Here is a 1153433-nt window from a genome sequence, read left to right on the forward strand (position 1 = left end):
GTTCATTCCTGCCAGAGCTTAGCCTCTAGGGCGTAATGGTCCATAGCTGCTTCTGTGACCTTGTGCCATTTTGAGACATCAGTGATGTAAAAATGTGTGGAGCCCTTGAGCCTCAGTCCCCAGAGTTTCTTCTGCTGATTTTAGTAAGTTCCTATGTATGGAATGATAAACTGTGCCCTACAACAGAGGAACTCGCTTGAGAAAAGGAGATTTGGGCCCAGTGGAAAATTCTGGATATGTTCATTATCCATAAACAATGGATTTTATTGGTTTTTTGGAGTGTTCATTGGTTGTATGCATAAGAACTAATCAGTTGTTAATGTATTCTTTTTTTTTTAATTTAACGGTTTATTATGATTTATAAGTCTCATTTTAAAAACATCAGTCCATCAAACCATGCAGAAGTAAGTATGCAAAAAGTCTGCAAAACAAAAACATACTTTAAACATGTTTAAGTAGAGAGGTTATCTGAAATTCCAGATTTTCAGTCACTTCATTGTTATGCAGTGGCAGCCAAGTAATCCTTAACTTCAGTTGGAGTCAGCCTCCTAAATCCGGCTTCATTGCAGATTCCAACTTCTATGTTATCTTGTCATCTGCCCTTCAAAGCTTTCCTTTAGGGTTAATATGGCTGTATGAATGGCATCTTCAAGTTCCAGATCTTTATTATATTTTTTCTCAAGGAAAGTTTTCCCATTCACATAGTTCTTTCCCATTGCTGTGGCTTTCCAGGCAAAGTAAGCTCCAGATGGATCTGACTGAAATAAATATGGTTGTCCCTCATTCCAACCACAAATAAGTAAAGAACTCCAAATGGACGAACACCACCTGACTGGGCATATTCTTGCATCACGGAAGCTACTCTCTGTACCAGCTGAGCTGTGGGAATGGGTTCTTGGTAAACGAGATAGTATTGTTGAGCTAGTTTTCGAGCTCTGTGCACAAGCACTCTGAAATCTGGGCCCATGCCACTATAAACCAAACCTATACGCTTGGTGATTGGTTCCACTTTGTGGACACTTCACTCTTCATACAAAATGGATTTCTGTGTCTTCTCAGTTGTCAAGACCACACCATTTGCAGCTTTAATTCCCACTGAAGGGGCTCCTCCAGCTACAGCAGTCAAAGCATATTCAATCTGGACAAGTTTACCAGATGGGCTGAATGTAGTCAGCGAAAAGCTGTAACCACGCTCCGCCATCTTTACCCAAAGACACCGTTAATGTATTCTTTATTGACGTTTAACTGAATTATGACATGTTCACATTACTAAGACATCATTTCTGAGTATAAGAAGAAAACAGCACGTTTTGGTTGCTGGTATTGGTGAAGATTTATGTATTATTCCATAGACTAGTCATCACCTGATACTACTATTCCATTTCAGAGTTGACATTGCTCCAACATAAGCAGTTGGGATGTCACCATAGGCCAAGGGCCCTACTCAGTTGCCAGAGGACTCCTTACATTCCTGTTTTTCCTGCTGGCAAACCAGAGTATGCTGGCTAACTAATCAGAAAGAAGGTAGATGCCTGCATTACAAAGGCCTTACATTCGATTTTCTAGTCCTAGGAAAGGAATACAAATAGGGCTTGGAAACAGGTCTTCTCCCTTTTTTGTTCCCATCTTGTTTATTATTTAACGTGAAGGCTGTTTCATTCACAGTTATCTGATATTCAGAAGGTAAGGATTTCTGAGGTTAGAGAAGATTTCATGAAGGGGTTGAGTTTGCTTATGAGAGAAAAGTGGGATTCCAAGTGACGAGAAGAGTGGCCTAGGCAGATTAGGCCCTATTACGACCAAAGCAACTTCACTAGGATAAATGCAGTACACTGGAAGGGCAGTGAAGGGAGCAGCCTTGCCACATGGGCAGAGAAAAGTCTTGTGAAGTAGAAAATGAGATTTGATTATTTGACCAGTATTTGGATTTAGTAGTGAATTGTCATAGATTCTTAGATCACAGGAAGTGATGAAATGGGGTTTTGGGAAAAATGGTCTAGCAGAGACATACAGGATATATTGGAGCTGGAAAAGGCTGGCATCTGAGAAACCAGTTAGAAGATTATTACATCAGTCCCATCACACAGTAAGTGCCAGGATGTCACTGGTTGTACTGAGAACACAAAAGAAGAAATGGGGAATTCCCTGGCAGTCCAGTGGTTAAGACTTGACGCTCCCACTGCAGCGGGCGTGGGTTCAATCCCTGGTCGGGGAACTAAGATCCCACATGCCAGGCAGCATGGCCAAAAAAAGAAAAAAATAAAAAGAAGAAGAAATGGACTGGAGGGGTGCTGCAGAGGAGGAATGGTAGACTTTTATACCTGCTTACTGTTGTTATTCCGAAAAGAATCTGTGGCTCTTAAAATTTAGACACGCTATACACAAATAATTCTGGGGAGAGATCCAAAGGGAAGGTTTGGAAAGAACAAATGACATCAGGGTTGAGTCATGAATGAATGACTCATGAATGATGTCAGGCCTGTCACCTTTGCAAGAAGGGACTGGCCCTTCTTCTTCACCAACACCCCTAAGCTATTGTAAATTTCAGAGGCCCTCTTCAGGTTTCTCTTGATCCCGAACGTAGAAAACAGGTTCTTAGGAACCCCCTGCAGTTTTATCTGACTTTGCTTTTCTGCTTGAGAATAAATGTTCTTTATTCTGTTGTCTGACTCAGGTTGCAGCATCTTCCAAAAATGACACAGTGGAGGTGAGGGAACCTGAAGGGCTGATGCTAGGAGGCTCCAGTACCCTGCTTTCCTGCTTTCCTGCTTTCCTAATCCTGAGTCTGGAACAGGGCTTTCCCGGAAGAGCTTCAAACACCTAGTGGGAAGTTAGAGGGCAAGTGGGGATCTGCTTGGAGGATATTTGTCACACTCCTACATTCTGTCCTCTCTTTCTCCAGCCCCTGTTGTTGGATGCTCCTGCTTTGGCTTAGAAACTGTTCTGGCATTAGTATTCAGCAGAGCAAGGGGCTTCTCCTTAGTAGTCCTAATTGTAAAGTGGGGAATAGGAGTAGGTGGAGAAAAAACATTAGATGAAGCCTGAGAATGGTCGCTGTCCGGGATGTCAGCTGCTCAGATGAGACACTTAGAGTCTCTGCTTTATCCATATCTCATAGGCAGAGGTGCTTGGGTGGCAGATCTTTCTTTTATGCAGGACTACAGCTAGCTACTCCCAGAGGAAGCGGGGTCGGGGAGGGGGGCTGTTTAAATGGAACTCTCCTGGAAGTACTAGTACACATTTTGTGAGTCTTTACAACTGTTATATTCTCATCCATAGGCTTCCAGCATCCTTGGAATTCTGCAATTGGAGAAATGCCAAATAGTCTTAAGTTAGCTTAGACCCTGGTCTAGATCACCACTGTCATCTGTTCTACACTGGCTTCCGAACAGGTGCTCCTGCCTCTTAATTGGGTTTTCCTCTAGTTCATCTGTCACACAGCAGCCAGTGTGATCTTTGTAACATTTGAGTCTGATTTTCCCACTCTCCTGCTTAAGCCCCCCATTACTTTCCATTTTCCTTAAGTGCAAACCATATAACATGTTGTGTATATACACCTGACACATGTATGTAGTAGGCATTCCAGATCAGGCACCTCAAGTCTCTAGCCTCACTTGCTTTACTTCCCCCTTGTACTCTGCTCCAATTCCACCCTCACCAAAATTTGCTTTTGTGCTAGGCCACGCCGCGGAGAGGTTGGTGATCCTGTGCATTTCCCTCTCCAGTTTCTCATTTTGAGACCGTTATTTCCTCCCCCAGCCAGCCCACTTTGAAGCAGGAACAAAAATTCAAAGAAACTGCCAGGACTTATGGATGAGGTTAAGAATGTTTCACCTCCAGGATTCTAGCTAAGATGGGCAGGAGGAAAGAGAGAAGGTAACTCAAAACGGGAGTCCTCAGAGGCTGCAGGTGGTCAGGGAGCAGAGCAGGAGTTCAGAGGATACTTTCTTCACGCCACCCCAGGGCATCACCTGTGGCCAACCTCCTGTTCAACAGTCCTTGTCTCTTAAAGTCCCCCCTCTCAGCAGAGCACCAGAGATTTCGGTACTCCGTGTGGGGAGAGGAGCCTGGAGGGGGACCCTCTCCCCTCTGCCAAGTGGGCCCCAAACAACCAGTGACCAGGTGCATCAACTGCCGTGGTTACACCTCTACTTGGAACTATTCTCCCAGTTCTTCCCTTCCTTCTGTCTCACTCCTCCTAATCCTTCCTCTTTCAATGGTAAAAACCACTTCTTCAGGAAGGTGTGCCTCAGTCCCCTGTCATAATCTCTAGGGTGCCCTGTACAGGTGCCTGTACTTCCCTTATTATTTTTTTAATTTATTTTTTTGGCCACACTGCACAGCACGTGGGATCTTAGTTCCCCGACCAGGGATCAAACCCGCGCCCCCTGCAGTGGAAGCACGGGAGTCTTAACCACTGGACCACAAGGGGAGTCCCCACTTCCCTTATTGACATTACTGTGTCAGGTGACCTTCAAAAGGTCTACATAGATAGCTTATTTACTCCTGACAACAAATGTGTTATGATTCCTATTCTACAGATGAGGACACAGGCACAGAGAGGTTAAGTCATGTGTCCTACTACATACAGGTCAGAAGTAGCAAGGCAGGCTACACGCCTGGGCAGTCTGGCTCCAGGACCCACCTTCTTAACCGCTAGGCTGTATTTGCCTCTTATACAAATATGTATATGTTTGGGACTGCTTGTTTAGCGTCCGTCTTCCCTTGAGGTGAAGTCCAGTAAGGGTAGGAGGTGTGTAATCAGTCATCACTGAATTCCTAGCTGTCAGCAGGCGTGTTGCTGCTTTGTTAATGTGTGTTAACAGTGGAGTATGTTTTACAAATTTTCTGTAAAAATTATACCCAATCACTTTTTCATACAATTTTTACAAATTGATCTTTATAAATTAGTCATTAGAATTTTGCGGGCCAAATACAAACTTGGTCTGGCTCCTGCCACTATTGCTAAATTCTTTTCTGAATCTTACGGCATTCCTCTTCCCCTTCCCGTCACTTCCGGTACACAGAGGCATCACGAGGGAGAAGGAGCAGTCATTCCGAGAGCAGAGCCGCCATCCTATCGTGCCCACCCCCACCGCACACGTAAGCAATGCGAGTGCCCGCACGCCTCGGCTCAGAACACATGATGGCGCCCCAGCATCAGGCACGATCGTGAGATGTTCTTTGCCGACCCTTAATTGACTCACTGATACGTTCACTCCCTAACTCAACAGTTGTTTATTGTGTCTCTGCTATGGGCGAAATGCTCGGGATCAAAAGAGGTAAGGTCCCTGCCAACGGGAAATACAGTTCACTGAAGACGAAATCATCATGTGATCCGGCAGTTCCAAACTAGGCGCAGTGCAAGCTCACCCAGTCAGCATCTAAGCCGGGATTCGGGCCCAAAGGGCCAGTTAGAAAGTGCCCGGCGCAGGGCTATTGCCCACCTCTGATTGGCTGGAGCGCCCGGCCTCGGCCAATTGGATACCGGCACGGCTCGAAACTTGAAAGTAAAGGGGTCCCAGGAAAGCCGGCCCCTCATTCCGCCCTTGGTTTTGGGTTTTGTCGCCCAGAGTTTTCTGGAATTCGGTTGCCCAGATTTGCCACTTATTAAGCCATATGGTCTTGGGAAGTCAACTTCCCTGAACGTCAATTTCCTTATTTGTAAAATGGAGAAAACAGGATTGTTGTGAGAATTCAAGTAAATCATGTAGGATGCATTTTTAAAATGTGAGCTCTTGTTGTCATCTGCCCAGTTTAATTGAATCCGACTCAGGGCAGGCTGTCTAGTTCGCAGCTTCATGAGAACGTGCCCTTCTTGTTGGTCTCGGATCTGAAGAAGAATGGGATTCTCAGTGGCTACCAGCAGGATGCTGTCCTTTAGGGATATAAACCTCAGTTGACCAGGGTATTGGCAGCCTTGGCAGAGGGTTCCCTGTTGCCCAGAGCTGCTCCAAACAGGCTGGCTGGTTTCACTGTCCCAGTTGGAGCCTCAGCCTGCACCTACCTGAGAACACTCACCTGGATTAAACAAATGCCAATCACCCTTCCAGTAGGTGCAGGCAGTGAAATAAATTTTAAAAATTTTTAGTAAGCACCCTTAAATCAAATGCAAGGAAAAATCTTACCCTCAATTCCCCCAGAGACCACGTTTATCTCTAGGAATTGTGTTTCAGTGGAAGCAATGTAGGAATCACCCTCTCAGTGCTAGAGCAGCTGCACTTCGTAATGAAACAGCAGTGGAAAGAGGGTAGTAGGCACCCAGACTTCAATTTTTGCTCTAAGCAAGATCCTCTGCCTCCAAAATAACTTTAAATTGAGTCTTGATATTGCTGCTTTTGACTGTCATGAAAAGCTTTGCTGTGTTTGAGATAAAAAAAGAGTAAGAGGGATAGTTGCCTCAAGATCTAGATTTTTTTTTTTAAAGCGATTGTTACAATAGTAAGACAGAAGGAGCATTTTTCCCTTAGACAACCAACTAGCAGTCTCCCTCAGTGTTGCTGCCTTGTGTGGAGTTAGACCATGGCGCTGCCTCCTAATAAACAATGTAGTCTCTAAGCAGTAACTCCATTGGTGGTGCGCTGGCAATTAGACTAGTCACTTGGGAAGACAATATGGCGTTTGACATTCTTACTTCTGTAAGCATAATGTGTGCATGCCCTCTGTTTTGATCAGTGGTTAAGAACTGAGAAAACATTCTTACCCTTCCCCCACTTTTTTAAAGTAAAAATAAATTTATTACTACCTCTATTTTTTACACTTTGATTTTCTCATTACATTACTTTGTTTTATTTTTAATTGACATATACATAGACTTGCAATGCACAAATATTAGATGTATAATTCTAAGTTTTGCCAATTGTATACACATGTGTAACCACCACTCCAATTAAGATACAGAACATTATAAAAAAAAAAGAGAACATTTTCATTGTTATCAAATGGGGGTCCCGCTGCTTGCTGCTTACAAAATCAATACTCACAAATGGTAAAAAGGAAAAGGGCCTTTAATCAGAATGCCAGCAATCTGGGGAGATGGTGGACTCAACGTACCCCAAAAACCACCTCCGAAGATTCTGCTCGTGAAACTTTTAAAGGGAAGGAGGGAAGTAATCTCAGTTAATCACTGAGATGGGTGTCTGAGTCATCGCCATCCCCCACTGTGTGCGGGCTCCTCAACTTCTTGTGATCTTCCTCTAGATGTGATCGTGTTCACACAGTTTGATCACAGAGTTTGTTTGGGAGATTACTGAAGGGGAAGCTAGGGAAGAGATCTAGTCATCTGTTAATCACTTATTCTTCTCTTATACTTCTTTGATCTGTGGAAAGGACCAACAAATTAGGCAAGGTTTTGTGTGACTAAAAGATTTGAAAGGTGTGCTTGGGCCATTGATGAGTAGAGCATGGGGGTGCCGGGCTTAAAAGTTAGTTACTATACAGCTTTACTAAAGTGACAAGAAAACGGGCTTCCTGCTGAGGGTGGTCTCCTGCAAAGAGCTGCTTACATTGAATCTCATACAAATGGATTAAACAGTATGCATCTCTTGTGTCTGGCATCTTTCCTTCAACATAATGTCTGTAAGATTCATCTATTTTATCATGTGTATCAGTAGTTTGTTCCTTTTTATTGCTGAGAAGTATTCCATTTAATAAATATACCAAAATTTATTTATCCATTCTCCTGTTATTTATTTATTTATTTATTTTTGGCTGTGTTGGGTCTTCGTTGCTGCGCACGGGCTTTCTCTAGCTGTGGCGAGCGGGGGCTACTCTTCGTTGCGGTGCACGGGCTTCTCATTGCAATGGCTTCTCTTGTTGTGGAGCATGGGCTCTAGGCGCGCGGGCTTCAGTAGTTGTAGCTCACGGGCTCTAGAGTGCAGGCTCGGTAGTTGCGGTGCACGGGCTTAATTGCTCCACGGCATGTGGGATCTTCCCGGACCAGGGCTCGAACCCGTGTCCCCTGCGTTGGCAGGCGGATTCTTAACCACTGCGCCACCAGGGAAGGGAAGCCCCTATCCATTCTCCTGTTGATGAACATGTGGGTTGTTTCCAGTTTGGGACTATTATGAGTAAATCTGCTGTGAACATTTGTGTACAAGTCTTTATGTTTCATTTCTCTTGGATAGTAACTAGGAGTAGAACTGCTGGATCACAGAGTAAGTATAGGTTTAACTTCTTGAGAAACTGCAGAACAGTTATACAAAACCATTGTACCATTTTACCTTCTCTCCAGAGGTTTAAGAGAGTTCCGGTTGCTCCTGACAGTTTCCTTGTTTCACCAACATTTAGTCAGGCTTCTGAACCTTCTCCTAGGACCATCTGTGCACTTGTAAAATCTAGTTTTAACAAGAACCGCCCACCCTTGATATCTGATCGCCCTCAATATCTGGTCAGGTTCTTCAACCTCCACCATCTCCCAGGTGTTGTCTGATCATCCTGGCCTGCCTTCAGCAAGAATACTGTTACATCGGTTTAACAAAAACTCTCCTTACCCCTGATGTTTCCTCTTAGTAATTTTCCATCCACTCCCCTGCTCCTTGGCTATAAATTCCCACTTGCCCATGCTGTATTTGGAATTGAGCCCAATTTTTCTCCTCTGGTGCAAAATCCCATTGCACTCATCCCTATACTTATGGCAATGGTCCTAAGTAAAGTTTGCGTTATCATCTTTAGCAAGTGTCTTTGATTTTTTTTTTAACATTCCACAACCTTACCAACACATGGTGGGTCAATCTTTAATTTTAGCCATTCTAACCAGTGTGCAGTGGTATCTCATTGTGACTTTGATCTGCATTTCCTTAATAACTAATAATTTTTTTTTAATTTTTTTTTTTTTAATATTTATTTATTTATTTATTTATGGCTGTGTTGGGTCTGTTTCTGTGCGAGGGCTTTCTCCAGTTGCGGCAAGTGGGGACCACTCTTCATCACGGTGCGCGGGCCTCTCATTATCGCGGCCTCTCTTGTTGCGGAGCACAGGCTCCAGACGCGCAGGCTCAGTAATTGTGGCTCACGGGCCTAGTTGCTCCGCGGCATGTGGGATCTTCCCAGACCAGGGCTCGAACCCGTGTCCCCTGCATCGGCAGGCGTTTTCTCAACCACTGCGCCACCAGGGAAGCCCCTAACTAATAATTTTTAATGAGCTCTTTTTCTTGTGCTTACTGACCATTTATCCTTTTTTTTTTTTTTAATATTTACTTATTTATTTTAGCTGCGCCATGTTTTAGTTGTGGCACGTGGGATCTTTATTGCAGCATGCAGGATCTTTTTTTTTTTTTTTTTTTTAGTTGCGGCATGCGTGCGGGATCTAGTTCCCCGACCACCCAACCAGGGATCAAACCCTGGCCCCCTGCATTGGGAGCTCGGAGTCTTAGCCACTGGACCAGCAGGGAAGTCATATATTCATACATTTTGACATAAATGTTGCAATGATTAGAAATGTGTCCTAGAGTAACATATTTTGAACTAAAATCTTCATTAGTCTATTCAGCCATACATTAAAAAATATTTATTGGGTGTCTACCATGTGCCATGCACTTTTCTAGGTTCTTTAATCAACTGTGATTAAGACAGATAAGATCTTTGCTCTTGTCTGAAGAGTTAATATTTTAGTGGGGAGAGACAAAATGTAAACTGGAAGCAAACAAATAAGATGATTTTTGATAGTGTGGAAATGCTCACTGAAGTGTTATCAATTAATAATAAAACATGGAAACAACCTATATCCCTAAGGGGGGGGGGGAAGAAAGGGGACTTAGGTAATTTACATGATATGAGACTGACGGACTATAATGACATTAAATCGATAATTGACTTTAAAAAATACTTAGCCGCATAAAAAGTCAAATTTAAAATTGTATGTGTACTTTGTTTAGGACTATGTAAAACACCTGTGCTACGATGCATATGTACAGAAATTAGAAGGACCCAGAAGGTAAAGAAAACGCTGGGGGTTTTTTTGTTTTTGTTTTTTGTGGTGGAATTATGGGGGTTTAGGGCGTTTGGTTTTGCTTTCTTTTTTGCTGTCTTACACGTTATCTCGTTCGCTAACAGTAGAAACTGTCATCATAGAGTTTTCTCCTAGGACTTGCCTTTGCGCAAGGCTTTACAGCTCAGAGACTTATACATTTATTATGAGACGTGGCAGACCTAAAAATAAAATTTAGGTTACTTCAGAGTGACGTAAGGCAAAGAAGTGAGGTGTACGAGTTTCACCCCATAGAACTTACGGATTTCCAGGCACGATGAGGTTGCTCCCGGGAAAGTCCGCGGAAAAAGCAGGTTTGTGCACGGGGAGAGGAATCGAAGCCCGATGTTAGGCCCTGCGTGGCGCCGCGCGGATGGTGACGTCTCGCGCCGGGCGGGAACTGACGTCACCTTCGCGCATCGCCGCTTCCGGTCCGCGTGAGTGTGGTTCTTGCGCCGGCAGAGAGCTGAGGGCTGGTGTTGCCGTGCGTGCGGTTGTGTTTTTCGGCAGTCGGCCTTCTTCCTCCGGGACCATGGCCACCGATTCGTGGGCCCTGGCAGTGGACGAGCAGGAAGCGGCTGTCAAGTCGGTCAGTGGCTTCAGCTCCAGGCGGGGCGAGCGTAGTAGGAGGGCCCAAGCCGACCCTGCTTGGAGTCCAGGGAGCTCTCTGGGTTGGGCAGGCCCGTGGCCCACACACCCCTAAAGGTTTGCTGGGAGGAATCTCTTAGCTTTGTTTTGCGGCTAAGGCAGAAGAGACCAGTATGGTGCCTTTTCCTTTGATCTGGGCCAGTTAAAGACTTTTATCCTGTGGCAAATCTGGCCCTGCTATGTATGCTGTCTTTTCTGCACTGCACCTCCTTCTCAGTGGGGATTGTAAGAAAAGGCGCAATGCTGATTCTCTTTTTTCATCTGGTTTCTGAGTGATTCTCTGCTACTCTTATTTTACCATTTTTTAGATGCGTGCTTAACATGGTTGGCAGTTTGTAGCACTTTGCAGAATAACAGATTCAGGTTTATATTTAGTGTTTCAATCTACTGCAAACGGGGGGAGGCACTACAATTTGTTTCATCTGTGTTTAAAGAGACATTTAATTTCATATACTGGTTCTTTGATTAATGAAGATCCATTCAGTGGGAAGTTAACTATAGTGTAAACTGTGACTCTCCGTTCTTATCTCTAAGTTACCTTTGTTTGGTGGTAATAGACCATTGATTTTAAGAATATAGGGGTTTTTTGTAGTCAGAAGTCTTTCCCCCCCGCCCCCCACCTCGGTGCGGCATGAGGGATCTTAGTTCCCAGGGATCGAACCTGCGCCCTCTACAGTGGAAGCGTGGAGTCTTAACCACTGGACCTCTAGGGAAGTCCCATGTAGTCTGAAGTCTTATGTAACCTTTTAATGCCTAAATTACATTTCTTTTCCAGTCACCCTTTATTGCTTTGCGAGGATTGTCAGTTTCTCAGCAGATAGTTGAAATGGGCTAAATCCAGGAAAGTTTAGGAAGAAGCTTTACAAACTAGTTAGGAAGCCTAGAATGTGGGAGGTGCTGTGAAAAGGGTAAGAATAATGTGAGAAATGAACTTTGAATAGGGAGAGGATGTTTATGAGTAGGAAAGTCAGGGAAATTCCTCATGAAGAAGTTTATATTTGTGCTGGATATTAGAAAATAATCATTTAAGATAGAGATGAAGGTGAACGGCATTTTAGAATAGAATGCACAGAAGTGCTGGACTTGCCTAGAGAACAGGAATCAGAACTCATTTTTGCTGCAGCTTAAGCTTATCGGGTTGTAGTAGGAGCAGTACTGAAAATATCGTAGGAGTGTACTTTGGACCTTAACAAATAACTTAAAAATGAAAGGATTTATTTGGCTGGTTTGGGGGTTTTTAAGAAGGATATTGACAAGATTAGATCTGAGAGCTAGCAAGATTTATTGGACTGCAGAGAACAGTATATATTAGGAGTGATGTCTAAAGGAAAGGAGATCAATGTGGAAGTTACTCTTATAGCCCAGAGATAGAGGGCCTATGTTGAATGATGAAAGTGAAGATGAGGGGATGGATTCAAGAGATAATTGTGGAGGTGTGAAGATTTAAAAAAAAGAAGAGAAGGGAGATAAAGGCAAAGATTACTGTTTTCAACCTGGATCCCACAAGGTGGTATTAATATAGTGCTAATAACAGGATTAGGGGAGTGGGAGGAACAGCAGATTTGATATGTAGGATGATGAGTTCATGTTTGGCTGTTCTGAATTTGAGGTAAGGAGGACAACTTGGTAAGTACCTGTGTTGGGAATCACCAAAAGGTGTACAGGTTCAATGATTTCCCGGGAGAACTCATAGGACTCAGCATATGATTGTACTCACAGCTGTGATTTATTACAATGAAAAGCAAAATTAGCAAAAGGAAAAGGCCCGTGTTGCAAAGTCCAGAGGAAACCAGGCACAAGCTTCCAAGAATCTTCTCCCAGAGGAGTCACAAGCTCCACTTAATTCCTGCTTAATTCCTCTAGCCACAGATTGTAATAACACATATGAAGTGTTGTCAGAGAAGCTCATTGGAGACTCAGTGCTCAGTGTTTTTATTAGGGGTCTATCACATCGTCATTCTTTGCCTAGCAGTACCAAAATTCCAGACCCCTAGAAGGAAACCAGGTGTTATCATAAACCACATGTTTTTAGAAAGATAGTTAGTGAACCCCTCAGCGGTTCTGGGAATGGTGGGAACCCTCTCCAAATCCAAGTTTCCAGATGCCAGCCAGGGGCCAACTTTGCAAGCTGGATTTCCTAAGGATAGCAGTCAGTCCTGCTGTGTTAACTCTTTTCTATACAGTGCCCATCAAGCATTTGGAAATGTGGCACTGGAGTTCAGGAGGAATCAGTTCAGAAGTATAAAACTGACAGCCACAAATGAATCAAAAAGTATTATAAAGGATATGATTCTGTACTCTAGAATTTAAATCTAGTATTTAGCATCAGATATTCCCTAAAAGACAGTTACTGAGAATTGGTTTCAAATCTTTTTTAACCTACAACCCTAATCTAGCTGTGTTATTATGAATAACACAAATATAGACCTAAACATACTTGGTATCTGGTTTCAACCACTCTGCTTATTGGGTGGCTGGTATAAGTAAATGTTTTAAAATGTTGCTTCCTGGGAATTCCCTGGCGGTCCAGTGGTTGGGACTCTGCACTTCAACCGCAGGGGGCACAGGTTTCATCTCTGGTCGGGGAACTAAGATCCCACATGCCATGCGGCGCGGCCAAAAAAATAAAATAAAAATTAAAAATAAGTAAATAAACATAGCTTCCTAACAGTTGGGTAAGACCCTCCCCCCTTTTTTGTTTTACCATTTAGACTTGTGTACATTAGCTTAATAAATGTAGTTAACCATTGAACAACTTGGGGGTTATGAGCCCCCAACCCTCCCTGCAGTTGAAAATCGCCAAATAACTAACATTGTCCTTCCGTATATGTGGTTCCACATCTTTGGATTCAACCAACCATGGGTTGAGTAATACTGTAGCATTTATCCTTGAATAAGTGAACCCTTGAAGTTCAAACCTTGTGTTTAACAGTCAATTGTGTAATTCATGGCATTTCGTTATCAGGTGTCTCTACTCTTGTTTCCTTTTATTCCCATTCAGATGAGTAATTTGCAGATCAAGGAAGAGAAAGTCAAACCAGATACCAATGGTGAGTCACTAGTAACTAGAAGCTACATGTGCACTTCTGCTTTGCACTCATAGCTGCAATGTGGAAAGGAGCTTTCATTTACCATGTTTGGCAAATGTCAGCACTGGATTTGAGAACCAGTAAATTCAGTTTCATTAATGATGGAGATAGAGATTAGTTTTCCAGATTTTATCTAGCTTCTGACTCCTTAAAATCAAGAATCACTATTGGATTGTACAGTCACTGTTCACTTCATAATGTTTCCGTAAGTTTTTTTTAATTTAATTTTTTAAAAGGTTAATCTGGGTTCAAAATTCAGAAAGTATAAGTAAGTGAAAGGCCTCCTTCCCATCCTGAACCACCATTTACCCAGATCCCACGCCCCACCTATATTACTTTGCTAGGGCTCCCACAACAAAGTATTACAAACTAGGTGGTTTAACAACAGAAATTTATTGTCTCAGATCTGGAGGCCAGAAGTGTGAGATCAAGGTGTCATCTGGTTTAGTTCCTCCTAAAGTCTGTGAGGAAGAATCTATTCCATGTCTCTTCCTAGCTTCTGATGGTTTGCTGGCTATCTTTGGCATTCCTTGGCTTATAGGCATTTTTGCCATCATCACCCCAGTCTCTGCCTTCATGGTGTTGTGCATGTCTACATCCAGAATTTCCCTTTTTAATAAGAACATTGGTCATACTGGATTAGGGCCCATCCTAACAACCTCATCTTAACTAATTACATCTGCAGTGAACCTATCTCAAAAGGAGATCACATTCTGAGATACTGGGGGGTTAGGACTTGATCATATGAATTTTGCGGGGGACACAGTTCAACCCATATACCACCCTATGCCATAAGTAACCACTGTTATTGGATTTTTAATATTCTTCCAAAGTTTCTTTTTTTTTTAATTGAAGTATAGTTGATTTACAATGTTGTGTTCATTTCTGCTGTACAGCAGAGTGATTCAGTTATACATACATACACATTCTTTTTTCATATATTCTTTTCCATTGTGGTTTATCATAGGATATTGAATATAGTTCTCTGTGCTATACAATAGGACCTTGTTGTTTATCCATTCTATGTATAATAGCTTACATCTGCTAACCTCAACCTCCCACTCCATCCTTCCCCCAACCCCCTCCCCATCCTTCCCCCAACCCCCTCCCCATCCTTCCCCCAACCCCCTCCCCATCCTTCCCCCAACCCCCTCCCCCTTGGCAACCACCAGTCTGTTCTCTATGTCTGTGACTGTTTCTGTTTCATAGATAGGTTCATTTGTGTCATATTTTAGATTCCACATATAAGTGATCTCATATGGTATTTGTCTTTCTCTTTCTGACTTACTTCACTTAGTATGATAATCTCAGTTGCACATCCAATGTTTCTTTATGCAAATCAAATACAGATTTTTCTCCCTCTCTCCCTCTCTCTCACCAAAAGATGGCAGAGTATACACAGTGTACTTACTTTTTTTCATTCAACACATACCTTGGCAAGCTTTCCTTACCAGTAAATGGAGTTTCCTCACTCAGTTTTATAACTGCATAGTATTACATTGTGTTGATAGACCATAATTTATTTAACCAGTCATCTTTTGATAGATACTTGGGTTGGTCACATTCTTTCACTGTTATAAAGTGTTTCATGTAATAACCATGAACTTAATTCTTTTTACATGTATGCAAATACATTTGTAGGATAAATTCCCCCAAAATGGATATCCATGGTCAAAGGCATATGCACTTGCACTTTTTATCAGTATTTTTCAAGGTACCCTCCATAAATATTATACCAATTTATATTTCTATCAGTAAAGCATGAAAGTGTTTTCCTATAGCCCCACCACAGAATTTTTAGTCAAAAACTTGAAATTTTGCTAATCTGACAGGTAAAACATGGTGGATCAGTGTAATACATTTTGTATTTCATTAATAAGGTTGAATATTTTCATAAGTATAAAGGAATTTGTGTTTCCTTTTCTACTGAGCTTTTTGTCTTTTTTCTGAATATGAACTTCATATTTTAAGATTGTGATAGAAGTTGCTAATACTTCAGTCAGTTTTGTCTTTTGACTTTTTTCTTGTGTATTTTTGCTCTGCAAACTTTTTTTAAAAAAATTATTTATTTATTTATTTGGCTGCACCGGGTCTTAGTTTCGGCATGCAGGATCTTCGTTGCAGCATGTGGGATCTTTAGTTGCTGCATTCAGGATCTAGTTTCCTGACCAGGGATGGAACCTGGGCCCCCTGCATTGGGAGCATGGAGTCTTAACCACTGGACCACCAGGGAAGTCCCTCTGCAAACATTTTTATATAGTCAAACGTATCAGTCTTTTACATTATTATTTCTGGAATTTGAGTCAGTTTTCATACTTCAGTCTTTGATCCTTTTGGAATTTTTCCTGGTGTGAATTGTGAGGTATGGATCCAAAGTGTTTTCTCTAGTGTGTTTCACCTTTTTAATTTCAAGATGGCTACAGATTTGTTTCAGTGCCACTTTTGTAATAGTCCATTCTTCCTCTCTAGTTTGAGATCCACCTGTGTTATATACCAAATTCTGCATTTTCTCATCTATCCTATCAAGTTTATTTTGCATATTCATGTACCAGGTTCATATTCCTGATTGCTGGAGCATTATGACATGCTTTAATATCTGTGAGTGCTGGTCCCCATTCATTGATCTTTTTTTTTTTTGGCTGCGCCGCACAGCATGCGGGATCTTAGGTCCCCGACCAGGGATCGAACCCACACCCCCTGCAGTGGAAGCACAGAGTCTTAACCACTGGACCGCCAGGGAAGTCCCCATTGATCTTTTTTTAGAGTGTTCCTGGCTATTCTTATTTTCCATATGTATTCTGTTATAGTCAACTTGACTAGTTCTAAGAAGACAAAGAATCTTTTAGTATTTCTCCTAGGACCATGTTACATTTATAACTTAACATCTATATGCTATTGAGTCTTTTTATAAAACCTATGATTAAGTCTTTCCTTTTTTTTCAAATCCCTTTTTGTGTCCTTTAGGAATGTTTTAATGACTGTAGCATATGTGATGTCCCCTCTTTCATTTCTATTACTGGCGGTATGTGTTTGTTCTCTTTTTTTTGGTGAGTCTACCTAGAGACTTATCAGTTTTTTTTATCTTTTCAAAGAGCTAGGCTTCGGCAATGTTAATTTTCTTGAATATTTGTCTTTTATTTCATCGATTTCTACTCTGTATTTTTTTCCTTCTACTTACTTGGGGTTTACTTTCCTCTTCTTTTTTATCATATACTTAAAATAGTTTCAGTTTCCCTTTTGATTTCTTCATTGGCCCATGAATAATTTAGAACTGTGTTGTTTGAAACATTTCCAGATATTTGGGGGGTTTCTAGATATCTTATTAATTTCTAATTTAACTCCATTTTGATCAGAAGCCATTAAATATGATTCTGCAGTTATTGGGTATAGTGTCCTCTAAATGTCAATTAGGCCACTGTTGTTGATAGTGTTACTCAGATCTTCTATGTCTTGACTGTTTTTTGTTTGTTTGCTTTTTGGTCTAGTTCTTCCAGTTGTTGAAAGAGAAGTGTTAAAATTTCCAACGACAATTGTGGAATAGTCTTATTTCTCCCTTTAATTTTGTCAGTTTTGGCCTCCTGTGTTTTGTAGATCTGTTGCCAGGTGCCACATTTATGTCTTCCTGATGAATGGACCTCTTATTAGAAATATCCTCCTTTATCTCTGGTGGTGATTTTGGTCTTAAAATCTGCATTACCTGAGCCACTCCAGCCTTCATATGCTTACTGGTTGCGCGATGTATCTCTTTCCATCCACTGACTTTCAACTTGTTTGTGTCTTTGTATTTAAAGTGTGTCTCTTGTAGGAGTATAATCTATAAAAATTTTGAATCACTATGTTGGACACCTGAAACTAATACAATATTGTAAATTAACTATACCTCAATTTAAAAAAATTAAAAAATAAAGTGTGCCTCTTGTAGACAGCTGACAGTTGGATCTTGCTTTTTTATCCATTCTACTAATCTCTGTCTTTTAATTGGAGTATTTTATCCGTTTGCATTTAATGTAATTATTGATGTGGTTGGGTTTAGGTTAGCAATTTTACTGTTTGTTTGTCCCCTTATATTTTGTTTCTCTGCCTCTTTTCCTGCTTTCTTTTGGGTTAATTGAATATCTTAGAGGTCCATTTTATTTTATTTATGAGCTTTTTAGCTTTATCTCTTTGCGTTAGTTTATGAGTGTTTTAAAGTTTTCTTCATATAAGTCTCACATATTTTTTGTTAATTTTATTTCTAGGTGCAATATTTTATCTTTTTAGTTGCTATTATAAAGAGGATCTTTTCAATAATATCTCTATTTATAAAAGCTACTGATTTCTATTTATTTATTTTGTACCTAGCTCTTTTATCTTTTCCTGAGATATCTTATTTTGTAGTCATTTTTAAGTTGATACTCTTAGTCCTGCAAGTTTACAATCATGTAATCTAAAAAAGTGATCATTGGGCTTCCCTGGTGGTGCAGTGGTTGAGAATCTGCTTGCCAATGCAGGGGACACGGGTTCGAGCCCTGGTCTGGGAAGATCCCACATGCCGCAGAGCAACTGGGCCCGTGAGCCACAACTACTGAGCCTGCGCTCCGCAACAAGAGAGGCCGCAATAGTGAGAGGCCCGCGCACTGCGATGAAGAGTGGCCCCCACTTGCCGCAACTAGAGAAAGCCCTTGCACAGAAACGAAGACCCAACACAGCCAAAAATAAATAAATTAATTTTTAAAAAAGTGATCATTTTACCGCTTCCTTTTAATTTTTAATACATTTATTTTCTTTCTCATGTCTCATTGTGTCTGCTAACATAATGCTATATTTTAAATATAGTTATAATAATGCTATATTTTATTTTTTTTAATTTTATTTATTTATTTATTTATTTTTGGCTGCATTTGGGTCTTCGTTGTTGCGCACGGGCTTTCTCTACTTGCCGCGAGCGGGGGCTATTCTTCGTTGCAGCACGCAGGCTTCTCATTGTGCTGGCTTCTCTTGTTGCGGAGCACGGGCTCTAGGTGCGCGGGCTTCAGTAGTTGTGGCACGTGGGCTCAGTAGTTGTGGCTCGCAGGCCCTAGAGCGCAGGCTCAGTACTTGTGGCACACGGGCTTAGTCGCTCCACGGCATGTGGGATCTTCCCGGACCAGGGCTCGAACCTGTGTCCTCTGCACTGGCAGGCGGATTCGTAACCACTGTGCCACCAGGGAAGCCCTAATGCTATATTTTAAATAAGTCAGAGGTGACATATCTGATCACTCTGAAGTCAGCCAGCATTTCTAGAAATTTGAAATTTTCTTATGCACTAAACTTCCTAGGAATAAAAATCCATTAAATGTATAGAAACGCCAACTATTTAAATTTTGATCACTTAAATAAGGTTTGATATTTATATTGTCCCACCTTTTGAGTGGATTTTATTTTAAAATAAATGTATTTATTTATATTTATTTTTGGCTGTGTTGGGTCTTCGTTGCTGTGCACGGCCTTTCTCTAGTTGCGGCGAGTGGGGGCTACTCTTCGTTGCATTGTGCATGCTTCTCATTGTGGTGGCTTCTCTTGTTGTGCAGCACAGGCTCTAGGCGCGTGGGCTTCAATAGTTGTGGCTCGCAGGCTCTAGAGCGTAGGCTCAGTAGTTGTGGCGCACCGGTTTAATTGCTTCGCCACATGTGGGATCTTCCTGGACCAGGGCTTGAACCCGTGTCCCCTGCATTGGCAGGCAGATTCTTAACCATTGCACCACCAGGGAGGTCCCCTTTTGAGTGGATTTGATACTTGCCTTTCTGATTATGATAACTGTTTTCTTGTGCAGGTGTTATCAAAACCGATGTCACTCCAGAGAAAACAGAAGAAGAAGAGAAAGGTAACTAATCTTTGAAACCCTGTAGCAAGAGACATAGTATCACCTAGGACGTGCCTGTCTGGAGCCAGAGGCATTCTGAGTTATAAGATCAAGGAGATGAGGGGAATCAGCCAAGAAAATTGAAAACAGCGAGATAGAAGGAGAACCAAAAGAGAGTGGTATCCCAGAAACCAAAAGAAGGAAGTGTTTCAAAAGTAGGGAGTATAGGTAATAAGTTGGTTAAGAGAACTAAAAATTGTTCAGTTGATTTAGAGTGTAGAGTCATTGGTGAGCTTGACAAGGGCTGTTGAGGTCAGGTGGGGAGGTTAAATTAAAAAAACCTCTTCAGTGTACATTCTGCAGAGAAGGGGAGAAGAGAAAGTGAAGACATGAGTACAGACAGCCCTGTCAGGGAATGTCCCGTGAAGGGGAGCAGAGAACTGGGACAGTAACTGGATGGGGATGTGGGATAAAGGCGGAAGCACATTTATGATGAGACGTGTTACAACGTGTATACGTGTTACGACGTGTATACGTGTTACGACGTGTATACGTGTTACAACGTGTATACGTGTTACAACGTGTATACGTGTTACAACGTGTATACGTGCTGGGGGGAATGATCCATTAGAGGGAGAAACTGATCATGCAAGAGAGAAGGTCACTGCTGGGAGAAATATCCTTGTCTGCAAGACGGAATGGGACCCATTGTATGAGTAGAGGGGCTAGCCTCAGGAGCATGGCGGTCCATCCATAGTCACAGCAGGGAAGGTGGAAAGGACGCACACAAACGCAAGTGGGTGTGTGGGTTGTCACGGCAGCGCGTGGAGGTGCTTCTGATTACGTTCACTTCTCAGGGAAGTGAGTAGCAGGGTCATTAGATGAGTGAGAATGTGGAGAGGTAAGAAGTTGAAGAGAGAAGAAATAAGTGGCGAATAGAAACATAAAGTCTTGCTGGGCAGCTCAGCCCACTTGAGTCTAGCAGTCAGGAGTTTAAAGTGAGACCTTTTGGTGTGATTATGTTTTTCTCCCACCTTGCTGGGCCATTCAGGTGTGGGTGCAGACATGGGGAGAGAGGTTTCACAAGGGTGGGGTTTGCCCAGTGAGTATGAGGAAGATCTACTGGTTTTTTCCTACAGAGGACAGAGCCGCCCAGTCCTTACTCAACAAGCTGATCAGAAGCAACCTTGTCGATAACACCAACCAAGTGGAAGTCCTGCAGCGGGATCCAAACTCCCCACTCTACTCAGTGAAGTCCTTCGAGGAGCTTCGGCTGTGAGTATCTGTTCCTTTGAACAACTGTTCCTTGCTAGTCCCTCCTTTATAAGACTTAGCATATCAGAGATCTTGTGGGAATTTTACTTTCTCCTTTTATTTTTAAAAAATCTTAGTATATTTACTTTCTTTGACTAGTTAATAATTCACATGTTTCAAAAGTTTAAAAGTGCGAAAAAGTGATGGTCTCCTTCCACCCTTGTCTCTTGGCTACCCAGTTCTTCTCCTTAGGGATTTTTTAATGCCACAAATTTATTCATCATAGCTGAAAGTCTTTTTTCTTTTATGCTCTTAGAACTTTCAATAAAATATTGGCTGACAGGTGATTTCTGGATGTCAGGAACATTTCTTATTAGGTAAGCCCTTTTGTTAGACTATAGGGTTTACAGTGTTAAGAACAGTTTATCTGCTTTTATAAAATCTGTCCAAGAAGCCTGTGCAGGATTCCCAGTAACTGCAGTGGAAATCAGCCTTCAGTGTTCCAGAATTTTTTGAAAAATCCAGAACCCAGAATTAAGCCCTAAGTGTGCACATTTATGCACTGTGGTGAGAATGACTTCTAACATGTCCTTGTTTTAAAGGCAGAGAATTATGTAATGTTATGCCAAGTTTTTTGTTTCCTTCAGTAAGTTAGTAAAGAGGTATTTAGGGTTGTTGGTTTATGTACATGACACTGTGCTGGGTGTTATGAGTAACACAAGACATAGCTACCATTCTTGCTGCCTGCCAGGACTCAAATCATAGAAAATAGCTAGTGAATAAGAAAGTGGTGGAATGAATGGATTCTTTGCCTTTGTTCAGCAAAATCTATCATATGCCCCGTAGGCAAATAGGGGCCACGTTTCTGCCAACTATTGCCACCACTTTAGAGTAAGAGACACTTAAAATAAGAGAGCTAACTAGAACCAAATCAAGTTGTTAATGCAGCAATAGCTAAGAGCAAGGTTTTTAAAGTGAGGCCTCTTTTTTTGAATATTTTCAGGACATTATACTTTTCTATGTGTATTTTCTTTGTCAAAGGCTTTTTTCAGCAAACCTGTCATCTCTGCTTCCATTCATAAATTCTGTCCGAGCAGCTAGATGTGCTCTGACAGCTTGCTTTTCCAAGTATCATGGGCTTTTTAAGTTCCTTTCATTTAAAGTACTGGAGTTCTCAGGTCAACCAGTGATGAACTGTCCTCTTTGAAAAGGCAAGTTCTTTCTGATTTAATTGTTAGTAGCCAAAGGAAACAAAGAATAAAACCTAGGTTACCGAATATACTTTGTCTATTTTGTACTGAAAAGATCTGCAAAATAAAAGAAAAATAATGAGCCACTGAAAGTTCTTGGATCACTTGAGTCCTCTTTCAGTAGTGACTTTGTTTCCTTGGCAACCAAATCAGAATCTGCTAAGCTTCACAACCTTTTCTTCCAAATGGATGTTACTTTTCAAAGTTCTTTGTATCTGAGAACCACCATATGCCAGAAGAATTGCCTTTTAGAGAGCCTGTTAAACTTTAAGGAAGGCTTAGAGAACACTCCTGACTTGGTTTGACTTTTCTTTAAAAACAGTGTGGTGGGATTTTTGTTAAACACCCTGTCAATTTAGAGGTAGCAGAGAGCTTATTATAAATGTACTACAAAAGCAGCTTTATTTGATATTTGTTGTGTGGCTACTTATGGAAGAAGTTGGTGCTGTTCTAGTTTTGATTTTGCCTAGACATAATAAGTAAATCTCATCACTCGTAAAGTTCCATATGATAACTGAACTCCCTTTACCTATTTACTAGAAACTGGCTGAATCAATTTTCTTACCTCCCAATTGTCCCGAGTTCTTGCACAGCTGGCTTTGGAAGGCCCATGGAACACAAAATGACTGTGGTTCAGTGGAACATCTGCACTAAGAAATGAAAACTGAAATCTCATTCCCTAAAGGGACTTCTGTATCTTAGTGGCATAGTAAGCAGTGTTTATTTTTAGATATGTCTTTTATAATTTATTTTATACTATGAATTAATAAGTACCATTCTTCCAGTATCCTGAGAATGTTTGTCATCCAAGGCCAACCAAATTTGTGGGTCTCCTGAAAGATGAATTTCTCCAAGAAAGGAAACTAGCCCGGATTGTATAAATTGCATAATAGTTTCAGACTAAGATTTAGTAGGGAAAGATTTTGGTTTTGTTTTGCTTTAGTTAGTATTTTTTAAGGCACAGGAAAATATGTCTGACAGGAAGTATCATTCTTTGCTAGATATAGGGAAAAATAAAATTCTAGGCCTTTAAAACAATTTCAACAACTAGGAATCCATCTTTCTCTCCCTGGCCTCCTAGGAAACCACAGCTTCTGCAGGGAGTCTATGCCATGGGGTTCAATCGACCATCCAAGATACAAGAGAATGCGTTACCCATGATGCTTGCTGAGCCGTAAGTATATGGACCCTGGCACACCTCTTCAGAACTGGGTTCAACATCTTCCACCAAGAGCTGTAGTGTTCCTGAGCACAAGATGGGCCGTTGGGAGCAACATGCTTCTTCAGGGGAACAGCTTAGACAGGTGCAGAGAGAGTCTGATGCAATTCAATACAGTTTCTGCCTTTTCCACTTAATAAAAACTGATAGAAAAAGTTAGTGCTGTTATTCTATGCAGCTTTAAAAACTGTTTTTTTGTTGTTGTTGTTGCTATTGTTTTTTAGTAATTTTGAAAATTTTGGGACCTGCAAAAAATATCGGGAGCAATACCAGGAACATTTCCATATCCCCATCCTGCCAAGAAATAAAGCTGCCATTAATCTAGTTGGCAGTTGTAGCCCCCATGTAACTCCCTCCATTCACAGCCCCCTCCCCCTCCCCCTCCCAAGTGAGCATCACTGATGTGGGTCATTATTCTCTCATGTTTCTTTATCCTTTTACTACGTAGTTTGCTTTCATTGTTTGTTTTTTTTTGGCCACGCTGTGTGGCTTGTGGCATCTTAGTTCCCTGACCAGGGATTGAACCCGGGCCCTGGCCCTCGGCAGTGAAAGCGCTGAGTCCTAACCACTGGACTGCCAGGGAATTCCAAGTTTGCATATTTTTAAACCTTACATAAATGGTATCATACTTAGGTAGCAACTTTTTTCATTCAACTATATTATTTATTTGTTTGTTTGTTTATATTTTGGCTGCACCACACAGCATGTGGGATTTTAGTTCCCCGACCAGGGATCGAACCTGTGCCCCTTGCAGTGGAAGCTTGGAGTCTTAACTACTGGACCACCAGAGAAGTCCCTCTTTTTTAATGATAAAAATGCCACCTAGGACTTCCCTGGTGGCTTAGTGGTTAAGAATCCGCCTGCCAATGCAGGGGACACAGGTTCGAGCCCTGGTCTGGGAAGATCCCACATGCCGTGGAGCAACTAAGTCCGTGCGCCACAACTACTGAGCCTGCGCTCTAGAGCCTGTGAGCCACAACTACTGAGTCCACGTGCCACAACTACTGAAGCCCACACGCCTAGAGCCCATGCTCTGCAACAAGAGAAGCCACCGCAATGAGAAGCCCGCGCACCACAACAAAGAGTAGCCCCTGCTCACCGCAACTAGAGAAAGCCCACAGGCAGCAACAAAGACCCAACGCAACCAAAAAAAAAAAAAAAAAAAGCCACCTATTCCCATGACATTGGGTTACCTGAAGTGAAATGTGAAAGTTCCCTCTAAAGCATGTGACTTGTTCTCTTAAATTTTCCATAAAGATGAGAAAAGGGAGCACATAGTAGGAGCCGAGTCCTGAAGACACATTATGGCTCAGGGATTTGTCTGGGCACAGATGTTACTCTGCAGTCTTAATTTCCATAGGCCCCTTGGGGTATAAAACTAGGGCACTCTAGCTGTGCTAGAGTCTAGAATGAGGATTTCTTAGTGTGAGCCATCTAAAATGATCATCATTTCACTTAATATTTAAGCAGTTTTTTTTTTAATTTATTTATTGGCTGTGTTGGGTCTTCGGTTCGTGCGAGGGCTTTCTCTAGTTACGGCAAGTGGGGGCCACTCTTCATCGCGGTGCGGGGACCGCTCTTCATCGCGGTGCGCAGGCCTTTCACTATCGCGGCCCCTCCCGTTGCGGGGCACAGGCTCCAGACGCGCAGGCTCAGTAGTTGTGGTTCACGGGCCCAGCTGCTCCGTGGCATGTGGGATCTTCCCAGACTAGGGCTCGAACCCGTGTCCCCTGCATTAGCAGGCAGATTCTCAACCACTGGGCCACCAGGGAAGCCCTAAGCAGTTTTTTTTTAACAACATATAAAATTTTATCATTGGGGCTTCCCTGGTGGCGCAGTGGTTGAGAACCTGCCTGCCAATGCAGGGGACACGGGTTCGAGCCCTGGTCTGGGAAGATCCCACATGCCGTGGAGCAACTAAGTCCGTGCGCCACAACTACTGAGCCTGCGCTCTAGAGCCTGTGAGCCACAACTACTGAGTCCGCGTGCCACAACTACTGAAGCCCACACGCCTAGAGCCCATGCTCTGCAACAAGAGAAGCCACCGCAATGAGAAGCCCGCGCACCACAACAAAGAGTAGCCCCTGCTCACCGCAACTAGAGAAAGCCCACAGGCAGCAACAAAGACCCAACGCAACCAAAAAAAAAAAAAAAAAAAAAAAAAAAGCCACCTATTCCCATGACATTGGGTTACCTGAAGTGAAATGTGAAAGTTCCCTCTAAAGCATGTGACTTGTTCTCTTAAATTTTCCATAAAGATGAGAAAAGGGAGCACATAGTAGGAGCCGAGTCCTGAAGACACATTATGGCTCAGGGATTTGTCTGGGCACAGATGTTACTCTGCAGTCTTAATTTCCATAGGCCCCTTGGGGTATAAAACTAGGGCACTCTAGCTGTGCTAGAGTCTAGAATGAGGATTTCTTAGTGTGAGCCATCTAAAATGATCATCATTTCACTTAATATTTAAGCAGTTTTTTTTTTAATTTATTTATTGGCTGTGTTGGGTCTTCGGTTCGTGCGAGGGCTTTCTCTAGTTACGGCAAGTGGGGGCCACTCTTCATCGCGGTGCGGGGACCGCTCTTCATCGCGGTGCGCAGGCCTTTCACTATCGCGGCCCCTCCCGTTGCGGGGCACAGGCTCCAGACGCGCAGGCTCAGTAGTTGTGGTTCACGGGCCCAGCTGCTCCGTGGCATGTGGGATCTTCCCAGACCAGGGCTCGAACCCGTGTCCCCTGCATTAGCAGGCAGATTCTCAACCACTGGGCCACCAGGGAAGCCCTAAGCAGTTTTTTTTTAACAACATATAAAATTTTATCATTGGGGCTTCCCTGGTGGCGCAGTGGTTGAGAACCTGCCTGCCAATGCAGGGGACACGGGTTCGAGCCCTGGTCTGGGAAGATCCCACATGCCGTGGAGCAACTAGGCCCATGAGCCACAATTACTGAGCCTGCGCGTCTGGAGCCTGTGCTCCGCAACAAGAGAGGCCGCGTTAGTGAGAGGCCCGCGCACCGCGATGAAGAGTGGCCCCCACTTGCCGCAACTAGAGAAAGCCCTTGCACAGAAACGAAGACCCAACACAGCCAAAAATAAATAAATAAATAAATAAATACATAAATTAAAAAAAAAAATTTTATCATTGTACTCAGTGCAGAAAACCTGGATAATAGAAGCATGAAGGGGGAAAATCCCTATTCCTACCACCCAGAAAGAACGTTTGGACACTTGATTGTTTTTTGTTTTGTTTTTAATAAATTTGTTTATTTATTTTTGGCTGTATTGGGTCTTCGTTGCTGTGTACAGGCTTTCTCTAGTTGTGGCGAGCGGGGGCTACTCTTTATCGTGGTGCACAGGCTTCTCATTGCCGTGGCTTCTCTTGTTGCGGAGCATGGGCTCTAGAACGCAGGCTTCAGTAGTTGTGGCTCGCGGGCTCTAGAGCGCAGGCTCAGTAGTTGTGGCACACTGGCTTAGTTGCTCCACAGCACGTGGGATCTTCCCAGACCAGGGCTCGAACCTGTGTCCCCTGCATTGGCAGGCGGATTCTTAACTACTACGCTACCAGGGAAGTCCCGACACTTGATTGTTATTAACCAATATTATTTTCATCTCTGTTCTTCCTTCATCCAGCCCACAGAACCTGATTGCCCAGTCTCAGTCTGGTACTGGTAAAACAGCTGCCTTCGTCCTGGCCATGCTCAGCCGAGTGGAACCAGCAGAGAGATACCCGCAGGTGAGGGGGTGGAATCCTGGGGGCCCTGGCTTGCTCATCCTGGGAATGGCTGTGCCATCTGGGGGGGTTGTCTAACGAGGGTGCCCCTGGTACAGTCTGAATGTATCTGATGCCTCAGACTGTTGCTCAGGCAAAGCCCAATGGTGCACCAGGCCCTTACCTGGGTAGAATTGATTCGGAAGCAGCAGCCTTAAACAGTGGCTTCTGAAGGCATCTGCCAAGCCAGGGCTCCCTATTGAAGGCTTCTGTCTACAGCTGAAATGTGGGCCTGGTTGACGAGGATGTGGTTTCCTACACTGTTCAAGTGGTAATGACATCAGTGTACTGGTTGCTTTAGAGCCTGTTGTCTGTTACTACAAGGCTCTCCTAAACTCATCTTCTGTGATCTGCCTGTTAGTGTCTGTGCCTCTCCCCAACATATGAGCTGGCGCTTCAGACGGGAAAAGTGATTGAGCAGATGGGCAGATTTCATCCAGAACTAAAGCTTGCTTATGCTGTTCGAGGCAATAAATGTGAGTATAAAGGGGCAAGACCTAGGCCGTGAGTTGGGGCGGGTGGTTGGGTGTTTGAATTTTGAAGATGAGGTGATGATATTCAACTTTCTAGTTCAGTCTGACCTTGGAGCCCAGTGTTGCCTTTAGCAAATCTATTTAAATACTTGATTTGTTAATAATTCTCTCCACTCCTAAAATAAGATTTTAAGTTGTTAAAAAAAAAAATCCCTGCATGAGTCATGGGGTTCTTAAAGTGTGGAGTATTTCACTGAGGAGCCAGGGTTTGAATTCAGCATCCAGAGTTCTGGAAGCTGCTTAAGAGGGAGGGATGAGCACTGAAGATGGTAGGTTGGGTCAGTTCCCTTTCTTTAAAAGTAAAGCACAGCTTTAGTAAGAGTAATCTAAGAGCACGTACAGTTCACTTGCTCTTACCAAATCAGAAATCCTTCCACCAATTCCTTTTTCATGTGTTCTGCAGAATGTAGAAAATATGGGTTAAAATGGGAGGAGGGGCAGGTAGAAAATGGGTAATGGAGAAGTTATCAGAATATATGAAACTACAAAACAATTAGAAAAAAGTAAGCATTCCAACAGGAAAATGGACGAGAGAGGCCCAGTTCAACAGACGCTTCACAAAAGAAGGAATTCAGATGGCCAGTAAACATGAAAAGATGATGAGCTTCATTAGTCATCAGGGAAACGTCAGGTGAAACCACTGTATGCCTCTCAGATGGTAGAAATGAGGAAGTCTGACAGACCAAGTGTTGACCAAGATGTAGAAGAACTGGAAGCCTCATGTGCTCCAGTGGGGAGTAAACATCGGCACACTGACTTCCAGAAGCAGTTGGCATTACCTAGAAAAATGGAAGAGAGACATTCCTTCAACCCAGCAGTTTATAATCGCCTAGAGCAGCGGTTCTTAAACTTTTTGCTCTCTTACACTCTTAAACATTATTGAGGACCCCAAGTACTTACTTGGGAAGAATATGAAGAAAATCTAGCCTTTCTTATAATTTTAGATATTGTTTTTTTGGATGCCATACCAAAACTTAACAAATGGTAATTACTTAAAAGTTAGTTGCCATGTGATATCTGAAATCATATTAATGAACTCTTCGTACTGTCACATTAAAATTCCTTGGTCTCCCTTGCACTTTGAATGCATCTTTTGCCCAACTGTGATTTTCTAACATCATACCTTGGTCATTTGGAAAATACTGTCTTACTGAGTTATGCTGATCTTCCAAATGTTGACATATTTCATAATACAAAATTTTAAATAGCATTTAAAATGCATTAGTATCACCACCAACCAACTCAGAGGAGTTTATACACGGAGAAACTCTCAAACCTACAGCAGCACATAGAAGTGTTCCAAAATTCTAATTTTCCCTTAAGCTGAAACGTTATCATGACAACAAATAACAGTCAGTTGTTTTCATTTAAGAGATAGGCTCTCTTTGTTCATTTTCAAGAAAGTGTATATCAAATTCCCTACTTGATTTTCTTCTTTTTTTTTTTTTTGGCCTCACTGTGCGGCTTGTGGGACTTTAGTTCCCCGACCAGGGGTCGAATTTGGGCCCTCGGCAGTGAGAGCGCGGAGTCCTAACCGGTGGACCACCAGGGAATTCCCCCTGTTTGATTTTCTGTAGTTTGTCAGTCAACAAACAAAAACGGCTAGTACAGTTACCACACAAATAATCACACAAGGGCTTTTCCTGGAGGAAACCATCATGTTTCAGCATGCAGAAAGAGTACTTTAACCAGAAATTATTAGTATTTTTGTGTGTGTTTGATGTCTTACACTGATAGGTGCAGCTAAGTGTAGTGTACCAGAATCTTGTGACAACATGGATCTTCTCTAGATTGTTTTATAACAACAGGGGACTTCACTGTGTCTGAATGATTAGTATATTAACTATTTAAGGTATCATTTTTTTAAAAGTTCAGTTTAGACTGATGGGCAGTGGACAGTGAGAACCACAATGTATTGAAGAGTTCATTTAAAACTTTTCCAGTGGAGTTAATGAATTCCTGACCAAAGTCCCTTTCTCCTCGAACTTTAAATTTTGTTTTGAAAATAATTGACATTTACATGTTTCAAAATTGAAAAGGATATATGGTGGAAACTTTTCTTTTCCCATACCCTTCAACCACCTGGTTCTGCCTGCCTAAAGGTACCCAGTACTAACCTGTTCCTCACATGTCCTACCAGAGATAGTCTGTGTGGCTACAGGCAAGTGATAATGTGATAACATGTAGGGACTTCCCTGACAGTCCAGTGGTTAAGACTCTGTGCTTCCATTGCAGGGGGCACGGGTTTGATCCCTGGTCGGAGAACTAAGATCCTGCATCCCTCATGGCACGGCAATAGAGATAGATGTGATAGATAGAACACTCACACACGCATGTACATATATTACATGTATTCTTTTTTGCCCCTATTGGTATACAAATTGCTCTGCAACCTCTTTTTCACATTTAATAATGTATTTTGGAGATTGTTCCACATCAGTTCCTAAACAGTTCTATACTTTTATTGGTGTCATCCATTTGGTGTGTCATATTTTGCTTAGTTATGTTTTAATGCATGCATATCCTTGCATATATGTTATTTCACACATATTCATGTGCATACAGGATTGATTCGTAATAATGGAAGCACTGGTCAAAGGCTACATGCATTAGTAATTTTGATAGATGGTTATATCAGTTTCAACTCCCACCAGCTATAGTTTGAGAGTAATGTGTTTTTTTCAATCAAAGAGAATTTGTACTTAGGAAAACTGTCTGCACAATTAGAATGTCTAACAAAGCAAAAAATCATTGGGCCAGGATCCTAGGACTCAAAACTACCAATTTATAAGGAAATCAATGAACCCTGAGTGAAGGGATGGTATAAAAAGAATAAGTGTTATGCTAAAGAAAAAAAGTTGGGTGATGGGGAATTACAGGAGAAAGTAGAAAAAGAGAAACTAACACTCATGGAGGGTTGACTGTAGGATTTAATCCTGACCACAGTGCAGTGAGATAGGTGTCATTATGCCCATTTTATAGTAGAAGAACACAAAACTTTTGGGTAACACCCTGTGTTTTGAAATCTGGAATTAACCTGTTCTAGCTCTGGAAGGATGGGCAAGGCTTTCATTTTGAAAGCGGGTTTAGCCATGGAAATACCCATGGAACACATCTTGTCTCCACAGTGGAAAGAGGTCAGAAGATCAGTGAGCACATTGTCATTGGCACCCCTGGGACCGTTCTGGACTGGTGCTCCAAGCTCAAGTTCATTGACCCCAAGAAGATCAAGGTGTTTGTTCTGGATGAGGCTGACGTGATGATAGCTACTCAGGGCCACCAAGATCAGAGCGTCCGCATCCAGAGGTAGGAACTCTTGAGCGAGGAGGAACTTCTCGGCCTCCTGATCTGCAGCATCATCTCCTTTTACTTCACCCTCCTCTTCTTGCCCCTGCCAGGTTCTTTACTCTGCAGCTTTCAGAGGCATTTGTTTGGTGGGCCATTTCCATGTCAGCACTGACCATACCCCCAGCCTGGGTTGAGGAAGGAGACTTAGGGACTCTACCACCACCCGTCCCTGCCCCACGTCTGCTCCTCCCTCCTCGCTGCGGTGCACCTCCCTACTTTGCCACCTTCCTGGGGATGCAGGTCATCCAAGCCTGGGGAGGCTGTGCTTCTGTTCCTTCCAGTGAAACACTCGGTCGGGGTCATGTCGAACACCTGGGCCTTCCCTTGCAGGATGCTTCCCAGGAACTGCCAGATGCTGCTTTTCTCTGCCACCTTCGAAGACTCTGTCTGGAAATTTGCCCAGAAGGTGGTCCCAGACCCAAACATCATCAAACTGAAGCGCGAGGAGGAGACATTGGACACCATCAAGCAGTATTACGTCCTGTGCAGTAGCAGAGATGAGAAGTTCCAGGCCTTGTGTAACATCTACGGGGCCATCACCATTGCTCAAGCCATGATCTTCTGCCACGTGAGTAGCAGCAGCAGCAGCAGGAGGAGGCGTGCGGGGGCGGAGCTCCACGGGAGGGTGTGGCCCTGCGCCCTCCCTCTCAGCCAGCTCCACCTAGTGCTGGGGGACCAGGTTCCCTCCCTGTGGCTGGAAAGGAAGTGGTTTGTGAAGATGTAAGAAACAATTTCTTCTTAGTATCCTGAGGCATATACATAGTCTAAGCATAGAGTCTCCTGAACTTTATATCATTTGTAGGTGATACATTAGAAAACCCAAGTAAATCAACTGATATTTGTAGGAAAAATAAGAAACTAAACAGGACGGTTGGTTAGAAAGTTACTAGAAAATAAGTAGTTTTCCAGTGTCAAACACAAACACTTAGAAAATGGAAGGACAGACCCCATTTATAATAGCCAAAATAATTTTTCAGGAATAGTTAGGATCGCTGAAGAAAACATCAAAATTCTGTTAAGCGATGTAAGAATAAGAGAGCTCTTACTCTATTATTGGAATACTTGTAGATTTAAAAAAAATTTTTTTTTGAGTGGCATTGTTTTCCCAAACTCAAATTGAAACTTTCAAACCTACAGAAAAGATGAAAAAAATACAAAATGAGCACTTTTATGCCCTTCACCTATTGTCAACATTTGCTTTATCCATAAGCTTTTGTGTAGGGGATATCTGTACTTTTTCCTGAATCTTTTTTTTTTTTTTTTGGCTGCGTTGGGTCTTCGTTGCTATGCACAGGCTTTCTCTAGTTGTGGCGAGCAGGGGCTACTCTTCGTTGCGGTGCGCGGGCTTCTCATTGCAGTGGCTTCTCTTGTTGCGGAGCACAGGCTCTTGGTGCTTGGGCTCAGTAGTTGCGGCACGTGGCCTCAGTAGTTGTGGCACGTAGGCTTTAGAGTGCAGGCTCAGTAGTTGTGGCACACGGGCTTAGTTGCCCTGCAGCATGTGGGATCTTCCCGGACCAGGGCTCGAACCCATGTCCCCTGCGTTGGCAGGCGGATTCTTTTTTTTTTTATTTAATAAAATACTTTCAGTTATTTTGCTTTGGGATATATATCTAATGACATATATGGTTGAAAACTGCAGTATAGATCCTTTTGATTCACTGTTTTATTCCAGACATAATGTAACTCAGTATATTTAGAAAGTATGTGTGTATATAAATACTTATTATAAAAAAAAACTTTTGTAAGCATGTTATTCCTCTACTGAAATGTAACTTGATAGGAGCCATGCCTTACATTATTAAATTATCAGGTGATTTGCACCATATAGCACTAATGATTTTCCATCAAAGAAATTACTCATTTCTCATTTTGTGAAAGTATCAATTAATAAAGCACCTGACAGTTTTAAACAGTAAGAATTAGAAATTCAATATAAACAAATCGTGCCTAATGTAATTATTTTAAATTTGTTGTGTCCCTTTCTAGAGTAAGGGTTTTATGCACATTTTATTATTATTATTTTTTTAACATCTTTATTGGAGTATAATTGCTTTACAATGGTGTGTTCGTTTCTGGCAGGTGGATTCTTAACCACTGAGCCACCAGGGAAGTCCCTTGCTGAATCATTTTAAAGTCAGTTGTAGATATCAGGACACTTCCCACCTAAATGCTTCCTAAGAATGAGACGTGCTCCTGCATGAGCACAGTACCATTGCCACACCTTTCACAATGATGTAGCGATAGTGTCCTCTCTGTCGTCCATCATATGCCACTTTCCCCATGTGTACCAAAATGGCCTTTATTGCTTTTGGCTGCTGCTGTTAAACCTAAGAGCCAATCAGAGATTGTCTGTTGCATTTAGTCTCTCTTGAGACTCCCTTAATCTATAACAGTTTCTCCACCTTTCATGACATGGACATCTTGAAGAGTCCAGGCTAGGGACTTCCCTGGCAGTCCAGTGGTTGAGATTTTGCCTTCCAGTGTAGGGGGTGCTGGTTCGATCCCTGGTCAGGGAGCTGGGATCCGACATGCCTCGGGGCCAAGGGGCCAGGGCATGGAACAGAAGCAATGTTGTAACGGGTTCAATAGAGACTTTGGAAATGGTCCACATCAGAAAACCTTAAAAAAAAAAAAAAAGAGTTCAGACTAGTAAGTAGTCTTTAGAATGTCCCTGATTTCCCCCCCCCCCTTGTGATTATATTAAGGTTAAATATTTTTCTAAGATTAGCACCCAAGTGACATGGTTACTTCTTTATACCACATCATGTTAACAATTTTAAGACATTTAATGCTTAACTGCTAAGTTTTAGTAGTCTTCCAGATCAAAAATATTCTCTTAAGGTACTTTCATTTCTGAAATGTTTTCTTCCTTCCAGACGCGCAAAACAGCTAGTTGGCTGGCAGCAGAGCTGTCGAAAGAAGGCCACCAGGTGGCTCTGCTGAGTGGTGAAATGGTGGTGGAGCAGAGGGCTGCAGTGATTGAGCGCTTCCGAGAGGGCAAAGAGAAGGTTCTGGTCACCACCAACGTGTGTGCCCGCGGTGAGCAGAGATTGTGTCCTGGTCTGCAGGCTCGGGGTAGCGAGAGAGACCCTTGTCTGCGGGACACTCCGGTGGTTTGCGGGAGATCCTGTTTTCTAGGAGAGGCTGTTTGGATTCCCTCGGCAGAGGAGAACTTTCACAGAAGCCAGGAGTCCTGACTTGGTGGCTCAGAACGGCGCCTGCTCTTCTTGGGGCCCCCAGTGAGGCTTTAGCTGCTTCTCCAGATACTGGTATCCAGCAGAGGCTCTCTGGAGCCTGAAGGCTGGTTTCATAATTTGGTCAGCACCTGCCACAGTTCTGTTTTCTCCCTCTGGGTTCTGCTACCTGCCCCTTTGTCTGAATCCCAGAGCTGGCCCATCCCAGACTGTTCCTTCCACCTGAGGTTGGTGTGTGTAGGCCTGACTGTGGACGACAGGGATTTCTGTCTCCCATCCTTACTCCTGTCCAACTCTCCTTCATGCAGGTATCGATGTGGAACAGGTGTCTGTCGTCATCAACTTTGACCTTCCTGTGGACAAGGACGGGAACCCGGACAACGAGACCTACCTGCACCGGATCGGGCGCACCGGCCGCTTTGGCAAGAGGGGCCTGGCCGTGAACATGGTGGACAGCAAGCACAGCATGAACATCCTGAACAGGATCCAGGAGCATTTCAGTGAGTCCCTGGGAGTGTCCCCTGCCGGGCCCTTACCTTACAGGGGCAAGTCCGGCGGGGTGGGGAGGGTGAAGGGTAGGTTTTCCTGTGGCCCCGAGAGAGGCCTGTGTCCCTGTCCCATTACCCTCCTTCCCTACAACGTGGAAGTTCTCAAAGAGCACACCTGGAGAGGGCGGGGCTCAGGGACTTGAATGACAGTCCCCCCTGGCCAGGCTGAGGGGCCTGGGGCTCTGGCTGTTGCTGTCCATGTCCCTTGCTCAGTCACTGGAAGCCTTTGGGGTTCAGTGAAGGATCTCTGTGGCCAGAGGCACAGCACGTTCCTAGGCGGCAGAGACCTGTGTTTCCTCCCTCCCTGCTGTGCTGTCCCTTCCCTGAGTGTGTGTCTCTGTAACCCCATGTTGGTCTCTCTTTGAATTCTCTTTTCTTTCCCCCAGATAAGAAAATAGAAAGACTGGACACAGATGACTTGGACGAGATTGAGAAAATAGCCAACTGAGAAGCTCCTGCAGTCACTGGTGCCGCCCTTGGTGCTCCCCCTGCACGGGACACTAGTGCTTTCACGGCACAGGCCTCAACAGTCAACACAAAGATGAAGGCACGAGTAGAGAGAAACTACCTACCTCATTTTAAATTACATTTGGACTTGACAAAAATTGCGCAAATGATGGGGGAAGGTAGAAGAAAAAATTTGCGTTTTGGAAAATTTAGTCCTTTTCCTCCCATCCCTTTTCAAAGCCACGGTTTCCTCCGTCTTTATAATAACGTGCTCACTATTGGTAATCGCTGGCCCCAGGATCCCCTGCTTGTTTTCTGGCTAGGGGTATTGAGACCAGCCTCTAGCCCCTGAAGAAACGATAGAGGTGTAGGCAGAGGGCAGGAAAGGCCCGGGCAACTCAGCCGTGTGAGCTCCTGTGCGTGGGTGGAGCATGGGGGGCGGCGGCAGAGAGGCCTGTGAGCAGCAGCCCCCATCCCTGACTGAGACTTGTCACGAATGTCTCTTGCCCTTGGCCGCCTTCTTTCTCCTCAAATCCAGAGATGTTCCAGCTGATCCCTTTTACCTCTGTTCTCTGTGCACAGTATATCCTTCTCTCTCCCTGTGTGAGCATCTTGGCTACTTTGTAAACCTCAGATTTGGGGAGAACCACAGAAGTCAGTGAATCTTCAGAGGGACTGCTCTGGCAAGAGTGGATGATCTAGGGCTGGCTTCTCCTCCCGCAGTTGTTCTGTCTGCTCAGGTACCTGGTGTCACAGCAGCCAAGGGACACCTGGTGGTTTTCTGACACACGCCTGGCCGAGTGAGTTGATTCTCACCCATGGATGTCACACTGTGCCTGGAGTCAAGCAGCAGAGTTTGGAAAGGAAGTTATGACCAAGTGAAAACTCTGATTATGCTGTTCATCCGTAACAGTAGATGAACTTTAATTCATACATTGTCTGTATGAATAAGGATGGATAAATTAGAGCTATACCCATCATTCATTATGTTAAGAAATTTAAAAGTAATTATGAAATGCTTTACTAATCATTTGTTTTTACTTGTATTTTTCTGCTTATTAGACTAATATATGCTCATTAAAAAATGTGTGTGTGTCTATATATATAAAGTGTAAGTGCTCATCCCCACCTCTTTGGGATCACCATTGCTAGCAGCTTGGTGAACATTCAGTATATTGCCATCTGTTTGCATATATCAACCCACTTTTCTTTTACAAAAATGTGAACATTCTACTCACGCTCTTGTGCGACCTGCCTTTTCACTTACCCGTGTGTCTTGGACATGTGACGTGGGTGTGCCTCACTCTCAACAAGCATCATTCCAGCGTGTAGCCGCCCCAGCGTGACATCATGGCTCCTAGCGACAGGCACATGGGGGCTTCCACTGTGTCGTTGCCCACGGTGAAAATACCAGTCCCGCTCCTCTCTGAGCCCAGCTGAGACTCACTCAGGATGTATACCTGGAAGTAGAGTTGTTGGGTCAGAGTGGGGACCCTTAACATTTGAACACATTGTTAATATAGCCTGCCGAAAAGTTTTTACCAATTTATGTTATTACAGTGATAACAAAGATACTTATTACGTGCTTACCAACCCCCTCTATTATCAATTTTTAAAACTGCCAGTCTGGGTAGCAAAAATAGATTATATAACTGTCTTTTTTTTTTTTTTTTAATTTAGTGATGTTTGGCAAATTTTCAGTTTATTGGTATTTGTATTTTCTGTTTTGGTGTGCTGCCCATTTGTATCTCACCATTTTGCTACTGGCTTGTTAGTCCTCACTGAATTTTAGCCACCTTTCTATTTTAGGGAAATTAGACTGTCTTGAGTGGTGGACGTTTTCCTAGTTTGTCTTTACAAAATCATTTTTTCTTAATACTGCACAAAAGTTTAATATTGGTCAGAATGGCCATCATTAAAAAGTCTACAAACAATAAATGCTCGAGAGGGTGTGGAGAAAAGGGAACCCTCTTGCACTGTTGGTGGTAATGTAAACTGATACAGCCACTATGGAGAACAGTATTGAGGTTCCTTAAAAAAACTAAAAAAAAGAACTACCATACGACCCAGCAATCGCATTACTGGGCATATGCCCGGAGAAAACCATAATTCAAAGAGTCATGTACCACAATGTTCACTGCAGCACTATTTACAATAGGCAGGACACGGAAGCAACCTAAGTGTCCATCGACAGATGAATGAATAAAGAAGATGTGGCACATATATACAATGGAATATTACTCAGCCATAAAAAGAAACAAAATTGAGTTATTTGTAGTGAGGTGGATGGACCTAGAGTCTGTCATACTGAGTGAAGTAAGTCAGAAAGAAAAATACTGTATGCTAACATATATATGGAATCTAAACAAAAAAAAAAATTGATTCTGAAGAACCTAGGGGCAGGACAGGAATAAAGACACAGACGTAGAGAATGGACTTGAGGACACGGGGAGGGAGAAGGGTAAGCTGGGATGAAATGAGAGAGTGGCATGGACATATATACACTACCAAATGTAAAACAGCTAGTGGGAAGCAGCAGCATAGCACAGGGAGATCAGCTCGGTGCTATGTGACCACCTAGAGGAGTGGGATAGGGAGGGTGGGAGGGAGGCAAGAGGGAGGAGATATGGGGATATATGCGTATGTATCTGATTCACTTTGTTATACAGCAGAAACTAGCACACCATTGTAAAGCAATTATACTCCAATAAAGATGTTAAACAAAAAAAAAAAAAAAAAGTTTAATATTGCTCAGACTTCATTATTAAGAAATCTGGATTTCATGTCATGGCTAGAAAACCTTTCCTCATCTCAGTATTATAAATTATTTACTCATGTTTTTGTATGTTTTGAAGTGTCGTTTTGCCCGCCTGATTTGCTGTGAGCAATTACGGTTACCTCCGGGTGAGTGGGTGTGTGGGCTGGAGCCGAGACTGAGCGACAGGGTCCAGCTGGGATCGGATGTGAGAGAAAGTGAGACTGAGTGTCCTGGGGGTGCAGCAGGTACGGTGACTGCAGGTGTGTCAGGGGCGCATGCAAGCCACTGGTGCGGGAAGGGGTTCTGAGAAGAAAAGTGGGAGCGAGAAGTGGAGCAAGTTTCCAGAAAGGCCGGGGACAAGGCGAGGGCGGGTAGAGAGGAAGCAGTGCGAGGGGTGCTCAGAAGGGAGACAGGCAAAGAGGGAGAGGAGGTCGTGTGCAGTGTCAGCATTCCAGATAAGTGACACCCACTTTGACCCCAAAACACAACAGTGATATAGAAAACGTAAAACTAGAAAACAAAACATACCGCCCGACCTGAAAAACGAGATGAATACTTCTGTGGACCAGTAACGGGGGAAAATGCAAAGCTGTGAGCAGGGCTGAAGCCAAAGCTTGCTGGACTCCCGTCCGGGGACCGAGCAGCTGCAGGCTGTTGGGTCCCGCTCAGCAGAGGGGCCGGGAAGCGAAGCGCTGCACACAAGACCAGAACTCCAGGCAGCCTCGCCGCTTGGAGGGCACTGGATTGGCGCTTCGCCTGCACGCCAGCTGGACAGAGACTTTCATCGAGATGCAGGCCCAGAAAGGAGACAGGAGGATGCGGATCCCCACTGCAACCGGTAACCCACACCATCCTGTCTGCCTGCCTGGTCTGATATCCTCTGATCTCACTGAATCAGCACACCTGGCTCTAGAATAAGGGCGAGAGGGGCGGGGAGCTGGATGGAGCCTATTCCTAAATCCACTGGTGGGGTTTCCCTGGTGGCGCAGTGGTTAAGAATCCGCCTGCCAATGCAGGGTACATGGGTTCGAGCCCTGGTCCAGGAAGATCCCACATACCACGGAGCAGCTAAGCCCCTGAGCCACAACTACCGAGCCTGTGGTCTAGAGCCCGCGAGCTACAACTACTGAGCCTGTGCGCCTAGAGCCCATGCTCTGCAACAAGAGAAGCCACCGCAATGAGAAGCCTGCGCACCGCAACGAAGAGTAGCCCCCGCTCGCTGCAACTAGAGAAAGCCCGCACGCAGCAACAAAGACCCAATGCAGCCAAAAATAAATAAATAAATAAATTTTAAAAAGCAAACCCATCTGTGGATTGTGGGGAGAGAAGAAACTGAATGCAAAGCAAGACGCAAACAATAGAAGGAAGGTGGGGAGGGGCAAGATAGGGGTATGGGATTAAGAGATACAAACTACTAGGTATAACATAAATAAGCAGCCAGGATATACTGTACAGCACAGGGAAATACAGCCCTTATTTTTTAATAACTTTAAATGGAGTACGATTTATAAAAACATTGAATCACTGTGTTGTACACCTGAAACTAATATTGTAAATCAACTATACTTCAAAAAAAAAAGGTATCAAATTCACCCCAAATAAAATTTATTTTATGGAATGGCCTCATAAAACGCTTAAAGTATGTTTGGATGCTCAAAGAGAAAGCGAAATGATTACATTTCACTGAAAAGAGCAAGAAACTATGAAGTAAATTTGGACAAGAGCAGTGGTGTGCTGAAACTCACACAAGCTGGCTGGTAAATCACTGGCAGATTGAAACTGGCTGTGCTGGGAATATTTATACCACAGAAATCAGCAACACTATAAATCAGGGGTTTTAGTTTGTTTTGAGAGACAGTTTACCAGCATACCACTGGGCAGAAATAAAACAAGATTAGAAATTTTAGAAATGAGAAAGTTAGTCATTGAAATAAACTCAATAAATGGGAATCTCAGATTTTAAATCCTAATTATACTCTCATTTTAAGGACAAAAATAAGAGCACAACCAAATTTCAGCAGATTCACACAATAAAACTATTTCTTGCTCCCATAAACTCTAAACTGGATGTTCCTGATTGGATGGCTCTTCTGGACACTTTCCCCTCTTTCCATTGAAAAGAGTGGGTTTTTTTTTTTAATAGAATTGACTTTTTTAGAACAGTTTTAAGTTTATAGAAAGAAAAGGCAAAGTTACCTCATAGCAAAAGAAGGATTGAACTCAGATCCTTCTGAATGCAGACACCATATGTTCTTTCTACTTCACCAAGGCTTCTCCCTGCAGAGAAGCCATGTTGCCAGAAAGAGCCTGTATTATTCTCAGGAGCAGAAACAGTTGTTAGATGAAAGGTGTTGTTTCTATATTCTCGGGGAGCAGGCTGGTCCTGATACCCACAGTTCAGCAAGTGTAAGGGGAGGGACCATCTTGCATTTTTGTGCATTAGTTGTCACACAGACAAACTTACCGCAGAAGCTGTGATTTTTCTGGAAGGGTAGTGAGAAGGAGCTTTGGTTCCTAATTCACTCAGAAAGGAATAATTTGATTTTTTGAAGTGTTTTAGGATTTCACCCTTCCCCTCACCAAGCCAGGAATGATGTTTTCCTACTTTGTCAAATATGTATGTCCTTGCCTGCTGAATGGCAGCCCTCAGCCGTTCATTCCTCTGATGGGTAAAATATTTAATCGCTTCCTGCCCTTCCTCTAGCATCCAGCCAGAGTGCCAGCCAAGTGTGTATCCACCACCCCTGGTCAGGCCATAAATCTAAGTGTTTCTCTCCAAAGAGCCCTCTGTGTTCAGACTGTATTACTGCTCACTCAAACATGGTGCCTCTCCCAGAGGAACACACATTCCTGCTAGACGGAGGCATGGACATGGGACTTCTCTGACATCAAGGAAATGTGAACTTCTTGACAGAAGCATTCAGAGCCAGCCTGTGGCTCACCAGATACTCTTTTCCTGGCCCTGAAACAACAGATCCACCACAGATGGCACTCCTTTCTGTCTGGGTCCCTGAGTGACCATGAAGAGCACAGCCCATGATGGGAAAGTGGCTTGAGTGAGAAACAAACTTTGTTGTTTTAAGCCACTGCGAGTTTGAAGGGTGTTTGTTACTGTAGCACAACCTAGCTTATCCTGACCACCCTCCCTGCCTTGGAACAGCTGGTTCCCTGTCCAGTCACCCTAAAGTCAACCCATATCATAGATATGCTCCATCTCGGTACACAAAATTCCCAAGCAGCTTCTGGATCCACTATTTCAGAGAACAGAACAATTTCCAATTCCCAATTATTTTAAAAGCCTCCATCATGACAGAGAGGGGTTAAATAAACAACCACAAAAAATCAGCTCTGTGGAGACAGAGGAAAACAGAGGAAGAAAAAGGTGTCTGCTAGTATGCGATTAAACACCACACTTACCTAACTTTCCTTTCCAAGAGCTCACTGAATTTATAGGGAAGGAAGGAAAAAGGTATAAACTCACATGGACAAATAAAATGGAAGCAGTTACATTGGAAGAGGGAATTTAACAAAATGTTTGGAATACACAGAAAAATGAATGAAAAAGCTCCAATTTTTAGTAATACAGGGAACTATATAGAGCATGAAAAAAATTCCAATCCAAAAACCAGCTACAAAGCTGATAATATTCTGTTTGAATATATCAAAGAACTCCTACTTTTAGGGTTTTATTTTTAACATTTAGCTCTGATTCACTTGGCATTTTCGTGAATGGTTTAGGCTATGGATCTAATTTTATCTTTTTCCAGATGGTTATCTAGTTATCCCAATAAAATTTATTTAAATATCCATCTTTTCCTAAGTGATTTGAGAGGCCATCTCTATTATAAACCAAATTTCCATGCGGACTTGGGTCTAGGTAATCAGACTAATGAAAGAGAATTGAGTATCCAGAAATACTCAAGTGAATATGGAATGTCAGGGCGGTGGTCACCTTCAGGGGAAGGAAGGGGGCTGTGCTTGGCAAGGAAGATGGAACAGGGAGGCCTCTGGGGTGCTTGCACAACCTGAGTGGTGGCTACATGAGTGTTCATCTTAAAATAACTCATTAAGGAACCGCCATACTGTTTTTCATAGTGGCTGCATCAATTTCAGTTTCCCCCATCAGGGCACAAGGGTTCCCTCTGTTCCACATCCTCACCAGCGCTTGTTATCTCTTGTCTTTCTGATAACAGCTGTTCTAACAGAAGTGTGGTGATATCTCATTATGGCTTTGATTTGCATTTCCCTGATAATTAAAGATGTTGCATATCTTTTCATGTACCTGGTAACCATCTGTATGTCTTCACTGGAGAAATGTCTATTCATATCTGCCCATTTTTTAATCAGATTGGTTTTTTTTTTGCTATTGAGTTATATGAGTTCTTTATATATTTTGGTTTCAGGTTTTACATTTAAGTCTAATCCATTTGGAGTTAATTTTTTTGAGTGGTGTGAGATAGGGGTCCAGTTTCATTCTTTTGCATGTGCACATAGAACTACCATATGATCCAACAATTCCACTTCTGGGTACACATCCAAAAGAATAAAATCACTGTCTTGAAGAGACATCTGCACCCCCATGTTCACTGCAGCATTATTTACAATAGCCAAGACGTGGAAATAACCTAAATGTCCATCAACAGATGAATGAATAAAGAAAATGTCGTGCATATATACACAATGGAATATTATTTATAAAAAAGGAGATCCTGCCTTTTGCAACAACATGGATGGACATTGAGGGCATTATGCTAACTGAAATAAGTCAGATGGAGAAAGACAAATACTGTATGATCTCACTTTTATATGGAACCTAAAAAAACTAAATTCACAGAAACAGAGAGCAGATTGGTGCTTGCCAGGGTGGGGGAATGGGTGAAGGTGGTCAAAAGGTATAAACTTCTAGTTACAAGATAAATAAGCTCTGGGGATGTAATGTACAGCGTGGTGATTACAGTTAACAATATTGTACTGTATGTTTGAAAGTTGCTAAGAGAGTAGATTTTGAAAGTTCTCATCACACACACAAATATTTTAACCATACGATGTGATGTGTTAACTAATCTTATTGTGGTAATCATTTTGCAATATACATGCACATAACATCACTATGTGTATACCTTACATACATATATAACTTTCTATGTCAATTGTATCTCAATAAGGCTGGAAAAATAAAATTCTAGCTTTTCCAATTCTTCCATATAACATGTTCAATCACCTCTTTTTTCTTCAGTCCATTTTGATATCCAAATGGCAGTGGAAATTGCTTTTCCTTTACCACAGGAATTATATAATTCTATCTATTTATAATCTATAATCTATATGTATTATATAATATGCCATCTTTGCTTTACGAAATAAATGTCCATTATGGAGCTTTTAAAAAATAATAATTCATGAAGCTATACATTTTTGTACATTTATTCTTATGCTCTTTTCTGTTTATGCATTATATCCCACAACAAAAATAGTTTTAAAAAATTAATTTAAAAATGTATTAGTCGGGGGGCTTCCCTGGTGGCGCAGTGGTTGAGAATCCACCTGCCAATGCAGGGGACACGGGTTCGATACCTGGTCCGGGAAGATCACACATGCCGCTGAGCAACTAAGCCCATGTGCCGCAACTACTGAGCCTGTACTCTAGAGCCCGTGAGCCACAACTACTGAGCCCGCATGCCGCAACTACTGAAGCCCGCATGCCTAGAGCCCATGCTCCGCAATGAGAAGCCACCGCAACGAGAAGCCCGCACACTGCAACGAAGAGTTGCCCCCGCTCGCAGCAACTAGAGAAAGCCCGCGCGCAGCAGTGAAGACCCAACACAGCCACAAATAAATAAATAAAATAAATTAATTTATATTAAAAAAAATGTATTAGTCGGGACTTCCCTGGTTGCTCAGTGGTTAAGAATCCAACTGCCAATGCAGGGTACACGGGTTCGAGCCCTGGTCCGGGAAGATCCCACATGTGGTGGAGCAACTAAGCCCGTGCACCACAACTACTAAGCCTGTGCTCTAGAGCCCGTGAGCCACAACTACTGAGCCTGCGCTCTAGAGCCCGCATGCTGCAACTACTGAGCCCACATGCCGCATCTACTGAAGCCCATGCGCTCTAGAGCCCATGCTCTGCAACAAGAGAAGCCACTGCAATGAGAAGGCTGTGCATTGCAACGAAGAGTAGTGCCCACTTGCTGCAACTAGAGAAAGCGTGCACGCAGCAACGAAGACCCAATGCGGCCAAAAAACAAAAATTAAAAAAAAACCATCATTTCAAAACAATGTCTTTAAAAAAAAAATGTATTAGTCATGCACCCCTATGCTTCAGAGCAGCACTATTTACAATAGCCAAGACCTGGAAACAACCTAAATGTCCATCGACAGATGAATGGATAAAGAAAACGTGGCACATATATACAGTGGAATATTACTCAGCCACGAAAAAGAATGAAATAATGCCATTTGCAGCAACATGGATGCAACCAGAGATTATCATACTAAGTAAATCAGAAAGAGCAAGACAAATACCGTATGATATCACTTATATGTGGAATCTACAATGCGACACAAATGAACATATCTACGAAACAGAAACAGACTCACAGACGTAGAGAACAGACTTGTGGTTGCCAAGGGGGAGGTGGGGTGGGAAGAAGGAAGGATTGGGAGTTTGGGATTAGCAGATACAAACTATTATATATATAGAATGGATAAACACCAAGGTCCTACTGTATAGTACAGGGAACTATATTCAATATCCTGTGATAAATCATAATGGAAAAGAATATGAACAGGAATATATATGTAGGGCTTCCCTGGTGGTGCAGTGGTTGAGAATCCGCCTGCCAATGCAGGGGACACAGGTTCGAGCCCTGGTCTGGGAAGATCCCACATGCTGCGGAGCAACTAAGCCCGTGTGCCACAACTACTGAGCCCACGTGCTTAGAGCCTGTGCTCCGCAACGAGAAGCCCGCGCACTGCAATGAAGAGTAGCCCCCGCTCACTGCAACTAGAGAAAGCCCACGCACAGCAACAAAGACCCAAAAGCAGCCAAAAATAAAAATAAAAATAAAAAAAAAGAATATATATGTACAACTGAATCACTTTGCTGTATAGCAGAAATTAACACAATATTGTAAATCAACTATACTTCAATAAAATTTTTTTAAAACGTAGTAGCGATTGAGGCACCATCTTTAAAGAATTCTGGTGGCTGTTATGTGAGGGTCAGAAAAGAATGGATCTCAGCCTGACAAAGACGAGAAAGCCGTGCCTCCCTACCTGACCCAGGGAGGCACATTTACCACAACAATCCAGTTTGGCAATTAGAGTTCTGACCTATAAGCATTTGGGGCAAGTTAATCGACCATTAAGGTCCCCAGAAGTAAAACAGATGCTGGGCAGCCTACTAAGGTACTGCTTGAGGTGTATGGGAGGGAACATTCTAGGAGTGCCGAGAAGAAACCTGAGTCACAGTGATGGGAATTTTTGGCTTCTTACCCAGTTCCCAGACCTAATCAGGTCACACACCTGGAGCCTTTTTCAAGGCAATCTCAGGGTCCTTTGAGGAACTATTCTCTGATGTAGCAGGTATGTAGTGTGGCTCTTCCCCTAAGCTTTTCCAGAGGAACCTATTTCCTGGAGTGACAGGGCACTGGGGAAAGGGAAATACCCAGACCATCAGGAGTTATCAGACACTGGCTCTGAGACCCAAATGCCAATGCAGTCCACCTTATTATGAGAGTTGGAGCTTACTATGGCTAATGATAGATGGAGCTCTGGTCCAAGTCCATTTAATGGTGGGTCCAATGAGACCACAGACCTATTTTAAGGTAATTTCCTTAGTTCCAAAAGGAAAGAGAGATATTTACTACCTGGCAAAATCACCATATTGGCAACCAGACCTGTGGAGGGAAGGTGATTATGATGGGATGGGCCTAATAGAAGTCCCTGGAACTATCTCCAACATGGTAAGTCAAACTCAATACCACATTCCAGCAGGATTTGCAGAGATTGGTGCTGCCATCCAAATTGAGTTATGGAAGGGTGGGTGACTTCTTCCTCGTTTCATTCACTCACCATCTGAATCATGGAGAATGACAGTAGTTTACTGCAAAGGTAAACAAGTGGCAATGTTAACGTAACCTGTGGTTCCAGATGTGGTATCTTTGCTGAATCAAAGCAACACAGTCCTTGGCCAACATTAAAAAAAACAGACACATGATTTGGTGAGACTCTTGATTCTGGAGGTAACAGGTACAACATCTGGAGTGCTGCTCCCACAAAGTGTGGTGACCCACAACCCATAAGACTGGGGCCCAGATAAGAAACAGTTCTCGGAAGCCCAGGCTATGTGCACGTCATCCGGACGCTGGACCTTATCACTCAGCCAACCAAATGCTATTGGAGAGTGTCTGTGGCAAAGGGAGATGTCATATGGAGCCTATGTCAACTCCAAATAAGAGAATTACAGCCCAGAGTCCTAGTGTTTTAGAAAAAGACCTATGCCCTCCTCCACCAAAAAGTACTCTCCATTTGAAAAGTAACTCTGGGCTCGCTCTTGAGCACTGACAGAAACTGGATTGCAGGACACCATGTGACTACAGACTCTAAGAGAGATCCATCGTGAGGCCCACATTATCTCATCCACCAGACTATAAAACTGTACATTCAGTGCCATTCTGTTGCATGATGGAAGTAGGCTCGAGTGGGTCCAGACAGCCCAGTTAACAGCACAGGCAGTTACCGCAGACCACTGTGGCACCAGCTCCTACCATTCTGCCAAATCCCTGCCAACCCACACCTATGGCATCATGGGAAGTTCCACAGAACCTGGAAAAGGAAGGGGGAAAAGCCCCATCCTGGTGCCTGCTAGATCTGCATGCTGTGCTGGCGCCTTGCAGTGGACAGTGTCTGCCCTGCTGATCGACTCCGGGGCCCTGAAGGACAGTGGTGAAGGCCACCCTCCCAGAAGGCATAGCTGGCAGTTGGGGGTTGGGAAGCCTCACGTATAAGGAAAGGGTGGGAGTCGTGCCCTCCCCTCTTCACATCCACCCACAACAGTCTTAGTCATCACGTGGTCACAACTTCCCACTGACAGATACACCTTCTTTTCACCAGCAAACACATTTCAGAACAAACAAACAACTATATAGTTTCTTTGCTCTTTTTAATTCAGAAAGAGAAAGGGAAGAAAATAAAACAACATTTGTTTAAATAACTGTTGTAGAAAAGAAGATCTGGGCCAGATGCTGGGACCTACCTCTTCCAGAATGGGGATTTATTAATATTTTAAACAAAACAAAATCCAAACAAAAGAAGAAAAAGGAACAGAAAAGAAATAAATTATTCTGCTCAATACTGTTTGGCATATTGCATTGTTTTGTCATCTTTTAAACACTCAAAAGAGCCTCTTCAGGAAGCACTGAGATGAGACTGGCAAGAATAACTGGTACCTCGACTCTCTAAAATGACAGTGGGAGGTGGTGAGAGAGGCATTCCACTAAAGGCCCCCCTAACCCACCCACATTCTTTACTCCTACTTCTGGAATTGGGAAGGGACAGACTCAAGCTAAGTTCTCAATATATTAACTTTTAGGGGTGCCCACTGCCCTGCCCTAACCCTCTAATACACTCCCCTGCTGGCTACTGTTCCCCCAGCCAGCTGCAGGAACTACACCAATGGCCAGGAGGCTGCCGGGTGGTATCAACTCACCAAGAAAAAAAGGTGGTTTTTGTGTCCGTCACTGTTGGGAAGGGGGATCCTTTTAGTGGTTTGGAAGCTTCACAGAAGCCCTTTCACCCCTCCTACACTTCCCCAACCTTGAAAGGTGAGAACACCTTCAGCAGCTTCCTCTAGGGACTTAAGCTGGGTTCAGTCATGCAAGTAGCTTCCAGCTGTAACCTCTGGTTGTTAGCTTCGCAGCCCTTCTAGAGCTGGAAATGGAAAGTGGGTTAGAGGGAAAAGGCAGGAGGTGAGCAAGGGGGAAGGGATGTGTGGGCAGGGGAGGAGGCATGCAGGGGGCAAGTCTACTCCTCCCCAGCTATTTGCATGGCCAGCTTACTATTTGCAAAGAATCTGTTGGTCAGCCACCCCTAGTAACTTCAGGTTAGCTAAATCATGAGCCCAAAGCATCTCCAGCCTTCTTTCCTACGTGTTGCTCCCTCTCCCTAGAGCCAGACAAAGGGGGAAGGGCGGGGAGCAGCAGTGCCCCAATCAGGGCAAGTTTTGATTTTTTTTTTTTTCCCAGAGCAACAAGTAGGCTGGTGAGGAGGCCCAGGGCCTAGGGAGAGACACTTAAAAAAGGTTGTGGGCGAACAGGGGCCGAGGGTACACGTGGGTGTACCTTACATTTGACGTGACGGGGCTTCCTTGTCTCCTGCCCTATTCTTACACCTGTGTTCCAGAGTTAAGCCCTAGGCGAATTCCGCCCCCAGCAAGACGTGAAAACAATTCTAGTTTTCTGGTGAGACACTAAATGCCATGGTCAGAAAGGCCATTCCATAGGGTGGCCAAAGGCGGGAGGGGAGGAGGCAGGAGGAGGGGACCCACGTGCCCTCTGGATTCTCACTGCATTTCTTTGGTGGGTTTGCACTCACCCATCTGCGCCTGACCGATAAAGGAAATGTGGGGTCTAGTTCTCTCGGAGGTCCAGAGCGGTTTGGGAGGGCTCTAACTTTTCCCCTGGGGAAAAACGGGCTCCTTGGAAACCACCTGACCACCCGCAAGCCTCCGCGAACGCCCCTCCGCCCGCCCCGAGGCCATGAGGGACCCCCGGGAAGGGGAGACCGGGCCGCTACTGTCCCGCACCTTCCCCACCGTTTCCTCCTCCGCGCCCCCTGCGGGGTCAGGCCGGCCGGCGACTGAGACGCCTCCTGCCGAGCCTGAAGAAAGTACTTCTCGAGGCCGGAACTTCTGCTCCTTTGAAAGCGTGAAATCTCGATAAATTCCTACCCAAAAGCATACGGGAGTGGGGATTGATCGGCCGCCGGCCCGCCTCCGAAGGCCATTGATTGGAGGAGACGGGCCCCAGCGCCGGAAGTTCTCCTTGAGTCGCATGATTGGCTGGGAGAAACAGAGGCTCCGGCCGGCGGCAGCGCTGATTAATGCCAGGCCCAGCCAGCGCCCAGAGTCTCGTGATTGGCGGAGGATAGCCGGCGCTCGTTAGACTGCAGCATGATTGGTCCACACTGCGGCGGCGTCGCTCCCGATTGCCTGCTGACGCCCAATAGGGCGCCGCGCCCGCGCTTAGGCCACCACCCCCGGGCTGACCCTGAGTCCCGGCTGGAGCGCTTGCCGGCGCCTCGCGGTAGGGCCGGAAGAGTCACGGCTGGGTCGGGCTCAGTTCCCTCGGTAGACCTCGATCTTGCTGGCCTTGGCCAGCATGTCGATGATGTGGGCCTCGAAGTCGGCGTCATGCACGCCCGTCTTCCGGAACTCGCCCGCGTACCGGTTATTCTCCCAGTAGTGGTGCCAGTTGCCCCGGCTGTCGGCCCCGAACCCGTACACGTTCACCTGCGGGGGAGGGCGGCGCGGGTCACCCCAAGTCGGGGACCAGGGAGCAGAGGGCGCGGGAGAGCCTCGGGTCGTGGTGCGGTGCGGGAGGAGAGGGGAGCCGCGACGAGCCGACCACAGCCAGAGGCCGGCAGCTCATCAATTTACAGCGCGCGGTTAGACCGGGGACACCCAGCCCTGACGCTAAGGACACTGTCCCAGAGGGAGACTGCTGCTCCCTTCCGGTTCTCCTTCCAACCACCCTCTGATTACATCAAGAACACCTCAGTTTGGGGCTAGTCTGTGACAGCTCTCCAACCCTTGCTAACTTTTTTTTTTTTTTTAATGGAGTACTTTTATTGAAAGCTGGTCAAGTACCCAGTACCATACACTGAAGAGTTTACTGGCAAAAGTGGGTGTGCTGGGCATGAGCACTACCGTGTATGGCACAGTAGCTACCCCTGCCAGAGAGATGGGCTCCTTGAATGACTAACCTCCATTTTTAACACAGAGTAGGCCTGGGGCCCACAGCTGTGGGAGACACCATCCCGCTGAAACTTAACTACGTCGTTTCCATTCCATTTACGTTTATGCTTATTGTTTATGGCAAGTAGTATCAATTACAGTAGTATTCAATTTCCTTTTTAAATAAATTTAGCGTTTCAATGAAGTGATTTCAGATTTGGTAAAATCATGAAAGTAGTTAAGTTTGGGAAATGCAGATCTATACCTTACAACCTAGAAATTGGGGGAATGAAAGCCACTTTGTTTCTTCCTGCAAAATCACATTCCTCTTGAAGCACTGCTAAGCCCCGACAAGGGCTGACTCCCTCTTGTCTATGGGTCCCGCTATTTTATCAACTACCCACCTCATCACACACATGCAGAGCAAAGAAGAGTACCAGCATCCCAGTGGAAGGGTACCGCCCATGATGCTCTGTCCACCTGTCGTGGATGTACTTGAAGAAGGCTGGGTTGTAGATCTGGACCTGGGAGGAGAAGATGTAATGAGCACATGAGGGCTTCTGGGGCCTGGAGGCTCAGGCCAGGCTCTGAACAGCTTCTGCCAGTTCCTCCATGCTTGCCAGTGGACCTGTTCATCAGGGTTCTCTGGTTCCTGCAGCCTCTGTGTGGGGTCAGGCATACCAGCAGATGAGGACTCTGAAGGTTCTAGAAGGGTTTTGGGGGGTATCTGAACCACAAGACCAGGCACAGCACAAGTCAGGTCTGCACTGTTTCCTCTGGGGTGGGGATGAAGAAGGGGGAGGAGGAAACTTACCTTTTCTTTGTCCACTCGCAGGAAGGACTTCACTGGGGCATAGGTGCTGAAAGCAGAAAGAAAAATAACACTGAGATGGCTCCGTGGAGCCAGGGATGCCTTTTCTCCCACTGAGGCCCGAGTGATGACAGCCTCACGACAGGCTCCCCTGCTTCCAGACTGCTGTCCCATAGCACATCACTGCAGTTCCTTGCTCAGAAACCTTCAGTGGCTCTCTATGTCCTTCAAGATGAAATAAGGATGTTTTAGACAAGCACTGGGGCCTTCCATAACCCAGCCCCAACTTTTCTTCCCACAACACTCTGCTGTGATCATCTCACACCCACCATGTTTGTGCTCTTACCTCTGTCCACAATAGCCCTCTTGCTACTCTCCTCCCATTTGGCACAAATCCCTCCTTCCCTATTAGTCAGCCATGGTGCCTGTAACCTACACTCCCATTTCTGAGTATCCATGGGACTTAAACTCTACAGCACTTATTTTAGCCCTTATGACTCCCAAACATAAGATAAAGTCAGAAAACTGTTAACTTATACTTCTGTGTTTAAAAAATATGTGGTGGGGCTTCCCTGGTGGCACAGTGGTTGAGAATCTGCCTGCCAATGCAGGGGACACGGGTTCGAGCCCTGGTCTGGGAAGATCCCACATGCCGCGGAGCAACTAGGTCCGTGAGCCACAACTACTGAGCCTGCGCGTCTGGAGCCTGTGCTCCGCAGCAAGAGAGGCTGCGATAGTAAGAGGCCCGCGCACCGCGATGAAGAGTGGCCCCCGCTTGCCGCAACTAGAGAAAGCCCTCGCACAGAAACAAAGACCCAACACAGCCAAAAATAAATTAATAAAAAAAAAAAAAATGTGGTGACAACAGGCAAAAGGTGGCAACAATCCAATTGTCCATTGACAGATGAATGGATAAACAAATCTGGTATATCCATACACTAGAATACTATGCAGCCTTTAAAAGGGATGAAATCCTGACACAGGCTATAACATGCATGAACCCTGAAAACATTATGCTACTGAAATAAGCCAGACTCAAAAGGACAAACACTACATGATTCCACTTGTATGAAGTACCTAGAATAGTCAAATCACAGAAACAGAAAGAATAGTGGTTATCAGGGGCTGGAGGGAGGGGGGGAATGGGGAGTTACTGTTTAGTGGGTACAGAGTTTTCATTTGAGATGATGAAAAAGTTCTGGAGATGGGCTGTGGTGAGGTTTGCACAGCCATGTGAATGTACTTAATGCTAAAGAACTGTGTGGTTAAAATGGTATATTTTGTTACACGCATACATTTTTACACACACACACACACACACAAACCATGGTGAGACAGAGCAGATTAGTGGTTGCCTAGGGCTGCGGGGGAGGAGAGGGTGGAGGGAGTGGAGGAGATGGCTAAGGGGTACAGGAGTATCTTTAGATTATCTTCATCTTGAGAACATGCATGTATTCTAAAATTAATTGTGGTGATGGTTACACAACTCTGTAGACATACGAAAAGTCCCTGAACTGTACATTTTCAATGTGTGAATTGTATGGTATGTGAATTATATCTCAATAAAGCTGTTAAAAAAAAACTACTTGGTGAATTGAATTTCCTGAGGTTCCCAGCTGTGACTGGGCAACTGCCTCCAAAGAAAGTTCTCAGAAGGCAGAGCTCCCACAGTAGGAGCTACCTCCTGGAAAGGAGACCTGGAAAAGTGTCCTTCTCCACCTTTCTACCGCCAGTATGCTGGCTGCCACCATGCAGGGAGTGACCCAAAACAAGCTGTGGCCTCAGCTAGCCACCGTTTGGGGCCCTCCCTACCACTGCTTCTCTCCTCACCGGCCCCTCTTGGCCAAAATAGTCAATTAAAGGAATTCTAAGATCCATTCCCTGGACAACTCCTCCCAAGGTGGGCCTGTCACCCATATCCCACTTCCAGCCAGCAGAGGAGCTCACAATCGGATCTGCCCCGTGGACAGGGCGCTGGCGATCCACAGTAGATCCAGGGCTTTGAAGGGCACCAGCACGAAGCTGACGTTGGCGGGCAGGTTCTTGGCACTCTCGGGGTACATGAAATGGTGGGTGGTTCGGCTGCCGACATCCTGCTCAAAGCCCACAGTTGGCGCCTGATTCATCCTGCAGGGACAAGAGGGTGGCGTGAGAAGACACCACCGTGGAAACTGGTACAAGAGTTTTAGAGGACAGTTTGTTGCTGGCCATCAAACACGTAAATAGGTGTGCACTTACCCAGCAATTCCATTCTTAAAATTTATCCTATAAAAATGGTTGCATAAGTGTGCAAAGGATATTCACTGCAGTATTATTTACAATAGTGAAAAGGAAAACCAATCAAACAATAGAGAACTGGTTAATACATTTTGGTACATTCATGTAACAGAATAGCATGTAGTCATCAGAATGAACAAAGTAGATTTACATGTGCTGGTAAGAAATACGTCCAAGAGCTACTGAGTGAAAAAAACCAAGTGGCGTGAGGAATCTCACTTCTTTCTTTTTAACGCATATCTTTTGAATACCTGTGCAGTCAGAGGAAATTATAACACAGAAAAGGAAAACTGAAAATTAGATAGTGTGATTCCATTTTTTGTGAAAGAAAACAAAAAAAAGAAAGGATAGAAGGAGAGGGAGAGAGAGAGAGAGAGAGAGAGAAAGGAAGGAAGAAAGGAAGGAATGAAGGAAGGAGGGAAGGGAGGAAGAATAAAAACTAACTTTTGTATATGAATAGAAAAAAAATCTGGAAGAGTATTAAAATTTTAACAATGGCTACTCTTAGGGAATGGGATAATTCATTTTTTAAAAAAATATATGTTTTAGGGCTTCCTTGGTGGTACAGTGGTTGAGAATCTGCCTGTCAATGCAGAGGACACGGGTTCGGGCCCTGGTCTGGGAAGATCCCACATGCCGCGGAGCAACTAGGCCCATGAGCCACAACTACTGAGCCTGCATGTCTGGAGCCTGTGCTCTGCGCTCTGCAACAAGAGGGGCCGCGATAGTGAGAGGCCCGCGCACCGTGATGAAGAGTGGCTCCCGCTTGCCGCAGCTAGAGGAAGCCCTCGCACAGAAACGAAGACCCAACACAGCCAAAATAAATAATTAATTAAAAACTTTAAATATATATATATATATATATATATGTTTTATTTTTAGCTGCGTTGGGTCTTTGTTGATGCGTGCAGGCTTTCTCTAGTTGCGGTGAGCGGGGGCTACTCTTTGCTGCAGTGCGCTGGCTTCTCACTGCGGTGGCTTCTCGTTCTGGAGCACGGGCTCTAGGTGCGCGGGCTTCAGTAGTTGTGGCATGTGGGCTCAGTAGTTGTGGCTCGTGGGCTCTAGAGCACAGGCTCAGTAGTTGTGGCGCATGGGCTTAGTTGCTCCGTGGCATGAGGGATCTTCCCGGACCAGGGCTCAAACCCGTGTCCCCTGCATGGGCAGGCAGATTCTTAACCACTGCGCCACCAGGGAAGTCCTGGATATTCACTTTTTAGTGCGTACATTTCTGGGGTGTTTTTCCCCAAAAACAAGCACATATTACTTTTATAATTTTTTTTTTTTTTAAAAAGACAAGACAGCCTTTCACAGCTTACAGCTCACCTGGCTGTTCTGTCCTCTTTCATAGAACACATGGAAGCAAGACAAGAAGCTGAAGCACCCCCTCGGCCCCTGGGCGGATGGCTCAATTCTGCCCGTCCCAGCCACCCTGTCCCTGCACTTTAAGTTCTTGTCTCCCTTTTCCACTCCAAGGCCAAGAGGGATGCCCTCGTTCTGACAGAGCCCACCCTCAGCTGTCCCGGGCAGATGTGCAGTGTGGGGCTGTCTCTCCTCTGCTGTCTTAGAAGAACCTGGAACCCCAGAGCAATCTCCCCCCTGCCCATTCCCCCAGGCTGTGACACACCAAGAAGGCTTCTAACTCAAGTGGTGCAAAACACAGGATCAAAACTCCCTTTTTTTGGTGAGCATCTTAAAAACAAGTGATCCAGCTTTAAACACAAACCTGTTCGCCTTTTCTGTTGTGACGTATTGTGAAAACATTCCTATCTTGTGTGGATCACAATTCAGAATCATACACCTAGGAGGGTGACTGTAACCTGGGCCTTCACTGGGGACACAGGGATCTGGGAGAGAGGGAGCAAAGTCTCCTCCACGTGGTCTCCCAGCTTTTTACGCCCGTTCGAACGTTCCCTGTCCATAAAGTGGCCAGCACCCCCTAGCTGGGCCCTGCGTCACAGGGGTTCCCCTACTGCCTCCCTCCTGCCCGTCTCCCATTGATGGCATGATGTGGTGACAGTGTGTCCAGGATGCCTGCCCCTGCCCCCTCCCCCCCCACTGGTCGCTGTGCTGTACCTCATGCCTCTCTGGTTCCCTTCCCTTGAGGGACTGGAGGGTACTTTGGGCTGGGAAACCAGGAGTGGCCTGATTTGGAACTAGAGAGTGAGTCCTTGTTCTTAGCCACTTCAGTTCCAGTCTGCTTCAAGCAGAAGCCTAGAATCTTTCCTGCAGCTCCAACTGTGCTCTGGCCCCTGAACAGGGATTAAGATCCTGCCTCTCTTCTCCCAAATCCATTTCTTTAGAACTGCCAGTCTGCCTCCCGTCTGGGTACCCCTCTGATGTCTTGGTATTTAGGGTTCAGAGATACTGTCTCCTAGAGGGGATGAGAAGTATCTTTCCCATTCATTAACAACAGTTTGCTGGGACTGCTACAGCTCCACACACAGCATTGGTCCTATTGTCACCAAAGCCACAGTCTGGATCTGCCTCTGCCATGACAGCCCTGGGGTCTGTGAGGAACAGAGCAGGAACAGAGCAGTTGGAGAGGAAGCCTTAATGGGGATGGTGTTTCTCAGCTGGTGGCTGTGGATGCCTGGATTTGGCCTAGCATCCCCCTCTCCCCCCCGCCCCCCGCCGCCAACCATTCTCAACATGAGAAAGGTTCTGCAAGGAATGTTGAAAGCCTCAGACATATTGCTGCCTTGGTGTTGCTATGGAGACAGCAACAGTTTCTAAGACAAAGCCCTTCGCTCTGCCTCCTGGGAAACCTGGTCTTTCTGCAGTGCTCATCCTAAGAGATGCTTAGTGAAAACTGGGCATTTTCAGTATCTTTACTCTTAGGGCTCTTCCTCCACCAAGGAGTGGGATGGAAGGATCCCCACTGTGGCATTTCCTGCCCCAAGTCTAGGGAGACAAGTCAGAAAACATGGCAGTTCAGGAGCAGAATGAGCAGCCCATGTCCGGGTCACAAATCCACCTCTAGTCCCTGCTCACACTCGGGCTCCCTGCTCCTGTCTTCGTCTGGAATGAGTGGCCCCCCAGCCCTTCTCTTTTCCTCAAGGCTGGGCACAGACGTCTGTAGAATGAATGAGCCCCTGCACAATCGAAATGCTGAGGTAAAGGTAAGGGATGGGAGCCCAAAGCAGGCACCGACAGCTCCTTTTTCTGCCCAGGACGCCGCTCCTCTGCGAGTCTGCCAGAGGCATCATCTGTGGCTATTAAGCAAGACACTAGTTTGGGGCCCACACTCCTGGCCCAACTGCTAAAGGGGACCAGGAAGGTGAAAGGGCCTCTGGGGGGGAGTTTTCACAAGACATCAGCCAGAAGTCTAGTTTCAGCTCTTTGCAGAGCCATTCAGAGTTGGAAGCTGAGCGCGGGCCTCAAGCAAAGTTCAGAATGACAGTTCTGCCTCCTCATCCACCCCGACAAACACAAGCGAGAGACTTGAGCCTCTGTCACAGCACCCCCGGCAGCTGGCCGCTCCTACGCGGCCGGACAAGGCCAAGGAGGCCAGGGCCCCCTCCTGGAGGCTGGTCCTGGGTCCAGCCTTGAGCTCCCTGGGACTAACCTCATGATGAAGTTGTGCCCGTCCACATCCGGCCCGTAGCCAGAGCCCCGCAGGTTGCCCGAGTTCCCCACCACAGCACAGCGCCGGCACTGGCGAGGGTCCCGGAAACGGTAGGGGTTCTCGCCTGGTACTATCTGGAACAGCTTCTCCAGCACCTCGTTGGTGTTGTGTGACTTGAACTGGGGCTGCAACATCTGGGGGGGGAGGGGAGAAGAAAGAAGGAGGGGTGTGATCGGGAGGGGACTCCCGCCTGCTCCCCCTCCCTGCCCTCACCCTCCAGTGTCCAAGCGGCGCGGGCCTCCTACCCAGGCTGTCAGGGGGTGGAAATCCTCCCTGAGCAGTAAGGACCCTCCCCTTGTTCAACAACAGCGCAGTCTCCCTACCGAGACCAGACCAGGGAGGGCCCTGCTTTCGGGAGTAGCCCTGCGGTACTGGTTGGGCTTGGGGGTCAAGGCGCTATTCAACACCTTCTCCAGGGGTCTGCAGGCCTGTGCCGCGAAGCACAGAGGCCCCTGCTCTGCTGTCCTCTCAGGGCAGCTCTGAGTCTCATGGTCATTTTGAGGTGCAGTTAATGTGGAAAGCCCCGGGGAGCTTCAGGGGCTTATTCCCAAGTAGCCTGCAAGGGGCGCCCCTGGGACTCAGCCTGAAACTCCAGGCAAGATCCACAGGATATCCAGAGCCCTGAGCCCTGGGGAAAAGGCAAAGAGGCACAGATATTCTTTCAAAGTCAGAACAGCTGGAATGAAACCAGTCCCCTGCACCTCCCACCACCAGTGATGCAAGAGACCATGAAATGAGGCCAGGGCAGCACTTAAACGCCTATAATGCCAGGCAGGTAACATGCAGGAGTGAAGAGGCAGGTGGGGCCTACAGCCAACAGGAGCTCCCATCAAAAAGAGGTGACTGGGGCTTCCCTGGTGGCGCGGTGGTTGGGAGTCCGCCTGCCAGGGCAGGGGTCGCAGGTTCGAGCCCTGGTCTGGGAGGATCCCACATGCTGTGGAGCGGCTGGGCCCGTGCGACAGAATTCCTGAGCCCATGTACCACAACTACTGAAGCCCACGCACCGCAAAGAAGAGTGGCCCCCGCTCACACAACTAGGCAAAGGCCTGCGCACAGCAATGAAGACCCAAGGCAGCCCAAAATAAATAAATAAATTAAAAAATAAAAAAGGGGTGACTTCAACCAATTGTTGCCTTGTGGGATTGTCAGCCCAGAAGGACCAGATTTTCTGGTTTTTCAAGAGAAACTGAAAAAACAGATGTCATGTGAAATATCCTGATTCCTAAATGATGGTAACTCATGCAAATAGTTTAAAAACATTGAGTGAGCTGGATTCAGCCCCTGGGCCACCATCTGTAAGGGCTTTAAAATGCTCTGTGGTCCAAGCGGTAACGCTGCAGGTTTGCGGCTAAGCAGGAGCTGCTCAGGGGACCGAATGCACGGAGGGGATGGGTGGGCCTGCTTCTCTGCCTCTTTTCTGAGCACAGGAAGGGCCCCTGAGCACAAGAACATGAACTCAGTGTGGAGAAGCAACTTAGCCCTGAGACAAGAATTTCTAAGTTCATAGCAAAAGAGGGTGACTGTGGGGAGCAGCAGAGAGGTGGCTTCTGGGGCTTCAACAGCCCTGAGCTCCACCCGTGAGCAGGGGGCCTGGCCTGCCTCTCGGTCCATCCCTGCCCAGAGGCCTGTGCTGGCCCTTCGTGGCCACCACTGAGACCTATGACCAGGGCAAGCCCAGGGCACTCTCTGAACCTTGATCTTCCCCGTAAAATGAAGGGTGTGACTGTGAGCGCTGTCATGGGAAGGGCGTGTGTGGCTCCTGGCGACTCCTGCTCTGTAGACGCCCCATCCTTAGGGACTCTGACAGTCCGGGCTGGGAAGCAGGATCTCTGAGATGCTCTGATAAGCCTGACTGCAAGAGCGCATCCTCACAGTTGTCCTAACTGTGAGAAAAAGGGAGAGTCATCACCCTCCCCATTTGCCAGCTGGGGAAGCCAGGGACCACGAGCTGCCTCCCAAGTCCCCCAGCAGGAAATGCCTGCAGCCTGCAGGCCCCCCTGGGTCAAGTACTGACACTGCTCCACCTCTGACATGTGTGGCAACCAGATGGCCCTGGCAAAGCCTAGGGAGTGACACTCCAGAGATGACAGGGACAAGGTGAAGGGAGCTAAAGCAGCAGCAAGGTGACAGGATCCGGAAGAGCGGGGAGGCTTGGGCACACCTGTCCCCCCAACCCCTCCCCTTCACCTCCCTTAGCCCCCAGAGGAGTTGCTGATGCTTTCCTATCCCAACCCAGAAGAAAGGCTTTTCCAGCAATTGGAAGGAACCAAGTGAGTGGCACGGTGTTTCAAATTATTTTGAGCAAACATTTACAAATTAGGATACTGCCTGCATAGCAACAATCACTGGAGCTGAGCCGCTGCCTCCTTTATAATGGGCAGGCCTTCTTCCTGTTGCCATGCTCACTTCTCACCATCTTCTCCCTGGGGAACCTGTCTCTCCTGTCTATTTCACCTCCCTGGCCCAGCAAGGCATTTCTGGTCTCTGTTTGGCCTCTACAGGCACTAGAAAATATTAGTTCTCTTTCCTTCCAGGCCAAAGCTCGCTCTCCCCTTCACAATCTGTGATCCTAGTAGCTGGCTCTGGTCCAGTGAACCTCACACTTTGTCAAGGCTCTGGGGGCCAGAAGACAGACAGCCCCAATCCAAGAGGGGGCTCTAAGGGTGACTCCCAAACGGGGGGACAGACCCCCGGAGAGGAGGCAGGAAAGGCCACGGCTTTCTCACCATCCACCACCTCTGGACCTCTGGGGGCAGGTCCATGTTCTCTCGGGTCCAGACCGGGGAAATGTTGCTGTTGAAGTGGCTATCAAACCACTCAGAGGCGCCAGCGTCGCCCATGCAGCGGCGACAGGCACAGCTCTTGCCGGCGGGCCCCTCCTTGCTGAGGCGCTGAAGGCCAGTGTAGCCGGGCACCAGCTTCACCCGGTGGGTCCCGTCCAGGGCGCCCGAGTCCAGGTAGGGCAGGGTGGCCATGCTGTGGTGGGAGTAGGTGAACAGCAGTGACATGATGAACACCAGCAGGAAGGCCACGGAGAGGAACCACACCCGCAGGGAGCACTTCATGGTTCGGCGCCCCGGGGATCCGGGGCCTCAGCCCGGCAGTCAGGCGGGTGTCACCGTGGCCACTCCTTTCCCAGCCCGCTGATGGGCCAGCCACAGTGTAGCCTGCTTGTTCTGGCACCACGCGCAAAGGGCATATGGGCACGTGCCAAGGACGGGACAGGGGCAGGAGTCCCACACCACGCCCTCCCTCAGCGTCGGGAGAAAGCACGTCGGCAGCAGCGGCTCCCCTGTCCCTGAGCCGCCTGGCCCTGCTTATGGCTTCATTGGGTCTCTCCGTCACTAGCTGGGCCACAGAGGCTCTGCTTCTCCCGGAGCCCTGGCAAGGGGGAGGTCAGTCCATCCCAGCCCTCTAGTCCCTTGGGGTTGCTGGCTGCCAGCTCTGGGGGTCCCCCTCTTTGGCGGCTTGAAACGATCCAGTCTGGAGCATTCGGGGTCCTTGTGGCTCATGAGCAGATGCCGAGGCGGCCCCTCGTCCCCTGCAGCAGGGAAGCCCTTGAACCCCAATCACAGCAGAGAGCACGTGGGCTTCAAGCAGCCTGAATCTCATGTAAGAGTCTTCCCTCTCTCAGTTGGCCCTCAGGGCCCAACCCCTCTGCCAGGGGAGGAAAGGGAACCAAGCCCCAATCCAGAGAGAAGAAACCCAGGAAGCTCTGTGGGTTCCAGAAAACTCTTCAGAGACCAAGATCCTCCTGGCGTTAGGTTCTGCCCTTCTACTTCCCATCCGAGGCGCCAGCCCCTTCCCCCGACGGTCGCGGCCCCAGCTGCAGTTGTGCAGGGGTGGTCAAACTCCGGCTGCTGCTCTGAGGTCCTCTGGGGCCTGGGAACAGCCGCTTCTCAGCAGGGTGTTGCTTCGAATGCCATCAGGGTCAGCCGAGCGAGTGTGTGCCAAGCTCCAGGCCAGGGCCCAGGCCTCCGTCTTGGTGCTGCTGGCCCAGGCTTGGAGGCTGCTCTGCCCATCTCCGCTCCCCTGAGGCCTCTGTCCTGCCTTGAGCTAGCAGTAATCCCCTGGCAGGTTCCCCTCACTCGTCAGGCGCCAGGCTGCCGCAGCATGACTCTGAAATTGCAGAAAGGAAAAATAATGTGCAGACAGATCGCACATGCACACGTGCTCTCCCCCAGCCCTGCCCCCAAGTCCCAGAGGGGACAGAGCTGGCAGTAGAGGAGATGCCCACTTAACTGAAGGGTGGACAAGAGAAAGGGCTCTTCCCTCTAACTGCAGATAGCATCACTCTGCTCTCCTTAACTCGGGCCTCTAAAGACCAGATTAGCCTGCCACCCTCACTCATTAGCCAGAAGGTAAACAAGGACGGAAAGTGATTTCCCTAGAGCCACAGGGCAAGTCACCGGAAAAGCCAGGTTTAGGAAGTTCCTAATTCCAGCTATATGAGGTTAATTTCAGGAAACTTAAGAGAAAATGGCCCAGAGAAAAGATTGTAGGGGACTGCAGATAGGACCCCCTGCCCGGGCCTTCTCTACCCCTGAGAAGAGGTAGAGAAGCCCCCACAAAGTGAGTGGGGGCGGTTGACCTGAGCCCTGGGATTTGCCCTCTCCCCTCTGCAGTGTGGGCTACAGATGAGGCATTCCTGGGTTAGCTGGGTGATTCATTAACAATCCTTCCAGCTCTGGTGTCAGGGAGAGAACCTGACCGTGTCAGGACCCTCAGCACCACCACCACTCAGCCCTCTGGACAGTTGCCTTCCTCTGCAGGTTACCAAATAAATGCCAGGGGCTACTGACAGCCTGAGGCCCTGTGCTGCCCTGGGCAAGAGCAGGGAGAAGCGGCAGCAGGGTGCTTTGGGGATCCACCCTAAGGAAAGGAGCCTGAATCCATGCCACGTGCTAGGGAGCCAGCGTAAGAGTCAGGGACAAGGCTGAGAGTGGAGCCTCCGGGCCCTGGCTCCATGCCATGGGGAGCACTTAATCCTAGAGGCCTGCCTGTCCCCACCAGCTCCTCTCCAAGTCCAGCCAGCCCTGGTTCCGACCCGGCCCCTGGGCCCCACAGCTGCTCTCGGAAAGCTCCAGCTCCAGCCAGCTCCTCCAGGTCCTCTGGCTGTGCCACCAGCTGCACAGAAGGCACCTCAGGCTCTATGTTCAAGAACCTCTGCCGCCCCCTCCATTCATGGCAGCTCAAATTTCTGGGGCCAAGCCAAACCACAAAGCCATCAGGGAACAGAACTAACACGTTCCAATAAGGAAACATCATTCTGGGTGGAGAAACAATGCTCACAGACGTGAAGGAACTTGCCTAGTCACAACCTCCGGAGTGTAGCTGAGATTTGAGTCCAGGTCTATCCAGTTCCAAAGCCTGCAACTGGCCAGGGCGTAGAAAGGAGCCCATGGGTTCCTTCAACTACCCAGAGGCTCCAGGGTAAGAGACAAAGAGACACAGAAGCCGGCTTCCCAGGGTCAAGAGTGAAGCTTCGCCCACAGGCCTCACCGGGGCTCCCAGCTCTAACCCACAGACCCAGTGGCACTGGTCCAGTGTGCTCCTTCCAAAGGTTCTACTGCACCCTTTGGCATGCCGGACTCCATGCACAGCCTTTGGAGGCGCTGTCTGTAAATAGAAGCCAGGTCACTGTCTCTTCTAGGCCTCCCTTTGCTCATATCCATGCCCAACATCTAAGGAAAAGAACTCCATTTTGCAGGGTCTTGCTCCCAGCATCTTGTGACCTGAGGAGAGCCAGCCATGAGGCATGCGGCCCAGGAGGTGGTGACTTTCCAGGCTGAGCAAGGGATGGAGCGAGGGGCCTGGCTGGGGAGACCTGGTTTCTGGTGCGTGGCCCACTGTGGCCCCCGAAGGCGGACTTGGGCAGAAGTTTCCTTCAGGAAACATCTCTCATGTTGGGGAAGACTGTAACTCCTTGCAGTCTTAACTCAACAAAGGGGGCATCTGACGTAACCGGCTGCCTGGTCAGGGGGAGGAAAAGCCCCAGTTTCGTCACTGTGTTTGGGAAGAGCAGAGAGGGTCTTCCCAAACAAGGGTCACCGGCAAAAGCCCTTGCTCTGGGAATCCCAAGGCTGGGCTGTTTCTGGGAACGTGTGCTGAGGGCAACTGAGGGCACAGGGCAGAACGGAGCAAGAACGGTCAGAGGTCCCAGACATGCACCCCGAATGCCAGAAGTCACCTGGTTAAGAGCTTTTATGCATGTCATTTGCTCTGGGGTACTCCCCGTGCCCTCCAGTTGCCAATGCCTAATTCTCATTTCTCCCTTTCACAGCTGCTCTGATCTTTCACTTTAAGCCCATGCAAACCCCAATGTAAAAAAGTCGGGGGAAGGGCACACACTTGGGCATCAGCTCCCACCTCTGATGCCCACAGAGGGAAGCAGGCCAGTCTTCCAGGGCCACCTGGCTGGTGCTGGCTTATTTATTCATTCGACAGATACTTAATGGGCTGGCGCAGGGCTTGGGGGGCTAGTGTGGGACAGTACACACGCATCCTGTCCTAATGGAGCTTCTGGTCTAGCGGCAAATACAAAGGCAAGGCACAGGGGATTACAAAGTGCTATGACAGGGAAGTTACAGGGTGCTGTGAGAGGGAACAGAGTACACAAGGAGGAAACAGCCTGACCTGTGAAAAACATGGCAAGAGGGGCTTCCCTGGTAGCGCAGTGGTTAAGAATCTGCCTGCCAATGCAGGGGACACGGGTTCGAGCCCTGGTCCGGGAAGATCCCACATGCCGTGGAGCAACTAAGCCCGTGCGCCGCAACTACTGAGCCTGTGCTCTAGAGCCCGCGAGCCACAACTACTGAAGCCTGCGCACTTAGAGCCCGTGCTCCGCAACAAGAGAAGCCACTGCAGTGAGAAGCCCGCGCACCACAACGAAGAGTAGCTCCCGCTCGCTGCGACTAGAGAAAGCCCGCATGCAGCAACGAAGACCCAACGCAGCCAAAAAATAAATTAATTAAAAAAAAAAAAAAAACCAAAGCATGGCAAGAAGGCCAGCAAAACTGGGGAGGGTGTCGGAGAGGTAGGCACGAGGGGCCCAGCCACAGAGGCCTTTGAAGGGATTAGGATTTATTATTAATCTGATGGGGGGGTTTTGGGGAGGGATGTGTCATGACCTGATATATATTTTAAAATGGACCCTTGGAGCAAATTTTTTAAAACTAACAATACTAAGAGTTTAGAGAGGATGCAGAGTATCAAGCACACTCACTCACCATTGGTGGGAAAATAAATTGGTACAATGCTTGGGAGGCTAATTTGGCATTACTTAAAAAACACGGACATAAGTATATCCCAGCAGTATTTCTTTTTAAAAAAAAATTAAAAAACATCTTTCTCACAGAAAAAGATGGAACACTGGGGACACAATGAGAGATTAGAAAGTTCCCCCATTTGTCCTGAGCTAATTTATTTTGTGATGCCCCACGTGAGAAGACATCCTCAGAAAATGTAGTCCTCCTCCAGTTTGGGTGGGAATGAATGGTTTCTCACCCAAAGGTTGAATATTTAGAATCAATGAATTATAAAGCTGGTGAGCTCAGCCTGCTTGTCCTAGTAAGCAGATTTAAAGCTTAAGTTGAACCCTGACAACTGGTTGAATAGACTGTTTCATTTTCCCCCAAAATCGTGCCCCTACTTGGGACAATCTATTTTTCTCATTGAGGTTTAATTCACATATAATAGGATGCAGACGTCTTTCAATGTAGAGCTTGATGCATGTTTATCCATGTGTGCATGTGTGTAAGCACCCAGTATAAAATACAGAGCATTTCCACCACCACCCCCCAACCCCGGAAGTTCCCTTGTGCTCCTTCCTGATCATTGTTCACTGCTATACTACTTTGCTGAGTCTGGTCACCATAGATTAGGTTTACTTGTTCTTGAACTTCATATAAACACTCCTGCCTGGCTGGCTTCTTTTGCTCAGCACAATGTTTTGGAGATTCGTCCATGTTGTGTGTATCAGTAGTTTATTCTTTTCCATGTTTGGACAGTTGAGTTGTTTTCAGTTTTTGGTCGTTATGAGTAACACTGCCCTGACCTTTCTGTACAAGTCATCTTGTGGACACATACTCTCATTTCTCTGGGGTAAATACCTGGGAGTGGAATTACAGGGTCATAGGGTACATACACCAGTATGTTTAACGTTACCAGAAATTATGAAATAGTTGTCCAAAGTGGCTGTAGCATTTTATGTTTCCACCAGTAACACAGGAGAGTGCCATTTGTTCCATGTCCTGGATATCTGCTATCTTTTTAATTTTAGGCATCCTGGTGGGTATGTAGTAAACTCTAGTATTTCTACAACCAGATACACGTGAACACGTGTACCAAGAGACATACGAGAATGCTCAAGGCAGCACTGGGTAATAGCTGAAAACTGCAAACAACTCAAATGTCCATCAGAATAGGATGGATAAGTTGTGGTCCATTCATGTAATACAGTAAAAATGAATGAACTCCAGTTTCAGACATAAACAGGAATGAATATGACCAAAAAACTATTATGTTGAGCAGAAAGAATAAGTCAGGGATGAATACTTACAGTATGAGTTCATGAAAAGTTCAAAAGTATGCAAAGCTAACAAGCAAGAAATTGTTTTAAGGCCTCTATACACATAGATGATAAAACAACAGATAAAATCAGGGAAACACTGTAAAATCCAGGAAATTCCCCTGGACGGGAAGAAGGCAGATGAGACAAGAAGAAGGGTCTATAGGGGTTTCAGAAGTACTGGGGAATGTATTACTCCTTAATCCAGACAGTAGAAATAGAGTATTTAAAATTTTTAATCTTTAAGGAATTTATATGATATATACTATTCTGAATGTGTGATGCATTTCATTATAAAATCTAATTTTTTTTTTTTAGGTTAAAACATTTTTTGCTAAGGGACTACTCTGGCTGCTGTGTAACACTAGCAGGGGACCAGAGAGAAGCTACTTCAATATCCCAGGCAGTGGAGGTGGTGAGAAGCAGCTGCATGTATTCTGAAGGGTTTAACTGATGGGTGAGATGGAGGGTGGTGGGTGGGAGAGGAAGACTGAACCAGGGACACAGGACCTTGTGGCCCAAGCAACCTGGTGGCGGGGGGGGGGGGTGCCATTCTTTCATACAGAAAAGTCAGGAAAGAAATGGGTTTGGGTAAGAAAAAAAAAAAAAAAGAGTTCTGTTTACAACAGGTTAAATTTGAGATGCCCTTTAAATGTCCAGGTGGAAATGGCAATAGGCAGCAGGACACAGATGTCTGAAGCTCATGGATGAGGTCACAGCTGGAGGGATACATCTGAGAGTCATCAGAGCACAGTTCATTTTTAAAACTACAGGACCAGAAGAAATTATTGACAGAAGGCCTGGCATAGATAAGAGAAGGCTGTCAGCAGTAACCTTCACAATGGCTGATCCAGAGGTTTGGAGGGGGTGAACACCTGACTGGATGAGAAGTGGCCAAGAGGCAGGTGAAAAGGTGCTCAGCATCATTAGTCATCAGGGAAATACATATCAAAACCACAATCAGATACCACATCCCACTCACTAGGATGGCTATAATAAAAAAGACAGATAATAACAAGTATTAGTGAAGATATGGAAAAATTGTAACTCTCATACATTGCTGGTGAGAATGTGAAATGGTGCAGCTACTTTGGAAAACAGTCTGGCAGTTAAAAGGTTAAACAAAGAGTTACCGTATGACTCAGCAAATCTAATCCTGGGTCTATACCCAAGAGAAATGAAAATATATATCCACACAAAAACACATACACAAATGATTATAGGAGCATTATTCATATCAGCTCCAAAGTGGAAAGAACTCAAAGTCCCATCAACTGATGAATAAACAAAATGTCAAATATCCATACAATGGAATCTTACTCAGCCATAAAAAGGAAGCACTGGTACATGCCTCATGGATGAACCTTGAAAACATGGTGCTAAGTGAAAGAAGCCTGACACAAAAGACTACATATGATGTGATTCCATTTATATGAAATATCCAGAATAGGCAAATCCATAGAGTAGATTAGTGACTGCCTAGGGCTGGGGGTTGGAGGAGATGGGGAGCTACTGAGAATGGGTATGGCGTTTCCTTCTGGGATGATGAAATGTTCTAAAATTGTTTGTGGTCTAATTGCATAACCATGTGACTAGACTAAAACCAACTCACTTGTACACTTGAAATGGCTGAACTGTATGGTATGTGAGTTATATCTCAATAAAAGTGTTACTAAATAAAGGGAATGAGATAAAATAGAATGGGAGATATTACAGAATGTTTGTAAACTGGTGGGGATGGTTCAGTAGAGGGAGAAGTTAAAGCTGCAGGAAAAAGAGGATAATTAAGAAGCAGAGTCCTTGGAACTTCCCTGGTGGCGCAGTGGTTAAGAATCCGCCTGCCAATGCAGGGGACACGGGTTTGAGCCATGGTCCGGGAGGATCCCACATGCTGTGGAGCAGCTAAGCCCGTGTGCCACAACTGCTGAGCCTGAGCTCTAGAGCCCACGAGCCACAACTACTGAGCCCGTGTGCCGCAACTACCGAAGCCCACGAGCCTAGAGCCCGTGCTCTGCAACGAGAAGCCACCGCAACGAGAAGTCTGCACATCGCAAGGAAGAGTAGCCCCCGCTCGCCGCAACTAGAGAAAGCCCGTGCACAGCAACAAAGACCCAACGCAGCCAAAATAAATAAATAGATAAATAAAAAAGAAGCAGCAGCAGAGTTCTTGAGCAGCAAGAATGGGGCAGAGGGTGGGGGGAGCCAGTGCCCGCATGGAGAGGGTTGACCTGCCTAGCAGGAGGTGAAGCAGAGCATGGGCACGGGCACAGGCACAGGGAGGGATGCATCTTTATTGCTGGGGTTGGAGATTTACAGAGATCAGATGTGAAACAGTCCTCTAAGAGAGAAGGAGAGTAACGAGGGAAATTTAGTGGGAGGCAAGGCAATACTAGGGTCTTCTGAGAGGTTTGTGGTCACAAATTTAGCAAATTTGGTGAGACCACTTAACGATAAATACCCCCTGAATGGCTGGCTGAGCTCAAAATGCTGAGGCTGAACAGAGGAACTGGAGACCAGAATCCAGAAGGTCAGGGGCAGCCTTGAAGAACGGATGGTCTTCCCTAGAGCCTTCTACCAATCAGGGGATGAATGCTTGAACAACTACGCTAATACAAGGAAACAAGGGAAACCAAAGGAGGCCCTGGCCAGCTTGCAGGTGGAAGAAAGGAAAAGCAGGCATATGGGATTGAGCAGCAAAGCTTGCCCCAAAGGAGAACGGACGGAACTGGGTTTTGGAGGCTAGTGTGTTTTTAGAACCAGTCTCTGGTCAGTTCCCAGGAGACAACCCATCAAATTAACCTAATGAAGCACAGGATATAGCACAGCCTCAGACCAGCGCAGCTGAACACAATCTTCTTGGCAGGCAGAGAAAAGAAATGTCAAAATAAGGAGCCAGAGGATGGGGGGAGGGAGACTGCTTGAATCTGGAGGGGGTGGAGAGAAAGAAAAAAATCCCAGCCCAAGAGGCTGATAAAGCACCCTCTTTCCACCCACTGACACACAGCCTAAGGATGTGTCCCAGAGACTCAATGTAAAGGCATCAAACCACGGATTAGTACTCACATCGCATGGTGTTTTATGAGTTTCTGAGCATGTGCAGGCATAGCCTCTCATTCGGTATTCACAAAAGTCCCAAGACGAGCTGAACCAGGTCAGCCAGGCGCTAAGTGACAGAGCTTTAATATCATTCCAGGTCTGATGGCTCCAAGGCCAGTGCTCCTTCCAAAAGCTCCCATTGCCTTGCAGAGAGGCTTTTCCCACTAACTGGGGTACAACCATCAAAGGGTTCCCTGTGTCCCAGAACCTTGCCAACCTAGCAACCCAGCAAACTCCCTGCTTGCTGGGTGTGGCAACAGCCGGCCCCAGCAGAAGGTGCCCTGGGGTGTCGGTCATTATCCGGAAGAAGAGACCTGACAGCCCCTCCCTCCCACTCAGCTGAAGCCCAGAGGCACATCCTCGACGTGTCTGACAACTGGCTGCTTCACCTCTGCAGGCTTGGCTGACTGAAGTCATCACGTTGCAACATGCTGGCACCACCCTCCGGCACACACCCCTCAGTTATCCTAGTGACGCAGGCCTCCTCGCTCCCCAGTTACAACCCCTCTGGCAGTGTCTGCCTCAGGAGCCCCTGTCTTCCGGCCGGACACCTCACTTTGTCTTGATGTCTCGAGTCTGAGATCTCAGCTCCAGGACTTCTGATGCTGTCCTGAGTTGGCAGCCAGGAAACCAGAAAGCAAGAGCTAACATTTCTTCCGGCCTATGATCATCACTCTGGCTAACTTTCAAATGAGTCCCAGCGAAATAAACCATCAGTCTTCATCGCGAGCAGATCGCTGTTGCACCCTAAGAAACAGGCTCTACGGGGAGGAATGCTGGGCTCTAAGGCACGGGGAGAGGGTGGGGCAGGGGGACAGCTGGGATGTGGGGTCCCGGCTCTGCACCACACCTGCCCCTTAAAGGAGCATCCCAGTGTGATGTGTTGGTGTTGGGCGTGGGGTAGGAGTCCAGGAATTTGTTATACATATCTACAGTAGGCAGGGAGAGATCTAGAAAAACAATACCATCTCAGTAGCAAGGCAAAGCCAGACAGAAACTGTTGAGGAGAGGCAGGAAGATGGGGTGAGGAATAAATAGCAAGTTATTTAAAGAACAGAACCACCTGTATGATGAAGGCCAGGGCGGTTCCTGTTAAGCCCCTGTGTCCACTGACCAGTCTCTCCAGGCTCCAGACCACTTCTTATTTGCATTTTATCCAGTCTGATAGCTTTTTTCTTTTTAACACATGAGTATAACCCTTTACGCTTATGTATTTGGACTCATGTTACTATCTTTGTTTTCTCTTCACTAGTTTTCCTTTAGTTCTTTTTCCTTTTCCTGACTTGTTGGACTGACACACTATCCCGACTCCCACCACTTTTTTTCCTCCTGGCTTGGAAATTATATTCCTCTTCTTTTAGTGGTTATCTTAAATTGTTAGCATATATACATTGTCCTAATGAGGTCTACAGTTTTCAGCAGTACTATTCTGTTTAACAAGGCAGAAACTTGATGTGATTTAACAAGGAAATTCCCTTCCTTACTTTACCTTATTCTTCCTTGATAATGTGGTCAACAATTTTAGTTTTCCTTTTGTAAAATTAAAAAACAAACTAGACACTGGATTTCTGTTTGTGTGTTTTGCTACCTGTGGCAGACACTGTTGGTTGCCTACCAGCAGCCACTCCCCCTTCTTTCCTGCCAACAGAATCCTGATTTTGCTCAGGCAGCAAAGAACCCAGTCCCAGGAGATGAGGCAAGCCTGGTCAAAGCCAACCACAGTAAGCCTGTTCCCTTTTACCAGGAATTGGTGTAAGAATGAACCAGCTCGGGCCAATGAGACATAAGGAGATGTCTGCTGGGGCCTTCTTGGACAGATTCTCCTTCCCAAAAAAGGGGCACATTAGAAAGCTTCCTTTCGGGGCTTCCCTGGTGGTGCAGTCGTTGAGAATCTGCCTGCCAATGCAGGGGACACGGGTTCGAGCCCTGGTCTGGGAAGATCCCACATGCCGTGGAGCAACTGGGCCCGTGAGCCACAACTACTGAGCCTGCGCGTCTGGAGCCTGTGCTCTGCAATGGGAGAGGCCGCGATAGTGAGAGGCCCGTGCACCGTGATGAAGAGTGGCCCCCACTTGCCGCAACTAGAGAAAGCCCTCACACAGAAACGAAGACCCAACACAGCCATAAATAAATAAATAAATAATATTAATTAATATTAATTAATTAATTAATTAAAAAATTAAAAACAAAAAACAAAAATAAACAAATAAATTAATTTTTTTAAAAAAAAGATCATGGTCCTTAAAATGATGTATTTTTAAAAAAAAAGAAAGAAAGCTTCCTTTCTCTTAGCATCTCCCTGCCTTCCTGCTTGGGAAGCTACAGGGTGATGATATGTTACCTAGAGCAGCAGCAGCCATCTCACAACCATGAGGAGAAAGAGCTTATACCCTTAAGACGGCACAGCAGAACAATGGAATGATCCAGGGTTCTTCATGTCAGTATTAGACCACTGCCCCAACCCTGGAACTCCCTACCTCCACACTTCTCATTATAAGCTAATTAAATATTTTCTAGAGTTTAAGTCACTCTGAGTGACTTAAGCATCCAGATATACTGTCTATAGTTAAATGTACCAACGTACTATTTCAATTTCTGCGCTCAATGCTGGTGCTAGCAACCCCCTCCTTCCCCCGAGTTTTCTTCTTACTGAAGTATACCTTTAGTAGTTCTTTTAGCCAGGATCTATAGATAAAACTGTCTTAGCATGTCCAAAAATATCTTTATTTCACCTCATTCTTGAATGATAACTGGATATAGAATTCTAGTTTCCCTAAGATAGTCCTCTGTCATCTCTGGCATCTAATGCTGATGAAATGTTGTCTGTCGGTCTCATTGTTGTTTCTTTGAATTCTTTTATTTCTCTGGTAGTTTTAAATATTTTCCCTTTAATTATTTTATTTTATTTTATTTTGGCTGTGCCACGCGGCTTGTGGGATCTTAGTTCCCTGAGCAGGGATCAAACCCGTGCCCCCTGCAGTGCAAGCACGGAGTCCTAACCACTGGACCACCAGGGAATTCCCATATTTTCCCTTTATTCTTATCTGCAGTTTCACTATATCTAGGTATTTATTTTGTTTGGTATTCGTGCTGTTTCTTCAATTCTGGAATTCTCAGCCATTATCACTTCAAATATTTTTTTGCCATTTCCTTGACTCATATCTGGAATTCCTACTAGACTTGTGCTAAAGCCTGTAACATGTCCTCCATGTCTGTGCTGCATTCTAGATTAATTCCTCAGCATTAGCTTCCAATTCATGAGTTCTATGTGTCCAGGCTACAGCTATCCATTGTTTCAAATTCTAATTACACTATTTTTCGCTGCTAGAATTGTTAATTTAAAATTTTCATAATCACATATTCTCGTTTCTTTCACAACTTCCCTTTCTTTTCTTTAATGAATATCCTGTTTCCCTAATCTCTTTGAGGATCCTTAACCTATTTCTATTAAAGACATTTTCTGATTACTCTGTTATTTTCATTTCTTCTGGGGTAACTTTTTCTTTTTTCATATTAGTTTTCCTCACATGTTTCTGAATATATAAGCTCATCCCTCCCCAATCTGGGGGTTTTCACCTTTGCCTCCCCAGGTCCTTTGGGTCTCCTGGTCTAGAATCATATCTTATAGTACCAGCTCAGCTTAGGTCCAGGCTCTGATGGTCTGTCCCCCTAGGTAAGCATCTTCATGGTAAGCCATAGCCCCAGGGAATGGGTGACAGCAACTGTTTTCCCAGCCCCTGGGTTCCAGCAGTGTACCAGCTCTAATTCCATGCTTTGTGTTGAGCACTTCATAGCTCTGTTACCCCAGATTTCTAGCCACTTCTGCCTGCATCCAGTCTCAGAGACCAGCAGGCCTGCAGCTTCTGCCTTGCTCTCCCGTGTGCGTTCTTGCTCCATTTCTCATCACAGGGATGTTTATCATTTTGTGTGGGGAGGGAGGGGGAGTACATGACTATGTTTTCAGCATTTTTTCTCTTTATGTATTACTGCTATGTGTTTAGAGTATACATTTATAGTGCCATCTTCACTGGATGAGTTGGATTAAACTATTTATACCAAGGAACTGGGAATCCCTGCCAATACCAGTCTCCTGAGAAGGTATATCAAACCAGCTCTAACGAGATTCACAGAACTCCAGCCAATACACTGAGGGAAGCCGACTGAGACAGCCTGGGGTAAGCTGATCAAAAGTTCCAATTAAAACTGCTTTCCCATCCCCACCCCATCTTCCAGTCCACCATGGGATGGGGACAGGGGCGGGCAGACATGCAAATAGCATCTTTCAGATGTGGTCTGACCAGGTCTTCACTGAGGAAGGCCAGCCCTGCCTTCAGCCCCTCTTCCACACCACTTGAGCATTTCCCAGTGTTTTACCTGGCCGGGGAAACATGCATACTGGCTACATGGACACTCTTGATGAAAGGTCCATCTGACTCTCTTCAAGTCCCCAGCCCACCTGCAGCAGGCCCAGCCTTTAGTTTCAATTACATCAGAACAGCAGTGAACTCAGGAGCCATATTCGAGTCCAGGCTATCACCAGGCAGCTAGCCACTTTTTCTTTCCAGGCCAAGGTTCTTGAACCATCAGAGGAAGGCTATCCCACCTCCAGCCTCTTCCTCTCTGATTATCTCCTGCTTGTTCCTGCTGACCACCACTTTGACTTCCAAGCCATCACAATCAGCTTTCTTGACTCAGACCCCTCCTTGCTTGTTTCTTTCAGCTGCTAATGGATTCTGAAGGTTCGGCCCTCAGCCCTTTTTTCTCCTTTGCCTCTCTACGGTGCCCCATCCCCCTCCAAATCAAGAGCCTGCCCTTCTACCCTAGATTCTAGATTGTATTCTCAACTGCCTCTTTAGCCATGTGGCATTTCAGACTTAACAAACTCATCACCTTCCTGCGTTCAAAAGCACATGAGATGGAGATGCAGCTCTCTCAATCATGGGGCCAAGGTCAGGCTCTTTCACATAGCATCCAGAGATCCCCAAACCAGGCCACCCTCCTAAGCCTCATCTCTCACCGTGTCCTACCCTCCAGGGGTTATGAGTTAATTTGGACCACAGGCCAAATCTGGCCCATATTTATTAAGATCATACACGAAACCTAAAAAGACACAGACATGTTTATCTCCTTCACTTAAGCTCTAAGTGTACAGACACCATGTTATTTAATTCACTATCTAGCATTGGCCTTCATATAGTAGGCATCAAAAAATATTTGTCCATGGGGGGGAGGAATAATTTAGGAGGTTGGGATTAACATATACACACTACTATATATAAAATAGATAATCGGGGCTTCCCTGGTGGTGCAGTGGTTGGGAGTCCGCCTGCCAACACAGGGGACACGTGTTCGAGCCCTGGTCCAGGAAGATCCCACATGCCGCGGAGCAACAAAGCCCGTGCGCCACAACTGCTGAGCCTGTGCTCTAGAGCCCGTGAGCCACAGCAGCTGAGCCCGTGTGCCACAAGAAGAGAAGCCACTGCAATGAGGAGCCCGTGCACCGCAACAAAGGGTAGCCCCCGCTCGCTGCAACTAGAGAAAGCCCTCGTGCAACAACGAAAACCCAACACAGCCAAAAATAAAAATAAATAAATTTATTAAAAAAAAAAAAAAAAGATAATCAACAAGGACCTACTGTACAGCACAGGGAACGCTACTCAATACTAAATACTATGTAATAATATGGGAAAAGAATCTGAAGAAGAATAGATACATGTATATGTATAACTGAATCACTTTGCTCTATACCTGAAACTAACACAGCACTGTAAATCAACTACACTCCAATATAAAATAAAAATTAAAAAAAATTTTGTCCAACTGAATATCACCTCTCTACATAACCCCAGGGTTATAAGAAGCAGAAGAGGGGAGTTCCCTGGTGGTCCACTGGTTAGGATTCGGAGCTTTCACTGCCGTGGCCCGGGTTCAATCCCTTGTTGGGGAACTGAGATCCCTCAAGCCACATGGCATGGCCAAAATAAAAAATACATATAGATTTTAAAAAGTAAAAAATAATAAAAAATAAGAAGCAGAAGAAATAAATGGTAATGAAAAAATGTTTTGAAGCCACTTCTATAAATCACTGTATAAATATGCCGATGGAAGTGATCATTATAATCAGCCCCCACTCTTTCAGCTTTGACATTCTAGAAGTGAAAGCTTTCTCTAACTTCTCGTGGACCACCAAGAAACACGAGGCCTCAGGTACAAACCAGATTTCACAAATCGGAGGCAATGAGAAGGGTGAGTGTGTAAAAGCTAGAGAAGCTGCCGGGACGGTGGGAACAGTTGAAGTGGACTGCTCTTGAGCTTCTGTCAGCAGAGACACACCAGGGCTGCTAGGGACAGTACTCTCTCTGGTGGCTCCCCTAAGCACCGCAGGCTGCTGGCTAAGTCCTCCCTAGCTAGGACTCGTCAGATCTCACAACCATCCACCGCAGCTGGAAGTCCCTTTCCAGTCAAGCCTCCCAAAATGAAGAAGGCACCTTGAAAAACCTGGCTTCACTTTCTGGTTTTGCCGCTTGTCAGCTATTAACCATTTAGCCCCTCGGATCCATGCCCTGATCTGTAAAATGGGAGTACCATCTATTTTGGAGGGTTTCTGGAAGGACAAGAGCCAGAAAGCTCCCAGCCTCAGTGCCTGTGCTCCTGGGGTGGGCGGGTGGAGGGCCACGGTTTGGTTAGTCCCAGACCCAGCCTGGCCAGCTCTCTGGGCTGCAGGCCCGTGACCCTGGATAGGCACCACAGGTTCCTCAGCACCCTCAGCCCCACTCCAGCCCCGGCTTCCCCAGGCCAGCACCGCCAGGGTCTCCAGAGATTCCTTTCCTGCCTAACCACAGGTACTGCCCACCCACCCCATCGACCCCCCACAGTGGCAGCTTCCAGGGAGGTGGAGTGGGCAGCGTAGACCTGAGGTCTCCGAGCCAGCTCTGCCCCAATGACCCCCACCCCCAGGCTGCACAGCGAACAATGCTGTGTCCATCCTGTGGCAGAGCTTGTGGGTCACGGAGCCTGTCACCTGCTCCCTGGCTTCATCACACTACACAGAACAGAGGCCTGCCCTGAGCTGCTTCTAAACAGCTCACTGAGGTCCATCCCATACTTGGCCACCTCTGTGGCTCTCTAGACACAAGCTGGCAGCAAGATTCTAGAAGAGACACACAGCACTTCACACGCGTTTCATTCTACAGACGACGCACCCGGGAGAACTTTTCAAGCGAGATTTTTAAAAGCCTTAGCCTTTGGTGTCTTTTTTTAAGTTTTCAAACTGTAAGTATTGGGCTTTGTATTTTTTTTTTTTTTAAAGGATTTTCTTATTTATTTATTTATTTATTTATTTATTTATTTTTGGCTGTGTTGGGTCTTCGGTTCGTGCGAGGGCTTTCTCCAGTTGCGGCAAGCGGGGGCCACTCTTCATCGCGGTGCGGGGACCGCTCTTCATCGCGGTGCGCGGGCCTTTCTCTATCGCGGCCCCTCCCGTCGCGGGGCACAGGCTCCAGACGCGCAGGCTCAGCAATTGTGGCTCACGGGCCCAGCTGCTCCGTGGCATGTGGGATCTTCCCAGACCAGGGCTCGAACCCGTGTCCCCTGCATTAGCAGGCAGATTCTCAACCACTGCGCCACCAGGGAAGCCCTGGGCTTTGTATTTTGATGAAAACTCAGAATAGTGGCATTTGGGGCTGTGACTAGTAATCAGACCAAACTTGTAACCGACCATGGATCTGAATAAACCTATTCTTGGTCCGGAAAAAAAAAAAAGATTCTAGAAGAGACAAAGTTTATTAGGGGGTTCCTCTACAGGGCTGAAAGCCAAAAAAAAAAAAAAAAAAGAAAGAGAGGCAGGAGACAGGCAGAAGACCCTGAAGGTAGGAGATTGGGAAAGTAATCTAAGTTTCTTTGAGGACTTTTGGAGGAAGCAGGGAGCAGGATGAATTAAATGGTGGCCTAGGGCAAGTCAGAGAGGAGTCTGGAGAAGCTGAGGTCTAGACCTTATTGCCCAACTCTCCCTTCCAAAGGCAGTTAAGCTTGACTACCCCACCCACACCCAGGGTCAGGGGACCATGGTGCTTACAGTCTGCTCTGATTTCCTCTAAAGATAAGGTTCAAAGTGTGGGAGGCTTGGCTATTCTTCACTGTTTAAGATTCAGATCTCAGTCACACCAGAGATGTAATGAAGAGCCACAGAAAAGCTGCCGGGCCCTCCTTTTCCTTCTGCACCTTGTCAGGATGCCTAGGGGATGTTTTGAATCTCAAGAGAAAAGCAAATATTTTTATTCAGCAAATATTTATCACAGTGGGGAGTGGCAGACAGCATGGGAAGAGCCCCAGGCCTCTCCCTCCTTGTACAGTCGCATCACTGACCCCTTAGCAAAGCTCTTCTCTCTCCAGCCTCGCAGCTCCTGCTCTGTCTAGCAGAGCAATGGGACTCCTTTGTTTTGAGGACACCCCACCAGCCCCTCTAGTCTGCCCGCCACCCAGGGCTCCTTGGTTTTGCCGTCCAGGCTCCCCCTAGGAGAGCTGCCCTTCCAAGGGTATGCCAAGGGCAGCTGACCCCAGAGACCAGCAACCCAGGTCCCAGCTGTCAGCTTCTCCCTCTAAAGAGGAGGGAGCTGGTAACAGCATATCCCAGAGGCCTTCAGAGGGGCATAACCAGAGCAATACCCACTAGCTAGAACACGGGTGGAGGGCAGAGCCGAGGGCTTCAAGAAGGAAGAGGTGAGTCAATCCTCAACTTACAGACCCCTTGGGGAGAAGGATCATGCTTCCCGTCCAACTCATGCTTATCAATGGGAGTCCTCCTTGCTCAGAAACATGGGTTACTCCAATCCTCCTCAACGCTGGCTCCCCCAAACGCACACACCCTCTACCCTGGGATGGGAGGACTAGTGTAAGTTTGATAGATAGAAGGTTTAAAAGAGAGTCTCATTGCATTCCATTGCCCCCACCAGAACTGGGTGAAAAGAAAGGAGTAAATGGTTTCTCCAGGTAACCTTCAACCCCCTTCTCCCCAACCCATACACCCACGTGGCAGGGGACGAGCCTGTGAAAACCTGGTCCATACACCCAGACAGCTTCCTGGAATGCTCCCAGGCAAGGGCATGCAGACTGAGAAGGAAGCTCCAGGGGCTGGGGGCAAAGGGCAAATGTTCTCCTGAAACAGCAGATTCATACACATGGCAGAGAGAGGCAGGGCGTTGCCTTTCTAACTCCCAACCAGCCCCCCCAAGAAATCCTGCATCTGATCACTCTCGCCCTCACCACTGGGGAAGGGACAGGACTGGTGCTTCTGTGTGCCACCACTGCCCTGGCTCGCCCCCTCCCCAGCCTGCACTGTGGCACGGGGCTCTGGACAGGGTCCTCCTCCCTGTACTGTAAGCACCGGAAGGTTGGCCACCTGAAGAAAGCTGATGGGGAAGGGCTGAGCTAGGGTCTGTACAAGTCCTGCCAGTACACACCTAGGGAAGGGAGAAGCTGTGCTTCTAGAATCTTCCAGGCCACAGTCTCTGTGGCTCACAACTCCAGCCAGGCCTTGGCCCAGGCCCAGAGTTGAAGGATTCAACTTAAAACTCCAGCATCTATCCCCACATCCTCTGTGGGATGGGGGCATGGGGGAGAGAATGCCGGGGAAGAGGTCTTAACCTAACTGGCCAGCACTGTGGCCCTGCGGGAGAGGGGCCCGGGAAGCAGGGTGACTGATGCTTCGCTGGAAAGGAGGGCTGCGGGACCGCTGTCTGTGTAGTCATTGTACGCGCACGACCCAGCAGGACTCCAGGCCCTCAGCAACCAGGGGGCAGACACCAGCCCTTCCTGGGGGGCATACTGGGATGGACCTGGCCCAAAGCTCTGATACACAGGGCAAGCTCCGGCCCCTGACAAGGCTGGCAGAGCTCCTGGGATGCGAAGGTCCAGAAACAGTGCTTCTGGGAGCATAGCAGCCCCCATTCTGGGGGTCTTCCGTCCCCCAACCCGGGGCGGAAGTCAGGGGCGCACACTCACTCCACTAGGGCCAGCGTCACACTTGAAGGTGCAAGTGAGAACAGGGCTCTGTGTCCTCAGTGCCAGGACGGTGCAAACCTCTTCCCCTGGGCTGGTATAACCTATGGCTGGAACTCTTCAATCCGCATGGCCCAGCCAAGCCACCCAGGTGGGAAGTCTGCCAGAGCCTCTGGGACCAGGCAATATCATGAAGGTGACAGTCCAGGCTGCAGGCACAGAGGCCTACTTTGTCTGGGGCGAGTTTCTCTAAAGGGCTCCAAGCTCAGCAGGGCAGCAACAGTGGGCTGTAACCGTCGGCAGACAACCTCCCTTACTCTATCCGCCCTACCCCCACATGTCCTTTCCAGGAGGTGGTTCTTTTGCTTTTTTTTGCGGCTTCACCTGAACACTGGTTATGAAACGGGAGCACCTTGCGTGCTGGCAGGCAGCCGTTTGGGGCGTGGACACCGTCTGGCTCCTGGGCACCACCTACACGCCAGGCAGGGTGCAGAAGTGGGGCTGCAGGCTGGAAACTCCGCTTTGTGGTCAGGCGCTTATCTCCTTCCTTCATCAAGACTAGATGACTTCAAAGTGTTCTTTTTGCTTTTTTTTTTAAACCAGAACACTCTTTCCCCCCCAACCCCACCCGAAAACTTCCATCAACCAGGCCAACTTATCAGTTTCTATTCTTGTGGCCCAGTGGGAAGAGGGAGGCTGGTGGTGAGACTTGTATAATTCCTGCCAAGATCAGATGCTGGAGAACCACCAACCCTTTACGGCAGCTTGTGGGCTAAGCTGGGGCCTGAGTGCTGTGTCAAGAGATGGGGCCCTGTTACAAGGCTTACTTAGAATAAATAAGGTGACACTGTTATAGGTACAATCATATAGGTGCCAATTCCCTGGGGGACCTCGGGAAGGAGCTATATTCCCTCACAGCCAATCAGCCCTGAGTAGAGAGGAGGTGGCCCACCTGCCCTGAAGAGGACTCGTGGCAGGATGGGTCCCAGGGGTCCTTAGACAGGGAGACAGGTCAGCGCTAGGAGACCAGAGACTCTGGCAAAAAGGCATACAGAGGTGCGCTGGCCCTCAGGGTGGGTATCTCCACTGGGGAGAGTACCCCGAAAACCCTGGAAACAAACCAGTAACCTGTCCTTTGTGAGCCAGACTGTTTTTACTCTTCATACACCCTATCTTTAGCTTTCCTTTGTTCTCCTTTTATACTTAGTAACGTCTTTCGGAAAGGTCAGCCTGTGGCAGCTATGCTAATGAAAACCCAAAGGAGGTGTTTGCATCCATGCCTGGACCAGGAGATTAAAGGGAGCAATGTCCCCTCTCTCCCTCAGGAGTGGAGGTGGAGAAGAAGCCCAGAGGTGGGCCCTTTGCTCAGCCTGTGCCCTCTGGAGTCATCTTTCCCACAGAAACCTTGGGAATTGCAGTTAGACGCCCCGGGCTAGTGCCCAGCCTGGCGCCACAGGGCAACTGCCAGCACCAATCCCGCAGGAAGCACCCCTGCCCTGCGCCCCCGCTAATCCCCGTGTCACTAATATTCAGCTCCTGGAGGCAGAGAGCAGGTGGCTGGGAAACTGTAGAGGCCAGTGCACACCTGCTTTCATTCCCCCCTTGCTCTGGCTAAGCCGTCTTCCTCGTCACTGAGGAGCTGATAATATGCTGTGACTGACTCAGGCAGGACCCCTGGGAGGAAAGAACATCCCCAAGGTTGCTAGGCAGGTAATCCGCTTTCCCTTCAGGGAAGTGGCAGTTATCAGCTGCTATGAGTAGAGCAAAGGCAGGCTTCCCCTTGCCCTGCCTCTGCCCCTCGCCCCTGGGTGAGGGGAGCCAGGGTGGGGGAGCAAGGAGCCCTCCCCAGTCCCATCCTCAAAGAGCGATTCATCCTCCTGGACCTGGCCTACATTATATGTTCCCTGCTAAGATAGTATCTGTCGTCACATCTATTACTGTTGTCAACCTCGGGGGAACATGGAGGGGAGGAATACACAGACTGGGGTCCATCACGATGGTCCCCAGGGAGCGGTATCTTTTGGCTAACTTTATTATGTATCCTGGGGTTACAAGGGGATGACCAACATGACGGTGCTTATTTGGGGCTTGGGCTGTACAGGGTGACCTGGGGGCCACCAGGAGGTGGGGCCCAGGGCCTCCTTTCAAGCCCCTTGGGTGGTGAGACTGGGGCAGCCCCACCTCAACATGTGTCTATGAGTTAACATTTTACAGTGAACTCTGGACTAAACCCAGATGACCTCAATTCCAGGACTGGCTTTGCTATTCGACAGTTGCATGTCTGGGCAAATCTTACCTCTCTGGGCCTCAGGTCCTCCAACTGTAAAATGGGCATCATGATGCCTGCTGCCCTGCTTACCTCACAGTCCCCGTCAAGATGAAATAAGCGATGACTATAAGCTGCAAGGCACTATGTACCCGAGGTACCGGCGAATTTCAGCCTCACCGAGAAGAGGGAGTCAGGGACAAGAGTAGGCACTGTGGCTAAGCCCGAGGGAACAGGAGGCTGGACCCAGGCTGGCCAATCTCTGAGAACATGAACCCAGACAGAAACAGGTGGACCAGGGAGCCTGCGGGAGCCAAGCATGCAGGGCAGACACAGCGCTCTGGTCAGTCTGGGTTGGCAGACAGTTCAGGAGAGAAGACTGGCTGTCAGCAAGTATGTGAAGGGCAGGAGGAAAGATGCATGAGGAGATGGTCAGAATGAAAAAGGAATTCAGTCCCAAACTCAGAAGAGCCCCGCCTTGCTCACTGAGCACCCTGGAGCTGGGGAGAAGCACCCCCAAGCTCCCAGGACCTCCAGCATCTTATTAACATACATGTCACACTCAGGGGACAGCCTTCCCTTTCTGACCAGGGGCCCCAGGGGAGTGACCCACTCTGGGCAAGACACCTGTGTCAGACTGAACTTGAGGTCTCCTCCTGCTAAGGTGAGGCTCGAAGCCCCAAGCACTTTTTTTTTTTTTTTTTTTTTGCTGTACCGCCCAGCTTGCAGGATCTTAGTTCCCCAGCCAGGGACTGAACCCAGGCCCTCGGCAGTGAAAGCGCAGAGTCCTAACCACTGGACCGCCAAGAAATTCCCTCAGAGCTCTTTCTACAACACCCCATTCTTGGCTCTGCCAAGCTGGGTCAAACATCCGTACCCTTTACAAATTGGGGGTGACGGGCGAACTGAGGCCAAAATTGTGCTATTCATCTCTCTGTACCTGAAACTGGCAACACCATCCTGGGCATTCTCTTCCAAGGGAGAAGACACAGGGGCACAACCCTCCCCAGCAGGAAATACAACATAATCCAGAAAGCACAGCAGCCCTAGAGCTACATCCTTATCTAGGCCCCAGCAGGAAACAGCACAGAGGAGGGTGAGCATCTAGGAAGCTGAGATGACAGGGGAGACGGGGAGGGGATGGAGGCAGCACCAGGGCAGAAGCGGGCAGACTTGGGCCAAGGCCTCCTCTGTTTACTGGGACCTGGTTGAACGCACACTGAGTGAATGTCTCCCTCATCTCAGACAGATGGCCCCAGGCCACCACGAGGAAGGGACCATTTGCCATAACCTGCCTGTGTCTACTCTTTGTCTTGCAGTCCAGGGGATGAATGACTTTGTGGATGGGCAACCGGGGCACGGGGGCTCCTCCCTAAAAGACACCACTTACTACTGGAAAGAGCCTCAGCCTGCAAGTCAGATGACCTGGGTTCTGGACTCAGTTCTTCTACCTACTGGTTTGAGGAGATCCGGCATATTTCTCAACCTCCACTTCCTGATCTGTAAATGGAATGACTCAATGATTCTAAGTCCCATTCTACATGCTAGCATTCAGTTTTTAACAAGGTGAATGAATACATGGCAATAAATCCTTATAAGTTTGTCTACAGTGGTGATTCTGACATGCACACCTAGCTCTGCCTATTGCCTCAATACACGAAGTCTTTAGAATGGATGACAACCCCATTTTCCTTTGGGGAGTCATCTCTCCCCAAATTTCCATCCCTGTGCCTGGCCAATCAGAGCACCAAATGCAGCCAGCCACAGTACTTGATCCAAGGTTGGGCAAGGACCCTGATTCCAAGTGAACCCAGGACTCCTGTGGCCGTCCTGGGATGGGATGCTGAGAAGACGGAGGCCTGCACTGCTGACAGCACCTTCCACCACATGGGAACTGAGAATGGTGTCACCATGGAGAAGGGCGGGGTGAGATGGAGTCGTTTGAGTCCCTCATCTTCCCTGTACGTGGCCAGCCATTCTCTCAGGTATGAGTCAATGGATTCCCTTTTATCAAAGCATTTTGAGTTGGATTCTTGGCTGTTGTAATTGAAGAAGTCCAACTGATACAATCTTGCACACATGTACAACCATTTTGCATTTCATTTAAAGGAATTTTAAAAAGCCACTACAGTATCGCTTGCCATCTGGTGCAGAAGGGTTGCCCTGAACCTGGCCCTAAAACCCTGTCCTTGATACGTCAACCCAGCTCAGAGGCCCATGGGCCCACAGGAACAGAAGTGATTCTGGGATTCCCATCAGTGACTCATTCCTGGCCAGGACCCACACCCTTCTCCAGCCGGGGACACTGCCCAGATGTACAGATGGTGAGAGAGCCACTGACGTGCATGGACTTTCTGGGTGGCCTGGGGTCAGGACTGCCCACAGCCAGAGTCCCCCCATCACAAGCAAGACTCTGGAGGGGAGGGTGCTGCCCGGCTGGGCCCTGAACCGGCTGAAGTGGTCAGGGAAAGAAAAGATGACCCTGGACATAGAACGCAACAGGAAGTCATGACCCTAGGTTCCATTCCTTGTCTGGCAATGGATTTTGGGAGGAATCCTTTCCAAACCTGTTTCTCAACCTGTTAAGAGTCATGTCTGGCTTTTCAAATGATGCCAGACACTCCCCTGAACTCCAGACACATCTATCCCACTCATTTCTGGAAGCCGCCCCTTTGATGACATACCTTAGAGGCACCCAAAAGTACCTCAAACTCACCCTGCTCCAAATCAAACTCACGCATGCTCTAAGCCCCTCAAACTGGACTCCCTTCTGTATTCCCAGTGTCTGGAAAGGGACATCATCCAGCCAACCCTGAAACCTGGGAGTCATCTATGTCCCTTCCTTCCTTCAACCTCCTGCAGCCAACCTCTTATAAAGTCCACCTGTTTACCACCCAAATCTCTCAGCTTTCTACCTTCCTCCACGTCTGCCACCATCACTCTATCCAAGGAACTGTCACCCTCCACCAATAGTAGCCCCTTAACTGCTAAAGTCCCAGATCTACTCAAGGGACACCCCCTCCAATTCATTCTCCAGAGAAAGGCCAAAGTTATCTTTCCAAATGCAAGTTCCATCAGATCCCCATTTCCACTCCTCCCAGCAAAACACCCAGCCCTCCCAAAGCTCTGGGGCAAAGGTGGGACTCCCTTAAGACCCCATGGTCCCACGTCTGGCTGGCTGAGTGGCAGGTTAACCCTGAGACCAAAATGCACCAGGCAGGTCTGGGAGTCACTGCTCAGCCCAGAGCCCTGGCTGCACCCTGGAGTACGTCCCCACTCCCAGGTCAGGCTCAGAACAGCTCAGTCTTGCCAGGACCCTCCCCCAGTACAGACTTCATCTAACCACAGATGGGAACGGGAGCTGGAGGCCAGGCAGGGGAAGCCCAGCTGGGCTGAAGCCAGGGGCTGTGTATATCAGAAAGGAGAGAAGATAGAGCAGGGCCACAATAGCCTGTCAGTATCTGTGGCGCAGGCTGAGAGAAGGCAGCTGTCAGGAGGATAAAACTCAAGAAGCCTATCTCTTCCCTCTTATCAGACTGACCCTTGGCAGCCTCACAGCCTGTGGAGAACAAACAGTCATTAACAACCCTTCCCATACTTCCAGCACAATCATGTGCAACCAGCCCAGCCCTGGGAAAGCCCAGGCCTTCCCCCCGTGCCAGGGTGGTTCTTGGGGCCCATCTCTTGGCCAGACCTCTCCATCCTGCTTCTCCTTCTTGAGCAATGAAATGTTATGCTCTGCTCAAACTGGTCTCCTCGGGGCCAGTGGTCCCTGCCCATTCAGTTCAGGCCTTTGCATCATGTTATGTGTGGCCTTTGCCTCACCATCTTCCTTCTCTCCTCTACTAAGAGACTCTACCCAGCCCCCTTCCAGGCGTGTTCTCACTCCTTGCAGACCCGCCAGGAGTCTGTGCTGCCGATCTGGCGTCTCCCATGATCAGCCTGTCATCCAACCTCCCATGCTGGCTTTGGGGAAAAAATCTTGCTAGAGCAGAGTGAGGGCATAAGGAGGTGAGGGGACTGGGAGCAGAAAGAAACAGGAAGCCTATAAACAGTCACCCCAAGGCCTAATCAGTTTAGGCCAGTATAGGAAGGGAAGAATGCAATGAGAGACCAGTTGGGTTTTTCTGCCTGAACCCAGGACAGAGGCAGAGCGAGGGTTGGGAGGTGGGGATGAGGACAACGGGAGGCACGGGGACAGCTCCCTTGGCTGCAGGAGCCCAGGTTCTCCAGAGAGATGCCAGAGCAGGCTGGCTGCTGTTCAGTACATCCAAGCGGGTTAGCAGAAAGGTCAAACCGATTCCCATGGACGTCTGGACTGCATGGTGGCATCCTGGGCCCCAGCACTACCTCCTCACTCAGGATACGGCATTCCTCTGTCAGGTCTACCAGACGATTTGAGAGCAAATTCCTGAACAGGTCTTTAAATTCTTTATTTACAGATGAGGACTCTGGGGCCCAGAGAGGGGCAGCGACTTGCCCTGGGTCACACAGCACCAAACCCCCTGCGGGTAAGTAAGACAGTGAGAATCCTGTATACACCCAGCCAGACTGGGCCCTGGACTATGAAAATCATCGGGGCCCCCTGACCAAACTGCTTCCTCTTTGGAAGAGCCAAATAGCCCTGCCCTGAGGCTCTCATTCAGGCCAGGCCCCCACCCTGGCCACAGTGGCAGACAACAGAGGGTCTGCTGGCTCCTCTTCCTGTTTTGCACAGGATGAATGGCAGGGTAGGCCCACAGATCCAGGATGGGCAGGAATTGCTGGGATGGCGGGTGGGCAGCATGGGTGGAAGAAGACACCTTGTGAAATATCTCAACCAGGTGTAAAGAGGGGTGAGGTATCTTCTGTGTTAATCACAGGAAATGCCACTTGAGAGATCTGAACTCACATTTATCCACTGCTGCTTTAGGGTCAAGCGTGAATTGCTTTTCAGGCACTGAGGAAACCCCTTCATCCATCAGCTGCCACTGTGGCCTTGGGCTGGACCTCCCTGACATAAACTGCTTGCCCTGCTCCCATTTCACAGCATCTTCCTCTCTAAGGAAGTGCCAAAGTTTGCTCCCCGATACTGGAAGAGCCTGAACAGGGTTCCCATGCCTCTCCAAACCCCCTTCGGGCTTTCCCATCTCCCTCTACCTGTGGTATCTGGGGTTTCCTCCTGAGCTATGCTGGAGACCCCAGGAATCAGCCAGAAGCTACACAGGTGTGGGTTCAGGGAAATACAAAGCCCTCTGGGACAGGACGGAACAGAGAGAAGGCCAACCCCTGGAAACTCCCTTGTGGCTGCCTCGGACTCAGATGGTTCCCTAGAAAACCCAAGAGACAGGAACTGGGAGCTCAGGGGCTCTCGCCCCTCCCCTGCCTTCCCGCACAGCCTCAGTCCCTCCGGCTGCTGTCTTTTCCAGTTGCTCGGCCAGGGGACTCAGCACCGGGCCACAGAGACTTTTGTTTCCTCCTGACTCTGGTTCCAGTTTACCATCAGTATCAAAAGAGGCATTTTGTTTTCAACTGAACTTGGGTGAGAATGAGGGTTGGAGGGAACTCCACTGACAGGTCAGGGGAGAGTCCCTTGCAAACCCAAAGGGACCCTGCCCACCAGGAAGGAAGGAGGTGGTAACTATGCATGGTGACAGATGTTAACTCATTTGCAGACATTTCACAGTGTATACAAATATGGAATCATTATGTTGTACACCGGAAACTGACCTAAGGTTATATGTCAATTACATGTCAATAAAAAAAAAAAAAGGAAGGAAGGAGTGGGAGTGAAGGAGCAGGGTGGAGCTGTGGGAGGTGACATGAGTGGGGAGGGGGAATCCCCACTCCTGCCCTCAGTTCCCGCACTTGTGCCTCCTCCTACAATCCACCTCAACTTCCCCTCTCACTACCCATTCCAGCCTCTCTGAATTCCCTTCAGCCACACTAACAACTTGTTGATTCTTCCTCACCAGAACGGTTCCCTCTAGACCAATTAGCCATTCGCATTTGTTGCTGATTTTCTTCCTCAGAAGGCTGCAGACCTGCTCAAGCTGGGAGGCTGTTGCCTGCCTGCTGTGCTAGGACTTTACAGCAGAAGGATTCAGAGAGAAAGGGTGAGGGCTGCTCTCTGGGGTCCCTGGGTCATGCCCCAACACCTCAGGGTCTCCTGCCCTCCCTCAAGCCCCCTTTCAGGAGCAGGACGGGCCTCATGCCTCAACTGCACAGAAGCAGGGCTGCTTTCTGTGTCCCTCTGGTATGTTTCCCTCCCTGATCCTAGAGAGGAAGAGAAGGAGAAAAAAGGAAAAAGGATGCTAATGGGCAAAGGTGATAAACTAGCAAGAGATGAGAAACAGAGGACTGCAGGATGCGTGTGCTGCCGGCTCCCCTCCCACGTCAGCAGCCAGTGGGGTGATGTCAGTCAACCTCTTTCCCTCTCTGGACTTCCTCATTTGCAGAGTCACATCCCCTTGAAGGAAGAAGCCATTTGAGGATATTTTTCAACAACTGAGAGCAGAACTGTCTGTTTTGTTTTAATGTTATTATTTCACAAATACAAATTTAGCACTGACATCAAAATAAAGAAAAGTTACATTTTTCTCTAGATTTCTCTTGTCCCTGGTTCACCTTACTGTACATGGTGGAATGCACTGCATTCATAGGTGACAAAATATCACTTATATTTGAATGCTAACAGCTCTAACTGAGGGGAACAGTCCTCTTCACCCCAGGAAGATGAGCCTTCTCTCTGAGAATCTGTGGAGATAAGTACTCTTCAGCACTGCCCCTCCTGCCCCACCCCAGAGAGGACCCTGTCCCCTCCCTCCCGTTCCTGTAGGAGGAAACTTCCCCAGTTCTCAGCTAGAAAGTTGGGGTGGCCCAAAGCCCAGCCTACGCCCTGGGGCCTTAGGAGAGATCTGCAATGGCAACATGAAAGCGTGATTGACAACATGCTGTATAATGATTTATGAATAAGCACCAAGAAGTGCTCTAGAATGGCTGCTTAGGGAAACACACAGGCGTCCCTGGTGAGCCCCACCTAACTGGAGGAAAAGCCTGCTGTCCCCAGATAGCAGGCAAAGTTCAGACCCTCTCCTTGCAAAATGTCATTGGGAGATGTTTGCCCTAATAGTTAGTGAGGACTTATTAACAACCATTCCGAGCAGAAAGGGAGGAAAATCTAAAACCTAAGTCCCCAGAGAGCTGGGCCAGGTCCTTTAGTTGGTAAAGGCTCAGGTATTGGGAACACGTGGTGGGGGAATTTGGGGCATGGGAACTGAGTGGGGAAGGGGAAGGAGGAGGAAGAAGGCCACCCAGGTGGAAGTGTGGAGACAGAAGAGATGTAGCATGTTGAGCGTGGACAAGAAAGCCCCAGCTGCTTTCAGGATGTACTGGGCCCCTGAAGCTTTGGGGCCCCACCTCCTCAGGGCTGAGGCCCCAAACCTCAGGCAGCATGGAGTCAGGAGTAACGAGCTCACCAGGGTTCCATGTGTGCTGTGAGCACCCTGCATGCAGCCCTCCAAAGCAAAGACACATCATCTCCTGCAAACTCTTTCTCCTCCTGACTGCCCCATTTCAGCTAAAGAAACCAACCTCATCACCCAAGCAATGAAGTGTCAAACCCTAGCCAATCAAGTGTCTGTTCCAGAAAATATCTACTTTCACAATTCTCTAGAATCAGTCCCTTCTTTTCCATTCCTACTGCCAAGTTCCAGCCTTCATTACGTCTCACCTGGACCCTACCTAGTTTTCCGTTTCCTCCCTCCCTTCTTTTCTTGTCCCCTTATGACCCAGCCATACCTTGCTGCCAGCCTGCCCTCTGCCTGCTCAGAAACCTTTCAGAACCAAGCCCTCCCTTTGCTGTCTGCCGATTCGAGTCCTCGTTGAGCACCTTGCTGGACTGATCTCTTGCAGTGTCCACTGCCACTTCTTCTGGGGACTTCAGCTTTTGGATACAGTCTGGGGGGACTGCCTACCATGCCACCAGCCCTTCCCTGGCCAGGGAAGGAGCATGGCCCAGCCTGGGCCAAAGAGACATATCCTCCCTGGGATATGACTCCCAAGCTGTGGTGACAAAATTACAGAGCACAGCTGGAACAGATTTATCCTGGCGACAGAAGTACCCTGAAGAGGCTGGCCTTTGGCTCCTGCCTTACCCACTCCAAGACCCTGGAGGGGACTTGGGTCCTGAGTCATCCCTCAGATTCTAGGAGTTCCCATAGCCCTCCAATGAAGTCCTTTCCTGCCAAAATCAGCCAAGCTGTTGCTTGTAACCAAACAGGATCTTCTCACTGCTTTTTGAAATACCTCTCCTATGCTCCAACCAAAAGGGAAAACTCCCTAAAAGTGCCATGATGGCCTCTCTCTGCACCTGTTGGCCTGCACACTCTCCAGCCTGTAGGCACTGCTGGAACTCTACCTGCCCCTTCAGGGCCCAACCCAAAGGCCTCTTCTGAACCCTCTGCGCGGATGACTTCCGCCTCCTTTAAACCCACAAGCCGCTGGCTGCCCCTTCTGCCTTCCACTGTGGACACTAGTGTACCTGTCTTATCCCCCTCCCAGCAGACAGTGACTTGGTCATTCTCTCCTCCACAACACCCGGCATAGTTCCAGGCTCAGTAAAATTCACCAGGCTCTGGGGGCAGACAACCCAGAGGACAATTACAGGTTTTCTGGGCAAGACAGACAGTGAGTGACACAGAGCACAGGGTGTGCTGTGGGTAAGGCCTGAGTCTGACTTCCGTATCCTCCACTTACCAGCTGTCTGAGCTTGGGCAAGTCTCATTAGTTCTGTAAGGCTCAGTGCTTCTTCTATGAAAGAGTGACAACAACACCAACTCCACAACACTGCTGTGAGGATCTGACGAGCTGACGTGTGAAAGCATCTAGCCCGGCGACTGGTGAGGAATAAGCGCTCAGGGAACAGCAGCCATTATTCCAGCTGTTCATAGCGACTGGTTTAGTAGATGCTCCATCAGAGGGTTGGAATCAGGAGCCCTGGGCCTGCTGTGTGACCCACAGTGCATCTCTCTGTTTCTCAGTAACCCCGCCTATGTCTACATCTGCCTCATCAACCTCCTAAAGAACAATAGGTGGAAAATGCTTGGCGAAGTAAAAGCACAATGTAAGGGGTTCCTCCTGTTTTTCTAAATTTCAGAGGTTCCCAGGCATCCCGTCCAGTGTGCAGCATGGCCAGCACCCCAGCCTGCTCGTTCTGAGGGACAGGGCAGATGAGTGCCTAGTTTGGCGTCTGCTTCTCCATGGCCACGCAACCACCTCTTTTCCAAAGCCCTGGGGCCTAAATGTCCTGCTTTTGTGGGGCCTTCTTTCAAATAGCCATAGGGCAGTGTCTGCTATGTGGTTACAGGGGGACTGGGAGCTCAGGCCCCACAAGTCACCCCTACCATCAACCTAGCCAACACTGGGCAGCATGAGAATGGAAGGAAAAGGCTAATCCAGGGCAGCTGCCAGAACAAGCCTGGGTGGGGAAGCACGGTAGGAGGAAATCTCTCTTAAGACTTTACATCTGGGGACTTCCCTGGTGGCACAGTGGTTAAGAACCCGCCTGTCAGTGCAGGGGACACGGGTGCGAGCCCTGGTCTGGGAAGATCCCACATGCCACAGAACTAAGCCCGTGCGCCACAACTACTGAGCCTGCTCTCTAGAGCCTGCGAGCCACAACTACTGAAGCCCGCGCGCCTAGAGCCCGTGCTCTGCAACGAGAAGCCACCACAATGAGAAGCCCGCGCACCACAACGAAGAGTTGCCCCGCTCGCCGCAACTAGAGAAAGCCCACGTGCAGCAACGAAGACCCCACGCAGCCAAATAAATAAATAAATGTATTTAAAAAAAAAAAAAAGACTTTACAATCTGCCTGGATTAATCACCCAAGCAACTGTCATGGCCCCAAACCAGTGGTTCTCAAGTGTTATGGCCAAGAAACTGGGCAGAAATCAAATCAAATCCTAGGCCCCACCCAGACTGCCTGAACCAGGAAACTCTGGGAGTGGGACCCAGCCAGCTGTGCTTTAAACAGCTCTCCAGGGGGATTCTGATGTCTGATCAAGTATGAGAAATCCTGCCCTTTCACTGCAAGACTCTCCACTTTAACTCAAATTACTGAACACCTACTATGCGCCAAGGACCAAGCCGGGTGGTGATATTTCATAAATGAGGACACGTCTGAAGAACTTCCATAGTTTAATGGTGGTCAAAATCAAGTACACAAATACACAAGGCAGGATGGGGTATAGAACAAAGCAATGGAATCAGCTTCCCATCCCCCTCGCCAGACTCCACCCCTCAGATCTTCTCTTGCCATGACCGCGGAAAAAGAGAACTCCAGTTCTGGGAAACTGGTCCCCCCATGCTTCTATTCTGGACTCCTCATAATTGCAGGTAGTTTTTTGGAGAAGAGTGATCCTCACCCTGAGGCATGTTTCAGGTCCGGAGATTTGGCTCATGGGGAAATAGCCCATGAGGCCATACCTAGTGGTTCTTATCAACTTGGAAATTGGCACTATCTAGGGTTTGGGCTCAGAAAGTTCCTAGAGAGCTGTGAGCATGCCACAGCACATCACAACACCGCATTCCCGTGCAGGGTCACTCCCTCAGGTCCCTGGCAAGCTCGCACGTGAGTGCAGATGCAGACATAAACACGCACACAGACAGTTGGCCCCCTGGCCTCCCTTCCTCCATTCTCAAGTTACAAGGTTAAAGGCGTCCTATTCACAGCCAAGGGGGAGGGATGAGAGAGGGGTACTGAAGCAGAGAACCATCTGGTTCAGATCAAGATTGCTCATTCAGGACCCCAGTGGAACTCTCAGAGCCTGCCTTCCTGATGGCTCATAGATTTCCCTCCCTCCCCCAACTTCCCACTGGGAAACTGAAGACTGGGCTAAGAAGGGGTGACCCATAGGCAAATCTACCGAAGGAAGACAAAAAACTGAATTATACACGCACGTCTGTGCCACCTCTCTGAGCCCTGGCTCCCTCTTTCCTTCAAATCCTGAACACCACGACTAAACTTGAGATCACCACCTACAGTCACTGCATCTTCCTCCACAAAGAGCTCAGGGCACCTAGCAGGCATCCTTCCCTGAACCGGCAAGCCCCTCCAAAGTTAGCAGCAGAAGCAAGATGAGGCTTAGGGGTGTGGTCTCCCAGACTCCTCTAACACCGCCATCTCCACCAATGTAGGAGGTTCCCTCCATCTCAGGGGGACGCTGGAGTCCATCAGGCATAATAAGAGGAAGGGATGACCAACCAGCTTCCAGACAACTGTCCCAAAGACAAGATGGGAGTGTGCGTTACTGGCTAGGATTGACTCACCCAGGGACCCCAGAGTACCCTGATCCCCCCTCAGCAGCTTTGGTTGAAAGAGGCTGCCACTCCCTTTCCACCACCAGCCCCTCTCTCTTCCCTTTCCCCCCAACACCACCTTAGACTCTGTTCTACAGCGCTTTATAAAGCACTGTAGAGTAAGATGCAGGATGGGAGATGGATGCAGTTGGCAAGAAATAAAAATCAAAAGGCTAACTTGACTAAACGAGCAATAGGTGGGTGACCCTACAGGCAGAGTAGGCCAGAAGTGAAATACAGGAAGGAGGAGGGGGAAACAGAAGTGGGAGAAAGCCAAAGGGGAGACTAAAGTGAGCTCAGCCCAGAGCTGCAGCAGGGAGCTGGAAAGTTTGGTCCCGTCACCTAGGAATGACTGGAGGGAAGAAATGACTCTTCCATGCCAAGACATGGGCTCAGACCAGCCCCACAGGACTGGGGCATGGACTTGGCCAAGTTCCTGGTTTGTGCCAAGCCTCAGTTTCTCCAAAGTGGGAAGGAGGTCAAGCTGTTAGGTCTCATCAGAGAGAACTGGGCCATTGTGGGTGGCTAGGGGGCAGTGCCAGGTAGGGGAAAGAGAAGAGAGGTGCTGATGGTGCAGAGACATCCTTCGGCCAACAGGAGCGGGGCAGGGGTCTCTCAGTAGTGCACAGGCCAGGAGCGCGCGCGGGGGTTGGCGGCGCGAACTAGGCAGTGGACTGAAGTCGGGACTGGGGCACGGAGCGCTTCCCAGGGCTGGGGCTGGCGCTGCGGGCTGCCGCCAAGGAGAGGAACAGCCACGCGTGGGAGCGGCTGGAGGTGCAGAAGCAGAAGGCGGGGAAAGGGGATTGAGGCCAATGTAAGCGGACCCCCGCCCCCACGGGGGAGCCCAGCGCCCCGACCCAGGGGAAGTTGCCGGGGTGGACCGGGCGGGTGTGGGCCGCTGGCCGAGCCAGCTGCCCGCGCAGAGGGGGTTCGGGGCAGAGAGGGGCCCGGGGCGCCCCACATCCCGCCCGCCCTCATCCCGCCCGCGCACCTCAGTCAGCGCCGAGCGCCGCGCGGGCCATACTCGCCGCTCCTGCTGCCGCCTCCGCCCGTGCAGAGAAAGCCGCCGCCGCCGCCGCCGCCAGCGTCTGGACCCGTTATCTCCGCGGCTCCCCAGTCCGCCCGCAGCGGGCCAGTCCCGCCCTTGCCGGCCGTGCCCTCCCCAAGCGAGCAGCCGAGCCGCCGCCGCCGCCTCAACCCGGCCCCTCCCCCCACCCCAGCCCGGCTGGAAGGGAAGGGTGGGGGCAGGGGGGCAACTGCCCCCTCCCCATTCACATCCTCCTGGTCTGTCCCCTCCCACCTCCTCCTTCACACCCCTGGGCATGCTGGGATATGGAGTCCAGCCTGCGCCGGGCCGCTAGGAGTGTCCGGCATCCAGAACTACTACTTCCAGAAGATAGCGCGTGAGCCTTAGGGCTTGTGGGCTTTGTAGTTTCGCCAAGGCTCAGGGATTCTAACGCGCAAGAGAGGAGAGGGGGATGGGAGATCTCGATTCCCAGAAGGCCGGGCTCGCGATGGTGGAAATAGGATTTGGGGTCTGCGATGCCCCGGACCCGGGTTGAATACCTGGATCTCAGGGGAGATGAAAAGTAGCCGAGGATGCCTCTCAGACACGGCTGTGGTCAGTTGCAGCCGAGCGGGACTAGAGGGGAAGCCTGCGGCCCGAGAACCGCGCCCCGGATACCATTCCCATTTGCGCTTGCAAAGAGCCTTGACCTGAGGCTAGCTTGGCTTCGTGCCCGGGCTCTGCAAGCTGGAGCTGCGGTGGGGCCGCTGCGCACAGGCGGGAGAAGAGAGAACACCAGGAGCCACGTGGGCGTGTGGTTTTCCCGACTTGGGAAAAAGGGGCCGAGTGTCTGGGTTTCCTGGAGCGCTCACCCCCTGGGGCACCTTCTCATTCCAGTCTCCCTCTCTGGTTGGTGCCCTTATCTCCCAACTGTTTAGGGCAAAGTGCACACATTTTAAATATTTTTCCATGTCTTCTCTTAGCACATGCTTCCCCCAATTTCCAAACCTACCTCAATCTTAATGAAGCTCCAGGTTGCCCTCCAAGTTTCATCCCCTCTGGCAGAGGGGAGGCCTGTAAGCCAGTGGTTCTCTAACTGGCGTCCATCAGATTCTCCTGGAGAGTTTGTTCAAACACAGCTGACCCATACCCCCAGTTGCTGTTTCTTTAACTCCAGGGTGGACCTGAGAGTTTGCGTTTCTAACAAGTTCCCAGGTGATGCTGGTTTGGGGAACCACTTTGAGAAGTGCTGCTATTGGCGTTTGTTGGCTAGAGTTCTGGCATTGTCCTTCAAGGATGGGCCGGCTGTGGAATAATATTAGCCTCTGAAGAACCAGGCTATAGAAAGCGGGGTCTCAGGCTAGTTTACCACAGAAATGCTCTTTTTAATTTAAATAAATAAATCAGTTCATGCAGTAAAAGGAAAATACTACATGGGCCTGAAAGGTGTTCCAGCCTTAGCCCTTAGCATTCTCTCCAAAGCTGGGGAAGTTTTCTGTTTCAAAGAGGGGCAGGTGGGGTATACCTTGGGTATACCTCCCCAAGCTCTGGGTGCAAGCCAGGGGTTGAAATCTCAAATCTATAGGATAGGGTCAGCTCAGTGGTATCCTCTGCTTCTGGGTGTATGATGACCTATAACAGGCCGGAGGATTGAGAGGTGGGGAGGTGGATTCCTGACTTGTCTGTTAGCAGAGAGTGACTCTCACACCTACCCAGGTAGACCCTACTTACCACATGATGTTCTGGGAGCTACAAACCTCAGAAGGGGAAACTTGGTGACCTTCACCCTCAGGCACGATCTCAGACTCTTTCAGCTGTGAGATGACAAATGTTCTCTGCTCTAGCCAGGCTCCTCTGGGCCCTCTTCTCCAATAGGCCTCAACCTTGGCCTATAAAAACTACACTCTTGGGACTTCCCTGGTGGTCCAGTGGTTAAGACTCCGAGCTTCTACTGCAGGGGGCATGGGTTAAATCCCTGTTGGGGAATTAAGATCCTGCATGCCATGAGGGGTGCCAAAAAAAAAAAAAACCCACAAACAAACAAAACCTACACTCTCAACACAAATAATTTTATCCACCCTCCTCCGCCCACATTAAAAGACTTAAACCGAATAACATAATTTCTAACACCTCAAGGCCACATCCCTAGGATGACCCTAACCCCCTTTAAACTGCCTGCCCAAGAAAGCTCCAGAATTTACTGTTTGTTCTAGACAACACCTGTAATAAGGTCTCCACCACCACCCCTTTCTCAGAGCATATACTAAAAAGGGCTTACAACTGTGACTTCTTCCTGCCCCTTTGAGGTGTATATCAGATGTATATGTATTATGTGTCTTTCTCAAGGACCTGAAAGCCATTCCCTTGAAATGTAATCATTGGAATGGATAGGGCCTCTGTCTCCCAGTCTCTGTGGGTGGGTGGAGGCCTAACTTCAATAATTGCCAGCTCACAAATACAGCTGGCCTAATCAGCATTTACACTGACCAACCCTTTGTAATTTTTCACTTTGATTCTACGGAGCCCCTGCTCACCTCCCTCCATACTCCCTCATTCTCCCTTAAAAAGGCCCAGTCACCTCTGTGCAAATTGAAGTTGCAATATACTATTGCGATAGTATATTGGTTAAAATCTGTCCTTACTACTTTAACTAGTGCCCGGCTTTGTTTATCTTTGCTATGAGTTCTCGGGCCCCAGGCTCTAGCCTTCCTCCCATCCACCAAGGGCCAAAGGGAAAGTTATTGCTAGGTCCTTGGGCAAGTAGCCAAGAGGCCACCAGAGGCATTGGGTCCTAACTAATGTTGACCCTTGAATGCTTTTGTTTTTTTTTTTTTGGTGTGTGTGTGTGTGTGTGTGTGTGTATCCCCGTCACAGACCATAGAGGGGCTAAGTAATCCACATGCAACCCCATGCTCTGCCCCTAAAACCAGCTGCCAGGCCCTTCCTGCTAAGGGCTTTGCCTCTGTACCCGAGTCACATGCAATGGCAACATTCCCTCACAGGCAGAAGGTAATTAGCCTTTTTGAATGTACATCCATCTCCCAAAGCTCTGTTAGCAGATTACCCAGGCAGAATTAAGATGTCCTTTCATGGGCAAGACAGACAGACCCTCTCTATCCCTCAACTCCAACAGGAAGCCCCATAATCACCCTGACTACCTCCCAATTAGATGTCAAATCGGTTTTTACCCATTTCCCCTTGCCGGTTGTGTTTTCCTATCCTCTCCACCCATCCAAATTCTGCCTGACTCTCCAAAGTCTACCTTGAGTTTTCCTTCTTCCACAAGGTTCTCCCCAACTGCCTCAGCCGCACAGCCACTGGTGAACATTACCCCTCGGGGAGCACTTGAATTTGCCTCATTCTCTTGAAAGCCTACCTTTGTTGGTGAGCATCCAGAGCAAGGAAAGCAGTGGAACAGGAAGTGAACATGGTGGATGTGAGCAGGGGCTTTGGAGGCAGACAGCTACTAAGTAGCAAGGTGCAAAGTGGAGCTGGCTCCCTCCCTCCCTGGCTTTCTGTTTGACCCATTTGGCAGCTCCCACCCTAATGGCTTGTGTGACCCAGAGCAAGGTACACAGTTCTGTGTTGTGTTAGTTTCAAGTGTACAGCAAAGTGATTCCGTTATGGATATATATGTATTCTTTTTCAGATTCTTTTCCATTATAGGTTATTACAAGATATTGAGTATAGTTCCCTGTGTTACATAGTAGGTCCTTGTTGTTTACCTATTTTATATACAGTAGTGTGTATATGTTAATCCCAAACTCCTAATTTATAATTTATAAAACGGTTTTTAAAAGTTCAGTCAGATCTCTACCTCATACCTAGCTAAAAACCAAAACCACAACAAGGGCTTCCCTGGTGGCGCAGTGGTTAAGAATCTGCTTGCCAATTCAGGGGACATGGGTTCGAGCCCTTGTCCAGGAAGATCCCACATGCCGCGGAGCAACTAAGCCCATGCGCCACAACTACAGCCCGTGAGCCACAACTACTGAGGCCCGTGCGCCTAGAGCCCATGCTCCGCAACAAGAGAAGCCTTGCAATGAGAAGCCCACACACGGCAACGAAGAGTAGCCCCTGCTCACCGCAACTAGAGGAAGCCTGCGTGCAGCAACGAAGACCCAACACAGCCAAAAATAAATAAATAAATAAGTTTATTAAAAAAAAAAAAAACACACAACAAAAACCAAGTCAATAGGAAAATGGAAGAAAATTTTGCAATTTATATCAGGGTAAAAGGCTAGTACAAAGTGCTCTGTAAATCAGTAAGAAGATGACCAAGGAACAACAGGAAATGTGAAAAGAATATAAACGGACAGGTCACAGAGAAGCAAACACAAATGGCTGTGACATGAAAAGATGCAAAGCTTCTCTCTTTATGTTTTGTTGTTGTTGTTGTTGTTGTTTTTGGCCACACCTCGTGGCATGCGAGACCTTAGTTTCCCTGGTACCTGTGCCCCCTACAGTGGAAGTGCATAGTCTTGACCACTGGACCACCAGGGAAGTCTGCTTCACTCTTTTTTAAAAAATTGTGCTAAAATACACATAAAACTTACCATCTTAACCATTTTTAAGTGTACAGTTCCGTGACATTAAGTACATTCACATTGTTGTACAACAAACACTACCATTTATCTTCAGAACTTTTTGGTTTTCCCAGACTGAAACTATGTACCCATTAAAGGATAACTACCCACATTTTCCTCTCCTCCCAGCCTCTGACAACCAGCAGCCTAGTTTCTGTCTCTACGAATTTGACTATCAAGGCATGTAAGTATGAAGACAATATTTGTCCTTTTGTATCTGGCTTATTTCACTTAGCATAATGTTCTCAGTGTTCATCCATGTTGTGGCATGCGTCAGGATTTCCTTCTTTTTTTTAGGCTGAATAATATTCTATTGTATGTATATACCACATTTTATCCATTCGTCCATTGACGGACACTTGGGTTGCTTCCATCTTTTGGCTATTGTGAACAATGATGCTATGAACATGGGTTTACAAATATCTCTTTGAGTTCCTGTTTTCAATTCTTTTGGATATATTCCAAAAGTGAAATTCCTGGATCATATGATAATTCTGTCTTTAATTTTTTGAGGAACCACCATAATGTTTTCCACAGCGGCTGTACCATTTTACATTCCCACCAACAGTACACAAGTGTTCCAATTTCTCCACATTCTAACCAACATTTATTTGCTCAGAGCTTCACTCTTAATAAAAGAAATGCAAATTAAAACCACACTGAGATATCATTTTTCACCTATCAGATTGGCAAAGATCAAAAAGCTTGATAGCTATCTTGGCAAGAGTGTGGAGAACAAGGATTCTCCAGCCACTGCCAACGGGGCTGGAAATCCATACAGCCTCTATGAGAAGAGACTTGGTAACATCTTCAAATTGCACATGCACACACAATTTGACCTAGTAAGTTCTAGGAAGATATCCTATCTGCACATGTTCTTAGTTACATATAGAGATGGATATCTGTTATAGCATTGTAAGAGCAAAGATTTAAAATGATCTAAATGTTGATGATCCAGATTAAAGATTAAATGAATGCAACGGAGGAAGCTTCAACTGACGGTGTCTTTTGTTATCATTACTTCACTAGATAACAGACTATTGGAGAGCAGAAGACCAGCTTTTGTAGGTCCACACAGACCTTCCAGAAATGTTGATTAAATTAATTATTTCTTAGCCTCTGGCAGAACTAAATTGGCAGATAGCTCAGGGAGGTAAAGTGGTTGGTCCAAGGTCTTCCATAGAATGTGTACTACCTATTCCTTATGTGGAAAGCACACTGGCCGGCACTGTGAAAATGACTGATATAGAAGACTTAGACCCTATCTTCTTGGAGCTTGAAACCTAGTAAAGCACTCTGACAGACATTAAAAGTGTTAAACTTTTTTTACTGTCCTTTCAATTGTATCAATGGAGACCATTGGTCTGGTGTATAAAGTAAGTCCCAGCTCAGAGAAACAGTTTCTCAAAAGTTTTACAAAAAGGCAGAAGAAGAGTGCTGATTAAAACAGGAGTCATAGGACTTCCCTGGTGGTCCAGTGGTTAAGATTCCACGCTTCCACTGCAGGGGGCTCGGGTTCGTTCCCTGGTTGGGGAGCTAAGATCCCGCATGCCCCGCGGCGTGGCCAAAACCAAAAGTCATCCCCCCAAAACAAACAAACAAAAACCCCAAACAAACAAAAACAGGAGTTTGTCCTTCCATTTGTGCCCCATCCTTAGTGTCCCCAGGGACTCATTTTAAGGGACCCACTTTCCACCAATGTTCCATGCGCTGGGTCAGCCTTCTACATTATAGGTGCTGTGAGATGCTCTCAAAAAAGGATTCCCTGGGGCTTCCCTGGTGGCGCAGTGGTTGAGAGTCTGCCTGCCAATGCAGGGGACACGGGTTCGAGCCCTGGTCTGGGAAGATCCCACATGCCGCGGAGCAACAGGGCCCGTGAGCCACAACTACTGAGCCTGCGCGTCTGGAGCCTGTGCTCCGCAACAAGAGAGGCCGCGATAGTGAGAGGCCCGCGCACCGCGATGAAGAGTGGCCCCCGCTCGCCGCAACTAGAGAAAGCCCTCGCACGAAGACCCAACACAGCCATAAATAAATAAATTAAAAAGAAAGAAAGAAAAAAAAGGATTCCCTAACCTGTTTGTGAAATGCTTTATAGGTTAGCCTAGAGGTTCCCCATACATATAGGTATTTTTTTCCTTAGCTCTGTCCACTGAGAAGGCCTGGGAACAGTGACACCCCATTAGCAACAAGCACACTGAGCTTGTCGTGGTTGTTTTTTTAAATTGAGGTGAAATTCACATAACATAAAATTAACCATTTTAAAGCATACAAATCAGTGTATTTAGTACATTCACAATGTTTTGTAACCAGTACCTCTATCTAGTTCCAAAACATTTTCGTCATCCCAAGAGAAAACTCTGTACCCATTAAGCAATCACCCCCCATTCTTCCCACCAGTCCCTGGCAACCATTAATCTGTTTTCTGTCTCTATGGATTTAACTATTCCAGACATTTCATATAAATGGAATCATACAGTATGTAGTTATTTGTGTTTGAGTTCTTTCATTTTGCATAGTGTTTTCAAAAGTCATCCATGTTGCAGTATGTATTAGTATTTCATTCTTTTTATGGATGAATAATATTCCATTGTCTTTGTTTATCCAGTATATTGGTTTAAAAGTTGTGGGAAGAAAATAAACCTGTCTACCTTTGTTTAATGGATCTGTACCTCCTCTGCAGCAACACTTGTTAACATCCTATAGCAGCACTTTTTGAAAAATACTGCATAAGATATTTGGCAAAGGCAAATCAGGCATTGGGGAAGATGGGCCACTTAATGATAAAGTACACTTATTAGCTCTCCAGAAAGGGTTAACTATTTGGTTATCCTATCAGGTCTGGGTTTTGATTATTTAAAACCATACCAGGGACTTCCCTGGCAGTCCAATGGTTAGGACTCTGCACTTCCACTGCAGGGGGCATGGGTTCGATCCCTGGTTGGGGAACTAAGATCCTGCAAGCTGTGTGGTACGGCAAAAAATAAAAGCAAACAAACAAAAACATATCAGCTGCTTCAATTTCTCCTTGGAAGACCCAGTAGGAAAAATTAATATCCTCTCCCCATTTTCTTCATCCAGTTCCCATCTCTTTGCCAGTCCCCTGGCAGTAAATACTCTTGGTTATATACCTTTACAGGGATGGTGCACCCATTCCCCTGCTGTTGTGAGTGCTGGCTGCTAATGTCTCATAGATTCACCCTCCTCTGAAGAATTGGTATCAGTCCCTGTGAGCTGCTTTGCCTGGAGATGCCCTCCTTTCCCTACCTCCCTTTGGCCCGCCCACAGCCCATGAATGACTGATGTGGGGTAAAAAGTCCAGCTCCCTTGCTTCTAAGAGGGGTAAACCTTGTGATGCATTTTATGCTCCAGAGCTCCCCAGAGGATCAGACTGAGGCTAGACTTAGCTGAACTGACATCTTTGCTTGGCTTCTTCCCCTGCCCTATCCTGCCTCCCTCACTGCCCTAAGAGATCATTTGCACAAGAATCCCTTTCTCAGGCTCTGAGAACTCAACCTAAGGCATCTAGGGAACTCAACCTAAGATATCCCTGTGGGTAGTCCTGGCTCCCAGAGGGATTTCCTGCTACCAGCAGCCTCATATCTCATGCAGGGTCCTGCAGATTGTACCTCCTCCAAGAAGCCTTCCAGACTTGCACCCTTACATTTTGGCAGAATGAGCACCCTTACATTTTGGCAGAATGAGCACCCTTACATTTTGGCAGAATGATTGTTTAATAAGGAAGTTGGATGCCTACTCTGTGCCAGACCCTTTATATGCATTGGCTCATTGAATCCTCCCAACCTGGTTAGGCAAATACTATTGTATTCTTACTGAGGAAGAAAGCTGAGCTCAAAGAATTTGAGTGGCTTGCTCACACTGTCAGAAAGTGATGAGAACTGGGGAGGTTTTGTCTGATTCCAAACCCTGTATTTAACCACTAGAATCTACCCTACGTTATAGCATCAGAATGTTTTTTCATGGCTCTGTCTACCCCAGACCGTGGGGTGGAGAGCTACATGTTTTTGTGTCTGCTGCTGAGGGCTTTATCTTATTAAAAAGCCTTCTGTGAGTATCTTTGCTAGTGGCCTTGGAGCCACTCCCTACCGGGCCAGCATGCCCGCCCTAGGAGGTGGGGTGAAGCCCTTGGCCTCTGAGCTCCTCGGAGCTGTTTTCCTTGAGCCCCCGCCACGCTGCAGCTGCAGGCATCCCTGCCTTCCACTCCACTGCAGAGCTGGGATCTGCGTTGCTGAGAACAGCAGCAGTGGGAGGCAGCTCATCTCTTCCCTGGAGGCCTGCTGGGTTCACAGTAGAAGAGAGCAGGTGCTGAAGTGGGGGAAGGAGGATGAGACCTGGGCCAAGTGAAGAGGGGGGATGACTCTAGTGGGAGAAGACTGAGAGAAGGAGAGAGATTTGGGGGAGGAGGCAGGGTAGCAGGAGCTGAGCAGGGGACTGCTCTTTATTCATTCCTTCATTCAACAAATTGTTGGGAATTCCCTGGCGGGCGAGTGGTTAGGACTCCACGCTTTCACTGCCGAGGACCCGAGGACCGGGGTTGATCCCTGTCTGGGGAACTAAGATCCGGCAAGCCATGTGGTGCGGCCAAAAAAACCCAAAAAACAAAAAAAACAAACAATACAAACCCAAATTGCTTTAACCACCTACAATGTCCTAGGCACGTTCTAGTGACTGAGGATACAATAGTGAACAAACCATTGATCCAGCTTTAAGGAGTCCGCATGGGAATAACAACAATCAGCATAATAATGGTTAATATTTTTGAAGCATTTACTATGGAGTCAAGAATTTATTTATCTCATCCTCATAAGAATCTTAGGCATTTGACACTATTATTACCCCATTTTACAGATAAAGACAAGGAGGCAGAATAGCCAAGTGACTGGCCAAGGTTACACAGAGTTAGAGCAGAATCCCTCATCTTCTCTGAGACTGACCGCTTGGGCCTCGCAGGCTCCCTATTAAGGACACTAGATTTGGAAAGTATATTCTCATAAGAAAAATTCAAACAATACAAATAAAGCTCACGTTCTCCCTGCCTGTCCCCATCCCTGGCAGTCTCCACCTCAGAGTGTGCTCCCTCCGGTCCGGTTCCTATCCACATGTACTATATGTCCGCATACATTATTTTTGACACGAGTAGATTCCCATACATAATGTTCTTTAACAAAGTGTCTTGAACACTTTTCCCTATTGTACATGTAGATCTAGCTCATTATTTCTAACTGCTGCAGAGTATTCCATTGCATGGATGTGCCTAGTTTATTTTCCCAGTACCCTGGAGAGAGAGTTTTCAGTTTTCCGCTATTACGAACAAGGCAGCCATTCATCACTTTTCCAAAAAAGCCACAGATCTTTTTCCCACTACAGAGTTGAAAAGTTTCTACCGGAAGGACCCACGTAATGAACCCGCGAAAGCATGGCCAATTGCCAATCCAACGATAGTCGCTTACGCTCGAACGACACCTGTGGGGTTTTTCCTCCCGGTTTGATTTCTGTCTCTTCGGGGAAACGCGGCGGCACCACGCCCCCGGCCAGGGGGTTAAACAAATGAACAAAACACAAACCTGGAACCCCGAGTCTCAGAAAACGAGTTTTGTCTTTACAACGCACTGGTTCCTCTGGGAGTTGTAGTTTTGCTGCCCAGCGGAGCCGCCTTCTCCCCTCACCTCCCTTCTCGAAGGGAAGAATCACTGCCCTTTAGGAAAGCGCTGCCCTGACCATCTCCGCTGGCCCAGGCGATAGCTCCGAGCTGGGCTTTTGGGGAGGACAAGCCAGGGCGGGCGGAGGGCTGAAACTACATTTCCCAGGGTGCGCCGCGAAGGCACGCACAGCCCTGCGTTAAAGATCCCCTCTGTGCCGAGAGCCGGCGGAGGCACGTATGTCAGACCGCGCGGACACCGGCACCGCACACCCAGTGTCCCGCGCCGTTTTTCCGCCTCCCGCCCACACTCTTGGACCCGCAAGACTGAGCCGGGCCACTGGCTGTCTGGTTCCTGATAGGGAAGAGCGTCGGGGAACTCTGCAGCCGCCCCCGGGCGCCCACTTGCTCCAAGGGGCGTTTGCGGGTCCTTCTACCCGTTGGCCTGGGTCTTTCTACAGGAGCTCCGGGACCTGGGGACGCCCGGGACAGGGACCACAGGCAGGTGGGCCTCTGGATGCTGGCGCTGGTGATTTTTCCTTTGAGGTCGCTTTTCCTGCCTCCGTTTACCCCATCGGGGCTCGTCATTATCCACAAATCTCAATTATATGACGTTTGTGTAATTTGCAATGTAATTTTACTCCCAATCACCTTCCTTCTGCCTTTTTTCGCTTCCCAGAAGACAAATCACATTCCTCCGTGGGGCTGCTTTTTCCCTTTAAAATGCAAAATCCCTGCCCCACTTCTCTTCAAAAAGCAAATATGAAGAGGCCTTACTATTTTATTCTGTCCCTAGCTCCCCTTCCCTATCCTAATTTTAGGCAGCGTGTGGCTGAGGACATTAAGAACTATTTCAACTTGGCCTCAGTAGATAAAGTTCTGTTGGAAGTGTGCAGAATATTGGATAGAGGCCTGTATTATCTAAGATTTCTGTACAAATGTCAGGTATGACAGAGGGCAAAGACTCCAGGAGAGATGTCTTGTTTCTACAGGGTGGGTAAGAACAGGAATCTTGGAGTTGGATACACCTGACCTGCCTGTAAAAGCTGTATATGTCCTTGGGCAGGCTATTTCATCTCTTTACGCTACAATTTCCTTACAAATTACGTGGGTGTGGTAAAATTCAATTCATAGGGCTGTTGAGTGGGTCACATGAGCTGATACTTCAACGTGTCTTTGGCGTGGTGCCTGAAAAAGACTCTCCCTATGCTACCAGTACTGTTCCACCTTTTCTGTTCTCATAATACCCTTTAGTCTGATCGGGCAAGGCATGCCACTTAGCCTTGGTTGATTTTCCCAGGCCTTCCCTGATTTTTTTCTTCTACAGGAGCATCTTTGACCCAGAGAATATATCAGAGCCTTCACTCCAACTTGCTTCAGGGTCAAGTCGAATTCTTCTGTTGCTTTTCCTCACTGGAGAGAACTACCATTCATTGAGCTCCTGCTGTGTGCCACATATTTTTATGTTTTATTTAATGCAACCATCCTAGGAGGTTGGTATCTTTGGCCCCAGTTTTCAATTGGGGAACTGAGGCTCAGAGAGGTTAAGTAACCTGCTCAAGATCACACAGGAAGAGGGAGAGATGGGGACAGCCTCTGGGGGGTTGATTCCCAGCCCAGGACTATTCCTCTGCTCCAGTTTCTAGTAGAGTACAGTCCAGATCATGCCGTCCTCCCTCCTCTGCCTGTGACCTGTCATCTGCTCATGACTCTCAGTCACTATGCCAAGACCAAGACTGGCCTCAGACCTTTGGACTCTCCTTGGGGCATTTCTTCCTTGCTCTCTTTTAACACCTTTGCTTGGGATCAAACATCATTGTCACCATCACCTGAGAGACCCAGGTCCCAGTCATGGATGCAGCATCAACTAGCATTTGTAAAGTGGACAGAATACTTACCTGGCAGTGGTGTTGTGAAGATGAAAAATCATAGTGTCTTAACTATGGGTCTTAACTTCTAGTGGCTGTTATCATTAATGCCATCCCCATTTCATTGTCACCTCGTATTGGGCACTTCACATATATTTAGTACGTTGGTTCTTTTTTCCATCCTACAAAGTAGGTTCAGTGTAGGGGTTAAGAGAATGGACTCTGGAAAAAAGGTGTCTGGGTTCAAATTTGGCTCTACCACTTGCTAGCTGTGTGACCTTGGTCAAGTCACTTAAATCTCTCTGTGCCTCAGTTTCTTCATCTTTAAGTATAAAGAAAGTACTTCCCAGACATTAATTTAGAGGTTCTTACAGTAATTTTTCCTTTGGCAGTCCCAAGAGGAAGAGGATATACTCCCATGTTGGTTTAGGTCCTCAGAGAAGTAGAGAACAAGATGGGATTAGACTTGCAAGAGATTTATTGGGGGAGTGAAGAAGGGGAGGGAGCTGGAGGAAGCAGGGAGAGCTGTCAGTTTTCAGTTCTGCTTCCTGTAACAGCACCGGAAGGAAGAAGGGAGGTATGGGTAGAAGGCTCTCAGACTGCAGTGCAGTTCTAAGACAGTTTCTGTTGGGTTGATGGGGAGTTCTGGAGCCAAGGGTGCCTGTCAGAGGATCCCCATCTTGTAGGAGTGGGTCTGTCTTCTTCATGTCATTGGTTGGTGGGAAGCATGGCCTCCGTGTGAACAAGATGGGGGCATCTATCCGTTACACTCCCTACCACAGGAGGCCAGAGAGGGTTAGGGGTGCCGAAGATCACACAGGGAGTTGGTGGCCCATCTGGAATCCCCAGCCACCCCCTTTACTGGGAAGGCCAGATGGGTAACCTGGGGAATGCCTTTGACTTCAGATGCCTGGCCAAGATCTCTAGCTCAGGTTTCCCCTCTGGATTTCCCTCCTGAGCTGAACAGGGAACAGAGCAATTTTTGTTAGTGGTGGAAGCTTTCCCTGAAAGCTCGTGGGAGTGTGGGTGTTGCTAAGTGGCAGTGTCTGTCAGCCTTAACCATAGGCTTGGTGGCAGCAGAGTCTGGCATAAGAAGAAACCATTACTGAGGTTCAGGTTTCCTGTTGGCTCTGGCTGGGGTGAGGGTTGACTGCAGATGGACGTGTGGTCAGGGCACCTCTGGGGTGGCATGCAGCTCACTCCACCGGCCCTCCCCACACTGAGCTTTGGGGGCTGGAGGGAAGAGGTGGGGGTGGGCTGCTGCATGGGACAGCAACTGGGACCCTGCCAGAGGTAAACGCCAGCGCACTCCTAGAGACTCGTCCAGAGAGGTCTTGGGGAGGCCAGGGCCTCTGCAGTCAGATTGGCTTCTTATCTGGTAGGAAAGGAGTGTTGGGGGGATAGGAGTGGGTGAAGCCATAGCTTTGGCTTCACCTTCCCCTCACTTGCTCAGAGTGCCCTGGAGGAAGATGGCTGACAGGTGGGGTTGCAGCCCCCTTCTGGCTTGGAGCCTCTGGGAGGGGAGTTCCCCTCTGAGGTCCCTGTAGTGGGTGCTGTTGGCATGCTGCTCTTGAACAAACTGGTGTCCCTCTCCCAGAGCTTCCCTCTTTTCCGGGGAATTGCCCTCAGCCTCAGGAGCCTAGAAGTTAGAGCCTCCCTCCCTGCAGCTCAGTGCCAATGATTGGATGATGAGGGGCCTGCGGTACAGAAAGGGCAGCCCCTTGTTTTAAGGTGGGACCCCCTGTCAACCCCACCCCACTCCCCTTACTTCCTCTCCTGAGGAAATGTCATGCACCCAGATTGATGAAGTCAAAGATAGACTCATCACATGACCCAGCAATCCCACACCTAGGTGTCCGCCTGGAGAGACGAAGTCTTATGTTCACGCTAAATCTGCATGAATGTTTATAGCAGCTCTATTCATGATTACCAAAACCTGGAAGCAGCCCAGATGTCCTTTAGTGGGTGGGTGGAGAAACAGACTGTGCGATGTCTATGCGACGGGATACTGCTTGGCAAAAAAAGAGAAAGAACTATGGATATGCATAGCCAACTTGGATGAATCTCAGAGGCATTATGTTGAGTGAAAGAAGCCAATCTCAAAAGATTACATTCCAACTATAGCTTTGGAGAACAGATGGCTGGTTGTCAGGGGTGAGGGATGGAGGAGGGTGTGACTGTAAAGGGTTAGCATGTGGGAGCTTTTTTAGATGCAGATGGTGGTAGTAACCACAAGAATCTATACATGTATTAAAATTCATAAAACTACTTACAACCAAAAAAAATCAATTTTAGGGTATGATAATTTTAAAAAATTCACATATACCCGTATCTCTGCCCTGGAAGCCCCTCAACTTTGGCCAGAATGGAGCAGCCGAAGGGGGTTGATTGGACGGTCATCATCCTGACATGCCAGTACAAGGACAGCGTCGAGGTCTTCCAGAGAGGTAGTTGACCCTCCCTCTCCACTCTGCCCCTAATGTGGAACCCTCTCCCCTTTCTTTGCCACATACCCCTACAGCCCCAGGAGCCGGGCAGACCCGGGTTCAAACCCAGATTCTGCTTCTTCCTAGCCACGTGACCTCAGACATAGGTCACTTCACTGAGACTCGATTTTCTCATCTGTGCAATGGGAGTAGTTGTACTTACCTCACTGAGTTGGGAAAAGATCTAATGAGCTACTAGATGAAAAGCTGCTAAGTCAAAGAAGATTAAATAATGGCTGTCAGGAGGTTTGCTTGAGGTGCTTGGGACCAGGGTGGAGAGGCTGGGGCGCAGGTCCCCGTCATGTTCTGACCACAGAGCTGGAGATACGGCAGAAGCGAGAGCAGATCCCCACCAGGACGATGCTATTGGCCGTGGAAGACCCTGAGGTTCATGTGGGCAGTGGAGGAGCCACCCTCAACGCCCTGCTGGTGGCTGCTGAGCACCTGAGTGCCCGTGCAGGCTTCACTGTGAGTGCTCCTCAAGCGCCCCCCTGGGCACAGCAGGGATGGGGGCTTCAAACAGAGCCTTTCCAAGGTCCCCAGCTCTTCGGGCTCCATTTTCCTGCCCAGTTCAGGTTTGGCATCAGTTTTTGCATCTGTAGATTGAGCAGACTCATCCAGCTGAGGGCAGAAGGCAGGGGCAGCCTTTGTAGTGGATTTAGAAAGTCAGAGCCAGTATCTCGGAGTTAGGCTTTCTGGCTTCCCTTGAGAAATCTCATCTTGCTACCCTGGACTCTCCTTCCCACACAGCAATGGTTTGCTGGAACTGAGGTGCAGTGGCCCCCAGTGCGTAGAGCGTGGGCCCACGTCCCACACACACCCAGCCACTTCACGAGGTCACCTTGCCTGCATGGCACCCTGGCACAGGCAGTGAGGGTGGTCACAGGCATGGACACGCTCTGGCAGTGGGGGTGGCACCCGCAAGGGAGGGGACCACTGTGTGGTTGCCATGAAGCTGACTTACTGTGAGTCACCCGCCAGCCAGCCCCACGTTCTTGCCTGCAGCCTTCCCTAAAAACAGGGAACAGGGGAGTGGCCCAACTGGAAGGCTGCTGTGCTTCCTTATCCAGGAGTGGCCAGGGCTGCCTCGTGCCTGCCTGTGGCCATTGGTCTTGACCTTGCTGGTTGTTCCTTTGGTTCTTTTTTTTTTTTTTTTTTTTTAAATTTATTTTTGGCTGCGTTGGGTCTTCGTAGCTGCGCGCGGCCTTTCTCTAGTTGCAGCAGGCGGGGGCTACTCTTCGTTGGGCTGCGCGTGCTTCTCATTGCGGTGGCTTCTCTTGTTGCGGAGCACGGGCTCTAGGTGCATGGGCTTGTTGTGACGCACGGGCTCAGTAGTTGTGGCTCGCGGGCTCTAGAGCGCGGGCCCAGTAGTTGTGGCGCACGGGCTTAGTTGCTCTGCGGCATGTGGGATCTTCCCAGACCAGGGATCGAACCCGTGTCCCCCTTCATTGGCAGGAGATTCTTAACCACTGTGCCACCAGGGAAGTCCCTCCTTTGGTTCTTGTGTGGACTTGTGCTGGGGGTCTCTCCCTGCACAAGAGGGCGCCATCCTTGGGTGTCATCTGCCCAGACCTCTGTGAACAGTGCTCTTCCACTTTTGATAGGTGGTCACATCGGATGTTCTGCACTCGGCCTGGATCCTCATCCTGCACATGGTCAGTAGAATGCTGGGCAGGGGCCATGCAGAAGGATGGTCAATCCTCGGGGTTGGATGGGACTTTAGGGGTCTTCTACCTTTGTGTGCAGGTGTGCATTGTGCAAATCCTGAAGAATCAGAAACAGAATTAATCCAGGTGTCCAGAATAGGGAACCGGTTAAATATAAACAGCATATCCTCCTGGTGGAATATTAGACAATGATTAAAAGGTCCATTTAACTCTCTGCACTGACCTGTGCATTGACCAGCTCTGTGACCTGGGGCAGGTCACTTGACTGTTTCGAGGCCTCAGTTTCCTCATCAGTAACATGAGGATGGCAGCAGTTCCTACTTCATGTGGATGTGCTGAGATGACCCATCAAATGCTTAAATTGGGGCCTGGCCTGGCTCACTGTGAGCATCGGTGAATATATTTTCATTGTTCAGTGAAAAAGGCCAGCTGCACAAGTTTGTACAGAATGATCTCAGCCTTTTTAATTGGAAGTTTGATTGAGATCATTGTAGATCCACATTTAAGAAATATTCCAGAGGGAAGCCTCTGAAAACTTTGCCCAGATCTTGCCAATGGTCATATTTTCCAAAACTGTAGTATAATTACAGCCAGGATATTGACATTGATATGGTTCCCAGTCTTTCTCCAGTTTGACTTGTACTCTTGTGTGTGTGTGAAGTTCTGTTGTCTCCGTCTTTTTCATTTTTGTAAAAAAAAAAAAATAGTCTGCATGTGAGGTATACAAAAGGGCGTAACCTCAAAATGAGGGCAATGGTTATTATCCCTGAGGGATTGTTTTTCTTTTTGCGTATCTGCATTTGCTCATTTTTTACCATAATCATGTAATTTAAAAAATCACATGAGAACACACTTTGTAAAAGTCCTCTGGCTTGATGGCTTTCTGCCCAGGCTCTCTGCCTCAAGCTCTTCTGCCTGTCCCTGCTCCCGCCCCAGGGCCGAGACTTCCCCTTCGATGACTGTGGCCGGGCCTTCACCTGCCTCCCTGTGGAGAACCCACAGGCCCCTGTGGAGGCCGTGGTCTGCAACTTGGACTGCTTGCTGGACATCATGAGCCATCGGGTGAGACAGGCAGCTGCCATGGGGCCTTGTCCTGCCGCTTTCCTGCTGAGCCACCAGCCATAGTCTGTGCTGGCTCAGACAGGGGATGCCAGGAACAATGGCTTTGGGTGCCTGGAGTTAGTTAGAGCTTCAGGATGTTAGTGTTGGCCACACTGGGGGGAGGTGCGGCCTCAGGAAGCAGGTGGGAGGGCTGGCATCGGCACCATGGATATAGGGAGGCCCCTGTTACCTCAGCAGCCCGAGTCCCCCTGTAACAGGCTGAGGCTGTGCTGTGTGGGAGCAGAGGAAGGGCTGGGCCCGGCCATCAGCTTCGTCCTCTCTCCCCACAGCTGGGCCCAGGCTCCCCGCCAGGCGTGTGGGTTTGCAGCACCGACATGCTGCTGTCTGTTCCTCCAAACCCAGGTGAGCCTGAGAAGGCTTGGGACTGCCCTCCCTAGCCACAGCCAGCGTGGCTCTGCCTCTCCTCACCCACCCCGTCTCTGGGCCTGGCCTGCTGCCCTGTTCACAAGGGAAGCTCTAAGGTTTGAAGGATGGAGCTTAGACCAGGAGGCAGGGCTTCCCCTGCTGGGCCTGTCTGCCTGTCCGTAGAGTGGAGATACCCAGCCCTGCCCCCTTTGTCCCAAAGGGCTCTGTGGCCAAACTTTGGGGGTGAGGTGTTGTCATTCTCCCAGGGGAATGTCCATTTGGCTTTGGAAACCGTATTTTCTTTAGAGGTGCCTGGAAGCCCCTGCCCTCTTCCTGGAAGGGATTCCCCCATTCCTTGGGCTGGGGTCCCTGGAGAGCCTCCTGACTCCCCCACCTGCAGGGATCAGCTGGGACGGCTTCCGGGGAGCCAGAGCGATCGCCCTTCCGGGGAGCACGGCCTATGCCCGGAACCATGGTGTTTACCTCACTGACTCCCAGGTAGTGCCCCTGGGGCAGCAGCGTGGGCAGCTGAGCCATCCTGGGATGGCCTCCTGGTCCTGTGCTCTGGGCAGCCTCGCCCTGGACTTTCTGGCATGGTCTGGATCTGGAGGAGTTTCCCCCCATGGCAGCAGCTCTTGTGCTTAGTCTTTTGCCAAACATGAATTGCCCCTGATCCTGTGCCAGGCTCTGTGCCCAGGCTTGGGGCTGTGGAGACATTTGAAGCCTGCCCTCTGCTGTCAGGGTGGGGGAGGTCTCAGGCACCTGTATCCCCAGGAGTATGCTGGGGCCTGTCAGACTTGCGTCTTAGGTTTACATCTGGAGAACACCCTTGCGTGCCCTCTTTCGTAATCCTCTCTTGCTCCCTTCCCTAACTCTGTTTTCTGCTCCCATGTAGGGCTTCGTTTTGGACATTTATTACCAAGGCACCGAGGCAGAGATACGACGATGTGGCAGGCCTGACGGGCGGGTGCCACTGGTATGGCTGCCAGGGCAGAGCCCCGCTCCTTCTGGGGAAGGCTAGAACCAGAATCTGAGGAAGATCTGGAACTGGTATTCAGGGGAGCGGGTGAAGCCAAAATCTGAGGAGGGGGTAGCCTTGGAATTCAGGGTCTTGTCCCAAATGAGAAAGGCTGGAACCAGACTCAGGGGATCCTTCTAGAATGAAGGACAAAGGTACGAGTGGTGGATAAGAGCCTGGGACTAGACTATAGGGAAGATGGAGAACTGGGATTGGGAGGAGACCTGAAAATTGAGGGGGTCCTAGAAGTTGCCTGCTGAGGGGCCCTCGGTGGAGCTGCCTCCATTAAGCCTGGAGTCTGGGTGCTGGAGTGGCCCAGAAGATGAATGATCCTGTCCGGTGTGGCAGTCAGCCTTGCTTGGCCCATCTGCACATGCCCTCCCCAACTCAGGCACAAGGCTGGCCCCAGGGTCTCCCACCTGACCCTTGTGGGGGCCCCTCCAGGTTTCTGGGCTTGTCTTCTTCTCTGTGGAAACTGCTGAGCACCTCCTGGCCACCCATGTGAGCCCGCCTCTGGACGCCTGCACCTACATGGGCTTGGACTCCGGAGCCCGGCCTGTCCAGGTGAATGGGAGTGGGGACTGGCAGGTTCTGGCCTGGGCAAGAGGCACTGACACTGGCACCTGGCTGTGTGACCTCAGGCCAGTCCTTTCCCCTCTCTATGTCAGCATCTCTAGAGATGGAACTGCCCCAGCTCAGCCTAGGTACCCACTAATAGCAGTGCTTCCCACCCTTGTCCCAGCTGTCTCTATTTTTTGACATCCTGCTCTGCATGGCCCGGAACGTGAGAAGGGAGGACTTCCTGGTGGGGCGGCCCCCAGAGATGGGGCAAGGTGATGTGGACATCGCGGGTTATCTGTATGGAGCCCGGGCTGAGCTGTGGAGGGAGCTTCGCGATCAGCCCCTCACAGTGGGTGGGTACTGCCTCTTGGCTCTCCGGGGTAGGGAGGCCATGGGAGTGAAGGCCCCCAGAATGAGGCTCCCACCCCACCTGCCTGGCCCCCAGGCTCCTGGACCAGGCAGGCCTAGTGAGTGCATGGACTGGACGATTACCCTCTCCCAGTTCAAAGTCCCCTGCTGAGGTAACTCTCCTCTTCTTCCTTTGTCTCTTTCCTGGGCTCCAGTCCTGGTCTTTCTACTTTCTAGCTGTATGACTTTGGGCAGGTTGCTGAGCCTCTCTGGATCTCAGCTTCCCCATTGGCACAGCGGGCTCATTTCCATGCTTGCCCTCCCAGGCCCTGATGAAGATGCGTCTTCTGGTGGGAGGCCCAGCCTGGTGTCAGAGCTGCAACATGCAGGGTGTTGGGGTCAGTACTTGTATCTTTACAGCATATGTCCCTGACGGCAGCTACAACTACATGACCAACTCAGCCAGTGAGTTCCTGCACAGTCTCACATTCCCGGGGGCTCCTGGGGCCCAGGTCGTGCACTCCCAGGTGGAGGTAAGACCTGCCTGGAGGTAAGGCCAGCAGAGGGGCCTACGGGGTACCTGGAGACAGGTAGGAATGGGGGCTGCAGGGAGGGGAGCGAATAGCTCACGCTTGGGACAGATTATCTACGCGTGTAGGTGTTATTATCCCCATTTTGCACGTGAGTCACTGGAGGCTCAGAGAGGTTAAGTTACTTGCTTAAGACCACAGAGCCAGTAAGTGGCCAAGTCAGGATTCTACATCCAAGTCTGAGCGAGCAGCTAGAGAAGATTCCCCCCCCCCACCCTTTCTGAAGGGTCTGCTTGGGGATTCAGGCAAATTCATGGTGATGGGGCAGGTAGAGTTCAGAGGTGGCCCTCAGGGTGGCGGGGGTAGGGATAGCTGGACAGGTGGGAGAGGTTTTCTGGGGGAGCTGTCATCTGGTGGGACTTCCACTACTGGGTGCAGATTTGCTTTGGAGGAGAAGGCAGGGAGAGCGTGCCCCTGGGGAGCAGCAGAAATCAAGATGGGATGGGAGTCAGCCTGAGGCTGGGGCCAGGGAGGTATTGAGAGGGATCTGGCTGGCCGACAGGCGCGGGGAGCAGCAGGAATTCTGGCCCTGGCTGTGGAGGAGAATTGGGGCAGCACCCGCCCTGGGCCCTCACAGCTTTCTCCCTGGCTTCACAGGAGCGGCAACTACTGGGGGCCGGGAGCTCTGTGGTCAGCTGCCTGCTGGAGGGCCCCGTCCAGCTGGGTCCTGGGAGTGTCCTGCAGCACTGCCACCTGCGGGTGAGGCCTGAGAGGGCAGGCAGAGGGAGGGCAAGGGTACGGGAGCCAGGGTCCTGTGTGTTTTGTGGGCGTGCTTGGGGTTCCCCTGCCCACGCAGGACGCCTGCCCGCTCCCCTGCCAGGGCCCCATTCACATCGGCACCGGCTGCTTCGTGAGTGGCCTGGACGTGGCCCAGTCCGAGGCACTGCACGGCTTGGAGCTGCACGACCTCGTCCTGCAGGGACACCATGTGCAGCTGCACGGCGCCCGCAGCCGGGCCTTCACCCTCGTTGGCCGTCTGGACAGCTGGGAAGTAGGTGCTCACCTACCTCCCCTCGCCCCCATTCTTTAGGCTTTGGGGAGCACCGGGGGTCCTAGCCCAGCTTCATTGCAGGGCTCTCTGAGCGCTCACCTGAGAGATAGGCAGTGAGGAGAGTGTAGCCATTAGAGTCTCAACAGGCCTTTACCTCCCTCCTCAGCTGCTCTGACGCAGGCTGCGTGGGGATTCTTATCCCCATTTTTCAGGCCGGAGACTGAGGTTCAGAGAGGGAGGTGACCCGCCTTGGGCTGCAGAGCCAGTTATGGAGGGTCAGGCCTACAGACAGGATTCTGCTCCAGGTTCCAGGCACCCGGGCTGGAATGTGGAAGCTCCAGGACTTGACGCTGTTTCAGAACTTGCTTGCTTAAGTGCCCCTGTCTCTTTTCCTGTCCCCTCTTGAGCAGATCCTGGCCTTATTGCCCTTAACCCCTTCCTGTGGCCCCTGCAGCCCTGACTGCTTCCTTCTCTTCCCCCAGAGAGAGGGGACAGGAACGTATCTCAACATGTCTTGGAGTCAGTTCTTCCAGAAGACAGGCATTCGGTAGGGTTGGTGGCCCCACGGGCCTCTGTGGGCCTCGGCAGCCAGGGTGGTAGCTGCTTGGAGGCTCATCCTGCTCCTGCCCCACCCCCCACCATCCCTGCGGTCTGGGGTAGTTTTTTTTTTTTTTTTTAATTTATTTCATTTATATTTGGCTGCGTTGGGTCTTCATTGCTGCGGGTGGGCTTTCTCTAGTTGCGGCAAGCAGGTGCTACTCTCCGTTGCGTTGCACGGGCTTCTCATTGCAGTGGCTTCTCTTGTTGCAGAGCACGGGCTCTAGGTGTGCGGGCTTCAGTAGTTGCAGTACGCAGGCTCAGTAGTTGTGGCTCGCGGGCTTAGTTGCTGCACGGCATGTGGGATCTTCCTGGACCAGGGCTCGAACCCGTGTCCCCTGTACTGGCAGGCAGATTCCTAACCACTGCGCCACCAGGGAAGTCCCCTGGGGTAGTTTTGAGCAGCCTGATTTGCCCTAGCATCTTCTCCCTGGGCAACTCCAAATTCCTGGCCGTGCTCAGGCTTTGGGATTTTGTTCAATGGCCTGGGAAAGGAGGCAGGGCAGCTGGGCCTCCCTCCCTGAATTGCCTGCTTGTGCTGCCTCTGGAGTTCGTCCTGTCCCCATGAATGAGCCAACCCCCAGCTGACAGGTGGTCAGGGCTTGGTGACCAGGCAGGAGCACTTGCTTCCCTCCTGCTCATGTGTCTTCTCCCCACATCAGGGACTGGGACCTGTGGGACCCAGACATGCCCCCCATTGAGCGCTGCCTTCTCAGTGCCCGTCTCTTTCCCGTGCTCCACCCCTCGAGGGCCCTGGGGCCCCAGGACATGCTGTGGATGCTGGACCCCCAGGAGGATGGGGGCAAGGCCCTGCGGGCTTGGCGAGCCTCCTGGCGTCTGTCCTGGGAGCAGCTGCAGCCGCGCCTGGACCGGGCTGCCACACTGGCCTCCCGCCGGCACCTGTTCTTCCGCCAGGCCCTGCATAAGGCGCGGCACGTGCTGGAGGCCCGGCAGGACCTCAGCCTGCGCCCGCTGATCCGGGCTGCTGTGTACGAGGGCTGTCCTGGGCCCCTGATGGCCACCCTGGACCAGGGTGAGTGTGCTGGGCACCTATGCTGGGAAGCCAGACCCAGCATCACCTGCCCTGTCTGCCCTCTAGGTCGTCAACCTGAGGGTACTAGGGAGTCTTGAGACTTTAAAGCAGGGGAAAGACACAAATGGACTTAACTTTTAGGTTTCTGGGAAGCTCCATCCTGTTAGTGGGGAGTTTGGTGAGCGGCGGAGGCCTGGGGGTGAGGCTCTGGGTCCTGTAAGCATCGGCAAAGCCTGCACGTTCTGTGCGGGGGGCTGGATGTGGGTGAAGAGCTCCAGCACAGCCCCAGGGGGATGTGGCCCGCCCTGCGTGGGACCCAGGCATTCTGGCTGGGGACTCAGCCTTAGCCTCACAGGGACTGCCTCATTCTCCATTTCAGTTATTCGCTCATGGCCACACAGCTGGTTGGTGGGGGGCTGAGACTGAACCCAGGTGGTTTGCCCCCCAAGCCTGAGCTCTTACTCATTAAGGGCATCCTGGGTGGGGACTGCAGAGGCATATCTGGGCTGGGGCTGGTGGGATGAGAACTTTGCCAGGCAGAAGAGGGGAGCATTCCCAGGCAAGGATACATCTTGGGCAAAAGTGAAGAGGTGTGAGGAGTCTGGGGTGCCTGAGGGCAGGGGGCATTGAGGGCGGGCCTCCTCCCCAGCTGCTCCTGACTCCTGGTCCCTCAGTGGCAGCTGGTGGGGGAGACCCTGGCGTGGCAGCACGGGCACTGGCCTGTGTGGCGGATGTCCTGGGCTGCATGGCAGAGGGCCAAGGAGGTTTACGGAGTGGGCCAGCTGCCAACCCTGAGTGGGTGCGGCCCTTCTCGTACCTGGAGTGTGGAGACCTGGCGCGGGGCGTGGAGGCGCTCGCCGAGGAGCGGGACAAGTGGCTGAGCAGGTGGGTGCTAATGATGTCAAAACCCTTGGAGAAGCCTCCTGCCGTCCTTGGAGGTGGAAACCCAGAGAGAGGCGGAGTGTCCTCAGGTCACCTAGGGCAGTCGGTCCCCAAACCTAAGCAGCCCGCCCCCAGCTTGGGGCTCCATGCCACCATCTCTCCCTTCCCTCCTGGCAGACCAGCCTTACTAGTACGAGCTGCCCGCCACTACGAGGGGGCTGGGCAGATCCTGATCCGCCAGGCTGTGATGTCAGCCCAGCACTTTGTCTCCTCGGTGCCGGTAGAGCTGCCAGCACCCGGGCAGTGGGTGGTGGCTGAGTGCCCGGCTCGAGTGGACTTCTCTGGTGAGCCCCTGGGGGGGGGGGGTAGGGGTGAGGGTAGCCACCCCGGAACTGAGCTGGCAGCCCCTGTGACCAGCTTGGTCTCGTTCAATTGCCACAGGGGGCTGGAGTGACACGCCACCCCTTGCCTATGAGCTTGGTGGGGCAGTGCTGGGCCTGGCTGTGCGATTGAATGGCCGCCGGCCCATTGGGGCCAGGGCTCGCCGCATCCCAGAGCCCGAGCTGTGGCTGGCAGTGGGACCTCGGCAGGACAAGATGGCCACGAAGATAGTATGCGGGAGCCTGGATGACCTGCAGGATTACTGCCAGCCCCACGCCCCAGGTCAGGGCACCTGTGATTTGTGCAGGTGGGGATGGCACAGCTAGCCAGCTGGGGGATGGGGGCAGAACCCGAGAGACCCTGCAGGCCATGGGTGCCTGGCCTGAGGGTGAGCCAGTCTGGCGGAGGAGCCTTCATGTTACCCTGCCCAGGCACAGGAGGTAGAGCTGGCACATTTGCTGGTGTTATGGAACCCAGAGGAACTTTTGTGGCTTGGGGATGGGGTCTGCGCCGAGCCCCAGGCCAGGCTGAGATGGGTGGGGTTTCTGTTTCCACCCCTGAAGACCAAACTCCTTGCCGGATGCTGCTCACTCCACAGGGGCGCTGTTGAAGGCGGCCTTCATCTGTGCGGGGATCGTGAGCGTCCACTCCAAGCTCTCGCTGAGTGAGCAGCTGCTGTGTGCCTTTGGGGGCGGCTTTGAGCTGCATACCTGGTCTGAGCTGCCCCATGGCTCTGGCCTTGGTGAGCAGGCCCTGTCTCCCTGCTGCTCACCGACTCCATTCCCCCTTTCAGCTTTGCCTCCAATCCTCTCCCCAGCCTCTGCCCAGTGGAGAGGGAGGGGGCGGGGCAGGATTGGGCTGGGCAGAGCCGTGTCATGGCTGGTGCTCTCCTCCGTGCCCTGCAGGCACCAGCAGCATCCTGGCGGGGGCTGCCCTGGCCGCCTTGCAGCGGGCCGCAGGCCGGGCGGTGGGCACGGAGGCCCTGATCCACGCGGTGCTGCATCTGGAGCAGCTGCTTACCACAGGTACGGACTGCCCCAGGGCAGAAGGGAGGTCGCGGGAATTTTTCAGGGCCCCCAGGGGCTTCCCTGGACGTGCAGACAGCCACGGAACTGTGCTGCTCCTTACAAGGGTTAGAGCTTCCCTCTCACCACTCTGACACTCTCTCTCTGGTGCTTTTCAAAATGAAATATTTCTACCTCAAAGGGCTTGATGTAGGAGCACCTACTAAGTGTTAGAGTCTGTGCTGCACCTTTCATGTGTGTTAGGTATTCCTCATGTCTCTGTTCCTACCCAGGGCTGTCCCTCAGGGCAGGGCTGGGTTTGGATTAGGGGACAGGACCTTCAGCCTGTTCTTCAGCACTGTGCCTCTCCCTTGCGGGAGGGCCACTTGTGCCTCGCTTCCCCCACCACATGATGGGGTACCCAGTGCCTGGCTGTGATCATACGGAATGTCACTAGCACCACGCTTCTCCTACTCATCACTGTGGCCCCTTAGCATCCATGCACAATGGAGAGCAGCCAGAGGCTTGTCTGGCTCTAGGGTGCTCTGGTCACCTCAGGATGCCAGGCCTCATCTTCAGCATGACTGTGGGAGGGAAACTGCCACAAAGATGTATAGATGCCTGATTATGGTATCTTCTCTGGCCACTTTGTAGCCTAGCTCCCTCCTTTCATTGTAATGACTCACATCCCATAATAGGTAGTCATTAGCAAAAGGGGCAGATGGGGAAGCTTTTTTAGTTTTCTTTTGAGGTACACTGTTCATATCTCTCATTTGGTCAAATGACAACTATTTATCGAACACCCGCTCTGTATTGGGCCCTGGGGATAAAATGAGCAAAAACAGCATCCCTGCCATCAGAAGTCTTACGGTCTATTGGAGACAAACATGGATCAATAACCACTCCAGTAAATGTATAATTACAAGCTACGCTACGTGCTCTGAAGGAGAGGGGTGCGATTAAGGAGTTCTTGACATTCCAGGCCTGACACTAACCACATTTTGGCTGTAAAGTTCCAGATACCTCCTGCCATTTGCGTTTTATACTCGAAATCCTTGCAGGCCCTTCTCCAAATATCAAAGGCCTATCCCAGAATCATCTCAAGTTTTGACATTTTTATATAGCTGCAAGAAGAAAAGAGATCCATACCTTTCATTAGTAAAGCAAAATGTGAACAAGCTATTTTAAGTTTGATAAGAGATGCTGAGGAGCTTATTTCCACCATCAACACCCTTTATCAGTCAAGCCAGGGTGCAGGGACTGTTAGGCTGTAGGGAAAGTCCTATGTCATCCCTCCTCAGGGGGAAAGGTTAGCGTAAGGCCTTAATCCTTTGATGTGGTTTACCCCAATTCCAAGTACACATTAGGTCTGCAACAAAACTCAGGCCTTGTGCATTCTAAGCTTGGCTCCAGAATGAAGCCCCTTCCATTGCTGGGCTCAACTTGCTCCCAGGGCGGGGGCAGAAGCTGCACAGCTCACCTGGCCCAGCTGAAATTGCGGGGGGGAAGCTGTCTTCCCACGCTGGTCCCTGCCAGGGATGCAAGGCCAGGAGCCTGTACTGGGAGAGGGAAGCTGGGCCAGATAGGCGCCAACAGTGACGGGGCCCGGGCTCTCGCAGGAGGTGGCTGGCAGGACCAAGTGGGTGGCCTAATGCCTGGCATCAAGGTGGGGCGCTCCCGGGCTCAGCTGCCACTGAAGGTGGAAGTGGAAGAGATCACTGTGCCTGCGGGCTTTGTCCAGAAGCTCAATGACCACCTGCTCCTGGTGTACACTGGCAAGACCCGCCTGGCCCGGAATCTGCTGCAGGTGAGCCCTGGCCCCAGAAGAAGGGAGGGACGCGAGACGGCTCAGCTAGGCTGAGCCTCACTGCACCCCTCCTGCCCCGTCTGTAGGACGTGCTGAGGAGCTGGTATGCCCGGCTGCCTGCTGTTGTGCAGAATGCCCACAACCTGGTGCGGCACACCGAGGAGTGCGCTGAAGCCTTCCGCCAAGGTAAGGCGCTTCTTCCCCGGAGCTCAGGCACCAGGAGTGAGTGCCTGTTGCCTGTGGGTCTGAGGCCGGGGGCCTTTGCAGACTTGGCACCGTCCCTAGGTATGAGAAGCCTCTGTCCTCTGCAGGGTCCCACACTTAGGTGGGAGTCACATCTCAGGACAATACCTGCATCCTGGGGAAGGCCTCCAGCCCCCCCTACCAGGAAGCGGATGGGGGAAGAGGCTTGGCTCCATAGCCGAGTTCCAGGGAGTCAGAGCTGATTAGGGCTACACAGTTCGGTGAACGCTGTGCCGGGTACCACGCCAACTGCTCTGTGCTCGTTAGTCCTCAGACAACCCCGTGAGGTGGGCTTTGTCACTCCTGTTTCCAGCCAGTACCGAACCCAGGTTCTTAACTATGACACTGGTTAAGCAGTGCCTCTTGGCACCCCATCCAGTCTACAGATGGGCACTGAGTGAATATCCTGGCTCAGGCACACAACTCCCCTCTCTGCCCCCACCCCAGGGAGCCTGCCTCTGCTGGGCCAGTGCCTGACATCATACTGGGAGCAGAAGAAGCTCATGGCCCCAGGCTGTGAGCCCTTGGCTGTGCGGCGTATGATGGCTGTCCTGGCCCCCCACGTGCATGGCCAGAGCCTGGCAGGGGCAGGTGGCGGGGGCTTTCTCTATCTATTGACCAAGGAGCCGCGGCAAAAGGAAGCTCTGGAGGCTGTGCTGGCCAAGACTGAGGTATGGTGTGGTTGGGGTATGGTATCTGGCGTGGGATAGGAGCCCTCCCTGTGGCCCACCAGCTAACCAGCGGCTACAGCTGTAAGTCCCCTTGGCCCTGCAGCCACAGTCCAGCCTCCCGAAAGCCTAAAACCCACCCAGAACCCTCTAAGCACCTCTGTCCTTTGCTCCTAGGGCCTCGGTAACTACAGCATTCACCTGGTAGAAGTGGACACTCAGGGCCTGAGCCTGCAGCTGCTGGGGACTGAGACCTCAGCCTGAGGCCCCTTCTCATGAGGCTTGTCCCTCTGCAAGAGGAGAAAGCCTGGAGCTATAGCAGGCCCTCCCTTCCTTACCCCTTGGGAGCACTCAGTCTTCTACTCTCCACCCACTTCGTGAATCTGCTTCCAAAGGAAGCCAACCTGAGCTCAGGCCCAGCCCTTTCTAAAAGTTGGTGAAGCACAGACGGTGCTTGGGAACAGGACTGTGACCTCCTGGTTGACAGTGGCCTAGGCTTGGTGTCTGGACACAGGAAGGTCCTAAGTTCAGTGTCCCCTGTGACCTTTACAAATCTGATGGCCCAGCTTGGGCCTTGGCCTTCTCACTCTCCATGAGGGCCTGGAAGAAGGGGATGACAACTAGACTTGGCAGATGGCTGGGGTCCCTTGGTAAGGCCGACCCTGAAGAGGCCCTTTGAGGCATTTCCTGTGGCCTTCCTTAGAGGTCAGGCTTTTGCCTGAGTAGAGACTTCCTGTTCCACACTCACTCCCAAGCTGACTTAATGGGGGAGTGGGAACAGGGGTGAGGGTCCACACTCGTGTCTGTGGCAGAGAGCCAGTGCAGTCCTGCAGCAAGTCACTGCTAATCGTGGCCTTAACCAGCAACTCTGCCATGTGCCTGTGGGCCGTGAGTTCTCAGGACTGCCGTCTTCTTGGAATAAACTCACTCTGCTCTTCAAGGTTGTCCTCATAAAGATCTTTTTTGTTCCTGCTGGGGGAATTCCCACTTCCCCCGGCGCTGTGGGAAACTGCCCCTGGGATGATCCAACGTCTGGTGCTGAGGGCCCAAGAGATGGGATGAGGGTCTGGGATTGGATGAGGCACCTGTTATCATGTGGGTCCTGGTGGTGGCCGTGTGCCTCTCTGGGTGTGGGAGGAGGCTGAGGATTTAGGCTTTTGCCTTCACATTTCAGTGCAACTGATGGACCTGTCGCTCTGTAGCATCCAGCCCCTCCTGGAAACAGCCACTGGCACCTCTTCAAGGAGTATCTTTATTTAGGGTGATCATAAACATCATAGCCTCTCCTCGGAATAAACCTAATTCCTTAGGTCCCTAGATAAACCCAAGTCCTTTAAGACTGGCAGGGAGGCAGCCCCTTTGCTGCAGTGTCCAAGGACGAGAGAATGACCACCCATGCAGGAGACTGGCCTGCCCTGGCCTCCCCACCTAATTAGGAGCCAAGGGGGACCCACCTCACTTGGTGGGGAGAGACTGTCCCCCAAAGCACCCCGACAGGTCTGAGAACAGACAGTGGACTGCGTCGGGGCCTTGTTTCCCTGCTGCCAGCAGTGGAACGGTCTGGGCTGTGGCCACTTAAGGAATGGGCCCCAAAGCGTGATGGGCCAGGTGGGGTCACCCTGGCAGCTACAGGCGCAGCCTCTTGATGTCCTCGCTGCGGAAGTCTATGCGCAGAGCCAGCACCTGGCGTACTTCAGCAGGAGTGAGGCGCCACGTCAATGGGCCAGAGTTGGCGCCCCAGTAATCTAGGATCTCGGTCACCTACGGGGAAGAACAGAGACGAGTCAGCAAGGAGGGGCTATCTTGAGAGAAGGCCTTGGGCTCCACCAGAGGCAGAGCAGGGGTGCCCAGGAAGACGGTGGCCTGCAGGGCTGGGTTGCTGGTGGAGACTTGGTTTTGAGGGAGTGGCAGGGATTCAAATTTTGTCTCTGCCTCTCTTCCCAGTCACCTTTACCTGGCTAGGCCAAGGGAGCCCTACATACCCGCTCCAGATTGAGGATTGTGGCCATCTGGGAGAGCCGGGCAAACTTGTCTCGGATGGTCCAGGTGGTCACTGTGGTGAGGTACGCAATGAGTGACCTCAGTTCCTTGTCAAACTGCAGACCGCCCAGCTGCAAGGGAACACGAGCCCAGTCACTGTTTAAGGCCTGGCCCTCTGGCCAAGCAGAACTGGCCCCCAATTTCACTCAGTGCTGGGCTGCAAGGCCAGCTGGGCCTCAGATGGTGCCTCAGCTGGCCCCACTGCCTCAGGGCAGGACCGAGCCTAGAATATGCAGGGCCTGGGGGTAGCAGACAGAGGGGACGGACTTGTCTTCCTTAGAGGGAAAGCAACAGAGCTGGAGGCCTGTGCTCCCTTGACATTACCCGGTTGAAGGTGGACTTCAGCACCACTTTCTCCAACTCGACTGCGACAAGGCTGGTCATGAGGCTGGTCAGGCTGTCGTAGATGACTGGAGACAGGCTGGCCTGCAAACAGGTTAGGCATCAGCGGGAGTCCCATCTCACCCCTCTGCCTCCCAGGAGTCTTTCTCCTGTGGGAGTATCTCTATGGCTTGGGGCTCGGAAGAGCTTCCTGGGTTCCCAGCAGGAGTGTGATGAGAAGCCTCAGGCTGCTGACTGGGGCAGAGGTGGGTAATTCTATAGGCTGGTCCCGAGAGCCCCTGCTCACCTTGAACTCTCCCATTTGCTGCTCCAGATTAAGGATGAACTGTTGTACCCAAGGGTCGTTGGCCTCATAGTCATTGAATTCTTCCTATTATCAGGAAGCAAGGTGGGTCACCAGGGGCGTCTCCAAGAAGGACCATTCACCCCCACCCTTGTAGCTTATGACTCATCCAGCCTAAAATCAGCTTAAAATCAAGCTGGCAGAAACTGCTGCTGTTTCTGCATCACACTTCTGACCAGCAAACGGCCCTGGGCTGCAGCAGTGGCCCACGCAATATGGTAAAGCTCCTGGCAGTTTATCCCCTCTTGTATCTCATGTTATACAGGAATGAAAAGATTAGGCTAGAGGGGCTTCCCTGGTGGTGCAGTGGTTAAAAATCCACCTGCCAATGCAGGAGACACGGGTTGGAGCCCTGGTCTGGGAAGATCCCACATGCTGCAGAGCAACTAAGCCCGTGCGCCACAACTACTGAGCCCGCGTGCCACAGCTACTGAAGCCTGTGCGCCTAGAGCCCATGCACCGCAACGAAGAGTAGCCCCTGCTCACTGCAACTAGAGAAAGCGTGCGCGCAGCAATGAAGACCCAACGCAGAGAGGGAGAGAGGGAGGGAGGGAGGGGGAGGGGAAGGGAGAGGGAGGGGGGAGAGAGAGAGGGAGAGGGGAGAGAGAGAGGGAGGGGGGGAGAGGGAGGGGGGAAGAGAGGGAGGGAGGGAGAGAGGGAGGGAGGGAGGGAGAGAGGGAGGGAGGGAGGGAGAGAGGGAGGGAGGGAGGGAGAGAGGGAGGGAGGGAGGGAGGAAGGTCCCAAGTCTATAAGATGTGGGGCAAAAAGAGCCTCAATAAATGAGAATGCGTCAGGTCAAGGCAAACTCCCTTTAGATGTCTTTCGGAGCCCTCTGACTGCAGGAACAACGTGTTTCTGGGACGAACCACCTGTTTCTGGGAGGAACCTAGCCTTTGAGCATGAGGGAAGTGGGCCTGAGAAATACGTAAGGTCTAGTCTGTTCAGACAGCTCCACTGCGCTCCAGCTGTGGGCTGGGGAATGAGGGGTAATCCTGGGCTTGGTGGCCGTCCGTGGTCAGGCTGACCTCCTCGATGTTGTGGGAAACAGAGAGAAAGGTGTTGATCCAAGGCTGCACCTGTGGCTTGATGGCTGTGCTGTTTAGCTCCATCAGCCCTTCCTGTAGGACAAAGCAGAGACGCATCAGACACAGAAGGCACGTGCCTCCATCCCTTCCCTTTCTCCTGCTCCACCCATCCTTTGACTATCAGGGCATCCTTCCAGCCATGAGGCTTTTCTGCAGGCCCTGTCTGAAGTCTCACAGAAATAATGCTAATCAAAGACGCCAGGAACAACCTGTTCCTTTCCAGATATATTCTGATTCAGGTCCAGGCCAGAGATGAGACCATGGGGTTGGTCTGTTAAACTCTAGAAAGAAGAGATTTCTGAGTGCCTGGTACTAAGCAGCACCTTCGGCTAAGGCCAAGCAGACCTCATGGTACCCACATGGTTCAATTTCCTCTGAGGACCCTTCTGAGGGCTCCTGGCACTGTGGAGATTCTAGAGGACCAGAATGCCAGCTTGTCAACGTGACAGCTGCACTGCTGAAAAACCTTTCGTCTTCAAGGGACTCGCACAAGTTCAGTGGCTTGCACTCTGCCCCCTCGTGCCTCCTCTTCCCCCCTCCCGTTTCCTTATATGCACGAAGCCCATGATAAGCCAGTGACAATATTCTCAGAGCGAGACACAGGCCCAGGATTCAGGCAGCGGTTGAACCTGGGGCTTACCTGCAAGAGGTCTCGGAATTTGTTGGACACGGCAACCAAGTCAGAAAGGCAGCTGTCAAACTTGGCCTGGGCCTGCTCCCCTCCAATGCCTTGGTTGAACAGCTTGGTGCAGTCACTCTAGGGGAGAACACCCAGCCATCAGGCTTCTGAGCATGCCTGGGCCATGGGCGTGTGAGGAGGGCGAAGAGGCCAACATGAAACCAGCCATTTTTCCTATTCCAGCCTTCTCTGGGAGCAGCTCTGGTCAATCTGAGGCAAGAACCCTGGCTGGGTCTCAGGAAAGCTGGATTTGATCCTGTGGCTAGTCATTTGGCTCCCACTTCCCTCTTTGTAATATGAGGGTATTGGGGTCAAGGGGTGTGAGTAAGAAACACAAATATCAAGTTTTTCACACCTTTAGAGTCAGGCATTCCTGGCTTCAAATCCTGGCTCAGCCATGTATTAGTTGAGCGACCTTGGTCAAGTGATTTAAAGCTTCTGAGCTTTAATTTCCTTGGCCATAAAATGGGAACACATTCCTGCTCCCATGGTGGTTGTGAGAGTTGGATGAGATGATGCACAAAGTGCTTAGCCCAGTGCTTGGAATGTAGTAGGCACTAAGGAGACACTAGCTACTGTAATAGGATCTGCTTTGTAAATAATTTGGTCTGGCTGCCCAGGGGATATTGTTATGACCATAGGTAAGATTTAAGTGCTTACTGTGTGCCAGGCCCAGTTTTAAGCATTTTACTTTTATTAATTAAAGTACCTTTCTTAAGGAGTAGGCACTATTATTATCCCTACTGTACAGATGAGGAAACTAAGGCGCAGAGAAATTAATAACGTGCCTAAAGCCACACAGCAGTAAGTCGTAAAGCTGGGATTCAAGCTGGGAATTATGGCTCCAGAGCACCTGTTCCTAATCCCACACTAAGGTCTAGCTGTAGAGAACGCCGCAGGGGGAGCTGCCTGCATTTCCTATAGCCCCCTAACAGTTGGTGCCATTTTGGCTACAGTAGGAGCAGCTGTGAGGAAGAGCTGCAAAGGGACTGATCCAGCAGGGAGAGGTCCTTGGTCCCCGTGGCAGCTCCAATACTTACTATCTTTAACTAGCCTTTTAACCTCATCTGTTAAATGGACGTCACACCACCTGACCTGCCTATCTCAAAGGACTGCTGACGGGGCTGAGAAAGAATTCATGTGAAATGCAAATCTAAGGGGGGGGGGCGCGATTTATGGGAATTGTTTTTTCAGCTCTTCGTTATCCTTCTTTTCATTCACTTGGCTAATTCTGCTGGCTCAGTTCTGAATTCCTAACATTTCCCAAAAATTTACTTCAAAATCCAACAGACTAATTAACATTAAGGAAAAAGTCTGGAATACAATCTAACGTGCCATGACTTAAAAACAATGACAACTACCTTGTTGAACACTTGTAACGTGAGAGACACTACGCTGCTGGTAGTCTGTGAATATTGCTCTTATTTTATTCCATTTTAAGGCCTTTTTGGGGGTGAATTCCTAATCTGGTCCAGTTTACACTGTAAACTCCCACCTGACTGCTCTCTCCGAGCCTCCCTCAGGAACCCCGTCAGCAACGAGGCCCTCTTCTCATGTGCCGGCTCCCGGCCTCCTCAGTCCGCCCAACCCTAAAGCCAACACTCAGCACCAGCCTCGGCACTGAGCCCCACGCTTCTGTAGCCAAGCTCTAGGGGAGCTGTTATGAGTGCCCTGGTATGAGCGCCCACTGGGGAGGCAGGACTCTGGCTTCCCTCTTCTCCCAGAGGCAGAGCTGGGGAGTGGTGGAGAGCTGGGCTCTTCATTTTCTAATACTTAACAAAGTGATTGCTCCATGATGTTATGTATAACTACTAATACAATCATTAACTACCACTGCATGCCGCTCATGTACCAGGTGCTTTATATTCTCGTTCAGTTCTCACAACAAACCTGTGGGGCAGAGAACATTACCCCTGTATACAAAAGAGGAAACTGAGGCTCAGGGAGGTTAGAGAACTTGCTTCAGGCCACACAACTGGTCAGTGGTCAAGTGGGGACTTGAACTCAGGGGTATGTGACTTCCAAGCCCAAGCAATTTCCACTGTTATATGGCCTTCCTTTAAAAAATGACAACAGCAACTGGCTCTGTACGGGGTTAAGTGAACCCTGTATCATCATTTTTTTTTTTTTTTCAGTCAAGCCACGCAGCTCGCGGGATCTTAGTTCCTCGACCAGGGATTGAACCTGCGCCCTCGGCAGTGACAGCACGGAGCCCTAACCACTGGACCGCCAGGGAATTTCCCCCCCATATCATCTTGATCTCAAAATTTATAGAGAGCTTTATCACTTTTATAAAGTGCTTTCAATCCTGTTTTTTTATCGGGCCACCCAACAAACCCAAAGCAGGGCACCATGGAGATCTGTATTTTGTTTCATAGATGAGAGAACTGAAGCTCAGGGAGTTAAGGGGTTTGTCCAAGGTCACATGCCAAGTATGTGCTGGAAGAGCTAATTTGAATTCTGATCTCCTAACTCATGGGTCAGAGCTCTTCCCATAGTTCAGAGATGTCCTGCTACCACGTCATTCACTAATGAATCCCCTCAAATGCTCTGAAGAAGAGCTGGCTCAATGCCAGGGAATGCCATAGCCCCCACTAAGAGGAGTGCACAGGGCTCACTCTCAAAAGGAGGCCTGGGGAGGCTACAGCCACTGAAAGCTGATAGGCAATTTCCCCTGTACCTCCAGTGTCTTCTTCAAAGTGGAGATGTTTTCACTGCAGACTTCCACGTTGTTCAGGGTCACCTGGGAGACAAGGACAGAAGAATGTGACTTCCTGCTCACTATTATTTGTACCCACTCCAAGGCCAGACTGGCTGACAGCTGCATTCCTGAGGCTCGCGGGGGGGTGCTAAGGACCACCCACACCAGTGTCATCAGGCAGGGGGCTCAGGTCTCAGTGGGCAGAATGGTGAACCAAGCTCGCCCTTTCTCCTGGGCTTGACACAAAGGCAGCAAAGCCATCTGACCTCAGAGGTAGTGACCCAAGGTTTCAAGTCTTTTTGTTCCATGTTTAGGCATGCAAGTCTCGGAGAAGTCCTTGGGCTCCAAACCTCCAAGCCCAGGTCAGTGATGCAACGGCTGACATTGATTAAAGAAATGCTTCCTGAGAGCCTGCCACCTATGAGGCATTTTCTCATCATTAGTTCTTTGGCTCTGTTGAATACCTTCTGCAAAACAAGTATAGTTGACCCTTGAACAACGCAGGGGTTAGGAATGCAGGCGAAAATCAGCATATAACTTAGAGTTGGCCCTCCGTATCTGCATCTGTAGATTCAACCAACTGTGAATTGTGTTGTACTGTGGTATTTACCATTGAAAAAAATCCACGTGTAAGTGGACCTGTGCAGTTCAAACCTTTGTTGTTCAAGAGTCAACTGTATTATCAAGCCAGCTCACAGGTGGAAACATGACTCCTAAGAAGGTGAAATAATTCACCAAAGTCAGTCAACTTTTGATTCAGCAAATATTTAAGGTGCCCACTATGTGCCAGGCACTGTTCTAGGTACTGGGAAGAAAGCAGTTAACAGACAAAATCCATCCCCTCGCAGAGTTTACATTCCAGAAGGGAAGTCAGTAGTGATAAATGCCATGAGGAAAAATAAAGCAGGGTAGGAGGACAGCAATTCAAAGAGTGACAGGATTAGAGCCAGGATTAGAATTTAGGTCTCCCCACTCTAGGCCAAGGGCTCCTTCCTTCATAACTCAACGGCCTTATGAGCTTGGTGCAGAAACACCAATCATAAAAAGCAGCATATGACAAAAGTGACAATTAAGGTAAAAACTGCTATGGTCATTTAGAGGAAAGACAATGTTTTGGTCTGAAGCATTCTAGGAAACTCCATGGTAGAGTAGGTAACTGAGTGGAACTTAAAAGGCTGGAACATAATTCTGAGAGGAGAGGAGGGTGAGTACATTTCTCCACCCCCATCGGCCTCCTCTAGTCCAGTGTCCTGTTTGATATTACCTTAATGGTACTTAGGATTATCTGATATTGTCTTGTTTGTTTCTTGTTTCCCTTTCCCACTAGAATGAGAGCTCCAGGAGGCAGGGATCTAGTCTGTCTTCTCTACAGCTGTATCTCTAGCATAGCACCGTCCAAGAGAACTTTCTTGATGATGGCAGTGTTCTAAATCTGAACTGTCCAGTACGGTAGCAATAGCCATGTGTTGCTACCGAGCACTTGAAATGTGGCTGGTGCAACTCAGGAGCTGGATTTTTAGTTTAAAGTTAAATTTAAATAGCCACACCATACTGGGCAGTGCAGCTCAAAAACCTAGAACAGTGCCTGATATATAGAAGTTTCTCAATAAATATTTGTTGAATGAATGAATGAGTGAATGACTGTCTTCTGGAGAAAGGATAACATAAGCAAATGCAGAGTGGCATAAAATCCAAAAAGGTATTTGGGGACCAGGAGAGTCAGTGCACAGACATGTGCAGGGAAATGGCACGAGGTGGAGCTGCAGAGATGGGTGAAGTCCGACTGGGAATTGGGTGCTACGGTGTCCTGTGGACAATGGAGTGGCACTGACGATTATTTAAAGCGGGGTGAATGCCACACGAGCACAGCTCTGGTTTGGGAATGCTAATTTAGAGGCCTTGTGTGGGAGAAATTAGAGTTTGAGAAGATCACATAGCCTTGAACTGGTGTGCTGGTGCCATGACCAGGAAGGCCAAGGTGAGGTAGAGAGGGGCTAGTATTTCAAGAGGCGAGTCAGAAACTTCAGGATTTCGGGGTGAAAGAAGAATCCCAGAAGCCCAGGGATTGAGATTAGGATGTCCCTCCTGTCTTCCACAAAAACACTGCCCTTGTCAGTGTCCTGCAGCTAATACTGCAAGATCACGCTGCTGACAATGGTGCTAAGACCACTTGCATGGTGGATGGATGAGACCTGAGGTCTTTCATTAGCATGCCACAGCACAAGGCTGCTAACATCACAAGCTTCCAGAGAAATAACTGCACTGTCCTGACAGCTCAAGGATGAAGGCCACAACATAAATGTTTCCAAGGCATTTGAGGGCATAAGTAAAACCTGTCATGAGGGAAAAATGGATTTGAGTTCAAATGGTATTGATTTCAAACACCAAAAACTCTGATGTCAAAGTTTCCTTGTACTGACAGTCCTTGTAAGCATGGATTCACTGGGCTTATCCCTAGCTCATGGTGAATGATACATCAGCACTGTTGGGGAATTCATCTTGACAGCCAAATGAATCAAGGTGACATAAGAAATAGGTCCTCCAGTGGGAGTGATGACATTTTAAGTACTTGGCATCAGGAAAACCAGAAAACTGTCACCAAGCATTTAGCATCACCTTTTCTTGTTGGCCTTATTTTCTGGGCCCTCAAACAATGAAGCTGTCTGAATGGGAGCAGCGAATGTGTGAACACACAGCAGCCAGCCTACTGGGGACTCGTGGAGCCAAGGGATGGAACATAGGACTAGAGTGACAGGATGGATCAGATTCTGGAGGCCTTCAGCAAACCGTCAGGCAAAGATGTCTAGTTTTGATGTGGTAGGTAGCAAGGAGTCATTTCTGAGCAGAGAAATCAAAGAATGAAAATAAGTTCTATAAAAAATGAAACACAATGCAAACAAAACGAAAAATTTAAGTCAGTTCATGATCATATGAAGCTGGTTGCCGGTAATTTTGGCAAAGTTTTCCAAAGGAACCATATTTCAGAGACAATGGTTTCTTGGAGTTCATCCTCTTTTTTGGCAACAACTATGACATCCTAAAAAGACAGAACCCATGCTCAGGGAAGATATTTTCAATGACAAGGAGAAAGTAAGGTTTCCTAAATAGACTTCATTGGATCTGTCTGAGGACTAGTTACTGTGGGCTCCCCTGCATAGGGGCAAGGTAGATATTAGCATGTTTAGGCTTCTGTCTCTGAAAGCAACATCTTAACTCTTTTGGTGTTATAGGCCCCTTTAAGAATGATAAAAGCTAAGGACCTTGCTTCCAGAAAAAAAACGTGTATACATTTTTGCATCCTACCCCCAGGTGTTCAGAGACCCCATCTGTGGACTGTTGAATGAGAGCTCTGCTATTGGATGCTTCCTGGGGTCTCTGAACCCCAGGAGCCAAGCAGACTCAGAGCCTGGCCAGTGTGGGGGTGGAGCAGAATGACCTCTGACGGCGCTGTACCCACACGTGAAAAGACACCATGTGCCAGAGACGCCTGATCACAGGCCCAGGGCTCATCTGCATTCTTTCTGGCTCATCACAAATTGGTTGTTACCCTGTATAAATCCCTTCATCCTTCCACGCTTCTCCTTCCCCAGCTGTCACACAATGGTAAGACTGCCGTTCTGTGTAGCAGGACTTTAAGAAGGTCACCTTTCTGAGGAAGCTGAGAGCCTAAGAAGTGCGCTAGAAAAGCAGTTTGGTAGGCCTAATGGGTCAGCCCCAACCCATGTTGTGGGATGTCCTCAGGGAAGTAGTCTGGGGGCCTGGCACAGATGTAATCCAAGCTTGAAATTCAGTGGAGCCCCTCAACAGCTGGGTAGTGCTCTTGGGAATAAGCACTGGGGAGAGCTGAGGCGCCTAGCCTCCCAGGCAGGGAACCGTGCATGTCCTGGTTCGGGCTGCTCTGAAATAGGTCCCTGGGTAAGAAATGGTTTCACAACCTTCTAGGACGAGCTTTCCTTAAAGGAGGAGTTTTCCTTGTATATAGACACTGGAGGAAAAGCCTCCAGTTGACGGCTTGTTATACTGTGGCTTAGAGGTCACAGTTCAACCCCTTGAGATAAATTGAGCAGCTCCCAACCTGTGGGGCTACCTACCAGGAAGGACAGCTTGGCCTCGTCAGTGCTCTCGATGCCTTTAGTGTCAAATTTGCCCTGCTGGAGGCTGCTGTGCATGATATTCACGGCACTTGTCACCCCACGCTGGATGTCCTGAAAGGTGGTGGCTGGGAAGCCCATCCGCAGCTTGTTACACAGAACGTCCCTGGGGGGCAGATTGGCATATGAGGATTGACAGCACTCAACCTGGCCTCCAGTTCAGCAGCACCAAAGGGCTCACTATCCTGACCCAGAAGCATAAGTTGCTCTTTCCAGGGAATAACCAATCCTTGAGATCACCATAGGAGACGCTGAGCAGCCAGGGTATGAGAGGCCAACACCCTCTCAAAGGCACTGATGTGAAAGAATACAGAGGAGACTGGCCAACTCTTTACTCCCTATGAGGCTTTCACTTAACACCACTGAGCTCCAGAAAACTCAAGAGAAGGCAGTACAGCTTAGTGAAAGGCAGTACCGTGTCAGAGTTGAGAGAATAGGTTTTGAATGTCACACTCTACTCCATATTCTACCATTTATGAGATGTGTGATCTCCCTGAGCCTTTTCCTCATTTACAAAAGAGAGCTAATGGTTCCTACCTCATAGGGTCGCTATTAGGACCGAACAGGAGCAGGAAGTTAGCACAGTGCCTGGTCTGTAGCAGTGGTAACTATCATTGTTAATATTACAACTACTGCCCTCATCTGAGCTGCCTGGTCTCTTTCCTAGGTCTGAGGGCCAATAACTCCTCCAATCCAGTCCAGGGAACACAGATTTGGCCTATAACATATCTGGTTGCTGTACAACTGCCTGGAGTCAAGGATGTTGTGCTACGGATGGGAGCTTATATCCTGTATAGAACTGAACTACAATCATAAGGAAAAAAAGGAAGAAACAAAATGGGCCTCAGGAAGCAACCACGACTAGGACCTTTTTGCCTCCTAGAAAGCAGAAAGAGTGTTAACTGTACCTGAAGTCAGACTCCAGCTCTGTGGTGGCGAGGTTGATCATGGCACAGAGACAGTCGATGCTGGAGCTAGACAGAGCCCGCCCAATGCACTTCTTAACAATGTAGAAGACATCATCCACCATGCTGGATGTCAGCTGGCCCTTCTCATAGGTGTCCAGAGCCACAGCCTACACAAAAGGCAAAGCACCCAATGAGGGCCCCAGTTCTGTATGTCACGGTTCTAGATGCTTCTGGAACAGGCCCTGGCTCTGCTCCCTTTTCTGTACCTTGTCCATGTTTTTCCCAACATAGCTTATTCTGGTCACAGCTTGGTGTGGTTCTTCCTTGCCAAAATAGCTCACTTCCCTACTGATCACCACGTTAGGAAATTAAGTATTTCGGGCGTTTGCCTTGGGAACATCTGTTACGTAGGTTGTAAGACACCAGGCAAGGCCCTTCTTTCCCAAGGCTCCTCCCCCACATACCTCCAGGGAGGCAGGGAACAGGTAGGTAGGTTCCCTGAGGAGCTGAGGTGTTCTTTTGTGATCCTTGGGAAAGAAGTCCCAGTTGGGTCCACAAAGAGCCTGATCACTCCAAAGATGCCCTCTAACTATTCAAAGCAGTACACTCAGTCTGCATGCAAGGGTATTCTCAAAGCAGGACCAAGAACTATGACATGCCTCGGCCATTCCCTTCAGCCTGGCTTCTTGGACAGGAAGCCCCAGTTCCCAGGGATGTGTCCTCTCTCCTACCTTGTTGACAGTCTCCCTCATGAAGTATTCCTCCATGGTAATATATAGACCAATTAGCTCCTGCATGGTGCAGCTCAGCAGGCAGTTATTGAGGAGTTTGTCCAGGGACTTCTGGTGCTCTAGGAGACAGCCAAGAAAGGAATACTCACTCTTCTTCCCCAAGGGAAATAGATCATTTTTTTCAGGTCCCTTTCTAGTCTCTGTTCCAAATCTGTACATGATTTACATGGTTATAATCACAGTACCAATAAAATTTTGTATTCTGCTTAAAAATTATATCACAAATATTTCAATGTTTCTACATAGCTTAGTTTTTCTTCTTTTTAGCTTACTTATTTTTTAATGGCTGTGTGATATCTTATCATGTAGATGGTCTGTTTTTAGACACCTGGGTTATTTCCAAACATTTTGCCATTATTAGAGATAATTGGAAATCATAGTAATTGGAGATTTTAGTTAATGTTATTGTACAAAGAAGTTTTTACTTCTTTTCCATTATTTCCTTAGAATTAACTGGTAAGACTCAAAAGATGTAAGCTTCCAAAGCCAAAGACCAAAATATATTGGGTACAGACCATTTCATTCTCTAACCAGTGCTATCCAACAGAGTTTTCTGTGATGACGGAAATGTTCTGTATCTGTTGTCTAATATAGTACCACTATTAAGTACTTGAAATGTGCTTAATATGATTGAGGAACTGAATTTTTAATTTTATTTAATTTTAATTAAATGGCTTGTGGCTTCTGTAACAAACAGTGCAACTCTGAACACACATGGTTATTATTATAACAGCAATAAGCACCAAACTCTAAATGAGCATGTGTCCTCCTTTAAACACCAATTCAGGGAATTCCCCGGTGATCCAGTGGTTAGGACTCCGTGCCTCCACTTCAGGGGGCATGGGTTCGATCCCTGGTCGAGGAACTAAGATCCCTCAAGCCACGCAGCGTGGCAAAAAAAAAAAAGAAAAAACCACCTGGGTCATATAAATAATTCCCTTGCCGTGTATTATTGATACAAGCCATGCAGAATGCCACAGATGTTGGGTCAGTTTCAGGTCTCCAGTTCAGGGAATCCTGCCTATACTCAACCAGCAGGAACTAAACGGTCTTCTTCAAGACGTGGAGAGTCAATTCGTCCGTGAAACAGGACTATGGCACGCCCTTTCATTCAACGTATTTATCCCTTCAAAAACTGCGACTGGAGGAACTGGGAGACTGAGGGAGGGAGTGAAAGGCTTTCTTTATACCATGTACTCTTTTTGTATACTCTTTATACTACATATTCTTTTCTCAATATTATACCTCAATACTACATTGAGGTATAATTTATATACCATAAAATTCACCCACTGTACATGTACAATTCAATGATTTTTTTTTAGTAATTCTATAGAGTTTTGTAACAATAGCCACAATCCAGTTTTATTTTATTTTATTTTTTATTTTTTTAAATTAATTAATTAATTTATTTATTTTTGGCTGTGGTGGGTCTTCGTCTCTGTGCGAGGGCCTTCCCCAGCTGCGGAGACCGGGTGCCACTCCTCATCGCGGTGCGCGGGCCTCTCACTATCGCGGCCTCTCTTGTTGCGGAGCACAGGCTCCAGACGCGCGGGCCCAGTAATTGTGGCTCACGGGCCCAGCCGCTCCGCGGCATGTGGGATCCTCCCAGACCAGGGCTCGAACCCGTGTCCCCCGCACCGGCAGGCAGACTCCCAACCACTGCGCCACCAGGGAAGCCCCACAATCCAGTTTTAGAATATTTCTATCACTCCTTTAAGTTCCCTCATGAAATTATGTATATTTTTTTGTTCTATCTATCTACCTATCTATCTTGTGCACATATTACCTACTTAAACACCAATCCCTAAATCTGAGCTGTTGAGGAAGCATAGTGTGGGGAAAAGAGCAGAGGAAAATCATTGAACCACTCTTGCCTTTAGCTTTCCTCATCTGTAAAATGATTAGATGGCCTCAAAGAGCCAGTCCAATTCTAAAATCTGGTAAGTCTAGATTTCCTCCTGGGAGTCAATTTGTCCACAGACCTCCCACAGACTAATAAGCCCCAATTATTTCCTTATTAAAAGATCTGTGACTTAAGTATTACAAAACAGAGCCAACTATACCCCAACCCATCCCAGAGAACATGGGAAATGCCTTTACCTTGTTTTACTTCTTCTGAGGCCATGGAGTCCCCCACCTCAAAATCTGAGCTGATTCTTTTCCTGAGGAAGCGTAAGTACAGCTCACTGCGGGCATTCATCAGGGTGACCTCAGTCAGGATAGGATCCAGTTCCCTGAGACACATGGAGCAGAAAAAATAAGCAGGACACTGGATTCCTTCAGATATAAGAGCTACAGGGCAAACATAGTCCCAAACTCCCCTTCCCCCTGGGCCCAGAAGGGTCAGCTCTGCCCGATGGACCTCCTGGCTCTGCTGGTCCAATTATAGTCAGAGACAGCTGTCAACCACATAGCCCATTTACATGTTTCACCTGAACTCTTCACCCACTAAAATCCTGCCAGGGCTAAATAAGAGATTGGGAGATTTATTTTTGTTAGTGGTTTAAAATTATCTATTAGTAAAAATTATCTATGGTTCATGTGAAAGAAATCACACCTCCCTAAGCCCTCATGTAGCTGTGCTGGGATTTTTTAGGGTACACCCTTAAACTGTGTCTCACACCCATTCATCTATCCAGATGAATAGCCAAAACAATCTTGGAAAAGTAAGGACTTGGAGGACTCACACTTTCCAATTTTAAAACTTACTACAAAGCTACAGCAAACAAGACAGTGTGGTTTTACTGGCATAAGAACAGACATACAGATTAACTAACAGTCCAGAAATCTTGACGTTTTTGGTCAACAGATTTCCAACCAGAATGCTAAGACAATTCAATGAAGAAAGAGTAGTCTTTTCAACAATTGTGCTGGGATAACAAATATCCACATTACCAAGAATGAAGTTGATCCCCTACCTCACATTATAGAAAAAATTTACTCATTTTCCACACTGAAGTCCAAGAGATCTTTTCAAAACATAAATCTGGTCATACCGTAATCACATGATTTCCATAGCTCTTAGGATACAAGACACTGAATGGCCTGACTCTAACAACCTCACCAGGTTCATCTCATAGCAGGCTCTTGCCAACTCTCTGCACTTCAGCTATACTGGCCTTCTTTGGGTTTTTCAAATACACAGGGTCTCTGCACATGCTTTCCCTGCTCTACGTGTTACACATTTCACCTCTTATTTCTATTTACTCTTTCCATGCCGCGCGGCATGTGTTACACATTTCACCTCTTATTCCTATTTACTCTTTCCGTGCCACGCGGCATGGGGGATCTTAGTTCCCCAACCAGGGATGGAACCCCTGCCCTCTGCATTGGGAGCACGGAGTCTTAACCACTGCGCCATCAGGGGGTCCCCCTATTTACTCTTAAAGTCTCAGATCTAAGGTCATTTCCTCAGGATTTTTTTTCTTGAACTTCATCAGCTTAGGTTACATCCCTTTATTACATGCTTCCCTGTACTCTATGCTCAGTATGTTGTAATGGTTAACAGCACCAACTCTAGACTCAGACTGCTTGGATTCTATTCCTGGCTCTGCCACTTTCTAGTTGAACGACCTTGGGCAAGTCACTTAACCTCTCCAGGCTTCAGTTTCCTCATCTGTAAAAAGTGTTTATGGATTAAATCAGTGATCTTAACTGGGGGTGACTTTACCTCCCGGGGTACATTCGGCACTGTCTGGTGATATCACGCTACCAGCGTCTAGTGGGTTGAGGCCAGGGATGCTGCTAAACATTTTATAATGCACAGCTAGTTCTCCACAACAAAGAAATTACCCAGCCAAAATGCCAATAGTATAGAAGCTGAGAAACCCTAGATTAAATGATTTAATATTGGTTAAGTGTTTAGAACAATGTCTGGCAGATAGTACACACTATATACATGTTAGCTATTATTGTCTACTTTATAGACCATAAATGCCACAAAGAAAGAATTATGTCTGTTTTGCTCACTTTGCTTTCTGACATATCCCCAGTACCAAGGACCAGTGCCTGGCACGTAATATGTATAGAGTAAAAATTTACTGATTGAATGAATACACTTTTATGTTTAGCATTTCTTTTAATAAGCATATGTTACTTTTATTAGAAAAAAGTAAAAGTTAAAAATTTTAGGATAGTAGTTACCTTTGGGGGAGGAGAGTCACTTTGGGGAGTTCAAAAGTATTGGTAATGATCTAGTATTCTTTACAAAACACAAATATGTTATACATATGCTTTTGTTTGTATGCTATATTCCATTTAAAAAAAGAGTCATAGATAAAGTATTTTTAAAACATAAACCACATTGTAAGAGAGCAGTCTCTGAACGATACTTGATTACCAATTCAAACTCCTATGGGCTGAAGAAAAGAGCATTATTACCTTGGTTCTATTTTTTCTGATGTAGAGTTTCTCATCAAGTTGTTCTGGACATGCCGGAACTGCAATATACCACAGAAATGAGAATGCTCTTCCCCTCCCTCCTTCTATCTGCCCCTCGCTGCTCACTCCTAACTTCTGGCATAAGTATGTTTAGGTTTAGTTTGTTTAACAGACAAGCCAAAAGTAGGCTCTCAGGATGAGGAGCCAAAGATTTACTTTTGATTTATAATGCTAACATTCACCTCTGTTATCGCACTTAAAAGTGATGCTACAGGGAGATCAGCTCGGTGCTCTGTGACCACCTAGAGGGGTGGGATGGGGAGGGTGGGAGGGAAGGAGATGCAAGAGGGAAGAGATATGGGAACATATGTACATGTATAACTGATTCACTTTGTTATAAAGCAGAAACTAACACACCATTGTAAAGCAATTATACTTCAATAAAGATGTTAAAAAAAAAAAAAAAGTGATGCTAGTGGTGTTCCAATGGACTAGTGTCTAGAGTCTCCCAGAGTTCCAGAAATAAAATTGTATGGGGCTACTCCTATTTCTAAGTCCTACTCTTACTTTATCTGCTCAAAGGAATGGAGAAACAAAGTTCTAAAAAAGCAAATGCTACCTTTAGCACTTAAGGAATGAAGGAGAAATTTGAGACAAATTACTTAACACTGAATAGGACCTTAAGAAGTAAAATTCCATTAAATCACTAGAAGGCACTGTTGTACATTCTGTGATAGAGAAGTGGTCTAACGTTTCTGTTGTGTTCCTTTTAGGAAGCCCTTTCTATTTCCTTCTTAGTCGTGTACTGAGGCCATCATTAACTTGACAACACCTCAAGTCCAAAGTAAGCTGGTGAGGGGCACGATGCAGGCCAGTCTGCATTTGCCATTTTTCTCCTAGCTGCACCTTTTTTCACTCCCCTCCCTAATTGACTCTATTCAGTGTTGCACGCTAATGCTGCTACTAAACCACCTATAAGCCTCCCCTGCTCACCTGCTGGTGGTAGTCCCTCTGCTTGATGAACTTGTCTACCACCTTCTCCACCTGTCCGTCACATTCCACCTGCAGATATTTTATCAGGGTAAAAAGTCTCCCTGGGCCATAATAGGTTTCCACTATTGGTTGATGGGTCTCTACAATTCGGGCAATCCCTAGAAGGGAAAAAGTGAGAGAGTTGTATTCCAAATATTCTTCCCACAAGATAAACTCCTTTCTTCCATCCAGGACTGACCTGGGGTCTAACTCAACCCTTTTTGGCTGTTTAACTTCCCGAAATAAACACAAATTGTACTCATCAGTGCCAGGAGTTGCTAAGCAAATCTGTCTGTTAAATATGCACAGTGCTTAGTAAACCAGCAGGCATTTGATAAATTATACTAATAGTTTCTACAGGAGCATCTTTGGAAATAAGCATCACTCTTCCCAGTCATTTATTTTGGGGTTAAATTCACTCTTAGAGTTTGGGTCTCGAGGACTAGGGAGAATCAAAACATCTGAGAGATGCTAACTAATCTTTGCTAATCAGGTACTGAATTGGGAAGTTAATTCTCCAATAAGTCAACACATAGCAAACCATAGGATTAAATTAAAGGCATCAGGCTAGCAAGAAGAAAAGCTAGTGATGCAGGTGTTGTAAGTGTCTCCAGTCTCCCGAGAGTGGAAAAAGGGGCTTGCCTTCAAACAGAAGAGTGAGTGTATCTGCAAAGATGACAGCAGCTCTTCGATCACTCATGTCTGTCCCTAGAACCAACAGTAGATTCTCCTCAGCTTTACTGGCCACCTGAAAAAGTAGAAAATCCACACATTTCTTTTTTTTTTAAAAGGTTAACTGCTCATATTTCTGTTTTGAACATATATACGTACATATACGCACAAGAAGAGAATGTTAAAGTTATTTTTTCAACTTTTTTTTTTTTTTTTTTTTTTTAAAGGATTTTCTTATTTATTTATTTATTTATTTTTGGCTGTGTTGGGTCTTCGGTTCGTGCGAGGGCTTTCTCCAGTTGCGGCAAGCGGGGGCCACTCTTCATCGCGGTGCGGGGACCGCTCTTCATCGCGGTGCGCGGGCCTTTCTCTATCGTGGCCCCTCCCGTCGCGGGGCACAGGCTCCAGACGCGCAGGCTCAGCAATTGTGGCTCACGGGCCCAGCTGCTCCGTGGCATGTGGGATCTTCCCAGACCAGGGCTCGAACCCGTGTCCCCTGCATTAGCAGGCAGATTCTCAACCACTGCGCCACCAGGGAAGCCCCAACTTTTTTTTTTTTAATTTTATTTTTGGCTGCGTTGGGTCTTTGCTGCTATGTGCAGGCTTTTTCTAGTTGCGGCGAGTGGGGGCTACTCTTTGTTGCGTTGTGTGGGCTTCTCATTGCGGTGGCTTCTCTTGTGGAGCATGGGCTCTAGGTGCATGGGCTTCAGTAGTTGCAGCACGCAGGCTCAGTAGTTGTGGCGCACAGGTTTTAGAGCACGTGGGCTTCAGTAGTTGTGGCTCGTGGGCTCTAGAGCGCAGGCTCAGTAGTTGTGGCACACGGGCTTAGTTGCTCCGCGGCATGTGGGATCTTCCCAGACCAGGGATGGAACCCGTGTTCCCTGCATTGGCAGGCGGATACTTAACCACTGCGCCACCCGGGGAAGTCCCCACATATATTTCTTAGACCAAAGGCTAGTTTCAGTTTTCCAAAAAGACCTCCCATTGGCTTTCTTTTTCCCTTGATGCTTGAAAGCCTAGACAGCACACAGGAACATCTCTTGGGGGCTCTGGGTTGTCCAGGCCTCAGGGGAGACAAAGAACTTAACACAGTTGTTAACTCTTCTTCCATTCAGAGGTATAAATAAAGCTTTCCTTTTCTTTGATAACATCTACAGTCATTAAACTGGGGAGAGAGTCCCAAGTTTCAATAATTGTTTCAAAGTATAACTCAAAGTTATCATTATTATTAATGGTGCTTCGTTGAGCAGGGGAAGGAATCTGGGTACTTGGAAGGGATTTTTAAGGGATTAACAGTAGAAACCATTTCCAGGTTTCAGATGGCAAAGTACTGATTTAAAAAAAAAAAAAACTGATAAGAGAGTACCATAGGGACTTCCCTGGTGGTGCAGTGGTTAAGAATCCGCCTGCCAGTGCAGGGGACACAGGTTCGATCCCTGGTCCGGGAAGATCCCACATGCCACGGAGCAACTAGGCCCTTGCGCCACAACTACTGAGCCTGCGCTCTAGAGCCCATGAGCCACAACTACTGAGCCCACGTGTCACAACTACTGAAGCCTGTGCGCCTAGAGCCCATGCTCTGCAGCAAAAGAAGCCACCACAATGAGAAGCCCGCGCAGCGCAATGAAGAGTAGCTCCCACTCGCCACAACTAGATAAAGCCCGTGTGCAGCAATGAAGACCCAATGTAGCCAAAAATAAATAAATTTAAAAAGAAAAAGTCCCATAAAGCAGTTATATTTTATTTTTAGTTAATTAATTTTTAGAATGGGTAAAACATACTTAAACATTCAAAAGAAACAAAGGAGTGTCTGGTGAAAAGTAGTTCTTCATCTTACCTATGTCTCTTGGTCTCCTAAGTCTCCTCTTGAGAGGTGACCACTGTTAACCATTCCAAAAATATCCTATGTTTATATAAGCATACATTTTTACTGCCACTCCCTTCATTTTAAACATGAATGATAGCATACTGTTATTTAACTTAACCAACCACATGTTAGAGAGTAAAATGTGTCAGCACATATGGAACTGTCTCATTTTTCTTAATGGCAAAATAATGTTCCATTATACAGAATTGAGGGGGTGGGGACAGGATGCACTGTGACATATAGTTAAAAAATAACAACAACCCTGTGCACATATGCCTACTGATGTTTGCTTCTCTCCATCTAAGGTTGGGCTGGGCGGAGGCGAGCTGAGACTAACTGAAGCCTGTTTCTTTTTCAGTTTTAATCTTAAGTGACCTCACCTGCTTCATCTCAATTTTTGAGACGTAAGCCTGGGTTCCCCCCTCACCACCAAGTCTTATTTTGAGACTCAAGCCTGGTTATGAAGACTTAAAACCACTAACCAACTTCTCTGAATGCTCTTAAAAGAAGCCAGTCCCTGGTTGACAGCTTGGAAAGGGTGATTCAACTTGTCAGAGAATCTGCATTTTAATTTTCCTATACTTTCACTTGGTCTGTTGGAAATAAATGTACAGCAGCAGATGTCCAGGCCATGCCTGGTACACAGTAGACTGGTAATAGGTAAGTGTTGAATGAATGTATGCATCCAGTCCTGCCAGCATACAGCAGAAAAGGGGAGTCAAATCCAGAGGTAAAAAAGTATCCACAGAAAATGTATCCATCCAGTGCCCCAATCTGCAGGTGGAGAACTGTACATTATCCTGCCAAGCAATCAGGAGCCATACCTGCTTGCAAAGGTATTCTGAGAACTTGCTTAGTCCCTCCTCATGCAAACCCAGCAGTGGGAAGATCTTGAAGAAGCGCTCCACCTGGGGCAGATCCCCTTCCTTAGTGGCAATGGCAAACTTCTCTGTGACAATGGCTTTGAGACGCTGCTCAGCTTCCTGCAGCAATTTCAGGTTGGCATCAATCATGCTGCCTGCACAATGGGGAGAAAATGAGAATTAAGGTAAAGAATGGTACTATGTCAGGTATATGCCACCTGGTCTGCACATTCCAAAAATATGTATTGAGCACTTAGCGTAAGATGCTGTACTAACAATATGGATGATTAAGAGATGAATCAGCCATGATCCTATCGTCAGAGAAGTTACAATCAACTGAAAGAAATAAGATTTGTGTGCAAATAACTGTAATAAAATTCAGTGTATGATAAGTGTCATAAGAAAGGTGCCCAGTCACATTTCTGGTTGAAGTAATCAGAAAAGGCTTCCTAGAGATGATATTCCATCTCTCAAAGATGGGCAGGATTTTGATACCTGAGCAGGGGAACATACATTCCAGGCAAGGGGAATGAAATGAGCAAAGGATTAGAAACAGAAAGATGCAGAGTATTTGCTGAGTATTGCAGATAGTACATATCCTGGTATACAGAGGAGCTCAATAAGTGTGTGCACAATGGATGGATGCATGAGTGAATGGCATGAAATAAGGCTAGAAAGACAGAGTGGGTTGAGATCATGGAAGGCCCAGAATACCAAGCTAAAAATTTAATTTTAAATTAAAAAATATATATATTTATTTATTTGGCTGCACTGGGTCTTAGTTGCGGCATGTGGGATCTTTGTTGTGGCACGCAGGATCTTTTAGTTGTGGCATGCGGGATCTAGTTCCCTGATCAGGGATCAACCCCGGGCCCCCTGTATTGGGAGCATGCAGTCTTATCCACTGGACCACCAGGGAAGTCCCTAATTTTAATTTTATAAGCAAGCAACATGGTCAAATGTAAAGAACCCACGGGTCAGAGGAACAGTAGATCTGGATTCAGTTTTCTTTTCCGTAAAGTAGGAATAACAGCCTCTGCCTCGTGATGGTCTAAGACCTACATAGGGTCTAGTACCAGACAAGGAAATTTCCTAACAGATGTCCTTTTGCTGGTTGAGACTGCCTAGCTCAGATTACAGATGCTTGTACCTAAACTAGAAATTACAGATGTTTAAACTAGATTACAGATGCTTGTAACTAAACTACAAATCAACAGTTTGGGATGCCAACCTTCTTTGCCCTGTCGGCTGAGCTCGATGACTGACTTGTCCAAGCACAAGTAACGATGAATGTGGGCTGCAGCCTGCTCATAATCTTCATTTCTCAAAGCAGTCTGAACTCCATCCATGCAGAACTTCAGGTCCAAGATGTCATCAGCTCTCTGAATGGCCTGATAGAGGCGATTCTGCAAAAAGACCTGGTGGTTAGAAACAATGTCCTATTCTTTCAAAAATCTCTCTCCAGAAGGTAGAGTTTCAGGAGCTGAATGTGATTAACCAGAGGTCCTTTTCAGTTTTCACTGGTAAACTAAAAAGCACCACCACTACCACTCACAAAATTTGTTGACGATGGTCAATACTACTGATGGGTATCACACAATTTTATTTATTTGATTGACCAGATCATTTATTTTAATGGAAGCAGGAACGGGGATAATCCATATTTATATTTGGCTTATACTGTTAAATTTATAACATAATCAAAATGTATTTGACATTTTGGGGACATGATATTGTAAACCAAGTAGTAAAATATGCAAAATACATGGAAAGTATTTTTGCTTTATTTATTTACTTTTTATATATTGTCTTTATCAGTATCTCATTCTTTTTTTAAAATTTTTATTGGAGTATAGTTGATTTACAATGTTGTTAGTGTTTCTTTTTTTTTTTGGCTGCGTTGGGTCTTTGTTGCTGCATGCAGGCTTTCTCTAGTTGCACCGAGCGGGGGGTGGGGGGTGGCTCTAGGGCTCACAGGGTCTAGAGCGTGGGCTCAGTAGTTGTGGCACATGGGCTCAGTAGCTGTGGCTCACGGGCTCTAGAGCGTAGGCTCAGTAGTTGTGGCACATGGGCTTAGTTGCTCTGCGGCATGTGGGATCTTCCCAGACCAGCGGTTGAACCCGTGTCCCCTGCATTGGCAGGTGGATTCCTTTTTTTTAAAATTTAATTTAATTTAATTTAATTTAATTTATTTTTGGCTTCGTTGGGTCTTTGTTGCTGTGTGTGGGCTTTCTCTGGTTGCGGCAAGCAGGGGCTACTCTTCGTTGCGGTGCGCAGGCTTCTCATTGTGGTGGCTTCTCTTGTTGCAGAGCATGGGCTCTAGGCGCACAGGCTTCAGTAGTTGTGGCTCGTGGGCTCTAGAGCGCAGGTTCAGTAGTTGTGGTGCACAGGCTTAAGTTGCTCTGCAACATGTGGGATCTTCCCGGACCAGGGCTTGAACCCGTGTCCCCTGCATTGCCAGGCGGATTCTTAACCACTGCACCACCAGGGAAGTCCAGTATTTTTGTTTTAAAGAAGCAAGAACATTTAAGAAAACTTTAACATGTGAGTTGGTAGCTGTGTGGCTATAATGTTTCATGGTAAATTATTTGGGCAGAATCTGAACAAATAGATAGGGAAGAGTTATGCTATTTCACAGGGGCAACCTGAGGCTGGGACTGACTTGTTCAAGAACCCAGATCCTGTGCTTGTGTTCAATACAGCAGCTACGAACCACCTGCGGCTAATGAGTGCTTGAAATGTGACTAGTCCATGGGGAATTTCCTGGTGGTCTAGTGGTTAGGATTTGGCGCTTTCACTGCCGTGGCCCAGGTTTAGTTCCTGGTTGGGAACTAAGATCCCACAAGCCGTGCGGCACGGCCAAAAAAAATAAAATAAAAATAAAAACTTTAAAAAAAAAGAGGTATAAACGTGGCAGTAAACTGTATCTTAAAAAAAAAAAAAGACAAGAAATGTGACCAGTCCAAATGAAGACGTATATGAGTAAAATACACATTGGATTTCAAAGACTTAGCACAAAATAAGGTAAACTATCTCACTGATACCTTTTCATAGTAATTTCTGATACAATGGGTTAAACAAATGTTATTTTTAAATTGTTAAAATTATATTCACCCATTTCTGTTTTGCTTTTTAAAAACGGTCACTGGGAAATTTTAAATCACGTGTGGGGTTCATATTAGATTTCTTTTCCAATCTGAATGACTTTTATTTCATTTTCTTACCTAACTGCCCTGGCTAGAACCTCCAGTACAATATTGAAGAGAAGCAGCAAGAGCTAACATCCTTGCTTTGTTCCTGAACTTGGGGGAAAGCACCTAGTCTTTCACCAATAAGTATATTAGCTGTGGGATTTTCATAGATGCCCTTTGTCAGGTTGAGGAAGTCTCCTCTATTCCAAGTCTGTTGAGTATTTTTACCAAAAGGGGTGCTGGATTTTGTCAAATACTTTTTTTGAGTCTATGAGATGATCATGTGGTTTTTTTTTTTTTAATTTTACCTATTTTTATTTTTGGCTGCACGGGGGGTTTGTTGCTGCGCACGGGCTTTTCTCTTCTTGAGGTGAGCAGGGGTTACTCTTCCTTGTGGTGCACGGGCTTCTCATTGCAGTGGCTTCTCTTGTTACGGGGCATGGGCTCTAGGCACGCGGGCTCAGTAGTTGTGGCGCGTGGGCTTAGTTGCTTCGCGGCATGTGGGATCTTCCTGGACTAGGGCTCAAACCTGTGTCCCCTGCATTGGCAGGCGGATTCTTAACCTCTGCGCCACCAGGGAAGCCCGACCATATGGTTTTTGTCCTTTATTCTATTGATATAGTATGTTACATTCATTCATTTTCAGAGGCTAAACCAACCTTGCACGCCTGGGATAAATCCCACTTGGTCACAGTATAGTCTTTTTTTTTATATACGTTGCTGGATTTGATTTGCTAGTGTTTTTGAGAATTTGTGTGCCTATATTCATAACAGCTATTGGTCTGGAGTTTTTTTGTGAGACCTTTGTCTGGTTTTGGTATCTTGCGTTAGGTTTCTATTGGATGGTGCTACTCTAATTTCTAACGTGGTAGCTTCTCTACTGCCCTCTACTAACTCAAATATCAAAAGCTCAACAGGATTACCTTGGCCAGGTCAAGCTGACGGACTTTGCTGGACACATTCTCAGCTAGGTTGCAGGTAAAGGTGATCATTCCAGCTAGCTGTTTTGCATCTCCTTCAATCAACTGCAGGTTGGGACTGAAGACACACATTGTCAGCACACATATCCATAGGGGTAGACAGTAGAAGAGATGGAAAAATTTTTTTGCAGATGGAGACTACATCTTCTACCTCTTTTGTACCTCCCTACAACTATTAGCTCTGTTCATTCTATTCACAGCTTTTTCTCAAGAGTGTTTTAGTGAAAACTCAGACCTATACTTAATAATAAATTAATTTCAATAACTACTAAAGACACCCCTAAATAGGTACTGCCAAAGAACCTATTTAGATTCTCCCAATTGTTAAGTGAGCATAAAATGCACTAACCAACAATCTAAGAGGATGATGAAATCAAAAAGCAATTTTTATGACTAGAAAATATACAAAATCTGTAAAAACAGGGGTTCTCAAACTTGAGCCATATGTCAGAACCACTTGGTATGCACATTAAGCTAGAGATTCTAGGACCCCACCCCCAGAGTTTCTGGTATAATAGGTTCGGGGTGAGGTCCCAAAATTTGCATTTCTAACAAGTTTCCAAATGTTGATACTTGCTGGTCCAAGGACACTTTGAGAACAGCTTAACTATACCCTTAGGTAAACACTTTACCTGGAGGTAATGCTCCTTTTCAATTCAAACTCAACTTGCATTGTATAACAGAAAGTTAGGAAAAATAATTTGTCCAGTGGACCCTAATGGAATTAATAATAGGTCTTGCTGAGATGAAGACTCACCCCATCCGGTGGAGAGTGACCATTTTACTTTCAATGGTGTTTTGCTGCTCTAAAAGAGCATCCAGCTCTCTCTCCACCACTTTCTGAAACACAGAGAAACAACCTGTCATTAGGATGATCAGAAGGAACCTTAAGAGTTATCTAATCCAACCACTTAGCTGAAGGGTAAATCCCATTTTGAACGTCTTCTTTCCTCTCACTAAGCTCCCCTAGGACTTTAACAAACAATACTTCATTTTTGCACTTACCATATTACATAATAATTGTTACCTTATGTGTATCTTATTCCATCTAGGAGATGAACACAACGAAGGGAGAACATAAACTTTTATTCAATTTCATTCGCATAGTGCCTAACACAGGAAGGCATTTAAAATATAAAGGCTCAAATAAACAAATGAAACTTCTAAAGTGGCAGTTATAAAGTCTCTTCTAGTGTATAGTCAGTAGCCAGAAGCGATAAATATAATTCTCTCTCAACCAAGTCATTTACTGCACTACCTTAACTAATGTAACCTTATGCTTGAGTTTCTTCATCTGTAAAATAGGGACAGTAATATATACCCCATACGACTGTTGTGTGAGCCAAACAAGATAACACATATAAAGTGCTTAACATAGCATGTCGTGTATGGCTCAACAAAAGCCATTAGTATTAGCTATATGTTTCTATTAAAATAGTCCAGTAGGATCCAGAGGAAAACATACCCTTGACAGTCATCAAATACAAATACAAAACTAATATTGTGGGCTTCCCTGGTGGCACAGTGGTTAAGAATCTGCCTGCCAATGCAGGGGACACAGGTTCGATCCCTGGTCCGGGAAGATCCCATATGCCGCGGAGTAACTAAGCCCGTGTGCCACAACTACTGAGCCTGTGCTCTAGAGCCCGCGAGCCACAACTACTGAACCCGTGTGCCACAGCTACTGAAGCCCATGTGCCTAGAGCCCGTGCTCTGCAACAAGAGAAGCCACCACAATGAGAAGCCCACATGCAGCAACGAAGACCCAATGTAGCCAAAAATAAATTAAAAAAAAAAAAAAAAACTAATATTGTTTGTTCTGTTTGTAAGACTGACTTAATTTTTCCCCCCATTCATTGAATGCAAGCTTAGTACTGAACTTTATAAAGCACATCTTGCTGAAAAACGTATTAGAAACTGCTAGAGTTGGTATAAGTTAATATTATATTTGAAAAGTCTCAAGATATCAATGACCACCTCTGCTCCAGTCTGAAATTGCTTTTTGTACTCAACCTTAATAAAAGTTTGGTTTAGGGAACAGCTACTAAACTTTTAGAGTTTAGATCTTTCTTCTGACTGGCAAGGAGCGCAACTGGCATTCAAAATTGTATTGACATCATCAAGTCGCACGGAAAAGTGAAGCAGGCTGCAAGGAATGAATCTTAGACAGAATATAGCCCACACCCCTCATTTGACACCATGCAGGGGTACAAGAGATGAAGTGACTTGTCCAAGATTAGACAGTTGTGCCTGAGTCTTAAAATCTCAAGCTTCTATAAAGCCCTGTATTTAACTGAAACACTAAAATTACACCCCCAAATTCATTCCCCACAGGAGGAAATCTTAAAACGCTTCAAGGTTATTTGCAATGATTTCTCGCTTAAATGAGATAATGGGGTAAAAGCATTTCATAATTTTTAAAATTGCTAAGCCGTTGCAAGAGAGCCTTTCCTCTTATTTTGAAAAGCAAGCGAGCCGCCGTATACCCTCAAACCTAACTTCACTCTGGCGGAGAAACCTAGAGATTAAGGGCCAGGGAAATCAACGGGGGAGTGGGGGCAGATCGCCTAGATGACGGGAAAACATGCTTGGGGGCATCAGACCGAGTAAACAGAGAAGTCAGGTCGCCCCAACTACACTCAACCACACGCTTGCTTCTCGAGTAGGTGCTTTTTTGTTTCCTTGGCAAGAAGAGACCTTCCCACAGCCTGAATTTCCCAAGACTGACGGCTCCTAAGGCCACTGCCCCTGCATCCTCCTGGAAAAAGAAGCGCAGCCCCCAACCTCCTCGCCGCAGAGCCGTTGATACACAGCTTCCAGCTCCTGCAGCTCGGTCAGGGAGCGAATGAGCTCAGTGGAGATACCCGAACAGCTGCCTCCTCCCACGCCGTCAGGCGGCGGAGGCACCCCTAACAGCTTCTGACCGGAATCGAGGTCTGCCATCTTGGTCTCCATTCCTCGCTTCCGGCCCCGCGAGGCCCCCCTCGTTGGCGCGCCACGTCTTTGGGGCTGCCCACGGCAGTGCCCAATGAATTTGTAGTTTTTTGTTTTTTTAAAAAAGTCTACTTTAAAAGGTCAATTCATTTCCTATTCTCCTGGAAAAAGTGACGGTCATAAAGTATATTTAAATAATTTTCAATGCTGTGTGGAAGCAAGACAGAAGCAGTAAAAAAAAATTATATATACATTCTTCAGGCGCCGGTTGGGGACCTTTTTCCGTCGCGCGCCAACCGGAAGGTCCCTGTCTTAGGAGCTAATGGAGGACGCCGGCGGCTTGGCGTTGGCGGTTGTTTAGGGCTTGAAGGAAACTGAGGATCTGTCGGATATCTACGCCATCCTCCTGGCTGCAGGGTAAAGAGACAGCTCCCCGACCTCCCCGAGACCGGGGAGGCGGATAGCGGCCATGTAGGAGGGTGGGCCGAGCCTGTGGCAGGGGTTTCTGAGGCATCTTAGGCCCGAGAGGTACGGGAAAGGGAATGCTTGGGGCGGCTCTAGGGAATCGTCTCCCGTTTGCGTTCACAGTGTAGGAACCAGGCCTGGCTCAAAATAAGCTTTCTAGAAACTGCCTACCTTTTAGGCGCTGGGGGAGGTGTGAGAAGGAGCAGGAGGGACGTCTTCTTCTGGAGAAAGTAAACGACACACGGGAGGGTGGAAAGATCGAGGGTGTTAAAAGTGTAAATAATGGAAACAGCCTTTGAAATCAAGACTTTTGTATTTGTATTTTGGCATTTGGGCGATTTGTTTCCTTCTCTGATCCTCATGCGGTGATGTTCTTTTGGCACATGGAGAAGGGGTGGAGGGGGCAATCACAGGCTCATTTCCTAGTATTCACAGGCAGGAGATAGAAGTGGGGGAAATCAAAATTTACTAAGTTTGGGCCGTTACTGGTTCCTGGTATATTGTTCTTGGCTGGTCTGCTTCCAGAATGCAACTTCCTCCATTTCCCAAGATAACAATACTTGGGGAACCTGGATCCAACTAGGTTTGGGGAAAATGAATTCCAAAGATAGTAATGGATAGCATAGGCTGTAAAGCTTTTCCAGGTTTCAGAAGTGGCCTGTGGTTTCCTCTGTTGTTTTCTAAAAAATTGTTTATTTTTAACGTAATCAGTCCTGCAATACGGATCACATTAACAACATGGTAGGGCTTTCATTGTAAATTGTGTTGTTGATAACTGGAGATTTGAAATTATGTTTGAAATTTTATAGTAAGAGCAAGCTGCAACAATAAATTATGTCTGAGAATCACATTCACTACTTTTCAGTTAAGAGCAACTGCAACACATTCTCTGCCTATTTTTTACCCAGACTTCAAGCTGGGCACAACTTTCCCTGGAAATTTCCCAATGTCTAAGCCCTACTGGGTGTGTGTGTATTTGTGTCTCTGTGTCTGTATGTTTTTTCTATTTTTCTTCTTGTAGGTCATTTCTCACTCCCTTCTTGTTCCATCTCAAGGCTTTTTCCTTCTTTCCCTGTGATCCTAGAAGAACATTCCTTGGTTTCCTTGATGTTCCTTGGTTTCAAGTAGGAGAATGTATATCTCTCAGGACCTGTTTCCAGACTGAAGGATCTTTTCCTCTCTTAGGCACCCTGCTCTTGCCCAGCCCCAAAATGATTATTATTTATAAGGACATTTGCTCATAATTTTCTTTTCTCATTTAACAAAACCAAACTCATACATTAATTACACAGTGAATTGTGTAATTTCTCAAGATCCCTTCCTTTTGGAATTGAGGAAAAATAGCTCAGTTTATTTTCCAGCAGTAACTGTGTATAGGTGTAGTTTTGGTAATTCTTTTATGGTAGAAGTGCATCAGTTTGCAGTCTTCAGTTCTGTCTGATGAGAAGAATCCTTTTCTGTGACTGTATACTCCTTTGGGGAGGCTTGCTCCTGAAGTGACAGTTCAGTTTAGAGATACAGTCATGCACATATGAATGGCCTATATATGAAAGATTTTCTTTGCAGCAGTGTTCATAATAGCAAGAGATTGGGAAGAAACTGAATGTTCATCAATAGGGTGTTGGCTAAATGAATTGTGATATACCCGTTCAATGGAATGCTATGTAGTTGTAAAATAAAAATGAGAAAGCCTTTTGTTTGTTGCTATCTCAAAAGATAGGTAAAGTGATAAAAAATCAGTTGCACTATGATGTGAGTGTATGATATACAGTACCCAGCTTTTAGTTAAAAAGAGATAATAGACAGTATTAATATATATTTTTCTTTGTACATACAGAAAATATCTGGAAGGACACAATATAACTTGGTGAAATTGATTCCTCCAGAGAGGAAAACTGGGTGGCTAGGGAATGGATGGAGTCAGCTTTTTGCTGTGCTTCTGAATTCTGAACCATGTGAAAGTAGAGCCTATTCAAATACAAGTAAATGTAGACCTACTTAGTTTCTAACACAATAAAGTCAAATAGACAGTGTTGGTTTAATGGTACAGATCCCAGCTCCCAGCGATTTTACTACTTGTTATGTGACCTCAGGCAGACAATTTAATTTCTTAGCTCAATTTTCTTATCTGTAAAATTAGTGTAATATTGAGTACTTCATAGGATTCTTGTGAGATTGAAACGGTGTATAGTAGCATAGTGCCTGGTATGTAGAAGGCACTCTTAATTATAAGTATGTTGTTCCTCAATAGGCCTTACTTTCCTGGTTCTGCTGTCTTCAGCCAGAAGTTCCCATACAGAAATGTCTGTTAAAATAACAATTGCACAGCTGATATTCTTCTACTTTTATGTGCCCTTAGCTTGCTTTGACTTGGTATAACCAAGGCCTGGATTGTGGAGTTGTGGGTGGCTCAGTGTTACTGCTACCATGTTCCTGTACAACTTGACCTTGCAGCGAGCCACTGGCATCAGCTTTGCCATTCATGGTAACTTCTCTGGTAAGTTTTTCTATTATTACCTTTCTGAGCTTAACATTTAAAAAAAATTTTTTTTGGCCGCATGACGCGGCTTGTGGGATCTTAGTTCCCTGACCAGGGATTGAACCTGTGCCACCAGTAGTGGAAGTGCGGAGTCCTAACCAATGGACTGCCAGGGAATTCCTAACATTTTTAATATTACTAGTTTTATGCTTCAAATTGCTTTTTCAATATCAAACCTTTTTTCTAAAACAAATTATGAAAAAAAATCTTTTAATCATTAGAGAATATTGTAATTTATGTGATGCTTTACAGTTTCTAAAGCACTTTGGAGTACTTGATCTTCCAAAGGACCTTTGGAAAATAAGGTGGCCTGATAAATGATGGATGGCATTGAGCAAATGAGAATGGATTGAGGTGGGTAGGAGTGGCATATCAGATAGGATAGGAAGCCATTTAGGCATTAGATAGTGAGGATCTGTATTAGGGCAGTGAGGATAGAAAGAAAGAGAAAATATGAGTTTGCAACCTGGGTGGCAGAGAAAATGACAGTAACATTGATAGCAGGTTACTTGAGACCAGAGAGTGTGTTTGGGGAAGGAGGAACTTGGATATTTTAAACATTTAGTTTAAAGGTGATGACAACTCATCTGGGTGGAATTAACATAGCAGGGAGAGATGGGGGCAAGTTGACTGTTACGTATTTGGAGGTGTTGATTGCAGTTATGAAAGCAAGTGAGCTTTTTAGGAGTCAGTTTAGAAATAAACAGCATATATTAGATGGTAGCTTTGAAAGGTCTTTGAGATATTATAGCTAACAGCCCCAAAAGTTAATATGATTTCTTAGAACAATAGACTTAAAGATGGGCTAGAAAGAGCCTTTGGTAATTTTTAATTTTATGAAGCAAAACATTATATATTTTTTTGTTTTGTTTTTAAATTATTTATATTTGGCTGCGTTGGGTCTTCATTGCTGTGCGTGGGCTTTCTCTAGTTGCGGCGAGCGGGGGCTACTTTTCGTTGAGGTGCGCGGGCTTCTCATTGCGGTGGCTTCTTTTATTGTGGAGCACGGGCTCTAGGTGTGCGGGCTTCAGTAGTTGTGGCACGCGGGCTTAGTTGCTCCGCGGCATGTGGGATCTTCTGGGACCAGGACTTGAACCTGTGTCCCCTGCATTGGCAGGCAGATGCTTGACCACTGCGCCACCAGGGAAGTCCCCAAAACATTATATGTTAATGTCGTTTGTAGACGACTCCGAATTACGCAGATTGATGGCAAATCTCAGAAAAATAAAAAGGAAGTTTAAAAATAACTTGTGTGACCATTTTTGAAAAGTTCTTCTTTGATACTACTTTTGTTAGATGCTTTAAATTCTGGGAAAAGTACCCTTTTTTTTGCCTTTAAATTTATTTAATTTATTTATTTATTTTTGGCTGCATTAGGTCTTTGTTGCTGCGCGCAGGCTTTCTCTAGTTGCGGTGAGCGGGGGCTACTCTTAGTTGTGGAGCGCGGGCTTCTCATTGTGGTGGCTTTTCTTGTTGCGAAGCATGGGCTCTAGGCGTGTAGGCTTCAGTAGTTGTGGCTCACGGGCTCAGTACTTGTGGCTTGTGGGCTCTAGAGCGCAGGGTCAGTAGTTGTGGCGCACGGGCTTAGTTGCTCTGCGGCCTGTGGGATCTTCCCAGACAAGGGCTCGAACCTGTGTCCCCTGCACTGCATTGGCGGGCAGATTCTTAGCCACTGTGTTACCAGGGAGGCCCAGGAAAAGTACCTTTTAAAGTAGAATAAATTAACTTAAAATACTAAGCCCCCAGCTCAGTTATATTTATCTTTTGTGGCTTTTTTTTTTTTTTTAATTTATTTATTTTTTTGGCTGTGGCAGGTCTTAGTTGCGGCAGGCGGGATCTTTCGTTGCGGCCCGTGGGCTTCTCTCTGGTTGTGGTGTGTGGGCTTCAGAGCGTGTGGGCTCTGTAGCTTGCGGCATACAGGCTCTCTAGTTGAGGCACGCAAGCCCACTAGTTGTGGCGTGCGGGCTTAGTTGCCCCACAGCATGTGGGATCTTAGTTCCCTGACTGGGGATTGAACTCGTGTCCCCTGCATTGTAAGGGGGATTGTAAAGATTCTTTACCACTGGACCACCAGGGAAGTCCCTTTAGTGGAATTTTGATCCATTCAGGTTACTAGTTCTGATTGTTCATGATCTTTATTTTTCGTGTTTTTCAGGAACCAAACAACAGGAAATTGTTGTTTCCCGGGGAAAGATCTTGGAGCTGCTTCGCCCTGACCCCAACACCGGCAAAGTACACACCCTACTAACTGTGGAAGTATTTGGTGTCATCCGGTCACTCATGGCCTTTAGGTTGACAGGTGGCACAAAAGACTACATTGTGGTTGGCAGTGACTCAGGTCGGATTGTTATCCTGGAATACCAGCCATCTAAGAATATGTTTGAGAAAATTCACCAAGAAACCTTTGGCAAGAGTGGATGCCGCCGCATTGTTCCTGGCCAATTCTTAGCTGTGGATCCCAAAGGGCGAGCTGTTATGATTAGTGAGTGACTTACTCTGTTGACTTTTTGACTCTTAAAGAAGCTCAGTTCAGGATAACAATGCTGTGATCTTGGTAGTGTGCCAGGAAATCACTCAGCTGGGTAAAGTTTGGATCATTTTGGATGTTTAAAGTTGCTTTTCCTTTTAAAACAATGGGAGAAGTTTTAACACACCTTTTCTACTTCTTATCTAGTTGGAAATGGGTGTTTTTCCATTTCTTTAAGTGTAGCAAAAAGGCTACACTGTAAGATTTTACATTATTAGACAATGAATATGGTTGCTTTCATCAGCCTGAAATGATGATTCACATTCATGTCTCTTCTCTGATAAATATCTTGAAGGAAATTCTGTGTATCTGATCAGGCTTCCAGAGGGCAACCTTCTTTGACCAGTCACAAAATCATTAGATCTAATTCAGAGAATAAAGCTAGCAATTCTATGAATTATTGTTTAGTTTGTCATAAAAATTTTTGAAGAGTTAGTGGGATATTAAGATCCCTATTAGGAAGGAGGGGGTAAAATTATGCTCTTGTCTATTTTAATGATAGAGAGCAAAATCCTAAAGCATGCATACACTTGTAGAGTTAGTGCTGGCTATTAACGATCTTTCAGAAAATAATTGTGATGTGAATCTAGCTGTTCTATAGCCTCTCGTTTCATTATCTGGAGTTTTCTATGTTTTGTCTCCTTCAACAGGTGCCATTGAGAAACAGAAATTGGTGTATATCTTGAACAGAGATGCTGCAGCCCGGCTTACCATTTCATCTCCACTGGAGGCCCACAAAGCGAACACTTTAGTATATCATGTGGTCGGAGTAGATGTGGGATTTGAAAATCCAATGTTTGCTTGTCTGGAAATGGATTATGAGGTAATGGCAGGGGGGTCTCAATCTCTCTACCCACCTTTTCCTTCCCCTCCCTTCTCCCCCTCTCCCTCCTTTGGGTTTCTTCCACTCACCTTGGTGCTTTCCTGAGATTGTTTTCTTCATTGTGCATTTCTTATATCTTACTTGCTCACAATTTTTTTTTTCTATTCCAAATACCTTTCTGAAATACTTTGGAGTGTTTCAGAATTTACCTGATTTGAATAGTCTCCCTGTGGAAACAGGGTATTTATTGGGAAAAGCTCCCTGAAAAAGGAGGTGAAAGTGTGTTTGGGATATTTTTTCACTGGGAGATAGTGAAAGATGGGGCATGCCATTCTTTTGCTTGAGAGGAAGGCAGTATTTTCTAGTAGAGCTAACCCTGGTCTCAGAAATAGAAAACCTGAACTGGAGAAAGCCCTCGCACGAACCGAAGACCCAATACAGCCAAAAATAATAAATAAATAAATAAATAAATAAATAAATAAGAAAATCCTTTAAAAAAAAAAAAAAAAAAAAGAAATAGAAAACCTGGGTTCTTGCTTCCACTCTGCCATTACTTAGTGTGAACTTTGGCAAACCATTTGGCGTCTGTGGACCTTTGCTTCCTTGTTTGTGAAATGGAGGAATCCTGATGCCCTTTCCAGCTATGTTTGTTTGTTTGTCTGAATAATTTTTATTGGAGTATAGTTGATTTACAATGTTGTGTTAGTTTCAGGTGTACAGCAAAGTGAGTCAGTTATACATATACATATATCCACTCTTTTTTTTTTTTTTTTTTTAATTTATTTTTGGCTGTGTTGGGTCTTCGTTTCTGTGCGAGGGCTTTCTCCAGTTGTGGCGAGCGGGGGCCACTCTTCATCGCGGTGTGCGGGCCTCTCACTGCTGCGGCCTCTCCCGTTGCGGAGCACAGGCTCCAGACGCGCAGGCTCAGTAGTTGTGGCTCACGGGCCCAGTTGCTCCGTGGCATGTGGGATCCCCCCAGACCAGGGCCCAAACCCGCGTCCCCTGCATTGGCAGGCAGACTCCCAACCACTGCGCCACCAGGGAAGCCCTATCCACTCTTTTTTACTTTCCAGTTTTAAAAGTTTGATTTTATGGTACTGATTAGTCTCTGTGCCACTGTTATTCTATAGGAAGCAGACAATGATCCAACTGGGGAAGCAGCGGCTAATACCCAGCAGACACTTACTTTCTATGAGTTAGACCTTGGTTTAAATCATGTGGTCCGAAAATACAGTGAACCTTTGGAGGAACATGGAAACTTCCTTATTACAGGTACTTTTCTCTTAGAGCTGCTCTGTACCATTTTGCTTGGTCCATTTTATGTTCAAACTTAGCAGTGTTTGCTTAATATGATTTGGAAACTATAATCCATTTGTAGTAAACCTGAGTGCCTTGTCTATGTTTTGGCAAGGTTAGAAATTCATGTGGTGGTTAACTCTTATACTCTAATGGGGGCAGGGAAGAAAAGAGAGCAGTCAGCTTGGAATATTGATTACTATTGGTTGCTCTGGTGTCTTGACTGTAGTCAATCTTTCACTCATTACAAAAATCAAAACATGGCTCTGTGAAAAGACAAATGTAACTGTTACCAAAATTGATCCAAGAAGAAATTAAGAACCTGAATAGACCAGCATTTGTTAAAGAAATTGGAGCAATAATCCAAAGTTTCTTTCTCTCAGAAGATTTAAGGTCGAGAATTTTCAGGGACCTTAAATTTCTCCAGAGATTAGAAAAAAGAATAAAAACTGTTGTACCACTTTATGAGCCTAATATAACATCAGTACCAAAACTAGAGAAGGATAGTAATAAGAAAAATTTGTAGGCTGGTTATACTTGTGACTATAGGTGCAAAAATCTTAAATTTTAGCAAATCATATCAACAGTGTTTTAGATGCACCAGAGCAAAGTATGATTTTTGTAGGAGCTCAAAGATGTTCACCATGAAGAATCAGTATTAGTTTAATTCATATTAAAAGACTAAAGGAGGGCAACTGTATTTGTGGTAATCTAAATTTCATCAGGCTTGAGTAAGACAATGATCCAGTCCTTTCTGTTTCAAGTCATTTGCACTTGAATTGATGTCTAAAGTGAAGTATGTCAGTTGTTGGGGGAGGATTTTAGAGAAGAAAAGTACAAAACAGCACTTGTCTTTGAGCATTAAATCTTAGGAAGAGACTTCTTATATATTAAGCAGAAGAATTTTTTTTTTTTTTTTTGAAACAACAAAAATTTATTCTCTCACAGTTCTGGAGGCCAGAAGTCCAAAATCAAGTTGTCGACAGGGCTGCACTCCCTCCAAAGACTCTGGGGAATAATCCTTCCTTGTCTCTTCCAGCTTCTGGTGGCTCCTGGCATTCTTTCGCTTGTGACTGCACAACTACAATCTCTGCCTCTGTATTCACATGATCTTCTCTGTCCTATATGTGTCTCTTTACACACACTTGTCATTGGATTTAGGACCCATCCTGATAATCCAGGCTGATGTCATCTCAAGAGCCTTAATTTAATTATATCTGCAAAGAAACTTTTTCCAAATAAGACCATATTCACAGGTTCCAGAGATTATGATAAACAGAGAGTCCTCCAGAGATCTTGTCTGAATAACCCCGTCTCTACTTCTGGCTCTGCTGAGATGATTGAGTGGATCCATGAGTCACATAGTTAATCTCTTTACAAAAAGTTTGTCCAGCTGCATCCTTGGCCCTCTCTCCAGAGCATACTTTCCCAACAGTGACTTTCCCAACAGTGACTCTACTAATTTTTTCATCCTTTGCAATATAGATAACCCAAGAACCTCCCAAGTCATCAAGTGCTGTGTTCTTTTTTGCCTGACAGTTCCTTCCTCAATTTACCTCTTTCCTCTCATATTTTTGAAGAAACGGCATGAAGGAACCAGACCACACTTTCAACACTTTGCTTAGAAATTTCCTCAGCTAATTATCCAAGTTCATTACTTAAAAGTTCTGCTTTCCACCGTAGCTACAGGACACAATTCAGTTAGGTTCTTTGCCACTGTATCACCACGATTGCCTTTCCTCTAGTTTCTAATAACATGTTCCACATTTCCTTCTGAGCCCTCAACAGAAAGGACTTTAACATCCATATTTACTAACATTCTGGTCATGATGGGATCCCCATTCTCTAAGATGACAGACATTTTCTCTACCATGCTCTTCACTTTCTTCTGAGATCTCACCAGGATTATCCTTAAAGCCCATATTTCTACTTGCAGACTCTTCAAATCTTTTTCTCTCATGCACCTCAAAATTCTTCCAACCTCTATCCATTACCTAATTCCAAAGCCACTTCCATAGTTTTAGGTATTTGTTACAGCAGCACTTCACTTCCTAGTACCAAAATCTGTATTAGTTTCCTAGGGTTTGAAGGCTTTAGGGGAGAATGTGTCCTTTCTTCTTCCAGGTTCTGGTGGCTCTATTCATTCCCTGGCTTGTGGCTGCATCACTCTTATTTCTATCTCCATCTTCACATGGTCTTCTCCTCTTTCTCTGTGTATGTCTCCTCCTTGTAAAGCTTTATGAATTCGTTTGCACTTTTCCTTCAACACTGCAAAAATACCTGGATTTTCTTCCATGATGTTGAGGGCCTCAATTGCAGCAGCAGCTAAGAGGGGAGGTAATGAAGCTGAAAAGCAGTATCCCTGGCCGGAAAGTCGCTGATGGTCAATTACGAAAGACCTGCCACAGCAGAAACCCCCAATAGAAGCAAGTGAATTCTCCATGTTGGCACTGATAAGATCAATATCATCAATATCGATTCCAAAATGTTCAGTGACTCCTCGGCCATGCTCCCCCAGGACTCCAAACGAAAGGCTTTCCTCCAGAAAGATCCTTGCTTTATATCTGTATTTTAACTTAACCAATTCTGGAAGAGGGCAAATAGTTCCAGTATTCATATATAACCCCTCGACTACAATGAAACGTCGAGTTACACGAGCCTTGCGAGGATTCTTTTGATCTTCAATCTCTTGTTCTTTCAATAGTCGCTGCAGGTCATCCATATCATTATGGTTAAATAGCTTAATGTCACTACGTGATGCCTGTAATCCCTTCTGAATAGCAAAGCAGGCAGCTTTATCTACAAACACAATGTCCCCTCTCTTAGAGTAAGCAGGAATAGCACTGGCTATGGTGGCAAATCCATATGAGTATATAATGGCTTCTTCTGTCTTCATAAATTTTGCCAGGCGGTCTTCCAAATCCAAGTGCACATCTTTTCCAAGGAGTTCTGAAATCAAACTGAATCTTAATTCTTGAAAGCAGGAGTCTTGAGCCTAGGGTTATCCAACAGTCCAAGAAAATTGAATGAGGCAAAGTTTATACATTCTTTTCCATTCACCACAATGTTATGGCTTGGAGGGCCTGAAACGATGTTGTAGTTGAGAGCAGGATGGTCTTTTGAGACAGGAGGAACAAGAGGTTCTGGTTGCCACTCTTCAATCAATTCTTCCTTTTCCTTGACTGTAAGATCAGATCGTTCTTGTAACTTGTAAGTTTTAGAGAAAAGAAGTCTGATTATCCAGAGTATTAAAATTCCTTCCAAAATAAGATGATAAGCAGGAGCCTCGTAGAGCGCCTGGACCATCTCCACCAGCACCCACTGCTCTGCCACCGTCGCCATAGTTAGCCGCTAAGCAGAAGAATTTTAGAAAATAGATTGTATTTAATTACTTGCTGTAATATATTATTGTACTTCTCATTTATGAGGGTTTCATTCATTAAAACAAATTTTTACTGAGCCTCTACAAACAATATGTGCAAAATCAGTCTACTGGGCCCTGGGACTGCAGTGATGAAAAATTAGATGTGGTGTTTCCTTTTATGCAAGATTGAGCATAGTGGTGAATATGTGATAGTAACAAAAAAATTGCCAGTGTGCCAGATGGTATGACAGCATGGAGGAAGGGTCCCTAACCTAGGGAAGGAAGGCAATGCGTCAGAGAAAGGTTTCAGAAGAAGTGCTCTCAGCTGAGAACTGAGGACTAGTTAGGAGTTAGCTAAGTGTAACGGGGGTGGAGGAGGAGTTTCTGTTATGGCCAAATGGAACAGAATGCACAAAAGCCCAAATGCAGAAAAAACATGGTTCATTGAAAGAACTGAAAGCTCATTGTGATTGGATCATTGGAGGTAAAGGGATGGGGTAGAGGTGGGAGGTAGCTACTGAGGGATTTTTAAGCAGGAAAATAATGACATGTTACAGGTGAACGTTTTTAAAAGATCACATGCTTACATTTTGGTAATGGAATGGAAGGTAATAAGCCAGGAGATTGGTCAGGAAGCTGTTTCACTAAACCAAGAGAGATTCGCAGCATGAGGACTGCTTAGGAGGTAGAATCAATAGGGCTGTGGGAGAGGGGAGAATTGAAGGATGACGTCCTTGTTTCTGGTTTGGTCTGTTGGTCGATGGCAGTGTTCTCTAAGGTGGAGAACCCAGGAGGTGGTTTGGGAAGGAACTCTGCACTTGTTTATGAATACGTTCATTTTTAAGCTGCTATGGAATATCCATGTGAGAGTGTCCAGTAGGCAGTTGGATTATAGGTCTGAACCTAAGAACTGAGTTCTGGTCTTGGAGCTAAACATTTAGATGCATTATCAGAGATCTGGAGATTCCCCAAATGGTGCCCTGTCCTTGTCTAGCATAACTATCAGGGAAGAGAAACATTGCATGTTTATCACCTTTAGGCACACTGTACCTTCAAGTTGTGCTGAAGGAGGGAAGGAATTGAAGGCTAAATTGTAATTCATGGTTATGTCAAATCATTGCTGAGTTTCATTTTCTCTTGACAGTTCCAGGGGGGTCAGATGGTCCAAGTGGAGTGCTGATTTGCTCTGAAAACTACATCACCTATAAGAACTTTGGTGACCAACCAGATATCCGCTGTCCAATTCCCAGGAGACGGGTAAGGTCTTTGTTTTCCATAAGAGAAAATATATTTGTGTTTGTGAAATGAACTTAATTTTTGTAATTACAGTGTGGTCTCTTAATTTATATGTTAATCAAGTTTTAGTTTCTTTGTAAATGTTGTTTTTAATAAAGACAGTAAAATACCTTAGCAAAAGCAAAACAAAATCTTTGAGAAAGGGAGTTAAAAGTCAACACAATTCTATGTTGTACACCTGAAACTAGCGTAATACTGTAAGTCAATTGTACTTCAATTAAAAAAAAAAAAACCAACACAGTTTTCATTCTCGAAGAACCTATGAAGATTATCAATTTGAAATTTCTGAAAGTTTCTAGTTTGAAGAATCCAGGTGTATTCATTGGAGATAAATCGTGTTTCATTCTCTCCCACCCCACCCCATTCCAACATACAGAAAAATCTAAAAGGAGAGAATGGTAAATTCCTGTATACCTTTCACTTAGATTCAACAATTAATACTGCTTTGCTGCATTTGCCTTTTCTTTCTTATGTATCTACAAATTTTTTTAGGCAAAACCATTTGAAGATAGCTTGTATGACACTGCAAGAATTTCCTAAGATGTAGCTCCTAAGAAGGAGGAAATTTTCCTACATTATCAATACTGTGCCCAAGAAATTTACCATTTTGAGTAATACAATTATCTTATGTACAGTTCTCTCATTGTCTCCCAAAGTTCACTTATATCTACCTTTAGTCTCCCTTAATTTACAATATTTCCTCTCACCTTTGCTTTTGTTTTTTTATGATACTGACATTTTTTTTTAAGAGTCTGGGTTAATTTTCTTGTAGTTTGTCCCATAATCTTTTTCCTCATGATAGCATCCATGTTATATTTTTGATAGAATTATTACTTAGGTGCTGATATATATTTCTCATTACATTACATTAGGGGCACATAATGCTGATTTGGTTCATTATTGGTAATGCTAAATTGATCACCTACTACTTCTCTTTGTTGTAAAGGTACCTTTTCCTTTTTGTGGAAACTAGTGAACTCTGAGACTGTGTAAATACTCTTTTCCCCCAAATCTTTTCACACAGTGGTTTTCCTCTCAGTCAGTTACTACACTGGTGGTTGCAAATGTTGCTTTATTGCTTTTAATTTTAAGTTTACTGTGGAAATCATTAAGCATACAATTGGGCCTCCATATCTGCAGGGTTCTCATGCATGGATATGGAGGGCTGACTATTCCTTGTACTACCCCATTTTATATAAGGGATTTGAGCATCTGTGGATTTTGGTATCTGTGGCGGCTCCTTGAACCAATCCCCTGCAGATATCAAGGGATGATTGTGTATATAATGAACTTCTGTGTACCCAGCTTCAGCAGTTATCAATAGCACATGGGTAATCTGATTTGATCTCTGCTTCCTCAATCTCTCCTCTCACCGCCTATTGTTTATCTTTTTACTATTAATTTATAGGTGCTGAGGTTAAATTTTTTAAGACTTAGTTTATCTAGTACATGGTATCTGAGTAAGATTCCATCAATTTTAGAATATCTGGTAAGATTAGCAAGTTAAATTCTTGGGAAGGAGTGATAAGTGATTCAGTTTAGTTGATCAGAAATTTATTAAGCACCTGACTGCCAGGTGCTGTACTTGGCTTTGGGGCTGCAAAGAAGTATAAAACATGTTTTGTGCTTGAACTTACTCTGAGAGAAATACAAAATGTTGGAAACATTAAAAAAGAAAACCAAAGTCCAGCCAAGGGGGAATGCCCTTTGGAAATCAGGGCTGATGATGATGCTTTGGATGGTATTGTCGTGAACATGTAACAGTCTTTTATTCACAGCCTGAAATGATGATTCTTTAAATTTCATGTCTCTTCTCTGACATTTTTCTCTGGAGGTAGTTCTTGCCTTATTGATCTGATTAGGCTGTAGAGTGGAATTGTGGCTTTTTTTTTTTTTTTAAACGTAAGCTTTATTATGTATTTATAGTAGACTAGAATTTTTGGTTATTGCGTTTTAGTCCTGTGACTGGCAGGCTGCTCTGAGTCAGAGCTTGCATGGAGAGGCTCCAGATGCCTCTAGGCCTTGGATGGCCTGTATGATCCTTGTCGGTAAAGTGTTGAATTCCAGAAAAGGAGTACTCATTTCCAAGATGTTGGTTGTGTATTTGACTTTGCTAGAATGACCTGGATGACCCTGAAAGAGGAATGATTTTTGTCTGCTCTGCCACCCATAAGACCAAGTCAATGTTCTTCTTTTTGGCCCAAACTGAGCAGGGAGATATCTTTAAGATCACTTTGGAGACAGATGAAGATATGGTAAGTAGACCATGGAGGGAGGGAAAAAAATGAAAAAACCTATTTGTTGTGGTTAGTCTAGTTAATGAAACTTTCTACAGTTTCATCCTAATTTTAATATAATTAAGTAACCTTATTTTAAAAACTGATATGTGTGTGCATTTAAGGTTTACAGAGTGGTTTTATAAACCATTTGTTCATTACAACTACTCTCTGAGATAGAAAGGATAATTTACAAGTTAAAAAAATGGAAACAGAATGCCTTAAAAAGTGGTTGCCTAAGGTGTTAAAGCTTTTAAAGTTTGGAACTGGTACATGAATGTAGGTTTTCTCCCTCTGGTTAACAGATTTTTGGTCTGATCCCATATAATGTGAGAATGGGTAATGCCGTTTCTAGTGAATAACAAGAGAAAGCTCTCCATGTCTACTGAAAACTGGTAATATACATGATCTGTTACTTTTTTCATCCCATGAAAGAGTGCTGAACACCGGGTGATTTCGTAGATACCTGTTTAGCTCAGGAGGTGGCAAGTTTTTTTTTTGTAAAGGCCAGGTAGTGAACATTTTCGGCTTTTGTGGGCCATGTGGTCCCTGTCTCAACTACTTAGCTCTGCCATTGTGGCACAAAAGCAGCCGTAAGCACCGTGTAAACTGCGTGGCTAGCCTGAGGGTTGTAGTTTGCTGACCGCTGGTTTGGATATGAAGGACAGTATTTTATTTGCTACTTTGCTTACTACACTATCTTACAATACTGGGCTATTTTCCATGGCGTGGCTTCACTTGCCTATACACTAGAATCTTTTTCTCTTTCCACTCCAGGTTACTGAGATCCGGCTCAAGTATTTTGATACTGTGCCTGTTGCTGCTGCCATGTGTGTGCTTAAAACAGGCTTCCTTTTCGTAGCATCAGAATTTGGAAACCAGTGAGTAATCCTTTTATTACCCCATTTCACCCTGGTTACTATAAAAGTTGGCAGGAGGGAGATGTAGTTTCAAGGCTGTGGAGCTTTTCCCAAGAATGTTTTAGTTTCTTCAGAACAAGTTTTGCTCTCTTTCCCCTTTTATATCTTTCTCTTGGTGACTTCCTCTACTTTAGTGGCTTCAATCAATACCTGTGGGTAGCTGCAAAAAAACAGCTTTAAAAGTGATCTCTCCTAAGCTTTTTGCTGGACATTTCATTGAATAAATATCTATTGAACTACTTAGTATTAAGTATATGTTCCACAGACACTTCACTTGTATAAATCTGAAGTTGAACCTCATCAGAACCCATAGCTTCCCAGCCACATCACCAACCCTTCCAACCTCACTTTTTTTTTTACATTCTTTTTTTTAATATTCTTTTCCATTATGGTTTATCATAGGATGTTGAATATAGTTCTGTGTGCTATGCAGTAAGACCTTGTTTATCCATTCTATATATAAAAGCCTACATCTGCTAACCCCAACCTCCTAATCCATCCCTCCCCCAACTCCTCCCCCTTGGCAACCACCAGTCTGTTCTCTATGTCTGTGATTCTGCTTCTGTTTCATAGATAGGTTCATTTGTGTAATATTTTAGCTTCCACATATAAGTGATGTCGTATGGTATTTGTCTTTCTCCTTCTCACTGACTTCACTTAGTATGATAATCTCTAGTTGCATCCATGTTGCTGCAAATGGCATTATTTTGTTCTTTTTTTTTTTAAGTTTTTATTGGAGTATAGTTGCTTTACAATGTTGTGTTAGTTTCTGCTATACAGCAAACTGAATTAGCTATACATATACATATATCCCCTCTTTTTTGGATTTCCTTCCCATTTAGGTCACCACAGAGCACTGAGTAGAGTTCCCTGTGCTCTACAGGTTCTCATTAATTATCTATTTTATACATAGTAGTGTATATATGTCAATCCCCATCTCCCAGTTCATCCTACCTCCCTTCCCCCCCAGTATCCATATGTCCGTTCTCTACATTTGTGTCTGTTTCTGCTGTACAAATAAGTTCATCTGTTTCATTTTTCTAGATTCCACATGTAAGTGATATTATGTGATATTTTTCTCTTTCTGACTTCACTCTGTATGACAGTTTCTAGGTCTATCCACATCTCTGCAAATTGCACAGTTTCATTCCTTTTAATGGCTGAGTAATATTCCATTGTATGTATGTACCATATCTTCTTTAACCATTTTTTTTGTCAATGGACATTTAGTTGGTTTCCATGTCTTGGCTATTGCCATTCTCAGTATTTCTGTTAATGTCTGATGGGGCAGTTCCAGCATCTTGAGTGTAAAGTCTCGATTTTGCTGTCCTCTACAACTTTCAGTTGAATGCCAGGTTGTTTTTACTTCTGTATCCCTTTTTTTTGGTGTTAGTCTGAACTAGTTCCCTAGTTTGCTTATTGCAGTTCATTGTCTTTCCTGTAAAACTTGGCCTTTATAGAGTCATCTCATTAAGCAGACAAGACACAACCCCGATGAAATCATTTCCCCATCCTGTGTTATAGTCTCTGATGGCTTTTCATTGACAAATGGCTTAAGTCTGAACTCTAGCCTTGAATTTAAGACCAGTATTGAAGACTCCAAATTGCTTATGAGATAAGCCGCCATGGTCTTGCTTTCTAGTTCAAGTTTTGCCAGTATCTGCTAAAGTGTGTGCAGATCACTTACCTAATGCTATTTCTTCATAATGAAAATGAAGGTGTTGTCTAGAATTCTGCAATTCTATTCCAATTTTGCCTTGTCTCCAGTTGTTCTCCCTTTCTTTAACATGCCTTTTACTCTTCCTCATTGACTATTCCAACGTCATTACTCCTTTTCCCAGTTTATATACCTCTTTTGATGCATTTTTCACATTTAGCCTGTTATTATGACTATTTTCATCCATTTCTAATTTTTTAGTTTTTTAACAAGGAATTTTCATTGTAGAAAAGTTAGGAAAGTTCATGTAAGCAAGTATGTCTCCTGTAATCCTTCCACCCAAAGATAACATTTTTTTTTGTGTAGCCTTCCTGTGTGTGTATATATTTAAATGTTTCTACGGAATTGCAACTATGCACTATATATTGTTTTGTAACCTGCTTTTTTTATACAGTAGTAAATAATAAATATTTTTCTTTACCAATATGTACAGATCTTTAACATTCATTTTTTGTTAGCACCTTTTCTCTCCCCCACTTTTTTGTGGTAAAATACATATAACAAAATTTCCCATTTTAACCATTTTTAAATGTTCAATTTGGTGGCATTAATTACATTTACAGTGTTGTATAACCATTACTGCCATTTTTCCAAACTTTTTTATCACTCCAGACAGAAACTCTGTACCCATTACAGAATAACTCCCCATTCCCCTTTCCTCCAGCATCTGGTAACCTAAGTGGAATCATAACATTTGTGCTTTTCTGTCTGGCTCATTTTACTTAGCATAATATTTTCAGAGTTCATATGTAGTAGCATGTATCAGCACTTTATTCTTTTTATCTCTGAATAATAATGCATTGTATGTATGTATGTACCACATTTTGTTTATTTACCTGTTAATGGACACTTGGGTTCTTTCCACCTTTTTGATATTGTGAATAATGCAGCATTGGACATTGGTGTGCAAATACCTGTTTTAGTCTTTGTTTTAAATTATTTTGGGTATGTACCCAAGAGTGGAATTTCTGGGTCATACTGTAATTCTCTTTAACTTCTTGTGGAACTGCTAAACTTTTTTATAGCTGCTGCACCATTTTCCATTTCTAATGTATGAGGGTTTTTGTGGGTGTTTCATACAAATGCCAAACACTAATAAGTACTTTTTGTTGTAAGCATTTAGTAAATGTTGACTACTCCCATTCTTGTTATTTTACTCTGATAATGTAGAAAGTTTTGGAAAATGAATAAAAGAGCAAATAAATAATGAAAATCACCCATAATCCTAGTATTCCAGAATAGTTACTTTTTAACATTGTATCTGCTTACAGTGTTTTTACTTTCTTGTATTTATATGTAGTTTTATTTTAGAGAACTGCATCAGTCTATAAAAAACTATTAGTCTACTGTTTCAAATACGCAGTATATCCTAAAAATCTTTCCATGTCAATAAGTCTGTATTTTTCACTTAAAATTATTTTGTTTTTTTATTATGGAAATTTTCTATCGGGCACATAACAAGAGAGAATAGTATAATTAATGAACTTACGTGTGCCCATCACTCAGCTTCAACAAAGGCCAACCCATGGCCAGTCTTGTTTTATTTATACCTCCCCCAAATAATAATAATTTCTTTTTTAAAATTAATTAACTAATTTTTGGCTGCATTGGGTCTTCGTTGCTGCGCACGGGCTTTCTCTAGTTGCGGCGAGCGGGGGCTACTCTTCGTTGTGGTGCACAGGCTTCTCATCTCAGTGGCTTCTCTTGTTGCGGAGCACAGGCTCTAGGCGTGCAGGCTTCAGTGGTCGTGGCACGCTGCCTCAGTAGTTGTGGCTCACGGGCTCCAGAGTGCAGGCTTAGTAGTTGTGGCACACGGGATTAGTTGGTCCGCAGCATGTGGGATCTTCCTGGACCAGGTCTCGAACCCGTGTCCCCTGCATTGGCAGGCAGATTCTTAACCACTGCGCCACCAGGGAAGCTCAGTAATTTCTTAATATAATAAAATAACCAGTCAGTATTCAAATGTCTATATTGTCTCAATATTTCATAAGTTGATTTGTTTGCATCAGGATCCCAGTAAGACTCATACATTGCATTTGGTGTAGAGAAGACATTTTTAATGGCTACATAATATTTTATGGCTCTACCCCCTCTTGATGGATATTTAGGTTATTTGTACTTCTGCTATTATAACAGTGCTATAGGTTCTCTCGCCTTCTGAGATGGCCCACACTCTGTCTGTGGAGTGCGTTTCTGTCTAAATAAATCCACTTCTTACCTATCAAAAAAAAAAAAACCAACAGTGTTATAGTGAACGTTGTAGGTGTATCTTTGCATGTTAGCTGAATAAAGCCATAGTTTAAATTTCTGTATGCGGGATGAAATTTTGATAGGGAATGCCAAATTGTACTTCAAAAGATGACATCAGTTTACATTCCCACCAATGGTGTGTGAAATCTTTTTTCTTTTCACTACATGAAAAAGGGAGAGTTAATAAGCTCTTAAAGATCATTGAGTAAAAATGGGCAGTTCAGTCAATAGAAAAATGGGTGCAGGATTTGAGCATGCCTTTCATAGTAAAAGAAATACTAGTGGTTTAGAAGTGTAATATGTAAAAAGATTTTCAAGCTAATTCATAATTGAAGGAATGCCAATCAAAACGAGGTGTTGGGCTTCCCTGCTGGTCCACTGGTTAAGACTCTGTCTTCCACTGCAGGGGGCTCGGGTTTGATCCCTGGTCCGGTAAGTTCTGCGTGCCTCAAGGTGTGGCCAAAAAAAAAAGAAAAAAAAAAAAACCACGAGGTGTTGTTTTTTCACCTAGCCGATTGGCAGACATTAAAACTTAGATAATAACCTGTCTTGATAAGGCTGTGGGTGGAATCAGTAGCTGCAGACATATAAGGTATTCTGTTCTTGCTTACCTTGTGCAGATAGTGTATTTGCTGGGATTTACACATTCTAATTGTCTGTTAAGTCTTCTAAAAGTCTTTTTAGAAATAATACAGACAATGATTCCTTTTGTTCTAAAGAATCATAGTGTACATTTGTTGAGCACTTGTCTGTATGTGACAGGCACTGTTCTAAACGTTTTTCTTATATTGTTTTAGTTTGGGCTCCCCTGTAAGCAGAGCCCGAGACAAGGCTAGATTATTGGGAGGTAATTGCAGGAAGCAAGAGTGAGGGATCAGTGGGGAGAGATAGGGAAAAGAGGAAAAGCCAATATTAAGGGCATGTTACTGAGGTTCCTGCTGTGGACATTGGAAACCGGCTTCTGTCAAGACCTGCTGAGAAGCATGCAGAATGCCTCTGAAAATTGCCCACCTGAGGGTTAACAACACCAGTTCCTCCCCCTCTTGGGTTGAAGGTTACCCCTGGGGGCATGAAGTCCCCTGTACATCCTGTTGCTCAGGCAGCCCCCAACGGGATAGATGTTCTGAGGGCAGAGAATAGAAAGACTGCAGTGCACAGGTGGGATGCTTGTTAGAGTGAGACGGGTTTGAACTTGTGAGAAATTATCCATTACTGTTGCACCTGAAATCTGGAAGACTTAAGAGTGGAGATTTGGGGCATCAGAAACATGTGCTATGGGTGTTAACTCATAAAGCAAACTTATTTATCAATCAGATACTTAATATAGCATTTACTGTGTTCTAAGTACTTTATAAATATTGATGCATAACATTCCCTGTAAGACAGTGCTGTTAACCCATTTATAGTAAGGGCACTGGGGTCAAAGAGAATTTAAGAAATTTGATCACACAACTAAATTTAACTCAAAGCCAGACCACCTGGTTCCAAAGTTCCTGCTCTGAAGCACATTATAATCACAGAAACTGTTTTATCGAGATTCAGCCGTAGCAACCTTTCCTGTGATGGAGATAGTGAACCCAGCATCCTCTTGGTTATCTGTGAAAGTGTCTTTGATGGGTGATCTTTTTCATCTGTATATGGACATCTTGCCTGAATAAGTTTGTATTATTTAACTTTTTATTTTCTTTCTTTTGAATGTGTTTGTAAATCATTCAAGGATAATAACCCTATTTACTTTTTCGTAATTTAGCATAGAATCTGATGAGTTTACCAGAAGGGTTATATGCTGGGGTTTATTTGGCTAACATTTATTGAGTGTCTTATGTATTTCAGACCCCAATTTAATCATTTTATCTTGCTCCTAAAAAGCTACACTGGATTGTTCAAAGTGCTTTGTATTGAAGGTTTGGTATATGACTTAAAGAATAAATATGACCAGCAGTGTGATTTTATTTTAATTGAGCTGCTTCCCAAAAGTGTGCTCATTGCACACTCAGTTTATGATGGTATATTGTTACAGATTATCTACTCCCAAATTGGTTTCCCTTTTTAATTTTTTTTTGTGGTTTGCCTTTGAATCAGTTTACAGACCCCCAGAGGACAGACAGGAGAAGGGCAAGATGATTTTGTTGCTTATTATCTCTGGATATGTTTATGTTTTGTTTCAGGAATAATACTACAGTATCTGCATACTTTTGTGAAATCACCAATTCTTGTTTTTTGTTAGATTTGGCCTGGTGACTGGTTAAAATAAGAAGTGGTTATAGATTTTCTTTGGGTTTCATTTATCCATATTTCATTTTATTTGACAAAAACTATGCTTACTAGGTACGATGCAATGTTCTAAGTACTCAATGAATTCTTGAGGAAGGTACTATTCAATTTTATAAATGAGGCAACTGAGGCAAAGAGAGATTAAGTAATATGCAGCTAGTTAAGCGGCAGAGCTAGGATTCAGACCCAGGCACTCTAGTGGAATTCCAGTACTCTTAACCACTGTGATGCTAAGGTCCTGCCACTGTACCAGTTTGAATTCAGTAGTCTTAATTTCTTTATCCCTCTTCTTCTTTTTTTTTTTTTTTTAAAGGATTTTTCTTATTTATTTATTTATTTATTTATTTATTTATTTTTGGCTGTGTTGGGTCTTCGGTTCGTGCGAGGGCTTTCTCCAGTTGCGGCAAGCGGGGGCCACTCTTCATCGCGGTGCGGGGACCGCTCTTCATCGCGGTGCGCGGGCCTTTCTCTATCGCGGCCCCTCCCGTCGCGGGGCACAGGCTCCAGACGCGCAGGCTCAGCAATTGTGGCTCACGGGCCCAGCTGCTCCGTGGCATGTGGGATCTTCCCAGACCAGGGCTCGAACCCGTGTCCCCTGCATTAGCAGGCAGATTCTCAACCACTGCGCCACCAGGGAAGCCCCTATCCCTCTTCTTAAAGAAATAGAAAACCCCAGTCAGATAAGCAGAGATCTCAAACTATAGATGCTGACTCAATATTAAAGTGATTTATGAGCATTATGTTGATGGCAAACATCTTCAGACAAAATATTTTTTAAATGCTATTTGCTTTTTTCCTTCCAGTTTTATTGAGATATAATTGACACATAGCACTGTATAAGTTTAAGTTGTTGCAGCATAATGATTTGGCTTACATACATTATGAAATGATTATCACAGTTCATCTCATTTGGTACAACATTAAAGAAATAGGAAAAAAATTTTTTCCCTTGTGTTGAGTACTCTTAGGATTTACTCTGGACAACTTTTCATGTATAACATATAGCATGTTAATTATATTTATCATGTTGTACATCAGACAGAAAATATTTTAACTAAAGTCTTTGCTTCTCCCTAGTTACTTATATCAAATTGCACATCTTGGAGATGATGATGAAGAACCTGAGTTTTCATCTGCCATGCCTCTGGAAGAAGGAGATACATTCTTTTTTCAGCCAAGACCACTCAAAAACCTTGTGCTGGTTGATGAGTTGGACAGCCTCTCTCCCATTTTGTTTTGCCAGGTGAGGGTCTTTCCAGTCACTCCGTAATGAACGGTGCTAGCCAACTGTTTCTGAATCTGAATGAGTTTAAAGTTTTAACTCCAGTTAAATTAAGGTCTAGTTTAAGAGGTTCATCAGCGTATCTGTGGTATTGCCAGAGTATAAGGGTGAAGCAACTAAAGGTATTTGGGTAATTAAAAACCATTACATAAATCCTTGGGCTTAAAAAAATTTTTTTTTAATGATAAAAATCATGTTTTATAAAAATTCAGACTGTACAAAAGATAAAAAGTAGAAGTCCAACTCCCAATCTTTTCAACCCGCTATTCCACCGAGGCTGTGCCATTAATACCTTCCTGTGATTGCTTCCAGGCATTTTCTCTGCATCTATAAGCATTTGTGTGTTACACTTTTCTTTTTAATGTAAATATGCTCATATCCTTTACAGTATTCTGAAGTAGACCTTTTTTTTTTATAAATTTATTTATTTTATTTTTAGCTGTGTTGGGTCTTCGTTTCTGTGCGAGGGCTTTCCCTAGTTGTAGCAAGCGGGGGCCACTCACTATCGCGGCTTCTCTTGTTGTGGAGCACAGGCTCCAGACGCGCAGGCTCAGTAATTGTGGCTCACGGGCCCAGTTGCTCTGCGGCATGTGGGATCTTCCCAGACCAGGGCTCGAACCTGTGTCCCCTGCATCGGCAGGCAGATTCTCAACCACTGCGCCACCAGGGAAGCCCTGAAGTAGACCTTTTATCACTTAACAGTCTGTGAATATCTACATCTCATTTTAACACTCATTTCCTCCATAAAGTACTCCACAGACACTGGGATCAGTCAGTAACAGAACCTTTTTGGGAACCCAGGGTGGCCCAAGATGGGAATTGTGTCACTCAACTACTGGCACTCAAGTGTAGCAGAAATTTTACCATGCTGTTGCATCCTGGATTCCTGGGGTTCCAGTGATCATTAGGCACCACCCTACCCTGTCTAGATGATTACACTTTTAGTGCAAGAGTTTTGCTCACTGTGTGCCAAGGACACACAGTCAGTATTCAGGCACTCTTCCTGGTAAAATTAGCAGTTCTGAAGTTAACTGCTTTTGTTCTTTTTGAGAAAGGGTTAGTCCTGAGGGCAATAGAAAATAAGTATGAATAATTCCTAATTGGATTTTTACTGATTTTTTTTTTTTTCTGCTTTCATTGGAATTTGAGGAGATAATTGTGTAAGTAGTTTGTAGGTCAAGAATAACAGGGAGTTCAGGTATCTGTAGCAGGGCTATAGCATTTTTTGCCATGTATCTCTTTACTAGCCTAGTGAGGTTTCTGGATCCCCTCTGTGAATAATATTTTTAAATGCATATAGTAATAAACATGATAGCCAAGAGAGCAAATTATTTTTTAAATTGTGAGAAATTAGTATATGTGCTTCTGTAATGGGCTTAAAATAACAGGATAGTGCATTTAAAATAGGTGAGTTAATTTTTTAAAGAACTCAGTGTGAAGGTTGTATATGCTCACAACCCACATGCTCATCTATGTTACAGTAGGCTGCACTGCCTTACAGTCAAGAATTTCCATTTGAATTGTACAGTTTGACAAAACTACAATACAAAGAACTTGTTTCCACATGTTGATCAACAAATATTTGCACTGGAAAGCAGCTAGATGTCTGGGGTGACTAGTACAAGAACACATGGCTTCCCCATTTGGTGGCAAACAGCCAGGTGCAGAGTTACCCTGTAATTGGTCAGATACATCATAGGAACATCTGTAGTAGATAGGGCAGCTGTGATCATGTGCGTTCTAACAGCAGATCTAGTAAATGTAATTTTGAAATCGTGATGAGGGAAATGATATTTGGAGGTATCTATAAACTTTAATATTGGTGACAAAGTCACGGATAATGATAATATAATTTATTGTCTATATTTTTAGTTGGAAGGAAATGCTGAGATTTCAGTTTGAGGTTATATAATAATTTCACTAATTGTAAGAAATACTTTGTTAACTCAAGAACTGATACAGGTGGGACTTCCCTGGTGGTCCAGTGGTTAAGACTCCGTGCTTCCACTACAAGGGGCACAGGTTGGATCCCTGGTTAAGGAACTAAGATTCCACATGCCACGCAGCATGGCCAAAAAAAAAAAAAAAGAACAAGCTTTTTTTGTTGGTAAAACTTGCTGCTTCAAACTGTTTGCTTTTTGGAACATTGGGTCTATCCACTCCATGCCCCCAGGGCCAGTAGCAATATTTAAGCCTAATAAACTAAAAAGTGGTTTGTCGCCCTGAGAACAATCAGGGTTGGGTATGGAAAAGTAGCAGAAGTAGACATTTTTTCCCGTTTCTCTGTGCAGATAGCTGACCTGGCCAATGAAGACACTCCACAGCTATATGTGGCCTGTGGTAGGGGACCAAGGTCATCTCTGAGAGTCTTAAGGCATGGACTTGAGGTAAGATTGGAATTTCTAGATCATATGCAGGGTTTGGAGGAAAGCATTGACAAAGCAGCCTAAGGCTTTATTCTGATGAGATCAAAGATGTATTTAATGTTTCTGTGAAAGAAAAATGTTTTCTTCCTCCCCATTTCCATAAAGTTTAGAGTTTAAATTTCCTATCCTTTAACATGTTAGCACAGTAGGCACATTTTAAAAATCTGGCAAATAGGGATCAAAGGGGAGAAACACGTCTGTTAGTTCCAGGTTCAGTTGCCATTACGTGGAGGTTAGGAAATCTGCATGACACATTTTACTCAGTTTCCTTTTAGTGTTGGTCTTTTTTCGTAGCTTTTAGATACTTATATTTTTAACTATGTTAATATTGTGTATATATTTTTGTATCTTATTACGTTCCTGATTACTGTGTGCTCTTATGTTATTTTTAATGTTTTTGCAATACATCTCCACAGTGGGTGGATTAGAATTTATTTAATGAATCCTTTATTTTTTTTAATTTAATTTTTTTTTATATGGCAGGTTCTTATTATGTATCTGTTTCATACATATTAGTGTATATAGGTCAATCCCAATCTCCCAATTCATCCCTTCACCCTCCCACCCCCCGCAATGAATCCTTTATTGTTGGACTTTTTAGGTGATATGGATACTCAAAATTACCTTCTCAAATCCCACACCCTCTTCTCATCATGGTTCTAGTGTTGATGGCTTTTAGCAAGTGCCCTGGACTTGATTTTGTTAGGAGTAAAATAAAGCTTTCTCTGACAATTTGCTCTTAGAGGTTGGGGTTGAGCAGACTCCAGGCTCTTAGAGGCCCACTGCCTGTTTTTGGAAATTTTTATTGGAACACAGGGAAGATGACCTTGGTTTTGAATTCTGACTCTACTACTTAATAGCTATTACTAAGCTTTATAGGACCTGCCTTAAAGGATTGTTGTGTGAATTAAATGAGAATGCGTATGAAGCACTTAGCTCAAGTTCTGGCATATAGTAACTGTTCAATAAATATTAGCTATTAATAGTATAGTTTCAGAGAATTCAAAAAATTTTGACTGCCAAAATATTCATCAGGTCACCAAATTTTCGATGACTTGAACCCAGTTTAGACCAGTAGTTCTTGATTAGTTACTTACTGCTAATTGGATCCTGTCGAGCATCTGATTAAAGCAAGCACTCAACACAAAAAATACATATATGCATTAACAGAAAATTTTGTATACCGTGTAAGAGATAAAGGACCCAATTAAGAATCATTGTTTGTGAGTCCTCTGCTCCCTCCTAATTTTTTCCAATTCTATTAAAAAAAATCTGTGTTATATAAAACTGTTTTAAAATTGTTGGACGTTGTTGTCTAGCTAGATTATGGTCTCAGTTGAACAAGGTCACTGTCAGATATTACATTTGGTGTATAGAGTGTGGTATACCTGACATTTACGTTTTATTGATGGTGAAGTTTTCGAAGATTCTCCTGTACCACGATCAGGTATTTCTGCTATTATTACGTCAGTAAACCAACAAAAGGGTAATGTCTTTCATGTATATACTTGCGTTCTTCCTATAAGATGTAGTTCCACTGTACAGTATAATAGGCTGCCTAATTTTTTATTTCTAGGTCATTTAAAAAATACTTAATAAAATTTTTATTTTAGAATGGTTTTAGATTTACAGAAAAATTGCAAGGCTATTACAGACAGTTAATGTATAACCCACACCTAGTTTTCTCCTCTAGATCATTTTGAGTTTATCTTACATATTGCATTTACTCTCATTTGAGAGCCTATAGGACATTCAGAGGATTCTTGACTCTGACCTTAAGGAGCATAAAAATCTAGTAGGAAGAACAAAACAATTCCTCAGATCACTTTTCAGGTAAGTGTCCTAAGAGGTGATGATTGTGATTCCTCTGAGAACTTACAAGGAAGAGATGACTGCCAGCCAAGAGAATAAGGGAAGATTTTTCCTAAAGAATGTGGCATTTGAATTGTTCTGTGAAGGGAGATGGAATTTGGCCTTGAGGGAACAAAGAACAGAAATGGGAGGCTTCCCTGGTGGTGCAGTGGTTAAAAATCCACCTGCCAATGCAGGGGACACGGGTTTGAGCCCTGGTCCGGGAAGATCCCACATGCCGCAGAACAACTAAGCCCGTGCTCCACAACTACTGAGCCTGAGCTCCAGAGCCCGCGAGCCACAACTACTGAAGCCCAGGTGCCTAGAGCCCGTGCTCCGCAACAAGAGAAGCCATAGCAATGAGAAGACCAAGCATGCAATGAAGAGTAGCCCCCGCTCGCCACAACTAGAAAAAGCCCGCGTGCAGCAACGAAGACCCAATGCAGCCAAAAATAAAACGAATACAATAAAATAAATAAATAAATTTTTTAAAAAAGAAAGAAATGGGATGCTAACTTAGATGGACTGTTTCATTCCCACGTGCTCACTTTGAGGAGGATGCAGGCATGTTATACCCAAAGGAAGCGTTTGGCCTTGGCTGCAACAACTGTCCTAGATGTTCCATCACTTCTTGCTAAAGTCTGTTATGGGAATTGCCAATACCTCTAGCGTTTTGGTTCTTATGTTCTTTTTGATTAGATGGTTCCAATGTTTTAATCAAGTACACAGTGTGAGCCCTGCTATGTTGGGACTGTATTATCTAGTGTAGTTGTAAGTAAGGATCTGAGTTTCATGCTGACTGGATCTGTGGTTTGTCTCCTCTCCCTGTCAGGTATCAGAAATGGCTGTCTCAGAGCTACCCGGTAACCCCAATGCTGTCTGGACAGTGCGTCGGCACATTGAAGGTAAGCAGCCCTTTCCCAACAGTCAAAATGAGGGTCTGGGTGCCATTGACAATAGAAGGCTTAAGAAACTGCATTCATAATGCTTCTATATCACATCATCTGGCACCATATACTAGAAACTTCTTCTGCCTCAACACCATGTTTTTGAGGCTGTCCCAATCAGGGTGCCTTCACTTACTACTTTTTGTACACATGGGTAAGGGGAGCATAGGGTGGCTGTTCAGCACATATACACTTGAGTATCATAGATAGAGCTGTTGTATGTTGTGTTCTTTGACTGTATTCATCTTTAAGATACTCTTTCCATTTGTGTGAGGAGTATGGTGTAAGGGAAAGTTTTTGCTGCTTTTTTTCTTCAACGATGTTTTCTCTCATTGTGCTGAAATCACAGTGAAGTTAAAGGTATTATTCTGGGTATTAAGAGATTGGTAAAGCTTGTTAATGTCCTGCTCAATAGGTATAGTAGTTGTGTTTAAGGAAAGCGGAGGTTGATTGAATGGAATCAGAATTTTAGAGTGAGTGGAAAAGAAGGGATGGAGGAAAGAGGAAATCTGAGCTCCTGAATAAAAATGGTCACCTCATCCTAAAAAATTGAAAGTTATGCGAAAATTCTTTTTAGTGCAATAGCAGGAAAGTCTTGTGACAACTGAATTTCGGTCCCTTAGAGATGAAACTCAATTCTCATTTTCCCTTTGATTCTTTGGGATCGTAGGTCATTTCTATTCCTAGACCTCATTTTCCTCTTGTTCCCTCAGGAATGTGGGACTGGCCAATATACAAAGCTTTTTCAAGAAAACAGCTGGAAATCTTCCTGCTATTTAGATGTTTTGGTTGTATGGAACAAATTTAAGGGAGCTGGGAAATGTGGAGGAGGGAAATCTCATTTCTATTAATAGAGTACACATTTTAGTGGATTTTGTCTTCGTGTAAGCATTGGAATCCAATCTGAGTTGAGTAGAAAGAAAAAGTGAATAGGAAATTAGTAGGTTCATTTTAGCTGAGAAGGTAATTATTGGATGATTGGTTTTGAAAGATTTCCCCATTTTGTGTAATGTCTTCATAAAGAAGCTGGTCACTGTTGATGTTCACCTTTAGCTTGGTGGCAGATTGGCTGGTTGATATTTAGGCTCTTAAAAACATTTCCCAGACTGTTTGAATTAGAAAGAGCCTTTGAGATAAAACCTAGTTTGCTCCTCTTTTTTTGTTTGTTTTTGTTTTCACTTATTAAACTTTACTGTAAAATCAATTTAGATTTGCAGGAAAGTTAACCCCTCATTTTTATGAAGAAGACCGAAAATCACAGGCATTGACTGTCCCAAGATAGGGCACCTAGGTAATAGAGACTGAAAGCGGTGTCTCCCGAATCTCAATCCAGTGTTCATTTGACTAACCCTATAGTGAGTCTGAGTCATGCTGGTCTTCTAGGATAAGTTCAGTATTCTCATTCTGCTACCTTGTAATTAAGATAGGAGTCTACTCTCAGGGCATGTGCCATCTAAAAAAGAAGATAAGGGCTTCCCTGGTGGCGCAGTGGTTGAGAATCCGCCTGCCAATGCAGGGGACACGGGTTCGAGCCCTGGTCTGGGAAGATCCCACATGCCGCGGAGCAACTAGGCCCGTGAGCCACAATTACTGAGCCTGCGCGTCTGGAGCCTGTGCTCCGCAACAAGAGAGGCCGCGATAGTGAGAGGCCCGCGTACCGCGATGAAGAGTGGCCCCCGCTCGCCGCAACTAGAGAAAGCCCTCGCACAGAAACGAAGACCCAACACAGCCATAAATAAATAAATAAATAAATAAATTTAAAAAAAAGAAGAAGATAAGTATAAAAAACTGTTGTGTGTTCTGATGTGATGAAAGGCACAAACAAGCATGTTGCCAGGAGGGGTTAGAGGAGAGGGAACAGGCATGTGTTTGAGAATCAGGAAAGGCTTTGGGGGTAAGTTAGATAAGTTCGTGATAAGTGGTATGTTGCATGATGGAACTTGTAGCTGAAAAGTTTTGTCCTCTAGATACCAAAATCTAGGAAATGAATACATCTTGATAAATTTTACTCTTTAGAAACTATAATTTGGGTGATCACCCACAAAACAGGTCAAGTTCTCTCTGTTCATTCTCTTTCCAGATACCCTAAGTTACTATTCCACATGTCCACACATGCTGCAGTCTTCCAGGCAACTACTAACCTTGGCTGGTACTTGGTGATGCACACTACCAATACCAAGCCTTTTTTTCTCTTCCACAGGTGGCTGGTGAAGGTGCTGATCACCACAGGTGTGTACCTTGTACCTATTGCTAGGGTCTACTATGGGGTCTTAGAGATTACCCAGGGAGAGGGACCTGCACAAAATATTGAGGCTGCCCTGGTAGCATCTTTCAGAGGGTGACTTTGCAGTTGGCTCTCCATGTGCAGTGTTAGTGGTGCACACCCATCTGCCTGTATGTTAAATAGTCTGAGGCAGGAATCACTTTCTCCCACAGAATATGGAACATGTGGTTAATTTGCCTCTCAAGCTGAAAGAGGCTGTAGCTAGAAAATCTTAACTTCATACTCTCCCTTGATGTTTTAGTATGTTCCACGTGTACTGACTGAAAGATTAGGTCCTGGAGAAAGCCCCCCTTTTTTCTCTTTCTTTTGAGTATAATCAAGACTGTGCTGAGGCAAGACAAGCACTGGGTAGTCTGAGTATAGAGTGAGAATGAGACATTGGAGGCCTAAATCATCTGGATGGTCACTCACTTTTCCCTTTGGAGTAGTGAGCTGTTTTTTGAGCCTGAGATACTAAGGCGGGGGAAAGAAGAAAGCATTCCCTCTTCTGTGGGCTGCTTCCGTATTGCTCAGACAGATAGAAGTCCTGTTTAACTGAGACAAAGATGCGTCCTCATATCCTAATAGATTCTTCACTGAGGTATGAACTAATGGTCTTTCATATGAAATTTGAAACCTCTGGAAGAAGGCAACATAGATTTCATAGATTTCATAGTTCATAGTCATTTATCTTGACTGAAGCTTGATTTTGTTCTAAAGTCCACCATTTAACCTATAACCTGCCTAGGACACAAGAGCAGCTTATCTGTTTCTGGTCCTCCTGGCCGTAGAGTGGAAAGGGTAGAAGTTACAGTGTGCTTAGTATTTACAGGGTAGTGGATATTTTGAGGAAATCCGTGATGTAAAGCAGCTTTCAGACATCAGTCATTGCTTTACTCCTTGTTGAACTGCCCAGCAAATGTAAGACCCTATTTAAGTCCACCGAGCATCTCTTTATTTTTATACCTGAGCAGTCTGGGGCCTTGGGTCAGAGGAAGGATAAGGGCCCAGGCAGCCCTTTTTCCTCACTCCCCTCATTCTCTGCATGTAAGTTATAAATGTGTGGTTTCTTTTCTGGAAGCCCACCTTTTCCCTTGACTGAAGGAAGAGGCTGAAATCCTGACCAGTTTGAGCCCATTTTTGTTTGGCTTTAATTTGCTCTGGCACAGCATTTAAGATACAAGGTTTCAGTGTTGAGAACATGGGAAAGGACACAATATTTATATAATGTTAAAATTAAGCAATTCCTATTACTTTTACACACCAGAGATTTCCAGTTCAAAACTGAGAGCTGGAGCAAAGCTTCCAAGCTTGGTGTTGTGTGGAGAGTGATGATGGTTTTGTTGTGCGCTATTAAGGCGTCCATTTCAGAGACAACCACATCCGCACTCCATGTTTTATGATGTGAACAGTGCGGTCTTACAAAGCCATTTTATAAGGTGTCCCCAGGCATGCGATACATGTTGACAGTTATAATAAAGTAATCTAAAACCAATTATCTGCTTGTTCAGTGTTATTCCTTATGATGGAACCCTTACTCTAAATTCCTGGTGTAGCCATTAGATTATACCCATTGGGAAAGATCTTTGATCCTTGCCTTTCAGCCACTCATTCAGTGCACACGTATTGTTAACTGAAGCAACAGTTTTGCAGAATAGTACTTACCCTTACTATGAGGCATCCTCATAAATTATATTTATTTCTATATATTTGTATTTTAAAATGCTGATTGCAATCCACCAAATTGATTTTATATCCTGCTAATAGGTCAGAACGCTACTATAGGTTATACCAATAATACATTTTCATCTGGCCCCTTTTTCTGTAAAGAGCACTGATTCTGCTGAACTCATTGAGTAATCTTAGTTCAGCTGAATGACCCTTGGAGCAATCAAAATCCAAACTGTGTCCTTGATGTGAGTGGGGTGGATCAGGCCTATGGTGTTGAGCTCTGACAAGGACTCAGGCAAGCAGGATCCTTCAGCTGCTTCTGCTAAGAGTGAGGTAGCCACTCCAGTTTAGTACCTTGTCTACTTGTCATTCCATCCCTTGTTTGCCTGATATCTGTGTGAAGGGGACAGGAAGAGGGGAATTGATATAGAAAATTCAAATGTAAAGCAGGAAAATCTCAATTCATCTCAAAAAAAATGAACATACATTTATTCAGCATTTATCAAGCTTTATGCCAAACATTGTGCTGGATGTGGGAGATACATACAGAAGTTGTTTTATGTTGTAGGGTGGAATGTGTAGGAAGTAGACAGCTTTTAACTGTGGGATCTGTGTGAGAAACTTTTGGGGTTGCCTGTATACCTCTGACCTCCTTGAAAAACTTGTTGGTGTTTGTTTATCCAAGTACATTTTATTAAATGAAAAGCAAGTTCTAATAGGATTGCTCATGACCATCGAATGGTTATATTTTTAAATGTGAAAAACTAGAGAGTTCAAGGGCTGACAATATAAACTACCACCCCACCACCACCACCCGCCCCGTCCCTGGTTATCCAGTGTTCTTACGTCATTCCTTTTGGAACATCCTAGGATTCTCAGTTTCCAACCCTAGAATGACTTAGTCTCACGGAGGCTTAAGTAATCACTATTTTATTCATTAGGTCTTGTGTTCCCGCATAAGATACTTTTGGAAGAAGATGGGGACCTTTCTTGGTTATAGGGAGTATCTCTTAAGAATGGATTGTGATTGGCATCTGAAACTCTAGCTTCAGTGCATATAAATATTGTATACAAAATTTCCTCTTGCTTTGTTCTCTTGCATTTTTCTAGCAAATGTCTCAAGAAAATATTAATTTTCAAAGGTATTAGATGTGGGCTTGTCTACTTTACATACTGTTTAACCATTTAAGGAAGCAAAGTATATGTGTAGGCTGTTATGACCTTTAATTATCTTTTGGATCATCCTGTGCTGTTTGCCACATCACACTGTGTGTGATGACTACACATAGGAGAAGTGCCTTGGAAGGTTTCTGAAGAGAATGCTTAGTGTGTCTCATTTGGCTTTGTAACTAATGAGTTCTTAGCTAACCCACTTCTTTCTTCTCTTTCCTTTTCAGATGAGTTTGATGCTTACATCATTGTGTCTTTCGTGAATGCCACACTTGTGTTGTCCATTGGAGAAACTGTAGAAGAAGTGACTGACTCTGGGTTTCTGGGCACTACCCCAACCTTGTCCTGCTCCTTGTTAGGAGATGATGCCTTAGTGCAGGTGAGGATTCTCAGAGAGCTACTTAACCTGCTCACCTTACTTTGTCCTTTCTTTGACCTCATTATGGTGTAGATTGCTGGGTTCACATTTAAGGAGCTTTGAACTTCTTTGAAATGGATGCTGCAAAACATGAACTTTTTTGAAGTTAACCTTGCCTGGGACCTCTTAACTCTTTTTTGTCATTGACCCAACTGGTGCCTCAAATACAGTGCCTCTAGATCTGACAGATCTGATAGGTGTGAGGGTCATGCTTGAGTGATGAGTCAAATTGCTAAAGTTGGGTTTCTTTCTGTTACTGCTTCTAGGTGTATCCTGATGGCATTCGGCACATACGAGCAGACAAGAGAGTCAATGAGTGGAAGACTCCTGGAAAGAAAACAATTGTGAAGTGTGCAGTGAACCAACGACAAGTGGTGATCGCCCTGACAGGAGGAGAACTGGTCTATTTTGAAATGGATCCCGTATGTTATTTTACCATTCACTGTGGGACTTAATGATGTAGGGTTTAGAGGTGAAGATGGGAGTTGCAGTCCAGGTATCTAGATTATATATTCATAAGAAAGGGAAATGAACACTACCAAACGTAAAACAGTTGGCTGGTGGGAAGCATCAGCATAGCACAGGGAGATCGGCTTGGTGCTTTGCAATGACCTAGGGGGTGGGAAAAGGAGGGTGGGAGGGAGGGGATATGGGGACATGTGTATGCATATGGCTAATTCGATTTGTTGTGCACACAAAAAACTAACACAGTATTGTGAAGCAGTTATACTCCAATAAAGACCTATTAAAAACATAAAAAATAAAATAAAATTTTAAAAATGAAAGGGAAATGAGAAGGGAAAGTGTCCAAAAGCCCTTTACAAGGGGGTTGAAGGTGGATATGTTTTCATGTCTTTAATTCTAATTGGAGTTATGAAATGCCATCTTAGCAATGAAACACTTTTTCTGCCCTTCACACTCTAGTTTTCCACCAGATACTTGCCATATGTTTAGTTTCTGCAATCTGAATCAATTTCAGAAATTTTATTTTACTTTTATATATGGAAGGATGTTAGGTGTGTTTAATTATGTTCTTAAGAAGTCTCTGGATGTGGCCAACTTGTATAGTCCAACTGTACCTATGATTGAGGGTTTTTGTCTTTAACTGCCATATTTGAATTCTCTTTCACCCAGAGTATTTTCATGAACAAATAAACAGTTTTATGTATTTTCATTTCCTGAGAGCTAGGTTGGCTTAGAAAATTTGTGGTGCATTATACTGGTCAAGGGTCTCTTGATTCTCTTGTCAGTAATTTTGCTTTCCATTAGCCTGTAGAGTTTAGTCTTGGAACCTCAGGTAGAGATATTCTTGGTCATTGATTATAGTAAGAAGAGTGCGAGGAAGCAAAAAGGAACTTAACAAGCCCTCTTTGTTCTCCAGGCCCAGGGTTTGGGGGCAAGTTGGAGTGGTTTGTGACCTCTCTCTGTCTTCATTCCTGTAGTCAGGACAGCTGAATGAATACACAGAGCGGAAGGAGATGTCAGCAGATGTGGTGTGCATGAGTCTGGCCAATGTGCCCCCTGGAGAGCAGCGGTCTCGCTTCCTGGCTGTGGGGCTGGTGGACAATACTGTCAGAATCATCTCCCTGGATCCCTCAGTGAGTGTCACTCTCAACTTTAAGGATCTTCCACTTGGAACCTGAGCACCTGACCCACTTTTGATGTCCCTCTCTGAGATCAGCTGGGCTGGACCCTGAACTCTGCACCTGCTGCTTCTCCTGATTATTGTAGCAGCACACCTCAGGAGTCTTCTGCAGTGCTTGCTTCTTTGGCTTATGTCTTGATTCCCTTTTTCAGTTTAAACAGAAACAAAAAAAAAATCCAAGATTGTGTTTGCAGAAAAGGGCCTTGGATGACTTTAAAGAGGCGCCCTTTGCATATTTACTTTTACTGTTATCCACTTTTGCAAAAAAAAGGGAAAGCACAATCCTCTCCAGAGATTGTTCTAAGGTTCAGTCTGAATAGAACTTCTTCAGGCTTTCCCTGTCCATGAGAAAGAGTTGTTCTTCACTTCTAGAATTAGATTTCTCTGGGTAAGTTTTTTCCAAAATTGGTCACTTCCCATGTTTTATTCTTTTCTCTTTCCCCCTTAGGACTGTTTGCAACCTCTGAGCATGCAGGCTCTCCCAGCCCAGCCTGAGTCCTTGTGTATTGTGGAAATGGGTGGGACTGAGAAGCAGGATGAGCTGGGTGAGAGGGGCTCTATTGGCTTCTTATACCTGAATATTGGGCTACAGGTAAGAGATCTAGAAGCTCACATTGTTGGTGTCAGGGCTTCTTTTACTTTCATGACTCCTTTGTTCAATACTGTGCCTGTGGTTTCAGTTACCCACCTTATGAGAAGTGAGCAATGCTGCTGTGTTCCACTTATTTCAGCTCTAATTAGAACACATCAGGCCTAGAAAAAAGTATTTTTATGAAGAGTTTTTGATAAAAATGCTTAGCAATCAGTGTTCTGTGGCAGAACTAGATGGGGTCCTTAAGAGTTGCCTATAGTTCTCACAGTATGCAGCTTTTGAAACTAATACGGTTGTCCTTTGGTATCGTTGGGGGATTGGTTCCAGGATCTCCCTTGGATACCAAAGTCTGAGGGTACTCAAGTCTCTTATATAAAATGGCATAGTAATTGCATATTCTCATATACTTTAAATCATCTCTAGATTACTTAATTACCTAATACAAGGTGAATGCTATATAAATAGTTGCTGCAAATTCAAGTTTCGGTTTTTGGAATTTTCTGGAATTTTTTTTTTTCCCTCAAATATTTTTGATCTATGGTTGGTTGAATCCGTGGATTCAGAACCCCTGGAAACGGAGGGTCTCACAGTTCATAATGGGCTCCATTAGCAATAAAGGGCCCCTAGATGTTCCCTGTTGTCAAAGCACCTGAGCTCTTCATGGCCCGAAAGGCAGGAACCTAAGGATCAGAGATTGTCGGGGGTTTTGACCATGTATTGATACTTTTCGTTTTCATCTAGGCCAGGTACTTTTTGCTTTTTAATTTTACTTCCTAATTTAGAAATTCTCAAACATGCCCAGGAGTTAGACTAATGTAATGCACCTCCCTGTACCTGTTACCAGTTATCAGCACTTTGTCTTTTCCCCTTCTTTTCTTTTTCCTGGAGTATTTTAATGCAGATCCAATATGGTATATAGTTTCATCTTTAAGTACTTGAGAATGTAGCTGTACTTGAGGGGGGGGTGTGAGTGTGTGTGTGTGTGTGTGTGTGTGTGTGTGTTGAGGCCTTAATATGATCATGCTCAACAAAATTTAACAATTCCTTTGTTTGTTTGTTTATGGCTGGCTGCGTTGGGTCTTTGTTGCTGCGTGCGGGCTTTTTCTCTAGTTGTGGCGAGCGGGGGCTACTCTTCGTTGCAGTGCGCGGGCTTCTCATTGCAGTGGCTTCTCTTATTGCGGAGCACAGCCTCTAGGCGCATGGGCTTCCGTAGTTGTGGCTTGAGGGCTCTAGAGTGCAGGCTCAGTAGTTGTGGTGCATGGGCTTAGTTGCTCCGCGGCATGTGGGATCTTCCCGGACCTGGGCTCAAACCCGTGTCCCCTGCATTGGCAGGCGGATTCTCAAACCACTGCACCACCAGGGAAGCCCTAACAATTCCTTAATATCATCTGATACCCCCATATTCTAGTTTTCTCCTTTTTTTTTCTTTTCCCAAAAATGTTTTTACATTTGGTTCTACTCAGGATCTACATAAAGCTGTCCACAGTTTTCATCTGCTTGATTTATCTTTTTATGTTTCTTTTAATAACTGTCCCAACCTGTTAAAAAATTTTTTTTTAAAGAAACCAGATCATTTTTCTTGTGGAATTTCCCACCTTCTGGATTTGACAGAGTCATTCCTTGTGTGTTTGTTGTTCCTTTATCCTTTGTATTTCCTGCAAACTGGTGGGTAGATTAGACCATGCTATCCATTAAAAATATAATGCAAGCCACAGGTGTAACTTAAGTTTTTCAGTAGCCACAAAAAAGGAACAGATGGAGTTAAATTTTAATGTTTTATTTAACCTAGTATATCCAAAATATTTCAATTTGTAGTCAGTAGAAAATTAAGATATTTTATGTTTTCTCCCTTTTATTTTTTTGGGAATGGGGAGAACTAGGTCTCTGAAATCTGCTATTTGGTACTTTGCACGTAACAGCACTTTTTTAAAAAAAATTATTTTTGGCTGCATTGGGCCTTCGTTGCTGCGTGCAGGCTTTCTCTAGTTTCTCTACTCTTAATTGCGGTGCGCAGGCTGCTCATTGCAGTGGCTTCTCTTGTTGCGGAGCATGGCCTCTAGGCGCGCAGGCTTCAGTAGTTTTGGCTCGAGGGCTCTAGAGTGCAGGCTCAGTAGTTGTGGCGCATGGACTTAGTTGCTCCACGGCATGTGGGATCCTGGACCAGGGCTCGAACCCGTGTCCCCTGCATTGGCAGGCAGATTCTTAACCACTGCGCCACCAGGGAAGTCCTAACAGCACACTTCTAATTCTGACTAACCACACGTGGCTTGATTGATGGGGCTATAGTATTAGCACAGACCAAGAGGTTGATCAGATTCAGATGCAGGTTTTTTTTGTTTTTTTTTGTTTTTTTGTTTTTGGTGAGGGACAAGAATATTTTTATAGGTGCCATTTGTTTTCCTATTACATCAGGTGGCATATGAAGTCTGGTTGTCCCACTTTAGTGATGTTAGAATGTTAGTATCTATTTTAAATGACCTGTTTTAAAGCTCTCTGTCCATCTTTTACTTAATAACAGCCAGTGATACACATTGCCTAGATTCATTAGGGGTTGGGAAGTGATGGTTTTCTATTTCATTCTTTAATTAGCTGGAACTTTTCTCTAGAGACAAAATTTGCTTTATATCTTTGCTTACCCTGAAGTACAGTTCATATAGGGAAAGGATAAAATGTTTCATTTTTTCCCCTTTGTTCACTTATTTTCAGAGTAAGGAGTTGGTGCCCTAGCATACTCCAATGAAGACTGATGAAGTGTTTGTTTCTGTTTTTTTTTAAATAACGTGATGCACTTGCAGATTTTATAATATTTGTGCATCAAACTGTTGTAGTCTTTGTTTTGGATGCTAAATTGCCACATTTTAGATGAGTGGGAGTTCCCCTTTCAAGTTGGCTCCTTTGTCCTTTTAACATGACCCCACTATATTTGGGGGCTTCCTTCTGGCACAACAAAGTGCCCCACACACATTTGGAATATTCTTGCTTCAGACCTGAAGAAGCCATTTCTCTTAGGATTCTTATTCTTTTTAAGGGAAATGGTATTTATAGACCACAGTAGGCGTGGATATTAAACTGTGCATATATCTTAAAACTTAAAATTATGAAGAAGAGTTTAACATACTTGGTAAAAATATTTTTAAGGATATACAGTGAAAAGTAACTGTGCTTTTCACTTAGTAAATACTCAATAGCTATCTGAGTGAGTGAGTGATTTAGGAGAGAGTGAATGAATGGCTGGCTGATTACTATATATTTAAACCACCTAGTCATTTCCTTCCATCTGCTCTGAAATTAAATAAAGTAGCTAAAGAAGCTTCCATTATGTATAGGCTTTAACCACTCCTCTCCTTTTTATTAGAATGGTGTGTTGCTGAGAACTGTCCTGGACCCTGTCACTGGGGATCTGTCTGACACCCGCACTAGGTACCTGGGGTCCCGTCCTGTGAAACTCTTTCGTGTCCGGATGCAAGGCCAGGAGGCAGTAAGTAATGAAAGGGGGCAGATAGTGTTTTTGGATGTTAGTGACATCAGCTGAGAAAAATCCCCTTGGTATAAATTTTGCTGTCATTAATTCACCAGTGTTGTAGTTAGTTGACATTAGCTTTATCTTGATTAGTTTCCTTCATGTGGGAAGTCTTGGGTCTCTTAATCTAGAGCTTCTTAACTAGATTTGCATGGCACTATGCCATGATTTGGTTATAGGTGAGTTAGAGTATTGATCCCTTCAGTCCTGAGGCTGAGCAAATGGAGTACACTGACAGCTGGAAACCTCCCATGTAGGATACCAGTACCCAGGAGCAACCTGGTATCAGTGTCATGGCTTACTGTGTAATGTGAAAGAGGCTGGTAAACATTGTGTCCTTTGTAGCTAAGAATATCAGTGTTGCTGGGTGCTCTGCTAATTCTTTACTTGTTACTGCATTTAATACTTGCAACTATCCAGCCTTGTGATAGTATTCCCATTTTACACATGTGGAAACTGGGGCTCAGAGATTGATTAGTAGGTCATCTGGCTAATAGCCAATGCTTTTAGCAAATAGTAAGCCATACTGCCTCTTCTCTAGGCCTGTTTTTCTTAAGGTAGCCCTATAGGTTTCTAAAATTCCTTGGGATATTCTGCACACTGAAATTTGGGGATAGGATAATTTGGTTAGCATACCATGTTTGGGCTTTTCCCAAGCTTATTGGAGATGTTTTTCTTTCCACAGGTGTTGGCCATGTCAAGCCGCTCATGGTTGAGCTATTCTTACCAATCTCGTTTCCATCTCACCCCCCTGTCTTACGAGACCCTGGAATTTGCATCTGGCTTCGCCTCTGAACAGTGCCCTGAGGGCATTGTGGCCATCTCCACCAATACCCTGAGGTGAGAGAGTCCCACAGTTGAAGCCCCACAAGAGGCTGCAGAGAGCTGACTCTGCCATGGCACTAGTGTGTTGTAATTGAAACCTTCATTTGGCTCAGGATTTAAGTACCTGGTAGCCAAGTCTTGGTGTTTGGGAGTTTTAGCTTCTGTTTAGACCTTCAGGGCCAAGTTTTTATACTCAGCAGTGTAGTTCAGTCTCTGAGATGTAAGATTCTTGTTTTCAAGGGCCATGCCATTGGATTGGTTTTAGAGCAGGCGTTGTTGGCTCACTGATAATCTTTTCTCACTCTGTCTTGCATTTGCAGTGTTATATCTTAAATATTAACCAATATAAATTATTTAGGCCTTTTGCAGGTTGACAGATTATTTACACTGATCACATTGGAGTGAACACTGTCTGTATTGCAAGATGGAAAATAACCTATTCAGTTTGACTGTCTCAAGTTTTGGCGGTTGGTTGTGTTTGTTTTCTTTTTTAACCCTTTAATGCCACCAGTGTCATACATGTCCTGGTTATAACTGTTGGCTGTTTACAATGGAACTCTGACCTCTTGATATATGAATCACTTGCTGCTTAATCAAGTGAACTGCCAGATTTGTTTGCAAAAACTTTTGAAAGTTTTCAGTCATTGTCGCGCTCTTTCTAAGCGTCAGCACCTTTGTATACCTTATGCTCCAGCAGAATTACTCTCCCTGCATACCTCCATATATTCCTTCCTGGTTTTTTATCTCTGCACCTGTCCTTGGAATGCTTCCCACACACATCTCTGCCTTTCAAGGCCTAGCCTCATCCATGTATCCTCTAATTGTTTTATCGACGTGTGCTCTCTATCTACTTGATTCCTTATTAATTTTGACAATTCCACAGGTTTTCAAACTTTTTTTTTAGCAGCAGAACATTTTTCCCGCAGAACAATATCAGGGAAGGCTGCTGTGTGAAACTTAGAAGAATTCTTGGGAACATAGTTTAAACACCACTGTCCATAGTACTTACTGTCAGAACCATTCACTTTTACTTTTGGTTATTATGAATAACGCTGCTGTGAACACTCATGTACAAGTTTTTATGTGGGTGTATATTTTCATTTTTCTTGGGTATGTACCTGTAAGAGTGGAATTGCTGGTAACTGTTTAACTTTTTGAGGAGCTGCCAGGCTGCTTTCCAAAGTGGCTAGACCATTTTACATTTTCACCAATGGGGTTTGAGGATTCCAATTTCTGCACATTTTTACCAACACTTGTTATTATCTGACTTCTTGATTCTAGCCATCCTAGAGAGTGTGAAGTGATGTCTCATTGTGGTTTAGATGTGCATTTCTTTGATGGTTAATGATGTTAAGCATCTTTTCATGTGCTTATTGGCTCTTTGTTCTTCTTTGGAGTAATGTCTATTCAGATCCTTTGCCCATTTTTAAATTGGGTTATTGTCTTTTTATCATTGAATTGTAAGAGTTCTTTTTATGTTTTAGATACAACTGCCTTATCAGATAATATGATTTGCAGATATTTTCTCCTGTGGATTGTCTTTTCACTTTCTTTTTTTCTTTTTTCGGTATTTATTTATTTATTTATTTATTTATGGCTGCATTGGGTCTTTGTTACTGCGCATGGGCTTTCCCTAGTTGTGGCGAGTGGGGGCTACTCTTAGTTGTGGTGCGCAGACTTCTCATTGCGGTGGCTTCTCTTTGTTGCGGAACACAGACTCTAGGCGTGTGTGCTTCAGTAGTTGGGGCTCGCGGGTTCTTGAGCGCAGGCTTAGTAGTTGTGGCGCATGGGCTTAGTTGCTCCACGGCATGTGGGATCTTCCTGGACCAGGGCTTGAACCCGTGTCCCCTGCATTGGTAGGCGGACTCTTAACCACTGTGCCACCAGGGAAGTCTTCTCTTTTCACTTTCTTGGTGGTATCCTTTGGCACACAAAAGGTTAATTATTTTTTAAAGAATTATATTTTAAAAACTCCATCTGAGAACTGCCTGAAGTCACCTTGGGTATCAGCAGTGGTATATGCCCCACTTTGACAAACGCTGGCTAGCCTCATGTTTTTCAAGGAAGAATACAACATGGGAGCATCTGTGTCCCTTCCCATGTTATGTTTCTCCCTTAGGACAGGTGCTCCCTCTGTCTGGAGTCTGCCTTTTGGCATGGTAGAGTGCCTTTATGAAAGCAGGCCAGTGTGTGGGTTGGACTAGAAGAGTCAAAACTCAGGGGTTGTGGTTTTTGTTTATGCCGTACTTTTTTTTTTCCTTGCAGAATGACAGTTTTTGATGTTTAGCAGTTGATTTTTTTTTTTACTCACATGTTGGTAAAGTATTTGATTTAATGTCTGCTAGTAAAGGGACCTTGCTAATTATCCCCTCAGAATATTTGGATATTTATGGGAGTGGAATGTTGTTAATCATAGTCTATTAGAAGATGTTCTGGTTTTTATATTGTACTCTTTTTTAATGATTCTTAATTAGCTGTTTTTTTCTTTCAGCACTTTGAAATGGTTTTTCCTATCTTCCATTGTTTTTTAGGTCTGCTGTCAGATTGTATATGATCTGTAGAGAATATTTAAATTAAAAATAAAACTCCATTGTTAGAGACCAAGTGTCTATATTTTTAAGAGCATCTGGGTTCTGCTCATTTTGCTCATAATTTGACTTAATGCACATCTCTGTCCCTTTTGACAAAGGTTGTAGAACTCATACTTGCCATCTCTTTGTGCATCGTTGTGGATTTCCTAAAGCTTAGGTGATTTTCGTTCAGGATGGCATCCACTTTATTTTATGAAACACTATCACACAAGTACCACATATGTTCAGATAATTGCAGTGCTTCTCAACAAATTTGGAATTGGTACTCTTTTTTTAAAAAATTAATTAATTAATTATTTTGGCTGTATTGGGTCTTCGTTGCTGTGTGCGGGCTTTCTCTAGTTGCTGTGAGCGGGGGCTTCTCTTCGTTGCGGTGCGCAGGCTTCTCATCACGGTGGCTTCTCTTGTTGCGGAGCACAGGCTCTAGGTGCACGGGCTTCAGTAGTTGTGGCACGTGGGCTCAGTAGTTGTGGCTTGCAGGCTCTAGAGCGCACGCTCAGTAGTTGTGGCGCACGGGCTTAGTTGCTCCGCGGCATGTGGGATCTTCCTGTACCAGGGCTCGAACCAGTGTCCCCTGCATTGGCAGGCGATTCTTAACCACTGCGCCACCAGGGAAGCCCTGGAATTCATACTCCTTATATCAGGGTTTGTCAGTAATAATCAAGAGGAAATTTTAACTTGTCACTATCACGTTATCATTGGAGGGATAAAAAATCCTCTGAGGGTTCTAATGTAGGTTTCACTGGTGGAAACTGGAATCACCATGAACAGTGCTGGGCTGTTGCTAAAGTAAAGGCCCTGCCCTGATCTCCTTGTCTCTTGTGTGTAATCTTCTAGATAAGAAGACTATTGTTTCTTGTAGTCTAATGCCAACATTAGAGCTTTAGGGATTGATGTGTTTGCTGTGACTGCTTATTGACCATTTCAACACCAGTTTCTTGGTCCTGAGTGGGTGACCTGTTAACTCCTTGCCTTTTGCCATAGGATTTTGGCATTGGAGAAGCTGGGTGCTGTCTTCAATCAAGTAGCCTTTCCACTGCAGTACACACCCAGGAAATTTGTCATCCACCCTGAAAGTAACAACCTTATCATCATTGAGACTGACCACAATGCCTACACTGAGGCCACAAAAGCTCAGCGGAAGCAGCAGATGGCAGAGGTAATGCATTTAACCTTCAGGGTTCAATAAAAAGGCATTCCTGTGAAATTGTGTTGAAAAGTTTAAACCTCGGTGTAATTGATGGCTGTAGTCTTTGTTATATTTGAAGATCCAGGCTCTTTTCAGGTCTTTCAAGCAGAGCCCTTTGCCACAGTCCTTGGTTTTAGAGGCTTTCTTGTGACTTAGGACTAAAACGCTGAGCTGGGTTTATTCAGTATTCAGCTACTTCTCTGGAACGGTTCTTCAGTCCTGGAACTTCCAAAACAGTCTGTTTCCTGAATTTGGGCCCAGAGGAGACTGCTTTTGTATTCCCCACAACACCAGCTCCTTCCAGAAATCATTTCCCAGCAAAAAACAAATGGTCCCAACTATGTAAAACTGTATCTGGCCTAGAAAAGAGGAAACAAGTAGTCTTAGCAAGAGAAATCAGATGGGTTAGATAGAAAAAAGGTGTTTTCATCTCATGTTTCTCAGACCACCAGGCAAGTGTTCGCCACAGCTGATGTTAGTTCTTTAGTTTCCCCTTAATGATCTTTCCTCTTCCCCTTGTCTGTGTACCTCTCCCTTTGATCCTGATTTTGGTGGACAGACTTGGCTACTTTGTGTACTATGAACACTCCCTGGAGGTGTTCTTGCTACTTGTCCACTTCTCACCGAGCACCCACCTCTGAACACACCAACTCTCCCTTGGTTCTTTGGATTTAGGAAATGGTAGAAGCAGCAGGGGAGGATGAGCGAGAGCTGGCTGCGGAGATGGCAGCAGCATTCCTCAATGAAAACCTCCCTGAGTCCATTTTTGGAGCTCCTAAGGCTGGCAATGGACAGTGGGCCTCTGTGATCCGAGTGATGAATCCTATTCAGGGGAACACACTGGACCTTGTCCAGCTGGAACAGAATGAAGCTGCTTTCAGGTAAGGAGCCCAGTACATACAGAGTTTTGAAGACTGGAATGGGAATTCTCTGGGCTGTGACTAATACCTGACTCCTGATTCTTTCTCTGTAAATGCAGTGTGGCTGTGTGCAGGTTCTCCAACACTGGCGATGATTGGTATGTGCTGGTGGGCGTGGCCAAAGACCTGATACTGAACCCCCGATCTGTAGCAGGGGGCTTTGTCTATACGTACAAGCTCGTGAACAATGGGGAAAAACTGGAGTTTTTGCACAAGGTAGGAACCAGCCAGTGGTTTTCCTGGTTCTTAGGTCCTACTAAACTTTCCTACTTTTGTGTAAGTTGTGGATCAGGTCTTTCTGATCCATCTCTTGGCGGCACATGGAAAATGCTCCAGTGAAGCTCCGCTGCTTGTTGGTCCCACATCTATTTCTATGGGGAATAGATCCATACTGAAGTAGCCCCTTGTTTTCTAGTCTTACTAAGTAGGTAGCAGTTTGTGACCAAAATTCAGTAGTTCTAACGAATTAACATTCTCGGGGCAGGGGTGACGGTGTGGATTTCTGTTTAATGGTTACATAGTTTCCCTTTGGAAAGATAATAAAGTTCTGGGGATAGTGGTGATGGTTGTACAACACTGTGAATATGCTTAATGTTACTGAACTATATACTTGAAAATGGTTTAAATATTAAGTCATGTGTATTTTACCATAATTTTTCCTTTTTTTTTTTTTAATTTATTTATTTATGGTTGTGTTCGGTCTTCGTTTCTGTGCGAGGGCTCTCTCTAGTTGCGGCAAGCAGGGGCCACTCTTCATTGCAGGGCACGGGCCTCTCACTATCGCGGCCTCTTTTGTTGCGGAGCACAGGCTCCAGACGCGCAGGCTCAGTAATTGTGGCTCACGGGCCCAGTTGCTCCGCGGCATGTGGGATCTTCCCAGACCAGGGCTCGAACCTGTGTCCCTTGCATTGGCAGGCAGACTCTCAACCACTGCGCCACCAGGGAAGCCCTACCATAATTTTTAAAATAGAAGAAATTCCTGTTCTCTTTTCCACACTGACAGCACATGAATGTGATTTCTCCAGGCGTCCCACAAGGGGAGTGTTCTCTAGGAAATAGTTACTTCACAGAGGCTTCTTCGTGCTAAACTCATTGTGTCTCCCTCACAACTATGATGTCCCTTAAACTAGCACTTCTTTCCCCTCCCACCATGTCCCACAGTCACTTTTCTGATATTGAGGCTTCACTTTTAGTTAATGGTGCCAGTTGAATTCACATGGGTTCTGAAGTGTTCATCAGGCACCAGGACTTCTTTTCACCTGTGGCATTGATCCACTTGCGGAAGTGGAGTGTTTACCCAAACACCCTGTTTATATTATAGAGACTGTTGTATGTATGGTTTATTTTCTCTGAGCAAAAGGTGATCACTTGCTGTCTGTCTTCCTGACAGATGCCTGTAGAAGGCATTTTGGGTTGAGGGGGTATGGCTGTATGTTTTAATAGCTGCATAACCTGTTTTTCCTCTCACAGACTCCAGTGGAAGAGGTCCCTGCTGCCATTGCCCCATTCCAGGGGAGGGTGTTGATTGGTGTGGGGAAGCTTCTGCGAGTCTATGACCTGGGAAAGAAGAAGTTACTCCGAAAGTGTGAGAACAAGGTAAACACGCTGGTAGAGGGCCCAAATGTAGCTAGTGAGGAAGGAGGAGACCCTGGTGGGGTGGTGGACAGCAACTGTTAGAATCATCTGTCTTTATCAGGACCTTCTTTGTCTTCCAGTGCCAGGTGAAGAACTAGGCCCTTGAGACTTGAGAAGGGGAGGAGTAGGTGGGTTTCTTGACTTCTTTACACTAAGAGCCAGATTTCTCTCCTTGCTTCTGCAAGGAATTTAACTGTGACAGGCATATATTTCCACTGTATTAAAACCAGTTAGCTCTTTTTCCCACCTTCTAGGAATTTATTGCTGACTCCTCTTCTTTGGTGTGTGCCATTCTTCAGACCATATATATGCTGCAGTCATGGTAACCTGGACTTTCTGTTGATTCTGCACCCCAAGGTTACACCCATTGCTGTCCTTGTTTTTCCCAGCATATCGCCAATTACATCTCTGGGATCCAGACAATTGGACATAGGGTAATTGTATCTGATGTCCAGGAAAGTTTCATCTGGGTCCGCTACAAGCGTAACGAGAACCAGCTTATCATCTTTGCTGATGATACCTACCCCCGATGGGTCACAACAGCTAGCCTCCTGGACTACGATACTGTGGCTGGGGCAGACAAGTTTGGCAACATTTGTGTCGTAAGTTGATGTTTACTTGGGTTACAGTGATGTATAGGAAAGCTGACCCAGTTTGTTTGTGGTAAAGCCAAGGACCCAAGACTGATCTCTGACATGCAAAGTAAAAATGGGTATAAAATTATTTAAGATTCCCCTACCCACACCCCATTCACCTCCCTCCTCCCCATGCAACATGATTTAATAATGATAGATTTAGTTTGAGCTAAGGACTAATATTTATTTTTACTTTTTGCCAAAATTTTGGCTTATCTTTTAAAGCCCAGTCTGGCTTTTCTTGTTCATGTTCTGTGGTCTCCGTTTTTGCTCCTTAGTTTTTTGTTTTTTGGGTTTTTTTGCTTTTGAGTTTGTCACTCCTCAGACATCAGAACAGGTGCAGGAAACTTGGGCTCAGGCCTCTGCCAAATTCGGGGCCCCAAGGTTTGCGTGCAAGGACCTGGGGCAAACGTTGCTTGGTGACTGAGGTAAGTAGGTTCAGGACCCAGCCCTGTGATTTGTGTCACTTCATTGTAGGTGAGGCTCCCACCTAACACCAATGATGAAGTGGATGAGGATCCCACTGGAAACAAAGCCCTGTGGGACCGGGGTTTGCTCAACGGGGCCTCTCAGAAGGTAAGATTGCAGAAGGGACCGCAAAGGAGGGGCACAAGCCTGTGTAGTACATTCTTTATGACCCTCACTGAGGAAACATTTCTTTAGTGAATTATCCACAGTGCATGTGACTATGTTGAGTGTTCTCCCATGCATGGTGGGTTTGACACAAGGTGACCAAGTTACTATCCCATTTTTATGACAATAGAATAGAAATTTTTCTGAGACATTTTAGCAGTGTAAATCTCTGCATAGTGGGTTCCTCAGAAAGGATGGTTGCACAGGTTCATTCCAGATACTAACCAGCTCTTCTCTGAAGTATACCCTGGCTTTACTGTTCTCCTGTAGACATATACTTCTGTATCTCTGGACTTTTAAAAATAGATGCATTTTAGAGGGCAAGCCTAGAGATTGCTGTTTTTTATACTTTTCTGTGGTTACCTTCTTTTTGCAAACTTGATAATTTAACAAAAAGGTTTTTTAGTTATAAATCAAAAATTATCTAACTTCAGCATGTTTGTGAGGGCATTAAGCTCTAAGTAAATGCTAAGGACATTTCAAAGTATTTTTAAATTTTAGTAATTTTTGAATTTCCAAAGGTGGTGAAATCTGGCCTTTGGAGGCACTGTTTGCTCTTGGGAATCTAGAACAGGCTCCTGAGGGCACATATAGTCACTATTCTGGTTTCAACTTGCAGGCAGAAGTGATCATGAACTATCACGTGGGCGAGACAGTACTTTCGTTACAGAAGACCACGCTGATCCCTGGAGGCTCAGAATCGCTTGTCTATACCACCTTGTCAGGAGGAATTGGCATCCTTGTCCCGTTCACATCCCATGAGGTGACATCTTCCACACTGGTCTGGCTTTTGCCTTCCCAAGGTTGTTTCTTGGTGCTAAATCTGCCTAAGAGGGCAATCCATTTTGTCTCCATCTGCAACTAGGAGTGTTGTGCAGTTTTTATAAGGTGACAGGAGTGCCTGCGGAGATAGGAATCTTGATTTTTTTTTTTTTTCCCCCTGTGGAAAGCCATCTGGTTTTATACTGTACCAGGGTTTGGTTAGTCAGAGGCTGAAGCCCCAGAACCAAACCCCACAGACCAGGAATGATGGGATGGTGTGGACTGGGCATGTAATGCCTCCTAGAGTCAGCTCTTGGATTGACGAGATTTGGTTTATGTAATTGCAACCAAGGAAGCTGTGGTTAGGAATCTGACTTTACAAACCATTCTTTGCATATGGTGTTTTCTCTCATGTTTTGCAAATACAAAGGGGTTTTCCTTCAGGTTTTAGCTACCTTGTAGCAGGAGAACCTGTGGTCATGAGGAACAATTAGATACTTAACATCTCCTTGCGTGGTAAAAATCAATAGCTTCTCTGTTCATTGTGCTTTGGAAACTGTAGACTAGTAGTTGCAATCACTTTTTTCTTTTAGTGACAGATTCTTTGTTTCTTTGCCAGGACCATGACTTCTTCCAGCATGTGGAAATGCACCTCCGGTCCGAGCATCCCCCTCTCTGTGGGCGAGACCACCTCAGTTTTCGTTCCTATTACTTCCCTGTTAAGGTAGGTCTTTCTTGGAAACTCGAGTTGAAAAGGGGGATCCTCAGCACATTTAACCAGTCTTTTTCTCTGGGCCTCCCTCCTTAAAAATCGGAACAGTCTTGAATGAAGGAGCATTGAGGATGTGGATTGATGGGAGGCAGTAATGTGGGAGAGGAGTAGTTAGTGATATTCAGAGACCTCTTCCCTCAGGGCAGACCATAGCCAGAGGAAAGTTTTCACCCAGTTTTGCTAATCTGAACTCTGGCTACTAAGGGTCAACTTAGAGTAGTATTCCTGGCTCTGTAAATGTAGTTCAGGTATCTGAGGGAGAATAAAATGCTTTCCTTGCAGTTGCTGCTTTAGCATGTGTCATTTTCTTTGGGCATCTAACCTTTTTCTTCCTCTCATTTTTCCATGCTTTAGAATGTGATTGATGGAGATCTCTGTGAGCAGTTCAACTCCATGGAGCCCAACAAACAAAAGAATGTCTCTGAAGAACTGGACCGAACCCCACCTGAGGTGTCCAAGAAGCTTGAGGACATCCGGACTCGCTATGCCTTCTGATCCCTTCCTTTTCCTGTGGGGCTTGTCAGAGACTTTATTTCCCTCACCACCTGGCTCTGAATCCATGTGACAGAAGGGTGGCTGTATAATTAAGACTTTGTAATATTAAAGCTAGTAGCTCTTCCCCTGGAGTGACTGGTTTCCCCTAAAATTGGCACTGAGATTTGCTACACTTCTCCTTGCCTGGTACATAATACATTGCCCCCAGGTTCCGGTGTGGAATACAGTGTCCCTTTTCCCAAAGCTTTCTTGCATTGATATTTTTGGCTATCCTCTCTACTTTTGTACACACCCTTAATTTTTAACTGGTTTATCTGTAAATATAGTTTTGTATGATGTTATCTTTGTGGGAGGCGGGAGACAAGCTGAGGTGGAGACCAGGTTGGATATAGTACAACTCCGGAGTTCTGCCACCCTGGAACCTAACCAGAAATACAAACCTAGCTTTTAAGGTGGCTGGTGTCCATGTGTCTTTTCTGAGAATCTAGGTGGGAGATGGGAGCCCAAGTTGGAGCAGGAAGAACTGAGTATCCTTCTTCCAGTTACCAACCTGGACTTCTGGCACCCTGTGGCCTCATGCTCCCAGCTCTGTGATGGTTTTTGGCTTTCTCTAGTCTTTTCTACTATGCAGATGAAACTTGGGCTCGATGATAATTATATAGTCATCCATACCTCTTCCCACTGGATAGTGAGGAAGGGTGGCTGGTTTCTTCTTCCCTGTTTTAGCTCCCTTCTACTTTGAAGCCTTAGAGTGAAGGATTTGTCATGAATTCCAGCTGCCTAGTCTCTTAATAGATGCTCCTTTTACTTCCACAGCTCCTGAAATGATCATTTGCCATCTGTCTACTAGGAAGGATCAGTAAGTACAGAAGAACCTGCCCTTGGGAATAAAGTCAGTACATGTGGTCCCTTTTTAAAGGCATATGGGTAATGGGGTCGGGGGTGGGGGGGCCTGTCTTCAACAGACATCTTAGGCGGGCTCTGGAGGGCCTTTGGAGTACGTGGAGGCAGCAGCTGGAAGTGACCCAGTCTCAAATGTTGCAATTCACACTTGAGAATTCAGCCTTCCCCTGTCAAACTGTGTGGGAAGCCTTAATGTTCCAGGCAATCCGTCAGCTTCATTGAACATGGAGAGGCCTGAGTCATTTCTTTTCTGAGTACTTCACAGAGTAAAACGCTTTTTTGTTTGTGTGCTCAGCACTTCCATTGAACAGATTCTCTGGCAGGCGCTGGGTTAGAGTGAGGAATGGAGGTGGTTAGATACAATCTTTGACCTCTAACAGCCCACATTCCAAGTGCAGAGAGGGTTCCTGATGCTATCCCTGGAACTGTGTATCTCTTTAATCACAGCTTGGTTTTGGATCAGTCAGTAGAGACCTAAGTTTTGCCAGGAATTGAATCCCTAAATTACACTTCATTTTCTCAGTTCGTGGGTATACATAGTAGACAGTACTTTTGAATTACATTTGCATAGTCTAATTCCAGGGCTCATTTTTGCTGTGGCCCACCCCCAACTTAACTTGTTCCATTTAGCCTGTCAGATTGTATGATGTTGATGTGCGGTGGTATGAGAAACTCAGCATAGATATTTGAGCAGTGGCTCCTTGTTCCTAGCCTCTCTCCTGAAATACTTCTTCCTACAGTAGTAGGGGGGTTATGTAAGAACGGAAAACTTGATCTCTGTATAGAATCAGGAGTTGCCACCCTTTTTTTGTTTTTAATTATGTAGACAGCAGTTTATTGTCCAACCCAGGGGAGGAAGACACCACATGTCACTCAGGGATACTGCATGCCATCCATGCTAGACAACATGGGGGTTGCATTCAGAAACCCAGTAAACAACTAGGGGCTTTGGGAGGCAGGCTTTGTAATATCAAGAGGGTGGAACTCCTCCTGTTCTTGTGGGAAGTTGTGATTGGCTTGTTTGAATAAACCCACAGACTGGCAAGGAGCTGAAACCTCCCCAGAGGTGGGCAGGAACTGTGCCTGGTCCTTTGATACAGAGGATTGTTTAGCTAGGGAACCTCATTCATGAGAACAGGGTGGGGAGGGAAGCTTGGCGATTAGGCCACTTGAAGCCCTTCTGATTTTATAGCATGAGATACTGGACCTTAATTTTAGACCTTATACTGTAACTGGGAATGTGTGGTCATCCGATTATTGCTCCACTGGAGAGCTACCAGTAGGCCAGGCAAGGGTGAATTTCACATTGGATCATCTTCTTGTGCTTCCAGTGTATTACAAGATTCTCTTCCATTCCCGGGGAAAATGATACAAACTCAGTGGAATTGTCAGAGAAATATGGGTGTGTATTGGAAAATGTTATCTGATAGATGACAGCAAATCATGAGCTAATATTCTGAGCATCGTGCTAAGCACAGTGAGAAATTCTCAAGGCTCGCTCAGCTGAACTTGACATTCTAGTAGGGGAGAGGAGGCTTATACATGTGAAATAATCAGCCGAATGTGTTTATAGTAGAAAGAGAATTAGAATCAGGCAACACGTCTGATCTGGTTGGGCCAAATAACAGCTGAGTGAATTTGGGCAAGCCATTAAAACTTCTGAGCCTTGGCTCCCACAGCTGTAGAAAGTGAAAGGAGAGATGTAATATATGCTGCACAGAAGTCCCTAAGTATGTATCCCAGCCTGACTTAAAACAACATCTTAGTTCCTCAGAATCCCAGCATTCATCAACAAGTCAGTGACCCTGTATCTCTTGGGAGTACAAACTGCATTTGTATGTTTGTTTTATTTTTTTCCCCAAATTTTCCTAATCATGAAAATCATCCCTTAGGCCACTCAATAAAAAATATAGATTCCTAGGAGTCTCCCCCTTAAGTCTGGAATGGAATTTGTAAATAAGTCTAGACATGAACTCACAGGCCTGAGTTCAGTCAAGTCTCTGCCTCTGATTAGATCCACGATTTTGGTCAGGCCAGTTGGCTTCTTGTGCATAATATGGAGATAAACAGGGTTGATGTCACAATAAAATGAGAGCATATACCTAAAACACCCAGCAGTCAGCCCAGCATGTTGTAGGTTCTTATTGATCCAAACCCCAGCCCTTAATACGTGGGGCTTGGATCAGCACAGTGAAGTCTTCCATTTTCCTTTAGGAGTCACCATGGATGCGGATCTCCTTCCCTTCCCACCCCTCACACATCACAGTGATGTTCTCTTTTCCCCTTACATTGCTTTACTTTTGATGTATCTGTTGACTTTGTCATGTTCTCCGTTGTGGCCAAATGGGTGCTGGATGAGATACGAGTTTTGAAGGATATACAGACAGCATTTCAGCTCCATTACTGAGGGGCCTTCTCTGGACTTGATTTCTCTGAATTCTCACAGCTGGAAAGGTTTTCTTTTCTCCAGTTTTATTGAGATATAATTGACATACATCATTGTATCTATTTAAGGTATACGTCATAATGGTTTGACATATATAGTTTAATTAAATCCATCATCTCTTAAATACAATAAAAAGAAAAAGCAAAAAAAGAAAGAAAAACTTTTCTTGTGAAGAGAACTCTTAGGATATACTCTTACCAACTTTCATATGTATCATGCAGCAGTGTTAGCTCTAGTCATCACGTACATTACGTTCCTAGTACTTATTTATCTTACGACTAGTTTATATCTTGACCACTGCTCTGATGTCCTGTCCTCCCATTCTGCCCCCCACCCCTTCCCTCACAAATCTGATCTCTTTTTCTGTGAGTTTCTTTTTTTTGGTTTTGTTTTTTTAGATTCTGTATATAAGTGACGTTATACAATAATTTGTCTTCTTCTGTCTGGCTTCTTTCACTTAGCATAATGCTCTCAAGATTTATCCAGTCCTGCAAATGGCAGGATTTCCTTCTTTATGGGTGAATAATATGACACACACACACACACACACACACACACACACACACCCACCACATTTTCTTTATCCATTCATCTGTTGATGAACACTTAGGTTGTTTCCATAACTTAGCTATTGTAAATAAGGCTGCTATGAACATGGGGTACAGACGTTTCTTTGAGTTAGTGTTTTCGTTTCCTTTGGCTACATTCTCAGAAGTGGAATTGCTCTGTCATAAGGTAGTTCTGTTTTTAAGTTTTTGAGGGTTGTCTGTATTCTTTTCTGTAGTGGCTGTACCAGTTTACAATCCCACCAACACTGCACAAGGGTTCCCTTTTCCCCACATCCTCACCAGCATTTATCTCTCGTTTTCTTGATGATGCCCATTCTAACAGGAGTGAGGTGATTTAGCTCACTGTGGTTTGATTTGCATTTCCCTAATGACTAGTTTTGTTGAGCATCTTTTCATGTACCTGTTGGCCATTTGTATATCTTCTTTGGAAAAGTGCCTGTTCAGGTCCTTTGCCCCATTTTTTAATTGGATTTTTTGTGTTTTGCTGTTGAGTTGTCTGAGTTCTTTATATTTTTGGATATTAACCCTTTATCAGATATATGGTTTGCAAATAATTTTTTCCATTCCATAGGTTGTCTTTTTTACTTTGTTTCTTTTGCTGTGTGACTTTAGTCTAATGTAGTCCCACTTGTTTATTTTTTATTTTATTGCTTGTGTTTTGTGTTTTAGGTGTATCCAGGAATTGTCACCATTGAGCTTTCTCTGCATATCAGTGGGTTTGCTTGTTCTCTGCAAAACAGGGCTCTGACAAGTGGAATTTTAGGAGCACAGGCACAAGGAATTAGGCTTGAATATGTTGAGACCAGTTTTGTCTAGTTCGTAGTTGTTGCTGTAGGACCTACAGAAAGCGTTTAGTAAAATTTAGTGATTGAATACGCTAAATTACAAATCCCATCTGTGTAAGTGTTAAGGGGACCACATCAACTCCTTTGGTTTAGTTGTGCAACCAGGTAAATGGAGAACTCTGTCCTGTTTTGCAAAACACATTAGAGGATGCCATAGAACTGAGAAGGAAGGCCACCCCACCAAGGCATTTGCTCTTGGTTATTAGGATTGCTCCCATTCTGCTGCTGTTAAATCTCTGCAATTTGGGTCTAAAAAAGGACTGAAAAGTTTTTAGCTGCCTCAACTTTTCCCTGACCTCAGGAGTGGAGGTTCCACAGATGTTGTTTCATTTGGAAGATCTTTTGCTATGAATAGCATTCCTTTGGGGGAGGGGGGTTCAAGTTGGACTGTGGATGGAATGTTGGCTTTTGTTTTTTTTAATGCTAGCAAGACAGCTGCTGGGGCTGGGAAAGACTCTTGGGGTTCACTTACCTCATGGGGAGAGCTCTGGTCTCCAGAATCCGTGCTGCTCCCATGACTGCAGCCTCTCTTGAGGTTATTAGTGGGAAGCCAGAAATGTTGGGAGAATTCTTCAAATGCATCAATGTGGCTTTGTTTTTTTTTTTTTAATTCCTAAATTCTGTTTCTATTCAAAATAGAAATGACATGTGTTTGTGTGAATCATCCACTTGCTCATTTGCATATGGAATATTGTATGTGAATATTTTTAAGTTTATTGCACCCTTAAAATATATTCAAGGGCTGTATCCAGAGCTCTGGTGCTGAAGTCAACCCTTGTCCAAAAAAATAACAATGTAGGGATACAGATGACTGGGGTACATGGGTGACGCTGTCTGGGGTATATGGGTAGGGAAGAAACACCTCTGTGGTCAGTGGCTGATTTATATTTGGGGATCTGATAACCCACTGTGTGGGCCTTGTATGAAGTTTGAGTGAACTGAAATCAGTAGATACGGACTACACGGCACTCAAGAGAATCCCCTTCACCACTCTGCATTAGCGTCACCAAGAGCTTTTCTGTAGAAGCTTTGAAAGTCAACATCAAGAGATACGCCTAATACACTAGAAGATGGTGCTACATTCATTTATTCCACCAATATTTACTGAGCACCTACTGTGTGTTACCTCCCTGAATATCTGCTCTACCCCCAGGAGTTTTTATAACTTAGCATGCTGTTTCTGTCCCTCTGAGTCTGGTGGTGAGGTTGAGTCTGCCAAAGAGCCTGGTGACAAATTTCACAGGAGCCTAAGGCCAATGTCTCTAGTTTTCTCAGATAAAACAGGCACAGCCTTGGGATTTCTGGGGAAAATCAGAAGGTCCCAAGTATGAAAAATGAGGAGGTGGAGAGTAGACAGCCAAAGATTTTAGGTCAGGAAGCTAGGAAATCTGTTGCAGTGGCTTTTCTGTTCTGCCCCATATTACTCTGCTGGGGGTGTCTGGGCATCTGTATATTTCACAATCTGGTAATAATAATCAGACCTGGAAATCACTAGGTGGTTTCCATGAGAATGAGGGAACATTGCTTCTTGTTTAAAATGAAGCAAAAGAAAACACCAAGTTTGGAGGGGACACAAGGATGGGAGACTCAACTGGACGTAGCTAAAGGCCCCTGTCAGCACCAGCTCACCCTCTAAATCCAGCAGCTCTGTCAGCACCCAGTCAGGCTTGGCTGTAATCCCAGAGGCAAACCCACCCCAGTTCCCCGCCTCTGTCTTTTAGAGTCTGGTCCTCAGATTTTTATCCCACAGGCCCACCCAGCAGAATTTACCCTTTTCTAACTGCAAGCAAAATCTCAGGGAATGAGAGTTGCTTTTGATTAGGCCATTTCTGGAGAGTTTTTACAAGTTAATAATTTGGGGTCATGAGTAAATGTGTATAAGCTAGTGTGACATGTGATGGTGAAAAGTATGAGCATTTACTGTGAGTCATTAGGGGGTCTACTGCTGTTAACAGGGCACACTGAGGAATCTCTTGCCTTTAAGGAGCTGATGCTGCAACTGGAGAAAGGTGACTTCACATAAAGCAATCAGAAACAAGATCCCATCTGCCAAATGCCAAGTAGGAGTGAAGTCCATAGAACACCGGATATGAAGTCACATGACCTGTGTTCACCAGTCTCTAAGCTTGGTCTCAGCTTCCTTTCTGTAAAATGGGAGAATAAGACCAACCTCTTGTTACTAGGGGTCATAGTAACAGCAAAGTGCTTTCCACTGAGCTTCCAGGGTGTCTGAGGAGGTATGGCCACAGAACTTGGATCCAAAAGCGCTGGGAGAACTGCAGCCACTTCCATCTTGAATTGCAGCCCTATATGCGATGCTTTGAAAGAAAGGGGCATCATTCTAAGCCAAGAGGTCCTGGAGAGGGCACAGTGGAGTTTGTTCAGACTTCTGTGAGACCCCAGTGATATGCTGTGGCTGTACCCCCATCACCTCCACCCCACTTGCCCTCCCATGGGCTGCTTGACTACTATGAATCAGCTTGGTAGGAATACAGCAAGGCCTTGCTGACGGTGTGGCCAGTGTAGTCACAGCCTCGGGCACAGGGGTGGGAAATTAGCCATAGTACATTCCAGTGTGGGCGTTATTGTCCTGCTGGAAGTTCCAGTGTGGGCATTATTGTCCTGCTGGCCAAACCAGGAATCTGGTTTTGTCAGTCCAACTGAGAAACCATTTCTTGGGAAACTTTTCTTGAACAACTACTTTTGCCAGGCATTGACATTCAGAATAATATATGCTAACATCTAGGCCAGCATTTCCCAAACCAGGTGCTGTGGAATCCTAGATGTTAATAAGGGACTCCTTAGTAAAGGATTCTGTGCTTGCTTTCAGGGAAACATGCAAACTATCTTGGGTAGTTTGATGCCTTGAGCATAGCCCTTCCCCTGTCCCTTGCTCTCTACTTGTCCGCTGGTGGGGGAACTAAAGGATTCCTTGAGGGAATTGCCTGGCTGTCCAGTGGTTAGGACTCGGCGCTTTCACTGTCGTGGCCCGGGTTCAGTCCCTGGTCAGGGAACTAAGATCCTGCAAGCCGCACAGTGCGGCTGAAAAAAAAAAAAAAAAAGGATTCCTTGGGGAATTGGCCCACCCCTAAATATTCCAAATATAGTCTAAGTACATTAGGGCGCTTGTTAGAGATGGAGCTCCCCCTTAAGTTCCCACAGAACTGTGCTAGCAGAACCATTCTCGGCTCTCTGACGCAGGCAAAGTGAGAGTGACCCTTGTCCTTGGAGATCGGGTTGAGCAAAGGACCTCTCTTTCATGTCACCAGGAACTCCCACAAGTGCTGTGCCAGATCACGTATTACACCAGGACAGGCCAAGTCACGTAAGGAAGGAAGCCCTCTGGCTGTGTGATCTTGGGTTAGATACTTCATCTCTCTGGGCTTATGTCTCCATCTGTAGACTGGGTAATTGACTGGTCCTCGACACTGATGATATTTATCAAAGGCCTTTTCTCCATCTAATGTTTGTCCCCCTATGTACACATGCACTCCAGTCACTACCACATCACCCAGTTTTAGTAAGTTTTGTAGAAGGGTTTTTGTCAGAATAAACGTGTTCTGGAGAGGCGCTGGGGTAGCCCCTTAAAATGACCTAGCCTGCCTGGGAGCCAAGACTTGGTTCTGCAGACTCCCACCATTAACTTGCCACCGTTAACTTGCCAGGCGCACTTGGTCAGAAGAGTTCCGGTCTGATCGTCTGGGTTTGTGGCCCCCTCCTACTCCACTCTCCAAGGCTGGCTGGGGCCACGTGGCCCTGCCCCGCCCTTGCTGGCTCCAGTTTCTGAGTCAGTTGCAGTGGCCTGCTTTCCCCGCCCTTCCCATCAGTCGGGAAGCCTGGATTGTGGGCTGGGGGAAGCCACAGCTTTTCCCACCTGGCACCCACTGCCCCCAGCTCCTAGGTACCTGTTCCAAGCCCTAGAAAACTTCATCCTGGTATGTGAACAGGTAAGGAAGCGGTCGATTTTCTCTCACATGGTTTTCTTTGCCTGACTTGACCACTTCAACTTAGCTGCTTCCTTCCTTCACAGATCACAGCAAGAGGGATTTGAGCTAGACTTGAAAAACACAGTCCCAGAAAGAAGCTCTAAATTATGTCTCAGAAAAAGGGTGTGAATTCTCTGCTCTGGGTGTCTTTTTTAAACCTTTGCTTTCATCAGCCTTGTAGGAAAAAAAACATTCAAATAACCATAAAGCAAGTTGCTTCTCTCTGCGTTCCCTTCTGAGTTTTGTAAATCAACAAACCCACATTCTTAAATGGTTGTCATGGGTTACTGGGAGCTGTTCCACTGGATATTGCTTTAGTTCTTTAGACCTTAATGTACTATGTGCATGAATTATGTACATGAATTACCTATCAAAAATTTATTTAAAATTCTTTAATGGAAAGGAAAAAAATGGCATACGTGAGCCTATTCAGTTGGTATTCTGAAATTAAAATGAAGTGTTCCGCTTTTACACTTTGCATTTATTCTAATAAATGCACATAAACCAACTAACTGTGATTTTTAAAGTCCATGTGGTATCTGCCACGTTAACAAGCCCATTCCAGGATATGCAGCCTTTGTCCCTCAATTGTGAAATTAGATTGCTTCCAGGTGTTTTGCAATTAATAATTTGATTTTTATGGACAACTCTGGAAATAACTTTCTTTGTCTTTTAGATTTTTTTTTTTTTAAGGATTTTCTTATTTATTTATTTATTTATTTATTTATTTATTTATTTTTGGCTGTGTTGGGTCTTCGGTTCGTGCGAGGGCTTTCTCCAGTTGCGGCAAGCGGGGGCCACTCTTCATCGCGGTGCGGGGACCGCTCTTCATCGCGGTGCGCGGGCCTTTCTCTATCGCGGACCCTCCCGTCGCGGGGCACAGGCTCCAGACGCGCAGGCTCAGCAATTGTGGCTCACGGGCCCAGCTGCTCCGTGGCATGTGGGATCTTCCCAGACCAGGGCTCGAACCCGTGTCCCCTGCATTAGCAGGCAGATTCTCAACCACTGCGCCACCAGGGAAGCCCCTAGATTTTTTTTTTTTAATCTCTCCTTGGATTTTATTCTCCATCCAGAATAAATACTTGAGGTAAACCCAAGAACATTTTTGTAGCTCAGCTCATGTTACACGTGGGGTCAGCTCACTCATAATACTTTTCAGGACCATGATGGCATGAGGGAGTGGGTGGGTAACTTGTTTTCTCTGGATTTTTCAGGAAGTGGGATGGAGGCAGTCTAGAGCAGTGGTTAAGACTTGGCCTTTGAAGGCAGGCTAGCCTGGGTTTGTATGCGTAGCTGCCTGACCTTGAACTCTCACCTAATGTCTTAAATTAGTTCACATGTAAAATACAGATTATAAAACTCCTTAGGGGTGTAGGAAAGGCAGAGATAGTATTTGTAAAACAACATTGGTGCCTAAAAAGCACCCCTGGAAGGCTCTTTCAAACCTGGGGCTTTCTCTGGGCCATTTTGGAAGCTGGGTAGAGTTGGGAGTCATCTCAAGTGCATCTTTTTGACCCCTTCCCCTCTTCTAATTCAGCCACCTGTTAGAGGCTACTTGTTTGTTCTTTTTTTTTTTTTTTTTTTTTTAACTTGGGCCCCTGTCTGTGCTAAGGCTGGAGAAATGGGCATCGGGGAACCTGCGGTTCAGATCAGCCTCTTTCCAAAGGTCCCCCAGACTCGGCCACCTGCCATCAGATCCGGATGCCACCAGTCCCATCTCTTAGCCACCTTCCTCAAAGGGCAGGTTTAAGGGATCACTGGACAGTGGAGAATTCCTTGGAAGTCTGTGGACACACCTTTTGTTCCCCACTCTGGTAGTTTGCTGGGAGGCCACATGGAGGCACAATGGAATACGCATAGGCTGGCTTCTAACCTGGCTGCACAAATTCCCAGCGGTAAAATGGGAATGTTAATACCTGTGCCATAGAATTACATGAGATAGTATAGGTAAAGCAGCTGGCACTTAGGGGCCCATTACTGTGGAAGGTCAAGGCCATGTTCCAGAGCCTTTGAGAAAGTACTAGAATTAGCCATAAAAGACAGGCAGAAAACTCATGTTGCCTCAGTCAATAAACATTTATCGGGCTGGCTGGTCATGGTGCTGGAAACTAGGGAGAGATATTGGGTTGGCCAAAAAGTTTGTTCGGGTTTTTCCATAAGAACTTTTTAGCCAACCCGATATATAACACAGGCTCCCTGCTCTTGGTACAGGTGTACAGCCCATCCCAAGGGACAGAGGAGACTGACTGCAGCTGCCTGGGCACTTCAGGACAGCCCCCTGCTTAAGAAGGAAGCACAATCTGTTAGGCAGAGATGGGGAGGAAGCGAGAGTAGCAAGTGTTAAAGCCCAATGGCGTTTGGGAAAGGGTGGGAAGTTCAGGAGGGCTGCAAAAGGGAGCTGAGAGGAAGTGGTGGGGACCAAATTCTGAAGAACCCTGAAAGTCAGGTGAGAATTTGGACTTCCTCTCAAGTATATGGGGATTTAAGTGGCTTTGGGGATGCCTGTTCTGGCAGCTTTGGGGGTAGAGGATGATGTTGGAGGCCTGGAATACCCCCAGCCTTCCACCCCATTTCAGGGGCTTCGATGGTACCCAAGATAAATCATTGCAGAGAGTGGGATTCTCAAGACAGACTCGGCCTGGGGCAGCCTGGCCTGCAAGTTGGGGCCCAGGGTTCTGGGGTTCTGGTCCCAGATTTTCTATGACCAGACCCAGGGTCTCCTCTCCTGCCTCAGCTGAGAGTTCAGGGCAGTCAGGTTTCTTACAGCTCTTGCCATTTGGAGGGCTGCAAAATGTCTCTGGAGACTGCATTCACCCTATCCCCCCATCCCTGCAACACTGTCCATGGTGGCTGTCCATGACCCAGCCTTGGCCTTGGGAGGAAGAGGCATCTTGTCTGAAGTGGACAGTCTGACCCCTTGACCCTGAGAGGCTCCATGGAAGTCTGAGAACTGTGGCCTCTAGCCCTGTGACAATCCCAGGGGGCTTCTGGGCTCTGACTCTCCTGCACGCTTGCCTGAGGGCACTGTTCCACAACTGGGGGATGGTGTGCCCTGGAACAGGGCTGTGGACATCCTGGGAACGTACCTCCCAAGCTTCCCAGGGGCTGCTGGGAGAGTTCTGTCTGTGCATCTCAGCCAGGAAGGGCTCAATAGCCAATGCCTGGAGAACCAGCCAGAACTTCCCCCTTGGGTCGATCTCAGGTGATGAAGAGGTGGATGAGTGGGGATGTGGCTACAGTTAGCAACGTTGAGGTCAAGGTGAAGAATTTGAAAGGCCAGCCAAAGAGATGTGGACTTGCCATTGTGGACAGCTATTCAGAAAGGTCAGGCCCTGCTCTTCAAGCTTTCTGGGTGCCTGTTATCTGTCGTAGCCTGAGAATGTCCACATTCTGGCCCAGGACTCTTAACCACATTTCTGACTTTATCTAGCACCCACAGGTCTCCTCAATCTTCCCTTGCCTACTGCCACATCTGCCTTTCCCTCTTTCCGAAGAGCTAGAACTTCCCTGCTTCTTTGTCTTCCTTTCTCAAATCATTAACATCTCTTCATAAGCACTTTTTAACCATCTTAATCATTTTTTAGTGTATAGTTCAAAGGTATTAAAGTACATTTACATGGTTACAAAACAGATCTCTACGACTTTTTCATATTGTAAAACTGAAACTGTACCCATTAAACAATAACTCCCCCTTTCTCCCTCCAGACAGTCCCTGGCAACCACCGTTCTACTTTGTTTCTACGAATTTGACTACTCTTAGGTACCTCACATAAACGAATCATACAGTATTTGTCTTTCTGTATCTGACTTATTTCACTTAGCATAATGTCCTCAAGGCTTATCTGTGTTGTAGCATGCATCAGAATTCCCTTTTTAAGGCTGAATAATATTCCCTTGTATATATACCACATTTTGTTTATCCATTTATCTGCCAATGGACACTAGGGTTGTTCATGTTTTAGCTGTTGTGACTAGTGCTGCTATGAACATGGGTATACAAATATCTCTTTAAGACCCTGCTTTCAATTCTTTGAGGTATATACCTGGAAATGGAATTGCTGTATCGTATGGTAATTCTGTTTTTAACTTTTAGGAACCTCCATACTATTTTTCATGGCAGTTGCAGCATTTTACAATCCTACCACAAGTGCACAAGTGTTCCAGTGTCTCCATATCATCGCCAACACTTGTTATTATCTGGGTTTTTGGTAGTGGTCATCTTAATGGGTGTGAGGTGATATCTCAGTGTGGTTTTGATTTGTGTTTTTCTGGAGATTAGTGATGGTGAGCATCTTTTCATTTAGCTGTTGACCATTTGTATGTCTTCTTTGAAAAAATATCTACTCAAGTCCTTTGCCATTTTTTAATCAGCTTATTTGATTTTTTTGTTGTTGAGTTGTAGGAGTTCTTTATATATTCTGGATATTAACTCCATATCATATTTGCAAACACTTTCTTCCATTCCATAGGTTGCCTTTTCACTGTGTTGCTGTGTCCTTTGATGCACAAAAGTTTTCGGTTTTGATGTAGTTCCATTTGTCTATTTATGCTTTTGTTGCCTGTGCTTTTGATATCATATCTATGCAGTCATTGCAAATACAATGTCATGAAGCTTTTTACCTTTGTTTTCTTCTAGGAGTTTTATAGTTTTGGATCTTAAGCCTGTGTAAGCATTTAATAGGTTTATTGCTTTTATGATATGTGCTTATTATAAAAAATACCAACAATTCAGAAAAGCACAAGAAGAAGAGAAAATCTCAATCCCACTCCCCAAAGGTAACCACCCCCAATAATATTTTACTGGGCAACTCTTCAGACAGTGCCTTACTTCATCACTCCTCAAACTGTAACCTGCACATGAATCACCTGGGGATTTTGTTAAATTCTCATTACAAAGGCCTGGGGTGGGCCCAAGACTCCACAAGCTCTTAAGTGATTCTACTGCTATTGATCAGGAAACCATACTTGGAGGAGCAAGGGTCTGTAAGTATGCACGCACACAGCTCTATGTCCTATGGGGTCATCTATACTTGATTTTCTTTTCTTTTTTTTTTTTTTTTTTTTACTATTAATTTATTTTATTTTTTGGCTGTGTTGGGTCTTCGTTGCTGCACGTGGGCTTTCTCTAGTTGTGGTGAGCAGGGGCTACTCTTCACTGCGGTGCGCGGGCTTCTCATTGCGGTGGCTTCTCTTTGTTGTGGAGCATGGGCTCTAGGCGCATGGGCTTCAGTAGTTGTGGCACGTGGGCTCAGTAGTTGTGGCTTGCAGGCTCTAGAGTGCAGGCTCAGTAGTTGTGGTGCACGGGCTTAGTTGCTCCGCGGCATGTGGGATCTTCCCAGACCAGGGCTTGAACCCGTGTCCCCTGCATTGGCAGGCGGATTCTTAACCATTGCACCACCAGGGAAGCCCTCCATCATTCTTTAGAGTGGCCACGTACTATCCCATTGCGTGGTCGGATGGTATTCAGCTAGTTCCTATGGAAGATGTACAGGTGCTACCAAGTTATCACTGTTATAAATAATGCATTCGCAAACATCGTTGTCACCATGTCTTTGTTTACCTGAAGGAATTACTGTTATGGTGTTTATTTGTCTTTCTAGGAATCAGACCAGAACTAACACATTCAAATGTATTAGTCCTCAGAGTCACCTGGGGGACTGGACACTTAATCTCAAGTCTCTGCCAGCCCACCAATGGTGAGGGGCGGAGCAGTGTGGGATAGAGGTGGGACAAGTGTGGGGTAAGTGGAGGATCACATGGGCCTGGGAGGAGGCAGGGGTGGCCAGCACTGTCGGTGCCCACTCTTCAGCCAGGCAGTGTGTGTCTGGTGCTCATTTAATGTCCACAGCTCCCTGCTAGGTTTGACTTAGTCTCCCCCGTTTTACAGATGAAGAAACTGAGGTGCAGGGAGGACTCCTAGCTTCCCACGGTCACTCAGGCGTGATGAGGCAGTGCAGAGGACACACCCGACCCTGCGTAGGTTGCTGTCACCTCGTGTGCCCCGCCTCGTCTCCCAAGAGGCCCTACCCTGCGCTCCAGCCTCTGCCGAGCCCCGGTCCCACTGGATTCAAGAGTCTGAGGGCTGCCCTGCGCTGCCAGGGCTGTCCCTGCTCTCGTGCAAGATAATCCAAGCAGCCACCAGCCCATCAGGCAGCTGTGGAGCGAGCCCTGCTCCTGCCCTGAGAGCAGGGACCAACTAGAGGACACCTCCAGGCTGTCATCTCTGTGGGCCATGCAGGGTAAGGCCTTTGCTGAAACGATCCAGGGGCTGGGGTTAGTTTAGCACTCTGGGGCAGGGTGAGGGTATGTCCAAGGTCACCACCTCCTCCCTGGCCAGTGCTCCCTGGATGGAGCTCAGAGGATGTTGGAGGCTCCAGGGTGGTCACTGATCAGTTGGACTGCAGGGATTTGCCGGGATGGGAGCTGTTGAGAGCACTGGACAGGCTTAGACAGCTTGAGCTTGAATCCAAGCTCTGCCACATGCTGCCTGTGAGACCTTGGGCAAGTCAGGGCACCTCTCCAGTCTCACTTTCCTCAGCTGTAAAATAGGAGTAAGCATAGGATCTCCCTGTACCCTCTCACACCTATTAGGATGGCTACTACGTAGAAACAAAACAAAATAACAAGCATTGGCTGGGATATTGAGAAATTGGAACTCTTGTGCACTGTTGGTGGGATTGTAAAATGGTACAATCCATTTCCATGATACTGTGGAAAACAGTTTGGCAATTCCTAAAATAATTAAAACTAGAACTACCATATGACCCAGCGGTCCCACTTCTGGGTGTACACCCAAAAGAATTAAAAGTGGGGTCTCAAAGAGATATTAGTACACCCATGTTTGTAGCAGCATTACTTGCAATAGACAGAAGGGTAGAAGCAACTAAAGTGTCCAGTGACAGATGAATGGATAAACAATATGTATATGTGTATGTATACACACACACACACACACACACTCTGGAATATTATCCAGACTTAAACAGGAAGGAAATTCGATGCATGCTACGACATGGATGAATCTTGAGGACTTTATGCTAGGCGAAATAAGCCAAACACAGAAAGACAAATTCTGTATGATCCCACTTATGTACGGTACCTAAGAGTAGTCAGATCGTAGAAATGGGAAGTAGAATGGTGGTTGCCGGGAGCCAGGGGGAGGAGGGAATGGGGGAGTTATTGTTCAATGGATTTAGAGTTTCAGTTTCACAAGATGAAAATATTTCTGGAGATAGATGGTGGTGATGGTTGCACAACAATGTAAATGTACTTAATACCACTGACATGTACACTTAGAAATGGTTAAGATTTTACGTTATATGTATATCACTACAATTTTAAAACTTGGAGGAAAAAGTAGTATATGCCTCACAGGGGTTTTGTAAGAGTTGAGTGAGGCAAGTGAATGTGAACTATTATTAATGTCAGATCTGGGAACATCCAAGACTTTTTTAGCCTCATGGACCCAGGCATTGGAGGAGATTTGTGTATCCCTGTGGGGAACAGTTGCGCCATTCTGCATGAGATGCTCGGGATGGGGTTCAGGGGAGACTTCTGGAGGAATGACAGGCCCTGCTCAGAGGGTTCCTAGCATTTGTGGGATGGGTAGATTCCAGACATCGGAAAGTCCCTGGCAAAAAATCACTTCCACTAAGGGGCAGTTTGCAGGGAGGAGATTTTAGCTCCGCCTAGAGGACTTGTGACCAGAGCTGTCCGAATGTGGAACAGGCTGCCTCATGGAGTGGTGAGCTCCCCGTTAGAGGAGGCATGTGAGGAGAGGCTGGGCAAGCTGTAGAGGAGACTCCTGCATGGAGTAGGGGTGGAGTCAGAGGGTTTTCTAGGCTCTGCGCCTCTCTAATGTGATCCAGTCCAGGCAAAGTTATATGTAACAGGCCTGTGTAAAGGTGGGACCCAAGTAAGAGGGAGGGGGCAGGCAGGTGAGAAGGCTTGCTGCCAGCCTTCCCCTAAACAACGGTAATAATAGTTGCTGCCATTTATTCTCGGTACACACTGTTAAATGCTAAACCGGCTTGATCTCAGATCCTCACCACAACCCTGTATGGTGGTTGCTACAGTCATCCCCATTTTACTCCTGGGAACTGAGGCCCAGGGGTTAAATCTCCTGCCCAAGGTCAGCCAGTAGGCAGTGAGCTGGAATTTGAAACCAGGAGGTCTGGTGCTAGCCCTCGCTGTTGGGTGGAAGTCTCCAAATCTGCCTCCGCAAGCTGACTGCTCCCTGCCACCCTGCCCCTGGCCGATAGTTCCTGGGTCCTGACACTCTCACAGGTAGGGATTTAGCAGCTGCCACCTCCCCCTGTGAGTCCTTGCTGGCCGCCTCACTCTGGCTGGTTTCTCTGCGGAGCCAGACCCCACCTGCTTGGGTCTCCAGGGTTCAAGGATAACACTGTGCAGACAACACTGGCCTTATTGGGAGCCAGGCTCCTTGTCACTCAATGTCCCCCTTCTCCTTCTGTTAAACAGGACCCTCCTTGACAACTCTCTTCAGGGCTCCAAGTCTTTCCCATAGCTGTTGAGTTCATTCTGCCTTTTTTGCAACTGTGTTTTTTCCAGCCCAGCTCTCTGGGTGCCAAGACCTTGTCCACATGATTCAATTTGTCCAAGTTCCCAGGCTAGCACCCGCAAGTCAATAAATGCTATCCCTAATGGTGGCAATACGGTGGCCTCCTCTGTCTTTGGAATTACAGAGGAAGCCCTGGCAGGGACGGTGATTGAGCCAGAATGATCCAGTTAGTGGGGATGCCATTCACACCTTATGAAGATGCAGGGAGCTACCGTTTAAAGACATCTCCATGCCAGGTAGGGTGCTAAGCTCTGTGCGGGCACTATCTCACCAAATTCACACAGAGCCCAGGAGGTGAAGAACTGCAATTTTCCCATATTACAGATGAGGCAACTGAGGCTTGGAGAGGTTAAGTCACGTGTTCAGAAGCTCAGATCTTTCTCCCCATTGCTGCCTTGGAGGCTTTGCATTGGTAGCTGATCCGATAGCAGTAATATTAGTGCCACTTGCTGCTTGGTGGAGAAGTCGTACATTTAAGATTGCTCTCCTCCTCCCTCCTGGTACCCTCACTGCCACCCTGGGAGTGGGCCTGGGTAGTGCTATTTTGTGGATGAAGAAGGTGATTAGGGGCTTCCCACGGTCCCATAGTGGAAGGGGTACACCAGAGCAGAGTGGTGATCCTTCTGGCCCCCCTTGCTCTGCAGGCCCCTTCCCACCTCCACTGCACTGGGTCTCAGGCTGTGTAGCCCTCCTGCTTGTCTCTTTGGAGGGTCTGTCCCAGGCCCCAGTGAAGCGGTTCTGCACAGAGCCAGCAGACCAGCTGGCCCAGCAGAGGCTGGGCTGGGGCCAGGTGCTTTCCAGCATCTTCCTGCAGCTGGGAAACCTTTCTTGGATGACATCTCTGCAGAGGGTGCCTCCTGGTCCTACTTGCCCTGGTTCCCCTCCCAGTCAAGAGAAGACCACTCTTCTCCCTGTCCGTGGAAATCACATAGGCAACATAATTTTTGACTGTTAGGCTGCAGCAACGGAGTTCTGGAACCTGTAAGCCTATACAGTGTGACTGTTAACCCCAGAGGAGGAAGCTGAGGCTGGTTCAGAATCTGGGACTTAAACCCTGGGCTGTCTGCTGGCAAAGCCCATAACATTGACTGAATAATTTTTATTTTATAATTTTTAAGCTTTTAAAAAGTAATTAGTGGGTTTTTTTTTAGGACAGTTTATCAATAGATTTACAGAAAGATTGAGGAGAAAGTATAAAGAGCTCCATATGGCCACCCTACCCCAGTCACACAGTGCCCCTTGTTATTAACATGTGTTATTAGTGTGGTAAGTTTGTTACAATTGATGAATCAATATTAATACATTATTATTAGTATATTAAAACATTAAAGTTCATAGTCTACATTAGGGTTCACTCTTGGTGTTGTACATTTATGGATTTTTGACAAATGTATAATGAAATTGTGACAATGTCAGAATAGTTTCACTGCCCTACAAATCCTCTGTGCTACACCTATTCATCCCTCTCTCCCTGCATCCTCTGACAACCACCAATCTTTCTGCCATCTCTGTAGTTTAGCCTTTTCCAAAATGTCATACAGTTGGAATCACACAGTATGTAGCCTTTCCAGATTGGTTTCTTATACTTAATAATATGCATTTCCAGTTCCTTCATATCTTTTTGTGGCTCGATAGCTCATTTCTTTTCAGTGCCTAATAATGTCCCATTGTATGGATGTACTATAGTTTATTCACTTATTAAGGGATATTTTGGTTGCTTCCAGCTTTTGGTGCTTATTAGTAAAGCTGCTATAAACATATGTGTGCAGGTTTTTATGTGGACATAACTCTTCAACTCAGTTGGGTAAAAAGAGCATTACCACTGGATCATATGGTAAGGCTATGTTTAACTTGTAAGAAACCACCAAACTGTCTTCCAAAGTGGCTGTACCATTTTGCATTTCCACCAACAATCAATGAGTGTTCCTGTTGCTCTACTTCTTGTCAGCATTTAGTAGTGTAAGTTTCTTGGATTTTAGCCACAAAGTAATAGGTGTATAGTGCTATCTCATTGTTGTTTTAAATGTAATTCTCTAGTGACATATGTTGTTGAGCATCTTTTCATATGCTTATTTGCCATCCATATATCTTTTTGGTTAGGTGTCTGTTCAGATTTGTTGTCCGCTTTTTAATTGGGTTCTTTTGTTTTTTCTTGTTGAGTTTGAAGAGTTTTTTGTGTATTTTGGATACAAGTCCTTTATCAGGTCTTTCGTAAATATTTTCTCTTCATTTTCTTAGCTGTGTCTTTTGCAGAGCAGAAGTTTTAAATTTTAATAAAGTCTAACTTATTAATGTTTCCTTTTATGGATCGTGCTTTTAATGTATATAATAACTCATTACCAAACCCAAGGTCACCTGGATTTTCTCCTATGTTATATTCTAGAAGTTTTATTCTTTTGCATTTTACATTTAGGTCTAATATCCATTTTGAATTAATTTTTGTAAAAGGTATAAGGTCTGTGCCTAGGTTCTTTTTTTTTTTTTTGGTATGTGGATGTCCACTCGTTCCAGTACCATTTGTTGAAAGGACTATCCTTTCTCCATTGAATTGTCTTTGCTCCTTTGTCAAAGATTAGTTACTTATATTTATGTTGGTCTACTTCTGGGCTCTCTATTCTGTTCCATGGATCTATTTGTCTATTCTTTTGCCAGTACCACACTGTCTTGTTTACTGTAGCTTTATATAAGTCTTGAAGTCAGGTCGTGTGTGTCCTCCAAATTTGTTCTTCAATATTGTGTTGGCCATTCTGGGTCTTTTACCTCTCCATATAAACTTTAGAATCAGTTTGTAGATATCCACAAAATAACTTGCTGGGATTTTGATTGAGATGACATTGAATCTATAGCTCAAGTTGGGGAGGACAAACATCTTAACAATATTGAGTCTTCCTATCCATGAACATGGACTATCTCTTGATTTATTTAGGTCTTCTTTGATTTTTTTCATCACAGCTTTATAGTTTTTTTTTTTTTTTTTAAGAAATTCACGTTCTTTTATTTATTTATTTATGACTGTGTTGAGTCTTCGTTTCTGTGCGAGGGCTTTCTCTGGTTGCGGCAAGTGGGGACCACTCTTCATCGCGGTGCGCGGGCCTCTCACCATCGCGGCCTCTCTTGTTGCGGAGCACAGGCTCCAGACGCGCAGGCTCAGTAATTGTGGCTCACAGGCCTAGCTGCTCCGTGGCATGTGGGATCTTCCCAGACCAGGGCTCGAACCCGTGTCCCCTGCATTGGCAGGCAGATTCTCAACCACTGCGCCACCAGGGAAGCTCAGCTTTATAGTTTTGATCATGTAGATCTTCAGCATATTTTGTTAGGTTTATATCAAAGTATTTCATTTTGGGGGTGCTAATGTAAATGGTGTTGTGTTTTTATTTATTTATTTTATTTTATTTTTTGGCTGTGTTGGGTCTTCATTGCTGCACACGGGCTTTCTCTAGTTGTGGCGAGCGGGGGCTACTCTTCATTGCGGTGCATGGGATTCTCATTGCAGCAGCTTCTATTGTTGTGGAGCATGGGCTCTAGGCGCGTGGACTTCAGTAGTTGCAGCACGTGGGCTCAGTAGTTGTGACTTGCGGGCTCTAGAGCACAGGCTCAGTAGTTGTGGCGCACGGGCTTAGTTGCTCTGCGGCATGTGGGATCCTCCCTGACCAGGGCACGAACCCGTGTCCCCTGCATTGGCAGGCAGATTCCCAACCACTGCGCCACCGGGGAAGCCCAGTGGTGTGTTTTTAATTTCAAGTAGATAATATATGTGCACAGTAAAAAAAAAAAAATCAGGGACTTCTCTGGAGGTCCAGTGGTTAAGATTCCATGCTTCCACTGCAGGGGGCATGGATTTGATCCCTGGTCAGGGAACTAAGATCCCACGTGATGCACGATGCAGCTGGAAAAAAAAGAAAAAATCAAAAGATACAATTGGTTTACAGTGAAAAGTAGCTTCCTCTCCGTATCCCATTCCTTAGGACTCTGTTTTCATCTGTCCAAATACAATCACTGATACTAGGTTCTGTGGGTCCTTCTAGAGATTGACATATATACTCAAGCTCGTATTTATATTTATTATTCATTTGACAAACATCCATGAGCATTTACGATGGGCCAGGCACAGGAGATGGGGCAGAGAACAAAAGGAAGTCCTGCTCTCATGGAGCTTACATTTGTTGCAGTTGGCATCACCAACTAGATCTCCAGTCCTCACAAGAACTCTGCCCGGCAGGTATTATCCCTGTGGGAAGGGCTCAGGATTGAAGGAGGACTCTCTGGGGCCAACCAAATTCTCCAAGAGCTCAAGCAGAGAGGCTGGTCCTGCCAAGAGCTAGGGGCAAGGCTGCTCAAGGCCAGAAGAAGCAGGTTCTTGAAGGGAGGGCTTCTTGCTAAGGCAAATGGGTGGAGATGAGAAAGAGGTGAGGAGGCAGCTAAAGGAGGCTGCCAGCCCGGTCTGGAGCCAGATTCATATCAGAGTAATGACTTGGAAGCCCTCCTATTCCCAGATGGCTGCATTTTAATTCCTTAGTTTTGTTTCCTCTCGGTTTCTTCTTAGACACATTCTTCTGGGGTCGAGTCTAACCTTGTCTGGCTGACCTCAGGAGGAAAGGGATTTATCTATACTGTGAGTAACCCTGCCGGGGGAGTGATCAGGGTGTCCCCAGAGGTGCAGAGGGAACTGTGGTCATGAGAGGTTATGATGAAGAGCCGGGGAGAGGCAGTCAGCTGCTGGGATCAAGATGTCTGAGTGGCAGATGTGGGCCAAGTTGGCGTTCCCGCCTGGGTCTCCCTCCCAGGCTGGAGGTGACACTCTTAGACATGGCACTGGGCTCTCTGGCATCCCATTTCGCACGTCTGCCTCAGACACTGGGGCCAAGCCCTGCAGCCACATATATGGCACCCTCTACCCATCCCCCAGCCCAGCTAAAATTATCTGTGTCCATTTGCAGTGAGGGCGGAGCTGTTCTTATCTGTATGTGTCATGCATGTAGTAATAATAGTTCACCACTGACCAGGCTGAGGGCCAGTAACTGCAAATTTCGTTCCCATTTTATAGATGAGGAAGCCGGAGCTCTGAAGCCAAATAACACTGCATTGCCTCCAGAGGGTCCCAGCACCCAGGGTGGCAGCACACAGTTGGGGTACTTCTCCCCAGCTTGACACGTTTGTAAGTGCCTCACTCCGGCAGCTCAGGTGGTACCTGATGTTGACCCTCCTGGCTGAGCTGAGCCTTTTCCTCTCTCTTAGGTTCTTGGGTGGTTCTCTGGCTCCCACCTTCCCAAGTGGCACTGCTTTGGGCCATTTCTGATTATTTCCTAGGCGTCTACCTCTTAAAGTGGAGTTACCCCCTCACAGGGTTTAACTAGTTTTATGGTTCTTGTTACAAATCGCCGGGTAGGACCAATCCAGAAAGATTGGAGTATTTTATCAATGAGCATGTCTCAGACATATGTGTCTCTTACCGAATACATCTCTTTAATTCCTAGAGGCAGAATGGATTTACTTATATGGTGATTTACACTCTGTACAAATGTAAGCAATGTGCTCTTGAGCCCCTGCATCTGTTAGGTGTTACCAATTTTACTGAGTAGAGAATGATTCTTCATATAGCTGTACCTCCTGGGAATATACCAGGCAAATGCCTGGGTGGCTCCGGCCCTGAAGGGACAATTCTGTAAAGGGTCTAGGACTCCTTTCCATCTAGGCATGGCTCAAACCGCCCGGAAGGACTGTCCCCCAGGCCCTGCCAGGCACATGAACATCCAGTAGAGACTCTTTAGAGGTCACCTTCCTTCACTGCAGGGCTTGGAGGAATGGTTGTTGTCCTGGCCTCCAGCTCCGGCCTCCAGCTCATCTTGCCCATCAGTGTTCCCTGAGTGAGTGTGTTCACCAGGTCATTCCCCTGCTCACAACCTGTACTGGCTCCCTGCTGCCTGACACTCAAGAGCTGCTTGGCTTTCAAGGCCTTCTGTAGTCCTGTGTTGGCCTGCCTGACCAAAGTAGACTCCCATGACACCCTGATGCTGCTTCTCGGCTCCAAGACAAAGGACCTTCTCTGCTGTCCCGAGCATTTGCCATGTGGGCCTCATCTCCACGCTTTGTTCACTTTCTCCCGACTTCTCCCTCCTCAGTGTCTTCTCTTGTCCCCATTTTCCATCCTTCATCCTCTAGTTTAAGTCTCCTTCTCCTTGCCGTGAAGCCTACTTTGATCACTTTGGCCAACTTTGATCCATCCCTGCTTCAAACACTTATTAAATTTATCGTCCGTAAAGACTAGCCTTGAACCATTCTGTATATGTTCTCTCAGCCTGCCTCCAAGACCGCCAACTAGCCTGTGATTTCCATAAGGGCAGAAAACTGAATGCCTGAGAGTCTAAGATGGTTCTGGGCATACTGCCTGCTTACTAGCCATTAATAGCGAGACACTGTATATGGAAACATTCTGTAACTCTCAGACAAGGCACCAAGTGCACAATAGGGCTCTTAGTGTTACCATATTCCACTGATTCACACCTTTCCCTCACTCCCCACATTTTAACATCTCTGAAATCAGGATCAATGGCAAATCACAATTTAACTGATAGGTTTTTCCTCCTCTTTCTCAGTGTCATGTAAAATATTGGTGCATTTTACAATCCATTGTGCATTAGACTTGATGAAATAAGGCGTTGATGAGAGAATCTGCTGATAGCTGTTTCTGGATTGGACCTGGGAAAAAGCATTTGGGAGAAATGAGGGAATTCTGGGAAAGATGAAGGGACACGGGGTGAGGAGAGGATGCTGGGAAAAGTGGAGGATGCTGGGGGAGATGAGGGATGCTGGGAGAAGTGGGGAATGCTAGAAAAGGACGGGAGGGTACCCTATTGGGCCCAGAAGCTTCCTGAATCATCCTGAATTGATTCAGCTATTCCTTCCATATTCCTGTCCTCTGTGCATATGCTACTTCAGAGGCTGATTCACAGAGGCAACCTCTGGGTCCTGTCTCTGAAGTTGCAGGGTGCTCAGGTTACCCCTCCAGCTCCATATTCTTCTGGGCTTCATCCCATATGCTGGGCCTTCCTGGGCCTCACAGTCAGGCTCTTCCAGCTGCATAAAGCTGCTGGGTGGGGGAATGTGGTCTCCTTTTGCCTTCAGACTGCCTTCTAACGTAGAGCTATCAGCAAGGGCTTTGGGGTCAGACATATTTAGACTTAATGCTTGCTGTCCCATTTGCTAGCTGTGTGATTTTTGGCAACTTGTAGACCTTTCTGAGCTTTGCTTTCCTCATCTTTAAAATGAGGGTGAGGGAATTCCCTGGTGGTCCAGTGGTTAGGACTCCGTGCTTTCACTGCCGAGGGGGCAGGTCAGGGAACTAAGATCCTGCAAGCCACGTGGCATGGCCAAAAAAATAAAAATTAAAATTAAAAATGAATAAATAAAATGAGGGCTAGAATTTCTAATTCTGGTACTGATGTGTGTGTTGTGGGGGGGGATTAAATGACGTAAAGTGATTAACATTAGCTATTATTATGATGATGATGACGATCGTCATTGTTCCTTTAGTCCTTTTATTCAAGCTCAGGTAGCCCCAGCTTCTCATGGACACTGCCTACATTTTCAACCCAGATTTTATGGGCCCCAAACATCCCTGAAGCAGAGGCAGCACCACCTCCGTGGCCATCCCCAGCCGTGACTGGGAGCTCTGGCTCTTTTTCCGTCACTCTACTAGTTTTCACTGAGCACCTCCTGTGTGTCCACTGGGGGCTGTGCCAGCTGAACACCAGAGCTCTAGTTTCATTGGAAAAATAAGGCAAAATTCCGGTTATGGCTAAAAACCAGTACGAAGAAAAAGAAATGTAAGTGAGGTTCCTTTTCAACAGAATGGAAGGTTTGATAGTTTTTCGGGGAAACTCTACAAAAACATCCAGAAACTTAGGATATAAAACAATCAGCATTTTTTTATGCATAGCTGAGCTGCATGGGAATAAGGATAGCCCTGGGCAAGACAGTAAAGGAAGTTGGGAGGGAGTGAGGCTGCTTTGCCTTCCCTGAGGGCCCTTCACTGGTCTGGATATCCAGGGAAGTAGATTTGAATAGCCATAGGGACTAGAGCCAAAGTTTTGAGCCCACATGAAGCAGGGAGGTAGAAATGAGACCCCCACATACAGCTGAGACCCTTAAGGGTTTAAGCTTCTTTTAAGTGAAGTTAGGCCAGAAAAAATTCAACCTCTGGAAGAGGCAGAGAAGGAAGATTTTCTAACCTGGCCTGGGTCTGGTTTGAGAAGGGGAAGACCTCCTCTGAGAAATGTATAATCACACATCTGCCCTCTTTTGGATTTGGGATCAAATTTACACTGCTCATGTGATTCTAGAGTCTCCAGGCCAGGAAGTGATCATAAAAGCTACTCCTGGCTGGAAAAGTCATAGAGAAAGAAAGTAGGATGGTTGCCAGGACCTGAGGGGAGGGGTATGTAGGGAGTTGTTTAATGAATATAGAGTTTCCATTTTGTAACATGAAGAGTCCTGGAGACTGACTGTACAACAACATGAAAATATTTAGCACTCCTGAACTGTATACTTAAAAATGGCTGAGACAGTAAATTTTATGTTATGTATATTTTACCACAATTTAAAAAACACACACACAAAAAACAAAAACAAAAAAACCCAAAAAACTACTCCTACCTGGTACTCCTTGGAACACCTGGAAGAAGCAAAAGCAAAACCTTCAACCCAGCCTGGTCAGGCTGCCCACAGGATGCCTGTCAAACTTGAACAAACAGTCCAAATTAGAAATGCACGAGGAAGCCAGCCACCATGAGGGAGTCAGCAGCAAGATCAGGAAAGAAAGCAAGAGAATCAAACTTATGGTTACCAAAGGGGAAATGTGGGGGGAAGTGATAAATTAGGAGATTGGGATTAACATATACACACTACTATATATAAAATAGATAACTAATAAGAACCTACTGCATAGCACAGGGAACTCTACTCAATACTCTGTAATAGCCTATATGGGAAAAGAATCTGAAAAAGAATGGATATATATACGTATAACTGATTCACTTTTCTGTACATCTGAAACTAACACAACATTGTAAGTCAACTACACTCCAATAAAAATTAAAAAACAGCAAAAACAAACAAAATCAAGGTGTTGGCAGGGTTGGCACCTTGTAAGGGCTGGGTCTGTTCCAGGCCTCTCTCCTTGGCTTGTAGTTGTTCTTCTTTTTCCCATTTCTCTTCATAAAGTCTTTCCTCTGCATCTGCCTCTGTGTCCAATTTCTCCTTTTCAGAAAGATATTAGTCATACTGGGTTAGGGCTCACCCTTACCACCTCATTTTAACTTACCTCTGTAAAGACCCTGAAACCATGGTTAAATCCACTTCACCTGCCTTCACTAATCAAGGTTATTTTAAGATTTGCAGGTCCTCCAAGAGGCATGTAGCCTAAACAATAAGATGTTTGCCCGAGTTGTTTTCTACGAACTTGGAGTCAGCTGCGTCTAGATCAAGCTGAGTTGGTTAAGGACTGGCTAGGACCACCCACCCTCCAGCTGGGCATGTGCAGTGTCCCCTCAGTGACCTCTTGAACATGCAGAGCTTAGGCCTGCACAGAACCATGCACCTTTCTCCAATCACCTTTCCCCACGCTCTCCTGTGCCTCAAACTGCCCTGCTTTGTTATTTGTTATCCCATCAATACCCCAAGCCCCTTGCCTTTGTGGACTTGAGGTTTGTTCTCCTGATTCCTCGCTGGGCTGCCTTGCAAATAAACCCTCTCTTTGCTGCAAAGAAAAATAAATAAATAAATAAATGTCCCTGGATGTTTACTGTCAAACAAACAAACACCACACCACCACCACCACCAGAACTGGAAACAAAGTAAAAGTACCTCAGTCAGGGAATATTATGCAGCCATTAAAAGGTTGGAGGGGGAATTCCCTGGCGATCCAGTGGTTAGGACTCAGTGTTTTCACTGCCAGGGGCCCAGGTCGGGGAACTAAGATCCTGAAAGAGACACGTGGCACAGCCAAAAAAACAAAAAAAGCAAAAAAAAAAAAAAGATTTGGAAGGATTTTGCTGAAGAATTTTACTATTGAGTGAGAAAAGTAAGAAATAGAGACAGGTACTATTATGATCCCCTTTTTGCAAAGAAACTCCAAATAAAGCCAAACTTGACCCCAAACCCCACACTTGTATTCGGTGTATTTCTGTATAGATACATGAGCATGAAGAAGGTGGTGAAGGCTTCCCATCAGGGCTGCAGGTGAAGGAAGAGAAGAAGGAAAAAAAGAGAGATTTTGGTGCAACTGAAAATATCTACAATACTCAACCTTCAGCCTCTCTGCTCTGATCCTGTTTATGGAGTAGGATAACTGATTGTGTGTTTGTATCCACAGGATAAAAAAATTAGAATGCTGACTTGCAGATATGCCCACTGTGAAGTGGGGGAGAAAACAAGTTATATGGATCTGGTGATTCCATTTTATTCATACAAACAAGCATACCTCCTCCCTATGTATATATGCGCTCATGTGTTGGTGTGAGCAAGGAGAAAGGTGTGGAAGGACAGGTGTTGGCAACTGATGTAAAGCCGGACACGTGAGGTAAAGTTGGGGCATGTTACGTGCACCTGACATTTTATCTCCTACAGTTTTGGACGCTAGCAGTTTGAAATCAAGGGCCATGCTCGCTCTGAAGGCTGGATTCCTCCTTGTCTCTTCCTAGGTTCACTCCTGTGTTTGGGTTTGAGGCCCACTGTGGGAAAGGTGGGGGGAGGGTAGGAGGAGAATGGAGGGCTGCTGGTAGAACCCGAGGCTGCCCACCGCGTGCTCCCTGTTGAGGAGAGATGGACCCGACTCCCAGTCTATGGGCCACCGACTCTGGTAACAGACATTTCCAGAAGTTCTTGAGGAACCCTCCTTACTCAGGCTGGGTCCCCTTGTGAGGGACCTTGAGTGGCTTCTCATCATGTGTTAGAAAGGTTTTGAAGGCCCGCCCCTTCCCAGCCTCCCGTCCTCTCTGTGCCTCCCTCTCTCTCACCCACCTGCTCTGTGACCAGGCCTCCCCATCAGTGTCAGCTGCTCCAGGCTAGGCTTGTAGCTTTTTGTCTTTGTGTGCCAACCCCTGGCACACGGGAGAGGCTCGGGTCACAAGCGCATGTAGAACAGACTTTAACTCTGACTCATTTAACAAGTTTCACGTTCTCATACAGGTGGCATGGGCAAGAGTAGGGGTCGAGGTGGAACCAGGGAGGGTCCTGGGTCAGACTGGGTGTGTGATGAGAGGGGAGGCTGGCGACTCTCCCCTGGCCCCAGACCTCCCCATTCCAAGTGGCTTGGGGACAGGGGGCTGCGTCTGATTCCCCTTTAGCTGCAATATATGCATGTTAGAAAAGACAGACCAGGCCCCCACTGCGGGCCTCCCTGCATTAATTAGTTAACACGGTGATTGAATTCGCCTCATGATAGGCACTAAGCTAGGAATTCAGTGGGGCTTATGTTCTGGTGGGGATGGGGGGGGATGGATGCGAAACTACTAATGCATGTTTAATTACAATTGCAGTAGCTGTTATAAAACACAGGCCCCATTGCTCTTGGAAGGTGTAATAGAGCAAGTTTGATGATGAGCCAGAACAGAGCCCGTGTGCCAGGGCCTGTGTCCCTGCCAGCAGCCTTGTTAGAGCAGGGCTTGAACCCAACCTCAACAAGTGTGAGGCCAAACATTTGCGGGAAGTTGGGCCTTGTGTGACCAAGACGCTCCCCACGGTGGGGACCTCTGCAAACATCCCCATTTCCCCTCCACCACTCCTCCCTCTCAACTCAGCTCGAAAAGGAGTTTCTCAAGCTCCATTTTTCAGGTGGGTAAAGTGAGGCCTAGAGAAACGAGCCGATTTGCTCTACTAGGTCCCAAATCAGTAAGGAGAAGCCAAAGCCAGGCTTCTCGGCACCGTGCTGAGCCTGCCCAAGTCCCCACAGTCCATCCTCTGTGAGCCAAAAAATGAGAAACAAAGCTGCTCTGTTCACCGAGATTTCTATTTTCTCCATTGTTCTCCACTAGGGACATTCCTGAATTGGTAAAGAAGGGACTGGCGCAGCCCGAGTCCTGGCAGTTGATCGGCTATGCTGTCCCTAAACCAGAATTGAAAAGTCAGGAGGCAGAATTAGGAGAAGTCCGAGACTCTGAGGACCTCCCAGCCAGAGCTGGGACAGTGAATAGACGCTCAGGACACTGTGATCAGGTCAAAGGAAGAGGGTGGGGAGGGGGCATGGGGGGAAGAGGGACAGTCCCCTTGGAGAGGGCGCAGCTGGAGCAATCAGGGGACTGGCCACCTTATGTGGGTCAGGGGCAGCATGTGAGAGAGTCTGGGAGGGTGTGGGTGTGGGGGAGGGGAGGTGGGGAGGAGGGAGAATTAGGCTGGCTGGGGAAGGGGGGGAGGGCATTCTGCTCAGGGAACAGCAGGAGCAAAGGGATTGAGGCCGGTCAGTCATTGGGTGGCGGAAGGGGTGGGCTGCAGGGGTGAGAGCCTGACCCCCTGGTGATCCTGGCTCCATGGAGCAAAGGATCATGAGAGTCTTGTCCTGTGAGAGGGGAAGGCTGTTGGTCCTATGGGAGGAGGGCTGTTCCAGACAACCCTTAGGCTGAGAAAAGCAGAGAACCCTCCTCTTTTTTTTTACTGTGGTAAAATATACATAACATACCATTTTAAACATTTTTAAGTGTACAATTAAGTGATGTTAAGCACATTTACAATGTTGTGTAACCATTATCCCTATTTCCAGAACTTTTTTTTCTTAAAGAACATTTATTTATTTATTTATGGCTACGTTGGGTCTTCGTTGCTGCACGTGGGCTTTCTCTAGTTGCGGGGAGCTGGGGTTACTGATCCTTGCAGTGCGCCGGCTTCCATTGCGGTGGCTTCTCCTGTTGCGGAACATGGGCTCTAGGTGCGCGGGCTTCCGGGCTTCCGTAGCTGTGGCTCGTGGGCTCTAGAGCGCAGACTCAGTAGTTGTGACGTGCGGGCTCTAGAGCGCAGACTCAGTCGTTGTGGTGCACCGGGTTATTTGCTCCGCGGCATGTGGGATCTTCCCGGACCAGGCCTCGAACCCGCGTCCCCTGCATTGGTAGGCGGATTCTTAACCACGGTGCCACCAGGGAAGCCCGAGAAATTCAGTAGATTTTTATATGTTGATCTTGTGTCCTGCAACCTTGCTGAGCTCGTTTATTAGCTCATCTTGTTCCTAATTTTAGGGGGAGAACATTCAGTCGTTCACCATGTAAGTTTCTCATAGATGCGCTTTTTCAGGTTGAGGAAATTCCCTTCTATTCATAATTTGCTGAGAGTTTCCTTGACAGTGGATGTTGGATTTTGTCAAAGGGACAAAATCTACTACATCTGCTGAGGTGATCATAGGTTTTTCTTTTTTAGTTTGCTAACATGGGGAATTCACAATGCTCGATTTTCAAATGTGAAACTAACCCTTCATTCTTGGTACTGCATGTGAAATTAGAATAGGACGTGGGCATCCAGGTCCCTCCAGAGCATCCCGGGCACTGTCCTCCAAGGAAACTGGGTTTGTTGCCTAGTCATCCAGGAAGAAGGAGGGAGGGGACAGAGGGCAAGGGCGGGGACAGCACGTACCGCCAGACACAGCTGCCTGCGTCTGCCGCCTCAGATGAGCCGCTCCAGCTGAGCCAGGGGCCAACCTGGGACCCAGCGGCAGCTCGCCGCAGCCTGTGTGCTTGCGGGGTGAGGCGGTCCCTGCTCTCAGGCTCTCTTGCAGGGTCTCAACGCTCAGCCCTTGCATCTCCTGGAGCCTCGTTCTCTGCATCTGCGAAACGGAGCTGGTGGTGGCTGGGCAGCCAGAGCACACGCACTGACCCAGGAGGCCGCAAGCTGCGGCCAGTCTGCGCGCCTCACGAAGGGTTCCTGAGTGCAGCGGAGACTGCCCACCAGGCCACACGCGCGCCGGCAGTTCCCTTCTCTGTGCAATGAAGGTAATGATCCTTCCTTCCAGGACTGCTCTCTTCAGTGAACCCATGGTGCCAAACCACTTAAATAAACCAGATAAAAGTGGCCGATGGACTATGTTCGAAGCCGATGCCCCCCACTTGCTAGCCGTGTCTTTCCGCCGGTGGCTGAATCTCTCAGCCTTAGTCTCCTCACTTGTAAAATGGAGATAATGGTACCAAGAGGTGTGGGTACCGATGATAATTCGGTGTCACCGGACAGATGAGCGAGCGCCTGGCACAGTGCCTGGCATGTGGGAGATGCTGGGTAACATGTGGGGCATCTCAGGTGCCCAGAGCCGGTGCGGCTGCGGTGGAGACTCTTCTAGAGCTGGAGGAGCCACAGAAGCAGCCAGGGGCAGGAATGCACCCTGCCCTGGTTTAAGTGTGCAGTGATGTGCGTTTGCGGCGCCGCTGTGCCACGGGCCGGTGCTCTCAGCAACCCTGCCAGGCTGGCATGATCCTTGCGCCCCACCCAGGTACCAGCGGGGAAGGGGAGGCTCAAAGCTAGAGCTAGAACTGGAATCCAGATGCCCTTGGTCGTTTTGAGGGGTTTGTGCCTTTCTAAAAGGTGAAGGATCTCCCCAGGGTTGATGCTAACTCTGGTCCTACGTTGAAGGGTAGTTGAGAGAGGGAGCTGAGAGAGGAGAAGGGAGTCAAGTAGCCAAGGAAGCTCTTGGTGTATTCTGTCCTTCCCCATCCTGGCCTTGGGCGGGGTTTTTCCTCCAGCTTCTTGGGCTGAGTGTTTAGCTGACCTAGTTCTCCTTCTCTATTGGCATTTCAGCATCCGGCCCAAATGTCCTACTCATTCACTCAGATATTGTTCATCAGATGTTATTGTCTTCTGTGTGCATAGGCTCTGGGGACACAGTGATGAGGTCAGAACAAGGCTCTGGAGGCCATTCTTACAAGATAACATACAAGTAAACACAGCCAAGATAAATGCAGAAGTGCCCCAGGGAGTGTGACAGGGAATGACCTGGGCAGGTCAGAGAAGCCGCTCTATGCAGGTGATGTTTGAGTTGACAAGGAAGCAGCTGGGCAGAAATCTTGGGTGGGACGTTCTGGGCAGAGAGAACAGACATAGTCCTTAAGGAGGAGTCGGTTTGATGTGTAGCTGGAGGTCAGTGTCTGCTTGGACAGTGGGTGGAGGTGGGGGAGGGGTCACCTTGCAGTGTGTGGGGAAGTCAGGGGGAACAGTGAGGACTTATTCTAAGTGCAGATTCCAGGATGCTTCTGAAAATGCAAAATATGCTTGTATTCTTTTTTTTTTTTTTTAAAGGTAGAATAAGAGACTCTTTTTTTAAAAAATTAATTTATTTATTTATGGCTGTGTTGGGTCTTCGTTTCTGTGCGAGGGCTTTCTCTAGTTGTGGCAAGTGGGGGCCACTCTTCATCGCAGTGCACAGGCCTCTCACCATCGCGGCCTCTCTTGTTGCGGAGCACAGGCTCCAGACGCGCAGGCTCAGTAATTGTGGCTCACGGGCCCAGTTGCTCCGTGGCATGTGGGATCTTCCCAGACCAGGGCTCGAACCCGTGTGCCCTGCATTGGCGGGCAGATTCTCAACCACTGCGCCATCAGGGAAGCCCCTATGCTTGTATTCTTTTCTCACCTTCTGTCTTTTGTGATTTGGGGGGCCTCTTGTTTGGAAACATATTTGAGGGACTCTCAGAACTGGAAGGAAGTATTGGTGCCCACCAGATCCCCTTTAGCCACTGTTGTACCTATTTCCGGGCTGTCACGAACAGCAGACCCCATGTCATTCTCTAAGCCACCTTGCCAGAGTTACTTGGTGGGGTCACACCCCCTGGGGCAGGGGAGGCCACTGACTAGTCAGGGGTATGAAAACCCAGCCGCCTTGCCCTAGGGTGGGAGGACTCTGGTGTTATTTATTTAGTTATTTATTTGTAATAAATTTATTTATTTATTTTTGGTTGCGTTGGGGCTTCGTTGCTGTGCGCAGGCCTTCTCTAGCTGCGGTGAGCGGGGGCTACTCTTCGTTGTGGTGCACAGGCTTCTCATTGTGGTGGCTTCTCTTGTTGCGGAACATGGGCTCTAGGCATGCGGGCTTCAATAGTTGTGGCGCGTGGGCTTTCAGTAGTTGTGGCTTGCGGGCTCTAGAGCGCAGGCTCACTAGTTGTGGCACACAGGCTTAGTTGTTCCGCGGCATGTGAGATCTTCCACGACCAGGGCTCGAACCTGTGTCCCCTGCATTGGCAGGCGGATTCTTAACCACTGCGCCACCAGGGAAGTCCTCTGGTGTTATTTAAAAATGCTTTAGCACCCCCAAGACCTGCCCTTCCCTATCCTCTCCCCTCACTCCTTCACCTGAAAGTTTTCTCCGGCGAGCTCTCCCTCAATAACTCATATAAAAGCGAACCCCGTCTCAGGCTCTGCTTGTGGGGAAACCAAGCTTAGACAGGCCATTAGAGACCATGTGTTTTTTGGATTAGAAACTGAGGTTCTAGGTTTAGAAACTTCCAGCTCTGAAAGTCCCTAAAACTGTGTGATTTACTCAATCATGCAACAGGTTAGTGGCAGGGCCAGGCCCAGGAACTACTCAACAGCCAGAAGGCATCAGGGGTATGGGGTGAGGCCTGCTGGTGAATGTGGTGCAGAGCCAATGTCGCAGCTGTGGTTTACTAGCAGCTGTGCTCCCAGATGAAGCTTCATCTCAGGTAAGACCCCCTCTGCATGAATTGCTCCAGAGACTTTATGTTCAGAATTCCACCCCCTTCCTCCTGTATTAGAGTAGTTCACACTAAAGTGTGAAAGATTGGCAGCTCAGAGACAATGCATCCTGAAAAGAAGATGCTTGTTAACCCCAATAAATCTGTAATTCGATGGACTTTTTGTCAGGGTGGTAAAGTGAGTTGGAAGAATGCATACAGTGCAATTCTGTAGGGTTTTGAGGGCGTGAGGGAGCCATATATCAGGAAATTCCTCAGCTTTCCCAAGGATCAGCTTCCCCACTTCCATTTCTGCTTCTCCTCACCCTCTTCTCCCCACAATCAGATACGTTGAGAAGTGCTGGTGTCTTCCTCACGTTTTAACAGCTGTGCCTGTCAAAGGTGCGAGTCACTGGAGGGGAAAGTGACTCAGCTAAAGAAATAATTTGGCCAAAAGTGCATTTTTGTAAAGAACAGACTGGTGATTTGAGCTAAGCTCCCCGGTAAGTGACTGATCTCTCAGAAGCACAGAGGACTGTGTATGATTTAGTAAATTTCCACACCATTTTCTAAAGGGCTGGCATCACTTGCTGGCTCAGGCAGGTTTGTGATATAGGTCTGGGCACGGCAGGGAAGGCACTCCTGAGGAGTGGCCGCCTCCCTGGACGGGGTTTCACCTGGACAGTGTTTCACCTTACTGTCCAAGTGGCCTTGGGCAAGTAATTTAATTTTTCCCTGGCACAGCTTCCTCATCTAAACAAATGGAGCTGGATATTCCAGAACCTTGGTCCTCAAAGTGTAGTCTGCAGACCAGGAGCATCTACAACACCTGGGAGCTTGTTAGAAATTCAGAGTCCTGTGTCCCACCCCAGACCTTATGAACCTGTATTTTAACAAGATTCCCAAGCCATTTGTATACATATCACAGTTTGAGGAGCCCTGCTCTGGACAAGACCACTCAAATGTAGTCCTTAAACCAGCTGCATCAGTATCACCCAAGCTTGTTAGAAATGTAAGTTCCTGAGCTCCAGACCTACTGAATCACATCTCTGAGGGTCGGCCCTAAAAGCCTGTGTTTTAACAGCCTCTCCAGGTGATTCTTAAGCACGCTGACCTTTGAGAAGCACCCTCAGTCAAGTAACATTTATTCTAGCAGAAGGTTGGCTGTAGAGCAGCTGTTGTATACAGAACTTGTTCAGTGCTGCTTTGCGGTTCTGGAAACGCTCACATTGCACTCCACAGCAATTCTGGGATGTTCTTTTGTCTTTATCTTGCTTTGCCAAAGAGAAAACTGAAGTTTAAGGGAGGTTAAGTGAGTTGCCCAAGATCTTTCTATCTCACAATGTCTTGTATAGCATTATTGACATAAGATGTTTCTGGCAAAGTCAGCTGTTAGAGGGTAATAAAACTCCTCGTAAATATTTAAGATTACCTGTTGATAAATGACAGAGGCTCTTGGAACATGAGCTGGGATAGATTTTGTGGGTCTTGATCAAGGCTTAGGAGCTCATGAACTGCAGCTCTTCTTTTACAGTCTCTTGTTGTGATTAGATAATATGTTCACATGGTTTAAACATCATATAATAAAGGACTATAGTCAAAGTTTTTCTTTCACTCTTGTTCCATAACCACCCCGTACCTTCCTCCCTCAGGTAACTGTTTTTGTTTTTTTTAATTAATTAATTTAATTTATTTATTTTGGCTGCGCCGGGTCTTAGTTGCGGCACACAGGATCTTCATCGCGCCACATGGGATCTTCATTGCACCACGAGGGATCTTTTGTTGTAGCATGCAGCCTTCTTAGTTGCGGCACACATACAGGATCTAGGTCCCCGACCAGGGATCGAACCCAGGCCCCCTGCATAGGGAGCGCACAGTCTTACCCACTGGACCACCAGGGAAGTCCCCCCCAGGTAACTGTTTTTAGTTTATTGGATTTAACCTAATTAAAGCTGATCCTTGGCAAAGCTGTGGAATCTCCTGATATATGGCTACCCTCATGACCCCCAAAATCTCTGAACTTGCAATATATGCATTTTTCCAATTCACTTTATCATCCTGACAAAAAGTCCATCAAATTACACATTTATTTTGGTTAACAAGCATCTTCTTTTACGGATGCACCATCTCTAAGAGGTTCTGAGCTGCCACTCCCTCACACTTTAGTGTGAATTATTCTAATACAGCATCTCTTTATACAAATACAAGCATATACAAATATGTATATATATATGTGTTCTATATAACATATATTAACTATATATAATAGCATATATCACATATATTTAATGCTTTGTCACCTCTGCCGACACAAGTTACAAACTAGAATACACGGTGCTGTTCTGTGCCTTGCTTGTTTCACTGAATATATTACGCAGTTCTATTGTGTGATAGCAGTTGTTTCCATTCTGTTATCACAGACATTGCTTGTATAGGTGGCATTTTGCCAGTGCTTATTATATGTGCAGGATAAATTCCCAGAAATGAGATTGCTAGGTATCTGCATTTGTAATTTCAAGAGATATTGCCAACTTGCCCTCCTTAAGTTAGTACCAATTTGCACCTCCACCAGCTTTGGTTGAGAAGTTACTGTTTTCTCACCTCTTTGTCAGCTCATTAAATTGTCACATCATTGGATTTTTACCAATCTGATAGGTGAAAAACAGTGACTCAATTGAGTCTTTTTTTTTTAATATTTATCTATTTATTTTATTTTTGGCTGTGTTGGGTCTTCGTTGCTGCACGCGGGCTTTCTCTTGTTGTGAAGAGCGGGGGCTACTCTTTGATGCAGTGCGCGGGCTTCTCATTGCGGTGGCTTCTCTCGTTGTGGAGCATGGGCTCTAGGCGCGTGGGCTTCAGTAGTTGTGGTGCGTGAGCTTAGTTGCTCCGCGGCATGTGGGATCTTCCCGGACCAGGGATTGAACCCGTGTCCCCTGCATTGGCAGGTGGATTCTTAACCACTGCGCCACAAGGGAAGTCCTCCTCAATTGAGTCTTCATTTAAATTTGTAATGAAAGTTTTAAACTTAGAATATGTGTTTACGGGCCATTTCTATCTCTTTTTCTATGACTCTCTTACTATTAGTATTCTGCTTATTTTAAAAATTGGATTGTAGGGACTTCCCTGGCAGTCCAGTGGTTAAGACTTCGCCTTCCAATGCAGGGGGTGCGGGTTCTATCCCTGGTCCGGGAGCTAAGATCCCACATGCCTGGAGGCCAAAGAACCAAAACATAAAACAGAGGCAATATTGTAACAAATTCAATAAAGACTTTGGAAATGGTCCACATCAAAAAAAAATCTTAAAAAAAAAATTGTATGGTTGCCTTTTTCTTTATTTCTAGGAACTGATTCTCTACTAGGGAAGGTTGCCATTTTGCCTTTGATAAAAGTCATGTCTAACTTAGTTGTTTCTCTTTTGTTTTGTTGATGGTTGGTTGGTTTTGTTTGCATGTGTTTTTATTTTTTGCAGTCAAATTTATCAGTCATTTCCTTTATGGCTTCTGAATGTTGAATCATAGGTACAAAGGTCTGCCCCACTTCAAGATAACATGTTATTTATTTTCTTCTGTTATTTTACATCCAAATTTTGATCCATTTGGAATTTATCCTGAGGTATGCTGTAAGGTATAGATCCAACTTTTTTTTTTTCCAGATGGCTATCTTTTCTCTGCTGAATTGAAAAGCTACTTTTATCGTAAGCTGTTTGTCATAAGCTTTTTTTCTCATACATATGTGGGTCTGTTTCAGAACTTGCTACTCTTTTCCATTGGTTTCTCTGTCTATTCATATTCATTCATGTTCACGGTTTTGCTTGCTACGGTTTACAATATTTAAAAATATCTTTTGGTGTATTGAAGGGCTGCCCCTTATTTTTAGATCTCTTTCAGGCTACTCTTGCTTATTTTTCTGTTTGAACTTTGAAATCTGGTATATAATTACACACACACGTGTTGGTGTTTTTACTGGAATTGCTTTAATAAAAACTGAAGTATAACACACATACAGGAAAGGGAACAAATTGTAAGTATACGGCTTGATGAATCATCATATAGTAAAGTGAACTATTACCCAGATCTGGAACTGGAGCAGTACCAGCATGGAGAAGCCCCACTCCGGTCCCCAAGCAGTTATTACTACATCGCCCTCTTCCAAAAGGTAATTATCATCCTCATTTCTTATGTCATAGATTAGTTTTGATTTTTTTAAAAACTTTATATAAATGGATTCTTTTGTATTTGGCTTCTTTTGCTCAACATTATATTTGTGAGGTTTTTTAAGTCTGTCCTCCTGCTGATGGACAATTAAGTTGTTCCCAGTTTTTGGCTATCATGAATAATGCTGCCAAGAACATTGTAACACATGGCTTTTGGTGCCCCTATATATACATTTCTGTTGGATATTTACTTACGAGAGAACTTGTACATGGGATATGCATATGTTCAACTTCAGAAAATACTGCCAAACTGTGTTCCAAATAGATATGTAACCATTTACCCTCCTTCCAGTGGTATCTGAGAATTCCAGTTATTCCTAGTTCCTGCAACAATTGGTTTTGTTGGTCATTTGGATTTTACTTACTCTGGTGTGTGTGTAGTGGTAATTAATTGTGGTTTTAATTTTCACTTCTGTAATGACTAATGAGGTTAAGCACTTTAAAATATGTATTTGTTGGCTATTTAAATATTCTTTCATGAAATGTATTGGGATTGCTTCAAATTTATACATTAACTTCAGAGAATGGACATATTGATGATGTTGGATGTTCCTGTCCAGGAACATGGTATGTCTTTCCATTTGTTTAAATCTTCTGTGTCCTTTAGTACTGTTTGCAGTGTTTTGGTATGGATCTTGCACATTTTTTGATAGGTTTATTCCTAGATATTTTATGTTTTTTATGGAGTCTTTTCTAACTGGCTATTGTTTGTAGTAGTTTCTTTTTTTTTTTTAATTTTTATTTTATTTTTATTTTTGGCTGTGTTGGGTCTTCGTTTCTGTGCGAGGGCTTTCTCCAGTTGTGGCAAGCGGGGGCCACTCTTCATCACGGTGCGCAGGCCTCTCACTGTCGCGGCCTCTCTTGTTGCGGAGCACAGGCTCCAGACGCGCAGGCTCAGTAGTTGTGGCTCACGGGCCCAGTTGCTCCACGGCATGTGGGATCCTCCCAGACCAGGGTTCGAACCCGCATCTCCCGCACCGGCAGGCAGACTCTCAACCACTGCGCCATCAGGGAAGCCCCTGTAGTAGTTTCTTAATTGATTCTTTTAGCTGTTCTAAGCTTATAATCATTTCATCTATAAATAGAAATATGTTTCCAATTCCAATTCCTCCTATGCAATTCTTTACTTTTTGTTTTTTTAATTGAGATATAATTGACATATAACATTGTATTAGTTTTGGTGTACAAAATAATGATTCCATGTATGTATATGTGTGAAATGATTACCACAATAAGTTTGGTTAACATTTGTCACCACAAGTAGTTATAATTTTTTTCTTATAATGAGAACTTTTAAGATTTGCTCCTTTAGTAACTTTCAAATATACAATGCAGTATTGTTAACTATAGTCACCGTGCTGTACATTATATTCCTTCATCCGATTATTTTATCTCTCATTACTTTAACTTATCTAATTGAACTGGCTAGTACCTCCTGTACAGTGATAGTGTGCACATGTGTGTTATATCTGACTTTAGTGGGAATGCGTCTGGTGTTTGGTGTTTTCTAGTTAAGCAAAATGCTGGCTTTTGACTGAGATTTATTTATTTTATCTTATTAAGGAATTATACATTGATTCCTACTTCGGGATTTCTTATCAGGAAAGTGTGTTTTTTGTCAAATTTTGTCAAATGCTTATTCAACATTTATGGATTTCCTGGGATCTATCATTATGTTATACTATATTAAGAAGTTTCTGGGAGTTCCCTGGTGGACTAGTGGTTAAGATTCTAGGCTTTCATGGCCGTGGCCTGGGTTCAGTCCCTGGTCAGGGAACTAAGATCCTGTGAGCCGTGCAGTACAGCCAAATAAAAAAAAAGAAGTTTCTTAATATTGAACCATCCCTGTACTCCTGGAGTAAATTCCCCTTGGTCTTTTCTTTATTTCTTTTTTGGCCACTCCACGTGGCTTGCAGGTTATTACTTCCCTGACTAGGGATTGAACCCGGGCCACCGAAGTGAAAATACCAAGTCCTAACCACTGGACCGCCAGGGAATTCCCTCCCTTTGGTTTTTTAATGCGCTGTGCCACCCTACTGGAGACGGTTCTTTGACTGAGCCAACAGCTACTGTGGACTCCTCTGGAGAGGGTCTAGGGACATGTACAGAGTCAGTACATATGGACTGAAGTGTCCTTTCCTAAAGTAAGGAACCATTGGTTTGATTCTTTTTTAGCAAACCCAGCTCCACACTCCTTCCTGGTGTAATGGACAACAGAAACTGGGGTTTTGGGAATCCCCTGGTGGTCCAGTGGTTAGGACTCTGTGCTTTCACTGCTGTGGGTCCGGGTTCAATCCCTGGCCAGGAAACTAGGATCCCACAAGCCATGTGGTGCAGCAAAAAAAACAACAAAAAAACCCCGACAACTGGGGTTTTCCATCCAGTTGGGAAAAAATGCATGTTTCTGATCTTAGCCTTTTTTTCAGTTTAGCTCTGTTGTTGTTTGGTTAACTTTCATCTCAAAACAAAACAAAACATTCCAAAACCCAAAAAACAAAATTAAACAACCTTAATACTGTTACACTCAGTTTTTGTTTATATAATGCTTTGGAGGATGTCCCAGTAGACTTTGGGACTCACTGCTCTATTGTTTCTCAAGAAGGGAAAAAAGTTGAAGGAGTCTGGATATTTAACAAACCTTCGGGTTCTCAGTCACTGGGGAATCCAGTGCCCAATCCAAAGAAGAGGCATCCACTTGGCAGTGCAGCCAGTGGTTAAGACTTCCAGGCCAATTTGTCTGGGCTCAAATCCCTCCTCTGTGTACTGCTGTGTGACCTCAGACAAGTTATATCACCTCTCTGGTCCTCAGTGCCCTCATCGAAAATTAAAGATAATAATGGTCCTACCTCTAGCCTTGTTGTGAGGATTCGGTGAGTTCATGCCTGGCAAGTTCCTTGGCCATAAATGTGGGGGATCCGGAATGGAGATCAGAGCATCCAGTGCGGATTGGGCCAGGTGGTCTTTGCATTCAGTGACCTTCCTGACCTTTGCTGATGCCAATCCTCATGCAGATATCTGCCGGTGTGTTTAGACAAGTGACTGGCAAGTTCTCAGGGTCATGGGCTTCTAAGATGAAGCCAAATAATGAAATAAAAATTCCCCTTTTGTAAGTGCCTGGGCTGCAGAAAGCAAAGGAATGGAAGATTCCTTAAGGTTGATATTTCAGATAATAAATTTGTGAGTTACTGAAGAGCTGGGTTAAGGCTCTTGGCCCCTAATCAGGCTTTTCTGCAGCCTTTAATTCTAAGGCTTGGACCTCCCTTGGAAGTGGGTTGGCTCATTTTTGAATGGGGCATCTGCAGGGTGGCTTTCTTGGGTAGTGCTGCCTGTAGTCCCCATAGTATTTGTGTCTGAGAGGGTAAAAGAGGCATTTTGCTGTGGGCAGAGGGAACAGATGCGGAGGGTGGTTGAGTGTGAAGGGAGAGCCATTGGGAGGGAGGGGCTCCCTGGGCAGTGCCCCGGTTCTCCCGCTAAATGTGGATTCTGAACAGCATTGCCTGGCTCTCCTTCAGGTATTCTGTCTAATTTGGTGAAGCAGAAGCCAAAGGAAGCCTCATCACCAGCTTGCTGTTTCCAATGAGCTATTTGCAACTTAAAAAATTGTAGTATAATTACTTAAAATAAAAGGCACAGACCTTAAACATTCTGTTTGATGGTTTGTTCGTTTCCTAGGGCTACCGTAACAAAGTACCACAAATTTGGTGGCTTAAAAGAACAGAAGTGTGTTCTCTCACAGGCCTGGAGGCTAGAAATCCAAAATAAAGGTGTCAACAAGGCCATGATTTCTTTGACCTTTCATTGCCTCTTCCTGGCTTCTGGTGGTTGCTCACAATTCCTTGGCTTGTGGACATGTCATTCTGATCTCTGTCTTGATCGTCACGTTGTATTCTCCCTGTGTGTCTCTATTTTCTCTTCTTATAAGGACGCCAATCATTGGATTAGGGCCTTCTGTAATCTGGTATGACCTCACTCTAATTTAACGAATTAAATCTGCAAAGCCCCTATTTCCAAATAAGGTCACATTCTAAGATTCCAGTGGACATGAATTTTGGGGGGACACTATTCATCCCAGTACAGATGGCTTTTGACAATTGTGTATACCCAGGTGACCACCACCCCAGTCAAGAACCAGGATATTTCCATAACTATGGATTTGCTCATGCCTCTTTCTAGTCAGTTCCTACCACTACCACCCACCCTAGACAATCACTGTTTGATTTCTGTTACTGTAGATTAGTTTTTTTCCTGTCCTTGCATTCGAGTAAATGGAATTATGTAGCATGTGCTCTTTCATGTCTGGCCTCTTTTGCTCAAAATGTTTTTGAGATTCATCCATGTTGTTGCATGGATCACCAGTTTGTTCCTTTTTCTTGCTGAGTAGTCTTCCACTGTGTGATTATACCACAGTTTGAATATCCATTCTTCTATTGATGAACATTTGGATTGTTTTCAGCTTTTGGAACTGCATATTATTCATAGCATGAATATAGTAGCAATGCACATTCTTGTTTGTTCTTTTTGTGGACATAGATCTTGAGTTTTCTAGGTTAATACTAGGAGTAGGATTGCTTATTCATAGGGCAGGTATATATTTCACTTTATTAGAATTGCCAAACAGTCTTCCAAAATGATTGTATGCTCCCAAGGGCGATGTGTAAGAGTTCCAGTTGCTTCGTATCCTCATGAACTTGGTTACTTTCTTGGTAGTAGTTATTTTCTTTGATGCATAGAGAGGGTAACTCTCTGCAGAGGTTTCCATCCACAGAGCTGTCGAGCTAAAGGCCCTCCAGCTACTGACTTCTGCTTCTCTCCTTTTTGTTTTGTTTCGTTTTCTTTTTTATCGTGTTGCTCCAAGGAAGCTTTCAGGCAAAAAGGTCTGCTGGAGTCCCTTTGTCCACTGTCCCTTTTTTCTGAGAAGAGCAGAAGTATGGACTCTCCACACTCTGTTCTTCTACTCTTGAGTCTCCTTGCTTGTTGGAGGTCAGAAGTTGAAGGTCAGAGGTTGGAGATCAGAGGTTGGAGTCCTTCAGAAGGACATCAGCAACTTTCTTGAAGCAGGAGCTGTTCAGAGTGTTCAGGGGTCCCACGTGACTAGTTCCACACTGTGTTTGTTTCTTTCTTTCACAGTCAAGTATTTTGTTCACAGATCTCTATTGATGGTACAAAAGCAACAGCAATAAAGGAAATCATTCAAAAATAAAAGAGAGAAGTTCACTGGTCTTGGAATATATTTGGGGAGTGGGGGTGGATAAGTTGCCTTTAAAGTTAAAACTGAAAAATTACCACATAATAAAAGCCTGTGCTTTGAAAAAATAAAAAAGAGAAAGCTTAAGTTTTCCAAAACCCGTCTTTACTGCTATTTATAATAGTGAATAATAATAATAGTAAATACTGAGCTACCGCATACCATCCCATGTTCTAAGTTTTCCATATATAGAAACTCGGTAAATAGTCCCAGAACGCTTTGAGGTCAGAATTTTGTATCAAGGCCATTTTACAGATGAGGAACCTGAGGCGAGAAGAGAATGCTGATCTCTCCCAAGGCAAGGTGGAGCCAGAATTTGAACTCAAGGGTTCTAGCTTCAGAGTCTGTACATATCTTACCTGCACATTTTTTCCTTAGGGTCATTCACATTTTGGAAACCTAGTCACATTTATTTAAAAAGGAAACATTATATCACTACCATAAATGGGAGATCCATATCACTTGCCAAAGATAGATGATAACTATAAAAACAAATACTCTGATAACAACATTATTCTAACTTATTCCTATTGTTTCTCCCCCCAACACCATTTTTTTTTTTTTTTATGGTTTGTGCTCTTGGTGTCAAATATAAGAAAATTTTGCCCAACTCAAAGCCACAAATATTTTCTCCTAGAATTTTTATAGTTTTAGGTTTTGCAGTTATGTCTATGATCCATTTCAAGTTATTTTTATGCATGGTGTGAGGTAAGGGTTATGCTTAATTCTTTTTTTTTAAGTAAGGATTTCCAGTAGTTTCTGCAGCATTGGTTGAAAAGACTCCCTTTCCATGTCTTCTCTGAGTCTGACTTTTCCCCGGGAATGGGAGGATTAATTCTCGCAGTCGCTACAAGGAGAAAAAGGTATAATCATTGTGCTACACTGGATATATACCCATTGGCACACGGTCAGGACTCAATAAACAGCAATTAGTTCTCAGATTATGGTAACTGCTTTCCTGTGGTTTGGCATTTAAGTTGTTTCCAGTTTTCTTTCTTCAAGTGTAAACAGCAATGCAATGGATATTCCAAGCGTACTGCTTCTTTTTTCTTTAAAATTATTTTAGAGTATATTTACACATCTTAATCCATACTACAATTAGTGTTAGAAGTGTTTGGATTCATGCGCTCTGCCAGAAGCCAGAAGCCAGAAGCCATGCATTGCTTTTGAATTAGCTCTGCTTCTAACTAGAGGGAGCTCCTTGGGAGTGCTAAGAACTGGAATCATCACCTTCCCTGGCAACCCCCTGCCACCATCCCCAGTGGGTATTTTCTCATCTTCCCTTTAGCTGCACACACTTTCCCATGGTACTGTTTTCTACTCATTTATTTACCTCCTTGCCTCCCCCACTGGCCTGTATACCTCTTACTGGAATCACACCTTACCAGTTCCCAGCACAGTGGCTGCACATAGTAGGTGCTTAATAAATGTTGACTGTAAGAACAGCATGCAGCACAGCATGAACTAGTACTGCCGCTGGGTCTGTGGACTTCTCTGAGATGAGCTTTCTGATAACATTGTTCTTTTAGCACTGGTGCTTTCATTCCAAGACATCTCATCATTTAAACAGCGTTTTCTAAGTGTGGATTATGTGCCATTAGGTAATGTTGGATGGTGTAACATGGTACTTGGATCCTGCATTAAATAACATTGAATCCCAGAGTGAGGAAATTTCTTTTCAGATCTTTTTCAATCCTTCTTACTTCTCTAGGACATCGTTTCTCAGCCTCAGCTGAGAAACAAACAATTCTTTGCTGTGGGGCGGCTGCCCTGTGCAGGGTAGAATGTTTACAGCATCCTGACCTCCACCCACTAGATGCCAGTAGCGCCGCCACCCCCAGTTCTGACAACCAAAGATATTTCTAGGCATTGCCAAATGTCACCTGGGGGACAAAATCCACCTCCCAGCTGAGAATGACTGCTCTAGGAGAAAGACTCAGTCTGGTGCTAATATATTTCAAACACCTCTCTAACCCTTGCTAGTCTCCCTTTTCCAAAAAGAGAACAGATCCCTAGTTCAGCAGGCAATGCTTTCTCACTCAAATTTACATTATTTTGCTCTCCTTGATGTTACCTTCTCATTTTGGCAAGTTAGAATTGTTTTCCTCTCAAAGTAAGTGTTATGAAGTTTTCTTTACAAATAAATTTCAGTAAAAAGGTGAGTGACTATGGAGAAATATACCTCAAACATGTAGATATGGCCCAAATAGCTCTGTGTTAGACACCTGGTTCTAAGGAAACGTTGAGTAATGCATCTTCCTGTTTCAGTACTTCTGTCGTCTGCAGCACTGGGCAGGCTTTTATGTTTTCTTTTTTAAAATTAATTAATTAATTAATTTTTTGGCTGTGTTGGGTCTTCATTGCTGCGTGCAGGCTTTCTCTAGTTGCGGTAAACGGGGGCTACTCTTCGTTTTGGTGTGCGAGCTTCTCATTGCGGTGGTTCCTCTTGTTGTGAAGCATGGGTTCTAGGCACACGGGCTCTAGTTGTGGCTCGTGGGCTTTAGAGCGCAGGCTCAATAGTTGCAGCGCACGGGCTTAGTTGCTCCATGTGGGATCTTCCCCGACCAAGGATCGAACCCGTGTCCCCTGCATTGGCAGGAGGATTCTTTTTTTTTTTTAGACATCTTTATTGGAGTATAATTGCTTTACAATGGTGTGGCAGGTGGATTCTTAACCACTGCGCCACCAGGGAAGTCCAGGTTTTTATGTTTTGCTTCATCTAAGTCAATACTCCAGCTTGGTAGATGCCCTAGGGATCTGGTGTAGGTGCCAAGCCTCCCAGACGTGCTAACACTGATCACATACATGCAGCACCTGTCAGACGTGTACTCCCTGCTACAGGCATTTGGTCTGTGGATCCAGGAGTGAGTCTTAGTTGATAAAATCATTCAGGTAGCTTTGGATTACAAGGGTAAAGGCAGTGCATGTCTGGATGCCAGCCAATCTTCTTCTGAGAAGCAGGCATTTGAAAACAAATCACACAGGCCTGGAGACTTTCTGATTTCATAGAGAGGTCAGACGTGGGAGGAAAGTACACTATGTCATTCATATCAGATATCTTGGCAAAGCTGCTGACCTGCTACTGACTCTGCTTGCCTCATGGGAAAAGGCTTGATCAGATAGCCATGTGAGTGAGAATATCACACTTGGCACCCTTGATGAATTAATGGGTCTAGGCATTAAGCATTGGTAGCTATCAACATCAGAAAAGAGTGAAAACCAGACATTACCTCCTGTTGGGAGAACCCAGCACCACGTGTAGTCGTGACAAAGGATTTAAGCTTGAGTCTGATCCAACCCCCAATGTGCAAAAGCAGAGAACAGAGGAACGTGTTGAATTGCACAACACGTTATGCAGATGAGTGTGCAGACTGGGAGCACTCTCTGGTACACATATCCTGGGTTCTTTAACAGATGAATTGTAAAAGAATGGGATGGAGGAGAAATCCTGTAGATTGTAGATTAAAAGAGGCTTATGGGCTTCCCTGGTGGTGCAGTGGTTGAGAATCTGCCTGCCAATGCAGGGGACACGGGTTCGAGCCCTGGTCTGGGAAGATCCCACATGCCGCGGAGCAACAGGGCCCGTGTGCCACAACTACTGAGCCTGCGCCTCTGGAGCCTGTGCTCCGCAGCGGGAGAGGCCGCGATGGTGAGAGGCCCGCGCACCGCGATGAAGAGTGGCCCCCACTTGCCGCAACTGGAGAAAGCCCTCGCACAGAAACGAAGACCCAACACAGCCAAAATAAATAAATAAATAAAATAATAATAATAATTAAAAAAAAAAAGAGGCTTAAAAGATATGAAATTTTAAAAATGGGCAAGGCTGAAAACTAAACTATACTGTCTAGGGAGGCACACTTGGTTGATAAAACCAGAAAGAAAGCCAGCAAGGTGATTGCTGTAATAATTAGGATGCTGGTTACTTTTTTGGCGAGCTGTAGTTGAGATGGGGCTCATGGAGGACCTTTTAGGGTGGCTGACTGGGTCCCATTCCTTGATTTCACGGTAGATATAAAGTTTGTTTATCTTATAATAATTCATTAAACTATACATTTGTTTTCTGTTACCTCTATGTTTTATTTTAAAATAGTTTTTAAAAAGCAAGGTGCAAAAGAATATGTGTAAAATGCCACCTTTTGTAGGCAAAAAGAGGAAATATGAAAAATATACTTGTATTTTAAAATGTAAACAATGTAAGAATAAACCAAAAACTAGTAAAAATATTTATCAGGGAGGGGGAAATAAGGGGGGGAGAAAGACCTTTCTGAACATGGCTTTTATAGTTTTTACTTTGGAATGTTGTGTTTTATATAATTAAAACACAGAATTTAAAACAAATCTCTAAAAATAAGAAACAAATGGAAATATATGATCTTTTGGGTTTTTTTAATATTTATTTTATTTATTTGGCTTTGTGGGATCTTCATTGCGGCATGCAGGCTCTTTAGTTGCAGCATGCAGGAGCTTTAGTTGTGGCATGTGGGCTCTTTAGTTGCGGCATGTGGGATCTAGTTCCCTGACGAGGGATAGAACCTGGGTCCCCTGCATTGGGAGCACAGAGTCTTAACCACTGGGCCACTAGGGAAGTCCCGGAAATACATGATCTTTTGACTATACATTCCCATTGGGAATATGACCTAAGATGAAAGAACCACAAAGAAATCTTAAACTGCACAGACTTGTTTTATTGTTATCAGTGTTACTATTGAAATATTTTGAAACTTCTATATATATGAAAGGATAAAGAAAATAATTATCTTAAGTGTCATTAAGAAACAAGATTTTCAGCACAAAAGAGATGCAAATAACAATCTAAAGAAGTTTAAAAACCTTATAATTCTGGGACTTCCCTGCTGGTGAGGTGGTTAAGAATCCACCTGCCGATGCAGGGGACACGGGTTCGAGCCCTGGTCCGGGAAGATTCCACATGCCGTGGAGCAACTAAGCCCATGTGCCACAACTACTGAGCCTGCGCTCTAGAGCCCGCGCGCCACAACTACTGAAGCCTGTGCGCCTAGGGCCCATGCTCCACAACAAGAGAAGCCACCGCAATGAGAAGACCCCGCACCGCACCGAAGAGTAGTTCCTGCTCACCGCGAGTACAGAAAGCCCGCGCACAGCCACAAAGACCCAATGCAGCCGAAAATTAATTAATGAATTAATTAATTTAAAAAACCCCGAATTTCCTAGGTCTATTCACATAAACACTGAAAACCCAATAGTAATGAGCGTCTGTAGTATTCAGGCTGTGGTTTCTAAGTACCAGTTCCCACTAAAAGAATTCCTTGGAAAAGTAGCTGATTTCTATCTAGTCTGAGGCAGAAAATGTACAAGATGAGCTTGGAACCCCCAGTCATGGCTGAAATCAAGGAAGCTATTGAAGACTACTGGAGTCTGTCAATAGGACAGGAACACACTGGAAGGAGCTCCCACTAGCCAAATGATGAAATAATTCAAATGTTAAAAAGAATAACAAACAACCACTTTGGAAAATAGGCTGGCAATTTCTTACTGTTTAAATCTCCAACTATCACCCAGCCACTCATTCTTAGGTATTTACCTAAGAAAAATAACGTATGTCCACAAAAAGACCTGTATGCAAATGTATGTGACAGCTTTATTCATATTTGCAAAAACCTGGTACAATGGAAAACTACTCAGTAATAAAAGGAAGAGCGGATTTCCCTGGTGGTCCAGCGGTTAAGACTCCCTGCTCCCAATGCAGGGAGCCCAGGTTCGATCCCTGGTCAGGAAACTAGATAGATCCCACATGCCGCAACTAAAGATCCCAGACGCTGCAACTAAGACCCGGTGCAGCCAAATAAATAAATAAATATTTTTTTTAAAGTAAAAGGAAGAGACCACTGACAGACTTTAGCAACATGGAAGGATCCCCAACACATTTGCTAAGTGAAAGAAGACAGGACAGAAATAGCAACATATTATATGATACCATTTATATAATATTCTGGAAAAAATAAAACCCCAGGAACAGAAATGAAGTGATTGCCAGAGGTGTGGGGTGGGGAAGAGGATTGACCGCTAAAGGATACAGGGGACCTTTCTGGGGTGATAGTAATGTTCTACATCTTGAATAATGTGTTGGTGTATATAGTTGTGGAAACTCATCAAAGAGGCTGAACTTTAGTGTACATCGATTATACCTCAGTGAACCTGACTTTAAAGTAACTTCAATGGATTGAAATCTAAAAATTAAAAAATTAATGAATTCAAAGTGATACTGAAAAATCATCATTAATTACCTTTGGAAGATGTTAGGGAACAACTCATTCTGAAAGCTGGTAAATAAGGGGAAAGAATCAAGCTTTTATCCTGCTTTTTCTACCCAGACCAAATTTTAAGATTAGAAAATAGATGAGGAAGGAAAGTTCTACTTTATAAAAGAATCACAGTAATAAATATAGAAGAGAAGATAGAATAAGAAAGTCACCACCTAAGGAAATTACTGGATCAAGGCTATAATCATGAATACCTGATGAATGGTAAAATGTTGATGGAGAACTTTATAATGGATGGATCATGGAGCAAGAACATGACATTAGCTCATTAAAGTGGGACAAACAGAACTTCTGTGCCTCCTGATGTAATGCAGCACCTCCTATGGAAATTATACCTGAGCCCAGTGAAGCTTCCTGATCTAAATATTATAAATACAGAGATAAATATGTTAAATGACATTCCAGGGGTACAATTATCCAAATCCAGAATGTGGGATGTCTACAGGACAAGTGACCCAGTTTCTTCAACAAAAACAAAAAGGGAAAAATAAATTATTATAGATTAAAATGTCTTAAGAGTTCAAAACTTACAGAAAGCTACAGAAGTCAAGACAGTGTGGTATTGGCATAAAGATATACATATAGGGACTTCCCTGGCGGTCCAGTGGTTAGGACTTAGCGCTTTCACTGCCAGGGCCCAGGTTCAATCCCTGGTTGGGGAACTAAGATCCGGCAAGCTGTGTGGCGAGGCCAAAGTAAATAAATAAATAAATACATACATACATACATACATATAGATCAATGGAATAGAATTGAGAGTCTAGAAATAAATCCATATCTATTTATGCATTTGTGGTCAACTGATTTTCAGTAAAGATGCCAAGGCCATTCATTGGGGGAAAGAATAATCTTTTTAAAAACTAGTGCTGAGGACTTACCTGGTGGCTCAGTGCTTAAGAATCTGCCTGCCAACGCAGGGGACACGGGTTCGAGCCCTGGTCCGGGAAGATTCCCATGTGCCACAGAGCAACTAAGCCCATGTGCCACAACCGCTGAGCCTGCACTCTAGAGCCCTCGAGCCACAACTGCTAAAGCCTGCACGCCTAGAGCCTGTGCTCCGCAACAAGAGAAGCCACCACAATGAGAAGCCTGTGCACCGCAACAAAGAGTAACCCCTGCTCGCCACAACTAGAGAAAGCCTGCGTGCAGCAACGAAGACCCAATGCAGCCAAAAATAAATAAATAAGTAAATTTATTTTAATAAAACCAAAAAAACAAAACTAGTGCTGGGACAACTGGATAGCCACATGCAAAAGAATGAAGTTGGGCTCTTGACTCACACCATATATAAAAATTAACTCCAAATGGATCAAAGACCTAAATACAAGAGCTAAAACTATAAAATTCTTAGAATAAAACACATGTATATCTTTGTGCCCTTGGATTAGACACTAGTTTCTTAGATATGACACCAAAAAGCATAAGTAACCAAAAAATAGGAAAAGAAATAAAAAATAAATTGGACTTCATCAAACTTAAAAAGTTTTGTGCATCGGGAACACTATCAGGAAAGTGAAAAGACAACTCACAGACCAGGAGAAAATATTTACAAATCATACATCTGATAAGAGTCTAGTACCCAGAATACATAAAGAACTCTTGTAACTCAAAAATAAAAAGATAAACCAGTTTAAAAAAATAGGCAAAGGATTTGAATAAACATTTCTCCAAAGAAGATATACAAATGGCCTATAAGCAGGTGAAAAGATGCTCAACATCATTAGTCATCAGGAAAATGCAAATCAATACCACAATGAGATACCACTTCATACCCACTAGGATGGCTGTAATGAAAAAGATAGATAATAACAAGTGTTGGTGAGTATGTAGAGAAATCAAAACCCTCGTACATTGCTGATGGGAATATAAAATGGTGTAGCTGCCTTGGAAAGCAGACTGGCAGTTCCTCAAAAAGTTAAACGTAGAGTAGCCATATGACCCAGCAACCACATTCCTAGGAATATACCCAAAGAGAACTGAAAACTTACACCAACACAAAAACTTGTACACAAATCTTCATAGCAATATAACTCATAATAGCCAAAAAATGAAAACAACCCAAATGTCCATCAATTGATGAATGGATAAAGAAAATGTGGTATATCCATACATTAGAATATTATATTACAATAAAAGGAATGAAGTACTGGTCCCGGTGGTAAGATGGTGGCCGCTGCAGAGTGTGATGTGGTAATGGCAGCAACTGAGCCAGAGCTGCTCAACCACAAAGAAATGAAGAAGGAAACAGTCTTTCAAGGAGCAAGAAGGTGCATACTATGTCAAGAAAGATTACAATGACGCTTATTATATATAGATATCTATATACAGCTATTATATGTAGATATACTCTTTCTATATATAAATATACAGTAGCCATGTGACGTGTGTGTGTAATGGAATACTACTCAGCCATAAAAAAGAATGAAATAATGCCATTTGCAGCATCATGGAAGGACCTAGAGATTATCATACTAAGTGAAGTAAGTCAGGAAGAGAAAGACAAATACCATATATCACTTATATGTGGAATCTAAAATATGATACAAATGAACTTATTTACAAAACAGAAACAGACAGACATAGGAAACAAACTTACAGTTACCAAAGGGGAAAGGGGGTGGGGGAGGGATAAATTAGGAGTTTGAGAGTTCAAGGCATTCTTTGGCAGTCCTGGGAGTTTTGAAGCATCTGGTCCAGGGATTTTTTTTTTTTTTTCAATTTGACAAATGAAAGGAAACTATTTAGAACCCAGAAAATGCAGACTTGTGCAGTTTAACCTGGAATGTGGACGCAGGTCACCTCCTCCCTTCATCATGTCTCCATGTACTTAGAGCGGTTTTGTTTTCTTAGTTGGATACCCTGTGCCAGTGTGAGTGGGGTGAAGGAAAGGGAGCCAGACTAAAGACTACAGGTAGGGGAGGGAGGCAGAGAGTGAACAGGGAGACAGCTTGTGAATTTTTGTTTTACTGTTTAAATTTATTTAAAAAAAGAAAGAAAATTGAGAATAAAATGTTTCACCCTTATTTTTTAAAAAAAGGAATGAAGTGCTGATAGATGCTATGTCTTAGCCTGCTCAGGTTGCCATAATAATATACCATAGCTTTCCGGGCGGCGGGGACGGAGGTGGGCCTGGCGGGTCCGCGCGGCCTCCGGGCTGGAGCCCGGGTCCCCGCCCACCCCAGCGCCCGCCGCCGGCCGAGCCCCGCGCCGCCGTCCTGGGTCCCGGTGGCCGGAGGTGCGCCTGGGTCCGCGGGACAGGCGGGCGCAGAGGTCGCCTGTGTTGGGGGGTGGGGTGCGGCGAGGTTCTGGCGCCTCCGTGGAGCCTGGTCCGGGGCTGGGGCGTCGTGGCTTGCTGTGCTCTCCGCACTCTCCCGGCTCTGAAGCCTCGAGAACACGGCTAGGCAGCAATAATTTAATGGGGCGTTTGCCTGCTGGGAACTAGGGGCCTGCGGGGGTCTCAGTTCTTGGCTGGCCCGGGAACACGAGGTTGCCAGACGTGTGACGGCAGCAAGTAGGAGTGAGCTGCTGGTGCAGTGATGAGCAGGAAAGGAAGGACAGCGGCTGTTGGCCTGTGAACCTAGGCAAGAATGACCACCCAACACAATCCAGACCAAGGTCCGTGGGCCCAGCTCAGTCCTGTGCGGCTAGTCAGTGGCATAGACCTGCAGGTGTGGCTCTTGTCACTCTAGGACTGGATTCAGGACAGATCCTGCTGATGAGCCCAGGGCACCGTCCTCAGTGCTCCAGGAGAGTGTGCAGTAGTGGAGCAAGGGTGGTGTGCCCGACTCAGCACTGTGGCCACACATGTCCAGTCTGCTGGCAAGGGCAGTGGGCAGCCGGAGGAAGTCATGGCCTTGGGAATGTCCTCTGATGAAAAAGAACCTGCAGGCTTATAAAGTAACTTTTGTGTGGAACGTTGGTGTGCTGAAAAGCAGTTCTGTGTGCTGTTCCCCCTTGGTGTGGATCAGTAGTGCTGAGGCAGCAGGCATGATGCAGAAGTGTGAGCAGAGACCGTTTGGAGTCCCCAAACTCCAGGGAAACTAGAGGTGACAGCCAGCCTAGTGAAGAGGACAGGAGTTGGGGGCGGTGGTGGCAGAAAGGCGCCCGAAGGCAGCGTGTCCCGTCTGCGGTGGCGGTAACCCACCAGGCACCCCTCGTCTCAGCGCCCTAATCCTGGCTCCAGCCGGGTGATCAGGGGAGCTATGAGCTCTTCTGGGCGAGCAGAGCCCACAGTCCTGAGCTGTTCTTTGCTGTGTTTGGGTCATCTCCCCCCATCCAAGGGGAGAAATCTAGATGAGATTTAAGAATTAGTGCTTTAAGAATGTGGATCTCATAGTTGAAACCTTGAAACATGTGTTTTCAGCCCAAGGTGTTAAAGTGAATGGAAGGATTCAATGCCTTTTCAAGGAGGGTGTCTCCATGTGGGCAGAACTAGAGAATAAATGGGTCTTGAATATATACCATAGACTGGGTGGCTTAAACAACAGAAATTTATTTTCTCACAGTTCTGGGGGCTGAAGTCCAAGATGAGGGTACCAGCATGGTTGGTTTCTGGTGAGTGCTCTCCCCTTGGGTTGCAGACAGCCACCTTCTGGATGTATGCTCACGTGACCTCCTTTTTGTGGGATCATGGAGAGAGAGAGAGAGAGAGAGAGAGAACAAGCTCTCTGGTGTCTCTTCTTATAAGGGCACTAATCCTGTCATGAGGGCCCCACCTTCAGGACCTCATCCAGCCCTAATTACCTCACAAAGACCCCATTTCCAAATACCATCATATTGGGGGTTAGAGCTTCAACATAGGAATTTGGCAGAGGCACAAACATTCAGTTTACATGATGAATGAACCCTGAAAATATTATGCCAAGTGACAGAAGCTGGTCATAAAGGATCACATATTAAAGATTCTATTTACATGAAAGGTCCAGAATATGCAAATCCATAGAGATAGAAAGCAGATTAGTGGTTGCCAGGGGCTAGGGGGAAGAGGAAATAAACAGTGATTGCTGATGACTACAGAGTTTATTTTTAGGTTGGTGAGAATGTTCTGGAATTAGATTATGGTAATTGTTGCACAACTTTGTGAATATACTAAAAATCTCCACTGAATTGTGCCCTTCAGAATGGCAAACTTTATGACATGTGAGTTATATCTTAATTAATTAATTAATTGATTTTTTTAGGTTTTTTTTTTTTTTTTGATGTGGACCATTTTTAAAGTCTTTATTGAATTTATTACAATATTGCTTCTGTTTTACGCTTTGGTTCTTTGGCCACAAGGCATGTGGGTTCTTAGCTCCCCGACCAAGGATCGAACCCCCATCCCCTGCGTTGGAAGGCGAAGTCTTAACCACTGGACCGCCAGGGAAGTCCCTTAAAATTTTTTTTAAAAAGAGAGGAAAAAAGGCATAGAGACCCATCAATCAGTGGACCAACTTACTGGGCTCTTAATTCAAACAAAGCAACTTAAAAAAAGACATTTTTTAAACAACCAGGGAAAATTGAACGTGGATTCTTTTTTTTAATTTATTTTTTATTGATGTAACATTGATGTATAATATTACGTTTCATGTATGCAGCATTATATTTCTACTTCTGTATACACTACAGCCTGCTGACCACCAAAAATTTAGTTTCCATCCATCACCATACAGTTGCCAACCATATAGTTACAACATATGTTATCCATTTTGCCCTTCTCACCCTTCCGCTCTGGTAGCCACTACTCTGTTCTCTGTATCTACATGTTTGTTTTTGTTTGGTTTGGTTTGTTCGTTTGTTTTTTATATTCCATGTGAGCAAAATCATATGGTATTGTATTTCTCTGACTTATTTCACTTAGCATGATACCCTCAAGGTGCATCAGTGTTGTCACAGATGGCAAGATTTCATCTTTTTAATGACTGAGTAGTATTCCATTGTATATATAATATATGCCACATCTTCTTTATTCATCCATTTTTTGGCACTTAGGTTGTTTCCATATCTTGGCTATTTAAAATAATGCTATGATGAGCATAGGGGTGCATATTTCTTTTCAAATTAGTATTTTCATATTCTTTGGATAAATACCTAGAAATGTTGGGGGGAGTTCCCTGGTGGCACAGGGGTTAAGAATCTGCCTGCCAATGCAGGGGACACAGGTTCAAGCCCTGGTCCGGGAAGATCCCACATGCCATGGAGCAACTAAGACCGTGCACCACAACTACTGAGCCTGTGCTGTAGAGACCACGGGCCACAACTACTGAGCCTGCGTGCCACAGCTACTGAAGCCCGCACGCCTAGAGCCCGTGCTCTGCAACAAGAGAAGCCACTGCAATGAGAAGCCCGTGCACCGCAACGAAGAGTAGCCCCCGCTGGCTGCAACTAGAGAAAGCCCGCAAGCCAGCAATTAAGACCCAACGCAGCCAAAAAAGAAACAAAGGAAGGAAGGAAGAAAGAAAAAAAAAATTATATTAAAAAAAAAATACCCAGAAGTGTTGGGAATTCCCCGGCGGTCCAGTGGTTAGGACTCTGTGCTTTCACTGCCGTGGGCCCAGGTTCAATCCCTGGTCGGGGAACTAAGATCCCACAGCCACATGGCGTGGCCAAAACAAACAAACAAACAAACAAAAAACCCCAGAAGTGAAATACTTAGGTCATATGGTAGTCCTATTCTTAATATTTTGAGAAAACTCTGTACTGGTAAAACTCTGGCTTTACCAGTTTATAGTTCCACTAACATTGAATGAGGGCTCCCTTTTCTCCACATACTCACCAACACTTGTTATTTCTTGCCTATTTGATGATACCAGTTCTATCAGATGTGAGGTAGGATCTTACTGTGGTTTTGATTTGTATTTCCCTAATTATTAGTGATGTTGAACATCTTTCCATGTGCCTGTTGGCTATCCGTATGTCTTCTTTGGAAAAATGTCTATTCAGCCCCTCTGCCCATTTTTTAGTCAGGTTGTTTGTTTTTTGCTGTTGTTGAATTGTATGAGTTCTTTATCTGTTATGAATATTAACCCCTTATTGGACATATGATTTACAAATATCTTTTCCCATTTGGTAGGTTGTCTTTGTTTTGTTGGTGGTTTCCCTTGCTGTGCAGAAGCTTTTTAGTTTGATAGAGTCCCATTTGTTTATTTTTGCTTTTGTTTCCTTTGCCTGAGGAGACATATCTAGAAAGATATTGTTAATACTGACGCCCAAGAGTATACTGCCTATGTTTTCTTCTAGCAGTTTTATGGTTTCAGGTTTTACATTAAAGTCTCTGATCCATTTTGAGTTGATTTTTGTGTATGGTGTGGGGTAGTGGTGTAGTTTAATTTTTTGGCATGTGGATGTCCAGTTTTCCCAACTCTATTTATTGAAGAGACTATCCTTTCGCCATTGTATGTTCTTTGTACCTTTGTAGTGAATTAGTTGTGTGGGTTTATATGTGTGGGTTTATTTGAACATGGATTCTGTATTAGATGATATAAGGGATTATTGATTTGGAAATGTACAATAGTAGTAATGCGATTATATTTTTTAAAGAATCCTTACATACTGGTAAAATGGCCTGTCTGGGATTTGCTTTAAAATACTTTAGGGAGGGCTTCCCTGGTGGCGCCGTGGTTGGGGGTCTGCCTGCCAATGCAGGGGACACAGGTTTGGGCCCTGGTCTGGGAAGGTCCCACATGCCGCGGAGCGGCTGGGCCCGTGAGCCACAACTACTGAGCCTGCATGTCTGGAGCCTGTGCTCCGCAACAAGAGGGGCCGCGGCGGTGGGAGGCCCACGCACCGCGATGAGGAGTGGCCCCTGCTTGCCACAACTGGAGAAAGCCCTCGCACAGAAACGAAGACCCAACACACCCAAAAATAAATAAATAAATAAATTTAAAGGGGAAAAAAAGGGGGAAAAAATACTTTAGGGAAAAAAACGGAGGATGGGTGAAACAGGAGTGACAGAATATTGATAATTTTTGAAGCTGAATAATGGCTATATGAGGATCCATTTTACTATTCTACCTTATTTGGGTTTGTTTAACAATGCTATAATAAAGTTTCAAAACATAAATCAAATGTGTCAGAGGGGAAAAAAAGTCTTGATTAGTATTGAATTCCAGAAAGTTCATCTTCCAATAGAAGATGCTGAGCTGGGCCCTAGGGCAATGAAAGCACACCTTTGCCCCCAAGTCTTCCTGAGCTTCATTCAGAGGAGAGAAGCCACCAGAACCACTCCCAGAAGGTGCTTTGGGTTAGAACTGACCTGGCTTTTTACAGAGCATTTGCAGAGATGATGCACTTTCAGGCTATATCAGTTAGTTTTTGTTGTGTAACAAACTACCCCCAAAGCTTAGTGGTTTAAAATAAACAAACACTGATTATTTCTCATGATTCTGTGGGGTGGCTGGGATTCTGGGCTGACTTGACAGAAGCCAGATGGATTAGTTTAGGATGTTCTCACTCAAATGCCTGAGGCCTCCTATAGGAAGCTAGCCTGGAATTGTGTACATGACATGAAGCCCTCCCAGCAGCAAGAGAGGACAAGCCAAAGGCACAGGCACATCCCACTGGTCAGAGCAAGTCACAGGGCCAAGCCCAGATTAAAGGGAGGTAGAAATAGAGCCTCCTTTGCAGATTGGACTTGCATTGAATGGGATATGGGAGCCGAGGGAGCCAGTCAGGGTCTGACTCAGCCCACCTCTCTGAATGAGACTTACTACTCAGATGTGGCCAAGAGTGGGTCCTGTGTTATTCATGTGCCCCAGGTCTAGAATCCTCTTTCCACTGAGCAGAGGTGGTGGATGAAATGTTATTCAGAAATATAGACCCTGGGTTAATGGAATTAACCAGAAAAAAATCATTCCTATTTATGCTTTTGTTTATCCTCTTATTTCTGTGGCCTCAACTCAGCCCTATTTTTCATCCACCTCCTCCTTAAATTGAGCGTCTGTGACTCACTCTACAGGGCTGCTAGTTGCTAGAATGTCCCTCCCCACATTCTCAAAGGGCAGAGGGGCTTGATTCACAGGAGGACGATGGGGTTGGGCATGAGGCCTTGGGACAGCTCCCTCCCCCCAGGCCTGTTTCCTCATCTCTGGATGTGGAGGTGGCATGGAATGTCTCTGAGACCCTCGTGGCCCTGCCCTGCTTACAGGGAAGCTGTCAAGCTGGAGCAGGTGGTCTAGTGCTCTGTCCCCTGGGCCTCAGGTCAGGCCTGGCCACTTTGGGGAGAAGAATGCTCTGTGTAGGTGTAATAGATTGGTTGCAAAAGTGGCCCTAATTCTTCACACGCACCCACTTCCATAACTTTTTTTAAATTTTTTTAATTGAAGTATAGTTGATTTACAATGTTGTGTTACTTCCAGGTGTACAGCAAATTGATTCAGTTATATATACGCTCATGTTGCTCATTCATTTGAGGCACTATCTGTTGACTTCCTACCAAGGAACGTGTAGCTCCTCGTCACCCGCTTCCCTCACCACTCATGTGCACCCTCCCCAGGCCCTTGTCCTTCCAGGATCCTTAAGTCATGCTTCTGTTAAATTAACTTTCACTTTTTACTTGCTACTGTGACTTTGAAAATGCTATTTGCAATTGAATTATGTAGAATAATATTCCAACTTTTACTTGTCTAACTTTTCTCTGCATGAGCTTCCAAAGGGCTGTTCCAAACCCCTGGGTAAAGTGGGGGTGGGGTGGGAGAGGCAATTCTCAAACTCCTCCCCCTCCCTCTTCCCCACCAGAGAGAGACAGACAGACAGACACCCCCATTCTTTTAGGTGATTTCCTCTGTGCCCCTCCCCCTGAGAGAAGGCTTTGGCTTCTGTGCCATTAGGTAGCTCCCACTTTGTGCCTTCCTGGCTTCCGCACATCTCCCCCATTTCAGTGCATGGGTGGGACCACAGATGGCACCCAGGATTAGGGCTCTGTGGTGTGGCATGAAGGTGACCATGACCCCAGTTCTCACTTTCTCAGCTTCTCCGTCCCGGTCTGGTGGTCTAGGGTGCATGGTGGGAGCCTTTCCGGGAGATTTCTGAGTGAGGAGGTGGCTAGGAGAGTGTTCTCTGGGGCATGGAGGGGTGCTGAGCCCGATTCTGGGCTTTTTTTAACCTCCCCACAGTCCAAGCCGTTCTTGTACTTTACCTGTGACCTGCCGCCTTCAGGAAGCTCCCTCGATTTAACCCACACAGCTCATTCATTCCGTGGTCCTGCTTTTGTTTTGGCCCCAGGCTGTCAGCTGGTGTCATTTTAACTTACTCCTGGGCTGGGGCTGCCCTTCGTCGGTTCTGTCATTGCTGTGTCCCCGAGTAGCCAGCAGCCAGGGCAGGGCTGTGCGCCTCTGGCCTTCCCTGGTGGTCCCGGCCAGCGGAGGGTGCAGCCTGCACAGTAGGCTCTGCGCGCCTGTGGCTGATGGCTGAGTGGCAGCACCACTCTTACATAATCAGTTTCTCTCCTCCTTTCTCTTTCCAGAGCCAGATTTCACACTGAGCAGCTGCAGACAGAGAAATCAGAGAAAGCACAACCCAGCCTCAGATTCCGAGGGGCCTGCTGGGGACTCTCTCCTCCTGCTTGGAAGGAAGACCCCGAGGCAGCCGTTTCAGGCCAGGTCTTGGCTGCCATGGGACTCACAGCCACCGCCCCCCGGCTGCCCTCTGCACTGCCAGGCAGATAAGGGTGAGCCCTGCCCAGGAGCACCTGCCGCCTCCTGCTGGGCCACTCCTCCGTGGCTAGTCCTTCCTCGACTTTGGGCCACCTTTGCTGACCCGAGGCCATGTAGGCCCCACTCAGGCCTCTGTGGATAGACACATTGCTGGGGACACCACCTCTGCTCTCTGGGAGACCCAGCGCACCACCATGCCCCGGGGATTCGCCTGGCTGCGCTGTGAGTACTGGGGGGGTTCTGTGGGGACTGCCCAGGGAGAGCTTGGCCCAGAGCCAGGCTTCGTAACCATGGCAACCAGGGCATTCTTCCTGGTGAGAAGTTGAGATGCTTCCCAGCTTAATGGCAGGCACCCTTGGGGACTCCCACGCCGTCTGCCCTGTCTCCAGCTGACTGCAGCTCAGACGGGCATGGTGGGTATGAGCCTTAGGCTGGGTGGGCACAGTCAGTGGGTCACAGGGACAGGACAGGCACTGGGGGTAGGAGGCAGCGTCTCACCTGCTCAGACTCATTGGTGCCGGGGAGTACGGTGGGGATGGAGGTGGCAGAGAGATGATTTCTGGCCTCCCTGGGCATGACCAGCCAGGGGTGGGGGCTTGTGAAATTGCCTGGGCCCCGAGACACATGGGAGTAGTGCAGCTTGTTCCCTCTGCCTTTCCCTCCATAAAGAGCTAAATCAAAAGGCAGAAAGAGAACAGTGTCGTTGGGGAAAAGAAAAATAGTTGAAATGAGGACAGAAAAGAAAAAGAATTGACAAGTCTCTCAGGCCTGCCTGCTGGTGGGAGGCCAGACCAAGTTCCCTTCAGACTCCAAGATTCAGTTTAATTGACTTAAATTCAACAAATTTTTTTCTGGTGCCCCCCACATGCCCACTGGAGAGACACTGCCATGGCAACAAGGACCTGGGCTGTCTCGTGCGTCTCTCTCTAACACCTGGCATGGAGTTAGGTGCTAGGAACTGTGTGCCACTTGCATGAGGTCTGGGGTCTGATCCTGTGAGGGATTCACAGAGGAGATGGGTCCACCCTTGCCCTTGTGGAGGGTACTGCAAAGGGTCCGGATGTTCAGAACAGGTGGAAGGACCCAGAGCCAGTGTTCTGGAATCTTCCAAGTCATGAGGAGCAGGGGGAGCAGGAGAAACAGCACGGCAAGGTGCCGCTTGAAATGGTCTCAGAGGTGGGTGGGGTTCACACATGTAGACGTGGGGAGGTGAGGACGGTGTTCCTTCCAGGGAGAGGGGGCAGCGTGAGCAAAGGCTCAGCAGTGAGCGCGTGAGAGGCCAGGCTGGAAAGCTGGTTTGGGCTCAGGTGGCTGAGGCCTTGAAAGCCAGGGTGAAGAGTGGCTAATTCATGAGATAACAGGGAGCCCTGGAAGGTCTGTGACCTGGGCGTGGGAGCTGAAATTGAGAGTTACTCTGCTTTCGGGAGGTCAATCTGGCCGTGCTTTTGGGGGTTGCTGTCACAGCCTCCTGGGCAGGATGTGATGAGGTGATGAGGGTTCCTTCTGGAGATGGAAGTGAGAATGAAGGGGCCTGGCAGAGGGGACAGAGCTCATGAAGGCAGAGCGCAGGATTGGCAAGGACTGGCTATGGGGTGAGGGGGAGGGAGGGATGAGGATCAGGGGCTCAGAGAGGGGCTGGGGTGCTGGAAAAGGAGTGGCTGCCGTAACAAATTGCCACAATCTTGGCTTAAAACAGCAGTAATGTATTCTGTCACAGCTTTGGAGGTCAGAAGTCTGAAAACAGGTTGTCAAGGTTATGCTCCCTCTGAAGGCTCTAGGGGAGGATCCTTCTTGCCTCTTCCAGCTTCTGGTGGCTTCTGGCATTCCTTGGCTTGTGGCTGCATCACTCCAATCTGCCTTCACCTGTGAAGCCCATGTGAATGGTCTTTCCTTACATGTGTCTCTGTGTCCTTTCCTCTTATAAGGGCACCAGTCATTGAATTTAGGGCCCACCCTACATTCAAGAGGATTTCATCTGGAGATTCTTAATAACATTTGCAAAGACCCTATCTCCAAATAAGGTTGCATCTGAGGTTCTTGGTGAACGTAAATTTGGGGGTATTTACACACACAGGCACAGATGTGGGGGTGGTGGACAAGCCCCATTTGTCACTGCACACAGGACATTACTCTTTCTTCAGTCTCCTCTTCTGTCTTGCAGGCCTCTTAACTGTGGAGATAGGGGGGCACGGCGGACCTCCTGACCAGGGTTGCACTAGCTGTGGGGCTTTCAGAATGCAGAGGGTACGTGAGGCTACAGCTGTGCTGGCTCTGCCTAGTTACCTGTTTGCTGGCCTGTTTTTCAGAGTGGAGGCAACAGGAAGGGAGCTTAAAACTGGGAATGGTAGTTGGGCTGCACACTTGGAGGAGGTCTAAGTTTGGGAGAAGGCAGATCATCTGTGGACAGAGTTTCTGGGGCAACCCGTGTGTGCTAGGCTGGGAAGCATGGAGGCTCTGTGAGTCTCTGCTACGAGGCTAGTGGCCAGGCCCCCAAAGGCTCCAGACTGGGACTCAGATGAGGGCAGGTGGGTTAGGACTTGGGGGTGGAGTGGGCAGCCACAGGGTGACTGCCACACTGGAAAGAAGGCTCAGTGTGGACAGGGATACTGATTTTTAAAGAAAAGATGGAAATTTGGATTTTTATGTGAAATCTCTGTGAACCAGAATGTGGCCCTAAGGACACCAATTTGTAAACTGTCACTTTCTGTCAAGTGCGGTCCCCAGACCAGCAGCATCAGTTTTACTTCAGGACTTGTTAGAAATGCAGATTCTCTGCCTCCCCGCTCCACTACCTCATACCTGCTCAATCAGATACCCTGGGTGGGCCTTTACCAGCTTCTACAGGAGACCCAGATGCCTGCTCCCGGTTCCCTGCTTGACGTGAACCCCAAAGTGCTGAGTAACACGTCCTCACTGTGGTTCACAGCGCTGTGCATTCACACACTGGGAGCTGCGTTGTCTGGTCAAGACAGTGAGTGAGGGGCTTCCCTAGTGGCGCAGTGGTTAAGAATCCACCTGCCAATTCAGGGGACACAGGTTCGAGCCCTGGTCCCGGAAGATCCCACATGCCGCGGAGCAACTAAGCCCGTGCGCCACAACTGCTGAGCCTGAGCTCTAGAGTCCGCGAGCCACAACTACTGAGCCCACGTGCCACAACTACTGAAACCTGCACGCTCTAGGGCCTGCGTGCCGCAACTACTGAGCCTGTGTGCTGCAGCTACTGAAGCCCACACGCCTAGAGCCCATGCTCCGCAACAAGAGAAGCCACTGCAATGAGAAGCCCGCGCACCACAATGAAGAGTAGCCCCCACTTGCTGCAACTAGAGAAAGCCCGCACACAGCAATGAAGACCCAAAGCAGCCAAAAAAAAAAAAAGACAATGAGTGAATTGGACAGATGGTGCTAGAGACAAGGGTTGGTGCTAGAGACGGGTTGGTGGCTGGCGTAGGCAGGGGAGCCTCTGGGGAGGGAAGGAGTCTTGGTGAGACCTTGGAAGGGGTCTGCCATGTGAGAGGATACCCAGGGCAGGGGCAATGTGTGAGCCTAAACCCTGAGGCAGGAATGATCCTGACCAGCAGGGGTGCCAAGCTGAGAGTGTTAATGACGTAGAGACAAGGGAGAAAGCAAGCAGAAACACTGGTTTATCTGTTCCCTTGTCCAAATATTGGGTTGAGAACATGGGAAGAGAGAGACAGAGGAAGTACAAAATGGATTGCAAATTTGCAAGTTTGCAAAAAATGTGGTATCAGACTTCTATGAGGGGAAGGGCTGGTGGGCTGCAGGCCATAAGGGGCATAGGCTTGAGTAAGCCTGAGCTTCTGGCCCAGCAGGGGCACAGGCATGGCAGCAGCACTGAGAAGGGGGTGGGAAAGTGAGTGTCGGCAGGCCCAGGCCGGTGAGGGTTTAAGAACAAAAGTCTCCCTAAGTGCCGGGGAAGTGAGTGCAGAAAGTCCGGTCAGTAGTTGCTGCTCACAACCAGGGGCGAATCAAAGAGGTGACTCAGCCTGCCTGGCTATTTTGGGGGAAAAAAGGAAGAAAGAGAGAAAGAGAGAGAAGAACGAGGACGGAAGGGAGGAAGGAAGGAAGAGGGAGAAAAGGAAAAAAAATTACTGCTTTTGACTATTAACAATAATACATACTAATTATAGAATGTAAAATATATCCTAAAAAATATAAAGAAGAACATAAAAATCTCCCATAGAGATTTGGTGCATTTCTTTCCACTGCATTTTCTATACACACACATATACATAATTAACAAAATTCAAGTCATGCTTTATACCCAGATACGGTGTATTGAATCATGCTTTTTAAAACTTTGCTAAGCATATCAAAAGTATTTTTCTTATCATATAAGCATATCATAAGTATTCTTTGGCAATGTGATTTTTATTGGCTACATTCGTTATTATTGAACATCTAGGCCACTTACAGATGTTCACTATTACAAAATAATACTGCAAAGGAAAGTCTTTGTCACAAATCTTTCGGTTATGTCTCTCTTTTGTTTTCCTTCACGTTTATTCCTAGAAATGAGTTTAATGGGTCAAAGGGTGTGGACAATTTTAAAGCTTAGTGGGTTGAAGTGTGTGGGCATTATTAAGTCCACTAATAACAAAAATTGCCAAATTGCCTTCCAGGATGAGAGCATCTGCCTCACTATTTTGCCAGCAGCAAGTGTCATTAAAATAAAATAAAACAACAGTAACAACAACAAAAAAGTCTTTCCATTTGGTAGGTGAAACATGTATCGATTGTTTTGACGTGAATTTATTAGCGAGGTTGAGTTTCAGATACGTCTCTTGCCCATCTATATTTTGTTCTTTCTGCTCCCATCAACTTAACCCTTGTTCATGTTTGTTGCAAATTCTCTCAGATAATTTTTGTAAGTCTGTTCAGTTACACAGAAATCACACTGTTTTTAAAGTCACAGTGACCTGCAGTGGTGAAGGCTGGTAATGTTTGGATCGTTTGTTAGCGGGGAAGAGAAACAACCTGAGTGAGGTTCGCTCAGCATCCCGGAAAGACCAAACTGGAAGGGCCGCTACAAACCTGCTGGTACCTCTAATTAAGAGGCATGTCAAGGTCAGATAGAGCAGGGAGGACAATGGAGTGGGTCACCCAAGAGTCATTTGTAGAGCTGGACCTAGAATCCACAGCTCCAGAGTCTCTGGATGGAAAATGCAGCGAAAGGCTTTGAGAACTCAGAGGCTCTAGATAGGGGCAGGGGTTACCATGGAAGGGAGGCTGTGCCTGCCCCCTGGGGCAGGAGTGGGAAGGAGGCTGGAGACCAATCCCAGGGCGTGGCTCCTGGGGGGCTTTGCCAGCCTTGGGTGGGAGGTGGCTGGGCTGGACGGTTCCTGCTTGTCTGCATTGCTGTCCTGGAGCCCGGACCGCAGGGAGAGTATTCCTGGCGCTGGGAAGGCCTCCTTGGGACGCTGCGCCCCCCACCCCGGCCCTTCCGAGAGGACTTGTGACTGGGAAAAGGGAGGTCGTGAGCACAGCTCTGCATACCCGGGCGGTGTGGGAGCCGCGCAGGTGGCTCACGTGTTCTTGTTGTGTGCGGTCCACAGATCTCGGGATCCTCCTGGGCATGGCCTTGGGGAACGAGGGTTTGGAGGTGTGGCCCTTAACCCGGAGCGAGGAGTGTGCCATCACTGGCTTTCTGCGGGACAAGCTGCAGTACCGGAACCGCCTTCAGTACATGGTAACCACGTCGGCACTCGTTGTGTCCCTCTTCCAAAGCCCTGTGGCTCATGCGACGTAAGGACCTGGAAATTCAGTCCCTCTCCTTGGACTTGTGTCAGGCCTGTGCCTGCCATGGCTCCCTTCTCCCTCACACACACCCATGTGCCTGGTCTGCACGTCCTGTCCCCGCTCCTGCCATCCTTCCCCGGGGCCTCCAACCCTCCTATCTGATCTGACCTTTGATCCCACCTCCACGTGGCACTCACCCAGTGACTCAGGAATGGATTCCAGGAAACCATGGGGGAACCCCAGACACTATTTAGCAGGGGAGATAAGGACCTAGAAATTAGAATGTTTGATTCTTTTTATAGGGTGGACCACGTGGCATGTGGCTCTGTAGGTCTTTTTTTTTTTTTTAACAGCTTTTTTGAGATATAATTCACATACCACACACCTCACCTGTTCAAGTGTACATTTCTGTGGCTTTTAGTGTATTCGCAAAGTCATGAAACCATCACCATGATAAGTTTTAGAGCAATCTTTTAAAGTCATTTTCCTCACCCCTCCTAAAGGATATGATTCTCTAGGAGTAGTAAGCCTCTCATCCTACATTTTGGCTCGAGACTTATGCCTTAACACGTTTTGTTTTGTTTCACCTTCCCTGTGTCCCAGAGGAAAGAGCTGTCTTTATCCCAACTGGGAGCCAAGCACATGTTTTCTGTAGAGGACCACCGCTGCCATCAAGGGCCGGTCCTGGGTCCTCTTCTCCTGCATCAAATTCTTCTCGGAGGTTGGGGGAGTCTGAGCCATTTCTGACTCTGATCTCATCCTTTGTTCTTGTATCTCCCCAGAAACACTACTTCCCCATCAACTACAGGGTCAGTGTCCCTTATGAGGGGGTACTCCGAATGGCCAACGTCACCAGGCTGGTGAGAATCCCTCCTCTGGAATGGGGAGGCCCCTGCCTCCTGGGACATCCTGTGGGCCCCGCCTGGAGGCACATTGGTCTGGGCAGATCCTGTTGCCAGGGGTCTTTCCTGGCCCCTCAAGCAAGCCTGCCCTTGGCTCAGGCCCCAGGTGCCCCTCCCACCCCATCCACAGTGGATGCCCGTGGTCTGCCCCCTGTGCAGGGCAAATCTGGGGGGCGGTCAGAGCTGTGGGGGGCAGGCCCAGAGGCTCCTGTCTGGGGTTTCAATAATTTCTCCTGTCCCTGCAGCAGAGGGCCCGGGTGAGCCAACAGGAGCTGCGGTATCTGTGGGTCTTGGTGAGTCTCAGTGCTACTGAGTGGGTGCAGGAGGTGCTGCTCGAGGGCCATCCATCCTGGAAGTACCTGGAGGAGGTACATACGCTGCTGCTGGATGTCAAACAAGGCCTCCCGGTGAGCTGTGCAAAGGTGCAGGTGGCCAGGGCGGATGCGTGTGTGTGTGTGTGTGTGTGTGTGTGTGTGTGTGTGTGGCCAAAAACTATCAAGGGAGAAGATAAAGGCATGGAAAGTTCTGGCATGTCCTGGAGAGTGTGGGAGAAATGGGGGGTGGGGGCAGGGTGGTGGCCTGGGCTTGGGGGGCAAGAGATGCACCTGAGACCCTGTTCTTATGCTCTGCAACCCTGGGCGAGTCATTGATCCCTCTCACTTTATTTCCACATCTAAGAAAAGAGGGAAAGGGGGAGGGATAAATGGGTGGAGCACAGGAGGGTTGAGGGCAATGAAACTCTTCTGTATGATGCTGTAACGGTGGGTATAATTGCATCTGTCAAAGCCCATTGAAAGTACCACAGAAAGAGTGAACCCTAACATAAACGTACCTTAATTAATAATAATAATAGAGGTTCCCGATCGCTGCCTGTTGAGCAGTGTTGATTGGAGGCCTGGGGGATACGTCTTCCAAAAAGCCTAGAGAGTAAGGTGACAGGGTCGGTGTGTGTCCTTGCAGGCCATGTGCCATGGGACCCCTCCCCACACCCCCGCCTTGCCCTACTGCCCCCACCCCCAGCCCTCCTTAGGACCCTGGTACACAACTGCCCCGGGGCCCCACCTGCTGCCCAGCAAGAACAGCCAACAGGAAGCCAACTGTGAGCTTCTGCTGACACCAGGGCTCGGGGCCAGCACCTGCTTTTGCAGCTGCCGAGAACTTTGTGGAGGCTCTCCATTCTGGCGGGGACCGGGAGACCCAGCAATTTCCTTGGTGGCTTTCTTGTGCCTGTGGGCAGGGGGGGTTGGAGCTGACCTGGGGAACGGACTGTGTTCCATCCTCAATTTTCCTTGGGAGTGTCTCTGGCTCTGTGAGCTCTGGGGATCTGGTTTGGGGGCTGGGAAGGAGATTGTGGGTAGGCTGAGGCCCTGCCCATCTGGGCTCTTCAGATTGAACCAGCTTTTTTTTTTAGAGATTTTTTTTTTTTGACGTGGACCATTTTCAAAGTCTTTATTGAATTTGTTACAATATTGCTTCTGTTTTATGTTTTTGTTTTTGACCATGAGGCATGTGGGATCTTAGCTCCCCAACCAGGGATCGAACCCGCACCCACTGCATTGGAAGGCGAAGTCTTAACCACTGGACCACCAGGGAAGTCCCTGAACCAACTTTTAACCTCTTCTTTCTCACAGTGTTAATGGTTGATGGCCCGTTCCATATGTGTCCAACATCTATGGGCAGTGGGTCCTCCCTCTAGGGAGAGGGCCATGGGCATGGGCCCCTTTGCCCTCCTACCACCCTCACTTCTCTCTCTAAGCCTTTGTATATTAGTTTTTTTGGGGACTGCCGTCACAAATTACTACCAACTGGTGGCTTAAAACAACAGAAATTATTCTGTCGCAGTTCTGGAGACCAGAAGTCTGAAATCAAGGTGTCAGCAGGGCCATGCTCCCTCCAAAGGCTCCAGAGGAGGATCTTTCCCACCTCTTCCAGCTTCTGGTGGCTGATGGTGTTCTTGGCTTGTGCAGTGTCACTCCACCTTCCGCCTCTGTCTTCACATGGCCTTTCCCTCTGTGTCCCAGAGAAGGACCTGTGTCCTTTCTCTTACAAGGGCAACAGTCATTGGATTTAGGGCCCACCATAAATCCAGACTGATCTCATCTGGAGATCCCTGACTTAATTACATCTGCATAGACCCCATTTCCAAACAGGTCACATTCGCAGGTACTAGGGATTAGGCCTTGGACAGAGCTTTTTTAGGGGGTTGTGGGGCAGGGGGACACACAGTTCAACCTAGAACACTTTACTTTTAGGAAGGTCCTTCCCCAGCTCAGGTCCCATATTTCCTCCTGCTCCATGTCTTTTTTTTTTTTTAATATTATTATTTGTTTATTTATACATACATCTATTTATTTATTTATTTTTATGTTTGGCTGCCTTGGGTCTTCGTTGCTGCACGCGGGCTTTCTCTAGTTGCGGCGAGCAGGGGCCACTCTTCGTTGCGGTGTGCGGGCTTCTCAGCGGTGGCTTCTCTTTGTTGCGGAGCACGGGCTCTAGGCGCGTAGGCTTCAGTAGTTGTGGCGTGCAGGGGCTCAGTAATTGTGGCTCGTGGGCTCTAGAGCGCAGGCTCAGTAGTTGTGGTGCACGGGCTTAATTGCTCCGCGGCATGTGGGATCTTCCCGGACCAGGGCTTGAACCTGCATCCCCTGCACTAGCAGGCGGATTCTTAACCACTGCGCCACCAGGGAAGTCCCGTGCTCCGTGTCTTCTACGACAGTTCTGGCCCCTGCTCTGTCCCTCCCATGGTGCCTGGTGCTCCCCACACCAGGTTCCTTTTGTTAAGTGTTGTGGAGAGGAGCCCCCGAGCTTGGAGCTGGAGACCCAGCCCTGTCAGTGCGCCTCACGATATGACTGACCCTCCTGAGGGTCCTGTCTCTTCTTCACTGGAGTCGGTGTGGGTCTTTGCATCCTGAAGGACAGTGTCCTTGGGATAGGGACTCCTCATGTGGTGGTGGCCGGGCCTGGGCTAGAACAGCAAGGATGCCCCCAGCTCCTCCCTGTCTGGCCTGCCCCTAGGAGAGGAAAAGAGAAGCTTCTGTGTGTTGTGCTTGAGTGAGGGACATCGAGGGAGCCCCTCCCAGGAAAAATGGCACCTGCAGGAAGGAGAGAAATTGCTCTCAGGCGTCCTGGTCACAGGGATCTCTTGTCCTCCTTCCAGGCAGGACAGCCACCACCCCACCCCCCGCCCCCCCCAGAGCTCTCCTGGGATCTCTTCACAGGCTAGGGGTGGCACCTGTGGTCCTAAAGGTTTCCTCCCTTCCAGGGTGTGGAGGTCAGCCCCCAGGTGGAAGCAGTGTTGTCCCTCCTGAGTGCCCCAGGAAGCCTGAAGCCGGTGCGGCCCAAAGCTCTGCTGGACAACTGCTTGCGGGTCATGGAGCTGTTGTACTGCTCTTGCTGTAAGGAGCTCTGAGGGGCTGGGGGCGGGACACTGGGTGTCTGAGCCCAGGTCACTGAGCAGAGCTGGGACCCTCCTCGGCATGCCCTCTGCTTCCCAGGGCTACAGGCCATTTCTGGAAGCTGAGACGGGCCCTGGGTACAGGGAGGACAATGTGGCTTGGTCTGGGGATGAGGCGGGTGTTGACCACTCCTGCAATCTTATTTGTGTCTGCGTGTGGTGTGTCGCCTGCAGGTAAACAAAGCTCTGTCCTGAACTGGCAGGACTGTGAGGTGCCAAGGCCTCAGCCTCACAGCCCGGAGCCCTCGTCACAGTGTGTGGCCGCCCAGCTGTACCCCCTGCGCCAGCAGCCCCCCGCCTCCCTGCCCCACTCCCCGGCATCCACGGCTGGAGCCCCGGCTCAGTGAAGCTGCTGAGGGCACAGGGCGAAGGCCTCCTGCCCTGAGTGGCCTGCATGGTAACTGGGTGGGGCAGCTGGAGGAGCTCCTGCAGGAGATGGACTGGGCCTGAGGCTTCTCTGGGTGGTGGTGGGGAGCTCCTCTTGAGAGAAGAGACCCTAGAGGGGTATTTCTCCTTTGAGGGGGACTCAGTGCCTGAGAAGGGTTCAGCTTCCCGCCTTCCATACCTCCCATGGTCTCACCTGGCGCGGTAGGCGCTGGGGGGCACCTGAAGGTCAATGAAGACAGAGCCTACGGCCCCTCCTGGCACTGCCCGGGCTGCCCCCTTCCCTGAGGGCAGGGCTGACCGTCTCCTAAGCCCAAAGAGGTGAGAGCTGTACCAGGTGGGCATGGTGGGGGAGGACACGACTCAGCAAGGCCAGGGAGAGGTCAGCAAAGCTGGGGAGAGGGCGTAGCCAAATGCCACATCTTGCCACAGTTCCCTTTATTTTTTCTATTAAACACCTGCTTTGTTTTGGTTTGTTTTGGTTTGCTTTGCATCTGCAAGGGTGAACCTGGAGAAGGCCCACCTGGAGAAGGCCGCTTTCCCCTCCTGCCAGGTGCAGGAGGCAGGAGGAGGGGGTGGGCCGGTCTGGCCCTGGGGCCTCGGTCTGAGGATTCAGATTTGGAATGGTCAGGGCCTTAGCCAGGGCCCTGGAATGGTAGATATTTGCGGGACGGAGTTCCTTCCAGCCCTGCCCCAGCCCCTGAAGCCTTAGTCAGCCTGACTGCCGGGGGGGGGGGGGGGGGTTGGGGGGAGCGGGGGGGGGCTTATGTCACACAGTGTGTCCTGGCCACTGCCCTCCCCCCCTCCATCTGGCAGCCCCAAGACCGCCCCCAGCAGGGACAGAGCTGAGGCATTCAAAGGCACGGGTTCTGGCATGAGACCTGGTGACTCCTGCACGCCCCCCAACCCCCCATCACGGAGCCCCGCCCCCAGCGGGGATCTGGGATGGGCAAGGGCTGGGGTGCTGCCCGGTGAGCAGCGGTGGAGGAAGCCAGGCGGAGGCAGGGGTGTTAATTACAGTACAACTTTATTAATACTGGAATCTTCACAGTGCATTTGTTACTTGTAGCAGTGACTATTTAAATCAAGGAGAGGGTGGGTTGCAGGGGGGTGGGGGGGGGGAAGGAGAGGATCATTTATCCAAAAACGGACAGAAAGAAAAGAAACAAAATGGTTCAGATGGGATGGGGGCGGTGAGGGGGTGGTGGAGGGAAGAAAAAGTGAGTAGGAACCAGGAGGGGGGGCCTGGGGTGGGGAAATAAATTAAAAAAAGGAACAAGTTAACAACAGCACCAGAAAAGTTACTTAAGTCAAAAGACACTTTTTGAAAAGAATATTTCTCTGTACAAAAAGAAAAATGAAACAAACGTAAAGAAGTCCCCCAAACCAAAGTTTGTGATGCGGGATGGCTGGCTCGGATCCCAAAGGGGTGGGCCTACAAGGTGGTCACTAAATGGACGAGAGGCGATCAAGGGGATGGAGGAGTTATGTACAGCCCTGGGGGTGGCTTGGAGGGGAAGGGCGCCACTGGAGTATGGGTTGGGGTGGGGGGTGGGGCAGCTGTGCCACACCCACCCCCTCCCTGGGTCTCCGAAGCCATCCCCCTCCCCAGGGGCAAGCTCTTCCTCATGGGGACTCAGCTGCCCCGCACCCCACTGCCCCTTACCCTGCTCACATCACATAACCTGCATCTTAAATCAGCCCACCTGGGCAAACCCTGTGGTGAGGGGCGGTGTAAGCCCCGCCCCAAGCCTTCAAATACAGGCCACCTGCTCTGCCGGCTCCTTCCTCGCCCGGCCCTCCTCCAGGTGTGGTGCGCTCAGCAAGTCTCCTTTCTCCGACCTAGCGACTTACAGGTACCGTTCTCCACCCGCTTTCGGGGACCCCGCGTGGCTCCATCCACTCAGGGGCGTCCTCGGTTCCCCCCACCCGCCTGGCTGCCGTGCCTAGACCCCCGTTTCCGGCACAAGAACTGGCAGGAGCCCGGGCTCCATCCAGACCAGGAAAAGCCAGCTCTCCTGACCCCGGGAGGGGCCCCTGCCCCGTGACCGTGACCCTGCCGCCCTGGCCGCCCTCGGCTGCCTTGCGGGGCCGCAGGAAGTCCTCCGCTCGCCCTTGGCACACGTGCTTTTACCTGCTTGGAGCTGGCACGCAACATGGTGCGGGGGCACTCGCCACCTCACTCCCCGCCGCCTGGACCATCCTGGGAGGGCGTCTCCTCTGACAACAGAGTCAAAGCTAATCTCCCCCGACTGCCCCCCCACCCCCACCCCCACCCCTTGGTCCGCAGCAGACCGGCAGGAGGCCCAGCCCCCAGCCCTTTCCAACCTCACTGCGGCTTTGCTCCGGACCGGACGCTGGAAGAGGAGTTGCTCTCTGGCCTCTAGAGCCCTTAGGCCATCCTCCTGCCACAGGCCCAACGGCCAGTGTGGGCACCCCGGTCCCTCAGGCACTCTTGGACACACCCTGTACCGTCTACCCTGTCCCCACAAGCAGTCCTTGTCTGGTCAGCTCATTTTATTATGTGTTCATAAAAGAACCCCCTCCCGTCCCGCCTGCCCCAGCCCCCAGCTCCAGCCCCCATCCCCAGAGGTGGCTGAAACCGTCACCAGGGTCCACAGGGTCGGTTGCCATGTGCCCGGATGGCGACGGCATCTGAAAGCAGCTCCTGGGGGACTGGCCAGGTGACCCCTAGCCTCTGGACTCCTTCCCCACTGCCCAGCCCCGCCCTGCCTCCAACCCCAGCCGCCCCTGGGGGGAGGGGATGCTGCTTCAGGGTCCCCAGCCTCCTCCAAGCAGGTCCCCTGCATGTCTTCCCCAAGAGGCTTGACTTGGGCCTGGACCCCCTTCCCCGACGGCGGCGGCGACGGCGGCTGGGCTCCCAGCTGCAACCTCCCTACCAACCCCCCAACAGCCAGCCATCCCGTAGAGCTTTCTCAGCAAACCAGATACCTTAGCCGGTTGGGCCCCTGGCCCTTCCACAGCTGCTCTCTGTTGGCCCTGCTCCCCTACGGAGAGGAGCCTGGAGAGGCAGAGAGATGAGACTACGGAGGAGGGAGGAGGAGGGAGCTCAGTCAGGGCGGGATGGGCTAGCATTCCGGAAGAGCCCAAGGCCACCGTCCCTGGGGAGATGGCGAGAAGCCGGGCTAGGCTAGCTAAGCGGTGGCACTGCGGGCCCAGCCAGGCTGGTGGGACCGGGAGAGGCTGGCCCGGCCCCGCTGCTGCGGGCGGGGAGCGTGGCTCTGGGGCTCACCCACACCAGGAAAAGGCAGGGCCCGAAAGGAGGAAGAGGAGGGACAGAGTGGGCAAGCAAAGGTTGAAACAGGCTCCAAATCCAAGTTCCAGGCCCGCAGGCTCCATCCTGGCGAGGTTTGTTAAGTCATTTCCTGTTTAAACCTTGAAATCCAAGATGAGTGTCTCTTTCCAATAAAGTGGCTTTGCCTCGTATGACTTTAAAAAAAAAAAAAAAAAAAAAAGGCTTGCCTGGCTCCGCTCGCTCCTGACTGTGCCTTTGCTCTGAGTGGCCGCTGCCCACCGACCAGGCCACCTGCCTCACCCGGGCCAGAGGGTGGGATCACAAGATGCGGGGCGCCGACCTGTCATTGGTGACGGTCCTGCGGAGCCGCACCCCGCGCCGGATGGCCACCAGCATGTCTTCAGCCGGGGGGTCGCTGGTGGCAGCGGGGGGCGGGGTGGGAGTCTCCTCCACGGGGGTGGCCGACAGGGCAGTGGGGAAGGGGAACTGGCCCTCACCCAGGGCATGGGCGCCGGCCACCAGCTCCCCGAGCTTCTCCACCAGGCTGTGCCGGTTGGCGGCCAGCTGCTGCTGCTGCGCCTCGTCGTCCTCGGCCGCCAGCCCGGCCCCCGGCCCCGGGTAGCTGGCGGCCTCGGGGGACGGGCTGCCCCAGGCTGTGTTGGGCAGGCTGAGCCTCTTCGGGGAGGCCCTGGCCAGGTCCGGGGCCAGGGGCGAGGCGGCCTCGTCGGTGTAGAAGACGCACTCCTCGCTGCCTGCCCGCGTGGGCCCCACGTAGCCGGGGGAGTCGGGCACCGTGGGCGTCTTCACGGGGACGATGGGCGGCCGGATGGGGATGGGGCCGGCGCTGGAGAGGGTGCGGCGCACGGCGGGCTTGGTGGAGGGCGTGCGGCGGATGGTGGCCACGCCAGGGGGTGCGCCCGAGGTGGTGGGCAGCCCGGCGGTGGGCAGCCCCGCAGTGGAGGCCGGGCGCTTGGTCTGGATCAGGCGGCGGTAGTTCTGGGCGATGTTGCTGTTGCGAGGGATGGTGGACGACTTGTCGAACTCGGGTGGGCCCTCCCCGTCTGCGTCCCCGTTCACTGAGTAGCAGTCGTAGTCGGAGCCTGGGGGGCACGGGATGCGGTGGGCCTGGGGCTCTGGGGGCCTGGGAAGGCCCAGCCGCCCGCCCCCGGCCCCCGGGGCCTACCTTGGGAGGGGATGGTGTCCTCGGAGCAGGAGGGAGTGGTGGTCTGCGTGCTGTAGCCGCTCGAGTACTGCAGGGAGTCCCGGCTGCTCTTCTGGTGCTCCAGGCTCAGGCCGCGGGTCAGCACCATGGCCAGGTCACTGGCCGCGGGCGACACCTCCTCACCGTGCTGGGGGTGGTAAGACTGCAGGCTGAAGCCTTGCTCCCCGCTTCCCCCATCAGCCCGGACCTCAGGCAGCCCCCAACAGGCTGAGCGGTCTCAGCTGGCCCTGCGACCACTTGCCTGGCCTCCTGGAGCTGACCTAGGAGTGAAGGTGGGGCCCTGGTTGGGCTGCCCAGGGAGTTGCCGCTTACCTTGGCTGCGATGGTGGCAGGGGACATGCGGGGTCGCGGGGCCTCCTCTCCACTGGGGCCCAGGGTGCCCCCGCTAGCCGGGCCTGGCTCTGTGTCTCGGAGGAGCTCCACTCGGTCCTTCCTCCGCTGCAGGGTGGTGCCTGAGGGCTGCTCGTGGGGGCCGGCCTTGGCCCAGTCCTGCAGGGCATGGCAGGTGGGTCAGGAGGGCCCTTGGTCCTGCTGCTCATGGCCAAGGGGGCCCTCACTGTTGTTGAGGTTCAGGGTTTCCAGACCCACATGGGGCCTCAGGCTCACAACCATGGCCAAGGACAGAGCACGGAGGGTGCTGTGACACCCCAGTCCTGCCAGGCCCAGGGGCAGGGTGGGGAGCCTCAGGAGGGAAAGATGTGGGCGTGTGGGGAGTGGCTGCAGGTGGTGCCCAGGAGGCCTGTCTCGCGGGGAGCAAGTGCTTCGTGCACGCCCCTCTGGTTGAACCTGGGCCCTCCCTGTGTCCCGCTGCGGGTGGGAAGCACTGACCGTGGTAGGGGAGCTGCACTCGCTGACGGACTGGCAGGTTTCCGAGGCCTCGGAGGACGCTGAGCTGGAGGACTTCTGCCACGCAGAGGCGAGCAGGCAGGCGGATAGGCGGGGAGGCAGGAGGAGAGGAGAGAACAGATCTGGTCACAGCACTGGCATGCAGCGGGGCCTGCTGACTCAGCAATCCCCACCCCACGCCCTCCAGGGCCACGGCCACGGCCGTGAGCGTATGCAGTGGAAGCCAACACCCAGAGTGCACGCCATGGGCAATGACCTGCCCCCCAGCCCAGCCCGATAACCACACACTTTGAGGATTAACAAGAGGACTGGCTGCTGATGGCCTGGATGTGGTGGGCAGGGAAAGAGCGATACTAAGGATGGCAGCGGGGTGCTGGCTTGAACTGCCGGGTTGATGTGCCAGTGTTTTCTCAGAAGGGCAAGCCTGGGGGAGGGATGGAGTCCAGAGTTCCATCCTATACATGGTAAGCTGAGCTGCCTGTTAGGTATTTATGCCCAGGTGCAATGCAGGCAATTGTATTTACAGTCTGGAGTTCAGGGAGAAGTCAGGTTTGGAACCACAAATCCAGCAGCCGTCGGACAGAATAAGGTCACCAGGCAGTCAGGATGAGGGTGGTTAGAGAAAAGGTTCAAGGATGTCAGGCCGACATTCAGTGCTTTGGAAGAAGAGGATGGCCCAGCGAAGAAGAGTGACAGGAGCTGCTGGTGGTGTGGAGGAAGACCACGAGCTGGTGATGTCACAGAATCAGGGGAAGAACCTGACGTGCAAAGGAGGGAGGGTCAGTTGTGCTCGGCTGCTGGGGGTCCGTGCAGATGAGGCGGAGGGGTGTCTGTGCAGACCTCCAGAACTGTTTCACAGAATGGTGGGGCAGAAGCCCACTGAGGACAGGACCGAGGGTGCCCAGGAGGTTCCTGCTGTGGACAGTGGCAGGAACTAGGTGCCCCGGGAGGCCCCCCAACTCAAAACAACAAAGAGGGACTTCCCCGGTGATCCAGTGGTTAAGTCTCCGTGCTCCCAATGCAGGGGGCCTGGGTTCAATCCCTGGTCAGGGAACTAGATCCCACATGCATGCCGCAACTAAGACCCGACGCAGCCAAATAAATAAATACATAAATAACAAAAGAACAACAACAACAAGGAATGAAGAAAAAAGAAGCAAGGGCAGAAACAGGACCATGAGGGTCCCCAGGGCAGAGGCTGGCTTCAGCACTGTCGTTGAGAGACTGGGCAAGTGGCAAGGTGGAGAGCTCACCCTGTGGATGACCCAAATTAAACCTGGAAGGGAACTAATCAGTAGCACCTCTCCAGATCCTGTACCAGCCAAGTAAGATTCTCTAAATCATCCTGGTTTAGACTCCCAGATCTTTTTAATAGTTTATGATGAGCCAAGATGACTAAAATAAAAGGAACTAAACTCTATAGGTAAGGATTCGGAGGAAATAATAAACACATTTAGAATTTTACCAATATAATTGTTAAGACAAAAATAAAAAATAAAAGGAAAAAAGTATTTGGAAAACTCAACAGAAAAATTCAACACCCATTCATGGAAAACAAAACACTTAGACTAGCAATAGAAAGGAACTTCCTTAATCTGATAAAGAGTCATCTACAAAAATATCAATACTTTTCTTTCTGAGGTTGGAAAAAGATAAGGATGCCCACTATCACCATTTCTATTTAGCACTGGAAGTTCTAGCAGTGCAATAAAGCATGAAAAAGAAGTAAAAAGCAAAAGGATTGGAAAAGAAGAAAATGGTTGTTTGTAAAAGACATGACTGTGTATGTATTATAGAATATTCAAAAGAACTAATATGTGTTTTTAGCGAGGTTACTGGATACAAGATCAACATAGAAAAAAAATCAAATTTCTAAATATCAGCAGCTAAAAAACAAGTAAAAGACTCTGAAAAAGCCAAAATAATTTAAAATAGCATCAATAAACATCAAATGCCCAGGGCAAAAAATCCAGTAGATGTGCAAGATCCTCACATGAAAACTGCAAAATATTATTGAGAGAAGGTAAAGCCATAATAAATGGAGAAACATATGTAATCCCAGTCAGAATCCCAGGGGTTGCTTTTGGGTTTTTTTTTTGGAGTTTTTTAGTGGAAACTGACAAGCTGATATTAAAATTTATAAGGAAATGCAAAGGGCCAAAAATAGACAAGGTAATATTGAAGAATATCAAAGCTGGAGGACTTTTATTACCAGATATCAAGATTTTTTATAAAGCTATTAATAATTAAGATGGTGTGGTACTGGTGCAAGAACAGACAAATCAACCAGTGGAATAGAATACAAACTCCAGAAACAGCTATGCATTCACAGACACCCGTTTTATGACAAAGGTAACACACTACAGTGCAGTGGAGGAAAAGATGGTATTTTCAAAAAATTGTCAATTAGATATTCATATGGAAAAAATGACCTCTACCTCATCACACACACACACACACAATCAATTCCAGATGAGCTGCAGACCTAAATGAAGAAAAGGTAAAACAAAAAGGCTTTTTTTGGAGGAAAACATCTTTGTGACCTTGGAGTACACAAAAATACCTCAAACAGGACAGAAAAAGCAATAACAATTGAAAAAAAATGGATAAATTGGACACACATTAAAATTAAGAACTTTAGGTCATTAAAAGACCCCATTAAGGGAGTAAAACAGCAACCCACAGAATCAGAGAAGATTATCAGATGAAAAGACTTGTATCCACAATATATAAGAAGTTCTACAAATCAACAAGAAAAAGACAGACAACCTAGGAGAGAAAAACAAGCAAAAGATCTGAATAGGTCCTTCACAAAAAGAGGATATCCAAATGGCCTTTAAAAGTATGAAAAGGTGTTCAACCTCATTAGTCATCAGGGAAATACAAATTAAAAACACAGGGCACTATGATATAACACCTACCAGAATGGCTCAAATGAAAAGGATACCAAGGTCTGGTGAGGAGGTGGAATGGCAGTAAACCACTGCTGTGCTCTTCCTGCCCATTTAATTACAGGAAGACATCAGAGACACTCAAGATGAGGGATATTCTACAAAATACATGACCAGTATTCAAAAGTCATTTAAGAGGGACTGAGGAGCCATTATAGACTGGAGAAGCCTAAAGAGACACAATAATAAAATGCAAGGTAGGGTCCTGTGTTGGATCCTGGACTCCTGGACCAGGAAAAGGACGTTAGTGAGAAAGCTGGCAAAATGTGAAAAGAGTCTGTTGATTATTTAACAGTATTGTGCCTGTGTTAATTTCCTGGTTTTGAAAATTGTTTGGTAGTTACATGAGATGTTAACACCCGGGGAGACTGTGGGGACGGTGGGTGGGAACTCTGCACTCTTTTTACAGATTTTCTACAAGGCTAAAATTATTTCAAAATTTAAAAAAACCAAACCCTTAATGGATAAGTTAAATAGCTATAAAATAGAGAAAAAGTACATTGGAAGATGGACCTGAAGAAATTATCCAGAGAAACAAAGAGATGGGAAATATGAGAGTGAAGAAACACACAAATGAAAGTAAGAATAAAGAGATAATGGTTGACAGGCTTCCCTGGTGGCGCAGTAGTTAAGAACCTGCCTGCCAATGCAGGGGACATGGGTTTGAGCCCTGGTCCAGGAAGATCCCACATGCCGCAGAGCAACTAAGCCCGTGTGCCAGAACTGCTGAGCCTACGCTCTAGAGCCTGCAAGCCACAACTACAGAAGCCTGCACGTCTAGAGCCCGTGCTCCGCCACAAGAGAAGCCATTGCAATGAGAAGCCCACACACCGCAATGAAGAGTAGCCCCCACTCGCCACAACTAGAGAAAGCCCGCACGCAGCAACAAAGACCCAACTCAGACAAAAATAAAAAAATAAATTTATTAAAAAAAAAAGAGAGAATGGTTGAAAATTCCTAGAGCAAATGAAGAACATGAATACAGAGATAGATAGATAGAGAAACACAAACACACCAAGTGAGGTTAAACAAAAACAAATCCACAATTAGATACATTGTAGAAAAACTAAAGTGGCTAGAGAGAGAAGTCAGATCATTCACAAAGGCACAACAGTGACTGACAGCAGACATTACAACCAGCCACAGAAGCCAGAACACAGGGGGAATATATCTTCAAAATGTGGAAACAGAGTAACTGTCACCCCAGAACTGCATCCCTGGCAAAACTAACTTTCAAGAAAGGGGAAAAATATAAAGCATGTTTACAGATAAACAAAAACAGAGTTTACTACTACAAACACATTCTAAAAGAACTTCTAAAGGATGTATTTTACTTCAGAAAAAAGGAAAGTGACCTTAGAAGGAAGATGGGATACAAGGAAAAAATGAACAAAAAAAGTGTAAACACATATGGGTAAATCTAAACAGGTACTGTATGTATAAAATAATGATAAAATTAAGAAAAAAATGTCAATCATGGGGACGATTAAAGAGATATATATAGCTTATAAGGGGAGGGAGTGGGTGACTGAAGTTAAAATATACGTTAAGGTCCTTGAATTATTCAGGAGGTGGGGCTGTGACTTTGCTACGGATGCATGGTAAAATTTCAAGGTAACCTGTAAAAGAAATGAAATAAGAAGTATAACTTAAAATCCAGTAGAAGGAAAATAATGGGGAAAGGAAAAAACAAAAAGCAAGAGAAGAGACAAAAGCAGCACAGAAAAAGCAGAATGAATAGAAAGAAAAAAGTAAGACAGAAGTCTAAATATGCCAGTAATCATAATAAATATGAATGGACTAAAAATGTCAATTAAGAGATTGTCAGATTGGATAAGAAAAGAAAATCTAGGCATATGCTGTTTATAAGAGACTCATCTAAAACATAAGGACATAGTGAGCTTAAAAGCAAAGAGACAGAAAATGATACCATAAATATTGAGCAAAATAAAGCTGAAGGAGCTGTAGTTAATATCAAAACAGACTTTAAGCTAGAAAACGTATAAGTAACAGAAGATCAACTACATCACGTTAGGAGATTCAATTCACTAAGAAAAGTTAACATTTTAAAGTTGTATGCACCTAATAGTCTCAAAATATATAAAGCAAATGGATAGAACTATATGGGAGAAATGAACAATTCCAGCTTTTCAATTACTGATAGGAAAAGCAGACAGGAGTGAATGGGGAATGAGGTAGGGGTGGTCAGTGTGGACAAGTCTTTTGAGAAGTTTTGCTGTGAAGGAGAGACTAGGTGGCTGGAGGAGAACATGGAGGAAGGGAGGGCTTTTAAGATGGATGATACTAGAGCATGTGTTTGTGCACTGACAGAAATGAGCCAGCAGAGGAGGGGTGACTGGCAATGCAGTGGGGACATCCTTGGGCAAGAGAGCAGGAAAAGAGAGAATGCTGAGCTCAAATGGAGGCACTTGCCATGATGGGGAAGGACAGCACCCTGGCCATGTGGCCTGACCTCCCTCTGTCTTCTGCTGTAGTTCCTCTGTTTCCATCTCACTGAGGCTGCAGGACCTGAGCCTACATCTGAAGAGATTCTTGGGCCAGTCTCTGTGTTCAGAATGAGCTGGCCAAAGTGTGGAGAAGGGGGAGGATGTCTGCAGATCCTGGGGCTCCTGGGGGTGCCTGCTAGGGCCAGCCACTCCATCACAGCTAGGCTATGCAGGGGGAGGGTCACAAGGCGCCAGAGCTGGTAAGCTGCTCCAAGACCTTCCAACTCTCCGTAGCCTTGAGGCAGTGAGTTCAGGTTGGTCCTCAATGTGGTGGCCCTGGGGATCTCCAGGGCTAGTCTCAACAGCTACAGGTGGCCCCTGACGTGGATAGCCTGAGGCTGGCATGAGGCCACTGCACCCCACCCCGGGTGGTTCGGCAGATGCCCCCTCACCTGGCTGGTGATGTCTGAAGGCATGGGCGAGGGGGGCTTGGAGTAGGTGGCATCCTGGGAGATGAAGCCAGAGTCGTGGGAGGAGACGCTGGAGAGGCGGGCGCTGGCGGTGGCCGGCTGTGCCAGGCTGCGGTAGCGACAGGTGGAACCGGGTGAGTATGTTTGGGCACCCCCAGGCCACGGGGCTCCGCCACCCTTGGCACTGCTACTGCTGCTGGGGGCGCTGGGGGAGTGAAGGGGGTCGCATAGCAGCCAGACAGGGAGACACAGGGGTGTGTGTGGAAGGGCGACAGACGAGGGCGGGGGAGAGAGGTGAGGGGCAAAGGAAGGAAAAGACAATGTCAGACTACAAGGTCCTGAGACCAAAGTGCCACAGAGGAGCTGGGTTCCAGGACTGTGGGACAGGGTGGGGCCTGGGCAGGGGACCACACTGAAGAGCTGGCCCAGCGCCTGCCCCGGAGCACCCCAGCGCTACCTCCTACTCTGCCAGCAAGAACAGTAGACCTTAGGTTAAAACAAGGAGGAAACGGAGTCACCCAGCATCAAAGAGTTTCCCAGTTAGGCTACAACCAGACATAAGTCTGATCGTGACTGTCTTCTCAAAGCCTGATATTCGCCATCAAATCCTAATTGAACGTCTAGTGCGTGGTGACGGTCTGTGTGGGTCTTGGACTCACCATTGCCCTCATCCTTTCCACCCACTGAAGGGTGTCCAGCCCTCTGTAGTTCATATCCTCTATGCAACCATTTCATCCCTGGGCAACGTTCCTGGCAATGAATGTTGCCTTCCTCCTGAGCATGACCGGGAAGGTCCCCAGCCTCCACCCTTGGTCATGGGTGTCCCCTGCAATCAACCCTCCCCTCCTGTGCCAGTCACCCACCCGGGGTCTGAAGAGCTGCCAGTTGACGTGGACCCTCCTCTCCCTGCAGGAGCAGCTGACTGCTGTGCCTGGCTTACCGCCCATGCCCCGGTTGCCCAGCCAAGGTGGATCTGGGGAAAGGGTGCCTGGCACAGAGGGGTCTCCCCACCAGTAACTCGCGCTATGCTCACTGCCCTCCCGCCGAGGAGCCTTGAATCTTAAATAGCTCTCCAAATCCCACCCAGGAAGTGCTCCTGATCCTGAGCCTGACCGGTGATTGAGCAAGACCTTTGGCCTCTCCCTGGCTCTGCAAGACCTCGGGGCCCAGCTTAGGCTGAGGTTCGGGCCTGTGGCAGCTGCCCAGGCACCAGCTCTCAGGAACCAGCCAGGCTGCAGTGTCCATAAGGTAATAAGCCTGTAGCCTCAGCACATGTTCCCCAAAGCCTCCACAGCCCTCCCCATCTTAGATTCTTACTATTGCCCCAGCACTGTGTTGAGCCTGGCAGAGTCTAGTGGTTAAATGCCGGGATTCTGTACCTCAGCTTCCCCTTCTGTGAAATGGAGACAACACCATACCTGATACGGTGGTGTTAGGATTCAATGAAGAAAATGCATAAAGCATTTAGCACAGCACCTGGTGCATACTTATTGCTCCGTAAACGAAGCTGCGGCCCCTCCGCCCGCCAACACACGCCTGCACTAGCGGCAGTCTTGCGACGAGAGTAGTTTCCCCTATGCTTGCAGATTCCTTGACGACCTAGGAGTTGTGTGAATTCTGGGGCCCTGAAGCTATTATTGATGCAGTTTTGGTGGGACCTTCCCGATTCCTTGCTGCAGTACCCCTGCCCCTCCCTGCAGCCCCCCACTGACCTGCACATACTGGACTTCCGGGAGCTGGAGCTGCTGGGCGATGAGGGTGGGGTCTGGTAGGACCAGCTGTAGTCTGAGCCCTTCAAGTCTTTGATCACCTGGATGGGGACATGGATGGGGTCACTGGAAGCAGCCCTGCCCTGCAGAAAGCCTCATCATTTTCCTGGGCCTCCCTTCCAAGGGCTAGTAGGGCCAGAGGCCCCCTGCTGTCTTCCCAATTGAGAACCGGGCCCCAAAGGCGATCCCTGGGAGTCTGAAGCCCCCTGCCCCCCAGCCTTTTCCTAACACAAGCTCCTCACTCAGGGGCAGGAAGCAGGGCTGCCAGAGGGCTGCGGGGGATGCCTGGGGAGATTCTGCCCACTCTGCTTCTCAGGGAAGCTGCGCAGGCCAGGACATGGGAGGACCTGGTGCTCCTGAGGACTCACTGTCGCTGGCAGAGGAGCCAGGCCAGAGTGACCATGAAGGACCCCACGGGGTTCAAATCCTGGCTCTGCTCTCTGCTCTGCTCTCGGGCAACTTCCTGGGTCTCTCCTGGGTTTCTCCTGTGAAATGCAGCCAATCATTCCTATTTTAAAGGGCCACTGGGGTGAATGAATGAGGTGACCCATGGGAAGTGCTCCGCGTGGGCTGGGCACACAGTAAGCGCCTAGTGAGAGCAACGCCACGGCGCTGTCAAGTAGGGCTGACCCTAGTGCAATGGGAGCACGGTGGTGAGGTGAAGTGGGCAGGGCGGCACGTGGGGGCAGGAGCGTCTGGGTCTAGGGGAGCTGACGCGTCTGGGTGTGGATGGCAGGTAGGCATCATCAAGTCTTGCTTGCTCGGGGGGATCCTGCGGATCTGGGACTTCCACCCGTCTGCTCTCGATGTAAGGCCCCCATTGGGTCCTGGGCACACCACCCCTCACCTGGGCAGATGCTCCTAGATCCCCACAGAAGGTGGTCCTCTGTGTCCAGCTGCTTCCCCCAAATGCTGTCCCCTTTTCTCCTCTATCATCCCCAACCAAGGGCAAGCCCTCCCCTCCCCTGTCCTGTCCCCAGGGCTGGCCGCACCTGCTCGCTGGCGGGGGGCAGCTTGTGTGGCTCCGCGGTCAGCACCACCAGGTCATCAATGATGCCCTGCAGGTGGGTGATCTCTCCCAGCATGGTCAGCTCGCCGTTCTGATGGAGCAGTGAGTCAGCCTCTTGGCCCCGCCCCTGCCCACACACCCTGGAGGAGCAGGCCACACCGGGTCTCCCCTCCCTCACCCCTTCCCACCAACCAACGCTGCTCGGGCTGACGGAGGCTCCCAAATCATGGTTCTTGGGAACCCCTCAACCAGCCCAATGGTGGAGACACTCAGAACGCCTCTCTGTGCCCGAGGAACCCACCACCACAGGCTGCAGGAAGGTGATGAAGGTGCAGAAGCGGCCACGCTCCTCAATCAGGGCCCGGCGCACCGCCTGCTTCTCCGTCTCCTCCAGCAGCAGGTACATGTCGTTCACGTCCTGCAGGGCACTGTCCAGCTGGGGCTGCAGGTCTCCTTTCCCTGGAGGGGTTGGGAGGAGAGCCCACGCTGGGGATGCCGGCCCGGCGCACTGCATCCACAGCTCAGACCCCGTGGTGGTGTCCCTGGCCGTGGGGCTGGGCACTGCCGTGGGGGCCAGGGGACTGGGGAGGGCAGTCGGGACGCTGGGGCTTGTGGAAGGGCTGGTCCCCAGAGCAGACAGAGAGGACAGACAAACAAACACACAGGAAAGACGCCAAAGCTGCGAAGCCACCCAGGTCCTGGGGTGAGCAGAGCCCTGGGCAGCCGCAGGGCCGCCCTTGGAGCAGCTGTGCTCAGGAGAGCTCAGTGGCAACCTCCACAAGAGATGAGACTTCCACCCCCCAGGATACCCTCACTGCCCGTGGGATGGTGGCCTTTCACGTCCCAGGGCACAGGGAGGAGGAAGGGAAGTAGGACCAAGTAGAGCATGGGGGCGCAGCTGTAGGCCAGGCCACGAGGGGGTGTAGGGGCCAAGAGGGCTAGGGGCTGGGCCCAGGGGACAGGGAACGGGGTGCCTCCGTGTGGGTCCCCACTCAGCTCAGGGACTGATGCACAAGGACACCAACAGCGACACCAAGAAGCGGCGAGAGAGACAGGGAGAGGCGAGAAGATGATGTAAAGGAGACAGCGAGACAGGAAGTGGGGAGGCAAGAGGTAAGGACTCTGGGAGGGCCTGGCGGGGGCGGGGCAGCCAGGGCCTGTGTCCCCACCCTGCCCGGTCCAACCCCTCTTGGCCTGGCAGACTGACCCAGCAGTGGCCCCGGACTCATCCCTGGCCAGGGGCCCCAGGGGCCCCAAGGGGACTGTGCCCCAGGCCCCTCCCTCGCTGGACCGACCGCCTTCCTCGCTCTTCCTTGGCCTGGAGAGGCTCCTTCCAATGGCCCTGAGCTGGGGGAGACAGACAAATGCGACAAGGACGACAAGGACGGGAGGAGCAGCTGGAGGAATGGACATCTGACTTACCAAGTAGCTCTACAGGAAGGATTGGGACGAGGAGAGGAGAGGAGAGACAGAGAAAGAAAGAATGTGTGAAAGACAGCCGGATGGACAGAGCCACTCCTGGGGCTGGGGGGGTGGGGTTTGGGGGTGCCTGGGCCTGTTGGGCCTCCTGCTGCCTCCCTAGGAGGGGAGGTCCTGGGTCGGGTCTGGGGTGCAAGGTGCTCCCTCTGCCCCACCCAACAGGTTGGAGGGTCCTGTGTGCGGGACAGGGCCCCTCAGGCCAGGATGATGCCCTGGGGCGCCCCACAGGGCGGCAGGGGATACAGAGCGGGGGGCCCCCTGGGGCTGTGCCTCTGTGGGCCAGCTCTGGGCTCTACCTTTGCGTGCTTTCTTCTGCAGCTTCAGCGTGTCTGAAGATTTCTTCTTGATCTCATGCCTGGCTCGTTTGTACTCTGTGCAAGGGATGAGAAAGGAGCCCTGTGACGTGGGTTTCCGCCCAGTGGGGGGCGGGAAGCACGGCCCAGCCCCAGACCCACCTTTTGCGTGGTCCTTGTCCAGCTGGTTGGCCGACTTCTTCCAGTCCTCGATGCGCTCCTGCAGTGGGTTGATGAGGCTCTCCAGGAGCGCACTGTGGGTGGGGGCAAGAGGGTCAGGGCCACCATGGAGGTCCCACCGTGACACCCCCCGCTCCCCGACCGCAGCGCCCACTCACTTGGTGAACTGCCGCAGCTTGGTCTCGATGCTGCGGTGGCGCATGCACATGCGCGTGAGTGCCGAGCCGATATCCCGCGTGGCCCCTGGCAAGGCAAGCGCGCAGCGCGTGAACGGGCCCGCCGGGGCTTCTGCAGTCCCGGCCTCGGGCCACGAGGGGGCGCACCGGCCCACGAAGGCGGAGCCGGCACCCCGCGCCCCGCCCCCCAGCTTTCCGCAATCCTGCCGGCCCCAGCAGGCGACTTGATCTCTTTTCAGTATTTACCAAGACCGTCCTCCGTACGGGACCAAGGTCCTGCCCATCCTGGCTATGCCAGCCTCCTGCAGCTGCGGTTGCTCTGCTGGTCGGGCCAGGAGCTGCCCTTCACCCCAGCTAGGAGAGGCTGGCACCAAAGACCATCCAAAGATCCAACCAAAATCCCCTCCTGCCCTACCGGGAACCCCCTCCAGGTGTGCCCAGATGCAGGTGTGAGAGTGCCAGCACGCGCCCACTGCCTTGGTTCTCACCACCCGAAGGAGCAGGGGACCCAGGTCCCTGCTACTCGGACCAGAATGCAGAGGAGATGCCAAGGCCAACAGGGAATGTTCACCTGCCCTCTGTGCTCTCAAGAAGAGCAGAAGGGGGTGGAAAAGAAGAAGCCACAGTCAAACTCACCATAGGGAAGCATGAACAACTGTGGCTGAGGGGCCAAACCAGCCACCCAGAAGCGAGAAGGGAACCCCCCTTTGTAACATCCTGTCATCTTTCGCCCACTCCTGCTTGCATGCCTCTAATGACGAGAGGCTCACTCTCTCCACAAAAAGCCCATTCCACTAGGGAGCAGAACTCAAGGTCCCGACTCTGGGCCTGGTGTCCTCGTCCCGGTTCATATTCCACTCAGCCCTTCCAGCTTCCAAGCCCAACCTGGGGCATCCCCAACCTCCAGCCATGCCCCCTCCCTACCTCGGGTGTTGGTGGCCATGTCAGCCACTTTCTGGAAGGCATCCAGGAAGGCCACAGCAGCCAGCACAGTGGTCCTGGGGAGATGGACAGCGGGATGGTCTGTGGGTGAGGTGTCTTTTCTACCCATTCCCTCCCCAGCTGGGGCACCCTCAGCAGCCTCACCTCAGCTGGGAATGCAGCTTTGTGGCCTTGGAGTTGAAGTCCTCCCAGATGGGGTAGGAGCTCTGCAGAGGAGATGGGAGAGGAAGGGAGACTCCATGAGGACTGCAGGGCTCTACCTGGGCTGGGCTCCCCACATGCCTGGGTCCAGACTCTGGGCAGTTTCTGAGACAGCAGCCCTGCCCCTGCGGAGAGGAAGGCTCTTGGGCTCTCTAGGGGGCCAGGCGACCAAGGACAGAGACCTGGGGCATGAAGAAGGCCTGGCCCTGGGAACAGGCACCTTTGCCCATTCCTCCCTTCCTGACAGTCAGGAACTCTGGCCCACTGTCTGCAATGGTGGCCCACATCCTCAACGGAGATGGAAACAGTGAATGGCAGGTCCTGTCTCCTTGGGGATGGGAGGGGCCTGGCAGGGGATCTGGGCTGAGCCACATGAGGGGCACTATGTTCCCCGGACACAGCCCAGGATGGTCCACATGGCATGGGGGCAGAGGCACAGTGCACAGGGCTCAAGGCATGCCAGGTCTAAACTGGGGCCTCTGGGGCCCCCACCCTGTGCCCTGGAAGCAACTGCCAGCCCAGCCATCCATCCATCCCGGGCCAGCAGAAGTGGCTCCCAGGCCCGGGGAGGCTATGGCTGCTTCAGAGCCTGGCCAGCCTGCCTGGGACAGTCAGGCCCCAGGCTGAATGGGGCCTTGTGCGGCCAACAGAGCCACCTTTCTCCACCCCCGGCTCCCCTCCCCTCCTGGGGACACAGTGTGGCCTTTATCCCAGCCTGGCCCAAAGTTCTGAGTTGGGAGGGGGTTTCCCAGTAGGGAAGCCAGGCTCTTGGTGATCAAGTTGTCCAGTGAGATCAAGGGGTTTTTCTGGCTAATGGGCCCTCTCATGGCTGTTGGGTCCTGGCCCAATGGCCCTGTGGAAGACTTGATCCTTGAAGGGGAGCCTCAGGCCGGCAAAGCCCCTAGCCCCAAAGTGCTGCCGACCTTCCCTTCCATGTGGGATGGGACGCTGGGAGCTGGGGCTTTTCCAGTGGAAAGGGGGAAGGCAGAGACCCCAGTCCCCAGGGCCTCAGAGGGAGGCTTTGCCGGGCTGGAACCCCAGGGACAGGGCCAGCCTGCAGGGGTGGGGAGGACAGGGAAGCTTCTGGGAGCCTCAGAAACTCCCTCCCCTCCCAGCCCAGCCCAACCAGTGGCCAGGGAAAGCAAATATTTGAGAAGTTCACACAGGCTGGAGCGGGAAGGGGGAGGCTGTCCGTGGGCTGTCTCCGTGCGTGCGGCACGGCTCAGGGTAAAGGAGCCCGGGAGGCCGCCCCTGACAGTCCTGAGGGCCTGGCGCCCTCCCTCACCTCAACACCCTCAGCCCCAAGCCTTGCCAAGACCTCCAGGGAGGAGGGATGATGCTGTGGGTCCAGGGGGTCCAGAGGCACTGTCCTGGCCCCCAGAAAACCTAAGCACCCCCAGCAGCCTCTGGGAAGTCTCAGAGGGCAGCAGGCTGGGAGAAGCTGGGAAGACACAGGTCCCTACCCCATTAAAGTCCCTGGCTGGGGCCCACCCCGACGCTTCTGCCCAGCCAGAATCGCTCCATCCTGGACCCTCACAGCCTTGGCTTTCCCGGTGGAGAGGGGACAGGATGGGGCATGGGGGAGGCCAGGCCCGGTCCCTCCTCAGCAGATGGACAGGAGCACCTGGGTCTCTAAGGACCTGAGACTCCACCCCCCACTGGTAACTCATGAGGACCCCAGAGGTGAGGTTGAGGGGCCGAAGCAGCCAGGGCCCCAGGGTTGTCCTCGGTCTTCACCTGGACCTGTGCCCTCACAAAGGCTGCACCCTGGCTGTCAGGTTCTAGGACTCTGGGTTGTTACCACTAGTGACAGGGACTGCTACTGTTGATCAAGAGCGTGTGGTGGGCCAGGCACTGTGTGATCCCATGGAATCCTTACAATGACCCTGTGAAATGAATACTGTTGTCACCCCCATTCTACAGATGAGGAAACTGAGGCTCAGAGAGATTAACCGGCTTGCCCAAGGCCATCGAGTGCCAGGGTCAGGATCTGATCCCTTGTCTGACTGGTCACTACACGTCAGGGATTCCGCCCCCCCCCCCACTTCTGGGATGCGGGGAGATGAATATCTGGGCATCAAGGGTGGGTAGGGGGCAGGAACTACATGGATGGGAGAGACGCCCAGCTCTGCCCCCAGAGCAGTGGGCTGCTCTGGAGGGGAGAGGTTACATGTTCACTAGAGGTGCTCAAGTGGATGGGATGAGACTGATATGGAGGCTGCTGGGCCCCAGGTCCCTGGCCCCCGGACACTGTCTCTGACCAGGCCCTGGGCTGTGCAGGGGAGCGACTCAGGCTGCAATCCCAGAGAGGGGGCTTTCTGGGTGGCCTTGGGCCGGGGTGTCCTCTCTGAGCCTGTCTGCTCACCTGTAAGGTCAGGATGGGAAGTGCACCGATGTCAGCGGGTCAGTATGGAGACTGCATGGAAAGCACTAGCACAGTGCCCGGCACACAGTAAATGCTAGGTTAATGCTGGCGGACAGAGCAGACACTTGACCCCTGCTTCTCTGCCAGGAGCCTCTCCCACCTGGCCAGGGCCTATGTGTCCAGGTGACACTCCCCACTCTCGAGGGCAGGCAAAGATTATGACCCTGTTTTCTGGATGGGCCAGTGCTGCTGAAGGTGAGGCCTGGGGCTGAGGCAGAGCCCTGGGTGCCACACCCAGCCCTGTCATCTTGGGCAAGTCCCTGCCCTTCTCTGGGATTCGATGGGCATCTGAGCTAAATGAGGCACAGCAGGCAGGGAAAGCTCCCGAGGGCCCCCTCCCGATCCCTGAGCTACTGTCCTCCTCCAGGCCCCCCAGGCTCCAGGTGTAGGTCCTCCTCCCCCTACTCTGCCTCTCCCACGCCAGGGTCTGGGCCTCCAGGAGGGCCAGGGTGTGCTGTTGTGGGGCCTGTGGCCGTGCGGTGGCCGTGCGGTGGCCGTGCTTGCCCTGTGTAGAGGGGCCTCACAGGTAGGCTCAGTCTCCTCAACCTGGCCACGTTCCTCTACGGAAACCCTGCTGCTTCTGTGGCTCAGGCCACCGAAGGAAACAGCCAGAAGCTGTCCCTCAAATCCAGATGATCGACCTCCAGGTGGCCCGGTCCCCTGCTCTGTCCCTGGCCCAAACACATGCATGTGTTGTAGGTATATCGGGACTTGGCATCACCGCAGGTGAAGAAACCTCTCCCAGTTTGCTTCCACATGTCAGAAAAATCCTGCCTCAATCACTTGTTACAATCTAGGCCCATTTCTTTCTATCTCGTCCCAAAGTTCCTTGCAAATTGCCTGGAGAGGGAGGGAGACAGTCCTGCCCCTCTGCTCTGTGCAAAAGCTGCTGCTCTCTGCAGTGTTTGTGGAGAGGATGCCAGAAGGAGGAGGGTGTGGGAAGGTCCCCCCCTCTGCCAGCCCTGGGAATGGTTGGGGGAGGGTTGTCTGGGCTGCTTGGTCCCAGGAAGGAAACCCAGTGCCAGGGCTGTGATGTCCACAGGGCAGGAGGGGCTGCTGAGGGCAGAGAGAGGCCAGGACTTTTGGGGGCCGGTAGAAGCAGCTCGGAGTGGGGTTGCAGGGGACGGAGCTCTCAGGGGCGCACCCTATACGGGGGCAGGGAGTGGCACCTATGCATGCTGCCAACCCTGTAGTTCCCAGTGAGGGTGGCTCCAGTTCTCTTGGGGGTGGGGGTGGGGGCGCAGAGATCTGGCAGCTGCCCCTGGGGCTGTTCCCCTGGCAGCACCGGGAGCCCCCTGAAGGGCCTGCCCTGTGGTGTGCACTGCGGTGTGTCCTCCCGGGGCCTGCGACGTCACGGTAGGATTCTATGTTGTGTACTTGGGAGTGTGAGATAGGTTGTGAGGGCGGGGGTCTGACGAGTTCCCAGTTCTCTCCCCTGCTCTTCCCCTGCCCACAGGCCTGCCCCAGAGGGGAAGGGTAGAAACGCTGCTTCCTGGCCCCCGTCCTGTCATCGGAGCTGCCCTTCCTCTCTGCCTAGTCAGCCTGGGCCGGCCCTGCCAAACCCTAGCCTCTTTGGGGGAGAGGATCCCCCTCACTCCCTAGACCACCAGTGAGGGGTGAGGTCAGGGAGTGTCCAGCAGTCTCCTTAATGACCTTGAGCCATCCCCAGGCCTCAGTTTCCCCACCTGGTGAGCCAGCAGTGGGCCAGGAATTGGTGGCCCGCTGCAGCCTGACCTTGGGCAATCATGGGGAGGGGGTTGGAGCTGACAGCCTGGAGCAAGAGTAGCTCTTCCCTGGGGTTGCTCCATCAACCCAACCTTCTCCCTCCTCCTCCCAAGGTGGGAACAGAAGCCTTGGGATGCAGGAACGCTCATCGTGGAGACCTTGGAGTCCTGGAGCTTGTTTTGGGGGACCCGGGCAGCGGGTGCGGAGGCCGAGGCCGGCAGGGAAGGAGTTAACGGTTCCCTGCTTTATTATTTTTCCCTGCTTTGGCGGTGACAGCATTGTCTGGGCTCCCGGGCCGTCGTGGGCGGGGGAGTGGGGGGGATGGTGGTGGTAGGGGGCGGAGGCCGGAGAGACCCCGGGCCCGTTAAAGGGCCGTGGAGTCGCTCCCGGAGCCAAACCCCATTCATGGTTTGGGGGTCTGGGGCGCGGGGAGCCCGCGTGTGCGCAGGCTCGGGTCGGGTCCCCAAGGGGGCGCTGCGACCCGGGCGACCCGGGGCTTGGACCCCGGGCACCACACGGACACCCCGACACACGAGCACCCACACCCCCCAAGACGGGCACCCAGAGACACGGGCGCACGGCAGTCGCAGGCCAGACGCGCTCAGACAAGGACAAACAGACACGGCGGCGCACGGACACAGCGGGGCACGGCTTCCCGTCGCCACGCGTCCCCAGAGGGGGCACGCACCCGCACAAGAACCCGCGCGCCCGCAGGGCGGCCAGCCCCGCCGCGCCCCGTTACCTTCATGTCGTTGACGATGGCCTGGAAGAGCCCTCCCAGGGCGCCGCACTCCTTCTCCGCCGTCTCCATGCTCGGGCCGGGCGGCAGCGGCGGCGGCGGGGCGCAGGCTGGGCGCGGGGACCCGGGCCGCGGCGGCTTTCGCTCCGAGGCCGGGTCGGGCCTGCAGCCTCCGGGCTGCGCTCAGCGGCCGGCCGCGCCGCGCTCGGGGATCGCGGGCCGCCGCGGGGCGGCGCGGGCCATGTCGCGGCGGGGCTGGCGGGCGGCGCTGGGGGCGCGGCGCGGGCAGTTGGCGGCGCAGCCTCGGCGCGGGGACTGGAGCGGCGTCCGTAATCCGAGCCGCCGAGGCTTGGACGTCACGTGGACGCGCGGGGGGAGGGCCGCGGGGAGGGGCAGGGCCGTGGCGGGAGGGGTCTGTGGGAAAGACCGGGCGAGCTCCGGCCCATTCACCAGGAATGGAGCCCGGGCTTTGAAATCCGAGCCCCGGCGCGGCCAAACTGGTCGGGCTAGAGGGCCCGGCAGGCGCAGGCGCCACCGCGGTTCGGGGGCGGCGCTGAGGCGGGGCTGCCCGACTTGCCCGCGGGAGTGGGACCAGTGGTTGGGTGCTCGCTCCGGGAAGGTGCCCAACACCACCACCACCCTCCAGCCTTTGGTCTCTGGTGCGCGCGCGCGCGCGCGTGTGTCGGGGGTGGGTGTTCCCGCGCTTTAAGAAGAGGGGGGCAGGCTGGGGTCCTCGGGGCGCATCCCGTGGGATGGATACACCACACTCAGCAGGGGCGCACGGTGCCCTGGAGGCCGCCCGCCTTGGAACGTTTTATCCCAGGCACAAAAGGGTTTGGACCCTCCTCCAGAAGTTCTCTGGCTCCTTTTCCAAGCAGTGCCAGTGCTGATGCCACCCGCATGGGGTGCCCCAGACTGGGCCTTTGGGGGTGGTGGTGTACTGGTCCTCAAGCAACCTCTTTCCTCGGGTTGGGGCCGTGTGGGACCAGCAGAACAGAGGTGGGCCACTGTCCCCAGTCGCTGATGCCAGGGTACCCATGTATGACGGTGCATGTGTGTGTACGTTGGCCATGGTGAGTTCAGTCTGTCAAACTGTTCTGGAGACTCCAGGCAGGGAAACCCACCCTCCCGGCCCTATGCTGGGGCTCTGGGGAAAAGCTCGCGCAAGATCCTTCTCTTCTATTCCAGGGACCCACAAGAGCCACTTGGGAGATCATTAGGCCAATCTGAGGCTTCCCAAAGCCTGGGGTCAGGTGGACTCTGGCTTACAGGTTTGGTGAGCTAAGGCTCATTTAGCCAAATCAAGGGGTGGGGATGTGGGAAGCCCACCCCTTGCCCCGCCCAACTCCCTGCGCTGGTCTGGGCCTTCCCCTCCATCCCCAGTGACCTGGAATGTTCTGCAGTGTGCCCCTTCATTCAGAAACTCCTGAGGCTCACTCAGTTCATCTGTCTAGTGGGGACATGTCCCATGCCCCCTGGGCGGGGGTTGTCAGGATGGAAAAGTCAGATTAGGTGCCTGAGAAGGCAGGGTTCGGGGGCCAGGCCAGTGCTTGGCGCTCTCCAGGAAGAAGGGGCTGGTTCTACAGAGGTGAGGGCTGGGCCCAAGGCCCACACCCCAGTCAGGTGAGCGTGCAGAGAGCGGCCAGCCTCTCCTGGCAGAGCCAGCACTCCTGGGACCACCATGAGAACAAATTTCTAGGACAGGCAGCAAGGTCCTGGGGCAACTGCAGCACCAGGCAGGGGCAGGCATCAGTGGGAAGGAGCAGGCCAGGCACGGGTTGCGTTTCTTTATTGGGGCAGAGGGTGCACCATTCATATGGACCTCTGTGCTGGTCCCTGTGTGCACAGATGTGTATACACATCTGTACACACACATCCGCACGAGGCCAGAGCTCTGGTGCGCTGGGGAGGTCAAGCTCTTTTACAAGAGGGCATTAGAAAGAACCCGATTCCAGAAAATGGGGGCGTCTGAGGCTGTGGCCTCACCCTGGCGGGAAGCCAGCTCCGTCTGAATGCCAGAGTGCAGCTGACCGCGCTGGAGGGCCTGTGAGAGGAGCTTGGGTGGACAGAGCTTCCAGCCCCCAACCCTGCCCTGCGCTGGTGGCCAGGCCCAGCCCTGCCCCTGAGGCAGGTCCTCGGGTCTGTGGGGAGGGGGCCTGAAGACCCCAGGTGCTCCACGGGACCACTGCTTGGGCCCTTCTCCAGGCCAGGCCTATCAGAGGACAACCCTCCGGTCCAAGTGATCCCCACGCCCACTCCGCTGGTGCCTCACTTCCAGGTGCTTCTTCTGGACCCTTTCAAAGTGCTGCAGCAGCTCGGCGTAGTCGATGCTCGGGGAGTCTGCTTTCTGTGACTTGGGGGCTGCCTTCAGACCGTCTCTGGGGAAAGGGAGCAGAAGGGCTCAGCGTCAGTGTCTCAGCACATGATGGGGCTGCTGGAGCGGGTAAGCATCAGCCACAGGAGGGCAGTGGGGTCGGGGCAGGGCCACAGGCTGGGGGAGCTCGACCTCGGGGAGTCTGTCCACCTCAGGCCCAACAACCCTTCCCCAGCAGTCAGCCCCAAAGAGCAGGGAGCCCTATGAGCATCCCCTCCCCCACAGGTGGTGGGACCAGTCAACACTGCTGCTTGGATAGGGCCTTCAGCCTGTGGGCTGGCAACGGTGCCCAGAGCAGGCATCACATCAGGAAGCATTTCCTGTTTATGAGTGGCTCCCTTTGGGGTGAAAGCCAGGGCTAGGAGCCAGCCAGGAAGCCAGCTGGGGCCTGGAACAGGGTCCAGGGAGAAGGGGGAGGAGGCAGCCTGGCCCTTTCTTTGGGGAAGGGCTAGGGCCGGGGACCACAGGGAGGGCTGAAGTCTACTGGCCCTCAACTTGGCAGGACATCTGTTTTTGAGTGTTGGGGCCCAGAGGCCTGCAGTCACTCTCTGTCCCTGGGGAAGGAGAGCTGGTCTCACCACTGGGCAGCTGATGCCTCCGGGAACTCCGCTTGCTAGCACTCTCCCCAGGTGCTCTGTACCGCCTCACGGCTTGTGCACTGCACAACTGCTACGGGCCTGATGCTCTCTATAGTTGGGCAATGCATTAGCCCTGCTGTCCCCTTCAAGCCCAGTGTTTAGCTTGCCCCGGGGGACTAGATCCACTTGGGCCCCTGTCCCATTCCTAATCATCACCCCAGCAGAGAGTCCCAAGAAAAGACTCTGCTTCTCCCTCATTCTGGCCTCACTGGAAGCCGATCTCTGTGGGCTGGGAAGGATCTGCTTCCAGGTCCTGAGGCCTGGTGGCCCTGGTAAGGGATCTCATGAAGGCTGTGGGCTGATCAGCTAAGCAGAGAATCCTTGGGCCCTTTGAGTTCATGAAAAGACCCCAATATGGCGGGAGAGGTCCAGGCAGCAGCTGAGCACAGGAGCTCGACAGACCTGGACCCAACTGTAACACGACCACCCCCTAGCCACTTGACCTTGGGCAGGTAACTCAGTATCCTCCTCTGTAAGGGGGCGCTGCCACAGGAACCACCCCATGGGGTGGGTGAGGATTCCTCCATACTTGACATGAAGAACTTGGCCTGATGCCCAGCCCCAGCCTAGGTACCCAATGGGTGCCCACTGTGGCTACAACTCTGTCCCTTTGAGGTAAGGCCAGCCGGGGCCCAGCAGCTCATTCCATTTGGGTGAATCACAACGGTGCTGTGACCATCCCACCAATGGTCAGAGCCTGAAAGCCATCTCTGACAAGCCACCAGGCCCAGGGGCATTGGGAACTCTTCCCATGGTTGGGATGCCATCTGGAGCCTGGAAGTGGGCCCCTGTACCCCTACTCAGCCTGTTCCCTTCCTGTTAAAGACACACCACCTGACAACACCTTGGACTGTGGCCGTGGCTGCTTCTTTCTTGGGCCTCAGGCCCTGCCTCCGGAGCTGGGACTCAGGCAAACTCAACAAAGATCAAAACGAGCTGGGTGGGGCTTGCTCTAGGGGGCCAGACTGCGGGCAGCATTCTGGGCTCTGGCTGCTGCTTTCAACTCCCCTGGGAATGGGGAAGAGACATCCCTGTCCTAGTAATCTGTGGCCCGGGCGCTACTGCCCCAAGAGAGCAACTCCTGCTCCTAAGGATGCTGAGGGACACCCTGAAACTTGGAGGCCTAACTCCAGGGGGTGGCCAGATGCTACCCCAGCCCATGTAGGCCAGAACAGGGGGAGAGATGTGCAGGCCAGAGATGATCCTGAAGTGTGTTGTCTGAGGCTGGGCACCCACGGATCTGGATGCTCCTCTCCGCAACACTCTTTGCATTAGATCCAGAGGAGGGAATCTGAGATTAGGGGTTGCCAGGGAGATGCCAGCAACGGATGGCAAATCCAGGGTGATGTGCACAGATGTGGCCAGGTGAGGGTAGGGGTGGGGAGGAGTGGGCCGCACCTTGCTCTCTGGGCCCTCACGGAGGCAAGAAGTCCTTCCCCCCCCATGACTCAGCGTCCCTTTGGGCAGACCCTTCCTGGCCTGAAGTCTTGGTAGCAGGGAGGGGTATGTCCATGGGTACGGGGACTCCGCTGAGCATTGAGGCTGGGCCTCTCCCTGCTAGTCACAGTGGGCACGGCCGCTGCTCAGGCCTTCACATTCTCTGGATGTTTACAGCAACCCTCAGGCAGTGAGTGGCTAGGGGACACCCAGCCAGCAGCACAGAGCTGGGGTACCCAAAGCCAGCCCTCTCTCCTGCCACCGCACCCACGCACCTGTCACCAGCTTCTCCTTCAGAGGCTCCCTCTTGCCTCACTGAGGAGACGGCCCTGGGGGGTGGCCCAGAAGCCCGAGCGGAGGGCCAGGGTTCCCTAGCCCTGCCGGCACCCTGAGTGCACACAAGGGGGGGCAGGAATGGGCAAGGAGCAGAGACTCCCCCAGCTGTTCCTGGCACACGGGCCTGTCGGGCAACCTGATGCTGTCTTCCAGCTGCCCGCCTCTCCCGGGGCTGAGACTGTCCTCAGCCCCCTCTCCAGGGCGGGAGCTGTCCCTCTGTGCCCAACCCTGCAACCTGACCCTGCCCCCAGCTGTTCCTGAGGCCCCTTCCTTGCCCAAGGATCCGCTGCCTTTTTCTATGACAGCTCTTCCTAGGTCCTTGCAAAGAAAGGCTGGGAACCCAAAGCCTTGAGGACTGAGCGGAACCGCAAGGATCCATTCAGTCCAAATGCTCACTTACTGATGAAGAAACCAAGGGCCCAGAGAGGGCATGGGGCTTGCCTGAGGTCACAGAGCAAATCCGCAGCAGAGCTCGGACCACATCCTAGTCCAGGCCTGCGAACCATCTGCTGACCCAGAGGCCTCAGCTCTGTGGCTCAAGACTTCCTGACCCTGACCATGGGAGATCTGGGGGAAAGCCTCATTCTCCCCAGCTTTCCTCTGTGGACTCGCTCTACTCCGGCTTAGGGAGCGCAGGGAGGAGTCCGACCGCTCTGAGCCTGCCTTCCTTTTCCACAGGATGTTCCTACATGAGGAGGTGTAGCAGGCAGAGCTCTGAGAAGGGACGGGCCCTCAGCAGCACAGGGGCTGTGGCCTGGCCCAGAGGTCACAGGGAAGCAGCCGTTCCTGCCTCCTTCTCACTTTCAGATGTACCTTCCCTCCTAAGTGGCTGCCAGGGCGACCCTAACACCCGTTGGGCACTGGAAAGGCCAGCAGAGGCCAAGCCAGCAAAGCAAGGTGTGGCGTCAGGGCCCTTCCGACTCCCAGGAGATAGAGGTGCTCCGGCCAAGGGAATAAAATGCACACCTGACTCTGCGGCTGCTCCCGCTCCCCTGGGACACTCAGTGCGCTGAATGCCTTCCCCTGAGGATTACCCGGTGGCACCACGAACGGCTGGGACAGGGACTAGCCCTCCACCCCTGAGCGCTGCTGTCTGGGGAAAGGGGCAGGGTGGGCAGGAGCTGGGCCTTGGCCTGGGGGCCACACCTGCTGGGGGCTCCCAGCCCCTCCAGCGGCCTGAGGCCGACAACCCATTAGGGGCCCCACGCCCAGCCCCTGGAGAGACCAGGTCAGGTGGGAGGGGTGGTGGTGGCCTAGACCCTGGGGGACGGAGGGCACAGGGGCTCGGGTCAGGGGCCCAGAGTGCCGGGCAGGCCCATCTCAAGGCTGCCTGCATCCATCGCAAAGGCAAAGGCCGAGACCTTTGGCGGGGGGCGAGGCGCCAGGCCTGCCGAGGGGGTCTAACAGCTTGGGAGGGAATTCTAGACACACAGGGCATCTGATGCAAGCTGGGTGCGCTCCATTCAGCGTAAATCTTCTCAGTGGCTCTGCTTGTTTCCATGGCGACCCGACAAGTGAAATTTTCCATCTCTGATGCCAAATGCCTGTGGATGAGGCAAAGCCTCCAAGGGTTACCAAATATAGACATGACCCAACAGGCTCTGGGGACTGGGCCAGCAGTGGGTTCAGGGTGGGAGCCTGGATGTCCCCGAGGGGCTGCAGCCCTCCTCCCCAGAGGCTGCCGTGCTGGGCCTCTCCACGGTAGAGCGCCTGGGACCCGTGCTTCCCGCGGACAGGTTGCAAGCCGGGTAGCCACGGGCACACCCTTGCCTCCCACTCCACTCAGGAGGAGATTGGGAGGGTCCTAGCAGTGCCAGGGTCACTCAGTGGCCAAGGGTTGAGCCTCTGCTACAGATGGGAAGGGAGGGCTTTCTGAGGCCCGGGAGGGACCCTATGTAGCTCTCTTGCCCATGTACCACCTGGGACGCAGTGTCTGAGCTGGGGCACGAATTCCTCCCCTCTGGACTTTCTCTCCAGGGGCCTCTGTTTGGGTCACGCCAGCACGCTCTCGGGTTTTTTGATTTAACTCCACTCTGACTGCTGGGAGAAGGTATTCCGACTACCTACCACCTCATAAACGCTCCTAGAATCTCCCAGCCCGGTGCTCTGATATGGAAACCCAAGGGCAAGTGGCTGCGGGGCGGACAGTGTCCGCAGTGACAGGAGGTGTGATGCCGAGCTAAGGGAGGGCCCAGGTAGCCCCTTTAAAACTCCAAGCTCGCCAGGCCCTGCCAGCCCCGCCGGCCCTGGCCCTGCTCGCTGGCAGAGCCCCGCCCCCATGAGCTGGGCACTTACCCTGTCTGCAGCAGCTCGGGGTTGGGCACGCACTGGAGCCGGTGGGAGAGCAGCTGGAAGGCGCTGCTCTGGGGCAGCAGCATGAGCAGGCCGTACAGGGCCTTGATCAGGTACGGGTTGTTCTTCACATCCAGCAGCTGCAGGCGCAGATCTGCGGGAGGGCAGAGGGCAGGGGTCGGGCACTGCTCTGGGTGGCGCCTCAGCCTGGCCAGGAAAGGGCCAGCCTGGTGGCCAGGGCTCCTCCCAGCCAGACATGCCTGCCTCTCCTCCTGCAGCGTCTTAGCCGTCCCCACGATCCCATTGTTCTTTCTTCTGACCTGCCCGCCTGCCTTCCATCTGATCTTCCCAACAGTCACCTCAGCCTGGTGACCCCCAGCCTGCTGCCAGGCCTGGTCCCCTCCCCCAACACTCACTGCCTCCCTGGCGATGAGGGGGCTTGGGGCCTGTAGCGTAACAGATTCCCCGGTCTGCTCTGCACGTGCCAGCACGAGAGAGCTATAAATAGGGTGAGCTGGAGAGAAAGACTGGATTAGGGCAGCTTTAAGGGAGGGCAGGATGGAAAAACGCTTTGGTGTGTGACTAAACACACATCAAGCCCATGAGTGTCTGGTGGATGCTTTTGGAAATCCATCTCAGCTACCAGCCCTGCCTCCACCCGACCAGACGGCGGGGAGACGCACCCGGGTCTTGCCCAGCATCCGTCCCAGATAAACAGGCCCACGTGGCTCTCCTCCGAGCCCTTCCAGGACCATCACTGGTTTCTACCTTCTCTGAGGCCCAGTCTCAGGCATCCTTGGTGGAGGACAAACCACAAACTTCTGGAGAGATCATGTCACCCCAGCAGCTGTACGGGGGCCTTGGGGCCAGGGTGAGCCAGGAAGCAGGGGCCTCTCACAGCAGCCCCTCCCCTCGCCCCAGGTGGCAGTCGTGCCCAGGCCCAGTGACTCCAGAAGAGGCGGGAACCTGTTTTGAATCTAGTCCTGGGCCTTGGGTAAGCTGGGCTATGGGGCCAAGCCAGCTACCAGGGGGGTCTAGGGTTGGAATGGGTGCTGGGCAGGACCAGGGGATGTCTGCTGTGGTCACCCCACCAAAGCCCTGGGCCTGGAGAGAAGGTGTTCGTGGCTTCTCTAGGGTCAGGTGGACTTGCCCCCAGGCGAGCGTGTGCCAGGCTGCCCTGGGAGGCCTTTGGGGAAGTGAAATGTCAGGCCAGGGGGCCATTTGGGACAGGCTTCGAAGCACTGCCCTGGGAACAGGGTCTCCCTCCTGCTCTTGGGTCCCCCGGGCATCTGTTACTGTGATGGCTGGCTGTTTGGAGAAGCTGTCTTCTGTTTGGATGGGAGGGGGCCTCTCGGCCCCTGGGTTTGCCTTTGGGCTCCAGGGTGAAGGCCAATGGGCTTGGCCTGGGCAGATCGGGGCACCACCACAGCAGGAGGCCTGGGTGACCAGCCCGGCAGGAGAGTGGCCACCGGCAGGGCTGCCTCCCGGCTTCGCTACCACGCCGTAAGCATACGAGCATCATTCAGAGACTTGCCTGCTTTGGGGAGCGGGCACTGTATGTGTTGAGGCGCCAGGAGCTGCACTCGCCCCAGCCAGCTGCCACTTTGCACATTCAGCCCGGGTGTTACAATCAGGCAGCTCCTGCCCATCAGCTCCCAGCAAACGCCAGCTCTGCTTTGCAGAGGGACGAGGGGGTGGCTCCTGGGCACAAGGGAGCAACCTGCGGGTGGGCCCAGGGTGCCCCCAGCTTCCAAGAGCCACGGCAGAGGGCAGCATGCTTGGAGGGGTGGCCGGGGACAGCCCTGGGATGGCTGCTCCACCTGCCCCCCGGCGGCACTGCTCCAGGTCTCCCCGGCAGAGGTGACACTATTCTTCAGGTGGGTTTTGCCATCAGCGCTGGCCTGGGTCGAGCCCCGCCTTAAGGCACACGGGCAGGACCCACGCTCTGATGCCGCGTGTCCCAGCCCTGTGTACCTCCTCAGCCCTGTCATCCCCATCCTTACGTTCTTGACATTCTAGAAGCATCCCTGGGGTGACTGTTCTCGCTCCCTCCCCAGTGGCAGCCAAGAGCTGCTCTCTGAGCTTGGCTCCCTCCCACCTCCCTCCAGGCCTCGGAGGCCAGAGGCAGAGCGCTCACATGTGAAGATGGGGCACTCGATCAGCTGCACCAGCTTGTCTACCTCCGTGAGGAAATCCACAGTGACCTCCAGGTCCCCGCTGGGTGGGTGGTCAAGGGAAGTGGGACCACTGGCCAGGGCAGCCTGCCTCTCTGGGGGCGGGGGCAGCAGGGGAGCTGGGCCCTAGGGGCTCGACCCAGCGGCAAGAGCACACCTCCCACTGGGCCCTGGCTTCCAGGCACAGAGCGTGTTTCCACCTGAGCAGGATCAGGACACAAAGGACAGCAGCCTATTGTCCCTCTGCCTTTCTGTCCCTCTAAATGAAGAGCGGCACAGCTGTCCCCCTGCGCGGGCACTCTGGCTCTGCTCCGGCAGCTCTCTCCTCTGTGCCCTCCAGGCCCTGAAAGGCTCTCACCGCCCTGCAGCCTATGGGGGAGGGCTGGGCAGGAAAGGCCCCTGTTCCTGCCTGAGTGGATGCCTGTCAGCAGGGCCAAGGTCAGGGCTGCTGCAAGCCTGGGGCCTGCAGTCCTCGGGTCACACCGGTGGCTGAGAGGAGCAAATCGTAGTTTGAAGGCGAGCGGGCACCCTGAGGGAGCCAGGCGAGGCCACAGCTGACCCTCAGTGGGGGCACCTCAGGGCCCCTCTTTCCTTACCCCCCAACTCCTGGCCCATCAGGGAAGGAGACCAATTTTGCATCCTAAATGTCTGTCCAATCCGGGTCACAAGCCAGGCATTCACAGAGGAAGCTGGTTTGCTTCACGGTGTTTCAAACAAAAGCCGACCATGGATGCCCTTCTCGGAGGCAGGCCCTGAGGGGCGCTCCCTCTCCCTGAGGCCTCCCCTGCAGCCTGCTTCTCCCTGTCGGGTCCTCTGCTGGGCCCTGGCTCTGTGGCCCCCAAAGGTCCTGAGCTCCTCACCTACCGGCCTGCTGCAGCCCGGCAGCCCCCCTGCTCCCGGGCCTTCTCTCCCCACCCTGCCCCAGCACCGGGCGGAGGGCACCCTGCCTCTTTCTCGGGGCACCCTTACCTAGGTAAGCCCCCGTCCCTGATCCCCAGTTCACAAAGCTTCTCCAGGGCCAGCTCCCCTCTACGAGGCCCTAGATGACCCTGTTTCCTCAAATCCACCCCTCACGGTGCCCTCACGGGTCCTGATGTCCCAAGGCCCGGAGGCGGAGCGCAGGGTCAGGGCAGAAGGATGGCAGTCGGGCCACCACATGGGTGGGAAGGGAGCACCCGGCCCCCACCTGTCCCTCAGAGGCTGGGCTGGAAGAACAGTGAGTGAAGGATACAACTTCTGGATGAGGTCGTAGGCATGCCGGTAGTTCTGGGTGAGGAAGCAGAGGGACACCGTGGTGACTGGGTTGTGGCACCAGGAGCGGTATAGGCAGCAGAACAGGTTCTGGCTCTCCTGAGGGGGGAGAGGCGTGAGCAGTTAATCGAGCCCCCGCTCCCTCCCCACGGGTCCGCGGCCCAGACTCAGGGAGCCAGCTCAGCACCCGGGCAGTGTTTGGCAGCCCAGCTGGGAACGAGCTGTCACAAAGGAAACGCTCAGACCCTGTCATTACTCTCCGTCCCACAGAGCCACGTGGTGATGGCTGTGAGGGCCTGCTCGGGAGTGAGCCTGTCCTTTGTGCTGGTGTTTCTGTCCTCGGCAAACAACAGTAATTGTCCTCTCCACAGCCCTGTGGTCCCGGAGCCTGTGGGGCTGGCAGGGGGTGTGACCGGAGGGGGGCGGGGAGGAAGCTTCCTCAGGGCCCAGGCTCTCCCTGGCAGTGCCCTCCTGCCGTCCTCAAATGCCATCTCTTCCCTCCTCTGCAGCCCACCTTGCACTCGGGAACCAGCCCAGGAGCTGAGCCCACACTCGAGAGCCCCTGCCCTGAGGAACATTCTTTAGGCCTCTGCGAACGTCTGGAAGGAACCACAGAAAGAAGGCAGGGGTGTGGCCTGGGTCATTCCCAGTGGCTCGGCCCCAGATGCCCTCAGGCGCAGGCTTGGAGGTCTTGGATACTCCCTGAGAGAGGGCCAAGGCAGGGTCTGAGCTGGGAAGGTGGTGACCACAGCCCAGATGAAACGCCTGGAGCTGCCAGCATGTCTGGGATGGCGGCTACCCCCGGGGGCCCCCTCCTTTGGGCCGAGCAAGGCCTTTGACCCGTGTCCCCCAGAGCAGTTCGGTAGAATGGTGAGCGCCTCCCTGCTCTCTCTGACCAGCCCTGGTGGGTCCTCACCGAAAGCCCGGGCCAGGCAGCACTGTGACACACCCTGGCTTACACAGGGCATCCTGTAAGACAGATGTGTCCCTCTGTGGGAGAGAGGGGTCCTGGCCAAGCAGGAGGGTGAGGAGAGCAACGACCCCGGATCCCCAGCGGGGTTGCAATCCAGAGGCCTGACCCTGACTGGGTGACACGGCCCAGCAGGTCTGACCCTGCTGGGTCCTGCAAGGCGGGCTCGGAACCCAACCTACTCTGTGTGCGAGGAGGCAGTGCTGGTGGGGGGCGGGGTGTCAGGGAGGGCACGTGGACCTGGAGCAGGGTCTGGAGTCTTCTGTGGGCAGAGACCTCCAGAGCGGGTAGTTCCAAGGAAACCCGCTGCGATTCCCTCCCATGGCTGGCACTTACACGCAGCCAACCCAGGGGGACCCCTATTTGACAGCGGACCAGGGAGACCTCAGGTCACATTCTCGTCTCCTCCCCGCCAACCTCCGGGTAACGAGGGCTGGGCTGGCATGGCCGCGCCCGGGGGCACATAGATGACACCAGGCTGGAGCCCGTGGGCGCAGAGTACCGGGGTCTTCAGGTCCTTGAGCTGGTTTCGCAGCTGGAAGAGCTCAGTGGAGGTAAGCAGGATGGTGTTGAGGGTGTGGACCATGGTCGAGGCGAACTTGAGGTCCTCCTCCCGGAGCAGGATGTCCGCCATCGAGTGGAAGATGTTCTCCGCGTTCAGCAGGAGGCAGAGCTGCCTGGAAAACGGGCCGAGTGGAGGCTCTGCAGACCTCTGGGCCTCAGCCTCGGAGCCCTCTCCTTGGTCTTCCTCAGCAGCTCCTGAGGAAACCTGCTCTTTCCTGGGCCTGGTGCGGGACCCTGGCTCTGGGGCCTGCGGGGGGCCAAGGGGGCTGCTCACAGCGGACCTGGCTCCACGCCTCTCGGCAACTCCAGAGCCCCACGGGCTCCATCTATCCCCCCACCCACCCCAGGCCAGGAAGTGGAATCCCGAGAGAAGCAGCGGGGCCTCTGGCTACCAGTGTGGCCCCAGGAGCCCTGAGGTACCTTTCTGATCTCCCACATAGCATAGCAACGCCTCCCCATGTGCCAAGGCGCTCTGTGTCCCTTCCTGGCTTTACTTTTCTGGCTAGAGATTATCTTCACGTGACAAATACGCATTCTGGTCATCCGTGGATGGTGTCCCCCCACCCTCCCCCGTGAGAGCCCCTGGGTCAGGAGCTTGTTTGGGCTGGTCACGGTGCCACCCACGCCTGGAGTGGTGCCTGCACGTAGCAGGGGCTCGGTAGGTGCTCGTGGGATGAACAAACCCTAAGGCAACCCTGAGTTTTACCTTCGCTGTTCCGATAATGAAACTCTGGTGGGGAGGCCAAGTGACTCGGCCAAGGTCACGGGATTACTTAGGGCCACTTCTTCCCACTATCTCTCCTCTAATAAGAGTCTTGTGGGGGATAAGGCGCGGGCTTTGTGAAAAGGAGTCTCCATTTTATAAAAGGGAAAACAGGGAACCCAGAGAATGGAGGAGGAAAGCAGTTTTCCCAGGGTCCCTGGGCCAAGGTGACGTCCACAGTGACAGGCAGGTATCAAGGACAAGGCTCAGGGAAGCCTGTTGACCTCCCTAGTTTGCCGCTTGCCCACAGAGGCCTGGCCTTGAGGGGATGAGCAGGCCTTCCTGCTGGGAGTTTAAGGATCCCAAGGCTCCTGAAACTAAGAAGAGCAAACCAAGGAGCTGGCAAGTGGCTGGTAAGGAGGGTGGGGTGTGGCCCCCGCGCCCTGCCTGTTGGGCGCCGGTGGCGGCACCCCTTCCCCATCTCCTGGTCTCTGCTCCAGGGAAGCATCCACAGGCCAGGCCTCAGGCTTGTGGGGACAATGGGTCTGAGGCCTCAAGGTCTCAGGTGCTGGACAAAAGGAGCCCCATTTGGAGCCAACAAGCCTGAAATATGTCCACCCCAGGTCACCGAACTCACACTAAACTCGGCGTTATCAGGGTCCGGCTTCCTGTTTCCTTCCAAACGCCAGCCACGCCTTGGGGCCAGACTGGAGAAGATTCTTCCCCACACCCGGCTCCAAAAAATCCCAGAGCATTTGGTAACAGAGAGGCCAAACCACGAGGCGCAAGCAGCAGGCAGGCCGTCTCCAGCCTAGGCCCAGCTGGAACCGGCAGGCTTGGGCAAGAAACCACCAGAGAAATGGAAACAAAGCTGTTGGGGGGATGGGGCCGGCGGGTGGCGTGGGGAAAGCCGTGCCATCGTTGCGGGAGGGTAGGGGGAGTCCCCCTGCTCACCTGGTGTGGGTGGAGGAGGGGCCCGGGCCCTGGAGCCTGGTGCCCCTGACCAGCTGTGTCACCCAGTGTGTCTGTGTGACAATTTCTCCACCTCCGAATTGGGGGTGACATCTACCTGCAGCATGGGGGCTACTCAGAGGGCAGTCATCGAGACTAGTGGCAACTCGCGTGGGTGCATAGTATGTGGCAAATGGGACCCCTGGTTGGGTACCTTGTTGGTACCACGGGTGGGGGGCGAGGGCCAGCTCCCAGGAGGACGCCTGGCCCTTCAGCAGAGCCTAGGCAGCACTTCCTGTCCCCTCGTGGTCCTCCCACCCCGAGACGACCCCATCTCCAGGGCTGTGGGATAGAAATGTTTCAGGAGGGCAGGCCGGGGAGGAAGGGGAGCATTCTGACAAATGGTCACAAATGCCCGTCGCCTGCAGCTGCTGCCGTCTCCATGACAGGGGCCAACAGCTGAGGCTGCTGCCAGGCAGCCCTCTCCAGGGACCACAGGCCTGATGGGACCCGCAGCAGCTGAAGGGCGGGGGTGGTGCTCTCACGTGAGGATGGCTGAGGAGGGTGCGGAGGGACAGGCAAGGGGGTGGCGATGAGCGGAGGCGGGCGCCAAGGCCTCCTGCTGTCCCTAAGAACCCGGAAACACTGGGGAGCCACAGAAGGTCAGGGATGGCAGAGTATTCCGGATATAGTCTTGCCACCACGGCGCTCTCCTCCTCTGCTCTCTCCCTCGTCTGCACCTCTTGGCGGTCATGTCTGGTCCCATGGAAATCTTCAAAGCCATCTCTAGATCAGCGGCTCCCACATGTGCCTCTTGAGCCCCCACTGAGCTCTGGATGGACACCGCCTGCCTGGTGGACGCCCTGCTTGGCTGCCCAACAGGCATTTCAGACTCGGCGGGGCCAAAGCACATCTCTTGGTTTCCCCCTAGACTCTGGTCGCCCAGCCTTCAGTGGGGCATCGGTGCCCTGTGGCCTCAGGAAGTGGCATCACTGCCCACCCAGCTGCTCCAGCCCAAAACCAAGGAGTCCTCCTTGATCCTCTGGGCCCCTCTGTCCAGTGTACCAGCAAGCCCAGGGGCTCTGCCTTCAGGGCACACCTGGCTCCTGGCCCGTCTCAGCTGCCCTGCCCTGGGCCAAGGGTCAGCCCTCTCTTGCCTGGTCAATTCCAAGCCAGCTTCTAATTGGTCTCCCTGTGTCTTCTCTCACCCCACCATTCACCCTCCATGCACCAACTGGGGCGCTTCTTAAAAAGTCCTAATCAGGGCTTCCCTGGTGGCGCAGTGGTTGAGAATCTGCCTGCCAATGCAGGGGACACGGGTTCGAGCCCTGGTCTGGGGGGATCCCACATGCCGCGGAGCAGCTGGGTCCGTGAGCCACAATCACTGAGCCTGTGCGTCTGGAGCCTGTGCTCCGCAACAAGAGAGGCCGCAATAGTGAGAGGCCCGCGCACCGCGATAGTGAGAGGCCCGCGCACCGCGAGGAAGAGTGGCCCCCGCTTGCCACAACTAGAGAAAGCCCTCGCACAGAAACGAAGACCCAACACAGCCATAAATAAATAAATAAACAAATACTTAAAAAAAAAAAAAGTCCTCATCAGAGCATGGGCCTCCTCAGCGGCTTCCTGCCGGATCTAAATAAACCCAGCTCCTGACCACGGCCTCCAGGCCCCACACTTTCTGGTCGGCTCCTCACCAACCTCAGCTCTTATGAGTCCTCCTTTACCCACGATGTGCAGGCCTCTCCTGCGTTTCTTCTGTTCCTGACCTCTGCCCTGGCCTGGGCAGCTCTTGCCAGGGACCAGCGCACATCTGGCTCCCTCCAGCCAGGGAGATCTCAGCTCCAACCCCAGCCTCAGGGGAAGCCTCTGTCCCATGCACAGCCCTCTGCCACCAGCCCTTTCTAAGGGAAGTCCTGTTTCTTTCCAAGCGTTTCTCATCACCTGAGTCATCTGGTTGATGGACTCGTTTACTGGGTCCCCTGCTGTCTCTCCCACCACAACATGAGCTGCAAAGGGCAGGGCCTTGCCTGTGACCCTCAGGTCCCTCATACCAAGAATCACTTTTGCACATTACCGCATGGAGGAGCTGCGCTGATCTCCACCCAAGGTTTCATGAACAGACCCAGAGACGTTCCTCTGCCCCATTCCAGCACATCCCTTAGCTGCTCCTGGGCGTGCCCCGGCACGCTGTGCCAGCCTGGTCTGCAGAGAGCAGCTGCCCTGACGGTACATTTTCAGCCTATCACCCAGGGCCTGGCTGCCCGGTCCAGGGAGACCTCAGGAGACGCCCAAGCCGCCAGGACAGCCTGAAGGGTCAGCCGCAGCACATCACACCAAGGTGTCTCCCCCTGAGCACCGCTGATTAAACCACCACGGGAGGGGAGGGACGGGGAGGAGCCGGGAAGGGGGACCACGGAGGAGCGGCAGCGGGGGCACACGCGGCATCTAGCCTCCATGCCCTGCCCGCTGTGCTCTGGATGTTTGCAGCTACACCTGCTTCAGGGGGGTTGTCTCTCCCGCCCCAGGAGGCCGCTGGACAGAGCCTGGAGGGCTGCGGCAGCGGCTCACAGGGCTCCATCGAAGGGGGCTCCAGCCCTGCAGACCGGCAGGGGCAGCAAGTTGGGGGGAGTGGCGGTGGGGGTCACCTGTCACCTCACCCGGCCTTTGCTGTCTCATCCCAAGGTCACTGTAGTCTGGAGAAAAGAAAGACGCCTCCAGACTGCCGGGTCATGAAGCTTCCAGGAGGCAGGAATAATAAAGTGTTAGCTCCCGGGGAGCCCTGAGCACACGCCGGGCACCGTGCAGAGGGTGTTACATGAGTCCGCTTGGGGCAGTTCAGGGGAGATGGAAAGGACAGTGGCTCACGTCTGCACGTGCTCACCGGGCTCAGGGCACCGTCTGGGACTTTTAGGGGAAGGCGAGTCTGGGTCGGTGGGCTGGGCTGTACCTTGCGAGCTCTGGACACCTGAGCAGGATTCTTCCTCCTGCATCAGGAAGGTAGGGGAGGAAGGAAAGGGGCCCACTTTTCACTCAGCCCTGAGTCTGTGGCACGACCCACACAGGCGGCCTCAGTCTCCCTGCGCCCGGCCCCAGGCTCCTCCCGCGGCATCCTGAGTCCTCACACGAGCCTGCACCCCCAGGCAGAGGGGCCCAGTCACACAGCTGCCCAGGGGACGAGGAAGGGTGGATCCAGACCCAGAAGCCAAGTTCCTTTCCCCACTTTGCCTCCTAGGTGCCTGTGGTGAGTGGGCACGGGGGCTGTCCCCGCCCGGGGGCGCCTGGCAGATGGCTGCCTCGCAGGGCTGCTGCGTCATCACTTCTCTGTTGAGCCCCCGCCCGGCCTGAGCTGCCTGCTGGGCTCTCAAGCAGAGCATCGATAATGGAACACAGCTTGCGAGCATTAAACATTTGCCCATATTTTTTAATACCCATATTAAAGTGCTATTCATCATGAGACAATGGCTTGGAAAATACTTGGGGACAAGGCAGAGGTGGGGTGGGAGCGAACTTGGATGGGGTCTGGGGGGACACAACCTGGAGGCCCACCTTAGGGCCGGGGTCCACATGCGTGGGCCCCAAGGTGGCCCGTGGTGTGTGGCCATGAGGCCCCGCGGATGGGGCTCTGCCTCCCTCTCCTCCAGCCGCCCACTGCTGCCTGGACAGCTGTTCCCGTGCTCTGGGTCTGGGTTCATGCTGGGGAGGGAACAGCTCTCTTTGGTCCCTCTGTCACATACCAGGAGCTCTCAGAGGAGCAATCTGCCTTCGGTCAGCTCTGAAGCCCCCGGGACGCAAGAGAGGGACCGCCGCTTTCTCTAATGCACAGAGAGGCCTTCTTTGGGGCGGCCTCAAAAGGCCAAGACACTTGCTGGGGCCGAGGAAGGCACTCTGGGGCAGTGCCTGCCTGGAAGTGGCCACACCACACTTGCTGGGCTGGTGCGAGCTTCATGTCACTGTCCCTTCAACCACAAACACTGGCCAAGCATCCACCAGACTCTGTCCCTGAAAGGCCACTGGCCTCGGTGGTGGCCACGGTGGGAGGTGCTCTCCTGTCCCCAGCCTGGTACCCACCCACGGCCCCTGCTTCAGATGACATGTGGGCCAGAGCGGGTGGGAGGAAGACATCAGCTGCCTTGCAGGAGGCTTGGAGAGGGCCGGTCGTGCCCCGAGGCCGTGTGGCCCAGGCTGGGTGGGAGGAGGCTGCCTCACGGGGGAAGGCACGGGCAGAGGCCCCACCAGGCCACCAGGGAGCCTGGTGCTGTCCTCTGCTCTGTCCTGGCGTGGGAAAGGGGCCACACGCCGCTTCTTTTCTAGGGACCTGGACCAGGTTGGGCAAGGTCAAGTCTCAGTGTGGAAGCCAAGACCTGCCCAGTGGCTCTGAGCCCTGCCCTCCCCCTGCCTGGGCTGCGTGCACGGCAGGTGAGAAAAGGTGCATGCCACACTTCAGGCGCCTCTCGTCTAGGCATCCTGGACAGCAGGGCCGGATCATTTCCCCAGAGGGCCCACCTTCTCCCTCTAGCCTGAGTCTCCTTCCTTGGTCTCCATCCCCAGCCGCGCGTGTCCTGACCAGGCCAACACTGTGCATGGAGGGCCAGGCCCTCACTTCCTCTCTCCTTTGGCCGCTAGCTGGTGTCCACGTCCCCTCAGTGGTCCAAGGCCAATGGGACACGGGCTTTCCTGGGAGACACCTGGAGCCTCACAGCCATAACTCTGAAGTGCAGCCTAATGTCAAGTACAGAGAACACAGGGGCCCAGAGCCATTCCCACCGGAAAGGGCCCTCCCTGCCTCTTCCCTGCCCAACAGCTGGGATCCTTTAGAAATTTAAAGAGAGAGCAGCTTGCACGTCCTATAACATGAGAATAGGGGAGGAGGGAGTGGCCTCCCCTCCGAAGTTCAGAAAGCTCCAGAGTTTCACTGTCTCCTCCCCCCACAGCTCCCTTGCCTCTCTTCCTTTCCAGCTCTCTGCTTCCCAAGTATGAACATTGTAAATCTGTTTTATTTATTTCCATCGGTCCTCGGCAGTGTGCCCCTCAGGGCAGACGCAGCCATGGTAACCCTGCTAACTCACGCCTAAAAAATTCATCGTGTTTAATGCAGTCGATGTGTCTCATACACTTATAAGTTTTTTTTTTTTTGGCGGGGGGTGGTAGGGGTGGGAGGAGGGGGCATGAGGACTTGTTTTTCTGGGTCTTGCTGGGAACTGGTGCAAAGGGGATGGAGGGAGGGCCGCAGCATGATGGGGAAGAGGCAGAAGAGGAAGCAAAGGGTCTTCTGTCCACTTGGCTCTCCGTCTGATTGTTCAAGAGCGGCACGGCCACACTCTGGGGGGCCACAGACACCTGAGCTGGGCTCCTCCGGAGACCTTCAGGGGAGGCCTCCTTTGGGCAGGAGCGGCCTGGAAAACCAAATGGTCTCGTGGAGGCAGCTGGGGCCTTAGACCCCCCGTGCGAGACAGCCCCTCTCTCCAGGCTTGGGGTTTGCTCTAGGGACCAAGGCTTCCTCCACTGCCCAGGGTGGTCTGGTGGTCCTTCCTGCCCACTCCCCAGGACAGGAGCCAGCTTCTGCGCATGCCCGGCTGACCCACTGGGCCTCATTTCCCATGTGTTCTTAGCAACCTGGTCAAGCCTGGCCCCACTGTGCACTCACAGGTGCCTCTCCGGCCCCCTCCGGGCCTGTCCCACATGGAGCTTGCCCCAAGCATGGCTGGAGGCAGGTCAGATGGCAGGGGTGGGACCCCCTGCTGGAGGCTCCGGGAAGACCCCTGGGGGTCATCTCTCCAGGCCTCCGAGCCTCAAACCCTGGGTAGCGAAGCCCATGGCTTCAGAGCATTTCATCTCTCGAGCCCTCAGGGCAAATGAAAACAAAGGGGTGGGCCACCAAAGGAAATCCTGTTGTCTCCATGACATCAACTCCAACAAGCCCTTGAGAGAGACTGGGCTCTTGCCTCTCCCGTCACAGGGATTCCCTTCAAGCTGAATCACCATTTCCTCAGCCTTGGCCCACATAACTGACATCTGTGAGCGTTTTCTCCATATTAGGCACGTCCCGTACCTTAAATCCCTTTAACACGGGACAGGCGTCATTTTAGCCGTCCTCTTTTCCAGAGGATGAGAGCAAAGCCCAGAGCCTTGCCAAGGTCCCCATCTGGTCCGCCCACCTGGGCACCCGAGCTCTTAGCTGCTGCCTCGCTATACACCCAGCTCTCGGGATCCAAGGCCCAGCTTGCACAGGGGTTTGGAAGTGCTTTTTCTGGAAGACGGATGGTTTTTTGGGGAGAAGGAGGGCATCTTGGCTACAGATATCACTAGGCCTTCTGATGGACCAGAGCCCAAGTTTCTCCAGGACCTTCCTGTGGCTCTGGGGCAGTTTATCTGCAATCCAGCTCCTTCTACCCCACCCTCACCCTGGGGCTACCTCTGGGGGTGGAAGGCACTGACCACACTTGGCCACACCTGGTCGGGACAGTGATGATCTGCGCCTATACTTGGGCTGCTCTGCTGCGGTGGTGGCCTGTCTCCAAGGGGTGAGACAGGAGGCACAGCCTGGGAGCCTGCGGGGAGCGAGGCACCCACGGGGATGACTCCATCAGCCGGTTCCCAGGCCTGCTGCTGCCTGAGCTCCAGGGCGAGGTGGGGGTTTTAGTACAATGACTCCCGGCGCTCTGAATCCAGGCTGAGACGGCCAGGGAAAGAGCATCCTGAGCCCCGCACGCCTGGGAGTGCCCTGGTTTGACCGTTAGAGAACCGGATGGAACTTCTCTCCCCTTTGAAGTCTTCTGAGCTCCTTGCCTTCCAGGAGGGATTTCCTCCCCAGGACACACTCAGCCTCCCACTGAGGTGGCCCGGCCTGGGAACAGGCTTCGAGCTGCCTCAACGCCAACGCACAGCCAGCCTGGTAAACTGTTTCCTGGCCCCAGACCTGCCTGCCACCTACGCCCCTGCCAGCTTCCAGCCAGGCGCACGGAGGCCCTCAGAGATCAAGCGCTCGTGGGACAGAGGAAGAAACTGAAGCCAAGGGCTGGTCCAAGCCACACAGCCGGGGCCGTGGTGGAGTCAAGTCCCTGACCCAGAGTTCAAGTTTCATACTGCCAGACAGTCCCACATGGTATGTCACCTGCAGAAGGACAGACCTCTCCTCCCAGGTCAGCCCCCCTTTCCACTTGAGGGCTCCAACTCCCTGTGACGAATGCCCAGGGCACAGATACCTCTTCGCCCCATGACATGTGGCCTTAATCAGGGTCCCTTGAGGTAGAGGGTCTGTCTTGGGACAGGTAAGGGAAAGGCACCCCTGAATCTCTGCCATTTCCCCCTTCAAACTAAGCGGGTGACCTTCTGAGAAATGAGGCAGGCAAGTAACAGAAGTGCCAGGAGCCTGGGGAGCCCGGCTGGGGCCGCCCCATCATCCCTGGGAAGGGCTCTGGGGATTGCCCCAACAGTCTTCCTGTTACCAAGCTGCTTTGTTCACATTCTCCTTTACGTCATCCCATTATTCCCAAACTGGTCCTTCGTTCCAGGCCAAGGGATCACTCCCTGCTGCTGCTTATACGACCACAAACGCTTACAGACGGTGAGCACTTCCTCCCTTCCACCTTAGTCAGCGTGGAGCCCAGACGCCGAGGCCTGGGCTCCCGTAACTCTGCCCCTCTACCCTTAAAGCCAGGCACGCGACTTGGGCCCAGCAGCCCAGTGGTCACGTGGTCACTGCACCAAAGCCAGAATGTCCCCCTCCTCAAATTCTTCACCCAAATGGGCTGTCCTCATGGTGTGGGTCCCACCGGGTGATCACAGAGATCTACTTCTATCTTACATTTCTGTGGTGACTCCTCCAAGGGATTTACTGTGCCTTGAAGAGTTCCCACTAGGGGCTGCCATTTTGCTCTGGTGGCCGTCTCAGTGCCCATCTCTTGCTCCACCAGTGTACCTGCCCACCCAGAAGGTCTCACAATGACCCTCCAGAACCAGGAGAGCCCTCCACGCCAGAAAGAGCCCCTTACTGAGAGACCTCTGAACCTGGCTTACACTGGAGTTACCCGAAGACCGTTTGGGATACTCCAGGAAGTGGGCGATTTGTATTCCTAACAGGCTTCACAGTCAGGACCGAGAACCACTGTCCCCAAACTGCCACTGCTGCAAGCCCGGCGATGCCACTCTCCGTGTGGAAATGGGGAGGCTTCACCAGCAGCCGCAAAGGGCTGCAGAGCCTGGGCTCTGCCTCGGAGCTCTGGTGAAGGGCCCGTTGCTTTCCTTCTCCCAACCACACCCTCACCTCCCCAGAGCCAGGGTCCTGGTTTTCCCTGCATTTCTGCCTCATCTCCACCTTAGGGTCCTAAGCCCTCTGTGCACAGCCCTGACTTGCGCTGTTCAAAGGGTGGAACAGATGAATTCTCCGGCCAGACTTCTGCCTGCCCAGGACTGCACGGCCATCTCCTCGGGCGGTGTCTCCTCTCCCAGCCTCAGAGGCCCTGGGGGAGAGAGCTCAGCTCTAGCCCCCTCTGGCATGTGCCTCTCCCGCCTTCCTGGCTACATTTGGCTTCCACAGGAGATAACAGTCTCCGATTAAGGAGCTAGACTGATTAGTGCCTTTGTGGCCTTCACATCTTCAGTCTGGGAGTTTTATGGAATTTTATGAACTGAGATTGTTTTCTGTAGCTCTTTACAAGTGCCCACTTAAAGGGCACTGAGATAAACGTCAGAAAACAGAACGGCAAGTGAAACACTAATACCTACCGCTGGTAACAAAGAGCAAATATCACAGCAGCCTCATTGCTGAGTCTCTTGGACAATGTGAAGAGATCAGAGTGAAAGGGCTGGGAGGACGGAAGGGTCAACAGCAGAAAGGATGGACAAAGAGAGCGTGGAGGGGACTCCTTTAGTTCTTCGTGGCCATATGGAAGGGGGGTTTCTCTTATTGGTACCCTCCTCCATCCTGTCAGGAGGCTGAAAAAACTCCTTTTGTGATCAGTCATTTTCAGGGAAATTTAAGATGCATGAAATAGGCTTTTCATCCGAACGTCCCTTTCCAGCCCAGGAAATCTTTATCGGTTTAAACGCACGAGAATGAAAAAGGGCTCCAGACGTGACAGTGTCCTGCAGGTGCCTGAGGAATCCCAGGTCTTGGTTACAGAAGAGGCCGCCCTCTGACCCCCAGCAGAGCTGTGCCAGGCAAGGGGCCTGCTGGGGATACACCAGCACCCCATCACCACACCACTCACTGCCCGTCGAGCAGAGTCTGGATGCTGCACACAGAAAACGGGCGATGGAGCTTATCGCTGATGTGGAGGCCTCGATAAGGGAGAGTGACCCTGAGCTGGTCTGCTTTGGCCTAGAGATTAGAGGGCAGTGTCCCAATGAGCTTGGGATCCTGACGGAGATTCGCTTGCCGAATGACGGGTGACGTGTGAGTGAGTGAAAACAGAGCAAGCTGCAGAACAATTCTGAGTCTGGAATCCTCTGCCGGAAAACCTCAACCTTAACCACAACCAAACAGAATTATACATCTATAAATGCAAAGACAAGGTTTGGAAGGAGATACATGAAACTGAAAGTAGAGGCTACGTCTTGGGGAGGAAGGGGTGGGGAGGGTCTTCTACATTTTGCAGTACATTCTTATGCATTATTTCAATTTTTATATTACATGGATTAAAATTTCTTTTTAAATAATACAGAAATCATTTAGAAACCTACACATCTGGGGATCATCTTGGACTCCCTCATGGAGATCTCAGAGACGGAGCAGGGGAGATCTGACAATGGAAACAAGCGACTTACAAATGAGAGGATCAACAGCCGGGAAATGGTATTTTTAGCTACGGTGGCTCTTTGCTTCAAAGGCGTAGGTTTCATCTAAAACCAGGCAAACCTCCTACAAAGTCTGCCTGTTTGCAAGGAGTGATTAGCATAATACTCCTTTTGGGAGAAAAGGCCTGGCTCCACTCTGCGACAGGAGTGCCTACTATAGGGGAGGCTTCTCCTGAAATAGAATCCCGGCAGAACGGCGAAGTCTCATCAATGGAGGTGAAGCCCCCGTCTTCCATCAGAGCCAGAAGGCCGCCTTGCGCAGACGGCCTGGGGATGACGCGTGCGACGCAGCCAGGCAGGGTGAGATCTGAGCGATCACAGCTTCGCACGGGGAGGCCTCCCTTCTGGGCTGCTACTTAAATCGCTTTTGTCTCGTGCAACCACCTTCTTCCGCTTTTAAGTACAGAGGGTCTGGGGGCTGCCTTTAGAGATGCCCTTTCCGAGGGGAAGGTCAGAGCCAAGTCAAGGCTGAGGAACAGGGACGAACTGGGCAGACGGCAGGCGGGCACCATCGCTGCAGGACTCAGATGATGACATCTCAGGGAGGTGGCCGCCTCCGAGGCTGCTCGCGGCCCTCGAGAGGCGGCTCAGCTGGGGGTGAGCCAGCGCTACGGCTCCGGCTCCGTGCCACCCTCCGCCCTCCCCAGCCCCGCGGGCGCTCACGCCTGTCCAGGTCTATCCGCCTCTCCTCTCCCAGCCCAGGCCCCCCACTCTCCGCTGCCATTATGCTTGGCCTGTGGGCACATCTCTGAGGGCTGTCTTTTCTCTCCTAGAAAACCCCTAGCTGGCTCGGGAAGACTAAACATGTAAAGGGACGTTTGAACTTTTTTCCAAACACCACAAAAATGAAACGAAAGCTGTGACCTTCCAAGAGCTGTAATTACAGATACTCATCTCGGGAGCTGAGCTGGGGACAGATATCACCGGGCAGCTGCTGCTCCGTCACACCAGGCCCAGCACCCCATCCTGAGGGGAGTGTGACCTTGGGCTGTGCGGTGGGGCTGGGGGCAGAAAGTGGCGGTGCTGGTGCTATTTCAGGCCTCACTGGCAGGAGTGGGGCAGAGGAACGGGAGGGGTGCAGAAAGGGAGGCGCAGTCCCTTCTCCACGGCCCCCTCCCCGTGGGGTCTCCACAGCAGTAAGATCACAGGTCTTCCTGCGGAGGGTCAGGGGACCGGGAAATACTCACAGACGGGGTGCACAGCTGAAGATCTGAGAAACCAATTACCACGCTACTGGGGGTGCTGGGAGAAGCAGAAGGAATTGGACTGGGGCGGCTGCTCAGGCTTCAAGGGCAGGAAGGAAGTGAGGTAACTCCAGGAACCTGCCAACTGTTAGGGCCAGGGGCTACCGGCAGAGGTGGGCAGGGGTCCCGTTCAGGAGAGGGCTCAAAGGAGGCAGGCCTCGTCTGTCAGGAAGGGGACCAGCTCACGTGGGAGGAAGGAAAAAGCTGATTGCTCTCCGGGAACAGCTGAGGCCAGTTGGCTGAATTCACAGGCACCTGGAATTAACTGGCTGAAGAGCCAAACGTGTCAGGGCAGGGATGTCTGGAGCCTCCAGAAGGTTTTAAACTTAGTCCAGATTATCTGCTCACACTGTGGGTCCCAGCACCACTGAACCTTCTAAAATGAGGTAGCAGCCAGAGCCCTTGTCAGGCAAGCTTCCTGAGCCTCTCCTTAACCAGCCTTTGTTGTGTGAGGAGGCTAAGGGCACCGCTGTAGACAGCGAGCAAGTGTCCCCGCCACCGTGAGCCCTGGGCCCCACTTCCTCGCCATTCGCTGGAGCTCAGGGCATGGGGCTCTGGGACCAGCCGCCTCAGGTGTGGCCTCATGAGGCCCTGCAGTCCCCCTGGCTCAGTGCCATCCCAAGGACGCCAGGGTGGCCACGTGTCGGGGTGCCTCTCAGGACTTGTGCACGCCCACAGCAGGTGGAGGGAGTTTTCTGAACCTGCCCAGGCCCTTCAGTGGCTCGCTGCGAATACCTCAGGGCTGCTTGGGCCTGGTCCCAGCCACACTCCCAGCTCCCTGGGGTTGCCCGGGCCCTGGCGCCTGGGCTTCTGAGCAGACTCTTCCTACATCAGAAGCACCTTCTCCTCCCACCCTCACCCCCAGCACTTCCTTATCTTTCATGGCTCAGGTAGACAGCATCTCTTTCCAGAAGCTTCCCCGGACCCCTCCATCAGGGCTAGGCACTCCCCGACCCCATCTGCTCCCACAGAGCATCATCGCTACTCAAGCTTGTGACCATCCCTGGGAGGGCAGGGGTGCGCTCTGCCCGCTGCGGTGGCCCAGCGGGCGGGCACTGGGACAGGTCTGCTCAACGACAAACAGCATTCCCTGGCCCTCCAAGGCCGGCAGGGCAGCAGCCCCTTCCCGGGGGAGGGCAGAGCTGGGGATTTTTATCCATCCTCACGGGGGAGGGGCCGAGCGCTTCCTACCGGCGGTTCCAATTCAGAGACAGGACTCTCGCCTGGCCTGACAGCTGTGGCCTAATTTCCAGGGCTATACCCAGGCTCCTTAATTTTACCCACTTGGTATTTTTCATTCCTGAAGCACAGGGGATGGAGAGGGATTGGGGATGGGGGAGGTGTGGACAAACGGGAGGGATGAGTGCCGTGGGGCTGGAGGAGTCAGGCATCCCAGGAGGGGCTGTGCAGAGAGGGAAAGGGATGCGGGTGAGGACGGCCAAACTGATTCTTTTTTTTTTTTTTAAAAAGGAAAAAAAACCCAGCCACCTAACTCCCAAATCCTATCCCCACGCCCCGATTTTCCTCAGTAAGCATTTTCAACAAGGTCACAAATGCACTGGCTCTATAGATTTTTGGCTCCAAACCACAGCTCAGGCAGCCTTTAATGGCCAATTCTTGGCGTAGCTTCAGCTGAGCCTGAGGAGAGGGAAAACTAGGGCACCTTTATGCTCTGAGAAAACATCGGATCCAGGTCACAGCTTCTTGGTTCTGCTGAAGCTACGGGCACCCCCCGGCCCACAGGCCAGAACCTGAGGACACCCCCGCCCCTGCAGTTCCTCCAGAGCAGGAATCACAACACTGGGGCACACATTTCTTAGTCACTCGTCGTCTGTCTGCCTATGCCACCGGACTGCCACCTCGGTGAAGGCAGGAACCGGCCCTCGGTTCTGGGTGTGCCCAGGGCTGGCGCGGGGCCTGGCACACTGCGGGCGCACCAGGAACAGCCACGGAATGAACCAGGGGGAGTGAACCTTTGACCCCTGTCCCCCGTCTGGGTTAGCCTGAGCTCTTCCTTGCCCCCCCCCCCCCCCCCAGTGCTCCTGCTACACCTGAGTGTCCCGCCTGTGGACTGTGGTGGCTGGTCCCGCGTCAGCCTAGCCCAGGCGGGGCACGGGGCAGCGCGAGGTAAATATGTACTGGGGAAAATCAGAGTCTCGGTTCCCTCCCGTGTGAAAGACCTCAGCTGACCCTCAAGGTCCCTTCTGGCCACTCTGAACTGAGCCTAAACTCCAGACCGAGACTCTCCTGGTCTCTATTCTGGGAGCACACGCGTGGGGAGACGGCACGAGTGGCCGTGCTGGGAGGGGCTGGGTCTGAGTCTAACCCCCAGCTCCACACACAATGACACAGCAGACAACTTCTAGTCTCTGGCAAGGTGCAGTGTTGCGAAAGGAAGGAAGCCCTAGAGGAGGGATCAGCTGGAGGCCTAATTCCTCAGAGGCCGCCCTGCTCCCCACCTGCCTGCGCGGTGGTCTCTGGGAAGGTCACTGGGGCGCACACACAGCTCCACCCTCCCCCTGCCCCGCTTCCTGGAGAATCTGGCTGCTGGGAGAGTGGAGAGAGAGCGTCTCTCCTTCCACTGCCGCTGTGGTGGGCCCTCAGTGGGGCCTGCTTCGCACCCCCTTTCGGGCAGCACTGAACCTGACCACAGGGTGGGCGCTGGTTGCGTCTGCCTCCCCGGTGTCCACAGCCTGGGATTCTGGTTCCAGACCCAGTTTCCCATGAACCACGGCTGCTCCTCCTGCACGGGAGGGTGGGCACACAATCCCGTCCTGAACAATCAGGGCACAGGGACGGGTCCAGTGAGACTCAAGCCCAGCCCCGCGGCTGAAGGCTGGCTGCTGAGGGAGAGGAGTGAGCTGAGGGCTGGGGGTGGCTGTCCTGTCACGGGACAGATGGCCTGCTGGGCACGGGGCTGACAGAGGAGGGAGAAGAGCCTGCTGTGGGGGCGAGCAGGTGAGACGGAGGCCTGAGGACACCAGGAGGGTGCTAGCTGCGGACGTGCCAATCCTGGTCCCTGACTACACAGCACCTTCATTTTTTTCAACATAAGCATGAGAATTGGTTTTCTGTCACATGCGCTCAAGAGTCCTGACTGGGCAGCTCTAAACAGGGTGGGGTCTTGGCGGGGGGTGGGTGGGTGGGGGGCGAAGGGCAGAGGAAGGGGGACGCCTGGGGGCAAGTCTTAGTTTGCTCAATGGCTTTCTCTCTTACTCTTCCCTAGAAAACAAGAGAAAGTGACAGTCAACCCCAGAGCATCTGCTTTCCAGGAGCTGAGGCTGAGGGAGCGGCAAGGGCCTGGGAAGGGGGTGAACGGGGGCCAGGCCAGCTCCAGGACCGCCAACCCACCCCCCTGCGGGCTTCCTGACTCTGACACGCACAGAGAGAGGGTGGATGCTTCTCTTCACAATGACTGTCACAGTTGCTACCGGGACACCTCCTGCACAGCTACCAGGTGCAAGACACTCTTCTGAGTACTTTTGTGTAACATCATTTAACCTCCCGAGGATCAGCAGATCACGATGGTGACCGTCCCCATTTTTCATACGAGAAAACTGTGCTCAGGAAAGCTGCCACGTGGGAGCCCCTTTCCTCTGAAGAGCTGCTGCTCCCCACTCCACTTGGGGTTCTGTCAGGGCTGCTGCTTGCAGCGCCCTGCCACCGCCTCCCCTATCACAGGGGACACATGACCCCGTGGGAACCAGCCAGAGCTCCCTCGGAGCACAAACAGCAGGGGCATGATGGCCACGTGATGTGGTGACCTCATCTCCGCCCCCGGAAGAGACCAAAGCAGTGAGGCTGACCTCAAACAGAGGCCAAGAAGACAGGCGGCACCACAGGAAGATGCTGGGTTCCTGGGCCTCGCAGCCCTCCACCTTGGTCTGGCTACACAGGCCAGTCAAGCCCCCTTGCTCGTACTGGTGCCTTTGACCTGGGTTCCCACCTCCTGCTGACCACCATAGTTAGATAAGCGGTTCCCAACTCCAGGCTGCAGACCTCCACTGGCCTGGCTGCACCAGAGGCCCCTGGGATTTAGCTGGGTGGGGGGATGGAGAGGGAGTGGGAATCTTTGCGTAAGCAGGCTGGGCTAGGTGGTCTCCAAGACCCCGTCCAGGGTGAAGATATAATACCTTTTTAGGCAGATTGTACTCAGTGTCCAGCTCACTGGGAGTGCTTACCAGAAACAGGCAGCTTTATGGTTAGTTTCATGAACTCTTAATCCCCTGAAAAAGCAGCACAAACCATAAAAAATGCTGAGAAGAAAAACTGGTCACCTGGACTACATTAAAAATGAAGAACTTCTGTTCAACAAGAGACACTTTTAAAAGGGTGATAAGGCATGCCACGGGGTAGGAGGAGATAATTATAGTACACACATTGGAGGAAGACTTGCATCCAGAATATATAAAGAACTTCCACAAATCAATAAGAAAGGCACCAAAAACCCAATGGGGAAATGACTGGAACAGGCTCCTTGCAAAAGAGGATACCCAAAAGGCAAAACGTGATGAGAAGTTCTTTAACTTTGTTAGTCTTCAGGGAAATGCAAATGAAAACTACAGGTGATACCACCACACACCTACAGGAAAGGCTAAAATCAAAGACCGATGATATCAAGTGTTGGTGAGGATGTGAGCAACGGGAACTCTCACACCGTGGATGGGAGTGGAAATTGGTGCAGCTCAGACAATATCTATCAAAGCTAAACGCATGTATGGTCCCTGATCCAGCAATCCCTAGGTATTATCTGAGAGAAACGTACACGTATATTCACCAGAAGACATGTGAAGGGATGCTCATGGCAGCACTATTCACAATAGTGCCAAACTGAAAATAACCCAAATGCCCATCACTAGCAGAATGTGTAAATGAGCCACGGCATCTTCACACAGTGGGGGACTTGACAGAAACGTGAACTACTGCTACATGGGACACAGGTGAACCTCAAAAACACGAGGTGGGTCAAAAGAAAGTTTACAGTTTGTAAAAGAGCACAAACTACATGATTCCATTTATATAAAGTTCAAAAAACCAGGTTAACAAAAAAAAACCCCAAAACCCCAAACCCAAAACCAAAACAAAAAACCAGGTAAATGAATGTACAGCGTTAGAATTCAGGCCAGTGGCTACTTTGGGGAGGAGGGTAGGGGTGGTAACTGGGAGGAGACATGAAAGGGACCTTTGGGTGCTGGAAATGCTCTACTTCTTGATCTGAGTGCTCGTTACATGGATGCAGACAATTAGCGAAAGCTAACCGAACTGTAGTACACTTACGATTTGTGTACTTTTATATAGTATGTTGTTAATATACAATTTAGATTCAAAAAAGGCGTTGTGGAAATTGAGGCATGGAGGGAGGAAAGGCTGCCATGGTGGCCTGATCAGGAGAAGGAAAAGATGGATCTGGGGCACTGAAGCAAAAAGTGTTAAGCTTACGTGGTTAAGAAAGAGAGAGGGTTTTGCCAAAGGGATGGCAGCAAAACGGCGCAGAAAACAAGTCAGAACTTCTGGGGACACAGGAGGCCACGAGTTTACCGATGACAAGGCTGAGGGTGAAGTGGAGACACGAGCGCCATTATTAGGCTAAAGCAGCAGCTCTCTGGGGGAGCAAAACAAGGAGGCTCAGATGGCCCCATGTTCGGGAAACTGGTCACGTGTGAGAGCTGGCACTGGGGCGCGTGACCATGACCGCAGCCCGGGCAGGGGGTGCGGCCGGTGGAAACGGAGAAAGAGATGCAAAACTTCACGCTTAGGAAAGCGGCTTCTGAAGGGGAAGAGGGAGAGGCAAGGCTCGAAACAGACAGCACGGGATGCTCGACAGAGGACTAGAGAAAAATGAGAGATGACTCAGGATTGCACTTGAAATCCATCTCAGCTCAGCTTCAGAGACAGAGAGAGGCCAATGTGGGTGATGTGAGCAACTGTGATAAACCAGAAGGAAAAACAAATGATCTGGGTGTGGGGGGGGGAGACTTGTCCTCTTGAGCAAGAGTCAAAACAGAGATTTAGACCAAGAAAGTCACTGTCCTAGTGCCAGGCAGTTCCAATGAGATTATGTAACCTAAATATAGACCAGAAATGGGACAGGATAATGGCCGGGCAGGAGTCTGGAGGGCCCGGGACCTAGAAGGAAGACAGGGAAGGATCCGCAGATCTACTCGGTGTCTCACTTCTGAGAGGTGACAGGCAGCAGGATGAGAGCCCTGGGAGAGGACGACGAGGAGGAGGGCACATCAGGACGGGTCTTGGTGGGGATTTTCTGTGGGTCAGTGACTCTGGGCAAAAGGGAGGCACCACGAGAGAACATAGCTTCTTTCCAATGAGGCTGAGGAAAAGCAAGTCCAGACTGGAAACTGGGCAGTTTTCCCAAATGGCCTCCAGCACCCAGTCTGGAAGACAACCAAGAACCTCAGCTCTGGGATCTCTAGATGGTACACAGCACCCCCACGGAGATGTCCTAAGACATGGGGTGAGGGAGCTGGGGGCAAATGCTCTGGTGCTACAGAGACACAAAGATTTTAGGATGACAGCAACAGACGCAAAGCCCATGCTCTCCTGGGAGCTGAGGCTGCATCTTGTAAAGAGAGTTCCATCATCCACTTTAGATCCCAAGGGCCTCTTCCGTGGGCCCTCACAGCCCGGGTTACAAAGCACCCTTCCCCATGGACTGTACGCTACTTCACGTGGGCTTGTGCTCACCGTCTGAGGCTGAATTCAGCGCCAAGGTCCCCCCAGGCCAGGGCCCCTGCAAGGTGTCACCATCACACGTGCTCAGAGACGGGAACTCTCCTTCCACGTGGAAGGGGCAGCTGGTCTGACGGCCTTTCACAAACCGCATGTGATGGGAACCCTTCTGTGTTATTTTTCTGACGATGGGGGTGGGGGTGGGGGAAGTGGGTGCGCGTGTGTCTGTGATCTTTGTGGCCACCTGCTAAAAGAATACCCTTGTGGGGAGAGAGGGGGGAGGACCACACAGGGGCCTCCCAGGGCACCCACGGTGAAAAGGTTGGGTTAAAAGGATGAAGTAAAGAGCTTCCTGAGAACCACGTTCTACGACCAACAAACAGGACACATTTCTGTAACTGCCGTTCCAGGAGTTTAAAAGCACTTTTAAGCCAAGGACGCCCATTTATCTTTCCTGGCTCGGATGCAGCCCAACTCCAAGGAGGCAGGAGGATGGAAGTGACCTCTAGGGGCCAATTCCAAACCTGACGATATTTTAAGTTGCTACATTATGATACCCAGCAGCTACTTGCTAATTAACCCAGCTGTCTGACATACCAAGGTCAAAGCTTTTGCTAGTTTCCTGGCATCCTTAGGTAAAGTATAAACAGGTCCAGAGACAACTGCAGATTCCATAACCTCTAGAGCTTCAGAAAGAAATTCACTGTCAAGCTCTCAGCCCCTGGCAACAGGGCCAGGGAGCTGAGGCTTCTCGGGTGTATAGACTACAAAGAAAGTGCTTTTAACTGGAGGCTGGAAAGGGCCCCGCAGGCGCCACCACCCATGTGATGAGTCTTTGGAGGCCTTTTAAGGCCTCCCATGCAGCAGGTGCGGGATGGCTCCTGAGTCCTCCCCCCACCACAGGTGCTCCTGGACGTGGGGGCAAACGGCTGGCTCTGTGGGTCACCTGGCCTCCCCGTGCCCAGTTCGCCTGTGACCCCTAACCTCCCACAAGCCCTGCTCGAAGCGAGTGGATCCCTGGCCTCCTTCCAGACCCTGCTTCCATCAGCAGCCCTCCGCCCACAAGGGATCCAGGAGGACCCTTGAAACATGGGGCCACTTCCCTCTAAAGCTCCCCAGACTTCGAGAGCACGCTGCACGGGGGTCCCTCTGGCCAGCACTTCCTCTCCTCCCACCTCCCGCCTGGCTGCACCTAGTTAATCCCAGCCTGGCCTAGCAAGGCTTATCGCATGTGGTTTCCATATTCCAGAAGAAAATACATCAGTTCTTGCAGGGAGCGTCAGTGTGTATGACAGTAGGCTCTACAGGGACAGCAGGGGGACTGCCTGCAGGAGAGAGAGCAAAGCCACTGGCTGCCCCCAGCCCTCCCTGCCACCCCTGGGTCACAGATGGTTCTATGAGGTGCTGGGATGCTGGCACTTTGCCATGCATTAGGGGACAATGGACATGGGCCGGGCTGGGCTCTCTGGGCTGCCTGCACTTTGCACCTCCCAGGGACATCTCTTCACGTTTGAGGGCAGGGCTTTCTTGCAGGCAATCTTCTCTGGCATGTCAGATCGGGCCGCCCTGCCATTCACAGGTCCTCAGCGTTGTCCCAATTCGGAGATCAGAGCCAAGAGCTGGTTGTGCAAAGCAGCTTCTGCCACTCACTCCCTTTGCTGTCCTGCATCTCAACAAAAGCACCTTGGCCCCTGGAGAAGAATGACTGGGGAAGGCTCCAGAAGATTCACACAAGGAACTGGGCAGACTGACTTAAAGCTGACAGGAAGAGAAGCTTCTTCTGAGAGGGAAGTAAGAAATTCCTCGAAGCAACCCTCCAGCCCTGTTCAATGTTCTGTCTCCTTCCCCTCAGCTGGGGACCCCAATCAACACGGCTACAACTGATGAAAGACCCAAATCCGCCTGCATTCTGGGGAGGGGGATCAGGGCCTGTTTCCACAGACAGACTTAGGTTGGTGCGTGTCTGTCACAGCAATTTGTTTTTATTCTGAGCAAATGAACGCAATCCATTAAAGGGGCGAGAGGAAGACAGCCGAGCGGGGCCTCTCAGCAGCTCTCTCCGCAGGCTGGGGGCCAGAAGCGAAGCTGCTTTTCTAAAATGCCATTTGAACAGGGATCTGGGTCTTGCCACTTTACTCGATTAATCTTTCATTAGCACCAGCACAATGGGCTTTTGGGGACCCAACCGATGCCCCCTGGCAGGTAAGGTGGCACGCAGAAAGAGACAGGGGAAAGGGGGTGCCCCCGACGCAGATGAACTCCAGAGGCCGGGTGGATACAGAGACCGAGGGGGGCGGAGCTGGGGTCGGCAAGGATCTGTGGCGTTCGCTGCCCTAGCCACAGGGGCTGTTTGACCCCCCGCCAAGGAACAGACAAGGACAGCAAAGTGGAATTTCCCAATTAGGGCATGAAAGAGAGCTTCTTCTCTTGAGTCACCGTGCCCCCCTCCCGCCCTGCAATTAAAAACAAGTCCAGGGGCTTCCTAGCCCCACCACCCACCTTAGCGGCCAATCAATTCCTCACTCGCCCGCCCCCGAACACAGGGCTCTCACGCAAAGCCAGGGCACTGGGGGAGGGGAGGGCAGGCTTAGCAGGGGTACACATTAGGGACTCTGGGCCTTGGCTGGACAGGAGAGGCTGCCAGGCCTGTCTGTGTCAGAGGCAAGAGGAGGACCGGAAGGAACCAGAAACCTTATCGTGGGGCTCTCTGGATCGGGGTCTCGTGGAAGAAGCCTCATGACGGCTCCCCCGTCTCTCACTTGGACCCCCACCTGCGCCTCATCTTGGGGGCTTCCTTTCTCCGGGGAGGGTGCTCGGCATGGACAGGGCTGGATGGGGATGGAGCCCTCGAGTTCACAGCACAGTCACTCGTTGAAAAGAAAGCATTCTCTGGCAAGTCCTCTTTGCAAGGCAGCAGGGAGGAAGGGGAGGGGGAAAGGCACAGCTGATTAAGCCGAAGGACGGCTGGTCAGAGGGCCGCGCTGGCTGGCAGCGTGAGCGTCCTCAGCCTCGCTGCCTTCCCAGCACAGAAGCAGGCCTTGTAAAGATCACAGCTGTTGGATTACGCTGGAGTTCATATCACAGTCTATCAAAGAGGCTGCATTTTCTCCCTCCTCTCCTTTTCTACTGAGTATAGTGGAACGGTTCGTGGGAAAACAAGCTCTGTGCTTGTTCTGTCTGCACTGGCAGTGGGTGGGGGGGGGGGCGGGGGGAGAGGCCAGAGGAGGGAAATGTACACGAACACCCACTTGGGGCCGAGTTGTTTTAGCGGTGCCAGGGCCAGGCCGCTGGTGGGCGCCCTGGGTGTCGGCGCAGCAGGCCTGGCGCTCAGGGGCCAGCTCTCGGCACAGAAGGTTCAATTCTTTCACCCTCTCCCGGGTCTGGTTTCCTCTCCCCACAGACCACTGTGGGAGGCCGAGGCCGCATCATGAGGCGGAACAGCAAGCTCCCCTGGACCAAGCCGTGCGGAGCGCTGTAACACGCAGGGTCTTATGTAACCCTCTCCGCAAAACGACAGGGCAGGCACAATTATCTTCGTCTTAACAGTCAAAGCAAAACGGGCTTGGAAACAGGTCACAGAGTTAAAAACTAGAGGAACTGGGATTTGAACCCAAGGCTGTTTGACTCGAGAAGCTCCCCTCTTAATCCAGCTCCTGAGTGCCTGTGGCATCTGCCGACTCCTGTGGAGCCTTGGGGAGGGGGCGTGGATGTGGGCAGGGCTGGGGTGGCATCTGCCCGTGTCCCCCTCTTCCCTCCCTCAGTCCCTGCAGCCGGGAGAAGGGCCTGGGCCCGGAGTGGGTCACAGCAAGTCTGGCTTGGTTTTGGAGTCACTGGCTTCCCCAAACTCAACATGCCTCTGAACTGTTACACCCACCAGAGAGCGAGGCCACATGGACACAGAGAGGATGTCCAACCTACGCAGGGGCCTGGCTGGAGTTGGGGGCCCTACTCCCACGCCCCACAGAGGTGCAGCCTGGGAAAGCCAAGTTGGGGGAAACACCCCGGGGCCTGAGGAGAGTCATGCATCTTCCTCAAGGCCAAGACCCCCCACCAGACGTTTGTCCTCAAGAACTCTGGATGCCTTTGTCCTTCTATAGACAGTAGCCGTTCCTGGACCCTGAACTAAACACACTGCTACAGAAACAATGGCTCTTCATTTGTTTGCCAGAAGAATCTCTTTCCTTTCTCTGCTCAATCTTGGGGGTTGAGAGGAGCAACTTATAGCTGGCTTAACACCAGAAGAAGGGGGTTAAGAATCATTTACTGTGTTTCTTTTTTTTTTCTTTTTTAAATTTTTTTGGCTGCGCCGCACGGCATGTGGGAGCTTAGTTCCCCGACCAGGGATTAAACCCATGACCCCTGCAGTGGAAGCATGGAGTCTTAACCACTGGACCGCCAGGGAAGTCCCTGCTTCTCGCTCTTTTTTTTTTTTTAAGTTTTTCATTTACTGTGTTTCTTATCAGGCCTGTGGCTTCTTCTCAGCCTGCATGTATCACTATTATGCTCCTCTTTAAAGCCACCAGCAGAAAATAAGGAAATGAAACGAAAGGGAGGTGGGCAGGCTGACACTCCGAGGGCTGGGCCCCCAGTGAACCTCTGCCGAAGGGCCTCGGCCCGTCTGGCCACGGGAAGGAGGAAGGCACACATCTTCAAGGCCTCCTCCACATCGGATGCTGGGCTGTGCTCACCCTGAGAACCCAGACTGGGTGGCGTGGCACGCTGGCTTAGCAGGTAGCCGCCCCACAGAGCTGGTGTGGCCCAGAGGAAGCTGTAGCTCGAAATGACAGGGGCTGGTGCTGCTTCAGGGGGAACGGCAGGCTGGACTAATGAAGCGAAGGACTAGGAGGGACAACAAATGTGAGGGGCCCAGTCACAGGTTCCTTCTGTCCAGCCCACTGGGTTCTTTGCCCAGGGCTAGGAGACCTCTGCGGCCCGTGCGGGGTGGGAGTGAGGCGTGCCCTGGAGGCCAGGCGTCATGCCCACTGAGGCCCCAGTGTGGTGCATGGGGAGTGTGAGCCCTGGAACAGCGAGCGACTGCCATGCTGGATACTGAGCCCCAGAAGGACGAGCAGGGAGGACCCTCTGAGGAGCTGGGCGCCAGGCGGCCCTGGTCTGCAGGCTGCGCAGGGCTCCTCAAGGCACCTGGCTCGGCACGCTCTCACAGAAGGGACAGAGGGGCAGCTGCAAAACTGGCAGAGTGCAGCGGTCTGCAGCCCAGCTCCAACCGAGCCAGGCAGGCACGCGGCTTCCTCTCATTTCCCTCCTGCAACATGAGGATTCTCACCAGCCTAGGATGCCTGGGAGACACTGCAAAGCAAGCGAAGCCTCACTGTCCTAGAGGCTGTGAATGGGAACGTGGCAGCAGCTCCACGGAGCCTCGGCCCTAGCGGGCGGAGGGAGCGCCCACGCACACGCTCACGCACACCCATGCGCGCGCACGCTGCCCGCACTTCTGCCTGGTGTCATCTGGGGATAGTGCCGACGCCCCGAGCGCCCTCTCCCCAGGCCCCTGACAGGGCCCGTGAGGCTGACAGAGGATGGAAAAACCCATCACAGCCCAGTTCTCCAGAGAGGAAACTAGCTACAAATTCCTTTTCAAAGGCCTTTCTCTCCACTGGTTTCCTAAAAGTCTTCCAGGCAAGGAGGGCTCATCAAAAGAGCTGACACCTCTACAATTTGGAAAGCCGCACGAAGCTAACTGTCACTCGTGTGCGAAGAGTCCGTCATTTTCCTGGTAGGGGGTCTCTTCAATCCCCAACCGTCCAACTTGATGTGAAAAAAAAACCATGGAAACCCTTCCTCTTTTGGCAAGTGACGATAAGAATCCATTTCTGTCGCTCTGTAACCGTGGTTGTCACCCGGGATGATTCTGCCCCCCAGGGGACCTTTGGCATTGTCTGGAGACGTTTTTGATTGTCCCAGTTGGGTGGGTGACGGTGCTACTGGCATCCAGCGGGTCGAGGCTGGAGACGCTGCTCCACACCCTACAGCGCGCAGGACAGCCACTGCCACAAAGAATTGTCCGGCCCCAAATGCCAACAGTGCCGACGCTGAGAAACCCTGCCCTGTGAGAGCTCAGGAAAGCAGAGGGTGGTGACACCATCCCACCACCACCGGGACGCCTTTGGGGGGTCTAGACCATCGGAAGCCCCTTCCTCCCGATGGGCAGGGACTTGTGGTCCTGCTGTTCGTCCTTCTGGCCAGGCAGGGCTGTCCCCTCCTGAGACTCTACCCTTCGGCCTGTTCCCCAGGGTGGCCTCAATGCCACCCGCTGCCTGGAGCTGGGGCCCCGTGGCTCCTCCACCCGCCGGCGCCACACAGGCAAGCCCTGGGCCTGCTCCGCCCATGTCCTTGTCTCCCACTCCTTCAGCTCACCCCGTGCTCAGCAGGCTCCCCCACGCCCTCCAGCCGGCCCTCTTCCGGCCTCCTCTCCCCTCGCTGCCTCCTGCCATCCCCCTCTTTCCTCTGCTTCTTTCTACCTCTTGGGCCCCTCTTCTCAGCCTCCTCTCACAGCTTCTCCAGACCCAACCATTACACACTGGAACTCTGAAGGGCCCGGCTCCGGGCAGCCTTCCTTCGCTCTGACCACTGACCATTCTTAGTCCCTAGGAATGAAATCCACAAGGTAGAATTATCTAGAATGGAACCCCGCAGAGTGTTCAGTACATATCTGTTGAATGAATGGATAAGAGAGTGAATGAATGAATGACTGCCATCAACCTCCAGATTTGTATCGTGGGCCTAGATCCCTCCTTTGAGAGGCAGACATAGCAATGTCTTCAATGTCTCTCCTTTGACGTTCCCAAAGCTATTTAAAACCCCTCCCTCCCTGCTCCTCTTCCGGGGCTCCCACCTCAGGGACAGCTACCACTATCTACCCTGCTGCTCACACCACAGTCTTGGCCGTCCCCCCCAACTCCCTCTCTCCTCCCTCCCTCCCTCATGCAATTCATCACCAATCAACATACTTCTTACTGATTCTTGCATCGCACTGCACTGCTTCTTCCCATCCCCCTACCAAGCTGCCACCTTGGACAACAGCCTCCCACCTGGTCTCCCACACATCCACCCATTCTCTCCCAGCAGCACAGTAATCTGTAAAAACAGCAATCTGGGGCTTCCCTGGTGGCGGAGTGGTTGAGAATCCGCCTGCCAATGCAGGGGACACGGGTTCAAGCCCTGGTCCAGGAAGATCCCACATGCCGCGGAGCAACTAAGCCCGTGCACCACAACTACTGAGGCTGCACTCTAGAGCCTGCGAGCCACAACTACTGAAGCCCACGCGCCTAGAGCCCGTGCTCTGCAGCAAGAGAAGCCACTGCAATGAGAAGCCCGCGCACCGCAACGAAGACCCAACACAGCCAAAAATAGAAATTAATAAATAAATAAATTTATATATAATAAAAAAAAAGCAGCAATCTGGTCACACCATCCCCCTGCTCAAGCCCATTCAGCGGCTTCCCGCTGACCTCTGGGTAAGGGCCCCAGTCCTTAGTCCAGCTCACACGGCTAAGCCCCTCCCCCCTCGCCTTCTGGTTTACAGCAAAATGAACTCTCCAACCTCCTTCCTGCCTTGAAGTCTCTGTGCAGCGTGGACCCTCTGCCTGGAATTCTCCTTCAACTCCCCGACCCCCAGATGGCCCTGATCAGGAGCCCCCCAACTCCTGGGACATTAGTCTAGTCTGCTCCCTGAGCACCCTGGATGGCTTTACTAACCTCCGTCGCCCCAGAGGTTCTGATTTCACTGGTTAGGGTGGAGCCCAGCCATCACCTTCTTTTTCAAGCCTCCTTGGTGACCTAACATGCAGTCAGGGCCAAGAACCACTGCTGTAGAGTATCTAGGGTCACTCAGACTATTCTGGGGAAACTCCTCTGCCTGGCTTTGTGGGGAGCCTGAAGAAATCTGTGCCCCCTCTAGATTTCTGTTGGCCTGAAGGTCACTCTCCTGGTGACCCTGCTCCTTGGAGCCAAGCAAGAGGCAAAGGGCCAGACCTGGCCATACTGCTGGTGGTGACAGTTCTGGAGGCCTCCAGGGACTGGGGCTGGTGCCCTGGGACTGTCCGGGGCTGGGCTCACACAGCACAAGAACCTGGCTCCACCAGAGCCACTGCTGCCACCAGCCGTGGCCAAACGGTGTGCTGACAGCTGGGCACCCAGCGCAGCCAGGTTCATGCTCTGTCTGGCTCACCTCCTTTTCTCCCTGAAGACTCCCACAAGAGTGTTCAATGAGAGGATATTTAGCCTCAAGGAAAGCTGTCTCAACAAGTGAAAGACGAATTCATTTGTTCGAAAAATGGTGACATCGACCTAACCCATGTCAGTAGCACCAGCAACCTGGTGTGAAGGGGGAACCTTCTTTGTTTCTTTTAAGAGCTCAAAGGTCAGGGAAAGGAGGAGAGAGGAGTGGAAGAGAAAATGGTTGCCTTGACCCCTTGCATGGTATGAGAATGAAAAGCCGAGGCTGTGGGAGCACAGAAGGTACGCGGAGGCTAACCTGATGATGAAGCCGCCTCTGACCTCCAGAAGCTTCCGTTCACTGCTGAACCTCTTGAGAAGGTTGATCATGAACTTGTAAAAGTAGGAGTTCATGGTCGGAGTCGAAGGAGAACACTCCAAGCCTTTGGTACCTATAGAGAAAGGGACAGAGCCGGGATTTATTCTATGTGTCCACAGAATATAAACAATTATCAACGCCAAAAAGGTGGGGGAAGAGTCTGTGTAACAGGATGAGGGAACACCTTCAATCAAGGGCCACGTTGGCAGCAAAAAAGCCAGGACCAAACAAGTGTGCACAAGCTGATACAACTCTGCTTACTGCAAAAAGCACCCACTTCCCTGTCCACCCCTCCAGCCGACCCCCCATCACTTAGTGAACACCTCCTACGTGTGAGACCTGCTGCTAGGTGCCAGAAATTTTTGGAAAAAAATTTTTTTTTTTTTACTCATTATCCTAATAGATAAAATACATTTGGGCTTTGTTTGACTGGTTAAAAGCAAATGGCAAGTCAAAGAGAAGAAAGAGAGAAGGCAGACACACAACCTCAATGGTCCATGAAGCCGATAGATCCTGCAAGGCAGAAGCCATACTTCCTTCCCGCCGCTGCTTAAGAATAAGTCAGTTATGCACACAGCCAGCAGGGTGAAGACAGCACACACCGACAAAATGTGACCCGAGCGTTTCCATCTGCACCCAATGTTTTGAAATCAGAGACTCTTCCTCATCTTCAGGCAAAGACGCTCTTTTAGAGTAGTACTTTGAAGACCCTGAGCTGGCTTTACAACCAGAAGCACACTCGAGGTCTCCCTCTTATGTGTACCAGCTGAAAATACACTGAAAGCCAGATACAGCCCTCACCCCACTGTCCCTGCAACTCCGTCCCAGCCCCAGCCCTGCACATGGTCTCCTCTGTAAGGCCTCCGGCGCGGAGGGGACGAGGGCGGGGCTGACACAGTGCCTGGATGATCCCAATGTAGTGTGTTCATACACTCCTTGGGATCTCCCCCCGTCCTTCCTTTCTGACACATGATGACCTCAACAGCACTGCTGGAAAGAGGTGTCAGTGATGTTAGGACTCCTCATTCCATCTGCCTGAGGCATTAACAGGACAGCTGATTTAAAAAAAAAAATAGCCGTTTAACTTAGATATAATTCATATACCATAAAGTTCACCCTTTTTTTTTTTTTTAAATAAATTTATTTATTTATTTATTTTTGGCTGCATTGGGTCTCCGTTGCTGCACGCGGCCCTTCCCCAGTTACAGCGAGCAGGGGCCACTCCCCGCTGCGGTGCGCGGGCCTCTCATTGCGGTGGCTTCTCTTGTTGCAGAGCACGGGCCCCAGGCGCGCGGGCTTCAGCAGTTGCAGCACACGGGCCCAGCTGCTCCACAGCACGTGGGATCCTCCCAGACCAGGGCCCGAACCCGTGTCCCCAGCACTGGCAGGCGGACCCCCAACCACTGCGCCACCAGGGAAGTCCTTAGTTCACCCTTTTAAAGCGTACGATTTAGTGAAACAGGCAGCGTGGGGGGGGGTCTCTGGGAATCAAGCTTGGCTGTGCAAGGAGTATCAGCTCCCAGAAGCATCAGCCTAAAGCACAAAACAGGAACGTGTGGAACCGTCGTCCAGAGCACTACAAGTGAGCCTTACAGAGGAGCCCCTACAGGCTGACTTCATCAGATGCCAGGAAGCAGCAGTAAAACCTTCTCCCAGGAGTTCTGTCGTTTTGCTGAACTCAGTCTTCCTTACGTCCTCGCGTGGTCCTCACGGGGAAGAGTGGTTGGGAACTGGAAAAGGTGTTTCCTGTTTTGTTTTTCCTGGCTGTGAATTACTCTATGAGGATTCCTTACCAGGAACCACACCTTCAAAATACTGTCCTCTCTCCTGAACCTCTTCTACGGCTCCTGTGAACCGTGCACGGGGTGAGAAGCCAGTTCAAGGACAGGCCTCATTGAATTTCTTGTTGTTTGCAGAGTGTTGTTCTGGGTTCCTGTCCAGAAGAGCCTGGCCCAGGCAGTCCTGAGTGACTCTGGAATGGCAAACAGTCTCTGCTCCCTGCCCAGAGGGGCTGTTTGCAGAATCGAGTGTCACCTTCTCACAGATCGAGTTGCCCCAGGCCCAGCGGGGGCTGATCTCCGAAGAGGTGGCTGCAGATACAGCTGCTGAGGCAGGCTGGCTGCCTCCCAGCCCCTTGTCCCCACCCCCACACTTGAGGACGTGTACTCTGCTGCCCCCATGGTGGCCTGGCTGGAGGGCAGAGGCTCCCCCCCGCGCCCCCCAGTGGAGGTGTGTGTGGACTGGAGCCCAGCTCCCTGCGGCCTTCTCTTGGGTGCTCGTTCATGATGACTCCTTAGGTCCCTGTCCCCTTCTAGTTTCTGTATGTACGCCTCTGTCCCACCCCATTTCCAGGCTTAGGTTCCAAAGGACAAAGGGACCAAAACGGGGACCGACCATAAAGAAATCCTCCCCACCTGGGGCCACAAGTCTCCAGTCTCCAGGGACTGGGTGTCTTGGGCAGGCACTGGGGAGAGGTGCTGGGTGGTTCCGTCCCTACAGGGGCAGTGGGAAGCATCAAACATGGTGTTCTAGAGCTTGGCTTGGGAGTCCATCAGACCCGGGTTCAGATCAGATCTCCTCTCAACCGCTTACTAGCTGTGCAACTCCAGAATTGCAAGTCTCTTACCCTCTCTAAGCCTCAGTTTTCTCATCTGTAAAGTGGGGGCAATAAGAGCCCTCATTAAACGAGACAAACATGTGACGTACCTGGCCTGGGGCTTCCTACATAGTCTGATCTCGATAAACCGGGGCTGCTATCCCTGGCAAACGTGCCATAACCCAGAGCACTGCATGAGGCAAATGGTTCCCGTTCTCCGAGTCTCGGACTGGACGACTGAGGGCTGGGGATAGTCTGGAATGTCAGATCTGGGACGAGCTCACAGTCCTCTGCTGGGGGGCAGGGAGGCTGTGAGGAGAGGGGATCGCCTGGGACCCCTCCCCCACCCCCCACATTCAGGGAGGGAGATCTGGCCACCCCTCAGCTGACAGACCCGCAGAAGAGAAGGCCTGGGGCTGCTCTGCACATGTCGCCGCTCTCCTTAGCCACAGCCCCCTTTGGGCCCCACAATCAACTCTCCACGTCCAGGCCCGCATGGCGGCCCCTGGAGCTGAGGCCCTTAGGAGGTAGGAGGCGGCAGAGCCACATCTGGGAGAAGCCATGTCGAGTGCCTCCCATTCTCACAGTGCAATGGTTACTGAGAAAGCTTCCGCTGCTCGGTTTAAGGACTGCGAAGAGCAGGAGGCCGGGTGCAACTGAAGTGGGCGCCGGGCGCCTTCCTGAGGCTGAGACTAGGAGGATGGGGGCTTCGGGGGAGCTGCCCGAGGCCGGGGGCCCTTCAGGCTCCCGCCCGCCAGAACGGGCTCTGGTCAGGGCCACTGCCCTTGAGAGAAGCTTCTGCAGGAGAGGGCGGGGAGCCTTGGGAAGCTCAGGGGGGGGCGGTAGGGCAACACTGGCCAGGTGGGCCGGGCAAGGAGGGGGAGCATCTCAGTGCTCACCACGGGCAGGGTGAGGGCCTATTCGGTCCCTCCCCGCCTCAGTTTCCCACTGGCCCCACCGGCCACTTTTCTGACTCACCAGCCCTTCTGGCCCAGCTGGCTTGAGGTAGAACCTGTGAGATGTTTTCAGGCAAGGCTGCAGGCACGGGAGGAGGAGATGGGGTGGAGAGAGAACAAACCCGCTCCAGGAGTGTTACTACAGGGAATGACGGGCCTCTCTCAACTGAACTAATCTCTGCCCAGCCGCAGTCTGCTCCTCCCCGTGGGGAGCTCACAGCGCCTCCACCGGCCGCCTCTGCCTCTCGCCCGTCTGCGTGCTTGACAATCTCGGCTGGGAATCGGCCTCCTTTCTCAGCAGCCGATAAAAGCCTACTCAGCTCAGCTTCCCCTTGGGTGGGGCCCGGGGCTGGATGTTGCCAGCCCATTAGGACAGGGCAGAGCCGGATAGGGGCCCGACACCCGGAGTCAGGGCCCGCCCTCCAACGTGGGGATCTGCTGGGATGACAGGGCTGGCAGGCTTTGACCCAGGAGACACTGCTGATAGCACGGTCTTCCAGGGAGCTGTTCTGGCCAGGGGCCCAGGAGGTGGGGAAGTGAGGAGAGGGCTGGGAGCAACCTGGACACGGGTCTCAGGAGGCAGGCGCCCTTTGAGGGGCCGAGAAGAGCGGGATTTCCATTCCCTACTCCTGCCGAGGACCAGTCCAGTGCCGCCTGCCTGGCATTTCTGGTTTAGAGGCGTGGGCTCTGGCAGGACGTCCACGTGACCACCGGCTGGCCGAGGGGCCAACAGATACTGCTGGGAGCACCCCGTATACGAGACCAGGCCGGGGGGTGGGCGGCCAGGGAGCCAGCCCTGCAGATGCTACTAAGTGAAACCTGATGTGGCGACACGAGAATCTGCAGAACGTCTTACAAACAGCCTTCCCTGGGATGTTTTGGATGGAGCTTTGCGGCTATGACGTGAAGGAGCCTCACATGTCAGGATAAAAATAGCTCTGGCCTCAATACACAACGCGAGTTACAGTTCAACAAAACCAGATGCGAAAACATCAGGCTCCCAGCCCTCCCAGCTACCTCCCCCGAGGGTTGGGGCCGTGTGCCTGGCCAGCCCCTCCAGTGGGCATCTGGATCCGCTACCCTGAGAGGAGGGGGGAGGGCCGGGGACCCGGCTCAGATGCAGGTCCTGTGGCCGACTGGCAGGGCACTCTTGAGGATGTGACACCTTCTCTGGGCCGGTTCCTATCTGTGGACCTCGCGGGGATGAGGAGCGCGACGCCGTGCCTGGCACAGGAAGTGCTGAGGAGTGGGCTGCGTGACTGGGAGGCTGGTGTGGGCCCGAGGGGGACGAGCAGGGAAGGGAGAGCCTACACACAGGGCAGAGGGGCCGGGAGACAGGGAGGCCTCGGCCACTCGGGAAGCAGGGTCTCAGGGGGTGTGGAGTCCCCCGAGTCAGAGGGCCCAAACCCTATGGCTGTGTGGACAAAACGGTGGTTAAGATGCTGCAGCAACGGCACCCTCGGGACCCAATCCAAAAGGCAGAAACTTTCTTTTCTGCGGAAAAGCCAGGGAGTCCTCTGCCCCGGGCAGTCACCCAAATCCAGGAGGCTTTCCAGTTGCCTGGTTTGGAGCAAGAGATAAGCTAATGGGCCAGGGCAGGGCCTGGGAGGACCTTCCAGCTGACCGTGGTGGTGGAGAGGGGCCGTGCTGCTCCTGCTGGGAGAGCAGGGGCTGGGGCCAAGGGGGCGCTGGAGAGACCAGGAAGGGCCCTGGGTTGGAGGGGGCCAGGTTCTCCATCTGGGGACAAGTGAAGGCCTGGGCAGATGTGCTAGGGGAGCCTCAGACCCGACAATGGGGACTAGGTGATCGGTCCTGGTACCTGCTCCTTCTGTCAATTTAAGAAACTCTGAAAGAGGGGTGCTGACCCTTACTGGGCACCTGACGCTGGGGGGTCAGAGGTGAGTACAGCAGGTCCCTGCGGTATGAGCTGGTGCTTCTCAAACTGAGGCGCACAGAAGTCACCCAGCAATCCTGATAAAATGCGATTCTGACTCCGGGGTGGGCCTCAGTGTCTGCATTTCTGATGAGCTCTAGGCGATGCTGAGACTGCCATAACCTGCACTTTCAGGGGTCTAAGAGGTCACGGCCAGGAGGGAAACAGATACGAACCCCACAGTGTGACTGGTGGAAGGAACAAAGCGGGAGAGAGGAGTCTGGCCTGGGATAGCCTGGAAAGCTGCATGGAAGAGAAGCCATCTGAGCTGGCCTGGAACACGCGTAAGCTCTTGTAACATAGAAGGATGGAAGCAAAGGCAGCACTTTACACATACAGGGCATTTATCTTACCCCCTTCCATGCAAGCACTCACAGAGCCCCCCAGGGGCCCATCACCTGACTTACAGAGGAGGGAGGGGTGGCACCGAGGCAGGACACTTGCACAAAGTCACAAGACAGGCAGGGCAGAGCTGGGTTGTGAACCTAGATCTTTTTGACCCCAGCACCTGTGCGCTTTTACGCTGCCCGAAAAGGGTGTGTGGGAAGAAGGGCGTTTAAAGCTCAGAGGGCAGCTGGCACGGCTTTCTGGGGGCTGGGAAATGGTCTGGTGTGGCCGGAGGAAGTAGAGGGCAGGCCAGGGGGGAGGCAGCAGAAGGGCAGGAAATGAGCTGCTGAGGTGGCTTAAGGCTGGAATGGGGTCCCTGAAGTCACTGTGAAGAGGAGGGATACCCCCCCAAAAAACTGCCAGGCTGAGGCCACAGCCCAGCACGCAGAGGAGGAAGCTGGACCACCGATCCCGCCACCACTGCTGGACAGGGTGGGGTTCACGTGTGTTGCCGTCTTCTGAGTGTGAAGGTGAAGAGAGCAGGCTCTCAGGCCAGGCTCCTGGGCCGGCACCACCGCTGCCATGATCCCCCAGCCCAGGTGGGAATGACAGCAGTGCTCTCCTCAGAGATGGCATAAGGGTCAAGGGCTGATCTACGGGGAGGGTTCAGTGAGCTGACGTGAGAAGTGCTTAGAACTGTGCCCAGTCCTAAACAAGAGCTCAGCATATTACAGTCACCACTATTACTGGCAAAACTACCAGGGTTGGCTTCCTGGGTTTCTTCTAGAATTTATTTCTGCGCTTGGTCACACCAGGCCGGGCTATAAGCAATGAAACTGAATCAGAACATTCATTTTTGCCCATGTGTTTAGAGCTGGGACCAGAGAGCCCTGCAGGGCACACTGACACGAGCTGCTTTATCCCAAGAATGGGCCCCGTGGCTGGAAGGGAAGGTCAGGAAGACTAGGTTTTTGGGGCAAACATCAGTCCCGGGGTGACCTTTGGTCCCAGATCGCCAAACTGCTGAGGTGCGGGGCCCAGGGGCCTCCCTCTCGTGCAGCAGGATGTCCAGGCCCGTCTCCAATGACGGACTCATCCCAGAGCCCTCCTGCTCCTGCTGGGCCTCCCCACTGCAGGCCTGCTCCAGGGGGCTCACCATCCCCTCTCCCCAGAGCCTGGCAGGGCCCCAGCCATGTGGAGCCAGACAGAGAAGGCACAAAAGCTGCCAAGTCACAGGGGACCCAACCGGTCGTTTTCGTGTCATTTCACCAAAACACAAGTTAGGGAGACAGGGAACCCTCCACAGGCTTCCCTCGGGGCCGCCCACCCAGGCAGCTCCCCTCCTGACTGCCCCAGAGGTGGCCCTCTCCCCAGCCCCGGGGCTCTGCCAAGGTCAGGAGTGAAGGCGGACAGGCCGGGGTGGTGGTGAGGGGGAGGGAGACCACCGCCTCTGTCCCTACCGCTCTGTGCTGGAGCCAGAGATGTTCATGCTAGGCCAGGCGAGAGCAAAATCCCCTGTGGACAACTCTGCCTGTGGCCCTGGGGACCACTGCTGTGGCGCTTTTAGGCCAGCACAGCAACTATCCAGGCGTGTGATGGGCTGGCTTCCCGACCGCTCCTGCTGTGTTCAATCTGCACCATCCCGAGTTTACAGACCTGACAGGAAGGCAGGGCCACTTAGCTCCCTACAAACACCACTGGTTTTGTCTTTGCTAGGCTCCCCGCTTCCCTGGCTTTCCAAAGTGCCTTTACAGGGACGGGGAGGGTGGGGTGGTGGTAAGGTGACAAACGACCTTAAAGGGACACAGCTCTGCACTCTGCAAGTTCTCAGAGCTGCGCCCTGGAGAGCAGAGGAAGGCAGCGTCCAAACAGGAAGAGGGGCTGGCCTCGCAGCCTCTGTGCACAGCCAGACGGAAACAGACAGCACGACCCCCTCGCACGCCTGCGAAGCGATGGGAGAAAGAGCAGCCGAGAGGAATGAGGGTGCACTTCCTGCGCGCTTTCTGACTCACACAGCCACTGCTACCATCCTAACAGATCTGGGGCCTTTAGGGCCTGGCGTGTGCCCTCCCCAAGGTGGCTGAGGCGGGAGAGGGGACAGGGTACAGCTCTGGCTTCCCGTGCTCTTCTATTACCGCCTTGAGCTTGACCTTTTAAAGCCATGGACCCGTCTGACAGATCTGGGGTCAGCTGTGGACAGCACGCACGTGTGGTTCCCACACTCCCTGCAGGGCACACATGGGTCTCGGGCTAAGAGCTCGGGGCCCATGGCGCTGTATATCCTTGAAGTAGGGAAGCATTACCAAGGAAGTGCTTCAGGCACTTCCTTGGTGCTCTTTCCAGGATGGAATTTCTTCCCATCTGGCATACTCGGCTGTTTTGTTTTCTATGAATTTGGGGTGAGGCCCTGGCTGATGTGAGCCGGTCTGACAGCCTTGTGAGCTGGTCTGACAGCCTTGTGAGCTGGGGCAAGTCTTCGCCACCTCGGGCTCCCTAGCGGCCCACCTGTCTTGACAGGGCCAGGAGCTGGGGTTCAACCTCTTAGCCCTCCAAGTCCCTTTCAGCCCCTGCTCCCAAGCAGCGGAGGGCTTGCTGCCGGAACTCCCTGGACCAGGCCCTCTCCAACACAGACCTGGCCCATCCCTCCACTAGCCAGTAAGCGGTTCACAGCCATCGGCTTCTCTGTGCCGGGGAGGAAGAGAGAAGATACCTTACAGATGGAGGGACAGATCATAGACAGTCCCGGGAGAACAAGGTGTCCCCTGCCCGAGGCTATGCTGCCTCAGCTTCTCCCCGAGGATGAGTGATAACTGCTTCCCGGGCAGGGAGATCTGGGGGCCTGGCCGCACCGGCGGGAACCCCTCCCTCAGCTGCTGCTCTTCCCCCTCATCAAGGCTCCCACCCCTGCGGCGAGGCTTGGCCTCACACTCAACCTCTGGCACTCCTGCCGCCCATCCAGAGACTTCAGGCTGACGCCCAAGTGCTGACTTGGGGACACAGGATGGAGAATGGACTCCTGAGCTGTGGGACAAAGGGTAGGGATCTCCTCCCGAGGGGTCTCCTGGTCAGGACGTGGGAGCCTCCCAGCCATGGCCTCTGACTGCCCAGAGGAAACGGCTCACAGGCAGGGAAATCACCGTGTCCTGTGAAACGAGAGAAGGAAGCTGGGCTGCCGCTAGAGCCCCTTACTCCTTCCTTGCTTTGGTCAGAAACAGCTGGAAACTTGGGACCAGCTGCAGGCCCAAGAGTGTGCACAATGGCGGTAGCCTGAAGCCTGGGGTCCTATGTGACACCCCACTGCAGGGGCTTGAATTCAAGTGTCATCAGGCAGATGTCTTCAATGCATGGGCGTTCTGTGATTGAATGGCAGCCCTGGGGTCACCTCCAATTCCACCAAACAGGTGTCCTCAGGGCCGAGTACTGGGACGCCTTCTGGGACCAGCGTGGTGGGGCTGCAGGAGGGAAGCTGCCACTGAAAGGCCCCAGATCTATTTGACTCTTGGCTTCTGCATCAAAGGAGGTCTAGGACCTTATATCTAGATGTCAAGAGCTGCTCAGGGGACAAAGAGACACCCAGGCAAATGCCCAAGATCCGCTGGGTACTTTCCTTCCAAGTCGCATCCCTGGGCATTTTCCAGGATCGTGTCACTGGAGGGAAGAGGCGTCTGCCTGGGAGGGAGGACCTGGGAGTCACACAGGCGCAGGGAGAAGAGCCACCTGCTGTCTGGAAGGACCCTGAGGGGCGAGCACCAGGAGCGCCACGGCCACCTTCACATTGAAGGACTGCCCGGAAACATCCTGTTTGAATTATCTGCTCTCCGGCCTGGGCTGCCTGCCATGTTATTTTTAGCTTCTCGACGAGGAAGGAAACGGCTGCCTAGTCTTCCACCTGTGAGACCCAAGACTCCGAAGCACCTTGATTCCTGACTGGGAAACGCCACCGCAGGGAAAGAGACAGTCAGCTGACCTGGATGGTTTTATGTTTAGCCAATGGCTCAAAAGCCCGAGACTTGCAGGGAGATGAGGAAAAAGGGCTGTGAAGGTCTCTTACAGGGGTGGAGGGCTGCTGTAGTGTGAGGCAGGAGGGTGCGGAAAGAGGGACAGCCCAAAGGCCAGCCGGTCCAGGACAACACTGAGCACTGCCATTCCCAGGGTCCCCGAGGCTGCAACCCTCCAGGGAGGACTCACCAGGAGTCTTCAGTAGGCCAGCTCTGCCAGGGGTGGGCACCTGGAGCTCTGAATGGCTGACCCGGAGATCAGGGCCATCGAGGGGGCCTGGGTCATCCATCTGGCCTGCGGGGGAGGAAGCAATTTCTGCCAATACCTCCAGATCCTTCAGAATAACCTGGGGGAGAAAAGCAGAGGATGAGGGACAAGGACCTCCGTGCTGAGCTGTGGTTGGAGACGGAGAGCTGCCTCCAGGGGGTGGGGAGGGGTCTGCAGAGGGCGACGGGCTGGTGAGAGCTGCCAAGACTGTGGCTCTAACAGTACTCAGAAGGTTCTGCAAAGGACATGGGCCGAGGAGAGCACAGACAAGCAGTGGGTGGGGGCAAGTGCAGGAAGGAAGCCGGAGTCAAGGCCCAGGAGTCAGCTCTCCCATGACCACTCCTCTCTGGTCCCCAGGGTGTAGTCTGTGCGGTGTGTGCCCCAGGGCTCCGGGGCTGGCCGGGCCTCGATGTTGACCTGTGCAAGGGTCCAACAGTGCCCTCCAGGCCACACTCCTGGGGATGCAGGCCACGGCCCAGCCCACCACCAGGCCACAGGGCAGATCCTTCTGCAGAGGTGACCCCAGGCCACCCGCCACATTTGGGGTGTAATTCTGGTCTCCAGGACGGAGCAGTTTCCAACTTCTAGACACAAGGTTCAGTTTTTGGCTGCCTCTGCGACATTCATACAAAGATGTGAGAGGCCCCCAGGGGAGACCCCACAAGCTAAAAAGCCCTTGTACCTTTAGAGGCTGTCTCCCCTTGCACAGCACCCATCTCCTCCTGCTCCTCCCCTGGCATCAACGGCAAGCAGGGTGGTGCCTCACCAGGGTGGGGGTAGGGCACCCTGTTTGTGTGTGTGCGTGTGTGTGTGTATGTGCAACTTGGTAACTCACCTGTCCCAGCTCCTCCAGCAGAGCCCTTGCCACACTGCAGGTAGGGCTGCCCACCCTTTTCTGCTCCCCCCTCATCTCTGTGCTCTGAAGAGGGACTGTGCCTGTCCTAGCACAGGTGTACCCCCAAGACTATCTCTAGCACCCAGTGGATGCCCAACAGGCACCATCCAATAGATGGATGACTGTGCCTGAGCCCAGGCCAAGAACCTACCACGGCAACCAAGGGCTTCAGTCCTGAACCAGTGGAAGTGACGTAGAGCGCTGGCGGATGGGGCCCTGGTGGGTGGGCTGTGTGTGGCTTGACAGGCCAGCCATGGAACGTGGTGACTATAGTCAAAATAAGGCTACTCCCGGGCTGTTTGTAAGATGATAAAAATGTTCTGGAGTTAGACAGTGGTGATGGTTGCAGAACCTTGTATATATACCAAAACCCACTGAATTATATATTTTATTTATTTTTGGCTGTGTTGTGTCTTTGTTGCTGCACCCGGGCTTTCTCTAGCTGTGGTGAGCGGGGGCTACTCTTTGTTGCAGCACGCAGGCTTCTCATCATGTGGCTTCTCTTGCTGCAGAGCATGGGCTCTAGGCGCGCAGACTTCAGTAGTTGTGGCACGTGGGCTCAGTAGTTGTGGCTCGCGGGCTCTAGAGAGCAGGCTCAGTAGTTGTGGCGCACAGGCTTAGTTGCTCCACGGCATGTGGGATCTTCCCAGACCAGGGTTCGAACCCGTGTCCCCTGCATTGGCAGGCGGATTCTTAACCGCTGCGCCACCAGGGAAGCCCGAATTGTACATTTTAAATGGGCAAATTTTATCTAAAAAAATAAAAGCTAATGCTACTATCCTCTCTCCATAGCTTGAAGGCGATTTTGTCTCAATGCGAGTAACATGCCAGTGCCTCTTCCTACCCTGCCCCACTTGTCACTTCTCCTCCCGGTGTCCTCTCTGTCAGCTCTGGCCCATCCATCTCTCCCAGCAGCACGGTGTGGTTGGCACGCAGTCTCCCCGAGAACCTGTTGCTTTGCTTCCTACCCTGCCGCACCCCGGCCCCATCCACGTTGGACGTGGAACTCACGCACACAAACGCCACCTCCCATCTGTCCAACCTCGTCCTTTCCTTCGTCTCTCTGCCGACTCTCAGCACTGCCTGAGCCCTGCGCTGTGCTGGGTGCCGGGGCTGCAGATGAGTCAGACCTGCCCTTGCCACGGCCTGGCGGGCAGACCCACACTCGCCTGCCCTTCCGTGCATCGGTGTACGTGATTTCAGAACGTTCTGACTGTTCGGCCTGCAGGGAATGGATCCGGGCTGGCTGAAAGTCGTGGCTGCTAAGAACCCAGACAGACGGCAGGAGCAAGGGTGGCCCCTATGCCCAGGCCAAGAGCCCTGGGCCTGGGTGGGTCTAGGCCTGGAAGCAGAGAGGCCCAGGCCTCTGCTTCCTCAAGGGAGGCCCCCAGAAGGCTGCCTGCCGCAGCAACGGCCGAAAGAAGACACAGAGGGAGGAGGAGGCTGGGGGAACGGGCAGCAAAGCGGCAAAGGCGCAGCGCCGCACCGTGGAGCAGCCCCCAGCTGGCACATCCATCCAGGGGACAGCGAGCCAACGGTGCCTCAAACAGCTAAACAGAGTTATGGGTTCCCAGTGTTCTACCCGAGGGGGCTGAGGACATGTTCACACAAAAACTCCCACAGGAAAGCTCACGGCATCACTGCCCATCACAGCTAGAAAGTGGAGGCAGCCCTAAGATTCTGACACCAATTCTGATGTATGTCGTTATCCCACACCACCAGGCAATTTTCCGACACCAGCTGGGTATCCCACAATGCAACCCGATTCTGCCACTGTCTAATCTGGAGACAGCGTCAGATCCCACGGGTTGGGGGCTGAGTCCTACAAGACTGCCCCCCAGAAGGCTCTCTTCAGATGTCAATCCTCAGTCCAGGCTGTCTGTCACCTGTGCTTCTGACTGCCCGGCTATGGATCAAAGGTTCCCAGAACCCCCTCCTTGGGTTTAATTTGTTAGAGCAGCTCATGGGACTCAGAAAACCTTTTTCTCGTTAGGCCAGTGGTTTATTATAAAATGATACAACTCAGGAACAGCCAGATGGAAGAGATGCACAGGGCAAGGTATGGGGAAAGGGGCACCAGAGCTTCCATGCCCTCTCCAGGGGCGACACTCTCCCTGAATATCCGACCTGGAGGCTCTCCAAACCCCGTCCTTGTGGGTTTTTATGGGGGCTTCATTACATAGGCACGACTGATTAAATCGTTGGCATTTGGTGATTGATTCAATCTCAGCCCCTCTCCTCTTCCTGGAGGTGGATGATGAAAGACATCTTTACTGCTCTCATCAGTTAGGAAATTACAACAGTTTTAGAACCTCTGTGCCAGAAACGAGGAAGACCAAATATATATTTCTTACTATATATATATACAATACCACAAACGCAAACGTACATCAACTGATAAATGGATAAAACAGAACGTGGCATATCCACGCCATGGACTACTACTTGGCAATGAAAAGGAACAAAGTTCTGATACCTTCTACAACAAGAATGAACCTTGAAAACACGTGCTAAGAGAAAGAGGCCAGTTGCAAGAGGTCACATATAATACATTTATATGAAACATTCGGAAGAGACAAATCTGTAGAGACAGAAAGTAGGCTGTGGTTGCCAGGGGCCAGGGGGAGTGACTGCTAAGGGGCACAGGGGTTTCTTTCTGGGGTGTAGTATACTTTAAAAGGATGAGATTTATGGTATGTGAATTTCATCTTAAAAAAAAAAAAGAAGTCAGGGCTTCCCTGGTGGCGCAGTGGTTGAGAATCTGCCTGCCAATGCAGGGGACACGGGTTCGAGCCCTGGTCTGGGAAGATCCCACATGCCGCGGAGCGACTGGGCCCGTGAGCCACAACCGCTGAGCCTGCGCGTCTGGAGCCTGTGCTCCGCAACAAGAGAGGTCGCGATAGTGAGAGGCCCGCGCACCGCGATGAAGAGTGGCCCCCACTCGCCGCAACTAGAGAAAGCCCTTGCACAGAAACGAAGACCCAACACAACCATAAATAAATAAATAAATAAATAAATAAAATTTTTTAAAAAAAGAAAAGAAGTCAAAGCCCCAAACCAGCAGCGTAATTCCCAACCCAGGGGCACTGGTAGAGCAGTCCGCTCTTGCTCTGCCCACAGCTCGGGGTGGCGGGGCCTCACTGACTCCCCGTGATCTCACACTTGGCTCAGACTCACAGGGGAGCCGAGGGAGCTGGGGGGCAACCTGTGTTTCTTTACATCTCGTGGCATCTGCCAGCCCCACTGCACCCCTCGTGCCGACCGTACCTCTGAACCACAGGCTACTCCTCTCAGGTCTGGCTGCACAGGTGGGCAGCAAATCCTGGTGGTCGAATGTTGTCAGTGAGAAAAACTGCAAGGCAGACGGGGCCAGGCCAGTGCTTGGCCAGATGTTGACCCCCATGAGGGCTGCAACGCCCCACACCAGGTCCAGCAGGTACTTATTTCCCTAACAGAAAAGATGCTTGGGAAGAACCACCCTGCCTGAGAGGCCTGGCCCGTGAGATGTCCCCACCCTGTGAGTGGCCCCAAGGCTGGGCCGTAAGAGGCAGCTGTCCTCGCTCGCAACTGGAGGCAATGCCCTCACTTGTCTTCAGTCTCACATACAGGCAGCCGCTCAGGGCACCAGGGGGTCCACTTCAAAGCCAGCTCTAGTCCACAAACCGGAGACCGATAAGCTACACAGGGCTTTGTGGTCACAATCCTGACTTCCAATCTTGACCCTGCTCTTCAGCCGCCTGACCCTGGACCAGTGAACTTCACCAGTGGACCAGTGAACAACCCTTCCCCACCCCCCACCCCCCCAGCATCTACTGCTGGGGCCTGTGCTGGTTGGAGGAGATGCGAGGCTGCAAGGCTGAACTGGGCCCTGCCTCGGACGAGAGTGACCTTGGGGGAGACGGGCGGTCCTGACGCACTGATAAGGCATCGCCTGTGCAACGGGAGCCAGCAGCTCGGCCTGAGGGGGGCTGGGAGGCTTTAGAAGTACCTGGGTCCCAGTTTGCCTGGGAACCAGGGGTTAGAGGAAGGCACGCAAAGCATTCTCTTAACTAGCAGAAGCCTTTCATGGACACAGGGCCAGACCCCGTGGCACATTCCAGGAAACTAAGCTTCGGCCCAGCTCCGGAGTGGGGTGTGGGGCTGGTGCAGAGATCAGGCGGAAGCCACAGGCAGGAGCAGGTCGTCAAGAACTAGGACCCAGGCAAAGAGGGAGGTCTGAACTTGGTTTTGCAGGTGATGTGGGGGGCTCAGTTTCCTCATATGTGCTCATGGGGACTCGCCCTTGCAAATTTGTTGTGAAGATTACAGGAGATACTTCACGTACTACTTCTGTGCTGAGATTTTTGGTACCACAGCCGAGCTTGGTCAGTGGCCCTGGATCAGGGACTGGGCAGGAACAGCGGCGCACACATCGAGGCCTTCAGATTTCATCTCTGCACCGAAGAGAATCTGCATCGCCCATCTCTGTACACCTCCTCCTGCCCCACTGGAGAGCACAGCCAGCAAAGCTGCACGCTTCGCATTTTGAATTCTCTTATTTTAGAAAGTTTGACACCAAATGGCAAATGAATGCAAATTACACTTCAATTGCACAATTAAAGCTGGAAATGTCGTCTACAGGTTCCTTCGGTAATCCCGGCCACTCCTCAAGATCTGTCTCTGGTCCCCGGGGGGCTAGAGCCAACAGACAGCCCCACTGTCTGCTGTACACACACATACACACACACACGCGCACACAGCGTCCTTCCTGTCCCGTACAGTGGGAGCCCCTTTAAGCGGGAGTCAGAGAACACACCATCATCTCCTTCAGCCTCCAGAGCAAGGGGATTGAGAGGGGCTACCAAAATGGAGGGCAAGGAATGGCTTGAAGAGCAGAGTGGGGAGTTGGTGGGGAGCCGCTCCTGGTTCCGAGGCCCATCAAGTCCAGCCACTGGCTCTGCCCCAGCCGACCAGCAAAACCACTCAGTCCAGGTGCTGGACTTGAGGCTACGGAACCACAACCCTGACGCAGGCCTAGGCCGGGCCTCTGCCTCTGCCTGGGGAGTGAGGAGAGGCTCCAGGGGGCAACGCCAACAGGGGGCCTGGGACAGGGCGACAAGAGACCGCGGAGGAGCCACCCTCCAGCTGGACCTGGCTTTGCGTCTCTGTGCCAGCCAGGGTGTTAGCGCTCTACTCCTCTGGAGACCTCGCAGCCCTTGGCTTGAGGGCAGGAAGCTCGGGGAGAAGGACACGGTGATCTCAGCAGCCTCGATCACGCTCACGGCCTGGACAAAAGGCCGAGAGCTATAAATGCACTGCTCGGCCTCTAGAAATGCAGAGCCAGTGCCCCTTCCAGAGAGCGGGCCGGCTGGGCCCATGCCTGCGCTGGCCTGTGGTCCTGGCTCTGAGGACGGGAAAGGCTCAAAGAAGCAGGAGGAAGCCGCACCAATTAGTATGCACTACACAGCTTTTCGCAGAATGAATATAAAACACTTGTGCTTTCTTTTTGTGTGAGAGAAAGAAGGGGGGAAAGAGAGGGAGGGAAAAAGGTTACAAGAAAGCAATATTCTGCAGGAGCAGGAGTGCCTGCCGTTACCATGGCAACGGGCTGGGGGGGTGGGGAAGGCACATCAGCTGGTCCCTGGTCCCCGAGTGAGCTGGCCATCGATGAAGTGAAAGGGTCGGTGGCAACTGGGTAAGGAAAACATTTGACAAAGCAACTCTGAGGGGAAGGCGGCAGAGGTGAGGGGGAAGGGGTGTCACACCCTCCATGGCTTGGGGAGCAAAGTAAGGAAGCCACGGGACTCCTGAGAAAGGCCTTCCTTCTAGGAGGTGACCTGACAGCAGCAAAGGGCGCATTTCAGTGTGGGAGGGGAGTCATCGTCTGGACGGGCCACGGCAGGCTGTCACCCCCTGCATTCCAGTAGGCCAAGGACAGTCTCCCGGACGGTGACTGTTCCCTCCTTTCCTTTTTGGTCCCTCCAGGCGCTCTCTGTCCCAACACCCTGTCCACAGACCAGCCCTGGAAAACCCCTCGGGGCGGAAGACTCCCTTCTCTCTCCCGGAGGAGCTCTGGCTGCTCCTTCGCCACCTTGGGAATAGCTGGAGACCCAGAGCTTTGCAAGGTCAAGGCTTTCCCTAGGCTTGCAGGCCCATCCTCTCCTCCTACCAAGACTCCCGAACATGACGTCCCAGATGAAGCACTCAGCAGATATTGAATAAATTCTTGCTGACCTCCAGTGCCAGGCAGGAAATGGAAGATGGATGCTTCTGGATAGCTTCTGCCAAGGGGATGGCTGGAAAAGCCTCCCATTTCTCTACCCACTTATCTCTAAGAAGCTTTGTCAAAAGTTTGGCTAGGCCACTGGTCAGCTGATTAGACCCCAGATGTCAACTGGCTCCGCCTTCCAGTCCCACGAGGAGGGAAGGAAATCCACAGGGTGGGCCCTCTCCAGTCCCGGCCAGGAGGAGGCCGCAAGAGTGTTTCCAAGTGATGCACTTGGGCTGGCGGGAGAGGTGAATTCAGGCTGAAGGTCCTGGAGGCTGAGGTCTGCGGGCCACTGCCATCTGATGCCTCTGTCCAGAGCAGTGGGGCCGCAGGGCCATGCCTGAGAGCTGGATCAGGTCAGGCCACTGCTTATTCTTGGGAAGTGGAGCTAAGAGTAAATGAAGAGGCACTGAGGCCAGGCATCCACAGGAAGCCTTGGGGCCCTCTGCTTCCTTCCACACAGAAGCCTGTCCCCTACCTTCACAAGGGGTACAGCCCAGCAGGCCAAGGCCTCTTGAGTTCCTGACACCTATAGAATGGCTCTTGCGGCTGGTGGAATCAGCCAGAGAACTGACTCTAGGGACGCAGGCTGCCGTCCCCAGGAAGGGTCCCCTGGGGGAGCTGAGGGAGGGTCAAAGGATCTCCACAGGCCCCGCAGCAGTCAAACTATGGAGCTCTAGGTGACGGCACCTGGCACTAGCCAGCATTGGGGCTGGAAGCCCCTGCCCTGGACACAGAGCAAACCTAAAACCTAGGCTGGAGAAATCAGCGACCAGGCTCCAGCCTGGCCCAGCCCAACCCAGCCCAGGAGGGAGCCGTTTTCCCAGAAAAGCTTTCCTCTGCAGCGGGGTCAGAGCAGGCCATGCCCAGCACTCTTGGGAGGCGGGTCCCGCAGCCTTGCAGCCCTGCCTTCTGCAGCAAGCAAGGAAAGCACTGCCAAAAAGAACACTTAAGATTTGGGGGTGGGGGAGAAGGACTGCTTAGGCTTAGACCTATTTTCCCACTGAGAAAACTACGCAGATTAAAACCTCGTATGCCTTAGTAAAGCAAAAACAACTTAAAAAAAAAAAAAAAGGATTATATCTTGGTTTGTTGCCTGACTTTGAAACATGGCCTTAGGAATCAGGATTGCTTTCTTTTCTTTCTTTCTTTTCTTCTGCTCTTAGTGAAGTCTGAAATGTGCTATACACGCCAAAGGCCAGCACCTACCGCTTACGAAGTTCCACAGAGACAGCACAGCGTGGGTTCTGGCAGCCTAAAGCCTTCCAGCCTCCATCCCTCTGAGGGGAGAGGAGGGAAAGGCCAGCCTGGGGTGAGACAACTTGGAGACCAGTCCCCCCCACCACCACCCCTTCTCTCCCACTCCCAGGGCTTCCTGCTGAAGCCAGCCATCGCTCACTTGCATCCCAGAGGCCCTGACCAGGAGGTGCACCTCCAGGAGGTAAATTCTCCCCATGAGCCAGGCAGGGAACAGGCAAGGGGCCGGCCACGCTGCGGGCAGCTCGGGAGCAGTGCGCACACTGTTATAGCTCAGTTACCAGGTGATGAGCCGAGGGCCGCTGTCTCCGGGGCACCAGTCCATGGCAACCAGGAGAGCAGCGTGGGGCTCCCCGGTCTCCTGCCCACTGCCAGGTCTCCACTTAATCTCAGCGTGCTTGCAAGCCACTCAGGTCTGGTCCGAGGAGGCAGAACCAGGCCCCAGCAAGGGAGGGAGGAGGGTGGGGCAGGCCGCAGTGGGGTCAGCTCACCGCCTGCCCCACCTCCTGTCTCTTCACTTGCTCATGAAACGTGTCTGGGCACCTCCTATGTGCTGGACACAGCCTCTGTCCTCATAGAGTGTGACAAGGGCTGTGAGAGGGTCTGATGACACAGACGGGGACCCGGCCGGCCTTGATGAGCTGGAGGAGTGGGTGGCGTACCTGACAAATAAGGCTTCGTGGATTCACGGAGCATCAAGCCGAGATCCTGACCTAGTTACTTCACTTCCCTGAGTCCGTTTCCACGTTAGTAAAGTGGGGACACAGCAGAACGCACCCTCGAGGGGCTGCTGTGGAGATGGACTAAGACCACGCCTGTTGGGTGATGCCCAGCACAGGTCTGGCGTGGAGCGAGCGCTAGGTACACTTCCTGTCCTCAGCATCTCTAGCAACCAGAACTCCCCGCCCCATCCGTGGGCCTTGCACACTGCCAACAGGAAGATGTCAGGGAAATTTAGTTGATTCAGCTTTGGCCATCTCTGGAGGAGAAAAAATCGACACACATCTTGGGAGAAATTTTGACTTCTGAAGATGCCACAAGTGGGGTGGGGGTGGGGGTAAAAACAGGGCCCCTGGCCTGGCCACCACCTCAAGGGCTATGGAGAGAGGGCATCAGGGCTGAGAGCTAGGGGCCTGGCCCCTAGCCTACTAATAGGATCTTAGGCTGATCTGTTCTCAACCAGAGACAAGCATCAAAATCGTCGCAGGTGTGGAGAATACCAGCGCCCAGGCCACAAAGGCCGCACCTCAGAGAACAATTCAGGCGGTCTGGGCTGAGGCCCAAACAGCCGGATTTTAAAAAGCTCCGGAGAGGGGTCCCTGGTGGTCCAGTGGGTAAGACTCTGTGCTCCCAATTGAAGGGGCCTGGGTTCGATCCCTGGTCGGGGAACTAGATCCCACATGCATGCTGCAACTAAGAAGCCCATGTGCCACAACAAAAGATCCTGCGTGCTGCAACAAAGATCCCTCATGCCGAAACTAAGACCCGGTACAGCCAAAACAAACAACCTATTAAAAAAAAAAAGCTCCAGAGGATTCTGACAGTGGCCCTGGTGTGGGTGGCCCCCTGTGGGACTTCTGTTGGGTTGTTGGACTTCGGCCTTTCTAGGTGAGGTGACTGACCACTTCCTGAGTTCAAGGAGAGATGGGCTGGGGCAGGGGGTCTGGTCATCCCTGGAGGCCAGTCGGCCTGTAGCTCGGCTCTCTGGGAGCCCGCAGCTCTGCCCAGGGTAAGACGGTTCGCAACCAGCTCCCCTTTGTGGACTCCCTCCTGTGCCGCCCAGCCCTGCTTCGGGAAAGCAAACCTCCCCTTCATCCACCCTTCTCGGTCCACCCTCGCCTTCACCGGGAGCCCCCTGCCCAACCCAGGTGCTCCAGTTACGGTGCAGCTCTGGCTCCTCACTTGCCCACCAGTGGAGGGAATCCAGACAGAGATAAAGACTGAAAACCCTCCCGGCACACAAACCTGCCTTCCTAGAGCAGGTGATGGCGGCCGATGGCAGGTACTGTGGGTCCCCCCTTACCTGAGGGAGGCTGATGTGGGGCAGTGAAAGCACACGGCGCAGAGGTATGGAAAGATGAGAGCAGCAGGCCTCCCCACAGGCTCAGTTCTGGGACTGAGACCACGCGCCCCTCTCCCCTGCCCCCTCCTCGGCAATCGTCTGCCGTCAAGGGCTCACTGCAGAAGACCTCCCAGGACCTCTAGCGCTGACGGCCGGTGCCTCTGCTGGGCCGTGGGGGTCTGGGGCCACCTGTCCCTGTGGCCTGTGACTAGAGGCCTGTGTCTCTGCCTTGCTGGCCACAGCTTTTCTCCCTGCTCATTACTTCCTCTCCTCTCATTTTCTCTCCAAAGCCCCCAACGGAAGCTGCAGGGTCAGCCCCAGGGAGAGCTGAGTGGACCAGCCCCCGGAAGGCTGAAGCAGGGGAGGGTCTACACCTTCCTTGTTCCGGCTGTCTGTGCTGTGGCCCAGCTCATCTCTCCATGTGAGGTGGGCTCTCAGCGAGAGGAACCAAGTTCTTGGCCCCTGACATCTCACCCCTCGGTTCTCCGGGCTGGCATCTGACCTGATCGTGTGATCTGACTATAAAGAAATCTTCGGAATTGAAGCGGGGGGCGGGTGGTGGAGGGGTTGTTTTTGTTTGTTTTGGAGAGTGGATGGAATGAAAATTGGAGTGAAATAAAAACTGAGGCAAGGATATGAGAAGGAAAAACAAGCCCCATTCTTACGGAAGACTGTCCACTTTTGAGCAGGCCGCATTAGTATTCCAGGCAGTGGAGTCAGGACCACACAAAGTCAGAGCTGGAAGGGACTAACACGATCCAGTCCAACCGCATTTTAGGGAGGGAAACGGAGGTGAGGAGATGCCGTGGACTTGCCCGGTCCCACGGGGAGAGGGGGCAGCGTGGAGCAGAGGCCTGTCCTGTCTTCACCCGGGCTGCTTCCACACCGCCCCTCAGCCATCCCCGCCACTGGCCCATTCCTTCTGGATGGGGCCCTGGGTGGGTGGGTGAGCAGCCCCGGGGCAGCCCGATGGGGCAGGTCAAAGTCAAGTGCATCCAGACTGAAGAATAAAGCACACCCTATCCCAGAGGCACTCCCACTGTGCAGCGAGGTCAGACCTCCTGTGGGGTTTTAGATGTTCTGGAATCAGACAGAGCTGATTTCCAGTTCTGGCTCCTGGCAGTGTGACCTTGGGCAAGTTATCCTCCTCCCGCCTGAATTTCCTCTTATGTCAAACTGGGGATAATGAAAATCACTCCAAGATGACCAGGCAGATTCCTTAAGGCAACAGATGCAATGCACTCTGACCAGCGCAACTACCCCATAAACTGGTTTCTGCCTCTCCTTCTCCCAGACACGTGGCGTCCGGCACACAGCAACCACCACGGTTTCCAAAGGATGCCAGCGCTGGGGGCGTCAGACAGGCTATCACTGGCTCTCTAAGCTGCTGTCAATTACAGGGGCCTCTAAAGTGGCAGCCCTCATTTCTGGGGCAGACACTGAGGGATGGCCAATTTCCAACAGAAGGCCCTCCTTCCCCAGGGCAGGAGAGCACAGCCCATCATGCTGGAACGTGAGTCAGAAGAGGAACCCATGGGGACTGGCGTCTCCCCACCACCCTCAGGGCACAGCTCTTGGGTTTGGGGCCTCCCCCAACGCGGAAGGCTCTGTTGCCACCAACTAAATCCCTTTACAGCAGAGAGATGAATCCCTGGGCCCAACTGGCCGACCCGCCAGACCATAGTGACAAGGGCTCCTGGGGAGAGGAAAAGTTGAGGGAGTGCTTCCGTGGACCGGGTGGGATGCGGGATGGAGAGGGAAAGGGACATGATGGGACAGCAGGGCTGCTGCTCCCCGAGGCAGAAGAAGCCAAAGGCAGCCTCGCCCCAAGTCTGCGCCGGGGCACTGGGCTCAGGCCGCCCGTCAGGAGCAGCACCGCCCACGGTCACCGCACAGCCCCGGAGCCGCTCTGCTCATCCCTGATACCGGCCTCGGCCCGTTTCTCTTCGGGGCGACTCAGCGTAGCCCCGCAGAGCTCTCTCTTTTGAGAGATTTGAGAACCTCTCCCGCTCCATTTCTCCTGGGATCTGGACCATGAAAACAAATGAAATCCTCTCCCCATCCCCCAAAGCCCACCACCCTCAAATATAGTCGTGTCTGTTCCCTGGTAACACCCCTGCTGGTGAGGGTCCGAGCGCCCCGACACAGAGTGGGTTGATGGGCCGAGTCTCGCACCAGAGAGAAGAGCTGATGGCCCCCCTTCCCTCAGGACTCAGCAGAGGGCGGGGCAGCTCTCGCGCTCCCGCCCACAGGTCTGGACACTTCCGAGATGCACCATGGGGTAGAGGACAGGGAAGGCGCCGGGCTACTCTGGACTGGGGTACATCGCTGCTCCCATGGGGGACTTTAAGTACCTTTGTCAGATGCCCCCAGATCACTTCTTAGACCCGTCTAGCTACCCCCCACTATTCCCGCCTCCTAGTCATGGCCGTATGTCCCACTGGGTGCGACAGCCAGACCACACTCTCCGTGCAGTTAATGGATTCCGGAATTAGAAACTCTACCACTGCCGTGAGTAATGCCCTCACTAACCTACCTTCCAAATTTTCTAGAATCTGAACACATAAGCCTTAAACTCCCATCCACAATTTCTCTTCATAGTTACTTTGCAACTAGGGGAGGGGAAAGAGGGGGGACTTCTCCTGGACTGAGAATGTCTGCTCTAAGGTGTTAAGGACACCCCAGCTCCGAGATGTTGAGAAGCCTCTGGGAGGCTGCCTCTGGTGGCCCCAGCAGGTGTGCCCCTCTGGATCTCAATGGAATCGGCAAGAAGCTGTGGCAGTGAGAGGCCCCAGTGCAGGTCCTCTGCTGCTGATGCCATTTCTCCTCCTCTCCTTGGACCCGGGGCAGCCAGCTGGGAGCCCCTCCACCGGCGACACTGCAACACAGCCCACTGACGATGGGCTCCCCACTCTGGGCAGTGCTATCTCAGGGGTGCTGGGGGGCTGATAGAGGGGGAGAAAGCACAGGATGGGGTACCGGTCCTGCTGCCCACTGTCTTCCTCTTGGTTTTTCTGTGACCTGGAAATGGACGATGAACCCCCAACAGCCCCACCTACTCTGGCCATCTGCAAAGGGCCTGTGTGGTCCTAGAGACAGGCAGGGAAACAGGACAGAGACCTGCTTCCATTCCGGCTTTTGCGGCTGAAACTGAGGCAGGAAGGACGTGGGGCAAACATGGAGCCCATCTTCCTGATTTCAGTGCGTGTCTCTGCCATTTTCACAGAAATTATAACCAGCGTCGGAGCTAACGTTTACCACGTGTTTACATGTGCTGCGCCCTGTGCTGAGCGTTTGACATTCTCGATCTCGTTTAATTCTCACAACAACCTGAGTGGGTGGTTCCACCATTACTTTCGGTTTTCAGATAAGAAAAGCGGGCTCAGAGAGGCCATGTAATTTGCTCAAGGGCAACCAACTTTTTTTTTTTTTTTTGGCCCCGCCATGCAGCATGGGGGATCTTAGTTCCTGACTAGGGATAGAACCCGTGCCCCCTACAGTGGAAGCGCGGAGTCCTAACCACTGGACTGCCAGCGAATCCCCCAACCAACTATTAAGTGGCAGAGCCAGGACCAGACTCCTGGACAGCCTGGCCACCGGGCTGCACTGTCACTCGGGAAAAAAAATATTACCGGAAAGGAATGCCCCTCAAAGTCACAACAAAATTTTAAATACTGAGAGTAAACTTCATAATGAATAAGACCTACAAAAAGGACCTCGAAGCTTTACAAGATGACCCAAATGGGGACAGGCCCTGCTCCTGGGCAGAAGAGTTCAACAGAGCGAAATGCCAATTTCCCCCTAAAGAACGTGGGGTGATGCCCAGGTTGTTAGGAAGGGCCAGGATCAGATCAGGAGCTTTGCTCTGCCCCTTTAAACAGTGGTCTACGAGGCATGTGCAGACAGCACTGGCCCTTTGCACAGGTTGGAGCGGTTAGGCTCTGGCCCGTGGTCCATGGTGAGGAGGGGTTAGAGCTCCTGCGATTCAAGCTCAGGTCTGGTGGCTGGCTGTCTGGGACGCTACGTTCCCTTGGAGGGGCACCAGACATCCTCCCAGGTCTCTTCTGAGACTGAGACTTTTTATTTTTAATTCTCCATGTTTCTTTCTTTAAAATAGATTTTATTTTTTTGAGAAGTTTTAGGTTCACAGCAGTATGGAGCAGAAGGTACAGAGATTTCCCACGTACCTCCTGCCCCTGCACGCGCACAGCCCCCCCCCCCATCAGTCTTCCTCACCACGGCAGAGCATCTGTTACAGTCGATGAACCTACGCTGACACATGGTTATCCCCCGAAGTCCATAGCTGACATGAGGGTCCACTCATGGTGTTCTACATTCTGTGGGTTTGGACACATGTATAGTGACACGTACCCACCATTACCCCCTGAGGATTTGTTTTTTTTTCTTTTTGGCTGTGCCGCATGGCATCTTAGTTCCCTGACCAGGGATCGAACCCACAGCCCCTGCAGTGGAAGTGAGGAGTCTTAGCCACTGGACTGCCAGGGAAGTCCTCCCCCCACCCGCTGAGGATTTTAAATTCCGGTTAGGAGGCAGTTGTGCTTGAGAGTAAGATGAGGATAAAGAATCACCGAGCCACCCCCTCCCCCCACCCCCCTGCAACTGAGCCAGCCGCACCATCAGGAACATGGAGAAGACCTGTCCTCTGCGGGCTCACGGGCAGAGCCCGCCCCGGCAGCTGCAGGCTCGGGAGGCAGCCGACAACTGGCATCTTCCGGGCAGGGGAAGAAGCAGCCCCGCCTCCCACCAGGGTCCAGCAGGAAGCTCTGTGCACGTGCCACGCATTCTGCACTGTTGAATCGGGGTTGCATTTTCGCTTAAAAACAAGTCATTGGATCTCCAGCTAACCGGAGGATTTCTACTCTAGTGCCAAGAATATTAATTTGACACCTGCAAATTCTTTCTGACAAAAGGGATTTTCAGATAAAGTCTGCAAGAAGCAGGCGGTACTGAGGAAACAGCCGCTTATCCTGAATAAGGAAAAGCAGAGACAACCTGAGGATGCCAGACGGGTGTGGACTACCAAGCTGTCACTGGAGCGGGGGGAAGGGGAGGCGGACAGAGAAACAATGGCACACAAGACACCCCAGTGAGGCCACGTGCCAAGGGGACTGTGGAGCATGGTGGTGGGGGGCAGAGCTAGGTCTCTGAGGCTCTGCCCCTCCCTGTGCCCAGCTCTTGCATCATTAACACCTGGGTACACTCTGTCCCCCAGGGGCCAGTGGCTCTCACCAAGGGTGATGGGCACATGGGTGTATCACAATCATCCTGGGAGAGAAAAACACTTGCAACAAACATGATAAATGGAATGTCCCTGATATAAAAAGAGCTACTGTAGATCAATAAGAAAAGTGGACAAAGGGTCAGGGGGTTGAGGGAGAACTTTTTCAGAATTCACACACCCCTCTCCACACCAGACTGAGAGAACTCTTCTCAAGAACTTGTGGAACAAGAGAAAAAGGCATATGGGGATGACGATACGACTAAACATGAGCTGGGGTTCTGATGCGGGCGGTCAGGGCCACAGGTGGTGAAACACAGGCATGGTGGTTAAGCAACTAAGAGGATGGGGTTTGGAGTCAAACAGATCTGGTTCTGAGTTTGGCTCCACCACTCCATGGCTGTGTGCAGCTTAACCTCACCTCCCTCGGCCGTGTTTTCTGAACTGCAAAATGGAAATGATAACAGTATTTCCCCCACAGAACTGTTGAACTTTCTCTAGATACAACAGCTAAGGGGTCTAAGCACAGTTCCTGGCACTGTAACGACCTCACACAAGTCAGCTGTTACAAATGGGCTAACCTGTGCCTTGAGGCCCCAGGCTGGATATACGGCCCTGCGCAGGGTGGGCCACGGTTAAATTCCATCGGCGAGGGGGCTCTGTGAAGCCCTCCCTAGGAAGGGGCCTCTCCCCACCAATCTGATTGTGGTCCAACTTGACTGGATGGCCTTACAGAGTCTTGCACCCCAGGGAGCTCCAATCTGAGATCAGGGCTGTGCCTGATCCCAGGAAATACTGGGAAATTCTCACAGACAGCACTTCCTAGATACCCTGGAAAGGAAGCTCACTCCAGGAGAAGAGGGACTTTGTCTTGTTCATGGCTGTATTTCCACTGCCAAGTACACTGTACCCTCTCATGGTCACCAGATTCGGCGGGGGCCATTTGGGACGTGATTCTGGTGAAGAACCAGGATGCGGCAAAACCACAACTCGCCACTGATACTGAGGGCCCTAAATCCCTCCCCCGGAGAGATGGGAAAGCAGGGACGTTCAGGGCTGTTCCAGGAGCACCCTCCCGCCTCACCCCCCTCCGGTCACTGTCCCTAGGAGCAGCTGCAATCCTCTCCCCACTGCAGGCCCACAAGACGGGCCCCAAAGCCCCACAACATCTGGCACTTCAGCAAATCGAGCTCCCACAGCCGCAACCTGAACAGAGCCGTTTCATGGACTGCGTCTCCTCCGGCTCCCTTCAAATGCACACGCACGCAAAGACCAATCTCGAGCAAAGAAGGCTGGATGGGCTTAAACAACTCCATTTAAAGGACTGAAAACTCAGCTGCTTCCACTGCAGTCCTCGAGAAGGAACCAATCAGCAAAGCTATTCTCTCCCTTTTTGTATTGAAATGAGGGCCGTGACTGTGCAGTGAGTCAGTCCTAACTCAGGCAGAACTGGGCCATGTCCACCTGGGCCTCGCACTGCCGCGGTGGTGGGGGAAAGAGAGGGGGTTGGCGTGTGTGTGCACACGCGGGTGTGTGGTGGACAGGCAGGAGGGGACACGGGCAGACTCCCAGACCACCCGCTTTGGGTTTTCTGGAAGTGCAGAGACCCTGAGAGGACCCAGAGGTGGACACCTGCCTGTCTGCATCTCTCTCCAGCTCAGGTTCAGGGAAGCAAAGTCAGGCTGCAGGACAGCTGCCCTGGGCTCCACACAAGCCTGGTACCAGCCCGGGAAGGACCGAGGTGCCTCCTGCCATGGGAAGTCATGAGCCACGTCCCTCTCCCTCTTTCTCCCACCGCTCCAGCCCGTCTGCTCTTGGTTCCTGCTGGGCAGCTGGGAGGTCTGCAGGTGCACGCGAGCCTGCTGCCTCACGGAGCCCACAGCTGCCCGGAGCCCCGAGGAGGGAAGAAGAGGGGAGGAGAGGGGCGGGTCAAGGCGGCGTGGGCCGCCAGCGGCCAACCCACAGCCTGGAGCCGGTACTGGCGGTACTGGCGGAGGGAAGGGATGCTACCCCGGCAAATGGCAACACCCAACGACAAATCCTGCCCCTTAGCTGGGAAGCAGGGGAGTCCTGGTGAGGAAGTCCACGGAACAGAACGCTGCCGGGAATGGCGTGGGGAGAGGCGTGAGGCTGGAGAGGCCCCTCCCCCACATGGCCGGATGCAGGGTCCTGCTCCCCCTGCCCCACTCTGAGACCCCCCCACTTGGGGTTACTCCTGCTGCCTGGGACAGGGCCAGCCTCTCCCTTTAACTTTTGGTGACCCCAACAAACGCAAAGCTTCAGGGTCCGATTTCAACCTAGAGGTCAAAATGGAGTCCAGCTGGAATGAATCACAACTGACGCTCCCTCAGTGCTTAGCGGGTGCCCAGCACAGCACCCGGCATTTTTCGTGGGTCATTTCGTTCTCACAGCCCCGTGTGCTGTCACTACCCCGCCGGACAGAGAAGGAAACTGAGGTGCGGAGCCGGGCAGTGACTTGCCCAAGTTTGGGCAGCCAGGCGGGCTGGACCTTGCCCTTGGGCTCCCCATCACCACTCTCCACGGCCTTCCAGGGACAAGGAGCTCCCCGCCGGACTGGTTTCCTCGCCAATGCCCTGACCCAGCGCGCTCTTCAGAAGGGCCCACAAAGAAAGAGTCCTTATTTCCAAAGCTGAGGGCAGTAAACAGCTTTTCCCTTAATGGATGCACCTCACCAGGTAGGAGGAATAGGGTGATTTTAGGGGTGTTGATTTATGAGAACAACAACAACAAAATGAGCACCCCTCAGCTACACAATCCCATCAAAAGGACAGGCTGGCAGCCAGGGCACAGAGGAAGGGACACTGGTGACCTACCTCGTCGGATTCATCTGATAGCGTCTGGAGTAGGATAGGGAAGAGGCTGTCTGTGTGCCGGAACATCTGGAGAGCAGAGAAGCAGGGACCCACGTGAGCGCCCCCACTGCAGGGACCACCTCCCACACCCCCCTCAAGACACCGAGGGCTCCTCAGGCATCTGCCACTTCTCTCCTGGTCAGGGTTTCTCCAGAACTGCAACGACCAAAATCCTACCAAGCACGGGCAGGCCCTCAAAAACCACCCAGAGGCAGCCCCCTGGCTTGGAGGGCTGAGGGGCCCGGGGGCTCACCTTCCGGGGGGTCTTGATGTAGAGGTGGTAGAGCCACTTGAGGACAGCGATCCTGGTCATCATCCCGATGGCCATGTCGCTGAGGTGGCAGTTCAGCACCTGCACAATCCCGTCGAGGTGGAGGGTGACCGGGGCCCTCTCGGTGCTGTGGGTGAGACCAGGAAGGAGCCCGGTTGAAGCCCATCAGGCGCCCTCCCCTAGAGCTGCGGCCGCACCCTGGCCCCGCACGCTGAGGAACGCACGCTCAGCCCGCTGCCCCGGGACAGTGGCAGATGGCACACACCGCGCAGAGCGCGCAGAGGGCTTCTCTCCCTCCGCTCCCCTCCTCCCTCTCCAAGGTGGGAGCTCCGACAACCACGTCTGGGGAGGAAAGCCATTCTGCTGGGCAGCCGCCCGCTTCCCCTTGTCCTCTTTCCCGCGCTAGCAGGCTTGCACCGGAGAAAACCTCTCTGATGTCAACCAGCTCTGCCCTAGCAGACCTCATGGTTGAAAGGCTGTTCAGCGCCCTCAGGGCATTACGTCCAGACCCTTTGTTGATAAAACAAAACCACCACGTCCAGAGAGTCCAGGGGATGGCCCCGGTAACACCCCTTAAATCCAACAGGTCCTTCACCAGGCACCCAAAGAACACTTCTCCCGTGAGGACAGGGATCGTGGCTCTTCACCTCGTCACACTCCAGGGCACTCAGCACCACGTCTGGCCTGGTTGAGAGGCCTTGAGAGTTGCCTGTGAAGCTGTAACATTCTGGTTTGAGTCGGGGAAGAGGTGACACAGCCTCAGCCTACAGAATGGAGCTTGTTCAGAATGGCTTTGCTCCGGTGGGGCACAGGCTCCCCGCTTCCCTGGCCCAAAGCCTTGCTGGTCTCCAGGCAGAGAAAAGTCCCGCCAAGCAGCCCCAGGAAGGTTGGGTGCTGCTGGGACACTGACACTTAGCCCTCTGCCCAAAGCATGGTGTCCAGGCATTGGCCAGGGTTGTCAGGGATGGGGACGGCAAGGACAGAGGGCCTTAGGATGTCAGGGAGGGGCTCCTTTCCCCTCCGATGCGGGACACTATCGCTTGCCTGTACAAAACGGCCTTTCCCTTTCGTGGTATTTCCAGGCTGCTCAATTATTCATTTGCATCAGGAACTCGATGCCTGTGCTTTCCCAATTCGCCTGCAGACTTCCTGAAGCTCATTTGAAGTGAATTCCTAAAGGGCATGATCTCAGCTCTGTTAAGTGCTAAACGGAACTGCTGTTTAATATAGTTTGATGATTCCCCATGGTGCTCGTTTCGGGGCTGCAAGTGGGCACTTTTATCCTCTGGTGGTTAGAGGCGCTGGGCGTGTGAGTGACACGGCCCAGCAGACCTGAGCCTCTGGGTGGGGCTGCCACTGAGATTTCCCCAAGAGCCATATGTCTGAAAGTTCTGGGGTCTTCTGAGGATATTCAAGCATCTGGGTTCTTTGGTAGCCTAAGACAGATGGGGAAACTCCCCCACAGACAGACAAGTCCAGGGTGGCAAATGCAGCCTCCTGGACAATCTCTTAATCTCTCTCACACTCACGGTCCAACAGAAACATAATGCGAGTCACATATAGAATTTTATGTTTTTTGGTTTTATATTAAAAAGTAGAAAGAAAACAGGTGAAATTAATTTAAATGATATATTGTAATTAACCCAATATACCCCAAATGTCACTTCAACACAGAATCAATATAAATATCAATATATAGATTAGTAATAAAGCACATTATATTCTTTTTATGTCCGGAGTCTTTTAAACCCAGCGTGCCTTTCATGCCTTCAGCACCCTCAGCTCAGACGGACCACGGCGCACACGCTGGGCAGCACGTGTGACAGGCTCTGCAGTGGCAGGCTGGCAGGCCATCCCAGGGCTTCCCAATCATTTTCTTTTCCTCTCTGACAATTTCCTAGACACTCCTCTCCCTCCTCCGATGGCCAGGATTTACTGTCTAATCTCCAAGTTCCTCTTTTCCCCATTGCACTGGCCTCCTACTGGGCTCCTTCTGGGGTGCTCTGTAAGCTCCTCTCCTTGGGTGGGCAGGAACCCATGGCTGGAGACACTTCAGAGGCCTACCTGCAGCCCAAGGCCTTAACAAAGCGAGCTCGGAAAGCAGTGGGGAATGAACGGAAGCCCCTTCCCTGCCTGCTCTTTCCTGACCCCGTGAACCCAAGGTCTGCAGTAAGTCCCTTTCCACAGCAGGAGCTGCCACGTGGGGCCCAGGGTGCTATGAGTGCCCCAAGTCTGGCAGGTCGCTGCCACATTCTTAGCTGAAACAGCCCTCAGGAGGGAGGCCTGGGGGACTCAGGGCTGCACTGATCTAGCACAGCTGTGTCCTGCTGGTGGGGAGGAAGGCAGTGCCAAACCCAGCTCCCCCATCCACCCTGCAGTTCAGGCCCAGTGGGGTGTATGAACCTTGATGGGGTAGGGGAGACATGATGACACACGGCTCGATAACAGTGATGATGGCGATGGTACTCAAAACGATGATAACTCATGTTCTGGATAAATACTCTGTGCCAGGCATCATGCTGAGCTCTGTACCTGCACAGCCGCATTTACTTCCCTCAAGGGCCCTATGCCAGCAGCGATGTTGTTCCCATTCTGGAGACGAGGGAATCAGAGCACAGAGACATTAAGCAACGTTACACAGCTGGGGAGCGGCGGAGCTGGCAATCTGAACGCGAGCATCCGAGCCCAGAGTGGCCTCCCCCACCACATGGCACTGGCTCCTAATGGGCCGCACTCTAGAGAGTCCACGGCAGCATCATTTCCGTGCGCGAGAGGACACTGGGGAAGCCTGGTGCTGATCCTTGTTGCGGGGGGCGCTCCAAATCCAAGTGGCCCAAATAGGATCCCAAGATGCCAAGGCTAGACAGTCGCTCGGCCAGCCGGGCTCCTTAACTCACAGTGGTCCCGAGATGCTCCTGGCCAGCTAAGCATCTCTACTGAGGGCAGAAATCGATGCCCGTTATGGCATCTCCCTCAGGTGGCACTGTGTTGGGGCCAAATAACAAAGGAAGGATTTCATGGAGCCGGTGTGTAAACTGGCAGCACTCTGTGTGCTAACAGTCTCTGACTTTCCCCACAGCAGCCCTCCCCAGACACGGGTACCTTTGGACTGATGGTGTGAGGCATGGGTCAGCTTCAAACAACCAAGAACTTCATGGCTGAAAGAGGCCCCGTGGTTCACATAAACCATGCACAGATGCACAGATGATCAAAGTCCTTTGATGCACAGATGAGACAGTATGGGACCTATCCGAGGCCATGAGGCATGGAGAACTCACTCCCTCAGCTGGAGATGCTCTCCCTGGTCCCACTTCCCTTGGCTGGCTGGAGGTGAAGGCCATGGGAAGCAGGCATAGCCCAGGGCACCAGGGAAAGGGAGGATAGATGATCCTGCCCGCCTCTGAGGGGGCAGCTCTCAGCTGCTACGCCGGGTGGGTCGGCTGCTGTGTGCTGGGCTCCGCGCGTGCTCTGTGGGAAGCCGGGACTCTGGAACCCGGACCCGTCCTAGAGCGGGCACGCCGCACCCTGTGCTCAGCTCCTGAGCTGCTGGGCTGCAGCCGGAGGTGCGTTCCCTCTGCCCTGGCTTACCTTACCCAGAAAGAACAGAACGGAGCTCATTCACAGTTTAAAACACATTTCTGCACCGGTTCCAAAAAGTCTAGACTAGTCACTCTTGAGGGCTTTTGAGTTATTTCAAGGTGTCTCCAAAACTCCATTTTCACGGAGCGCTTTCTCATAAAGCATCTCATAATGAAGGTCTTACAAGTATATGTACTACGACTTCTAAATGAATGGCGCTACTGTGGCTATTAAAATATCGATTTATTGAATACAGCTTCTGATACTTCTAATACCTCGTGATAAAATCCAGCGCTTCTCTCTGGGAAGCAGCACTTTATTTCTGTAATGTCTAACCCTTGATGGCACTCATATGTTACAGCTCTAATCAAATTAGAACAAAGGTAAATCTAAAACGGAACTGTTGCTGAATTCAAAGTTTTTTTATAAAAGATCTTTACTAATTCTTTCAATCAGCAGGTGCTATAAGTTGGGAAGCACTGATTTCTAGATCTTTCTGCTTGCCTTATGCAGCCAGCTATACCAGAAGACCTGTACTAAATGTCCCCGATGACACTGGTCCTCAGCGAGGCCCAAGGCTTCAGAGTAGAAGCTTATGCCCATGGCAACACCTGTCTGGGGCTCCTGTATCAGGTCACAGGCCAACATGCAAAGCTCCTGCAACTCTCCAACTGTGACTAATGAAGCTCAAATGCGTTGGCCTGGGAGTCAGACAGACCTACTAGCCTGAATTCCAAGCTGGTCACTAGTTAGCTGAGCAACTTTGGGCAAGACGTTAACCTCTCTGGGCCCGTATCCTTACTTGTAAAATGGGGATAATGACAAGGTTCTTGTAATAGTAATTGTAGCTGAAGTGTGTGAAGTGTCTTCTGTGGGCTAGGCATCATTCTGTGTTCTTCACATGCTTTAACTCATTTAAGCTCCATACCACCATGGGGTGAGTAGATCATCACACCCAGTTTACAGATGAGGAAACGGAGGCAGGGAGAGGTTACGCTGCTTGCCCAGGGCCCCACCGCCAGGCATGGTGAAGTCAGGATGTGCGCTCAGGCAGTGGGATTCCACGGCTCAGAGGATTCACGGTGATGAAGAACGTGCCTGGTGCACATAGCAGCATTAGACAGGGAGAGAGGGAGAGAAGGAAGGGGAGGGACAGAGACAAAGAGGTGTACACTATTCTTCCTTAACCCCTCCCTCAGCTGCAAGCACGCTGCCTCCATCCCTCTTCCCCTGCCTTCCCAGGGAGTCTGGTTTCCAGCTTCGTGTGCATTTCTCGTGCTCCTGGAGGGTGGAGGAACCCAACCTCCGGTACCTGGAGCCCTTCCTCACTACAATGACCTCGTAGCCCCTGCTCATTCAGATGGCTCTCCCCTGTGGCTACTGTTCACCCGGGGCCGCGTGGAGCTTTCTCAGCATCTTGGGACAGAGGGGACATGAGGAGGGAGAAGAGGCTTACGCTCTTGGGTTGGCAGTTACTCTCCCTGTGTTTAGGTCCAAGTGAGGATTTAAAGATTAAAAAAAAAAGTCTGGGGTGCAAGGATTGGCTTTGAGGAGATCCCTGAACCCCTGAAAGTGTATTCAGAGTTTTGTGCATAAGGGAGAGGGCCCAGAGCTTTCATCAGATTGAGTGTCACCTCGCTGACAGTGTTCTGCCAGGGGGGGATGCTCCTTTGCCATGGGAGGGGACCCCAGTTGGCCCGCTGCCCTAGGCTGGCCTTAACTTAGTAAAAGTGGCACCCGCGGGCAGTGCCCTGGGCGAGCGGTGCATCTGGAAAACCACAGGGTGGGTTTTGTTTCTCAGTGTCCCTGGAAGATGCCATCTTGCCCAAGCTCAGTCCCCCTCTGGCAGCACCAACTGGCGGAAGTACGCACCCCACCCTCCTGTCCTCAGCTGCCGTCTCCAGTGGGTGGGGGGACGGGCTCAGGTTCCACGACTCTGAAGGCCGCCCTCCTCTCTGGCATAGCTAGTGACTCAGATCGGCAGCTGCCGCGAGGAAACCTCCGTTCAAGGGAAACAAAGCACTAGATAATTTGTTCTTGTTTGGTTTTTTAATTTCAAAGATAGGACTGGTGTTTGCTGCTGAACGACGGGTATAAATCAAGGCACTGGTTCCAGCCAGGTGGTTCCCGGCTGCAGCACAGGAACCAAGGCCTCCTTTAGGCAAACGGACCACCACCTCCCAAGTGAGGCAGCGGAGTCGTGCCCGCCTCCACAGGGTGGTCGGTTATGTCTGGTCTCTGCTCCTCCTGGACCTCCCCAACCCCCAGGGAGCATGATCATCACCTCCCTGTGGCCTAGGTTAGTGACAAGTCTGCAACAGGCCCTTCTGTTGCCCGTTTTGGCCCCCTCCCTCATCGATCCTCCCCGGCGCTGCCAGAGGGGCTTCTAAACCACAGGTCTGCCCCCCTCACTCCCAGGACCTTCAGAACTAAAGCGATTCCTCTACAGAACAGGCCAGTCCCCCTGCGTCTCCATCCAGACCTCTCCCCCGAGTTCTGGAATCCAATATCCAAACCTGCTTCCTTAACCGCTCCTGGGGGACACTCAGAGCCGCCTTGAACCCAGCTCTCGATGGGCCCGCTCACACATCCGTTCCTCCTTCCGCCCCAGCTTGGGAAATGATACCAGGATGCCCTGATCTGGCTCAAGCCCCAAATCTAGAAGTTCTTCTTTCCCTCATTTTCCTCCTCTCACGCCATCCCATCCCTCGGCAAATCCTGTCAATTCTACCTTCAAAACAGATCTCAAATCTGTCAACTTCCTCCATATTCTGCTGCCTCTTCAGTCTGAGCCTCTATCCCGTCTGACCGGGATGCGGCGGTGGCCCCCTGACCAGTCTGCACCCACCCGAGTCCCTCCTAAATCCATTCTCCACACAACAGCCCCGACCTCCTGTCCCTCCTCAGCCGTAAGTGGAGATAACGCTACTACTGACCCCACGGGATTTAAACATCAGCAAAACCTAATGACGCAACACAAAGTGTTGGGCACAGCCGGGCCCCGGAAGGCCTCCCCGAGCGTTCATGGCTGTCAGCCAGTGTTCCAGCGAGCCTCAGCGGGGGCGCCAACGCTTGCCCCCAACACCGTCTGAGCCCCCAGCAAAACCATCACTACCCTTTCCAGTAACTTCCTGCTTACTTCTCTGCCTCCCCACTGGAGAACCTCAAGATCAGGGACCACATTCAGGGGCCGTATCTTTATCTTGGAACCTGCAGGGCTGAACACAGGCTCTGGACGTGTGTGATGACTAGCTAAAAACCAATAAATGAACAGTGCTTATTGCCTTGCTTGAACAATGTGGGAGAGGTCTTAGGAATAGTCCACATTTATAATCAGTATTCACTTTGAAAACACCCACAAGGTCCTCAGAGATAAGAATAAAAAAATGATATAAAAGGAGAAAAGATCCTAAGGGTCTGAGGAGAAGAGAGTCTCTTGGGGTTGAGTGTATATTTTCTCTTCATGAGTGACCTGTCCCCCCAGGGTCCACATTCAATGTTGAATTCAGAGGGAAGAAACCCCTTATAGGAGAACCTCCATCTATTCCAGCCCCACAGCCAATTCTGCCCAAGGAAAAAGTGACATGGGGCAAGTCCAGGGGACGCAGACAGGGACAGAATGGTGATAATTCCCTCCCAGGGGAATGTCATCATCCTGCAGAGTATGGCAGGGGCTGGCAAGGAAGAGGATTACGTCGCTGCACCATTACAGCCTGCACTGCCCCCACGTGGAAGGCTGCACCATTACAGCCGGCCTGGGCGCCTGGGAAAGGACAGCTCCTGCATCCCAGCCTATGCACCCTCCCTGCCTGTGCTCTGGACTCTCCTTGAACGGCATTCCCCTGGTCAGTCTCATCAGCCTCGTGTTATCCTGGACAAGCAAAAGGGGCTGGGCAAAGGCATCTGCAAGTGTCTCCCTGCAGTCATCATGCATTAGCTACGCTCTAACAACTTGTATTTACTCACCTCAAACAGCTTCTAATCCCTCCCAAGAGGCCATGTGTCCATCAGAATCGGGTTGGGTGGGCTTTCTTAGTATCCTTCAGACTCCCTCATCAGGCACTTTCTGTGTCCCACAAGTAGCGGCCCCAAGCAAAGTTTGCCTCAGGGCTTTGCTGCAGTCTCTTGCACCCAGGGAAGATCGAGGTTGCTCACTTTACACAAACAGCTCTGGCCAGAACAAACCACTTACCCGGCTGGAGTGAAGACACTGATGCCGCTACTGAAGGTGGAGTCACAAGAACCATCGGGCCCTCCTGGGGAAAGAAGGAGGCACAAGGCATCATGATAAAGGCTGTTGGAGTCTTTAGAATGAACAAGACCCCTGTCACCCACCCAAGTCCCTCCTAAATCCATCCACAAGGACACACAGACCCTCTAGTCCCCCACACCTTGATTCTGGCTCTTGGAAAGGGATGTAACTCTGGAGCCCTGAAGACCCAATGCCTACTCATTCCCCAAAGCTTTTGGACAGTACCCATGCTTGTAGGTTTTTAGGCACAGTGATCTCACAAGGAGGCAGTCTCCAGGGCTGAACCTATCTGGGAAATCTCAGAAGGCGTTGCTGGTTCAAGGGCCATGGATGTTAAAAGTGACTTCTGGAACACTCAACATCATAAGCCATCAGGGAAATGTAAATCAAAAGCCCAATGAGATACCATTTCACACCCACCAGGTGGCTAAAATAAAAAAGACAGATATTAGTAGCAAGTGACAGTGAGGCTGTGGAGAAGCTGGAACCCTTATACATTGCTGGTGGTAATGTGAAATGGTGCAGCTGCTTTGGAAAAACAGTCCAGCAGCTCCTCAAAAGGCTCCAGACAGTTAGTTACCATATGACCCAGCCAGTTCACTCCTAGAGAAATGAAAACTTACGTCCACATCAAAGACTTGTACACCATGTTCATAGCAGCACTATTCACAACAGCCATTAAGTGGAAACAATCCAAATGTCTATCAAATGATGAATGGATAAACAAAATGTGCTGGAGCCATACAATGGGCTATTATTTGGCAATAAAAAGGAAGTACTGATCATGCTTCATGGATGAACCTTGAAAACATTATGCTAGATGAAAGAAAGCAGTCACAAAGGATCACATATTTTGATCCCATTTATATGAAATGTCTAGAATAGGCAGATCTATATAGACAGAAAGTAGATTAGAGGTTGCTGAGGACTAGAGGAGACAAGGGTGTGATGGCCATTTTCTTAAATTAAAAAAAAAAAAAAACCTTTTAAGATAATTTTAGATTTACAGAAAAGTTGCAAAAATAGTACAGAATTCTCGATATTCTTCATCTAGCTGCCCCTAATATTAGTATTATACACACCCATAGCTCAATTGTCAAACCAGAAAAGTGGCATCGATACAGTATTACTAACTAAACTACAGACCTAATCCAATTTCACCGCTCATGTCCTTTGTTCCAGGATCGAATCCGGAACCCCGCGTTGCATTTAGTTCTCCTGTCTCCTTGGTCCCCTCCAATCTGTGACAGTTCCTCAGTCTTTTCATGTCTTTCATGAACATGCTTTTGAAACCCTTGGTCAGTTACTCTGTAGAACACCTCTCCATTTGGGCCTGTCTCATGTTTTCTCATGACTAGGCTAAGGCTATGCATTTTTGGAAAAATACTTCTGAAGTGATGTGCCTTCTCAGTACATCAGATCAGGGGTACATGATGTCTATCTTTCTCTTTACTGGTGATGTTAACCGTATCACCCAATTTATGGTAGTGCCTACCAGGTTTCTCCCCTGTAAAGTTACTATTTTTCTTTTGGTAATGAATAAATATCTTGGGGAAGATACTTAAGACTAGACAAATATCCAGTTTTTTTTCCCCTCAAACATTCCCCCGCTGTTTTTATCGTCCATCAGTGGGTGTCGCCTACAATTAGTACTATGGAGCTTGACTAATGGTGATTTTCTATATTCCTCTTTCCTTCTACATTTATTAACTGGAATTCTTCTATATAGAAGAGCTGTCCCTTCTCCGTCATTTACCTATCTATTCATCCATCCATCCATTCATTCATTTATAACATCATTGACCCATACATATTTATTTTATTCTGTGGGTTACACATTAAAACTATCATTTATATTGTTTTTCAAATGGTACCAGCCCTGGCCTCTTAAAAGTTTTAAATTATACAAGTAACACATAGTCTTATGTTAAAAATTCCAAACACAACAAAGCAAAGCCCCCTTCTCTCTCATTTATTTATTTATTTATTTATTTATTTATTTATTTATTTGGCTGCGTTGGGTCTTTGTTGCTGCAAGCGGGCTTTTTCTAGTTGTGGCGAGCGGGGGCTACTCTTCGTTGCGGTGCGTGGGCTTCTCATTGCAGTGGCTTTTCTTGTTGCAGAGCACAGGCTCGAGGCGTGCGGGCTTCAGTAGTTGTGGCACGTGGGCTCAGTAGTTGTGGCTCACAGGCCCTAGAGCACAGGCTCAGTAGTTGTGGTGCACAGGCTTAGTTGCTCCGTGGCATGTGGGATCTTCCCGGACGAGGGCTCGAACCCGTGTTCCCTGCGTTGGCAGGCGGATTCTTAACCACTGTGCCACCAGGGAAGTCCCTGCCTTCTCTCTTTAACCTTCAATCTTACTTTATGGGCAGGTAACTCACTAATTTACTGGTTAGGCAAGGGTCCCTCTCGTCTTTTCCCAGTCTTACTTTTTCTTTTGTAAACATAAATGGGATCAGAGTCTATCTTCTGCAACTTGTCTTTTTCACTTCCTACTGTGTCCTCAAGCTGCGCAACTCCAGTTGTAGACAATGGATGTCCGAAGTCCCCCCGTAAAGGGGGCCTTGAGTTCCATGCTGAACAGAAAAGCTCCGAGCTGCCGCCTGTCCCCTCTGGTCTCAGAGGCCCTCTGCGGGACAGGGCACAGCTCAGAGGGGGCAGGAGGAGCTGTGGGCGCCAGCTGGGCCTGCTGAGCCGCCCGCTGTCGACCTGAACAGGCCTGGGGAAAGGTGAGGAGGACACGCGGGGTAGCCTGGGCGGGCCAGCTGGGAGCAGCAACTGGGGCTCCCTGCCGCTGGTGGCCCCCCTCTCTCTTGCCTTTTGGAAACACACGCATTTATAGATGAAATGATAGGATGTCAGAAACCGGCTTCAAATTAACTTCAATTGTTTCCTAATTTTCAGTCTTAGATATCACCCTTGTGTCCTTCCACATGGGTGTGGGCACTTCTCCAGGATCCATTAGAGGGGGCTGCTGAGGTGGAGGGTCAGACACCTGCTGCTTTAATAGCTGTCGCCAAGCTGCCCTTTAGGAATGTTCTCCTGAGCAGTCATCCCCCCAACCCACCCAAAGCCTCACACTGGTATATTAGTAATCTTTTAAGTGTTTGCCAAGTTGATGAGTAAAAATGAGACACTGTTTTACTATGCAATTCTGGGATACCCAGGCAAGCTGAGCATCTTTGGTTGCCCTTTTGTATCAGTTCCCAGACTCAGGAGGCCCTGGGCCTGGGTCTGAGCCTGACTTTCGTACTCATTCACTGTGTGACCTTTGGCAGGTCACTTGCCTTTGCCCCCATTTCCTCACCTGTATAATGTGCTAACGCCACTGCCTGCACCAGAGGCTTGTTATGACAGTAAAGTAACATTTGTTAAGATGAAAAACCTGACCCACATTTATATTTATTTCCTAAGGAAAAATTCTTAAATGTTATGATACACACTGCCAAAGGTATCTACCAGACAACGTATTTAATGTATTTAATGTATTTACTCTCCACCTTCTTCCAGTAGGAATGTCTGTTTTTTCCAAAATCTCTCCAGGGAATGTGTATTTCTCTTATAACCACAGTAAAAAATGAGGGTGGGGTTAGGGGAGAGTGGAAGCGAAGGAGAAAGAAAAGATCCAGTTCAAATAACCTCCATGAAGCCCGGCCCGGTGCCCCCAGTCCTCTGTGACCACGTCCACTGTCACACGATCACTCATCTGAGGATCTGTCCCTGAACTCCTTGCAGGCAGGTCCTGGGTCTGATTCACTTGCGTCTGCAGTGTCCAAGGAGGGTGCAGATACACGCAGTCCCATCAAAGCTTTGCAAATGGGTGGATTCCATTTCATGCTCACCCACGGAGGTCACCGGTCTTCCACTGGAAACTGTATTTATAGATCTGCTCCTCACTCACCACGTAAACTTCCATCCCTGACCCTCTCTGATCCCTCATTTAGGACTCATCAGGGGCCCATTACCACCTGGGCAAAGCTGATGATAAAAAGACAAGCAAAAGCCCTGCCCCTGACAACCTTGCTAAGTAGTGGGTCTCATTATAAACAGACATTAAAACAACTTGACACTAAAGCACCTGTTATTGGGAGTGTGTGGCCTATGCCGTGTGCCAAGAGCTTTACATGCAAAAATTTCCGAAACTCACAACCACACATAGGTTCAGTGTTATCATTGTTGCCATATTCAATGAATAAGGAATCTGAGGCATAGAAAGGCCAAGTGGCTTGTCCAAGGGCAACAGATGTGAAGTCAGCAGGGCCAGCATGCACAGGCAGGCAGTTCTGACTGTGGACTCCAGTTTGTGACACCTGAGACAATCAGGGAACGTCATGGAGGGGAACTAGGAGGGTGCATCAAGCGCCTAGGAACTCAGAATCGGAGAAAGGACACTGCACTGTGGACCCCCCAAGTGGCAGGGCAAAGGGGGAGCCAGAGCAAGTGGAGGGGGCTGGGAGCAGTGTGACACGAACAAGGGCCTGCCCTGCCTGAAGCCTCGTGGTGAGGGGAGAGGGAGAAGCACATGCATGTGCAAGCGTGTGTGTGCGTGTGCTCACATGCAGAGGGCTTGGCTGACGGGCCTCACTGTGGGGCTTGCCCGGAGGTGTGCAGTGGAGAGCGTGGTGTGCTGTGGGACACACAACACAGGCTGAGTCAGGGACAGGGGCACTAGAGGAGGGAAACCAGACAGGAGGTTCCTGCCTTTGCCAGGCTGGAAGAGTGGAGCAGAGTCAGAGTGAGAGTAAGCAGTAGGGCTGGATGAACCCGTGGACTGAGTAACTAAATCCTGACTCTCCTGGATTGCTGGTACCTTCGTAAAGTGGTGGTTAGTTACAAGCTGAGCGCGTCTGGAGTGGATGTGGAGCCCCAGAATTAGCTGCGACCATCTCTGGGAACTACTATAAAGTGAGCTCTGCATCTGCTGAAGTGCTGTTTATGAGGCAGTAAAATCTGAAGGCAAGCTGCCTGAATGTATCCTGATTTAGGATAAGATTCTCCTGAGCCGGGAGCTGTTTTTAGGAATGCTTAGGAAAACTGTCTAAAAGGTTAAATGGGCTGCATTGGCCGGGAATCGAACCCGGGCCTCCCGCGTGGCAGGCGAGAATTCTACCACTGAACCACCAATGCTCCAGCTGAATGCTGCTCTGCCCGCAGCTGTTTTGCTGCTCTGGCTCACAGTGGCACTGGCACGGCTGTAACCTGACACCTCAGATGGTCCAGCATGGAATGCTGCTCCATTCTGCCGGCCAAATCCATGGGAGGAGGCCCACTGGGGCACACATGCCTGACATTCTGCTCTGATGAAAGGCAACAGGGGAAAAGGCTTTAGAAATTCTTTTGGCTTCTGGGGGGCAGGTTCCAGGCCTCAGTCTGTTAGCCTTAAAGATCGGAGTAGTTTCTGCATCAATTTACTCTTTGGCTGACTCTGGAAAGGAGAACATCACTCCAGAGCCGATTGGTGACCTCTCAGTGACTACAGAGGTCCAAGAGATTAGAAAAGTCTAGACTTCTAGAAAACATTTAGAGAGTCAAACACCAGACTCCAATCAGCATAAAAGTGGTTTTCTTCATGTTAAGGATAAACAAGACATCAACGTTAAAGGAGTTTGAAGGAGAGCAGAATTCCCAAGGACCAAATAAACCACAGCTGGAGCTTCCTTAACCCTCCCACCCTAAGAATGACTGGCACAGGAAAGGCAGCCAGCTTCCGAGTCACTGGATGTCTACCGCCAAGACTCAAGTGAACCCTGCAGACTATACTCCTGCCATGCTCCAAACCTTTCTACATCGACTACAGCTGAACCCAGAAAAAGAGTAAAGAAAGCATTAATGCTCTTCGAGGCAGAAAGGGTTAAGAGCTGTGGGTTCTGGAGGCAGACTGCCAGGGTTCAAAGCTGCCAGACTGCCAGATGCTGGTGGTGGCACTTATCTTCCCTGCACCCATCTGCAGAATGAAGATAACAGCAGTTCCCACCTCACCGGGCTGTTATTAGAATTAGGAGTTAAGATATGGAACGCAGCCCTGGCTGGTTGAGTGAGGCCCCAGGTCAGGTTCTACAACCTCTGGGTCCCCGTGGCCCTCCCTGGGAGGTGAGGGGCAGGAGGCAGAGACCACTTACCACTGGCTGTTCCCTCCTGCTTTGCCAAGGAGTCATCAGGGTTGGGCTCTGCCTGCTTCTGAACCACTGGCTTGGGCTCGTCGGGCTCGTCGTCCTCGGGGGTGACCAGCTTCATCAGGCTCTGGTTGCACACGTTGGCCACCTCCTTGATGCCTGAGTCCACTGATGTAAGGAGCAGCCCGATCCAGGGCTATGTTAGTGGGCAGACAGGCAGGCAGAACTGAGTCCCTGTTCTCCCTGCCACGCTGGGGTCCCCGCAAGATGCTCCTATGTCTCCTCACAGGGGCCCTTCCTGGTGGACCTCTCATCAACAGGATTTCTTCCACCCAACGTGGGGCAGTGTGAGCTCAGAGACTTGGCGCCTTGGGACCTGGGAGAGCCTCTCCAGATCTGTAAGTAACCAGGTGAGGTTTGGGGATGGCGGCATTAGCGCCATGTCCCTGGTGCTGCCCTGGTTCTCCCTGTCCATGTTCAGCTCCACCTCTTGCTGCTTCGATGCCTGGGGAAATGTGGAGGTATGATGGATCCTAAGGGAGTCCCCATCCCCCACTCCAGGGTCCTGCAACTTTATGGCCCCCTTTGGGGCTGCTCTTGTTTCCTCTCTCCAGAGTGAAGGATACTCTTCTTGCGGTCATCATAGGCCAGGCAGGGCAAGACAGCGGTCAGGATCCCAGAAGAGTAGGGCAGCATCACCCGGCCGGCCAGCTGGATGAACTCCCGCATCCAGCACATGGCTGTCAGCTGGATCAGGTCGTCTGGAAGGGGAATGGGCGGGTTCCAGGGGGTCAGCATGAGCAGCCAGAGTGCTCCTCCCACCGACCATGCCCACAGATGGGACTGGAGAACTGGAGGGCACCTGAGGGCTGGCACAGCTTCTAGCCTCACCAATACTCTCGCCCTTGCTCTTCCCTTCCTAAGGAACATACCGGTACCAGGGTGACATGGAATTACAATCCTGCGGCAGATTGTAAGAGTAGCCACAATTCTCTGTCCCTCCTGTGTCCACTCCCCCATAATGGGGCTCTGTGGCTTCTCTCATCAAGAGCTGGAGTTTACTTCCCCCCTCCTGGTATCTGGGCTGGCCCTGTTATTTTGTCCAAGAGAAGGTGGCAGAAATGGTGGTGTGCCTGGTTCAAGCCTAGGCCTTAGAGGCCTTGCTCACGTCTATCATGTCTCTCGGAATCCACTGATGCCACATGAATGCACCTGGGCTAGCCCACTGGACGATGAGACACCTGGAACGACTGTTCCTGTTGCCACAGGTGACAGCTGGCAACAGCCAGACATGAGTGACACCTCAGCCGACCCTCCAGTTGACTGTAGGCAAATGACTGAGCCCAGCCGAGCCTGGCCCAGGGGAGCAGGGCCACCCAACTGACCCGAAGACTCAGGACAATAGCAAGGGACTGCTATGTGAAGTAACTGCATTTTGTGGTGGTTTGATACTCAGTAGAAGCAAAGAGATACACGACCCCAATCTCCAAGCATTTCAATTCACAGTGCTAATGCCAAGCCTGCCAGCAAGAAGGCCTCCAGATCTGACTCCCCTCTAGGGCCAGACCAAGTGAAAGGGCCTCCATGCTGACAGAATCAGAATCTCTCCCACAAGGACCCACCGCTCCAGGACCCACTGTCACAATGGTTCACACTCCCACGAGGACTCTCTCTGAGATGGGGAGACAGAAAGGTGCTTCTGAAGAGGTGGTGGTGGCCTTGGGGCCTTTACACACTCACCCGTGGTCTGGCAGTGGATCACCAGGATGTTGGCCATCTCAGCAAACTTAACGCTGGAGGGGTTCTTTTTAATTTCCTTCAAGAATTCTCCAAGGACCACCTCACACCTACCAATGAGCAAAGAGAAAGGAAATAGCTCATGCAGCCAGAGCCAGAGGAGCCGCCACCAGTGCCATTTCTGCTGTGTTCTGTGGGATACGCTTGTCAGATGGACCTTTTTCAGAGGCTGGGGGTGGATGATCTCCTAGCTCCTCAAAGCAGGAAGCACACGAGCCAGGAAGAGGACGGTGAATTTCGTGTTCTCCTGCCGCCGCCTGTTGGTTGGGTGTGGGGTACGCGTTCTCGCCGAGGGGCCCCTGCAGCCGCCTGTCCCTCCCCTCCTCCACTCACATTTTCCGAATCTCTTTGCCGTTGTCGCCCAGGATCTGGAAGAGTCCATCCAGGATCTCTGGCAAATAATCCAGCAGGTTAATGTCTGGCACGGACTCCAGGACCAGGATCTGCCCCAGGGGAGGAAACCATCAGGGAAAGTCACCAGCCAGAGAACCCGCATCTCCTCGCCCATCCTCCGACTGGCCAGTGAGAAGGGGCCCTGCTGAGGCATCTTTTCATGGCACTGCAGGTGTCCCATGGGGGAGGGGGTGCTAGTAGCTGTTGTTTCTGTTCAATGGGCAGGGGACGGCAATTTAACCCCAAGGCAGTTCAGATGCCCAGGGGCGGGGCGGAAGGTGCAGGAGGAAACCCATGGGAAAGGTGGGCAAGGCTAGAAGAGGAGTGACAGCTGGAGGAGCACAGCTGGCTTCAAAGGTAAATCTGGGTGTTTCCAGAGACAAGGAAGGAACCACATCCTCTTCAGAGGCAAACGTGATGGGCTTTGGGGGCAGAGCTGAATAAACATGTTTTCGGATTATCTGGTGTCATCGGCTCCTAGAAGGATAACAATCAGGCATCCCCGCAGCCACAGGAAGTGCCCAGGTGAGCCAGAGGGCAGACCTCACTCAACTAGAGGCTCGTTATGGCTGGAGGAGGAGTGTCACGGGGCCGGACCTTACCCAGGAGATGATGAACTGCCGGGCGTACTGGTTGTTGGAATAAATCCTCTCCCGCAACAAGGGGATGAAGCCCACCAGGTCGAACTTGTTGCTCTCCGTCACGATGTCCTGTGGGTCAAAGGCATGAGAGCTGCCTGCTGGGGGCGGGGCTGCCTGACCTGGCTGAATCCCTGGCCCGGGCTGGCTCCAGGGGTCAGGCGGACATAGAGGAAGATGACGGAGCCCAAGTCAGGCAGGAGAGGCCCCCGGAGCACCCTTCCTCACACAGGCCGAAGGACCAGCAAAAAGGATGCACTGAAAGCAGGAATCAAGGTCGAGAGAACTAATCAAAAGGCAAAACCCTGCATCTCTGTGGTCCGGATCGAATGCCCTGGTGAGCTGAGCATAAGCTGCCCCTGTCACTCGGGGCAGGGTGGGGCTAGCATGAGGGGACATTGGGGTGACAGAATGGTTCTGTATTTTGATCCTGCTGTTGACATAACTCTATACTCTCATCAAAGAACTGTATACTATTCCATTAACTGTATGTAAATGAAAAAAATTTTTTTTAAATTACGAAGAGCATTCCAATGATAGAATTTATAAGCTGTACAGACAGATGGAAGAAACAGATGCTAAAAATAAGAGTGGGGACCAAGTACAAGTACCTTTAAGAGGCGGTCTAGGAGCTCAGAGCCGCTCTTCACATTGGGGTCTGGGTCAGCAGCCAACTATGAGAGATGGAGGTGGAGAGAGGGTCACTGTCAATATATAAGACAAGGAATCCACTGAAGTCCCACAGCAAAGGCCTTGGGACAGCCTGAACATCGCATGGGCACCTCTTTCAGTGCACAGATGGAAGACAGGCAGGGGAGGCAAGGGGGTAAAGCGGAACTTGGCAATGCCGCCGAGAGGTGGCAGACCCCCGTTCTGCTCAGGGACCGCCGGGACCTGCTGCCACCAGTCAGGTGGTTGCTTCCCGCTGGCCTTCCTCAGGGCTTTCCAATCTTACAATGCTGGGTCCTGTCTCCACTCCTGGAGGAGGGGACGGATCAGCTGTGAGGCTGATTCTCTAGAAACGACTTCAGGGAGGAGAACTCCATGACGATGAGAGAGGTGCTGATGAGCTATCAGGGAACCCAAAGCCTTTCTAAGCAGAGCTTTTTCTAGAGCTTATGGGCTACGCTCTCCTTGCAGGGGAAATACAGTCTGTACTACCGAATCACCACCTTCACCTTCTATAAGGGAGGTCAGTGCTCTCAAAAGACTGTTTTTTTCCCCTCCAATTTGTGGTGGACTGATGCTTTTGTAAAATGCACTAAAAATAAATTAATAGAGGTGTGGGGGAAAAACAAACATAAATATTTACAAGCCCATCTAAAAAATATATCATTAGATTGAACAGACAACAAGCACCCCTGGTAGCATGTGCTTATCTGCTCCCCTTGCATCTCGGAAAAGGGAGGCCAGCACTCAAGGTCCCGAAAGGTCAAGTCAGGTGTGTCGGGCGAGCTCAGCCCAGTCGAGTGAGGAGCGGTCACCTTGCTCAGCCCGTCAAAGAGCACGTTGAAGTGGGGCAGCACAGCGCCTCGGGCCACCTTGACGATGTTGTAGAGGGCCTCACACGCGTAGTAGCGCAGTCTGCTGTCAGCGTCATTGAAGCAGGTCAGCACCGGCTCGATCAACTCCTTCAGGTAGAGCCCCGAGTCCTGCGATGGGGCAGGAGCAGAGGCAGCTCAGAATGGGTCAGACCTCAGGGACCCAGCCCTCGGCTCCCTTGGAGACGCTCAGGCCCTCGAGTGAGGGCTGGGCTAAAAGACCCTTTGCAAGTCAGCCTCCTGGGATAGGGGCCACGCCCAGGACCCAGGGTGCAAGGCCGCAGAGCCAGCCTTGAGGTCTGAGATATGGAGAGAACGGCAATAAAGAAATCACAAGTCTGCAACACGCTGCTGGGGCTCGGGGGTCAGGGTCGAGGCCCTGGCTGGTGTGTACGTCCCTCCAGGAGAAAAGCTCACCTTGCCCAGCGCGATGGAGCAGGCGGCCAGGCCGATGAGGCCCCCTTTCCGGCTGTGCGGGTGCTGGGACAGGGCAAACTCCTGAGACAGCGTCTGGATCACATGCTTGATCTGCACGGTGTTGTTCTGGGCCACGAACTCCCGGACCAGCCTGGAGAGGGAGCAGAGAGGGGCTGCAGGACCAGCGGCATCAGGCGGCTCCTGCGGCTGCCGGCCTGGGGCCCGGGGCTGGGGTGAGGGAGGGAGATGACCGGTTTAGAAAGAGGAACTGGGAGTCAGGCATCTCGGGGCAGGGCTTTCCCAGTTCTGCTGCTGACTGGGAGGCGTTGGCTGGGTCACGGTCCTTTCCCTTTTCTGGGTCTCCGTTTCCCTTTATCTACCACAGAATGAAGAACAGTGAGCAATCTCACTTCTGGGAATCTGAGAGAATGCACATGAACGTTGTGCTGGGGCCCCAAAACTGCAATGATCCACCGTCTTCATTCAACACTTGCTCAGCCCTCCATTCATGCACCCAAGCAGTTCTCTGTGTCTGTGTCATCATTTCCAGGGACGGTGCTGAACCCGGCCCAGGTCCAACAGGCACGAGCCACACACAAACAAGCACACGTAGCAACACGGCACAAGCAACACCACAGAAACAAGAATGCCATGGGCATGGGAATTCCCTGGTGGTTCAGTGGTTAGGACAACGCGTTTTTCACTGCCGAGGGCGCGGGTTCCATCCCTGGTTGGGGAACTTAGATCCTGCAAGCTGTGTGGCGTGGCCAGAGGCAAAAAAAAAAAAAGAATGCCATGGGAAGTGTCCCTGGGCTGACGGGGAGGTGCCTTCTGAGTCAGATCTTAGTACCATTAACAGGCATTTTCCAGGTAAAGAAAGGAAGGCAGGGAACCTCAGGCACAGGGAAGAGCCTGGCTAAAGGCGGGGGCCCTGAAAAGACACGGTGTATTTAGGGAAGGGTGAGGAGTCCGGTGTGTGGAAGGGGTGGCTGGGGACAGTTAAAGGAAAAGAGGAGCCGGTGAAAGGTTTCCAGCAATGGGGTGACATATTTATGTCTATGTTTTGACCAGAGAGGCTGCCCTGGGTGGGGGTGGGCTGGTTTGACAGAAGGAGACTGAAATATCTCCAAGGGAGAACACCGCAGCTACCAGGGTCAGGAAGGGGGGCCTGAAATATGGCTGAGGCAGTGGGAAGCAGCAGGGAGAGGGGAGAGGGCAGGAAGGGTAGAGACGCCGGCAAGGTGCCCACCTGGGGGGTGATGCTAGCAAGGAGAGGGGGTCTGAGGGAGGCCCCGCCCGACTGGAGGAGAGCAGAGGGAGGCCCAGCTCTGTCAGGCACCAGGGTCTCCTTTCAGAGCCCAGTGGACGTGAAGACACTCTGCCCTTCGGAGGCTCACAGCGTCTCTGCGGTGAGAAGCCTCATGTGGGCAAATTGTGGCATGAGGGGCCCAGATAACCATTGGGGAGCTGCGGCCTGGGGGTCAGGGACATCTTCCCAGGAGTGGGAATTGAGCTGGACCTCGGAGGAGGCAGGGACCCTGAGAGAAGGAAACAGGTGTTCCGGGCAGGAGGAAATGTGTAAGCAAAGGCAAGGAGAGAAAGATAGCCAAATTTGCCTGGGGTCCAGAGAACAGCAGGAAATCAACTGGGATGAGCTGGCCTGGCAACTCAGATTCAAGAGAAGGGATCTCACATCATGGGTAACAGGGAAGCTGTTTGCGGGTTTTGAAGAGATGGTGAAAGGGTGTTTTAAGAAGCCATGAGATGGATGGGAACGGGGAGACTGTCCCATCATCAAGTGAGAGGGACTAGGACCAGTGTAGCAGCTGAAGGTGTGACGAGGGAGGCCTAGAGGTCAAAGACTTTTCAAAGTAGCTGCCTGGACTCATTGCCTAATTGCTCTGTGCCCATCACGGCAAGTACACTGCTCGCCTACGGCATAAATGGGGGTCTCCAGCTGGCTCAAAGAATTTTAAGGACAGTCAAGTTCAAAAGCTATCAGTTAGTTTGTGTGGTTCCAGCTCGGTGTCAGGAACCTGCTAGTAATTAGCGTTGTTTAAAATAAACGTGCTGGGACTTCCCTGGTGGTCCAGTGGTTAAGACTCCAAGCTCCCAATGCAGGGGGCCCAGGTCCGATCCCTAGTCAGGGAACTAGATCCCGCATGCATGCCGCAACCAAGAGCCCTCATGCTGCAACTAAAGATCCCACATGCTGCAACTAAGACCTGGCACAGCCAAATAAATAAGTAAATATTTATAAATAAATGTGCTGTCCTTTGAGGCTGTGACCACTCCTGTAAAGAGGCTGTTCAATGGGGATTACAGGGCTTGATAAAGATTCAATCCCGCAAGTCGTAGGCGGGGCATCTGTTCTATGAGCACAGGCAAATCAAACAGGCCTGGCTCCTGAGCTGGCGGATGTGGGGGCAGAGACAGGGATTCCAGGAAGGGGCTGCGCAGATGGCCTGTGAGGGGTCTCTTGCTTTGATCTTTATAGGGTGTGATTCCACCAAGCCCACCCCAGGGGGCTGCGGGCTGTGGATGAACCAAGGGCCTCGGGAGGAAGCCAGTTCCACAGGTGCCCCCTCCCTAAGCAGTGTAACAAGGCGCAGCAAGGATGGCTCTACGTAAACCCGTTGTATCCTCTAACAGGACAAACCCGCCAGATGAGGCCCAGTGGTGTGTCAGAGCTCTCTATTATGACAGACACAGCCTCTTGAGAAAAGCCCTGCAGGTGCGCCAGAGAACAGCTAGAGCATTGGTGGTTCAGTGGTAGAATTCTCGCCTGCCACGCGGGAGGCCCGGGTTCGATTCCCGGCCAATGCAGTGCTGCTTTTTGGCCTCTTCCTGGCAGGCTCCCCCAGAGATCCTGCCGCAGGATCCAGCTCCTCAGCCACGCCCGGCCTGCAGCAGCCAAGGGGGCTGCGAGTCTCTGAGCACACTTCCCTGCTTCGTGAGCATGACCAGCAGCTGGCTTCTCCACAGAGGCACCACTGGCTGTGGGGCCCTTCACCCCGTAAGGGGACTCCTGCTGCACCCCTCAGCCTTGGCCAGTCTCCAGCAGGAAGCTGTGCTGAAGCCTGTGAGCTGTAAAACAGCTCAACACACCACGTGAACGTGGGATGGGAGGACCCACACTTCAGAGAGGAGGAAGTCCCCAGAGTCTCAGTGGGCTTTTTGCTACTGAGAAGGAACGACTTGAGCTCTACTTTCTGTCCTGACGCCTGAAGGCAAATCAACTTCTCACGCACACACACACACACACACACTCTCTCTCTCTCTCTCTCTCTCTCTCTCTCTCTCTCTCTCTCTCTCTCTCTCTCTCCCCCTCTCTCTCCCTCTCTCTCCCTCTCTCTCTACCTCTCTACCTCTACCTCCTCCTGCCTTCTCTCCTGCTCTGGAGCCTACGCTTCTGCCCTTGCAGCTGTGCTGATGTGGCCTTCCATTCTGTGAATCAGTGTACAGACAAGGGGACTGGGGACTGGGGTTAAAGGGAGGTGCTCACACAGCTGCTCACAGCTGGAGCACTGGTGGTTCAGTGGTAGAATTCTCGCCTGCCACGCTGGAGTCCCGGGTTCGATTCCCGGCCAATGCAGCAGCAAACTTTTTTTTTATCATCCTAAGAGACTGGATTTGACATTTCACACTGCCCACAGCATTGGGGATACAGTCTGAAAAACCTAGAATGACTTTTTTCTAGCTTGAGTTTTCCACGCCTGTTCCCTAAGTTCCACAGAGATCTAGATCTTGTGCCCCTGGTTCTTGAGGAGTCCAGGATGTGGGGATCACCGAAGCCGCTGCAAGCAGCTGTGCCTCCCCTCCTGCCCAGACAGGCTGCCCGGGGACTCTGACCGCGCTGCCCCTGGGGAAGCCAGGCCGTGTGTGTTTCTGCTCCGTCCGCGTTAGAGCAGCCCTGAGAGTGGGAGTAACGACATTCACGAGGCTCCAGCAGGGCAGCAAAGGAGACCCAGCCCTGCCAGCAGCGCAGCCCAGCCTGGACCACCTCCTCGCCTGTCTCCTTGTTTCAGGTCACAAACGGTCCCTGAGCCACCGGAAAGGGCCCTCCTCCCCACGTGAGAGACGGCACAGGGGACGCATTCCCTGCCCCTGAGGAGTTCTCTGCCAGAATCCCGTGGAGGGGAAACAAGAGAGGCCTCAAGGACTTTTGTGCAAAACAGAAAAAAACTCTGGTGAGGACAGTGCAAGGTGAGGAGGGGGCAGGCGAGAAAGAGCCCAACCGGCAGCTTTGGTGGGGAGGGAGTTGGGTGGGGCTTCATGAGGGTCAGGTTTTGAAAGGGGCTCTGAAGGATCAGTAGGTGTTCATTCAGGGTGAGGAGGCCCAGACAGAGGGAACAGCATGAACAAAGGCTCAGAGGAAGGAGAGAGGCACTTGGTTTGGCAGCACAAAGGACACAGGTGGAGGAGACGTGGGTGACAGGGCCAGAGAGGCTGCGCCCGCTCACGTGCTTGGCAAAGGAAGTGGCCTTTGCTGCTGGTGGCCGTGAGCAGCCCCGGCAGGTACGAGCGATCTGCAGCGGTGGGTGGTAGGGATTTGAACAGCGTTTAGGGAACTCTGAAGACTGCAAAGGCTGACAGAGACCAAATGGTGGGAGAGCATGAGGAATGGGGCACTCACGTCGGGTGACAGCGGGCAAGTGTAACAGGGTCTCCTGAAGGGGGAGGAGATGGGCAAGGGGAATATCTGTGTTCAGCACCCCCCGACATTCCCGTTCGCTCTACACCAGCTGCAAGGCCCCCCAACCCCGAATCTTACCAGGACGCAACTCAGGGCACCCCAGGCCACTACAATACGATGGCCCATTCAGTTCCCGAGGGCCTGGAACCCCAAGTCTCTATCTGCACTTGGAGGAAGAATATTATCAGTGTCCAGGAGAGCGAGACAGTGACAAACAGTGGTTCCCTGCGGAGGGGAAACCCTGAGAACACGTTCTCACCAAAACCATCCGTCCTTAGAGCACCGGGCCTGGCCCTGTGGGTCACCCCTGGGGCCACAGCAGGAAGACCTGTCCCACGAACCGAGCCCACGCTCTCTACCTGACAGTCAGGGTGATCAAGGCAGGGCCGGCTGACCTCTCCAGTCTCACTGCTCAGCCGCCCAGCACAACCTTCCTCTCCAGTAAGGGCTTCTTACTGGGCCCTGCTATGCTACTCCTTGGACACCTCCTGTCCATTCCACTCTGTGGGGAAGCTCCCGCTCCCCTCCACACCCCAGCCAGCCTTTAAAGTCCAGTTCAAATCCAACCCCCTGCTTTTCCTGACCTTCCCAGGAAGGACCACTCCTCCTCTGGACGCTGAAGGACTCGGCGACCCCGCAGTCTGTGCCAGCACTGCACCATCGAATGCCATGGGTTCTTTCTCAGGTGTTTCACGTTTCTAGCTCCACAGCTCCTTGCCAGCGTCCCTGAGGACAGACTGGTGTCACGATCCTCTGCCTCTTGAGCGCCAGCCCTCTCCCCGCGTCTAGAGCTCCCCACACAGTAAGTGAGGAATCAGCAAGCATCTGCCCAGGGACCCATCTGTGCAGGTGGGTGGGCCCACAGGGCAAGCTGTAGGGAAACACGGGCAAAGCCCCACGCTGCCGTACTGGTGACAAGGGGTGGCCTGCTCATCTACACCTAACCTGGTGGGTAAATCAGAACTGTACTTGGACGGGCCTAACCCCTAGTTTACAATCCAAGTTAGGAGGGACAAAGCACACCACTACCAGGATCTCCAAACGCACACTGAGAAGGACCAGGTCCCCAGGGCCGTGGCTGGGGACAGATGCCGATGCCAGGATGTGACTTGACATGCGTTTGCCTCAGGGTGAACCAACCCCTTGGGGGTGCCCCAAATAGCCCCCGTCAGCAGGACCTGGTCTCTCCACAGGGCACAGGCAGAGAGAAAAAGCAACTACAAAGGGAAGCAGAGGAAGTGAAGTTTGAAATCCGGGCGCCCCCAGTTCCAGGCTAGTGTCTCTTGAAAAGAACACCCCGTCTCCTCTTTCATCTCCACGTTTTGAGGCACACCTGGGGGATCTCAACTAGTTCTGAAGTTAATATTTGGCCCAGAAACTTATGATCACAAATCCCAGTGACCTTTGCTGACATTAGGGTCACATGCATTGCTGTTCTGTGTCCCAGAGAAGAGATCTGCTTCTGCTTCGTTCCTCTAAAAACTCTGGCTGACGAAGTATCCTCTAGAGATTGCTCAGAGCCTCCATTCTCAACTAGTCAGAGGTGTCGCAGGGTGGCAGGAACACCCATTCCCCAGGAGGCACCATGCCCAGTGCTGGCCAACTCCAAGCTCTCGACACTGCTCTCAGCTTCACGAAGTGCCACACCCACTACCTTGTCCCTGATGGAGAAGGAGCCACAGACAGGCCAGGATGTGTCTTTCACCCAAGGAGAACCTGGGACCTCGTCTCAGCAACAAAACCACAGCCCTGCACTGGGCCCCTCGGCCTCTGTAACGCAGCTCGAGGACCACCACAGGCTGCACGAGGACTGGGGAGCTGACCACTTGCCAAGAACACACTCTAAGTATTCCAGGGGTTGGTTATTCCTCACAGCAACCTCCTTCTGTAGTTATTATCATCTCACCATTTAGATTTGAAACAGAGCCTCAGGGAAACCAAGTCCCTTTCTTGAGGTCACAGAGGATCTGAACCTTGGCACCTACAAAGCCCAGGCCCCCTCAACTGTACACCAGTTCCTCCCGCCCATCTTCTTAAAGCACGTCAGCTGCAAAGTGCACACACCCAATTACAGAGGGTACTTCCCTCGTGCAGAACTCAGGCCCCAACTGAAGTGCAGCTTTCTCCATGCGTTTTCCCCACTGTCTAGTGTTAGACATCTCTGAAGCATTCCTCCGCCACACACGGGTGTACAGATGAGGTACATACTTGAGATGTTGAAATGAAGGTCTAGGGCTGGTTTTCTACCATTAAGGCAGGAAAGAAGTAACCACTTGCTGAGCATTTACTACATGCTAGGTAATGTGGTGGATGCTTTACACGCGTTCTCTCATTTAAACCTTAAAATAAGCCACGGGGCTTCCTTGGTGGCACAGTGGTTGAGAGTCTGCCTGCCAATGCAGGGGACACGGGTTCGAGCCCCGGTCTTGGAAGATCCCACATGCCGCGGAGCAACTAGGCCCGTGAGCCACAACTACTGAGCCTGCGCGTCTGGAGCCTGTGCTCCGCAACAAGAGAGGCCACGACAGTGAGAGGCCCGCGCACCGCGATGAAGAGTGGTCCCCGCTCGCCGCAACTAGAGAAAGCCCTCGCACAGAAACGAAGACCCAACACAGCCAAATAAATAAATAAATAAAATTTATAAAAAAAAAAAAAAAGCCACGGAGCTAGGTACTATAATACCCATTTTACAGATGGGGGGAACTGAGGCTCAGAGATGTTACGAAACATATAAGGTCACACAACTTATGGATGGTAGGTGCAGAAATCAAACCTAGATTTTTCTGACACCAGGTCTGAAATCTACCATGTTACATTACCCCCTCTTCAAACATCAAAGCTCCCACCTGTTGGATGCCTACTGGGTGCCAGGCACTTTACATGCATTATTTCATTTAAACCTTTCTCATTTCATTTGTTGATGTCCAAATGGCCCGGCCAGGAGGTGGCAGAGGTTTCAGCCATTGCACACACATTCCTATGTCTTCAGAGGAGACAGTCTTTGCTGTGGCTTTGTACTATTTTTAGAGAATTAAAAAAAATAATGCACATAATGTGTTTTGCACTGCATATGCTCATGTAACAGTATTAGTGCAAAATCAGAATCAAACTGTGATGTTATACACACCAAACAAGATCATACTCATTCATTAACTGCTGACTGAGAACCTGCTTTGCTCCTTGCTCCAAGAAGGACAGAAAGATAATCCAGAGTTGTGTTTATTCCTGTGCTGTAAAAATTTCAGCCTGGACTTCGGGCTGCCATTTTTTTCCTGACAAGTCCAATGAACCATCCCAGTTCTCTATGTAACATGCTGTAATCAGGCAACATATTCAGGCAGCGATTTCCCAAAGAGAATCTGGCAGGTAAACGTCTCCTCCATCTGCTTTGCTGAGTATTTAAGTAACCTGGTTTCCACTTGCTCACTACTCTCCAATAACTGAACAGGAAAAGCAGAACATCTGCCTCTGAGGAAAGGCCCAAGAGCTTCTGAAAAGGCCCAAGAGTTAGTTAAGTAGCAAAATATACTGAGCATCCACTGGGTATAATCAGTGGAAAAACTGTAAAGGAGACAGCAAGAGGCATGTTTGGATCTCAGGTGACAATAGACCACTGAATAAGCGCTTCCCTCACACTGTAACACAACGTACAGGCACTCTTATTTTTTAAAATTGAGATATTATTCACATGCCATAAATTCACTCTTTAAACGTGTACAATTAATTCAGTGAGTCTTAGTATATTCACAAAGCTGTGCAAGTGTCACCACAATCAATTTTAGACTTTTTTTAGTCATCCCCAGAAGAAAACCTGTACTCATTAGTAGTCACTCCCCATTTCCCCCAAGGCCCCTCCCCCAAGCCCTAGGCAACCACTGATCTACACTGTCTCTGTGGATTTGCCTATGAATCCACACAAATGAAATGATACAATACCTGGCCTTTTGTGACTGGCTTCTTTCACTTAGCATAATGTTTTCTATGTGCAATTTTTTTCTGAAGATGCGTTAACTGAGGCACATAGACGTTAAACCCAAGGTCACAAACTCAAATGCTTACAGGAGCCAAGAAGGAGACACAAATGAGAAGGCCAAGGGAGTTAAGACAGGCTGTAGTGAACTTGCCAACACAGGAAGCAAACTGGGGAGCCCATGTCCTGGCTGGGGGAAGAGGGTGGGCCCCTGGGTCCCCTACTGCTACATGGGAATGTGGGCCGCACAGAGCCACATCTTCCCATTCTTTAATAGAAGCCAGAAACCTGAACTTCACTGTGAAATTTCTTGATTTAAAATACCCTGCAATCCAGGCCAAACCAAACAGGTCTGCGGCAGGACACGGCCCCTGGCTGCCAGTCTGTGACCCCTGGATGAAGCAATCTGCTGGGTGGAATTCTGACCCACACTCCAAAATCTGCCTGAAGTCACTTGGTAATAAACAGTGTCTCCCTACAGAGGTGGCAGGCTCCAAAGAGCTAGGTCAAACTCAGCAGTTCAACCCTGATCTGATCACAGAGCCCCAGGGATCCCTGCTCCCCATGCCACCCTCCCCACCCTGCCTTCCCCAGCAGGCAGGGACTCATCCCTCAGGAGCTCTGATCCTGGAGCCCCTCCTTGGGCTTTGGTGTTCTCAGGGCGCAGGGCCTGGGCACCTCCATTTGCTGGCTTTGGGAACTCAAAGTTCAGGAACACCAGAGACTTGCCAGTGAGCCCGTCCCTGGTCACCACGAAGGGCATCATCTCTCCCAGCCTGCAGTGAGGGCCCTGGCACCGCAGTGTGGGAGCACCCACCGCACTTATCAGAGCGCCTGCTGGCGTCTCTCCCCCACGCTAGACTCTCCCGGAGAGCAGGGCCTGGGGTGTCACCAACCCCGTCCTCGGGACTCATCAGGGACTATAACCCCTGACACCAGGGCCGCAAAACCCGCCACAGCCATTCTAGAATCTTAGCCTCGGGGCCTTATCCCTGAGAAGCTGTGCGGGTGTGCTGGAGCCAGGCTGTGGGGTGAAGGCTCTCCAGGACTGTGCACAGCAGGCTCACACAGTCAGCCGTCAGATCCTGGTCACCTAACACAGCCCGGTCTTGACAGTCTAGAGTCTGGGGTCCTTCAGTTGAGCCAAGCATCCGCCTCTGCGTTTTTAGTGTCTGAGAGGCCTGTCATCAAGATAAAACACCCTCTTCTTATTAGGAATTTTAATCCCTCACTCTAGCACCCCATGCAGTACTGGCTCTGCCACCCGAGCAGATAGATGGTTTCCAGAAAACAGAAAGTGGCAGTTAAAACTACCATGGGGGTGTTCAAGTATGACATTTTATTAAGTATATGTCTCCCTTTTGGAAGGGAAAACCATTCATTGTAATGGGGAAGCCTTTTGAGACAGATGAACCTGGGTTTTTAATCCAGGTTCTAGCTGTGAAACCTTGGGATGATTACTTACCCTCAAGGAGCCTCTGTTTCCTCATCTGCGAAATGGGGTAACACTACCTAGCTCATAGGGCAGCTGCGCAAAATAATGAGATGAGGGATGTACAAAGGCCAAATCCTCCTCCCCCCAAATAAGGCAGACAGCGTTTTACACGTGATCACTTTTTAAAATGATCAACGTTATGGACTGAATTGTACACCCCCCCCCCCCCGCCCCGGTTCATACAACCCTAGTGGGAGTATTTGGAGATAGAGCCTATAAGGGAAGTAATTAAGGTTAAATGAGGTCATAAAGGTGTGGCCCTGATCCAATAGGATCAGTGTCTTTATAAACAGAGACACTACGAAGCTCCCAGGTGAAGCACAAATAAGTCCCTCTGTCCCTGAGCAAGTTGTGAAACACATACTCTGAGGAAGGACAAACAGGACACTGGTCGGGGAACTAAGATCCTGCAAGCCACAAGGTGCAGCCAAAAAAAAAAAAAAAAGAAAGTGGTGCTTGATGAGAGAAGCAGCTAGGTGGTTCTGGACATACTGGATGTCAGAGCTGAATGGGAGGGTCCTTTTTAGTAAAATCCAAACCCTTTAGCCAAGGAGGAAACTAAAACCCAAAGCAGTTAAGGCAGTGGTTCTCAACCGGGGTGACTGTCTGTTCCCCAGGGGACATTAGGCAGTGTCTGGAGACATTTTTGGTTGTACAAGTGACAGAAAGCTACTGGTGTCTAGTGGGTAAAGATCAGGGATGCTGCTAAAAACCCTATAATGCACAGGACAGTCCACCACAACCAAGAATTATCTGTCCAAAAATATCAGTAGTGCTGAGGTTAAGAAACCCTGAGTTAAGGAATTTGCTGGAGGTCAAAGAATGAGTGTCACACAACAGACTAGATTAGAGCTGTACAAAGCGTTCTGCAGTGATGGAAATGTTCTAAAATCTGCACTGTCCATTATGGCAGCTGACAGCCACATGTGGCTGTTGAACATGTCAGATATGGGCAGTGTGACTGAGGAACTGGATAAAATTTTTATTTTATCTTTAATAATTTAAATGTAAATAGCCACCCATGGCCAGTGGCTACTCTATTAGACAGGGCAAAACTACAATCTATATTTCCTGACGCCCAGACTGGCATTCTTTCACAGCCTGCCTCTTTCTATTCTTTTGAAATTACCCACCCACCAGACTTTATCACACGATTTGGCTGGAAAAAAAATACAAATGTAAAATAACAGCAGAAAAAGCTTAATGTTTGCAGTTAAACACCTTGTTTTGTAATTAAAAAAAAAAAAAGCAAAATGTCAGATCATGGTTACAAATACAGTGGTACCCCATTATCCAGTTTCAGTTACCAATGGTCAACAGCAGGTCAGAAAATATTAAATGGAAAATTCCAGAAATAAACAATTTCTAAGTTTTAAACTGTATGCGGTTCAGAGTGGTGAGATGAAATCCTGTGCTATCCCACCAGGACATTAGTCATCCCTTCCTCCAGCATATCTATGCTGTATATGATACCCACACACTTAGTAGCTTCTGGTTATCAGATTGGCTGTTGGTATCGCAGTGCTTATGTTCAAATAGCCCTTATTTTACTTAATAATGGCCCTAAAATGCAATGCTGGCGATGCCGGTCATTAGGATATTCTCTTACTGTGCTTAAACTTTACCATACAAACGTATGTATGGGAAAAAACATAGTATATATAGAGCTTGGTATCATCCAAGGTTTCAGGCATCCACTGCGTGTCTGGGAACATATCCCCCACAGATAAGAGGGTACTACTGTACGCGTAATAAGACTGCAAAAACAAGAACAAATAATTCCTTCTTTCACTTGCAGGGAAGCGTGATATGACAGAGATAAACAGCCCTCTGAGCCTTGAGGTTTTGGCTGATTTCTCCACTTGGTCAACTTACTGTCCCTTTCACTTCTCAGAAGCTGGGTAGGAAATGAGGCAGGTCAACATCGTTAGCAAATTCTCATGCTTCCCACCTCCCTCCCATCAGAGGTCACTCTCTGATTTGCTCGTTTGCATGGAGACCACACTGAGGACGCACCATGTGCCAGGCACTGTGCAAAGCACCACGCATACATTTCGTCCCTTCGTTCTCACGGCAGCCCCTTCGGGGTACCAGGAGGTTAAATAATTTGGCCCATGTCACACAGCCAGAAGCAAAGCTGGGACTGCCAATCTCCTGCTCTTAAGCACGGCCCTAACGGCCTGAAACCTGGAGTAGCACACTGGCTGCAAAGGCGTGAGGAGCTGCCCGGAGGAGCGGGACCCCTGCAGAGCCAGGACTGAGTCCCGGCTCCACTCTCCACGACCATCCCGGGTGCCCGCGGCTCTTACTTCTCGATCTCCAGTGCTGCCACCTTCCGCTTTTCGTAGAGCTTGTCATTGAGGGCGCGCACGATGTTGGGCGTGAGCGGCGCGAAATCCTTCTCGGGGTTCATGGTGGCAGCTCGGGGCGATCCCCGGAGCCCCGCGACTCCTCAGCCCGCGGCAGCCCGGGCCGCGCCGGGGCTAGGGGAGTCTGCGGCTCCGCGCTGCCTCCGGCGCCGGCTCATGGACCACGCCGCCCCGGGCCGCCTGTCTCGCTCCGCCGCCGCGCGCCGCCTCGGAACCCGGGCCTGGACCCAGTCTCCGTACACCTGCCCGTGGCCGCCAAACAGCTCACGAGACCCGCTCCCGGCCAGCACCTGCCGGGCTCAAGGGGCAGCGGCCATGTTACTCAGATCAGGTGACTCTGCACCGACTTCCGCCTTCCGCCGCTAGGACCCGCCCCTCGCCAGCCACGCCCCCGCACGCACCCGCAGGTGGATTAGCCACGCCCCCACAAGGCTCCACCTTCTCCCATCACACTCCTGCTTGTAGACCCCCACGGTATGGGTTTGGTTTGAGGCCTGCTTAGTAGGCTTGAATACCATGCACTCCACTGCCTGCACGTGGTAGGCTTGGAACATGGTGGGCTTCTGTACACGTTCCTGAGAACGAAGGGGCTCTTGGAGCCTGACTCGGTTAGCATAATTTATTCTATATCTACTGAATCCACTAGTTCATCCACTGCTTAGTCACCAGCCAGTTTCTCATATGCCAATGATTCCCAAATTAGAGTAACACCATCTTGATTTTTGCCATATCCTAGCCACTTGTACTATTATTTAAAAAATATTTTCTCTAATCAACGAACTTAAAAAAATTTTAAATTCCTACTTTAGCCTTGCTTATGCCCTATAATCATGGGTTTGAATAGTGATATATATATATTTCTAAAACACATAAATAAATTGCAATTAAAAACAGAATAATCTGTCTATTGTGACCCCAAAAGTGGGTTCACCTCTTGGTGGGTATTGAGCCAAAAGTCACAACCAAGCCAAAGTTAGGGAGAAGGAAGCATTTATTATTTCTTGCAACAAGTAAGTAGAACACCAGTGATCTCTGCCAAAGCAGTGTCTCCCCCAACAGCAAATTTGGGGAAGTTTTAAGCTAAAGGTACATGGGTATTCATGAAGGGGCTTGAGCAGTGGAGAATTCAGCATAGAATTCGGGCCACAGTCGACAGAGTCCAAGCTTTAGTTGATTGAAGTCACGAGGGTCAACGTCATCATTCCATCCTCCTCCTAGGTGGGGGCCTTAGTTCTTGCAGTACTCAAAAACCGTATCAGATTGTTATGTACATCCCTTGAGGAGGAACTAGGACTCTGTTTTATAGTTGAACTGTTTTTCTTGACTGCTTTTCCTTTGTTCTTGCATTCCCTTACTTCCCTTAATATCAATGATTACTGAGACCTGTTCCAGGGCAGGCATTGTGGCCAGATTTAGGTCACAAAACAGCTTAGGCCGCTTCTCTTATGTCAAGAAAGCCTTGCCTGTTACTCTTTCTTCAGGGACCCCCTACTCTTCCTGCTTATACTACCACCTAAAATCTCAGGTACCAACAGTGGCTGTCACCCCACCATTTGGGACTCAGGATGTGTTATCATGCTCTGATACCTTGGAGGGCTGGGTTACAGACAGCAGAAGCCCCAAATGTGTTGCTTGCAGGTCTCCAGATGGATCCACTAGAAAGCAGCCCCTCCAAGTGCTTTGAAGTGTCACACTAAATCCTGGAACAGAAATTGAAGCTACGTGATAAGAATTTTAAAAGCACTTTATTGATTCAGTGTGGCTAAAGATACAGTAACAGGGAGATGCATCAGAGTTCCTTATCATAAGCTTCCGCATTGGACAGGGACTTAGGACAAGGCTATATCACAGTGGAACCCAATGAGGATTCATATTGTTAAAAAACAAAATTCAGCTGAGTAAATTTGAGGATCTAATTGGCTTTATTCAACAATTTATGACTCTGGCAGCATCCCATCTAGCAGACAGGAGCTTCAAAGAGCTTCAAAGACTTTTATAGGCAGAAAGGGGAGGGGGCTGGGAAGGAACTGGATGGGTTCAGGTCTGTCACCATCCTTGGGAGAAGGGGGTTGTTTATCATGCAGATTACCTCACCAGAGCTGATCAGGTAATTCCAGATTAATTAGTTAAAAGGCACATTCCTGGGAGAAGCTGAAACTACAATTAGGTTAGCTATGAAGTCTTGATTTGCTGACGTGGGTTTAGCACAAGTGACTCAGTTTGGGCTTGTTGTTTCTTTTTTTTTTTAACAATGTGAACATAACACTGGTGGTACTTTTTTCTGAGTGAAAAGCACTCACTTAAAGCTTATAACAGTTTTGAAAATGGAGTGTTATTCTCATTCCACAGATCAGAATCTATGGGACACAAGTGAGGAGCTATAGGTGGGTAGAATTCTGAGATGACCCCTAAGAGTCCCTCCCTTTTGGGTATATGCCCTGTGCAAACCCCTCCCTTCAATTGTGATTGAGTCTTGTAAATATGATGGACTGTCATTCTAACAAGTATTATGTTATATAGCAGAGATTTTGCAGATGTAATTGAGGTACCTAATCATCTGACTGTGAGTTACTAAAAAGGGAGATTATTCTGAGTGGGTCTGACCTAATCATGTGTGGACTTAAAAGCCATTAGAAGAGATTTTAAGTGGGAGGGAGATTCTCCTGCTGACCTTGAGAAGTCAACAGTAACAGTGAACTGTTTATGACAGGTCATTTGGTAAGGACCTGAGAATGGTCTCCAGTTGCTAAAAAGGGTCCCCTTTTGTCAGTTGCCAAGAAAATGGGACTTCAAATGGCTGCAAGGAAATGAATTTTGTCAACAAACTGAGAGAGTTTGGAAGAGACTCTTTCCCCAGTTGTCTCTCCAGATGAGGATGCAGCTGGCTGGTTCATTAGCAGGGGGTTTTGAAGATGGAATTTTAAGAAAAGGGTTGGCAGGTATCTAAACATATAGATCTAAGCTTTCATAAATGCTTCTCTGCCTTAAGTCTAGAGGAAGAAATTCTTCTTGATAAGCTGGTAAGTTCTGCTGAAGTTTTCTTTTAGATTTTGGAGACAAGAATTTAACAACAACTTTGTGGTTTGTTACAAGATGTGTTTCAAAGCTGTAAGGTTTTTTTTTCTAAGAACTACTTGTCTGTAGAAAGCCTTATTTCTCCCCCATCATTTCAACAATGTTTACTTTCTTTCATAAATGAGACTTCTGTGAGACCATCAGCATTGAATGAGATACACATTGAACCATGTTCGGCATCTGGTTTCAATTATTTTAGATTCAAGTGATGATCTAAGAAAGGAGGAGCCTCAGCTGAATTAGTTTGATTCTTCTAACGGTTTGGACTCAAAGCACCTGCCCATTTTACCATCCGCCTTCAGATTTCGGGGAGATTAAGAACTTAAGGTAGAGAATCTTTGAGACTGTTACAGAAAATTAAAAAATTCAGGTCTTTGTTCGTTAACCGGTCAGATGGAATTTGGGGGTCAGAAAGAACTAGAATGGTAAATTTAATTGTAACTCAAGTTGCACCCAATATTTAAAGACTACTAAATGTGCACGATACAGTAAAAATTCACACGGTAAGAAATTATTAAATGTTTAGAAATCCAAATTTTCACCTTTTTCTGTTTTTAATACCCGCTCCCCGGGTGACAAAGTGGACTCAAATTTCCGTTACCCCTTACCCAACAAGGGGTGGTGGTACTACACGCTTACCTTGGGGAAACAGCTTGCACTTTATACCTGGACAGGAAAATCGTTTGGTGAGAGAGAAGGCTAAAGGAAACGGAGGCAGGTGGCGTGACCGTAGCACAGGCCCGCGGTTACTCTTGAGGAGACGGCCTCAGCCCCAAACCACCTGGACCACCTAACAAAACCGCTTTTCCCGCCGAGTCTCGCCCTCTGGCCATTAAGTCACCACAGCCCGCCCACCCGAAGCCGTCGTCGTGGTAACGCTGTTTGGTCCCACCCCATCCCTTCGCCCCGCCCACCGCCTTGTATATTTGTAGCCAGCCGGGCTTCGATTGGTCCATCCGTCCTTCACTCTGGGAGAGGTTCCGGGCTGCGGGGCTCTGGAACTCATATTTGAATTTGTGGCGCCGGGAGTTCGTGAGGTGAGGAATGGAGCTGGGCGTCTTGCTGGAGCCAACAAACTTGGTGGTGAGTGACCCTGAGGGGAGAAGGGCGATAAGGGCGGCCGAGGTGCAGGGACGCTGAGTCAAACAAGCCGCCTCGAGATGGGGGGCTTCAGCCGGGCTGCTTCCCTCCCTGAGGCAGCCCCTCTGTTCGCTTCCTCGCAGCCTCTAGGTTCTTCTCTCACGTCGTTTTCCTCGCGTCTCAGAGACAAAGCGCCCGCCCCTCTTCTGTCGCCCCTGGAGGGAGGCTCCTCCTGACGCTCCTTTTTCCTCTTCTTTCGCGAACGGTGTCTCTCAGTTCCTTCCCTCCTCAGTAGCAACCCTCCGACCCTGTCGTGCTTACACCTCCCCCAAGCGTACTTGACTCCCCCTGACCTCTTTCGTAATTATATCCGGCTCTCCGTCACCAGCACTGTCAGAAACTTTCTCCCTGCCCTTGACAGTGTGGAAAAGACTCCTGAGAAACTTGAAGCGCGGTATAAAGTGCTACAGAAAGGTAAGCTCTTGTCCCAGTTGTTGACTCTGAATGAGGATGGATTCATATCGAAAAAAGGATTATTTTGTTCTTGGTCGGACCCTGTTGAGACATACATTTCGTATTGGCGTTATGAATACTGTCTAGACCTTAAAACAGAACAAAGCCAATAGGTTTGTTGGAGTACAAACTTTGAGGCTTGATCCAAAACATAAAAACAACCACTGGTAGAAAAGACTTCTTTTCGTTAATTTCTGTGTTTATTATGATCTGACTCCCCCCCACCCAGCCCCCACGTACTGAATTTCAAATTGAGGTCAGAACCATTTAAGGAGTTTTACAGTGTAAATGGACATCTTTTCCTACATCCCCTGTGTTACTGTGAAAATCTACTTTCTTTCCAGTTTGATAATTCAACTTCATATTCTGGATGTCCAGCCTCTGGAAACAGAGGTTCTTAACTTGGGGGGGGGTGTGTGTGTGTGTGTGTGTGTGTGTGTGTGTGTGTGTGTGATAGTTCCCTTGAAGAACCAAGAAAACCTTGGAGTTTTTTATAGAATATGACACGTAGAAATTTTATACCAATTTCAGGGAGTTTTAAAGTCCACTTTGAAGTATGGATATCCGAAGGACCTCAGTCCAGTTCTAGAGGTTTATTTCTATTTTTTTAAAAAGTAGAAGTAGTTAAACAGCCAAAGCAGGTAAGTGTTTTACTTCTAAAAAATGGCCGTCATTTAATTTGAGTTGTTTTAAGACTTGTAGTTCTCAAGGAAGTGGGGATTGAGAAGGCTGAAGCAGTTGTAATAGTGTTGCCAAACCAAACTTGGATTTGCTCCACCGTGCACAGTAAAGCCAATCTACTGACACTGGGTTGTGGTGAAGGAAAGTGCAGCATTTATTGCAGGCACCAAACAAGCAGTCAAGGTAGGTAATGCTCAAAAGGCCCAAATTCGCTGATGGCTTTCAGGGAAAGGTTTTTAAAGACCGGATGAGAAGAGAGGGTTGCCAGGTGTATGATCAGCTCATGGACATTCTTCTAATTGGTTGTTGGTGAGGTAATTGGGAGTCGATATCATTAAATCTTCTGGTTCCAGCTGGTCTGGGTCAGCATGCAATTAACTTCTTTCACCTGGTGTGGGTTTCAGTATCTGCAAAAGAGCGCGAAGGATATGGCTCAGAACATTATCTATAGCCCTTAAGGAGGAACTAAAGGTCCTTGACTTTGTTTTATGGCTGAACTATTATTTGATCTTGCTTGATTGTTTTCCTTTGTTTCTGTATTTTCTCACTTCTGATTAAATTTTGTTCTGTGGGACTTGGGGAAGGCCTAGGAGGCTAAAGCTTTTCTACAAACAAGAGGCAGGTGGAGGACATGGGGGAGGGGAGAATCTGTGCTGGGAAGGCCCCCTAGGATCCTACTCAGATACATTAGTAGCATAGCTTCAAAATGAGCACTGAGTTAGGAATTTTAGAGAAGACACTGAAATGCTTTCTAAAGTTATAGGAAGGTCATTCACAGATGAGGGTATGGGCACACAGGCATACAAGAAGACAATTGATAAGATTTTGTATCTTTTTGAGTTAACATAAAAAGTAGGAAAGTTCTTTTTTATTTCAGTTCAATTTGATATTCAATTAAAAAAATTTTTTTATTGGAGTATAATTGATCTAGTTTCAGGTGTACAGCAAAGTGAATCAGTTATACATATAAAATTCTTGATCAACAGGGAGTTAAAAGAATTTATGTGGCTTAATTTTTTGGATGTTTTATATTAAAATAAGTTTTATTGTGAAAAAATAACGTGTCCTGAATATAATTTATATTGTCAAGCATTATTTTTTCCACATTAGAACTTTAGTTCGCCTGAAACTTAGTTTGTGTATGATGTGATAAATAGCTTTTACTAAAACTTTTTCATTGTTCTGTTGCTGTTTGCAAAACCATGGCTCATGGGCCAAATCTGACTCACCATCTGTTTTTGTAAATAAAATTCTGTTGGAACACAGGCACATCCATTTGTTTACTTGTTGTCTGGCTGTTTTTGTGCTACAATGTCAGAGTTGAGTAGTTGTGACAGAGACTGCCTATATGGGCTTCAAAGCTTAATATATTACTGTCTAGCCCTTAACAGAACTTTGCCAACCCCTGAAATATGACATCCTTTCCTCACCAATTGGATAATGTCATGTTCCCATATAGTTTCAATATGTATGTGTTTGTTTTTGAGCTTTTCTAGTCTGTTGCATGTGTCTAGCTCTGCACATATAACAGTGTTTTAATTACTTTAGTGCTAAAATAGGGCACTGTCCAATAGGTTAACTGCTTCCCTTACTCCCTATACCAGGTTGTTCTTTGCCTTATTTATTCTTGGCCCTTGGATCCTTCATACTATTTTTTTTTAAATTTATTTTATTTTAATTAATTTATTTTTGGTTGCATTGGGTCTTCGTTGCTGCACGTGGGCTTTCTCTAGTTGCAGTGAGTGGGGGCTACTCTTTGTTGTGGTGCACGGGTTTCTCATTGCGGTCACTTCTCTTGTTGCAGAGCATGGGCTCTAGGCATGTGGGCTTCAGTAGTTGTGGCACATGGGCTCAGTAGTTGTGGCTTGGGAGCTCTAGAGAGCAGGCTCAGTAGTTGTGGCGCATGGGCTTAGTTGCTCCGCGGCATGTGGGATCTTCCTGCAGCAGGGCTCGAACCTGTGTCCCCTGCATTGGCAGGCAGATTCTTAACCACTGCGCCACCAGGGAAGTCCCCTTCATACTAATTTTTATGATCAGTTTATTAAATATCATGAGAAATCTTTTTGGGGTTTCAATAGGAATTGCTTTGAATATACACGTTAATTTGGGAAGAGTTGTCATCTTTACAATATTCAGTCTTTCCATCCGTGAACATAGTGTATCCTGATTTTTTTCATGTGTCTTATTTTTTATTTTATTTTATTTTTGGCCGTGGGGCATGTGTGATCTTAGTTCAAACCCACGCCCCCTGCAGTGGAAGCGCAGCGTCTTAACCACTGGACCACCAGAGAAGTCCCTGTTTTCATATCTTTTAATGTGATATTAAGATTGTTTAGAGTGTTCATAAGGGAGATTGGTCTTGGTTTTGCTTTCTTGTGATTGTCTGGTTTTAGAATTAGGATAATGTCTGACTTCTTTAAATGATTTGAGATGTGTTGTATTCTTCTCTATTTCTGGAAAGATTTTGTATAGGATTGGTATTTTTTTGTTAAATATTTGATAGAAAACACCAATGCATCCATCCAGACCTGGCACTTTATTTGTGAGGAGGTTTTAATGAAATTTAAAAAATGAGAGTAAATTCTATTTGCCTATAACTTACCATTTCTGGCACTTTATTTCTTCTTGTAGATTCAAGTTTTCATCAGTTTTCTTCAGTATGAAAAACTTCCTTTCACATTGCTTATGGTATAGCTTGTTGGTAATGAATTCTGTTAGTGGTTTTTTTTTTTATTTTTTATTTTAATTATTTTTGTCTGTGTTGGGTCTTCGTTGCTGCACGCAGGCTTTCTCTAGTTGCGGTGAGGGGGGGCTACTCTTCGTTGCGGTGCGCGGGCTTCTCATTGCGGTGACTTCTCTTGTTGCTGAGCACAGGCTCTAGAGCATGCAGGCTTCAGTAGATGCAGCACGTGGGCTCAGTAGTTGTGGCTCGTGGGCTCTAGAGCGCAGGCTCAGTAGTTGTGGTGCACCAGCTTAGTTGCTCCACGGCATGTGGGATCTTCCCAGAGCGGGGCTTGAACCCTTGTCCCCTCCATTAGCAGGCAGATTCTTAGCCACTGCACCACCAGGGAAGCCCTGCTAGTGTTTTTTTAACTTGAAAATGTTTTTAGTTAATATATTTTTTTAATTTTTATTTATTTATTTTTTAAGAATTTTTTTAAAAAATTAATTTATTTTATTTATGGCTGTGTTGGGTCTTCGTTTCTCTGCGAGGGCTTTCTCTAGTTGTGGCAAGCAGGGGCCACTCTTCATCGCGGTGCGCGGGCCTCTCACTATCACAGCCTCTCTTGTTACGGAGCACAGGCTCCAGACGCGCAGGCTCAGTAATTGTGGCTCACGGGCCCAGTTGCTCCGCGGCATGTGGGTTCTTCCCAGACCAGGGCTCGAACCCCTGTCCCCTGCATTGGCAGGCAGATTCTCAACCACTGCGCCACCAGGGAAGCCCTTAATATATATATTTTTAAAGGTGTGACTCATGTCTTGTATTATGGCCGACTTGGCCCTTTCCTTCCTTACCTTTGTCACATCCAGTTCCTTGCCTAGATGTTTGGAATCTTGTCTCTTCTTCCACATCTTCCAAAGCATCAATCCCCACTACTCCACTCCTCTTTAGAGTCAGCTCTGACCTCAACCTCACTTGGGGCTTGAGGTTAAGTTTTTTGAGAACAGTGGGAGTAGCGGCATGTGACCATAGAAGGAGAGGCCTGAGAACTGGACCCAAAATGACAATCAGTTTTGGACAGGAAAACGCAGGAGATGAGTAGGAAAAGACAGACAAAGAAACAGAACACATGGGAGAAGCACATGAGGGCATTTGTGTGCACCCAAAAGAAAATGTGCGAGAATGTACCTGCAAAATTAATCTTAAAGGAACCACGTTTTGTGCCAAAAAAATACTAATTCCCTATGTGACCTCAGGCAATTTTTTTGCTGTCTAGAACATAAGCTTCTCCTTAAGATGAAGGGGGTAAACCAAGGTGATTTCTGAGAAACTTCCAGAGCTAAGATACTGTGACAACGGCCTGTGGGTCACAGAATTGATGTGAGTGAATGGACTGCCTTTAATGAGTCTAAACCCTCAGCCCAGGGAGCAGAGATCCAGGGATGAACTGGAGGGTAGGGAAGTGGAGGAGAGAGGAACTTGAGTACAAAACTTTGTGTACATGTGCACTTCTTTGGCAAAGGGTCCAGAACTATCAGTGGGGTCGGTGGCTCAAAGGGTCTGAAGATCTGGGTCTTGGAGACTCTTCTGTTTTGGCTCCGAGACCACCAGTCCCAGCCCTCACCTTCCCTTCCGGCTCCCAGCAAGTCAAAGTCTATTGATCCAGGGAGAGAGGAGGTTTTTAGTTAGATATTTGGAGTCATTCTTATCTTTGTTCTCCTGTATGTAATGTCTTTTATTTTTTTCCTGGCTGCTGCTTTTTTAAAAAAGTCGGTTTTATTGAGGCTTAATTTACATATGGTAAAATTCACTCTCTTTAGGAATATAGTTCTTAGAGTTTTGATAAATGTAAACAGTGGTAAACTACCACCGTAATCAAGATATAGAGTATTTCTGTAAGTTTATAAAGTTCTCTCATGCTCCTTTATCAATTCTCAGACCCCATACCTATCCTCTAGCAATTGCTGATCTGATATCTGCCACTATAGGTTTGCATTTTGAGAACATCATGTTAATGGAATTCTGTAGTATGCCTTTTATGTCTAGCTTCTTTAACTTAGCATAATGCATTTAAGATTCATCCACGTTGTTGCATGTATCAGTAGTTTATTCCTTTTTATGTGTGAGTAGTACTCCATTATACATATGTACCATAATCTGTTTATCCATTAGCCAGTTAATGGACATTTGGGTTGTTTCCAGGCTTTGGCTCTTAGCAATAAAGCTGCTGTAACCATTTGCCTACAGGTCGTAGATCTTTATTTTTGCTGGGTGACTACCTAGGAATGAAACTACTAGGTCATATGATAAGTGTATGTTTAACATCCTAAAATACTGCCAAACTTTTTTCCAAAGTGGCTCTTCCATTTGTTTTCCTCTCCTCAGCACATGACAGTTCTAGTTATTCTACATTCACATCAGCTCTTGATGATGTTAGTAGTCTAAATTTAACTATTCCATTCCATTCTATCAGCGTGTATTGATGTTTCACTGTAGTTTTTTTTTTTAGTGTTGGCTCTGCTGGGTCTCTGTTGTGGCACAAGGGCTTCTCTAGTTGCGGCGCGCAGGCTTAGTTGCCCCCCCGGCATGGGGGATCTTAGTTCCCCAACCAGGGATCGAACCCACGTCCCCTGCATTGGAAGGCGGATTCTTGACCACTGGACCACAAGGGAATTCCCTCATTGTAGTTTTAATTGCATTTCTCTGAGGACCAATGATGTAGAGCATCTTTCATGTATTTATTTTCTATATGTAATCTTCTTTGGTGGAGCATTATTAAAATCTTTTGCCTATTTTTTGGACAGCTTTATTGTGTTATAATTAACTACAGCAAATTACATATAATTAAATCATAGTTTGATATGTTTTGGCATATGGATACACCCATTAAATCATCACTACAATCAAATTAATGTACATGCTACAACATGGATGGACCTTGAAGACGTATGCTTAGTGAAAGAAGCCAGTCACAAAAGGCCACATGCTGTATGAGTCTCTTTACATAAAATATCCAGAATAGGCAATCCATAGAGACAGAATGTAAATTAGTGGTTGCCAGGCACTGGGACAGGGGAGAACGGGGAGTGGGTATGGGGGTTTTTGTTTTTGTTTTTGTTTTTTTGGAGTAGACATGGGGTTTTGGGGGGGATGATGAAAATATTTGGAATTAGATACTTGTGATGGCTGCATAGGTTGTGAATATTCTAAAAAACTACTGAACTGTGCAGTTTAAAAGGCAAATTTTATGGTATGTGAATGATATCTCAAAGCTGTTCAAAGAAAGGGAAAAAACTACTAGTTGTGATCCATTTATGGGTTATTCAAACAGCATTGTTTATAATTGCAAATACATGGAAACTAACTTAATGTCCATCAGTAGAAGAACGAGTATAGAAATGGTTGCATACCTTCAGAATGAAAAAGTGAAGAAGGTATTAAAATAATGAAGTGAAATATGGATCAATATGATGAACCTCACAATCATAGTTTGAGCAAAAAAAAAAAAAGATTGCAGAGTAATCTCTAACAGGTATAATACCAAATTAAAGTTTAAAAATATGTTATAGAACACAATATAATTTATTAAAAGTATAAAATTGAACATGGGGATCATAAACATCAGTTTCCAGATAGTAATTAGTTGTGGAGATAACTAGTGGTATGTACTTGTAGTGGAGGAGGGGAAGAGAGGAAGAATGTCATTAAGGAAGAATTTATAGTGTGTTTAAGTTATATTTGACAATGTGTTATTTCTTAAGCTGTATGATAGGTATATAGGAGTTAGTTTTACTTGATTTTTTACTTTTAGAATATTTCAAATAATTTTTATAAGAAAATGCAAAGGACACAACAAAATGGAGGTAGAACCTGGAAGGAATAAAAAATAAGGTAAAATTTTTCTCCTTACAAGAGAGCACAGGGACTTCCCTGGCAGTCCAGTGGTTAAGACTCCATGCTTCCAGTGCAGGGGACGCGGGTTCAATCCCTGGTCAGGGAACTAAGATCCCGCATGCGCGGCCAAAAAAATGAAATAAAATGAAATGAAATAAAATAAGCCCTGATGACTCTCAAAAAAAAAAAAAAGCACAATAGCAAATGTACCACTGAGGATAGATAACAACCAATTGAGAAAAGGATGTTGGGGGAAGACTGATTTGCATTTATGAAGTCGTAATCGTATAACTTCTTTTAAAGAAGTTGTGGTTTCCTTTGGAAATACTACACCAAGCAAAAATGTAAAGCATGATGACCTGAATGCAATTTCACTAATGCATATTTTGTAAAGTGGTTCTGCTCTCAGAAGTCAATCAAGTAGTCTCGGAGGAAAACAAGGATGTGGGGTGTGAGGAAAAGCCATAAGGAGATCTTTCTTACATGGGAGAGGAGCTCAGTTAAAAGGTAATCACCTAATCAGGAGGTCCCATGAGAAACAGATAACACAGCTGAAAGGAGGGTAACTTGAATGGTTTCTAGTTTATTGGTATCAGTCCCTGTTCTGGTTTTAGGGAATTATAAAGATTTGATTCCCTGTCCTCAAGGAGGATAGGAATTTATTCTAACTGCACCATCAAGCCTGTTACCTGAAAAGAGAAATTTTTGTAGAGAGGGCTTTATAGGAGTTGTTAAGTTCAGAGTGCTAGGGTCATTTAAAAAGCACTACTCGCAGAGAAATGAGGCAAACAGGAGGCCCAAGGGACTTCCAGAAACCCAGACCTGCAGAATATGGATAGAAATTATTAGAACTCTCTACAGCTTCTTAAATTTAGAGACAGTCTCTGGTGTGGGTTGAATTGTGTCCCCCCTGCCCCAAAACATGTTTAAGTCTTTGACCCTTGTTATTTGTGAATATGATTTTATTTGGAAATAAGGTTTTTGAAGATTTTATCCAAGTTAAGATGAGGTCATACTGGATTAGGGTGGGTCCTGATCCGGTGTCTGGTTTCTTTATAAGAGAAAGAAGAAGGAGATTTGAATACAGAGACACAGAGAGCACACACACTGAGGGAAGATTCTGGCCATGTGATGATGGAAACAGATTGGAATTACGCAGCTGCAAACCAAAGAACACAAAGGATTTTCAGCAACCACTAGAAACTAAGAAGAGGGAAAGTGGGAGCCTTCTCTCAAGTCCTCAGAGGGAGCATGGCCCTGCTGCTACCTTGATTTCAGACTTCTAATATCCAGAACTGAGAGAGGATAAATTTCTGTTGTTTTAAACCTCTCAGTTTGTATGGTAGTTTGTCACTGCTGTCCTAATACATTCTTCATCTTCATTACTTTTGCTAGGCACTGCCTGTTTCCCTACAGCAATTAGCAATAAAATACTTTAAAATGCAGATAACTACTGTGCTTGCTTGGTGAGACATAAATTAAAAGAAAAACACTGGGTAGGTAAGATTTTTTGTTTTTGCATAATGGAGGAAAAGATAACCTACAATACCCTCTCCTACAAACATATATATATATATCATATAAAAGTAAAGTCCCCAGGGTCCAGAAACAAAGTGCTGGAAGAAAAGAGCAATAAGGCTGCAGGCTGATCAAACTGCTATACTGAGAGTAAGGAGATACAGGTCTCAGTAATCAAGAGGCTTGAGTTTTATTTTTTTTAATTAATTAATTTATTTTTGGCTGCATTGGGTCTTCGTTGCTGTGCACAGGCTTTCTCTAGCTGCGGCAAGCGGGGGCTACTCTTCGTTGTGCTGCGCAGGCTTCTCATTGCGGTGGCTTCTCTTGTTGCGGAGCACGGGCTCTAGGGGCGCGGTCTTCAGTAGTTGTGGCTCGTGGGCTCTAGAGTGCAGGCTCAGTAGTTGGGGCGCATGGGCTTAGTTGCTCCGCGGCATGTGGGATCTTTCTGGACCAGGGATCGAACCCGTGTCTCCTGCATTGGCAGGCGGATTCTTAACCACTGTGCCACCAGGGAAGTCCCGAGGCTTGAATTTTAGAGGCATACAGCCTCAAGAGATGAGGTCTTGGGGTCCTGAAGAGTCAAGTGGTTAGAAATCAGATCCCTGCAATTGGCCCTTCTTTATTTAATATAATTACTAATATATTAACAATTAAAAATACATTGATTTGATAGTTACCATCTTATTATTTGTCTCATTTTTTTTCTTTTTTTCTTTCTGTTGGATTGATTTTTTAAATAATTTCATTTCCTCCCTCTGTTCTATATTCTTGATTTATCAAATCTATCATTGCCTTACATTTACTCTCATGTTTTCATATTTTGCTATTATTTTATATTTTAATTTTCTATGTATTTAAAATCCCCTAAGACGTTATCGTTATTGTAGATTTACCTTTTTTTGTGACTTTTCATTGCTTCCTCTCCTAGCTTCCATTGGTAGGATCATTTTCCTTCTGCCCGAAGAATGCCCTTCAATATTTATTTGAATATGGATTTGTTGACAGATTCTCATAATTTTTCATATATCTGAAAAAAGTCTTCATTTCACCTCCATTGATGAAGGGTAGTTTTGTCAGTTATGGATCGATAGTTTGGTTTTCCCATCCCTTTGAGGGTGTAATTCCATTGTCTTCTGGTCTTTACTGATTTTCCTTAGAAGTTAGCTATCAGACTTACTTCTACACCTTTAAAAGGAACTTACCTCTTTTGACTCCGTTTAAGATTTTCCCTTTTTGATTTTCAGTACTTTTAATATGGTGTGCCTAGGCTTATATATTTTTTTATAATGCATACTGTTTATCCTTCTGTAGGGTTGAATCATGGCTTGATATATTTTACCAGTTTTGTAAAATTCTTGATCAGTTCTTCTCAGACATAGCTTCCTCCCCATTCTCTCCCTTTACCCCAGTAAGTTCTCTTGTCCCATTGTCAGTCATTTTCTATCCCTTCCCCTCCAACCCTAGGCAACCACTAATGTGCTTTTTGACTTTATAGATTTGTTTTGACTTTCTCTAATGTCATATAAATGAAATTATACAGTATGTACTGTTTTGTATCTGGTTTCTTTTCCTTAGTATTATGTTTTTGACATTAACTCCTGTTTTAGCATGTATCAGTATTATGGTATTTCTATGGAATGAAATTTTTTTTTTTTTTGCTGCGCCACGTGGCTTGCAGGCTATTAGTTCCCCACCCAGGGATGGAACCTGACCCCTGCAGTGGAAGCACAGAGTCCTAACCAGTGGACCACCAAGGAATTCCCTGGTGTTTCTATATCTATATTTATATATTATAATTTGTTTATCCATTTGTATGTTGATTGACATTTGGGTTGTTTCCAGTTTGAAGCCATTATAAATAAAGCTGCTGTGAACATTTGTATGCAATCTTTGGGTTAAGTACCTAGGAAGTGGAATTGCTGGATCACACAGTAATTGTTTGTTCAATTTTATAAGAAACTGTCAAACTGTTTTCCGAAGTATTTATATGATTTTATGTTCCCTTCAGGAATGTATGAGTGTTGCAATTCTCCATATCCTTGTCAACACTTGGAACTATTAATTATTTGAATTTTAACTCTTCTAGTGGGTATTTATTTATATCTCTTTGTGGTTTTAATTTGTACTTTACTGGTGTCTAATGACATTGACCATGTTTTTATGTGTTCATTGGGTATTCAGATAGTGTTCAGGATGTGTCTATCCAGATCTTTTGCCAATTTAAGAACTGGCTTGTCTTCTTTTTATTGAGATATAAAAGTTCCTTATATTCTGTATAAAAGTACTTGGTCAGTTACACATGTTCAGAATATCTTCTAGTCTGAGACTTGCATTTTCATTGTTTAATGATGTCTGTTCTAGAGGAGAAGTTTTTAATTTTGATGATGTCCAGTTTATCCATTTATAATTTCATGATTGATGCATTTTGTGTCCTGAGAAATCTTTGTCTACCTCAAGGTCACAAAGATTTTCTTTCTGGGATTTATAGTTTCAGCTTTTGTATTTAGATCTCTGATATATTTTGTGTTAATTTTTGTGTGAGGGGAGGGTTAAGATTCACTTTTTCAATATGGATATCCATTCTTCTAGTACCATTTTTACCTCTCCCAATTGAATTACCATTGATTCTGGTAAGGAAAGGAGTACCACCTTTTTATTATCTATTATTTTTGGCTGTGTTGGGTCTTTGCTTTCGTGCAAGAGCCCTCTCCAGTTGCGGCGAGCGGGGACCACTCTTCACCGCGGTGCGCGGGCCTCTCACCGTCGCGGCCTCTCCCATTGCGGCGGAGCACAGGCTCCAGACGCGCAGGCTCAGCAGTTGTGGCCCACGGGCCCAGCCGCTCCATGGCATGCGGGATCCTCCCAGACCGGGGCACGAACCCGTGTCCCCCGCATTGGCAGGCGGACCCCCAACCCCTGCACCACAAGGGAAGCCCAGTACCACCTGTTTGAACAACGCTTCTGTGGTAACAGTTATAATCTATCAACAAGATGGAAGTTTAACTGCTTGAATAAAATGGAGAACAACCAAAAGCAGGCAGAAACTGGAGGAGAATCTGTTTGGAAAAGGGGAATGGCACTGCATGAATTTCCCATGTGTATCACATTTATTACTCCAATATGCAGGCCAAGCTAAAACTTAAATAGGATTTTTGAGAGCAGGATTTGGGGTGAACTCAGCAGCTGGAAAGTGAGTAAGGAAATGGCAGAATCACAAAGGGGAGCTCTAAATTTTGTTTATAAACTCACCCATATCATCACCTGACCCCTGAACTGGGCATGCATGAGACTGTTTTCAGGCAGTCCAGGTAAATCCAAAAGATCTGAACAGATACTTCAACTGTTGCCCATCAAAGGAAAAACAGTTTGGTGTTTGACTTCAGCCGAGTTAACTGCTTGTTGCAATAGAAATATCAGTATTCTTCAGAGAACCACAGAATAATTCAGAATCTCTACAAATCATTCAGAATGTCCAAGATATAGTCAAAAAAACTAGACATACAAAGAAACAGGAAAATGTGAATTTTGTCCAAGAGAAAAGACAATAAATGGAATCTGACCTCAACATGATTGAGACATTGAATTAGAACATAAGGATTTTTTATGCCTTTTTTCTTTTTCTTTTTTTTGGCCGTGTGGCATGTGGGATCTTAGTTCCCTGCCCAGGGATTGAACCTCTGCCCCCTGCAGTGGAAGCGTGGAGTCTTAACCACTGGACGGCCAGGGAAGTCCCTAGAACATAAGGATTTTAAAGCAAACATCATAAGTATGCTCAATAATATAAAGGGAAATTTGTTGTAATAAATTAAGAAATAGGAAATCTCACCAGAGAAGTAGAAACTATTTTTAAGAAGTGGTGTGGGACTTCCCTGGTGATGCAGTGGTTAAGAACCTGCCTGCCAATGCAGGGGACACGGGTTCGAGCCCTGGTCCGGGAAGATCCCACATGCTGTGGAGCAGCTAAGCCCATGCACCACGGCTACTGAGCCTGTACTCTAGAGCCGGTGAGCTGCAACTACTGAAGCCCGTGCACCTAGAGCCTGTGCTCCGCAACAAGAGAAGCCACCGCAGTGAGAAGCCCGTGTACCACAACGAAGAGTAGCCCCCGCTCACGGCAACTAGAGAAAGCCTGTGCTCAGCAACGAAGACCCAACTCAGCCAAAGATAGATAAATAAATAAATATATTTATTAAAAAAGTGGTGGTGGGGAATTCTAGAGTTGAAAAAAACAGTACCCCCCCCCACCCAAATCAGTAGATGGGCTTAACAGCAGGTTCGCATAACAGGAGAGTTAGTGAACTTGGAGACAGACCAATAGAAATATCCAACGTGAAGATAACAGAAAAAAGACTAATCAAAAGTGAACAAATGGGAACTATACTCAGTATTTTGTATAAGGGAAAAGAATCTGAAAAAGAATAATATACATACATATATATGTGTATATATTATCTGAATCACTGTGCTATACACCTGAAACTAACATGACATTAAAAAAAAAAAGTGAACAGAGCCTCAGTGACACATGGAACAATATCAAGATATCTAATATACACCTAATTTGAGTGCCAGAAGAAGAGGCAGAAAGAGAGGGGCAAAACAATAACAAGAATATGAAGAGACAATGAAAATTTACTAAATGAGGTGAAAGACATAAATTTACAGAATGCAATGAAAAGCAGGGCAAATACAAAGAAAATGACAGCAAGGCTTGAGATTGTAGTCAAACTGTTTGAAAACCAAGATTAAGAGAAAATATTGAATGCATCTAGGGTAAAATGACATATTATAGAACAGAACAGTATGAATTAGCATTCATTTTTCTCATAAACAGCAGAGGCCAGAAACCAAAGGAATGATGTCTTTAAAGTATTGAGAGAAAAAAAAAACCCAAACCAAACCCTTGTTAAACCTTCATTCTCTCTTCAGCAAAAATATCTTTTCAGAATGAAGGTCAAATAAAGCATGCTTTATTTATTTATTTATTTTGGCTGCGCCACATAGCGTATGGGATCTTAGTTCCCTGACCAGGGATCGAACCCGTGCCCCCTGCAGGGGAAGTGCAGAGTCTTAACCACTGGACCATCAGGGAAGTCCCCAAATAAAGCATGTTTTAGATAAGTAAAAACTTAGAGAATTTTCTGCCTGCAGGTCTTCACTATAAGGAATGCTGAAGGAAGTTCTGAAATACCTAGGCACCTTTCTTGAAAATCAACCTAATGTGCATTATTCTATTCCTGGACTCACTGTTCTGCTGATTTATATGGCTATCCCTTATGCTGCTACCATATACTGTTTTGAAATTAGGTATAATAATTCTCTAAGTCTGTAATACTTAATATCTAGTAGTGTCCCTCTTTTATTTTATTTATTATTAGTCATCCATTTTATACACATCAGTGTATACATGTCAATCCCTCTCTCCCAATTCATCACACCACCACCCCCACCCGCCGCTGCTTTACTCCCTTGGTGTCCATACGTTTGTTCTCTACATCTGTGTCTCAATTTCTGCCGTGCAAACCGGTTCATCTGTACCATTTTTCTAGGTTCCACATATATGCGTTAATATATGATATTTGTTTTTCTCTTTCTGACTTACTTCACTCTGTATGACAGTCTCTAGATTCATCCACATCTCTACAAATGACCCAATTTCATTCCTTTTTATGGCTGAGTAATATTCCATTGTATATATGTACCACATCTTCTTTATCCATTTGTCTTTTGATGGGCATTTAGGTTGCTTCCATGACCTGGCTATTGTAAATAGTGCTGCAATGAACACTGGGGTGCATGTGTCTTTTTGAATTATGGTTTTCTCTGGGTATGTGCCCAGTAGTGGGATTCCTGGGTCATATGGTAATTCTATTTTTAGTTTTTTAAGGAATCTCCATACTGTTCTCCATAGTGGCTATATCAATTGACATTCCCACCAACAGTGCAAGAGGGTTCCCTTTTCTCCACACCCTCTCCAGCATTTGTTGTTTGTAGATTTCCTGATGATGTCCATTCTAACTGGTGTGAAGTGATACCTCATTGTAGTTTTGATTTGCATTTCTCTAATAATTAGTGATGTTGAGCAGCTTTTCATGTGCTTCTTGGCCATCTGTATGTCCTGTTTGGAGAAATGTCTATTTAGGTCTTCTGCCCATTTTTTGATTAGGTTGTTTGTTTTTTTAATATGGAGCTGCATGAGTTGTTTATATATTTTGGAGATTAATCCTTTGTCCGTTGATTCGTTTGCAAATATTTTCTCCCATTCTGAGGGTTGTCTTTTTGTCTTATCTGTAGTTTCCTTTGCTTTGCAAAAGCTTTTAAGTTTCGTTAGGTCCCGTTTATTCTTGTTTTTTTTTAAAAATTTATTTATTTTTATTTATTTATGGCTGTGTTGGGTCCTCGCTTCTGTGCGAGGGCTTTCTCTAGTTGTGGCAAACGGGGGCCACTCTTCATCGCGGTGCGCAGGCCTCTCACCATCACGGCCTCTCCTGTTGCGGAGCACAGGCTCCAGACACGCAGGCTCAGCAATTGTGGCTCACGGGCCCAGTCGCTCCGTGGCATGTGGGATCCTCGCAGACCAGGGCCCAAACCCGTGTCCCCTGCATTGGCAGGCACACTCCCAACCACTGCGCCACCAGGGAAGCCCTATTCTTGTTTTTATTTCTGTTACTCTAGGAGGTGGATCAAAAAAGATCTTGCTGTGATTTATGTCAGACTGTTTTTCCTATGTTTTCCTCTAAGAGTTTTATAGTGTCCAGTCTTACATTTAGGTCTCTAATCCATTTTGAGTTTATTTTTGTGTATGGTGTTAGGGAGTGTTCTAATTTCATTCTTATACATGTAGCTGTCCAGCTTTCCCAGCACCGCTTATTGAAGAGACTGTCTTTTCTCCATTGTATATCCTTGCCTCCTTTGTCATAGATTAGTTGACCACAGGTGCTTGGGTTTATCTCTGGGCTTTCTATCCTGTTCCATTGATCTGTGTTTCTGTTTTTGTGCCAGTAGCATATTGTCTTGATTACTGTAGCTTTGTAGTATAGCCTGAAGTCAGGGAGTCTGATTCCTCCAGCTCTGTTTTTTTTCCGTCAAGACTGCTTTGGCTACGGGGTCTTTTGTGTCTCCATACAAATTTTAAGATTTTTTGTTCTAATTCTGTAAATAATGCCATTGGTAATTTGATAGGGATTGCATTGAATCTGTAGATTGCTTTGGGTAGTATAGTCATTTTCGCAATATTGATTCTTCCAATCCAAGAACATGATATATCTCTCCATCTGTTTGTGTCATCTTTTTTTTTAACATCTTTATTGGAGTATAATTGCTTTACAATGGTGTGTTAGTTTCTGCTTTATAACAAAGTGAATCAGTTATACATATACATATGTTCCCATATCTCTTCCCTCTTGCATCTCCCTCCCTCCCACCCTCCCTCTCCCACCCCTCTAGGTGGTCACAAAGCACAGAGCTGATCTCCCTGTGCTATGCGGCTGCTTCTCACTAGCTATCTATTTTACATTTGGTAGTGTATATATGTCCATGCCACTCTCTCACTTTTTTTTTTTTTTTAAAAACATCTTTATTGAAGTATAATTGCTTCACAGCGGTGTGTTAGTTTCTGCTTTATAACAAAGTGAATCAGCTACACATATACACATGTTCCCATATCTCCTCCCTCCTGCATCTCCCTCCCTCCCACCCTCCCCATCCCACCCCCCCAGGCGGTCACAAAGCACTGAGCTGATCTCCCTGTGCTATGTGGCTGCTTCCCACTAGCTATCTATTTTACATTTGGTAGTGTATATATGTCCATGACACTCTCTCACCCTGTCACATCTCACCCCTCCCCCTCCCCATATCCTCAAGTCCATTCTTTAGTAGGTCTGTGTCTTTATTCCCATCTTGCCACTAGGTTCTTCATGACCTTTTTTTTTTTTCCCTTAGATTCCATATATATGTGTTAGCATACTGTATTTGTTTTTCTCTTTCTGACTTACTTCACTCTGTATGACAGACTCTAACTCCATCCACCTCATTACAAATACCTCCATTTCATTTCTTTTTATGGCTGAGTAATATTCCATTGTATATATGTGTCACATCTTCTTTATCCATTCATCCAATGATGGACACTTAGGTTGCTTCCATGTCCTGGCTATTGTAAATAGAGCTGCAGTGAACATTTTGGTACATGACTCTTTTTGAATTATGGTTTTCTCAGGGTATATGCCCAGTAGTGGGATTGCTGGGTCATACGGTAGTTCTATTTTTAGTTTTTTAAGGAACCTCCATACTGTTCTCCATAGTGGCTGTATCAATTTACATTCCCACCAACAGTGCAAGAGTGTTCCCTTTTCTCCACACCCTCTCCAGCATTTATTTATTTATTTATTTATTTTATTTATTATTTTTTTTAAAGATTTATTTATTGATTGATTGATTGCTATGTTGGGTCTTCGTTTCTCTGCTAGGGCTTTCTCTCGTTGCGGCAAGCGGGGGCCACTCCTCATCGCGGTGCGCGGGCCTCTCACTATCGCGGTCTCTCTTTGCTGCGGAGCACAGGCTCCAGACGCGCAGGCTCAGTAGTTGTGGCTCACGGGCCCAGTCGCTCCGCGGCATGTGGGATCTTCCCAGACCAGGGCGCGAACCCGTGTCCCCTGCATTAGCAGGCAGATTCCCAACCACTGCACCACCAGGGAAGCCCGTCTCCAGCATTTATTGTTTGTAGATTTTTTGATGATGGCCATTCTGGCTGGTGTGAGATGATACCTCATTGTAGTTTTGATTTGCATTTCTCTAATGATTAATGATGTTGAGCATTCTTTCATGTGTCTGTTGGCCATCTGTATATCTTCTTTGGAGAAATGTCTATTTAGGTCTTCTGCCCATTTTTGGATCGGGGTGTTTGTTTTTTTGTTATTGAGCTGCATGAGCTGCTTGTAAATCTTGGAGATTAATCCTTTGTCCGTTACTTCATTTGCAAATATTTTCTCCCATTCTGAGGGTTGTCTTTTGGTCTTGTTTATGGTTTCCTTTGCTGTGCAAAAGCTTTTAAGTTTCATTAGGTCCCATTTGTTTATTTTTGTTTTTATTTCCACTTCTGTAGGAGGTGGGTCAAAAAGGATCTTGCTGTGATTTATGTCATAGAGTGTTCTGCCTATGTTTTCCTCTAAGAGTTTGATAGTGTCTGGCTTTACACTTAGGTCTTTAATCCATTTTGAGTTTATTTTTGTGTATGGTGTCAGGGAGTGTTCTAATTTCATACTTTTATATGTACCTGTCCAATTTTCCCAGCACCACTTATTGAAGAGGCTGTCTTTTCTCCACTTGTATATGCTTGCCTCCTTTATCAAAGATAAGGTGACCATATGTGCATGGGTTTATCTCTGGGCTTTCTATCCTGTTCCATTGATCTATATTTCTGTTTTTGTGCCAGTACCAAACTGTCTTGATTACTGTAGCTTTGTAATATAGTCTGAAGTCAGGGAGCCTGATTCCTCCAGCTCCATTTTTCGTTCTCAAGATTGCTTTGGTTATTCGGGGTCTTTTGTGTCTCCATACAAATTGTGAAATTTTTTGTTCTAGTTCTGTGAAAAATGCCAGTGGTAGTTTGATAGGGATTGCATTGAATCTGTAGATTGCTTTGGGTAGTAGAGTCATTTTCACAATGTTGATTCTTCCAATCCAAGAACATGGTATATCTCTTCATCTATTTGTTTCATCTTTAATTTCTTTCATCAGTGTCCTATAATTTTCTGCATACAGGTCTTTTGTCTCCTTAGGTAGGTTTATTCCTAGGTATTTTATTCTTTATGTTGCAGTGGTAAATGGGAGTGTTTCCTTAATTTCTCTTTCAGATTTTTCATCATTAGTGTATAGGGATGCAAGAGATTTCTGTGCATTATTTTGTATCCTGCAACTTTACCAAATTCATTGATTAGCTCTAGTAGTTTTCTGGTGGCATCTTTATGATTCCCTATGTATAGTATCATGTCATCTGCAAACAGTGACAGTTTTACTTCTTTTCCAATTTGTATTCCTTTTATTTCTTATTCTTCTCTGATTGCTGTGGCTAGGGCTTCCAAAACTATGTTGAATAATAGTGGTGAGAGTGGACATCCTTGTCTTGTTCCTGATCTTAGAGAAAATGCTTTCAGTTTTTCACCATTGAGAATGATATTTGCTGTGGGTTTGTCACATATGGCCTTTATTATGTTGAGGTAGGTTCCCTCTGTGCCCACTTTCTGGAGAGTTTTTTTTTTATCATAAATGGGGGTTGGATTTTGTCAACAGCTTTTTCTGCATCTATTGAGATGATCATATGGTTTTTAATTCTTCAATTTGTTAATATGGTGTATCACATTGATTGATTTGCATATATTGAAGAATCCCTGCATCCCTGGGATAAATCACACTTGATCATGATGTATGATCCTTTTAGTGTGTTGTTGGATTCTGTTTGCTAGTATTTTGTTGAGGATTTTTTCATCTATATTCATCAGTGATATTGGCCTGTAATTTTCTTTTTTTGTAGTGTCTTTGGTTTTGGTATCAGGGTGATGGTGGCCTCATAGGATGAGTTTGGGAGTGTTCCTTCCTCTGCAATTTTTTGGAAGAGTTTGAGAAGGATGGGTATTAGCTCTCCTCTAAATGTTTGATAGAATTCACCTGTGAAGCCATCTGGTCCTGGACTTTTGTTTGTTGGAAGATTTTTAATCACAGTTTCAATTTCATTACTTGTGATTGGTCTGTTCATATTTTCTATTTCTTCCTGGTTCAGTCTTAGAAGGTTATACCTTTCTAAGAATTTGTCCATTTTTTCCAGGTTGTCCATTTTATTGGCATAGAGTTGCTTGTAGTAGTCTCTTAGGATGCTTTGTATTTCTGCAGTGTCTGTTGTAACTTCTCCTTTTTCATTTCTAATTTTATTGATTTGAGTCCTCTCCCTCTTTTTCTTGATGAGTCTGGCTAATGGTTTATCAATTTTGTTTATCTTCTCAAAGAACCAGTTTTTAGTTTTATTGATCTTTGCTATTGTTTTCTTTGTTTCTATTTCATTTATTTCTGCTCTGATCTTTATGATTTCTTTCCTTCTGCTTACTTTGGGTTTGGTTTGTTCTTCTTTCTCTAGTTCCTTTAGGTGCAAGGTTAGATTGTTTATTTGAGATTTTTCTTGTTTTTTGAGGTAGGCTTGTATAGGTATAAACTTCCCTCTTAGAAGTGCTTTTCCTGCATCCCATAGGTTTTGGATCATCGTGTTTTCATTGTCGTTTGTCTCTAGGTATTTTTTGATTTCCTCTTTGATTTCTTCAGTGATCTCTTGGTTATTTAGTAACGTATTGTTTAGCCTCCATGTGTTTGTGTTTTTTACGTTTTTTCCCCTGTAATTGATTTCTAATCTCATAGCGTTGTGGTCAGAAAAGATGCTTGATATGATTTCAGTTTTCTTAAATTTACTGAGGATTTATTTGTGACCCAAGATGTGATCTGTCCTGGAGAATGTTCCGTGTGCACTTGAGAAGAAAGTGTAATCTGCTGTTTTTGCATGGAATGTCCTATAAATATCAATTAAATCTATCTGGTCTATTGTGTCATTGAAAGCCTGTGTTTCCTTATTAATTTTCTGTTTGGATGATCTGTCCATTGGTGTAAGTGAGGTGTTAAAGTCTCCCACTATTGTTGTGTTACTGTCGATTTCCTCTTTTATAGCTGTTAGCAGTTCCCTTATGTATTGTGTTCCTATGTTGGGTGCATATATATTTATAATTGTTATATCTTCTTCTTGGATTGATCTCTGATCATTATGTAGTGTCCTTCCTTGTCTCTTATAACATTCTTTATTTTAAAGTCTATTTTATCTGATATGAGTATTGCTACTCCAACTTTCTTTCGATTTCCATTTGCATGGAATATCTTTTTCCATCCCCTCACTTTCAGTCTGTATGTGTCCCTAGGTCTGAAGTGGGTCTCTTGTAGACAGCATATGTATGGGTCTTGTTTTTGTATGCATTCAGTGAGCCTGTGTCTTCTGGTTGGAGCATTGAATCCATTCACTTTTAAGGTAATTATCGATATGTATGTTCCTATGACCATTTTCTTAATTGTTTTGGGCTTGTTTTTGTAGGTCCTTTTATTCTCTTGTGTTTGCCACTTAGAGCAGTTCCTTTAGCATTTGTTGTAGAGCTGGTTTGGTGGTGCTGAATTCTCTTAGCTTTTGCTTGTCTGTAAAACTTTTGATTTCTCTGTCGAATCTGAATGAGATCCTTGCCAGGTAGAGTAATCTTGGTTGTAGGTTCTTCTCTTTCATCACTTTAAGTATATCATGCCACTCCCTTCTGGCTTGTAGAGTTTCTGCTGAGAAATCAGCTGTTAACCTTATGGGAGTTCCCTTGTATGTTATTTGTCATTTTTCCCTTGCTGCTTTCAATAATTTTTCTTTGTCTTTAATTTTTGCCAGTTTGATTACCATGTGTCTCATCATGTTTCTCCTTGGGTTTATCCTGTGTGGGACTCTCTGCACTTCCTGGACTTGGGTGGCTATTACCTTTCCCATGTTAGGGAAGTTTTCGACTATAATCTCTTTAAATATTTTCTTGGGTCCTTTCTCTCTCTCTTCTCCTTCTGGGACCCCTATAATGCGAATGTTGTTGCATTTAATGTTGTCCCAGAGGTTTCTTAGGCTGTCTTCATTTCTTTTCATTCTTTTTTCTTTATTCTGTTCTGCAGCAGTGAATTCCAGCATCCTGTCTTCCAGGTCACTTATCCGTACTCTGCCTCAGTTATTCTGATATTGATTCCTTCTAGTGTATTTTTCATTTCATTATTGTATTGTTCATCTCTGTTTGTTTGTTCTTTCTTTTTTTTAAAATTAATTAATTATTTTATTTTTTTAGCTGTGTTGGGTCTTCGTTTCTGTGCGAGGCCTTTCTCTAGTTGCGGCGAGCGGGGGCCACTCTTCATTGCGGTGCATGGGCCTCTCACTGTCGCGGCCTCTCTTGCTGCGGAGCACAGGCTCCAGACGCGCAGGCTCAGTAGTTGTGGCTCATGGGCCCAGTTGCTCCGCGGCATGTGGGATCTTCCCAGACCAGGGCTCGAACCCGTGTCCCCTGCATTGGCAGGCAGATTCTCAACCACTGCGACACCAGGGAAGCCCTGTTCTTTAATTCTTGTAGATCTTTGTTAAACGCTTTTTGCATCTTCTTGATCTTTGCCTCCATTCTTTTTCCGAGGTCCTGGATCATCTTCGTTATCATTATTCTGAATTCTTTTTCTGGAACGTTGCCTATCTTCATTTCATTTAGTTTTTTTTTTTTTGGGTTTTATCTTGTTCCTTCATCTGGTACATAGCCCTCTGCCTTTTCATCTTGTCTGTTTTTCTGTATATATGGTTTTTCTTCCACAGGCTGCAGGATTGTAGTTCTTCTTGCTTCTGCTGTCTGCCCTCTGGTGGGTGAGGCTATCTAAGAGGCTTGTGCAAGTTTCCTGATGGGAGGGACTGGTGGTGGGTAGAGCTGGCTGTTGCTTTGGTGGGCAGAGCTCAGTAAAACTTTATCCACTTGTCCACTGATGGGTGAGCCTGGGTTCCCTTCCTGTTAGTTGTTTGGCCTGAGGTGACCCAACACTGGAGCCTACCCGGGCTCTTTGGTGGGGCTAATGGCGGCCTCTGGGAGGGCTCACGCCGAGGAGTACTTCCCAGAACTTCTGCTGCCAGTGTCCTTGTCCTCACGGTGAGACACAGCCACCCTCTGCCTCTGCAGGAGACCCTCCAACACTAGCAGGTTGGTCTGGTTCGGTCTCCTCTGGGGTCACTGCTCCTTCCCCTTGGTCCCGATGCACACACTACTTTGTGTGTGCCTTCCAAGAGTGGAGTCTCTGTTTCCCCCAGTCCTGTCAACATCCTGCAATCAAATCCCACTAGTCTTCAAAGTCTGATACTCTAGGAATTTCTCCTCCTGTTGCCGGACCCCCAGGTTGGGAAGCCTGATGTGAGGCTCAGAACCTTCACTCCAGCAGGTGGACTTCTGTGGTATAAGTGTTCTCCAGTCTATGAGTCACCCATCCATCAGTTATGGGTTCTGATTTTATTGTGATTGTGCCCCTCCTACTGTCTCACTGTGGCTTCTCCTTTGTGTTTGGATGTGGGGTATCTTTTTTCGTGAGTTCCAGTGTCTTCCTGTCGATGATTGTTCAGTTAGTTGTGATTCTGGTGTTCTCGCAAGAGGGAGTGAAAGCATGTCCTTCTATTCCGCCATCTAGATGCTTTCAGTATCACTCTTTTAGCTTTTTATGTTTCTCTAAGACATCTTTGTGATTGTTGCCCCTTTCCCATGTAAGTTTTAGAATCAACTTGTCAATTTCTACAAAAACCTGTTTGGGAGTACACTGAATCTGTGTTAGACCAATAAGTTGGTAATTATCTCAGTAAGAAATATGATTTTTTCAGTCATGTGGTATCTTCTTTATTTATTTGTATCATCTTTAAATTCTCTCAGTAGTGTTTTGTAGTTTTTCTTGTATAGGTCTTGCAAAAATTTTGTTAAATTTGTCCCAGAGTAGTTCATATTTCTTGATAATATTGCAAATTTTGTTTTCCTTTAATTTTTTGCTAATTGCTAGTATTTAAGAATGCTTTTGATTTTTGTAGATTAATTTAAAATTCTGTGATCTTGCTAAAATTCACTTGGTTTACATTTACAAAAATTTATCTGTGATGTTTTACTTCTTTCTTTGCAATATGTATGTCTTTTATCTATCTATCTACCTTTATTGTATCATCTAGGACCTCCAATATGATGTTTAATAGAAGTGACGGTACATCTTTGCCTTATTCCTGATCTTGGGGATAAAATGTTCAGTCTGTCTCCATTAAGTATGATGAAAGCTACAGCTTTTTCATAGTTGTTCTTCATCAGGTTGAGGAAATTCCCTTTCATTCCCTGTTTTGCTGAGAGTTTTCATCACTAAGAGATGTTGAATTCTGTTGAGTGGTTTTTCTGTATCAGTTGAGGTGATCATATGATTTTCTTCTTTATTCCATTAATATGGAGAATTACATTGATTTTTTAACTGTGAAACCTACTTTGCATAGCTGGAATGAACTCCGTTATTATGTGTTATTATTACTATAGTTATTTTTATATTGCCAAGTCAGATTTCCTAATGTTTTGCTAAGAATGTTTATGTCTAATTTTGGGAGAATATTATGGTTCTCTAATTTTCTTTTCCCCTGTAGTGGCTTTGTATGATTTTAGTATTGTTAGTCTCATAAAATGAGATGGAAAGTGTTTCTTCCTTTTTATTAAAAAATAAAAAAAGTCTGTGAGGAGTTTATGCTACTTCTTCCTTGATTGTTTAGTAATATTAACTGAGTGGAACATACAGAGTTCCCATATACCCTGTGTTTCCACATATGCACAACCTCCTCACTGTCAACATCCTGCACCCAGAGTACATTTGCTTTGATTGATGAACCTACATTGACACATCATTATCACTCGAAGTCCATAGTTTACAGTTTGTGTTCACTCTTTTTTTTTTTTTTAAGTTATTTTTGATGTGGACCGTTTTTAAAGTCTTTATTGAATTTGTTACAATATTGCTTCTATTTTATGTTTTGGATTTTTGGCCACGAGGCATGTGGGATCTTAGCTTCCTGACCAGGGATCAAATCCACACCCCCTGCATTGGAAGGTGAAGTCTTAACCATTGGACTGCCAGGGAAGTCCTTGTGTTCACTCTTGGTGTTTTGTATTTCATGGGTTTTGACACAAGGATAATGACATATATTCACCATTTCAGTATCATACAGAATAGTTTCACTGCCCTGAAAATCCTCTGTGCTCTGCTGATTCATCCCTCTCACCCCATCCCCCAACCTCTGGCAACTTCTGATATTTTTATTGTCTTCATAGTTTTACCTCTGCAGAATATCATATGGTTGAAATCATATAGTATGTAGCCTTTTCACATTGGTTTCTTTCACTTAGTAATATGCATTTAAGGTTTCAACATGAGCTGTCATGCTATGAAAAGACATTTCGTTTAAGCCTTGAATAAAATTTCATTGTACTGATGTACCACAGTTCATCTGTCCACCTGCTGAAGGGCATCTTGCTTCCAAGTTTTGGCAATTGTGAATCAAGCTGCTATGAGCATCCATGTGCAGGATTTTGTGTGGATGTGAGTTTTCAGTTCCTTTGGGTAGATATCAAGGAGCACAATTGCTGGGTCTTTTTTTTTTTTTTTTTTAAGAATTACTATTATTATTATTTTTAAATTTATTTATTTATTTATTTATTTTTGGCTGTGTTGGGTCTTCGTTTCTGTGCGAGGGCTTTCTCTAGTTGCGGCAAGTGGGGGCCACTCTTCGTCGCGGTTCATGGGCCTCTCACTATCGCGGCCTCTCCTGTTGTGGAGCACAGGCTCCAGACGCGCAGGCTCAGCAATTGTGGCTCACGGGCCTAGTTGCTCTGCGGCATGTGGGATCCTCCCAGGCCAGGGCTCGAACCCGTGTCCCCTGCATTGGCAGGCAGACTCTCAACCACTGCGCCACAGGGAAGCCCTGCTGGGTCTTATGGTAAGAGTATTTTAGTTTTGTAAAAAGAAGAACTGCCAAAGTATCTTCCAAAGTTGCTGTACCATTTTGCATTTCTACCAGCAACGAATGAAAGTTCCTGATGCTCCACATCTACACCAGCATTTGGTATTATTAATGTTTTGGATTTTTGGCATTCTTATAGGTGTATAGTGATTTCTAATTGTTTTCATTTGCAATTCCCTAATGCATTATGATGTTGAGCATCTTCTCATATGCTTTTATGCCATCTGTTTATTTTCTTTGGTGAGATATTTGTTAAGATCTTTTGCCTGTCTATTAATGGGTTCCTTTTTTTATTGTTGAGTTTTAAGAGTTATGTTCAACAACTGTCTCTGGTTGGTCTTGATTTTCTTGGGGGGAGAACACTTTTTGTACTAGTGAGCTCTGAGTAAGTTCAATAATGACAGCCTTACATGTGAAGTCTTTCATGTCCAATAATGACCCTTCTCTGGGAACTCCAACTTCTTGGACTGCCAGACTTGGTTGTGGCTGTTGTTTTTCAGGATTCCTGTGTACCTGGGGATGGGCAGATGAGCACAGGGAAATTAAAATGCCACAAAGCTCATTGTTCTTACTGAGATTCAGCTCTTTTCCTTGAATAATCATTCCCTAGATTGCTGCAAGTCTTTGGTTAATTTCTAGCATTTTGAGAAAGTTGATTTTGACAGTTTTTGCTAGTGTTCTCATTGCTTTTATGGAGGGAAGTGTTTTCAGAGCTTTTTACTCTGAGATTTTCAATGATGTCCACTGTCCTTTTGTGAGCAATAACCTAAATTTGTAAGTTAGTGTTGTGAGACCTGGAAGAAATTCCTTGCCTGTAGAACAGGAGGACAAGAGCTCAATTAAATGACCAGGGAAAGTAATATGCTACATGCATATCATGTCAGTTTATAATATATTTTATAGGTGCCGGATCTAGATGAGTCAAATTTTACTTGGTGAATAGTGAGTAGTTAAATCTCATCACCATATAACATGTAATGGTTTGTATCCTTTAAAATGAAATGAGGAATTACTATTTTTTTTGCCGGGGGGTCACAACATAAAATGTATTTTCTTTTGCAAGTCAGGGTGAAAAAAGTTTAAAAGACACTATTCTAGGACAGTGTTTTCCAAACTTCCCTTTAGCCTGGAATCATAAGAATCTAACTTGGGGGCCTAAAATAGATAAGGTAGAAGCTGAAAACTCTGGTCCCATGTGATCCTCTCCTAACACCCCCTCCCCAGGGGTCACGGGCCCCAGGCCTGGGAATCTGCAAGGTCAGGGTTCACAGTCAAATTACAGCACAGGTGCACCAACAGGGGTGCAGAGGGACAGCCTATGCAGGAGTTGAGTGTTCATGTTGTGGAGAAGTCATTTGTTGGTTAAATTAAGGTGGCCTTTAAGGCAGGCCCCAAACACTCCCACCCGGCACAGCTAGACAGGCCAGCCCAGCACCCCCACCAGCAGCCACTTCATGGCCTGATGTCTGTACTGTTCCACAGTGACACCAGCGCTTGTGGCCTCAGCTATGAGCTCTCACCTCCAAACCCTTGTTCCCAGCAAGAATTCAGCGGCGTCGGAACAGTCTCAGGGTTTGGGACGGAAGCAACAAACGTTGAGAGTCCCAAAGGCTTGCTCCCAACATTTGTCTACGGTGCAGACAAATCGACTTTATTGAAGGGACTGAGCCTCATTTCAGATGCCGTTCGGACTTTACCTTCTAGAAGTAAGCCTTTTGTCTCCAATCAATTAGGTAGATGTTTGGAGTTAAGTTGTTTTTCTTGAAATGAGCAAATAATTTTGGCAAATTTTCTTCAACAAATACCTCAGACACAGCAGAATAAGTCAACATAAGGCCGTGGTCCACTTGGAAAAAAGCCATTTGACAGGGTTTATTCAAAAGATTAGAAAAAGCAATGAAGGCATCTATAGTATCTAAGTTCAAGATCAACGCGGCTGCTATGAAGGCCATGCCCTGAACATAACCCACATGCGGTCGGTAACAAGTGTAAGCTCCCAAAATGCTGTGCAACATGTTGTGATACGGGCCACCTTGCTGGAAAATGCAGAGATTAGGGAATGTTCTGGAAATGTCTAGTTTAATAAACTCCAGACTGGCTTCTCTGTCTGTTGCTGAAAAACCAGCATCTTCATTCTCCACTTCAGAGCCTCCCGTGCTAAAGGACCACCAGTGCTCCTTGGCTTGGGCAAGACAGATGTCAAAGAGCTCCTGGGTGATGTTTAACTCATTGCCAATGGCTAAGCTCCAGACTTTGCCTCTCACACTGGGAGGGATTCCCTGCCACCATAAATCTCGAACTTTTCCTAGAGTACCGCATTGTTTCCCGGTTAGGCAAAATCTCATTATTCCAAGTGAGGACGGCATTTCCAATACTTTATTCTAATCTGCATCTTTCTTCCAGCTGCTTTTTCCTTCTCTGGGCTTCTTTCAACTCTCATTTTTTGGCCTGAACCACCATTTCTTCATACTGTTGCCTGTGTTTCTGAGCTTCTTCCGCTGGCTTTGCTGAGAGATTTGCTGGTCTGTCTTCCAGGATGAGTGTGGTGGTGGAGAGAGGCTCAAAGTCAATATTCTTCCTCACATTCTGCTTTGGTGAGGGCGGCCAGCTAGGTCGTCCAGGCTTGTTTTCATATTCCAAGAACGCCGAGGGGCTCAGAGGCGCGCGGCCGGCGGCTCCAGGCCCGAGCCAGCGAGTGAGTGGGGCTTCATGGCGGGACCTTGGGCTTGGCTCCGGCGGCCGGGTGGGGCGAGGAATTACTATTCAAATCATAATCTAATATCCTCTTCCACCTGAAACTTTTTGCCATCTGAAATATCTCTTGATAGAAAAGGTATGTTTCTTGTTTCTTTCTTTTCCCTGAATATTTTATAAATAGTGTTATATTTAAGATTACTATCAGGTTTTCATTTGAATTTCCTGAATGTATATAGCAGGGACTTTTGATTCTTTATTACTAGATATTTTTTTTCTCTCTAGTTGTTGCTGCTTATGGTGTATTATGGGGAGAGAAGAGGGGAGGATTGATGTGTGAAAGATAGGTTGTTGTGGCTAGACAAGTCATGTGTAGGTCAAGTTGTTTGAGAGTGACCTGCTAATGTTGTAGAAAGATTTCATTGTAGTTTTATATTTTATTGAATTTAATTATACACACAGGGCAAATGAAAGGTGTAATGCAGTTGGTTTTGTGGTGTTTCATTCAATGTGATGGACATTTTATAAGTACACTGAAAATATTGGGGAGAGGATTTTAAATCTCTACTTTTTATCATCTATGAATTTTACACAGAACTACGGTATAGTTAATCATTTAAAATTCTAGATTTGTTTTGCTCTATTGAATTTGATTGAGTTATATTTGAGATTTAAAAGTTAGAATGGAGCTTCCCTGGTGGTGCAGTGGTTAAGAATCCGCCTGCAAATGCAGGGGACACGGGTTCAAGCCCTGGCCTGGGAAGATCCCATATGCCACGGAACGTGTATATGTGTGTGTGTATATATATATATATATATATATATATATATCCAGATCAAGATATAAAACATTTTCAGGGATTTCCCTGGCGTTCCAGTGGTTAAGAATCCAGACTTCCAATGCAGGGGTCGGGAAACTAAGATCCCACATGCCACCATATTTGCAAATGAAGCAACTGACAAGGGCTTAATTTCCAAAATATACAAACAGCTCAATAACAAAAAAACAAACAACCCAATCGAAAAATGGGCAGAAGACCTAAATAGACATTTCTCCAAAGAAGACATACAGATGGCCAACAGGCATATGAAAAAATGCTCAATATTGCTAATTATTAGAGAATGCAAATCAAAACTACAGTGAGATGTCTATCACCTCACACCTGCCAGAATGGCCATCATCAAAAAATCTACAAAGAATGAATGCTGGAGAGGGTGTGGGGAAAAGGGAACCCTCCTACACTGTTGGTGGGAATGTAAATTGGTGCAGCCACTATGGAGAACAGTATGGAAGTTCCTTGAAAAACTAAAAATAGAGCTACCATATGATCCAGCAATCCCACTCCTGGGGCATATATCTGGAGATAACCATACTTAGAAAAGATACATGCACCGCAGTATTCATTGCAGCAATATTTACAATAGCCAATACATGGAAAGCAACCTAAGTATCCATCAACAGATGAATGGATAAAGAAGATGTGGTATATATGTACAATGGAATATTACTCAGCCATAAAAAAACGAAATAATGCCATTTACAGCAACATGGATGGATGTAAAGATATCATACTATGTGAAATGAGTCAGAGAAAGACAAATAGCATGTGATATCACTTATATGTGGAATCTTAAAAAATGATACAAATGAGCTTATTTACAAAACAGAAACAGACTCACAGACAGAAAACAAACTTATGATTTATCAAGTGGGAAAGCGGGAAGAGGGATAAATTAGGAGTTGGGGATTAACAGATACATGCTGCTATATATAAACCAGATAAACAAGGACCTATGCTATAGAGTAAGGGAACTATATTCAATGTCTTATAACAACCTGTAATGGAAAAGAATCTGAAAAAGAATATATATATATATAAATATAAAGAATATATTTATACATAAAAAGAATATATATATAAAGAATATATATATGTAAAGAATATATATATAAAGAATATATTTGTATATAAAGTATATATATATAACTGAATCACTTTGCTGTGAAACTAACACAATATTGTATATCAACTATACTTCACTTAAAAAACCTGTAGTACCAAGAAACCAAGAAAAAAATTTTTTTCAACTACTGTATATTTACTTCATATAAACATCTTGTGAACATTTTACATCATGAGTTTAAATTTTCTGTTCTGTGGAGATATTTTTACACTTTAAAAATTATTTTAAACATATTAAACATGGTTATTACATAATCTGTGTTTGATAATTCCAAAAAATGAACTCGTAGGTTTGTTTTTGCTGGCTTCTTCCATAGTGCATAGTTTGTTCCACCAGATAACATTTGTGTTTATTGCAATCTGGCTTTTTTCAGTGTGACTAGTCGCATACAACTAAAAAAGAATTTTTTTATTGGAGTATAATTGCTTTACAATGTTGTGTTAGTTTCTGCTGTACAATGCAGTGAATCAGCTACATGTATACCTATATTCCCTCCCTCTTTGACCTCCCTCTCCCCACCCCATCCCACCCAACTAGGTCGTCACAGAGCACCGACCTGAGCTTCCTGTGCTTTATAGCTTGTTCCCACTAGCTAGCTATTTCACACATGGTAGTGTATATATACCCACCCTAATCTCCCAATTCATCCGACCATCCCCTTCCCACCCTGTGTCCACATGTCCGTTCTCTTATGTCTACGTCTACCTCTCTATTCCTGCCCTGCAGATAGGTTCATCTGTACCATTTTTCTAGATTCCACATATATGCGTTAATAGATGATATTTGTTTTTCACTTTCTGGCTTACTTCACTCTGTATGACAGACTCTAAGTCCATCCATATCTCTACAAATGACCCAATTTCATTTCTTTTTATGGCTGAGTAATATTCCATTGTATATATGTACCACATCTTTATTTATTTATTTATTTTTAAACATCTTTATTGGAGTATAATTGCTTTACAATCGTGTGTTAGTTTCTGCTGTATAACAAAGTGAATCAGTTATACATATACATATGTTCCCATATCTCTTCCCTCTTGCATCTCCCTCCCTCCCACCCTCCCTATTCCACCCCTCTAGGTGGTCACAAAGCACCGAGCTGATCTCCCTGTGCTATGCGGCTGCTTCCCACTAGCTATCTATTTTACGTTTGGTAGTGTATATATGTCCATGCCACTCTCTCACTTTGTCAAATCTTCCCCCTCCCCATATCCTCAAGTCCATTCTCTAGTAGGTCTGTGTCTTTATTCCCGTCTTACCACTAGGTTCTTCATGACCTTTTTTTTTTTTCTTTAGATTCCATATATATGTGTTAGCATACTGTATTTGTTTTTCTTTTTCTGACTTACTTCACTCTGTATGACAGACTCTAACTCCATCCACCTCACTACAAATAACGAAATACAATTTCGTTTCTTTTTATGGCTGAGTAATATTCCATTGTATATATGTGCTACAGTTTCTTTATCCATTTATCAGATGATGGACATTTAGGTTGTTTCCATGTCCTGACTATTGTAAATAGTGCTGCAGTGAATATTGTTGTACGTGTCTCTTTTTGAATTATGGTTTTCTCAGGGTATATGCCCAGCAGTGGGATTGCTGGGTCATACGGTAGTTCTATTTTTAGTTTTTTAAGGAACCTCCATACTGTTCTCCATAGTGGCTGTATCAATTTACGTTCCCACCAATACCGCAGGAGGGTTCCCTTTACTCCACACCCTCTCCAGCATTTACTGTTTGTAGATTTTTTGATGATGGCCATTCTGACTGGTGTGAGGTGATACCTCATTGCAGTTTTGATTTGCATTTCTCTAATAATTAGTGATGTTGAGCAGCTTTTCATGTGCTTCTTGGCCATCTGTATGTCCTGTTTGGAGAAATGTCTATTTAGGTGTTACACCCATTTTTTGATTAGGTTGTTTGTTTTTTTAATATTGAGCTGCATGAGTTGTTTATATATTTTGGAGATTAATCCTTTGTCCGTTGATTCGTTTGCAAATATTTTCTCCCATTCTGAGGGTTGTCTTTTCGTCTTGTCTGTAGTTTCCTGTGCTTTGCAAAAGCTTTTAAGTTTCGTTAGGTACCGTTTATTCTTTTTTTTTTTTTAATTTATTTATTTTTATTTATTTATGGCTGTGTTGGGTCCTCGCTTCTGTGCGAGGGCTTTCTCTAGTTGCCTGTCTAGGCTCCAGACGCGCAGGCTCAGCGATTGTGGCTCACGGGCCCAGTCGCTCCGTGGCATGTGGGTTCCTCACAGACAAGGGCCCGAACCCGTGTCCCGTGCATTGGCAGGCAGACTCCCAACCACTGCGGCACCAGGGAAGCCCTATTCTTGTTTTTATTTCTGTTACTCTAGGAGGTGGATCAAAAAAGATCTTGCTGTGATTTATGTCAGACTGTTTTTCCTATGTTTTCCTCTAAGAGTTTTATAGTGTCCAGTCTTACATTTAGGTCTCTAATCCATTTTGAGTTTATTTTTGTGTATGGTGTTAGGGAGTGTTCTAATTTCATTCTTTTACATGTAGCTGTCCAGCTTTCCCAGCACCGCTTATTGAAGAGACTGTCTTTTCTCCATTGTATATCCTTGCCTCCTTTGTCATAGATTAGTTGACCACAGGTGCTTGGGTTTATCTCTGGGCTTTCTATCCTGTTCCATTGATCTGTGTTTCTGTTTTTGTGCCAGTAGCATATTGTCTTGATTACTGTAGCTTTGTAGTATAGCCTGAAGTCAGGGAGTCTGATTCCTCCAGCTCTGTTTTTTTTCCGTCAAGACTGCTTTGGCTACGGGGTCTTTTGTGTCTCCATACAAATTTTAAGATTTTTTGTTCTAATTCTGTAAATAATGCCATTGGTAATTTGATAGGGATTGCATTGAATCTGTAGATTGCTTTGGGTAGTATAGTCATTTTCGCAATATTGATTCTTCCAATCCAAGAACATGATATATCTCTCCATCTGTTTGTGTCATCTTTTTTTTAAAACATCTTTATTGGAGTATAATTGCTTTACAATGGTGTGTTAGTTTCTGCTTTATAACAAAGTGAATCAGTTATACATATACATATGTTCCCATATCTCTTCCCTCTTGCATCTCCCTCCCTCCCACCCTCCCTCTCCCACCCCTCTAGGTGGTCACAAAGCACTGAGCTGATTTCCCTGTGCTATGCGGCTACTTCCCACTAGCTATCTATTTTATGTTTGGTAGTGTATATATGTCCATGCCACTCTCTCACTTGGTCACAGCTTCCCCCTCCCCATATCCTCAAGTCCATTCTCTAGTAGGTCTGTGTCTTTATTCCCGTCTTACCACTAGGTTCTTCATGACCTTTTTTTTTTTCCCTTAGATTCCGTATATATGTGTTAGCATTACTGTATTTGTTTTTTCTCTTTCTGACTTACTTCACTCTGTATGACAGACTCTAACTCCATCCACCTCACTACAAATAACGAAATACAATTTCGTTTCTTTTTATGGCTGAGTAATATTCCATTGTATATATGTGCCACAGCTTCTTTATCCATTCATCAGATGATGGACACTTAGGTTGCTTCCATGTCCTGGCTATTGTAAACAGAGCTGCAGTGAACATTGTGATACATGTCTCTTTTTGAATTATGGTTTTCTCAGGGTAAATGCCCAGTAGTGGGATTGCTGGGTTATATGGTAGTTCTATTTTTAGTTTTTTAAGGAACCTCCATACTGTTCTCCATAGTGGCTGTATCAATTTACATTCCCACCAATACTGCAGGAGGGTTCCCTTTACTCCACACCCTCTCCAGCATTTATTGTTTGTAGATTTTTTGATGATGGCCATTCTGACTGATGTGAGGTGATACCTCATTGCAGTTTTGATTTGCATTTCTCTAATAATTAGTGATGTTGAGCATCTTTTCACATGCCTCTTGGCCATCTGTATCTCTTCTTTGGTGAAATGTCTATTTAGGTCTTACACCCAATTTTTAATTGGGTTGTTTGTTTTTTTGATATTGAGCTGCATGAGCTGTTTGTATATTTTGGAGATTATTTTGTTGTCTGTAGCTTCGTTTGCAAATATTTTCTCCCATTCTTAGGGTTGTCTTTCCGTCTTCTTTATGGTTTCCTTTGCTGTGCAGAAGCTTTTAAGTTTAATTAGGTCCCATTTGTTTACTTTGTTTTTATTTTCATTATTCTAGGAGGTGGTCAAAAACGATCTTGCTGTAATTTATGTCACAGAGTGTTCTTCCTATGTTTTCCTCTAAGAGTTTTATAGTGTCCGGTCTTACATTTAGGTCTTTAATCCATTTTGAGTTTATTTCTGCGTATGGTGTTAGGGGGTGTTCTAGTTTCATTTTTTTACATGTAGTTGTTCAGTTTTTCCAGAAACACCTATTGAAGAGACTGTCCTTTCTCCATTGCATGTTCTTGCCTCCTTTGCCATAAACGAGGTGACGATAGGTGCATGGGTTTATCTCTGGGCTTTCTCTTGTACCATTGATCTATATTTCTGTTTTTTAAAAAATAATTTTATTTATTATTTTTGGCTGCATTGCATTGCTGTGTGTGGGTTTCTCTAGTTGCGGTGAGCGGGGCTACTCTTCATTGTGTGCGGGCTTCTCATTGCGGTTGCTTCTCTTGTTGCGGAGCACAGGTTTTAGGCATGCAGGCTTCAGTAGTTGCAGCACGTGGGCTCAGTAGTTGCGGCACGTGGGCTGTAGAGTGCGTGGGCTTCAGTAGTTGTGGTGTGTGGGCTCAGTAGTTGCGGGGGCACAGGCTCTGTGGCATGTGGCCTTCAGTAGTTGTGGCACACGGGCTCAGTAGTAGTGGCTCACATGCTCTAGAGTGCAGGCTCAGTAGCTGTGGCGCATGGGCTTAGTTGCTCTGCGGCATGGGGGATCTTCCTGGACTAGGGATCGAACCCATCTCCCCTGCATTGGCAGGCGGATTCTTAACCACTGCACCACCAGGGAAGTCCCATATATTTCTGTTTTTGTGCCAGTACCATACTGTCTTGATTACTGTAGCTTTGTAGTATGGTCTGAAGTCTGGGAGCCTGATTCCTCCAGCTCCGTTTTTCTTTCTCAAGACTGCTTTGGCTATTTGGGTCTTTTATGTTTCCATACAAATTGTAAAATTTTTTGTTCTAATTCTGTGAAGAATGCCATTGGTAATTTGATAGGGATTGCACTGACTTTGTAGATTGCTTTGGGTAGTGTAGTCATTTTCACAATATTGATTCTTCCAATCCAAGAACATGGTCTGTTTCTCCATCTGTTTGTGTCATCTTTGATTTCTTTCATCAGTGTTATAGTTTCTGAGTATAGGTCTTTTGCATCCTTAGGTAGGTTTATTCCTATGTATTTTATTCTTTTTGTTACGATGGTAAATGGGATTGTTTCCTTAATTTCTCTTAGTGTATAGGAATGCAAGAGATTTCTGTGCGTTAATTTTGTGTCCTGCAACCTTACCAGATTCATTGATTTGTTCTCATAGTTTTCTGGTGGCATCTTTAGGATTTCCTAGGTATAGTATCATGCCATCAGCAAACAGTGACAGTTTTACTTCTTCTTTTCCAATTTGTATTCCTTTTATTTCTTTTTAGTCTCTAATTGCCGTGGCTAGGTCTTCCAAAACTATGTTGAATAAGAGTGGCGAGAGTGGACATCCTTGTCTTGTTCCTGATCTTAGAGGAAATGCTTTCAGTTTTTCACCATTGATAGTGAAGTTTGCTCTGGGTTTCTCATATATGGCCTTTATTATGTTGAGGTAGGTTCCCTCTGTGCCGACGTTCTGGAGAGTTTTTATCATAAATGGGGGTTGAATTTTGTCAAAAGGTTTTTCTACATCTATTGAGATCATATGTTTTTTATTCTTTAATTTGTTAATGTGGTGTATCACATGGATTGATTTGCATATATTGAAGAATCCTTGCATTCCTGGGAATAAATCCCACTTGATCGTGGTGTATAATCCTTTTAATACGTTGTTGGATTCTGTTTGCTAGTATTTTGTTGAGGATTTTGCGTCTATGTTCATCAGTGATATTGGTCTGTAATTTTCTTTTTTTGTGATACCTTTGTCTGGTTTTGGTATCAGGGTGATGGTGGCCTTGTAGAACGAATTTGGGGGTGTTCCTCCCTCTGCAATGTTTTCTAAGAGTTTGAGAAGGATAGGTGTTAGCTCTTCTCTAATGTTTGATAGAATTCGCCTGTGAAGCCATCTGCCTGGACTTTTGTTTGTTGGAAGATTTTTAATTACAGTTTCAATTTTGTTACTTGCTATATGTCTGTTTATATTTTCTAATTTTTCCTGGTTCAGTCTTGGAAAATTGTACCTTTCCAAGAATTTGTCCATTTCTTTGAGGTTGTCTGTTTTATTGGCATATAGTTGTTTGTAGCAGTCTCTTACAATCCTTTGTATTTCTGTGGTGTCAGTTGTGATTTCTCCTTTTTCATTTCTAATTTTATTGGTTTACGTCCTCTCCCTTTTTTTCTTGATGAGTCTGGTTAAAGGTTTATCAATTTTGTTTATCTTTTCAAAGAACCAGCTTTCAGTTTTATTGATCTTTGCTATCGTTTCCTTCATTTCTTTTTCATTTATTTCTGTTCTGAGCTTTATGATTTCTTTCCTTCTACTGACTTTGGGTTTTCTTTGTTCTTCTTTCTCCAGTTGCTTTAGGTGTAAGCTTTGATTGTTTATTTGAGATTTTTCTTATTTCTTGAGGTGAGAATGAATTGCTATAAACTTCCCTCTTAGAACTGCTTTTTCTGCATCCTATAGGTTTTGGGTCATCATGTTTTCATTGTCATTTGTTTCTGTGTATTTTTTTTGTTTATTCTTTGGTTTCTTCAGTGATCTCTTGGTTATTAGTGCACTGTTTAGCCTCCGTGTATTTGTGTTTTTTACAGGTTTTTTTTTCCTTTAATTTATTTCTAATCTCATAGCATTGTGGTCAGAAAAGATGCTTGATATGATTTCAATTTTCTTAAATTTACTGAGGCTTGATTTGTGACCCAAGATGTGATCTATCCTGGAGAATGTTCTCTGTGCACTTGAGAATAAAGCATATTCTGCCACTTTCAGGTTGATGTCCTCTAAATATCAGTTAAGTCTTTCTTGTCTGTTGTGTCATTTAAAGCTTGTGTTTCCTTATTTTCTGTTTGGATGATCTGTCCATTGCTGTAAGTGGGGTGTTAAAGTCCCCTACTATTGTGTTACTATCGATTTCTCCTTTTATGATTGTTAGCATTTGCCTTATATGTTGAGGTACTCCTATGTTGGGTGCATAAATATTTATAATTGTTATATCTTCTTCTTGGATTGATCCCGTGATCATTATGTAGTGTCGTTCCTTATCTCTTGTAGCTGTCTCTATTTTAAAGTGTATTTTATCTGATACAGGTATTACTACTCCAGCTTTCCTTTGATTTCTATTGCGTGGAATATCTTTTTCCATCCCCTCACTTTCAGTCTGTATGTGTCCCTAGGTCTGAAGTGGATCTGTTGTAGACAGCATATATATGGGTATTTTTGTATCCATTCAGCCAGTCTGTGTCTTTTGGTTGGGGCATTTAATCCATTTACATTCAAGGTTATTATTGATATGTATGTTCCTATCACCATTTTCTTTTTTTTTTTTTTTAAATGTTTTTTTTTCTTTTTTTTTTTTAATTTTTTTTATAGCTACTTTATTTATTTCTTTATTTTTTTGGCTGTGTTGGGTCTTCGGTTCATGCGAGGGCTTTCTCTAGTTACGGCAAGTGGGGGCCACTCTTCATCGCGGTGCGCGGGCCTTTCACTACCGCGGCCCCTACTGTCGCAGGGCACAGGCTCCAGACGCGCAGGCTCAGCAGTTGTGGCTCACGGGCCCAGCCGCTCCGCGGCATGTGGGATCCTCCCAGACCAGGGCTCAAACCCGTGTCCCCTGCACTAGCAGGCAGACTCTCAACCACTGCGCCACCAGGGAAGCCCACCATTTTCTTAAGTGTTTTTTTTTTTTTGAAATAGGGAGCATTTTCTTTTATTTATTTATTTTTAATTTTATTTATTTATTTTATTTATGGCTGTGTTGGGTCTCCGCTTCTGCGCCAGGGCTTTCTCCAGTTGTGGCAAGTGGGGGCCACTCTTCATTGCGGTGCGCGGGCCTCTCACCATCACGGCCTCTCTTGCTGCAGAGCACAGGCTCCAGATGCGCAGGCTCAGCAATTGTGGCTCACGGGCCCAGTTGCTCTGCGGCATGTGGGATCCTCCCAGACCAGGGCCTGAACCCGTGTCCCCTGCATTGGCAGGCAGACCCCCAACCACTGCGCCACCAAGGAAACCCTCTTGAGTGTTTTGGGTTTGTTTTTGTGGGTCTTTTTCTTCTCTTGTGTTTCCCACCTAGAGAAGTTCCTTTAGCATTTGTTATAAATATGGTTTGGTGGTGCTGAATTCTCTTAGCTTTTGCTTGTCTGTAAAGCTTTTGATTTCTCCATTGAATCTGAATGAGATCCTTGCTGGGTAGAGTAATCTTGGTTGTAGGTTTTTCTCCTTCATTACTTTAAGTATATCCTGCCACTCCCTTTTGGCTTGCAGAGTTTCTGCTGAAAAATCAGCTGATAACCTTATGGGGATTCCCTTGTATGTTATTTGTTGCTTTTCCCTTGCTGCTTTTAATACTTTTTCTTTGGATTGAATTTTTGTTAGTTTGATTAATATGTGTCTTGGTGTGTTTCTCCTTGGATTTATCCTGTATGGGACTCTGCACTTCCTGGACTTAGGTGGCTATTTCCTTTCCCATGTTAGGGAAGTTTTCGACTGTAATTTCTTTAAATATTTTCTCAGACTCTTTCTCTTTTTCTTCTGGGACCCCTATAATTCAACTGTTGGTGTCTTTAATGTTGTCCCAGAGGTCTCTGAGACTGTCCTCATTTCTTTTCATTCTTTTTTCTGTATTCTGTTGTGCAGCAGTTATTTCCACCATTCTGTCTTCCAGCTCACTACTTGTTCTTCTGCCTCAGTTATTCTGTTATTGATTCCTTCTAGCGTATTTTTCATTTCATTTATTGTGTTGTTCATCTCTGTTTGTTTGTTCTTTAGTTCTTCTAGATCTTTGTTAAACACTCCTTGTATTTTCTCAATCTATGCCGCAATTCTATTTCCAAGATTCTGGGTCATCTTTACTGTCATTACTCTGAATTCTTTTTCAGGTAGATTGCCTATTTCCTCTTCATTTATTTGGTCTTGGAGGTTTTTACCTTGCCCTTTCATCTGTGACATATTTTTTTGTCATTTCATTTTCTTTTTTTTTTTCTTTGATGGGTGGGATTGTGTTCCCGTCTTACTGGCTGTTTGGCCTGAGGCTTCCAGCACTGGAATTTGTAGGCTGTTGGGTAGAGCCACGTCTTGGTGCCAAGATGAGGACCTCCAGGAGACCTCACTCCAATGAATATTTCTTGGGGTCTGAGGTTCTCTGTTAGTCTAGTGGTTCTGACTCAGAGTTCCCACCACAGGAGCGTAGGCCTGAACACCGGCTCTTGAACCAAGATCCCGCAAGTTGCATAAGGGGGAAGAAAAAAGAGCAGAACAGTAACAAAGAGTAAAAACTAAGATTAGAAAACTAATAGATATGTTAGAAAAAATAAAAATAAAATGAAACAACAACCTTTTACCAAAAGGTAAAATAGAATCACAATAGCAAAAAAAAAAAAAAAATCCAGAACAGGCCTTGGCTGTGGGGGTTGGGGCTTAGGCAGGGGTGGGATTTAGGTAGGAGGCAGCCCTATGATTAGGATCCACAGGGCCAGAAAAGGCCCTGGGGGTGGGGGTAGGGTGGGGGCGGGGCTTAGGCTCAGTGCCTCACCCAGGTGACCCACCCAGGAGAGGCCCAGGAGTACCTGTGGCCCAGGAGGGTGGAGCACCAGGTCTGGGACCCCAGTAGGCTCCCTGGGCCCGAGTGGGCAGGGGAAACTAGTCTCCCCTGATCCTCTGATCCCGGAGGTCCCCTCCACCTCCACCTCTCCTCTTCTTCCCACCCCTCCCTCCTACGCCCCAAGGACCAATGCAGCCGGAGGGGGCATTGGAGGGGGAGGACCCAGCCTGGGAGCACAGCAGGCTTCCCGGGGCCGATTGGGCAGGGGAAACGCTAGCTGCACTGCCCCCTGATCCTCCAAGCCCCCAAGGGTCCCTCCAGATGTGGGAACCCCTCCCCTCTCCCAGCCACCCCTCAGGGGCACTGGTCCTGTCTGGCCTCCACTTCTCTTCCCCCCTCAGTCCCCCCTGTGTCCTACTGGGTAGCTCTGGGGTTCCTCCCATCTCCTTGGGCATGGAGGACCTCCACCAGTGTCCCATCGGTGCCCTAGTTGTGGGGAGATGCAAACTCCGCCTGCTCCCACTCTGCCATCTTGACTCCGCCCTTCCAGTCACATACAACTTTATATTTATTTATTTATTTGGACCCATTTGGGTGATGTGAATTTGGCGTGTATATTTATTTGACTGCTAGGTTATGTTTACAACTTGTGTTTTATGTTTTTTTCTGTTTTGCTCATCGCCAAGATAGATTTCCTTACAGTTCCTTAAGCCCAGACTCCTGGATTACCATTACTTTGTGGGCCTAACTCTTTGAGTTCCCAGCTTCATGGGAGGAGAGCCTCTTGTTAGACTCTTAGATGGTGTTTGTGTTTGTTTTCTATCCTTCATTCCAAACCAGATCTGTACATTTTAACTTTGGTCAGAATGGTTGACCAAATATCCTTAGGGCAAAAGCAGATTTAGCACTACACTTACTTTCTCTGATTTCCCAGTTTCCTTTAGATTTTATATTAATAATTTCTTACTATTTTTATCAACTGGGATGCTTTTAAGACGTTTTTGTATACTACCTTGCATTTTTAGTTGTTTTCAGTGATGGAGTTGGTTCAGATGCTCTGGTTCTCTGCTTTACCTGAAACAATTTTCTGTTTGATGATAAAATTTGGAAAGCCATTCGTATGAACTTTCTTCTCTTAACATTTTCCTCCCACTACACACCCACATACCCACACCCGAACTCACACCTTTAAAAGGAGTTAGATTCTTGTACTTAAAAAAAAAAAAATCTTTTGATGTTCCTACTACCTGGTTTCTTTTATAAATTTATTTATTCATTTACTTATTTTTGGCTGAGTTGGGTCTTTGTTGCTGTGCGCAGGCTTTCTCTAGTTGCAGCGAGCGGGGGCTACTCCTTGTTGCGGTACACGGGCATCTTATTGCAGTGGCTTCTCTTGTTGCAGAGCACGGGCTCTAGGCACGTGGGCTTCAGTAGCTGTGGCTCGAAGGGTCTCGAGCGCAGGCTCAGTAGTTGTGGCAGACGGGCTTAGGTGCTCCGCGGCATGTGGGATCTTCCCAGACCAGGGCTCAAACCTGTGTCTCCTGCATTGGCAGGCGGATTCTTAACCACTGTGCCACCAGGGAAGCCCAGAGTCTTCTACTTTTAAAACTTTACTTTTAGGGAAAAGGTTTATGAAGTGCATCTGGTGTTGTCTGTAAAGTTGAGTTTTATTTTTTGGTGCAAGAGTGTAATTATTATTGGTAACATTCTTTAGACTCCATGAGGCCCTTAAATAGTTTGCAAAAGGTAGACATTTAGGCTGCAATCAACATATCTGCGATATTTGTGTAATTCTAAGAATTTACTCAAGTCATATTTTCTTTAACAGTGAAAAATAAGTAAATGTTTAGCATGAAAAGCAGGAACAGTCTCCCTTTCTATATTTGTTCCACCCTTAGCTCTATTTGCTGAATGGTTAGAAATTTGGTAAATTGATGGAAGTGTTTTATGAGTTTGTATACTCATGTGGTTAAGTTTTATAAGTAGTTTTGGAATTTATTTTATCTTTCTTTTTTTTTGAATTTTATTTAATTTATGTTTTTATACAGCAGGTTCTTTTTAGTTATCCATTTTATACATATTAGTATATATATGTCAATCCCAATTTCCCAGTTCATCACACCACCACCACCTCCCCCCACCACTTTCCCCACTTTGTGTCCATACGTTTGATCTCTACATCTGTGTCTCAATTTCTGCCCTGCAAACCAGTTCATCTGTACCATTTTTCTAGGTTCCACATATATGCGTTAATATATGATACTTGTTTTTCTCTTTCTGACTTACTTCACTCTGTATGACAGTCTCTAGATCCATCCACGTCTCTACAAATGACCCAATTTCGTTCCTTTTTATGGCTGAGTAATATTCCATTGTATATATGTACCACATCTTCTTTATCCATTCGTCTGTCGATGGGCATTTATGTTGCTTCCATGTCCTGGCTATTGTAAATAGTTCTGCAGTGAACATTGGGGTTCATGTGTCTTTTTTTTTTAAACTTTTTTGCATTTATTTTATTTTTTAATTAAAAAAATTTTAAGTTATTTTTGATGTTTTTTGGCTGCATTGGGTCTTCGTTGCTGTGCGTGGGCTTTCTCTAGTTTGGCAAGCGGGGGCTACTCTTCGTTGTGGTGCACAGGCTTCTCATTGTGGTGGCTTCTGGCTTCTCTTGTTGCAGAGCTCTAGGTGTGGGGGCTTCAGTAGTTGAGGGTGCGTGGGCTCAGGAGTTGTGGTGACGGGCTTAGTTGCTCTGCTGCATGTGGGATCTTTTTTTTATATATATATTGTGAACATTTACATATAATTAAAGTTCTTCAAAATCAGAATTTTTCAGAATCATCAATATACCATAGTCTACCATTCCAATACAATTTTTCATTGAACTTATTTCCAGTTTTTTACATTATAAATAGAAAGTAAACAATATCCCTGTGCAAAAAGCATTGTCCACATCTATTTTTCATTTCATTTTTCTTTTTTTATTCAAACAGAAAGTCACAAAAATTATAATCATCCTCATCAGTTCACTCAGTCCCATGTAATTAAATTTTTTTTCATCTTGATCTTTTGTCAGCACTTTTATGAATTCATCAGTTTTCCATTAGAGTTCTGAAAATGCTTATTCATTCAGTTCAGCAGTATAGTCAGTTACCAGAAACCTGTACTTGTCAGAGTCTTTTCCATGAATTTCTTGAAGATGAAACCCTTTTATAGGAACATTTTTGCAAAAGCATCGGAGTACACCCAGAACTGTTTGTAAATGACAAAAGACTTAAAAATGACCACGGTTAAAGATTTGATGAAAATTCATAATAATGCAATTGACAAGGAAATTTAGTTATTTCTGAGATATACATTTTAAAGTAATAACTAGAATTATGACTTATAACATTATACCAGAACATATAAGATTTTTAGGAATTTCATGTAATGTCTGAAACATTTATATTAACATATTTCCATACGGATAACCCAAAGAAAGTTTAGTATTAGTTTTTTTGTTTTTTTTTAAATTTTTGAATTTTATTTTATTTATTTTTTTATACAGCAGGTTCTTATTAGTCATCAATTTTATACACATCAGTGTATACATGTCAATCCCAATCGCCCAGTTCAGCACACCACCATCCAGACCCCCCTGCGGCTTTCCCCACTTGGTGTCCATACGTTTGTTCTCTTCATCTGTGTCTCAACTTCTGCCCTGCACACCGGTTCATCTGTACCATTTTTCTAGTTTCCACAAACATGCATTAATATATGATATTTGTTTTTCTCTTTCTGACTTACTTCACTCTGTATGACAGTCTCTAGATCCATCCACGTCTCAACAAATGACTCAATTTCATTCCTTTATACGGCTGAGTAATATTCCATTGTATATATGTGCCACATCTTCTTTATCCATTCGTCTGTCAATGGGCATTTAGGTTGCTTCCATGACCTGGCTATTGTAAATAGTGCTGCAATGAACATTGGGGTGCATGTGTCTTTTTGAATTATGGTTTTCTCTGGGTATATGCCCAGTAGTGGGATTTCTGGCTCATATGGTAATTCTATTTTTAGTTTTTTAAGGAACCTCCATAGTGCCTGTATCAATTGACATTCCCACCAACAGTGCAAGAGGGTTCCCTTTTCTCCACACCCTCTCCAGCATTTGTTGTTTGTAGATTTTCTGATGATGCCCATTCTAACTGGTGTGAGGTGATACCTCATTGTAGTTTTGATTTGCATTTCTCTAATAATTAGTGATGTTGAGCAGCTTTTCATGTGCTTCTTGGCCATCTGTATGTCTTCTTTGGAGAAAAGTCTATTTAGGTCTTCTGCCCATTTTTGGATTGGGTTGTTTGTTTTTTTAATATTGAGCTGCACGAGCTGTTTATATATTTTGGAGATTAATCCTTTGTCCGTTCATTCATTTCGAAATATTTTCTCCCATTCTGAAGGTTATCTTACTGTCTTGTTTGTAGTTTCCTTTGCTGTGTAAAAGCTTTTAAGTTTCATTAGGTCCCATTCGTTTATGTTTGTTTTTGTTTCCATTACTCTAGGAGGTGGATCAAAAAAGATCTGGCTGTGAGTTATGTCAAAGAGTGTTTTTCCTATGTTTTCCTCTAAGAGTTTTGTAGTGTCCGGTCTTACATTTAGGTCTCTAACCCATTTTGAGTTTATTTTTGTGTATGGTGTTAGGGAGAGTTCTAATTTCGATCTTTTACATATAGCTGTCCTGTTTTCCCAGCACCACTTATTGAAGAGACTGTCTTTTCTCCATTGTATATCCTTGCCTCCTTTGTCATAGAGTAGTTGACCACAGGTGCATGGGTTTATCTCTGGGCTTCCTATCCTGCTCCATTGATCTATATTTCTTTTTTTGTGCCAGTACCATATTGTCTTGATTACTGTAGCTTTATAGTATAGTCTGAAGTCAAGGAGTCTGATTCCTCCAGCTCCATTTTTTCCCCTCAAGACTGCTTTGGCTATTCGGGGTCTTTTGTGTCTCCATACAGATTTTAAGAGTTTTTTGTTCTAGTTCTGTAAAAGATGCCATTGGTAATTTGATAGGGATTGCATTTAATCTGTAGATTTCTTTGGGTAGTATAGTCATTTTCACAATATTGATTCTTCCAATCCAAGAACATGGTATCTCTCTCCATCTGTTGGTATCATCTTTAATTTCTTTCATCAGTGTCTTATAGTTTTCTGCATACAGGTCTTTTGTCTCCCTAGGGAGGTTTATTCCTAGATATTTTAATCTTTTTGTTGCAATGGTAAATGGGAGTGTTGCCTTAATTTCTCTTTCAGATTTTTCATCATTAGTGTTTAAGAATGCAAGAGATTTCTCTGCATTAATTTTGTATCCTGCAACTTTACCAAATTCATTGATTTTCTCTAGTAGTTTTCTGGTGGCATCTTTAGGATTCTCTATGTATAGTATCCTGTCATCTGCAAACAGTTATAGTTTTTTTAAAAAAATTAATTAATTAATTAATTAATTTATTTATGGCTGTGTTGGGTCTTCGTTTCTGTGCGAGGGCTTTCTCTAGTTGCGGCAAGTGGGGGCCACTCTTCATCGCGGTGCGCGGGCATCTCACTATTGCGGTCTGTCTTGTTGCGGAGCACAGGCTGCAGACACGCAGGCTCAGCAATTGTGGCTCACGGGCCTAGTGGCTCTGCGGCATGTGCGATCTTCCCAGACCAGGGTTCGAACCCGTGTCCCCTGCATTGGCAGGCAGATTCTCAACCACTGCGCCACCAGGGAAGTCCCAGTTATAGTTTTACTTCTTCTTTTCCAATTGGTATTCCTTTTTCTTCTCTGATGGCAGTGGCTAGGACTTCCAAAACTATGTTGAATAATAGTGGTGAGAGTGGACATCCTTGTCTTGTTTCTGATCTTAGAGGAAATGCTTTCAGCTTTTCACCATTGAGAATGATGTTTCCTGTGGGTTTGTCATATATGACCTTAATTATGTTGAGGTAGTTTCCCTCTCTGCCCACTTTCTGGAGATCTTTTATCATTAATGGGTGTTGAATTTTCTCAGAAGCTTTCTCTACATCTATTGAGATAATCATATGGTTTTTCTTCTTCAATTTGTTAATATGGTATACCACATTGATTGATTTGCGTATATTGAAGAATCCTTGCATCCATGGGATAAATCCCACTTGATCATGGTGTATGATCCTTTTAATGTGTTGTTGGATTCTGTTTGCTAGTATTTTGTTGAGGATTTTTGCATCTATATTCATCAGTGATAATGGTCTGTAATTTTCTTTTTTTGTAGTATCTTTTTCTGGTTTTGGTATCAGGGTGATGGTGGCCTCATAGAATGAGTTTGGGAGTGTTCCTTCCTCTGCAATTTCTTGGAAGAGTCTGAGAAGGATGGGTGTTAGGTCTTCTCTAAATGTTTGATGGAATTCACCTGTGAAGCCATCTGGTCCTGGACTTTTGTTTGTCGGAAGATTTTTAATCACAGTTTCAATTTCATTACTTGTGATTGGTCTGTTCATATTTTCTACTTCTTCCTGGTTCAGTCTTGGAAGGTTATACCTTTCTAAGAATTTGTCCATTCCTTCCAGGTTGTCCATTTTATTGTCATAGAGTTGCTTGTAGTAGTCTCTTAGGATGCTTTGTATTTCTGCGGTGTCTGTTGTAACTTCTCCTTTTTCATTTCTAGTTTTATTGATTTGAGTCCTCTCTGTCTTTTCCTTGATGAGTCTGGCTAATGGTTTATCAATTTTGTTTATCTTCTCAAAGAACCAGCTTTTAGTTTTATTGATCTTTGCTATTGTTTTCTTTGTTTCTATTTCATTTATTTCTGCTGTGATTTTTATGATTTCTTTCCTTCTACTAACTTTGAGTTTTGTTTGTTCTTTCTCTAGTTCCTTTAGATGTAAGGTTAGATTGTTTGAGATGTTTGTTGTTTCTTGAGGTAGGCTTGTATAGGTATAAACTTCCCTCTTAGAACTGCTTTTGCTGCATCCCATAGGTTTTGTATCATCGTGTTTTCATTGTCATTTGTCTCTAGATGTGTTTTGATTTCCTCTTTGATTTCTTCAGTGAGCTCTTGGTTAGTTACTAACGTATTGTTTAGCCTCCATGTATTTGTGTTTTTTACGACTTTTTCCCTGTAATTGATTTTTACTCTCATAGCATTGTCAGAAAAGATGCTTGATATGATTTTAATTTTCTTAAATTTAGTGAGGCTTGATTTGTGACCCGAGGTGTGATCTATCCTGGAGAATGTGCCATGCGCACTTGAGAAGAAAGTGTAATCTGCTGTTTTGGGATGGAATGTCCTATAAATATCAATTAAATATGTGGTCTATTGTGTCATTTAAAGCTTGTGTTTCCTTATTAATTTTCTGTTTGGATGATCTGTCCATTGGTGTAAGTGAGGTGTTAAAGTGCCCCACTATTATTGTGTTACTGTCAATTTCCGCTTTTATAGCTGTTAGCAGTTGCCTTATGTATTGAGGTGCTCCTGTGTTGGGTGCATGTATATTTATAATTGTTACATCTTCTTTTTGGCTTGATCCCTTGATCATTATGTAGTGTCCTGCCTTATCTCTTGTAACATTCTTTATTTTAAAGCCTATTTTATCTGATATGAGTATTACTACTCCAGCTTTATTTCGATTTCCATTTGCATGGAATATCTTTTTCCATCCCCTCACTTTCAGTCTGTATGTGTCCCTAGGTCTGAAGTGGGTCTCTTGTAGACAGCTTATGTATGGGTCTTGTTTTTGTATGCATTCAGTGAGCCTGTGTCTTTTGGTTGGAGCATTTAATCCATTGATGTTTAAGGGAATTATCAATATGTATGTTCCTATTACCATTTTCTTAATTGTTTTGGGTTTGTTTTTGTAGGTCCTTTGCTCCTCTTGTGTTTCCCACTATGAGAAGTTCCTTTAGCATTTGTTGTTGAGCTGGTTTGGTGATGCTGAATTCTCTTAGCTTTTACTTGTGTGTAAAGCTTTTGATTTCTCCGTCGAATCTGAATGAGATCCTTGCTGGGTAGGGTAATCTTCATTGTAGGTTCTTGCCTTTCATCACTTGAAATATGTCATGCCACTCCCTTTTGGCTTGTAGAGTTTCTGCTGAGAAATCAGCTGTTAACCTTATGGGAGTTCCCTTGTATGTTATTTGTCATTTTTTCCCTTGCTGCTTTCAGTAATTTTTCTTTGTCTTTAATTTTTGCCAATTTGATTACTATGTGTCTTGGCGTGTTTCTCCTTGGGTTTATCCTGCCTGGGACTCTCTGCACTTCCTGGACTGGGTGGCTATTTCCTTTCCCATGTTAGGGAAGTTTTCAACTATAGTCTCTTCACATATTTTCTTGGGTCCTTTCTCTGTCTCTTTTCCTGCTGGGACCCCTATAATGCGAATGTTGTTGCATTTAATGTTGTCCCAGAGGTCTCTTAGGCTGTCTTCATTTCTTTTCATTCTTCTTTCTTTAGTCTGTTCTGCAGCAGTGAATTCCACTATTCTGTCTTCCAGGTCACTTATCTGTTCTTATGCCTCAGTTTTTCTGCTATTGATTCCTTGTAGTGTATTTTTCATTTCAGTTATTGTGTTGTTCATCTCTGTTTGTTTGTTCTTTAATTCATCTAGATCTTTGTTAAACATTTCTTGCATCTTCTCGATCTTTGCCTCCATTCTTTTTCCGAGGTCCTGGATCATCTTCACTATCATTATTCTGAATTCTTTTTCTGGAAGGTTGCCTATCTCCACTTCATTTAGTTGTTTTTCTGGGGTTTTATCTTGTTTCTTCATCTGGTACATAGCTCTCTCCCTTTTCATCTTGTCTGTCTTTCTGTGAATGTGGTTTTTGTGCCACAGGCTGCAGGGTTGTAGTTCTTCTTGCTTCTGCTGTCTGCCCTCTGGTGGATGAGGGTATCTAGGAGGCTTGTGCAAGTTTCCTGATGGGAGGGACTGGTGGTGGGTAGAGCTGGGTGTTGCTCTGGTGGGCAGAGCTCAGTAAAACTTTATCCACTTGTCTGCTGATGGGTGGGGCTGGGTTCCCTCCCTGTTGGTTGTCTGGCCTGAGGCGACCCAATACTGGAGTCTACCTGGGCTCTTTGGTGGGGCTAATGGTGGACACTGGGAGGGCTCACGCCAAGGAGTACTTCCCAGAACTTCTGCTGCCAGTGTCCTTGTCCTCACGGTGAGCCACAGCCACCCCTGACTCTGCAGGAGACCCTCCAACAGCAGTAGGTAGGTGTGGTTCAGTCTCCTATGGAGTCACCACTCCTTCCCCTGGGTCCCAGTGCGCACACTAGTTTGTGTGTGCCCTCCAAGAGTGGAGTCTCTGTTTCCCCCAGTCCTGTCGATGTACTGCAATTAAATCCTGCTAGACTTCAAAGTCTGATTCTCTAGGAATTTTTCCTACCGTTGCTGGAGCTCCAGGTTGGGAAGCCTGACGTGGGGCTCAGAACCTTTACTCCAGTGAGTGGACTTCTGTGGTATAAGTGTTCTCCAGTTTGTGAGTCACCCACCCAGCAGTTATGGGATTTGATTTTATTGTGATTGAGCCCCTCCTAACATCTCATTGTGGCTTCTCCTTTGTCTTTGGATGTGGAGTATCTTTTTTGGTGAGTTCCAGTGTCTTTCTTTTGAAGATTGTTCAGCAGTTAGTTGTGATCTATATGCAGTATTGATAAAAGTAAAACCTGTTGCCATTATTATGTGCCATGTTCTGTGCTAAAGTCCTTTCCATGGCTCAAAGAAGTTATATAACTTGGTCAAACAGTAAGTAAGTTGTTAGGTTGGGATTCAGAGGTTGGTTGTGTGACTGCCAGCTATCGTGCTATTCTCACCCTTTTTATATGTTATTTATTTGTTCTAGGTGGTTTTACCCCCATTTTACAAATGAGGAGCCTGAATTCAGAGTCAGTACTTTGCCCATTTGACACATAGGGAAGGAGTGACAGAGCTGGCTCTGTTAGACTTCAAAGTCTATTTTCTACTACATAATACTAGTTATTTTTCCTTTATCCTTTTCAACACATCTCCTGGTTTTTGTTAGAAATTTTGGAATAGGAATTTGTCTCGTGATTTTCCCTTATGATTTTGGAGAGAAGCATGTTGAATAGATAATTGGAGTAGGTATCAGGAGACTTGAATTCCTGTATTATCTCTGATTCTGGCCATATGACATTGGACAAATCAGCTTTTTAGGTCTTATTTATAAAATGAGAGGATTGGATTGGATGATTTTAAAGGTTTCCTCAAACTCTAAAATCTAATTTAACTCTATTTTGATTTAGTTTTTATACTTGTTCTTTTTAGCACAGGTAGAATTTTACCACCTATATTTTAGCATATTAAATATTATATTTTATTAAAGTTAGGGTTCAAGGAGCTCTTGTATTCTTTACTTGCACTATTATATCCAATGTTGAAATTCAATAATGGGAAGAAATTCCATATAAAGTAGTAATTAGGACTTCCCTGGTGACACAGTGGTTAAGAATCCGCCTGCCAATGCAGGGGATATGGGTTCTAGCCCTGGTCCGGGAAGATCTCACATGCCGCGGAGCAACTAAGCCCATGTGCCACAACTACTGAGGCCACGTTCCACAACTACTGAAGCCTGCGTGCCTAGAGCCCGTGCTCCGCAACAAGAGAGGGCACTGCAATGAGAAGCCTGCACACGGCAACGAAGAGTAGCCCCCGCTCGCCACAACTAGAGAATGTCCGCTCAGAGCAACGAAGACCCAACACAGCCATAAATGAACAAGCAAACATAAATAAATAATAAGAAAAAATAGAAGTAATCTCATATAAGGACACTGTTTCTTTTAAACTATTCAAGATTGTCTTAGTTTTTACAGTCAGAAAGAGAGGCCACTGCAATGAGAAGCCCGTGCATGGCAAGAAAAAGTAGCCCGCACTTGGCCACAACTAGAGAAAGCCTGCGCGCAGCAACAAAGACCCAACACAGCCATAAATAAATAAATAAATAAAGAAGGAAGGAAGGAAGGCAGGAAGGAAAAAAAGAAGTGATCTCATATAAGGACACTCTTTTTTTAAACTAGTCAAGATTCTCTTAGTTTTTACAGTCAGAAAGTATAATCCTGGAAATCTTAATATTATAAAAGGAAATAAATTATTTTTAATAGAAAATGTGTCCACCAAAGAAGACAGGAATGGGTGACTGCCACTTTCAAAGCACTTGCAAGTTCTTACCTGTACAATATATTAATAGCAATTATAGTAATAAGTAACATTGAGAATTAATTTTATGCTATGTATTGTACTAAGTATTGGATTGGCCAAAAAGTTCGTTCGGGGTTTTCCATAACATGTTACGTAACATCTTATATATAATTAATATTATATATACATTGCATCATTTAGTACTCCTGAAAACCATATGACGTAGGTACTATTATTGCTCCCATTTTACATAGTTGGAAAAAGAGAATTAATGAAGTCAAGCAATTTCTCCTAAAGCTACATTGTTTATAAGTGGTGAAACTGAGATTTGAACCTATAGAGTGCCACAGAGTTTGTCTTCATATTTACAAAATGGAGCGTAATTGTAAGAAGTTACCAATTCTAATGCTTGTCAACACATGAATCTTTTTGAGAAAGAGTGGGTCTGATGATTTGTGATGAATGGTAGTTTCCATGTTCTCAGATTTGATTACTGCCAGTTACATATTTTATTGATACAGTCATAAAACAAGTAATAACTTTAAGATAATTTTATAACACCAGTTGTTTTCTGAAGAGTTAATAAATTTCTTATAAGTTATAGGAAACATTCTTTGGAGTTTGGGATGTAGATTGGTGTGTGTGGGGTGTATGCACACAAGCACACGCATGTGCATGGATTGGGAGCTGTACATCAGGGTAGCTAATCATCCCGGTTTGCCTAAGCTTGGGTTTCTAGATCATGGAACTTTCAGTGCTAAAACTAGGAACCTTGCAAAAACAGGTAATAGGCAATTATGTATTTTCATATACTTTGTGTGTGTGTGTGTGTGTGTGTGTGTGTGTGTGTGTGCCTAAAGTAATGGTAGTAGAGCTATAAGGAATTCAGATCTTGCAGAGCATAAAACAGCTCTGAATTCAGTGCCTAGACTGTTACCTGTCTGTTTTATTAGCAGAAAGCTCCGCCTCCTGTGTTTTCCCCATTTCAGATAACCTTTTCTTGTCATGATGAAATTAATTTCTTTGTTGGAATCATTGCAAGTAAACTTGATAGCAGTAGTGTTATTGAGGCAGCTTACTCAGTGATTTGCTAAGTACAGCCTCTTCATAAAAGGTGAAGCAGAAATAAATTTATTGATCATTACCAGGATTTCAATAACCTGTTGAACTACCTGATTTTTTCCCCTTCTCATAAAGCCCACTATTTTTATTTCTCTTTATACCTTTGCGTTAGTTGTTTCTTTTGAAAACATTTTTACGTGTATTTTCGCATCATGTAAACAGTTTTTTGTGTGTATTTGCTTTTTTCTAGAGTATAGTTTGAATGTCTAAAAAGCTGTTATTAGATTAAACTACAAGAAATTGCCAAGATTTGACTGTTTTTGACCTATAGCAATGGCATCTTCATATGGATCAACTAATAGTTAATTCATCTTTTGGTCATTTGAAAATATTAGGCTATTAACTTAAGTCTAAGCAGCATATTGCATTGAAACCCTGGTTAATGTTATGGAGGAACTGAGATGAACTTTGGGCTTATGACTCTGTGCTGCCCATTTGCTACAAATACATTTTAAAAGGTATAACTCATGTGGAAAAACTGAGCATTGCACAGCCATTAGTACTGTTAGAGATTTAAAAATTTATTTTAACCAAAGGTTAAGACCAAATTTAACGACTATTCTTTCTCTTTTTTAAAAAATAAGAGTATAATTGGTTTACAATGTTGTGTTTAGTTTCTGTTGTACAGTGAAGTGAATCAGCTATATGTATACATATATCCCCTCCCTCTTGGACCTCCCCCCGCCCCCCATCCCACCCATCTAGGTCATCACAGAGCACAGATCTGAGCTCCCTGTGCTATACAGCAGGTTCCCACTAGCTATCTATTTTACACGTGGTAGTATATATATGTCAAACCTAATCTCCCAATTTATCCCACCCTCCCCTTCCCCCTCTGTGTCCACATGGCCATTCTCTACATCTGTGTTTCTATTCCTGCCCTGCCAATAGGTTCATCTGTACCATTTTTCTATATTCCACATATATGCATTAATATACAATATTTGTTTTTCTCTTTTTGGCTTACTTCACTCTGTATGACAGACTCTAGGTCCATCCATATCTCTACAAATGACCCAATTTCATTTCTTTTTATGGTTGAGTAATATTCCATTGTATATATGTACCACATCTTTATCCATTCATCTGTCAATGGATATTTAGGTTGTTTCCATGTCCTGGCTATTGTAAATAGTGCTGCAGTGAACATTGGGGTACGTGTGTCTTTTTGAATCATGGTTTTCTCAGGGTATATGCCCGGTAGTGGGATTGCTGGGTCATATGGTAATTCTACTTTTAGTTTTTGTTTTTTTTTTAAATTAATTAATTTATGGCTGTGTTGGGTCTTCGTTTCTGTGCGAGGGCTTTCTCTAGTTGCGGCGAGCGGGGGCCACTCTTCATCGCGGTGTGCGGGCCTCTCACTATCGTGGCCTCTCTTGTTGCGGAGCACAGGCTCCAGTCACGCAGGCTCAGCAATTGTGGCTCACGGGCCTAGTCGCTCCACGGCATGTGGGATCTTTCCAGACCAGGGCTCGAACCCGTGTCCCCTGCATTGGCAGGCAGATTCTCAACCACTGCACCACCAGGGAATCCCCTACTTTTAGTTTTTTAAGGAACCTCCATACTGTTCTCCACAGTGGCTGTATCAATTTACATTCCCACCAACAGTGCAAGAGGATTCCCTTTTGTCCACATCCTCTCCAGCATTTATTGTTTGTAGATTTTTTGATGATGCCCATTCTGACCAGTGTGAGGTGATACCTCATTGTAGTTTTGATTTGCATCTCTCTAATAATTAGTGATGTTGAGCAGCTTTTCATGTGCCTCTTGGCCATCTGTATGTCTTCTCTGGTGAAATGTCTATTTAAGAGTTCTGCCCATTTTTTGATTGGGTTGTTTGTTTTTTTGATATTGTGTTGCACGAGCTGTTTGTATATTTTGGAGATTAATCATTTGTCCATTGTTTCATTTGCAAATATTTTCTCCTATTCTTTGGGTTGTCTTTCCATCTTGTTTATGGTTTCCTTTGCTGTGCAAAAGCTTTTAAGTTTAATTAGATCCCATTTGTTTATTTTTGTCTTTATTTGCATTACTCTAGGAGGTGGGTCGTAAAAGATCTGGCTGTGATTTATGTCAAAGAGTGTTTTTCCTATGTTTTCCTCTAAGAGTTTATAGTGTCCAGTCTTACATTTAGGTCTTTAATCCATTTTGAGTTTATTTTTGTGTATGGTGTTAGGGGGTGTTCTAATTTCATTCTTTTCCATGTGGCTGTCCAGTTTTCCCAGCACCACTTATTGAAGAGGCTGTCTTTTCTCCATTGTATATTCTTGCCTCCTTTGTCATAGATTAGGTGACCATAGCTGCGTTGGTTTACCTCTGGGCTTTCTATCCTGTACCATTGATCTATATTTCTGTTTTTGTGCCAGTACCATACTGTCTTGATTACTGTAGCTTTATAGTATAGTCTGAAGTCTGGGAGCCTGATTCCTCCAGCTCCATTTTTCTTTCTCAAGATTGCTTTGGCTATTCAGGGTCTTTGGCTATCGTAAAATTTTTTGTTCTAATTCTGTGGAAAATGCCATTGGTAATTTAATAGCGATTGCATTGAACCTGTAGATTGCTTTGGACAGTACAGTCATTTTCACAATATTGATTCTTCCAATCCAGGAGCATGGTATATCTCTCCATCTGTTTGTGTCATCTTTGATTTCTTTCATCAGTGTTTTATAGTCTTCCAAGTACAGTCTTTTGCCTCTTGTAGGTAGGTTTATTCGTAGGTATTTTATTCGTTTTGTTGCCATCGTAAATGGGATTGTTTCCTTAATTTCCCTTTCGGATTTTTCGTTGGTAGTGTATAGGAATGGAAAAGATTTCTATGCATTAATTTTGTATCCTGCAACCTCACTAAATTCATTGATTAGTTCTAGTAATTTTCTGGTGGCATCTTTAGGATTTTCTAGGTATAGTATCATGTCATCTGCAGACAGTGACAGTTTTACTTCTTCTTTTCCTATTTGTATTCTTTTTATTTCTTTTTCTTCTTTGATTTCCATGGCTAGGACTTCCAAAACTATGTTGAATAATAGTGGTGAGAGTGGACATCCTTGTCTTGTTCCTGATCTTAGAGGAAATGCTTTCAGTTTTTACCATTGAGAATGATGTTTGCTATTGGTTTGTCATATATGGCCTTTATTATGTTGAGGTGGGTTCCTTCTGTGCCCACTTTCTGGAGAGTTTTTATCATAAATGGGTGTTGAATTTTGTCAAAAGCTTTTTCTGCATCTACTGAGATGATCATATGGTTTTTAATTCTTTAATTTGTTAATATGGTGTATCACGTTGATTGATTTGCATATATAGAAGAATCCTTGTATCCCTGGGGTAAATCCCACTTGGTTACGGTGTATGGTCTTTTTAATGTGTTGTTGGATTCTGTTTGCTAGTATTTTGTTGAGGATTTTTGGGTCTATGTTCATCAGTGATATTGGCCTTTAATTTTCTTTTTTTGTGATATCTTTGTCTGGTTTTGGTATCAGGGTGATGACGGCTGCATATAATGAGTTCAGAAGTGTTCCTTCTTCTGTAATTATTTGGAATAGTTTGCAAAGGATAGGTATTAACTCTTCTCTAAATGTTTGGTAGAATTCACCTGTGAAGCCATCTGGTCTTGGACTTTGTTGGGAGTTTTTTTTTTTAAACATCTTTTTTTTTTTAACATCTTTATTGAAGTATAATTGCTTTACAATGGTGTGTTAGTTTCTGCTTTATAACAAAGTGAATCAGTTATACATATACATATGTTCCCATATCTCTTCCCTCTTGCATCACCCTCCCTCCTACCCTCCCTATCCCACCCCTCTAGGTGGTAACAAAGCATCGAGCTGATCTCCCTGTGCTATGCAGCTGCTTCCCACTAGCTCTCTGTTTTACATTTGGTAGTGTATATATGTCCATGCTACTCTCTCACTTCGTCCCACCTTACCATTCCCCCTCCCTGTGTCCTCAAGTCCATCCTCTACGTCTGTGTCTTTATTCCTGTCCTTCCCCTAGGTTCTTCAGAACCATTTTTTTTTTTTTTAGATTCCATATATATATATGTTAGCATACGGTATTTGTTTTTCTCTTTCTGACTTACTTCACTCTGTATGACAGTCTCTAGGTCCATCCACCTTGCTACTGTTGGGAGTTTTTAAATTACTGATTCAGTTCCATTACTGGTGATTCATCTGTTCATATTTTCTATTTCTTCCTGGTTCAGTCTTGTTTCCTGAGGTAAGCTTGTATTGCTTTAAACTTCCCACTTAGAAATGCTTTTGCTGTGTTCCACAGGTTTTGGATTGTTGTGTTTTTGTTTTCATTTGTCTCCAGGTATTTTTTGATTTCCTCTTTGATTTCGTCAGTGATCCAGCGGTTTTTTAGTAGCATATTGTTTAGCCTCTACCTGTTTGTGGTTTTTTGTTTGTTTGTTTTTTCTTGTAGTTGATTTCTATGTTGTGGTCGGAAAAGTGTTTGATACGATTTCAATTTTCTTCAATTTACTGAGGCTGGTTTTTTGTGGCCTAGCATGTGATCTATCCCAGAGAATGTTCCATGTGCACTTGAAAAGAATGTGTATTCTGCTGCTTTCAGATGGAATGTGCTATAAATATCAATCAAGTCCATCTGGTCTAACGTGTCACTTAAGGTCAGTGTTTCCTTATTGATTTTCTGGCTGGATGATTTGTTCATTGATGTAAGTGGGGTGTTGAAGTCCCCTATTATCGTGTTACTGTTAATTTTGCCTTTTATGTCTGTTAGCATTTGCCTTATATATTTAGGTGCTCGTGTGTTGGGTGCATGTGTATTTACAATTGTTATATCTTCTTCTTGGGTTGATCCTTTGACCATTATGTAGTGTCTTTCTTTGTCTCTTGTAACATTATTTTAAAGCCTATTTTGTCTGATATAAGTATTGCTACTCTGGCTTTCTTTTGATTTCCATTTGCATGGAATACTTTCTTCCATCCGCTCAGTCTCTGTGTGTCTTTAGATCTGAAGTGAGTCTCTTGTAGGTAGCATATATATGGGTCTTGTTTTAGTATCCATTCAGCCAGTCTATGTCTTTTGATTGGAGCATTTAGTCAATTTACATTTAAGGTAATTATATGTATGTTCTTATTGCCATTTTATTAATTGCTTGGGGGTTATTTTCATAGCTCATTGTTTCCCCTTTTCTTTTGTTGTCTTGTGAGTTGATGACTATATTCAGTGTTATGTTTACATTCCTTTTTCTTTTTTGTATGTATATCTATTATAGATTTTTTGCTTTTGGTTACCATGAGGTTTTTATGTAGCAGTCTTTATATATATGTGATTGTTTTGAGTTGCTGATCTCTTAATTTCAAATGCATTTTAAAAAAAACCCTGCATTTGTACTCTCTTCTCTTCACAATTACTATTTTTGATATCATATTTTACATAGAATTGTTTTGTGTATCCCTTCACTACTTATTGTGAATATAGATGATTTTACTACTTTTGTCTTTTAATCTTCCTGCTAGGGACTTCGCTGGTGGTGAGGTACACTTGTAACATATAATATTGTACATCAACTATACTTCAATTTAAAAATTAAGGGGACTTCCCTGATGGCACAGTGGTTAAGAATCCTGCTGCCAATGCAGGGGACACGGGTTTGAGCCCTGGTCCAGGAGGATCCCACATGCTGTGGAGCAACTAAGCCCGTGCGCCACAACTACTGAGACTGCATGCCATAACTACTGAAGTCCACCCGCCTAGAGCCTGTGCTCCACAACAAGAGAAGCCACCGCAATGAGAAGCCTGCGCACTGCAACGAAGAGTAGCCCTTGCTTGCTGCAACTAGAGAAAGCCCACGTGCAGCAACGAAGACCCAACGCAGCCATTAAAAAAAAAAAAAATCTTCCTCCTAAATTTGTGCATGGGTGATATATTTTTTTAACCTTTATTGTATGTTTGCCTTTACCATTGAGCGTTTTTAGTTTGTAATTTTCTTTTTTTAAAAAAAATTTTTGTTTTACTTTATTTTTATTTATTTATTTTTGGCTGCATTGGGTCTTTGTTGCTGTGCATGGGCTTTCTCTAGTTGCGGCGAGCAGGGGCTATTCTTTGTTGTGGTGTGTGGGTTTCTCATTGCGGTGGCTTCTCTTGTTGCAGAGCATGGGTTTTAGGTGTGCGGGCTTCAGTAGTTGTGGCACGTGGGCTCAGTAGGTGTGGCGCATGGATGGGCTTAGTTGCTTTGCGGCATGTGGGGTCTTCCCAGAGCAGGGCTCGAACCTGTGTCCCCTGCATTGGCAGGTGGATTCTTAACCACTGCGCTACCAGGGAAGTCCCACATTTTGTAATTTTCTTGTTTCCAGTTGTGTTCTTTTCTTTCTTGCCTAGAGAAGTTTCTTTCTTTTTTTAAAAAAAAATTTATTTATTAGGTTGCACCGGGTCTTAGTTGCGGCAGTCTCCTTAGTTGTGGCTTGTGGACTCCTTAGTTGTAGTACGTGGGCTCCTTAGTTGCGGCATGCAGGCTCCTTAGTTGTGGCATGCAAACTCTTAGTTGCAGCATGCATGTGGGATCTAGTTCCCTGACCAGGGACCGAACCCAGGCCCCCTGCATTGGGAGTGTGGAGTCTTATCCACTGCACCACCAGGGAAGTCCATTTTTTAAAAAAATATTTATTTATTTTTTATTTTTGGCTGTGTTGGGTCTTAGTTGTGGCGTGCAGGCTCTTTGTTGTGGTGCGTGGGCTTCTCTCTAGTTGTGGCACCTGGGTTTTCTGTCTCTAGTTGTGGTGTGCAGACTCCAGAGCCTGTGGGCTCTGTAGTTGTAGCACGTGGGCTCCAGAGTGCATGCGATCTGTGGTTTGCGGTACGTGGGCTCTCTAGTTGAGGTGCGTGCACTCAGTAGTTGCCCCATGGCATGTTGGATCTTAGTTCTCCGATCAGGGATCAAGCCCATGTCCCCTGCATTGGAAAGTGGATTCTTTTTTTTTTTTTTTTTTTAAGATTTTTTTTTTAAACACTTTTTTAAAATTTTATTTATTTATTTATTTATTTATTTATTTATGGCTGTGTTGGGTCTTCATTTCTGTGCGAGGGCTTTCTCCAGTTGCGGCAAGCGGGGGCCACTCTTCATCGCGGTGCGCGGGCCTCTCACTATCGTGGCCTCTCTTGTTGAGGAGCACAGGCTCCAGGCGTGCAGGCTCAGTAGTTGTGGCTCACGGGCCTAGTTGCTCCGTGGCATGTGGGATCTTCCCAGACCAGGGCTCGAACCCGTGTCCCCTGCATTAGCAGGCAGATTCTCAACCACTGCGCCACCAGGGAAGCCCGGAAAGCGGATTCTTTACCACTGGACCACTAGGGAAGTCCCTAGAGAAGTTTCTTTAACATTTGTTGTAAAGTTGGTTTAGTGGTGCTGAAATCTTTCAGCTTTTGCTTGTCCTAAAGCTTTTGATTTCTCCATCAAATCGGAACAAGAGCCTTGCTGGGTAGAGTATTTTGGCTGTAGGTTTTTCCCTTTCATCAGTTTAGATACATCATGCCACTCCCTTCTTTCCTGCAGAGTTTCTGCTAAAAAATCACTTGATAGCCTTATGGGAGTTCCGTTGTATATTATTTGTTGCTTTTCCATTATTGCTTTTAATATTCTCTTTTATCTTTAAGTTTTGTCATTGTAATTCCACTGTGTCTTGATATGTTCCTCTTTGGGTTCATCCTGTATGGGACTCTCTGCACTTCCTGGACTTGGGTGACTGTTTCCTTTCCCAGGTTAGGAAAGATTTCAGCTATTATGTCTTCAAATATGTTCTCAGCCCCTTTCTCTCTCTCTTCTCCTTCTTGTACCTCTATAATATGAATATTTTGCACTTGATATTGTCCCAGAGGTCTCTTAAACTGTCCTCATTTCTTTTCGTTCTTTTTTCTTTTCTCTGTTCAGCATCAGGGATTTCCACTACTCTTGTCTTCCAGCTCATTGGTTTGTTCCTCTGTGTCATTTAGTATACTGTTGATTCCTTCTAGTGTAGTTTTCATTTGTTTTATTGTAATCTTTTTGTCTGGTTGTTCTTTATATTTTCTGATGCTTTGTTAAAAACTAACTTCTCCCTCTCTGCGTCCATACTTCTCCCGAGTTCTTTAATCAACTTTACAGTCATTACCCTGAATTCTTTCTCGGGTAGATTGCCTATCTCCACTTCACTTTGTTCTTCTTCTGGGGTTTTATCTTGTTCCTTTGTCTGGAAGGTGTTCCTCTGCTGCCTCATTTTGCCTAGGTTGATTTTTTTTTTTTTTTTTTTTTTGATGATGGAAATGGAACTTTCTGCTTAAATACCTAGAGTACGTGTCTGCATTCTCTATCTGTGTGTATGGCGAAGCCTGATTAACCTTTTTTTAAAAAAAATTATTTATTTATTTATGGCTGTGCTGGGTCTTCGTTTCTGTGCGAGGGCTTTCTCTAGTTGCAGCAAGTGGGGGCCACTCTTCATTGCAGTGCACGGGCCTCTCACTGTCGCGGCCTCTCTTGTTGCGGAGCACAGGCTCCAGACGCGCAGGCTCAGTAGTTGTGGCTCATGGGCCTAGTTGCTCCGCGGCATGTGGGATCTTCCCAGACCAGGGCTTGAACCCGTGTCCCCTGCATTGGCAGGCAGATTCTCAACCACTGCGCCACCAGGGAAGCCCCGCTATTTGTATTTTAATGTATCTGGTAGGTTAGTTATGGTTTCCTGACCTTGGAGAAGTAGGCTTCTCTAGGATACATCCTGTATGTCCCAGCAGCACAGTCCCCACTTGTTACCCAAGCTATATGCTCTTGCAGTTCCCCTTTGAGGGCTGTGTGGGTCCTTCTGTTGTGGTGGGCTGACTATATGGGTGGTCTGGTAGGCTTGGTTGGCCCCTAGCCCTGTTGGTTGCCAGGCCCTGCCTTGTGCAGAGGATGCCGGCTGCTGGTTATCAGGGCCTGGTCCAAAGCAGCTGACTGCAGAACCCCAGGGGGCCCTGGGTCTAGCGCTGGCTCACTGGTGGACAGAGTCAGGGTCCAGAAGACTTTGGGGCTGTTGCCCGCCTATTGGTGGGTGAAGCCATGGCTTGGGGTTAGTGCTGAACTACTGGCAGGCAGAGCTGAGTCCTAGAGTCTGGTTGCAGGGCCCTGTGATCCCAGAGCTGGTGTCACACAGCTCACGGGGGGAGACCAGTTCCTGACACAGATGGGTCAGGGTCCAGGGTGTCCCAAAGCCTGTGTTGACCTGCTAGTGGACATGACTAAGGCCCAGCTGGTCCTAGGGTAGGGTCTGTCCTGTGGCAGGTGGTGTCTGCAGCCTGCAGGACTGTGGTTTCCTTGTGTCTGGTGTCTGACCCGTGGTGGGTGAGGCTGGTCTAGAGGCTTGTGCAGGCTTCCTGGAGGGCTGGGCCGGTGCCTGCCCACCGGTGGGTGGAGCTGTGCCTTGGCCCTCTGGTGGGCAGGGCTGAGTCTAGAGGCATGTCTAGAGGTGGCTGTGGGCTTAGGAAGTCTTTAGACAGCCTTTCTGCTGATGGATGGCTGTGTCCCCCCCGTCACCCCCCAGTTAGTTATCGGCCTGAGTCATCCCAGCATTAGCACCTACAGGATGTTAGGTGGAGCCAGGACTTGGCATTAATGAGTTAGAGGGAGGATCCCACGGTGGCACCTGCGCACACGAGTGTCCAAGCAGTAGAAAGCTCCTAAGAATGCTGCTGCCAGTGTCTATGTCCCCAGGGTGAGCTGCAGCTCCCCTCCTGCCTCTCTGAGAGGCTCTTCAAGACCAGCAGGCTCCTATCAAATTATTGCTTTTGCCCCGGGTCCTGGTGTGTGTGAGATTTTGTGTGTGCCCTTTAAGAGTGAAGTCTCTATTTCCCCCAGTCCTGTGGGACTCCGGAAATTAAGCCCTGCTGCCCTTCAAAGCCAAATGCTCTGGGGGCTCATCTTCCTGGTCCAGGACCCCTGGTCCAGGCCCAATGTGGGGCTCAGCACTCTCATTCCTGTGGAGAACCTCTGCTCTATAACTCTCCAGTTTGTGGGTCACCCACCCTGGGGGTATGGGACTTGATTATATCACAGGTCTGCCCCTCCTACCCGTCTTGTGTGAGTCCTTCTTTATGTCTTTAGTTGTAGAAGCTCTTTTCTGGTAGGTTCTGGTCTTTTGCATTGATGGCTGTTCTGCAGATAATTGTGATTCTGGGGTGCTTGTGAGAGGTGAGCTCTCAGGGTCTTTCTACTCCTCCATCTTCGCCCATCTCCCATGTATTCTATTTATAATACGAAAAAAAACCCTAGATACTGAAATAGTTTTTGCTGCTCCTCTCGTCTTTGTAGCCTCTTCAACGCAGCAGTCTGACTGGCCTTTTTACAACACAAAGTTACATCACTCTTCTCCCTCAGCCATTGCAGAGGAAAAGCTCTGGCTCCTACAGTGGCCTATGGGACCTATACAACATGCCCCTTTGCCTTATTTGGCCTTTTCTGCTACTTGCCTCCCTCTGACAGGGCTCTGCTCCAGCACACAGGCCTCAGCTGTTCATATTTAAGAGGAAGGAAATTATGTAATACTGCATTCTACAGTGTGGATCATATATATTGATCTTTTCTTCTTGGATGATCGGGTTCTTCATATACAAGTAGGCAAACCATGATATGGGAATAAATTGTATTGCATGGAATCATATGACAGGGCGTGGTGGACTTGCGGTTCAGTGGCTAACCCAGTATGTAAGCACAGTTATACTCATGGATTAGGGCTGCAACCTCAGTTATTTCTGTTACTCTGAGAATGGACAGTGATCTCCTATAATTCTCAAGTAGAAAAGTAACTAACCGTTTTGTCTAAGCCCTTATAAGGTAAGTATTTCATCTCAAGGTTGAAAGAACCCCTGTTAATGGGCTCAGATAATGGTATTTTATTAATTTAACTAAACTGCTTTAATGTATCAGTTTCAGGGAAGTGTTTTCTTTGAAATGAAAAGACTTGATCACTCACTCAAAGGGGGCATTGGCGGCTATTCAGTTGATCATTTTCATATCAACTATAGGAAAGCTTCAAGCCAAACCTTGCCTGGCCTTCTAATTTGTAAGCATAGCTACCTAATGACCTCTGACATGCAGGTTTTCCTCTGCTATGGTATTTGGATAAAGGGGATGTCATTGCTCTTGAGAAAGAGGGTGCAGGTGAAAAGAAGTGCAGAGAGCTCATTCAGTAACATTGTACAGATCAGGGGAGTCACTACTGGGCATTGTAATAGTTACAACTATAAAACAGAACAAAAATTCTTTGAATTTAATATGAGAATCTTGATACAAGGAGGCATGAATCTTACATAGGCTTTTGTGGCACATGGAATGATTCAGGGCATATAGAGAATCAGCACACAATACAGAATAAGGGTGACAAAACATGAGCATCTAAAACAAGATCAGGATGGGAACGTTCCTTTCATCCATACTTACTCTTTAGTAAAGAGCAGAGGGAGTTAACATTGGAATCACATTCTATGTTATTTATAATTTATGGAATAAATTTGTTGTATATGTTGTATGTGTATACTGATTGATTGGTAAACTAAAAAACAGGAAAGAGGTGGGAAGTTGTGACTTTTCCAAGAGCAGAATCTATAAAAAGCTAGAGTAGAGGAAAGAAGGAGGAAAGTAGTAGACATTAAGGAAGAATCTTCATTAAGATCATAAATTGCATAAGATGCCCCCCGGCCCCATTTCATCCTAGTATTTAATCAGATCCTCCTCTCATTGCCTTCTCTTTGTGACCTGGTTTTCTTTTAACGACTTTATTGAGATATAATTCAATACCATACAATTCACTCATTTAAAATGTACAGTGCAGTGATTTTTTTGTTATTCACAGAGTTGTGCAACCATCACCACAATCAATTTTAGAACATTTTTTATTTTCCCAAAAGGAAACCCCATACTCATTATCAGTCACTCTCTATTCTCCCCCAATATCCCAGCCCTAGGCAACCATGTGATCCAAGTTTCACAAGTTGTTGATTTGAAATTCTCTGCTGCCTTCCAAGGACATTCTACTTCAAACCATTTGATTGATCACACAGGTACAGTCAGAAAACTGTAACTAATCTCTTTGTTGACATAAGTCTTGTAAATCAAAGAGAGTGACATATAACCACATTCTTAGATATATCTCATTATATACAGCTTCTTAATCATGATTTTCAAGTGTTTTTTTTTTTTTTTTTATCATAGATGTAGACCTGTTAAATATACTCTCAACCTCAACCCCTGACTGATCCTATAAGTAAGCTGTAGGGGAAGCTAAAGTGTCCTCAGTCAGTTGCCTGGCACATACGGAACCAGAATGAGGAGGCTAGTCAGATGGTTCAAACACGGAGTGGCACCACTCTCTTAGTCAGAATGTGGTAGGCAGAATAATGCCCCCCCCAACCCCCATAGATACCTGTGTCCTAATCCCTACAACCTGTTGCCTTCCACAGCAAAGAGGACTGTGCAGATGCGATAAAGTCCTTGAGATGGGGAGATTAGATTGGACGGCGCCTAGATAATCCACCCTAATCACATTTCTTTATAATGGGAGAACCTTCCTGTGGTGAAAGGGTGATGGGATTATGGAAGAACAAGAGATAGGGCAGTGCGGTAAGAGCTCAACCCACCACTGCTGGCTTTGAAGATGGTGGCGAGAGGCCACGTGCCAAGGAGTGCTGGTGGCCTCTAGCAGCTGGAAAAGGCAAGGAAGTAGATTCTCTCCTAGAGTTCTCAGAAGGGAATACAGCCCTGCTGACACCTTGATCTTAGACCAGTGAGACTCATGTCAGACTTCTGACCTATAAAACTGGACAACAATAAATCTGTATTGTTTTAAGCCACTAAATTTGTGGAAATTGGTTACAGCAGCAATGAAAAACTAAAACACAGACCTTATAATATGGATCTAGGCAGTAAGCCTTGGGCAAGCACACCTTCTCCTAGGACAGTGCAGGTGGGCCTTGCCCATGTTTGCCTCAGTGGCTCTTCTTTCTTTGTATCTCAGATGTCTTCCTCGAAGCCCTTTCTTGAATGACTTTTTTATTAAAATGCATTTAATGAGAACATAGACTTAAGAGTTAGGTGGGCCTGGGTTAAATTCTGGCTCTGCCATTTTACTAGCTGGGTAACCTTGGACAGGTGACTTAATATTCTAAGCCTTGGTTTTTATGAACAAAGTGAGAATAATAATACCTGCCCTTTGGGGATGTTTGGAGGATAAAATGAGATAATATATGTAAAATGGCACAATGCTTGATAAATAGTGAGCCCCTAATACATGATAGCTGTTAACTATCTTCTCTTAAAGGCTAGAAGGAATTTGCCAATAGCATGCATTCTAACACTTGCTCAGATACAAATATATTAAGAACTACTGGTACAGCTGTTGTGTTTTGGTGACTGTGCCACAGGATTCTGTTCATAGCCCTATGGGTCCTGATATTGAGCCTTTTAACTGAAAAAGGCTTACTTTTGGAAACTTCAATGAGTAAGTTAAAACCACCTTTGGTTTATAGTGCAATATGTAACACCTTTTAATATTTCCTTTCTTTGAGCTAAGGTGAAATAGAATGCATTAAGGAAAACCTGGAATTGTTTCTACAGTTAAAAAAAAAAATCCTAATGACTGGAATAATTTCTTCACTTTAAATCCCTACTGCCCAGCAAATGGCTGACACATAATAGGCAGCAATAAGTGTTTATTGAACTGAACTAACCTGGCCTCTAAGCACTTATTCTTTCACAACCTGTTTTGAGTTTATCTCATCTGTTGCTAGTCTAATTTAGGCCTGTATTTTGGGCCTTGCCTATTAACAGCAGTTTTGAATGGCTCTTTTTGCTCCTGTCTTTTCCCTCTTGATCTTCCACACTACCACCAAACTAGGCAATGACTGTTGTACAGTATATCCTCTTCTATTTAGTCTTCTTTATCTTTGTCCCATTACATACTGCCTAATGGCCATATTTTAAATGCAATGTTTCCAAACTTTGTATGGCATGGTACACTTAGAAAATGGTATTTGCGTGGTACACTGGGGTAGGAAGCAAGCCATCTTATGACTGGAGGTTTTGGATTCTAAAGGCTGAGTCATCCTCTCAGTACAGCTGTCACCTAATTTGGGCACACCAGTATGCCTTGGTATACTTACTGGGAAGCTCTGCTTCATCTAGCATTTTAGACTGGCTGCAGTTGGAATTCATTCTGTCTTTTACATAGATAATTAATGAGCACTGTTTGTGTCCACGCTAAGCTCTGGGGGAAAGGAATTGAGAGCACTGTATCAGGTATTCTCCTACATGAGCCCTCAGTTCCAGGCAGACAAATCTGTTTACTGGCCTCCAAATGGGCCTTCAATATTCCTCTCATACATTTGCTTATGTCTTTTTTGTTTTTGAATAACCTGTATTTCCTTTATCATCTCTGAATCTTCCTCCTGTCTTCTCCATGATGCTGTCCCTAATACAGTTAAAATATGGCAGTTTTGTTTGTTGTATTCTATTACATTATTAACTCATTCAAGTTTGGTGCCCTCTGTAAAGCCAGTATTCTTTCTTTGTATTAATTCTTATTCACTTACTTTCTATCTTATTATATTTGTCAGTATTTTCCCTTTATAAATGTTCCTATTGTTCGTATCATGATATTTATCCTGCTCCCTCTTCCTACAACTTTGTATCATATAAATTTTGAGGAATATTTAATACTATTACAATAAATATAAAATAATATTCATTGTGCATATATATTTATCAGGTAATAGCAAATGTTTTTTGAGCTCTTATTTGGACCAGGCATTATTCTAATAGCTTTATGTATATTTAACGTATTTAGTCTTCACAGCAGCCCTTTAAATATAAAATATTTTTACATCTCCATCTTACAGATGAGGAAGTTTGAGACACAGGTAAGTTAAGTAACTTGCCAAAAGTTGTACACTATTAAGTATCAATGCCAGGATTGAAATGTAATCAGTTACAGTGGGCAGTGTTGACAATGAGCTCATACTAATAAAACATTCTGTAATACTGTGCTGCAAAAAAGCCAAGTTATGTATGTATGAGCAGACCAGTAGGTATTTAATACTAAACATGCCCACTAAGGTGAGTTAGGCTATATTACAGGAAGAAAGAGAAGTTGTAGTCATAAGAAATATACAATATGGAGAGTATGATAACATGTAATCAGCAAATGGTCAGTGATATAGAAATCAATAGTTAATAAGAATATTATTTATGGAGGATCAACTGTATGTGCCAAGAAATGAACTGAGTACTTTGCATATATTATCCCATCGAAGCGTTATCATAACACTATTGAGTAGTTGCTATCAACCCTATTTTATAGATGAGGGAAAAGAGGGACTTCCCTGGTGGTGCAGTGGTTAAGAATCCGCCTTCCAGTGCAGGGGACATGGGTTCTATCCCTGGTGAGGGAACTAGATCCCACATGCATGCCACAACTAAGAGTTCCCATGCCACAACTAAGGAGTACATGTGCCGCAACTAAAGGAGCCGGTGAACTGCAACTAAAGGAGCCGGTGAGCTGCAACTAAGACCTGGTGCAACCAAAATAAATCTCAAATAGGTAACCTGCCCAAAAGTTACTGAGCTGGGAAGTGGTAGAGCTGAGGCTGGAATCTGGGCCCATCTTCCCTGTTTTCTTTTCACTGTGCTGTCCTGCCTCTGATGGTAGGTGCCCTGGCAGAAGGGCAGGAGACACGCAGGCAAGCCACTGTTAGAACGTAGTTAGAGCTGTGCTTAACTTTGGAAAACAGTACTGTGATAATGGTACTTTTTTTCTTCAAATTAGAATTTGAGTAAGGAATATAACCAATATTCTGGAAATAAACCCAGTAAAAGTATTATTCGTTTTGGTTAAACCATTACCTTATGATCTTGGCTAAGCTTCTTTCTCTTTTTGTACTTCAGCTCTATCTTTTATAACATATATGTGGTTAATAGGTATCTATTTATATCCAAAGATATTTTATGATGTTAGGAGTACTGTTCAAACTCTGGAAGTAAGTAGAAAGTACTACACAAATACTAAGTTTTAGTTCTTAGTCTGAATATTGACATTTGATATCACCATGTTTTTCCTTTGTAGCATCACACCTTTACTTTTTTTTTTCATTCCTAGGCAATATGCACATAGTTTATCAACATGATCACAATCTTTAGAGAAGCTAAAGTTTTAATGGAAAACGGGGAGAAAATTTAAGGGGTACATCTTTTACCATGCTTTATATTATTGTCCTGCCCATTTCTTTTAGAATACAAACCAATTCAAAATGCCCTACAGAGCATTTTAAATTTACAGAGCCTGTGGAACACTGCCCACTTTTGCAAATGGAAGGTCAGAAACAGTTATTTGCTGTACAGCAAGCCCCACACAGGCAGCATCTGCATCTCGGTCATATTTGTATTTCCCAAGAGGCTTTGCACGAGGGGGGGTGCTTAATAAATATTGGTTGAATAATTGAGTTGTTGTTTTCTACCTTTCTTTAACCTTCACAGTTCAATTTGTTTGCTTAAAAGAATTTCTCATCACAATTTCTGAAAGCTTAAACACTAAGGTTTGTGTTTATGTAGGTATGTAAAATGATAGTTAATTACAAAATGCTGTTTTATGTTTTAGCTAGTGAAAAATGATGGCTTCTCTTTTATGACTTCTATAAACCAGTAAGAGATCTGAGCACCCAAAGATCTGAGCACCCAAAGGCTTATATTATTGTTTAAAGATTCTTTTGAATTTTCTAGTAAACATTAGGAAAAAAACCCCTCACAATTGCGCAGAAAGTCTGATGTGTTTTTATTTGCATTTTTAAATTAAAAAAAAAAACAAATTTATTTATTTTTGGTTGTGTTGGGCCTTTGTTGCTGCATGTGGGCTTTCTCTAGTTGCGGTGAGCGGGGGCTACTCTTCGTTGTGGTGCGCGGGCTTCTCATTGCGGTGGCTTCTCTTGTGGAGCACGGGCTCTAGGTGCGTGGGCTTCCGTAGTTGTGGCATGTCGGCTTCAGTAGTTGTGGCACATGGACTTAGCTGCTCTGCAGCATTTGGGATCTTCCTGGACCATGGATCGAACCTGTGTCCCCTGCGTTGGTAGGCAGATTCTTAACCACTGCACCACCAGGGAAGTACCCTTAATTTTTTCATTGAAGTATAGTTGATGTACAATATTATATGTTACAGGTGTACAATATAGTGATTCACAATTTTTAAAGGTTATGCTCCATTTATAGTTATTATAAAATATTGACTATACTCCCTCTGTTGTAAAATATATCCTTGTAGCTTATTTATTTTATACCTGATAGTTTGTACCTCTTAATTCCCTACTCCTGTCTTGCCCCTTCCCCCCCCTCCACTGGTAACCACTTGTTTGCTCTCTGTATCTGTGAGTCTATTTGTTATATTCACTAGTTCATTGTATTTTTTAGATTCCACATATAAGTGATATCATACACTGTTTGTCTTTCTCTGACTTATTTCACTTAGCATAATACCCTCCAGGTCCATCCCTCTTTCTGCAAGTGGCAAGTTTTCATTCTTTTTTACAGCTGAGTAGTACTCCACTGTATATATATACACCACATCTTTATCCATTCATCTGTTTTTTAAAAAAATTTTTATTTTATATTGGAGTATAGTTGATTCACAATGTTGTGTTAGTTTCAGGTGTACAGCAAACTGATTCAGTTATACATATACATGTATCTATTCTTTTTAAAATTCTTTTCCCATTTAGGTTATTACAGAATATTGAGTAGAGTTCCCTGTGGTATACAGCACACCTTTACTTTGCTATGTCTTTTTTTCCCCTCCTGACACTGACAAAGAGATTTGTTCAGAGAACTGACTCTGAAGATGACACTCTTCATTGTATCTCAGTGGCTTAGGCTCCACATGCGGTTTCTTCTCTGTCTTTAATTAAACTTGTTTTTTTCAGTGCTGTAGCTGGGAGCACTGTGTTGACACAACTCATTCTTGTACAGAACAGATTAAAATGTCAGTGTTCCAATGTTCTCATCTGTGGGAAAAAGAAAATATTTGGGATATTTTATTTATAACTTTTAAAAGACTCCTCTGTGGAGAAAGATTACTTGTAGGCTGGAAAACCATTTGACAGTTAAAGGACAGAACTCTAATATTAGTCTAACAAAAAAGGGGGAAAAAGAATGAAAGTTTACTAAAACTCTTTTCTAGGGATTTAGAACACATCTTTCTATTTCCTTCTTAATTTTCACTTAATTGTATCTTTTAATTCCCTAGTGTTCTGCTTAATCCTTCTAGATGCTCTGTATGCAGAATATTGACAGTTTCCACAAAAGGCAGTTAGTCAGTCATTACAGTAAACACACATATTATGTGGAAGGAGGGCTACTAGTCAAGGGAAATGGAGTTGGTGTATTGAGGCTTTAACCTTCATATCAAGTCTGAATGTATCTGTTTTTACAATGGAGTCATTAATATTAGCTAGTTACTGATGAGTAGGTCCACAAATTCACCTTGCTACAGCTTGAGACTCTTTTCTGCCTATCAGGTGTTCACAGGATATAAGCTACATCAGTTAATGCTGGGTGCTGTGCAAATTTCAGAAGTCACAGTAAAGAGATAGGCTTGCTGAAAATTGGTAAGGTAGGGACTTAATAAGAGGAGCCAATACTAATGGAACACTTGCATGCATCTGGAATATTTAAAAGTGTCTATATGTATTGATGTATTGACCGTCTAATCCGCACAGCTCTATGAATAGGTGATGTTATCTTTGCTGTACAGATGGGAAATGGAGGCCTGCAAATTTAACTTGTCCGAGGCAACACAAGAAATGGAGAAGCTGGATTTGAATCCAGGGAGTCTGGTTCTGTAGCCTGTTCTATTAGAGAGTTTCTGAAAGTTTATTAACTCTTGATATTGTATGGTTTGGGAGCTTTTACTCGCTGGTGATGTTGCCTGAGTGGCGTCCTGAGAAGTAGGAGCTTGCTCTGACTCCTCCATTTCTCTTTTCTTTTCTCCTCCATTACGTGCTGAGTCCCATTAACTCTAGACAACATCTCTCAAATCTGTCCCATCTTTCCTATCACACCTGCTACTGCCTTAGTTCAGGCATCTTCGGGACACAGCAGCAATCTCCCGATGTCCCTCCTGTCTCCATTCTAAGTGTCTCCCTGTCCAGCCTCGCAACTGATTATCCGCATTGATTCTATAGTAAATCTTTATAAGAAACCAATCTGATCAGGTCCTTCACAGGATTAAATGTAAAATAATACCTAGTTATAGGCATATATCACATTTTACTCATCCATTCACCAGTTGATAGACGTTTGGGTGGCTTCTACTTTTTGGCTATTACGAGTAACATTGTTATGAACATTCACGTAAAAGGTTTTGTGTGGACACAGGTTTTCATTTCTCCTGGATATATACGTGGGAGTGGAGTTGCTGGGTCAAATGTTTTTTTGAGGAACTGCCAGACTGTTTTCCAAAGCAGCTGTCCCATTTTACATTCCCACCAGCAGTGTGTAAGGTTTCTAATTACCCCACGTTCTTGCCAACATGTTATTTTCCTTTTTATTTTATTTGATACTTGCCATTGATACTAATACTAATGGATGTAAAGTGGTATCTCATAGTGTTTTTGATTTGCATTTCCATGATGGCTAAGGATGTTGAGCATCTTTTTATGTGCCTTTTGGCCATCTGTATATCTTCTTTGGAGAAATGTTTATTCAGATCTCATTTTTTAAAACTGAGTTTATTTGAGTAATGAGAGTTCTTTATATATTCTAGATACAAGTCCCATATCAGATATATGATTTACAAATATTCTCTTCCCTTTTGTGGAACTGTCTTTTCACTTTCTTGATAGTGTCTTTTGCTTTTTGCCTTCTATTTTTTGGCTGTGCAGCGTGGCATGCGGGATCTTAGCTCCTGGACCAGGGATCAAACCCGTGCCCCCTGCAGTGGAAGCATGGTGTCTTAACCACTGGACCGCCGGGGAAGTCCCTTGATAGTGTCTTTTGAAGCATAAAAGTTTTTAATTTTGATGAATCCCCAAATATCTATTTTTTTCCTTTTGTCCCATGTGCTCTTGCTGTCATATTTTAGAAGCCATCGCTCAACCGAAAGTCATAAAGATTTACCCCTAAATAGAATTATATAGTTCTAAATATAGTACTTAGGCTTGTGATCTATTTGGAGTTTTTCTTTTTTGTGTGTATGGTGTCAGGAGGGGGTCCAACTTCATTTTTCTGCATGCAGGTATCCAGTTGTTCCAGCACTATTTGTTGAAAAGACTAATTTCCCCCACTGAATTGTTTTGGCACCTCTTAAGAAAAAAATCTGACCATAAATGTAAAGGTTTATTTATGGATTCTCAGTTCTATTTGATCTATCCATCTATTACTGTAGCTTTGTAGTAAGTTCTGAAATTGGGACGTATGAATTTTCCAATTTTTTTCCTCTTTTGAAAGGTAGTTTTGCCTATTCTGGATCCTTTGCATTTCCATATGAATTTTAGGATCTGAAACATTTCTGAAAAAAATGCAGCTGTTATTTTGATATGGATTGAATTAAATATGGAGATCAATTTGGGAAGTATTGTCATCTTAAATCTAATCCATCAATGTGGGATGTCTTTACATTTATGTTGGTATTCTCTATTTTTCAATGTTTTGTAGTTTACATTCTATAAGAATTGAGGAACACTTTTGCCTAAGTTGTGGGACTGTATTTTATTTTGGTATCTGTTTTTCTAAATTATATACACAAGCATCATATATTGTTTACACAGTAAAAAGTTATGCCGTAAGGAGAACACTGTTTTACTATGGATTGCTAAATCGTGAATTAGGATATATAGTAAGGTCCCCCATTTTTTTTTTTTTGTTGTTGTTTATTTGCATGTTTGTATTTATGTTTATATTTTTACTACTACAGCTTTTATTTTGTTTGGTAGATTACTGCAGCTCGTCTGAATGGCTTTTTTTTAAATTTATTTATTTATTTATTTATTTATTTATTTATTTATTTATTTTTGGCTGTGCTGGGTCTTCGGTTCGTGCGAGGGCTTTCTCTAGTTGCGGCAAGTGGGGGCCACTCTTCATCGCGGTGCGGGGACCGCTCTTCATCGTGGTGCGCGGGCCTTTCACTATCGCGGCCCCTCCCGTTGCGGGGCACAGGCTCCAGACGCGCAGGCTCAGCAGCTGTGGCTCACGGGCCCAGCTGCTCCGTGGCATGTGGGATCTTCCCAGACCAGGGCTTGAACCCGTGTCTCCTGCATTAGCAGGCAGATTCTCAACCACTGCGCCACCAGGGAAGCCCGGTCCCCCATTTTTATATTCCTGAATTTGGTTAGTTATGCCTTTGTTAGAGAATTGGAATCTCTCCCACAAGGACCCACCGCTCCAGGACCCACCGTCACACTGATTCACACTCCCACGAGGACTCTCTCTGAGATGGGGAGACAGAAAGGTGCTTCTGAGGAGGTGGTGGTGGCCTTGGGGCCTTTACACACTCACCCGTGGTCTGGCAGTGGATCACCAGGATGTTGGCCATCTCAGCAAACTTAACACTGGAGGGGTTCTTTTTAATTTCCTTCAAGAATTCTCCAAGGACCACCTCACACCTACCAATGAGCAAAGGAGAAAGGAAATAGCTCATGCAGCCAGAGCCAGAGGAGCCGCCACCAGTGCCATTTCTGCTGTGCTCTGTGGGATACGCTTGTCAGATGGACCTGAAATTTTCAGAGGCTGGGGGTGGATGATCTCCTAGCTCCTCAAAGCAGGAAGCACACGAGCCAGGAAGAGGACGGTGAATTTCGTGTTCTCCTGCCGCCGCCTGTCGGTTGGGTGTGGGGTACGCGTTCTCGCCGAGGGGCCCCTGCAGCCGCCTGTCCCTCCCCTCCTCCACTCACATTTTCCGAATCTCTTTGCCGTTGTCGCCCAGGATCTGGAAGAGTCCATCCAGGATCTCCGGCAAATAATCCAGCAGGTTAATGTCTGGCACGGACTCCAGGACCAGGATCTGCCCCAGGGGAGGAAACCATCAGGGAAAGTCACCAGCCAGAGAACCCGCATCTCCTCGCCCATCCTCCGGACTGGCCAGTGAGAAGGGGCCCTGCTGAGGCATCTTTTCATGGCACTACGGGTGTCCCATGGGGGAGGGGGTGCTAGTAGCTGTTGTTTCTGTTCAATGGGCAGGGGAATGGCAATTTAACCCCAAGGCAGTTCAGATGCCCGGGGGCGGGGCAGGGGGTGCGGGAGGAAACCCATGGGAAAGGTGGGCAAGGCTAGAAGAGGAGTGACAGCTGGAGGAGCACAGCTGGCTTCAAAGGTAAACCTGGGTGTTTCCAGAGACAAGGAAGGAACCACATCCTCTTCAGAGGCAAACGTGATGGGCTTTGGGGGCAGAGATGAATAAACGTGTTTTTGGATTATCTGGTGTCATCGGCTCCTAGAGGGATAACAATCAGGCATCCCCGCAGCCACAGGAAGTGCCCAGGTGAGCCAGAGAGCAGACCTCACTCAACTAGAGGCTCGTTATGGCTGGAGAAGGAGTGTCGCGGGGCCGGACCTTACCCAGGAGATGATGAACTGCCGGGCGTACTAGTTGTTGGAATAAATCCTCTCCCGCAACAAGGGGATGAAGCCCACCAGGTCGAACTTGTTGCTCTCTGTCACGATGTCCTGTGGGTCAAAGGTATGAGAGCTGCCTGCTGGGGGCGGGGCTGCCTGACCTGGCTGAATCCCTGGCCCGGGCTGGCTCCAGGGGTCAGGTGGACACAGAGGAAGATGACGGAGTCTGAGTCAGGCAGGAGAGGCCCCCGGAGCACCCCTCCTCACACAGGCTGAAGGAGCAGCAAAAAGGATGCACTGAAAGCAGGAATCAAGGTCGAGAGAACTAATCAAAAGGCAAAACCCTGCATCTCTGTGGTCCGGATCGAATGCCCTGGTGAGCTGAGCATAAATTGCCCCTGTCACTGGGGGCAGGGTGGGGTCAGCATGAGGGGACATTAGAGGTGACAGAATGGTTCTGTATTTTGATCCTGCTGTTGACATAACTCTATACTCTCATCATAGAGCTGTATACTATTCCATTAACTGTAAGTGAAAAAAATTTTTTTTAAATTACGAAGAGCATCAAGACCCAGGGTGCAAGGCCGCAGAGCCAGCCTTGAGGTCTGAGATGTGGAGAGAATGGCAATAAAGAAATCACAAGTCTGCAACACCCTGCTGGGGCTCGGGGGTCAGGGTTGAGGCCCTGGCTGGTGTGTACGTCCCTCCAGGAGAAGGGCTCACCTTGCCCAGCGCGATGGAGCAGGCGGCGAGGCCGATGAGGCCCCCTTTCCGGCTGTGCGGGTGCTGGGACAGGGCAAACTCCTGAGACAGCGTCTGGATCACATGCTTGATCTGCACGGTGTTGTTCTGGGCCACGAACTCCCAGACCAGCCTGGAGAGGGAGCAGAGAGGGGCTGCAGGACCAGCGGCATCAGGCGGCTCCTGCGGCTGCCGGCCTGGGGCCCGGGGCTGGGGTGAGGGAGGGAGATGACCGGTTTAGAAAGAGGAACTGGGAGTCAGGCATCTCGGGGCAGGGCTTTCCCAGTTCTGCTGCTGACTGGGAGGCGTTGGCTGGGTCACGGTCCTTTCCCTTTTCTGGGTCTCTGTTTCCCTTTGTCTACGACAGAATGAAGAACGGTGGTGAACAATGTCACTTCTGGGAATCTGAGAGAATGCAAGTGAATGTCCTGCTGGGGCCCCAAAACTGTAGTGATCACCGTCTTCATTCAATACTTGCTCAGTGTTGCAAGCAGTTCCTGCACCCAAGCGGTTCTCTGTGTCTGTCATTGTTTCTGGGGACGGTGCTGAACTGGGCCCACATCCAACAGGGAAGATCCACAAACAAACAAGTATGTGTAGCCACATGACACAAGCAACACCACAGAAGCAAGAACGCCGTAGGTAAGTCTACCTGGGCTGACGGGGAGGTGCCTTCTGAGTCAGATCTTAGTACCATTAACAGGCATTTTCCAGGTAAAGAAAGGAAGGCAGGGAACCTCAGGCACAGGGAAGAGCCTGGCTAAAGGCGGGGGCCCCAAAAAGACACGGTGTATTTAGGGAAGGGTGAGGAGTCCGGTGTGTGGAAGGGGTGGCTGGGGACAGTTAAAGGAAAAGATGAACCGGTGAAAGGTTTCCAGCAATGGGGTGACATATTTATGTCTATGTTTTGACCAGGAGAGGCTGCCCTGGGTGGGGGTGGGCTGGTTTGACAGGAGACTGAAATATCTCCAAGGGAGAACACTGCAGCTACCAGGGTCAGGAAGGGGGGCCTGAAATATGGCTGAGGCAGTGGGAAGCAGCAGGGAGAGGGGAGAGGGCAGGAAGGGTACAGACGCCGGCAAGGTGCCCACCTTGGGCGTGATGCTAGCAGGTAGAGGGGGTCCGAGGGAGGCCCCACCCGACTGGAGGCGAGCAGAGGGAGGCCCAGCTCCGTCAGGCACCAGGGTCTCCTTTCAGAGCCCAGTGGACGTGAAGACACTCTGCCCTTCGGAGGCTCACAGTGTCTCTGCGGTGAGAAGCCTCATGTGGGCAAATGGTAGCATGAGGGGCCCAGATAACCATTGGGGAGCTGCGGCCTGGGGGTCAGGGACATCTTCCCAGGAGTGGGAATTGAGCTGGACCTCGGAGGAGGCAGGGACCCTGAGAGAAGGAAACAGGTGTTCCGGGCAGGAGGAAATGTGTGGGCAAAAGCAAGGAGGGGAAATTTGCCAAGTTTGCCTGGGGTCCAGAGAACAGCAGGAAATCAACTGGGATGAGCTGGCCTGGCAACTCAGATTCAGGAGAAGGGATCTCACATCATGGCTAACAGGGAAGCTGCTCATGGGTTTTGAAGAGATGGTCAAAGAGTGTTTTAAGAAAAACCCCATGATCATCTCATTAGATGCAGAAAAAGCTTTTGGCAAAATTCAACACCCATTTATGATAAAAACTCTCCAGAAAGTGGGCACAGAAGGAACCCACCTCAACATAATAAAGGCTGTATACCACAAACCCACAGCAAACGTCATTCTCAATGGTGAAAAATTGAAAGCATTTCCTCTAAGATCAGGAACGAGACAAGGATGTCCACTCTCACCACTGTTATTCCACATAGTTTTGGGAGTCCTAGCCACGGCAATCAGAGAAGAAAAAGAAACAAAAGGAATACAAATTGGAAAAGAAGAAGTGTTTGTAGATGGCATTATGCAATCAGAGAAGAAAAAGAAACAAAAGGAATACAAATTGGAAAAGAAGAAGTGTTTGTAGATGGCATTATACTATACATAGAAAATCTTAAAGATGCCACCAGAAAACTATGAGAACAAATCAATGAATCTGGTAAAGTTGCAGGATACAAACTGAATATACAGAAATCTCTTGCATTCCTATACACTAACAATGAAAGATTAGAAAGAGAAATTAAGGAAACAGTCCCATTTACCATCACAACAACAAGATAAAATACCTAGGAATAAACCTACCTAAGGAGGCAAAAGATCTGTACTCAGAAAACTGTAAAACACTGACGAAAGAAATCAAAGATGACACAAAGAGATGAAGAGATATACCATGTTCTTGGATTGGAAGAATCAATATTGTGAAAATAACTATACTATCCAAAGCAATCTATAGGTTCAATGCAATCCCTATCAAATTACCAATGGCATTTTTCACAGAATGAGAACAAAAAATTTTACAATTTGTATGGAAACACAAAAGACCCTGAATAGCCAAAGCAATCTTGAGAAAGAAAAACAGAGCTGAAGGGATCAGGCTCCCAGACCTCAAACTATATACTACAAAGGTACAGTAATCAAGATAGTATGGTACTGGCACAAAAACAGAAATGTAGATCAATGGTACAGGATAGAAAGCCCAGAGATAAACCCATGCACCTCTGGTCACCTAATCTATGACAAAGGAGGCAAGAATATACAATGGAGAAAACATAGCCTCTTCAATAAATGGTGCTGGGCAAACTGGACAACTACACGTAAAAGAATGAAATTAGAACATTCCCTAACACCATACACAAAAATAAACTCAAAATGGATTAAAGACCTAAATGTAAGACTGGACACTATGAAACTCTAGGAGGAAAACAAAGGCAGAACATTATCTGACATAAATCACAGCAAGATCTTTTTTGACCCACCTCCTAGAGTAATGAAAATAAAGACAAAAATAAACAAATGGGACCTAATTAAAAGCTTCTGTACAGCAAAGGAAACCATAAACAAGATGAAAAGACAATCCTCAGAATGGGAGAAAATATTTGCAAACAAAGCAACTGACAAGGGATTAATCTCCAAAATGTATAAACAGCTCATGCAGCTCAATATCAGAAAAACAACCCAAGCAAAAAATGGGTGGAAGACCTAAATAGACATTTCTCCAAAGAAGACATACATATGGCGAAGAGACACATGAAAAGACGCTCAACATCACTAATTATTAGAGAAATGCAAATCAAAACTGCAATGAGGTGTCACCTCACACCAGTCAGAATGGCCATCATCAAAAAATCTACAAACAATAAATGCTGGAGAGGGTGTGGAGAAAAGGGAACCCTCTTGCACTGTTGGTGGGAATGTAAATTGATACAGTCACTATGGAAAACAGTATGGAGGTTCCTTAAAAAACTAAAAATAGAATTACCATATGACCCAGCAGTCCCACTACTGGGCATGTACCCTGAAAAGACCATAATTCAAAAAGACACATGCACCCCAATGTTCATTGCAGCAGTATTTACAAGAGCCAGGTCATGGAAGCAACCAAAATGCCCATAGACAGAAGAATGGATTAAGAAGATGTGGTACATATATACAATGGAATATTACTCAGCCATAAAAAACAACGAAATTGGGTCATTTGTAGAGATGTGGATGGACCTAGACTCTGTCACACAGAGTGAAGACAGAAAAAAAAACCCAAATATATTAATGCATATATGTGGAATCTAGAAAAATGGCACAGATGAACCAATTTGCAGGGCCAGAATAGAGACAGAGATGTAGAGAATGGACATGTGGACATAGTGGGGGAAAGGGAGGGTGAGATGAATTGGGAGATTAGGTTTGACATAAATACACTACCATGTGTAAAATAGCTAGTGGGAACCTGCTGTATAGCACAGGAAGCTCAGCTCGGTGCTCTGTGGTGACCTAGACGGGTGGGATGGGGTGGGGTGGGGTGGGAGGGAGATCCAAGAAGGAGGGGATATAGGTACACATATAGCTGATTCACTTCGTTGTACAGCAGAAACTAACAACATTGTAAAGCAATTATACTCCAAAAGAAAACAAAAAAAAGCTGTGAGATGGATGGGAACGGGGAGACTGTCCCATCATCAGGTGGGAGGGACTAGGACCAGTGCAGCAGCTGAAGGTGTGACCAGGGTGGCCTAAAGATTACAGACGTCCAAGTAGCTGCCTGGACTCATTGTCTAATTGCTCTGTGCCCATCACGGCAAGTACACTGCTCGCCTACGGCATAAATGGGGGTCTCCAGCTGGCTCAAAGAATTTTAAGGACAGTCAAGTCCAAAAGCTATCAGTTAGTTTGTGTGGTTCCAGCTCGGTGTCAGGAACCTGCTAGTAATTAGCGTTGTTTAAAATAAACGTGCTGGGACTTCCCTGGTGGTCCAGTGGTTAAGACTCCAAGCTCCCAATGCAGGGGGCCCAGGTCCGATCCCTAGTCAGGGAACTAGATCCCGCATGCATGCCGCAACCAAGAGCCCTCATGCTGCAACTAAAGATCCCACATGCTGCAACTAAGACCTGGCACAGCCAAATAAATAAGTAAATATTTATAAATAAATGTGCTGTCCTTTGAGGCTGTGACCACTCCTGTAAAGAGGCTGTTCAATGGGGATTACAGGGCTTGATAAAGATTCAATCCCGCAAGTTGTAGGGGGCATCTATCCTGTGCCTGGGACTGTGGCCACAGGTGAATCAAACAGGCCTGGCTCCTGAGCTGGCGGATGTGGGGGCAGAGACAGGGATTCCAGGAAGGGGCTGCGCAGATGGCCTGTGAGGGGCCTCTGGCTTTGATCTTTATAGGGTGTGATTCCACCAAGCCCACCCCAGGGGGCTGCGGGCTGTGGATGAACCAAGGGCCTCGGGAGGAAGCCAGTTCCACAGGTGCCCCCTCCCTAAGCAGTGTAACAAGGCGCAGCAAGGACGGCTCTATGTAAACCCGTTGTATCCTCAAACAGGACAAACCAGCCAGATGAGGCCCAGTGGTGTGTCAGAGCTCTCTGACTATCATGACAGACACAGCCTCTTGAGAAAAGCCCTGCAGGTGCGCCAGAGAACAGCTAGAGCATTGGTGGTTCAGTGGTAGAATTCTCGCCTGCCACGCGGGAGGCCCGGGTTCGATTCCCGGCCAATGCAGTGCTGCTTTTTGGCCTCTTCCTGGCAGGCTCCCCCAGAGATCCTGCTGCAGGATCCAGCTCCTCAGCCACGCCCGGCCTGCAGCAGCCAAGGGGGCTGCGAATCTCTGAGCACACTTCCCTGCTTCGTGAGCATGACCAGCAGCTGGGTTCTCCACAGAGGCACCACTGGCTGTGGGGCCCTTCACCCCGTAAGGGGACTCCTGCTGCACCCCTCAGCCTTGGCCAGTCTCCAGCAGGAAGCTGTGCTGAAGCCTGTGAGCTGTAAAACAGCTCAACACACCACGTGAACGTGGGATGGGAGGACCCACACTTCAGAGAGGAGGAAGTCCCCCGAGTCTCAGTGGGCTTTTTGCTACTGAAAAGGAACGACTTGAGCTCTACTTTCTGTCCTGACGCCTGAAGGCAAATCAACTTCTCTCTCTCTCTCTCTCACACACACACACACACACACACACACTCTCCCTCTCTCTCCCTCTCCCCCCCCCCTCTCTCCCTCTCTCCCTCTCTCTCCCTCTCTCTCCCTCTCTCTCCCTCTCTCTCTCCCTCTCTCTCTCCCTCTCTCTCTCTCTCTCTCCCTCTCTCTCTCCCTCTCTCTCCCTCTCTCTCTCTCTCTCTCCCTCTCTCTCTCTCCCTCTCTCTCTCTCTCTCTCTCCCTCTCTCTCTACCTCTACCTCTCTCTCTACCTCTACCTCCTCCTGCCTTCTCTCCTGCTCTGGAGCCTACGCTTCTGCCCTTGCAGCTGTGCTGATGTGGCCTTCCATTCTGTGAATCAGCGTACAGACAAGGGGACTGGGGACTGGGGTTAAAGGGAGGTGCTCACACAGCTGCTCACAGCTGGAGCACTGGTGGTTCAGTGGTAGAATTCTCGCCTGCCACGCTGGAGTCCCGGGTTCGATTCCCGGCCAATGCAGCAGCAGCAGCAAACTTTTTTTTTATCATCCTAAGAGACTGGATTTGACATTTCACACTGCCCACAGCATTGGGGATACAGTCTGAAAAACCTAGAATGACTTTTTTCTAGCTTGAGTTTTCCACGCCTGTTCCCTAAGTTCCACAGAGATCTAGATCTTGTGCCCCTGGTTCTTGAGGAGTCCAGGATGTGGGGATCACCGAAGCCGCTGCAAGCAGCTGTGCCTCCCCTCCTGCCCAGACAGGCTGCCCGGGGACTCTGACCGCGCTGCCCCTGGGGAAGCCAGGCCGTGTGTGTTTCTGCTCCGTCCGCGTTAGAGCAGCCCTGAGAGTGGGAGTAACGACATTCACGAGGCTCCAGCAGGGCAGCAAAGGAGACCCAGCCCTGCCAGCAGCGCAGCCCAGCCTGGACCACCTCCTCGCCTGTCTCCTTGTTTCAGGTCACAAACGGTCCCTGAGCCACCGGAAAGGGCCCTCCTCCCCACTTGAGAGACGGCACAGGGGACGCATTCCCTGCCCCTGAGGAGTTCTCTGCCAGAATCCCGTGGAGGGGAAACAAGAGAGGCCTCAAGGACTTTTGTGCAAAACAGAAAAAAACTCTGGTGAGGACAGTGCAAGGTGAGGAGGGGGCAGGCGAGAAAGAGCCCAACCGGCAGCTTTGGTGGGGAGGGAGTTGGGTGGGGCTTCATGAGGGTCAGGTTTTGAAAGGGGCTCTGAAGGATCAGTAGGTGTTCATTCAGGGTGAGGAGGCCCAGACAGAGGGAACAGCATGAACAAAGGCTTAGAGGAAGGAGAGAGGCACTTGGTTTGGCAGCACAAAGGACACAGGTGGAGGAGACGTGGGTGACAGGGCCAGAGAGGCTGCGCCCGCTCACGTGCTTGGCAAAGGAAGTGGCCTTTGCTGCTGGTGGCCGTGAGCAGCCCCGGCAGGTACGAGCGATCTGCAGCGGTGGGTGGTAGGGATTTGAACAGTGTTTAGGGAACTCTGAAGACTGCAAAGGCTGACAGAGACCAAATGGTGGGAGAGCATGAGGAATGGGGCACTCACGTCGGGTGACAGCGGGCAAGTGTAACAGGGTCTCCTGAAGGGGGAGGAGATGGGCAAGGGGAATATCTGTGTTCAGCACCCCCCGACATTCCCGTTCGCTCTACACCAGCTGCAAGGCCCCCCAACCCCGAATCTTACCAGGACGCAACTCAGGGCACCCCAGGCCACTACAATACGATGGCCCATTCAGTTCCCGAGGGCCTGGAACCCCAAGTCTCTATCTGCACTTGGAGGAAGAATATTATCAGTGTCCAGGAGAGCGAGACAATGACAAACAGTGGTTCCCTGCGGAGGGGAAACCCTGAGAACACGTTCTCACCAAAACCATCCGTCCTTAGAGCACCGGGCCTGGCCCTGTGGGTCACCCCTGGGGCCACAGCAGGAAGACCTGTCCCACGAACCGAGCCCACGCTCTCTACCTGACAGTCAGGGTGATCAAGGCAGGGCCGGCTGACCTCTCCAGTCTCACTGCTCAGCCGCCCAGCACAACCTTCCTCTCCAGTAAGGGCTTCTTACTCGGCCCTGCTATGCTACTCCTTGGACACCTCCTGTCCATTCCACTCTGTGGGGAAGCTCCCGCTCCCTTCCACACCCCAGCCAGCCTTTAAAGTCCAGTTCAAATCCAACCCCCTGCTTTTCCTGACCTTCCCAGGAAGGACCACTCCTCCTCTGGACGCTGAAGGACTCGGCAACCCCGCAGTCTGTGCCAGCACTGCACCATCGAATGCCATGGGTTCTTTCTCACGTGTTTCACATTTCTAGCTCCACAGCTCCTTGCCAGCGTCCCTGAGGACAGACTGGTGTCACGATCCTCTGCCTCTTGAGCGCCAGCCCTCTCCCCGCGTCTAGAGCTCCCCACACAGTAAGTGAGGAATCAGCAAGCATCTGCCCAGGGACCCATCTGTGCAGGTGGGCGGGGCCGCAGGGCAAGCTGTAGGGAAACACGGGCAAAGCCCCACGCTGCCGTACTGGTGACAAGGGGTGGCCTGCTCATCTACACCTAACCTGTTGGGTAAATCAGAACTGTACTTGGACGGGCCTAACCCCTAGTTTACAATCCAAGTTAGGAGGGACAAAGCGCACCATCACCAGGATCTCCAAACGCACCCTGAGAAGGACCAGGTCCCCAGGGCCGTGGCTGGGGACAGATGCCAGGATGTGACTTGACATGCGTTTGCCTCGGGGTGAACCAACCCCTTGGGGGTGCCCCAAACAGCCCCCGTCAGCAGGACCTGGTCTCTCCACAGGGCACAGGCAGAGAAAAAGCAACTACAAAGGGAAGCAGAGGAAGTGAAGTTTGAAATCCGGGCGCCCCCAGTTCCAGGCTAGTGTCTCTTCAAAAGAACACCCCGTCTCCTCTTTCATCTCCACATTTTGAGCCACAGCTGGGGGATCTCAACTAGTTCTGAAGTTAATATTTGGCCCAGAAACTTATGATCACAAACCCCAGTGACCTTTGCTGACATTAGGGTCACATGCATCGCTGTTCTATGTCCCAGAGAAGAGATCTGCTTCGTTCCTCTAAGAACTCTGGCTGACGAAGTATCCTCTAGAGATTGCTCAGAGCCTCCATTCTCAACTAGTCAGAGGTGTCGCAGGGTGGCAGGAACACCCATTCCCCAGGAGGCACAATGCCCAGTGCTGGCCAACTCCAAGCTCTCGACACTGCTCTCAGCTTCACAAAGTGCCACACCCACTACCTTGTCCCTGATGGAGAAGAAGCCACAGACAGGCCAGGATCTGTCTTTCACCCAAGGAGAACCTGGGGCCTTGTCTCAGCAACACAACTGAGACAGGAAAGGGGTGCAGGGCACAACCTTTACAAGAATGACATAGCCATTGAGGACATGACATAAACTGGTTAGAACCAACTAGGTCCAAGATGGCAGATGATTGACTTCCACTAACCTTGAGCCTCAGTACAGGCTCACTAACACATCAGCAAGCTCAATGACACACCCACAGGCGCCATGTCAATTCCGAGGCCGACAGTAAAAGGCCAAAAGTGGGCGGTGGCTCAATTCCTGGAATAAGCCTCTCACTCGTAAGCCTATGAAATTACCCACCCCTATAAAAACTGACAATCCCATACCCTGGGGCCTCTCTCACCTTCCGAGATGGCCCACACTCTGTCTGTGGAGTGTGTATCTCCCTGAATAAACCTTCTTTCACTTTACTATGGCTCGCTCTTCAATTCTTTCCTGCATGAAGACAAGAACCCACATTCGGCGGCCGTCCCAGGGACTTGCCTGAGACCTGGGATGTGACCATCCTCTTGGCCCCACTTTCTTTCTTGCAACCAAACCACAGCCCCGCACTGGGCCCCTCGGCCTCTGTAACGCAGCTCGGGGACCCCCACAGGCTGCACGAGGACTGGGGAGCTGACCACTTGCCAAGAACACACACTAAGTATTCCAGGGGTTGGTTATTCCTCACAGCAACCTCCTTCTGTAGTTATTATCATCTCACCATTTAGATTTGAAACAGAGCCTCAGGGAAACCAAGTCCCTTTCTTGAGGTCACAGAGGATCTGAACCTTGGCACCTACAAAGCCCAGGCCCCCTCAACTGTACACCAGTTCCTCCCGCCCATCTTCTTAAAGCACGTCAGCTGCAAAGTACACACACCCAATTACAGAGGGTACTTCCCTCGTGCAGAACTCAGGCCCCAACTGAAGTGCAGCTTTCTCCATGCATTTTCCCCACTGTCTGTCTAGTGTTCAGACATTCCTCCACCACACACGGGCGTACAGATGAGGTACATACTTGAGATGTTGAAATGAAGGTCTAGGGCTGGTTTTCTACCATTAAGGCAGGAAAGAAGTAACCATTTGCTGAGCACTTACTACATGCTAGGTAATGTGGTGGATGCTTTACATGCATTATCTCATTTAAACCTTAAAATAAGCTATGGAGCTGCTAGGTACTATAACACCCATTTTACAGACGGGGGAAACTGAGGCTCAGAGATGTTAATGAAACACACAACATCACACAACTTATGGATGGTAGGTGCAGAAATCAAACCTAGATTTTTCTGACACCAGGTCTGAAATCTAACATGTTACATTACCCCCTCTTCAAACATCAAAGCTCCCACCTGTTGGATGCCTACTGGGTGCCAGGCACTTTACATGCATTATTTCATTTAAACCTTTCTCATTTCATTTGTTGATGTCCAAATGGCCCGGCCAGGAGGTGGCAGAGGTTTCAGCCATTGCATGCACATTTCTGTGTGTCTGGCGGAGACAGCCTTGGCTGTGACTTTGCACTGTTTTTAGAGAATTACATAAGATAATGCATGCAATGTGTTCTGCACTGCATATACTCATGTAACAGTATTAGTGCAAAGTCACAATCAGACAAACTGTGATCTTAAACACACCATACAAGATCATATTCATTCATTAACTGCTGACTGAGAACCCGCTTTGCTCCTGGCTCCAAGTAGGACAGAAAGATAATCCAGAGTTGTGTTTATTCCTGTGCTGTAAAAATTTCAGCCTGGACTTTGGGCTGCCTTTTTTACCCTGGCAAGTCCAATGATCCGCCTCAGTTCTCTATGTGACATGCTGTAATCGGGCAACATATCCAGGCAGCGATTTCCCAAAGAGAATCTGTCAGGTAAACGTCTCCTCCATCTGCTTTGCTGAGTATTTAAGTAACCTGGTTTCCACTTGCTCACTACTCTCCAATAACTGAACAGGAAAAGCGGAACATCTGCCTCTGAGGAAAGGCCCAAGAGCTTCTGAAAAGGCCCAAGAGTGAGTTAAGTAACAAAATATACTGAGCATCCACTGGGTATAATCAGTGGAAAAACTGTAAAGAAGAAACGAGTCCGAGACAGCAGGAGGCATGTTTGGATCTCAGGTGACAGTAGCTGTGACCACTGAATAAGTGCTTCCCTCACACTGTAACACAACCTACAGGCACTCTTATTTTTTTAAATTGAGATATTATTCACATGCCACAATTCAGTGGGTTTTAGTATGTTCACAAAGTTGTGCGACTGTCGCCACAATTTTACGACATTTTCATCATCCCACAAAGATTACCCCATTAGTAGTCACTACCCAAATCCCCCAATCCCCTTTCCTAAGCCCTAGGCAACCAGTAATCTACTTCCTGTCTCTGTGGATTTGCCTATTCTAGGCATTTCATATAAGTGAAATCATACAATACATGGCCTTTTGTGACTGGCTTCTTTCACTCAGCATGTTTTCAATGTGCATTTTTTTCTTTTTAAGATGAGTTAACTGAGGCACAGAGAGGTTAAACCCAAGGTCACAAACTCAAATGCTTACAGGGGCCAAGAAGGAGACACAAGTGAGAAGGCCAAGGGAGGTAAGACAGGCTGTGCTGAACCTGTCAACACAGGAAGCAAACTGGGGAGCCCAAGTCTTGGCTGGGGTAGGAGGGTGGACCCCTGGGTTCCCTGATCTGCTGTGTGGGAACGTGAGCCCCACAGAGCCACATCTTCCCATTCCTTAAGAGAACCCAGAAACTCGAACTTTACTATGAAATTTGTCAGTTTAAAAGACCCTGGAATCCAGGCCAAACCAAACAGGTCTGTTGGCCGGACACAGCCCCTGGATGCCAGTCTGTGATCCCTGAATGAAGCAATTTGCTGAAGTCCCACTGCTGGTAAAGAGCAGAGCTGTGTGGAATTCTGACCCACACTGTAAAAACTGCCTTAAGCCAGTTGGTAATAAATAGGGTCTCCCTACAGAGGTGGTAGGCTCCAAAGAGTTAGGTCAAACTCAGCAGTTCAACCTTGATCTGATCACAGAGCCCCAGGGTTCCCTTAAGAGACGCCAGAAACCTGAAATTCACTGTGAAATTTCTTAATTTAAAATACCCTTCAGGGGCTTCCCTGGTTAAGAATTCTCCTGCCAATGCAAGGGACACGGGTTCGATCCCTGGCTCAGGAAGATCCCACATGCTGCGGAGCAACTAAGCCCGTGCGCCACAACTACTGAGCCTGTGCTCTAGAGCCCGTGAGCCACAACTACTTAAGCCTGCATGCCTAGAGCCCATGCTCCACAACAAGAGAAGCCAGGAGAATGAGAAGCCTGCACACCGCAACGAAGAGTAGCCCCCGCTTACCACAATTAGAGAAACCCCGCGCACAGCAATGAAGACCCAACACAGGCAAAAATTAATTAATTAATTAATTAAATTAAAAAATTTTTAAAAATTAAATACCCTGTAAAAAGTCAGCAAAAGGAAGGAAATAAAAAAGATCAGAGAAGAAATAAATAAAATAGAGATTTAAAAATAATTTTAAAAATCAATAAAACCAAGAGCTGGTTATTTGAAAGGGTAAACAAGATTGAGAAACAGGGAACCCTCCTACACTGCTGGTGGAACTGTAAATTGGTACAACCACTATGGAGAACAGTATGGAGATTCCTTTAAAAACTTAAAATAGAACTACCATATGATCCAGCAATCTCACTCCTGGGCGTATATCCAGAGAAAACCATAATCTGAAAGGATACATGCACCCCAGTGTACACTGCAGCACTATGCACAATAGCCAAGGTATGGAAGCAACCGAAATGTCCAACAACAGAGAGATGGATAAAGAAGATGTGGTACATATACACAATGGAATATTACTCGGCCATAAAAAACAACAAAATAATGCCATTTGCAGCAACATGTCTGGACCTAGAGATTATTATACTAAGTGAAGTAAGACAGATAAAGAAAATTTCATGTGATATCACTCATATGTGGAATTTAGTTAAAAAAAAAGACACAAATGATCTTATTTACAAAGCAGAAGCAGACTTATAGATATCGAAAACAAACTTATGGTTACCACAGGGGAAACATGATGGGGAGGGATAAATCAGGAGCTTGGGATGAACACATGCACATATAAGACAGATAACCAATGGGGACCTACGGTACACCACAGGGAACTCTACTCAATATTCTGTGATAAGCTATATGAGAAAAGAATCTGAAAAAGAATGAATATATGTATATATATAACTGAATCACTTTGCTGTACACCTGAAACTAACACAACTGTATATCAACTATACTCCAATAAAATTTTTTTTAATTAATTAATTTTATTTATTTATTTTTGGCTGCATTTGGGTCTTCATTGCTGTGCGCGGGCTTTCTCTAGTTGCGGCGAGTGGGGGCTACACTTCATCGCGGTGCGTGGGCTTCTCATTATGGTGGCTTCTCGTTGTGGAGCACGGGCTCTAGGGCTTCAGTAGTTGTGGCACATGGGCTCAGTAGTTGTGGCTTGAGGGCCCTAGAGCGCAGGCTCAGTAGGTGTGGTGCACAGGTTTAGTTGCTCTGCGGCATGTGGGATCTTCCCAGACAGGGCTCGAACCCGTGTCCCCTGCACTGGCAGGTGGATTCTTAACCACTGCACCACCAGGGAAGCCCCAATAAAATTTTTTAAAGATGCTCAAAATCGCTAATTATTAGAGAAATTCAAATCAAAAGTACAATGAGGTACCACCTCACAGCAGTCAGAATGGCCATCATTAAAAACTACAAATAACAAATGCTGGAGAGGGTGTGGAGATAAGGGAACCCTCCTGCACTGTTGGTGGGAATGTAAATTGGTGCAGCCACTATGGAAAAACAGTATGGAGGTTCCTCAGAAAACTGAAAATAGAACTACCATATGATCCAGCAATCCCATTCCTTGGCATATATCCAGACAAAACTCTAATCTGCACCCATATGTTCATAGCAGCACTACTCACAATAGCCAAGACATGGAAACAACCTAAATGTCCATCGACAGATGAATGGATAAAGAAGATGTGGTACATATATACAGTGGAATAATACTCAGCCATAAAAAAGAATGAAATAATGCCATTTGCAGCAACATGGATGCAACTAGAGATTATCATACTAAGTGAAGTCAGAAAGAGAAAGACAAATACCATATGATATCACTTATATGTGGCATCTAAAATATGACACAATGAACCTATCTACGAAACGGAAAGAGACTCAGGGACACAGAGAACAGACTTGTGGTTGCCAAGGGGGAGGGCGCTTGTGGGAGGGCTGGAGTGGGAGGTTGGGATTAGCAGATGTAATCTATTATATATGAAATGGATAAACAACAAGGTCCTACTGTATAGCACAGAGAACTATATTCAGTATCCTATGATAAAACATAGGATATTTAAAAAAAACAGTATTTAAAAAATATTTTTAAAAGAATATTAAAAAGGGCTTCCCTGGTGGTGCAGTGGTTGAGAATCTGCCTGCCAATGCAGGGGACACGGGTTCGAGCCCTGGTCTTGGAAGATCCCACATGCCGCGGAGCAACTGGGCCTGTGAGCCACAACTACTGAGCCTGCGCGTCTGGAGCTTGTGCTCCGCAACAAGAGAGGCCGCAACAGTGAGAGGCCCATGCATCACGATGAAGAGTGGCCCCTGCTCGCTGCAACTAGAGAAATCCCTCGCACAGAAACGAAGACCCAACACAGCCAAAAATAAAAAAATTAATTAATTAAAAAAAATAATTTAAAAAAAGAATGTATATTTATGTATAACTGAATCACTTTGCTGCACAGTAGAAATTAACACATTGTAAATCAACTACACTTCCAGAAAATAAATCAAAAAAAAGCAACCCCCCCACCCCCCAAATAAAACAAACAGAAGAAGACCATAGCAAAATCACGCTTACCTCAAACAATGAAAACATGCCAACCCTTCCACAAGAGAGGCAGGAAAAAAATATTATTAAAAAAAATACCCTGGGATCCAGGCCAAACCAAACGGGTCTGCGGCAGGACACAGCCCCTGGCTGCCAGTCTGTGACCCCTGGATGAAGCAATCTGCTGGGTGGAATTCTGACCCACACTCCCAAAATCTGTCTGAAGTCACTTGGTAATAAACAGTGTCTCCCTACAGAGGTGGCAGGCTCCAAAGAGCTAGGTCAAACTCAGCAGTTCAACCCTGATCTGATCACAGAGCCCCAGGGATCCCTGCTCCCCATGCCACCCTCCCCACCCTGCCTTCCCCAGCAGGCAGGGACTCATCCCTCAGGAGCTCTGATCCTGGAGCCCCTCCTTGGGCTTCAGTGTTCTCAGGGCGCAGGGCCTGGGCACCTCCATTTGCTGGCTTTGGGAACTCAAAGTTCAGGAACACCGGAGACTTGCCAGTGAGCCCATCCCTGGTCACCATGAAGGGCATCATCTCTCCCAGCCTGCAGTGAGGGCCCTGGCACCGCAGTGAAGGAGCACCCACCGCACTTATCAGAGCGCCTGCTGGCGTCTCTCCCCCACGCTAGACTCTCCCGGAGAGCAGGGCCTAGGGTGTCACCAACCCCGTCCTCGGGACTCATCAGGGACTATAACCCCTGACACCCAGGCCCGCAAAGCCCGCCACAGCCATTCTAGAATCTTAGCCTCGGGGCCTTATCCCTGAGAAGCTGTGCGGGCGTGCTGGAGCCAGGCTGTGGGGTGAAGGCTCTCCAGGACTGTGCACAGCAGGCTCACACAGTCAGCCGTCAGATCCTGGTCACCTAACACAGCCCGGTCTTGACAGTCTAGAGTCTGGGGTCCTTCAGTCGAGCCAAGCATCCACCTCTGCGTTTTTAGTGTCTGAGAGGCCTGTCATCAAGATAAAACACCCTCTTCTTATTAGGAATTTTAATCCCTCACTCCAGCACCCCATGCAGTACTGGTTCTGCCACCTGAGCAGATAGATGGTTTCCAGAAAACAGAAAGTCAGTTAAAACTACCATGGTGGGGCTTCCCTGGTGGCGCAGTGGTTAAGAATCTGCCTGCCAATGCAGGGGACACGGGTTCAAGCCCTGGTCCCAAAAGATCCCACATGCCACGGAGCAACTAAGCCCGTGTGCCACAACTACCGAGCCTGCGCTCCGGAGCCCGTGAGCCGCAACTACTGAAGCCCGCGCGCCTAGAGCCCATGCTCCACAACAGGAGAAGCCACCGCAATGAGAAGCCCGCGTACCGCAACAAAGAGTAGCCCCCGCTCACCGCAACTAGAGAAAGCCTGCGTTCAGCAACGAAGACCCAACACAGCCATAAAATAAATTATAAATAAATAATAAATAAATTTGGAAAAAAAAAACTACCATGGGGGTGTTCAAGTATGAAACTTATTAAGTATATGTTCTGCTTTCGGAAGGGAAAACAATTCATGTAGTGGGGAAGCCTTTTGAGACAGAAGAACCTGAGTTTTTAGATCCAGGTTCTAGCTGTGAAACCTTGGGATGATTACTTACCCTCAAGGAGCCTCTGTTTCCTCATCTTTGAAATGGGGTAACACTACCTAGCTCATAGGGCAGCTGTGCAAAATAAATGAGATGAGGGATGTACAAGGGCCAAATCCTCCTCCCCCCAAATAAGGCAGACAGCGTTTTACACGTGATCACTTTTTAAAATGATCAACGTTATGGACTGAATTGTTCCACCCTGCCCCCTAATTCATACAACCCTGGTGGCAGTATTTGGAGATAGGGCCTATAGGGAAGTAATGAAGGTTAAATGAGGTCATTTAGGTGTGGCCCTGATCCAACAGGATCAGTGTCCTTATAAGCAGAGACACTAGAAAGCTCTCAGGTGAAGCACAAATAAGTTCCTCTGTCCCTGATATCAAACAGGACGCTCCTCATCCCAAACATGGCTGAAGAAGGCTCCAAACTGAGTGTAGAGTCTTCTAGGCCAGCGCTTCTCCAACTCTAATGTGCACCAGGGATCATGTTAAATATGCAGATTCTGATCCATACGTTTGGGGTGAGGCTGGAGAATCTGTTCCTAACAAGCCCCCAGGGGATCCTGATGCTGCTGGTCTGCGGGCTACACTTTTGAGTAGCAAAGTCCTTAGACTGCAATGTTATTTCCCCACCAAAAATGTATGAACATTCATTCATTTAGATGCCAACCGTCAAATGCTGCCAGGCACTGTGCTAAGTGCTGAGGATAAATAAAACAGGGTCTCTGCTCTTAAGGAGTTTATAGTCCAGTGAAGGCCCTAAGGGGTTTCCCTGATTCCACAAGCCAAGGGCAATGTCAAACACAAAACGAACCCCATTAAAAACAAAGCCCTTCCAGAATACCCTTCAGAGTGAGAGCACTTACACAAGATGTGTTGGAGGCAACAATAATGCTGAGATGAACACCTCTATTCAGGGACTCAACCGATGACTCAAGCTATGATAAAACTGAACATTCCTGAGAAACAGAGCGGGTGATGGACAAAACAGGTGTCGCTGTAGCGTCAGCTGATAAAACCACGGATATGGGGCCAAGTCTATACATCAGCTCTGGGTCTCCTACTCATTATAGCAATACTTATCATTACGACTTGCTGGCACTCGCGAGAGTCAGGGTAACCACCACTAGTGGGGGAAACGAGAGCATTCAAGAAAGGGGTGCTTGATGAGAGAAGCAGCTAGGTGGTTCTGGACATACTGGATGTTAGAGCTGAACGTGAGGGTCCTCTTAGCAAAATCCAAACCCTTTAGCCAAAGAGGAAACTAAAACCCAAAGCAGTTAAAGCAGTGGTTCTCAACCGGGGTGACTGTCCGTCCCCACGGGACATTAGGCAGTGTGTCTGGAGACATTTTTGGTTGTACAACTGATGGAAAGCTACTGGTGTCTAGTGGACAGAGACCCGGGATGCTGCTAAAAATCCTATAATGAACAGGACAGCCCACCACAACCAAGAGTTATCGTCCCAAAATGTCAACATTGCTGAGATTAAGAAACCCTGAGTTAAGGAATTTGCTGGAGGTCAAAGAATGTCACACCACAGACTAGATTAGAAGGGTCCAAGAGGGCATTTGGTAGTGCCGGAAATGTTCTAAACTCTACACTGTCCATTATGGAATCTGACAGCCACATGTGGCTATTGAACATGTCAGACACGGGTAGTGTGACTGAAGAACTCGATTAAAATTTTTTATTTTGTCTTTAATAATTTAAATGTAAATAGCCAAGCATGGCCAGTGGCTACCCTATTGGACAGGGCAGGACTACAGTCCGTATTTCCTGACGCCCAGACTAGCATTCTTTCAGTTTCACAGCCTGCTCTTTTCTACTCTTCTGAAATTACCCACCCACCAGACTTTATCACAAAGATTTGGCTGGAAAAAATACAAAAGTAAAATAACAGCAGACAAATCTTAATAAAATGTTCACAATTAAACATCTTGTTTTGTAGACTGCGAAAAAAGCAAATGTCAGATCATGGTTACACATACAGTGGTCCCCCGTCGTCTGAGGTTTCAGTTACCAGTGGTCAACCGCAGGTCCAAAATATTAAATGGAAAATTCCAGAAATAAACAATTTCTAAGTTTTAAACTATATGCTGTTCTGAGTGGTGAGATGAAATCTCCTGCTGTCCCACCAGGACATGAATCATCCCTTCCTCCAGCACATCTATGCTGTATATGATATCTACCCACTTAGTAGCTTCTGGGTTATCAGATCGGCTGTCGGTATCGCAGTGCTTATGTTCAACTAGCCCTTATTTTACTTAATAATGGCCCTAAAGTGCAAGGCTAGTGATGCTGGCCATTGGGATATTCTTTTACTGTGCCTAATTTATAAATTAAACTTTATCATACATATGTATGTATAGGAAAAAACAGTATACATATAGTTTGCTACCATGCAAGGTTTCAGGCATCCACTGGGTGTCTGGGGACGTATCCCCCACAGATAATAAGGTCCCACTGAACACGTAATAAGACTGCAGAAACAAGAAAGGTCAAATTATTCCTACTTCCGCTTGCAGGGAAGCGTGATATGACAGAGGTAAAACAAACAGCTCTCTGAGCCTTGAGGTTTTGGACCTGATTTCTCCACTTGGTCAACTAACTATCCCTTTCACTTCTCAGAAGCTGGGTAAGAAATGAGGCAAGTCAACATCCTTAGCAAATTCTCACGCTTCCCACCTCCCTCGCATCAGAGGCCACTCTCTTGATTTGCTCGTTTTGATGGAGACCACACTGAGGACGCACCATGTGCCAGGCACTGTGTTAAGCACCAGATATACGTTATGTCGCTTCATTCTCACCGCAGCCCTAAGCAGCACACATACATTACGTCGCTTCATTCTCACGGCAGGCAGCCCTTTGGGGCATCAGTAGGTTAAAGAACTTGGCCCAAGTCACATAGTTAGAAGCAAAGCTGGGACTGCCAATCTCCTGCTCTTAAGCACGGCCCTAACGGCCTGAAACCTGGAGTAGCCACACTGGCTGCAAAGGCGTGAGGAGCTGCCCGGAGAGCGGGACCCCTGCAGAGCCAGGACGGAGTCCCGGCTCCGTTCTCCACGACCATCCCGGGTGCCCGCGGCTCTTACCTGTCTATCTCCAGCGCCGCCACCTTCAGCTTTCGTAGAGCTTGTCACTGAGGGCGCCCATGGTGTTGGGCGTGAGCGGCGCGAAATCCTTCTCGGGGTTCATGGTGGCAGCTCGGGGCGATTCCCGGAGCCCCGCGACTCCTCAGCCCGCGGCAGGCCGGGCCGCGCCGGGGCTAGGGGAGTCTGCGGCTCCGCGCTGCCTCCGGCGCCGGCTCATGGACCACGCCGCCCCGGGCCGCCTGTCTCGCTCCGCCGCCGCGCGCCGCCTCGGAACTGGGGTCGGGTCCCCGTCTCCGCACACCGGCCCTCGACCGCCCAACCGGTCAGGAGTCCCAGTTGGACCGCGCACTGCAGTTCTTAAAGGGCAGCAGCCATGTTACTTAGATCACGTGACTCTGCAGCAGCTTCCGCCGCTAGGACCCGCCCCTCTCCAGCCACGCCCCGCACGCACCTGCCGGGGGTTTGGCCACGCCCCACAAGGCTCCACCTTCTCCCTTCACACTCCAGCTTTCGACCCCAACAGTCTGAGTCTGGTTTGAGACCTGCTTAATGGGGCCTGTATTCCATGCAGTCAACTGCCCGCACGTGGGAGGCTTGGCACTTGGTGGGCTTCTGTAGATGTTCGTGAGAACGAAGGGGCTCCTGGATCCTGACTCGCTTAGGATAATTTATTCTATACTTACTGAATCTGCTAGTTCATTCACTACTTAGTCACCAGTCAATATCTCATATGCCAATGTTTCCCGCATTGGAGTAACACCATCTTGATTTTCGCTATGTCCTAGCCACTTGTACTGTTATTTTAAAAGTACTTTCTAATCAACTCACTTAAAAAAAATCTTAAATTCGTACTTTAGCCTTGCTTATGCCTTCAAAACATGGGTTTGAATAGTGATACATTTTTCTAAAACATATAAATTGCAATTAAAAACAACTATCTGCCTACCATCTAAAATCTCAGGTACCAACAGTGTCTGTCACCCCACCATTTGGGACTCAGGATGTGTTTATCATGCTCTGATACCCTGGAGGGCTGGGTTACAGACAGCAGAAGCCCCAAATGTGTTGATTGCAGGTCTCCAGGTGGATCCACTATAAAACGGTCCCTCCAAGTGCTTTGAAGTTTCACACTAAATGGTGGAACAGAAGTTGAAGCTGTGTGATAAAAATTTAAAAAGCACTTTATGGATGCAGTGTGGCTAAAGATGCAGTAACAGGGAGATGCATCAGAGTTCCTTATCATAAGCTTCTGCAGTGGACAGGGACTTAGGACAAAGCTGTAATACCACAGTGGAACCCAATGAGGATTAATATTGTTAAAAAACAAAATTCAGTTGAGTAAATTTGAGGATCTAATTGGCTTTATTTAACAATTCATGACTCTGGCAGCATCCCATTTAGCAGCCAGGAGCTTCAAGGACCTCAGCAAAATGGAAGGCTTTTATAGGCAGAAGGGGGTGGCAGCTAGGAATGAAGTAGATTGTTTCAGGCATGTCACCTTCCTTTGGAGAAGGGGGGTTTTTATCCTGCAGATTACTTCACCAGAGCTGAGCAGGTAATTCCAGATTAACTAGGTAAAGGTCATATTGCTGGGAGAAGCTGAAACTACAAGTAGGTTAGATATTAAGTCTTGGTTTGCTGATGTGGGTTTAGCACAAGTGAATCAATTTGGGGCCTGGTTCTTTTTTTTTTTAACAATATGAAATAACACTGGTTGTACTTTTTTCTAATGAGTGAAAAGCAGTCATGTAAAGCTTGTACCAGTCTTGAAAATGGAGTGTTATCCTCAATCAACAGATCAGAATCTATGGGACACAAGTGAGGGGCTATGGTACATAGAATTCGAAGATGGTCCCTAAGAGTCCCACCCTTTTTGCTATACACCCTGTGCAATCCCCTCCCTTTAACTGTGATTAAGTCTTGTAAATATGATGGACTGTCATTCTAACAATTGTCATGTTATATAGAAGATATTTTGCAGATCTAATTAATGTCCCTAATCACTTGACTTAGAGTTACTAAAAAGGGAGATAATCCTGGGTGGGCCTGACCTAATAAGTAGAGGCCTTAAAAGAAGTTAGGAGAGATTTTTAATGGGAGAGATATTCTCCTGCTGGCCCTGAGGAGTTGATAATAACAACAGTGAACTGTCTATGATGGATCACTTGGTAAGGACCTGAGAGTGGTCTTTCATTGCTAAAATTGGTCCCCTGTTGTCAGTTGCCAAGAAAATGATATGTCAGTGAAATGGCTGCCAGGAAATGAATGTTGTCAACACACCGAGGGAGTTTGGAAGATAATCTTTCCCCAGCTGAGCCTCCAGATGAGGATGCAGCTGGCTGGCATGTTGATTTCAGCCTGTGGAAGCCTGAGCCAAGAACCCAATTTAGTACATTTTGGACTCCTGACCCATGGCAACTGAGATAAGACATTTGTGTTGTTTTAAGCTGCTAGATTTGTGATAATTTGTTATGCAGCCATAGAAAACAAATACAGGAGCTATCCCCAAACTCAGCAAGTCATGGAGGAATTGTGTCTAGAAAAATCTGTGAAAAATGTGCTTTCCTTTACTGGTGGGGTTTTCACAGCTTTTAAAACCCTTGCCAACACAATCTGACAAATGAAGGTGGGTGCACCAACAACCTGAAAACTGCCCCAAATATAGATCCATCTCCAGAAGAAAATGTATTGCTTAATAGGTTCCTCCCCTTACCTTGATACCAAGTAGCACTGATAAGGACATTTCTAAATGTCTTGCAAAGTTTATGTCTTTAGAATTTTGATGATGGTTGAGGTAAAACGATGCACACAAAAAAATCAATGGGAATGATTTGGATCTATTTCTCTAGTGTGTATTCATTTCCACTAGATCCATATCTAATATAATATTTCATGTTTCTTTTGCTGTTTGGTTTGGCTTTTTCTTAAAGGTGAACTGAATTTCCCATGGGTCATAATGTGATACAGTTTTTTAATAATTGAAACAGTAAGGAAATGTATTTTTTACCAGAAGGAACTCTTTTCTTCTGAAATCACATTCTGGCCTGGGTTGCTAAGAAACCAGTTTTTCATTCAAGGCCGAAACCAATGCTTTGTCCTACCTTTAGTTCAGAAGTTCCTGAAAATAACTGTTATTTTTTTTTCTGACGTCTTGGAAAATGTCAACTAGTTAAGGTTACTTATGCATAATTGGACTGGCGTTGGTACTGAGAATAAAGCTCAAGGGCCACCATTGCCTTCTCTATGTGCTCACTTCTCCTCTTTCCCTGGTGGCCGGGCCTGCCATGCTCAGACTCTTCCAGACTAGTGGATAATTAGTATGGCTGGTTGCACAGTGGCCATCACTTCACAGTTATAACTCATCTGCACATATGTGTGATGAGGCCTTGTTGGTGTTACATAACTTATGGGCATTGTTGCAGGAGGGTGCTGGTGACACTGTAAGAAACTGCATCTGAATCTTGAATTGCACAAAGCAGTTTCTCCAACAGCAGTGTGATTTTGCTGGTGTGTCAGGGCAACATGTTGAGGGTATGAGAGGTTTGGGAGATCCCAAACTTGGGATTTCTTCAGATCCAGCAGGCCCTCATGACGTCACAGTATAATCAATCACCTCTGACCTGAGGCAGGACTCGCCCAAAGAAGTGGTTAGACTTAGGATGCCACACTCACCAGGGCCTCTGTGTCGAACAGTGTCGGGGGGGCCTCATTCACATTGTTTTCCGTGCACAATGGTCTCTGGAATTGTGCCAACTGGGCCCTGATATTTTCTGAACACCCCCCAGTGAGATGTCTCCTGGTTTCCTTTGCTGATAATGCGTTCTTTCAAATGTAACTTCCACTAGCTTTCGTCAGGATGCTTGTTTTCACCAAGCCTCCCCTTCAGCTCTCTGTTGAGCCACTCTGCCATTCCAAACTTGCCAATATGAAACGATTTTGTCATTGCCTTTTTTGAGGCCAAGGAAACATAAGAACCACCTATAGGAAAGCAATGTACCCCATCTCAAGTCATCCTGGAAGGGGGTTCATGCTGGGGCAGGGTCTGAGCTGGGTGCTTGGTCCCAGGGAGGCCGGTCTGCCTCCTCACTCCAGGCCTGAGGCTTGTGCTCTAGACTCAGTGGCTTGGGGGGAGCTGGAGCAGGGCTGAAGGAGGGGAGTTGCCCCTGGCCACCTAAAGGCACCATTTTGCAGGTGGTGGGAAGTGGCCAGTTTCTGTAGCAGCCAGTGTCTGGGGTGGTGGCTGGAGCCCTGCAGCCTCAAGGGAACATATCTGAGTCCTGACCTTCACAGGTAGAGGAATCTTTTTTTTTTAAAATTAATTAATTAATTTTTGGCTGTGTTGGGTCTTCGTTGCTGCGCACGGGCTTTCTCTAGTTGCGGCAAGCGGGGGCTACTCTTTGTTGCGGTGCACGGGCTTCTCATTGCGGTGGCTTCTCTTGTTGCAGAGCACGGGCTATAGGTGCACGGGCTTCAGTAGTTGTGGCATGCAGGCTCAGCAGTTGAGGCTTGCGGGCTCTAGAGCGCAGGCTCAGTAGTTGTGGTGCACGGGCTTAGTTGCTCCGCGGCATGTGGGATCTTCCCGGACCAGGGCTCGAACCCGTGTCCCCTGCACTGGCAGGCGGATTCCTAACCACTGTGCCACCAGGGAAGTCCCAGTTAGAGGAATCTTGAGTCTCATCACGCTCGGACTGTGACCGTGGGTGTTTTAGCCAACTTCTGCACGGCTTCCTCCGTCTTTCCTGCAGTCTGAACGATTGTTTATCATACTAGGTTTAGAAGTGTTGAAAAGGTACCCGTTTAGAAGAAGGTGGTGGTGGGCCAATTGCTCCCCTCCCCCAAGCTCTGCCTCTGGGGAGTGGGTGGGAGGAGGGACTTTGGGGGGTGGGCAACCATTTCATTCACTTCGGCTGAAAGCAGAGTTGGTGAGACTCCTCTCCAGGGCTCTAATGAAGAGCGTTAGGGCTGTGGATTCAGCGAAGTCTCAAGTTCTGCTGGCGCCTTTAAAGCAGCGCTCTGCACTGCAGTGTGCACACAAACCCCCTGGAGATGTCATTAAAATGCAGCTTCTGACTAGTAGGTCTGGGGCCGGGCCTGAGAGCCTGCATTCCTAGCATGTTCCCACGTGATGCTGATGTGAGGAGGCAGTGGCTTCAGGTCAGCAGCAAACATCGCCCAGGACTTGGCAGAAATGCGAATTCTCGGGCCCCCGAAACCTACTAAATCAGGCCCTCTGAGGGTGGCCCAGCAGTCTGTGGTTTAGCAAGTCCTTGGGGCGATTCTGATAGATACTAAATTTGAGAACCAGCGGTTTCTTCAGACTCCGTGTATTTGCCAGTTAGAGGACTAGCTCGTTGGGCTCTGTGCCCTCTCAGTTTGCTGCTTAGTGCGTTGTTTGCTCGTTTAATCACTGGGCGTATCTGTCTTCTTGTTCTTTGTCTTTATTCCTATCAGCAGGGTCTTTAGTGGCTACAAAAATGAACTATTAAGTGTGCGTCTGCAGATGCTTTAGGACAGGCTTCATTTGGTACTAGCTGTGTGTCAAGTGTATGGGCTGAGGGGCGGTGGGAGGTACAAAGAGATGGAAGAATCTGTCCATTAAACACACCATTGTAAAGCAATTATACTCCAATAAAGATGTTAAAAAAAAAAAAGGATATATGGATCAGAAAAAAACAAAAACAAAAAACACCTCTCGTAGCTATAAGGTCTTGTTAAAACACAGGTTGCTGGGCCACACCCCTGGAGTTTCTGACTCAGTAGGTCTGGGGTGGGCCCTGAGAATTTGCATTTTTAATAAATTCCCAGGAAATGCTGAGGTTGCAGGTCCAGGGATCATTTTTTAAAAAAAATAAATTTATTTATTTTATTTATTTTTGGCTGCATTGGGTCTTCGTTGCTGCGCGCGGGCCCTCTCTAAGTTGTGGCGAGCTGAGGCCTCTCATTGCAGTGGCCTCTCCCACCACGGAGCATGGGCTCTTAGGCGCGTGGGCTTCAGTGGTTATGGCTCACGGGCTTAGTTGCTCCGCGGCATGTGGGATCCCCCCAGACCAGGGCTCGAACCCGTGTCCCCTGCATTGGCAGGCAGATTCTCAACCACTGTGCCACCAGGGAAGTCCCCAGGGATCATTTTGTTTTTTAAACGTTTTTTTTTTAAAATTTATTAATTTATTAATTTATTTTTGGCTGTGTTGGGTCTTCATTTCTGTGCGAGGGCTTTCTCTAGTTGCGGCGAGCGGGGGCCACTCTTCATCGCGGTGCGCGGACCTCTCACTATCGCAGCCTCTAATTGCAGAGCACAGGCTCCAGACGCACAGGCTCAGTAGTTGTGGCTCACGGGCCTAGCTGCTCCGCGACATGTGGGATCTTCCCAGACCAGGGCTCGAACCCGTGTCCCCTGCATTGGCAGGCGGATTCTCAACCACTGCGCCACCAGCGAAGCCCCCCAGGGATCATTTTTGAGCGCCACCTCTTTGGAGCAGCCATTCCCAAATGGCCACCTTCTTTTTTGCTTCCATCTTCTCTTGCAGGTAGGCTGGAGGGGATGAGGAGAGGGCAGGAGGTGGACGCCGGGGACCCTCAGGCATAGGTGAGTGTGTGCATTTGTGCAGAAGCAAGTCCACTCCAGGGCCAGTCTTTAACCACCTTTATTTCAACAGGCGGTGCCAACAGGTAAGTGGCTCTACTAATACCACTGCAGGCCCCGGGGGAGAGTCTGCACATGCCCGCTTCTCCTTGGAGGTGGGGCTTCTACGGTGCTTTCCTTCTGAAGAAAGGCACCAACTTAGAACGTCACCCTTTATGCGCGCACAAAACGGCTGCAGTTTAAAATATATGACACTGGGACGTGGTCCTCTCTCTAGAAGTAGATTCCTGACTGGTTGCACCATTCATGGCCAGGTGGGTTTTGATCTGTGGCACTGGTTCTCAACACTGCCACACGAGCTGAAAAGAAATGATGCCATGTCCCTCCCCAGACGGATTAAATCAGTATTTGGGGAGGTGGGGTCTGGACCAGAATTAGGAGGAGAATCACTGCTCCATCATAGGCTGAGTGCTGTGCACGGGGCTGGGGTGGGGAACCGGGGTGTCTATTAGCATCTCTCCAGGACCTGGCCTTCAGCGAGAACTTTCTGTGGGAAACAGATCTGGGGTTCAGAGACGGAGGGAGCACCCCGACCTCTGTCCCTGCAATAACTGCCCTAATGTATCTGCTCATTGCTTTGAAAGTAGTGACTTATTTGACTTTTATGTGAAAGCAGAATAAAATACCACGTCAAAGTAGAGTCATGGCTTTAAAAAGCCATGGGTTTTACAAAGAAACTGCGGGGCCCCAGAGTCATACACTGCTAAGTGCTGTATGATGGAAGGTCATGAGTGTAAGACCTGTGTCATCTTATTAAACATGAGCATTATTACATAGTGCTTGGGCTTTGGAGCTATATTAAGAAACTAAATGAAGAGACTTGCCCTTGCCAAGTAAGATATAGCTCTGTTTTGTGTAGTTACCATGTTTAATGTGGAATATCTATATTTCATACAGATATCTGGAATTCATATAATGTAGCAATAAGTGCCCCTGTAATTGAATTGGAGGATAAAACAGTACCTTTAGAATTCTGGTTATTTTCTCTATTCTTCGCAGGGCTAGAACAACACATAGGTATTAAGGCTGAGGAGATGGCTTTTCCATGATGCTGTGGACCCTGGTTCCCACTACGGGGTGATCCCCTTCAGGTAATAAACCCATTTAATTCCAGTGTCGCTGCCTTCGCCGGGAGGGCAGGCTACAATCAGCTTGCTGGTGATGGGCGTTTTGCTGCCTGATGGGTTTCCTCCAAAGTAGACCGTGATGTTGTTGATCTTCTTGGGCTTCACGGAGTCTACGGCGCGGACGGAGAAGGCCGGGTTCTCCACCGTGCAGGAGAAGGAGACCGGGTGGTAGAAGACGTTCTTGAAGGGGATGACTATGCTGTACCCGGCTCGGATCAGGAAGGGGCCTTGCGGCTTGGGGGGCAGGGCCACTCCGAAGAGGGGGATGAGGTACTCGCCGCCCACGAGCGATGACAGGCTCAGGATGCCCTTGCTCTCGCCCAGGCGGCTGGGCTCGAAGTACACCTCCACACTCACCTCGGTGCCGCCCTGCACCCCGGGGGCCGCGTAAATGACCTTTTCCGTGTGGAAGTCTGGACAGTCGGTCTGAAAGGGGAACAAACGTGCTCGGCTCACCCAGGACCCTGAAGAGCAAACCAGCAGTTCAGGTCCGTCCCCAGCCGCCCACCCTCCGACATGAGCAACCTACGCTTGCGTGAGGACGGGCAGGTCATACAAAAACTGTGCCCTTAAAACTCCCTTGAAGAGTAGGTGTTACTAGTCTATCCCCGTTTTACTACAAAGAAACCAAGGCCAAGAGATGTTAAATAGACACCCCGCGGGATGAGATGGGTGGCGGTCCTGGGTGCTGCTCCCCCGTATCCCGTGCTTCTTTCCTTCCACTGCACCTGGAGGAGCAGAGATTCTGGCTCCTCGCGGACGGGTGGGACTAGTTCTGGACAGTAAGTTGAGGGTAGAAGTGCAAGGCGTCCCTTCCACACTAGAGCATTTATTTGCCAGAGCAAGTCCCTCTGGGGTCTTTTCACCCCTCTGCTGCTATGACTGGAAACATCTGAGATAATGGTTGCCCCTCAGCCTGGATCCCCGAGTGGCTGTGAAGAGCAGAGTCCCCTGCTGACCCTCCCTGGATGGAGAAGCACGAACGGGAGGCAAACCTTTTTTGTTTCAAGCCACTGAGATATTGGGGCTGTTTGTTACTACAGAATAACCAGGCTTCTCCTGACGGATGGGGATGATCAAGAGCCTATGCCTCTTTAAAAGTCGTGACTCACTACGTTGTACACCAGAAACTTATAAAATACTGTACATCAACTATACCTCAGTTAAAAATAGAGCCTATGCCTTGTGACCATGGCCATGGGACTCTGATGTTAACGGGCACACGGCCATCCAGTGCAAGGCTACACTCCTAGCTCCCTTTGCTGCTGGGTGTGGTCATATGAAGTTTTCTTCAATGGAATGTGAGTGGAAGTGATGTATGCAGCTTCCCCGTTTTCCCCAGGTAGCTGGCGGCAATGTGGATGTCACAGTAAACCATCTTGGTCCGTGTGGACCGAAGCAACTCCCTATAGAGGGAAGAGCATCAGGAAAGAAGGGTCTGGGTGCCTGATGTCATGGAGCTGCCATTCCAGCCCAAACTGCTTATGCCCACACTGCTATTTGAGAGGGGAATAAACTACTATTTTGTTGGTTTGCGGGGCTTTCTGTTTCAGTAGTTAATCCTATATTCACACTGATTTAATAGGTAACATATATGGAACACTTACTATGGGCCAGGATTAGTTTTATATACCTATTTAAAAATCCTGACAGCTATCCTGTGAGAGTGTTAGTAAACTATTCATACAAAGAGTAAACGGTGAAGCCAGGATTCAGATCCAGGTCTGTTGGATTCCACAGCTGATACTCATGACCACTAAGCTCTATTGTCTCATTGTACTGACCACTGAGTATGTTGTGGGAAGCAAAACTCCCCCTACCCCAACCCCAGCTTGTTACGCTAGAAAGTCTGTGAGGAAGAACCCAGGCCTGGTACTCTTTGTTTCTAGCTGGGAGTTTCCAACTAGATAAAGCACCTGAGTCTGAGTTCACATTTCTGCACCCCCCGTGTCCCCCTCCCATTATTTTGGAGCCCAGACTTCTGGAAAGCGAAGGGCAGAGGGTGAGGCAGGGGCTGCTCACCCTGCAGTAGTATTCTGTCTTCTGCCGGGCGTAATTGGTGAACTTGGCAAAGATGCTCTGGCCACTGCCAAGAACAGCCTGGAAGTGGACAGGCTTTTCAGGCAGTGCTGGCGTGGTCTTCAAACTGAGCTCATATGGGTAGTAACCCAAATCACTGTTGTGCAGTGTTAGTTTCCCGAAGGTTTCTCCAGCTTTCAAAGGCTGGAATTCAAATGAGAATGTGCCCTGCAAGAGAAGACAAAGGCTCCTGTGATGCTGAACGTCTGACCCATCCTCTGCCCCCGGGTGACCTCACAGCAGGCTGGTAGCAGATGCTCATACTGATCTTGAGCCTGGGGAACCTCTGTCCAAACCAGCCCACTTTTCCTCCTCTGGACCCCTTCTACCTTTCCCTAGTCTGCGTATTTCTGTATCTGGAATCTCTTTGAATCTAAAAATAGGTACTGGATCCTCTCTTGAGAAGCATAATTATGGAGATGGGGGTGGGTGGGCTGGAGGAGCAGGAGGGCTGAAGGTCAGGCAGTTCTTTCTTTGCTCATAGCCAATCTCTGAACAGTTTCCTGGGTTCTATCATCATTTGGGGGAGGCTTTCTCCTTCCTCTATTATCATCCAAAGCAAAACAAAACAAGAACCAAGGAGTACTGCTTATAATAGCAAAACAAGGGAAACAATTCAAATGCATTAGCAGTAAGAGATTGGGTAAATAAAGTATTCTTTATTCACTTCAGTGGAATATTATGTAGCCATTACAAAGGAAGAGGCAAAGCTCTAAGCATTGAAATAAAAGGTGTTGGTAATATTTTAAGTGGGAGAAAGAAGGTTCTAGAAATGTATATAAAGCTCTAGAAATGTACATGAGCTTATTTTTGTGGAGAAGATTATGCCTATATATGTACAGAAAAGAGACAAGGGTATGTCGAATTGTTACCAGTAGTTATCTTAGGGTGGGGGAAATGGGACTGTGGGGACTTTTACTTTCTATTTCATGTACTTTTGTAGGGTTAAAATTTTGTTTTTATCATGAGTGGGTATTGTTTGTTTGTTTTTTAAAAACTACTTCTGGGCTTCCCTGGTGGCGCAGTGGTTAAGAATCCACCTGCCAATGCAGGGGACATGGTTTGAGCCCTGGTCTGGGAAGATCCCACATGCCACGGAACAGCTAAGCCCGCGAGCCACAACTACTGAAGCCAGTGTACCTACAGCCCCTGCTCCGCAACAAGAGAAGCCACCGCGATGAGAAGCCCGCGCACTGCAATGAAGAGTAGCCCCCGCTCGCCACAACCAGAGAAAGCCCGCACGCAGCAATGAAGACCCAATGCAGCCAAAAATAAAATTTATTAAAAAAAAAACAAAAGAAAACTACTTCTTACTGAACAATAAAATAAAGAGGATATCACTAAAATTATTGTAGATGTTTAACAGAGAATACAGTACAAAAATTTACATGATCTTACCACAATTAAAAAAATTTGGATGAAAATGGACAAATGTATAAACAAATATAAATTACAGAAACAGACTCAAAAAGATAAAGAAAACCCATATAGTCCTATAACCATTAAAGATATTTAATCAACAGTAAAAAAAAAATTTCCCTTAACAAAATTCCAGATCACAAAGCTTTACTTTTAAGTTCTACCAATCTAATATTCCACAAGTTCTTCCAGAGAAAAGAAAAAGAGGAAACCTACCTCAACTAACATAATCTTGACATCAGAATCCAACAAGGAGAAAGGAAAATTGGATGCCAGTTTCCCTACTGAACATATATACAAAATGTCTAATAAAAATGTTATCCAACTGATCCAGCAACATATAAAAAAGAGAATACTACATGACTAAGTTGGGCTTATTCCATGAATGAATTGGTTTAATGCTGGAAAAACCAATCAGTTGCCACATTAACAAACTAAAAGGAAAACAATCAAATGAGCATCTCAATAGATGCAGTAAAAGTATTTGATAAAACTCAACATCCATTCATAGTGTTTTTAAAAAAGCTCTTAGCAAACTAGGAATAGGAGATATCCTTAATCTGATAAAGGGTACCTATAAGAAACCCAAAACAAACATCATAATAAATGGTGAAACTTTGAAAGCTTTCCCTTCAAGATCAGGAGCAAGACAATGCCTTCTGTTGCCTTTCTGGTCACCATTGTTCTGGAGGTCCTAGACAGCCCTATAAGGCATGAAAAAGTACTTAAAGGAAAAGGTTTAGAACGGAAGAAACAAAGTTGTAATTACTTACAGATGATATGATTGTACATGTACAAAATACAAGAATCTACAATTTAAAGTATTATTAAGTGAATTTTATTTATGTTTGGGTAAAAGGTGATATACAAAAATCAGTTATATTTCTAAATGATTGCAACAAATATTTAGAATATGAAATTTTAAGAAGATGCTATTTATAATAGCATCAAAATATACAAAACCTAGAAATAAATCTAACAAAAGATGAGTAAAGCCTCTACATAGAAAACAAAAAAACATATTATTGAGAGAAATTAAAGGAGGCTTAATGGAGAGTTGCTCGTGGGTTGGAAATCTCAATACCATAAAGATTCAAATTATCCCCTATGACAGACAGGCTCCAAGATGGCCCCCAGTAACCCCCACTTCCTGGTATTCACACCCTTGTATAGTCCTCTCCCACACTGAACCAGGCTGGTCTATGTGGCCACCAGTATGTGGCAGAAGAGATGGCGTGCCACTTCTGAGATTAAGAGGAAAAGACTGTGGTTTCTGTCTTGTGCACCCTCTTTCTTCTTTGCTGCCTCACTTTATTTTATTTTTTTTATTTTTTATTTTTTTGGCTGTGTTGGGTCTTCGTTGCTGCGTGCAGGCTATTCTTGAGTTGCGGCGAGCGGGGGCTACTCTTTGTTGCGGTGCACGGGCTTCTTATTGCGGTGGCTTCTCTTGCTGCAGAGCACGGGCTCTAGGCATGCAGGCTTCAGTAGTTGTGGCATGCGGGCTCAGTAGTTGTGGCACGCGGGCTCAGTAGTTGTGGCGCATGGGCCTAGTCGCTCCGTGGCATGTGGGATCTTCCCGGCCCAGGATCAAACCCATGTCCCCTGCATTGGCAGGCGGATTCTTAACCACTGCGCCACCAGGGAAGTCCCCTCACTTTCTTTTAGATCACTCACTCTAAGGTACGTGAGCTGCCTCGTTGAAAGCAGCTCGCGGGAGAGGCCACATGGTGAGGAACTGAAGCCTCCAGCTAACAGCCAGCAAGGAACTAGGACCTTTCCAACAACCAACCAGGTGAGTGAGTTTGGAAGCAGATTATCCAGCCCCAGTCAAGCCTAGGGATGCCTAGAGTCCTGGCTGACAACTGACATCCTCACGAAAGCCCCTGAGCCAAAACCACCCGGTTAGGCGGCTGCTCTTAGATTCCTGATCCTCAGAAACTGTAGGTAATAAATGTCTGTTGTCTTAAGTTGCTGAGTTTTGGAATAATTTGTTGTGGATCAACAGAAAACTTATACATTCTTTTTTTTTTTTTTCCTTCTGCACCACGCAGCTTGTGGGATCTTAATTCCCCGACCAGGGATTGAACCCAAGCCCTTGACAGTGAAAGCGTGGAGTCTTAACTACTGGACCACCAGGGAATACCCCAGAAAACTTATACATTCTTAAAATAATCTATAGACTTAATTTAATCCCAATCAAAATCCCAACAGAGTTTTTTTTTTTTTTAAGGAACTTGACAAGCTGATTTAAAAATATATATGGAAGTGCAAAGGGCCAAAAATGCAATGCTATTCTTGCCAAGGTACTCTTGAAAAAAAAGAATATAAGAGATTATTAAGTCTTAATATAAAGCTAGAGTGACTGCTTGCTTGGCCATATATCAAACTATACTATAAAACTGTAATAATTAGGATGCCGTGGCATTGGTACAAGTTCAGAAACTGAGTCATTATTATATTATAGGAAACCTAGAACAGATCCATGCATATATGGACACTTGATTTATTTCACAAATGGCCATGTAAATCAGTGCGGAAAAGACGGTCTTTGCAGTAACACAGTCTGAGATGATTTATATTCACTTGGAGAAAAAGGAAACATGACTCTTGCCTCACGTCATACATTAAAACCAGTTCCAGGTTTTGAGCAAGATGATAGCAGCAGCCGCTGCACAGTCTTCCCAAATCCCCCACAAAACACTCAGATCAACCAGCTTAACGACATCTATAACATAACTAAGTGAAAAGATAAGCTACCAACTCCAAAAGATGGGTGAGTAGGGCTGATTACTCACAGCCATGAGACTGGTGTGAGTAAGCCACTGTCTGGGAGGAGTGGGAGAGAGAGCAAAGGAACATCAGTCTGAGAGCCAGAGAATCACCCTAGATTGAGGGTCCCACTCAACCTGGGAAACTTGACAGGACAACTGACAACAGCAGCCTAAGCTGGAAGGATGATCTCAGGCTCTAGTTTATCGCTAACTGCAAACATGTCACAATAAGATTGGGTGACGTGGGGCAGCTTAAAACCAAGTTACTTAAACTCCCTTCTAAGACAAAACCTTGTGCCAAGAGAAACCTCTGAAAGTAGAATCTATTTGACTGTGACTGAGACACTGAGGGCAAAGGAAAGATAAAGCTCAGATAAAGGTGGGGAGAAAAAAGAAAAAAACCCCTAAAAAGTACAAAGCTGTATTTTAAAAAATATTTGTGGTAACAACAGGAGAATCTTAGTTATGTGAAGCTACAAAAGGTATCCAGGGCTACCTTTTCCTTCTAAAAGCATGGAAAAAGTTAGAATGAACAACAGAAAAGGAATAAAAAAGGTGAATGATGAGCAGAATAATATTGCTATAGACAATGAAGACATGCCAGGAAGAGATCACTACAAAACAGAGAAAAAGAAAACATAGAACAGATAAGAGAAACAGAAAGTACAGATTTGCATGTACACCTGAATACGTCACTATTTACACTCAATATAAATGGTGTGAATGCTCAAGTGAAAAGGAAGCCTTGCTAGACTGGGTTAAAAAACCAAATCCATCTCATCTGTACACTGTTTATAAGAGACACGTTTAGATTATATGGATAGAAAAAGATTGAAAGTGTGATGATTAAATAAAACCCACACCATGCAAATGCTAACCAAAAGAAACCTATATTAATATTAGACAAAATAGATTTTAAGGCAAAAAGTGTTACTAGAGACAAAGAAGATCACTTTATAATGAAAAGAGTTTCAAGTCACCAGAAAGATATTATAATTTTTATTTAACTAGTAATATAGCTTCAAAGTATATACATAAAGCAAAACATGACAGAACTACAAAGATAAACAGACAGATCCACAATCATAGTAGTATATGTTAATATACTCTCCTAAAACTGATCAAACAAGCAGACAAAACTATCAGTAAGGCTAAAGAAAACTGAACAACAAAACAGCAAATACATTCTTTTCAAAATGAGGTGGAGGATTTTTAAAAAAGACGATATTGGGCCATACAGCATGTCTAAAAAAATTCTAGAGTACTGAAATAATATGGAATATATTCTCTGACCACAAAATAATTTTAAAACGTGGTAACTAGAAAAATCCACATCTTTGGAAATTAAGAAACTTCTAATAAACCAGGAGTCAAAAAAGAAGTATTAATAATAGTGAAAATTAGAACATTTTTGAACTTAATGATAAAAAATACTACATATAAATATAAAAACTTGTATGCTGCAGCTAAAGCAGTACTTAGAGGGAGATTTATAATCTTAAGTGCGTATATTAGAAAATAAAGAAGACTACAAGTTAATTCCCTAAGCGTTTATCTTTGAAATTAGTTAAAGCAACACTAACCCAAAGGAAGCAGAAGGAAGGGAATAACAAAGATAAGAGTGGAAATCAATCAACTAGAAAGCAACCATACAATAGAGAGTAACAACAAAGCCCAGAGATGCTTTTTTGGAAAAAAAAAAAAAAAAGTTGAGAAACCTCTAGCAAGGTTGATCAAGAAACAAAGAGAGAAGGCACAATGACCAATATTAGAAATGAAAAGGTCACATAAAAAAGGTAATAAGATTCGTGCTGTGAGACCTAAAGTTCTTATGAGGTGGTCTAAAATGAAAAAACATGTCAGCTGGGCCTCTGGTAGCTCCCTGTGTGCTAAATGTGTCAGTGACAGGATCAAACATGCTCTCCTTATTGAGAAGAAAATCGTTGAGAAAGTATTGAAGGCAAAAGCACAGAGTCAGAAAGCTAAATTAAAAATGAAGCTTTTTTTTGACAGTCTCTTCAATAAGTGGTGCTGGGAAAACTGGACAGCTACATGTAAAAGAATGAGATCAGAACACCTCCTAACACCATACACAAAAATAAACTCAAAATAGATTAAAGACCTAAAAGTAAGGCTGGACACTATAAAACTCTTAGAGGAAAACACAGGCAGAACACTCTTTGACATAAATCACAGCAAGATCTTTTCTGACCCACCTCCTAGAGTAGTGAAAATAAAAACAAAAATAAACAAATGGGACCTAATTAAACTTAAAAGCTTTTGCACAGCAAAGGAAACCATAAACAAAACGAGAAGACAACCCTCAGAATGGGAGAAAATATTTGCAAGCAAAGCAACCAACAAGGGATTAATCTCCAAAATATACAAACAGCTCATGCAGCACAATATCAAGAAAAACAAACAACTCAATCGAAGAATGGGTGGAAGACCTAAATAGACATTTCTCCAAAGAAGACATACAGATGGCCAACAAACACACAAAAAGATGCTCAACATCACTAATTATTAGAGAAATCCAAATCACAACTACAATGAGGTATCACCTCATGCCAGTCAGAATGGCCATTATCAAACACTCTACAAACAATAAATGCTGGAGAGGGTGTGGAGAAAAGGGAACCCTCTTGCACTGTTGGTGGGAATGTAAATTGATACAGCCACTATGGAGAACAGTATGGAGGTTCCTTATAAAACTAAAAATAGAGCTACCATATGATCCAGCAATCCCACTCCTAGGCATATACCCAGAGAAAACCATTCAAAAAGACACATGCACCCCAATGTGCATTGCAGCACTATTAACAATAGCCAGGACATGGAAGCAACCTAAATGTCCATCAACAGAAGAATGGATAAAGAAGACGTGGTACATATATACAATTGAATATTACTCAGCCATAAAAAGGAACGGAATTGTGCAATTTGCAGAGACATGGATGGACCTAGAGACTGAGTGAAGTAAGTCAGAAAGAGGAAAACAAATATCGTATAATATCACTTATTTGTGGAATCTAGAAAAATGATACAGATGAACTTATTTGCAAAGCAGAAATAGAGACACAGATGTAGAGAACGGATGTATGGATACCGGGGGTGGGGGGTGGGATGAATTGGGAGATTGAGATCGACATATATACACTACTGTGTATACAATAAATAATTAATGAGAACCTACGGTAGAGCACAGGGAACTCTGCTCAATGCTCTGTGGTGACCTAAATGGGAAGGAAATCCAAAAAAGAGGGGATATATGTATACGTATAGCTAATTCACTTTAGTGTACAGCAGAAACTAACACAACATTGTAAAGCAACTATACTCCAATAAAAATAAATTTTTAAAAAATGAGGCTTTGTTGAGTAACAAAAAAAATCAAAAAACAAAAAAAATGGTAATAAGAGGATAGTAACAATGTTATACCAATATTTTCACTATATCGATGAAATGGAAGTGCTCTTATTACTGACTCAAGAAGAAACAGAACATCGAAATAGTCCAATAACCCACTGAAAGAATTAAATCAGTAGTAGACAATCTTCCCACAAAGAAAACACCAGGCCTCAGTGGCTTCACCAGTGAGTTCAAAGAAGACATAATTTCAATTTTTTATAAACTCTTTCACAGAATTGAGAAAGTGAGAAAATTAGCAAAAGTGACACCCAAACTGGACTCTTAAAGAGTATGAGGAAGGAAAACTGTGGTCCATTCTCATTCATCAACACAGAGGCAAATCTCCTACACAGACTATTACCCAACTAAAATCAATCTGTAGGTAAAAAGGGAGTTATCAGTTTATTAGGAGTCTATCAGATTGGTAAACTTTAAAAAATTCTGGGGCTTCCCTGGTGGCGCAGTGGTTGAGAATCTGCCTGCTAATGCAGGGGACACGGGTTCGAGCCCTGGTCTGGGAAGATCCCACATGCCGCGGAGCAGCTGGGCCCGTGAGCCACAGCTGCTGAGCCTGCGCGTCTGGAGCCTGTGCCCCGCAGCGGGAGGGGCCGCGATAGTGAAAGGCCCGCGCACCGCGATGAAGAGCGGTCCCCGCACCGCGATGAAGAGTGGCCCCCACTTGCCGCAACTAGAGAAAGCCCTCGCACGAACCGAAGACCCAACACAGCCAAAAATAAATAAATAAATAAATAAATAAAGTAGCTATAAAATTAAAAAAAAAAAAAAATTCTGACAATACCAAGGGTTGGTGAACTCGCGTTGCTGATTGGCAGTTATCTACTGATTGGCAGTTAGAGGCAGGCACACCCTATGACACAGGGATTCCACTCCCGGGTGTACACTGTGGAGAAATACAGGCGCATGTGCATCAAGAGGGCGCTTGTGCAAAAAGAACCATAGCAGCATTTTCCATGATAGCCAAATGTTGAAACCAACACAAATGTCTGGCCATAGTAGGATGGATATCTAAATTGTGGTCTAGTCATTTAGGATAGTCTACAGTGGTGAGGATGAATGAACCTCAGCTGTGGGCAACGGCATGGAGGACCGTCACAATTCACAACTCTGAGCGAAAGAAATAAAACATTACAGAATGTACATAGTATGATTTCTTTTGCATAAAGTTCAAAAACAGGCAAAACTAAACTATATTGCTTAAAAGCAAGACATGATCATTACAAAATAAGGATAGTGGTAACTTTTAGGAGTGCGGGAGAGAGGGGTGTCTGGGGAGGTGGCAATTTTTTACTTCTTGGCCTGGGTATTGGTTTAACAGATATTTATTTCATAATTTTTTGTTTAAGCAAACATGTTTGCATGCATATACATGTTTATATGGACACATACATATATGTATATGTATGTTTTATATACTTTTCTGTATAGTTCATAGTGAAAAATATAAAAATACAATAAAATAAAGGGCATGGAGACTCTCTCTGAAGAACAAAACAGATAACTAGATTCTGAGAGTGAAGGAAGTGACAGAGTGGGAGTGCAGGGAACAGGCCAGGTGGGCTGAAGTTGGGGGAACAGAAGAGATTTTGATGGAATCCGGACAGTGAGAGTTTGGAGTGACAAACTGATGAAAAGAGCATTTATCTTCCCACCAGTTCATAACTCTGGGCCATGTCTGCCCAACCACTGTCAAAGCCTTCTTGTGCCACCTCCCTGAAGTGGTCTGTGCATAAACAAGCACATAGACAAATGTGTGTGTGTGTGTTGTACACTTGATACACTATTATGTGTCCCTTGCTGTCCTTTTCACCACATATATTCTATGTGACTTATGTAATTAGGAAAAACAAGAAGAATATTTTAAATTTGAGCAAGGCAAACAAACACATCATAGAGACAAGTCCCTTTTACATGCCTGAACCAAAGCTCTATGTGGCCCTGGTTTACGTGAGGACTTGGGCAGCAGAGGAAAGGAGAGAACAGGAGCGTGGTCGATCAGTCGATCATCCCCTGCCTTCCCGACCACCGCCAAGGCTGGCCCAACTACGGGATGCAGAACGTGGATCCAGAGGCCCCCTGGGCAGAGCCTCCAGCACAGATATGGGGGCGGGGAGCCCCTGGCAGGCAGGGCCATACCTCAGAGTTGGCCGGCACCACAAACTGGGAGGGCAGGCTGATGTCGGGCACCCTGCATTCCGTGGAGAAGGTCACCGAGTAGGGCAGGGGGTTCTCCACCTTGATGGAGGCCGATGTGCTCTGCCGGACAGGGCTCACCATCTCGATGGTTTTGATGACGCCTGAAGGGATGACCCTGAAACTCACCGTGTAGTATAGGAACTCGTTGGTCACCTCGTTTCGGAAGATCACCTGGGTTCACAGAGAGAGTGGGAGGAAGTGGGGCAGACCAGAGGGGTTAGCCCAGGGTCCTCCGCCGTCTACAGGATCCTTCTCCCTGTTTGCAGTGCGTGGACGCATGATGCACAGGGACCAGGCTGACACAGGCCCTCCCAGCCCCTGTGAACCCTGCCAGCCAGCCCTTCTCTTCAGGTATTCCGCTCTGGCTTCTCCCAGGTGAGAGAGCATGAAGGAGCCTGGGTTGCTTTAGGAGAGGCTAGAGCAGCACCGTCTAGTGCTGAAGATGAAGGTGTCCCCAGTGGGACAGCTGAGTGGCCCTGGAGAACAAGCAAGACCTCAAGAGGTGCATGTTGTGGTGGGCTTCACTCCAATTCCTGCTGCTGCTGGAATAGTTAATAATATTAATAATAATAATAATGATAATGATAGCATCTAACACTTGATTACTGTGTACTAGGCACTGAAAGTACTTATTTAATACATACAATTTGTAGGCAACATTACTATTCCCCTCACCGGTTTTTCTAAACATGAGCAAACGGGCTTAGCAAGTTATTATCTTGCCCAGGGTCACATGCAGAGTAGTATCAGAACCAGGATTTGAACCCAGGTTGGCCTGACTCCAGAGCTCACACTTGTAACTGCAGTGCACTGTCCCCTCATGCCTGTGTCTGACCTGTTGATAAGCTGCTCCCCTTTTTCAGTTCTTTCCCTGGATGACTGATGATGTTGAGCATTTTCTCATGTGCTTCTTGGTCATTCATATATTTACTTCCGTGACATAGAGTCTACTCCAGTTTTTGCTTTTTTTTAATACCTTGAGTTGTTTATCTTATTACAATAGGTGATAATAGTTCTTTACATACCTGCCTTTTTACTTTCAATCTCTTCCTGTCTTTAAATTTAGAGTGCTCTGATACCCTCTGTATTTTAATTGGAGTGTTTAGTCTTTTATATTTAAAGCAATCATTTATGTGTTTGGGTTGAAGTCAGCCCTTTTGCTATTTCTTTTCCATTTGTCTCTTATTTTTTCATTCCTTGCTTGCTACTTTCCTGCCTTCTTTTGGATCAATGTGTAATCTTTTGTAATATATTTTATTTCCTCTACTGGCTTCTTACCTATATTTTTAAACAATAGATTTTTAGTAGTTGCTCTAGAGCTGACAACACAGCAGTCAGGAAATTGTCCCAAGCCAGAGAGGACAATCACAGGACTCATTTCGTAAGTTTCTCTTCTCTCTGATGGATTGCAGTATTGTGCTGCCTGTTGTCCGATGCCTAAGAAGAGTTACCTCAGATATTTTGTCCAGTTTTATGGTTGTTTATGGTGAGGGTCTACTTACTCCAGCATAACCGGAAGCAAAAGTATTTTTGACTTTTAAAACACTTTTAGGGGGCTTCCCTGGTGGCGCAGTGGTTGAGAATCTGCCTGCTAATGCAGGGGACACGGGTTCGAGCCCTGGTCTGGGAAGATCCCACATGCCACGGAGCGGCTGGGCCCGTGAGCCACAACTACTGAGCCTGCGCGTCTGGAGCCTGTGCCCCGCAACGGGAGGGGCCGCGATAGTGAAAGGCCCGCGCACCGCGATGAAGAGCGGTCCCCGCACCGCGATGAAGAGTGGCCCCCACTTGCCACAACTAGAGAAAGCCCTCGCACGAACCGAAGACCCAACACAGCCAAAAATAAATAAATAAATAAATAAAGTAGCTATAAAACACTTTTAGGGCTTCCCTGGTGGCGCAGTGGTTGAGAATCTGCCTGCCAATGCAGGGGACACGGGTTCGAGCCCTGGTCTGGGAAGGTCCCACATGCCGCGGAGCAACTGGGCCTGTGAGCCACAATTGCTGAGCCTGCGCGTCTGGAGCCTGTGCTCCGCAACAAGAGAGGCTGCCATGATGAGAGGCCCGCGCACCGCGATGAAGAGTGGCCCCCACTTGCCACAACTGGAGAAAGCCCTCGCACAGAAACGAAGACCCAACACAGCCATAAATAAATAAATAAATAAATAAAAATTTAAAAACTTAAAAACAAACAAACAAACAATTAGGAATTTCTTAAGCAGCATCAGACTGGGAAAGGCAACTGTCAGGACTAAAGAAATATGTTGAAACTCATTTAAAAAAACAAAAAAAACAAAAAAAAACACTTTTAGGTTGTTATTGTTCATTTCAGTATATATGTTACTGTAAAGAGATCCTGTGATCTGGGTTTGTTGTCATTTTTACCCAAAATTTTACTTGTATTTTTTTTTTTATAGCTACTTTTATTTTTATTTATTTATTTTTTATTTTTGGCTGTGCTGGGTCTTCGGTTCGTGCGAGGGCTTTCTCTAGTTGCGGCAAGTGGGGGCCACTCTTCATCGCGGTGCGGGGACCGCTCTTCATCGCGGTGCGCGGGCCTTTCACTATCGCGGCCCCTCCCGTTGCGGGGCACAGGCTCCAGACGCGCAGGCTCAGTAGTTGTGGCTCACGGGCCCAGCCGCTCCGTGGCATGTGGGATCTTCCCAGACCAGGGCTCGAACCCGTGTCCCCTGCATTAGCAGGCAGATTCTCAACCACTGCGCCACCAGGGAAGCCCCACTTGTATTTTTTATTTTTTTAATTTTTTAAAATAAATTTATTTACTTTTATTTTTGGCTGCGTTGGGTCTTCATTGCTGTGCATGGGCTTTCTCTAGTTGCGACGAGCCGGGGCTACTCTTCGTTGTGGTGCACAGGCTTCTTGTTGCAGTGGCTTCTCTTGTTGCAGAGCACGGGCTCTAGGTGCACAGACTCTAGAGCGCAGGCTCAGTAATTGTGGCGCACGGGCTTAGCTGCTCTGCGGCATGTGGGATCTTCCCGGACCAGGGATCGATCCCGTGTCCTCTGCATTGGCAGGCGGATTCTTAACCACTGCACCACCAGGGAAGTCCCTTCACTTGTATTTTAATAAATATATTTACTGGTATTTTTCTGTTCATACCTACAGTTTACCAATAGCTCTAATTCTTTCCCTACCCTTCTCTATGAATGAGAAAATCTCTTATCTCCCCATTTGCTTCCAAACGAAAGAAAATTTTTTTCATTGCCTTATTTTATTTCTCCCCTTGCTATTTCCTATATTGAGGTCATATGAAATATTAATTTCAGATTTCTTCTCAACAATTATTTGAAATTACCTATCAATTTAATTTTGATTCTTTGTTCATTGTATCCTTGTACTTTCCTCTTGGATTCATTTACAAGAGGAATCATTTTGCTAATTAGAATTAATGTTTCATATTTTCCATTGTATCTGTTAATGTAAACATAAATTGTTTACAAATTAAAAAAGAAAAAAAGAAAAATTTTTAATTTTGTAGCACTTCTTTCAGATAGGGATTGTGTATATGGGTTGGTTACTTTGAGTCTTTGCATGTTTAAAAGTGTCTTTATTTTGCTCTCACGATAGTCTTGTCTGGAAAAGGCATTCGAAATTGAAAGTCATTCTAAACAGTTTGAATAGCTTACCCTATTGCTTTTGGTATTCAGTGTGGCCATGAGAAATCTGATGTTATTGTGAATATTACTTCCATCTATTTTCTCTAGAATCATTTAAGACTTTCTCTTTTATCCCAGTTTTCTGAAATTTTGTTCTCATGTACTTAGATGTGAGTCTGTTTTTCATTCACCTTGGTTGGCAACTTGGTGGGTTCCTTCAATTAGAAGACTCAGAGTTTGTCAAATAGCTCTGGACATTTTTTTCTTCAATTATTTCGTAATTTTCTTCCTTTTATTATCTTGTTTTTCTGTTTCGGGAGCTCCTGTTAGATGGGCATTAGAACTTCTTGATATATATTTTATGTCTCATATTTCCTTTCAGCTTTATTGAGATACAATTCACATGCTATACAATTCACCCATTTAAAGTGTACAATTTAGTGCTTTTTTAGTATATTCACAAAGTGATCCAACCATCCCCACACTCAATTTTAGAGCATTTTCACCACCCCCAAAAGAAGCCCTGTCCCCAGTAACAATCATTCCCACTTCCCCCTAATCCATCCCTTATAGTCCTACGCACCACTAGTCTACTTTCTGTTCCTATAGATTTGCCTATTCTGGACATTTCATTTAAACAAAATCATATAATATGTGGCCATTTGTGACTGACTTCGTTCACTTAGCATAATGTTTTCAGCATTCATTTCAGTGTTGCATGAATCAGTACTTTGTTCCCGTTACTTTTTATTGCCAAATAATATTCCATTGTATTTATCCATTCACTAGTTGATGGAAATTTAGGTTGTTTCCATTTTTTGGCTTTTATGAATAATGATGCTATGAACATTTATGTACAGGTTTTTGTGTGGACGTATGTTTTCGCCTATTTTGCCTATAAATTGCTGAATTCCATGGTAACTCTACGTTTATCCATTTGAGGAACTGCCTGACTGTCTTCTAAAGCAGCAGCACTATTTACACTCCCACCAGCACTGCATGAAGGATTCATGTTCTGCACGCCCTTGCCAGGACTTGTTATTATTTCCTTTTATTCTTGCCGCTTCTTTGTGCTCACATGCTATTTCTTCACTTTAAGATCTTTCCCTCGGTGGTTGCATCCTCCATCCTGGCTTCAAGTACTACCTGTAAGCGGGTAATTCCTCTATAGTTCTCTTCGGCCCTGACCTCTCAGTGAGCCCCTGATCCATATGCTCCTTTTCTTACAGCACTTAGGCCATTTTGTAATTGTGCATTCATAGTGCAACTATTTGATGAATGTCCATCTCCCTCCACCGGACTGTGTGTTCCAGGAGAACAGAGACTGTGCCTATCTTTGATCATTGCTGCGTTACCAGCACATAGTATATAGCATATGGCACATGTGCTCAAGAGATGCTTGTTGAATTGACGAATGAATTAGGACAAACAGCTCACGTGTGAAAGACCCTGAGGAGTCTTAGAGTCGATGGCTCTAAGTCGAATCCTGGCTCTGATGTTACTAGCTGTGTCAAGGGCTCAGCGTGATGCTGGACACTCTATAAGCCCTCAGAAAAGGGATCTGTTGTTATTATTTTTCTGGTCTGGTGTTTGCTGGTCCACTGTTACCTACTGCTTAAAGATTTTCATGATTCTGCCACCTTGAAGGCTTGGAATGGACCTACACGTTGGCTGGCTAGCCCTGCAATCTGGTCTCATCTTAAAGAGTCTGGGAATCCTGAATGCCTTTGCCTGGTCCCTCTAAATGGTCAGCCTCACAGGATAACGCTAGGCTGTCTGTGAGAGGGCATCTTCACTCCCAACACGGGGATCATCAGCCTCAGGGTCAAACCTCCGGGGTCCCAGGGCAGAGCCTTTAACATGTGGATACCTTTGCTGTGTACAGTCCCTCCTTGTGGGAAAAGAAGTTCAGCTTGTAGTCTTTCTTGGAGGCAGACAGCACATCAATGTAATCAAGGCCCTTTAAGGTGACACTTAGGTCGGGCTTCTCCGGTTTCAACATTTCCACAATGATCCGGAATCTGGGGGAGCACAGGGGTGCAAGAAGAGAGGACAGACAAAATGAGACAGTTTTCCCAAAGGAAAGAAGGCAAGGTGACATCTCCACTCTTGATTTCATGGAAAGCACACGGGTCCAGGGTTCTAGTCTTCACTCTGGCACTAACAGTAACAGTAACTACCATTTACTACCCGCCTATTTTGTGCCAGAACTGAGTCGGTGCACCGCACGTGTTACATGACAGGCTTTCAGTCCTCACCTCACAGTGCCTGTCGCAGGTACCTCTCGTTGTCCTCTCCATCTTACTAGGGAAGAAATTGAGGCTGAGAGAAGGAAGATGACAGCTCAGTTAACAATGCCTAGTTATTGGCGGAACTAGCATTTCAGCTTGGGTCTGAGCCTTCATCCACTATGCTGAGCAGGCAGTTCTCTTCTCCCAGCCTTTGGCTTCTTTTCCATGAAAGAAGGGGACCAGGCTGGTGGGCCTCAAGCTCCTCTAGGTCTTCTGTTCTCCTCCACTCTCACTGCAAGTACGAGACCCAAGGGACGTCCTTCTCTGGCCAGTGGCTTACGTGATAAGACAGGGCTTTCAATAATAACGACCACGATTATCGTTTTGACAATAATAATGACAGCTAACCTTTACTGAGCACGTATTTTGTGCCAGGCTCTGTTCTAGGAGGTTTTCAAGTTACCAGCTGCTCATGGAGAGCGCTGAACAGGAGACTCTCTCTGGGGCTCAGTTCAGGCAATGCCTGGCCACAGCCCAGAACTTTGACTCTTTAGCCCCCGCTGTCCTCTAGGGGCCCTGACCGGGGGAGGGGCTAGGCTCGACGGTGCGAGTCCTCCCCCCGTCTCCCCCGCTCCCTCACCTCTGGGGCTTGTTCAGCCAGTTGGTGATTGGCAGGAGCTCAGTGTAGGGCGTCTTACATGGCACTTCACGGTAGATATTGGCCACGGCTTTGGGGAGCTCGGAAGTCCCATGCAGTACATACAGCCAGCCGGTCCCATCTGGGAGGGGGAAGAAGAGGGTGCCCTAAGAGAAGAAGAAATGTGGTCAGAATGACACAGCGGGTCCTTTATTAGCTACCTCTCAGGCATGGCAGTAGCACAGGATTAATGGAGGCTCTGCAAATAAGCGTAACACTTTTGGAAAGCAGCTTGGGAATATGTTCCCAAGAGTCATAAAAATGTTCATGTGTATTTGAACCAGGGATCCCATCCCAAGGAACTTACTGAAGAAAAATCCCTACAGCAGAAAAAGTTACATATATACATACACGTGTATATTAGAACTACTTACATTGATGAAAATTTAGAGATAACTTAAACATCCAACAACTGGGGGATGTTAAATAAATTACGGAACTGTCATTCAATGAAATATTAGTCAGTCGTTAAAAATGATTATCACAAAGATTACATAGTTAAATAGAAAAATGCTCACGATGTAATGTAAGGTAAAAGTAAACAGGATGCAAAACTGAGGATGATGTGATGGCAGCTATGGCTGTATTTGAATAAGGATTCAAAGTAGTGAAGACAGAAGGAAACAGTTCTTTTTGGGGAGGGGAGGTGGAAGATTGTGGCTTCTTTTCTTTTTTTGATTTTTACTACAGTCACTATGATGCTATTTGTGCACTTAAACTAAGTATTAATTGCTCAATGCTTAGCTGAGGACTCCATTTTAGAACTGAGCCCCTGATTCCAAGAGAATCCCCTTAGCATGAAAATACACGGACGAAAAGGGAAGCTTTGGACTTGATAAGCTTTGGACATGATTCCCCGTGGATCCAGTATCATTTGTGGGGGTCCCCTCTTGTCTTAACATTCTCTCTCACACAACTCCTCCCTCCAACCGTGCCAGGAAAACAGTGGGGGAGGTGGGGCTCAACCTACCTGATGCTTGCGGTTCTCCACATTCAAGGTGCGGGGCCGGTAGGTAATCTCATAGGGCTTGTTTTGCTGATGGGGCTCCAGGGTGATGAACTCGGGCCCCTCCCAGTGCTCGCCTTCAAAGATGGGGTGCAGATTCCAGGTTTGGTTGGTGCGGTTTGAAAGCATGATGGTCTGTGTGTGCTTGGAGCGTACCTGGCAGGTGAAATTCACCACCTGGAAGAAAACAGGCACCTTAAGCAGGCAGTGGAATTTACAAATCTGAAGTTCAAGGAAAGGTTCAGGATATATATATATATATATATATATATATATTTTTTTTTTTTTTTTGGGTGTTGTCAGTATAGCAATGTTTTTTTCAGGCCAAGAAACTGGATGAGATCATCAAGAAGTAAGTGTATTTAGGAAAAAAAGAAGGAATTTCAGGACTAATTCCTGACTGGCATGTTCCAATGTTAAGAAAAATCAGGAGAGGAGACGAGAAGAAGCAGCTAATAAGGTGGGAGGAAAACCAGGAGAGGGTGGTACCCTGGAGGCCATGTAATGAAGGAAGTGCGTGAAGGAGGAGGGGCTTGTTCAAGGCGTCAAATGCTATCGACAGGTCAAGTAAGATGAGTGGTGAGAACTAGCCATTAAGCTTAGCAATGTGGACGATGTCGTATTGGTGTGAAGAGAGTCAAAGAGATCACCAGTGGGACAAGAAGAGAGTTTAGCAGGAGACCCACACATATATTATCAATTGGTTTCTGACCGAAGTACAAAGGCAATTCAGTGGAGAAAGGATAATCGATTAAATAAATGCTGCTGGAACAACTGGATATCCATGTACAAAAAAAATAAATTTTGATTCATGTCTTACATTACATACAAAAATGAACTCTAAACAGACTGAAGATCTAAATTTAAAACTTGTGTCCTGAATATACAGAGAGCTCTCAAAACTCAGTAGTGGGCTTCCCTGGTGGCGCAGTGGTTGAGAATCTGCCTGCTAATGCAGGGGACACGGGTTCGAGCCCTGGCCTGGGAAGATCCCACATGCCGCAGAGCGGCTGGGCCCGTGAGCCACAACTGCTGAGCCTGCGCGTCTGGAGCCTGTGCTCCGCAACGAGAGAGGCCCGCGCATTGCGATGAAGAGTGGCCCCCGCTTGCCACAACTGGAGAAAGCCCTCGCACAGAAACGAAGACCCAACACAGCCAAAATCAATCAATCAATCAATCAATCAAACATACGCATCTGATTCAAGATCCTCATTAAAAAAAAAAAAAAAAAGAAAGAGTCATTTCGCAAGTAAATGAGAAATAAATATGGAACCTATAGCTTGGAATATATTAAAAAAAAAACAACAACAACTCAGTAGTAAGAAAGCAAACAACCCATATAAAAATAGAAGATCTGAACAGACACTTCAACAAAGAAGATATATGGATGGCAAATAAGTACCTGAAAAGATGCTTAACATCATTAGTCATTAGGAAAATGCAAATTAAAAACCACAATGAGACATCACCACATAACTGTTAGAATGACTAAGATTAAAAAAAAAACTGACCATATCAATTATTGGCAGGGATGTAGCACAAGTGGAAATGTCAGATGTGGCTGATGGGAATGTAAAATGGCACAACCACTTCGGAAAACAATTTGGTAGGTTCTTAAAAAGGTAAACATATACCTACCCTATGACCCAGCCATTCCACTCTTACATACTTACCCAAGAAAATGAAAGCATATATTCTTGCCAAGACTTGTACATACACCTTTATAGCATACTGCATGATTCCATTTATATAACATTGTTGGAACAACAGGAGATGGAGATCAGGTGTCTATGACCATAAGCAGTGTTGCCAGCAACTATCAGGTTTCCACTATTAGGTTTCCAGGAACAGGGCTAGCAGAGGATTAACCCAAGCCCATTTTTTAACTACAGAGAAAGCGAAAGGTGTTTACCCCTTACTTACAGACCTTATGACAGAATTTGATCTAGCCAGAGATGTCAATACAACCTTCCCTGAGAATGAGATGCTTGAGTTGAGAGCTGAAGAATAAGTAGGAATTAACTAAATGAAGAGGGGAAAATGAATATATCAGCGGTGGGAACAGCATGTGCGAAGGCCCTGTGGTGGGAGGGAGCAGGTCTACATGTTTGATGTGGGCACCAAGGACTGTTTGAACAGGGCCACTTGTTTCTAGAAGGCCTGACTGAGTTCTCCTGTGGGGCTTGCTGGGCCCACTCTGGCCACTGGCCCATCTGTGGGCAGCACCTACTGACCTCTTTTACCGAAGGTGGTCCCACGCAGACTCCAGACAGGGTTAGGCTCAGAGGACTGCCACCCTGGATGAAGCAGAGCAAGTTTTTATGGAGGATCTCCTTGCCCACCTCAGTAGGATGGTAAGTCACTTCGAAAGAAACCTCCATGCCTGCGGTGATATAGCCCTCTTCCGGGCTGATGGAGAAATGAGGCTCAAATTTTCTGGCGTCCCATTTAAACCTTTTCCAAGACAAAAGGAGACAAGGTAGTTTACTAATATCCTTGGGGTGTCCTCAATCCTGCTGAGAAAAGAGATTTTGCCTGCGCTTTTAGCTGGGAGGTTCATCCCCTTGTGCACTCCCTGGGGCCTGGGAGGAGGAAGACTGCTGGGCAAAGCAGAGGCAGGCGGGACGAAGGCCAGGTCGTTCCTGGGTGGGATCTCTAGGCTCTCCCTTGGGGCTGAGCAGGGTGGGAAGTGGCACACTTGGGGGCATGTGCATGAACACGCTTACACGTGTACCCGAGGTCACACAGCTAGGATGTGGCCGGGCCAGGACTGGAACCCTCCCGAGACTGTGGCCATAACCGCTCCCTGCACTGCCTCTCAGGTCTGATCGGGGGGTGGAGATGATCCCTTCACATGAGAGTTGCCCCTATTCTTGGTGGCGCTGGGATCCGATGGCCCTGTGTGGTCACCCCCTCTGTGGTCTGGCACTTGGTCCAGGCAGGAGACAGAGGGTGGATGGTGCAGACCACTGCTTCCAGTGCCAAGGCTGCCATTCCACAGCCTCAGGGCACTGTTCAACTGAGGTCGGTGTGAAGGGTGCCCCCTGCAGGTGCGTGGTGCGCAGCGGGCACGGCTATGGCAGCACTCCCCAAGTAGTGCCTGGGTGGGTCCCTGCTGGCAAGTCATATAACCACTTTGAGCCTCAACTTCATCTGTGAAATGGGGACAATATAGTAACCACTTCAGAGGGTCCTGGGATAGTTAGATGGGAATCCAGGCCCAGAGGGCTCTCCTACCTCGCACCCACGTCGCCCGTGTTCAACATGAGGACGCGACGCGTGGCTTGTGTCCGACACACGACTGGTCCGAAGGGAAGATGTTCCTGGTCCAGGGAGATCTCCAGGGCCTGGCAGCAGCCGCTGAGGAGGAAGAGGGGCCTCAGGAGCCCCATGCACTCCATGAACACCTCTTCAGAGAAGGGAGGGACACGCTTCTTCGGGGCGAAGTTGACTTCCAGCTTCCGGACCTCTTTGGGCTTCAGAGTGATGTTGCGGAATGGTGTCAAGGTGATGACCTGGATAAAATGACAACGAGCCTCAGCAGCTGAGGGTGGGGCGCTCCTGAGGCTCCCTCCATTTCCGGGGGTCCTGCTGCTGGGACCGTATCAGGCCAGCTGTAATGTCATTCTGCCCCCTCCCCAGCTGTGTCACCTGTGGTGAGTTACTGAAACTTTCCGTGATTGACTCTACGGTGAAGATCCCGATCACCCGTACAAAATGTGTGGCACGTAACAGGCATTCAATCGACGTTAATTCTCTTTCCAGCCCCTTGCAAATAACCCCTGCTCTCTGGTGGAGGAAACAGTAAGAGCAAGTAGAAAAGACTCAGTGCTCCGGTGGTTTTCAAGGCGCGCTCCCTGGGCTCCCTGCATCACAGTTCCCAGTGTGCTGGTTAAAAGGCAGACTCTTGGGTCCTGCCCCAGCCCGAGAGAACCAGTCTCCTTGGGAGAGCTTGGAATCTGCATGTGGGGACTCATGTGTTCTAAAGTTTGAGAACCACTGTTGGAACTTGAATATAAGGGGCTGCTCTCTCCCCTTGGTCCTGGTAAAAATCAAATCAAAATCAGCTTGAAGGAAGTCAAGCCCTTTTCATTCTTGAGCTCCCTTTGGTACGGAGTGCTGAGCAGTCACCAGGAAGTGGACTGTGGCGGGCAGGGGGCGGTTGGGGGGTGGAGATAATGGCTGAGAATCACAATAGGAAAGTGACCTTAGAGATTTCTCAAAACACAATGATGGAAGTGACCCCCCGGGGTGACAGTGCCGGTTCAGGCCATTCTGGCAGCTTTTGTCTCACCACCTCAAGAGGCAGAACTGGTGCAGCCGAACTATGAGGGGCCCTGACCCACTGGAATGAGGACTTTACTTTGGATTAATGAGGAAAGGGAAGCAGCAAGTTTTCCCTCTTTCTCTGGATGGCAAAGTGGGTGATGTGGGGTCCGGGGACGAGATGCCCACAGGGTCTCCTGCTTTGGTTGGCCTCTCACAGCCAGTGTTCCTGTATCCTGCAATCCTCAGATGGTCCACAGCACTCCTACCACATTGAATCACACCTAGGATTCCAAAAGCATCAATCCCTTTGAGCATATATAATCTTGCCTGCCAGAAACACTCCTCCCCAACCTGTCTGACTGAGAGATACCTCTTCATCCTGTAAAACTCAGTTCAGACCTCTCTCCACTGTGAGGCCTTCTGTAGCCCACCGAGCCCTCCTCTGAGCAGCCCTGGTCCTGAATCACACCCTGCTTCTGCAACTTCTAGGCTTTCCTGGGACTGTTCATGTGTCTGTGACCCCAAAAGATTGTGAACTCCACCAGACCAAAGTCTATGTCATATTCACCTTACTATGGACTGAATTGTGTCCCCCCAAGTCCATATGTGAGTAGTATTTGGAGATGGGGCCTTTGGGAGGTAATTAGGTTTAGAATGAGGTCATGAGGGTGGGACCCTAATGATGGGATTAGCGCCCTTATAAAGAGGGACACCGGAGAGCTGGAGCTTGCTGTCTCTCTGACATGTGGGGACACAGCAAGAAGGTGGTCGTCTGCAAGCCAGGGGGAGCGTCCTCACCAGAAACTGACTATGTTGGCACCCTGACGTCAGACTTCCAGCCTCCAGAACTGTAAGAAAATAAATGTCTGTTGTTTAAGCCACCCAGTCCGTGGTGTTTTGTTATGGCAGCCCAAGCTGACTAAAGCACACCTTTATATTTCCAGCACGTAGCACGGATTTACTGAGTAAATGTGAGAATGAATTGAATGAAGGAATGGATATAGTCCATCCTCAGAACGAAATACACCTGGTCCATTTTCAAAGGGCCACCCAAACACTGTGAGATGGGTAGACGGCAGCCAGGACTGTAGCTTCTCTCTTTAGGGAGCTCGAGGACATGGATTTGGCAACAAGCATGCTTCTTTCACACGGCGGATTGAAGTGTAAAGAGGGACAAGCTTTTGGGGGCAGATGAGTGACGTATATCGAAACACGCTCTTCCTTTTGGTGCAAGAAGCCCACTCCTAGGGGTATGTATTAAGCAGAGAGTCATGGATTCACACAAAGTTTTGTTTACATGGATATTACAATGCTGCCTATAAAATAAAAAACCAGGAACACCTGAAATGAGCAGAAGTAGAGGACTGGTCCATCTGCATAATGGAGGTATAGAGGAACAAATGACATTGAATGTTTAGGAGCTACTGCAAGTTGGGAAAAGCAGGTTTCAAAACAATCTGAACATTAATATTTTGTTTAAAAAATGTGTAGGAAAAACAGGGGAAAGATAGGTACCAAAATGTTAAGTGATTATTTCTGGGTATGCGATTATAGGCGAAATGTTTTGCTTTGTGATTTTCCATATTTTTCAGATTTTCTGCTGTGATGATATATGTATGTTCATTAGAGCCCAGATCTTCTGCATCCATCAAGGGCACTTCTCCTTCTACATCACTGTTGCCCTGTAGAGGCATGTAGCCTCTCCAAGCCTTGGTTTCCTTACATGTAAAATGAGAATAACAGAAGCGCCACCCTACACTGTTTCTGTGGAGATGATTGGAGGCAGCACAGCGAGAGCCCTCAGAACCGCCCGGCACACTGAAGGTGCACAAGAACCGTGAGGTGGCAGTGTCGCTACCACAGTCATCCCTGTCATCGGGGCGGGGCGGGGGAGGGGTGCGTGGAGGGATGGGGCATGAAGACGCCACTAGGGGCCTGAGTACCAACCTTGGGTTCCTGGAGTTCTGGAATCGAGAACAGGACTGACAGGTTGAATGTGAGCTGGGCTTGGCTGTTGTTCACGATGGAAATCGTTTTCTTCGCCACCTGTCCAGGCAGGACAGCTCCTAACTTCACCATCTTATTGGCTGGATCGAGGACTAAAATCTGCGGGACAAGAAAGAGAGCAGGGAAGGAGGGTTCATCAGTTAATGAGAAAAAGAAATACGATACATGTACCCTGGTGAGGCAAGGCTGGTTCCCCCTCTTTCTGTGTCCCTCATTCTTCACATTGGATGGGCATTCGCCCACTCAGCAAACATTTATGTGCTTAAAATGCCCATTAAACAACTTGTTGCACAATCACATAATTACGGCTGGGTTCAGAGATGTTAGGAAGGAAAAGCTCAGGGTACAAGGGGCTAAGCCAGCCTGCGGGTGAGGGAGGCTTCCCTGAGGAAGACATGTTCCTACTGAGAGCTAAAGGAAGGGTGGGATCCTGTGGGTTTGCGTCAGGGTGGTGTGGGGCTGGATCCCGAGGGAGGAGACAAGCTGTGGTGAGGTCCTGAGCTGGAGGGAGTGGTCTGGTCAGGCCCGTGACTGGGAGCGAGGGGGAGACACGGGAAGACAGTTCGGAGAGGGGTCAGGTTTTCTTCTGGGAGAAGTGGAAAGCCAGTGCAGCCTGGAGTGGCCCCATCAAGTGTGTATCCTGGGAGGCTGCTCTGGCTCACTCCTCTGTGGAGACGGACTGGAAGAGGGCAGGAGAGAGAGCCTTGAGGAGTGAGAGGTGATGGTGGCAGCGGAGGTGGGAGAAGCAGGTACATTTCAAAGTCCTCATCTAAAGTACTGATCAAAATGCTGGCCTGGATCAGGCCAAGGTCAGGCTGGGCCTTGTCCTCCAGGATGACGTGACCCACACGAATAGCACCCACTGGTCACTGTCACTTGACCAGTCACTAAAATGCACCCCTCCCCTACACGCTCTTTCTATCCTGCCCATATGTTTCCATTTTGTGTACAAAGGCAAGGGTCTCCAGCCCCACCCTGTGAACTCCTAGAGGTGAGAGAACATGCTTAAGTCTCCTCTGGATTTCTGCAAAGCACCTGACACAATGGGTGCTGAATGAGTGATGAAAGAATGAACACTCGAATGAATCAATGACATCAGAAGAGACCCCATCACTGGCTTGGGTGCAGACACACCAGATGGCCTGGTCCTGTTGCTCTCTGGCTTGATGGGAAGGCTGCCGGGAATACACCCCTCCCATTTTCTCTTGGTTGCTGAAATGTCCCATGCATTGCCAAGGATCTTGGAAGGTCTTCAGTTTTCCAAAACTTCCTATTAAATGCAAATACTCCCACCAGACAGACACCTTAAATGTTAACCAGACACTGGGAAGAAAGGGATTAGCAGCAGGACCGGACCATTCCCTTCCTATTAGGAGCACCTGGTTAGAAGGAAGGCCCTCAGTCAAATAGGATCCTGGGAGTTGTGGCTGGCTGGAGAATGTCCGTCCGTGTGGTGTTAAGGAAAGATGTCCCATAACTGAAAGGTATGTCTGCACACAGAGCTTAAAACAATCTCACCTCGTAACCTGAAAACACTACATGCCCTAATGAGGGACGAGAAGTACACGCTTGGGATGCTGCATCTGATAGTCTCAAACTTCTCCACGAAAAAGAGTGTTTCTCCAGTGATATCCTGTGATTACTTGTATCCTTTGATACAGTAAAGTTTGGTATTGAATGAGATCTATGTGATTCACTTGGGTCTGATCTGACCATTCACCCCTTGGTGGGACTGGTTGACCCCCTCATAGAGCAGCTTGGGGGCAGGAGACTTTGAGGGGGTGGCAGGTGGGCTCAGGCAGGCAAAGAAGGGCAAGAAGGAGGGGCGCCAAGCCCGAGGATCTCCCCAACTGGCTCTTACCTTCATTTCAGTGCCTTTCCCTTTGATTTCAACTACTTGTTGTGAGAGCCCATTGATTTCAAAGGGGATGAGTTCTCGATAATTGATACTTTCTCGAGGATAAAAGATGATGGGAATCTCCAGTGTCTTTCCTGGCTTCACCACATCAACTCGGAAGTTCACCTCAAGGTGGCTGGTGTTGGTGTACAAACACTCTAAGCTGGAGAAGATCAGGAGGAAGGTGTGTAAGCTCTCGGATGCCTGACCCAGAGGGGGAGATTTTGTCCCTTGTTTCCCTGAGCTGGATCCACTGCTGGATGTCCTGCCCAGCTGTCCTGGAGTCCAAATGTAAGGGCTGGAAGGGACTTCAGCAGTGATCCAGCCCGTGGTCCCCTGGGCACCGTCGAGTTACTTCCCCCAGATCACATCCAGAGATCCTGGCAGAGCCGGGCCTCAAATGCAAAGTCTCATGACCTTCTGCCCAGTGCTCTTTTCACTTTCTTTATCCTCTCTTCCTTGATAATGCAGCTCATGGTTTTGTGCCCTTTCATAAGAAGGAAGGGCTTCCAGAAGTAACTGGGTGGTAAAGCACAGTGGGGAGGAGGGTGTGTCCAGAGTCAGACAGACAGGAGCGTGGACCCGGGCTCTATCCCCAACTAGCCATGTGACCTGAGAACAGTTTACTTGCCCATCTGGGTCTCTGTTTCCTCCTCTGTAAGATGCGGGTAGTGATGGCTACCTCATAAAGTTGTTGTGAGGACTAAATGAGATAAAGTGACTAAATCAGTCACTAGACAGGGCACAGAGGAAACATTCCATAAAGGTGAGCTATTATTATTATTGCTAATTGCTCAACTAGAAGGGACCTTCAAAGATCATGTCCACCCTCCTTCACTTGTGGGTAGGAAGCACCTAGACCTCCATTACAGCCCCTCCTCATCTGCCTTCCGCGTATTTAGAGAAGGACTCTAGCTAAGGCAATAAATAGAGTGCAATGCCTTAAACAAAGTTAGACTCAGATTAAATTAATCAGGCAAGAAGGAGTGTACGTAGATAAGATTTTAAATTAGTATTTAAAATTACATGGCACTCTTGTAATTTAACATTCAGGAGAATCATCATCGCCAGCACCATCACCAGCATCACCGCCACAACAGTAGCAGCAGATAAAAAAAAACTGAGCATTGGGCTTCCCTGGTGGCGCAGTGGTTGAAAATCTGCCTGCCGATGCAGGGGACACGGGTTCGAGCCCTGGTCTGGGAAGATCCCACATGCCGCGGAGCAACTAGGCCCGTGAGCCACAACTACTGAGCCTGCGCATCTGGAGCCTGTGCTCCGCAACAAGAGAGGCCGCGACAGTGAGAGGCCCGCGCACCGCGATGAGGAGTGGCCCCCGCTCGCCGCAGCTAGAGAAAGCCCTCACACAGAAACGAAGACCCGACACACCCAAAAATAAATAAATAAATTTAAAGTACACGCCGAAAATTAAAAAAAACAAAAACAAAAACAAAAACTGAGCATTTCCTATGTTCCAGGCATTGTTCTAAGTACTCTCTCCAAAGGAACTAATTTAATTCTTCTAATAGCCCTGTGGGGAGGTACGACTATCCCCCACTTCAGGCAAGGAGACAGAGGCACAGAGAGTTTAAAAATTTTGCCCAAGGTCACATAGCTAGGGAAGTGCTGGGATTTGAACCTAGACCTGTGCTACGTGATATGGTAGCCACTAGACACATGTGGCTCTTAAAGTTAAAATTAATTAAAATAAAATAAAATAAAATAAAAGGTTCTGTTCTGCAGTGGCACTAGCCACATTTCAAGTGCTCCACAGCCACGTGCAGCTATAGGCTACCGTACTGGACAGTGCAGATGTACAACATTTCTGACATTGAAGAAAGTTCAATTGCAGAGTACTAATCTGGAGAACTCTGAATAAACATAGGTCTCTGGGCCAGTTTTGTTTTCTTAGGTGTGGAATAGGGCTCAGAAACCTGGACTGGAACATTCCACACAGGGATGGTGCAGAGAGGCTGGATTTGAATTAGAAGCCTCTGGCTCGGGCTCAGTTTAGACCTGCCATTTACTGCAAGGTCAATGGCCTGAGAAATTAACTTTTTTTTAACTCTCCAAACCTCAGTTCCCACATCTGTTACATGCGGAAAATAGATGGAAGCCATCAAACCTCTTGTCAGGTCATTCGGCATTGCCCTCCTCACTTCCAGAAGAGGATTTTTTTTAGCAGAGTAGCTCATGGCTATCCAAGTACGAGTGTTAGCGGTGGGGAAAGGAGACTCAGGATTCATGCCCACCTGTGTTTGAGGCTTTCCCATAATCCTTCCTTTTCTGTCCTGGCAGGACCTCGCCTGTGTGGAGGCTGTAGGACCCACAGGAGTGGCAGAATCATCTGGAAGTTCTGGGAAGTCTGCTTACCTCATAGACGTCTCCTCCTTGTTGGTGACAACTAGGGTTTGTTTGTATGGGGGCATCCCAGCTTGGTAGATGAAGCAGGTCCCAAAGTTGTAGCTGGTGAAGGAGAAATGGACTGCTGGGCTCACGGCACAGCCTGAGATGCTGCACAAAAATGCTGGACCGTGGCTGATCTGTGGGAAGGGAACGGCAGGCGGAGTGTGATTAGAAGTGAGAGGAAAGGGCCCTTATGCCCACAGGTGAAGGAGGGAAACAGTCGAGTGCTTAAAAAAAATTCAGGTCTCAGGGCTCCATCTGCAGAGATTCTGATTAGCAGTTTACCTGTTTATTTAAGGAAAGCAAGGTGGGCCACTCTGCAGCTGGGCCCGACACTGGCTCTTGCTTTGCTCCTGCAGCAACGATTCAGCCTGAAGGTGGAGGGGTGTGCAGAGACTGCCAGTCGTTACCCAGCATCTGCCTCCCAGGGCCTCCTCATTAGCAGGACTCCGGCTGCCAGTGTGCCTGGGAAACACGCTTGACTTCCCATCCTTCCTTGCAGCTAAGGGTGGCCATCAGACATAGTTCTCAAGACAGAATGCTGTGAATCCGTTCAGTGTTGGACAATGTTAAATGGTCTCACCTTGATTTTGAGTTCCAGGCCCTTCAAGACACATTTCTTCAATGGCTGGAAAGACAGGGAGGCGTGTGCACTCTGCCCCACATCCACACTGCCATCCGTGGGTGAAAATTCCAAGTACTGCAGCAGGGACTTGGGGCCGGACAGCTCTGCCTGGAAGCTGAAGTTGAACTTTCCGGTGTTGATAAAGCTGAATTCACACTGGACACATTCATTCAACTCCACCTGAGAGAGAACAGAGTTGAATGTTGAGTGAATGCAAACCATGGTTCCCTTCTCTGGGGTCAGGATATGCAACATGTTGGGGGAAAACACCCTTTGGGAAACAGTGATGGCAGATGATGTTCGTGAGTTGAGTATCATTAGCTCAGAGAGTCCAGCAAGAGCTACTAAGCAAGAAGAGTGAGATGACGTATCTGAAGAGTGAGATGACAATTTAATTCTTAGATCTGCTTGGTAGCAAAACATCCTTCTGTAGGTTTAAGACAAGCATTTCCCCCTTCTCTCCCATCTCTCCACCCTCTGAAAAGTAAAATAAGCTTTCACATCAAAACCATACACATTCTGGGGGTGGAGCTGCTCCTGGCATGTTTCTGTTCTCCTGGTCTCCCCAGCATTTGAAACAGAGATTCAGCTACTACTCACTTGTACTGCTTTTCCCAGCCAGTGTGGAAACAGAGAGAGGGAGGCCCTCTCACATCTTTACCTCATAGAAGTTGACAGTGGTGGTCTTGTTGGGAGTCAAGAGAGTGATGGTGCCAGTCTTGTCCTTGCACTTGACCTCTACATTCATAGAGTAGCCCTCAGCCTTGACATTTAAGGTCAGAGGGTGGGCTTTCTTTTTCACATTGCAGATCAAATTGAAATTCACTTCTCCTTCCTGCTTCGGTGTGAAGAAAATATCAATTGGGAACCTGGTTGGGGAAGAAGACAGCAGATTAGATAACTAGACCAACCTGTTAAAGAAGGTTGAATACTAAACTATTATACACTAGGAGGAAAAGGCATCCTAACTCCAAATCACGTTGAATTCTGAAGATTTGCCAGGCACGGCAGGCCACTGCTTTATGGATTTGCAAACACAGTGGATAGCAAGGAAAAGAATATAAACATAAGAAAATATTGAGAACAAGAGCTTAAAGTTCTCAATGCTCTACAATTCACTAGGAAAATTTACAACAGGGAATAAGTAGGACAGAGATGGAATTGTAATATGTAAATTTTAGAGTGGGGAGAGACTTCAGGGACGGGGCACTCTAAGGGAAACCGATTCTCCTGGCTGGTGGGCCTGGGACCCTGCCATGTTGGGCGAGTGCAGTCCTGGGGGGCCTTCCTTTCTGTTTACCTGGACCGCGGTGGGACCCAGCCTTCCATGGGACATACGACCAGGCTGTTGCTGAAACCTTCAGAATATCGGGAGGTGTCCTGGAAGGCAAAATGGAACTCCTGCTCCTCCTTGTTGGTGATCTTCACGGTCTCCCTGGCCTCTCTGCCTGGGGGGGGGGGGTGGGAAACACTGCCCTCAGGGAGGCCTCGTGCCTGCTCCTGACCCACCTCAGGAGGCACGAGGAAGCCTTCGTAGAAGAGGTTCCCCAACTTCTTTCCCTTCCTCTTCCCAGCTCCTCGGCCTTTGGCCTCCTCTCTTCCTTCTTTTTGCTCTACAAGGGTCCTTCCTCCCAAAGGACTCTACCTCTTCCTTCTGGAACTTTACCCCATCAACTGCCTGTTCCTCTTAGGTGGCTGTTCTGCCTGGGTCACAGCTCTCCTGGGATCCTCCTTGTTCCTTCAGACCCAATGCCTTCCTGCTTTTGTTAATGGGGGCTGGTAGGCCCCTCAGCTCTGCCCATATCTCTGTAAACAACCCCTGCATCGGACTCTTTCGAATTAGGCTTTGGGTATGTCACGAGTGTCCTGACAGGGCCCTGACTAATACATCTCCTATCACTGTTTTGCTTTTTCTTACTTTCCTTGACTCTTTTTTTTTTTTTTTTCAAACATCTTTATTGAAGTATAATTGCCTTACAATAGTGTGTTAGCATCTGCTTTATAACAAAGTGAATCTGTTATACATATACAATATGTTCCCATTTCTCTTCCCTCTTGCATCTCCCTCCCTCCCACCCTCCCCATCCCACCCCTCTAGGTGGTCACAAAGCACCGAGCTGATCTCCCTGTGCTATGCGGCTGCTTCCCACTAGCTATCTATTTTACATTTGGTAGTGTATATATGTCCATGACACTCTCTTACCCTGTCACATCTCACCCCACCCCCTCCCCATATCCTCAAGTCCATTCTCTAGTAGGTCTGTGTCTTTATTCCCGTCTTGCCACTAGGTTCTTCATGGCCTTTTTTTTTTTTTTTCCCCTTAGATTCCATATATATGTGTTAGCATACTGTATTTGTTTTTCTCTTTCTGACTTACTTCACTCTGTATGACAGACTCTAACTCCATCCACCTCATTACAAATACCTCCATTTCATTTCTTTTTATGGCTGAGTAATATTCCATTGTATATATGTGCCACATCTTCTTTATCCATTCATCTGTCGATGGACACTTAGGTGGCTTCCATGTCCTGGCTATTGTAAATAGAGCTGCAATGAACATTTTGGTACATGACTCTTTTTGACCTATGGTTTTCTCAGGGTATATGCCCAGTAGTGGGATTGCTGGGTCGTATGGTAGTTCTATTTGTAGTTTTTTAAGGAACCTCCATACTGTTCTCCATAGTGGCTGTATCAATTTACATTCCCACCAACAGTGCAAGAGTGTTCCCTTTCCTCCACACCCTCTCCAGCATTTATTGTTTCTAGATTTTTTGATGATGGCCATTCTGACCGGTGTGAGATGATATCTCATTGTAGTTTTGATTTGCATTTCTCTAATGATTAATGATGTTGAGCATTCTTTCATGTGTCTGTAGGCCATCTGTATATCTTCTTTGGAGAAATGTCTATTTAGATCTTCTGCCCATTTTTGGATTGGGTTGTTCGTTTTTTTGTTATTGAGCTGCATGAGCTGCTTGTAAATCTTGGAGATTAATCCTTTGTCAGTTGCTTCATTTGCAAATATTTTCTCCCATTCTGAGGGTTGTCTTTTGGTCTTGTTTATGGTTTCCTTTGCTGTGCAAAAGCTTTTCAGTTTCATTAGGTCCCATTTGTTTATTTGTGTACTTATTTCCATTTCTCTGGGAGCTGGGTCAAAAAGAATCTTGCTGTGATGTATGTCATAGAGTGTTCTGCCTATGTTTTCCTCTAAGAGTTTGATAGTGTCTGCCCTTACACTTAGGTCTTTAATCCATTTTGAGTTTATTTTTGTGCATGGTGTCAGGGAGTGTTCTAATTTCATACTTTTACATGTTCCTGTCCAATTTTCCCAGCACCACTTATTGAAGAGGCTGTCTTTTCTCCACTGTATATGCTTGCCTCCTTTATCAAAGATAAGTTGACCATATGTGTGTGGGTTTATCTCTGGGCTTTCTATCCTGTTCCATTGATCTATATTTCTGTTTTTGTGCCAATACCAAACTGTCTTGATTACTGAAGCTTTGTAATATAGTCTGAAGTCAGGGAGCCTGATTCCCCCAGCTCCATTTTTCGTTCTCAAGATTGCTTTGGCTATTCGGGGTCTTTTGTGTTTCCATACCAATTGTGAAATTTTTTGTTCTAGTTCTGTGAAAAATGCCAGTGGTAGTTTGATAGGGATTGCATTGAATCTGTAGATTGCTTTGGGTAGTAGAGACATTTTCACAATGTTGATTCTTCCAATCCAGGAACATGGTATATCTCTCCATCTATTTGTATCATCTTTAATTTCTTTCATCAGTGTCTTATAATTTTCTGCATACAGGTCTTTTGTCTCCTTAGGTAGGTTTATTCCTAGATATTTTATTCTTTTTGTTGCAATGGTAAATGGGAGTGTTTTCTTAATTTCACTTTCAGATTTTTCGTCATTAGTGTATAGAAATGCGAGAGATTTCTGTGCATTAATTTTGTATCCTGCTACTTTACCAAATTCATTGATTAGCTCTAGGAGTTTTCTGGTAGCATCTTTAGGATTCTCTATGTATAGTATCATGTCATCTGCAAATAGTGACAGCTTTACTTCTTCTTTTCCGATTTGGATTCCTTTTATTTCTTTGTCTTCTCTGATTGCTGTGGCTAGGACTTCCAGAACTATGTTGAATAATAGTGGTGAGAGTGGGCAACCTTGTCTTGTTCCTGATCTTAGTGCAAATGGTTTCAGTTTTTCACCATTGAGGACAATGTTGGCTGTGGGTTTGTCATATATGGCCTTTATTATGTTGAGGAAAGTTCCCTCTATGCCTACTTTCTGCAGGGCTTTTATCATAAATGGGTGTTGAATTTTGTCAAAAGCTTTCTCTGCATCTATTGAGATGATCATATGGTTTTTCTCCTTCAATTTGTTAATATGGTGTATCACATTGATTGATTTGCGTATATTGAAGAATCCTTGCATTCCTGGGATAAACCCCACTTGATCATGGTGTATGATCCTTTTAATGTGCTGTTGGATTCTGTTTGCTAGTATTTTGTTGAGGACTTTTGCATCTATGTTCATCAGTGATATTGGCCTGTAGTTTTCTTTCTTTGTGACATCTTTGTCTGGTTTTGGTATCAGGGTGATGGTGGCCTCGTAGAATGAGTTTGGGAGTGTTCCTCCCTCTGCAATATTTTGGAAGAGTTTGAGAAGGATAGGTGTTAGCTCTTCTCTAAATGTTTGATAGAATTCGCCTGTGAAGCCATCTGGTCCTGGGCTTTTGTTTGTTGGAAGGTTTTTAATCACAGTTTCAATTTCAGTGCTTGTGATTGGTCTGTTCATATTTTCTATTTCTTCCTGGTTCAGTCTCGGCAGTCTGTGCATTTCTAAGAATCTGTCCATTTCTTCCAGGTTGTCCATTTTATTGGCATATAGTTGCTTGTAGTAATCTCTCATGATCTTTTGTATTTCTGCAGTGTCAGTGGTTACTTCTCCTTTTTCATTTCTAATTCTATTGATCTGAGTCTTCTCCCTTTTTCTCTTGATGAGTCTGGCTAATGGTTTATCAATTTTGTTTATCTTCTCAAAGAACCAGCTTTTAGTTTCATTGATTTTTGCTATTGTTTCCTTCATTTCTTTTTCATTTATTTCTGACCTGATCTTTATAATTTCTTTCCTTCTGCTGGCTTTGGGGTTTTTTTGTTCTTCTTTCTCTAATTGCTTTAGGTGCAAGGTTAGGTTGTTTATTCGAGATGTTTCCTGTTTCTTGAGGTAGGCTTGTATTGCTATAAACTTCCCTCTTAGCACTGCTTTTGCTGTGTCCCATAGGTTTTGGGTCGTCGTGTCTCCATTGTCATTTGTTTCTAGGTATTTTTTGATTTCCCCTTTGATTTCTTCAGTAATCACTTCGTTATTAAGTAATGTATTGTGTAGCCTCCATGTGTTTGTATTTTTTACAGATCTTTTCCTGTAATTGATATCTAGTCTCATAGCATTGTGGTCGGAAAAGATACTTGATACGATTTCAATTTTCTTAAATTTACCAAGGCTTGATTTGTGACCCAAGATATGATCTATCCTGGAGAATGTTCCATGAGCACTTGAGAAAAATGTGTATTCTGTTGTTTTTGGGTGGAATGTCCTATAAATATCAATTAAGTCCATATTGTTTAATGTATCATTTAAAGCTTGTGTTTCCTTATTTATTTTCATTTTGGATGATCTGTCCATTGGTGAAAGTGGGGTGTTAAAGTCCCCTACTATGATTGTGTTGCTGTCAATTTCCCCTTTCATGGCTGTTAGTATTTGCCTTATGTATTGAGGTGCTCCTATGTTGGGTGCATAAATATTTACAATTGTTATACCTTCCTCTTGGATCGATCCCTTGATCATTATATAGTGTCCTTCTTTGTCTCTTGTAATAGTCTTTATTTTAAAGTCTATTTTGTCTGATATGAGAATTGCTACTCCAGCTTTCTTTTGATTTCCATTTGCATGGAATATCTTTTTCCATCCCCTCACTTTCAGTCTGTATGTGTCCCTAGGTCTGAAGTGGGTCTCTTGTAGACAGCATATGTATGGGTCTTGTTTTTGTATCCATTCAGCCAGCCTGTGTCTTTTGGTGGGAGCATTTAATCCATTTACATTCAAGGTAATTATCGATATGTATGTTCCTATTCCCATTTTCTTAAATGTATTGGGTTTGTTATTGTAGGTGTTTTCCTTCTCTTGTGTTTCTTGCCTAGAGAATTTCCTTTAGCATTTGTTGTAAAGCTGGTTTGGTGGTGCTGAACTCTCTCAGCTTTTGCTTGTCTGTAAAGGTTTTAATTTCTCCATCGAATCTGAATGAGATCCTTGCTGGGTAGAGTAATCTTGGTTGTAGGTTTTTCTCCTTCATGACTTTAAGTATATCCTGCCACTCCCTTCTGGCTTGCAGAGTTTCTGCTGAGAGATCAGATGTTAACCTTATGGGGATTCCCTTGTGTGTTATTTGTTTTTTTTCCCTTGCTGCCTTTAATATGTTTTCCTTATATTTAATTTTTGACAGTTTGATTAATATGTGTCTTGGCGTGTTCCTCCTTGGGTTTATCCTGTATGGGACTCTCTGTGCTTCCAGGACTTGATTAACTATTTCCTTTCCCATATTAGGGAAGTTTTCAACTATAATCTCTTCAAAAATTTTCTCAGTCCCTTTCTTTTTCTCTTCTTCTTCTGGTACCCCTATAATTCGAATGTTGGCACGTTTAATGTTGTCCCAGAGGTCCCTGAGACTGTCCTCAGTTCTTTTCATTCTTTTTTCTTTATCCTGCTCTGTAGTAGTTATTTCCACCATTTTATCTTCCAGGTCACTTATCCTTTCTTCTGCCTCAGTTATTCTACTATTGATCCCATCTAGAGTATTTTTAATTTCATTTATTGTATTTTTCATCATTGCTTGGTTCCTCTTTAGTTCTTCTACATCCTTGTTAAATGTTTCTTGCATTTTGTCTATTCTATTTCCAAGATTTTGGATCATCCTTACTATCATTATTCTGAATTCTTTTTCAGGTAGACTACCTATTTCCTCTTCATTTGTTAAGTCCAGTGTGTTTTGAGCCTGCTCCTTCATCTGCTGTGTGTTTTTCTGTCGTCTCATTTTGCCTATCTTACTGTGTTTGGGGTCTCCTTTTCACAGGCTGCAGGTTCGTAGTTCCCGTTGTTTTTGGTATCTGTCCCCAGCGGCTAAGGTTGGTTCAGTGGGTTGTGTAGGCTTCCTGGTGGAGGGAACTAGTGCCTGAGTTCTGGTGGATGAGGCTAGATCTTGTCTTTCTGGTGGGCACGTCCACGTCTGGTGGTGTATTTTGTGGTGTCTGTGGCCTTATTATGATTTTAGACAGCCTCTCTGCCAATGGATGGGGTTGTGTTCCTGTCTAGCTAGTTGTTTGGCATAGGATGTCCAGCACTGTAGCTTGCTGGTCGTTGAGTGAAGCTGGGTCTTGATGTTGAGATGGAGATCTCTGGGAGATTTTTGCCGTTTGGTATTACGTGGAGCTGGGAGGTCTCTTGTGGACCAGTGTTCTGAAGTTGGCTCTCCCACCTCAGAGGCACGGCCCTGATGCCTGGCTGGAGCACCAAGAGCCTTTCGTCCACACGGCTCAGAGTAAAAGGGAGAAAAAATAGAAAGAAAGAAAGAAAGAGGCTATAATATAGTGAAGTAAAATAAAGCTATTGTAAAGCAAAGCTATACAGACAAAATCTCACCCAGAAGCATATACATATACACTCACAAAAAAAAGGAAAAGGGGAAAAATTAATATCTCCTGCTCCCAGAGTCCCCCTCCTGAATTTGGGATGATTCGTTGTCTATTCAGGTGTTCAGCAGATGCAGGCACATCACGTTGTTTGTGGAGCTTTAATCCGCTGCTTCTGAGGCTGCTGGGAGAGATTTCCCCTTCTCTTCCCTGTTCGCACAGCTCCTGGGGTTCAGCTTTGGATTTGGACCCGCCTCTGCGTGTAGGTCGCCTGAGGGCGTCTGTTCCCCGCCCAGACAGGACGGGGTTAAAGGAGCAGCTGCTTCGGGGGCTCTGGCTCACCCAGGCCGCGGGGAGGGAGGGGTACAGAGGAGGCGGGGCGAGCCTGCGGCGGCCGAGGCCGGCGTGACGTTGCACCAGCTCGAGGCGCGCAGTGCGTTCTCCCGGGGATGTTGTCCCCGGATCCCGGGACCCTGGCAGTGGCGGGCTGCACAGGTTCCCGGGAGGGGAGGTGTGGAGAGTGACCTGTGCTCACACACAGGCTTTTTGGAGGCGGCAGCAGCAGCCCCAGCGTCTCACGCCCGTCTCTGGGGTCCGCGCTGATCGCCGTGGCTTGCGCCCTTCTCTGGAGTTCGTTTAGGCGGCGCTCTGAATCCCCTCTCCTTGCGCGCAGCGAAACAAAGAGGCAAGAAAAAGTCTCTTGCCTCTTCGGCAGCTGCAGACCTTTTCCCGGTCTCCCTCCCGGCTAGCTGTGGTGCGCCAACCCCTTCAGGCTGTGTTCACGCCGCCAGCCCCAGTCCTCTCCCTTCGATCCGACCGCAGCCCGAGCCTCAGCTCCCAGCCCTGCCCGCCCCGGCGGGGGAACAGACAAGCCTCTCGGGCTGGTGAGCGCCGCTCGGCGCCGAGCCTCTGTGCGGGAGTCTCTCCGATTTTCCCTCTGCGCCCCTGTTGCTGTGGGATCCGCGCTGATAGCCGCGGCTCGCACCCTTCTCTGGAGTTCGTTTAGGCGGCGCTCTGAATCCCCTCTCCTTGCCCACCGCGAAACAAAGAGGCAAGAAAAAGTCTCTTGCCTCTTCGGCAGCTGCAGACCTTTTCCCGGTCTCCCTCCCGGCTAGCTGTGGTGCGCTAACCCCTTCAGGCTGTGTTCACGCTGCCAGCCCCAGTCCTCTCCCTGCGATCCGACTGAAGCCGAGCCTCAGCTCCCAGCCCCGCCCGCCCCGGCGGCTAAGCAGACAAGCCTCTCGGGCTGGTGAGTGCTGCTCGGCGCCGAGCCTCTGTGCGGGAACCTCTCCGCTTTGCCCTCCGCACCTCTGTGGCTGCGCTCTCCTCCGTGGCTCTGAAGCTTCCCCCCTCCGCCCCCCGCAGTCTCCGCCCGCGAAGGGGCTCCTAGTGCGTGGAAACCTTTCCTCCTTCACGGCTCCCTCCCACTGGTGCAGGTGCCGTCCCTATTCTTTTGTCTCTGTTATTTCTTTTTTCTTTTGCCCTACCCAAGTACGGGGGGAGTTTCTTGCCTTTTTGGAGGTCGGACGTTTTCTGCCAGCGTTCAGTGGGTGTTCTGTAGGAGCAGTTCCACGTGTAGGTGTATTTCTACTGTATCTGTGGGAAGGAATGTGATCTCCGCGTCTTACTCTTCCGCCATCTTCAGAAGTCAGCCCTTGACTCTTGTAGAGCATTTATTTTTCCACATGAACTTTAGAATCATTTTTTCCAACTCCCCCCTCACCCCAATCATTTTGGAACTAAGGTTGCCAGATTCAGCAAATAATTTTTTAGTATAAGTATGTCCCAAATATTGCATATTGCATGGCATAATGAACTATTATTCATTGTTATCTGAAATTCAGATTTAACTTTGCATCCTGTATTTTATCTGACAACCCTAGTTGGGATTTTAATTGAAACTTGATTAAATTTGCATTTAATTTTGGGAGAACTGACAAATGTTCAGATCTTGTTTGGGGGCATTTTAATAAGATTCTATAGTTTTATTCATATAGGTCCTGTGCTTTTCTCATTACATTTATCCTTAGCTATTATATAGGTCTTACGAATGGAATTTTTTGATTTTTTTCTAGGTGCTTACTGCTAAAAGAGAAACCATTGATTTTTGCACACGTCTTGCATCCAGCCATTCCTACATTATCTTATTGTTTCTAGTAGTTTGTTTTGGCTTTCTCTAGAGTCTCTTGAGGTTATCTATGTATGAGGTCATCAGCAACAGCATAATGAGATAATTTTGCCTCTTTTTTCCCCAATGTTTATGTGAATTATTTAATTTTCTTGTTTTATTGTATTTGCTAAAATCACTAAGAAAGTGTCCAATAATGACGGTGATAATGAACATCCTTGCCTAATTCCTGACTTTAATTGAAGTGACTCTAGTAGTTTATTACCAGATAATATCTGCCCCTTGATTTTGGTTAATCTTCTTTATTCACGTTTTCCCCTCTATTCCTATTTTACTATTAGAGTTTTTGTTGAGAATGTCTGCTGAATTTTGGCAATGACTTTTCAGTATATATCAGTATGATCACCTGGTTCTTCTTTAATCTGTTGATATAACAATTATATTGAAATGCACCATCATTGCATTCCTAGATTAAACCCTGTTTGTCTTATTATTATGCTAATTGCTCATTTATTTGTTCAAAACCTTACTAAATGCCACAAGCTCTGCCTATCTGTTTATATGTATCAGTATAAGAAATGTATGGAAGTAATACACATCATATTGTTAACACTGGTTTCCTTTGACAGAAAGGAAAGGATGAGATAGAATGGGGGGGGAATGATTATTACATTTTTCCTTATACAACACCACATTGATTGACTTATAAAGAATACTACTTTTATAAATAAAAAAATCTAATGAATTACTAAAAAATCCTCTGACTTTAGTTGTATTTTACACACACACACACACACACACACACACACAAAACATCACATCCATGTGATAGATTCACAGTGTTATAAGGGACTTGCCAATCATTTCCTTTATGTCCTTCAAGTCTCACCTCAAATGTCACCTTCCCACTGCCCACTAGCATTCCTTATTCCCCTACCCTGCTTTATTCTTCTCTGGAACACTTATCAACATCTGACATGCTATACATTTTGCTTTTTCATGTTTTGGTAGTCTGCTTCCTGCTACTAGAATGTAACCATCATGACAGTTGGGACGTGGGCTTTGTCCATCGCATTCCCAGCTCACAGAAGAGTACCTGGCTCACACAAGGGTCTCGGTAATATTTGTTGAACTGGATAAAAGTGTGAAAGGATGGCATAGTAATGTGATCACTTTGGCACAGAGCAAGAAGCAAACAGATACAGCCATAATCTGGGGGCACATGCAAGCAGGATGGGGCTGACATGGGGATCTGGAAATAAACATAGTCAGTCCAGGCCCCAAAGGAATCTTCCAAGTAGGCTCTGTAGCAAGCCTCCTAAATTTCCTTAGGTTATTGGTGTGTGGGTTTAGAAGACACTTGACGGAAATTAGATTGAGAGGTTGAATATTTTGTGGCCTTGTGAATAGTGATAGAGGCCCTCTGACATGCTTCTGGAAGGCACCAGGAAGAGCTCCCCGCTCATGTCTGCTCCTGCAGTGCATTGCTGGGTTGGTCCCACGCCCCTCCCCCACAGGTCATGCCAATGCTAAATATAAACCAACAGGGCAGCCTTACCAATGAGGAGACAACTGAAGTTGAGATGTGACTTGTCCAGATTGATGAGAGGGTCAGTGGCTTTGCCTACCAGCAGGAAAGGGACTGTGATGTTGTGTTCGGGGATTAAGAAAGTCCAGAATGCTTCCGAGATGTCCAGATGGAAAGGTGTGAACTGGAAGATAATCTAAGAAGACAGTTTGGAGCAGAGCAGTTAGAGGCACTTCTGTGTGTTTACTCCATGTGCTCTTAGAGGCTTGCCAGCCCTGGGGTTATGCTGGCTGACATTACCAGGTCATCACTTCCTTTCTACCCTCTTTGTAAGGGCACGTAAGTTTAGCTGTACCAGCAACATCAATCTCTGTTTGCCCAGCCCACCAAGTATTTCTAGGGGGGGGTCTACCCCACTCACAGGCTCTGCTGGCTAGGCTGCCATATTTCATGCCATGTCTTTGGATGGCATGTAAAAATGGAAAGATTCAAGGTAGAAGCTTGTAATTTGGGCTTTTCCGGAAAAGTCTGGGAGAACTGGCAACGCTGAGCCCACTGCCCTGTATGGTGATCTTCCAGAGAAGCACTGTGGCCAGCCAGCCCTGGCGCCCATCATTTCCCATCATTGTACCCTTGGCCTGCGTCATTCATTTGTATGGTCTTCCTGAAGGCAACTGAATTTGGAATTTCCGTTTCATGGATTTATTTCTGCCTCCAAGATTCTCTGTGGAATTTACAGGACATAGGGCCCACAGATCTGTTTTGGCCAGCAAGTTCGTATTTCTTTAAGTCTGACCCTCTGCTCTAAATCACTGTGTGGACATTAGGACTAAACCATGGAACATGACTCCACTTTTCTGTTTTGCCCTTTGGCCTGACCAAGTAAAAATACATCTGTGTCCTTTCAATGCTGTCAGTCCCTTAGACAAAAATAACTCTTTACTTCTTATTCTTGTATGAGTCCTGGAGTCCCCAGGCATTGGTGTCCAGCTCTCCTTTCCTTGCTTTAATAATCTCAATTTTTGAAACTTCTGTTTCTCCATGGCCAACCAAGAGAGCTCGGGTTTGTCTTGTCCATGAGGACTGCCTAACACATACAGTAGCCACTCAAGAAACACTTGTTGATGGACACACCCTTAGGCTGTCCTCCCTAACTCTACCCATGCTCTACCGCAGACCTGCTATGCAGAGGGGCATAGAATTAATAAAGTCCTGGGTCAAGCGGTCCCCATTCACACACACCTCAGCTTTCTTTTCAGGGTGGATGAGGCCCTTTTCTGTAAGGCATGTGAAGGCTGGAGGGTTCTGGAGACTTTCAATTTCTTCAGAGACCCAGCAGAAGGAGTAGGTGCTATTGGTCGGGTTCAGTATTGTAAAAGTCCTGGCCGAGGGGGGAAGAATCGATAGCAGAGAGTGAGAGAGGGGCTTGAGGATTAAGAGAAACTTTTCTAGACTGTTCCATAGCACACTTCCTTTATGTGGGAATCAGAACTGTTCTGAGCACTTCGTTACTGCAGAAACAAAAACTGCATCTCACTTGGGGATCCCAAGTGTGGCTAGAGTTCTGGACTTTGGAATAATAATGACACCAAGGGCTCTTCTGCCCCAGTGATCCTCTGTGGTCAAGGCAGTGGTCAGGGATCCTATTTTTATGTCTTCCAAGTTTTCCAGAGTGTCAAAACTAGGGAGACAGAAGTCAGCTTCCTCACGGAGGCAGTTCTCTAAAGTCAAACCGCAGGATAGCAAGCGTGCTTCTAAGTGTCAGTCTAGCTTGCTACTCTGAATTCCTCCTCTGAGTTTTTAGAAGGACTGACTGATATGAACTCAACTAGTGCAAACCTAAATGACTCACCGGAGATTCTTCCCTCCTATGCCCACGCTGGTGAACTCAATCACCCGGGTGTTTGGATCCAGAGCCCCACCACTAGGCCCTCGGAGATCTGGGTTGCGCCGATGACCGCTGATGTAGTCCGAGTCTTTCAGGTCAAAATGGCAGAAAGGCAGGGAGCTCCTCCCTTTTGCTGACAGGACTGGGCCTTGCTCTCCAGGTGGCAGGTTAGGAATCCTGAGAGGATAAGGTTATTTTGATCTATTTTTAACTTTTTAATCGATTTTTGCTTTCGTGGTTGGAAATGAATATGACACCCACCAGAATGTGAGCTCCATGAGAGCAGAGGCTGGGTCTGTCTCGGTCAACAATATAACCTCAGTGCCTTGAACAGTACATGATACATAGTAGGTGGTCACTAATTGTGGAGTGGATGGATGCATGAATGGGCTGAGTATGAGGAGCCTGAATTCTGGTTCCTTCTGTGTACCTTACTATGGCCTCAAGTTACTTCCTTTACCAATGGTGAGAAAACCTCCCTGCTGTAAGGTCAGCACAGAGTCCTTTCCCTCTGGGCTCTTTCATAGGCATCTAGTGGGATATGAAAAAGGACTCAGACATCCTTACAAAACTACCCTGAGCTCCTTGGAGAAAGTACACTAGATGTGAGCAGACCTCGAGCCCCAGCACCAAGCTTAGGTGGCCCAGGTGTGGGAAAGGTCCCTGCAGAGTGATTGCAGGGTTTCTATAGGTCTTATTGTTCACATAGGTCTCTGCCACCCTATGCCATGGATCACAGGCTTCCTCTAAGGTAGGTGTTCTCCATGGAGCTTGCCGGGGAGTGGGTACCACATCAGGGACTTTCATTGCCAGATGTTACTGGATTGACTCTCCTCTAACTGGACCTGGGCCCCATCTGTGCCTCGCTTACTATGTACCAGGTCCACCTCCTCCATCGCCACCACCACCTAATGTTTATCGTACTTACTGCGTGCCAGGCACTGTTCTAAGCTCTTCACTTGAATTAGCTCATTAGTCTTCACAACTCTACAAGGTGGGTATTGTCATTTGCATTTTACATAGGAGGAAACTGAGTCTCAGAAAAGGTACAGGAAAGCTTTCCCAAGTTCATGCTTGCCCCAGGACTGGAACCCAGCTGGCTGCCCACCATCCTGTTGCCCAGTGGAATCCTGTATGTGGCCGGGAAGGGGAGGTGGGCGGGAGGCAGGGTCTACAGAGGGTTGATGAGCTATACAAAAGACTGGATTCTCCTTGCTCTCCAAAGGGAAATGGGGCAATGTGGGGCTGAGGAGGGGTCTGGGGCTGGAAAGAATGGTGGGCGTGGTGGGACAGAAGAGGGGCTAGGAGCTGCAGCGCTTTGTGCTGGGAGATCATCTCCTTACTGGCAGAAAAGATTGCTCTCGAAGTCTCCAACCTCCACTGGGGAGAATTTCACTTTGAGCTTCTGAGTCTTCCCCACGGGCACCATGCCCGAGACGGGCTCCACAGAGAAGGGTGGCAGGGAAGCTTCGTTCCAATGGTCCATGGCACTGTCCAGGGTGCTGCCCGTGTGCAGCGTGCCCTGGCTAAGCTGGTCGTTTTGGGAGAAACCTGGGGGCAGATAGAGCGCCAGTGATATTCTGCACCTGCAGTGGGAGGGCAGGTGTAAGGCAGCCCACTCACAGGCCCTAGGCACCCTCTGGGGGCTCACCTCTGCTAGCGGGTATACTGTGGGCCCCAGGGCCCAAAGAACGGGCTCCCATCTCTCCCACGAGACTCATGAAAAATGCTTCCATTAATTACATCAAGTTTTCATGTTTGTTTCCTTTTGGCTCAAGGGGGTGGGTCAAGTAGATGTCTGTGGGTCATGTGCCTCAAGAATAATGGGCTGTGAACATAATTTTTGGAGAATCATTGCTTTAAAGTAGGGGTTCACAATCTGGGGGCCCATGGAAAAGGGCTCATTAGAAAGGTCTGGGAATCTCCAAGTTGAAAGAGAATTAACGGATAATTGCCCACTAAGTGTTGGGCTCTTTTTAAAGTGCTTCACATATATCAACTGCAAATTGGGCATGGGTGTGTATTTTCCTGGGGAGACAGTTCAGAGCTTTCATCAGTTTCTCCAAGAGTCTGTAATCTTCTAGAAGGTTAAGATCTAAAAGGAAAGATTCCTAGGGATCTGTGAAGGTTAAGATCTAAAAAGAAAAGATTCCTAGGGATCTGTGTGGTCCCCAGGAAGGCAGATCTCAGCTCTTGAGTTTCTCAGGCCCATTTGGCTCTGCAGATGCCAGGAGGCCCCTGCTCTGCTTCTCCTCTGCTTCTTAGGGGGCCGTTGGAGCAGTGCTTGCTTCTCCATGAACAAGGCTCTTCTACTAACTGGGGACCCAGTTCAAGCCCTGGGTTTTACCCGTCACCGCATTTACCTTGGTTATCTGGCATTGCAAAGCTGACAGCCTTTGCCGTCTCTTCTGAGATCCAGCTGAATTCCAGCTGCACATTTCCTGAATTAATCAGTTCAAACCTGCAAACAGATCAGGGAATGGAATTGAGAAATGTGCTTCAGATTTTTGTCCTGTCTGCACATGATCTGTACTGTTAACTTTTTTCTTTAAGTCAAGTCACTTTGTTTCTTAAATATTTCTTCAAAGACAAGTTTTAAGCAATTTTATCTTAACTCATGCATGCGATATACTAGTTATATTTCCTTCTAAAACACACACAAAAATATATATAGCTATTAAAAGTAAAAGTATGCAGATGTTTAGCACTTAAATCATCTTGCATACTACCGGCAGCCTGTGCAATGAGCTCTCAGCCTGCATCATGCTAATCCTGAAAAATTCCCATGAGAGAGGAAACAAACTCTATTTCACAAGACAGCACCTCCCTCGGGTGCAAATTCCAAAGCCTCTCCTTTCCTGAATCACTTTCCACCAGAAACAATGTCCTTCTGGTCAGAAATCATTTGACCCCTGCCTCAGATGCCTTCACCGGCTGAGGCACATACTTGTCTCAAATTCTCAATTAGTGGAGACTTTTCTTGTCTCAAGTTTCCCTGCTCTAAGACAAGAACTGGGAGATAGAAGCTTTTTCTGGAATCACGGTTCAACCTGATCACAGTCACAGCAAAAGGATGAGGCCTTGATGTAAGAAAATGGTTGTGCAAGAGAAAGAAACACACACGCTCTTCCCAGTTTTAGGGGAGAAGTAGGAGCTGATAGTTGCGGTGGGGCAGTAGGTCTAAAGGTGGGGTTTAGGGATTAGATTCCCATTATCCGGTCCAGGTAGACCATGTAGCTGTGCCTGAAGTCAAGTGCTTTGGCCTCAGGGGCTTGTGTGAATTTATGAATTGTGTGAATTTATGAGCACTGGTCTTTATCCTAAAGCAAATTTTTATAAAGAGGAGAAATCTCAGTGGCACAGAATACTTTTAGTAAAACGCATTCTTGGTTTAGGTCCAGGAGTGAACAAATGCTCTGTAAAGGGCCAGAGAGTAAGGTTTTTGGCTTTGTGTGCCAGAGATTTCCGCAGCAACTGCTCCCTCTGCTGTGGAAGTGCAGAAGCAGCCGTGGACGATAATAAACAGACGGGCACAGCTGTGTGTCCACGTAACTGTATCTATAAAAATAAGCAGCTGGCTGGGTTTGGTCCACGGGCCAGAGTTTGCCAACCCCTGCTGTAGGTGAAATGGCCGTCAGCAGAAGATCCCACTTCCTGCTTCCTATCTTTTGGTTCTATAATAATTTGAGAGGACGCCTTAAGTGCCACAAATGCAGAATGAGTTGAACAAGTTAATTACTAATTTTTACAATGCAGAAATGTCAGTGGCTTACGCTCTTGGGTTTGTAATTCTCAAAGAATAGTCACAGGCTTTCTCTCTGTCTATGTTGCTATCTCTGCCTGAAGGCCCTTTTTTCTCACTTCTTCACCTGGCCACCTCTTATTTCTCCTCCAAAGTTCAGCTGGGCCACCACTTTGTCCGGGAAGCCTTCCCAGACACTTGTCTCTCCCCATATGTTGGTCTGCTTTAGGTACGCTTCCTGCAAACCCAGAGCACTGTACTGCAACCATCAGTTGAACTATTTTCACCCATTTCCCCAACACCCACTATGAGCTCTTTGAGAGCAGGACCCACAGCATCCTTGTATCACCTGAGTGTGGATAAAGGGTTAACATAACCCTTTCTCCTTCTAAGGACAATTTCGACTTTGAATTAATTTTCTAGTTCTGTTTCTGTGGAAGCCTGATAAGAGAGAAATGTCAGCCATATTATTAGACAACTTTGTTTATAGTAAAAATGACCCCTGATTGGTAACTTGCTTTGGGCGGGACTGGGAGGAATCATGATTCCCTGGAGGGAGGCCACAGCACTGGGGTTCTCTGAGTGTAGTGACTCTTGTAACAGGGCGTGTCCCTTGCAGGGATCCTGGAAGCTATAGCCATGGAGTGGTTACGAGAAATGTTGGCTTCTGTTGGTCACGGCCTTCTAAGCTAAGACGGACCCCATGCTCGCTAGCGTAGGTATTGTCCAAGCTGTCACCTGGGGCAGGGGCAACAGGAATAGTTCCTGGGTGGTGACACGGGCTGTTGTAAGGACTGTTCCCACTGAAGCCCATTGCCTGATGCCACCTTCCCAGTAAGATTGTGTTTCCAGGTCTACATCTTGATTTCAAGTGTGAACTTCAATAGTTTTGTGGGTCTGAATGTTTCATTGGACCTACAAAGACCCTCTCGTGTGCAGATGTGATGTCTGGTCTATGCTGTTGTGGACACTGAATAAATGTTTGATGAAGGAGCCAGTGAATGATGGAGTGAAAGAACTTCTCTGAGAGGGTCAGGAGGCTTTTGATGACTCACTCAAACACTCGGGTCTGGGAAACCAGTGTTTCCTTAAAGTGCACATCGCTCGTCTGGCACTTGTATGAAGCGAAATTCACGTGGGCACTGATCTGCAGCTGCAGTTCTCGGTAGTTTTCTTCTAGTACTGAGTAAGCAGGCTCAGGATCCGTCTCTATCACCTGTAACAAAGGCAGCCGTGTCCTCAGTGATGCAGAGCCACCTGCCTCACAGGAATAATGGGGAGAGAAAACAGTGCTTCATTCTACCCATGCAAATGAGAACGAACTCACAAACTCAAGTTCCAGAATAAATGATGAGGCCAAACCTAAAATGACTCATAAATAGGAAAGGAAGAAGTTGAACAACAAGAAATTACTGAGAGCATCACGACTGCACAGGCATGAGTTTTGGGGTCAGATACGCTCCAAGAAGGTAGAATAAAGGAAACCATAAAGGTAGGAATAGATATTAATGAAACAGAAAATAAATCTAAAACAGAGAGGACCAATGAAACTAAAAGCTGTTTATTTGAAAAGATTTAGAAAACCTGTGGTGAGAGTGATCAAGAAGAAAAAAAGAGAAAATACACATAACCAATATCATAAATGAAAAGGGAGATATCACCATCCATCCTACAGATATTTAAACAGACGATAAGAAAATACCGTGAATCATTTTATGAAGATGCCTATGAAAACTTAGTTGAAGGGAAAATTCCTAGAAAAATAATTTAATAAAATGGACTCAAAAACAAATTAAAAAAACCTAAAGAGTCTTATTACTATTAAAGAAAATGAATGGTAGTAAAAACAAAAATCTTTAAAAAGACCTAAATAGAGAGATATACCTTGCTAATGGAAAGGATGAATTAATGTTATAAAATTATCAATCCTTCCTAAACTGATTTATAGATACAATCCAATTCCAATCAAGTTTCCATCAGGGTTTTCACAGTACTTGTTTAAATGGATTCAAAAATTATTTAGAAAAATAAAGGGCCAAGAATAAGCAAAATACTTCAGAATAAAACAATATGGAGATAATCATGAAAAGATTCATTAAAGTCAATATGAGTGATAAATATGGCAAGCACATTTGCAGACAAATATGGGAATAAAAGAGTTTATCAAAAATAAAATGACTGCCGCATAGCACAGGAAGATCAGCTCGGTGCTTTGTGACCGCCTGGGGGGGTGGGATGGGGAGGGTGGGAGGGAGGGAGATGCGGGAGGGAGGAGATATGGGAACGTGTGTATATGTGTAGCTGATTCACGTTGTTATAAAGCAGAAAATAACACACCACTGTGAAGCAATTATACTTCAATAAAGATGTTTAAAAAAATAAAAAAATAAAAAAATAAAATGACTAATACTCTTAGTTTTCCAAGATAATGCCCAAGTGCTTTCCAAAGTGGGCTGTACCAATTTATACTCCTACTAGCAAAGAGCCACTTTGGAAACGCTTGGGCATTTTCTTGGAAAGCTGAGCATTCACACATCCTGTGACTCAGCAATTCCACTTCCTGTGACTCAGTTTAGGAATATAAACTCTTGCAAATGAACACCGTGTGACATGAACTATAATGCTCACAGAAATACTGTCCACAGTAGCAAACCCCAACTAATTTTCAAAAGAAGAATGGGTAAATAATAATGCAATTCTACATAGCAGTGACATGGGTGTGCTACAGCCGCTTGCAACAATACAGATGACCACACGCAATGACCTTTAAAAAAAATAAAGTTAAAAACTACACCTAAACAATACGCCTTTTAGAATGCATAGGTTAATTTAAAAAAGAAATAAAAACAAAAATCAAGGGAATGAGATCCCAGGGTAGTGACCATGTCTCGGAGAGAGGCAGGGGTGGGATGGCCGAGAACCACCCAGGTAATCCTGGTTATACTTCCTGTGTTGGGTGTGGGTTCATCCCTGTTTATTATATTATTAAAAAGAAACCAACGAAGGGATAATTAAAGGAGGGGCACGCAGGGACCAAAGATGAGATTCTGACGCGAACAAGAGATTATAATTAACTTAATTCTGGACACTGAGGGGAAAAAGGAAGTAGCTAAAAGACTAGCCATGAGGTTTCTGAAGAAGAAAAAGGTGGGAGGATTTGCTCAACTAGAAACTAGATATCAAGACTTAAATGAGAGGGACTTCCCTGGTGGTCCAGTGGCTAAGACTCCCAGCTCCCAATGCAAGGGGCCCGGGTTCGATCCCTGGTCCGGGAACTAGATCCTGTACGCCGCAACTGAAGATCCCACAAGCCACGACGAAGATCCCGCATGTGGCAACGAAGATCGTGCATGCTGCAACTAAGACCCGGTGCAGCCAAATAAATAAATAAATATATATTTTTTAAAGACTTAAATGAAAGCTCTACCAATTAAGGTGTGTGGTTTGTGTGGTCCATGTAGTGTGGATGGCAGGTGGCTTGCTTGGAAGTTCAGTTCGCCGCTTTGGAAACCCAGGTCAGGTGAAACAGGGACCGTTTCCTTTTTCCATGAAAGAAGGAAATGATGAGACACTGAGCTTGAGGGCAGGAGGCATCCAAGCACGGCAGGCCTGGCCAGACTGGGGCTTGGTGTCCCTACTCACTTTTCGTTTTGTAGTGAAAGTCCCGGGAGTGTTTCTGAGCACGTCCACCCACTTGACCGTGCGCATGCGGTCGTCCCAGTCGGGGACCTGGTCTGCAGGGAGCTGAAACATGATCTTGGAGAGCTTGCACTTGATCCCCATCTTCTTCAGGTTGATGGGCACGTCTGACTTCATGGTCACCGCTATGTCCTTGGCACAGCCAGGGTGGAGGTGGCCCACCTGGGGAAGAGCCTTGCGTTAGTATTTTGGGGAATTCAATCCTGAGGACTCTTGATGCCTGATGGTGGCACTCTAGGGGCAGGGTCAAAAGTCTCGGCAAAAACAAAATGCATCATTCAAGCCCGTATATGTAGACCATCTTAAATAGGTACAAGACGTTCTTAGATAGAAATATAATCATAAAAACAAGAGCAGCTAATATTTACCAAACTGTTACATGCTTCAGGCACTATGCTAAACCTTCACAAAATTCTACTAACCCCCACGACAGCCCTATGGGATGTACAGCTACCACCCCTATTTGATAGACAAGGAATCCTGTAACTTGCTCAAGGTCATACCATTAATGTTAGAAGATCTGGATTCAGACCCAGGCAGTATGGCTCCAGGTACCACACTCTTAACCACCTGTACTTCTCAACCATATGACCTATACAAATGATGGACAGATGTACACAGTACCTTAGCAGTTCTCAGAGTGTGATCTAGTGACCCTTGGGGGCCCTGAGGTCTTTTCAGGAGTTCACAAGGTCAAAACTATTTTCGTCATAATACTAAGATGACATTTGACTTTTTCATTCTCATTTTCTCGTGAGTATATAATGGAGCTTCCTAGAGGTTACATGACATACGATATTGCATCAGACTGAATGCAGAAGCAAATATGAGAATCCAGCTGCCTTCTACTAGGCCAGATATTAAAGGGACTTGTAAAAATGTAGAACACTGCCACTCTTCTCACACAATTTTGTTTTGGAAAATAAAGCCGTTTTCATAAAAATATGGTATTTATATTAACATGTAATGGGTTTGTTATTATATTTTAAATGAATACATGTTTTTAAAGATTCTCAGTTTTAACTTCTAATGTGGTAAATATTGATAGACATAACCCACATAAACAAAAGCTCTTTGAGGGTCCTCAATAATGTTTAAGAGTATTAAGGAGTCCTGAGACCAAAAAGGCTGAGATTTGCTGAAGTGTTCCAGATATATGGGAAATCCAATTTGATTTGTAGAATAAAATCATGTGTGATTGAACATGCATAAATGCACATATATATACCCAAATACATACTATATATAGTCCTATATATATAGTCTTTTCATGTTTCTAATAGATAAAAAACCCCTCCTCCTCTGGAAAGTGAAGGGAGAAGAAAGCTTAATACTTCCCAAGGCTACAACTGTGTGTGTGTGTGTGTGTACACACATGGGTGTATACCTGAGTGTGTGCCCGTGGGTGTGTAAATGGACCATAAGAAGCTTATCTCTACCTTCTTTGACTATCACTTCACATCTCTCCAGGAAGCAAAACACTTCTTCCTGATAGCACCCTAATTTAAAGGTGACAAAGTAGGGTCCCCAACCCTCCTTGCTCTATCCCCCTAGAGTTCTGTGCTTGAACAAACTCAGTGGCTGAAACAGAGCCAGAGGCCATGGATACATCCAGTGTCCTGGGAACTCAGAAGTGAACTGTCTATGAAAAACAAGTGCTGGCCAGAGGTGAGGGTCTGCTGCCACGTGGTCCTAGGCCTTGTTCGATGTCAAGCTTTGGTTAGCAATTCATAAAATGTGTGCTGTGAGACTCTCAAAGAAGGGGTTAGAAAATTCCAGGTAAATCAAAGTTGACTCGGTTTTAATATGCTGAAGGGCATCTAGAATCTGTAGGAGAAAGATGAAACATTTTCTAAATCTCTGTTGTCCACAAAACCCACCACCCCCATTTTAGCTTTTGATGAACCACTTTTGCAGGACAAATACTCCAAAGAACACACACCATGGGGGACACAGGTCTACACTTGGGGATGGGAAGACTGGGACCTGTCTTCATCCATGGAGGTCTCCATGGAATTCCTCAACCTCAGTCTTGGTGACCTCAATCTCTGCTCTTAGGCCAGAGGGGACATTTCTGGTACCAGGTCAGAGTGAGGGATGCATCCATCCCATCCTATGTATCTGTGGGAAAGGGCCGACAATCAAACTGGGGTTGGCTTAGGCCTAAGGGAGTGCAGAAAACAAGGACAGGTTTTCACTTACCTGTGGGGAGAAAGAAACTGTGGCTAAAAGGGGCCATTCGAACCGTATCACATTCACTTGGCTGTGATTAGTGATTGTGAAGCTCACGTTATAGCTGTTTCCAATGTGGCAGTCCCCAAACTGGATGTGGTTCACCAGAGCAGCTAGGGGACAGAAGCAGGGGGCAGTGAGTCCCCTCTTGCCTCCTCTGCAGGCTCACTTCCCCAAGGAGGCAGCTCCTGAAAGACACTGTGCCTCACCCTCATGCAACCCCACCATCCTTGGATGGTTATACTGGAAACACCTGGAGTCCTTCGCCAGCAAGCTTTCTCTCCTATAGGGAGTCTACTTATCCATCCATCCATCCATCCATCCATCCATCCATCCACCCACCCACCCACTCTGGCCCTCACCTCCATTTGTACAAAGGAAAACATAGCTCCCCACTGCCTGCCCGCCGACTCCATTTGTTTGCTGAAACAGTACTATTAATTGCCACACAGAATACAGAAGTCCCCATTAAATTTGAATCACAAATAAATGATGAGTAATTTTTAGTATAAGTATGTCCCATGCAAAATTTTGGGACACAAATATACTAAAAATTATAGTTTATTTAAAATTCAAATTTAATATCTAAAATTCAAATTTAATGGGGACTGCTGTATTCTGATTTTCTAAACCTGGTAATCCTATTATAAGTAAGAAATCTGATTTCTGAACTAGGGTTCACTGCTGGCTCCTGCTTGACCCCTGATAAGAAAGATGCCACCCTGTAGCTACGAACAGAGGTGAAACACCAGATACATGAGGAGCACTGATTTTAACCCATGTTGTATGGACTGCCTAGGGCTACATTCCAGGACTATAATTAAGCCCCTAGAGAAACTGTGAGACTGTGTTTATAACTCACTTCATAGCAGTCAGCCACACAATTAGGGTGTTTAGCAAATGCTTTTTGATAATAATGAAGAAGTAAATATTCTCCTACCCAAAGAATGTAAGCAACCAAATGAAGCTGCAGTGCTTGATAAACTGCAGAGCAGCATGTCTTAAGCTCTAATGCTCACACAGATCACCTGGGGAGCTTGTTAAACTGCCAATTCTGAGTCAGCAGGTCTGAGGTGCTGGGGAGGCGTCTGAAATTCCCAACAGCTCCCAGGTGATGCTGATGCTGTAGGTTCTCAGACAGCGCACTGAGTAGTGAGGCTGCGGAGAACGGTCTTCTAGAGGTGGCACAAACCTACACCTTCTCTAATTAAACCAGCCCGCCATTTCTCTTAGAATGTCTAGGGTACATGATACAGATGAAACAGAGGATGCCAGTGCAAGCCAGCTAAAAGATATAGACAGGGAAAACTACAGGGAGACATGTATTCACTTTTTAGCTGATCTGGAATTTGAATTTCACTTATTAACTAAATTGGAATTTGAGCTCAAAGAATAAGCTCCCTAAGGGACAGACTCTCTTATTAATTACTCTTTGGAACTCCAGGCACATGCACACTGATGCTCAACAACTGTTCTTTGAGGGAACACATGGATGAATGCAGTGATTGAGTCAGGCATGAGGGAGCATACAGTAACAAAGAGGAGATTCAGTCCTAAATCCCCAGGAAGCTAGCCAACCTGTTATTTCAATTTCATTCTTATTTAAAATGAACCACAAGCCAACAGGTGTCAGCACCTCACTGCTGCTTCTCTCACCTGCCACGAAGTCTTCCATCGTGTTTTCCTCGATGATCTCAGAGATATCTGAGGCCTCCTGGCTGGAGGAAGCCACAAGCCCGTGGATGTTGTCCAAGGTGATGTCATCCTCGTAGCCCTCTCCCACCATGTGGATGACTGTCTCCTCGTATTGGTTGTTGATCACTGACAAGTGGATGATGCCTGCCATTCTCCCAACCTTCTGGGAGTGGAAAACAACATCAAATTCAGCCGTGTCTCCAGGAGGAACAACCAGGGAGGCTGTGTGAGCCTTCTTTGCTGCAACGAGAAGAGAGAGATATGATCTAGAACCAGATTAAAGGAAGACGTATCCATAAAGACCTGGACTCAAGGGAAAGCAGCCCTCATGTGGGAATGAGCCTTGCCTAGAGAGGCCATTGGTGACAAGACTGGGCATCTGACGCTGGCTGGGTACACGTTAGTCCCCTAACAAAACAGCTACTGGGACCCATTGCTCTCTAGAAGATATACTTGCCCTACTTACCTTTTGCTTGTGGTTTGTTTTCCTCTATGATGTAGATGTAGGAGGTAGATGGCTTCCCCTTCAGGGAGAAGACTCCTAGTTGGTCCTGCAGGTCAACATGCAACTGGCATAAGGGAAATAAGATTAAGTGTTAAGCTTACAGGCTGCTCATGAGTTCTGAATAGAAGTGAGATACTGTGCTGTGGGGGGAGTACCCCCCAAAAATCATTGAGTCTAGTGCTCACTTTTTCGAGTTTCTTACTAAGAGAGATATAATAAATATTATACCTGGAGAGGACAAACAAAAATTTAGCTCAGCCCTTGCTATTTAAATAAGGAACCAGAGGTCCAGAGAGTATAGGTGACTTTCCGGATTACCCAGTCAAAATGGGGTTGCCAAGGTCTCTGCTATTGACAGAGGTAGTTGTGAAATATACACTAGACTAGTAAAATGGAAATGAATATTTGTCATTCTATGAGGGCTTGCATGAACGTGAGTTCCTAAAACCCAGTATCTTCTAGGTACTAACACATTAGTTGCCTGATAGTGTCATGTTGAGCGTCCTAACAAGAGAAGAGGAAAACCAAGGTGGACATCGGACTTACTTGGAGAAAAGGGATGCTTTACAGCCCACTGGAAGCCATGTAGCTGATTAAAATAACCTAAAGCCATATATCATATTTTATGTATGAGGAACCAGCAGACATTTTTAGAAGACAGCAATGCCGGCACCATCATGAACAAGACTGAACAATATAAAAAATGAGGCATGAAGAAGGAGGAAATAGTGACATCACATAGGAAGCTTCTGAGATAAAAATACATATATTTAGAAATAATCTTAATAAGAAACTATACAGAGGAATCAGATGAAAAAGTATTGACATAAAAGAAGATGTAAATAAATGGGTTGGAATCCTAAATGTTGTTCCTGGTGGAGAGCCTAAATACTCTAAAAGTAGAAATTCCCCCCTAAATAATTCATAGGAATCCCAATAGGATTTTGTGAGGAACATTATAAAATGATGTCTAAAGTTCATCTGAGAGACTGTTAAAAAATTGTTAAGAAAGATTAGAAAAACAGGGAATGGGTGCTAATACATTGTATAAAGCCACAATAATGGAAACCATGCAGGGTAATGGTAAACTAGGTAATTTGGACTCAAGACAATAAAGAAATGCAAAACAAAAACCAAACAAATAGGCACCCCCCCGCCCCCGATTTCAGAAGCATCACAGAGCTAAGAAGATAATGAAGGGTAACCAGACCAAGATCTGGGATGTCTAGGGAGGCCAGCCTAACTTTCTGGGCTGTTTTTGACCTGGGGCAATTTGCCAGTCGGGAAGAGGCAGATGGGAGGCTGAACTGTGCTTTTCTGACGGTCTCTCGGTGTTAAGAGGGCAAAAGTCCTGTGAGGGGTGGGAGTGTTTTCTTTGCTCTAGACTAGGACCCCAAAGGTCTGCACAATAAGACAAAAGTTAGGCTGGATATAAAGCAGCTCTCCCAAGGATAGCAGTCCTGCTCAGAGTTATCTGTCTAACACAGAAAATCTCAAGCCCTAAAACCAGTTTAAGGTGATCCTGCGTTTCTAGTGCCCTCAAGTGCTAGGCAGAAGCAAATGAAAATTGTCTCTGAAGAAAAATACATCCTTAGCCTAATTATTTCTAAATTAACTTTTCAAATATAATACAACACATGATCAAAAATAACCAGGCACATGAGGAGACAAGACAACATGGGCAAAAATGAACAGAAGCAGCAGATATCAGAATTAGACCCACTGGGGCTTCAGATTTTGGAATTATAGACTGCAAAATGGCTGTGATTACTGTGTTCAAGAAATAAAAGCCAAGTCTGACAATTTTGGCATGAAACTAGAAATCATAGAAACTGGTTATGCAGATTTGAAAAACAATCTAATAAAAATTCTAGAACTGAAAAATATAATAACTTAAGAACTGAATGGAAGGTTTAATAGAAAACTAGATATAGCCAAAGGGAGAGTTAATGAACGGAAGGCAGGACAAAAGAAATTATGCAAAATGAAGCCCAGAGAAAAATGGATGGAAAATATAGTGAGGTTGTGAGACATAGAGGGTATAATGAGAAGATCTTCCATACACTGACGTGGCTTCCCAGAAGGAGAGACGAGACAGAATGGAATAGAAACAATATGTGAAAACACATATAGGAATTTTCCAAAATTGACTCAAAACATCAACTGCAGAGTCCAGAAGCCTGGTGAATTCCAAGAAAAATCAATTAAAAGAAATCCATACCTAGACACATCATAGTAAAACTGCAGAAAACAAATACAAAGGTACAAAGCCAGGGGAGAAAGACTGCCTTAGAGGAACATTTTTGACTTATAAGCTGACACCTCAGCCATAACAATGGAAACCAGAATACACTGGAATAATATCTCCCATGTGCTGAAAGAAAACAACTGCCAACCCAGAGTTCTACAGCCAGCAAAATTTACGTTAAAAATAAAGGATAAATTGAGATCTTCAAATAAAAACTGAGAGAATTCACCACTAGCAGACTTGCATTAAGGAAATATTGAAGAGTATTCTTCAGTAGGTAGAAAAAGGATCTCAGATGGTAGGTTGGAGATGCAGGAGTGGAGAGCAATAAAAATGGTAACTTCTGGGTGAATCTAAATGAGTCCTAACCACATAAACAACAACAACAGTAATAATGTCTTGTAGAATCCAAAGCCCTCCGCAAACTGTCCCCTCACTCTACCCTTCTATTTTTATTTCTCACTGTTCTTCAACCTATACCCTATGCTGTACCCTATGCTCTCACAAAGCTGGTGCTTACTAGTTCCTATTTGTACCTTATAATTTTTTTTTTTTTGGTTTCTCTGCCTTTGTCTTTGCAGTTTTCTTTCTCTGCCTAGGCTTCACTCACCACAATGCCCACTTACCGAAACCCAGCTATATCCTTTGACGCCCAGCTCAAATGTCATTTTATAGTGAAATTTTCCTGGATTCCCCTAGATGGGAGTAGATTATTTTCAAAAGTCCTACAGTTCTTTCTATAACACTTACACAATTTATCACTTTTTTTTTTTGTAAAATAAAAACATAATTGCTGAACCAAAAGTCCCTTCTGATGTTATATCTCACCCCTGATGAAGTTTTTTTTCTTTTTTCCTTATTACAAATGCAATGTTCATTACAGAAAAAAAGTGAAAAAATAAGGAAGATACTCAGAACACCCATAATCCTACCCACTCAGCTTGGTGTATTATCATTGCTCACTGCCTTGCACAGTAATTATCAGTGTACTATGTATCAGTGTACTATGTAATCAGACCACACCTAATTCCCCTCTGCATGTCCCATGCCTTACCAAGGTTAACGTATGAGGAACATCAAAGAAGTCCTCACAAGTTAGGGATGGCAGAAACCCCAATGTCAGAAGTCTTGCTTCTAAATGATTCTCCCTTTTCACCCCATGCTTCACCCTCCAGCAGTACCTTGGCAGGGATGGTGCCACTGTTCTTGAGGACAAGAGGCAGTGTCTCTGAATGACCAAGCAGAAGCCTCTTAAAGAGGAGCAAGGGGTTTCCATATTGGTTATAGAGAATCGGCCGCACAACGGTCACTCGAGGGAGGTGCCCCTCTCCAACAATATCAAACATGAGGCTTCGATTCTTGGCCAGGTTGCTGCAGGGAACAGAAAGATCAAGGCCTGTCAGCCTAGCATGGCAGGAATGACATTTCACAGAGTGTGGCCTGCGGCCCTGCTGGAGGAGGGGGAGCTACGGAGCTGGTACCTGGGCAGGCCGTCCAAGGTGGCCTCAAAGATACACTGGTAGGTCTGCATGGTCTGTGGGGTGAAGGACACCGTGGCAAAGGCATGCGAGCGGCTGGCAACACACATCTTGCTGGGTTCCACTTCAAAGATGTCAGTGATGCGGGCAAAGATCTGGTTGGGGACGGGGAGGAAGCAGGGATCGGTGTGTGTGCCACTTTGCATTTGCACGAGGCTTGCTGCTCACCTCTACAAGCCCTGCTGTGACATCTCCCTCCTCGAAGCTCTGCAGTAGGGATGTCCCACTGCTTGCACAGTCATGATCCTGGAAGGAGCGGCCTGGGTACTCAGGGACCCACCCCTGAGCAATAATTGGCCAGACCTGTGATCTTGGACTCAAACAGATGAACTAAACCATATCTCAGATAGTCAGATCCCCTGGCCACCCCACCACCCCCCACACACAAATAGATTAAGATGCCCGAGACCCCTGGTGGTTGCTGACGTGGGGCTGAGCTGGAAGCCAGACTAGAGAAAGGAGCAATGGAGACACCATGTGTGAGAAACACGTGGCCCCTGGCAGATGGGGGGCCACGGCTGGTCTTCCGAAAGCTGGATTTCGGGGGACAGCTCCAGTCCCACACACCTCTGGCTACATGCTGTGCTCTGCCCTGCGTGTGAGGTCTCGGATTCACTGAAGCAAACCTTGCTATGTTGGGGCCATCCTGAGTGGGTTTCTGCTCCTTCTAACTCCAAGAGCTTTGGCTAGAACCACCTTCTGCAGCACTTCCTCTGCTCCTGTCTTGGGGCAGTGTTTGGGGAAGGCTGTAGGGACTTAGGGACCCCTGGGACGGCCTCAAAAGGATTTTTTATTCTCACGGGAGGCAGGTGGGACTCAAGAGTGACTATTCCTTCTTGTTCTTAAGCCGAGAGCATAAGGTTTCTTTCCTCTTTCCAAGGAATAATCTGCAAATTAAGGAGGAAGATGACAACATAATGTCTGCAAATCCCTGTTAAAGACTGATCTTTGTTTAGAAATCAGGCTTGCTCACTTTTTACGTTTTTAGAACAGAATAGGGAGAAAGCTGCCTTTTCCTGTCCCAAAAAGGTCAGAAAGTGATAATTGTCTCTCAACCCGTGTCCCTCTGCGGTGACAGTCCCCCGGAAATGCACACTACTTTTGGCTCTAGACTAGACCAACCCTCTCGGTCATCTCCCTGCCACCATCAGACATGAGAACAATACCAACTCTGGGGCACAAGGGTCACCTGGGCTGAGATTCTATCTTCGGGCAGAGAACTGAGGTGGCTGAGCTGACACTAGGCAGTGTTTGTAGTACACTGATTGGAAATTAAGGGTGAGTGAAACCCAGCCCTCTCTTTTGGTACCCTGAATTTTCTGTTCCACTGCGAGGAAAAAGGGTCTCAGTATGGTCTGACTCAGACAAGGAAGGCAGTTTTGGTCTGGCAGACCCCAAGATGGACACTTATTATTTACCTTGTACGTAGATGAAGCTTGGCTTTAAACCAAGCCTTATATCCCTAGGCTCTGGGACCTAGGGGAAGAATTTAGCATGTCTGAGCCTCAATTTCCCCAACTATAAAATGGGGATAATAATACAAAATCCGGTACTACAAACTTCTGAGGATGAAATGAGATAATAAATGAAAATCACTTGGCACAGTGCTCAGCATACAGCAGGAGGTCAATAAATGCTCACCCTTTCACCTTACACTTATAGTCTGACACCCCCAAATCTCCCTCGCCAGACCAACATGCCACCTGAGCAGGCTTCGTGACCCGATCCTTGGCTCTCCCCACAGTGCTTTGTCCCGTAGACACGTGAGTGCTTGATGGAGGGGTGCACTGGTCCGTCGTGTGAACCAGTTTATCACAGAGGTACCCAGAGGAGGCGTCCTCTGGGATAAACGTATGTCCCCTCATATAACTTCCAGGGGGCCTGAGAGCCAGATAAGCCCCATTCACAATACAGGCTCCAGGGCAGGGGTTTCCAAGAGCTCTTGCCCTGGCTTTACGCCAACCGTGGTGGGCCGGGGCCACTGGGGCTTCTCACCTTGCTGGAGATGGGCTTAACCACAATGTTCACGTCACAGGCGATCTTTCCCATGTTGGCGATCTTGAACCGAGCCTTGGCCTGATGGCCCACCAGGACATTGCAGAAGATGAACTTGTTTTCATCCTCCACAAACAGCCCCCCGCTCTCTATGGTCTGCAGGATGCTGTACAGGTTGGCGCTGCTACAGAGTTGGTGCTCCTCAAATATCAAGGTGGTGTTGTCGGTCACGAAAGCTGGGGAGTGGAGGGAAGACTGTGAGACAAAGGCTGAGTGCTTGATTCCTGCTCTCTGTAATTCCTAATTTGGAGGTTTAGACTCCAACAAAGGACAGTCATAGAGGGGAATTCACACAAGAGGGTGTGAGGGATGGGACAAATTCTGCCTCCTCTTCCTCTTTTGGACTGCTTTTGCTGGTCTCCAGACTCCAACCACCTTTCCCTTCCAATGGTAAGGAGGATAAGATCCGGGGCGAGCTGGGGAAGGAAGGAGGCATTTGGCCCACTTTGGTGAGAGGCTGCAGGGGACCTACAGCCAGAGCAAGAGGAGCTGCCTCCGTGCTTCATCTGAGATCTTTCTGGGCTAAAGTTGTAATACACTCAGTCACTGACCGTTGTTCTCTGTGCATATGTTACAGGGAGTGGCCTGGCCATGAGCAGGATTCAGTGTTTCTGGGTTCTGTGCCATATCCCGCTGCACCGTGATTCCCAGGTAACACTATCCACCTGAGAATCCCAGACCAAACTCAGGAAGACCAGGAGTTTAAAGCTGCACATCCTCTTCTAGGTGTGCATGCCCTGTAAGTCTATATGGAAAAAGATGGCTGAAGACACCAGAGGAAGATCTAAGGTCCCAAAGGAAGAAGCCCAGCCACGTCTATTAGGCATCTGCAAGGGAGGGGGGTGTTACAGAGGAAGGAAGGTCTTTTAAGGGGTGCTGTCCCATCTGAGTGCCCAGTACCTGGCTGACAGGCTTCGGCCAACAGGCTGTAAGGAATGCCAGCGGGCTGGTCTCTTGGGTCTCGGTCAGAGATATCAATCGCTATAAATTCCTCACATCTTCCCACAGGGTCAGCCACACAGTCAATGGTCACGACCTGCATTCCTCCGGAAGGGATGGAGCCAAACCCAGGGTACACGGTGAACATGCCGTGGGTGAAGCGAGCCTGCAGGAAGGGTGGGAGGGGCAGGAGGGGTAGAGGCAGAGTGGGTGGCAGAGTCTGAGCCCTTCCACCAGAGTCATGAGACGGTGTCAAGAGGGACTGGATGCGGGGGGCAGTTGGGGGGCTCTCCCCACAGGCTCTCTCTGGGCCCAGCTCTTCTCCCGGAGGCAGGGAGAGTCTGGGGGTTCTTCAGGGACAGGCTCTCTCGGCATTTCTTTCTATGCACATTCCTTCTGAACAGTCATGGTTAAGTGGGGGTCTAAGGGAGCAGACACATTCTACATAGTACAACACTTACCCAGATGGGAAACAGGGGTTAGGATTATGGACTTCTGAGTCAGATGCTCCTGGGTTTGAATTGCAGCCCTGCTGCATATTAACTGTTTGACCTTGGACAAGTGACTTCTCTGAGTCTTAGTTTATCGGTAAAATGAAGCTAAAGACTTTACCCTGAGATCACCGGAGGCTTCAATAAAAGAATGTGTATGAAGCAATTAGCAAAGCATCTGGCACAGAATCTGTGCTCAAAACATGGGGTGTTATCATGCACGTCTCTGGTTCTTAGGAGCTTCCTTCCTTTCTTTTTTTTTTGCCCTCAGGCTTATTGAGATATAATTGACATATAACATTGTATAAGTTTAAGGTGTATGACATGATGATTTGATACCTGTATATATGACAAAATGATTACTTCAATGACTTTTAACAGCTACCAGGAACAGCAGGATTTCATTCCTCCATCTTTCTGGAGCCCCTCCCTCCATACATACCTTAATTGTAGTGTTCACCATGTTGCTTGTCAATTGCTTATTTACCCTCTGCCTTTTATAAGTGTTTAAAATATGTCCTCTACATCCTTTTAGAACCATATCAGACAATGTTATAACTTTTTCTTTGCTAAACATAATTTAGAAAATTCAAGAGGAGAAGGAAAGTCTATTGAATTTACCCACATAATTGCTTGCCATGTTTTTTCTTCCTTCTTGATGCTCCATGATTCCTTCTTTTATTGTTTACTTTTTGTTTAGAGAACTTCCTTTAGCCATTCTTTTAGGAGAGATCTGCTGGTGACAAATTATTTTAGTTTTCCTTCATCTGAGAATATTTTGATTTTCCATTCATTTCTGAGGGATATCTTTGCTGGATATAAGATTCCGGGTTCACAGTGATTTGCTTTCCGCACTTGCAAAACGTTGTGCCATTTCCTTTTGGCCTCTATGGTTTTTGGTAAGAAATCTGCTGTCCTTTAAATAGTTTCCCCCCTATATGTAAGTATGTAAGGAGTCAGTCCTCCCTCATTGCTTTCAAGATTTTTTGTCTTTAGTTTTTAGAAATTTGACTATGATGTGTGTTGGTGTGGATTTCTTTGGGTTTGTCCTGTTTGAGATTTTCCCAGATTCTTGTATTTGTAGGTTTAAATATTTTGCCAAATGTGGGAAGCTTTTAGCCATTTTTTTCCTTGAGTAGCTTTTCAACCCTACCTATTTCTTTTCCTTTTCTTTTCTTTCCTTTTTATTTATTTATTTGTTTTTTTGGTGTCATCTTTATTTATTTGTGGATTTAAGTTATTAGTTATGTTTTAGGACAAACATGAATTTCCATTCTCTGAAAACAAAACAGCTTTGTAGAGGTTTATTCTGAATTATTTTACACAAAATAAAAATAAGGAAATATTTTTGTACATTCACATGATAGGACATTTCATAGGAATCAAAATTATATTTATGAAAGGTTTTAATGACTTCGGAAAATGCTTATGAGAAAGGTAGGTGAAAAAATAGTATAAAGTTATTAATATATTACCTCAGTTGTGCACATATGCCAAATATTATCAGTAACTAACTCAGGGTGATGGGATTAGGCATTGTTTATGCTTCTTTCTATCAATATTTTACTTTTCAACAGGAGTAAGAAAAGACTATTTTCCTTTTGTAACGCTAAAAAAACACTAAATGAATAAAATAGATAATCAACAAGGACCCACTGCATAGCACAGGGAACTCCACTCAATACTCTCCAATAACCTACATGGGAAAAGAATCCAGAAAAGAACAGACACACGTGTATGTACAACCAAATCACCTTGCCGCACACCGAAACCAACACAACATTGCAAATCAACCATACTCCAGTATTAAACAAAACGAAACACTAAATGAGAGATTCACAAGGAAAAGCCTACATCTATGGTTGCTTTCCATTTATGCAAAGAGATGAGATGGAGGAGGCAACGTACCAGGTTTATTCAGGCTGATCAGTCCCACCAAAGGGAAGAGAGGCAGCATGCTCAACTCTCCCCAAATATGTCTTCCTAGTTTGGCTCCTAACCCTTCTCCAAAGAATCTCACTCCTTCTTTCTCTCCTTCCAGTATCCCCCACCCTGACCCCACCACCACCACGAATTCCATCAGACTTTTCTCCAGGGTAGAATTAGCTAGTCCACCATTGCTCGATGACCAGTTATCATTTTTCTTCATTTGCATATGCTTTTAAAATAGCATATTATACATCCTCTGTATTATATATACATATATCCTATAAGGACATTATAATATCCTTAAACTAAGTGGAGACTTTGTAACAGAGTTTGGGCTGAATCCTCTGCTCCACTTGCTTGAATGCCAACTGTGTTCTTCCCTTACTTCACTGGTGAAGTAGTAGCCAGAATGTAAACAGCCATCCACGAGCACCTCCTCCTTACCCAACCTGTGTCTATACAGGGACTTTCTGACCTTATTCTCTCAAATGCACTAATGTAGTATATTTCTAATAACATAGAATACAAATTTTACATTATTATAGCTCTACAAACACTGTAACCCAATAAAGGTTATTTCTTGAACTATTAAGCAACTAAGTAGTGTAATTACTAATACATTCCCCTCTTTAATACAGTACACTTTCTTTCTGGAGGTAAGAGTGGAGAAGTAGAGCAGAGAGGAAGGAAGGAAGAAAAGAAGAAAGAGGAAGAGGAGGAAGCATGGAGAGCGTCCCAAAGTTGTAACTACTTTGGGAAAGTAGCACAAAATAAAGCCTCTCCAAAGTGACATAAAAAATAGAATGCTTCTATTCTCTGTGTCACTCATCACCCAGTAGTCCTGGGAGGCCCTGCACTACAGGGAAGGAACCCCTGCTTGAAGCAAAATAAGAAAGAGTACTGCTACATCTTTTGATAAATTTTAATTAGTGCTGTTCATCATATATTTTTAGCTCTTTTTTTGAACACATGGTTATTACATTAAACCATGTGACTTCTTTAGTCAATGAATTGTAAGCGGAAGTAAAGGGTGTCACTTTCAAGAGGTAATTTTAACAGACAACGTATAATTTTTTTTTTTAATTTTTATTTATTATTTATTTATTATGTTTATTTTTGGCTGTGTTGGGTCTTCGTTTCTGTGCGAGGGCTTTCTCCAGTTGCGGCGAGTGGGGGCCACTCTTCATCACGGTGCGCGGGCCTGTCACTATCGCGGCCTCTCTTGTTGCGGAGCAGAGGCTCCAGACGCTCAGGCTCAGCAGTTGTGGCTCACGGGCCCAGTCGCTCCGCGGCATGTGGGATCCTCCCAGACCAGGGCTCGAACCCGTGTCCCCTGCATTGGCAGGCAGATTCTCAACCACTGCGCCACCAGGGAAGCCCCGACAATGTATAATTTATCACACTTTCCCTTTCTGTCTGCCATGGCAACCCAAAAGCCTGGGTCTGAGCGTAAGGGCAACCCAGAGCAGTGTCCTCCTTCCTCCCCCATAGACATTAGTGAGAAATATGAATAGAATTTTGTTGTTTAAAGCTATTGATAACTTTTAGGGTTGCCTGTTACCATGACAATAACAGACCCCGACTAATACTAATACTGGTTTAAGTTAATAGCAAACGCTGGCTTGCTCTGCAGCCCTACCTATTTCTTACCTCTTTCTGGAACTCTGATGACAGGGTTGTTAGATTTTTTGTTATAGTTCCACAGGTCCCTGAGGGTCTGTTTCATTTTTTTCCCATTAGACTAAACAGACTTTCAGTAGACTCAAAACAGTCTATTTTCTCTTTTTCTTTAGATTGGGCATCTTAAGACACCTAAGATTGGACACCTCTTGTAAAGATGTCAACATCCTGATCCCTGGAACCTGTGAATATATTACCTTACATGGCAAAGGGACTTTGTTGATATGATTGAATTAAGAACCTTGAGATGGGGATAGTATCCTGTACTATCCTCGGCCCAATGTAATCACAAGAGTCCTTAGAAATGGAAGAAGCAGACATAAGAGAGTTAGAGGGAGATGTGACTATGGAAGAGGCTGGAGTAATGTGATATGAGAAGGACCTGATCCACCATTGTTGGTTTTGAAGATGGAGGAAGGGAATCATGAACCAAGGAATGCAGGTATCCTCTAGAACACTGGAAAGGGAAGAAAGTGGATTCTCTCCTAAAGTCTCTAGAAAAGAATGCAGGTATCTTGCCAATACCTTGACTTTAACCCAGTGAGACCTGTGTCAGACTTCTGACCTACAGAACAATTTAAACAAGAGAAACAATTTGTATTGCTTTAAGCCACTAAGTTTGAGGTAATTTGTTATGGGAGCAATAGGAAACAGACACAGGAATTTTTATTTTTCTGGCTTCAAGTTCACTGAGTCTTTCTCTTGTTTCCTCCATTCTGTTGTTGAATCCATCCATTGAGGTTTTTTTTTTAAATTAATTAATTAATTAATTAATTTATTTATGGCTGTGTTGGGTCTTCGTTTCTGTGCGAGGGCTTTCTCTAGTTGAGGCAAGCGGGGGCCACTCTTCATCGCGGTGCGCGGGCCTCTCACTATCGCGGCCTCTCTTGTTGCGGAGCACAGGCTCCAGACGCGCAGGCTCAGTAATTGTGGCTCAGGGGCCCAGCTGCTCTGCGGCATGTGGGATCTTCCCAGACCAGGGCTCGAACTCGTGTCCCCTGCATTAGCAGGCAGATTCTCAACCACTGCGCCACCAGGGAAGCCCCATCCATTGAGTTTTAAATTTTGGTGATTCATTTTTTACAATTCCAAAATATCCATTTGGTTCTTCTTTATATTTTCTCTTTCTTGGCTGAGACTTACTATATTTTTATTTCTTCCAAGCATATTTGTAATGGCTTTTTGAAGCATTATGTTGGTTGCTTTAACATCTTTGTCAGATAATTCTAACATCTTGGTCATCTCGGTGTCGGCATCTATTGCTTATCTATTTTCATTTAGTTTGAGATCTTCCAGGTTCTTGGTATGCTGAGTGATTTTCAGTTGAAACCTGGACATTTTGGGTATTATATTATGAGACTCTGGATCTTATTTAACTTCTGTTTGAGCTGGCTTTCTCTGACACCACTCTGGCAGGGGAGGGGGTGAACACTGCCTTGTTACTGCCAGGAGGGGATAGTAGTCCAGATTCTCCACTCGGACTTCTTAGGGTGGGAGTTCCAGTTCCCCACTAGTCTTTGACTAATATTTCCCTTGTGGGGAGGGGTAAGAGTGTCTCATTACTGTTCTGCTGATTCCATGGGGTAGGAGGTCCCCTGGGGGGATGAGAAGGATGTTTCATTACCACTGGGTTGGAGTGGAAGTCAAGGCTCCCCATGTGGTGTTGCCATTGACAATGGTGGAGGTGATGGTGGGTAATGAATGTCTGGCTCCCTACTGAGTGTTCTTGGACATCACTTTGGCAGGGGGTCAGGGCACCTCATTATAGCCTGGATTGAGTGAGAAGTCTAGGCTCCCCACTGGCCTTTGCTTGATATATGTGGGGTAGGACCACAGATTTCTCTGTCATGTTTGACTGTAATATTACAGTTCTTATCTGAAAGTTTTCTGTCTTGCTAGGCTACCTTTTCCCGGTCCTTTGGCTAGTGGGAGAAGGCTTTTGTTGGGGCCTTTTTTGGTCCGTGCTTGTTGATGTTTCTGGATTGCTGGCTCCCTCAGCACCTGATCTAGGATATACGAAGTAAAAAGAAATCTCAGGGAACTCATCACTGTGATGTTTATTGGGTCCCAAGGACCCTAGCTGGTGTGATTTTTTTCTCTCCATTTTTCAGTCTTCTATGTTTGTTTTATACATAATGTCCAGGTTTTTAGTTGTACTTAGTTGGAAGACTAGGGAAAAAGATGTCTACTTCATCTTACCAGATGTAAAAGTCTTCAAATCTCCTTTTATTTAAGCCAATCTGAATGGGCTTCTATTTCATATCAACAAATGATTCTTGATTGAAATACTTATGAAGAGTAGAAACTAATTTCAAAGGAATGAGGAGCCAATGAAGGTTTTAAAGAAAAGAGGATATCCAAATTAAAAGCCATAACTCCTTATATCAAGATGAAAGTGATATTTCATTATAACTATTTAATATTCCTGCCATAGTAGGAATATTCAAAATTCAAATCCTGCTATCTTAGGGAGGTATTTGTTGCTAGAACTAGTTGGCAGGTTTCTGTTGCTAGAACACAGGGGTTTCCGTGAAAAAGGAAAAGGGTGCTCACCTGGTTTGTGACATTCACTTCTTTCTGAACAGAGTCAGAGAACTTGGTTGCCTTAGAAGGTCCAGTCTTGTAGAAGCTCTCGCTTTCCCGGGATCTTGCATGTCTAACATGGCTGACGCTGATTAAAGAAGCAAGAGTATACCCTCAGGTTGGGATGGTCATTAAATACCACCTGCCTGTCTGCTTGCAAGGTCCCTCCTCCTTGGAATGAGGAAAGGGCCTTTCCTTGCCCAAGAGGGCATTGGAGAGCAGAGTCAGCTTATTCATTATCAGCCAAACTCATTTAAGAGTTGTGAAAAAAGTATGCAGAAATTATACTTATTAAATATGATTCATAAGGACATTAAAGACTACTGCAAGTAAATAATAGTTTTAAATGTTTACTTGAGTTCACTGGAAAGTTGTGTATGGAAATTATTTGTAGACGTCAAATCTTTTATCACTTAAAAAGCGCAATGGCAAATAGATTAAATTCTGTCTCTCTTCTTCACATTTAGAGTCACGGTGTTTTTAAGACTTAGTGTAAACAATAGCACAAACACAGGTTTTGGTAGGTGTTCACTTCACTCGAAACTAGTTTACCCAATAATTGGTTTTTTAGAGGCCAGTTCACCTAAAATATTCAAATGTATTTGAGGTACAATTTTAAACTTTTGAGAGTTTTATATATTTGAGCATTCACTTGCTGAATGACCAGAACAACTGGAGTTTGAGTGCTTTGCGTGAATTTGTGTATGCTAAGATGAAAAATAAATTAAAATTTAAACCAATTTAAAGCAAAACAAAATTATAATATCTATAAATAAACATTATTAAATTATAAAATAAGTAATAAAAAATTAGGTTGAAATTAGATTTGGAAGAAAGAGACTTTAGACAGTTTAATTAAAAATGTCTTAATATGTTCAAACTTTGCCAAAATGGAAGAGGAGATCGACAAAAATATAAAACAATTACAAACAATGTAAAGCTGTATGTCTGATTTAAAACAATTAATTAGAAAGTCAATCTTAAATTACTAATTATTTAGAAAGTCAATTCATTTGAAAGTCAAGACAAAGTACCTGGGAACTGGTAAAAAACCAACCCTAATTTGTCAAAAAAGAATATGACAAATAAAAGCCAAAAGCACTCAGAAAGGTAAATTGTTTTGATTAATTGATTGATAGCCACCTTTTGAAGAATACAGAGTTTTACTGTTGGAACAATTATTAAGTTAGCTGTTGTGATAAAGTGTCTTCATGGGGAGAAGGTAAAAACAGTCCCAGGAAAGAAGGCCTCACCAGGCTTTCTCTAGTCCAAATTTCCAGGGTACCCTTTGCCATCCCCCATCATGAAGCACAGCTATGATTTCTTTTGATTTAGCTTGCTGTTATAAATCCTACAGAATGACAGATAGGACAATGACTTACTGGTAAGTAATGTAGCACACTAGGAGTACCAGGACAACAGACACAGTCCCATGCAGAAGATTTTACATTTGTTCAATTAAAATGTATCATATATTGGACAGCAGTTAGAAAGCATGGGAAGTTTGGAGTCAGACATGTGGATTCAGAACTGAGATCCACTGATGCTTTCTTCCGTAATCTCGGATGAGTCACTTCTAAACCTTAGTAACCTTACCCACAAAAGGGGATTGGGGGTGAATTTAGATAAACTATATGAAAGCTCATTGTAAAATATAAAGCACTAATTAACCAGGGAATGGTGTGAGTTAAGAAAATACTTGTCTTACACTTTCTTTTGATGAAGGGAGCTCTCCCTTGTCAGCCTATAAAGGGTGTATTTGAAGTCGATTACACCTTGATTTTCTATGGTGAAGGAGGAGCTTTTACGCGTGCCACAGATCAAAGCCCCGAAGTTGATGATGGAGGAGGGGCTGATGTTGTACTTGGAGAACACGGCATTCACAGAAAACTTAATTGGGATGCTGGCAATGATTTCACCTCCTTCTGAGATATTGGGCTCAATAATCTAGAAAGGGAAAAAGGATTGGGAAGATGTCAGCCACCAGCATAACTCCGGAATTTCCATGACTGTCCACTTCATTCCGTATTTTCTTCATTGACATGAAGCCAAGTTCTCTATATCGTTCTCTTTATATTACTGCATCATCAATACGAGTAAATGCGGACATAAAACTTACCGTGTACCAGCCATGGGTCAACATGCACCACGTGTGCCTCCCATTTTCACTTCCCTTCTCTTCTTTTGCACTTGAAACTCAGTTTCCCTGTCTCTGGTCTGGTCTCTTCCGAAGACCAGGGGCCACATTTCTGCTCTGGGGTTGTCAATTTCTGATGACTCTGCATACCTCCCACCCGACCTACCCGCGCCTGTAGTTCCCTAAGCCCTGGTGTATCCTCTCTGGTTGCCACCAGGCCAGCACTCCCTCTCCCCTCCTGGAGCACGGGTTAGACTGCGTACGCTTCCTTTCGGCGTGAGTCCCACGAGCCTGCCACCGTGTGAGTCCTCCCTTTGAGCTCGCTTACCTGACAGCGCAGAAGTGGCTGGTGCTCGATCTTCACTTCCTTTTTTGCATGGAAGAGCACCTGGACATTTGTGGGTTTTTCCGTTGTGGTCAGTGAGCCCTTCTTGGGTTGGACTGAGATCATGGAACTTATATTGTTTGCTGAAATCCCTAAGGAGTCCACAGAAAAGCTGAGAGACAAGAATAAAAAGTCAGTTTTAGTCATTATCTAGGGAACCCAAGGCACTAGAGATGAGACTCTAGACTGTTAAGTGCCTGCCACGTCCCCAGCCCTGTTTAACCACTATGCGTAGCAGTGTTCACTGTGCTTCGTACTCTGTGACCACCCCTCCTTAGCCAGGATTGACCAGGCCAAGCACTGGTGCTTGAGGCAAAGACAGCCATCTCTAGCCTGCGGTCAAGAGGGGTCCTTGCAGGAGAGCTGTGTCTAATAGGAACACGTGATGCTGGATAAGGACCAACTAAATCAATTCATTTCTCTCCCTCCTTGTCTCTCTGTCTCCCTCTCTCTCTTTGTCCCCCTTCCTTCCTCCCTCCCCGCTCTGAGACTGAATGCAGCACACATAGAGAGAACAGTGATACAGAAGCCAGAGGATCTAAGGAAGGAGAGAAAGGGCGGGGGCAGAAGTCATGCAACAGAGGTGTTCAGAAGTGAGGCCACGGCCCAATGCAGGTGAGGTGAGGGGTCACAGAGAAAAGCTGACTCATGAGATGCCAGGGGGACTGGGGCTGGAGCAAGAAACTGAAGCTGAGGCGAGACACCCGGAGTTGCCGTGGGGACCCACATGTTATCCCCAGTGGGTTCCAGGAGACCTGGCCCTTCCTTGCTGTGTGCATGGTGCCTGTGCTTCCTCCCTCCCTTGCACATCCCTTCAGTGAACCCTGATCACTTACTCCAACCCGAGGGTGACTCTGTTCCATGAAGCCTAAAAGAGCAGAGTTAACACCCGTCATAATCTAAAAAAAAACTCACAGCGGGCAGGATTCCATTCAGCACTAATTCCAAAGTGACTGTGGCTTTCTTCTAGGTTTGTTTAGCTTTTATTTATATTTATTTATTTCAATTTAGGGTTCTAAGGAACGGTAGTATTGAGGTGGGACTGCTCTAATTTCGGCAATCTTTGAACTAAAGCGAAATTATCATGAATACACTGAATGCCTCCAAGTCTGCCAGGGGGAAGTCCCTTCATCAACTCTGAATTCTTCTGGGGGAAGGATGACCTTCCATAAAGTCGATTGGCCATAGGTGCTGGCACTGCCTGGGGGACCTCCTCCCTCCCTGCACCCAGCGTCACTCTTGCCTCTCTGAGGAATCTCCCTTATTTAGTGTTTCATTTTTAATCTCAAGGATGAGCACAAGCTGGAGCTCTATTCCACCAGGCCGCCACTTGGAGTCTATAATACAGTAGTTCTTAAAATTAAAAAAGAAAACTGGAAAATCCCTAGGTCTTACCATGAAATCCTATGTAGACCGCCAACTTATGAAACAGAGAGGAGCTGAAAGGAGGGCAGGATGGCTCAAGGCCAGGGCCGCCATCTCCGGTCTCTCACTCCACCCCTAAGACCATCCCTCACCCCAGTATCTCCTCCTCCCAACCTCCCCCCCGAGGCGCTCCCCCCACCCCCAGACCCCTGTGGCTCCAGGCTGTAGAGCAGCTGGGATTCTAGTCATCTGGAGCCAAGAGGAGCTAACAGCAGAGATGGTTCTTATGATTTCCCTGATCGGCTTTTTAAAAAAATCTCTCAGGCAACACACTTCTTGCCATGAGTGGACGTGGATGACCACATGCTGGATGATTTTTAGGTTACCTGAACGTGACCTCGTATTTCCCACGGTTCTTCAGTTGCAGGGGCTGCTTCACCTCCTCCATGACCCTCACAATCCCAAAATCGAGGCCTCCTTCAGCTCCTGCAGAAGCCAGGGGCCAGGGTGGGGAGGGGTGGGATGAGTGGGCATGGGAGCTTCCGGTTGAAGTTCACACGGAAAATCCATGGCGACAATTTCAGAGAATCTGTTTTCTGAAAACACTGAGCCTAGAAAAGCCTCTTGTAATTGAGCCTTAGTAAACAAACAACAGACAATGCTCTTGCGCCCAGTTCAATGGGGGGGCTCCCTCTGGCTTCTATCCTAGGATCACTGTTCTTCCTTTCATGTCTCTCATTAGCTAAAACTCCCAGTGTTGAAAAAAATTTTTGAATCATGTGTATAATATTCAGAATTGGGATATAACGTATACATCTGTATTGTTATACTTTGCATTACGTCATAAACATTTCCCCAAACAATTAAAACCTCCCCATAAGTGTGATTTTAATGGCTGTATAATATACCATAATATGGCTGTTTCATAATTTACAAATATTATTCCTACAATAATAATATTCCATTATAGATAGACATTTAGGGTATTCCTAATCTTCCATTATTATAAATAATGCTGCAGTAAGTGTTTTTGTACATAAGACTAATGACACCTAGGCAAATATGTAGCTTTAACATTCTACAAGTCTTGCCGAGTAGGAAAACTATCAGAGGAAGGAGGGCCCTAACCTGGGTGTTGGTGCAGTGTGGTAGGCAGAATAATGCCCTGCACCACCCCCTCTCCTGCCCCTGCAAGATGTCCACGTCCTAGTCCCTGGAACCTGTAAATATGCTAGCCTACATGGCGAAGGGGAATTACGGTATTAGATGGAATTAAGATTGCTAATCATGTGACTTTAAAATAATGGAGATTATACTGGATTCTCTGGGTGGGCCCCAAGTAATCACAAAGGTCCTTAAAAGTAGAAGAGGGAGAACCAGAGAGATGGCAGCGTGAGAAGGACCTGACCCAACATTGCTGGCTTTGAAGATGGAGGAAGGGGACCATGAGCTGAGGGACGTGTGTGGCTTCCAGAAGGTGGAGAAGGCAAGGAAATGGGTTCGCCCCCAGAGGCTCCAGAAGGGGACGCAGCCCTGCCAACACTTTGCTTTTAGCCCAGTGAGATCCATTTTGGACTGCTGACCTAAAGAACTGTAAGATAATAAATACGTATTGTTTTAAGCCATAAAGTTTGTGGTAATTTGTTAGCGCAGTGATAGAAAAGCAACACAGGCAGGCAGATAAGAGCTCACTCTCAGGTGACTGTTCAGAAGAGAGCTCTGCAAATTTTATATTTTGACCACGCCTTGTTGTCTCCCGTTGGAGAAATTAAGATTCATAGTAACACTGCTAACATCACTTGAACTTGCGTGATTACTATTTACCTAAATTCCACCTCTCTCCCCAACAACCACTGATCTTTCTCTACACAAGAAGCATACTGCCTAAAAGATGTGACCTCTAAACACCCTTTCCTTGAAGGGGTCAACAGACCTTTGGGGAAGGTGATGTCCAAGGCAACGTCGTAGGACTCAGCAAAGATCAGGATGTTTTCAAACTGAACGACACCAACGAGGTTGTCTGCGTCTAAAACCTGTCGGGGTAAGAGAAGTTCTTTTGTAAAAGCAAGACCCACAAGGTGCTTGGAGCCTGAACTATGGAACACGCAGGAGGGATCATGAAGAAGGGGCTATGGTAAGGAACATTTTTGAAATGTGTTTAGCTTTTGTTTTCACTGAACATTTGGTAGGATGAGTGTTCTTCCTAACACCCTTTGGGGAAGGTTGGTGTAGACAATCAATAAAAAGATGGGGAAATGGGACTGCATTTTCCATCCTGTCCACTTACTGGGTTTCAATTATTTGCATGATTGTCACTACCTTACTGAAGTTTGGGTTGTGAGTATACATTGCAGGAAAGTGTTCTTTGAACTTTCAAGTCAAATAAACCTGGAGAGCATTTTTCTGACAGTTGAAATGAAAAACTTTTATATTCTAAATTATCCTTGCTTTACTAGTTTTATAAATCTGAACCATTCTGTTCTTTGTCTCTGATTCAACCTATGAGTCAGATTTTTCATATAAAATAAGTGCTAGGGCTTCCCTGGTGGCGCAGTGGTTGAGAATCTGCCTGCTAATGCAGGAGACACGGGTTCGAGCCCTGGTCTGGGAAGATCCCACATGCCATGGAGCAGCTGGGCCCGTGAGCCACAGCTGCTGAGCCTGCGCGTCTGGAGCCTGTGCCCCGCAACGGGAGGGGCCGCGATAGTGAAAGGCCCGCGCACCGCGATGAAGAGCGGTCCCCGCACCGCGATGAAGAGTGGCCCCCACTTGCCGCAACTAGAGAAAGCCCTCGCACGAACCGAAGACCCAGCACAGCCAAAAATAAATAAATAAATAAATAAATAAATAAAAATTAAAAAAAAAAAAAATAAGTGCTAGATTTTTCATATAAAATAAGCGTTTAATGTTTCTCTTTTGGAAATTTCAGATTTTAAATAAATGAGCATCATTACTATTGGAAATGTTAAAAAAAAAAAAAAAAAGCAAGACTCCTAGCCTCCAGCGTCTCCCTGTCCCTTCTGCTGTCATCCCTGGTGGTAGTACCTCCCTCACTCTCCTGAAGAACATCTGAACTGGTATCAGCTGTCAGCTGGATCCAACTGTTGACTCTTGAGACTAATGATGGGCAATAAAGGGTCTGTGTGTCAAGGGGAAGAGCCACTTGGGGTGTGGGTGTGGCCCTCCTGCATCCGCCTGGACACCACCTGCCTCTCTGCTGAAGCCTCAATTTGAAAAACTAAGTTACCAGCTCCCCATTGCTTGTGTTTTAGGTGCCAACGGGGAAATCTGTAGCTGTCACCAAACAAGTTTTAATGCAGAGTTTCCATCTTATCTTTTATCAAGCATTTTGCCAGTGTTTCACAGAGCAAATTTGACTGCTTAAGTTTACCTTCTTTCTTTTGATGCTCAAACTCTGACAGAGATGACAAGAAGGGCTGGCAGCAGGAGGGAAAAATAAGACAAAGAACTTGGTTTATCAGATCCAGAATTTATATAGTTCTTTTCTACTGATAGATACCAAGTACCCAGAGCATTCTATTTCCTTTGCTTCCCTGCTTGGGAGTGGGGGGCAATTAAATTTTGTAATTGAGGAAAATAAGAAGGAAAATTTAAGAGGTGCAAAAATCAATTAGAGTTCACCAGAGCGCTTTTCAAAGGGACCAGAAAGCAAGGCATTTCCTCGTGTAGATGTTGAAGGAATGTAACCTGGGGAAGGGAAGCCTTAGACCACTTTGGGGGCCTGAGGGGAGATCCACTATGTCTGCTTTGGTTGGAACATATAGGAATGTGATGTCAGTTGTTAAATTACACAAATGTTTCCATACCAGTTGATAAACAGCTGTCATGATGACTTCTCCAAGTGTCCCTTTGATGCTTGCCTCCTGCACCCTCACGCTTCACCACGGGAAGCCCTGGGCTCGCCATGATCCATTAACTAAAGGATGAAGCTGGCACAGCTGGGACCCTACACCTGCTGTGTGGCCTGGATTCACTGTGCAGAGATCCCTGTCTGTGTAGAGACTGGTGTTAAAAATGCTGACTGTCACCTCTGGGATTCATATACATTTGTGGATTGAACGAATCTATCAATATCTGTTTTCAGCTATATGAAGGGCTGTCAGGGGTAGGTGATAAGACAGATTAATTAGATCCATTGACTGGCCCCAAAAAGTAGAAACAGGATTAATGTGTGTAAACTACAGGGAGAAACCTGAGTGCAACCCAACAAGGCATTAACAGTCAGACATGTTCAAAGGAAGATCAGGTTCCTTGGAGATACTTGGTAAGTCTTCTATCCCTGGGGGTATTCAAAGAGAAGCTTGGGTGACTTCTTTTTTTTAATTTTTAAATTTTTAAATTTTAATTTTTTTATTTTTTTTAACATCTTTATTAGAGTATAATTGCTTTACAATGGTGTGTTAACTTCTGTGGGTGACTTCTTGATTGTTGCATTATCAGCTCAAGCATCAAAAGTCAGTGACATTCATTCATTCATTCATTCATTTGTTCATTCATTCAACAGATTTTACTGAGTGCCTTTTACATCCAGGCCTGTGTTAGACACTGGGGATATGATGGGGTAGTGAGTTGAATGATGGCCTCCAAAAGGTATGTCCATGTCTTAACCCCTGGAACCTGTGAATGTGACTTCATTTGGAAAAAGAGTCTTTGCAGATGTGATTAAGTTAAAGATTTCTAGAAGAGATCATCTTGGATTATCCAGGTGGGCCCTAAATTCAATGACAGTGTCCTTATAAGAGACAGAAGAGGAGAAGACACAGACAGAGGGAAAGGCCATGCGAAGATTGAGGCAGAGATTGGAGTGATGCAGCCACAAGCCAAGGAACATCTGGAGCCACCAGAAGCTGGAAGAGGCAAGGAAGGGTTATTCTCTAGAGCCTTTAGAGGGAGCATGGCCTTGCAGATACCTTGATTTTGAATTTCTGGCCTCCAGAACTGTGAGAGAATAAATGCCTGTTGTTTCAAGCCACTCATTTGTGGTCATTTGTTACAGCAGCCCTAGGAAACTAATATAGATGATGAGCAAGTCAGGCAAGATCTTGCTCCAGTGGAGTTCACATAAGGAAGTAAAGAAAGAAACAGGATAATGTCCGAATGGGGTGGGTGCTCTGAAGGACAGAAGACAGGGTGAGCGATTGCACATAATGAGGTTTCCTCAGTGGGATGATTAGGAAAAGCCAGCTGAGGCAGTGCTGTTGAGCAGACCCTATGGCAGAAGCCAATCCCCACAGAGCATAGGGACAACATTCCTGGCAGGGGTGCTGCAAGGCCAGGGCCCCGAGGCAGGAAAAACCTGATGTGGATACAGAGGCAAGCAGGTACTCAGAAGCAGAAGTAGGTGAAGACCCTGGGCTTTATTCTTAGTACAATGGGAAGACAGCCTAGTGCTTTAGGAAGGAGTGACCTGATTTGACTGACATTGTAAAGATCCCTCTGGACATCTGCGGGGAGTGGGAAGAGGGAAGCCGGCTAGGAAGCCTCTGCAGAAGTCCAGGTGAGCGACACAGCAAGTGGCCTGCATGAGGGTGGTGGTGGCAGTGGAGACAGGGAAGGGCATGGGCAGGAGATACGCTGGGAGACAGAATTGTCAAGACTTGTTGGAGGACTGGGATGGAGGGGGAGGCCAACAGGAAAATGGAGGAATCAAGGATGACTCCTGGGTGTCTGCTGGGAGCAACTGGGCGGAGGCTGATGTTTACTGAGTTAGGACTCTGAGGGGTGACTGGGTTTGGGGGTCTTAAGTCAGAAATCTAATGCTTCTCGAGGGACAGTAACACCATTCATTCATTCACTCATTCATCCACTCTGCACTGATTGAGTGCTCTGTTCTTGGCACTGGGAAATCAGCCATGAACAAGACTGCCTTTACGGAGCTTACAGTTGTAAGCAGAGCAGGATATTGTGGGTTGGGGGGTGTCAAACGGGGATCAGATGGGAGCGTGTAACATGGAGACCTGGCTTGGTGGGTATGTGTGTTGGTGTGTGTGTGTCAGGGAACCCAGTGTGTACATACTTTGGTGACCAAGTCTGAAGACGTATGAAGCCTTACCTCCAAGCGAATCGCCTTCTTGATGTTGATGGGTTTGGAGGGTTGGAAGTGCACTTGTAGGCTATGCTCAGCCTTGGGGGCTATGGTCCCCTGCATTGCGGACACGGTGAAATCTTCGCCCAGGTGCTCCAGGCTGGTGATCCTCCAGGCCAGGGGCAGTAGTGTGATGTTGCGGAGAAGAACTACCTTGAAGTCTTTCCTGCAGAGACCAAGAGAAATTTTGCCAGTTTCAAATGATTTTGATTTATTATGGCAGGTCAGAAAAAGTACCTCTGGTTATTCTATTATTGCTAGTTCACTAATAAGTATTTATCAGGGAATGGGGCCTACCTGTGATGATCAAGGAATGCAGGATACATTAGCAATAGTCTCTCCCAGCTTCCTCAGAAATAAACATTCTCTATTTAGAGTAATACAATTCCAGTGAATGACTATGTAAGTTCTAGGTTTGGTCTAGTGTTCTGTGTTTGTCCTCTAATTTCTAGAACCAAGATTCTTTTTTTTTTTTTTTTTTTTTTTTAATATTTATTTATTTATTTATTTATTTGGCTGTGTTGGATCTTTGTTTCTGTGCGAGGGCTTTTTCCAGTTGCAGCAAGCGGGAGCCACTCTTCATCGCGGTGCGCAGGCCTCTCATTATCGCGGCCTCTCCTATTGCAGAGCACAGGCTCCAGACGCGCAGGCTCAGTAGCTGTGGCTCACGGGCCCAGTTGCTCTGCGGCATATGGGATCCTCCCAGACCAGGGCTCGAACCCGTGTCCCCTGCATTGGCAGGCAGATTCTCAACCACTGCGCCACCAGGGAAGCCCAGAACCAAGATTCTTAACCTTTTAGGGTAATGAACTGAAAATCTGGAAAAAGGTAGTCCTTCTTCTGAGAAAAATGCAAATGTGCACACACTTTGGCAGCTGATCTTAGGGGAGTCCTTAACCATTTTGAAGTCCATTCACTGAACCCAAGGTGACAACCTGAGAACTCAGAAGGTTACTAAACTATCCTGATTTGCACAGGACCAGAAGTTTCCCAGGATGCAGGGCTTCAAATACTAAAACCAGCAAGTCCCGAGCAAATCAGGATGAGCTGGTCACCTTAGAACTAAATGTTCTTTAAATGTCATTCTGGTCCTGGTATCACCCAGAACTCTGACCTGTGCAGCAAGAGCCGGTCAAAATGCAGTTGTCTGGGGTCCAGCTCCAGTTCTGGGCGGACGCCCTGGCAGCTTAATTTGAAGACGGCTGGCTTGGGGCTCTCCTTGATGCAGCAGACAATGCTGTCTTCAAAGACACCAACTGCGGTAGGGTAGGCCCAAACGTTCAGCTTCTAACGGGAGAGTCAAAACAAAGTACGTTTACACCGAGGATACCAAGGCCTCAAATTTCCCAAGAAAGCCCTGCCCTGGTAGACTTGTATCCATGTGACTGTACCTGCTTCTCACTGGGTTTCAGAATCATGTTGACGGGCTCCAGGAAGTAGGTGTTTGCTTTGACATCGTTCTGAAAGCAGAAGGACACCTCCACGACCATCGGGGAACTGTTCAGGATCGTCAGTGTCTCCATGTTTCCTGGGAACAAGGATGACTTGTACCTGGAAACAAACAAACATTAGGGATGTGGATGTGAGGACTGGCTGAGAATTCAGGTGGAAAAGGAGATTGTGAGGCATAAGGCAATTTCAAAGGATAACGTGGGTACACAGAGGCAGCGTCATGGAGGCTAGGAACACAAGCCTTGTAGTTGTGAAGACTTAGAGCTGTGACGTGACCAGCCCCCGCTCCCATCCCAAGCCTTGGTCTCCTCATCTCTAAGATGGGACGATAATATCCCTTAGGATTTCCATGAGTATTAAATGAAATAGTGCACCTAACGCTCTGAGGACAGCTGCAGATATCAAACACCCGATCAATGGTAGTTATTACTATTGCAAAGATTTCTGACTGAAAAATCTGTAGCTCTGTCGTTCCCAGTGCTTATACTTCCAGGAGAGATGATAATCTGAGTAACCTGTTATTTCCTATCTGTCTTAGAGATGACCTCATTTACCACCTTCTCCCACACCTGCGCAGGATGCTACTGTTCCGACACGGATTGTCGCTGTTCACTGTTACAAGGCTGTTTCTGTTCCCTAGTGCCTTACGGAGAGATCCACGGAGTGGAGCACTGGAAGCTGCCCAGTTAATGGTACCAAACAGAAAAGGACCCACAGGAGGCACAAGGAAGATTAATGAACACACACGTCACAGGAGGTCATAGCACAGGTCAGGAAAGCAGGGCACCACAGTACCCACTGGTGCCCAGAGACAGTCTGAAAAGCTCTGTGGACAGGCTAAGATGGAGGAAGGAAGGAGAGGGCATTGCAGAGACTAAATCAAAGTCCGAGAGACTTTGTGTTACACTCTGTGTAACTGCCAGAGAGGTGGTGGCCTCCACACCTCGCTGGTAATCACCACCACTGAGCACCGCTGAAAGTTCCATGCGTACTAACCAGTTCAGTCTTCCCAAAACTGTGCAGTAGGTGCTATTATTTTCCCACTTTGCAGATGAGGACATTGAGGCTCAGTAAGACTTAAAAGAATAGATGAATAATACTTGTTTCTGGACCACTGTAATCGCCCTCCTGGATCCCCGCCATCTGGCCCCATATCCTGGTTAATTCCAGTGCTGCTCTGAATACACGCCTCTCTGAATGGCCATCGTTTCCCTGAATCCGACCTCCAGGCTGCTCTGTACATCATGTCCATCAACCTGACTCCCACTCCTTCTCTCGCCCAAGTCCTTCTACTGGGCTTTGAAGATCCTCTCCATCAACAGTCAACACCCTTCACCTTCATCTACTAGGCCAGCACCTTAGGAAATAAACTGGAGGTTATGAAGGGAATGGAGAACTAAGTTGGCTCATTAGTTTCACCAAGTAGGCATAGAAATAATCATTCTCTACTTATCACAATCAATGCTAGATTGAATTAAGACATGGTTGAGACCCTGGTTCTATTTTTGGTCTCACCTCCCTGCCTATACACTAAAAAACTTACATATAACTGAAAAAACTAGTATTACTAAATATTTCTGATCACTGACCTTACCTGGGCCCCCGGTTCTACCTGATAATCTTAATCTATTTCTCTAATATTCTCCCTCTCCCACTTTGCACAAAACCTGTTTCATACCTTCTCCATTTTCTCAACATTTTAAACTTCCTTCCACTTGCCTCGCTGTTAGGGATGCCCTCACATCGTTCATCATGGAGAAAACAGTTGCATGGGAACCTCCTCACCATGCCAGCCGAATCTGTAAACCTACCTGCACCTGAAGCCGTCTCACCTCCCTCCAACCTAGCATGAGATGATGGTCCCTCTTCCTGGCAAAGGCCATCATCTCCACATCTCGTTGTGCTGTTTCAGGGAGCTGCACCACTGATGGCCCTTACGTGCTCTGCAAACTCTAGCCGCTTCCTCGCTACTTCCCCTTGACATCCAAACATCATAAGAACAACAGCGTACGAACAGCCTTCCCTGCACTCCACGTCTCCCTCCCGTCCTCAACTCCCTCCATCTCCCTTCACAGCCAAGCTTTCCCAAAGAGCTATCTCCACACTCTGTCTCCATTCTCTCACCTCCCACTGAGTCCTCAACCCACTTCACCTGGGCTTCATCCTCAGAAACCCCTCCGCAAAGGGCTCTTGCTGAGGCTCCTATGACTTCCGTGTTGCTGAACCCTGTGGATGCTGATATTCTCATCTTTCCGCCCTCTCTGCAGCAATCAACATAGCTGACCACACCCTCTTCTCATGGCTCCATGACACCACCCTTTCTCGGTTTCCACCAATAGCTCTGGCCCTCTTTCTTATCTTCTTTGCTGGTCTCTCCTCTTGCGAGTGGTGGAGTCCTTTGAGGCTCCAGCCATGGTCCTTCTCTCCTTACTGTGGCCTCTCATCTTAGGTGATCTCATCCACACCTGTGGCTTTTGTTGTCTTGAAGATAGACTCTCCTCTGAGAACCAAAACCGTATAGACTATGCCCTGCTTTACATGGCTACTGGCTGTATCTCCCAAGCATCTCAAACTTAACATATCCCAAAGTGCACACTTGACCCTACCTGCCCCTACCAAAACCTGGTCTTCTTCCAGGCTTCCCCATCTGGGAAAATGGCACCCCCGTTCATTTGGGACCTTAGCAGAAACTTGGGGCACAAGAACCCAGTTCTCCTGATTTGTGGTTCTCGGCTAACTGAGGCAATGTTAGTAAAAGCTACGTCTCCATAGGAACCCCGCTTGTACTATTCATGAGTCCAACCCAGGGGTCTGAAATCTGCTTTGAAATAATGGAACACTTACTTATCTCTTGATTTTCCACAAAGCAGTGGCCCGAAGTAAAACCTCTCCATGCTCACAATATACTTCTTAAAGATGACCTCGTTTGCCTTCATGTCCCTCTTCTGCTGAGGGAAGACCACTCTGAACACAGGGGAGGAAGAGGAGAGGAGAGCTGTCTGAATTGCCTCCACATGATGTATACATGAACTCTTGTTCAGCAAAGGGTCCAGGTGTCTGGAGACAGAACGACTCTTAATTTGAGGACATTTATCGAGCCTTTATTCCTGTACCCTCCCACCCCCAACCCCGAGTGAAGATAGTACAGTTTGAACTTGAGAAAAAAGATTCCCAGTGGTGTCTTTCACCGCTGATGATGGGTGAGCTGGATCCTTTATCAGTTGATGGGGCTGATGATGGAGCTGAGCTGGATTTCCTGTTCTAGTGTGCCCAGCTAGAAAAAGTCCTGAGAAACCCTATGGAAAACTAGTTCTGGTGGATCTTAACCAGCTTCTGAATTCTCTGTCCAACGTGGTCCCTTGGTGAGAACTGCAAAAAAGCTCCTCTCGGTGGACAAGCTATAAAAGGCCCCACTAGCTTGCTCAGTCAGGTGCCTTTATGTGGTGCATAAGGGACTCAGTGTTTGGTAGCTCAGGGAAAAATCTCCTGCCTGTGGAGATTCACACATATATGGATATTATAGGATAAAAAGTCCTACAGTAAATATAAAATCGGTTTACATTTGCTATATAGTTAAATAAGCAAACTAACTTGTCACAGGAAGACTTTTCCCCCCCTCTTCACTCCTATTAGCTTTCTCTTTATTTCAGTCTCATGATACCATATCATTCCTGTGACTTAGTCAATGTCCAAGACTTTGGAGCCCAATACAAGAGGGCCTGAGATGCTGTCCCAGTTCCACATTTGTATTCAGAGCCACCTTGTTCAGGGCACCATGGGGGAAAACGAAAATCTATCTGTCAACCTTTTCTTTTCAAAACAAAGTACACTTACTTTGGGTCTTGGCAAATGTATGGGTAAGTGCAGACACCTCGGCAATAAAGCTGGTATTGGCGGTGAGTTCCAAGGATCTCAAAGTTAAACGTTTGGTCAAAGATCCCAAGATCATTGGAAGAGAAGTGCACTCGCAATGTCACCTCACCATTGGCTGGTACGATCCACCGGAAATGGTTCAGCCTGAAAATGACCACACAGGCTTTTAAAGTGAGAACGCTTCCTTCGGGCCAAGAGAAGACAGGATTGGTGTCTGGGAGGAGTCCGGTCCTGCTGGGGTTATAGGCGTGACCGCCCTGCTCCCATCTGGTGCTGTGACAGCCACACCCTCCATCTGGGGCTTCACCCTTCCCCTCCCTGGGTTGCTCTGAGGCCCACCTGGGGAATTTCTCCTGTGAATGCTGCCCAGAGAAGTTGTTCTGCTCTACGTCCGACAGGGGAGCAATGGTTCCAGAGGTTCCCCCAGAAAGGCCCTTCCTGTTGGAGGCCATGCGACGTTTCTCCTTCTGAGTCTCGCGGGTCTGATCTGTTTTTTCTTTAGTTTTCTGTCTGCTCCCCTTAGATGAGGTGGTCTGCTCCTCCTGGGTCTTAATTAAAAATGAGCACCGGGTCTTAAACATTCATCTTATGAACACAGGAGCAGGAGACAGAGACGCCCACGACATATGCCTGTAGTCTGCGGTGACCGCGCTGCAGGTTCAGGAGGCTGGAGGCTGCCTAGAGCAGCAGGGCCCAGCCTATGACACTAGGGTACAAGGGAAGAGGTAGAGTGGAGAGAGTCTAGTGCTTTCCTTGGCACCCCATTCCCTGAGAAGGAGGCCAAAACTCCAGAGGACGCTTGAAGCTGGCAGGGAGTAAGTTCCTATATCGCATTTTGTTGTTGCACTTCCTTAGTATCTTTTAATCTAGACCCCTCACTCCCTCCCAATCACACTGACTTCTGGCAGAGACCAGATCTGTATTCTTACAGAATATGCCATAGTCTGCAAAATTTCTAACTACTCTCAGAGTGTCACTTAACTTATTCCTTTATTTCCCGCATTTCATGTAAACTGAAAATTAGATTTAAAAGCTTGATTAGATTCAGAGATGATGCTGTGTACACCACACTCCATCACGACGGGAGACAAATAACGTCAGGCTGACCCCTGATTACAGACGCAAAGTGTGTTTGTGTGGCTGCAGCGGTGCCCGCCAGATCTTGGCCATGGCAAAGTGGACCTTCCCCTTTGCAACCAGCCGGTCACCTGTGGGGTGGTGCTCTGGCTCAGAGGGAGAGTCTTGTTCCCTGACAAACCAGCACTGTGGGTGTCCACTGGCGCTCCTTAAGCAATTATGTCCTTGGGTACACCAGTACTTTTTAAATTCTACCATTCTTCCTATAATTTTAGCTGCCATTCCTCTAGAAAGAAGCGCTTTCCTTCATCAATTGGAGATGAACTAGAGTTCCTCCTAAAACCGTAAGTTAAAGAATGCTAAACTCTTTCCTCTTAATGGTCAAGTTTCAGAAAAGAGGTTGGTGTAATAGTCACCTCTGATGGTGGCAATATTTTCTTCTTTATCTTTTTTATTGGACTCTGCTCAAGTAAGGCCTGCCCACCAATGCTGTGACCTCAGATGTTGATTTCCTACTTACTTATTAAACAGAAGTTTGGGGCTCTCTGTTACCTAACTGAGCTGTAGGCAAGGCCTACAGGTGACCTTATTTGCTGGTGATTTTATTTGTTTTTTGCTGACATGCATGGTTTATACAAAGCAGGCTGTGTGGGGAGATTCAAACTTTGGGCCCCCATACTCCTCTGGGAATAAAAAGCCCCTCCATAATTTTTAATATCCATGCATTCTGCATATTATCGGTCAAATCTATTTTTCCTTTGTGAGTTATTCCACTAATTGTATATGTAATATATATTTTCTACTTTTACATGATTTCATTTTGATCGCTTATATTTTTAGTCCAGGTGGAATTAATTTTACTGTATTATGTCAGGCAAGGAGATTAAAAAGCAACTTTTCCCAAAATATCCAATCTTCCCCATATAATTTCTTTAATAATCTGTCCTTTCTCTCATGGTGCGTGCTGCCTTAACTTGTATCTGTTGATTCTTGTATTCTTATGCACTGTGTGAATTACCTTAGCTTCACAATACATTCTGATATCTCTTTGAAAGAGCTAGTTTTGCTGCTTACTTTTTCTTGCAGATGAGCTGCAGAGTGATTCGACAAGTTCCCTAAACCATCCACAGGAATTGCAAAGGTTGGAATGTAAGAATCAGTCATTTTCAGTCTCTTCTTAGGGGAGTAGGAAGAGTCAGACCTGGGGAAGGTGCAGCTTAGGGAGGCTCAGGCGGAATCCCCACAGAGTAGAGGGAAACACCCCAGTGAGCACGACACCCAACACTGCTTTTTTTGGCCACATGGCGGGCCCGACTGAACTCCCGCCAAGGTCAGGAGGACAAGCTGCTCCCTTTACCTTTGAGGAGGCTGGGGTGGCTGAAAGCTCTGCTTCTGCTTCCACTTCTCTTTTCTCCTCCATCAGGGAGAGCTCTTTGGACGGTGGAGTTACAAACACGAAATGCTTCAGGATTTCTGTCATGGACAAAGGCAGTCGCTTCACAGGGTAGGAGATGAGTGAGAATAAGGTAGGCGGCGGGATGGGTGGTCCAGAGGAACCCAGGCCCAAGAGGTCTAGGATCTAAAGGAAAAGCCCAAGATTAATTTCCTGTGCAGAGGGTGGGCTACCCCTAACTGCCTCCCTGAGTGAGCACAGGACGCTCAGACTCTCCCTCCTTTCTCTCAACTTTCTGATGCCCTGCGATGGGCTTGGGTCAGGGACAGTGTGTAAAGGGTCTCTGACACAGCTCTGCAGGTCCTTCCAGATCCCCACGCCCCCAGACCCGGCTGGGGCTCTTGCTGTGGGCTGCGGGCTCCCTCTCTTATCATAACCCTTGTCACTTTATTATAACTGTCTGTCCTTGCAACTGAACTGTAAAGCCCATTAGGACCGGAACCGGGCGATTCCATACCACATGGCCTAGCACACAGCAGGCACTCAAAAACAATTTCCGTGTAAAGAGACCAGCTCCTAAGGTTCTGATGTCTATAGCATAGAGTTGTTTGATTTATTTTCAGATCGCCTGTTAATTTTTCTTTTAACCTTTAAGTGTTCTTTCCTTCCAAAGGTGAAAGAGAGTTAGGGCTGGAGTAGGTCATATACAGCAAAGAAAAAAACCCAATAAAACCCACCAAAGATTCTGGGAATGGGGTAAGAGATGGGAATGAAGAGGGAAGTAAAAAAAGAGACTTGAGAGAGAGACAACTTATCCCTAGAGCATTTTCCCATTCTACTCTGATATATGATAAATGAGAGCATTCTCCAGAGCAGCTGGCTTGAAAATCTAGTAGTAACTTCCTTCTCAGCTTGTAAAACCCTCCGAATAAGGATGCTATCCCCTGATTAATTGTTGTCATCACAACAATTAGGCCATCTGAGTGCCCATTCTATGGACTAAATGGGCTATTAAGCCTAGCAAGTAACTACCTTCATGTAATCTTGTGTTTCTAATTCTCTGGGTCAGACAGCAGAAGACATTTCCTGACTAACATGTAGCTAGAGTTAACTCCCAGGATTTAGAACGTCTGTGAGGAAAGGAATGAATAATTTGTACCACTTATTAAATTAATAGAGGCAGGAAGTTCTTTAAGCTACAGTCTGACCTAGCACTCCTCTCTGGCTCCACTCCCTACCTTTTTTTTTTTTTTTTTTTTATAATTTTATATGTTTTAGAATACTGTTTTACTTTTATTTATTTATTTATTTTTGGCTGTGTTGGGTCTTTGGTTCGTGCGAGGGCTTTCTCCAGTTGCGGCAAGCGGGGGCCACTCTTCATCGCGGTGCGGGGACCGCTCTTCATCGCGGTGCGCGGGCCTTTCTCTATCGCGGCCCCTCCCGTCGCGGGGCACAGGCTCCAGACGCGCAGGCTCAGCAATTGTGGCTCACGGGCCCAGCTGCTCCATGGCATGTGGGATCTTCCCAGACCAGGGCTCGAACCCGTGTCCCCTGCATTAGCAGGCAGATTCTCAACCACTGCGCCACCAGGGAAGCCCCACTCCCTACCTTTTAAGGTTGCATCTAGTTTCTGATAAAAACTAAACCAGAGGGACTTCCCTGGTGGCACAGTAGTTAAGAATCCACCTGCCAATGCAGGGGACACGGGTTCAAGCCCTGGTCCGGGAAGATCCCACATGCCGCGGAGCAACGAAGCCCGGCGCCACAACTACAGAGCCTGCGCTCTAGCGCCTGCAAGCCACAACTACTGAGCCTGTGTGCCACAGCTACCGAAGCCCACGTGCCTAGAGCCCGTACTCCGCAATAAGAGAAGCCACCGCAATGAGAAGCCCACACACCACAACGAAGACCCAACACGGCCAAAAATAAACAAATAAATAAATTTATTAAAAACAAAAACAAAAACAAAAAAACTAAACTAGAGGTGGGCAAACTGTGGCCCCCTGGTGAAATCTCACTTGCTACCTGCTTTTGTAAATCAAATTGTATTGGAACAGAGTCACGCCCGTTCATTTACATATTGTTGGGGGTCAGGACAGAGACTGTATGACCTGCAGCCTCAAATATCTGCTTTCTGGTGTTTCACACAAAAAGTTTGTCCCTGGACAAAAGGCTATAATAACCATCCCCTCCAAACCACTGCCAAAGGGGCTTCTAGATATGCGATGGTTTTGTTTCTAGCAACAAAAAGCTGTCTGGTAGTATAATTTCTGTCACTGGTGGAGGCCTGTGGGAAAGAAATTTTAGAATAGTTGAGCCACTTGCGTCACCCCAAAGTATACCTGCCTTGCCAACCCCTAACACAGGATTGTCAGTGTTAAAAATCAACTTTACAGGTGGCTTTTTACGAGGTTAGATGGAATAGTTGAGATCTGTGGAACTTTCTATGGACGTTTCACCACATAGAAAAGGTCCTTTTAGGCATTACTGTCTTATATCCAAAGGGGCATCGGAGATTAATGGAATAAAGGGGATATGGATTTTGTGTTGAAAGAAACACTTTTACGAGGATTAGCACCACACAGCTACCTGGCCACCTGACTTGCTACATCCCCGTCCTGGAGAAGAGCCTGTACCTGATCCTCTTTGGGAAGCCTGTCATTCTCCAGGGCCTGCTTCCAGCTCGAGCCTTCGGAGTCGGGCAACTGGATGTTTATGAAGGGCACACCAAGATCCTTCTTCCCTTCGTGGTCCTCCTCCTTGCCCTCGCCCCCGTCGCGGCGCTCCTCCTGCGCGCGGAGTTTCTCTAGACGCTCCCTCTCGGCCCTCTCCCGCTCCAGGCGCTCCCTCTCCGCGCGCTCCCTCTCCCGGTCCTTGCGGCCTCGGCGCCCACCCGACGACGACGGAACCTGGCGCTGGTCGGTTCCGTTCTCATGGCTCGCAACCTCGGCCCCGGCATGATGCAGCAGAACTCCTTGCTTCCGGTCCCAGTACGTGAGGATGTTCTGGATGTCCTTCAGAGACAACTCGTAGGTCTTAAACTTCTGGGCCGTGTTCTTGTCAGTGTCCTTCGGGAAGTCCCCTTCGCTGTCCTCTTGTTCCTGGGCAAGAGGACACCCAGGCATGTTGACATCTGACAGCTGGTTCTTCTTCTTCTTGTTCAATTCCTCCTTCTCCGCAGCCACCTGCTCCCTAACGGAGACTTTTCTTTCTATCGCATCATTCTTCAACTCTAGTTTGGAAAAAGTAAGAATCTAGGAGGCAAAACACATAAATTATTCTTAAAAGAGTTCTTTAAGGGAGAGCAAATCGCATAAAGAAGAGCAAGAGGGTGTTTTGTTTTGTAAGAAGGCCTCATACAATTCCAGGCACCTGGTATACACACTAGGGCTGTGCCTAAGAATCGCCCGGGGGCCTTTCTCAACATATCCGCTCTGTGGTCCTTCCCTGTCATACAGCTGGCTGGGGCCTGGCATTAGGCACTTGGTAAAAGGTGCACAGAACCGTGATGTGCACTCGTGGTTGAGAGCTGCTGTTTTGAAGGATCAACGGGAAAGGATCTCCAAAATGATCCTCTCTTCGGGAGAGGCCAGAGCGTAGAGGTCCAATCCCGGCCGCACCGCTTGCTAGCTGTGTGATCTTGGGTGAGCAATTCACATCTCTGTCCTATCTGTATAACGTTGATAGTAATATTAATAAGTACCCCAGAGGACTACTGAAGATTAAATGTGTGAATACATGTAAAAAGCTTATAACAGCGTCAATCCCAATTCCTCCCACCCCACCCCTCTCCCCCTTGGTATCCATACATTTGTTCTCTATGCCGGTGTCTCTATTTCTGCTTGGTAAGTAAGGTCATCTGTACCATTTTTCTAAATTCACATATATATGTTAATATATGATATTTGTTTTTCTCTTTTTGACTTACTTCACTCTGTATGACTCCCTCTAATTGACACATATGCACTATTGATACTATGTATAAAATAGACAACTGATGGGAACATACGGTATAGCACTGGGAACTCTACTTATGCACTGTGGTGTCCTAAATGGGATGGAAATCCCAAAGGGAGGGGACATATGTATATGCATGGCTGATTCGTTTTGCTGTGCAGTAGAAGCTAACACAACATTGTAAAGCAACTATACTCCAGTAAAAATAATTTAAAGAAAGCTTATAATAGTGTCTGCCACAGAGTAAAGGGTCTCCTAATGTCAAGTTATTAAAATTATACAGGTTATGTATATAATCAGTATTGTTGGGAACAGATGAGGGTTTAGAATCTGGCTGCACTCCAGCCTTTTAAACAAACCTGTATTTATATAATGAAGCTGGCATAGAGAAACCAACCTTATTCTCTTTCTTACTGCCCTTTTAAACCTGCTTTGTGGGCTCTGATTTTCTCTTCTCCAATGAACTCCTCTGGGAGGCTTCACAGGCTTTTGGGTCATTCTTTGATGACATGAAGTCCAGTTCAGTCTAATGATCACTGCCTGCAGTACAGCCCAGTGACAGCTCTGTTCCTGCCTAAGTTCAGGCTTGGAGGCAGCGGCCCAGGTTGGCTATTCCCCTCACCGCACTGCATCAACTCCTCCTCCACTTGTCCCTCTCTACAGCCTGGAGAGAACCGTTGGCAAGGCTGCCTGCCGGCGGGGGTGGCTCACCTTAGTTGTGTAGGGAGGGGAGGGGCTTGGCGCCTACTGTATTATTCCCCATCTGTAGGTCACTGCCAAGACACCGAGAGTTCTGTTTGGACATCCTGCTCTAAGCAGAAGTGGATTTTGCGTGGACGAATAGGCCTGCTGAGGGGAGGACTTGTACCTGGAAGGTTGCGGGAGTCTGAACTCCAGGCCTGCTTGTTTCTTGTGCTTGTTTTGGTGCTGAAGTTCTGTGCACTCAGACCCTGCTCCTTCCTGAGCTCTACCTGATGGGGATCCCTGGACACTGAGTCCTTTGCCCTTATGTCTACCTCCTGGGACCAGTCTGCACCTCGTCTAGGAGTCTGGCTTTAGTTTCACCCTCAGAACTCCCGGTGCTGGAACGGCCGCTGTGCACACCAGCTAGCCACACCCCTCGGCCACCAGCGCCATCCTGGGCATAGCTCTGGCTGTTCTGCCCTTCCCGTATCACGGAGGGCAGAGACGTGACAGCTGAGCTTGGCAGGCTGATAAACGCAAGGACAGCTTATGCTGGAGCATCTCCCTTGACTGTTGTCAAGGATCAGCCCTTGGTTGAACACACTGACTTGCTGGCTCACTGGAGGCAACTTTTTCTTACTAGCCTATTTAGCACCATCTGGGGGACGGCAGGGGACAGTGGAAAGAGCCAGGTCTGTGCTCACGCACAACCGGTATGGCTTTACCCTGTTCAACCTCAGATGGGGTTCATGTCTATGAACCTCCGAGGGAGAGCAGGATGCAAAAGGGCAGGATTACGTGAAGCATAAGACAGCACTGGACACAGAGTCAGTGATCAACGAATGTTGGTCCCTCTCCTCCTACCTTCTGCACCACCACAACATCTACACAGTCTTGGGTCAGTTTTCTCGAGGGGAAATGTGCGGGGCTGACTGGCCAGTTGCAGTGGTGGACCACTCTGTGCCTGCCTTTTGCTACGGGATGAGTGAGGGTTGCTACCTGCCGACTTGGTATCTGAGATTTCTTCATGGGCGGCTCCTCCTTTACGGGTCCCTGCTTTGGCTTTTTGTTCCTCCGTTTTAGCTCATCTTCTTCCTTCTGCCGCTCAAGCTCCTGCTGTACCTTCTTTTCCTGCATCTCCTTTGCCAGTCTCTCCAGCTCCCTTCATCAAGCCAGGCAGAGAAAACAGAGTTCAGAGGCCCTCCTGCCCGAGCCCCCCCTGCCTGGGATTACTTGATGGGAAAACATGGGGCAGAGCCTTCTCGGGCATAAAAAGAAGGAACAAAGAAAGCTGGGTATACAGGAAGGAAGGAAGGAAGAAGGAAGGGAGGGAAGAGAAGGAAAGAAGGAAAGAAAGGAAGAAAGGATGGCTCACATCTATCTTTGAATGGTCATTCAGCAAAACTGATAATTGAAGCTCAACTAAGAGGAATTCTCAACTAATCTGTATTTCTATTCCAAACTCCTTTCATAGGAGAGTGAGGCAAGGGCTGGAAATAAGCTTGATGTTAGCACTTTTAAAAAGCAACTTTCAAAGATCGTTCTGATATCGGTACAGATGAGGCCCAGCTTCCTTCCTACACTCATGTCGTAGGTTTAGATAAGAAGAAATGGTGTTTTTAAGGCCAGTCCCCACCCTGGCTAGCTCGGAGCCATGGTGCTGGAGCTGAAGGCCACATTCCTCTCTTTCCTTCTCTTTCTTTCCTTTCCAGCTATGGATTCAAACGTGTTTGCCCTGCTGCTAATGGCAGAGAGGGCACCAAGCCTGGGCACCAAGTACAAACAAGAGTGGAGGGGATAGCATTTCTGAAGATATGAAATCCATCTATGTTCATCTCTGGGAATCCCTAGTTGTTCCCGGCTGCTGTGGCTCTCTGTCCACTGAAGCTGACTCATCATGACTTCATGACTTCGTGTGTGTGTGTGTGTGTGTGCGTGTGAGATACAAACAAGTCACTGCTGACCTTGGAGGATCAGATTTGCATTTCCTAAGTCCACTGTGAGATGAACACCTGAAAGTAATGACCTGGATGAGAAAGAAAAGCGACTCCTTTGAAATCCCAAAGCTGGGATTTTCATACCTCTGGAGGACTGGGCATGTTTACAGTAGACCATGCAGGAGAAGAGATGAGGGTATATGTACTGCATACTGCAGAGGACATAAAAGCTCTTTTGGGGCCAGTGGGAGGAGTCTGGAGGTGGAGGGAGAGGACAGAAGGGGGTTAAATTGTAGGCAAGCATCTTGGTCTTCCCCTTCCAATGTCTGGAATCCTAGGGAGGGGTAGGAAATAGACGCCCCCTCCCTTGGCATGTTTGAAGATCTGAGGGCAGAAAGGACATATTTCTCGCTGCCCACCTGTATCTGAGATGACCTGAGATAGTGGCCTAAGTCTCTTGGGTGGTGTGGAGGGGATCCAGTCGTTCCCGTGTGGTCCCCAGGGATAGGCACAGAAGGTGGCTGAGAGGACTGGCTTGGGAGCCTGCCCAGGGTCTCTGTTGAACTGCCCAGGCTGAGGATCAAGGGACAGAGGCGGTGAGACCTCAGGGAATGGACAGCACCACCAAAGGCCAAGATGGTAGCCAGGGAAGGAGGAGAAATGGCTGAGTTACGTGGGGGCAACCACCATGCCCATGTCACAAGAATGTCCCCTGAGTCGCCAGCTGTGGACACCTGAGCACAGAAGTTGATGAGCCACAGTTGTCACGGGGAGCCAGCAGGAGCCCCAGGACAGCACAGGGGCCAGAAGCCCCTCCCCTCATCACATTACATAACCTTTCCCTGAGTCCCAGCTGTCCCCAAGAAAGAAGGAAGGAGAGGAGAATGAAGACCTGGCAAGGCTGCAGCAACCAGCACCCTGGATGTGCAAGATATGTGTTTCTGCTCTCAGCAGTTCGTCCTCCCGGGTCTCCTGTGGCCATTGCTCCCCGGCTCCTCCACCCCCGATGACCATGGTCTCTGGGATGGGCCGTGCGCCTCACGGAAGTTGCTCCCCGGGGCTGCGCTTCCGTTCTGACAAGCCCCTGACACTGACCTTCTCTTCCTCTCCCGGAGGGCCTGCTGAACCTCTCGACTGAACGCTATTTTCTCCTCCTCTGTCAAGGCATCATATTCTTCCTCATCCATGTTTTGCAGACGCTCCTTCTCTCTCTGAAGCGCTTCCCTGCGTTTGTGCTCTGTCGGGGGAACATGCAGGAAGGTGGGGAAAACTCACTCAGCAGCTTTGGCTGCAGGGTCCCCTGTGGTTTAGCTCTCAGCCTAAACAGGCTGCGGAGGGTGTGTGACAGGGAGAGGTGGCTGGAGCCACAGGCGGCATTCCTAATCGCTGGTGGGGTTTCCTGCATTCGCACAGTTCCCAAATTGGTTTCCATCTGTGGCAGGCTGACTAGAGGCCCCAAAGCGGTCCCCGTCCTAATACCCAGAACCTGTGGATATGCTACCTTACAGGGCAGAAAGGATTCTGCAGATGTGATTAAATTAAGGACCTTGAGTTGGGGAGATTATCCCGGATTATCTGAGCGGGCCCAGTATAATCAAAGAGGTCCACTACAGGGAGGCAGGAGGGTCAGGCCCAAAGAAGATGTGACGACGAAGCAGAGGGAGAGACGGAGATGTGACAATGGAGACAGGGGTCAGAGAGCTGCGAGGCAGGGACCATGAGCCAAGAAATACAGGTGGCCTCTAGAAGCTGGAAAAGGCAAGGGAAAGGATTCTCCCCTAGAGCCTCCAAAGGAACGTGGCTCTACTGACACCTCAATTTTAGGACTTCTGACCTCCAGAACTGTAAGATAATAAATCTGTGTTAAGTCACCAAGTCTGAAGTAATTTGTTATAGGAGCAAAGTAACATACCACCCACTGACTTTACCTATTATTAGCATATGCCACCAAAGTGCTCAGGGCGAAACAACCATTTGCAGACCAAGGGGAACCGCCTTCCACACCCTACATGTCCTGAAGTGTGGTTCACACTCGGCACGAAGGCACTCAGCTTCTTCTGCACCTTCACCAACACCACATTCTCACCTGACATTTCTGTAAGGTTGAGCTTTGGGCTCGGAGATCTACATCCTGAGTTCTTTCTCTGACACTTACCGAGGGCTAGTAATGGATCAGAATAATAATTCCTCCTTCATAGGGCTGTTGTGGAGATCACATAAGCAATCGTGTAAGGCACCTAGCCCAGCGCCTGGCACATTCATAAATGTTCAATAAAAATTAGATTTTAATATAATAATATTGCTACTGTACGTCGCCTCAGGATTTTTAAAAATGATTCAGGGAATAGGATCCCATATGGCAACTGTGAAAAACTAAAACTTCAATCTACAGATGATTGAGAAAATGAAAAGAGATACTTTTTTCCAAAAGTGGATCACTGAGGCGAAATGAGCTTTCTGGAAAACTAGGAATCTAGACGTTGAAATACTGCTGAGAGATGCCTGGTCATTCTTTCTCATTTTTCTCTGCATGAGAATAAAAGGAGGCAGTCTTTGAGTTCTGTTTAAGAACTAAGAGAGCTCAGTGTTTGCAAATGTTTCCTTAAATGGAAAAGCATTATGATTGGTGTAGATTGTTCTAGAAGAGAGAAGTAAGGCTGAGTGAGGAAGGGCAGTGATGTGGCCAGCTGGGTCTGCTTCTGACTAAACTGGGAACTTAAGCTAACATTACTTTCTTTGTGTGTGTGTATGTATTTTTCAATCGTTGAAAATTTTTTCCAGGCCACTGATGTAATGACAAAAAAGAAAAGGGTTCAGAGTTACACAGACCTTACTGATTTGCGATGTGACCTTACACAAGACTTTGGATAGCTCTGAGCCTCATTTTCCTCATCTGTAGAATCGGGGCAGTAATCTTCATAGGGTTGTTGTGAGGATTAAATGACCCAAAGTGTCATTTAAAGACATTTACAGTGTACACCATGTCTGCTGCAGTGCCTGGTACACAGTAGACTAAAATGTAGAAATTGTTTCATAAAGTGATCAGCACCTCTGGTCTTACAGGAAATGCACAGTTGACTTAAACAAAACCGACAAGCTAATGCATCAACTGAGTCAGGATGGGACCTGTGATCGGGTCGCCTCAGATAGGCTGTAATTACAGAGAAGATGAAGGGATGCAGTGTGATGTTGGGGGAAAGAGGAAGGTGCCTGCAGTCAGAAGATCTGGGTTCATCCTTCCTTCTATAATCTCTCAACAGGTCACTTGTGTCTCAGTTTGCTCACATGCAAAGTAGAAATAAGAACTCCCAGCCACCTTCCAGGGCAGAGGTGGGGTGCCAATGAGATGGCAAATGTAATAGTTTCATGTAAGCCATGGCATGGAAGCACTGTAAAAAGCCTAGAGCTCTTTTTAAAGGAAAGACCTGTAGGGCTTGGGACGGACAGCCTAGGAGGGTATGGGCTTGCCTTCTTGCTCCTTTTTGGCCTTCTCCTGGGCCTTCATGGCTGCATAATCTTGGGCCACGTTGATGACATAGATATGCTCCCGGGTGCCAATGGCCTTCAGCAGGCAGAGGAGAGCAGCAGCCGCATTCCGAGCAAAGAGCGTCTCCAGGCTGTCAAACACCACTCCTCGGTAGCAGTCACTCAGCTGAAACCAGAGAGCAAAGACAGTTACTGTGGCCACAAGATCATCTGTTCTCTAAGGAGAAAAGTTGCTTGTTCTTTTGTTGGTGCTTTTACTGGTGCTGCAATTGGTTCTGCAGACCTACTGGGTCCGGATGAAAATCCCATTCAACTGCCCTTCCACCTGCTAGATTCCAGGGGTTGTAATTAAATAAGAGAGAAAAATAAAAACATTTTAGCAGTCGTGAAAGATCTTTACCATACATATTTGAAGAGTAAAGGATTTATTCTGTCTCTATAGAGATAAAGAAAACAAACTAAATGTTAAAGCGAGGGTCTGGGAAGATCCATGAAGTACAGGGAAGGAAGATGCAAAGGAAAGGTGCCGCCATGCAGCAAGGGCAGCTGTAGCAGAAGGGCCATTTGTATCTTCCTTAGTGGTATTCCTGCCTTGGAGTGTAATGGTTTTGATAACGTTAACTATTGCAGAACAGCCTTGGCTGTGCTGCAGTGTTACTTAAAGTGTAGTGCACAGACTGGCCACCACTGGCTAGGAACTGATTACTACCAGTTTTTGACAAGACAAGAATCTTGTGTCAACTACTACAATCAGTAAATACACAATTTAGTTTAGCTGCTGTTTTTTTTTGCCTTGTAGGAAGACTTTGTCAATAAAGGAAATCTTGCAAGCTCCGTTTCTCATCAGAAGCCAGTACTTTGAGTAGCACAGCTCTCCTGACTTACTTTGGGCTTTACCAATGATTCTCAGCCTTTATCTGGGTGCATGAAACACCTGCACACTTACTAGACCACTTAGCTCAAATCACCTGAGAGCAACAGTACCTTTAATGCAGTAGCGAGTTCAAACCTTAACACGAATCATTTCTGGTGATGACATTCCTCCTCTTCCGGGAACCTCAAGTCTAATTTTGTTATATTTAAATGTGCAATTAATAGTGCGGCCCATTTTTGGAAACCAAAGCAAACACAGAACTCTAGGACACGGTGAACAATTTAGTTCTCTGTAAACCATAAGCAGCAAACCCTCCCAAATCCTGCGGATCTAGTTTTCTTTTAACTGTACACCACTTATGAAAAATCAAAACAAAAAGAAACAGTTACTGTGTTTCTGATTTTAAGAGCAATATATCATTATAAAATAATTCAGAAATGTATGAAGATTAAAAACCTATAATCTTGCTATTCAAAGATAACCACAGTTAACATGTACTTTAAGTGTTTTTACTATGTGTATGATATACATTTGTATATATTTTTAGAGAAATATAATTGTGCTTTACATACTATTTCATAATCTGCTTTTTTCAGTTAATAACATATTGAAAACTTACCTTTACCACAATTAACATAGCTCCAAATTCTAACTTTTCATGGCTCCACGTTATAATTTTTAACATACCACTGTAGGGCTGTACCATGAGTCTGTCTTTGTGTGTGTGTGTTTTGAAGGCGCTACCTTCTGCCCACTGGTCCTTTAAGGTGAGTGGTTTCAGGCAGCGGACTGAGCCAGGGCCAGAGACTGACAAGGGCTGTGTCAAAAGGACAAAAGAGGGTGAAGAAACCCATCTTTCCTCTCCAAGACCCCTGGGTTCTGAGCTGCTGTGGGTGGGTGATGGCTGAGAATCTCAGCTCACAGCATGGGGACGATGTGTGAGCCCTGCATCTCTGTGCAGGTGGGTGTGGACGTACCTGAATACGCTCGGCCAGGATCTGAGTGAAGAGCTCCTCAGGGAGCACGCAGCTCACAAGCCCGGTATCACCTCCAATACTGGCGCTGACGCTGAGCCGGCGCTGCGTGGGTCCCGAAGGGAGAGGGCTGGAGGAAATCTGTTCAGAAAAAGAAGGATCAGGAGTTAGGACCCAGCTTGGTGTTCCAACAACTCGTACACTTACGAGTCATGTTACCTCGGGAAAATCATCTAATCTCTCTGGGTCTCATTTCCTCATCTGCAAAATGGGGATTGCATTGTAAAATGGAAGACTCCTATCTCACTTAAAGAACTTCTGTAACCGTCAAGCAGGAACACTGTGGAAGGTGCTTTACATGTGTACCGAACAGCAAACATTTGTTCATGCATTCAACAAATATTTACTGAACGCTTTGGATGTTCAATGGACCAGGGACCCCTCTAGTACCAGGGATACAACCACAAACAAGGCTGGCAGTGTTGCTGCCCACGTGGTCCTTGTGTTCAAATGCGGGGTGGGAGACAGAAAAGGAGCACATGAATATACAAATCACTGATATAATATCAGATAGTGATGAGTGCAAGGAAGAAAACAATCCGTTAAGGGAATAAAGAACCATGACAGGGTTTAACAGTGGCTATTTAGAGACCAGATCCTGAGAGACGGGTCTTTCTGAAAGGGAACAGCAAGATCCCTCATCATGAGTGTGCTGTGGGTGTGTGGGAAGCACACAGGAACCCAGGGCGACTGCAGCTGAGTGAGCAATGGGGAAGATGGTCAGGCTTAAAGTCGAAGATACAGTCAGGCCAGAACATGCAGGGCTTGTAGGACGGTAAGGAATTTGGATCTTATTCCAAGTATTATGGGAAGTTGTTGGCATGTTTGAGGCAGATAAATGATCCTCTTTTTCTTTTTTTTTTTTTAATTTATTTATTTGTTTATTTATTTATTTTTGGCTGTGTTGGATCTTCGTTTCTGTGCGAGGGCTTTCTCTAGTTGCGGCAGGCGGGGGCCACTCTTCATCGCGGTGCGCGGGCCTCTCACTGTCGCGGCCTCTCTTGTTGTGGAGCACAAGCTCCAGACGCGCAGGCTCAGTAGTTGTGGCTCACGGGCCTAGTCGCTCCGCAACATGTGGGATCTTCCCAGACCAGGGCTCGAACCCGTGTCCCCTGCATCAGCAGGCAGATTCTCAACCACTGCGCCACCAGGGAAGCCCCCTGTTTTCCTTTTTAAAAGACCACTCTACCTGCACAAGGTAACAAGAGTGAAGCAGGAAGATTAGTTAGTTAGATATCTCTGTGGTCAAGGCAGCAGATGATGGCGGCAGGGACGAGGACGGTCATGGTGGAAGTGGCTGATGCAGGGTATATTCTGGAAGTAGAGCCAATAGGATTTGGGATGGGATATGAAAGAAAGAGAGGCATCAAGCATGACTCCTTGAGTTTTGACCTGAGCAAGTTGAAAAGTGGTGAAGTTATTTATTAAGACAGGAAAGACTGAAGGAAGAACACTTGCCTTCTCTTGTTTTGTTTTTTTTGGGGGAAAGTAAGTGTCAATTTTTGGACATATAAATTTTGAGACATCTTGAAGCCATTCAGTAGAGATATTTAATGTGAGTTTGGATATATGAACCTGAGCGTGGGGAGAAATTAGGGCTGGAGATAGAAATTTAAGAGTCATAAGGATACTGAAAATATATTTAAGAAATGAAGTGGATGAGATCATCTATAAAGAAAAGAGTAGATAACTTAAGTCCTAGCCTACTCTGAAAACCTAGGAATCTGGAGGAGACGGAGAAACTGGAGGAGTGGAGGGAGTCATTAATGAAGTAGATGGGAAAGTAGAAGCATATGGTGTTCTGAAATCCAAGTAAAGAGAGCGTTTCCAGGAGGAGGGGGTTATCAGCTGCCAAAGAGGTCACGTGAGGTGAGGACAGAAAACTGGCCACTGGATTGGACAAGATGAATGCCAATGACCTTGAGAAGAGTGCCAGTGGAGTGGTGAGGCCAAAGGCTCACTGGAATAGGTGGAAGAGAGAATGGTGGAGAGGACAAGGAGGCAATCATCCAGCAACGCTTTGGAGGAATAGCTATGGAGAGGAGCTGAGAGATGAGGTAATACCTGTAGGGGGATCTGGGGCTGTGGGAAAGTATTTTAAAGATGGGAGGTAATACAGCATGCATAGATGATGATAGGAAGGATTCAATAGACAGGGGAGAAAAAACGAATGAGACAGAGGACACAACTGCAGGGATTTAGCCCTTGAATGAGAGAGAAGGGATGGAGTCCAGTGCCCATGTGCAGGGGTAGGCTTTGGATGAGAGCAGGGGCAGTTACTCAGGTGCAGGGAAGGCATAGCACCATGTTAGAATGAAGGTTGGCTGGTAGGTTTGGTGGTGGGAGGATAAGGTGGTTGTCTTCTGGTTGTTGCTGTTCACTCCATGAAGTCAGAAGAGAGATCAGTAGCTGAGAATGAGAAAGAGGCAAGTGTCTTAGAGGTCTGGAGAGTGGTAATGGCAATAAAACAGCTATCTTGAAGAGATGGACGGCAAATGTACTAGGGCAGATCTGAGGGTCCACTTGAGATTTGTGGTCTTAAATTTATTTAATTTTTTAATTTTTAAATTTAATTAATTTTTTTACACAGCAGGTTCTTATTAGTCACCAATTTTATACACATCAGTGTATACATGTCAATCCCAATCGCCCAATTCAGCACACCACCACCACCACCCCCTGCCGCTTTCCACCCTTGGTGTCCATACGTTTGTTCTCTACATCTGTGTCTCAATTTCTGCCCTGCAAACCGGTTCATCTGTACCATTTTCTAGGTTCCACATACATGCGTTAATATACGATATTTGTTTTTCTCTTTCTTACTTACTTCACTCTGTATGACAGTCTCTAGATCCATCCACGTCTCAACAAATGACCCAATTTCGTTCCTTTTTATGGCTGAGTAATATTCCATTGTATATATGTACCATGTCTTCTTTATCCATTCGTCTGTCGATGGGCATTCAGGTTGCTTCCATGACCTGGCTATTGTAAATAGTGCTGCGATGAACACTGGGGTGCATGTGTCTTTTTGAATTATGGTTTTCTCTGGGTATATGCCCAGTAGTGGGATTGCTGGATCATATGGTAATTCTATATTTAGTTTTTTAAGGAACCTCCATACTGTTCTCCATAGTGGCTGTAGCAATTTACATTGCCACCAACAGGGCAAGAGGGTTCCCTTTTCTCCACACCCTCTCCAGCATTTGTTGTTTGTAGATTTTCTGATGCTGGCCATTCTAACTGGTGTGAGGTGATACCTCATTGTAGTTTTGATTTGCATTTCTCTAATAATTAGTGATGTTGAGCAGCTTTTCATGTGCCTCTTGGCCATCTGTATATCTTCTTTGGAGAAATGTCTATTTAGGTCTTCTGCTCATTTTTGGATTGGGTTGTTTGTTTTATTAATATTGAGCTGCATAAGCTGTTTATATATTTTGGAGATTAATCCTTTGTCTGTTGATTCGTTTCCAAATATTTTCTCCCATTCTGAGGGTTGTCTTTTTGTCTTGTTTATGGTTTCCTTTGTTGTGCAAAAGCTTTGAAGTTTCATTAGGTCCCGTTTGTTTATTTTTGTTTTTATTTCCATTACTCTAGGAGGTGGATCAAAAAAGATGTTGCTGTGATTTATGTCAAAGAGTGTTCTTCCTATGTTTTCCTCTAAGAGTTTTATAGTGTCCAGTCTTACATTTAGGTCTCGAATCCATTTTGAGTTTATTTTTGTGTATGGTGTTAGGGAGTGTTCTAATTTCATTCTTTTACATGTAGCTGTCCAGTTTTCCCAGCACCACTTATGGAAGAGACTGTCTTTTCTCCATTGTATATCTTTGCCTCCTTTGTCATAGATTAGTTGACCACAGGTGCGTCGGTTTATCTCTGGGCTTTCTATCCTGTTCCATTGATCTAAGTCTTTGTTTTAGTGCCAGTACCATATTGTCTTGATTACTGTAGCTTTGTAGTGTAGTCTGAAGTCAGGGAGTCTGATTCCTCCAGCTCCGTTTTCTTCCTTCAAGACTGCTTTGGCTATTCGGGGTCTTCTGAGTCTCCATACAAATTTTAAGATTTTTTGTTCTAATCCTGAAAATAATGCCATTGGTAATTTGATAGGGATTGCACTGAATCTGTAGATTGCTTTGGGTAGTAGAGTCATTTTCACAGTATTGATTCTTCCAATCCAAGAACATGATATATCTCTCCATCTGTTTGTATCATCTTTAATTTGTTTCATCAGTGTCTTATAGTTTTCTGCATACAGGTCTTTTGTCTCCCCAGGTAGGTTTATTCCTAGGTATTTTAATCTTTTTGTTGCAATGGTAAATGGGAGTGTTGCTTTAATTTCTCTTTCAGATTTTTCATCATTAGTGTATAGGAATGCAAGAGATTTCTGTGCATTAATTTTGTATCTTGCAACTTTACCCAATTCATTGATTAGCTCTAGTAGTTTTCTGGTGGCATCTTTAGGATTCTCTATGTATAGTATCATGTCATCTGCAAACAGTGACAGTTTTACTTCTTCTTTTCCAATTTGTATTCCTTTTATTTCTTTTTCTCCTCTGATTGCCATGGCTAGGACTTCCAAAACTATGTTGAATAATAGTGGCGAGAGTGGACAACCTTGTCTTCTTCCTGATCTTAGAGGAAATGCTTTCAGTTTTTCACGTTTGAGAATGATGTTTGCTGTGGGTTTGTCGTATATGGCCTTTATTATGTTGAGGTAGGTTCCCTCTATGCCCACTTTCTGGAGAGTTTTTATCATAAATGGGTGTTGAATTTTGTCAAAAGCTTTTTCTGCCTCTACTGAGATGATCATACGGTTTTTATTCTTCAATTTGTTAATATGGTGTATCACGTTGATTGATTTGCGTATATTGAAGAATCCTTGCATCCCTGGGATAAATCCCACTTGATCATGGTGTATGATCCTTTTAATGTGTTGTTGGATTCCGTTTGCTAGTATTTTGTTGAGGATTTTTGCATCTATATTCATCAGTGATATTGGTCTGTAATTTTCTTTTTTTGTAGTATCTTTGTCTGGTTTGGGTATCAGGGTGATGGTGGCCTCATAGAATGAGTTTGAGAGTGTTCCTTCCTCTGCAATTTTTTGGAAGAGTTTGAGAAGGATGGGTGGTAGCTCTTCTCTAAATGTTTGATAGAATTCACCTGTGAAGCCATCTGGTCCTGGACTTTTGTTTGTTGGAAGATTTTTAATCACAGTTTCAGTTTCATTACTTGTGATTGGTTTGTTCATATTTTCTTTTTCTTCCTGGTTCAGTCTTGGAAGGTTATACCTTTCTAAGAATTTGTCCATTTCTTCCAGGTTGTCCATTTTATTGGCATAGAGTTGCTTGTAGTAGTCTCTTAGCATGCTTTGTATTTCTGCAGTGTCTGTTGTAACCTCTCCTTTTTCATTTCTAATTATATTGATTTGAGTCCTCTCCCTCTTTTTCTTGATGAGTCTGGCTAATGGTTTATCAATTTTGTTTATCTTCTCAAAGAACCAGCTTTTAGTTTTATTGATCTTTGCTATTGTTTTCTTTGTTTCTATTTCATTTATTTCTGATCTGATCTTTATGATTTCTTGCCTTCTGCTAACTTTGGGTTTTGTTTGTTCTTCTTTCTCTAGTTCCTTTAGGTGTAAGGTTATATTGTTTATTTGAGATTTTTCTTGTTTCTTGAGGTAGGCTTGTATAGCTATAAAATTCCCTCTTAGAACTGCTGTTGCTGCATCCAATATGTTTTGGGTCGACGTGTTTTCATTGTCATTTGTCTCTAGGTATTTTTTGATTTCCTCTTTGATTTCTTCAGTGATCTCTTGGTTATTTAGTAGCGTATTGTTTAGCCTCCATGTGTTTGTATTTTTTTACGTTTTTTTCCCTGTAATTCATTTCTAATCTCATAGCGTTGTGGTCAGAAAAGATGCTTGATATGATTTCAATTTTCTTAAATTTACTGAGGATTGATTTGTGACCCAAGATGTGATCTATCCTGGAGAATGTTCTGTGCACACTTGAGAAGAAAGTGTAATCTGCTGTTTTTGGATGGAATGTCCCACAAATATCAATTAAATCTATCTGGTCTATTGTGTCATTTAAAACTTCTGTTTCCTGGGCTTCCCTGGTGGTGCAGTGGTTGAGAATCTGCCTGCTAATGCAGGGGACACGGGTTCGAGCCCTGGTCTGGGAAGATCCCACATGTTGCGGAGCAACAAGGCCCGTGAGCCACAACTACTGAGCCTGCGCGTCTGGAGCCTGTGCTCCGCAACAAGAGAGGCCGTGATACTGACAGGCCCGTGCACCGCGATGAAGAGTGGCCCCCTCTTGCTGCAACTAGAGGAAGCCCTCGCACAGAAACGAAGACCCAACACAGCCAAATAAATAAATAAATAAATAAATAATAATTATAGGTGCTAATAATTTTTTAAAAAATGTATAAAACTTGTTTCCTTATTTATTTTCATTTTGGATGATCTGTCCATTGGTGTAAGTGAGGTGTTAAAGTCCCCCACTATTATTTTGTTACTGTCGACTTCCTCTTTTATAGCTGTTAGCAGTTGCCTTATGTATTGAGGTGCTCCTATGTTGGGTGCATATATATTTATAATTGTTTTATCTTCTTCTTGGATTGATCCCTTGATCATTATGTAGTGTCCTTCCTTGTCTCTTGTAACATTCTTTATTTTAAAATCTATTTTATCTGATATGAGTATTGCTACTCCAGCTTTCTTTTGATTTCCATTTGCATGGAATATCTTTTTCCATCCCCTCACTTTCAGTCTGTATGTGTCCCTAGGTCTGAAGTGGGTCTCTTGTGGACAGCATATATATGGGTCTTGTCTTTGTATACATTCAGCAAGTCTGTGTCTTTTGGTTGGAGCACTTAATCCATTCACGTTTAAGGTAATTATCAATATGTATGTTCCTATTACCATTTTCTTAATTGTTTTCGGTTTGTTTTTGTAGGTCCTTTTCTTCTCTTCTGTTTCCCAGTTAGAGAAGTTCCTTTAGCATTTGTTGTAGAGCTGGTTTGGTGGTGCTGAATTCTCTTAGCTTTTGCTTGTCTGTAAAGCTTTTCATTTCTCCATCGATTCTGAATGAGATCCTTGCCGGGTAGAGTAATCTTGGTTGTAGGTTCTTCCCTTTCATCACTTTAAGTATATCATGTCACTCCCTCCTGGCTTGTAGAGTTTCTGCTGAGAAATCAGCTGTTAACCTCATGGGAGTTCCTTTGCATGTTATTTGTCATTTTTTCCCTTGCTGCTTTCAATAATTTTTCTTTGTCTTTAATTTTTGCCAATTTGATTACTATGTGTCTTGGCATGTTTCTCCTTGGGTTTATCCTGTGTGGGACTCTCTGCACTTCCTGGACTTGGTGGCTATTTTCTTCCCCATTTTAGGGAAGTTTTCGACTATAATCTCTTCAAATATTTCCTCTGGTTCTTTCTCTCTCTCTTCTCCTTCTGGGACCCCTATAATGCGAATGCTGTTGCATTTAATGTTGTCCCAGAGGTCTCTTAGGCTGTCTTCATTTCTTTTCATTCTTTTTTCTTTAGTCTGTTCCGCAGCAGTGAATTCCACCATTCTGCCTTCCAGGTCACTTATCCGTTCTTCTGCCTCAGTTATTCTGCTATTGATTCCTTCTAGTGTAGTCTTCATTTCAGTTATTGTATTGTTCATCTCTGTTTCTTTGTTCTTTAATTCTTCTAGGTCTTTGTTAAACATTTGTTGCATCTTCTCGATGTTTGCCTCCATTCTTTTTCCGAGGTCCTGGATCATCTTCACTATGATTATTCTGAATTCTTTTTCTGGAAGGTTGCCTATCTCCACTTCATTTAGTTGTTTTTCTGGGGTTTTATCTTGTTCCTTCATCTGGTACATAGCCCTCTGCCTTTTCATCTTGTCTATCTTTCTGTGAATGTGGTTTTGTTCCACAGTCTGCAGGATTGTAGTTCTTCTTGCTTCTGCTGTCTGCCCCCTGGTGGATGAGGTTATCTAAGAGGCTTGTGCAAGTTTCCTGATGGGAGGGACTGGTGGTGGGTAGAGCTGACTGTTGCTCTGGTGGGTGGAGCTCAGTAAAACTTTAATCCGTTTGACTGCTGATGGGTGGGGCTGGGTTTCCTCCCTGTTGGTTGTTTGGCCTGAGGCAACCCAACACTGGAGCCTACCTGGGCTCTTTGGTGGGGCTAATGGCGGACTCTGGGAGGGCTCACACCAAGGAGTACTTCCCAGAACTTCTGCTGCCAGTGTCCTTGTCCTCACTGTGAACCACATCCAGCCCCCGCCTCTGCAGGAGACCCTCCAACACCAGCAGGTAGGTCTGGTTCAGTCTCCCCTGGGGTCACTGCTCCTTCCCCTGGGTCCCGACATGCACACTACTTTGTGTGTGCCCTCCAAGAGTGGAGTCTCTGTTTCCCCCAGTTCTGTCGAAGTCCTGCAATCAAATCCCAGTGGCCTTCAAAGTCTGATTCTCTAGGAATTCTTGCTCCCATTGCCGGACCCCCAGGTTGGGAAGCCTGACGTGGGGCTCAGAACCTTCACTCCAGTGGGTGGACTTCTGTGGTATAAGTGTTCTCCAGTCTGTGAGTCACCCACCCAGCAGTTATGGGATGTGATTTTACTGTGATTGTGCCCCTCCTACCGTCTCATTGTGGCTTCTCCTTTGTCTTTGGATGTGGGGTATCATTTTGGTGAGTTCTAGTGTCTTCCTGTCGATGATTGTCCAGCAGCTAGTTGTGATTCTGGTGTTCTCGCAAGAGGGAGTGAGAGCATGTCCTTCTACTCCACCATCTTGGTTCCAATCCCTGTGGTCTTAAATTTAAATTAAGACCATTCAGGAGAGATGAAAGTTTTCTCGAGCTACGTTCAACTGCCCTACATGGAGGAGGTGGAGAATTGAGAGTACGATGAAGGGGAATGGGAAAGGGAGCACCTATAGTGATGGACCGTGAATCCAAACTGAGTAAGAAAGGAAATGAAGGGGTTGGTAGGCAGTGAAAATGTGAATCGGAGGTTTCATTGGGACCCATTATTTACCAGAATAAGTCATCCGGAAAGTTAGAAGATGGTTGTCAAAAAGTAGGATGTGTGATGTAGAGATCACGAGTCTACAGGTCACAGTGAATAAGGTCTAGAATATGACCACGGTAGTGAGTAGCTGAGGAGGCCATGGACTTGAAGAGCCAGGGTGTTGGATTAAATATTCAAAAGATTAGGATTTCAAACTGGTGTTTTCCTGGAACAAGGTGATTTATAAATAAATGACCTTATATGACAGGTCATTTCTTCATCATGTGACATAGTACACATTTCTTCCCATTTGCACCATGACTAAAATTTCCATCATTGAAGAGCTCATGCTTTAGGAGAGCTTCAAGAATACCAAACAGCCATCTCTAGGAAAAGCACTCTGACAAGGTGACAGCTGTCCAAACCACTTGATCCTGTAACACTGGAGCAATGCAGGCAGACACATGTGCAGTGCGGGTGGGGGAAGGTCTTTGAGCTCTGATTTCTACTGTGATATTGAACAGGTTTTAAGTTCCTATTTAGATAGGAGTCAGAATTGGGATTTTCTGCTGCCTTTGATATGTTCTAAAAAGCTTCGCTTTACTATCCAGATTGGCAGAAATGAACCAAAGAAAATCATTTCCCATGATACCCTATTTAAGAAATATATGGGTTCAGTTCATCCATAAACATCTAAGTAAAGAATATTATATGAGATCTTGGAGAAGAGGACTAAAAGGATGATGCTCCAGAAGAAATTGAGTCAATGGTTTCAGTTTTCAAGGTGCTAGAAGAACATGCAACTGAAGTGAAGATCATGTGACATCATCTGGCATAAATCCCACCCCATGGATGCCCCATCCAACCAGCATACCTCCTCTTACACAAAGACCTTCACCTCCACTCTGTCCACATGCCCCATCCACTGCTCTACCATCTACTTGCCCCAACAACCCTCCATTCACCTGCCCCATCCAACACGTGTGATTCTCCTCTCCTCTGCTCCATTCACCTCAGCAACCTTCTCTGAAATGTCTACCTCTCCCATTCCCCATATACAGCACTCTCAGACTGAAGCAAGACCCACAGACCCTTTTACTCTTCCTATTTCTCCCATTCTGTTGTCCTTCTTTTAATTCCTTCTCTACCTAGGCCAGATTTCCTATACTGATGTCACTCTCAACTCCCTTGACCCTTGTTCCGAGCACACCCTCACACCTGCAATGATGACAACTTCTCCCTCTGCCTCTGAATAAGGGCTGCCAGGGGCTGCTTAGGGAAATCTTACAACTGTGAAGTTATGGCTTCACATCTTGCCTGGGCCATCAGCACTTTCAACTATCTTTTCTTTTGTCCACCACCAATTTCTGGTTCTATCTTCACAGTGGACACATCAGTGCTTTCTTTACCATTCTTCTCAAGCATGCTATGCAACCCAACTTCCTCAACACTGCCCGCAAAGACCATGCATCCTGCATACATCTTAGGGCCATTCAGCAAGACCTTCTCCAACCTCCATTTTCCACCCCGCTACCCCTACAAGTAGCTGTATCTATTTTCACCTTTATTGACTCTAGAGGAAGATGGCTCCCAGCTCCCTCAACTATGCTTAATCCTGCCCTCCCCGTTTCCTCCTGGAATCTCATTCCCTCTTGGGTAGATCATCACCTTATACTTCTCCAGGAGCTATCTTGATAGACCTGCTTGTGCCTCCACCTCCTTTCAGAGAAAGAATTCATTGACTCTGGGTTTGCTCCTCTAATGACTACTTGATCTCTTCCCTTTTTTTCAAATATCTTAGAAGCCTATACTCATTTGACTCGGCTTTCCCACTCACAACTCATCACCCACCTGTCTCTCACTGCGCCACCCACTGTCTCTGACTTCAGCACCTGCTATTCATCTCACCTGCTGAGATTGTTTTTGAAGTCCCTCGGCATGTGACTCAAACTCTCTGGCTTCTTTATGACTTTCCAAGACTCCCCTGCTGCTCTCCCACAACTTATATTCATGGTTCCATCCTTCACATGTCTTTAGTAGTAGTTTGAGCCATATGAAATTGCTGCAATAGAGTTCCTGAGTGGTTGAATATTGGCAGTTTCATATGGTTCAACCTAATTCTTTTTACACACCTCTTTTGTCACCAATCTCTTTTTATTGCATATAGTTGAATGTGTGGTTATCACCCTTATCAGACTCTTAGTGCAGCTTGAGTGAAAGATTTTTGCTTTATTTATCTTCACTTTGCCAGCACCCAACCCAATGCCTATAACATTAAAGGCACTTGTTTCACATCGGCTAGATGAACACTCCCTTCAGGAGTGGTACAGGGACAGCACTCAGGCCTGCCTGGCAAGGGCACCTGTAGGAATGAAGTTGTGTTAACCTGGATGCAAGATGCCGAGGAGGAGGAGAAAAAAGAGAAGAGGGGGAGCGGGGAGGAAAAATCCCAACCTTCCTTCCGGGAGCCCTGATTTGTACCTGTGGCGTTTCGGACGAGTGCTGGTGATGCTGCTTCTGAGACACAGAGCTGTGGCTGTCTGCTTTGCCTTTGGTAATGAGCACGCTCCCACGCACAGGCTTGGCAGGTTTAATTTCGGGAGTTACCAGAGTGGATTCTGAAGTTAACTTCCCCAGGGTCTCACTGCTCAGTCCTATTTGTCCCACGGCATTTTGGCTCAAAGCAGCAGCCTCCTGGGCTACACAGAGAGAGAGGGTTTATATTAAAAGTCACCTTAGGATAATAAGGAAATAATAGCGAGGATGGCAAGTTGAAACGTAGTGTGATTCTTTTGAAGACTACAAAGCCATCTCCACCTGCAGCTGGCTTAGCAGGGCTGAGAGAAGAGGCTCCATCCACTGAGGACGGATGATGATGACGGGTGTGTGCAGAGCCTGGCCTGGAGCCCCGGGCTCTTCCCTGCTCATCTTCCCAGGGGGTCCCATGATACTCTCCCCCGCTTTCTCTTCCAACCCAGAGGGTAATCATTTCTGAAACTGCTGGTACACTACAGGCCTGACTGCCCTGGAAACCTTCCACAATGATTACTGTGTTGTTTTACAGTCTTTTATTCTTACTACATCTTCAAAACCCAGCATGTACTGTATACTGACAGCACATCTCAGTTTGGACTAGGCACATTTCAAGGGGCCGGTGGGTCCTGCGTGGGACAGACAGGTTTAGACTGGTCACTTCCACTTCAGTACAGCCTGCTGACTCCACAGCAAACAGCAAATGCAGGTCTGGGTTTAACCCCATCATTGAGAGGGTTTTCTCCAAAGTCGCCAGTGACCTCCAAACTGTGAACTACAGCGGCCCTCTTCTCAGGGCTCATTCTATCTGAACCTTCAGCCACCTCCGATTATATTCACTTACTGATTTAACACGTTTATAAATCTTTACTCTGTGTCTACTATGTGCGAAGCACTAGTCTAGATGCCGGAAATACATTAGTGACGAAAACTAACACAAATCTCTGCCCTCCAAAGCTCACATTCTTGGCCGGGGTAGGGGGCGTGGAGGAGGCAGACAATAAAATAAGTAAATAAAATAAATAGTCTGTTAACTAGGGGTAAGGGCTATGAGGAAAATAAAGTGGGAAGGGTCCCCCAGACTCCAACCACGGCTCCGGAGAGATGCGAAAGTCCTTCTGGCCCCCTCCCGCCTGTAGCTCTCCTGACTGCCCACCTTTCTGACCCTCACTCTGCCTTCTCCGTCTCCCCTGGCTTCTCCCCCTGCCCCCACCTCCTCCTAAAATGTGAAATGTTCCCCAAGCTCCCATCCTGCCCTATCCACCCCTCTCCTCTCTTTCTGGAACTTTCTGGGCTGATTTCCTCTACTCCAGCGGCTGCACCCCTCACCTTGTTGAGGAAGTCTCCCCCAGTTATTAAGCCTTTAGCTTGACATTACTTTCTCAGGGAGCTCAAATTCATGATTTGTCACGGGATATCAACACAGCTCCAAAGACTTCTGTGAAACGCAGTTTATTTGACAGAAAAGGAAACAAAAAATCTAAGAGAACTGGAATTGTGATGCAGCCTGGGGTTCCCACTAAATGGTATCAGAATATGCCACCCCAAAATATGACTACAGGAGTTCAGGATACGCCACCTCAAAATATGCTGCTTTGGCATATTGGTTATTTTGAGCTGTAGGCACCTGAAAAACAGTAAATGCAGGGAGTGGCTTTCCTTGACCTCCCCTTATTTGCTTAAAGACAGAACCTCCAAAAGAAGCTCCACTGTCACAAGTCCCCTTCCAGAGAGTTTCATCAACTAGGGAGATGGACTCTTATCACAGGAGAGGAGACTCAAGTCCATACCACACCCAGAAAGACTTTATCACAAACAGCCACACCTCCCATCCATTCTTGTAAGGGTCCCTCATCTTTCCTAAAAGCCATTTACCCTCCCCTAAGAGGACTACATCCCCCTTCCCTTTCCCTATTAAGGTGGTATTTACTTCTGAATTCTAAAGCCATCCATTTTCCCCTGAGTATCTCCCACGGTACATGCAGTATACATGTTAATAAACTTGTTTGTTTTTCTCTTGTTAATCTGCCTTTTATTACAGGGGGGCTCAGCCAAGAACTCAGAAGAGTAGAGAGAAAATTATTCTTTCTCCCCTAGACCACTAAAGAGCTGTTTCTCTTCTCTTCCCAGCAAAGAATCTTCCATTTCTCTAAGCATCCCATGCAGAGGTATCAAGGGGAGGGGACACCCCTGAATGCCCCAGCCAGTTTTATCATCTAGCAGGCATGGGACACTAACAGGAATGACGGCATGCTGTTCTAAGTATTTATATAAAAAACATTCTACTCCGAGCAGGTATTCTGCTTTATATTTGATAGATTTTCCCACTGAGCAGCCACCCTCCTGCCCTGTAGGTCTTTAGATGATCCGGGAGAGCCAGGATTCTTAACCTCTGGGAGGTAAGGCCTCACTACTACGGGGTTTAAAAACTCAATTAATTTTCCTTTCCAGTAAACTTCCTCCTCCTCCCATGTTCCCTGTCTTGGTAAATGACATCGTTCTCTTCCTGGTTTCTGTGACCAGAAATCTTGGTGTGAACATCTTGAATGCCTCCCCCTCCTTCAATTCCCTGCCATGCAGGCGACTATCAGGTCAGCCAGCCCAGCCCCACTCATATTCAGCTTCACCTCTCTTCCATTACAAGACATCACTAGAGCTCCTTTCCTACTGCAACTTTTGGACCATTTCTCCCATAGGGTGAAAACTGCCCAACTCCTCTTTTCCTTCAAAATAAAATCGAAATTCCTAATCTTGGCATTAAGTCCAACTATGATTGGCCTTAACCTGCCTTCCCACCTTTCATTTACCATCAGCTTCCCTGCTTTCTTGGTCTGGAATGTCCTTATCTTCACCTTTGCCTGTCAACATTCTCCTCCTCCTTCAAAGCCCACTTCCATGAAAACTTCCCCAAATCATGCTTGCTGGAACCCAACTATCCCGCAGTTGGTCTTTCACAGAAGCTGGCAGTTCTGTCACATTATTTTCCTCTGCTCTGAATGAGCACACGTCTGCTCCCCTCCAGGTGTCTCTCCCAAAGGTGTGGGCCACAACTCCTCCGTCGCCCTGCTCCCTGCCGTGCCAAGTGCACTGGGCAGCCAGGAGAGCCACAGGTGTCTGCCGGAGAGAATTCTCTGGGCTGCTAACTGGCAGCATGTTATAAGTCAGCCTTCAATGGGGCTGTGGAGAAAAGCTCGGTGGGGGAAACTGAGAAGGTGCGTTACCAGTGGGGTAAGGGCCACTTGGCCACAAAGAGTCAGGGGAAATGGCTCTCACCAGACTCCTCTTCCTTCATGGACTGCTCTATGGCGGCCCTGATGCAGAGCTCACGGGCCCGGATCCCTGCGATATTGTTGCCATCGGAGATGGCTTCCAGCACGATGGAGTCGAAGTTCAGGCAGGCTGCACTGTAGTACTTGGCTATGCTGACTGCGGTGGCTGACTTTCCTATTAAAAAAGGTCAGGAGTTTGAATTTCACAGCTCTCATTTCCTCAGTGTCCTAGACAGAAGAAGCTTCTATAACAGAGGCTACTGGAAAGTGATATCTCCAAGGTCTCTGCCTCTAAGTCTCTTGTGTGGCCAGAGGTGGCAGCAGAAAAGAGAGGCAATGAGGTGGATGGAGTTAGAGTCTGTCATACAGAGTGAAGTAAGTCAGAAAGAGAAAAACAAATACAGTATGCTAACACATATATACGGAATCTAAGGGGAAAAAAAAAAAAGGCCATGAAGAACCTAGTGGCAAGACGGGAATAAAGACACAGACCTACTAGAGAATGGACTTGAGGATATGGGGAGGGGGTGGGGTGAGATGTGACAGGGTAAGAGAGTGTCATGGACATATATACACTACCAAATGTAAAATAGATAACTACTGGGAAGCAGCCGCATAGCACAGGGAGATCAGCTCGGTGCTTTGTGACCACCTAGAGGGGTGGGATGGGGAGGGTGGGAGGGAGGGAGATGCAAGAGGGAAGAGAAATGGGAACATATTGTATATGTGTAACTGATTCACTTTGTTATAAAGCAGAAGTTAACACACCACTGTAAGGCAATTATACTTCAATAAAGATGTTAAAAAAAAAAAAAAAAAGAAAATAAAGAGAGGCAAGACCTCAGCCAGGAGTTAGGACCGTGGATTCTGGTCCTAATTCTACCCCTGATGAGCTGTGTGCTATGGCAACCCACATCCCCTCTGGACTTTCTCCTCGGCTTAAAAAGTGATTCTATCAGATGAGCTTTAAAAATCTTGTAGCTCTTACTGTCTCTGATTCTAAAGGGAAGAGACTTTTTTGGTTTAAAGGATAACTTGTGTTGATTTTTTTTCTCATTCAAAATACCTGCTTATTAAAAAGAAAGCAGAAAATTCAGAAATAACAGCAGGGAGAAAAGAAATTTGATCTTCCAGAGAGATTACAGTTAGCATATGCCTGCTAAGTATGCATATGTAACTATTTTATTCATATTTCTTATAAAAAAAAGAATGGGTTATGTGGTAGGTTGAATAATGCCTCCCCCGCTCAGATGTCCACATCCCAACCCCTGGAACCTGTGAATATGTTACCTTATATGTTAAAGGGACTTCATAGGTATGATTAAGAATCTTGATGTTGGAGATTGCCCTGGATTATCTGGGTGGGCCCAATGTAATAACAAGGGTTCTTATGAGAGAAGCAGGGTGCTCAAAGTAAGGACAGGTGATGTGATGATGAAAGCAAAGAGAGAGACAGACAGAGAGTGAGAGAGAGACGAGACAGACAGACAGACTACAAGATGCTATGGTGATGGTTTTGAAGATGGAGGAAGGGGCCATGAGCCTAGGAATGCAGATAATGTTTCTAGAAGCAAGAAAAGGCAAGGAAATGGATTCTCCTCTATAGTCTCGAGAAAGGATGCAGCCCTGTTGACCCATTTTAGACCTCTGACCTCCAGAATTCTAAGAAAGTAAACTTGCATTTTTTAAAGTCACTAAATTTGCAGTTATTTGTTACAGTAGCAATAGGATATTAATACAGATAAATTGTAAGCATGGCATTTTTTTTTCTCACTTAAAATGATATATATCATGAGCATTTTTCTATTCATTCAATACACTTCTGTGGTACTTTTTTATTGTGATAGTATACATAAAAAATTTACCATTTTAACTGTTTTTAAGTGTACAGCTCAGCTGCTAAGGATATTCACATTGTTGTGCAACCATCACCACCATCCATCTCCAGCACGTTTTCATCTTCCCAAGTGGAAACTCTTTACCCATTAAACAATAACCTCTCATTCCTCCCTTTTCTCAGCCCCTGAAAACCACCATTCTACTTCATGTCTCTACGAATATGACTACTCTAGGTACCTTATATAAATGGAATCATATAGTAGTTGTTCTTTTATGTCTTGCTTATTTCACTTAGCATAATGTCTTCAAGGTTCATCTGTGTTGTAGCATGTGTGAGTATTTCCTTCCTTTAGCGGGTGAAAAATACCCCATTATACCACATTTAGTTTATCCACTCATCCATCAATGGATACTTGGGCTGTTTCTACCTTTTCGTTATTGTGAATAATGCTGCTATGAAAATGGGTGTACAAGACACTGTTTTTCATGGTGATATAATTCACTGCATGAATGTACTATGGCTTAATTAACTAGTCCTGCATACTGAATGCTTCAAGTGCTCCCAAATTTTTAGCATGGTCAACAATGCTGCAGTGAACACTCACGCAGTTAATCTTTGTCGACGTGATTGTTTTCCTAAGAAAAATTTTTAGAAGTAACACTGCCAGGCCAAAGAGTTTGCACATATTCTTCCCCTCTCTTTTTAAATAACTTAATGTCTTGGATTTTTCTTTAATATTTTAATGTTATTAAATTACTGAAAGAATGCAAGCTCCAACAATTCAGAGATGTATTAATTAAGAATGAGGTGTCCCCACTCTTTCTCTAACTCCATATCTCAAGTTGGCAATTTAACAATTTGGGGATAATCCTTTGGTATATAAATTTCAAACAGAAGAGTCTTTTACTGCCTCAAAAATTACACATGCAGGACTTTCCTGGTGGCACAGTGCTTAAGAGTACGCCTGCCAGTGCAGGGGACACGGGTTCGAGCCCTGGTCCGGGAAGATCCCACATGCCGCAGAGCAACTAAGCCCGTGCGCCACAACTACTGAGCCTGCGCTCTAGAGCATGCAAGCCACAACTACTGAGCCCACGTGCCACAATTACTGAAGCCCGTGCACCTAGAGCCCGTGCTCTGCAACAAGAGAAGCCACCGCAATGAGAAGCCCGCGCACCACAACAGAGAGCAGCCCCCACTAGCCGCAACTAGAGATAGCCCGCATGCAGCAACGAAGACCCAACGCAGCCAAAAATAAATAAATAAATAACTTTAAAAAATAAATTAAAAAAAAAAAGAAAAGGCATCACCCAGAGGTAAAAAAAAAAAAAAAAAATTACATGTGCAAACTTCACCATAAACCCCTCAGGGCTGTGCATACCTGACAGGGGCGTCCCATGGATGATGATGGCGATGCCTTTCCGGTTCTTGGCCATGCGGCCTTCTGCAGAAATGTCAACGCCCAGGTGGCGAGCAATGGCCTTGCTCACTGGGTTGTTCTCTACTTCTCCAACCTCCTCTGGAAAGTGGCTGTCAATGCTCTGAATCTTGTCAGCTGCAAATTAAATATACATGTGTGCGTGTGTGCATGCACATACATGCGGACACACCCAGAACTCACCTGGGTTCTGAAGGAAGTGGGGACGACTTTTTCTTAGTAAACGCCCTATTTTAAAATGACAAACATAATCTGCTGCAGATGTTGCCTCACTCCCTCTGTAGTGTATGAAAGTGCCCGTTCTGGCTAATAATCTGTCCATAGCTACTACAACTGAAAATACAGATACTCTTTGACTCTTAATCCCACTTTGGGGAATCTCTTCTGCTGAAAAATAATATTGGAAACTAGCTGAATATGCAACAGTAAGGGAAATGACTAAATAAATGATGGCATATTCACATTGTAGAATTAATACATAATAGTGCTAGAAAGATGCATTTTATGGAGAAAGGTGAAAGGCACTGTAACAGCCTTCCCACTTTTGCTCAGGGAGAACAGGTACCCAAACATAAAAATGCTTGGTTACTTTGAAACATGATTTTTTCCAGGCTTTCTTCATCCTCGTCTTCATCTGGGTAGGTCTTGGACTTGACCATTGGGATATGCCGCTCTTCCAGGTTGGATGTGATAGAGATCCCTCGGCTAAGCGAGGTCCTCTTCGTGCTGGCAGAGGTCTCCTGTTCTGACAAGGGACCATCGTCCTCTTCTGCAAGGGAGCAAAGGATGGAAACACACAGGAAGAGTTGGGAGGAGGACAAGGGAGACAGGGCAGAAAAGGGAAGAGAGACAAAGAGGAGAATCACTGAACTGGTTACCATCACCCTGGACTATCTGACCCAAATAAACAAGAACTGCAGTCACTCTGCTGTTAAATTTCTCTGCCCAGAGTGTTTCTACATTTTAACATTAAAAAAATTACCAAAATTATACATTTGGTTTAGAAAATTTGGGAAATTCAAAAGAGCAAAAATGACAAAATTTAGCTACAGAAAGAAATATAGATAGACAAAGAAATGGTGATAGAGGAACAGCAGCTTCATTTTATGATACCAGTATAGGAGAGCGGCAACCTCTCAGATTTTTAATTTTTAATTTTTCAAAACTGAAGTTGGGATCATACTGTACACATACCAAATTGTAGCCTGCTTTCCCCCTTAATTTATCATGAACATTTCTCCATGTCATCGTTGAGCACATCTACTACTTTATCTGCCCCACACCCTCCTCCATGCCCCTATTCCACAGAGTTTCAGTGGGTGCATTGGGCTGTCATTGTACAAGGTGACCCAGCTCTACCCTGGAGCCAAGACACCTTCTTTGTTTAATTTTGAATTTGAGTCAGAGAGGTTGTAGCTCTCCTGGGAATGGCAATAACATGACTTGTAGGTGCTGGCCTTCCCTGGACGTGGTCTAGAAGCAGAGAAGGACGTGTACTCTGTGACAGCAGAGTAAGCAGATGCTCAGAGAGGTGCTGGTGAGAAGCAGAGGGAGCGCCTCCCTGGACTTCTACTGACCCTCAGGTCCTGGCTCTAGATCACCTTTCCACAGGCCAAATGGAAAAATGAACCCACAATCAAGGCGTGTAGGACAGGGATGAGAGCGATGGGCCCTTCTCAGCTCTCACTAAGTCCTCTTTACACTGCAGCCCCTCGTGACTCTCTGCCTCAGGCCACTAGGCAGTCCTGAGTTTGAATGTCTATCCCCCCACCCCTCCCTGACTTTGAGCTCTCAAAGGCAGGGGCTGATTTCATTGATCTTTCTTCCACCACTTCAGCTCAGTGCTTGGAACATAGTGGGTGCTTGTTATGGGCTGAACTTGTTCCCATAAAGTTCATTTGCTGAAGTCCTAAGCACCACCCCCGTGCCGCACTCCACCCCCTGCCCCAGTATGCCAGAATGTGACTATTTGAAGTTAGGGCCTTTCAAGAGGTAATTAAGTTAAAATGAGTGCCCTAAGCCATCCATAGTCCAATATCACTGGTGTTCTTATAGGAAGAGATTAGGACACAGACACACAGAGGGAAGTCCTTGTGAACACACAGGGGGAAGACAGCCATCTACAAGCCAAGGAGGGAGGTTCAGTAGAAAACAACTCCACCAACACCTTGATCTTGGATTTCTGGCCTCCAGAATTATGAGAAAATAAGTTTTGCTTGGTTAAGCCCCCCAGTCTGTGGTATTTGCAGTGGCAGTTCTAGTGAACTAATATGCTCAATAAATACAACCAGGAGACTGGTAGACAGGCAGCCTTCTTCTCTCATCTTCTCCTTTTAGGGCAGATTAGTGTTCTCCGACTACCTTCTGTCTTGAGAGACAACAAGACAGGTCCAAGGGCAGGAGAAATGGACTTCATTCATTCATTCATTCACTCTTACAGAAACATTTATCAGGCACTACGATGTATCAGGTGCTGGTCCATGCACTGGGTTTACATTGGGGGATACATGATCACTGCCTTTATGGGGGCTTGTCTAGAGGGGAGACAAGTGTGAAGAAAATACATGTGATGACTATTATGCAGAAGAAGAGAGCAGGTAAGAACAGGGAGGGCAAATTTCCAGGATGAGGGCACAGGGAAGCAGAGAAGAGAAGTAAGCACCCCAACAAGCTACACGATCCCATAGGTCTCCCTGGAACCTTGATGCTCAAGTGCACACAAGGGGGGATCCTGGGTGGATGATGGATAACCCTGGGGTGCTGGGCAAGAAAGGGCAAGACTGTAAGAGCACAGTACAGCTTTGTGATTGAGTTTTGGCCTTGAGGACCATGGAGGGTCTTTCCTCATGTGAACTCCCACCCCTACCTCTCGTAGGGCACCAATATCTACCGTGCATGATGGATTACCTTGCATCACCTAGGCACAGATGTGGGGGCTGTGGAGTGGAGTGGTTATTGTCGTGGACTCCAGAGTCAGAGAGACCTGGGCTTGAGTCCTGATTCTGCCACTTACATCTGTGGACCTGGCCTCTCAGTGCTTCCTCTCTCATCTGTAGGTGTGAAGCCCTCAGCACAGGGCTTGGTATCTAGCAAGTGTCCTTCTATATCTGAATTAGCTGTTTTTAAGTCTTAACTCCCCACCAGACTCTAGTGAGAGCAGAATGTGTCCCCGTCTCCGCATCCATACAATGGGGACAACAGGACCATTTTGCAAGGGTTAGAAATGAAATCCATAAGGTGCTCAGTAACTGGTTCGTCTCCCAGCAGAGATAATTCAAAGAAGCCAGGGGAGTGGCTGGAGCCGCGGGCTCCAGAACTGTTGAGTTCTCACCGTTCTCCTGTGCCAGACTCTCCAGATATTTCATCTTCATCTGCTCCTCTTTTGACCGCTTCATCTCCTTAAAGTATTCATACACCTCTGGGGGCAGCTTTTCCCCCGGAAGGCGGGGAGGCAGCAGCAGGGAGTTGTAGGAATCATAGCCCTTCAGCGTTCGCAAGATCTGCTCAAGGAGAATGGGAACTGCTGTTGGTCCCACTGGAAGTTTCCTCCCCACAGTCCCAGGTGGATCTGCCATCCATCTCATAAAAACCCTGCCCCTGCCCAAGGCTGGGGTGTATACAAATACTTTCTGGATCTCAAAGGGTAGGGTCCTTTGCAGAGGTCTAAAGTGTAAGGCTGAGCCCTGGATCTGTGGGGATACAGAATTTTTATTTTGCCCCATTTGTGCCTGGGCATTTCCCATGTGGAAAAGAATTTTCTCCTTGTTTTATAAATAACATATACTGGTTTTTTGTTGTTGTTGTTTTCCATTGACAAAAGTACAGAACTCAATTATCCACTTTGAGTGACATGTTATTGAAAAATATTGTGGTTAGCAATATTGTCTTGGTAAGGTGGTTGTCTCATAAATAGAGGATCCAGAGAAAAACAGGCAAAATGGCTGTTTAGGTATGTGTATGTGTGTGTGTGTGTGTGTATATTTGAGAGAGAGACAGACAGAGAGGGATGTATATTAGGCTTGTCAGATGAAGTACAAGATGCCTAGTTAAATTTAAATTTCAGATAAAAAAATGAATAATTTTTAAAGTATAAATGTGTCCCATATTGTTTATCTGGAATTCAAATTTAATTGCGGCAACCTGTTTTTCTTTCTGCTAAATCCAGCAACACTAGTGTGTATGTATATTTATAAAAGAGAGTAAGATCAACTCCTAGAAAGCAATTACTTCCTATGCAACCTAATTTACTGGTGTGAAAAATCAGTTAGGTAACCCTTCTCCAAGATCACCAATTTTAGTTGTTTGAAAACCAATATTAATGAGCTTACTCTAAAATTTATATGGAAGAACAAAGGGCTAAGAATAGTTGAAATGCTAATGAAGAAAAATAGAGAGGACTGTCCTACCAGATACCAGGAATTATGAAGTTGGAGCAATAGACAGGGTGGTATTGATGTTGAATAGAGAAATTGACCAATCAAATGGAGGTGAGAGCTTAGAATAGACCCACGTGTATATGGAGCTTTGACACAGGACAGAGGTGGCATGGCAGATCAGTGGGGAAAGGAAGGACTATTCCAAAGGCTGGCTGATGTAGAGACACAAAGGCCTGGCCAACTTGCTTCAACTGAGGCGACTGTAAAGAGCCAGCCCAGCTGCATAGTATCCTGTGGGATCAGCTGAAGTCTCTGTGCAATGTCATCACAGTTTACCTTCTCTGTCTGCCTAGGTCTACGTTCCTTATCCTTTAGAGGTGTCGTTCCTGAGAGTACTCTCTGCTAAACCTTCTGCATGCAAATCTCAGAGCCTTGGATTCTGCTTTCCACTGACCCTGACCCACAGCAGAGGATGCTGTGCCAACACAAGCCATTGAACATCTAATAAATACCTAATGAAAAGACCCGAATCCAGAGGGACAGAATCCAAACCGGGCAGAGCACAAACACTGGATGTAAAGAAGATAGAAGATTCAAAGGCCAAGTTGGTGGAGAGTCCAGAGGAAGCAGACCATCTTAGCTAAGCCATTCCCAAATTCCTGACCCACAGCAAACATGAGATGACAAATGTTTATTGTTCTTTGTTACTAAGCTTGGGGGTAATTTATTTTGCAGCAATAGATAGCTAATATAACATCAGACTTCATGAACAGCAAGACCTTATGAGAAAACAATGGAGCAATGCATTTAAGATATACGAGTGCAGAAAATGTGAGCCAAGGATACTGTATCCAATCAAACCAATCTTCAAGCACAAAAGCCAAGGAAAAACAGTTACGAACACGTGAATACTCAGGAAATATTGTTCCCACGGTCCCTTACTGAGGAATCCACTAGAGAATGATCTTCTGACAATCCAGTAACGAATGGAGAAGCTACATCACAAGGACTGGTGTTGAGCATTAAATATGTTCAAGTGTAGAACTAAGACTAAATGATGGAAATTAGGTTCTGACATCTTAATATTGTAAGCTCTGACACTATAGATTTAATACAAAAAGCAAAACACGGAGAAAGTGTACATGAGATGATTACACAGTGGGCATTAACTGGAAGTAAAGAAATATCATTTTAAATTAGAGGGTGGTGAGGAAAGGTAAAAAGATTTTTTAGCTAATTTCATTATTGCTCATAGTAGGGAACTAAGAGGCAGTTTCTAAAATGTAGGGTACTAAGGGTATTAGATAAAGGCATAGTTTATACAGATCAGCCTCAAGGTAGGACAGCAGGGTAGAGATAGTAGAAATGGACCTGGATAGGTCAATGGAAAAGAACAGAGATCCCAGAAATAGACCCAAATAAACATAGTCAACTGATCTTTCCTAAAGGAGCAAATGCAATACAATGGAGCAAAGAGTTTTTTTTCAACAAATGGTGCTGGAATTGGACATCCACCGGCAAAAAAATAAATCTGAGTGGATCTTATCTTCATAAAAATTAACTCAAATGAATTGTAGACCTAAATAAAAAACATAAAACTATAAAATTTCTAGAAGATAGCATAACAGAAAATTTAGATGACCTAGAGTATGGTGATGACTTTTTAGACACAACTCCAAAGGCAGAGTCTATGAAAAAAATAATTGATAAGCTGGACTTCATTAAAATGAAAAACTTCTGCTCTGCAAAAGATAATGTCAAGAGAATGAAAAGACAAGCCACAGACTGGGAGAAAATATTTGAAAAAGACACATCTGATAAAGGACTATTATTCGAAATATGTAAAGAACTCTTAAAGCTCAACAATAAGGAAACAAATAACTCAATTAAAAATTGGGCCAAAGACCTTAACAGATACCTCACCAAAGAAAATATACAGATAGCAAATAGGTGTATGAATGGATATTCCACATTATATATGCCTTCAGGGAAATGCAAATTAAAACAACAATGAGATACCACTACACACCTATTAGAACAGCCAAAATCCAAAACCCTGACAATATCAAAAGCTAGTGAGGATAAGGAGCAACAGGAACTCTCATTTACTGCTAGTAGGAATGCAAAATGTTACAACCATTTTGGAAGACACTTTGACAGTTTCTTACAAAACTAAACATACTCTTACCATAGAATCCAGCAATCATACTCTTTGGCATTTACCTAAAGAGTTGAAAACTTATTTTCACACAAAAACCTGCACACAGATGTTTATAGCAGCTTTATTCATAACTGCCAAAACTTGGAAACAACCAAGATGTCTCAGTAGGTGAATGGATAAATAAACTGTGGTATTTCCAGACAATGGAATATCATTCAGCACTAAAAAGAAATGAGCTATCAAGCCATGAAAAGACATGGAGGAAACTTAAATGCATATTACTAAGTGAAAGAAGCCAATCTGAACATCTACATACTATATGCTTCCAACTATATGGCATTCTGGAAAAGGCAAAACTACAGAGACAGTAAAAAAGATTAATGGTTGCCAGGGGTTGGGAGGAGGGAGGGATGAATATGTGGAGCACAGAGGATATTTAGGGCAATGAAAATACTTTGTATGACACTATAATGATTGATACATGTTGTTATACATTTGTCTAAACCCATAGAATGCACCAAGAGTGAACTGTAATGTAAACTATGGACTTTGGGTGATTATGATGTCACATAGGTTCATCAATTGTAAAAAATATACCAATCTAGTGAGGGATGTTGATAATGGGGGAGGCTATGCATGTGTGGGGGCAGGGGTTATATGAAAAATCTCTGCATCTTCCCCTCAATTTTGCTGTGAATCTAAAACTGCTCTAAAGAATAAAGTTTAAAAAATGGACAAGGAGGAGCAATTGTAAAATATACAAGCCAGAACAAACAGGAAAAAAAAAAAAAGGCAGATATAAGCCCTAACGTGATTACATTAAATGTAAATGGTCTCAATACACCAATTAAAGACAAAGACTTCCAGAGTGTATTAAAAAGATGACCCAAATATATGCTGTCTACAAGAAACTCATTTCAAATATAATGACTATGGCATACATTCTTTACTGTTTGAATTTTAACATGAGCATGTATTAGTTTTTAAATTAGTTGTTTCAAATGTATAATGAGATCACAAAGAAGAATGAATTCTGCTTAGGGCAAGGGAAGTAGGTCAGGAAAGACTGCAAAGTGATCTTTAAATTGACAGGGAAGGGTTCATAGGAAGAAGGAGCAAAGGTGAGGAGGAAGTTGTCCAGGCAGAGAGAAGAGTACCTGGCAGGGCCCAGCATGTGTAGGAAAATGGAGGTTGGTTTTGGTCTCTGCTCACCTTCTCTTCTACAAGATATTGCTGGTCAAATTCTAAGGAGTAAAACTCAATGGGAAAGTTGCAGGGATTCTTCACCACCACCTCGGCCTCATCTCCAGGTGCATAAGGCAGCAGTGGCCCCAGCTCCAGAACTGAGGGACTAAATTCCAAGCATGGCTCTAGACCTTGCCCCTGTGCCAGTAGAGTAAGCTTTTGAGCACTCTGGGCAATCTGGAACACCAAGGTTTGGCTGTAGAATTTCTGGAAAATATAAAAACAAAACAAGCAACTAAATTCTTTTCTGTTATGTGACATGTAAAACTGATAACCACTGGGGGACAAAATTGATCCTGTTTAGATTAACAGAGAAAACTTTTCTTATAAAATTGCATGAGAGCAATTTATATTAGAGTGTTAATACTGGGTATCTAGCATGCCAGGCACTGTACCAAGTGCTTCATCACAGTCCTGTGAATGCTGTTCTCATACCCCTCAGATCCTCCAGTGTGCTCAGATGTCCCACTGCCACTATCTGCATCTCTGGGCTCTCATTTCATGGGCCCTGCTGCCCATGGGTAGGGCAGGGCAAGGCAGAAGTGTCAGAGAAGTAACACCTTCTGGGGACAATCCTTAACCAATGACTCTCAGGAGTTACTGTATAAAGACTCCTGAGAGGGATAATTCTGAAATGTGCACTTTGTATATTTTCTCCGAGTTTCCAGTGGGATTAACATCCAGTGTCCAGGACTTCCCTGGTGGCGCAGTGGTTAAGAATCTGCCTGCCAATGCAGGGGACATGGGTTTGAGTCCTGGTCCGGGAAGATCCCACATGCCATGGAGCAACTAAGCCCATGTGCCACAACTACTGAGCCTGCGCTCTAGAGCCCGCGAGCCACAACTATTGAGCCCATGTGCCACAACTACTGAAGCCCGTGCACCTAGAGCCTGTGCTCCGCAACAAGAGAAGCCACCACAACGAGAAGCCTGTGCACCACAACGAAGAGTAGCCCCCGCTAGCCACAACTAGAGAAAGCCCGTGCGCAGCAATGAATACCCAATGCAGCCAAAAATAAATAAATCAATAAATCAATCCAGTGTCCAAGGTAGCTGGCTCACTCACACACCCTATTAGCTGCCTTCCTTTTCCTTATCACCTTCTACTTCTCTTTCAGTATTCCCTACACTTCCTAAATAATCTGCTTGCACTCAAATTCTTGACTCCAGGTCTGTTTCTTGGAGAATCTGAATGATCATATTTCCATTATTTAAAGATACAGTTAAGCAGCTAGTCAGAGATGATCAGCTAGTGTAATCAGTTCATCTGATACAATTACAATCCAAATACCAGTTGATAATGATACCAATTATCCTAATCTGGTTTCACTTAGGAACCTATTAAAATGCATATTCACAGGCCCATTCCTAGAGATCCTGACTTGGTAGGGGCAGGGTAAGGCTGGGGATTCTGTAGTTTTAACCAGATGCCCAGGTTGTTCTGATACTGTTGGGCTCATGGCTTGGGTTTGGAAAGCATGATTGGCTGAGTGATTTGGAGAGCTCTTAACTACCTTAGCTCAGAGGGAAGGAAAATCAAATGGAAAGAATGTGTAAGGACATAGATACAAGTTCAGAAAAATACCTGTTTTTGGAGATAGTAAGAGAACAAATTATTGGCTAAGAAGGTTTTCTATATAGTTATGGGTTTAGCACCTTATGTGATCCAAACTTCTATATTTTAACTGCTTTTTAGGGAAATATTTCTTACTTTTTTTTTTTTTTTTGGCTGCATCAGGTCTTTGTTGCTGCATGTGGGCTTTCTCTAGTAGCGATGAGCAGGGGCTACTCTTCATTGTGGTGTATGGGCTTCTCATTGCGGTGGCTTCTTTTGCCGCAGAGCACTGGTTCTAGGTGCGTGGGCTCAGTAGTTGTGGCGTGCGGGCTCTAGGGTGCGTGGGCTTCAGTAGTTGTGGCACATGGGCTCAGTAGTTGTGGCTCACGGGCTCTAGAGCGCAGGCTCAGTAGTTGTGATGCATGGGCTTAGTTGCTCCATGGCATGTGGGATCTTCCCAGACCGGGGATTGAACCCATGTCCCCTGCACTGGCAGGCGGATTCTTAACCACTGCACCACCAGGGAAGTCCCAGGGAAATATTTCTAAAACATTTCATTCATCTCCTTGTTTTCTAACACAAAGTATTCTGAACACATGTTATAATGTCTAGGAGCTGTTAATGTGGACATCAGTGTTTCTCTGTGCTGCTGATGCTGGTGCAGATATAGGTGTGGACTGTATGGGTTGCAAGGCTAACCAGTTCCTTGTATACGGCCAATAAATTCCTCTCCCAAACTCTAATTTGAAAAGATACATGCACCTCAATGTTCATAGCAGTACTGTTTACAACAGCCAAGACATGGAAACAACCTAAATGTCCATCAGCAGAAGAATGGATAAAGAAGATGTGGTATATATGTACAATGGAGTAAAAAAGAATGGAATAATACCATTTGCAGCAACATGGATGGACCTAGAGATTATCATACTAAGTGAAGTAAGCCAGACAGAGAAAGACAAATATCATATGATATCGCTTATATGTGGAATCTAAAAAAGTGATACAAGTGAACTTATTTACAAAACAGAAATAAACTCACAGACATAGAAAACAAACTTATGGTTACCAAAAGGGGTAGTGGGGCGGGGGGGAGAGATAAATTAGGAGTTTGGGATTAATATATACACACTACTATATATAAAATAGGTAAACAACAAGGACCTACTGTATAGCATAGGGAACTATACTCAATATCTTGTAATAACCTACAATGGAAAAGAGTCTGAAATATATATATATATTCATTGTAAATTAACTATACTTCAGTAAAAAATGATACTTAAAAAAATTCCTATCCCATTTGGTAGAAACATTTTATTAATTTTGACCAATGCTAACTCAACGTTTATGGAACTGCCCAAACAAATCTTTTTTTTTTACTATATTTACTGATTTTTTTTCAGTAAAACATCCAAAATCTTGAGTAAACCTGCTGGCAGTCTTAAGACTCTCTAAGAATGACAAACACATTAGTTTTCTTTTCTTTTAAAAGGGTTGGGGAGATTTTGATAATGATAGAAACAGGGACTCTATTTTAGAATCAGATATGAAGTCATTCTCTTTTCTTTCTTCTCATTGTAGATTCTGAAGCATTTCCTCAAAGCCGTTACCAGGAAAACGGGAGTTAACCATGGGTATTTTATAAAACTCACATCGATTTCTTCTTTTAAAAGAATAAAGAAAAACATCTCCCAAATGCCTTAGGCTTTCACCAAAAGTCTTTACAGTGTAACCTCTTGAGATCCTCTCTGGTTCTAGGATTTTTATTATTTTTTTACTGTATTCTTTGTCAGAAGTAGCTTTGTGCTCATGGTGTTTGCAAAAGAAACACTTGTGAGGCCCAGGGAGTATGTCTACCAGGAAGTACTTATTATTATCACAACTACTGATGATAATAGTAAATAGATATTGAAACACTATATATAGAGCAGTATGCTATGCATTTTATTCACATTAATTCATTTAATCTTCAAAATGACCCTTAGGAGGTAGCTACTGCAGGTTGATAACGTCTTACCTGAAACCCTAGGGGCCAGATGCTTTCAAATTCAGAGTTTTAAAAAGGTAAACACAGAGCATATACCCTATGTTACATAGTATCCTTAGCAGCGTCCCCTGTAATCAAACACATTAATATTTCTGCAGTTGCAGTGTTTGAGTCTGCAAACCAAGGGGGATAAATAAAGGTTAAGTAGTCTCATGTCAGTTCAGATTAGGTTTTTCTGCTAAATGAGTTTGGGTCTGAAACTTAAAAAAATTTTTTCCCCAGTTTTTAGAACTTATTGGATTTTGGAATTGCAATAAGGGATTTTGGACATGTGATATTATTATTTTTCATTTTATCTGTGAGCAAACTGAGGTTTAGCGAGGCTGAATAATTTGCCCAAAGCCATGCAGCCTCTAAGTGCAGAGGCAGAAGGCCACTAAGCCAGGTCTGTTGGTAAAAGTCAAAGTGTTAGACAGATCTGCCGATTCCAGAGCTGGTGCTCCTAACCACCAGCACACAGCTCCTGCATGAACCAGAGCACTGAATGCCATAATCAGAATAGTGAGGGACAGGTCACTCAAAGTTTCCCTGGAGACCCAATCAAGCATGGACTTCGAGTACAGCTCAAAGAGATCCAGAGAGTCTGAATGAGACTACATTTCTTTAAAGCTTACCTCTTCTTTGGGCATGAATTTCACTTGCATGTTGGACCTCTCACCAGGATCCAAGACCCCAGAAGTGGGCTGAATCTCAAAGATCCGCGTCTTTGGCTTTAATTCAGCACATAGTTTCCGTCTTAAGTACTTTGGCATGTGTTTCTCCAGCTGGTAAATAAATGGTAGACAATTGGACCATTTTCTTTGGAAAATGCCTCCACCCTCCACCCACTCCATCTATGTTTACTGATTACTTCCCAGGTGTCAGGGGATGTGTGGATACCCGGGGCACAGAAATAAATAAGACAATTTGTGAGATAGCATGGCCTGATAGTCCTTGAGTGCTGGGCTGAGGGCCTACATTTTATTCAGGGGGCAATGGTTGTCACTGAAAGTCTTTGGGCAGAAGGGTGAAATGAAGAGAGTGAAGGATTAGAATTATAAATCTGACTTAAATGGAGATGGAAAAAAGGGGACAATGGGCCACAATTCATTTACCTTGCTAACTTGCTTATGGGTGTGGATAAACCATTCACAAGGGACTTGGAGGTGATTGGAAAGCTGAATAGTTTCCACGAGGCACTGTCCACACTGAATTGTGGCAAACTCCACTTTTCCGCAAGACAGTGTCATACTGGGAATGGTCACCTTGGCTTGGAGACAGATGTGAACTGTTGGCCCTCCAACCACCTAGAGTGGGCATAAAATCGTTGTTACCATGTAGCATGGGATTGGAGGAAGAATCACGGCTCTGAAATAGTAACTGGATCATCACAGGGGCGATCAGCAAGCAGAGCTGGAAGCTGGGGAGGATCAGCTGGGCCTAGTGATGCATCTTACCTTGATGGGCAGAATGACCTTTTTGTTTCCAACAGAAAGACTGGCCCCTTGGGCATCAAATCTCACTTCAAATGTTTCCGTTTCACAGTAAGGCAGATTCTTCACACGATCTAGCTCAATACTGAAGCCTGGACCAAGACAAACAAAATTTCTTTGTGGAAAAGAAAAGTAGCAATCAAGAGCTGCTCTAGATACAGCCCATCGGAGGCAGGATGACCACTCAAAGTATCAATTAATGGCCCAACAATTCTTTCAGCTGATCCCAGAAGAAGCACTCCAGGACAGTACAGATGGGCATCGTGTTAGAAATGACAGAGTGCAATAGGAAGGGTCTCCAGCCTGGTTACCTGTGTCGTGAAGGACACGCTTTTCTGCATGGAAGGACACTGGGAAGTGACTGGTGTTGGTGATCTTGATGATGTGGGTTCGGACGTCACCAAGGATGATGTAGCCAAAGTCTAGGATATATTCTGGCAGCTGGACTCTGAAACGGTTAACAAGGTCATCTTACCACTCACATTTCCAAAAGTGCAAGAGTGTGAGGCTCTCTTCCATCTCCTCTGCACAATTCTATTCTCTGGAGTAGAGAACCACCACTCTCCAGAATGGAGACTAGGAACAAGACACTTCCCCCAGAAGACCACATTGCTGCTTTAGCCATCATCTCTAAACACATTCAGTGCTGGTCCTTAAGGACCTGAAACCGGTCCATCTATTCGACAAAGTGGGAGGTTTCTGACTAAGAGGCAGAGACCTGCCTGGTTGGCTGGCTGCTAGAGAACGGCGGACATGTAAGGCGAGTGGATTTCATCCCTACATAGTCAATCATTAATTCAGGGAGCACTCAGGTGGAGGGCACCGCTGGCTCTGCTACACTCTGAAACAAACACGACATGGAAGGGCGCTCACTTGATTGGTTTGCGGTGACTCCGATGGCAGAGGTTGTCCATAGAACCAAGGACAATTGATTTCTGATGTTCTGTGGCATAGTCTTGGACTATAAGCCGCTCTACTTCCATCTGGAGTTGAGCATTTAACTGGAGCAAGAGAGAAGAGCAAGTAAGCAAATTCTTTGAGAACATGCATTCTCAATGGGGGCAATACCACCCCTAAGGGGGCGAAAGTTACTTCATGGAGGGGAGAGTGAGAAAATCTTAGATATTACAATGGCTTGTGGCCCTCCAAAGGGCCACAGTAAATAAATAGATATACAGTATATCTGTGGTGTTAAAATTTTTGTTGGGGTTTAAGGTGGTTAAACAAACTGTACATCTATGCCATGGAGTATTACTGAGCAATGGAGTAAGGAATGAACTATTTATGTTGATGGATCTCAAGGGCATTATGCTGAATGAAAAAAAATAATCTCAAAAGGTTACATACTGTATGATTCCATTTACATAACTCTTCTATACTCGTAACAAGATTATAGACATGGAGAACTACAGTGGTTGCCAGGGGGAAGGGGTGGGGAGATTGGGGATGGCTATAAAGGAGAAGCATGTAAAGGCAAAACCAAATTAAAAATAAGAGACTCAAGGGAGTTCCCTGGTGGCCTAAGTGGTTAGGATTCTGGGCTTTCACTGCTGTGGCCCTGGTTCAATCCCTGGTCAGGAACTGAGATCCTGTAAGCCATGAGGTGTGGCAAAAAAAAAAGAGGCTCAATTCTCCCTGTCGAAAATAAGGGTAGAGACTTCTTCCAGCTTCATTTTCAAGAAAACTTGTAAGTTCTTTCTCTGTCTCTTGGAAATATATATAAATCTTTTCATAGGCTAAGACTTTTTATCAGCTTCACAACCCAGGAACATCTTCCTTAAGGACCTGGGAACCATCTCTTTGACATGTCATCATCAAGGAAGATAGAGCCCCATCTCCTACCCTCCCATTTCTGTGGGAGGATAGGAGCCCAACTTCAGAGGACCCTGTCATAAAAACACAAAAGGTTTGTTTTCCCTTTGGGTAAAGCCAATTAGCTAACACAGATGGTCACCCCAATTATCATGTGAATTCAGCATGAACTAAGTGTGACAAATGGTGCTGTCAAGTCCTCTTACTTGAGGACTAGTTATAGTTTTTACTTAAGGACTAGTTACTGTTTACCTTGAGAACATGTATATAATAGGTTGTATCTGCTTGGCTCTATAAAAGACTGAGATTTCTTTCTGTCTTTGCAATCTCCTAGCAGACTGACAGAGACACGGAGCACTTTCTGCTTTAATGCTTATCAATAATAAAGTTGGATTCTTTCTCTTCCAACTTTGTGGAGAGATTTTGTGGGTTGGAAAGAGATTTTTGCTTATAATTCTATTTCCCCAGCGAGCACAAGGGATACTTACGGAGATGGAACACTTCTGTATCTTAACTGTGGTGGTGGATACACAAAGCTACACGTGAAAAAATTGGGTTAGAACCACACACAGATGCAGATATGCAAACATACAGAGACATGCAGACATGCAGAGAGACAGACCCACGAGTACATATAAAACTGATGACATCTGAATAAGCTCTATGGCTTGTACCAATGTCAGTTTCCTGGTTTTGATACTGTTCTACAGTTATGCAAGATGTTACCACTGGGAAAAACATTTTTTTGCAGCTTCCGGTGAATCTACTTCCTGTGCAGAGTGAAGCCAATCTTACCTCAGAAGATTCATCCTCAGGCACTTCCTCAGGTCTCTCCAACTGGTCAAACATTTCATATTTGTTTTTTTCTAGTTTTTTTCTGGCCTGATTTAAGAAGATTTCATACTTCTCACATCCTGTGGGTGTTGGAAGGAGAAGGAAATCTGAATGGCTAGAAATATATGAATTATGCCTAAAACACAGACTCTAAGCTCAGGGAAAATAAAGTGAGAAGGGAAGTGAACTTTGTGAAACTTAGCCTGCCATGTTTTCTCTGCTTCAGAGGATAATTTGTGAGTGAGTAGCATTTGTAAAAGAGAACTCACTGAGTTTTATGAGATTATGCTTTAGTGGGCTACCAACTGTTTCTCAAGAACTTAATGGCAGTAACATCCTGAGTCACTCATAGGGTGACCAACTGGATCCCAGCTTTCTTGAGACTTTCCCAGTTCTAGCACCGATGGCTGCACCACTTGGGAAACCCCTCCATGCTGGACAAACCCAGATGGATGGTCACCCTTTAGGTTGGTCTTCATGTCTATTAATTCTCTGTTAACAAAAAGAATATATTTGGTTCAAGTTGCTTTAACTACGACTAAATAAGCTACAGTCCCCTGAATCAGGCAGGCTGGGCAACGGGGGGAGAGATTTCACCAGTTCACCAGTAAGCCAGCACAAATTCAAATGCTTGAGGGGCAAGGTAAGCAAAGTAATTAAAGTGTCTTCTATGAAACCATAGGAAGTGCTGGGACTGTGGTGAACTGGAGTACAGAAGACCCAACTAGTATTCAGATTTAAATTATTTTAAAGCCCTGTATTGGGCAAACATGTCTACTGCCATCATGAGGCCAGCTGGGCACCCAGTTTTCAACTGTGTGGCAAAGGCTTTTCTTCTTGACAATTATATGTAGAGTTGGACTAACCTCTGGCTGGCTGGAACTCTAGATACTAGAGTGTAACACGGTCTTAGATTTACTAATATTTGTGTTCATATTATCAGGGAGCAGACAATTAGGATTTAATGCATGATCATCAACAGGTGAGTTAGTGACTTTGGGGAGTGGGGTAGGAGGAAAGGCTGAGGTGGGAGGGCTTAGTCTGAAGCTGCTTAAGGAATGTAGATTTCAAAGAGCTTGAAGAGGGTTCATGAAGAAGAATGAGAAGTTTCTCTTGACTCTTCATCCTGTAGTCCATGTCAGGAAGAAAAAGCCAGAGTCAGTCTGTGGCTAAAAGAGCTCCTGAGTTGAGCTTCAGGATCTGCCAAGACAGAAATATTCTGGTACAGAGGGATGTCTCTGGGTGCCACATGTAACCCAGAAAAGCCTTGGCTAAGGATGTGGGCAGACAATTAATAAGTCTAAATTAGCCTCCAAACTGTAATGCCAGCATAAGGGGTTGGGACCTTAGCTGCCTTTCTGTACAGTTTATATTGATATTTTGAGAATTGTATTCCTTGCAGTACAATCAGCCTTTGCCTTCTCAATGGCCATCTGTGAGTGACAACTCAGTGAGAGAGTGTAGCTGGAAGGAACATGCGATGGAGGAAAAGGCTTTTGGAAGTACAATGTCCTGATCCCTCTTTAAGTAATTTAATGATGGCAAAATTGGCCAGGGGTCTTAATTTGGGACTACCATGGACCCTATCTTGTCTTACTCATCTCAGGTCACCAAGTCAATTTCAACTCCTGACGTTTTTTGCAATTCAGGAATAACACAAAGGGGAACTTGTGAGGACTGCCAAACAAATAATGCGAGTTGCCATCAACCTTATAATAAGCAGCTAAAACACATCTTGTCATCCTATAGAGGGTAGAAGTACCTTCGAGGTTCCTGGGGAGATCGATGCAGATTCGGGGAAAGATTCCCTCTCCACTCAGAGTAATATTTTCTGGGTCCAGGTGAGCAATCTGTATCTGGAAGCTCCTTTGAAAGATCTCAGGTACTCCAGGTAAGTAGTAAACCTTCAACACCTGCTCTTTATGGGATCCGATAAAACCCTATACAGCAGAAAGACCAGAGAGAATTTTTAAATTTACGTAAAATTTACGTAAAATTTATGTAAAATTTACGATGGACTCTTGCTTCTGGCAGTTTGATGGACTAGATAATCCCAAGGGGCTAGTGTGCTATAATGTCCACTCACATTCCTCCTCCAAGATTCATTCCTATGAAGGTATGAGAAAATGACAAACAATAGAAAAATAGGCAGCATATGTGGGCACGCATTTCATAAAAGAGGAAACAGAATGGCAAACAAACAGTAAAGCTACTTATCCTTATAAGTAATCAGGGAAATGCAAATTAAGATCATAATGAAAAAAATTTTAGACATTACATGAAATTTCTAAAAATCTTATATTTGTATTTGTATGGAAATATGTATGGAAATATGTTAATATAAATGTTTCAGACATTACATGAAATTTCTAAAAATCTTATATTTGTATTTGTATGGAAATATGTATGGAAATATGTTAATATAAATGTTTCAGACATTACATGAAATTTCTAAAAATCTTATATTTGTATTTGTATGGAAATATGTATGGAAATATGTTAATATAAATGTTTCAGACATTACATGAAATTTCTAAAAATCTTATATTTGTATTTGTATGGAAATATGTATGGAAATATGTTAATATAAATGTTTCAGACATTACATGAAATTTCTAAAAATCTTATATTTGTATTTGTATGGAAATATGTATGGAAATATGTTAATATAAATGTTTCAGACATTACATGAAATTTCTAAAAATCTTATATTTGTATTTGTATGGAAATATGTATGGAAATATGTTAATATAAATGTTTCAGACATTACAGGAAACGTCTAAAAATCTTATATGTTCTGGTATAATGTTATAAGTAATAATCCTAGTTATTACTTTAAAATGTATATCTCAGAAATAACTAATTTTCTTGTCAACTGCATTATTATGAACTTTCATCAAATCTTTAACCATGGTCATTTTTAAGTCTTTTGTCATTTACAGACAGTTCTGGGTGTACTCTGATGATTTTGCAAATATGTTCCTATAAAAGAGTTTCATCTTCAAGAAATTCATGGAAAAGACTCTGACAAGTACAGGTTTCTGGTAACTGACTGTACTGCTGAACTGAATGAATAAGCATTTTCAGAACTCTAATGAAAAACTGATGAACTCATAAAAGTGCTAACAAAAGATCAAGATGAAAAAAAAGAAATTAATTACATGGGACTGAGTGAACTGATGAGGATGAGTATAATTTTTGTGACTTTCTGTCTGAATTAAAAAAAAAAAAAATCCCACAAGGACTCAGAGGAAAAGAATATACAAATCAATTCTCACTGCAAAGTAAAGGAGCTGTTACAGTGGAGGATTACTGGACTGAATGTCAATGTTATGACATAGTATAAGTGTGTTTCATGTTTGGTAATTGCAATCATTGTTGCTTTTGTTGTGGTCATCCATGTACAATGCTTGGTGTCAGTCTATCTATCTCTTGTAAAAATAAAATACAGTGTGTGTGTGTGGAAAAAAAAAAAAATAAATAAATAAATAAAACCACAAAAAAAAAAAAAAAAAAAAATACATCTACATGAGGAACAGCTCCTACAGAACACCTACTGAACACTGGCAGAAGACCTCAGACTTCCCAAAGGCAAGAAACTCCCCACGTACCTGGGTAGGGCAAAAGAAAAAAGAAAAACAGAGACAAAAGAATAGGGACGGGACCTGCACCTCTGGGAGGGAGCTGTGAAGGAGAAGAAGTTTCCACACACTAGGAAGCCCCTTCACTGGCGGAGATGGTGGGTGGGCAGGGGGAAGCTTTGGAGTCACGGAGGAGAGCGTAGGTGCAGAGGGCAAAGCAGAGAGATTCCCGCACAGAGGATCGGTGCCGACCAGCACTCACCAGATTGAGAGGCTTGTCTGCTCACCCGCTGGGGCAGGCGGGGACTGGGAGCTGAGGCTCGGGCTTCGGAGTTCAGACCCCAGGGAGAGGACTGGGGTTGGCTGCGTGAACACAGCCTGAAGGGGGCTAGTGCGCCACAGCTAGCTGGGAGGGAGTCCAGGAAAAAGTCTGGACCTGCCTAAGAGGCAAGAGACCATTGTTTCGGGGTGCACGAGGAGAGGGGATTCAGAGCACCGCTTAAATGAGCTCCAGAGATGGGCGTGAACTGCGGCTATCAGCGCGGACCCCAGAGACAGGCATGAGATGCTAAGGCTGCTGCTGCCGCCACCAAGAAGCCTGTGTGCAAGCACAGGTCACTATCCACACCTCCCCTCCTGGGAGCCTGTGCAGCCCACCACTGCCAGGGTCCCGTGATCCAGGGACAACTTCCCCGGGAGAACACACATCATGCCTCAGGCTGGTGCAACATCATGCCAGCCTCTGCCGCTGCAGGCTCGCCCCACATTCCATACCCCTCCCTTCCCCGGTCTGAGTGAGCCAAAGCCCCCTAATCTGCTGCTCCTTTAACCCCCTCCTGTCTGGGTGAAGAACAGACGCCCTCAGGCAACCTACACGCAGAGGCGGGGCCATATCCAAAGCTGAACCCCAGGAGCTGTGCGAACAAAGAAGAGAAAGGGAAATCTCTCCCAGCAGCCTCAGGAGCAGCAGATTAAATCTCCACAATCAACTTGATGTACCCTGCATTTGTGGAATACCTGAATAGACAATGAATCATCCCAAAATTGAGGGGGTGGACTTTGGGAGCAACTGTAGACTTGGGGTTTGCTTTCTGCATCTAAGTTGTTTTCGGTTTTATGTTTACCTTAGTTTAGTATTTAGAGCTTATTATCATTGGTAGATTTGTTTATTGATTTGGTTGCTCTCTTCCTTTTTTTTTAAATATATATATTTTTCCTTTTTCTCCTTTTGTGAGTGTGTATGTGTATGCTTCTTTGTGTGATTTTGTCTTTATAGCTTTGCTTTTATCATTTGTCCTAGGGTTCTGTCTGTCAGTTTCTTGTTGTTGTTTTTTTTAGTATAGTTTTTAGCACTTGTTATCATTGGTGGATTTGTTTTTTGGTTTGGTTGCTCTCTTCTTTCTTTTGTTACTTTTTAAAAAATAATATATTTTTTATTTTAATAACTTTATTTTATTTTATTTTTCTTTCTTTCTTCCTTTCTTTTTTTTCCTCCCTTTTCTTCTGAGCCATGTGGCTGACAGGGTCTTGGTGCTCCGGCCGGGTGTCAGGCCTGAGCCTCTGAGGTAGGAGAGCCGAGTTCAGGACATTGGTCCACCAGAGACCTCCTGGCCCCACATAATATCAAACAGCAAAAGCTCTCTCAGAGATCTCAATCTCAATGCTAAGACCCAGCTCCACTGAATGACCAGCAAGCTACAGTGCTGGACACTCTATGCCAAACAACTAGCAACACAGGAACACAACCCCACCCATTAGCAGAGAGGCTGCCTAAAATCATAATAAGGGCACAGACACCCCAAAACATACCACCGGAGGCGGTCCTACCCACCAGAAAGACAAAATCCAGCCTCATCCACTAGAACACAGGGACCAGTCCCCTCCACCAGAAAGCCTACACGACCCAATGAACCAACCTTAGCCACTGGGGGCAGACACCAAAAACAACGGGAACTATGAACCTGCAGGCTGCGAAATGGAGACCCCCAAACATAGTAAGTTAGGCAAAATGAGAAGACAGAGAAACACACAGCAGATGAAGGAGCAAGGTAAAAACCCACCAGACCAAACAAATGAAGAGGAAATAGGTAGTCTACCTGAAAAAGAATTCAGAGTAATGATAGTAAAGATGATCCAAAATCTTGGAAATAGAATGGAGAAAATACAAGAAACGTTTAACAAGGACTTAGAAGAACTAAAGAGCAAACAATGATGAACAACACAATAAATGAAATTAAAAATTCTCTAGAAGGAATCAATAACAGAATAACTGAGGCAAAGAATAGATAAGTGACCTGGAAGATAAAATAGTGGAAATAACTACCACAGATCAGAATAAAGAAAAAAAGAATGAAAAGAATTGAGGACAGTCTCAGAGACCTCTGGGACAAAATTAAATGCACCAACATTCGAATTATAGGGGTCCCAGAAGAAGAAGAGAAAAAAGAAAGGGACTGAGAAAATATTTGAAGAGATTAGAGTTGAAAACTTCCCTAATATGGGAAAGGAAATAGTTAATCAAGTCCAGGAAGCACAGAGAGTCCCATACAGGATAAATCCAAGGAGAAACACACCAAGACACATATTAATCAAACTATCAAAAATTAAATACAAAGAAAAAATATTAAAAGCAGCAAGGGAAAAACAACAAATAACATACAAGGGAATCCCCATAAGGTTAACAGCTGATCTTTCAGCAGAAACTCTGCAAGCCAGAAGGAAGTGGCAGGACATATTTAAAGTGATGAAAGGGAAAAACCTATAACCAAGATCGCTCGACCCAGCAAGGATCTCATGCAGATTTGATGGAGAAATTAAAACCTTTACAGACAAGCAAAAGCTAAGAGAATTCAGCACCACCAAACCAGCTTTACAATAAATGCTAAAGGAACTTCTCTAGGCAGGAAACACAAGAGAAGGAAAACACCTACAATAACAAACCCAAAACAATTAAGAAAATGGTCATAGGAACATACATATCGATAACTACCTTAAATGTAAAAGGATTAAATGCTCCAACCAAAAGACATAGACTGGCTGAATGGATACAAAAACAAGACCCGTATACATGCTGTCTACAAGAGACCCACATCAGGCCTAGGGACACATACAGACTGAAAGTGAGGGGATGGAAAAAGATATTCCATGCAAATGGAAATCAAAAGAAAGCTGGAGTAGCAATTCTCGTATCAGACAAAATAGACTTTAAAATAAAGGCTATTACAAGAGACAAAGAAGGACACTACAGAATGATCAAGGGATCAATCCAAGAAGAAGATATAACAATTGTAAATATTTATGCACCCAACATAGGAGCACCTCAATACATAAGGCAAATGCTAACAACCATAAAAGGGGAAATCGACAGTAACACAATCATAGTAGGGGACTTTAACACCCCACTTTCAACAATGGACACATCATCCAAATTGAAAATAAATAAGGAAACACAAGTTTTAAATGATACATTAAATAAGATGGACTTAACTGATATTTATAGGGATAAATTGGGAGACTGGGATTGACATATATATACTACTATATATAAAACAGATAACTAATACGGACCTATTGTATAGCACAGGGAACTCTACTCAGTACTCTGTAATGGCCTATATGGGAAAAGAATCTAAAAAAGAGTGGATATATGTATATGTATAACTGAATCACTTTGCTGTACACCTGAAACTAACACAACACTGTAAATCAACTATACCCAAATAAAATTTTTTTTTAAATTCCGAAAAGGAGCCAACATTGAAAAAAAAACTAGGGAAAAATGCTAGTATAGGTTCAAGCTATTTAGAAGTGTTTTAAAAGTCATTTTTGAAGAGGCCTCATAATTTTGAACATATTTTATTGTTTTTTGATGTTACAAGTGATATATATTCTTTGAAGAAAAATTAGAGCATGAAGACAAGAAAAAATTTAATGAAGATCACTAGTGCTTACTACTGACACATAAATAATGAGTAACACTGATTGGTGGATATCAATCCAGATTTTATTTAAATACACATACACACCCACACACACCCTGGGGGTCCATGAGCCCACTAGTGTTAATAAACTTATCTCCAACCCTCAAAGTGCCTGTGACTGTTAAAAATCACTGCCATCATTTCTATGAGAAGCCATTGCCTAACTCTCTTGCTTCTCTTGGCCTCCACTCTCTGACTTCCTTACATGCTATCTGCTTCACTGAACAGAACTGAGCCTTGTCACCAAATTTCACAATACACTCACTCACATGAAGCATTTTATGAAATTTTGCACATTTTATGGAATGTGTGAGTGTGAGTGTGTATGTGGGGAGTCTTACAAGGTGGAGTCAAATTGCAGTGTGCAGTGTTTCCCAGGATTCACCCTCTCACCCTCATTCTCTCTTCTCCTCACCCCTCTCTTGAGCAATCCACAAAATTCTCTTGTTTCCTACAAAATTCTCTTTCTTCCTGCACTCAGTGGCCTGGAGGGTAGTGGGGTGGGTCTCAGCTTTTATCTTGAGCAGTAACAATGTATTTTTCCAATAACCAATAGTTCTCTCATGTTACTCTGGTGGAAAATTTTTCTCTATCTAGTTACATGTTCAAGCATTCATGTACACTGAAGGAATCTGTAAACATTTGTTTTCATTATAAGAATCTGGCCTTATAGCAGGAAATCTGGTAAATATAGAAAAGGAAAAACATACAGAGAAAAAAATCCCATTCGGAACCATAAAAACAACGTCCAGTTCAAAAGAAGGGGGAAGTGCAAAAAAGAGTTAACATAGCAGTCCTAAAACTGCTACTCTTAGAAAGGCCTGCTTGCAAAGTTGGTAAGAATGGCTCACTGTGCCTCAACTTTTTTGTGCAAACAACTATGGTTTATGCTGAACACCTGTTTTCTTTCTGGGAGACTGGAATTTTGGTATGCGCCAGGCAGAGGGTGTCTGTGTGACTGGGCCCCGCTGGCACTGAGTCTCCAGTGGGCTTCTGTGGTAGCTCTCATATTGTGTAGTCACAGCTCATTGCTGGGGGATTAGGAGCATCTTGCGTGACTCCACTGGGAGAGGATTCTTGGATGCCTGCACCGGGTTTCTTCTGAACTTTGCCCCATGTGCTTTTTCCCTTTGCTGATTTTACTTTGTATTCTTTGGCTGGAATAAATCATAGTCACTAGTACAACTTATTGGTGAGTCCCCCTAGAGAATCGTTAAACCTGGGGGATGATCCTGGGGACCCATGACACAGGGATGATTCTGAGGAATAAGAGCAAATATATTCTATGAGTTCCTATAAGAAAGAAGAAAAAATAAGATAATATCTAATCCATGATCTCAATCAGATTCAAGAAGCCACTGTGTGTAAACAGCAGGAGCAGAGAGTCAGGGACAGCGAGTAACCCCAAACCAGGAAAAAGTATATGGGGATGAAAAACCCTTCTACTTCTGGTTCTGCAAATGCTGGTGACTGCACTGTTATAGCTCCCTCTCATGCTACAAGTGTAAGGATATTCTGTATAAGGCACAACAACAATAAAGGCAACAACAAAACTCTCTTTCAATATATAGTGAGCTTGAAAGAAAATAAATCCTCTGATGCGAAAAAGAAACAGAGGGAACCCAGCCAGTGTGGTTAAGTTCAGAGCCTTTACTTGGTGGCCACGGGTGACCTCAGACCCAACTACAGTCCCTACCACCCAAGGACTGAAATAGAGGGATGCAGCCTGGACCCATGTGAGGTGGGCACACAGGGCAGATCCCTGCATGAGGCTGGAGCCATGAAGGGCGGCCACTCCTGTTATTTCTCTGCACTTCAGGGAAGAATCAAGGAAGGTTGTATCTCTCTGGGATCCTAGGTGGGGAAAATATGTATCCCATGGGAAACAGAATGCCCAAGCCTGTATCATGCATATGCGTGGAATCTTCACGTACACTGACAGATCACTGTGGTTAATCCAGGTCAAAACATTAACTCAAGTAAAGCAACTATACTCCAGTAAGAAAGAAAACAAACAAACAAAACATTAACTCAGAATCTGACCCCTTGGGGTACCTGGCAAAAACAACTGCAACGCTACTGTAGCACCACCTTGCAATCCAGAGTGAATGAGGCTGTCACAGAGAAAACGGTCTCATTGGAAGATGATCCCAAGTCAAAAATTACATATCATACAGGGAAAGCATTGATAATGAAAGAGAGTTAACAGTCACACAAATAGGAATAATGGTATCCCTAATAACTCAATTAGAATAACTTAAAAGAATCTACAAAATGATTAGTGATAAATGAAGAAATTAAAATCCCAGTGAAAGAGGTGAATAACAGGTGGAATTTTTGAAATGAAAAATATGATCACTGAAATTAGGAATGCAGAGTAGGGTTAGGAATGCAGAGTATAAACAGTAGATTATACTCAGTTGAAAAGAAAATTAGTTAACTGAAAAAGCTGAGGTAATTATCTTGAATGCAGTTTAGAGAGATAAAAAGTAAAGAGATACACACGTGACATATAGGTTTAGAAACATGGACAGAATGAGAAGGTCCAACATATGTCTAAAAGTTGCTTTAGCAGCAAAGACTGGAGAAAATAGGGGAGAAGCAATACTTGAAGATATAATAAATGAAAGACACATATCCTCAGAGTGAAGGAGTGGACCCACAGCCAAAGAAAAAGATATACTTGTGGTTACTATGAAATGTATAGAACTGAACCACAATAAAAACACAACATACCAAACCTTGTGAAAGACAGCTAATACGGTACTTCGAAAGACACAATATTAATACCAAACAAAGAAGAATTCAAAGTAAAAAGCATTAAGAGGGAAGAAAGTGGCAATTTAAAATAGATAAAATATACAGTGCAGGATGAACACTTAATGGTCATTAAATCTTGTGTGTTAAATAAGACAGAAATGAAAATGGATAAAACAAAAATTTATATATTTTTTATATACCACTTTTAGTCTTTTATATACCAAAACCCTTTATAAACCATTCTTAGTCTTAGAAAACTTTTTATATACCATTCTTAGTCTTAGAATAATTAAACAGAAAAAGGGAAACAAGATTTGGATAATATAATTTAATGGAGGTTAATTTAATAAAGATTCATCATAATCTGCATTCTATAGTCCAGACAACATTGTTTCCAAACATTCACTGGTATTAAAATATCATTTTAGACCACTAAAATATATTAACAAACTAATAAAAGTAGGAATTGAGAAGGTCATATTACCTGGCCATGATATGAAAAACTCAGTATTAACTTCACATTAATAAGAGTTTAAATAACGAAAAGAAAAAGCTGAGTCATTTGGAAATTTGAAAAAGAGAAAAATATACTTTAAAATTACACTTGTAGATAAAACTACAATTTTAGACAACTTAGAAAATAATTAAAATTATAATGGTTGATATTAAAATGTATAAAATACGCAAAGTTAACTTCCTTTTTTCAATCTATAAATTTCTTTAAAATTATGAGATGGAGCTAAAGGTGTACTCAGGCAAATGTGTACTCACATTTTTTCATTATTAATTAAGAAAGAAAGAAATGTAGGCATTCAACTTAGGAAGAACATTAGAGTAAAATTCAAAAGAATATCTAAGACAAATTGGAAAAAGAAGAATTAAAAGGGAGTTGACTTAATAGACATTATGATGTATTCTAAAGCTATAACACTTAAAATAGTATATTATGGATGTAGGTACAGGCAAACAGATCAATAAAGAATAGAGAAACTAGCAATAGACCCAAATATATGTGATAATTTAGGGGAAGAATAGACTCTATCATCCAAGATGACAGCACTTTATCTTTGGATTGTAAGATTATGAACAATTATAATTTCATTCTTTATCCTTTTACATATCTTTCAATTTTTCTATAACAATTATGTATTATTTTCATGATGAGAAAAACTCGACAAAAATTCCTTAAAACTGTTAGATTAACATAATATGTACAAGGAACCATCTCTTCCATTTGCTTCTAAAACCAATACGGCTCACTGCAGTCTACTGGTGTTTTCACTACTGCTAAGAAAAAGCTGCTTTTATTTGTTGTAGTCAGAGTAGAGGAGGCCCTTGGCTTCAAGGAATTACAAGGGAAGTGTGAGGACAGAAGTGGAAATAAACTATTCTTATAATCATGAAAAAAAAATCCATGGGATTGTATATCTTGTTCACTGTTTAACCCCTGGTGCCTGAAGAGTGCCTGGCTAATGGAGGACACACTAAATAGTTGTTTAAGGAATGAAGGAAGGGCTTGGATATATTTATTTTTCTTGTCTCTGAGAGCTTGTTAGTTTTAATTTAAAAAAAAAATCACACCCATAATCCTGGCAGTGAATTTTAAGCATAATCTCAGCCTCTGGGGTGTGGCTTGCAGGTCTGGGTTTGGGCCCCTCCTACCATCATCAGGTGGCCGTCATGGGTTGGGGGGTGGGGATGGGTTACTTACTGAGAGAGGCTGGATGAGTGGCACTCCCGGCAGGAGGTTGTCTGGCGAAGACTGGGGGTCAGTCAGAACGCTGAACTCAAAGCCAACTTTCCCAGTGTTCTTGAGTGTGATTTCACTCTCTGTGACATGGTCGAACAGCTCGAGAGGAGAAGAAGGAGAAGAGTGACTCCTCTGTCACCCACCCTCTGGGATGCTGCTGTCATCCCGACAAAGGCAGGTAGACAAGCATGCCTCACAGACACGGATTTCATTTTCCACGAGGTAGATGCTGGCCAATCCACATTTCAGGATCACAACCAGGTGCCTGCTGGGCGGGAGGAGCACTCGACCCTGGAGACTGGCTCTGTCTTAGGTCTTCTAACAACTAATTTAGTTTAGCACGGCTGTGGGGTGACCATTTCACCTCCCTGAACCTCTGTTTCTTCACCACAGAGAATTCATATTAGAGGATCTTAAAGTAAGCTTTTTTATATTACGAAGATTTGCTTTTTTAGATAAGATTTGAGTTCAGAATTTTCTAGAATGAATTTTTCTATTTTTATGGAGAGACAGGGGAGTAATAGGCGAGCCATATTCTTTTTCCTGAGATTTTGCTAACATAATTCAGAGGGTCCAGTAACCACAAACTGAAGCCACTTAGGGGGCTCTTAGGGCAAACTAGGGGAAGAACTAGTTGCTACAAAGGAAGCACTCTGAGCTGAGCCAAAACCAATTGCCCAGAAGACCCTGGAGATAAGGAGTGAAAGAAAATTCTATCTGGTCAAAGTAACGCACAAGGTGTCAATAGGTGTTAGGTGAATTTGATTTTAGGCACAATCTTTGACCTGTAAACATATATGTAACACACACAATTCAGTAATAATACTGAATAATAATAAAAAAATAATACTAATGCAGTGGCTATATAATGGGGGGGTCTAATTCCCATTCATATTTGGTAGGAGATATGGTATCTGAGTACATAACACAAATTCTAATTGGGGAGAGAAGATGTACAGACATAGAATTAACTGACAATTATTCCAAAGCAAGATTTAGAAAGTACATTATATTACGGCACAGACTCTAAGTGCCAAGAGAATGTAGTGTAAGAGGAAGATAACTGAGGGATGGAGGTGAGCTGGGTCTTACAGTATGTGTGACTGTGGAGTTGGCAGAGCGGAGGATGAGATAGATAATATAATAGGAAAAATGGAAGCGGAAAGGGCTGGGCTGCGTTAGGGCCAGTGGGTAAACCAGCTTGGCCATAAATGAATGAGCGGTTTATAATGGGAAATTATGAGAAACAAAGTTTAATACGTAAGGAGCATCAGTTAATAGAGGGGCTTAGGATACCCCTACTCAGGTGGAGGAACCTGGCTCTGATCCACAGAGTGACTCACAATTGAAGGCCTTCTCTGACTCAGGCACAGTACTGACCAGACACTTAAGTAACCATAACCACCTGGTGAAATAGGAATTGCTACCCCATTCCCATCTTAGAGATGAGGGATACTGAGACTTGGAGAGGTTAGGTATGTGCCCAAGGTCATAGTCAGTAGGGAGTAAAAGTAGGATAACATCCCAGTTCTTCTGACTACAATACAATGCTCTTTTCTCTATGCAATCATTTTTGTTCTTTTCCCAAGGCAATTTTGGGAAAATCTACCTGGCAATGATATTTAGATCAGTTATTGATAGAAGCCAGAAATGCACTGTAATCCCCTGCTTCCATGGGTCCGTGGACCAGCAGCATCGACATCACCTGGGAACTTGTCAGAAATGCAGACTCTCAGGCTCCACCCTGGACCTACTGAATCAGAATCTGTACTTGAACAAGATTCCCAGGTGATTCGTATGCACATCACAGTTTGAGAAGAACTGCTGTACTAATTTAGGCATGGCTTGAGATCCTGCAGTGTGATAATCGCAGTGGTGATGGGAAAGGAAAACCAACTCAGAGGAATTATGCTCGATGAATTAGCAAACCCCGGGCCTGTAAGGATGTGGGGAGCTGAAGGACAGAATGCAGTGGAAAATTCCTTGGAGGTTGTAAACTCAAGGGACTGAGAAGGGAGTAGTCCTATTGAAAGAAACAAAGAGGGTGGAATGGGCTTTTGGACTGAGAATAAAGATGCAAATTTTAGTGTCTAACATGCAGAATTTGAGGAGACAATGAGAAAAGCAAGTGAAAATGTCTGGCAAATGGTTGGCAGTGGGGGGATGATCAGGCTTAGGAAGCAGCTTAGGGGTCCAGGATAGGGGTGATGGTGAGACTATGCTGACTGGGGGTTCCCGGAGAGATGAGAGCACAAAGACTATGACCGATGTTTAAGGCAAACCCAGAAAACCTCCTCCCGATGGCTGGCAATACCTGTAATCCACAGTTAATATCCTTGGTGTCAAAGGAATAGTTGACCAGGGAGGCCTCTCCCCTTAGTATTATCTCATAGGTGGGCCCTCCTTCCACTTCACACAGAGCTTTAGCCTGTGCAATGATGTCACAGTGTCCATAGAAGGTGAAAGACATCTGGCGGCTACTGTGTGGCCGCAGCACTCCATAGAGAGGCAAAATATCAAACACCTGCAGAGCAAGTCATTCCACATGAGAGTCCGCAAAGGGCAAGCTAAAGTTCAGCCAATTTACAGACTGATTCTTGACTTTACCTTGTTTGACTCCATGAAAGGTGACTAGCCTAGCACCCTGAAAATATATGATGATAAGGCAGTAACAGTGCTCGGGCAAATTTAAATTTCTAACTTGGGGCAGGGGCTCAGTAAGAAGAATTGTATCAGATGACTCTAGGGCCCATGAGGTGTTACTCACTTCTTCTATCCCAATGGAAAACATTTCATCCCGTTCAAAGATCCATGGCGATTCCTGAAACTCCGCCTGGCTCTGGTTTGTGTCTATTCTTTCTGTTTCAGCAGAGTTCATTTTTAATCCCTGGGAATTAGAGGTGTGAGGAAAAACTCGCAAGCATTCATAATCTGTCATCAATGTGCTCCTCCCCCTTGCTGACAGAAAAATGAAGTATGTTGTATATATTTTTAAAATAGCATGGGTTTTTTTTCCTATGGAGATAATCGGGGAGGTGTCCAAGATGTACGTACAAGGATGTTTACTTCAGTGTTATCTGTAATAGCAAAACTTTGGAAGTAAACCAAATGCCTATCACTAGGGGATCACTTTAAATGAAGTGTGTGTGGTACTGCTATCCATGGAGGATGATGCAGTGTATATTTATAAACCAGGGATGATGCGCCCAACATATTACTGAGTAAGAAAGCAGTTCCAGTTACGTAATATTACACAGGCCTATGTACCACACCTGCAAGTGTGAGTGTGTACAAATTCACTCAGAGATCTGCATATGCAAATAGAGATATCTGGGAGGTTATTTGCGGAAATATTTCTATGAATGGTGGGATTCTGAGAATTTTTGCTTTCATTTTTCTGTATTCTTGAATTTTCTATGACATCTTTCAAAATATATACAAAAGAAAAGAATTAACATTTAAAAGACAAGTGTTTTATATGCACACACACACACTTATTCTAAAACATGTGGAAAATACAGAAAGCTTCAAAGAAAGAAATACAAATCAATCATTAGATTATTCTGCAGATATATATGTGTGTGTGTATAGTGTGAGTATATAGGTATATATAGTTGAATTCTGATTTTTTCAGTTAACATTATAGCATGAGTGATACCTTCCCATATGACTAAATATTCTTTACAAGCATCATTTAAAATACTTTAAAAAACAGAACATGTAGTATTTTTTACTTAATATATCAGAGATTGCTCCAAATCAGTAAAGAGAGAACTTTTTCATTTTCTAAAAAGGATTTCATAGTACTGCCTTGTGCAGATGTAATTTAGTTTATTCGACCAGTCTCCTATTGGGGGAATTAAGTCGTTTCCAATTTTTCTTGCTTTTACCAACAAAGCTGCAGTGTACAAGGATACTTACACGTCTTTATGTAAACGTAAAGGTGTATCTGGAGAATAATATTCTAGCAGAGGAATTGTGCATTTTAAATTTTGATACACCTGCCAGATTGCATGTCATAGAGGCTACACCAATTCATACTCCTACCTACGAAGTGTGAAAATGCTTGCTTTCCCCGACTCTGCCACTATTGAGACAAACCTTATTTAAAAGATTGCATAGTATCATGGACATACAGTAATTTTCCTAATTTTTTGCTATTTCTAAACTGTTTTAACACACATCTTTGTATTTCTGATGATTTCCTTATGCCATCATTCTAGAAGGAGAATTTAAGAGTATGAATTTGTAAACTCTCTCAATCTCCTCTTTGTTTTTACTATGGAAGACAGTTCTCCTTTTATAGCCTCTATCTAGGGGCTGGGAAGAGCACAAGATTGCCAAGGTTAGAGGTAAATGGCTTTTCCATTACAGAAAAAATCTATTTGCTGAGGTGTCTGGGTTCTCACTGAGGTGTTGGTTCTGTGGGTGTTTGGTTGGGAAGTAACCCGGATAAAGATGTGCAGCCCACCCGCCCCAGGGAAAGGAAACCATACATTTGAGATGGCCATGATGGACACTTGTGCTTTTTTGGTCTCTCTTTCTTCAGATCCAACTTCTTCATCCACAAGGATAGTCCTGGGGAGTTTAATGAAAATGTGGAGAATCACTCATTTGGCAACCATCACAACACAGTTTTCAGCTGCATGATGGCCCTGTCTTCCTCTCCCCTCTACGGCGCCCCAAAGAATAAGTGGGGTTCTCATTCAAGGGACACCTTTCTCAAGGGTCAGCTGGTCAGTGCTCTGTTACTACCTGCCCCCAAACATGCAGTCTAGGGCATCAAACTGGTCCATTTTCCATAGGCCTTAACCCTTCTTTTCCTGGGCTATCAAGCCCTTGTCTGACTTACAGAAAGTTCTCAGAAGCTCTGGCAGTTCTTCAGACAACTTGGGTGTGTCCCCAGGGCCGGGACATTTTATTGTGAGAATACAACACATGGCCAATTGTCATATGCTTTTCTGCTTTCTACCCTTGACCTGACCCTGGCTTGGCAGATGGAGAGGGCAACATGATCGGAAGGGCTCAGTCCCTCAGGACTCAGGAGGTTATGATCCCCTGAGAGCAGAGATGACTTTCAACTCTGTATCCCAGATGCCCCCTCCAGGGCCTAACACAGAGAAGGCACTCATTAAACTGCTGGATGAATACATGAAAGACGAGTTTGAGAATGTAAGTCAGTGTAGAGAAAAGAATGCTATATAAAGAAATCCATTCTGGCTTTGCCTTTGCACTTACTTAACAAAATCACTCAGATCCATCTCGGGGGACTCTATTCCTGGGACTGCTGCCGAGCTGACAGATGCCAAGGTTACTGGGATGGATTCCACCTGGGACAGGAGGGCACCGTGGGGCTTCCTTGGCCACGTCACAAACCTACAAAGGCATGGGGATGGAGGGAAAGAGTCACATCAGCTGTTGCAAGTCAGTGCCTGGGTAGGCTCTTGGTTTCTAAGGCCAAACTCCAAATCCTAGACGAGGCAGGTTGAGAAGGGATTGCCCTACACCCTCTCTTGGATTTACCTTCTTCAAATCATATCTGAGGTTTCATTTTTTCCAAAAGATTGCTGACCACCCCCTCCCACTCTGGGTCCAGTGTCTTTCCTCTGAGAACCCACGGCACCCGGGTTTCCCTTCTCACACTTGTTTTTCCCCTTCCTGCTAGACGGTGAGCCCCCTGAGGACTTGTATCTAATACACCATCTAACACAGTGCCTGGCCTGCAGGGGGCACTCAGCATGGCTAGGAATGAATGAGTCACCAGGGCTCCTGCTCCCAGATAACCAGAAAGCAGGATGAGGATGCGAGGCACTCACTCTCGGGTCCTGTTAGTGAGGGCTCAGCCTTTGTGGGACCCTGCCTCCCATCATGCTTGCTCTGGGCGCCTGGACTGCTCCACCCTGGTCCTGGCCCTGCGTTTGCTTTGCTGCCACTCCAGTTCTCAGAGCAGAGGGCCGAGTGGGAAATTGGTGACTGCACCAGCTGGTGCTGAAGCCCTCATGTCCAGGTTTCATTGAATTGACATCATAAAGGCCAAAGTGGTGGGGTCGCCCCCATTCTTCCTGTTTCCCCAGGGTGCATGTGGCATTTTTAGGGAATCCTCCCCTCCCCCATCTCAGGCCCCTTATATTAATTTCAACCCAATTTCACTTTTGATATTCATTCTTGCCCCACATGCTCTCTACTTTTTCTCAGAGGCTCAGCAGAGAAATGTTATCTATTATATGAAGGTCCCACCACTCTCCCATCTTCCCATTTGAAGAACTTTTTCCTCCCTCTGAAGTTTCACAGCATTTCATGTGCACATCTTTTAGGATACTGTCCACTGTCTACCACGTACCTGAGTACCACTACCATGTGTTCGACTACCAACTTCATGATTTCTGCCCTGCTGAGTTATCATTTAATAAATCTATTTTATTGAGGTATAATTAACATACACTCATTTTAAACATACAGTTTGGTGAGTTTTTGCAAATATATATATACCAGTGTAACCACTACCATATTAATATACCGAACACTTAAAAAGTTTATCATTGGGCTTCCCTGATGGCACAGTGGTTAAGAGTCTGCCTGACAATGCAGGAGACATGGGTTCGAGCCCTTGTCCAGGAAGATCCCACATGCCATGGAGCAACTAAGCCCGAGCGTCACAACTACTGAGCCCGCGCTCTGGAGCTTGCGAGCAACAACTACTGAGCCCACATGCCACAACTACTGAAGCCCGGGTGCCTGGAGCCCGTGCTCCGCAACAAGAGAAGCCACCATGATGAGAAGCCTGCGCACTGCAACGAAGAGTAGCCCCCGCTCACCACAACTAGAGAAAGCCCACGTGCAGCAACAAAGACCCAAAGCAGCCAAAAATAAATAAATTAAATAAATAAATAAAAAACATTAAAAAAAAGAGCAATGTACTTGAAAAAAAAAAGTTTATCATCTTAAAAAGTTCCCTTGTAGCTGGAGGAATCAGACTCCCTGACTTCAGACTATACTACAAAGCTACAGTAATCAAGACAATATGGTACTGGCACAAAAACAGAAATATAGATCAATGGAACAAGATAGGAAGCCCAGAGATAAACCCACGCACCTATGGTCAACTAATCTATGACAAAGGAGGCAAGGATACACAATGGAGAAAAGACAGTCTCTTCAATAAGTGGTGCTGGGAAAACTGGACAGCTACATGGAAAAGAATGAAATTAGAACACTCCCTAACACCATACACAAAAATAAACTCAAAATGGATTAGAGACCTAAATGTAAGACTGGGCACTATAAAACTCTTAGAGGAAAACATAGGAAGAACACTCTTTGACATAAATCACAGCAAGATCTTTTTTGATCCACCTCCTAGAGTAATGGAAATAAAAACAAAAATAAACAAATGGGACCTAATGAAACTTCAAAGCTTTTGCACAACAAAGGAAACCATAAACAAGACAACCCTCAGAATGGGAGAAAATATTTGCAAACGAATCAATGGACAAAGGATTAATCTCCAAAATATATAAACAGCTTATGCAGCTCAATATTAAAAACACAAACAACCCAATCAAAAAATGGGCAGAAGACCTAAATAGACGTTTCTCCAAAGAAGACATACAGATGGCCAAGAGGCACATGAAAAGCTGCTCAACATCACTAATTGTTAGAGAAATGCAAATCAAAACTACAATGAAGTATCACCTCACACCGGTTAGAATGGGTATCATCAGAAAATCTACAAACAACAAATGCTGGAGAGGGTGTGGAGAAAAGGGAACCCTCTTGCACTGTTGGTGGGAATGTAAACTTATACAGCCACTACGGAGAACAGTATGGCGTTCCTTAAAAAACTAAAAATAGAATTACCGTATGACCCAGCAATCCCACTCCTGGGCATATACCCAGAGAAAACCATAATTCAAAAAGACACATGCACCCCAATGTTCATTGCAGCACTATTTACAACAGCCAGGTCATGGAAGCAACCTAAATGCCCATTGACAGATGAATAGATAAAGAAGATGTGGTACATATATACAATGGAATATTACTCAGCCATAAAAAGGAACGAAATTGGGTCATTTGTTGAGACGTGGATGGATCTAGAGACTGTCATACAGAATGAAGTAAGTCAGAAAGAGAAAAACAAATATCGTATATTAACGCATATATGTGGAACCTAGAAAAATGGTACAGAAGAACCAGTTTGCAGGGCAGAAATTGAGACACAGATGTAGAGAACAAACGTATGGACACCAAGAGGGGGAAGCAGTGGGGGGTGGGGGTGGTGGTGGGATGAATTGGGCAATTGGGATTGACATGTATACACTGATGTGTATAAAATTGATGACTAATAAAAACCTGCTGTATAAAAAAATAAAATTAAATTAAAAAAATAAACACACACACACACACAAAAGTTCCCTTGTGCCCCTACCAGTCAATTCCTCCCCCTCCCCCACCCCCGGCTCCAGACAAACACTCATCTGCTTTCTATCACTATAGATTAAGCGGTGCCTATAGTTTCATATAAGTGGAATCCTAAATATGTATTCTTTTGTGTCTGACTTCTTTTGCTCAGCGTAGTATGTTTGAGAATCATCTACATTGTAGCAAGGAGCAGTAGTCTCTTCTTTTTTTTTTATCACTGAGCAGTATTCCACAGTATGGATGATGACTAGTGTGTTTAACCGTCTTCTTGTTGATGGACACCTTGGCTTTTTCCAGCTTTTAATAATAATGAATAAAGTTGCTAAGAACAATTGTGTAGAAGTCTTTGTGTGGACATATGTTTTCATTCCTCTTAGGTAAGTTCTGAGGAAGGGAACTGCTGGATTGTATAGTATATGTATAACATTATAGGAAACTGCCAGTTTTCCAAAGTGGCTTTACACCAATTTACACTACCACCCACAGTGATGAGAGTTCCGGTTGGTCCACATCCTCACCCACACTTGGTATTCAGTCTTTTAAATTATAACTATTCAAATGCTTATGTAGTGATAGCACATTGTGGTGTTAATCAGTAGGCTTAATTTAAAGGAAAATTTTATATCATTACTGTAAATTAAAAACCTGTTTTATCTACCATATTTAGGAAAATCAATATGATGGGAAAAATTAATGTTATTATTTTCTTGCCTGGTGAAGACTCTGCGCTGACTCCCGCTTGCTCTTTTTAAGAAGTGAGATCAGTTCAGCTTCCCCTCGGGGAATCACTGGGCTAGCACCATCTAAGAACTGTGAGCTCTTGGAGGGCAGGGTCCAAGGTATTCCCTCTTTACAGCTCACATAGGCCAGGGTCTTATACACAGGGCATGAGCTCAATATCTGGGCATCTCATTGAATGGATGGATGGATGGTTGAATGAGAACAGGTAAGCAGCATGCAGGGTAATTTGGCTATTCTGCACCTCCACCTCCACCCCATCCCCACCTGGGATGGCCTCAGAGAAGAGTAGAAAAGCTCTTTTCATCTTCTTGCACAAACTTCCATTTGGCTTCTTCCAGGCCAGGTGCCTCTAGTTCACATTATCTTAGGCTGAAATCACACCATTCTGGGCAGAGGACACAGAGGCTGGGTGCTGGGAAGCTCATTAAAGATTCCTGAACCTCATCCTTGGGTAAATTCTGATTTGGCAGGTCTCAAGTAGGGCCCAGGAGTTAGGTTTTTAACAGTCTTCCCAGGTGATTCTACTGTACAGCCAAATTTAGGACCCGCCGTGGGTAGGAAGGGCCAGAGGACGGCTAAGGGCTGGAGCTGGTAATTAATGTGGGGCATTCACTCAGCCTTACCAGCTAGAGACACGGAAGATCAGCAGAGGATGATTCGGAGCACTTATTAAATCACCCCAGGGCAGCAGAGACACCTGGGGAGACTCTGCCAGATCACTGCCCCACATAACAGCACTCTCATCCAACATTTGCACCCCCCTGGGATGTTGTGCTGAATGAAAAAAAAAAAGCAAATGGGGAATATCTGAAAAAGGAAAAATACTAAGCTGTAGAGTGTCTTCAGACCTGAGGAAAAACAGCACCTCAGCTGACAATGATACCTGGACAATGGGGAAGCGAGAGGTCTTTTGGAAACAAAGGAGACCAGTAAAGCAGCCCAGCTGCTAATAGGCGGCAGACAGCGAAAACTTCACCATAATGAAGGCTTTAACTTATCAGTAAAATGGAAAACCTGCTCCAAAGAATTGAAATAGAATGTTGGTAGAGTTTTTTGGATCAGATTTTATTTTACTCTCAGGAACAGATGATTACTTTCCTGTTATGCTAACCCAAACGGGATTAGATTCAGTTATTTTTAAAAGAATGCGTAGCAAACAAGGAAAATCAATACTGCTCCAGTTCCAGAGCTGCCCATATCAGAATCACAGGAGGAGCCAGCAAAGAAATCCTCCCTCAAGCTGTGACAGAACTGCGTGAGTGTCAGACACACTGCCCATCAGCCACACTGGTTTGGGCTCAGCAGTTTCTCTCCCCATATTTTATTTTCAATTCTTGAGTAAGGATCAGTACAATCTTTTGTGTTACAAATTAAGAGAAGTCCACCACTCTTGTTTCCTGGTCTCCCTTCACTGGAAGCAGTGTTGCATCAAAATAAAACCCCAAAGAACAGGCTTGTGTTTCAGTTAATGTTGTGTGTTGTGTTTCAGACCACACTTGGAGATGGAATGGTGTATGTCGCCCATCTGCTGAATTCTCTGCAGTGTGCAGCCAAGGTCTCAGAAAAAGGCGGGGGTAGCCTTGTATTAAACACTTTTAATTCGTTGATTCATTGCACCTGGATTCTGGGAGTATCCATACAGAGGGTGCAAATGGCCACTGGCTGGATAAAAAGGTCCTTCAGGTGTGTTTTGTTTGGCTCATATGTTGTTTAATATTTTTTTGAAATTACTGACAGCAGCAGATGCTGTTGGTGCCCAGACTAGGTCTCCTTCACTAAGACGACGCACCCATCCCCTAGGTGCTGTGGGTGTTGGCTGCACCTTTCTCTGGAGCACTGCCCTGGCTCAGCAGGAGCTGCCTCACCCACCCTGAGCTGCCTGGGAGCTGTTTTTCACCCCCTACAGTCTGAATATCTTGAGTCTCAGCTACTCCATTGTGTCCCACCAACTTCCACCACAGCATGGGTGGCCAGTTGGAAGCATTCTGGGACATAATAAAGGGCTAAGGCAGGCTGTCTTCCATGTGTGTATGTCTGCAGTTTGCTTCTCCTGTTCATGTGGCAGAGCTAGAACGTGCTGATGGGGAAGGCGCTGAGCCAGTCCCATCTGTTTCATCTGTCATTTGCTTCCCAATGTGGAAAGATCAGCAAGTGTAAGACCACAAATATGGAAAAGTGGCTGGAACTTTGTGTTTGTGCTCAGAGAGCCTCAAGAATTTGCCTACTTTTAACATGATTTAAAGTGATGATTATAATCTGCCCCCTTCAGAAGCGGGAACTGGGGGGCCTATCTAATCTGGAGGAGGCTTATGATGTGTAGTCAGAGGAAGGAAGGGAGGGAAAGAGGTAGAGAGAGAGGGGTTTAAGAAAATGAGAGAAGCAGAGGTTAGACAGCTGAGAGGAAGAATGGCAATGTAAAAAACCACCTGATAAGATCTAACAAGTAAAGATGTGTGGTTTGCTTAATGTGGCACACAGATTAAAAATTAAAAGCAATGGAAGTAGGAGGTGTAACTGTAGGAGAAAATATCTCGACAATGAAATCAGTCATACTGAATAGCACACATTCATAAACCTTGAATTGCTGAAACTCAAACTGGACCTCTGAACCACACTAAGACCATTGATAGGATACCAGTGGCTGCTGTGGGTCACTTTCTCATTTTGATATCAAAATAGGGGGAGGGTGGGGAGCAGGAGGCTTGACCCTGAAGGGCCTTGTAAGCCTCACTAAGGAGTTGGCTTTATCCTCAGGAAAATGGAGAGTCTTCCAAAAGGTTTTAAATGGGGAAGTGAAATGATCTGAAAGTTCTCTTGGGCTGCAGAAGGGAGCACGGATTAGAAGGGGACAACCCTAGAATGACCAAAACTCTGAACCATGCTGTAAACAGCGATGGAAAACATAACCTAATGGGATGTTTTCTGTTTTTTTATGATTTTTAAAAAAATAAAAATCAGGAAGCCCACACAGAAAACAGTGTTAGAAATCCAGACAAAAGATAATGGCAGCCTTGGTCAAGGAGGTCAAAGGGGAGATGGAGATGGAGTGGGAAGTTCCAGTGCATATTAGCAGGTGGAAGGGCAGGACCATGGCCCTGGGGTGAGGAGCCCATCCTGACAGACCACAGCCCAAGGTCTATGCCCACTACTGCCACCTCCCCAGCCTGTCCACGAGCAAGGCTGAGTGGCTGGCTAGCCAGAAGGGATGCAAGTAAGAGAACAGTGGAGGAGACTGTAGGGGCCACCACAATCACTTGGTCGCCTATGTTCCCCCTACATTTGCTGTTTGTGCTTGTCAACCTCCCGTGCCCAAGGCCAGGAGGAAGAGGTGTGCGAAAACAGTAAAAATAAAGTGGCAGGAGGAGGATCAGCACCTCTCCTGTCCCTACGGCTGCTACGCCCCTGTCCTGCCATGCCGGCCTCCACTGCTGGATAGCCCTGACTCCCACCCCACTGCTTCTCTAGTCTCCTTCTTCTTCATCCTCCTCCTCATCATCATCACTGTCAACATCACTGTCGTCGCCATCATCTGCTTCCATCTGGCACGTACACGCTTCCTCACATGGAAAGCAGCCTGCCTTAGCTCTTTATTATATCCCAGAATGCTTCCAACTGGCCACCCATACTGGAAGTTGGTGGGACATAACTGAGCAGCTGAGACTCAAGTTACTCAGACTGTAGGGGGTGAAAACCGCATTTTTAAAGGTTCTCAAAAGGAGTTGCAGTTGGAGCTTTTAGAACAATGGTTCTCACTGCAGCTGTCCATTGGAACCACCTGTGGAACTTTAAGAACAACTTCCCAACGTCCAAAACTATAAGAAATAAATGTTTACTGTTTTAAGCCACCCAGTCTCTGGTATTTGTTATAGCAGCCCGAATGGACTAAGACAGGCCCTAATAAAGTAACTGCAGCCAACAGTTATTCATCACTTACTCTCTACCAGGTATTATATTAAGCACTTACTAAGGACTGCCTAGTTAAATCTTCACAACAGCTTGATGAGGTAGGTTCTATGATGGTCTCAGTCTTCAGACGACAAAACTCAGAAAGCAAGTAAGTGGCGGAGCTAAGTTAGCCTGGCTCTAAATCTCATGCTCTTAACAGCTGTACTGGACAGTCTACCTGGTCAACAAGAGAAGGCTTCTCCTTGGTTACTTCATGCCATGCCATGCCATGCCCAAGGCAGTGACTCATAAAGCAGTTTTTTTTCATCCTAAAAGTAACTGGAATCCACAACATAAGAAACATACAATGTATTGTCTAGAAGCTTTCTTTGGAAGAAAAGGGACCCATCCTGATTGTATCTAGATAAGGAAAAGCAAGACACGGTCGACCCTGTCCCTGAAGTGACTTCCTACAGAGAGTTCTGCTGCAAGGTGAGTAGTGGAGGGATGTGCCCAGAATTTACCTTGAAGCTCTCCAGGGAGAGCTTTCCGTGAGATTTCTCCAGAGGGATTTCCGTGAGAAATGACCACTTCTATAAAAGTTCCAGAAGGTGTCTCCACTGCTACATGCTCTTAGAAAGGCTGCCGAACAGGTGGGCTGTGAAATCTCCCTTATAATCAGCTTCAAAGCTCTTCAGAAATATTTTCAAAACAGGACAGTTTTTAAAGTCAGTTTCTTTTAATGTCTGGCCTTCAGTAGACAGAGCTAGCTTTGGGGGGGGTGGTTAATTAATACAACCATGTGGATAAATCAGATCACTATACAAAGCAAGCAGACATCATCCTAACTCAGGTTCAGATATGCACTGATAACTTTCCACTGATTTCTTTAGAAGCCAGCTTAGTTCACAGTGAATATCTAAAAGCCTGATGCCCTCCACTGAATTTTGAGACATTGGGAAGATGCCTTAAAAAGAGTGAATCTTATAATAAGGTAACTAGAGTTCTTCTATAATAACATAAAATCTGTATAAGAAGTTTTATAACACTCAAAATTGAAATGAAAAACAGCCCAATTCATTTCTCTAGGGGGTAACAAATATCTCAGGAAACTGGACTAAACTGAACTGCAAACAGAAGCAGACTACCGGATCCCTAACATGGTGATCACTTTTAAGTTAAATATGAAGAGAGTGAAAGGTCTCCCTCTTCTTGGATTTAAGTCACTTGCAGGCCCACTACAAAGACAGGAACTTGCTTCTGGAAGCTCAGACTTGAGACATGGTGTGCAGCCCTCCCATTAGTCCCAGAGGCTAATTTGATCCCCTGGTCAGATAAATTAGCTGGCCTATCACAGCAGGAGAGGAGATTCTAGATGGATGGGCTATGGGAGGCCTGGGTGATGGAGGGCCTGGGGGGCTTCCAGGGGCATCAGCATGGAGGATAAGCAGGTCTGCTGGGGGTCGACTTCACACTGTTCTCTTTCATAAGGGGCTTCAAATTTACCAATAATGTTACATTTATAATGGGGGTGATAAGACGTGGATGTTCAATTCATTATTATTCTTAAGCTATGCACGTGTGTTATACACACTTTTGCCTGCATGATGTAATTTCACAATAAAACAAGAGTGGATGTCAAGGAACACTGTGGAGTGAGAAAGGGCCTCAACTCAGTAATGAAATCATCACTGAACTTCCAGAGAGGCAGTTTCAGCTAAGTGAGGGGCCAAAAGCCAGCTTAAGTCAAATTAGGGAGTGAAAGGGGTGACTAGTGTATTGTTTTCTTCTGTTTCCTTGTACAGAGATGGTGATGATGCAAGAGGATTAAGAGAAGGGCTATCAAAGATGTGGAGCACTTGTACTGGGGGCAAAGGTCTAGAGAGCTTGGTGGTAGTAAGAGAGAGGGGAAGTTATTGATGGAGAGAAGCATGATGGAAAGTCTGGCCTTGAAAAGCAGCAGATGTTGGGGGGAAGGAGATGAGAGGATGAAAGCGGGAGCCTGAAGAAAAGCAGTCTCTGGTGTGGGCCAGGGGAAACCAGAGGGAAGCAAGCTGCCTAGCAGAGTGTGGTGGGAATCTGGGAGGGAGGGATGGCTAGAGCTACATCCTCTGAGTAAGAGGATGGCTAGGAGCTGAAAGGAAGGACCGATCCAGGAAACACTTGTGAGGAAAAACTGGTGGGATGTACTGACCAACTGGGTACTGAGGAAAGAAGAACCTGTGAAAGATGACACAAAACCAGACAGGCTAGGAGGCTGGGCACAGCCTTGGGAATGTTCATGATCAACTACCAGTGAGTGACACATTGCTTTCCAAAGTGATTGTGTCAGTTTACATGCCCATTAGCAATGTATGTGCTTCTAACCTCCACACCCTCAACATTTGGTACAGTCGTATTTAATTTTATCTAATTTGGTGGGTGTGCAATGGTGTCTAGTTGTTGTTTTAATTTCCATTTTCAAGGATGGAACATCTTTTTATATCCTTATTGGTCATTCATATTTCCTCTTCTGTGAAAAAACCACTCGTTTCCTCCCATTTAAAAATTGAATTATATGTTTTTTCCTTCAAAGGCATACTTTATGTATTATGTACTCTAATAATTTGAAGGTAATGTGTGTGCTGAAACCTTCTGTCAGTTTGTAACTTGTCTTTTAATTCTTTTTAGGGTGTCTTTTCATGAATAAAAGTTCTCAAATTTAAGGCAGAAATTATGAATAGTTTCTTCATGGTTTGTGCTTTTTTTTATCTTGTTAAAGAAATTCCTCCTTATTCAGAGACCATCAAGGCATCATCCTACATTTTCTTCACATTTAAAAATTTGACTTTCACATTTATATCTTTAACCCATATGGAAGTAATTTTTTGTATAGTGTGAGTTTAGGGATCCATTTAGGCTTTTTTTTTTTCTCTATAGATACTGGATTGTCCCTAGGTCATTCACTGAATATGTCATTCCTTCTTCTTTGTTTTACAGTTTCATCTCTGTTATGTTTCCATACATGCATGGGTCTGTTTCTGAACTCTGTTCTGTTCTTTAGGCCATTTGTCTATCTGTGCACCAATACCACACTTTTAACATTATTATATTTTCACAATAATGTGATATTCAGTAGAGAAAGACCTCCCAGTTTGGAGGGGCCTGACTAGTCTCATCCCTTTGCTCTTTCATATATAGTTTAGAATCAACATGTTGGGATTTTGATTAGAAGTGCATTGAAGCTATAGATAATTTTGGGGACAAATAACATCTTTAACAAATTGAGTCTTTAAATCAAAGAACATAGTATGTCCCACTTTTATTTAGGTCTTCTTTAATGATTTTTAATAAAATTACTTTATACATAGAGATTTTTGCAGTTTTTTGTTAGATTTATTCCTAAATACATTAAAAAATTTGCATTCTCTTTTTTATTTGTTGCTGCTACACAGAAATGCAATTGGCTTTTATAACTCATACTCATCCATCAGCCTCACTAAATTCTTTTGCTAATTCTAATAATGTGCTTGTAGATTATTTTGAGTTTTCTATATAGATAATCATAACATGGCAGTTTCATTTCTTCCTTCCAAATCTAGTCCCTTTTATTTATTTTTGTACCTTCCTGCAACAGCTAGGCTCTTTAGTAAATTGTTGAATAGAAAGCAACTTTGTCTTGTTTGTGATTTTCAAGAAAACAATTTTAACATCTATTGTTTTCTCCAGTTCTCCCTGATTGAGTTGAGGAACTTTCCCATGAAGAGTTGTTTAGCTTTATTAAATGTTTTTTCCTTAGTCTATTCAGAGGACAAAATATATATATTTTAAATGTGGTAATATGGTAAATTAAATGATTATATTTTCTTATCTTGAACCAACCTTGCATTCCTGGAGTAAGCCCAACTTGGTCATGATAGCCCATCTTTTTATCCTTTGCTGGACTCAGTTTGCTAATATTTTGGTGGATATTTTGCATTCATATTTTTAAACTAATGAGTAAGAATGACATGAAATATTCATGTCTCTGACCTGGCTTAATTGGTCTTAGATTAGTTTCAAAACTAATTAGATTAGTTTCAAACAATGAGTTGAGTAATATTTTCTTCTATTTCTCAAAAGAGTTGTGTAAGTTTGCAAAGGAAACTATTGACAAAATGAAAAGACAGCCTACTGAATGGGGGAAAAATTTGCAAATGATATCACCAATAAGGGGTTAATATCCAAAATATATAAACAGATCATACAACCCAACATTAAAAAAAACCCAATTTAAAAAAGGGCACAGAGACCTTTAAGATGACGGAGGAGTAAGACGTGGAGATCACCTTCCTTCCCACAAATACATCAGAAATACAGCTACATGTGGAACACCTCCTATAGAACACCTACTGAACGCTGGCAGAAGACCTCAGACTTCCCAAAAGATATATATTTTTTTTTTCCTTTTTCTCTTTTTGTGAGTGTGTATGTGTATGCTTCCTTGTGTGATTTTGTCTGTATACCTTTGCTTTTACCATTTGTTCTAGGGTTACCATTTGTTCTAGGGTTCTGTCTGTCCTTTTTTTCTATTATCTTTTTTTTTTTTAAAGTATAGTTCTTAGCACTCATTATCATTGGTGGATTTGTCTTTTTGGTTTGGTTGCTCTTTCCTTTCTTTTTTTTAAAATTACTTTTAAATTTTTAAAAATTTTTTTATTTTAATAACTTTATTTCCTTCCTTCCTTCCTTCCTTCCCTTCTCTCTCTCTCTTTCTTTCTTCCTTTTTCCCTTTTCTTCTGAGCCGTGTGGCTGACAGGGTCTTGGTGCTCTGGCCGGTGTCTGGCCTGTGCCTCTGAGGTGGGAGAGCTGAGTTCAGCACATTGGTACACAAGAGACCTCCGGGCTCCACGTAATATCAAATGGGAAAAGCTCTCCTAGAGATCTCAATCTCAATGCTAAGATCCAGCTCCAATGACCAGGAAGCTACAGTGCTGGACACCCTATGCCAAACAACTAGCAAGACAGGAACACAAGTCCACCCATTAGCAGAGAGGCTGCCTAAAATCATAATAAGGGCACAGACACCACAAAAAAAAAAAACCCACTGGATATGGTCCTGCCAACCAGAAAGACAAGATCCATCCTCATCCACCAGAATACAGGGACCAGTCCCCTCCACCAGGAAGCCTACAAAACCCACTGAACCACCCTTAGCCACTGGTGGCAAACACCAAAAACAATGGGAACTATGAACCTGCAGCCTGTGAAAAGAAGACCCCAAACACAGTAAGTTAAGCAAAATGAGAAGACAGAGAAACACACAGCAGGTGAAGGAGCAAGGTAAAAACCCACAAGACCAAACAAATGAAGAGGAAATAGGCAGTCTACCTGAAAAAGAATTCAGAGTAATGATAGTAAAGATGATCCAAAATCTTGGAAATAGAATGGAGAAAATACAAGAAACGTTTAACAAGGACCTAGAAATAAAGAGCAAACAAACAATGATGAACAACACAATAAATGAAACTAAAAATTCTCTAGAAGGAATCAATAGCAGAATAACTGAGGCAAAGAATAGATAAGTGACCTGGAAGATAAAATAGTGGAAATAACTACCACAGAGCAGAATAAAGAAAAAAGAATGAAAAGACTTGAGGACAGTCTCAGAGACCTCTGGGACAACATTAAATGCACCAACATTCGAATTATAGGGGTCTCAGAAGAAGAAAAGAAAAAGAAAGGGAGTGAGAAAATATTTGAAGAGATTAGAGTTGAAAACTTCCCTAATATGGGAAAGGAACTAGTCAATCAAGTCCAGGAAGCACAGAGAGTCCCATACAGGATAAAAACAAGGAGAAACACGCCAAGACACATATTAATCAAACTACCAAAAATTAAATACAAAGAAAAAATGTTAAAAGTGGCAAGGGAGGGCTTCCCTGGTGGTGCAGTGGTTGAGAATCTGCCTGCCGATGCAGGGGACACGGGTTCGAGCCCTGTTTTGGGAAGATCCCACATGCTGCAGAGCAACTAGGCCCGTGAGCCACAACTAGTGAGCCTGCACGTCTGGAGCCTGTGCTCCGCAACAAGAGAGGCTGTGATAGTGAGAGGCCTGTGCACAGCGATGAAGAGTGGCCCCCGCTTGCCACAACTGGAGAAAGCCCTTGCACAGAAAAACGAAGACCCAACACAACCAAAAATAAATAAATAAATACATAATAATTTTTTAAAAAGTGTCAAGGGAAAAGCAACAAATAACATACAAGGGAATCCCCATAAGGGTAATGGCTGATCTTTCAGCAGAAACTCTGCAAGCCAGAAGGGAGTGGCAGGACATATTTAAAGTGATGAAAGGGAAAAACCTACAACCAAGATCACTCTACCCAGCATGGATCTCATTCAGATTCAATGGAGAAATTAAAATCTTTACAGATAAGCAAAAACTAAGAGAATTGAGCACCACCAAACCAGCTTTACAATAAATGCTAAAGGAACTTCTCTAGGCAGGAAACACAAGAGAAGGAAAAGACCTACAATATCAAACCCAAAACAATTAAGAAAATGGTAATAGGAACACACATATTGATAACTACTGTAAATGTAAATGGATTAAATGCTCCAACCTAAAGATGTAGACTGGTTGAATGAATACAAAAACAAGACCCATATATATGCTGTCTACAAGAGACCCACTTCAGACCTAGGGACACATACTTCAGACCTAGGGACACATACTTCAGACCTAGGGACACATACAGACTGAAAGTGAGGGGATGGAAAAAGATATTCCATGCAAATGGAAATCAAAAGAAAGCTGTAGTAGCAATTCTCCTATCAGACAAAATAGACTTTAAAATAAAGACTATTACAAGAGACAAAGAAGGACACTACAGAATGATCAAGGGATCAATCCAAGAAGAAGATATAACAATTGTAAATATTTATGCACCCAACATAGGAGCACCTCAATACATAAGGCAAATGCTAACAGCCATAAAAGGGGAAATCGACAGTAACATAGTAATAGTAGGGGACTTTAACACCCCACCTTCACCAATGGACAGATCATCCAAAATGAAAATAAATAAGGAAACAAAAGCTTTAAATGATACATTAAACAAGATGGACTTAACTGATATTTATAGGACATTCCATCCTAAAACAACAGAATACACTTTCTTCTCAAGTGCTCATGGAACATTCTCCAGGATAGATCTTGGGTCATATATCAAGCCTGGGTAAATTTAAGAAAATTGAAATTGTATCAAGTGTCTTTTCTGACCACAACACTATGAGACTAGATATCAATTACAGGAAATAATCTGTGAAAAATACAAACACATGGAGGCTAAACAATACACTACTAAATAAGCAAGAGATCACTAAAGAAATCAAAGAAGAAATCAAAAAATATCTAGAAACAAATGACAATGAAAACATGACAACCCAAAACCTGTGGGATGCAGCAAAAGCAGTTCTAGGACGGAAGTTTATAGCAATACAATCCTACCTCAAGAAACAAGAAACATCTCAAATAAACAACCTAACCTTACACCTAAAGCTATTAGAGAAAGAAGAACAAACAAAACCCAAAGTTAGCAGAAGGAAAGAAATCATAAAGATCAGATCAGAAATAAATGAAAAAGAAATGAAGGAAACAATAGCTAAGAGCAATAAAACTAAAAGCTGATTCTTTGAGAAGATAAACAAAATTGATAAACCATTAGCCAGACTCATCAAGAAAAAAAGGGAGAAGACTCAAATCAACAGAATTAGAAATGAAAAAGGAGAAGTAACAACTGACACTGTAGAAATACAAAGGATCATGAGAGATCACTACAAGCAAGTATATGCCAATAAAATGGACAACCTGGAAGAAATGGACAAATTCTTAGAAAAGCACAACCTTCTGAGACTGAACCAGGAAGAATTAGAAAATATAAGCAGATCAATGACAAGTATTGAAATTGAAACTGTGATTAAAAATCTTCCAACAAACAAAAGCCCAGGACCAGATGGCTTCACAGGAAAATTCTAAACATGAAAACATTCAGAGAAGAGCTAACACCTATCCTTCTCAAACTCTTCCAAAATATAGCAGAGGGAGGAACACTCCCAAACTCATTCTATGAGGCCACCATCACCCTGATACCAAACCAGACAAAGACGTCACATATAAAGAAAACTACAGGCCAATAACACTGATGAATAAAGATGCAAAAATCCTCAACAAAATACTAGCAAACAGAATCCAACAGCACATGAAAAGGATCATATACCATGATCAAGTGGGGTTTATCCCAGGAATGCAAGGATTCTTCAATATACGCAAATCGATCAATGTGATACACCATATTAACAAATTGAAGGAGAAAAACCACACGATCATCTCAATACAGGCAGAGAAAGCTTTCGACAAAATTCAACACCCATTTATGATAAAAACCCTCCAGAAAGTAGGCATAGAGGGAACTTACCTCAACATAATAAAGGCCATATACGACAAACCCACAGCCAACATCGTTCTCAACAGTGAAAAACTGAAACCATTTCCACTAAGATCAGGAACAAGACAAGGTTGTCCACTCTCACCACTATTACTCAACATAGTTTTGGAAGTCCTAGCCACGGCAATCAGAGAAGGAAAAGAAATAAAAGGAATACAAATTGGAAAAGAAGAAGTAAAAGTGTCACTGTCTGCAGATGACATGATACTATACATAGAGAATCCTAAAGATGCCACCAGAAAACTACTAGAGCTAATCAATGAATTTGGTAAAGTAGCAGGATACAAAATGAATGCACAGAAATCTCTTGCATTCCTATACACTAATGATGAAAAAATCTGAAAGAGAAATTAAGGAAACACTTCCATTTACCATTGCAACAAAAAGAATAAAATAGCTAGGAATAACCTACCTAAGGAGGGAAAAGACCTGTACTCAGAAAACTATAAGAAACTGATGAAAGAAATTAAAGATGATACAAACAGATGGAGAGATATACCATGTTCTTGGATTGGAAAAATCCACATTGTGTAAATGACTATACTACTCAAAGCAATCTACAGATTCAATGCAATCCCTATCAAACTACCAATGGCATTTTTACAGAACTAGAACAAAAAATTTCACAATTTGTATGGAAACACAAAAGACCCCGAATACCCAAAGCAATCTTGAGAAAGAAAAACGTAGCTGGAGGATTCAGGCTCCCAGACTTCAGACTATACTACAAAGCTACAGTCATCAAGACAGTATGGTACTGGCACAAAAACAGAAATATAGATCGATGGAACAGGATAGAAAGCCCAAAGACAAACACACGCACATATAGTCACCTTATTTTTGATAAAGGAGGCAAGAATATGCAATGGAGAAGACAGCCTCTTCAATAAGTGGTGCTGGGAACACTGGACAGCTACATGGAAAAGAATGAAATTAGAACACTCCCTAACACCATACGCAAAACTCAAAATGGATGAAAGACCTAAATGTAAGGCCAGACACTATAAAATTCTTAGAGGAAAACATCGGCAGAACACTCTATGACATAAATCACAGCACAATCCTTTTGGACCCACCTCCTAGAGAGATGGAAATAAAAACAAACATAAACAAATGGGACCTAATGAAACTTAAAAGCTTTTGCACAGCAAAGGAAAACATAAACAAGACGAAAAGACAACCCTCAGAATGGGAGAAAATAGTTGCAAATGGAGCAACTGGCAAAGGATTAATCTCCAAAATTTACAAGCAGCTCATGAAGCTCAATATCAAAAAAACAAACAACCCAATCCAAAAATGGGCTGAAGACCTAAATAGACATTTCTCCAGAGAAGATATACAGATTGCCAACAAACACACAAAAGGATGCTCAACATCACTAATCATCAGAGAAATGCAAATCAAAACTACAACGAGGTATCAGCTCACACTAGTCAGAATGGCCATCATCAAAAAATCTACAAACAATAAATTCTGGAGAGGGTGTGGAGAAAAGGGAACCCTCTTGCACTGCTGGTGGGAGTGTAAATTGATACAGTCATTATGGAGAACAGTATGGAGGTTCCTTAAAAAAACTAAAAATAGAAGTACCATACAATCCAGCAATCCCACTACTTGGCATATACCCTGAGAAAATCATAATTCAAAAAGAGTCATGTACCACAATGTTCATTGTAGCTCTATTTACAATAGCCAGGACACGGAAGCAACCTAAGTGTCCATCGACAGATGAATGGATAAAGAAGATGTGGCACATTATACAGTGGAATATTACTCAGCCATAAAAAGAAACGAAATTGAGTTATTTGTAGTGAGGTGGACGGACCTAGAGTCTGTCATACAGAGTGAAGTAAGTCAGAAAGAGAAAAACAAATACTGTATGCTAACACATATATATGGAATCAAAAAAAAAATAAGGTTCTGAAAAACCTAGGGGGAGGACAGGAATAAAGATGCAGACGTAGAGAATGCACTTGAGGACACGAGGAGGGGGAAGGGTAACCTGGGACAAAGTGAGAGAGTGGCATGGACATATATACACTACCAAATGTAAAACCGATAGCTAGTGGGAAGCAGCCACATAGCACAGGGAGATCCGCTCAGTGCTTTGTGACCACCTAGATGGGTGGGAGTGAGAGGCAGGAGGGAGGACATATGGGGATATATGTATATGTATAGCTGATTCACTTTGTTATAAAGCAGAAACTAACACACCATTGTAAAGCAATTATACTCCAATAAAGGTATTAAAAAAAAATGGGCAGAATACCTGAATAGATGTTTTTCCAAAGAAGACATGCAGATGGCCAACAGGCACATGAAAAGATGCTCAACATCACTAATCATTAGGGAAATTCAAATCAAAACCACAATGAGATATCACCTCACACTTGTCAGAATGGTTATCATTAAAAAAGAACACAAATAACAAATGTTGGAAAGGATGTGAAGAAAAGGGAACCTTCAAATACTGTTGGTGGGAACATATATTGGTGCAGCCACTGCAAAAAACAGTATGGAGGTTTCTCAAGAAATTAAAAATAGAACTATCATATGACTCAGCAATTCCATTCCTGGGTATATATGGGAAAAAACCCCATTAATTTGAAAAGATACATGCACCCCAATGTTCATAGCAGCATTATTTATAATTGCCGAGATATGGAAGCAACCTAAGTGTCTATCAACAGATGAGTGGATAAAGAAGATGTGGTATATATGTACAATGGACTATTACTCAGCCATAGAAAAAGAAGGAAATTTTGCCATTTGCAACAACATGGATGGACTTGGAGAACATTATGCTACATGAAATAAGTCACACAGAGAAAGACAAATGCTGTATGATATCACATATGTGGAATGTAAAGACTACAACAAACTAGTGAATATAACAAAAAAGAAACAGACTCACGGATGTACAGAACAAATTAGTGGTTACCAGTGGGGAGAGGGAAGAGGGGAAGGGCAATATTGGGGTACGGGATTAAGAGGTAGAAACTATTATGTTATAAAATAAGAATAAAAAAATAAGAAACTTATAAATTAAGCTAAAAGGATATATTGTACAACATGGAAAATATAGCTAATATTTTATAATAACTATAAATGGAGTATAACCTTTAAAATTGGGAATCACTATATTATACACCTGTAACTTACACAATAATGTATATCAACTATACTCCAATAAAAAATAAGTAATATAAAAAAAAGAATTTGTGTATGTTTGGAATAATTATTTGTTCCTTGAATACTTGGAAAAACTTGCCTTTGTCTATCAGAACTAGTGTTTTATTATAGTAAGACTTGAAGCTATGTATTCAATTTCTTCAGTGATTAAAAGATCATTTGGATTTTTTTAAACATCTTTATTGGAGTATAATTGCTTTACAATGGTGTGTTAGTTTCTGCTTTATAACAAAGTGAATCAGCTATACATATACATGTATCTCCATATCTCTTCCCTCTTACGTCTCCCTCCCTCCCGCCCTCCCTATCCCACCCCTCTAGGTGGTCACAAAGCACCAAGCTGATCTCCCTGTGCTATGCAGTTCCTTCCCACTAGCTATCGGTTTTACATTTGGTAGTGTATATATGTCCATGCCACTTGAGATAAAGATGCAAACCTACTAGAGAATGGACTTGAGGACACAGGGAGGGGGAAGGGTAAGCTGGGATTTCTTTTTTTTTTTAAGTTAGTTTTGATAAGTTGTATTTTTCTAAGATTTTATTCATTTTATCCAATTTTTCAAATTTTTGCCATAAAGTTACTTATGAAAATTTCACCTTTTTAATATCCGCTACAACTGTAGTTATATCATTTGCGTATTCCTAAAATGGTTGTGTCTTTTTTTTTCCTTTATCAGTCTTGCCTGAATTTGTTAATTTCATTAATAGTCTCTTCCAATAGTCAACTCATGGCTTTGTTGATTCTTTTTTTTTTTTTTTTAATATTTCACCTATTGTGCTTTATGGGTGACAAGGTGACTGGTTTTTTTTTTTTTTTTTTTTTTTTTTTTATAGCTACTTTATTTATTTATTTATGGCTGTGTTGGGTCTTCGGTTCGTGCGAGGGCTTTCTCTAGTTGCGGCAAGTGGGGGCCACTCTTCATCGCGGTGCGGGGACCGCTCTTCATCGCGGTGCGCGGGCCTTTCACTATCGCGGCCCCTCCCGTTGCGGGGCACAGGCTCCAGACGCGCAGGCTCAGTAGTTGTGGCTCACGGGCCCAGCTGCTCCGTGGCATGTGGGATCTTCCCAGACCAGGGCTCGAACCCGTGTCCCCTGCATTAGCAGGCAGATTCTCAACCACTGCGCCACCAGGGAAGCCCGGCTTTGTTGATTCTTTGTATTTTATTTAATTTTCTCTTTCATTAGTTTCTGGTCATACATTCAATATTTCCTTCTGTCTATTTTCTTTGGCTATATTTATTTATTTACTTACCCAACTTTTATAGCTGTGAATGTTCAACTGAATTTTCAGCCTCCTTTCTTTTGTAACATAAGCTTCTAAAGTAGGGCTTGTCAATGGTAGCACTATCAATATTTTGAATGGATAATTCTTTGTTGTTGGGGGCTGTCCTGTGTATTGAAAAATACTTAGTAGCATCCCTGGCCTCTACCCACTAGATGCCAGTAGCTCCCCCTGGTTATGATGATGCTGATGCCAATAATAATAATAATAATAATAATAATAATAATAATGATAATAATGTCTCCAGACATTGCCAAATGTCCCCTGGGGGGCAAAATTACCTTCAGTTGGGAACCACTGATTTAAGACTACAGATCTTCATTTAAGTCCACTTTAGCTTCTGCTAGGAAAACTGGACAGCTACATGTGAAAGAATGAAATTTGAACATTCTCTAACACCATACTCAAAAATAAACTCAAAATGGAGTTTATTAGGATCAAAGACCTAAATGTAAGGCCGGACACTATAAAACTCTTAGAAAAAAACATAGGCAGGACACACTCTCTGACATAAATCACAGCAATATTTTTTGCACACACCTCCTAGAGTAACGAAAATAAAAACAAAAGCAAACAAATGGGAGCTTATTAAACTTAAAACCTTCTGCACAGCAAAGGAAACCATAAACAAAACGAAAAGACAACCCACAGAATGGGAGAAAATATTTGACAACAAAGTGACTGACAAGGGATTAATCTCCAAAATATATAAACAGCTCATGCTGTTTGTATGTCAAAAAAACAAACAATCCAATCAAAAAATGGGCAGGAGATCTAAATAGACATTTCTCCAAAGAAGACATACAGATGGCCAAAAAAAGCACATGAAAAGATGCTCAACATCACTAATTATTAGAGAAATGCAAATCAAAAGTACCATGAAGTATCATCTCACACCAGTCAGAATGGTCATCATCAAAAAGTCTACAAACAATAAATGCTGGAGACGGTGTGGAGGAAAGGGAACCCTCCTACACAGTTGGTGGGAATGTAAATTGGTACAACCACTATGGAGAACAGTATGGATGTTCCTTAAAAAACTAAAAATAGAACTATTGAACTTCCCTGGTGTACAGTGGTTAAGAATCCGCCTGCCAATGCAGGGGACATGGGTTCAAGCCCTGGTCCGGGAAGATCCCACATGCCGTGGAGCAACTAAGCCCTGTGCACCACAACTACTGAGCCTGTGCTCTAGAGCCCGTGAGCCACAAATGCTGAGCCCACGTGCCACAACTACTGAAGCCTGCACACCTAAAGCCTGCGCTTCACAACAAGAGAAGCCACCGCAATGAGAAGCCCGCACACCGCAACGGAGAGTAGCCGCTGCTCGCCGCAACTAGAGAAAGACTGTGCAGCAACAAAGACCCAACACAGCCAAAAATAAATAAAATAAATAAATAAATTTATTTTTAAAAAAAGTATATGCCAATAGAGGATTATAAAATTACCAAATAAATTCATAATTAAAAATAAATAAATAAAAATAGAACTACTATATGATACAGCAGTCCCACTCCTAGGCATGTATCTGGAGAAAACCATATTTCGAAAAGATACATGCACCCCAATGTTCATTGTAGCACTACTTACAATAGCCAAGACATGGAAGCAACCTAAATATCCATCAACAGAGGAATGGATAAAAAAGATGTGGTACATATATACAATGGAATATTACTCAGCCATAAAAAAGAACAAAATAATGCCATTTGCAACAACATGGATGGACCCAGAGATTATCATACTAAGTGAAGTCAGACAGAGAAAGACATATCATATGATATCACTCATATGTGGAATCTAATTTTAAAAAATTATACAAATGAACTCATTTACAAAATAGAAACAGACTTACAGATATTGAAACCAAACTTATGGTTACCAAAGGGGAAGCATGGGGTGGGGGGGAGGGATAAACCAGGAGCTTGGGATTAACATACACAAACTAGTATACATAAGATAAATAACCAACAAGGACCTACTGTATAGCACAGGGAACTCTACTCAATATTTTGTCATAGCCTATATGAGAAAAGAATCTGAAAAAGAATGAAAATATGTATAACTGAACCACTTTGCTGTATACCTGAAACTAACACAACATTGTAAATCAACTATAATCCAATAAAATTTTTTTAAAAGCACACTTCAGCTTCATTACCACTGATTTTTTTCATCATCATTCAATCTGAAGTATTTCCTAATTTTCACTGTGATTTTTTTCACTCATAGGTTATTCAGAAGTGTATTTTAAAATGTCTATGTTCTTCACTTGTTTGTTTTTAAATATATATTTGTTATTGATTTCTAACATAACAGATTTGTTGAGATTTGCTTTAAGCCCTAGTATATGGTAATTTTTCATAAGTGTTCCATAGGGCTGGAAGAGTTTTTTCTTAGTGGGGTGTTCTACATATATTATATGGAGCCTGTTAATTGTGTTCGAATTGTCTGTAGGAGAGCTGTCCAATAGAACTTTCTGCAGTGACTGACATGGCCTGTATCTGTGCTGCTCAATACAACAGCCACAAGCCACATGTGGTTACTGGGCACTTAAAATGTGGCTAGTGTGATTAAGGAGCTACATTTTTAATTTAAAAAGTTTAAAAAAAATTTAAATAGCTACGTGAGGCTTGGTGGCTACTACATGCGGCAATGTAAGCTATATAGTCTTGCTGATTTTCTGTCTGCTCGAGAGAGTGTTATTAAAGATAGGGGATTTGATTTTTGATTTGCTTTATGTATTTTGAAGTTATGTTTTGAGATGTATGAAGTTTAGGATTATTATATCTTCCTGGTGAATTGACCTAGTAACCTTCTTGACCTCTGGTAATGCTTTTTTGTTTTAAAGTCCATTTTTGGTTACCAGGGGGGAAAGGTGGGGGAGGGATAAACTGGGAGACTGGGATTGACATATACACACTACTATATAGAAAACAGATAACTAATAAGGACCTACTGTATAGCACAGGGAACTCTACTCAGTACTCTGTAATAACCTAAACGGGAAAAGAATCTAAAAAAGAGTATATATATATATATATATATATATATATATATATATATATATATATATATGTATAACTGATTCACTTTGCTGTACAGCAGAAAATAACACATTGTAAATCAACTATACTCTGATAAAAATTTTTAAAAAATGAAGTCTATTTTAACTGATGTTTCATAGCTTCCTCAGAACTCCCTCCATTATATGCCTGTTCTATCTTTTCCCATCCTTTTATATTACTGTGTCCTTATTTTTCAGGTATCTCTTTTTAAAATAATTGTGAGTAAAATCCAGAAGCACAATCATTTCCTTAGTTTTATTTACAGTGATTTCAACTACCGATACATTTGGATTTATTTTATCATCTTATTTTGTAATTTTTATTTATTTCTGTGTATCTTTTCCATGTCACTCCTTCCCCTAATTTTTAATTTATTTTGGATTGACTATATTTTTCCCCTTCACTTTTTTTCTTCTTCTAGTAATAAAATACTTTTACTTCTTTTCTTTACTTAAATTTATGTTTAAAACTTACCATTTTCCTCTTCTGGAACAACTCAAAGACCTAAAATCTTTCATTTCTCCCCTTCCATACTATATAGTATTTCAGTCCTATATTAATATCTTACATTATTATTTTATGTAGTTAATGGTATTTTAATTTTACCCATAATATACCATTTTCTTAGTTCAGAAATTCTTCTTGCATCTCAGACATATGTCTGAGATAATTTTCCTTCTTCCTTAAGTATACCCAGTAGAAGTGCCTTTAATGAGCCTGCTCCCCCTTTGACAATGACCTGCTCTTCTGCTGATAATGACCTCTTGCAGTTCTGTTAGTCTAAGGACTATCGTTTCTGTTGACTCTGGTCCATGGTAGCCCATGTCACTCTCTCTTACTCACTTACTTTAAACTCTTCCATGGCTTTTCACTACATTTTGGAAATAATCAAACTCCTCAGCATGGCCTACAACACCAGACCTGACCTGGCCCTGCAGAATTTTCCAGTCATATTGCTACCATTTCCCAGACTCATGGGCTTCTGATACCATGACCTTTTTGCTCTTCAAATGTTTATTCACATGTTTACTGATTTAATTTTTTTAAATTAAAGACTGTTATGCGCTGAATCGGTCCCCTTTGAAATACTTTGTTGAAGTTCTAACCCCCCGTACTTCTGCCCTACTGCTCAGTGAATATTCTTAAGGTCAACTTCCCCTCAACCCTCAGCCATACATGACTCAGAAGAGCAGGTCACATAACACCTTGAGTTGGCAAGGGAGGCCACAGAGGTTCTGGTTAAGACTCTCATCCCTTGTCCCTTCAGGCCTCTGCTACCTTTCTTAATCTCATCTAGGCTAAGACTTCAGGTGTGCTGCCTACTTCCTGCCAGCATCAGCTTATGGCGATTTGTTACAGCAGCAACAGGAAACTAATACAGGCGAGGGGGATAGCCCCTGTTTGCACTGGATTCATTCTTTGGGCTGTTAACCTGTCATTCTGGCTCAAGTACAAGCAGGGGGAGGGTTAGGGACGCAAGGGGATGGGAGGGGCATAAGAGCTTGACTTGGCACTTTGCCTGAGGCCAGCTGTGGCCACTTCTGTTCCCTCTTTTGACCCTTTTTGCTCCCTCATCAGAACTGCTTTCCCTCTAGACCCCAGGCTCCATGCTCGCTTTTGTCTCTTATCTAAACTTCTCTGAGAGGTTGGAAAAAAAAATACAACTGCAGAAGCTTGAAGGATTCTGAGAGGTGCAGGGCCTGTGGGGAAGACAGAGGGATATTTATTGAAGGGACAGAAGCTCACGCTAGCAAGAGACACCTGCGGCCCTCAGACCCCGTGAGGCCTCTCTGTGTCCTGAAATGGCTTCTGACTGATTTCAGGAGATGTTTCCAAGCTACCTCTGGGATTCTGCTTCTCAAATAGGTCCTGTATTAGCATTACAGGGGTGCCAATCCACTCAATTTCCTCAATAAAGGAATGGCCGTAACACCTGACACTTACTGAGCATTTATTATGTGACACACAGATCCAAGAGCTCTGCAGTAGGGGCTGAGACAATCCTCACCAGATCCGTATGTGGGAGATGCCGTCATAATCACCCTCATTTCAGACAAGGAAGCCGAGGCTCAGGGACCCTCAGCCATCCACCAAGGTCACATGGGGCAGGCGGCTGAGTAGAAGGCTGCCTTAGAGGCTAGGCTCTTAGCACACTGAGCAGCCCTGGAAGGCTGGGGTGCAAGGATGCCCAGTGCCTGACCCATGGGATTCAATAAAATTATTTTTGTTTTGAAAGAAAAGTAAAGAACCATGTTTTATTTTCCCCCTAAACATTTTTGTTTTCTTGATTGGGCCCTTGGGCAAAGCAGGGGCAGGTCCTTGATCATGGGTCTGGGCTTACCTGGCTGCAGGGAGGAGTGGTGGGGAAGACAGAGGGCACTCTGGGCCTGGCCCTCCTGAGCACACACGGACTGTGGCCTTTGAGGGCCTGGCTTCAGCCTTGATGAATGTGGCCTGGCACAGGAAAGGAATTTTCTATCCTTCAGAAGGAAAAGGGGCTGAGTCCATCATGTTGGTGTCTAAGGACCCTATGGTCTAACACTTTAGGATCCTGGGGAGTGCTTCACTTAGCAGCACTTGGTGGGAAGGAATGGAGAAGAAGGGACCCTTTGAGACCTGAAAATAGCCACCAAGTTCAGATTTTTCCTTCATGTGTCATCTCAAAGACACATGCACTTTATAAGTGCACATTTAGTGCTCACAGCAAGTCTTTTCGGTTTCTGCATTATCCCCATTTTACAGGTAAGTAAACCAGGGCACGGGGTCATGTGTTTAGGACAGAGCTGGGATTCTAACCAGCCATGTCTGATTCCACAGCCCAGGACCTCAACTACCACCGATACCATGTCTTTAAAAAGTTCCACTTTCAAAGCAAGAGAAATTGAGGGGTGATGAAGAGACAGACAGAAGCATCCAGGCAATAAGGACCCTCCACCCCACTTCCAGCCCTTCCACCGTCCTCTTCCAATCACAATATTGGACAACTGATGCTCATCACAGAAAAATCAGTGTGAGAACAACACATGTTCCCTTGCTGTCAGGCTGGGCTCCCTTAGGCTCTTGTATTTGGTTTATTTATAATCTGATTTGGAAGCAAAAAGGCAAAGCTGTCCTTGGGGACCATGCGGCCCACATGCTCCAAGTTCTAACATCGCCTCAGCCTGCAGCTCTGAGACTGGGCACAGACGCCAGCTGAGCCAGCATCTGCTTGGTTCTCTCTGGTCTCTTAAAAGCAAAGCCTGGTTTCAGTGTGGGCCTCCCTGTGCTCCCCGTTCACACAGATGCCACAAAGCATCGTGCTCTTATCCGGCTAAGCAGTTAGGCCGAAGAAAGGGCACGTTTCTGCAGTGCTGCTGTGCCCGCGGCAGCCATGCCCAGCCCTGATATGTCCCCCCAGCTTCCTCATTACTTGCGTACGTGTGCGCATGGACTGGTATCTATCAAACTCAGTCTAGAGCTCTGTCATGCACGTGGACTCGCATGAATGAGTGGGTTTCTAAGGCAATGACTGGCTTACGGGGTGCTTACCTAACATGCTTGCCCACTTTACTTCTCTCTTTGTTCTTATGTGTGACATGAGGGCCAACTTGGAACCAAAAATATGCTCAAACAAGAGAGATGCTTTGAATGTCTGAGTCAGAATTCCCTACAAAATCACACACACACACACACACGCACACTCATTCCCAAATGCACAGACATGCATGTACACATGCATGCGCACACACACGCTCCCACATGTGCGTACGCACACACACGTGTGATGTATATGTGTTGTGACAGGCAGGAATGTTGAGAGTCTAGGCCTCCTCATATCCTGCCTAATAAAAGAAGAAGAAAACTTCTTTTATCCTTTTGTTTCTTTTACTAGTTGTGAGGCTTAGAAGAATTCTGATTGGAAAAGAAAGGTTCGTGTTGGTATATCTGATAAAAGTGACCTTTAGCCAATGAGTGGTTCATGTTTTTCTGACGGGCTGCACAGACAGAGCCTGTCTAGACAGCAAGTGGCATTTTTTTTTCTCTTCAAGGTGATATTTATGCCTTGAACCTTTCCATTTGGCAGGTGCCAGGAAGCCAACAGAAAAGAATGTTAAACCAGTTATGAAACGACTCTCCTCTCACTACAAACACCAGGGGCAGGGAGAGCAGCTGATTAACTAGAAGATACCTTTTGAGGACCTACTCTGTGCTATGGACTGTGCTGGGCTCTGGGATCCAGAGGCAACAGAACAGATGTGCTCCCTAGTCTCATGGAGATTAAGCGCCAGCTAGGAAGTTGACCATTAGCCATAGTTGCAAATGTGATGAGTCACCAAGGAGATAGGCTACTGGTGCCTATGACAGGGGACCTTGGGTAGGGCAGGGTCTCGGAGAAGGCTTCCTGGGGAAGGAAGTTTAAGCTGAAGACTTAGTGAGGCGGCAGGGCTAACTAGGTGAGGAGAGGGGAGAACGTCCAGTAGAGAGTGGGCAGTTAGACAGCCAACCACCACTGGGCAGGAAAGAGGCCGGCATGGTGGGTAAATAGAAAGAAGTCAGTGTGGTAAGGGGAGAGCAAAGTAAGAAGAAGCTGGAGAGGAATTCAGGGGCAGCACATGCTGAGCCTTGAAGAACACAGTGAGTATTTTGTACTTTATCCCAAGAAGCATGGGTGTCCTTCAAAGCTGAAAACCAGGGCAGTGACATGCTCATTGCTTGTCTGCTGAGGGGGTGATGGACTGTGGCGCAGGAGTGGAGGCAGAGAGCCCAGTCAGGGGCTGTCACAACGGTCCAGGCAGGAGCAATCGGGGCTTCAACTAGGGTAACAACTGTGGAGATGGGAATGAGAAGTTTTTAGAAGGTGGAATAGGTAGAACTTGGTGATGGATGTGATGCGTGGGGTAAGGGAGAGGAGGGAATCTGGATGCCTCCCAGGACAGTGATGTCATTTACTGGGACAGGGGCCCTGCAGGAGAGGCAGCGAGGGGGCAGGGGAGAGCCTGAGACTGGAGTGGGGTACGCTGGACACGAGTCACCTGCGAGACATCCAGGAGGAGACGTCAAGAAGGTGATGCACTTGGAACTCCGAGGGGTCTAGGTGGAGATACGCATTCAGAAGCCTCTGCAACCAGGGCTAAGTGAAGCTGTTGGTGAGTGCAACTCCAGGAAGAGCAGACGCCCTACGAGGGAGCCCTGCGTCCCATGACTCCAGCAGAGTTGCTGCTGGTCAAGAGATGAGAAGTAGTCAGTCGAGGGGACAAGAGGAAAAGCAGGAGAGTATGGTGCTGTTCAAGCCATGAAAGGAATGTGTTTCAGGAAGGAGGGGTTGGACAACTGTGCTGAATGCTGCTAAGGGTTATCTTTCTGAAAAAACCTGACTCTGTCACTCTCTTGATGACAAATCTCACCACTGCCTCCAAGAAAGAGTCTAAGTGCCTTATCATGGAATACCAGGCCTCTCACACACTGCTGCCAACCCACCTGCCCAGACTCGCCTCCCCGGACTGCCCCCCACTGATGAAGTCTGCGCCGTGGCTGCACTGACGGGTCCCCTGTGTACACTGATGGGGCGTGCCGCCTGCCTCTCCCGCGTTCCTTCTCCTCTACTGCAGTTTTTGCCTGGAGATCTGCCCCACTCCCACCCCTTGAGTCCATGTGGTTCTGAGGTCATCACTGCAGCGCTTGGTGTGGGGCACACGGCCAGGCCAATGCTAATCAAGAGCTTCGCCCTCCCCTGATAGTGACCGGTGAGGGGAGGGGACAGGAAAGGTGATTAAGATGGTCCCATCAGAGAGCATCTCCTGGAAGTTCTGGGACCAAGGCTCATGTTCCTTTCCAGTGGCTCAGAATCTGCACAGACATGGCCCCGGGAGCGCTGGCAGCACTTGGTGACCACGGGAGAAAAGCTGATCCGAGAACGCGGCTAACTCATGATGGAGAGCAGAGCTGAGACAGGGACCCTGTCTCCAGTAACACTGTTTGAATCCTTGCTTTAAGCTAGGCCAGAAGCCAGAATGAACCTGGACTTTTGAGTTGTGGGAACTAGTGAATGAACTTTGCTTTTCATTTTTTTTTTTTTCTAGAAAAAAAATTTTTTTTAAAAATTTGTTTTGTGGCTGTGTTGGGTCGTCATTGCTGTGCGCAGGCTTTCTCTAGTTGTGGTGAGTGGGAGCTACTCTTCGTTGCGGTGCGCGGGCTTCTCATTGCGGTGGCTTCTCTTGTTGTGGAGCACGGGTTCTAGGTGCGCGGGCTCAGTAGTTGTGGCTCGCAGGCCCTAGAGCGCAGGCTCAGTAGTTGTGGCGCACGGGCTTAGTTGCTCTGCGGCATGTGGGATCTTCCCGGATCAGGGCTCAAACCCGTGTCCCCTGCGTTGGCAGGCAGATTCTTAACCACTGCACCACCAGGGAAGTCCCTGCTTTTCATTTTTACTTAGGGTCAGGTTTCTTGTCACTTGCAACAGAATCCATGAATCCAAACTTATATACATGCTATTCCTGTTACTGAGAATGTTTCCCTGCTTCTCCATCTGGAGCATTTAACTGTGCCTCTCAGTGCAGCCTTCTCTGACTCCTGCGAGCATTCATTCCCCCGGCATCCCTCAGAGGCTGGCACTATCATGTGTCATGGGTTACACATCTGTTTCCCCAATAACCTCAGTCCAGTGATCATGTCTTACTCACTTCTGTATCCCTGATACCTCACCCATTATCTGGTGCATAAGAGTCACTTATCAAATGGTTTCTGAGTGACTCTCTGAATGAATAAACAAATGAAATATAAGCAGAGGCTCAGTATCAAGATATTAGAAGATAAAGAAGAAAGGAAAAAAATGGTTAAATGAGTGCTTAAGCCAATGAAAAATTAAGTGTATCATCTCCAGTACTGGCCAAGAACATTTCCAAAATGTCATCATTTTAATTATGGAAATGGCCTCTCGAAAATAAAAAAATAAATAAAGCATGTCCCTTGCTCCCAGATAGAAAAAACTCATTTAGCTGTGTTCCATCAGAATAACTTCACACAATCTGGTGTTCGAAACTCATTAGGTCAGGTTGGCTGATTTTTCCATAATTATTTTAAATGTTCACCATCTACAGAATTTCATCCCAAACCTGAACAGTCATTGGCACCTAATGAGCAGGCTCCATCACTCAGGCCCAGAACCGGCTTCGGTGCTACACTGGGTCATCATCAGATGTTTATGGAAGACATCCAGAGCAAGCCACAGTTACCATGGAAACAGGCACGGGAAAGGAAAGGATGGCTATCCTACACAAGATGAGGATTGTGTACAGGAAGCATCGACCAGCCGAGAAATAACATGAGGCTTTCCCAGTTAAGAATGGCCATTCAAAATTCAGGTGTTGAAAACTGAGCTGTCCAAACATCCAATAAGGAAATATGCACAAGCCCATTCATCCTGGCCAACAACATGGCTTTTGACCCACATGAAACTGTTACTGAGGCTTGACTGAAATGGGCTGTTCCTAGTTCTTTAAGGGAGTGTTTTCCAAATTAAGTTGGCTTTAGCTTCTAATTGAACAGGAGAGACACTTCTAAACCCAAATATTGTAAAGACAGCTTTTCCCTTCCGGCGCTCACCACCTCCCACTATTTTGTACATAAGTATATATCTATATACATACGTACATATATGGGCCATAATGGAACCCACTGAAATATGCAGAAGGTAGAGCTCAGGGCAGCACACATCTCATGTATCATCCTACTCAATTTGTGCTTTGGGTTTGAAATGCTTATTAAGGAAACTCTATGAAGACTATTTTTAGTGATAAATTTCTAATGATCCAACCATTAGATTCAAAATTAGAGCAGGCTTAGGGATATCACTTTGTTAATTTGGTGGCAACTGGGGCTTTCAAAGATGTTTTATCTGCTTTTCCTGTTTGGAAACCTAGGATGGACCATGGCTCTTTGTTCCTTCTGTCAATGATTAGTTGTTGGAAGTGAAAGTATTCATGAAAGACCAGTACTCAGAATACAGGAAACCAAGTGCAAAGCCCGAAGGAGAAAAAAATGAAGAGCAGGGGAGAGCTCTGCAGGATCGCCACACTAGTTGGTACCTTATCTGATTTTCCTCATCATCCACCAGGAAGAACCAGCGAAACTTCACAACCAGGGGGCTGCAGTTGGTGATTGTGATGTAGCGGATCACCTCAGTATCGTTCAGGATACAGCCAAAATCCAGCTCCATGGTCTCAAAGGTGAGGTTGGGGTAATTCACTTCTCCACGCAGGTGCAGGCTGTCCACTTGAGGGTGCTCCACATACTTGATTTCTAGAACTTCTTCTGCCACCCAGGTATTCAAATCGTTTTTATAGGAAGGATTGAATTTGACCAGCAGGTCTTTTTCTTCACCGATCTCCAGTTTAATAGGCTACAAACAAGATAACGGGGAATTACCAACCTCCATACTGTGCATTTCCAACCTGATACAAGAAATAGGACAACCAAAGTTATTTATATATATATTTATATGCACACACACATACATATACATACAGACACACAGATTATTAGGAAATACGTATATATACACTTTATCCATAACTATGTATCCACACTTTACATAGTCAAACAGCTAGTATATCGCTATCGATATCTATCTCTATGCACTTACACACATATATATTTTTTAATAGTTGAAAATGAAAGCAAGAAAAATGATTTGAAAAAAGAGATGTTGATAAGTGTTGTGAGATTGTAAGGACTGAGGAGTTGTAAAAGGAAAATCTGCAATGAATAACTATTATGAAATATTCTTAACTGAAAATAAATTAGATTGTAAAACGCTCTTCCTAGATAACTGGGAAAAGTTCTTTGCTTAAGAAAATTTTAAAAAGGCTTTCTAAAGGACCCCATGGTGGAGGGGCTCTGTAGAGGATGACCCAGAAAGGGATGGATTAGGTAACTTAATTTCTTTTCTAACGTCTTCAATTCTAACTCTTCAGCATAGTGGTATCCACTTTCCGCTGTTTTCTATTCAACTTAAAATGACACTCCAGAGCCGTACAGAGTTTGTTCGGTAGATTGTGTTTGTTCTTTTCTCTCTTTGATTCAAATCCCCATGTGTTCCTTGATGCCAAGGCCACAGAAACACCTTCCCATAGAAAGCCTGGCTCTGAGTTGGCTTTTTTAGGAATCGCTTAATCCCCACATTTAATCGCCATGAAAGCCACCTCCTGGTTTTGCAGAAAGTGCCCTGAGGCAGTCAGGAAGAATGCGAACAGCAACAAATCTGTTTACAGAGCACTTTCCTCTCCACTGAGCTTGAAGGTTCAGGTATTTAACTGTGTACTTCAGTGACATGATCAGATGGTTTCCGCTGATAAAGCCAATCACCCGATTCAAGAGTCAGAGAGAGGGTAATGACTCCTCAGTTGGCTAATCCCCTCTGAAAGGCTCACCGGCCCCTTGGCCCAGGTGGCTTGCCACAATTTAGAAGTCATTCTTGTAGACCATGGTATCTGCAGCACTAGGCATCGCAATGCTTGGTGTTTAAATATCTTGGAGATTGACTTAAACATTTTTTCCCCCAGAGGAATGACTTTGCTATTTTGTGGAAATGATACATATCCACAAAATTTTATATTATATACAAAAGCACAAAGAAGAAGTTAGAAATTCATCCAAAACTTCACGAGATATTATTTCTCAGAGTTCACATTTGGTAAAACATTAGTCCAAACATGACAGATAGATAAATAAAATTTTATAAAAATGGAATTAGACTAATTTATTTAAAAAAATCATGTTTGAATTAACAAAAAACTGAAGAAAATTTCTTATACAAGAGATATTAATTGTAAGATCGTGGACTCTGGAGCCAGACTGCTTGGGTTCAAATCCTCGCTCTGCCAGTTACTAGCTCTGTGAACTTGGGCAAACTTGCTTGGCCTTCCTAGCCCCCAGTTTCTCCATCTGTAAAACAGGGGCAATAATAGTACCTAACTTTTTTTAAGAGGATGAAATGAGTTAATATATTTGTGATGCATTCAGAGCAGTGCCTAACATGTAGTGTATGGTATATAAATGCCAATTATTACTACAATCCCTTTATGATCAAGAGAATTGATCAAAAAGTGTGGAGAAGTCCAAGGTTAGTCTAAAATCCTCCCTTGGTGGGTCTCCTCTTTACTGCTTAGAAGCCACAGAATTCTTTGGACATCAATAAGACTGGTAACTTCACTAAGGTATGTTTCCCTGTTGAATATTCTATATCATTTTGTCCCAGGACAAGGTGTGGCCTTATTTTTTTTTTAAATATTTCATTTTTATTTTTGAATAGATAGGACAATGAAAAGCATGTTACCCTTGTGCCCATCTCCCCTCCCCTCAAGCCAACTGTTCCCCTCCCATGAGGTAACCAAGGTTACACAAGTATCTTATCTGTCCTTGTATGAATAGAAAGATAATGCATGAATATAAACCCACGTTCATATATGTGTTATTGTTTACACATAGGCAATCCTGTTCTGCACTTTGCTTTTTCCACTGGGGGATAATTAATCAGTGCATATGGAGTTGCCTCACTCTTTTTAACAACTGCATTTTATTCCATCATTGAATTCTGCCATCATTTATTTAACCAATCTCCTATTGATAGATATTGGCTCCCAGTCTTTTGTTCTTATAATCAATGTTGCAATGAATATCCTTGTATATTGTGTCTATGTCTATAGGATAAATTCCTAGGAGTGGAATGACTAGGTCAAAGGGTAGGGGAATTTAAAACGTTGATGGCATCAGGAAACTTGCACAAGCCTCTTAGATACCCTCATCCACCAGAGGGCAGACAGCAGAAGCAAGAAGAACTACAATCCTGCAGCCTGTGGAACAAAAACCACATTCACAAAAAGCTAGACAAGATGAAAAGGCAGAGGGCTATGTACCAGATGAAGGAACAAGATAAAACCCCAGAAAAACAACTAAATGAAGTGGAGATAGGCAACCTTCCAGAAAAAGAATTCAGAATAATCATAGTGAAGATGATCCAGGACCTCGGAAAAAGAATGGAGGCAAACATCGAGAAGATGCAAGAAATGTTAAACAAACATCTAGAAGAATTAAAGAACAAACAAACAGAGATGAACAATAAAATAACTGAAATGAAAAATACACTAGAAGGAATCAATAGCAGAATAACTGAGGCAGAAGAACGGATAAGTGACCTGGAAGACAGAATGGTGGAATTCACTGCTGTGGAACAGACTAAAGAAAAAAGAATGAAAAGAAATGAAGACAGCCTAAGAGACCTCTGGGACAACATTAAACGCAACAACATTCGCATTATAGGGGTCCCAGAAGGAGAAGAGAGAGAGAAAGGACCAGAGAAAATATTTGAAGAGATTATAGTCGAAAACTTCCCTAACGTGGGAAAGGAAATAGCCACCCAAGTCCAGGAAGCACAGAGAGTCCCATACGGGATAAACCCAAGGAGAAACACGCCAAGACACATAGTAATCAAATTGGTAAAAATTAAAGACAAAGAAAAATTATTGAAAGCAGCAACGGAAAAATGACAAATAACAACAAGGGAACTCCCATAAGGTTAACAGCTGATTTCTCAGCAGAAACTCTACAGACCAGAAGGGAGTGGCATGATATACTTAAAGTGATGAAAGGGAAGAACCTACAACCAAGATTACTCTAACCGGCAAGGATCTCATTCAGATTCGATGCAGAAATCAAAAGCTTTACAGACAAGCAAAAGTTAAGAGAATTCAGCACCACCAAACCAGCTCTACAACAAATGCTAAAGGAACTTCTCTAGCTGGGAAACACAAGAGAAGAAAAGGACCTACAAAAACAAACCCAAAACAATTAAGAAAATGGTCATAGGAACATACATATCGATAATTACCTTAAGCGTGAATGGATTAAATGCTCCAACCGAAAGACACAGGCTTGCTGAATGGATACAAAGACAAGACCCATATATATGCTGTCTACAAGAGACCCACTTCAGAGCTAGAGACACATACAGACTGAAAGTGAGGGGATGGAAAAAGATATTCCATGCAAATGGAAATCAAAAGAAAGCTGGAGTAGCAATACTCATATCAGATAAAATAGACTTTAAAATAAAGAATGTTACAAGAGACAAGGAAGGACACTACATAATGATCAAGGGATCAATCCAAGAAGAAGATATAAAAATTATAAATATACATGCACCCAACATAGGAGCACCTCAATACATAAGGCAACTGCTAACAGCTATAAAAGAGGAAATCGACGGTAACACAATAATAGTGGGGGACTTTAACACCTCACTTACAACAATGGACAGATCATCCCAAATGAAAATAAATAAGGAAACAGGAGCTTCAAATGACACAATAGACCAGATAGATTTAATTGATATTTATAGGACATTCCATCCCAAAACAGCAGATTACACTTTCTTCTCAAGTGCACACAGAACATTCTCCAGGATAGATCACATCTTGGGTCACAAATCAAGCCTCAGTAAATTTAAGAAAATGGAAATCATATCAAGCATCTTTTCTGACCACAACGCTATGAGATTAGAAATGAATTACAGGGAAAAAAACGTAAAAAACACAAACACATGGAGGCTAAACAATACGTTATTAAATAACCAAGAGATCACTGAAGAAATCAAAGAGGAAATTAAAAAATACCTAGAGACAAATGACAATGAAAAAACGACGACCCAAATGCAGCAAAAGCAGTTCTAAGAGGGAAGTTTATAGCTATACAAGCCTACCTCAAGAAACAAGAAAAATCTCATATAAACAATCTAACCTTACACCTAAAGGAACTAGAGAAAGAAGAACAAACAAAACCCAAAGTTAGCAGAAGGAAAGAAATCATAAAGATCAGAGCAGAAATAATTGAAATAGAAACAAAGAAAACAATAGCAAAGATCAATAAAACTAAAAGCTGGTTCTTTGAGAAGATAAACAAAATTGATAAACCATTACCAGACTCATCAAGAAGAAGAGGGAGAGGACTCAAATCAATATAATTAGAAATGAAAAAGGAGAAGTTACAACAGACACCGCAGAAATACAAAGCATCCTAGGAGACTACTACAAGCAACTCTATGCCAATAAAATGGACAACCTGGAAGAAATGGACAAATTCTTAGAAAGGTATAACCTTCCAAGACTGAACCAGGAAGAAATAGAAAATATGAACAGACCAATCACAAGTAATGAAACTGAAACTGTGATTAAAAATCTTCCAACAAACAAAAGTCCAGGACCAGATGGCTTCACAGGTGAATTCTATCAAACATTTAGAGAAGAGCTAACACCCATCCTTCTCAAACGCTTCCAAAAAATTGCAGAGGAAGGAACACTCCCAAACTCATTCTATGAGGCCACCATCACCCTGATACCAAGACCAGACAAAGATACTACAAAAAAAGAAAATTACAGACCAATATCACTGATGAATACAGATGCAAAAATCCTCAACAAAATACTAGCAAACAGAATCCAACACCACATTAAAAGGATCATACACCATGATCAAGTGGGATTTATCCCAGGGATGCAAGGATTCTTCAATATATGCAAATCAATCAATGTGATACACCATATTAACAAATTGAAGAATAAAAACCATATGATCATCTCAGTAGAGGCAGAAAAAGCTTTTGACAAAATTCAACACCCATTTATGATCAAAACTCTCCAGGAAGTGGGCATAGAGGGAACCTACCTCAACATAATAAAGGCCATATACAACAAACCCACAGCAAACATCATTTTCAATGGTGAAAACCTGAAAGCATTTCCTCTAAGATCAGGAACAAGACAAGGATGTCCACTCTCACCACTATTATTCAACATAGTTTTGGAAGTCCTAGCCACGGCAATCAGAGAAGGAAAAGAAATAGGAAAAGAAGAAGTAAAAGTGTCACTGTCTGCAGATGACATGATACTATACATAGAGAATCCTAAAGATGCCACCAGAAAACTACTAGAGCTAATCAATGAATTTGGTAAAGTTGCAGGATACAAAATGAATGCACAGAAATCTCTTGCATTCCTATACACTAATGATGAAAAAATCTGAAAGAGAAATTAAGGCAACACTCCCATTTACCACTGCAACATAAAGAATAAAATACCTAGGAATAAACCTACCTAGGGAGACAAAAGACCTGTATGCAGAAACTATAAGACACTGATGAAAGAAATTAAAGATGATACCAACAGATGGAGAGAGATATACCATGTTCTTGGATTGGAAGAATCAATATTGTGAAAATGACTATACTACCCAAAGCAATCTACAGATTCAATGCAATCCCTATTAAATTAAAAATAGCATTTAAAAAAAAATAGCATTTTTTACAGAACTAGAACAAAAAATCTTAAAATTTGTATGGAGACACAAAAGACCCCGAATAGCCAAAGCAGTCTTGAGGGAAAAACACGGAGCTGGAGGAATCAGACTCCTTGACTTCAACCTATACTACAAAGCTACAGTAATCAAGACAATATGGTATGTGCACAAAAACAGGAATATAGATCAATGGAACAAGATAGAAAGCCCAGAGATAAACCCACGAACCTATGGTCAACTAATCTATGACAAAGGAGGCAAGGATATACAATGAGAAAAGACAGCCTCTTCAATAAGTGGTGCTGGGAAAACTGGACAGCTACATGTAAAAGAATGAAATTAGAACACTCCCTAACACCATACACAAAAATAAACTCAAAATGGATTAGAGACCTAAATGTAAGACTGGACACTATAAAACTCTTAGAGGAAAACATAGGAAGAACACTCTTTGACATAAATCACAGCAAGATTTTATTTGATACACCTCCTAGAGAAATGGAAATAAAAACAAAAATAAACAAATGGGACCTAATGAAACTTAAAAGCTTTTGCACAGCAAAGGAAACCATAAACAAGACAAAAAGACAACCCTCAGAATGGGAGAAAATATTTGGAAACAAATCAACGGACAAAGGATTAATCTCCAAAATATATAAACAGCTCATGCAGCTCAATATTAAAAAAACAAACAACCCAATCCAAAAACGGGCAGAAGACCTAAATAGACATTTCTCCAAAGAAGACATACAGATGGCCAAGAGGCACATGAAAAGCTGCTCAACATCACTAATTATTAGAGAAATGCAAATCAAAACTACAATGAGGTGTCACCTCACACCAGTTAGAATGGGCATCATCAGAAAATCTACAAACAACAAATGCTGGAGAGGGTGTGGAGAAAAGGGAACCCTCTTGCACTGTTGGTGGGAATGTAAATTGATACAGCCACTATGGAGGTTCCTTAAAAAACTAAAAATAGAATTACCATATGATCTATGAGCCATATGATCTATCCATATGAGCAATCCCACTACTGGGCATATACCCAGAGAAAACCATAATTCAAAAAGACACATGCACCCCAATGTTCATTGCAGCAGTATTTACAAGAGCCAGGTCATGGAAGCAACCTAATTGCCCATCGACAGACGAATGGATAAAGAAGATGTGGTACATGTATACAATGGAATATTACTCAGCCATAAAAAGGAACGAAATTGGGTCATTTGTTGAGACGTGGATAGATCTAGAGACTGTCATACAGAGTGAAGTAAGTCAGAAAGAGAAGAACAAATCGTATATTAACGCATGTATGTGGAACCTAGAAAAATGGTACAGATGATCCAGGTTGCAGGGCAGAAGTTGAGACACAGATGTAGAGAACAAACGTATGGACACCAAGGGGGGAAAGCTGTGGGGGGCTGGGGGTGGTGGTGTGATGAATTGGGCGATTGGGATTGACATGTATACACTGATGTGTATAAAATTGATGACTAAAAAAAAAAAAAAGACTGTTGACGGCTACTGCCATACTATCTTCCAATGTACACTTCCCCAACACCTTAGGGGATGCCTGTTTCCACATGCCGTCCCTAACACAGAGCATTACCTAATTTTTGCTCTTTGCCAATCTTATAGGGAAAAAAATGTGTTTCATAGTAATTTTAATTTGCATTTTTTCTAACATGAGTAAAGTTGGGCATATTCTCATATATTTAAAAGCTATTTTATTTTTCTTGCTGTGAACTCTCTGTTCATTTCCTTTGTCTATTTTTCTATTGGGTTGTTGGTATTTTTCCTGTTGATCTGTAGAAGTTCTTTATTTTTAAAATTATATGTATGCTTTTTATTAAAGTTATATGTGCAAATAATATAAAAGGTCAAAATGTACTACAAGAGCTATCACAAGAAACAGTAGTTCCTGACCCACCCTGGCATCCCGACAATACTGAGGTCACAATTTCTCAATTCTTGTAGCACAGCAGGTCTATGGAACAGTTTTTTGGGGCAGAGAGGGGACGATCAGGCGATGCACACGACTCAGACACCAGGGATTATTCTGGGGTATCGACACTGACACAGGAAACATTAAATTTCCCCGTTTTGATGAGTTTCTCTGGGGAAGAGCATTTATCTTTATGTCTTGGGATAAGAGCCAGCTGCCCAAGTCTTTCGAGTGGGGTCAGCGGGCACAGCTGTCCGGTGCACACAGAATCCCTCTGTTTTCAGCCCTCTGCTCCACTCGCTGCCTCTAAGCCCAGGCTACTTGGGCTGAATGACTCCCACTTCTTTGCCGCTTCACTGGTGAATTTTCTACGCTTCAGGTCTTTGTGCCTTTTTGTCCACCCACTCCCTTCCTCATTCTATCTTCTAGAATTTGTTTAAATCTCTCATTATTTGGTTATACCCTCCTCTTGCCATTTTATTTTATTGCTCTGGGTGTCTTTCCTGTTGAACATTTCTACTTTTATTAAGATTTCAGGAGGGACAAGAGTGGGTCTAACCTCCCACCCAGACAGAGAAAGCTGCTCATACCTGAATTTTCATTTTCTCATCCATTTGTTTTCCTCTGCTCTTGAGTTCACTCTTCACCTCCTCTTTGATCACTTGTATCTTGTCCTTGAGCTCTTTTTAAAGACAGGTCATATCATCTGTAATTTCTCTGAGACTGTAGAGAACTCCCTGTTTGTACTGTGGGTTTTCTTCCTTGCATAGGTTCCCTTGCAGGAGGTTTTCATCTGCCTCTTGCTTATGATCATCTCCTCCTTTGATTTCTCTGTTCAAAGATCTTAGCTATTTTTTTTCCCCCAAATCATGTTTGAATGAGACCCACTAAAGAATCAGTGAGGAAGGAAGGGCAGGGGAGGGTGGCGGTGCAGTACTGTCTGAGACACGCTCTCACCAAGTGGCTCTGTCCCCCGTCTTCCACAAAGATCTGTCTCCCCGAGTGTGGCTCACAGCAGATGTCCTTAAGTCCCAGGCTCCCTCTTCTGAGATCCTGCGATTGCTGCCTGCCCTCACTTCCTCCTCTATGTCACTTCTCCATTAGCTATCTCCCTGGACTGGGAGGCCGAACACCGTGGGGTGTGGGGCTGGTCTCTCCTTCAATCCTCCTTCCCTACCGCTCTGCAGTGCCACCTGCCCCAGGGCCCAGCCATTCCTACTGGTGTCCTCATGCCCGGCCAAGGATCACAGGGATGATCTTGTGGGAATGTTCAGAGAACACTGCATCCTGCCCCAGACTGGTGGCCAGGGGAGCTCACAGCCTCCTGCTTCAGCCTGGTTCACATTTCTCACTGTCTGGAGATGGGCTGGCTGGTTTAGGGTTGGGGCTTTGAGTTTTGGTCAAATTTGAGTTTTAGTCATACTTGAGGGGGATTAAAAGATCTTTCCTCTCATTAGTGGGAAGTCACTGTTTTCTAAAGTTGAGCTTCGTTATAATGGGCAGGAAGGAAAGGGTCATAATAATGAGCAAGAAGCTCTCACATTGTTAATAATGGTTTTCCTACCAGTTGATATCAGAATTTATTGATATTATGACTCATTTTAGATTTTTCCTCTCTGTTTCCTGGATTCTTTATATTTTTCTCGACTGAAATTAGGCAGTGTACCAATACTATTCTCTTTTTTTATCACACACACAGCACCCCCCTAGGAGTTAGGACACCCTCTGCCCAGTTACCTCAGGAATTGAGGGCAGTGGGGATTTATCAGCCTTGCAGATAAAGAAGGGTCCACTTGTTGAGAGCAACACGTTCACAGGCAGGGTGGAAATGTTCTTCATGACCAAGGGCTGGTAATCAGGTTCCAGGATAGTGTTAGGTTTCTGCAAAAAATAGAAAAGAGGAAACAAACCAACTTATGGTAAACACAGTAAGCCTTTAGCAACAAATGTCTGATATTCATTGTTAACAGCAGAATTAGCATTCTCTCTATTTATATCTATAGATGTATGGATTTATATTATATCTATCTGTCATGTATCTATCTATCAAGATATAGATAATATGTATCTATATATTACATAGGTTCACTTCTCAGTAGTCCACCATACATTCCAAATGATTTATCTAAATCTCTACAAGGGATTAATATAGATGTAGATATAGGTATAGATATTTTCTATGTATCTATGTATCTGTGTATCTATTTCACTAGAAGAGATCCTACTTAAGCCAGAAGACAGATTAGATTTTCTTACTTTCTTGTTGCCTGGTTTTAAAAACCCTATATAAGCCATGCTTCTGGGTAGAACTGTTACTACAGAAGTTCCCACAGCATCATAAAACAAAGTTTAATAAATTAGTGATATCTTATGGAAGAACCCATGTATCATTACAATGAATAAAACATTTTTTCCTTACACAATATTCTGTTCATGCTTAAAATACCCAATTTGCAAATATACTTATCTTGCTATATTGACAAACGCTCATAACTATTTCCTGTAAATTTTCCTGATAACACTGGGAGAGTTGATTTAGAAGCATCGTTCACTCTGTTAGATCAAATTTCATTTTTCAACTGGAGAAAGCATCATAAATGGATCTTAAGCTGGAAGTTTCTGGTTAGACTGGATTTTTCTCATTCTGACATTGGGATCCACATTGTTCATTGTGTGCCTTGGAAAGGGGGTCCTTTAATATCGGTACGGAAACCTCAGTCTCTGGCCTCCAAAAAGAATCTCCCTCCCATTCCCTGGCTCTTCCAACAACTCTAGCCTATTTTTCCCAGGCCCCTTTGCTTTGATTTGCTTTTCTCCCTGTTCCAATTTCAGTTAAGTCCTCCTGATTCCATGTTTTGCTCTGCCGCTGCCTCTGCTTCTTTGTCCAGCATAGTCTTTCTTCCACTGTGGTTCCTGGAGCCACTGGCTCTGAGCGAGCTTGGGTGACCAGTGTCCACGGTGTCTTAGTCAGTTCAGGCTGCTATAACGAATATCACAGACTGAGTGGTTTAAACAACAGCCATTGACATCTCATAGTTCTGGAGGCTGGGAAGTCCAAGATCAAGGTGCCAGCACATCCAGTGTCTGGTGAGAGCCCACTTCTTGGTTTGTAGATAGCTGTCTTCTCACTGTGTCCTCACATGCCTGAGAGAAAGATCATCTCTCTTGTCTCTTCTTATAAGGGCACTAATCCCATTCATGAGGGCTCCACCTCCATGACCTTATCCCTTCCCAAAGCCCCCACTTACAACATGATCATATAAGGAATTAGGGCTTTGGTGTATGAATTTTGGGGGGACACAAACATTCAGTCCATAAAGTTGGCTTGAGCCACCTGCATCGGTTGTACCTCATTAGCCCCTTGTGCACTCCCAAAGTTCTTTCGGAGGTTCGGTCTGGCACTTACCACGAGAAGCTGCCACTGTCCCCCTCCCTCTAACATGGTAATATAGGTACTGGGTTCACCTTGCACTTGCAGATTTCATACTACAGTTTGGGGAGGGATGAAGCAGCACTTTCGACCTTCCCCCCAGGCTGCTGTGTCACCGCAGGTAGCTTTGAAGTGAAGAAGCCACACTCAGTTGGTTTTGGCAAGAGGCCATTTAGAGGTTAGTGATGAGAAAGAGTCAATGCACAGAGAACCCGTTCTATTTTAAAAATGACCCTTTCTCTCTGGCTTGTTTGTCTCGTCAAATATCAGGAGACAGGATTTGCTTCTGGACTTCATGAAGCAAACTGACTGCTAGTTTCATTTGACCTTTTCAATTCCACAGAGATGTGGTTTCATCTCTGTGGCTTATGAATGGTACAATAGTTATACAGCAGATCAAATCTGAGGAAACGGTTATAGAAAAATTCTTCCCATAGGCAGGCTTGGTATCATTAAAGTCTAAGGTACTAAATCAGATACACTGCCCTGAGCCAAAAACAAAGAGACAGAATGGATAATTGGGTGTACCAAGACAGGTCTCCTGCACACCCTGGGTAATGAAGTCGCATTTCTTCATTGTCCCTGATATGGAGTAAAATGTGAGCAGGAAATGAACAATGAAAAATACAGTAGTAGGACAGATTTCAAACTTGTGATATTTGGGAGGAAGGAGAGAAGGGCAAAAACAAATAGGGTGTAATGACTCAATTCATTTTTTAAATTCAACAAGTCACTGTCATATTCAAAATATTTGCTATTTATTTATTATGCTATTTATTATTCTAGTGATAAATTCAAACAATAGACATTTAAACAAGAATATGCTTTAAAAAAAAAACAAGGCTAAAGGATATAAACAGAAGAAAAGGAACACTACCCACACATTTTTATGAGTGTTTATGTACTTTGGAAAAAAAATCTAATAGGAAACTAAGCTGCATATTTATCATATACTGTAATGTCTTGCACAGAATAGCTATTCAATAAATCTTCACTGAATGTTCTCTGAATGGCTACATTTAGAGAGAATATGATGCAACCAAATTTGGCACAGCTGTTGCCAGTAAATATCTTTCCTGATTACTTAAAAAAGGAAGAATTTAAAACAGCAATGAAAGCTTAATAACTGTAGAAGGAGTTCTGGTAGTATTTTCATTTTATATGTCTCATGGAGATTGTCACAGTTAGTTTAGCATCCTGTAACTGAAACTTTTATCCTCCTTCTTCAGTGTCTACATTCCCCACCAGTTTGTTAGGTTAGGGTTTTTGCTGTGTCTTTACTGTCTAATACACTGCAGGTGCTCAAAAATTATTTGTTGATTTGAATTGAACTTGTACATCTCACCTCCCGTACTAGCCTATAAGTTCCCTTATTCATCTCCTGGCAGAGCACCTTATCCAGATGTCTATTTAATATGAACAATATATATAGAATACACCAGAACAAATGGTCTTAAACATTCTCCTGCTAGCCTCCGTTAACAGAAGGAACCCTGGTTGGTTCCCCCATGACTGGTTAGGCACTGCCACACCCAGTCCTTTCATGTGACAGCATAGATCACACCATAGGATCTTCCTTAATGCTTGGTCTTCCCAGTTGGTTGTGAAGTTCATCAGGGAGGGACTATTCTCACTGTTGTATCTCTACGACCCGGCACAGTGCCTGGCGCACGGTAGGTGTTGATAAATACTCCACTCCGCAGCCCGCGTGACTGTTTCAATGAATACATCTGACCATGTCACTCCCTTCCCTGAAGCCCTCCAATGGTCACCCAAAACAAAACCCGAAGTTCACAACATGTGTCCCAGTCATGCCACACACACCTGGCCCCTGCCCACTTCTCTAGATGGACTTCATTGTCATTCTTGGCATAGTCTCTGTCTGAGGTGGCCCTTCAGGTTTTATGCTGACCAAGCTCTTTCGTGACTCAGGCCTTTTGCATGTGCTGTTCCCTACAATTCTCTCTCCCCACCTTGTCACCAGACCGACTTCTATTTGTCCTTCCGGTCCCAACTTGAGGCATTTGTTCAAGGAAGCCATCTATGACCTCACGTACAAATAAGGTCATGTCTCCTGATATATACTCTCACTGCAAGTTATACCTCTTCTTCATAGCACTGTTTAGAATTATAATTTAAACAATTAAATTTTAATAGTTAGTTGACAGTTTGTAACCTCAACCAGTCTCTTAGCTGTGACTATGTTAGATTTTTAGCACCCACACAGCCCTTGACCCAGAGGAAATGTTCTACACATACCTGTCCTGAACAGTAAATAATTCTCTGCTGGAAACCTGCCTAGGACTAGGTCAAGTCCTGCTGTGATATCTCCCCTCCTCTTCACCACCCAGCCCACTGCCCTGAGCAGCAGTCATCCCCATCTCTCCCCTGTTCTGGGCCTCCCCCACTTACCACTCACCCTTAACGGCACATGAAGTTATAGACAGTTATGGGCATATACATCAAAGAATGTGAATCAAATAGTTTAAGTTGATTATTCCCAAGCAGTGTTAGGTGATCTACAAAATAGCTTAACTTGGGTCTCAGTTTCCTCCTGTGTATCATGGGAAAGAGAAGCTCCTGCACAGATTGCTGTGAGGGACAAATGGGAAAATGTATGTAATGAACATGGCTCATTGCCCAGCACGTACCAATCAATAGTGGTAGCTATTCTTACTGGTTACTGTAATTATCAATAATTCTTCTCCAGCCATTTCTATACTGTGATGTTTATTTTACCTAGTTAGAGTAAAATGATGGACTGAAATGCATTTTCAGTGCACTGCAATACCCCTTCACTTTGGTCTTATACATCAGGAATGATGGAAGTAGAATTTCTATGGCAATTCACTTTTCAAAAGAATGTAGGTTTAGATTCAGAATTTTTAGTTGAATGTGTATTGGCCTCTGAAGCTTAAAAAACATTGGCTGGGTGTGGGTGTAACAGGATTCCCATTAATTTAGCTTCTGAAATGAAAGCGTGAACATGTGCACCCCTAGCTGGAGCGCCCGGCCCTCCCCAACACAGCCCCACTGACCTTCTCCAGTCGGTATACGAGCTGCTTGGTGGAGAGCTGGATGAATGGCGCCACGAACTCACAGATGATGTTCACCGTCATCACCAGGCTCTTCCCCTTTTGTGTCCCGATGATGGTGTGGCACACCAGCTTTTCTTCGACTATCTGCAGACAAGATATACGAGCGTTTGTGGAACCTCTAGAGCTTGGAAGACCTAATTCTCAACAATCAGCAAAATGATTCTCAACTACCTGCCTGGGGACACCAGGGAGGAGCACATTTTTCTGAGCAGTGCATGTCAGGGCTGGGTCTCCGTCACACAAAGTCTGATTGGTTAGATGTGTCCAGGAGGGGTCCTGTGGCTACTGCTGACTGTCCCTGAGGACACAATCAATTTACATTCAGCTCATCCAGTATATATATGGAAGACTTATCAGGGCTGTTAGGGACTGGATACACAAAACAGTGATGGAAGAGGCAGATAAAAATTCTTCATGGGCTATCACTGTGCTGTACACCTGAAACTAACACGACATTGTAAATCAACTACAGTTGAAAAAAAAATTACTCATAGGCTTAGAATTCAATGGTAGTTACACAATGTCTTATCAAGGTAGTTGGAAGCTGGCTGGAAAAATTTTGCCTTTCACATTTGAATATTTAAAAATCGTGTATGGTAATTAACACTTCTTTGGACCCAAGAGCCTTAGATTTTTATAGAGTAGAAAGGACCCAAAGTGAATTTATAACATGAACAGCCTTTACTGAAGACTGCTCAGGTGTCAGATGTTAATGAATTCAAGTCTCTTCTCAATTATGTAGCAGAACTTGGAATACAGGGGAGCTTTTAGTAAAGCTACAACTGAATTTAGAACCCCAGCAGCTCAGATTTAATGCCTTTAAAATACAGTCACCTCTTGAGAACAACACTGTAAACATGCCTGCAACAGACTGTCAGTGTCGAGATGAGGGCCTGCATTCTATTCATCTTTGCATCCTTAGTGCCTAGCACGGTGTGCGTCATGTGGTACATACTCAGTGAAAGTTGGCTGAACCCCTCAGTAACAGAGAGAAAGAACATATTATATACTCCATAACGGGAAATAACCTTCTTTTTTAAACTGAGGATGTGTTTTTCCTGAAAATGTTCTGTGAAGAAACAACATAAGTGAAACAAAGTGCCATCCGTGACCCTCGAGGAGCTAAGCAGGGAACCAGCTTTCCCATCTCGTCTGCTGGGAGGCAATTTCTTACTGTTTCCTATTTTCATGAGGAGAAAGTTCAGCATCACATCCTAATTTGGTGACCCAGCAGGAGCTCAGGTAACCATCACTTCTCATTCACAAAGTCTGCCTTTGTGAAGAGGCTTGTAAGTGATTTCAGAAGTCTTTCTTTTAGGTTTTTAATGGTTTCCAGCCTCCATGAGGGAATAGGAATAAACAGACACATGGTTGGATCTGCCTAAATGTCTTAAGCAGAATGGTAATAATGTGAATAAGAGCAGAACATCAGAGTTGCTGAAGATAAATGCGGCTCTTTCATTGATACATAAAAGGATGATGATTATAAATGTGATGCTGTTGAGTCAAGCTGAGAGGGAAGGAACTAAGGATATCCCAATACCTGGATAGGAGAGGCAGCCGACAGTGTCTATAAAAACATTTTCTTAAAAATAAATATTAAGTGAATACTGCTAAGTATTAATCAGAGGCTTAGCTTTGGCTGAACACTGGATGTCCCTCTACCAGAGACTGGCTGGCTCTGTTGACTCTGGGGATGAGAACCTGCTTTAAACAGTATTTTAAGATTGGGTTCATGGTAGCTGTAGAAACAAACAGAAAACTCAGCAGAGCTGAACCTTGAATGCAATGGGTGCTGCCATGGTAACTCAGTGCTGTATGCAATCCTTGAGAAACCACAGCCTTTCTTCAGATAAATGTCAAGGGACTCTCCTAAGAAACAGAGCAAAGATTTATTTAGGAGAATAATAGCTTCTAAATGTGTGTCCTCTTACCCTGGGAGTGGCAGAATAGCCTTCAAGTATCACGTCAGTCGTCTGGCCTGGGTACAGCTCCATCCTGATGGGGTGGAGTTGAAACACGGGGCTTTGAGGATCCCTGGGTGCCTGGGAGCACTGGGACTGGCACTGGCTCTCGGCACGCCCCTTCTTAGCCAGTCTCTTCTTACCCAGCTTTTCTTGGGGACAGAAATCTTCATTCATCCAGAACAACTGTTGGACCCGACGTCCCTTGTTGGTCAACTTGAAGCGGTAATAATAGGTGTCCAGGCTGGAAAAGAGGAGGCAAGGATTGAGAGGATTCAACTTTGGGTTGTTCTGTTCAGCTCTACAGACTTGGGATTTACTCCTCCAGAAGTATTTAAAAAGTGAGCAACAAAATAGACATTTTTTTTTTTTTTTTGAGTAGGAAGGCTAAATGGTGATACTGCTAGGAACTACTAGGACAAGGTGACATCTACTCGTTGGGTCATTAGACTTGAGTTTGGTCCCTGAGTTGCCATCACCAGGAAAGGGGCCATGGGGAAGTGGCCCCACCCATCTCCAGTTTTTCTCAGCAGGTTAAGCTGCCACATAACACACAGATACAGTTCATGTGAAAATCACTTCAATTTACGAGAAATGGTACTGAGAAGTGAAAGCAAAATAGCTACTGAAGGAGAAGTACATTTCAAATTATGTTGAGTCAATTTCTAGTAACTAGTTAAATGTCTTGTGATGGACTCAATTTGAAGGGAACTTTAAAGAGAAACAACACATATCCTCTAAACCTTACCAAAGGTCAAGGGGACTATAATGCATCAGAACACCACCTGGATCGGTCATTTATCTCAGACTAATGTGCTTTAAAGATGCTACTACTCATGCATGCATGCATGCATTCATTCATCTATTCCACAAATATTTACTGAAGACCTCTTTATTATCTGTCTCTTTGCTAGACACTGAAATTTCTAAGATCTTGGAGGTAGTTCAAATGTGTTTTTGTTTGAGTTTTTTTTTTTTTACTGATTTATAAGCTTAAGTTATTTATTTATTTTTTCACACACACACACACACACACACACACACACACACACACTGTATTTTATTTTATTTTATTTTTTTTTTTTTTTTTAAAGATTTTCTTTTTAATTAATTAATTTATTTATTTTTGTCTGTATTGGGTCTTCGGTTCGTGCGAGGGCTTTCTCCAGTTGCGGCAAGCGGGGGCCACTCTTCATCGCGGTGCGGGGACCGCTCTTCATCGCGGTGCGCGGGCCTTTCTCCATCGCGGCCCCTCCCGTTGCGGGGCACAGGCTCCAGACGCGCAGGCTCAGCAATTGTGGCTCACGGGCCCAGCTGCTCCGTGGCATGTGGGATCTTCCCAGACCAGGGCTCGAACCCGTGTCCCCTGCATTAGCAGGCAGATTCTCAACCACTGCGCCACCAGGGAAGCCCTTATTTTTACAAGAGATAAAATAGACTGACACCAAGCATTGTAAATGGATGACCACAACAAAAGCAACAATGACTGCAATTACCAAACACGAAACACACTCATACTATGTCATAATATTGACATTCAGTCCAGTAATCCTCCACTGTAACAGCTCCTTTACTTTGCAGTGAAAATTGATTTGTATATTCTTTGCCTCTGAGTCCTTGTGGGATTTTTTTTTTTAATAATTCAAACAGAAAGTCACAAAAATTATAATCATCCTCATCAGTTCACTCAGTCCCATGTAATTAATTTTTTTTTTCATCTTGATCTTTTGTTAGCACTTTTATGAGTTCATCAGTTTTTCATTAGCGTTCTGAAAATGCTTATTCATTCAGTTCAGCAGTATAGTCAGTTGCCAGAAACCTGTACTTGTCAGAGTCTTTTCCATGAATTCCTTGAAGATGAAACCCTTTTATAGGAACATATTTGCAAAAGCATCAGAGTACACCCATAACTGTCTATAAATGACAAAAGACTTAAAAATGACCACGGTTAAAGATTTGATGAAAGTTCATAATAATGCAATTGACAAGGAAATTTAGTTATTTCTGAGATATACATTTTAAAGTAATAACTAGAATTATGACTTATAACATTATACCAGAACATATAAGATTTTTAGAAATTTCATGTAATGTCTGAAACATATTAACATATTTCCATACAAATAACCCAATGAAAGTTTAGTATTAGTTGTTTTGTTTGTTTGTTTTTTATACTGCAGGTTCTTATCAGTCATCAATTTTATACACATCAGTGTATACATGTCAATCCCAATCGCCCAGTTCAGCACACCACCATCCTCACCCCACCGCAGTTTTCCCCCCTTGGTGTCCATATGTCTGTTCTCTACATCTGTGTCTCGACTTCTGCCCTGCAAACCGGCTCATCTGTACCATTTTTCTAGGTTCCACTATAAGCTTACTTTAAAATATTCTTTTCAGGGAAAAAACTCATCTCAGGACTTTTAAAATTTTTTATTTTTGGGGGCTTTGAGTTTTCATCCCATCTGTCCCTCCTTTGGAAAGACACCATGTCTAATAAGCAAGCTGAAGCTTGATAAATAATAAGGAGTGTTTGCCAGTTGTCAGGTATAACCATTATTAGCTAAATATATGTCCAATGGGGCATGCTCATTGGAGTCTTCACTTTGTAGTTTGACTTCAGGGCTAAATGTAGGTTTTGGGGAAGATAATAAATAACATATACTATTTTATAAACTAGGCAGGGTCTCTGTCACTTATTCACAGTATATCTTTCAGTCATCAGAGCATCCCAGTAATAATAAGCATATTGATCAATTTTATTGATGAAGAAACAGAAGCTCTGAAAATTTAAAGGAGTTGTCCAAAAATATGCCATCAGAAGAGGTGGCATACGGGTATTTCTTTAGATCCCTGTGCCCAAAAAATTGGCAAACTTTTTCTGTAAAGGACTGAATAATAAATATTTTAGACCTTTTGGGACATGTGGTCCGTCACAACTACTCAACTCTCCACTGTAGTGTGAAAGAAGCTGTAGACAATATATGTACATGAATGGGCGTGGCTGTCTTCCAATAACACTTTGTTTATAGAAACAGGCAATGGGCTGCAGTTTTCCCACCCCTGCTTTTGATGATTCTTCTGGAGATTGCTGGCATCAAGATTTTATATCAAAAAGAAGAACAGGGGCTTCCCTGGTGGCGCAGTGGTTGAGAATCTGCCTGCCAACGCAGGGCACATGGGTTCGAGCCCTGGTCTGGGAAGATCCCACATGCCGCGGAGCAACTGGGCCCGTGAGCCGCAATTACTGAGCCTGCGCGTCTGGAGCCTGTGCTCCGCAACAAGAGAGGCCGCAACAGTGAGAGGCCCGCGCACCGCGATGAAGAGTGGCCCCTGCTTGCCACAACTAGAAGAAAGCCCTCGCACAGAAACGAAGACCCAACACAGCCATAAATAAATAAATAGATAAATTAAAAAAAAAAACAAACCTCCTGTCTTTAAAAAAAAAAAAAAAAAAGAACAATAGGGTTTAGGCAGAGCAGAAATTGGCAGCTAAAAGCTACAGGTTGCTTTTATATTCATAGAAAACTATCAGCTATCCCTCCAATTCTAGGCAAGTGTCAGAATATCCTTTGGGGCCATTTGACACTATTTGTAGATTAAGGAGAACATGTAATTAAGTCTGGTTTGCAGTATATTGTTTTCTGTAATTATATTTGAATGCACTTAACAAATAAATTTGGAAACAGGAATGGTATGCAATGACAAAATGCCCTACCATATGGTCAATGGATAGGAGGAGAGGAGCATTTTTTTGTATCTAGTTGACACAAAAACTGTAATTGGATGCCTCTCTGAAAACATATGCAATTAATGATCTCACTTGCCTATTACTTAATTCCTACTGGTTTATGGTATTTTCAATTAAGTGTCATATTTTGTAGATGGAGCAGAGGAAAGGAGGTATGGATGGGTTTGTGGGGAGGGTTCCTAACGGTATTTTGTTAGGTACATCTCTAAACACAGTGTGTCCATCTTGGTTTCAGGGCCTTAGACCAGAAGGCAGGAGCATCCCTTTGAGATCTGTTCACAGTACTGAAACAAACAGGCACCAATTCAGCTGGCTCCTGAGAGTCAACTAGTGACAATGCATGACTTCTGAGGAACCATAAACAAATCCTCACACATATCCTCCATGGTTAGTATTCAAACCCCATACATTTTTAGAGTCACATTTAGATCGTTCTGCTCAGAGATGTCTATACTGTACCACCTTTTATTTAAATATTTAGACTCTCTAGCTTTTCCTGAGTGATCAGGTAGAGCCAACTACAACCATCTCAGTTGTTGGTGCTATGGTGGGGAGGCAAGCAGAGAACATATACGAAAAAAAAAAATTACTGGCTTTGCAATACCTGATAAGATACATTTGCTATATATATATATATATTTTAATATTTATTTATTTATTTGGCTGCACCGGGTCTTTAGTTGCAGCACGTGGGATATTCGTTGCCACATACGGGATCTTTAGTTGTGGCACATGGGCTCTTAGTTGCAGCATGCATGCGGGATCTAGTTTCCTGACCAGGGATCGAACCGGGGCCCCCTGCATTGGGAGCGTGGAGTCTTAACCGCTGGACCAGCAGGGAAGTCCCGGCAATATATTTTTACCTTCCTAGTTATACTTTACTTAGGTTATCACTAAGATCCATTTGTATTTTCTACATTCATGGAGAGGAATTAACAATATATTGGAATCAAAGAAGAGAAATCATGTTCAAGATTCTGAATTTGTCACAGAGAAGCCACTATAAGTTTTAGAGAAGAATATACTTCCTCTGAACCATCTCTTCTCTAATGTAGAGGGACACAGCTTGGAGAATGTAACCAAACTATGACTAGGAAATGTCTTCTTGTGGCTGATGAACCCATCTGGAGGGGGAAAAGTGAAGATAGGGAAGGGAGGGGGCTGAGGAGGCTAGTTCTGTTTACTTAAAAATAATTTTCCAAAGTAGGAGTGATGCTCAGCTTATAGAATATATGTGATATGTATAAAAATTGGTCCATGATATTTCCTTACCTAAAATGTGCTCCCAAATTGAGTTCTGGTGCAAAGGGCTTATCTGAAACAATGGTGGAGCCAATTCCTGAAGCCTGGACAGGTATCCGGTAGGTGTTGCTATTTTCAATGTCCAAAATGACTGTGTCTTTGAATGTCAGTATGTCGTTCAGGTTGGCAGTCAGTGTCAGTTCAACATCACTTTCTGGGGGAACTGTGCCTTCCTTGGGTTCAACCGTCCAAAGGGACTTTTTGTGTGCCTGTAACACAAGACTACAAGTTAACAGTGAAGATATTCTTGGCTTTTCATTCTGCACATGTCAAAGCCCTCTATACTTCAAATGCCTGGCACTGCAGAACTCAACATCAGAGACAAACATTATTTTTTTGAATCAAAGCAGCTGGGTGTTTGTTGGCTTTTCTTTTTTTTTTTTCTTCAAAAAGCAATATGATTCTGAAGAGCAAACCTACAATTCTACTTCTGAATGCTCTGTGAAGATTCTTTACATCTCTTTCTTAAGATGACAGCCCAGTTCTCTAACAAGCTTATACTAATTATCTGCTCTAATCTCCAAATTCTGAGATACCAACAGAAGGTACAACATCCTTCCCGGAATTTGGAAGTTTTAAAAGAAATGTTTTTCAAATGCAAAGTTTCCATGATGTTATAGTAGGGATGAACAGCTTTCATTAATAAACACAATATAGGAAGTCATCTCGGTTTCTATTATTTCATAATAATCAATAGAATTTCATTTGCTAAAATTCCAAACTTACTTTGAAATGTGTGATAGGACTAAATTATAGAGTTGGAAGTGACTCCCACCAACCTGTTCCCTTTAACTGCTTAGATCCTCATAGCTCACTCTCTTTCCTCCCTAAGGTCTTTGACCAAACAATACCTCTCAATGAAGCCTACTCTGACCATCACACTTTAAGTTGCAAGCCTTCCCCCCCGTACTCCTGATCTCCTTTACCCTGCTCTATATTTTCCCCTGAGCACTCACCATCTTCTAACATAGTGCATGATTGATTTATCATGCTTCTGTCTCTTTGCACTACAGTATAAGCTCTCCAAAGAAGGGATTTTTGTCTTTTTTGTTATTGTTGTTCACCGATACATCCCCAGTATCTATAACTATGCCTGGTACATAGTAGATGCTTAATAAATATTTGTTAAATGAATTCATGTATCTGCCTTTTAATCAAATCCTTCGATGTTAGAGATCTTATTTATCATCTAAGGTAACTTATCCCTGGTTTTAATAACTCAAACTATTTGATATGTCTTCCTTATATTAAATAGAGATACATTTGTTTGTTTGTTTTTGACCTTCCAAACACTGGTATTTGGTCCACTCCCTTGGAGCTAAATAGAATAAATCAAATCTCCCTCTTTTGTTCAACAGCCCTTCAAATTCTACATCCAACTTTAGAAGAAAACCTCATATGGCTCCAAAGTAAGTTGAAAATTTGGTTAAAGTGTCAAATAATAAAAAATGACTCATGCTATAAGCATCTTATTTAATTTAAAAATATAAATTCTGTTTCTTTGGTGGTAATCTATTTTCCCAGGCTGCTTCTAAGATTTTTCTCCTTGTATTTGATTGATTATAGTGCAGGTTCACTACAATGTCTCTAGTTATGGGTTTATTTTTATATCCTGTTTGGAATTTGCTACACTTCCTGAATCTGTGGTTTGATAGCTTTATTTCTGAAAAATTCTCAGCCATTATGTTTTTAGATATTGTTTCTGCCTCATTCCTTCTCCTTTCCTTGTATTACTCCGTTACACATGGGTATGACTTTCCTAGTGTGTCCTCTCTGTCTCAGCCTTCATCTGCATTTTCCATTCTTTCTCTCCCTGTGCTTCATTTTGGATGATTTCCTCTGAGCTATCTTCTAGTTCATTATTCTTTCTTCAGCTGTGCGTAATTCACTGTTAAACACATTTATTATGTTATTAATTTCAGTGTTTTTTGTGTTTTTGAATTCAGGTTTTATTATTTACTTTTCTTTTTATACATTTTTCAGCCTTTTGAGATTTTTAAAAATTCTGATTATGACATTCAACTTATTAGCTACTTTTTCTAGTCCTTCCTAGTCAACTGTAAATTTGATAAGCAAATTGTTCTTAGGATTTTTCAATACATATAGCAAATACACATTCAGTGGTTCTGAGGTCCAGGTGTTGTGGGAGACACAAAAATGTCCAAAGCACCATTCCTGCCCCCAAGAAGCTGATAGTAATGACATTCAGAGAGACCACCATGTAAACAAAAAAAATGCAAGTCAGAAGGAGGCTGGGGTGAAAGTGCCCCAGGGAAATCTAAAGAACAAGGTGCATTTCCGGAGCAGAAGATATTGAAATTCTTTGACTGTATGACAAATTTCCAGACACATTTTCTTTTCTGTCTAAATGTGAAATTGAGCATAATTATCAGGTAGTGTGATCCCTAACTATATATATATATTTTTTTTTTAGTTAGTTAGTTAGTTAATTAATTAATTAATTGGCTGCATTGGGTCTTCACTGCCGCGCGCGGGCTTTCTCTAGTTGCGGTGAGTGGGGGCTACTCTTCGTTGCGGTACATGGGCTTCTCATTGCAGTGGCTTCTCTTGTTGCAGAGCATGGGCTCTAGGAGCCCGGGCTTCAGTAGTTGCAGCATGTGGGCGCAGTAGTTGTGGCTCACGGGCTCTAGAGCACAGGCTCAGTAGTTCTGGTGCACGGGCTTAGTTGCTCCACGGCATGTGGGATCTTCCCGGAACAGGGCTTGAACCCGTGTCCCCCGAATTGGCAGATGGATTCTTAACCACTGCGCCACCGGGGAAGTCCCCCTAACTATATTATACTATTGCTTGATAAAATTCAAATTTATTCTACTCTAATTTTATATATAAACAATTATCTCAAAATTAACACAAAGCACCATATCCCTATTTTGATTGCTGTATCATTTAAATCATTTCTAACAGTCCTGTTTTGAGGAAGAAATTACTCAGAAATATTTATATGGATAAATATTCATAGAAAATATTTATTGATGACTAACAATACACTGGGAAAAGGCTGAAAAAAGAAGAGATATAGAGATCATTTCGAAACTTCCAGGATAATAATGGAGAGGCAAAGCCAAACTCTCCACTTCACTGAAGAAGAGTTTGATCACTCCCTTGTGAATCTTTCTTGGCTCCCCGTACTCTTCTGAGTAGGGAAGGTCAGAATAAGCCCTCTAAAGAAAAGCACATAGAAGAAAACAACAACTTACAAACAAATGTAAAATATACTCTATGGGCTGGATTTGAGAGGGCACTCCAGTCCAGAATTATCCTGCCTCTATTTAGTTTCTATGGTGTATTTCTCCTAGCAAATGTAAAAACACATGTAGCTCTATGAGGGCTTAGGTACAATGTAAAGCTGTGGATCAGAAACTTCTGACAAGCATAGATTGGGTTTGGAATAGAGTTGCACTGCTTGATGATGGTTGTAAATAAGAAGAATGTATGTTGCAATTTGCAGACAAGAGTTAGAAATTTCAGCCAGGCAGAATCTCACAGGATGGCAGTGCTTTGGAATGTCACCAAAATCCAGGTCTGGACCCAAAGCAGATTCAGAGACTGGATTTGTTCAGTGGGCCCTGAATGGTCACTCTCTTGGGGACAGGCTCACAGGCACTTAAATAAGGAGAATCTAAGATTTAAACTCAAATGCCAATTTCCCAATTAACAACTGAGGAAAATTCTATTCCATAGACCACAATGCTAATTATATTGCCTCCTGGTTTGAAAGTCTGCATGGGAACTAATAAATACATTGCATTTTAAAATTCAAATAAATTAAATGAAGCACAGAAGACCAGTTCTCAAGATTATAAATTGTTTATAAAGAGGATGTAGATGAATGATGATGTGGAAATCTTATTTTAATTTTGGTATTAATGGAAATTATAGGTTTAACTCTAAGTCCAGAGGCCTGTTATTATTCATAACCTTTTAATATGGGCCATCTCTAGAGACACAGATATAAAGAAAACAATTAAACATTAAATACCACACTAGTTAAACTAGGGCTGAGATAAGATATTTGTATGAGAATTATCTCTATTGGGAGGACACTTGCGAAAAGAAATGTTGATGCTTGTATGACTCAAATTGTTTTTCCAAAATTTCTCTCTAACTTTTCTACTCACAGTAAATTAGCCCTAGTGGAGTACTAAAATATTAAGAAAACAGCAAGCAAAGTCTGTCTTTCCAGAACATTAACCTGTATTTGTATGTAATTTTATCTTAAAATATTAGTAACAAAAAGATAATAATTCTCATAAATTCAATTTTGGGGACTATAGATCAATTATTACTGGCAAGAGAAACTACAAGATTGAATGTCACTGTATTTTGCTCATGTTTAGGTTCAAAGAAATAACTTCTTTGCATCTTAATTTATCCACTTTTCAAAAACAGTCTGTGATAGCCCAGTCACAACAATGTAAGGTTCTTCTGGCATGCACTTCAAAACTCTTGTATGTGTAACTGATTCACTTTGCTGTATAGCAGAAACTAACGCAACATTGTAAATCAACTATATTCCAATAAAAATTTTTTAAAAATAGATAACTAACAAGGACCTACTGTATAGCACAGGGAACTATACTCAACATTATGTAATAATGTATAAGGGAAAAGAACCTGACAAAGAATAAATATTTATATATATATATATATATATATACACATATATATATGTGTGTATATATATATATATATATGTATATATATAACTGAATCGCTGTGCTGTATACCTGAAACTTACATGATACTGTAAATCAACTATACTTTAATTAAAAAAAATTAGAAACAAAAAACAAAACTCATAGCCTCGACCCATTTCCCAGTTCCAAAGCCACTGTCACATTTGTAGGCATCTGCTACAGCAGTACCCACTCTCAGCACCAATATCTGTCTTAGTCAGCTGGGACTGCTATAACAAAGTACCGTAGATTGACTGGGTGGCTTATAAACTACAGAAATTTGTTTCTCACAATTCCAGAGGCTCTAAGTCTGAGATCAGAGTGCCAGCATGGTTGAGTTCTGCTGAGAGCCCTCTTTCAGAATGAAGACTGTTGCCTTTTCCTTGTATCCTCACATGGAAGAGAGCAGAGCAGAGGAAGCAAGCCATCTTCTGACCCTTAGTAGGGCACTAACCCCATCATGAGGACTCTACCCTTGTGACCTCATCTAATCCTAATTACCTCCCAAAGGCCTCACCTCCTAACACCATCACATTGGAGGGTAGGGTTTCAGCATATGAATTTTGGAGGAATACAAACATTCTTCAGTTCCTGACATTCTGTCCCAGGCCCCCCAAATTCATGCCCTTCGCATATGCAAAATATATCCATTTCATCTAAACAGCTCCCAAAGCACATAACTTGTTTGGTTTCACAGGTTCACAGCTAGAGAGGAATTTTACCTCAGGATGAATGTACCTTGAGTCTCACTCATACCTGATTTAATTGATATTTAGATGAGACTCTAGACTTTAGAGTTGATACTGGAATAAGTTAAGACTGTTGGGACTGTTGGGATGGAATGAATGTATTTTGCATGTGAGAAGGACATCAATTTGGAGGGCCCAGGATGGAATGTTATGAACTGAATGTTTGTGTTCCTCCCAAATTAATGTTGAAACCCTATCCTCATTGTGATGGTACCAGGAGGTGAGGCCTCTGGGAGGTAATGAGGGTTAGGTGAGGTCATGAGGTGGAGACCTCATGAACCGGATTAGTATCCTTGTTAAGAGTCATGAAAGACTCATTTCCTCTGCTCTGCTCTCTGTCATGTGAAGATACAGTGAGAAGTTATCAGTCTTCAGCCTGATCCAGCCTAGTGGTACTTTGTTATAGCAGCCTGAACTAAGACACAGTCCCAAAGTGAAAATACTAATATCCTCTAACATATTAACCATAGAAAATAACACAAAAGTGAGTTCTAAAGAGCTATAAATGCGAATACAATTTCCTATAGATATTTTTAAGTGAGTCATTATAGCATCATTTCATGGGAGTTTTTATTACAGTAAATAGCCATCTCTGACATATCATTTCCAGTCTGACCTACATAATCAAAGTAATACATGGAAATAGATTTCCCATGCTTGAGTAACTAGCCCTTCTCCTTACTTAGAACTATTTGTCTTACTTTCAGTTTTTTTTTATTCTAGGCTTTTATTTTATTTTGTCAAAGATTGCTCTCTTTAATGAAAAAATCAGTAAGATAATAAAGCTGGTTCCAAGGAGAATACAGAGACTGGTTTATATAGCCAGTGAAAGAAAAAAAATGCTGAAATACAATTGCTAAGTTAGATATTTGTTTAATTTCCTACAGAACAATAAAAACACAACATTTGATGTAATCTTTTGCATTTCTAGAAGTCTTTTAGAATTTAAATTTTAATGTCCTGATTGACTTTGAAAGACATACAGTAATCTTTTTAGGCCATTATTTTAGATAAAGTAATGCCAGCTGCTATAATGGAAAGATCCCTGATACTCAATGGCTTAATAAAACAGAAGCTTATTTCTGGCTCACATGCATTCCAGTTGGTGGCAGGAGTGAGGATGGGCTTCTGTTCCATTCAGGCATTCAAGGGCCCCAGCTAAACAGATACCGACATGTTTATTAATTCATGGCTTCTAAGCCAGTCTGGACATTGACATCTGCCTGGCCAATAAGAGAATGGAAGGTCACATGCCAAGATTTTATGCACAAGCCTGGAAGTGGCACACATCACTTCCGCTCACTTCCACTGGCCAGAGCTCAGTCACGCAGCCACACCTAACTCCAAACATTCTGGGAGGCTGGGAAATGTCATCTGCTATGGCCCAAGAGTAAAGGAGGACAGGCGTGGTGAACTGCTAGCTACTCTCTGCTATAGCTACCTTGTTGGTTCTGTATACTGTCACATCCTTAGGTCTTCCCCCAACTCAGATTTTGGAAGGTGAAGAGTTCACGCTATCAGAACACAGAAGTAGGAGTATAATTTGGTATTTCAACTTCTATGGGAATTGCAGGCCTGGAGTTCATATCTATCTGCTCTTAGGACAAATGGAGGGGCAGCTAGAAGATAAAATAAAAATGTTCTAGGCAGGATCATCTCATTCTGTTGGCCCTTCTTCCCAAATATATGGCCTTTGAACACTCTACATAGTTTTACGCATTTATGAGGCTCAGCTTACAATCAAAACATAAATCAATGCCATTTTTGTCCTTCTTTTATCAAAAAACAAATGCCTTTCAAAAGAGGGTATTGCCAATGTCAGCTTTCCTGTTCTAACCATTTATTTTCCTCGTCTAGCCGGTAGCACAGGTCAACCCTCTGTCTACAATAAAGAGAGGGTGTCACCAGCCTCTAAGTGCTATTTCAAGTCAGGGGACATTAGTTTTCGATGGATGGGTACCATTTCTATTCTGATTCCTGCTGACACGGGTTGGCTGTTCTGGAAAGAAGAGCTGAAATTGCTCTCCAGGGCTGAAGTGGTAAGTTTTCTTTCTGATGAAGCTTATTAATCAATGTTTGGCATAAAACCAGGCAGCAAAGTACATCCTAGAATCCAAGAACAAGGCACATTAAAATGCCAGCTGCTGGGACTTCCCTGGTGGTCCAGTGGCTAAGACTCCGCACTCCCAATGCAGGGGGCCCGGGTTCGCTCCCTGGTCATGGAACTAGGTCCCACATGCCGCAACTAAGAGTTCATATGCCGCAACTAAAGATCCCACATGCCACAACTACAAGATCCCACACGCGGCAGCTAAAGATCTTGCATGCTGCAACTAAAAAAAAAAAAAAAAAAGATTCGGCACGCAGCAACGAAGATCCCATGTGCTGCAACTAAGACCCGGTGCAGCCAAATAAATATATATTTTAAAAAATAATAATAAAAAAATAAAATAAAATGTCAGCTGCTAAGGTACTGGACTATCCTTACCAAAAGTCAGGCTCTAAACCACTCTCACCTTGTGTCTCTTTGGTATTTGGCTTTTAGGGGTGTCCCTTGTTTTTAGGGAGGACTTGGCCTATGTGACATTTTATGTTATTAGATGGCAAATTTGACTAAAGGAGGGATGGATGAATGATAATCACAGCTATGGAGAACATCTGGTAACCCTTTCAAAATAACAATACAGCAAGACAACGACTGATAGGTTAGGAAGGAAGGCTCTAAAGGAAAAGAGACACTGTGGTTTGAGTCCCAGATCTGCCACATTCCAGCTGTTGGACATCGGGCATGTCACTTAACCGTGTCCAGCCTCAGCTTTCCCACCTGCAGCTCATGATACTGACTGCACCTTCCGCATAGAGTTGATGGTTAAATGAGGTGATGCATATAAAACTCAGAATAGTGTCTGGCACACAGTAAGTCTCCATAAAGGACAGCTATTGTCATCATTTTACCAAGAGCTGAAATGTCCCACATGACACAATTATGGGCTCAATAGTATTTGTCCCTGAAATATATTACAAAACTGAGACAGTAAGGATGGATGCTAAGAAAGCGTTTAACATACAATACTCTTGCCAGAAGAGAAGCATCTCATAAGGGTTTACAGTACGCAGAAGTATAAGATGGCTACTCCTACTCCATCTCCCGGTGTCCAGTTATCTCCTCCTAGTTATTAAATCAAACACTAGTCTAGGCGCTGCTGTGAGGGGATTTTGCAGACGGAGAGATTACCCTAGTGTTCCTGACTTATGCCGGAAGACAGAGCCCTTAGAAGGGATCGGGCTCTTCCTAATGAGGAGATTCCAAGCATGTGAGGGTCTATGGAAGGGGTACATGGTGGGGAACTGGGGGGGGGGCTTGACAGCTGACAGCAGCCCCTGGCCTACAGCTAGCAAGAACATGGGGCCTCAGTTATTCAACTGAGAAAAAACAAACTTTGCCAAACCTGAGGGGGCCTAGAAATGGATCTTTCCCTAGCCAAGCCTCCGGAAGGGAATGCAGCTCAGCCAGCATCTCAGTCTCAGCCTTCTGAGATCCTAAAGGCAGGATCCAGCCAAGTCATGTCTGGACTTCTGACCCATGGAAACTGAGGTAATACATTTGTATTGTATTAAGCCACTAAGTTTGTAGTAATTGTTTATATAGCAATATAAAACTAATACAGGGTTCCAAAGATGAAAAAAGTTAGCTTTCCTAAGCCTTCTACCAAAATTTCAGCAACAGCTGCCTCTGTTTTTTCTATGAATTGGGGCTAGAATGCCTGAGTCATTCCAGTAGCCCATGAACAACACATACAGGAGGTTGGTATGTATATGTGCATATGACTGTGCAAAGGATGGAAAAATTGTGATCTTTTGCAATTCAGAATTCCATGTCCACTGGTGATAAGTGTTAAACCCTCCTCCTTAGATATGAGGGTACACATATCTAAGGCTAACATTTGCTTTTTATTTGACAATAGGGCATTAGCACACTTCTTAGGCAGTGCTCAGGTCCCAAGGTAAAACAGTCAGAGCTTTTATAAATTACCCTATCATGTACTTAATATTTGCCATAAAAGACAAAAGTGTTTGCACATGTCGTTTCAACAGCAAACGAGAGCGAATACACTCAGGCAGACCTCCTACCCTGCAGTGCTAATGACTATGAAGCTTGAAGAAAACAGCACTGTGCACTTTTCTCTAAAATGACTCGCTTGCCAGTTGAAATCTGCAGGAATTTCCTTCCATGGAATGAGAGGACACAAATAACAACAGGAACCAAGGTGCAGAGTGAGGGATTTCTTTGGATTTATACTATTATCTCAGCAGATGATCAATTCTTTGTGGAACAAGAACAATGAACATCACTCAGGCCTTTCTCTTTTTTGTCCCCTAAATATCTGTATCTGTAGTCATATGGTTCTCTGTCCTGAAGTGAGTCACTTTGCTGCTTAAAATAATTAACTGAACGTTAGGAGATGAAGTACAAAAGAAATGATGCTGGAGCTTTATAAAAGAAGCAGAGAGGGTCATGATTAAAAGAGGGGGCCTTAAGGTCACATGGAGGCCTGTCGGTCAACTGTGGACTCTGCCCATTTGTAGCCAGGGGGCTTTGTATTAATTTTTAAAATCTAGGTTTCAGTTTTCTCATCTGTTAAATGTACTACTTGAAGATGAAATAAAATGGGTGCCAAGCACCTAGTATTTTGTCTATCACAAAGTAAATACTCAATAATTGGTGGTTATTATTAACGTTATCATTCAAAACTTCACGTCCAGTTCTCCTTCCTGCTTGCACCCTCCCCAATCTAGTTGACAGGAATCTCTTTCACAGGCCTGATCCTATGCCTCTCTTGCTGGAGATTCTGGATGGCTCTCCAATGTCTGGACCAGTGGTGCTGAATTTTTTTCCTCTTTGAGAAAGCTATGGAACCCCTCCATAGAAAAAGTAAACACACACACACACACACACACACACACACACACACACACACACCCCCCACACATATCCCAAACTTTACATATAATTTCCAGGGTTCATGGACCCCCAAACATGGTGGGTGTTTGTCATCTTTTCTGTTTGAAACAAAGGCAGCCTGCAATCAAGACTGGTACACCAGATAAGAACCTATGATCTGGAGGATTTGTTCCAAATCCTTCCTTAGAGGGCCCCAATGCACTTTTCCAGGCTTACTTCCCAGGCACTGTCAATTTCCAACACACACCTTCGGTTTCAGCCACACCAGATCTTCCCGAGTGTGCTGTACATCACCACTGCATTTAACTATGCTGTTCTCTGGAAATGTACACCCCATTTCCCTGTCCTTCTCCTCCTTATGCCTCAAGTCTCCACTCAAATGTGCCTACCTATGAACATTTTTAATTTTATGGAAGAATTAGCCACTTCCTCCTCTGTGCTTATATATAACATAGCACACTGTAATACTGTGTTGTTTTTGTATCCATTTCTTTTTTTGAAATTGTAAACTCTTTGAAGAAAGAGATCATTCTTATGATTTTATGAAGAAAGATCATTTTTATGTCTCTCCCTTCAGCTAGTACAGTTAGTCCCAGGCATGAGGAAGATGCTCAAAAATATTTATTTATTGGTCAATAAATATATGAAAAATGTTCAGCATCACCAGTAAGCCAAAGAAACACAAACTTAACTAATGATACAACACTTTTTTTCATCTGCCAGTTTTGTAAAACAAATGAAATGTTAGCAAGGGTCTCGGAGAGGGTGACATTCTTTGACACTGATGGGGGTAGGGTGGGTAGGATATAAACTGGTACAAACTTTCTGAGAGATAATATCAAAAGATGTATCAAGACTCTTAGTTATGTTCATGCCATTTCACCCAGCAATTGCATTTCTAGGTATTTAGTCTAAGGAAACAGTTAAAGATGGGAGCAGCAATTAAGATGTGAGCATTGTTTACAGTGGTGAAAAACTGGAAACCACCTATCAGTAGGGGATTAGTTAGTTAAACAACTGTGGTGGAGCCAAATGAGGCAATAAAGTCAGTCACTGAAAATGATCTGAACAGGGGTACTCCTTAATAATTCATATCAAAACTGACTATACTACATTGTTGAATGAAAATAGCTGGTAATGAAATAGTATTATTTGATGGTGGGGGGTAGGAATACACAGTCAGACACACAAACACAGTAAAGTTTTGGAAGATGTACACCAAAGATTTTATAGTGGTCATCTGCAGGGTGGCATAGAGTGATTTTTTTCTCTATCCTTATAGAATAAACAGAAGTTAAGGAAATGTTACTTGTGTAACAAGAAGACACACATATATTTCTTGAATAAATAACTCATTCTAAAAGGATATGATCACTCTTCTCTTTAGAGAGCATTTAATTTTAACTCTGTTTGCTCTCTTGCTTCAGATTCATTCCCAGTTTCGTTCTTTCTTAGAAGCTTTTCCTTTAAAAATAAATAATACATGTCACAGTGTTAAATTCAAATGGATTCAAGGATAATGAGTCTCTCTCTCTCTCATGCCTGTGCATGATCACTAGTTACCATCCCCAGAGGCAGCCACTGTTTGCTGTTTTCTGCCTGGCTTTTCAGAGAAACTTTATAAGTAAAATTAGACATATATGTATTTATATTATTGCATATATACTTTTCTTGCATAAATGGTAGCATACTTATACACTCTGTCCTGAAGCATGATTTAAATTTTTAAATTTTATTTGTATGAAATGTATACCCATACACAATTTCCAAAGTTAAATGGTTCTAGAAAAGTTATATTGTGAGAATTTGGTAAAGTTGCAGGATATAAAATTAATACACAGAAATCTCTTGCATTCCTATACACTAACAATGAAAGATCAGAAAGAGAAATTAAGGCAACAATCCCATTTACCATGGCAACAGAAAGAATAAAATACCTAGGAATAAACCTACCTAAGGAGACAAAGGACCTGTACTCAGAAAACTATAAGATACTTACGAAAGAAATCAAAGACAACACAAACAGATGGAGAGATATACCATGTTCTTGGATCAGAAGAATCAATATTGGGCTTCCTTGGTGGCGCAGTGGTTGAGAATCTGCCTGCCAATGCAGGGGACACGGGTTCGAGCCCTGGTCTGGGAAGATCCCACATGCCGCAGAGCAACTAGGCCCGTGAGCCACAACTACTGAGCCTGCGCGTCTGGAGCCTGTGCTCCGCAACAAGAGAGGCCACGACAGTGAGAGGCCCGTGCACCGCGATGAAGAGTGGCCCCCACTTGCCGCAACTAGAGAAAGCCCTTGCACAGAAACAAAGACCCAACACAGCTAAAAAAAAAATTAAAAAAAAAAAAAAAAAGAAGAATCAATATTGTGAAAATGACTATACTACCCAAAGCAATCTACAGATTCAATACAATCCCTATCAAATTAAAAATGGCATTTTCCACAGAATTAGAACAACAAGTTTTACAATTTGTATGGAAACACAAGAGACCCTGAATAGCCAAAGCAATCTTGAGAAAGAAAAACGGAGCTGGAGGAATCAGGCTACCAGACTTCAGACTATACTACAAAGCTACAGTAATCAAGACAGTATGGCACTGGCACAAAAACACAAATATAGATCAGTGGAACAGGATAGAAAGCCCAGAGGTAAACCCACACACCTATGGTCACCTAATCTATGACAAAGGAGGCAAGAATATACAGTGGAGAAAAGACAGCCTCTCCGATAAGTGGTGCTGGGGAAACTGGACAGCTACATGTAAAAGAATGAAATTAGAACACTACCTAACATCATACACAAAAATAAACTCAAAACAGATCAAAGACCTAAATGTAAGGTTGGACACTATAAAACTGTTAGAGGAGAACATGGGCAGAACAGCCTTTGACATAAATCACAGAAAGTTCTTTTTTTGACTCACCTCCTAGAGTAATGAAAATAAAAACAAAAATAAACAAATGGGATCTAATTAAACTTAAAAGTTTCGTGCAGCAAAGGAAACCATAAACAAAACAAAAAGACAACCCTCAGAATGCGAGAAAATATTTCAAATGAAGCAACCAACAAAGGATTAATCTCCAAAATATACAAGCAGCTCATGCAGCTCAATATCAAAAAAACAAACAACCCAACCCCAAAATGGGCAGAAAACCTAAATAGACATTTCTCCAAAGAAGATATACTGGTTGCCAACAAACACATGAAAGAATGCTCAACATCACTAATCATTAGAGAAATGCAAATCAAAACTACAATGAGGTATCACCTCACACCAGTCAGAATGGCCATCATCAAAAAATCTACAAACAATAAATGCTGGAGAGGAGGTGGAGAAAAGGGAACCCTCTCACACTGTTGGTGGGAATGTAAATTGATACAGCCACTATGGAGAACAGTATGGAGGTTCCTTAAAAAACTAAAAATAGAACTAGCATATGACCCAGCTCTCCCACTACTGGGCATATACCCTGAGAAAACCATAATTCAAAAAGAGTCATGTACCACAATGTTCATTGCAGCACTATTTACAATGGCCAGGACATGGAAGCAACCTAAGTGTCCATCGACAGATGAATCGATAAAGAAGATGTGGCACATATATACAATGGAATATTACTCAGCCATAAAAAGAAACGAAATTGAGTTATTTGTAGTGAGGTGGATGGACCTAGAGTCTGTCATACAGAGTGAAGTAAGTCAGAAAAACAAATACCGTATGCTAACACATATATATGGAATCTAAAAAAAAAAAAGGTTCTGACGAACCTAGGGGCAGGACAGGAATAAAGACGCAGACATAGAGAATGGACTTGAGGACATGGGGAGGGGGGAAGGGTAAGCTGGGATGAAGTGAGAGTGTAGCATTGACATATATACACTACCAAATGTGAAATAGCTAGCTAGTGGGAAGCAGCTGTGTCACACAGGGAGATCAGCTCGGTGCTATGTCCCCACCTAGAGGGGTGGGATAGGGAGGGTGGGAGGGAGACGCAAGAGGGAGGGGATATGGGGATATATGTATACATATAGCTGATTCACTTTGTTACACAGCAGAAACTAACACAACATCATAAAGCAATTATACTCCAACAAAGATGTTAGAAAATAAAACAAATAACCCAGTTAAAAAAATGGGCAGAAGAACTAAATAGACATTTCTCCAAAGAAGACATACAGATGGCCAAAACAAACACACGAAAAGATGCTCAACATCACAAATTATTAGAGAAATGCAAATCAAAACTACAGTGAGGTATTACCTCACACCGGTCAGAATGGCCATCATCAAAAAATCTACAAACAATAAATGCTGGAGAGGGTGTGGAGAAAAGGAAACCCTCCTACACTGCTGATGGGAATGTAAATTGGTACAGCCACTATGCAGAACAGTGTGGAGGTTCTTTTAAAAACTAACACAGAGCTACCATATGACCTAACAATCCCACTCCTAGGCATATATCCAGAGAAAACCATAATTCAAAAGGATGCATGCACCCTGATGTTCATTGCAGCACTCTTTACAATAGCCAGGACATGGAAGCAACCTAAGTGTCCATCAACAGAGTAATGGATAAAGAAGATGTGGTACATATATACAATGGAATATTACTCAGCCATAAAAAGGAACGAAATAGTGCCATTTGCAGAGACATGGATGGACCTAGAGATTGTCATACAGAGTGAAGTAAGTTAGAGAGAAAAATAAATATCATATAAAATCGCTTATATGTGGAATCTAGAAAAATGATACAGAGGAACTTATTGGCAAAACAGAAATAGAGTCACAGATGTAGGGAACAAACTTATGGTTACCAAGGGGGGGAAGAGGGGGTGGGATGAATTGGGAGATTGGGATTGACATATATACACTACTACATTAAAAATAGATAACTAATGAGAACCTACTGTGTAGCACAGGGAACTCTACTCCATGATCTGTGGTGACCTAAACGGGAAGGAAATCTCAAAAAGAGTGGATATATGCATATGTATAACTGATTCACTTTGCTGTACAGCAGAAACTAACACAACATCGTAAAGCAATTATACTCCAATAAAAATTAATTAAAAAATATTTTTAAGAAGGTATACTGTGAAAAACACTTGTCTCTTGAACCCGGTCTCCCACCCTTCTCATTCTCATTGTTGCACATTAATGAGGGCAACCCCTTTAATTTTTAGCATTTTCTTTTGGTGTTTACCTTCATATCTGTAAGTAATCTACTGCTATTTCTTAATTTTTCAGTTTGAGCCTTATCCATTTGCTTCTATGGAAGATAATGATAGCTTTTTTCCTCTCCCTATCTCTGTGCAGTTCTTTTACCAACTCTTCTACATTTTCATTTCGGGTAGTTTCATCTGACGGTTCACTTCCACAGTTTTCATCTGTACGTAATACGCAGTTAAACCCATCTATTGAGTTCCTAATTGCAATTGTATTTTTTAGGTCTTCAATTCCCATTTGTTCTCTTTTATACTTTCTAGATCTCTACCAAAATTTTAAATCTTGCCTTTTATTTCCTTCAGTATATTAAGCATATTGTAGTTTTATATTAATTTGTTTCCTGTATGCCTGGTAATTTTAAAATTAACTGTTTGATGTTGTATATGAAAACTGTAGAGATACTTTGAGGCTTAGAACAATGTTGTCTTCCTCTGGTGAGACTATATATTTGCTTCTAGGAAAGATGCTGGGGAAAACCAGCAATCCCGGAACTCCTTTAAATAGGCAGAGATTAAAATGACTTAAAATGATGGTCTGTACTAGCTTACTTTTGTTCCCAGAATGTAGCTTTTCCTAGTCCTAACCAAAAGTTTGGGAGTCTTACCAAGTCCATTCTTCTCCAATTTTTCTCTCTCTAGCCTGTCCTGATTCCAATGTTTATCTTCTTAGACCAGTGAGTTTTCTGAAAGCTCCTTTCAGTTTTTCAACCTCTTCTGGTACTATATAGGAAAAGCAGTCACAAACGCTGGACGTATATTTCTCAATTTCCTTTTTCTTTTGGGTTGTCATTGGCTTTGTTTGCTCCGTCATTCCCTTAAACTCATGATTTTTCATATCTTGCCCAGCTTTTCTCCCTGTTCTTAGAGGGAAGTAGTTCAGAATGATATACTGAATTGAAAGGGCTTTGTCTGAGCTTGGTATGCTGAGAGTTCCTGTTGGCAAAGCAATTGCCCTACCTCTTAATTTCCCCATTTGTGAGGAAAAAAAAGTCTGAGAATTTTAAGACCAGCAGACTTTGATTGTATGAGGGAGGGAGGTATCTGTAATTTACACAGCTCTTAAGTAATATGTACCAACAATCATTTTTTAAAATTTTTATTTTATATTGGAGCATAGTTCATTAACAAAGTTGTGTTAGTTTCAGGTGTACAGCAAAGTGATTCAGTTATATATATATATGTATCTATTCTTTTTCAACAATCTTTTAAGGCTACAAGGAGGTATCTTTGAACAAGGACAATAATGTTCTTTCTGAAAGTCACTGCCTTCTCAAGACAGATTAAAAAAATTTTTTTTAATAAAAAATTCAGAAAATTTTTAAAAATAAATTTAAAAAAATTTTAAAAAGACAGTGAAAAGTGTCATTATCAAACACAAGTCATGATGATAGTTAAATAAAAGGAAATAGGACTGCTCTGAGCACATAGGCATGATTTGCACAGTGCCAGGAAGCATCTGTACAAATACATGAATAAATAAGCCCCAAGGAGCTAAAGAATTAGAAAGCTAATGAACCTGAAATTTCTAAAGTAAGTTATTTGCTAATAAACCTTTTTTTCTTTGATGTGGAAGAACACATATGGATTCATCAATAAAAATGTTTTATATTTTATAAGATGGTTTCACTGTCAAAAATTACAGAAGCAAGTGAAGAGTAAGGAAAAAGGCAGCATTAGAGCTCCCATTTGACAGAGCACTGTACTACGTGGATCAGTTAAATTTGAAACCTTGGGGCCTCTCTGAGTGTGCCTTATTTCTTTTTCTTTCTTACCTAAGAAAAATATAAAAGGTCTTAAGATAGTGTCATAAAAATTTAAGTCTTTCCATAAGCCATTTTACCTAGATCTTCTTGTCTGTCAACACTAATAATCAAAGCTACCATCTATTGAATGCTGAATGCTTATTTTTTACCAGGCACTTTCTACATAGATTATCATGTTTAATCTTCTAGATGCATTATTAGTTCCATTTAAAGAGAAGGAACCAAAGGCTCTGAAAGATTAAATAACGTGCCCAGAATTAGCACACGCACAGTTAAGGCTTGATTCCGGATCTGTTTGAATACAGTACCTATACTGTCGATAGTACAGAATACTACTTCAGCACTCACACACTTAACCACTCTTTGTTGAGTGACTACCATATGTAAGATAACTGTGCATGACACATGACCATGCCCACCCTCAGATAATGTTGTCCTCCCCTCCCAGACACACCTCAGTTTAATGTCCTAACATCTCAGAAGAGGAATTTTTTCTTCCAAAGCATTTAACAATGTTGCATACAACTTCATCGCAACTGACATTTACAAAAATACCCCAAGTGTCATCCTATGGAGAGCTCTACTATGTTATATATGCCTCTCCAGTCTCTTTCCTTTTTCTTGAGACAGGGAAGATGAAATGGGACTAAGGAAGAATATGATCTGCTCCCTGATCAACATCATATAATACTGACGTATGTGTGTTGGGGATTTCATACCATTAATAAACTTTTACACCATGCATCTCTTCTTGTCTTTTCTCATTATATAAAAGTATTTATTTCATTTTGTACTAGCTTATTATTAACGATGACTGTCTACTGTCAGTGCACAAACAGGCAGAATAAATTCTTTAGTTGATAATGACAATGATAGGCATCCCCTAAAAGTGACATGAGTTGGTATCTTAGTCAATGTGGGCTGCTATAACAGAATACTATACTGGGTGGTTTATTAACAAAAGAAATTCATTTCTCACAGTTCTGGTGGATGGTAGTCTGAGATCAGAGTGTCAACATGATCAGGTTCTGGCGTGAGAGAGCTCTCTTCTGGGTTGCAGACAACCATTTTTCTCATTGTATCCTCACGTGATGGAGAGGGTGAGAAAGCTCTCTGGGGTCTCTTCTATGAGGGCACTAATCTCATTCATGAGGACTCTACCTTCATGACTTAATTACCTCCCAAAGGTCTCATCTCCTAATACCATCACTTGGGGGGTTAGGATTTCAATATATGAATTTGGGGGGCAGGGCACAAACATTTAGTCCATTGCAGTTGGGTTGATGATGATGATGGTAATGGGGAAGAAGTTATAGATTTTTATGGAGGAGGGAAATTAGAACTTGAAAAAAAAAGCACATTTGATCCATATGAAGGAAGTTTTGCCTTAATCTCCCTCTGTGGTGACAAGTATTAACTGTATGCCTGAATAATAATTAATTAACAAAAACAATTTGCTAAAGCTAATTAAGAGTTGGAATAGGCAGAATGAAGATGGAAAGGCTTACAAAGCATGCAGGAAACCAAGACATTTTTCTTTTATTTTCTGGCTAGCTCTTTAGTGACAAAGAAATCAAATCTCCTTTCATTTTGTCTCTAGCTTATACTGGAACTAATCATATTCAATCAGTAGAGCTGTCGCTCTAAATTCAGGGAAGGTGCTGACCCATCATGCTACCTAACATTCAATCAATAGCTTTCCTTCTCTCAAGGTGGTTTATAATCAATATGACCTATTGGAATCTCTCTTTTGAGTTTCACATTTAGCTATGCCGAAGTAAAAGAGGTCTCAAGTGAGGGTGGGGCTGAGAGGCTTACAGCTCTCTGCCAAATACAAACCTTTGCTTCTGGAAGTCTCTTGATATCACTGCCACTGGTATCCTCTTGTCACTGAATGAGTCACTTGGTATGGCTTAGGAAAAGCACAGTTCATTCTGGAACAGCTATGACTTTTATGTGGTAAAAGAAAAGATGCCCACCATGATAAACTAGAATGTTATTCTCTTATTTCCTTATTACTGTGAATTTATTTTATAGATTTTTCACAATTAAGGCTAAGACATAAAAACTCTGCTCTCTCATGCCAGCTGAAGATACATTTCATCATCCTTTTGTCAGTGCTCACCAATAATATATAAAGCACTATAAAAAGTAGTTAAGAGGACTGACAATAGATCAATGAGTTTAAGCTTTAAAACATGTCTTTTACTCTAACACACAGAAAAAAAGAGATAACGTTTTGAAAAATGAAAAGCCAGGCATAGCTGTTTCCATATCTTGGCAACTGTAAATAATGCTGCTGTGAACACTGGGGTGTGTGTATTTTTTTGAATTAGTGTTTATGTTTTTTTCAGAGATATACCCAGGAGTGAAATTGCTGGGTCATATGGTAGTTCTATTTTTAGTTTTTTAAAAAAACTTCCATACTGTTTTCCACAGTGGCTGCACCAGTTTACAGTCTCACCAACAGTGTACAAGGGTTCCCTTTTCTCCACATCCTTGCCAGCATTTGTTATTTGGGACTTTTTGATGATAGCAATTCTGACAGGTGTGAGGTGATAACTCATTGTGGTTTTGATTAGCATTTTCCTGATGATTAGCGATGTTGAGCATCTTTTCATGTGCCTGTTGGCCATCTGCATTTCCTCTTTGGAAAAATGTCTATTCAGTTCTTCTGCCCATTTTTTAGCTGTGCTTTTTTTTTTTATGTTGAGTTGTATGAGCTGTTTATATATGTTGGATATTAATCTCTTATCAATCCTACCATTTGCAAATATTTTCTCCCATTCAGTAGGTTGTCTTTTTGATTTGATGCTGGTTTCCAGGCATAGTTGTACTCAAAAACAAGGTAAACATCATATGGGCCAGAAGTGGAAGAGAAACAATAACCTTCTAGTAAAGGAAGCTCAAGGGAGAAAAACGGAAACCAAAAAGATCTTCCAGGAAGTAAAGGATAAGGGTCAAGGTCCCAAGCTAAGAGAGCTTCCTTGTATTTGAAAGAAGGCTAAACAAAGCTGTGATGTTCCTGAGGCTATAGTCTACACACAGGCTTGTGCCAGTGGTGGCGGACATTGTGGTGGTGAAATAGAGACTGTCATGTAAACAGGCTCCAGGCCAAGCCACTGCCCAGTGTGATGATTGAATCTACATCACCATGGAAAAAAGGCTCAACACTTGATTCTGGACTAGTGATTTGCTCAGGGTGAAGACAAACGGAAAAAATGCTAGACAGGGAGATAAGAGCACTGAGAATGAGAGAAAAACATACCCCACACCTGATTAATTTATCATTTAAAATTCCAAATGCAACCTCAAACAACTGGTTAATGAATTCATTCTTGAGCATCAATAGAGCTAAATAAAATTGATTAGAAAATGTGCCAAGACCCTTGTAGAGGTGCAGGATAGGATAATATATATAAAACAAGGATTATGTAACAAAAACATGGAGATATGAATCGAGAATTGTAGATATGAATAACCAATTCTAAATCTTGGAATTGAAAAGTACAGTCACTGAAATTAAATTTAAAAAGTAAGGATTCCCAGGTGGTGCAGTGGTTAAGAATCCAGCTGCCAATGCAGGGGACACGGATTCAAGATCTGGTCTGGGAAGATCCCACATGCCGCGGCGCAACTAAGTCTGTGCACCACAACTACTGAGCCTGCGCTCTAGAGTCTGCAAACCACAACTACTGAGCCCACGTGCTGCAGCTACTGAAGCCCGCACGTCCTAGAGCCCGTGCTCTGCAACAAGAGAAGCCATCACAATGAGAAGCCCGCGCACCAAAATGAAGAGTAGCCCCCACTCGCCACAACTAGAGAAAGCCCGCATGTAGCAACGAAGACCCAACGCAGCCTAAATAAATAAGTAAATAAATAAATAAATAAATAAATGTATTTAGAAAAACTATATTAAAAAAGGTAGGTAGATAAGATAAACTTGCTTTGCCAAAGGCAAAAACAGAATTTGGAAGCTGGAACATACCACTGAGGAGGCACCTCAGAGAGATGAAGAGATGGATGAAGAGATGAAAGATATGGATGGAAATAAAAATAAGCTTGTAGAATTGCACAGAAACGTGTGTGTGTGTGTGTGCGTGTGCACACGTATATTTTTTCTCAGAGTAGAAAATAGAAGGACTGGTAGAGAAGAAACATTTGAAGAGATGATGGCAAAAAACTTTCCAGTATTTAAGGGTCAAATCTTCAGATACAGTAAAGAGAAATTTAAGAAAATAAAAAATGAAAACACAGTCTTAAAAGCAACTAGTGAGAAAAACAAATTACCAATAAAGGAATAATAATCAGACTAACAGCAGAATTTTATCAGCAACAATTGATGCCAGAGATCAATGTACAAAGGAAAAAAAACCTTGTCAAATAGATTCTTATACTCAGCTAAACTAGCATGCAAGACTGAAGGTGAAATCAAGATATAGTCAAATATACATAAACTATGAAACCTCTAGCATAGAACTTAAAGGGATATAATTCAGCAAGAAGAAATACAAACCAAGAAGGAAGCAGGGAGATACAAAAAATAAAAGAATAAAGAGAAATTCAGGAACTATTTTGATAACTAGTGAGTAGTTAATTACTGACTGACAAAATTCAGCAACTTTGTGGATAGAAGAGAAGATCCAAAATTCTACACAATAATTAAAAATGACAGGTGTGAAGAAAGGTTAAGAGATAATAGATGTGTGATAGGGTCCTTGTCTTATTCTTGAGGAGGACCAAGATACTGATTTCTTTCATTATTGTTAGAAAAAGATAACATTTATTTGTTAGGGTTAATAACAAATAAAGTAAATAAATAAAATCTATGGCCTCCAAACAAGTACAGGAAAAATGTACGTAAGATAGCAGTGGTTGGAGGGGGGCTTGGAGAAAATTTATCAATCCAGTACAAAGCAGAAAGGGAGAAAACTAAAGAAGAAAACAGTATAGTATATAGGAAAGACATGGTAGAAGTAAGTCCATATATTTCAATAATCAGAGTAAATTTTAAAGATTAGTCTTGGTATGGTTGGTTGAATAATAGCCCTCCAAAGATGTCCATATCCTAATCCCTGATATCTGTGAATATGTTGTTTTACATGTCAAAAGGGACTTTCAGATATGATTAAGGATCTTGAGATGAAGAGATCATCCTGGATTGTTGCTGTGGTCCCAATGTAACCACAAAGTTCCTTATAAGAAGGAGGCAAGAGGGTCACAGTCAGAGAAGAAGTAAGAATGGAAACAGAGGTCAGAGAGCAAAGATGCTATGCTGCTGCTGGCTTTGAAGGTGCAGGAAGGAGCCATGAGCCAAGGAATGCAGGTGGCCTCCAAATCTGGCAAAGGCAAGGAAGGAGATTCTCCTCCAGAGTCTCAAAAAGGCACACAGCCTTATAGACACATTTTAGACTACCGACCTTTAGAACTGTAAGATAACAAATTTGTTACAGCAGCAATAGAAAACTAATGTACTCATCAATTAAAAGACAGAGTCTATCATTAGCTTTTAAAAAATTCAGTCATGTGGTGTTTTAAGAGAGTCTAAACAAATCAGCACACAAAACAAACCAATACATACCAAAAAATCCTGAAAATTAGGGAATGAAAAAGATATACCATGCAAATGTTAAGTAAAAGAAAGCTGATGTAGCATTATCTCTATCAGGCAAAATAGAATTTAAGTCAAAAAGCATAAATAGGGGCTAAAATGGACAACTCATTATGAAAAAAGGAATAATATATTGAGATATATAAGTCATGAATTTATATGCACCTACCAACATAGCTTTTAAATATATGGAGTGAAAGTTGACATAATTACAAGGAGAAATGGAAAAGTGGGAGATTTTGATAAAATTATATCAGAAACTGTTAAATCATACAAATAATTGAGGCAGTAAAATATGTGAACAATACAATCCATAAGCTTGATTTAATACAAACATGTGTTGGGAATTCAAAGCAGAGACCCTTGTCACTTGAAGGAGACGCATATAAATAAGTAAATATAAAAAGGGGGGGGGGTCCCTACTTACACAAGAAAATAACCCAATGGCTTAGGATCAGAAGGAGATGTGAAAGCCTGATGATTCCCTTGATGCCACATCACTGTGTATTTCTATGGCAAATGACCAAAAAAATGTTTAAAAAGAACTGCTTGAACGAGACATCAGAATTACTGCTTCCTGGATCCTGGAAACTCCATAAAGATCTAGCTGCAAGGGCCTCTCTTGCAGATCACAGAGGCAAAGGCCGCTGTGAGGATGTTTTAGTGCCAGCTGAATCCCAAGGTGTCACTGACACCTGTACACAAGTTCTCGAGCTAACAGTACCTGAGGTTGAATTAGAGCCAAGAGTAAATGAAAAAGAATTCCAAATGCTTCCAAACAAGTGCTGAGCAATGCACTTGCTCCACCTAGCAAGGGGCACCCATACAAAGAAGGCATCTATCTTCCAGCCCAGGGCTGAGGTCCCAGGGGCCAGGGACCATATCCTCGCCCTCATTTCTGCTGTCATCCGGAGAGAGGGACTCTATCTTCCCGAAGGAGTGCCGTGTGCACAAGCAGAGCCCACACATTCTTGCCAAAAGGGTCTTTCTATGCTCTGTTCTCACATTCTGATATTTTTTACCCCACGCAAACCAGAGGTGACTTACTCTATTGTTTGGAGTCCTTCAGCTTAATCCAAGTAAGTTGGCCCATTCAAAACCTCAAGGGGAGGCTGATATTTCAAACATTCCAAAGCAAAGCATGACAGACGGCTGGCAGTGGGTGCCGCATCTGGGGAGGGTGGACTTTTTGACTGGCAGTCAAAAGAGGGGAGAGAATGACCCCTCCATTTTGGGCACCCAGCAGAAAAGAGAAGAACTTCCAGACCTGGATTTGTAGTGATAACATAAGAAATGAAGACTGTGCCCTTGGCCCTACTTATTTCTGAGTGAGCAAGAAATTAAATGCAATAATTATCTGACCACGACTTACCGGGGTACTGAGCGCTGGGCTTAGGGAACAAACAACTATTAACTGAAACTCTTTCCTAATGTTTAGTGATTTCTGTAAGGATGACTTTGTAGATTCAGTATGGTACATCAAGTTGAAATTTAATAAATGGTATTTCAATTTCTTTCCACTGTAGTTAATTTCTAAGTTAGTGTAATTCAATTTCTATGATATTAACACACATAGTATTTACTAGGAAATCCATCAAAAATCCCAGCCGAAATATGAAAGGAGTTTAATTTTCACCTATGAGAAATACAGTTGAAACTACTTTTATGCTATAAAGGTAATCAACTCAATAAACGCCAGTTTTCCAAGAGGAGACTGAGGGAAGAACATCACACTTTTGTCACCTTGGAACCGGAGCTTGCTGTTTTAAGATGATATTAAACAATCAAAAGATGGAATCATGAAAACCTTCATGGAAAAGAAAAAGTCCCATTTTAACAACCAGATGGGTCATTCAATATATATACTATATTAGTAAAAAAAACAACAGATCCTTGATGTGCTTTTGTTTCTTAAAATGTACCAAAAGTTGCCACAAATTGTGAAATCTGGAGATATCTGAAAATGAAAGGGGAGGCAGTGAGGAAGGGAATCCTTGCTGTATTTGTATGTAAGCATTCTTGTGGTTTCTGCCCATCTCCTTCCTCTGTAATCCACTGGGACCCTCTCATGCCCCCTCTCATCATCTCAGACAGGTTGGCTGACTCCTCCTACCCACTGTGAACTCTGCACATACAAAACTGGACCGGAAGCCACATTTCCTAGGCAATACCCCATGCTTCCACCAAACACACCAACTGCGACTCATTGGATAAAGACTAGAGAAGGTGTCATTTTCTGTAGGATTTTTCTTTAAACATTATTCATTATACAAGATCGACAAGGCACTAGATCAAGAGTGGGCTTGTGTCTGAATCTCATGTTCAAAAGAGCAGTGACTGTACAGGAAATCACTGTCTTTACAAGGAGTAATGACAAATGATAATATAATAATAATGATAATGATAAATGGCTCCTAGTTGGGACCAATGACTCTGAGGAGCCATTACAAGTCCGTAGAAAACTATGATCCTATTCCCTCTGATATTTTATAAAATTAACAGTAATTGACTTTTCAGAAATATCTGACAAATGCTGAAACCAAATGTTCACACTCATTCAAATGTCAATTAATTTGGAAATAGGAGAAAGGCTATACTATTTTAAATTTTATATTTAAATGTAGAAAACTTCTTCTAAAATCAAGAATAGTTTCAATTACTGGATTAGAAATTCCTAAATTCTGCAAAAAATTGGTATCTCTGTTTAAAAAATTAGCTTATAGAAAGAAGACTAGCGGATCTAAGTGTCATTATAAAATACACAGAAATAAGATAGACTCATTTCTAGAACCAATTTATAACTATTTTTCTATCTATCTTTGTTTTGCTGTGTTCTTTAATTTCTACTTTTGGCAACTACCATCTTGTTGTATTTCCTACATCCTTATAAACTACATTAAAATATTGCCAGAAGGAAGAGAGAATAAAAATAGAATAAGCATACTAACAAATCTGTAGCCAAATGGCTTCAAATTAAATACAAGGAAGCATTTTCAGTTACAGAGACATTTAAAAAGTGTTTTCTGGAAGTGCGGGGCTGGGCTCAGGAACAGTTCAGTAAGGAGATCTCTGAAGCATCTCCCTGAACTGGGATTATAGTCAATACATTGGCTTGCTTACCCAACTACACGTATATTGTGTTTCTAAATCAACAAAAAGATTATAATAAAGAGGAAGTGGGAATGAGAATAACATAGTTTAATGCAGTTGAACCATTTAAATCTCTGCTTCTGGTGATCATTTTCAAAGGCATGTTGCTAAAATAAGGCCACTGACTATTAAGATATAGGCAGAGCTGTGTTTTCAGTGACAGTTCCACAATCTACTCACCATGCATGCCTTGAATAATGCGGGGATTAAGGACTGGTTAGACAGGTTGAGAATCCTGAGGGAGTCCTTCAGGACGTAGATATTGCCAAAATCAACCTGAGTGGGATGTACGTAGATAACTGGGCCTTCTCCAATGCTCCTTAAGTGACATACCTGCGTTCCATGTAAGAGAAAGAACACAGGAATGGCTGAAAATGGCTGGCCTTTAAAATCAAATTAAAACAGAAGCTTTTAAGCATCCCTTTATAAAAAGCAGGAACATAAAAGCGTGCTTATTAGAACTGACATCCCTTCTCCCTGGTACTCTGTGGTCAAAGGGCACAGGGATGGCCATGCTGATCAGACCTGGAATTCCTCCCTTAAAAGAATGATCCACTTCCCTGGGTCAGTCCAGAGCCGTGCACCCGAGGGGAGACCAGAATAATGGTCCTCGATATGCCACCCAGCACTACAGCCTCAAGAACACTTAGAGGTTAAGGACCAGCACTTCAGATTTGGATGTGGCTGGACTAAGTCTCAGTTCTGTTGTATTAGCAACACGATAGGGCCATCCACTGCACAAAGTTGTGCAGGTTGGGGACTGAAACCCACCTTGCGCTCCTCCCCTGGCCCTGTGCCCTCGGCCAGGCACTGTGTCTGCCCAAGGAAGGGGGTCTTTCTCTTTCATAAAGTGCTTCCTGCTCAGCAAGCTACCCTCTCATGTGCTGCATCTGTGCAGGGCAGGCACAGTGTAGGCTAGAAGGGTACCTGGACTGTGGCACCTTTCAGTTGGCCTGCCTTAGTGATGCTGCTTTATAAGTCAGGTGGCTTACCTATGGCATCTTATATGGAAGACATAAAATACTCTCTGAGCAATCAGAATCACTTCAAACAAATGTATGTTGACATCACCCAGCTTCCAAGTAAACCCGATGTCTAGGAATTCACAGCCTGTTGGGCAACTTCCTCCAAGATTCAAGATTCATCCTTCGATTCAGCTCAAGCAGCAGAGAGATTTCCATATCTCCCTCTTCCCAGGCTTGGAGAAAGACTAAGACTTTCAGTAGGCTAATTTGGGATATAAGTCCAATTATAGAATATGTTATAGCATATAGTTGTATATATATCCAATAATCTACAGGAAAAGATCTGGTGAGCAGTGAGTAAAACCAATCTCAGAGCCCACATGTAGCAAGCTAGGGACACCGAGCTTTGTACTAGGAACAACTGAGGAGGGTGTTAAACATACAGATGTGCTGGTCCTCTGCCCTCGGAGATTCTGACTGAATAGGTCTGGAGAGGGGTCAAATGTGTCTGTATGTGTGAGAAAAATCAGTTGCTATAAAGCACCACTTTTAGATGTAACCACAAACAGATTCCCGAAGTAACAGCCCTGGTATTTTACCACTGCAGAGTGAAAATGAAAAACTCTAGAACTACCAACAACTAGAGGATATGCAAATATGTTGAGTGCCTTACATACGAAGGCTGGAATGTCCGGCAAGAAGTACGGCAATTATAACTACAATTCTGAAAATTGGCTCTCACCATAGGGGGGTCCTGGCTCCCGAAGGTCGAGATGTAAACTGTGGACCTGTACTCCCCAAGGACTTGGGTCTCCAGGGCCAGAGGTATGTGAACGGTGCTGTGGGGAGGAATGACCCCACAGGGGGTGGGACTAGACAGCAACACAGCTGGTGCATCCTGATATACCTGGTGGGACAGAAGCATAAGCAAGCCCCAGGTTCAGTATGAAATCAACAGCATGTTAGATCATTTTGAAACAAGCGTTGTCCTGAGTCTGTGGAGGGTTTTTAGAACTATATCATCGTTAAAGCAAGTGAATGGGGATGAGTACTCCAATTCAGCCAGAAGGAACTTCGGCTGAGTGAGGTGTGCAAAAGGCCCCAAATGCAAAGTGTGCAACCCAGCAAAGTGCAGAAATCATCCACAATGTGAGTTAGTTCAGGGTAACAGCTTCCCACGGCCAAATCTCTTAAACTGGCCTTCCGCACCTTCATGCTTTATTCCCCATCCACTTCACCCCTTTGCGCTTCATCGGTAGAGGCCACTGGCATTTCCTGAACACATGACACTGTTTCCACCTCCAACCCTTTGCACTTGTGGTTACTCTTCCTGGAATGCCCACACCCTCTGACCTGCCTGCACACTCATCCTTATACCCCCAGGGATGCCCAGTGCCCCAGAGTCTGGGCGCTTGCTCTGTTCTCAGGGAGCATCCCGCAGTCCCTTTCCTCAGCGTGCACTGTCAACGCGTCCATCTTCTCCAAGGACTGCAAACTTCTTAGGGCACGACCTGGGTCTCTCCTCAATATGTGCCCACTTTCTGGCCCAAAACACATGCTCAGTACACGTTTGTTCGTTTTTGGTTTGTTTTTTAATATTTATTTATTTGGCTGTGCCGGGTCTTAGTTGTGGCATGCAGGATCTTTTTAGTTGTGGCATGCAGGATCTAGTTCCTGACCAGGGATCTAACCCAGGCCCCCTGCTTTGGGAGCACAGAGTCTTAACCACTGGACCACCAGGGAAGCCCCAGTACATGTTTTTTAAATGGGGAAACAGTTAGGTGAATGAATGAAGGAATGTTGTCCACTGTTTACGAACGTACGTTCCTAAGAACCCTGTTCTCCAGCATATTACTAAGCATTTATGCAACAACAACAACAACAAATAAAACTTTAAAAATCCCATGGTCAAATAAGTTTGAGTAACTGGGAAACACTTCTCAGAGCGTCGGCTCCTGGAGGGAAGGACAGAGCGTGCCGGTTTCACTAGTCCAGGACACCCCGTGGTCTTTCCGCACCTGGTCTGGTCCAGCTTGGCCTAATCTAACTCAGCCTCCCTCAGCAGCAGTGCTCTGCCCAGCCTTCCTGGACCCCAAGGCCAAAGGAAAATCAGTAATACTGATTCCACCTTTATCTAACATTTTGATATCTTACTTATCATGGATTTTTTGTATTAGTTTTGATTTCTTCAAGTGTAGCATGAAAACATTATCTATCTTGATTACTGAGTGTTTTGGCTCTCCCCTAAATTTTGTGCTTGAGGCAAGTGCCTCACCCTTTTCCCAGCCGAGCTGTGCACACACAGCTTCCCTATCACCCTGGGTGACTCAGGCTCTGCTCTGAGTTCTTGAGGTGACCGTGCACTGTGCAGGGCGAGCCTGTTCGGCTGTTGAACACTTGAAAGTTAGAAAAGTTGTCTCCTGTCACCCCCATTCTTGGCTTCTGGTTTTGTCTGAGAGACGCCCACAGAATGACTCGAATTCCCTTTTTTACACAGTAGACCCTTGACTAGTGGGAACTATTTCATCCCAGCTAATTCTCTGTTCCAGATTAGACTTTGTGCTTGCTCCTCATATGACTTGGATTTCCAGATGACAGAGACTGACATTCTCGTTACTCCAAACATAATTCTTTTTTTTTTTTTTTTAAGTTTCCATTAAAAAATACCCTGTCAAGATCTGAAGACTACATTCCAGCACTGCTTTGATGTGTGGCTCCCTCCTTCCTTTAGCTGTGGAACACTGTGTTTCTCCGATGCAGCCTAAACCTGCCTTGGTTCTGTGGCCTCAACACTGGTCTTTTGGAAGGCCAATGGCACTATCCATTGCACCATCGAGTCACCTCACTGGTCTTTTAACTTATTTTGAACTTACAGCCAAATGAAACCCCCATTTGATTTTTTGCATGTATTTTTATTAGAGTACTACTTACAGAAATGAATTTTAAACCCAAATTCATCCTTGGTAAACTGCAGCTCATTAATCACCTTTCATTACTCTAGTCTATACAGGTCTTTTTGAATCTTTTTTCCATCTGTGTTTAACGGCTTAGTCTCCCACCTAGCTAGGTGTAATGGCATGTGGGCAGATCCATTTCATAAAACATTAAGAAACAGTTCCTCCTTTCTCCTTCCTATATTATCTCTAGCCTTCCGGTCAAACAAGTTCATTTATGAATATTGCATTACCATATCTTAGTGATTCTGTTCAAGTCACAGCCATAGACATAAACGAAAACTTCTAGCTCTGCCTCATTTCCCATGCATGGTTAATGCACAGACAATAATTTGCAGGTGCAACTTCTGCATGTTGCCCTAACTGACCCTTTCTCCTCTTTATAGAAGGCAATTTCTCTGGGAAATTAACAACTGTTTCCACCTGCAGCTGCTCACTCATACAGGTGGCAATCCAGCTGTAGCTTCATAACCCCATCTCCAGGTTATCCCATGGTTAAAAATTAGAATTACATACAGTCATGTGCTCAGGAATATGGCTCTTTCAAAGGTCTTCTCTTTCTCACTGAAGGAATCCAACTGAAGAAAAATCAACACTGGAAAAGGATAGAGTAACTCACCTGAGGCAGGACCTGATAGCATCCTGGGAGGTCGTCATGATTGACAAGCTGGATCGCTTTCTCATATGGATACTTCAGGAAGCAGCGCCCACAGTTCACCTCTGTATTAACCACGCGGAGAGTAGGTACAATACACCTGCTCGAAGGAAGGAGTCCATTAAAGAATTCAAAAGGATGGAGGGAGAGCTTGCTTACATATGGAGGACACAGAGTCCCAAGTTAAACACATCTGTCACTGTCACACAGTAGTTTTCCTCTAATAACTACATTAATCATTTTCAAATCTTCTCTCCTGTCATCCCTCTCCCTAAGCCCCCAGTCACCACTTTTTAATCAAAACAGGGCTAGAAGCAGGACTCCTTAAACACTGCCTTCTGTGGGTAATGACTAACATTTCCATTGTTTTTCATATTTGGCCTTCATTTGGCAAAGAGACCCCACAGTGCAAATTCCTTAGGGTTGTGGATCTGTTTCCCTGACAAACAGGGCCAATGCCACCAGCATGAGGTTCTGACTAGCTGTGACACTTTGGACCAGTCAGAGTCCCCTGAGGACTAGCAACAGCTCGCAGCATCTAAATAATGGTAATAATTCTAATTCCTATGCAGAACAGCTGCCTTGGATCAGTAGGCTCAGGCAGCTGCTCGACCCAGAACTGGCACTGTGACGGTGGTGCTCAGTGCGGAGGGGGTGTGATGGCGGAGAGGGAGGGAGGAATGGAAGGCCTGTGTGTGCAGCTGGCCTATTATTAGGTGACTTGGGTTTTATTTTACGTCAGTTAAGTCTCAAAGTCTGCCCTGCCCTACTGCACTATCACAATATAGTGCAATGGTGAGGAGTGCTAGCGTTTGAATCAGTCAGAGCCCGGTTCAAGTACTGACCTTACCAAGTACAGCCTTGAGCAAGCTGCTCTCCCTCCCAGAGTCCCATTCTGCTCATAGGTAAAATGAAGGTAATTTTAGCGATTGATGTTAGCATCATTAACTCTTCTTAGGGAAACACAGAAGACGGTGTGAATGAAGGGTATGGCACGGAGCCGCGTGACGGCTCGGTAAAAGGTGATGAACCTGTGGTAGTGGGTGTCGCCAGCCACACTGCTGGCTCTCTGGGAGAATTACCCTAGGGAGCACGTTCTAAAAGCAGCTCTTCTGTTGAGAGTCTCTGAGCAGTTCTTACAGACTGCACCAAAAGCAGTGACATGAAAGAGAGTCTTGTTGACCTCAAAGTTTGGGTTTAGCACGAGATGAGTGTTCATTTTTAGCTAGAATGGAAGTTGTCAGTTGACCCAATGATTTCGGTAAAGCTTATCCTTTACTACTTGCAACACTGTGGCTGAGAGGACTGATAGTATTTGACTGGTTCACAGAGAATACATGGTAGGTAACTCACAGCCTCCTAGAACCCCCCCTCCCCTTTTTCTTAAAAATTCAGGATTTTCTACTGAGAGCTGCAGGGAAAAGGGGCTGGAAAGTATCAGAATAAACCCACATAGAAAATACATGCAAGACTAGAAAAAAGTCAAACTTTGGGATAGAGAGGACCAGACGAAAGAGTTTTCACTGTTTTTAAACAAACAATTAGGTCTCTGGAGGGAATACTAAGCAGATTATGGCAAGAACTTGACATTATTTTAGGGTCGCCTTTGACTTCACTCAAGCCCAAGACACGGGAAATGGTGCCAGTTATGATGGCCCCACCAACCAGCTCGGCTGCACATTCTTTAAGGTGCATCTTCCTAAGATTCATGGAAGTCCTAAATTCTAGGGATTGGACTATTGTCAGAGTTTTAGTAAGTACCTTTCTCTGTTTCCTTCAGATGGTATTTTCATACACACTCTCAAGTTCCAGATCTGGATATTTCTTTGCTTTGGCAAGAGTGTGGCCAATGATTTTATTTAGGATCATTGTCGTCATCAGTAAGTGACATACCACCCTCGGAAAGACTGTAAATTAGTTGAGGAGACACAGTCAACAAATGGCAGAGCCAGGATCTTAACCTGACTCCAGAGCCCACTGCTGCCTCTATTAAAACGGAGAGACAAGTTGGTGATGGTTCTGAGGAGTTTATGATGTTAGCGAGGGCCTCATTCTGGGGGCCGCCTGCAGCCTCCCTTAACGTCATAATGACAGTGTCCTGGAGCAGGGTCTTCCAATGCAGGGCTGCGAGCCTCACCCTTTCAGCTGCAGAACTCTGGGGTACTATCTTTAAAGATAAAAATAAAAAACAGCAACTGTTCACCTCTTCCTGCTAAAACCTTGTCAGCTGTATACACGGCAAGTCAGACCCATTAAAGAGCACTATTATTCTTAACACTGCAAAACACACGCATCCCTCCTCTTATCTCCACCAAAGGTGCATTTGCTGTTCCAAAGCTCTGTCACTCAAATATCAGATTTAGCTTCCTCTCCCAGGAAAGCAGAACAAACGCAGTGTGAACTGGTTGTAGGCGTGCTGCCTTCTGGAGAAAGAGCCCATTACTGGCGGCTCCGGGAAGACTGGGGAAGAGAAAGCAGGTGAGTGCAATACCTCGCTGTAATTAAGAGCGCCAGCACTTCTTCCCCGATGCCCTCCACGTCTACCACCAGGGCCAGCTCGTATTTCTGCACAGTGTTGGAGCATAAGGTCACCTGGAAAGAACAAGGTGAAAAACTGCTCTTCTCAAAGGCCAGCTCTCTCTCTGCACAGGGGAGAAAGGGGCCAAGGGAGGACCACACTGATGAGTGTGGTTTCTAAGTACTTTATTAGGGGATGTATGGTGTTTTACATTTTTAGTTAAACAAGCTATGTTTCGGGGTTACTGCATGCTGAGTTTTTTCAAAGGCCAGGTTAGAAACCACCAAATGGCTTTTGGTACAATAGGTTTGCTGATTTCCAAGGGGGTTGTATCAAAGGAGTCATACACCTGCATGAGGGGAAACAGGGCCCTGAAGGATATGCAACATCAAACAAATTTTAATTACTGCAATTTAAATTGATCTCTACGACTCTGGGCTATATAAATTACAAAAATTCAATACACCAATAAAACACTACAGCTAGATTTCTCTTATGGCAAAATAAATGTCAGTTATAGAAATGGCATAAGACATCAACTAGATAGCCTTTTTTTTTTTTTTAACCAAAATCTTGTCGTTCCTCCCCACCTCCCATATTCATTATTAGAGAAGAAAATAAGAAGCTCCAAAGAAAGGTTAATCCAAGGACAGTATCTGGCCAGTATATTTTACCCTATGTTTTTATTTACTGTTGTGAAACTTGACATTTAGGCTTTTGAAGGCTTGTTGCAATTTTTAATTGTCTTAAAATGATTTGTACTGGAAGAAATACTTGTAAGTGTAGAAAACAGCTTCTGGCGTAGGTTACAGCTGTTCTATCTATAAATTATGCATCAGGTACTAATTAAAATTTTTTTGGTTGGAAAGGGAATTGTTGGATGCAAATTTAAGTCCACACAGACGTGGTTAAAGTGCAGATCAGGAGGGAAAACTGAGGCTTGGAGAAAGCTTTTCAAAATACAAAGGAAAAATAAAGCAAAGAGGGGGTCATCGATTTGGAAGGAAAACTTGTCAGATTTGGAGACAAGCAGCTGTCCCAGTGCACAGATTCCTGGAGTGACTCTAACCCTTGTTTATGTCTCTGAGCTATGGTTAGAACAAGTGGTTCTGGCAGAAGGCTCCTAGATAGATGCTCTGTCTTCTAAAATCTTCCTGTACTAATCTGGGAGAAGCCCCAAAAAAGGGGGGAAATGGCAGGTAACATGTAAGCTAAGCATTATTAAGTAAAAAATAAATTAACTCATTGCAGCTGCACTTCTTCTTGGGCAAGTCACAGTTAGCAACTGCTCTGATCTGAATGATTGTGTCCCCACCTCCGGCCCCAAATTCACATGCTGAAATCTTAACTCCCAATGTGATGATATTAGGAGGTGAGGCCTTTGGGAGGTGATGAGGTCATGAGGGTGGAGCCCTCGTGAGCAGGATGAGTGCCTTTATAAAATAGGCCCCAGAGAGCTCCCTTGCCCCTTCATCACGTGAGGATACAAGGAGACGTCGGCAGTCTGCCACCTGAAAAAGGGCCTTCACCAGAACCCTACCATGCTGGCACCCTGACCTCGGACTTCCAGCTTCCAGATTGTAAAGAATAAATTTCTGATGTTTATAAGCTACCCAGTCTCTGGTATTTTGTAGTAGCAGCCCAAACAGACTGAGAGAGCAACACTGGGAAATTACAACAATGTGTGATATCAAACCTCACTGGATCCGTGGAGAAGCCCTGAGAAGAGCTGAAAACTCCCAGAATAGATTTAGGATGAGTAGATTCATGGTGAGATATTATGAAGCATTAAAAGCAAATCTGGGGGATAAAACTATAGCTGAATTAAATATTCAAAGGTAACGACTAAAGAGAAAACTATAACCTTAGCTATGAAGTCTTATGTTTTTCCTTTTCCAGAAAAGATCAAATCATTTAAATTTAGCAGCCTTCAGTATTGCTAGACCTAACTGTTCGGAGAAGCAAAAGTAAGTGAGGGAAGACAGCTAAAATCTTTCTCAGTTAGCTGTGAAATAATTCTGCTCGTGGCACCGTGAGGCCATAAGCAAAGCATCACACTGTGGACCTTAATATAAAGCACTGTTAGGACTATCACATCCACATTCGCCATGAAGCCCAGATTCAGATTCAAAATATGAATAAACTGGATATCATCTGTGGCATAAATCTGGATACTTAGTGGTATAAATAATGTGAGTCTAACGCAGGACCTAATTATCAACGAGTTATTAAATATTTTTATGTTAGTACTGATAGGCGTACTATCTGTTTAGAGCAGTGGTTTCAGCAGAAATTGCTAGAATCCACTGTTCTGGTAAAGGCAATGCATTTAGATTGATGGAAACCCACTGGAGCAGTGTCAGCGCTTTTGCCCAATATATTTGATCTGGTTTCTTTTGCTTCAGTAGTTTATTTCCTTATGGAAACAGACCCACTTTTCTATGTGAATTAGAGGCACTCCCTCCCATTGACACTGGGCATATAAAGCAAACTCTAGATGTGGTCCCAGTAACTATATGACAGTTCAGCTGCTTGGCCACATGGGCTGGAAGGCTGTGCACTTCACCCTGACAGCAGCAAATCCTTGGGAGCGAATGGTGCCACAGTCGGGGGTGATGGTGAATTCCTTTGGTCTCATTACGGGTACTTCATCCTTGTTCCAATATGATTTTTTGTTGTCTGAATACTGCTCACAACTTGAAATGCTTTTATGGCCAACACCATCCCCAGGCACACGCAGTTTGAAGGTCATGGGGACCAAGGAGGTATTATTGAGGGAACATATCAAGGTATGAGGAAACCCTGGAAAACAAAATGTAAGGTGAGAAATAAAAGCCCCACAAGAGCTTCCCTTTAACTTCAACCTCCCCTTGCACTGCCAAACCTCTTAAATGAATTGTCTATGCACTTAAACACTACTTGCTTAATTCCAACTCTCCCCAGTATTGTTTTCAGTTGCACAATCAATAAATGCATTTCACTCATTCATTCATTCAGTGAATACTTACTATGCATTTACTATGTAACAACAATAGACATGAAACAAATCCCTCCACCATCATCCAGACCCCTCTCTAGAGGCAGTCTCTATAATCAGTTTGCTGAGTAATATTCTAGAAGCACATTGTGCAATTAATTTTCACACAAAAATACAGATTTTTTCCCCAAAGAACAGAGTTATATTTGCTCTTCTTATTTGCCAGTGTGTGAAAGGAGAAGCCTCTACGGTTTTGCCCACTGTGTGACCCAGAGCCTGCCAAGACATTATATAATTCATCCTAGACTCGTCTGAGGCTCATGTTCTCAGGGTCGATGACACAAAATAGAATAATAGCCTCTCCTGAGAGAGACTTTACGATCTACTTTTGAGCCAGCCAGAGACTAATACATCGGCTTTCACCTCCCTTAGACAAAGCTGCTTTTTAATGTTATTTCTAGCCCTCCTACATTCAGTTCAGGGAGACTCATGTTCCTTTCCTAGAGATGTGGATCCTACTTGCCTGGTAAACAATAAACTGAACTGATTTTGGATTCCCTAGGTGGCCAATGTATCTGCTACCATTTTCAGAACAAGAATGATCTACACTCATAAGAGAACAAATATGCATATTTCTACTGGATGTAAACACTTCTCTTTCTACGTTGAACACTACTGCGATAAAATACAATTGGTCTCCTGGAGTTATTACTGCAGTACTGCTGGGGATATTTTGAACCGATCTACTTCACCCCACGTCTGAGCTTCTGTCTACACATTAGGACTGTTGGAAGAAACACATTCATGTCTCCTTTGTGATTCTGCACCTGCCAATCTACTTGGAAGAGATCTTTTATGGAAAAAGAATTGTCTGATTAAGGGCTCTTGAAAGATTATTCTTGGAAATTCCAGAGGTATTTCTAGAAAGTCAGTTTCACAATCATGTAATTGTTACATTTGACTTTTCTGAACTTTCCCAACAATGGCTCTTGTTTTACCTGACCATTTATGGGGTAAATACTGTTCAAACATAGGGTGTATTATGGAAGTGGATCCTATAAAGATTCAGACAGGTCTTTCCAAACCATTGCCCAGACTACTTCCCTGAAGCGTTTTTCTGAGAATAAAGCCAACTACAACCTCCTAGCTAGAACAATTCCTTGTACAACTACTTGTAATACCCCATATTGCTTATCCAGGAGCCTGAAGAAAAGGGATATTATTTTATTAAAGCCTGAAGGCTCATTAACACAAATGTTATTCTTAGGTTTCTGGTTGCACCAAGTCTGAATTACTACCCTATCTGTAGTCCAACTGAATGCAAGTAATTTACAGTGTAGACCTCTATACTCCCTTCTTTAGCACGTAGTACATAAAAAAAAAACCAAAAACAACACGTATGTGCCTTTTCTTGGAATAATTAACAACATGCTTGGCCAGAATGCCTCAAAGATTCAAAGAGACACCTTCATACCTCTCCTGGTACTTAAATAATGATTTAAAAGATGATAGTCTCATTGACTCTCATTCAATATGTGTATTGTCACCTGACCTAGAAAGCCCCTAAGAAGAAACTAAAGGAAACTAGGGGCAAAAGATCACAAGGCTGCAAAGGAAAAATTTCATTTCTGACAAAAGGTGGTACATTATTTGGAACATTATCTCTCTAAGAATGGACCCTAGCTAAGATGAGTGTTAAACTGATTCAGCAATACCTAAGACCAAAAATTAAATGACAATTGATAAGACTTTTTGGGATTCACGGGCTATTTTAGACAATGGATTCCTAATTTTTCTAGTAAAATAAAAATCTCCACAAGGCAAAGGGAAATGTGTTAGCAGAGCATTGTGCAAAACAGATGGTACTTTTGTAGCTGTCTACAGAAATAATTCACAATATGGGAGATCAATAAGCACAATTTGCAGAATCCATTCTGAACATAAAAAATTCAGACTTAGAAAACAAACATTACCTAAAATTGGGATCCTCTGTTCGTGCCAATGGTCTCTGGCACACCAACTATGACGTGTCCCAAAGTATGAGCTGGTCTTTGACAAAAATCTTACACCACAGGTCCCATCATAAAAGAGATGAGATAATTTCTGAATAAGAGTTGATAGGAAAATTTCTCCTCTGTAACTGGGGATGTGGCTGGCTCCTGCCTTACATTCTGCTATCATATTCCAGGAAAACTGTGCAGTGAGCTGTGGGTCTAAATCATACTCCAAAGAACCTTTCAAATACAGATGGGCTGTGCCAAAATTATACAGTTAAAATATGTTGTTGTAATTGTCTGTAAATTCTTGAGATGGATTTGAGCCTTCCTATACAGAAAGGCCACTGCCATAAATGTGACTAAGACATTGTACTCTATAACTTTCCCACCTAGGGAATACCAGCCTTACATAGAAGAGTTATAAAGAATCTTACAGTGTGTTAACCATGTGATAAAAAAATTCACAATTACAATCCCTGGGAAATGTAGAACACAAAAATAGTATTTTTGATCTTAAACTGGCCAAGTTCTCTGAGGCTCCTGGAGTTCTTTGGTGAAGAGTTTTACTTTTGGTTCTAATGTCTATCAGACCAGGTTAGCTCCCTCTAGAACTCAGACTATTCACCCTAGGAAATAATAACTAGAAGACCCATGGGATTACAAGTCTTTTATCAATCTGAATCAAGCTTGCTTAATGCAGACATAACTACACATTGTCAAGAACCAGCTCATCTGTAAGTTCAAGAAATCTTCCCAAAAAACTCACCCTCAGAAACTCTCCCTCTTTCAACCTCAAAAATCAAAAAAATATATCAATAGCCTTCTTTAGAGCCTTCTAACAACTGACCCTGCAGTTAATTAAGAGGTGAGCTTTTGGGTAAAAAGACGCCCAAAGAAACTGAATTACTGGCTGAAGACGAAAACAACTCTTACTGGAGATTTTAAATGGAAGTTTGCTAAAAAAGCCCCAAAACTTCCAGAAATTGATGACCTTCAGCAACAGATTGCTATTCCAAGCTCCTCAGAACAAGCAGACTCTACGTGAAATAGAAAGACTCTGCCCAAGAGTGATGGAACAAGATTTTGCTACATACCGGGCATTATTGATTCTCATACTTTCCCTTGTATACTTTCCTTCTTTATCATTCTGCCATATTATTCTCTATTTACTTTCATAAAGTCATAACAACTCTGATATCCCCTATTGTGTCTCCCTTATTGTTAATGATAACTTATTCGGGTCTAGGCTTTGCCCATGCCTACTATAATATCTTCTGCCGACCTTTCTAAGAACTTTCTATGATCATGACAATTAAGCTTTGGCCCTGACTCTCCACTTTACACTCTCCTAAAGTCAATTTAAATACTACCCCTTGAGTAAAATACTGCTAGTTCGTACCTGGCCATGGAAGAGACAACTATCATGTATATTTTTTGATGCTTATATTTATTTATCCCAACAACTCTAACCTCAAACCCTAACTTCTCTGTCCAAATTATCCAATGGTCAAGTTCACTGAAAGCCTGGAGCCTTCCAAATTCCTTATTCTCATTCAGCAAATTCTTGTGCCTCCTGAAAAATAGTGACTTTGCAGATACTTATCCTGCCGCTTTTGGTCTATCACCTGGCATAATACCAGTTATGACTTGGTCCGTTTTATTCTTTGACCAATCTGAGGAGTTATCAAAGCCTCAGTGTTCCTTCAGGGACAATCACCACCCAAATTCTGTAATTTAGCTCTCTCATGATACTGTAACTTCAGTCAAACTAATTAATTATTAGACAGGTCATCCAACAACCAATCAAAACCTTCACAGCCATACTTTAAATATTTTAGATACCAACCAACAGTACTATTACCTCTCACCTACTTTATGGTATTTATAATATCCTAACATCATCGATCCCCACAGACCCTGATGCCAAATCCAAATCTTCATCTCTAAGCAAGTAAATGCCATGTCTCCAACACTAGCCTGTAACAGATGGCTCTTCAGGAATGGGCCTTCTTGCCAATATGGGGACAATACTACCAACTTTAGTTAGCTTAATGTACTCCCCAGCTCTACAACAGTCTCTGAAGACCTCGTTTAACTCCACACAATATATCTGTCATCCTGAAATAACTAAAAAAGTCCTCCAATTTCTGGCTGACTCCTGTAACAGTTGATTTCTCTTTTGAATCTGGAACTAACTATATAAACTTCTTAGAGTATAGTTTCAAATAAATAACTCTCCTAAGAACCATGTTTCTTTGTGATAGGAGGCCAATCTACCTGGAGAAATAAGTGATACTTTGTGTTGGAGTCATGAGGACTCTAGTTCCAACTCTGGAATTTGAAAATATACCATAAGACAATTTTGAAAGATTACTACAAAACTGCCCCTAACTTTGGCCATTACAGTGAAGAATCCAGAAGCACAGCAAAGGAGCTTGAATTTACTGAACCAGGTGTTTTGAAAACCTTAGATTTCCTATTGGCAAGAAAAAGGGTATGTTTTTATTAACATTTCCTGTCACAGTGCAGAGAAGATTAAGGAATCCATATCCAAACTAAAAGAAAAGGCAACTTGGGTTTTGAAGGTGGACTTAGGAGGGTAAGTTCTCATATCTCAGACTTGGGAAATCTTGGGTCATGGCTCTGTAGTGTCTTCTAGCCTCTTATATCATAAGAGTCTAGCTGCTGTATCATCAAATGGTTCAGTAAGATATTATACAAAAGGAAAATAAACTATTTCTAATTTTCACCTAAGCTAGTTACCAAAACTTCTAGCTGGACCAACTATGAGGAACAGCTGTTGACTATTATCTCTATAGTGAAAGGAAACTATGAATAAATTACCCAGTGATGGCCTTTCCTGTATCCTTAGGGATAAGAGAGGACCAAATGGAAGACTGTTACTGGAAAAACCTACCTAGCCTTGGAGCATGCATACATGGTTTTACCCATTGTGTGACCCAGAGCTTGCCAATATCAAATACAGCATTTTGAGTAAATCAGTGGCATCTTGGGGATATACATTTGCCATATTCCATGCAAATGTACTATTAGGGGCTTTGATGTTTTAAAATGTTTGGATTCTAGATAAAAGCATTTCAGATATTCATGGGGTTCAATAATTGGCTTATCATTGGCACAGTATTTACATTAACATGTCAGAGCTGAGCAATAGGGCACATTCTGGACAATAAGTCAGTGGAGATTTCTTGGAGTAACTGATTTGAGGTGCTTACTTTGACTTGTTTTTCCCTCCAGGGCATACGACATAGGGCACATCTTCCAAATGTACTTGGACTGGACTTTGTGTTTAAATGCCTGTGGAAGGGTATGCTGCTGTGGGCACCAGTTGCTCAGAGCTCTCCATGGACTCAGTTTGAAGTGTTTGGAGTACACTGCGTAGGTCTTTGGGTACACAAACTCCCCTCTTATTGTGCATCAGTCACAGTTACCCTTAAGTTGTAGGTCACTTTCATTTTCCTTCAAAAGAGTCTATCATTCAAATATGCCCTACAAATCTGTAACATCTCTCCAGCCATTTTCACATTCTATATGAACAGACATTCAACTTCATTTATATAGATTTTCCTATGGTATGTGCCTTACCCAATATAACGTAGATCACGGTGGGGGCATTGTATAAATAAATATATTCTGAACTTTAGAAACTTTTATAACACCCAAATGTTAAAGCAACTGATAAAGGCATTATGAATCAGCTTTTTCTAAAGAACTATTTTTCCCCAAGTTAGACAGGCCTACTTGAAATGAAGCAAGAGAACTGAAAGTCAAAATGGGAAACAATAGAGCAAAATGGAAAGAATTATGGAATAAAGGTTTAGACTAGGGTTTCTCAATTTTTTAAAGTTATCACCTCCTAAAAAGAACCACTGTGATAAATTAATTTTATATCAAGTCAAATCAGTTAATTAAATATGATTTAAATTAGACAATTTCTACCTAACAAGAGAAATTAAATACTAAGGAAAAAGATTCTGTTGGGCAGGGTGGAACTTCGAAGGAACACAAACCATTGTTATACCTAAGTTGTTTCAATACCCAAGAGCCAATTTTTGCCTCTCTAGGGGCAACTCTCAACACCCAAGTTGACAGTATATGATTTAGATACATCTCAATTGAAATACTAATTCTGCCACTGCTGTGTGACCTTTGGGAGTTATTTAACTGTTCCAATGCTCAGTTCATCCATCTCTAAAATGGGGACCTAAAAGACTGCCTTCTCCTAGGATTGCTAAAACGTTTAAATGTAGTACCACATGTAGTTACTTAGCAGTAATTGGACTACAAGAAAGAACCAATTAATGGGTAATTTTGCTGCCACTGTTGTTATCATTTTTATTATTGGGGAAGTTTAGATGGGAGAAAATGACTCAGGGAAGCAATTGAGTAAAAAGACTATACAAACATATAGAAGAGTCTTCAATTTGGAGTGATAAAACACCTGAATTAAACCACGACCGAGCTCACTTTAAACCTGAGAGCATCTCTGTGGAAAGGTTGCTGTGTAGCCAAAGTGGCAAATCAGAATCTGCATATAAACAGAATGTTCAGAATGTTAAGACAGTGGAATAAAGCATAAAGCTTTCTGTTGTTCCACTGCAGGAAGAGGGGGGACAGCCATGGCATGACAACTACTAGTATCCAGGAGACATGGCTATAACATTCACCTATAAACTAGGAAACAGCACCAAAATTCTGCAGAGGAAGAACAATTCTAGACCCTCTTAGCTATTACCCACACAAAATGGTAAGAGAAGCTCTTTGTAAACTTTCCTCCTTCCATGTGGAGGGAAAAGTAATTCTTCTCAATTTCTAATTTAAAATGGAAAAGTACTCACCAAAGGAAACATCACCAAAATGCAGAGCAGGAACATTAAAATGGAAGGTAGGTCCAATGACACAGCCTCTGGAAGTAGGAATACAAGTTAAGGGAGTGGAAAGAGAATCCAGTGAATTCAAGGTAACAGTCAAGAAGTGGGTAGAGGTAAGTACTGAAAACCATAATTTAGCATTAAATCAATTACAGCATCATCTTGGACTTAAGGAAACTGTGAGATGATCGTCTAGCCCAATGGTTCTTAGAATTCCTTTTCCACTCTCAAACCTTTGGGCTTTAGCAAACGATGCTATGGTTAACTTACCACCATATTGCTATCAGTGATGAGGCAGAGCAGACACGTCACTGAACTAATGGCACAAAATGTTAATGTGGATGAGACACATATCATGAAAATTTATTAACTCAGGCAAGAAAAAAATTATAGGTTTAATCATATAATAGACATCAAAGACTATCAATGATACCAGTATTCCTTGGCCCACACCTTTATAAAACTGTTTTAATCCAGTTCCTACCACCAACTAGCTGTGATCTTGGCCAATCACTTTACCTCTGTAGGCCTCAGTTTCTTTTCCTAACGTAGGAAAGAGAAGACTGGAACAGGTGGCCTTTAAGGACTCTTTAACTGTTGTTGTTCTGTTTCCCTCTCATACAAGACTCATGATCTTGGAGTGACACTCTAGCTTAAAATAAATAATAGAGAGATTCTACAGTTTCTAACTGACTTCAGGTGTGGTAGATAGCATAATGGTCCCCAGAGATGTCTATGTGCTAATCCCCACAATCTGTGAATATATTAGGTTACATGGCAAAGGGTAATTAAGGTGGCAGAAGGAATTAAGTTTGCTAATTAACTGATCTTAAGATAAGGGGATTAGCCTGAATTATCCAGGTGGGCTCAATGTAATCACAAAGGTCTTTAAAATTAGAACACGGGGCAGAGAGGAGGTAGGAGTGAGGCAATGTGAGAAGGACTCAACCAGCCTTTGCTGGCTTTGAAGATAGAGGAGGCAGACCATGAGCCAAGGACCGTGGGCAGCTTCAAAAAGCTGAACAAGGTTAGGAGATGAATTCTCCCCTAGAGCTTCCAGAAAGAAACACAGCCCTGGCCAACACCTTGATTTTAGCACAGTAAGACCTGTGTTGGACTTGAGATCTACAGAACTGTAAAATAATAAATCTGTATTGTTTTAAGCTACTATGTTTGTGGTAATTTATTACAGCAGCAATAGAAAACCAATATATCAGATATTTGTTTATTCTTGTCTTTCTCCATGGTCCATGTCCCTAAAATCTCTAGACCAAAGGTAAGAACTGAAATAATTCCCCACCTATGTGCCAAGCTTTTAAAAGTTATAGACACAAATACCAGAAACCCTGCTAAGCATGAGTCTCCGGCTGTTAGCCTGGGAGGAGAGATGACAACAAAGACTCAATGCAGCAAGTTTCAATTCTAAAAGCCTTTCCCAGGACCATCTATTCTATTTCATGCTAATGATCCAAAGTGGTTTCAAAAGGGGCAGCTGGTACTTAGCAAGGAATTAGGATCCAGCTGAGATAAGTCAAAGGAGCCTACAGCTTAGATACTTGATTTGTAAAAGAAGTTTTGGGGGGGCCAAAGAAACAAATAGATCAAAAGTGTCTGAAATGCACAAAAGCCTAAAGAAATAAGAAAGATCACAGAACTGCACAAAGCAGTCATTTAATCAGTGTAGTAGAAAAAAACCAGAGTTAAATCACATTTGTTCAAAGGCACAGGTAACTAGGGGAACTGCAGCTGAATACCAACTGGACTTAGATATTGTCACATTCATTCAAACAGGGGTCCTGAACATTAGGGCAGTCTCTGCCAAGATGGTGTCCTCCATCAATGCAATGGTCTGTTAAAATTAGAATTTTAAAGACTAAGAGAGTGATTGAATTATGATGTTATGTGAAACGGGTTGAATGCGAAATATGCTACAGTTAAACTGTATAAAGTCACATATGAAAAAATAGGAGGGAACAAAACTGTTCATGGGTAATTTAAAAAATCACATTAACTTTACAGTGCTGTTTATCCAACCACTTAAAATACTGTGTCATGCAGCTGGAGAAATCAATAGAAACAGCAACTGTTCTGATCTTTCAAGGCATACTAGCCAAAATTATGTGGTACTAAGGAAAGAAGATTACCCAACGATAAAAGAATAAGAAACAAAATTACAGAATCCACAATATTAACTTTATAGAGACTTCTTGGACCATAAGGCCCAAGAAAGAGTTCCTGGCAAAGTCATAAGTAAAATCAGTATTACTGCATGGAGCTGGAAATAAATAATAAATTATACATGTATTTCACCCTTTATCATTAGACATTTATTTATGACACTAGATATTTGCCAAGTTTTCAAAATTATTGTTTGTGGTTTGAAGTGCTAGAACACTTTGGACAAATGCAATTTAGACAAGAATATTTCTCTTAGCAATTTGTGATTAGTTTTAGGATGAACATAAGCATTCTTTCCACAGTCAGACTTTCCTTTCCTTTGAAAGAAACAAGGAATGAACATCGAAAATAAGAAAGTGGCATGGGAGTGGTGTGAATGGTAAGGTGCAGAGGATAAAACAAGAGACTTAACCTCCACAGAGCACCTGGAGTATTAACTAGTCCAAGTTTACTTGCAAGTTCCTAGGAGATTCCTAAACCCTATTATTCACAGTGGAAAAACCAAGCAGACCCTAACCTATTCAGACATTGCTAGTGACATGCATTACTAGTTTGGGATCTTTAGGAGAAGAGATCAGAGGTTTAAAAAATTCACCCATGAAATGAATGAATTATAGGCTCCTGGAAATTAAAAAAAATAACAGCCCCATTGAAATATAATTCACATGCTATACAATTCACCCATTTAAAGTGTATAAGTCAATGGTTTTTGTATAGTATTCACATATATATATGTGCAAACACCACCTGGGTTAACTTTAGAACATTCCTGTCACCTCAAAAAGAAACCCCATACTCTTTAACTATCACCCTCTATCTCCCACCTCCACCCCTGGCCCTAAGCAACCACTAATCTACTTCCTATCCATATACAGATTTTCTCTCTCTGGACATTTCACATAAATGGAATCATACAATATATGGTCTTTTGTGACTGGCTTCTTTCACTTGTCATAGCGTTTTCAAGGTTCATTCATTGTACCATGTTGTAGCATGTACATCCTTTCTTTCTTTTTTCATTCCTTTTTATGGTCTTAATAACATTCCATTGTGTGGATAGACCACATTTTGTTTATTCATTTATCAGTTGGTAGACACTTGGATTATTTCCACCTTTTGGCTACTATGAATAATGCTGTAATAAACATTCATGTACAAGTATTTGTATGGATTTATATTTTCATTTTTCTTGGGTATGTATCTAGGAATGGAATTGCTGGGTCATATGGTAACTCAACGTTTACTTGAGAAAACCTGTCAGACTGTTTTCCAAAGTGGCTGTATATTTTACATTCACACCATCAGTGTTTGAAGGTTCTGATTTCTCTACATTCTCTCCAACACTTGTTATTTTCCATTTTTTAAATTATAGCCATCCACGTGGGTGTAAAGTTGTATCTCATTATGGTTTCAATTTGCATCTCCCTGATGATGAATGATGTTGAGAGTCTTTTCATATGTTATTAATCATTTGTATATCTTCTTTAGAGAAATGTCTGCTCAGATGGTTTGTCCAATTTTTGATTGGTTGTCTTTTTATTAGAGTGTAAATGTTCTCTATATATCTTAGATATAAGTCCCTTTTCAGATATGTGATTTACAAATACTTTCTCCCATATTGTGGTTTGTTTTTTCACTTTCTTAATAGTGTCCCTTAAGGCACAAAATTTTTAAATTTTGATGAAGTCTAATTTATTTATTTTTTCTTTGATTGCTTATACTTAGGTGTCATCTTTAAGAAACCTTTGCCTAATCCAAGGTCATGCATATTTGCACTTATGTTTTATTTAAACAGTTGTATAGTCTTAGTTGTTACATTTGGGTCTTTGGCCCATATTATGTTAATTTTGTATATGGTCTGAGGTTTGCGGGGTGGGGGGTTCAACTTTATCCTTTTGCATGTGGATATCCAGTTGTTCCAGCAGCATTGGTTGAAAAAACTATCCTTTTTCCCATTGAATTGTCTTGATACTCTTGATAAAAATAAATTGACCATAACTGTGTGAATTTATTTTTGGACTCTCAATTCTATGCCATTGATCTATATGTCTATCTTTATGCCAGTACAACACATTCTTGATAACTGTATCAAAACTATAGTAAGTTTTGAACTGGGAAGTGTAAGTCCTCCAAATTTGTTCTTATTTTTTTAAATTGTTTTGGCTATTCTGGGATTCTTGCATTTCCATATAAAGTTTAGTATCAGCTCATCAATTACCAGAGAAAGGGCAGCTGAAATTTTGACAGAATCATGTTGAATCTATACATCATTTTGGGAAATACTGCCATCTTAGGTTAATATTGAGTCTTCCAATCCATGAAAACAGATGTCTTTTCACTTATTTAGGTCTTCTTTTAAATTCCTTTCAATGATGTTCTGTAGTTTTCAATGTACAAGTCTTACACTTTTTTTGTTAAATTTATTCCCAACTTTATCATTTTTTTTGAACCTATTGTAAATGGAATTTTCTTAATTTCATTTTTGAATTTTCATTGCTACTGTCTAGAAATACAATTGATTTTTGTACATTGATTCTATATCCTGCAATTGTTCTGAACTCATTCGTTAGCTCTATAGTTTTTTGGTGGATTCCTTAGGATATTCTATATATAATATCATGTCATCTGCAAAGAGAAATAGTTTTACTTCTTCCTTTCCAACCTGAATGCCTTTTATTACTTTTCCTTGCCTAATTGCCTTGGATAGAACCTCCAAGTACAATGTTGAGCAGAAACAACTTTCAGTTTTATTAATTTTCTCTATTGTTTTTTTAATTTCATTAATTTCCACTCTAATCTTTATTACTTCCTTCCTTGTGCTTGCTTTGGATTTAGTTAGCTCTTCTTTTTCAAGTTTCTTAAGGTAGCAATTTAGGTTATTGATTTGAAATCTTTCTTCTTTTTAAATACAGGCACTTACAGCTATCAGTTTCCCTCTAAGCGCTACTTTTACCACATCTCATAAGTTTTGGTATATTGTGTCTTGTTTTCATTTATCTCAAAGTATTTTAAAATTTCTGTTGTAATTTCTTCTTTAACCTATTGGTAATTTAGGAGTGTTTTTTAATTTCCACATATTTGTAAATTCTCCAGATTTCCTTCTATTTTTTATTTTTCATTCATTTCTTTCTAGTTGAAGAATACACTCTCTATGATTCAAATTATTTAAAATTTATTGAGACTTGTTTTATGGCTTAACACATGGTGTATTCTGGAAAATGTTCCAAGTGCACTTGTTGGGTTCTACAGGTATCTGTTAGGTCCAGTTGGTTTATGGTATTGTTCAGCTCTTCTATTTCCTTTATGATGTTCTGCCTAGTTGTTCTATCCATTGTTGAAAGTAGGGTAGTGACATCTCCAACTACTACTGTTCAATTACCTATTTCTCTCTTCAGTTCTGTAAGCTTTCGCTTCATGTATTTTGGGGACCTGCTGTTAAGTGCATCAATGTTTATAATTGTTGTATCTTCTTGATGGACTGACTATTATTGTAAAATGTTCTTTGTCTTTGTAACAATTTTTGTTCTAAAGTTTATTTAGATATTGGTATAGCCACTCCAGCTTTCTTTTGGTTAGTGTTTGCAGGGTATCTTTTTCCATCCGTTTAAAAAAGTTTGAACCTATTCATACTTTCAGATCTGAAGTGCGTCTCTTGTAGACAGCAAAAAGTTGGATCATATTTTGTATGTGTGTTTTAAAAGTCTATTCTGCTAATCTCTGCCTTTTAATTTAAGTGTTAAATATATTTATAGTTAATATAACAAATGATAAATTAGGATTCCCTCTTCCTTTTCTCTATTTGTTTTCTACATGTCTTAATGTTTTCTCAGTTCTTCTATTCTTTCACTATTGCCTTCCTTTGAGTTAAATGGGTATTTTCTAGTATAGCCTTTTAATTCCCTTGTCATCTCTTTTACCATACTTTTGGTTAGTTTAGGAAATAATTTAGGAAATAGGCAATCACATCCTGAATTTGGATAAATAATTCACAGAGTCGCAGGGTAAGACGATAGGATTCATGTAACAGGAATGTCTACCAAACCCAAATTCACCAGTCACTGCACCTAATATACAACCTTGCAAGTAGGAGGTGCTCATTAAGAGTTTATTAAACAAATATCCAAAATACATGGTTTTTTTTTCTAAATACAGTAGCAATGTGTGCATGTTGATAGTTAGATACAATATTAATTATTAGGCTAAACTTAAAATGTGGAATGACTGGATGAAATTGGGATGGGCTTTTTTATCCAACTTGAAGGACAGTTAGCCTGTCTCAGCCAGCAGTTTGATTTTTCTTTGCCTGCATGAAAAGTAAAATTATGGTCCTTTAACATCCTATTCTTTCTTGCCTATAGATAGGAATAGTCTCCTTTTATCTTAAATGTTTATAAGAGCAGAGTTTTAAGATTTTATCTTTCCCACTTTTGTATGGAGGCCTGTCTATGATGCTGGATGTTGCAGAGGGTACTCATGGTTCTGAACAATATTTCCTGGTGCCAAGAAGTCAGAAAGCCTTGATTCAGTTGGGGGCTTTCAAGAGCTGATCTTCTGGAACTTAACAAGGGGGCTAAGGGGCCAGATGATCTCTGAATGATAGACAAGGTTGCACTTGCAAGTTTGCTCTTCCTGCTTCTCCAGATAACTACCTCCACTGTTTGTCATGAGATGTGAATTGTTATGGAGGTGGGAGGTGGGTTAAAGTTTACATAATGTGAAAAAGTACTCCTGTTCTTCTCATATTCTGCACATCCCTGAAGGAGGTAAATCTTGGGCCAGGATAAGCATGATACATCTTCTTAAGAGTCAATGTTATTCAAATATCTGGAAAGCTACTCCAATTTTTTCTTTTAGCACAAACACAGATGCATTATGGAAAAGAATGTAAATGCATTGTGAATGTTTCAGATAAGTCTTGAGATCTTTTTAAAGAGTTTATGACTGTGGTAGGCTGTCTTAGCCATGCCACAGAACACCTGAGGCAAATGCACTCACTCTCCTTACTTGTTAGGGGTTGTATTCATTTGCTAGGACTGTCATAAAGTATTAGAGACTCGGTGGTTTAAACAACAGAAATTTATTTCCTCACAGTTCTGTAGGCTGGAAGTCCAAGATCAATGTGTTGGCAGGGTTGGTTTCTTCTGAGGAACTTCCTCCTTAGCTTGTAGATGGGTACCTTCTCCCCATGTCTTCCCACAGTCTTTTCCTGTTTGTGTATCTGTCCTAATGTCCTCTTCTTACAAGGACACCATTCTTATTAGATTAGGGCCCACCCATATGACCTCATTTTACCTTAATTACTTCTTTAAAAGTCTTATCTCCAAATGCAGTCACATTCTGAAGCACTGTTAGGACTTCAACATATGAAATTTGGGAGGATGTAATTCACCCTAGAACAGAGATACTTAGGTGGAAGAATTGAGAAGAAATGGTAATCGCCTTGGAGTCAATCTTAAGATTCTAAATTTCTAGTAGGTATCACAAGATCAATAAGTTTTCCCAGGACCCTTCAGGCCTAGGAAATATGTCTGTCTCTTTTCTATGTTATCTCCAGGCCACAAGGGAGACCTCAGCTGTAGATGGAGTGAGGTCCTGCTAGGCTACTGACCCATAATAAGAGAGACTACCATGGTAATTAACAACCTGTTGCTGTGGGAATCTAAATAGAATCTGCAATCTATTCTGAAGATATGATCTTTTTAAGCACCAGGAACTAAAGCTATAGATCTGCCCAATGGGTTGGTCACAGAGAACTTCTTTTTAAAACCTGAGGACAAACAAAGCAGCTAGAGAAGCCATCAAAAGACATCTAGCACAAAAGCTGCAAGTGTCTAGCCTTGACTGACTGACACTATAAGTAGACTTTTATAATTCCTGGAGACATTAAAGGTTAAGAGCACTTAAAGAATTTCCTTAAAATAAAAACAAGAGATGCAGGTTTAGAGAAACTGTGATAACAGTTAGAGCTTAATTATAGGAGATGATTTTATCCAGGTGTTAATAACCTACTTTCCCTAAACATACTAAAACAGAGAGTAAGTAGAAACTAATATAGTGTTTAAGTTCTTATTTTATAAGGTTACAGCTTACAGAAAAACTAGATTCCAAAATACCATCTGCATCCATACTACAGTAATAAGTAAAACACGTTCACTAGAGAAACACTGGTGGAAATTTAAAACACCCCAGTATGTTGATGTGGTCATATCAACAAAGACAGTTATGGACATTCAAGACATGATCTAGTTTTGGTTTTTTAAAGTAAGTTTATGAAAGGATTTTATTTTTACATTTTACTTCTGTAACAGTGAAAAGTAAACAGTAGGGAATCAAATTGTTGCTACTTTCAGACAGGTATCAATATTGTTGACAAAAAATAAATAAATATTTTGGCAACCTAGTAATTCTCCATTAATTTGTAAAGTGCTCTAGTTTTGAAGTTTAAGAAAGCATTAGGTAAAAACTTCAGTTTCCACATTACCTGTAGAAGTAACTTACATAATGGTCAATTTCACAGGCTCTGGTGATCCATTGACATTGACCAGGAACTCTTCTTCAAAGTGTCCCAGGATGGAAGAACTGAAGGAGATCTGGACAGCCTGGACCCCACTTGGTTCGATGATACCTTCCTTGGGACTGAAAACAAAGCAGGTCCCCACAGCCGAAGTTGGAGGGATCACGTTGAAGAGGGCATCAATGCTGCCTTTGTTGGATAGTACTGCCTATATCAAAAAGACAAGAATGAAAAGGTAGGCAATGGGCCTCTGATTTATTTTCATATAAGCACCAACACAGAGACAGCTGCAGGAAGTAGAACCACAGAAAAACTCCAGGGGAAAAATAAGCAGTCTTCTGTCTTGAATGTTTGAAGACAGGAATCCCAAGCCAGAAAGTAATTTTTATCAGAAACAGAAAGTGTTTTTATCTCCTCTTTAAAATAGAGTTAGTCATATGCATTATACTCATGCTATAAAGATTGATCATAATCACATCTATTGAAGAAGAACCTTAAAAGACCTTTTTTTTTTTTGATTCTATCTCTGAAGTAACCAAGGGAAGGTAGGTCTTTCTCTTATACACATGAGAAGGCTGGGATTAAGTGGCATGCTGAAAAATAAAAAGCAAGTTAGAATAGAGGATCAAGAACTATCTAAGCCTATGTTTATAATGTAGCTTGAAGAATGTAGAATGAGCTATTATTGTGGATTCCAGATTGCAAGGATTCTCTTTGTTGTACCATTAGATTTCATCCTATTGTGATATTTTCATCTCAAACTGTAATGGATGGATAACTGTTTTGGGATGCTTATGTGAGCCATTGTTTTACTACAGAAAAGTTTTTTGTTCGTTTGTCTGGTTTTGGTTTTTTTTGGCTGTGCAGTGCTGTGTGAGGCATCTTAATTCCCCGACCAGGGATGGAACCCGTGTCCCCCCAACAGTGGAAGCATGGAGTCTTAACCACTGGACCGCCAGGGAAGTCCCATACAGAAAAGTTTTATTCCTATATACTAATGTTCTGGAACCAAGTCATTGCCCATATTTGATTGCACATGAGGTGTGTGTACAAAGCTCACGCGTGGCATTCAGAGGCCTCCACAGCTGGGTCCATCTACCACTCCCACTGTCACTTTCCACAAGTCCATCCATGAACTTGTACTATAGCCACACAGTCCTATTCCTCGGCTTCTAGAACACAATCTCTATTCCTTGCCAACGCTTACACCTGAATGGGTGAACAGTCATTCTCTCTACTTAGAAAGTGCCTTCAACCTACATCAAGGCACTGGAGGGAAAAAAGAGGAGGTGATGAAGAAAGATTCAGAAAAGTATGGGGGGCATGTCAGGAACCGAGAAAGCCAAGAGACAACTTCCAAAAGGGGTTGAACGGGGATAGAGGTTAAGGAGAATAAGCTTTGAGAAAATTCTATAGATTTTTTATTTTTAATTAGAGGCCATCCCTGCCCTTGAAGAAGAAAGTAATTTCAATAGAGTGTGACTGTAGAATCCAGAGTACAAATGTTTAGGGAGTGAGTAGGTGCAGAGGAAATAGTGGTTGACTATTCTTGATTCCTGTTTTGAGAAGATTAGTGGTAAAAAAGAGAAAATGGGGGTGGCAAAGCTGCAGGAAGGTATGGTAGGTGAGACTTAGTCTATTTATACTATTAAATGAGATAATGCACACTTAAGGCCCAGCCTAGATGTTTGTTTTTGTAATAAGAAAAGGGGACTAGGTAACCAAGGTAATAGGGTCTGGGTGGATGTAGGGGGTCCACTAGATCAGGTTGCCTCCTCAGGAGCAGAGAAGAAGGAATCAAGAGCATAAGTAGGATACAGTCAGGGGCTCTTGCAAAGGAAGACAACCACTCCTGCCAAGAGAAGACGGATGATGTACCAAAAGAGGTACATAACTAAGTGTTACTTGATATGTTGTTCATCTTTTTACATTTATTTCCCATCTCCCTCATCCTGTGTTCCCTGGTCATAGGAGTTATGCTTCATCCTTTATTCCTTTTAAAAAGACCATGCAGAAAAGTGATTATGACCAGGGTCTCAGAAGCCAAATGCCTGGGTTCAAATCCCAGCTTTTCCACTGACATGACTAGCTCTGTGACCTTGCAGAACCTGCTTGGCTTCTCTGTGTCCATTTCCCCATCTGTAATGTGTAAGTATTACTGATAAACCAGGGAACCCGGGCAGCAGCCGTAGTTGCCACCTGGGGCCAAGCACCACAGTGCATCTTGTTCACCGTATAGCTGACAGGGTCTTGGTGCTCCAGCTGGGTGTCAGGCCTGTGCCTCTAAGATGGGAGAGCCGAGTTCAGGACACTGGTCCACCAGAGACCTCCCGGCTCCACGTAATATCAAACAGTGAAAGCTCTTCCAGAGATCTCCATCTCAATGCTAAGACCCAGCTCAACTCAACGACCAGCAAGCTACAGTGCTGGACAACCTATGCCAAACAACTAGCAAGGCAGGAACACAACCCCACCCATTAGCAGAGAGGCTGCATAAAATCATAATAAGGTCACAGACACCCCAAAACACACCACCGGACGCGGTCCTGCCCACCAGAAAGACAAAATCCAGTCTCATCCACCAGAACGCAGGCACCAGTCCCCTCCACCAGGAAGCCTACACAACCCACTGAACCAACCTTAGCCACTGGGGGCAGACACCAAAAACAACAAGAACTACGAACCTGCAGCCTGCAAAAAGAAGACCCCAAACACAGTAAGTTAAGCAAAATGAGAAGACAGAGAAACACACTGCAGATGAAGGAGCAAGGTAAAAACCCACCAGACCAAACAAATGAAGAGGAAATAGACAGTCTACCTGAAAAAGAATTCAGAGTAATGATAGTAAAGATGATCCAAAATCTTGGAAATAGAATGGAGAAAATACAAGGAACGTTTAACAAGGACCTAGAAGAACTAAAGAGCAAACAAACAAGGATGAACAACACAATAAATGAAATTAAAAATTCTCTAGAAGGAATCAATACCAGAATAACTGAGGCAGAAGAACGGATAAGTGACCTGGAAGATAAAATAGTGGAAATAACTACCATAGAGCATAATAAGGAAAAAAGAATGAAAAGAATTGAGGACAGTCTCAGAGACCTCTGGGACAACATTAAACGCACCAACATTCGAATTATAGGGGTCCCAGAAGAAGAAGAGAAAAAGAAAGGGACTGAGAAAATATTTAAAGAGATTATAGTTGAAAACTTCCCTAATATGAGAAAGGAAATAGTCAATCAAGTCCAGGAAGAACACAGAGTCCCATACAGGAAAAATCCAAGGAGAAACACACCAAGACACATATTAATCAAACTATCAAAAATTAAATACAAAGAAAAAATATTAAAAGCAGCAAGGGAAAAACAACAAATAACATACAAGGGAATCCCCATAAGGTTAACAGCTGATCTTTCAGTGGAAACTCTGCAAGCCAGAAGGGAGTGGCAGGACATATTTAAAGTGATGAAAGGGAAAAACCTACAACCAAGATTACTCTACCCAGCAAGGATCTCATGCAGATTTGACGGAGAAATTAAAACTTTTACAGACAAGCAAAAGCTAAGAGAATTCAGCACCACCAAACCAGCTTTACAACAAATGCTAAGGGAACACACAAGAGAAGGAAAACACCTACAATAACAAACCCAAAACAATTAAGAAAATGGTAATAGGAATATACATATTGATAACTACCTTAAATGTAAAAGGATTAAATGCTCCAACCTAAAGACACAGACTGGCTGAATGGATACAAAAACAAGACCCGTATATATGCTGTCTACAAGAGACCCACTTCAGACCTGGGAACACATACAGACTGAAAGTGAGGGGATGGAAAAAGATATTCCATGCAAATGGAAATCAAAAGGAAGCTGGAGTAGCAATTCTCAGATCAGACAAAAGAGACTTTAAACTAAAGGCTATTACAAGAGACAAAGAAGGACACTACAGAATGTTCAAGGGATCAATCCAAGAAGATATAACAATTGTAAATATTTATGCACCCAACATAGGAGCACCTCAATACATAAGACAAATGCTAACAACCATAAAAGGGGAAATCGACAGTAACACAATCAGAGTAGGGGACTTTAACACCCCACTGTCAACAATGGACAGATCATCGAAATTGAAAATAAATAAGGAAACACAAGCTTTAAATGATACATTAAACAAGATGGACTTAATTGATATTTATAGGACATTCCATCCTAAAACAACAGAATACACATTTTTCTCAAGTGCTCATGGAACATTCTCCAGGATAGATCATATCTTGGGTCACAAATCAAGGCTTGGTAAATTTAAGAAAACTGAAATCATATCAAGTATCATTTCCAAACACAATGCTATGAGACTAGATACCAATTACAGGAAAAAATCTGTAAAAAAATACAAACACATGGAGGCTAAACAATACACTACTAAATAACCAAGAGATCACTAAAGAAATCAAAGAGGAAATCAAAAAACACCTAGGAAGAAATGACAATGAAAACATGACCACCCAAGACCTATGGGATGCAGCAAAAGCAGTTCTAAGAGGGAAGTTTATAGCAATACAATCCTACCTCAAGAAACAAGCAACATCTCAAATAAACAACCTAACCTTACACCTAAAGCAATTAGAGAAAGAAGAACAAAAAACCCCCAAAGTTAGCAGAAGGAAAGAAATCATAAAGATCAGATCAGAAATAAATGAAAAAGAAATGAAGGAAATAATAGCAAAGATCAATAAAACTAAAAGCTGGTTCTTTGAGAAGATAAACAAAATTGATAAACCATTAGCCAGACTCATCAAGAAAAAAAGGGAGAAGACTCAGATCAACAGAATTAGAAATGAAAAAGGAGAAGCAACAACTGACACTGCAGAAATACAAAGGATCATGAGAGGTTACTACAAGCAAGTATATGCCAATAAAATGGACAACCTGGAAGAAATGGACAAATTCTTAGATAAGCACAACCTTCCGAGACTGAACCAGGAAGATATAGAAAATATAAACAGACCAAACACAAGCACTGAAATTGAAACTGTGATTAAAAATCTTCTAACAAACAAAAGCCCAGGACCAGATGGCTTCACAGGCGAATTCTAGCAAACATTTATAGAAGAGTTAACACCTATCCGTCTCAACTTCTTCCAAAATATAGCAGGGGGAGGAACACTCCCAAACTCATTCTATGAGGCCACCATCACCCTGATAACAAAACCAGATAAAGATGTCACAAAGAAAGAAAACTACAGGCCAATATCACTGATGAACACAGATGCAAGAATCCTCAACAAAATACTAGCAAACGGAATCCAGCAGCACATTGAAAGGATCATACACCATGATCAAGTGGGGTTTATCCCAGGATGCAAGGATTCTTCAATATACGCAAATCAATCAATGTGATACACCATATTAACAAACTGAAGGATAAAAACCGTATGATTATCTCAATAGATGCAGAAAAAGCTTTCGACAAAATTCAACACCCATTTATGATAAAAACCCTCCAGAAAGTAGGCACAGAGGGAATGTACCTCAACATAATAAAGGCCATATATGACAAACCCACAGCCAACATTGTTCTCAGTGGTGAAAAACTGAAACCATTTCCACTAAGATCAGGAACAAGACAAGGTTGCCCACTCTCATCACTATTATTCAACATAGTTTTGGAAGTTTTAGCCACAGCAATCAGAGAAGAAAAAGAAATAAAAGGAATCCAAATTGGAAAGGAAGAAGTAAAGCTGTTACTGTTTGCAGATGACATGATACTATAGAGAATCCTAAAGACACTACTAGAAAACTGCTAGAGCTAATCAATGAAATTGGTAAAGTAGCAGGATACAAAACTAATGCACAGAAATCTCTTGCATTCCTATACACCAGTGATGAAAAATCTGAAAGAGAAACTAGGAAAACACTCCCATTTACCACTGCAACAAAAAGAATAAAATACCTAGGAATAAACCTACCTAAGGAGACAAAAGACCTGTATGCAGAAAACTATAAGACACTGATGAAAGAAATTAAAGATGATATAAACAGATGGAGAGATACACCATGTTCTTGGATTGGAAGAATCAACATTGTGAAAATGACTCTACTACCCAAAGCCATCTACAGATTCAATGCAATCCCTGTCAAACTACCAATGGCATTTTTCACAGAACTACAACAAAAAATTTCACAATTTGTATGGAAACACAAAAGACCCCAAATAGCCAAAGCAATCTTGAGAAAGAAAAACGGAGCTGGAGGAATCAGGTTCCATGACTTCAGACTATATTACAAAGCTACAGTAATCAAGACAGTATGGTACAGGCACAAAAACAGAAATATAGATCAATGGAACAGGATAGGTAGCCCAGAGATAAACCCACACACATATGGTCACCTTATCTTTGATAAAGGAGGCAAGAAGATAACAATGGAGAAAAGCCAGCCTCTTCAATAAGTGGTGCTGGGAAAACTGGACAGCTACATGGAAAAGAATGAAATTAGAACACTCCCTAACACCATACACAAAAATAAACTCAAAATGGATGAAAGACCTAAATGTAAGGCCAGACACTATAAAATTCTTAGAGGAAAACATCAGCAGAACACTCTATGACATAAATCACAGCAAGATCCTTTTTGACCCACCTCCTAGAGAAATGGAAATAAAAACAAAAATAAACAAATGGGACCTAATGAAACTTAAAAGCTTTTGCACAACAAAGGAAACCATAAACAAGATGAAAAGACAACCCTCAGAATGGGAGAAAATATTTGCAAATGAAGTAACTGACAAAGTATTAATCTTCAAAATTTACAAGCAGCTCATGAAGCTCAATATCAAAAAAACAAACAACCCAATCCAAAAATGGGCAGAAGACCTAAGTAGACATTTCTCCAAATAAGATATACAGATTGTCAACAAACACATGAAAGGATGCTCAACATCACTAATCATCAGAGAAATGCAAATCAAAACTACAATGAGGTATCAGCTCACACTAGTCAGAAGGGCCATCATCAAAAAGCTACAAACAATAAAGGCTGGAGAGGATGTGGAGTAAGGGAACCCTCTTTCACTGTTGGTGGGAATATAAATTGATACAGCCACTATGGAGAACAGTATGGAGGTTCCTTAAAAAACTAAAAATAGAAGTACCATACGACCCAGCAATCCCACTACTGGGCATATACCCTGAGAAAACCATAATTCAAAAAGAGTCATGTACCACAATGTTCACTGCAGCTCTATTTACAATAGCCAGGACATGGAAGCAACCTAAGTGTCCATCGACAGATAAATGGATAAAAAAGATGTGGCACATATATACAATGGACTATTACTAAGCCATAAAAAGAAACGAAATTGAGTTATTTGTAGTGAGGTGGATGGACCTATAGTCTGTCATATAGAGTGAAGTAAGTCAGAAAGAGAAAAACAAATACCATATGCTAACACATATATATGGAATCTAAAAAAAAAAAAATGTTCTGAAGAACCTAGGGGCAGGACAGGAATAAAGATGCAGACGTAGAGAATGGACTTGAGGACACGGGGAGGGGGAAGGGTAAGCTGGGATGAAGTGAGAGAGTGGCATGGACATATATACACTATCAAATGTAAAATAGATAGCTAGTGGGAACAGTCGCATAGCACAGGCAGATCAGTTCGGTGCTTTGTGACCATCTAGAGGGGTGGGATAGGGAGAGTGGGAGGGAGACGCAAGAGGGAGGAGCTATGGGGATATATGTACAGCTGATTCACTTTGTTATGAAGCAGAAACTAACACACCATTGTAAAGCAATTATACTCCAATAAAGATGTTTTTAAAAAATGTAAGTATTACTAACTTCTCAGATTGCTGTGAAAATGACATTTATTAAATTGCATAGCTTTTAGAATAGTGCATGGCAAAGAGTGCTCATGAAAGACAGTGATTGCTATTTATGTCCCCAGTGCTAAGTAGAATGGGTTTAAGATTTACCTGTGCTTAAGAAGCAACTGATATGTACTAGTGATAACTTGAAGGCAACTCAAAGGTGTTAATGGTAACTTGAAGGACACTTGTTCTTCTCTCTGAGCTGGTGCATGGATTGCCTTTTTTCCTGTCTTACCCAGATTTTCTATAAGGTGCCAGTTCCTCTATTTTTGAGAATATGCATTTCATTCTTCTCCCCCTGACAAAGCAGCAACTACTTATGTATACGGAATCCAGCAAATTGTTTGACAATACAATTCTGACACCTTTTGATTACTAGTAATGCCCTTACCCTTGCAGTCCAACTCCTTGGAGAGGGGAAAATTTATAGTAGAACTTCACCTCTCATTTGTTTTCCTTCTAATTATACTGGGGAATAGCATATACTCTTGGGGGTTAGTCTTTATGTGTCTGCTAAGCTCAGCAATGACTAACAGCAATAGCTGGTTACTCAAATTTGTTTCAAGTAGGTAATGTAATAAATTGAAAGAGAGACACAATGAGGCATCAGCATTAAATACACAGAGAGTGCAAAATATTCCCATAAGAAGCACCTTACCATGTCCTTCTCTGCCACTGCACAGCTCTCAAAACTGTCCAGTCTGATGCAGCACCACATTTAACCCTTACTTAGCTGGCTGTGGTTTGCTTTACTGTTCAATTATGGGAGGGTGGGAAGTGATGGTCTCAAGCACACTTCTGTTAAAATTTGTAAGAAATTATTACAGAGAAACCCTATCCATTTTGTAACAGGGAAGAGCAAAATCTGACTCCATGTTGGATCCGTTTCTTTTATTTAACCTTTGCTTTTCACTGCTTTTGTTATTATAATCATACATAATGGCTTGCCTCAGGGCACCCTGCCCCTTTGCCTGAATGTTAAACTAAAGTGCCTTTTTTTTTTTTTTTAATTTTTATTTATTTATTTATTTATTTATTTATTTATTTATGGCTGTGTTGGGTCTTCGTTTCTGTGCGAGGGCTTTCTCTAGTTGTGGCAAGTGGGGACCACTCTTCATCGCGGTGCGTGGGCCTCTCACTATCGCAGGCTCTCCTGTTGCGGAGCACAGGCTGCAGACGCACAGGCTCAGTAGTTGTGGCTCACGGGCCCAGCCGCTCCGCGGCATGTGGGATCTTCCCAGACCAGGGCTCGAACCCGTGTCCCCTGCATTGGCAGGCAGATTCTCAACCACTGCGCCACCAGGGAAGCCCCCCCTAAAGTGCCTTTGTTCAGCTCACAGGGTGACAATCTGACTCTGCCCACCTGTGAATGGCTGCAGAAAAGAGGAAATTAACACATCCCCTCCCCGATGCTGGCCAAGCCAGGAGATATTTTGCAAAACTAGGCCTTTTTACTTTACTTCCTCACCTCCTCCCCTTCTCTGTTCTATAAAAGAAACTGGCATCCAGACCCCAATAAGATGGTTTTTGCGGACACTAGTCTGACATCTTCTCAGTCTATTGGCTTTCTGAATAAAGTCACTATTCCTTGTCTCAACACCTTGTCTCCCAATTTATTGCCTTGTTGTGTAGCCAGCAGAGTGAGCTTGGACTCGATAACAATTCTGCATCAGAACTAAAGGTTCTTTTCCAATGTGGCATCCATAAGACACAGTCTGTACGGTGTGAGGGGAACTTGCACTGGATAAAGTACAGGCAGAATATCAATTTAATAAGAACAATTTAATTTAATAAGAACTCTTATACCTTTTTTTCCCCTCCCTAAGTGACCATTTTTTCAGAATGCAATACAGGACAATGCAACATAGTAGCTGTGCCACTTTTCACTTTGTTAGTCACGTGAGTGATTACTTCATTTAAGTTATGCTCTTACATATATTCCATCTCATCTCATGTATATTCCCTGACATTAACATCTCTATTTACCTTTCAAATCATCCCATTTGGCCCATCATTAAGTCTAACGAATGTGAGGACAAATGACACTGCAGGAAGCTCTCAACATCAATTGGGCACTCACCTCCCATGCTTAGGCTGAGCTGAATTGGTTGTAGACCGGATTTGCCCATAATGAGAGCCCAAGGGATTGAAAAGCCAGCAAAGGGCTTTCTCTTCCCACATGATGTAGGGCCCTAGTACCCCGGGGCTCACTAACATTTACAGGCTGTGTGACTTTGCCAAGTTACTTAACAAATGTGGCAGAGTCAGGTTGGCCATTCACTGAACCCACATCCTCTTCCTCCTGTGCCTATAGCTAGACTACATTTCCCAGCCACCCTTGCAGTTACAGACCCTAATAGGATATGAACAAAAGTGATACATGCCACCTCCATTACTACCTCCTATAAAAACCTCTCATGTGCACCCCTCCATGCCTTTCTCCTACTGCCAGTGTGATACATGTGAGACTACAATCTTGCAACTCAGATGTTAGGGGTGGGAGAGCCATGAGATAGAATGAAGGTGAGTTCTTGATCCTCTGCGGGAGGAGAGCCATCCGCTGATGACCAAGCTTGTCTGGGACTTTATGTTAGGAACAAAATAGATATACTATTGTATTTGTTTGTTACAGTATGTAGCGTTACCTTAACTAGTAAAACTTCTCTAAGCCCCAGCTTCCTCAGCTATAAAATGGGGATAGTCATTGTACCTTCTTCAAAGGGTTTTTGTGAGGACCAAGTGAACTAATGCATATGTGCTCAACATACATGAAGGGTGAGGATGTTGACTGAATTAACCACTATGTGTCTCATATTTCTCATGTGTAAAAACAGGTACAGTAAAACCCACCACTCATGGTTCTGTAAGAGTTAGAAATCACACACACATACGTAGGCATGCACACATAATAAGGCATGGAACTTGACACCTATTTGTCACTCATTAAATAAATGCTTTTATTGTTAACTCTATAGAAATATAAACACTTACAATTTAGGAATCTTTCTACAATAAACTTTCAATGGTTATAGTTTGATATAGTGTAAACAAGTGTCCTGGATATGAATTTAGTGATGAAGTGACACTGAAGTAACTTTGATCCTCACGAACTCATGGCTACATTATGTAAAAAATCATTTTGTATTTAATTGGAAAGACAAAGCAGGGAGATCTCTTCCAGAAATCAGGACGATTGGTTTTTAAATCAGAGAAAATTAATTAAAATTTTAAATTAGAGAAACTTCTGAAGTGTGAAAACAGCTATCCTCATTAGAACATTCTGGAAAATGTAAAAGGTTCTCTATCCTCTGATCTGTAGGATTTATGTTATCAGAGAACAAGCATTAAACAGATGGGGAGACGTATTTATGGTGTCCCCCTTTGCAACTTACAAAATGATGATGATAAAACCAATTAAGTTATGACTTTGATGCTTTTTATAAAGCTAGAGAGGCTGAAAAGGATGGAAAAAGTTGCTTCCCTCAACAAGGCTGGGAGGGAGGAGGAGGAGTTCGATCATTCGGGGTCTGAATAGGTACAAGTAATGGAAAAAATGTGATGTCACAAATTTTCTATCAATAAAAACGCACACATAAAACAAAAAAAGCCAAGTACTTTTGAGTCTCAATGAACAATTCTAGTGCTTACCTCATAACAATGTACAGATCCAACAAAAACTTTTCCAATATCCAGCAACTCAAAGTTGAAGTGAATCTTTGGTCCCATTCCTTCCCCTTTGATTCGGAGGGGCAAACGGATCTCCCGGCCTGTAAAAACAATTCAGACTTTATTACCCTCAGTGACGCTTTATTACCCCAGATTACCCACAACCTCTTATTAATGTAAGCAGTCAAGATTATTGCAACAACTCCCTACAATGGCCTGAGGGAGTGTAATTTAACCAATGCTGAAGATTTAGCTTATCTTTAAGAAACAAGAATACTGGTTAGTTTCTTAACTTTAGGGGAAAGCTTATATTGCAATCTAGGCTGACATTTTAGCAGAAAAAAAAATTTTTTTAATTTAACCCAATCTTAACTGTATCCTTAAGTTTTTTTATAAAGGAAAATAATTTCTCTAAATCAGAGAAGAATGACCATAAGATGAGCACCGCCACGGGGCTCCAAGAGACCTTGTTCACACTGATCTTTCCTAGATTTAGGAAGAGCCGGGGCATTAAGGGATCTGAGTCTAGGAGTCTTACCTGACCCTCACTTTGCAGCTTCTTTCATACAGAGGAAATGGAATCCACTAAACAGTATCCTTTACTACACAGCCACAATGCACCCAGGGTCAATACAGAGCACAAGCCTTTAAAGTACTGACTGCTTTTGTTTCCCTTTTAAAATGGGGTATGTATCTGCATCTGATAATACATGATTATTATAAAAATATTAAAGGGAAAGTAGTAATTTTATCATAATTCCACCACCCAAAGATAACTATTGTTAGCATTTTGGTGCCAATCCTTACACATTTAATCATATTTAATGTAAATGAGAGCATATGCTATAAATTATTTTTAGCCTGCTTTTTTTCACTTAACAATACATCTGGAACATTTTTACGTATCATCACCTAAAGATGTAGTAAATATTTTTAACCAGTCCTTCTTATTGGATATTTAAGTGGCTTCCAAATTTTCATTACAACAAATTACAATGTAATTAATATCCTTTAATACATTTATGATCAATTTTCCTATGTTTTCTTTAAGCACTTTGAAGATACCATTCTATTATTTCTTGTCTTCCACCATTTCTGTTGAGAACTCAGTTTACAGTCTTATCGCTCATTTGAGATAATACGTCTTTTCCTCTGACTGCGTTAAGATTTTCCTTTTGTCTTTGTTTTTCAGCAGTTTTACTATAATGTTCCCAAGTGTGGTTTGCATTTATCCTTCTTGGGGTTTATTGCACTTTTTGAATCTGTGGATAAATGTATTTCACCCAATTTGGAAATTTTTTTTTGTCATTATCTCTTCAAATATTGCTTATGCTCAATTTTCCCATTTCTTTATATATATATATGTGTGTGTGTGTGTATATATACACACACACGTATATATGAGCTTTTTACCACATTCCACTCAGTTCTTATGTTCTTTTCTGCATTTTGTCCCTATATGCTTTAGTGTAGCTATTTTCTTTGATTTATCTAATTTCCAGTTTACAAAATCTACCTCTAGGTATACCTAACAGGCTATTAAATTCATCTACTGAGTTCTTAATTTGTCATCATAACTTTTCCATGCTAGACTTCCTATTGGATTTTTTTGTAGTTTCCAGGTCTCTGCTCAATATTATCTTTAGTAAAAACATTAAAAAAAATCTGTGTCTAGAAATTCTATTACCTGGCTCTCTATGGGTTTGCTCCTATTGTTTATCTTGGTGTTCTATCAGACTGTGTTACCTCCTCATATACTTGGTTATTTCTGATTGAGTGCTGATCAGTGTATATAAAAAACTGTAGATTTAATTTGAAACACTAAGATGTTATCTTCTTCCAGGTTCTGGCTGGTGACTAGGGGATATTAGCGATCCCAGATAACCTAATCTAACCATTGGCAGTAAGATTCTGTTACGGAATTAAGCCCTGCAGCAAATCATTGGAGTGACTATTTTCTCAATTCTCCCAAGAAGGGTGTGTAGCTAGTACTATCCTACATATAGAAGAGAAGTTAATTCCTCATATATAAGACATACCTTAGAACATTAGGGATTAAATACTCTTGGAACCCCAGTGGAGAACTGTCTTAATCAAATCTATGCTTGAAAAATGATCCAAAGCTGAGCTCTAGTTCTTATAAGGACTTATTTCTAGTCCCCACTTTACTGGGTCCCACCCTCAAGCATGGGGGATTTCTAGGGCCCTTTCTCCTTGGGCATTCCATTAACTCCTATGTTTTCTTCCCTAACTCTGCTTAATTTTTCAGTCTCTGCAGTATCTCCCAAAAAGTCAGTGTCATTAAGGATAAAGAGGCCCCCCAAATCTGATTGTTTTGGTTTCTTTCTTCTCCTGGATCTTGGCCCCCAAATCCTTCACTGTCCTGCCAGCTCTCTTTTGCTTTCGAACAAGTTTGAAAAATATATTTTGACTCGTTCTTTTATTCTTTTAGTTGCTCTGAGAGTGTGTGTGTGTGTGTGTATGCGAGAGAGAGAGAAAAAGAGAGAGAGAAAAAGGGAGTTAAATTACCCAGCCCACCACTATAGGAAGTAGAATGCCAGAACAAAAGGATACACATTTGACAGTTTGACAGCTATGGCCATATTGTCTTCTAGAATGGTTGTACTAATTTACACAAAAACATCAACAGTTTTAATGGTTTCTGTCTTTCTATGTTCTCCCTCAAAAATCAACACTCGAAAATATTTGATAATTTAATAGGTTTTCCTTAAATTTGCACCACTGAAATTTCAAGTTATTTAGGGAAAAATTATGTATTTGCTCTGTGTGTAACATTTTGAACATTCAAAATTATTTTGATGCTCTGTTAGATGCAATTTTCACTATTAGAGCAAATACACTTTGAACAACCAAGTGATATTATTGGTTGTTATTAATAATATTAATTTATTATCATCATAATAATGCCTTGTGACATTTTATGTTCCACTGTCTTCTATTGCTATTTAGCATCTGTATCTTTAATGCTTCCTCTCCATGACTGTCCTTTTAAAGACAAGAATACTTGTCTCTGGGTCCCCTCTAGTGCTTGGCAACACAATGGTCATTAGGCAAGTATTGCTTTGATTACAAGAAACAAGAGCAATCTTAGCAATATTTGGAACAGCTCATTTATTCAAAGGGTTCTCCCAATCCATGTGATCCCTGGAAAAGAAGTTCCTCTAAAGTTCCTCTAAAGATCAGTGTTAGTTTGACAACACTCTAGAGCATCAGTAAAATTCTCAGAGAGCCCAAACCTTATCACCCTACTCCATTATTTTAGAGTTTTAATCTTCAAACCTGTTTTGAAGGCAATGATTTGTACTCCTTGGTCAAGAGAAAAGTATTTTGACAGAGATCCAACTTTCAGAATGGCAAAGGAAGAGAACTGCAAATACATTGTGGAATAAACTGCAAGACTATTTATAACTGTCAGGCTTAAAGCTTTCCCAATCTGTTATCTTGACTGCCTTCCTTAATAAAAAAGAAAAAAGGAGATGTGTTGTACAAAAGCAGTGAGCCAATGTTTCTTTGGGAATTATTAATTACTTCAAGGGAGACTTTCTTATTTGTAGCTAGCCATTTCCCTAACCCAGGACAGAATAGGAGTAAAGTAATACCCAGGCTTGCGTTTGTAAGAGTTAGTCTAAATTTTAGTGTTACATTACAAGTGCTATGTTTCCACAAGATTTTTGAAGCAGGGATTTTGGCAAAAGGCAGCAAGATGGACAAGCTTGAAAGAACTATTAAGCTCTAAGGTCAGATTCCTTATTAGAAGAGCAAAATATTAAAATGTTCTTAAAATAGGGAAGCTTCTCATCTATGATTACAGTGTCCTGGTTTCACACATGAGAAGCAGGGAGATGTACTATAGAACCCCTTTCACAGCCCTAAAATCTGTGAATGCAATAGATTATATTGCATTAAATACCAGAAAATGTAACCATGGGCTTTCAAAAACTTGCCATCTAAGATATATATATTAGATGTTCAATATGATACTTGAGCTCCATTCCTGTGCAGTAAGACAAGAAAAAGGGGGGGGGGGGAGAATGTATAAATAGGAAGAACAAATGGTCATAATTCACAGATTTTATGACTACCAACCTGAAAAATCCTAAAGAACCTATAAATACTTTTTTAAATTAAAAAGATAAAGAATGATGGTTACCAAATCAAATACAAAAGTCAACTGCATTTCTCTACACAGCAAGAGTCAAAAAATTAATTTTCAAGATATTAATTCTACAATAGCAACAAAAATATAAAGTACCTAGAAATAAATCTAACAAAATATACTTAAGACTTTCAAGGAAGAAATTGCAAAACTTTACTGAAAGATATTAAGAAAGATCTAAATAAATGGAGAACTAGGTTATGTTCTTGAAATGGGAGACTCAATATTATAAAATTGTCAATTTTCCTCCAACTGATCTATATAATTTTAATGCTCTACTAAACAAAATGCCAGCAGGTAAAATTTGGAGGAATTTGATGGTTCATTATAAAATTTAAGTGTAAAATCAAAGGGCCAGTAACAACCAAGACGTTACTAAAGAAAATAAATTGAGGGGACTTGCCCTTTCATATATTAAAGTCAGTTGTAAATCTACTGTAATTAAGATAGTGTGGTATTGGGGCAGAAAGTGAAAAATGACTAAGGAAACAGAATACAGAACTCAGAATAAATGCACACATATGCAAATTTGACTTATGACAGAGCAGGTGTGAAAATCAGTACGGAAAGGTGGACCACACAGTATAAAGAGCTAAAACAACTGGGCATCCACATAGGATCTGTGGTAGGCTGAATAATGGCCCCCAAAGATATCCACGTCCTAATTCCTGTAACCTATAAGTATTATTTCATATGGCAAAAAAGGTGAATATTATATGACAAAAGATGTGATTAAGTTAAGAATTTTTAGTTGGGGATATTATGCTGGATTATCTTGATTACCGTAGCTTAGAAGTTGTCTTGAAATCAGGTCATAGTAGTCTTCCAATTTTATTCTTCTATTCCAAAGTTGTTTGGGTTATTCTAAATTCTTTGCATTTCCATATGAATTTTAGAATGAGCTTGTCAATTTCTACCAAGAAAAAGCTGTTTGGCTTTTTATTTGAATTGCATTGAATCTATAGATGAATTTTGGGGGAAAATGACATCTTAATATTTAATTTACCCACCTATTAACAAGGTACAGTTCTCCATTTATTTAGGTTTTTAATTTCTCTCAGCAGTGTTTTATAGTTTTCAGTGTACAGGTCTTCCACATCTTTTGTCAAATTAATCTCTAAGTAGTTCATATTTCTTAATGCTATTGTATTATAAGTAATATTGCTTTTTAAAAATTCAATTTCCATTGTTCATTGTCTAGAAACACAATTGATTTCTCTCTATATAAATCTTGTATCCTGCAACCTTGTTACACACTTAATTTTCAGTCCTTGTTAAAATATTCTTTTGCACTATCTCCACAGATTTTAATTCAAAAAACATAGATGAAACCCAAGAACCTACATTTTTAATGAGCAGCCAGAGTGACTCGATGCAGATTCTCTAAGGATATTACCTCAAGAAACATATGAACACTGTTAACTACATTAACTTCTGACAACAGGGCAGGGTAAGCTGACTCAGCACATCCTTCCGCTTCAAATACAAAAAAAAATCATTAAAATTATGACAAACATATAGTTTTAATACTTATCCAAGCCCAAAAGAAAGAAAGGAAAACACCAGGTGCTAGAAATAAAAAGGGAACTCAGAGATTTTTAAAGTACATACAGCCTTATGGTCTAATGGCTTCAGTTTAAACACCCTCACAGAAATAGGGCATATGGCTTTGTTCCTATCTGGGAATGAGGAACTGAACTTAGATTCCTGCATAAATCTAGGACCTTGGAAAGGATGCCTCTTTCCAAAAAGGAAACTAGAAAAATTCTACCTATTGGTCTAAGGGAACAGTGATGAAGCTTGTCCTCTACCTTGCAATCTGAATAGGGGAAAAAGGCCCCTATGAGAAATCAAAGTCCCATGTATAGGAGTGGGATCCAAATTTATATTATATTATAGGTGAAAGAATCAGAAGCTGTGAAAATAAAAGTTGTAAAGTCCTGAAGAAATAAAAAATTGTTCTGAAGGAACACCTCCATGATCCAGTACCCATACTGTCTTAGTCTGTTTGGGTTGCTGTAATAAAATACCACAGACTGGGTGGCTTAAACAACAAACATTTATTTCTCACAGTTCTGGAGGCCAGGAAGTCCAAGATCAAGGTGCTGGCAGATTCAGTGTCTGGTGAGAGCCCTCTTCCTGCTTCACAGATGCTGTCTTCTCACTCACATGGAAGAATGGGCAATGGAGCTTTCCGGTGTCTCTTTTATAAAGGGCACTAACCACATTCATGAAGGCTCTGCCCTCTACCTAATCACCTCCAAAGTTCCCACCTCCAAACACCATCACATTGAGTATTATGTTTCAAAACATGAATTTTGGAGCAAGGGGTCAGGGACACAAACATTCATTCCATAGCACATGCTAAAGATGAGCTAACAACACAAACATTTCAAATCATCTGAAGAATCAATTCAATATGAGGAAAATCAGTGGTTACCAAAAACATGCAAATTAGTACCCCAAGAGTTTGAGATAATAGAAAAGTCTTAAATAAACTCTAACATAGCATTCTCAAAATCTTTAAAGAGGTAAATGAAGAAAGAGAAACCATTTGAAGGAGACAAAAATGAAAGTATTAAAACCAAATAGAACTTCTAAAACTGAAAAATCAAGTTGATGAAATAAAAACTGAATAGATAAATACACCAGAGTAGAAATAGCTGAAGAAAGAATTAGTCAACTAGAAGAAAGATCTTGGAAAAAAAAACCCCAGAATGTATCATACAGAGACGAAGAGATCAAAAATATAAAGGAGAAGTTAAAAGACTCTGCAATTCCATGGGAAAGACGTATATCTAAAAGAATTTACAGAAGGAGAAAATTGAGATAATGAGATGAAAACAACACTGAAGAGATAATTGCTGAGAATTTTCCAGAACTGATGAAAGGTTCTTAAATTAAAGAAGCATATCAAGTACCAAGTAGGATAAAGGCAAATCCATCTCAGTGAAACTGTAGAACACCAAAGCATAAAGTAATTCTTAATATCAATCTGATAGAAAGACAGATAACCTAAAGAAATTAAAATTAGACTGCAGTAGATTTCTCATCTCAACAATTCAGTCCATTGTTCACGCTATGAGGAAGCAAGCAGCCACATGGAGAGGCCACTGATAGGTTCCAGCAAACAGAACCTGGTGAGGTCCCTGCCAACAGCCAGGATCAAGTGCCAGATATATAGGTGGATGAGCTAAACAATGAAATCAGCTTCTACCTTCAAGCGTGTCCAGCTGTCTTCATGTGGAGCAAAGAGAGCTGTCCTTGCTGAATCCTGAATCACAGATCTGTGTGCAAAATAAGTGATTGCTAGTTGTTTGAAGCCACTAAATTTAGGATGGTTTGTTATGCATCAAAAGATAAATACAACAAAGTGACTTAAACAAATTAGGGTTTTTATTTTGCTCACATAGGACACTGGGAAATAAGGATTTGGGGGAGGGTAGGATTTAGGGGATTAGGACATGCTGCTGCTGCTGATGGTATGGTTGAAAAGAAAAATAAATATTGATTTGATGGCTACTTTCTCTTCATGTTCATAAACCATACATACAACCGTATTTACTATAGGTTTTAATGTTTTAATAAATGGTGGAGCTAGTCCTCCCACATTATTCTTGTTGAATTTTCTAGGCAACCCTACTTCATTTATTTCTTCCATAAGAATTTTAGAATCAACCCAATTAAAAAAAACAACCTTACTGATATTACCATTGGGATCACATTGCATTTACAGGGAGAATTGACCTATTTATAATGTTGATTTTCCTGACCAAAAACATGGGCGTTTCTACTTGTTCAAGTTTTCCTAAATTTGGGTATGTATAAAAGACACTGGTATATTATTCCCTATATTTTTCTTTATGTTTGAAATACTAGGTAACTGAAAATGTAATTTAAAGTAAATGTAATCTAAAGTAGTTGATCAAGAAAATAATTTCTCATTCATAGGACTAAGATACTTTATATTATTATCAGGTTGCAATCTGATGAGTTTTGAGAAAGACAGCTTAGAAGTATGTAGGGTATTACTCACTTATTACTCTGAAAATCCAAAAATGTTTTTAATGATTGGGGTGATTTAGCTTTTCCTTTCCTAAATCTCCATTCTTTAGTTTAATTAGGATTAAACTCAAAAGCCTCAAATTGTGCTAAAAACTCAGATGTTTCTCTTATGGTGCACAGAATGAAAATGGACAATAAGGTTCATCTTAATTGGGTCTTTAAAGGAAGCGGGTATGTCTGGAGTCATTTCTAACATGCTACTTTTCTGCATTTGACTCTGAAGCACCCATTAACGAGGTTATCTGGCAATATATTTCACAATTAAAATCAGAAAGTGTTACTTCCTTTGAAGTTCCCATGTGGTGATCCAAACCAAATATGTGTAGTTTCCCTTTGAGTTTTTTTTTTTAAGGCAATCTTCATGATTAAATTAGGTATTTACACATTCCATTGGAAAGTCAAGATACATGAAAGATCAGTTTTGAGACCTAGATCAAACTATCAGCAAGTCTTTATAAATATCTAACATACAGGTTTAACTACTTCTAAGAAAATATGAAAATTTTAAATGAAGAAAAAAAATTCAGTTTCAGATTAACTGAAAAGATTTTAATGATGTTGTATTTGCCATATTCATGTCTGAGCAGATCACTCCCCTGCTTAGAGCCCTTCAGTGATTCCTTACTCACTCTGGATGAAGTCCAAGGTTCTTAGTCGGGCAGTCAGCGGCAGCCCTCCAAGAACTGGTTCCCACCTACTACACCAGCCTCCAGCTTCATTTCCGCCTGTCCCCTCCCAAGTCTCTCTGTCTCTCTCTGTTTCACACCCCAGGAACTTGCAGTTCTTTGTCATTTCATGCTCATGGTATATTTTTACATAGTGTTTCTCTATGTGTTTTCACAAGTGTGTCCCTGCTTCTTGTGCCCAGCCCCTCCTTTTTTTCACTTGACTAACATATATTTCAAGACTGAGCTGTGTGTCCTGTATTCTTTTCAACTATTATCATTCATTCACTGTATGGCATTACATAACTGTTGATTTATGTCAGTTTCCCCCCACTCAATTCCATGCCTTTCTGAGGGCAGGAACTGTGTTTCCGTGCATCTCTGTACTCATGGTGCCTAGATATAAAAGCTTTCAAAAGAAGAAAAGGTTGCAGTTGGAGATGTGGGTTAAATTTCATGCATCCCGAGCGGCCTCCCCAAAACCAATGACACTGGCCTTCCCTGCTACTTCCTGTCTCTGAACATACATTCACACAATGGAACACTATACAACAATGAAAATGAAATGCAACTAGAGCTACAAGCAACAACGTGGATGAGACATGCATATTGATTCCAATTATGTACATTCCAAAGGCAGGCAGTACTAAATTGTAATGTTTAGTTATACACACATGGGAATATAAACTATAAATGAAAGTAAGGAAATAATAATCATGAAGGACAGAATGGTGATTATCTCAGGGAGAGGTTGGGGTGAAGGGAGTGTGATTGGGAAGGAATACACAGGGGGGCTTATTGAGGCTGGAAATATTCTATTATTGATCTTGGTGGCAATTACATAATGTCTGCCTATAATTATTTGTTATACTGTACATGTGTGTGTATTAGTTCCCTATTGCTGCTGGAACAAATTACCACAAACGTAGTGGCTTAACATACAAACTTACTATCTTAAAAGTTCTAGAGGTCCAAATCCAAAATGGGTCTCACTGGGCTAAAATCAAGGTGTTGGCAGGGCTGCGTTCCTTTCTGGATGGACTAGGAGAAAATCCATTTTCTTGCCTTTTCCTTTCCTAAAGGCTGCTTGAATTCTTTGGCCGTCTATCTTCAAAGCCAGAAATGGCTGGTAGAGTCTTTCTCATAGGGCATCATTCTAACACTGAGACTGATCCTTCTGCCTCCCTCTTGAACATTTAAGGACTCTTGTGCTTATTATTGAGCCACCCAGGACATTTTCCCTATCTTAAGGTAAGCTCATTAGTAACCTAAATTCCATTTTCTGCCCTAATTCCCCTTTGCTATGCAATGTAACATATCCACAGTAACATATCCACAGATGCTGGGGACATGGACATCTTGGGGAGGCCATTACTCTGCCTACCACAGCACACGTTATGTACATTTCTGAATCTGTGTTCTATTTCTCAGTGACAAAAGGTGAGAAGTCAAATTGTGGTATGTAAATACAAAGAATTCCTATACAACCATGAAAAAGAATGGCCCCTTTTTATTTAGCGTTATGGAATAATTTCTAAGAAATATTTAAAAAGCAGTATTAGAACTACTGTGTAAAGTATGCTGTCATTTATGTAAAAAGGTATGAGGAAAAGCATATCTATATGTATTTGCTTTTATATGCTCAAAGCATACAGGAAAACAAAAGCAAAGCAAAACAAAATGAGGCAAGGAGCTTTTCTATTTGCCTAAGAAGTATTTCTTAGTGGCCTAAAACCAGGAGGTTTTACCAACCTTTGAAGATAATAGTGAGGAATCAGCACCAGCCCTTGAAAAGACACATAGAATTGCACAGAATTTACAGGGAAGACAATATGGAATTACTATGTAAACAAAACCTTTCCCTGGCAATTGTATCTTTTAATAAACCACTAACAAAATAAAGAAGAATGTCATGGAGATGGAAAATTACACCGTTCAGTTTACCCAGGATGTGAATTCTGTGGCAGAATTCAGAATTGCAAAGGAAACAATAGATAAATGCCATTAGTTATGTAATGTTTGGGAACCTCCTGGAGAGCAGCCAGCACCCTGGAATACGGCCAAGTACAACATCCCAGGGAAGCCATTGTTGGGAGGGAAGTCCCAGCACCTGTGATGTGGGGGCCACTGGACCATTTCCAGCCTATGTCTGAACACTGATATACCAACATTTCCTCCAGATCCATTAAGAAATCCGGGGTAGGGGCTTCCCTGGTGGCGCAGTGGTTAAGAATCCGCCTGCCAGTGCAGGGGACACAGGTTTGAGCCCTGGTCCAGGAAAATCCCACATGCCATAGAGCAACTAAGCCCATGCGCCACAACTACTGAGCCTGCGCTCTAGAGCCTTCGAGCTACAACTACTGAGCCCATGTACCACAACTACTGAAGCCCGCACGCCTAGAGCCCGTGCTCCGCAACAAGAGAAGCCACCGCAATGAGAAGCCTGCACACAGCAACGAAGAGTAGCCCCCGCTCACCTCAACTAGAGAAAGCCCGCGTGCAGCAACGAAGACCCAACACAGCCAAAAATAAATATAAATAAAATAAAATAATTTATTAAAAAAAAGAAGTCCGGGGTAGATGATGCTGGTCTGAAGTGTGAAAACAGACCTGTCAATCCAGAAACTCCTAGTCCATTCTTCATTCATTCTAGGGCCATCTTGAGAATCTAGCATCCATGGGCAAGGGAGAGAGCAGATCAAACTAGGATTCATTCACTCATTCATTCATTTTTTTCATTTATTTGCTCATTCATTTAATCAGTATTTATTGAATGGCTTTATCTTCCTAGTGCTAACAGTTTAAGACATAGAGTATGATTTCAACATACAAATTTTTAAAACAGGTAAAACTACACTATTTTGCTTAGGGATAAATACATAGGTGGTAAAATTATATATGAAAACAAGAAAATGACTATCATAAAAGTCAAGGTGATGGTTACATCCCGGGAAGGTGCAGGAAATATCATCAGGAAGGGATACACACCTGGGGTGGGTGGAGGGTGGCAGAGTCTTGGGTTAGGCAGCCCCCTGTAGACTGCCTGACCCCTTTACACAAAGAGAAAAGTAACTGCATAGATATGGACTGAAAACAGTCCATAGATATGGAATGAAAACAAGATATTACAGAATAGTGGAATTTTTGCACTTGGGGATACTAATGACTGTGTACTCTTATTACTCTCCCCCCAAGTTTAAAATCACCACGGTCATATTCCTGGGAGACCTACACATTAAACAGCAGAAGTAAGTAGCACCAGCTACCCTGAAAATTAAACCCATTTTCTTATTCTTATATACAAACAGATAACCACAGACCAGAAGACATTGGAAGTAACCCTATGAATGCACACCTGCTACCCTGGATTTTTCTGACTAATAAATGTCAGTATTTCTCTGGGCATCCTTATTAAATAGCTTTAAATGGCATTTAATATTATTTATTATTCATGTTTGAGGATTAAAATCTTGTTGTTTGACAACAGATAATCAATCCTGTAGGTCTAACTTTGGAATGTTAAGACTTCCAGAAGAATAAAACGAAAAGAAAAAAAAAAAAGGAGGAAAGTATGTAAAAAAAAAATTTCCCAGAGCTGGAAGTGACACGTGAGTAACCAGACTCAAATGGCCCATAGAAAGCTGAAGAAAACGAACTAGAAAAACTCACTCTTGGACACAGCTTCATGACATTTCAGACCCCAAGTACAAAAAAAGGAAAAAAACAAAAACAAAAACCCTAGAAAATACGAGAGAGAAATACCAGGCCACCAATAAAGGAAGGAGAATTGTGTGGCCTTCAAACTTCTGGATTTTTACAATAAAGTTGGCACTATGGCTTCGAAGTTCTGAGGAGAAATTATTTTGAACCTAGAATTCTACAGTCAGCTAAACTCTCAAGTTGGTATGGAGGCAGAATAAGACATTTTCTTGCATGCAAGGATCAAAGTTTCCCACCTAGATATCCTTTTTCTGAGGAAGTTACTTGAGCAAAGTAAGAGTCAAAAGATATAATGGAACACATATGGAAATTAAAGAAAAATTCCTGGATAAAAACTGTGCAGAAGGTAACTGATCTAAATTAGAATAAAAAGCTGGTGGGCTCGGAGGAAATGTCTTCAAGGAGAAGAAGAGCATGAATTCTGAAATTAGATAGGAATAAAGAAATGAGGAATTAGAAACCACAGGGGGAAAAAATACCAAAAGCTGTACAGAAGAGTCAAGTCAATTATGAAGTAAGCTAAGACAAGGTATAGCTATGAAAAAGTGGTGGACAGTAAAGAAAGAGAATCTACAAGATACAGACCTTAAGGACATTCTTTGAGTGACTAAGGGTCAGAACACTCAACCAACAGAATATAAAATGTAATCTCAGAATAGTTTGACCCTTCAGTGTATAAAATTTATGTAGACAAAATAGAAGACTTGAATGTAGTTATCAACCATGACAACACAAAGTAGAATAACTCACAGAAGAGTGAGAAATGGGGTTGAACTGCAGTGGGCAGGTTAGGGTTTCCAGTATCTTTATACATCCAGAGATACTGTAGAGCTGATGGACCCAAAAATATAGTTTTAAGTATATAAATGAAAGTTATTTAAGGCTATAAATAAAACTCATAAAATAAAATAAATATAATAAAAATAACTGGGTTGCCAGGGGCTAAGGTGGGGGATAGAATTGCCTGTAAAGGGGCATGAGGAAATTTTATGGGGTGATGGAGATATTCTATACTTGCTTTTGGTGGTGGTTACATCACCGTTTAGGTTTGCCAAAGTTCGCAGAACTGTACACCAAAAAAGGGTGAATTTCATTGCATGTAAATTATAAACCAATAAGCCCAGGAAGAGGTAGAGGAGACAGAGGTGAACTAAATCTTCATCTTTCATATTGAGGACTCAAAAATAGTATATAAAATTGATAAATCAACAAATAGCCACATAAGCATAGAATCAGCAAGGGAAATTACCACCACAAGAAACATCTAAAAGTACTTCTTGGAAGCAGTACTGGAGAAATAGACTGTTATTTAGCTTCATAATATTACTATATGCATGTTTTACTTATTTATTGGCATCAGCTTTTTAAAAAATTCTGAAACATTTTTAAAATACAGAAAAGTCTCCAGAGTAGTGCAAAGAACTTCTATACATCCTTTGCCCAATAATCCCCTTTGTAGCAAATGATCCAATCCATGCTCACATGTTGCACACAGATGTCATGTCTCCCAGGTCTCCTTCAATCTGGAGCAGTTCTTCAGTCTTTTCTTCTTAAATTTTTTGATATTTTTTGAAGATTACAAGCTGGTCATCTCATTGTGTCCTTCAGTTTGGGTTAGTCTGATGCTTCCTTTTTATTAGACCCAAGTTAGGTATTTTGGTCCTAATATTGAAGACATGCTGTGTTTTCTTTGCATCCTAGCAGGTGATACACGACATTGATTTGCTCTATTTGCTGGTATTAACTAAGATGACATTTACCAGGTCTCTTTAGTGTAAAGTTAATTTTCTCCTCTTTATGATTAATAAGTATTTTGAGGGAGGATATTTTGGGACTATGTTAAAGCCTGTCCCACACCTCGCTTTCACCTATTAGTTTTTAAGCCATTGCTGATTTTCACCAGGATTGGTTATTACTATGATTGCCAAATGGCAAATTTTATTGAGTAGATTCATAGATTCCTGTTTATTCAATTGGTTATAATCTAGTAGTGACATTATTTATTTTGATTCTCGGCTTGTTCCAAATTTGGTCAGGGAGAGTCTCTTTGCTGGCTTCTGTGTCATTTTGACATATCTGTCTTTCTTTAAGCATTTCCTTATTTTCCAGCACAAAAGGATGTTCCAGGCTCATCTTGCTCTTTCTCTGCCTCAGTTCTAGAATCAATCAATTCTTCAAGGTTCCTTTTGAGTGGAGGGTGGGATTTAGAAACCGAGCTTTGGGTGCTAGCTGTGCTCATTGCTATTAGGGTCTCAAAGCTTCCATGACATCTCAGTGAACATAGCTAGGAATTAAGCATATGTATGTACATACACATATACATATATTTACATTTATATTTATTTCTATACCCATGCATATCAGCAACCCTGAGTTCATAGTGATAACTCCAATTCCATTCCAATACCAAAGGGCTCATCTTAGGCTTCCTCCTTCCCACATTTGTATCTACTCCTTCCGAGAGTGAAAAATACTGGCTCTTGTTATCCTCAATATATTTACTTTTTTGCTGAACTCCTCTATATGTATCCAACCTCCTGAAGCCATCAGGTTGCCACCCTCCTAGTACACCCTCCTTGTGGCTCTGGCCACTGCCAGGCTGCCTTCCCATCTCACTTGGCATGCATTACTAGGATAAAAACTTAAAAAGGAAAAAATTAAGTAGCCAAATACTATAAAAAGAACAAAACATTGTGATATAACACTGTGAGAATTTGTGTCAAGTAATATTCTTACTGCTCTAAAAATCAAAGGGTAACCCAGACCCATGGTTTCCCATCCCCACCCATCACACCACAAGTGTAATGTACTTCAAAGTTTGATCTGTACTAGAAAGAAGTGTGACATGCCTAGCTTGACTCCATCATTCCCCTACTGATATCATACACTGCACATAGCCAGAACATTCTCTCTCTCTCTCTCTCTCTCTCTCTCTCTCTCTCTCACACACACACACACACACGCTTTATCACTTTATGCTCTAGGCACTCGGTAACCTGAGTTTACCACACGGAAGAAGTCTTTACCTGAAATGTCACAGTAAACAGTCTGCTGGTAGAGTTTGGCTTCCCGAGGGTTAAAGTACACAGTGATTTCAGCTGATGAATTGGGCCAGACATCACCTTCCTAAAAACATGAAAGAATCATTAAAAAACAATATGATGAAGGGAAGGCACTGCTTTTAAATGCTGTTGTTGTAGCTCCAGGAAATTTGAAGGAAATATTTTGACAACAAATAAAAGAAAGCACAATTTTACCCAACAGATAGGAAATTTCTACTACTTGTTAAGAGGTGGTACAAGTTGGAAACAAGCTTCAAAGATCATTTCAGTGAGTTCATGAATATATAATTAGTTACTAAAGGAAACTAGGGTGTTTAGGGCATTTTTAAAATTTGTGGATTCAATTAACATTCATTGTATGCCACTGTGTGTCCAGCATTGGGCTTCAGAGATGAAGAAAGGTATGGTCTAAGATTGCATGGAGCTCACACCTCAGAGGGATGATAAAAATGTACACAAATATCTTGAAATATACGTGATAAGTGCTGTGCCTTATCTATATAAGGTCCAGAAAGGCCAGAGGGAAAGAAGTATCTAACTCACTTGATGGAGAAACCATTCCTAACTTTTGAGTGACAGCATTAAGGAAATACTCTTATTCTGTGTAAACGGCAGTGGCCCGAGGCAGAACAATGGCCAGATCAAACTCTGGTTCTGATCCAGTGTGATATTATTTCTCGTTTTAACTCAAACTACTCAAAAGTCACAATAAGAAAACCAAGTTTTGAAATTGTAATGCAACCTACCACATATCAGAATCCCCTTGAGATATCCTTTGAAAAATATTTTTGTACTAACCATGTAACTTCTCAGGGCTGTAAAAGGATATGCTATAGCACCTGCCTCAAAGGGTTTCCTAAGGTCTGACGAGGGATCACGCAGGTCAAATGCTTTCTGACCCACATTCAGTACACAGTAAGAGCTCAGCAAATAACTGTTTGCTATGACTGATGTTATTCTTATGCCACTTGGAAAGACTAAGATGAAAGTATCAGAAAAATTAGGGGGAAAATGTGGTTTTTTTCCTATGGTTTTTGTAAATAAGGCCAAGAACATCAGTGATAAGCACATCCAAAAATGTATAAATGGTCCTACCAACTAAATAGAAAACTAAGGAAAGGCAGCTTGATAAATAATTAGGATCCAGTTTCAGACAGTCCCACATGCACGTTCTATTTCCAGTTTCGCTGGAACTGAACATATAGTGCTGGAGTAAAGAATCAAGCAGAGAGCAAAGTGGTTTAAAATGCAGACGTCAAACAAGATGGGGAAAACAGAAAACTAGAGCCAATTTGGGTTTGCTTACAAAGGTAACAGCCTGGCGAGTGTGCTTCTCAGGCAACGTCGCCCTGCTTCAGAAGCATGAAGGGCATGAAGGGCACAGAGCCTCCAAGAAGCAGCAGTGAGGGGGACTTCCCTTGTAGCCCAGTGGTTAAGACTCTGCACTCCCACTGCAGGGGACCTGGGTTCAATCCCTGGTCAGGAAACTAGATCCCACATGCTGCAACGAAGATCCCGCACGTGGCAATAAAGATCCTGTGTGCCGCAACTAAGACCTGGCGCAGCCAAATAAATAAATAAATATTTAAAAAAAAAAAAAAAAGTAGTAGCAGTGAGGGCTGTGGGTGTCATGTGGGTCCCAGCAGCTCTCACTTCCACATCAGCCCACTAGAATGAAGGCTCCATGAGGGTGGGTGCTGTTCTATCTCCAGCACCTAAACCAGAAGTGGCTCATAGTAAGTGTTCAAAGTATTTATTGAATCATTCGCATCACTCAGTTTGCACACTGTGTAGTTATTGGCGAATGCCTATTCATCTTTGCAGTCTACTTCTGCCATTTTCTCCTCAACTGGGACCACAAAAGTCATACAATTTTAGAGCTGACATGGACTTTTGAGATCATGCAGGGCATAGGGAAGTCCTAAGCACTTTTGCTTATTTGAGCATTTCACCGTGGCGCTTTTCCAAACCTTGAAATGGGTATCTGTTTTATTCTGATAAACAGCGACTACCTGGCCCATTTTGATTTGTGGGGGTTTTTAGTGATATGGAGTGCTAGGAACACTCATGGCCAGAATGAGCAGAGAGGCCAGGCAGAAAAAGTGGCTCATCCATTCACTGGTGTATCAGTGGGTAGTCCATCTCAGAATGTCTAAAGACCTGGCCTTACTCCTAACCCATGAGACAAATGTATTCCCCTGCTGGGTTTAGGCTCTGCTTTGTTTAGAAGTGTAGAATGGACACAGCTAACCTGTTCCTATCCAAACTGACCACTGGGGCCATCTTGGATCCCTAGAAAACCTCTGCTAGAAAAGTCTCACCAGAGTGGTAAGAAACGCCCCAAAAAGGATATGCTGGGAATCAGATAAGCTCGGTACATGTGTGCAAATTCAAGGGCCCTACGGTTTGAGCTGGGCCAGACCACTTTCAAACACAAGAAAATCCAGGGTCCATGTGCATACAAGAAGGCAACAAACTTAAGTTCTATCCCAGAAGCACTCTTGCACATCCCATCATCAAAGAAGTCTGATTATCAGACTGGTGGGTTGGAGAACGGTGGGACAGACATGCTACAGAGAAGCAGCCAGAACCTCCAAGAGGAGGGAGCAGCAACATTTGGATGTGATCCAGGAGCGGACTGTCTGATATGGAGCCCCCTGGAGGCTGAGAAGCCCTTCCGCTTGGTGAGGCAAGACCAGCACAAAGGAATCTGAGTCCCCGGGGTTCTTCAGACTGGGAGAATGGGACTGTGGGTGCCGTGCTTTCTTATCCTGGGCTGCAGCGGTTTTGTTGTGCCTAAGACGTCTGCTAGTAATTTATGGCTTTTACTGAGCCCCCGGAGATAATTCAAGGACAAATCCTATGCTAAAACCTCTCCTGGGCTTGTATCAAGTAATGTGCATTAAGAGGGCTGAGTGTATCTATAAAAACAGAAGTGTGGTCATTCAGTTTCCTCCCACAGAGGGATGTTTTCAATATTAGGTCATTTGAAGGAGTTAGGAACATGCAGAAGGACACTTTTATTTTTCAGTTGGGATTAAAATAAAAGTTAAAGAACTTCAATTTCTTTACAGCAAAAGCATTTTCTACCAAATCAGAGACAGCAAACTCCAGTAACAGGCAATCAGCCTAACATGACCCCACTGCTACTTATATATCTTTGATACATTTCCTATTACTTTTCCCACACTTCTGAAGTTAACTTCCATGTCATTTATGTCTCTGAAAAGAATTTTTCTTTCTTTATTGCTCAGTTCTAAAGTTTCTTTCTGAAAGCCAAAAACATTCAGAATGTTCCCTACTGGCTCTGACATCAATATCCTTTCCTCCCAGTCCTGTGAAACCAGCCTCATCGTACAGAACCCCCTGCTGTTCTGCTTTCCTTCCATATATGACTCCTTTCCCATCACTGCCCATTTTCCTGCTCCAAATGAGAGATGAGTATGGAGAATATAATCTGTAAATGACCATTATCTTGTTTGTTGAACATAATTGTCCAACTGGCCTTCAGTTTTACTGTAATTATCTTCCTTCTTGGTCTTAATGTTTTGTTTTTCCCTCAGACCCATGACTGCCTTTCACTTATTAATCAAGTGACCTGCTAGAAGGAATCAACTTTGAATTTTCAGGTCTAAAGTTAATTTCCATGTTTGCAGTTTTTGCCCCAATATTAAATATTTCTGGAAATGGAGTTTCTGGAACAAGAACAACCAAGTGACTCGACAGGGACAGTTCTGAGACTTTCTGAAAGCTGTCTATGAACATGTCACCACTGGTTCATGATAGGTCATTAATACGATCATGAGAAAGGTGTCTTATTAAAATGATCTCCTTAAGAATTATATGTGTATAATATATTATATATATATATATATATATATATATATATATATATATACACACACACAATAGGTATAGGGTCTTAATTTATTTAATGAGCCATAAGGAACCTTGCTGTTTCTAAGACTTCCCTAGGCCTCCTTCCACCTCCACTGGTTCTCTAATCTGAGCACAAAGATCTGAGAGGATGAACAATAATAAAGGGAGGGTGAAGAATGGGAAAACCACACCGACAAAAGAGCCGTGACTTGTGAAGGACAGTTTGCTCTCAGCAGATCCCTGTCCTCCTTTCACCTTTCCGGTGCCCTTTTCCAAGGAGTCAGCGCCCACATGTTTGCAATGTGACTCACGACTAATGATACAAGAAGTGGAAGGGGGTTGCAGTAAAAAGCTAGATCTTTCCTCTTTGGTAGCCATCTGGGCTCCCACCCAACCTGGTTCTGCTGAGCTCACATGCTATGCCGATCTGAGAAAAATAAACTAAATTTGAGCTGTGCTTTCAAAGTCTGAATTGCTGAACCACATGTTTTCCACAGGCTTAGGTGACGACAAAGCATGGTTTACTGTTACTTACATGGTAATAAAGAAATTATCAAGTTTCTCTCCCTTTTTAAGGCTTAGTTACATTAAGCTGAAGCTTCCCTAGGGATTCTGGATGAAGGAGCAGAAATGTCTTCCCTGCTCACTGATGTCAGCCGGCCAATCATTTAGGGCCAGTTTGGGCAAAGATCTTTAAATTCTCAGACCCTTATTTCTGAGAAAATATCAAGTGTTCAACATTCAGAAAATTGCTGCATCTTAAAAGTGTGACCTGAGCCAGCAGTACCAGAGTTCAGAAACAAGGCTAGCACACCTGTGCTGTGATTTCTCAGAGGACTCCTAGATGCCCATGGAAACCAAAAGCTTAATTCTCTCTTTTTGCCCTGTAATATTCTTCTGCCTCTCAATTCTCGCAATTGTGTTTTTTATCTCTGACTCTCTCTCACTCAGGGTACCCAAGAGACCTAAGCAGAGGAAATAACAGAATGAGACTGTCAAAATTCTGTACAGCCAAAGTCCATCTAGTAAAATAGAATATTGTATTTCTGAAGGTAGTCAATTCCACTTGTTTTTCTGGAAGGCACAAAACATGCCTAATAGACTAAATTTCACAATTCTTTTCCAAAGGGGGAAGAAAACTATATGGATGCAAGTGGCTTGAGAAATGATCAGTATTCTATAGAACTTACTACCTTCCCTAGGTCAGGAATAAATGGGAAATTTTAGGTTAATTACATTAATATTTCAAGACATTATCAAAAGAATAGACATGAGGAACTTGATAAAAATAGTAGTAATACAGCACATGCTTTAATGACTAGAACAACAATTATGGTTACTATTAGAATATCAATAAACTACCAAGTAAAAAAAATTCCTTCCAGCCCATTTTCTTGTATCTGCCTAGGAATGCCTTCTCCCTGGGTCTTTGCCCACTCCCTTCATCTTCAATGAACATGTCTGGGGTCTCTCAAAAGAAAAACTCCCACTTCTGCACTCTGTGACCACATCAGTACCAAAGATGTCCCAGCATAACTCCTCAAGGTTCTTCCAACAGACCCCATGGCAATGGTAGGCAGTGAGCATGATGGGAAGAAAGTGAGCTGAGACAGTGGAATTAACCAGTGGCCAAGTGGTGGTAGAACAGAGTAAGAACTTGCAGTTCTAGAGTTTTGGATCAGACATTCTTACAGCATTGAGTCAAACTACTTCTCACATGATCACATAAATAAAATGTGATTTAAATTCAAACCCATCACCACTTTTTGACAATTTAAGGACAGTGACTGATCTCTTAATCTTGAATCTACTTACTTTAAATTGAAAGAGCCTCTAAAATAGGAACAGTGTTCCCATACAACACTCAATACACAGAGAACACAATAAGGGCTAAACTAAACTTTGTTTTGGCTGACGCATTTAAAGAACTGGATATATAGACATAGGTCTGAGAATATAAGCATATCATTTCTTACTTCCTTTCAGACCCTAAGGTAACATGGGATTTTTTTGTTTTTTGTTTACTTTTTAAGTTTACCTCAGTTGAAGACAATATCCTTCCTGGTGGACACAGAGGCTGAAGGGCCCATCAGAAAGCAAGGTAGTCTCTAAACCCCTGCATCAACCTTCAATTTTATTTTTATTTTTTGAACAGGCCGTCAATTGGAGATTGACTGTTAGATCATTAGGTGGCACTGCTTGGTTTTAATCATCTCTGTTTCTACTATGAACTCAGCTCGTATCAAGAAGCTAATTAAAAGGAATCACATCCTAATAAAAAAAACTAATCACTGATGCATAGCTCAACTGTCAGAAATTAAATAGTGACCATTTGGCATAACTGATCTTCCATGTGAGCAAGATTCAGAAGATCCTTCAGTAGAAAATGGTGATGAACAAGGCATAATAGGGTAGAAAAACATGTAGGATAGGCTGGCGAGCTCTCAGCTGTCTGGTTCTCCTCTTGGCCATCCTTCTCTGTGAATTCACAGCCTATCCTCTCTTTGCAGGGCCTCTAAAGATGAGCACCTGGGGGCTGTCCTGGGTCCACTGCAAGTTACCTTCTTTGCTCTGCTCTTAGAACTTCCATCCACTTTTCATGCCTTCCATGAAGACCTCTAAAGGATACTCACCTCCAGTCCTGATTCCCATCCCACAAGTACTGCAATTCCAAAATTATTTGGACATCTAGTGTCATCTCAAATTCAACATGTTCAGAACCAAACTCATCATCATTAATTGATTTACATTTGTTCGTTCGTTCCTTCCTTCTTTCATCCACCCATTAATTGGTACTGTGCTAGGCCTGGGATACAGATAAGGATAAGGCACTCCTTGATGTTAACAATCTCAGAGTCTGTTCTCAAACTGGAGAATCATAACCTACTAGCTAAAAAGGATCAACATGCCCAAATATCCTTATTTTGTGTAAAAGGCAACTGATGCCAAAGGAGATCAAATTGCTTGTTTAAGGTCACATTTGCCATTGGCAAAGCTAGGAGTTAAACCCAGGACTCCTAACTTGCTAATTCCTATCAAAGACATCATAATTCTCCCGGTCACTCTAGTTCAGATCTGAGAAGACATATGATTCCTCACCACGTCTCACCATCAATGGCCAGTCAGTCAAAAAGCACTTTAGTGTCTTTCTTTCGAGCATCTCTCACATCTGCCATTTCCTTTGCTTTCCGACCATCAACAGGCCGTTCCAGGTCAGTGTCACCCTCACACATTACCCTCCACTTGCCTGCAGAGATGTTCAGTTTCCCTGACACTCCCTGCACTAGTGAATTTCCCCTGCCTGACCTGCATTACCCATCCCACCCTCTATCCATCCTCTTCCAATTTGATCCACAAGCTGATGCTATGATAATCTTTCTAAAACACCCTGAACACATCCTGTTCCTGATCCAAACCTTATAGTGAGTCTCAGACACCCTCAGCACCAGTTACCAAACTAGGATCCACACAACGCTGACTCCGGTGGATACTGTGTGGGAAAGGGGGTCTCTCGTCCTGGGGAAGTACTGTTTGCACTTTTCCCTTTGAGAGTCACCTTCTCTTGAACCAGTATTTCCCAAACTTATTTGAGCACAAATTACCCCTTTGCAAGGAACACACACTACCACCACTCAGATCCAGTATTTACAGAAAACATACTGTGGGAGACAATCGGCTATAGCGTGACGGGTTGCCAGGGCAGCCCAGATATGCCAACTCTCCTTCTCAATCTCATTTCTTATATTCTCCTTGACCACCTGCTCCAGAAAAATCCATCATTTCATTGTTGTTTAATATGCTATGAACCCATTATTAAAAGTGTCCCTTTTCTTTGTTTTCAAAATTTCTCCAATTGGAAACATCCTTCTTCTTCTTTTCTATTTAATTAAATCTTACCCTTCCTCCAACATTCAGTTCAGATCTCATCTCTTCTATAAACCCTTTCCCAACTCTATCATCCAAAAATACTACAGAATTGACCTGTATCATAAAACCAAAATCTCAATAGTGGAAAATACCCATAGTTCACATTTGACTCAAGAAGCTAATGAAATTACAGAATTTTCCCATCAAATACCTTCCAAAGTAATTTACAAGGTAAGATTATATTACACTCACAAGAACTGTATTTCTATAAAACTATCAGGATCTTTAAGTAGGAAAAAAGGAAATTTAACATCAATAAATATATCAGTATAACTGACACTGAGTTCTGCTATTTTGACCAGAAAAACATTAAGGATGACACTAGGAAAAATTCATGCCTTCATTTTTCATTTTGCAAAAATGATCAAGAATCAGCTAATGAATACTATCATGAGAAGATAACCTGAATACCGTACAGAAAAGACAAAATTATTACAGATGCCATAAACATCACTTATGTACTAAGCAAATATTATCCCCTTCTTGGGTTTTTTTCCACATAATATAAATGAAATTAGTCTCATTTATTTAAAAAGGTATCATTTCTGTGTATCATTATTCTACAAAATATTTTTCCTCCTAATAGTGAAAAAATGCCTTGTGATAAGAATGCCCAATTCAGTTCCTATCTAGAATTCAAAAGGAATCATATTAAGTGCCACGTTTTAACACATATATCTGCAGCGAGAAGCTTTGGGTTTCGTGCATGAGGAGAAGAAAATCTGAGGTAAGCCCAGTCTTCCTACTTCTGAATTTGAAATATACAAGCCTTACCTGCAGGCCCCCCACCTCCTTCTGACCACCAATGTTTGCCATCTCAGAGTCACCCACTCCCAGAAGGCTATGAGAAAAGGACAGCAGTCATCAGCCTGGATTCTCCATACCAGCTAGGAAGAATCTTGGACTGCCTACACTCTGGACCTTACCAGCCATGTCTAAGATTGCCATGACTGATTGCTCCTCCCTGCCTCTGCCTCTGCCTCACTCAGCAACTTACTTGCTTGGACTTGTCATGCCTTCCTGATCTTTTCAGCATCTTTGGGCATGACCTACTTTTATAGGTGCATGTCCTGTCCTTCCAAGACTGTATGCTCACCTTGATTTAACCTCTTTCTGGGCTAACTCATTATATCTGAAGATCCCTTTGCTCAGTTGAGCCCTGGATAGTCTTCTGACATGAGAGAAGATTCAGCCTCAACCCACATCTCCAAACTTGTTTTCCCACATGAACCCTTTACTTCAAGCAAACTGATCCACTAATGGAGCCTTGAATGAACCATGCCATGCACACCCTCAATTTTGTTTTCCAAAAGTTCCATCCTGCAAGACCCAATTCAAGGCTCTGCTCTCAAAAAGCCTACTCTAACTTCTTAGCCTATGATAATCACCTCAGCCTCTGAACTAGCGTCCTGACTGTCTGTCTTTACCTGTGATTCACACAACAAGTCTCACTAAATATTAGTTCCAAAGGATATCTCCAAGGGGAAGGCTCCCTCTTAAGAGATTTATAATGCTCGTTATCATATGAAAGACTTTTATAAGTCTAACAGCAAATAAACCTTTCAAGCAATATTGAACCCAGTGTTTCTCAAACTTATTTACCATGGACTCCCTTTTCTATGTTATATACTGTAATAATTTGGAAGTACAGACATAGGAAAACTGGTATGTATAGGTCAATGGCACTTCTCACAAGTGACTTTTTATTCTAATGTGTCCTTGTGCCCATGTCTTCTCTCCAACAGGTTTGAATGGCAGCTCTAACTAGCTGTGGGTTTTCTCAACTCCTATTGCTGTCTTTACCCTCACAGCACTCTATGCTTGCTAAGTTTAAGGTAATGTACAGTGCCTAGCAGATAGTAAACACAGAAGATGCTGGTTATTTTCATTTTGAGGCAGTGGGGCAGAGTGGTCAGGAGTTTGGTCTGTGAAAGAAGCACATAAATATATAAAGCAAATATTAACAGACATAAAGGGAAGAATTTACAATAATATGATAATAGTAGGGGACTTTAACACCCCACTTATATCAATGAACAAATCATCCAGACAGAAAATCAATAAAGAAACCGTGACCTTAAATGACACATGAAACCAGCTGGACTTAACAGATACCTACAGGACATTCCACTCAAAAACAGCAGAATACACATTCTTTTCAAGTGCACATGGAACATTCTCCAGAATAAATCACATGCTAGGCCACAAAACAAGTCTCAACAAATTTAAGAGATAGAAATTATATCATCTTGCCCAACTGCAACAGTATGAAACTAGAAATCAATCACAGGAAGAAAAATGGGTAAAACACAAACACATGGAGACTAAACAACATGCTACTAAAAATCAATGGGTCAATGAAGAAATCAAAAAGGAAAGCAAAAATACACCAAAATGAATGACAATAAAAACACAACTTTCCAAAATCTATGGAACACAGCAAAAGCAGTTCTAAAAGGGACATTTACAGCGATACAGTCCTACCTCAAGAAACAAGAAAAATTTCAAGTAAACAACATAAACTACTATCTAAAGGAATTAGAAAAACAACGAAGCCCAAAATCAGCAGAAGGAAGGAAATAATAAATATAAGAGAGGAAGTAAATAAAATAGAGACCAAAAAAAGAAAAAAACCCAGTAGAAAAGATCAGTGAAACCAAGATAAATAAAACTGATAAGGCTTTAGCCAGGTTCATTAAGAGAAAAAGAGACAGAACCCAAATAAACAAAATAAGAAATGAAAGAGGAGAAATTACGACTGATATCACAGAAACACAATCATAAGAGAATATTATGAATGGTCATATGCCAACAAATTGGACAACCTAGAAGAAATGGATAAATTCCCAGAAACATACAATCCTCCAAGACTGAATCAGGAAAAAATAGATAATCTGAACAGACCAATTACTAGTATTGAAATTGAATCAGTAATCAAAAAACGTCTCAGAGAAAAAAGTCCCAGACTGCCCAGCTTCACAGGGGAATTCTACCAAACATATAAAGAAGAGTTAATACTTATCCTTCTCAAACTAATGCAAAAAATTGAACAGGAGGGAACACTCCCCAAGTCATTCTATGAGTCCATTTCCCTGATACCAAAACCAGAAAAAGATACTACCAAAAAAAGAGAAGATTACAGGCCAATATCTCTGATGGATACAGATGCAAAAATCCTCAACAAAATATTAGCAAGCCAAATTCAACAATATATAAAAAGGATCATACATCATGATCAAGTGGGATTTATTCCAGGGATGCAGGGATGGTTCAATATACACAAATCGATCGCTGTGATATGCCACATTAACAAAACAAATGGTAAAAATCATATGATCGTCTCTCAATAGATGCAGAAAAAGCATTCAACAAAATTCAATACCCATTCATGATAAAACTCTCAACCAAGTTGGTATAAAGGGAACATATGCCAACATAATAAAGGCCATTTACAATAAATACACAGCTAATATTATACTCAATGGTGAAAAGCTAAAAGCTATTTCTCTAAAATCAGGAACAAGACAAGGATGCCCACTCTTGACAATTCTATTTAACATAGTATTGGAAGTCCTAGCCACAACAATCATGCAAGAAGAGGAAACAAAAGCATCTAAATTGGAAGGGAAATAATGAAACTGTCAGTATTTGCAGATGACTTGATACTATATAGAGAGAACCATAAAGTCTCCAACAAAAAACTACTAGAGCTAATAAATGAACTCAGTAATGTTGCAGAATATAAGATTAATATGCAGAAACCTGTAGATTTTCTATACACTAATAATGAACTATTAGAAAGAGAAAGCAAGAAAACAATCCCATTTACAATTGCATTAAAAAGAATAAAATACCTAGGAATAAACTTAACCAAGGAGTTGAAAGACCTGTACTCTGAAAACTATAAGACACTGATGAATGAAATAGAAGATGATACAAATAACTGGAAAGATATCCCGCATTCATGGATTGGAAGAATTAATACTGTTAAAATGTCCATACTACCCAAAACAATATACAGATTTAATATAATCCCTATCGAAATACCCATGACATTTTTCAAAGAACTAGAAGTAGTAAACCTAAAATTTGTATGGGACCACAAAAGATCCCCTAATAGCCAAAGCAATCTTGAGAAAAAAGAACAAAGCTGGAGGTATCACGCTCCCTGACCTCAGACTATACTACAAAGCTACAGTAATCAAAAGAATGTGGTACTGGTACAAAAGCAGACACATAGATCAATTGAACAGAATAGAGAGCCCAGAAATAAACCCACACACATATGGTCAATTAATCTATGACAAAGGAGGCAAAAATATACAATGGGGGAAAGACAGTCTCTTCAAAAAGTGGTGCTGGGCGGGTTCAAGCCCTGGTCTGGGAAGATCCCACATGCCGCAGAGCAACTAGGCCCGTGAGCCACAACTACTGAGCCTGCGCGTCTGGAGCCTGTGCTCCGCAACAAGAGAGGCCGCGATAGTGAGAGTCCCGCGCATCGTGATGAAGAGTGGCCCCCGCTCACCGCAACTAGAGAAAGCCCTCGCACAGAAATGAAGACCCAACACAGCCGAAAATAAATAATAAATAAATAATAAATAATAATTTAAACAAACAAACAAACAAAAAAAACGTAGTTAATTGAGATCTCATCAGTTTTTAAAAAAAAAAAAGTGGTGCTGGGAAAACTGGACAGCTACATGTAAAAGTGTGAAATTAAAAGACTTCCTTATACCATGTAAACTCAAAATGAATTAGAGACCTAAAGGTAAGACCTGAAACCATAAAACTCCTAGAAGAGAACATAGGGAGAACACTCTTTGACATAAATCATAGTAATATTTTTTTAATCTGTCTCCTAAGGCAAAAGAAATAAAAGCAAAAAATAAACAAATGGGACCTAATGAAACTTAAAAGCTTTTGCATAGCAAAGGAAACCATCAACAAAATGAAAAGACAACCTACTGAATGAAGAAAACATTTGCAAATGGCATGACAGATAAGGAGTTAATATCCAAAATATACATACAACTCATAGAACTCAATATCAAAAAAACCAAACAATCTGATTAAAAATGGGCAGAAGACCTGAACAGACATTTTTCCAAAGAAGACATACGGATGGCTAACAGGCACATGAAAAGATGCTCATCATCGCTAATTATTAGAGAAATGCAAATCAAAAAATAAAAAAACAATGAGAGGGCTTCCCTGGTGGCACAGTGGTTGAGAATCTGCCTGCCAATGCAGGGGACACGGGTTCGAGCCCTGGTCTGGGAAGATCCCACATGCCGCGGAGCGACTAAGCCCGTGAGCCACAACTACCGAGCTTGCGCGTCTGGAGCCTGTGCTCCACAGCAAGAGAGGCGGCGACAGTGAGAGGCCCGCGCACCGCGATGAAGAGTGGCCCCCGCTTGCCACAACTAGAGAAAGCCCTCACACAGAAACGAAGAGCCAACACAGCCATAAATAAATAAATAAATAAATTTAAAAAAAAAAAAAAAAAACAATGAGATATCACCTCACACCTGTCAGAATGGCTATCATCACAAAGCCTACATATTACAAATGTTGGAGAAGATGTGGAGAAAAGGAAACCCTTGTACATTGTTGGTGGGAATATAAATTGAAGCTGCCACTATGGAAAACAGTATGGAGGTTCCTCAGAACCCTAAAAATAGAACTACCATATGATCCAGCAATTCCACTCCTGGGTACATAATCCGAAAAAAAGGAAAACACTGATTTGAAAAGATACTTGCACCTCAATGTTCATAGCAGCATTATTTACAATAGCTAAGATATGGAAGCAACCCAAATGTCCATCAATAGATGAATAAAGATGTGCAACACACACAAACACACACAAAATAATGAAATATTACTCTGCCATAAAAAAGAATGAAATTCTGCCATGTGCAACACGTGTATGGACCTAGAGAGCATTATGCTTAGTGAAATACATCAGATGGAGAAAGACAAATACTGTATGTTATCGTCTAAAAGATAAAACAAACAAATGTATACAGCAAAACAGAAACAGACTCATAGAAAACAAACTAGTGTATACCAATGGGAAGAGAGAAGGGGGGAGGGGCAGGATAGGGTTATGAAATTAAGAGATACAAACTACTATGTATAAAAAAGATAAGCAACAAGGATATATTGTATAGCACAGGGGATAATAGTCATTATTTTGTAATAACTTTAAATGGAGTATAATCTATAAAAATATCAAATCACTATGTTGTACACCTAAAAAAAAAAGTTTAGTCTGTGGAATCAGACAGATCCTGTTCTAACTCTGGCTCAGGTCTCACTAGATAGACATTGAGGTCAAGGACTATGTCTGTTTTGTTCATCGATGCCTGGTACATACGCAGTGCCTGGTACAGAACATGCACTCAATAAGTATTTATTGAGTGAATTAAGGACAAAGCAGTTTTCAACCCGAGTGATTTTGCCCACCAGAGGACATCTGACATCTGGACAGAGTTTGGGTTGTCACAACTAGCATCCGATGGGTAAAAGTCAGGGCTGCTATTAAATATGCTACAATGTACAGGACAAAGAATTATCCAGCCCCAAATGTCAATAGCACAGAGATTGAGAAACCCTGCTCTAGAGTGAGGCTAATGAGGGATAAATTTCTAACTACCGGCACTAATCATTTGGGCTCGAGTAAGTTATCAAATTTCTCTAAGTCTTAATTTCCTCATCTGTAGAATGGGGGACTGATTACAACTGATAATATATATAGAAACAAGATAAAGTATGTAATATATATGGAGTGTTTAACAGTGACTGGTGCATATAAAGTGTGACCTGTAAATGTAACCTCTGAGTGTTCTTACTATTAATCTTCATTCACGGTCTCATAACGACGATGAAGCTCCTCAGGTGGAATCTTTATGCTCTTGGAACTCACTGTATCAATCTCAGAGTGAGTAATCCCATCAAATTAAGCCCTGCATCCCCACTACATTTACTGTAAGGTCAGATGTATTTATGTGCTTACCAGAGGCTCAACACTGAAAATGTTATTCAAGAAGAGCATGCTATCTGCCTGAACCAGCTTTCTCTGATTCTCAAAGGTGCGGGACAGAATGGAAAGATGCTGTTGGAGAGAAGGATCAATAATGCACTCCTCAAGAAACCCGTCGGTCTCATTCTTTTCCTCTTTGATAAGATCATCACAGACCCTAAAAAAAAAGCAAGAAACATGAGATTCATTTTGATACTCCCATGAAGAACATTGTAAAGGGCTCCCCACCAGCCCATCCTCTTGGGAATAGTCTCACCCATGACCTTGGGGTGGTCCTTCCTTGCCCTGAATCTATAACATACCCGCTGAGTGACCTTGTACTTTAACCTCTCAAGAACCTCAGCTCGCTTCCTTCAAGAAGTGCTCCCAGGCTTCCTGTCCTACTCAATGCCCATGTGCTTACTCCTGAGCCCTTATGTATATTTGGACAAATATTTTCTTTTAGGTAATTGTGTTTTACAGGCTGCTTCTTCAATATTTAACATATACCCTGCCTCTCACACTTTAAGTGCAATTTCATTTCTTCTACACTTGCTTAGCTTGAATTCCTTCCTAGCTGTTATTACCTAGAGAACAGAATCTGGAGCCAGCAAGGCCTAGAGCTTCTTTTGTTTTTGTTTTTTAAATTAATTTATTTTTGGCTGTATTGGGTCTTCGTTGCTGGGCGCGGGCTTTTCTCTAGTTGCAGCGAGCGGGGGCTACTCTTTGTCGCAGTGCACGGGCTTCTCATTGCGGTGGCATCTCTTGTTCTGGAGCACGGGTTATAGGCGCACGGACTTCAGTAGTTGTGGCATGCGGGCTCAGGAGTTGTGGCTCGCGGGCTCTAGAGCACAGGCTCAGTAGTTGTGGTGCACGGGCTTAGCTGCTCCGCGGCATGTGGGATCTTCCTGGACCAGGGCTCAAACCAGTGTCCCCTGCATTGGCAAATGGATTCTCAACCACTGTGCCACCAGGGAAGTCCCAATGCCTAGGTTTTGGTACTGACTCTACTATCTATTTACTCACTCTGTGACTTCAGGAGTTACTTAAATCCTCTAAGCCTCAGTGCCTTCATCAATAAAATGGAAAGAATAGGAGCTCCTCCATCATAAAGATATGTTGAGAATTAAATGTGATCAAGGACCTGGTGTAGTTGCTGGGACAAAACAGTTGCTCAATAAATGCCAGTTTTCTCCTTGTATCAACCGCAGGCAATTACCAAGCTGTCAAGCTTATAAAATGCTCAGACTACACCTGGAGACACGACCTTTTTTCTTTCTCTTTCTAGATCTTCATATCCCTTGTGATAAGTCACAAAAGCAGCCTTCCCGACATTCTACTCGTTACTCAGGCTATGCTCACATTACTCCTGTGTCTGTTACTTCACCTGAACTTTGAAGACTGAATTTCATCTCCTCCCAGGATACGTGACCATTTTCCCAGCATTTTACTGGTATTACCAGTGGTGAGAAATAAATTATTTAGTAATGTGAGTACTGACTGAGAGGCTAGGGTCACTGAATTCCAGTCCCAGCCCTAACTATTTTCTAAATGACTTCACACAAATCACATGCTCAGCAATGTCAAATAACTCTTTTTTAAATAACTTTAGTGTTCAGGATCCTTTGGTCACATAGCATAAAGAAGTCAAAGAAATAGGTTCAGTATGTTCTGGTCCCAAGGAAGAAAGCATTCTGTGCTCCCTTTTTATTGCTAGATGGGAAGCAGTGTACAAGGTAACCAGAGCAGCTGTCCTTTTATATTGCTGGGCAGGGCAGGGCAAATTAAAGACAGCTCAGTCCACAGAAAGAAAGGAAACCATGTATTCCTACAAGTGGAATTTATTGATATCTATTCCTTAGGAATAAATTCTCAAAAAAAAAACAATCATGGATGTAAATAAAGAGCAACAAAGAGGTTCATCAAAGTTCTAGCAATAATACTAAAAAAAGTGGGTAAATTTGATGTAACGGATTGAAGTATTGGTTAAATAAATAATGGGAATCATATACATTACATTTACTTAGGGGGGTTAATGGAAATGGGCTGTGGGGATAAAGTGCTTTATGTGGACCAAGGATGATAACACTCTATGAATTGAGGGGTATGATTAACTCAGCCCTTACACCAGAAAACAAAAGAGGACAAAACAGAAATTCCCAAATGATGCCCTCTCCCACGCCGTTGGGGCTCTTGAATCAGTGACAGCTGTATAATGCACGGGGTGGGGGGGAACACCAGATGTCATCCTCTTTGCCCTCTATGCAGAATTAGAGCCATGGCTGAGAGTCTAAGAAGGGAACGTGCAATACCACCTTAAGCTGGGCTGACTCTAACAAGGACTTCTATATGCCTCAGTCTGTTGTTTTGCCATCTTGTTGTGCTGATACTCATGGTCTCTTGCACTCAGAGGTGGTTCTGTTTTACAGACGAAGAGACCTCTCATCAGAGAGTGTAATATCACACCAGCCTTCTCTTTCAGTAAAACTATGGATTTAACCCATTTTGCAAATGGTCTGCTAGCCCAAATACCCATCACCTTCAGGCATCAACTACAGTCCAGCTAATGGACTATACTCAATGGGGAACACTTGTGTCTCAAGTACAGAAGCACTGAACCAGTGCTGCCCCTCATCTTGAGTTCCTAGAGACCTGCACCCTGCTCCTTTGCAACACCCCCAAGAGGTGGTAACTGGATGCTGAGGAGATTAAAAACTAAGAACCCTGGCCATCATGGCTGGCAGAAATACTCCCATGTCCACACCTGGCAAGGAAAGGATGGAGCCATCCACCTTCAGAGGGACTGTGTGACCCTGGACACACAGCAACTCTGTGATGTCTGTTATAAAAGGAGGACTAGAGGTCCTCTTCCTGTTTATCAGGTACCACTCAAGTCTTCAGATTCTTTTATGATTAGGAAAGGGAAGGGCTCCCCAACCACAACTGAGATTAAGTTGGAGCCTGGGTGGCAGGCTCAAAGCTCAAATAAAACTGATTGATTTAGAGAAACATGTCATTTCCAACACTGGAATGTTTTGGAACACATCCATGCTGATCACTTTGTGGGGGGGCTCCATTGAGGATTCTACAGTTCTTGCACAGAGCAAATCTAGAATTAGAGCAGTTGCTATTGAGACAATGGCCATGACCTTGATGGAGAAATGGGGAGCAGAAATCCTCAAATGCCCATGCCGAGTCTCTGAATATAATAAACTGTCATGAAAATGAGGATGAAAGAATCTTGTAGGATGTTTTATAATCCCTCAGGCCAAGACAGAAGAAATAAGGAGGAAAGAATTCAGCATCAGTTTTTGAAGAGATTAACTTCTGCAACTCCCAGAAAAATATCAGGAGAGACTTAAAAGATAATTTTTAAAGGTTCTTATATCTGATTCCTAAGGTTTAAAAACAATGGAAAAAAATTTTAAGCCCAGAACTTCTTCCTAGGGGAAGTAACATCTTCATTGTCAGAGTCTGGAGCCTGAGATTAGCCCGAGGTCCCCAAATCTGGACATGTGTCCTAAGGTTTGTACCAACGTGTTTTGGTAGGCAGAGAGGAAGTCATCCTTCCTAGAATGGAAATTATAAACTGCCAGAAAGGAATAGGGCTCAGTAGGGCTGAAACTCCCCCACTGGGAGAAGAGACGTCCAAGTCTTTGCTTAGGAACATCATCAAGATGCTGGAGAACAAGAAACCATGATGGCTGGAATAGGGTCTTGAGGACATCCATAATACTAAAGCAATTAGAATTTTTGAAACTACCATGGAGCAACTTTCAGCCCCTGTAGCTGAATGCCTTGGGATGAGTTTTAAGCCATGTTATAACTGGAAAGCAGTGGGCAGGCTCTTGAGTCTCACTTAAAAATATACGCTGAAGTTTTAAAATCTTAGGTCATTTGGGTGCTGCAAAGGGAAACTTTAATCTCTCAAAGTATACATGAGCCCATCTAGATCATCTCTGTTCCAAGTTCAGGACGAATGTGGACCTTTCTCTCTACACGTTAACTACAGAGGCTGCTGAAGGAAGAGGAGAAAAGGAAGAGGTTGCTCACCATTAGGAGCAGGAGAGTCAAATATTAAAAAGATTATTCCAGGGATTCCTGCACTGGCCTTGCTGGGGAGCTCAAGAGAGAGTTTATACCATTAGCTAAAGATCTCACTGCTGCTTCTCAGGGATGAGCAAACCTCTGCCCACAAAAAAGCTATCCAAGAACATTCTGCTTTATCTGCCACTGATGTGAGCCTAAGAGACAACCTAAGGGTTTATGACAGGGAGGAGGAGAGGGCCTACACCCACAGCAAGAGCATAGCCACCCACCAAAGGGGCAGCTATCCAAAGACAGGAACCAAAAGTTCAGTAAAGAGCAAACCTCTTTCTTTGCTTTGCTTTCTGAGAGGATGGGCGTTTCATGGCTAGTTACATCCAGAACAAGAATCCACGGCTAATAATATGAAACTTGTGGCATGCTTGGGAATGTATCAAGAAACAAGAGAGGCATGGGAGAGAAGACACACCTGGTCAAATAAGAGATTAGGCATCTGGCCCTAAGAGAGGGGTAGGGAGAGGGGATGGGACAGAATATTCAATAGACTCTTCACTTAGATCAACCAATCCAGTTTGCAGAAACATGAGTTATGTTGCCGTGTGTCACCCACACACAGCAAGGTATTCTTATTTAGCCATCTGAAGTCACTTTTCAACTTCATTGTTTAAGGGAGGGGCATGATCCAAGATGATAAAATTGGGCTTCCAATTATGGTTATGAAAGTGCTCTTCAATATTGTTCCCTTGCTACAAAAAAAATTGCTAGGGGAACTAATAGAAAGAGCAAGAGAGACAGTGAAAGAAAGACAATGCAAGAGAAAAGGAAGAACAAGACTCAAGGATAATATTAGAGATAGAGCCATGAGTGTTGGAGGAGGTGAAGTGGTGGGGGCGAAAGCCCATCCACGTTTGTTTGAAATTATATTCTCTATGCCTTAGCATTTCTGATAGCAACTGGTTTGAATTTTTCCTGAGTTTCACTGTTGAAATTAACTTCCGTAAATACTTTTTGGACATAGGCATGGCATCAATCACGTGCTATACATTTGGTCAAACACAAAGACATAGTTGAAGTTAAAGCTGGCTTTCCCTCTGAGAGTATATACTCATTCTCCCCAAAAGATTATGCCCACTGCACAAGTAGGATATTGAAACACTACTTTTACTGCTGTTTCTTTATTTGTACCTGCTCTCCTATCTTATCTTTAAACATGCCTGGACCATTCTGATTGTTGGTACATACATGTCAGCTGAAGAATCAGGACAGATGAAACCGTGGATGAGTAGTCTCCTCTTATCTTTTTAAACTACTGGTATCTATACCATGAGGCAAAATGAAGTTTTTAGGCAGGAAAGCCTTTTCTTTTCTCACTTTTTAAAGATGGCACAGTGGCAATCTGGTGATTAAAGCTCATTGTCTGAATGATAAAGCTTCTGGTCCACTGTGTCCTATCACTGTCACAGCTCCTTCTGATTCAATTAGGGACAGCACACTGGGGGATTTCTGCCTGGTTTCCCTAGACCTAAGACTTTTTTATTTTTATCACATACTAACTTGGTTTTAAACAAAGCTTTGAAGCTTCCCAGCGCTAATCTTTAATGAAAATGGAGAGGCAAATAAAAAAGGCTGAAATAAATTCCAATGAAAGCAGCAAAAGAGCTACTTCAGGGAGGATGGAAGAAGATAAAATTGCAAATGGAATTAAAGGAATCAAGGATAGATTCAGTAAAAAGAAATATTCAAAATTTAACAGTGATGAGATTAATTATAATAGTTTGGTTTTCCATTTTATTAATTTTCTCCACTGCCTGAAGTATCATTTTAAAAAGCAGTAGATTAAAGATACCAACAAGAAATCACTATTAAATTATATGGTTAGCAGGGATTGAGAATGCTACTAAAACTGAAAATATAAAAGCCATTATATCTAAGCCCTCTTTTTCCCCATTCTTCATATTTTCTGAAAGTACCTTTTCACTGAAGAAAAAAAAAAAAAGGCCACATTGATCCCAATCCAAAAGAGATTATTTTTAGAAATCCTATGAAAAGTGATCGATCTAGTTAGGGTTATGAAAAGAAATAAAGACATGTAGATTAGTTTTGAGAGAATAGTGAAGAATGATGTATTTGGTCTTTAAAATCCAGGAGTTTAGCTACTGATAAATTATAACTGGGATAAGATTAACTGAGGATGGACAATGTTGTGTTCCACATAGCTCAGCTCCAGTTCTTTAAATGAAAAAGGGAGCATTGTACACTGGACCCAAGTTATAATAAATTTGACACTGAGTGAGTTAGAAACTTACCACAAAAGTCACAGAATTTTCATAACTAAGTTTCATGTTCCCCCAAATTATATAGATAGCGTAAAGATAGTGATTTTTCTTACAAACCTATACTTTTCTCGGTCTTCCTCTTCCTGGGTAGCAAATATCTTCCACTGGAAATGGGCAATGATGTTACTGCGGTTGTGAATAGTTAGAGTTCGCTGATTGGCCAGAGATAGGTAAGTTTTCTCAAGGATCAAGGAATTCTTGTCCAGCCTTATATTCATGTCCATGGCAGCTCCATACAGAGATATAAACACTTCTTCACCTAGAAATTAACAAAATATAAATACACTTTGAGATTTATTCTAGAACTATGCTACTAGGCTATTTTTCCCCCAAGGTGACACTAGGGAATATAAGCATTAGACATTTCATACTTCCCCCCGCCCCCGCACCCATCAGTCAGAGATCAGACATGATCAGAAACCTGAAATGTTATGTTTGGTACAGTTATAGAGAAAAACTATCTTGCTTGGTTATTGTAAAAAATACATAAAATATGAATTGTTGTGGTGAGTGCTACCAGTCTTTTTCTTCTTTGTAGCAGTTTAAAATCCGACAACCTGACCATGAGGGCACCTGAGTTGTAGAATTATAACCATTAGCCTCATCTTTATTGTAAGCATGAGCTGGATTTCTTAAATTAACTGCACCCAGTACATCTGGGAAGAGCTGCTCAGCATGAGAGGATCTAAGTCCAAACAAAGGGGATCAGGAAGGAAGCATTAATAACTTCATTAACAGAAACCCAAATATTTAAAAGGAACCACATCCCTAGGGAGGGCGGGAGGGAGACGCTAGAGGGAGGGGATATAGGGATATATGCGTAGATACAGCTGATTCACTTTGTTATACAGCAGAAACTAACAAAATATTGTAAAGCAATTATACTCCAATAAAGATGTTAAAAATAATGATAATAAATGACAGTTTGAACTCAAAGAAAAAAAAAAGGGAACCACATCCCTAAACAACAGCAATTAAAACAAAACAACACTATCTCTGGATAGTGGTTACATAGAAAGAAAAACATAGAAAGACAAAAGTTATGTTTAAAGTTTTTAATTTTTTAATGTTAAGAACACCTTTATTCAGCATAGTAATTTAAGTCCTTGACTTCATTCAAGATGCACCAATTGCCTTGATTCTAGGTATATAAATGAGGCCCCTGGGACTTCCAAGAAGACACAAAGCTACAAACTATATTCTATCTGATCTCTGCAATGTCACAGCAGGTGCCTCAGTCTGACGTCAGAGTAGAAAAAGGAAATACTTAAATATCATCAATGTTCTGTTGATCTGTGCTGCTACCATTTTAATCAGAACCAGAAAGCCTAATCACTTGGACTTTATTTTTTAGCAAATATTTCTGCTATATTCATGACTATATGAACTGAGCACCACTTAGTAAATTGATAACTCTTTATACAGTACAAATGTTTTCTAGGCCCAATCACTTTGAACACAGCAAAATCTTCCCCAAAGTTTAAATAAAAAGTAAGTATCTAGGGGACTTCCCTGGTGGTGCAGTGGTTAAGAATCCACCTGCCAATGCAGAGGACACGGGTTCAAGCCTTGGTCTGGGAAGATCCCTCACGCCACGGAGCAACTAAGCCCGTGCACCACAACTACTGAGCCTGAGCTCTAGAGCCTGTGAGCCACAACTACTGAGCCCACGTGCCACAACTACTGAAGCCCGTGTGCCTAGAGCCTGTGCTCCGCAACAAGAGAAGCCACCGCAATGAGGAACCTGCGCACCACAATGAAGAGTAGCCCCCGTTTGCCGCAACTAGAGAAAGCCCATGCCCAGCAACGAAAACCCAATGCAGCCAATAGATAAATAAATAAATAAATATATATATATATATTTTTTTTTAAAAGTAAGTATCTAGGCATTTTAAATTTTTATTAAAAAAATATGTACATGAAGTAAAAACTTTAAGTACTATAAGAGCATATACCATGAAAAGAAAACATCTTCCTCTCCTTCACTCAATCCGAGGGCTTCTTTTTAGAGGTAAGAATTGTTAATATTTTCATGTACTTCCTTCCCAAATAAAGGTATGCACTCTTGTCAACTTTTAAGCTTTTGATGAGTTAAATTTAACAGTCTGATGAGTGAAAACTTGCTGCTTTAATTTGCATATTCTTAATTATAGATGATGTTAAACATTTTTTCATGTATTAATTGATTTTATACACACACACACGTGTGTGTGTTATATCGTTCTTTGATCATTCATCAAAGAAGCTATTATTCTTGTGGGGTCAAGAGAGATAGAAATCAAAGCCCTAAGCCTACCAAAGGGGGGGGGTTAAGGCAAAAAAAGGGATGTCCCCACAATAAGCTGATCCTCAAAGGACTGTGCCCTCAAAATGAGGGTAAATGGGAAGTAGACTAGCCCTAGTTCAGAGCTAAATATTATGCTGGCATTACCTAAGTCTTTCAGAGAACTTTGAGCCTTGAATTTGGTGGTCATGGACTAGTTTTGCCCTCAGAAACCTGGAAGAAGGAACCCACTTCTCTTTGGAGTAAGGTACCTGCATCCAAAGTTTCAAATTGTTCAACATTTTTTTTAAAAAGCCAAACATAACCAGGCATGCAAAGAAACAAAACTCCATATGTTAGAACCTGCATATACAAGCAAAACAGAAGCAGACCCACAAAGAATCTGATACTAGAACCAACTATGCTTAGTAGTTTAAAGAAACAAAGGATGCACCTGAAGCTCTATCCAAGGAATAGGAAATTTTAAAAAGATCTAGAAAATCTGAAAAAGAGCTACACTCTAGGCTCTAATAGAAATAAAATAAAACAACCTAAATTTTTGAAAACTCTAAGAATATACTCAATAAGATAATGTTATCAATTTTCTGAAAAAATAGTGAAATGGTTCAGAAAATACAAAAGGCAATATGAAGAATTAAAAATAAATGGAAATGCAAAATGAATGGGTAAAAGATGAGGCAGATTAAGTGAGAAGGTGTAGAAGTGTTTAATTGAAAGCTCAGAAGAAAAGGAAAGAAATAATGAAGCAAAGACAATATTTCAAGAGATGATGGTTAAGAGTTTTCTAGGATTGATTAAAGACATCAGTTTACAATTCAAAAAGTGCAATGAACATCAACTGGGATAAATTAAAAGAAATTCATACATAAATATATTGCAGTGAAACTAAAGAAAATCAAAGGCAAAGAGAAAATACTAAAAGCAGCCAGAGGGAAAAAGATTATCTTCAGAGGACCCATGGTTAGAATTACAGCTAACTTTTCAACTGAAATAATGGAAACTAAAAAAAACAATAGGATGGCTTTTTCAATATGATGAAGGGGAAAACAATGCCAACAAAGAATTCTACAGTTTTTCAGCATTTTTTGGTCTACAAATGTCTTTGTTTTGTCTTCACTTTTAAAGGATATTTTCAATGGGTAAAGGATTCTGAATTAGCCTTTTTTCTTTTCAGCACTTGCATAATGCCATTTTATTATCATCTGGCTTCCATAATGTCAGCTGAAAAGTTTGCGATCAGTATTATTAGTGTTCCTTTTAAGGTAATGTGTCTTTCTTTCTGTAGCTACTTTTATGATATTCCCTTTGCTTTGGTTTTCAGTAGTATTTGTATCACTAAGGGTTTGCTGAGCTTTGTTTAATTAAATGGATTTGTTAATTAATGGATTTGTTAATCCATTAAACCATGGATTAATGTCATTCATCATTTTTGGAAAATTCTCAGCCATTATCTCTTAAATATCTTTTTACCCCATTCTTTATCCTATTTCTAAGACTCAAATTACATGTATGCTGACCTTTTGACTGTGTCCCACATGGCTTTTTCTTTTTTGTTTCTCCCTACCGCATCTCACCCCCATTCTTCTTTGTTTCTCTCTGTGCTTCAGTTTGGGTATTTCCTGTTGATATGTCTTCAGGTTCACTAATCCTGTCTTCTGCTCTAACTATTCTACTGGTAAACTAACATGATTATATTTTAATTTCCAATACTGTATTTTCAGTATAACATTGTTATCAAAACCTGACAAAGATAAAACAAATAGGCCAAGATATAGGCCGATTACACTTACAGATATTAATGTAAAATCCTAAATAAAAAATTAGCAATCATAATTCATGAGCACATTAAGAGAGACTTCACAATCAAGTGGACATTATTTCAGGAATGTGAAGATGGTTCACTATTAGAAACCCTATTGATATAGAATATACCTAAGAAGAAAAATTATATGATCCTCTCCATTGATGCTGAAAAGGAATTTGACAAAATTCAAAATATATTTTTTATTTAAAAACTCACTAAAATAGGAACTGAAAGAATTAAAACATAGTATAAGTAATTAAGACAGTATAAAGAGACAGATCAATGGAATAGAATAAAAAGTCAAAAAAAACCCAAATACACATTGGAATTCATTATATTATAAAGACAGCATCTTGAATCACTGGTGTATTGACAAACTTTGTTTTTTAAAAAAGTGCTATTGGAACAACTTGGTAACCATACGGAAAAACATACCTCACATTTAACATCAGATAAAGCCAAGTGAATAAAATATTTAAATGTTCAATATGAAACTGCAAAAGTAGAAGAGTACACAGAAAAACTTCTTCATTGTTTTCAGGGGAAAGTTTTCTAACTGTGGCTCAAAATCCAGATCCCTCCTAAAAAATTAAGAAATTTGATTACATAAAAATGCAAAAAGAAATTCTGCATGGCACAAAAAGTCATAAGCAAAAACAAAAGAAAACTAGGTAAAATACTTAATTCATATCTTAGACAAGGAGACTAAATCACCCATTACATAAATAGCTCTTAGAAATCAGTAAGACAATCCAATAGAAGAATGGGATAGAGTTGCAAAAAAAGAAATATAAAGGCCCCCTATATGTATTAAAAGATGCTCAATTTGAGCATCAACTCATAATAAAAGAAATACAACTAAAGATGTATTTATATACCATTTCCCCCCATCAGACTGTAAAACAAAAGTTTTAGATCATAATTTATAGTCAAGACTGTGGGGAGAAGGCACTCTTATATACCCTGTGGGAATGCAAAATGGTACTATTCTTCCCTAGTCCATGGAGTGAATTTGGTGGCACAGATCAAAATATCTATCAAAATTATAAAACTATCCTATGGCCCACTTCTAGGAATTTATCCTGTAGATAAGTCAGAACAAGATGAAGGGTATTCATTACAGCATTGTTCTTAATAACAACAGAGTGGAAAAGGCCAGAGCACTCATCAAGAGAAGGCTGGTTATAGAATCTGTGCTACACCTAAAAGCAGAATACTGTGCAGGTATAAAAAAGTACCCAGTAAATGGAAAGATCCCCAATATATATGATGAAGTGTAAAAAGCAAGGTTTAGAACAATTTACATAGTATGTTATTTTTGTGTAAGGTGAGAAAGTAAGAATATGCATTCATGTTTGCATCTATTTGTATAAAAGCACTGGAAAGATATACAAGAAAGCAATAAAATGAAAGAAGGGTCAGGTGAATGAGGTAGGATGGAAATAGCACCTTTCAATATATACCTTTAAAATATTGCTTTAATTTTTGACCATATGATTACATTACTCATCTAAAACTTTAATGTTAAAAGGACTATAGGGCATCCAGAAAACATGTAAAGGTGCTAGATAGCACTAGTAATGAGAGAAATGAAATAAATAAAAATAGAATAAAATACCATTTCATAACCATCAGATTAACCAATAGCAAAGCGTTTGACAATGCTGTTTTGGCAGTATATTGGCAAGCACATAGAAAAACAAGAATTTTCATATACTACTGATGGAAATACAGACTGGTACAACCACTTGACCAATCAATTTAGTATCCAGTAAAACTCAAGATACATTTGCCTTATAACTCAGCAATTTCACTTCTAGCTATTTATCCCTAAGGACAATCTCACACAGCTACACAGGACATATACAAAGATACTCATTGCAGCATTGTTTGTAATTGCAAAAAACTAGGAACATCCTAATATTTAATAGGAGAATAGATAAATTACAGTATTTTCACATGCTGGAGCATGTCACATTAGTTAAAATGAATCACAGCTATATATCCACGTGTTAAAATCCTTAAAACATAACGTTGAATGAAAAAGTCAAGATGGGAAATGGTATATACAGTATAATACCATTTATGTGAAGTTTAAAACTACTCAAGACAATGGTATGTATTGTTTATGGATAAGTAAATATGTAGGAATGGCATTAAAATGCACCCAATACAGCTCCCCTGAGGATTAAGACACGGGAGTTAAATCAGGAAAGAATAACAAAGCGACTCCAAATCTATAATCAATTTAGCTATCCATAAAATAAAACATCTGAAAGAAATGTATATAGCAAAATGTTGAGATGTGTTAAAATACAATGGTTGTTGATTACCTTATTTCTGTGCTTTTGCACGTATTTGAAATATTTCATTGTTTAAAAAACTAATCAAGGAATTGGATTCAAGGGCTTACTTATTTCATACAAATCTAGGGGTCAGAGAGACTAGTGTCATCAATTTGAGTTGCTCACTGCAAAACGTTCCTTCCCAGAAACATAACAAGAGCCACTGTCTTCTTTTCAAGAAGCATTTAATATTGATTTTTTCACTACTATCTTCCAAAAGTCATCAGGTCACAAAGTGAAGGAAGCAATAACTCTTGTCTTCCCCCATAGCTGTTGAAGAACTTGCTTTTCACACCCACTTTCATGAAGACAACCTTAAATAGGGTCCCTCTCCCCCGCTACTTAGACGACTGATAGGATGGAAAGGGTATTATGCCTGCGAGAATGGATGAAGTTGCTGTGCCTCATCATTAGTATTTTTTGTGCCCTTGAAGTGCCAGTTACCACTATAGTTTCTTTTCAGTTTCTGAGGTTGAATCCTGCAGTCCCCGTAGATGAGGTTAGCCACAGTCATTTATTATGTTTTAGTGAAGACACATTTTGTGGAAAGTCTCATTACTTCTTGCCAATTTTGCTACTATCAGTCAAGCAAAAACAAATACGAACAAAACTAATTTTACCCAAAAAATGTGAAGCTAGCTATATATACACAATACATTTCATACTGTGGTTCCAGTTATTTTCAGACAACGGAGGACACAGTAAATAAAATATATGAGTAGAGCCATAGATTCTCTAGGGAACTAGCAAGTTGATGGAAAGAGTGTTTCTCATCTCCTGGTCACAGCAGGGTCAAATTCACCACTCAAGTGAATTGCTGAATCAAACTTCTTTGGAACTGCTCCTTCTCTAAAGCGTTCAGGAAACAAATTAAGCAACTTGACTGGGCTTAGCCAGCACACCAGTGGCAATGCCAAAATCAGTATTCTTAATCTGCACAGAAAGCAGTTTAGGATTATAGAAAGCATGCTGGCCTCAGAGGGGGCCAAAGACCTGTACTTCAGTGTATAGTCATTTAAGCCTCTGGGCCTCAGTTTACTCACCTCTAAAATGAAGGGAGTTACAGAGATGGGCTCTAATGTCCCTTTAAGTACTAACACCTAATAACTTGAGAGTCTTCACTTGTTATGTAATTTTCAAAAACATTCCACCTCCCTAAACAATCTCTGACCATCAGTATATCCTAACTTCTGCCATTCCCTATCCTAAACTGTTAAATACGAGACAAAGAAAAGAAAACTAGGTCAAGGAATATTTGCATTGGCTCTAAAGCCATTTTAAAAACATTTGGGTCTTTTACAACAACTATGTTTTGCTAGATTTTGTAACTATAATGGCACATGTTTATAATTCATTATGATAATCGCACAATTGACACAAAGCTCATACAGGTAAATTTGCATAGGTATATTCAGATACATATTATTTAACAGTTTCAACTGCAAGATATCACATCATGCTCAATTACTATATTATATTTTGGTACTTGTTTATTAGCCTTTAGGAGGAAAAAAAGAATTTCTTCACGGTTTATTAGAGTAAAATATATAATTAACCATAAAGCTGCTCTGTGAAGTACTAATATTATGATTGCTTGTATATTTAATAATAATACATCATCACACCTTTGGGGAAAAGAGCCTATTTGCCAACTTCTGATTCCTGAATTGAAATATCTCCCCTTCAGTAAGAGACCTAATACTTTAAAAAAATTACTGAATAAGTGCATTAGCTCTATTTCCTAATTATACCAGTAGTTAATTAATGTCTCCTCTAAGTGACAGCAACTTCACCTGGTATTAAAGAAAAAACACTGCTATGCTCCTACTTCTAGTGCTCATTCAAGTAACCAAAATTTCAGTAAGAATGTCTTTTTTAAAAGCCTATTCTAAATGCTAATATTTCCTTGAACTCTTAGATTATATAAAGTTTCTCAATACCCGGTTGAAAAGTGTAAAACTTAAGCAACTAACCATTTATTTGTCTCCTAATAGTCAATATTTTCACCTCTCAGTTTTAATGAAATGATAGAATTTATTCATTGTTCTGATTTTATTTTAGTTTGGTTTTTGCTTTGTTTCGTTGTTATCAAGGTAGCCTTGAGAAATTGTATTCTCAATCTCTTCTGGACGGATTAGTTTGTAAAAGGTACCAAATTACTTCAGCTCTTTTTCTGAAAGTTTTAGACTATAATAAAAAGGTAACTAAATCATTCCTGAGGTAAAATCGATTGCTTGAATAAGCTTGATTTTACTACAGAAGGGCGTACACAGGAGGAAAGGAGGGGAGAGTTCTGGTTTAGGAAAATGCTAATGAGTAAAGTATCAGATATTGGTGAAATTTACACTTGACCTCCTTAATTACTAGAGCACTGGATCAAACTCTGGTTGTCAAGAAAGCAAAATCTCCCAGCTGCATTTAATCAAGAATATATCCAGTGGAGGACCAGCAATGGAAGGGCATAAACACAACTGTTAGAAAGGTGATTGAGTACTTCCTACTGAGGAGTATCAGTGTTCCTCCTTCTGGAACATTGAAGAAGTATAAAGAAAAACCGATGCTAAATTTCCCTCCTCAAATCAATTCATACTTCAAACAGCTGCAGAAAGTTCAGTGAGACGCTTATTTAGTGAAATGAGAAGCCAATGGTCAAGGCTGCTTGGAAAAGCTCTGTGATTAACTGTGTTTAGGTAATCATTACTGTTTTTCACTAATGAAAGGTTATAGATCCTGGTCACTGATAAGGCACAATAAAGATGAAAGAATATCCTTATCAGCAGTTCATTTCATGTAAGGAAAATTGCTGCAAGACAGTTTACCTCTGTCTGCAATCTTTAGAAAATGACTTTATTCATAAATCAAATTTGACACCAGCACCTCAGGGTATGGAAATCAACTTTTCCATGCATTATTAAATTTAAATACACAAATACTCATTTCCTTTAGCACAGGACTATAAATGTAAGTATAGGTGTCAATCCAAATATTTCCATAAAAGTAAAATCCAGATTGAGGGCCACTGGGAGAACGTAGCTACATTTCAAAGTCAACAGATTAAGGGAGTAAAAATGCACATGTAGTAATACAAGAGATTAGGGAGATGATCCACTATATAGGAACAAGCACTACATGTGAGTTGAGAGTCTGAGTGTGGGGTTTTTTTTGTTTTTTTTTTTAATTTATTTTTTTGGCTACGTTGGGTCTTCGTTGCTGTGCACGGGCTTTCTCTAGTTGTAGCAAGCAGGGGCTACTCTTCGTTGTGGTGCACGGGCTTCTCATTGCAGTGGCTTCTCTTGTTGCACAGCACGGGCTCTAGGTGTGCGGGCTTCAGTAGTTGTGGCACGCCAGCTCTAGAGCGCAGGCTCAGTAGTTGTGGCGCATGGGCTTGGCTGCTCCACAGCATGTGGGATCTTTCTGGACCAGGGATCAAACCTGTATCCCCTGCATTGGCAGGCAGATTCTTAACCACTGCGCCACCAGGGAAGTCCCTGAGTGTGGGTTCTAACTGTGCTTCTGACTAGTTATAGGAGTCATGGGCAAGTCACTTAATTTCTTAGGGCTTCGGTTTTACACATGCAAACAAATCTAAGGACTAGATTATCACTGAAGTCTTCTCTCAAGTTTTGATTCTATTGATCCATGGGCAATCTAAGCCTGTTGGTCTCAAAACTCAACCAAGTAAAATATTTTGACATTATACCCCCAACATATATAAGCTTGTTTGTTTACAAATTATACCCATATACTAGAATAGTCACATGTCAATTGTATTAAAAATACAACCCAAAATATTAAAAAAGGATGAGATAATAAACAATATTTTAAAGATAATTTATTTGATATATTTACCAATTTACCAACAATTAATTATTTTAGTGAGAGCTAAAACATTGACTAAGCTTCATTCTTTTTTAAACTCCTGATTTAAAATGTTGTGATATAGTCATCTGAAAAAGGTAATTCTAAGGCCACAACTTTTTCCAATACTTCATTTTAGGGGCTGACATAAACAAAAAATGATACCTCACAAAGACATGGAGATCCAGATGGAAGAAATGTATCACTGACTGAGTTTATTAACACTCATTTTTTTCCACTTTCATCCACTAGTAACACTAATAACACAAAGGGCTTTGTTGAAATTCAGCTAATAATTTTCCCATAAAGGTAACAGTTACTTCACAGTCAAACAGAAAATTCAAACTCAAATATATCAGAAATTGCATTCAACATAAAAGGACTGAAGAGTACTATTAAAAGACAAAGATTCTCAGACTGGATTAAAAAACAACCTGGTGATACTTCCAAGTGTCACACTTTAAATATGAGGACACCGAAAAGTTGAAAGAAAAAGGATGAACAGAATATACTACGTACACACGAATCAAAAGAAAGCTGCTGTACTAAACAAATATCAGATCAAGCAGTCTTTGATGTCAGAAATCTTATAAATGATTGAGAATCATTTCATAATGATAAAATAGTTAATTCAACAGTAAGTTATAACAAACCTAAATGTATACACACCAAGCATCATAGCCTCAAAACATATAAAATGAAAACTGATATCACCAAAAAAGAGAAATACAAAATTCACAATCACAGTTGTGGATTTTAATGACATCTTCCAATAACTAATAAAATAAGAAGAAAAACATTAGTAGAGATACAGACTGAACAATATGATTATTAACAAACTTGACCTAATTGATACTTGAGGAACTTGTACTCTTTTCAAGTACACAGGGCTCATTTACCAAAATGGAACACATTCTGGGCCATAATGTAAGTCTCAACTATTTTCAAAGATAGAAATCATACAGAATTTGTTTTCTGTCACTAGTGGAACTCAACTGGAAATCAATAACAAAAAGAAAACTAGAAAAATTCCCAAATGTTTAAATACTAAGCAACACACTGCTAAGTAGCCCATGGATCAAAGAAGAAGTAAAAATGGAAATTCTAAAATACTGTCAATTATGTGTTAATGTAAATGAAACATATAAAAACATATGGGCTGAAGATATAGTCAGGTTTGGAGGAAAATTTATTGACTTAAATGCATATATTAGAAAAGAAGAAAGGTTAAAAATCAGTGCTCTAGGCATCTCTCCTAAGGTTTAGAAAAAGTACAACAAATTAAACCTACAGAAAGTAGAAGGAATGAAATAATAAAGAGTAGAAATCAATGATACTGAAAAGAAATGAACAACAGAGAAAATCATCAAAAGTTGGTTCTCTGAATAAAGCCCTAATAATACAGATCAAGAAATAAAAAGATACAAATTACCAATATCAATAATGAAAGAGGAGATATCACTATAGGTCCTATAGACATTACACAGATTATAGTTATTATAAACAATTTTATGCCAGCAAATTTAAAATTTTAGATTAAATGGGAAAATTCTTTGAAAAAGTTTACCAAAAATTACATAAGAAAAAATAGAAACATCTTAGTAGATCTATATCTACTAAAGAAACTGAATCAATTTTTAAAAGGCTCTAGACCCGAATGGCTTGAACAATGAATTTTTCAATCATTTAAGGAAGAAATAACATGAATCTTAAAAAAATTTTTCCAGAGAGAGTTTTAAAACAGAATAATTCTCAACTTGTTTTATGAGACCAATTTGTTTTTTCAGACCAAAGACAAAGGCATTTCATGAAAACAAAATTACAGGCAGACCAATCTTTCTCATGAATTTGGTTGCCAAACTCTCAAAGAAAATATTAACAAATCTAATCCAGGTATTTATTAAAATGATAATGGTTAAAACTTACATTTATCCCAGAATATAGCAGGGATTTAGTATTTGAAATTCAATCTGTGCATTAGAAGAATAAAAGTGAAATAATACATAATCATCTCAACAAAAGCAGAAGTAATTGATAAAATTCAAAACACATTCAAGATTGAAAGTCTTAGAAACCTAGAGATAGAAGGGAATTCACTTAATCTGATAAAGAGTATCCACTAAAGTCATCATACTAATTCATGAAACACTGAGCACTTCCCCTCTGAGACTGAGAATAAGAAAAGGATGTTCAATCACTATCATCATTTCCATTGATCACTGTACTGAAGGCCTAACCTATGCAAGAAATAATAAGAAACAAAAGGCTAAAAATTTAAAAAGAAGAAAACTATGATTATTTGCAGATGATTGATTGTATATAAACAAAATCCAATATCATCTACAGATAAATCATGAGCTAATAAGTAAATTTATCAAGGTCTGTAGATAAATGATCAACATACAAAATTCAATATTTTGATACATTCACAAAAACTTTAAAAATAAAATTAGAAAAAAACACACTAGTATAAAAGAAAAAAATGATAAACTGTATTTCATCAAAATTAAATTACTTTGCTAATGAAAAGACCCTGTTAAGAAATTAGAAAGATAATCCACTGATTGTGAGAAAATATTAACAATAATAATTTCTGAAAGACTTGTATGGAGAATATACAAAAACTACAGGTCAATAACAAAATGATAAATTACCCAATAAAGATTGGGCAAAAACCTTGAATACACACCTGAGAGTAGAAGATAAAAATAGAAGCACATGAAAAGTTACTCAACATTACAAGTCATTAGGGAAATGCAAATTTAAACCAGAAGAGATACCACTTCACTTCCACTAGAATGACTCAAATTAAAACAAAACAAATGAACAAACACAACAAAACATAAATAGACTCAAAGATACATAGAACAAACTGGTGGTTGCCAGAGGGGAGGGGACAGATGGGCAAAATAGGGACAGAGGATTAAAAGGTACAAACCTCCAGCTAGAAAGTCAATGTCACAGCTCATGCAGCTCAGTATCAAAAAAACAAACAACCCAATCAAAAAATGGGTGGAAGAACTAAATAGACATTTCTCCAAAGAAGATATACAGATGGCCAACAAACACATGAAAAGATGCTCGACATCACTAATTATGAGAGAAATGCAAATCAAAACTACGATAAGGTATCACCTCACACCAGTCAGAATGGCCATCATCAAACAATCTACAAACAATAAATGCTGGAGAGGGTGTGGAGAAAAGGGAACCCTCCTGCACAGTTGGTGGGAATGCAAATTGATACAGCCACTATGGAGAAAAGTATGGAGGTTCCTTAAAAAACTAAAAATAGAACTACCATATGACCCAGCAATCCCACTACTGGGCATATACCCTGAAAAAAACGTAATTCAAAAAGACACATGCACCCCATGTTCACTGCAGCACTATTTATAAGAGCCAGGATATGGAAGCAACCTAAATGTCCATCGACAGATGAATGGATAAAGATGTGGTATATATATACAACGGACTATTACTCAGCCATAAAAAGGAATGAAATTGGGTCATTTGTAGAGATGTGGATGGACCTAGAGTCTGTCATACAGAGTGAAATAAGTCAGAAAGAGAAAAACAAATATCACATAATATCGCTTATACATGGAATCCAGAAAAACGATATGGATGAACTTATTTGTAAAACAGAAATAGAGACACAGACGTAGAGAACAGACGTATGGATGTTGGTGGGGGGAAGGGGGTGGGATGAATTGGGAGAATGGGATTGCCATATACACACTACTATATATAAAATAGATAACTAATGAGAACCTACTGTATAGCACAGGGAACTCTACTCAATGCTCTGTGGTGACCTAAATGGGAAGGAAATCCAAAAAAGAGGGGATATATGTATACGTATAGCATATGTATACATATACCATATGTATACGTATAGCCGATTCACTATACATAGCAGAAACTAACACAACATTGTAAAACAACTATATTCCCCAAAAAATTAATTTAAAAAATAAAAAAGCCAATGTCACAGGGATTAATGTACAACATAGTGAATATAGTCAATAATATTGTAATAACTTTGTATGGTGACAGATGGTCACTTGACTTACCGTGGTGATCATTTTGCAATACATAAAAATATCAAATCACTATGTTGTACACCCGAAACTAATATTAATATTGTAAGTCAATTATACTGCAATTTTTTAAAAAACACATGACCAAGAGCTGGTGAGGATGTGAAGTAACTGGAACCCTTAAACATTGCTGGCGGGAATGTAAAATGCTTCATCCACTTTAGAAAACTTTTTGGAAGTTTCTTATAAAGTTAAGCATATAACTACTCTATGATCCAGCAATTCTACTCCCAAATATTTACCCGAGAGAAATCAACGCATATGTACACACACACACACGACTTGTACAATAATGGTTATTAAAAGTTTATTCATAATAGCCCAAAACTTCAAACAATTCAGTTACATTAACAGGAGAATGGATAAACTATGTATAACCAAACAGTGGAATACTGCTCAGGAGTAAAAAAGGGATTGCCAATACACACAACAATATGAATAAATTTCAAAAACATTATGTTGAATGAAAGAAACCAGACACAAAAGAGTATATACTGTATGAGTACATTTATCTGAAGTCCAAGAACAAGCAAAACTAATATAAGATGATAGAAATCAGAATCTCTGGGATGGCGGATGGAGGGATTGACTGGAAAGGGGCATGAGGGAACTTTGTGAGGTGATAGATGTTTTATACCTTGAATGTGCTACACAGGTATTTACATTTGTCAAAATGCATCAAACTGTACATTTAAGATCTGTACATCTTATATCTAAATCATACCTCAATTTAAAAAGTAATAGAAGAATCACTTACAGGATCATCAAAGATGAATGAATATATAGGAATAAATCTAATCAAAATGTTCAAGACTTATACCCAGAAAACTGCTGCTGAGAGAAATTAAATAAAACCTAACTACATGCAGGAATAAACTGTGTTTATCATATACAGAAAGGACTGCAAACTAGTGGGAAAGGATGAACTACTGAATAAATATTGCTGAATAATGTGAAAAAAGACATACATTAAAAGCAGCTTTAAGTAGCACATTAAACTGGAGATTGAAATAACTAAAATACTCAATAAAACATTTTTCAAACTACTTTAAAACTGATCACTAACCTGATAGGAAAACAAGGACATTAAAGCAAAGTGAAGAATACCAGGAAATAATCTAGTGCCAAGGTTGTCTTTTGCCCTAGTGGACTTTGTTAACCCTTGAACTTCTGTTTTAACTATTGCATTGGGTGCCTAGGACAGGACATAAAGTCCAGGGCCTGCCCAAAGTAACGATGCTAAATCCAGAAACTACAAAACACAAAGAGGCATAAGATAATGATGGGGTTCAGAACACACTACCACAAAATATGGCACCTTGGCATATTAAATATTTCAAGCTGAAGGAATATAAGAAATGGCAAGTGCAAGAGGGATTTTCTTAACTTCCCCTGAAGCAGGTCACAAGATCCCCCATGTGAGAGGTGCCCTCCAACACCAGGTAGAAAGAAGCATGCGTATCTTCAAATATAGAGGGACATCAAGAGGAGCCTGAATAAACAGGCCTTACTGTCTCCCCCAGTTTGCTACTCTTAGCTCATGTCATTTTTTTGTCCTATCACGTTTTCCCACAACTTGCCATCCTTCATCGAACCAGCATAAAGGAATTCAGATTTTACTACTTCTTCAGATCTTCATTTCCTTATGAAGCCTCCCATATCATGTAAAACTTACATTAAATAAATTTTTATGTTCTTCTCTTGTTAACCTGTCTTTTGTTACAGGGGCCCCATCTTAAAAACCTAAACGGGTAGAGGAAAAAGACATTTTTCCTCCTCTACAGATACCATGATTGAAAAACCATAAGAAACAACAAAGAGCAAAATAAATAAATAGATGAGCAGACTTAATATGTTTGAATTACCACATACACAATATAAATGTTTAATATATTTAAGAAATAAGAGGGAAACATGAAAAATAAAAGAGTAGACAGCAATCAGATTTGACAAGAACCAAATAAAACTTTCAGAAATTAAAATAATTACAATAATTGAAAAATTAAAACTCAGCAAGTGAGTCTTTGCTGAAGAGGGAATTATTGAATGGGACAATGGATAGGAAGAAAGTATCCAGAGAAGTCTACAAAAATATGGAAAACATAAAATAGAGGTTAAAAGTAATACATAACAGACTAATAGTAGAGTAAGTAATAGAATAATAAAGTAGTTGGAATTCCAGAATAAGATAATAGAATGGAGATGAGCCAATAACCCACATGGAGAAAAAAAAAGAAACATGGTCCGCACTTGACACATATGCAAAAATGAAATCAAAGATAAATCATTAACTTAAACTTGCAGCTAAAACTACTGCCCTTCTAAGAGTAAACACAGGAGAACATATTCATGATCTTGGAAAAGGCAAAGATTTCTTAGCAAGAAGGCAAAAAGCATTAATCTTGAAAGAAAAAAAGGGCTTCCCTGGTGACACAGTGGTTAAGAATCCACCTGCCAATGCAGGCGACACGGGTTTGAGCCCTGGTCCGGGAAGATCTCACATGCCGCAGGGCAACTAAGCCCATGCGCCACAACTACCGAGCCCGCGTGCCGCAACTACTGAAGCCCGCGTGCCGAGAGCCCATGCTCCGCAACAAGAGAAGCCACCATAATGAGAAGCCCGCCCCCACTCGCTGCAACTAGAGAAACCCCACATACAGCAACGAAGACCCAATACAGCCAAAAATAAATAAATAAAATAAATTTTAAAAAGTTATTGCATTTTAAAAAAATGATAATACAGATTTCAAAAAAATTAAAAACGTTAGCTCATCAAGAAATATCATTAAAGAAATGAAAAGGCAATCTACAGACTGGTAGAGAAAATTAACAACACATATAGTTGACAAATGACTAGTATTCAGAATAACAAGCTGTAAAGTACTCTTACAAATTAATGATAAAAGGAAAAACAACTCAAAAATGAGCAAAAGACTTCAACACTTAATTTAAAAAGATATATGAAAAGCCAGCAAGCCCATGAAAAGGTGTTCAACATCATTAATCATTAGAGAAATAAAAACTAAAACCACTAGAAGACATCACTTTATACATCCAGTATACCTAAAATGAACAATACAACACTATGGGTAGGCGAGGGTGTGAAGCAACTGGAACTCCCAAGCTTTGCTGGTGGGAGTGTAAAATGGCACTACTTTGAGAAACTGACATCCCTGGTGGGTTATGTACTGTGCTTTTAATCTTCCACTGTTGGGTTACATGGGCCAAAACATCCCCCTTTTGCTTAAGCTAGTCCAGGTTAGGTTTTTCTTACTAGCAGCCAGTGAATTGTGGACAACACTAAAAGATAAGTATAGATTGTGCCACTGATTATGAGTTGTTGTTATGCTGGGCAGTGTGGAGCCAGGACCACTTAACCACACATCCTTATGCAAGGGCTTGATTGGTCCTGCTCAGATAAGCATCCACAAAGTCAGCAACTCTGAACTATGACCTAGGCATCATTTGTTGCTTTTTCCCTGACTGTGCACTTCTGTTTTCTCCCTACAGTGCCCTTCTGATGCAGACAATCTGGGTCAATCAACATAAATGGGTAAAAAAGAAGTGAGACGGAAATGAGAAAAATCATGAAATAATAAATAGTAGTAATAAATATTAATTTGAAAACCAACTTCGGAGACTTGCATAACGTACATACAGTCTACATGACCATAGATTAAATATTTGCAAAAACAATAAGTGAATTTTCATTACTACCCTGGGTGGGGCCTTCAAGAAAATGCTAGCAGCAATAGACAAAGTCCTAGATTTAAGTAAGACATTTGCATATTCTAAGGATTAAAGTAACCGGATCTTACATCCAGTTAGAGGACACACACAAGAACATTCTGAACTCGGGTCTGTATTTTTTAAATGTTAGACAAATGCAGCAGTAAATGGAAAACCCATGTGTTATTACGTTACCTTCAAGTTTCCATTTACATATAAATAACCTCAATCTACCAGTGTAACTTCTGGGTATAGGTTTCTTCGGTTCCTTCTGAGCCCTATATTTCTCAGGCTTTCAAGCACAGGAGAAACTGGTAGGTGGGATTTATATGTGGCTCAGCATCATTTCTGCTGGAAGCATTCAGTCTTTAGTTCTTTACCTTGTGGGTCTTAGCTTACTCTAACGCAGACAAAATAACCATTTCCTGTTTTGCCTCACCATGTTTTCCATCTGACCTTTCTTAAAATGTAGAACTTTTAACAAAGAATAATACATACCTGTGTCGTAATACACAATAAGTTTTTCGCTGTGATTGCCCACAGTCTGTGGCTCAAAATCCACTTCCAGTTGCATGGACTCTCCTACATTAAGAGTTCCAACAGATGGCTCTACAGAGAAGGGCCTGCAACACACACGGAAACACATCATATAGGAACACATTCCTATATGTACACATATAGCTGATTCACTTCCTTGTACAGCAGAAACTAATGCAACATTGTAAAGCAATTATACGCCAATAAAATAAAAAAAAGAACACATTCCCGACCAGTGTGAGGGGGAAGGGGAGAGGAGACATGAGTTCCAGTTCTGCAGACAACACAGACCCAACACGACAATCCAGTGATTCAGAAGTATACTTTTCCCTTAATGTGAAAGAACTTTAGTGTTAATATTAAAATAACAGTAATAGAACAACAAATGTAAGAAAAACTTAAATGATGCATAATATTCTTGTTTGTATCCTTGCCATTTAGCCATTCTTTTAACATTCACTGAGTGATTCCAGAAAAGGACAGACTTATAACGTGTACGCAAATACTGTAATTTGCAAAAGAACAGTCCCTTCAAAGGGATAAAAATCAAGTTTTGCAAGAGTTCAGCGAAGAGAGGGTTTTATGATGGAAAAATATACCAGAGTCTCAAAAGGAAAGTGATCACACAATCACATGAGGATAAGGTGAGGGCAGTCTAACAAAGGGTCTTTTTAAAAGGGGGGAAGGGGTGTAGGGAAATTACAAGAGATGATGCAATTGCCCAGGGTTGTTAACAGTAGAACTGTTACCACCTCTAGGCCCAAAGAGCCAAGGAGAAGGAACGGTTTTGAAACCCACCAGAGTCCTAAGAGAAGGCTGCCTTATGAGGCTCAAAGGGCTTTAGTTAAGAGAGACAGTCAGCCCAGGAGGCCTCACACATAGGACACTAGGGGGAAAAGTGTCTTGACCTCACATCCTTTGCCTGATTGCCTGCTGGGACTCCCACTGGCTGAACCCAACCAGAAGCCAAAGGCATGGGAGCCTATTGACCTCTGCCATATAGGTTAGCCTCCTGGGTGAGAGTAAGCTGGAGAAGGGTGGAGAGCATTTGGAAAGGCAAACTGGGGACATCTGTGTCTTGAAAATAGAATTTGGGCATGCAGACCTTATGGGGAGGTAGGGTGGATCTGGGAACAGGAAACAGGAAACAGTTGATTTTAATTGTCCTGGAAAGGAAGAGTAAGAGAGAAGCTGGATCTGATCATGAAGTACCTTAAATAACTTACAGAGCTCTTCCTTCTAAACAGGAAACCCAGCCCTTTTAATTATTTTCATGGTCCATTTCACTTCTTTAAATTGCCAGTTTTTCAAAGTAATGTGTTGGACAATGTATCTGGCAGGCTAAGCTGTTTCTGATTATTTACTTGTATCGCAACTGTTTTTAGTCTTCATTCCTTAAACCTTCCCTTAGATAATGAACTTAATTTCAGAAAACCTAACCTTTGTTCTATGAGGGTACGAAGCTTACAGCATGGGTAGCACTTGGTGGTACCTGAAATTATCACTGCAGGACCTCGAGTGCTTCCTACCACGGGCAATTGTTTATTTTCTCTGGTGCCCTCTATTTGGATTGCCCTCTCCTTTCACTACTTTCCCACTCCTTCGTCTGTCCTTTTCCCATACCTTCAGCACTGAAACTCCAATGAACTCCAGGCACTGCTGTAGGGGCACCATGAGGTAGTAGTTACTAGCCTGGAGCCAAATGAATAAGTTCAAAACCCAGATCAGCCATGAGCTTGGGTATGTCACTGAACATTCAGTTTCCTCATCTGTAAAATGAGGATAACGACAGCACCTATTTCACAGGGTTGTAGTGAGGATTAAAGGAGTTGATAGAGGTAAAGTGCGCAGAATAATGTCTGGCATGTAGGAAATGCTAAACAAATGTTTATTATTATTTTTGTTACTGCTATTGTTATCTCCCTCATTGGCAGCTGGAGGATGATCTTGGGTATTCAGATGAGTTCAGGTTTTTATCATCCTCCTCTCAATCCTTCACACTGCTCTAGAAACATTGTAAAAAAAAAACACACACACAGGACATAACACATCAATCTCTTGTTCAAACACCTTCAGTGGCCCCCATAATTTATGTAATAAAGTCCAAAGTCCTCGACATTTGAGGTCCCACACAATCTACTCCCAACTAGTTTTGGCCTTCTCATTAAACAGATACATCTGTCCAAATACATTATACACCTGTCACATTCCATGTCAGACTGGGGTGGGATGGGATGGGAGGGCTTTAGTCTCTACACCCATAACCTTCCCCAGCACTGCACCTCCTCTTCCTTCCAACCAGACAGTGCCCCATACATAGACATTCCAGAACTGCTCGGGTCAGATAGAAACATTCACCGTTTTCCATGTAATACTCCTTCCAAAGTCACCCATCATAGCCCAGACTCAAAGCTACCTTTTAAATAGAATCTTTCCTGATTCTCTCTCTTATTAATAATGTCTCCTTCCTCTCAGAGACTATAACTTTATTTTTACTTCTTACTTTAGCTCACCTTGTACAATAATAGGTTTTCATGCCTGTCTCTCCCAATAGCTAGAGACTATTGAGATGAAAGGAAAGAGAAAGCAAACAAAATTTCATTAGCACATACTCTATGCTGGGTACTACAGTAGGCACTTTACATATGTCAATTCTTTTAATCCTCACAAAATCTTGAGAAAGTAGGTCTTGTTATTTGCATTTTAGATACGAGAAAGTAGATGCTCTAAAAGGGCAGGCAACTGGCCCAAAGCTACCCAAGTAGGTAGTGTTAGAGCAGGGATGGAAGCCTGCCTTCAAGTTTTTTCTGTCTCCCCAAACCATCCTTGAATGTGGAAGCCACCTGGTTAGATTCATCTTTGTGTCTCTCACCACCCCATGCATAGCTCTTTACTCATAGGAGCCTCTCAAAAGAGGTTGTTAAATTGAATTATAATCAACTTTTAAAGGGAAATTTAAAATATCTCTAATCTTTATTTAATCTTTATAACAACTTGGTGGAACAGAAAAGGAGCAGACTTTTGGTATCTCAAGAATCTCTGCTTGATGGAAGATGAAGGTGAGTCTCACCATCTTTAAAGTTCTTTCCTTCCTTATGGCCTCAGGAAGAATCTGAAGAATTGGGAACTGGCCCCAGTTTCCTGGCTTTGGGAACAACATTGTAACATTCTCTTCTACCTCCGCTTCACCAGTTCCTAATATTTTTCTCCCTACACTGTGCTTTCTTTTTTTTTTTTCAAACATTTCTTAGTAGCAAAATAACAGTTTTGAAATGAATTGGATAGTATTACATTACAGAACCTAAGCTAATTTTCTATGGACAAAGGGACTCTTCTTACGACCTCCAGAAATCCTAATTCCATACAGTGGTAACAGATTCTTCCCTTTTGTGCTAATTGTTGGGTTTATATTACACTAAACTTCTTCAGTGGTTAGAAAATCACCTGGGATGGCCATTGCTACTTAGAGCTGCCTAAGCTTTCTCTATAAATCAGACATTAATTGGATAGAGTGTGTTAAGTTCTGGTGCTTAAACATTGTCTATAATTTGATTTTGTATTTCATTTTACTAGAGGCAGACAGGCTGAAAAGGCTAGAGAATACCAAGTACCAGAAAATGATCTTACAGAGAGGTAAAAGGTGCTGTTCCTCCAGGGTATAAAGCTGCCTCTGTCTACCAGAATGTCTGGTTTTGATATCACATCCTCATTAATACCAAATACTTGATTAGGGAGGGAACTCGGGTTTGTGTAAAATCGTGAGCCACAAGAAAGATTTTGAGTTTTTGTTCAATCCACTACGAACTGCTCTTAAGAACTAAAATTATTCCATTCAAATGATTCAATATTTTAGCAGAAGACTAAATACTGGTTCTATTATATTAAACATTGAATATAAAATTAGTATTTTTCCTTCAGATAATCTTTCTTATTAACTGATTCCTAAATTGAGATTTTAGATTTTGAAATTACTCCTTAATCCTTTCTATTTCACCTTCCAAAATTAATCCTACTTTAATAGTCAAAGTTATTCTGGTACCTACTAGAGTTTTAGGTCAAATCTGTAATAAAGTTGAAGAGTAATTGTTTATGTTCTCTGTATACTTTATAGCACACTGAGGCTCCTTTTATTAGTGTAAAAAAACACTATGCCTCTTTTATAGTACTTGGAGCATGTTTTTTTATTTTAAATTATTGTAGAGGTTTATAGTTGTAGCTCTGCTGTTGCGATACATTGTTGGTTAGGCATCCTATAAACATTTATTGAGCACTTATTTATTCTAGACACTTTGCTAGATGCTGGGGACATACAAATGAAAAGAGATACAATCCTTGCATTTGAGAAGATCACATTCTAATGGGAGCAACAGACACATAAAGTTTTATTTTTTATAATTTATATGAACCTGACCACTTATAAACTTTACCATTAATTAAATCATTATTTCAATGAAAAGAATATGATTTGTTTTTTAAACAATTTCCTGTGAGATATTATTTCTAACTGTATAATGACTACAAAAGCAGCAAGACCAAGAGTATAGACCCTATGTTTTTGACTCCAAATTCTCAAACTACATATACTGCTCCACTATGTCTACTGACAATCATGTTGTCAATGAAAGAGTGGTCCTCAGCCCTGTCTGGGCAACACAATCACCTGTGCATTTTTCAGAATGGATACTCGTCAGGGGATCCCCCCAGACATTCTGATTCAATAAAATGTGACCACAAATTCAACTGCATTCTTTCTCATTGTAGTCATTAGGGCTTTCAGTTGCAAACAACAGAAACCAATTCTGGCTAACTTAGACAGAAAAGGGATTTATTGGAAGGATTTGAGGTAGCTCACAGAATTGACATCATGGTTGGATTACATGCATTTTGTGGAAAGAACATAAAAGTACCATTTTGTGCAGAGTCTAAACAGGAAAACAAAAATAAACAGGAAATTTAATTGAAGGACTTGGTTACACAGAAGATGAAAGCTATGAAAAGCCCAACTTAAGATGGTGAGATAGCTCAGGGACTGGTAATAGCAGTAAGCCATTTCCACCACTGGGCTGGAGACAAAAGGAGAGGAGGAAGTATTAGCAGATCCTGGGGACCTGGCAGAAGTTGGAACCATGGCAGGTCTGTCTGACATGTGGTAGAACCACAGAGGAGATGCAGCTGCTTGCTGGGGACTCTACTGAAGTTAGAGAGGGAGGAAGAGAAATACTCTGACTTCTTCCTACTCTCCAACCTCCTTCTAGTGCCCCCCACTGGTCAAACCCAGGTGAAATCCAGCAGGTCGTGGAGGCTAGAGGGGCTAACACAGCCCAACATAGATACTGAGCAAAGCCTGGGAAGGGCAAGGAATGGATCTTGAGGTAAACAAGGCCAGAACTGGCCCATGTTTGTTTTAATCCAAATTTTGTTATTAACTTACTGGGGGAACTTGGCTAAGTCATTTACCTTCTCAGACCTTACTTCTTTCATCTGTAAAATGGGAATGTTGGACTAGAGTTTCTAATGTCATTATGATTTCTGGCTAGTCCTTGAGTTAGCTCACCATTTTACCTTAGAAGTGTTTCTACATTGGGAAAAGATGATTCACATTCACAGTTACATGGATATAAAAGTTTTAGATCTTTTCCTGCAACTTCACAGTATTAAATCTGTGATTTTGTTTCACTTTACATGAATGTATTGCCAATTATGTATAGTTTTTAAGATTCAGCCGAACAGTCCAGGAAGATATGCTGCCTGTGCTTGTTTTTCCACCTTAGGTGGACTCTCTTTTTCATTGGAACAATACCAATGTCACAGGAAGTTTTTAATGTGTATTATGGATGGTGGTTATGAAAGTTCTTTTTTTTTTTTTAATCAAAAGAGATTGGTTCTTTCTAAGTCATGGTGAGCCAGTTGAACAACTTGCTCCCTTCCCTTCAATCGAAATGAGTCTCACCACGAAATGACAAACAAAGCCTTTATAAGCACTTTGACAATGTCAGGAGACACTGATTTTCAAAAGAATTTTTCCTTTGCCTCTGATGGTTGATTTATCTAAAGTGGGTCAGAGTCATGCTTCCACCCAGGATGTAGAGAGCTGAAAAGAGTGTTTCTTTTACTGTAACAATAACAACAAAAAAAAAACAGATAAACAACAAAATCACAATTTTTCTCAAACCCTTTAGAGAGCTGAGATTGCAGGGCAAACAAAAATGGACAATCTCCTGCCTCTAAAGAAGACATGTGCAGAGTATTTCACCTGTGGCAGACAGAACATTCCTACAAGCAGAAGAGATAGTGAGAGAGGATGGAGAAAAGAAATATTTGAAGAGATAATGGCTGATGTTTTCCAAAAATAATGACAGATCCAAGAAGCTCAGAGAACTTCATGCAGGATTGAAACAAAAATCAAATAAAAGCAAAATAAGATCCTTAAACCAAAAAACAACCAAAAACAAAATCCACCTCTAGACACATCACATTCAAACTGCTAAAAACCAAATATAAAGACAAAATCTTGAAGGCAGCCCAAGAAAAAGACATAATTACCTACAGAAAAACAAAGCTAGGAATTACAGCAGACTTCTCATGAGAAAACTGTAAGCCAAAAGACAATGAAGTGACATCTTTAAAGTACTAAAAAAAAAAAAAAATGTATATATAACTGCCATTTCAGAATTCTATACTGTAGAGAAAAAAATCTTTCAAAAAATGAAGGCAAAATATTTTTTTCAAGTAGACAAAAACTGAGATAATATCCACTAGATCTGTGCTACAAGAAATATTAAAGTAGTTTTTCAGCCAGGAAAAAATGATACCAAACAGAAACTTGAATCTACATGAAATGGTTTAGAGCTAGTGACGCTCCTGGGACACATGTAAGAATAAACACAAATTCCCTCCTGAGGGATGTGCCTCAACCCACATTATGGCATCCGTGCTACCTACCATATGGCAGACCAAGTAACCCGAAAACTCTTCCACCAGGAAATACCTAGAAAGTCTGGATAAAATATAACTTACATAAATGTGTAGCTGAGCATGCCAAAAAAAAAAAAAAAAAAAAAGGCAAATCCACAGGATTCAAAAACAAGAGGAAATAAGAACCAGAGCAGTAAGCCACTGAGCCCTTGAAGCCTGGGTTTTAACAGCCCTGCTAATAGCAGCAGGATACAAGGTCTTGGGATGGTTAAGTCAGGGGACTGGTAACAAAATCCCCATATAAACCTGGGAAACTTCAAAGGTTACCAAAACATTGTCCCATTAGCGCAAGGAAAGATGTCTATCGTGGTTTTGAATGAGGGAAACAAGGATTCTCTAGGGAATTCATACTTTGGACATGTGTATTCTACCAGTTTAGGGTTTAGATATGCATGATCAGTCCAGGAACCCCTAAGCCAAGAAATTACCAGAGAGGCAGTCTATGTTGTCTAACCTTTGGGAACCAGGCAGAAGTAAATGCTAATCCTTACTGGAGAGATGTGTCCTTAAACTAGCGAAGGATTCCACAGATAAAGCCCTTATGAAAATGATCCAGCTCAATATCTGCCTTATTTTTAGAAAGTCATAGAAAAGAATTTGACCTTCTGTCTCCTGTGTTCCCAAGCTGGCCATTCTTGTTATGGCCCTGCTAATCAGCCAACATCTTCATGTCCCATAACAACCATTCTTCCCCATCTTATAAGAGAGATCACTGAGGGCAAGGATTGTCCCATAATATTTATATTGTCCCATAATGTCTACTACACTATAGCTACACCATAAATTATCAGATTAAAATCAAACAGCTTCACTTACTAGCTATGTGCTCTTGAGCAAGTTATACAACCTCTCTATTGCTCAGCTTTCTCATCTTCAAAGCCAGCAATAGCAGGTTGAGTTCTTCTCATATCTCATCACTCCAAACTCTTCTTCTGCCTCCTTCTATTTTTAAAGATGTTTGTGATTACACTGGGCCCACCCAGATGATCCAGGATAATCTGCCCATTTTAAGGTCAGCTGATTAGCAACCTTAATTACATCTACAACCCTAGTCCCCTTTGTCATGTGACACTACACATTTACAGGTTCTGGGGATTAGGACATGCACATATTTGAGGAGCCATTATTCTGCCCACGACACTGGCAGTAGGTCATTTAAAGAAACAATAAAAGAAGAAACACTCACTATACAGTACTTGCTATATACCAGCAGTTTATGTTTATTAATTCATCTATTCCTCACAACAACCCCATAAGGTGGCTACTTTCCCCCATTTTTCAGATGCGAAAATTGTGGGTGGCCTCTAAAGCTGGAAAAGGCAAAGAAATGGATCCTCCCATCAAGCCTCCAGAAAAGAACACAGCCCTGCCAACACTGGGATTTTAGCGCAGTGAGGCTTCTGATCTACTGAAATGTCAGATAATAAATTTGTGTTGTTTCAAACCATGAAGTTTGTGGTAATTTATTACAATAGCAGTAGAAAACTAATACAGCCAGTTATAAAAGTCTCAGTCACAACAAATATGTTTATTAATATATTCCCATGAGCCATTCTCTATGCTAAATAGAAAATCTCTTATCCAGCATTTCAGAAAACCACCCATATCCAAACAGGTAACCTTGAATTTTGGGTTCCTCATGGGATGAAGAGGAAGTCTGCCCCACATCATTGAGGTCTCCCATCCTTGCAAGTGAAGACTGTAATAAGCAGTTGCATCTTGACTGCTATTCTATGAAACTACATGTGCTGACTAGATTTAGCTATAATCAATCAAAAACAAAAGCTGACATGAAGAACCTAGTGGCAAGACGGGAATAAAGACACAGACCTACTAGAGAATGGACTTGAGGATATGGGGAGGGGGAGGGGTAAGCTGGGACAAAGTGAGAGAGTGGCATGGACATATATACACTGCCAAACGTAAAATAGATAGCTAGTGGGAAGCAACCGCATAGCACAGGGAGATCAGCTCGGTGCTTTGTGACCACCTAGAGGGGTGGGATAGGGAGGGTGGGAGGGAGATGCAAGAGGGAAGAGACATGGGAACATATGTATATGTATAACTGATTCACTTTGTTATAAAGCAGAAACTGGCACACCATTGTAAGGCAATTATACTCCAATAAAGATGTTTAAAAAAAAAAAAAGCTGAAGGAATGCATACCTGTGAGTTTTGATGTGAAACACAGCATCTTTGTTGCCAATGTTTCGCACCAGCAGAATCTTCTGAGTGCTGTATTTGACAGGGCAAGTAGAAAAATTCAGTTTGTCAGGAAAATCTAGGATGGCTCGTGCACCTCTAGCTTTGATGGGCACAATAAACTTTTCTCTTTCAGTAACACAGGTCAACATATGGGCATAATCCTACAAGAGAAGGGTACAATCATTACTTGTGGAAACACCAACATGACCAAGATAACTGCAAGAAATATGGCTGTATGCCAAGCATCTTGCAAAACAACTTAATATATATATTCTATGAAACCTTCTCAAGACAATTATGGATGTACCTTCAATGAGATACTCTTTTCTAAGAAAAAGAGAACACTATTAAACAGTATTAAAACCTACAAGCCAATAGAGAAGCTTATGCTTCTTGTGTTTCCCGGATATTAGGGAGGTGGGATGCAGGACAGTTGAGGCTCATTCTTTTTTAGATCAGAGGAGGTTCACACCAGTAACTTCACGTCCTCCTTCTAAACCCTACCTACTTATCCTTCAAGCCATGTGTTAGACTGATAGCTCCAAATAATGGTCTCTCTATGACCACACTTTTTGAAATATGACTGTGCAGCTTCTCCATCATGAGTGGAGTCTATTTCTTTACCCTGTGCTTTGACCAATGGAATGTGGCAGAAGTTATGCTATGCCAATTCCAAGCTAAGGCCTCAAGAAGCTTTGGGCATTTCCATTCTTGCTCTTGAAACTCTGCCACGTAAACAGGCCTGGTCTAGCCTACTGCAGGATGGGAGCCCAGATGTCCCATGCTAGACCAGACTACTGCCCCACATATGTGAGAGACCCCAGCCAAGTTAAGCAGAGTTGCCTACCCAACTCATGAGTGGGCCCAGTCAAGATTAGCTAAACCATAGTCTTGTGAGCCATAATATCCATAATTGAATTTGGGAGTGGTCTGTCATTATACAACAATAGCTAACTGATTCAAAGCCCATTTTAAACCTCACCTCTTGTGCAAAGCCATTACTGACCATTCCAAATAAAAATGCTGAGGCCCTAGGCATCCATCGTCCCCAATCTTGAGTCTAAATGCAACAGAAATGCTGAATTAAGTCACCCTTTATCTCCTCTCATAAGATAGGAAAATGGAAGTCTCATCCTCAATGCAACAAAGAAAAAGTTAAAAGTAAACCATCACCAACAAGCAAACCTAAATGTGAAAGGAAAGCATTAACAGTCTCCTCAAGAATAGGCTCAGGGGGCTTCCCTGGTGGTGCAGTGGTTAAGAATCCGCCTGCCAATGCAGGGGACACAGGTTCGAGCCCTGGTCCAGGAAGATCCCACATGCCGCGGAGCAACTAAGCCTGCGAGCCACAACTACTGAAGCCCACGTGCCACAACTACTGAAGCCCGCGTGCCTAAAGCCTAAAGCCTAAAGCCCATGCTCCGCAACAAGAGAAGCCACAACAATGAGAAGCCCGCGCACCGCCACCAAGAGTAGCCCCCGCTCCCCACAAGTAGGGAAAGCCTGCGCGCAGCACCTAAGACCCAATGCAGCCAAAAATAAATAAATAAAATAAAATAAAATAAAAAAGAATAGGCTCAGAAGTCACTGTGAAAGGAATTTGCTATCTAAACCAGGTTCATTTTCCTTCATTTTAAGTTTCCCCATCATTTTAGTGTGTGTTTTGGCTGCAAGGCAATCTTTATAAGTATAAAGGCCTCTTGGAACTTAAGTTTCCTTTTGGTAATCATGCAGTAAATGGTTTTCAGTGGTGGAGGTTTAAAACCTCTCTTTGGACTTTAGGCACAGAGCAGGAATGGGAATGTCTGAAATACTGACTGACATTTAGACCTGGCCACGCACTCAATTTCATGAAACCCACAGGACAAGTAGAAAGCAGTGGTATCCCCAATTAGTTTATTCATCCAACCATGTTTATTAAGTGTCCAGGTGCCAGGCACTGAGCTGGGTCTGGGTATGCAACTGAGTAGTAAGCACAGACGTGGATCGCTTCGAGCTTACATAGTGATGGAAGAGACAGTGAGCAGGTAAATAAAGCATATCTAATGTACAATGTAATACATACACAAATATATTAAATAAATATAAAGAGAAAATAGCCAGGAATGTTCCCCCGACAGAGCTTTACACCTGCAGTCTCTCTGCCTCCCTGAACCCCAAACTCATACCCAGCAGCCGGATCAACATCTCACTGGATACAAACTTACCATGGCCCAAAGCAAAGCTGCTGACTAATGCCACTGCCTGCAACTGTGCATAAAGATACCCTACCAAGGGAAGGAACAGGGCCTGAAATCCAGTCCACTCTGCTGGCTCCAACTGAATCGGCCTATAGGGGCAACCTTTTTCTCATGCCCACAAAGGCTCCACAATGCCAGCTGAGGTCCTGCTCATGACCTTCCTTCCACCCTAAATCTCTCCCCTCACTGCCTCTCCATCTTGGTACATGAATCTCCATCCTTCCACTGGCCTGGATTTAATATCCTGGCATGAGGCATCCTTGATCACTCTGTTTCTCAATTTCTTAGTAAATCCTGTAGGACTGACCTTCAAAATATATCCAGACCACAAACACGTCTCACTACTTCCATCCTGCCACCCTGACCCTAGCCACTCCAATCTTTCCTGGGCTAACTGGACTCTGTTTCAACCCTTGCTCCCTAAAGTCTATTTTCCACACAAGGGCCAGAGGGATCCAGTTAAAATATAAGTCAGCTCAGGAGGCTCCTCCATTCAAAGTCTCCCAAGCAGAGAGCTGGGGGTCTCTGAGTGCTATGGCCTGGCACCCCTGTCATTTCTCTGGCCACACCTCCCCCCTCCCCCGCTTGCGTCTCTGCTCCAGCTACAGGTTTCCTTGCCGTCTCTTGAGTATTCTAGAGATGCTCTCCCTTCAGAGCCTTCAAACTCGATGTTCGTTCCATCCAGAACATGCTTTCCTGTAATTATTCACATTGCTTGCTCCCTCACTTCCTTCAGGACTTTGCACAATGTCCATTTTCTCCCTGAGGCCTCCCCTGATTGCCCTATTGTAAACTTAACTCTCCCTCTCCTGTCCCATCACTCCCTAGCCTTTCGTTTGCTTTAGTTTTCCCAAAGCCATCTAACACATTATATATGTTACCTATTTATTGAGTCTATTGTATGCCTCCCCCCTTATCTCCATGTCAACAGGGATTCTGCCCATCCTATTGACTTCACATATCCAGCGCCTAGAACAGGGCGTGGTACTTAGTAAACATTCAACAAATATTTGCTAAAGACAGGCAAATAAGTACTATAAAGCTGAGTGAAGAGAAATAAAGCATAAGGGAATAAAGAGTGAGTGGGAAAAGGCCTCTATGAGGAGGTGACATTCCAGCAGAAATCTAAGTGAAAGGAGAAATGACGCCATGGGGGTGGGTAGTAATCTGGGCGAAGCATGATTCAGAGACTGTGGCCAGAGGGGAATAAGGTAAGGAGAGGTTAGAGATGCAGCAAAGAGGTTGTGGGAAGCCAGATCACACAGGAGCTTGTAAGCCATTGTTAGGACCTGAGGACGGCCAAAAACATTAATGATGCTGAAAGCGGATCATCATGTACCTGATTTATGTTTTAGAAGAATTACTAGCTGCTATGTAGGCAACGAACTGTAAGGAGGCTAAGATGAAAAAAGGGTGGCCAGTTAGGCAGCCACTGCAGTAGTCCAGGCAAGAGATGAAGCCGACCTGGCCTAGTGCAATAAATGCTTAGCTTAGAGCTTGGCGAGTAGTTAAGTACTCAATAAATGTTAGTTGTCATTACTAAAATGTTGCATAAAATACAATGTTTTGAGTAAGGCACATAGGAAAAACTCAATTTGTGTACTTGTTGTTAGGATAATAATGATAATCCTGGTAATGATGATAATAATGGAACAAGATAATTTCAAAAAACAACAAGGACTTTGAAGAAAATAAAACATGGTAAAGTGATAATATGGGAAGTGGCTGCTTTAGGTTAGAACAACCAAGGAGGCCTCCCTGAGGAGGTGGCCTTCGAATAGAGACCTGAATAGCCAAAGCATCCAGTCAGGCAAGATATAGGAATGGAGCGTTCCTGGCAAGGAGAGGTGCAAACATAAAAGTCCTAAGGTAGGAGCAAGTAATAACAATTAATGGACAGTATTCATGAAATTTATTTAAATTGAGTTGTTGGACTCTTAGCTCTTCAAGTGATTCTGGTTTCTGCATGGTAATGCCAGGCTCAAAAATTATGCCATTCAGATATAAGAAAGTACAAATTACACGAAGCATACTTGATCCTAGAAAACTCCACAGAATTCAACAACAAAACAGTCTAGTCTGATTACATCAGAATCCTAAAGAGATAAGTACTGTTTTCATTTTTTCTTAGGAGATCAAACCCAGCAAGCAGAGGTTTTGTTGGGAATTAGAAACTGGAAAGCTGCTGGCACATGTGGAAACTTAATATTAACTGGGGCTTTGAGAGAAAGAACAAAAGATGCTGCTGAATCCACGATGAGAGGGGATCTCCAAGTAATTTATTCTATGTTTACATATTCTCTGCCTTGTTCTATAAGGAATTGAAGACAGCTGAAAATAATTTAGGAGGCTAACTGAAATATTCAAATTTCCCAATGAGGAAGATTTGAAGTTTGATCAGAATTTTATATTTTTTTCATAATCAAGTCATATAAAAGAATATGAAGAAATTCTTTAAACTCCTTAAAAATGTATTCCAATCTCTGAAGCTCTGTATTTAATATGACTATATTAGATTATATAATATACAATTATATATTGCTCTACTGGCTTAAAATTAATTCAGATGTTATGACTTGGGAGGCTTTGTCAGCCTGCAAGCTAAGCAATTACTTCAGTTGATGTACTTCCTTCCTCTGTACTTAAATTCAGAGCAATCAGGTCACCATTCAGAGCCAAAATATTTATTCCAAACTCTCTCCCGTGTACTATGAGATTTAGCTATGAATTACTTTATATCCTAAAATGTTATTCTATATAACAATGGTCTCCAGATGAAATTTCCTATCCATTTTTTTTCTGTCCATTAGCCTTCCTTCCAACCTGCCTATCCTCCAAACTTAAAAAAAAAAAAAAAAAAAAAGCAGTGGAATATGCAAGTGGCAGATTTGACTCTGAGAAGTGAAAAGAATGAATCTCGATTTTATATTAGCTCCACGATAGAAAGCAAACGTGGCAATAATTCTGTCCTTTAACATCTCAAGCAAAGGAAAATGATGTCTTCTACTGCAGCAAATGACTCCCCAGGCGTTCAAGGGCAAGCACAGCCAGTGTGGTTAAGCCCTCACAATCCTCTTTCTCCCTTTTCTCCACTCCTAAACTTGATGGTGGAATGGCTAACACAGAGTAAAACCAGATTTGGTTAGGACTCAGCACATTTAATACTCACTGTCCCTGAAAAACGTTATAAATTCCCTAACCAGTTAAAAGTACTTATTTTATAGTATCTTCTCAATCTGAAATTTACCTCTCTAAAGGGAAGAACTAGTTCTCAAGTCCTAATCAGTTTAAAAACAAGACTGATCAGGTCTCTCGGGCCTTATCCTCTACCACTCTGACTCTTCATATGATTTACCTGGGGTCTCAGTTTCCTAGGGGCATCTACACTTCTCCACCTATTAAAAAGGAATGACCTCTGATCTTTGGCTTGTAAAGAGACCCGAGGACTTCCACATTTATTTTGACCATTTTTATCATTAGTATACAACGATAACGTGGTTACTTCATGATTCATGTACAAATCATCCACTTAAGGTAATTAATTTCCTGTTTAGCTTTTTTGCTTTCTAAGTTACCTTAAATCTACCAGTCAACCTGTATCTATACCCATATACTCTGCCTTCATTCCTGTTCTTATCTAAGACCAAATCCTTTCCTTGCGTACTAGATTTCAATCCTTCTCACTTACCTTAGGATTTTCCTGAAGCATCCATTTTCCCTCTTTACTGAACATTCACAGCTTATAACAATACTTAAATAGCCTCATCTTAAATATTAAATAAACTACCCTCAATCTCAACATCCACCTCCAGCTACTGCCCCATTTTTCCAATTACCCTTTACAGCAAAACTCCTCAAAGGTGTTATTTATACTCAATATTACCACCTCCTCACTTTCCCTTCTCTCTTCTACCCACCCCATCAGACTTCTCTACCCAACATTCCACAGAAACTGTTCTCACCAAGGTCACTAATGACTTTGCCAAATCTAATGGCTAAGTCCACATCCTTGTTTTATTCTACTTTTTACAGCGTTGGACACAGTTGATCTCTCCTTCTTTTTTAAAAATACTTTATCCACCTGGACTCCAGAGCACTGCAGTCTCCTGGTTTTCCTCCTACTTCACGACTACCCCTTCTTAGTGTCACCCTCTGTTGGCATCTCCTCCTCTTTCCACCCTCTTCTTTATCTCCACTCACTCCCAGCATCATCTCCTCCACCCTTGGTGGTAAGTAGCATCATTACACTAGGACTTTTAAATATTTGTCTGTAGACCCAACATTTCCCCTTTATTGCAGACAATTGTGTCCAGCTGCTTCCTTGATATTTCCACTTGGATGTCTAAAGGGAAGTTCAAACTTAACATATAAAAAACAGAGCTCCTGAGTCCCTACCTCACTCCTACCCAGCCTCGTTAACCTTTTTTTCTTCCACTTTCCGTATCTCAGCAAATGGTGGCACCATTCGGTCAGCTGCTGGCCAAAATACTATGAGAAACTAGACTCCTGTTTCTTCACACCCTTTATCTAATTCATCAGCAAACCCTGACAGCTCTACCATAAAAATATATATCCTTCATCCACCTACTTCTCATCACCTTCACTGTTACCACCCTTGTCCAAATCATCCTCATCTTTTTCTCGCAAACTATTACAATAGGCTCTTGTCTCTATATTCATCAGGGTTCAGTTCTGCTACATATAACAGGGAACAGAAGAAAATAAGAGCAACTTAAACTAGGCAGCTAGCAGTTTATTTCGCTCCTAGAAAGTCCAGAGGTAGGTGGGCCAGGTTGGTATGGTCACTCCACAGCGTCGTGAGAGACACAAATTCCTAAATTCCTGCTCTACCAGTCTAGCACAGGGTCCATCCTCAATGTCGCCGGATGGGGCAGAGTGATTCCTGGGATGCCAGCTATTCTCACAGCCAAGCTGCAGGCAGGAGAAGGCAGAATAGAGCACTTTCCACTGTGTCAGCTTCCGTCAAGTACATGCGTTTGGAAGTCCTGCTCACAGCTCACGGGCCAACATTTAGACAACATGCAGCTGCAAAGGAGGCTGGGGAAATGCAACATTTTGTTTCTGGCAGCAACAAATCCAATCAAAATATGTGATTCTCTTACCAATGAGGAAAGAGAAAATGGATGTTAAGAGTAGACAACTAGCCATTATGCCTCACACCCTCTTCAGTCTATTGTCCACATAGCAACCAGAGTGATCTTAAAAATGTAAGCCAGATACGTCATTCCTGGTGAGTTTGCTCAAAACTCACCAGGGAAGATAAAGGGAAAGAATCAAGCATTTATCCTATCTTTCCTGTATGAACTGTACCTCAGGATTCTTATTAACTCATTATAAAAATAAAGTGTAACAACAGACATTTTGTGCCTCTTGATGTGATGCAATAGAAAATACCACGTTACCTAAGAATTCTGGCCCCTCCAAATCAAACATGAATCTAAACAAGGCTCTAGACCTAATTCCCAGTCTATAGGAAACAGAGGGGATGGAGGACCATTCTATGGAATCTGGTGGAGTTGCACTCAGTACCTTGTTTGGATCCCAATTTAAGCAAACCAACTTACACATATACATATGATTGATTTAAGCAACTTAAAATGCATATATATCATTGATTTACGTGATATTTATATACATATATACACACGCCTCTACATATACATGTATGTTTTAATATTACTCAACTGGGGAGGTGTGAGTACTGACTAGATATTTGATGATATTAAGGAGTTACTGTCATTTTTTAGGTGTGACAATGGTACTGTGGTTACGTTAACTTTTAGAAAGGACCTTATCATTTAGAGACAAACAATGAAGTATTTACAATGAAATGATGTACGGAACTTGCTGCAAAATCCTCTGAGGCGGGGGACAGGATGATGAAGCAAGACTGGTCATGCACTGACAGCTTGAAAATCTGGGTGATGACAGTTCACTATATCATTCTCTATATTTTTACATATGGGTGAAAGCTTCCATAATAGAAATATTTTAAATAACTTATGGTGGCTTCCTATTCTACTTTGCATGATTTCTAAGACCCTTCATGGTCTTACCCTCTACAAACCTTGTCTCCTACCATTTTCCCAGCAGCTTCCTCTGCTCCAGCCACGCTGGCCTTGCACTTCCCTGACCTGTTGTCAGACATATTTCTGTCACAGGGCCTTTGTAAGTGCTGTTCCTGCTCCCAGACAAATATCTTCCCAGTTTAGCTCTCTGCCCAAATGTTACCTAATCAGAGAAGTCTCCCCCTGATCTTCCTACTGAAAGGAAACAGTCTCCATTCTCTATCACTCTCTGCTCTCTATCATGTCAATATCTGATATTAAATGATCTGTTTGCTTATTCATTGTGGAACATAAGCTCCATGAAGGCCAAGCTTCTTCTGTTCTCCACTGGATCCTGGCTGACAGAACTGGGCCTGGTGCAGAGTGAGTGAAATAATATTCATTTTAATATCTTTATTTGGATACACCATTATCAAGAGTTCTTCATAAAGAGAATGCCTGAGATCCTCATTAGCCATATTATAAAATGATATTTGTCAAATCCAGAAAGCTAGAAAGTAGTGATGTGACTCACTGAAGATATGAAACAAAATGGGAAGAAACACCTTTAAATAAGCCTTCTTAGATATCTTTCTCCTGGTTGAAATGACGGGGAAAAAGTTAACATCTAATACATTCATGGCACAAAAAGATATTTGAGCCCCCTTTTTATATGCTTTTGCTTTTATCATCTTCAGGCCATCCTCAAGTTGAAGAAACTACCTTATATTTTCTTGAGATTAACTTACTTATCTTACTTGGCAAATATTTACTGCACACTTCCTATATGTTAGGCCCCGTACTAGGCACCTGGATTACAGGGGAAACCCAGACAGAACTAGGGAGGGCGAATGCTAGGCAGGAAGAAAACTAAATCCCTATCATTATTTCTGTCAACAAGAATCACTGATTGTAGAAAATCTTATGACATCTATACTTTAATTCAAAGTGCTGGCACTATAGTTCATTAATGTTACACACCTGGGTAACAAATTATGTTAACGTTTTTCTACTCTTCTTGGGCCATTTCATAGTAACAAATCAAGAAAACTATTTTGACAACAAATTAGATATTTTCTCAAAACATAACTGAGCAATAAGATTACATCACTTCATATTTTCTTCAGACCACTGCTGCCATTTCCATATGCCAACACTATTACAAAGAGATGCTTTCTTAAGTCCAAGGAAGTACCCAGTTTTGCTTTCCTACATAAGCCTAATATTTTTATACTCCTTTTAATAGTAAAGATACAGATTTAAGAGGTCAAGAAAAATGCCAGTCTCCAGAATTTTATAGTGTTATGATAACATCGATTACTATATTTCTACCGTCCATGACATGTACACTAGGATTATTAGATAAATAACATAGCCAATCTTTTTTTTTTTCCAAGTCTATGTGAAAAGAAGAGATAAGGAAAGCCAAAGTGAATTTCCTGCACCTGTTATCTGGGTATTTGGCGTTCTAAACAAGTTAAATCTCCAGGAAGCTAGATTAATAGATGACAGGAAAAAATGTAAATTGCATTATCATCTTCAACATGCTAATATACATGGGTGCTGAAAATCCAATTGAAAGGGGACTGGCTTATTAAACTGTGGCATGCTGCAATTTACATATCTCACCCTCCAGATGTGAGGAGGGTAAATGAGAATGGAGTGTGTTCAGATCAGCAGGGGATAAGGAGGAAAAATACATATGCACATTGGCTATCAATGTGGCCAACTGGAGAAAAAGTGACACAGTGAAAAGACTGACTTTTATTCTTCCTGAAATAAATCTGGCTCTAGTACTCCTCTGCTACATTCTGGAGCAGCACTAAAGACGGCACAACGAACCCTAGCTGGTCATTCTGTGCATGGCCCTATTGGTTTTCCAACAGTAAGAGTGAATGTAGATGCCCAGACGACTGGAAAAACTACTGGGATGGAGCCCTGCTGATGGTGCAAAGGTGGCAGGATCTTTGCAGAAAAAGGGAACCAAAACTAGCAGCGGGAGCTTCCCCCAAAACCCACCATCAGTCTTAGACAGTCAGCAGAAGGAGAAATCACTACGTCCTTAGAAAAACATATTATGTCAATTATTTCATAGCTTAGAGCCCAATCCAACACAAAATCCTAATGTGTCCAAAATTAGGTAAGTTTCTCATAGGTAGCCATTATACTCACTCTATCTCTCCTCACACATGCATGTAACCATTGATAACTTTCAAATACTTAGAAGAAGAAACAGTAAAACAACATTTAACTTATTTTTTTTAATTAAGGTTTTCCCCATAGGCCATAGGCAATGTTGGTGAAATGGAATGCTAAGAGGGAATAAAAAAACTAGGAGTGGGCTTCCCTGCTGGCGCAGTGGTTAAGAATCTGCTTGCCAATGCAGGGGACACGGGTTCGGGCCCTGGTCTGGGAAGATCCCACATGCCGCGGAGCAACTAAGCCCATGCGCCACAACTACTGAGCCTGCGTTCCAGAGCCTGTGAGCCACAACTACTGAGTCCGCGTGCCACAGCTACTGAAGCCCGTGTGCCTAGAACCCGTGCTCCGCAACAAGAGAAGCCACCGCAATGAGAAGCCCGCGCAACGCAACGAAGAGTAGCCCCCGCTCACCACAACTAGAGAAAGCCGAAGACCCAACACAGCCAAAAATAAATTAATAAAATGAATTTATTAAAAAAAAAAAACTAGAAGTAAGATAAGCTTCCACGAAATATAGCCAAGTAATAATCCTCAATGGGAATGCTGGCATTTCATACTTAAAGTAAATACAAATTCACCTAAAATATATTTCAGTTATTTATTTGCTGTATAGATAAGCAGTAATAAAATCTCTCTCCCTTTGCTTTTAACATTTGATGAGGTAAAATTTTAAATATACACAAATAAAACAAAATAGTATAACAAATCCCATGTATCCATCACCCAGATTCAACAGTTATTAACATTCTGTCATTCTGGTTTCATCTGTACCTCCGTCCATTCACCTTTCTATTGTTATTATACTTCAAAAAATTTTAAGGTAAAGTTTAGATATTTTGGAGTGCACAAATATTAAATATACAATTTTGATGAACGAATTCATCCATGTAACCCACACATCTATCATGACATAGAACATTCCACCTCTTCAGAAACTTCTGTGTATCCCTTTCTCAGCCAGACTACCTACAGGTAGAATAATACTTATTCAACAGAAGATATTTTTTTCTCCAGCACAGAAAAATATTAAGGAAAGCCAACTCCTCAAATCCAGCAAGCTTAATATTTCAAGCTGCACAAAAGCTTATTATATTCAGCTTTTATAATTAACTGACAGTGTAGGAAAATTTGACACCCAAACTAAATCCAAGTACTGTTCTCTTCACAGAGAATATTCAGATACAGAGCCTGGAGAAAAAAATAAGGACCTCAATAACGTATAACAAAAAGCACTACTTCTGGAACTATTTATCTTTCTGTTTATTTCAATAATACCCCAAACAAAATGATAAGTTCATAAACACAGCCCAAGAAACAAACAGTAATACTACAAAGTGGAAAAATAATAACAGCAGTATAATAGTAATGAAATTTCTAACCACTTGCTCCAGTGATATATGCTTGGCAGACCACATTAAATTCTCTATCCCTGCTCTCCAGAAAAGCAGAAACAGTAGCACCAGCACCAGGAATACTGGTAATGACATTTACAGCAGGTAATAAGTATTAGTGATGGAGAAGCAGGGATTCAAAGCTAGTTCTCTGTGTCTCCATTGCGCTCTTTTGATTCCAACCATAACGGCACAATACAGATAAGCAAACACACTATTTAACATTACATATAACCTGACATTTTGTTAGGCCTATTTTAGCCTTGTTTTTTGTCCTCGCTCTTTCAATCATGCTGGTAAAAGCCCTTTCCTCCTCCACCCAAGTCCCCACTTTGGCCCTTACAAAGGAAAACTCAACCCACAATTCTGCAGTCTTGGAGAAGGGCTGGGGAGAAGCCTCCTCCCTCAGTCCCCCAAGCTAGTTTTTCCTTCCAGAAGTAACTGGAATTTACACAACTGAGGAGAGCCTGAGGATAGGCTAGATTCCTGACAGCTCTGGTGGTGCTGGAGGGAAATGGCCTCTTTTTGAACTCAGGCTCTTTCTAGCCGGTCTGTGTGCAGACAAGGATAAGCAGATAGGGCAGGTCTCTGCTTTTGGCTCTAGCCTCTCCACTTGTGCTTAGGAAGAGCTACTGGTGAGGTCACCCCTTCACCGAGGACTGGTTATCTACCGGTCATTAAGGAGCAGAATAAGGCCTCAGGTCCTGGCCATATTTTTTGCCATTAATGAGGCTGATACTGTGATCAATATTGGATCTTAGGACTCTTTCCTAAACTAGTTAGAGTGTGGGGAGGAGGGATGCAACTAACAAGAATCCCAAACTTCCAAGAAGGCATAATCTCTACCCTTTGTCTCAGCTCATTGCACCTGGACCACATCTTTTCCTTTTTGGTGTCTCTCTAGCTGTACAGTCCAGCATAAATATGCTGAAGTAGGTTCCATGGGAGCATCCAGAAGGATTATCCTTCTTTACACTCTGGCTACTTGCAGCTCATATAAGCCCTCATCACTGTTTGACAATTCTCTCCATATTCCCAGTGGTGCACCACCCCCTCCTCTCATCCACCCTCACCATTTCTCTCCTCACCACCACCACCAGCAATACCACCATCAACACCACCACCACCGATACCATCAACAACACCAACAACACTGTCGACGACACAGCTACCACCACCACCACACCAACACCACAACCAATACCACTAACACCACCACCAACAATACCAACACCAACACCGCCTCCTCGAATGCTCAGAATTGCAAACTGCTAGTGACGAGCATTCAACCAGTTTGTTGCCAGCGCTGCTGTTACCTTGTTCTCCTCTGGAGTAAAGAGGATTCGGAAAACGGATGGCACTCCTGGTGCTACTTTGTGGCTGATATCTTTGGGGCTGATTACTTTAAAGTAAGGTGAACTTTCCTCAACAACTTTCACCATCCTTGGAACCTGCAAGGAAGACACAATAATGGGCACTGTACATGTGAAAGCAGAAGAAAAAGGACAGGCCTTGCAGTTAAACGTGAAATCTCCATCTACTACTTACTAGCCATGTGACTTTGGTTAGGTCTGAACTTCCGTTTCCTCAAGTGTAAAAGGAGATGACAGTACTTACCTTTACCCCAGTACCTCACACAAAGTAAGCACTCAATGTACTTTAGCTTTAATTTTTATTAACATTATTATTATTACTCAATTTAATTGTTACTGCAAATCTTTATTTCATTATTTAAATGTGACTATTTTCGAAGACTAACTGCTTAATCATCTAAAACCCCACCTACACGGTGGAGTTGCACTGGACTTCCCAATATTTGAGAACTGCTCTGGGAGAAGAAATCACACTTACTGCACTCTTGCTATGGATCATCCACTGTACATGAGATGCCACTTGATCCTCACAATAACCTTTGAGCTTCATTACAATTCATTCTACAGATGAGGAAACAGACACTTGCCCTAAGTGCTACAGCTTTACCAAGCAATGGTGTTTCGAATCAAGTCCCGGCCTAACTCCACCTTCCCTCCCTATAGGACTGTCCTACCTAAACACCACTGTGAAGCAAGAGCACAGAGGGCAGTACAATCCCCAAGGCCAGTCTCAGAGCAGCTTCAAACAGTCCCATCCTTTTAAAGTCTTATTCCTCTGCTCTGCTTGCCTCATCCAGAGTACATATTTCTATCTCAGATAGCCCCAAGCAGTAAAAGAAATGTAACTGTGAGAAGGGGGGTGGTCAGGGGTGGAGGTTCTAGGGACACAGGAATGGGAGAGGATTGTTTTTTTAAAAACTCAAAGGGGGCAGAAGAAAGTTAACTATAGTTAAGTATGTCCTAGGAGTCTCAGGTGAAATATGAGGAAACAGGAACTCCCACAACCTCTCAAAGCTGAAACCCAGATGCAGAAGGGAAGAAGAAATGCAGAGAGAATTCAGACAGATCTCAAGACTAGAGAGTGGGGAGGTAAGAAAGAGATGTGTAAATATCTGGTAGGAATAGAACTGGCTTTGCTGGTAAGAGAAATGTGCAGTGGTGTTTATGATGTGTTGAATGATGCCATATAAGCTTGCTGGGAATACTTTAGTAAGAGCCTAACTGTGGATTAAAAACTAGAAAGGAAAACAACAGCAACACTAATAAGAAGAAGAAGAAGAATAGTAACATTGCTTTAGTGCTTATTATAGGACAGACACTGAGCTGAGTACTTTACATCCATTATCTCATTTAATATTCCAAACAACCTATTGAAATGGGTGCTATTCTTATCCCCATAGCTTGGAGAAGTGAAGTGACTTGCCCAAAGTCTACAGCTAGGAGACAGTTTACCTAGAATCTGAACCCAGATTAGTCTGACTCTGGAGTCTGAGTGCTTATAATTGTACCCCAAGTGAATTGTTTTGTGGCTTGTAGAGTGTTCATGGCTTACTTTCAACTTGTGTGTTTAAAAGAGGTAGAGAAACAAAGACCAAACAGGCTCTATCTTTTGCACTCATGGCAGTCAGGAAGCAAATAAAAGGTAAACGACACAGAAAGCATTTCTCAGTGCCCCAAATGTATCTCAGTGGTTCCTTGCATATCCATGAACCAAGAAGTAGAGAAGCAGGCTTACATCAGCCACCTCATATGAAGGTCCTGGGAGTAACTCACCAAGAACAAGCCCGCCTAGCCTAGAGAATCTGTCTGCTTGTTGATAGCTGAACTTTCCTTAGATGAGGACCTTCCTTTCACGGGATCCAATACTCTAGCAGCATCTTACCAAGAAGTGTGGGTTTTATCCATGAGAACTGAATGCCCTTTGGCAGACAGACTCACACATGCCTCTTATCCTTGACGTGCTCATATACACTCAGTGACAATCATTTCTTGCTTATGGCTGGGGAGGAGTAGCCAAAGTACCCTTTGGACTAGCTCCTTTCTGCCTTTAATAGCCTAAAAAAACTTGAACAAGAGTCAAAAAGTAATGGAGAAAGGGAAAATGAGAACTCGAAGTGAGAAACTAAAGTGGTTGGCAGCCCTGCATGAAAAGAGAGAGTCCTAATGTCTATGTAACTCACCTCTTTCTGAGGTCTAGGAACATAACCCTGGACACCTCGGGTTTTTTTTTCTTCTCTCTGCCTACCCTTTAGCTTCCATCCCATGAGCTTCTCTTGCTAACACGCCTTCAGTGAAGAACTAAATGTTCCATTTTCTCCAAAGTCTGACTTTGCTGTCACTAAATCACCCCTTTGATCTCTGAAAGGCATCACTGATTCCTTTAATGAGCTACTGTACTGAATATAACTGCAAGTCTTCCCATTTGCATTGAATTCTTGCATAGTCTTCACTTATTTTCCCTACTTTATTATAGCTAGAATTTTTGTCTCAACATTCTAAGACTCCCATAAGTATTTCTACTTGTCCTTAACACCTGATGCTTAGCATCTCTCTAATACCTTCCTTCCTACCTGATTACTTTTCACACTTAACTGTGCTTCATGCTGACCTTCTGCATTATTCTTCCTTTCATTATTGTTACATGTCAAGGAAATCTTCAGTTATTTAATACTCTTTCTTGAAATATACCCTAATATATCTCTGAAAGAAAAGGCATAAGGATGGAGAAGAAATCCTCAGTTGCAACCACAAAGAAACAAGGTACAGACAGTGGGAGAAGCCATCCAAAACTATCTGTAGACAAAATCTGAAGGCTATCTGAGGTAGAAGGGAGGAGATGGAAAAGAGAAAAGAGGATCTTCTTTTTTGTTTTGTTGTTTTTAATACAATTTGCAGAATCTAAATGCATTGGCTCAACAACTGCAATTCATATGAGTAGAGTTGATACCTTCAATTGGGGAAATAGTGGCTCTAACGTGGAGTATGTAAACATGAACAGTAATCATCTTGTATTAAATGAAAACCTAGCCCAAATGGTCACTCATGAGAACTTCATGACACTGATCTAGCCAATCCCTTATTCAACAAAATGTCAGTGCACACACTGGGAGTTTACCATTTGTTGGGTACTGCCCTGGGACTGAGCATTTAGCAACAAACCAACCAACATAGTCTTGTCTTCATTAAGCTTATAGTCAAAGGGCATGTTTTTATCTGTTTTCCTAGGCCTATCAAGTTAAAGAGCTTATCTAAGCCCCTACAGGATCCCATTTTATCTAATCCCTTCTTATCTATGCATGAAAGGTACAGTCATCCCAGCAAACATACTCACTATGTCACTGTTCCTCAAAACCAGTGGAACTTCATAGACTTCACAGGGAGTGTAGTTCTGAAATACAATTTCTGATGGAAAGGGCTGGAATAAGGCCTGATCCAGGTCAATTCCTGGAAACTGCAGTTGAAAGAATAAATTAATCATATAGTCACACACTGGCAGAAATGACTGGGGAAGATAAGAAATTACTACATATACCTATGAATATTAACACCAAGAACAAAGGAAACATTCAAAAAGGGGTAAGTACTATAAACACTGTTATAATCAGTAAGGTTATTGTCATCAACTTCTTTAATACAAAAGAAAGTAGGTTTTGGTCCTCAATTTAAAAAATAGGCTAGTTAGAACAACAACTCAAAACTTCCATTTCCAGTAATGGTGAATAAGGTAATTTGAACCAACTCCCCTATGAGAATAAGAAGAAAAGCTGTATCAACAAAAACCTGTTTGGAGGCACTGAGGGATTAACAAGACAGTATTATCTAATGTTAAAACTGAATTATCTCAAGCTAGTAGCTTATGTAGTATCCAACAGGTTTTGAGTATTGCCATGTTTCCCTTAAAAATTCAGAATACCCTATGATGCCCTGTTGAGTTCACGGTTGTGTCCTGGGAGCACCTCAGCAGAGAGTTTGGAAATTGAAGATGTAAGTATCCACCTCAATAATTTAGAACAACAATAGCAAACATAAAAAACACATTAAAACCCAAACATAAAAATGACACAACAAAAATAGCAGAAATTAATGAAATACAAAGTAACTGTCCCACAGAATCAACAAAGCCAAAAGTTGAGTCTTTAAAGACTAATAAAAATAGTAAAATACCTGAGTCTGATCAAGAAAAGAAGACAGAGCCAATTATAAAAGAGCCAATTATAAAAAATGAAAATGGGAACATTACTACAGAACCCAAACTAAGTAAAATGATAACAAATGCGAAAGTTTAGATTAAAATTATAAATGCCTAGAAAAATACAATTTGTCAAAACTAGCACAAAAAGAAATAGAAAATATGACGTGTTCCCTAACTATTAGAGAAATTGAATCTGTAAAGTAAAAACTTTTCATGGATAAAACTCTGGCCCAAATAGCTCTACAAGCAAATTCTGGCAAACATTTAAAGAAAATACAACTTGGGGCTTCCCTGGTGGCACAGTGGTTAAGAATCCACCTGCCAATGCAGAGGACACGGGTTCGAGCCCTGGTCCAGGAAGATCCCACATGTCGCGGAGCAACTAAGCCCATGCACCACAACTACTGAGCCTGCACTCTAGAGCCCATGAGCCACAACTACTGAAGCCCGTGTGCCACAACTACTGAAGCCCACGTGCCCTAGAGCCCATGCTCCGCAACAAGAGAAGCCACCACAGTGAGGAGCCCATGCACCACAACGAAGAGTAGCCCCCACTCACCACAACTAGAGAAAGCCCACACACAGCAATGAAGACCCAACACAGCCAAAAATAAATTAATTAATTTTTAAAAAAGTATGGCACTGCCATTTAAAGAAAATACAACTCAAACATTATAGAAAGTCTCCCAAAGGAAAGAAAAACAAAAAATTAGGGGTCGCCAAACCAAGATGACAGAATAGAAGGATGAGGAGCTTACCTCCTCTCACAAATACATCAAAAGTACATCTACATGTGGAATAATTCTCACAGAATACCTGCTCAATGCTGGCAGAAGATCTCATAAAACCAAAATTGCAAGAAAGATTACCACATTAACCAGCTAGGATGAAAGAAAAAAAAATAAATGAATCAGGACAGGACCTGCGCCCCTGGGAAGGAGCTGTGAAAGAGGAAAGGTTCGGGCTTCCCTGGTGGCGCAGTGGTTGAGAGTCTGCCTGCCAATGCAGGGGACACGGGTTCGAGCCCTGGTCTGGGAAGATCCCACATGCCGTGGAGCGGCTGGGCCCGTGAGCCACAACTACTGAGCCTGTGCGTCTGGAGCCTGTGCTCCGCAACGAGAGAGGTTGCGATAGTGAGAGGCCCGTGCACCGCGATGAAGAGTGGCCCCCGCTCGCCGCAACTAGAGAAAGCCCTCGCACAGAAACGAAGACCCAACACAGCTAAAAATAAATAAATAAATAAATAATTTAAAAAAAAAAAAAAAAAAAAGAGGAAAGGTTCCCTCATCCTGGGAAGCCCCTTCACTGGCGTGGTGATCAGCTGGGACAGAAAGGGAGCTTCAGAGGCTTGGAGGAGAGTGCAGCAGTCAGTTTACAACAGGCAGAACAGAGAGAGCACAGCGCAAAAGCAGTCCTAAGAGGGAAGTTCATAGCAATACAGGCCTTCCTGTAAAAAACAAGAAAAATTTCAAATAAACAACCTAACCTACCACCTAAAAGAATCAGAAAAAGAAGAACAAACAAAACCTAAAGTTAGCAGAAAGAAGGAAATAATAAAGATCAGAGAGGAAATAAATAAAATAGAGATTTTTAGAAAGTAGAAAAAAACAAATAAAACCAAGAGCTGTTTTATTTAAAGGATAAACAAAATCAACAAACCTCTGTTCAGGTTCACCAAGAAGAAAAGAGAAGACTCACATAAACAAAATAAGAAATGAAAGAGGAGAAATAACAACCAATACCACAGAAATACAAAAAACCGTAAGAGAATACTATGAACAATTATATGCCAACAAATTGGACAACCTAGAATAAATGGGTAAGTTTCTAGAAACATACAGCCCACCAAAACTGAATCAAGAAGGAATAGATAATTTGAACAGACCAATCACTAGAGATGAAATAGAACCTGTAATTTAAAAACTCCCTGCAAACAAAAGTCCAGGACCAGATGGCTTCACTACGGAATTCTACCAAACATACAAAGAACTTACACCAAAACTCTTATATCAAACTCTTCCAAAAGACTGAAGAGGAAAGAACACTCCCAAAGTCATCCCATGAAGCCACCATTGCCCTGATACCAAAACCAGACAAAGACAATACCAAAAAAGAAAATTACAAGTCAATTACAAACCAAATCTAACAACACATAAAAAAAGATCACACACCATGATCAAGTTGGATTCATCCCAGGGTCACAAGGATGGTTCAACATAAGCAAATCAATCAATGTGATATACCACATCAACAAAAGAAAAGACAAAAACCACATGATCATCTCAATAGATGCAGAAAAAACATTTGATAAAATTCAACATCCATTCATGATAAAAAAAAAACTCTTACCAAAGTGGGTATAGAGGGAACATATCTCAACATAATAAAAGCTATTTATGACAAACCCACAGCCAACATAATACTCAACAGTGAAAAGCCAAAAGCCTTCCCACTAAAACCTGGAACAAGACAAGGATGCTCACTGTCACCAATTCTATTCAACATAGTATTGGAAGGCCTAGCCACAGCTATCAGATAAGAAAAAGAAATAAAAGTTGTCCACATTGGAAGAAAAGAGGTAAAACTGTCATTATAGGCAGATGACATGATACTATATATAGAAAACTCTAAAGACTCCACACAAAAACTACTAGAACTGATAAGTAAATTCAGCAAGGTAGCAGGATACAAGATTAACATACAGAAATCTGCTGCATTTCTTTACACTAACAATGAAATACTGGAAAGGGAAAGTAAAAAACAATTCACTTTAAAGTCACATATGGGCTTCCCTGGTGGCGCAGTAGATAAGAAACTGCCTGCCAATGCAGGGGACACACGTTCGATCCCTGGTCCAGGAAGATCCCACATGCCATGGAGCAACTAAGCCCGTGTACCACAACTACTGAGCCTGTGCTCTAGAGCCCACGAGCCACAATTACTGAAGCCCACGTGCCTAGAGCCTGTGCTCCACAACAAGAGAAGCCACCACAATGAGAAGCCGGCGCACCACAATGAAGAGTAGCCCCTGCTTGCCGCAACTAGAGAAAGCCCACATGCAGCAATGAAGACCCAACAAAGCCAAAAATAAATAAATAAATGATGTTTTAAAAATCACATACAAAATACAAATAAACCTGATGAAGCAGATGAAAGGCATATGCTGAGAACTATAAAACACTTATAAAGGAAACTGAAGATGAGTCAAAGAAATGGAAAGTTAGCTCATGCTCTTGGATTGGAAGAATTAAACTGTTAAAATGGCCATACTACCCAAAGCAATCTACAGATTTAATGTGATCCCTATCAAATTACCTATGACATTTTTCACAGAACTAGATCAATTAATCATAAAATTTATATGGAACCATAAAAGACCCAGAATTGCCAAAGCAATCCTGAGGAAAAAGAACAAAGCTAGAGGCATAACCCTAACAGAGTTCAGACAATACTACAAAGCTACAGTAATCAAAACAGCAAGGTTTTGGCACAAAGACAGACATATGGATCAATGGAACAAAATAGAGAGCCCAGAAATAAACCCACACACTTATGGTCAATTAATCTTTGACAAAGGAGGTAAGAATACACAATGGAGAAAAGACAGTCTCTTCAGCAAGCAGTGCTGGGAAAGCTGGACAGCCACATGTAAATCAATGAAGTTAGAACACACCCTCACACCATACACAAAAATAAACTCAAAATGGTTTAAAGACTTAAGCATAAGACATGACACCATAAAACTCCTAGAAGAGACCATAGGAAAAACATTCTCTGACATAAATCGTACCAATGTTTTCATAGTTCAGTCTCCCAAGGCAACAGAAATAAAAGCAAAAATAAACAAATGGGACCTAATCAAACTTATAAGCTTTTGCACAGCAAAGGAAATGATAAACAAAATGAAAAGACAACCTACAGACTAGTAGAAATTATCTGCAAATTATGCAACAGACAAGGGCTTAATTTCCAAAATATACAAATAGCTCATACAACTCAATAACAAGAAAAGAAACAATCAAAGAATGGACAGAAGACCTAAATAGACATTTCTCCAAAGAAGAAATACAGATAGCCAATAGGCACATGAAAAAATGCTCAACACCACTAATTATTAGAGAAATGTAAACCAAAACCACAATGAGTTACCACCTCACAGTGGTCAGAATGGCCATCATTAAAAGTCTGCAAATAACAAATGCTGGAGACGGTGTGGAGAAATAGGAATCTTCTACACTGCTGGTGGGAATGTAAATTGGTGCAGTCACTGTGGAGAACAGTATGGAGGTTCTTTAAAAAAACTAAAAACAGGGGCTTCCCTGGTGGCGCAGTGGTTGAGAGTCTGCCTGCTAATGCAGGGGACACGGGTTCGAGCCCTGGTCTGGGAAGATCCCACGTGCCACAAAGCAACTAGGCCCGTGAGCCACAACTACTGAGCCTGCATGTCTGGAGCCTGTGCTCCCAACAAGAGAGGCTGCGATAGTGAGAGGCCCGTGCACCGCGATGAAGAGCGGCCCCCACTTGCCACAACTAGAGAAAGCCCTCGCATAGAAACGAAGACCCAACACAGCCAAAAATAAAAATAAATTAATTAATTTTTTTAAAAAACAAAAAAACTAAAAACAGAGTTACCATATGATCCTGCAATCCCACTCCTAGGCATATATCTGGATAAAACTTTAATTCGAAAAGATACATGCACCCCAATGTTCATAGCAGCTCTATTTACAATAGCCAAGACATGGAAACAACCTAAATGTCCACTGACAGATGAATGGCTAAAGAAGACATGGTATGTATACACAATGTAATACTACTCAGCCATAAAAAAAGAATGAAATAATGCCATTTGTAGCAACATGAATGGACCTAAAGGTTATCATACTAAGTAAAGTAAGTGAGAAGGACAAATATCATATGATATCACTTATATGTGGAATCTAAAATATGACAGAAATGAACTTATTTATGAAACAGAAACAGACTCACAGACATAGAAAACAAACTTATGGTTACCAAAGGGGAAAGAGGGTGGGAAAGGGATAAATTAGGAGTTTGGGATTAGCAGATACAGACTACTATATATAAAATAGATAAACAACAAGGTCCCACTGTATAGCACAGGGAACTATATTTAATATCCTATAGTAAACCACAATGAAAAAGAAAAACAAAAAATTAAATGTCTTCCATTTAATGATGATGTTGTTAGCATAACTTTCATATATCTGAGAAAGACAGTAGGAGACAGGAAAATTATAGGTCATGAACCATAGATCAAAAAAAAAAAAGAGCAAAACATTAGCAAACTGAAACCTACAATATATAAAAAAGATAATACATGACCAAGTTGAGTCTGTCTCAGAAATACAAGGTTATTTTAACACTAGAAGTTTTGATCAAGAAGAAACAAAACTGACATTTTCCCCAGAACAAAAACTTGTTTATTTAGAAAATTCAAAATAACCTACAGATAAATTAGAATTAACAAGTGATTTATCAAGGTCACTGAGTACAAGGTCAACATAAAAAATCAATTATATTTCTTTGTACTAGCAATGAACATTTAGGAAATGAAATTTATAAACAATACCATTTAAAATCACATTCTAAAACATAAAATACATAGGAATAAATCCAATGAAAGACGTGCAAGACCTTTACCTGGAAAAACTACAAACCATTATCGACAGAAATTAAAGAAGATCTACACTGAACTACTGACAATTGTGTGGAAAATACACAAATATGCATATTTATACGAAGAGTCAATCATTTAGACAGGGTAGAAGAATCATAAGAATCCTTAAGTTAGAACTCTGGGGAGAAGAAAAGGCTAACACAACTCAGTTACTCCTCCTCCCTTCCTCTCATTTCCCTTCCAAATAAACACATACATATAATCCACTTTCATAAAGAGCTGCCCTTAGAATCATGGAGAATTCCTGCTGGTCTGCGACCCTACCGAGCCCCGCCTCAACGTTAACTACCTGCAAACAGCAAGTCCAGGAAGAATTCCCTTCTTTATTTCAAAGATGAGTGATAATAATAATCACAATGACAAATAAAGCCAGAATCTATACAAAAACATTCAAGAAAAAAAAAGAGAAGCAAAGAAAATGTCAAATATTCACCAGAAAAGCAGTGCCATGAAATAATAAGAATCTTCACCATAAACTCAAAGAACATAATGGAAAAAAATCAGAGGGCACAAAGCAAATATTCAAGAGTGCAGGGAAGATTAAGCAATCAAAAGAGATGAAGAATTCATGTGTTCATTCAACAAATGCTAATTGAGTTTCTAATATTTTCCATATGTTGAGCATACAGTAGTGAACAAAGCCAATAAAGCCCCTGCCTCATGAAGCTGAAATGCTTAAGGAAATGGATAAAAAAATAAAGAAATAGGGACTTCCCTGGTGGTCCAGGGGCTAAGACTCCACGCTCCCAATGCGGGAGGCCCGGGTTCGATCGCTGGTCAGGGAACTAGATCCCATATGCCGTAACTAAAGATCCCACACACGGCAACGAAAATCCCACGGGACTCAACTAAGACTCAGCACAGCCAAATAAATAAATAAATATTTTTTTTAAAAAGAAATACATAATATGAGGTCAGGCAGTGATAAGGCTATGAAGAAAACCAAAGCAGAACAAGGAGACAGAGTGAATGGGGGGATGGTTGCTCTTTATGATAAGTAGCCAAGGGATAGCCTCTCTGAGGAAATGATCTGAAGCAAGTCATGCAAAGATCTGAGAGAACAGCATTCCAGTTAGAAGGAATAACAAATGCAAAGGCCCTATCCTTGAGTGCTTGAAGAGCAGCAAGAGGGAAGAGCAGTTAGAGGAGAATGAGCTGGGGGAGAAAGGAAGGAAAAGACTATGAAGGACTCAGGATCAGATGATGCAGGACCTTATAACTATGAGGGTAACAGGAAGCTACTAGGTGGTTTTCAACACGGAAGTAACACGTTCTGATTTACATTTTTAAAAACCACTCTTGGGACTTCCCTGGTGGTGCAGTGGTTAAGAATCTGCCTGCCAATGCAGGGGACACAGGTTCGAGCCCTGGTCCGGGAAGATCCTACATGCCACGGAGCAACTAAGCCTATGCGCCACAACTACTGACCCCGCGAGCCACAACTACTGAAGCCCGCACACCTAGAGCCCATGCTCTGCAACAAGAGAAGCCACCACAATGAGAAGCCTGCGCAATGCAGCGAAGAGTAGCCCCCGCTCACCGCAACTAGAGAAAGCCCGCGCGCAACGAAGACCCAACACAGCCAAAAATAAATAAATAAATAAAATTTTAAAATAAATAAATAAATAATAAAATAAAAACCACTCTTACTTCTTTGTGGAGAATTGATAACGGGGCAATGAGTTGGAAACAGGGAGGCTATTTCAGGAGTCTAGATGATGGTGGGTTGAACTGGGATGGTAGTGGTGGAGGTGGTGAGAAGTGGTTGGATTAAAGACATATTTGTGATTACTAGCCCTTGTTTTGGATTTCATATAAGACGTGAGAAAAAGAGAGGCATCAGAGATAACACCAAGGTTTTTGACCTGAGAAAATAGATAAATGGGGGTATTACATGGTGGAGGGAGGAAAGACAAAAGAGGAAAGATCATGCCTTTAGGGAAAGAATGTAATGTGAAAATTAGCTCTTAAAGATTTTAAGTTTGAGCTGCCAATCACACATTGAGCTGAATATATGATCCAGAGTTCAGAGGCTAGGCCATAGCAGGAGATATAATTATGAAAGCAATCATTTAAAAGGTGAAATTTAAAGCCTTGTTCCCAGAAGGGGTCACCTAAGGAATGAGTTCAGAAGAGAAAGAAGTTTAAGGACCAAGTACTGGGGAACTCCAATGTTTAGTCAACAGGAAGAGGAGAAAGAGCCAACAAATGAGAAAAAAGCAACCAGTGAAGTAGGAAGAAAGCCAAAGAAAAGTGATATCTGAGACACAAGTGAATTAAAAGGTACAAAAAAAGAAACTAGCTATGTAAAATGCTGTGAGACAACCCAGGTGTGTTGAACTGGTCAAGCTTAAGAATGAATTTTAAGAGAAACCCACACACACACACACAACTCAAAGTAAGGGATACAGAGGATAAGCTGATGAATGTAATTACAATGAAATGGGAATGAACAGAAAGTTTAAGATGGATTAGGGAGGAAATGCAAGGTGTAGAAGGGCAGACAAAGAAGATCCAGCATGTTCACAATTGATATTTCTAAAAAAAATGAAAACAAAAATGGCATGAACAAATACTTGATAATTCAAGAAAAACTTTCTAGAAATAAAATAATGGTACGTAGTGTCTTAGGAAAAATTTAGTCACATCCTAATAAAATCACTGGACATCAAATAAGAATAAACAATCTTTGGGCATACAAGCTAAAATATTAGGCTTCATACTTCCGCATATTGTCATTTAAAGCCAGAAGGAAGTGAAGAAAATGCCTGCAAATCTCTTATGGGGAAAATGTGACCCAAGAATTTTACATCTAACAAATCTGCAGTTCACCTATAAAGGCAATAGGCAAATATTATCAAACTTATAAAATCAAGGAAATATAGTTTCCATAATCTCTTCTTGAGGAAATGAGAAGAGTATAACTATCAACCAAATAAGAAACAAATGAAACTCTGGAAAATAAAGTAAAAAAATAATCGACTGAGTTGACAGAGGACATGTGGTACACTAATTTCTTCATCCTTCATAGCAGGAATCAAAATATATTAAAACACACACACAAGCAGGACACACAGAACAATACACATAGTCTGGTCTTAGTTATGCTCTGGGAAAGGAGCAGTTAGCCCTTAATTAGGATGAATTAGCTTTGGAGAAAGCTGTGTTCCCTGCCCTCAAAGTTAGAGGGCAGTTATGGGAAAGAGAGGAAACAATGAATAACTAAAGCTAGAAGTGCTCAGAAGAAGAGCAAATTTTATGCATATCCTAGACGGGTGGCAATGGCATGCCAAGGAGAGCAAAAGAGCCTGAGGGACTCACTTGTCTTTTGGGAAATCACTCTGAAAAACCCTCAGGAATAGCTGGGAACCCTTTGAGAGGAGGCTAATCTCCAGCAGTTCAACTGATGGAGGCTCATACCATAATTTGTGCAAAAAGTGAAGCATATAATTCAAGAAATTAATTAAAATGTAGGAAATAAGAACTACTTTATAAACATATGCTCCTAAAGCCTGGAATGTATGGTTTACATGAGAATACAGAAACATGTTAAAATAGCTATTCTTTAGAGACTAAAAGGATACATTTGTTACTGGAAATGAGCCAGAATAGACAAAAATGCCTATTTTAATAAACAGTCCCTCCTTCTTCCTTTCTAGTTATGACAGCTCAGGTAAAGAGGGATTTCTTACACTAGGAGGATAACCTAATTGGGCTTGGCTAACATAATTCTTGGGATTACTCCTAATCCGTAAACAATAGTGTCCAGAAGTAGCTAAGGAAGAAATGTGACTAGTCAAAAGTTAGTTGAGGACTTCCCTGGTGGTCCAGTGGGTAAGACTCCATGCTCCCAATGCAGGGGGCCCAGGTTCGACCCCTGGTTGGGGAACTAGATCCCGCATGCATGCTGCAACTAAGAGTCCGCATGCCACAACAAAAGACCCTGCATGCCTCAACGAAGATCCCACATGCCGCAACTAAGACCCGGCACAGCCAAAAATAAATAAATAAAAATAATAAATAAATAAATATTTTTAAAAAGTTATTGTACTGTGTAATTCTTTTCGTATCAAATTATAGATATCAAGATCAACAGAGGTAGAAAAAGAATATATAAAACAAATCCAATAAGGGATTAGTTAGCCCAGGAACAATAAGTACTGCTTAGTTCTTATTGTTCTAGAATATTCACATTATTCCAGGACCTAGTTTATATGCAAGTATGACAGAAGGCAGCTACCTTTTGATGTGTTGTTTCCCTCATATCTAAAAGTTCAATGATCTGTGGTCGGCACATCACACGTGTATTAGCCAGTCTCTGCTCTGTGGTGAGGGACATTTCCTTCAGGAACTCCGAGGGAGTCAGCTAGAATTTAAAGCAACGGAGCCAAAGATTCATAAATGGTAATACTGAAAAAGTGCTTTCATAAGTGTCAGTAATGAATAATTTGTGTTTGCAGCTTTCAGGATAATTCTGGAATGCCACTAAGTTCCCCTATAAAACGTTTAAAATAACTAAATAATACAAGCGAAGTACCCGTGCACTTCTGAGCTCTTTGCACAATAATTTGAAAGGATATGTGGTTGCTGTTTCCTTATGATTTTGAAGGAATCACACAAAAGAACCTGGGGTGGGGGAGAGGAAGGTCCAGAAATTGCACGGGAACATGTCCAAAGAGCTTAACATATATGCTCGGAAGAGCATAAAACTCTAGGTTTCTAAAATCACTTAAGGGCTTCAGAGCTAAGGAGGCTAATCCTCCTTGAAATATTTCTATTTCTCAAATGAAGTTACAACATGCAGGTAAAGCTTTTGGGTGTTTATCATGTTATATCAGGTTAAAGAGAAATCTTATAAAGTAAAGGATCTGGGAAGTATGACTGTGCTGCTTAGGAACGAGTTTGAACTTTTTAGAAATCGTAAGAGCACATTTAGACCTTGTTTTAAAAGACCTCTAAGTCAATCATCAGATCCAGCAGCCAGTCACATCCACATACCCAAACAAGAACACAAAATTCTTCAACACTTTCTACTGTTATGAGAAAAAAATGTAACCTATCATTTAAATAAAATAATTTAAATAAACCAGCAAGGGCTTACCCAAGACCAATCACTATTAATTGTTGTTCTGGAATGTTCACTTTGTTCTAGGGCTACTTTATATGCAAAGAGATTATGATCACTGGCAGCAACATAATGCTTAAGTATCTGCCAAGACTTCTTAAAACATTCAGGGGTATATAATTTAGCTGATTCATTTCGCCTTGGGTTAAAATCAATGCTCTTCAAATTCCCTACAAAATTAATTTTTGTGATTGAATCCATTTAAATGAAGGCATATTTCTAATACAGCTTCCACCTGGTTTTTTAAGATTCTTTTTGATTGGAACAGAGATTAGAATGTTAAAATTTATGAGGTATCAGCTGTGTTGTGATTTAAATAAAAATAAACTCTTACAAGCAAAAAGTAATGAGTTACTTTAAATCTGAAACAAGAACAATCAAAAAAGAAAATGATGATAGATTTTATTTTTCTAATTGGAACATAACCTGAGACTAGTTTTTAAAATGCAGTGAACACAATGTTTAACACTTTAAATTGCTATTGCTATTTCCATAGCATGTAGTTTACAATTCAATTCTCACCAAATCATTATAATTCATTAAAAATATAATTGTTTTCTATCATAAAGGACAGAAAAAGTTATGCATTTTTCCTAGATATTATATAGTCATCATTTTAATGCACTATGTTCTACAAATACACAAACAAAAATAACTCTTGCCAATCAACAGGTAATTGATTATATATGTTAAACCTATGAAATTCTGCTATTTGACTGTTTTTGAACTACATAAATGACAGTCTCTTAAGGTTCTAGCTAATATTTAGAAAATCTTAATAATTTGCTTGCATAGTCTTAGTTCAACTGATTAACTTGAGCAATTTAATTTAAGCCTCTACTTTGATGTATATAATTTCAAAAACTTCCCAGGCTTTAAAAGGTAACTATGCTCTGCAGCAATCTACCCATGTTAACTAAACTGATGTTATCAGCCAGTAATTCTATTTGATATTCTGAGAATGCCAAGTAGCAACTGTCATTCTCCTGAGGAGAAAGACTGCATTAAGTATTTTACTCTGAAATTCTCTTATACATTACCATTCGATTTACTTCTTCTTCTGTAACCACCTTCGGACTCAGGGGTGGCAAAATCTTGCTTTGGAATCCTTTAAGCGTTCTGACTAACCCCATCTGAACAGCCCCCATGGACTCCTCAAGACTTCTACTTGTCATTTTTAGTTATTTCCTTTGTATACCTAAGAGTGAAAAAAAAATAGTTTCAGAACAAATACAGTTAATTCCTGAATACAGGTCACATTTTTTGAAGCTTTTTCAAATACACGAAGGTTTAGAAAATACCGATTTTCAAAAATACATCCAATGCTTGGAACAAATGCCTTAACTGTAGGAGTCTATTCCATGAATCTGTCTAGATTTAGCCTTATCCCAAAGTCTAGGATCCCTTTTAGAAAAAGCAAGTGATTCTGGACTAAGCTCAGGGAAGACATGAAAACATAAGCAGTTACTATATTTTGGTACTTTTATCTTCTCCAGATAAATAAACAAAAACTGCTCAATAACTATACTTCATATTTGCTACTTTATCTGCTTATTTGACAATTCTCTCTCATGGCACCCTTCAAACACAATAAATATAAGGCTTCAGACTTTCACAGCTGGGCAGAGAATTGAAAAAGGCAGCATGAGATCATATGTGGAAAAAGAAGTTTGTGAAAACTTTTTTGAGGTTTATAGTAATAAACAAGGCATTAAACAGCCACCCAATACCTCCAAATCAAAGAAATATGACATCTCCCCTTTGCATATATTTCCTTATACTTCTAGCAGGACACTTGCAACTTTGGAAGTCCATTTATGACTAAGTAGGGATTTCTACTTTTAATAATAGCAGGCTAGATTGTTCAACCCTGTGCAGGAAAAAAAAAAAAAAAAAGCTTGATTCAATGTCAAATAAAAAACCTTAAAATTGTTAAAAGTTCAAAAGACAATAAGGCACTACCAGACCAAAATGGAGGGGAAAACAGTGCATAAAGGAAAACAGATATGATGAAAATGTAATATGGTACACTGAAATAAAGCAGTAAAACACCCAAAGAAATGAATATGAAATTTTAAAATAAGAAAAAAGATCAGAGAAAGAAATGATTGAAATAGAAGACAGTGAAAGAAGTTCTAACATGCTATAATTGGAGCCCATGAAGAAGAAAAAGTACTGGAGGAGAATTAATATTTAAAGCCATAATCCAAGAAAAATTCCAGAAAAAAAAAAACAATGAAAAGGGACTAGTAGGTACCCAGGAAAACTGACCCAAAATGATCAACTATAAGTCATATCTTAGAAGAACTGTTAGACTTTAAAGAATTTTTAAAATTAGCGTCCAGGCAAAAAGTCAAAATAACGTACAAGGGGAAGAGAATTAGATGTCATTGGACTTTGTAAAAGCAAGCTATGCAGTGGGAAAACAGAGGAGCAGCATTTTTCAAAAACTTTACAAAGCATGAGCCAAGGATTTTACAAGGAACCAAGCTCTCCTTCAGTCACTGAGGCTACAGAAAAGGAGTTTTGAACATGCAAAAGCCCAGCGAATATTATAAACATGTTCCCTTCCCGAAGAATATACTAGAGGATGGGCTTCATCCAACCAAAAGCTGACTGGCGAATTTCAGCAAAAGGACTGATGATGAGCATTTCATATATTTAATTGTACAGGTATTAAAATAATGTTGAAGACATAAGGAGAAGAATAGAATTTAAACGTTATATTTTCTGACAAAGTAGAAAGGATGAAATTTTAAATGAAAAGAAAAAAGAGAAAGACAGCCGAAAAGTAGAAAAGATTAACAATTGTATAAGTACTAGGTAGGAATCAAACCATTTAACGAGATAGAATAAAGGAGAATTAAGGGAATTATGGTAAAAAGCCCCTATGATGGCAGTCAATGATACCTGTTTCCAAGCATTCATATATTTATATGATCCTCTCCCCTTGAGTGTGGGCTGTGCTTAGGTATTCTAACAAATATAATACAGTACAAGGGATGGATGTCACATCTGAGATCAGTTATAAAGAGAATCAGTTCCATCTTGGGCACTGTCTGGCTCTCTCGAATCACCAGTTACCACATTGTAAGGACACTCAGGAAACCTACAGAGAGGCTCATGTGGTGAGGAACCAAGCCTTGACAGCAATGACATGAGTGAGCTTGGCAGTGGATCTTCTGAGGCCTGCCAACAACCATGTGAATGAAAGCAGAGTTGCCAGCCCCAGTTGAGCCTTAAGATGACTGCAGTCTGGGCAACAGCTTGACAGGAGATGCATGAGAGACCCTGAGTAGGAAGCACCCAGCTAAGCCTCACCTAGATTCCTGACCTACAGAAACTGAGAAAACAAATATTCAGTGTTTTAAGCTATTAATCTGGGGGTAATTTGTTATACAGTAATAGATAACAATATAGGCACTATAAAGGGTTTATATACAAAGAAACTACTGAATATAAAGATAAACCTTCCTAAATACCAAAAGTAATTTTAGAAAAAGCAAAGAAGACATACTAAATAAAGACAAACAATAAATCATATACAATCACAGTATACAATATACAATACACATAATTATTACAATGTAAAATAATATAGGCAGTGTGATGTCACCAACATGGAATAGGTGGTTGCCAACTTCAATCCCCCTCACAAAAAGACCAACTAGCAATCATCCATAGACAAGACACCTTTGTGAAAATCCCAGAACCGAGGATGAGACTGAAGCATCCCCTTGGATCACGGAAACAGGGAAAAACCTCAAAAACATTTTGTTAAGTAAAATAAGCCAGTCAAAAAAAACTACATATTGTATGAGTCCGTTCACATGAAGTGACCAGAACAGGAAAATCTCTAGAGAGAAAGTAATAGATTAGTCGTTGCAAAGGGCTGGGAGAAGTGAAGGAATAGAAGGGTGTTAACTAAAAGGTATGGGATTTCTTTCTGAGATGATGAAAATGTTTAAAACTGACTGTGGTGATGACTGCATGTGTTTGTGAATATACTAAAAACTGTGGATTGTATGTACACTTTAAATGGGTGAATTGTATCCTGAGCTGAATGTGAATTATATCTCAATAAAGTTGTTAAAAAATATATTTTAAAACATTTTGAAAAATCAATTATTAAAAGTTGAAAAGTGAAACAAATAAACCTTGCTGTATATCAAATTGGTGTTGTAACACCAAACAATTATTCCAACCAACTTTAAAACATGGTTTTTGACTATATATCTTCACTGTATAGTAGTCTTATTGTCGGTCATAATATTAGTAATAATATTTTAAAAACAAGTAGCTACATCAATATTGTTAGGAACCAAGCATTTCAGCATTTTAAAAATATAAAACAAAAAAATGTTCTTATATTAAGAAACCCTATAATCTTAAATTTAAATAGAAAATATGAGTTTTAGCTCATGATTATTCTCTCCTTTTAAATAACCTCCCTACTGAAAGACCCCAGAAGCAAAGAAAGCTAAGTAAGCAATGACAGTCCAGGGACATAGTGTGGTCTTTAAACACCATTTCCCACTAAAAGAAACCATAACTCCTTGGAGAAATGGGTAATTCAAGTCTGGGGCATGAAATGTATAAGATGAACTTGGAACATTCTATTATAGTGTAAAATAAGTACATTATCAAAGGCTACTAGGGTTGTATCTAAGGAGCCCAGAGCAACTTGAAGGAGTTTCCATTCACCAAAGACAGGACAATTTGGGGAAAACAAAAACAAAAACAAAAGTCTGCAATGGATTAGCCTTTAAAACTCGGAGTTCAAAAGATACTAAAAAAAAAAAAATCATTGGTCACCTTTGGAAGTTGCTAAGACACCAAACTAATTATTTTGGAAATAATAACTGGGAAGAATCAACCATTTATTCTGTACCATTTTTGTACAAATTGCATTGCAAGTTAACCAAATAGTTGATGACAGAAAATTATTCTTCATAGAAGAACTCCAGCTAATAAATGCAGAAGAAATGACAGAAAAATAATCACCATTTGCAGCCCCTAATGAAACGAAGGATCATCAATGCTAAAACCATTAGGAAGGATGTTGCTGAAGAACTTTATAATGGCTCAATCAGGCTAACAACACCTGAGCCCTCTAAATCAGTCTTAACACTAAAAGAGTGAAAACCAGACATATTATGTGCCTCCTGACGTGATGCAGTACACAGCACCACCTGTGCAGAACTGTGAACAACAATCTAAACCTAAATTTAATTAAGTCTCTAGACCTACCAGCTAGGTTGCAGGAGATAAAGAAATGCAGGAACATGTGTTTTCTGTAAGAATATAATTAAGCCAAATCTAGAATGTGGAAAATGTTACAGGAAAATGACCTACTTTGCTCAAGTAATGAAGAGCGTGTGTGTGCAAACATGAACACACAAGAAAGAAAGAGAGAGAGAGAGAGAGAGGAAGGATAGTTATGAATTAAGAGAATCACTTCAACGATAATGATATAGGTAGATTATAAGCAAAAGGATGGAAGAGGTATACCATGCAAAAGTTGGTCAAAAGAAAGCAAGAAGGGCTACAGTAATATTAGATAAAGTTGACTTCAAATAAAAAAAATGATCAGGAACAAAGAGGGACACTATAATGTAAAAGGGTGAATCTACCAAAAGGACATAGCAATCATAATTATAAGTGCACCAAACAACTTTTAAAATATGTGATTTGAACCAAGCTTCAAAATATATAATGCAAAAAATGAGAAGAACTATACAAATCCACAATTGTAGCTGGAGACTTCAACATCTTTTTCTCAACAATTGATATAAGCGCTAAACAGAAAATTAACAAGATATAGAGGAACTTAATACAACCAACATGATTTAATCAATATTTATGGAACAGTCCACCCAACAGCAGAATGCATGTGCTTTTCATGTGTCCAAGGAACATATACTAAGATAGACCATTTCCTAGGCCAAGAAATAAAATTCAACAAAGTTAAAAGAATTGGAATCATACAGAGGGCGCTGGTTGACCACTGTGAAATCAAATTAGAAACGCACAACACAAAGATAACACAAAAATCTCCAAACACTTGGAAACTAAACAACACACTTCTAAATAAATACATAAGTCAAAGAGGGAAATCCAAAAGCACACTGAATTGAATGAAAATGAAAACACAACATTTCAAAATCTGGAGAAGGTAGCTAAAACAGTGTTGAAATTTATAACACTAAATATTTAGATTAGAAAGCAGTAAAAGTCAAATGTGTCATCTAAGCTCCTAAGTTCAGAAAAAAGAAGACCAAATAAAATGAAAGCAAACAGAATAATAAAGATAAGAGCAGAAATCAATAAAATTAAAAACAGAAAAGCAATAGAGAAAATTAATTCAACAAAGATCTGATTCTCTGGAGAAATCAATAATATTGACAAACCTCTAGCAAAGAAAGAAGACACAAATTACCAATACTAGGAATTTAACAGGAGAGGACAAACCATACAGATATCAAAAGGATAATAAGGGAACACTACAAACAACTCCACACTCATAAATTTGACAACTTAGACGTACTGCTTCAATTCCTCAAAGAACACATACTACCACAATTTAATATGAATAGATAATTTGAACAACTCTAACTATTAAAGAAATTGAATTCATAATTTTATAACTCAAAAAAAGAAATATCTAGGCCTAGATGGTTTCACTGGAGAATGACAGCAAACATGGAAAGAAGAATTAACACCAATACTACCAATCTTTTCCAGAAAATGGAAAAGAGGGGAACACTTTACAATTCATTTTATGAAGCCTAAGACAAAACCAGATGAAGAAAGTGCAAAAATACACAAAACCCTAAAAACCAATATCCTTCATGAATATAAATTTAAAATTTTTAACAAAATTTTATCAGAATCTTAACAAGTTATTTAGCAATATGTAAAAATAATTATATACCATGACCAAATAGGTTAAGCCCAGGAATGTAAGGCAAGTTCAATACTCAAATATCAATCAATGTAATCCATCATATTAGCAGGCTGAAGAAGAAACATTATATGATCACATCAATTTATGTAGAAAAAGCATCTAACAAAATTCAATATCATTCATGATAAAAATTCCCAGAAAACTAGGAATATAGAGGAATATAATAAAGAAAATATACAAAAAACTTACAGGTGACATCATACTAAATGGTAAAAGACTGAATGCTTTCCCCCTGAAGACTGGGAACAAGGCAAGGAGGTCCATTCTCAACACGGCTATCAGACATAGTACTGGAAGTTCTAGTCAGTGCTATAAGAAGAAAGAAAAAAAGAAAGAAAGAAAAAGCATACAGAGCAGAAAACAAGAAATAAAACTGTCCTTATATGCAGATGGGATAACTGTCTACATAGATATTCCCTAAGAATCTACAAGAAACCTCCTAGAACTAACAAGTGAGTACAGCAAGGTCACAGGATATAAGATAAGCATACAAGTATCATTCATATTTCTATATACTAACAATGAAGATGTGGAAACCAAAATTTAAGATACGATACCATTTATAACTGCCATCCCTTCAAAAAAGGGATAGGTGTAAATTGATCAAAACATATACAGGACTTATATGCTAAAAACGACAAAGTGCTGATTAAAAAAATCAAAGAATATCTAATTAAAAGGAGATCTATGTTCAAGGATTGGAAGACTCAACATAGCAAAGGAATCTAATTCCTATCAAATACCAGCAAAGTTTTTATTTAAACAAAGATAAATTTATTTAAAAATTTATATGGAAAGGTACAGGCCTTAGAATAACTAAAACAAACTTACAAAGAAGAAGAAAATGAGAAGAATTATTCTAACCGATTTCAAGGCTTATTACATAAGCTACAGTAATCAAGACTATGTTGTATTGGCAGAGGGACAGATATAGATCAATGGAAGAGAACAGAGAACACAGAAATAGACCTACACAAATATTCCAAATTGATTTTTGACAAAGGTGCAAAAGCAATTCAATATAAGAGAAAGAGCCTTTAAACAAATGGTGCTGGGGCCATTGGAGCTCTATAGGCAAAAAGTAAGCCTCAATCCAAATCTCACATCTTACACAAAAGTTAATTCAAAGTGGGGCATATATTTAAATTTAAAATATAAAACTACAGAGTTTTTAGGAAAAAAAAATTTCTAGACTAGGGTTAGGAGAAGGGTTCTTAGACATGACACCAAAATCATAATGCAGAAAAGAAAAAGTCAATGAAGTGGACTTCATCAAAATAAAAAAACTTTTGTACTTGGAAAGAATCTTCTAAGTGGATGAAAGAAACAAACTGGAAGAAAATATTTGTAAACTTCATGTCTGACAAAGGATTCATATCTAGAGTATATTTTTTTTTAAAAACCACTCAAAACCAAACAGTGAAAAAAAAAACAAAACCTGTATTAGTTTCTTCTTGCTACTACAACAAATTACCACAAATTTGTGGCTTGAAACAACACAAATTTATTATCTTAAAATTCTGAAAGTTAGAAGTGTAACAGAGGTCTCACTGGCCTAAAATCAAGGTTCTGCAGGGCCGTGTTCCTTTCTGAAGCTCTAGGAGAATCCTTTTCCTTGCCGTATGGGCTCCTTCCTCCATCTTCAAAGCCAACTATGGCAGGTTGAGTCTTTCTCACACCACATCACTCTGACCTCCTATTCTGCCTCCCACTTACACCTTTAAGGAACCTTGTTATTACATTAGAGCCACCCGGATAATCCAGGATAATCTCCCATTCTCAAAGTCACCTGCCTAGCAATGTTAATTCCATCTGCAACCTTAGTCCTCCTCTCCCAAGTAATTAACATATTCACAGGCTTGGGGGATTGGGACATGGACATTTGGCATTAGTTATATCATCAATGTCCTGATTCCAAGTCTTGCCATCACGGCCAGTAAAAGCCCAACACTGGGTCAGTCTAGCTGTTCAACTCTTCTCTCATACTAACAGGCTGTTAGGATTGCTGGAGAAAACCACACAATGGTCCAGATCATGTGACTGCAAATTCGGAGTCCCCAGCCTCCACTGGGGCCTCTACCTCCCGATCTCTTTCCCTTGTCAGCTCTCATCCCAACAACTATTTCAGTCCTTCTCTCTACTTCTCACACCCCTGCCCATGCCCTCCCTGCAGTTCTAGAGGATTTATCCCACCCAGATCCCTTCTGAGCTCCACTCCATTGACTCCAACGCCTACAAGATGTTTCCATTTGGGTGTCCACAAGCACCTCAAGCCCAGCATGCCCCCCAGGCCTGCTCTCTTCTGTATCCCTCGGTGAATGGAATCATGATTCACACAATTGCCCATGCCCAGAGTCACCTATGACTTCTCTCTCCTCCTATCAATCATATAATAACTAAATGTTTATGGAACACTTACTATGTACCGACAATGTTCCAAACATTATAAATATTAATTTAATCACCACAACAACCCTAGATGTGGATAGTATTCTTCTTCCCGTATCAGATAAGGAAACAGAGGCACAGAGACGGTAAGTAACCTGCTCCAGTTCTCACACTAGTAAAGGGAAGAGGAGGGAGGAGAAACAGTCACTCTGGTTCCAGAGTCCACACTCTTGATGGTGACATTATTCTGCCTCCACCTTGAGGATCTACCTCCTGACATCTCACAAATCCATCTACTCCTTTTCATCCCTGCTGCCTTCCTTTGTTAATGTCACTCTCATGTCTTGCCTGGGTGACTGCAACAGCTTCTTAACTGACCTCCCTGACTCCAGAATTGTGTCCCCACTCCCACCCCACCCCCATAGCCTGGCCATTCTCTACCCTGCAGCCACAGTGACTATTCTAAAGGGAAAATCTGGTCATGTAATTTCCCTACCTAAAATCCTATAGTCCAGAATACTCTGTAAGCTTCTCAGCACGATATCCATCCCAGGAGCCTGCCCTTCTTGCACTTGATGCTCAACTCGCAATTCACAAAGTCTCAGGGGCTCACACACCTCCAGACTTGTACATAACACCTGGAATGCCTTTCTTCTCCCCTCCTCCCCTTCTCTCCCCAACTAACTCCCATTTGTCTTTCCAGACTCAGATGTGACCTCTTTCAGAAAGGCTTCCCTGACTACCCAAGGCTGCCCCTTCTTTATGAACTCACGGGTCCTCATGCTCACCCCCTCATGGTTATTTATTCATCTCCCTCTGCCTTGAGACTATAAGTTTCTTGAGCACAGAATTCTGTGTTTCTTATCACTGTATTTCCCATATCCAGCACAGGGCCTCATACATATGCATATTTAATAAATGTTTGTAATTAATTAAATGACTTTCACAATCCCCAAATGTGCCAGGCTATTTCACACCTCTATACCTTTATATAGACTCATCCCTTCTTCTCACATCCCTATCCTTGTCTGCCTTGCAAACTTCTATTCATCCTACAAAACTCATCTCAAGGGTCCCCAGAAGTAAGGCTTTCCCTAATGCATTCAAGAGTGACAATCACTTTGTCCTTTGCACATGCCTCTATTATTGAATGTAATACACTGTACAGCAATTATTTGCTTACCAGCCTGCATCTACCTCCAGAATGTAAGCTTCTTCGCTGTACAGACCATATGTGATTGGCACATAGAAGGGGCTCAGTTAACATTCATTGAATTGAATTTAATATTAAATTGCACTCAGTAAAAGAGAATTTTCACTAGGCTAAAACATTTCACAGAGGAACTATTTTCCTCTTTTTCCTTCATTTAAATGTCAACCTCCAGCTCCTTCTAGTGTTTCTACATAAGAATCTAGTTAAATAAGTGTTCAGTATGTATGACAGAGTATCTTCTTTCAGAGGAAAATGTATTCCCGCATAACTTAGGAAAGAGAACCTTGCTTGGGGTCTCTGATGAGGATGCAGTCAGAGATGGTAGCAAGGGCTACAGTCATCTGAAGGCTTGACTAGGGCTAGAAAATCCACTTCCAAGGTGGCTCACTCACACAGCTAGCAAGTTGTTCCTGGTTGTTGGTGGGAGGCTTCAGTTCCTCCCCTCATGAGCCTCTCAACAGGGATGCTTGAGTGTCCTCATGGCATGATGACTGGCTACTTTCAGAGCAAGCAGTCTGAGAGACCATGGGAGAAGCTGCAATGTAGTTTGTGGCCCAGAAGTCACACACCATCATTTATGCAAGATCTATTAGTCACACAGATCAGCCCTATTCAATGTGGGAGAGGCCACACAGGGACGTAAATACCAGGAAGTGAGGATCATTGGGAGCCATCTTGGAAGCCATCTACCACATCCACCTCATATGTTTATTATGAGGATTAAATGAGATAATATTTGTAAAGTACTTCACTTTGCACAGTACCTGGCATATAATTGTTCTTAGTGTTATTAGCAGAAAGTTTGGTTTAAAAAAACTGAAAAGATGGAAATTCCATTCAATTAAACCTTGCTTGTTGGAAATAAATAAGAGCATATGAAACTGTTCACATGTCTTCAAGTTCTGCTACTGCTAAAGTGAGGGCAAGGGCAATTATACTCTGGGATGTTGATAAATATTTCTTTATCCCAAAGTACCATTTTAGCAGGAAAATACCAAAGAAAAAAAATTACAGAAAATGCTCAAGTAAATGCAACATGACTTTTGTTGTCAGTGAGAGGTTCTCTAGGCACTTGGAGTAAAAGGATTAATTTTCATATTTTAATCCTGCTCTTCTTCTGGTTTTCTACTGTTTCTAAAGCTGTTATGCTCCTTGGTTTTCTATTTGTTTGATCTCTTTTAAATTGGATTACTTCAGATTTCATAGGTTTCACATTGGCCTCTGCTCTTTTCTCCCTGAAATACCTCCTGAAAACAATCTGTCTCTGCAGAATGTGTGACATATATCTGAGGTAGATAAAAGAGAGACAAATTTCAGAAAGAATCCTCTTATTTGACCCAGGTTGAAGAAAAGAAAAATAAAGATGTATTTTGTATTTTGTTCTGGTCACCAATTCCAAAATGCATGCGTGTTTTTGTGTGCATGTTTGTGGCAGGGGCAGGAGGGGTGTTCCCCAAAACATCAAGTAATTTATCTACACAGAGATGGCATCAAATTCCACAGGTTAAGTGTTCAGTCCTGTAGACTGCCCCCAAACTTCAAACACCAGTCACAAGCCCAGCTTGTTACCTGTGCTCTGACCCACTGGCTGTAAATCAGAGGTTCCCCAGACCCCGGCCTCAGGTTCAATTAATTTGCTACAGCGGCTCCCAGAACTCAGAGAAACGTTTCACTCACTAGGTCACCAGTTTACTATAAAAGGATATAACTCATCAACAACCAAATGGAAGAGATGCACAGGGCAAGGTATGGGGAAGGGGAACAGAGCTTCCATGCCCTCTCCAGGGGCAACACTCTCCCCAAATCTCCATGGATGTATTCGTCAATCTAGAAACTCTCAGAACTCTATCCTTTTGGGTTTTTATGGAGGCTTCATTATATAGGCAAAGATTGATTAAATTACTGGCCATAGGCAATTGATTCAACCTCCAGTCCCTCTCACTTAGGAGAGGTGGGGAAGGTGCACGAATGAAAGTTCCAACCCTCTAATCACACGGTTAGTTCTCCTGGCAACCAGCAACCCCATCCTGGGGGGTGTCCAAAAGTCACCTCACTAACATAACAGAAGACAACTTTATCGCTCTTGTCAGGAAATTCCAAGGGTTTTAGGAGCTCTGTGCCAGAACTGGGGGCGAAAACCAAATATATATTTCCTACAATAAATCACAATATCACAAGATGCACAGTGAAAATTAATTTTGCCTAAGCCTCAAATTACAAAAACAACTGCTTCTCCAAAGGAAGATGCCAGGTGCTGGAAGCTTGTTTAAACTGTGGAAGCTTCCAGGCCAAACACAGGCAGGGAAAAAGTCAAACAGCCAACTGCGGGCCACTTAGGAAGAAGGTAACGACTGGAACAGAGAACCACACCTGCAGAAAGTGATTATTATTATTTGTGAGCCCCAATTCACATCATTTTCATGACATATCACAAATCTACAAGTCTTATAGTTCCAAAATAGATTACTTTTCTCACATGGGAATTCAATTATCTTATTTTTCCATTTAATAAATAATAGAGGGGACTTCCCTGGTGGCACAGTGGTTAAGAATCCACCTGCCAATGCAGGGGACACGGGTTCGAACCCTGGTCTGGGAGGATCCCACATGCCTCAGAGCAACTAAGCCTGTGTGCCACAACTACTGAGCCTGCGCTCTAGAGCTCACGCATCACAACTACTGAGCCCACGCACCACAACTACTGAGCCCATGCACCGCAACTACTGAGACTGTGTGCTGTAACTACTGAAGCCCCCGCGTCTAGAGCCCCTGCTCCGCAAGAACAGAAGCCACCGCAATGAGAAGCCTGCACACCACAACGAAGAGTAGCACCCGCTCGCTGTAACTAGAGAAAGCCTGTGTGCAGCAACGAAGACCCAATGCAGCCAAAAATAAAATTTTAAAAATACATAAATAATAGAGTGTCTACTATATGCAAAGCCACTGTATTAGTTAATTATAAGTAAAATCATATTGTTTTTGAGGAAAGAAGATGAAAGTTAGTAATAAACACCCAGAAATCAAACTCGATTTTGACTTTGACTGCCTGTCTGCCCACATTCAGGCGTTGTCACATCTCTAAGTGAAAAGCACTGCTGCAATCTGATTGAGTACGTGATAAATTATGCTTTTAGTTTCACTGAGGTGGATAAAAGATAAAGTGATATGGTCTTTTAAAAGATTTTATTGTGAAATATTATATGCATGTAGAAAAGTATCTCCAAAATGTACAGCTGAATTATTACAAAGTGAACATCTGTGTAATGATCACCCAACTAAAGAAAAAGAACACTGCCAGCACCCCCTCAAACCCCCTCTTAATCACTAAGCCCTCTCTCGCCACTAAAGGTAAGCACTGTCCTCACTTTTGTAGAAATCACTCCCTTGATTTTCATTTATAACCTAAGCATGTACCCCTAAACACTATAGTTTTGCCTGGCTTTTAACATTTAGAACAATGGAATCACACAGCATGTAATATTTTGTGTCTGGATTCTTTTGCTCTATTTATGTACCTGTTTTGTTGCATTTAGCTATAGTCTTGTTCATTTTCATTTAGGTATAATAGTTCACTGTTTGAATATGCTATTATTTATTAATCCATTCTACTACTGGTTAACATGTGGGTTGTTTCCAACCCAAATGAATAATGGGGTCACGAGGCTATCATGAATAATGCAGTTATGAACACCCTTGTATACATCTATGCACAAGGACCAACAGCATATATATCTAGGATTGGAACTGCTGGATCATGGGGTATGCATATCTTAAACTATGGCAGATAATACTAAACAGTTTTCCAAAGTTGTTGTGCCTATTTATACTCCCACCAGCAGTGTATGAGAGATCTGGGTGCCCCCTGACCTTGCTACCACTTGCTATTGGCAACCTAAATTTCAGCTATCTGGTGGGTGTGTCAGGATAGCTCTCTGTGGTATTAATTTGCATTTCCTTGATTACTAATGAGATTAAGTACCTTTTCACATGTCTACTGGCCATTTGGATGTCCCTTTTGTAAAATGCCTTGTGAACTGTTCAATTCTGTTGACTTTTTTCTATTGGGTTGTCTTTTTCTTATTGATTGATGAAAGTCCTTCTGGATGCAAGCCCTTTGTTCAGTTACAGGTTTTTACAAATGTCTTGGCCCAGGCTTATTTTTTCATTTCATCTGGCTTCATGGGCTGACTTCTAGTTCATCCCTACTCCTTTGAGGCAGCGATTTAAGGTCCAAACCCAAAGGGAAAGGATTCACCAGGCTCCCTCTATCCTTGCAGGCCCTGGGCACCAATCCTCATTGCATTAGCCCACAAAGACTGCCCAGCCTCTTAGTCTCTCAGCTTCTTCCTTGGAATTTGCATGTGCTCTCAGGGGCGCCAAGTTTGGGGCTCACTTCCCTGGGTTGCTGTTCCCCCAGGACCTGGTCTGATAGCTTTTTTTTTTTTTTTAAACATCTTTATTGGATGATAACTTCACTATTTGTTAGCCTTCTAGTGCCTTGAAGCAGGCCTTTGTTTATAATCTGTCTGCTTTTTCTAGCTGCCCTCAGCAGGAGGGTGGACCTGCATTACCTAGTCTACCATTCTTAGGAGCAGATATCCTCATTTACTGAGTGTAGACGGTATAAGGGGAGAAATCCTAAGCCAGGCCTAAAGAATTTTCCAAAAGTCCAACTTTTTTGAAACTTTGAAGATAAAATGCAAAAATTAAGCAAAATACAAATAGTGTCCAGGACTGGTAAAAGTCTACTTAGATGCTCAGATGTCTGTAATTACCTGGATAACCCATTCATGCCACTACTCTAAGATATACAGAGCTGATGTCTCAATATCATTTCATTTCAGGTAAAAGGTTGAGATACAATTACTGTTAGCTTAGATGGACACTTAGTGTGTTAACATCGAATAGCTACTTGCAGAACTTTAATGGCCAAAAGTAAACATTTTTGTCTATCAAGCAGCCAAGGGCATATTTTCCAGCCTCTTCTCACTTGAAGAACCCAAAAAAGCAAAAATTTTTGAAAAGGTATATTAAAATTGAGACTCTCTGAGCTTTAGCTACATCTTCTTTCAGAAAGAGTCCTGATCCATGTATGGATCTGGATTATGAGACTCACTTATCACAGACACCCGCAGATGACACAGTGAAATGCATAGCTCTTGTCTCTGGAACACTCAGCCTCTCCTTCCAAGTCCATTAGCCCTACGGGTACACTCTGTCCCCATTTTGTCTAGGTTCTCAGGCTTCCCCACTTCCTCTGATCGAACTACAGGGTTACTTAGAGGTAAAAATCTCTGAAACTCTCTCCTTCCATCTCACCCCCTTTCCCTTGCTTAGACTCATCCTACAGGTCTCACTTGAAACAACACTGCCTCTAGAAAGCCTTTCCTGACCTCCCTGAAGGCTCCTTGTTATATGTTCCCATAGCAATTGCACTTTTCACATAATAAGTAAATTGTTTGTGTAACTAGATTTTTACGTCTGCCTTCTCCACCAGAGAGCAACTTCCATGAGTTCATAGACGTCGACCATTGTGCTCACCACTAGTATATATGCCTAATATAGTGCCAGGCATGGAGCCAATAAATATTTGTTGAATGATTAATGGGTATCTGAATCACTGAATCATTTATTCTGTTTTCTTTCTCAAGGATATCTTCATTTTAAAAAAGAATCATTTGGGGCTTCCCTGGTGGCGCAGTGGTTGAGAGTCTGCCTGCCAATGCAGGGGACACGGGTTCGAGCCCTGGTCTGGGAGGATCCCACATGCCGCGGAGCAACTGGGCCCGTGAGCCACAACTGCTGAGCCTGCGCGTCTGGAGCCTGTGCTCTGCTACAAGAGAGGCCGCGATAGTGAGAGGCCCGCGCACCGTGATGAAGAGTGGCCCCCGCTTGCCACAACTAGAGAAAGCCCTCACACAGAAACGAAGACCCAACACAGCCATAAATAAATAAAAATTAAAAAAAAAAAATCATTTGGCAGATATTTATTGATTTTTAATACCCTGCATCCATTCACCCTTCTTCTGGGATCAATATCATTTTTGCTTAGGAAAACACCCCACTCCTTACTCCAATCCGGGAGTGGCCTACCCCAATATCATACCTCCCTGGCCGTAGTGACTGGTTCAGGACAGGGCAAACGACCCCAGTGAAACCAATCAGTCAATGAGGCTTAATTCTGACTTTACTGGAACTGCTGAAAAAGAGGCATGCTTTCTTTCCATTGAGGTTGCTGAGAAGTAAGATATGAGCTTAATTCTGCTGGCAGCCCTCTTGCACCCAATGAGGGGGGAAGCTGAGAACAAAGCCACACAAATAAAAGCAGTGTCAAGAGACTGAGTTCTGATGACATTTGAATCCTTAGATCCAGCCAGGACCTTTTGAGTTATCCGAGCCAATTAATGTTCTTTTACACAAGTGTCACCTGAGCTGTATGCTGTGGCCACAGTCTCCTGACAAAGTGAATTCCTTAAAAATAATTGCAGTCCAGGGCTTCCCTGGTGGCGCAGTGGTTGAGAATCTGCCTGCCAATGCAGGGGACACGGGTTCGAGCCCTGGTCTGGGAAGATCCCACATGCCGCGGAGCGACTAGGCCCGTGAGCCACAATTACTGAGCCTGCGCGTCTGGAGCCTGTGCTCCGCAACAAGAGAGGCCGCGATGGTGAGAGGCCCGCGCACCGCGATGAAGAGTGGTCCCCACTTGCCACAACTAGAGAAAGCCCTCGCACAGAAACGAAGACCCAACACAGCCATAAATAAATAAAAAATAAATAAATAAATAAAAATAATTGCAGTCCATCTATTATTTGTAATGTATTACTATAGCATAAACAACTTGAGAGTTACGTTTCCAGACCATAACTTGTAAAAGCAGTTTTTGACGGACTTGTTCATTTTGTCAGATATACTAATTTAAATATCGCAGACGAGCTATTTTAAATCCATGTTTGCCTTACTAAAATATAATAACTTCTAATTTATATGCCATTGATTCTGTTACCACCAGAGTCTAAAAACCAGTAGGCTTGCAAAAGCACAGTGAGAATGCTTTTGGTTTCTATAGATATTACACATGATGAATGTTCATTTGGAGAATTTGCTTCAATTCACACATGCACATACATCACTCAAGGTAATCTATTTTTATATGTGTATTAATGCTAGTCAATTCATATTTTTTCATTGCAGAATATTCATAAACAAATGCATATTTATGAATTTCCTGCAATGAAGAAGTGATACTGAAATTACCACTTATTGATAACTAAAATCCCTTATTTTGGATCTAACCATTAAGTCAATGAGGGCTTATTTTAATAACAACAGATGAAATGGCTCACTCCTGCTGGTTTAGCAAAAATAAAAAATAATTTTTAAAAAAGCTACAGTCTATTATTTCTTAGTGACTTCTTTGCGGAAGAAATGTAAGCAAAGGAAAATCTTGGGTGTATTAATTTCTTTTCTAACACAACAATCCCTAATTCAATTGTCCTCTCCTCTAGTTTGCTGTTATCAATTCCTCTAATCTATGGAATTTTCTTTTTGTGTGTGTGTGTGTGACTTTTTTTAAAATTGTATAATTCATTTATACAGAGGAATCATTTGGATTTAACTATTTACAGTCTTTTTCAATTTTCATTTCCACTGGCCAAATATAGTTCACATAATAGTCAACATTTCTATGGAATTTTCTAACATGAGAAAATATACTCTCATATGAGTATAAAGGGTTTGTGGATCCCATTATAGTGGATTATTTTCTCAAATCTGTTTATCTTACTTGTATTCAAGAATGAGTACTCAATTAGGAATACTCTTTAACAGTATTTAATGCTTTTTAACAATCTATTTTGTAAAGGATTTCTTTGGGTTGTCCAGTATAATTCCCCCCACCCATTCTCTGTCTTCCTATAAGAACCCACTGCCCTGTCCAGAAGGGGTAAGCAGACCTGGCCAATCATAGTATCCTGTTCTCCTATACTCTGATTGTTCTTGGGCATGAAAATGTGACCCTAATAATGCCAACTGGAATTCTTCCCTTGAACGAGAGCTGAACACTGGGAAAGAGAAGTTCTTTCTTTGGATCTTCTAGGTTGAAAATGAATTTAAAGATATCATCAGGCATCTTCCCCACCACATGGAGAAGGCTTTCTGAAGAACAAAGCCATGAAGGTAAAAGCAGAAATGTGAGCAGGATGGATGGATGACAGGAGGCAAGAAAGATGAATATAAGTGAATCATAATCATACTGACAGTTCTAAACATTGAGGCCCTGATATCTGCAGCTCATCTTTTGATCCTATGAGCCATCCTAGTGTCTTAGTGTCCCAACTACATGATCTAATAAATTTCTTATTTTGTGTAAGCAGTACTGAAGTTGGAAGTAAGATTCTGTCACTTGAAATCTAACACTCTCTAATGATAACTGTTATATTTTTAGGAATCATACATTTACCTGAAAATTATTCCTAGCGTTTAGGAGGAAGATTTGCAAACAACTACTATGCAAAGGCATAAGTTGTTATTTCCAAAGCAAGCTGAAAATGCCTCATTTCTATTAGGAGAGAATAAGTTTATACATTTCGTATTTACATATAATGTATAGACTAATTCATTTGCACCATCAGATGTACTATCCAGGATGCCTAGAAATCTGGAAATCATGAAAAATCACTGCATGTTTGGATTAGGTAACCCAGGACAGGTAATTCCATATACAAGTTATTCTGCTCTTACCAAGCCCACATTTGAATATGACTAGCACATAACAAGGTCTCTGCAGAAGCTCACATGCATCCAAATATTCCGGTCATCCAGAATGTATGAGTCCAGAAGAGAAGACTGAAAATATTTCATTTTCAGACTTTAAAGATGAAAGTCTATAGAGGGTTACAGAGAAAATCCTTTACAGAAAACTGACACATTTTGCATCATTTTTTTGCAAGTACTACCAACTTAGAGTTATTAGCAAACATTATTTAAAAGTGATCTTATTTGTTAACCAAATCCTTCTGACAAAAATAATGACTGGGAATCAGAGTTCCTTTCACAGAATCTCTTTAATAAAGCCAGCCATTCACATAAGAGCAAATCTGGATTTATGCAGTGACCCTTGCACAGTTCCAACTGACATGAGTGAAGAAAGGGACCAGTGCTTTCATCAGTCTCCACCGGCCATTAGGGGTGTGGCAAACCCCAGAAGAAAGTGAACACCAGCCCTGCCTGACCCTGATCAAGTGAGCGCTTTCAACACTGATCACTGTCTCATACACCCTGTCAGCTATCTGTTAAATGCTGCACGTCTACCTTTTATTAAAATGTCAAATGTCAAATGGAATTCTTTTAATTCATATTGGATGGCTGTCATAACAGAATTCAGTAATGAAAACCAATGACAGAGATTGGTTACAAACTAAAACACTGTACTTGAGCTGTCTAGCATTTAACAGGGCCATTTTTCTTCTTTCAGTTATCACACTGCTAAATGTTGACTAGGAAATTCTGACTGTGGTGCTTTCACAGGGCTTGGCCAGATCAATTCCCATTAAAAGTATGAAAAACATCTGTATCCAGCCTATATCTCTAATGACAACAATAAAATTTTCTCCTAAAATTAAAGAGGACCTCCATTTCCATCAACAGCAGGTAACAGTTCCATGAACCAACAAGTCATGTGAACACAACTAAAAATTCCAGGTGAAAAAAAATTTTTTTTAATCTCCTTAAAAGTATTAAAGAGCTTTTCAAGATAGTCAGAATTACCAGACCAAAATCTAAAGGAAATCAAACACCAGAGAAGTCAGCAAAGCACTAGAACCCATAGCCACTTTTGCCTTACAGCATTTGCTAATCCAGAAAACTCTGGGCTTTGGTTTAGGTGGCCTTGCTGGGCAATGAGATAGAAGTTAATGATTAGAGTCCACTCAAGATGGGAAGTATAATGAGAGATCTTTTTCACTTTAGGCTGGGGCCCACAGTTAAAACTGGCCACTCCATCACCATCCCCAGAAAGCCACAGTAAAATCTGTCATGGTGCTAATCAGAGAAAGAGAATAAAAAGAAAAAGAAGGGGGAAAAAATACCCCAAAAGGTGGGGTCACTTCTGACTCAAATTTGCAGCCCAGTTCCCTACCACTTAAACCGTCTACAGAACTTCAAGCCATGAGCTAGGTTTACTGTAGTCCCAGACTAACAAATCCTGAGGTGTCTGGCAGAAGCAAATATAAATATCCTATGGAGGAAGGCACCACCCTACCAGACCTCAAAAAATAAAAATCCCTACAAATAATATTGCAAAGATAATGAGGAACAAAAACAAGCAAACACAGAAGAAAACAAGACACCATGAGCAAAATTAACAGAAACAACAGACAGGAGAAAGATCATCAAAGATTTCATAGAGGGGACTTAATGGATACAGACTATAAAACAACTATGCTTACTGGGTTTGAAGTACTAACAGATAAGCTTGAAGATCTCTTCAGGACACAGGAATCTATAACCAAAAAATGATACAGCGGCTTTCCCGGGTGACGCAGTGGTTAAGAATCCGCCTGCCAATGCAGGGGACACGGGTTCGAGCCCTGGTCCGGGAAGATCCCACATGCTGCGGAGCAACTAAGCCCGTGCACCACGACTACTAAGCCTGCGCTCTAGAGCCCACGAGCCACAACTACTGAGCCCACGTGCCACAACTACTGAAGCCCACGGCCTACAGCCCATGCTCTGCAACAAGAGAAGCCACCACAATGAGACGCCCGCACACCGCAACGAAGAGTAGCCCCCGCTCGCTGCAACTAGAGAAAAGCCCGCACGCAGCAACAAAGACCCAACACAGCCAAAGATAAATAAATAAAAATAAATTTAAAAAAAAAAGATACAGCAATTCTGTAAAAACAGACACTTCAAAAATGTTAATGTCCTGAAAAGAAAAAACCAACAAAACCCCCCAAAATGTCAACGGAACTGTTCTACACTAAAGGAGACTAAAAAGCTTAAAAATTCAATGAAGCATATGATCCTTGACTGGATCCTGAATTTAATTAAAAAAAAAAAACAAACCAACAAGGGGCATTATTGAAAATTGGGGGAAATATGAATATGGAATATATTATATAATACTGTATCAACTTTAAGTTTATGGACTGTGAAAACACTATCGTGATTATGTGAAAGAATGTTCTTCTTCTTAGGAAATACCTGCTAATGTATTTAAAGGAGCAGTGTCATGATATCTCCCTTCTGGAAGTTATAAACTTGCTCTCAAGTAGTTTAAAAAAAAGAGAGAGAGGAGAAAAAAAATGAATCAAAAGCAAATGTGTCAGAATGTTAACAACTGATGACTCTAAGTAAAGGATATTTAGGTACTATTATTTCAAGTTTTCTTTTGATTCAGAAATTTTTTTTTTACATTTTTATTGGAGTATAACTGCTTTACAATTGTGTTAGTTTCTGCTTTATAACAAAATGAATCAGTTATACATATACATATATTCCCATATATCTTCCCTCTTGCGTCTCCCTCCCTCCCACTCTCCCTATCCCATCCTTCTAGCTGGTCACAAAGCACCAAGCTGATCTCCCTGTGCTATGCGACTGCTTCCCACTAGCTATCAATTTTACATTTGGTAGTGTATATATGTCCATATATACACTACCACTCTCTCACTTTGTTCCAGCTTACCCCTCCCCCTCCCCATATCCTCAAGTCCATTCTCTAGTAGGTCTGCGTCTTTATTCCCGTCTTGCCCATAGGTTCTTCATGACCATTTTTTTTTTCTTTTAGATTCCATATATATGTGTTAGCATACGGTATTTGATTTTCTCTTTCTGACTTACTTCACTCTGTATTACAGACAGACTCTAGGTCCATCCACCTCACTACAAATAACTCAATTTCGTTTCTTTTTATGGCTGAGTAATATTCCATTGTATATATGCGCCACATCTTCTTTATCCATTCATTTGTCGATGGACACTTCGGTTGCTTCCAAGTCCTGGCTATTGTAAATAGGGCTGCAATGAATATTGTGGTACATGACTCTTTTTTTTTTTTTAAACAGTTTTTTTTGTTTTTGTGGGGTTTTTTTTAATTAATTTATTTATTTATTTATTTTTGGCTGTGTTGGGTCTTTGTTTCTGTGCAAGGGCTCTCTCTAGTTGCGGCAAGCGGGGGCCACTCTTCATCATGGTGCGTGGGCCTCCCACTACCGCGGCCTCTCTTGTTGTGCAGCACAGGCTCCAGACGCGCAGGCTCAGTAGTTGTGGCTCACAGGCCCAGCTGCTCCGCGGCATGTGGGATCCTCCCAGACCAGGGCTCGAACCCGTGTCCCCTGCATTAGCAGGCAGATTCTCGACCACTGCGCCACCAGGGAAGCCCCCATGACTCTTTTTGAATTATGGTTTTCTCAGGGTATAGGCCCAGTAGTGGGATTGCTGGATCGTATGGTAGTTCGGTTTTTAGTTTTTTAAGGAGCCTCCATACTGTTCTCCATAGGGACTGTATCAATTTACGTTCCCACCAACAGTGTATGAGGGTTCCCTTTTCTCTACACCCTCTCCAGCATTTATTGTTTGTAGATTTTTTGATGATGGCCATTCTGACCGATGTGAGATGATATCGCATTGTAGTTTTGATTTGCATTTCTCTAATGATTAATGATGTTGCGCATCCTTTCATGTGTTTGCTGGCAATCCGTATATCTTCTTTACAGAAATGTCTATTTAGATCTTCTGCCCATTTTTGGATTGGGTTGTTTGTTTTTTCGATATTGAGCTGCTTGTAAATTTTGGAGATTAATTCTTTGTCAGTTGCTTCATTTGCAAATATTTTCTCCCATTCTGAGGGTTGTCTTTTGGTCTTGTTTATGGTTTCCTTTGCTGTGCAAAAGCTTTTAAGTTTCATTAGGTCCCATTTGTTTATTTTTGTTTTAATTTCCATTTCTCTAGGAGGTGGGTCAATAAAGATCTTGCTGTGATTTATGTCATAGAGTGTTCTGCCTATGTTTTCCTCTAAGAGTTTGATAGTGTCTGGCCTTACATTTAGGTCTTTAATCCATTTTGAGTTTATTTTTGTGTATGGAGTTAGGGAGTGTTCTAATTTCGTCCTTTTACATGTAGCTGTCCAGTTTTCCCAGCACCACTTATTGAAGAGGCTGGCTTTTCTCCATTGTATATTCTTGTCCCCTTTATCAAAGATAAGGTGACCATAGGTGCGTGGGTTTATCTCTGGGCTTTCTATCCTGTTCCATTGATCTATATTTCTGTTTTTGTGCCAGTACCATACTGTCTTGATTACTGTAGCTTTGTAGTATAGTCTGAAGTCCAGGAGCCTGAATCCTCCAGCTCCATTTTTCTTTCTCAAGATTGCTTTGGCTATTCGGGGTCATTTGTGTTTCCATACAAATTGTGAAATTTTTTTGTTCTAGTTCTGTGAAAAATGCCAGTGGTAGTTTGATAAGGATTGCATTGAATCTGTAGATTGCTTTGGGTAGTATAGTCATTTTCACAATGTTGATTCTTCCAATCCAAGAACATGGTATATCTCTCCATCTGTTTGTATCATCTTTAATTTCTTTCATCAGTGTCTTATAATTTTCTGCATACAGGTCTTTTGTCTCCTTAGGTAGGTTTATTCCTAGGTATTTTATTCTTTATGTTGCAATGGTAAATGGGAGTGTTTTCTTAATTTCACTTTCAGATTTTTCATCATTACTGTATAGTAATGCAAGACATTTCTGTGCATTAATTTTGTACCCTGCTTCTTTACCAAATTCATTGATTAGCTCTAGTAGTTTTCCGGTAGCATCTTTAGGATTCTCTATGTATAGTATCATGTCATCTGCAAACAGTGACAGCTTTACTTCTTCTTTTCTGATTTGGATTCCTTTATTTCTTTTTCTTCTCTGATTGCTGTGGCTAAAGATTCCAAAACTATGTTGAATAATAGCGGTGAGAGTGGGTAACCTTGTCTTGTTCCTGATCTTAGTGGAAATGGTTTCAGTTTTTCACCATTGAGGACGATGTTGGCTGTGGGTTTGTCATATATGGCCTTTATTACATTGAGGTAAGTTCCCTCTATGCCTACTTTGTGGAGGGTTTTTATCATAAATGGGTGTTGAATTTTGTCGAAATCTTTCTCTGCATCTATTGAGATGATCATATGGTTTTTCTCCTTCAATTTGTTAATACGGTGTATCACATTGATTGATTTGCATATATTGAAGAATCCTTGCATCCTGGGATAAACCCCACTTGATCATGGTGTATGATCCTTTTCATGTGCTGTTGGATTCTGTTTGCTAATATTTTGTTGAGGATTTTTGCATCTATGTTCATCAGTGATATTGGTCTGTAGTTTTCTTTTTTTGTGACATCTTTGTCTGGTTTTGGTATCAGGGTGATGGTGGCCTCATAGAATGAGTTTGGGAGTGTTTCTCGCTCTGCTATATTTTGGAAGAGTTTGAGAAGGATAGGTGTTAGCTCTTCTCTAAATGTTTGATAGAATTCGCCTGTGAAGCCATCTGGTCCTGGGCTTTTGTCGGAAGATTTTTAATCACAGTTTCAATTTCAGTGCTTGTGATTGGTCTGTTCATATTTTCTATTTCTTCCTGGTTCAGTCTCGGAAGGCTGTGCATTTCTAAGAATTTGTCCATTTCTTCCAGGTTGTCCATTTTATTGGCATATAGTTGTTTGTAGTAATCTCTCATGATCCTTTGTATTTCTGCAGTGTCAGTTGTTACCTCCCCTTTTTCATTTCTAATTCTATTGATTTAAGTCTTCTCCCTTTTTTTCTTGATGAGTCTGGCTAATGGTTTATCAATTTTGTTTATCTTCTCAAAGAACCAGCTTTTAGCTTTATTGATCTTTGCTATCGTTTCCTTCATTTATTTCTGATCTTTATGATTTCTTTCCTTCTGCTAACTTTGGGTTTTTTTTTGTTCTTCTCTAATTGCTTTAGGTGTAAGGTTAGGTTGTTTACTTGAGATGTTTCTTGTTTCTTAAGGTACGATTGTATTGCTATAAACTTCTCTCTTAGAACTGCTTTTGCTGCATCCCATACGTTTCGGGTTGTCGTATTTTCACTGTCATTTGTTTCCAGGTATTTTTTGATTTCCTCTTTGATTTCTTCAGTGATCTCTTGATTATTAAGTAGTGTATTGTTTAGCCTCCATGTGTTTGTATTTTTTACAGATTTTTTCCTGTAATTGTTATCTAGTCTCATAGCGTTGTGGTCAGAAAAGATACTTGATACGATTTCAATTTTCTTAAATTTACCAAGGCTTGATTTGTGACCCTAGATATGATCTATCCTGGAGAATGTTCCATGAGCACTTGAGAAGAAAGTGTATTCTGTTGTTTTTGGATGGAATGTCCTATAAATATTAATTAAGCCCATCTTGTTTAATGTATCATTTAAAGCTTGTGTTTCCTTATTTATTTTCATTTTGGATGATCTGTCCATTGGTGAAAGTGAGGTGTTAAAGTCCCCTGCTATGATTGTGTTACTGTCGATTTCCCCTTTTATGGCTGTTAGTATTTGCCTTATGTGTGGAGGTGCTCCTATGTTGGGTGCATAAATATTTACAATTGTTATATCTTCTTCTTGGATTGATCCCTTGATCATTATGTAGTGTCCTTCTTTGTCTCTTGTAATAGTCTTTGTTTTAAAGTCTATTTTGTCTGATATGAGAATTGCTATTCCAGCTTTCTTTTGATTTCCATTTGCATGGAATATCTTTTTCCATCCCCTCACTTTGTCTGTATGTGTCCCTAGGTCTGAAGTGGGTCTCTTGTAGACAGCATATATATGGGTCTTGTTTTTGTATCCATTCAGCTAGTCTATGTCTTCTGGTTGGAGCATTTAATCCATTTACATTCAAGGTAATTATCGATATGTATGTTCCTAATACCATTTTCTTAATTGTTTTGGGTTTGTTATTGTAGGTCTTTTCCTTCTCTTGTGTTTCCTGCCTAGAGAAGTTCCTTTAGCATTTGTTGGAAAGCTGGTTTGATTGTGCTGAATTCTCTTAGCTTTTGCTTGCCTGTAAAGCTTTTAATTTCTCTGTCAAATTTGAATGAGATCCTTGCTGGGTAGAGTAATCTTGGTTGTAGGTTTTTCCCTTTCATCACTTTAAATATGTCCTGCCACTCCCTTCTGGCTTGCAGAGTTTCTGCTGAAAGATCAGCTGTTAACCTCATGGGGATTCCTTCTATGTTATCTGTTGTTTTTCCCTTGCTGCTTTTAATATTTTTTCTTGTATTTAATTTTTGGTAGTTTGATTAATATATGTCTCGGTGTGTTTCTCCTTGGATTTATCCTGTATGGGTCTCTCTGTGCTTCCTGGACTTAACTATTTCCTTTCCCATATTAGGGAAGTTTTCAACTATAATCTCTTCAATTATTTTCTCAGTCCCTTTCTTTTTCTATTCTTCTTCTGGGACCCCTATAATTCGAATGTTGGTGCATTTAATATTGTCCCAGAGGTCTCTGAGACTGTCCTCTAATCTTTTCATTCTTTTTTCTTTATTCTGCTCTGTGGTAGTTATTTCCACTATTTTATCTTCCAGGTCACTTATCCATTCTTCTGCCTCAGTTATTCTGCTATTGATCCCTTCCAGAGAATTTTTAATTTCATTTATTGTGTTGTTCATCATTGTTTGTTTGCTCTTTAGTTCTTCTAGGTCCTTGTTAAACATTTCTTGTATTTTCTCCATTCTATTTCCAAGATTTTGGATCATCTTTACTATCATTATTCTGAATTCTTTTTCAGGTAGACTGCCTATTTCCTCTTCATTTGTTAGGTCTGGTGGGTTTTTACCTTGCTCCTTCATCTGCAGTGTGTTTCTCTGTCTTCTTTATTTTGCTTAACTTACTGTGTTTGGGGTCTCCTTTTCGCAGGCTGCAGGTTTGTAGTTCCCGTTGTTTTTGGTGTCTGCCCCAAGTGGCTAAGGTTAGTTCAGTGGGTTGTGTAGGCTTCCTGGTGGAGGGGACTAGTGCCTGTGTTCTGGTCGATGAGGCTGGATCTTGTCTTTCTGGTGAGCAGGTCCATGTCTGGTGGTGTGTTTTGGGGTGTCTGTGACCTTATTATGATTTTAGGCAGCCTCTCTGCTAATGGGTGTGGTTTTGTTCCTGTCTTGCTAGTTGTTTGGCATAGGGTGTCCAGCACTGTAGCTTGCTGGTCGTTGAGTGGAGCTGGGTCTTGGCTTTGAGATGGAGATCTCTGGGAGATTTTTGCCGTTTGATATTACATGGAGCTGGGAGGTCTCTTGTGGACCACTGTCCTGAACTTGGCTCTCCCACCTCAGAGGCACAGCCCTGATGCCTGGCTGGAGCACCAAGAGCCTGTCATCCACATGGCTCAGAATAAAAGGGAGACAAGAAAGAAAGAAAGAAAGAAAAGGAAAGGAAAGGAACGGAAGAAAGAAAGAAAGAAAGAAAGAAGGAAAGAAAGAAAGAAAAAGATAAAAAATAAAGTTATTAAAATAAAAAACAATAAATATTAAAAAAATTTTTTAATTAAAAAAAAAAGAAAGAAAGAACAACAAAACCAAAAAACAAATTCACCAATGACAGCAAGCGCTGAAAACTATACTAAAAAAGAAAAACAAACAAACAAAAAAACCGGACAGCAAGAGGGAAGAGATATGGGAACATATGTATATGTATAACTGATTCACTTTGTTATAAAGCAGAATCTAACACACCATTGTAAAGCAATTATACTCCAATAAAGATGTTAAAAAAAAAAAAAAAACCGGACAGACAGAACCCTAGGACAAATGGTAAAAGCAAAGCTATACTGACAAAATCACACACAGAAGCATACACATACACACTCACAAAAAGAGAAAAAGGGAAAAAATATATATATATCGTTGCTCCCAAAATCCACCTCCTCAATTTGGGATGACTCGTTGTCTATTCAGGTATTCCACAGATGCAGGGTACATCAAGTTGACTCTGGAGATTTAATCTGCTGCTCCTGAGGCTGCTGGGAGAGATTTCCCTTTCTCTTTGTTCGCAGAGCTCCTGGGATTCAACTTTGGATTTGGCCCTGCCTCTGCATGTAGGTCACCTGAGGGCGTCTGTTCTTCACTCAGACAGGGTGGGGTTAAAGGAGCAGCTGATTCGGGGGCTCTGGTTCACTCAGGCCAGGGGGAGGGAGGGGTACGGATGCAGGGCGAGCCTGCGGCAGCAGAGGCCAGCATGACGTTGCAGCAGCCTGAGGCGCGCCGTTCATTCTCCCGGGGAAGTTGTCCCTGGTTCACGGGACCCTGGCAGTGGCGGGCTGCACAGGCTCCCGGGAGGGGTGGTGTGGATAGTGACCTGTGCTTCCACACAGGCTTCTTGGTGGTTACAGCAGCAGCCTTAGCGTCTCATGCCCGTCTCTGGGGTCCACGCTGATAGCCGCGGCTCGCGCCCGTCTCCGCAGCTCCTTTAAGCGGCGCTCTTAATCCCCTCTCCTCGCGCACCAGGAAACAAAGAGGCAAGAAAAGGTCTCTTGCCTCTTCAGCAGTTCCAGACCTTTTCCCGGACTCCCTCCCCGCTAGCTGTGGCACACTGGTCCCCTTCAGGCTGTGTTCACGCAGCCAACCCCAGTCTTCTCCCTGGGGTCTGACCTCCAAAGCCGGAGCCTCAGCTCCCAGCCCCCGCCCGCCCCGGCGGGTGAGCAGACAAGCCTCTCGGGCTGGTGAGTGCTGGTCGGCACCGATCCTCCGTGCGGGAATCTCTCCGCTTTGCCCTCCGCACCCCTGTGGCTGCGCTCTCCTCCGTGGCTCTGAAGCTCCCCCCACCAGCACCTGCAGTCTCTGCCCGCGAAGGGGCTTCCTAGTGTGTGGAAACCTTTCCTACTTCACAGCTCCCTCCCACTGGTGCAGGTCCCGTCCCTATTCTTTTTCTCTGTTTTTTCTTTTTTCTTTTGCCCTACCCAGGTACGTGGGGGAGTTTCTTGCCTTTTGGGAGGTCTGAGGTCTTCTGCCAGTGTTCAGTAGGTGTTCTGTAGGAGTTGTTCCACATTTAGATGTATTTCTGATGTATTTGTGGGGAGGAAGGTGATCTCCACGTCTTACTCTTCTGCCATCTTGAAGCTCCTCCCCCGGAAATTTTTAAGAACAGAATGTTGTAAGGGGGAAGTTGTATAGAAGATTTCAAAAGATCCAAATAGAACATCTAGCAATGAAAGATACAGTAACTACATTTGGAAATTTCTTGGGTATACAAGTGACTTAAGAGACAGAGGAGAGAGATCTGATATCACTGGAGCCCTGAGAGAAAAGAGGTAAGTCAGAGGCAATATCTAAAAAACGACAGCTGAGAATTTTACTGAAATGTTGAAAATAGATTCAAGAAGTCCAACAAATCCCAAGCTTGATATATGGGGGAAAAATCCATACCTAGACTCATCTTAGAGATCATAAAGAAAACCAAAAATAAACAGATAAATCATTAAAAAGGCCAATAAAAAAGACATTATCTTCAAAGGAGCCATGGTTCGATTGAGAGCTAATTTCTCAATATAATGGAAGACAGAAAATGGTAGAATGATGCATTCAAATGTGCTGGAAGAAAAAACTGCCATCTATTAATTCTGAAAGAAAAAACCGCCATCTTTTAATTCTATAACCAGCAAAAATATCTTTCAAGAGTAAGAGTAGATTAAAGACAATTTTGGACAAACAAATATGGGAAGATTCACCAGAGCAGACCTACTCCACACTTAGTTAATTGGCATTGACTGTGAATTTAACCAACACTGATATTTTAGATTCTGCTCTCCAGTATTCTGCTATTGTCTCAAACAATCCATCCAATAAGTCACAAGAATAATGAACTATTGCTGAAAATGATTTTGAAATGGTTCATACACAAATTACCCCATTTGAAGTCTCAATGATGATCCAAGTTGTCATTCATACAAGTTCATGAATACTAAATCCACACTGATGTACGACTTTTCCAAAATGAGAAACCAAAATAATTTGAACTCAGCAGGGATATCATTTGTCCCTGACTCATAATAATATGTCTGTCCTATGGCTCTGTATTCATTACTTTACAAATAGAAACATCCTTACCCATACATAAATTTCTCTTCTAAGCAAAACAAAACAAAACAAAAATCCATGAGTGGTGACCTCAAACTGAACTGGTTAAATTTAGGGACTCATTTGTAAAGGTCAGTGTCCTTTGCTGCAAATCCACTTCTTATGCAGATGAGAAGTTTAACCTGCCCTACGGGCGCTGGGTATAATTAGCCAGCTGCACCCTCATAATAAGGTGCAGATGGTTAATTACACCAGCAAATAACTGCTTACTTGTGGGCACAAAAGCCTGTACCTAAAAATCATTGAAAGTATACTTGGGCATATTTATGCTCTTGCAAACAAAACACTTATTTCCAAGGTTTCATCTGTGAGCAGACCACCACGGGCTCCAACTCTACTGCTCTAGGGGAGACCCATTAACACTGCTGAGGTCTGGGTCAAGGAAGGGACACTGGCCACAAAGCCATATATCAACTAGTGAAATATATCATGGGGTGCTGACTCCTTGTTGAAAAATCTCCTAAAGTTAATTTATTGTAATAGGGATCTGAAATAAGGTAGAATTCGGTTTCCCTAGAACCCAAAGTAAATTCTATATTCTTTAGACTAAAAACTCTGAAATGAGAGAATTTTTCTTTCCACAAGCAAACGTCAACATTAGTTGTCTGACAAAGAAAAAAAGGGCAAATTATCCTGTGCCCTTGAGGAATTTCATGGGCTAGCTGAGCTCCCAGAATTTAGAAAACCATATTGGAAACAATACATCCAATGGTTGTTAGAGATTGTTCCAAAGATCCCATTTAAAAACGTATTCTATTAATCCCCATATGGCAAGAATAGGACTTGGGAAGAAGGCAGAGAGGGGTAACTACTTCCTAAAACCCAAGTTTGGAAGTTCTCTGCCAGCTTTAATGTTCTCAATTTGCAGGGGTCAAGCTGTCAGGGCTGGGGAAGAGAATGCTAATCTACTTGAATCTGCACAGAACCTTTTCTCTGAGGAACCCAGAGTGTGTGATTCTATTCAGTTTAATTGTATATTGGGGAAGAGGAAAAGCTGCTTGCCACGATTTTAATTGCTAAGAACGCACTATCTTTTTAGGAACCATCTGTGTAATTGTAATTACAAACAGCGATGCAAAAACAAAAATGATTAACAAGTACAAAACTTCCCTACCACTAACAGTTTTAACATATCCATGTTGTGAAAGGGTATGTTGCCTTTTTCCTCCCTGCAATATTTCATGATTTAGCAACTGACAGCCTACCATTTATTACAGAATCTCATTCTGGCAGAGCTAAAGTTATTAATTAGTATTCTTAGATTACATTTCTCTGTTATTCCTTTTTATTAAACTTTAATTCCCTCTGAGAGTGACAGGGTATATCAGAAATGAAATACCTAAGGCTCCTGTTTTCTACCTCCTGCTAAAATCTTTGAGGTTTCATATAATACACATCACCTATAATTAATTACCAGGGACATTCCAAAGTATTGCAAGACTAATTTTTTGGCTTTCATAAACACAAATTTCTGCCTTCTTGGTTTTGAAATATGCTTACCACAGTTATTATTTTAAAAGCCACAAGTATTGGTAATTGTTCTGAGGCATGAATAAAAATAGCTTAACCTTGAAATTTATTCTAATTAAGGATTTTTCAAAGCCATTGCCGCAAACTTGGGTGGATTGTTTATAATAAAAACAAGCATCAACAACATAGTACAGAACATAGAATTAGGCAAAGTTTTTTAACTTGGACTTACAATAGTAGTTTAAAGAAATAAAACGAGACAGATGCAGTGAGATCATAATGTTACTAAAGCAATTTAAATCCTCAAAGATGTAAAATGCCTGACTGCACAGCTTTTAAAATTAAGTTGCGGTAGAGGCATTTTGTGATATGCCAATTCCTCACTTATGCTCTGCCCAACACAAATCCATGATTTTTGCCTTATTACAAGCCTAGTTCCCCCTTGCAAGGTATTTTATATGAAGAACAGCCAAATGCTAAGTGCCTCTGCAGTGTTAATGAGGAAATAGATCTTGGGAGAAATTATGTGAGAGAAAGAAACTGCCCTCAGGAAACGGCTGTTTCTTCACTTTTAACAACAGCAACTGTGATGGAGCGTATCACAGTGCCCTGCATTCTGAAATGTGCTGTCCTAAACCAGTGATCTTTAACCTTTGGGGTCCAAGTCCCATTGGGAATCAGTTAAAAGCTATGAACACTGTCCCTCAAAAGATGAACATAAACATAAAATCTAAACATAAACATAAACCCAGGGTCAAGCATCTCTACTCTACACGGATCCCTAAGTACACCAGTTAAAACATGGTTTCAATACTCACAGGCTATGTGGGCTTCTGATGAGTTTTCATCTTCTGAATATTTTTTATGTTAACGTGGAAAAACATTCTCAAAGCTATTTTGAAGCTTGTGAAACTATACCACTAATTAATAAGAGATGATAACTTCCCCTCTACTTTGTGATTACATGAATCATTCTCACACACAAGCCAGAGGTATTGTTGTGCCTTCCCCCGAATAATTCTAAGTTTGCTCATACACAAAATGTGAAATAAAATGTAAAACTAAATCTATAAAATTCCAAGAAGAAAACATAGAAGAAAATCTGTGGTAAATTCTTTACCTTGGGTTAGGCAAAGAATTCTAGATAGCATAATCCATAAGAGAAAAAAATAATAAATTGGACTTCATCAAAATTTAAAACTTTTGACTCCAAAAGGCAACTCAATAAGAAGACAACTGAATAAGACATGGGCAAAAGATATGAACAGAAACTTCACCAAAAAAGAGACAGAATAATCCATAAGCTCATGTTGTTCAACATCATTAGTCAACAGGGAAATGCAAATTTGAAACAGAATGAGAAACCATTACACATCTACAAGAATAACTAAAATTAACAAAACTCTCACCTGCTGGCAAGGATGTGGAGCAGATTAAACTCTCATACTATGCTGGTGTAAATGCAAAAGGCTACAATTACTGTAGAAAACAGTTTGGCAGTTTCTTATAAAAGTAAACATACCATAGAACCTAGCAATCCCACTCCCAGGTATTTATCCAAAAATTATAATAACATATGTTGATACAAAGACCTGTCTGTGAATGTTTATTGAAGCTTTATTTATTTATAATCACCAGATACTGGAAGCAATCCAAATGCCCATCAACTGGTGGTACATCCATTCAGTTGAATAGTACTCAGCAATAATAAGGAATGAACTACTGTTACATATAACAACATGGATAAATCTCAAAAGCAATATGTTAAATAAAACAAGCCAGACAAAAGTGCTGTGTATTTTATGGTTCCATGTATATGGTATTCTGGAAAACACACAAAACTTAGATCATTGGTTGCCAGGGGCTGGAGGTGGGGAAAGGGATTGATTGACTACAACCAGCAACAAGAAAACATTTTCAGCTAATGGAATCATTCTATACATTTATATGGATACATGACTATATATTTTTCAAAACTCATGGAACTGTACATCTAAAAGGGATGAATTTTGGAAAAGTATCTATTCAGATCCTCTGCCCATTTTTTGATATCGCTTATATGTGGAATCTAAAAAAAGGCTACAAAGGAACGTATCTACAAAACAGAAACAGAGTTACAGATGTAGAAAATAAACTTATGGTTACTGGGGGGTAAGGGATAAACTGGAAGATTGGGACTGACATGTACACACTACAATATATAAAATAGATGGCTAATGGGGACCTGCTGTGTAGTGCAGGGAACTCTACTCAGTGCTCTGTGGTGGCCTATATGGGAGAAGAGTCTAGAAAACAGTGGATATATGTATATGTATGGCAGATACATTTTGCTGTACACCTGAAGCTAGCACAACACTGTAAATCAACTATACCTCAATAAACATTTTTAAAAAAAAGATCCTCTGCCCATTTTTTTTTTAATTTTTATTTATTTATTTATTTTATTTATTTATGGCTGTGTTGGGTCTTCGTTTCTGTGCGAGGGCTTTCTCTAGTTGCGGCAAGTGGGGGCCACTCTTCATCGCGGTGCGCGGGCCTCTCACTATCGCGGCCTCTCTTGCTGCGGAGCACGGGCTCCAGACGCGTAGGCTCAGTAACTGTGGCTCACGGGCCTAGTTGCTCCGTGGCATGTGGGATCTTCCCAGACCCGGGCTCGAACCCGTGTCCCCTGCATTGGCAGGCAGATTCTCAACCACTGTGCCACCAGGGAAGCCCTCTGCCCATTTTTAATTGGGTTGTTTGTTTGATGTTGAGTTGTATGAGTTCTTTGTATATTTTGATATTAATTCCATATCAGATATATCATTTGCAAATATCTTCTCCCATTCTGTAGGCAGCCTGTTTTGTTGATAGTTCCCTTCACTGTGCAAAAGCTTTTTAGTTTAAACTAGCTTTATTTAGTTTGTAGGTCAATTATACTTCAAAAACAAACAAACAAACTCATAGAAAAAGAGATCAGATTTGTGGTTACCAGAGGTGAGGAGTGGGGGGAGGGGGAACTGGATGAAGGCAGTCAAAAGGTACAAACTTCCAGTTGTAAGATAAGTAAGTTCCAGGGATGTAATGTACAACATGACAAATATAATTAACACTGCTGTATGTTATATATGAAAGTTGTTCAAACATATGGACACCAAGGGGGGAAAACTGGGGTGGGGCGGTTGAATTGGGAGATTGGGATTGACATATATACACTACTATGTATAAAATAGATAATAAAAAAAAAGTTGTTAAGAAAATAAACCCTGAGTTCTCATCACAAGTAAAACAAATTTTTATATCTCTTTAATTTTGTATCTACATGAGATGATGATGACTAAACTTACTGTGATAATCATTTAATTATGTATATAAGTCAAATCATTATGCTGTACACCTTAAACTTATACAGTGCTGTATGTCAATTATATCTCAATAAAACTGGAAGAAAGGGCTTCCCTGGTGACGCAGTGGTTGGGAATCTGCCTGCTAATGCAGGGCATACGGGTTCGAGCCCGGGTCTGGGAAGATCCCACATGCCACGGAGCAGCTAGGCCCGTGAGCCACAACTACTGAGCCTGCGCATCTGGAGCCTGTGCTCCGCAACAAGAGAGGCCGCGATGGTGAGAGGTCCGCGCACCGCGATGAAGAGTGGCCCCCGCTTGCCACAGCTAGAGAAAGCCCTTGCACAGAAACGAAGACCCAACACAGTCAAAAATAAAAATAAAATAAATTAATTAAAAAAAAAGCATCAGCCTCAAATCCAACACATTCCTTTCTAAAAAAAAAAAAAAAAAAAACTGGAAGAAAAAAATAAAAGAGGTAAATTTTACAGTATGTAAGTTACACATCATAAAACTGACTTTTTAAAAATAGCTAAGAACATACTGGGAGAAAATATTAATTTAAATTATATCTCAATATATTATCAATATCTCAAAGTATCAATACCCATGGTATGTACAATACCCCTACAAATCAATATAAAAAGGACAGTCAAATTTAAACTGGGCAAAGAGAGGCAACCCACAGAAGATCAATTATCCATAGTCAATAATCATAAATTGCTTGATCTCACTAGTAAGCTGGCAAATGTAAATTACAACAAAGTGGTGAACATTATTTTCCCGTAAGAAAGACAAAGTTTTAAAAGACTGATAATATCAAGTGTTGATGCCTATGCAGGGCAAGTACAATCTCTACAATAAGACTTCAAGAGAGTTACATCAATGTGGATGATGGAAGTCAGTTTATTCATATTTAGCTAAATCAAAAGACAAAAAAATAACCTTAAAAATAGTTGGGTGATTGTCTTTGCTGTTCCAGTCAGTGGGCTGTAGAATGAGGTGAAATGGTAGTCCTGAAAACGCTAGTGTGTCAATTTCAAGAATGCTTAACAGTCCAGCGCAGACTGCGGAGACCGAGAAGGATGCATGAATGATTCCAAGGCTTTAACAGCCCCCCAAGCAAAGAGTGATGTCCAGGTAGCCACATAAATGGTGATAGCCTCGTCAACATTCTCAAGGAAGAAACTCAAGAATGAAATGAGGGCCACAGCAAAATTTAGAGAACAATGACATAATGGAACAGATTAATTTATCCTTCCACTAATTTATGGTGACAAAAAGGAAAGGTCTATAAATTAGAACTGTGTGAAATGTGTTTAAATGTTCCCAGAATTAAAGCTTTTCAATGATTCCATTTCTGAATTAGGTTGCTCAGAGGTGATTTAAAGAATTTTCCAGGTATATTTTTGACTGCGTTCAACTTTGACGTTAGCACTGACTCCAAACCTAATACAGTAAAACATGACTCCACTATATAAGTTCATCAAGGGCACAGATCCTGTCTTAACATTTTTTTTCCTGCAAACACCTAGGTTACTTCTAAACATGAAGTAGGATCTCAATTACTTTAAGGAGTAAAGAAAAGGAGAGTGGGAAAGAATCATCTTGATAAAATACACACTGGTTGAAGTATTCTGAAGTGAAAAGGCCAAGACCCAATAGAGGCAGGGAGCAAGAAACCTAAGCTAAACAGGTGAGCACACGTAGAGGACAGGACACCAGGTGGTCAGCATAGGTGGTGGTTAAGAGTCATACCAACAGCCCTGATCATGGAACACTTTCTGAACCTAGACTGCTGAACTCTAAAGGGCAGTTAATCATTACAGTCACTTCACAGGTGTGGCTATGAAACAAGACCACACAGGTTAAGCACATCTGAGGGTGTACTAGCCATGCATTTGATCCTCACAGTCATCCTGAGAAAAGGGGAGGAGGCAGAGGAGGGGAGCATGGCACCCCATTTTCCTGGTACGGAAATACAGAAAATGACTTGCCCAAGGCCTCAGGGCTAATTAGAAGTTAGAAGGAAGGTGAACTCCTAAGTCTCTGTCCAGGGTGATGCCTGCCCCTACCCAAACAGGTAGTCTGGCTGGTGAATCCCAAGAACAGAAATTTGAGGTTCCGCTATTTTAATGGGGGTGAGGAGAAAGGGCCAGAGGAGGCTGGGGAAGGATGGGATCTGGAAAACTTGATGAACCCCTGGGGCAAACGGCTGGAACACGAGGGGACGCCCCAGCCAGCCCCCAGGCCCCTCATATTGTGACCCCACAACCACTGCGAGGACCCCCCGACCCCGTTCAACCCCCACCCCCTGTCCATTCCGCGCCCCGTTGCCCACCGAGACGCCGCGTCCAACTCACAGACGCCGCAGCAAGGACTTCCCCACCCGGCTCCAAGCAGCAGGCTCTCCTTCGGTGCAGCCTGGTCGCACAGCTGTTGCCATCCGTTGCCACAGCAACCACGGAGCGCCGCACAGCTTAGCAAGCCGCTCGATGATTGGAGAGGGCAAGCGTCCATAGCAACCGCCAGGCAGCGATACTTGGAAAGAATTTGGTTTCTAGAAATTCTTCGGACACCCTCTCTCCCCAAAGGCACCCTTCACCAGGCACCTGTCCTAGTTCTTTAAATACATCATGCATTATCTTATTTAACATTTTTCTGCCGGTGTTGCTGTGAGGGTCCTCATTTCTACAGGAATTTTTAGCTTAAGGGTCCTTTTACCTCTTCAGGAGGTCTGTGAACCATTAAGTTACACGCAAAAATGTATGTCCACTTACCCAGTAGGATGCTCCATAACTGTAGAGTCTTAAAGGAGCCAGAACCAGAAACCAGGTTACCGGATGCCCAAGAAAGTCCAAAAGAATAACTGCTGTATGCATTTACCCCCATCTTCCTTCTCAGAGACTTAAGATAACATATAGTGCCGTTCTTCCCAGACTCCATTGAGACTGTGGCCTCATTCAAATGCCTTGAGACACCTCCCAAAGACTTTAACTCTTGACCTTTATTCATTCATTCAATAAATTATCTATTGATCACTAATTATGGGTCGTACATTTACCATAGAGACACTTTTCTAGCCACTGGAAGATAGAAATTGTCAAGACAGAGTCACTACTTTCTTAGAGCTCTCCTTATGGCGTGGGAGACAACAGATGAACAGACAAGATCATTTCAGAATATGGCAATAAACAAAATTTGAGACATGGAGAGTGATTAAGGTGATGAGCCCTTTAGAAAGGATGGTCAGGGAAGTTCACATTGAGGAGATGGTATTTGAGCTGAGACATGAGAAGACAACACCTATACAAGAGCAAGGAAGACAGCAACACAGGCAAAGGAAACAGAAAGTTAAAATAAATGAATATGGGTTGTTAGAGAAAATGAAAGGCCAATATGGCTGAAAATGAGAGAGCCTGTAGGACTGTGGTAAGACACAGTCAGATGGCCCTTCCCTTAGCTCTTCGAAGGACTGGCTACTTCCCCCTACTCCCTTGCTCTTCTGCCCCCTAGTTACACCCTATCACATAACCCTAGTTATTTCCTTCTCAGTCCTTGTTACATTTTATTGTCTGTGAGCTCCACGAATGTAGACACAGACACTGTGTCTACATTGTTCAAGAGGGTATCCCAGCACCTAAAATAACTAGCCCAGCATGGACACTAAATAAGTATCTGTTGACTACATGAGTCTTCATTTTACAATACTAGGAACTGGGATAGATGGTGAGGACAAGACAAAGACACCTCTGCCTTAATAGAGCTTAAATGCTTGTGGAATAAATGACTTACAAACTACGTGGGCAAACTAAATGTGTGCAGACTTGAATGATTTAGACTTTAAGTGCTGTGGGAAGCTGTTGAACAATTTCCTTGACAATTTCTTCATTTAATATATTTCAGTTCAATTTGACAAATTTGAACACCTACTATATACCAAGCACTGTGGTGTATGTAGTAGGTGTATACAGTAGCAATGACAAGGCAAGGACAACACCAGTCTTGCCTGTAGAGCTTACAGTCTACTGCCATGCTGTCCATTACAGTAGCCACTAGACACCTGTGACCACTGACCACTTGATATGTGGTTGGCCTGAATTGGAATGTGGGGCAAACATAAACTCTGGATTTCAAAGACTCTGTGCAAAATGAGAATGTAAAATATCTCATTAATAATTTTCAACAATGATTTCATGTTGAAATGATAACATTTTGGATATATTGGATTAAATAAGATTATTATTAAAATTAATCTCACTTGTTCCTTTTTTTAATCTGCTAGAAAACGTTAAATTACATATGTGGCTTGCATTACTTTTCTATTGGACAGCACTGGTCTAGTGAGAGCTTAATGCTAGTTGACTAAACAAGTGCTATCTTATTACAGATGTTAAAATAGACTTTTCAGTGGAGGCACCGGTAGGTAGCAAACTTCAAATAGAGGAACTAGACCAAGAACTTACAAAGAAAACAGGATAGACAACTCTTAAGCCTTTCACACATGGAACGTATAAAAGAGGCAAGAGTAGGTGATTAAGGAGGATTTCTTCAAAGAGACCTGAGCTGTGAGCCCCACTTCCTAAACTGTAGTCCAAAAAAATAGGAGTTTGAGGGCACCACTCAACAGGTTTAAGATACTAGGGGGCACAGTGGGCTTGTGTCTGAATCCCACCTAATTGTTCTAAAGAGCAAGAGATGAGCGCACTAGCAGGCAGACAGCAGAGCAAAGGAAGAACTGCTTGGTTGGGAACAACCCATCACCTTCCTCCAGGGTTTATCAAGGGTAAAAAATGCATGAGTGCTTTCTATGGTGCTACAGCTTTCTCTTGAGAAATGTGTAGGGTTATTCTGGGTCCTTTCTAAGAGAGGAATTGGTGAGACAAAGACACCTCAGCGCAGGGAAGCTAATGGTACTGTCAGGTTCCTAGGGGCCAAGGAAAAGCAAAGATCCAGCTAAAACAGAGATGTATTTGACCCCCACTAAGAGAACCACAGGGTACAGATGCCCAGTGATGAGGGTAAGTTTTCTGACTCTTGAAAGTGTCCCACAAGAGGAAGTATTCTAAACACAGCAGTATCAGACAAGTAACAACTTCCTTAATGCTTTTTCCTCTCTTCCCTCCTCCTAATCTAATCCCAGAGGAGCCAGAAAACAGTTAGTTACCCAACTGGGGGCACAGGTATAGCAGCTGGCAATAAACCCAATTAGAAGACAATAGGAAAGAAAGCAGAAAGTGATCATGCTTTCATTCCCCAACCCCAGGTTTCCTGCTTGCAGCAGGCCCAAACTAAAAAAGGAGGGAGCCATAATTTTAAGTTTTGATTATCACCTTGGACAGAACATATTGAGACTGTGTTTTGACACCCAAGAGGGTCCATAAAAGTCTTGGCACCTGACTGAGTTAACCCAGAGGCTGGAAAGCAATTTGCCCCACAGAGACATTTTAAAGAGAGACTAGAAGAAAAATATTAAGCTGCTTTATGACTGTGGCCCACAAGTCATGCTTGCTTGACTTTAGGGTTACATAACAGATATGAGACAGGCTATAAATATAGGCAGCAACATGTGTTATACTTGAAGAGTACAGAACAGCAGAAGATGTATAAAGTTAAGGATTAAAGTGCATACTATCATAGGAAAATAGATTATCTAGTCACATAGCACCTCAGCCTCACACCTAAGACTAGCATCTAAACCCCCATCCCCAGAGGCCTTGCCAGGGCTGCTGAGACCTGAAGCCAGTGACCATGGCCGCTACTCCCTCAGGGCCCATTTGCAGCTGGTGCACAATGATGGAAGCCTAGTTTGTTCTCAGTGCCAGAGAGACGGGCATGCAGGAAAACACAGGGAAAAACAAACAAACAAAAAATATCCAGAAATGGATATCCAACTGAACGCTAATTATGATATTAAAAAGTAGATCAAATTTAGGAATCATTTTTGTTAACTTACATGTCCCTTCAACCAAAAAGGCTAACAGGAAGTATGAAGACTTCTCCATTCCTAAGCTACCTGACCCCCAAGGAAACTCACATTTGGATCGGGTGTGAGAGGTGAGGCCAGGGCCTTGTCCTTTCCAAGGTGTGAGCAGATAACTGGGTCAATGAGCAGACAAGACTGTGAAGACAGAGACTTCTTCAGACTTCAGAATGAAGTATGCCAGTAACCCTGAAGGCCCCAAGACACCAAGCCCACCTCAGCAATCCTGGTCCATGGGACCCATGCAGAGGAGGGCCCTGGGCAAGAAGCTGAGAGGCAGATACCCAGAGATCATGGACTCACCATTGTAAAGAGCCTTAGAGCTCAATGTGTATAAAACTCTTAGAACATAGAAGTTGCTCAATACATGAGCAGTAATTTTTCTTACTAGTATGAGATGACTCCAGTTCTGAACTTACTCCTTGTGTGGAGATTGCTACTTAACCTCTCTGTGCTTCATGCAGCTCCCACATCTATAAAATAGGGGCAACCATCCCACAGAATTGTTGAAGATTAAATAAGATAATAACATAAACCAAGGGCCTAACAAATGAAAGCTATCATTCTTGCTAATACTGTCACCATCCTTCAGTCCAGTCTTCTTTTTGACATCACCTCCCAATAATCATCCAGTGCTAGAAACAGAATGTTTGTGTCATTACTCAAAATTCAAAATTCACTAATCCCCAGTGTGATGGTATTAGGAGGTGGGCCTTTGCGAGGTGATTAGGTCATGAAGGTGAAGGCTTCACGAATGGGATTAACGCCTTTATAAAAAGAGACCTCAGCAAGTTCCCTCACCCCTTCCTCCATGTGAGGAGGAAGTGAGAAGAAACACTATCTTCTCACTGTGAGGACACAGTTTATGAACTGTCGTTTTCCAGTTCATAAAGAAGTTCATAAAGAGAAGATGGCGTTTATGAACAAGGAAGTGGGCTCTCACCAGACACTGAACCTGCCAGCACCTTGATCTTGGACTTCCCAGCCTCCAGAACTGTGAAAAATGAATGTCTATTGTTTAAGCCACCCAGTCTCTGGTGTTTCTGTTATAGCAGCTCGAATGAACTAAGACACTCAGTCTCTGTTGAAACTCCTGCTCTTCATTCTCCCATTTATCAAGCTTTGACTGAGAACTCACTAAGCACTAAACATTATGTTAGGTCTTGAGTATACCCAGAAAATAAAATGCAGTCCCTACTCTCAACAGGCTCAGAGTCTTTTTTAGGATGCTTACTTCTCACACCTTCTCAAATCTAAGATCAAGCATCATGCCAATCCATTTTTTTTTTTCCAATCCATTTTTGAAGACCTAAAATTTTTTGGAAATCTCTTCCTGAATTAACCCAGAATGTGACTCCCAATAATAGTTTCTCTTTTACATGACAATCCTTCCAGTTTAAAAACCACCCGCCATAGCCTTCCAAATCCTCCATTTTTCAGGCTAACCTGCCTAAGTCCCATAAGCAGTTTCTCATGTGGTATGATTTCTAGTCCCTTTACATCCCAGTCATGCTTCATGGGACAAATGCCATTGGGCCAATGCCCTCCTTTTCATCATTGCTCAAAATGGAACACACGGTTCTTTCAACTGCTGTGAGTAGTGTGTAGAGTGGAATTATTGTAAGAAAAAATTTTACTTCTTCACACTCTAAGGCAGTGAGGTAAATAAAGCTTCTCCTGATTTACATTAAAAAAAAAAAATCTGGGCTTCCCTGGTGGCGCAGTGGTTGAGAATCTGCCTGCCAATGCAGGGGACACGGGTTCGAGCCCTGGTCCGGGAAGATCACACATGCCGCGGAGCAACTAGGCCCGTGAGCCACAACTACTGAGCCTGCGTGTCTGGAGCCTGTGCTCCGCAACAAGAGAGGCCGCGACAGTGAGAGGCCCGCGCACCGCGATGAAGAGTGGCCCCTGCTCACCGCAACTAGAGAAAGCCCTCACACAGAAACAAAGACCCAACACAGCCAAAATAAATAAATTAGAAAAAAACCAAAAATCTAATCAGCCTCATTTTGTGAGTAGCCACCATCAGAATTTCCTGTTGTTGCTGGGTGGGGTGGCATAAATCACTGCCTTAAGAAGACTGAAGGCCTGCCAAAATTGAGACTCACTTCCCCTCCCTTCTGCTATTTGGCCTTTGTCAAGGCTCCTGGTTGCAAATTAGAGAAATCTACTCTGACTAGCATAAGCAAATAGGAGAATCTGTTGAAGAATTCAACTTAAGTCATAGAACCTGAGGGCGGCTAGACTTCCTGGGCAACAGGAACCAAGGAGTGGAAAGTTAAGCCAAAGTAGGGCTGGTTCCTCTGTCTACATATCTCTCTCTGGGCCCAAACATCCCTTTGTTTCTGCTTCTCTCTCTATATCTATGTCATTTTTCTCCTTTACTGTAGACCTATCTTTCTCTACTTTTCCACCCAGATCTTACAAAATAGTCATCCCAGTGCCCCACGTATCCACCCTCTCAGTTCACATGCATCTCTAAGTCTCTAAGTGTGGTGGGTTAAATGGTGGCTCCAAAAACGATGTGTCTGTGTCCCAAAACCCAGATCCTGTAAATATTACCTTATTTAGAAAAAGGTGTTTGCAGCTGTAATTAAGAGTCTTAAGATATCATGAATTACCCAGGTGGACCCTAAATCCACTGACCTTGTAAGAGACAGAACAGGAGAAGACACAGACACATAAAGGGCAAACAGCAATGAGACCACAAAGGCAACACTTGAAGAGATATGGACAAGGAAGCCAAGGACCGCCAACAACCACCAGAAACTGGAAGAGGCAAGGAAGGATTCTCCCCCAGAGCCTGCAAAGCAAGTGCAGGCCTGCCTATGCCTTGATTTCAGACTTCTAGCCTCCAGACTGTGAGAGAATAAATTTCTATCATTGGAAGCCACACAGTTGGTGGTGATTTGTTGTACCAGCCATAAGAAACAAGAACACTAGGTTTCCATTCCAAATTCTTGGGAGAGAAAATCTGATTGGTTTAGGCTGACTCATGGACAACAACATATCCCCTGGGCCCGTTCACTTCCGCCAGAGAGATGAGTCACAGTGGATGAACATGGCTGCCAGGGCCACTCCAGTGTGGCGGGTGGTTGTCAGTTCTCAAGAAAGTGAAGGGGGGCTGGGCAGAGTCCCCAGAAGCCATCTACTACATGGGAGTTCTTCAAACATCCAGGCGCCAGACTTCATTTTTCAGACCTTTCCTCCACATCCTGTTCATTTACCTTTTTTGGACCAGCTCTCTTTGCCTCTAATTTTTCACTTCTTCATCTCTGCAAATCTTCCCACTTCTTCCCAACTGCCCTGCCACCACTCCATCTCGAGCCAGCATCATATCTTGCCTTGGTCTACTGCCACAGTTCCCAAGCTATATGCTGAGACACCTCAGGGTGCCACAGTGAACTCAGAGGGGCGTCTCAGGTTATTTTAAATTGTCATGGGAATCACAGCAATGTCTGTCAGAAACTACTAGCTTGAGGTGGTTCAGTTTTGATATTAGATTATTATACTGCTTCCAATGACCAAATCTTTTCAGAGCTGGGTTTTTAGTAATTGCTGTGATGAAAGCAAGCACCACTTGAAAGTCAATGTGGAACAGGAAATGAGACTCATGGTATCCGATAAGATTCCAAGGCTTGAAAAGGTGTGCAGTGTTCAACAGGCACTAAATTGTTAGAACAGAAGTGCTTATTAAGCTATTTGGACCTGCTTACTTAGTAAACAGAATTGTTAGTTATTTCTTTCTGCCCAGGGATGCACTGAAACAATTACTAAGACACTAAAAATATTGCTCACTTTTTCATTCTTATTTTACCAAGAGTAGGAGATGGAACCAACTCCCATTTCAAAGATGAGCCAGGCATCATTAATGCCCCCAGAGAAGAAGGTTATCTGGACCTTTCTGCACAGAATGACTTTCTGAGATCATCTGTTGGGTCACTTAGGAAATATGCTTGCTTTGCTTCCTCTTGTGGGAATGTCTAGTACGTTCAAGTCAACTCAAAAAAGCATATATTGAGCATTTAGAGTAAAAAGCACGAGACCCAGGAAACCTAGGTTGGAGACTCAATTCTACCATCTATCACCTTCATGTCCTGAGGCTAGCTACTTCACCTCTCTGAACCTCAGTTTCTGCAGCTATTTAAGGGCATAATGCAGTCACTCAAAAAAATGTTATTGATGAGCCTACTCTGTGCTCAGCATTGTTCTATACTGTGAAGCAATGTTCTCAACCTTTTATTTCATTATTGCTCCTCTAAGGAGACTTCTTAGACATTTTTGGTCCTAATTCTGCCTCCCAAATTTTAATACCATGTATATACTGTGTATCTGTTGGTGTACTGTATATAAATCTGTATAAAAAGAGTGAGATTTTTTTGCCCCCTCAAGAACTACTTTTTGCCCCCTAGGGATATTATCGCCCCTGTTGAAAATGCACACTGTAAGGAGACAGAGGATATTTCTGCTCTCACAAAACCTATACTCTAGCATGAGAAGTTGGATAAAAAATAAACAAACAAGTAAAAGTATCAGATGTGAAAAGTGCTTGAAATAGTAAAATAGGATGTGCTGATGGAGAATGACTGAGGTGATGAGCCAGAGGCCTCTCTGAAGAGGTGACCTCAGTGGTAAGATCTGAATGACAACAGCGGCAGCCAGGCATCTTCAAAGGAGGAGCCTCTAGTGTGGTGGCCCTCTGCTGGGCACCAGCTGGATGAGAGGCAGCAGAAGGGCAGAGCACGGTGAGCTCAGGTGACACCGCCACAGCCATCGGTGCGTGGTTTTCAAGACTGAGTGATACAGCAGAGAAAACACTTTGGAAATAGTAAATAACCGAATGAATGGGAGGGATTATTATGTGCTAACTGCTGCTTTTAGGCACTATGGGCAGAAAATGACTAAGCCCTGGCCCCTGCTGTCAAAAGAGTTGTTTTTGAAAAACGGCTAAAGAAGCTGGATTCTGGGGAAAGGTTTAAACAACCAAATATATGAGATATCTATCTATCTAGATAGATAGAACTAGAAGAGAGAGAAATATTAGAAGTAAATAAATGGTACCCAACATTTCTGAAGTGCTTACTGTGTGCTTCTGTGCAGAGCGCTTTACAAATGAATCCTCACAACCCCATGGGGTTATTCTCTTCGTTTCACGAGTGAGGAACAGAAGCTCACAAAGCATAAGTGACTTGCCCCAAATCACACAGGCAGTAAGTGGCAGGACTTAGGTCTGTCTGACTTGAGTCTAAAGTCTTAACCAAGATGACACAACTCCCAGTTTCCCCACCTGGTTCTTTGTGGCACTCCATCTTCCATGCCTGCCCCTCTGATATCAGTGATTTATATTTATTCAATTTGTAGAACTGAACTTCTCCTGCTAGGACCTCAAACTCAGCTCAACAATTAAAGACTAATTACAATGCTATTACAGGGCCTAGGAACAAAAACTGTCTGCACCATGTTTAATTACCCACTGTTTTGCTTGTAGGGGGAAAATTTATCTTATCTCAGGTCCTAAGGATGACCTCATGTCCTTAGTCAATAGAGTCAATGTCTGGGTTGGAAGAGAGTTTAAAATCAGATTTTGTTCTGTCTTGGACTTCCTAAAAATGCAAATCCAAGAACGGCCAATGGGAATATACTGCCAGTGATTAACTGTCAAGAGGAGCCCCAGAGAGAAACACTTGTCAAGAGAAGACACCAGACACTTGCTGTGTCTGTTGGCCTTGAGACACAATTTAAAGAATAGTAGAGAGCTCTACCCACCACCAGAGCCTCCCATCAAGCCTCTTAGATAGCCTCAACCACCAGAGGGCAGACAGCAGAAGCAAGAAAAACTACAATCCTGCAGCCTGTGGACCAAAAACCACAGTTACAAAAAGACAGACAAGATGAAAAGGCAGAGGGCTATGTACCAGATGAAGGAACAAGAAAAAACCCCAGAAAAACAACTAAATGAAGTGGAGATAGGCAACCTTCCAGAAAAAGAATTCAGAATAATCATAGTGAAGATGATCCAGGACCTCGGAATAAGAATGGAGGCAAAGATTGAGAAGATGCAAGAAATGATTAACAAAGACCTAGAAGAATTAAAGAACAAACAAACAGAGGTGAAAAACACAATAACTGAAATGAAAACTACACTAGAAGGAATCAATAGCAGAATAACTTAGGCAGAAGAACGGATAAGTGACCTGGAAGACAGAATGGTGGAATTCACTGCTGCAGAACAGAATAAAGAAAAAAGAATGAAAAGAAATGAAGACAGCCTAAGAGACCTCTGGGACAACATTAAACGCAACAACATTCGCATTATAGGGGTCCCAGAAGGAGAAGAGAGAGAGAAAGGACCAGAGAAAATATTTGAAGAGATTATAGTCGAAAACTTCCCTAACATGGGAAAGGAAATAGCCACCCAAGTCCAGGAAGCGCAGAGAGTCCCATACAGGATAAAACCAAGGAGAAACACGCCGAGACACATAGTAATCAAAGTGGCAAAAATTAAAGACAAAGAAAAATTATTGAAAGCAGCAAGGGAAAAACGACAAATAACATACAAAGGAACTCCCATAAGGTTAACAGCTGATTTCTCAGCAGAAACTCTACAAGCCAGAAGGGAGTGGCATGATATACTTAAAGTGATGAAAGGGAAGAACCTACAACCAAGATTATTCTACCCGGCAAGGATCTCATTTAGATTTGATGGAGAAATCAAAAGCTTTACAGACAAGCAAAAGCTACGAGAATTCAGCACCACCAAACCAGCTTTACAACAAATGCTAAAAGAACTTCTCTAAGTGGGAAACACAAGAGAAGAAAAGGACCTACAAAAACAAACCCAAAACAATTAAGAAAATGGTCATAGGAACATACATATCGATAATTACCTTAAACGTGAATGGATTAAATGCCCCAACCAAAAGACAGAGACTGGCTGAATGGATACAAAGACAAGACCCATATATATGCTGTCTACAAGAGACCCACTTTAGACCTAGGGACACATACAGACTGAAAGTGAGGGGATGGAAAAAGATATTCCATGCAAATGGAAATCAAAAGAAAGCTGGAGTAGCTATACTCATATCAGATAAAATAGACTTTAAAATAAAGAATGTTACAAGAGACAAGGAAGGACACTACATAATGATCAAGGGATCAATCCAAGAAGAAGATACAACAATTATAAATATATATGCACCCAACATAGGAGCACCTCAATACATAAGGCAACTGCTAACAGCTATAAAAGAGGAAATCAACAGTAACACAATAATAGTGGGGGACTTTAACACCTCACTTACACCAATGGACAGATCATCCAAAATGAAAATAAATAAGGAAACAGAAGCTTTAAATGACACAATAGACCAGTTAGATTTAATTGATATATATAGGACATTCCATCCAAAAACAGCAGATTACACATTCTTCTCAAGTGCGCACGGAACATTCTCCAGGATAGATCACATCTTGGGTCACAAATCAAGCCTCAGTAAATTTAAGAAAATTGAAATCATATCAAGCATCTTTTCTGACCACAACGCTATGAGATTAGAAATGAATTACAGGGAAAAAAACGTAAAAAAGACAAACACATGGAGGCTAAACAATACGTTACTAAATAACCAAGAGATCACTGAAGAAATCAAAGAGGAAATCAAAAAATACCTAGAGACAAATGACAATGAAAACACGACGGCCCAAAACCTATGGGATGCAGCAAAAGCAGTTCTAAGAGGGAAGTTTATAGCTATACAAGCCTATCTCAAGAAACAAGAAAAATCTCAAGTAAACAATCTAACCTTACACCTAAAGGAACTAGAGAAAGAAGAACAAACAAAACCCAAAGTTAGCAGAAGGAAAGAAATCATAAAGGTCAGAGCAGAAATAAATGAAATAGAAACCAATAAAACAATAGCAAAGATCAATAAAACTAAAAGTTGGTTCTTTGAGAAGATAAACAAAATTGATAAGCCATTAGCCAGACTCATCAAGAAAAAGAGGGAGAGGACTCAAATCAATAAAATCAGAAATGAAAAAGGAGAAGTTACAACAGACACCGCAGAAATACAAAGCATCCTAAGAGACTACTACAAGCAACTCTATGCCAATAAAATGGACAACCTGGAAGAAATGGACAAATTTTTAGAAAGGTATAACCTTCCAAGACTGAACCAGGAAGAAACAGAAAATATGAACAGACCAATCACAAGTAATGAAATTGAAACTGTGATTAAAAATCTTCCAACAAACAAAAGTCCAGGACCAGATGGCTTCACAGGTGAATTCTATCAAACATTTAGAGAAGAGCTAACACCCATCCTTCTCAAAGTATTCCAAAAAATTGCAGAGGAAGGAACACTCTCAAACTCATTCTATGAGGCCACCATCACCCTGATACCAAAACCAGACAAAGACACTACAAAAAAAGAAAATTACAGACCAATATCACTGATGAATATAGATGCAAAAATCCTCGACAAAATACTAGCAAACGGAATCCAACAACACATTAAAAGGATCATACACCACGATCAAGTGGGATTTATCCCAGGGATGCAAGGATTCTTCAATATATGCAAATCAATCAATGTGATACACCATATTAACAAGTTGAAGAATAAAAACCATATGATCATCTCAATAGATGCAGAAAAAGCTTTTGACAAAATTCAACACCCATTTATGATAAAAACTCTCCAGAAAGTGGGCATAGAGGGAACCTACCTCAACATAATAAAGGCCATATACGACAAACCCACAGCAAACATCATTCTCAATGGTGAAAAACTGAAAGCATTTCCTCTAAGATCAGGAACGAGACAAGGATGTCCACTCTCACCACTATTATTCAACATAGTTCTGGAAGTCCTAGCCACGGCAATCAGAGAAGAAAAAGAAATAAAAGGAATACAAATTGGAAAAGAAGAAGTAAAACTGTCATTGTTTGTGGATGACATGATACTATACATAGAGAATCCTAAAACTGCCACCAGAAAACTGCTAGAGCTAATTAATGAATATGGTAAAGTTGCAGGATACAAAATTAATGCACAGAAATCTCTTGCATTCCTATACACTAATGATGAAAAATCTGAAAGAGAAATTATGGAAACACTTCCATTTACCATTGCAACAAAAAGAATAAAATACCTAGGAATAAACCTACCTAGGGAGACAAAAGACCTGTACGCAGAAAACTATAAGACACTGATGAAAGAAATTAAAGATGATACCAACAGATGGAGAGATATACCATGTTCTTGGATTGGAAGTATCAACATTGTGAAAATGAGTATACTACCCAAAGCAATATACAGATTCAATGCAATCCCTATCAAATTACCAATGGCATTTTTTACGGAGCTAGAACAAATCATCTTAAAATTTGTATGGAGTCACAAAAGACCCGGAATAGCCAAAGCAGTCTTGAGGGGAAAAAATGGAGCTGGAGGAATCAGACTCCCTGACTTCAGACTATACTACAAAGCTACAGTAATCAAGACAATATGGTACTGGCACAAAAACAGAAACATAGATCAATGGAACAAGATAGAAAGCCCAGAGATTAACCCACGCACCTATGGTCAACTAATCTATGAAAAGGAGGCAAAGATATACAATGGAGAAAAGACAGTCTCTTCAATAAGTGGTGCTGGGAAAACTGGACAGCTACATGTAAAAGAATGAAATTAGAACACTCCCTAACACCATACACAAAAATAAACTCAAAATGGATTAGAGACCTAAATATAAGACTGGACACTATAAAACTCTTAGAGGAAAACATAGGAAGAACACTCTTTGACATAAATCACAGCAAGATCTTTTTTGATCCACCTCCTAGAGTAATGGAAATAAAAACAAAAATAAACAAATGGGACCTAATGAAACTCCAAAGCTTTTGCACAGCAAAGGAAACCATAAACAAGACGAAAAGACAACCCTCAGAATGGGAGAAAATATTTGCAAACGAATCAACGGACAAAGGATTAATCTCCAAAATATACAAACAGCTCATTCAGCTCAATATTAAAGAAACAAACACCCCAATCCAAAAATGGGCAGAAGACCTAAATAGACATTTCTCCAAAGAAGACATACAGACGGCCACGAAGCACATGAAAAGATGCTCAACATCACTAATTATTAGAGAAATGCAAATCAAAACTACAATTAGGTATCACCTCACACCAGTTAGAATGGGCATCATCAGAAAATCTACAAACAACAAATGCTGGAGAAGGTGTGGAGAAAAGGGAACCCTCTTGCACTGTTGGTGGGAATGTCAATTGATACAGCCACTATGGAGAACAATATGGAGGTTCCTTAAAAAACTAAAAATAGAATTACCATATGACCCAGCAATCCCACTACTGGGCATATACCCAGAGAAAACCGTAATTCAAAAAGACACATGCACCCGAATGTTCATTGCAGCACTATTTACAATAGCCAGGTCATGGAAGCAACCTAAATGCCCATCAACAGACAAATGGATAAAGAAGATGTGGTACATATATACAATGGAATATTACTCAGCCATAAAAAGGAACGAAATTGGGTCATTTGTTGAGAAGTGTATGGATCTAGAGACTGTCATACAGAGTGAAGTAAGTCAGAAACAGAAAAATAAATATCGTATATTAATGCATGTATGTGGAACCTAGAAAAATGGTACAGATGAGCCGGTTTGCAGGGCAGAAGTTGCGACACAGATGTAGAGAATGGACATATGGACACCAAGGGGGGAAAACTGCGGTGGGGTGGGGATGGTGGTGTGCTGAATTGGGCGATTGGGATTGACATGTATACACTGATGTGTATAAAATTGATGCCTAATAAGAACCTGCAGTATAAAAACAAAACAAAACAACTAATACTAAACTTTCTTTGGGTTATTTGTATGGAAATATGTTAATATAAATGTTTCAGACATTACATAAAATTTCTAAAAATCTTATATTTGTATTTGTATGGAAATATGTTAATATATATGTTTCAGACATTACATGAAAAAAAAAAAAAGAATAGTAGATGTGAACACCCAGTATCTGGGATTGATTCATGATACGAAAGTGTCATGTGGCTCTGGAACCAAAAGTATGTGGTAGAGAAGACCTACAGTTTAAAGGAGGTGGAGCCAGAGCTAGTGTGTGAAAAATTCTTCCAGTCATCAGGCCTGCACAATGGTGTGTCACCTGCACTGGCAGGCAGATTCTCAACCACTGCGCCACCAGGGAAGCCCTCTCCTTTTTTTTTGATGAAAATCTCACAAAATAGAATCCCTGTGTTTGTAGGGCCCAAAGGTGTAGGAGTACCACAAAGAGTGAATATGTCTGTTTGTGAGGTAGCAAAGATATACATGCAACTATCAATAATAAATACACCAATTTACATCAACCATGCTAGAGGAAAAAAAAACTGAACTATCTATTCTCTCTAGAAAATGATACAATAAAATCACTGGGAGAGGGCTTCCCTGGTGGCACAGTGGTTGAGAATCTGCCTGCCAATGCAGGGGACACGGGTTCAAGCTCTGGTCTGGGAAGACCCCACATGCCGCGGAGCAACTAGGCCCGTGAGCCACAACTACTGAGCCTGCGCGTCCGGAGCCTGTGCTCCGCAACAACAGAGGCCGCAATAGTGAGAGGCCCACGCACCGCGATGAAGAGTGGCCCCCGCTTGCCGCAACTAGAGAAAGCCCTCGCACAGAAACAAAGACCCAACACAGCCAAAAATTAATTAATTAATTAATTAATTAAAAAAAAAATCACTGGGAGAAAAGGCACATAGACATGCAAATATTAATGTGTAAGACATCACAAAATAAAGAGCACTGTAATAATCTACATTATTACATTCAACAAATACAAGGGTGGTTAAGAAGGGCAAGACCATCGTTGGCTGCAGTTGTGAGTAAAGCTTCAGGAGAGGTTGAACTTAAAGTGGCCATTGAAGGACCAGTAAAATTCTGATTCACTTATTAATATGCCTCTGATGGATTCATCAAATATTGTATTGAATCCTCCCTCTAGAACAGATCATGCCAGTCACTGGGGGGCCACTGAAAGCTCACAATCCCATCATCTATTCATTTAACATATTCACAGCTATTCATGAGTACGTACTCCATGCCAGGCACTGGTGATGCTTCATGTGAATGAGCGAGAGCCCTAGAGAGCAGAGGAAAAGGAGGGCTGAGGCTCCCATATGGGGGCCACAGCATCCCCATAAACAGCTCATCAGGGCTTCACCACGGTGAAGATGACAACTTCTGAGATAAAACTTAGTCTTAGATACTTGGAACAAAAGAATTGAAAGCAACAGAGCCAGAACTACATAGAGGAGAAAATGGAGATGGGCTATAACTTTGATTTTAGAGGGAAAGGGTTGTAACAAATCTCATACTCTCCTTTCTGGCAAAATGAGGAAGGATCTGTGAAATGCCCAGATGACCTAGAAGAGAAGAAAGAAAGGTTTGATTTGAGTCCATATAATAACTTTGCTCTGATAATTATATCCTGTTACAGAAATGGAGAGGAATATATAAGAACTCATCCATTCATTCATTTAAGCACAAATTTCTCAAACACCTATATATTCAAGACTCTATCAACTGTGTCAGATACTAGGGATAAGAGAGGAAAATTCTCAGTTGTTCATTTTCCAGCTTGACTAAACATAAAAAGGTACAACCTCCATGATAATGACATGGGAAGGGGGCCAGCAGGAAGCAGACAGTGAGCCAGTGGTCTTTCATTAGCTGTCCAGGCTGAATGTTAGGAGGAAACAAGCAAGCCCAATTTGAAAGTACCCCATTGCCCTTGTCTTCTCATTAGACCAACTCTGAGGCTTCAGAGTCCTCAGCCCCAGGCCTCATTAGAAAAGCAGATGGACATATCAGAGGGGTTAATGGCAGCCAAGGATGACCCCAATATGATTTGGTCCTAGCTGCTGACCCTCTAGAGGTGGTTATGACTTTGAAAACTGAGGGCAACAACTTTTAGTGGGGAATGAACAACAAGGTAAAATCTAAAATTATGCTAGAATTTAAGAAAATAATCCCCCCGACAGAAACAGAAAAAAAAAGGAGAAATAAAAATTAAAATAGAGTAGTAGCAACATGGCTATTTATACAATCAAATATTGCCCACTTGCACTAATAAAGGTAGTTGTGGCATGGATAATACACCAAAAAGGAGAACTTAAAAATATTCTTAGCTATTCTACTAATGAGGGCAAAATTTAGAACCTAGCAGAGGAACATGGCTGATATATACATGGGTGGATAGTGCTGTGTGTGTGTGTGTGTGTGTGTGTGTGTGTGTGTGTGTGTGTATTTCTTGAGAGCCAAAATGAAGATGAGGACATAAAGTCGAAGTCCACATGGATAGAGCGGAATTATATGATGTGTTCTGCCCATGTGTTCTTCCTATTCCTCACCAACTGTCTTGGTCTGCCAGTGTCTGCACCTTACCACCTAAACCCTTAATAAACAGCCTTTACCTCTGCAGCTGGCAACACAGAGTTATCAAAGTCATGTGAGATTGAAGCACTCTATACCGTGGATAAATGGGATTCCCAAAGACTGTTAAAACACCAGTTTACGGCTCTTATCAGATGAACTGCGGATGTTTCCCATCCCAAATTAAGTTCTTGTTCCACTCTCAGTAAAACAATTTCATTATTTAGGAGCTCAGGAAATAAAAAATTTCCAAATCAGTGGTGACGATATCTGCACAGTCTCTGCCTTTTCCCCATAACACAGCTTCAATGAGCTGTTAACAGTTCAATATGCATAACTATGCAAAGAGAACATTGGTCTTCCTGATTTATTAAGCCAATGACTTATCGAAAGTCTTGCTTGTGAGCACTCTCGGACCCGTGGTTCCTGCTCTCCCCACTCTTGTTTCCGCACCTCTGTTAGCCCTTCTCTTTGTCTAGTGTTGGGCACGAAAATGGTCCCTGGTCTAGATTGCCTTATGCATTCCTCACCAGGCTGCCCAAGAGACTTTTCACAAATTGCTCGTGCACTTTAAACTTTAATAATGAAGACTGTGGACTTATATGAATAATTCGCAGATGGAATTTGAAAGCCAATTTCTTTTGCTCATTAAAATTTAGGACAGCCATATTATACAATCAAGCACAATAGACTCATTTCACATCTTGTGACATGGACAACTGGCTCTCCTAGGCAAGAAGGAATTCGATTTACATTTAAATGCTATTCCCGGAGTATGACAAAAGCTCTCTGCATTAAAGTTTGAAGTACTTGAGGTTTCGCCAGTGAATTTTAGAAAGTGTTTGTGATTGAAGTGCAAAAAAATGAGTGAAGAAGCTAGTATCTTGACTGCAGCCTGTGAGAAACCCTGAGCCAGGGGAGCTGGGATTCCTGCCCCACAGAAACTGTGAGGTAATAGATGCTGCTGTTTTAAGCCACTAAAAAAAGGAAAATGAGTGGATGCTTCGTTAAACACCTACACACACTTCTGGGAAAGTGTATTTTATTTTCTCCTCACCTTCTTTTCCCCTCTCATCTTTTCTAACTTGATAGAAACTATGCAGCAAGTGGACTGGTCCTATTCATACCAGACTTTAAGCCATGGGTAGCTCCTTTTCCCAGCTAAAGCCATGACCAGGAGATGTACACATCCCCAATGAGGTGTACACATCACTCATGTGCACGTGAGCACACACACACACCCCACACACACACATGCACGCATCATTTCATTTACTCTTCTGGGGGAAAAAGTACTTTAAGAAAACACCCATTTATTTTTGAGAGAAATTAGTTCCCCAAAACCAATAAATATAGAGTAAGGGAACTAATATTTACTATGGCAAACAAGGTCATTTGGTGCTAGCACCAGAAGAGCCTTGAATTCCACATCTAGAAATTTAAACATTGTGTGTGAGGAACCATTCTGAGATTTCTGAAGATGGAGCTGACGTAAACCAACAGTTAACTGACAGTAATAGGAATAATGAAGTGGAGAGGAAAGGAAATGGAATCAGGGAGACTAGTTAGAGAACAATGGTTATAGTTTGTGGAAAAAACAGAGCAGAATAAACCAGAGACAGTGTGAATGAGAGAAGGGGGAAAGCACAGAGCTACTGGGGCAGAAGCACCTTAGTAACTGATGGCTAGTCGGATGGAGGATGGAGAAGAAAGAGTAGATGCAGTTTCTAGTCTTCATGACCGTGTGTGTGATGATGCCATTAATCGAGATAGGAAACACAGAAGGGAACACAAGTTTGAGGACAGGGAAGGGTAATTATATGCTCACATTTTTTTAAGTTTGCTTATACTATTGACATGACATGATGAAAATGACACTTTACCTCTGTGATCTTCCTCCCCAAAACCCATAACCCCAGTCTAACATGAGAAAAAACATCAAATTCCAATAGAAGGACATACTACAATACACATGACCAGTGCTTCTCAAAATTGTCAAGGTCATCCAAAACAAAGTCTGAGAAACTGTCACAACAGAGAGAAGCCCACATAAACGGGATTAGTAAATGTAATGTGTTATCCTGGGTAGCATGCTGGAACAGAAAACGACATTATGTAAAAACTAAGAAAATCTGAGTAAGTGATACACTTTAGTTAACTGTTCTAAAAAATACAATCTGTTTTTTTAAAGTTTGCTTATTAAAGCTTTTCTTTTCAAATTAATTAATTTATTTATTTATGGCTGCATTGGGTCTTCCTTGCTGCACGCAGGCTTTCTCTAGCTGTGGCGAGCAGGGGCTACTCTTCGTTGTGCTGTGCGGGCTTCTCATTGCAGTGGCTTCTCTTGTGGAGCACGGGCTCTAGGCACACAGGTCTCAGTAGTTGTGGCTCACGGGCTTAGCTGCAACACGGCATGCGGTATCCTCCCAGCCCAGGGCTGAAACCCGTGTCCCCTGCATTGGCAGGCGGACTCCCAACCACTGCACCACCAGGGAAGTCCCTTATTAAAGCTTTTGATATCTGCTAACCCATCATGGGAGCTGGGGGCACAGGGAACTAATAAGTTCTTGTTCCCCACCCACAAATACTCCATTACATTAGACCTCATCCCTGCTAACTCTGTCACCTCCCCACCACCCACCTGAATGAGAAAACTGACATGGAGGAAAGCAACTCATTGCCTACCCTTAAAAGCTAGAGTTTCTGGTACTAATGTTGAAATTAAGAAGGGGCACATATGGGTGAGATAGCAATGCGACAGCAGAGGGGAAAGCTGACCTGAGAAGAGCATTTTGTTTTCCAGTGACTGCGTCAGGGCTGTAAACACTATGATCATATACCTCAAAGCTCTGTGCTTTCGGATTTCATCCAACGAACGTTTACTCAGCACTTAGACAAGCTGTGTACTGTGAGGTGTTAGGGATACAGGGAGGAATACACCACAGCTCCTGCCCATAAGACGCCCACAGTCTACGCTAGAGACAGGATGGCAAACGATTACAGTACATGGTTAGAGCAGGGATGTTATGTGTTAAAATGCAAAAAAAAAATTTAAAAACTCATTTTGGAAGTGTCTAAGGAGTTAACAGTGACTTCCTTTTATCTAGGAAGGTGGTCAGGGAGGGCCACATCAAAGATTGAGCTTTGAACTGGGGCTTCAGAGATAAGTAGGCTCGGACTTCCCTGGTGGTCCAGTGGTTAAGACGCCGCACTTCCCATGCAGGGGATGTGGGTTTGACCCCTGGTTGGAGAACTAAGATCCCACATGGCGCGCAGCACGGCCAAAAAAAAAAAAAAGATAAGTAGGCTCATGCCATGTTTAGTGGGAGGATTCAGCATTTGCAAAGACATGGCAACATTCAACTGCACGGTGTACTTGGGGAAGTGGCAGCCAGAGTTTCAGGTATGGACTTACTACCTGCGGGCTGTGAGGAAGGTCAATCAGGGAGGAGAAAGGATACAGTTAGGGAGACCAGGTAAGAAGCTACTGTAATGATTCCAGCTGGAGATGATGAAACTCTACACTCAGGAAGAAATATAAAAAATGCTGACAGAGGGGAGAAGATGGCAGAAGAGTAAGACGCGGAGATCACATTCCTTCCCACAGATACAGTAGAAATACATCTACACGTGGAACTGCTCCTACAGAACACCCACTGAACGCTGGCAGAAAACGTCCAACCTCCAAAAAGGCAAGAAACTCCCCCCGTACTTGGGTAGGGCAAAAGAAAAAAGAAATAACAGAGACAAAAGAATAGGGACGGCACCTGCACCAGTGGGAGGGAGCCGTGAAGGAGGAAAGGTTTCCACGCACTAGGAAGCCCCTTCGCGGGCGGAGACTGCGGGGGGCGGAGGGGGGAAGCTTCAGAGCCACGGAGGAGAGCGCAGCCACAGAGGTGCGGAGGGCAAAGCGGAGAGGTTCCCGCACAGAGGCTTGGCGCCGAGCAGCACTCACCAGCCCGAGAGGCTTGTCTGCTTAGCCGCTGGGGCGGGCGGGGCTGGGAGCTGAGGCTCGGGCTTCGGTCGGATCGCAGGGAGAGGACTGGGGCTGGCGCGTGAACACAGCCTGAAGGGGTTAGCGCACCACAGCTAGCCGGGAGGGAGACCGGGAAAAGGTCTGCAGCTGCCGAAGAGGCAAGAGACTTTTTCTTGCCTCTTTGTTTCGCTGCGCGCAAGGAGAGGGGATTCAGAGCGCCGCCTAAACAAACTCCAGAGAAGGGCGCGAGCCGCGGCTATCAGCGCGGATCCCACAGCAACAGGGGCGCAGAGGAAAAAAAGGAGAGATTCCCGCACAGAGGCTCGGCGCCGAGCGGCGCTCACCAGCCCGAGAGGCTTGTCTGCTCCCCCGCCAGGGCGGGCGGGGCTGGGAGCTGAGGCTCGGGCTGGAGAGGGGATTCAGAGCGCCGCCTAAACGAACTCCAGAGAAGGGCGCAAGCCACGGTGATCAGCGCGGACCCCAGAGACGGGCGTGAGACGCTGGGGCTGCTGCTGCCGCCTCCAAAAAGCCTGTGTGTGAGCACAGGTCACTCTCCACACCTCCCCTCCCGGGAGCCTGTGCAGCCCGCCACTGCCAGGGTCCCGGGATCCGGGGACAACATCCCTGGGAGAACGCACTGCACGCCTCGAGCTGGGGCAACGTCACGCCGGCCTCGGCCGCCGCAGGCTCGCCCCGCCTCCTCTGTACCCCTCCCTCCCCGCGGCCTGGGTGAGCCAGAGCCCCCGAAGCAGCTGCTCCTTTAACCCCGTCCTGTCTGGGCGGGGAACAGACGCCCTCAGGCGACCTACACGCAGAGGCGGGTCCAAATCCAAAGCTGAACCCCAGGAGCTGTGCGAACAGGGAAGAGAAGGGGAAATCTCTCCCAGCAGCCTCAGAAGCAGCGGATTAAAGCTCCACAAACAACTTGATGTGCCTGCATCTGCTGAATACCTGAATAGACAACGAATCAGCCCAAATTCAGGAGGTGGACTCTGGGAGCAGGAGATATTAATTTTTCCCCTTTTCCTTTTTTTTGTGAGTGTATATGTATATGCTTCTGGGTGAGATTTTGTCTGTATAGCTTTGCTTTACAATAGCTTTATTTTACTTCACTATATTATAGCCTCTTTCTTTCTTTCTTTCTATTTTTTCTCCCTTTTACTCTGAGCCGTGTGGATGAAAGGCTCTTGGTGCTCCAGCCAGGCATCAGGGCCGTGCCTCTGAGGTGGGAGAGCCAACTTCAGAACACTGGGCCACAAGAGACCTCCCAGCTCCACGTAATACCAAACGGCAAAAATCTCCCAGAGATCTCCATCTCAACATCAAGACCCAGCTTCACTCAACGACCAGCAAGCTACAGTGCTGGACACCCTATGCCAAACAACTAGCTAGACAGGAACACAACCCCATCCATTAGCAGAGAGGCTGCCTAAAATCAAAATAAGGCCACAGACGCCCCAAAATACACCACCAGACGTGGACGTGCCCACCAGAAAGACAAGATCTAGCCTCATCCACCAGAACTCAGGCACTAGTTCCCTCCACCAGGAAGCCTACACAACCCACTGAACCAACCTTAGCCACTGGGGACAGATACCAAAAACAACGGGAACTACGAACCTGCAGCCTGTGAAAGGGAGACCCCAAACACAGTAAGATAGGCAAAATGAGACGACAGAAAAACACACAGCAGATGAAGGAGCAGGCTCAAAACACACTGGACTTAACAAATGAAGAGGAAATAGGTAGTCTACCTGAAAAAGAATTCAGAATAATGATAGTAAGGATGATCCAAAATCTTGGAAATAGAATAGACAAAATGCAAGAAACATTTAACAAGGATGTAGAAGAACTAAAGAGGAACCAAGCAATGATGAAAAACACAATAAATGAAATTAAAAATACTCTAGGGCTTCCCTGGTGGCGCAGTGGTTGAGAATCTGCCTGCTAATGCAGGGGACACGGGTTCGAGCCCTGGCCTGGGAAGATCCCACATGCCGCAGAGCGGCTGGGCCCGTGAGCCACAACTGCTGAGCCTGCGCGTCTGGAGCCTGTGCTCCGCAACGAGAGAGGCCCGCGCATCGCGATGAAGAGTGGCCCCCGCTTGCCACAACTGGAGAAAGCCCTCGCACAGAAACGAAGACCCAACACAGCCAAAATCAATCAATCAATCAATCAATCAAACATACGCATCTGATTCAAGATCCTCATTAAAAAAAAAAAAAAAAAAAAAAAAAAAAAAAATACTCTAGATGGGATCAATAGTAGAATAACTGAGGCAGAAGAAAGGATAAGTGACCTGGAAGATAAAATGGTGGAAATAACTACTACAGAGCAGGATAAAGAAAAAAGAATGAAAAGAACTGAGGACAGTCTCAGGGACCTCTGGGACAACATTAAACGTGCCAACATTCGAATTATAGGGGTACCAGAAGAAGAAGAGAAAAAGAAAGGGACTGAGAAAATTTTTGAAGAGATTATAGTTGAAAACTTCCCTAATATGGGAAAGGAAATAGTTAATCAAGTCCTGGAAGCACAGAGAGTCCCATACAGGATAAACCCAAGGAGGAACACGCCAAGACACATATTAATCAAACTGTCAAAAATTAAATATAAGGAAAACATATTAAAGGCAGCAAGGGAAAAAAAACAAATAACACACAAGGGAATCCCCATAAGGTTAACATCTGATCTCTCAGCAGAAACTCTGCAAGCCAGAAGGGAGTGGCAGGATATACTTAAAGTCATGAAGGAGAAAAACCTACAACCAAGATTACTCTACCCAGCAAGGATCTCATTCAGATTCGATGGAGAAATTAAAACCTTTACAGACAAGCAAAAGCTGAGAGAGTTCAGCACCACCAAACCAGCTTTACAACAAATGCTAAAGGAAATTCTCTAGGCAAGAAACACAAGAGAAGGAAAACACCTACAATAACAAACCCAATACATTTAAGAAAATGGGAATAGGAACATACATATCGATAATTACCTTGAATGTAAATGGATTAAATGCTCCCACCAAAAGACACAGGCTGGCTGAATGGATACAAAAACAAGACCCATATATATGCTGTCTACAAGAGACCCACTTCAGACCTAGGTACACATACAGACTGAAAGTGAGGGGATGGAAAAAGATATTCCATGCAAATGGAAATCAAAAGAAAGCTGGAGTAGCAATTCTCATATCAGACAAAATAGACTTTAAAATAAAGACTATTACAAGAGACAAAGAAGGACACTATATAATGATCAAGGGATCGATCCAAGAGGAAGGTATAACAATTGTAAATATTTATGCACCCAACATAGGAGCACCTCAATACATAAGGCAAATACTAACAGCCATAAAAGGGGAAATTGACAGCAACACAATCATAGTAGGGGACTTTAACACCCCACTTTCACCAATGGACAGATCATCCAAAATGAAAATAAATAAGGAAACACAAGCTTTAAATGATACATTAAACAATATGGACTTAATTGATATTTATAGGACATTCCACCCAAAAACAACAGAATACACATTTTTCTCAACTGCTCATGGAACATTCTCCAGGATAGATCATATCTTGGGTCACAAATCAAGCCTTGGTAAATTTAAGAAAATTGAAATCGTATCAAGTATCTTTTCCAACCACAACGCTATGAGACTAGATATCAATTACAGGAAAAGATCTGTAAAAAATACAAACACATGGAGGCTACACAATACATTACTTAATAACGAAGTGATTACTGAAGAAATCAAAGGGGAAATCAAAAAATACCTAGAAACAAATGACAATGGAGACACGACGACCCAAAACCTATGGGACACAGCAAAAGCAGTGCTAAGAGGGAAGTTTATAGCAATACAAGCCTACCTCAAGAAACAGGAAACATCTCGAATAAACAACCTAACCTTGCACCTAAAGCAATTAGAGAAAGAAGAACAAAAAAACCCCAAAGCCAGCAGAAGGAAAGAAATTATAAAGATCAGGTCAGAAATAAATGAAAAAGAAATGAAGGAAACAATAGCAAAAATCAATGAAACTAAAAGCTGGTTCTTTGAGAAGATAAACAAAATTGATAAACCATTAGCCAGACTCATCAAGAGAAAAAGGGAGAAGACTCAGATCAATAGAATTAGAAATGAAAAAGGAGAAGTAACCACTGACACTGCAGAAATACAAAAGATCATGAGAGATTACTACAAGCAACTATATGCCAATAAAATGGACAACCTGGAAGAAATGGACAGATTCTTAGAAATGCACAAACTGCCGAGACTGAACCAGGAAGAAATAGAAAATATGAACAGACCAATCACAAGCACTGAAATTGAAACTGTGATTAAAAACCTTCCAACAAACAAAAGCCCAGGACCAGATGGCTTCACAGGCGAATTCTATCAAACATTTAGAGAAGAGCTAACACCTATCCTTCTCAAACTCTTCCAAAATATTGCAGAGGGAGGAACACTCCCAAACTCATTCTACGAGGCCACCATCACCCTGATACCAAAACCAGACAAAGATGTCACAAAGAAAGAAAACTACAGGCCAATATCACTGATGAACATAGATGCAAAAATCCTCAACAAAATACTAGCAAACAGAATCCAACAGCACATTAAAAGGATCATACACCATGATCAAGTGGGGTTTATCCCAGGAATGCAAGGATTCTTCAATATACGCAAATCAATCAATGTGATACACCATATTAACAAATTGAAGGAGAAAAACCATATGATCATCTCAATAGATGCAGAGAAAGCTTTCGACAAAATTCAACACCCATTTATGATAAAAGCCCTGCAGAAAGTAGGCATAGAGGGAACTTTCCTCAACATAATAAAGGCCATATATGACAAACCCACAGCCAACATTGTCCTCAATGGTGAAAAACTGAAACCATTTCCACTAAGATCAGGAACAAGACAAGGTTGCCCACTCTCACCACTATTATTCAACATAGTTTTGGAAGTGTTAGCCACAGCAATCAGAGAAGACAAAGAAATAAAAGGAATCCAAATCGGAAAAGAAGAAGTAAAGCTGTCACTATTTGCAGATGACATGATACTATACATAGAGAATCCTAAAGATGCTACCAGAAAACTCCTAGAGCTAATCAATGAATTTGGTAAAGTAGCAGGATACAAAATTAATGCACAGAAATCTCTTGCATTTCTATACACTAATGACGAAAAATCTGAAAGTGAAATTAAGAAAACACTCCCATTTACCATTGCAACAAAAAGAATAAAATATCTAGGAATAAACCTACCTAAGGAGACAAAAGACCTGTATGCAGAAAATTATAAGACACTGATGAAAGAAATTAAAGATGATACAAATAGATGGAGAGATATACCATGTTCCTGGATTGGAAGAATCAACATTGTGAAAATGTCTCTACTACCCAAAGCAATCTACAGATTCAATGCAATCCCTATCAAACTACCACTGGCATTTTTCACAGAACTAGAACAAAAAATTTCACAATTGGTATGGAAACACAAAAGACCCCGAATAGCCAAAGCAATCTTGAGAACGAAAAATGGAGCTGGGGGAATCAGGCTCCCTGACTTCAGACTATATTACAAAGCTTCAGTAATCAAGACAGTTTGGTATTGGCACAAAAACAGAAATATAGATCAATGGAACAGGATAGAAAGCCCAGAGATAAACCCACACACATATGGTCAACTTATCTTTGATAAAGGAGGCAAGCATATACAGTGGAGAAAAGACAGCCTCTTCAATAAGTGGTGCTGGGAAAATTGGACAGGAACATGTAAAAGTATGAAATTAGAACACTCCCTGACACCATGCACAAAAATAAACTCAAAATGGATTAAAGACCTAAGTGTAAGGGCAGACACTATCAAACTCTTAGAGGAAAACATAGGCAGAACACTCTATGACATACATCACAGCAAGATTCTTTTTGACCCAGCTCCCAGAGAAATGGAAATAAGAACACAAATAAACAAATGGGACCTAATGAAACTTAAAAGCTTTTGCACAGCAAAGGAAACCATAAACAAGACCAAAAGACAACCCTCAGAATGGGAGAAAATATTTGCAAATGAAGCAACTGACAAAGGATTAATCTCCAAGATTTACAAGCAGCTCATGCAGCTCAATAACAAAAAAACGAACAACCCAATCCAAAAATGGGCAGAAGATCTAAATAGACATTTCTCCAAAGAAGATATACAGATGGCCTACAGACACATGAAAGAATGCTCAACATCATTAATCATTAGAGAAATGCAAATCAAAACTACAATGAGATATCATCTCACACCGGTCAGAATGGCCATCATCAAAAAATCTAGAAACAATAAATGCTGGAGAGGGTGTGGAGAAAAGGGAACACTCTTGCACTGTTGGTGGGAATGTAAATTGATACAGCCACTATGGAGAACAGTATGGAGGTTCCTTAAAAAACTACAAATAGAACTACCATACGACCCAGCAATCCCACTACTGGGCATATACCCTGAGAAAACCATAGGTCAAAAAGAGTCATGTACCAAAATGTTCATTGCAGCTCTATTTACAATAGCCAGGACATGGAAGCAACCTAAGTGTCCATCGACAGATGAATGGATAAAGAAGATGTGGCACATATATACAATGGAATATTACTCAGCCATAAAAAGAAATGAAATGGAGGTATTTGTAATGAGGTGGATGGAGTTAGAGTCTGTCATACAGAGTGAAGTAAGTCAGAAAGAGAAAAACAAATACAGTATGCTAACACATATATATGGAATCTAAGGGAAAAAAAAAAAAGGCCATGAAGAACCTAGCGGCAAGACGGGAATAAAGACACAGACCTACTAGAGAATGGACTTGGGGATGTGGGGAGGGGGTGGGGTGAGATGTGACGGGGTGGGAGAGTGTCATGGACATGTATACACTGCCAAATGTGAAATGGATGGCTGGTGGGAGGCGGCCGCATGGCACAGGGAGATCAGCTCGGTGCTTTGTGACCACCTAGAGGGGTGGGATGGGGAGGGTGGGAGGGAGGGAGATGCAAGAGGGAAGAGAAATGGGAACATATTGTATATGTATAACTGATTCACTTTGTTATAAAGCAGATGCTAACACACTATTGTAAGGCAATTATACTTCAATAAAGATGTTTGAAAAAAAAAAAAAATGCCCCAACTCTCCTACCTTCTCACTCTTCCATCAACACATTCAAGCAAAAGAACCTGAGTCCCCGATGTCTTCTGCTCTTGGCAGTGCAGGAAGGCCTGGCATCTGTTTCTTGGCTAGAGGTTGCCAGTGTTCAGGCCTCCTCTCGTTAGAGAACCCTGGGGTGCAGGCCCGTGCCTGTTTCAGAATTCACCAGGGAATTCCACACGCACCCATCTGCTACGTAACCCTTCCCTTCTCCCCAGTACAAGTCCTCTCAGCTCTGGCTGTTAAAAGGGGGCCGTGCTCAGTGCCTGCCTGGGAGCACTTTGGCATAACTTCAAAAGCTGCAGAGATTTCTATCTATCTTTTTTTGTTTCCAGGAAGATGTGGTCAAAGCCATGAAAATGCAGGCTTCTTTTTCCCTTGAAGTTGGGTGAAAATAACCTATGGCAGATACTTTGCTTAAAAGTCAAATGGCCTCATGAAACCTCAGGGTTTGGTCTCAAATTCTCATTGTTTTTGTCAGTAGATATAGCTCAAAGAACTCAAGCTCTGCAACCAGGAGCAGCAGTTCCTGTTAGGATGTAGGCCCTGCAGCTTTGCTTTCCTGGTTGTTGCTGAAGAGAGGCACGTGGTGGGACAGTGAAGGGCACAGACTCTGTAGCACACAGACTTGGCTTGGGATCCTGGCTCCATCACATACCAGTGATATGACCTTAGTCAACTGGTTTACCTCTCCATATCTGTTTCCCCAATTGTAAAAATGGACACAATAAGAGTACCCGCTACGAAGGTTGTTGTGAGGATTAAACATTATACTCTAGGTGAAGCACCTGTACACAGCCTGGGACATGGTAATTAAAGTTAGCTGGTAGATGCCTTTTGCAGGGCCCACCTGTACCAGCTCCACCCTGTGCCTTTGGGTGTGTTACACTAAAGCAGCACACACACAAAGTACCTGCTGCTTGTACAGTTAGAGGTTAGGGGTAGTGGTACATAGTAGTTAAGGGTTGGAATTCAACTGCCAGGGTTTGAATCCCAGCTACTCCTCTTCCTAGTTGTGTGGTCTTAGGCAATAACTTACCCTCTCTGTGCTCAGTTTTCTCACCTGTAAAATGGAAGTAATAATAATAACTACCTCATAGAGTTACTGTGAGGCGCAAATGAGATTCATACATAGTGCTACGCATAGAGTTCATTCATTCTCACTGCTGTATACTAGACCATTTTGCAAATATTCTATGATTTATTTATCCATTCTACTCTTGATGGAGATTTCAGTTGTTTCCATTTGCGGGCTATTGTAAGTAGTGCTGCTATGAAAATTCTTGTACATGTCTTTTGGTGCAACTATGTACACAATTCTGGGTCAAGTGGAATTTCTGGGTCAGAGGGTATCAGTTTTAGCAGATTGTGCCAATCAGTTTTCCAAAGTGGTTGTTCCAATTTAAATCCCTGCTAGTAGTGTATGAGAGTTCAGTTGCTCCACATCCTCACCGACATTTGGTATTTTCTGACATTTTCATTTTAGATATTCTAGTGGATTTGTAGCACTATCACAATGTAGCGTCAATTTCCATTTCCCTGGTTGAACACCTTTCTGTGTGTGCATTAAACACCATGTCTAGCATATAGTAAGTATGCAACTACTACTACTATTATTATTACTATTATTCTCTGGTCACCAAAGCACAACTTTTCAAATAGGGAACTGGGACCTGGACAGAGACTTCTAGAAGTTTCTAGACATTTTATACTCTCTTGACCCACCTTTTATATCTCCCATGTGTGCCCTTCCCCATGTCTCCCACTTCTCTTGGTTAATTTCCCTATTAATAACACTCCGTGACTCTCCCACAGTCCAGACATAATGAATAAGAGGAACTAGAAACCAGGCGAGACTTCTGACCTCCACCCCAAACAGGTTCCCATCCCTGCTCAGGTGTGTCATTTCCAAGAAGAGCAAAACAATCCTCATTCAGAGGCTCTAGACCGCCCAGAATCTCATCCATCTGACCTCACTTCCCTCTAGACCCTTCCTGATGAATGGTTTTGACAACTTCCTCATTATTACTGCCTCTGGTCCAAGCCAGAATTGAATCTTTAATGCCTTCCGTTAGGAAAGATGCATCACTTGAATTTTAAGATGCACACTCAATTCCCCCTCACATAGCCAGTATCCTGAGGGGTTTGTTAATGCATAAAGCCACATACCGCTGAGGAAAATTCCATGATGTCCCTAAAACAAGAAGACAGTTAAGCTCTATCCTCAGTTTAGTCCTTACTGGTATGTTCCAGGAGAGAAGGGAAAAAATGGCATTGTATAATTGGGGGTAGAGTTGCATCTTACAAGATCTTAGGAAAGAGGAAAAGAGGAAGGCAGCTTTATAATCCCAAATCAGGTCAAAAATTTTTGCCCATGTTTGTATAAAATATTCTTCATTATGTAATGTAATGGACACAATTTTATTCTCTAAGTAGCTGGGTAAAGACTTCCTCTTAGATGAGACCCACCTTTCTTGAAAAAATTTCTTGGTGTACCCTATGGAATAAAATGTGGGACGCCTGCCACCAAGGACCTTGAGAGGCAGAAATACTCTGGATAAGACAAGAGAACAAACTTGCTGCTTTGTTGAAGGGAACAGAAAGAAAGAGACGGATGCTAAAATGCCAAAGACATGGTTAAAGGCCGCTCCGTGGAATATTTGACCCTTTAAGCCTTCAGGAAAGGTGCTTACTTCTTTAAGCATAGTGCCAAGTGAATCTTTTGTGGAAATCCATGAAGGAACTGAGATTTGGATGCAGGTCCTCCCGGGGTAGAACTGAGAAAGCCTGAATAGAGGAGTCACAACAAGGAGGCAGAAAAAATTAAGCAAGGGCTCTGGACTCAGTCAAGCTCAGAGTAACCAACTTGTTGTGATTTGTGTAGGACTTTTCCAATGTTAGCATTGGAAAGCTCACATTCCAGGAACCCCCTCTGTCCCAAGCAAACTCTAACCAGGCTGGAAAATTGAGGATTTGAATTAAGTTTACCAAAATTTCCTAAGGCCAGGGAGGTCCCAGTTGACAACTAAATTATAACTAAAATAGCACATATACTGTTCAGCTTTTGTTTTCTAAGTATGACTTCTTCTTATACAAAAACGTATACACAGAAACACAAATACCGAAAGTGTGCATACACTAAAATTAAAATCAAACCTCCTGACAAGCTAAATTCCCCTTCTGATCAATAATTTAAGTTTTTCACCATGGTTTACTTAAGAGTTTGCATTCCTTTGTGCATGGAGAAAGATCCACAGCTTTGCCTCAGCTCCTGCTTAAACCCCCAAAATCAGGCGCCTTTCCATCGGAAGACCTTCATTCTGATCCTGTACTTTTACGAGGGAGAGAATAAGCAGCAGAGCAACAGGCTCCTTTCTGGGACTCCTCTCATCCCCATTTTTCTTCCCCCAACATGTATGCATGAAATGTGGAAGAATTAACCTAGGAAGGACTTGTTTGTTTTCAAAAATCTGGGCCCAGTGATCTCCTGAGCTAAGATTAATTATGTTTTCAATAAGTTTAACTCAGATTTTCAATTTTTGTAGTCTTAGAAACCAGGAGAAATAATTTATTAAGAGCGTGATCTCATGTCTAAACATTCACTCAGTCCATGGACTCCTAAACTAGAGTACAAATTCCAAAAGTCAAATCAGAACTACACTTCAGGCTAATGAGATTAGAATAAAGCAGTATAATCTAGGTGTGTTTTATAGCAAGGCATGCCTGGATTTTAATTACAAACCTGGTAGGAAATGGCAGTCTGGCCTTGGTTCTATTTTCTGAGAATGAGGGGTATGACAGAATGAGAGGAATCAAGAATTTGGGCCTGAACGTTTGTAGCAAACCGGATGAACCCAGAGATTATCATATTAAATGAAGTTAAGTCAGACAGAGAAAGACAAATATCATATGATATCACTTATATGTGGGATCTAAAATATGATACAAATGAACTTATTTACAAAACAGAAACAAACTCACAGACATAAAAAACAAATTTATGGTTGCCAAAGGGGACAGCGGGGGGAGGGATAAATTAGGAGTTTAGGATTAAAGGATACAAACTACTATATATTAAACAGATAAGTAACAAGGTCCTACTGTATAGCGTAGGGAACTATATTCAGTATCTTGTAATAAACTATAATGGAAAAGAATATGAAATAGAATATATATATGTATAATTGAATCACTTTGCTGTGCACCAGAAACTAACACAACATTGTAAATTAACTATACTTTAATTAAAAAAAAAAAAAAAAAAGAATTTGGGCCTGAAGAACTAAAAGGATGAGGTAGTAGCCAATTGAGATGGCTACAGGTAGAGCAAGTTTAGGAGGAAAGATCAAGAGTTCCATATAGGATATGTTAAGAAGAGAGTTCTAGATTGGAAATATAAGTTTAGGACTCGCTGACATACAACGAGGTATTTAAAAGCTGTGACCAAATAACATCACCAAGGAAGTTATGGCAGAGAGAGAAATGTCTGTATGTCCACGGGTACGCCTCAGGGGTTAGCTGACCAATATTCCCTCCATGCTCCCTCTCCCCCCTGCACCTATGCTCAGTCAATCCACCACAGCAGAAGGTTTGGTGCTCCTCCATGAGAAGCCAGCAGTGCTGTAGGACAAAGAATTTCAGGCTTGGAGATAAAAGATGGACTCGGGCTCAGATCTGCCACCCGAGTGTACTGTCTTAGGCAAATCACTTAATTTTGATGAGCCTCTGTTTCTTCACCTGTAAATCGGAGATAACATTATCTCCCTATAGAATATCTGTAAGTGTTAAATAAGTTGAATAAAAATACTTTGTAAGATGCTTTACATGCTACAAATTAGTATCATTTATCTCATAACCTCTGATAACTGAAGGAAGAAAATGTTGTGCTTCTGTTAGTGATTGCATATAAAGTTCAGGAATGGTATCTACCCATGTTTAAAATGCATAACCCTTTTAAACATATCTTTTACCCTTATCAAAATGCACATACCCTTTGATGCAGCAATTCCAACTATCCTACAGAATATAGCTGCACAAGCGTAAAGATAAATTTGTTAGGCACTAGTAATAAGATATTAGAAATAATATATATCAGTAATGGGTTGGGTAAATAAAGCAAGGTACATTCATACAGTGGAATACCAGTTGTTAAATGTAATGAGAAAATATATGTGTACTGACATGAAAAGATACCCATGATATTTATGTAAAATAATAGCAAGCAAGTTGCAGACAATATGTACAGTATAATCCAACTTGTTTTACATGTCTATGTATTCATATTACACATTTTGATACACACATAGCAAAAAAGACTAGAAGGATATGGGCCGCAGTGTTGAAAGCAGTCATGGGGCACTGAGTGTGGCTGAGGAGTTCATGGCCCTCTGAGGAATGTGAATGGCAGGCACTGGAGAGAATTACTTTCACTTTCTCCTTTTGATACTTTGGAATTCTTTGAAGTTTTATAAGAAACAAAAGCTATCTTAAAGACATACCACAAACCAATCCCTGTACCCTGAGGTCCTTAAGAGGGTGGGTGCACATTTCTGAGTCCAGAAGAATGTCTCTGTTGGGTTCCTGGTTATATTTCAATTCGGCAAGCCACAGCTTTCCTTCCCACCAAGGCATGGGGTAACAGAGTGGAAGCAGTCCATTGAGGGGAAAACATAGGCCCAAAGTAGGGCTACTTTGGGAAGGAAAAAGAAAATGCAAATATATTCTGAAAACAGATGGTGTCTGGAAGAGAACGTGTGTTTGGCAACAAGAAGGGAAAATCACAGGGGGAGGAGAGAAAAGCAGTAAAAGAGAAACAGCCAAAGGAAGTGGTAATTAAGTGTGAAGCTCAAGATTTCCAAGGGATTTTTCAGCTTTGGCAAAAGTCAGGCCTCTGGACAATTCTGCTGAAGTGTGTAGACATTGCTTTACATTTCTTTTATTTATTAAAAGTATTCCAAGAGAGCAGTAGCTCTGAACCATGATATCCTGAAACTAGTTTGTCACCAATGTTTCAGGTATTAAAGTTTTCAAATAACGTACTTTTAGTCACAGTTAAAGAGGCCCCAAAGTTAGCCCTCTCACTCAATGGCATCCTAATATGCTTCCTGGGGTGGGAGACAAAGGGTGGAGTCACTGCTAGTGTTGAGGGAGTTGTGTATAACCCACAGGCTACCTGTCTCACCATTTCCTAACATTGTCCCTATTCTTCTCTGGGCTCTGGAAGTCCCCATGGGTCACTGGTGGGACAGGCAGGACAACCATACATTGGGAGATTTGTGACAATCAAGAGTCATGCCACATCCCACCTCATTTATAGTATGAACTAAGGCACAAGCATCTGAAATGTCCAATAACAAAGAGATTAATTGATGAATTATTTTGCACTAAATTGCTTGCTATTGCAGCTGCTCAGAATGTCAAAGAGCAACTAGGAACTATGACCGTTCCAGCAGGGAACAGCTGTGGGGGCCAGAGGCCAGCTCCCCTATCAGTGAGGGAAGGAAGTCCTTATGTCTGTATTGACCCCCTCCTGTCATACCAGTGACGGTTCACTGACAGGATTACAAAGGAAAGGTTTTACACTTGGTCCTAAATAATCTTTTAATGTCACAAAAAGCTGAGCCACAGCCAAGAATACATTATGATGTCTCAAATTATCAGTTCTATCTTTGGGATAAGATGTATTCCATGCATCAAACTGAAGGTCAAGAGATGAGTCTTTTCCTCCAGACATGGTCAAAACCTTTCTGGGTCTTATAAAATGGGGCTTGGAATACAAGTTTACGCTAGCAGGGAGCTTTTGGATTGCATGAGCTCTAGACATTGGATATAGAGGGCTGAGATTCCATACCAAGCTCAAGTTTAACCTCGAATTATACATATGCATATATATGTGTATATATATATATATATATATATGTATGTACATATAGTATATGCATATGTGTGTTGCCCAGGGGCTCAGTTTTGGACAAATTAGGTTTGAGATGTCTATTAAACATCCAAACAGAGATGTCAAGTAGGTGATTGAATATATGGTCCTAGAGTTAAGGAGAATGGTCTAGGCTGGAGACATATATTTGGGCATTGTGGTAGGCAGAACAATGTTCACCCAGGGATGTCCATGACCTAGTCTTCAGAACCTGTGAATATATTACCTTACATGGCAAAAAACTTTGCAGATGTGATTAAGGGTATGGACTTTGAGGTGGGGAGATTATCCTGGATTATATGAGTGAGCCCAGTCTTATCAGATGGGACCTTAAAATGAGAGAATTCTTCTCAGCTGTGGTGAGAGAGAGATGACGAAGGAGGAAAGTTCAGGGAGATATGATGTTGCTAAGGAATAAGACAACCTAAGGAATGTAGGAGGCCTCTAGAAGCTGGAAAAGATGAAGAAACAAATTCTCCCTTAGAGATTCCAGAAAGGAGTACAGCCCTGCTGAAGGGCTATTGTAGCCCAGTGAGACCGTGTCAAACTTCTAACCTAAAAAGCTGTAAAATAATAAATTAGTGTTGTTTTAAGCCACTAAGTCTGTGGTAATTTGTTACAGCAGCAAGGGAAAACTAATGCCAGCACCATAAATATATAGATGGTATTTAAATCCATACGAATGGGATAAATAGAGACAGAAAAGAGAAGAGGTCTTGGGACTGAGCTTTGGTAAATTTGAATATTAAGTCAGGGAAATGAGAAAGACCCAACCGGGATGACAGAAAAGGAGTGGACATGAGGTAGAACAAGAAAGTGGTATTCTAGAAGCCAAATGAAGAGTCTGCATCACCTGCTGCTGAAGGGTCAGGTAAAATGAGGGCAGAATTAGGAAACAAGACAGACAGAATAGGGAGATCACACGTGCTCAGGCCAGTTGATACACAGAAGGAAAAGAGTGAACCCTGGTCCTCAGCACTCAAGCCACAACGATGGGAGAGACACAAGAATGGTACCCACTCAGAACGCGGACTTTTTCATATCCAGGGACTCTAGTCACCAGCAAACATGGCCCAGCTACAATCCTGGGACATTTCCAAACAGATCAGCACTCTTTCCCCGTGGGGGAGGGAAGGTGTGAAAGTCAGTAGCAAGAGGAGGAGAGGGGAGCAAGAAGACTTTCAACTTTCCTTTACAGACCTACACTATTGTCTCTCCTTTTACCATATGATGTAGTCTGAGCCGTGCAAGGCCCTAACTTGTTAAACAGCATACACCCTAAGTCCAAGAAAGTTAACATAATATCTCAAGAGAAGGAAATAGTTTTTTCTTAGGAAAAAAAATGAGATCATCAAAATAAAAATACACAACCTTCCAGGACCTGACATTCCACGTCAGTCATAGCTTCAGATGACCTTTTATGTTTTGCCTTTCTTCACCTCAAAACTCATGTTAGGTAATCATCTACAAACGAACAATTGAAATCATGCATGGAGGACCCTGTGGCCTGAGACAAATATAGCCCATGTAACACTGCCTCACACTGACTTATAATGATTTGTTTAGGTGTTTATCTTCCCCACTAGACTCAGAAGTCCTCAAAGAGGTGAGACTGTGCCCTTTCATCACTGAATAGTAAAAACAATAATCCATTAACTTCCCATTCGTTGAACTAGTAATATGTGTCAGACACAATGCTAATTATTTTCAGGCATTTGATCTTCACATAAGCCTATAAGATGGGTATTACTTACTCCATTTCTCAGATAAGAAGCTTGAGATTCAGGGAGGTGAAGAAACTTACTTAATAGTCAAACTAAGTCAGAGAGTAGCACAGCTGTCCAAGGCCAAATTCTTGCTGAATAAAGCTGCCTCCAAAGACGTTCACATCCTAATTCCTGGAACCCCTTATATGGAAAATATGACTTTGCAGGTGTGATTAAATTAAGGGTTTTAAGGTGAGGAGATTATGCTGGACTATCCTGGGCTCAGTGTTATCACAAGAATCCTTGTAAGAGGGAGTAGGAGATATGTTGAATAGTAGGAGATGTGACAGCAGAAGCAGGAGTTGAAGTGATTCGAGGTAGGAGCCATGAACCAAGGAATGCAGGCAGCCTCTAGAAGCTGGAAAAGGCAAGGAAACAGACTTCCCCCTAGAGCCTCCAGAAGGACACAGACCTGCCAATACCTTGACTTTAGATTTCTGACCTTCAGAGCAGGAAGATAATAAATTTGTGTTGTTTAAGTCACTACGTTTGTGGTAATTTGTTACAGTAGCAATAGGCAACTGATACAGTGCTCTTTGCCTCTGTCCTTGTTTGTCCTTACATCCCCATGACCTAAGGGAGTCAATGGATGTTTGCTAGGTGAATACGAAGGAGGAAGAGATTTTCCTCTAAGCCTTCTCCCACCTGGCCCAACCTGAACTCCTGACCAGGAGAATATAGGCTTCCTCAAAGCGAGGCAGGCAGAAGTAGCCGAAGTATATCTGGGGTGATATTATGTGTTTTCCTAATTGCTAAGTTGAATGGATATGCTAGTTGAAGACTGAATCTCATTCTATGCCAGTCAGCGTGCCCTTGGAACACATGACAAAATGCAACCTTAATTTACAGCTGTGAGCCACAGGGCTGAAGGAAGGTAGAAGGATGAGGGGAATTGGATATTTTTATGTTCTACTTCCTATAACAGTACATTAAACATCGCAATGATTCAGTTGAAATTATAAGCAGTATTAGTAAAAAGATGAACAGAAATCATACTTTATCATCTAATTCCATTATAAAAATTATTTCATAGCAAATTAGAGCAATGAATACACTTGTGCATACAGCAAATGCACATAATTCTACCTTCCTCTTTCTCTGAGACCATTATGGTCCATTCTTTAAACAAGGAAGATGATATCTTCTCTACTAGTATCAATAAGGAGACAGTTTTCCAAATTAATAAATTCAATACACCCCATAGCTTAGCTCCTTAAGAAACAAAGAGCTGGAAGTCTGAAAACAGTTTAGGTTTCACAAGTGGCTCATCGTGCCATGAAGGATTTTTTCCCCTTTCTGTATCCCAGTTTCTCGAGCCAGGTTAAAATCCTACACTTAGTAAAAACTTCAAAACAGCTTTTGATCTTTTAAGAACAAGTATTAACATAAGCAGAACTAAACCAAAGCAAAAACTAAAAGCAATGTTTAGAACTGAATCTCAAATTCACATACACTTGTATTCCATAATCTATTTGTAGTCGACATAGAAAGTGAAATAAATTATCGGGTAGATCTAAGGTAAAATCAGTCACTGCCCTCGGTCTAGACCTTCTGATTGTATTGGCAATTCCCATGGTGTTCCCAGCTTGCATGGTTTTGAAGCCAAGGTTCCCAGGGGTCCTGAGTGGCTTTGGAATCTGAATAAATCACACATACTAGGGGTCCACTGAGACCACCAGAAACTCAATTTATTTGTGATCTGAGACAAGACTTTATTGCTTCTCAGATTAATAGTTAAAAATGTTTTGCTTTTCTACCTCAGGGGTATTAGTTTGATATATGAGACAGGGAGATTATTAAATCTTCAGTGCCTTCCAAAGATGTAAATTAAACCACAGCATCTCCTTATAGCCACCTCCCCTGTATGAGCTGGAGATTTATTATTAACTTGTCACTCTTGCATGCTCATCAAAACAAACAGCACCATGATTAATTACACCTGTTTATTTAAGGGTACCTGTCATAACAACTTTTTGTGGACAGGATATTACAATCTCCTGATTTCTTGGCAGAACAATAGCTAAGGACTTTTAGAGGGGAGGAGAGAATCACTGTCCTCTCCTAATCATTTCCATGAGTATATTTGAAAGAAAGGTGGCCTATATGCAACTGCATATTGTTCTTTTCATTTTAAATGAACGCTGCACTTCATTTGATTTCCCCTGCCTGTTCACAGGCATCACGTTGGCTAATTCTGTTCATCTGGACATCTTTTGAACACTTGAAGAGGTCCAGCACTAAATGCACATAAATCTCTAAAATTCTCTTGTCAGTTCTGTCACTCACAATTCAATTCAACAAATACAATATTTAGTAGGTCCCTTCCATGTGGCAAGCAGCAAATGTGAATTTATTCATTCATTTCTTCATCCAATATTTATTTAATGTCTTTCATGTGCCAGTAATGGTACTAGGTATACCATTCACCGTTCAAAACAGTGAACAGTCCTTGGCCCCTCAGAGTTTATAACCTTGCTACCCACTTCCGAAGGCATTTGTCTCTCCAAATTATGAAAACAGGAGAGAATGGAGGGACAGTGAGAACCTGGATAAAGGGAAGAATAGCAGAGCGTATCCTTAAGATAAGGTTGCACAAAATAGACACTGAATTGAACCAGGATTAATAAGACAACTGCAAGGTTCATTCCCTCCTCCCGGTCCAGTGTGGGTCTACAGGACTGAACTACACTGAAACCATGGCATTTCACCTCTTGTTTTTCTCCCTGTACCTGTCGTATCACAGATTATCTGGTTTGCTAAATAATCACTGAAGCACAGGAAGTTTTCAAATGAAATTTTAGGCAGGGCTGCCTGACCTCTGATCTGCCACAAGAAAAATTCACCTTTACCACTTTAAATTTTAGGATAATTACCTTTTTTTTTTTAAAGAAATAAATTCCTGATTATATTCTTGTCTCTCTTTTTAAAAGTTTTTATTATGGAAATTGACCAAAAAATACAATAAAGATGAGATAATAAAATAATTACCTATCACCTAGCTTCAGCAATTATCAATATTTTGTCATTCTCATTTTTATCTATCACATTTCTCTTGCCCTTCACCTTTATTTTTGTTTTTGAGCATTTTAAAATAAATTCCCACTATCATACCATTTCACCTCCAAATACATCAGAATTTATCTATAACAAATAAGATTTTTTTAAAACATAACTATAATATCATTGTAATACTTAACCAAATAACAATAATTTTTTAATATCTTCTAATACGTAAGCCCATGTTCAAATGTCCCTGACTGTTGAAAAAAAAATTGTTTTGGATTGAAACAGGATCCAAACAAAGTCTACACATTGGATTTGGTTGATGTCTTTCATTTACACCTTTTCTCCCCATGTCCTTTTGAATATTACCAAAATGACCTTCAATATTTGATTTTTATCCAAAATAAATCCATCCAAACTTAACATATGTTCCTAGTGAAACCTCATTATGTAATATTTTCAAGGACAGGCTGATCATACAATTTATCATCCAAATGAAGAAACTCTTGAATGTAAGGGGGATGCTATTAATAATTATACTGGTGTAAATCAGGACAAAGAGTCATCCTACCAGTAGAGATATTGGGGGGTAAAAAGAAGGATCGGGTTTTGGGTTTTGGGTTTCTGCTTGGCTATTGAGAGCTGGAAAAGGCCTTATAAGAGAAAAAAAAAGTTGAACAAACTGCTAGTTAATGACTTTTCCTGGATCCATCACAGAACTGAAGTTGAAGAAATGCCAACTAGCCCCAAATCTGAGAGACAAATGCCTACAGGGAGACATGAAATGCAAGCACTTGTTTACTTGGGGCACTTGAACACTGGTAAGAAGAATTCACCTAGAATTGTTAAGAAATTGGTGAAGGCTGAGTACTGGCTGGTGACAGAGTATGGAGCTCTAAAGGCTGCAGATAAAGGGGACTTCACACCACTCACTGGCCTCTCTCTCTGCAGATTCCACTGGATACTCACAAAAAATGATGGCAAGAGTCCTGAGAAAGCACTCCTCATGGTACAGGCTTAGGGGAGTGGAAGAGCAGCTGCTGCAGGAAGGGCATGGAGCCCTGCCCAGATCCTTCTTCTCTATCTCCCCTATAAAAAAAAAAAAAAAAAAAAATTACCAGTAATGTGGTATACAAAAAAAGCAAGAGAAAGAACCCACAATGCCAAGAGACAAAACAATCAACAGAACCAAACTCATATATGACACAGAAATTGGTGCTATCAGATAGGGAATTTAAAATAACTATGAAAAATATGTCAAAGGCTCCAGTGGAAAAATTAGACAACACTCATTGTCAAATGAGGAATTTCAGCAGAGAGAGAGAAACTATAAGAAAAAAAAAAAAAACGGAGAGGCTAGGAAAAAAAAACACAGTAATAGAGATCAAGACTGTTATTGAGAAGTTCATTAGTAGACTTAACAAAGCTAAGGGAAGAATCAGTGAACTTGATAAATATACAAACTGAACAACAAGGAAAAAAATATTTAAAAATAAAAACAGAATATAGCATCCAGGAACTGTAAGACAACAACAAATGATCTAATAGATGTGCAATTAGAATTCCAGAAGGAAAATAAGACAGAGACTGCGATAGAATAAATAGTTGAAGGGATAATGGCTAAGAATTTCCAAAATTAATGGCATATATCAAACCACAGATCTAAACCACCAACCAAGATAAATACCCAAGCAAGATAGAGACATATCAAATTCAACCTCTGAAAACACAAAACAAAGAGAAAATCTTGAAGGCAAAGGGGAAAAAAAGACACATTACTAAAGAGAAATAATGTAACAATTATAACAGCCACCTTGTTAGAAACCATGCACCTAAAAGACAATAGTGTGACATTTTTAAAGGACTGGACAAGAGTGACATCATCAAGATGGTGGAGTAGGAGACCCCACACACACAAAGAATAACAATTAGACACCTATCCATGAATGAAAATAGCTCTGGGAGAGCTCAGGAGTCCACTTAAGAAGCTTCAGCAACACAATGGAGCCAAAAAACTGAAAATAACCACAAAAAAAGGGTAGGAAGAATAGTTTCATTTTGTCTGTGTCATCCCATCCCCCAGGCTGGCACTGCTCAACGCTAAGAGGAAACTCCTCAGCCTGAAGTTTCCCTCATCAGTGAAAGGAAAGTGGGGTGAGCAACCAGCTTCCCCAGCCTTTCGGAGCACTGCACAAAGAACCCACTTCAGTTTTACCCTGCCCAGAGACCAGCAAGGCTGAGACACCTAGAGCTGGCTAGGAACAGAGAAGGGCAGGAGCTACCAGTATCAGTCCTGAAGCATGAGCAAATGTGGTTCCCAGCAGCCAGCTCTGCAGAGGACCACAGAAGTCTTCACTGCTGAGAACCACAATAGCCCTTGCAGACACTGTAGACCGCCTCCCCAGCTTTTATCACTGAAGATTTCATTGCAGATCCCAGCAGACTGCTCGCAGTGGACCCTAACAGCTTTTGCTGCTGAGGAAACCAACAGGAAGCATACTCACTGTGGGCCCCCTGAAGATTTTGCTGCTGAGATTTTCACCTCACAGGTTTTCATGTTCAAAGATACCATCTGCACAAGTCCCTCCCCACCAAAGCCCAGGATCCACACTGGCTACCAGTCAGTCTCTGCAGCCTAGGCCCCCAAAACTGATCCCCATTGCTGTGCATGCACCCATTGCTGTGCATGCACCCATGGCCAGTTATTGCAGCCACAAGAGTGCACAGAGACAGCCAAGGCCCCCTCAGCAGCTTGTGGACCCAGAGATGGCCCTGACTCTTGTCACTGGCCTGTACTGCTACATGGGCCTGAAGCAAGCCCCTGCAAGTGTGTGCCTGTATGCTGCCTGCCCCAGCTCCTATCACTAGCCTCCACTGCCTTGCACTCACCTAAGGCTTGCCCCTTTAGTCAAACGAGTACATACCAACAGCCAGGGCCTCCACAGCTGTTCATGCAGCCACAGCAGTTGGCCCTGGCCCCTGCTGCTGGCTCTGGCCTTTGCCACCACACAGGTGTCTGCAGCCAGCCCCTGCCACCATGCAGGCACCTGCAGCTGCCCCCGCAACCAAGTATGTGTATACCCTGACTCCAACCACCACTACCACGTGCCCTGGTCCCTAGCCACTGGACCTAGAGGCACCACTGAGGACCAGGAGCCCTTGCAGCCACTGTGGACCCCTGCAGCTCTTTCCAAGGATCATGCAATTGTCAATGTCATAGATCCCAGTCGCCTGAGCTAACAAGACACCATGTACTCCTGGACCCAGAACCACAACACACCCTCACACTTGGTGCCCCACATCACTAGACTTAGAATCACAAAATGCTCCAGCATGCCACCACCCAAAGGTGAAGGTCTTTCCTTACCAAAGTCAGTCCATAAAGTTTGGAAGAGGTGACTGATCCTTCAAATGTGCAGATGCCTACACAAGGCTACAGGGATTATGGAGAATCAGGGAAACATGACACCACCAAAGCAACACAGTAAACTTCCAGTAATGGACCCCAAAGAAATAGAGATCCACAGATTACCCAAAAAAGAATTCAAAATAATTGTTCTAAAGAATTCAATAAAGAGCTTCAACAGCAGACTCGATCAAGTGAAAGAAAAAAATAATCAGTGAGGTTGAAGACAGATTATTTTAAATGATCCAGTCAGAAGAGTAGAAAGAAAATATAATGAAAGGGAATGAAGAAACCCTAAGGGAGTTAAGGGGCACCAAAATCACCATCATCATCATCATCTATGCATTATGGAAGCCCCAGAATGAGAAGAGAGGGAGATAGGGGCAAAAAGCTTATTTAAAGAAATAATGAATAAAAATTTCCCATATCTGGGGAGAGATTTAGACATCAAGATCATGAAGCTCAGAGGTCCCCAAACAAATTCAACCCAAAGAGATCTTCTCCAAAACACATTATAATGAAACTGCAAAAAATAAAAATAATATTAAAAAAAGATCAAATCTTGTAAGTAGCAAGAGAAATGAAGCTTGGCACTTACAAGAGAACTCCCACAAGACTATCACTGAATATCTCAGCAGAAACCTTGCAGTCCAAGAGAGAATGTGATGTGATTATATATTCAAACTTCCAAAAGAAAAAAAAAAAAAACCTGCCAACCAAGAAAACTTTACCAGACTAAGTTGTCCCTCAGAAAAGAATGAGAGATATTTACACACTCAACAAAAGAGCACCTAAATATATAAAGCAAATATTAACAGACATAAAGGGAGAAATAGATAGAAATACAAGAATAATAGGGGACTCTAATACTCCATTTTCATTAATGGATAGATCATTCAGACAGAAAATCAAAAGGAAACACTGACTTTTAATAACACGTTATACTAGAAGGACTTATCAAATATATCTAGAACATTCCATGCAAAAACAACAGAATACACATTCTTCTCGAGTGCACATGGAACATTCTCCAGGATAGATTATATGTTAGCCACAAAACAAGTATTAATAAATTTAAGAAAACAGAAATCATATCAAGCATCTTCTCCAACCACAATGGTATGCAACTAGAAATCAATTATAAGAAGAAAACTAGAAAATTCAAAAATATGGAGAGATTAAACAACATGCTACTGAACAACCAGTGAGTTAAAAAAGAAATTAAAAGAGGAATCAGGGCTTCCCTGGTGGCGCAGTGGTTGAGAATCTGCCTGCTAATGCAGGGGACACGGGTTCGAGCCCTGGTCTGGGAAGATCCCACATGCCACGGAGCAGCTGGGCCCGTGAGCCACAATTGCTGAGCCTGCGCGTCTGGAGCCTGTGCCCCGCGACGGGAGGGGCCGCGATAGAGAAAGGCCCGCGCACCGCGATGAAGAGCGGTCCCCGCACCGCGATGAAGAGTGGCCCCCGCTTGCCACAACTGGAGAAAGCCCTCGCACGAACCGAAGACCCAACACAGCCAAAAATAAATAAATAAATAAATAAGAAAATCCTTTAAAAAAAAAAAAAAAAAAAGAGGAATCAAAATATACCTTAAGGCAAATAAAAATGGAAATGCAACACACCAAAACATAAGGGATGCCACAAAAGCAGTTCTAAGAGGGAAGTTCATAGCAATAAATGCCTACCTCAAGAAATAAGAAAATCTCAAATAAATAATCTAACTTTATACCTCAAGCAACTAGAAAAAGAGGAAGAAATGAAGCCCAAAGTTAGTAGAAGGAAGGGAATAACAAAGATCATAGTGGAAATAAATGAAATAGAGACTAAAAACACAATAGAAAAGATCAATGAAATCAAGAGCTGGTTTTTGAAAAGATAAAATTGATAAACCTTTAGCTAGACTCATCAAGATAAAAAAAGAGAGGACTCAAATAAATAAAATCAGAAATAAAAGAGGAAACGTTACAACTGATATCACAGAAATACAAAGGATTATAAGAGACTACTATAAACAATTGTATACCAACAAATTAAACAATGTAGAAGAAATAGGCAAATTCCTAAAAACACTACCAAGACTGAATGACAAAAATAGAAAATCTGGGGCTTCCCTGGTGGCGCAGTGGTTAAGAATCTGCCTGCCAATGCAGGGGACACGGGTTCGAGCCCTGGTCTGGGAGGATCCCGCATGCCGCGGAGCAACTAAGCCCGTGAGCCACAACTACTGAGCCTGCGCGTCTGGAGCCTGTGCTCCGCAATGGGAGAGGCCGGACAGTGAGAGGCCCGCGCACCGCGATGAGGAGCGGCCCCCGCTCGCCACAGCTGGAGAAAGCCCTCACACAGAAACAAAGACCCAACACAGCCAAAAATAAATATAAATAAATTTTTAAAAAAATAGAAAATCTGAACAGACAGATTACTAGTAAGGAAATTGAATGAGTAATCAAAAACATTCTAATAAACAAAAGTTCAGGACCAAACGGCTTCACTAGTGATTTTTACCATTTAAAGAAGAAATAATACCAGTCCTCAAACTCTTCCAAAAAAATAGAATAGAAACACTTCCAAACTCATTTTAGAGGCCAACATTACCCTGATACCAAACCAGACAAGGATGCCACAAGAAAAGAAAATTATAGGCCAATATCCCTGATAATCATAGATGCAAAAACCTCAATAAACCAAATTCAATAATACATTAAAAGTGATCATACACCATGATCAAGTAGGATTTATTCCAGGGATGCAAAGATGGTTCAACATCTGCAAATTGATCAATGTGATACAACACACTCACAAAATGGATAAAAAATCATATGATCATCTCAATAGATGATCACAAAACCACAGGGAGATATCACCTCCCACCTATCAGAATGGTTATTATCAAAAAGACAACAAAAAACACGTGTTGGAAAGGATGTGGAGATAAGGGAACCCTCGTGCACTGTTGGTGAGACTGTAAATTGGTGCAGCCACTATGGAAAACACTATGGAGTTTTCTCAAAAAATTAAAAATAGAACTGCCATATGATCCAGCAATTTCCCTTCAGGGTATATACCCGAAGGAAACAGAAACACTATTTCAAAAAGATATATGTATGCACTCCAATGTTCATTGCAGCATTATTTAGAATAGCCAAGATATGGAAGCAAGCTAAGTGCCCATCAACATATGAATGGATAAAGAATATGTGGTATATATACAATGGAATATTACTAAGCCATAAAAAAATCTTGCCATTTGAGACAACACGGATGGATCTAGAGGGTATTAAATAAGCTAAGTGAAGTAAGTCAGAGAAAAACAAATACCTCATGATCTCACTTCTATGTGCAATCTAAAATAACAAAACAAAATGAAAACAGACTCATAGATACAGAGAACAAACAGGTGGTTGCCAGAAATAGAAGTGGGGGTGAAATAGGTATAGGGGATTAAAAAGTATAAACCACCAGTTATATAATAAAAAAGTCATGAGGATGTAATATACAGCATAAGGAATATGGTCAATAATATTGTTATAACTTTGCATATGGACAGATAGTTACAACACTAGACTTATTGTGGTGATCATTTCATAGTGTATGCAAATGTAAAGTCATTACGTAGTACACCTGAAACTAACATGATATTATACATCAAATAAATTTCAACTGTAAAAAAAAAGAAAGAAAAAGAAAATGCAGTATACATTATGCGATATTATTCACCCATAAAAAAGGAAGGAAATCCTGCCATTTGTGACAACGTGGATGAACCTTGACAGCATTGTGCTAATTGAAATAAGTCAGACAGAGAAAGACAGATACCGTATGATCTTACTTACACATAGAATATAAAAAATTAAAATTTAAAAAGTGAGATCATGGATACAGAGTATAGGTTGGTGGTTGGCAGAGGTGGAGGTTAATACATATACAGTTGACCCTTGAACAAGTCAGGGATTAGGGGCACCAATGTTCCATGCAGTCAAATATTCAAGTATAACTTTATATTCAGCCTTCCTTATACACAGTTCCACATCCATGGATTCAACCAACTACGGACAGTATAGTGTATATATATATAATACACATTTAGTGAAAGAAATCCACATGTAAGTGAACCTGCACAGTTCAAACCCATGTTGGTCAAGAGTCAACTGTCTGTAGTTAAAAATACTCTATTGTATACTTGAGTTGCTGGGAGAGTAGATCTTCAAAGTTCTCATCATAAGAAATAGAAAATTTGTAACTTATGTATGTTGATGAATGTTAACCAGTCTTATCGTGGTGATCATTTTGCAATATATACATATACTGAACCATTATGTTGTACACCTGAAACTAATACAATGTTATATGTCAATTTTAAAAAAATAAAGCAGAAATTGATGAGTTAGAAACAGAAGAAACAATAAGTAAACCAAAAAAGCTGGTTCTTTGAAAATTCATCAACAAAATAGAAATAGTTAACCTGATTTTTAAAAGAAAGTACAAACACACAAAAGAAACTAACGCAAAACAGAAAATTTTTTTAAATCATGAGACTACCCTGTACAATTTTATGGAAAAAAAATTTTTAATAAAATTTAGATGAAATAAGTAACACTCTAGGTAAATATACCAAAACTGACACGAATAGAAACAAAAGCTCTAAACAAATGAATTTTGTAAAAAGAAATAAAGAAAATCATAAACGAGTTCCCCTGCCAAAAACACACCAGGCTCAGCTCGTTTCACAAAGCAGTCTACCAAAGCTTAAAGATCAGATGATGCAAATGCTATTTACACTCCCTCAGCACATAGGGGAAAAAATGAAAACATCCAAATTATTTTTATAAAGCAAATATAAAATTGATTCCAAAACCAGATAAATACTGCTCAATAAAACTATAGACCAATTTCACTTATAAATATTAATGCAAATATTGTAACTACTATTAGCAAACAGAATCCAATAATCCATCAAGATCAAGCAGTGCTTACTTCAGAAATGTAAGAGGAGTTCAATATTAGGAAATCCATTAATACAAATAATCATATTAATAGAGCTAAAGAGAAAAATACGCTTATCTTCACAGATTTAAAAAAATGGAAAAATGAACACTCATTTATGTTTTTAAAAGCCTCAAAAATAGGAACACCTCATTAATATAAATAAAAATAAGGAAATAAACTTTTAAAAACTCAGCAGCTGATATAATGGGGAAACACCAGAGCTCCAGTTCTCAAAGTGTGGTATGTGGACCCAACCAAGACATTATTTCCCCTTTTCATTATGTTACTAGTGAATGTTATGCAAAAGCAGTGGGCAAAATTGCTGGTGTCTTAGCACAAATCATGGTAGTGGCAACAAACTATACTAGTAGTCCTTCATCACACATATTATAGTGGGGGGAGGGGAAGCCATTTTTACATAAGAATACTTTTGAGGAAGTAATAAACATGAGGAATTTTACTGTCTCAACCCTTGAGTACATCTTTAATACTCTAGGTGAAGAAATGGGAACTACACATGAAGCACTTCTGCTGCATATCCAAGTAGGATGGCTGTCTCCAGGAAGCATTTGTGCGACTGAGCTGTAAACCGAAGTGGTGCATTTTTCATGGAACACCATTTTCACTTTAAAGAACAACCAGCAGACAAACTATAGTTATTCAGACTTGAGTATTTTTGACAGATATTTTCTCAAAAATTGATAAAGTGAGCTGTCACTTCAAGGAAAACAACTGACAATATTTGCTGCCATGATAAAATTTAAGCACTCAAGTGAAAATCAGAATTTTAGAAAAATTTTGTCCACCACCGTGAGCGTGACAGCTTCTCAGTACTTAGATTTCCCTGATGAGATTAGTGGGGATGTTTAAAACTGTGATTTATTTTTGATACCATATAATCAAATGTGTGAACATTTGCAAGATGTACAAAATTCAATGAACTGGTATTTTCCAAATGACAAATTCATGGTGTTACAAAACCACATGTGGGTAAGTGACCCTCTCAAACTGCAAGACAGACCAGTGGATGTTAGTGTAACAGAGTATAAAATGTTATTAATATAGTTTAAGATTCTTCATTGCAACCAACTTTTAAGAAACTATTACCTGTCACATTCTAGAATAGCATCAAAGAATATCCATAATTACATAAAGAGGTTCTTAAATACTCCTCCATTTCTCAATCACATAGCCATGTGAGGCCAGATTTTAAGTACTTCAACCAAAACACTGTGTCACAACAGACTGAATGTAAGAACAGATATGAGGATCTAGCCATCCTCTATTATAAAGACCAAAAAAAAAAAAAAAAGATTTGCAAAAATGTAAACAATGCCATGCTTCTCACTAAATCTTGTTTTGAAAGTTATTTTTCATAAAAAATATTTACATTGACATATAACAGTTTTATCATTATTTTTGAATTAACAAACAAAATTTTTCTCAGTTTTAATTTCTGATATGGAAAATATCAACAGATAAACCCCCATAAATTAAAGTTCTTTGGATTCCTCAATAATTTTTAAGAGCGTAAAGGGGTCTTGACACCAAAAATCTTGAGAACCACAGCACTGCAGACATTCCCACTAAGGTCAGGATGACATCAGGTCTGGGCAGAAAATATAAAAGATGAAACTGGCACATGTTGTGCCAGAAAGTATCAAAGACTGTTTGAATTATGTAAAAAATGGCATAGTATCAACTCGGAGTCTCTCTCCCACACACCCATCCCAAATAGGATAATTCAAGCATCAAGTGAGAACAATAATTGTAATTGATTAAGATACATCAAATATATAACCACCCATGAGGTCCTAAAGATAGTTTAAAAAAACAACTGCAAAAAAATTTTTTATTTGTCACCCCTGGAGGTTGCTAAGACACCAACTTACTTATCTGAAAACTGACAAAGTGTTTTTTAAAATTAAGCATTTATAAGACCAGAAACCATAAAACTCCTAGAAGAAAATATAGGCAGAACACTCTTTGATATCAACTGTAGCAATATATATTTTTGGATCTGTCTCCTACTGCAAAGGAAACAAAAGCAAACAAATGGGACCTAATTAAACTTAAAAGCTTTTACACAGCAAAGGAAACCATCAACAAAATAAAAAACAACAAAATGATATGACCGATAAGGGATTAATATCTGAAATATGTAACTCGATACCAAAAAAAAACAGCCAACCTAATTTTAAAATGCGCAGAAGATCTGAACAGGCATTTTTCCAAAGACATACAGATGGCCAGCAGGCACATGGAAAGATGCTCAACATGGCTAATCATCAGAGAAATGCAAATCAAAACCACAACGAGATCTCAGGTACCTCACATCTGTCAGAATGGCTATCATCAAAACGATCACATGTAACAAATGTCGGCAAGGACGTGGAGAAAAGAGAACCATTGTATGTTGTTGGTGGGAATGTAAATTGGTGTAGCCACTATGAAAAACAGTATGGAGGGTTCTCAAAAAATAAATATAGAACTATCATATGATCCATCAATTCCTAGGTATTTATCTAAAGAAAACAAAACACAAAAACACTGATTCAAAAATATGCATGCACCCCAAAGTCCATAGCAGCATTATTTACAATAGCCAAGATATGGAAGCAACCTAAGTGCCCATCAATATGAGTGGATAAAGAAGATGTGGTATACATATACAATGGAATACTACTCAGCCATAAAAACGAATGAAATTTTGCCATTTGCAGCAACATGGATGAACCTAGAGAATATTATGCTTAGTGAAATAAGTCAGACAGAGAAAGACAAATACTGTATGTTATCATTTATATGTGGACTCTAAAATTAAACTAGTGAATATAATAAAAAACAAACTGAGTGACAGATATAGAGAACAAACTAGTGGTTACCAGTGGGGAAAGGAAAGGGGGGAGGGGAAAATAGGGGTAGGGGATTAAGAGGTACAGACTACTACGTATAAAATAAATAAGCTACAAGGACATATTGTACAGCACAGGGAATATAGCCAATATTTTATAATAACTATAAATGCAGTATAAACTATAAAAATTTTGAATCACTATGTTGTATACCTGAAACTAATAAAATATTGTAAATCAACTATACCTCAATAAAAAAATTAAATTTTAAAAAAATTAAGCATTTCTCCAGCTTTTTCTGAACAAACTGCTTCAGAAAGAAACAAATAGTTGATGAACTCAAGAACATATTATAAAGTCCAATTAGTACAGAATATGGTCAGAAAACCACTAATTTGCAACCTCTAATAGAGCTAAAAATCAATATTCAATAGAAGCTAATGCTATTAAGTGAAAGGTTGATAGGAAACTTAGTGTAAAAATAAAATTGATATCTGAATCTCTGACTAACCCTAATGTCACTGAGAGGGGGCAACCAGCCATTCTGTGCTTCGTGGCATGATAGAAAAGGAAGTACACAACACCACTTATGAAGTATCCTTGCCAAAAGCAATCAATTCTCTAGATCTAACTACCATTTTATAGACAATGTGTGGCATACATACAAGTTAGAAGATAAAATAATCAGCCAAATCCAGAATGTGGAAAATTACAGGACAGTTAAATTATCATGGAAAAGAAAATGTTGGGAGAGGGACTCAATAGATGGAGAGACTTTGGAGACATATTAAGTAAATGCAATGTGTGAGCCTTATTTGGATCCTTATTTGAATCAACTGTAAAAAGCCATTTTTGAGACAATCTGGAAAAATTAAACACAGACTAAGTATTGGGTGACATTAATTTTGTTAGGTGTGATATCTGTTAGAGATATTTCATGAATTTGCTTCAAAATACTCCAAGAAAAAAAAGTGGAGGATAAAATTAGTTCAGAAAAATGTGGATAGTTATGGTAACTGGGTGAGGGTACGTGGGGGGCTGTTACCTAATTTTAATGTTGTATATGTTTGAAAGTTTTCTATAATAAAAACACAAAATCAAATAGTATTTTGTAGACACCTATATTGACAATATGAGATACAAAATAAGTATATGTCATAGTGCCTTGCCCTTGAGTTTATAATTCTGGCAAGAAAATGAGAGAATGGAGAAAAAAAAGAAAGAACAATGTAAGTAATGCTCAAATGGAATATAATCTTTAAAAATTCTGAACTATGTTGTACACCTGAAAATTATATAATATTGTGCATCAAATATACATCAGTAAAAAATACATAATATTGCAAATAAAATAAAATGTTCCAGAGAGCAGAAAAATCAATTAAAAATTTTCAAACTGAATGACCCAAGCAGTAAGTGCAATAAAAATAGCTCCAGGACAAGATTAACATTACTAGAGTTACAGGATAGTTGCAGGAATGATGTTTACTCTAACAAAAAAAAAAAAAGAAATTCATTAGGATGTCTGTGCTTGTTTTGAATTTTCTCAGCTAGTCTAGTATAAAAACTAAATTTCCAGGAGTTCACTGGAAATAGAATAGAACTCCCAAAAGTCTAGACAGTAAAAGCACATCTGTCTTGCCCAGTAAATTAATTTGATGTTGATGTACAAAATCTTAAATCCTAAATCCTTAAAGAGGAAAAGGATGTAGATATCCATGTAAACAAAATAGGTTTATCCACAAAGATATGTAGACTTTTCAAAATAAAAGTATCTTTTTAGCATAGTGTACAAAGAGAAAAAGAACAATCTCTACAAATGTGTTCCTTAACTATATCATAACAAATTTAAGCCACAAATCAACAACGTGGCTGCAATATTAAATATTATTAAATCCCTGGTAACAGACTAAACTGATACTCCTGCACTTGGTATAAACGAACATAGAATGATTACACCTGGTTAATCTACTAAGACACTCTGTAAAGACACAACGGTCAAGATCTTGAGAAAATTAGAAAAACACTTTTATGGGTACAATTTGTAAATGAGTACTCAACCTATATGTGAACATAAGCAGATTACACTTTTAAATAAAATTTTCAATTGAGTAAAATTAAATGCAAACCTATGCTCAGTGACAGATAATTTCTAAATATTTTCACTAGTAAAGAACAGTTGGCATCTTCCATATCTGTGGCTATAAAGCAGCTTCACCTCTTCCCAAAACATTCCAGTATAAACTTGTACTTATCCAAAGATAAATTACCTTCATTGTCTGTATTGACCAAAACTAAGAAAAAACAAATAACAGAATGGGGGAGGGCAGGGGAATCCCTTCTTATTCAAAAATTTTATATAAACTATTTTATATAAAGAATGCAGATAAATAAATTTATTTTAAAAAAAAAAGAATGCATTGATTGGAAGCACAAAACAATAAACAATAACTTATTATAAATTTATTGAGGATTATTGTTTTAATTACATGCTCTAAAACATACCAACATATTATAAGTGACTATATGTAGTATCAAGTTTTCAGTTTTTTGCTACTTGGCCATTAGGCCAACCGGAAAAACATTTACCATCCAAACAGAAATTTATTAGGAAATATTGAATTATAGTTAGTTCTACTAAGATCATCCAGAAATAAGTTTTAATCTAACTTTAAAAAAAAAAAAAAGGTGGGGAGGCCTATTATCAAATAATTGAGTCTCTCTTTTCAATAGTAACTATGTTGTAAACAAATTTTCAGGCAGGCCTTGCCTATCTGTACCATCTAAGTATAATAATTTTTCATCGTTTTAATAAAGGATATCTATATTAAGTCTAAGTTTTGTTCAAATTGTTAAACAGATTACAAAGGAAATTTAAGACCTAATTGTACCAGTGTAATTAGTAAAAGATTTTATTTTTTTAGAACATAAAAATTAACAGAAAACCTCTCATGCTTTGGTTAAAATCTTTGTAAGGAGGTACTGGTTTTATAAAAAGTAATAATCATTTACTGCTTGAAACAATTTAAAAGACTGAAACAAAACTAAAAATCTCCTTTTTCTTACTTTCACCTTCAAAAGCAAAAATACACTAAACGAAATATGTTGCCCTTTTAAAAAAAATCAATGAAAAGTATTAAGTATTTAAACATGGAAAATAAGATTTTGATTGGGTTTATAATCAACATTTTCATTTCTAAAAATGTGAGGTATTAACTGATTTCATATACCCATACCACATACCACAGTACCGTAACTAACGTTAAAACTATTCAATTAATGATCTCATCTGGAAATAAAAGATAAGGTTTAAATATTTAAAAGACCGAGTATTCTCATCAAAGATAAGTAAAATAACAAAAGCATAATAAACATGTTTTTTCCAACTATCCTAATATCTTGCTTCTTTTGTTACACTCCAAGATCTTTGGAGTAGAAACTTTTAATGCAAATCTTTTTAAACAGGATTACTGTAAAGATAGAGAAAGTCGACAAATTTGGATTTTAAATTTATTCCGAAAAGATACTTTTAACACATTTAAATATTTATGTGACATTAGGATAATCCATAAAAGCCCTCACTAAAATACAAAACTGACTTTCCTCTTAGGGAGAACAAAAATCAATACTGAAGAAAGTAAATGTATAAGACCTCTTACTCTAAGTTTGTTAGGAAACACATTTGTGACGTTTAGATTTTCTGGCTGTTAAAAATTCCTTTCAAAAAGCATCACAATTGGGACTTCCCTGGTGGTGCAGTGGTTAAGAATCCGCCTGCCAATGCAGGGGATACGGGTTTGATCCCTGGTCCAGGAAGATCCCACATACCACGGAGCAACTAAGCCCGTGCACCACAACTACTGAGCCCGTGCTCTAGAGCCCGTGGGCCACAACTACTGAGCCCACGTGCCACAACTACTGAAGCCCACGCACCTAGAGCCTGTGCTTTGCAACAAGAGAGGCCACTGCAATGAGAAGCCTGCACAACGCAACAAAGAGTAGCCCCTCCCTCGCCACAACTAGAGAAAGCCCGCACGAAGGAACGAAGACCCAACACAGCCATAACTAAATAAATAAATAAAGAGCATCACAATTAAATTAAAAATCTCAAGATCTACTAAAAAGAATTTTTTTAAGAACAGTAACTAACTTGATAAACTATACAAATCATCGCTCATCTTATGGTCCTCCTCTATTTTTTTATTCATTTTTCAGACAGCATTTTTCCTTCCCTTTTTCTTAAAGAGAAATTCTTATAAATCATTGGTACCTGTCAGCTACATCCGGTTCAATATGAACCTTCCTCAAGTTGTATCTCACCTCTAGAGCAAATCTGAATCCAATAAACCAGATGAACGGCAACTGATCCCAAACACTGGATTAAAAACCAAAATACACTCTAACATACGCCAGGTATGTTACATATTCCAACACAGGTTAATGTTAAAAACAACTAAGCATTCAATACTTATTTGAGGGGCTTAAAAGAAAGTGTTAGTACCAGAACCTGGACCTAGGCTTTCAACTTCATTCTAATCAAATAGTTAAAATAAGTAAAAACAAACTGAGTCATTGTACTGGACCAAATCAACCAAGGCATAAATCTACTCTCTTCCTCCCTCCCTTAAGTATTCAATTTCTTTCCTGAAGCAGAGCTTCCATAAATATTGCAATATTAAGGACTAAATTTTAATGAATACAAATCAGAGGAAATGAAGGAACATTAACTCCCATTCAAACCTTCCTTTAAAAAAAATGTGTTTCCAAGTTATATTTTTAACTTCCCCCATGATTCTCTTTAAAAAAATGAACACAAAATCTCTCTGCTAATGACTTTATTCATAAATCTATAATGGAACTCAAAATAGCAAAGAACATGAAAAAATTCAGATTAATACTTAACCAAATACATCAAAGAATACATTTACTTTTCATATAACTAACAAAAATGTCTAAAATGCACATGTGACAATACACATTTTCTTCACTTTGCAGAATTTCAAAGTAACAAAGATCTGCTTAATTCAGTTGGCCAGAATAGCCCATTTATACTGACAAATATATATAATTCAAAAGAAATCAAAAGTAATTGATAAAGTATCGATCTCATGGTTAATCTTCTGGTAAAGTGCTACTTTCATACTGAAAAAAAGAATTAATGAAAATTAAAAAATTTATAATGTTATACCATCATTCTGAAAGTGTTAAAATTTCTCTTCAGTACTCACTACATTCATCACATTCACATGTCCGCATTATGAGACCGTAAACATTACTTTGCAATTTAAAAAAATCTTTTTGTTCACGGATTATTTCCCAGAAGTTAAAAATTACACACCATTGCTAAGTGAAACTTTTCACTCATATAGTAGTGTTTTAGACACAATAATTTTTCATTTTTTTTAAACATGATCTTTGGTTCGAAGCTGTCCTTTCTAGTTGGATGGTTGTGGTTAAGTAAAATATTTATAAAACAGCACAGTAGCTTCATTTGAACCACAGAAGTAAACTGGATCGATGGCCTAAAGGCAATGAATGGCATGTATTAAGATGTCTGGCATGATGAATTCCACATATCCATAACTGACACGGTCAGTATTAAAGGAAATTAGTGTTGCTGAGTACTGGCTCACCTCCTTTCATCAAAGACCTCTATCAATTCATTAACAGTATTAGCCACTGAGAGAAAATTAGCTGGAAAAAAATCTAATCTGAATGAAGGCACACAGGTGTAAATCTTAAGCAGATAAATAAGACCAACTGCATAAACTGCATATGCAAGCATGGGTGTGTCCACCCCAAGCTCATACACACTTCTCATGTTTGAGGTTGAATATCATCACTGCATATATTCTACCACATAGAAAACTCTATGTCTGTGAGTGTATATACCCTAGAGGTCAGAACTAGCTGATGGTTTTCCAGAAAAAATGAAACTTTAAATGATGCAAAAGTTGGCCTTTCCTCAAAATAAAAGGTTTTAAATTAATGGCAAAGGGATGCAATACCAACGGAAACTGCAAGAAGCCGTGAAGTTAAATCTCAGAAAAGACAAGTTCAACTTCATAACTGAAGGCTGCTGATGATTTCTTCTCTCTCTCCTTGAATTATCAAATGCAAATGCCTTTTAGCAATGGTAGCATTCAAATCCCACAAAAAATCAAGTAGTGTGCCCTTAAGGAGCACCTCCATTGGCACAAACTGTAAAACCTGCTGGGGTGCATCAGAGTTAACCAAAGCGCTCAACAATTCATTCACATTCTGCAGATACTGGAAAACTGGGTTTGGAAGGTCTTGATAACCAACACAAAGCAAGACTGCACAAGTCTTCAGGGGCTCGGAAGATGTGGGACAAGAAAACGTGATGAATCTAAAACAGCTCTGGAGTATAAAGATCAAACCAGCCATAAATCTTGTAAAACAAGAAAGTACAGGCAAAATCATAATATCTCCTGTATGAAGCTGTTGCAATGAATGTAGAAGGCAGTCCAAAAATAACTGCTGGTAAGTTGGGTCTCCATCATGAAGCAATGAACAGCTAAAAGTCATGAGTTCAGCTGATTCCAAGAGCTGAACTTCCAATGGTATATGTATTTTGACATGTTGGAGAGCTGGAAAACCCACAAGCAGGCACTTTACTTGGTTGCTGGGTTCTACATCCTGCTCATCCTGAAGGCATTTTGTAAGGCTAAACAACTCAGAAAATACCAATTCTTCAGAAAAAATGTGACAAGAACAACAATACTGCTGTTTTGGCCTGAACTTGGAATCCAAATTCAAGGCTCCTCCCAATGACTTTTCAATTGCTTCATTAAGAGCCTTTAAAATTTCACCATCACAGAAAGGAGAACAGTTTACCCTTGGCAGTTTCTTTCCCTGTAAAATCTGCCATAAGTGACACTCAAGATTGGAAGCTGTCCCTTCTAAAAGAGAACCTTGCCCAGGATGATATGCAGCATGTTCTTCAGTCCAACTATTAAAGTACCCTTTGGCCACCTTATCTTTCCATGAAAGGGTTTCCAGCATTTTCCTTTCATTGTAGGTTTTAAAATATCTGTTCCTCTGCCCAAACCATTTTGTATTTGTACTACAACCAATATTAGATTTTTTCACTAGCCAATTATTTCTGGAAAGAGGCTTCAATTGAAACTTTTGCATGAAATACTGAACAGCATAGTCCCTTAAACTATTCAGCTTTGCTTGTTCCCCTTCTCCCATGCACTCAAACAGACGAATGTTCTCAGAAATAGTCTCTAGCTGGTATTTATGAAAGAACACACAACATTCTTCATGTCTTTTAAGAAAAGATTCGGGAATCATGTGATGGGGAAAGAGAGCTTTCCTGGTCATTTCAGGCCCAAAATTCAGCACCATCTTAGATAAAAGAGGATAGATTGCCTCTCTTCCCTTATAGTAGAGACATACCACATAGACTTCTGAGTTTCCTGCCTTGCTGGTAGCAGGTTTGAAAACATGGACTTTGTCAAAAGAACAGTTTAGCAGGTACATCAGGTTTATGGAACAATGTTCAAACAAAGTAAACATCTTCAGAACAAAAGAGCCACCACTTCCAAGAGTCAACAGAGCAGTGACAGCTTCACAGTAATGCAAAGAAGAGACTAAAGCTTCTTGTTCACCTGGGTTTCCTTGGCAATCAAAACTTCCATCTGCAGTGATCAAGTGAACGGTAGCCATGCTGCTTATGAAATTCTGAAGTCCAGTCAGATATTTCAGGGTCATGATATCGCCAGTGTTATCTGGACCAAAGTACCAGCAATGCAAGGTATTTGCAATAAGTCGGTCATCCATAATCATCTTAAGATTGTCATTTGCTTCATGGTATGGATTCAAAGTATTAGCCACCCAACTCCAATCACAGGGGAATCGATGGGATTTTAAGTAGTGATTGAGACTAGCTATAAAAGCTCCAGGAGCTTCACAAAGGTGTAGAGAATTCAGTTTTCCATTCTGAAAAGCTTCCTGTGGAATAAGTGGAAAGCTACACAAAATTTCATGAAACTTACACCATGCTTGAGTACAAAGTTCAGCATTCACAGATTTTCTCACATGAGAAATTATTTTCCCAGCTTTATTAGTGAAAGCCGTGTGCTCATGCCACTCATCCAATTTCTTATCACTCAGTAGGTTTTTCACTTCATTTAGGGAGTTCTTCAAATCAAGAAACACATTGAATTCCGTGTGGTCACAGGTGAAAATCTCACTGGAATCTGGTAACTGCCACTCATTATTAAGTGGCTTGCCATAAGAAAAGTTCTTGGCAAAGAGTTCAAAAATATCAGCAAGAACATCTGGGCTGAATGTTGCAGGACTTGAACCCAGTGGTAGCTTTCTGCACTTACTCATTTTCAAATTAAATTAAAATCTAGAAAAAGAAAACACACAATTAAACGAATCAAATTTATTAGTGAGTGAAATCTCATCCACAGCAAACTGGATCACAATCATGACAACCCACAAAAAATGGGAAGACTAATGTCAGCACAATTCACTACATGATGAGGCAATCTGGAATAAAGAATAAAGGTTTTGCTATCCGATAGACCTGGGCTCAAATCCCAGCACTGCCATTTACAGCTTAGTAAGTGGCTGTGGGCAAATAACTTTACATCTCAATTTCTTATTTAAAAAATTGAGGTATCATTTTTTTAGATGAGGATAAAACATGCTAGCATATAAAAAGCATATACCAAAGAATATGCATCAGTGAATGGCAGCTCTTATTACCAAAGTAACGCACCTAGCTCCTCTCCAAAGTTCTCCTCTACCCATTGCTGAGACACTGCCCACGGGGCCCCAAACACTTACTTAGACTAAGATTCATCCCTGAACATGACCTTTGATCAAACTCTAACAAGTGACTTTTAGCTTTTTTTTAGCTCCCTCCAAATCTCACTTCCTTCCAGGAGAGGTTCCTGCACCTGAACCCAGCACTGGTCCTGTTACCAGACCTCTCTGCCACCACCCACTTACTCACCTACGAAGATTGCCAAATATGTCCTCTGTCCAGATCTCACTCTCTTGCTAAATCACACACTTTGGTGGTACCAAATCGCCTTTACAGGCTACCAGCAAACACTCATCACCATATTGCTTGTCAACTGTGGTGTACCTGACAGGTTAGCCTCCTGATCAGTGTTGAAACTGACCTATAGTTCACCCTGGCATGTCTCTAAACTACAGATTCCTGTTTTATATGGTTGGTCAGACAGCTCCATGCTTGTATTATAAAATATTATTTTTTTGTCACAAAAACTTAATACACTTTGATAGAATAATTTTAAACTGAAGAAATATCCTTAATGAATATACAAATTACAAATAGTAACCCTACATTCTGTGTTCTAACACTGCCCAAGAAACCAAAAACATCTGTCCAATGGAAAGGGATAGGGGTACAAGAGAAAGAAGCAAGGCTTAATGGCATAGTGTTGGAAAAGTTCTAAATTCCAGCAGATAGAGTAATGAGTATTACATGGTACTTGTTGGCACAATGTTAATCAACAGGTGCTTCAGTTCATGACTACTGCATTTACTTAGCATATTCAATACATTCTACACCAGTCTGAAGATTAAAATGGGAGATAAAGGTGAGCAAGCAATACAATAAACACAATAACAGCCAGAAGACTGTATTCTATTAGCATTTGTACTCTTCTCTTAACACACTTTTTTCATCCTTTTACATTTTGTTTAAATTATTTACAAGTCTGTCTACTCTACTAGCCTGTAAACTTCTTAAAGTAACAAGTATCTTCTTAGCCATTTCTGTTTGCCACCGTATATTTACACATTGCACAAAAATTGTGGATAACAGTCACAGTTACCCATTAATATATTTTTCTTACCTTAGATTTTTTTTAACTGTTAGAAGCTATATTTAGACAAACTTCTGAAAGATGGCAAAAAGGAAGCATTCACTAAAACCCTAAATAAAAGTAAACGAAAGTTTACTACAACAAGTTATTCTGTCCTAATTCACACTTTGCTAACTGGAAACTACAACTTTCAGATTTCAACTACATTCTATTTTGGAAAAAGTCTGATTTTAGTCATTAACTTCACATACTAATTAATGGTTATAGGTAAGCTCTGAAATCTTACTTAAGCTAAAAGGTAATTATTTTCACAGGAAAACAACTAAACTGATTCAAACACTCCATTGTTCTTCCCAACTATACCTGTGGAACACAGACCAAAATTATATATTATATATTTATATATAAATTGTATATTATATTGAATAATGTTCAGGTCAATAATCCACAGATTATCCAAACACTGTTTCCTACTATCAAATTCCCAGAATCCAACTGCTTCTCACCCACCTCCAGCTATCAGCCTCCTGATTATAGACACTGTCAACTCTCTCCTGGATTACTCCCATAGCTTTCTCACTGGTCTCTTTGCTTCTACCCTTGCCTCCTACATTCTATTCTGAAACATACCCACCACAGTAACTTTGTATGACCCAAGTTAGATTGTATCCCTGCTCTGCTCAAAACTGGGCTGCAGTGGCTCCCCATCTCAAAGTAAGGGCCAAAGTCTTTACAGTAGCTTACAAGGCCCTTGAAGATGTCTGCCCTCCAGCCCCACTCCGTCTCTAACCTAATTTTCTAGTACTACCCCTCTTACTAATTGTGTTCCAGCCACACAGGCTCTCTTGCTGTTCAGGTAAGACCTCAGACACACTGCAAGGGGAAAGTCTATGCACGAGTTAGTCCCTCCGCCTGGAATGCTCTTCCCTCAGATATCTGCATAGTTACTTCCCATACCTCCTTCAAGAATTTACTCAAGTGTCATTTTCTCTGTGAAGCCTACCCTGACATCCTAATTTAAAATTGCATCTTGCATTACCAATGGTAAAGTAAAGGTAAGAACCTTGCTGTATTTTTTTTTTCTTTTTTCCATGGCACTCTTTTCCTTCTAACATAATTTACTTATTTATGTTTACTGTTTATTGTCTTCCCAAAACTACAACCTAAGTTCCACATGGCAGGGATCTTTCTTTACTCACTTATCATCTCAAGAAGTTAGAGAAGTGCTCAGTACACAGTAAGCACTCAATAAGTATTTATCGAATAATTGAAGGGATATCAGATTAGCACAAAAGGTACTCCTCCGATTAGGTTCTGAATGTCTTAACAATGCACTTCAACATCACTCTAGCACCGCAATGCATAACAACAAAAATGCTTGTAGTTTACAGGATACAAGGGAAAAGTTTCCAGTATGTGTTCCTCTGTTCCTCTCATTAAGCACTCCAAAGAGCTTTGTGGCATCATAATTCTGCTGCGAGGGTCAGTATTACCATTCCTGTTTTGCAGAGTCGAGTAAGAAGTCATGTAGACGCCCTGCTCAAAGCCACGAAGGGAATACCCGCAAAATTCGCCGGCCTAACACAAAACCCGCAAGATTCATATACAATTGTTACTCCTCCAACCAACACTTAAAGAGTTTTAAAAGTGTTTCCGCCAACTCCTCCTCCTCCTAGCAACGGTGAAAATCATGCCCAGTGTGTATCCAGCGCTTTACTTTGGGCGAGGAGCACCCAAGACCTAGTTTCCTCTGGTGGAAGTGAGTCCCAAGCTCCATTCGAGCGGCCCAGTCCCTCACCCGGAGGAACTTCAGTTCCAGCCCCTGCCTAACCCACTGGAAAGTAGAAGGAGGACCCGGGCTCGGAACCAGGGCCTGAATTACCTTCGCTCACGCCCACCTCAGCCCCCAGAGTCTAGGGAGGCTGCGCTTCACTCCCTCTCCTCACTTGAGGAGGGCACTCTCCACTTCCGCTCCTGGGGACGATTTCCGGGAGCGTCGCTCCTTCAGGCCTTCTGTGCCCCCGACACAGGGAAGGGAAGTGGCGCGCCGGGAGGCCGGGAAGGAGGCAGGGACCCGCCCTCCTTACTCTGGTTGGGTAGGACACGCGGAGCAGAACCACTCCTCCAGGCCGCGCCGCCGCCGAAAGTCGGCAGACGGCAGCCCGAGAGCCCTGACACACGCTCTGCGCATGCGCTTCAAGGCCCGGCTGCCGTCACACGTCAACGTTTCGCACGCCGGCGACTCTCGCAGCGCCGAGACCTCGGCTCCCTAGGTTTCGTTTCTCCGCGGGTGCAGAAGCTGGGAAGCTCCAGCCTCCCGCCCCATGGCTGCGCGCACAGACGGAGCGTCCTCTGGCCCCGCCCCCTCGAGAGTGGCGGCGTCGGATGGGGCGGGGCCAACCTGTCCGGTACACGCTGGCCTCGCCCACCTGGGCCCTGGACGGCAGAGGCTTTGTCTTGCTGTTGGGTAGAATTGAACTCCTAGTATTGCTTGACTTAAAACTGGTGCTCAGAAGAACATGAGGTTAAAAAGCCAAGCTAGGGAAACTACGAAATAACACTCTGTTATCATAACATACATATATTTATAAACCAATAAGAAAAGATAACCTCAGAAGAAAAATGGGAGATTTGAACAGGCCATCCAAAAACAGTAAAATAGCCAATAAGGATATAGTACAAAGCTGTTTAACTTTTAAAAAAATAATTAGAAATGTTTTCTTTTCACTCAACTTAGCAAAGATCTTAAAAGATCGCTAATGGCTACTTTTAGTGAGAATGTGGAGAAACAGGTTTACATACTGTGAGGGAGAGTGAAAATTGGTACTACCTTACAGAAGGCAAACTTTTAAATGGCCTTGCACCTTAGCCCAGCTATTCCCACTCCTAGCAATTTACCTTTAGAAAACAAACAACTGGCACTCACTTTGGACAAAATGTTTATTACAGCACCTTAATGACATCAGTAACAAAACCTGGTTACTCTCTAAATGTCTGCTGTAAAGAAATTAAATTCTTTATGGTACATCCATATAATGAAATACTATGCAGCCATTAATAGGCCATCTGTGCCAACAGTATTGTGTGAAAATAGGAGAATATAGAACTGTGTGTAGAGTTTGATCCATTTATGTCATATATATATACACACATATATATGTATATGTACACACATATATGTATATGTGTGTATGTCTATATATGTATATGTATATATGTGTGTGTGTGTGTGTGTGTCTATATATACATTTTTTACAAGTCTTCCAGGATATGCATCAGTGGAGAAAAAAGTCTTTTCAAAAAAACGGTGCTAGGACATTTGGATATCTATACGGAAAAAACTTTATTTGGACTCTCACCTCACATAATAAAAATAGATTTCATTTGGATTGCCAATCTACATTTTAAGGATCAAACAACTCGTTTAGCAGAAAATATAAGATGACATCTTCGTAACCTTGAAATAGGCAAAAAGTTTATAACAGGACGGAAAAAGCACTAATCATAAAGAAAAAATATATAAATTGAACTACATTAAAATTAAGAATGTTTATTCATCATAAGACAGCACTGAGAGTGAAGAGGCAACCTATAGAGTGAGAGAAGGTGTTTACCATACGAATATGTGACAAAGGACTTGTATCCAGAGTATATAACTCCTACAAATAAATGAGAAAAGATGTCCCAGTGGAAAAATGGGCAAAGACCAGAACAAAAACTTCAAAAAGATGGTATCCAAAAGGCCAATAAACATATGAAAATATGCTTAACCTCATGTTTTGGGGGAAATGTAAACAAAACCCAAAATGAAATACAATTACACATCTACTAGCTAAAATGAAACACTGAAAATATAATTGTTGGAGAGTTTGAGGGACGACCAATGGAAAGCTGTTTGTAAGAAAAAGATCTTCCAAGATCTTCCAAACTCACAGGTTGTTTGCCTTTTTCAATTTTTTCGAGGTATAATATATACAGTCAAATGTTCAGATCTTAAGTGTACTACTCAACCACTTTTGTCAAAGGCCTATTAAATATTCCAGAAAGTTCCCTCGAGCCCCTTCCCAATCAATCTCCCACCCCCAAAAAGCAACCATTAATCTGCTTTCTAACACTATAGTTTAGTTTTGTCTGTTCTAGAATGTCATATAAATTCTATCATTACAGTTTATAATTTTTAGTTTCCAGCCCCTTTCCATTCAGTGTAATTTTTTTTTTATATTGTAGGGGAGAAAAAAAATCTTTCTCTTCTACCCTTCTAGGTTCTTGGCTGGGGCTCTGTAACAAGAAAGACATATAAATTTATTAATGTTTTTTGTGACATGGAAGCCTTCACAAGGAAATGAAGATCTGAAGAAACTGTTTTTATACTAGGATTTTGGGGTTTGTTTTTTTTAAAAAATAAATTTATTTATTTATTTTTGGCAGCATTGGGTCTTCGTTGCTGCGCTCGGGCTTTCTCCAGTTGCGGTGAGCGGGGCTACTCTTCGTTGTGGTGCATGGGCTTCTCACTGCAGTGGCTTCTCTTGTTGCAGAGCACAGGCTCTAGGTGTGCAGACTTAAGTAGTTGTGGCACGCGGGCTCAGTAGTTGTGCCTCGCGGCCTCTAGAGCGCAGGCTCAGTAGTTGTGGCACACGGGCTTTGTTGCTCCGTGGCATGTGGGATCTTCCCGGACCAGGGCTCAAACCCATGTCCCCTGCCTTGGCAGGCAGATTCTTAACCACTGCGCCAACAGGGAAGTCCTATACTAGGTTTTTATACTAGGACCTGAGTGTTTTTATATAGGTTTGATGAGAAGTGGAAAGTCGTGGGAAAATGTGACAAATGAGTATGAGATAAGAGTGGCAAACTGGGGGAAATTTAGCAAGGTATGTTCATTTAAATTCCTGTTGGGAGTCCTTCCATCTTTGGAGATAAGGATGTTTCTTTCCTTCAGGTATAGGGAGGGCATCTCTCACACAAGGTTCTTATGACCTGCTTCAGAGCAAGGTCAGAGAGTCTTTCCTAAACCTACCATTTCTTAAATTCCTTTAGCTTAAAATATTCAGTATGCCAAGACACCATATTTGGTGGTAGTGTGTTCTGAACCCTGACAATATTCATCCATGTTGTCTTCCGTATCTGTAGTTTGTTCCTTTTTATTGATAAGTAGTATGCCATTATATGGATAGACCACAGTTTAATTATCTATTCTCCTACTGATGGACATCTGAGTTCTGTTTCCAGTTTGGGGCTATTATGAATAAACCTGCTGTAAGCATTCCAGTACAAGATATTTTTGTGAGCATATGTTTTCTTTACTCTTGGGTAAATACCTAGCCATCATATGGCTGGGTCATGAAGTAGATCAGGGTTTCTCAACTTTAGCATTATTGTCATTTTGAGAATCACCAAGGGAGATGTACATGGAACTCTTCAAGCAACCCCCAAACAGTTTTCTAAAGTGCTCGCACCATTTTACATCTCTACCCACAGTATGTGAGCATTCTGATTGCTTCACATCCTCACCAAATTTTGGTGTTGTGAATCTTTTTTATTTTAGCTATTGGTGGGAATTGGTTGCTTTTTACATCTGATTCTTAATAAATAGTAATTAAAAACTAAAAGCTGTGGATATTGTTCTTTCATGGGACCAAAGACTAGATAAAGGATATGTAATCTCTTAAACACAATCACTATTTCCCCAAAGTTTATAAATATTATCAGGAATATTCCAAATAACAAAGCTTATAGTGAGTCTGTCTTTACTAAAATAATCACAACATTAGCATTTTTTGATTACATAATATGTGCTAAGCACTGAAAACTGCTGTTTTTCATTTACTCGTCTCAACAGCTCTATGAGGTCAATATATATATTGTCCCCATTTTATAAACAGAGAAATCAAGGACCAAAGTGATTAAGCAATTTGCTGAAGGTCATGCAGTCAGTCAGTAGTGGAGTCAAGGTTCGGACATAGGTCTGCCTGACTTCAAGGCCAATCTGTTCTGCAGAGAATTCCTAGAAATTGCCTCCAGTAATTTAAAAACAACTTTATAGTCCACATTCATGGCCAGAAATGCTTACAGTAGACCAGTAATTTAATTTTAAAAAAAAAGATGAGTTTTATTCATTTTCTCCTAAAAGCAGGAAGGTAGATTGTTGCAAAGTTTTTGGAAAAGATGAAATGTTATGAATGAATGAAATTAGTATTTAAAACTTTGAAAAGTTGAAAGAAAATAACCAGGCCCTGCACTAATGTATTTGCAAATTTGTATTAAAATGCACAGTTACATGAATGCATTTAGTTTCAACTTTTTAAAATATATTTTGATGATCATACACAGTACCTGAGTGGAAGCTAGCTACAATTAGTTATTCTTTCCAGTTCCTGAGTGTTCCTTATATTCAACTGGCATGACTACAACATAAGTGGCATCCAAGAATTAAAACTGGCTCCCTGGCCTCTACTCTGTGATTATAATTCTCTGTCAAAGCAAACAAAAACTAAACTGCTTCTGTGATCATTTATCACCAATCAACTTGCTGAGTCTCTAATTACATCCTCAGATTCTGTGAGGCGACCATGTACAAATCATGGTTCCAAAACTCCAGAGGGAGTTTTCTGGGGTGATGGAAATGTTCTATATCTTGATAAGGGATTTAGGTTAAGAGGTATATGTATCTGTCAAAACTCATCAAATGGTACAATTCAGATTAGCATTTCACTAAATATAAATTCTGCTTTAAAAAAAAAATAGAGCCACAAACAAATATTGAGCTCTAGGTTAACCATTTGCATGCTGAAATGTTCAGGGGAGAAGTATACTACATCTGCCCCTTACTTTGAAATGCGCTACACATAAGATGGGTTGATGGATGGATAAAAGGACGGATCAATGATAAAGTGAGTATAGCAAAATGTTGACGACTGTAGAATCTAGGTGGTGGACACGTGGCTGTTCACTATGTAATTCTTTCAGCTTTTCTCTTTTGAAATTTTTCATAATAAAATATTGGGGGAAGTAAACAGAGATTCACAGCATGAAAGGCAAAAATGGCATCTCTTTCCACTAAAAAACAAATACATACATACAGTGAGTATCTAGTACTTCCCATTAATGCAGTGAAGAGAGCCTCTAAGTGAGCTTTAGGTGAACAGCTTCGACTTGGTGAAGACCAGGTGAATGTCTTTATGGCTCAGTCATTTGACCCACTTATCTGATTTAGTGAACAGCATTCAGGCTTGGTTTTGACCATTACACAATCTTAAACTGTTCCTATTCTTTGTCACATAGTGTTCCGCTTCCTCTCTTCCTTCCACATGGAATGGACTTGTTGTTTAAAGGCAGCAAACTAAGGGAACACTGACGCTGAAATTTCAGAAGTCAATAAAGGTTATAAACCTGATAATAAGTCTTCCAATTTCCCTCATGATGATCTTCCACTAGATCTTTAAATTGTATTCTGATCAAAATTCTCATGCAGCACCTTAAACTGTCAAAATACAATGTTAAAAAGAGAAAATATAGTAAAAATTATAACCAATTTGTCTATTCAGCCATTGGTTAGAACTTGTACATGGTGGTATTTGTGGAAAAGTGCTTGAAAACAGCAGCCTATAGTCTATTTTTTTTTCTTACTGTTTGGAAACTAAACAAAAATTATTAAAGCAAATCAACTAATTTTTAAGCATAAATGCAAGAATTTTAAATATCTGATCATTAAAGCAGTTTTTGTCTATCTTTGGTGCTGTAAACATAGCTAAACTTCATTCTGCATTTTAAAATGCATTCAGGACTAAAACTCAATATGAAATGTTTTTCATAAAATTTATTTTTTAACAATTTATGTTTTTGTTTCCCATATAGTTAAAGTTAACTAAACAGAGTGAGTCACTTACTAAAGGAAGAAAAGTCAAAATGTGTTTTTATATGTTATGAATAGCATTCAAGATTATATTTTAAATGAACTTTAAAACAAGATTTATAATAGTCATTGATAATATGCTGACCTAAAATATGTTTTTACTTAAAATTAATTCTTTATTTTTGTAGAAATGACCAAAATGACTTTTTTTTTTTAATGTAAGGGTTTAAGAGAGAATGTATATTACTGTGAGATGGTCTCAGGAGGTTAAAAAAAAAATTGGTTGGGAAACACTGACATGTGGAATAGAATACAAGACATGGCCCACCCTTGAAGCATTAAGCAATTCATTGCAGACACAAGATGTTAAAAAATAAATAACATTATACAACTAAGTGCTATATTGTACAGTACAGGTTAAGTGTTGCAGGAGTCTAAAGAAAGGGGGAACTAGTAGGGAAAAGATAGGGGAAAGAGACTTTAATTTTTCCCTTAAAAGGATGCTATCGTTTGGGGAGAGGGAAAATAACATAGGTGAAAAAACAGGGAAGAGGAAGGATAATTGCAGAAAAGGGACGGAAAGTTAATAAGATTAAAATGCTATATAGGTGGTATCTTAGTTCAGGCTGCTATAACAAAATACCATTGACTGGGAATCTTAACCAGTGGAAATTTGTTTCTCACGGTACTGGAGGCTGGGAAGTCTAAGATCAAGGTGTGGGCAGATTTGGTTCGTGGTGAGGGCTCTCTTCCTGGCTTGCAGAAGGCTGCCTTCTCACTGTGTGCTCACAGGCCAGAGAGAGAGTGAGCAAGCTCTCTGGTCTCTTCTTATAAGGGCACTAATCCCACCATGCAGACCCCCCTCTCATGAGCTCATCTAAACCTAATTACCTCCCAAAGGCCCCACCTCCAAATACCATCACATTGAGGCGGAGGGCTTCAACATATGAATTTTGTAGGGACACAATTCAGTACACAGCAGGTAGTGAAGAACCAGAGTGCAGAGGACCACTGAAGCCAGACTGAGGTGCCAGAATCTGCAGCAATAGAACATGGTCAAGAAGAAAAGAAATAACTAAGTTTGGTTCTTAGAGAGTTAGGGATGGTAGAGGAATAGCCAAGCAGAAATATCCTGGAGGAAGTTTGAAATCAATGGGTGGCTGAAGTTCAGGTGAGAAAATTGAACTGAGGTAACACTCAACCCTGTGAATTTTTAAGTACTTTGTTATTATTTATTATCAACATTCACTATGATACTTAATTCAGAAGTGAAATCCATACCAAAAGTTGTTAAAAGCACTAGCCCTCGGGATTCTTGCTGTTAATAGCTCACCTAACACTGTCCCTCCTTGGGCTCAATATGGCTTCTCTTTCTGAATGGTTAAGCATATCAGCTCTAGCATCTGAGCGCCTAGATTAAAATCTTCATCTACTAGCTCTGTGACCTTGGGCAAGAAAGACCTCCAAGGGTCTCACTTAGGATTAACAAATGAATGTAAAGTGCTTAGTACAAGGTTTTTGCACTTAGCCAGTATCTGACAAATGTTAGCTGCTCCTGAAAAATGTCTATTCTTTTCTGGAAGATAGAGTGCTAAAATTCAGGCCCTCCTTGCAGAGTGTTCCTTCTTTTGCTGTTTCTTTTTTTATTCAAAATCCTTAATAGAGCAGGAGAGGAAAAGAGGGAGGGAGACTAAGGAAGAGAAAGGGAAAACTGAGAAGACAATTGAGACCAAATTATTTCACATCTGTCACTGAGAAGCTGTCAGATGTATCTGCTTTCTGGCTTCAACAATTTGGGCAGGTTTCAAAGAACAGAAAGAGGACCAGCTGTAAAATGAATGAGCACACGAATCAACATGGCTGCATCTCAAAAACAGTGTAGAATGATAAAGGCAAGTGGCAGAAGTTTTACATTGCCTTACCATTTGTGTAATGTTTAAAAACACACATAACAATTCTGTTTAATGTTTATTGATACAAACATAGTAAAAATATAAAAACACAGATGAGGAAGATGCACACTCTAACTTCCAGAGAGTGGTAATAAGCTCTGGGAAGATAGAAGGGATGGGAAAGAAGCTCAAAAGGGACCTCGACTGTATCTGTAATGTTTTTATTCTTTTTATTAAGCACTGAAGCAGTGGCAAAATATTAGCACTTTAAAAATCTAGGCAGTAGATACATGGGTGTTATATTATTCTCATTACTTCTTTGAATGTCTGAAATATTCCCTAAAAATTTTAAACATAAAAAAGAGGACAATCTGCCTCATTCTTAAATCCATTCAAACTCCCACACACTGTAGAAATCCAGTTGTTCAGCTAAATCACATGTATGAATAATCTTCAGGAATGAGTCTGCTTCTCAGATTCAATTTGAAAAGAGTATAATGAATCTATTAAAAATAGGTTACGTTTTGTGTCATGTTTATGTTATCAAAAGAGATTTCAAATTCTGATATCTGGGTTGAATTACACATACTACCATATTATTGAGTTTTTCTTTCATTTTATTTTATTAACAGTTGATAGTAAGACCATATTACAATTTGGGGGTGCTGTGTAATTAACAAATTGGTTGTGTATACCTTAAGATTGTGTATACCTTAAGAGTGTGTATACCTTAAGATCACCAATAGGTTTCATCACAGTGGCAAACCCTGATTGATGGTGGCTGCCTAGAATGCTGTGTTGAGCCAATTGTGAAACCATATCTGGGCCCCACTGGACAGGCAATGATCAGCGAGGGAGGTATGTCAAGGGCAGAGTGGTAGAATGGGGCCCTGTGTGTCCCACTGATACTCCTGACACTTTCCTGATTCTCCTTCTGCCTCTCTCACTGTTTTTTCTCCATCTACCTTCACCTACCCCTTCTATCTTGGTGCTTCCAAGAATTTCCCCTCCTTCATTCCCCTTGATCTTCACTCAGCCTGCAACAGTCCCTGGCTGATTTCATCTTCATCCACAGCAGCCCTACATGCTGATGAGTTCCTCCTCTTCTGTTTTCCTGTGAAGCCTTCCCAAGTCCATCTGGGCCAGGTGAGACACCCGCCCCCCACTTGCATCCCCATGGCATGCATAGAGCATTTATCTCTCAGTATTCCAGCTATTTGTTTACCCATCTATCTCTGCTGTTGGGCTTTGAAAGAACAAGCCTGGGTCTTATTGATCTCTGCACTCCCAGCTTCTGGCACACAGTGAGCAATCAATAAATGTTTGTTAAATGAAAGAATGATTTAGTGAATGGTGTCCTTATTTTGCAGAAAAGGAAACAGACTCAGAAGTTGGGGTTTTCTCAAGGTTATCCTTCCTCCAAAACATCCCCATCTTTCCTCTAGAACAGAGGTTGACAAACATTTTCTGTAAAAAAGCCAGATAGTAAATATTTTCAGCTTTGTGGGCCATAAGGCTGCTGTCACAACCATTTAACACTGATGTTGTAGCTGGAAAGCAAACATAGACATGGCTGTATTGAAATACAATTTTGTTACAAAAGCAGGCAGTAGGCCAGATTTGGCCCATGGGCCGTAGCTTGGGGACCTTGCTGTGGAAGATGGTAAATAGACACTCCTATGTCTCTGGTTCCTTCACTGAACATCCTCTGCCTCAACCCAAATCCCAGAATCCTGATTCCAGTGTTTCCATAGTCCCTGTTGGAGTTTGGTCGACAATCCCTTCATACCTCCAGACCAAGGAGTTGAGGAAGGCTTATGAGAAAACCGGCCACAAAGCTGGGATCAGAAGGGAGGAGAGGACCTTGTTGACAATGGCTCTCAAGAGACCTAGAGGAATCCAAGCCCAAATGATCCACATCCTCCTTGACCACTTGTTTTGTTTTTGTATCCATTCAGCCAGTCTGTGTCTTTTGGTTGGAGCATTTAATCCATGATCACTCATTTTTGAATCCCCTTAACATTTCGAAATGAAAAGAGGTCCATTTCTTGGGTGCAGTGGACAAAGAAGAAAGTGGAACGAATAACTCCTTTCTATTCCCCCAACTCCCTTTCTGTTTCCAAATGACTAGTCTTTTTCTCTTCCAGAGACTACCTCAAACTTCTCCCACTCTTCTCATATTTCCTACCCTATGGTCCTCTCATTCATTGTCAGGAGATGACCTCATCTCCTCCTTCACAAAGGAAATAGAAGCCATCAGAAGAGAACTCCTTCAGAATTCTGCCACTCATCCCAAACTTATCTGTACCCACTCTCTACTCCTTTTTTTAAAAAATTTATTTATTTTTGGCTGCATTGGGTCTTCGCTGCTGATCGCGGGCTTTCTCTATTAGTGGCGAGCGGGGACTACTCTTTGTTGCAGTGTGCAGGCTTATTGCGGTGGCTTCTCTTGTTGCGGAGCACAGGCTCTAGGGCATGCGGGCTTCAGTAGTTGTGGCGCACGGGTTTAGTTGCTCCGTGGCATGTGGGATCTTCCCGGACCAGGGCTCAAACCCACGTCCCCTGCATTGGCAGGCAGATTCTCAACCACTGCGCCACCAGGGAAGCCCCTCTCTCTATTCTTTCTTTTAACTTTTTATTTTATATTGGAGTATAGTTGATTAACAATGTTGTGATAGTTTCAGGTGTACAGCATGGTGATTCAGTTATACATATACATGTATCTATTCTTTTTTAAATTCTTTTCTCATTTAGGTTGTTACATAATATTGAGCAGAGTTCCCTGTGCTATACAGTAGGTCCTTGTTGGTTATCCATTTTAAATATAGCAGTGTGTACATGTCAGTCCCAAACTGCCTAACTATCCCTTCCCCCCTGCACTCTCTATTCTTCCTGCCATAATGCAATAGGTGTCTAAGACTAATCCCTCCTTCTCTCCTCTGTGTCCCGGGTCTTTCCACCTTCTCAGGGAACGTGATTCCATCAATCATTTCTCTCTCCTGTATCTCTCTGTCTCTCTCTCTGAATTTCATCCCAAAGGCACAGAGGAGCCTCTCTCCTGGTTCCATCAGCATTTACATATGTGTGTCTCTACCATCTTGAAAATAAGTCTCTCAAACTTGTGTCTTGCTCCAATCATTGTCCTATCTCTCCCCTATTTCCTTCATGGCCAAAGTTCTTGAAAGAGTTGTGTGATCATGGTTTTCACTTCATCATCTTACAGCAATTCTTCAACTCATGAAAAATGTTTCTCCTCTATCATATCCCTGAAACTCTCTCATTGAAGACCTGAAATAACCTTGTTTGTTGCTACATCCAACCTGGAATTCTTTGCCCTTATCTTTACTGAACTCCTGACACTATTCAACACTGTGGTCTTCCTTCTTCAAACATTCTCTTTCTGTGACTTTGGCAACAACCTCCTGGTTTTCCTCCTATGCTCATTCTTCCTTAAGCTTCTCTGTAGGCTCCAGTACCGCTGCCTATGCATTAAATGTTGGTGTCCTCAGAGCTCTCTACTAGGCCTTCTATTCTACTCTCCTCAGTCTACATACTCCCCTAGGATGTCTCATCAAATTTCCAGGCAATCCTTAAATAAGTTGATGATTCTCAGAGTTACTTGTTCAACCCAGAGCTCACTGCTGAGGCTACAGCCAGCTGGCCAACTGCCTAACAGAATTAGAAATTATCCCTCTTCTCCTTTATTCACCACATCCAGTCCCATCTTTACAAAGCATTATCTTGACCCCACCATCCCAGCCAGCTACCTCCCCTTTTCTTCACCCCATATGCAACAGCGTTTCTTGAAAATTCTCTTAAACTCTTCAATCAAGCTTACTACTATACAATGCAATTGAAACAGCTCTTGTCAAGATCACTCATGACTCCTGCATTGCTAAAGGCAGTGGACAATTTTCAAGTCTCATCTTACTTTGATCTCTCAGCAGCATTTGACACAGTTAATCACCTACTTTTCCTTAATATCCATCCTTCACTTGGCTTTCCAGACACCACCTTCCTCTGGTTTACCTCCTTCCTCGCTGACTTTCCTTCTCAGTCTTCTTTGCTCATTTCTCCTTTCTCCCTGACTCTTAACACTGGGGTTAACAAAGGCTCATTTCTTGGCCCTCTTCTCTACACTAGTTCCCTGAGAGATCTTATCCAATCTCAAGCCATAAATGTCATCTCTAGATCTATGATTCCTAGATATATATATATATCTTCAATCCAGACCTCTCTTCCAACCTCTATTCTCTTATATACAACTGCTTACACAACTTCTCCACTTAAATGCATCCTAGGCATCTCAGATCAAACCAAGATCCAATTCCAGTCCCAAACACCTCTTCTGCCCACAGCCTTCCACATGTCAATAGATGGGAACTCACTCTCCCAGTTGTACAGGCCCAAACCTTGGTCTCATCATATACAAGTTGACTCATTTCCTTTTACTATGCTTTCTCCATTTATGTCTTTTTACCATGGTTTCAAGAATTTTTTTTCAAGAGGGCTCCTATGTGCAAAGTTTGAGCAAGCTTAAAAATGTCTCCTTTATTCTCAAAGGATATTTAGACTTTCTTTCCCTCATAAGTTTGTAGAATTTGTTCCATGACCACCTGGTAATGAGTGTTGCATTAGTTCTTCTTTCCTGACCTCTCCATTCATCTTGTGATTTGCTTAATTTCATCACTGAAGTAGGTGGTTATTTTTTTTTCAAACTCTTTTCCTATTGAATTCATGTTCTTAATTTCCTCTGTAGCTCAAAGCAATTGCAGGGAACTTTAACTAGCTTCCTTGGTGGTTTTTTTTTTTTTGGCATCTATTTTATGCCTGCTGTGCTCATTTAACTTTTTTTTTTAACATCGTTATTGGAGTATAATTTCTTTACAACGTTGTGTTAGTTTCTGCTGTATAACAAAGTGAATCAGCTATATTCATACGTATATCCCCATATCCCCTCCCTCTTGCGACTCCCTCCCACCCTCCTTATCCCACCACTCTAGGCGGGAGCAAAGGACAGAGCTGATCTCCCTGTGCTATTCCGTCCACTTTCCTATAGCCTGAGCACAGGAACTTGGGAACGAGCTTGGCAAACTTCCTGCAGCCTTTGGTATAGGACTGGGCTTACCTTCTCTTCTAAGGTTTTGTCAATGTCCAGGATGGGGTACCCCCTTTCCATGGGGGTGGGGGGAGAAGCGGGTGTTCTCGGGCTTCATCTCAATTCCCTGACTCATCGTGGAATCCTGGCAGACGATAACACCTGGGGACCTTTCCTGGCTCAGGAAAACCTGAGATCATAGGTGGAAACCTCTACTCTTGGAAGAGATTTCCTTGATTTTTCTCAAAGTTCCCTACTCCCAATTTTGTCAGCTTCTATCCAAATCAGGGGCATTGGTGGGAATTCTCAAGGTTTTGCACTTTCCTTCCTTTCTTTGTGTCACTCTCTGGGGAAAGGGGGATGTTGGGGCTGCACTAAGTCACACCAGAATCTGCTTTTCTTTTTGTTGGACGCTTTTCAGTTTATAGCATGAGGATAAGGTCTTTCCTTCTTTGGTTGTTGCTGGCAATTATTTTTAACTGGTTCATTTCACTGAGTGATGGGGGACGGTGATTCTGGAAGCAAAAAACTGTTGTTTTTTTTAATTGTTTGGAGACTGGTCATTTCACTCTACCATCCTTAGGGACAGGGTTGGGTTGGGGAGGAGATGAAATGTGGTGAACTTACACAGACCCCAGCCGGGCGGCAGCGGCAGGCCCTTCTCAGGGAGCCTGGTATTTTTTTTGAAGGATATCTGGCTACCACAACCCTCATTTACTCTTTGTGCTGCCCTGTGTTTTCTCAGCAAGGAGTAGTGTCACCCTTAACACAGAAAGGGCTTCTATTGTACTTGACTTTAGAACTGCACAAGTGGGAGAACCAGGAAGCTGCTCCCCACTCAGCAGCCAGGCTCAGGAAGGAAGCGGCCCAGCAGTGTGAAGGAGTGGAGAGCAGGCGGGCTGAGCCCCAGGCACTGTAATAAAGACACAGCATGACAGAAAGAGATGGGTGGGAAATCCGGGCTTGGGCAGTGGTCTTGGGATGGAGTGGGGGAAAAGACGGAGGTGAGATGGGTGGGAGATCTGCAAATCTGACATCTCCCATCATCACACAAGGTCCACAACTGCCAGTGGGAGAAAACCAGCATCCCCAAGGAGTAATGAAAACATGGTAACTGAGCATTGGAGCTTGGAATTAATGAGCAAATTCCAACAAAACTCTGACACGATGGGCTTTGGCCTCAGAAAGCAGAAGCCTTTTAAGTGCCAATGATCATCCCCCTGCTCTACATCTTAGGCTCTGTCTCGGTGATGGATTGCCACCCGCATAGTGCCCTGGCATTTCGAAGCACAAAATAATTGGCTGCAGAAGGTTGTTGGACGCCTTTGTGGGAAGGAAGCTGCAAAAACAAATTCTATCCACTCAAATATTTTTTGATATTTTGAATCGGAGAGCACAAATTCTGTTATTTGACTTCTCCACGATATGAAATTGTTCTTTACTATAAAACCAAAAAGAGTAAAATGAAAACAGCCCTCCATATTTAGCAGTTAAATAGCCATTTGCTTTAAAGAGATTTTTGGATGTTTTTTGTTCCTCTCTATATCATCCCTGTAAAGTGCATAGAGTTCTCCACTTCTTTGAAGAAGAAACTGAAGCAACAATAACCCAAGAGTATAGAGTTAGCAGAGCTGTGAAAGCTTAGTAACAGTAGCTATACTTTATTGATATTGTTAATATTAGTTAATGAACAAATGAATATTAATATAGTTAAACTTAGTGCTGGCACTGGGTTACTCATTTAGTCCTCCCAACAACCAGATTACTACTATTATCTCTGTTTTACAGAAGAGAATGTGACTTGAACAGGTTCAAGAGCTTGAACAAAACCACACAGCTAACACCTGGTGAAGTTAGGACACGATATAGGTCATCTGACCTCAGAGCTCTTCAATCACCACGTGCCTGCCTAGTTATCTATTGCTGCATAACGAACTAGCCCAAAATTTACTAGCTTAGGGGTGGAACTTCCGGAATGGTGGAGGAAAACTTAGCGGCTTAAAACAACATCTGTTATCTTACAGGTTTTGTGGGTCGGGAATCGGAGCACAGTTGGGTGCCTCTGGCTCTGGGTCCCTCCCAAGCCTATAATCAAGGTGTCAGCTGGGACTGCAGTCATCTCAAGGCTCGAGTGGGAAAGGATCTGCTTCCAAGCTCACGCCCGTGCTTGCTGGCAGGATTTAGCTCCTTGCTGGCCCTTGGCCAGATGCCACCCCGAGTTCCTTGCCCCATGGGCCTCTCCATAGGGCACAACATGGCAGCTTGCTGTATTAGAGCAAATAAACAAGAACCAGAGAGAAAGAGTCTGAGCAAGATGGAAGTCCCAGTCTTTTGTAACCTAATTTTGGCACAGTCTGTTCATTAGAAGCAAGAGTCACTAGATCTAGCTCACATTTAAGGGGAGGGGGTTACACAGAGGATAATTCCTGTGGATGCCAGGAAGTAGTGATCACTGAGAGTCATTTCAGAAGCCACCTGTCACCGTGTCCTTCTCCGGTAACTGCCCCTCTCCCATCACTCACAGGGGCAGGCTAAATGGTATGATTGTATAATGTGACAGTGACCCCCTAGCCACAGTCCAGAGATGGACACCTGACCCAAACCTGGCCAGTTAGATACTTCTCCTCCAGGAATTCAGAATTATGATCCAGAGACCCTGGTTGGTTTCTACTAGAGGCTTGAAATGGATTGAAATTAACAGGAGCTATGAGGCAGCCATCTTCAGCTGTGCTCCAAAATAAGCAGAGAGAGCCACATATGAGAGGGGCGGTGGGGGGAGGAAGAAAGAGAGAGACAGACAGATAGACAATGCTTCTTCCCCTGGATGTGGAGAGGTACAATAAAGAGTTTAGGTTTCTGTCACGTGTAACCAGGGGTGATAGTCATAATACTTAACCACCGATAAGGCGCAAATGCCAACCAATCCAGAGGGAACTCACCATAAGCATCTAGTGCAGCCCACTGCTGGACTCTGGGTGCTCATCAGCTCCTTGCCACCCCAAAGCTCACCTCTTTCCCACCTCGACCACACTGCTGCCCTCAGAGAGTGAGGCTGCAGGAAAGTGTGACCTAAGAACCTCAGGATCACCAGAGAAGGATCACACAGCAGATCCCACAAACTGTAGTGCGATCACAGCTTTCCTCTGTAGCCCACTGGGGAGTCAGTATCACTTTCAGACAACTCACAGATGAGTTTTTGTGATAATGTCAAGTGCGTTCACTGTGATCCCTGCAGTAACACACACAAGTGGCCTATACAGGGATGGAAAGCTTCCATCTGATCTGTGTGAGAAGGGGCTAGATCCACTAGTGGGTTATGGGATTTGGGGAACTTGCCACTCCATCTAAAACAGGACCATGGAGCTCCTTGATACACTCCAGGGACTGGGAACCCCTAGACGGCATGCACAGAGTGCTGTGGGTATTCACAGGTATGTGGGTAACATCAGGGACTCCAATGACATGACGAAGACAAGACAAAATGAAAGAGGCCAAGAGGTGCTGTTTAGGGAAAGGATTAGGTTTATTATGACTATTTTTTAAATTAAATCAACTGAAAGTCAGCAAAATCAGTGACTGCTCACCCAGCCTGATTCTGCTCAGGAACAAGGAGTAGACACAGCATTCCTCTCTAGACTGGGAAGAATTTCCACCCTGACTCCTTGTCTCCCCACAATTTTCTTTCTCCATTAGGAATAAACGTCAATGAGTGCCATCTGAAAGCCGGTGAGGAACTGACCACTGAAGGAAGTTTTGCCCTGAACATTAAACCAAAATCTGATCTCCTTTTGAGACCTCCTGTTGAGTTAAACCTTTGCATGAGAGCTATACACTCAGATGATTTTTTTTCCTACATTAGATATTGTGGATAATTGCTCTGCTTCCTTGTCCAATGAAATATGGGGTAAATTGTTACAATTTGCAACAAAGACAGATTTATGCCCCTGTCTCACAATTGAGCGTGGTGTGCACGTTTCTTTCTTAAAAAAAAATAAGGTATATACTTCGATGCACTGAAGTGGAGATCAATATTCATAATTATAAGTCATAACTCACAATACAAATTTTCTTTGAATCAGGAATTTTTCCCTAGAAGAGATTTTTCTTAAGGTATACGTTACTTTTATAATTAAAGGAAGGAGGAAAAAATATATACATATATACGTAATCGTCATTTTTTTATCAAAGCTTTAGGTGAATTAATTGAAAAATCCTGTCCTACATTACCAACTGGACCTGCAGCAACCACATGTTTCTATGTCGAGATGTCCTTTGGAGGTTCATCATCATCAGGAAGAGTGCATAGTATTTTCTGAGCACTCACTGTGTGCCAGGCACCACACCAAACACTAGGCATGCATCTGCTCACTTGAGCCTCATGGCAACCCTCCCAATAACTATTATTATCTCCATTTTACGGAAGAGGAAATTGAGTCATCAAAAGGTTCAGAAATTTGACCAAAGGTGCACGTTTAGTAACTGGGAGAGCAGGGATTTGGAACCAGGTCTGTTTTATTCCAGTGTTTACTCTGAACCACTGTCTATGATCCCTAAACTTGAGACTCTAAAAATATCAAGTTGCCTTAAGTATTTAGTAATATAGTTAGTAACCTTCCAAATAGTCTCACCCAGCATCACCCCGCTCCTTCAACTGGCCTACGTAAAACTTTAAGTACCGTATCAGTTAGCTATTGCTGCAGAGTAAACTCTCCCCAAAACTAAGCAACATGAAACAGTAAGTACTTGTTATTGCTCGAGTCTGTATGGGTCAGCTGAGCAGTTCTTCTGGTCTCTGCTAGCCTTACTCATGTAACTGAGGTCAGCTATGGGTCATGTAGGCAGTCCTGCTGACCTGAATTGGGCTCTCTCACACCACTGGGGTCTGTAGGTTACTGATGGCCTGGTCTTGATGGCCTCATCTGGGACAAATGGCCTGTGCTCCATGTGGTCCTCACCTCCAGCAAGCTAGTCCAGGCTTTTTCATACAACAGTGGCAGGGTTTCAAAAGCAAGCAAGAGATTGCAGAAGAGTGCAAGGCACCTGGAGGCCCTGGCTTGAAACTAAAAGATGCCACATTCTATGGCCCAAAGCAAGACGTAAGGCGAGCCTGGAGTGAGAGTGGGCAGGGACTAGAAATTCTCACTGCAAAGGGTATGGATACAGGGAGTCATTAACTGGGGCCATTGATGCAATCAATCTTCCATAATGAATAGCTGTGGAAACAGTCAAACGCCTATTTTGACACCAGTAACAATACTGGTTGAATGCAGGGTATGTGTGGACTCTGTCACAACTGCTCTATTACAATTACCCCTCATATGAAAGGAAATTGAGGCTTAAAGAAATGAAGAAACTTGCTCGCAATCCGACGCTTCTGCACAAAGGACATAGCCTTAGCTTGGCTGGCTCTCCAACCAACTGGGCCCTGAGCCAGAGCCTCTGGTAGCTTCTTTTCTTAAAAAGCATAAAGGGCTTCCCTGGTGGCGCAGTGGTTAAGAATCCGCCTGCCAATGCAGAAGACACAGGTTGGAGCCCTGGTCCTGGAAGATTCCACATGCCTGTACGCCACAACTACTAAGCCTGCACTCTAGAACCCACGAGCCACAACTACTAAATCTGTGTGCCACAACTACTGAAGCCCCCGCGCCTAGAGCCTGTGCTCCGCAACAAGAGAAGCCACTGCAATGAGAAGCCCGCACACCGCAACGAAGAGTAGCCCCCGCTTGTCGCAACTAGAGAAAGCCTGCGCGCAGCAACGAAGACCCAATGCAGTCACAGATAAAAATTAATTAATTAATTAATTAATTATTTTTTAAAAAGCATAAAGATTGATCTGTACCTACCTGGTCCCAAGTGTGTATTCAAGGGTTTAGCCCTTTGATTTTTCATCCTTTCAGTGGAGGGTCCTATGAAATTGATAGGACCTGAGAGCTCATGACTCTGACAAAGCTCCTTACTGCTTTGGCAGCTTTTGCTCTAATTCCAAAGTGTGTGTGGTGCCTGGTGGCATAATAGCCTTCTCTAGAACGGTAAACAAGATCAGTCTCAGCAATTGGATTTCATGTCCTATAAGTACATTGGAGGAATGAACGGGGGCTAGGGACCAGGCACTTCGGAAGGCCTTTGTTTCTTCATCTGCAAATGATAAATATTTAACATGACCCTGTCTCTCTCATAGAATATTTAGGAGGACCCAAGGAGGCAATGAGTGTGAGTATGCTTTACGACGATAAAAGGTCTGGGGGTATGACGCAGAGCAAAGGAGGTGAGGAAGCAGAATAGAACAGGAGACAAGAGGAAAGAGGGTAGAATAGGATCTTGGAGAAGAGAAAAGGTGGACTCCTCTACCCAGAACCTGCCCACACAGGCTCAGTTTTAGGCTACAGAAACTCTTACCCAGACCCTTGCGTGAAAAGTGGACAACCCCTTACTCACAAGTAATACATTGGCCACTCTGCCCCCTGCTGACCATCATGTGTAAGAGCACAAACACTGAACAGCCAGTGAAAACAATGAACTTGGGTTTCAGAGACCACCAGACCACACATGTACCAAGGAACCTATGAGGACTTTCTGCTTACTCAGCCCCAAGGCTGCTTATTAGGCCTAGTTCAGAATCTCCCACCTCCCTTCTCCTTTCCCCCAGGGATCCAGAGAATCGGCATTTGTTCCTTTGCCTCAGGCATTGGTTATGGCTGTAACATGGGACCCAGTTATGGGTCCATGTTACAGCCATGGACCCATAAGTTATGGGTCCACTCTAAGTTATGGCTGTAACATGGGACCCAGTCTTCCCAGCTTCTCCGTTCTTTGCAAAGACAAAGCCCACAGGTCATTATTTCTTTGCAGAGTTTTATTGCTAATCACCGCGGAGAAATGGCAGGTGGGGAGGGGGGGAGTGGAGAGGGATGCAATACAGCAAAAAATTCAACCATGTTATTAAAAAATGAAGGGACTTGCCCAAGGTCACAGAGTTAGTAAGCAAGGGAGCTCATATTTGAATGCAGGCTTTCTGGTTCCAACACCCACAAGCTTAACCATTAGGATACACTGCCCCTCACTACAAGTAATGAGACTGATCTTTGAGGCTTATGGGCTCTGGGACTTAGTTTGCATTTTAATACCCATTCTGTCTTTCTGTCATTTGCCATCTGTGTGAACTTGGACAGTATACTTAAATTCTTGAAGCTTCAGTTTCCTCATCTGTAAAACAGAAAGAAGAATAGAATCTACCTTACATAATTATGACAACTATTAAATAAAATGATGCATATAAAGCACATTGCACAGAGCCTGGCAACACTAAGCACTTAACAAATGATAAGTATTCTTTTATTTTTACATTTTTTCTACTGTACCGAATCCATTTACTGTTAGAAGAATCCTATTTTTTTTTACCCCCGGCTCTGCCATTAACTCACTCTACGATTGAGGAGTTATCACTCATTTGGATCAAAGCAGAAGCCTCTTCCCTATACTCCATGCTTCCCTGTTGCCACCTCCAATAGCCTATTTTTCTTAGACAGCTAGAGTAGCCCTTTCAAAATAATATCAAATCACTTTGCTTCCCTGCTTAACACTTCCCAATGGTTTCACAGTGCACAAAGAACGACATCCAAAACACTTGCCGTGACTTGCAAAATCATGCATGATATGACCACTGCAGCGCCACCCCTTCCCTCACTGTGACCCAGTCACACTGGCCTTCCTTCTGTCCTTGAATATAACAACTTATTCCCACCCTGTGGTATTTGCCAGAGTAGCAGCCAGAAAATTCTTCACTTTGACCTTTGCAAGGCTGACTCCTTGTAAACTCAGATCCCAATTCAAAAATTCATTCTAGAGGCATGTTCCCTTATTCCTATGGCCATCCCCTTTCCCAGTCACTGCCTCATTAGCTTGTTTTATCTTCTTCCCAGTATTCACCACTATCTGAAACTATCTTACTTATTTATTTATTTGACTGGTTTTCCCTCTGTGTCACTCCATCAGAATGTAAACTACCGAAGAGCAAAGAAGGTAGTTAGAACTTTTTCTGTTTTGTTTACTACTGAGGCCCTGTAGTAACAGAAGCTCAGTGCCTGGCATCTAGTAGATCTTTAAGACATAGAGATTGAATTAATGAACAAATGAAGGAATTCAATTAGTCCAAGACCCATTTATGAAACAAGATCCCTTGGATTCAGTGGTATCGAAATTTCTTTCTAGCTCTGAAATTCGAAGAACCTTGGAGCATTTTGGGGCCCTAAGCCAAGCACAGGGAATAGAGAGTGATCTGTCTGGATTGTGGAATTCTAGGAGATGTTACTGATAATTGATGTTTGCCCAATGATGGGAACAAGGTTTTAATCATCTTCCATATAACTCAGTCACATTTTGTCCAAATGTCCCCAAAACTTCTCTCACTGTAATATTTCTTAGGTTTAGCTTTATTATCTCTTCTGTATTCCTGTATACACAACCTAGGACAAGAAAAAGGGCACTATCAGAAAAGATGGTGGTTGACACTGGCTGATAGGACCTTTGCCTCTAATCCAGAGATGTTTGTTGACTCTCAGAGTTCTCATTTTATGAGTATTTTCTTTCGAGAATGTTCCATTTTACACCACCCAGGAACAATGAAAATCCTTTACAGATGGACCTGGGCTGTATCCAACATCTTGGCACTAAAACTACCACGGTGATACTTACCTTGATCAAATTTTTTTTAATTTATTTTAATTTATTAATTTATTAATTTATTTTTGGCTGCGCTGGGTCTTCATTGCCGCGCGCAGGCTTTTTCTAGTTGCGAGGAGGCGGGGCTACTCTTCGTTGCGGTGCGCGGGCTTCTCACTGCGGTGGCTTCTCTTGTTGCGGAGCGCGGGCTCTAGGCGCGTGGGCTTCAGTAGTTGCGGTGCGCGGGCTCAGTAGTTGTGGTGCACGGGCTTAGTTGCTCCGCGGCACGTGGGATCTTCCCAGACCAGGGCTTGAACCCGTGTCCCCCTGCACTGGCAGGAAGATTCTTAACCACTGCACCACCAGAGAAGTCCTCCAGATCAATTTTTAAATTAATCAATTCAACAAACATGTATTCAGCACCTGCCATGTGCAGTCAAAGGGAGATCAAAAGAGATACCAGTACCTATTCTTATAAAGTATCCATTGATCAACCACCAAAACTATGCAAGTGCTACTTGTCAACTCTGATAAAGATGATGGCAAAACATTCTCAGGAATCCTGTATAGTAGGTAAGAGAATGCAGGCTAAGAACAGAACAATACTTACAGATGAAGAACTAAGGGTAAGAAATATTAACCGGCAATGTAAATAGAGTTCTGAATAGCTTTCTACATTTAACCTCTTTGAAACCACTCTCTTTTGAGACTTTGCTTGTTTATGCGGGTCTAATCAGCATGTTTGTTTGGGAGTTGAGGAACCACAGGGGGCCAAGCCTATCATTTCTACACAGGGAAAACCCACTTCCTTAAAATCCTGATTGTCATCATGTGCTTGTCTCCTTGCACACATTAATTTGCGATCATCTCTGGGGAAAGTAGGGAGGAATCTGCAGAAACAGAAAATAGAAAGAGACAGGTGAGGTCTCAGGCAATGCACAAAGCCCCGTTAATAGGCAGTTCTGGAGGGGAGGAGATTGCATCAGCTTCAATAGCAGATGAGCCTTGCCTTATTTTTCTTTGCTCATCTGACCAGGTACTCCATAAATGTCAGACAGAGGATGAGAAGAAGTAAACATGTTATTATGAAAAAAGAAGGGAGCCATCTGGTTCATGTCAGATGTCTGGGCTGTAAAATATTGCAATGCCCAGGTGACCTTGGGGAAGCTTGCACTGGTATAATATCGGCCATTTACGTAGCTATATTGAACTCTCTGGTTTGAGCTAGAGAGTGTATTTACCTCAGTTGCAAATAGAGGTGCTCTTTGAACATGTGTGCTCTCTTCCTACTCTCTTGAGTTGACTGTGTTCTCTTTGGCTGGATTTTCTCTAAGCCAACATATAGGCGTGTGGAAGGTATGTTTTGCTGCAGGAGAGCCTGCTGTGTTTAGCAATCCCTCAAAACATAAGAGAAGCATTTCTCCAGATGGCAGGGTGCTTTAGGTTCAGAGGGATGTGTTCTTGGCCATCAGCAAGGCTTAGTCCTCGCTGTTGGCCAGTCACGCACTGAGCATCACGTGCAGCTGTGCACTGTGACAATCTGCCACAGATCTGGGCACCGGGCTAAGTACTGTTATTTGAACCTTCTGCGAAAAAGTAAATACTACACAGCAGAATTGAACTAAATTATTCAATTCCCATACTTACACATCTTAAGGAGAACATTTTATTAAAAATGCTTGAAGTCAGAGAGGTCTGGATTTAAATCTCCACTCCACCCCTTCGTAACTGTGTAACCTTGAGCAAGTTATGAAATCTCCTTGGGAATCCACTTATTTATCTTTAAATGGAGATAAGAATGGTGTCAACCTCTTGGAAATAGCGTTAGTACGAGGATTAAGGGAGATAATACATGCAAAGTGCTCTGAGCAGTGGCTGACAGCTAACAAGGGCTGTTTTCGATGCACAGATTTCCACATTGATACATTCAGCTGTATAGTCAGAGAATATTTTTCAGGGTCGGAAAGAGGAGAAACTGAGCATAAAAGTGCATCTTCTTGTGGCTAGCTCAAGAGGTTTTAGGATGCCTTTTTTCACATACCAAATCTACTTAGTGGGCAGAAATCAGTACTGTGGACAGGTCTGCCAACAGCAGATAGGGCAGAAGGTGCTGGCTTTGAACTTGGCCAGCTATACTGGTGTTTTTAAAACTGTGGATATAGCAAAATCAATACTAGAGGGTTGTGACCAGCATTTTTAAAATAAAAGAATGGAATAAAAATGCACAGTGTTTTTGCACAGAGTAAGTACTATTTCATGAACTCGTGTGTGTGTGTGTGTGTGTGTGTGTACTGAGATTTATATATATACACACACATATAAGTCAAAAGTTAGAAAACCACTGATCCACTTTTCTTTTTCTAGCTTGACTATCGGTGTCTCCCTTTGGTTGAAGTCACAAATGCCATTTCTCCTGGTCTAGCCACAATGAATAAAGCAGCTCCAATGGTCCAGCAAGCCACATCTCTGGGGAACTTAAGTTAGCACTCCAAATATCAAAAACACTGAGTCAAAACTTCAGTCAGATATCTGGGGTTTGATCTACCTGATGCTAAATAACCAGGCAAATTCTTTTTCCCCGCAAGGCAGATAAATTGAAGAGTACTACCCAAAAGTTGGTTCATCAGTAGGAGTGCTTATGAACTGGGGAGCCCTCTACAGATGCATCTGCTTTAGAATACCAATCTGGGTAAGAACAACCCAGGAGAGACACTGGGAAGTTTGTCTTGGCCTGAGACCACAGAAAAGTTTCCTGGAAAACATCTTCCCAAATATCTCTCCTCACAAGTTACTCAGTAAAAGAGCTGAAGATGGGCCCAGTTTGCAGCCAAAGAAGCGTGACAAAAATCAGGGCAGAACAAACCAGCATTCATGACCCAAGGAAATAATCTCACTTAAGAGGGATCACAGGGTTGGGAACATCTGCCTAGTTCAGAGTAGGGAATCTAATGACTGTCAAGTCAATGAATGAATTAATGAACTAACAGCTTCCCAGAAAAAGATACAGGAGAATGGTGAACCTGACCTATGGCCTACATATAACCCAGAGCTAGGCATACTCTTCTTCCCTCAGGATTTAGACCTAATGCATTCCACTAATGGCATGCAAAATAAGTGTTATTAATACATGGACAAACATTTACAAAATTGTAATGCTTATGTAATTTATCATACCGTATTGTTACCATCTATTAATGGCAAGTAATAATTGTAGTGAGATAAATTTTCCTTATAAAATAAATTATTTAAGCAAAAATATGGGTCAGAATTTTTTTAATATTTATTTATTTATTTGGTTGCACCAGATCTTAGTTGCAGCAGGTGGGCTCCTTAGTTGTGGCATGCAAACTCTTAGTTGCAGCATGCATGTGGGATCTAGTTCCCTGACCAGGAATCAAACCCGGGCCCCCTGCATTGGGAGTGCAGCGTCTTAACCACTACTCCACCAGGGAAGTCCCTGGATCAATTTTTTTTAATTGTGTAGGTAAGAGCGCAGGTGGTACAAAGCTGTGGTAAGAATCATTATGGCAACACAAGAACACGTGACGTTTACGAAATACTGTATTACACATGGTGAGCAAAGAACCTAAATTCAAGATCAAGACTTGAATCTTGGCTTCTTCTTGGTCTCTCTAAACATAGCAGCCCATCCTCTCTCCACTTTGGTGTCGACAGCCACTAAATAGGGTATGACAATGCTGGACGCATTTACACATTTGGTATGAAGGGCAGCGGCACCTAAGCTCAGCCACAAAGTGGTACAGAAAATCTAAATATGACCGCAAATCGAGATCCCAAGTCCTTCACACACAGTCCACTGAGCAGCTGCTGATGTTTACATGTTTTAGACAGTTTGCCTTCGGCTGGATTCAATTCAGTGACCTAGACAGGAAAGACTGGCTGTGCCCCAGTTCTAAGTTTCTGAGTTGTGCTGTCCTGTCCCTCTGTTCTTACTGTTCCTATCAAAGTGGGCTCCAAAAGCCCAAAGAGGCTTCCTATAATACATTTCTGACTTTTTTCTTAAACGAGGTAGCTTTAAAAATTAAAGTAACATCCACATAGCTAAACGCATGTTCATGCCTGCATTCTCTAGGTACACTTCAGTAATTTCACTAGATAGAAGGCATATTTCAGAGAAATTATTCTTAAGCAGTGATAGTTACAGGGCTAAAGTTCCAATTTGAATTTTTAAAAAGATCAAAGAGTAGCAAGGATGAAACAGTATCTCTCAAATGGGCACTGTCATTCTAGGTAATCCACAGGGTTGCTATAAAGCAAAAATTGCAAACCAACAACGCATAGACTGGATCAGACCCATAGATGGGGGTGGGGGGAATGTTGGGGGCACAAAGAGGGAGGACAGGCAGGGGAGGATTTATTAGAATGAATTCCCTAAATCTTTAAATTGGGAGTTCTCACATTAAAATGTTAATTTCCACCTTCTTTTGACAAAATACAAATATCTGACAACACTGGGCCTTGGGACCACATTCAGGAGGAATTCAGGACTGGCTGCCCCCTTTAGGTGGGCCACATACTTTCCAGTTAACCAGAGTCCCTGCTTATCCCTTCTGTGCTACACCCAACCCCTCTGCCTTCCTTATATTACCTGCCTGAGACCAGAGGACAGTGAAAGGTCACTGTCACTTTTCGCCATAAAATTGGCCTCCTCTGCCCAAAGGTGCTCAGGAAGGCGACTAAGTTTCATGAGGGCAGGCATTCACTGTGTCCATTTTCTATTGTATCCCTAGCATCTAACATATATCAGGTACTATGTATGTTTCTGGGATGGATAGATGTAAGGAAGGCAGGAAGGCAGAAAGGAAGGAAGGAAGGAAAGAAGGAAAGATCTTGGGCCCCTCATTGGAAAAGAGGAACATAGTAAGCACCTCAAAGTCATCAGAAACTATTGCCTTGTTTATGTGGCTCAGGAGAAGTATGGTGGCTCTGTAGCCCAACCACAGAAAGGGTTATCAGCTCACACTATATCCACTGTTCTAAAGACTCTTCCTCCTGAAGAGGAAAGAAGCAAATGAAGGAAAGAGAAGAGGGAATTTCCCAAAGATTTAAAAAAGAGTATATTGGCTAAGAACATAGACTTTGGTGTCAAAAGAACCTGGGTTTGAATCTTGGATCCGCCACTCACTAGCTGTTTGACCTTGGCTAAGTTGCTTGATTTCTCTGGCCCTCAGTTTTCTAATATTTTAAATGGGGATCATGTTTACCTTGTAGGGGTTTGTGAGTACCCGATAAGATGGTGCACGCAAAGCAGTTAGCAGTTAGCAAATAGTAAAGTCTCAATAAACATTGTAGCTATTGGTCCTCACTTGCTACTGAATCATCGGTTTTTTCTTTTCACTGGATTATTCCCATAAGCATAAAACACACAGTAATAGCTATTTTAAAAAAAAAAAAAGGATAAGGTAAGAAAATGCTCAAAGAAAAAAAAAATAATTGTGATGGGGATATGTCAAAAAGACATAGGAACCAAATGAAAGAGCTCTCAACAGTCAAAGCCGAAACAACTTCAGCAACAAAATAAAATAGTACTAAATTATAACTCAAAGTAAAAATCCATGGGTCCATACTAATATACATGACTGAATGAATAAGAAAATAAGTAAGTAAATGAAGGAGACTAGCTAAATGCAGAAGAATTTCAAATAATTTATGAAGATACTCTGCCCTCAAGGAGGTGGAGCATAGCATTTCTTAAGTTTAGACTGTGCAGAATGACCTCCTTTCAGAGAGTACAGCCTGGAAAGGGGGTAAAAGAGTCACTTTAGAGTCGAGAAGCCTGGAAAACACTATCTTATCCAGATTATCAAGCGGAACATCAACATGATAAGTCTTCTTGATAGAATGTACTCTTGATGTGATAATGATGAGAAGAGTACTTTTTTAAAACATTTTTATTGGAGTATAATTGCTTTACAATGGTGTGTTAGTTTCTGCTGTATAACAAAGTGAATCAGCTATACATATATCCCCATACCTCCTCCCTCTTGCATCTCCCTCCTACCCTCCCTATCCCACCCCTCTAGGTGGACACAAAGCACCGAGCTGATCTCCCTGTGCTATGCGGCTGCTTCCCACTAGCTATCTATTTTACATTTGGTAGTGTGGATATGTCCATGCCACTCTCTCACTTCGTCCCAGCTTACACTTCCCCTTCCCCATGTACTCAAGTCCATTCTCTATGTCTGCGTCTTTACTCCTGTCCTGCCCCTAGGTTCTTCAGAACATTTTTTTTTTTTAGATTCCATATATATGTGTTAGCATACGGTATTTGTTTTTCTATTTCTGACTTACTTCACTCTATATGACAGTCTCTAGGTCCATCCACCTCACTACAAATAACTCAATTTCGTTTCTTTTTATGGCTGAGTAATATTCTATTGTATATATGTGCCACATCTTCTTTATTCATTCATCTGTCAATGGACACTTAGGTTGCTTTCATGTCCTGGCTATTGTAAATAGAGCTGCAATGAACATTGTGGTACATGACTCTTTTTGAATTATGGTTTTCTCAGGGTATATGCCCAGTAGTGGGATTGCTGGGTCGTATGGTAGTTCTATTTTTAGTTTTTTGAGGAACCTCCATACTGTTCTCCATAGTGGCTGTATCAATTTACATTCCCACCAACAGTGCAAGAGGGTTCCCTTTTCTCCACACCCTCTCCAGCATTTACTGTTTCTAGATTTTTTGATGATGCCCATTCTGACTGGTGTGAGATGATACCTCATTGTAGTTTTGATTTGCATTTCTCTAATGATTAGTATGTTGAGCATCCTCTCATGTGTTCGTTGGCAGTCTGTATATCTTTTATGGAGATAAGTCTATTTAGGTCTTCTGCCCATTTTTTGATTGGGTTGTTTGTTTTTTTTGATATTGAGCTGCATGAGCTGCTTGTATATTTTGGAGATTAATCCTTTGTCAGTTGCTTTGTTTGCAAATATTTTCTCCCCATTCTGAGGGTTGTCTTTTCATCTTGTTTATGGTTTCCTTTGCTGTGCAAAAGCTTTTAAGTTTCATTAGGTCCCATTTGTTTATTTTTGTTTTTATTTCCATTTCTCTAGGAGGTGGGTCAAAGAGGATCTTGCTGTGATGTATGTCATGGAGTGTTCTGCCTATGTTTTCCTCTAAGAGTTTGATAGTGTCTGGCCTTACATTTAGGTCTTTAATCCATTTTGAGTTTATTTTTGTGTATGGTGTTAGGGAGTGTTCTAACTTCATTCTTATACATGTAGCTGTCCAGTTTTCTCAGCACCACTTATTGAAGAGGCTGTCTTTTCTCCATTGTATATTCTTGCCTCCTTTGTCATAGATTAGGTGACCATACGTATGTGGGTTTATCTCTGGGCTTTCTATCCTGTTCTATTGATCTATATTTCTGTTTTGGTTCCAGTACCATACTGTCTTGATTACTGTAGCTTTGTAGTATAGTCTGAAGTCAGGGAACCTGATTCCTCCAGCTCCGTTTTTCTTTCTCAAGATTGCTTTGGCTATTCGGGGTCTTTTGTGTTTCCATATAAATTGTGAAATTTTTTTTCTAGTTCTGCAGAAAATGCCACTGGTAGTTTGATAGGGATTGCATTGAATATGTAGATTGCTTTGGGTAGTAGAGTCATTTTCACAATGTTGATTCTTCCAATCCAAGAACATGGTATATCTCTCCATCTGTTTGTATAGTCTTTAATTTCTCTCATCAGTGTCTTATAGTTTTCTGTATACAGGTCTCTTGTCTCTTTAGGTAGGTTTATTCCTAGGTATTTTATTCTTTTTGTTGCAGTGGCAAATGGGAGTGTTTCCTTAATTTCTCTTTCAGATTTTTCATCATTAGTATATAGGAATGCAAGAGATTTCTGGAGCACTTTATTTCTGAGGTCTTCCTCCAAAAAAAACACAGCCCTAATTATGAGGGGGAAAAAAATCACACAAATCCTAATTGAGGGATATTCTACAAAATACTTGACTGGAACTCCTCAAAACTTCCAAGTTCATAAAAAAATTTAAAAAGAGAAAACAAGGAAATGCTGAAAAACTGTCACAGCCAAGAGAAGCCTAAGGACACGTTACAGTTAATGTACTATGATATCCTGGATGGGATCCCAGAACAGAAAAAGGACATTAGGTAAAAACCAAAGAAATCTGAATAATGGACGGACTTTTGTCAACAATAATGTATCAATATTGGTTCAGTAACACATACCATTATACGTTAAGAATAGGGGAAACTGGGTGTGAGGTATATGGAAACTCTCTGTTATCTTTACAATTTTTCTATGTATCGAAAACTATTCTAACATTAAGTTTATTAAAAATTAAATTCCTGTCATAATAAAATTCAGTGTTTCTCATCTCAATAAATGGAAACTCCATTTTTCCAGTTGCTTAGGCCAAAACTTTTGTTTTTTTTAATATTTATTTATTTATTTACTTTTGGCTGCATTGCGTCTTCGTTGCTGCGCACAGGTTTTCTCTAGTTGCGGCAAGCAGGGGCTACTCTTCATCGCAGTGCGCAGGGGCTACTCTTTGTTGCAGTGTGCAGGCTTCTCATTGCAGTGGGTTCTCTTGTTGTGGAACACAGGCTCCAGGCACGCGGGCTTCAAGAGTTGTGGCTCGCGGGCTCTAGAGCACAGGCTCAGTAGTTGTGGTGCATGGGCTTAGTTGCTGCGCGACACGTGGGATCTTCCCGGACCAGAGCTCGAACCGGTGTCCCCTGCATTAGCAGGCAGATACTTAACCACTGCGCCACCAGAGGAGTCCTCAGGCCACAACTTTTAGAGCCATCATTGAGCCCATTCCCTTTTTCCCATGCCATACCCAACATGAAAGCACACCCCCATCTCAGAGCCTTTTCACTTGATAATCCATCTGCCTGGAATGCACTTCACTCTGACCACACAGCCTCCTCCTCCATATCCTTCGAGTTTCTGCTCAAACGTCAAATTCATCAGTGAGGCCTTCCCTGAAGAGGCCTGTAAGATAAAAGCACACCCAACCACTATGCCTTATCTCCCTCAAACTGACTTACTTTTCTTCATAGAATTCATCACCAGGAGGAAGAGAAAAGCATCCCTAACAGCCAAGAATTTACCTGGCACCATAAGCTGGGCCATGGTATTCTCTTGTTGACCATAAGGAGTTTCACAGAAAAACACCACCAGACAAGGCCACTCTGTGTCTGTGATGGGTCAAGAAAAAAACAAGTCCACTCCCTAATCATGTTTAAACACAGACAAAAATACGAACATGGTCCAAAACACAAAAAAGCCCAACCATCCCCATATTCTGGCTAATATGAGTGGTTGCTGCTGCTTTACCAACTACAGCTCTGGCTTTGCTCCATTCCTCTTGACTCCTGGATAAGAATTATTAAGATACTGTGGTAGACTGAATAATACGCCCCACCCAAGTGGTCCATATCCTAATCCCAAGAACTTGTGAAAATGTCACCTCATATGGCAAAAGGGAGTTTGCAGATGTGATTAAGTGGAAGATTTTCAGCTGGGCAGATTATCATGAATTATTTAGGTGGGCCCAATATAATTTCAGTGGTCCTTATAAGAGGGAGGGAGTAGGATTAGAGTCAGTGGAGGAGATGTGATGACACCATGCTGCAGACTTTGAAAATGGAGAAAGGGGCCACAAGCCAGGGAATGCAGGCGGCCTCTAGAAGTTGGGAAAGGCAAGAAGACAGATTCTCCCTTGGAGCCTCCAGAAGGAACAACCCCTGCAGATGCCTTGACTTTTAACCCAGTGAGACTGATTGTGTACTTCTGACCTCCTAATATAATGAATATTTGTTGTGCCACTAGGTTTATGGTGATTTGTGACAACAGCAATAGGAAACTAATACAGATACCACTTGCAGAATTATCCCTGCTTCCTTACAGCATTCAGTCTGGAACAAAGCTCCACTTCCTTGAACTCTCCCCCAAATCACCCAACACAACCCCAAATCCTATAATTAGTCCTTTATAACATCTTACTGAGAAGCCCCATGGTCCTTCAGTATACATTCTCCCTCATTGCCGAGGGCCAATAAACCCAACCTTGCTCAACTACAGTTGTGCATCTGGTGGTCTTTGGCTGTAGGGCACTGAAAACCATCTTATGTTCCAAATATTTAACTGTTTATTGTCTGACTAACCCAGCACTGCATCCCCCAAGCCAGGATGATAGTAACATACAGTAAATAAACCATCAACCATGAATAATAAATTATTATTAAGGATACTCAGACAAATATGATGAAAGGGAAGCCTACTAGAGTGGTATGTCAGGTAAGCTAAGCCAGTCAAATGAGTTTATGGTAGGCAAACACTTATTTGCTTAATTTTTTATTTTTGGTCATTAGAAGGGTTCATCAACCCTTCTTTTCTTAGTGAAGTTCCACTAGAAAAATTCTGGCTTTGGAAAAACAGGAAAGCATAAGGTCTATACTGAGAACCTGGCTGGATTAGGGGTGAAGGTGGGCAGGAGTGAGTGACCCAGCGACTTACTGTGGTGGTGATGTCACAGTAACCATTACTATTTATTGACCCTCTTATTACTAGGTACCAGGCACCCTTCATATGCATTGTCTCAGGCAATCCTATAAATCCAAGAGTTAGGTACAACTATTGCTCCATTCTGCTGATGAGCAAACTGAGCCTCAAAAAGATGAAGTGACTGTCCTGAGGTCACACAGCTAACAGGTGACAGAGGCTAGATTTGAACCCAGATGTGCTGGATGCTGAAACTCACGGTCTCAATCATCATGCTATAGCCACCAGAGTCTAGGAAACCTGCCTGTGATGGGACAAGGGATCAAGTAACAAGTCCATGCTCAGTGAGGAGAATGCCGGGAACACCCAGGCACTGGTTTCTTAAGCTCACACTTGTCTCGACTCCAGTACAGCGGATGATTGAATGTGAGTTCTCAGAGTTTCCTGCAGAACTCTCTGGCTTGAGTCATTTGTTACCATATTGTTCACGTACTCATTCATGCAGTTTTTATTCACTGAGTGCCTAGAATATGCTGCCAAATTATTTATAACTGGAAAATATTCCCAGTAGGTCTGCTTTGCCATGGAGATCCAGGAGTGGGCAAGATGACTGCAGCATTCCTTTCCAGCTTTGGGTCGGCTGATCCTGGGTGCTCCTGAAACTGATCAGGTGGCCAGTGAAAGCTTCTGAGTGATGGACAGGACAGATAAGCTCCCGGGCTGCATTTCAGCCCAGCAGCCCATGCATCCCAAATGCCTGGCTGGTCATAGGGCTCAGTCCTTGAACGAGGCTGGGGAGTCTTGAAATAGCCCCGTGGTGCTCCCTGTGGGGTCTCCAGGAAGCTTTGCTACAGTCCAGTTGGCATTTTCTATAAAGATCTCTTAAATCCAGGCCTTCGTCCTACAGCTAAGACTCTGGGACAGCTGCCCCTGCCAAACAGTGGGGAAGAGATATTGAAGTCACACCATGGGTTGTGCCTGTTTGGTGCTGGCAGAATGATAACTCCATCTGCTGCCTGCTTTTCCTTGGGGGCCACTGCAAGGGCCGTCCTGGAGTCACAATGCTGGAGGACAGCAGCAAGTTCAAGAGCTACTGCATGCAGGGCATGGCAGAAAAAGCCTTCTGTGGCTCTAACCAATTTACTCCTATTGATTTTCAGATCAAAGGGGTTTAGCTCACAAATCAAAAGATGCTTCTCACTCCCTCCTGCTAAGTCTGCAGCCTCTCCCAGAACCTCACCAGTCCTCCTTTGGCCTTGATTAGCCTGGATGCCTCTAGGTTAGAATGGCATGGATGGGGCAGGGATCTGAGGATAATCTGGGCCACATCAGTCAGCGTGCCCGGCGTGGTACTCTGAGGTCCTGGGCCATGAGGCCACGCAGCTCAGTGGCAAGTGTTGGGAGCCTGGGTCCTGACAGCGTTACCACCCACTTGGTTTGTAACCTTTTCCAAGTCATTTTAACTCTCTCAGGGTCTCTTTTTCCCAAAGAGGAATAAGAGCCACGTTAGCCTGATGGTTAAGGAGCAGGGGTTTCAAAATCAAACAGAACTGGGTTCAAATCCCAACTATGTCCTCTGTGACCTCAGGCAAGTGAGCTCACCTCTCTGAGCCTCCATTTCTGCATGTGAAAAATGGGCTTCCGGTAGTTGGGGCCTCCTAGGCCACTATGAGAAGGAAGCGAGATGAGGCCTTAAAAGCACTCAGCCTTTCCATGGCATGTCGCAAAATCCACAAACACTACCTGTGATGTTACCCTGAAACCGGGCTTTGGTAAGAATAAAACAGAACCATGTGTGTAAAAGCACTTTGAAAAGTACAGAGTAATTATTGGGAATCACATTTTGGAGATGGGGACTTGGGAGGGGAAGCTCTCCTTCAAGAAGGGGTCCAAGGCAGGGCACTGCAGAGCAAGAAGACATGCAAGACCAGAGGAAACCACTGCAGTGCAGGACAAGTGACTTTTCAGGACTCCAGGATGACTTCTAGGTGACACTGATGCTCCCCAGCTCACCGCACTGACACCCCCCGAAAGGCCTGTTCTGTGCCAGCTCCTGTTATAGGTAAGAGCAGGTACAGGTAGCCATGCAGGCAACACTGTTGTCGGCAGAGCCTTCCAGCTGAGGCAGGGGCTGCTTGATGCTTATCCCAACGACCTCTTCACCTTCCTCCTTTATAACAGGATGCCAGTTGTACTGGGGCAGCGATATTTCCCAGACTCCCTCGGATCTACGTAGAGCCAGGTGACTAAGTTCTGGCCAATAAGATGTAAATGGAAATGTTGTATGGGACTTTTGGAAAGACTCTTTGTGAAGGAAGGCATTCTCACCACCCCACTTTTTTTCCCTCTGTGACCTGGCCCTACAGGTTGGCATGGATAACTAACGGCTATGGTGCATGAGGTGACTTAGGATGGCCATGCGCTGGGAGGTGGCAAAGCCCTCATTAACAGGCCCAGAGCACCACCTCTGGACTTTTTCTACATGAGAGAATGAGCCCTTGTATGTTTTAATCTGCAATTTTTTCCAGCTTTTAGATGATGGAAAGGAGTCATACTACCTTGAATTGTTTAAAATTCTGCTCAAGGGCCTAGCATCTGGGTAGGTTATCCCCACCTTGAGCTCTGATCCGAGACTCATTTCCAATGGTTTTCAAATCAGCAGGAAACAAGTTTGGGACCTGTTCATCACCCGTACTGCTAAGGTACTGACTAAGGTTCCACCTGTGCCTTGGAGCTAGGAGGGAATGGGGGCTTCTCCACTGAGGCTTCCATCGCCCAGGAAATCCGCAGGGAGAGGACTGCTCTCTCCTGCCTCAGTTGGGGAGGGGCAAGCAGTTAGGCTAGGTCCCAAAGAATAAGTAGAATTTCAACGAGCAAAAAAGGAGAAGGGGCACCAGACAAAGGGAATGTGGTAAGCAAATGCACAGGCAGATAATCTTTGGAGAATGATGGAGTAGCATGGGTTACAGACAGCTTTGGAAGTTATACCAGATAATTCAGGCTTTATTATATAGAACTGTCCCTCTGAGAAGTTCAGTGAGGGATCACTACTTTTTTTTTTTTTTTTTTTTTTTTTGTTGAATTTTTTTTTTTTTAATTAATTTATTTATTTATTTATTTTTGGCTGTGTTAGATCTTCGTTTCTGTGCGAGGGCTTTCTCTAGTTGCGGCGAGCGGGGGCCACTCTTCATCGCGGTGCGCGGGCCTCTCACTATCGCGGCCTCTCTTGTTGCGGAGCACAGGCTCCAGACGCGCAGGCTCAGTAGTTGTGGCTCACGGGCCCAGTTGCTCCGCGGCATGTGGGATCTTCCCAGACCAGGGCTCGAACCCGCGCCCCCTGCATTGGCAGGCGGACTCCCAACCACTGCACCACCAGGGAAGCCCAGGGATCACTACTTTTTAAAAAAATTGTCTCAAGTCAGAATTGTTAAGAGTGCAACCATAATTTCATAAAAATATTTATTCTATGTATATGCATGTAATACACAGGTTATATATAATACATATATACATAAGTTCTTAAAAGATTGGAATGAGCTAAAAATAGCTAACATATTGAACATTCATTACAGTCTGGGTGTTCTTCATGCATTATTTAATTTGATCCTCATGACAACTCGCCAAGAGAGGTATTATTATTATTATTATTATTATTATTATTATTATTATTATTATCCCCCCTTTGCTGCTGAGAACTTTACTCACTTGCCCAAGTTCTCACCTTTAATACTTGCCAAGGCCAAGATTTGAACACTGCTGGGTCTGTTTAACTCCAAAATCTACTTCTTCACCACCAAGCTCAACTCCTTCCAAAATGATTCACACCAAAATGTCAACTGTGGTTACTTTCATATGGAGTGATCATAGGTGGCCTTTTTCTATTTTGTACTTTTCCCTATTTTCCTAGTTTTCTACTGGCAAAGTATATTGTTTTTATATTTATATTGTGAAATATTACACATCTAGAAAGACAAATTTGCAGCTTTTGTAGAATAAACACCCACATAACTACTCCCCATATCTGTACCCCAGAAGTCCCACCGTGTCCCTTCTGACCATAGCCCCATCCCACCTCACTAAAGATAACCATTCTCCTCACCGTCTTGTTGTTCACGCCCTGTTCTTCCTCAAAATCATCACTTAATCATGTATCTCTAAACGACATAGTTTTACTCTTTTTGAATTTTATATAAATAGAATAATATCCTCTGTATTCTGTTGTATCTGGCTCCTTTCACAAAACATTTTTTTTCATAATATGTTATTTAATAACGTACGTTATTAAGAATATGTTTTTATAATCTGAAGAAAAAAAATTTGCATTACAAAATATTTTAAAGCTGGAATCACACAAGTGCCTCCAGAGCCAGATACAGTTGATCCCTTCCCAGTGACACCTTCTAAGTAGGATTATATTGCCTTAAAAAATAGGATTTGTTCCCTTTAAAAGCCATGGCCAGAGAAAAGAGGGATCAGGCCCATAGCTGGTCCCGTTCCTCAGTTCTCTCTGCTTGTGCTCCTGGCCGCCCTTCCACCGGGCCGGCTCAGCCAGCTGCTCTAAATGGATTATCCAACTCACTGCCATGATTTTTGAATCACTGCCTAGGTCACCAGTCATGTGTCCTTCTGCCTGGCAGGCACTGTGACTTCTGGGACAGAGGGAAGGGCTTGTGCTGCGTGTGTGGAGGTGCCTGGACTTCTCTCTTTGAGGATCACCTAAGATTCCTTTGATTTGGGAGATGTATGGAATCCCCTCCTCTTTCTTCTCCTACTCCTTCTTTTCTTTAAAAATTTAAAGCAATTTTTCATGGAAATTTTCAAACATATGCAAAAGTACAGAGAATAGTATTGATACAATGAACCCCCATGTAACCAATGATCAACACATGTCCAATCTTTTTTCTTCTATATTGCTCCCCATTTTTCCCCCATTCCTACTGGATTATTCTGAAGCAAATCCAAGAGCTGTCATTCGTGAATACCTTTAAATGATAAGGTCTCTTTTTAAAAGCATAGCCAAAACACAAATATCATAATTGCTTAATTTCATCAAATTATCAAACTGGTCTTCAAATTTTCCAATCATTTCAGAAAAGTTTCTTTACAGTTGTTCTGCTCAAATTAGGATCTAAAGTTCCATAAGCTGCATTTGGTTGAAATGTCCCCCTTCCAGGGTTGAATGGTATTCGGAGACTATAAACTGAGTCCTGAGCTTCTCATTGCTACGGAATTGGTCATTGTTCTAGGTTTTGGGGGCTTACAGATGTAGAAAATACAAACAGTGTATTTTGTGTATGTGTATATGTGTATTTTAAAAGGGAAAATATATCATAAATCTAAACTATTTCCGAATCAAATTTTAAACTACAGAATTTTTATTTGAAGTCTTAAATTTATATTTGCATCTTTTCTTTCATGCTGAAAATCTTGGTTTCTAATAACGTCATTACTTATTTATTTTACTCTGTGTGTGTGTGTGTGTGTGTGTGTGTGTCTGTGAGAGAGAAAGAGAGAGAGAGAGAGGGAGAGAGAGAGAGAAATAGTTTTGACTAATCATACTAATATTATTTCTAATGATATTTTTACTGAAAAAAGTTTAAGATCTATTTTTGTTATTTTGTCCTTAGGATATGTTCTACTAGGTATGTACAGTTAAATACTGTGTTTTAAAAGTCCTATGAGGGCTTCCCTGGTGGCACAGTGGTTGAGAATCTGCCTGCCAATGCAGGGGACACGGGTTCGAGCCCTGGTCTGGGAAGATCCCACATGCCACGGAGCAACTAGGCCCGTGAGCCACAACTACTGAGCCTGCGCGTCTGGAGCCTGTGCTCCGCAACAAGAGGCCGCGATAGTGAGAGGCCCGCGCACCGCGATGAAGAGTGGCCCCCGTTTGCCGCAACTAGAGAAAGCCCTCGCACAGAAAGGAAGACCCAACACAGCCAAAAATAAATAAATAAATAAATAAAATTTAAAGTCCTATGAAATAATTTCTTTTTTTTTTTTTAAAGGATTTTCTTATTTATTTATTTATTTATTTATTTATTTTTGGCTGTGTTGGGTCTTCGGTTCGTGCGAGGGCTTTCTCCAGTTGCGGCAAGCGGGGGCCACTCTTCATCGTGGTGCGGGGACCGCTCTTCATCGCGGTGCGCGGGCCTTTCTCTATCGCGGCCCCTCCCGTCGCGGGGCACAGGCTCCAGACGCGCAGGCTCAGCAATTGTGGCTCACGGGCCCAGCTGCTCCGTGGCATGTGGGATCTTCCCAGACCAGGGCTCGAACCCGTGTCCCCTGCATTAGCAGGCAGATTCTCAACCACTGCGCCACCAGGGAAGCCCTAATTTCTCTTTTTGAGCCTACAACTTGGTATACAATCAGGTTCCAATGTTTCATGTCTCGTCCAGTGTTCAGGGATTGTTATTTTCATCTTTCAGTTACTTTGGGGCTTTTTTCCCTTTTTCTCAGTTCATTTTGTTTTGTAATTATGTAAAATACGTACACTGTTTCAAAGTCAAATCTACAGAAAAAGTACATTCTGAAAAGTCCAGCTTTGGACCCTGTCCCCCAACCTATTCCTTCTCCCCCATAGGTAACTAGTTTATTACTATCATCATGATTTTATTACTTCATCTGTTAATATTAAAGAATGAATTTATAAGTGCCAAAGACTCCTTTTTAAACAGTAATCACGGAATGCTTTTTTAATGAACAGCTTGGCTGTATGTTTCTTTTAAGATCTTTCGTCTGAGGATTTCTGAGTGCTCAGAGTCACTCCCAAGAAGAGAGACCCACTTTTATAAATAATGAAACAGGAAAAAGAATAAGAAATTTTCCCAAAAGCACACAGCAAATTCAGCAAAGAAAGATTCTCACTGGCTACTTTTTAGGCACCAATCTAGCCAACGGGATATACAGACCAGACCCACCTGAGATAGTCCGCTTCTCTAAGCCTAAAAGCACACATGTGTTTTTACAAGCTCCCTAAGTTTTTCTAAGAGGCAGCCCTGGTGGATAACACCAATATAAGCCAGTGACAGCCAATCAGTCTTCTTTTTGTAAATCTTGAAGCAATTTCTTGTGGCAGGAACAGATCTTGTATCCCAGATCAGGCCTGACTGCAAGAAACATTACCTTGTTTTTCTTTAATGTAACAATCTCTACTTTGATCTCTCACCCCACCAGAGAACAAATACCAAATCGTGGCCAAATTGAGGATCCCAGCTCCACTTCCCCACATACTTGCATCTAAGTTCCCAGGAGTGTCTAGGGCTGGCGGTGGAGTAAGGTCCGATTCTGGATGTCCCCCGTCCACTCAGGCTTCCTCGGATTCAGCCATCACCCCATCCACCTTCATCAATGGTCCACACAGAAGACGGCCCAGAAAACTCACCTGGCCCCAGGATCGGTCAGTTTCAACAACTCCTTGGCCAGCTCGGATGCTATGCCCACAGCACCAAAGTCATCTCACTGCCCCTCACCTTTGGAGGTCCTGTCGGCCTAGAATTACCATGCAGCTCTTTCTTTTCTGGAGCTCCATGGGGAAATGGGACACACGTCGCTGAGATTCTTGATTCTGCAAACTGACTTGGGGTTCTTGCCACACCCTCCTGCCCTAACCAGGACTTGGCCCAGGGAGCAGAGTGCAGAGTCCTCTTCCCAGTGAGCCACTAACTTCTATGCACTTGTCTCTTCTCCCTCTGACAGCCCAAGGAATCTTTCTTTATTTAGACTGAGGCTGAAGAATCCTTGTTCTTAGTTATCCAACATTCTCTCATCCTTTTATCGGAACTTAGAGTTCATTTTGTTCCCCTAAGGCCAAGGCTTTTGAATGCAAAAATCCCTGAGGCAGGTCCATTTTCTTTTGTTGTTAAATCCCTTTTCAGGGCCATCACACTGCACAGTTCAGGGAGCACCATGGAACTTATGCAGTGCACAACCTGAACAGCTGTATGCATATCCACAGCTGTATGGGTTGCATAATATTGACCACACAGTCGTACAGTCTGAATGGGGAGGAAAAAAAAAATGCCATGGGGAAATAACATTAGTTAATGTTTCAAAAATACTGCCCTGCCACTTAAGAAAGCTCCAGAAGAAGGAGGTACCCATGAGGCTGGATTGTTACTTGGAAGTTAGACTGGAACAGTATATTAAAGGTGTCTGTGAACCTTCATCCCCCTGCTTGACCAAATCCTTTCCCCAGTCTTATCACCTCGGTGTACCAAGGAAAATCTCACCCTGCTGCATCTGAGCCCCAAACAACCTGGAATCCAAGAGGATAAGATGAAGATGCCACAAATACAATCAGTGAAAGTCCTTAAAGATCCCTTCCCAGAGAGAGGGAAGCACAGAGTTCTGGCATAATGGGGCACTTGGACAAAGTCAGTTCTCACTGGTGAGTTTCCAAACACTAGCACAATTCAAAAGGAGCCCCTTAAAATTTATCTGATCTCTGGTCTGTTCCTAGTCCCCAAGTTCTAAGATTCAGCCTGTTACCATGGCAGCTGCCGCCCGATTGAAATGTTCACATTTATAGAAACTGGCTAAAGCATTTGAATCTGACAGGGCTGGCACACCAAGCAGAGAATGTCATTCCCCCAGACACATAGGATGCTTTATCCAGAAACCATGGAAGTACTGGACTTGAAACCAAGCAGGACCCTTTCGGACCCTCTCTGGTATACAAGCCCCCGATGTCTTCCATCTCTTAAAGTAAAAGGCTTCAGGCTTCCCCTGAATCTCAAAAGGCTGGCTCAAGAATTAATGATTAGGAAAATGTGAACATGTTGTTACAAGAATAGCTGTTGGGCCAGGAAACTGGTAGTAATTTAAACAGTAGATCAGCCATATAGCAGAGTCACAGGACCTTTAGTTCCTCCCTGAAGAACATAGATAACAACGTCTGATGCACATTCCTAAGCTGTTTTTACAGAAACCAGACACCCACCAAATGAAAACTGCTGACCACAAGCACACAGACCCCAGACCAGTTGGGACCAGAAGGTTGATGATGTTGACTTCTGAAATATCACCCTGTTACCTCACCACCAAGCAATCAGAGGAACATCCACGAGCTGATCAGGCACCCTGCAACCCACACCCCTAATGTTGCTTTTAAAAACCCTTCCCTGAAAGCCATTGGGGAGTTCAGGTCTTTTGAGGACTAGCTGCTTGTTCTCCTTGCTTGGTACCCTGCAATAAACGCTGTACTTTCCTTCACCACAACCTGGTGTCAGTAGATTGGTTTTGCTGCCCATCAGGCAAGCAGATCCAAATCCAGGTTCAGTAATAGCCTGGGAGACAGAACCTGAGACTCCAGGCCCTGGCACAAATTACCCACGTGACTGTGAGCAGGCATCCCGCCCAAGAGATGTCCCCTGCTGACACTTAATGGTGCCTATTTCATCATTAATCCATTCACTCTACAGTACTAAACACCTTCTCTGTCTCAGGCAAGGCACTGAGGATAAATGGTGAGCCTTGCAGAGTCCCTGGGTTCACCCAGGCAGTGTAGTCGGTGAGGCCAATAAGAAAACAGAATTACAATGCAGCGTGAGAAAAATGATGAGAACAGAAGCATGGGGGCAGGGAGGCACCAGACTGGGGAGGGGGTAGTGGGTACTTGCCAGGCAAAACCTAAGCTGAGTCTTGAAGGCTGGGCAAGAGTTAGCTCGGATGGGATGAGCAAATGGATAGAACAAAGGAAAGGTGCTCCAAGCAGAGAGAACAGCATACGCAAAAGCCCAGAGATAGGAGAGAGCATTCAGGGTGCAGCAAGCAGTTCAATGCAGCTGCAGCGTGGAGAATGAGGGTGAAAGAGAGGAGAAATGCAGCTCAAGAAGAAAGCAAGGGCAAGAAAGGGAATGTCCCTTGGTTTTCCATGGGCTTCCAGCTGCCCAACTCCCCTTTAAAATCAAACAGCACAGGTCCATCCATGTTGCTGCAAATGGCATTATTTTGTTCTTTTCTAGAGATTGTCATACTGAGTGAAGTAAGTCAGACAGAGAAAGACAAGTATCGTATGATATCACTTATATGTGGAATCTAAAAAAAGGCTACAGATGAACTTATCTACAAAACAGAAATAGAGTTACAGATGTAGAAAATCTGTACGCCTGAAACTAACGCAAGATTGCAAATCAACTATACCCCGATAAAAATTAAAAAAAAAAAAAATTAAACAGCACAGGAAGAGATTAGTTGAGAAGTGGCTCTGCATCTGGGGAAGGAGGGACAGTGCCCCTGAGGTGAAGGGTGCTGAAAGAGGACAGAGGGGGGAATCGTGGCCACACCTTCCCGATGCCCATCAGCCCAGCCAGCCCCAACTCCTGTTCCACCAAGCACTGCTCTCTCCTCAGAGAATCACCACTGCTCAGACCCCCTGGAACACGCCTTTTCAACTTCTCAGTCATTCCATTCAGCTCTTCTAGGAGATGAATAACAATTTATTGCACATCAACTTGGGCTTGGCACTGTACTCAGTACTTCAAATGCAAAATTCATTCATTCCAAAAATAATGTTTGTGTTCCTTCTATGCAACAGGCAATATAATTCAGATACTGGGGACATGGTCATGAACAAAATAAACTCCTAGCCCTCCAGGAACTTATATTCTCAGGATGGGGTGGGGCTGGAAGAGAAACAAAAGCAAATAGACATGTCTGATGTCAGGAAGACACAGTGGTCTAAGAAAAATAAAACCCAGTAAAGTGACAGAGAGTGATAGACAGGGGATGGTCAGAAAGGGGCCTGACCATCAGAACCAAGACCTGAGGGAACTGAGGAAGTGAATCATATGGAAATCTGGAGGAATAATGTATCACACTGAGGGAATAGCAAGTGCAAAGGTCCTGTAGTGGACATGCCACTGACACATTCCATCAGTGAGGCTGGGGGAGCAGGAGGGGACCAGGCCAGATCAATGGAAGAGAATCAGATTGTTATCACTGTAACATGAAAAAGTCAAGCACTCTTGTTGTTCCAACATTACAGACAAAGAAACTGAGGGTAAGTAATACGCACAGTGCCTCAAACGTTTTCTAGACAGAGCTGGGAATCAAACCCAGCCGCTCAATCTTTAGAACATGTGCCCTTAATTGCTCCCTTAGAATGTCTTGTCAAGAAGCTGTAGGTAACTAGAACAGATCAATAAGACTCCAGTCCGCCAAAGTTACCCAAAGCCCCAGCGATTCCACGCCTAAAGTTGTAGGGGATTTTCAAGGACTTGAACAAAGATTTAGCTACTTTTTTATAATAGCAAAATAACTGGAAACAATACCTTTTCCCTAATAAGAAGGAACTGGTGAATAAAGAAGTTACGATACATGCATGTAAAGAGTGTCTCATGCATGGCCATTTTAAAAGACGTGGAGGAATATGCAATGACATGGAAAGATGGTCGAACTATGTTATTGAAACGAAGCCATATGCACAGTAAGATCCCATTTTTGTAATAAATAAATAATGTGTGAATATATGCATAGGCAAAAGGCTGGAAGGAATTAAATCAAAATGTTGATAAATCGCTAACCCAGGGGGTAGGATTGTGGGTGGTTTTTCTTTTTGTTTAGCAGCATTCACTACGATGAATATAAATTATTTTTGCTCAGAAAAAGTTTGCACATACACAAACACACAGAAAGCTGGCCAGAAAGCTTCCTGGGCTGGCGGCCACTGGGTGGCACCAACCTGGGCTCCTCTACCCCCCACCCCACTCCCTGAGGTGTGCAGAAAGCAAGGATCCGCCAGGTCCCCATCAGAATCACGTTCAGGTTGGAGACCCTCATTATGCAGCAGCTCCCTGGCCTGAGCTGGAAAATTCGGGGGCATACTGACAGCCTCACCTCACTCCTCAACAAAGCCTTCAGTATCCAAAGCTGGGGGAGGGCTCCAAGCCCGAGGGCGGACAGTGGCGGCAGCACACGGGTCAGGGTGCTGGAGCGGCAGGGTAATTGACACTTCACTTGTCAAAAAATCCGGTGCTATTTTTAAAATCATTCCACCGCATAGTTTCACAAAGGATTCCAGGAGTCCTGCTCAGTCCACCCAGTGCTTTAGGAAGGCAAATGAACCGATTAATGATTTAGTAGTAATCACCCAGAACTTCAGAGGAGATGTATCACCCCAGCCCCACCCCAGGGATTCGTCTGCTACTCTTCCTTCTGGGGATGGAGGGGAGTTGAGCCAACCAGAACTTTCTCACCTGCACTGTGTTTGCTTTCACCCTGGAAGACACCTGGAGCCATTCATTTACTAGGCCCTGGCTTCGGTGAACAGTTCAGCATAGAGGCTTCAGAGCCAGGCGGCCGGCCCTGCCACTCACCAGCATGTTACCTCGGGCGGGCTGCTTAACCTCTCTGTACCTCAGGTTCTTTGTTTATAAAAATGAGGATATGGGCTTCCCTGGTGGCGCAGTGGTTGAGAATCTGCCTGCCAATGCAGGGGACACGGGTTCGAGCCCTGGTCTGGGAAGATCCCACATGCCACGGAGCAACTGGGCCCGTGAGCCACAGTTACTGAGCCTGCGCGTCTGGAGCCTGTGCTCCGCAACAAGAGAGGCCGTGATGGTGAGAGGCCCGCGCACCGCGATGAAGAGTGGTCCCCACTTGCCACAACTAGAGAAAGCCCTCGCACAGAAACGAAGACCCAACACAGTCATAAATAAATAAATAAATAAAAGACCGTGAATTTCAAAAAAAAAAAAATTATTAAAAAAAAAAAAAAATGAGGATATGACAGAGCACCGAGCGTCCAGGGCTGTTGTCTTTAGTCTAAAGCCAGCAAACTATGGCCCCCAGACTAAATACAGCCCACCTCCTCCTTCTTTAAATAAAGTTTTATTGGAACACAGCCAGGCACATTCATTCACAGAATGCCTATGGGTGTTGTCGAACTAGGATGGCAGAGGTGAGTGGCTATGACAGACGTAAGGCCCACAGAGTCTAAAATATGTATTAAATATTTATTATCTGGTCCTTTTATTGCCGACCCCAGCTTAGGTTAGAGTCTCCCAGAAGTGGAACAAGGATTTGGGGGCAGTGATTTATCAAGGAAATGATGCCAGGAGGAACCAGTAAGGGGGTGAAGGGAGCAGGATGGGGAAAGGGAGGAGGCCAAGCCAGGGCATGACGTCAGGTAAAGCCTCAGCCTGGGGACTTCCCTGGTGGTCCAGTGGTAAAGAATCTGCCTTCCAATGCAGGGGATGAAGGTTCAATCCCTGGTCAGGGAACTAAGATCCCACATGCCTCAGGGCAAATAAGCCCACATGCCACAACTACTGAACTCGCGCACCTCAAGGAGAAAGCCCGCTTGCCACAAACTACAGAGCTCACGTGTTCTGGAGCCCATGCCACAACTAGAGAGAGAAAACCCACATGCCACAACTAGAGAGAAGTCTGCGCACTGCAACGAAAGACGCCGCATGCCGCAAAGAAGATCCCGCGTGCCGCAACTAAGACCTGAAGCAGCCAAAATAAATAAATAAATAAATAAATATTTTTAAATAAATAAATAAAATTATTAAAGCCTCAGCCTGAATTGACCCCACACGAGCAGTTCCCTTGCAGGTGAAGTGGTTCAGGCGGTCCCTGAGGAAGAGAACAGGTGTGAGCTACTAGAAGCAAAGCCCACAGAAGCTATCCCAGGCACAGGGCACTGTGTCAAGCACTTTGGGTACATTATAACGTTGACTCCTCGCCGCGGTGATAGGAGGTGGGAAGTACGTGATGCCCACATCACAGCTGAGAGTTAGAGGAGGTAATCCATGTAGGATGCTCAGCCCATCACCCACCACAGAGGAAGAGGTATTACTGGTGTCCTGGGTCTGGTCTTGTGCTGAATTCTGGGGCTGCAGAGACAAATAAAACAAGTCTAGGATCCACGTGACTGGTCATGGGGCATCTAGCACGTAACTTCCACCAGAGCCCTACTTAGTGCTCCTATCAGGGAGGTCAGAGGAGGTGATGCTGGGAAGGAGTCTCGAAGGAGACACAGCAGTTTCCAGGTGGGGGAATGAGCTTTCCAACACAGAATACAACATATGCAAGGGCTTGGCCCAGGGAACAACACACACTCTGGCAACTGCAAGGAGTTTGGTGGGGGTGGATGAAGGCCGCGTGGGGGGCGGTGGGAGATGAGACCGGGGGCATGGAGGCCACGCAGGAAGCAGACCTTGGATGATGGAGAGTCCATGCCGATTTCAAATGGGGAGTTCTGTGGTTCGGCTGGAGTGTTAGTTTTCTGGGGCTGCCATAACAAAACATCACAGACTGCATGGCTTACACAAGAGAAACTTATTTTCTCATAGTTTTGGAAGCCAGAAGTCCAAGATCCAGGTGTTGGCAGGGTTGGTTTCATTCTGACCTCTCTGTGGCTTGTAGGTGGCCGCCTTCTTGCTATGTCCTCACGTGGTCTTTCCTCTGAGCACCCCTGGTGTGTGTGTGTGTGTGTGTGTGTGTGTGTGTCTCTCTCTCTCTCTCTCTCTCTCTCTTTCTGGTGTCTCTTCTTAGAAAGACACCAGTCAGATTGGATTAGAGCCCACCCTAAGGGCCTCATTTTAACTTAATTACCTCTTTAAAGGTCCTATCCCCAAATACAGTCACAGTCCGAGGTACTGAGGTTAGGACTTCAACATATGAATGGGGGACGGGGTGGGGATGGGGGAGACACAGTTCAGCCCATACCAGCAGGCACTTCAGAAAGCTCTCCCTGGTTCTGGTAGAGAGGGCAGCCTGGAGAAACCAGAGGCGGCAGGCTGGATGAAACCCATTGTAGCTCTCCAGCCACTTAGGGCCTGAAGTCAGGATGGCTGAGTCCGCAGTCTGGGGGATGGCTGAGCAGCGGTGGCCAAGCTGCACTCGTCCTGCCCTCCGGCTGCGACTGACCTTCAGTTCAGTCTTCAGGTAGCAGAGAGAAGAGGAGGACAAAGGTATGCTTCTGCATAAAGGCAAGCAGCTGGTACCCAGAGCACCAGAGCCTGCAGAGCAAGTGTCAAGGCCAACACAGGCACAAAGCCAGCTGTCACCTGTCCCCTGGCCACACCATGGGGGCTTGACCTCCTGGGCAGCACCTGGAGGGATGTGGTGTCCCCATTGTCCTGACTTGTTCACATACTCCATGTCCTCCCAGCACTATCTGGTCATCAAAGAAGCCTTGTACCATCCGGGTTGAGAGTTCACATCAGGAAGCATCACACGTTCTCTAACCCGCCCTCGGAAGTCCCGGGGGCCACTAAGGGGGACTCACACTGCTCATTCCCAGGTGAGTCCTTCCCAAGGGAGCTACTGATCTATTATATCCTTAGGGCCAGGGCTCTACAGCTTCCTTTGTGATTAAACATTTTTCTCTCTTTACGTCTCTCTCTCTCTCTCTCTCTCTCTCTCTCTCACACACACACACACACACACACACACACACACACACACACACACACACGATCCACAGTTCCTAAAATTCCACCACTCAAAGACTTATTCCTTCAGTTCAATCTCCTGGGAGAAGGAGGGCACAAAACATTAAGTCACCAACACCTTAGGGTGAATTTATTAATCAGATTCTTCCCTCTGCCTTAGCCAGGTGTTAAGAAAGTACCAAGCATTTGAAGGGGAGGGTTATTAAAAAGAGATGGAATTGTGGAGGAAAAGCAAATGTAAGCGGGGAGAAGCAACGTTCCTTCTACCCAGTCTTGGTCAGCCTGATGCTCTGGGTCAGAAGTCAGCCAACTTTTTCTGAAAAGGGTCAGACAGTAAACATTTTTGGCTTTTCTGGCTATAGAGTCTCTGTTGCAATCCCTGGACTCTGCCATCGTAGCACGAGGGCAGCCGTAGACACCAAGTAAATGAATAGGCGGGGCTGTGTCCCACTAAAACCTTACTTACGGACACTGAAATTTATCATTTTCATAAAATATTCTTCTTCTAATTTTTTCCCAACCACTTACAATATAAAAACCATGCTTAGTTTGCAGGCTATGCAAACATAGGCAGTGGCTGGATTTTGCCTGAGAGCCGTAGCTCGCAGCTCCCTGTCCTTCATGAGACAGAATTTGCACCTTTCCCATCTTGTCAAACCGTCCTCTCCTCAAGGACAAGCCCTTGGTCATTCTTTGCTGCTCGCCATCCTTACCTCCCCTCTCCAGCTGTCAAGAAAAAAAAGCGGCTCCTTGTCCTGTGTGCTCTGTCCATGATCCCTGGGGATCTGCTTTCAAATGTGGAGGAGAAGACAGGGTGACAAATGGGCTGGCATGCAGGCAAGCCACCAGCCGCAGGCTGCTGCAGAACAGTGGCTTCGAGTTCATGCCAGCTGACTGAGGGTGGGTTCCATCTGCCTACCCCTCCCCAGCCCACATGTGATGTATCAGGCCCCGAGGGTTCCATCTGTCACACTTCTGGGCCACTCTTTATAGGCACCTCTCCCAAATTACCAAAGGTAGTTTTTATTATTATTATTATTATTATTATTATTATTATTATTATCATTATTATGACATCTGACTTTAGACGAACCATCCCCATTAATAAAACAACACTCACTTCGCACTGGGTACTCGGTCTGTGCAGGTGCCATATAAACCTCCTGTGGCTAATATTCCCTGAACGCGCCAGGCTCTGCTGTAAGTGCTTTGCATGTACTTGGGGCTCTCAGGAACCCACGGCTTCAGTACCAGCGTTATTTTCATCTTATGGATGAGAAAACTGAGCCGAGAGGGGTTAACAACACACCCAAGACACACAGCTGGTCGGATCTATCTGACTCTAAAGCCAGGTTCTCTGTCACCGGCTCCCCCAGCCCTCTCTATCTCACAGCCACACTCCAATATGGTATCATGATCCCAATTCCTCAGATGTAGAAACAGAACCCCTGAGAAGTTAACGTCTTGGTCCAAGTTCACGTAGCTGATAAATGGCGGTGCTAGAACCCTTTGTTAGAACCACTGACATGCTGGAAATATCCTGCCCTCTTGTGAAAACACAACATTTCTAGATAGTGTCAGAAACCAGAGTCCTAGACTGAGAGTGGGGCTTTCCAACAAGTGGTAAGAGAGGAACCTTAGCCTGAGAGCGTGTCTTAGGTCTGATCTAAAAGCAGAGCCCACGACAGGGATTCTGCGCAGGTGAGTTATTGAGGTGAGGGCACCCAGGAGGAACCCTGAGGAGCCAGGGGAGAAGGTACAGGTTCAGCTGAAGTCTGGCCTCAGCCTGATCTCTGGGGAGCTCTGGAGCATGAATGGGCCACAGAGTCCTCTCGCCCTGAGGCAAGGGGCCAGGCTGAGATATGCTGTATCCGTCAGTCATTGGCTATGGGTTGTCCCACAGTGGGGTAGGGGAGCATCTCTGGGCAAGGTGGCAATTCTCCAGAGAACGGTGCAGCTTTGAGCCCTAGCAGTCAACCCTCACAGCAGCCGGTGGGCACAGTACCATCGTTTGAAGGGTCCTCAGCAGGGCGCAATTGGCATCTACTATGGGCAAGTGATCCTGTAGGTGCAGACCTCACTATCTGTCTCTGTGACTCCTGGAAAACCACATTCCCTTCCCTCCCCTCCCCTTTCTCCCCCTGTTCCTCTCTTGCTTTTGGATCTCCTCCTTTGTCACCCTCCAGCACTGGCTGGGCTGGGCTTGGCCCAGGCTTCTGGCTCCTGTATCAGACCATCAGCAATCACAGCCAGAGCTGAAGGTTCCAGGAAGCGCCCCAGAGTGGCTCCTTCCGGCCTGGGCCTGCTCCTTGCCCACCGCCCAGCCCCATCCTGTGTTCTGCCTGTGAGGGGATCCCCACTGACGTGATGGGGAAAGCAGGGCAGGGAAGCAGCTATGAGCCAAGCCTGGGAATTAATGAATGAGGGAGAGGACGAGAGCCAGACAGCTCCTCCTCGCCAGACGGTGCTTCAGCTGCCAGCAGGGCAAGCAGCTGCCCTCCTGCGGGTGACCCTCGGGGGCCCGTTGCCTGGCACTTGATTGCCAGGAGTTGAGCTGGCCAGGTCCATGCAAGGGCTCATTTCTAGAGCTTTCAGAGGGTCGTAATTCTCTAAGTAGAAATATCCTCTTCCTCTCTGCTGCCCTTCATTCATTCATTCATTCATTCACTTAGCAATTATTCATTGAGCACATATGGGCCACAAACTGTGCTGAGAGCCAGGAAAAAGTGATGAACAAAATAGACAAGGTCCCTACCTCCATTCTAGTGGGGGTGACAGAGAAGAACTGAGCATGGTGGGGTCACAAATCACTCAGATAGATGCACAAGGAAGATACAGTTTCTTGGTCCTGTCTTCCTCAAATGCCTCCACCCTGCCAGGCAGTAGGGGGGCCGGAATGGGGGAACACACTTTAAAATTGCCAATTTATGGGAATTCCCTGGTGTTCCAGTGGTTAGGACTTCGCTTTCCAATGCAGGGGGTGTGGGTTCGATCCCTGCTCGGGGAGCTAAAATCCTACATGCTTCGCAGCCAAAAAACCAAAACATAAAACAGAAGCAATATGGTACCAAATTCAATAAAGACTTAAAAAAAAAATTGCCTATTTATGGTACCACCATGCTGTTTTGCTCAGAAGGGCACTTTTGGAGAATCTGGTTTCCTTTGGAGAAATGTTCAGTCTTTTCCATCCTCTCCTCACCTCCTTCTCCAGGGTGGTGTCTGAGCGTGAGGGAGGGCAGTGATAACCGGATAACTAACGGTGGGGGGATGGAGGTCACTTGGAGGAACACTGGGTCCTCCCTGCTGGCCGCTGCTCCGGAGTGGCTGGCCTGGTCTCTCGCTGGCTGGACTGCTGCGACGCACCTGTCCTGTCTGGGGCATAGCAGCTGCTCCTGGGGCCCCACTCCATCCCCTTCCCTAACCAGGGCTCCCACCTCACAGCTGCTGCAGGTGTTGGCTGCTACCTGTCACACCTGCACCCTTCTCCAGGGATTGCCCTTGACGGAAGGAAGGTGGCCACCTCCCCTGGAGATGGATCCTGGCCAACGCCTACCTCTCCGGGGTCACCATCCCACCACACACCCCACCCGCCCTATGCTCCAATCCCACTAGTCTTCTTACAGTTCCTCCACCACGGAGCATGGGGTTCAAATCCCAGGAATGCTCCCCTCCTCCCTTCTCCCGGTTAATTCCCTCTCAGAATGACCTCCCTTAAACACTAGATATTTACGGGACTCTTGTTAAAAACTGTTTGCCCTTCTATGTTCCATTATGTGGTTTGATCACTATCTGTCTCCCCCACTCGACTTTAAACTCCTGAGGGGAGGGACTATTTCTGTTTTTCTAACCAGTGACTCCCTAAGGCCTACTACAGTGCCTGGCACAAAGCCGATGGTTATTAAATATTTTTCTGAGGGCATGAATAATTCAGTTTTAAACGAGCTTATGAATGAATGGAATGCAACCCTGACCTCTGAGCACCTCACTCCAACATCCCTGCTACACCCTGGAAAATCCTGGAAGTGGGACACTGCTCCTCTAGGGACACTTTACCTATCCTTGGTGAAAGGATACAAATTCTCAGCCACCAGGAAGTCCCATTCTGGCAGGAAATGGAGCAGGTTTGTTTGCAAATCAAGCCCAGGGCTCCCTGCCAGGCCCCCACGCAGAGGCCAAGCCAGCCTCACACAGAGGCCCTGCAGATTTGGATTCATTTGCAGTTATATTTCCCTCTGCCGGCCTTGCCTGAGCCTTATCTTACTCGATCTCCTTCACCCCGGTCCTTTAGTGATCTTCTCTAACCTTCTGGAGAGAGGAATTATCAGCTCCCAGCTCAGCTCAGAGAAGATGAAGAGACTCTTGTAGATTCATAAAACAAATTGGTGGACCTAGAATCCAGTTATTCTGAGATCCCACCCAGTGATAAAAAGAATAAAAGCAGCCAATATCTATCTACTCTGTGCCAGACACTATGCAGAGTAATTTACATGCATCATTTTACTGAATCATTACAGTTCTTCTGCGTAGGTTCTATTAGTAGTGTTCCTGTTTCATAGAAGAAGAAACTGAGGCTTTAAGAGGTTAGAGAGAGACTAAAATTCATTCTACTTGGCCAGGAATCAGCAAACTATGTCCCAGGCCAAATCTGGCCCAGTGCATGTTTTTGTAAATAAAGTTTTATTGAAACAGAGCCATGTTTGTTTACATATTGTCCTTGGCTGCTTTTGTGCTACAATGGCAGAGTTGAGTAGCTGAGACTGACACTCTGGCCTGAAAAGCTAAAAAAATTTACTATACGGTCCTTTACAAAAAAAAAGTTTGCCAACCTCTGTTCTAGATGACACCCCCTTCCCCAGCTCTTTTGCATTGGACTCACTGGTCAGAGTGCTTTTTACCCAGGTTTACAGCAACATGTCCCACTGCCTATTTGAGTTTTCCACGTTGAGCACCCAAGACTAAAGGTGTTCATTAATGCCACCGTGCCCACAACTCCCTCTAAGGGAAACAGCCACTTCTCTGCACTGCCCCCCGCTCCGCTCCCCTCACCCCCTTCTGACTGGATCCACAGCTGATGGGATCAAGGGGTGGGTGCCAACCACAGCTGGGCGGCAACTTATGATTTGAATGGCTTGACATAAAGAGATGAACTAGACCGATCAGATCCTTCTCTTGGGATTTGGAAAAGGGAAACAAACAGAGGGGAAACGGAAGCTGTGACTCTTGAGGACAAGTCAAGGCCAGGTGGCTATGATAGGCAAGGAAAGGCAAAGTCGTGAGGACAGGTGCTGTGGGAGAGAAGAAACTGGACAAACTGTGCAGATGGAGACAGAATCTGAGCAGGAGTGGCTTGCTGCCCTAAGAAAAAAGGAAAGAGAGGAGCCTTGGTCCCTGAAGGTTTCCCAAGTCCAGGTCTCATGAGAACAACTGTCCTCTTCTTGGATTATTAGTTAGGACTTTTTGGTTACAAATGAAAGAAAATCTAATATAAATGGGCTTAAACGCCAATGGTTATATATCAACTCATATAACTGAAAAGTCCAAGGTACTTCAGGCTCAGCTTGATCCAGCAGCTCAAATGATGTTACATGTGACCCAATTTCTTGCAGTCTCTCTGTCTTGCCTTTTGTGATTGGACGGCATCCTCAGTCTCCACCCTGTGCCCTTCTCCATCTTGGGCCACTCTAGACTCTCACTCATGGTGTCAAGGTGGCTGCAGCAATTCCAGACCTCACAGCTGCATACCAGTCTGTTTGCCGTAGAGAGGGCATCCCTTCCAGCAGCTCCTTCCCACTCTGGGATGCGATCTCTTACTTCCTATCCTTGACTGCACTTTGGCCAGGGGGTGGGCTGCACTGACTCAATGAGACCCCTAGCATCTGCCTTCAGTTTCCTCACCTATAATAACAACACTTGAGTGCTTCATATGTTCCAGGCCCTACATCACTCTTTACATGCTTTCCAACTCTTAATGCTCACAAAGGTCATATGAGGAAGTTACTAGATCTTACCAACGAGGAAAGGAAAGCTCAGAGAGGTTGGAAGCTTTGCCAAGGGTCACACAGCCATCACATGGCAGAACTGCTGATTAGCAGCAAAACCAAGAGCTAAAAGGGGCCTGTGGGATCCTGAAGCCTGAGCTCTCAGCCTCTTCTGTGTCCCTACCTATTGGGGGAGGGTGTCACTCAACAGCCCCCAGTTACTGTCATTTCACCTCCTATTGCTATCCTGGTGACCCAAATCCTTTGCTCAGAGGGGAGTATTTTGTCCACAGATTCTCAGGCTTCAGACTGAGTTTATTCAGAAGTCCTGCTCCCACCTCTGGGTTCCTCTGGACTCTATTCTCCCTCCACCTGGTTCGTTTCCATGGAAACTGCTGGGCTCCTGCATCCTTTTCATCCTTCTTTCTGGGAAGCAAGGCCAGCTCTCCGGCACCCCAGTAACCAGGCCTAACCATTTTAAAGACCAAAGAGGCAATATCTGGAAGAAATATTTCCAAGCAGAGGGAGGGACCAAGCAGGGTTTCTGATTTCTTCTTTGATGTTCTCCAAAATAACACCAGGTGCTCTGAGCAGCTCTGCCAATTACCTCAGCCCAGTGGATACCGGCTAGCAAGTTGTTTGTCATCTGTTCTCCTGCATCTCACCACCTCACAGTCAGCAGGCTTCCCTCCCTTCTTGGGGGAGCAAGTCTGGGGTCTGAGGCAGAGGGCAAGTCTTCTTGCCAATCCTTGGTACTGGACTGCAGCCCTCATGATGCAGCTGGTGGCCTGGGGCTGCAAAAGGAAGGATGGCACCCAGTCTGCCCCTTCTGCGGAAGGAGGAACCAGCCATCAGCTGAACTCCTAGGCATCTCAGAAACAGCAGACGTGGTGTCATCCCTTGCCACTAGGAGGCTCCCTGCAGTTCCAGTGGTCAGGACATGGGAAGAACTTTGTACATATTGTCCAGGGCCTTAGCGCCTGGTCCACAAGGACTCCATAGACCAGAGGAGCCAAAATGTTCCCTATCTCCCACCCCTGGTCTTGGGTGTTCATCTCTCTGAGCTTTGGTTTCCTTATCTTCAAAATAGGCCCAATTCTCGCACTGATAGGCTAGTTGTGAGGACCTAACCAAGCAAGACACAGTAAAAGCCCTCTTTTTAAAGTCAACTAAAGGTATCCTTGTGGTCATCATCATTGTTGTCGTCGTTATAAACATGTGGGGAGATCCTGGAGGAGTAGCAGAACCTCAGACATCCAAAAATAATTACAAAGGTCTCAATTCATTGACACATAAACATAAAAGGATTTTGTTTCTATAGTCACTGCTTTCAAATATGCTCACTGAAACTTTTCCCATTCCTGAGCGATTTCTGGATCCATGTTTTTCTTCTCATATTCAGGTATTTAAACTTGGTCAGGTCCAGCTTAAAACTCCAGGTTTTTCTCCTATTCAAAGCTCTCCTCCTCCCCCCGCTACAGCCTAGAGTCTTGGCTTGGGGCTGAGCATGGAGAGGAGGGGTGGGCTGGCTCTGAGACATCTCCTCCCTCGGTGGGCAGGGGCCGGGGCAGGGAGGAGATCTTCTTACCTATCTGGTCACCTTGGGTTGTGGGAACTGCAGCTGGTCTCCGGGGAGTTCGAGGGCACCTTGCACGGTAGAATGAAGGCTTTCTTGGAGCCATTTTCAGGTCCACCCTGGCCTCCTTCAACACCAAGGATCAACCAGCAGTATCTAGCTTTTGCTCCTTCTTTCAACTCTGTGCACCTTCCCAGAAGCCACAGCAACCTCCAAGGAAGGGCTGCAGAGAATAGGAACGGGGTGCGATTGCCCCCACCTTCCTTTTAGGCCCAGGACAGGACAGCCTGGGCCTTCAGACAGCTCTAAGACAGGCACAAGGCCCAGTTCTGTCTTCACAAGGGGCCCAGACTCCAGAATTCTGCTCCGGGAGCAGGCAGGCCTGCCAGTGTCCCCTTACAGCAGGCACCCCCCATGACCTGGCGAGGTCTTCCGGAGTCTCCCCAGCAAAGTGTGGCTTCAGAGGGGCCACACACGCTGCACTCCCCAAAGACTAAGCTCCTCCCTCTCCCCCATGCAGCTTCTCCTTTCATAGCCCATGGCCTTGGTTGGAAGTAGAGGGCAGCCCAGCAGACAGGAGGTACCCGGCTCCTGGGGAGAAGTTTAACAAGTGGGATACTAAGCCCCTTTTGTGCTACTCTTTCAGAACAACAAGAAAATTCCTAACATTCTATATTAATAACAATATCCACCTTTTAATTAAACACTTACAGCTGCCAGGATTCTTGCTAACTAACTCCTTGACTACATTATTTTTGGTCCTTACACTGACTTTGTGCCACCAGTATTACTATTACCTGTATTTTTACTAAGGTTCAAAGAGGTTAAATAGCTTGGCCAAGGTCTCAAAGTAGGTTTTGTACCCGCATCTCTCCAACCACAGAGCAATCCTAAACATAACTGCTAAATAATCCTAAACATGACTGCTTCTGCAGGACTCAGCTTGGGAACAAAGGGATCTGCTTGGGCTCTGCAGCCTTCCTTGGGCCTGTATCTGGGAGTCAGGGATGCGTCTCCCAGAAAGAGACTCCAAGCATGCATCTAAAATGAACGATGCAGGGCTATCCCGATGCAGGCTTTGGAGACCACTGTGGTCACCCTGCTGTCATACTCAGGACCTCTCCTAGTCAAGCCAACATCTTCCCCCATCTCAGCAGCTCGGGAAAGTAGGAAGCATGAGCTCCACTCTCTCTTCCTCACCAGGAAAACCAAAGCAGCAAGGGGGTTACTGGTTTGGGTCTTTAGAGAGCCAGAAATGAGATCCCTCACCCCAGATCTGGGCCAGGGGAGGGCGCAGGAAGTGAGCCAGAAGAGCCCAGATGACAGTGTCAGAGCTGGAAGGGGCTGAGCCTGACCCCCGAGGGGCTGGCAGCACACTGGTTAGCAGCCTGTGTTTAGCCTTTCCCCTTGGCCTCACTCTGGGGTTAGCCCCTCTAGAAACTACTAGTTACCTCAGGGGAGGGATGCTGGCCAAGGAATTTCTTGCCACGCCAACCACTGCTGCTCTTTCTCCACAAAGGGCAGCCGGAGCATGAGCTCATTTAATCCTCGGAACAATTCTAAGAGGCAAAACCCACATTCGCATTTTGTAGAAGAGAACAATTGAAGCACAGATAGGTTATGTAATTTGCCCAAGGTCACACAGCTTACTCTGGGATTCAAATCCAAGCAGCCTGATTCTAGAGTGCCTGCTCTTAACCACTGAGCAATCCTGCCTCTCTAGACCCAGCGGTTTTGGTGAATTCCTCAGCCCTGGACCCTTCGCCAGCAGCATGGGGGAGGGGGATGCATACAGGCCTGGAAAGTTAGCTTCTTAATGACACCTCCTCTCTCCTAGTCTGTTCCTGCAAGGAACTCTAAACACTTTTGCTCTGGGCAGAAAAAAAACAAGTGGTTTTGGAACCTTCACTCTGTATTGCCTCTTTTGGGCTCACTATGGGCTCGTCCTTCCCCCTAAGAAACAACCTACCCCCTCTGTCTCCTCCTGGTTTTCCTCTCTCCCCTGGTGACCTCCTTTTCATTCTCACCTCCTTGCCTTTGCTCTCCTTTTGGAAGGCAGTTCAGCTAACATTCATTAGCACATGATAATGAGCATCAATTCATTTCTCAGTCACTCAGCAGGAGAGGGGAGAAAGTGGGGACAAAGCTGCCACTCTGGGGGTAACGGTCCACAAGGCCAGGACAGGCCCCCAGGCTCAGGCCCCCAGGGAGAATGGGGAGGGAGCCTAGCCCCCAGCTGGGGAGTCCTGTCTATATTCTCGGGCTGTACCCTCAGCAGCTGCTTCTGTCTTTTCTGAGACCAGCGCAGAATATTCCTAGGTCAGCGTGAGACCTTCTCTGCCCACCAGCCTAAGCAAATTCCCACGACGTCCATGGGTGGGCGTGGCTAAGACCTGGTAGAGGAGGATATAGTTCTGCAGCTCTCCGAACGAGTGTTTCAAAGACCCCAGAGCCAGAGGGTGGAGGGAGGTACCCAGGCGAGGGCATCAATGGAAGCCCCTCCTCCACTCCCATCTGGATCCCTCCTGGGGGTCGCTGATTCCAGCCACCCCCAGTAGAACCCTCAGCTTCTCCGCAAGACTGGGCCCCATTAAGGAGCTATGAGAGCGAGGAAACAGAGCCGGGCTGGGCAAGTCATTTGGTCCTTTGAAGTCTCAAGTCCCCTCATCGGAAAAGTGGTCCCTGGTCTTCCTGCTGTGAAAGGGTCAGACGAGAGGAGGCATGAGAAAGTCCTAGACAACTCCGAAGTCCCGGTGCTAAAGACCTGTCAAACTTTTATTATTATTACTACTGGTGGTGTTGCTGTTACTACTGTTAGTATTATTGCCGCTGCCAGTGATGATACGTGGTGGCTGCACTCAAGATGATCAGAGAGAGGGAGAAGGAAGGCAAGGGCAGCCTCTCTCCCCTTTGCACCCGAGAGCTCCTGTTTCCCTGACCAGGCGAGGAGTGGTCTCAGCACAGACGGGCGCCCCCACCCCGCGAACCCCTGCGGAGCCCCGGGTCGGCCGCCGCCCCGCTGAGACCCAAGCCGATTCTCTGAGCGCGCGCGCCCCCTGCTGCCGGCGGGGCGCGGGCGCAGCCTCCGGATTGTATATAAAGGCAGCGTGGCGCGCGAGACCTGGCCGAGTGCGGGAGAGGAGCTGGCGCGCAGCGAGAGCGCAGTGCTGCCTGAGGTCTCCGAGCGGCTCGCCATGGCTGGGCCGCAGCAGCAGCCCCCTTACCTGCACCTGGCCGAGCTGACGGCGTCCCAGTTCCTGGAGATCTGGAAGCACTTTGACGCAGACGGTCAGTAAAGCTCCCAACTTGTGTGCCCGCTCGCCCCCAGGGGACCTGCGGTGGAGGAAAGAGGGCAAGGAAGTTGCGGGCAGGGGTAAGATTGCCCCAGGGGGTGCTTTGGGTGCAGAGCCTGCTGAGGTCGGGGTCTCGAGTTTGGGAGACACCTGGTTGCCCTGGTGACAACCGCCCGGAAGTTTTCTTCCCTGACAGAGACGACAGAGCCCACCGGCTTTTGCAGCCTCATTCTGGGCAAGTTGGGGCTTTCCCAGAGGGGAGGCCTGGGCTGGCAAGGCTCCCCATGACTCCCCCTGCCGTCTTATCTTCCCCGCCGTTCTCTTCAAGGTAACATCCTGCCTTCAGCTGCGGCAGCCACAGGTCTCAGACGCCCACTCATTTCTTCCTTCAAGTTCCCCTTTTGTTGAATACCAGGTTAGCCCCGTGGGGTCCTGGGGCTGGGGCAAGCTGGGGGGTCCTGAAGGGACACTCTTGGCCTCCCCAGCCTGTTTGGTGGGAGGAGTGGAGAGGGCATCCAGCAGTGAGCATCCCCTAGGCTTCTTCTGCCCACGTTCCATCCCTCACGGGCATTCAGGTCCCACTCACAGGGTGTGGTGGGAGGCAAGCTTGGGGTGCCAGCCTGACATGTTCCCTCATGGTGATAATCCTGGGTGCTTTGGGTGACTCCTTCCTTCTCTGGATCGGGGGAGGCACAATCTTAAATGCCTCAGTGACCCACCCTCTGCTCTGTGTGGTCTTGACAGTTACTCACCCAAAAATCGAGGGCTGGACTGAACGACATTTGGAAGTTGGCTCTAAGGACTGGGATTCCAAGGGTCTATGATGGCCTGACTCAGGCATAAAGGGAGCCCCCCCCCCTTTTAGAGGCTTCTGATATCACTAGAGACTTTTTCTCCACCACTCCAAAAAATTAAGTGATCTGATTTCCTTCTCAGAGGTCCTGGCTAGGGTGGGCATCTGAAACGTTCTGGCATCTCAGACCACTGGCAGGGTGGTGGCCCAGGGTATATATCCTGGGATTGAGAGCGAGGGGCATGGGAACCAGAGGGAGGACCAGGTGGAGGCTCCCTCCATTCTTCTCCCTTCCCTTCCTCACCTCGGCAGGGCGGGCATAAAGGTGGCTAAACAGAGGCCCTCGGCCCAGAGTGCTGTGGAGAGGCAGGGGTTAATGGGTATGATAACCAATGAAGTTTTGTTCCCTTGGAGCAAACTGAGAATCTGGGGGTGCAGAGGACTGGGCATGTGACACCTGGATTAGGACGGTGATCTGCCTATGAATTACTAAAGGAGGTGGGTAGATTGTTAAATCTGTAAAATGGGGCTGAGGAGGGGCTGTATTTCCAATCCCTGGCTGGTACCATAAAACTCCCTTGGGGGAAAGGACTATAAGAAGATTGCAGCCTCTCTGTATTCTAGGTGACACGCGCACTCCCTAAGGCTTCTCCTGCCAGTTTATCTGCACCAGAGACTTGCATGATTCAAGGAAAGTTACCAAGTGGCCAAGGTTATACCACAGGCCTCCTGCCAGATGAGTCAGCTATAAACAGAGGACTCCACAGTTCTATTCTCCCCCAGTTCTCACGGGGCCAACCAAGAGCGCTCTTGATAATCATGCAAATCCTCACATTTGTCTGAGACTTTGTACTTTTCAAAACACAATCGCACCTTGGGTCCTGCACAGTGAGGCTGTGGGCAGACCACGATTCTCCTTGTGCAGATGAGAGAACACACACGAAGTGTGACTTCTCTGAGGTCATGTAGCGAGGTGATGGCGGCACTGGTTCCTGGCCAGCGCTTAGTTCCCCAACTCTGGTTTCTGGACACCTGCTTTCCCTCCTGATCCAGCCTCGGAGGTGATGGGCAGTCCCTTTAATACTAGAGAGGGGTCCTATGGCTGGAGCATAGCTAAGCTAGCCTGAGGCCAAAGAGTCTTTAAAGACCCCCAAAACCATCGTACCTCTGGTTCAATGTGAAAGGGGAGCTAGATTGCTTCTTGGTTCCTTGTCCCCCTCAGCATCCCATTGCCCGCTCTGGTCACCACTTCAGGGCAGTCCCAAGGAGGGACCATGGACCTAACAGAGAAGGAAAGCAAAAAAGGATTAAAATACCAGAGATGGCGCAGAAGGCGATTTAGGAAAATGAGGCTATAGCCAAATTGAAATTCGACTAAAGGACCCAGAATTAAGCTGTGGGTCACCTTGCTCTGGACCTTCCCTACCTGTCCCCTCCTGAACTCCCATGGCTGCCAGGGAGCTTCTCCCTCACCCCTGAGGTCCTCCCTGCCCTGGCTGGGCCTCCTCTTACTAACCCTGGCTTCTGTTTTTATCTTGGGGTTTTTTCCCGACTCTAAATAAGAGTCCCCCTGCCGCTCACAGAGTTAAAGAGCTCCGGGAGGACTCTCCACAGCTCACCAGGTCCCTGGGGTGAGCCCTCTGGAGCCCAATTAGTCCCAGCCACCAAGGAGGGGGAGCACCGACCCACCCCACCCCTCCTGGACTCTAGTAAACAGAGACTAGGAGTCCGTAGAGAAGCTGGATTCCGAGGAGTGTGGGGATGAGGCAGGGAATCTGACCCTCCTAACTCAGCCCATTTCTAATGAGGAGGAAGAGCCGTCATCCTGGTGACTTTGCCCAAAGAATTCGATTATCTTCAAAATTATCATCAGCCTTGCAGTGGAGAAAGGAAGGAGCAGGTGTCTGAAGAGGGGGAAACTGGGACTCAAAGAGGCAACGTTCTTTTCACAAGATCACACAGCAAAGTGAGAGGGTAGGGGGACCCAGGAATCCTCTCCTAGTACCCCCCACTCCTCCTCAGTGGTCAGCCAAGGTCATGCACTTGGAAGGGTTCAGGTGTCATCTTTCAAAAGCAGAGGAAGGGAAGACGGCAGCCGAGTGCACCCTGTGAGCCAGGTTGGGGCTGGAGCTCTTCGACATAACATCCCCATGCTCTGAGTGACCCTTACATGCCCTACATAACTGAGTCCACCATTCTGTTGTTTCCTGGTCACTTCTCGGTCAGAAACGTTCTCACTCTGCAAGATCCAGGCTTCAGAGGGATGCCCAGCTCAGAGCTCACACTGGCCTCTCTTTGTGGTTCTGACCACATGGCCACCAGGCTCCTATTCTGCTGACAATCAGTACAAGGTCCGTGAGGAGCCAAGTTTTGCCCTTGGCCTTTGCTACCCTTTGGAAGCAATTGCAAGTGTAGGGATATTTTCTCTCCCAGAGGCCAGCAGACATTCACAGGACAAGGACAACACAGGCAATCCCACTCACTCCAAGAATCAACCTACGTGGATATGCTTGTACATATACATAAAGTTATATGAACAAGGGGGCCTAGTATCAAGTTCTTTGGGATACTGAAATTTTAAGACTGTGCTTCCCTAGGGAACAGAAAAATAAATCCTGCTAATCTCTACAGTGGAATATTATGCAACCAATGGGATTGAGATGGGGCTTTTTTACTGACGTGGAAAAGTGTCCAAGATGTATTATGGAGATTTTTTTTAATTATGGCAGGACACTATTAATAGTATGAGCCCATTTTTACTATTAATGAAACAAGTATGCTGGAAAATATTTGAAAGACAATAATAATAGTGGTCCTCTCTACAGAGTAGATGATGTAAAATTAAAAGGTATTTTCTTTAACTTTGTAAGTAAATTTCTGTAGTGTTTTACAAGAGCATGTGTTTCTTGTGTAATCAGCAAAACAATAAATATTCAGGAAGAAAATAATTTTATGGGCACCCCCCCCCCAAAAGAAATCCATATATATCTCCAGGTGTGGGAATCTGCCCAGAGTTTTCTAGGCCTTTGTCTGCCTCCAGATGGCCCTAGTAATGCAGGAGGTTCTCAAAGCCTTGCACAGGGACTGAGCCTTGTTCCATATGGGTGTGGCCCTGAGGACTTTGAAAATGAACGACAGGAAGGACCACCAAGAACTGAGGAAGGCCCTGTGCAGTCTCCCCTCCTCTCTCCTCCTACACCCAGTAGTAGTAACGGAAGCATCCTCCAAACCCATCCCCCATGGGGGACACTGGCCAGACAGAGACTGCTCAGGCAGGCTCTCAGTCACTGAGGAGCTTGTGTCCCTGGTAAGGGAAGCATAAGAAAGCTGAACAACAGCGCCCCTCAGAGGTGGAGAGAGGCCCGGGCAGCTTGCACTGGAATTCTAAATGAAGAAGTCTTTTGGAATACTGAAAAGAAGACCTCTATGTATAAAATAGATAACTAATGAGAACCTATGGTAGAGCACAAGGAACTCTGCGCAGTGCTCTGTGGTGACCTAAATGGGAAGGAAATCTAAAAGAGAGGGGATATATGTATACATACAGCTGATTCACTTTGCTGCACAGCAGAAACTAACACAACAATAAAAATTAATAATAATAATAATAAAAGACCTGCCCCCAAAGGGTTACAGAATATCCAGTATATATTAAGCATGTACACAAATCCTACAGCTGTTACTATGCAATACAACTGTGCTGTTCATAAGATAATTACAGGATTTATAAAAATGATTGCTTCTTGGAGCATTAAAGGCAAAGGGGTCTGGTGCTGGGAGGGAGCCAAAGTTGTCTGAGGGCAGCTTTCTTTTAACCCTGTCAGCATTTCTCTGTGGGGTCCATGTGTCCCGTTTAGGCCTGATGTCAGGATTTGGGGTTCTTTGGGAGCAGCCTCCTGCCCCACCTGGGGTAAAGCCCTAGGAATAAGTCCCCCATCCCACCTCTGCTTTCACCCCCAAATTCCCCACTTGTTTTGCCAACAGTGCCCTTCGGTGTGGATGTCCGCGGCATGCCAGCCGGACATCCTCTGTGAGGCCCTCATGCCCCATGGCCCAGCCAGCCGATGGGGGAGGCAGCTGTGTCTGAGAAGAGCTGGGGCTCCCCAGAGAGGCAGCTGCGGGGACGTTTTCACAAACAGGACACTTCAGCCTCGCCTCGCCTCGCATGGGCGGCCACCAGCGATCCCGCGTCCCTGCCCTACTCGCCTTGTTTATTCCCCTTTGACCAGTAGTTTCACTACCTGAGCCCCTGGGGGAGGTTTCCAGGGCTAAGGAGACCCCTCAGGGAAATCCCTCCCAATACCCAGGGAGCCAGAATTAATAGAGCAGGCGTGAGGCTCTTCAAGAACTGAGCCTCTCCAGCTCTGGACCTGGTGGCTGTCCTGGAGGATTGCATCAGATCCCGTCTTTGCCCCGCAGGTCCCAGCTGGGGCCTCTGGCTTTGGCCCTCTCCCCCTCCTCTCTGGCTCTCGGCTGCCTCCCCTCCTCTCTCGCCCAATCTGCCCCATCCTTCTGGCCTCCTCCACACAGGGAATTGGCCCAGCATTAGGCTGCCAGATGTCCACAGGTTCAGGGGACCCAGCCCAGTTCCAGAGCCTCTGTTCCAGAAGCAGCTCTGCCCAGAAACACAGATTTAAAGTCAAGTGTCTAAACATTCATCCAGTAGCTGTTTGCACTGGGTTTTTCCCCCCAGGAGCCTCTGGGAGACATGTGTGTGGGGTGTGTGTGTGTGTGTGTGTGCGTGCGTGTGCGTGTGTGTGACTGACAAAGAGAGAAACCAAAACAAAATAGAGATATGGACAGAGGTCGTCCCTGGGGTGAATAGAAGGAAAACAGGATGTTAGCTGTGGTTCAATTTCTTTCCTCTCAAACTCCTCTCTAACACGGGGTTGATAACACCCGTCTGCTTACCTGGCAGCGTCCTGAAGACCAGATGGGGCAGGGAGGGGAGAGCTCTTTGTAAATGGTGAGCACCACGCAAAGTAATATTTATATTGGAGCAGAGCCTGAGGAAGTCAATTTCTTGCCGCAAAGGGTGGCGTTTGTCCCAGAGGAACTCAGGCTGGAGGGTAGAGGGCTATTTGCCCTTCCATAAATTTGAACTCCGGACAGACAGCCAGGAGGCCTGGCTTCATGAACGCTTTCTTGTGCAGGTAACGAGGAGTCTAAAACTGCATAACTACCCTCCTTGATTTCCTTAAACTCCGCAACACAGAATAATACAGATTGGTGAGCACCACGCCCTAGGCCCGTGCTTCTCGAACCGAAGCGCGCAGGAGACTGGTTCAGGCGCAGATTTCTCGGCCTCACTCCTAACAATTCTGATTCAGTTGGTCTGGGGTTGGTCTGAGAATTTGCATTTATAACAAGCTCCCAGGTGATACTGACACTGTCAGGCCGCAAGCACTCTTTGAATAGTGCTGGTCTAGGCCCCTCTTGTCAAAAGAGGTGCCATCACTTGTCAAATGAGACCCCAGTCTACCATCTCGGGCTTCACACCAGCCCCCCACCTCAACCTTGAATGTGAAGCCAAAGGCGCTGTCTCTCTAGGGAGAAGATGCTCACGTTCAAAAGCAGTGGTTCTGCTTTGAAACGTTCACGCTCCTATGTTGTTAAAATCCAGATTCTGGTCAGCAGGTCTGGGGTGGGGCCTGGGATTCTGCATTTCTAACAAGCTCCCAGGTAATTCCAATGTTCCCGTTCCACAGACCACACTTTGAATGACAAGCCCTCATACTTCAGACCCACCAAATTAAAATCTCCATTTTAATACGCTCCCCAGGTAATTCTTGCATACCTTAAAATTTGAGACAGGTCGCACTAAAGCAGTCCTTAATCCTGACTGCACATCAGAATCATCTGGCGAGCTTTGAAAACATGCCCAGGAGGCACGCTCACCCCATCAATTAAATCAGGAGCTCTGTGGGTAAGGCCCAGGCAGTGGTGCACATTGAAAAGCTTCCCAGGTGATTCTAATACACAGCCTGGGCTGAGAATCAGGACTCTGAGGATGCAGTCATGCTGGAACTCTTTGGGCTGAAGGGTTTACAGCCATGGATTGGTTCAGAAGACCTTAAGAGCAGAGTATAAAAATGATGCTTTCCATTTATGTGAGATTTTACATTTTCCAGAATGCTTTCACAGCCTTATCTTGTATGGCTGTCACAATGGTTCTATAAAGTAAAAAAAAGCATAAATAGTTTTGAGCATAAATAGTTATACCCATTTTACAGATCAAGAAACTGAGGTTCAGAGAGATGGACTTGCTCGACATTGCATGGACAGTCACAGAGCTGGTGGTAGACTTACGACCCTTAATCGGGTTCCTCTTACCTGTTGAACTCTCAGAAAATCTGTACGCACAAATCTCAGTGAGAAACAAGCCCCTCTCCACTGTGAGGCAGGGCATGCTTTGGTCAAGGTTTTCCAAGTGTCTGTGGTCAGATTAATTGTAAAGAAGTGTTGTCTCACTTCAAAATTTGGGGAAACTGAGGCACCATGGTGGTGAAGAATGGTAGCAAGCCCAGAATAAGGAAGGATGCAGGGTCCCCGGCTCCTCCCATCCCCCTCCCTAATATTCACAGGTTGAGGTTTGATATGGGGACGTTAGGAGTGATGGTTGCTATGGTAACCACATCCTTATCAATGCCCATCCACATGAGATTTGCACGGTGGCCAGTCACTCCACCCCCCTATAAGACGGTCATAGAAAAAGCAAACCACTTGCCCAGTGCTGAAGTCCTCCCTGGAAGGAGGTAGGCCAACCTGTCCTCTACTCCCACCTTGTATAATAGGTGCCTCCCGCGTGATGGTTAGGGAGTTGCTCTGAGGGAAGCCAAAGTAGCGAAGGCCTTTTCCCCCAGTGCTGGAGGATGCCCCGTCTGGGCCCTGCAGCCCCTGCCTGCCTATCTAATCTCTGCTCCTCACCCTCTCCCTTCAACTGGTAGATTCCTGCTATTCTTGTCTGGCTGCCTCACCCCCGGAGACCATTAAATGCTCTTGGGGAACAGACCCATATCTAAACTTGGCTATAGTTCCCACAACGTTGAACTGTTGTTCAGTTCCAAAAAATAAAGGCTTGTGGAATTGAACAACATTTCTGTCCCTCTGCACAGAGCAAGGTGGTACTGTAATTCTCAGCGTGGCAAGAGGGGTTTCTTTCCACAGGGGCACTGGCCCCCACTCCCTGCCTTTGCTAGTAGCTGGGGCTTCTCAGCGAGGCCTTCCCTGCCGACCGTGTGCAAGTAGCCCTCATAGATACTTCAGCCGCCTCCTAATACGCTCACAAAACAGACTCGTACTCACTGACTCAGGTGTCCACCCAGCCCTGGCCCGGGCCCAGCTCTGAGGCCTCTGGTACTTCGAACCCCAGCGCATGCTCACAATGTGAGCTCCACCCCTGCCCCCCGCCCCCGGCCCCTCCAACCCCAGCCCCTGCTCCTGGACCCAGAGCTGAGCTCAGCTTCCTGCCTGAGAAATGGAAGAATAGCCAGATCACGGCAGGGAGTGACCAGCGAGAGAAAGAGTACTCGTTCCTCCAACTCAGTGGCACTGTCAACTGGACCACTGCCCTTTTGTCTAGAAAGCCCTTCCTCCCTCCCTCCCTCCCTCCCCTCCTCAGTCCCCCTGCTGCAGCTGTCCAGCTCTCCCAGGAAGCTTTCAGAACATCCTAGAAGAAAGATAACCACTCTAGCCTAGGGGAAAAAAGGGAACTCAAGTCTCATCTCTCCCCACCATGCCCCCCCCCCCGCCCTGCAATTACAATCGTATCTTTTCCCTGCAGATAAAAATACTTAATTTATCTCACATGATTCCTCCATACACTATGTATTGTGGCATCTTCCCCACTAGAGAGCGCCACTAGGATTATTCATTCCAAATTTAAATTCTTAGGGGACACTAGTGGGGTAGGCTAGGAAGAACACACACCCCGACTTCCACATCGCCCTCCAGCCTCCCAAAGCCCCCACCAAGGCCAGGCTAAATACTTCTTTTTGATTCTCTTTGTTTAGTTTGTAATGCCATTTGCCCTGAAGCAAGCTACCATCTCCCTTTCCTCTGCAAGTTGAATATTCTCTATGGGAACCTTGCTCAACTGCTTTAGATCACATTTGGAACTTGACTTGGTCAGTGGTTTCCAAACCTTGCTATATATATGGAAATTACCTGGGAGCTTTTTTTAAAAATCACGATGCTTAGTTCATACCCCAAACCAATTACATCAGAATGTCTGGGGATGGGAGCCAGACGTCCATATTTTTTTTTAAGATTCTAGGAGATTCCCATTCACAGCAGTCTGGGGAGCACTGCCTTAGACCTGTCTGATTTCCCACCCACAAATGATTCCTCCCCATCACAGACAGACCAGGGAGCTTGGCCATGGACTCAGCTCGCCCTGGTCCCTGGTCTCTAGGTCTTTTGGGTTCAGTGGTGAAGAACCTAAAGGACTTCTTACTACGTACGTGATCTTGCAAGTCAGGCCTTGACCTTGGGACCCGGTCCTGATAACGGCACTTTTCACCCAAATTCATTCCCATTTTTTATACAAGTTCTGGTAATTGCACTCAAACAATAGTAACATTTACACTGCACCCATAACGGACTGAGTGACGGGCTTTACATACAAAAATCCCATTTAAATACCCATTTTACAGATGACATGGGTTAAATAACTTTCCCAAAGCCATACAGCTCGTAAGTACAGCAGAACCAGGATTTGAATCTACCTCCACAGACCTCAGAGCCCCCTCTCTTCATTACTGTGGAGTGGGTTGCCTCCCATATGCTTGATCCCTGTGACCACCTCTCAGGTGCCCCCATCCCTGCTTTTCTCTTGCCACTCTTCCCTTCTGCATTAGTTTCCTGGAGCTGCCGCGACAAAGTACGACAAACTGGGTGGCTTAAAACAACAGCAATTGATTCTCTCACAGTTCTGGAGGCTAGAGTCCAAAATCAAGGTGTTGGCAGGGCTGGTTCCAGGTTCTGAGGGGTAATGTGTTCCATGTCCCTCTCCTGGCCTCTGGTAGTTGCTAGCAATTCACAGTGCTCCTTAGCTTGGAGATGCATCACTCCAATCTCTGCCTCTGTCTTCATGTGGCCTTCTTCCCTGTGTATCTTTGTGTCTTCACTTGGCCTTCTTCTAAGGACACCAGTCATTGGATTTAGGGCCCACCCTAATCTAGAATGACCTCATCTTAACTAATTACATATGCAAAGACCCTATTTCCAAATAAGGTCACATCCTGAGTTCCAGGTGGACATGGATTCTGGGGGGACACTCTTTTTTTTTTATTAGAAAGTCTACTTTACTATTATTATTTTTTTGGCTGCACCGAGCGGCTCGCGGAATCTTAGTTCCCCGACCAGGGATTGAACCCGTGCCCCCTGCAGTGGAAGTACGGAGTCTGAACCGCTGGACCACAAGGGAAGTCCCTGGGGGGACACTCTTCAACTCAGTACACACTCCTACCCCAAAGACCCAAGTTCTGCCTCTGACCTCATTCGCCCTAGTGACCAGGGCTTGCCACCTGCTGACAAATCTCGAGGCTGATGACCTGTTGTCCCCTGTCAGATCTCCAGCTCCTGCTGCTTGCCCAGCTGGCTATGGACAGACAGCTCCCAGGTCCTGCTCCCTCTGCCAGCATGGCCCACACGCTGGTCCCTCCCAGTCTCTGACTACTGAACGTATATCCCAAAGGCAACGCCGTTATTAATCTTGGGTCTCTATGGTTGCAAATGGCCAGAGGGCAGGACCCACATCCCTTACAGTCCAGGGCTGGCCCAGACACCTGCTTGACCAGTGAGGAGAACAAGTTCTCAGTGAAGCCCCCCACTTCCCCACCCCACCCATCCACCATAAGTTTTACTACTTAGCTCTGAGGTTCATTGCTTTTTTTCTTTGCTATCTTTGCAGGAAATGGGTATATTGAAGGTAAAGAGCTAGAAAACTTCTTCCAAGAACTGGAGAAGGCAAGAAAAGGCTCTGGCATGGTAAGCCCAGACCCCTCTCCCATTGTTTGGAATTTTCCATCATCCTGACCATGGCTTTGAGGATTGTCTGTCCTAGGTCATACATTCCATCAGCAGCCTGACATCTCTGGTCTTGACCCTTAGAGTTTTTCTTTTATCTGGAAGGATTTTAAAAATTGAAATACTCCCTTAAAAGAGTACCTTACCTCACTATCTCTGGGTGTCTGGGATTGAGGGGTGTTCATGGGTACCAGGGCTTGATAAACTCCCCAAAACTGCAAAACTTTGTGTCTGCGTCTGTGTGTATAAAAAGTATTTTTTCCTAGGGAAGAGTCCATAGCCTACCTAATGTGCTCAGAGGGGTCATGACTCAAGATTGGATGCCTAGAGGGTTTCAAGTGCCTTTATTCAAGACTGGAGTTTCTCAGCCTCGGCACTACTGACATTTGGGGTAGACAGCTCGTTGTCGTGGGGGGCTGTCCATGGCACTGCAGGATGATTAGCAGCATCCCTGGCCTCCACCCATGAGATGCTAGTAGCACCCCTCCATGTTGTGACAATCAAAAATGTCTCTAGACATTGCTAAATGTCGCCTGCAGGGGATGCAGAATCGTCCCCACTAGAGAACCACTGTTCTACACCAACCAAGGTTGGAACCTCGGCAAGGACCTAGAGGAAAGTGGAGGATTGCTCCAAACCAGCATGTGAGCCAGTGTGCAGGTGTCAGACTGCCCTTCATGGCCTGAAGTGACTGCAAATCATGTCCCAGGCCCTTAACGGCAGGCACATTGTTTCCCCACGTGCCAACCTGGCACGATTGACTTCACTAAAGCCTTTTGGGGGAACGTCTGAAATATTGAAGAGGTAAAGTGATTGGAGCTAGTCTGTTGTGATTCCCATGTCTGGTTCTCGAATATATGGAGTCAGACCAACTCCCTCCCCGCCAGCTCCTGCGGGTCCTTTGGTCGGGGGGGGGGGTGGTCTCTCTACTCTCCCCTGCTGCGTGTCTGTTGGCCAATCCACTGCTTATTAGCGAGTCTTCATAGAGCGCTTTGGGAGATGAGTCACAAATCCACTGGTGAGCCCCTGGTTCAGAGCTCTCGTCAGCGCGCCCTGGTGAGGAAGATGTCCAAGAGATGGGCTTAAGTGATGGAGGTGATTCATGGGTTTGTTTATCAACAGTCCCCCGTCACCCCTCATTACTAGGATAACGAAGCCCGGATCACAGAAAACAAAGGCTTCACAACTGGTTCTGGGATCGTGGGGTAGATGGAGGAATGTGTTTTTACAAAGTGCTTCAAATCTGAAATCCTTCTCTTAGTCATTCCCTTCCTCAGATGGCATCAGGGGTGATTTTCAAGTCTGTCAACAACATTCTCAACTAACATCACCCCGGACTGGATCTCAGAGCAGCTGTTCTGTGGTAGAAAAAATAGTGGCCTTGGAAACAAGAGTCATGAGTTCAAATTCTGGTGACCTCAGGAGAAGTCACGTCATCTCAGCCTCCGTTTGTGTGTAAAATGGACAGGCTACTAACATCATGGGGACTGTTGTGGAAAGCAAATAGGATGGCCACATTTGTGATAAGGGCCTAGGCTCATTCCATGCACATTTGTAGATGTAACGCAATAAATATTGATAAACAAATACATATGGGCAAGTTGAGACCAGTCCAAAAGGTAAAAAACAATAGAAGGGATTCAGAAAAGACTCTAAGAATTGGTAGAATTCTCCTTGGCCCAATCCTAGGAAACACACAACCCACCAGAAAGCCGTTAGATAAGCGAAGAGGCTTCAGATGCCAAGATGATTCATCACTGATTAGGAATAAGGAAGAGCTCACTAATGGAAATACTTAATAAGCAGCACCCCAAACGAAGAGAAGCTCTGAGAACTTCAAGAGAACCTTAGATTTAAGTTAGGCAATGAAGGCCCAATAGAACTTTTGAAGTTCTTTGCCTTTTTAGTAGTCACATTCATCTAGTGGACTATTTAAATGACCCCTCAACTATATAGACTTTCTCTTCACATTCTTCCTAGCCTAAAATCAGAGTGAAAAGCTTTGTAGAATTTCCAGTTTGTCTTTAAAGAAGAAAATGAGCGATCGCCTTTGCTCTGGTGGAGTGTCTAGAACTTATTGGGGGCCCCTGCAATAGGTTGGGCTTATTAGAAGCTGCCTCAATGAAATGTTGGGGCCTGAGTTCTCACACCTGAGTGATGGAAATAAGTCCTCACCCTTCTGATAGACTTATGGTTTAATCCATCTCAAAGGCAGACGGGCATGTTTACCTATGTGGTACAGAGCACATCCATATGTTCTGTTTCCCTTTGAAAATTATGTGATTGAGCCTCAAAGAAGAGAACACTTAGGGCTTCCCTGGTGGCGCAGTGGTTAAGAGTCGCCTGCCAATGCAGGAGACACGGGTTTGAGCCCTGGTCCGGGAGGATCCCACGTGCTGTGGAGCAACAAAGCCCGTGCGCCACAGGTACTGAGCCTGCGCTCTAGACCCCGCGAGCCACAACTACTGAGCCCACGTGCCACAACTACTGAAGCCCGTGCTCCTGGGGCCCGTGCTCCGCAGCAGGAGAGGCCACTGCAATGGGAGGCCCATGTACCGCGGCAAAGAGCGGCCCCCGCTTGCTGCAACTGGAGCGGGCTCGCGCGCAGCAACGAAGACCCAACGCAGCCAAAAATAAATAAATTAATAAATAAATAATAAATTTTTAAAAAGAGAGCGAACACTTAGATTTGGAGGAACCCTAAAAAGGGAAAGGGTGCAGCCCTGATTACTCAGAGCATTGGTTCAACCTGGCGCCATGCCTGCATATTTGGGGTGCAGACTGATTCCCCACCATCGCTGCACCGAGAGGGTGAGAGATCCACGGTTCGCAGGGGACCCAGCCGCAAAATCAGCGCCCTTTGTCTTTCTGCAGATGTCAAAGAGTGACAACTTTGGGGAGAAGATGAAGGAATTCATGCAGAAGTATGACAAGAACGCAGATGGGAAAATCGAGATGGCAGAGGTGAGTCCTAGTATCCTGCTAAGAGCTACACGGGAAGGGCCGTCGGTTGCCTGTGCCTCTCCCATGCACAAGAGTCCTTCTAGGGATCCGAGTGAGGTGGTGGTCTTGAAGCCCCACCACCCCCCCCAGCACTTAGGCTGATGAAAGAGAACAGATGGAGCTTTTCCTTTGACTCACAAGGAACGAGGAAGCAACAAACATTGGCCTAAGACAGGGATGAAGACTTTTAATGCTCTCAGGGTCCAACGGGTACTATAAATGTGTGACGAGCTCAGTTTAAGACAGAAGAGAGGGTGAAGTTTGCAGAACAGGAGAGTTCATGCCCCACCTAAAGGCATCCAAAGGTGTGTGTGTGTGTGTGTGTGTGTGTGTGTGTGTGTGTGTGTATATAATTTATATATGTAGCATGTATAATTTATATATATTAATATATACACACACATACATTCATATGTGTGTATTGATGTGCATAGATATATACATATTGTTAAAAGATAAACTGAGGCATATTAAAAATTTTAAGAGTTTATTGGAGCAAAAATCAATTCAAATGGGCCAGCACCGAACCTAAAATAGTTAGGAACACTCTACCAATGGGAGCTAAGGGAAAGACGTTTATATAGAAGAGACAGTTACAAAGCAAGGAAATTATTTGATTGGCTAGAGTGTAAGTGGCTGCATTATTCAGGAAAGCCTAGTTGGCTGCTTTGGCTGTTTGTTTAGACTTTGGTTTGCTTATTTAGGCTACTAAGGCATTAAGGCTACCTCAGTCTAATGGCCTCCTTGTTTAACAATTTATATATACACACATACACTTATACAGACACATATACATGTGCATGTGTGTGCAGGCCTAACCAGACACCTCTGGAAATCAGTTTGCAACCCATGGTCAAGTGGTCCAGAATGATGACAGCGGCACACAAAGGAGGGCAGAACTCCTGGGGTGGACTGTTTGCCATGGTGCCTTAGGTCAGTGCCCTGGAAGGAGAGACTGAGATAGAGATTCGTGGGTAGGATTTCAAGAGAAGGCAGGAGAGAGCAACAGGAAAGGGCAGAGGAAGAAGCCAAGCAAGCGTGTGGTCTCAGCTGGAGCCTCTTCTTGGTCTGATCTCATGGGGGGCTCTGGAGTGTGGATTGCGCCACGGGGTTGGCCCCACCTTGAAGCAAGGGGTAGGATGGTCCTTTGTACCCCTATGTCAATCAGGCGTTGGATGCAAGCTGCCCCCTCCAGGATGGGGGTCGGAGGGGAGGATGGCTGGGGCAGTTTGGTGGAGGGCAGTTCTCCTGCAGGGGGCAGCTATGAGCCACTAGCAGTCATCCTTCACAGCAGCTGAGGGATGGGCTACCAGCCTAGTTAAAGGTGATCTGTGAAAAGCACCAAGACCATCCCCTATAGATGCCTAAACTGCAGGCCTCAGAACATCCTGACTCAAATGGGCTTAAACCAGGGGTTGGCAGGCTTTTTCTGTAAAGTTCCAGACTATGGTCAGTGTTTTAGGGTTTGCAAGCTGTAAACCCTGCCTTCTTCAACTCTGCCCCGTGGCACAGAACCACCACAAACAGTATGTAAATGAAAGGGTGCTGCCATGTTCCAATACAAGTTTATTTACAGAAACAGGTATTGAGCCAGATTTGGCTCATGGGCCATAATATATTGACTCTTAGCTTAAACTATGAGAGGCTCCTAATGAGAAAGGCCATGAGAAGGATTGGCTCCTGGTGGAGGAGACCAGGTCTCCAGCCCTGCTTCTCGGCAGTTCTCTTGGTTCTGTTCTCCATCCCAAAAACGGCTTCATCCTCAGGCTGGTAGCAAGCTGGCTAGAGCAGTTCCAGGCATCACATCCAGATGCAGAAGGAGCCCATCTCATTTGGTCCCTGATAAGAATAAGGAAACCTTTCCCAGGGGTACCCGCAGTAGACCTCCCCTCACATTTCATTGGCCAGGAGTAGGTCACATGTCTAGCCATAAGCCAATCACTGGCAAGGGACATGGGATTATCACATCTAGCTGAGACTAACTAGGATTTGCCTGTGACTCAAGCATGCTGGGAGCAGAGAAGAGGGGAAGGCCATTGGGGGGAGGGGGGCAGCCAACAGTGTTTGCAGCACAAGTGTACTTGCAGTTTTTTAAAAATCGTATTTGTTGTGGTATAATGTACATATAATAAGCAGTATCGATTTGCAGTGTAAAATTCCATGAGTTTAGACAGTTGTATACAGCCATGTAATCACCACCACAATCAAAATACGGCATCTCCATCACCCCCAAAATGTTCCTATGTCTGGTCAGGCCATCCTGCACTAGCAGCCGCCAATCTCAGATTAGTTTGCATTTTCTAGAATTATATGTATGGAATCAGCTATTAAGTATTCTCCTGAGTCTGGATACGTGCGTTTTAAAGTGGCACCATTTTCTGTCCCTCCAGCTGCTCACACCCGAAGGTTTGGGGGTGACCCAGAAGCGCTTCTCAGAACATCCTTCTTCCCCTTTGAAGGGCTGCCAGCCCCTGTTCTCAAGGAAGGAAGCAAAATGTGACTCCCATGCTGCCTTGCCACTGGCTGTTTTCCATCCTTCCTGCAGGAAAGTCTGTTTGCTTCCTGGCAGGGCTCTCCGTAATGTTACTGTTGCTCTCTGATCCCCACAGCTGGCGCAGATCTTGCCGACCGAGGAGAACTTCCTTCTGTGCTTCAGGCAGCATGTGGGCTCCAGCACCGAGTTTATGGAGGTGAGACCAAGGCGCTGCCTTCTCTCTTGCACATCGGGGCCTGCCTTTCTCTCGTGTTCAGAGCCAGGCCCACCCAATGCCTGGGAATGGTCCCTGGAAGACGCTAAACCCCTTTTGAGTAGCTCAGCTACTCAAAATGTGATCCACGGACCAGGAGCATCAATGTCACCACCACCTGGGTGCTTGTTAGAAATACAGAGTCCCTGACCCACTGAATCAGAATCTACATTTTAGCAAGATCCCCAGGTGACGTGTGTGCACGTTAAAGTGTGGGGAATAAGGTGAGAGGTAAGCTTGCATAAAGTACCTTTGGAAAATAATGTGTACACACCACTTCCCATTTGGGTATTTGCCATAGATATTTGCATATTACAAGCTCTGAGAAATCCTGCAGTAATGAGACCTGTTTCACTTGGTTTGCCTCCAGAATCTTTCATATTTTCTTCTCACTCAATAGCATTAGTGTTCCTGGAATTCAGAGTCCCAAGGAGCATTCTTGAGAAGGATGGATTTAGGTACCATTCTAAAACTGAAAAAGCCCAGTGAGAATTCCAGTTTCCAGTATCTTCCAGGTTTGGTCTTTGACTGTGGTCCGGGCTTCACTGTCCATCTTTAAAATGGATGTTGCCATCTTTGCAGTAGCAATTCTTTGAGATCCTCATGGGAAATAGGACATCCAAACTCAAGTGTCTTTTAAGTAACATTCAGTTGATAGATTGAACCATGTGAAATTGCTCATATTTAACCATTCTTTATTTACAAAAATTGGAAATTCCATATGGTTTAACCAAATATATTACTAATCCTGATGTCCAGCAAACTACCAGTTATTTTTTTGCTATTTTTCTGGGGCTCTGCACCCTAGCCATTCAATGTATGTGTCCCTCAAGGTGAAATTCAACCCATACCACCACCCCCCCCCACACACACACACATGCTGCCTGCTGTGATAAATAATGACTAGCCTTCAACACAACTCCAGTCGCCATTTGTCATGTTAAGTCCATTTCTAGCCACTGGTAATCCCCTGTCCCTGATTCACTGCTTAAAAATGACTGGAGAGCTAGTCCAGAAACACACATGGCAGTGAGTTCCCCACACAGATAGAAAATCAGTTAGAAATAATGGATTCTTAGGGCAGAAGACTCATTTTTTTAAGTGGTAGCTTGCCTAAGCATCAGATATGGATTTAATTTTATTGTGCTTTAAAGGATTTTCTCCAGTTTTTTCACGATGGCAAAATTCCATAAGCTGGTCACTGACATGCTGGATTCTGTTCTTAGTCCCCCCTCTTGCCTGTCTAGGAGGAAAAGTCCGCATATACATAGAACTTGTCAGGGTGCTGCTTTTGTGAGTGTCAGTTTTTCTGTCTGTAGAAAAGGGAGCGTTTATACTTGATTACTCCTTTCCTGATAGGGAGGCGGCCAGAGATTGGCCTCCCTTCCACCTATGATCAGGAAAATGGGGATGACAGCTTGCAGGGGGCAGAGATGCTTAAAGAGGAGGGGAAGGAAACCCTCTCTCTCTAAATCATCAGTGGCTTCTCTCTGTGTAGTTGACATGGTTTCATATTTTACCTGCCTTTATCCTTTAAGCCCCAGAATAACTACTGAGCCTATATCACCCCCATCCCACAGGTTTCCTGGGACCCCATCATCCTACAGGACCATCCCCTCCTGGGGTTGTCCATTCGTTCCATCTTTATCAGCTGGAAACATGAAATGGCCCCTCTGTAGCCCTGAAAGGTTTGTGCTGTCAGATGCTTCCATCCCACTGCTCATCACAACATTTTAATTTCTAATGTTAGTGACACCTCAGGATTTCTTTGAGATTTCACAAAGCCCAGGTCTCTTGAACTCTTTTCCTTGAATGGGAAGAGAATAATGACCATACTTTGTGATGGCTGAGCACAAAGTATTGGATGGGAAGAGAAGTCCAGCGTGAGAGCATGGAGCTGGGGGTGGATCCAGGGAGGGAGGGAGAGAGGGAGGGAGGGAGGTCAGACCTGCTAGGATGGTCTCACTCTGAAAGCAGCTGGCTGCTCTGCTTTCTGGGAGGACTGGGGTCCCTTCAGGTTATCCTCCCCTGAAGCAATTTAGGGGGTGTCTGCCTTTTTCTCCCAGTCAAGACTCAACCTAGATGAACTAAATTCCAATACACTAAAGGCATGCAGGTGGTTGGTGAAGTCATATTTGAAAATCTGCACATATTTCTTTGTGCTTACTCAAGGGCGGGCTTTCGGAGCATGGGAAGGAATAGTCTGATGGAGCTGGGCATTTTCTTTCCCCAAAGAAAGAACTCTCCCCTAATCAAAAATCATTTACCCAAGTTGTATGTGGAAAAAATCTACCTTTTTATTGGGACTTGCTCATGTCTCATAACTTTTTAAAAAATCAGGATCAAATTTTTTGAGCCACTACTATACCATGAGAATTACACAGCCTAGTTTGCTGGTATGGAAGAAAGATCCTAAAATATCTATACATTCTCACACTCCTCACAATAAAAGGGGGACATGCCATCAACAGACGAACGTGTGGTACATATATATAATGAAATATTGCTCAGCCATAAAAGAGGAATGAAATAATGCCATTTGCAGCTACATGGATGGAGCGAAGAGATTATCATACTAAGAGAAGTAAGTCAGAAAGAGAAAGACAAATACCATATGATATCACTGATATGTAGAATCTAAAATATGACACAAATGAACTTATCTACGAAACAGAAATGGATTCACAGACACAGAGAACAGACTTGTGGCTGCCAAGGGGGAGGGGGTTGGGGGAAGGATGGATTGGGAGTCTGGGACTAGCAGATGCAAACTATTATATATAGAATGGATAAACACCAAAGTCCTGCTGTATAGCACAGGGAACTATATTCAATAACCTGTGATAAATCATAACGGAAAAAATATATGTGTGTGTGTGTGTGTGTGTGTGTATATGTATATATCTGAATCGCTTTGCTGTACACCAGAAACTAACACAACATTGTAAATCAACCACAATAAAAATTTTTTTTAAAGTGGGGGACATGATGTGGAGAAGTTGAGGAGACAGGAGATCAAATTTGGGAAAAGAATTAGTGCCTGCTGACTCTCAGAAAATCAAGTGTTGCTGGTGTCTAGCTGTGCTGTTTGGAGCTGAGGGAGAAGGGAATAAAAATCAAGGGAAGAAAACTTGGAAGAAAATCTAAGAACTGTGATCAGGCACCAAAATAGACCAAAGATTAGGAAACAGGGTTCTCTGGGCCTTTTGTCCCAGATACACCCACTCCCACCCCCCACCATGGTATTCCCTCCTCCCCACAAGATAGATTGGGTTAAACACTGGGGTTTCAGGACAGTTGCATTCAGGACCAGATTTTTGCAGGACCATTGTATTAGTTAACTATCGCTGTGTGTCAAATTACCCCCCAAAATTTACCAGCCTAAGGCAACATTTATTATCTCTCAGTTTCTGTGGTTGGAAATTTGGTAACAGCTCAGCCAAGTGGCTCTGGTTCAGAGTCAAGATGTCAGCTGGGCTGCAGTCATCTGAAGGCTTGACTGGAGCTGGAAGATGCACTTCCAAGACGGTGCACTCACGTGGCTGTTGGCAAGGGGCCTCAGTTCCTCACTACATGAGCCTTTCTATAGGGCTGCTTGAGTGTCCTTATGACGTGGCATCTGGCTTCCTCCAGAGTGAGTGATCAAAGAGAGAGAACAAGAAGGAAGCCTCAATGTCTTTATGACCTAGGCTTGGAAGCCACACACTGCCATATCTGCCGTGTTCTATTCATTAGAAGTGAGTCACTAAGTTCAGTCCACATTCAAGGAGAGGGGAACTAGGGAGGTGAAGAATTGGTGGACATTTTAAAACCATTCCTACTGTTTTTCCTTGTTTCTCCTGTGTGATGTCTGCTCCTGCTCAGATGGCCAGAACAGAGAGGAAGGAGGTGGTCAGACCCATATCACCTGCTGAAGCTCTGCTTCTCTTTGATCCCCCAGATGCTGTGGTCAGCAGGCAGTTCTCTGGTCCCTCACAGGGACCCAATGCATGTACTGAATAACTGGGACTCAGATCAGAGCCCAGAACGAGTATGGAACAAGATCCAGTGATGGACCGATTGTCTAGGCCCAGATCACATGCCTACCTCTGGAGATGGGTCAGCCCCTCTTGAACCATGTGGACTGAGCATGAGAGAGGGGTGGTTTCCTAAAAAAAAAGGGGGTGATGCTTTTTATCAGAAAGATGGGGGAGTGGCCTTGGGACAGTCTAAACAAACTGATTACACTACCAATTCTGTTCCACCTTCAGACATGGCTGCCATATGCATCGTGGTGGAGGGGTAGAGGACACAGTACAATGAAGAGTAACCAAAGCCTGCTTCTGCCCCTTCCAGAGGGTTCTTACCCTTGCTCCCAACTCCCACGCAGAGAATGAGAAGCTTCCAGAACAGTAAAAGGACACCCAATATACCCACAGCAAAAATGGGATCCAACAGATCATAGTGCTAGTTCTGGTAAAAATCTGCCGGTTAACACCTTAGAAAACCATAACCCTGGTTACAAGATGATCCTGAAGCCAGTTATAGTAAGGAGCCCTTGTCCCAGCAGGGTTTTTTTCTTCTCTATGTGACCTTGGCCAAGATACTTTCCCTTATTTCTTCATCTGCGACATGGAAGGGACCGGTCTAGACCATCTCCATGTCCCCATCTCACTGTAATATTCTTGAATATCAAGACCCAGCCTGGCCCATTAAAGGAAGATGGAGGGAAGCTTATAGGTGTGGATAAATCTTTGTGAATAGGTTGACATTCCCATTGCAGGCTTGGCGGAAGTATGACACAGACAGAAGCGGCTACATCGAAGCCAATGAGCTCAAGGTAAGATGAGCCTTGGAGAGGGCATGGAGGGTGCAGAGAATGGGCCTGAGACCAAAGTGGTGGTGGGTTTAAGGAACCTGGGGAGGGAGGAGAGGGTGGGTGAGGAATTTGGGTGTGTGGTCTGCTTAGGGATACTCAGGCCCGGCTCTGAATGGTTGGACATGTTCAGCCATGTGAAATCAGCAACACAGAGCTGTAGGAGTTCAACCAGTTCACATTCCTCTGCACGTCAGTGCCCAGGACAGGCATCCTCAAGGCATTCCAGCAGTTTGGCCTTCTGGCTTGCACGTCTACCCCTAAATTCCTCTGGACCCAAGGAGTCCCAGGCACTACTTAGCATGTGTCCTGGGCTCTCTGAGGAGCCAGAGCCAGTTTCTACTGCCTGGCCTATGGGGTGAGGTTGCATCCAGCCGCTCCCTCCCCCTTCAGGGTTACTCCACAAGCATTAAGGGGTGAGGGAATTGTGAGGGCTGCAAGCTATGCAAATGATGGGCCCCGGAAAACAGTGTTGAGTGACTGTCTGAAGGAACAGGTAAGTGAGTCAGGGACAGACAGCCTGAACTGGGAGCTCTGAAGAGGACTTTGGTATTCCAGGGATTCCTGTCTGACCTGCTGAAGAAGGCGAACCGACCATATGATGAACCTAAGCTCCAAGAGTACACCCAAACCATAGTGAGTGGCTGAAAGTATCCCTCCTCCACAGGGGTGCAGGACATGGGCCCCAAATCAGTGGGATTTGGGGTTTGTGGGGTCGTTAGTTGGCTGACTCTTCAGGCCCAGGAGAAGTGACTCCCAGTGGCAGCCAGCAAGAGGGATGCTAGTTCATGGGCCCTGCACCCTCTCTCTTGAGGTCCCCACTCAGCCAAATGCTCCTGGGCCAGTGTAAGACTGGAGCATCTGTTTCCATGACAGCCTCTACAGCTCCAGGAGAGGATAAACTTGGAGAGGGTGGGCCTTTGGTGCTGGTCTGCTGTCTTCTGCGGCCCTGTCCCTGAGAAAGGGGGAGGGGAGACATGAGCAAGTCCCTGCTGTCTCCCCAGTGACCGATCCAGCCCATGCTGGTCCCTGCCACGAGGTGACCTCAGAGGACGCATGAGCATACTCCCCCATCCTCCTTCCTCTCCAGTACAGGGGATGGCAGGCCAAGGTCCCACATGAGAGGTCAAAGCAAATAACCCAGGCACCACTTTCTGTCCCCAACAGCTACGGATGTTTGACTTGAACGGGGACGGCAAACTGGGCCTCTCGGAGATGTCCCGGTAAGTGCCTGCCCTCACTCACCCCAGCATCACTTTTCACAAGATCCCTGCAGATCATCCCTGTGCTACCATCCCTATCGCCAAGATCAATCAGTGGGGAAGGTGACAGGTCGGGTGTCCTGAAGCGCAAATCAAAGTCAGATCAAATCATGATCATCATCACCTCAATGTTCCGTCTCCCTCTTTTTAGAACTTTCCACTGACACCTGATTATAAAGTGCTCAGAGATCGTTTCCATAACTACAGATGCTCCTTCTGCATCCCCTCCCCCCAGGTCCGAGTTGTTCTTGCCTCTGCTCTGTCTCCTAATCGCTGCTCTAACATTCTCTTTCCAGACTCTTGCCTGTACAGGAAAACTTCCTGCTTAAATTTCAGGTAAAATAGCCTCTTTGCTTTTCTTCAGTTCCTCCCTTCCCCTCATCCCTCTGAGCTCACCCTTCTTCAACACACACACACACACACACACACACACACACACACACACACACTCACTCTGCAGGGCTTTAGCTTCTGTCTTTAATACCTTGGGCCTTCCAGGGCATGAAGCTGACCTCGGAGGAGTTCAACGCAATCTTCGCATTTTATGACAAGGTAAGACAGAGGACGGTGTGGATGGAAAAGCAGGAGGCCCATTCCAGCCCCCCACTTCCCCCAAACCCCACCAGAATGGCTCGCCTTGGTCCTTAGGAGTAAACAAGCTGTCGGAGCAGCAATCTGAGCCAGGCAGTTTCTTCCTGTCCCTTTGGATTCCCTGCAGCATCTTCTGCTGTGTGAGAAGATAACTGTCCTTCACAGTGTGTGGCCTGTGGAACCCAAGGTTTTGGTTCCTTAAAAGTACAGGAGAGAATAGCTCATGGAAGAGGGTTATGCCTGGAACTAGGGTGTGATTACATTGTTGGTACCCGAGGAGAGGAGGTGCTCAGTACTGCTCCCCTGGTGCCAGGTCATAATCTTGTTGTCTTCCTAGGAAGTGGGGAGTGAGAGGCCCTCCGTACCAATGTCGCCCCTCCCTTAGCTGCCCCTGTGTGGGTGACTCCAATGGTCTTCCTTAGAACTATAGGCTTGGGGGTAAACTTTAAATAGCCCCGTGTTCATCCTGACACCTTATTGTGGGATTCGACACCCAGGGAGTTAGCGAAATGCTTCTTGAACCTCACTTACAATTTCAATGCAAATGAAAAACACCAGAAGGGAAGGTTACCAACAGTTTGCCCTGGACCATCCCGTTCCTGCAGTGACTGGTAAAGTCAGAAGTGACACGTTATTTGGGCACCTCTTTTGCTCAGAGTAGAGACCATTAGCAAAGCTAGACTCTGGTCGGAGGTCGTGGGGCCTGAGTTCTGAGGCTCTGTGCTGACCCTCTGCTCCCCGCCAGGACGGAAGTGGCTACATTGATGAGAATGAGCTGGACGCCCTCCTGAAGGATTTGTATGAGAAAAACAAGAAGGTGAGTGGCTGAGCCCAGAGGTGGGGTGCTGTCCTGGAGGTGGGATGGGGGTGGGAAGGAAGGCCAAGGGGTGCATTTTGCTCCTCTCTGATCACCCCCTAACAAGGCAACGGCAGTTTTTTGGTTTGATTTTTTTCTGGTTGAATTGATTGATGTTTTGTTTTTTTTTAATATACATAAAGAAGTTTGCCATCTTCACCACTCTTAAGTACAGTTCAGTGGCATTAAGTACATTCACACTGTTGTGCAACCATCACCACCATCCAGCACTCTTTTTCATCTTCCCAGAATGAAACTCTGTAGCCGTTAAACAATAACTCCCCCTTGCTGCCTGCCCCCGGCCACTGGCACTCATCATTCTACTTTCTCTGTGAATCTCACTGCTCTAAATACTTCATACAAGTGGAATAATACAGTATTTGTCTTTCTGTGTCTGGCTTATTTCACTCAGCGTAACATCTTCAAGGTTCATCCGTGTTGTAGCACATGTCAGAAATTCCTTCCTTTTTAAGGGTCAGTAACATTCCATGGTGTGTCTATCCCACATTTTATCTGTCCATTCACAGGCAGACACTTGGGTTTCTTCTACCTGCTGCCTGATGTAAATAATGCAGCTGTAAGGCCACGGCAGTTTTGATGTGGCCCAGTTCTTGGAAGTGTCCGCCACATGGCCAAGAAAAAAGACTTTTTTACAGGAACCGGGAGATGAGTCTTGGCAGCGTTTTCCTCTACCTCCTGCAAAATGTCTTTCTCTGAGAAAATGGTTTTGCTGCTTTCTTTAATTAGATGAGGAACGCTCTATAATTCCTTGCGTTGTCTAACTGCCTGGGCGGTCAGGCTAGAGCTAAATATAATGCTCAATTTCAGGGCAAAAAATTCATCACAGCCTCTATCTGTCTCCCTTTCCAACTGCCTTCCGACTTCTTTATCCTGAATATCATCCTTCATTTCTTTCACCCTAAATTTATTTTTTTTCTTTACACTACCTACAATTGCTTTTTGAAAGAGGCAGAAAACAAATTATAAGCAAGTACTTCCTAGGAAGACAGGAAGTACTCACCAAGTGTTTGAACTCGGCAAACTTTTTCCTGGCACCAAACTCTAGGAGAAAATTATTTGTGCATCCTTATGTGTCCAAGGAATGTTGCGCACCGTAATGGAAAATATTTTTAACTGTAATTGTATTAATGAGGCATGATTATTCTCCATATGACCCTGCTTTATGCCTGAGGCTGATGGGCCTTGAAGGCAGGCATTAAATCTTGGGAGAGACCCGAATCTCCTGGTCATCATCTAACTAGGCTCTTTCTTGATTACCACAAAAGACAACTCATATGGCTACACAGCTTGACTCGAGATGTGAAAACAAAAGAGTCAGGTGTTGGAGCTAGGAAACAACTCTGAAGGTTAGAGAACAAGGATATTAATAAAATTGTTTATCCAGGAGCCTTCCACCTGTACTAAGCTCCAGATTTAGCACATGGGGATTGAGTGAATGTATCAGTAGAGAGAGCTGCATGCTTGTAAATAACAGCCCCTGAGTTGGGAGGGGAATGGCCATTTTTAGGTGAGCCCACATGGCAGATGCATATGCCTTTTTAAATAAATTTATTATTTATTTATTTTTGGCTGTGTTGGGTCTTCGTTGCTGCGTGCAGGCTTCCTCTAGTTGCGGCGAGTGGGGGCTACTCTTCATTGCCGTGCGCAGGCTTCTCATTGCGATGGCTTCTCTTGTTGCAGAGCACAGGATCTAGACGTGCGGGCTTCAGCAGTTGTGGCACACGGGCTCAGTAGTTGTGGGTCGCAGGCTCTAGAACACAGGCTCCGTAGTTGTGGTGCACGGGCTTCGTTGCTCCACAGCATGTGGGATCTTCTCGGACCCGGGCTCGAACCCGTGTCCCCTGCCTTGGCAGGCAGATTCTTTACCATTGCGCCACCAGGGAAGTCCGCGTATGCCATTTTGATGGTGCCTGCACGGACGGTGATTCGGTTTCTGAGCAGATTAATGTTTGAGGCTCCTGAAGGACAGGATGATGGGCTCAAACTTCGACCATTCCCTAGCACTCCTAAGACAGTTGCAACTTGCTAAAGCCATCCTCAGCTTCAAGCAATACTTCTAGACACAGAAAGTAAGCAGCCCCCTCTGTCCATTCTGCTAAAACTCTTGATGCCACACTGAACTGGAGGGTTTTGTCAAGCTCAGGCTTGATATATGGGGTCACTTCCTTAGCTCCTAATTGAGTGGTAGGTTGCTCAGGCACACCCCAGTGTTATGGACTAGGTGACGTTTTTTCCAGGAACTTCACAACTTTAGTGAAGATGCCCCTCAAAAAGCTAGAGATGCTTGCAAAGTGCCTTGGGGCTGGGTGGTGGCACAAACCCAGGAATCAGTAACATGAGGGGATGTCACCAAAGGATGCAATAAAAGACTGACCTTGGAGCACTGAGGACACGTGAGCCAAGTAAAGAATTACTCAGGGGACTAAGACTCTATATGGCTGTAGAGTTGGTCCCATCCTTTAGCCAATACCTTAGTCTTTACACCTCAATTTTCTCATTAGCTGAATGGAGATAATGACCCATCAGCCTGGAAGGGGAACTATTTAAAAAAATGTATATATATATATATATCTGCCAATATGCTCAATACAAAAGGAGGAGGAGGAGGAAGAGGAAGGAGGGAGGGAAAGAAAAAGACAGTTGTTTAGTGATTTTCCAATGTTGATGATGACTTTGCTCTATTTCAGAACTTTTGGCTATCTCCACCCAAAGCAACACAAGGCATGTGGGTGTTGGTTTTCTGTAAATGTTGGCCTACATTTTATATGAGACTATGGGCATATGTTTGTGGGTCACCTGTCTTAGTGCCCCTTAAGGCCACAGGGAGCCAGTGAACAAGCAGTAGGCTGGTAGGCTTGCTGCTGGAGGAGAAAGGAGTTAGAATCCCTTGTTTCGCTGGGTGAGGCTTTTAGGGAAGCATGATCCAAGGGGCCTGAAGACAAAACCAGGGAGTTCCCCTGGCGTTCTCCTCCTCACCTGCAGGGACCCAGCAGATTGAGTAAACAGAGGCTCACTGAGGGAGAGGAATTTAGAGAAGCTATGCATAGATAATGACTGTCATCAATAGCTACTGTTTGGAGTGATGCTGTGTGTCAGGTACTGTGCTAAGTATTGTTTACATTCATTTCCTCATCTAATCATCATAACACCTCAATGAGGCAGGCTCATTACTGTACCCATTTTACAGATGAGGCAGCTCAGACTCAGAAAAGGTTGAATACTTTCCCCAAAGCAATGCAGCCAGTAAGTGAAAGGAAGAGCGTTTTTCATCCAGGGCTTTCTGACTCCAAGGCCCATGCTTTGTGTGCCTCTAAGCTACTTGCGCTGAGATGGGATAAGGGAAAGGTTCTGGCTGAATGAACAGCTGGGCCGTGTAGGTGGGGCATCCTCTGAGCCTCTTACCCTCTCCCTCTCTGTCTCCTAGGAAATGAACATCCAACAGCTCACCAGCTACAGAAAGAGCGTCATGTCCTTGGCCGAGGCGGGGAAGCTCTACCGCAAGGACCTGGAGATTGTCCTCTGCAGTGAGCCCCCCATGTAAAAGGGGGGATGGGGGTTGCTTCTCCACCTCCCCCCAAACCTGCCCCTGCTGCCCTGCCACTTCCACCCAGACCCGGAGATCCTGAGCATCCCTCCCGCTGCCCCTGCCATCTGCACACACACCAGCCTGCAGAGCAGGAAAGAAGAGATGGAGAAGGGGCTGCTGACGGGCTCCCTGGAGCCCCCTCCAACCCAACCCTGGCTGACCAGTCACAGCGCTCTGCATGCAGAGGGGCACCAACCGCATAGAAGGTGGGCGGGGGCACAGGTGGGGAGTCCCTCGTTCTCTTCGCTGTGATGCATGAGCTCATTCGCTGTATGATTTAGGCTTCTATGTCCAACAGAGTGGACCCTCCCCTCTGCCTCTCCCCCATGCCACCAGCCACCCCGAACCCCCAGGTTCCATGCCCCGCCTCGCTAGTGGTGTAGCTGTCTTCTCAGAGCTCCTTGTTCGTGGCGGGCACCGGCCCTGTCCTTGACTCAGCGTGCTCCCTTTCCCTTTGGGTTTCTTGTTTACCAAAGAAGAGTTTACAGACAATAAAAAGGAAATGTTCTCCTGTGGAAGCTCTCCCAGTTCTGGCTGAGTGGTCAACTTTCTCTCTACCGCCAGTCCCTGACAAAGAGAGAGCCTGTTCTCGACTGAGTGGGGAGAGTGGGGGGACCACCCAACTGGGGCATAACCACTAGAAGCAAGGGTGTGGGACCCCAGGACACTGTACTTTCCCTTGCCACTCAATGCCTTCTCTCCATCAGCCTGTCACTTCTCTACTCCACGTTTGTTTCCACATTTCTGAAATCATAACAGTAGTTATCAGTTCATTGAAAGTTTACTAAATGTCAGGTATTATGCAAAAAGTTTGCCTGCGGTATCTCTCTTAGTCCCTTGAGAGGGGTGCTGTGATTGTCTCCAGCGTACAGATGAGGAAACTCAAGATTAAAGAGGTCAAGTAACGAGCCCCATGTCTTAGGGCCAGTTGGCGGCGCAAAGCCAGGGTATGAATCCCGAGGATTGGATCCACATTTTTTTTTTTTAATTGGCCGCACCGCACGGCTTGCAGGACCTTAGTTCCTTGACTGGGGATTGAACCCGAGCCCCCTGCAGTGGAAGCGCGGAGTTCTAACCACTGGACCGCCAGGGAATTCCCTGGATCCACATTCTTTACAGTAGGGCTACCAATGGCCTGTGGCAACAGTGGGACTAGGTGATCTCCACCCAGCAGGGGGACCTCCACCCAGGAGTTCCAGGCACCACGAACTTAACTTCTCCCCCCTCGAAATGCAATTTGCCCCACAGCAACATATCAGATGCCCCTTGGTATAGGGCCAGCATGGCCTTTGGGTGCACAGAACTCTTTGGGATCCTAGAACAGAGAGATACCTGATTTTTTTTAATGCTATCAGATACTGACTGTTTTGACATTACCTCATTTAACGTCCCAACAATCCTTGCGATGGATACGATTTTCAGATGAAGAAACTAAAGCTCAAAGACGTTAAGTCACTTTGGAAGTGTCCATTCAATAACCAGGAACTCACCTGGAGCAATAGAGCCCCCTGGGTCGAATATACGCCTCCTTTCTTTCCCAGCCACGCCCCTTTCTGAGAGAACCTGTCCTGTTCACCCCCTGGATGATGCAGCCAGCGAGCCACCTGACCTCTGTCTGCCTGCCCACAGCTGACGGGGCCGAGAGTGGACATCTGTTCCAGGCGGGGCCCCTAAGAGTCTTCTGGAATCTGAGGTTGAGAGCCAGGGCTGTCAGGCAGAATGTGTGGCATTGAAGCTGGGTGGTGATACAGCTTTGGGGGCAAGAGGTGGCACGACGGTGATCCAAAACCAAGCCCGAAGTGATGCTGAGAAGAGTAGGAACCAAGAGCCTGGGAGAGTCAGAGAGCAGTGGAGAGAAGATGCAGAGAAAAACAGGAAAGAAGGAAGGGAGGAAGGACAGAGATTGAGAGAGAGAGAAAGAGACAGAAACAGAGTGAAGGGAAGGGGAACCATCCAACAGCTCCCATGAGGCCCTGTTGCAAGGCCTGATACCGATTTCCCTGCCACCTCTATGTATCCTACCAGGGGATCTCCTGTCCACTAAGCGCAGCCCCCCACCCTATCATCCCTAGTTGTCCTCGGCCAGCATCCCCCAGGATGAGGCGCTGTAGCCCAGTCTACAGCTTCACACCTGCCCTCCCGACACACACTGCTCTGCCTGGGCTTCCCCTCAAAGCCCCCGAGACAAGATGGGGTGGAGCGGTTGCCACAGCCTGGGATCCATGCAGGGGCAGAGCTGGGTCCTTTCCTACCTGGTTGCAACTCCGGGACCCAGATTTGCTGGAAAGGGAAAGGGCCTGGGAGCCCTTTCTCCCAGGCACAATCTCTATTCAGCAGAAGGGGAAACTCATGCCGTCAGGGACACTTGGTCTTTCATAAGCCCGTTTAGTTCACTGTGAATGCAGGTATCTGTCTATTGAGACAAAGGGAGAGGGGAGAGTGATGCCAAGGCCATCACAGTGCTGTGCCGTCCTCAGGGCTGCGCTGACTCTCTCCTGTGTTAGGAGCCCACGCCAGGGGAACAGGGGCCTGGGGTGGCATCTGGGATTCATTCCACCCTCTTCTTTCTTGCGGACACTAGACTTTGTTGCTGCCTGACTCACAGGTGCATTAGGAGCTGGTGAGCTCTAAACACAGCCCATCAGCGGAAGATCCTAGCCCAGCTCCATGCCCTTGAGTGGAATTTCCCACTCCACATAGAGCCTTGGGACCTGAGACCGAAGTCCAGAATAGAGCAGTCCCATGCAGATGCAGAGATTTCAACCTTAAAGGCAACTGTCTCCCGGGTACATTCTCCATTCACAAAATTCCCTTTGGAAAGATTACCGAAAGTCAGGCACAAACCCATCTAACTCTGTATTTTGGAGGGGGACACCTGCCTTCTACCCTAGCCTCCCAGGACCACCCCAGGAATGGCCCTGCCCATGTGAGGTCCAGCACCTTTCTCTTGTCTTGAGTTTCTCCAGGCAACTCTATCAACAGCCCCACCTTCTAACACAAAGGTCAGCAGAAACAGGCTATGAAGAAAAAGGAAAATGCCCAGGAACACCAAGTCCAGTTAGTAAGTCCCGAGAAAGAGGGCTACTTACTAGCCACTTCCTGTGAGGAAGTGTCACACAGCTAACTCGATTAGCTGGAATTAGTTGCATCTCAGGGCCGAGAGAGCAGGCTGGTCAAATCCACAAGGTGCCAGGTCACTGGGAAGAACCCGAAATGGTTTGGACCACTGCAGTTCTTTCCCCAAGCAAAGTGTCAATAATATAATTTTCCTGACAACTACTTTCTACCACAGGTTGTGTGGGGAGACGGCAGGAAGACAAAGCATAGGGGATAGGCTCGGTGGCACTGAGAGGGCATGGCCCTGACCCTCGGGGAACACGTGATCCCACGAGGAGCCTCCCTTTGGTGTACTTGGTGCACCCTTGAACGTGTGGCCCACACGCCCCCTTTGGCAGCAGCAACAAAGGGACTGCCCCTTCCTCTGGGAATCCCTCCCTGGCTTCCCAATGTTTAGCTTGGGTGCCACTCCCATGGGCACCTTCGTTCAATAATAAGTATTTGTTGAGTACCTTCATGGAGCTTATACTCTAAGGTGAAAAAGACAATACATAGATTAAAATGTTCATAAAGTTGTGATACATGCTCTAAAGTTCAACAAGGGAAAGAGATAGGAAGAGGGGAGGGAGGCGTTATTTTAGGTTCTCTGAATAGGTGAAATTCAAGAAGAGATGTGAATGAGGTGAGGAGGTGGACCTTGCTGCCATCTTGGGGAAGGGAGTCCAGATGGAGGAAACAGCCAGTGCAAAGGCCCTGAGGTGGGAGAGTTCCTGGCATGCTCAGAAATGTGGTCACTGGGGCCGGGCAGAATGAGGGAAGGGGGTGAACAGTTGATGGGGCTGGGGAAACAGGTGAGGCCAGGTGGAGGCCACAACAAAAAGGACTTCGGATCTTACTGTGTCAAAGGAAGCCACTGAGGGGGGAGATCATCAGAGAAGTGACATGATTTATTTTCAAGGTCACTCTGGCTCCTGTGTCAACACTAAACTATAGGAGGCAAGGGAGAAAGCAGAGGCGCCAGTTAGGAGGCTGACGCACCAGGGCCACTGAGAAACGCTGATGACTTGGACCAAGGAAGTGGTGGGAGGTGACAGCAAATAGCAGATTCTGGACCTGTTTCTAGGATTGAATCAAAAGGGCTTGCTAAGGACTGGATACGTGACACGTGAGAAAAACAGGAGTCAAGAAATGACTCCGAGGCTGCTAGCTGGAGCAGCTGGGTGTGTGGTGGGTGCCAGTAACCGAGACGGGAGAGGAGCAGGTTTGGGGATGGGTGGTGGTGGGGTAACTGGGATTTGGGACACGCTGCCTGGCATTTGGTGTCTGTCAGGACATCAACGGAAAACAGACTGCACATTCACATTGTGAACCTTCAACAAACATCCATGAGACAGACAAATGCTAGGTGCTGGGGACACAGCAGTGAATAGGATAGTCCCTGGCTGCCGAGAGCTTAAAGCCTCCTGGGCCTGAGAGATGAGGAAACTAGCAACTCCGCATGGTAAGTGGTAGGTCAGAAAAAAGCACAGGAAGAGGTCCCTAGATTGGGGGTGGGGGTGAATTCCTTGGTGAGAATGCCTGGCAGTTAAAACATTAGCGTCCACAGTGGCACCAGAGCCAGAGGAAGCCAGGCTCAACTGGGGGGACTGCAAGTCCCTTGAGAGCTGAACCTCAGAGGGGAGAAGCTCAGAAGGTAAAGCTCAAGGACCAGACAGGACCAGCTTGTGCAGGGCTGGACACCACTCTCTTTTCCCAGGCCGCTTTGCAACTCCTTTCTTCTCCTTCTGGAGAAGGTCCTGGCTCAACCGTCACCTCCTCAGTGAGGCCCACCCTGATTAAACTGCAACCCACTCACCCCCACCCCATGCCCCATAACCCCTCCCCACCAGGAATATTTTTCCCCATAGCACATGACCACGTGCCCTGATGTGTGTTCGGGTGCTCCCCCAGCTAGAAGGTAAGTCCTCCAGGGCGGTGCTCACACTCTACTGTCCTGCCCACACCTGCTCAACCCACACACCTGGGGGCACCGTTCCTTCCAGCCTCCTCCTCACCTGGCACCCCTCAGCTCCCCAGAATAGTGGCCCCAAAGATGTCTGAGCCCTAAATCCTCGGATGTAGCGAATACGTTATTTTACGTGGCAAAGGGGAATTGGGACTGTAGAAGGAATTAAGGTTGCTAATCAGCTGACTTTAAGAAGATTATCTCGGATTATCCAGGTGGGCCCAAAGTAATCACAAAGGTCCTTGGATGTGAAAGAGGCAGGCAGAACCCAGAGTCAGAATGATGCAGTAAGCGGGAAGCATTTAGAAACTAGGAAAGGCGGGAATACATTCTCCCTTAGAGCCTGCAGAAGCCCCGCAGGCCTGCCGACACCTCAATTTTAACCCATTTTGGACTTCTGACCTCCAGAACTGTAAGGTAATAAATTTGTATTGTTCTAAGCCACCAAGTTTGTGGTAAGTGGCTACAGCAGCCAACAGGAAGTGAATACAAAACATAAAACATAGGTCCACCTACTCGATATTTGTGTTCCTGTCACATGATGAAATATGGGTAAGAATGTATCTTCCTGCGAGTGTTTCTGTGAGGATCCAGAGGATGCCAGTCGCACACACGCTTCGCACGGTGCCTGGCACGCAGTCTCACTAACTGGCAGCCGTGGGATGATGTCTGCTGTGGCCGTAGCGCAGGAGGCTTCCTCTGCTTTCTGCTCTGTGTTCTGTGGCTGCCCCAGGACTCACGGGGACCCAGCTGGTTCCAAATTTGGGAAGTCTCACCTTTTAGAGAAGGCGCCCACCTGGTGTACCGCATCCTCCTTCAGGGATGGGAGTCCTCCAAACCTGGCGGACACCCCAAGGGACAGTTCTGTCTGCCATGGCCCAGGAGCTGACCTCACACACCAGGCCCATGAGGGGGGTCCTGGAAACCACCCAGAAGCCTGGCTCAGGGTGCTCGGTCCTCCTTACGCCTGTCATTTGTTTCCACTCAGGGATCATAGTCAACCGGGAGAAGTTGGCCAGACCGCCCCTTTGTTGGTCTCAAGTTCCCCATCTGTAGAATGGGAAGCTTGGAGTGAACGGTGTGCAAGCCTCCTTCAAAATCTTACCCCCTGACAGCTCACTGAAGAGCGTTTATAAATGACAAACAAACACATCGAAGATGACTGACATCATCAGCCATTAGGGAAATGCCACTGTGAGATCCCACTGCACACCAGTGTAAACTGAGTATCATTTTTAAATGTCTTATCCCCGCTTACAAAAGCAGAATCTACTAAATTGTTGTGGATGACAGGGAGCTGAAGAAGAAAAAAGGCTTCCTCATAGAGCCAGTAAGTTGAGTGTTAAAACAACATTACCGACAGTTTAAAAAAATAACCATAATGAAATTCCCACATCCCTCCATGCAGTGCTCTGTAATTCATTCTTGTTCCACTGGATCTTGGATTAGCAGTCTGCTTTCATGAAGCCATCTGCTTCTGGACCAAAAAGAGTCCTGGAAATCCTGACTCGACCCACATTTATAGTCTGAGAGCTGCTTAACTGACATCAGCTCAGAAGCCTGCACCCAAGAGTCTATTCTTTATATAAAGTATGAACGGTTTGAAGCACCTGGTACAGTCTTTTATCACAAGGTTCTAAGACTGTCCTTTTTAATTGACGACACATGCTGCACCCTGCAGCTTAGAGCAGAGCCTTCAGGCAAACACCAGACTAAACGAAAACATCTCTAAGATGACACAGACTTCATGGCTGTGGTTAATTGATTACTCTAACCAATAAGATCAAAATGGAGGAGAGTAAACTTCTCTCTCAGGCTATAGTACAGAATGATTTCATGAGACTTTAGATGAGCCTTTGCCCTGAGGGTAAAAATATATGGGCAGTGAGGCACTGACAAATCACGAGGAGCTTCCATAAACCACACGATTTCTAAAATACTTACATTAACATTTCATCTATATAAGCATAACCTCAGGAAGGCCAAAAACGTTCTGTGATCTGACAAGTCTTCTTGTGCAAATCTTACAAGAGTAACACATCAAACAAACCTAACTCTTTCTGGCACTCTCTTTTGATAAGATGCAAAAACAAATCTTTGTGATTTTCCAGGGCTCCTCTGAGAAATCTCAAATTTAACATAGTAGGTGTAAAAGATATCTTGAAAATTTTCTCTTTTTTTTTATATTTATTAAATTATTTGAAAAGGGAGAATCTAAAGAGTTACCAGAAGGGATGTAGACACTTGATTAATATATGATCATGGGTGCCTGAGGAACAATCCTTGGTTACCCACTTAATTAACAACATTTAAAAGTAAACAGACCCAGGGGGCTTCCCTGGTGGCGCAGTGGTTGAGAGTCTGCCTGCCAATGCAGGGGACACGGGTTCGAGCCCTGGTCTGGGAAGATCCCACATGCCGCGGAGCAACTGGTCCCGTGAGCCACAACTACTGAGCATGCGCGTCTGGAGCCTGTGCTCCGCAACGAAAGGCCGCGATAGTGAGAGGCCCGCGCACCGCGATGAAGAGTGGCCCCCGCTCGCCGCAACTAGAGAAAGCCCCCGCACGAAACGAACGCCCAACACAGCCAAATATATAAATAAATAAATAAATAAATAAAAATAATAAAATAAAAGTAAACAGACCCAAGAGTATTGAAGGCATATGTCCACATAAAAATTTGCACACAAATGTTCACAGCAGCATTATTCATAATAGCCAAGAAGTGGAAACAAACCAAATGCCCATCAACTGATGAATGGATAAATAAAATGTGGTGTATCCATACACTGGAATATTAATCACTCATAAAACGGAATGAAGTACTGATACATGCTACAACATGGATGAAACTCAAAAACATTATACTAAGAAGTTACACAAAAAAGGCCCCATATTGTATAATTCTATTCATATGAAATGTCCAGAACAGACAAATCCATTGAGACCAAGATCGCACATGCCTCGCGGCCAAAAAACCAAAACATAAAACAGGAGCAATATTGTAACAAATTCTATAAAGACTTTTTAAGAAATGGTCCACATCAAAAAAAATCTTTAAAAAAAAAAAAAGAAAATGTTCTGGAATTAGGCAGAATTAGATAGTGGTGATAGTGGTCACGGTCGCACAACCTAACAATATACTAAAAACCACTGACCTATACTCTCTACAAAGGTGAATAATATCTTAATTTTCTTTTAAAATGCCTATGCAGGCATTGATTGTAAAAAAATTAAGTAAAATAAACAGAATTATACACATAGCTTGTTCATAAGTGAGGAGTTTCTATTTTTTGTGTTGTAAAATGGTCTATTCAAGGACACGACAAATTCAACGTAAAGCACCAAAAAGTTTTCTGGTGGGATACAGAATCTCTGCTATCGAGAATAACCTTCTGTATTGTAGGCAATGGTATTAATCAGTAAACCAAGGAGGCAAGCCCACCCAACCTGAGCAAACTTTGCTAAAATAAAATATATTTCACCGTTTCTTTTCAGAAAAAGGTATTATAAAGTAATACAAATAAAATTCACTTTCACTTTCCAAACCTTGTCCTTCACGGTGCCCTTTCACATTCTGGAACAGACTGATGCTTTACTGTAGGCCAGAGAGTCTGCAGGGTCAAAACTATTTTCATAATAATGATAAAATGTTATTTATGTTAACATACAATGTGTTCATCATTGGTATTTTCAAATGACTCAATAAATAAGTAATTTTTTTAATGTCTCCATTTTGATTTCAAATGCGGTAAGTATTGATAGTTTTAACCCACATAAGCAAAAGCTCTTTGGGTAATCTCAAATGAGTTTTAAGAATGTAGAGGGGAGGACTTCGCTGGTGGCACAGTGGTTAGGAGTCCGCCTGCCAGTGCAGGGGACACGGGTTCAGGCCCTGGTCCGGGGGGATCCCAGCGGAGTAGCTGGGCCCGTGCACCACGACTACTAAGCCTGCACTCTAGAGCTCGCGAGCCACAACTACTGAAGCCCACGTGCTACAACTACTGAAGCCCACGAGCCTAGAGCCCGTGCTCTGCAACGGGAGAAGCCAACCGCAGTGAGAGGCCCGCACACCATGGCGAGGAGCAGCCCCCGCTCACCGCAGCTAGAGAGGGCCCGCACGCAGCAACGAAGACCCAACTCAGCCAAAAATATATAAATAAATAAACAAATAAATTAAAAAAAAAAAAGAATGTAGAGGGGAAAACCACATCTTAAAACAGTGTTGAGTGTGAAAGGAAACAGATTAAGAAGTGGTGTAACAATACCACCTATGTGAATTAGAAGTACTTACAAGACAGCAACGATGCTTTGTTAGAGCATTAAGACAACCAAAAGACATCCATTGAGTGTTCCAGAATGGTGGCCTACAGTGGGAGAGGGAGGCATGGGAGTGGGAAAGCTCATTCAGAGGGCCTGAAACAAGGCAGGGACCTTGCACAGACCATTGATAATAAACTGCCACAAACGGAGAAGGGTGCTGAAATTCACCCTAGGCTCCGAAGGTTCCCATGTCCCCTCCCACAGGAAGCTGCAGCTGCCCAGGACAGAGCTGACGCCACACAGAGACCCTGTCCTGGCTCCTAGCATCATCGTCTTCCCGGAGGTGCCTCATCCTGGAGGATTTTCTCCAGCGCATCCACACATGGTGAGGAGCAAGGGAGAGTTGGCCTTGGAGGGAGCAGCCCCGAGGAGAGGGAAGGCAGGTAGGGCTGGGTAGATACCAGAGAGGCAATGCAAGCATATTTATCATGTACAGACCACCTACATGGACCAAAGGGGTTGTTCAGTTGCAGGGATAAGGGTGGGAGTGCTGGCCGGGTGGGAAGCCTGTACCTAACATGGAAATAGGCAGAAAGTGACAAAAGTGGCTGGAGGGACCGACCACGCTGTCTGTCATCCTGTTAAGTGGACTGAAGTTTTTAAAAGGTGCATGAGTTAGAGCGCCACAGTGCCTGCGGTGAGGGGTGGCGGAGGAAAAAGGAACCCAGGAGAGACACACAGAATCCAGACTGGAGGGCCAGAAGCTGAGAGAAGAAAGTTCTTCAAAAGGTGCAGAGCGATCCCCAGGGTCAGCGCCACCAGCTCAAATCCCACGGATGTGTCTCAAAGGGCACATGCTCCATCACATCAAACCAACCATGGAAATATCAGTGATCAACGCCGAATGACCTGCTGGTTTCCGCTTAACCAGTGCCCTGACCGACGACGGGGACCTGGCTGCTTGTCAAAGAAATAGATTTCACTGTCATTCAGCTTGGTTATGAAGTTTGTCATTGTTAGATGACTATCGTTTGGAGCATTAACCACAGGCTATGAGCTACACTCACACTGGGGTTTATATAATGAAGAACCACAACAGACCTGCCCGGATAAGGCTCCCAGTCGAGGAGATGGCAAATACTTCCAACAGGCAAATAATCACAGGAGTGTTCTTGCCTTTTTGAGTCCCATACAAAATGCCTAATCTCTCATCCTATTCATCCCGTTGATTTTAAGGCGGCCCCTCTCCCTGTCCCTCTGTGCCCACCCTCCACTCTCTCTCCGCAACCCCAGGCTCTCTGCACAACTCTTTCTCCAGTGACCTGTCCCCTCTTCTTCCCTCACTGCCCTCAGTAATATTCCAGGGACACACTGTGGTCTGTAACTGCCCCTCTTCAGGACCAACCAGGTAAATGATCTGTAGGGCTCAGTGCTAAAAAGAAAATGCGGGGCCTCCTTCTTCAAAAAAGTATGAAGAATTTCAAGGCAAGGACAGCAGAGCATTACACCAAGCGTGGGGCCCTGTGTGGCCCCTCAGGTTTGCACACTCCAAAAGCCAGCCCCGTGCCCCCAGGACGCGGAGACAAAAACGAGCTCATCGACCACCAGCCTGGGGCAGAACAGGACAGATGCCCACCTGCGCAGCCCAGTCTGTGACCCATCAGCTTGTCATGAGCAGGGGATGGGCTCTCATCACTAACTGCCCCCAACGGGACCCAGAATCTCACCAACTCCCCGTAAAAGGGATCGCTAACACTTGTTAGAGCAGAAATTGCAAATGGAACTCAACGGTTAAAGAAAAGCAAGGATCCTGAATAGTAATTTAAAAAACCAAAGTGAAGCTGTGAAGAGTCCTCTGTGAGCACAAAACTACGCTCTGAATCACAAAAGCCTGCATAGCTGGCCCCGGCTTTGGGGCAGGTATGGACAGGGCAGCACGTCCCCCAGGGACATGTCAGCAAACAGAGAGATGACACTGAAGGGGCTCCGGCTGTCCCCAGAGCCGCAGCCTAGAGGAGGACGCCTCTTCTCACCCCAAAGGTGGCCTTTCTAAGTCCTGAAGGAAGAAGGCTGCTGCTCAGGACTCCCCTTTCTTGGCCTCCGGTTTCATGAAAATCACTGAAGTCAGGAGGCACTCCTCTGAAGTAGGTTATTGCATCAAAGACTAAGCAGCTGAAACCACAGCCGGGTTAACTGGCAAGGAGCTGAAGAGCCCCAGGCAAAAGTATAAAGGGGAAAAGAAATGGACCCAAAAAGGCAGGGAGGCCACAAGATCCGGAGACTTACCACCTGCAGAGCATCCCTCAACTGAGAGACTGCAGTCGGTGGGTAAAACCCCCAACTTCCTGGTGCCATTTCCCGTGGCTCACACCCCACCCCCTGCCCTGTGCCCCCACCCCAGCATCCAGTGCACCCCAAGTCAGAAAGCAGTTGAATCCCAGGATGAGAAAATCAGAAGTCTGATGAGTCCCGTCATGACAATACGATCCCAGGACAAAATACTGCCCACAATGTTTCGAAAGAGGCAGCCTCCTTCCCATCCAAATGGAGAGAGGAGGCATCACCGTGCCACAGCAGAGAGACAAGGAAGGTGTGCAGCCCATGCTCTACCGAAAAAGCAAGAGGAGAGTCACATGGGCCTTCAGAAGGCCATCAGCAGCAAGTCATGGCTCTACAACACAAACAAATCGGGAAGAAAGGGAATGGTTTGAAAAAGATGCAGCCTTCCAATCCCAGATGAGATATGTGTCCAGCAGGCAAGTGTTGGAAGAGGAAGGGGAGCAGTGAAGGGGGCAAGTGTTCCCTGCATCTGGCCAATGCTCCCCTGGAAAATGAAGGCAAAACCACGCAGGCCTTAATGAAGATCATCGGCCACGAGCCTGTGCTGGTGCACAGACAGCCGATCAGGAAGGAGAAAGAGCAGAAGCTGCTTGAGGAAGTGAAAATGAATAAGTAAAAAATCCAAGACCTGGAGAAAAAAATTAGAAAAACAAGAAAGGTCCTCTAAAATGTACATTTGCCTTCTTAAACAGGAAAGCCACAAACTCATGTTCTGGGTACAGGATGTTAAAAGAGCTCTTGCCACAGAGAAGGTGGGAATTGCCAACTTGAGACATGTTTTAGGACAAACACTCCAAGAAAGACAGAGACTCTTCAACAAGCCCTGTCTCTTTAAACAGCTCCAAGAAGTAAGCAGTCCACCAGAAACTTCCTGGAAGATGCCCTCAATGACCAGAGAGTTCCTCTGGCCCAACCACCAAAACAGGTGAAGTCTTGCTCCCAGGATCAATAATAGGCCAACCTGTGGGGCCTTTCCCTTCCTGCTGAAGGAGCCCGGCCCGGAATGGAAGCCCTGACGACCATTCCCAGGGGTCACCTGAGCCCTCCAGTGTGGTGCCTGCCTCCTGGCTGGTTCAGTGGAGTCCCACCAACAGATGCAAGAAACCCTTCTCTTCTAGAGAGATGGATGTCACAGGCCACGTGTCATTTCCACAATCTCCATGATCACACTGAGACAAAGATGCCCGCCCCACCGGGAAGACCTCCCGTGCCCCCTGCCTTAGACCTACTGAGAAAATACAAACTGGGCTCCCCTCCCCCACCTGCCCAGTAAGAACTTCCTTTTGCCCAAGAGGGTATACGCAGACAACAATCTGAGGTCTGGGTTTTAAACAACCGTCTGACCACTGTAAAGGCCACTGGCTAAACTGTCTCTTCCCACCACCAACAACGAGTCAGCCTACAAGCCCCTCCTCGTCCCTCACTGGAGGAGCTCAGCGTGGACTTGGGTCCGGGCCTGCGGAGGAAGCCCCTACACCTTGTCCTGGGCTCCTCTGAGGTCTCTCCTGATCACATATCTGTGCTTTGCTGAAACCCTTCACTTCTGCAAATACGTGGAGAAGAGCCACTGTGTCACAGCATCAAAGGACAACCAACTTGATTCCCACAAACACAGCCAAGCCAGAGCCAACTCAATCATCATCTCCCTCACTAATCCTCCCTGGCTCTTCCCAGTGAGAATTCGAAGACTGTGGCCCCACCTGTGGAGACTGGACATACTCCAGCATCGGCTCTGCTGTCTACATAGCAAACGAGAGGCTTCCGCACTCTTATGACAATTCATACCACAATCCTTGGTGCAGTGTGACCAGCTTGAAGAGGTGCTATTTGCAATTAACTGCAAGCCTGAGAGCCCCAGCTCCATGGCTACCACACTTACATGGAAAACCAGAATCTCTGAACCCACACATCGATGATGACCTGCAACATCGACTTGGTCTATATCATGCAGCCCTCAACATCCTAGCGGCATCATTTAGAGACTCCCATGATAACGGCCACATTCGCTCTGCAGAGAACCACCACCATGCTTTAAAGCAGCCAGCAACGTTGCCAGGGTGCACACACCTTACCCAACTCCAGATGCCTCTGCGTACATTACATGTATCGTGGCACAGCCGTGGTGTCACAAGGCACTAGATGGAATCTCATCACCGAGCTCACAGGGCCAGCTGGGCAGATGACCGTCCAGGTCCACAAAATGGGAAGGGGGACTCAAATGGCCACACTCAACGCTAAGGACACGTACCTCCCACAGCCCAACTTCACGCTGATGCTGATGCCTGGGGTCTTTGCCAAGATCCCCAAATCCCACAGAGCGCAGGGGCGACTCAAGGCAAAAACCAGCACTCGGTTCCCTCACCCAGAGGTGCTCCTTGTTGCACCCACAGCATTTCCAACGCTTGCTTCCGCTGCCTGGTACCAGGCGTCACAGTCCCAACAACAAGGGAATCTCAGGCTGGTAGACCCACAACTGAAGGACTGCCCAAAGCAGGCCACGTGAGCATTCAGACAAAAAGCTTCCAAAGTCTGGAGCAACATTCCTCACTCCTAAGCAGCAACACATCCTGGAATCATCTGGAATTCCTGGGGAGCTGTCAGAGTAGGTATACCAGGAGCTAAGCAAGAAAAGGAGAGGCGAGCCTGATTCGGCTATGGAGAACGAGTCATCATTTAAAAAAAAAAAAAGACCCAAAACCCTCATTGCATCCAGGATGCCCTGGTCTGAGGGCACAGCAAGTGCAGTGCTTTTACACCACCTCCTAAATAGTGGGGACCTCAAATGCTTCCAATTCTTCTGCCACATCCGTTCCCTGCTGGGCCTTCTCCTTAAAACCCTTCTCTGGTCTCTCCCCTGAATGAGCAACTACCACCGCTGAAGTTTGTGATTTAAAAAAACAAAAATGTATTCACCACACAAGAAGATTACCTCAAGACCTTGTTCGCCACAGAATTGTTTAATTTTAATAGCAGCTCAGGTGTCAATTAACAGTAAAGGGCTGAGTGACTTACAGCACTGCGTGTAATGCTCTAAAAATCTTTGGGTTTGAGTGAAAAGAAACACAATAAAAACCGAGTTCCAGCTGATCCAGCTGCCCAACCAGCTTTAGGAACCAGTAATTCATATTAGAAAGGGCTGGGGTTTGAAAAGTCTGTGTCCATCAACTTTGAAAAAACGTTTGCCATGGCTTCATGGGAGCCTCCAGACGGTGCACAGAAGTAGGCAGAGACCACCGAGGTTCAGAAAAGTAATCTCGCTAAACTCAACACAGCACCTAACAGCCGCTTTCTGAGGGCTCACCCCACAGGGACCGCCGCAAAGAAGTAGTTCTCAACCAGAGACGGTTTTGTCCCCAACTTCCCTCCCCGAGGACATCTGGCAATGTCTGGAGACGTTTTTGATTGTCACAAATCGGAGGGGATGCTCCTGGCATCTCATGGGGAGGGCTGGGGATGCTGCTAATCATCCTACGATGCACAGGACAGCACACCCACCCCAACCATGACAAAGAACGATCCAGCCCCAGGTGTCAGTACTGCTGAGGCTGAGAAGCGCCCGTCCTAAAGTCACGCGAGCCCCCCTAGGCATCCACTCTCTTGAGTCCCTCTGAGCATCTCAGTCAGTAGGCCCTGTCCCTGGCGGGGGGGGGGGGGGGGGGGGGGGGCGGGGTTTATACACAGACACAAAGCTTCGCAGCTTTGAAGGGGTGGTGGAGGGGCGCCAGCAATGCCTGATGCCCACTCATGAACACTCCCCCACACCCTGCCGCGCAACGCCAGGCACCCAAGGATGCTGACTTCAAGTACTCTTTTTAGAGAATCTTCCAAATTTTTAAAAATCTTTCTAAGTAAAAGAAACCCTGCTCAAAAGAACCTTCAGCACTTATTACCTCATTTAAACTTCACAGCCATCCAGTCGGGTCGGGACTCAGGATCACCATGCGACAGAGGAGGAGACTGGGGTACACAACGAGGTTTAGGTAACTTTTCCAAGGTGACACAGCCCTTGAGTGGCAGAGCCGCAGGCCCGGGCCCTCCGGGTTCCGAGGCCACCGTGGAACTGCGCGGTGGGGTCCCAGCCGACGCGGGAGGGGGGCTTTCCGATCCCAGTCAGGCTTCCATCCGGCTCGCACCTCCCCCACAGCCGCCGCCCTTCCACGGCGCCAGGCCGGCCCTCTAGCACCGCCCCCACGAGGGAGGGCGGCTCTCGGGTGCAGAGGCGGGGCTTGGGACGTGAGCGGACACGCTGCGTGGGGCAGAGGCAGCTCCTCCCACAGGCCGCTGCGGCTGCGCAGAGAGGACCGTGCCCCGCCTCTCCCGCCGCGCGGGTTCCCGTAGGTGCCGGCCTGGCGGGCCCGCTCCTATTCCTCCGCAACCACGCTCACCTGCGAGCATGGCCAGCGGTACCTGTAGGAGCTACTGGTTCATGGAACAAGTCAGCTCCAAGGCCCATCACTTGGGCATTTAGGGTCCCCCAAACTTGCCCGCTCACAGGATCCGCCAGGAGCCTCTCTGTGCCCCTCGGAGGCCAGCAGCCAGCCAATACCGAGAAATCAATGAGTAATGGCGAGTCCCTGAGGTTTCCTTATCTTTTCCTCCATTAAACCGCTCCTCGGTTCCCTCAGTCTGTCTCTGCTTTTATTTCACAGCAAGAGGCTGCTTGTGGACGAGGCAGGCTAGCGGTCCTGCAGGGACCAACCTCACTCTCCTCCTCTGGCTGGGACTGATGCCGGACTTGGACATTCATGCCCCAGGGCTCGTCCCGTGTCTTCATTTCCTGGTGGTCACACTTTAGTCTGATCCACAGGTTCCTGTTGAAAACCACCCAGCAGGGCACCTTTGCATCCAGAGGCCTGTGACAATCAAGAGACAGCATTCAGGCAAACTATGTTCCGGGGCACATTTTTTTCTTCTACTTTGCAAGTACACATATTCAAATCTAAAATTTTTGTTTCAGAAAACAACAGCCAACCAGATTCAACAGATGTTACCCCTTTGCCGTATGAGCACCAGACCAGTTTTTTAAATGAGTAAACATTACTCTAAAGCTAAGCTCCCCCACCGACCACTACCCTGCTATTCCTTTCAGTCACCCACTCCCTCTCTGGGACAAGTACTATATAACCAGAGCATCCCTTCTCTGGATATTTCTTACTGGTATGGGACACTAGTGTAGCCAGAAATCAACATGTCATACCTGCCCGGTGGGTTCTGACAACTTACAGAAAAGGCAGCATACTGCCCACGTCTGGACCCTATTTAGGCTCATTCTAAAACAGTCCCAGCACCTTTTCTTGACTGGATGTCAGATCCCTGTAGCTGGGCAAGGGTGGCTTTTTCCATCCTAGGCTGGAAGGGATGAACCCCGCCATCTGATGGAGGAGAAACAGGCCCAGAGAGGGGAAGTGAATGTGTCAAGATCACAAAGTCAGCGGTGAGGTAGGGACTAGACCTGCGCTCTTGGCCTGGGCCAGGGTGCATTCATGAGCTGGTGACATCATCAGAACCTTCTTCCTCCTCATCCCACACAGAGCAGGCTGTGTGGATGGGGATCCTCCTTCCCCGCTACACTCGGTCTGGAGGGGAGCCAGCCAGCTGCAGATGGCCGTGCCGGGAGGCTCTGAGCTGCTGCAATTCCGCTTGTGGGCATCCTGCCACTGGGGTCAGCAATTCTGGTCAAGAGGAAGAGGCCTAGGGCACCAGAGCTAGGAATCTAGGTGAAGCCACAGCGCCCCCTGCAGCTAACTGCTAAGTAACCCAAACCTTAGGTCTACCTGTCAGATTTCTTGTGGTGCCCACCCAGGAAAGCTGAGGGCTGGGTTCAGAGCAAACCCCTCCTGGGGAGATTTTCCTTTTGCTCTGCATCACCCCTGGGGGAACCCTCAGGATCCCAGTTGATAAGAAAATCATGTCCACCGTGTACAAGACCCTTTCTCTCTCTGACTGCTTCCCTGAATGTGTCCGCCCAGCATCATCTATTGATGGCTTTATGCGGGCCAGCCACTGGGTCCAGTACTTTGGGGATGGAAATGACATGACACTGTTCCACCCACCATGGAATTTCTTGAGTGAGGCAGACAACCAAGGAAACATAGTGAGACAAAGATTTGATGGAGTGCAGTGGGCTGGGGGAGTAGAAAGGAGGATAAAGTACCATGGAAATGGATCGGAGGGGCTCTAATGGCAGACAAGGTGTTTGAGCTGAGCTTTGAGGAGGAAACACAGGAAGACAGATACGGAGAGAGGGGAAGGCATTTGTGGGGGATGGAACATACACAGCCAATACCCCTCCTCACTTGTCCCTTGTCCCAGCTGCTTCCTCTTCCTCCCGCCCCTCCTAATTCACCATGGGTCACAGTGGCTGTCCAGCTAGAGAAGCCACCCGCCTCTCCTGGCTGCAGCTCCCCTCTCTGACAAGGTCCGTGTCTGATCTGATTTCTGTGACTCTCCCAGCCCTCATACCTTGACCCTGCCAAGGAGCACTTGGTTTCCTGAATCCTGCACAAGCCTGTCCACAATCTGGACACTTGAGAATTCAATACGTGGGAAATATTTCTTATGCAGGGGATTCAGCGAAGTCGAAACCATCCTTTGTCTCTAAGAAAGAGAATTCATCCCAGGAAAGGAGAAAAGGGGCAAAGGTGTCATGCCGAGAGAAGTTTCTCTGCACATTCTCTGCAGGCCATTGTGGCTGTTATACACCCTCGCTCATGGCAGAGTGGGTCCTGAAGGTGCAGGGAAACCCATTCACCCTGGACAGCAGCATTATCCTGATATTCCTATCTCCTTTGGAAGAAATCATCTTGAGCTAGAAATCTGTGCTGCCACCAGGGGGCAGCAGAAGACCAAAGCTTTACCTGAAAACAGCTAATTTGTTCAATTCTCTGCCCGGGAGGTAGAGCAGCCGTTCCTAACCTTGGCTGCAAATCAGATTCACCTGGGGAGATTTAAACAACACTGACACCAGGTTCCCACCCCCAGAAATTCTGATTTAACTGGCCCGGGGTGCAAGCCAGCATCGCACTTTTTGGTCTCCCCACAAGAACTTTAATTTTTTTTAACAGGGAAAGAATAGACGAGGAGAAGCAGCAACCTTTCAGACCATTCTACATTTCAGCCAGGGTTGAGAACCACTGGGCTAGACAGACCATTGTAACTCAAAGCATGGTTCACAGACCACCAGCATCAACATCACCTGGGAGCCTGTTAGAAATGCAAAATCTCAGGACCCACCCCAAACCTATTGAATCAGAATCTGCATTTCATGATTTGTACAAATGCTTTATCCATTAAGGAAGATTGTTCTTGGTTTGTGATACTTTGAAAATATTTTCTCTAGTTGGTTTTACCTCTTTAACTTTGTTTTGCCATGCAAAGTATTTTTAAGATGTAGTGGAATTTATCAATTTTCTCTTATGGCTTCTCTTTAAAAAATTTTTTTCGGAGTGTGGTTGATTTACAAGGTTGTGTTAGTTTCAGGTGTACGGTAAGGTGAATCAGTTATACATTAAAAAGAAAAAAAAAAAAGAAAACCCAATTCAAAACGTAGAGTGTACCTCTGAGCCTCCTGGCATCATTATTCCACTGTGATCACTCATCCAGCTGGCGGGGTGGGGAAGGGGCCCATTCTGGATTCCAAGAGGTAAAAAAATCAGGACAAAACACTGTGACAGCTACCACCGTCCCTCCAAGCTCTCAGTGCCCCTATTCTCTCTGGAAAATGAGGCAGCTCTTCACTCCGTGTCTTCTTACTCCCTCGAGCGCTGGAAGGAAATGAGAAGATGAGGGACACACATTTTATTTATGATACATATACCTCAAAAAATTAAGTCATTTCCATAGTGGCTTTCCAAATATCAGCATGGCTAAAAGGAGAGTGACCCTCTATTAGGAGTCAAAAAATAGGACAAGGGGTGTAGCAGAGTATTTGTTTTCTATTTCCTTCTTTTGTCTAGGTGAAATTCTTACAAAGCCCCAAGGATGAAATTAACCTTAGCTGTTCCTTTGAAATTGACCCTGTCCCAGGAAATCTGGCATGTTCAGTCATGGAGTAAAAGCCATAAATAATACTTTTATGATTTAAGCAGTAAGATTTCCACTTCCACAAGAAAGCAGAGAGCGAGACAAGAGGGAGGGGATATGGGGATATATGTATATGTATGGCTGATTCAGTTTGTTGTACAGCAGAAACTAACACACAATTGTAAAGCAATTATACTCCAATAAAGATGTTAAAAAAAAATAATGGGGTTTAGCTGATTTTCACTGCTATGTTTATGCCGCTTTGTACCCACTTGATTCACTTACAGAGAGATATCAATAAATACTTTTTTAAGATTCCTACTAGTCAGAAAAAAAAAAAAAAAAGAATCTACATTTCAACCAGATCTGCAGGGGATTTGTTTGCATATTAAAATTTGAGGAATGCTGGTCTTAGTAACCAGAAGGGCCCTTGGGGAGATCCCAGTCCTACACCAAATCTGGTTTACAGATGTAGAGGTTGAAGCCAGATGGAAGAGCCCATCTGCTCAAATTCACTGGCGATGCGTTGGATGGGACAGCACAGACCTCAGAACCCTGATGCCCAGTCCAGTACTCTTTCTCCCACAGCACCCAGAGCCGGACCTGGGCACCAAATGGCCATAAACAGTGGCGCGAGTTTGGTGGGGTTTTGGAACTTCCCCATAGCTCTCAGCACGCGGACTGTGGGCATCCCAGAGATGGCTAAGTTACCATCCCGGCTCGAGGCGCTTCCATCCTCATATGTAACTCAAAACACACACACGATATCAGCCAGGCATAACCTCTCACCTTGAGTCACGCTGTGGGACCATCTCTAAATGTAGGAAGAAAGAGAAGGGAAAAAGATCAGTGTGGATGGACGTGTAGCCAGGGAAGGTTTCCTGCAGGCCGGGCTTGTGAGAGGGGGTGGGTGAGATTTCAGTGGCTGGTGGAGGGAGGGGCAGCCTTTCAGGCCAAAAGACCAAGATGAATGAAGGGTATTAATAAGGCAGGAAGGGGATCAGGGTGACCAGGGCACCAGGTAAGGATTGGGCAGCAGTGAGAGATAAAGCTGGGTTGGGGGAGTGGCTCAGAACACAGACAAGGCCCTGAAAGCAGACAGAGGACTGCTGGGTAGAGCTGATTCAGTTCCTGGGCTGGAGGCCACAGTGAGCCATAGAAGGTATTGGAGCCAGGGTGGAGTCTGGTCCTTGGACAGGCCTTCTGGGGTGTACCGGACATGGTACCATGGAGGAAGGGGCTACAGGAACCCTCACCCTGGGAGCTCATTGAGGGTACGGCTAGAGGCTCGTTCACCTCAAGGTCACCAGCATTTGGTAGAGCCTTGGCCTTGGAAGGTCTCCTCCAGCTGACCATATTCATGGGAGGCCAGCCTTCAACCCAAGGGCCATTTAAGACTCAAAGTCTAGATCAGAACAGGAAATTTAAGTCATGCTCTTGTGACCTTGGGCTTGTTCCACCATAGAGTAAGGATGATAACAGAAACTCCCTCATAAGGTTAGTAAGAATTATCTGTGATAAGACACATGCCATACCTGGCGTCTACCTGGTGCTCCATATCCGATAACTCCCTTCTACTTCTTAACCCCTGCTCTTCCCAGGGCCTCAGAAAGTTAGCACCACCTTGGTATCCCTTTGAGTTGCTCCTTCAATCTCTTCTCCTTCCCTAATTAACGGTAGCATCTGTTGAGTACTGTACCCATATAAAAGCACAAGCCCATTACATCCTACAATAATGCTTTGAGATCGGTTCTATTCATTCCCTGATTTAAAGATGAGAAAACTCAAGGATAGAGTTTTACATGCACACGACAAGGGTTTGAATTGGGTTACCGTATCAAGCACCCCTCTCCTAACCACGCTTTCATATGGCCTCCAAGTGAGATGGCCCAGGACTCTCCATGGCTCCTCCATGACCCTCAAGCTACACATTCTCCCTCCACAATTCCTCCTCTGACAGTTATAGGGACCAATCTCAACTTTTTGTTTTTGGCCTTGGTCTTCTCCTTTGATCAATAGACCCACATTTCCAAAGGCCAGTGGGATACAGATCCACATGGATGTCTGTCTTCCTCTGAAACCTAACCAACCCCAAGTTCCCAGCCCCTCCCTCTAGCCTGAGCCTGGGTAGCTCATGCCTTGTACCTCCTAAGTTCATTCTATCCAGAAGGGTGGCCATGCTGGTCTCCATCCCCAGTGTGGGGTCCTGGAGAGCAGGAATCTGTCCTCAGGTGCCTCTCACAGAGCCAAGCACAATCAATACAGGACTTACCTATCCCTCCAACCAGCGTCCCCTCCCAGCTCTCCTATTTCGGCTCACAGCACTGTATCCTTCATCTGGTCCTTTAAGATCTGAAACTTGCCCCTGGACCATCCCTCTCCAGCAGCCTCCTCATTCCCCCAGCGGTCCTCTCTGCTCAGAACCGCCTCCCAACTGCCTCTTAGGTTGTTCCCTTCCCCCACTTTCCAACAGACCAACTGCTCCCCGCCCTCCTGCAAGCTCAGGTCAAATCCAAGCCCCCTTGAGTCTTGACCACACCCTGGCCCCTATTAGAGTTAGTTCCCAGTGTGCATCTTAACGCAATGAAACATAAACTCCTTGGGGGCAGGAGCTGTGTCTTTTTATTTTTTGTCCCCATGACACCATTCACAAAAATTAGCACACAAAACCACTAATAAACATATTTTGAGTAAAAGAATTTGGGGATTTAGTTAAAGCAGAAAGTGTCTGATTCAGAGGGAGCATTTTTTTTTTTAATTAACAGCATGGAAGTTATATGTATTCCCAACACAGAAACTTATAAAACTGCCCACTCCCACAGCCCAGATCACTCTGCCCCTTGCCATGCACACCTGCCCTATTTTTATTGATTCATTCGTTTATTCTGTTTTCACCCACTGATGTGTGTTGACTATTCATTCAAATACTTCTTGAGCTAATGAATGAAGATGTTAATGGTCACCTGATCCGGGAGAATTTACACTTGAATACTGGAAATACCTAAGAAGTTTGTGAAAAGTACAATCCTCAAGACCATTTCTAAAATTTACTGAATCAGAATCTCTGAAGGAAAGCCTGAGGGTTTCCACTTTTATTTATTTGTTTTTAACTTTTAACTTTTCCTTTTAAAGTAATTTTCAGAATTCTAAAACAGTTTGAAAATAACAAAGTTCCCATATACCCTTTACCCAGCTTCCCCAAACATTAACACTTAGGTAACTGTCATGCAATGATCAAAACCAAGAAATTGGGCTTTCCTGGTGGTGCAGTGGTTAAGAATCCACCTGCCAATGCAGGGGATATGTGTTCGATCCCTGGCCCAGGAAGATCCCACATGCCGCGGAGCAACTAAGCCCGTGAGCCACAACTACTGAGCCTGCGTGCCACAACTACCGAAGCCCACGCGCCTAGAGCCCGTGCTCAGCAACACGAGAAGCCACCGCAATGAGAAGCCCGCTTGCCGTAACTAGAGAAAGCCCGTGCACAGCAACAAAGACCCAAAGCAGCCAAAAATAAATAAATAAATACATTTTAAAAAAATAAAAACAGGAACGCTTTTTTCTTTCCACTAGTACTTCCATGGTTTCATTTTTTTACATTTAAATTCATGATCCATTTGAGTTTATTCTTCTATATGGTGTGAGCTGTGAATTCATTTTTATCTTTTTTGAAATGACTACTCAGTTGTCCCAGTGCCATTTATTTAAAAGTCTACCATTGCCTCTGAGATTGGAGATCCCATCTTTGTCATATACTAAATTTCCATTTGTACTTAGGTCTATTTCTGCATGTTCTGTTCTATTCCACTGGTCTGTCTATTCACGTGCCAAGGCCACTCTGTCCGAATTACAGGTGCTTTTACAGTTTGTTTTAATGTCTGGTAGCTACCTACCACCTCCACCCCCTGCCCTGCTCTTTTGTTTCAATGTTTCCCTGGATATTCTAGCAGGTTTATTTTCCATATGAACCTTAATATCAACAAACTGTGCCCCCCAAAACAGCTCCAAGAAGTAAGCAGTCCACCAGAAACTTCCTGGAAGACACTCTCAACTACCAGAGTTCCTCTGGCCCAGCCACCAAAAACAGGTGAAATCTTGCTCCCAGTATCAAGAGTAAGCCAACCTGTGGGGCCTTAAGACTCTTCCTTTTCTGGGAGCCCGGCCCAGACTGGAAGCCCTGACGACCATTCCCAGGGGTCACCTGAGCCCTCCAATGCGGTGCCTGCCTCCTGGCTGGTTCACTGGGGCCCCACCAACAGATGCAAGAAACCCCTCTCTTCTAGAGAGCTCGATGTCACAGGTCACCTGTCATTTCCATGATTTCCATGATCACACGGAGACGAAGATGCCTGCCCCACCGGGAAGACCACTGTCTTATCTAGGAGGACCTTCTGCACCACCCTTCCACCTATGGTTCCACTTAGACCTACTTAGAGAAAATACGATCTGTGCTCCCCCCAAGTACGAACTTCCTTTTGCCCAGGGGGGTATATGCGGACAATAATCTGAGGCTTGGAGTTTAAAAAAACTGTTTGACCATTATAAAGACCACTGCCTAAACTGTTTCCACCTATAGAATCACCTACAGAATCACCTTCTTAGTTTAACTCCTACCACCTCTATAAGTAAGAATGACTTAGAAATTTAATTTCTAAGTGTGATAAACTTCACACTATAAATAAATCCTTTTCTATGGATGATTAGCAAGAATCTCTCAGTTACTCCAATGTGCGGCCAGGTTTGGGAACCGGGGGAATACAATAGACAGGACTGGGATCTGGCAGCCCCAGGGGTGCTCCTACTCCCTAACGGGGTCCTTGCGAACAGGTGAACCCGCCACACCAGGCAGTGAATAGGGAAGGCTCAGCAAGACCGGGGGAGTCCTCCAGTTCAGAGCGGTCAAACCATCAGTGATGAGTAACTGTCACCACAGCTGCCTTCCCAAGCTAGGTGTATTCTGCAAACTCTAGAATTATATCTCCCTTCAATCTTGCAGCAGGCCAGTGAGGTAAATTCAGGTATGATCACCATTTTATGGGAACAGAGAGGTTAAGACAACCAATCATGGCAGACCTGGGGTGAACAGAGGCATCTCACTCCAGCGGCCATGCACATTTATTTCCAAGACCTTGGACTCTAAGGACATTATGAGAGGTAGAAAGCGCAGCACGAAGTCCCACTCTCTACGCTGCATGGCCATAGCCCAAGGTGAAGTTACGTGATGCTGGATCCTAGAATGGGCAGGAAGGGATTGACCCTGTCGTTCCATAAAGGAGAAACAAACCCAGAAAAGGAAAAGACTTTCTCAAGATCACACAGCCAGTCAGTGTCAAAGCTGAGAAGAGAGTCCAGGTCCGCTAAGCAGGAGTCTTTGCACCCACCTGCAAGGCATTCGGGAGTTTAGAGGCAAGGCAAGGCTGCCCCCTGGAGGAAAGACTGGAAAACTGCAGGCGTCCCTGTCCTGAGACCCTGGGCAGCTTCACTCTGCATGATGGATTTCCTGACCCTGTACCTCCCTGAGGGTTTCTCCTTCTTTACTAGTGCCCCTCTGCAGAACCCCCCAGGACTCTGTTGATGAAGTCATATCAGGGGCCTAGCATACACAAAGCAGTTTTTCCTCTCACTGCATCCTTGAAATCACTGGCTCAAGAAACACCTAGATAGAGATGGCTTTTCATGTATGAGGCACTGGGATGGGTGCGTGGGGACAGAATCTGAGAAGATGACCCTGCCTATCCCCACGGAGGTTATGATGTGTTGGGTGTCTCAGACACAATCTGTGTTGAGCAGAGAGCTGGAATGGGACGGGGAGGCAGGGGAGGACCAAACGCCAACTAAAGAATGGAGGGAGGGACTCATGGGCATCACATCTGAGTTAAGTGTGAAGAGGAAAGGATTTCAGTAATGAAGATGATGGTACAAAATTCCCGGGGAAAGAGGGAAAACAGGGCCAGGGCCTCCCCTCACGTTCCCTGGTGCCTGCCCTTCCCCTCAGCTCCTCACTGCCCAGACACCAATGTCCGACTCCTTACAAAGCCCCCTCCCTGCTGCACCTGCCTCTTCCACAGGTCCTCCCCCACCTGGCCTTGATCACATCTCCTGCAGTCACTCAACCCCAACCCTGAACCCTCAGATCTTCCAGTCCTTTGTAGGCCTGTCTACAGAGAATCTCTATGGTAATCAACCAATAAGCTAAAACTAGTTCTTGTGTACCTGCTGCAGAGGATCCAGAAAATTCCAAACCAATCTCTGCCCCAAAGAAAAAGAAATCATCTCAGGGGAAGAGTAGAGGTGCAAGGAAGTGATGGAGAGGGAAACATTCTCTGCTAGTTCTGGCAGCTGTGCAAGAGGAGCCCAGGCCGGAGGGACTTTGGGGGTGACTGACATCGGATTAGGAGGCGTGGGTAGGTGGCAGGAAGGCAGGAGCAGAGGCTGGGAGGCAGGAAGGCTCTGGATGGGTCAGCAGGTCAGCGCATGGCCTGACTCATCCAGCTGAGAGGCTAAGGGGTATAGCCTTATTGGCCGAATATTTCCCAAAGGCAGTGAGGAGCCACTCAAGACTGGGTGCAGGAACACCTTGAAAAGTGTGTTTAGAGAGATTCCTGGAACAAACCGTGTCCTTTGCTCTGCAGCTTCTCAAGGTGGCGGGGGTGGTAGGAGGGAGCTCTGGCTACACAGCTCTCACAGCCCCTGAGAACCTGTCCCTCTCGGGGAGCGGCCTGTCCTGCAGCCAGTTTCTTCCTCCAGTTCTCGGGGCACAATTTGTACCACCCCAGGATGACCGGGACGGGAAGCCACAAGGTCAAGGCTGGGTAGTGGCTGAGAGAGAAGAGATGCCAAGCCCTGACTCCGTGCGGTGCTCTTTGCTCACTGCACAAGCCCCCTCCAGCACTGAGTCTAAGCAGGAGGTGTCAGCAGAGAGCGGCTTGGGGGTGGGGTCCAGAACCTCCCCGAGCATGCTTCTGAAAATGGTGTTTCCAGGGGTGGCTCAGATCCTGTCTGTGGGTCACAGAGCGCCCAGTCAAGGGAGGAGACAGAACTGACATATAGGGAACAATTGACCACAGGATGCAATACTATCACTAAGTGTCCTAGGAAATCAGAGCAGGAAGGGGGAATCAGTGTGAACAGCTGTCCAAGAGATGACCTGAAACCTGTGTCCAACTGAGCACCAAACCCCTGAAAGGGGCAAGTGGGGGAAAGGAGCTAGACCCACCAAATATGAAAATACATTGTTTCTCTGGTGAAAACAAGAATTCCACAAAAAGAATAAGCTGCCCAGTCCAACGTAGTAATCCTACCCCATAATAATCGTTGGACACATGAGAGGGGGTACTGATTCGTTTGTAGTCATCCCTTCCGGGCCATCAGCAACAGAAATTCCCCTGAAGAAGTAAGGAAGGAATGCTTTCTTAGAGATGGTTATATGTTCTGCTCATCTGTCCATTCATCCATTCATCCATCCACCCTGCATTCTTATGACAAGATTTAAAACCTTCCTCTGAGGGAATGCTGCTACTCTTCTGCCCTTCAAAATGCGATGCCCTATATGTAATAAGGAAACAAACAGAACCACAAGGTTTAATAAACGACTAAGATGGCAAGTCCAAGGCAACCATATTTTCTCCCTCCGTTTTCCAACTGAATGCACATCCAAGAGTCTTCTGGAATCTTCTCTCCCTTCTCCTACCTCACCTCTACCCCCAATCCCGAACCAGGGCCTGGAGAGTTCACGCCCCAAACTGCTCTGAGCCCCTCTCTCCTCTCTCCTCCTCCTCCTCCTGTCCCCGCCTGCCCGCGCCCCAGGGCCTTTCCCACCCTTCAGGGGCACCCTCGATGCCCACCTGCAGCCGGTGTCGCCCCCTCCAGGCTTCGTCCACCCGCCGTTTGTCAGCAATACGAGCCTGAGCTCACGCACCGCGCGCTCAAGCGACGGTGGCCGTCTGGGCGGACGCCCTCGGCTCGGACAGCCGCTCGCACCGCCTCCTCCGTGCGCTTCGGGTCCCCGCCGCCCTCCTCGCGCCAGAGGCAGGCGCGTGCCTTCCGGGTTCCCTAGGCGCCTGCGCCCCCGCCTGGCCCTAGCGTGTTCTGCCCCGCCTCCTCCTGTTCACCCAGCCGAACCCCACCGGCCGCGCCCCTTCCCAACCCCGTCCCCCGGCGCGAGCTGCTGCACGAGCCCACGTCCTCTCCGGGACCCGCTGCGCTCCCGGCAGGCGCGGGCCACCCTCCCACCGCAAGCCGGCGCCTCTCGCCGAAGAGCGATCCTCCTTCCCCACGTGTCCGGGGACCTGCCGGATCTCTGCCGGGAGACACTGACATTTGGGAGGCGGCTTGGCCAGAGGAAGGGGCTGCAGGCACTTTCCCTTTATTGATAAGGAAGACTATGTCTATATTTGCCTTCTTGGTGCAGTGGGCAGCGCGTCAGCCTCATAATCTGAAGGTCCTGAGTTCGAGCTTCAGAGAACTCATGGCGTTTTGCTGCCATTCACAGAAAATAATCTGCATTCTGGGATGGTGTTTACAGAGGCCCCGCGGGGCCCAGCAGGTAAAGGGAATTCCACGTACTGCCAGAGGACATAAGTAAATGCTCAGGTCCACACAGAGCCCATTCAACCGCAAGCCACGGCCACGAGGGACGATCATTGTCCCCTCTACCATAATAATAAGATAAAAACCCGTAAATGTGAAAACGTGCAGCGTCGGCGCTACTGCGAGGAAATGGACACTGCGCTGCTGAGTGGTTCAATTCCTCTCGCAACATCAGTGAAAAATCTCGGTCTCCGAGATCACTTCCGATCTCCTTTTTCCCCAACTTCCTCTACTCGAAGCAAGGCCGTGTCTCCGCGTTCTTTTTCGGCTGTCTCCGGAGACTGTATTCTCGCTCCAGCCCAGACCCAGCTTTCAAGACTGGCTGTCAGTGCCGGTCCAGTGCCGGTCCCCTACGTGGCCCCGGAAAGCAAAGTGGGGCGACATTGATGAGCCGGGAATGGCCAAGCTCTAACTATAGCTTTAGCTGAATCCTTCAGTTTTTGATTATTCAGTTTACAATAGCTTCCAGTTACTTTGTGATTTAGCCTCTACTAATTATTTAGAAATATATTTCTTAATTTCCAAAATAGGGAAATTTCTAGTTTTCTTTTTATTATTTATTTCTATCTTAATTGCATAATGGTCGTAGAATATATTCTGTAAGAATTAAATACTCTGAAATTTATGGCTCAGTATTTGGTCAGGTTTTGTGTTTCTTTGTTATTATTATTATATAATTTTATTTATACTAGATTAATATCAAATTAAACAATATACTATTAATAATGAGGTAATAATAAAAGTATGTCAATTATAAATAATAAAATTTATTAAACTTATATTATTATATATTATTATACTGTATTATTCCAGTATTTTTCCTCTATTAGTTTGGAAGCTGTACCCTTGTTTCATATTCTTTTAGTAATTAATCTTGAAATTACAACACTACTCCTTGATTTATCAAGACTACTATTAATTTGGAGTTTTACCTTCTTTCCAGAAAAAAAAAATTTACAGTCCTTTTACTTTATCATTTCCAATTATTACCCTCTCAACTTACATTTGTTTTCAATTCTCTTGGGTATATATCTAGGAATCGAATTGCTGGGTCATATGGTAACTCTATGTTTAGCACTTTGAAAGGCTACTAAACTGTTTTGCAAAGTAGCTGCGATGTGTTTTACAATCCCACCAGCAAGGTATGGGGGTTCCAATTTCTCCATATCCTCACCAACACATGTTATTGTCTGTCCTTTTTATTCTAGCCATCCTAGCACATGTGAAGTGATATCTCACTGAGGGTTTGGTTTGCATTTCCCTCATGATGTTGAACATCCTTTCCTGTGCTTATTGCCATTTGTATACCTTCTTTATAGAAATGTCTATTCAAATCCTCTGCCCTTTTAAAAATTGGTTTACTTGGCTTTTATTGTTGAGTTGTAAGACTTCTTTACACCTTTTGGATATAAATCCCTTACCAGAAATATTTTTGCAAATGTTTTCTACTCTTCTGTGGGCTGTCTTTTCACTTTGTTGATGGTTTCTTTTGAAGCACTCATTTTTGACAAACCTTGTTTTTGAAGAAATAAACATTGCAGATAGAGTTGAAGCTCCCTTTTTATCCTTTTATGATCCAATTTCTCTACCTCTGTCTCCATAGTTTACCGCCATTGTGAATTTGATCTTTATAATTCCCTACATTTAAAAAAAAAAGTGTGTAAAATACACATAACATAAAATTTATCATCTTAACCATTTTAAAGTATACAGGTCAGTGACATTAAGCACATCCACACTGTTGTGCAACCATCACCACCATCCATCTCCAGAACTTTGTTCATCTTGCAAAACCAAAACTCTGTACCCATTAAACAATAATCTTCCATTTCCCCCTCCCCTCAGCTCCTTGTAACCACCATTCTACTGCCTGTCTCTGTGTATGACCTCTCTTAAGTACCTCATATGAGTGGAACCATACAGTATTGTCCTTTTGTGTCTGACTTATTTCACTTAGCATGTCTTCAAGTTTCATCCATGTTGTAGCAAGTGTCAGAATTTCCTTCCTTTCAAAGGCTGAATAATATTCCATTATATATATTTTATATACATAACAATATCACATTTTGTTTATCCATTCATCCATCGATGGACACTTGTTATAGAGACACTGGGAGTCTATTTGTTACTATAGCCCAGTAGGATAGACCTACTGTTGGACTCTACCGTCTGTATTATATTTTTCAATGGATGCTAAATAAATATATTATTTAGAGGCACGCTGGCTACAGGAGTCAGCAAACTACAGTCAGCAGACCAAATCTGGCCCACTGCTTGTTTTCATAAATAAAGTTTTATTGGCACACAGTTGCATTCACTTATCTGTTGCCTATAGCAGCTTTCATGCTACAGCAGCAGAGTTGAGTAATTGGGACAAAAACCACAGGGCAAAGCCTAAAATATTTACTATCTGGCCCTTTAAGTAAAAGTTTGCTATTTCCAGGGCTATAGTAACAAATAGGCTCCAACATGTATAACAATTCAAATACAAGTTTCTCTCCCATGAAATAACCCAAAGGGGGAAGCTTTTCTCCATGTTTGATTTGTGGACACAGGATGCTTCCTTCTCATTGTTTTGCAATCCCCTCGGGCCTTCACATCGCTTGCCTGGAGCTGGTCGAAGGGGACAGAGAGCCTGGAGGGGACACCCCACTCCTTTAGCATTGGCCCGGAAAGGAGACACATTCTTCATTCATGATCCATCAGCAAGAACTAGGACCCCAATAATATCTCAGTGCAAAAGATGGTACATTTTGTCCCTGGCTTTGTGCCTCTTCCGGTGAACTCTAAGCTACAAACGTTAGTGGACAGCTAGCTGTCTCAGCCATGCCAACACCAAGCAAAGAGGCAGGAGGATGGAAAAGACTAGAAAGCAGGCCTATATTGCTTGATTCAGGGAGCTGGGGCTTTTTCAGCCTGGCAAAGGCCAGACAAAATATCACACCCACCAACATGAGGAAGTTGCCCTGAAACAGAGATAGGCAGCTTTTGACTGGCACAAAATGCCAGAATTAGGATCGGGACTTTGAAAGCCTCAGATAAAGCGAGGTTTCACGAAGTGGGTAGTTAAAAGGACAGCTCTTCCTGGGATATGGTTAGACCAGCGACTGGAGTCTTAACCTGCGTCAGGAGTTGAGTGTTGTTGGTCTACCAACACCCTGATACAATCTGAAAGTTTGTACATGGACATACATTGCTTCTTGAGCTTTCTTAGGAGTCCAAGAATTCCAGAAAAGTTATAAACGAAACTAAGTCTGGTCTAAAATTCCTCCCCCAACCTGGAATTTGATGAAAGGGGGCATAAGCAATCCATCACGACGAGTCTGTTGTTTGAAAGAACTGACCGGGTATCCAAGCCATTTTGGTTTTTGCTTTTCCATTTTATTAATTACAAAATCCAGAAATCAGTGGTAGAAAAACAACAAAGGAAAAATCCCTAAGTTACATAATGAAAACCTGGAGGACAGGCCAGGTGTGTGCTGGGCGGGAGGAGAATGGACAGATGACCGGCCAGGGAGGAGAAGGTGGGGCTGTGGGAAGTGTTAGAGTTGCCCGGCACCCCGAGGTCACCCTCCGAGCACGCTGGTCTTCTTTGGGTCTTCGCCAGCAGGACTGTGGCTTGCAACCTTCAATACAAGAGCTGGTAAACAGTGGCACTGTTCCTGGAGCCCGTGACCAGGTACTGGTTGTCGGAAGACACATCACAACATAGGATGTCTGTAGACTCCTCTACCTGGAGGGAAAGAGAGGCCACAGAGGAATGATATGCAGGGGCCAGACTGGGGCCAGAGATGCACACTTCACGCAGGTCTGTTTCAGGGCTCCATGTAGACCTGAGGCTCAGTCTGGAGACCGGGCCAGGTTCAGGGCTCAAGGTGTAGCCCAGGAGTTCCCAGGACCTTGAGTCCTTGTTCCCTCGATGTACTCAATGGCCCTGTTTGCCATCTCAGAGGTACTTTCCAGCACTATTTCTGGGGCCCGACCAACTGGGATCTGGGGCTGTAAGCTCCAGCTGCCTGGGTTTGCGCACACCTCCATCCAGTACCTGAAACAATCTTTGTAGAGAAGGTGCAGCTAAGCAGTGGATCGACTCATCCAGTGTGGCCACAAAATAGCTCCCTGGCGAAGGAAAGACAGATGGAGGGGCCAGAGGCCAAGCCTGCCCTCCAGTCCCAGCTCTGCTCCTGACTGGACCAGGGAAAGGATCACTCCTTCTCTGCCTCAGTTTCCCCATCTATACAACTCAGAGACATGACCCAAACCATTCTCTCATCTGCCCGCTCCCTCCTGCCACTCCCGGGATTGTGGTGAGCGGCACTGAACAACTGGACAGCCACAAGGGGCTTCGAGCATCTTCTGTCTGCCGGTGTCTTTCGGCTGTGGTGCCACAGAGGAAGCTACCATTACAGACAGAGCCAGGAAAGGAGAGGCGGTGAGCAGAAAAAGAAGGGAGGGAAGGTAGCCAGGCTGGCAGGGGAGAAACACCGGTGACAGCAGGAAGCAGAGGCGAGGGCAGTGGGAAGGTGGCCCTGGACCTTGGCCCGGCCAGTGCTGGGGCTGGAGAGGGGGGAATTAAGAGTCTGAAATAAGGCTGGGCCCAGACTCTACAGGGGAGTAGATGCCTTGTCAGGTGACAGGGCACCCAGAGGTGTCCCCTGCCTGCTCACTCACCACAGGAGGCAAACTTGAGATTGTGGTGGTAGACATATTTCTGCAGGACGGCCTTAAACTTCTCCCTTCGGTGTGTGTGCAGGATTACGATGTCACTCATTCTCAGGCCCACTAACAACCACTCCTCACTGGGGTCGTGGGTAATGCTGAGGATCTGTTTGGAAGGAGGTTTGGGGTCAGCGCTCAAAGCTGCCAGCGCCATCATTCGCGCCCACCTCTTCAAACTCGGCCACTGCTCCTGCGGGCGCCCGCAACTCCCAGTCCCCAGGGGGACTGCACTCAGCGCAGCCGTAGCCGTCCGGGCACCTCGTGCTGTAAATCGTGTTGCTGCAGCCTCTGGTAGCTCCTCAGGTCCCAGGAATACAGTCTGGTGTCTTCACCTCCCGTCCAGAACTTATTGCCCACGATGTCCACACATCGGGACCCGTATACGGGGACTTCGTGCTTCCTGGTGGGAAAACAACTCAGAGGTTCGTGCACTGGTGGGACCCTCAGAAGTTTCGGGCCCAGGAAGCCCCTAGATACGTAGCCCAAACGCGTTCTCCGCACCGACTCACCTAGTCCTACTGCAGAGGAGAGAGTGAGGTCGGAAAAGGGGCCCAGGCTTCCCCAAGGCCTCACCATCCAGCCCTCCCCCAGGTCATACCTGATCAAGATTTGGTTCTGCAAATCCCAAATCTCAACAAATCCTTTGAAACAAGCCAAGCAGATCTGGGCATTGGAGGAGACAGCCAGGGAATAGCACATGGGGCCTGTGGAGGCCAGCTGTGCCCTGACGCGGGGGGTGGGCGCCAGGTCCCAGAGAGTCAGGGTCTGGGACAGACCCCCCGTGATCAGGCTTCGCTCATCGGGGGACAGCTTGCAGGTGAGGACACAGTTCTGACGGTCCTGTAGGAATGGGTGACATTCTCAAATCATCTCCTGGAAGCATGGGCTCCAAGTCTTAGGACACAGGTCACATGTAGGCTCCCTGAGCCTTCTGGACGACCCCTCACCTGTAAGTTCAGCTGGGCCTGGGGGGCGTGGTCCCAGGCATGCAGGGCACTCTCATCCCACACCCTGATGTAGCCATGGCCGCACGTGTACACGTGGTGAGTAGAGCTGCTGATGGCCAGGGAGTAGACTTTCTTTCCGTGGCGGAGTTTGCCAACCTTCCAGGACTTACGTGGGGTCATTTGCCTGACCACCACTTCATCTGGAACAGGAGGCTGGGGTGCCCATGAAAGGGTCACAGCCTTGACCTGCCCTCATCCATGGGGGACAGGCTTCCCTGTCCTCTGACTCAACTCCTGACCCTGCATCCAAAGCTCCTCTCTGACCCTCAGGCAGGACTGTGTCCTCAGCTGGGGTCCCCAGACCACTGACATCCTTCTGCACTAGCCCAGGACGGCCTCCCTGATAAACAGCCCACATTTTGAGACACTTCTGAGTAAAGCAACGAGAGCAGAGCCTGGCTCAGAGTCTCCTAGGATGTAGCTCTAAAAGTGACCTTGTCAGCTGAGGCCCTACACACTGGTGATGGGAGGAGGGCAGCTTGGGTCCAAAGAAGCAGGCAGCCCAGTGCACCCACCACCTGTGGGAGAGAGAGTGAGAATGTGGACACACCGCATGCCCTCACCTTCTTCCTACTAGCTTCTTGTTCCAGGGGTAACAGGAAGGGAAAGATGCCATGTTTTAAAAAAAAAAAAAAGACACTTACAATTGCCCTGAGCAATGACCAGACTTCTTCACTGGGACGAGGTGAAGGACAAGGCTGACCTGCAGGGAGACACCAGCGGCCAACCACTCAGAGAGAGAGGAGGTCTGGCAGCAACAGCATCACGGGATCCAGGGAGAAGACTTCTCTCTCCACCCAGGGGCTCGTTCCAGGTCTCCCATTCCAATGCCCAGCCACGGGCTACACCCTGCCTGCCCGCACCGTCCCAGCTGGGACTTACCAAACTCGGATCCTGGTGGGGAGCTGTGACACACAGAGGAGAGAGGGAGGAGACAGGGCATGAGATGGATGGAGAGCTCCGTGTCAGGATCCCTCTCCCCGAGACAGTTCGCTCCCCCCGCCAGTCTTGTTCAGGTGAGACCTACCTGAGGCCAGGCTCTGCTTCTTCTGATTCTGCCTCGGAGAGCTGAGGGGCCTGCAGCTCAGACCTGTCCAGGGCCTGGGGGGCCCACTGCTGTGGACTTATCGTCTCCTGATAAGCCAGGTCATGCTGCCTCGGGGAGCCTGGGGGCTGCTGGGGGAGACCACACGCTTCGCCCAGCTGGGACTGTGCATGGTGCTCGTCCTGGGAGGAAATGCCGGGGCTCTCGGGCACGTTCCTCCTCTTCTCTGGTTCATCATAAATTGTGAGTATACTGAATGAGGCCTCTTCCTTCTCTTCACTCATGGTCTTCGATCGATGAAGTGCCTGAGCTACCAGGTTCCAGGGCTTAGAGGAATGAGCCCGTCACCCAGATCCTGGGTTCCCAATTCGTCCCGATCCCCTGTAGCAAGAGAGAGAACAGATGCTGACATGCAGACGCAATGTTCTGGGTCTACTGAGAAGACTCAGAGAATGCTCCTCTGGGGGAGAGGATTCAAAAGATTGGTCACCAACTAACTTTTGATACTACATGTTGGCAGCAATGGTGTTGACGGTAAAATTTCGCACACACGTTTTGAGATGTTAGTACCAGGTTAGTTATGTTTTTCCTTCTAGACACACAGACTGCATTTCCCATCCTCTAAAATCAAATTCACCCTTTAATCTGACCGTATACTTTTCAAATGAGGGCTCACCCCCAACCCCCGCCCCGGGTAAAATAAACAAGAGGTGGGACTTCCCTGGTGGTGCAGTGGCTAAGACTCCAAGCTCCCAATGCAGGGGGCCCGGGTTTGATCCCTGGTCAGGGAACTAGATCCCACATGCATGCCACAACTAAGAGTTCACATGCCACAACTAAGGAGACCACGTGCCGCAACTAAGGAGCCTGCCTGCTGCAACTAAGACCCCATGCAACCAAATAAATAAATATTTTTTTAAAAAAGAAGAATGGCTAACTTTTTAAAAAATAAATTTATTTATTTATTTTTGGCTGCGTTGGGTCTTCGTTGCTGCGCGTGGGCTTTCTCTAGTTGTGGCGAGCGGGGGCTACTCTTCGTTGCAGTGCATGGGCTTCTCACTGCGGTGGCTTCTCTTGTTGCAGAGCACAGCTCTAGGCACGTGGGCTTCAGTAGTTGTGGCATGCGGGCTTAGTTGCTCCGTGGCATGTGGGATCTTCCCAGACCAGAGCTTGAGCCCGTGTCCCCTGCCTTGGCAGGCGGATTCTTAACCACTGTGCCACCAGGGAATCCCTTAGAATGGCTATTAAAAAAAAAAGAAAAAAAAGAAAAAGAAACAGGAGGGCAACAGGAAACTGCACACACATCGCAGTGTCTCTCACCACCCTGCCCCACGCACCCCGCAGAGGGGAAAGCGTGGAAGAACTCAGTGGTCCTGCAAACAAGACGTTCCCTTTGGATGGGGCGAGGCTGCAGAATGATGAAGAGGTTGGCTGGTGGTGATTTCATCTTTCCCATCCTAGGGGATAATTCTGAGAACTGAATGGAATCATGCGTGTAGAATACTCATAATTATATCAGGCCAGTGGCAAACACTCAATACATGGCAGATAGTGCGTTTATTTGGAGACTGTGCCAGGGACCAGAGCTTTGAGGCTGTAAGGCAGACCAAATGCCTTCCTTCAGGCTGCCCAATAGCTATCCCCAGAAGGCCCTGAGGAGACCCAGTGTTCCATTCTCAGGACATATTAGAAGCTTCAGGGAGGAGACGATGCATAAGGCTGGGGAGGGGATCCTCCAACTGGAACCAATGCCTTGAAGACCAGGCTCAATCCTTGGCTCTCAGACACCCGGGGGCACCCAGGCTGCCTGCCCTTGGGAAGATGTGAGGGCAGCTATATGGCCAGACTCCACTCCTCTTGACACCTGGAGGTCTCATTGTGTCTTTGGCCCTGAAACAAATACTTTACATAGCTGGTCCTATTTCATCCACACAACTGTGTGGGCCACATTTTATAGGTTTTAAACACTGAAGCTCTGAGCAGGTGAGCAAATAGCTAGAAAGCACGGAGAAGAGGTTGAAATTCTGCCCTGTCTGGTTCTCAGCAGTCTGCTTTCTACCTCCCCATCAGAGGAAGGAAGGCAATATCCACCACAGTGACAATGCAGTTACCCTCTGACCCAGCACTTCCACTTTCAGGAATTTATCCTAAAGGTGCCCTCAAATAAAATCCATGTCTAAACTGAAGCATCATAGCATTGCTTATGATGGTAGATGACAAACCCAAAGTCCCTAAGAAGGGACTGGTGAGATAAGTCACAGTATATGCATGAAGTGGAATATGACACAACTGTTAAAAATAACAAGGACACTTACGTCTGGACATGGACAATCCCAAGGTCAGTTAATGGGGGAGGGGTGGATTCAATGCACATAATGCACAGATTCGCTGTAAATGGATGGAAATTAGAACCTATCTTTGCATATGCTTGTATGCACATAAGAAATTAGGAAGGGCACTGCCCTTGGGAATAGAAATGGACAAGTAGGAAAGAGGAATGGGAGGAAGATTTGTCACTGCAGAACTTGGGACAGTTTTTGCATATCTGTGGCTATTTAAACCTAAATTAAAATTGTTGGGCCATGAGCCTTTTTCTTCAACCAAGTCCTTTCTTTGTCATCTTCCCCCAACTGACAATTTGGGGTCCTCATGATTCTTAGTTACTTGTTTAAATAATTTAGCAAATTCGCCCAGACACGCAGCAGTCTCCTTTAACTGGGACCCCAGGGCTGCCTCGGCCCTGGGGAGGGTGAAAGCACGGAGGACACACATTCCCAGCCCAGGGTGATGAGGATGGGCAACGAGAGATGGGCAGCAGCCCAGGCTCACGTGTCGGTAAACCTTAAAGGCAGGGAGGCCATTTAACCAGGATTTCATGGATGAGGAGGATTTCATCCTAAGAATAAGACAAGGCTTTCTAGAAAGTGTACAAGGAAGAGTTAGTATCACCGATTCCCCTCTCCACTCTACCCTCAGAGCTGGGAATACAGGCAACTCTTCTTTCTCAAGCTTCAACACAAAATGCTAGGGCTGGGGTCCACCCTGCCAGCAAGACGAGCACTCACCAATCCCCTGCAGCATGCAACTCACCTCTGAAGGCAGGTCAGACACTGGAGATGGGAGGTTAGAACTGCACCCAGCTAGCGCGCTGAGAAGACCTTCCTCCAGTTCTGGTCCGCCCCTCCCACACCCAGGCACTGCCCCTTCCCTTGCAGTGCTGCTATTTCACACTAATTGATAATCAAGCCCTGGGTCAGAACCTGGGTCAGGTGCAGGGCCCTGAATGGCTCATCAATTACTGGGCGTGGCCTCAGCCAGCACCTGCCACAGAGCCACTTGCTGGGCTGCCAGTTCTGATAATGTTCGAGTCCTGGGATAAGACGGGATGTACCAAGTAAATTCACAGCAGGAGGCCAGGTGGAGTGAGACATTTTTCAGGGGATGAGTCTTTGCGTTGGATTCTGGGCACCCCACAAGAGCCAGTGTTTGTGCAAAGATGGAGAGTCGGGCTGAGCTGCACCCAAGAGCAGTTTCAAATTCTCATCTGCAGGTGAATACCCTTTGCCTGGGGAGGCCAGCTCAGTCATCTCTCATCTCTCACCAGTGTCTCTGAAAGGGAAGATCAGGGAAGACTTTCTTCTCTGCGGAGGCCTCATCATGATTCTTACATTGGAGCACTCGGAACTCCCTGGAGGGCTTGTTAGAACAGAGCGCTGGGCCCACCCCCAGGAGATTCTGATTCTGTGGGTCTGGGGTGGGGTCTGAGACTTGGTATCTCTAGCAACCTCCCCGGTGAGGGTGACACTGGGGCTGCTGGTCTGGGGACCCCATTGGAGAAGCACTCTGTCTGGTGGTCCCTTTCTGGCAGGAGAGGAAGGGGTGGTGCAGGCAGATCCTCTCCAGCTCTGCTCCCCTCATTCACCTCTGGCCACTGGCCACCCCTCCCACTGAACGCACTCTTTTTCTGTTTTTTCTCACTCATTGGCTTCCTTCTTTTGAAGAAGAAGTTCTGAAATGGCTGCTGCTTAGAAAGAAATCTTTTACCACGCCTGACCTCCAATCTCTAAAGCTCTCTGTCTCTCTCTTTCTCTCTCCCCCTTTCTGTACACAGCCCTTGTCCCCAAAACTGTAACGGCTGCCTAGGGCCTTTCAGACAATGCCTGTATTTAAGATCCATCCCCATCCAGGCCCAGCGTGTTCTCACTTTTCCTGTGATTCTACCCTAACCTGACCCCCAATGTACTTGACTGTACATTTCCACCCTCATGCTGTTCCCTCATCCAGAAATGCTGTTCCCTGCCCACTCATGTATTAAATATGTGCTCCCATATACTCTGAGTAATGTGCCAGGTCCTGTGCACAGTGCCAGAGATCAGCCTAACACCTGGCCCAAGTCCTTGGGGAGCTTCAATCTGAGAGGAGGGATAGGGGTTGGGGGCGGTCTTGATATATATACACATAACCCCCCATCTGATACATGATCCACTTTTGAAAAATTATCTCTTTTTTGATTCCCATAGGAAACACAACAATGTGGGATACTGCCATGGATTTGATCCCCAATTTAGAAATATGAGAATTAATTTAGGGTGTCAGAAACTCAGAGAGACTTGTCCAAGATCTCACTAAACAGGTGGAAAAGCCAGGATCCAAATCCAGGCCTATATGATGTTGACAAGGAAGTCTGTGGGAAAGTGGATTGAATCATAGAAGCTCTTTCTCTATGCTGGATACGAACCTTTTGTCAGCTGTGCAGACTGTGTATGTCTCTACCAGTCTGTGGCTGGCTTTCTGACTCTTTTAATGGTGTCTTTAGATGAGCAGAAGTTCTCGATTTTTTTTTTTTTTTAACAAAAAAAGTTCTCGATTTTAATTCAATCCAGTTTATCTTTTCTTTTAAGGTTCGGTATTTTAGAATCCTATTTAGGAAATATTTGCTGCCCCCAATGTCATGATGATGTGCTCTTTTGTTTTCTTCTAGCAGCTTCTCTATTTTACCTTTCACATCTAGATCTATGAAATTTAGGAACTTGGCACTATCTAGAAAGGGTTGCAGGGAACACAGAGGGTCCAGGACTGAGGCCTGGGCCTCTCTCAATGGGAGCAATGGGTGCAGGGGCGAGGAGCCCGGCCCTTCTGTCAAACTCTCATGATTTGAAACCCAGGCCTGTCACTTCCAAGCAGCATGAGCTTTGACAGCTTGCCAGCCTGTGCCTCAGTTTTCTCATCTGTAAAATGGAGATGAGGAGATTACATTCCTCCTAAGGCTGTGGTCAGACCTGGAGGTTAACAGGGCTTTGATGCTGCCAGGCTTAAAGTCAATGCTCATTCAGGGTTAGCAATTCTTAGGGGACTGAGGAAAGAAAGAGAGAGGTGAGAGAGGCCAGTGGGAGGACCCTAGTGGTCAGCAAGGCAGCCCATGGAGAAGAGGGTTTTTAGAAGGGGCCTAGGGTCTGGATCATAATCCAGAGCATTGTTAGGCACTGGACATGCATTTTCTGCATTATCACAGCCCACTCTCAGAGCTGACCCAGGAGGGAGATTTACACTGAAGGAAACTAAGGCTCAGAGAGTTTAAGTAACTTGCTCAAGATCGCACAGCAAGGAAGGGCTGGAGTTAGGGTTTGAGGCCAGGTTCTCACAACCCCACACGGCCCTCCACCAGGCTGCAGGGAGACAGAGGAGGATGACAGGAACAGGGGGCCACTTGGCTGCAGCAGCCTGGAGGGGTGCTTTCTGGGCACTCTCAGGCCAGATGCTAGATTGCTAAGAGTTGAATTAGCTGCTGATAAGAATGGAAGTCAGGGTGCAGAGAACTCAACTGAGATATTTGGACAAAAGAAAAAATGGGGCAGCCTGAGGGGTTACAGGGTCAAGGAGAACAGTGGTTCTGAAACTCGAGGCAAGTTAAAGTAACCTGGGTGCTTTAAAAGTACCGATGTGCAGGTATCTGTGTGCCCCCCCTTTCCCATTTAATTAGTAGGGATGCAGCCTGGGCATGGGGATTTTTCAGACCTCCCGCTGTGATTCCAATTCCAAAGCTAAGGTTGGAATCTCTGAAGCATAGGGTTTTGTAGGAAAGGAAATAGGGCAGAGGGTAGAGATAAGTGGGGGGGAGATACTGCAGAGGCTGGGAACGGAGGGACAGAAGTGACAAAGGAAGATTCCTGAGGTGCTGGGGACGGCTGAGGTCCAGGGCACAGAAGAGGGAATTTAAGATGGAAAGGAATTTAAAACCCAGATGTGGAAAGACAATATGGACTTATTGTCCCTCAACCATGTCTGTGGATGAAGGCACTGGCTTGAGCCCAGGCTGTGCGTGGATGAGAGTCAGGTGCACATGGCCAACTGGTGGGACCAAAATGTCTGAACCACGGTGGAGGAACTTCCAGGCAGAGGAAGCAGACTGGGGCCAGGTCGGCAATCAAACACATCTACGCATCCACCCACGAGCCCATCACCTTTCTCTCCAAGTTACCAGTCTGCACTGTGTTTTACTGAGACCCAGGCTGTGCTGGGCTCTGAGGATTCAAGGCTGAGCCTACAGACCTGACCTTGACCCTGGGGGGTTTCAGCCTTTGAAACTGACAGTTGAACTGGCAATTACAAATCAGAGGGGAAAGTGACATGATGAGGGAGGGAGGGTGTGATGGGGGAGCACAGAGAAGGGGCACAGAACCCTGATGTGAAAGGTTAAGGGGAGCCAGTGAGGTCTGAGACATGATGGATGGGAGGCCTTAGTGGGGGAGGGGCAGAGGAGAGTGTAGGAAGATGTTCTAGGCAGAGAGAACAGCAGGTGCAAGGGTTTGCAGAAGTGTCTTTTAGCACTGGAAGAATTTTCTAAAGGCTGGAGCACAGACGGTGTGTGTTTTAGGGGCAGGGAGGGCAGGGATGTGTGCTGTATCTAGGGAGAGTGGGTGGGAGGGCACTGAGGGGTTCTGATCTGGGAGAGACATGATCAGACTTGTGTTTTATAAGGACTCAGCCTACTCTTCAGTGTAACAATTGGAGGAGGGGGCAAGTCTGAGAAACCAGTTAAAAGAGAAGATGCTCGGGCTTCCCTGGTGGCGCAGTGGTTGGGAGTCTGCCTGCCAATGCAGGGGACACGGGTTCGAGCCCTGGTCTGGGAAGATCCCACATGCCGCGGAACAACTAGGCCCGTGAGCCACAACTACTGAGCCTGCGCGTCTGGAGCCTGTGCTCCGCAACAAGAGAGGCCGCGATGGTGAGAGGCCCGCGCACCGCGATGAGGAGTGGCCCCCGCTTGCCGCAACTGGAGAAAGCCCTCGCACAGAAACGAAGACCCAACACAGCCAAAAAAATAAAAATTAATTAATTAATTTAAAAAAAAAAGTCTAAAAAAAAAAAAGAGAAGATGCTCAACATCAGTAATCATTAGGAAAATATAAACCAAAACCGCAATGAGGTACCACTTCACACCCACTAGGATGGATGTAACAACAACAAAACTACAAAAAATAATAAATGTTGGTGAGGATGTGGAGAAATTGGAACCCTCACACGTGGCTGACAGGAATGTGAAATGGTGCAGCCACTGTGGAAAACAGTTTGGCAGCTCCTCAAAAAGTTAAACATAGAATTACAATATGACCCAGCAATTCCACTCCTAGGTATATACCTAAAAGAACTGAAAATAGAGGCTCAGATTTTTGTACACCGATTTCACAGCAGCATTATTTACAATAGCCAATAGGTGCAAACAACCCAAGTGTCCATCAACGGATGGATGGATAAACAAGAAGTGGTATATCTATACAATGGAATGTTAGTCACCAACAAAAACAAATGGAGGACAGATATATGCTACAACATGGATGAACCTTGAAAACATGACGCTATGAAAAAAGCCAGACACAACTGCACCATATCATATGAGGCCATTTACATGAAATACCCAGAATAGGCAAATCCATAGAGAGAGAAAGCAGATTAGTTGTCTCTAGGGGGTGGAAGGCAGGGGGTATGGGAAGTAACTGCTTAATGGGCATGGGGTTCCTCTTAGGGTGATAAAAAAGTTCTGAACCTAGATAGTGGTGATGGGTGCACAACACTGTGAATGTACGTACTGCCACTGGGTTGTACACTTTAAAACAGTTAAAATGGTAAATTTTATGTTATGTGTATTTTACCACAATTAAAAAACAAACAAAAACAGACATTGTGTCAATGAGTTAAAGGCCTTGCAAGTCCCAGTAGCATTTTTTCCTTCTTCCTCTTTATCCACCAAACCCCAGACACTTTAGCTGGTGGTTTTCTTACCTTTGCTTTCTCAGGAGAAGAACCAATCATATGCAAGTACCCCTGCCCAGAGACCCTGGCCAGCTTTAGTCAAATGGGCAGGGGCTTGAGCGCCCTCTGGTGAGCAATCGGAGAGCAACCCAATTCTAACTTGACCATAAGACGTTTGTGCTCACAGCCCAGTGCACTCGATGGTTGTGCTCAGAATACTGCTCTCCCACCCCAGAATTTCTCTTTCTTCACTAGAACCCCCGGAGAATTGACCTGGGCGCCTTTTGTGGATGAAAATGTATAAACCATATAAACACAGGCAAAAAACACTTCTTCCCTTACTAATTCACTGACAACATCCGCTCAGAAATTATTCCCAAGCAAATTCCGGCCTGGCCCAATGCGCTACCCCCAATGACCTTGCAGTCCACAGGGCGAGCCGGTAAACCAGCAGCTCCAAGTAGAGAAGGCAGAGAGTGGTAAAGACTAGACGGAGGTGAGAGCAGAAAGCTGGCGGAGGACCCAGAGCAGGGGACCCAATGCCAACCGAGGAGACCAGGGAGGCCTGCGAAGGGGAGGTGGCGTTTGGCTGAGCTCAATTTGAAGGGTGAGGGGGAGAGTTCTCCAGGTATAAGGGACACTCCTCATTGTTCCCCTGGTCCCTGCGCTTCTTCTCTCTTCCTCCCTCCCTGTCATGAGGAGCCTCCAACTCACCACTCCTTCCCAGGAGCCCTTCCCAGGAAAGCAGGGTGGCGGGTCCCACCTCCCCCATCTTGTACGGTTCTTCCTACCCACCTCGTGCCTGCGGCCTGGCTATCGAACGCTTGCATTCTGAATCCTGCGTTCCACTTTCCAGCCTGGATCGACTTCTTACCTCCCAAGGGACGTTTAAGCAAAGCCCCTGGCCTTCACTCCCAGGGGCCCGCTGGCAACTGCCCCCTCCTCGCAGTCCTACAGCAGCTGTACATATATGCATTTACAATATAGACCTCTAAGCAAGATTTCATGGGGGAGGGGGGAGGGGAGTAGGCTGTGCTTCTTTTAAGAAAAGTTTGTAATGCGTTGTGTGCGTTCTTCTGACTGGCCTTCAGGGCACGGGGTCCCGGCCGCAGCCCGGCTCCGCGCGGTCAGGGATCCCTGCAGTCCTCCCGGGCCTCTAAGACCGTGTCCACCCCCACCCACCCCCGCCACCCCGCGGGTCCACTGGAGATTTTCCGCGGAGAGCTCAAACCGGCTGCCCCAGGACTCCGCGCGCGAGACTCCGCGGGATCAGAGCAGGGAAAGCCGGCCCGCGCCAAGGGGGAACCCGGGCAGTCTCGCGGTCGTTTTCTTCCCGCCCTGCAGTGAGCGGACCGGCCGTCAGGGGCAGCAGGGGGCCCAGTGCCTCCTAATGGCTTCTCGCGCCCACAGCGCCGGCCTCAGGGCCCGGGACGCGCAGGCCCGGCCTTCCCGCTCCGTCTCACTTCGAGGCCAAAACGGGGGTCCCAGGGCGAGAAGGCGTGCGCCCAAGGCCGGCGGGGAGGGAGGCGGCAGGCGGAGGCCGCCACCCGTCTGCTGGTGCCGCGCGCCTGTGGCCCAGGGCGGGGGTAGGGGAGGTGGAACCCAGAGCCTCGGGTCCCCACCTGGAGCACGTGGGCCCTGGGCGCCCGGGCCACGCACGGCTGGCAGACGCGCCAAACCTGTGGCAAGACGACCCCTTACCGTGGCGAGCTGAGGAAACCAGCCGGGAGAGGCGCATGCGGCCGCGCTGCCGGGAGGGCTTTCTGGAGGCTGGCTCGGGCTGAGCGTGGGTGGGATTTCAGTGCCCGGGAGGAGGTGGGGGCCACGCTTCACGAGCACTGGAACCTCCCAGGCTCCGGCCTGCGCGTGCACAGGCTGGCGAGTGGTCCGAGGGAAAGCCAGAGCCGGAGGGACGACGATCAGGCCGCGGGCAGCCCAGGAGCAGGCGCAAAACGCAGGGCCCCGCGGAGCGGGCTCAGACCGGGGCGGAAGCCTCAGGAGCCCCGTGAGGTGTTGGATTTGCTGAGACCACGTGGTCTGTGGTGCCAATGGGGCGCGAGAGCAGGCGGAAGGGGCTGCGGGGAGCTCGCCGAGGGGAGACGTGGCCGAGGTTCCGCCATCTCAGGTTCCCTGGGACTTTGCAAACCCCGGCCCGTGGAAGGGCATGCAAATGTTCAACTGAATTGAATGGATTATGTAAGGGAAGGGGGGGTCCTCAGTTCCTTGTCAGGAGAAAGGATAGCAGATAGGGTGGGGTTGTGGTCTGGGGAGAATTGAGACCTAAGAGGCAGAGAGGACAGAAGAGCGTCCAGGCGCCTCTCCTCAGAACTCCCAGCCCCACCACCAGGAGAGGGCTGCCAGCCCAGGGAGAGCTGTGCTGAGTTTCTCGTCCCCCCACATGACACCCAAGCCCTGTCTCCACCCACCCATGGACCATCCCAGCCCTGTTTGGACCTCTCTCACCAGGCTTCCCGGACCTGCTGGGGCCCCACAGCAGCCGCGTTTTCCACTGAGCCTGTTTCCCCTCCTGACCTGGACAGGGCAGGACCAGATGCTCTCTGAGGCCCCTTCCAGGGTGACAGGCCAGGGTGGGAGGGTGCCCTGTGCTGCAGGGACAGAACATGCTGACCTGGACTGAGGGAGAAACTTGCTTTAATCCTGACCTTTCCAGGCTCATGGCTCCCTTTCAGAAAAGAAGTGCCTTTGTGAGGGGAAAAGGGTATCCAGAGCCATGGCTCCTCTTTGTCCTCATAAGGCCTCCACTGGACCCAGGCAGCTCTTGGCTGGAGTAGTGAACATCAAGACTACAGGGTGTCAGGACTCCTGGGCCATGGGACCACGTGACTTCATGATACTTTGTGGGTATCTGCCTTCTTCACCCTCGTATCCTTGGGATCTGAACAGAAGGACCTGCTGTGGACAGTAACAAAGCTACAAAGAGGGAGAGAACCCTCAGGGACCGACTGGGTGAGAAGGGTGTTGAGCCCTGGGACTAGCCCCCACCCTGCACTGAGAAAGAGCGTGAGACCCAGAGGCCAAGGTCACACAGGACATTGGTGGCAGATCTGGAAAATCTGGTCCTGTCCTCAGTGCTTCTCAGCCCTCCTACAGTCCCTGCCTTGGTCCTGCCGCAGCAAACAAACTGCCAAACCCCACTGGGAGCCAGGATGGCAGGACTTCCAGTCCCCATCTTCCCTGTCACATCTGGAGACCATCTGGAGGCTATTCATGATCTAGGAAGGTTGGGGTAAGCCATGGCCTTCTGACCTCTCCTCTGGCCTGGGTAATGGACCACCTCAGCCACTGATTTGCTGTGTGACCAGGGGCAGTGCCATCCGTCTCTGGTCTTCAGTTTCTCTATAAGTAAATGAAGGACTTGGACCCCATGGCCCAGGGCACTTCTGGGTCTCTTTGTGTGGTCTGGAGCTGCTCACAGGAGCAGGGCCAGATGGTCAGGGGAAAGGACTCTGCTCCCTCCTCTGTGTTCTGGGGGCTCCAGGATCTGCCTCCACCCATATGCAGGTGAGGTGGGGGGAATGTCACTTACACAATGGCCCTGGACACTCTGCTGAGGTCCTATACCATATCAGTAGCTTTCTGACAGGAGTGGCTCCTTTGAGGTATGCAAGACAGCATTCCCAGCCAACACGGGCCTCCGAGCTACAGAGGGCACAGCAGCAGGTATGGGGAAAGGGGCGCTGTGGGGATACGCTGTCTATAAGAGGGTCTGTGTGTTTGTCTTGTCAGTGGGAGAGAGGTTGGAGGGCTTCCTATGTGTGACTGTATGCATGTTTTAATTTTTTACTCCTTAGAGTACTACTGAGACTGAACATCTTCCTTTATTAGTCATTTTTATATCTTTTTAAAAGCTCCTTCCTATTGTCATTTATTTTTCTCATAATTTAAGACCTCTTTGTATGATACTACACTTTTATATCACAAATTTTACAAAGGTATTTCCACTTTTTGTGCTTTATCTTTTAACCTTATTTGGGGTTATTTAAAACAAAAACATAAATATTTCATTTTGAAGTCAATTTATCAATATTTTCCCTCATGGTTGGTTTCTGGCTTTCATCTGATGCTTAGAAAGGTTTTCTCCATACCATGAAAATAAAAAGATTTACTCATATTTTTTCCTTAAGGAACTCTTTATTGTTTTTCCTCTTTACAAAAGTGATGCATGCTTGTTGTCAAAAGTAAAAGGGCAATAAATTAATTTAGGTAGGTAGTATCTTTATGAGTTTTTCTATCTAAGAACAAGGTATCACTCTCTCTCCCCCCCCCATTTATTTAACTTTCCTTTTGTGCCCCTCAGCAGAGATTTATAATTTCTCCACATAGGTCCTACTAAGTTTATATCTAGAAAATCAACTTTTCTTGATGCTGTTGGGAATGGGATATTTTCTTTAATTATATTTTCCATTGGTTGTTGGTATAAAACAAACTATTTATTTTTGGATGTTATTTTAAAACTGGTTGTCATTCTTGATCTAAAATTGAATAAAATGGAAAAGATTTGTTTCCTTGTGAAGACTCTGCCATATCCATTTCTCTCTCAGGGTTTTCCACCAGGGTGAATCTGAGGATACTTGATCTAGTTCAGCATTAACCTTGACAGTTTTCTACATCCTTCTCATTAGGACTTTCCTTCACTATGGACACTCTGATGCTGACTAAGTTGGAAGCTAAACCTAAAGGCTTTCCCACACACATTACACACATAGGGTTTCTTCCAAGTATGGACAGTCTGATGTATAATACAGTCAGAACTATAGCTGAAGCCTTTGCCACACTCCACACATCTGAAAGGTTTCTCCCCAGTGTGGCTTCTCTGATGCCGAATTAAATGGGCATTAACGTGGAAGGCTTTTCCACACTCCTTACATTGAAAGGGTTTCTCTCCAGTATGGATTCTCTGATGTACAATATAGTCAGAACTACAGCTAAATGCTTTCTCACATTCCATACATTTGAATGGTTTCTCCCCAGTGTGTATTCTCTGATGCCTAGTTAGTTTGGCATTGATGCTGAAGGCTTTCCCACATTCCTTACACTGATAAGGCTTTTCTCCAGTGTGGATTCGGTGATGATCAACTAGGTTTCTTTTAGAAGTAAAGCATTTCCCACACTCATTACATTCAAAGGGCTTCTCCCCAGTGTGAATCCTCTGGTGCTGCATTAGTTTTGCATTAACGTTGAAGGCCTTTCCACACTCATTACACTCATAGGGCTTCTCCCCGGTGTGGATTCTCAGATGCTGCCGAAGCTGGGAGTTACACCTGAAGGCTTTCCCACATTCTTTACACTCATAGGGTTTCTCACCTGTGTGGATTCTCTGGTGCTGGATTAACTTCCCTTTGATGCCAAAGGCTTTTCCACATTCAGTACATGCATAGGGTTTCTCTCCTGTGTGAATTCTTTGATGCTGAATGAGTTTTGCATTATTACTAAAGGCTTTTCCACACTCCTTACACTGATAGGGTCTCTCTCCAGTGTGGATGCTCTGATGCTGCCTAAGCTGGGAGCTGCACCTGAAGCCTTTCCCACACTCATTACATTCATAAGGTTTCTCTCCAGTGTGGATCCTCTGATGTTGAATTAATTTTGCATTAACATTGAAAGCTTTCCCACAGTCATTACACTCGTAAGGTTTCTCTCCAGTGTGGACTCTCTGATGTGTGATATATGCAGAACTGCAGCTAAAGCCATTACCACACTCCTTGCACTGATAGGGCCTCTCTCCTGTATGGATTCTCTGATGCCTACTCAGACTCCCGTTAACGCTGAAGGCTTTGCCACACACCTTACACTGATAGGGCTTCTCCCCACTGTGGATAGTCTGATGTGTGATATAATGGGAACTGTAACTGAAGCTTTTTCCACACTCTACACATTTGAAGGGCTTCTCCCCACTGTGAAGTCTTTGATGCCAAATTAATTTTGCATTAACGCTAACGGCTTTGCCACACTCCTTAGGTTGATGGGGCTTCTCCCCAGTGTAGCTATCTTGATCCTGATTAAGTTGAGAGTTACACCTAAAGCTTTCCACTAATTCTTCACATTTGAAAGGTCTTTCCCCAGAATTAATTATTTCATGTTGAATAGGTTTTGTGTCAAAGCTGAAGGCTTTCTCCAATCCTGTACACTCAGGGGGCTGATCTCCAGCAGAGATGGTATGACACTGATTCAAGTTTGGACTTTGCCTAAAGAAACACTCCTCCATGGGGCTTATATCGTCTTTCACTGTCCCATCAATGACACTCCTGTTTTCTTTCTCCATACTTCCTACTGAGTGGACTTCCTGCTGTTTCTCTAGAATATAGGTTTCTGAAAAGTCTGTTTCCTGGGACGAGTTCCTTTGAAGTTCAAATGATGTATTATGTTTTTCTTCATACATTTCCTCTGTCAAATTATTGTCAGTCTGGATGTCAATATTTACTATAAAAAACAGAAAACATAAAATATCATGTAAGAACCATGTTAGAAAAAAAAGAAGAACTGTGATAGAAAGAAAAAAGGATCAGGGTAATCGCGGGGGGGCTCTTTAAAATCACCAGACTAGGTCAAAGAATCTAAGATTCATCCATAAGGTGGAATAACATGCAGCTGTTATAAAATGAAATAAATGTATATGTACTGACATGAAAAGATGTCAAAGATACACTGTTAAGTGGAAAAACAAGTTGAGAAATGGTATGTAGAGTATCTTCCACTTGTGTAAAGGAGAGTAAAAAGGGCTGACATAAACACATATATTTGAATATGCCTAGAAAACTACTGCAAGAATACACAAGAAACTGAGCAAACTGGCACAGGAAGTTTGGGAGACTTCCCCACTGCTCCCACTTTATGCACTTTTTATACTGTTTTGACCATGTACCAATATTACAAATTTTAAAGTAATGATTTTAAAAGATCACCAGTCTCTAAACCAATAACCAGTAACAAGAAGGTTGAAAGTGACAGCAGTGGAACAAAATTCTAGGTCTTATCTGCCAGATCAGCATTCTTTCCATCACACCATACTTTACTACACTCTGCAGTTTCTATTAATAAAAATGGAAACTGCTTAAGAAGGAGAAGGCACAGAATCCAATAACATGTGGCAACAAGGGATGGCAGGTATTAGCACTAGGAAGCAAATGGGAACAAATCTTGTTTCTATTGTTAGAACTTGAACTCTAGGCTTTCCAAAACTTCTCCTTTCACTTCTTTTTTCTCTACTTCAGAAAGGCTCTGTTCAGGCCCATTTGATCCCTTTGATCCCATCTCTTCCCACCCCTCCAGAACACTGCTGCATTCTCCTTGCCTTTCCTTCTACCTCTTCCCTCAATCCTAAAATTGGTCACTCCCTAAAATTCTTTCTGTAATCTTATTAGTCTTTCTATAATCCCATAGTCCTAGTAGAACTAATGATCTCTACATTTATTCTCAAATTTCTCAAAATTGGCCCCAAAATGCTTCCTTTATTTTTTCATCTCTCATCTCTCCTCAACCACATGTAATATGCCCCCTACCCCAGTATTTCATTATAATTGTCCTCAACAGACCCAAATGACCTGGATTTCCCTAGCAACCATTTTCAAAATAATATTGGTCTTTTCCTGATTATAGAAATAATATTCATCTGTAGTATCAGAAACGTACAAAGAAAAAACTCAAATTACCTGGAAAATTTTTTTAAAAATCAACTCTACTGACATGGGTCTTGTGCCCTGTGATTTCCCCTTCTGCCTGCCTAGAACCCATTTGATTCCCAGCCCCAATTAACCTACATACACTGACTAGATCAATGTTTCTATCCTCAGCTGACATCATGATGGGTTGTTCAAAGACTTCAGGACTGTCTGCTGCCTATAGAACGAAATCCAGACTTCTTTGACTAAGAATCTCCACAATATCACTTTCATCCCCCTCTATATGTCAAGCACTTTAAGCTCTCCATTTCCAAAACATGTCTTCCTTGGTCAGTGAACATATGGTTGAATGATTACAGGGAACAAAAAGCCACTGAAACCATCTTTTTAAAAAAGAGGATTCATCAAAAGGATGCAAGAGTATCTTATGGGCTCCAAAGGCAGGAAGTAAAGCTGGGCCTCATGGGAGATGGGAAATCACCTGGCAGCTACTCTGCATGAGCCAATGAGAACCTCACTATTTCAAGAGTGGTCTGGGAACCAGAAGCACTGGCATTACCTGGGAACTTAACAGAAATGCAGAATCTTGGCCCTGCCCCAAACTAACTGAATGACAATCTGCACATCTGCAAGACGCCCAGGTGATGCGTTTGTTCATCTTTTGAGAAGCACCAAATTGATAGCATTACTTCCTCCCACCTTATTTCCTACAGCTTATTATATACAGCTTTCTCACCCCCAAAATAATAATAATAATAATAATAATAATAATAATAAAAACAGAATTTAACTGAGCACACACTATAAGCTAGGCACTTGGTACATGTTATCTCATTTTATCATCAAACCTAGCACCATTACCTCATTTTATAATTATTATTCCATTATCAAGGGTGAGAACACTAACTCTTAGAGAATGCAGATAATTGACCTGCTCAAAGTCACACAACTAGGAAGTAGTACAGTTGGGATTGGAACTCAGAAAGTCTACTCCAAAGTCTAATAAGTGAAAAGACTTTTAATTCTGTAACCTTTACATTAAGTGGACAGTGCTTAGAAAGTAGCAAGGACCCAAAGAAAGTACTGAATCCATTCATTTTGTCTGAGAAAGGTAGAATTCCAAAATTAGGATTGAAAATAATTACAATAAAGCATTTGAAAAAGATCTCTTCTTGGAATTAGAAAGAAAAAGCAAACTATGAAAATAGTCAGAAAGGTCTCAACTGTTCCCATCTCTAGAAATCATCAAAAATTATTTAAATGGGGCTTCCCTGGTGGTGCAGTGGTTAAGAATCCACCTGCCAATGTAGGGGATACGGGTTCGAGCCCTGGTCTGGGAGGATCCCACATGCCGCGGAGCAACTAGGCCCGTGTGCCACAGCTACTGAGCCTGAGCTCTGGAGCCCGCGAGCCACAACTACTGAGCCCATGTGCCAAAATTACTGAAGCCCGCGTGCCTAGAGCCTGTGCTCCGCAACAAGAGAAGCCACCTTAGTGAGAGGCCTGCGCACCGCAGCCAAGAGTGGCCTCCACTCTCTGCGACTAAAAAAAAGAAAGCCCGTGCACAGCAACGAGGGCCCAACGCAGCCAAAAATAAATAAATAAATTAATTAAAAAAAAAATTTAAATGCTACTCTGTATGGTTAGCTAATAAATGTGGCACGCTTATATGTTGCTAAAGCTGACTTTCTTCCTAAAGGGTTAAACTTTCCAGCATAATGGGCAATGTGTGCCTCCTTACCAGTCCAGAGGCCCTGGGGGCCTGTGCCTGTTCCAGAGGCCAGTGGAGATGGGCCCTCCAGCTCACCTCCTCCCTCCAGCTGTGAGATCACAGTAGGTTTGAGAAGGGGAAATCCTGTTTTGGGGAAAGGAAATAGGAAAGATAGGTGAATAATCTCCCACAGCTGATTTCCTAAACCTCTTCTCAGATTGTGTCAGCAATGGGGAGGGAAGGAAAGAGCCCCAGAGGGTCCCGTGCCTAAGAACTATGGGAAAGTGGCGGGGGGTGGGGTGGGAGGAAGAGGCTTGAGAAGATGCGGGAGGAGTTGGGGAGGGCCCGGACTGTGAGACCTCATGCAGGGCAAACAGGGAGATTCTGCCTAAAGGGATAGGTACCATTTTTTGACCGGGACCTAAAATATTACAAGTACACCGAGATCCTTGGAAACACTCAAGAGATCCAGGTAGGGTGAAGAGGAACCTGAAGGTAATGCTGTAAAACAGGAAGTTACTTTTTTTCCACCCTGTGTCCAAAACACAGCCTCTATCGGGTGGATCAAGAGTGCACACCAGTCCCAGTAAAGTCCTATATTGGCCCAAAAAGGGCTTGGGGTTCACCCTTCCTAGCAACCCCGGGTCTAGGGGATTAGGAATCAGCCCCTGGGGTTCCCACTCAGTAAAGGATTACCAGAGGCCCCACCTGCAACCAGTAAGGGGAAAGGAAGCCAGGAAACCCTAATCAGCAGAGTCTGAGTCCCCGGGGGAGAAAGGCCTTACCCAGGGAGGCCATATTCCCATAATTCTCCAGCATCACATCCCTGTACAGAGCCCTCTGTGCAGGGGACAGGCCATCCCACTCCGTCTGGGTGAAGTACACAGCCACATCCTCAAAGGTCACCGACTTCTGAAACAACAGGTTCCTGCTGCCCTAGGGGCCAATTCCATGGCTCATGCCCTAGGTGAGGGGCAGAGGGCAGTATGAGGGCTTGAGGAGGGGCTTGTGAAGAGCACAAAATTAATAACAGGGGGAAAGATTTGAGAAAAACACTTGGAAGGTAAAGCATGGAATATCTGACTTGGCTCACAGCAGAGAAACCTCATGCCATATTTCACACTTACAAAGGATGACATAAGTTGAGATGAAAGAAAAAAACCTCCCATGACCAAGTTCCCCTAATGCAACTGTTTTCTTTCAGTCAGGCCATGCCCTCACTGGTGGAAGCAGCTCTGGACCCACCCAGAGGCTTTCCCACTTCCTCGCCCTCGCCCTCGCCCTCACCCTCAAGCCGCGCCCAAAGAACAGCCATGGCTTCCATCTCACCCAGCCCCACCTGATTTCTATCATGGACCCCCTACAAAAGGCTGCATAGCCTCTGCTTCAGCGCCTTCAGTAGAGGAAGCTCAGTGCTGCCCAGATCGGCTGGGCACCGCGGAGGTGGAGGGAGGGGTGAGAGCAGGCAGCCCATCCTGCTTCCAAATGGCTCTCGCTGAAAACCCATTTTCTGTTACCCTCTCCCAGTCAAGCCTCATCCTGTCCGACTTCACCCAAGACTTCACTGTCTCTCCATGGAGGTTTGGGAAAGAAGGGAGGTCAGCCAACTTTTCAGCTGCTCCTCTGCATCACTCGGCACTCAGCACTCAGCACAGGCTCCACCATCAGGGCTGATGGCTGACCCGCTCCCAGGCCCACCTCCTCCCCTCTGGGCAGCTGCCACTTCTGGCTGCTCTCGCTCTACCCACCTCGGCCTTCTGTAACAACCTTGGGGACACACTGGCAGCGATTTGCCTCTCAACTGCTCCCTGCCAGGACCTGTCTTGCTTGATTCTACTGGCCTCCACCCATCAACAATTCTAGTCCAACTTGTGGGCACTTCTGTGAGTCATTCATCGTGTGACTTGGATAAGACAAGAAATTCTCTGTACAAAATTAAATGCCTTCACTGTCGCCCACCATCCCCTTTTAGCCCACAACTGGTGCCTCCTCCTTATTTCAAACCTCAGCTGGTGTCACCCACCACCATCTGCACAGGAAAGAAACCTGGGGATTCGTTCCTGACTCCTCCCTCCCCCTTACCCCACCCCAATCTTTTGACTCTTCCTCCTAGAGATTTTTATGTTAAGCATTACTTGAATTGGATCTCCCTCTTTAGCAACTACTTGCCTTAATGAAGCCTATGTCACCTACACCAATAGGACTCTTTGTGAAGTGGTCACCTTGCTTTTAAATCTCCCCTCAAATTATTCCCCACACAGCCATCAGAAACCTGACCACGTTAACTTCACTGGCTCCACACGTGTCATAGGGCTGAACAGTTAAGTCACACAATGACAAGTCACTTCACTCCCCTTTGCCTTTGTTTCTTTTGTGGTAGAATGAACACAACACAGCGCCTATCTCCCAGGGCGGCTGTCAGGACTAAGTGATCCATGTAAAGTGCTTAGTATGGTGCCTGCAGCATAGTAAGCCTCAAATGGTGTAACTGGAGTTACTGTGACTATGATTATTCCCAAACTGTAGCCCATGGAGGTCCATGGATGAGCATCAGGGGGTCCATGAAATCCCTGAAATCATATGGAAATTTTCGTTTGCATGTTATTCTGGGGGAGAGGATCCAGAGCTCTTATCAGTGACCTAAAGCTTGGCCACTGCACCCCAAGCCCTGAGAGCCTCTCCAGGACACAATGAGACACAGGACTTCCTGTCTTTTTTCCCTCCCTTGATCCCACTCCCCTTATGTCCCCTTCCCCTGGAATTAGAGGCACAGCCATTCTTTATGTGGATCTGGTCCTGCTATTCCTCTTTACCTACACCCCCCTCCCTGGAATCCTAGTCCTCTGCTATCTTCTTCCATTCATGGGCAGCTTCCATGTCTCTCATTCACCAAAGCCCTCTGCTGGGGGAGCAAAGCAAACTGGTGTGCAGAAGACTACACTTCTGCCTTCCAGACACTTCTGTCTTCCCTGTCCTGGTCTCTGGCCCCTATCCCTCCATATCACCGCTCTTCCCACAAGCTCCAGTCCGGCAGGCAGAAGCATGGAGGGCCCCTCCAGCTTTCATAGCAAGGCTCACCAGATTCCCTTCTCAGTTTTCTTCAATGTGAAACTGCTCAGAGGAAGAGCTGAAGGACCCACAGCTCACCTGGGGCCAGGCTGTCAGGAGCATGGCTGCCATCACCTGGTCTCCCTCTCAGAGAAGGACTGGAGCTGAGGGAAAACAGGGGGACAAGTGTGAGACAAGCCACCCCCACCATGAACAATACAGCCCCTCACAGAAGATCTGAGATGCAGGCAGCTAGCATCCAGACAGAAGTGCGAGCAGGAGCTGCCATGGGAAGAAAGGAGTGATCTTGTCACTGGCTCTGCGCCCAGGGCTCCTCCTAGCCATGATGTTGATGCTCACTGCCAGGAACCCTAGGATTTTTACAATTCTGACACATATCATACACACACAAGAGTGTGCATAAAATGCAGGTAGAATCTAAAGAATAATAAAACAAAGACTGGTGTAGCAACACGATGCTCTAAACGAGCATCCCTCTCTATTATACTGTAAGAGAAGCCAGGCTGGAGGGCCTGCAGCCCCAGCACATAGGCCTCAGTCAGGCCCCAGGGAGGCACCTCCTGGAGAAAGGGACAGCTGCTCCCTCCCATATGCCCATTCCCTCACACAGCTGACTGCCCTCAAGAGTCCTGATACCTCTGTAGAAATCTTGGGAGGTTAGGCTCCTGCCCGGGCCAGGTTTACCGTGAGGAAGCTAGGCCACAAGTGAGGTACCAGGCTGGCTCCTCATACCTTCCAGTCTTCTGATGGGAAAGAAGCCAAGGCCTCAGCTTCCTGAGAGAGGGGGTCACTATAGCATCCAGGGTCCCATGACCCAGCACTCCTTGTTCATTGTATTCAAGACCACATGGACCGGTTATTTTCTGATTTTTAGTGCTCCCAAAGTCAGTCTTGAAATTTTATATTTTCCTAAAATATTGTCTATATCTTCCAGAATTTAAACTTGTGTAGAATTGTGGGAAACAGTGGCTCATGATTTTTTTCATTTCCTCCATACCTTGAGGTATACCTTGCTTTTCCTACTTCTTCTTTGAATATATATACTCTCTAGACCTTTTAGCCTTAGTTAATGTTATGGACTGAATGTGTCCCCCCAAAATTCATATGTTGGAGCCCTAATTTCCAATGTGACTGTATTTGGAGACAGGACCCATGAGGAGGTAATAAGGTTAAACAAGGTCATAATCTGATAGGGCGGGTACCCTAATAAGAAGAGGAAGAGTCTCCAGAGCTGTCTCTGCTGTGAGGACACAGTGAAGGCAGCCACTTGCAGCCTCACCAAGAACCAAATCGTCTGGTACCTTGATCTTGGACTTCCAGCCTCCAGAACTGTGAGAAATAAATTTCTGTTGTTTAAGCCAGACAGTGTATGATATTTTGTTATGGCAGCCCAAGCAGACTAATAACATTAGGCTGAACCATGGTTTATCTAGTTTAATGTTGTTTTATTTTCAAAAAACCAGCTTTTCTATTTAGAACACCACTCCCTTTTCTACCTGTTTGTTTGGTTTTTTAAAATTAATTATTTATTTTTGGCTGCGTTGGGTCTTCGTTGTTGCGCTCAAGCTTTCTCTAGTTGCAGTGAGCGGGGGCTACTCTTCGTTGTGGTGTGTGGGCTTCTCCTTGTGGTGGCTTCTCTTGTTGTGGAGCACAGGCCCTAGGCACACGGGCTTCAGTAGTTGTGGCACACAGGCTCAGCAGTTGTGGCTCACGGGCTCTAGAGCACAGGCTCAGTAGTTGTGGCGCACAGGCTTAGCTGCTCCACGGCATGTGGCATCTTCTCAGACCAGGGCTCAAACCCGTGTCCCCTGCATTGGCAGGCAGATTCTTAAGCACTGCACCACCAGGGAAGTCCCTCTACTTGTTTTCTTGGTGTCTTTTTTTTTTTTTTGGCTGCATTGAGTCTTTGTTGCTGCGCACGGGCTGCGGAGAGCGGGGGCTACTCTTCGTTGCAGCGCGCGGGCTTCGCATTGTGGTGGCTTCTCTTGTTGCGGAGCATGGGCTCTAGAGTGCAGGCTCAGTAGTTGCGGCACATGGGCTTAGTTGCTCCACAGCATGTGGGATCTTCCCAGACCAGGGCTCGAACCCGTGTCCCCTGCATTGGCAGGCGGATTCCCAACCACTGTGCCACCAGGGAAGCCCCCTCTACTTGTTTCTAATTAAGCTCTGCTTTTTAAAATTTGTTTCTTTAGCTCCGTACGAAGACACCTTATGTACCTCACCAAATCCTCTTGTCCACTCTTAGTCCAGTTCCAGAGGCTTTGACCAGCTTTGCACAAGTACAACCTACAAATGCCTCCTCAAGGGTCTACACCACACATACCTGGCTCCTGCCCTGGGGCTTCTCTGTCCTGTGTGGGACATCTGCGGACACCTGCTGGGTCCTGAAGGACAGGGGAGTTAATGCCTGTGATGCTACCACTGACCAACAGGAGACAGAGGTCAGTGGATAAACGTTTCCCCCTTTAGTCCCCCACGTGGGCAGCCATGAGATTCCAAGGCTCCTCAAAGATCCTGCAAGTCAGAGCACCAGTCGCCTGTGGAGGGGCCAGCCTGACAGCGCATCCTTGTATTGGCTGTCCCTCCTTCTCCATTTCACTCTCCTTGTCTTTCACTCTGACCCTGGGACTACATTCCCAAATAAACTGCCCACACGCAAATCTCTGTCCTATGTTCTGCTTTCGGGGGAAGCTAGACTACAAAAAGCTTTTTTCTACCTTCTTGAGGCTACATGATTCATTCATTTTCATTCTTCCTGTGTAGCAATCTAAACCTATAAATGTTCCTCTGAATACATTATTCCCTACATTCCAGAGGCTCTTCATATTTTAATTACTATTTTATAACTCGTCAGCAACTGTGTTTTGTCTCTGGACAAAGAACTGTTTAGGATAATTTGTTGTTGTTAATTTATTCTCTGGCTTTATTGCATGGTGTTTAAGTAACCTGATCTATTTACTTCTGCTTTACAGATTTTTAGAGGTTTTTTTTTGTGGCTGCAGTGTCCATTTAAAAAAATATTCCATGGATGCTTAAAAAGAAAACTTATTCCAACATAGATGGACCTAGAGATTATCGTACTAAGTGACGTAAGTCAGAAAGAGAAAGACAAATACCATATTATATCACTTATATGTGGAATCTAAAATATGACACAAATGAACTTATCTGTGAAAGAGAAACACAGACATAGAAAACAGATTTGTGGTTGCCAAGGGGGAGGGCGGTGGGGGAGGGATGGACTGGGGGTTTGGGACTAGGAGATGCAAACCATTACATATAGAATAGATAAACAACAAGGTCCTGCTGTATAGCACAGGGACCTATATTAAGTATCCTGTGATAAACCATAATGGAGAAGAATATGAAAAAGAATGTGTATATATATATGTGCATATACATACATAAATGAATTACTTTTGTGTACAGTAGAAATTAACACAACATTGTAAATCAACTGTACTCCAATAAAATAAATTAAAAAAAAGACAACTTATCCTGTGATGGAAGAACATATAATCTATCTGAATCTAATAAATCAACTCTACCAATTTTATTATATAGATTTTTCTCCATAACCCATGATTACTTTTATCTAATTGTTTAGAGAGCCAGTAAAGAGTGAACTCTCACAAAACACTGAGCCCTTATGTATCATGGGAAAAGCCTTTCAAATCTTTAAGAAATGAATAATTCTAACACTATTTAAACTGTAGCAGAGAACAGCAAAATACGTTTCCCAGCCCTTTTTATGATGCCAGCAAAATACGGATACAAAAACCATAAACTAGTCTCATTTATGAATACTGATGCAAAAATCCTAAATATTGAGGACTAGACTCCGGTAGTTCCTTAATGTGACATATCATGACTAAGAGGGATCATCCTATGAATGCAAGTAAGGTTCAATATTAGCACAGATTGTACTTTTCCACATTAATAAATCAAAGAAAAACATACTCTCCATCTCAGTGGATGTCAAAGGTGTTGGATAAATTCAATATTCATGCCTAAATTTTAAAACTTATACCCTAGGGAAACTCTCATATGTAGGTGATATACATACAAAATTATTCATTATCAGCAGTATTTTAATAGCAAAAAATTGGAAACAACTCACATGTCCACTGAGAATACACAAATAAGCTGTCATACCATTTTTACAATGGAACATTACCCAGCAGCAAAAATGAATGACTCACAGCTACACACACAATATGGATGAATTTAGGAACATAATATTGAGCTATGCAAGTCCCAGAAGACTACAGACACCATGATGCCATCTTCATAAAGCTCAAAAACAAAATTAATCACATTATTTACAGACACATGTATATGTGATAAAATTATTTTTAAAAATATGATTAACACAAATATGATATGTGTTATCAAAAATCAAAGATATTATTAACACAAAATTCAAGTGAGCTGTTACCTCTTGGGGTGAGAATGTGGGAACTGGGTTGGGGAGGAGCACACAGACAGATGCAGCCATATGGGCAGTGTTCTCCTTCTTAATGGTGTGGTGTGTTTAATGGGTGCTCACATTACTACTATGCTCCATAAATGCCATGCTAGTTGCAATCTTCTGTATACATAACATTTAAAATATACATACTTGTCTTATGATATGAAATGATTTTCAGTGTGCAAAAGGTAGTGTGCTATCTTCTGTGTAAGAAAAAAAGGGAGTATAAGAAAATACATCTGTATCTGGTGATTTGTGCAAAAAGAAATAGAAGGAAAAACAAGAAACTAAGCAGAATAGGGGCCTCAGGTGTGGATGGGAAGTAGGTGAAAGGAACCTGGGAACGGAAACAGGATGGAGGGAAACAGAGCAGAAGGAAATGATACTTCTCTGTGCCTTTTTGTTCTGACTTTCATAACCACAGTAATGTTTCACAGATCTATACCTCTATCTATCTATCTGTCTATCTATCTATCTATACATATGTATAAAATCAACCAACCAGAATGGGATGGGGGGTGGGGTGCGACATCCAAAAAATACGAACAACAGTAAATAAGCCTAACTATACCACAGCATAACCACACTGAAGTGGTGGTAAAGAAAAGAACTAAGTAACTCTGCAAAACAGTATTTTAACTAAATTCTGTAAGGCTAAAAAGACCTGTAGCCAAAGACTTCTTGAGGTTGCATGATTTTTAAAATCTATTTTCATTCTTTCCTATTTGGTAATTAAAACCTATAAGGCCACAAAATTTCCTCTGAATACACTACTAGCCACACTTCATGTTTTCATTACTGTTTTATAGTATATTTTTTTGTAAACTTGCTTTCATGAGGGTATGAATGAGTCATTCTGGAACTATTTTTTGTGTATTCTAGGACTAAGCAAATCAGTATATTCTACATTGTAGAAATCATTCCCAGGTCATTGTCATCCCACCGCCCAAGAGAAGTTGGGCCGGGTTACCTTTTGGAACAGACACGGCTCCAGAAGACAGTGCCCTCAAAAGTCGGGCTTCTTCTGTGGCCTGGAGAAGCTCTGCTTTTTCTAATCCCCCACTGGCCTCGATTCACACCCTGTGTTAGGAGGCGGGGCGCATACAGTCCATACTTGAAATGCATAAAACGTGCAGGTAAAAGCCCCTACACGACTTCAGCATGTCAAAAGACTCATCATATCACCTCAGGCCGCTTCACCCCTGCAAATATTCCACCCCCTGGCTGCTCCAACACAAGTTCCCAAAAGGCGAGTAGCATCTTCCCCAAAGTGCTAAATGCTCGGGGCTTCGTGGCTGTGGCAGTAACCCGAGCTTCGCCTTCCACGAGACGGAACGTCATCGGCCACCAAGTCCAAAGCGGGAGTCGAGGATGGGGGGAAGAGCCCCCCCCCCGAAAGGAAACCCACCGCCAACGCAGGGGGAAGGAGCGTCCCAACCGCACCCAGAGCCTCGGAGCCAGGCACCGCCCCCGCCTCCCACAGCCCATACTCACCTCCGCAGCGGGCTGCTCGGCGGCGCGGCCGGAAGTGCGTCACCAGGCCCCGGCCGAGCCTCTCTAGGAGCAGCTTCGCTCCTTCTCGGCGGTGCTCTGGCCCCGCCCCCTGCAGCCGAAGCCCTGGTACTCCGAAGCCTGGCGCACTTCTCCTCGCTGCGCGTCCCAACGAGAAAGCAGTTGCTCCTCGCGGTGAGCTAGGGAAGACAAGAATGTGGCGAGCGCTGGGCCCAAACCAGGGGTGGCGCCAGGGATTTGTATCTTAGTAAAGCTGCAGTGCAACCAGATTTGGGAGTTTCCGGACTGGACGCCTGGATCGAATGCTGTCAAACCCAAGGCCCCCTTTCTGGAACAAATATTTCCTAATGACCAGCGGACTCTCCTGTCATGAAACTCATAGGTAATGGCTTAGAAGATCATAGACAATATAAACAACCTGCATTATAAAAAGTAATGTTATGTGCTAACATTTATGTAATAAAGGAGAAATAAAAGGAAAATTATAATTTAAAATATATATTTCAGAATGTAAATGTTTGGTCGTGACTGGTATAGGAGACCTAATAAGTGGTCACATAATTTGCCTGTACACATAGAACGTGCCTGAATGCCACAGTGCTGTATCTCATATTGGTATGTCAAAAATCACAAGTTGTTATCTAAAATGGTGAGCACAGGGACTTCCCTGGCGGTCCAGTGGTTAGAACTCAGCTCATCCAAGCTGCAGGGGGCACGGCACGGGTTCGATCCCTGGTCCAGGAACTAAGATCCTGCAAGACAGGCAGCAATGCAAAAAAAAAAAAAAAAAAAAAATGGTGATCACAGAATCTTCTCTTGATTATACAGTAGTTATATTTCTGGAGACTCAGCTATGTTAGAACTGTGCAAAAATACACTGTGTTCACCTTGATTTTTTTTTAAAAAAGCTCTAGATTCAGGTAATTTATAAACAGTTTTTACCTATGTGAATGTTCAGGAAGACATGAAAGTCTGTGAAAACTTTTTCAATAGGCAGGTCTGTGTTGTGCGTTGCAGGATTTGTGGTACTCCTGGCTCCCATCCAACACCCCCAAATCTTGTGACAAAAATGGCCCCGTAAAATTCCAAAATGAGGCCTGGGGGAGGGGGACAGCACCAAAAGCCACTGGATTGACCACCCTTAAGTTCCCTCCCAACCGTGACAGAGCTGGCCTTTCTTCTTTCAGCTGCACTGGAAGGTTGCCAGCCCTCACTGTCTTCCAGCCTCGTAGCACTCCCATTCTCCTCTCAACTCCAGCCCCACTTGCTGAACATGCTGTTCTCTAAACCTAGAATGCCCTTCCCATTCTCACCCTCTGTCTTGACTGTTACTTGAAGTCTCAGCTCGTGTCCCATTTACCGTGGGAAGCTAGTCTTCCCTGACCACCCAGAGTAAGGCAGGTCCCCAGTCACATGCCAACATCACCCTGTACTTTTCAGTACATGGCACATGTGTAATTATTCAATGGTGACAGTTTATTTAAATCTCTTGTTTTCTCTGATCCCTCCAGGGAGCAGGAGCTATATCTATCTTGTTCAACACCTTTGTCCTCAGCTAGAGCACAAGGCCTGGCGCAAAGGAGGTGTGCAGTAAACGTTGGTTGCTGACATGATCCAAAGGCTTCAGCCCCAACTCCTGGGCAGAAGCTTTCTTTATTTCTGTGCCACTAGAGGTAGGATACATCTTATGCCTGGGATCATGACACTGACCAGGAGCTCTTCTCTGCTTTGCCCTGACTCTGATCATCACTGTTGCCCAAAATGAGCACTTTATATGGCTCATCTCCTTCAGATAGGAAAGTGGTCTCATGATTGGGCACAGTGATAGCTGGGGATTACATTGCTCTTGGCAAGGACTGCTGTTTCCACTTCTTCCTAGACTCACAAAGCAGACCTGTAGCTAGGAATGAGGACTCGTCTAAAGAAGTAAGGAATTAGATCACAGTGTCACAGAAATGATGGCCCCAAGTGTTGGATCATAAACCAGTTGCCGAATTTTACACACAAAAAAATAAGTCCTCCTAAATAATCATGAATCTTCTACTACTAAGAGCGCTAGGACAGGTGCATGCCAAGTTTCTAAGGCTCTAGAGAAGGCCTGCAGAGGCAGAGACCACTCCTCGTCTGCCAACCTCTGTTCTTCCCTTCTTATATGTAACAGAATCTCTAGCAAGGCAAAGACAGTCCAGAAAAAAATAACACACTTCCCAGCCCCCTTTATAGCAAAGTGTGGACATGTGAGTAACTTCTGGCAAATGGGCTGTAAGAAAAAGCAGTGCTTTGCTCTTAAAGACTAGGGGCATGCTCTCCCTTGCCCCTCAGCCAGGGAATGCTGGCAGGGGTGTGAGCATCTTGGATTATGAATGAGGATGTGGCCCCTGGAGATGACAGAGCAGCCAGAAGGAAGAGTCATGGAGCTGCTGTGTCAGCCCTAGCAGCCCAAATCCTAGCTAATACCCCTAGAAATAAGGACTGGTGAAAAGAATCACACAATAGTTCAGTGTTCTGCAAGTCCATCTCTATGCTGGGACTATAGCCACTTTTATTCACACTCAGATCTAAGGCTTATTTTCCTGGACCCTCTGTCCTCGAAATCCCAGGGCTTCCCCAGAGCCCTTCCTCCCTGCCTGCTAGGGGAAACTGACGGTCTTCTCACATTAAAAAATCTCTTTTGCTGTTTCCGGTTTTAAGATGACAGAGTAAAGATGGTTCTGCCTGTGTCTCTTGAAAATTGTGGGAAAGAAATAAGAGCCTGGTTGGGGTTCATTCCAAGAGTTCAAGGATGTTTCAATATTATAAAATCTTCCTTTATTTACTGATATTGTGAATTAAATTAGCAGATCATTCAACTTACTATGTGGAGAAATATAGTCACATGCCCGGTTTTATGTCAGGTCCCCTGGCTTTACATCAGGTGCCCCAGCTTTATGTCACGTGCCCTGGTTGGTTTTTTTTGTTTTTTGTTTTTTTTTTTAATAAAACTATTGTTATTTGTGGTTTACAAGAATATGTAGATGAAAAAAATAGTCAAAAGAATCTACATACAAGCTAATAGAATTAGTAAATTATTTTAGCTAGGTAGGTCCCTGGATAGATCAATAAACAAAAATTGTATTTCCATGTACTTACAACAAAAGAATTTGCAAATGAATTTTAAAATGAATTCCATTATAAGAGCATGAAAAAATATTAAATACCTAAGCATATAAGTATATCCTCCTTATCTGTGGAGGATATGTTTTAAGACCCCCCAGTGGATGCCTGAAATCAAGGATAGTACTGGACACTATGTATAAAGTTTTTCCTATACATACATACCTATGATAAAGTTTAGCTTATAAATTAGTCACAGTAAGAGATTAACAACAATAACTAATAGTAAAATAGAACAATTATAACAATATACTGTAATAAAAGTTATGTGAATGTGCCCTCTCTCTCTAAATATTTTATTATACAAATTTAATGCCTTTTCCATCTTTTAACTAAGCACTTATCACACACTGTGGCCGTATCTTTTGCAGCTTGAGGTTCAGCAAAACTAGCACAAATTTCTTTTTCTTTCTTCACAATTTCATGACAGAACATTTGTTCTTACTAGATCTTAGCAACCTCAGCATAGGATTTTTTTTTTCCTTTACTAAGTCAAGAGCTTTCACCTTTTCAGTTAAAGGAAGAACTTTATGGCTTCTCTTTGGCATATCCGAATTGCCAGCATCTCTACTCTTGCACTTTGGGGCCATTGATAAGTAAAATAAGGCTTCCTTGAACACAAGCACTGTGATGCTGTGGTAACCAGGCAGGACCTACGGGGCCTTCCCGGGAAAGACCCCTCCCCCCAAGTCCTCTGCTTTGGCTCCTCTGTGAAGTACCTAATAACAGTATCCCGAGTTGTTTTACAGATGCTAAAACCACCACTAAGTGGAAGAAGTTAACTACTTGATGACCATGATGAGTACGTAGCCCCCAGACCAACGGGAGCCTCAGTATTGATAATGTTAACCCCTGTGACACCGCCCTCTTACCTCATATCAACCAATCAGAGAATTGTGTCCGAGCTGATCACCTACCCAGGGACTCCCCTTGCTCAACTCGCCTTTTAAAATGCCTCCCGGAAACCCACTGAGGAGTTCAGGTGTTTTTGAACATTAGCTGTCCTGGACTCCTTGTCTGATGCATTACAATAAACAGTGCACTTTCCTTCACCATAACCCGGTGTCAAGTAGATTGGTTTTACTGTCCGTGGGCAAGTGGACCCAAGTGTGGTTCAGTAACACAGTGACAGTCGATTTGATAACCACGACGGCTGCTAGGTGAATAACGGGTGGGACAGAGCAGGAGGGCGCGAGATTTCACCACGCTACTCAGAAAAGCTCACAATTTAAAATTTATGAATTATTTCTGGAATTTTCCGTTTAATATTTCAGACTGCGGTTTGGTGCTCTGGTTTTGCATAAATCTCGTCTGTAGTACCTAAAATGGCTCAGCATCCTGAAAATTGACCATAGTGAACCTTAGGGTTTAACTTGCTAGCCACTTGATCTCAAATCCCTAGATTGACTTTGAGTGTCTCCTAATGGTCTATAGTCATGTGTCAGTTTTATATTGAAGCAAACATCAAACCTCACTTAGTTATGGTATTTGGAGCTTGCTTACTCATAGCATTAAAAATAATTTCAGAGAACTTAACTGAAAAAAATAAGACACTACCAAATAAAAATAAATCATGACTAGCTTGTTACCAGGGAAATAAAAATACGGTCTATAAAACTGAGGCTGCCTCCAGGGGACACCTGTACATCGCCTGGCTCTGGTGGCCCATGGGGCCTATGCTTTCAGCCCCACAGCACTGTTTGTATTTGCATGTTTTAAAATCTTCTGCCTGAGGGTCTGGCTTCCAATCAGCCTGAATCTAGGTGCTGACTGAGATTCCCCTGCTTTGGAACACCGACTGGTCTTAGCAAACCCTCATCTACTAGGAGCCATTAAAAATAAGATAGGCTGCTTGGACAATCACTGAGGTTTGAGAGACAACAAGAGTGAGGCAGGATTGAACGGTCAGGCTCATCTCCTGCAGGAGGCCACTCCTTTAAGTCTGGCTGCTTTATCTAATGCATAGAAACCAACAGAGAGTCAAGCAAAACGAAGAAACAAAAGAATATGTTCCAAACAAAAGAACAAGGTAAAACCTCAGAACTAAACCTTAATGAAACAGAGATAAGTACTTATTAGACTGAAATAGAGCTGTTCAAAACACAAATAAAAAATTATTGAAACACAAGCACTTGTGTGGTTCTGGATTAGATACTAATTTGGACAACCAGCTATAAAAAACATAATTGGAACATTTGGAAATTTTATATCATGTTTCAGGTATTAGGTGAGAAAAAATTTATTGATCTGTAGAGACCAAGATAGTCAACTGAAAAAAGCATATTATTGTACAATGTGTATGATCTGTATAGTTAAAAATATAATATTACAGAGGTTTATAAGGGCAGTGAAAATGCTGTCTGTGATACTGTCATGGTGGATACATGTCATTATACATTTGTCCAAACCCATAGAATGTACAACACCCAGAACAGACTCTAATGTAAAGTATGGATTTTGGTTGATAATGATGTGTCAAGGTAGATTCATTAGTTGTAACAAATGTGCAAGATCTCTGTTTCTTCTCAATTTTTCTGTGAACCTAAAACTGCTCAAAAAAATCCTTTAAAAATATAGATACATAGACTTCCCTGGTGGTGCAGTGGTTAAGAATCCGCCTGCCAATGCAGGGGACACAGGTTCGATATCTGGTCCAGGAAGATCCCACATGCCGTGGAGGAACTAAGCCCGTGTGCCACAACTACTGAGCCTGCACTCTAGAGCCCGCGAGCACTCTAGAGCCCGCGAGCCACAACTACTGAGCCCCTGTGCTGCAACTATTGAAGCCCGTGCACCTAGAGCTCGTGCTCCACAACAAGAGAAGCCACTGCAATAAGAAGCCTGCGCACCACAACAAAGAGTATCCCCGGCTCACCGCAACTAGAGAAAGCCCGTGCACAGCAATGAAGACCCAATGCAGCCAAGAATAAATAAATAAAATAAATAAATTTATTTTTAAAAAAAAGAAAAGAAAAGAAACTGGACCAGAAGAACTGTTCCCATGCACAATGGATGGCGTCTGTGAAAAGAAACACCTGTTTATTTGGATGTTATTTCTTTATCAAGGTGCTTATTCACTGATCCTTCTTCTAGGAAGCATGCTAAAGGTGCTGCCAACATATTACATCAGCACAGGAGCTGAGAAGCCAGTTGAACGTTTCTCTGACCAAAAATATCACATTTTCAAGGCAACCATCTCACCTGTGTGTGGGAGGACGTGGGACTCTGCTTCCCCGGGATACCTATGTATTTTAGTTTGCTCGGGCTGATTTTACAAATACCACAGGCTGGGTGGCTTCGACAAAGAAGTTTTTCTCTCAAGTCTGGAAGCTGGAAGTCTGAGATCAAGGTGTCAGAAGGGTTGGGGAATTCCCTGGCAATCCAGTGGTTAGGACTCTTCGCTTCCACTGCAGGGGGCACGAATTTGATCCCTGATCAGGAACTAAGATCCCACATGCCACGTGGCATGGCCAAAAAAAAAAAGGTGTCAGCAGGGTTGATTTCTTCTGAGGTCCCTCTCCTTGGCTTGAAGATGGCAACCTTCTCCCTGTATCCTCACATGGTCTTCCCTCTGTATGTGCCTGTGTCCTAATTTCTGCTTCTTAATTGAGTTAGGACCCATCCCAATGACCTCATTTTAACTAAATTACATCTTTTAAAGCCCTATCTCCAAATACAGTCACATTCTGAGGTACTGGGGGTTAAGATTTCCACATGTGAATTTTAGGAGATCTAATTCGTCTCATAAGACTGGATACTCATGCTTCCTCATCTCTCTACCATATTCTGAGCAGATGGGGTATTTTGCAGCCAAGACATCAATCACAGCAGTCCCATTTCTCAGAAGCCACATAAATGACTTAAAAAGCTGATGATGGGGCTTCCCTGGTGGCGCAGTGGTTGAGAATCTGCCTGCCAATGCAGGGGACACGGGTTTGAGCCCTGGTCTGGGAAGATCCCACATGCCGCGGAGCAGCTGGGCCCGTGAGCCACAACTGCTGAGCCTGCGCGTCTGGAGCCTGTGCTCCGCAACAGGAGAGGCCGTGATGAGAGGCCCGCGCACTGCGATGAAGAGTGGCCCCCGCTCGCTGCAACTAGAGAAAGCCCTCGCACAGAAACGAAGACCCAGCACAGCCATAAATAAATAAATAAATAAATTAAAAAAAAAAAAAAAAAGCTGATGATTTTCTGCTGAAAGCCAGAAGACCTAAGGAGAGAAAGATTTTGACTACAAAATAAAGATCTCAGTTTTCTAAGCTCTTATGTGACATGAATATGAATTGAGAAAATACCCCAAACTAGAATCATAATAACAGGAATAATAGTGACCCTCACAGGGGACCAGAGGATGTCCTGACTGTGACCATGGCATCCAGTGGTCAGATAACAGGATGTGATGACATTCTGAGTGAGACCTCAGGGCTAGGGGTCAGAGGACAGGATGTGAGGATGTCCTGGGTGTGACCAAGGTGTATAAATGTCCCCTCCCTCCTGTCACAGCCCAGGTCTGAGTGTCCCCTCCCTCCCGTCACAGCCCAGGGTCTGAGTGTCCCCTCCCTCCCATCACAGCCCAGGGTCTGTGTGTCCCCTCCTCCCGTCACAGCCCAGGGTCTGAGTGTCCCCTCCTCCTGTCACAGCCCAGGGTCTGGATGTCCCCTTCCTCCTGTCACAGCCCATTGCCTTTCGACAATGTTGAAGGTGACCTAAAGGTCCAGAAATCCCCTCACCCTCTGTGTCTGGGAAATGGCTTCCTGAAAAGACCCTTCCCCACAAAGACTCTGCTGAGACTCAGGAGCCCCCCTTTCCTGATCAGGCCACACAGACCCAGTCCCTCCCCGGGCTCATCAGCCAGGAGCTGACCCGCTCCTTCCCAGGATCTGTCAGAACAAGGGCTGGTGACCCACGCGTCCCCCTCCTCCCCGGCCCGAACTGCAGCCGTCGGGTCAGAAGCCCCACTCAGAGCACCTCCTGAGTCGGGGCCCTTGATCCACGTGCCGTCAGGCCACCTTTCGTGCCAACCCCTCACCTGGGCCTTTATACTTGTGTTTATTTACTCCTCTCCACGGAGAAACCGCCTTTGCCCCAACTCTCCAGATGCTTCCAGACCTTGTCTCTTTTCCTCCAGATTTTCAGTCTCAGAGTTACCTGTCACCACTCACAGTCCCTGCAGAGCCCAGAGATTTCTCTTTGAAGGAAAGGTTCTGGAGAAATCGGAGGGTTAAATAGAGTGCAGCCATTTCCCGCCTGGTGCTGATGCCCAAGAGAGTGAAGAGAATGAGTGTTTTGTTAACGCAAGTTCTTGTGCCCACTCACGGTGAGGTCAAACAAACTGAAACGTTGGAGTTTGGAGCAGAGAAAGGTTTATTGCAAGGCCATGCAAGGAGATGATGTCGCTCATGTCCCCAAAAGCCTCAAGCTCCCGGGAGGGTTTGGCAAAGCATTTTTAAAGGCCAGGGGGTGGGGTGGGGTGGGGTCGGGTTGCATGGTGTGTGGTCAGCTTGTGCACAGTTCTCTGATTGGCTGATGGTGAGGCAGCAGGGCGTGTCACAGGGCTAACATTTTCAGTCCTTAGGCTCCAGGAGGCCTGGGGCTACGTGCTCATGGTCATCAAGTAGTTCTTCCACCTGGTGGGGGGGGCGGGGGGGCGGGGCGGGTTTCACATCTGTAAAACAACTCAGGAAATGTGCATCAAATACTATTATCTAAGGACTTCAGAGAGGAGCTAAAGCAGAGGATACGGCGGAAGGCCTGTCCCGGGAAGGCCTCATAGCGTCCTGCTCCGTTACATTTTCTCGCTAGAATTTTAAAATCCTCCAAGTAATAGATCATTTGGGAGCATGCTGTGTCTTCCTGTTCGTTCTAAGAGCATGTCCCTCTTGAATTTTAAGGGGGGAAATTCTTTATCTCTTAACTATGCGGAGTGGGAGATCCATTTATAAAATATTATCAAGGCCACTGCAAAGGTTTCCAAAAAACCAGGACACAGCGCCCGGTGCTCAGACACTGGCTGAGAGGTTCCCGCCTGGAGCCTCAGGCCCGTGGGATGGCGGGGCAGTCATGACCCTCCTCCCACACGTGGGGCTCTTCACGCGGGCCCAGATTGGCCAATGGCAGGCAGCTGGCTACATTTGCGAACGAGAGAAAACTGCTCAGCAGCCTGGGACCACCCCTGGGCGTGGCCTAAGGAGCCTGGTCCAACCCAACAGCTCCTCTGCGGAGCGACGCGCTGCGCCAGAAGCTCCTCTGGTCCGGCGTGTGGCAGGAAACTGTGAGTTGAAAGGAGAGGTGTTTGGGGGGGTGGGGGAGCTTTCCGCTGAAAATAACTTCTGCTTCCACCCCTGCCGCCGACTTGGTGTTTGGTCTCCAACAAGCCCCTTCCCCCCTTGGCCTGGGTTTTCTTACCTGTGGAGAAATGCGTTAGATGCCGGCTTATTGAGTTTTCCTCTGAGTTTGAGGTGCTCCTGCGACAACCCCCCCCCAGCCCCACGGCCCCTCCTTCCCACTCAGGCACCTATTGGTTTGGGGTTCTCAGTTGATGCAATTTTAATAGGTTTCCATCATTTCCTGAGGGAAAAATGGGAGGGAGGGTGGTTTGTTGTAGAGACGGATCTCACTGCACCTGGGAAGGCGGGACACTCATTTACCCTTTAGCTCCGCTGATAACCCTCCACTTTCATCAGCAGGTGAGTGAATGTGGCTTCTTCCCAATCATGGTACAAAATGTATAATTTCTCCTAATGAAATTTGATTTTAATGAGAGACTAGATCATAGGCGAGAGTAATTATTTAGATGGTATGCACGTGCTAGGTTAATTTTAAATCAGCTTTTAGATCAGTCTATCTTAGTTATCCAATTAAGTGTTTTCGACTAGCGATTTCAATAGTTGTATTAGCACAATGCCTGGCAATGTAATTGCTTTTTAGATCCTGATCATTGTGACATCAAAGTCAGTGCCTGGGCTCTTTCTCTGGGCTGGTTTAAGTGTGTGTGTGAGTAGAGTGTGTGAGTGTGCACACACACGCTGGGGGGAGGCTCTTTCTCCTGATTTTTTTTCCCTACATTAGGACTTGTTTATTTTATATTTAGTAGTTTGTATCTGCTAATCCCCAACTCCTAATTTATCCTTCCCCTCCCTTTCCCCTTTGGCAACTGTAAGTTTGTTCTCTATGTTTGTCAGTCTGTTTCTTTTTTGTAAGTAAGTTCCTTGTGCCATATTTTAAATTCCACATATAAGTGATATCATATGGTATTTGTCTTTCTGACTTACTTCACTTAGTATGATAATCTTTAGGTCCATCCGTGTTGCTGCAAATGGCATTATTTCATTCTTTTTTATGACTGATATTCCATAGTAGGTATATACCACATCTTTATCCATTCCTCTGTTGATGGACATTTAGGTTGCTTGCATGACTTGGCTATTGTAACTAGTGCTGCTATGAACTTTGGGGTACATGTATTTTTTCAAATTAGAGTTTTCTCCGGATCTATGGGGTTGGCGGAGCCCCAAGGACGTGCAGAGAGGAGGGGTTCATTACCGGGCTCCTCTGACTCTCTGGCCCAAATTGCCTCGCCTCGTAGAGGGGACATAGGTCTGCCTTCAGCACGTGATGGGGCACTTCTAGCCTGGCTGGGTGGCCCACTGGCCGGACAGCCTAACAGGCTCTCTGCAGTCTGACTGCCCTTTGTTTCTCTAGAGGCAGAACTCTAGACCCAGAAATACCTGGCTTGACTCTTGGGCTTGCAGTTTTCAAGCTGCAGGCCTGCGTGGGTTTTGGCATCTGGAAAGTGGTGCTGGTGGTCGTGAATACGGAGCATGTAAAAGCCATGGTATTTTGGTGCGCAGGCTGTTCTCATCCCTGTGCCCTTTCTCGTGAGAGTTCTCCACAAACTTCCTTCTCCCCTTTCCGTCTGAGCCTCTTTCTCCTGTCCCTGTTAGCACAAGTTCGTGTGTTTGATGCACAGTGAGGCCAAACAAACCGAAACGGAGTTTGGAGCAGAGAAGGGTGTATTGCAGGGAGACGTGGCTCATGCCCCCCAAAACCCCGAGGTCCACGAAGAGTTTCAGCAAAGCATTTTTAAAAGCCAGGTGAGGGAGGGGTGGATCAAATGGTATGTGATCAGTTTGTGCACAGTTCTCTGGCTGATGGCGAGGTAGCAGGGTGGTGTCACAGGGGTTAACATTATCAAGCCTTAGGCTCCCGGAGGCCTGGGGCTATGTGCTCATGGTCATCAAGTAGTTCTTCCACCTGGTGGTGGTGGTGGTGGGCGGGGCCGGGGGTTCAGATCTGCAAAACAACTCAGGAAATGTGCATCAAATACTGTCATCTAAGGACTTCAGAGAGGAGCTAAAGCAGAGGATATGGGGGAAGGCCTGTCTCAGGAAGGCCCCATAGGGTCCTACATCCCCACACCCCTCCCTCAGCAGAAGGTTCTCACTTATCCGTCTGTTGAACAACCACTGATAGCCTCTATGCCAAAAGCTATGTTAGGCCCTGGAATCAACAGGAAGTTCCAGCTTTTGAACTCCTCCAGCTTTTGCAGGATTGAGGGGCAGGCGTGGCATAAATCAGGGTTAGGTGACATAAAACCTGGGAAATTGATATAAACAAAGTCTGTGATTGTGCCGTAAAGCAGGGCCAGGTGCTGTAAAGCAGGGTCAAGTACCGTAAGGCACGGTCAGGTGCCGTAAAGCAGCGCCAGGTGATGTAAACCAGGGTCGGATGACGCAAAACTCGGGAAATTGATGTAAACAAAGCCTGGGCGGGGGGGGGGGTGCCGTAAAGCAGGGTCACCGGCCATAAACGTTGGTAATTGACGTAAAAGAAGCTTCGGGGAAGTGCCGTAAATCACAGGTGAGGTAATGCCTGGCACCTGACCAAACTGGGCTCTTGCGGCAAACCCGGGCACGTGACGTATGAACTGCGATATATGAATACCCCAATTATAAGCCAAATCCAAAATTTTACGTAATGTTTAGTGCATAGTTTATGGGGATTAAATACATCATTTATGTCAGACGTTACATTCCAACTTGAGGGGTCAGATTTCTTGAATGGATACCTGCACAGGCCTTTTGTCCAAGTCCAGAGACCCGTATTCATTAGAAAGAAGTTAAGTGGCAGAGAAGAAAGGACACTGGGAATTAGGATATTTGTGTGCTGATCTTGGCACTGCCCCTGGGAAATTGGCATCAATCTTGTGTCTCTGTTTCTTAAACTGTTAAACAAGGCAATTGGACTACATCTGTATTACTGAGGGTGCTCTAAAAACCGTCTTTGTAACAGCTTTTCTGGGGTCAGGAAAGTTGTTAAAAAAAAACAAAGACCTGCATACTCCATGGGGTATTCAAACTATAATATTAGAATTCCCTGGACGTCCAGTGGTTAGGACTCTGCTCTCACTGCCAAGGGCCCGGGTTCAGTCTCTGGTCAGGGAACTAAAATCCCACAAGCCGCGAGTGGCGGCAAAAAACCAAACCAACGCCCCCGCCCCCCAAAAGTATAATATTAAAGTTTATATAGATAATATCTAAAAGATATATCATAATATATTATGTACATGACATAAGAATTTTAACATGATAAATATTAAAGTTTATCTATAGTATTATATATTGTGATATGCATTCTATTAATATTGTAAAATGTATAAAACTGTGCATTTTAGCAACCACGAGGCTCTGAGAAGTCCGTGGGGTCAGAAAAACAACAACGAGCCACAGATAGTGTTGACTACAAACCGTCTCTTCTGAGAAAGCTGTTAGCATCATATGGGCCACCTGGAGGATACTGGATTTGATGAGTGTAATATCCTCTCTACCTCCAACATGCTATGGATATCTTTAGAAAGATCTGGCTTTGGTGAAATGCAGCAATGGCTTATCTTTCAGGAGGCTGAGGTGCTTTGTCTTTTTGTCTCAAGGAGACCTGGAATGTTCAGAGTACACCGTGACTATAGGGAGGCTGGTGAGCCTCCTTTTGTTTTCTTCATAGACAACAGCGGCACCGTCGACAGCATCTTCTTTGGCTGTTAGGAAGGCTGCATTTATTCAGCTGTAATCTGCCCTTTCCAATTTTATCTTGATTCTTTGATTTGACGAGGGTGTTGTAATGGGAAGTTTTGTGTTAAATTAGAGAACACATTTAAGTCTTCTGAGGGAGTAGTGGCTCCCTTTCTCCACTTCTCAGCTCCTGGTCCCTGCGGAGAGGATCCGTGGACCCTCCAGCTGGGCAGTGCTGTCCCCACAATGACGTCCCTTCTGAAGTTGGGGGTTTGCTCCGTGTGTTGCGCTTGGGGCAGGTCAGCTCTGGGAGGTGGCTCCTCCCGCACCCTCACAGGAGTGGGCGTTTCACATCCAATCACGGCCCAGGAGTGTTCCGGCAAGCACCTGAGGCTCCCCCAGAGAGGGACAGGGAGAGCCGGTGGAGCTGCAGCCAGAAACGCTCCTGAAGTCAGCTGTCGTGGTGAGTCCCGCCTGCCTGTCTCAGTTCAGAGGCTCGAGATGGGGCGGTGGTGAAGGATGGTCCGCGCTCCCCTCAGGTCCTGGCTCCTCCTTCCTTCCTGGGACCCAGGGGCTGGAGGGGCAGCAGGAGAGCTTGGAGGGCGCCGGGGTGGGGGGGGGGCAGGGGCCCCCAGGGTGAAGCGTTCGCTCGCAGGCTCCAGCGTTCCCAGCTCAGAGGGTAGGAGCCCCGCTGGGTCAGAGCCGCTGAGCCGGCAGGAGCCCCTGGACAGTGGCTCACGGGGGGCTTTGACAAGCCCACTGTCTGCTGTGCCGCGAACTTAGTCGGTAGGACAGGTCTGGGTCAGGCACGAACTTGTTGGCTGAGGCCTCCTTTCCTGTCCTTATGCTGCGGGGACAGGGTCATCTAATCTGGGCAGGTGGGTGTGGGTGAGCATTTGGGGAGCCCACTGAACGTTCAGGGGGTCTGATGAGTACTTGGGGAGCCCGCTGAGTGTTTGGGGAGCCCACTGAGTGTTTGGGGAGACTGGTGAACATTTGGGGGGCCCAGTGAGTGTGCAGGAGGCCTGGTGAGCATTCGGGGAGACTGCTGAGTGTTCGAGGGCCCGCAGAGTATTCTGGGGGCCTGGAGATTGGGGAGCCCACTGAGCACTTGGGGAGCCTGGTGAGCATTCAGGGGGCTAGTGAGCATCTGGGGGGCGCCTGGCGAGCATTTTGGGGGGCCTGGTGAGCATTTGGGGAGCCCGCTGAGCGTTCGGGGGCCCAGCTGAGGAGGAGGATGGGAACTCCAGTGGGTTTGCCAGCAGTGTGCACGTCCATCCGTTCCTTTACCTGAGAACTATTTCCTGAGTGTCTACTCTGTGCCAGTCACCACCTGCAGGTGAGCGTGGACACAGAAGGAGCCTTGCTGCCACAGTCACAGGTTGGCGCCTCAGATTTCTCACCTGGTCACCCAGGAGGGTCAGCGGGACTGGGGCCTTAGCTCATCTTGCACCCACTGCATTTTGTGCAAGTGTCTCCTTGTGCTCACCTGAGCCCCATGTTGACTGAGAAGGCAAAGGGTGGAGTGGATCCAGCTGAGGAAGTGCTGGGTGGGGAAGGCATCGGGGTGTGCGGGGGCCACCTGGCTTACTCCCAGGGGTGCTGTCCCAGGGCTCGAGGTTGGGGCTGCACCTGGGGAGCGGGGATCGCCTGGGCGGTTCTGGGATTGCGCTAGTGCTGAGCACACCTGAATCTGTACTTGGAAACCAGAGAGCTGGGGTCTGCAGTCGAGGGAGAGGGTGGGTAACTCACACCTGTGCACCTGGGAGGAGGTGAGTGCCTGGCAGGTGCAGGATTGGTTTCCACGGCGATGGGATGATTTTCCTCCCACCATGGACAAACCCATGACCTTCTCAGGCGGGGGCAAATGGGAGGATGAGGGACTTGTTACAAAGTGACCCAGATTCTGATGAAACTGGGGGATGTGGGACAGGAGGGGACATGACACTCAGAGCTCAGGTGACCTGAATTATGGGGAGAGGCCTGGGGACATGGGGACAGGAGTTGACAAGACACCCTCAGTGTCATGTGACTTGTGTTTGGGGAGAGGTCTCCTCTGTGATGGGGATGCAGACAAACACCTACAGGTGTCCCCACAGTGGTGACAGTCACACACACAGGTGCCCCATGGTGGTGACACAGGCACACTAACAGGTGGCCTACATGATGGGGGACATACATCCACAGGCGCCTCTACACCACCCATGCCTGGGCCCTGCAATAACTGTTTTGCTGTATGTCACCCTTGCAGTCCCTTGAGGCCTATAAAATAAAATCAAGTCTGGGTTAGAAAGGAGACTTGTATTTCAAAAGAATTATTGCGAGGAGGAAGGGGGACTATTACAAGGGGATGAGAGTGTACTAGTAGGGGGAGGGACTATTACAACAGAGGGGGGACCCTTACTGTGGAGGAAGGACTATATCTGTACAAGGGGCAATGTTAGTGTAGAGAGGTGACTAATATCATAGAGGGGGGAAGATGACAATAAATGGGGGCTCTGACAATGGGGGGATATTACTTTGGAGAGGGGACTCATACAGTAAAGGAGGACTACTGTAGTGGGGGGACTATTACTGTGGAGGGGGGAATGTTACAATGGGGGGCACTATGATAATGCAGGGAGCTGTTACAATAGAGGAGAGACTATGACAATACAGGGGGAACAATTATAATAAAGGGGACGATTACAATAGAGGGGACCACTCTGTAGAGAGGGCCTATTACAATAGAGGCAGCACTATTTCTGTAGAGAGGGAACTCTTACCATAGAGGGGGGACTATTACAAAAGAGGACGACTATTGCTGTTGAGAGGGACCTATTATAGTACAGGTGAGACTGTTACAATAGAGGGAGGTCTATCACTGTAGAGGGGGGACTGTTACTGTACAGAGGCGACTGTTATAATAGAGGAGGACTATTACTGCAGAGGGGGGACTGTGATAATAGAGCAGCATTGTAACTGTAGAGGGGGGAATGTTACTAGAGAGTGGGGTCTATAACAACAGAGGAGCACTGTTACTGTAGAGGGGGGATATAGCAATAGGGGAGGACTATTGCTGTAGAGGGGTGGCTATGACTATAGAGATAATTCCTGACAAGGTCTGGAAGCATCTGGAGAGTTGGGGCAAAGGCGGTTTCTCTGTGGAGAGGAGTAAATATACACAAGTATGAAGGCCCAGGTGAGGGGTTGGCACGAAAGGTGGCCTGACGGCACGTGGATCAAGGGCCCCGACTCAGGAGGTGCCCTGAGTGGGGCTTCTGACCCAACGTCTGCAATTCGGGCCGGGGAGGAGGGGGACGCGTGGGTCACCAGCCCTTGTTCTGACAGATCCTGGGAAGGAGCGGGTCAGCTCCTGGCAGATGAGCCCGGGGAGGGACTGGATCTGTGTGGCCTGATCAGGAAAGGGGGGCTCCTGAGTCTCAGCAGAGTCTTTGTGGGGAAGGGTCTTTTCAGGAAGCCATTTCCCAGACACAGAGGGTGAAGGGATTTCTGGACCTTTAGGTCACCTTCAACATTGTCGAAAGGCAATGGGCTGTGACAGGAGGAAGGGGACATCCAGACCCTGGGCTGTGACAGGCGGAGGGACACTCAGACCTGGACTGTGACAGGAGGGAGGGGACATTCCACAAACCATTTACTCTGGACCCAGCCTGAAAACATAGTGTGACGTGCATCGCAGGTGGCGTCGGGGCAGACCCCCCTGAGAAGCTGCAGAGACAGAAGCGTCTCAGCCTTCGTGCAGCTGAGTGGAGACCACCCACTCCACCCATGTTCCCAGGTAAACAAGCACTGTTGTCTTCATAATGGAGGCGGTGTTGTGTTGGAGCCAGGCCCCAATGGACTCAGACCTCTCTTCCCAGGAGCAGGGAGACGGGGTTTCCTTCTCCATCACATTTCAGACACACGCCCAGGTCTGCAGGAAACATTCTGAGCTGTGGTAGTGTCAGAGGTGTGTTCTGCCTGTAAAAGATGTGTACACGCTTCAAAGAGACAGAGAAGGAATTCCCATATTTTCTAAAGTAAATGTCCTACAAAAGGGGAAGAAGGGAGTCTTCCTTTATTCTCCAGGGAAATTAAGCCCCGTGGTTCGGATTTGGATTTGCTGTACACTGCCTACTGTGCGTCCCGGGTGGGCTGTGTAGGAACCGAGTTCCCCAGCCTGCTTTGCAAATGCATCTGCACTGTGGGTGGATGTTTTTTGTTCTGTCTCAGTGTAGATGAGGCCCCAGGAGTTATTTCACTCGGTTGAGGATTCAAATTGCAAAGCAATATGCGAGTACTGTAGTGGAACAATTACCACCGCCGTCCCCACTTCCGGAACAGCTGCCACTGATGTTAGTCACAGGCACATCGATCAGGTGTGTGTGCCTGAGGATGCGGAGCAGGTGGCTGGGCCTAGGGGAGGTACGCGGTAGGTACAGGGAAGGGGTGATCTTTCCGTTTTCAAGTCCACGTTTTTGATGGATTTTCCTGCAGCAACACTGGATTCCTATAAGTAGAAATGTCTACGTGCTTCTCTGGTACAGGGGTAATCTTAAAAGGTAGGGGCTCTTGTGACTGTATCTGGGAGTGACATTTGTTCGTTTACTCAACATATTCATGTTTGGGGTCAAGGAGCGTGTGTGAGGGCCTGCAATGCAGGTGTCGGGTGAGCTCCCTGTTGGGAGTGACTCTGGAATTTCTCTCGGGGAGGGGCTGGGGTCCCTGTGGACGCCCTGCTGGGTTACCACCAGTTCCTTCCTTCCTTCATTCTTTTCTTCACTCAGGCATGAGTGAGGCTGAGGTCCACTGGGGTGACCCTTTCTCCTGTGGTGACGGTGCCCGGACGCAGACGTCCTGAAGCAACGGCATCCTTGTCTGGTTCTCAAGTGAGGGTGTCGGCTTCACCACGGCCAAAATCATGGACCTGCTGGTCGGACACAATGTTTTCCTCCTCTTCCATCTCGTAGGAGCTCTGCCCACTGCCCTTGCTGACATCTGAATGTGCAAAGTGGCCGTGTTTATCCAATTTGGCAAGTTGTGGAATTGAGGTGAAAATCTGGAAAATCCATACCCCTGGACACCTAGGTTTTGGGTGTGAGTCCAGCCGATGTTTCAGGGTCTGAGTGCTGCCAGGGGGTGGTGACAGGGTCATGGGCAAGGACGTACTGGCCAATGGTCAGGACCCTGCTCTCCAGGGAAAGAAGAGCCAGCATGCCTGCACAGTTTATGATGTAAGATGATGTGAAGGACAGTGGTACACAGATAACAAAGATAATGCTGTGCTGATATCATGTGATAACAGATAACACACAATCCTGATTCTCAAGGGCTCCCCCAAAAGGTGCATATATGGGCACATACGTTCATTAGCTAAATTGATACCCAGGATGTAGCAAACAATTAACAAAAAATACTAGTGGACAGGACTTTGGTGTAAATTCCAGAGAGACCAGGGCTTCGCGGGATGCTTTTGTGGATTTTTGCCCGGCTCCTGTTCCCCCACCACTCGTGGTCCCCTAGTCGACACACGAGAGCAGTTCTGGTATTGCTTGGAATTTTCTTGTAATTAAGGAGTAAGACTACGAACTCCACGTGTGTAGAACCTCACTCCTTCCTCCATGACGTCAGCAGCCTCTGCTGAATTGCGTCCTGGGTTTCGGATGCCGAGCGTTCTCTCGGTCTTTACAGTGCGACACCACAGGCACACACCTGCACATCCGGTCTGCATGAGTCACACTTCTCCCATCACTTTCTAAGTCTAGACCATCAACAAAACAATCACCCAAGGCTGGATGGTGGCATCTGCCGTTTCTGTGGTGTAGATATTCCCACGGTGGGCAGTTTCGAGTTTCCGATGTGATGTTCGTGAACGCGGAGCCGGGAAGAACCCCAGAGAGAGTTTCCACCACACACACTGTGGGTGGGAGAGGGCAAGAGTGAGCAGAGATGGTAGTAAATGCAGTACGATAACCAGTGAGGTCTACAGTAATGGTAGTGAGTTTTGAGAATTCGCTGCCTTTACTCTGAATATAGTTTATTCAGTGTAAGGCTGTAAGTTAACTGCTAATGCTAGCTGTGGTTAACAGTGGCTGGCTGTAAGTTAACTGCTAACGCTAGCTGTGGTTAACAGTGGCTCACGCCAGTCCTGAAGATTCCAACATGGCTTTCGCGATGGGTGGCGGGCAGCCCGCTCCAGCGCCCTCTCCCCTTCCAGGCTCAGTGCCTGGAACCCAGATGTTAAACTGAGAAAAGGCAGACTAACAAGAGGGGAAAAAAAGATGGAATGTGTGGGAGTTTATAGAGCAGTATTCCTCAAGAGGCAGTGAGAATTGGGGACTGAAATACCGTCATGGGCTGGACAGAGGGAAGGGGTTCGGGGTTGGGGGGGGTAGTAAGCCGTGGGAGGTCAGTCCAGAAAGCCCGGTGAACAAGAGTGTTAGTGGGGCTTGTGATGTAGATTCAAGTCGGTGCCTTTTTTTACTGGTGAGAGTTGTTATGCGGCCTCCTCTTCCAGGTGTGGGAGAAGAAGAGGTCCCTACAAGTGGGCATTTCCTTTATAAATGTGAATTTCCTTTATGGAAGGAATGCTTGTGCCCTGTTCTCAGAGCGTTTCCTGAGTCTGCTGGTTCTCAGTGGCCTTCTATTCAGAATAATCCTTATGCCAAACATGCACATTTGGGTTGGTGAGTCCTGGTTCCTTTCATTTGAAATTCAGTGGTTTTCCCTTAAAAGCAAAATGGGGAAGTCCCAGGAGTCACCTGAGCCCCTCGGTCTGGGATCATTGCGACCTGGCCCAACTTGGATAGGATCCAGGAGGCTTGGATTCCAGTCAGTACTCCAGTTGGCTGTGAAGGGGGCCCGCTGGGGTGCGTGGTTGGGAGGAGCGCAGACCCACCCCTGTTCTCCTGAGGACAGCAGAGGTGTGTCTCCCTACATTGAGGCTGACCACACTCCTAATTGGGGTCCCTATGATGCAGCCATCCCACACTACAGAGCCCTGAGTGTGGGGTTTTGGGGTCTGAGCCCTGGCCCTGATCCACCAGCATTTCAGAAGCCTGCGTGGGTGATGTGCGGGCCATTGTAGCTGGAGGGCACTGGGATGCAGTCACCCCCGGGTGTGCTGCATGGCAGAGTCCAGCGCCAGCCACCTGGACACTTGGTGCTGGAATGTCACACCCCCCCCAGGTGGCCTGGGGTCTCGGGTTCTCACCTCGGGGGACATTTATGAGACAGGGTGTGACTGAGGGAGCCACAGGACAGGCTGCGAGAGAAGATGGAGGCAGGAGTGCTAGTTGAGTATCTCATAGGTGGGGAGAGGGTTGGTGTCTGTTGCTGCTGAGGCAGAACTAGAACAAAGCGGGGGTTGGCTGTTGGTGTATTTGACGTGGTGTAGGGGATGAAAAATTTTTCCTCTACTCTCTTATGTTCTGTCCCAGGGACCTGCAAATTAAACTGACAAACAACAGATTAACAGGAGCAAAAGGTTTTTTATGTCTGTGTACAGAGCCCTGCCCAGAAAAGAAGTGGAGATGCAAAGAGACAGTTAGACTTAAGGACTTATGTGCCATGTTAACACAGAGTGATAAGTTTCTGGAGAAGTGACAAGACAAAGGAAAACAGGTTTCAGTTTCTAGGGACAGGAAGTTGTGGGAAGGTAAGTAAGTGGGGGAAAATAAGAGAGGACAGAGCTGACTTAGTGAGGTTTGTTATGCAGACTGAAGTCAGTACCATCTCAGATGATAAGATTGTTTCTTCCCTTCCTGGAACAGGAGAGGGAGGGGGACATCCTCACAAAGGGATCAGGCAGATGGAGGAGGGCAGAGTTTTTCTTTTTGCAGCTTCTCAATCACCTCAACTCGAAATAACCCTTATGCCAAAGTGACATATTTGGGGTGGCAAATTCTGAACCCCCTCAGCTGTATACAAAGAGTTTATAACAGCTGGTTGTGGTACCGGTGGATGGGCCTCCTCTAGACTAGAGGGAAGACTTCCCTACCAGAGGAGAGGGTCCAGAAGGGTCGGGGTGATGGCCAACATGCTGCAAGGTTATTGTGGGCCTCAGTTCTGAGTGCCTCACATGCTTTAGCTCACAGAATCCACCCTGTGACCCTGTGAGATGGGGTACTATAACCAATCCCATTTTACAGGTGAGAAACCGAGGCCCGGATGGTGGGGTGACTGGTCCAAGGGTGGCTCGCTGGTGGTGGAGCTCAGGTGCAAACCCGGCTCTTCACCGCTCTCCATAGAGGATGGTGTCCATGTTTCCTGGGGCTGCCATAACAAACACCACAGACCAGGTGGTTAAACAACAGGCATTTATTTATTGTCTCCCAGGTTCCGGAGGCTGAATGAAGCTCCGTGTTCAAGGTGTTGGCGGGGTTGGTTTCTCCTGCTGTCTCCCTCTTTGGCGTGTTCTAGAGCTTTCCCTGCATCTGCTGGTTCTTGGTGGCCTTTAGCTCAAAGTAATCCACATGCCAAAGAGGCACATTCTGGAGTGGGGTGTTCTGGTGCCCTCATTTCTGCACTGACTGAGCAGGATTCTTGCTGAGACCGGGCTGTGCAGGCCCCGCAAGGATGGGGCCAAGGTGGAGGCCAAGGACAGGGTCTGGGTGAGATATGGTTCAGGAGAGTCTTGGTCACCTCGGGTGGTCCTGGGCACGTGCCTGGTGTCTCTGTGTCCTGATCTCCTCTTCCTGTAAGGACACCTGTCATATGGGATCTGTTACCTTAGAGTGAAGGGGGATTGTGTCTGCCCACCCCACCCCCACCCATGGAGAGAGACAGCCCCATCCTGACCCCAGGGCCTCAGGACATGACCTTATTTGGAAATAGGGCCCGGTGCTGTAAGTAGTTAAGACAAGGGCATTGGGGTGGCCCTCATCCTGTGTGACTGCGTCCTTATAAGATGAGGGGAGATGACAGACACAGAGGAGAAGCCACGTGAAGATGAAGGCAGAGATGGGAGGGATGCAGCCACAGGTCTAGGGATGCCTGGAGTCCCCAGAAGCTGGAAGAGGCAGGAAGGACCCTCCGCTGCAGCCTCAGCGCTTTGCAAGTAGACGGTTGCAATGGGTGGGCCTGAACTGAAGGCAGTGCTGTGGCCTTGACCATTCTGTGTTCCCCACACGGTGCCCTGAGGACAGCTGTCACAGGACACTGACCAGCAAGGTGGTTTCACATGAGACTGCAGGGCTGGTCCTCCAGACATGCAGGCCTGTCTCACCCTTCCTCCTGGGCTCTGGTCACACAGGATGACTGTGCGCCGTGTGGGGCTGGGCTCTCAGCTCCTGCACAGGACCCCTGGGTGTTGGTTAAAAATGCAGGTTACGGCCCAAGAATGACGGGAGGTGAATTTCTCATCAGCCCTATACAGTGTGGGCAGGGAGTCACAATAAATCATAGAGTTAAAAGTGCGGGGGCGGGGGTGGGGAGTATTAACTCAGCCATGAAAAGGAGTGAAGCGCTGACATAGGCTGCAACATGGATGAACCTTGAAAACACGATGCTCAGAGAAAGAAGCCAGACACAAGAGGACAATTTATTAATTCCACTTACATGAGACATCCAGAACAGGCAAACCCATAGAGACAGGAAGTGGATTAGTTCTGCGCTCAGATGGCTTCTGTGCTCCAGCCTCTCCCTGTGTTCGCCCCTCACATCAGCCCTGGTGCACGAAGCCGCCTGGCTGGGTGCTGTAGGAGCCCTCACCGCCCGGCACACGCCTGCCGGGAAGCAGGACCTGTGCGCGGTGCTCTCAGCTGCCCTGAGCGTGCTCGCCCGATTTGGCCCGCGGGATGCACCGCCCTTCCTGGGCTTCCAGTGAGGCCGCCTCCTGCTGGGGGCCTGGGAAGCTGGAATCAGGCCACTTCTTGGACTGGGCTGCACTGCAAGAATTTCCAGGGTTACCCCGGGATCCTGACCATCACGTGGCCATAGAAGTTGGTAACGTTTTTGTTTTGCATGTTGAAATGTTTAATGTCAGAAAGATTTTGTTTAGTTTCCTGATGTGGGTAAAGTGTGCAAGCCCAATGTTGCTTTATTCTCTCAGAAATGTACATCCTGGTTCCCGCACGAGGGTGAGCCCCTGTCCAGAGATGAGAGACCCCACATGTGTGACCTGTGCCTCCTGGGAGAGCAGCCCTAAGCTAGTTTAAACCTGACCAAGTTCTGTCTACACGGTAGGGTTAGACAGCTCCATGTCCTGTCTAAACTATGTTTAGACCTGACCATGTGCTGTCTACAGTGAGGATGTTTAGACCTGACCGTGTTCTGTGTGCGCTAGGACATGGAGACCTGGCCTGGCCTCTGTCCTGGGAGCTTCGGGGGGATGTGGAGACCTGGCCTGGCCTCAGTACTGAGAAGCTCCATGCCTCTGTCCGAATGTCAGTGCTCAGACGTCTGGGGTCTGGAGCTGAGGTGGGCTTGTCTGGGTGACAGCGCTCTGCTCTGAGTGTGGTTACATGGCCCTCCCAAAGGAGCCATGGTAGGGGCCTTAGTCCTTGCCCCTGCAAGGTTCACCTTCCCTGCGGCTGGTGGAGACTCCTCAGGTGGGCTACCTCATGATTATTCCAATTCACCAGCACACGCAGAGCGAGTAGGGAGGCAGGTTCACGTGGTGAATTGATTGCCGGCATGTGGATCTAGGTGTAAGCCAGTCGGCAGCAGGTGAGGTGTGCCTCTGTAATCTTCTGGTCAACCATCTCTGCTCAGCAGAGTCCGGACCTGCCCCTTCTCTTTCAGCCCTGCTGTCCTGTGAGTTTTCTCAACACCCCAGCAAATCAGGAGAGGACTGAGCCTGTCAGAACCAAGGTAGTGTGTTCAACTTCAGCACAAAAAAGTTAAAAACAAAAGTGAAAACAGGAGGGGACTGACTTCTCTGGGGCAAGTGTTAGGAGAGGAGACAGACCCTATACTTTTTTCTCTGGTCCCAGGGACCCGGCTTGTTCCCACGCTGGGGGTTCACGCAGCACAGCCATGATATCCTGACCAGGGGGACGTGTGACCCTAGTTGCGGTGTCTGGGGATTGTATGGGGCTCACCCCATCCGTGTGGGTCAGGCTCATGTGCAGACCGCATATCTGCTCTTTGCCTGCAGTGTGTCTTGTCCCCTCTGAGATTTCCAACATCCGAATTGAGGGTGTTGCCCTGATTAACCTGTGGTCCCTTTTCTTCTCTTAACCTTGTCAGGTTCATATGAGGACAGGCACCTTTGAGCAGGGTGGTCCTCCTGCTGAGTGACAACCTTTGGTGGTATCATGTTGATATCATAGCAGATCATATGTCTCATCTATGGGGTCGCTGCTGTCTGGGTTCCCGTGGACACAGCTCAGGTAACACAGACTGGCCCCCCCTAAGAATGGTCCTCCACATGCCATGTGCCCGAGGTGGGGGACAGTGCTTTGACCGTGCACATTTGTAACAAAGGGGTCAGATTGGAGTCTCAATTAACTAGACAATTTAAAATTTTAAATGAAATAAAACACACATCACATACCATTTACCATCATCATCATTTTAAGCGCTTGTTTCTGAGGCATCAGGTACATTCACCTTGTTGTGGAGCCATTACCACCATCTCTAGAAAATTCCACAACCATGAAAGTCTCACTTCCCATCCCCTCCCGAAGCCCTGGTACCAACGACCACTTAGGTCCGTGAGTTGTCGACTCTTGGGCCCCTATTTGAGTGGAATCCTGCAGTGTTTGCCCATCGGTCATTTTGGAAGAGCTGACTTTCAGTCTGAAGCTCTGCCTGTTTGCATCTGAATACCCTATATTTAGGGAGAGGGCGTAAGAGGAAGAGGCTGTACGAGGGACAGGGTGTGCAGGGCACAGACGAGCCAGGACCCGACCCGCCGCCTCTGGGGCCCTCCGCTCCCGCTCCCGTTTCTTGGGCTGTTCCTCATCTGCATCATTGCTGTCCACACTGGCAGCCCTGGGACACTGATGTCTGAGTGAGTGAGATTCCTCTGGTGCCCCGCCTTCCACCTGCTCTTCCTGCTGGTTGGGGAGAAGGCTGCTAGCTGGGTGGTCTCTGCTCCTGCAGCAGGAAGGACCCTGCAGGGTGGACCCACAGAGTGTGGAATGCGATCCCTGGAGCTTGGGGGGCGGTCACAGCGTGAGGGCCGTGACAGATGCTCAGGCTGCCACATCACGGACAGAATGTTCCCAAGACCCCGCTCAGGAGGGAGTGGTGGGTGGCCCGGGACCCCAGAGACCCCCTTCCTGTCCTGGAGCTCAGAGAGCACATCCTCTGTGGGCTCTGGATTCACCCCGTGCCTCACGCCACCTCCCTCTGTCCTGTCTTTGAATGAAGGAAAATGATTTCTACTGATTAGTGTCCACAATATAGGTCTGGTCCCGTCGATATTATGGTTCTTTAATTTAGGCGTCCTGGAATAGCATCTGTTTTTAGGCCTAAAGAAGAAACAGCTCATGAGTATAAAACATTTTCAGATGGAACTAATATTCAATGACTATGCTACTTCGTTGTTGAATTAGTCATAATTCTCCTGGTTTTAGGTCTGATGTGGGGATTATAGAGGAATAAAAATTTAAATCTTCATAGTCTGTGTATTCGTAGCTTCAGTATCATTGATGACCCACAGTTTTTACGGTTAGGGAAGGGTTACTGATTTCATGTATCATGTAAAAGATTCGTAATGAGGATAGGGCAATTAAGATTCGAATGATGGCCGGTACATGGTCCACATTGTCTCTACTTGTGCATCTATTGTGTGTACATGAGTCAGTTTAGTTGTCAGTATTAGTGAAATAATACAGAGGGCTAGAGAACTTATTTCAAAAGTGATTATTAATGTATGATCATGAAAATGTAAAAGTTTTTCCATAATAGGTGATGTTGCATCTAGAAAGCCTAGGTGAAATGGATTTGCCATCGTGTTATACAGTATTTTTGTCTATGATTCAACTTCGACAAAGTTACATAATTTTTTGCTATTATCTCACTTATTAAGAAAGACATAATAGTTATGGTGTTGGCTTGAAACTGGTTGAGAAGGATTCAGTTCCTTCCTTTCTTATTTTAAATTTACGTAGGTATGATCTTCAAGTATAGAATATGGTGGAGGGCATCCATGTAGCCATTCTGGGTTAGTAGTAGTTAATTCCTCTTCTGAAACTTCTCATTTAGATGCAAATACATCTCAAAATTTGAAGATTATTAGCATTACTGCTGTTAATGAGATGAATGAGTGAAATATTTCTTGTTATGTGTGTGCATGAGGGTAACTGGAGTAAAGTCGTGGCATCCCTGAAAAGCCAAGAAAGTGCTGCAGGGGAAAAAAAATCATATTTTCTACTACAAATAAAATTGTGAAGTGAATTTTTGCTCATGTTAAGTGTATAACCTGAGGTTAGTGGAAATCAGTGTACAAAGCCTCCTGTAATAGTGAAGACTGCTCCCATTGACATTACATACTGGAATGTGCTACTGCATAGTCTGTATCATGGAAGACAGTGTCCTGGGATGAATTGGCTAAGATGATTCCTGTCAAACCACCTACTGTAAAAAGAAAAATAAAGCATAAGTCTCATTATGCTATACTATACCATAATCTCTATGAAGAGTTGTTAATCAGCCACTTTTACTGCTAAAGGAATAGCAGTAGTTATGGTAGCTGATGTAAAGTATGCTCATGGGTCAACATCTATTCCTGCGGTAAACATATGATGGGCCCACAAGATAAATCCTAAAAAGCCAGTGGACATGGCTCATACTGTTCCCATATATCTGAAAGGCTCTTTTTGTTCCAAATAGTATGTCATGATATGGAGATTATTCTGAACCCTGGTAGGATAAGAATATAGACTTCAGGGTGACCACAGAATCAAAATAGCTGTTGGTGTAGGATTGGGTCTCCTCCTGTAGGGTAAAAGAAAGCAGTGTTTAGATTTTGATCTGTTAACAGTGTGGTAATCCCAACTGCTAGAACTGAGAGTGATAAGTATAGTAATACGGCTATAATTAGGGCAGATCAAATAATGGTGTTTAATATTGGGATAATGGCTGGTGGTTTATATTAAAGATGGCAGTAATAAAAGTAACAGCACCAAGAATTGAGGAAACATCTACTAAATGTAAGGAGAAAATGGTGAGGTGGACAGAGGCTCCTGCATGGGCCAGACTGCCGGCTAGGGCTGAATACACCGTTCCACCGGTACCAGAACCAGCTTCTACTATTGATGATACAAGTAGGAGTAAGACTGATGGGGGAAGTAGTCAAAAGTTTATATTATGTATTCAGGGAAATGCTAAATTGAGTGCCCCAGTTATTACGGAGACAAGCCAGTTTCTGAACCTTCCAATCATAATATGTGTAACTATAAAGAAAATTATGACAAATGCATGTTCCGACTACATTATGGATTTGGTCAGCTCCAAGCAGCACTCTGTTGGCCTAGCTCAGCACGGATTAATGGACTTAAAGTGGCGCCTACTATTTCAGTTCAAGCACCAAATAATAAAGTCCTGATATCTTTGTGATTTGTTGAAAATAATCAGCGGTTTGTGAACATAGGTAAAAAGGCTGAGCAAGTGTTAGACTGTAAATCTAAAGACAGAGGTTATGCCCTCCTTTTGTCAAGCCCTGGGGTGAATCAACAAATTGAACTGCAAATTCAAAGATGCAGACGTTGAGAACGGACTTGAGGACATGGTGGGTTGGGGAAGGGTAAGCTGGGACGAAATGAGATAGTGGCATGGACATATATACACTACCAAATGTGAAATAGCTAGTGGGAAGCAGCCGCATAGCACAGGGAGATCAGCTGGGTGCTCTGTGACCACCTAGAGGGGTGGGATAGGGAGGGTGGGAGGGAGACGCAAGAGGGAGGAGATATGGGTATATATGTATATGTATAGCTGATTCGCTTTGTTATACAGCAGAAACTAACCATTGTAAAGCAATTATACTCCAATAAAGATGTATAAAAAATTTATTTTAATTTAAAAAAAAGAAGCAGCTTCAGTTCTGCTGGATCTTCTTCCACCTCTTTTTTTCTTGACAGTGGGAGAATTAGATTCAAGCCAGTTGACTAGAGAATTTACCTGTTAACTAAAATTTTGTGGGGTGGAAGCCCAGCAGTCTAGTAAGGATTTAGCTTGAAGTGTTTGATTTGCATTCAATTGATGTAGGATAGTGTCTTGCAATCCTTATTTTCAGGAATTAAGTAAATTGTACTTGCTTAGGGTTTTGAAAGCTCTTGGTCTATACTAACCTAAATTCCTAGTCCAGCGCTGATAGAATGGGTATTAAGGGTGGTAATAGTGTGGATATTGAGGATTAGTAATGATAGGAAGTTTATTTGTTTTGTATGTTTGAATTGTCATTTTATTTTTAAGTTATTTATTGAAGGGAATATAGTTAGTAATATGGAGTATGTTAGCCGAAAGCAGAAATACCTGTTGAGTAGTGCTCTGATGGCTGTTAGTGTTGGCAGAATGATGTGATTGTTTTTTGTTTTCTGTTGGATAATTACTCATTTTGGTAAAAACCCTGATGGGGTGGGAGACCTCCCAGTGATAATATGATGGTAATGATAAGGATTGTGTTGAAAGGTGTTTTGTTTAATGTGTGTGATAATGACAGTGTTGCAGTACATGAGCTGGGCGTAAGTAGTAAGAAGATAGTGTTATTCTGCACTGATGAAAGAAATGTTCACATATTGAGGTACGGGGAAGTCATTCTGGCTTATACATGATTTAACTCAAATTTTATGCTAACTTAAAAATAGCCAGTTTGTGGGCTATCAAACATACATTGTTCACCTGCTTTAATTGTTTAAAGAAAAGGGCACAGTGACCAGAAGTAAAGAATGTTCATGTTAAAAATAAAGATTAAATGCCTCCCTTCTTGGGATGCCAATGCTGGTAAGACCCTTCAATGATAAGATGCTTTCCCAGGTGTCAAGGTCATACTGACTTGTTGTGTACATGTGTGGTTTTCTTTTTCTTTTTTATTTATTTTTGAAACCTTGAAGGAATGTATCCCTGACTTTAATGTCCTTTGTTCTGGCGAGATATAAAACTGTACTGAAAACCATGCTTCTCTGAAGCAGTTCCTCAGAGTTATCTGAGAGGTTGTCTTCTGGGTTATAGTCTTCAGATTGGCTCTTTTATAAAACAAAACTCTTTTCTATTCCTATTCTAGATTGTTTATTGATTATTTTCACTGAAATTACTTGGCATAGTCGGCAGGATATCAGAAAAACCCGCCTGAGGTCACCTGGATCTACTTTGGACCGGTGCTCGGGAGACCAAGCCTGGGCCCTTTGAGCCCCTCCGGCTTCAAAGCACCCTTCAGGTGCTTTGGTGAGTTCTTCCTCATATCTGGATCTCCTTGTGCTAAGTGACAGTTTGACTTTTATTTGAGCTGTTATCTTAAGACTTGGAGTCTTAAGGGGATACTGGTACATTTCCTAGGTGAAGAGGTCCTAGGGATAAGTTTCTAGGGAGAGGACCTAGGGGGGGATTCCTAAACAGAGGACCTGGGGGAATTTCTAAGCAGGAAGGCCTGGAAGAAATTTTGGAGTGAACTGTGTTGGCTGACTTTTTAAAAATATGGCTTAAAATTGGAAATTTAAATTTAATTTTAGATGTGTACTTTATAATAGAATGAAACTAGAAGAAAGCGGGAAATTGTGCTTCTAAAACCTACCAGCTCCCCGGCTGGCATCCACCCACTGACACTCTAGCTGGCTTTGACAACTGGTATGGAGCTAACACAAGTACTTACCTAATCCAAAAATGGCCAGGATGGAACTTTTTTGACATTCAAAACTGATTTTTATGTGCACAGTTAAAGAAAGCTGGCTTGATACAACATCTTTTCAAAATTCTGACCCTGTAAGAATAAAAGTACTCCTAGGAGAAAACTTGTAATTATGACTCTTATCATGTCCTTGAAATGCGAACGCAGCCCACATTGTTTGAGACTACGGCCTTGGCTCAATTAGTAGAATGTAAAACTGAAGGGAATAAAAAGGCCTTTTAAAACTCAGGCAGGAAAACTACGAGATCTCTGTCTATCTGGATGTGCGTATGTCTGTATGTACGTTACAAGTATGTTTCTACTTCCGGATGACATCATCAAAATGAATTCATAAAAGAGCTCTATTTAATTGACTTAAAAATAAGCATTTACAAATCAGATATTTCTATTCTACTTCCGGATGATATCATCAAAATGAATTCATTAAAGAGCTCTATTTAATTGACTTAAAAATAAGCATTTACAAATCAGATATTTCTAATTGTAACAAAAAGCTAACCCAAATTTTTAGAGGAGCATGCGATCTAGGATTAATCTTCAGTAAATGAAAATAAGTTTAAGTTGTTGGTTTGATGAATACAAACATGCCTTTAGGGTCATCAGTATGAAGTATAATACTTTTATTTGGTACCTAGGTTTCCTAAAAGTCAATAAGCTCATGCTACCTGTTACAAAATTTGTCAACAAGAAAATTAACTTACTATGGTGATATTTTCATAAGTAATAAAATTGAGATAAATGGGATAAAAGCTTTTAGGTGAACTCTTTAAAAATGATTACGTTTTTTAAAAAAAATGATTATGCTTTATGGTATGTATACCTAAAAAGAGTTTGTCCAGATTTGGGGTAACTTGAAACTTTGGAGTCGTGCTAAATTAAATTAAATGATGGGAATTCACTAACTATCCAGATCATTTCCAATTAAGATAAAAATACTAAAACATTAATTGCTCAGCATGTCTAAATTTACCTACTTTGTCTTATCAGAGAAAAACTAAAGATGTTTGGGTTTATTGGACACATGTCTTGTACCACACTGAGAAAAGAAATCATGCTATGAGAAAATGTATGTTTCTAAAGGTTGTTGAAATATGTTGATAAGCTTGCCAATCAGGAAACGCTGGTATAACAGACAGTTCACAATGGACTGTCTCTTGGTTTTTGTTAGGGATTAAGGTTTTCAAGGGTTAAATATTATATATGTAATTAAAGTTAGTAGAAATAATAAGGTAAACATTTGAGTATTCAAGGAAAAAAAAGATGTGTGTTTTCAGTAAAAGGAGGATTGAAGAAAGAAAATGGATTTAGTTAATGGAAAATGAAGTGAAACTGTCCTGAAGTGTCTCAAAGAGAGAGATATTCAACTAATTATGCTTATTTGGTCTATTATATTACATGGGAAGCATTGTCAACATTAAGCCTTCTTTATGTCTAAAGTATATAGTGTAAATGTTCCAGAAATTATATGAAATTCCTGAAAATCTTATATGTCCTGACATAGAATGTTTCTTTGTCATCAAAATCGAGGCTCACACTAAAGGGACTGAACCCCCGAGTATCAGGGAGATGCTCTTTCATGCAAAGGCAACAACAACAGAGCTGATGGCACTTGTAGGTGAAGTCCATTCTGTGTCTACAGAAAGTTAACCCCTCATTGTCAGACTCTTGCCATCCTGATGCCCTTATAACATGGCAACAGTCTGCTCCTAAATCAGAGAAATTAAGATGGGTAAACAATAGCTGTGAATTAAACAGTCCGGGATATGGGAAACCAAGACGGCTGCTTGGCTTTTCCTGGCTTCCTGGCAAACCCCATTTCTATTTGATGGATTAAAGGCCTTCCCTGGCTGCAAGGCTGATGCCCTCACAATGACAAAGAAACTGTTGGAAAATGTGTTTTCCACTTGGGATATACTTTCCACAATCTCCAGTGAACAAGGCACCCACATCATGTGACAAATCATATAAGCCTTAACAAAAACCTCAAAAACTTTTAAAAAATATCCTCAATCATCAGGAAGGTCACCAAAACTAATGGGAAAACTGGACTCAAGCAGAACAAAAATTAATTATATGGGATTGAATGAGCTTATAAATATGATTATAATTTTTATGATTTTTTTGTCTGAAATATTACTGGCTTTTCATCTTTGTTTTCCAGATATAAGGAAACCTTTCCCCTTAAGCAAAGTATGACTTACAGCAATTTGGTAAATTATTCCTTTGTAAGCAGAACTGAAGCATTTATCTTTTCTACCTGATTCCTCCTGAATGTAGGATCTCTTAGGTTCCTCGCAGCCTTTCCAGGTGAAAAAGGAAGCCCACTTCCTGGCGGAAATAAGAACCTCAAGATATTTTGGAACATAGTTAGAGAGGAATCCACCTAAATCTGTAGGTATTGCAGGTAGAATCTAATGGCATGGCTTTCCTGGCTTTGAGAGGCCTTTTAAAAGTTCAATTTGAGATCCCTTATGAAAAGTTGATATAAAGCCAAATTTAAAAGGGCCTATATGATCAATTACACTTACCTAAATAATCAGGGTAAGTGTATAAAAACCAGATTTATTCTGCAAACAAATTAGTCTTAATCTGACTATGTTTGGTCAAAATGAAGATAATTTATATAGAAAAATTAAGTTTCAGTGATATACCTTTGTGGATATTGAGGTTTTATATGTACTGAGGTGTTGTACTTACTGCCTACATCCGAGATGCCACTTTGTTATGTCACATTATTGTAAAGTTTAATTGAATTATTAACAGGATATTCCAAGCTTGCTTCTGAAGCCGATCACAGTGTTCTATCTTCGGATGAAGATTAGATGCTCCATGACCTGCACCTAGGAGACTGGGCATACTGGAAAAGATATCATTTAAAGGACTATCTCAAACCTAAAAGGAAGGATCCTTATCAGGTACTCTAAACTAGCTCATGCACAGTAAAACTGAAGGGAATTAACTCAAATTTTATTTCTCACTTAAAAAGGGCCTCTGCATCAGACTGGTCTATAGAGGGGACTGCTGACCTCAAACTCACCTTAAAACAACCATCAAGCCAGGACGAGAAGACGATGACAACAGTGGTGGACAGCTGACCCAAGAATCCAGGCCAAGCCTGTAAGACCCATCCTACTAGTTCGATTGAACTGTTATTCAAATGTTTGTCTCCCTATCAAAACTGAAAGTTACTCTTTTACTTCTAGCTATACTTTTGCCCCAATATTGAGGATGGAAAGAAAATTCTTTAGTAAAGTTGTCACAAAGCATAGCTACTGGGATAGACCCCTCATAATACCTGTCACTGACTTTTCAGATGTTGCTAATGTTACCACTCACCCAGACCAACCTCTCTCTGACCTAATCTTTCAGGTTTAAATTCTTCAACGTATTAATATGGCCATTCCTTGTCTGATACTATCTTCAGTCCCTAGAGACTGAGCCATACTTACCCCAGGACCCCCTTCCTCTGTCCCTTACTTAATTGAAAAATGTCTTAATAGCTGACAAATAGAAGGTTTATATTTATTAGAATATTATGTTATCCCATTGTCTACACATCAGGAAATAAATGAATCTCCTTTCTCTCTTCATTAAAGAGTCAAGCAATCTATGTTAGCAAAATACCAAGATACCAGTGGCAAATCTTTTGGTAATCTTGGTTCCTAATGCAGGAGTGTATGTAAACAAAACGATGATCAGAAATTTATCAGCCACCACTGGTCAAACAGCCAAAAAGACTGCACTGCAGCACAACAGATACCCCTAAATTCCTTAGCCCAAGTATTATTAGATAACTGGGTTGCCTTAGATTTTCTACTGGTATTTGTGCTATTGTTCACACTTATGGGTTAAATTTTTTTTTTTTAATTAGAATGGGGATAATAGTAACCTGTGTGAGCTTGTTATTTCAATTATAATTCCTGAGATAATGGTTAGTAGAATGATAGTAAACACAAGAGGGTTTATTAGTACTGGAAGGATATAAACCAACATTTTTGGGGTATGGGCCCAATAGCTAGTTAGTTGACTTTACCGTGAAGAATTTAAAATTCTTAAGGGTAGGTTCAATTTCTATGATTCTAGAAATAAGAGGGTTTAAACCTCTATTATTAACTCTATCAAAATAACTCTTTGTCAGACATATTTCTTACATTTGTGGTGGGATGCCTGATGTGATGACAGGTAGTGAAACTTCTCATACACATAGGGCTAATGTTAGTGGTAAAAATTTTTTCATAAGAGATATATAAGCTGATCTCATCAAAATTGTGGGCAGGATGCTTGAATTCATAGAAGGGAGATTGTTAGGAGGAGTGTTTTAATGATGACATTGGCTGTATAGAATTCTAGCATGTAGGGGTTGTTAAATGCTCCTAAAAATAGGATTGTTGTGAAAATATTTATTATAATGATATTGACATATTCTGCTAGGAAGAATAGAGTGAACAGGCCTGCTACATTTTCTACATTGAAGCCAAATATAGGTTAAATCAAATGGGACTCCGTTGGTTTCTGCTAGAGTAGAGATAAATCACATTCTGGCTAGGGGTCAGGATGGGAAAATTAGTCATAGGTATTCTTGTGTAATAATTACTGCTGAAAGTGTAAATGATCATTTATCACTAGAACTGATAAGAGAATAATTGCTACTGTTACATCATATGAGATTGTCTGTGCTACTGCACGGAGACCTCCGATGACTGTGTATTTTTAATCCAAAGCGCATCCAGATCAGAGGATGGAAAAAATGGCTAGGCTTGATATAGCTAGTATAAATAGTACACCTAGGTTTATATTAACTAGTGGAAAGGGTAGGGGGAGCGGAATTCATCTTGTGAGAGCCAGGCTTGAGGCTAGACTTGGTGCGATAATAAATACAGAAATTGATGAGATTGATGGTCACAGTGTTTCTTTAATAAATAATCTGACTGTATCAGCAATGGGTTGTAATAATCCATAAGGGCTGACGATGTGTGGCCCTTTCTGGATTTGTATATAGCCTAGGAATTTCCGTTCCATTAATGTGAGGAATGTTACAGCTAGTATAATTAGTGAAAGAATGCAGATTATAAATATTTCCGTAGGAAAAGGACTTGAACCTCTGCGGATAAAGGTTTTAGTTTTACACAATTACCGGGCTCTACCACCCTAATAAACCCTGTTCTATAGTGGGGTATGTATAAATGAATTGAGATTATATCATCAATTAGTTTGAAGACATTTTGTAAAGTAGGCCTTATTTCTCTTGTTCTTTCATACTGAGAGAAATACAGAATAGAAACCAACTAGGATTACTCCAGTCTGAACTCAGATCAAACAGGACTTTACTAATCACTGAACAGACCGTTAATAGCAGTTATACTATTGGGATGTACTGATCCAGCATCAAGGTCATAAACCTTATCGTCAGTATGAACTCTACAATTGTGCTGCTACTCCTAGGGTAACTTATTCCACTTATCAATATTTTGGATCAATAGTGATAAAGCATTTTGACTACCTGGTCTAAATTTTAATCACTCCAATGTTTTATTCTCCAAGGTTACCCCAACCAAAATTGTTAATCCATTAAAAGCTATGTTGGAGGCTTTCAGGATGGCAGAGTGGAAGGACCCTGAGCTTACCTCCTTCTCATGAACACACCAATATCACAACTGACTGCTGAACAACCATTGATTAAAAAAAAGACTGGAACCTACCGAAAAATATCTTCTACATCTAAAGGCATAAAGAAGAGACCACAATGAGACGGTAGGAGGGGCGTACTCGCAATATAATCAAATCCCCCCCATCCCCCCACCCCTGCCCATGGGTGACCCACACACTGGAGAATAATTACACTGCAGAGGCTCTCCCACAGGAGTGAGAGTTCTGAGGCCCACATCAGGCTTCCAAGCTTGGGGGTCTGGTGTTGGGAAGAGGAGCCCCCCCAGAGCATCTGGATTTGAAGGCCACTGGGGCTTAACTTAATGCAGAGCTCCACAGGACTGGGGGACACAGAGACTTAACTCCTGAAGGTATCGCACAAAATCTCACGTGCACCGGGACCAAGGGCAAAAGCAGTAACCTCATAGGAGCCTGGGCGAGACCTACCTGCTGGTCTTGGAGGGTCTCCTGGGCAGGTGGGGGTGGCTGTGGCTCATGCTGGGGTCATAAAAGCTGGTGGCAGAAGGGGATTGTTCATCTGCATGAACTCTCCTCGAGCACCAAGACCCGGCCCCACCCAACAGCCTGTAGGCTTCAGTGCCAGATGCCTCAGGCCAAACTACTAACCGGGTGGGAACACAGCCCCACCCATTAGCAGACTGGCTGCCTAGAGACTTCCTGATCCCACAGCCGCCTCTAGACACGCCCCTAGCCCTGCCCACCAGAGGGCCAGGACCCAGCTCCACCCACCAGTGGGCAGGCATCTGCCCTTCCCACCAGGAAGCCTACCCAAGCTTCTAGACCAGCCTCACCCACGGGGGGCAGAAACCAGAAGGAAGAAAACTACGACCCAGCAGCCTGTAGTCTCAAACGCAGGCCGGACACTACCCTGGGGCCCCTGGCCCTTGGGTGACGAGAGAGGAGTGCACTGCTGGGACACACAGGACGTCTCCTACAGAGGGCTACTTCTCCAAAGTCGAGAAAGGTAATTAACCCAAAATGAGGTGGCAGAGGAATGTGTTTCAGATGAAGGACCAAGATAAAACCGCAGAAGAACTAAGTGATGTGGACGTAAGCAATCTACCTGAGAAAGAGTTCAGAGTAATGATTGTAAAGGTGATCCAAGAGCTTGGGAGAAAAATGGATGCACAGATCGATAAGTTACAAGGGTTTTTTAACAAAGAGTTAGAAAATATAAAGAACAACCAAACAGTTGAACAATACAATAACTGAAATGAAAAACACACTAGAAGGAATCAATAGTAGAGTAAATGAAGCAGAACGGATCAGTGAGCTGGAAGACAGAGTATGGGAAGTCACTGCTGTGGAGCAGAAGAAAGAATGAAGCACGGAGGGTTCCATACAGGATAAACCCACGGAGGAATACACCATGCTGCGCTGTGATCAAGATGACAACAATTAAAGAGAAAATATTAAAAGCATCAAGGGAAAAGCAACAAATAACATACAAGGGAACTCCAATAAGGTTATCAGCTGATTTTTCAGCAGCGACTCTGCAAACCAGAACGGAATGGCGTGATACTCTGTTCACTTACTATTTTAAGTGTATCTGTCAGGCAAGAGCTGCTGTGATGGTTTACAATGATGCCAATAAAAAGTGGGTACCAGCTGGTGGTTCAGCTGGGTTCAGCACAGTTCATATGTATCGTCATACATGGAACAACACCTTCACAGCGGTGGGCAGGAAGATTCAGGACCATCAGGTCGTGATAAATTGTGCCGTTCCTAAAGGGCTGAAGTACAATCAAGCAACACAGACCTTCCACCAATGGTGGGACGCTAGACAGGTGTATGGCCTCAACTTTGGCAGCAAAGAAGATGCCAGTGTCTTCGCAAGTGCCATGATGCATGCCTTAGAAGTGTTGAATTGACAGGAAACGGCCAACGTCGCCTAGACAAAATTCGCAGCTACCTGCCCAAGTTCAGAATGGCCCATCACAAGAAGAATTGGAAATTCAAAGAAGGCAACTACGAGAACAGCAACAACAAAAGGAGCTGGAGTGGGACAGGCTAGAGAGAGAAAGAATGGAAAGGGAGAGATTGGAGAGAGAGAGGTTAGAAAGGGAAAGGCTGGAGAGGGAGCGACTGGAACAGGAACAGCTGGAGAGAGAGAGACAAGAAAGGGAACAGCAGGGTCACCTGGAGTGGGAGAGACGAGAGCGGGAGAGGCTGGAGAGACTGGACCAGGAAAGGCAAGAACGAGAGCATCCAGAGCAGCCAGAAAGGGAGCAGCTGGAATGGGAGCGAGAGCAAAGGATATCAGCTGCTGCTGCCCCTGCCTCTGTGGAGACTCCTGCTTCTGAGCCAGCCTTGCAGGCCGCCTCTCAGCCAGCCGAGACTCCAGCCCAACAGGGCATTGTCTTGGGGCCACCTGCACCTCCACCCCCTCCTCCACTCCCACCAGGTCCTGCCCAGGCATCAGCCCTGCCCAGGCATCAGCCGCACTCCCTCCTCCCCCAGGATCCCCTCCACCCCCTCCACTTCCGTCCTCAGGGCCCCCGCCTCCACCTCCTCCACCACCTCTTCTTAATCAAATACCCCCTCCTTCTCCACCACCTGCTCCTCCCCTCCCTGCATCTGGATTTTTTTCGGGATCCACGTCTGAAGACAATCGCCCTTTAACTGGACTTGCAGCTGCAATTGCTGGAGCAAAACTTAGGAAAGTGTTGCGGATGGAGGATGCCTCCTTCCCAAGTGGAGGGAATACCACTGGTGTGAATTCAGCGTCATCTAAAACAGATACGGGTCGTGGAAATGGACCCCTTCCTTTAGGGGTAGTGGTTTAATGGAAGAAGTGAGTGCCCTGCTGGCCAGGAGGAGAAGAATTGCTGAAAAGGGATCAATACAAACAGAACAAAAACAGGACAAAAATGAAAATTCAGAGCCTGTAACTTCTAAGGCCTCTTCAACAAGTACACCTGAACCAACAAGAAAACCTTGGGAAAGAACAAATACAATGAATGGCAGCAAGTCACCTGTTATTTCCAGACCAAAATCTGTGCCCTCGTCAGAGCCCAGTGCCAGCGGAGTCCAGACAGAGGGACTGGACTGTGACAGGCTAAAGCAGAACATTCTAGATGAACTGAGAAAAGAATTAGCTGAAAGAAGAGCTCATTGATGCAATCAGGCAGGAACCGAGCAAGTCAAACACCGCACGGAGAAACAAACTAAGGAGAGATAGGACTTCAATCTGGAGGGAAAAAAAAAAAAAACAACCCTACAAACAACAACTGTTAATAACAACAAAACCCCTACATTTTGTGAGCTGTAAGAAGAAAATGGAAATAAACAGTCAGGAGGGAAAAACCAACATACTTTGAAAGCCTTCAGACATTACTACTCTGGTGATAAGCCATTTCCCTCCCAGTTTGTTGCTTTTTTCTGACCTTTACAACAGGATGGAAGAGAGTCGCATAGGAGTTCTTGTATCAGTTATGCAGAAAATACTAAACCCATCAGGCAAGATGACTGCAATGAAATATTTTCATGTCAAGAGAAAACCGCACATTTTCCACAATCCATTGCTAAAATAAAGAGGAGAAAGGCTTGAGAAGTTTTTTTCAGAGAATGCTGATGAAGAATTTAGCAAGTTAGGCTATTGTATTGTAAACGCTTCTCTCAGGTTTGTCTTCCTATCATATTTAATATTCCATGAATAATTGAGATCAGCCCTATGTAGTTAAGATCATAAAGTGTGGGACAAAAGGAATTGTATTTGCTTTCAAAGGGTGATATTTATAAGAAAGAGTCCTAGAAATGATTTGTCCAGAGTGAGGAATTTTAGAATGATAGGAAGTCTCTCAAGTTAGCCTTCATGCAATTTTGTAGATTCAAACATAAAATTCATCCAGAATTTAAAGATTTAGATGCCTTCCTGAATTGTTACAGTGCTTTACCAAATCTATTGACTCCTACATAACACAAACCAGTGGTCAAATGTAAAACAATATATTGTAGATTTACTGTAGGTTTTTGACCTTTTTTAGATTAATGCCTGCAGACATTTTTGTAATGTAATTACAATCTCCACAAAATTAGCTTTTTAAATTGCAGACAGTAATGCATGTCAAACTAATATATAGTGGCCTTTTCAAGGCTTAGTCCCAGGGAAAACATTTTGTAGAGTATAGGGGAGTGGGAGGAAGGGAAGGAATAATTTTTTATTTAAAGTTAACTTCTGTACTATCTTTTTTTCTCAATTATCTGCATGAATAATAATGAGGAATATTTTGTGACTTTGATAAATATCTTAACAGAACCAAGTACTTAATCTTTTACATCATGTCTTTGGCTATTTGTATTTTAACTTCAGTAAGTTCAGTGGTCTGAAACATGATTCTGAGCTTCACATGAATTATATCTTACTGTGGAACTCAAAAGTTCGATCCCTGAATTTGGCAGTTATTATTACCTAGGGGCCCTGCAGTTATACAGGTGTTCAGGTACACGTTCCTGACTACAAAGCTGCTTTTGAATTTTTGTTATGTTGAAATACTAAAAAAGTAACAATGATGGCAGCAATTAATGTCACAGAAATCATTAGATAAAGGGAAAACGAGGGGTCCTGCATAATTTTCTTTTAATAGACTTAGGTGGTGGGAAGAAGGAACTAGATACTCTACTTACCACCGTGTGCATGTGTGCGTGCGTGTTTGTGTGGGCACTCACATGTGTGTATGTTATGCACTCCCTTTTCTTTGAAACTTCTAAGATTAAAATAGGGGAGAAATCCTGTATGTTGCAAAGATAGAATTTTTTGAAAATTTAGGAAATCAAAAATTCTCCAGGCTCTCCATCTTGATTTATGCTTGAGTTATGTGCCATATTTGCTTTGAAATCTTTGGTTATCAGTAGTTGTACTAAAATTTTGAATAATCCACTTTCATCTGCTTTCTAGATTTCTTAATCTAAATTCATAAGACAGAGCTTGTTGATAGCATAGTTTTCTAAATGCTGCAGGTTTGCAGCCATTACCACTTCAAAGAGGTTTGAATGGAGGAATTTTTTTTCCTTGTTAAGACAGTTCCTGTTTTTGTAGAAACTTCATTTTTAGATTAATTTGTGACGGATGAGCTATCATAATTCAAGTATACAGTTCTTTTTTTCTACCAACTATTCATTGTCATCCAATAGTAAAGACATTAAAGATGCAGCAAGCTTATGAAGTACTACTTTCTAAAAGAAATAGGAGGCATTTTCATCTTTATTATTGTACTTTTGGTTATGCAAACACTTTGAATTTTTTTTTTTAATTAAAGATTTATTTTTATTTTTGGCTGCATCAGGTCTTAGTTGCAGCATGCAGGATCTTTCATTGTGGCGCGCAGGCTTCTCTCTAGTTGTAGCGCGGAGGTTCCAGGGTGCGTGGGCTCTGTAGTTTGTGGCACACAGGCCCTAGTTGAGGCGCGTGAGCTCAGTAGTTGTGGCGCGTGGGCTTAGTTGCCCTACGGCATGTGGGATCTTAGTTCCCAAACCAGGGATTGAACCCGCGTCCCCTGTATTGTAAGGTGCATTCTTTACCACTGGACCACCAAGGAAGTCCCGATGATATAAATGTTTATGTCCCCCATAAATCTAGTCAGAAATCACTTTGAATTTTGTTGATTAAGTTAAACAGTCTATAGTAGGATAGAGTATTGGGTACAAGTGGTCCAAACTACGATAAAAATGCTAGATCTTAAAAAAGAAACTTTTTTATTTATTTATTTATTTATTTATTTATTTATTTATTTATTTAATTTATTTATTACTTTTGGCTGTGTTGGGTCTTCGTTTCTGTGCAAGGGCTTTCTCTAGTTGCGGCGAGTGGGGGCCACTCTTCATCGCGGTGCGCGGGCCTCTCACTATTGCGGCCTCTCCTGTTGCGGCGCACAGGCTCCAGACGCGCAGGCTCAGTAGTTGTGGCTCACGGGCCCAGTTGCTCCACGGCATGTGGGATCTTCCCAGACCAGGGCTCGAACCCGTGTCCCCTGCATTGGCAGGCAGACTCTCAACCACTGCGCCACCAGGGAAGCTCAGAAACTGGTTTATGCACTAAACGTTTTGTGCCTTGGTCTAATAGTAACATGATGTCTGTGTAAAAACAACAGAAAGAACCAGTGTTGAATCACGTTTTATTTCCTGTCATTCTGCATTATCTCAGGTTGCTAAATGTGTTCTTTCCAAGAAGTTTTATTGAATTACTGTATACATTTACTGTCCTGTGACAGTTTTGTCATTGTTAGAGATTTCAATAATTAAAATTGGAAACAGAGGCTTAGGTTATTTTCCTTATCAAAACTGTTACTTGGAGCCACATTATTATGATGATTTTCATGCCCTTGTACATTGGATGTCTTAAGCTGAGTGCAGTTTAGGGGATCCTTTCTAATTACAGGAAGGTGATCTGACCTGTGAGAAGTCTGTACTATACACTATTTAAATAGCTAACTAGTCAATTGCAAACCAACTGAATGTACAAATCTTAGTGCTGGTGCTGAAATCTCTTCAGAATAGTCATTATGATCTCAAAGTTTGTTTGAAAATTTGCAAGCATTAAGTGTCAAACAAAACTGAAGATGAAACACTAAACACTAATTCTTGTGCTTTAGGTGTACTTCCTTTTTAGAGTTTTTGGTTCTCTGCTGTTTTTACTGTACTGTTTCATTTATATTTCCTACACGCGAACTTCGTTTGTGCAACTGAAATAAAACTGCAGTATACACGTTAAAAAAAAAAAAGCTATGTTTTTCTTTAAAGTACAGTTATTGTTTATTTTTTTGGATTAATTAATCAATTAAATCTCCATAGGGTCTTCTCATATTATTCCTGCCTCTTCACGGGAAGGTCAATTTCACTGATTAAAAGAGACAGTAATACTCTCGTGTGATCAGTTATACAGGTCCTTATTTAGAGAATAAATGACTATGCTACCTTTCCACACTCAGGATACCATGACCGTTAAACAGATGTCACTGGGCAGGCAGTGCCTCTAATACCAGAAGTGCCAGAGGTAATGTTTTTTTTTTTTTTTTTTTTTTTTTTTTTTGGTAATGTTTTTTTATAAAGGAGCAGGGTTTGTGATTGCTGAGTTCCTTTTACTTTTTAAAATCTTTCCTTAAATGCATGCCTGTGTTGGGTTTAACAGTTGTTTTAATAAATAACTAGGTATTGGTTAAGGTTTATTTTACTTTTAACTCTCAGTAGGTTAATGTTCTGATATAAGCATATGCAAGGAGTAACACTGCTTGTTACTCATACTGACAGTATTGCTTCTATTAATTAATAGATTAGTCCAGTATTAAATTAGGGTTGGTTTATTTACTATTGGTATTTAAGATGAATGTGTGGTTGACCTTGAACACTTCTGTAATTGGTGGCTGCTTTTAAGCCAAGTATTGTTTATGCTTACTCTCTGCGGAACTGTGTATCCTGATACTAAAAGCTGTACCTTTTTCGAATAACATTTAAAGTTATAATAAAAGTTATGTTTCTAAAGTAATATTTAAAGTTGAACTAAAATTCTTTTCTAGACAACCAGCTATCATTAGGCTTGTTAGGCCTGTCACCTTTACTTGTAAATCTTCTCACTATTTTGCCATATAGGTGAGTTTGTTCTTGTAAACTGTTCATAAGTAGCTCATCTGCTTTCAGGTTACCTAACTTACGTTCTCTATGTTAAAGTTTTCTAGTTAAATCATTATGCAAAAGGTAAAAGAGGTAAGTAAGCTTTGCTTTTTGGTACTTTTAATACTTCTTTCATCATTCCCTTAGCATACTTTATCTGTAGCACCAGATTTAAATTTCTGTCTCCTATACTTTTTAGATGTTGAATGAATGTTTAATTCACTTATGGTAGTTGAATTTGGTGGGAAGTTTGGGCTAGTTTCAGTACAAAGTGTTCATGCAGTATGAAATCTCCTGGGTGTAAACCAGGTACTTTTCTTTAAGCTACACTTTGATTCATCCAAGCATATTTTCCAGTATGCTCGTTACAACTTACCTCCTCTTGTATGTTTGGAACTTATTACTCGGATATGAAGTTATCACTTCATAACTTCAAAGGGGGGAGTCAGTGTGTGTGTGTGTGTGCGCGTCACTATTCTCAATTTACTACTAAATCCTCCTTTGGTTTTTTATTTCATACAGACTTTTATATAAATTATTTTATGTTCCTGAGGTACAAAATATAGCCTATTTCTTCCCCTCCCAGAGGTTACAACTTGATCTAACGTTTTGATGTCTGATAATTTTGCTTACTATTGTTCTTTACCAAAGTTTCCTGAGGATGGCAATACTTAGGGCTGGTGAGGTTTATCAGAGTTTATCAATTACAGAATAGGTTCCTCTAGAGGAGTATGAATCACTGCCAAGTCTTTTGACTTTTAGGTTGATGCTGGTAGTATTCTAGCAAATCATTTTATTGTTATAATTATTTGAATTTATGGCTAAGTATAGTGGGATATCTAATCCCAGTTTAGATCTTAGCTGTCGTGTAATCAGAAATGTGAAAGTCACTTTCATAGCTTATTTTTGTTTTAGCTATGGCTTTTTACAGCTTAGCTAGGACTTCATTTTATTTTGGGGTAATCTTTAACACGCTTTTCACTGGATTTCTAGTAACATGGGTTAATCTTATGACCAAGGTGGCTGACACGAAATTTATCAACCCTAATTAGTTAAAAATTAAGCCAAAAACAAAAGTTTTTGAGTAAGTTATATTATCACTGCCATTTCCCATAAGGGTGTAGTTAAGTAAGTTGTTTTGAGCTACTTTTTAGTGTGCTTGATGCCTGCTCCTTTTAATCTTTTTTTGACTTAAAGGACATTCTCACTGGGATGCAGATAATTTCATGTGTAATTTTATTTGAAATTAATAGAAAGTGTAGGACCAAATCTATGGGTTTATGGAGTTAGTAAACTCAACTAGGTATTTACAGTGCCTTGCTTTAATTATTAAGCTTCATCATGAGGTTGAGTCAGATTCTGTATGTATCATATTTATGTAATTAATTGCCAATGTGTTGTGTTAAAATATTGAAATAATTAATTTTTTTCTTGTGGAGATTATTAAAATGTAATTTTAATTTTGTTTGAGGTAAATGACAGATCGAGGGGGATGGCTGTCTATATAAGCCTTATATATGTATGTAATTCAATGGTATAGTTAAGAGGCAAGTTTGGAGTTGTTATACTTACTTTGGGTTGGTGAAGTGAGGGCAGTATGTATGTTAGGTGAGTTAGTTGAATCTTACATGCTTTGAATTGTTTTGGGGGTTGGCAGGGTGATAATGGCATATAAAATATGAGAATTAGTGGGGTAGGGGTTTGATTAAGCAAGCTGTTTACAAGATATGAGTGTGCCTGTGTGGTATGTGTGTAATTGCTCTATATCCTGTGA

At 44.7% G+C, this 1153433-nt stretch overlaps 13 protein-coding genes, 3 long non-coding RNA genes, 7 other non-coding genes and 4 pseudogenes across 49 annotated transcripts; 13 read left to right on the top strand and 14 right to left on the bottom strand.

Moving 5' to 3' along the window:
• Positions 1 to 221: 221 nt before the first annotated feature.
• LOC130705708 (proteasome subunit alpha type-2-like) lies at positions 222 to 6117 on the bottom strand (annotated as a pseudogene).
• Positions 6118 to 10392: 4275 nt separating this feature from the next.
• On the top strand, positions 10393 to 36189 carry DDX19A (DEAD-box helicase 19A). The gene is made up of 12 exons (XM_007198257.3): positions 10393 to 10556; positions 13617 to 13665; positions 19496 to 19546; positions 20665 to 20800; positions 23111 to 23203; positions 26872 to 26974; positions 27372 to 27486; positions 30672 to 30849; positions 31222 to 31459; positions 33768 to 33930; positions 34394 to 34585; positions 35020 to 36189. Exons 1-12 carry the CDS (start codon positions 10500 to 10502, stop codon positions 35079 to 35081), a joined length of 1437 nt encoding a protein of 478 aa, XP_007198319.2. The 5' UTR covers positions 10393 to 10499; the 3' UTR covers positions 35082 to 36189.
• An 85-nt stretch (positions 36190 to 36274) lies between these two features.
• ST3GAL2 (ST3 beta-galactoside alpha-2,3-sialyltransferase 2) lies at positions 36275 to 93001 on the bottom strand. 2 transcript variants are annotated; one of them, XR_003622029.2, is made up of 9 exons: positions 92766 to 93001; positions 59234 to 60626; positions 56448 to 56641; positions 52553 to 52732; positions 50609 to 50654; positions 50199 to 50318; positions 48646 to 49350; positions 45915 to 45945; positions 36275 to 36540 (listed from the first exon to the last, which is right to left on the bottom strand). XR_003622029.2 is itself a non-coding variant. In XM_007198258.2 (7 exons), the coding sequence occupies exons 2-7, from the start codon at positions 59570 to 59572 to the stop codon at positions 49177 to 49179; spliced, it is 1053 nt and encodes a 350-aa protein (XP_007198320.1). In that variant the 5' UTR covers positions 59573 to 60626; positions 92766 to 93001; the 3' UTR covers positions 46988 to 49176. The 2 variants fall into 2 exon arrangements, 1 of the variants encoding a protein (XP_007198320.1); XM_007198258.2 differs by lacking the exons at positions 36275 to 36540; positions 45915 to 45945 and having other exon boundaries at positions 46988 to 49350.
• Positions 93002 to 103246: 10245 nt separating this feature from the next.
• Positions 103247 to 121573, top strand: FCSK (fucose kinase). 8 transcript variants are annotated; one of them, XM_057534791.1, is made up of 25 exons: positions 103247 to 103527; positions 104350 to 104515; positions 107237 to 107337; positions 107693 to 107844; positions 108981 to 109031; positions 109935 to 110105; positions 110435 to 110507; positions 110911 to 111008; positions 111406 to 111486; positions 111973 to 112092; positions 112271 to 112442; positions 112858 to 112970; positions 113625 to 113726; positions 113848 to 114018; positions 114429 to 114565; positions 115278 to 115648; positions 116323 to 116533; positions 116708 to 116874; positions 116972 to 117193; positions 117510 to 117653; positions 117817 to 117936; positions 119535 to 119722; positions 119809 to 119908; positions 120413 to 120636; positions 120811 to 121573. In XM_057534791.1, the coding sequence occupies exons 3-25, from the start codon at positions 107256 to 107258 to the stop codon at positions 120895 to 120897; spliced, it is 3357 nt and encodes a 1118-aa protein (XP_057390774.1). In that variant the 5' UTR covers positions 103247 to 103527; positions 104350 to 104515; positions 107237 to 107255; the 3' UTR covers positions 120898 to 121573. The 8 variants fall into 8 exon arrangements, with proteins under 8 accessions (XP_057390774.1, XP_057390777.1, XP_057390776.1 ...); XM_057534794.1 differs by having other exon boundaries at positions 117510 to 117575; XM_057534793.1 differs by having other exon boundaries at positions 114501 to 114565.
• Positions 121574 to 121866: 293 nt separating this feature from the next.
• Positions 121867 to 149627, bottom strand: COG4 (component of oligomeric golgi complex 4). Of its 2 annotated transcripts, XM_007198252.2 has the most exons (19): positions 149446 to 149627; positions 147419 to 147501; positions 146605 to 146719; positions 143722 to 143896; positions 142452 to 142645; positions 139731 to 139836; positions 139050 to 139207; positions 138057 to 138115; positions 135777 to 135910; positions 133614 to 133732; positions 132883 to 133049; positions 131915 to 132080; positions 127803 to 127865; positions 125084 to 125200; positions 124384 to 124476; positions 123302 to 123385; positions 122998 to 123099; positions 122616 to 122744; positions 121867 to 122394 (listed from the first exon to the last, which is right to left on the bottom strand). In XM_007198252.2, exons 1-19 carry the CDS (start codon positions 149614 to 149616, stop codon positions 122260 to 122262), a joined length of 2370 nt encoding a protein of 789 aa, XP_007198314.2. In that variant the 5' UTR covers positions 149617 to 149627; the 3' UTR covers positions 121867 to 122259. The 2 variants fall into 2 exon arrangements, with proteins under 2 accessions (XP_007198314.2, XP_057390791.1); XM_057534808.1 differs by lacking the exons at positions 124384 to 124476; positions 125084 to 125200.
• Positions 149628 to 149878: 251 nt separating this feature from the next.
• Positions 149879 to 200039, top strand: SF3B3 (splicing factor 3b subunit 3). 2 transcript variants are annotated; one of them, XM_007198249.2, is made up of 26 exons: positions 149879 to 150012; positions 152420 to 152557; positions 154755 to 155081; positions 155777 to 155949; positions 157080 to 157221; positions 161754 to 161866; positions 164023 to 164160; positions 164959 to 165062; positions 172420 to 172585; positions 174916 to 175011; positions 177734 to 177806; positions 183180 to 183331; positions 183637 to 183792; positions 184813 to 184968; positions 185464 to 185607; positions 188963 to 189085; positions 189813 to 189967; positions 193528 to 193702; positions 194408 to 194613; positions 194712 to 194868; positions 196123 to 196248; positions 196677 to 196889; positions 197400 to 197498; positions 198175 to 198318; positions 198937 to 199041; positions 199444 to 200039. In XM_007198249.2, the coding sequence occupies exons 2-26, from the start codon at positions 152488 to 152490 to the stop codon at positions 199582 to 199584; spliced, it is 3654 nt and encodes a 1217-aa protein (XP_007198311.1). In that variant the 5' UTR covers positions 149879 to 150012; positions 152420 to 152487; the 3' UTR covers positions 199585 to 200039. The 2 variants fall into 2 exon arrangements, with proteins under 2 accessions (XP_007198311.1, XP_007198312.1); XM_007198250.2 differs by having other exon boundaries at positions 149968 to 150123.
• Positions 155368 to 155447, top strand: LOC114235999 (small nucleolar RNA SNORD111). Its single transcript, XR_003622056.1, has one exon. It is a non-coding gene; the product is annotated as a small nucleolar RNA SNORD111 (small nucleolar RNA).
• Positions 159293 to 160591, bottom strand: LOC103018303 (serine palmitoyltransferase 1-like; annotated as a pseudogene).
• LOC114235997 (small nucleolar RNA SNORD111) lies at positions 163681 to 163771 on the top strand. The gene has a single exon (XR_003622055.2). It is a non-coding gene; the product is annotated as a small nucleolar RNA SNORD111 (small nucleolar RNA).
• Positions 200040 to 200548: 509 nt separating the features above from the next.
• IL34 (interleukin 34) lies at positions 200549 to 270918 on the top strand. 7 transcript variants are annotated; one of them, XM_028162839.2, is made up of 9 exons: positions 200549 to 208294; positions 227284 to 227490; positions 228944 to 229124; positions 259762 to 260173; positions 265525 to 265658; positions 266491 to 266568; positions 266856 to 267017; positions 269873 to 270005; positions 270239 to 270918. In XM_028162839.2, the coding sequence occupies exons 4-9, from the start codon at positions 260146 to 260148 to the stop codon at positions 270409 to 270411; spliced, it is 708 nt and encodes a 235-aa protein (XP_028018640.1). In that variant the 5' UTR covers positions 200549 to 208294; positions 227284 to 227490; positions 228944 to 229124; positions 259762 to 260145; the 3' UTR covers positions 270412 to 270918. The 7 variants fall into 7 exon arrangements, with proteins under 7 accessions (XP_028018640.1, XP_007198310.2, XP_057390879.1 ...); XM_007198248.3 differs by lacking the exons at positions 227284 to 227490; positions 228944 to 229124; XM_057534896.1 differs by lacking the exons at positions 227284 to 227490; positions 228944 to 229124 and having other exon boundaries at positions 266859 to 267017.
• Positions 270919 to 271458: 540 nt separating this feature from the next.
• On the bottom strand, positions 271459 to 292911 carry MTSS2 (MTSS I-BAR domain containing 2). Of its 2 annotated transcripts, none has more exons than XM_057534723.1 (14): positions 292582 to 292911; positions 287633 to 287694; positions 287471 to 287544; positions 286529 to 286613; positions 286353 to 286444; positions 286194 to 286268; positions 284720 to 284877; positions 284402 to 284509; positions 283353 to 283450; positions 281623 to 281845; positions 275755 to 275829; positions 275239 to 275415; positions 274888 to 275053; positions 271459 to 274804 (listed from the first exon to the last, which is right to left on the bottom strand). In XM_057534723.1, exons 1-14 carry the CDS (start codon positions 292648 to 292650, stop codon positions 274023 to 274025), a joined length of 2244 nt encoding a protein of 747 aa, XP_057390706.1. In that variant the 5' UTR covers positions 292651 to 292911; the 3' UTR covers positions 271459 to 274022. The 2 variants fall into 2 exon arrangements, with proteins under 2 accessions (XP_057390706.1, XP_057390707.1); XM_057534724.1 differs by having other exon boundaries at positions 281623 to 281749; positions 292582 to 292910.
• A 1421-nt stretch (positions 292912 to 294332) lies between these two features.
• Positions 294333 to 393076, bottom strand: VAC14 (VAC14 component of PIKFYVE complex). 2 transcript variants are annotated; one of them, XM_057534721.1, is made up of 19 exons: positions 392671 to 393076; positions 380201 to 380351; positions 379727 to 379894; positions 378854 to 378916; positions 378207 to 378314; positions 377545 to 377654; positions 377155 to 377261; positions 376041 to 376175; positions 375421 to 375573; positions 369242 to 369305; positions 361453 to 361597; positions 361161 to 361226; positions 342549 to 342705; positions 332489 to 332621; positions 304553 to 304727; positions 303061 to 303179; positions 301793 to 301872; positions 299659 to 299809; positions 294333 to 294956 (listed from the first exon to the last, which is right to left on the bottom strand). In XM_057534721.1, the coding sequence occupies exons 1-19, from the start codon at positions 392772 to 392774 to the stop codon at positions 294794 to 294796; spliced, it is 2352 nt and encodes a 783-aa protein (XP_057390704.1). In that variant the 5' UTR covers positions 392775 to 393076; the 3' UTR covers positions 294333 to 294793. The 2 variants fall into 2 exon arrangements, with proteins under 2 accessions (XP_057390704.1, XP_057390705.1); XM_057534722.1 differs by lacking the exon at positions 301793 to 301872 and having other exon boundaries at positions 303016 to 303179.
• Positions 374358 to 374428, bottom strand: TRNAG-GCC (transfer RNA glycine (anticodon GCC)). Its single transcript has one exon. It is a non-coding gene; the product is annotated as a tRNA-Gly (tRNA).
• Positions 382956 to 383026, top strand: TRNAG-GCC (transfer RNA glycine (anticodon GCC)). Its single transcript has one exon. It is a non-coding gene; the product is annotated as a tRNA-Gly (tRNA).
• TRNAG-GCC (transfer RNA glycine (anticodon GCC)) lies at positions 383725 to 383795 on the top strand. Its single transcript has one exon. It is a non-coding gene; the product is annotated as a tRNA-Gly (tRNA).
• Positions 393077 to 424450: 31374 nt separating the features above from the next.
• LOC103017686 (TBC1 domain family member 14-like) lies at positions 424451 to 425225 on the bottom strand (annotated as a pseudogene).
• Positions 425226 to 467100: 41875 nt separating this feature from the next.
• Positions 467101 to 492588, bottom strand: LOC103017477 (uncharacterized). The gene is made up of 6 exons (XR_009006153.1): positions 492215 to 492588; positions 472789 to 472939; positions 472069 to 472176; positions 471405 to 471514; positions 471010 to 471116; positions 467101 to 467519 (listed from the first exon to the last, which is right to left on the bottom strand). It is a non-coding gene; the product is annotated as an uncharacterized LOC103017477 (long non-coding RNA).
• TRNAG-GCC (transfer RNA glycine (anticodon GCC)) lies at positions 477852 to 477922 on the top strand. The gene has a single exon. It is a non-coding gene; the product is annotated as a tRNA-Gly (tRNA).
• Positions 478732 to 482110, top strand: LOC130705760 (uncharacterized). The gene is made up of 3 exons (XR_009006154.1): positions 478732 to 479451; positions 480644 to 480743; positions 481129 to 482110. It is a non-coding gene; the product is annotated as an uncharacterized LOC130705760 (long non-coding RNA).
• TRNAG-GCC (transfer RNA glycine (anticodon GCC)) lies at positions 478764 to 478834 on the top strand. The gene has a single exon. It is a non-coding gene; the product is annotated as a tRNA-Gly (tRNA).
• A 7161-nt stretch (positions 492589 to 499749) lies between the features above and the next one.
• Positions 499750 to 960779, bottom strand: HYDIN (HYDIN axonemal central pair apparatus protein). Its single transcript, XM_057534458.1, has 87 exons — positions 960648 to 960779; positions 938652 to 938771; positions 860930 to 861087; positions 859005 to 859130; positions 848203 to 848322; positions 844815 to 844949; positions 831559 to 831758; positions 822379 to 822503; positions 803815 to 804016; positions 797369 to 797552; positions 782509 to 782608; positions 766838 to 766956; positions 755292 to 755515; positions 746583 to 746650; positions 739316 to 739551; positions 736723 to 736823; positions 734196 to 734331; positions 731365 to 731529; positions 729838 to 729990; positions 703461 to 703699; positions 698408 to 698681; positions 696414 to 696557; positions 691683 to 691826; positions 681736 to 682049; positions 649856 to 649993; positions 649114 to 649195; positions 647385 to 647504; positions 646932 to 647141; positions 644579 to 644716; positions 634309 to 634486; positions 632508 to 632626; positions 630774 to 630901; positions 630212 to 630348; positions 629865 to 629992; positions 629523 to 629714; positions 629043 to 629192; positions 624791 to 625030; positions 620373 to 620541; positions 617631 to 617810; positions 616985 to 617158; positions 613768 to 613938; positions 610444 to 610661; positions 598904 to 599041; positions 597035 to 597218; positions 594662 to 594803; positions 592629 to 592791; positions 589625 to 590242; positions 586953 to 587174; positions 584858 to 585066; positions 584480 to 584662; positions 583490 to 583609; positions 580585 to 580744; positions 580308 to 580480; positions 579161 to 579359; positions 575021 to 575120; positions 573474 to 573573; positions 571666 to 571834; positions 570909 to 571147; positions 569171 to 569288; positions 562479 to 562683; positions 561519 to 561754; positions 559467 to 559618; positions 559167 to 559356; positions 555699 to 555801; positions 555194 to 555472; positions 553508 to 553650; positions 551249 to 551467; positions 548662 to 548822; positions 546228 to 546325; positions 545208 to 545415; positions 543829 to 544041; positions 543219 to 543357; positions 542007 to 542172; positions 531934 to 532081; positions 531295 to 531502; positions 530592 to 530813; positions 529976 to 530145; positions 527567 to 527765; positions 525646 to 525804; positions 522667 to 522944; positions 521664 to 521883; positions 519394 to 519606; positions 518367 to 518530; positions 517366 to 517516; positions 511819 to 512049; positions 502007 to 502231; positions 499750 to 500410 (listed from the first exon to the last, which is right to left on the bottom strand). Exons 3-87 carry the CDS (start codon positions 861062 to 861064, stop codon positions 499928 to 499930), a joined length of 15336 nt encoding a protein of 5111 aa, XP_057390441.1. The 5' UTR covers positions 861065 to 861087; positions 938652 to 938771; positions 960648 to 960779; the 3' UTR covers positions 499750 to 499927.
• On the bottom strand, positions 953750 to 960784 carry CMTR2 (cap methyltransferase 2). The gene is made up of 2 exons (XM_028162873.2): positions 960648 to 960784; positions 953750 to 957312 (listed from the first exon to the last, which is right to left on the bottom strand). Exon 2 carries the CDS (start codon positions 957291 to 957293, stop codon positions 954993 to 954995), a length of 2301 nt encoding a protein of 766 aa, XP_028018674.2. The 5' UTR covers positions 957294 to 957312; positions 960648 to 960784; the 3' UTR covers positions 953750 to 954992.
• Positions 960785 to 1018855: 58071 nt separating this feature from the next.
• Positions 1018856 to 1047268, top strand: CALB2 (calbindin 2). Its single transcript, XM_007198244.2, has 11 exons — positions 1018856 to 1019005; positions 1029717 to 1029793; positions 1032707 to 1032796; positions 1035445 to 1035525; positions 1040345 to 1040401; positions 1040996 to 1041073; positions 1041605 to 1041660; positions 1041996 to 1042035; positions 1042198 to 1042251; positions 1043036 to 1043107; positions 1046592 to 1047268. The coding sequence occupies exons 1-11, from the start codon at positions 1018912 to 1018914 to the stop codon at positions 1046706 to 1046708; spliced, it is 816 nt and encodes a 271-aa protein (XP_007198306.2). The 5' UTR covers positions 1018856 to 1018911; the 3' UTR covers positions 1046709 to 1047268.
• A 14979-nt stretch (positions 1047269 to 1062247) lies between these two features.
• On the bottom strand, positions 1062248 to 1074457 carry LOC103016696 (uncharacterized). The gene is made up of 3 exons (XR_452552.2): positions 1074285 to 1074457; positions 1065975 to 1066181; positions 1062248 to 1063271 (listed from the first exon to the last, which is right to left on the bottom strand). It is a non-coding gene; the product is annotated as an uncharacterized LOC103016696 (long non-coding RNA).
• Positions 1074458 to 1078657: 4200 nt separating this feature from the next.
• Positions 1078658 to 1082084, bottom strand: TLE7 (TLE family member 7). The gene is made up of 9 exons (XM_057534472.1): positions 1081783 to 1082084; positions 1081638 to 1081660; positions 1081400 to 1081458; positions 1080696 to 1080908; positions 1080347 to 1080588; positions 1080007 to 1080148; positions 1079701 to 1079854; positions 1079075 to 1079148; positions 1078658 to 1078762 (listed from the first exon to the last, which is right to left on the bottom strand). Exons 1-9 carry the CDS (start codon positions 1082082 to 1082084, stop codon positions 1078658 to 1078660), a joined length of 1314 nt encoding a protein of 437 aa, XP_057390455.1.
• Positions 1082085 to 1094190: 12106 nt separating this feature from the next.
• Positions 1094191 to 1108482, bottom strand: ZNF23 (zinc finger protein 23). 9 transcript variants are annotated; one of them, XM_057534939.1, is made up of 6 exons: positions 1107912 to 1107988; positions 1104794 to 1104854; positions 1102549 to 1102613; positions 1100187 to 1100313; positions 1099432 to 1099545; positions 1094191 to 1096491 (listed from the first exon to the last, which is right to left on the bottom strand). In XM_057534939.1, the coding sequence occupies exons 3-6, from the start codon at positions 1102579 to 1102581 to the stop codon at positions 1094690 to 1094692; spliced, it is 2076 nt and encodes a 691-aa protein (XP_057390922.1). In that variant the 5' UTR covers positions 1102582 to 1102613; positions 1104794 to 1104854; positions 1107912 to 1107988; the 3' UTR covers positions 1094191 to 1094689. The 9 variants fall into 9 exon arrangements, with proteins under 9 accessions (XP_057390922.1, XP_057390928.1, XP_057390927.1 ...); XM_057534945.1 differs by lacking the exons at positions 1104794 to 1104854; positions 1107912 to 1107988 and adding an exon at positions 1108436 to 1108482 and having other exon boundaries at positions 1100187 to 1100364; positions 1102480 to 1102613; XM_057534944.1 differs by lacking the exons at positions 1104794 to 1104854; positions 1107912 to 1107988 and adding an exon at positions 1108436 to 1108466 and having other exon boundaries at positions 1100187 to 1100364.
• A 9586-nt stretch (positions 1108483 to 1118068) lies between these two features.
• Positions 1118069 to 1151052, top strand: LOC114235985 (protein enabled homolog; annotated as a pseudogene).
• The last annotated feature ends 2381 nt before the right edge of the window (positions 1151053 to 1153433 follow it).

Source organism: Balaenoptera acutorostrata, chromosome 19, assembly GCF_949987535.1.
Source record: "Balaenoptera acutorostrata chromosome 19, mBalAcu1.1, whole genome shotgun sequence".
NCBI classification, from domain to species: Eukaryota; Metazoa; Chordata; class Mammalia; order Artiodactyla; family Balaenopteridae; genus Balaenoptera; species Balaenoptera acutorostrata.

Bases quoted from the DNA above. Each gene is read 5' to 3' on its own strand.
- ST3GAL2 (XM_007198258.2), bottom strand. From the start codon at position 59,572: ATGAAGTGCTCCCTGCGGGTGTGGTTCCTCTCCGTGGCCTTCCTGCTG. The intron at 56,642-59,233 runs GTGAGAAAGCCG...CTCCCCCCCCAG, and splicing joins AGGTCCAGAGGTGGTGGATG to ATGTTGCAGCCCCAGTTCAA. The intron at 50,655-52,552 runs GTGAGCTCCTCT...TTCTGCTTTCAG, and splicing joins TCCACGGGGCAGATCCGATT to CACCTATGCCCCAGTGAAGT.
- DDX19A (XM_007198257.3), top strand. From the start codon at position 10,500: ATGGCCACCGATTCGTGGGCCCTGGCAGTGGACGAGCAGGAAGCGGCT. The intron at 19,547-20,664 runs GTAACTAATCTT...TTTTTCCTACAG, and splicing joins AACAGAAGAAGAAGAGAAAG to AGGACAGAGCCGCCCAGTCC. The intron at 20,801-23,110 runs GTGAGTATCTGT...CTGGCCTCCTAG, and splicing joins TCCTTCGAGGAGCTTCGGCT to GAAACCACAGCTTCTGCAGG.
- VAC14 (XM_057534721.1), bottom strand. From the start codon at position 392,774: ATGAACCCCGAGAAGGATTTCGCGCCGCTCACGCCCAACATCGTGCGC. The intron at 378,315-378,853 runs GTACTTGTACTT...TTTGACCCACAG, and splicing joins TCCTAGACCGCCTCTTAAAG to GACATCGTGACGGAGAGCAA. The intron at 377,262-377,544 runs GTGAGTGGAGGA...GCTCATTGGTAG, and splicing joins GGCAAAGAGATTCGGAAAAT to GTGTGAGGTGGTCCTTGGAG.
- COG4 (XM_007198252.2), bottom strand. From the start codon at position 149,616: ATGGAGACCAAGATGGCAGACCTCGATTCCGGTCAGAAGCTGTTAGGG. The intron at 138,116-139,049 runs GTGAGCAGGGGA...GGTATATTGCAG, and splicing joins AGAGGGACTACCACCAGCAG to TTCCGGCATGTCCAGAACAA. The intron at 127,866-131,914 runs GTAGGTAGCCCC...CTTGTCTCCCAG, and splicing joins AGGCCAAGCTGTCCTTCCTG to GTGACCCTGAACAACGTGGA.
- IL34 (XM_028162839.2), top strand. From the start codon at position 260,146: ATGCCCCGGGGATTCGCCTGGCTGCGCT. The intron at 267,018-269,872 runs GTGAGCTGTGCA...CCTCCCTTCCAG, and splicing joins ATGTCAAACAAGGCCTCCCG to GGTGTGGAGGTCAGCCCCCA. The intron at 270,006-270,238 runs GTAAGGAGCTCT...TGTCGCCTGCAG, and splicing joins GCTGTTGTACTGCTCTTGCT to GTAAACAAAGCTCTGTCCTG.
- ZNF23 (XM_057534941.1), bottom strand. From the start codon at position 1,102,581: ATGGCAGCCATGCTCCTGACAGCCTGGCCCCAG. The intron at 1,099,546-1,100,186 runs GTAAGGCCTTTC...TCCCCAAAACAG, and splicing joins TGGGAATATGGCCTCCCTGG to GATTTCCCCTTCTCAAACCT. The intron at 1,096,492-1,099,431 runs GTAAGGAGGCAC...TGTTTTTTATAG, and splicing joins CCCCCAGGGCCTCTGGACTG to TAAATATTGACATCCAGACT.
- TLE7 (XM_057534472.1), bottom strand. From the start codon at position 1,082,084: ATGAGTGAAGAGAAGGAAGAGGCCTCATTCAGTATACTCACAATTTAT. The intron at 1,081,459-1,081,637 runs GTAAGTCCCAGC...GTCTCCCTGCAG, and splicing joins CCCACCAGGATCCGAGTTTG to GTCAGCCTTGTCCTTCACCT. The intron at 1,080,149-1,080,346 runs GTATGACCTGGG...TTTTCCCACCAG, and splicing joins CAGAACCAAATCTTGATCAG to GAAGCACGAAGTCCCCGTAT.
- CMTR2 (XM_028162873.2), bottom strand. From the start codon at position 957,293: ATGAGTAAGTGCAGAAAGCTACCACTGGGTTCAAGTCCTGCAACATTC.
- HYDIN (XM_057534458.1), bottom strand. From the start codon at position 861,064: ATGACAAGTAGAAGTCTTGAGGAGTCCATGGGGGCTGTTCAGATGGGG. The intron at 594,804-597,034 runs GCAAGCCCATAC...TTCCCCCGACAG, and splicing joins GGCCAAAAAGGAGCAAGAAG to AGCACAAACGCAGGGAAGCG. The intron at 584,663-584,857 runs GTGGGCCTCAGA...GGTCATTTTCAG, and splicing joins TCACAGGAGAAATTCCCCAG to GCTGAACCATTTCCGGTGGA.
- CALB2 (XM_007198244.2), top strand. From the start codon at position 1,018,912: ATGGCTGGGCCGCAGCAGCAGCCCCCTTACCTGCACCTGGCCGAGCTG. The intron at 1,032,797-1,035,444 runs GTGAGTCCTAGT...TGATCCCCACAG, and splicing joins GGAAAATCGAGATGGCAGAG to CTGGCGCAGATCTTGCCGAC. The intron at 1,041,074-1,041,604 runs GTGAGTGGCTGA...TGTCCCCAACAG, and splicing joins AAGAGTACACCCAAACCATA to CTACGGATGTTTGACTTGAA.
- SF3B3 (XM_007198249.2), top strand. From the start codon at position 152,488: ATGTTCCTGTACAACTTGACCTTGCAGCGAGCCACTGGCATCAGCTTT. The intron at 164,161-164,958 runs GTAAGTAGACCA...TTTCCACTCCAG, and splicing joins TGGAGACAGATGAAGATATG to GTTACTGAGATCCGGCTCAA. The intron at 183,332-183,636 runs GTGAGGATTCTC...TACTGCTTCTAG, and splicing joins GAGATGATGCCTTAGTGCAG to GTGTATCCTGATGGCATTCG.
- FCSK (XM_057534791.1), top strand. From the start codon at position 107,256: ATGGAGCAGCCGAAGGGGGTTGATTGGACGGTCATCATCCTGACATGC. The intron at 112,093-112,270 runs GTGAATGGGAGT...CCCTTGTCCCAG, and splicing joins CCGGAGCCCGGCCTGTCCAG to CTGTCTCTATTTTTTGACAT. The intron at 112,443-112,857 runs GTGGGTACTGCC...GTATCTTTACAG, and splicing joins CGATCAGCCCCTCACAGTGG to CATATGTCCCTGACGGCAGC.
- MTSS2 (XM_057534723.1), bottom strand. From the start codon at position 292,650: ATGGAGACGGCGGAGAAGGAGTGCGGCGCCCTGGGAGGGCTCTTCCAG. The intron at 281,846-283,352 runs GTCAGTGGGGGG...TCACTCCCCCAG, and splicing joins CGGAAGTCCAGTATGTGCAG to CGCCCCCAGCAGCAGTAGCA. The intron at 275,054-275,238 runs GTAAGCGGCAAC...TACCACCCCCAG, and splicing joins CTGCCACCATCGCAGCCAAG to CACGGTGAGGAGGTGTCGCC.